Source organism: Aspergillus chevalieri, chromosome 3, assembly GCF_016861735.1.
Source record: "Aspergillus chevalieri M1 DNA, chromosome 3, nearly complete sequence".
Taxonomy (NCBI): Eukaryota; Fungi; Ascomycota; class Eurotiomycetes; order Eurotiales; family Aspergillaceae; genus Aspergillus; species Aspergillus chevalieri.
In genome coordinates this window covers 1,291,994-2,380,731 of record NC_057364.1, presented here as the reverse complement: position 1 = coordinate 2,380,731, position 1,088,738 = coordinate 1,291,994, and the positions used below count along the sequence as shown (strand labels likewise).

Genomic DNA, 1,088,738 nt, shown 5'->3' with positions numbered 1-1,088,738 from the left:
CTGTAATGTCATCTGTTGGCATTGAACCATCAATAAACGATCCTTGGAGGGCTACCCTTGATCTTTCGTCTATAGAGGATCCGCTCGGGAACTTGACGTCACCGGCTCTCTCAGCATGGGATTGCCAACCCATTCAGGACCTGTGCATTCCTGGCTTGGAATTGGACTCAATTCGAGGGGATAGCACTTGTAACGTCTTTCTGGACACGCCACTAAGTCTTAATGATAGCAATTATTGACGTTATCCAGTCAGGGGCGTCAAAAGATCAGATCCGGAAAGTGATCTTCCAGAGCTCAGCCGATGATGCAAAACCAACGGCCAATAATATCTAAAGGAACACAGAAAGGATGTGGTGACAGAAAACAATGCTGGTGTCTTTCACTTCTGGTGGCTCGCATTGGTGGAAAAGCAGTGGCTGATTGTTTTGAGTGGGACCTCCATGGATATTTGATATTTTCCCATGAACAGACAATGATCCACCATCACTGTCAACATGAATCTCCTAGTTGATAGCACCTCTCCATAGATTTATTAAGGTGCGGTTTATGATATGTGCATCTAACGATTAGTCTGATAATCTGATTGCATAACAGCTTGGAACCATTCACGAAGTTCTTTTTGGCTTGCATTTGGATAGAGGCGTTTTCGGGCTCGGAGGGAGATTTTTTGGGAGGTAGGGATGGACTTCCGTGGTGGCATATTAGCTAATTTTCCACCCCGTTATAACGAGATTTGTATGGGAGGACCCAGAGAAGTTAACGAGACTCGTAGTTATTATTATTATTATTATTATTATTCATACACGCATCTGTCAGCCCTATAGGCCGAGTGGCGGCAGGTCCTGCGGGGCAGCCGGGTAAGCCGCCGTAATGGTAGTCGCTATGTACATCGTCGCCTTTATACACATATCCTGATATCTCATTCCGCTTGTTGCATATCCCGTGCTACTGTTTTTGTGCTGCTGTTCCCATGGCCACGAAGGTCTATGGGCCTGTTGGATACTATCTCGTTTCCTTCCCTACTTCTGCAAGCGTTTAACCTCAGCTGCACTATGCTGCCAGTTGCTTCGTGTCCGTTGTTGTGACTCGGTATGTGGTTGGTAGCGTCTGAAACTGGCTTAGGAGGCCTGTGTCAAGCATAAAGCGCACTGCCTTCGGTACCAGGTCCGGCCGTGTCAGGTAGGCCCGGTAATCCAGCTCCCGCCTTGATCCCTGTGTAAGATGGCGCATCCGGGGTCCTGCCTGGTTTGTACAGTGAAGGAGAACATGGCGTATATCTTGAAGGCCACGTCCACAAGAGCATTCAGTTGATTCCATAGCGTTAAAGGTACCAAGATAACTAGCCAGCGCAATCTTCCCAGTTTGCATTTGAATGAGGACTGATGTGGCGGCTCTTCGTAGGCCTTGATATAGTTGCATCGGTGCTTTTGAGGGTTCTTTCCATAGACGACGGAGGGAGTTCCCATGGGTGGAGGTAGCCCATTCAGACTTCCATGCACTTGCTGCTTCTATGCGGAGGGTTCTTCGGATGCTAGCTTTGAGAGTGAGCTCTTCCACACCGCTGGGGTTGGGTGCTGGGGAATTAGCGGCTTCTTTTGCAAGAGCATCGGCATACTCATTGCCATAGATGCCTTCATGACCCGGGAGCCAATACAGCTGTATATCCCAGCCGCGCTCCTGTAGTTGAGATGCAGTGCGTGTAATCTTGCTCAGGATATATTGGCCAGAAGACCTTCCTGGAGCTGAACATGCTTGAATTGCCGCCTGATTGTCTGTAAAGATGATTGCTGTATAGGCCCGATGGGAACGTTGTGATGTCAGTCTGAACATGTTGCCTATTTGGGTGAGAGCCATCTCCATGCCTCGCAATTCCGCTGCATATACAGTATGAGTAGCTGGGAAACCAATGTGAGCTGCCTGGCGCCCTAGAGGTGAAACCACTGCTGCCCCAACTCCCTGTTCTGTCAAGCTGCCATCTGTGTATGCAATGATGTCAGCGCCGAGACTCGTAGTAACGGGGTTTCTCGTTATTTATATGGGAAAATTAATGTGGGTAACGTGGCCATCTCGTTATAGCGGGGATCTCGTTATAGCGGGGCTCGTTATAACGAGGTTTTACAGTAATCTGTATTGGTTACGAACGCCGCGGCCCGGGTTCGAATTGTGCCCTGGCCCGCCCCGGGGGCTTCTGAACCCGTGGACCCTAATCACCATGATCCACTGCTGAGGCACTCGCATCAAGTATAGCACTTGTAGGGCCCGCCTTGAACCAACACTAAAGTCCCTGGCTATTGGATACAAACTCTAACTCATCTGTATGTCTCAAATCTTTCTATTGGGTCCTATAAATCCGCTCCAGGTCGAACAGGGATACTGACTTGCTTTCTCGGAGAATGAAGACCTGCCCACGTAGGACCTTGACCCTTATAGGTCGAGATGCCGTTTTACGGGCTTTTGCTTAGGCATCTTGCTCTTGTTTCAGCTGGCACATTTTGCTAGCGCATATTGTGGGTTGATTAGAGGCCGATATTGATGCCTCATGGGGCTGTGCCGTCGCAAAAATTAGGACGAGGCTATCCCACGAAATTACTACCTCTTCAAGTATCAAAGCGGATGTACGTGGAGACCAGGAAACAAGATATCGGTAGGTCAGTAAATACCTCACTAAATAGGTTGAGCTGAAAGTCGGTTCTAGGCATGGCTCATGCACTTCCTCCTCGGGTATTTTACCAGCGAGAATGCCAGAAAAAAACGCTTCTTGATTCCATAAAAATTTTAACAATTCAACCCTGTGAATCTCCATCCTACTTCAATATATTCCCTCGATGATGTATCTGGCAACTCTTTTTTGTTTCTGCATTTCCGCTGCCTCCGCAGTCAAGCATTATGGCTTGACACCCACCGAGGACGTGAGGAACATGGTTGACCATCATGTCCAAGCGTTGTCGGGCAATGACATGAACCTCACCTCTTTGTTCACGACAGACCACCTTCATGCCCATGATGGAGCCGACTTTTTGGCAGCGGAGCTGGGCATCTTCAACAAGACTATTGCCGATATTTTCGCCTCACATGTGTCCAGCTTTGAGAACAGTCCCATTCAAGCCAGAAGCTCTATCAACGGCAAATGCCAGGGCCATGGCAACATTGAAGATAGCCTGAGCAGCCTTCAGATTAACACCATTTGCTATGCTATCGCGAGTGGTGCAGCCGGCGGTGTCACCGCAGTCGTTGGTGTCGTTGACAGCAAGGTTTGCGTTGAGGCTGGTACTGGTCATCCCCTGCCCTCGTGTAAGAGTATTTTTGCGTTCATCAATACCGCTGGCACGACATTCACTGGTGGCATGGTCAACACTTATTGCCCTCAATTCCTCAGTCTCTTTGTGTCATGCCATGGCTCTGATACACAGGCCACTGCACGAAGCAACAAGGCCTTTGAGATGACTGGATTCAACACTCAGAAAGACTACAACTGCAAGGAACCCCATCAGGGTGAGCAATGCGTTGCGACAACTGTCCAGTAAAAGCTTGCTGGTATATACATGGCTCTACTGAGTATATCCTACTTTTGAAGCCCATCAAAGTGTCAGTTGTGCGAACAACCTTGGAAGTCGCTAGGGAGTTGGTATCTTGGATATGCATATATACTCCTTTGTATATAACAAGCAGTGAAGCATCTCAGAAATGGCATCTTGCACATAACAGTAAATTATCAATCATCTCGCAATAAGCGCACACGCCCTCCCGAGGTCTATAATAATGGGACCATGGCTATTCTTCATCATTAGAGCCCATGATACTCTCGACGCTTCGTGTCTAATCCAAGTCAACATCCAGAGTAAATAGTAAGTAAGGCTCTCAGCCCCGCATGCTTCGGGCGGGTCAATGCCTGCATTAGCGAGACTAGTGGGCCCGAAGGATCCACAGATGAATTGCTGCCTGTGCCAGGTAAGTGGTTTGCGGCATTTCTTGATTTTGTTTCCAAATTTTGAACTTTCAGACTCGGGCGGTCGGGCGGAATCCACTCCAGTCTATATAATCCAACCATAGCCCCCAGCAACACCTGGGCAGCCTTCGACTCGGCAGTTCCGACTCAATATTGCATCCACACCGATACCATCCATGTTCTTTGACACTGGAAGTATCCTATGAAATTCCATACTCTTCTTCGAACGATATCCCACACATTATCTACCAATCTTGGAACTTAGAAGACAAGTGAAATACTGCTTGGATATTGGTAGGCAATAACGATTTTCATTTGATTAGATTAGTAACTTGAACTCAATTAACACCCTAGTGCTTAATTTAGTACATGGATTGTGTCACATTATCATATTTTGCAATATGAAGACCGAAGACAACAGCAGATTCGCCCCTTCAACTCATACTCCTAGGCCCCAGGGCCCTTCATGGCGAGGTTCTGCCGAGGCATTCATGATAAGCGGCGTGACTTTTATGATCACTCTCTGTATCAAAGATGCTATCTTTAAGTCTGACAGCTTTTTCATTCAGTGGGGGGTTTATGCATCATTATACACGTTGTTTAATTTTCTGTACCAGAAGGTCCTCCAATCTATTTAAACATATTTATTATTTTTGCGAATCAGGCTATCGCATGAGAAATGCCTCCATATATAATACCTAGGTAGCTTAAATCAATTCCAAGGTTTGCATCCAGGTAGTGTGGGCGTCGCGTGTCTCCCCAACGGCTTTGCCGTGTGACGGGTCGCATCAGTTCCACATCGGGGTCGAGGCCACAGATGACCCGGATCATGTCAGTGTCGAGTTGCAGGGGATGATATGGGTGAGAAAGGTGCGGGGGCTGGCGTGCTTCATGATCAACATATGCTGCTCCTTGCTTACCCACGCTGTGGACGACATCAGCCACCAAGCTAACAGGATAAAATTCAGACTCCATGGAAGGACTCACCACTCTCATTGATCACTTTACTACTTTGACTAGGTGCTGTGAGAGTGAAGCCATGTTTGGCGCCCACCTAACGCCGAGCCAACACTGGCTTTCGCTGAGGATGCAGTACCTGAAACTGGACTTGCTGTCACGGAGCATGGACACTTGTTAGCTGTATAGCATGTTTGATTACTTTGACCTGTTTGGCGTAGGACATTCACTGAGCCTCGCTTAAACCCCTCGCACACATTAGATAGCTCGTCGCCGGCAGGCCTGCCTCTTTCCTTTTCTCTCCTCATGTTAGAATTTCGTCAGATAGTCTACCAATAGATTCTTATTGAACGAGACCGTCACATCCATTGCCAGTGCTGTACCAGAACAACACCAATGTACCAACAATATCTGACAGGGAGCCACTGGTGAGCTTTCAACATAGCCTGAGGGTCAAGAGAGTTATCTACCTATTCCAGTACATGCAGATCTCATTGAGTTTTTCTGAGTGCCATTGCTGTACCACTTCTATTGAAGCTGGGAGACATTCAAGCCAGAGAGGGCCCAGGGAGCCCCAGATTCTCATGACTTGAGCAGAGCTGGGCCCTCAGCTCAAGCACATCACAGATGTAAATAGGTATCAATAACTCCTGACTGCTTACAGGCGGTGGAACAGTTCCTGTGTAGCCATGGACTAAAATTGGCTGGGACTGGTAACGAATAAATCCAAATCCGAATCTGAATCCGAAAGTTACCAACACTATCACTGATCATTTGTCAAGGGAAGATTTGATTGTGGCTATGTGCAGATGCCAAGATAAGTTGGTGTTTTGAAGTTGGAAAAGGACAGCCAATGATCAGTTGCTGTGGCATGCTATTAGATTGGAAAGATTTCAAAGGATTGAGATTACGCGGCGCTGCGCGATGTTGGGTGATGGCTCACCCTCATCTATAGCGCACTCACCCAAACTCACCCCTGGTCGCGCGACCGAAAAGCGACATCACCCTTTAACTCACCCGGGAGGCACCCACCGAACTATCATCCGCAGTTAAGCCACACGCCGGCCGGTTAGTAGTTGGGTGGGTGACCACCAGCGAATCCCGGCTGTTGTATGTTTTCCTTTTTTTTTCGCGCTCGAAACGAGCAGTATGCTAATTTAGCCACTGGCCAGTAGGCACGACAAAAAGAATATCTTTGTCTTACGTGCCGAGATCCAGGAGGCCTAACTGATAAAGTCCATGGGGTTGAAAATTCAGCGATCGAGATAAGTGACGAATCTTGTGTAAACTAAATTCATCCAAGCAAACCGACAAGGTCGATCGTACCAAATAAATTCCTACGAAATCTCTCTGAAATTTATTACTTCTGATCAAGATCTTTAAGATTATATCAAACATAAGTGATAATATGTATCATTATATAACTTAGTTAATATATGTTAGTTCACTTAGTCCTTAGATACGGGCTAGCTATTATTACGATAACTAGTTCCTGTAGAAGAAACGCATTCGATGAATATTGTGATGGCCCAACGCCTCAGTGACTGACATCGACAAACAATGCCATCCGATCAAGCAAAGAAAAGCACCTAGCGAGGCCACACAGCACTGATATAAAAGCCCATTTTCCCGTAGGTAGAATTCCTCTTCCCTTTTCTTCCCCAGATTCGATATTCTCATCGATGGCTACAATAGTTTAGGTAGGAATATCATTTTGTTATTATCTACTATTCCGAGCCCGTGACAAATTGACTAAAATAGGAAAAAGAAGAGAGAACACGCCCCCCTCAAACGAGCGAGGTACTTGTGGGAAAGAATTTGATCATCAAATTCATGTTGAGGGCCATAACCCAAGCCATAACAGCAGAATGAACACTAAAAAGCCCATGATAAACCAGATTGAAAGCTACTAATCAGACATGAACTCATCGCCCTTCTCTAGGTACACTTGCTGAACCCAGCCTCACCAATCCAAGACTTGTTATCATCCGGTTCCTGCTTAACCTCGCTATGAATCATGATACCACAGTAAACAGGCGTGCCCCCGGCATTCGCATACACAACACGAATAGGCGTGTGCGCTTGCTCATTAATCTTCTTGTCTGGGTTGATCTGCTTCGCACCCTGCCAGAAAACAGGGTACTCCAACAAATCGATGTTGGTCTTCTTGCAGGCAGCAGGGTCCCATTGAAGTTTGTCCGCGTTTCCAAATGCGTGCGGGTATCCAGTCTTGTCAGCGCCTTTGACACCGGCTCTTTGGACGAGGTTCTTGGCATCCTCGACGCTGACGGTCCAGGACTTGGAGGTGTGTTTGCTCTTGCTGGTGTTTGTTGCTGTGCAACGGACGGTGCCCTGGGTAGGTCAGTTATTGTTTGCTTCAATTGGGAGGGATTGGTGACTTACGCCTGCGCGGGCCTCGAGATCAACGGGAGTTGCGAGGATGGGGCTTGTAAGGAGAGCAAGAGGGATCAGGATACTAAACAGATGCATTTCGAGTGATTTAGAAGAGATTGATTGTCGTGAGATAAATTCGTTATTAGATTGGCAGCTTGATGATTGAGATGGTTTCTCCTCGACAGGAAAGAGATTCTGCTTTATAGCTTTATCTGACCATGTTATGAGAGTTATCATTAAATGCCTCATTGTCAGCCTCGAGATTCCTTCATCAACACAGCATTCATCACATGGATAATCCTTTCTTTGGGGCAGTCACTATCAAAAGGATGAACCAGGACATCAGTACAAATATTGACATGGAGTTTGTGATAGCTATTACGATTCGTTGATACGGGAACAGGCTGCCCCAGCTGCTGAATTCCTTTCAAACTCGCCATCGAATAAAAAAAATCCTTAAGAACATGGCGATCTGTTGAAAATAGCAGCGAAGGATCAGTGTTGCTTATGGGCGGAAGATCGACGCTGCACGCACAGCCCCCGCAGCGCCCGAGTTGATACGGCTGAATCGACCGCTAGGTTGACACCTCTTCTCTCGCTCTTTCTCTTAACCCTGAGAGATCCGTCCACAGAATTCCATGCAGTATACGTACAAGGCTCAGGCAACCCACCATGTCGAACTCAGACTACTCAGAGGAGTTCGAGGACAAACCACTCCCTTTGAACTTGTATGACGAAAATGACGATGAGAGAGATCTCTGGATCAAACCAAGACTAGAGAGCCTGGCCAATGGGACTCTAACTCCCAATCAGCTGGCAATTGATGTCGACACCAGAATCACAGAGGATACAAACCGGAAACATGACGAGTTGATGAAACGGCCCGACCCCTGCCATCTGACTGAGGAAGAAGAAGAAGACGAGATGCACATAGTGCCCCGTCCCAGATACCACATTTCTCCATTGTTTTCGGCCATTGTGCGCCTCTGCACGGCCTTTCCGGCCTGTCACCCGGGACAGACTCGAATTGTTGAATTCCTTCTCGCACTGCAATCCCTTCCCCGCCATGAAATCTATGCAGGTCTGCCCCCGGAGGACCCGAGCGAGCCGTATCTGACGGTGCCACTCTGGCGTTTTGAGGAGGAAGAAGGACACTGGCAGATGTTTCCAACTTACTTCCAGGAAGAGATGAAAGGTGCCCATCCCTCCCTAACTAGATTCGCGATCACTCATCTGAAACTGGCTTTCTAGTATGGCTCGCTCCGTACCGCTTGCGGAACCTCAACGTTGCCATGGCCCGATTGACTGCCCTGAAACTCTGCAACTGCGCTAGGTTAAGCGCTCTTCTCTATATTCTGCCATCAAATAACGAATATCCGGATCTGGAGAAGCGTCCCATCGATGGGCCAAATAAGCTCGGCAACAACTTGATTGCAGCTGCCCAGTGGATCCTGCCACAGGAAGAGGGCCAATTTGTCTATCAAGAGTGCAAAAAGTTTGAAAGTGATCCGGAGTGGAGGAAGATCTGGTGTATGGCGCATTGGAGGGAATGGAAGCGTCAGTTTGCTTTTGTTGCGGGGGATGAGCGATTCGCTGTGAGGTACAGGGAGGTGGCTGAGCGGGCTTATCGTCAGATGCTTGTATACGAGGAGGAAGATACCAAAGGCCAGTAGCAATTATCTGTGTAAATGGAATATATCTTCGACGTTTGAATCTATTCCATACACCTTCCCCTTGATATCTGGCCCTAAATCTAGCCGGTGAGAGTCGCTAAAGGCTACACCTGCATCCATAATACCTAGATAAAGGGGATTCCTGAAATACGTAATAAGTAACCTACCGCACTACGTTCCTAAAATATCCCATGTAAAACAGTAGAGTCGCGGATAAAGTCGTATCCTGACATTAGTTAACGTAATCGGACACCGAGCGAGCGGGGACACCGAGCGAGCGGCACGTCCGCCAACTTCTTCGTTTCATCAAATTCAACCACCAACATTTCCTCCAATATGCCATATTCAGCTGTTCAACAAGAAGGTAGAATATTGCTTGCTATTGATGCTTTAAATAAAAATCAAATTAGAAGCATTCGGGATGCTGCAAATGCATTTGATGTCAAATACTCTACCCTGAAGCACCGTGTGCGCGGTCGTGTTTCCAGAGTTGATTCCACCCCAAATGGCCGAAAACTCACAACCACAGAAGAATCTACCCTTGTGAACTGGGTATTAGCTGCTGATGGACGTGGTCTACCTCCTAGAATCAGCACTGTGTGTGAAATGGCCAATCTATTACTATCAAATCGGTTGAAATCAGCTCCTTCAATTGGCACAAAATGGGTGCAGCGCTTTATCAACCGTCATAAGGAGATCAAGTCAAAATACAGCCGCAGATATGATTATCAACGTGCTCTTTGTGAAGATCCAAAGATAATAATGGATTGGTTTCAGCTGGTTCAGAATACTATTGCAAAATATGGCATTGTTGAGCAGGATATCTATAACTTTGATGAGACTGGCTTCTCCATGGGAATGGCATCAACTGCAAAGGTATGCCCCCAGTAATCAATATATTGATCATTGAATCTATATTAATTATTATCAGGTCATTACTTCTCAGGTTCAAAGCCGTGCAAAAGCCATACAACCAGGAAATCGTGAATGGGTGACTGTCATTGAGGCCATTGGTTCAACAGGCTATCTTCTTCCTCCATTGATTATCTTCGCTGGCAAGCAACACCAATCTACTTGGTATCAGCATATACCTGATGACTGGGTCATTGGAGTCAGTGAGAATGGATGGACAAATGATAAGCTTGGAGAGCTCTGGCTCAAAGAGGTCTTTGAAAAGCATACCAAAATGCGTACAATCGGCACCCACCGGCTTCTGATTCTTGACGGCCATGGCAGCCATGCGACTGCTGCTTTTGACCATTTTTGCACAGAGAATCATATTATACCTCTTTATCTACCTCCACATTCATCGCATTTTCTTCAGCCGCTTGATGTTGCTTGTTTTGGGCCATTGAAACGTCTCTATGGCCAGCGGGTTCAGACTGCTATGCAGCTAGAGATCAATCATATTGATAAGGTTGATTTTTTGGCCGCTTACCAGCAGACACGCCCACAAGCATTCTCATTATCAAATATATGCAGTGGATTTGCTGCTGCAGGTCTAGTCCCATATAAACCTGAGAATGTACTTGATGAACTCCATATCCAGATGAAGACCTCTACACCACCGGGCAGTTCACATAGCAAAGAGTCGTCTAGTTGGACAGCAGAGACTCCCAAGACTACCAGGCAACTTCAGAAGCAATCTGAGCTTATCAAGCGCCTCTGGAGGCAGCGTACACACAGCCCACCAAGTCCTATCAGTCAGGCAGTTGAGCAAGTGGTCAAGGGTGCTCAAAGGGCAATGCAGAATGTGCTGCTTTTAGAGCATGAGGTTAAGCAGCTACGTGCTGCTAATAAAACCCAAAAGCGCAAACGGAATACTACTAGGACCTTTATAGCTGCTGGTGGTATTCTGACTGGCGCTGAGGGTCAGCAACGCAGTCAGGAAGCTGCTGATTTACTTGCCGGGGTGGTGGATGAAGGTGGTGAGAGACCACGAAAGCGAGCACCACCACGCTGCAGCAACTGCCATCAAATAGGACATATTAGATCTAGCTGCACTACTAGATAAAGCATTATTGTATATAAAAATTGCCTTGTTTTACTTGTTCTGTTGCTAGTTAACTTGCATTTTTAACTGAAGTAGGCGGACGTGCCGCTCGCTCGGTGGTGGTTGCAGGTGACCTGAGGTCAACTTTCTCCTCGTGCGGGACAAACTTGCTTATATAATGGTCTTGGCAGTCATGTGACCAACAACCGATCTTTACAAAATTTCCTCCCGCATGATCTCTGTCAGACTGATTACCAACATACTTGTAAAGTAACTACCGTACCATCACCACTACTACCACACTACTCTATATAGCTGCTCTGTCGCTGCTCTATTCAAAAAGAAAAGGATATTACTTTTTAAGCAATTAATAAGCGACAGCTTTATTAAGATCCAGTCTATGAGTTCAGAAATAGTATAGTGCCTCCGTAACAATTGAAACAGTTACCGTCAGTCCGAAATATATTTCTGCATGATACATTATACAGTTGCGCAACTTTTCTATTAAAGTGTTTACCAAGTGCTTGTGAACTGCTTATAAACCAGTTGAGTCATGTTGAGTCATGTTCCTGTATCCGCATTCTTCTCTCCATAAGATCAAGTTCCAACTTCTCATTTTGAAGTTGTTGCAGGCGAATATCCTCCTCTTGCTTTTTGAGATTAGCTTTCTTTTGTTGAAGCTCTATTTCAAGATTCTCTAGCTCAATCACTTGACGTCTCTGTTCAAGATTTAAGACATTTGTTGAAATAGTACGTCGAAGATCACTTGATCTCATTGACCTGATATTTGGTAAGTACTTTTGAAGCACTTTATGACTACTTGCGAAACACTTGTTGGGACTTACTCATTATCACCATTTCTTGAGGAGGTTTGTGACCTTGACCTTGTATTTCCTGGCAGTAAGGGTGAAGCTGATGAGCCTGATTCAATTTCAGATGAAATAGATAAGGCAGACCTGCGGCGCTTTCGGCTCCCTAAGAGTAAGGTAGTTAGCAAGCAGTTCACAAGGACTTGCAGAGCAGTCCTTCAATACATACTTTCCCGACTCATATGCCGAAGGTAGTTAGCTTCCATATTAGAAGTTCGGTATGAATGATGAATATTGAAGTCCTGAAAGTTATTGTACTGCACAATATCATCCCTATCTAGCTTCGCAGAACTAGGGTATATTAGTACTCTTCTTAAACAGTTGACAAGCAATTTGTAGGAGCTTAAGGACTTACTTCTTAACTGCCTGTACCAAAGTTAGATACTTGCCAGATGCATATGATTTCTGATGGGACTGCTCAACAGCATTTGTATGATTTCGCAGCACATCAAAGTAATGAGGTTGGATTTTAGAGCATGCTTTATTCAACCCAGCTTTGATTACTTTGCCTTTCTTTTGAACCGCCCAATTCTGGACATTAGCATTCTCATATGCTGAAGCAGTTAGTAACTCATTGTCAAGTAGTCAATAGGTGGTTACATACTTATCAGAAGATCTAATAATCTATCATAATCATCCTCTGATCTGCAGTCTAAAAGACTCATCATGCGGCTCCAAAGGGGAGAGCCTTGGTTATTGGTTCCAATAGCTTTCAAGATTGACCGTTGGAAATGAACCCTGCAGAAGACAATGATACGCTGTAAATGCCATATAATGTCTTGGTGTTGAGGATCAATTTCAGAAAGATATTGACCAAGTCCTAAGGAGTTAGTATGTGCTTTTCAAGCAGTTGATAGGTACTTACCAGTATATTGTTTCGAATCCATATCGACAATAATACCATGGATTCCAGACCCATGGATGGAATCAAAAAGAACTGGCTGAGAGGAGACCCTCTGGACTAGGTCAAAAACTCGCTTGAAAAGTAAATAATACCCCTCAGTAGAATCAGTACTGGTAAAGACTCGCAGTAAAGTAATAACTAGTGACTGAGTGGTTAGTAACTGCATACTAAGTGGTTAGGAATAATACTTACTTTTGCATTGGTCTGGCAGGAATGTAGCAAAAAGCACCTCATTAATATCTTTTGACCGTATTCGTTTATAAGACATATCAATCTCAAAAGATGAGAGACGTGAAAGAAGTTGAATTTGCTCTCTAAAAGCACATAGAACCATAATACCCTGGGGATCATGATAATATTCTTGGATATAATCCTAAGTGCTTGTTTAGTGCTTTCCAGTTGTCTTGAAAGTGCTTTAGAAATACTTACTTTTAAATGCCGGTCAGTATTTTGAAGGAAAATAAGGCCATTAATATCCTGTCCATTAGGATATGAAATAAGACGCTGCTTTTGAATTATTGCTGCAATTCGATCTTTATTACAAAAGCTAGAGTGAATCTCTGCTAATGTAGAAGCATTGTACTGCCGACAGAATTCTTCAAGTTGTGGATTTCGAAGAAATTGAGCTATGTAACTGGTTATCAACTACTCCACAGGTGGTTGGCTAGTACTTACCTGTTGTTAAATTAGGATCCCGAATTTGTTCAATAATCCTTTTCACACCCCCTAGAATCCTTTCAGGTGCCTTGCTTGGTGGTGGTGGTGGATGTTTATGAACCCCATGTGAAGTAAATATTATATATGGACATTGCTCTATATTTGTGGGTACTAGAGCATTGAAAATAACATCACAAGGGGTGTGCTTCAACCGACCAGACCCCTGAGGATGATCTCGATCTAATAACTGCTTAGTAACTGGTTATAAAGTGGTTAGCAAGCACTTACCGCAGTACTTTCGGCGGCTTGAGAGAGGTTCAAAAACACCACATTCTTCAGTAGCTGGCAAGATCTCTTTATTAAAAAGATCTTCAAGAAACTGCAAGTCTATGGCTGTATGTCCTTGAATTTGCCCCATATGATGTTTAGTTAAACCTCCATATGATCCATTTATACAGCCAATGAATGGGGCGTATTCTCCATGAACATCCTGAAGTAGTTAGCAATTACTCATTAACTCCTTGAGAAGCAATTATCACATACCATCTGGTTATATCTTTTAAAAACCGCTTTGCATGTTGGAAGTTGATCAATACAGGCATGGCCCTTCTTAAAGAAAGAAGCCTTTGACCGATAATAACTAAGACTGTATAAGTACTTGATAAGTAGTTAACGAGTAGTTAAGAGTACCTATATGCATTGCGCTTTCTGATATCAGACTCTAAGATCTGGACATCTTTCTGAGACTTTTGAATTTCTTGCCAAGTACCTTCATCAACAGATGTATGATGATAGGACTGGAGAAATGGGCTCAGGAATTCACATGCATAAATCCCAGAGCATTTCCATGTCCATTTCTTAACTTGAAATCCAAGAAATGGGCAGTAAACAGGTCTTTTTCGTCCAAAAGGCTGTCGTTTTGCATATTGAATCTAGAAATACTTAGTATCTGATTATTAAGTACTTGAAAAGTACTTACAGTATCTGGAAGATGTTCCATTTCAACCTGTGTTCGTCCTTTGGAAGCAATAACATATGTATAACCATGTATATGAGTTGTGGGATACTCTGGAAGATCATCAATATACTCAATATTCAATGTTGTAAGACCAGAACCTTTAGCTCTTGTAAGTGGAATAAGCATATCCGGTTCCTTTATCTAACTGGTTAGCAAGCAGTTGACAGCTGATTTGGAGGCAATCGGATAATTATACCTTGATTTCAGGGGAGATCTCAGCGCTTGGCTCGACAAAATTATTGCTGATATCGAATGGAGGCCCCTGGGAGTCCCAAGGGTTGAAAGAGTCCATTATTGCAACCGTTTGGTAACTAATTCCCAACTGCTTGGATATTCTTTGAATAGCAAAGAATTAAGAACGGAAATTGAATTTCATGCCTAAAGTTCAGTATTTAATTACCTCGTGCGGGATAAATCGGCTTAATAAGAGACTTGGCGCTCACGTGCGGGGGGTCTAGGCCGCATGAGCTCACCGCTTGGCTCATGCGACCTGCGTACACCGCTCGGTGTCCCCGCTCGCTCGGTGTCCGATTACGTTATTTTTTCTAGATCACTAAGCTTCCCGGTTCCGATCTGCCCGTCGTACAATATGTCCCGCACCGGGACCAGGGATTCCCCGCTTCCGCCTTCAAGCGTGGAAATACCCGACCCTTGACGTTAAATAGAGACACACACACACTACTACCACTACTATCTCTTCCCGTACCCTATTCAGTGGCCGTAATCCAGACGGCATCTTCAATGACCGTGTTCATCTCACAGAGATGATTGCTCTTCTTGGTCCTACACAACCTGAATTCCACGCAATGAGCAAAGTTAGTCCAGTATTCTGGGATGAACAAGGTAAGCCCTTCTTTTTCATCCACCAAGATTAAAGAAGATCCATCGACTAATTTAGTTCTATCTTGTAGGAAACTGGAAAGATCTGGCCTCGTCCGGTGATATATGCAGATTGGTGTTTTCAGGTCTTGGCACCAGCGTTGACTGCTCAAATAATATTCCACTCTGATTTGTTCGATTCACCGACTCACATAGTTACCCTCTCTTGTTTTACGCTGCAGGTACAGTGTTATGAGAGATACTACAGATTGGAACTAAAACACTAAACAGCAAGAATTCAGGTCCTCACGACGATCAGTGCTCTGGATACGTCTTGCGAATCTCTTTCGTCCACTGTTTCAGTGTGATATCTTCATCTCCCCATTGCACATAGCCCTTTGGCATGCTCCTCATTCTCTCAGCGTCCAACTTGGGCATGTAGAAATGATCGTGACTCGAATGGCAAATGTCCTGGCCACAACTTCCTGATATTGTGGCTCATTTGATATCTGAAAAGGTCGAAAATTTACTCAAGCAGGAATCAGTGTTGGATCTTTTGGAAGAATTCGGGGGCCTTACAATCGCAGTGCTTAAAGAGGTCGTCGGATACTTTCAAGGTTCCGAGGCGGAGTGCGAACGGTTGGTCGCTCTCTGTGTACAAGACACATTCGGAAATAAATTGATGTGCAAGCTCAACGGGATCTCAAGATGTAGACATTGTCAGGCAGCGTTCAATCTCCGGGTGGATAGCAGCAAAATGGATTTCGGGACAGTTCGATATGGCAGTTGTCGAACTCGTCATTAGTCGCACGATATTCCTTATAAATGGGCACATTTCATGGTGTCTACTTCCTCGGCTCAGCCTGCAGAGAGGCTTGAATGCAATAAAGTAATTAATTATAAAAATTTAGTTCGACGACTGCTCCATTGCAAAGTATTAGACACCGCATCCCGTACGTGCCCTTGAGATCATTAAATACAATTGAAGAAGCCAATCAAAAAGAGCTTCATCACTATCCCAGAATAGAGCCTCATATAACTATATCATCCCTGCTAGATAATCTGGCATTTGCTGTATGTCAAATCAAGCTGTTTATGGATAGCAGGGTCACCGATGCACCTTGCCCAATCCACAGCCGTTTTCCCACTTTGATCCTTGACCAATGGATTTGCTCCAAACTTCTTGAGCAAAAGCCGCACCCATTTTGAGTTCCTCATTTGAACTGCAAGATGCAATACTGGCCCAGGAATAAGTTCTCCTGACTCTTCAACTGGCTGAATCGTGTTGACGTCCACACCCTTTCTGTTTACCAGGTAGGAAAGCACATCCATGCGATCACTAGTCATAACATTAAACAGTGCATTGGTCCCCTTGACCTGAGCGCCGTGCTTCATGAGCAAGTCCATCATCTCAAACATCCCAAGGTGCGCTGTTGATACAATTGGAGGCCGCCCCCCATACATCCTGGGCTCATTTGGGTCGACGCCAGCATCAGCAAGGAGAAAGGATGCCAAGGGTATATTATCAGCCAGCACTGCATGAGCAAGAGCACTCCCCATGTGACTTAGATCGCTTTCCAGGATCACTGGGTTGTATTGACTCAGAATTTTGAATGCTTCAGCTCGACCGTGACCCGTTGCCTCGAATACAATTTTATCCCGAAAGTCGGGTATCTTGGGGTCTGGTTTGAATGTGTCAGTAGATAGCACAGAATGTCCAGATTCATGGCTTCAATGGATGCGTGGAGTAAAGCTATGGTATCGGTCGGTGCAGTTGAAGTAGAGAGGAGTTGTTTCACAGGGGCAACCTGGCCCTGCTTGATAAGGGAGATCGTATCGATGTCCGACATTGTAGGTTCAAGATCAAATCAGAGAATATGATGTACAGTAGATGGATTTTTCCTTAAGAAATGTTGTCTGTGAGAGCAATTTAAACTACTCTCTAGTACTGAGTGCGCCCGAGTGCGCCTTGCGTAACGCAATACGGGAACCAATGCTATTTAAGGATGGAACACTTTAATGAGTGAGAGAAATGAAATTGGGAGGGAGCTATGCCTGCTATCATTTTCCACACATACTTTTGTATGAAAGTGAAGATGACTTGTCCTTGCCATCATGTGTCTCCCATATCCCCTGCTCAGGGAAAACAGTTGATATTACCTTGTGGGGGACAGATGCCGCTATGCGCTTTGGCTGGGACTTGCTATATTAGTTCTCTTTGTTCGTTTTTGTTCTCAATGATCCATGTATTTTTACTTGATATGATTGCTGCGAATCAAACGGGTGACAGGGCTGTCCATGGGGTACACCTAGTCTGTGGAAATAATGTGATGGCTCAACGCGTAATGCCGGTTGAGCGATAAAAGAGCCCTGCGGTGGCAGCATCACAAGTTGTGTCAGGAACCAGACACCAAGACTAGGCCAACCAGGGTGGTTCGTGGAGGTAAAGGAAGAGGGCCGTGGTATTTGCTTCGCCCGGTCCCAAGACCATCGACGGTTAACACGACTCGCAAAACGGTGTCAAGGGTAGCCGTTTTTGGCCGCCTGCTAACCGTCACATCGAAAAATGGAGAATTGTATAGCATCGACAAATAACGACAGATGAATTATAAGTACAAGAATTTTCAACTGACAGGGAACGTTGCTCATAGAATAATACATTTACAATAAATGAGCAGATATCATAGAACACTCATGGAAACGTTAAATTCGTCAAACGAAACGGAACCCGGCACACCACCAGCTATTCATTCTCCAAGTCCTTCGGGCTAGGATCTCCAATACCGTCCTCGTTGATAGCGAAGAGAGCATCACTCTCAGGCAAGCATGGACTGTCGTAAATCTTGCAAACTCGCGTCTCACCTCTCCCCTTCTTCAAGCTTAATCGAGTCGTACTAGCATGCGCAATGATGTTACCACCAATCGGTTTCTTGGGATCGGGGTTGAACATCGCACTCGGGCCGCCGTCAACCTGAGCAACAACCTGGTTTGTGATGACAACAGCAATGCCAAACTCGTCTGCTAGTCGTTGCAGCGTGCGCATGAATTTAGCTAGGTGAGTCTGTCGAGACGACAACTCTCCACGGCCGTTGAAATCGGTACGGTATAGCGAGGTAGCGGAGTCGACGACAAGGAGCGAAAAGCGTGTCTCGCACATCATCTGAGACGCTTGGTTCAAGAGCTGAAGCTGGTGGTCTGAGTTATATGCTCGGGCATAGGCGACGTTATCAAGAACCTCCTCTCCAACCAATCCAAACCGTTGAGCGACGGCCAACAACCGCACGGGCCGGAATGTTCCCTCGGTATCGATATACAGGCATTTACCCTCACCACCTCCCATGTCGAACGGTAATTGGCAGGTGACTGCAATTGTATGGCATATTTGACTCTTCCCTGTTCTGAACTCTCCGAAGATCTCGGTGATGGAGCCCGTTTCTATCCCACCTCCCAAGAGTGTGTCCAGTTGTTTGGATCCGGTCGTGATCGAAATAAGCTCGCTTCGTCGGGCGTGCATCTCAGTTGCGGTTGTAAATCCCATGGGGACAAGTTTGGCAGCTGTACAGTCATTCGAATTAGAGCATGCAAGTCCAAACGGCTTCTTCTGTTTTCGTACCTTCGACGAGGATTTTAGTAGCCTTTTGCTCCGAGATACCCTTGATTTGTTCCAACAAACGTTTCGGCCTAAACGTAAGTTAGCAGCCGAATATCGAGCTCCAATGTGGCAGCCATACGTATATGCGATTGATTCAACGGTGTGGTAGCCCGCATCGACGAACAGCTTGATGTCTCTTCCTGTCAAACCTGCAACACCCTATGAGAGACACATACGTTAGAGACGCCCCTGATTAACATAAATCCCTCTCAATTCCCTATAATTCACTATGTCTCCAATGATCACGGCTTACCTCCAGCGCCGAGAGCGGGGTGGGTGCTCCTGGGCCTGGGAGCCCATTCTCGTCAAGGTATTCATTCTGGGACTCAACTTCGCCGGCCATCGTAAAATTTGAATTGCGAGACTGTCAGATAGTCCGATCTCGTGATTCTGCTAGAGTCAGGTCTCTGGGATAACGGTCGATCGACGCGAAGGCACGCGTTTGAATTCAGTTGCAGTTCCGACTTTCTGGGTTGGGGTTCTGCGACTCTTAAAAGCGATAAGGAGTATGTTGCCTTCCGTTACTCTTCATTCAGGCAGAATTTGCGATTATAAACGAATCGGGTCTGTTGCTGTGGCAAATCGTCTTCTGCTAAACCAAATGTTGCCTGAGCGTTGCGGACGCGTCGGGTTCGTCACGAAATCATGTGACTCACACCGGACTCATGCCTTAAGGTGTTATGGCAGCTACTATTTAGCGGGTTGTCAATAACCATTCATTTTTCGCCTATTGACACGCAGACACAATCTGATTCGTGCAACGTTGAATATACACATCATGCGATATTCATTCCAAAGCCAAAAAAAAAAAAAAAAGTACAAATACCCCCAATTAGCCATACTTATAAAAGAATGTTCATAGCGTCCACCAATATTTCCGACAAGATAGAAATACAGCAGTGCTCTCGGATGGAAATGCATGACCACAGAACCAGTCTTGATCCGCAAGATTCAAAATGAGACCGATAGAAGATAGTTGGTTCAATCCAACATAGAGAGACGGCACCTCAAGTCTACAGGCGCGACGACCTGGACACCCGCTTTTTGTCACACTCCGCGCTAAGGAACATAGGGCCTAGCTGAAATGTTTCCAATGGTTGTGCTTGGAGCTGTTCGTCAAAGAGCTTGCTGAAACGTCGTCTGATTTCTTCGGATGATGGACGAACGTATCTTCCTAAAAGGGAAATCCGTCAACATCATCTCAAGCTCAAACATTACGGGTGTGCATTACCTTCGACTCCTGATTTCCGTTTGTATGTTTCTGGGGCCTTGTTCAACCACGAGCTACGGGGGCCGAACCATTGTCTTGAAAGGCGTGGTCCCGGTTCATGCGAGGCTCGCGGCTCAAGGTGCGTTGCGGCTGTCCGGATAGAGTGTAGGCTTGCACGAGGTATGTTCGTTGAGATGCTGGGAGCCCCTTCGTTGCCTATATCATTTCCATTCAATGCTCTCAAAGGGGCAGTCACCTGTGGTGTCGGGGGGAGAATTCCCTTGTCATCATTGGCATCTACCAAGGACGCTTTCTTCAAGGGCGAGCCGGTGGTGACAGGGGTGGATGGAGGGCTTATAGCCGGCGCAGGCTCTTTGGGGAGTTGATCCACCGCTTCGCTGCTAGAGATCCAAATACCCTCAACCTGGACACCTCGTTGGAGAGCCCTGGCACCGAACGGGATATCGCTTGTACGGGTCAACATCGGACGCAATTCGCCATCCTGCGCTTCGGTATCATGCTCCGCTTTCTGGTATGCTTCTGCCGTAGCGCGTCTGAGCTTTCTTCGGTTGCGGAGGAGAACGCAGAAGGAATAGGCGAGGACGATAGCCTGATATTGTCAGTGGAAGGATCATGGAGGTTGGCAGGTGCTTTGGTTACCAGAATGCCTGAGAGCACCTATTGTTCGGGGGAACGGTCAGCGACATCTCTGTAGTGCTCTTCTGTACTTGATAAAACTCACGAAGCATAGCTTCTGCCACATTTCCCAGCCGACCCAGAACTTCATCTTGACTAATGTCGGGTGTTCGTCTGGTTGCAAATGCGAGACTGGCGTGGATAGTCCACAGGAGTAACAGCAGCAGTAAAGACTAGACGGGGCTGAAGATATTCGTGAGTAAGTCAAGTCGACTGTAGATATGTATTCGAGAGATGATCAAGAATAAACAAGTCAACAACCCATCACAAGGAATGAAGGATCGCTCGTTTGCTTCTGGTTGGCAGGGAAGCGTAACGATGAAGACGGACGGTTGACAGGACATGACAGGAAGCGAATAGCGAGCAAACGACTGGTAAGCGTTACAGGACAAGTCGAGAGAGGCAGGCGCGAGTTGACTGGAAAGTGCGATGCTATGCGCCTTCCATTTTGGGAAGCATGAGGTCGGCTACGGGGTAATGCGCTGCGCAGAGCTGTCGACGCTGGATATCGAAATAAGCCTACAATACGACAGAGGAACAAATGACTACGAGCATGAAATATTAAAACGAAACGAATTGAATTGAATACCAGAAATACAAAGAAAAAAAAAGAATATGGTTGTTCCACCAAACAGCCCATTTCCCTGTAACGAAACGGTGTCATCTGGCGACGCCATCCCAGGGTGGAGGAGTCTCTGCAGAATTGCTTCCCTCAAGGGTCACCTCCATTGCTTAGCGCGTTGTAGCGATCGTGGACTACTCGCACGAGTACAACGACGACCCCAGGATTCGTACCAGGCACCAGTTTCGCTGGCCGAAGCCGAAGCAAGGTCACGTGCTTAGCAGCGAACCTCCCACCAGGTTATCCATGACAGATTCTTAGAAATAATTCAACTCTCCCTTATGACCCCTTTTTTAACAGCCCTCTGTGACATCAATGCCTTCAAACTTCTCTGTACTGCACATAGCAATTAAACAATTAATACGGAGCCCTTACATAGAAATTCGACGCATTCGAGTACTCCGTCCTCCTTGACACTCCCTGAATCTTTAAATTAAATCAGGGTCTTCCGAGCGCCGTGCCTGAATGCAACTGTACCCCATACGAGTGCTGATCATGTGCCTCGGCCTCACCCCTCCATAATAATCCCGGACTCTTTCCATTCAATGCCCAGTTCTCCTTTACCTAGTCTTTCAATCTCGATATTCTTCTTAAAATCTCATTCGTCCACTCTCAAAATGGTGCCCTTTCGTAACTTCCTGGCCAGAAAATCCGGTGCTTTCAACGGCGCGCAAACCGAGAATAACAACAATGAAGACGAGCGCCCTTCCACGGATAGCCAGCGCGGGACTCCCCTGAGCGTCAGGACGAGCAGCGACAACCCCGAACCTCCAGAGTACAAATTGAGCGGTAGGGCATTTGCTTGCGATAGACCCGACAGCATCTAGGTTCGCTGACCTATCTACGAATGCGCTACAGTTGTCGATGACAATGGTTCTTATCTACCGGTATGATTCGCCACGGTTCGCATCGATACCATTAGACTAAGACTGTTATGGATAGCCCTCACCACCAGAGAAACAAAGCTTTTGGAGCAGATACCCTGGCTCAAACAGGTCGTCGAATAACCATCGAAATCTTGTCAATGAAAATGAGCCATTCTCGATATCTCGCGAGTCGTTTGACTCTTATCGTCGGTCCTTTGTAAGTAATGCGCTCCGTCGTCTCTCAACTACTAGACTTACGTCGCAATTCTCGCTTGTAGGATATTTCTGCCCGTTCTCCCGTGAGTTATAGCGACACAATGCCATCCCGAACTTCCCTTGACTCGCGCTTTTCCCGCATCACATCCCCTTCTCTGGGACACAACGCATTCGACAGGCCAGAACCCATGGAAGAGGAGCAATTCGAAGACGTCGGGCTTAATGATGACGAAGTGAAGCTGCCGCCAAAAAAGAGGGGTGTATTCTCGCGATTTGGCGACTTGAACTTTGCAAACTCGAATGACTCCCAGTCTTCAGCTGGCTCGAAAATCTCGTCTTCATTTGGCTTTCATCTTCCGGGGAGGAAACGAGGGCAGAGCGGTGCGGGGTCTGAGCTAGGCACGGTGAACCCACCATCTGTTGACCCTAATGTAAATGAACAGTAATTGGTATGCATTTGTTTGGAATATGCAGGCGTTGGGAGTTATATATATCCGTTCGAACATGATTGGTGCGACTATCCTATGCAATGTTCATACATGATGGCACTCTAATGTCCAGCCAGTGCCATGGCCACCATAGTGAATAATCCTACCATCTAACGCATTGTAGATCGGCCACCCTTTCTTCTAGTTCATAAGAACGACGCGAGAGGCCCTGATTTGATTACCCTTTCAGGACGCTTATCACGATAGACGCCGCAAACAGTGCAAACACCAAACTCACCGCCCTGCAGAAAAAAACTTCCCCGGCAGTAAAAAAGAAATTGCAGCCAAAAAATTACTGGGCAGTTATTCACACCGGAATAACCAAATATCAGACGCAAACCAACCGAATTAAAATGGCCGGTTTGAAGCGCGCTGTGGACACCAAAGACGAGCGCAATGGCAAGCGGACAAAAGTGAAGGGAGGCGATGTCGCTCCGCAGAAGACGAAAGCGGCCGCGCCTGTGAAAAAGGCGGTTTCTAAGCCTGACTTGAAGAAGAAGGATCCCGCCGAGTCTGGAAAGACAGATAAGAAGAATGGGAAGAACAAGAAGAAGGTGGAGGAGTCTGAAGAAGAAGAAGATGAGGATGAATTTGATATCGACGATCTTTCGGACTTTGAGGGTGAGAAGGATGAGAATGAGGATATTGATATGGGTGGATTGAGTGATGAGGGTGGCGACGATGACGAAGAGGAGGAAGAAGATTCCGAGGATGAGGAAGAAGAAAAGAAGCCCAAGGCTGGCTCACAGTCGAATGGGAAAGCATCGGAGCCTGAAAAGAGTATGCTAGCATCGTATCCCAAGTTATGGATATATGGCTAACGAGTTTGCGATTCTCTAGACAACAACTCGCGCGAATCGCATGCGAAACAAAAAGCCCTCCAGCAAGAGCGCAAAGCCGCCAAACCCAACTCCGACATCATCGCCCGATCCAAACAACTCTGGGAACGCCTACGTCGCAAGTCGCATGTTCCACTCGAAGAGCGGAAGAAGCTTATCGCAGAACTCTACAGTATCATCGGTGGTCGCGTGAAGGATTTCGTTTTCAAGCACGACTCGGTCCGTGTCATCCAAACCGCCTTGAAGTACGCAAACACCGAACAACGGAAGCAGATTGCACGTGAACTGAAAGGTAGCTACGTCGAGCTGGCACAGAGCCGGTACGCCAAGTTCTTGATTGGAAAGTTGATTGTGCACGGAGATACCGAGATCCGGGATATTATCATCCCCGAGTTCTATGGTCACGTCAAGCGTCTTATTCGGCACCCCGAGGGCTCTTGGATTCTGGATGATATCTACAGACAAGTCGCGACCAAGGACCAGAAGGCCAATCTGCTTAGGGAATGGTACGGGCCGGAGTTTGCGATTTTCAGAGATAAGAGCGCAGTCCCCTCCGCAGACCTATCCGAGATCCTCACAAAGAACCCGGAGAAGCGATCGCCGGTGATGCACTTCCTGCACGAACTGATCAACCAGCTGGTGCAGAAGCAGAGTACGGGATTCACGATGCTGCACGATGCGATGTTGCAATATTTCCTGAACACGAAGACGGGCAGCACCGATGCCAGCGAATTCATCGAGCTGCTCAAGGGTGACGAAGAGGGTGATCTAGTCAAGAACTTGGCTTTTACCAAGTCCGGATCGCGGTTGTTGTGCCTTGCTCTGGCGCAATCGAACGCAAAGGACCGAAAGCTTTTGATCAGGAACTTCAGAGATACGGTCAAGATGATGGCCAGTGACCTTCACGGGCATACTGTCATCCTGACAGCCTTTGAAGTGATCGACGATACCAAGCTTACCGCAAAGACATTCTTCACCGAGCTGCTGAACCAGAACGACGACGCGGAGACTAGAAATGAAGAGCTGATGTACCAGGTGAATGACCTGACGGGTCGTATCCCCATCCTCTTCCCATTCGCCGGTGACCGCGTCAAGTGGCTCCTCCCAGATTCAACCTCGGAAGCCCTCAAGGAAATCCGCGAGGTCCGCAAGGAGACCTCGAAGAAGGATCCCGAAGTCCGCCGACAAGAACTCGTCAAGGCAGCCTCGCCAACACTCCTCGAACTGATCACCGCCCGCGCAGACTCCCTCCTCGAAACAAGTTTCGGCTGCCAGCTCCTCTCCGAGGTCCTCTTCGACGCTGACGGCGACAAGACCGCCGCCTTGACCGCCGTCGCCGAAGCCGCCAAGTCGCGCTCCGACACCAAGGACTCACCGTTCGTGGGACGACTGCTCAAGTCCCTCGTACAAGGCGGTCGCTTCAACGCCGCGACCAAGACGGTCGAGAAGGTCCAGCCTGCGCTCAACTTCCACACATACCTGTACGAGCAGATCCAGGACGAGATCATGACATGGGCCACTGGCTCGAACGTGTTCGTGGTCGTGGCATTGGCAGAGTCAGACGAGTTCGAGAAGAAGAACGAACTCCTCAAGACACTAAAGAAGAACAAGAAGGCGTTGGAGAAGGTCATTGTCGATGCCGCAGCTGAGGCAGGCAAGGGTGGAAAGAAGGGCAAGGCTGGTCCCACGAGTAGCGGGGCGAAGTTGTTGCTGGAGAAGGTTTAATAGACATGTGCATTTGAGCGATTTTATTGGTATATTGTTTCTCTTGTGATGTTTGGCCCTAGATAGGGCTTTGTACAGATTTGGTTTGCGGCCAGGAAAAAGTCATTTCAATTTTCAACTTGTTCGGCATAATTCGCTTGTACATCTGATACCAGTGTTCGAATCGATATCTATACTCTGTATTGCTGTACGACTGTCGCTCCGCAAAACGCATGTAAAATCCAAGATAAAAATAACAAACGTCCCGAGGGCCCACAAGAGAAGTTTAATTGTGTCTATATGGGGATATACGAAAGTCATTATTTCCCCTGAGTAGCGGCCCGACAATAGATTATTGTTTTGCGGATCTAATTTGGGTATCCATGGGTTGAATATACAGAAACCGCAGTTCCTTATCTTAGCCCTAGCCTCATAACCTCCACTTGTAGGCCTGCAGCCACAATGGCAGACTTTCACTTCCACAGCCAACAATAGCCAACGATTTCTGAGATATGCCATCTACTTCATCATCTCGATATCATAATCCGACTACCCATGACCAGATCAGCATTTTGCAAATGATGTTGTTCTCAAATACCAGTTCAACTGAATATGATCAAACACTCCGCACGACTATTATAAACATGATAACCTGTTTCTTTAGGACTTTAGAGACCGTATTGCCAAGGCATCCTTATGCCTAACTATTCATTGGTCCGTGCCAGTTCAATAAGCTTGCACCGTCATTGCTCTTAACTACATTGGGTATTCTCCATGGAAGGAGGTAGGTATAGGGCCCTCCGCACGGCACGTGACAAACCAAATCTTTTTCTTGATCTGTCATTTAAGAGCTAAAAGCAGCTGACTTTCTGCGCGACAATGAGACATCACAATGAGCACGAGTCAAGACATCTGTACATGTAGGATGAGATGTGTCACTGCACGTGCTCCGTATCAAGTATCAAAGGGGAAAATAAAGATGGACAGAACCCAACCAATCAGAAGCGACAGCCCCACTAAATAAGCCGTAGTTCGGAGTCACGTGGAGATGGGAAGTTGTGCGCTTCCCAAAGAGGAATAGTTTCAGGAACAGGGGGATACATTTATATCCCCTTCGGGTGCTCATAACACCGCCAGACGCCAAATGCCGCTTCAAAAGGGAATAGGAAGCCCGTTCACACTAATAATTCTAGATAAATGCCAATGGCTCCATTCTAACGTCCGCCGTTTTGTCCCTCTCCGTCGTTTTCGCAATTGGACTGTCTCCTTTTCTTCAACCCGCCCCGGCTAAAAAAACCCGCACTTCGCTTGACACAGCATACCAACTGAAGACAAACGACAAGCATTATGGCGGCCACGCCCACTGACGATGGCCACCGTCAATCTCCGGCGATTCCTCCATCGCCAACATTGACGAACCCCGATATGATCCTGCCCGAGAACGAAGGCGAGCGCGAATCCCAAACCCCGTCTCCGCCGTTCAATCTCCCCTCTCTGTCGCATCTGCAGGCGTTCTATGGATATACAAATAACAATGATAATACACTTAATCCAAATAATGATAATGATAATGATAATCACCTGGCCGTCGGCGGCGCGTCTTCTTCCGTTGGCGTCGCCTATTCCCTCGCCAATACTGGCAATACTCGATCCGCTTCGAAGAAGAACTTTTCGCGTCACACGGGCCACCGCTTGTCAGATATTGGGGAAGAGGATGGGCCGGGGCCTGTACCACCTCCGCGGTCGTCGTCGCGGACTGGCCGGTTTCCGGTGAACGCGCCTTCTACGGGGCAAGACTGGCGGGGGATGGCTGGTTCTCCGGCGATGCGAAATCGGACGGGAGAGGAGAGTGTGACGGTCAATGGTGGTGGTCAGTCGTCGCAACAGTGGCAAGGGTCGGATCAGAAGGCGGTTCCTGGGAAAGTGCATTCGTTGCATATGGGTGTGAACGATATGATTAACCCGAATGCGAATGGCCGGGGTGGTACACCGCTTGCGCCGGTTGCTGAGGGGGGCGCGCCAGGGGAGGAATTCTCATCGGTGATACTGAGCAGTGAGGCGGAGAGGATTCTGGATAATGCGAAGAAAAGACTTACGGTATGTACTGGACTATCTTGCATGGAATTGCAGTGACTAATATGTCCAGCTCATGGAGGGCAACCTCACCAGAGCCCGTTCGTCCATGCGATCCCCGTCAATGTCAGCGTCGGCGTCGCCTTCACCCCAGTTGGGACTTGGCCAGCCGGTAGGCGGGCTGTATCGCACTATATCCAATTCAGATCGCCAAGCTTCCGCTGCCCTTCGTCCTCGTCCGATGTATAGCACCTACCAAGATGCAGCCGGTAATCGGCATTCCCGAGTACTAAGCGAGACCAACCTCCCGTCGGGACAGAACACTTCTACCACCGAAGCCAATGGCATCTCGCGTTCCGTTAGTGCAATGGGATCGACCACCCTGTCTCGGGACGACAGGTCATTCCGCTATGAACCAACAAGGGCATATCTCACCCATCGGGCCTCCACACCCTCAATGCAACAACACCGAAGCTCGCCAGCCCTCAACAGCAACAGCTCGCGCTCGAAGCAAAGCACACCGACATCTCCGACAGGACTGGGCATTGTATCAGACGGAGAAAACCAAACTAAGATCAACAACATAGACGACTTCAACTCGGTCTATCCCGCAGATCCACCTTCGCGCACGCAGTCGCAGCTCCAAGTGCGCGATCTCCAGGACCAGATGAAGGGCCTTCACATCAAGATCTCATCGTTGAAAGTGAAGGCGCAGGAGGATGGTCTCCGTCGTCGCAGTCTGCAGAGTCTGCGGACGCCAAGTCCTCTCACAGATGCGGAGTCGTGGTATGCGCGTGCTATGGAATATAAAGACCGGCGCGGTCATTTGAGCCCCAATCCGACGGGTTCTCGTTTATCGTCCGAGAGTGCTCGGGAAGTGAGCCAGAAGACGCCTAGCTCTAAGAGCCAGTCGCCGCGTACTGTTGAGAGCGATGAGCCAGTAACTGCAAACGAATCCAAGAAGACCGACACGAGCCCCCAGATCAGCGAACAACCTTCCACCGAGAGCCTCTATCAAGACGCAGAAGAGGGTGAATTCGACGATTCTGACGACACCGAAATCGACCGCGAGGCACTGGACGAGATTCTACGCGAACCTCTGGACGATGATCTGGACGATCCTTTGGAGGGTTTCCCTGGGGCTCCTAATCCTGACGCGACGCCTCATGAGGAACGCGAGGATGCGTTCGACTACGAGCATTTCATCCTGCATAGTGCACTGGGTAACTATTCGCGCTCGAAACTGCGTCGTGCCAGCAATATCTCCAATTCGTCTGTTGAAACTACACGGCCGGTACACAACCGTTCTACGAGACATTCGCGCGCAAACAGTGGAGCATCGGTGTCTACCGATGCTACTTTTGCTACTGCCGCAGAGGAGGGTGATTTCAACGGTGTTCTGTACTGGGACCGGAAGTTTAACGATGGTAAGCCCCTTTAACATCTCCCCGCCCAGATTGACCATAACTAACTGTACAGAACTCCGCGCCCGCCACCGCTACTCCCCCAACGACGAAGACTTCCCTGACCCTGACGCCCTCCCAGAAGAAGAAATGGGAACCCCAAAAGCCACCCGCCGCGAACCCCCCGGCCGCATCAGCGGCCACATCCCCACCTCAACAGGCTCCCTGGAGCCACCACCTGCGCGCTCCGACTCTGCAACCACGGGGTCCGCAACACCAACGGCTCTCGCCTCGTCACTTGTCTCGACGGTGCGCGCAGCCTCGAGCAGTCCCTACTCGCCTATAGAGCCGAATACGGGGCTGAACAACGACGATGAACGGTTGCTGGAACAGCTATTCCAGAGTCTGGGGAATGTGTGTATGGATCTGCAGAATATCACAACGGGCCCAGAGCCGGACGAGAAGACAGTAAGGGTGCTGAGAAGGAGACTTGATGCAGCGAGGAGGGTTCTGGATGGGGAGTTGGATGCTTGATTTTACTTGTCTCTTTGGAATATTTTCGTTTGATTTTGGTTGCTGTTGTGGGATGGATTGATTGATGATACCCTTTTGATGTCTTTGGACGTTGGTTTACATATATAAGATGTAATGTCTACTGATATAAATCGATATATATATAAACGATGTCGAATCTGTCTACTATGTGTTGGTGTAGTGATAATACCCGAAACGGCAAGCTGATCACCCCACCACACGTGGATTAGACGCGACACGCGAACACACGCGGTCCCCTCGTCACATCTTCAGCATCGCATCTGCGCATTGTTGCTCTTTGTCGATAAGCGAGCGCATACCGAGTCCACGCGCCCGAATAATTGATCTTATCAATAGGACGTACATTGAATCTGCACACCAACTCCACCTACATACCAATCCTCTCGAACCGCAACGCAGCGCAACACCCACCACCCCTCCTCCATTCTCCGATAAACCAAAATCTGCAAAGCAAAAGAACAAAATGTCATCCCGCCGCCTCCTCATCTTCCAAGAAGCCCGCAACCCCCAGAACCCCTCCGAACTCATCTATCTCCCCGTCAACAAACTGGGTCTCCCGATCTGCGGCCCCGGCCCCGAGTTACCCTCGATCCTCGAACTGCCGTTACGGATTCTGCGCGCTTTTACGGAGATTTTCAATCAGCCTAAGTTTAAGGGGTGGTGCGTTTTCCTTGCCTTCTGTCCGCAGGATGCGTGCTCGGCATATATGCGGGGGGTATAGCGGGGTGCTAATGGAAAGTGATGTAGGGCGATCATGTCTGCAGGACCATACCACGATACCTCGGAAGAAGGCAAGTACTACGCTGTTGTGCTGGAGCAGGTGCGGGATCCGTTGAATAGCAGTGGTGGACCGAGGGATTCGGTGGCTTCGTTGGCGGGTTGATGTGTGTCTTTGCGCTGGGCATTGCTTATTTCTACTTTGTTATATTCTGCAGTTGATACACTTGTATACATATGATGACGATGATGATTGTTGGCTTTTGTTTGATTAATGGGTATGCATGGTTAATGGTAATGACCTAATGGATTGCAGCGTGTTTCTTTGTCTTTGTTCGGTTTGATAGACTTGATATTCACAGCCCTACTTTAGTATTCCCACAAACGCCCTTCTGCTACTTTCTCCCCTCTCTATCTTCTCTGTCTCCTCCCTACACCCCCAGGTCAGCATTACTCTACCCACCAAAATGACCGTAAGCCACATCTCCCCCAATCCCAGTCCAGCACCAACCAACTAACCCTCCCAGGAACAATCCCAAGCACAAACCCTCCTCCTAATCTTCCGCAAAGAATCTCCCGATCTCTTCCACCTCCTCAACGAAACCGGCCTCCCAATCTCTGCGACCTCCCCGCTCATCAAGTCCCAAACGCAAGGCAAGACGCTCGTCGTTGCGCCGCTGTTGTTGGTCGCGGTTACCGAGGCGATGCGTGCGAACCAGGATGTTTTTGGGGGGTTGTATGTTCTCCCTCCCTGTGTACAGATTACGTTGCGTCAAAAATTTCCATTCCTCTTCATTTGGATAGTCTGGTTTGGATAGGTTGTGCTAATAGGTGATGATGACGACGGATAGTGAATACCTAATGAGCTGGACAGCAAACGACTTCCGCCACTTCTATGTGGTTCTCGAGAAGCGTCCCCCACCCAAGGCGAAATCCGACGATAATAACAACGGTTCCTCTTCCTCGCCGTGGGGCGATAAACCTGAGGACCAGAAGTCGAACGCAGGGGGTTGGGGCGATAACGATAACAACAACGATACAGACAACAGCAACAGTAATGATCAGAATGGGAACTCGAACTCCGCCTGGGGAGACAATAACAACTCTTCTTCGAGCACTAACAACAATAACAGTGGTGGCAATGATGCCTGGGGTGCACCTCCCAGTAGCCCTGTCAGAGATAACAACAGCAACAACAACGCTGCATCTGAGTTTGCGAATCATGCCTGGCCCGCTGATCTCGTGAGCGCGAATAACCCAAACGGCAACGGCAATCGCAATAGAGGCGGACGTGGACGCACTGCTAGCGGGGCTTCTGATTGGGATGTGCGGGATTGGGCGAGGAGTCCGTCCGAGGTGGGAGGAGCTGGTGCTAGTGCTGGAGGGGGAGGCGGTTGGGGAGGTGGTACGCCTGCTACTACTGCGCCTGGTAGTTCTAGGGGAAAGAGTGAGTGGTAGTGTACTCTGTGTTCGTATTTGTGTTGTACGCTGTTTTAGACCAGATGGGTTGGAATGGCAAGGATACTACATTGGAACCAAAACGTGGATATTATTAAGGCCGCAGCATAAGCATCAACTGCTAAAGACAACTACCTCCTTTTCACAAAGAACCTAAAGAAACGTTCCTGCTGAATCAAATCGTCACGATCATTCAGTATCTTTAAGCTAAAGAGTAACGACATCATGCATAAATATTAGCCGGTGGCAGCAATTTCGCCCCATATCGCAAATCAAATGACCGCGAGTCATTCGGATCGAACATGGCAGCTTGTCGTTGTTCAAGGTAGATGGCTAATAAGTCAGTTAGCATACGCTGGCTGCGATTAACGAGGAAGTGGTGACTTACGAGAAACTTGAACCATCTCAAACCATCTCGCAGCGTTCTCATCACTACCATCCACAGCCTTCAAAAACCCCGTGTCCGGTCGTGGAGTTGCCTTTGGCGGCAAACTGCGCATCTTCAGCAACATATGCAGAATGTCCGAGAAGCGGTCGCCTTGGTTGGAATAGTATGGAGGGCGCTTGTCCAGTGGCCAACGTTGCGTAAAGGCTTCATCGTCCCAGGAACGGAAGAGCCAACAAGCCCGCTCCACGCAGTTCAGAAGGATAAGGGCCACCAGGAAAGTTTCGAACCAGCCGCTTTGCTGGCGCTGAAGGAGTCTGCGCTCGAGGTCGTTCATCACGGACTTGCTGAGCTGCGAGGCGCGCTTTTCTGTCGCTGCGCGTAGCTGGCTGCATAGAAGCGAATACGATTCTGCGTTGGTGATCTCGTCAATCGGCATACGTCCGTCGTCGGATGGTTGTGCAAGAGAGTGCATCGAGGTTGGCGGCAGAGTGGGGTTGCAGTATGTCTTCCAACGGAGTTCAGAGTCGACCAGGATGTGTGTTGCAACCCAGAGCTCAAGCACACGTTCCAGGAGAGTGTCCTATCAAAGTCAGTTTCTGTTTTTCCTTACCGACAAACTCGACATACCTTCTTCACTTGGCTCAACTCTGAGGCCAGCAGCAGAGTAGGCTTCATAAAATCGGACGCTTCTCGCTCGTAGAAGAACGGAGCAGTCTTTTTAATGTACATTTCAAGCTTGCCCGGCAGGTCATCTGCATCACTGTCGAGTAGATGCAGCTCGTGCAAAGGCCCCTGAAATTGGTCTTCTCCAAGGCCTTGAAGCTGCGGGTCCAATGCTGACACGGACGGCTTGTGCCCTTGGAGACCACTAAATGTGACAAAGATCATGCTCTCTTCAAAATGCGTCACTTCGATGCGACCAGCATAGTGCTCGAACTTAACTTGATTTCGGATACTGCTCACGTCATGGTAGGCAAGAGTCGCGTGCAGGTCTATAACAGTTAGTTAACGTCTCGAAGACAGAGAGGCAGGAGAAAACGTACTTGCGTTGTAAAGTTCGAATTCTTCAGCAATACGAGTCCTGATGCAGGGATGCTTCCAAAGACGCGCGCTTTCAACGCTGGCGCAAGTGGTACACGGGCTGTCACCGGAGCACTAAACAAGTCAGTGAGCACATTGTACCGCAACTCCCATCGGAATAAACATACTGGCTTCTTAAGCATACGACAACGGATGCAAGCACCCCGTTTCCTAACCTCCTGAACCTCCCTACGACGAGCCGCAGAAAATCGCCCGCGCACCTTGGGTTTTGACGGTTTGGTCGAGTTACCGAATTCATTAACGAACCCCTTGGCCTGGGAGCTCGGGTTCATAGCAATCGGACGAGGGAAAGTGGCGGCCCGCTGCGTGGCAGCGGTCAACGAGGGATCGTGTTCTTGAAGGCTTTCGAAGAGGAGCTGTTCGTGGGTAGAGAGCTGTTGGTTCCAAGGCGGTAGTCTGGAAAGACCCTCTCCAAGACCTGCACCGTCGTGGTCCAATGATAAGCCCTGTGGGACCATCTCACTGGCCGACGCGGCAATCATCGACAATTGCGACTGGCGAGCATTCGCCCCAGGATCGGGTGTCAATGACGTCTCACCCAATTGAGGGGATGCGGAGGACGGTTGGTCTTGCGAGGTATTGGGGAGAGCGGGAATGCCGGACGCGCTGGGTTGCGGGGAGTCTGGGACTGTTGTTTGTTAGCCAAGTCCACAACGCAGACGCGACAATCAACTAGCCAACTTACTTTGTGGTTTAATGTCCTCTTCAAGATTATCAGGCTGAATCGCATTACCCTGGAAGCCCTCTGCCTCGAGCGCTGGATCGACGACAACAGTCTTACCCCCGACAGTGGACTGAGTGTATGCGGGAGTCCCATTGTTGTTCCCCCCATTGTTGCCATTATTACCCCCCTGACCCCGTTTACCATGATCGGACGCGCCCACCTGCCTCGATGCCTCAGCCAACACGTTCAGACCATCAAAGTTCTGACGGGTGGTGAAAGGCAGATCGTCAACACCCTTGCCCTTGGCCGCCCTTGCCAGGTTCGGATCTTTGTTTGGATCGCCGTCGGCCAGGTCGGGGAGTTCATGGAGTCGTAGCAGGACGCGTTGCCGGTCACGGAGGGGAATGGCCTGACATTTCTTGACCAGATGGTTGGTTAAGCTATCGATGCGACCTTTGGGGAATTTCTCGCCGCAGGCCTTGCATGTGTGTTGGTAGCGGTTACTGGCGTCCTCGAGCTTCTGGCCGCGAATGAAAAACTCGAGGATAAGCTGGTTCGGTTTGCGACCCATTGCGGGTGATTTAATGGAGGTGTTTATCGATGCGGTGGAAGAGAGAGGATTGTGGCGTCGTGTTGTTGTATTATTATTGTTTTGTGCGAAACCGAGGAACTAACACGTAATGCGCAAAGGCGAAACCACTGAGAAAACGGAGAGTCGAGTAGCAGAATCCAAAGCAATCCTGCTCCTTAAATCTAGGGTTAGTATAGCACTTGTAGGGATCGTGGCAGAATCAATAATACTGCCGCAAGAATCACGACCAGAATTGGTAGAGAGGGGGGGTGGTCGAAACTCGATGGCAAAAAAAAGGGTGTGGCAGCCACACGGCGAGGAAAACGCACCACTTGCGCAATTCTTGCAGCTGGCAGAGATCAATTTCTCTTTCCCGGTCTCTTATATTCTAGACCACAACAAAATAGTAGCGTAATTGATCCTCTGGTCACCACGAAAGATGAGACGAACGCCCGTTACGTCGAAGGATGGCAAAAACACGCCGACAGTGGGCGGTCTGGAACAAGGCAAAGGCGGGCTTGCTGCGATGAGCTTCACCGCACAAAAGGCGGTGATGAGATCGGTCAGAGTAGATTAACCAGAGATGGTTAGAAATATACGAAGAGTAGATGGAATGAGAGAAGAATGGACGATGGTGAGTGTTGAAGATGAGGATGATGATAAGAGGAAGAAGAAGGAAGGAGAGATCACTGACGAGCTCGACTGTACTACAGCTCTTACTACTCAGCTATCGCTACAATAGGCAAGAGACCGCTCTTCCACTGCAATCTACTCACTCTACAGAGACAAGATAACAATATCATTTTCTCATTTTCTTATGATATTATTCATTTTTATTCTATTCAAAAAAAAAAAAAATAGTAAGTTATGCATTGTGGGCTTCCACTCGCCTGTATGAACACACATCTACAATTCTATCTGCACTCCCGTCACCGAACAAATATCTTGCATTAGCGATTCTAGATCTAGCAATAGTAGGCTCATATCTTGCCCCACGTCTCCAGAATCAACATTTCAGCAAATACGATGCTCCGGAGGCCGCCAAGGCACTCCCAACAACTCAAAGATGCGTCGTTCATCCCGTCCCTCAACCAACCGTCCCTCTAACAACTTCTTCCGCTGCTCCCCACGCAACACATATGCATACAGCCCTCGTTGGTTAAGAAGCATGTCCTTCTTACTAGCCAAGAGACGCATACTGCGGTTGAATATGTCGTTGCCTGTGAAGTAGATCAGCGCCGCTCCGATCTGGGATCCAGGCACGAAGAGGAGATCAATGCGTCGCCAGATCGGGCTGCCGGGTAGCGCGGACGCTCCGTGCCATTTAGATCCATCCCCGCGCGACGTGCTAGCTAAGTTGACTTGAAGAAATCCCTGCTGGAATAGATCCGGGACTACGGCTTCCATCATCAGGGTGCGGATCTGCTCGATCGTTGCGTCGGGTCTAGTGATTAGCATGTCGATGTCTCCCGAGTTGGCGGCTCCCCGTCGATATGATCCACTGATTATGGCTTGCATGTTGGGATCGGCCTTGTGGACGGCTTTTTGGACGATGGCACCATGTGCTTCGACTTCCTTCCGTGAAATACGTTGCGCGAAATCATCATAGTGGTCGACTCCAACCCGTTGCAACTTAGTCAAGGTCGCTTTCGCTTTCAAGTCGTCAAGCGTCTTGAACCCTTGAGCGACCCATCGGGATGCTTGAGAAACACCAGCGCCGTACACTCCCAGAAACTTCTGGAGAATCAAGTCCTCCGGTGAACAGTTGGCATTCTCTAAGCGACGTAACCGATTCGTGAAAACAATTTCCTCGATCTTGTCTGCCAGCCGTGGTCCGATTCCCGTAATCGCCCTAGCTTGTGTTCGTGTTACAATCCTCTTGGGTTGTCTACGAAGAGCACTGATTGCCTTGCGATAGGCAATCACTCGCCAGTGGTCTGCGGTTCTCTCGTAGTAATCGAGCATTTGCTGCAAGACCTCGATCGTTCGGCTGTTAGGGCTCTTGGAGTCCGAATTCACTTCGTGTTTCTGCATGCACGCGAATCGTTGCTGCCATGATTCTACCACTGGGTCCGGCTTTTGCGAGGACATTTTTCTTCTTTCTTCTGCCTCAAATTCGGACCCCTCTGATGAATCTGCTGCATCTGTATTTTCCTCTCCAGGTTCTAACTCGTCCAAAGGCTGCAATCGTCAGTTAAAGTAATAAAACAATGATCGGTTAACTCACCAGGTCCTTCGTGGTTTTAGTTTCCTCGATGATATCATCTAGGGCATCGCGTTCACGAGTGGGACCTTCTTTAGCGGGCACATTGGCCGACTCTGGCTCAATTTGCTGTCCCTGAACTGGTTGATTAGCTTGACCACTCGACATTTGCTCTGACTCTGTCGGGGTATGTTGCAGTTGCCCCTTTGGCGGCTTGAGCGGCAGAGAACCACCTGACGATTCCTCGACCTCGAAAGATGGCTCTTTAGCCACAGATGGCAATGGGAACCCACTGACACGAAACCGCGACTGCGCAGGATTTAGCACACATCGAAATTTGATACACTCAGCAGGATAGCCTTCATCCACCAGGGCGATAGTAGCCGGAAAAATGTCCAGCTCCATATGACGAAGGACGTCCTCATACTTCAGTCCTTTGTCGACAATCACATGCGTCACATTCTTATCCCATGACCTAGCCCAGAAGGCACCGTATTCCTGCGCACGCTGGATCCGCAGACGTCGTACGGGAGACACATCGCTGTTGGGGAAGAAGACTAAACGCCTGTTAGTTCCTCATTTTCTCACTAACCACGAGTCAGGGAAAGGACTAACAGAATACAAGACCTCTGAAGATCTGCTGCTGTTCCGGCACAGTCCTGGCGGCATATGTCCGCCTTCTCTTACAAGGAGGGCCCTCCTGTTTCCCCTCGGACAGAGTCCCTGTTGTCTTTACGGTCTTCAACGGCGGTGGTCTCTTCGCCGTCGACACCATCTCGTCTGTCCTAGATGCCGTTTGACTCTTAAACGAAGACTCGGGCACGGTATTCGTGTAGGAGAGTTCCAAACCCGCTGAAGACGACGAAGAAGTAGCCACGAACGAAGGCGTAGAGTCCAAATATTCCACACCTCTTCTCGAAAAACTTATAAGGCGAGCAAAGTCATCACCATCACCAGCCTCGTTATCATTATCGTTACCCATCAAATCATCCAACTCCTCGAGTCCTTTGAAAAAGGCCTCTTTATTAGTATTCTGAGTCGTCGCTTCCCCCATTTGCTGGGTTGTCTGAAGTTTGACAGTAAGATTTGGTCAGCCATGGATAATCCTGTGCGGCCTGTTGCCTAGAAAATGAATAATGGTAATGTAAGATGTGGTCGAGTTGTGAACGTCTTAATGTACCACAGTAAGGGCAGGGGGAAACCATGGAACGGCGCGAAGTCACGGGACCATGCTGATAGGGAAGGTGATAACGTCGTAGTTGAAAACATCACGGAAGGACCAGCGGGGAAGTCATCAATCACTCCGGTCAACATGTGGAAGCGCTCGTTATCTCTCTCGCGTTTGTCGGGGTGTTCTCCTTTGCAAGGGAGCCGCTGTCTCAGTTGTCAATTCCGCAATCCTGCCGCCGCTGCTCTTCTCCGTTCGAGGTTATCGCTACGCTACTACTCGAGCCCGAGTCAGAACAACAGCAACGAGTCTACTCCCTCAAAGCCGTCTGATCGAGTCCAATTCAACCAGAACCCCTCTCCATCGCAACCAACCAAACCCAATGAACAGGACTACACCCCCCGCGCCCTGGACCGCCCAATCGGTTCCGTGATCCCACCTCAAGAAGGCCAAAACACCGGCCTTGACGAACGGACCCTCAGACAACGACGAGATGACTTTGTCAGCTACGATAGACACATCGAGCGGCGGAAGGAATTGTATGTCCCCATCCCGTCTCGTCCAATCACGATGTGATACGATCTAATCCCAATGACGTACAGGACAAAACAAGTCGCAAAGCCCTACTTCCGCGAATGGACCAACATGCGCTACCATGAAGGCAAAACCTTCCTCTCGAACCTCCGTCTCTTCAAACGCGATAAAGCCCTCTACTTCCCCAATATGTTCGGCATCACGCTCGCCTCCCCCAAACAGCCGCAAAACACGACGTCGCTCTTCCGCGGCCGGATCTCCATCGTGAATGTGTTTTCGAGTGTCTGGGCCGAGACTCAGGTTGCTACTTTCACCAGTGAGAAGCACAACCCGGGTCTTTATGAGATATTGAATGGTGTGAAGGGGGGTGTGGAAGTTGCGCAGAAGGTTGATATCAATCTGGAAGAGAATAGGCTCAAGGCGTGGTTGGTGAGAATGTTTATGTGGCAGATGAGGGGCAAGTTTGCGAAGGAGCAGCATGAGCGGTATTTCTTGGTGAGGAAGGGGGTTACTGATGGGATCAAGGAGAGCATTGGCATGATGAACAGCAAGGTTGGGTATGTTTATCTGTTGGATGAGAACTGTCGCATTCGGTGGGCTGGAAGTGGTCCTGCTCAGAGACCGGAGATTGATGCTTTGAACAATGGTGTCAAGAGATTACTCGAAGAGAGGAGGATAAGCAAGGAATCCAATATGCCGACAGAGACTTGGAGGGCCGCAGAAAAGGCCAAACCCAGGGTCATTGTATAATTAGTTTGGTATGTACAATAGCATAGACGTGTATAACGAGAAACCACGCCCATCCACAGCAGTATTAAGTATGTGTTCGAGTAACGATACTCCGTTCGAACGCCTGACCCATATAAACAAGCCCATGCCAATCAAGAAAATGCACGAAAGAGAAAAACGAACAAGCCACAATGCCGCTCATCTAAAAATCAACAACATCAAAAAACAAAACCCAATAAACGCGCCCAAAATAATCGCATCCCTCCTCCTCTTCGACCCAATCTTCCCAATCAAATGATTCACCCCAGGAACCTTACTCGCAGCCCCCACAATTCTCCGATTAATACTCGCCAGAGTCTCTCTCTGCAGCCCAAAATTCTCATTAATCGCGTACGCCTGACTCAACACCCCATCCATCATGGTATGGCTCTGATCGATCCGCCCCCGCTCCTCGAGCATGTAGTCCGCCTCTGCAGCGGCGGGGTTGGAGGCGCGGTAGGCGTCGATGTCGGAGCGGACGTTGGAGAGGAGGTTTGCGCGGTCGCGGGACTCGGCGATGGCGGAGGTGAGGCGGTTTAGTTCGCGGCGGTGGTCCTGCAGGACTTCGCGGTGGCGGGTGAGGTTGTTTTGTTTGAGAGCGGAGGAGGTGAGGGTTGCTTCGGAGTCTAGAAGGCGGGAAAGTTGGGCAATTAGGGTCTCTCTCTGCGTGCTGTTAGCCTCTGTCCATCTCTCTCTCGATGATTGGTATACTATGCAGAGTGCGTACTCTCTGGAGAAGGTCTTTGAGCTGCGACTCTAGGCGGAGTTCTTCTTCTGCAGGGGTTGGTGGGGGTTTGGTCATGGAGGCATATTGGGCGTATGTATGGAAGAGGCTTTCTGTCTGTGTCATCTAATTAGCATCTCTGTATTCCTCATTCATGGCATCCTGTACACACCTGCGTCTCAAGCGAGCGGGCTTGCTGCCGGAGCTGAGCCCACCCAGTTCCAGTAGAAGAAGCCATACGGTCAGATTATCCGATTAAGACGAGAGTAATCACAAAGCACAGAAGAAAAGATAAAATGTGAAGAAGGACAGCTAGACCAGCTAGGTACTGACAACAAGCCAACAACGACATTGCCTATCTCGGCCCGCAACCCATCGGAACAGATGATGTTATGTAAGTCAAAAAGCGGAGACACAGACATTGTGGCTAGTGCCACCAGCCACATAATATCACGTGCCCGCTTAAGGCGGCCACACGAAACGGAAAAGCAGAAAAAAAAGCCCTAGTCCCACAACGAAAGGCAATCCCCCAATTTGATCCGGCCCATCTTCAATTCTCGTCTCGACAACCCGTACGACTCGATTTGAAGCCGCCCACCATGGTATGTTCGCCTGTTGTTATTCCAGCAGTTCTCTATGCGAGGAGATATTTTTGGATGAATTTACGATGAATTTTTCACGATCGAAAACTGACGAGTTTGCGTGTTGGTAGTCGACAAAGGTCAAGACTGGTCAGCTCTGGGGAAAGAGCAAGGATGATCTCACCAACCAGCTGGAGGAGTTGAAGACCGAGCTCAACCAGCTCCGTGTCCAGAAGATCGCTGGCGGTGCCTCCTCGAAGACCCAGAGAATGTGCGTGTTATCCCGATCCCAGTTTTCACGTTTTTACCCCGATCACGAACCCGGTCGCACGAGGCGAAACATACAAGAGGAGGAAAAGGAATCGACAACGACTCTACATCCCAATCGCAAAATTCACAAATGCACACACAACAAACCGAAGAAATACTAACTGAATTTACAGCCACGACGTTCGCAAGTCGATCGCTCGCGTTCTCACCGTCATCAACCTCAACCAGCGCGCCCAGCTCCGCTTGTTCTACAAGAACAAGAAGTTCCTCCCTCTCGACCTCAGACCCAAGTACACCCGTGCCCTGCGCCGCAGACTCACCAAGAACGAGGCCGCCAAGAAGACCGAGAAGCAGCGCAAGAAGGAGATCCACTTCCCCCAGCGGAAGTACGCCATTAAGGTATGACCGGTCTTTCTGGATGAATATCGCTTGGGTAAAACTGGTGTGTGATGGGACATGGCTGATGGTTTTTTTTTTTTTTTTTCGCACAGGCTTAAATAAAAGATGGGAGCGAATCTTGGAGTTACGGGAACAAGTCGTTAGTAGAATGACGAGTTGACTTAGACCTTGCGTGGGTCGGTTTCAACAAAGTTTCTTTTTTCAGCATACAAAAAGGACATGATTTCTGTATCGTAGGGATGCAAATCGATCTTGAATGAAGCTTCCTGAATGAGTAATGAATAGCCTCCCGACTACTTTTTCCTACGCGAAAGAACACCCAAACCCAATATTAAAACCATACTCGATTAAACCACAATAATATCTATCTATCAATCAATCAATATACCCATGCATCAAGACCCCTGCATCAACCCCGGCGTCCTTAGCTCAGCCTGCAACCCCGACCCCGGCGCCGGCGAACCATCCAACTGACCAGCCGGCGACCGGGCCTCCAATGCCCACATCCCCCCACAAATACACGAGCGCAACAAGCCCAGCCTTGCAATCATCTGGAACGCAGGCAAAGACCGTGGCGGGTGCGTATCGCTCGAGATCTCACAGCATCGAATGCAGCGACGAATGCGCTGTCCGGCGCCGGCCTTATTGTTGTCGTTGGTAGCCGTAGAAGTGTTGTTTGCCCCAGACCCAACGTCCGCAACAACAGCCCGCAACGGGATCTTCTTGAGGATATCAACATCCCTCGTCCGCCTGTACACCTCCGTCCGCTTATCATCCCCAACACCCAACCACGTATAATCACCCAAATAAACCGCCAACCGATCAACCTCGCCCCTCACTGCGGGAACGACCGATCTAAAAATCGCCGAAACTGCATTCACAAGAACAGGCGGAATCCGCGCATTAACAAGTAACTCTTTCTCCGGCCCTGGCCGCTCTGTATCTCCGAAACCAGCGCCGTGGTACGCATGCCGGACAGCAGAATCGACGCCCGCCAGGAACTTCTCGTAGACGTCGATGCGCACGGGGGAGGCATCGAGGAGGTGGCAGGTTTCGGAGTAGTAGATGCGGGAGTCGCCGACGAGGTTTGCGGCGGAGGGGTTGTAGCCCGAGTGCACGCCGCGGAGGCCGCGGCAGATGAAGCGAAGGAAGGTGCGGGACATGCTGGAGAGAAGGATTATGAGGGGAAGGGAGGTTGTTGTTTTTACTAGCATCTTGTCAGAGGGATAGAACGGGAAATGTAAGTAAGGAAGTGGTACTTACGCTTCTGGGTGAAGGCCTCTTGGTCGGAGAGAACGCTTTCGAATTCATCTGCTAGGTCGAAGACTTCGTTTAAGATGTATTGGGAGAAATCGAGGACCCATCTGGTATTACCCAGGACCATCCGCAGTACGTCTGCAAATATTAGCATATTGCATGGTAAGCTCAGTGACACAAACTTACCCGAATCATGAGGGTCTGTCTGAGTACTCTTGATGTACTGGAAGAAATAAGCAAACAGAACAGCCCCATGGCGAAGATGCAGAATCGCCCAAGGGACGGCGGATGTGAAAATTCGTGGCTTATATCTATCTCTGAACCCCAACGCGGCTTGAAGGCTTAGACAACGGGGGATGTAAGGGTGGTTCATGAGTTTGTCTTGCTCCACGGTGAAGTTGCAGTTGATGGGTAGTGCGCGGTACACTTCGTTGAGAAACGTGGTTTGAGCCTCTGCAGGTCGTTAGATGGGAGGTTGTGAGAAGGAGGTATAAAACTGACCAGATGAGAGCTGGCGCATGACAAGCATTAGTATATCATCCGTGTTGATATCACTCCCACAACCCCGACAAAACGCCAGTGTAAGCGCTGCAATGGCTGCAGAGAACTTGCCTGAAGATTGTTAGTCTAGATCGATAAATCCAATGAAATAAACCTACTCTCATCAAAGAGACCGTTTTCTGCCCCGTAAGAATGTTCCACGAGCCGTAGTTGTGTTTGCCCCTCGCTGTCTAGCATGACAGCAGCACAGGCACTGGGAGAGAAGCTGATCTGGAGGCCTGAAACCTCCGGAGGAGAATGGAATCCCGCTTGGGTTAAACATGTCACTGTCGAGTTATCATCTGTTCCATTGAATACAGCCATTGTCTTCGGATCGTAGAAAGTTATTGAACTGTCATCGTAGGTAATAGCCAGCACGGTGCCATGCTCTGCTTGGTCAACTGAAATCACATATTTATTGAAATGGATGTCTTCGAGCCGACGTAGTTCCATTTTCGGCTGCCATAGTGAGCAATCGATCCCGTGAATCGAATTACTGAAAGACATACCTTAACCTGAGCATTGTGGTTCTTTTTCGACACCACCTCGTCAAACTTGGGATGAAGATTTTGTGAAGCTGCTTCCAATTGCCATCGGACAATGATACTAGCAGAGCCATTTTGCCCCGTGTGATGAGGGGTGGCAGCGAGAGGGTTCGAATAGACAGCAAGGATCCAAGGATTTGCCGTGGAGCCTGCTGGGTTATCGACGGCACCAGGAATAATTTCCAAGTGCATCAGGGCGTAAATGGAATTGGTTGACGATGTTGCTTCTTCATTTTCGCCTGTGTTGCGATATGTGTTCCAAATTCCACTAGGCGTTTCGACGTTGCCATGTGCAAAACGGAAACTTGGTACTGGAAAGAGATTCGATTGTTTAGGTGTACTTGGATCCCATTGAGGAGGGTTCCAGGAGACGTGGACGCGATAGACACAAATCTTCTGGCATACCGAATGCGTGGTGACAATGATACCGGCTTTGCGTTGTTAGTCCTACTGCGTATCAAGGGGAGCGGGTTCGCTACCTTGGGTTGCTACCAGAGAAGCATGGGTCAGAAGCCTGTCAGAGTAGCTGGTATTCTTCAACTCCGCAGAAATCTCTGCCCACCGACTATCGGGGTTCTGGTACAGCAGCTTGATCAAACCGGATCTGGTCACGCAAACCAGAGCTGCTTTATTTGCCGGATGAAAAGGGCCGATTGGCCGACGGCGAAAAGGAGAATATGCCCAACGCCCATTTACCTTGGCCGCTTGGAGAAATGCGTGGACCTGACATGTCAATACACGGCCAAGGGGAATGAGAGAAGGCAACATACCGAACGCTGCGTGTTCAACCACATCATCCCAACAACCTGGTTTATCTCATCATCAGGGTCGAAAGCTGCCTGGCGCTGGCCAGCGATGCTATTGAGGGCTATGGAGATGGAATAGATTGATACGCGTCCCGACGAGTCCACGACAGCCAATTCCGAACCGCTCTCATTCCAGCATATATGGACCAGTGGATGACTGCCATGGGCCTCAGTGACCGGAAATAAAGGCGTATCCTTGCTGAGACACCATCTGCCATCAGAGGGTTGACAGTGAAGATAGCGGACATTGACCGTTAGGCCGTCTTGGGAGATGTACGCGATGCACCCGAGCCGTGACCAAGCAATTTTCCTATACGATGTCAGTGGATTCATATAAATAGCTATACAAGTACCGTAATCACATACTGGCAACATCCTAATAAGCGCATCTCATCTAGCCGTTGCGCTAGGCCTTTAGGGGCCGTTGGGGACAAACCCAGCTCGAGAGAGCCGGACTCGCCAAACAAATCGTCCACATTGATGCCGTGGTCCATGATCAAGGGCATACTGGGGGAAGGAGACAGAGTAAAGACGAAATTAATGCACCATTATTCTCTGGGCAGTTGCAATATGGAATTGACGAAAAACCAACGTACACGATGAGAACCGGAGCGGTACAGCAAAGGGTATCTCAAGTCAACAACCGAAGAGAAGAAACAGAAAAACTAAAGATAAATCACCAGATATCATATAATCATCCTCCGAGCCTACAAGTATCTTTGCTCGTTTTGATCGCCTTGACTCGCATGAAAGCGGCTGACTCAGCAGTCAGGTGATATCATGTGCGGTCGGTAGTCGTGCCAACGGGAACGGCCAATAGTAGTTGAGCGTGCTACCCCACCCAGTTAGCTCCCGTCAGATTCGAAGCTTTGATTGGCTGTATGTAGCATCCGCAAGATGAGGTAAGCATTGATGCAAAATCAAAACATGATCAAAACAATTCAGATCGATGGGTTGGAATTATACAAATGTGATTATGATAGGGATAGATCAGGTCAATTATAATTCCTTCTAGAAACAGAGAACATTATTATAGCACACACACAGTGTTTGTGTGCTGGGATTGAACAGCATCCACACCGTGGAGTAGAGTAGAGTAGCAGTAACATCACATACTCAGTAACCCGCAAGAATGATGTCCATTTAAGAACATCAGAGAGAAACCCTCTCCAATCCAGCCTGTCGACCACATTCCTGGCGTCGTCTTCGCTGTTCGCGGGGTCAAAACAAACATTTTCTTTTTTCTTACTTCTCGATAGTGTAGTACCCCATACTACTACTGTGGGCGGACCCAAGCGAGCAGATCCAAGTCTCTCTTGACCTTCTGTCGGAGCGCGATTAAATTCTCTTGGGTTGCTTCGCTTCTCTTTTTCAACCTCCTCTGTTCAGCCCTGCCCTGGCCGATATTGGCAACTTTTGGCATTCATTCACTGCGAGACATTTCTTTTTTTCATGATTTTGGATATATTTTGTTTGCCTTTATACTTCCTCCTTCTCCATGATTGAATTTTGATGTGGTTTCCCTGATTCTGACCTAACCTCACCCCTGCTCCCACTACGACTACGACACCACGACCCTACTTCTACCTCTACCTCTAACAACGACGTCTACCCTATATCGCCATGGATGATGATTTTTCAGACGCCTCAGAGCTAAGCTCTCCTCCGTCCTCGCCCATCGCTCCTCCTGGCTTCTTTCCTTCGCCGCCGCCGTCGCTGGAGGACAAACGCCAAGAAGGACCGCCCGCCTGCAAGCGACGCCGAGTCGCGACCTCCAAAGTGCCCAAGGAGCGCGTTTCTCGCGAGCTCGACCTCACGCCAGATTCGCCTTTGTCGCAGGAAGAACAGCAGTCGCAAGTCGATCTACTTGTCAAGACTCTTCGGAAACACCGCAAAATTGTCGTCATTGCTGGGGCGGGCATCTCGACGTCCGCGGGTAGTACGTGTCTTACCTCACCCCTACGACCATTCTCCACGAACTAACATTTGACGACTTACCAGTCCCGGACTTTCGTTCCACTGATGGCTTGTTCAAGTCGCTGCAGAAGAAACATAATCTCAAGGCGTCTGGGAAACTCCTTTTCGACGCCGCCGTTTACCAGGATGATACCCTGACCGCATTGTTTCAGGACATGGTGCGGTCGCTGTCGGAAGAGGCTGAGAAGACCAGCCCCACGGCCTTCCACCACATGCTGGCCTCGCTTGGGCATGAAAATCGTCTCACACGGTTGTATACGCAGAACATTGACGGAATTGAGACCTCTATGCCCCCGCTGGCGACCCAGGTCCCTCTCAATGTCAAGGCCCCTTGGCCGCGCACGATCCAGCTCCATGGCAGTCTGGATAAGATGGTGTGTCAGAAATGTCGTCACCTGGGGGACTTCGATCGCGACATGTTTGCCCGTCCCGACGCCCCTGAATGTCCCGAGTGTTCGCGCACCAACCAATTCCGCCTCGAGACCGGTCAGCGCAGTCACGGTGTGGGTAAGATGCGACCCCGCATTGTCCTCTACAACGAACACAACCCCGACGAGGAAGCCATTACGTCAGTAATGAACGCGGATATCCGTTCGCGTCCGGACGCGTTAATCGTCGTTGGCACCAGCATGAAGATTCCCGGAGTGCGTCGCCTGGTGAAGAGCCTCTGCCATGTGATCAAGGGTCGCAAGAACGGAGTCACCATGTGGATCAACAATGAGCCACCAACGGGCAAGGAATTCGAAGACTCGTTTGACCTGATGGTCAGAGGGGATTGCGAAGAAGTCGCCAGGTTAGCCAACTTGAGACGCTGGGACGACCACACGCCAGAATTCCTCGACGAATCCGAGATGGAGCAAGCCAAGGCCAAGGTCTCTGTTGTCATCGAGACGCCCAAGAAGAAGCAGAAGACCATCACGGCCTTCCCTACGCCATCATCCAGCCACGATGAGGATGTGGAGCTGCCGCATAAAGCACCTGCCAAGGGTGCTGCTCGTCCCAACCCGGCCAGTCGCGGACGCAACCTCAAGGATGTCCTTGGTGCCGCTAAGACGAATCCTCCGAAGAAACAGCCCGCAGCCAAGAAGCCCGCTACTAAGCCCAAGGCTCCCAAGAAGGGAACCAAAGCACAGCCCAAGAACTCCAAGATTACCAAATTTAGCGCTGTCACCAAGGGCACAGCAGCAGGTGCCGACAAACTCTCCAAAGAGGAAGCATCCAAAGCTATGCTTCCCCTCCCGGCCGGGGCAGCCCGCACAAACGGCCCTATGTCTCAGCAGCCAGGTGATAAGTTGGATACGATCCATTCGCCTTCGATTCCGAAAGGATTCGACAATCTGTTAAACCGGCCCGTGTGACTATTTGCAGGAGTTCCCATTGTTCTGTCTTCCTCTCTATTGTTTTGGTGGCAGTGGATTTAGGATACCAGTGTTACATGCTGCTGGCGTTCAGGTCTTTTTTTTTTTTTTCTTTTTTTTTGGGCGTCCTACTTGGTTATCAGGACTGCACTTTGTATATGAACGATTCATTTTGTCTCAATTCTCCTGGTTATCCTTGTCCTGGAGATGAGGATATGCTTGCATAGTCGCTGCGGTCTGGTATGGCGTTTCCGGATATCATGGCGTTGGTTGCTTCATTCTTCTCGGGTGGCATTTAATACATATGTATTCCTACATTTTTCTGATGAGGGAGTTTCATGTTTGATGCAGCGGCTGAGTATAATTCTTAGTTGGACGTATAATGTACATTGATTGCATATCGTGATACTCGGTATTATCCAATATAGCCATTATGAACGTACTAGGGTATCTAATCCATCCCCATATCCCCACGCAACTGCGAGCCCGGCCCTTCACCATCCGAGTCACTATCGGCAGCAGCATCGGGGTCCATGGTGCGTTTCGCGCGGGAGTCTCGATCCAGATCCTCGACTAGGTTGATATCGTCTTCTTGTGCTTCTTCGCCTTCCCCCTCTTCCTCTTCTTCGTCCTCATCCTCTTCTGCATCGTCTTCGTCGATATCCTCCTCTTCTTCTTCTACTTCAGCTTCATCGTCATCACCCTCCCCTTCACCCTCAACATCATCACCCTTCGCCTGCCCCTCCTCACCAGCCCTCTTCATCCTCTTTGCACCACGAACCGCAGTGTCCTCCTCGTCCGCTTTCTCCCCGCCCTTCTGTTCCCCACCCGCAGCACCATCACCAGGAGCAGCAGGCTTCTTCCTCTTCCCCGCCTTCACCTCCGTATAAACATCCAACTCCTTCTCCAGCTTCTCCCTAAACCCCCCAAACTCCAACTCCTCAATCGCACTGAATACATCCGTTGGCGCGACGGTTCGTTTCAGGGTTGCTTCGTTCGCACTGCGTTTGATCAGCCCACCATTCCAGGACCAGCTATTCCTTCTCGCTACGAGAGAGGAACGTACTGAGAAGACAAATACGAGACAAACACCGTGGCCGCTTTTTGCATGGCGAGGAGGGCGTCTTTTTGGATTGTAGTGTTGGGGGGCAGGACGGATTTTGCGAGGCGCGCGGTTAGGCTGCGGGGGAGGAGGTAGTCCTATTCAATTTACCCACACTGTATTAGCGTTCATTCGTTTTGCCTTTTTATTGTGTTTGGGTACAGAGCAATCTTTTAATCTCGGGGAGGGAAGGAGGGGGGATACCTCAACATTAACGCCATTTTCGGCACGGGATTTAAGCTGCTGCTCTGTTACTTGCTGGTGTTGGGATTGCGGCTGTGATTGTGAGGGTGTGGCTTGAGGCGAGGACGAGGGTTGCGAGGAGGGCATGATGTTGTCTTCTTGTGAGGCGGGTGTGCTGGTGGATTTCCGGGCCATCGTAGCGTAGCGGTCTGTATATGGGGTTGTTCGAGGCTAGATGGGTTTTCGAGGGAGAGTGGTGAGATTCCAGAATCGTTCCAGTTTATATAGATTATAGGTCTTGCAGATATAAATGTGTAGAGTGGAAGATAGAAGAGGTGAAGAGATCTATCTCCGCGAGTGACGCGATCTGCCCGCGGAAGCGCGTTCTGAGTGGTTGAACGTTTATCGAGAAAATTTACTGAGAGGATAATGTTGTAGACAACTTAACAATTTTATATTGCATGACTATCACTGACCACCTTTTTATACCAGAAACGCCTTGGTATCCATAAATAAAATATGATAAAGAAATAAAAGAAAAATCTACTCGGCCATCTCCTCATCACCCTCGCCATTCCCCCATAATCCCTCGAGCTTGAACTCCTTCGCCCACTCCGTGACAATCTGTTTCGTGTCCACGCCCTCGCCGGCAGCGGGGGTTTTTGTGGTTCCGTCAGCCGTTGTAGTTGCAACAGGCAAGACCGGGGCGTTAGCCCAGCCCTGGATACGACCATCGCGCCAGTCGTTGATAACGGTCATCGCTGCGCTCTCGATGTTGGGAACACCACCCTTGCCCAGACGGCCGCGCTTGCGGGCGACGTGAATCAGGAAGTCGGTGGTTTGGTCCTGGCCGGGGAGGATCGCGGGGATCTGGTAGACCTCGACCAGCTTGTTCATGAGCTGCTCTGACTTGGATAGGCGGCGGAGCAGGAGGTTGACGGCGGGAATGGGGTCCTCGATCTGCTTGGGCGGAATGGCGTTGAGCAGCACGAGACGGGCGTGCTCATCTGCCTTCTTTTTCTTGGACTTCTTGTCGGAGTTGTTGGTGTTGGGGAAGACGATACCGGGGGAGTCGATGAGTTTGAGCTTGCCGTCGAGCTTGACTTCGCGCAGGTTGGTGGTCACGCCGGCTTCGGCGCCCGTTGGGCAGGCGTTGCTGGAGCCCTTGTTCAGACGGGACATGAGGGCGTTGATCACGGAGGACTTGCCGACGTTGGGGTAGCCGATAACACCGACCGAGACCGAGCGCTTCATCTGCTTGTTGTGTGCGTACGACTTGAGGGCGTGGAAGAGCGTCTCCGAGGTTCCCTTGACAGACAGTTGCTTGTGGTCGAAGCTGTGTGCGTTGGCGGTGCCGTTGGAGGCCTTGAGCGGCAGGGTAGGGAAGTACCGGCGCAGGTGCACCAGCCAGCCCTTCAGCACCTGGGGAGGTACAAGGTCGATTTTGTTGAGGATGAGAATCAATCGCTTCGACCCTCCTTGGGCGGCCATGATTTCGTGCTCGACTTCCTTCGACCGGGTGCCTTCGGGGTCACGGGCATCCAGCACATAGAGGACGACATCCGCTGCGTCGACGACCTGCTTGAACACCTTGTCGAATGCGCGTCTCGAGCTTTCCTTGGATGGATTCGAATCGAAGGGCGTCACTGATGAAGTGCCAAGCGACATCCCACCGCTCTCCTCATCCTCATCCATGCCATCCTCGTCGTCATCATCCTCATCCATCTCCTCATCGTCATCGTCATCGTCGTGTTGGTCCTCGTACTCAGCCGCTCTAGCCCGCGCGGAAGCAAGAAGTGCAGCCATAGGATTTGACGAGTCACCGGCATCCGCATCCATATCATCATCGTCATCCATAAGCTCTTCATCGATCATAGTCTGACCCTCGGCTCCGGTTTGCGCCTTCTGCTGCTGTTTCTCCGCACGGCGACGCTCACGGGCTTCCTCGCGAATCCGGTTCTGTTCTTCCTCCTTCAGGCGCTTCTTTTCCTCGATTTCATGGAGAAGCTGGTCTTTGAACGGGAAGAGGTTGGGGATGCCGGGGTCCTTCTTGACTTTCGAGCGCCATTCAGGGTTCTGCCGGACAATGTAAGAATCCGAATCGACGTATGTATAGCTTAAAAATCGGCATACCTTCTTCGCAAGCTTTCTTTCCTTGCGACCCTTGGCTGCAGAAGCCTTTGCGATCTTGTGCCTTAACCGGGTAGGCGTCCGCTTAGAAGTTTTTCCTGCACCAATTAGCGATTGCAGCGAGCAAAGAGAAAGTGGGAGAAAACATACCTATGTTAAAACCCATCTTGCCAATGTAATAAACAAAAGAATAAGATAAGAGGTTGATACCAAATGAGGAAAACACCTGAAGATGTCGAGAAATTTTGCAAAAATCCGGATGGCGCTAAGATAACCGGGAAAACCTTCGCCGATCTCCGATATCTCCCCGCCATTTGTTCTACAGGGTTGGTGATCGATTATACGGCACTGTTTCCTTTCTGTTTATTGCATAGAGATTTTTTGACTTGTTTTTACTTCATAGATACCAAGGTCGCTAGATTATACCACCAGCATGACCGAAGGATCATTCTCAGCCCCTCCGCAAATCCACACCTTCGACGGAGTCCTCTCCGACTTTGACGGCACGATTGTTGACTCGACAGATGGTACGCTATTCTTTTTTACATAGACTATGCTCGCAGCTAATCCGTAATAGCAATCGTCAAGCACTGGCACAAGTTCGTCCCGCAAATCACTGCAGAATAAGGTCATATGTTTATACAATACAGAATCGGTGATGAACTGGGCGTAGACCCGAAAGCCATCCTGGCTACGTCCCACGGACGAAGGAGTATCGATACATTGGCGCTGTATGACAAGAGCAAGGCCAATTGGGAGTGTGCGTCGACCTACTATACTCATACCCATGTCCCAGAACAGAGGACGGCAACTAACAGTGATAACCCCAATCTAAAGATGTCAGCTACATCGAAGGCCGCATCCCCCAACAATACGGCTCCGATGCCATCGAAATCCCCGGCGCCCGCACCCTCCTCTCTGCCCTCGAATCCTCCCGCGCAAACTGGGGCGTCGTGACCTCCGGCACCCGTGCGCTGGTTGACGGCTGGCTCGGTGTCCTGGGTCTCGCACACCCGCGCGTCCTGGTTGTAGCCGAAGACGTTGAGCTGGGCAAACCTGACCCGCGCTGCTATCTTCTTGGTCGTGAGAAGCTGGGACTGGAGAACTCGGGGTCGGAATCCATTGTGGTGTTGGAGGATGCGCCGTCGGGGATTAAGGCGGGCAAAGCGGCGGGGTTTAAGGTGCTTGCGCTTGCGACGACACATACGCTGGCTCAGTTGCGGCATGCTGGGGCGGATTGGATTGTGAAGGATTTGAGCAGTGTTGAAGTGAAGGGTGTTGAGGGGGGAAAGGTGGCGCTGGAGATTCGGGATGCGTTTCAATAGGCATTCGATTAAGAGTAGTACTTCGTACGGAGGACAATTGGATAAGCGGTAAGGCAAGGCGGGCTTTCACGATCCATGGAACAGAGGGTGAAGCTCTGGATCCTTCGTTCTGTAGATAGGGTCAAACGATGTGACATGTACATATGCATGTATCTACCTTGCATGATACGAGTACCTAAGGCCGCCCTTGGAAAAGGCGAGATCGACCATCAACCCGAACGAACCAGAGTTTTATCGAATCGAATCGAGCCGGGACCACGCTCGTACCGTCAGTTACCGCCCGATAAAGCCAACATCTCATGCTGGGGATAGATATAGAACTCAACTCTACTATCTGTACAAAGCATGGGATCCCATATGGCAATCGGGTTGTTGCTGTTGCTGCTATCAATGCACTGCACTATCGAGGGGAAGACGAGTCTCTTTTGCTTCGAATCAAGGCAGCCGGAGATTTTATTCAGATTCAAGATCCAATCATTAGGGTGTAAAGCAATGCGGCGGTGAGCCTTGCTGGGATACTGTAGGTATACGAGTTACGCTTTGCTCCAATTGAACAGACTACGGTGGTACGGCCCTCATCCGGTTGTTCAGGAAACAGCATCAGCCAGATACTGCTAGAGGGGGCAATTGGCCACTTTCCGAAAGGGAGAGGTGCAAGTAGTATTGCCGCCTTGACTTCACTGAAAAGCCTATCTTGCCCGCCAAAATCAACCAAGGTTTCCTGCAGGACAGGACAGACGTGACTGTCACTGCTACCTCACCTGCAGAGCCGAGGTGCCTCGCCTTGAAACGGTTAAGCAAGTGGATGGGCATGAGCAGGTGCGGTGCAGGTGCATGTATCGTACGGTGTGGCGCGTATGTATCTGTATCTGACAAGTACACATGTGCACAGATACGTACAGTATGTACTTGTACACCTGTACAAGTACGCTTGTATGTACGAACCCGTAAACTAGCCATAATACCGCGATCCGTGCACACGAGCAGCTGCAGAGTGCGGTAAGACTCGATTCCACCTGATTTGGTTGGGGATGGAACCACAACCCACATCACGCATACGAGTCAGCCGCAGCGGCTAGAAAGAAGCCTCAGGACAGTGGCTAAGCACTCGACAAGGCCGATGGGTAACAATCGCGCATCGGGTCTTTCAGCCGAACGGCCTTGTCACAAACTCACAGCGGTGCTGCATCACTGCATCTGGACTGATGGATGTAAGGGATGCGGATATGCACGGTAGACCCTGCGGGTAAGTACCGTGCATGGCTTTTTTGGTCAGGTCCGTCTCAGGGTATGGAAAACAGAGTACTCTGTGCAGTGGTCCTGAAGAGAAGAACACACTCAGCTGTCACGCAGCGACAATCCTACCGAAAGTCAGAAGTCAGAAGTCAGGCAGCAGAAAATGTGGTCAGCGCAAACGTACAGATTTTCATCGCGCACAACAACGCGCACACACCGTCATTCTATTCTCGTCCGAGTACAGTACATGGTGTAGGTTGTCTGTTGGAGGATTGCATCTTGCAGCCGCCATGACAAATTCCCTGCATGAGAGGGACGTGTGGCTGTGGCTGAAGCGGAGACTGCGGCTGAGATGTAGTATGCACCGCCACGGGATTTCCCTGTTCGGTAAATAGTACACAGGCATCAATTTCAGCCCCTGAACGATTCCATGGAACTGTAAAACTCAGGGCTCCAAAACCCAAGGGGATGGAATGGCACCAGGTTGAATTGAGGATCGTACAGTTCCGGCAAACCTTGTGCCAGGCGGCAAGTCACTAGTGCATGGGGCAGACAATTCAAAATCCAAATCCAGAGATGCCATCACAGTAGTAGTTGTGATGCTGAAGGTGACTTTGAGAGAATTAGCTGGATTTCGGGGAATTTCTCTTACTCAAGCTCCAATAATACTGTCCTTGTTTTGCCGCCCAATTTGCCTTTCATTTTCACCGGGACAACAACGGCCCAGCGTCTGGTTCCGGTTCAATAGTCTCTAGGAACGGGAAGCGATCCGTGCGGATTCACTGCGGATCCTCCTGAAGCATGAATGAATCTCCTTGAGAAAGAATCGAACTATGATGTTGACAAGGTCCCGGTGCTATGTACTGGCATCAGAACTATCTCTAAGGAGTAATGCTCTGTCTATCATGCTGCCGAGACACACAGACGATCATTGATGTGAGGGAAATGTCAAACTCAAGCCCATTAGGGATGCAAATCCACACTAGACAGGGTACACACGTGAGCGGACCCAGTATGCATCATTCGACTTCAGCCAGAGATCTCCAAAAGTAATCAAAAAGTTCTGCCTGTCAGAGAGTCCTACATACTACGTACCCCCAACCCCACCACGCCGCCAAGTTCGGTTCTCTCTCGGCTTGAAAAAAAAAAAAAAAGTTCTTCATTCTCCATTTCATCTGCATCACATCAATTGGTCAAACAGAAACCGATTGATTGTCACAATCACTATCACCGGCGTCATCAGCGTCATGATTACTATGGAGAGTGGTCTCCATAATCCCATCTTGGATCTACAGAGCATTCGGAGCAACCGGAGTCAAAACTAGGGTAGTATCTGTATTATTATTTCCCGCAAAACCCGGGCCAGTTAATGCTTGGGCTAGGATGAGGTTCAAAAACAAGGCCGCCGCTATCGGACTTTGCAAGCTGGGGAGCGTTTGATAATTGTCAATAGATAAACCCCGGGATGGTCGAATTAAGTAGGAGCCATGGCAGTTTGGTCCCTGCAGTTTCATCGTTCAGACAAAGACCAAGGAGAAAAGCCCTAGCCTGTAACGCGCCTGAGCGCCACTCATCCGATAACTAGTATTAAAGAGAAAGAACCCCTCACTTGAATGCCACCGATAAATGGCCAGATCGCTGCAGTCAGCGATTCTTGGAAATCAATCAACCTCGTGACTGGGGGATCGTCCGGAAGTGGGCTGTCTGTCCCTTCGGCGGGCAACCCGGCAACCTGGGAGCAATTACAGGAGTGTACTGTACAGAGTACAGAGTACAAGTACAGATCCCGGGATCGACAGGATCTGTCGACTATTGATGTTAGCGGCTCTTGGCTGACTGCTGCCACGCTTTGCTCTTTCTTTTGCTTTTCTGTTCTGCCATTTGTCCTTTTATTATTATTCACAGGTCTGCGAGCAATGCTGCCAACCAGACAGATGAAGATCTGTGCTTGGAAAGAGGGGAAAAGAAGCGGCAGGGAAGGCGGAAGAGTAACCCGAATCTCGCTTACACATAGTCCAGTGCCGGGCTCTCGGATCGTTCATCGGAAGGGAGGTCCCGGTAGGATTCGTACTGTTCAGATACTGTACTGGATACAGGATGGATACTAGTATACAATACCGCGAACCGCGCATCTTGACGGCAGCTGAAGAAACGAAGAACACAGGAAGAAGGGAGAAATCGGGGCAGTCGGAAAAGAGAAGAAAAACAGCGGAAAGTGACCTTGGAAGACGGTCCGCTGGAACTAAACCATATTAGGAATATGTACCACCGATCCAGGACGGGCGGGTCTTGGCAAATCAGGTTCGATGGAGCCCGATTCCCGTGACTTGTCACAATACTGTACAGCGTACAGAGTACTTGTACAGCCTTGTAATCGCCTGTACTTGCTTGTACAAGTATTCATAGTGCTGTGCCTCCCGTTCTTCACATCAAAGAGAATTACAGTATACTTGTACGAGTCTGTACATAAAGATGAATCTGAATCTACATCTGATCTGCACATGGATCCCCCTGAACCAGATTATCACATCTCGATGAACAGTGATGCTGGCAACATAACATGGCGCTAATGCAGGAACTGACGAAATTGACCACCCCCAATTGAGTCAGGGAGGATGGGAACATCAGAACTCATTGGTATGATTTGAGAGCAACTGTCAAGTGGTGTCAGTTCCCGGCAATTGATATGCTTATTTGGCCGTTAGGTGCGATTTTTTTTCTTGCTTTCATCCCTGTTCTTGTTCCTGCCAACTGACTCGACATGGTCTATCTCGCAAACTACGGAGTCTGTGTTTTTGTATTCCGTGCTGTAATCTGATCACGACGGTGGGACTGCGGCGCAATGGGTGTTACAGACCCCTAAGGCACTAATCTCACGTGATTATGCGGGGAGTCAAGGCAGAATCATTGGACTATAAGCTCTGGTAATAATGCAGGAAGGACAGGGATCATAGGTGATAGTTAACAGGCGCATCACGTGATCAACTACCATATACCATGGCTTGGCATTGGTAGATGGTATACAACTACCACAATCACTACCATCAGAATGGTAGTCCATATGGTATATAAGCGGAGGATATATAAGGACACTCATTCATGCACCTAGTTAGTTCTTCGCGATCAATTCAAGTCTTACAGCATTGGTTACCTTCTAGTTTCTGACTCGTCCGCACTTAACCAACAACCCAGTATACGTACTCGGTTGGCCTTGTTTCTCTACTCGTTACCTTTACCGTTCCTACTTGTTGATTATCTTACGGAGCCTGGAGGGGGCGATATACCCATCAACGACTATTGAACTACGGAGCCTGGAGGGGGCGACATACCCATCAACGCATACGACATACCGAACCGGACCCGGAGGGGCATTGAGCATACGACTACTTGGGAACACTTAAGGTAAGTGTTCAGTCTCGAAATACAACTAACTAGAACCCTAGGTACGACACGAGAGAAGCCAGGTTGTGACACATTGATCGCCAGTCAGTACGAGTCAGGTTTCGAGACTATATTGACTTAAAACACGAACTGCAACCATGTCCAACAACAGTAACAGCAACACTACTCCTAGATCCTCTCGTGGATCTGAGGGACGAACTCCGACTTATGAAGAGCTCTTTGGAATGGTTAGCCAGCTGCAGGAAAGCATCACTACTTTGGAAGAACGACAGTCAGCCAAAGCTATCAAAGTTCGACCGCCGGAACCCTTTGATGGTACTCGATACAAGTTGCGACCCTTCATCACCCAGTTGGACTTGTATGTCCGCATGAACCGGAGCAAGCTCATCTTCGAATCCGACAAAGTCCTACTTGCAGCAACTTATTTGACTGGACCAGCATTTGATTGGTTTGAACCTACCTTGCGCGACTTCCAGGAGAGAGATGAACAATACCATAACGACAATACCACTGAGGTTTTCAGCAGCTTCACTGAATTTAAGAAACGACTCCAGGGAACGTTTGGAGATATCGACGCCACACGGAACGCTGAACGAAAGCTATGGCGACTCAAACAGACAGGATCAGTAGCCAAGTTGGTATCTGATTTCCAGCAGATCATCACCCATCTGAATTGGGACGAGACGATGTACATTGCGAAGTTCGAAGAAATGTTGAAACCAGAGATTCAGGAGAAACTAGTTTGGATGGAACGACCGACTTCATTGAACGAACTCTTTGAACGAGCTGTCAAGATTGACAACACCCTGTATGACCTTAGAGTCAGACAGAAGGAGTCAAGATATGGAAACACCTTCAGAGGAAACCCACGAACGAGCCACTATCGATCGAACGATAAACGACCAGCTCAACCACGAAGCCAAGGGTATGAAGATCCCTATGGACCACGACCGATGGAGCTGGATGCCACACAGCATAGGCCCTTCGTATCCGACAAGGAAAGAGAACGAAGAAGGAAAGAGAAACTTTGCTTCACATGTGGAAAGCCGGGCCACATGACGAAGGCATGCAGGCAACGACAGAACGTTAGGCCTCAGCAACAACGAGACGATAACAAGCAACTGCACGCTACCCAGGAGAGAGGAGCGTATGACACCACAGGAATTGTGAACCCTGAACTCAGAGCAACGAATGATTCTGGATGGCACATGCAAGAGGCTTCGGATGAGCATGGAGGACCATGGAGACCCAGAACTATGATTGTACCCAACCTGAGCCCATTGAGGAGGTTGATGGAAGAACAAACGACCCTCACGACAGAGGAAATTGATGAGATCATGAGTTCAAGCGAAGAAGAATATTGGCCCAATGAACGGATGGTGGGATCCGACAGCGGAAGCGACAAAGCCCATATAAGGACGGATGGGTCCGAAAAAGCCATCAATGAGCCAGTTCATGAGAAATCACTCGGCGAACTGCCCAACCAAGATTGGCCAGTTAATGATTTCCTTGACGAAGAGTACGGTACTCAGTGGAATGGCCACGATCCCAACGTGGAGGAACTCCATGAGATACCGGAGACACCTCAGAACGCAACTCCCGAAAATGAAGAACATGAAGAACAGATTCTGGCAGAAGATAATGAGGGATACACGAAGTCCAGTGTGTATAGCCCTATCTCGAAGCAACAGCTATGGTCCAAGCGATATACGGAACAACGAAAAGCCGACGAAGAAACGAATACCGACGTTGCCGCGTACTTCATTGATGATGTTGTTATTTCACTTCAGGAGAACCCCAAGAGGCTCTCTAAAGGATTGAAGGAACTATTCAATGAATTGAATACATACTGCCTACATCAGAACTTGAAATGTTGGGAACGAACGAACGAAACTTGGGACGAACACCTACGGAAATGCGACCAGCACCCATACACGTGCCATTACTGTGGACAGAACAATGGAGAATTATGGGGATACTTACGAGACATCACCACCAAACGACTACGAGGCCCCATCCACAGCTCATGCAAGTACGATTGGTGTGATTGTGTGCACTACCGAGAGCACCCAAAGCATAACCAATTACCTTGGATTGTGTGTTATAGCCACGCATGTGGAGAACACTATGATCGAAAGAAAATGGCGCATTATTTTCCAGAACGACCTAGGAAATACAACGACAGCTGTCCTTGTTGGGATTGGAACTGTGCATGCAGAGGATATCTACTGCATCCAGAGCATTCAAGTATGCACTGGACTGCATGTTATGAAGATGACTGCATAGTTCATTTTGAGATCAAGGATTATTACCCAAGTCCACGACGTCTACGGCAACCAAGATGGCAAGCGAGCCTATCAGCGACACAACGGGGATACCACTTGAAATTTACGACACCAGTTCTCAATCAACTAGCCAGAGTGATGGTTGACTCAGGAGCTACTGGAAATTACATGGATCCTAGATTCCAGCGACAATTGGGGATCTTAGGAATTGAGAAGGCGCAGCCAGAGCCTATCTCAGGACTGAATGGTGAGAATTTGGGAAGTCACCTGACGGTCGAATCGGGATTTGTCCCTATGGCTGTAGCGGATCATGAAGAAAGGATCAATTTCGACGTGACACCGCTGGGACAATACGATATAGTGTTGGGGATTCCATGGCTCAGGAATCACAACCCGGAAATCAACTGGAAAACTGGACAAATGAACTTTGCAAATTGCGATTGCCCAAGAACAATGAAAGGACCGAGTCAACGGGAGGCCGGGACCTCACCACGATCTACAGGCAGGAGACCTGGTAGATACGTGAAGCAACCGAGAGGTGGGTTGAGAATGAATAACAGAGAAACGAATGACACAGCGACGAATATTGTTTTAGCAGCCACCAGGGCCTCAGAACGACATTGGCTGATGAATTTACCCGGATGGGCACCGGACACGACCCAGAAGTATTGCGAATACTTGATGGACGAGGATATACCCAAGAGATCAGCGCCGATTGAGGAATATCGCTCAGAAAGAGTTGATAGCAACCAAGAAGCATCAGACTCAGAGCTAGGCTCATGGGAATGGATTGACCATAAGGAGCTAGCAGCAACGACTCAGGAACCACAGATTCCACAGGAGTATATTGAGTTTCAGCACTTGTTCAAGCAGCCTGAACGACCTGAACTACCAGACCATGGACCACACGATCATCGCATACCCCTTATGGAAGGGAAGACACCGACATGCAAGAAAATTTACCCGATGTCAGAACGAGAATCGAAAATACTACGGGAATATATCGAAGAACAATTGGCGAAAGGATTCATCAGACCATCGACATCACCAGCAGGGCACGGAGTCCTATTTGTACCGAAAAAGGATGGAAGCCTACGACTATGTGCAGATTATCGACCACTCAACGCCATCACCATCAAAGATCGACACCCATTACCACGAGTTGATGAAATGCAAGACCGAATTAGAGGAGCAAAATGGTTTACCAAATTTGACCTTGTGGACGCCTACAATCGACTACGAATTGCCAGAGGAGAAGAATGGAAAACGACCATCAGAACGAAATATGGACATTATGAATATTTGGTCATGCCATTTGGGCTTACCAACGCACCAGCATCATTCCAACGATTCATCTATGATGTACTTGGAGTATATCTCGACATCTTCGTGATAGTCTACCTTGATGACATCTTGGTCTTCTCCAGCACCTTCGAAGAACATGTGCAGCATGTCAAAAAAGTACTGCAAAAACTTGAGGAAGCGAAGCTACGATTGAAGTTGAAGAAGTGCGAATTCCATGTTCAGGAAACCGAGTTCTTAGGACACTGGATCACTACAGAGGGAATCCAGATGGATAAGAACAAAGTTCAAGCAATCTTGGATTGGCCAGAACTGAAGAACACCAAGGAAGTTCAACAGTTTACAGGACTTGTGAACTACTACCGACGATTCTTGAAGGACTACTCACAATTCATGACACCACTGTTCAAATTGTTGAAAAAGGGACAAGAGTTTCAATGGGGACCAGAACAACGACAAGCGTTTCAACAAGCCAAGGAAAGAATTGTATCTGCACCAGCACTTGTGCAGTTCGACCCAGAAAAGGAAACCACGATTGAAACAGATGCATCAGACTATGCCATTGGTATGAGGATGACTCAACCAGGACCAGATGGAAAACCACGAGCCGTTGCATTCCACTCACGAAAACTAGTTCAAGCAGAATTGAACTATGACATCCATGACAAGGAACTGCTAGCCATAGTGGTAGCATTCAAGACTTGGAGAGTCTATTTGGAAGGAGCACAACACACTGTACTTGTGAAAACAGATCACAAGAATCTGACCTTCTTCACAACAACCAAAGAGTTGACTCGAAGACAGGCCAGATGGGCTGAAGTACTATCGCAATATGACTTCAAGATCATCCACTGCAAAGGAAATGAGAATGGACAAGCAGACGCACTCAGTCGACGACCAGACTATGAGATCAAGGACAGAACGATCAACCCAGCGATATTGAAAACCAACGAAGATGGAACCATCAGCTATAACCACCAGGTGTTAGCAGCAACGATGCATACCTCAAACGAACCTTTGGAAAAGAAAATCATTGAAGAAACACAGAAAGATAAGATGATCCAGGATATGATTGAAAACTCAGCAGAAAACGACAAATTGACCACTGACAACAATGGATTAGTGTATTTGCACAACCTCATCTATGTGCCAAAGAGCATGAGAAATGAGATCATCAGCATGCACCATGACACTCCACCCCACGGACATTTGGGAACAGAGAAAACAGCTGAACAAATCATGAGAAACTACTACTTCCCAAACACGCGAAAAGTTGTTCAAGAATATGTGAAGAACTGTGAAACTTGCATTCGAGATAAGGCAGCAAGACATCAACCCTATGGGAAAATGCAATCCCCGGATGCTCCAACACATCCATGGGAATGGGTTACCATCGACTTCATCACACAGTTACCGACATCACAAGGATATGACTCGATCACAGTCATCACAGATCGAATGACCAAATATATTCATTTGGTGCCAGCCAAAGGAACCATGACCGCAGCAGATATGGCACAGATATTCCTGAAGCATGTCATCACCAACCACGGAATGCCTCAGAAGATCACCTCAGACAGAGACAAACTGTTCACTTCAAAATTCTGGACGACACTCACGAACTTGATGGGTATAGAGCACCGCCTCACCACAGCCTACCACCCACAAGCAAATGGCCAAACCGAACGAACCAACCAAACAATTGAACAATACCTACGGCACTACATCAATTACGAACAAGATGATTGGGTTAGATTCCTACCCATGGCACAGTTTGCATATAACAATGCAGAGCATTCAACACTCAAAGTAACGCCATTTTACGCCAATTATGGATACCACCCAGTGCTATATGAAAAGCCACGACTACAAGAGTCCACATCAGAAGCGGCAAATGAGACAGTCCAAAAGCTGAAGAACTTACACCAACAAATGTCAAGAGACATCGACTTCATGAACCTACGAGCGGCTATATATTACGACAAGCACCACGGAGAGGGACCTACCTTGAAGAGGGGGGAAAAAGTATTCCTGCTCCGCAGAAATATCAAAACAAAACGACCAAGTCAAAAGCTCGATCACCAGAAGATTGGACCTTTCACCATTGAAGAAAAAACAGGACCAGTGAATTATCGCTTGAAACTACCGAAATCAATGAAGCGCATACATCCAGTATTTCACATCTCGCTATTGGAACCAGCACCGAAAAACGCCATACCAACAGAAAACATTGAAATCGAAAGCGAAGATGATGAATATGAAGTGGAACAAGTTCTGGATTACCGACAAGTCAATGGACGACCATGTTACTTGATCAAATGGAAAGGATACGATACCTCTGAGAACACATGGGAACCTATTGCGAACTTGACTGGTTGCCACCAGTTGGTGAAGGAATACCACCAGCGACGATCGAATCGAAATTCTCCCAGAAGGAAGGAGAATCCATCATCTGAGTCAAACTAGGATTGTTTGGCATTGCAGCGAGCTGAGCTTCAACCTCAGCATCCTTTCCTTGTTCTTGGAACTTTTCTTGCTCTTCACGCTCTTTTCGTTCTTGCTCTTCCAATTTCTCCAACTCTTCAATTTCTTTGATATCTCGAGCAATAAAATCTCCAGCACGCCTATGAAGAAGCTTCTTTTGCTTCTTGTACCGATTCAACCGGGCTAATATTGTAGCCATTTCCTCATTTGCACGCTCTTCCTCATCTTCCAATTTCTGTTGAGCCCGAACCAAGCGACGCCATTCGGCATCAGAAAAAGAGGCTTCAGATTCCTCACAACGACAATTTGACGCCTTCACACACTCGCTACAACGATTTGAGCCTTCCGACTTGACACAAGATTTTCCCAGTCGGGCGCAACGAGTACAGGGAAAAGTCATAATGAAACCTTCCTCTTCAATCCGACGACGGAGGTTATTCTTTTTCACAGAAGAATAAGATTTCTTCTTTGCAGAAAGAGTACTGGAAGACATGATTAGGGGTTCATGAACACAAAAGAAGGAGTTGGGCAGCCAGCGCTTACCTGGGAAGCCACAGCTTTATGACTTTCGAGGACGAAAGCCTGAAAGAGGGGGAGGTAATGTTACAGACCCCTAAGGCACTAATCTCACGTGATTATGCGGGGAGTCAAGGCAGAATCATTGGACTATAAGCTCTGGTAATAATGCAGGAAGGACAGGGATCATAGGTGATAGTTAACAGGCGCATCACGTGATCAACTACCATATACCATGGCTTGGCATTGGTAGATGGTATACAACTACCACAATCACTACCATCAGAATGGTAGTCCATATGGTATATAAGCGGAGGATATATAAGGACACTCATTCATGCACCTAGTTAGTTCTTCGCGATCAATTCAAGTCTTACAGCATTGGTTACCTTCTAGTTTCTGACTCGTCCGCACTTAACCAACAACCCAGTATACGTACTCGGTTGGCCTTGTTTCTCTACTCGTTACCTTTACCGTTCCTACTTGTTGATTATCTTACGGAGCCTGGAGGGGGCGATATACCCATCAACGACTATTGAACTACGGAGCCTGGAGGGGGCGACATACCCATCAACGCATACGACATACCGAACCGGACCCGGAGGGGCATTGAGCATACGACTACTTGGGAACACTTAAGGTAAGTGTTCAGTCTCGAAATACAACTAACTAGAACCCTAGGTACGACACGAGAGAAGCCAGGTTGTGACAATGGGCTACTAGCCCCTAGTACTCTCTTACTACCCCCGCGGAGTACTACTTGTACAGAGTACTACTACGATGTATATACGAGTATACAGCACGAGTATCTACATCTTCCTTGCTGCCTATATTCAGCTGTCAAGCGCTCTGTACTCTATACCTGTACTGTACAATAACCCAGATAATGTAACGTACTGTCACCGCTGCTGCCCAACCGCCACCCCCTAGAACTGGAACCGCTCGACCGGAAGCACGGCCAGTCCACTTTTGTGATCATTCGCCAAAATTCGGTGGCTCGACCGTCGCCGAGGCGTATTGTATTGTACAACATGTGATTGTACAGTGTCTACTCAGTGTGTATACAATTGTTTGTTTGCACAATACTCTGCACACTTTTCATAAGAATCTAAATATCTCTTTTATTTTAACTCCTACGTCATTCTAAAGATAAAAGTACTCTATAGTAGTAATAGAATAAAAAGTATAATGCTCGTACTTATTACCAGGTACAGTACAGGTACAGATACAGGTATCAGGTACAAGTACAGCCCGTAAGCCGCGAGTGGAGCACCCCCCGTTCCGAGCAGCGATCCACCAATTAGAAACACGCCCTCCACACCTCTTTCCCCTGCTGCGGCGGCCAATCACCGGACAGCGCTTCTCTCAGCCTGTTCTCACTCCGTCTTTCTCTCTTTATTCTTTTTCCCCCCAACTCCATCTCAACTCTCTTTTCCTGCTGTATTGTATTTTTTCCTTTACCTTTTTTTTTTTTCTATCACTTATTCTCCGACCCTCATTCTATCCTTTTTTTTTTTTTTTTTAGTTACTGGAGGCTTCACCTCCTTTCCATTCCTTTTTGGTATCAGACACACTCCTTCGATTTTTTTTTCTTTTTTTTTTGAGGCAGTGGGCTCCATCGGCCTAGTTCGTTCCTTTTCAGTCATTCTCTGACAACAGTGCTCTCTTAACTATTCCCTTTCCCCGGTTCGTTCTTTTTTATACATATCTATCGTCTCGATTCCTCTTCGGACATACCTTCCATTCCTTCGTATCATTCTTTCTCTTTCTATGTGTTGGAAACTACCATATACTACTATACCTATATCGATTCCGATATCTTCTTTTGCGACACCTCACACCGACCAACCAATCTCACCGTTTCTCTAATCTCTCGATTCCTTATTCCTCTTTCCAATTGTTCAATGCAATATTCTCTTCTTCAACCGCAACAATGAATTACATTCACCATCCTTATCCTTATACCGCCGTCCCAATGGACCAGTCCATGGCTTTTGACCCGACGACAATGCCTCACCCATCCATGGTTCACCCCATGGATGGCTACCTCTATCCTCACCCGCCGCCGTTCGAGATGATGGACTTCTACCACCAGCCGATCATGGACTACGAGGAATACGCAGAGAACCTCTCCCGCCCTCGATTGACAAAGGAACAGGTGGAGACCCTGGAGGCTCAATTCCAGGCTCACCCTAAGCCTAGCAGCAACACCAAGCGTCAATTGGCGGCTCAGACAAACCTGAGTCTGCCTCGAGTGGCTGTCAGTATTGCCTTTTTGATTAGGTATAAGTGAAACTCAAGCTAATGCTGTGATATAGAATTGGTTCCAAAATCGACGGGCAAAGGCCAAGCAGCAAAAGCGACAGGAGGAATTCGAGCGCATGCAAAAGGCCAAGGCTGAAGCTGAGGAGGCTGCGCGGGCCAAGTCGGACCCCACGGATCAGAAGGAAAGCGACAAGACCCCGACACAGGAGGCGGACAAGACCTCGACCCCCAAGCAAGAACTTTCAAATGAAACTGCTTCAACTGGTGAGCGAACCAAGACATCATCATCGACTGCTCCCTCGTCATCCCGTTCGAAGCATCAGAAGACCCGAAGTGAGTCGGCCCGTGAGGCGACCTTCGCGTCTTTACAAAGGGCCTTGAATGCTGCCGTTGCGGCCCGTGATACCTACAGCGGAGATGACGGGAATAACCAACCAATTACTGACAATATGGAAGAATCCGTTTCTCCCACCACGACTCCCGCCACGACGCACAACGGCAGCAACAAGCACAACGGCCACGGATACAATGCACCGCTGGAATGGGAAGCTCCCAAGGATAATTCGATCGGGTGGGGCTCTCAGGAGTCATATGGGTATGCTCAAATATATCTATCTGCATCATATATAGCGGTATACTGACAAAGGATAGCTCGCAACGCCAGCCATTCCACGCACAAGAAGAATGGATGGGTCATCGCACATCTGATACTGGGTCATCATACGATGCCGCCATGCAATATCCCTTACAGCCAGAGGGTTCGCTGACAAGGCGAACCTCGTCTGATGAGCTTGCCCACCACCTGGAAGGCATTGGTATTCACACCACGGCATCATCACGCGGCATGCCGCTGCTGACACACCGAGCAGACAAAGCTGGCAAGGAACTCGACCTGGCTGCCCGGAGAAAGAGGCCAAGGCCCGCTGCGATCGGAACCTCGAAATCTCACTCCATGCTGTCAGCAGCTGCAAACATGTCGCCTAGCTCCCGGGTGCCAGGCTATGGTGGTCCTCACGGTGTCAGACAATCCAAGTCGGCCCAGTCTCTCAACTCGCGGTATGCGGGAGTGCGGAAGGCGTCTGCTGCTCAGCGATCGCCTCTCAACTTCTCGACATTTGCTGAAGCTGGTTTGAACTCGTCCAAGGCAGACATGGCGTCTATGCTGCAGCCCACGGTCACTACCAACGCTCTGGCTCCTCCGACGCCATTGACTCCGGAAGACATGCATCACTTGCTTCCGACATCGCCTAGCGACAGCTACTGCCTGTCTGCGCAGCCATCTGCCCAGTTCTTCCCGACCACGCAGCCCATGCAGATCAATGTTGCATCCCCCCCAGCTACGCCCATGACCGTGGATCTGATGTCGTCGTATCCGTATCAAAATGCTGCTCCTCCTATGTCCGCTCCCGCCCACTACACGAGCTTCCCTGACTATGCCACTTCGGCCCCTTGCGAAACTGGTCCTCTGACTGCCCGCAGCTGGAGTGACGCGCCTACCATTCCCTCGCCCGATCCTTCCTACCAGGTGCAGCCCGCGGAAGTCTCCCCGATTTCTTACAATGCAAGCGGACATGCTGGCGACCATGCAGCCATGTCTCCTTCGATGTCCTTGACTGGAGAGGAGAAGTTCATGATTCAGGAGTTCCCTGACCAGCAGGAGGCTCACCGATTCGTTGCTCAGCAGCTTCCCTCGCAAGCACCGAAGCAATACACTTTTACGAACAACCAAACGCCGAACGACTTTTGAATAGACAACCTCACAAAAGAGAAAATGAAAACGAAAAAAAGTGTTATCGCCCGGCCATTGTGGGAATATATTTCGATTCTTCTTCGCTATAATTCTTATTTACCTTCGATATTATTTTTCTGGCGGGTCGGTTTATACGAGTGTCCGGTGATCGAAGCATTACTTGTGCATTATACTGTTGGTGTTTTTGTTCTTGTCTTTCTTTCGTCTCAGTTGGAGCGTCCTTCTCTTCTTTTCTTCTGTCGAACATTTGGGGATTGGTCAATTCCCGACAATACTTTATCCTCTTCTTTGTCTCTTCTGGATTTGCATATGGATATACTGGGAGCGGTTGGGTCTTTTTTTTTTTTTTTTTTGTTTGGCACATATGGAGGCTTTTGTTTCTTGTCACGTGTTTATTGGTTATTCTGAATTACTTTGTACAATCTGTACTTCTATGTAATACATACTCTAATGTGGGTGATGCAGAAGCACACCCTACCATTCGCTAGAAAACGATTATTTTGACGTTTCTGTATCTGTATCTGTATCAACGAATTCGCCACCGATCTTCCGTCCATCACCGTTGAATCTAGCATCAGGGGTATGTACTCCAGAGTACTCCGTAGCACCTACATACAACCGTACACAGTAATCCTCAAGGCCATCAATCTCCTGCACCATAACGTCACAGCCCAGGAAACTCATATCGATCACCGCCAATCCGGAAACTCGTGGCGAGACTAGTTCGTAGATGAGACGAGACATGCGATATGAGGCTATTGGGTTCTGAAACATGATGTGATGATCAGCCAGAGATAGCAGTTAGAGGTGGCAATTAATATCGAGCTCCTCTGTACAGAGTACTGTACTATGTACGGTGTGGTCCATAGTGCATAGTTTAATCTTTTACCTATGGCCCCTTTCACGTGCTGGGAGTATAATTACTGTCGGGTACGATTCGATGGTTGGTGATCGTGTATGACATTTATTTGTTCTTATTCTGCTTGGGGTATGCTTCCCGGGTGTTAGCTGTGCACTGTACTTGTGCTCGGCTCTGTATTTATATTTATTTATACGCTCTAGACACGTACTTTTGAATATGACGGTGAGGCTGGTCCTCCGTGGCTAGTGTTTTTTCTAAATTGCTGATTGATAAGACAGTTGTAACTGTCTCTACTGGGAGTATGTTCCGAAGGGAGTGCTATGTAGAGCAGGTCCGGATAGGCGATTCCTACGATATGTATTAATCACATCAATTATACCAGGACAGTGATCGATACAGTGTACTGATCGCTCAATGGAGAAGAAAATATACAGTTTGTGAAGTACCGACATTATGCAAATAATATGTATTTACTGGTATAGGTCACTAGCCAACAGCTCCTATCACAACAAGTGGGCTTGTGGTTTAGTGGTATAATTCCTCATTCGCATTGAGGAGGTCCCGGGTTCGATTCCCGGCGAGTCCACATTTTTTTGCTCCGTTAGCTTCACCAATTAAGGTGGGTTTCTTCGGAACACTTTTCTTTTGTCCTCTTTGTTTTTATTTTTTTTTTTTTTGGTCTTTTGTCTTTTCTATTTGCTATCAAGTTACAATAGACCCTTTGGGACTTGATTGACTAGATTGACTAACTGAGCTACCGTTTGGGAGTGCAATGTCGATGTTTTCGTTTTCATTTTAATCCTAGTATCAAGTTCGCTACTTCGCTGATATATTTCTAACCAAATTGGAGTGGCCTGACAACCCCAACATCCTCACATGCTGCCATTTTCGCAACCCGAAGGGAAAGATGTATAGTAGAACATGACTATCCTGCAGCAGCAAACCCAGTGATCGCGGAACAGAAAGCGGCTCTCGATTTTCTGGCGTCTCAATTGACTCTGACTATCTGGCTTTCTTGTACTCCGAGAAGTATCTTTATATGTTCTGTCTTCTAGCATACCAAAGCCATCTCGTTGGGTTTAATCCACTGGAAATGTTTAGCAAATCACTTGTAATTATGCCATTGTCGTACAAGAAAAAAAAAAAAGATGATAATAAAGAAAGAAAGAAGGGGGCGGAAGTGGAACAAAGAAGTAACGAAAAAAAAAAGACGTCCCCGGGAAGGCTCGAACTTCCAACCTCCTGATTAACAGTCAGACGCGCTAACCTATTGCGCCACGGAGACTTCTTGAGAAAAGGTAAATCTTATATAATATAAGATCCAAAATAAGTAGTTCCTTACATAGTACCTATTCTATTTGTACACAATCCTTAAGTTGGCAAAACCCGAATCCATTTCCCCCCTCCCTCGTGAAATGGACACCTTGCGTAAAACGCCCCTCATTTCTCTTGACAGCCCCAGGGACATCAAGACAATATTGAGAAGCACATAATCGCCGTTCACTGCGTTTTTCGCGCATCGAGATTTACCCTTCATTGCTCGCTTCAACCATGACATCAGGTCTCCCCGCAATTTATCCCAGCCTCCACGGCAAGACTGGTCGTCTCAGGCGGCGCCGAAGGAATCGGTGCCGCATCCGTCGAACTCTTTGCCTTACAGGGCTGCAAAGTGCTTTTCTTGGACATCGCCGAAACCGCAGCACAGAAGACCATCGATCATGTTATTTCACGAACCAAAGAGGCTGAGGAACGCCGAGGTCCCTTCATCAAAGCACCGATCTTCTATTACTGCAATCTCACCAATCTCCCTGACCTCGAAGCCACCGCGGCAAAGATCTTAGAGGAGCACGGGCTTGTCCATGTCTTGGTCAACAACGCTGCTGCGACGGGCAGCAGCGCGCGACTCGAAACGTCAAGCGTTACGCCTGAGGCCTGAGACTTTAACGTCAATGCGAACCTGAGACATGTGTTCTTCCTGTTTCAGTCCTTTATCCCGGCGATGAAAAGAGCTGGGGGTGGTAGCATTGTCAATCTGGGGTCCATTACCTGATGCATCCCGGCCCCGGGTCAGCCGGTATACGGCGCTTGCAAAGCAGCGATCATGGGAATTCCCGGGTGCAGAGCAAGGAAGTTGGAGGGGCAAATATTCGAATCAACAGCGTCATGCCGGAGGCAATTGCGACGCGAAAACAGAGGGAGGAGGTCCTTACGTCTGAATACCGTGCGGAAGTCATGCATCGCAGAGCTTGCAACGCGATCTGCTTCCCGAGGATGCTGCAAAGGTAATTGTGTTTCTAGGGAGTTATGAGGCAAGTGGGGTGACAGGGAGCACATATGTTGTTGATGGTGGCTGGGTTAGTGACCCTTGAGGCGACCAGAAGAATATCTTGACGGCCATGGTCATATATGCCTAGTCAGCGTTGCATCTTGTTTAGGATTAGGAATAAGTAAATGAACAGAACTTGAATCCTTCCCGATTGAGTTGATTCCGAGACAACTGATCAACTTGTGTCATTCTTAGTCTATATTCAGTATTATGCATGGCATATACAGACATGCCGCTTCAGTAATATTGCGGGGTTTCAGACACAATTTCATGTCTTATGATAGTATCTGAGTTGTCTCCATATGCTTCAAGGTGAAAGAACACGGGGTATTGTTTCTACATAGTAGTGGTTGGGTAATCTCATACAACATCGCATACATTTTTATCCCGAGGAATGGAATGCAGCAAGAAAATCCATCTCATAGAGAATTTTAGTAACCCCCAGTCCGACCCTCTTCTTTCATCGACTTAAACGACACCTCAACCGGCTTCTCCCCAATCCCCTGTCTCTTCGCCTCATCCAGAATAGCCACCGTCGCCGTAGCCCCAATGCGAGTCACTCCAAGATCCATAACATGAAGCAAATCATCCAGCGTGCGAACACCGCCAGAAGTCTTAACCTGGACATCTTTCCCAGAATTCTCCCGCATACGTTTCAAATGACTAACAGTAGCACCCTTGTAGTTTTAAGAGCCATCAGACTGCTTGACAAACCCATAACCAGTAGATGTTTTCACAAATGCAACATGCAACTCAGTACAAATCTCACAGAGATGAGCAATATGTTCTGGCTTGAGATGATCATTCTCAAATATCACCTTGAGAGTCGCACCATGGGCCACAGCAGCATGATTTATCTGTGCAATTTCCTCTTTCCATACCCCCAGTCTCCACCAAGGACCTTCCCAATGTTCACAACCATATCAATTTCCGCTGCACCAGCCTTTGCACAGCAATGGTCTCAGCAACCTTGATCTCTGTTGTACTATTGCCATGCGGGAATCCAATAACAGCGCAGACGAGAACATCAGTTCCCGATAGTTCCTTCTTGGCCAGCGGGACTAGGTATGGCTTCATGCAGGCCGTTGCGACGTGGCGCTCGCGGGATATTTTCAGACCGGCGAGGATATCGGCGTCGGTCGTGGTTGGGTGGAGGAAGGAATGGTCGATCATTTTGGCTAGTTGGGGGAGGGAAACGGTGATGGTCTTTTGAGGAGACATTTTGAATGCTAGATATTGAGTTCAAGATAATTTAAATAAAAGTTATAGAGAATTTTTGTATGTTGCAACTCGTATGACGGATTAAGGCGTACAGGGCATGGATCAAATACTCTGAGCCCTTGGGGTAGCGTAGAGACTAGTATACCGTATTAGGAAACCAGTTTCACCGGAAGTGTAGTCGGAACCCAACCGGCGGTTTTCTAGCCGCACAAGGTAAGCGTTCCGGTGGATCATGTTTAACTTCTGTACACGGATACTGCCTCATCTGTACACAGTCTAAGTCTCATATCGGAAGTGTAAAGAGTCCTTCTTTCCGGCGGACCGGATGTGTAACCAGATCAGATCAGTTGATCTGTATGCCCTCTTATAAATGCACGTCTTTGTCTGGTCTGATGGAGGCCATGCTGGTTCACACACTGAGACATTGCAATGTATCTCCACGCTCCACTTCCTGAATTGTGTAAAGCTGGGGTAGTCTCGAACCATGGTGCTGATTTCAAATTAACAGTCGACGATGTCCCCGTCCCAAAACCAGGTGAGCAACCGGTTGTATCACCACTACCAAAGGTCATAAAAAAAAAAAAAACGAAAATAACGTATAATTCACTGACAGGCCCCGGCCAACTCCTAATTAAACTCAACGTAACTGGACTATGCTACAGTGACATTCATTACATGCTAGAAGACCTACCCTTGCCTCGAATGGGCGACCACGGCGTGCGCTCCCCAGGACATGAAGGAGCAGGTATCGTGGTCGCTGTTGGCAGCGACGTGGTGGGGTGGAAGGTTGGTGATCGGGCGGGTGTTGCGCCTACCTGGGATACTTGTATGAGCTGTGATTTGTGCTCGAGGGATATGGAGTGTCATTGTTCTGGTGCTGTTCCAACTGGTTTGAAAGTTCCTGGTATGGTTCAATCGACGATGGCGTGTATCTGAGGGAGGGAAGCAGAGATCTAACGCTTGACCTAGGTACTTATCAAGAGTATATTGTTAGCCCGGCACGATATACTAGTCGGATTCCGGACGGCGTTGACGATTTCTCTGCTGGTCCTATCATGTGCAGTGGATCTACCATGTCAAGAGCTGCAAGTGGCCCTTTTCAGTTCAACAGAGATACCATTCGCTGACGAGTAATGTTATACAAGCTCCGAGAATCAAATCTCCGTGCAGGCGAATGGGCCGTCATAATAGGAGCAGGCGGAGGAGTCGGACATATGGGCGTTCAAATCGCCAAAGCGATGGGGCTTCGGGTCATCGGCGTCGACACTGGCGAGGAAAAAGAGCGACTCTGTTCTCAACTGGGCTGTGAAGCGTTCGTCGACCACACCAAGGTCCACGATCTACCTAAAGCTGTGCACAACATATCAGACGAGAGGGGTGCGCACGGTGTGATAGTAACCGCATCGTCAGCCGCTGCATATCGAGTCGCGCCTCGTATGGTCCGTGTGGGTGGGATTGTGGTTTGCGTGGGGATGCCTGCCTCTGGGATGGTAGTTGCTGGTGATGATCCTATGTTTTTGATTCTGAATAACCTCAAGGTGGTTGGATCTCTGACAGGATCGCGGAAGGATACGGCTGATGCTCTGTCGATGGCTGCGCGGGGGCTGTTGAAGCCGATGTATGAGTCGTTTAGTATACAGCGACTTCCGCATGCTGTAGATCGATTGAAACGGGGGAAGGTTCGAGGGCGGTGCGTGCTGGATTTCAACACATAAACATGGTTGGCAGTACATGTAGTGAGACTTTCGAATAAGTATTCGCTTGCCCTAAGCCCTGAGCCTGAGAATGGATGGTTGATTGGATAGGTGGCCTGCTAGCTAAGGCTACTAGGGGCGCTAGGCGAGAGCTTTCTGCTCGGTAAGCTGAGCTGAAACCCCGAACTGTGGGTCCTCCGACTTAAAGGTGATTTCTAGAGTGGCATCACTGAAATCCATTATGTATAGTTTAATACATGAGCAGTTAGAACATGGGTTCCATGAGTATGGAGTAAACGGAAAAAATTTTTGTTGTTGTAATGGTTATTGCTCGGGGTTATTCATGTAATAATGCATATAGACGTCGCTCAGCTCGCCAGGTCCGATCTGCTATATCTCTGCTACCCTAGCCAATATTCACATATAGCATCAAGATATACCTGTATCCTGTGTCGAAAATGCCGCATGTCATCAGTCATCCAATGATTTTTGTCTCCTGAATCGGTTTAAACGACACCTTCCCTCCAGTTTCATCTGGCCTGGTCAAGCAACGTACAAATGCCGCTCAATTCCAGTCTCCCATCCTCACAACTTGTGCTCGTCTGCCATTTTTCTCAACGCCTTTATAGTTCCTTGGACTGAAGATACCGCAATTCTCATATGATCATCCTGGGCCTTTTGTGCCTCTCTTGACTCAGGCTCAATATCAGGAAGCTTCCATTCATATGTAAAAGTGAGATACAGACTTTGGCCAGGTCCCGTAGATAGAATATTCTGGACTGTTGATCCACCAGGTAGTGTGAAATAACTCTATTCTTCAGTTAGACAGCTTCTTAGCAAATCTTCCAAAGCCTTTGAAAGTTCTTGGACCAATCAAATTATTTTTAGCCTTCTTACCATGACTGGCTTACACAGCCTGCACTCTTCTCTGGTCCATTTTCCAACCGAGGGAGACTCGCGAAGAGTAGATGCAACATGGGCTTCTCTCACAACATAGGAACCATTATCATGTTCTTCAACGACTCGCGAGTCATCAAAAGAGGGTATAAAAGCCTGTGGGCATCGGACCTTCATTTCCATGCCTTTCCAGACCTGTTCTTGAGCCAAGTTCGGGATGATGGGATCAGAGCAGTTAACTGGCCCAGTATAAGAGATGTTGAGAACTACCATTCTGGCGATTTGTGTTGTCTTCTTCTTCTTCCTCTTCTTCTTCTTCTTTTTTTTTTTTCTTTGACTTTTTGCGATTGTGAGGGGAGTGAGAAAAGAATAACAAATAATATCAAGGGAAGCAGACACGAATATTGTGCTTATAAACTAAGATCGGGGGCTTCGAAAGAGCCCTCGGTCTCCGATTGAGGCCGAATACCGAGACCAAGCCTCACCTACCGTCTTGTGATTGAGTTAAGTTTTTATGCAACTATATGTCAAACATATATTAGCCGGTAGTATTGATATTCAACTTCCTTTTTCCATTCAATTGATGGAAGAAATCCCGAGTTGCTCCCGGCGGCGTCTGTGGCTATACGGTATGATGCGGGAAAGGGTTAAGTGTCGCCCCATTAACTGGAGGAATGCTATGTCGCCGGCTGTCGTTTCTCGGGCCAATCAGATGAGCTTGATGCTTTAATGGTTAGAGCCTTTTATAAAACAATCTCTCTACAAAAACTATATACAGCTTCACTTACTACGCAAATTTGTTTGCTGGGTGCCTCCTGGGTGAGTAAGTCATCCCACAAACACTGCACCAATCCTACTATGCAGCCAGTCTAGCAGAGTGGGGGAGCCAACATGATGGGCAGCGGGACATGGTTTCAACATAGTGTCACGAGCTTGTTCTAGAAGATAATAACGAATGATATTCCTATCTAACTAGATAACCAGACAACGAGAATATCGAATCTGGAGAGGAGAAACCAAGAAGCAGCCGTCTGGGCGAAAAGGAGAACTATCTAGTACACGTGGGCTTCGTTTGTGCTGATGGTCTCCTGAGATCGTTTGCAATCGCCTGGATTATTTCCTGGTTTTGATAAGAGAGCGGCTCTGTTATGACACGGTAAAAGCAAGCCAGATCGGACCTCCGGACGAAATGCCGCCTTCATGCACCTTGTCATACATTTTTTAAATTTCCGCAGTCCCTGGCACGATGATCTCATCCTCGACCTTGGCCAGCATGAGCATTTTTGTAATTGGCTGTACGATCATTGTATGATTCTTTCTGATAATTCTGGAAATCGGGTCTTTGTATGCGTCTCGCTGGCGGAACTCTACTTGAGATACGGGAAAAGGGCTCATTATATCCCATAGTGACAACTGAGCATTCTTATCCCGTGTCTTTCGTTTCATTCATACACGGTGGCGTTGTATTCGACATAAAAATCCCGTTATGTAATTGCCTGAGGCGGTCCGTGTTCACTTAACTGGGCTGAAACACAGGAATTCTAGTTCGGCTCAATCTGCCCAGTCACCGTTCTCCTGGGTTGCAACTAATTGTGATATTTTAACTAGAGATGTGCTAAAAATTCCTTTCTTCTGTTTCCCTGTTTTATTTTCTGAAGACTCTGGGACTGCGAGACGGTAAAACTTGCCGGACCCGACATTCGAGTTTTGGGCGCCGCTGATCTCGGTTCCCAACAACCAATATGTGGCAATCAATAATGAACGTGGGCAATTCCGCAAAATTCGGCTACTTCGAATATCGGAACCCGAGTAATGGGGCATCCCGAGTCGCCGAAAAGACCAACCACGTTAATGAAGGAGGGACACGTGATTGTATCAACATACATAGACATAGATACATAGAAAGCCAGCAGAAGGTCAAAGAGCCGGGGGCCGTCAAAAGGGTTCCGGGGATATATCAGCGTCAAGAGTCATATGATAAGAACGAATCAAACTTACCTTCGGGCCACCCAAAAATCACCTGACCAGTGGCGTTTGGGTGGCCCGAAGTCAGAAAATTATGTAATAAACGCTCGGCCAATGAACGCTCTCCATTTCGTACCGCTTTTTCTCCACCAAAAGTCCGCAAGAATTTTCTCTGCTTCTGCTTCATTCCACAGTACTTTCAAAGTACTTAAAATGGCGAAATTCTTGGAAAACAGCCGGTGGTACCAGGCATACAAGGAGCTAGCCTCTCAGGGCAAGCTCCAGCTGCCAGAATATGAACAAGTGAGTGATAATCATTGCAATCTGCAAGTATTTTGAAAGTGCTTATATATAAAGTACTTAGAATGAAAATGGGGAGTTTCTGGTGAAACCAGGCGAGTTGTTTTGTCGTTACCCAGACTGTGATAAGCGAACTGTGAGTAGAAGCTGAGTTTAAAGTACTTATTAAGTACTTACAGATGAACAGACAGAATTCTCAAAAACAGTTAATCTTCGCTGGCACCTCAAACACCATCGAGATGTTCAAATTGCAAATAGTGGCACTGGTCGCTTTAAGCAAGTGGAAAAAGATATGACAAATGGTAAGGACTTCCAAAGTACTTTAAAATTACTTCAAACACATTCTGAATTAATACTTACAATGTTGTATTGCTCAGCCTGGTATAAAGAACTTGTGGAGAGCAACCAAATCATGGATGAGAGTAAGGATGAAGAGCAGTCCAAGGAGGACGACCAAGAGCATCAAAAGCCATATGTGCCATGGAGAAAGGATCTGATGGATGTAAGTACTTTCAGGATACTTACAAAGTACTTATTTAACTAACATTATTAGATCAATCGCATCAAAGTCCGAGCAATTGCTAAGGCTCTTGGGGTGTTTCCTTGTGATGCATGTCAAGAAGCTGGTATTAGTAAGTAAATTTATCCAAAGTACTCTAAAAGTACTTTCTGATAATCTTTTAGGTTGCCTCTCAGACATGAACATATGCACTATCGTTATGCATCATTTTGATCTTAGAAGTCCTGAGGAACTTGAACAGATGGGTCTCAATGCTACTAATCCAAACTGAAAAGTATTTAATGATGATTATGAGATTCAGTGAAAACATATATTCTCTTTATATTAAAGGCATCAATCTAGTATATATATTTGAGAAGGGAAAGATTATTAATAATTTCTTTTTGATTAATCAAGGATCTAGTTCTAGCTGTTGACGCTGTTTCTGTTTTTCTAATAATTGAATCTTTAACTCCTCAAGTTTTATAGCTTGTTGAAGCTTTTGTATCTCAGAAGTATTATCTGAAATTGATAGTTAGCATAAAAAGTACTTGACAAGTACTTTATGTCTTACCTTGCTCTTTGGTTTTCTTTCTGCTGTAAGATTAATGAGTATAGACAACATTAATAAAGTACTTTATTATTACTTACTGAGGCTTTGAAGTTGTTACCCTGCCTGTACTGGTGCCTTGCGACTCTAATTCAAGAATCTCAAGATCTAAGTCACTTTCAGAATGGCACTGTTGAGTTGCACTTTGTTGATGATGCTTTCTTTTCTCTTTATACAGAAAGTCAGTGATATAATGATATGAAATGCACACTTAAAGTGCTTTAGAAGTACTGCATAAGTATTTACCTGCTGATTTGATATGCCGGCGATATGAATCCTCAAGTGTATTCTGGTGATACTGATGATGAACGCCCTTTTCTTTCCAACTCTTATATTGACTGATGTCCTGTACATCTAGACCCCAAGAACTAGTGATATATTAGACAAATATTCATAATATGTTAGAGAGATACTTGCATTTTTATTGCTTGAAGCAAAGTCAGATGTTTGTGACGGCCTGGTCACGTTGGTTGCTTATCACGTGAGGTGTGGTTGTTTGCTTTGTTGCTTTGTTGATAAATATGGCGTTACCTCCTTTCTTCCTTCCTCATGTTGATTATTCTCGTCGATAGCTACCTAGGTAGAACCCATGAGTTGGACGTTCCATTATCCTAGTAGAGCGCCGTGACATAATAATCAACATCCTCCTTTTATACCTTAGGGAGAGAAATACCAAAGGCTTCTCCCTTCAAGGGATTCGCTGGTGCCGCAGTTCGGGAGCTGGCCAGGCTATAACAGTGTCTCCATTCAAGTTTCCATCCTCAAGTTCATCCTCAAGTCAAGTCAAGCGCTGCTTCAGTTAAGTTTCTAGAGCTCAGGATTGAAACTTCTGTTGTTGGCATATTCAAGTTCAACTTTCAAGAAGTCCAGTGGTTGCGACTATGCTGGCACCCCTTCAAGTTCTCAAGACTTAAGTTTTTCAAGATTCAAGCTCACGATCTCTTTCTTAAAGATCATGGACCCCTTTCAAGAACTCCGAAACGAATTTTCTTCTACGATCCGCGCCCTCCAGAATGAAATCGAATCCATCAAAAACGAACCCAAACCACTTCAACGACCAAAGCCATGCCTCCCCGATCCCGAGAAATTCAATGGACAATCTTTGAAGTTTGATACCTGGCTTGCTTCGATGAAGGCTAAGCTTAGGATTGATGCTCCAGCTATTGGTGATGCAGTGGCTCAGTTCTACTATGTCTATCTGAATCTGGAAAGCAAAGTCCAAGCTCTAGTTCTTCCCCAGTTATCTTACGCAGAAGACACCAACACCTGGGATTACAACACTATCCTTGATCAACTATCTCTGGTTTACGACAACCCCAACAAGATTCAAGAAGCTGAAGATCATCTATTAGCCCTAAAGCAGGACAGTGGTGAATCTGTGGCAGCCTACATCGCCAAGTTTGAGAGGATTCTTTATGAGGCAAAGGGCAAAGATTGGCCTGATGTCACCAAGATTTCAGCGTTCAGGAAAGGCCTCAATCCTACTCTCCGAGGACGTCTCAACCAGCAGTTGAATCTTCCAAAATCATACACTGATTTCCTTCGTGTGGTTCAACAATTGGGAAGTCATTCTTTCAGCTCAAATTCCACCAATGTTTCCCACCCTCAATCACACCAATCTGGTTCTCACACCAAGTCTGATCCTATGGACCTCAGCGTCATCAATATCAACTCCCTGTCAGCAGCGTCCACCTCCCTAGATGAAAGGAACAGACGACGACAACAAGGATCCTGTGTGAGATGTGGCTCCTCTGATCATTGGGTGAAGGATTGTTCCATGAAGGCACACAAGGAATCCAATAAAATATGGAACCAGCAGATGATTGCAAGGTTAGAGGCAAACCGTCTTGATGACCTTAATGATCTCGATGATTGATTTTTGGAGATGTTTGGACATGTTCATGTGTTTTTCCTTTTCAAGTGTCTCATGTATTGTTGCCTTCTCATGTTTTCTTACCTGTGGGTTGACCATGACATTGAGGACAATGCCTATTGAAGCCGGGGGGTAATGTGACGGCCTGGTCACGTTGGTTGCTTATCACGTGAGGTGTGGTTGTTTGCTTTGTTGCTTTGTTGATAAATATGGCGTTACCTCCTTTCTTCCTTCCTCATGTTGATTATTCTCGTCGATAGCTACCTAGGTAGAACCCATGAGTTGGACGTTCCATTATCCTAGTAGAGCGCCGTGACAATGTTTGCCATACTGGTTGGATTTATTATGAGTTTGTTCAACAGCATTGGTATCTTTCTCAGCAGCATTCCAAGCTGATGCTGAGATTAATGAACAGGCTCTATTCAAACCAGATGCAATCATAGGGGATCCCTTGTGAGTAGCCCATCGTTGAATATGTGGATCTTCATATTCTATAAGAGGGTATTAATTAGAACATGAAGTACTTATGAAGCATTATTCTGGTACTTACTTTTTAGCAGATCAATCAATTGAATATACTCCTCTTCAGTCTGACAATATAACAGACTAGCCATGCGATGCCTTACTCCAGAATGGGATGACCCTTTTCTTAGAGTCTCATCAATCCCACGCTGAAAGTGAATATGACAATAACGAATGGAATTTTGTATATGCCATAATTCATCTCTGTCTTCTTCATCACAGGCCTTGATAAATGATGCTAGGCCTATAAGTGAAATATAAGTACATAGGATGTGCTTTGGAAGTATGTAGGAAGTACTAACCTTTTAATTGACCTCTGTCCATGTCCAATGTAACAACTTGCCACCCATCTCCATCAATATGTTTCCAATGAATCACCTGATCAGTCAACTCCTTGATGCGTGCATTTATATGCCAAAATAATCTGGCATAAGTATTTTGATCTTCACCAGTTATAAAACAGCGGCAGAGTGTTATTACTAAATATCAATCAGAGTATTAGTAAAGTCCTTTAGAGACACTATATAAATACTTAGTTACTGTTACTCACTTTTTCTGGTTGATCTGATCTTCGCTGCAAATACCACCTCTTTAATTCTACTTGAATGTACACGTTTGTGAGATGCATCAAGTTGAAAAAAGGGTAATGATAACCAGAGTTCTGCCTGTGCTTTGGTTAAGCAAATAATCAGAAAGTCACCATTGTCAAAGATAGCAGTAGTTGCATATTTCTGGAATAATATATCAGTTTTGACCAAGGTTAGAATGATTGCAAGTACTTAGGTTGAAAAGTACTTCCAAGGTACTTACTTGTAGCTCAGGGTCCTTTTGTCGCTGAAAAAGAACACCATTGATATCCTGACCAAAAGGATATGCAATAAGCCTTTGCTTATGTAGAATAGCTCTTAACTTATCCAAATTAGCAAAAGCAGCATGTAATTCAGCAAGACATTTAACATCTGGATTCCTTTCTTGGAGCCACTGCATAAATTGATCTGAAAAGCAGAATTGTCCTACCAGATGTAAGAAAATAAAGTACTTCCAAAGTGTCTTTCAATCAAGTACTTACGAAGTTGGAATGACTCCAATCTGCATTCTTGTATAAGTTTAATTAAGCTTTGAACAATAGCAGGAGGTGGCTTATTCGGAGGTGGTGGTGGATGAGTATGAATACCATAAGAAATGAAAATAAGGTATGGCCTTTGCTCTAAATCTTGTGGGACTAGCCAATGAAACCTTGCAGTACACCTATGATGTCGTAATGCTCCTGATCCCTGTGGATGAAAAATACCTAAGGACTTTGTAAGTACCTGAAGAGTACTTCAAAAGCTTCATCACCTACCACATTTCGATTTTGAAATAGTTGTCTTAATCACACCACATTGATCCTCAGGGATCTGGTTCCTACCTTCCACTAGCCCTTGCAGAAATGGAATATCAACCTGTCCATCCATAGGTATTTTCCATGTAAGATGATTTGCTGGATCAGACATAGTGTTCACACATCTGATATAGGGCTCATGCATCCCAAAGACATTCTAGAGAATCCTATAAGTACTTTGATATAAATAAAAGATAATATAACAATACTTACTGTAAATTGAGACTCTCCAAGCTCTAATGCACATGTTAATGCTTTTTGTAAACAACCATGACTGCCACAGAGAGACTTCGCAGCAGAGAACATTCTAAAATTGTTAGGGTCAAAAAAAAGAAAAAGGAATACCCAGGCAGTCTGATAAAGCACTTACTTATAGGCTTCTGTCTTTGGTTCCTCATCCAATTTTTCAAGATCCTTTTGAATGTCATATATTTCATTGCACAAATTATCATTCAATTGTGAATGATGTAAAGATTTGAGTTCAGTTGATGCAAATTCACATAGCTTTACTCCTTGACAGTCTGAGGAACTATGATAATAAGCACCTCCAAGAAAGGAACTCTTATGATAGGCCCGGTTCTTATATCGCTGTTTTGTTGAATATTGGACCTAAACATCTTATAAGTACTTTGAAAGAACTTTATAATACACTAAATAAAGCTTCAGAGGTTACTGATTACCTTTCCAATCATGTTTTCGACACCTTTTGCAGATGGATCAGCCAGAAACACAACATAAGCATATCCATCTTGATGGGTAGATGGATATTCAGGAAGATCATTAAGATATTCCATCTTGCAAACTCTCAGAGAACTTGATTTTCCCTTTGTGATCTCCAGCATCATTCGCTACTGTTGATAAGTACTTTTATGTTACTTTGAAAGTGCTTTATAAGTACTTACCTGGTCACAGTCATGTTCATGTTGTATCGCAGCAGCACCCTGATTTTGAAGTGAGGGATCGAGAAGACTATTATAATTATTGATCCTCTGTAAATAACTGGAATCATCAATTGGCAATAATGATGCATCAAGAAGGTATTGTTGTAAGGTATTATCCAGCTGTTGTGAAGCTGGATCTATATCAGACCCCATTGTATACAGCATAAAAAAGTACTTTGGAAGGCAGAAAAGAAGTACTTCTTTTCTGCCTTCATCATTTCACTGCTTTCTTTACCGAAAAATTAAGGTTCACACTAAAAAGTTCAGGGCAAGGGCTAATATAAAGTTCCGGCCACCTGAAAAATCATGTGACTTAGTTACGGCCACCCAAAATGGTTTTGGGTGGCTTCTACTTTTCAGGTGGCCTTAACTCTATTTTGGGTCCATGCCACCCAACGACTCCAGGGTCAAGGCTAAGCAATTGCATGTGCTTGGTAATCCCACTTGGATGAGGAGCCGATTGGTTGACAGAAAAAATTCAACATCCCAAGAAAGCTTATTCACACTTCCGCATCTTCCCCTGGATAGGTCCCACTGTCAACGCCAACTCTGCCATAGGGCCACTGAAACTTGAAATCAACCAGGACAACTTGAAGATAGCCAAGACTAGTGATTGCTCTTGCTCTGCTTTCTGATTTGTCTCACGAAACCTTATCTGGTAAAGGGCTGATTAAATCCCCGAAGTCCGGCATCTGTCGTGTTCAAGCATTATCAAGCTTCCGAGTTGAAATTATCGTCGATTTTCCCTTTGTGATCTGAACAACTGCAGAAAAATATTCTGAAACATGGCGTTGATAATGAGTCCTTCGGTTCGCCAGCGATTGTCTAGAACAGACCCTTTCACATATGTGGGCCAGACTTAGTGGCGTGTCCGCTGCTTGACGTAAGTTAATCTGATGCAAACGTACGACACAGGTACACCCTATTCGATACGTTGGGCACGTGCTGTGAGTTGGACTTGAGGTTTTCCCTTGTCCGTACCCACCATCCCGCTGAAAGATGGTCTTAGATTGTCTCATTGGTTGTGCAGTGTTTACGACTTGACTTTGTGAAGCATGGTTCAGATCTTTTTTGCCTTGTAACTTCTGGTCTACTGCTTTGATGCTAGATATAAAGGAGCTTAGAATGCCAAGTTTCATTTTCCATGAAATCTCAGCAGTGATCTTTTATTCCATCCAAAAATCTATTCTGGGTTTTATATTTTCATGTTTTTATCATACAATTGAACAATGACTGCCTCTAAAGATCTCGAGAACGCTGTCGTAACTGAGAATCCGGTTAAAAAGCCTCCCAACGTCTTATCCCGAGAGGTTGAACCACTCGCAACACCAACATCAGCTTCTCTCACCCTCGAAAGCCAACTGGTTTCACCACCTCCGTACCATGTGTTTTCTCGTACTCGCAAATTGCAGATCGTGTACATCGTCTCGGCAGCTGCAATATTCTCTCCTCTCTCTTCAAACATATACTTTCCAGCATTGGGGGCTATCTCAAAGGTAAGTTGACATGATTAGGTACTATCCATACAGATACTAAGCAGTCAGAGCATTGGCGTGTCCATGTCCCTAGTTACCTTGACGGTTACCGTGTACATGATAGTCCAAGGACTTGCCCCGAGTTTCTGGGGTTCGTTGTCGGATGTGCTTGGTCGGCGCCTGATTTTCATAGGAACTTTGATCGTCTATATCATTGCGAACATCGCGCTGGGCGTCTCGTCAAACTATGGAGAGCTCATGGCTTTTCGGGCTTTGCAGGCCGCCGGCAGTGCGGCAACCATTTCAATCGGTGCGAACGTTTGATTAACATGCATGTGACTATAACTGATTTGTGAAGGGGCCGGTGTAATTGGCGATATTACCACGTCAGCCGAAAGAGGCAGTCTTGTTGGAGTATTCGGCGGAGGTTGGTTACCGTTTCTGCATATATCTTCAAAGCTGACTCGTCGCCAAGTCCGCATGTTGGGACAAGGAATTGGTCCTGTCATTGGTGGAATCCTGTCACAGTATCTGGGATTCAGGTCGATCTTCTGGTTCTTAGCCATCGTTTCTGGATTGAGTCTTTTATCGATAATCATCTTTCTCCCCGAAACTCTACGTCCAATCGCTGGAGATGGTACGGTTGTTCTCCATGGCTACAACAAGCCTCTCATCTACTATTTGACAGGACAGAAAGACGCGCTCGATGGTGCACTTCCCACAACAAAGAGGGCCAAAGTTACCGTTGGCACCATTTTCGCTCCTCTGACCTTCCTTGGCGAGAAGGATGTTTTCATCACTCTCTTTTTCGGCAGTATTGTGTACACTGTCTGGTCGATGGTGACGTCTTCTACCTCAGATCTGTTTGAGTCATCATATGGACTCAATACACTGCAGGTCGGACTGACCTTTCTCGGAAACGGTGGGCAGATTATCAGCTATGATATCTTTATGCGTTGCTAACTGTAGACACAGGCTTTGGCTGCATGTCTGGGTCATATACCATCGGCTACTTAATGGATTACAACCATAAGTTGACAGAGCGCGAATACGCTGTTAAGTATAATATCCCCACCGATTGTCAAATTAGCCTGAAGACTCACCCTGACTTTCCCATTGAATACGCTCGCATGCGCAACACATGGTGGATCGTTACAGTGTTCATTATGTGTACCGCTGTCTATGGTGTCTCCCTTCGCACGCATCTTGCCGTGCCTGTTATCTTACAGTACATCATTGCATACTGTGCCACAGCTGTGTTTACAATCAACAGCGCCCTGGTCATTGATCTTTATCCTGGAGCCAGTGCTAGTGCAACAGCTGTCAACAATCTGATGCGTTGTCTTGTTGGAGCTGCAGGTGTCGCTGTCGTGCAGCCCATCATCGAGGCCATCTCTGCTACGTGGACATTTGTCTTGCTCGCCGGTATTACGCTATGCATGGTGCCCTTGTTGGTTATTGAGATGAAATGGGGAGCCGGTTGGCGTCTTGAACGTGCAGAGCGACTGAACGCCAATGTGAATTAACGAAAGACGCGGATCGCTTATCCGATTTATCCATGGATTCCTTCCAGTACAACCCATCACAAATAAGCGCCTATCAATGACGGATTCAGTCTGTAAATTAGTTCCAAAGACATAGACACAAATTGAAGAGTGATGTAGAAGCCCGAAGCAAAGGAATTTCCTGCTAGTGCATTAGGCAAGCTACAGAAATGTGGTGACAGCAGCAAATCACACAAAAGGGATAAACAAAGCAATCTGGATATTCAAAGGAGAGAAGAATACTAAGGAGGGGAGACCGCAAAACTTCAATAAGTATAAGATTGCGAAGACAGTGGAGGGCTCATGGGCAGTAAGCAGGAATGAGTAAGTTACCGAAGCCGATGTTATTCGGCTAATTCCTGGGTTTGAGGGCAGGGTTCCGTCCCCCTTCCATTCCCCCCCCCCCCCCGGCGGCGGAGATTGTGCTCGACGCCATATTGATGAGATTTACCTTGTCCTGTTTGCATTTGTGACTTCTTCTCATCAATGCAACTGCTGTCACGGAGCTCAGCCAGGTTAACGGAACATCAACTCATGTGTTCTACCTAGGTAGCTATCGACGAGAATAATTGACATGAGGACGGAAGAAAGGAGGTAACGCCATATTTATCAACAAAGCAACAAAACAAACAACCACACCTCACGTGATAACCAGCCAACGTGACCAGGCCGTCACAACTGCTGTGATCTTTGGGAGGTTTTGGGCTGTATCAACAAACATTATCCCATCCACTGCACCAACAAACAACCATAACTTCCTCGTACGATCCCAGGAGACCAAGGACACAACCAAAACCAGCAAGGAATGCCTACCAGCAAGGGATACACCATTATAATATATATATAGCCTGTTCTGTTCTGTTGTCTTCTTTTTCTTCAATGATTCGTGTACAATAGGCACCATTAGATTGAGGCAATCTAATCGTGACCCATAATAAGAGAATCAAGGATAAATCAAGGAGTTGGAAGATGCAATTTCTCAGTATACCCAGGCTTGTTGGAAAGCTGGAAGCTATCATGGAACATGAACACTCGCTAGCTGTATGGTATGTTCGAGTACTTTGGCATGTTTGGCGTGGAATATTCACTGAGTTTCGCTTAAACCCCTTGCACACACTAGATAGCTCGTCGCCGACAGACCTGCCTCTTTCCTTTCTCTCCTCATGTTATGATTTCGTTAGATAGTCTACCAATAGGTTTTTATTGCTCGAGACAGTCACATCTCTGGCTTTTGTCTGTAGAGCCCAGACAGAGGCCATTACAGCACAGAAGCAGAGATGGCTCGATAAGGAGCTCAGCCAGCAATCCCAACAAGGTCAGCGAACTTACAGACCACAGAAGAACTGGCGGCTTGACCCCACAGCTGCAGTGGCTCCCAAACACATGGCGAGCCGCTATTCTCGACTGAAGTCAGGGCATGCAGCCATTGGAGCACATCTACATCGGATCCAGGCCCAGGAGGATGCAACCTGTCAAGGATGTGGCTTGTCAAAGGAGAAAATACACCATGTTCCCTTTGAATGCCGGCAATGGAAGCAATCACTGGGTATATTGTTATAGCAAAGAAGGAATCTCCTCTCCCGGTGCGAATTCGTGCGTGACACAGCCGTGACCAACTCCAACATCAAATTCCATGCCCGGCGAACGATACCCCCGTAAGAAGCGATCCGCCTCTTCAAAATCGGCATAATAGGTCAGCTTCATGTTCTGGGGATCCCCACGCACAACCCGCACAGGTAAACCAGCATCTTCGAAAAGGCATGAATCGTCCGTGAATAGTTTGCCCATGATGGCCGCCTGCTCATGAAGCTCTAAAATCGTCTTCAAGTCGAATCCTTGGGGAGTCTGGCCACGGAAAATACCGTCTCGTGGAACAGTAGTTGAGATAAATCCATTTGAATCAATCTGCTTCAGGGTGTCAACGACGGGAATCGCTGGACTCACACCCATGGTTGGATATTGGATTAGGGATTCCAGAAGGCTGTCGAGTAGACGGACAGTGGTGAACGGTCGGGCTGCACAATGGATGAAGACGTGCGATGGGGACCTCTCCATTCTAGAAAGAAAGCGCAAGCCGCGAAGGATCGATTCTTGTCGCTCGACACCCCCGACTGCGGTGTACACATTGGCGTCCCGGTAGATGGAGGCCTCAAGCAGAGCGGCATTGTCAGCATGGTGAACAATGACAATGGGACACTCTTTATTCCATGATCGGTAGAGTCTGATAACGCGATTCAGCGCAGAATCACCCCCAATACGCCGATATGATTTCGGACAGCTTTCGCCGGAGCGTGTGCCTCGGCCAGCAGCCGGAATCACGACGCCAAGAGTGACTGATTCCCTGTGTACGGACATTACGATAGAAGAAGATAAAGAGAAATATATGGGTCAAGAAGGGGAAAGGGGCAATGTGTACGAATTACAGGAGCTTATAGCAAAAATATATACTCCTTCACGCGGTGTAACATGGCCTGATCTCATAGCCAGGGTCTACATCATCGCCAAGGTCTGCTGTAATGTCGCGATCAGCAATAACGTCAGGATCTGCAAACGCTCTAGGGCTCCGAAAAAGTCGATTGGTCTGTGTTTTCGACCTATCTAGGACACTTGGGCGCGGTGGGGATGGGAACCAACATATGATTCCCATCCCCCTAACATAGACTATGTCCCGTTTTGACAAATTCAAGATTGCGGGAGTACAGCTGAGTTATAATGGTTGAATTTCCAGCTGCGAAGTTGCACGATTGTCATCTCCAAAGACTTCAGCTATCCGCATGTTAATTCCACTTTCTGCCTTTCAACCCAGATCTGAACAATGACCCACCTGGGGGATTGGTAGCTCCAAAATCGAAGCAGTCACAGAGAAAAGGCATGTACATAGCGACCCAAAAAATCCGGTATGTAAGGCTGCATATCTGGATCTGCATCAGGGGGTTGGACTTGTAGGACCGAACCCCGGCCCATGCATATTCTGGTGCAAGTTTGGTTGCAGATTCATAGATTTGCCCTATCGTAGACCTAGCTTGCCTATGTAATTGATTTCGAGCACGTCATGCGCTGACGCGGTAGGGATTCTCGACCTTGCAGAGATCAGAAACGAACGTGAAGCCCGATGTCAGGGGGCTTACAGCTCAACGAGGTTCAGAATCAGCGTAATGAAGCCCAGAACCAGAGCCGGAAAATATATTGGGTGTGGTTTAGCATTTTGAATTATACTCAATAATTGAACTGTTAAATCCTGTACTTTCTAGTCCGTATACTTAACAAACCAGGCCGTCAAGGCCCGAGCCCAAAATCCAACCCGTTGAAAACCATGAGCACGACTACAGGCATAAGACCAGATGAGTCTATGGCACTGAAGGAGTTCGGTGGTCAATCCTCCGGCTCAGAAGAATCCCAACCTTTGCCCGACAAGCCTTTCTCAGTCTTCTCATCGACGTCAAAATGCTTGATTGTGTTTATGGGGTCAATCGTTAGTTTACTGTCGCCTATCTCCTCCAACATTTATTTGACGGCCTTACATCCGATCGCTGAAGATCTCCATGTCAGCGATGCCAAGGTTAATATAACAATCACCACATTTATGGTTCGTTGAAGCACCGCTAGCCCTTGCACTATCTAACGATGTGTAGATCTTCCAAGCCATTTCACCTGTTTTCATCGCCACCTCTTCCGACGCAGTTGGCCGCAGACCTGCATTTTTGCTATGCCTTATTCTTTATATTACCTCCAATGTCGGTCTAGCACTACAGACCGATTATGCCAGTCTACTTGGTCTCAGATGTCTGCAGAGTGCGGGGTCCTCTCCAACAATTGCACTTGCGAGTTCCGTCGCTGCTGATATAGCCGCCTCAAAGAACCGGGGTGTTTTCCTTGGAATTGTAAGCTCTCTCCAAATTGTCGGGCCTGCACTGTGAGATATTTCCATTTCAATTCAAGGTAGTTCCAGGCTGACTGAGCGTACTAGCTCTCCTGTTTTTGGAGGTCTGCTCACCCAGCACTTCGGCTGGCACGCGATCTTCTGGTTCCTTGCTTCCCTAACTGTGGTAATAGCAATTCCAGTGTTGCTGTTTTTCCCTGAGACTGCACGCAATGTCGTCCACGATGGATCAATACCTCCACCATGGTGGGGCAGGAGCGTAAAGCAGATACTATCGAAGAACCGCCATTGGACCTCGGCCGACAAATCACCAAATTCCTCGGGCAAAGGGTCACGCCTCACCAACCCATTGCCCATTCTGCTCTTCATCCTCACGGACGTGGAGTCTATCTTTGTTTTGCTGCTCATCGCCCAGAGCTACTGTGGCATCTATGCCCTCATGATAGGCATCCCGAGTCTGATGTATGAGAACTACAGCTACAACAGTGAGCAGACAGGTTATTTGTTTTTGGCTTGGAGCGCAGGTACTGTCCTGTCTTCATTCACGAGCGGGCCGATTCTGGACTGGCTGTATCGACGAGAGGCGGGGAAGAGAAGAATGGATTCAAAGTTGGATATACAGGACGTGCCAGACTTTCCGATTGAGAGGCTGCGGCTCCAGTTTGCCTTGCCTCTTCTGGCTTTGTCTGGGGGGTGTATGGTACGTGGTTCTTCACATCTCTTCCTGTCAGAAGACAGGACAGGATACTAATACTTCGAGCAGATCATTTATGGCTGGCTTCTCGAGTACAGATACTCGGTCGTATTCGTTTATATCCTCGAGGTGGTCTTTGGATATTGGGCGCAAGCGATCCATCAGATGGGCATCACACTTCTGATGGACATCCACCCGAACTCCACGGCTGCGGCTGCAGCAAGTGCTAATCTGGTCCGATGTCTTTTGGGTGCTGGTATTTCGGCATGTACGATTCCACTCATGCAAAGGATGGGAACGGGATGGTTTCACACATTTGCTGCTTTGGCCTTTGCGCTGGGTGGGATTCCCCTGGTGTGGTGGTTAAGCAGCCGAGGAGTCCAGCTACGAGAGACGCGACGGGTCAAGGAAGGTACCTAACTATAAAAAACAAAAATGTACCATTTTCTTGAGAACTACGTATTTGCCATCAGTACACTCAAAACCGGGTGTTCAGACTTGTGACACCTGGATTGAAAGATCTGGGAATCTGCCAAAAATTATCTCCACACGGACTGGATACCTTGTAGATAGAGCCAAATAACAATGGCAAATTGGCGAGACGATTGTATCATTGGACATCTAATTAGCTTGTGTCATCAATAATGATGTGAGTTCGATTGAATTATGGGATTGGGCCATATACTACTAAATAATTTATCAGGATTCCATTGGCAATGGATAAAATTAAAAAAGGATGGGGCTTTCGTCAAAGAGGCCACAGGGATGCCCAGGAGCGTGCCCATGATTCTACTGAAGAATTATGAATAATACTCGCTCGCATTCTACAGACTAACTGCTGGAAGTCTCGCGACAAGGTGATGGCCACCTTTTTAGCGAGAACGATGTAAAAGACGTTGAAATCATCGCAATTCAAGAGCCAGCATCAACAAACACAGACTCAATCACAACTTACTCTCAAGCTTTGGAAGGGTGTTTTCATGTCCTTCTCCAACCTACTCCCCTGACTCAACAGCCAATAGTCAACCCGGAGTGTGTTTCTATATTACTAAATGCCTTGACCCTATTACCTAGACAATTCAACATTACACAACAGACCTCGGCACACTCACAGTTTATACTGAGGCACTTGGCGCTATACACATTCGCAATGTCTACAACCTTGGACTAGGCTCCCGCCAGCCAACATTATTGGTCACACTGAGCCGGGCCATCAATAACCTTCCCGGGTACAACGTGTCTGTGGGTGATTTAATCTCCACCACCCCATGTGGGCCCGCCACAGCTACAATCACAGACATGAATAAGCTGATGATCTTGTCAACCTTGCAGGTGATTACTCCCTGGAGCTGCTGACCCCGCAGGGTCTTACCACCTATGAGAAGCCCGGCACAGACCAGGAAGGAAATACTCGGATGAACCAAACCACAATTGACCTTATATGGGCTAGCGGTTCCCTCACAGATCGCCTGGCATCATGCCAAGAACACCCAGTATCCGGTCTAGATTTTAAGCGCCTAACATTAGTGTGATGTGCAGATCTGGTAGGCTGGTGGACTTGAGGATAACTGCAGGATTCCCTAGCGTACGTACTACCAGTCTAGCCAAGATGTGTGAAGCTCTGTCTCAGGGGTCGGCAGCTAATGGCATGTTGCCGTGGCTTGCAAGGACCATATGCTAGGCAATTCGCATCAACGCTTAGCGGTAGCGTAATGGATTGCAAATGGTAATTTACATAGTACATGTCCACAGTCTCTCCTCGCCCCATTAGCGCGTGATTAGTGCTTCTGATGATAAGCATTCAGAACCTATGACTGTATGCACGATTCACGAATCTCAGCTTTGGAGAATCCTTATACAATTGGTTATTGTCTATACAAATCACATTGCTGTATGCAGGACCTATCGTAACAATTATTCAGCCGAAAATCCATTCCTGCTGCAGTAGTATATGGCGGCTTACGGGTCGTTTTCTTCTGTTGTTACTTTTTCAGTCTTCCTGCAAATCCGCCGCAGGAGATCACTACCAAATTAAGCAAGTGCTGACCTTGATCGGGATGTTTGGTACTTTGGCATCTTGTAAATGTGGGTGCGAGGCCAACATGAGAAACTGTGCTCACCAACATGTCTAGGATGCAGGAGGCTCCCCCGAGTTGATTTCGAGGCAATACGGGGTCATCGGTCGTCTCCCGTAATCCTCGAGGACAATATCCATTACCCTGTGCCAGACTGTCTATAAAAGGGAGCGTCGTGCTCGAGGAAACAAGAGATAACACCAGCTCAGAACAGGGCATTCTTCTTCACTCAAAGCTTCATCAGCTGAGCAATATGAAGTTTACTACTACTTTTCTCTACGCCTTCCTCGCCGTTGCCACCCTGGGTGCCGCGAATCCCACTGGCAGCAATGACATTACCACTGAGAATTTCACCCCCATGAGTGACGCGGTCCCAAATTTATTAGAGAAGCGCAAGGGAATAATATTTTTTTATTAAATGATTATATTACTAATGGATTCAAAATAGGATTTGTACAGGGTAAAATCTCCCACAACCTAAAAATTTAACGATGCTTTCCAATAATACATTATCACGGGAGGGCTGCAGCGGTGACAGAAAGGATACCGCTGTGTGTGGCGGAAAAAAGCTCGCGACGCAGGGCTCCTTCCACAACTGGTAAGTTATACTAGGCTTCAGAGGGACTGGGAATAATCTGCTAACGGTCTTTGGAAAGCTCGGGCAAGACAAAGGGCAAATGCTGCCCCAAGAACAGCGATGGCTCGGGAAGCATCGATGTAAACAAGGGTGGTGGTGAGAAGTGTGGCTACTGCTTCAGTGGTACTTGCTCTGGATAAGGCGTCTCAGTATGAGTGCTTATTGTATGGCATTGGGAGGGACAGAAACATCTAATGTTTTCCTTGAGGGGATATGTAGGATTGTCCTGTGCGCAGTTGACGGTAGATAGCTGACATTCATGTCTACCATTCTTACCATATGTGTCCTCACGGTGCTTAGGTGTCACAACCTTTCCAGTAGCATGATATATGCCCATACCCGGATTCCTATGCCAATAAAATGTTTAGTAGCTTCGGTGAATCTTGTCCATGTACAAGGCTTGTCAGGTGCGCCCTTAGTATCACGTCAACCAACTATATACAGCGAATAACACCACCTATGTATCATGTTCTTGAGTCATGTTAATTTAAAGTGCCCAGACAGTATTTTCTCTGGTTGACAGTAGAACATCTGAATTGGAAAAAAAAAGTGTGTAACTATCTTATTATCTAGTTACATATGCTTGAAGGTACTATGAGTTGTACTCATTTCCGGTTTCCTCTTTGAAAGCTGCCACCACCTCCTTAGAAAACTCGTCACGATCATGCAGATATAATTCTTCTAGTTTTGGCGCATGCTCCAAGATTAAATGCGCCAGTGCCCCAGCTCTTGTCGACAAGGATGATGACCTAAAATTTGCCAATTTTGTTAACATATAATCATTGTATAAAAGTCATTGAAATAAGCCTACAGTGATCCCTGCTCTCCATCTATTGCTGCACTGAGCTCAAGCCGCTGTAATTGTGGAAAGAGGGGTCTTGCAACGCTTTGCCAGCTGTGCAAGTTGTACAAGCCAAGTATCTCGCAAATCATGAGTTGAGGACAACACTCTCCTAGAGAAGTAATTGCTACAGTTGACAAGACACACTGCACTTGGAAGACCAGCTCCTGAAGTTCACTCATGTTCTCAAACACCGAGATAAACTCCTCATCTGTCAATGTTGGGGACGCGATTGGATCGAAGATTGGAGAGATATTTAATCTGCGTAAATGCTTCAAGTTTTTGAGTGGGAGGAAGTCCGTGCCGGCCCACTCTCCTTGCTCCATATAGCCAATATGAAGCTCTTGAAGGTCTACCAGTGAGCTGACTTGTGGCAAAGGGTTGGTCCGACTGTCTTCAATTGTGAGTGTAAGACTAATAACAGATTTGAACCCTGCCACCAGTAGTGGTACAGTTTTCGACTCTATTTGAACCGCAAGATACTGGATATCTCTGAAAGGCCCCTCAGTCCCTTCAAAGATCTTGTCAAGCATCTCATGCCTGAGAAATGTTCCCAACTCCAACTCCTCAAGGCCATCATGACGGGCGAGGTATGCAAGTAGCTGGTTGTCGATGGTATCTTTTACATTACTTGGAAGACATATCGACGTCAAAGATTTGCAGCTGTCAAAGAACTTTATCAAACGGCTGGAGGTTAGCCCCTCAAACCGAAAGTCAATCACAATACTCTCCAGTCGTGGACAACGCGTTTCTAGTAGGTGAAGTATGTCTTCAGCCGGCTCGGCGCCATAGAAGCTGAAATCTTCCATACTAGGCTGTATATATTGGCCAACCCACAATTTCTCCCCATTGTCTGGGTGAAAATAGTCGATTGTGATACATCTCAGCCGAGGGAATTCTAGGTTTCGAAATTTTGAGTGTTTGACTCCATCCTCATCACCGCCAAAAATTAGCTCGCGGACCTGACGTGCGTAGAATTGGCGATGGCCCTCTCCAATCGCCGCCAAGGCTGCCACCGGCGGCTTCTCCCACAGGACCCTGATGGCTTCCACAGCCCAGGCCTTATTCACCAAGAGTGCCGACCGCAGAGTTGTGGCATCGTACCTGAGGTACTCCATCACTCTGCTTAGGATCTCTGGTAGCAGTGTATTCCCCTCCATGACGGCTGATAAAGTAGGGGATGTTAAATCGCGAAATCGGATTGGTCGAGTTGGCGTGCAGCAAGAAGCCCCTTGAGTCAAGATTCAGGCTCGTGGTCCATGAACTACTCGGGGAATAATTCGACGAGTGAATAATATGAAATATCAAATATGCACACAGAGAGATGGTGGACAAGTGGACGTCAGCAAACGGATCATCCAGGGCAAAGTGAGGGGTTTGACATGGTCAGCTGACCGTCTTGACCGGATACCTTACATGTCGATCGCTGTTGGGCGCAGACGCTGTCAGATCAATTCTGCAACTATAATTACAGGACCCAAATGAGAGCGGGTATGACCGCAGCCTGGGATCTGTGGCTCGCCGTGAGATCACGCGTATTTCCACGGAACCGCTTATTTTCTACTTCGGCGGCCGTTTTAGGAGTCCTGCTAACCAATCCCCGTCTTGGCATCAGGTGAGCGTATTCCCACGGTAACGGGCTTTAGCTCCGCCAGGCCGCTTCAGACCTGCTCCGAGTGCTGACCTAGGCGTAGCCTATCACACAGTTTTGTCACTCACTCCGCAGCGCCAAAATCCTGAGCATCTGCTTGCGATTTCCCAACAAACTACCAAATACAGAACACTGCTACCGCCATTCCTATGTCCGACGTCAATATGGGGGAAGCCCCGGGGCCCTATGAGACTCCGACAGCTCCTCCCCCCCCCGGGACACTCAACCTGCATTACTTACAGACACCAGTCCTCAATTGCCCTAGAATATATGGCTTCGGTGGCAGGAGCCCTTTGCTTTAGGCGGACAACATTGTCTTGCTCTTCTGTCTCACGTTGATAAGTTGCAGAAAATCCCCGAGACTCGGCGAGGTTTGCAGCGTCCCTGAATTAATTTAAACTTTCGATCTCCTGCGGTCATAATGTGACATGATTGAGAAGATAAATAACTGTCTCTAGTAAGACACGAGGCAAAAAAAAAATGAAGGAAAAAAAAGTGATGGTAAAGCGAAGCGATGGCCTACTTATGCCAAATAATGTTCTAAGGGTACTGTTTGTTTTGCGTGGCTCTGCCTACCCACTGATCACCCCAACACTCATCCTTGATTCAAAAGGTATCACCTCAATCACCTTCACCCAACTAGAGCTCACCCGGATATCACCCTTAGAGCGGCAACGAGGAAAGGGCAAAAAGGACGGTTGGCCGCGCTTAACATGTGGCTTTAGTACAGCTGAGCGGACGGGAAGCCCTGTTTTCCACACCCTATGGTCATATGTACTTTCCTTTTAGTTAAAAGGGCATATCATACATATAGGTGCTTTCCACTATCTGAACCCATCGATCCATTGGCATCAGGTATCACGTCCCGTGAGCTCAGTGAAGTTTTGCTCCTCGATATGAGCAAGTTGTCTTGTCCTATAAGGTGGTAACACTTGAAGCAATAATCAAAATCAACACACGTCGGACATTGATATCGATGACCGAGAAAAAAAAAAAAAAAAAACTCAACAAGGTATATGGTATGCAAGTATGATTCTATTTCGATGGCAATTAATCAGTAGCCAACGCCCTCTACGTCTATCAGTGCACTCCCTTGAATCAGACTATCCCTGGCATTTGAGAATTTACATCCGTACACTGGTTCAAGGCATAGTAGGAGAAGGAGAAGTATTCATACCCATCTAGGCTTTGAATGACGACGCACATGCAGTTGACGAAACTGAAGCCCGCGCGATGTGCCGACGATTAGCCAAGAAGGCCCGCTCGTTAGCACTTCTACTGGTCTCAACGTAGTGGCAGCACTCGACTTGACAAACAATTAGGTCCTGGGAAAACTGTTGTAATAATTGCTTGTGATACAGGCCTCAAATATGTGTGGGGAAATCTTTACATCGAGGACTAAAGTGTGTGTGTGTGTGTGTGTGTGTGTGTGTGTGTGTATCTATTTAACGTCGAGGGTCGGGTCTTTCCACGCATCCTTGGAGCTTCACACCTCGGAGCGGGAGAACCCTGGTCCCGGTGCGGGACATACGACGGGCAGATCGGGACTGCCTGTCACCTAGCTAAACTACCATCTATCATCTAAATACAGGTAGCTCCCCGCGCGGGGAGCTGCTTGGGTTTTCACAGCTGTTAAGAGCGAACTGAGTGTCTTCAGGTTTTCTTGATACGAAAACTGAGGCAAGGAGAAGTAGGAGAAAAGAGGGGGGAGAGATGGGAAGAGGAGGGGGAGGGGGGGCAGACGAAAAGGAGAAACAGAGAGAAGGAAACCAGAGGTAAGCCTAGAGGTTCCCATGTTTGATGCATTTAGCATCCTAATGGCGTCTACAGATGGCAGTATAGAATTGTGATCTACCCAGCCAATCTGCATATGCAGTGAACCCGGCCTTTTTGGTGAGGATGTCCACTACTGGTTGTTGGCCCCATGGATGTGCCGCTGCTTTGCGACCGTCTCTGCAGAAGTAGAAGTGTGAGGGCTCCTTTCTGCGGCCACATGAGCATGTCAACAGGGCATTGTCATGTTTGAAGCGCTCATGGTACTCAGCAAAATCACCATGACCGCTCCTGGCGGCGAGGAGGTGACCCAGAGCTGCTCGGGGGAGCTGGAGCTCTGGTGGCCGTTTCTCTATGGCTATGCCAAGGGCCTTATACCGTTCAGAGGCCTTGTCTGCCCAGTACTGTGTGAAATGTTGCCAGTGCACCCTCTGGGCTGCTCGCTTGGCAGCCGCTATTGAAGCAGGTGGTGGGGACTGCCCCAGGGGAGCTCGGCATCCCATCTTAGCTTCTTTATCTGCCTCGTCATTGCCTTCTATGCCTGTGTGGCCAGGGACCCATTTGACCTGCACTGCGCCTGGCCGTACACCAGGTGCTCTGGGATATTCTGCCCACGACTGGGCCGTTTCTTGGAAGCTTCTGAAGACAGATTGGCTTGATCCTCCGGGCTGACCCTGGAGTTGTTGTACTGCCTCCAGGTTGTCCAGGCAGATATATAGGTTGGTGGCATGCCAGGGTCGGTGATTTTTGAGGGCTGCCTGCAGACCTAGCAGGGCAGCTCTGGCTTCTGCATCAAAGATCTCCTGATTAGGAAGCTTTGTGTGTCCACTGAAGATCTTGATCCTGCTGGTGCCCCAGTAGCCCACCCAGCCGGCTCCTGCTGCAGTGCTCCCCTTTTCTTTGGACCCATCTGTATAGACAACCAACGATGGTTGGGGGATGGAGCTAAGCCAGGACTGGAAATCCTCCCTGGCCTGTGCCCTAGGGGCTGCAGTAGGCCGACCTCCGGGCATTAGACTTGAGTCCCAGGGTCTTGTTAGCAAAGGGTCCACATGCTCAATGTTGTGGAAGTTCACTGGGTCGATGGCTCGAAGGAGGCGAGTTTTAATTTGGGGGTTCCGCGGGTGTGTTGCCCGGCGGTACACTGGGTGCCTGGTATCAAGTTGGTGCACTCTGACAGATAGCGCCTGTTTTCGTTGATCTAGGAGGAGTTCAATGGGTGGTATGGCTGTCTCCCGGTGGAGGGCAGCCGCTTGGGTGGTCCTATAGACCGGGAGGTTTCCACGGAGCGCACTGCGGAGCACCCGATCCAGACAGGCTAGCTGTGCAGCTACCCCATTAGATACCAGTTTTTGTTCACCTGAGATGCTCTGCCTTGGTCTGTGTCGTCCAGGCCACCATGCCTCTGCTCCATAGCATAGGACTGAGACCACGCAGGCAATTGTTGTTTGCCTCAGTAGGGGAGCTTTGACCCCTCGTACTGTGTTGGCAAGGGCTTGGATGCCATTGGCTGCCAGTTTGGCCTTGGCTGCCAGTGTCTGAATGTGTATTCTGAATTTTAGTCTCCGGTCAAACCAAATTCCCAGCCATCGTGTGGCCTCATTGAGTTGGGGAGGTATGATCTCCACCGTGCCCTCAGGGGTTTGGATTGAACAGGTGGGATTGTTCCTTTTCCAACCCCTGGCAAAGTGTTGGAGTTCTGTTTTGGCCAGGTCAAAGGTGAGACCCTCTCTTTGGCCCCATTCCATCAGGTCTGTTGCAATGCTTTGCAGTCTGGTAGTGTTTTCTTCAAGGGATTTGCTGATAACCAACTGGCAGATATCGTCTGCATATCCAAAACGACCTCTGCGGGCTATTGCCGGCCCTATCTTGAAGACGGGTTCAATGTACAGCATGAAAAGGATTGGTGAAACTGGGGAGCCCTGAGGCAGGCCTGCTGGGACTGCAAAAATTGGGCTCTGATGCCCATCCAATCGTATAGCTGCTGTTCGGTCTTGGGTGAAGCTCAGCACCCAATGAATCACTGCAGAGGGCCATCCTTGACCGCGGAGTCGTTGGGTTAGCCTGCCTGAAAGGACTGCATCAAATGCGCCTTTGACATCCATGGTTAGCATGGAGCCGCTGAGGCCGCGGGCCCAGGATTCTTCAACATCATGCACCAGAGCTGCCGCTAGGTCAGTAGCTGAGCGACAGGGGAGAGCCCCAAACTGTTGGGGATGAAGGATCTTGTGCTTGATGGCTATCCAGGAGAGTCTGCGGGCCAACAAGCGTTCCAACCCTTTCCCCAAGGTGGAGAGGAGGGCGATTAGTCTGTATGAGCGTGGACTGCTGTAGTCCTTCTTCCCTGGCTTTGGAAGGGCTACCAACAGGGCTTGACGGAAGGGAGTTGGGTGCCATCCAGTTGCAGCACAGTGCTTGTAAAGAGCTGCAATGTGGAGGCCAAGGGCAGGCCAAGCTTTTTTCAACACTGCATTGGGTATCTCATCTTGACCGGGGGTACTGCTCTTGGCTTGGAAGATGGCTTGGTGTGCTTCCCCAGTTGTGACAGGTGGGAAGGGCAGAGTTGCCTCTGGATTGTTGTCATTACAGTCAATGGGAATATCCTCTGCGGAGGCAGCCTTCTGGAGGAGGGTTTTCACCAGGAGCTCTGCTTTGGCGTCAGGGGTGGTGTGGACTGTCTCTCCATTTTTCAGAGGTGGGATTGGGAATGATCCCTCTGTCCTGTTCCACCTGATTGCTCGGAAAACGTCCTGGCTGTCAGTGAAGCTATCCAGTTGTATGCACCAATACTGTCGTTTTGCTTGGCGTACTGTGCAGCGAAAGTTTCGTTTTGCAGCTTCTATCTCAAGTGGGGGGCTATCTGGATCCTTTAAGATCCTTCGGAGTGATGTCACTGACTCCTGGCAGTCCATGTTCCACCATCTATGGCCTGATGGGCGTGTGTGTGCCCTTTTTGTGGAGGCTTCAATGGCATTAGTGGTCGCCTGGATGATTGCTGTGGCATATCTATCCAAGGCATCGGATGGGAGGCTCGGCTGAACAGGTGGAGGTTGCCCCATTTTCTCTGCTTCCTTGCAGAGGGCTGAATGAAAGATGTCCTCCTGCATGGTGGACATTCGGAGGGGTGGCATTGTCTTCACATTGTTAACAGGGTGCCAGTGAACGGTTGTGGACAGAGCTACATGGTCCGCTAGGACTGGGATTCCTGGTGCTGGCTCTGTGAGTGTTCCTAGGCGAACCAGGGATCTATTGGCCCAGGCAAGATCAATGGTGTTTTTTCCATGCGTTGGGGTGTTTGGCTCCAGTGTCAAAGCTAGCCCCTGGTGGTTTGCCCATTGGAGGAAAGGCTCTGCTCCTGCTATGTTGATTGCATTGGTCTGCCAAGATGAGTGGTGGAGATTGAAGTCTCCTGCAACCAAACAGGGTCTGGTAGGGAGAGATTGGCTTAGGAGGTGTTTCAGCCCCTCCCCTGTGTCCACTGCTCCTGGAGGGGCATTATACAGATTTATTAGTGTCACATGTTGGCCTCCTGAACCCACCTGTACTGCTGTCAAGTCCCGGCTAGATTGGGGGCCGTGTGGCACTAGCTCTGCTTTGAGCTGTGGGTGTTTGTGGATATATGTGAGGGTGCGTGGCCTGTTTGACCAGTCTTCTATTGGTGTGAAGAGTTGGAAAGCAGGGTGATGTTTGGAAAGGCGTCGTTCTCGGAATTTCGAAATCCAAGGCTCTTGGATGAGAACAACATGGTAGTCTTGTTCAAAAGCGAGTTGGAGAGCAGCTTCATGGGGGGATGGGCTCCGGGCCACATTGACCTGGAGGATCCGCAGTTGTGGGAGAGATTTGTCATATCTCATTGAGGTGACGTGGGTCTGGGAACTGCCTCTACAGCAGTGTTATTTTTGGATGGTGGAGTTTGTTGTTGATTGGATTCAATTCGTCGGATTGCTGCTACCTGTGTCTTGGGAACCCGGACCAAAATGCCTTGCTTGATACTGGGCCGTACAGGGCATTGTGCATGGTCAGCTGGAGCGGGTCTTAGGCAATTGGCACATTGTTGGGTGCTTTCTTTGTGGTCCTCTTCAGTGTGGTCTTTAGCTCCACATAGCCGGCATTTGGGTCGTCGGGTGCAGGACCGGGGGTTGTGATAGTCCCAGCAGCAGGTACACTGTTGGACCTTGGGGGTTATGATCTTGCGTCTAATGCGGAGGTTCTTGCCGAAAAAATGGATCCAAGGTGGGATCCTGGAGGCAGAAGTCTCTGGCACTGCCAGGATTATTGTTGCTGTGTTGTCTGTGTTGAGAGAGTGTTCTTGGCTCTTCCTGGACCAGTGTAGCTTTAGGGGCGTGATGCCTGTCTGCAGTTTAAATTCTTCCTTTGCTGCTTGCTCTGTTATAGTGACAATAGAGGAATCATAGCCAATGTATTGTTTGATGGCACCGGGAATGACAAAGATTGCCCATCTCTGTTCTAGCTCAGCATTAGAGCCTTGGATTACCTGTTGTATATCGTCCTTATTGTTGAGTAGGATCTCTGCACTTTGGGCATCTTTAGGCCCAATAGCGAGCCCTGTGGGAACATGTTGTATTTCCTTGATGGCATCAGTGGCTGCTGGATTTAGGCTACTGCGAAGCTTTTGTAGAGCCGCGTGCGGGCTGGCATGTCGGGCAGGGTGGTCTGTTGGGAGTCGAAGGAAAAGGCGAAGAGGTCTTGCTGGCTTATGGGCTGAGACAACAAGTTTTTTTCCAGTAGTGTTGTTCAGTTTGGGCGTGGGGATAGCGTTTGCATACGTTTTGGGGGGGCTAGCTGGGCCTGGGTTGGCTGTGTGGCCTTGGTTATTTGCATTGGCACCAGGTTGGGTGAAGTAGTTGTGCGCAAAGGTTTGGAGGGCCTTGCCAAAAGAGGAGGCCCTGGGGAGGTTTTTTTGTTTCATAGAGGAGAGCTTCTTGTCCAGTATGTTGAGGAACTCCAGTATCTCCTTGTCTTCCTCTTCTGCTTTTTTGGCTCGGGCTTGTAGGGCGATGCTGGCGTTTTTTCGGAGCTCAAATTCGAGTTGTTTGCTTGGGCATTGTGGCTCCAGCATAGCTGATGGCGTCTGGGTTGCCATTCCATAGTCCATGAACAGAGGTGTTGGGGGTGGAGGCGAGGCATTTGGCTCGCCTGTGCCTCCCTCCATCTGATTATCTGGCTTTTCGAGTTTTCGGTGTTCGCGGGCTTTCACTAGCGCGGCTAAGCCTTGTTCCCGGGGGCTATCCCCATAGCGGGGACCGCCTGAGGCGTGGCCTCTGGCCGAGTGCCTGGTGACAGGCGGCATTACTCGTCTGAGCTGTACGATGTATCTCGAGGACTAAAGTGTCTTCGGTGATAGGGCACGTCTTGAGAGTCACATAATCGGAATAATTGTTATTCCGAACCGAAATTACTTCTATAAGATCTTCCGGTTTGATGTTATGTTGAAGACCTTTGTCGGGTTAATCCGTCATCCTAGTGTCCAGTATACGCAGGTTTCCAGGCCCATCTCTAAATGACCTTCGAATATATTTGCCTCACCGTTTCTGCTGATGGTAATTCCGTGCTGAATGATTGTTGGTATAAACCAAGCGTCTTTGCCAAGCATACGTCTATGGGACGTGTATTCAAAATGGCCAGCCGGGTTGGCAAACGGAAGAATGCGTGGGGTGAGTCTAGTTCTTGGCATTTTGGAGACGTATGCCAGGATGAAGGTCGGGGAGTATCGTCTCAATTCCGGCTGAGCACGGAACTTACTGAGATATTCCGACTGGTTCTTGAAACAGGAGCAATGAAAGTAAATTCCATTCCATGAATGCTTAGTTGAGTTTGACACCACAACTCCTATGCAGTTAGAACTTAACATTAGCACGTCAAAGCTTTGTGACTCATAGTTTTCTGTTGTCAGTCCTACTGCTTGTCGCATTTCTTTGACACTGGAGTATTGTTTACGAACCCCATATCCAACTGTAACTACGAGCTATGGTCAAATCACAGTCAACGGAAGAATGATCTCTTCCTGTATAACAAACCTTGGGTGTCTTGGAAGCAGTAAACAACCACAAAACGATAGGTCAGGATGTATCTGCAATTATACGCTGGTAGAAGACAGTGGTGATTTTGCGGTATTTGCAGCTAACTCATTACTAGGCCTTACCTGCATGGGAATTTGGGAACTCAGCGACATCGTCACAGAAAAAAATTAGTGGGAAGCTAGTAAGATGCTTGATGAAATCATGCATTAGCGGGACATTTGACTATCAATACTCAAAGTACCGCATGTTATCTTGAAAGAATGACTCTAGTCAAGGTGGCAAAGCTGCGTACCTTGCTGAAGTTACACAGCTCTTTATCAAAGCCAAAAGTGCTGTTAGGATATTGGGACCATGGGGCCCTATCGAGGTCCCCTATCGAGACTCTCGAGAGGCATATGTGATAGATCAGATACCCCGCAGCGGGGTTGTCCAGAGGAACAGGAGTTAAAAGGCGTGCACTGTATGTAGCTTCATCCGACAAGATTCAGTCTTGTAACAATCTCACTATACTGCTTCCTTTCCAATATCGTTATCCTTACCTGGTTGACAGGCTGATCTACACTGCCCCGTAGATCATAACAAGTGCACCCAAAACTCTTCTTATAATCCAATTTGTCTCTGACCATATTAAATCTCGTCCCAGCTCGGGACCATAGAGGTCTTAGCGTCTTTCTTGTCTGGCATTGCACTAACATTGAACTTGATGCTCCGCTGTCGCACAATCAGTAGGCACAGGGAGGCCACTGCATAGATTGCACCAGTAAATATTCGCACACATAGGTACTGTACGTTTTCAAAATAATAGAGAAGGAGAACTTGGATCTAGTTTCGTTTTCTATTGTGATTCTACTACGCACTGTTTTAACTGTCTGTAAATATTATAAGGGTATTTTATCAATAGAGGTGCATAGGGGCAGGGTCGAGGTGGCTGATAATTGAGTTAAACCTAGGGTGTCACACGAGTCGAGGACTAAAAATTGTACTGTGGGACATGGGTTCATTGGCTACTTTCTATACAGCCACTAGCTGGTCACTTTACATCTTGAACACAAAGAAGTTTTCTTGCTTAAACTATTGCTAAGAACAAAGCAAATGCGGGACGTCCCAGCAGAAACTCACAAGGATTAAACCATGTCACACAAACTTGCCTCGAAACCAACAGGATCCAGAAAGGCGAGAAATCCAGGAGATCTAGGGACTCAAGATTTAGAGTAAGTTAGGTGAACTCACGATCTAAATTCTATAACAGAGAACAGGAACGTAAATAACGGAGAAAGAGAGTATACAATACAACTGTTATGGGTCACAATTAGATTGCCTTAACCTAATGGTGCCTATCGTACACGAAGGAATCGTTGAAGGAAAAGAAAACAGAACAAAACAGACTATATACATAATGGTGTATCCCTTGCTGATAGGCATTCCTCACTTGTCTTGGTAGTGTCCTTGGTCTCCTGGGATCGTACGACGAAGTCCTGGTTGTCTGTTGATACTCTTCCACTCTGTGCCGGCCTTAGCCAAAACTTTGTCCTTGAGGGTTCGTATGAGAACTCCATAACAACAGCAGCTAGAAACATCGAGTCTATGCAGGCAGTTGCATAGAACACCGGTGTGGCGAACTCTTGATTTTTCGTTCCCCAGAATGCCAAGACCCCGTCCACTTAGGAATCAGGATCGAACCATTCCCCTACTAAAATTGGTTCGGTAAAGAAGGGGCAAGCCATAAGAACTGGAAAGCTTCAAACTATACAGCAACCGCGCACGAGAACGACGCCCTATGTTGGGTTCCTTTTGTCTTGTAATGACTTGACTCTCCTAAAAGGTGATATATTTATATTTTGCAGACAGAGATATGCAAATGTATTATTGGGCGTACAGGCCGGTGGGCAATGCCGATGGGAAATCTTATATCTGGCCCTTGGTCACTTCAGCATCACCGTAGGGGAGGTGTGTCAGAACTCCAGCCGCCCACCGTTACCCGACATGTTCAAATGGTTTACAAGGTTTCCCTTGAGTGTACCTTTTGAAGAATACCTTTACCGGTGCCAAAGAAGAAGAAGAAGGAAAAAAGAAAGAAAGCTTAATACCTTACGTCACGCCTATCAATCTTGTATATAACGTGAGTTTCGTTGCCCATTAATTTCCAGATTGTATTGCGTCAATTCTCAACTACATTCTTAACTTGACCATGATGTCGTCGACTGAAATCGTATGAACGCCTACGGGTTCGCCAATCAATGGACTGTTTTCTAACACCACTGAGAAGAACCCCCCGGAAGGAGGCAACATCCAAACCCAAATTGAACTTTCGAAGTACGAACCTAACTCTTTCTTGTAGACCCTCATATGTACACAAAATATTAGCTGTATCTTCAGTCTTAAGAGAAACTGACGGAAAGCAGACGCAAGCTAGTGATTATCGTTGCCGCTTTCATGCTCAGCTTCTCTAGCTGTCGTCTTCTGTTCAGCTTCGACATCTACCAATCTCTCTACGAAAATCTGTCACGAAAGGAAAACACGCCATTTTCCGGTGCTTCGCCTGCGGAAATATCTCTTATCGGGAGTATAGCTGCCTCGCTGATGAAACTGGGCGCACCATATGTCGTTGCCTGGTCGAAATACTTCAACCCTCAACCAGTTATTTATGCAGGCGGTCTGATATATGGAGTTGCTAGTGTCCTCGCCAGCTTTGGAAAGTCCTTTATGGCATTTTCAGCTCACACAAGGCCTGTTGATAGGTATCGCCACCTGCCTTTCTTTTATGCCCTCGATGGCAGTCCCACCTTGCTGGTTTGGAAAACATAGGGGGTTAAACATGGGAATCATCTCCGCTGGCACTGGTGTTGGTGGTCCCGTCTGGTCTCCAATACTCACAGCCTGTATCCAAAATATCGGATATCGGAATACCCGCCGTCCTACAGGCTGCATTTGCACTATCCTGATCTGTGTATCCGGCGTTGTTCTGAGTTGGGAACCGAAAATCGCTGCGCGTCTTCATGAAGATAATGCGAAGCGTTCTTGGGTCTCCGGACTCGTCAAGGTTCCCCTTCCGCCTTGGGAAATTTTCATGACTCGCAAGTTCTTTGCTCAATGTCTCAGTGCTGTTTTCCAGAGTGCAGCTTACTACATGCCTATTTTCTATATTGCGTACACCAAAGCACTTGGCTACAGCGACACGGAGGGCTCAAATTTCACCTCTTTGAGCAATGCCTGTAACGCGATTGGCAAGATCAGTGTTGGGTTTATCGCAGACAGGATCGGGCGGCTTGATTCGTTCTTTCTTACGACTGTTGAGTTCTGTGTCCACAGCAGGGCTCTGGTTGCCTAGCACTATTATCGGAACCACCAACGTGCCATCAGGAAAAGGCCTCTTGATCGGCTTCACGGTTAGTTATGGCCTATTTGCGAGCGCATATTGGTCTATTCTCACCTGCACTGGTTGAGCTTTTTGGGATGGCGAATATAATATGCCACGAATAACGGGCATTATGTATATGCCTCAGGGCGTTGCTGGTTTGGTTGGGACGCCCGTTACTGGTGTCCTGGTCAAATCTTACAGTGGGAGCATGGCACCTGAGCATTATTTGTACATGGCAGTATTCGTGGGAGCTCTGATGGTCGCATCAAGAATGGCCGTCTTCTGGGCACGAATAGAGACTATGATAGAGCGCGCTGGTGGAAAGTGAAAGTGGCAATGGAGGTTGTAGATAATTTCTGCTCCTATCCTGTATCTCAACAAAATAAATTTCAATTTTCAACGTTTGTGTCCACAGCAATTCTTCCTACGTTTCCGATGAATTCGCCCTAGACGGTATTCTTTTCTTGTCGGAGACGTTCTCCAAAATGCCAAGAACATGTTATATCCTGTCGGAATCCATAGCTCGGAGGTGGACTATCTAAATTGCCGATTGTTTTGTATTAGTCAGCTTGCCCCTCATAAAATTGCCAGATAGGAGCGAGAGGGTAGGTGGCATCGACTCGTAAAGCGGGTCCCGCCACGCGCAAGTCACCTGACCATGTGGAATTTGTTTATACCGCTAGTAAGTAAAATATTTAAATACCTGTAAATCCTTTGAATTTCACTCCTTAATTTCTTCTTCTTCCTCCCGAATTCTCGATTTCTAGTTCTTTAAGTACTTAGCAACTACTCAGCCACTACTTGCAATGGAGAACACATTCATTTCTGAAGATCCTGGTTTTATCTTACAAGATGATCTATTTAGATCAATTGAAACCGACTTGAGTCAACCCCAGCAGGAGGTATATTATCTGTACTAGTTCCTAACTACTTTGACATTAATTGCTAACTAGATAGAAGGAAGAAAATATTCTTATTCAGCTAAGTGATGCCTCAACGAAGCCATTGAAGGTCCTTAAATTAGAATATACAAGTGATCTTCCGGAATATCCATCTACTGATCCTAATGGATATGGGTATGTTATAAATGTGCCGCCGAATCAGCAGAGGGAAACTGTAGAGGACATGGTTAACAGTGTAAATATTTCACAAGTACCTTACAAGCACTTGGTAAGCAGATACTAAGCACTTTATAGATTCAGTACTGTGTTCGACAAAATTATCGCAACCGGCCTTCCAGCCATTCTTCATTCCTAGGAACATCATATACTAGCTCCTCTTATAGATGTTCTGGTATAAAGATCTGTGAATATGCCGGTATACAACTGAAAAATATGCATCACACTCATGTTACAGATGATTTATGGACAATTTTGCAAGATATTCGACAGCGCATTCATGAGATGGAAAGAGATACAACCAAAGATGCTGCATATAGGTAAGAAGTACTTATCAAGCATTCCGTTATCAAGTATTAACTACTTATGATTCAATAGATTTTATCGATCAGCAAAAAATCTCTTTAAAAATCAACTATCTTGTTATCACTTTCAGAATTCTTGCCAGCCTAAGTTAACCCAAAGCTCCATTCCGGTAATTAATTATCCTAAGTGCTTATGGACTGCTTATTATAGTTGCTAATCAATTATAGAATCCTCTAGGTGGTTTCGATTTCTATGTTAGATGCATCAATGCACCATCAGACCCTGCAGGTCATTATACCTATAGAGTTCCAAAGAATGGCTCAGTGCACCTTCAGTTTCTTGAGGGATTGTTGAATAATGAAATTATTATGGATATGGAAGAGTGCGGTGCTGTTGAATCGATCAAGTCAAAGTCACTGTATTGTGGTAAGTGCTTATAAAATACTTAAAAACTGCTTGCTAAGTACTTATTGTCTCCAGCATATGATCATCCTCAGGGACCTGGAAAATTAGTACATGCTAAATGTAATGTGACTTTCCATTGGTTAATTCCCACTGATTTAAGTCAAAATCCATATTTTGTCTTTATGTCTCATGGTGTTCATACACATGTTCCTCCACCTCCACGAAAGGCACCTGCAAAAATTATGAATGGAATTCTGCAATTGATAAATCAGGCTCGGAGCCCAAGCTTGACACTGGGTAAGTGCTTCCTAAGTGCCTGATAAGTACTTAATGAGTGTTGATAAATGGCTTTAGGTACATTTCTTAAAAGTCCAGCATTACAATCATTCTGTGCTGAGCATAATTGCCATACAATTCAGCAAATTCATGAGAGTTTCTCAAATATGGACCCAATTCAAGCTGTCATTCGAAAACAAAGACTTCTCCATTATCCAGCTGGTCAGAATGTCAATGGTGTAATGTTCGAATTAGGAAAGAACAAAGATCTTCAGGTAAGTACTTCATAACTGCTTGTTCAGTACTCTATAACTACATAATAACTTATCAATTTTTAACATTTAGGAGTACATACATGAAGTTTATCAACAAAATGATCAGATCATGATAATATGCATTCTGAAAGAGCAAGCTGAATTACTTCATACATTATCTTCTATAGAGATTGATATGTCATTCAAACGAGTACAATCAAAAGAGATGAAGGAGGTGGTATTTGCCACATATTTAGCAGATCAGAAAAAGAGTAAGTAAGAGTACTTTTCAACCACTTACTAACCACTTACTAACTGCTGGCTAATTAGTTATGACTCTTTGTCGTGTCTTTACAACTGAAGACACTACAGAGGGCTATTATATCTTATTCAAGAAGATCTATCATATTGTGTATAAGTTGACAGGCAAGAGGATTACCTTTCGTGCCCTACATGGTACTGGTCTTCATGCTCTGGTAATGGATATGGACAATAAGCAAATTGAAGGTATCTAATAGGCACTCCCTGGCCATTTCACAATCAGTTATCAAGCAGCGGCTAACTAATTGGCAATAGGATTGGCTCAGTTTCTAATGGAGATTGATCCAGACCACCATTCACGTATATGGCTTCTAAAGAATGTTCTTCTTCTATGTCGAGTTCATTTCCTACGAGGGATTCGTGAAACTCTTCAAACTCATTCTCTTAATCCATACATCGGGACACGCATGGCTGCGCTTTTAGAATGTGAGTCTGAAGAGGACTATCATAAATGGTGTGATCTGTTAATCAGTAAGTACTTTCTTACTAACTAATTCAAATGCAAATTTTGAATAGTTAATAACTAACTATTTATAGAACATGAACATCCTGCAATTCAGAACTGGGCTCGTCATAAAAAGAGTGCGGTAATTGCAGCAGGTCTCAATAAGTATTGTTCTCTTATACCACATCATATCTTTGATATGGTGCGAAAGAGTACTAATGCTGTTGAACAAACTCATAATAAATCCAATCGTCGTGGAAAGCAATTGACATTGCTTCAAGCAATTCTTGAGTATGTACCTAATAACCACTTGTAAAGCACTTACTAACCACTCATTAAATACATCTAGATCATTGAAGCTAGATATACAGGACGTGCAGCAGAATCGAAGCTATAATTCATATGGTCTTCGACACCGCTATGCAACTCAAACTTTGGAGGCTAGCTTTCTAAGACATATGGCACGATCTGGTATGTATTTATTGTTATAGCTTGAAACCCCAATTGCAAGTGCTTGAGAAGCACATATAAACTGATTAACTCTTATAGAATCAGCTCGACAAACAGAATCTAACTCACCTGAGTTGAATATACAAGATCAAGATCAAGATCATATTTTCTTTCCCTCATCTAGTAGCGGAAGACCATTGCAACGAACTCCAAGTCGAAGGGGGAGCATGAGCCGGCGAGGGAGCTCTCGAGCTAGATCAAGGTAAGATCTATCTTAAATAGTCCTTAACTATTTGACAGCTACTTATAAAGTACTTACTAACTGCTTTATCTTTCTAGCTCATCCCAAGTTAGTCTCCAACGAGTTGCTACAGCTAATTCACATGAGCAATATCAAAATACAGAGCTACAGAACCTGGAGGAGGAATTGAAGATAAACAATCTAAAGGCCGAATTACTTGCAAAGCAGATTGAAATCAAGAAAAGAGAACGTGAGCTACGTGAGTTAGAGTTAGAAAATGGAGGACAGCATTAATCATTAATACATATATTTATGTACTTAATAACTGTTTTTTTAAGTAGTTGTAACTGAGCTTCCAGATAATCACTATATACGGGAACCGGAGAGATATATATACTATAAGTACGCTTTCCCTACACATACACATACACATACGTAAGCCGTCAAACTGCTGAATAGCATTAATAATTGTTTTGCAAATATTTATTAACTAATTTAAATTATAATCAATGCTTAAGCAGTAATCTCAAGTCTGTTTTAAAGCACTCATATTAGCCAGCATCGTAGTTGGCAATAGGTATGGTAAAAGCTCTGAAATTTAAATAACGGTAAGAATATTACACAATGAAGTTACGTGTGGCGCTTGCGTGCACGAGCCATATTCCACACGCCTGACTGGCCTTGGCACGCTAGTGCGTGGCGTTAGCTTTTAGCGTGTCGAACCCAACTACTTTCTGGATAGGAGCTATATAGCAAGACAGACCTCTTTTGCGATTCCATTGGTTGAGCCATATGTCCACTACACCCTGGGTTCCAACAGTTATGAGCCCGGTTCGCCGCCGAAATCGTCAGTTTTGAAGCTATACACATAGGCTTGTGGTAGCGAGTGTTATAGGACGATTACCCCTGAGCAAGTTGAGCAACGAACAACTGAACCCCTACAAAACAGAGTGGATTCATAAAACCATGGAGTCAAACAGTGTGGTCTCCGCCATGAAGGGCGATAAACTGAAGGACTCTCCTCAATGGAGAAACTGGTTTGCAAGAGTGAAGCTATTTGCTCGCCAGAAGAAGGTGTGGGACCTAGTAAACCCACAGATTGAGGAAGATTACCTCGAGCAGCCAATGCGCAAGCCGAAGAGGCCTCAATACCCAGAAGGTGGATCTGAGAGTGTTAAGCGTGAATGGAGAGATCGGCTTGACATCTATAAGCTTGATCTAGCGGAGTGGGAGCAGCAGGCAAAGGGCTTGGATGCTGTGAACGAATGGATCATCACTAACCTTGATCCAATTCACCATGCCTCCCTGCTTGACTATGAGACTCCGTATGAACGTTTGGTTTATCTCACAACTCGATTTGCCCGATCGAATGCATATGAGGAAGATATCCGTGCTCAGTGGAAGTGGTTCTCATCATCTCCGCCTAGAAAGGGCGTTGACATTAATCACTGGCTAGCCGACTGGAATACTCTGAGGGAACAAGCAGTTAGTTTAGATTTGCCTGAAGTGAAGAGTGCGAACAAGGATTTCCTTCGTGCAGTGAAAGACGTCTTGCCTACCTGGTGGCAGGCGAAGTATGAGTCAATCATAATGAACCATGAGGATTGGGAGACTCGAGATCTGATTGAAAACTTCCGAGGGTTCTACCAAGAGATGGTGCCACAGAAACCAACCAGTACTATCTCAAAAGCATCATTTTCGACATTCCAGGACTTTGAAGAGGCAGAAACAGACCAGCTGCAGAAACCACCACAGAAGCAAGGAAACAAGCCACCGATCCCTAAGCGCTGGTGCCCCTGTGGTAACCGAGGACATAAACCCTGGCTTTGCTATATAATTAATGAAGCCATACGCCCACAGGGCTGGACGGTGCAGAAGGCAAAGAAGCAAAAGGTGGATAAGGCCCTTAAGGATGATCCTCAATGGAAAGACTGGATTGAGACAAAAGTCAAGGAAAATAATGAGAGGCAGCAAAAGGAAGAGAAGCCCAATGAGTCAGCCAATAGTGCTCTGCCCTCACAGATATCCTTCTTCACGTCGACAGATATAGCAGCACTTAATAGTGCTCCGGAGAGCTTCCAGGATCTTAGATCTCGATGGATCCTTGATAATGCCTCATCGATGCACGTCTGCAATGACCGAAGCAGATTTGTCACCTATACATCAATGAGTTCGAGCCTGAAGACTGGTGACTCAACCACAAGAGTAGAAGGACTTGGTACAGTGAAGCTTCAAGGTGTGGACCCGACAACTGGTAAAGAGAAAGCTATCACACTTAGCAATGCCCTCTATTCACCTGGATTCCATACCAACCTTGTGTCATATGGAGCATTGAAGAAGAAAGGCGGCCGTTGGGATGAGGATGGGGATTGCATTCGTGACCCTAATGGTACACCAGTGGTTAGCCTTAAGCCAATCGATTCATTGAACTTGTGGGCATTTGATATACCCTATACAGCAGCAGGTCATGCACATGCAGTCCGAAAATCTGAACAGCCACTAGTGGCAGAAGCACCTGCAGAGATATGGCATCGAAGACTTGGACATGTTGCTCCACAGGTCATACAGAAAGCAGCTGATATGGTTGATGGTGTTAAAATCAAAGGTGAACTACCAGATTCGACCGCGCCAGAATCGACAGAGACAAGTATTTGTGAGGTCTGCAAGCTATCTCATGCACCAAGACAGATCTCAAGGCGTCCTATTGGACAAACATTTGGATGGTGTGGCCGAATCCATTTTGATTTGGTTCAGTTCTCACCTGGATATAATGGGCATCAGTGGATGACACACTTTTATGTTGAAGGCATCCGATTTCACTGGTTATACACTCATACATTCAAGTCTGAGTGTAGAGAAGCTGTCAGAAAATTCATTGCTTTGGTCAAGAACTGGTGGAACTTACCAATCAGAGCATTCCACTATGACAATGAGCAGTCCGCTGGAGATAATGTGGAAGCCTTTCTAAATAACTGTGGTATAATTGTTTCCCACAGTATTGTAGGGCACCCTGAACAAAATGGACCGGCTGAACGGTCAGGGGGTGTCATACTTGAAATGGCCCGACACCTGCGGATTGAGGGTGGCCAGCTACCAAAACAACTATGGCCTGAGTTTGTTAGCGCTGCAGCATGGATCCTAAACCGAATCCCCACTTATCTGAAGGATGAGAAACGATGGATAGTGCCCTGGGAAGAGGCACGCCATGAGTTTGCAGGAGATAGAATGAAGAAAACAAGCCTTGCAAACCTTCGTGTGTATGGTGCTCTATCCTACTGTCGAATCAGAAGCATTCCACGCAAAGAGAAGACCCATCCAAGAGCAGAAATCGGTTTCCTAGTTGGATATATTGCTTCAAACATATGGAAGATATGGTTCCCAGCCAGAGGGAAAGTTGAGGTCGTACGAGATGCTTTCTTTGATGAATCGAGGAAGTGGAAGCCAGATATGCAGTACTGGCAAGATGTTGACCTCCCCACGCAAGAACCAGTTATTTTAACTGAGTATCAACAACTAGATGCTATTCGACAGGACCTTAGTATGCCAGCTTCAGTACTACCACTCGAGGAGGATCAGAATAGGAACCGTACAGATGACCAGCATGAAGAACCGGTTGACAGTCAGAAGGTGCAGATTCCGAAGGAAGATGAGATAATAGCTCAGGAAAGTGCTACGCCGGAAAAGAGATATGAGGCTCAAGAAACCATGCCTCAAGCCTCGCCTCAAGACACCTTACCAGGAGCGTTTCCCACAGAAGAACAGGTCCCACTACCACCTACTCCACCGTACGAAGCGCTGCAAAACACGCTGCAGGAAACAGATTTGAGCCCTGTCACTGCTCAGGGGGTGGAAGACCAGCTTGAACATCAGACACAGGAGCTGGATAATCAGGAGCAGACACCAGAGCTCCAAGTCAATGAGGAAGAGGAAAAACTCTCCGACAGTGAACAACAGCTACAACAAGAGTTACAAGCTCCACGCAGCAGAGATGATGGCATTGACATATCAAATATCATCAGCGGTGGTAGGAGAAGGAAGGCCAGGGAGGATCATGAATATGTGGCTTATGCCACTACTGAGACTGAGGACCCCCCTGAGCTATTGAGGGCATTCGCAGCTGCCTTATACACAGAAAAGCCGATCCAACGTCATCGAGATGACTTGCCACCACCACCAGAGAACTGGAAGGAGATGCTTAAGCATCCACATGCAGAGGGCTTCATGGAAGCATGTGCAAGGGAGATTCATACATTAACAGAGAAGTCAACGTTCACCATCATTGAGAAGCCAAATGATGTTTCAAAGCAAGTCCTACCCTTACGCTGGGTTTTTGCATATAAGTTCAACCAGGATGGCTACCTTGTGAAGCTAAAGGCTCGAATTTGTGCCCGTGGAGACCTTGAGATGATCAGTCCTGAAGAGAAGAGAGCAGCTACATTAGCTGCCCGTACAGCAAGGATGATCTTTGCCTTAGTGGCCGCATTTAATCTTGACCTCCGCCAGCGAGATGCTGTTGGTGCTTTTCTCAACAGCAAGCTACTGAAGGAGATATACACACAGATGCCACAAGGTTTTGAACAGCCACGGAAGTGCTGGAAGCTCAATCGCGCACTATATGGCTTACGGATCTCACCGAAGCTATGGCAACAGGAGGCATCAAAGGTGCTCACCAAGCTAGGTCTTAAAGTCGTTCCAGAAGATCCTTGTGTGTTCGTGAAGGAAGGCATCATTGTCTTCTTCTATGTGGATGATATTCTTATTGCAAATCATCCAAGCGTACGAAATCAAGCAAGACAGCTTGAGAGAGACCTCGAGGCACATTGGGAACTCACCGACCATGGTGAAGCAGAGTGGTTCCTTAATATTCGGATACTGCGAGACAGACAGCAGCATAAGCTATGGCTGTGCCAGGATACATACATTAGCAGTGTCGCTATGAGATACCACCTCACACATCGCGCACCTGTCTATACGCCATTACCTGTTGAAGAGTTGATGCCATATGAAGGAACAGCTTCAGCAGAAGATATCAAACTATACCAGCAGAAAGTAGGATCATCACAGTATGCCACCACAATCACACGACCAGATGCAGCCAAAGCAGCAGCCAAATTGTCTCAATTCCTTATGAATCCAGGCCCACAGCATCAGAACGCAGTTGACCGAGTGATATGTTATCTATACACAACGCGTTTTAGGGCCATTGAGTTCGGAATTGGCAGCGGATTAGAGTCCATTGAATTTGCCAGCGATGCGTCATATGGGGATAATCCTGACCGGAAAAGCTCAGCAGGTTATATATGCCAGGTGTACGGAGGACCAGTGGATTGGAAAGCTTCAAAACAACCCACGGTCACCACCTCTACCACTGAAGCAGAACTGCTTGGCTTGTCAGAAACAGCACGCTCTCTCCAATGGTGGAAGCGGTTCGTTTCCAGGATCCAGTTTAACCCTGATCATACAATATCGATTCGATGTGACAACAGACAGACAGTTGAGCTGTTGACCTCAGAGCAAGCCAAAATCAGTACAAAGCTTCGACATGTCGATATCCATGGACACTGGTTAAGGCAGGAGGTCAGAGAGGGTCGAATCAAGGTTATATGGGTGCCAACAGGCCAGATGGTGGCAGATGGACTCACCAAGTTACTCCCTCGTCAGAAGCATGAGCACTTCGTTAAGATGCTCAGGATGGCTGATATAAGCCATATAATTGACTAGCCCAAGCAGAAGACAGAGGCCAGTCTATAGAAGGACCAGAAATGAAGGATTCCAGGCTGTGCAGCTCTCCCTGAAACAGGTAGAGCTGAGGGGGTGTGTCGGAATCCATAGCTCGGAGGTGGACTATCTAAATTGCCGATTGTTTTGTATTAGTCAGCTTGCCCCTCATAAAATTGCCAGATAGGGAGTCGTTGGGTGGCATGGACCCAAAATAGAGTTAAGGCCACCTGAAAAGTAGAAGCCACCCAAAACCATTTTGGGTGGCCGTAACTAAGTCACATGATTTTTCAGGTGGCCGGAACTTTATATTAGCCCTTGCCCTGAACTTTTTAGTGTGAACCTTAATTTTTCGGTAAAGAAAGCAGTGAAATGATGAAGGCAGAAAAGAAGTACTTCTTTTCTGCCTTCCAAAGTACTTTTTTATGCTGTATACAATGGGGTCTGATATAGATCCAGCTTCACAACAGCTGGATAATACCTTACAACAATACCTTCTTGATGCATCATTATTGCCAATTGATGATTCCAGTTATTTACAGAGGATCAATAATTATAATAGTCTTCTCGATCCCTCACTTCAAAATCAGGGTGCTGCTGCGATACAACATGAACATGACTGTGACCAGGTAAGTACTTATAAAGCACTTTCAAAGTAACATAAAAGTACTTATCAACAGTAGCGAATGATGCTGGAGATCACAAAGGGAAAATCAAGTTCTCTGAGAGTTTGCAAGATGGAATATCTTAATGATCTTCCTGAATATCCATCTACCCATCAAGATGGATATGCTTATGTTGTGTTTCTGGCTGATCCATCTGCAAAAGGTGTCGAAAACATGATTGGAAAGGTAATCAGTAACCTCTGAAGCTTTATTTAGTGTATTATAAAGTTCTTTCAAAGTACTTATAAGATGTTTAGGTCCAATATTCAACAAAACAGCGATATAAGAACCGGGCCTATCATAAGAGTTCCTTTCTTGGAGGTGCTTATTATCATAGTTCCTCAGACTGTCAAGGAGTAAAGCTATGTGAATTTGCATCAACTGAACTCAAATCTTTACATCATTCACAATTGAATGATAATTTGTGCAATGAAATATATGACATTCAAAAGGATCTTGAAAAATTGGATGAGGAACCAAAGACAGAAGCCTATAAGTAAGTGCTTTATCAGACTGCCTGGGTATTCCTTTTTCTTTTTTTTGACCCTAACAATTTTAGAATGTTCTCTGCTGCGAAGTCTCTCTGTGGCAGTCATGGTTGTTTACAAAAAGCATTAACATGTGCATTAGAGCTTGGAGAGTCTCAATTTACAGTAAGTATTGTTATATTATCTTTTATTTATATCAAAGTACTTATAGGATTCTCTAGAATGTCTTTGGGATGCATGAGCCCTATATCAGATGTGTGAACACTATGTCTGATCCAGCAAATCATCTTACATGGAAAATACCTATGGATGGACAGGTTGATATTCCATTTCTGCAAGGGCTAGTGGAAGGTAGGAACCAGATCCCTGAGGATCAATGTGGTGTGATTAAGACAACTATTTCAAAATCGAAATGTGGTAGGTGATGAAGCTTTTGAAGTACTCTTCAGGTACTTACAAAGTCCTTAGGTATTTTTCATCCACAGGGATCAGGAGCATTACGACATCATAGGTGTACTGCAAGGTTTCATTGGCTAGTCCCACAAGATTTAGAGCAAAGGCCATACCTTATTTTCATTTCTTATGGTATTCATACTCATCCACCACCACCTCCGAATAAGCCACCTCCTGCTATTGTTCAAAGCTTAATTAAACTTATACAAGAATGCAGATTGGAGTCATTCCAACTTCGTAAGTACTTGATTGAAAGACACTTTGGAAGTACTTTATTTTCTTACATCTGGTAGGACAATTCTGCTTTTCAGATCAATTTATGCAGTGGCTCCAAGAAAGGAATCCAGATGTTAAATGTCTTGCTGAATTACATGCTGCTTTTGCTAATTTGGATAAGTTAAGAGCTATTCTACATAAGCAAAGGCTTATTGCATATCCTTTTGGTCAGGATATCAATGGTGTTCTTTTTCAGCGACAAAAGGACCCTGAGCTACAAGTAAGTACCTTGGAAGTACTTTTCAACCTAAGTACTTGCAATCATTCTAACCTTGGTCAAAACTGATATATTATTCCAGAAATATGCAACTACTGCTATCTTTGACAATGGTGACTTTCTGATTATTTGCTTAACCAAAGCACAGGCAGAACTCTGGTTATCATTACCCTTTTTTCAACTTGATGCATCTCACAAACGTGTACATTCAAGTAGAATTAAAGAGGTGGTATTTGCAGCGAAGATCAGATCAACCAGAAAAAGTGAGTAACAGTAACTAAGTATTTATATAGTGTCTCTAAAGGACTTTACTAATACTCTGATTGATATTTAGTAATAACACTCTGCCGCTGTTTTATAACTGGTGAAGATCAAAATACTTATGCCAGATTATTTTGGCATATAAATGCACGCATCAAGGAGTTGACTGATCAGGTGATTCATTGGAAACATATTGATGGAGATGGGTGGCAAGTTGTTACATTGGACATGGACAGAGGTCAATTAAAAGGTTAGTACTTCCTACATACTTCCAAAGCACATCCTATGTACTTATATTTCACTTATAGGCCTAGCATCATTTATCAAGGCCTGTGATGAAGAAGACAGAGATGAATTATGGCATATACAAAATTCCATTCGTTATTGTCATATTCACTTTCAGCGTGGGATTGATGAGACTCTAAGAAAAGGGTCATCCCATTCTGGAGTAAGGCATCGCATGGCTAGTCTGTTATATTGTCAGACTGAAGAGGAGTATATTCAATTGATTGATCTGCTAAAAAGTAAGTACCAGAATAATGCTTCATAAGTACTTCATGTTCTAATTAATACCCTCTTATAGAATATGAAGATCCACATATTCAACGATGGGCTACTCACAAGGGATCCCCTATGATTGCATCTGGTTTGAATAGAGCCTGTTCATTAATCTCAGCATCAGCTTGGAATGCTGCTGAGAAAGATACCAATGCTGTTGAACAAACTCATAATAAATCCAACCAGTATGGCAAACATTGTCACGGCGCTCTACTAGGATAATGGAACGTCCAACTCATGGGTTCTACCTAGGTAGCTATCGACGAGAATAATCAACATGAGGAAGGAAGAAAGGAGGTAACGCCATATTTATCAACAAAGCAACAAAGCAAACAACCACACCTCACGTGATAAGCAACCAACGTGACCAGGCCGTCACATTACCCCCCGGCTTCAATAGGCATTGTCCTCAATGTCATGGTCAACCCACAGGTAAGAAAACATGAGAAGGCAACAATACATGAGACACTTGAAAAGGAAAAACACATGAACATGTCCAAACATCTCCAAAAATCAATCATCGAGATCATTAAGGTCATCAAGACGGTTTGCCTCTAACCTTGCAATCATCTGCTGGTTCCATATTTTATTGGATTCCTTGTGTGCCTTCATGGAACAATCCTTCACCCAATGATCAGAGGAGCCACATCTCACACAGGATCCTTGTTGTCGTCGTCTGTTCCTTTCATCTAGGGAGGTGGACGCTGCTGACAGGGAGTTGATATTGATGACGCTGAGGTCCATAGGATCAGACTTGGTGTGAGAACCAGATTGGTGTGATTGAGGGTGGGAAACATTGGTGGAATTTGAGCTGAAAGAATGACTTCCCAATTGTTGAACCACACGAAGGAAATCAGTGTATGATTTTGGAAGATTCAACTGCTGGTTGAGACGTCCTCGGAGAGTAGGATTGAGGCCTTTCCTGAACGCTGAAATCTTGGTGACATCAGGCCAATCTTTGCCCTTTGCCTCATAAAGAATCCTCTCAAACTTGGCGATGTAGGCTGCCACAGATTCACCACTGTCCTGCTTTAGGGCTAATAGATGATCTTCAGCTTCTTGAATCTTGTTGGGGTTGTCGTAAACCAGAGATAGTTGATCAAGGATAGTGTTGTAATCCCAGGTGTTGGTGTCTTCTGCGTAAGATAACTGGGGAAGAACTAGAGCTTGGACTTTGCTTTCCAGATTCAGATAGACATAGTAGAACTGAGCCACTGCATCACCAATAGCTGGAGCATCAATCCTAAGCTTAGCCTTCATCGAAGCAAGCCAGGTATCAAACTTCAAAGATTGTCCATTGAATTTCTCGGGATCGGGGAGGCATGGCTTTGGTCGTTGAAGTGGTTTGGGTTCGTTTTTGATGGATTCGATTTCATTCTGGAGGGCGCGGATCGTAGAAGAAAATTCGTTTCGGAGTTCTTGAAAGGGGTCCATGATCTTTAAGAAAGAGATCGTGAGCTTGAATCTTGAAAAACTTAAGTCTTGAGAACTTGAAGGGGTGCCAGCATAGTCGCAACCACTGGACTTCTTGAAAGTTGAACTTGAATATGCCAACAACAGAAGTTTCAATCCTGAGCTCTAGAAACTTAACTGAAGCAGCGCTTGACTTGACTTGAGGATGAACTTGAGGATGGAAACTTGAATGGAGACACTGTTATAGCCTGGCCAGCTCCCGAACTGCGGCACCAGCGAATCCCTTGAAGGGAGAAGCCTTTGGTATTTCTCTCCCTAAGGTATAAAAGGAGGATGTTGATTATTATGTCACGGCGCTCTACTAGGATAATGGAACGTCCAACTCATGGGTTCTACCTAGGTAGCTATCGACGAGAATAATCAACATGAGGAAGGAAGAAAGGAGGTAACGCCATATTTATCAACAAAGCAACAAAGCAAACAACCACACCTCACGTGATAAGCAACCAACGTGACCAGGCCGTCACAAACATCTGACTTTGCTTCAAGCAATAAAAATGCAAGTATCTCTCTAACATATTATGAATATTTGTCTAATATATCACTAGTTCTTGGGGTCTAGATGTACAGGACATCAGTCAATATAAGAGTTGGAAAGAAAAGGGCGTTCATCATCAGTATCACCAGAATACACTTGAGGATTCATATCGCCGGCATATCAAATCAGCAGGTAAATACTTATGCAGTACTTCTAAAGCACTTTAAGTGTGCATTTCATATCATTATATCACTGACTTTCTGTATAAAGAGAAAAGAAAGCATCATCAACAAAGTGCAACTCAACAGTGCCATTCTGAAAGTGACTTAGATCTTGAGATTCTTGAATTAGAGTCGCAAGGCACCAGTACAGGCAGGGTAACAACTTCAAAGCCTCAGTAAGTAATAATAAAGTACTTTATTAATGTTGTCTATACTCATTAATCTTACAGCAGAAAGAAAACCAAAGAGCAAGGTAAGACATAAAGTACTTGTCAAGTACTTTTTTATGCTAACTATCAATTTCAGATAATACTTCTGAGATACAAAAGCTTCAACAAGCTATAAAACTTGAGGAGTTAAAGATTCAATTATTAGAAAAACAGAAACAGCGTCAACAGCTAGAACTAGATCCTTGATTAATCAAAAAGAAATTATTAATAATCTTTCCCTTCTCAAATATATATACTAGATTGATGCCTTTAATATAAAGAGAATATATGTTTTCACTGAATCTCATAATCATCATTAAATACTTTTCAGTTTGGATTAGTAGCATTGAGACCCATCTGTTCAAGTTCCTCAGGACTTCTAAGATCAAAATGATGCATAACGATAGTGCATATGTTCATGTCTGAGAGGCAACCTAAAAGATTATCAGAAAGTACTTTTAGAGTACTTTGGATAAATTTACTTACTAATACCAGCTTCTTGACATGCATCACAAGGAAACACCCCAAGAGCCTTAGCAATTGCTCGGACTTTGATGCGATTGATCTAATAATGTTAGTTAAATAAGTACTTTGTAAGTATCCTGAAAGTACTTACATCCATCAGATCCTTTCTCCATGGCACATATGGCTTTTGATGCTCTTGGTCGTCCTCCTTGGACTGCTCTTCATCCTTACTCTCATCCATGATTTGGTTGCTCTCCACAAGTTCTTTATACCAGGCTGAGCAATACAACATTGTAAGTATTAATTCAGAATGTGTTTGAAGTAATTTTAAAGTACTTTGGAAGTCCTTACCATTTGTCATATCTTTTTCCACTTGCTTAAAGCGACCAGTGCCACTATTTGCAATTTGAACATCTCGATGGTGTTTGAGGTGCCAGCGAAGATTAACTGTTTTTGAGAATTCTGTCTGTTCATCTGTAAGTACTTAATAAGTACTTTAAACTCAGCTTCTACTCACAGTTCGCTTATCACAGTCTGGGTAACGACAAAACAACTCGCCTGGTTTCACCAGAAACTCCCCATTTTCATTCTAAGTACTTTATATATAAGCACTTTCAAAATACTTGCAGATTGCAATGATTATCACTCACTTGTTCATATTCTGGCAGCTGGAGCTTGCCCTGAGAGGCTAGCTCCTTGTATGCCTGGTACCACCGGCTGTTTTCCAAGAATTTCGCCATTTTAAGTACTTTGAAAGTACTGTGGAATGAAGCAGAAGCAGAGAAAATTCTTGCGGACTTTTGGTGGAGAAAAAGCGGTACGAAATGGAGAGCGTTCATTGGCCGAGCGTTTATTACATAATTTTCTGACTTCGGGCCACCCAAACGCCACTGGTCAGGTGATTTTTGGGTGGCCCGAAGGTAAGTTTGATTCGTTCTTATCATATGACTCCCAGATAGGAGCTATATAGCAAGACAGACCTCTTTTGCGATTCCATTGGTTGAGCCATATGTCCACTACACCCTGGGTTCCAACATATCCCCCAACACAATACCACCATCAGAAGGGCGCGGGGTCAGAAATCTACCTGCTTAAATAGAACTCACTAAAACTTTCTTATCATTGATTTTCCCTGCTTACTGGTCTTCTCTTTCTGCACCAAAGTCTCCGCAAATCAAAATTACGATTTCTTCAAAGTCAGATTTTTGAAACAGACAACTATGTCAGCTCCTTCACCCGTCGATGCTCCACAGCATATTCTTCAGCTACTGTCTGAACTTCATCGGAAGTCATTGGAACAGGAAGCTACTATTTCCAAAAAGGGCAAGGTTTTTTCGTCGGATATTCTGGGTGATCTGGAAGACAAACGCCAAAGCGGTAACCCGAAAGATGAATTTGATCAACTCATGCTGGACAAGTTCATTGCCCTGGATGAAGATAAATGCCAATTCATCTACCAGTTAATCAACGCTATGGGGGCCACCAATATTGTTGAGGCAGGAACCAGTTTCGGAGTCAGCACTATCTATCTGGCTCTTGCTATTGCGAAAACGAAAGCTGCTACCGGCAAGCCCGGAACTGTGATTGCAACAGAAAAAGAGCAGCAAAAGGCGGAAATTGCACACAAGTACTGGGCCCAGTGTGGTGCGGTGGTTGAGCAAGAGATTGACCTGAGGGAGGGTGATTTGCTCGAGACTCTGAAATATGGACTGCCACAAATCGATATTGTCCTTCTCGACAGTGAGTTTCAGTGCCATTACCCAATTACCTCCTTACACTAAGCGAAAATATAGTCTGGTCAGCTCTTGCTCTTCCGACACTAAAGACTGTCCTACCACATCTTCGGCACGGCGCAGTTGTACTGACTGATAACACAATATCTGGTGCCAAAGGCTATGCGGATTTGTTGGCATACTTGCGAGCCCCTGAGAATGGATTTCAGAACATGACTCTGCCTTTCACCAATGGGTTTGAGATGAGTGTTTACCTGCCAAAGTCGAATTAAATCTGAACCGGGAGAAGGGTTGCCCACATGAGGCTATTCCTATCCATTCCTGTAATTACGGGTAATACAACATCAATTGCATATATAGTTATTTGACACCCCGAAGAATTGTCACGGGACAGGGTCAGGAGTAGAGGCAGGACAGTATAAATAACAAGAATTGACAAACAGGATAAGTTACAAGTCAGACTATCTACACGTACATCAGCTCAGAGTTGCAACAGGATCGGCATCAGCGTGATGGCTCACACTCTCTATAGTGCACTCCCCCAGGCTCAGCCACAGTCGCGCGACCAAAAAGCGACATCACCCTCTAACTCACCCGGGATGTACCCACTGAACTATTGACCAAAGTTAAGCCACATAGATCCGCACGGTCAATAGTTAAAAGAGCCCTAAACTCCAATCTTTCTCTGGATCCAAGAAGTGGGACTGGTGTGGGTGATAGGGGTGCAATGTTGATATCAGGGGTGCGATGCAATATCCAAAAATGGAAGTCCGCACACCGGGGGTGCTCAGAATCGTGTGGTGGCAGAGAGTCGCATTCAAGGCGGAATGGCTCGAAAGTGACAATAGTGGATGCTCCTCAGGGCTCTTGGAATGTGTTCTGTATTCATGCACTCTTTTCCTGCCTTGACATTTTGGCCTTGCTCTCTCCCCTCCGTACGCACGTATCATATGACCATGGTTGACGAGGGCCGACTCCAGGTACCCATGGGTGGGTATGGGCCTGCCGAGGTCTACCCAGCACAAAAGCTTGATCCACCTTTTGACTTGCCTGTTCGCAAATCGGCCATCATACCCAGGACGATTTTTCCCTCGACTCCAGTGCAGCAAGACACAGGGAAATGTGAATTCATTAAGCATGGCTCACCATATGACCAGCATGATTGGCTGTTTGTTGGTTTAGATCGCTCATGAAGGGGAATTGACCCTATTGAGTCCAAAGATGGGTCGTCAGTTGGATACATCAGCAATTGCAATACTGAAGGATAAGAGATCCCTGTTTATCATTTATCCCTTACGAGCCCACATCATGTGCTGTCTTTGGTCTAATTTACTAGTTTGCTTATACGCAGAAACAGGCCTATCGCCATGATATAGTGGAATTCTCGTTTATCAGAATATGCCGTTGAACCGAATCTGGTCGGCATAACCATCAAAAAATTTGAGCCATTGACTTGCCTCAGGCTTATTGTTCCGCGCAAATTCACTATCATAGCTGCCCCCCATAACCTGCTTCTCTAGTCTCTCCTCAATCTGAAGCTTATCTCTTTCAGTAGTTTCAAAGTGGTCCAGCATCATCTGACTTCCATCTGGAGTCCAAGCCCAGGGCCATGCAGCATGGACGAAGCACCAGTTCAAGAGACCTTGCAATCGAGATAATGGAACCAGTATTCGCTCATACATGGCGATGATTGTCTGTATTCCTTGCTCTCTTGAAATCACAGATTTTCTATAGGGGCTTGCCTCATGCAAGCACCGGAAGTCATGAAAGTAGATGCGCGAGGTCAACCACCCTGGACAAAGTGTTTCCTGCAGATAAGCAACCGCTTTATCCCAGTCTGTATAGGCAGAAGATTCTGAGGACATGTAGTCTGGATCTGCAGGCGGAATGACAGCTTCAAGGAATTTTAGAAGGTGCAGCATCCTGGAGGGGACAATATTCCTCAGAAAGATGGAAGCCTCAAACTGATGTGGTGTTGATTAGGGGGCCTCAAAATACACTCCACCACAAGGCATGACCACAAAGCGATTTTTAGGAAAGAAGACATGCTGGGCATGAGCGCGGAAGGAGCGTGAGACGAGAAATAGTGGCATTGATGTACACCAACAATTGCAAATCGGGAAAAACGCTGCATGATAGCGGCGACAAAAACATCCATTGTCCAAAACCTGATGACAGTTTCGAAGCTGACAGCTGGAGTGGATTTCAGGCGGGCAGTTATTGTCTTCACAGAATAACCGACCATAATGTAGATAGAATCCATCCTTTGGATTCCAAGTGATCTCACGACGCGGAGCAACCAAATCTGTATATTCAAGGATTTGATATTGAAGCTCTAGTGGCAAATCCAAAAATCGGAATGGCTTTTGAGAGGATTGATCTTCCATAGGTTGTCGCATTGCTTGGGCTGCTGCTTTGCAAGCCAGGTCATATAGGACAAGGTTGCAGTCTTGACCTAGACGAATGTTGCAGCTAGCAACAGTAGGAAGCCTCCAATCCAGCAGGGGCTCCATGATTGCCTTTGCTGTCTCGAAGTCTTCAACATCACAAACCAAAAGACAGGTGTAATTTGGATGGTAGGATGTGCATATTGAGGTAGCTGACCACACAAAGCCGCTCAGATAGTAGGGTCTGATACCCAGGGGATGATGACCTAAGAGGCTGGTCATGCTTTTTAGTGCAATCATGCATGATCGCGCTCCTATGCCCTTTACAGCATAGATTTCCTTGTACACAGGAGCTGACATTGCAGTGAATCGTCAAGCGACGGATGGATGCCACTGAGCTTGGAAGGAGGTTTCGCAGAGCTGTGAGGTTCCCATGATCTCGATATCGAATGAACAAATGGTTCCCTGAATAAAGCATATATGAGGCTTCAGTATAAATGACTCGACAGGTGGGCATTAAATTATATGCCCCTCTGTATGGCTGAATTGTAAAATAACTTGGTTGTGGGTTTAGATTGTTGGGAAGGTCCAACTGGGGGATGACCATCCGGTATATTCGCAGTCGAATGGCTGACGGCCCAAGAAAGATGCATTAGTTTCCATGGTGAGAACTTAGCAGCATTCGAAGCTCACCGCAAATTCAGAGCGACAATGGCTGTTACTGACTGGAGTTGATGCTGATTCAATGCCTGCAATATCGACCGAAATAGCCCCCACACTGAGGGAGCCTCATGGCTATGTAAGCAGTCAACTGCAGATCCCGGGCTGATTTGAGTATCTGCGTCTCTAAGGCGGATTTGAAATTCAGCTATTGCTGCGTAGCCAAGGCTGGCTTTGAATTTAAATTATAGGGGTTAAACACGGCTATTTTCACATCAAGCACATACAGAGGCTTGGACCTGTATCGGGATTGGCAATGGCTAGGCTTAATGATCTGTCGATGCTGGTGGCTTGTATTGCAGGATGGTCCCCATGGCCCCCATGAGATATTTGAGATGATGGCTGAGAAGGTTCAATTGGCATCAGAGAAGATATAAGTTTTTTGCCGTTGACCACACTGAATCCATTATCATCATAAACACAAAGATCAAACAGATACTTCCTGATCAAGTCTTCACCATGCTGTTGCGCTTTTTCCTCCCGGCCCTTCTCTTTGTTGTGGGCCTCCAAAAGAAAGAGCAGGCTTGTTGAAATAGTTGCAAACATCCACCCTATTATGACAATCCAGCGTAATCGGGTGGTTTCGTGCATGAGGGCTCCTGATGCGAGACTGCCTACAATCATGTCGACGGTTATAGGTAGGAAGGTCAGACTAGTGCTGCCGGTGGAAAATTCCCTCACGCCCTCGAAGTATACCGGCAAATAGTAAAGCTGACAGAACAACTAACTAACGTAACCGACCACCGAGCTGGCCGGACCACCGAGCTGGCCAGCTGGCCACATCCGCAACTACCCACCATTTGTATTTTGCTATTTTATCCACAACCACGATTATGGCCGATAATTCAAAAGAAGAGCGCATCAAACTAGCTCTAGAAGCTTATAAAAAAGGCCTTTTTTCATCAAGAAATGCAGCAGCCAAGGCATATGATGTACCTCTCTCTACCTTCAAGACCCGAGTCAATGGAACCACATGCCGCAAGGAATCTATTGCCAATGGCCGAAAATTGACGCCTACTGAAGAAAAGACACTTTCATCATGGATCATTGATATGGGCCAGCGTGGCCTACCACTACAAATCTCTACTGTACGCTATTTGGCACAGTTGTTACTGTCCGCACGGCTATCCTCTCAGACTGCCTATGTTGGTGAGCATTGGGTGACTCGGTATATTCAACGCCATAAGGAACTCTCTTCCAAATATAGCCGAAAATACGACTATCAGCGTGCCAAATGTGAAGATCCAGAGCTTGTTATGGGGTGGTATAAGTGCTTCTACAATGCTATTGAAAAATATGGCATTCTCGAGCAAGATATCTACAATATGGATGAAACTGGATTTCAGATGGGCATGACATCCACGGCCAAAGTTATATGTGGCTCAGAGACTCGGGCAAGTAATGCCAAAGCCATACAGCCTGGGAATCGCGAATGGGTAACTGCCATTATTGCCGTAAATGCAGCTGGATGGGCCTTGCCTCCCCAGATTATCCTGGCTGCAGAAAACCATCAATCTCAATGGTATCATGCTGTTCCAAAGGACTATACGATCAGTGTCAGCAGGAATGGCTGGACGAACGATGGATTAGGCCTGGAGTGGCTTCAAAATGTCTTTGAGCCACATACAGCCTCCCGTACATTAGGGAGATATCGCATGTTGATTTTGGATGGCCATAGCAGCCATGCCACTGCAGAATTCGACAGATTTTGTACAGAAAGGAATATTATTCCTTTATATATGCCTCCGCATTCATCTCATCTTCTTCAGCCATTGGATGTTGGCTGCTTTTCGCCATTGAAACGCTTATATGGCGAAAGAATCACCAAAAAGATGCAGAAGGGAATCAACGTTGTGGATAAAACAGAATTCCTCTATATATACCCTACCGTCCATTACCAAGCTCTATCATCATCAAACATTCGAAGCAGCTTTGCAGCAACTGGCCTGGTCCCATTTTCACCTGAGCGAGTCCTTTCAAAGCTTCATATACCATATAAAACACCGACGCCGCCTTCATCATCACATAGCAATCAATCCTTTGGTGCAGGAAAGACTCCAGCGGATATAAACCAGCTTGAGGCCCAAAAGAAGCGAATAAATCACCTCCAAAGTCATCAGGTGTCCCCATCAACTATGCAGGAGGCAATGGGAAAGGTCATGAGAGGGGCGGAGATGACCATGCAAAATGCCATCCTACTACGGCACGAAGTCCACCAGCTTCGCGTGGAAAACCGGCATCAAAAACAGAGAAGAGCAGCTCCTAGGGCCTTTATACAAGCTGGAGGGAGCCTGACAGGTGCTAAAGGACTACAAAAAGCGCAAGAACAGGAGGCTATAGTAAAGGAAGCATACCACCCAGTTTCCAGGCGGCGTAAGCCACCAACCTGTAGCACATGTGGTAAAATAGGCCACAATCGGCTAAAATGTCCTGAGAAATAGTCTATTGTTTTTATGGATAATATATATCAATTTTCTGGGGAGAAAGGCTTCAAAATCAGTGTATACTATATAGTACGATTCGGCGGTAGGCGGCGGCCAGCTGGCCAGCTCGGTGGTCCGGCCAGCTCGGTGGTCGGTTACGTTATGGGGATTCATGAGTCAGCGATTTCAGCGAGATTGGATTGGGCTCACTTACCAGAAAGCCTTGGAGGAAAGTGCTGGCATACACGGCATTCGTGGATGGAATAATGAACAGTGATAGACACAGAAATGGGGCGGATGCTCCATATTCCTCCCACAGTAGAGTCGCGATTAGCCCGACAATGCTACAAATAATCGGGAGTAGAGTTTACCAACTGCTCCACGGGTACTGTTCGCCGCCCCAGATGATCCCGATTAAGAAAGGACACGTGCTGGCTAGAAAGGGAATGGCCTCGATGTAATCGAGTCCAAGACATTACTAGTACTATTCCGTAATTACAACCTCGACCTTGGGAGGAAGTCTGAAGTTCGAAGTAACCGACGTGCTGGACTATCCCGAATTCGATGTGACTTTGGAAGGGAGTGAGGTTGACGGCAAGATCGGAGCCCGACTCAAGTATTGGGATTTCATCCTCAGTTACGAACAGGCTCGGAGCGTAGCGGGGGTATTTCAACAGGCAATTGGCTTGCTTTTGACTTCTCTACAGCAGCCCTTGAACAAGCTCCACCCGTTGAGTGATAAGGTTGAACAACAGATTATGGAATGGCGTAGGCATATGCCTGTTCGTACTCAGCAGAATGCTTACGCTTCTTGCAGCTATACGGAACGTTCTAGATAGATTTCTTCCTTTATGCGATAATGAGTATGGCCATGTCGCCCGCCTGTATTTTAGTTCTCTGCATCAACCAATTTACAGATTTAAAAGTGACGATGTGCGATAGGAAGAAGTGAGGTTAGGTCAGATTGTTGACTTCCATTTATGAATTGTTCGAATAGTAGAACCTCGGCCTATACTAGTCCAGATTCACAGCTAGGGCTCTGTTTTCTGCTTGATTTTGACAATTTGCCGATACTTGAAAGCGTTTGCAGTCGACGATTGACCGTCAAAATTGCTATATTTCCCAGCAAGCTTGTATGACGAGGAGTATACTGGTTTCGAAATTTCTTTCCAAAGATAGAGCGGAACAGTTGGACGCAAGTGTTTGCAAAGTAGAGTTACTAGTTTGGATCGACTGCTCTGAGCCCCTTGACCATATGATGGAAATGATTCACAGAACTGGCCGGAAATCTCTCCCTCCAGCGAAGACCGCGTGGATGCTTGACCAACATCCTCGCCAACCACCAGAACTCTACGCCGTGAGCCATAAATCCAGACTGAGACAAATCTTGTTGTTGAGTGCGTGTATTGAATAAATCCCATAACAACTTCCACGTATCCAAAGCGCGCTCGATTGGTTCGAAAACACCTGGAATATCGGCGTAGCTCCCTAGTGCTTGAAGATCAAACAGTACGCAATGTAATGCTAATTCCTTGTTCAGTGCATGCAGTTGCGAATCACTTGGTGATATGCCTACTTACCACTCAAGACCAGAAAAAGCGCAAAAAGTGAGTCCACTTGCGGTAGTAATTCTTCAATTCCAGCAGGCTTGCCATCCATTAACCGTTGAACCACCGACCTAAGTGAGAGTGGTGGGCCCTGAAGATCCGCATTTGATATGAGCTCATTTAGATCAGGTAAACCAGTTGTCTTGAATATCATATCATGTCTGGGAAGACCGAAATCTGCTTCGGCGATTTTGAATTGTGGGGGTGAATTGGAGAAGATAACGCAGTGGGCGTCAAGAAGATATACCCACGCCATGATCCTGCCGCTTGCGTTAGATGATTGTGGGGTAAAGTGGTACGTCATGACTAACCTTACGAGTGTCTCTCTACGTATATATTCGTCGAGATTGGCTTTCTCACCATCGAGGACGGTGTCGTTTAGTACCTGGGTGAGATTCAACAACCGCACAGCAGACACCAAGGCAGGCACTCTTTGTATCCGAATACGTCTTTCCGTCTCTAGTTGTCCTGTAGATGGCCGCAAGACAATTGTGAGCATTGCTGCTTGCACGAGCTGGATATTTTCTCGCGAAGGAGTCGGATGATTCTCTTGGTACAGAAGCCGTTGGAATTCTGGACTTTCAAACACGGAATACTCAAATCTTTCTGAGAATTTTTCGGCTGTCGCAGCATCCTCTGGTGAAATGCAAGTTGCGCCAAGAAGTAGAATTGCTAATAGGAGCTGTGTTGACGCAGTGTTCACATTAAACGAACCTTTGTAGACAAAGCAATTGCTGTGGTTTGAGTTGTCGAAAAAGGCGTTCACAAACCTGATTATATTCGCCTTCGACAAGAAAAGCTCTTTTTTTGGTAGTTCAGCCTCCTCCATAGGATCTGACACCTGAAGCTGCTCAAGATGGATTGTAAGTCGGTCGATCGTGCTCTCCAGTTTTGCCGAATCTTCAAGCCCGTATAACAGATGTGCATCGTGAGATAACATGTCCAGAGCTTCAACGTCTATAAAAGTATGAAAGATGGATAGCCAACTCTCTGTGAATTGAAATGATACCATTGAATCACAGCCAGTAGCCACGTCCATAGATTCCGACACATTGTCACTATGACCCCCCAACATGCGGTGGAAGTCATGCGCCGACTTTGTACTCGGCTCCGTATAATTCAAAAGGAAGGATATTGGAATCCGCTGAGAATGAGACGTCTGTTGACGGCCTAATTGATCGTTTGATTGGCAAGATATTTGTCGCCGCACACGACCGTACGAGCAGTCAAGTCCCTTGAAAAGGCAGCTCTCACAGGGAGCATCTCCATCGCACGCGACCCGACCAAGAGCGCATTGGTCGCATGCTTTCCGTTTCCTGCCGGGCTTTTGTCCAGGCGGGACTGACTGTGTTGCTTTCTGCTTGCAGGTTCGCGAATGGCGAAGGAGAACATCACTCAAGGACTTTGTCAGAAAAAGCAAGTTTTGTATATATAAATTAAAACAGTATACCTTCTGAGGAATCTATGATTGCAGAAAGTGCATGCCACTTGTCTCGCGGAAGAATCTGCACCCACCCCTCTTGGTCAATTCTGGAAGCCTCGCGTGGGTGCTGAGTATGGGTCCCTACGAGTTGCCTTGTGTCGCTGCAAATGACTGGATGTAGAATACAGACGTCCACATTGGGTGCATTCAAATCGTGCATCTGAACGAGGCTTCACCATGGCGTCGATACTCGAAAGGGCTGGTGCCGAGAGGTCATCGGAGGTTCTCTCAACCTCAGCGGGTGGCGGGGAGACCGGATTCGTTAAATCCGACTCCTAAGTATTCTATCACGAAGAAACGTGGTTCTCAATCGGAAGAAATGAAGTAAGCAACGGCTTTCTATATCAATTGAAGAGGTTAGTTGAACGACCAATGCGACCAGACAGGCGGCGCCTGGTTATGGGTCCGATATAGTCGGGAAAAACCCACTTCGTAGGGAAAAACCCACAGGATTACACAAAACGATACCTCTCGAGGCAATTCCAAAGGCAGAATGTTTTTTACTTCTATAAACACGAGGTTTCAACACGTTCGTGGCGCCGGATACCCTTAGGCTCAACAGAATGTCTCTGGTGGTTGGTAAGCTGTAACTCTGTACTGTCGCCTCCATAGTACTTTGACTCACTATCATTCTCTCGTCAAGAGCGTCGCTTCCTAGTACAATGCGCAACCTTCCACAAGAGGTCACTAGCAGCTAGTTCTGCTCTTCAAACCCGATTGCACAGGCGGCTATATGCGACGTCCAAAGCCACCGATGCCCGAGAATCCCATAAAAAACGCTTCCCAAACCCCGGAACCGCAGTCTCCGCAAATCCAAAGCCAATGCACCTTGCGGAGCATGTCTTGTAGGCCCCTCTTTACCGATCGAAGTAACCAAAACCTCCTGTTAATCGGTTCATCGGGGACAGGACAACATTCGACCAGATCGTGAATTGGGCTCGGCAGAGCTCAATGTGGCCACTTAGCTTTGGGCTTGCCTGCTGTGCCCTCGAGATGATGCAAGTCTCCATGCCTCGGTACGATCAGGACCGCTTGGGTATTATTTTCCGTGCTTCTCCCCGCCAGTCCGACGTCATGGTTGTGGCGGGCACGGTCACTAATAAGATGGCGCCGGCTCTCCGTCAGTGCTATGACCAGATGCCTGATCCGAAGTGGGTTATTAGTATGGGGAGCTGTGCGAATGGGGGTGGATACTATCATTATAGCTACAGTGTTGTTAGAGGTGTTGACCGTGTCGTTCCCGTGGATATCTACATCCCGGGATGTCCCCCAACTCCAGAGGCGTTCCTATATGGTATCTTCCAGTTGCAAAAGAAGATTCAAAGGACCAAAGTCACTCGAATGTGGTATAGGAGGTAGGCGCAGGGCTAAGCTGCACTTTCTTGTGTATAAAGAATATATAGACTTCATGACACCAAAGTCAATTATTATGCATTCGAGACTTCGATGGACAGGACGCTCTATCGTCTTACAGCATCGAAGGCTCGATGAGTAGTATATAAAACAAGTTTATTAATCCATAGCTAGGCCAAGTAACCTTTCGAGAAAAATATCAGAACTAAACAAGGAAAAGGGACAGGAGAGTACCTTCCGCTAATTTCATTTACACCTTTGTGGAATCAAGTGTCCCGTTGACCTATCCGGTAAACAGTAAAGGTGAGTATCACTTTTTCCATCTTCATTTTTCTGTCTTGTGTCTTTCTAGAGACAGTTCTGATGCTATTCATCTTTGATGAAAGATGAATAAGGACCGGTTGGATAAATGGTCGGCCCGAGTGGCGAGGTCACTATACATATATAAATGATTGACATGCGCATACATGTTGTCAACTGATGCTTGATTGATGCCTCACTGATATCATATCACACTACCGAACTGTACAGCTCAGACGAGTAATGCCGCCTGTCACCAGGCACTCGGCCAGAGGCCACGCCTCAGGCGGTCCCCGCTATGGGGATAGCCCCCGGGAACAAGGCTTAGCCGCGCTAGTGAAAGCCCGCGAACACCGAAAACTCGAAAAGCCAGATAATCAGATGGAGGGAGGCACAGGCGAGCCAAATGCCTCGCCTCCACCCCCAACACCTCTGTTCATGGACTATGAAATGGCAACCCAGATGCCATCAGCTATGCTGGAGCCACAATGCCCAAACAAACAACTTGACTTTGAGCTGGAAAAAAACGCCAGCATCGCCCTACAAGCCCGGGCCAAAAAAGAAAAAGAGGAAGACAAGGAGATACTGGAGTTCCTCAACCTACTGGACAGGAAGCTCTCCTCTATGAAACAGAAAAACCTCCCCAGGGCCTCCTCTTTTGGCAAGGCCCTCCAAACCTTTGCGCACAACTACTTCACCCAACCTGGTGCCAATGCAAATAACCAAGGCCACACAGCCAACCCAGCCCCAGCTAGCCCCCCCAAAACGTATGCAAACGCTATCCCCACGCCCAAACTGAACAACACTACTGGAAAAAAACTTGTTGTCTCAGCCCCTAAGCCAGCAAGACCTCTTCGCCTTTTCCTTCGACTCCCAACAGACCACCCTGCCCGACATGCCAGCCCGCACGCGGCTCTACAAAAGCTTCGCAGTAGCCTAGATCCAGCAGCCACTGATGCCATCAAGGAAATACAACATGTTCCCACAGGGCTCGCTATTGGGCCTAAAGATGCCCAAAGTGCAGAGATCCTACTCAACAATAAGGACGATATACAACAGGTAATCCAAGGCTCTAATGCTGAGCTAGAACAGAGATGGGCAATCTTTGTCATTCCCGGTGCCATCAAACAATACATTGGCTATGATTCCTCTATTGTCACTATAACAGAGCAAGCAGCAAAGGAAGAATTTAAACTGCAGACAGGCATCACGCCCCTAAAGCTACACTGGTCCAGGAAGAGCCAAGAACACTCTCTCAACACAGACAACACAGCAACAATAATCCTGGCAGTGCCAGAGACTTCTGCCTCCAGGATCCCACCTTGGATCCATTTTTTCGGCAAGAACCTCCGCATTAGACGCAAGATCATAACCCCCAAGGTCCAACAGTGTACCCGCTGCTGGGACTATCACAACCCCCGGTCCTGCACCCGACGACCCAAATGCCGGCTATGTGGAGCTAAAGACCACACTGAAGAGGACCACAAAGAAAGCACCCAACAATGTGCCAATTGCCTAAGACCCGCTCCAGCTGACCATGCACAATGCCCTGTACGGCCCAGTATCAAGCAAGGCATTTTGGTCCGGGTTCCCAAGACACAGGTAGCAGCAATCCGACGAATTGAATCCAATCAACAACAAACTCCACCATCCAAAAATAACACTGCTGTAGAGGCAGTTCCCAGACCCACGTCACCTCAATGAGATATGACAAATCTCTCCCACAACTGCGGATCCTGTCACGGCGCTCTACTAGGATAATGGAACGTCCAACTCATGGGTTCTACCTAGGTAGCTATCGACGAGAATAATCAACATGAGGAAGGAAGAAAGGAGGTAACGCCATATTTATCAACAAAGCAATAAAGCAAACAACCACACCTCACGTGATAATCAACCAACGTGACCAGGCCGTCACATTACCCCCCGGCTTCAATAGGCATTGTCCTCAATGTCATGGTCAACCCACAGGTAAGAAAACATGAGAAGGCAACAATACATGAGACACTTGAAAAAGAAAAACACATGAACATGTCCAAACATCTCCAAAAATCAATCATCGAGATCATTAAGGTCATCAAGACGGTTTGCCTCTAATCTTGCAATCATCTGCTGGTTCCATATTTTATTGGATTCCTTGTGTGCCTTCATGGAACAATCCTTCACCCAATGATCAGAGGAGCCACATCTCACACAGGATCCTTGTTGTCGTCGTCTGTTCCTTTCATCTAGGGAGGTGGACGCTGCTGACAGGGAGTTGATATTGATGACGCTGAGGTCCATAGGATCAGACTTGGTGTGAGAGCCAGATTGGTGTGATTGAGAGTGGGAAACATTGGTGGAATTTGAGCTGAAAGAATGACTTCCCAATTGTTGAACCACACGAAGGAAATCAGTGTATGATTTTGGAAGATTCAACTGCTGGTTGAGACGTCCTCGGAGAGTAGGATTGAGGCCTTTCCTGAACGCTGAAATCTTGGTGACATCAGGCCAATCTTTGCCCTTTGCCTCATAAAGAATCCTCTCAAACTTGGCGATGTAGGCTGCCACAGATTCACCACTATCCTGCTTTAGGACTAGTAGATAATCTTCAGCTTCTTGAACCTTGTTGGGGTTGTCATAAACCAGAGATAGTTGATCAAGGATGGTGTTGTAATCCCAGGTGTTGGTGTCTTCTGCATAAGATAACTGGGGAAGAACTAGAGCTTGGACTTTGCTTTCCAGATTCAGATAGACATAGTAGAACTGAGCCACTGCATCACCAATAGCTGGAGCATCAATCCTAAGCTTAGCCTTCATCGAAGCAAGCCAGGTATCAAACTTCAAAGATTGGCCATTGAATTTCTCGGGATCAGGGAGGCATGGCTTTGGTCGTTGAAGTGGTTTGGGTTCATTTTTGACGGATTCGATTTCATTCTGGAGGGCGCGGATCGTAGAAGAAAATTCGTTTCGGAGTTCTTGAAAGGGGTCCATGATCTTTAAGAAAGGGATCGTGAGCTTGAATCTTGAAAAACTTAAGTCTTGAGAACTTGAAGGGGTGCCAGCATAGTCGCAACCACTGGACTTCTTGAAAGTTGAACTTGAATATGCCAACAACAGAAGTTTCAGTCCTGAGCTCTAGAAACTTAACTGAAGCAGCGCTTGACTTGACTTGAGGATGAACTTGAGGATGGAAACTTGAATGGAGACACTGTTATAGCCTGGCCAGCTCCCGAACTGCGGCACCAGCGAATCCCTTGAAGGGAGAAGCCTTTGGTATTTCTCTCCCTAAGGTATAAAAGGAGGATGTTGATTATTATGTCACGGCGCTCTACTAGGATGATGGAACGTCCAACTCATGGGTTCTACCTAGGTAGCTATCGACGAGAATAATCAACATGAGGAAGGAAGAAAGGAGGTAACGCCATATTTATCAACAAAGCAATAAAGCAAACAACCACACCTCATGTGATAATCAACCAACGTGACCAGGCCGTCACAGATCCTCCAGGTCAATGTGGCCCGGAGCCCATCCCCCCAAGAAGCTGCTCTCCAACTCGCTTTTGAACAAGACTACCATGTTGTTCTCATGCAAGAGCCTTGGATTTCGAAATTCCGAGAACGACGCCTTTCCAAACATCACCCTGCTTTCCAACTCTTCACACCAATAGAAGACTGGTCAAACAGGCCACGCACCCTCACATATATCCACAAACACCCACAACTCAAAGCAGAGCTAGTGCCACATGGCTCCCAGCCCAGTCGGGACCTGACAGTGGTCCAGGTAGGCTCAGGAGACCAACAGTTGACTCTGCTAAACCTATATAACGCTCCCCCATGGACTGTGGACTCTGGAGAGGGACTGAAGCACCTCACAAGCCAGTCTCTACCTGTTGGACCCTGTCTTGTGGCTGGAGACTTCAACCTGCACCACTCTCAATGGCGAACCAATACCAACTTCACCTCACCTGGCGCAGAGCCATTTCTACAGTGGGCAGACCAACAAGGATTGCACCTAACCTTCCAACCAAACACCCCCACACGAGGGAACAGCACCATTGACCTAGTTTGGGCCAACAGCTCTCTCATTTGCCAAGGCACACATACAGAACCAGCACCAGGATTCCCAACCCTGACAGATCACATAGCAATAAGCACATCAATTCACTGGCACCCTGTCAACAACAAAAAGCCAGTGCCACCCCTCCGAATGGCCACCATGCAAGAAGATGCATTCCTTTCAGCCATACACAAAGAAGCAGCAGCATTGGGTGAACCTCCACCAACACAGCCGGACCTCACACCTGAAGCTCTGGACCAGCACACTTCTGCAATCATACAAACAATCAAGAATGCCCTGGAAGTGTCCACAAAGAGAGCCCACGCTCATCCATCAGGCCATAGATGGTGGAATGAGGACTGCCAGGAGGCAGTCTTGGCACTCCGAAGAGTCTCACAAGATCCAGATAGCCCCCCAACTGAAGTAGGAACAGCACAACGAAATTTCCGCTGCACGGTTCGCCAAGCAAAACGGCACTACTGGCGTACACAACTGGATAACTTCTCTGACAGCAAGGACATTTTCAAAGCAATCAAATGGAACAGGACAGAAGGGACCTTCCCAACCCCTCCACTCAAAGATGGTCACAGAACTCACACCACTGCTGATGCCAAAGCAGAGCTCCTGGTAAAAACTCTCCTCCAGAAGGCTGCCTGTACAGAAGATGTCCCTGTCAACTGCAACAATCCAGGGGCAACTCTCCCCTTCCCAGACATCACAACGGAGGAAGTTCACCAAGCTATTTTCCGAGCCAAAAGCAGCACACCTGGACAGGATGAAATATCAAATGCTGTCCTAAAGAAAGCCTGGCCGGCCCTTGGCCCACACATCTCAGCACTCTACAGACACTGTGCTGCAACTGGATGGCACCCAACTCCCTTCCGACAGGCCCTATTGGTAGCCCTCCCCAAGCCAGGGAAGAAGGACTACAGTAGCCCACGCTCATACAGACTAATTGCTCTCCTCTCTACCTTGGGGAAAGGACTAGAACGCCTTATTGCCCGGAGATTAGCTTGGATAGCCATCAAACACAAGGTCCTCCACCCCCAACAATTTGGGGCCCTCCCCTGCCGTTCAGCTTCCGACCTGGCAGCAGCATTGGTGCATGACATTGAGGAAGCATGGGTCCGCGGCCTTCTTGCCTCTATGTTAACCTTGGATATCAAAGGCGCATTCGACGCGGTCCTAAGAGGCAGACTAATCCAACGGCTCCACAGTCAAGGATGGCCCCCTACAGTACTCCGCTGGGTAGCGAGCTTCACCCAAGACCGAACAGCAGCTTTACGGCTGGATGGACACCAGAGCCCAACTTTTGCAGTCCCAGCAGGCCTGCCACAGGGCTCTCCAGTGTCGCCAATCCTCTTCATGCTGTACATTGAACCCATTTTCAAGATAGGGCCAGCAATAGCCCGCAGAGGTCGATTTGGATATGCAGATGACATCTGCCAACTGGTTGTTAGCAAATCCCTTGAAGAAAATACGGCCAAATTGCAAGACACTGTGATGGATCTGATATCATGGGGCCACAGAGAGGGACTCACTTTCGATTTAGCCAAAACAGAACTCCAACACTATGCCAAAGATCGGAAGGGCAATAATCCCACCTGCACAATCCGCACCCCAGAAGACACAGTGGAGATCACACCTCCCCCACTCCACGGGTGTGACGGCCTGGTCACGTTGGTTGATTATCACGTGAGGTGTGGTTGTTTGCTTTATTGCTTTGTTGATAAATATGGCGTTACCTCCTTTCTTCCTTCCTCATGTTGATTATTCTCGTCGATAGCTACCTAGGTAGAACCCATGAGTTGGACGTTCCATTATCCTAGTAGAGCGCCGTGACATAATAATCAACATCCTCCTTTTATACCTTAGGGAGAGAAATACCAAAGGCTTCTCCCTTCAAGGGATTCGCTGGTGCCGCAGTTCGGGAGCTGGCCAGGCTATAACAGTGTCTCCATTCAAGTTTCCATCCTCAAGTTCATCCTCAAGTCAAGTCAAGCGCTGCTTCAGTTAAGTTTCTAGAGCACAGGACTGAAACTTCTGTTGTTGGCATATTCAAGTTCAACTTTCAAGAAGTCCAGTGGTTGCGACTATGCTGGCACCCCTTCAAGTTCTCAAGACTTAAGTTTTTCAAGATTCAAGCTCACGATCCCTTTCTTAAAGATCATGGACCCCTTTCAAGAACTCCGAAACGAATTTTCTTCTACGATCCGCGCCCTCCAGAATGAAATCGAATCCGTCAAAAATGAACCCAAACCACTTCAACGACCAAAGCCATGCCTCCCTGATCCCGAGAAATTCAATGGCCAATCTTTGAAGTTTGATACCTGGCTTGCTTCGATGAAGGCTAAGCTTAGGATTGATGCTCCAGCTATTGGTGATGCAGTGGCTCAGTTCTACTATGTCTATCTGAATCTGGAAAGCAAAGTCCAAGCTCTAGTTCTTCCCCAGTTATCTTATGCAGAAGACACCAACACCTGGGATTACAACACCATCCTTGATCAACTATCTCTGGTTTATGACAACCCCAACAAGGTTCAAGAAGCTGAAGATTATCTACTAGTCCTAAAGCAGGATAGTGGTGAATCTGTGGCAGCCTACATCGCCAAGTTTGAGAGGATTCTTTATGAGGCAAAGGGCAAAGATTGGCCTGATGTCACCAAGATTTCAGCGTTCAGGAAAGGCCTCAATCCTACTCTCCGAGGACGTCTCAACCAGCAGTTGAATCTTCCAAAATCATACACTGATTTCCTTCGTGTGGTTCAACAATTGGGAAGTCATTCTTTCAGCTCAAATTCCACCAATGTTTCCCACTCTCAATCACACCAATCTGGCTCTCACACCAAGTCTGATCCTATGGACCTCAGCGTCATCAATATCAACTCCCTGTCAGCAGCGTCCACCTCCCTAGATGAAAGGAACAGACGACGACAACAAGGATCCTGTGTGAGATGTGGCTCCTCTGATCATTGGGTGAAGGATTGTTCCATGAAGGCACACAAGGAATCCAATAAAATATGGAACCAGCAGATGATTGCAAGGTTAGAGGCAAACCGTCTTGATGACCTTAATGATCTCGATGATTGATTTTTGGAGATGTTTGGACATGTTCATGTGTTTTTCTTTTTCAAGTGTCTCATGTATTGTTGCCTTCTCATGTTTTCTTACCTGTGGGTTGACCATGACATTGAGGACAATGCCTATTGAAGCCGGGGGGTAATGTGACGGCCTGGTCACGTTGGTTGATTATCACGTGAGGTGTGGTTGTTTGCTTTATTGCTTTGTTGATAAATATGGCGTTACCTCCTTTCTTCCTTCCTCATGTTGATTATTCTCGTCGATAGCTACCTAGGTAGAACCCATGAGTTGGACGTTCCATCATCCTAGTAGAGCGCCGTGACAACGGGGCCACACGCTGGCTAGGAGTCTGGTTTGACCGAAAACTGAACTTCAAAGCACATGCCCGCACACTAGCAGGCAAGGCCAAACAGGCAGCAGGAGGCATCCAAGCCCTGGCCAACACTGTACGAGGGGTCAAAGCACCCCTACTGCGACAAGCAACAATAGCCTGTGTGCTCTCTGTCCTATGCTATGGAGCAGAGGCATGGTGGCCAGGGATGAACAGACCAGCACAGAACAGCTCAGGCAGACAAAAGCCCATCTCCAATAGGGTATCCATCCAACTAGCCTGTCTAGACCGGGTGCTCCGCAGCACACTGTTAAAAGTCCTCCCAGTCTATAAGACCACACAGACAGCCGTACTGCACCGGGAAGCAGCCATTCCACCAATGGAACTTCTCCTCAACCAAAGACGTCGTGGACTGGCAATCAGAGTACACAAATTAGACACTCGACATCCTCTCCACCGCCGGGCCACATGCCAGAGAAGCCTCCACATCAACACCCGCCTGCTCCGGGCTTTAGACCCATCAAATTTCCACGCCATTGAACAAATAGACCCGCTGCTGATAAGCCCCTGGGACACAAATAGAATCCCCAAAGAGCAGCCAACCGCTGTTGATAGAGCACAGGCCAAGGAAGATTTCCAGAGGTGGCTAACTTCTATTCCACCACGATCGATGGTCGTCTATACAGATGGATCAAAAGGAAAAGACAGCAATGCTGCAGGAGCCGGCTGGGTGGGCTACTGGGGAGCCTGTAAAACCAAGATCTTCAGCGGGCACAGAAAAATCCCCAACCATGAGGTCTTTGATGCAGAGGCCAGAGGCGCCCTGCTAGGCCTACAGGCAGCCCTAAAGGACCCCAATGCCCAACACTCCACAAACATCTATATCTGCCTGGACAACCTGGAAGCAGTACAGCAACTCCAAGGCCAACCCAATGGTTCAAGCCAATCAACCTTCATGAACTTTCAAGAAGCCGCCCAGACATGGCCACAACACCCTAGAGCCCACAGCATACAGTCACGCACAGTACAGGTGAAATGGGTTCCTGGACACACAGGCATTGAAGGCAATGAAGAAGCAGATAAGGAGGCTAAGATGGGTTGCCATGCCTCCCTGGAGCTCCCCCCTCCACCCGCCTCAATAGCAGCCGCCAAGCGGGCAGCCCAGAGAGTGCACTGGCGAGGCTTTGCACAATTCTGGGCAGAAAAGGCCCCAGAACGATATAAGGCCCTTGGCATAGCCATAGGGAAACGGCCACCAGAGCTCCAGCTCCCCCGAGCAGCTCTGGGTCACCTCCTTGCCGCCAGGAGCGGCCATGGCGATTTTGCTGAGTACCATGAGCGCTTCAAACATGACAATGCCCTGTTGACATGCTCATGTGGCCGCAGAAAGGAGCCCTCCCACTTCTATTTCTGCCGTGACGGTCGCAAAGCAGCAGCACATCCATGGGGCCAACAACCAGTAGTGGACATCCTCACCAAAAAGGCCGGGTTCACTGCATATGCAGATTGGCTGGGTAGATCACAATTCTATACTGCCACCTGTAGACGCCATTAGGATGCTAAATGCATCAAACATGGGAACCTCTAGGCTTACCTCTGGTTTCCTTCTCTCTGTTTCTCCTTTTCGTCTGCCCCCCTCCCCCTCCTCTTCCCATCTCTCCCCCCTCTTTTCTCCTACTTCTCCTTGCCTCAGTTTTCGTATCAAGAAAACCTGAAGACACTCAGTTCGCTCTTAACAGCTGTGAAAACCCAAGCAGCTCCCCGCGCGGGGAGCTACCTGTATTTAGATGATAGATGGTAGTTTAGCTAGGTGACAGGCAGTCCCGATCTGCCCGTCGTATGTCCCGCACCGGGACCAGGGTTCTCCCGCTCCGAGGTGTGAAGCTCCAAGGATGCGTGGAAAGACCCGACCCTCGACGTTAAATAGATACACACACACACACACACACACACACACACACACACACACACGCATACATGTTGTAGATTAAGCGCTCATTCTACTATCGAAGGTGTCCATAGATTTCAATATTATACTCCTCTAATTGGGTTAATACTCTTTGCCATATAGCCTCGTGCAGTCGGATTATCGGCTCCCGATTCCCCGAACCTGAGCCAACCGCTTCAATACACAAAGAGAGTCGGGGCGGGAGCTAGTTTACCCGAAAGCAGCCACACGTTGCCTTGAACGACCACCACACACTCTCACCAAGGATACTATGCTATTACTAACCTACCTAGAGTTAGGCCCATCAAACCATCAATAATTTAAGCAACTGGAGTTATTTTCTCTCTGAAAGACATTCTTTTCATCTACGCCGAGCTGCAACTGGACCCGCTCCAGCGCCGCAGATCTCTCCACACCTTCTCCATCTCCGATAAATATCTACTCGATTCGCTGTCAAAAGATGGCTGATAACCGAAGCATGCAGTCCAATCAGGCTACAAGCTACTCCGATCTAAGTGAGGCGACAACAGATGTCACCCTTTTCGTGGAGATGCCGGGGGATGTACGCGCCACACTGAACAGCTACGTGCCCTTGGATGCGAACGACGACACTGTGAAGCTCCTTCGGGAGACGTTCAAGTACCTTCCATCAGATGGTAGATTTCACCTTGCCGAGGATATCATTCAGGCTGGCACACACTACAAGTTGCGCCAACTTGCCCAGAGTGTTGTTACAGGCCTTCTCACACCGATGAAGGTTGCTGGTGCCAAGACGGCGGAGATTACTCCTTCGCCGCGGCTAGGCATTGAAGACTCAATAGAACATCTTGCCAGCATGACGGATGAGTCAATGACGCGTGGGCCCCAACAACAGCTACGAGAGGATACTCTTCGTAGAGATGGCAGTAAATGCGTTGTATCGGGTCATTATGATGTCCAATCAGAGGAGTTATATCCCGACGAAGTGACAGCCGACCTAGAAACTGCACATATTATGCCTTTTGCTTTAGCAAAATTTGATAACGACGATGAGAGACGGCAAATAATAGCTGTTTGGATGAACATTTTTCGTTATTTCCCAAGCATTCGTTCCCGGTTGAACTTCTATTATCAGAACATTAACTCTATGGAAAATGTGTTGATGCTTTCCCAACCTCTCCACAAGCAATTCGGACGATTTAGTCTTGCACTTGAACAGACCGACACCGTACACCAATATCGTGTCAAGACTTTCCGTCGGTTTGCAAAAGGTCTTCGAGTTTTTCTACCGGAGAGTGGAATTGTCACCATGACAGCCCATGATGGACGCTTTCCATTGCCTTCACCTATTTTACTCCAAGTTCACTGCGCCGTTGCGAACATACTCCACGCGACCGGCAGGGGTGAGAAGATTGACCGAGTGCTATGCGACTATGATGCGACTGGCGGCCTTGCTAGTGATGGTAGTACGAATGTCTCACAGCTATTATCTGTAACTAAACTTGCATTGTTTCCCACGATTCGAGAGTGCAGCATGAACTCGAAACCCGCAAGACCTAAGTATAGTGACGTTCAAAAGAGGCGCACCCAAACTACTCAGGCAAGCCACCTGCCAAATGAATTGAAGGAAAATCGAATTGAATGCTAAATGTTCTCGCCCCTCCCTTCCAAATGAATCATCAACTCGGAACCCTGTACTTTCTCGATTGTTTGAGGGCCGTGCATAGAAATACCCACCTTCACACATGTGAAGTTATGGAGATGTTACAACCAGGAAACATCACTTTGAAGAATGCATTTGTATTACTTACGCATAATGATCCCTGCAAGAATTTGTATGATAAAGACATCAAGCTGTTGGAGATAATAAAAATCAAGCTCATCTTTTGATTTTATGATGGGCCTCGTGATGATCCTCAGCAATGAACAAATACCACTGGTCTCTCAGTGACAGAAAGAAAATCTCAAACAGAAATTACTTCTCCTGTCTTGAAACTGATGATGTTATGCAGAGGAAGCAGGATCTTTTCCTATGCCCCCAAGGCACACCCCAAACCACTCGAGAAACCACGGCCAGAGAAAGCTCTCCGCATCTTTCTCCGTCTCCCCAAAGACCACCTAGTTAGTCAAGCTAGCCCACACGCCACCATGAACATGTTGAGGAAGCATTTGGACAGGACCTGTTCTTCAGCTGTGAAAGAGATCCAACAGGTGCCCTCTGGCCTGGCAATCTGGCCCAAGAATGGCCTGGATCTCCATCTTCTCTCTGAGTGCAGGGAGGCTATGGAGGGCCTGAAACAAGGAGCCGAGACTGTGATTGAGCAAAGTGGGCCAATTTTGCCCTGCAAAACGTGCCTCACAAATCAAGCTGAACCAACAAACCCCAACCCCCCCCCCCCCCCCTCTCCCACTTTCGCGATATCAGGGTGCAGGTATACGGGGCGAACAGGATATATGTTAGGAATCGACCAACAGAATAAGCTACAGGTCAGGCTATCTACGGGTGCATTGACAAGATGCAGCTCGAAGAGTTGCAACAGGATCGACACCAGGCGGAGAGATATTGATGAGAATCGGGTGGATAATACGTAGTCGGCCCGATTAGCGGGACCGAGAGATCCTTTTGTATAGCTACCGTGGCCATCTAGTACGAGATAATAAACATTGATTCGATTACGGTATTAGATAGTCAATATTACCCTTTTTCCGTTATATCGAAAATTCTCCCCATATAGTTAGCAAGCACTCATCCACTTGCGTATGTGTATATAGGCGAGCATATATAGTTCTATTCGTCTGAAAAAAGTAATCCATCATGCTGGTCTCGTACAACCTTAAATAATCAACTTCCCCGGTTCCTTGAGCTCATTTCAGGCAGGCTGGCACCGTGAAACTGTCCTCCTGGTTTCAAGCCGTGTGATTTCTTCTAACCAGTCTGCAAACATGATAGATCTTTCATAAATTGACTGATATCCTTCGCTCTTTCCCTCTTCCTTGGACGAGTCCATTGATCTGAGGTCTTCACTTGGCTCGGCTGAGGAAGTTGATCGCATCCAATATGACCACTTTTGAATGACTGTAACTGCTTCTGCATGCGATATCTGAAACCATTCCATATGTGGCTTCAAGCAACCACTAAAGTAAGTCCGTATGTTGCGCTGCTTTAGCTCTGCATTTCAATGTATATATATATAAATGAAAAGCCATCTTGCTCTCTTAGCTCGGCCTTGACAACAACACTGATATTCTGGACCGTTAGAGCCTCGGCTTGGAAATGTGACATCCAACATTCATGGTTTCCTTCATGGGCAAGTCTTCCTATTTCTAGTGAATCGATGATAAGAGGATTTGGTTTCTAGGGGTAGTCAGAAGTTTTAGGACCATAGAAGACTTGGTAAGAGACTCACATCATGGCAAAGGTATATCCCTGCCCCTTTCCAAGTAGCAACATTTACGCAACCACTTTTATAGTCATAGAGAAAAGAAATTTTTTCAGGATAGTTGATGGGATGGAGGATTTCAGATTTTCGGATGTTATTTTTACTTGACAAACATTGAACATTTGTCTTCTGCTCTCGTGCCTTATTATTATTATTATTATTTTATTATTATTCATACACGCATCTGTCAGCCCTATAGGCCGAGTGGCGCCAGGTCCTACGGGGCGGCCGGGTAAGCCGCCGTAGTGGTAATCTATGTACATCGTCGCCTTTCTACAAACATCCTGATATGTTATTCCGCATGTTGTATATCCCGTGCTGCTGGTTTTCGTACTGCTGTTCCCATGGCCACGAAGATCCATGGGCTTGTTGGATACTATCTCGTTTCTGTCCCTACTTCTGCAAGCGCATACCCTTGGCCGCGCTATGCTGCCGGTTGCCTCAAGTCCGTTGTTGTGACTCGGTATGTGGTTGGTAGAGTCTGAAACTGGCCTAGAAGGCCTGTCTCAAGCATGAATCGCACTGCTTTCGGCACCAAGTCTGGCCGCGTTAGGTAGGCCCGGTAATCCAGCTCTGGCCTTGACCCCTGTATAAGATGGCGCATTCGGGGGCCTGCCTGGTTTGTACAGTGGAGGAGGACATGGCGTGTATCTTGAAGGCCACGTCCGCACGAGCATTCGGTCGATTCCATAGCTCTAAAGGTACCAAGATAACTAGCCAGCGCAATATTTCCGGTTTGCATTTGAATGAGGACTGATGTATCTCGTGCCTTGATATTAGCCGAATAGTTTATTTGTGAACCTTGGGGATATTCACCGTCGTAAGGGCACCTAGCCTTATAATATCTGGTAAAGCGCTGACGTACAGAGTAAAAATTTTTCTGATGCATTGTTATTAGACGTTGGATGCTGTCGTTTCGGTTGTTTCTTTTGGATCTTTGTACAGGGTACCGACCTCCATTATATAGATACAGGGAATCCGTTAACTTTAAAGAAAAAGCACATTCTTGCGACACCTTTTGGTATTGCAGCTGGTACCTTTTTGGATCGCAAATTAATTTGTATCAGTGTTGTAGATGCTTATGTGGATTTTTTTATGATACATTGTACAATTGATTTATGTTTCTTCGTTTCCTGAGCTAATAGCAATTGGTACTTCCAGCTGGAGATTGGAATGATGGGCTGGTGGCTAGGTATGGAAAGGATGGTTAGCCGCACTTTAAGCGTGCATGTCGGACTGAATTTCCCGGTGTTAATGGAACCTACGTTGATTATATGGACATTGTCACATTGTGGTCGGAGAAAAGCTATGGACGGCATTTATGAAATGGAATGCCCCATGTTCGACACTGTCGTTGCTGCCGAGTCCGCCCGCTTTGACTGGGAAATTGTTACGTGGTTGCCAGGGCCGCCACGGTTTTTTAGAAGGTTTGATAACGGGAAAGGAAACACGTGGGCATAAGGAAATGAATCTGTAATTCCGCCCTAAAGAAAGGCTATGGGCTCACGTCCTCAGAACCAACCGCTGGCCTCCTGAATGTAAGGCCAGTGTGGGAGCTTTATATACACTGTACAATGACGGGAAGATGTACGTCTAGATGAGCTGAGTCTATCAGCCGCATTCCGTCCTAACAATGAAGCTGGGCTCTTTTCCTTCTCACCTTTACGATGTAAATGATTGTTCATATGTATTTCATATATATTTTGCCTCAACCAAAAGACTGGTACATACGACCATAGGGTGTGGAGAACAGGGCTTCCCGTCCGCTCAGCCGTACTTAAGCCACACGCCGGCCGGTTAGTAGTTGGGTGGGTGACCACCAGCGAATCCCGGCTGTTGTATGTTTTTTCTGCTTTTTTTTTGCGTCTTTCTAGGGACAGTTTTGACGTTATTCATCTTTGACGAGCATCTATTGGATGAATAGTCGACCTGAGTAGTGGGCCAGGAGATTCTTATACAGGTCAGCGTGTACGCACATTTAGCTAGTCAAGCACTCAATCCGCTGTGTATGCGCACATACGTTCGTTAGGCAATATGCCTCTTCCGTCAAGCTAGTCCTCTCCGTATAGCCCTCGACCAGCATCTACGGGACTCGCCCGCACATTCTCAGCTGCCCAAAACGCCACTAAACAGATTTTATCAAATCATTTGACGGCTTTACATTTGATCCTAATTTACCACCGAATGAATCGTATTCGTCTTTACAGAGATTCTATGGTTGATGTAGAGGCGATGGGGACTCCGCCCGTGCTTGGTACCAGTACTACCAGGAAGCGCTTACTCAAGAGTCCACGCTCTGGTTTGGGGCAGAGGACGGCATTGCTGCTTGGCATTCACTTTGTCGGGCTGCGAGGATTGAACCTTTAACCAAAAGTTGTCATGAATGCGAGAAGGTAGTGTACTATGCCGAGTTTTTTTTATTTTTTTTTATAAAACGACATCATATTGACATGGACTTACAGGCCATGCGAGCAATACACGTAAATATTGTTGACCTGATTAGTTGGGCTCGCAGTAGGAGAAATGATGGTGAGATACAGCTCTTCCATAACCTGGAGGTGCGGGATTATACCAAAACAACCCGCAAAATCTTTCGCAATAATCTTGGCCAGACGGGAAATGGCAATGTAGTCCTGAGGCGCCTGCTTCGATTCATATATTAAGATAATTAATTGAGAAGGAAATTGAAAGAGATGGGGCGTTTCTAAGGAAATATCAAGTTCTCGCAGAGAATGTTTCTCCCCTAAAAGTAAAACGCTCTTCACAAGAATTACACCTTTACAATGGTCAAGCCTGAATTCCGAAAATGCTTCTGCACTTTTTTCCCTTCTATCCACAGTATCAACACCCCATTCACGAAATGTATTGGAATTATCTCCACAATATGTTGCGCACTCTCATGTTTGGTTGACTTGACGCTTTGCATTTCTGCTCAGATCTTCACCAGCTTTCCTTTTTCCAGTACGGATGTCGAAATTAGCGGCGTATTCACCTAACTCATCAAAGGAAATCTGCCCACTCTGGTTTTCAATCGCTTTATTTGGGCCGTTGCGCTTTCCGACCAGAATTAGACACTCCTGAAGAGCGACCTCGTGAATTTTTTTCCAAGTCAGGGGCCACAACCCTGTGGTCATTGATTGTCAGGAAGTAGTACTCCCTCTGCAGATCAAGTATTGTAGAATGCAAAGCAGATTCTGAGTCCAAACCAAACTTGTAGTAACTGCGTGACTCAAGCAAAAAGTATGATTAAGCTTGTATTTCTTGACTTGTATCACATCTGGAGTATTTCTGCTACTTTGTGATGCTGCAAAATCGCCGCCTTTGCTTTCAGGGGTGCCTTATGAATATGATCTTCAAACCCAGCTGCCAAGGGGACATCTTGTTCTATACCTTCCTGGCTTGAACTGGGGAGTTCAATATAAAGGGGTGGAAAGGTTCCTGATCCTGATTGGCTGAGGTTGAATGTTGTCATTAAGTGGTGTGCTACAATGGGAATTAGACTCTCTATCGCGGTCTGGGGTTCCTGGTGGATGTGGTTGAAGGTCAACAGGCTCAGAGATTAGTTCCTCTCCTTCATTACAGGCTCGCTGATCTGATTGTCAGGATGTCCATTCATGTTAGCTCCTTGTATTTTGGATCAGATATACTCGCTTCTCTAGTAAAGATATCGTAAAAAGGAAACTTTCCAAAAAAAAAAGCAAAAAATATCTCCTTTGTCACAGCAAAGGAGGTCGGGTATCATGCACATGGTGAGTCAGCACTGTATACATAACCCAAGAAAAAACAGGAGCGATCTGTCACAACCTGGTTTCTCTCGTATTGTACCTAGGGTTCTAGTTAGTTGTATACCGAGACAGGATACTTACCCTAAGTGTCTTCAAAGCAATCGTATGCCCAATGCTCCTCCGGGTCCGGTTCAATAATGCGTTATGGGTATATCGCCCCCTCCAGGCTCCGTAAGATAATCAACAAGTAGAATCGAGAAAAGGTAACGAATAGAGAAACAAGGCTAACCGAGTACGTACACTGGGTTGTTGGTTAAGTGCAGACAAGTCAGAAACTAGGAAGGTAACCAATGCTGAATGACTTGTACTAATCGCGAAGAACTAAGCTAAGTACATGAATGGACGTCCTTATGTATCCTCATCTGTATGCCGCTCATCATACCATCTTGGTGGTATATGTGGTGGTCGCTCATACCGATTATCATACCGTCTTCGTGGTATACTCAACGATATACGGTCACGTGAGATTAGCTGTCAATATCAACTTGATCCTGTTCTTGTGGGCAGCATCCTGGTTCCTTCCTGCATTCTCATTGTAGCTCATTATCCAATGATTCTGCCTTGATTCCCCCGCATAGTCACGTGAAACTGATGTGACAAGGTCTGTAACACGGGGGCTGCCACGAGGTTGAGAGAAGGAAAGTCTTGGAGAAGTGCATGGTGGTTGTTTGGGAAGATGAAGTCTGATTCTGAACTGGATTGTCTTGATGAATGGAGGATGCAACTGACGGAGAACCATGACTCCTTTATAGCTGTTGATGAGGTACATTTCCCTTGCCATCGTATGGTGGAATTAGTAAAGAAGGATTCAAGTTTACGAAAGCGAGTTCGCTTCAGGGCTTAAGCTGGCAGATGTTGGATCTGACGCAAAAAAACAATACATGATAAATTTGGTTACTGGGATAGTATTTCTGAAGCTCTGATTATTCCATCTGTAGACAGGAATCCCAGATGAGATTTAAGTCTGACGTATGAAAATAGGCATCGGCCACAGGTGTCTGACATAGCCCTATTGATCGCCGTAGACTCTTGATCAATCCCATCCAACCAATCCTCGACAGGATTTTGGTCTCACATAAAATTGTTGACTGGGCTGATCATCCAGTCCCTGGGGCCAAATGCATCTTGATGTCAAACTATGCGGGATAGCGGTGTTTATTTATGATCATTTCAGGCTGCTCTCAAGATACACAAGTTTTGTTCTTGGTCCTTCCCAAGTGATCACCCCGTGAGCTATACTAAAGAGAAACCGCCATACAATCGAATAAAATGGCTTCACAAGACGCCGGCCTCCAACCTCTTGATCCGAAACTTTTCAGCGAGGACGACGACGATGACGAAGAAGACCTCTTCTGGAAACGAAAACTCAAGGCCTTGATCAATGGTGACATGACACCATCCCAAGCTGCTACAGACTTTGACTTGTGCATCGTCGAGGAGGCCAACACACGCCATGCAGAGCTCCTCAAACGGCCTGATCCCAGAAGCCTCGCGGCCGAAGAGGAAAAGAACGGAGCACCCATTACCGTGCGATCGCACCGAATCCCAGCGGCAATATCGAGCTTGTCTTCCCGTGGATTGCCAAGCTATTCTCTGCTTTCCCACCGCATCACGAGAACAAGATAAAATTATTCGGTTTCTTGACACGCTGCGGGATATGCCCAAGCATGATGTGTATGAGGATGTTCCCCCTGAGAATTCCGATAAGCCCTATAACACCACCGCATTATGGCCGCTTGGAGAAAACTGGATGGCATTGGCTGAGATGTTTCGAATAGAGACATATGGTATGTCAGCTCCACCAGATGAAGAATTATAATTGACAACGATAGAATTCTCCTATCCCTACTCCAATGTCGAAACACCCGGAAGCGAAACCCAACTTCGCTGGCAAAACTTCCAATTTGCCATTGCACGACTCACCTCGTCGGAGCTGATCAACTGTGGCTTCCTCTGCGCCTTCGCCGACATTCTCCCATCCGGCCAGAGCTATCCCGACTTCGAGAAACGCAAGGTAGGAAGACCATAGAGTTGGTGTTGATGTAATCACGGGCGCTCAGTAGATTTTGATGTGGAGAGAATACCCCTTGGTCAACAGCACTAAGCAGGCCCTGGCACTTTTTAGCTAATTTGCTCGGTAATCAGCAACAAGATTAATTTCGGTGGTCATTTCTTTAGCGCGCTCGCCAAGAAGAGCAAGCCACTGATCTGGCGCAACTCCCAGAGACATGTCCCGCGGAGGGTCTGACATGATACAACAAACGAAAAGAGTGGGAAGCCCCTATATTGTTTTCTACCAGACAATACTGCATATCTTCGGGCAGGGCAAGGGCAGGTGCATTCAACTCAGTTGGGAGACTGTACTGCACCATTGATCAGGATCCGGCCTAGCCGATCCAACTTTCACACCAATTTATCTTTGATTCTCCACAGGGTTCATAGTGGAGCATTGGCTCCATCTACTGATCATTGTATTCCTGCGCAACTTCCTCTACTTCTGATGGCTGTGACAGATCAATGTGTATAACATTGATGGTTTTCCATAAGTTGAGCTTGTAGAGATACAATGTGATTGTGATTATCATTCATACATCACCCAATCCCTTACCAGGGCTTCTCCCACCTGTCACGAACTTATTAGCTCGTGAAACGGATCAATGAATTGATATCTAGATTAGGTAGCCTATCCCTATCGACAAGAATACCGAATTTGATAGGCAGTTCTGACACTTTTTTGCCACGAACTTCGCTGGTCGTAGACTCGCACTTCATATTTTCAAATACGGCGATGCGAAAAATCAGCTCATTGCTGCTTCGGAGGTGTTTGCCTGCCAAGGCCGTGATTTTTTCTTCTTTCTTTCTTTATTTTTCGTCACCCTCTTCTTTTAAAATATTTGTTCGCAGTTCCTTTTCTCGGGTCTATCTGGTGGCTTCATCTTCCTAATTTGTACGCTCTACGTTCTAGGAGGGATTCTTGAGAGGAAAAGATTGATAAGAAGCAGCGCATGGCCGTTCTAAAGCGTTGACCCACGGGTGTCCAGACAATACAGCCGACCATGCCGGAAGGTATTGTGTAATACGGCGTTAGATCAAGCTAACTTTGGTTCTTAAACCTATAGTTCCATGGCGAGGGTTGGGCCCAACGAATCATAGTACGCATCGCCTGAGACAGGTGCTGGGCTCGCCTGGTCTTTGGTGAATCAGATATCCTTCCGAGCTTGCCATTTATCTGATCGGCCCACTCACCATGCCACGTTCCATCTGTGGATTTATTCCTGCGCGCTAGCTAACAGGAGATTGGCGATGGCAGGGTTCGGATATCTGCGAGATATTTATCTAATTAAGGGCGCGGGGTCCATGGCTGGTCTTTTTCTTTTCTTTTCTTTTCTTTTTTTGTTATCTATCTACTTAAAAAGTCTATGTCCACGCTCTCGTTCTTTTGAGAGCTGACATCCTCTTCTCTACTTGGTGAATATACGCATTTCATCGGGCGTTAAAGATGGGTATTCTGGAGTTTGCTCGAGGTTCCGAAAATACCGCGACTGAGGCCAATGTTGCAGGTAAGAATTCCCTTTACCTAATCTAAAGGAAATGGGAATAATAATCTCGATGTTTCAGAGAACAAGCCGGAGACAAAGAGTCCGGAGGCACGCGATTTAGGAGATATCAACTCGCAGCCAGACCATGCTACTGAAAACGCCCATTTGGGCTTGCAAAAGGTTGAAGCTGTCGCATTAGTATGGAGTAAAAAGGTTGTGTGGTGTACATACGCCTGGTAAGACTGTCCACCGTCTTCTCGTACCGGCCATGACCTAATAACATGGAATGAATGTCTAGGATTTGGGTTTGTTTCTTCTTACTGGCACTTCAGTCAGCTATCAGCATCATTGCCCAGCAAACAGCCTTTGCTGGTTTTATGGCCGCGCCAGCCATCAGTACGGCGAATATCCTGGCCAGCATCGTTGGTGGTGTGCTCAAGCTACCCGTTGGTAAAATTCTGAACATTTGGGGTCGATCTGAAGGGCTGTGCGCCTCTTTGGTTGTCTACCTCCTAGGTCTCATTATATTGGCATCATGCAACGGTCCCTCGTCATACGCGGCAGGCTATGTATTATACTGGGTCGGCTACGATGCCATTTATCTTATTTTGCAGGTCTTCATCGCCGATACATCTGGCCTGCGGAACAGAGCCTTCGCCTTTGCCTTTGCAAGTACTCCATTCATTTGTACAGCATTTACTGGTCCATTGGCCGGGGAAAACTTCGTGAACAAAACCGGTGGGTGGCGCTGGGCCTACGGCGCCTTCTGCATCATTATGCCAGCTGTCTTCTTGCCTCTCGCTGCGGTGTTCAAGTTTCACGAGCGGAAGGGACAGAGATTGGGCCTCTACAAACATGTGCATAGTGGTCGTACTATCATGCAGTCCATCGTGCATTATTTTCGTGAGTTTGATGGTGTGTATTTAATCTTGTGATAAAAGTTATGAACGCTTCCATACTAACATGTCTAGTTATTGGTGCCCTATTACTGATGGCTGGTTGGATTCTCATTCTCCTGCCCTTCAGCTTGGCATCCTACGGTCGAGCCGAGTACAAGAGTGCCACTTTCATTGCGATGTTTATCGTTGGTTTCTTCACGCTCTTCCTATTTGCTGCCTGGGAGAAGTTCGTTGCTCGCGTGCACTTTGTTGATTATAAGCTTATCAAGAAGCGCACGGTGTTGGGTGCTTGCGTTCTCACCACTGTCACCAATTTCAGTTTCTACTGCTGGGATTTATATTTCCTCAACTTCTGCACTGTTGTGTTTAACCTTAGCCAGGGTATGGCTGGCTATATGATGCAGATCTACAATGTCGGCTCATGCTTCTGGGGTGTTGTGATCGGGATCTGGATGCGCTTCACCAAGGAATTCAAATACACTTGTCTGTGTTTCGCAGCACCCCTCTTGATCCTGGGGGCTGGCCTAATGATCAAGTTCCGTGGTGAGGGTGGTGATGACATCGGATATGTTATCATGTGTCAGATCTTCATTGCTTTCGGAGGTGGTACATTGGTTATCGGCCAGGAGATGGCTGTCATGGCTGCATCTGACCGGCAAGGAGTCCCAATGATGCTGGCACTCATTGGTCTCTGCCAAAGCCTGGGTCTTGCCACTGGAGGCGCTGTCCAGTCGGCCATCTACAACAACCTTTTTGTTGATGCGCTGCGATCGAAACTGCCGGGTGACATGAAGTCTCAAGCCATGGAGATCTCTAATGCTGGTTATCTGGTTCAGAAAGAATACCCTCTGGGCTCCGTCCAACGTAACGCCGTCAATTACGCCTGGGGATACAGCCAGAAGTACGGCTGCATTGCTGCCACAGCGATTCTGGCGCTCGCTCTTCCGAGCATTGCCATATGGAAGAACTACCGCTTAGACAAGAAGCAGAACAAGGGCACAGTGCTCTAAATCTTTCTTGACTATGTGGCACAAGGCGAATACTTCTGTTTGGGGGGGGGGGGGCAAATAGAATGAGTATGTGGTCATGTGGCTAATGTATATGTATATATCCCTGTTCAACACTATGTAGGCAAGGAACATGATTGGAAAAGTTCTGTTTGTAATCTTGTTATGCGATAGAAATGTGAAAATGAAAAGGCTAATAATATTTTGTTATATATAGTGTAATAACTTACATGTAGCGTTCAGCTCCTATAATATTATGTCAGTAGACCGAGTTTACACTCAATTGCAGCACCCTATGAAAGGCAGTCCATGGTCGACATGCAGTTCGATAGCATGAATACAATGCTGCCTCTGTCAGGCTCCACGAGCATGTACGAGCTGTGACTTTGTCTACTCTCTTAAACAACTCATGTACAGGTATGCGGCTTGGAGTTATGCCGGGAGGAATTGCGCAGTTCGAACGTGCCATAGCCCTCTAGCCTTGTAACCTGGCCGCCGTCAGCCGTAAGCAGTGCGTCGCCACGCAGCTCCAGCTCCAGGGAACGTACATTTTTAATCTTAATGGCGTATGCTCTAGGTATAGAGGCCGATTGCTGGCTCCTAGACCTCGCGCTCATCCACGGGTGATCAAACAAGGGAAAAACAGTACTATATTAAGATGGGTCATCATCTTCAGGCATACAAATCAGGTAAAGTGTGGAAATTTTATGAGACTGGGGTCGATGAGGGTCTGTGACGGTCATCCGCACGAGGTTTAGTGAGGTCGGGTGGAGGTCCAAAGTTCGGACATTTATGAGGGTCTCGGCGAGGTCTAGGCCAGTATCAAGGCTCGATATCTAGTAGATATACCAAATGCATTCGTATCTAGACCAGGTACCTTCTCGGCGAGAATCTAGAGTCTGGGGGGAAATGAGAAGGAATCATCAGCATTGACAAAGGAAATTATTATATGGTGTACGCTCGTTTGTCGGAGGGCTAGGACTTGGCCGTTTGTCCTAAATCCTAATTGCCCGTTTGGCAGTGCTTGCAGATATTGGCCATCGCCAGTAGTCGGCCGTCGCAACGAGAAATCATGAATAATGGACTGGAGCAATGATGCATAATAATGTGAGAGTAGTACTATAAAGCATCACGCTTCCAAATACTTTTCAGCGCAAAGATTTGGACTGCCCAGTTCAGTTGCTGCTGTTAGGAATTCTTTGAAAACATCGTCCTTTCGTTGAAATAGGGTAATTTGTCTTCGCCCATCCGGAGCATCAATGTGAGCATCAATGTACAAGACTCCGTCTTGCATGTAACAACTGAATTGTTCCAGACAAGCTTTTAATAACCCAGATTTTGTAGAGAGCGAGTAGGCTCTGGCTGTATAGGCAAGGAAGCATAGAATAGAAGCTATCATACTTTCTGAGTACTCCTTCCACTTGAAAGCCTATCCCGGAGTCATCATCCAATCCGGGATACCAGAGCTTGAGGATGTTGTCTGACAAGGATGATTGCTGGCCTAAAGTCTTTGTGGCAGCCAGTCTGTGTCACGGTGCCAGCCCGTGATCTGTGCACGTGACTGTCACGTGATCCACAGGAGATTGATGAGAATCGGATGGATAAATGGTCGGCCCGATAGGCGACGCCGAAAGATCCTTCATATAGCAACTGCGATTTGGTGATAGATAGTTAAGCACTCAAGCACTCATCTATCGTGGTGTTAGATAGATAGCCAATGTCACCTTCTGTGTAATTCAAATATCCTCTTCCATAAACGCTCTCGTGCAGTCCGGAATATCGACTCCCCGATTCCTCCGAGTTATCCACTTCAGAGATATTTGAAACGGATAATTTCCGAGTCGGGGAAGTCGGAGAGTCGATTATCCGGACTGCACGAGGCTATATAGGAAGAGGATATTTGAATTACACAGAAGGTGACATTGATCTCTATAGACACCGCGATTGCAGAATGAATGCTTAGCCATCGAAGTCTATGGCTACGGTGTTTCCTATAAGGAGCTGATCGGCTTCGCCAATCGGTCCGACTACAAATCCGTCTAGACTCTCATCAAGAATCATTGGATAACCAGGTTATGATGGGAATGCAAGGAGGGTGCATTGCTCAGCACGAGCTTACTAGCACCTCAGTACGAGTCCCGGAAAAACACTCAGTACGAGTCTTGATTTCTGGGTTTTCCGTGAATTTAAGACTCGTACCGAGCATATGCCAAACTTATAGCCCTTTACACCCAACCCCAGAATGGAACATTGTCGGTTTTACTTCCCTTGGTGCAGAGAATAACACTGGCGCTGAAGCGAAATATCTCTTGATATCGATCGAGTATTACAAGGGTTGGATCCATTATGGTATCTAATCGTGTTGTAGATCTAGTTGTTTGTTAGCCATGGTCTCATCGCTGTGCTCGGTCGAGGTGGTTGAACTTACCTCAGATATATATTTACCCTAGGCAAGTACAAGTACGCTGGGACAATCGATCTCCTTACAGTCAAATACCCATTATGCCTGTAATAAAAGTCATACCAGAAGCGACATTCAGCAAGAATTCACGAAAACATTGGTCACAAAGCCATGTGATAACTAAGCGTTTCGCGCTTAGAACGATTGGATAAATTGGATACATTGGATACATTAAAGATTGTGTACGAGATAAGGCATATCTATTGCTTCCGGAGAAGCATAAATCACAAGCGGTCTCCGTGGCGCAATAGGTTAGCGCGTCTGACTGTTAATCAGGAGGTTGGAAGTTCGAGCCTTCCCGGGGACGTTTCTTTTTTGCCGCTTTTCCTTTTTCTTTTTTGTTCTAAGCGGAAATTGCGGAAATGCCATATATACAACCAATTCGGTTCAATCGAGTAATCCAATTCATTGAAACGCTACTAGCAAAATAAGGATAGGGTAGAGAAGTAACCAACTATGCAATTTAGACATTGGTTCGAGTCATCCGACATCATCACGATAAATGCAAAACCAACAAACAGCAGTGCAGAATGCTGAACCGGACGAATAAATAACAAACTGGCAAAAATCCACTGTCGTGTCTGGCCAGCCTTTTATATACTGGCATGGATATCAAAGAAATGACTGATATCACAAGAAGCAGGCAAAAACTCAACTGGGTATAACAGGGGTATAGAGAGGAAAGAAAATAAAAAGGAAAGGGAAACAGGAGTATGCACCATTAACATTAGCTAGAACCCTTGGGCCAAGGATAAATGACCGTATGAATGAAAGGGTGTCCAAGGGAAAAGAACCGAAGAGATAAACCAGACAATATCAGAACCGTGCTGTTTTCCCTGCAAGTCTTGCTGTCCCATACCTCCTAAACGCCAATCTGGACCAACGCCGGCTATCAAGATAACTCAGTAACCCGACCATCCCATGGGACTTCCGGACTGACCCGGTTGGGGGGGTCCGGATTGGAGCGTCCCACCAGCAGCTGATGGCCAGCCGGGGACAGCACCTCCCGCACTCATGCTCATGGCGAGTCCAGGTTGCGGTGTTCCGGTCATGAAGGGTTGACCCCCGCCTTGAGTGGCGGGATACATGGCTCGAGCCATGGCGGGATATGGGGCAGCCGTAGCCCCGGGAAATCCCATGGATGCCGCCATAGGTGTCTGCTGCGCTGCCTGGGGGTGATGAATAGGAAATGGTTGCGACATCGAGGGTACGGACGGACGAGGTTGGTTGCGAGGTGATTGCGAAGGATGCGGTTGCTGAACATTGTGCGGCAGAGGCGATGGCGAGTGTTGTGGTGCAGCGTGGAGGTGCGCGTACTGGGGCATGCCGGCGACCGGCGTGCTAGACAACGGTGATGGCTGTGGTTGAGGTGGCTGACCCCACATTTGTTGCGGCTGCGACGGATATCCATAGGGAGGCGTCTGCGTTGGCAGGGCAGCCGGTCGCTGCATCAGCTCTGGTCGCATGCCTGGTGGCATGGCTCGTACTGCAGGCGATGGGGCGATCGCCGCTTGCGGGTGCGATGGCGGATGGAAACCGGACTGACTACCGCCCATCATGGCACTTTGATGAGACATGACAGGCTGCGGCGCGGACGAATTCGCCATTCCTCCCGCGGCAATCTGAGTGGTCTGTAGAGATTGTGATGTCGACTGCTGGCCCACGTCGAGCTGCCCGGGCTGCGACTGCGCTGCTTCTGCTGCTGCCTCACGCTGCTTGGCATAAAAATCCTCCAGGCCCCTTTGGCGAAATCCACGCTGCGAGGTCAAGATTTTATTAAAATCCGCTGTATGCGACGCCTGATTCAGAATGTCCGCCGCCGAACTGGGCTGGCTACGATCCTGGTAGGTATGGCCGGTAACCTCCTGGCGCGCACGCGGCATACTGTTGTACTCGCGCAGTCGAGGGTCGTCGGTGGTGGTCATATTGAAGATCGGAAGCTGCGAAAGGGAGACGGACGGCGCACCGGGCAGGGGCATCCCCTCGAGCGCGTTGCTGTAAATCACGTCGCCGTGGGTTAGGGTTGGTAATAGATTGGCGTTCGCAGCCTCGGCCGCAGCAGCCGCGTCACGCCTGGCGGCACCTGGTCGCTTTTCTCCGGCCAAATCTTCCTCAGTGAATCCTTGTTTCCGAGCCTTGCTCTCCCAGTAGTCGTCGCGTACTCTTCGTCCGTTGACAATGACTCGGCTGCCGAACTGGCGGAACATGGACCTGGCTGAAACAATGGCGATCTGGCGGGATCGATACGAGTATGGCAGGATGTCCTGCTGGATCATGTCATCCTTTTCCACCTGCGTCGCGATAATTTTATGTAGCGAACGATTTTTGTTGAACAAGAGATATGAGTCGCGATATCCCAGGACACGCGCACATTCGGTCGCAAGCATGAAGAGTTTCTTGCCGCGAGGAGCGACGCGGAAGGTTCGGCATTTGTATTCCCGACCGCCTTGGGGATAACCCATGGCATCCACTTTTTTCTCACCGGCATCGTCGAACTCCTTGGGGATGTATTCGTCCCCCTGCTCATCGAGTTGGTCCGTGGTGTGGTCGCGAACGGTCGGAAGTGCCTTGATCACAGTGGCCTTAGATGGAGTGGTCTTCTCCGAAGGCGAAGCCTGCGGTGGTGACACGGCGGCGCCCACCGGCGGAAGCGGTTGTGGCTGCATGCGCGGCGTTTGGAGTTGGACACCTGAAGCGGCTGGTGTAGAGGACGAAGCTTGATCAGCAGTAGATGGCCGTTGTTGAATTTTTGGAGGACGCCCTCGTTTCCGACGAGCGTGCTCATCGGTTCCTATGCCGGGTGTGTGTGTCAGCTAACATGGGCGCGTCGGGAAAAGGCAACAATAATAACAGCGCCCACGGAATAACAATGTCGCGAGTCTACTCCGATATCTACTTTTTCCTTATCAAGAAGAAAAGACATGGTTCGAACAGAAGCGATTTCGAGTCGCAAACCTCACATGATTCAAGGGAAAGACGGATAAATAAGCGGCAAAGGTGAGCAAGGTGCACATACCATCATCATGGTCTCCATCTGTAAGTGCATTGAATTCCGGGCTCCGACTGCGCTTGATCCCCCGAGGGACTATATTTGAAGATTCTGCAGGCGTGTGAAGAGCGATGGAGGCTAATAAAGAGAGGTTATCAGTTTAAAAGGCGCCATGGGGAAAAGCGAAACATATAATAATTGTCATATGCAGCAAAAAAGCGGTCGCGACAGATGTGACAACAAAAGGTGATGACAGCGCAAGCACATGACGTGCGACAAAATACGAGAAAAAGAAAAGAAAAAAAAAAAGGCGATGTCATTGATTATTTAAAATAAAGAAGAAAAAAAAAGAACGTACCATTATTCAAGGCAGCGGGATTGATAGTGCCCGACCCATCGACAAGATCACCCGCGACTCCATTCATTGGGGCGGAGTGGGAAGTGTCATACATGGGTGGCCAAGAAACGACGGCACGAATAAGTCAAGGAGGGCCGTCGCAAAGCCTCGGTGTATGAAGAGAGGGGGAAAAAGGATAAGGAGGGTAAGGCGCGCGTTAGCGAAACGCGAATAGAGTCAATCAAAACGCTTATGCTTGGACGGGGGGAAGGGAATAACACAAGTAGTATAGGCTGCAGGCGGAAGGGGGAGGGGTAAAGGAGGGGAAGGGATGGAGTAAGCAACACAAGGAAATGAAGAAGTGAGGTAAGATCCTCGTCGGTCGTCAGATAGCGAGAGAATGAGAAACGAGAGAGGCAGAGAGACAGAGAGAAGGACACGACACCGCCGAACGTCACATATGCAGTCAGCTATGCAAGAAGCACGGACAGTAAGTAGTGTATAGGTGTGTAGATAGACACTATGACAGAGGGACGGTGATAAACCAGAGGACAGAATGGAAGGATGCGATGCGATGCGACGGATGAGAGATGAGTGGCTGAACACACCCGGATGGGATGGAAGCCAGATAAATGGAGGAATGAAAATGGAGGAATGAAAATGGAGTGGATGGAGATTGGAGGTGGATGTGAAGATATGAAAGGTGGACAACCGATCAGCTCGGATACTGCCGATCAGGTAAGCGGTGAGTGATAGACGCGTGGCTGGTGCCTTTGCGAGATCGCACCGCCACAGTTGAGGCTGACGCTAAGTTTGGTCCGGCGGAAGACGGCGGGTGCAGGTCCAGGGTTCAGGAGATAAGGATCAATAGTCTCGCTAAACATAGTAATCCTGACATATAGTACTCCCGTATGTAGTAGTTTGGACGAGCGAGAGAGAGGGAGTTGCGATGGTGAACGAGAAAAGCCGGGAGATCGTTGGATATACCCGGGTTTACTCCGATATCCAGAAGAATGCTCTGATCGAGAGGAGTAAGAATACTCGTGGTGCATGCGATGATCCCGGAATGAACTCTGGAAAAGAGAAGATATCGACTCTTATTTGCGAATATGACACTAGATGAACCATAGATTCTTGAGGCCCTGTGACCTTGCACTTGTTGTTATATCATTTATTATTCTTATCCTTAGAGTCCGTACAAATCCCGAAATACAGATAGTCTGAATATACCCGGATATCGCCGTCGGTTTAGAAAAGTACTTCTACTCTGCTTGCCCGGCGGCAATCCTCCTGCCACTATACTCAGTAGAAACAAAGTCTATGCAAAGACCTCCGGCCAATCGATCGATCGATCGCAGTAGATGCGATAATAGTGTCTCACTAGTCCTGCATAAGAATAGACCAAGTTCTTCCCCCCCCCTCTCTTTCTCTTCTCTTTTTGTAGTGCTACATCGATGGCAATAGCTCGAACGAAAACCGGGAAACCAAACAAACAAAACTAAGCCTAAATATGTGTCGTACAGCGTAAACACAACACAATATACTATAAAGGGAAAAGGCAGCATATCCATATCGACCACCCGGTCCTGTTGCATCAAAACCGAGTTCAGGCCTCCGGCCGCATACTTCTGACTATCTCCATACATTCTTGTATAAAGTCAATCGACAATCCCCCAATCATCCTCATTGGCGGGAGGGGAACCTAGTGCATGACTCGAGGCAATTTTTTTTTTTAAAATATTCTCTCTGAGTATGTCGATTCCAGTAGTAGTTATATGAAGAGTGCGTGGATAGCGTTACATTGGTGTGGAAGTTTATGTCTATTAGGGACAATCGTCAAGTGATAGACCTGCCCTATGGCATTCCCAAGTATGTACGAGTACCCCGTAGAGGAAGGATATACTTGAATCTTGCCACTGCGGACTTGAAATAGTCTGGATGCTCCTTGGTAGGGATATATATTGAACTGTGGCAAGTGCAGGTGACCACATACGTCAAGTCAGTCACTTGAACATGAGTATTCGACATTGGTACTGCGGACACCAGCAATGAATGCACGCGAACCGTTCAGGCCAGTGGCGAAAAATGCAGGCAGCCGGACGCTAACGTTAGCGAATCAATATTATTTTATTGGACAATGAAGTAGATTAGCGATCTGGTGATATTGGTTGTGACTGCTAGGTCTGGGTGATTCCTAATACAGGATGTAACTTGACCAATAAACTAAAGGATACCGAGAACCATGAATCCTCCATCGGATGATCATGCTGTACATACTTCGAGTATCCAATATCTGCACAGCACTGGCCCATTGCCGCTTGGACTGCATTTCAACTGCAGCGCTCCGATTTTGCTGCCGGATTACCCGCCGTCGCAACGGATCATGCCGGTTAACAAGAGAAGCCAAGCAACGTCTACCACCCTCCCCATTGCCGTCGATTCTCATTATCATATTCCACCTAGTTGTACCCGTTCCACTCCTCACACCTACTCTGCACACCCCGCGGCGGCTGCATTTCCTCGCCATGATCCTCTGGCCCGAGAATCTCGCATTGCCGTAGCAGTTCAGTTGGCTGCAGTTTCTGCCCTCGCCGTAGAGTTGAATCCAGCCAGTGCAGTTCGGCCCAAATGACATTTTTCCCTCGCTTTCATTGCGCTCGCGACACGTGAACCAGACCTTCTTGTACGAGGATGACCAGGGCCGTTTTTCGAGATGCATCATACCGTGGAACATCCCGAAGTCGTATGATTTCCATATGGAATTGCCTGCTAGCCCCAGGGTGAGAGTAAAATCGTCTTCGGGGAACATGGGCCATTCGTTCAAGTCCGATGAATAAATTTCGTATTTGCCGTTGACTAGGCCTAGTGGGGGCAGAGGAGTTCCTGAACCATCGTCGGGGTCGTCTGACTCGTCCCTACTTTCGTAGTCGCTAGGGGGGTCGATGTCTATCAGATTGAAACCATAATCTCGTTGTGGATGTTAGAAGGTACGCACAGCTAAACAAATTATACAGGGAGAACTTACATATTCAGGAGACGAGTGGTTAGCGGGTGTTGAGTATTCCTGCTTGTAAGCGGATCCGTGGGACGTCTGTCACCGAAGAAAGGTTTAGAGCGACGTGCTGTCTGTTTGGTTCGAGGTGCCCGAACTGGCTCTGAGCTCTCAGTTGAGGCCACGGGAGTTTGAGACATGTCTCTAGAGCTAGCTGTCGCACCTCCCCTATCTCTGGAGCATATCGCTGTTTGCTTTGTTCGAGGGGGTCGCGTTGGCTCTAGGTCTTCAGCTGAAGCTGCTGGAGTCTGACTGCTCTGGACTCGACTGTCGAGGCTCCTCTGGAACCGACTGTCGTAGCTCCTCTAGAGCACTTCGCCGTCGGCTTTGTTTGGGGTCGCGCTTGATCTACCGTCGCATAGCTGCAGACTCGCTCTTCTTCGCAGAGGACTTAGCAACAGTTTTCTTCGCAGGACTCGAATCCGCAGCCTTGCTCTTTTTCGCCGTCGCCTTGGGAGTCGGTGCACTCTCCTCACCATCCCTCTTCCTTTTATTCCCACCAGCCGTCTTCGCACCTGTTCCAGCACCAGTACTCGCTCCAGAAGCAGCACCACCACCACTCCTAGCCTCCTTATCCTTCCTCTTCCACTCCTTCAAATCCCCCTCAACCTTCAAGATATCCCTCGGCACAAGCAACCCCCCACCTCTCACCGCATCCAACAACCGCATCTTCGGAACAGCCTTATTCTTCGACGGCGCAATTCCATAATGCAGCAACTGCGTTTCGTACCAGTGCCCCACGGGATCTGGTGTCTTGTTGGCGGTGCTGGTGTTGAAGAGGGACTGAAGCTCAGGACGGTCGCGCGGCGGTGGAGATTGTGCCCGAGGTTTTCGACGTAGAAGCTATTGACGTCAAAGGAAAATTTGCCGTTGGAGACGGGCCGTGAAGGTCATGGTGAGACGGTGTGGTTGGGGAGCGACCGTTTGGATTGATTTGTTGGGTGGTGGTCATGGTTGCTGTTTGGTTGGTGATGCGGGACACGTGATTTTGAGGTCATTCTAGTGTTGGACGTGTGATAACGCGCAATCCGACGGGTATAAGTACAAGTATTGAGTATAGACAGAGAGAATAGAAAATTGATAAAGGGAATTGGGGTTATATTAGTCGAACAGATGTAATATGGTTTCTACATGGTGGGCAGGGACATGCATGCCCGTGCACCAAGTCATGCAACAATCCAATTGTACGGAGTAGCCCTGGCCTCGAAAACAACTACAAAGTAATTGTCCAAGCCACGACACACCAAAGTGGCAAGTTTATTGTCCTCAATCCTGGTCTGAAAGTGCACCTGTCATACAAAGCAGTCTAGACCCCGTTCCGTGGGATCCAACGCGCATCCCGCATCAAAGTGCGGAACCGGACATAAGAAAGGAATGGGCGAACTCCGGATTACGGAGCAATAAGCACTGCAGAACAAAAAGATGAGGCGAACCAATTGTATTGTCCCGAAGTAACCCCAGAGTGCGGAGAATCCGGAACAGGGCACCGGAAAGGTCAGCAAGTCAACGACGTAGCCAGGGAGGGATACCCGAGGTAGTTACAAAGCATTGAGTGTGAATCATCATTAGTGAGCGTCCACAAAGAGAAGGCCCGTAAAATCTCCTAATACGTAGTATGGCGAATTAATGGAAGGATTCCCCGAAGAAACCGCACATACCCAGCACGGGATGGATTGGTTTCTCGAATGTCAATCCTGGGGATAGTCCAAGCGTCCGTCGTTACTAGTTGTCTTAACTATGCTGCTAACCAAGAGGACTATTGGGAGACTGTCAGGTGACAACCCCAGATTGCCATTCAGGGTGTTCCTATGACCATGCAGCGTGGGGCGCCATGACTAACGTGTTCTAAGTTAAGAGGCCAATAAGGGCCAACGCCTCTGACTTAACCTTAAAAAGTAAGGTGAGGGTCTGCGGGGGAGTTGGAACCAATCAGATGGGATTGGGGGTTTCGGTATACCTATTGGGGAAGAGCGATTCGCTTGTCTTTTTAGGTATAATGTGTTATGTGTGATTTTGACAAAAGTTGGAATTGAAACACTAGTACTACTCTGAATAGAAGAGAGGTATATACTACGTAGATGCTAGGGTAAGGAGATCTCTAGAAACCTCCAGATGCGCATCAGACCAACGCATCGAATATTCCATGTCCAGTAGTGCCGACCAGCCGGGACCCACCCAAGGTCACCTGCCCGTCCGGTTTTGTCGGTGGGTCGCGGCAGAATGCTGAGTCACAGAGTCACAGTCTCGTACGAGAGAATCTTACAGAGTTATTCTGTATAGAAAAAAAAAAAACGAAGAAATTGTATAGAAAAAAAAAAAGAAGTAAACATCTGTATATAATTCTAGCAATATACAAAGTACTTGTATGAGGAAAATACGAGGGCTGTTTGCGTACGGTAAGACCACGGATCCACGGTCTAGACTCGCCGCTTGCAGATTCTGTTCGATCAGAGGGTCACCTGGACATTTCCAGGCACCGCTGGCGTAACACTCACCCCTAAGGCCACTTTCTTTTTAGCCCGCTATTCTCTGCCTCCCACTTTTTCTTTACTCTTTTACCCTCTTCCCCCAGTTTCCTGTCTTTAAATCCCTGATCTAAATTCCTTGGTATATCTCTCGTTCAAACTCGATAACACCAGCTTTCTCTCTCACCCCGCCGCAATCCGGTTTTCCATTGCCACCGTTCATGACATCAACCACATAAGCCTTTTCATCATCTTGCACCCAATTTTGTCTACAAAAAGTGGCCTGCTGTGCATGTTCGATCAATTTACTCTCAAAAATAACATTACGCCGGATCTAATAGCCAACCATGGCCATCACCTCGTTGGACATGAACCCAAAATTCTCCGCCAGCAACCCTTCGATGAATAAAAGATGGCCTCCGCTGGCTGACAAGACCTCTCTCCCTTACAAACTCACTTCTCTCTCCCGTCAAAAACTCGCTCGTGAGGCTACCGCCCCGAATCCTGATATCCGTCGTTGTCTCGGCCACTTTCGTCTCCACTGCTCGTCCATGGAATGGGCGCAGAAGGATATGACTACTCGCATCAACTCTTTTGAGATGGAGGACGATGATGAGGACGAGGAGGAAGAGGTGCAGCAACAACAGGAAGAGAAGGAGGACAAACAAACCAAGGAACTTCCGTTGCTAGGAGCCGACCATGAGGACAAGAACAAGGTCAAGGGTCGCAAGGACGACGAAGATGAGGAGGGTTCCGACAGGAAGCAATTGCATGTTCGGTTCCAGATCTCCGTGAAGCCTTCGACTACCACTACCACACCCTCGCAATCCTCTTCTCCATCACAATCACCGACTCCGTCTTCTCCCTCCTCTCCGTCCGACAAAGAGACGGAGAACGCAAAGGACGGACTCTTGGAAAAGGGGATCAGCTGTATCGAAAAAACACGACAGCACTTCTGGTCAAATCCGGCACAGTGCCTTCCAATCCGGATAGCCAGTTAGTCGACCATCGATTCTCATCTTCCCTTACGTTCATCGCGACACTGGCTACTTCAACCAGTTATCTTTCGAGCATCAAATCGCATATTGGGAAATGGACAAAAGGCGCAAATCGGTACAAAAACGAAAACGATTATATCAGTATATCTCTCCTAATTCGCCTTCGACTTTCGATATTACTATCACTACTTATTACGAAGTCTACGACCATTACGAATTTCTTTAATTAATCTCTTTTCTTCTCTCACCGAAAATACGCATACTCAGCTTTGGTGTTGATGGGATCGGTTTTTTTTTTTTTTTTTTTTTTTTTTTTTTTGGATTAAATTGAATTGGATCATCGAAATGAAATGGAATCTTGGTTGAATAGCAGAGGACGACGGATATTGTGTCGCCTCATCGAGTTAGTCTGATAGCATTGCTTTGATATTAGCAAGCAAAAGCAAAATTCTAATAGAAATCTAATAACCCGTTTATCAGTCGTTTCATGCCTCCGTACAGTTTCGTATTCGCACTGCAGTACTATATACAAGGACGGGGTACATTGATCCTGCCAACACATACATACAGATCTTCGAGTGCATTGCATATTCGAGCATATGATCAGGATCATTACTCGTACCCGCACAGTAACTTCTGATTACCCAAGGTAAGTCGCTCTATCCTCGTTATCTCTTCTCCGATCCTTATTAATCTTCAGTCTTAGATATGGAAACCGACGAGACTGAACAACTGCATCGCCTGAACGCTACCGGAGATAAACAGAAAGCCGAACAAGAGAGACAAAAGGCCGACATAAAGAAAAGAATCGACCAAGCAACACGACGATATGACCAAGTACAAGCAAAACAGTCCCCTACCACATTATCAGAATATCTCCGCCATGTCCAAGAGAAACTCGTTCCCCTCCTCTCAGTCAAGTTTGACCTGACCGACTCTGCTTCTGAATATGCCAACATGCAAGGAAAATACTACCCGCTCAAAATCCGTCACTTGAAACACTTTCCCAAGACGCATAATCGAATTTTTGGCCAATTCGTTCAGACTATTTCAGATAAGCCACTTTTCCCTTCTCAGCTAGGGGTCCGCGGCATTGAGCGCGACCTTTTTCCCACCAGGAAGAATGAACAGGATTTCTTGCTGTATGTCCGGAGTGCTATCGAGAAGTCTGCTCAGCGTGTTGTGAAGGCTTAGATGGACTTGACTGGAATCCCGATCATTTTTACTTCAAACACCATGCCTACAGCCTCCATGAGGAGGATACCGAGAACTCGGATGAAGGTCCTGTTCGCTGGGGCATTCGTGAGGTCCTGAACGAAGAGCCTTTCCCAATATTTGTCGGAACCTACAATGTCGCAGGTAGGTCACGGACAGAGAAAGTCGGGTGCGTGCTTGACTCTTCGGGTGCAAAGTCATTTCAATAAGCACTAAAGCAAATGCAATCTTCGGAAACCACATCTGAGCAAGATACCACGCAGAAGGAAGTAATCCAACTTCTCTCCCAGGCGTTCCACTACATCGTCACAAGCGGCCTTGATATTGGTTATGTTACGCTAGGAAAGGCCGTCTTTCTTCTGAGGGCTAGGATCTGTGATCCGGGTACGCTATGGTGCTGTTTCATGGATCTGAATGAACGGTCAGACAATGACTTCGACGTACTGTATACTTCGGCCTCGCTGTTGTCGACTTTAGCGCTCATGACGCTGAATCGAAAGAAATCCACGGCATGGATACAAATTGCTGAAAACCAGTTGTGTCGATGGCTGCATCTTCATCCTGATCTTGCTTCGCGAGATGACACGTTGCGGCCGGAGAGCTGCTCAGAGGAAGTATCAAGTGAGAGACAGTCTTAGCAGCCAACTGAATCAGGCATACGGAGTCGGAATTTTCGAGGAGGGTAGTCAGCGGCCGCTTCATCAGTGTCAGTATCCGGACAACCCGCAAAAGTTTACTAGTTGTCTTAAGGGCGGTATTATGCCGGTGGCTATGAGGAAAATTGGTCAGCTCATGTCTTTGCTTACTGGACGGCTTTGTCAGAAGGAGTTCGACTATTTGAAGAAGAAGGAATTATGGGAGAGCACTATTTCTCGTTACATGAAGAAGTACGCTCGGACGTGCAAGAAGAACTGAACAATGATGTTCATGAGGGCAGGTTTATTCTTGTGAGATATATAAATATGTATAGTGAGTGGGGGTCGCGAGCAAGAATTACATAAGTCTATTCATATAACTTAACTGACTGAATACCTAATATTCTTTAGGTCGCATTTCTGGGGCAGTGAGTCAAGGTGAGTCAAGTGACTCATCGATACGGCCTGGGGCTATGCGATTGTCATCGTCGTTGGATATACGAGAATGTATGTAGTACAGGGCACCTCTGATCGCGAGTTGATGTAGCTAGAAATGTATTTATATAGGAAGAGAGAACTGGCCATCCTCAGGATACCTATTCCCCAGAAAATAACAAACTAACTATATACCAATCGCATTATCATGGCTTCCTATGCCCCGTTGACACCACCAGAGCATGAAGTATGCCCCAAGGAACATTCCAACGAAGATAACAGTCCCACCCCTACACCATCGTCGCATGAAAATACGTCCAGCAAGCAGGTCTCTCGCGAAGCAAGCCCGGCTGCTTCGGAGACAGCAGATGAGGTATACAGGTCGCCGAGATCAACACCAAGAGGACCCGAATCAACGGAGAACAGACTCCGACCGGCAGCAGGTACGGAATATTTGAATACATTGAGAAGTCTTCTTGAATCGCATACTAATAACCCAACTAAAGATGTCATCAATCGCATAATCTGGGATGCCAAATTCGACAGCGAAGACTATATCATCGGATACGAAGATAGATTCAATGGTCGCCTGGAAGCTTGTCTAGGTACCTGGAAGAAGGACTTGACCGATGAGGAATTTATTCCGCAGCATCGGATTCTGTATATCAAGCGGAAGTCAGATGGCGAAATTGTGTGGGATAAGAGGAGGAGGACCGACAAGATCTTCTACAGTGGGAATTCGGCGTACAGTTGGCTGTCATTCCTTAATTAGAGTGCATTTTATATACCATACGTATCTTGGTTATGGGACATAGCTGGCAGCCCTAGCTTTCCGTCAGACCCAGAAAAACGGGGGACTTACCAAGATTGATACAAACAATAGTCAGGATACCAACAAAATGCTCATTAGTATGGCGCCGTTGAATCTTGATGTCTCTTGCCGGTTCTCTCTCACGCAGTTTCCGTTTTCTGTTATTGTTGCTGTTGCCGAGCCGTCACTTCCGTAATGGGAAGCTGCCACTCAAGTTTTCCCAACCCAGGTCAAATGGAACAGAGATTCCTGACTCCTTCTCCTCCTTCTCCTACTTTTCTCACTTCATCATACTCTCATCCGTTACTCTATGCTTATAGACGCAGGCATCTTCTAGCCATTTTTCGTCTGTATTTTAGCATCAGATACGATTATTTTGTACGATAACATCGCCAACATGTCTTTCTATCGTTTCAAAAGACAGACCTACTCGCCAACCTCGTCTACGAGCCTTTCGCCCACGGGCCCTGTGATGGAGAACCCCATCACCTTCCAGGCTCTGGCTGCAAGGATCGTCCCCGATGTGAGCTTGAGAAAGAAGAAAAAGCAGCGAAAGCCTCTCGTCTTGCCATCCATGTTTCTGGAAGAGGACGCCGACGATGAGGATACTCCGCCTCCCAAGTTGGTGCGAGTCTCCTCTGTGGACGAGAAGACAGACAACGCGGCACGAACGAATGGCGGGGAAGCACATGCGCGCAAGAACAAGACTCAGTACTTCGATGGGATCTTCAACAATCGTGGACCGGAGCATTCTTCCGCAAGCTTGCTGGCCAGTGGCTCCATTGTTGTGGTCGAGATCAAGATCAGCACCCGGGTACGTTGTATTTCTGCAGTACACCAATGATTCTTAGGGCTAACGGTTTAACTTAGGTCAAAGAGGACGAGGCCAAGCTCGTGTCCGATCTTACGTTTCGCCTGGCGCAGGTCTATCAGCGGCCCGAGAATTTCATGATGGTCACCATTCAGCAGGACGTCTGCCTTCATTTCGGTAACTCGGATCGCCCTGCCTATCTGATGAAGGTCTTTGCGCACCCATACCTGATTGCTCCAATAACGAATCTGCGCAACACAATCTTCATCCAGAAGGCTCTCCACGAATTTATCGACATCGCGCCCAATCGTGGAGTGATCATATATGCTCCTGTACCCGAAGAGAATCTCGCGACAGATGGGGTCACGATGTTGGGGGATCTCGTACGCCTTGAACGCGATACGCGGGACTCGAGTGTCTTCAAAAGTATCTCGCGTTCTATGAGTCGAAAGCTAAAGTCCAGTAGCAGCAGTCCACGTTTATCTGTCGCTACGTCCTCCTGCGACAAAGCGGATGGATCTCATGAATCAACATCGGTCTCGGACAAAGATGGCCATGTCAAGGAATCCTCTGGTGAAGGCGACCAGTCCCAATCAGTCAGGAAGTCCAAAAGCCTGCGTGATTTTGTATACCGCCGGGTCGGAGACCGTAATTCGGAGGAAGAAACGAAATAGGCGTATCGTTAGATCGGCCATGGCGTTTTCTTGATACCAGCTGTATGGTAGTGCATAGGTGCTTTGGTCCTTGGTTTTTTTTTTTTTTTTTTTTTTTTTAGGCCTTGGGGCGCATTGAGATACGGTAGTTAGCATAGCGAAAAGACTTGAATCATTCACTGTGATGTCTTGTTGCCTTGGGCCTCTATATTTAGTTTCCATCGCGCAAACTGCCACCCTCGACTTTCAACTCCCATCATTTCGTTTGCAAACGCATTTACCATGTCCACCATCACAGAGATCGAAGGTGACTTGTTTGACGCGCCAGATGGAGCAGCGCTGATTCGTATTTGATGCCTACACCCAAGCGATGACGGAATCAAGACTAATTTTATCCATTACGAGGACAGACGCCTGTAACTGTCAAGGTTCCTGGGGTGCAGGAATCGCAGAGGCCTTTCGAGACAGAGTAAGCAGGAGAATACCTGCACTCTAGCTGGACGCTGACAAGCCATCTTCTTTGAAACAAACAGTACCCCGCCGCATACTCCATTTATCGATCCCATTGCCTGAAATACTCTCGCAGAAAGCCCCAATATAAGACCGTCGAATCAACCGACCCCAAAGGAAAACCCGTCAAATTCCTCTTACCCACGGGAACAGCGCTTCTCATCCCGCCCCAAGAAGAAGACTACAAAGCACAAGACGACGAAAAGGAAAGACAGGATGGCAGGAAACACTGGATAATCTGCCTCTTCACGTCTCACGGATATGGGAAGAGACTCAGTCGTCCGGCTACGATACTGGCGTATACGGAGTTTGCTGTTGCGGATTTGAGGGAGCAGCTTCAGGGACGTGGGGAACGGAGTGAGCGCGAGGGTGAGGGCAATATTGAGCCGCCTAGTGAGCTGTGGTCTTGTCGGTTTAATTCTGGGCTTTTTGATGTGGAATGGGGTCGTTCTAGGCATGTGTTGGAGGAGGCGGGTTTGGAGGTTACGGTTGTGAGGCCTCCGGGGGAGGAGCTTTGATCGTGTCTGGAGAGTATCTGGCTACTGTGAGAGGATAGGGACAGAGGACCTAGTCCAAGGCATGTCGTAATGGTCAATACGATCTATTTTTTTCTTTTGAGCTGTCGGAATATAGAGGTTCCTTACCGAACAATACCAACTGATGCCTGGCTGATGCCTGATTTATGTATCATCTGAACAGGCTGATCATTCATTCTTTTACCCAGTTAGCTGTTCTATTCACTACTAGGGCTCACAAGATCGCTTAATTAGGTCTACTAGATGGATATTCGCCTTATATAGTGTTATAGATAGATCACAGCTAGAGAATCAGAGACCTCAACCATATACGCTTGATACGTACTTTCGACCCTGACTAAGCTGTGATTCCAACATGAGCTATGATATCACATGATTCAACTAGTGAACTAGGCCCAAAGTGGAAGGAGATCGGTCTCCAGAACGCGGATCTCTAATCGCGAATTACCCACTCAAACCCAGCCATTGCCCCTATCAGCCCTGGCCTATTTACGAAGGAATAGCATAGCTATTGCTCGACACTGCAACCATGCCCGTCGAACGCCAACCCGCCCAAAAACGCCGACGACTTCCCTTCAACCCACCGCGGCGCGCGTCGCCCGGCGAGGGACCCTCAACTTCAGCACCAGCAACCAAATCCAACACAAAAAGCACCACAATCCCCTCCTCAAACACATCGAAGCCAAAACCCAGACGCAAGTCAACAACAACAACAACAACCTCATCCTCCCGCAAGAAAGCCCCATCCCCCACCCCCTCCGCCTCACCCTCCGACTCCGCCGCCGAAGACAACCGCGACCCCTCCGAAGACGAAGAACCAAATTACATGCTCGCCGAGATAATCCACGGCAAGGAATCCGAAGACGTAACGACAAGCGACCCCGCGATTCCGGGGAAATTGCTTACGAGGTTACTGCACCACAACTTCCAGAACGAAAAGACGAAGATCGCGAAGGATGCGAATGAAGTTGTGGCGAAGTATATTGATGTTTTTGTGAGGGAGGCACTTGCGAGGGCTGCTTATGAGAGGGCTGAGGGTAGGGTTGGTGGGGGGAGTGTTGGGGATGGGTTTTTGGAGGTTTGTTCTTGATCTGAGGGTGCTGGGGTGAGTCGGTTTGCTAACTCGCGTGTTCTGTTGGTAGGTCGAGGATCTTGAGAAAATGGCGCCGCAGCTTGTTTTAGATTTCTAGTCTGGGTTGATCTTACGATATTTGAGCGTTGGAAACAGTTTGGAGTTATGGAGTATAAAGAGATACCAATCATGAATGCTACGATAGGTATAATTGCATCTTTATTCTGACAATGGTCGAGGGTATATTTGCGTTTCTATTTGCAATTGAACGAGAACATCTAAATTACATGCTGAATGTTGTGTCTATACGCTTTTATGAATGCACGAATATCAAAACTGTACCTGGTAACTCCGTTCGTCCCAAACATGACATAAGAAAAGACGTCCGTAATTCCATTCAGCCACTCACCAGAGGAGTGGTCGAGGCACTAGCCGGATCAGCAGCACGCTGCTCAGTACCGGCGTTCGTTGCTTTCTCCTCAGAGCTGTTTTCTTTGGACTCGTTTTTCACTGCGTTCTTCTTCAACTTGAGAGCTCCGTTCTCCAAAGCCTCTTCAGGTAGAGGGCGGATATGAGGCTGGCAAACCCAGAACGGCCTGCCATACTGCGCAATAGTCGCCTTAGATCCCGTCAATTGCGCATCAGGGGATTCCGCAAAGCGCTCGGGGAACTGCTCATATTCGTCGAGACCGCTCTTGACTGCCTTTTCAACAAGGGAAAGGACATGTTCGTAGGCGGCCATGTCACCCGGTCTCGATCTCGCGAGAGCATCACGGACATTCGTGTGCAAGCCGATCATCGGACGCAGGAGTTGGAAAAGGTGTCCCTGCATCACTCCCAGACTGGGCGAGTTCGGTCTCTTGTTTTTGGACTTGGACTGCTTTTGCTTCTTTTTCGGGGGTCCATCTTCGGGTTCTTCTGCGGGCTCCGGCTCCGGCTCCTCTTCTTTGGGATCTGATGGGAGATAGAGTGGCTTTCTTTCGGGACCCGGTGTTTCGAGAACATATTTGTATATGATATCCAGATATCGCCGCAGGACTGCGTCTAACCGATAACCCCCCTTGCCGTTCTTCCCTCTCCAGTATTCTCTGCCTTCACTTCCAACTGGAGGAGGTTTGCTGAAAATAGACGGATCTGACAGGTTTCCTTCAGCACTCATCACGCCGTCAGCACCTGTTTCTTCGAGACAGCGTTCCAGATCGTCGTGGTTCAGGTTGTTGCCGTTTGCGAAGATGACGGTTTCCGGTGGCAGATTTTCACGAAGATACCGAATGTAGCTCCAATCTGCCAGGCCAGTGGCGTGTCCCTTCTGTTCTCTTCTGCGCCCATGGACTGTAATTATGTTTGCGCCAGCGGAGAGAATCATTTTTGCGTATTCGAGCGTCTTCTCTTTCGTCTCCTGGATTCGGAATTTGGCTGTAATAGGTATGGGTAGTTCCGTGTGCAGGCGGTTGATGAGCTTATAGATCAGATCCCAGTCTTCCTGCAAAAATGCGCCGTAATGCCCTTTCTTTGCAATGCCCTGAGGGCAACCGAGGTTCAGATCGACGGCATCACAGTATGGAGCTACATGGCGTGCAGCCTCTAAGAAATCGTCCGGTTCATTTGCGCAAAATTGTACGAACAGAGGTCTGTCAATGGATGGGTTGCCGTCGAGGAATAAGGACTCGTCGTTCTGACCGGCTGCAGCGCGAGTAGGTTGGAAGTGCTGAGAGCGCACAGCAGGCTGTTCACGGAAAAGGCGCGCATGATACATTGGCGAGTAGGAAAGAAGCCGTTTCGCATCCTCCGGCGTCATGAATGAACGAGTAAGCATACGCCATGCCTGTTCCAAGAGTACTGTTAGTCCATGACCGGAACTCGGAAATTAGTATCGAAGGAAGAATTACAAATTCAGACCGGTCGACCATAGGCGCCACAATGTACTTGGGGCTGCCTATGCTCTCGTAGAATTCCCTCCCAAGCAATTTCTTCCTTGGCTGAGGAGCCACATCCACAGGCGCATTCTGCGCTTCGGAAACTGGCTGTATTTCGGCGGAGGCGGCCATTTTTGCGACACTAGAACGCTGGAATCGAGGGATAAACCGCCCCAGATACGGGGCAATGAAGCGACTAAGCCCTATATTTGCTAAAAGAAAAAGTATCTAGGGAATCAGAATTGGAATCGATCTGGGCTGCGGTGCTGTGGGGAAATGCGGCGACAAAAAAAACATATCGATCCGGAAAGGACTATTGATGTTCCGTTTTATCTTATCCAAAAGCTTGGCGTTGTCCCGAAATGGAAATATCAATAATGCCCGACTCGAACCCTTGGTCCTTTCTCCCGGAAGATGATCCTCTTTAGAGATTTACCGTGGGAAAACGCGTATCACCTCTAGATAGTTAGGGACATCCAGACAGCATATTTTATTCTTCGTTGATGCGCCTTTGATACGTCATTGTTGACGTTGTTTTTTTTCTCAATATGGACTCCACCGGAGGAACAGGCATGGTTGAAAAAGACCCTCTTGACACGACGCATGCATCTCTAACAACAATGCAGGATTATCTTCGGTAGTATCACTCTCTGAGGATGGAGTGTACGCCGCCCAAATGAATGAGAAAGATCTTATTGTCCATCTAAACCCCGCGTCGTCAGGGTTCAAAGAAGTGGAGATTGTCAAAACGAAAGAGAGCGCCTCAAAATTCGTCAAATTCTCACGCTCTAGTGCATCAAGTGACCGCGTACTCTGGGCCAGTGATTTCCGCATCGTGCTTTGGCAACTGAGCCCGTTGCAACAGCACGCGGAAATCGAGAATATCGAACCCGGCGCGCTGAACATAGATTTCGGCGGAGATGAAAATGAAATCATTGTGTTTCACGCGTGGAATACCAAATTGACCATCTATTCTTTGGATACTGGGCGGAGTCAGATCATCAAGACACCGAAATCATCGCATTATATTAACTTTGGATATCGACCTAAGACTCGACAATTTGCAATTATACTGAAACCTGATGCCAACGATCTACTCACCATCCATGAGTTCCGATCTTATGAGCTTATGGGGCGTGCGGTGCTACCTACGGTGGATGCTCAGGGCCTGAAATGGAGTCCTGATGGGAGGTGGATAGCTATATGGGACGCTGCAAGCACAGGCACGAAAGTGCTTATTTATACGGCTGATGGACAACCTTTCAGGACCTATACCGGAAGACCAGAATTGAATGACACCATCGATCTTGGGGTCAAGAACATACAATGGAGTCCTGTTGCCCCTAATACCGGTGCATCTGAATACTTGGCCGTGGGCAAGGTCGACGGCACCATAGACCTTCTCAAAAACAGAACAGTAAGGAAACTCCCAGCGATTACAGTAGAGTGCATTGGCTAATTTGGCTAGTTCACTTGTTCCATTTCGCTCGCACATGTCGCCCCAGCCGATCAGAATTTCTTCGTGGTCTGGCGAGAGCAATTTACAAATGCAGACGGCGACCTCGAATACACAGAGGTGCCGGGCCTCTCTGCACCCGCCATGCTCTCAGAAACTTCTACCCCACAGCGTGGTGTTTCGATAATGTCGTTCAGCTCAGAAGGAAGTCTGCTCACAACCGTAGATCAGACACGGCCAAACATCGTCTGGGTATGGACGCTCGGATCAGCACCGGGGCTCTTTGCGGCCCTTTACCACGAACATCCAGTCAAACAGGTTGTATGGCATCCTTCGGAAACAGCAATACTCATAACGACGGCGAATAATGTCACGGCGGCGGTACACTATTGGTCCCCGAATGGTCCACCTGTGGTGGTTCGGGTACCTGTATCGCGGAGTGAAAGTGGAAAATACGACGTGCGATGGCTATCTTCAGGCCAGGATAGTGATTGGAGGTTTTGGTTTGGTACACCAGATGACTACGTGTTAGGAGATATTGAGGACCAGGGGGTTATTCCACAATTTCGGGTACATTATTCTGTTAATAGTAAGGCGCCTACGGGAAGTCTTGGTACCAGTTTTTGAACATAGATAAATGGATGATTATAATGCAGAACTATCTACCTAGTCAATGTTATGATTAGTGAACTTTCTAGCCTCCAATATCCACTGGGAGCATCAGATTCGCATCTTCGAAGATGTACTGGTATATCAGCAGCCAGCTCTTCCATCTTGACCGGATCCCGGGCGGCACGTTTTTATTGGACGTCGTCATCCAGCCCAGAGCAAACAAGGGCTATTGGAAAAGACTTCCATGCTTCAAGACCCTTCTTTCTTGTTTCAAAGATAGTGATTCCAAGAAAAGCCATAATCAAAATGAGTAGCAAGCAAGGAAGTATAGCCCATGCCCATCTGACGTAAATCTGGGTTTCCATGATGAATGACGTGCCATTGGCCGCTCCAATACCCTCGACTAAACCAAAACCAGCACTTGGCGTATCGCTGAGCAGACCAGCCTAGTTGGCGTACTCGAGCCGTCATTCCATTTGCAAGGCTTTCAAAGATATCCGTCAAATTGGAGCGAAGCATTGGCAGTAAGAATTTGGTCAGGATGTCCATTGATGAACCCATTCCAGCTCGATCTCTATAACAGTGGGTGTTTGGGACATTGCTTATTTCCATTTTATCCTTAAGCCAGCCTCCAATTGTCGAAGAAGCCCATCCACTGATAGGAAAACTAAATTGTGTCAAATCATCTTCCCTAGGCGGTTGGAGATCAAGTCTTGATTCTCCGGGCTGAATCTCATTGATCTGGGCATTTGCGTCATGCCATGTATCTGAATTTTCAAACAGTGTATGGCTTCGTACTGTAGCTGAGTACGTCTTGACACACCAGTGTAAGACGCAATAGCTTGCAACAGCATTGGCTAAATTGGCCTGCGAAGGCATTTTTATTTCTGTCGTGCTCACAATCTTGCTGTCGCCGTAGTCTCGCAACTTCGCTTGCTTATGCATTTCCAATGTTTTGGAATTCGCCCGAAGGTATGTCCCTCCGAGGAGGATATAATCCGACATATTGACCTGAACCCCATTCGGCAGCGAATGGAAGCACTGGGCTTTGTTATCCGGTAGGCAAGAGAAACCCTTTTCACAACGAGACAAAAGCATACTTGATATGTCATAGCAGTCAGAGCAGACGGCCAATGACCTGAATGTGATTCACATTCTCCAGAAGGGCAGGTCACTGGGGTGTTTGGGTGAGATGCCGCCGAGCTGTTCCCTGCTTTGGTAGATTCTAGGCTCCCAAACACGGAGCTGTAGAGGGCAGCAAGATACCACTTATCGGCTGTTTGTCTTCAATGACGGCATTTTTTTTTGCTCCAAATACGTCTGTCCACGGCCAACTGATGCCGGCAAGCTGACTGGTACACGAGTATTCTGCACAGTAGATATTTGCTGCACGAAAGGGCCCACCGCGATTGCAAGGATGGTAATCAGAGCCCCCAGCGACGCCCACTGCCTGATTGCTTAGCTTTTGCCGGACAGTAAGTGGCCAAGGAAGCGAACCTCTTTCTTGATCCCCATACAAGTGCGATAGAGTGCGATAGAGCCCACCGCTCCTCTGCTGGTTCAGTGATAGAGGTTGATGTCCGACAAGGGTTGATCATCCGTGCTGAGATGGACCCATGCCATTTGACCGAGGTATGTCGCAACTGTTCCCAGCATAAGCGCATTAAAAACTTGGATAACCCATGAAAGAACCGAGTTGATCCGTAGTCCCGTATGGCCAGTCAGGGATCGGCTGTCCGTCGTAGTTGAGTAGGACCACAATTATAAAGATAAGGGAAACTAGACTGCCAATGCACGAGACGATTTCCCAAACCCAATGTCTGTTCGTCCAGCTCCAAGAAGAGGTTTTAGTCGTTCATCTGGGCTTTTGTAGTCTTTGGGAGGTGGTGAGTTTTGTTGATGGTCCCGGTTGAGCTCAGTTCCATGCTCCATCGAGGTGCGATGTGATATCAATTCCAGTCCCATTAGTGCTGGTGTTGTTCCTCTGTAATGCAAATCATAGTCTCTGTCTCCCAGAAGTAAGTGACTTTATGTATCTATTCGGACTTGGGCTGTGTCCCTGATCAGCGAGCCCTCTCAGCCTTGAGTACTGCAAACCTCCATAGTATACAGAGGTCTTGGTGTAAGCAATTACTACGACTTCCCCTGATGTCCTTTATCAAGAAGAATATCCTTCCATGTAAAGTCCAAAGAATCGAAAGTGTCGGCGTAGATCAACGTCCCCAAATGCCAAGGCTGGATCGCCAGGATTCGTGATTAGGTCAGCATTATCACGCCCCCTCTTAAAGTCCTCTTATCATTGTGCTGCTTTCTGCATCTTTTTTGACTGGATTTCCATTAACCCATACGAGGATATATCAGAAATCCAATAATTCCGGACTCAATTGTTCTTTCTCCAGCTCCGGAAAGCTATCTGCTCTCGGTCATTCCCCGGAAATTCTAATTATTTCCCCGCAAAGATACCAACTCATCTGTCCTCACAAGATCCACCGATTTACAGTCACGACCTGCTTTTTATATGGCATAGCCAGGGAATAATCGGATTCTATTCCCTGACCACTCAATTACCGAGTGATATCCCCTTTGACGTCGTTATACCCACAGTGGCCATGGGTCTCAAGATTTGAATTGCAGCAGTTCTATCCGGCTCTATTTCTGTTCTGCAAGCCATACCAGTAGCTCATTCGAAAAGAGAGCATTCTATCCTCAGTCTCGTCTTGTGTTGTGCTTGCTTGAAGGCAGCAGACTGATTCCGTGTGTGCTGTTTCTGCCTTTTGCCATTATTAGACCCCAATTCGTTAGACAATATGGAGGTAAGAGATCTCCTGTTTTTTCTTTGATAGTTTGAGAGTCACACCAAGAGATATTGAAAACTGCGGATTTCCCATTCTATCGTGCTATGCTCCAGTCAATGTGTTGTGATTGCAACTTGTCTGGTCATATTTTGTTGTCCTACAATGCCCATTGTGTGATGATCCCTCTGCCTTCACTGCATTAGCCAATGCCTCATTACCGAATCACGCCATACTATCTTGACCTTGTCTACCTTAGTATTCCGTCTTATATATCCCTGAGATGTCCATAACCTCCATCCACCGCTCGAATGCCTCATGGGGATTACAGCTAACATGAGATTCTCGAAAACCGCAGACTTCGAACCAGGCCCTGGCGGGGAAAGCTAGTCAATCTAACAGCAAGTCTCAAGATCTCAAGCCCCGTCTTCTTCTTATGGGGCTAAGAAGGTAAAATACCGGCGTGCCCAGTATTTAGAAAAGCAACATACTGATAATATACAGGAGTGGAAAGTCGTCAATCGCTAGCGTTGTCTTCCACAAAATGCCGCCGAACGAGACGCTATTCCTTGAGTCAACTACTCGTATTCAAAAAGACTCGATTCAGTGAGTGGTACTGCGTTCTCGTTTTAATTGGTCCTAATCTCACCAATTGATACTAGCTCGTTTATGGACTTCCAGGTCTGGGACTTTCCCGGTCAGCTGGAATACTTTGAGCCTTCCTTCGACCTCGAGGATATCTTTGGGAGCCTTGGTGCTTTGGTTTGGGTCATCGATGCGCAGGATGACTACCTGGATTCAGTTGCTCGTCTGAACCGGACAATCTTGACCGTGCAGCAATACTATCCTAACATCAACATTGAGGTTTTCATCCACAAGGTGGACGGGCTTTCGGACGAGTACCGTGGAGATACCTTCCAGGACATTGTGCAACACATTTCGGATGAACTAAGCGATGCCGGCTACGAGAATGCGCCGGTCCACTACTATATGACGTCCATCTACGACTACTCAGTATTCGAGGCATTCAGCAAAGTTATTCAAAAGCTTATTCCCAACCTGTCCACTCTCGAGAACTTAATCAACACGCTTGGTGACAACTGTGGATTCGAAAAGACGTATCTCTTCGATGTGCTGAGCAAGATTTATATTGCATCCGATACTCGTCCTATAGATATGGCATGCTATGAGATGTGTTCGGACTACATCGACGTAATTGTCGACGTTTCTGAATTATATTCATGGGATCATCCGGATCGCAAGCCTAAGGGCGACCAGATCCAGGAAGCGGAGAGCCACGTCGTTCTGCATGACGAGACGATGATCCATCTCATGGAAATGAACAAGTACGTTTAGTCTCTCCCTTTCTCCCTGGACCCCCCTTTCAGTTTGCTCATGATTGCTAGGTATCTGTGTCTTGTATCCGTGCTCCGTCACCCTGAGGCCAAAGAGAAAAAGGGCCTGATTGACATGAACTGCCGTACATTCCAAGATGCTCTTCAGGATGTGTTTACTCGCGGATGGGATCAGGACAAGGATCAGGAGACAGAGAGTCAAGGGAACCAGGCGCAAGACTAACTGTAGCTGGCATGGGCTTGCTGGGCGCGCAAAAAGTTTTTCAGAGATATCTTGTTCTGTCGATATTCCTGCCATGTTTTCAGACTTTTTTGCTTCGATGGAGTCCGACATACCCGAACTTATCCGATAGCATCAATAAACCAAATGATCACATATTATGAGCAAAATCAAGCCAGGCGAATCGTGATGCCGGATTGAAAATAAGGCATCAATAAATGTTTAGTCCAGGCACCAATATGACCCGCTTTTATTTTTTCGCCCTTTAAATAGTCACTTCTCTTCCAAAAAATTTCTTCACCATTCAAAGCTGCAAAAAGTGGTATGAGCATCCGATTCGATGCTCAGCGATCAATCTTCTTGCTCATAACATTTGCGTCCTTAATCCATACACACTAACTAATGGTGAGTCTCAATTTGTATTTCTTCAGCACAGCAATGCCCTCGATGTCTCTATGATGAAAACTTTTCCTACATTCGCAGTTTCCACGCTAGCCATCGCTTGAACCCATCATAGATGGCGCTGAGCGTAATTACTTCCTTGGATGTCTGACTATTGTCGAGTCGCATTTGCTTCGCTTCGATTGATTGATTTGGTCGAGCTGTTGCTAATTGTTGATTAGTTTCTAGGTGATTTTTATCTTACGTCTCGATTAATGGTTATACTGGGTTATACCATACCATTCTGTCTTGGGGGTCGTTGAGCCGCATGAGATCTTAATTCTGGATTCTCGAGAGCTTTTTACAAGTGATATATATACGGTTCTGCGCCTGAATTGCGCTTGGTCGTGTCGCGGACCAATAGTGGTTAGATAGAAATAACAAGAGCTATTTTGGACAGTCCTCCATCTTCTCGTAGACGTATAATTATCTGAATCCGGGAGTAAAACTGGTGCCTATAGCAGGGATACTGTAAATAACAACCAAATCAACATAAAACAGCCATCGCACCCATGGCCAAAGCGGCGGAGAACTCGGAAATTCTCACGCATTCCCAGAAAAGAAAACACACCACCATTACCTTTACCCAGATGAATCTCTGAGGAAACTCCGAGATACCAATCAACCATGTCAGACCTTCGCCAAAGACAAGTCGCGTCGTCCGCGTCAAAAGAAGCCGACAATCGACCCGTCGCAATTGACAGCAAGTCGAAAAAGCAGAAGCGCAATGGCAACAAGCGCACCGGCATCAGCCTGCTGGATATCATCCGCGTGCTGGTCACGCTGGTAGTAGCATCCTGCGGATTATCATACTACATGACCTCGTCTGAGTCTGTCCTTTGGGGCTATCGTCCGTGGTTTACGAGGTGGCCGGTGTTGGTCCGGTATATCGTATGCTTCTCTCCCTCTCGCATCCCTTCCGAAGGAGAGTAAGGAAAAAAAAAAACTAACAAATACGTATAGAAAGGACCCCTCCACCTAACCCCCTCCGACCTCGCCCTCTACAACGGCTCCGACCCTTCCCTCCCCGTCTACCTCTCCGTGAACAGCACCATCTTCGATGTCTCCGCAAACCGCATGATGTACGGCCCCGGCGGCCACTACAACTTCTTCACCGGCCGCGACGCAACGCGCGCCTTCGTGACGGGCTGTTTTCAGGAAGACCTGACGCACGATCTCTCTGGTGTAGAGGAGATGTTTATCCCCGTTGATGACGAGGAAGAGGTTGGGAGGTTGAGCAGTGGGGAGCGGAAAATCCGGCGCGAGCAGGATGTAAGGATGGCGAGGGCGAGGGTTAGGAAGCAGGTAGCGCATTGGGAGGGATTTTTCCGGAATCATAAGAAGTATTTTGAAGTGGGACGAGTTGTTGGGTTGGAGGAGGTGCCGAAGGTTGAGAGGGAGCTTTGTCGGGCTGCGCAGCAGCAGAGGCCGCAGAGGAAGGCGGACTAGTAGGTTCATATTTGCTAGGGAGTTGGTATTGAATGTATAATCATGTTTTGAACACTGCGGATGGTATTCATGATAGGACTCTAGAGCGATAAAAGGTTTCCGTATGATACTTCACACAAAAAAGCGAATAGTCCATCCCCAAGCCCAACTCCATGTAAAATCGATTGATCGTCTTATTACGGAAAGAACAATGAATTGAAGGGATGAATTGCGTTTAGTCCGTTACTTGACACGGCCAATAGCGCGACTATTCGTTCACTCCGAAAATCATCGAACCACTATACATCATTCGCCCAGCCAGAATTCCCGAACTTTTCATGGAGATATCATTCGTAAAGGAAAACAAGAAACCGCGAGAAAATTATCGGAAGGAAAACGTTTACTCGGCGGCGACGGCGCGGGCTAGAAAAAATCGTTGTTAGAATCTGAACCACTCCTATGCACATGTCGGAAGGCGAAACGTACTGTAGATGTCGAGGTCGTGGTGGCCGACGACCTTCTTGATCACTCCCCTCTCCTCGAGATCAGCCAGAGCCTGGCGGGCCAAGCTACCGTTGATCTTGAGACGGTCGACAAGGGTGGCGACAGTGATAAGACGGTAGGACTGAACATCCTTGTTGAGCTTCTCAGCGGTAGACTTCTCAAGGACGACGGCGTGCTGGGCCTTGTCCTTAACTATACGGCGAAACCTATGTCAGCCTCATTCTGCGCGAATTGCCTCTTTTATCGTCCGTTCGTTCTCCTCGTGTATCGCCCAAACTCGAAAATCCGAAATAAGATATATTTCCATCATTCTCGATGAAGAATCTTCGCAGGACCGATAACGGGAGGGGAGGTAGGATAGGGAGTGAATCATGGGAACAGCGTACCCTTGCCCTTGGACCACTTCTTCTTTTGGGGGGCCTAATTCAGCGTGTTAATACCATTCTGGAATAAAAAACGTCTTTCTGCGTTTGGATAGGATCGCAAGCACTCACCATTTTGACTCTGTCTGATCTGGTTGTTCAACGGAAGAGAGCAGCGCAACAGCAACGGCCAGAAGTTTCAAAGCCAAGTGCGAAATTCGAGTGGGGAATGACTAAGCCTATGCTTTTTGAACCCTAAGCCCTTACTGGCCGCACCTCGGTTAGCGGTGCTACGGGGGCGGTGTGGACCATTTGTGCATTATGCCTTATATGTAAGGCATATGTATAGCCATATTTGGCCTATCGTGACCTGACGTCAGCGATAAGATATGTTGGTACTCTAGGAGTGAGCCTTATCCTCCATTCGAGATTTCCTTCAGCATCATCCTTGAAATATTATCATTTACTTGTCGATTATATGTCCGAGCTAGAATGTCTATATCCAGCGCCTTTTGCTGCGTTGGTGCGGCCACCACCTGCTACTGGGCGATCCAGCTGGCTCGGTATCTCTACTGCTACATCCGCCCAAGCTCCCTTCCACGCTATAACCCCACCGGCAAAGACGCTTGGGCTCTCGTAACTGGTGCTACCGGTGGGATTGGTTTTGGGTTTGCCGAAGAGCTCAGCGAGCGTGGATTCAACGTCTTCCTGCACGGCCGGAACCGCGAGAAGCTCAATCGGAGACAGGAAGAGCTCCAGGCGAAGTTCCCGAACATTAAGTATAAGATCGTCGTCTCGGATGCGGCAGACCTCCACGAGGATGTCAACTTGATCCCCAACGAGGTCGGAAATGCAAACCTTACGGTTCTGGTGAACAATGTTGGAGGAGAGACCCAGGCATACCGGGGTTTGACAGAGTTGTCATATCAGGATGTGCGGACTACCATCAACACCAATGCCACTTTCATGACACAGATTACCCGAGTCTTGCTCCCGGTTCTCGAAAAGAACGGTCCTAGCTTGATCCTCAACGTTTCTTCGATTGCGGCCTACGGTATGCCTTTCGTTCCGGTGTACAGTGGGACAAAGGGATTCGTCGAGTCTTTCAGCAGAGCTCTCGATGCAGAGGTGAAGGCGCGTGGACAAGACGTAGAGGTACTTGCAATTCGAGTGGGAAGTGTGCAAAGTCAGAGCAATGATGTTGACGTGGGCTTGCTTGTCCCCGACTCACGGACCATGGCTGCCGCTTCGTTGGAGCGTGTTGGATGTGGCCTTCCTCTGATCTTTGGATACTGGGGTCATGCGATTGCGGGCGTCAGCCTTGATTTCATTCCCAGGCCTTTCATGATCAAGATGTTGGCGAATACCATGGATTCCCTGAAGAAGCAGGCTGAAGAGAGGCAAGCGAAGCGGAACTAATGGCAAGCATGCCACTATATAGATTAGTACTCCCTCTGTCTTGATTGAGTTTGCACATGATATCCGATACCCGAGGCTTTTGATATATACAGTACCTTGCATGTGTATGCACGCACATACGATATGGTCCAACTCCTGTCTATACATAGCATACAATGAACGATCTCTCAATCTCTCCCTCAGTCTCGACTATTCATTCTGCTCCTTTACCAAATCTTCTAGTTGTATAGCTTGACAGGTGACCTTAAATTGCCCGCTGATTGGCCGCCCCTCCGCCCACCGCCTTCTGGAGTCATCCAGCAGATCCGTGTCTTTTGACAGTCATAACAGTTGGCACTGCTCTCAAAGGTAATACAAGGACAGTCATTCCAATGACGAGCCTAGTTCCCCGTGAGGCTTATTCCCAGGAAGAGCTTGAACAGCTCTATCCTAAAGACCTGAAGCTTGAATTGGTCCAGGTGGTATGTCGACGATGGATGCCGCAGCTCTTATCGGAGATTTGGCATAACTAACATATGGACAGTTCCTTCGTCATGGTACGGATTTCGAAGTCCTCGTGGATTGGTAAAGATTGACTTGCTCTAGGTGAACGGACGCCCGTCTCTGCGCGGTTCCAGAATGTATGTACTCAGTCGCCCGCATCTGAAGGCCCCCAAAACTAATAGTATACAGACAGGCCTTGCAGCATGTAACTCATCCTCCCCGATAATTCCTACGATCCGTGAACTAACTCGATCAAGACTGGCCATATTGCAATGTCGCGCGCCGGATGATCCAAATGGCAGCCAGCAGCCAAGACATGTCGACATGGGATTCATTCGCATGGAGAAGGAAGATGGAGACCTTTGGCGGCAGAGACGAAGCTGTGGTTGCGCAGGGTGCGCAGGGTGAAATCGAGGGTATCTGGTGCGGCTTCTTGCTTGGAGAATGGATAGTGGATATGCTGACCGGAATAGCCAACCCGGCGAGTTAACAGACAAAGGAAGAGGGACGACATTCGCGCTGGGTCAACGACTGCGACGCCTTTATGTGGACCAGCTGGGTTTCATGCCCGAGGTGAAATCGGACGCTGAGGACATGTATCTGCGAACTACTCCCCTCCCGCGAGCTCTCGAGTCACTCCAACAAGCCTTCTTTGGCATGTACCCGCGCAACGCACGAACCCTCGACTTCCCCCCCCCAGTGATCGTGGCACGCTCCATCTCTGAGGAAACACTGCTCCCGAATGAAGGCAACTGCCGACGTTTCAGACAACTCGCGCGCCTCTTCGCAGACCGTGCAGCAAAGCGATGTACACTCCCCTTTCCCCCTGGACCCCTCCAACCTGTTCACTAACCAAATCGAAGGGAACGACTCCGCTGAAATGACCTACCTCAACACCCTCTGGTCAAAATGGATGCCCACCAACTCCCCCCGCGTCGCCGTCGACGCCCATCCCCGCCTCTCCGGAATCAACGACACAATCAACGCAACCTACGCCCACGGCCCTGCCACAAAACTCCCCCGCGAATTCTACGACGCCAAAGCCCGCGAAATCACAGACAGAATAGCCAGTGATGAATGGTACTCCGGGTACCAGGAGAGCAACGAGTATCGCCGTCTCGGCATCGGAGGACTCATGGGCGACATCGTTGACCGGATGGTTAGCACCGCTGTGGATGGGGGGTGGCGCAGCGAGACCTCTGCCTCGGGATCGTCAGCGGAGAACGGCAAAGCGATCAAGTTCGCCATGAGCGGTTGCCACGATACAACCCTCGCTGCTATCCTGGGTAGCCTGGACGCGTTCGACGGAAAATGGCCCCCCTTCACATCCTCCGTTGCGATCGAGCTCTTCACAAAGACCGAAGCCGAATCGCAGTCGCAGTCCCAGACCAACGATGATGCATCGTCGCCCAAGAAAACATCCGGTTTCCTCTCCGGTCTCCTAGGCGGTTCTTCTGCCTCAACGCCCTCTCTCACCAAACCCTCTACTCTATCCCGCACCCCACTCTCCGTCCTCCCCGACTCCGCGCGGAAATCAATGCAAGAAAAGCACTACGTGCGAGTCAGATACAATGACCGCCCCATGCGTATTCCCGGGTGCGCTACGAAGCCGGAGAACCATCTCCCTGGTAACGATACGTTCTGCACGCTGGATGCGTTCAAAGAAATCGTTGATAAGTTCACGCCGCGGAATTGGACGGTCGAGTGTACGGAGAACCTGGGCGAGGGATTATATGGGAAGGGTGAAAGTGAGAAGGTGCAGCAGGTTGCTTAGACGGATGGATGAATGTTGATACTGGTGTAGAGAGGGGTGCACAAAGTACATGATACCTAGCTATGTGGTTTTGGTATTGGTCTGCTTATAGAATAATGCTTGCTATTTATTCCACAAACATACAGATAAACAAGTTCTTTTCATCCAAGCCGATCCCAAACAATCTATAAACATGAACCGAACCGAGCATAATAATATACAGAGCAATAAGCTGTACCCTTCCCAAGTATGTATCACTTGCCACCTTCATCCTCCGGCTCACTTGTACTCCACCCACTCTCACTCTCATCCGCACTCCAGACACTAGGTCCAGTCTCCGCATCCGCAGCGGGAACCTCCTGCACTGGTAGCTGCTTACCCTGAGCCAGCGCCTGTCGCTCGACCTTCTTCTTCCCACGCTTCGAATCAACCGTCTTCTGCTCCTCCCGCTCTTTCTTTGCTTGGTTCGCCTCCTCAGTAGACGCGCGCTCGAGGATATCAAATAGTTTCTCAAGTGCGGGATTATAAGCCTGAGCAATGGGGATATCACCCACACGCAGGCGCATGTAATCAAACACGGCTGTTGTAGGTGTGCGGTCTAGGACTGATGAACGGGTGGTGCGAGAAGTATGTTGGTTGGGGCGGCGGAGTGTGATGACGTCTTTGAAGGATTTAGGAGGGGTGTCGTCTTCAAGGGTTTCGGGTTCTTCGCCTGCGTCTGCGTCTGCGGGGGTATCTTGGGCTTCTTCGTGCTTGACGGCACCTGTTTTCTGGTCCACGTAGGCGACTTTCTGGTATCGCTGGCTGAAGTGCGTGAGGAGAATAGTCCGTGCCTCCATGCGGCGGCCGACTTCGAGGGCTTCGGACGTGGTTGAGTGGCGCTTCGCAATGGCGGATTGGTACATGTCGTCTTGGAAAGTGGCTTCGTGGATGAGGACTGTAGAGCCCTTGCCAATCTCCGCAAATGACTGCGAGGGACGGCAGTCACCCGAGAACGAGACTTGGAAACCATCCGGAAAGATAAGCGAGGCGGCCATTGCACCGCGGCAGTGGGATACTCTCGTGGTGCGGAAGTCTTTAAGACCCGTTGCGGTGCGGAGTTGAGCTGTAAGAGGGGAATTGTTATCGTCGAAGCGGAGGAGGGTGTTCGAGGGTTTGCCAACATCCCGCATCTGGCCAGGGTAGCTGCCATCGGCGCGAGTGTGGCGGTAAACAAAGCTAGTAAGTATACGCTTGTTTTCGTCCATGTATGGATATGCTGAAAGAGGAACTGTCTTTGAAAATCCGTAGTCTTCGACAGCTGCGTATTCTTCCAGCCAGCTGATCATGCTTTCCTCGGATAGAACAAATAGGCGCTTTTCGTCTAGGATCTTACTGACATCGTCTTCGATGTATTGTCCCTGCGAGGGTACGCCTTCGGGATAGTTCTCCTGGTACCAAGCCTTGATGAGAGACGCAGTACCCAAGTGATGATCGGCGTGAAGGTGGGAAATCCAGATCATGCGCAAGTTGCGCAGCACCTCCCGCAACTCCTCAGGGTTATACACACGCTTCAGCTGCCCGAGAGTGTTCTCACCACAGTCCAGCATGTAATAGCCGTATCCAGGCACCTTGAGTAGCGTAGCAGAGACATTGCGGTATTTCGACGGCGCGGAAGAACCAGTTCCCAGCGCAATAATCTCGACATTCTGCCCAGGGAGATCTTTCCGAACACTCTCCAGCTTGTTACGGAATTCCTGCTTCTGCATGCGCTTGCGGATCGTGTCGACCCGTTTCTCGACCGCACGGGGAATCTTGTTTACTACTTCAGCTGGGTTGAGCCTCTGCATGACCTCGGAACGATCAATTTCAAACTTGGGCTCCATGCCAATAACGAGACCCGGTTCTGATGGTTCAAACGGCGAAGTCTGGATGCTCTGCTTCGTAACCTCCGATTCATGCGTTGGTGTTCCTGGCTGCGGAAGCGTCACGTTGTCATGAAAAGGAATCGAGTAACTATCACCCTTCAAGCGAGCCAAACGGATCGACGATCCCGCAACACTAGGCAGAGCAAGGTAGTTCGGACAGTAATCGGTACTAGAGACGATGTGCTTGGCGTTCGGCCTCTTTTCAACAAACTCACGCAGCTTAGGATGATCACCCACACCAGGTCCCAGGATCCAAAGGAATGCCTCCAGATCTGTCGTCACGGCTGGCGAACTCCACTCTGGGCGGTTAACCAGGTTCTCGACATATTCCACGGATGGTAAGTCGATAATTGCCATACCCTTGCCCGGACGCGGAGGGCCAAGAACCATCTCTGGCGTAACGGTCTTTCCATCCATAGATTCAACGCTTTCGCCCTTTGTCAGACGTGCGTAATCGGGACCCTTGCGGATCTTCAGCTCTTCGGCTTTCTTAGGGTCGAATTTGCCACGGACATCGTGATTCCGCACGACGTACGAAAGAGCCTCGTTGCACCAGGTAGTCGGGGGGAGTTTCTCAACCGTTGCGCCCGGCCAGGGTTGGCGTACGAGAACCTTGATGTCGGGGAGTGGCTGGTTGCTCCCCGGAGCAGGACCCATGTACTGTTCGAGTTGCTTGGTCTCGGGATTGCGAATGAACATGGACGCAGGCATCTTAACCTCAGCCAGAGGGGTCTCAATGAGAGCATCCATCCTCCACGACGAGTTGAACATATCAGTGACAACAGACTGTCTCATGATCTGCTCCCTGAGCCGCCGGTCACGCATGTCAACGCCATCCTCTTTCTCCTGGAACTCATCCAAGCTCCTCTTCCTAGGACTCTGCTGGCCACCTTGCAAAGCCTCACCACTGTCCTGCCCTGACGGACTAACAGGCATAGCCCACACCTTGATATTATTATCAAACCACGACGGCTCCTCAAACGCATCTCCATTCTTCGCCGCAAGCCTCCTCTTCCCCAACGTCTCCGAATCATACTCCCTCATAAAAACCGGCATCCCCTTCCGAAACACAAACCGCCTAGCAGTCGCCAGACTATGCGTGATATTCCGTCCTCCATGAATCGTCAAACTGCCCCTCTGCGCCACAACCTGTCCATCCTTCTCCGCATATGGAACACCGTGCTTCTTCTGCTCAGCCGTCAACCCCTTTGCCTGCGCGGCGGTCTCCTGCGCCAGATTCGAGTTAATGAGGCCGTCTGCCTGGGTCAGGATGGTGCCGATTAATCCGCCGTTGTTGGCCCATTCCGTACGGCCGGTCAGGAAAGCATCGGTTAGGTAGGTGAGTTTGACGCCGCGCTCCGTACACGCCCGCTGCGTGCCCTCTGATAGATGTCCGAAAAAGTACCGCTTATCCGGGAAATGCAGCAGCAGCGTTGTGCCGGGGGTATCGCCCGTAGGCGTGGTGAGGACTTGGTAGTAAAACTTCATCGGTGCGATTCCAAGCGGCGACGGCCTTTTGTGATCGAAACCGTTCAGTGTACACGAATCAGGCTGGTAAATCACGTAGTTGTTGTTCGAGGAGCGAAACAAGCGTCGAGATTCGGAGCGGGGGGCTCGAATAACGTATGCGTTTGGAATGGCGGGTGTGCGTTCGAAATGCAGTAAGCGAGGCCACTGCGGTTCAGAGACGAACGGTCGAAAGGTGGTTTTATTTTTCGATTTCGCTAAAAGAATGGCAGCTGCAGAGAAAGAGCGAGGCGTTTGTGGAAAAAAGTACCCACGAGAGGCTTGCGAGAACAGCCTCCCGGTTCGACGGAGAGAAGCCAATTTGGCTGGGGAGAAGGAGGCTTTAACAGCAGAGGGGAGGCGAGACGCGCACCATGTCACCATAGAGCGCAGTGAGTCACAATTGCAGGTAAGAATGACAGATTTGTGCTGTCGTCGACCTTCGGGAGGCGCTGCGGTGCTTCGGAGTTCACTTTTTTGCTCGGGTTATCTTTTTCGCGGTGACTGTCACTGACCTACAGGGTAACTTTGCATATACAGTCATAATGGCAAACACTCATTCTGATGACAATCTTAATGACAGTTTCAAATTCAGTCTAATGTAGTCAAATTGCAAATATCCCAAATTCCCAAATGTAGCCATCCAAATCCCCGGAAATTACAGCCAGACCAAACCCATTGAACCCCGCAAACAATGATGAAGAAAGAAGCACAAAGTGTAGCCAGTTAAGACAAATACATGATCATGAACAAAGGAAAAGTCAAGTGTCCTTGGAATGGTGCTCAGCAACCTAAAACACTAAAGGAATGACTAAAGAAAGCAAGCAAATTTACAAAATCTTGTCCGAAACAAGCGCGGCGTGGGGAATCATGAGAGATGAGAAGTCACCATAGAAACACGTTCGAAAGAAGCTTCCATGCTGAGACATAGTTGAGCGAATCGGGCTTCGGTAGTCTTGGAGTCACTCTCAACAACAAGCTCAAAGGCCGGAGCCTTTTCCGATTTGACTCCCTCGAACGACTCCTCGGTGTGTGGTTGCGACTTAACGGAGTCGACAAACAGAGCAAAAGCAGGATCGGACTCGTCAATCTCAACGTCAGGGTTCTCAACACCGGTCACTTTCTTGGGCTCCTCGACCTGCGGTGCGCGCTCAAGGACAGGGGCTTCCTGCTTGGTAGACTCCGGGAGGATGCTACCAAGGCTGGAGGATTTTCCGGAAAGAACTTCCGCATCAAGAGCAGGACCCTCAGGCACCTCCATAACGGCAAAGACGGGGGTGTTGGCGTAGTTCATGTCAATTCCAGAGTTCCATCCGCCGTTCAGACCCATGCTAGTCATGTCTATGCCCTGGTTGGGAACCATGACCATGTTCTGCTGCATCTGGAAATCTTGGGGAGCCTGGTTCTGGGTGGCCTCGGGGACACTGGCTTGCATAGGCGGCTGAGAGGGCTGGGCCGGCTGCTGCTGCTGTTGAGGCTGCGGCTGCGACTGCTGAGGCTGCTGCTTGGAAGTGGTCTGGAGCTGAGGCAGACCGCTGACGTTCATTTCTTCCATAAAGTTCGAGAATTGAGGCGACGACAAAAGCATGTGAGCAAGGTCGGTCAGACGGGCATTCTCCTCGTAAAGAGCGCGGTTCTGGATGCGAAGTTCGTGCGACTCGTTGGTGCGCGAGGCAATTTCGCTTTCAAGCTGGCCGATATATTCTATTCAAGTTAGCTTTATTAAGTCATTCAATTCAAAGGATCTGAAATCATACCCTTTCGGCGAGAGCGGAAAGCACGAGCGGAAACCTTGTTACGGAGCTGACGGCGCTCCTTGCTGCTGAGCTTCTTGCCCTCTTCGCTAGCAAGGAGTCTCTCGTCCTCGTCCATATCCTGCTCCTCCTTCTTGGCCTTGGCCATCTGAGGCAAAAGGGAAGGACTGGGAGAGTCGGAGGGCGAACTCATCGAGCTCTGTCTGATCTGCTGGAGAAGGCGAGAAATACGCTCTTCAACAACAGGGTCGGAATTCCGCTGAGGACGGGACTGAGAAGCGTTGTTCTGTTGGGTCTGCTCCTCCATGCGACGCTGCTGGAGTTGCTGCTGCTGCTGCTGCTGCTGCTGCTGGCGAAGCATCTCATGCTGTCTCTGTTGTTGAGCGGCCTTGGCCATGGCTGCTTGTTGCTGGTGCATACCCGGGTACATACGACCAACCTGGGTCGAGTGTCCAGCGGGAACAGCCTCCTGGCTTCCCAGAGCATTGGGGTCGACAAACTGGGCCTTGTTGGGGTTTGGCGAGAAGAAATAACCGGGAACGGAACCGATGTTATCGCCCTCCATGTCCATCTCAGATGGGTTACGGGCGGGGATGGCATTGAAATCAAGGGGATCCTCGCGCTTCATCTGCGGGTACATGTCTCCTCCCATGGCAAACCCAGGGCTGGCACTGCCATAGCCCATGTTGTTGGCATGGTTGAAGGACATCGCATGGGCGAGAGCGCCCGGAGGAAGACCAGTCTGCTGCTTGTGTTCGTCATATTGGTGGCTCGGGGCCTGGAAAGCGATCGGTGTTTGACCATTTGAGGCGAAGCCGGCACTGCGAACATCACCAGCGGCGAAATCTGTGCTTGGGACGGCGGGCTGGCTGGGAAGCGAAGCCTTTGGTCTGGGAGCTTCGGTAGCGTAGGTGATCTGGTCGAGGTTGAGGAAGGAGTCGATGTCAGGGTCGTAGCAGGTCGTCGACGATGGGGCAACGGTCGGGTGTTCGGCCAGTGTAGCCATGGTGATGATTATGCGGTAATTCTCCTTTTCAGGATAGATGAGGGTTTAACAAAAGCAAACGAAAGTGGATATCGCTCAAGAAACAAAAAACGTCAAAAGTTGGATCTGAAGAAGGAAGAGATTGGAAGCGAGAGACTGATGAAGGAAGGGAGATGGCTGTGGTCGGGGCCTCTCAAGGGGTTAATTTGGGACTGGCAACAGACAGAACCGAGATCGGAAAGGATCAGAGGGGAGAATCAAAAATAGCCCGGTATGGAAATAACAACGAGACTAGAAGTACTTAAGCGACCACTTATTGTCGATAGAGGCGAGATCAACAGTTTTTTTTTTTTTTTTTCACTATTGTTGTGGCTATAAGAGAAGACTGTGGCAGATTCCAATTAAAAAAACGAAGAGTTGGCAGTAAACAGGAAAGCAGGGAAAAGGAAGAAAGGGAGAGAAGAAAGGCGACTCTGCGACCGCCCGTACGGAACACCTCGCAGACCAACTTCGCAGTCCGCCAGGAATAGAAACCAGTCCGTTTTTGGTTAGTGCGCTTGCGCGTCTTCTGCTGATTCAGAAGAGTCCCCGCTTGATTGAGCATTCTTATTGGTAGGATCTGAAATAGGCTTGGCCTGCGCCCCATCAGGCATTCTCCATGCTTTCCGTTTTGGAAATTGTTGGAGCCTGAGGACACTTTCTACACACTGTGCTACCGATCTTCACGGAGATCAAACGTCTTTAACATCTGTTTGTGATAGACAAGAGCACAGAAGACACACCATCTGAAGCAGGTCATTTCACAATAATGATGGCCTGTCATAGTGTCCTACTCCGCATATAGTAGTATGTACTCCCCATCTAGTCGCCAGTAGTCCGGTAGCACTAGTGCACTAAAGAATCATTATTCCCTGTCACATCCATCCCATCTCATTTGCCGAACTCAAGCGCTCTTTCCCCCCTTCCCATTGACTTTCTTTTTCGCCTCCCACACACTTGTTCGTTTCAGGCCAAATATAAAATCTTTCTCGCTCGGGCAGGCTACTGAAACGAAATCGGACCACTCAATAGGCTCTAGAACCCCCTAAACCCCCAACAGTATGGTGGCCGTGGAGTACGGACTTCCGATTGGATTGCCCTGAAGAGCCCTAAGGAAAGTCAATGGGCCAATTAATGGGACTTGGACCAAACTCCCGGATGCCGTCCGTCTCCCCGTGATTTTTTGTCTTCAATGAATCAATCTGAGATTGGTCCTCAGGTTGATGCGGATAGTCAATCTCGAACATACCTCGCCTGTACAGAGTATTATGTACATAGCACGGAGTACTCCGCAGCATCATCTTCAGCTCAGAAGGCAACCAATTCCTCACATCCCAACTCTTTGCCTGTTTGTCTTCTAGAACGCCTCCCACCAACTCCTCCCACCCACATTTGGTTCCTAACCCAACCCGTCCTAGTCTCGGGACACTATTGTCGCAGTGGAGAATGCAGGCAAAGCTTGGCATGGTAATCGACGCTTCTCATTCAACGGCACTGCCCCCCCTGGCCCCGCTCGTCTATCCAGCGCGTTCCCGCCTTGTCTCAGAGGAGTACACGGTGACTTCATTGGTCAAGTGAGTCATGCGTTCGTCCAATGAGTGGTTTTTTACTCAGCCCTTTTTGTGTTTGCTGGTTCTTCCGGATTTGGTAATCTACCCCGACAGGATGGAAGATGCGGAGGTGCAAAAGTGCCGCTTAGTCAGGGCAAGAGAAAAACTAGGGCACGGTAGGGATGTATTATACGGAGTAAATGTGGGTGACGACGAAAAGGACACAATTGTGCGTGGCTTTTGGTGCGAAAATTGTGGTCTTTTCGCAGAGTAGATTGGAAAAAGTTGGCTATACCTGATTTGGCTCTAGCGTCTAAGGGCTCATGGTCTACACCTAAACTAAGAAATCAGACAGCGCGTACATCATGAGTTTTAGAAAGACAATAAATAGCCATCCACTCCAAGCTGAGCATCCTGAGTAAGTCTCCCTCAAAATCATAAATCTCTCAGACTTATCAGATGTTTCGCGATGCCTCGCGGTGTAGCAAAACAAGCAGATATTGTCGACTGGAATGCTTTTGTACATGAAAGTGACCCTGAGGTTAACTCTGGTTATACAGAAGCGACAAGAACACAGATTGGGCATGTGAAGACCAGTTTCCAGAAGTATGTTACCTTAGCATGTTAAGACCTTTTGCTTACTCATAGAGAGTTAGATTTACGTCGCATCTTCAGCCAGGAGACTATAAATATTGGCTTCGGAACATCACACTAAGAGTCATAGAGGGTTTCCTCCGATGGTATCTCGATACTCACAATGTTGAGTATCAATCAGGGTTCTTGGTTTTTGCTCGGTTTTGGAGGATATTTTGGTGTGAGGAAATGGACAGCCTTTTCAACTATGACCTGAGACGTCGAATGACCAAGGTAAGGTAAACCAATGCTAGTAGAAGGGACCATAGCTAACTGAACTAGCTGGTTTGCACAACTCTTACCATCGACTATGAACTTGACCTGGGTGCAAAAACGCAACCACCAATCAATATTGACGATCTGCTTTCCTCTACCTATCATCTCATCGCTGTCACTAGGATCCGATTTCCCACTGCTCGTTGCCGCCAACAGCTGAGTACTTTGAGGAAGATGATGACCTCAACCACGGCGCGTCCTGGGACATTGGTAGTGTCCTCTGGGTACATGAGAAAAGGGAAGGATGCTCTCAAATGGAAAGATATTGAACTCTTCATGGTCAAACACCCAGAAGAGCTGAGCTGTCAGACTCTTCTCATGAGAGTTAGCATAGGCTAAATAAGGGCAAAAGAAACCGAGGTGTTGCATAAGTCATGGGTCGTTCCTTTCTTGAAACCAGCTAATTGTTAAGGCCTGTTTACATATACACTGAGCGAAATGATAATCTCGCCTTCTGCGCTATCCAAGACATCATAGAATATGCCATTGTCGATGGTGCATTCGCCAGCGAACATATCAAAAAGCCTCAAGATATTTGGAAGTACACTAAGGTTCCAGATCATCGGCTCAGCACTCCACTACACATCGCAGATAGTGTTAAAGAGATACCCATTTTCCGAAAGGCTGTGAAAGACTCCGAAGGCAACTGGGTAACTTCACCAACCGAAGCTTGGACATACGAGGATTTACGAGAATATGAGCTTGCTGCCGCTAAGTCAGCAGGGGATGAAAATCCAGGATCCTTGTACAAGTATCGGAAGGGAGCAGCTGCTAATATCAGTAAGAAAGGCCATCCCAGGTCATCAGCGTATTCTAATTCTTGTTTGCAGGACATCTTGATGAACATTCCTGAAAACTTATTATGGGACACAAGAGGAGTGATACCTTCTCCCACTACATCCAAATTCAGGATGATACTCAGTCAGCTTTCATGGGGACACCGACAAGAGACGCCCTGATGAAACTAGCTACCAACAAAGGTCTAACTTGAGACCCATCTGCCCCACAAGAACTAAGCGATGCCAGAAAGCAAGAGGTTGAAAAAGACAAAGAGCTTAATAACCTGATTTCTCATTGTGATAAGCTTCGCGCCCAACTGATTGCGATACACCACCAACTTCAGAAAGGGAAACATACGAATCTCTACAGGGAGTTTATAAAAGCAGGGAACAGAGTCAGGGCGCACAAGAAGAAGCTACTGAGATCCGCGGAAGACGCGCAGCGTAAAGAGTTTTTTGGGGCTGTTGGAAATGTCATTATCAAGCAAAACTATGAAGGCAAACCGATTCAGTTTGATCCGGATACTTCTCACGTTCTGCCCGAGCGAAAAATGCTTGCAGATCTTGAATTCAAGAATAGGGATGTGGACAAAGTGAGCGATGAGGAGCTTCTTGAGGATCGCATCCGCTCCCTTGAATTACACTTGACTCTCCACCGTCTTAATGTGCCACCAGTGCTACAAAAGCGAATTCGGTTTGATGCACCCTCCTCAGACATACTGTCCACATGCGCCGGTCCTTTTGAAAGTAAGACAGGACTCGAGTGTCCTGTGTGTCTTGGGCGTTCTGACCACCATCATGAGAGAGCAAGGATGTATCAATATGCGCGAAAGGATACATTGCAGAAGCACTTTGGGACCCATAAACTGCCATCAACCTTTCCCAAAGGTCGTCCCTGTGACTGTCCTGGTTGCGAAGATGTTTTATATTCGCTTCCTAAGTATAAATTCCACCTGTTTAATGTACACAAGATTGCACTGTAATTATAACAAGATTACGAACTTGGTTTATAGCATAGTTATTTGATACTTTGGTGTTGCGATATCTTGGTTGTAAAATCGCCATTTTGTATGGAATATAGACTGCGCCGCTCGCTTGGGTGCGCCACTCGGTAGGGAATTAATTTACGTTAGTTAATGTAATCCACGGGCGGGCTGCGAATTTCCGCTGCAACAACTGAAGATTCAAATCAACCAACTTCAACGCGTTATATTTCCACTATTACTACCCAGAATGCTTTTATCTAAAGAATCTAGAATGCAGATGGCAATCGCTGATGGAAAGAGAAAAAAACCAGGTCAATCTTAGAAGCTGCTTGGGTATTTGAGGTGCCTGAATCTACCCTTCGCACTCGGCTTGCTGGGATCAAACCACGATCAGAAACATGCGCCAATAGCCACGGATTGACAGAAGTTGAAGAGAAATCTCTTATCAAGAAAATTCTTGATGCAGATAAACGGGGATTTCCAATTCGGCCAGAGTTTCTGCGTGGAATGGCTGAAATTTTGCTTCGTGAGCGACTACATGATTCCAAAGCAACCCTTGGAATCAACTGGGCATCCACCTTTATTAAGCGCCATCCTGAAGTGCGGACACGCTATAACCGACGTATTTCATATCAACGGGCAAAGCAAGAAGATCCAAGGGTTATAAACCAATGGCTAAACATTGTATATGAAGCTATCCAGAAGCATGGCATTCATGAAGATGATATATGGAACTTTGATGAGACTGGCTTTTGCAATGGGTCTTTGTACAACATCTAAGGTTATTACTGCAATTGAGCGCAGTGAGAGACCTCGCACAGTTATCCAAGGAAATCGGGAATGGGTTACAATCATTGAGTGTATTGGCTCTAGTGGCTGTCATATACCACCCTTGGTGTGATAGGCTACGCCTAAAATGGTACTCGGAACAGGTCCTCGCAGGCACGTGACAACTCCGTTGGACGCCTCCGACGCGTCGGGCATACGTTTACGCTAGCCTTTATATACTAGCTTCTCCCTCTCTCCTTCTTCTTTCTTTCTTTCTTTCTTTCTTTCTTTCTTTCTTTCTTTCTTTCTTCATCGAATCCTTTCTGTATATAGCTAAACAATAGCTTTCGGGCATAGCCCTTTACACTTGGTTATCCTGAAAGGGAAGGAGCAGCAGGCTATTTGGTATCAAGAACCAGATCTCCCACAGGAATGGCAAATAGCAACAAGCCCAAATGGTTGGACAACTGATTCAATAGGCCTTCACTGGCTTAAAGAAGATAAGTCTCATATTGCTTTAAAGTAAGTCTACTGCTGGGAGGGCTGGTATGATCCAGATCCACCATGTAATTGGAGGATTGGGGCTTCGCTGGATTCAAAATCTCTTCATCCAAAACATATAAATAATATGATTTTGGTGAAAGGCCTCTCAAGTTTGGCCAGGGGGGGATTAAAGGATGCACAATTCTCTTAGTGGTGTCCAAGTATGCTATCTGGCCATTATTCACTCCAGAAAAATGATATATGTACTAGTCGAATGATTTAGAAATCCGGTCTCAGTGTCACAACCTGGCTTCTCTCGTGTCGTACCTAGGGTTCTAGTTAGTTGTATTTCGAGACTGGACACTTACCCTAAGTGTCTCCCAAGTAATCGTATATTCAATGCCCCTCCGGGTCCGGTTCGGTATGTCGTATGCGTTGATGGGTATATCGCCCCCTCCAGGCTCCGTAAGATAATCAACAAGTAGAAACGGCAAAAGGTAACGCATAGAGAAACAAGGCCAACCGAGTACGTACACTGGGTTGTTGGTTAAGTGCGGACGAGTCAGAAACTAGAAGGTAACCAATGCTTGATTAACTAGATTGATCGCGAAGAACTGAGCTAGGTACATGAATGAGCGTCCTTATATATCCTTCCATCCTGTGAGTGGTAGTTGTTTTGGTAGTGTCAATGGTAGTGCCAAACTACCTTCCTGACTACCCATATTACTTGATGAGGATCTATCGGATAAATAGCTGGCCCGAGTAGCGAGGTCAGGAGATTCTTATAGTCAACGTGTGCACACATATAGTAGATTAAGCACTCAATCAGCTACATACACGCATATACGTTCGATAGACAATATAGCTCTAGCTTCCGCTGGTCCTCTCCATATAGACCTCGTTAGTCCGGAATAAATCGACTCCCGATTTCCCTTCTGAGCTACGATCCGAGAGACCCCGCTTCAGGTACTAACACATCATATTGCTCAGCCGCAGCTGAAAAAACATGAAAGTCCCATATCTAGCTGACCTTTTCTTCTTTTTAAAATCTATTGCCTTCAGAAAATCTATATAACTATACGGGTCTATACATTGTATCTTATAAGATTGACGCAAAATGGGAGTATGTTATGAATAGACAGGCTTTCCTTCCTTCAAGACTCACCACTGAATATTTTCTTCACCAGGCTTACGGAGAAGTCCGATTTGAGAGTCGTGATGAGCTAGAGAAACATGAGGATGAAATCTTGGAGTATGCTTTTTGTTTCCTTTCCTTCTCTTTGCATGTTGACAGTGTATATTAGCAAGCTCGATGAGTTTGGATGTACAATAACATACTGTCCTGACGACCTCAAGGTTGAGCTTGTGCGGTAAGTATTCATTCACCTTTCCTTTCATACCATCAATGATACAGGTAACTGACTGGACTATTAGCAATGGTGGTTACAACATCGACGTCGACGAGATCAATGCAGCAATGGAGAAATATGGCGGGAAAGTTGTGGTGACTGGATAAATCTCTTAACCTAGGTACTGGGATCTAGACTTAGACTTGGTGTCTTTGCATGTTTGCTTCTTGTAGCATTAGTTTCAGACAAAGAATGCATTATCATGCATCGCCACTGGCTATGTACATCCCTACTGCTTACTTTTTGTAGTAGCCTGGTCTATGGCCCCGCATATGCTTTATCCCGTCCTGTAACCAAAATTAAACAACCTCCATCCATATACCACACACATTTCCCGCGCTGCATCTACCATGATCAGCTCGATTGTGCTGTTATTTTCATTATTGTATATCCCAATGAAAACGAAGGCCTAATATGTCTCATGAACTTCAAGCGGGTTTCTGTAAAGCAAGCATAATATCACAACCATCATGCGAGAAAATTGCCTCCAGCGAAGAATTTGAACAAGGACACTGTGAGGAACACCTTCTGAAGCATAATAGACAGCAACTGCCATTTCTTCTTTTAGCCACTCATACCCAGCCATGTTGACCATCAGTTTAGTCCAAAAGTTAAAGGAATTTTGAAACTGGTCAGGTTCGCATCCTTCTTATAGATACAGGGAGGATTGAACACTCAGAATGCAGCTGACCAACACGTATCACTAATCAACCCTGTGATCCATTGGAACAACCTTGAATTTCCTAGTGGGTGTCACATCAATCCATTTATAACCCCAGTCGGCAATGAATCCTGTTTATACTCTTGCCCCACGGCTGTCGCTCGCCTTGCTGCTTTCTGGTAGGTGATCTAGAAGGTGATCCACCCTTTGGTACTTTTTAATGTCAGTCACTAACCTTCTAAAAATAACATAGAAACAGACCTGAATTATCATTTCGATATCACTTGGTGTCAATGTCAAGAGACTGCGAAGAAGGTCACAATCAAATAGGGAATTTTCGAGGAATGCATGGACTGCCCCTCTATTCCAACTCTCTCTGTTTGACCAAAGCTCAGGATGCACCTTGCAGATCCTGGCCAGTCTGGACCGGACTGCATTGGTTGTTCTTTCATATTGCGGCATTGTGGCTTCCAATCCAGCTACCATGCCTTCCTGGATTCCTCTCACTGCAGCCCGTTTATTAGTCAGTAGCTGGGCAATTGTCTCTGGTGTTATTCCCCACATGCTGAGCACAATAGCGACTGCATCCTCCTCCATATTCCAACATACTCGATCCATTCTCTATGCTTTAAAGAATTGGAATGGAGCAAACGAGATCATGTCAAAGCCGTTTATTTAAATGATAAGTGCTCCTGTTTGCGTAATGATAATAATCTACTTATTGTTCTTTGGTCCTGCGCTGTAATACGTTCATCTTCATAAGACCAAGGTTGTCACCAACATGTTGTGATACCTTTGGGTTGGATTTGCTCCGGCATCACCGATAGCCAATTAGTAGGGCTGCGGCGCAGCCGAACCTAGTCATAAAACAGTGCCGCCGGGTCCAGACGGGATCACTGATGGGACTTTCCTTAATTTGTAAATAAGGTGGTGGACAATGATAATCCCATTTCTATCAGTAATTCATGACTTTCCCAAAATAAGGTTTGCCGTTTAGAAACTGTCACGCGCTCGGATAGTAGTAAACGAACTAATATTCAAACTACTATGTAGCTATCGACGAGAAAATCAAGCATGAGAGAGAAAAAAGGAAGAAGAAGAGAAAATAAGGCAGTGTGGCCTTATATACACTCTCGCTTAATCCAGACAAAGAAAAGAAAACATCCAAAACAGGTAATCATGCAAACGTTACAAACGGCCAACGGCAGCGCCGTGACAAGGTGTTGACCCCATGGACTGCCCGAAATATTCAGAGTTGTCTGTCAGAAAGTGAAGTTGGTGACATCACTTTAATCAGTCCCTCTGTACCAATCAATTCCCTGTTCCTAGCCAATGCAGACCAGGGCATGAAGTCAGATTTTATCCCCACCAACTGTTCTCAATATAAAATGCTAATCACAAGAGTAATGCGCATCATCCTACCAACCGATCCATATCACTAACAGAAGGAGCGTGGATAAAGCCAAGTAGAATGTGGTAGGCCCTTCCGTACTGCTATCCAAAACATGTAATGGGATGTGACAGCCAAGAAGATGTTTGTTCACACAAGGCAATCGGCGTAGTATGTACGTAGACACAAGAGCACGGCAATATCCTCACCTTTGGCAGGATGCTTGCGACACTGAGTCTACATGGTCCACCCTGAAGCTTCATGTTCTTTTTCTCAGAATATGACCTAATGAACTTGCGTGAACCTGTCATCAAGTGAGGCTCGGCCAGCCCGAAATGAAGATTACAAGGATGGTCATGATGAGAACAATGGACGACAATCCAAATTCGCAAGGCGTCATGCCCTCTCAATCATCACTCATTGTTAGTAGGGTCCTTGAGCATGAGGGAGTGGATCATATTGGTCAGGAGACCGCACCACTGGCTGCAGCTCCAAGATGATTATGATCTTGGACAACGAACAGGAGGTGGCGCAATGAGGGGGGCAGACAGAGGGCCAATAGCAAAAATGCCTCACCAAAATCATGCGGCCAGCGCGGTAATAAAGTGAAAGAAAAACAACAGGAATTGGGTCGAAGTTGAAGTAGCGATGGAAGGCATCTTTATAGAGACGCACGGCGGTGCCAAGCGGCAAAGGAACGCTAAACCCAAATAGGAACACTATACCCCTTCTAGTAATTCGCTGTCACCCGGGTATACGGAGTAAGCCGTCTTTCTTTACAGCAGCCCAAATGTATCTACTTGTATACTTCGGATGTTCCTTTACTTCGAATGTTCGAGATTCAGAGTCAACCATGGTTCTTTTCATTAACGATTATTCAATTGGCATCTTCATTATGTCGATGTCTCTACAGCGAGTCAATCTGTGAATATACCCCGAGTATTTACACTTACTCCAAAGCTTATGGCAACTACAGTGGTATGGTATTGGCTCTGGTGTTAACTGTGCAAGAGCTTACTGACTACTTTCGGGGTCTTCCTACAATGCAGTATGCAGCCCTGTCCAATACTATATATTAACGTCATGAGGACCGAGACACAATCTACTCATCATACAGATCATACAACCATGATTCCCCCAACCGTTCTAATACCGGGCTATGGACTGCTTGCAGGTATTCTTTAGGGAACCATGCGGCCGTCAACTTGAGGTAAGTGCCGTATATACTCAGAATGAATGCTTCCTGATTGGATCATTCGCTCTGAGACAGCTCCAGCGAGTTGAACATGGCCTGGCCCAGCATCACCGCCACCTCCTATGCCGAGTATCAAAGTAAAGTTTGATAGAAGAATAGTAAGTTTATGCCTTCGCCTCGCAAGTCTTTTGAGATTACTGGAGGCGGTATTGTAGTAGTTGTAGTACACTGACTGAGGCGGAGGCATGAAGGAGGCATTGATGTTGGGGTTGACGGGTTGCGCCAGGATGCCGGCTAAGGGATCGTGGAGGGAGGACATGGTGTATTCGGGCCCGTACTGGAGTCCATGAAGTTTAGATTAGTAGAGGGACAGACATTGCTGGATCCTTCGCGGCGGCTGCGTGATAGTGATTGATGGCGGGAGATAGGTGCTGAGGGACGTTCCTGGCTTGACTGCCTTCGCCATCGCCTGCACGGTCTAGGGGTACGAAACAGAGGAAGCGCGTGAGAATGCTTGTTGTGGGGAGTTCGAGGAGTCATGAGATGTCACGGGCTCGGTAGCTAGTAGATAAAACGAATGATCTTCACATCTAAACCGCTACGGTTGAATAAATATGCAAGTCACGGGGATTTCTATAATTAGTAAAAAGTTGGGTATACCCAAGGACAATGTCCAGGTCTACTTATAGACATGGAAAAACAATGGCTTCTGAATTGTCCCAGGCTTTATACAGAATAAACGCCAGATTTTATGTCCCTGTGCTCCTAGTCCTTACTAAAGAGTGCCAAACTCCACCGAACAGACATGCGGTGATTGCAGTAGGATTGTGAATTGTGATAATAGAATGAAATCAAGGATGAACCACTCCTTCAAACTATAAGCGCAAATCCAAGGGTAATCGGTGTCATTAAACCTTTCATACTGGTCTTCGATACGACCCTCCCCTCCTGAAGAAGTCCTTACCCCCATCCTGCATCTACCACAAAAGTCTATACACCCACTCTCCTGCTTGCACATGCTGTGCGCCGGGCTCTCTTTGGGTTGTTATTGACAGATATGGAGACAATACTTGTTTGATTTCTTGCTTAGCTATGTCATATATGGTGAACTTGACTTGAGACCTCATGACTATTACATAAATTGCTCTCGACTGCAGTTGTTCGGGTATTCAGCCCCCATGGAGGTTACTTACAAATGTTCCTCCATCATATCCAAGATCATAAATTTCATATCAAGCCATGCAATAACGCTCAATCTTCCGGCATCTCCGACTCATCAAACATATACGCCTGTCTCGAACCCCGTCGTTGACTATCCTGCGCCGTCTGGCTATTAGCCGTGAACCCGCCTCCAGACAGACCACTCTTGGAGGGCATATTCTGCTGAATACTGTTAGCCTGTTCCGCTTGCTACACGGAACAGAAAAAGCATACCTGCTTGGTCGGGTCCATTTTTCCAAATATCCCCTGGCTACTCTGCTGGCCACCATTTTGGGCCATCTTTTGGGCCTGGTCGTGGGGCGGGAAGGCGAAGTTGCTAGTGTTAGGATTCCGATTTGAGGACATCGTGTAGTGGTACATAGAAGAATATAATAAATAATGTTTAAGGATATTTGATCTTGTCTGATGTTCAGATTGAATTGACTTGCTTTTATACTTCGTGTCCAAGCCGGTGGCGTCTCTGTCATCAGATATGATCTATGCTATATGCGGGGAAATGAGCGCATGGTGATGTGAAACGAACTGTATTCTCGAGCTTGAGCTTCTTTCTACAATTGAAACTTGTGAAGTGATGCCATGCCATTGGTTAAATGGTGATGTTTGGTTCTTGACATATGCCAAGAGATCTATGAAATGACATCTATTGAATGACGCCCAACATAACCATGGAACTCTAAACGAAGTACCCAGAGAATAGAATATCAGATTCGCCTTCATCAGAAATATCATGGGCACCTTGACTCACACCGAGTCACATTATCCGCTGCATAACATGCACAAAAATTCGGATAAGCCCGCATTTCCCTTTTTGGACCCCGACAAATGCCAAGGACGTCGTCTCAACCTTGACGGTGGCCCTATACCTCGCTATTTGTGCTATGACTTTGTTGTGGACATCGGTTATTTCTGAGGTTGTTATTTTCCCTGAGGTGATCCTCGGATGCAAGGTGCTGGTTATATAAGTTTTAGATTTCTTGACCATACACACACTCCTCTATTACTTAACGAGAGGAATCAATTGAACCATCTAGTTGGTATCTAATTGGCATCAATTGTTCCCATGGCCCCGTCTATCATTGCAACCTGCAAGCAAACACGTTTCCATCTTCTCGATAACAACCCTTCGCAGGAAGTAAGCCAGTTGGCCTCCTTTTCCCCTTGCTCTGCTAACCCATTGGCTCTTAGATAGACGTGGACGGACTCAATGTCTCGGTAGTGGCCACCCCAGACACTAACGATACCTCAACAGATACTTCATCCAAACCATCCAAGCCCAAGGGTAAATCGAAAGCCAAAGCTGAAGCCAGGGAGCTGGTCGTGGATGCTCATTTGCGTTTGAAACCGGGCATTCATTATGGCTTCCTTGGGCGAAATGGCACCGGGAAATCAAGTAAGAGAGGCCCTACAGGTTGAGTGTTGTTTCATGGCTGACGGATTAGCTCTTCTACGGGCCATGGCGGACAAGCTCGTCCCGGGTATACCTCATGCGACTCGGATTGCTATTCTACAACAGACAGATGCCGATACTAATGGCAACCTGGATCCGGGAAGCGGTAATCAGCATGCGACTGTGCTGGAACGAGTGATGGGGAGTGATACTTCTAGGAATGAAGTGGTACGGAAGATGGAGTGTAAGTCTCAGTCTCATTTTATCATAGCCACGCTAATTATATCCCGTTCCCAAGACTTATCCAAAAGTTTCGACAGCGATGACCCATCCCAACCGGTCCGCGCAATTCGCACGGTTCGTCACGAGCAACTCGAGAGTCAGCTATTCCTGGCCCAGAAGAATGCAAGCCTGAAGAGTGGAGCAAGAGGACTACAGGCGCGCAAGGATCTGAAGGCTGTCGAAGGGAAGGTTCAAGCCGCGAGGAAGCTGTGAGTCCCTCGGTCAGTACATTGAAGACAATTTTTGACTCTTTTAGAATGGAGCAGGTAAAAGAGGAAATCGACGCCGATGCAATCAAGGCAGATACACAGTCTGCGCTGGATACACTGCAAGATCTCCAATCTCAATTCGAAGTCGTACGTTCGATTCTTGACATGACGAACTGGTATCTAATACATTGGGGCAGATGAAACTGGTCGACATTGAACAGCAAGCCCGCCAGATTCTTATTGGGTTAGGGTTCAAGGAAGTTTGGTTTACAAAGCCATTCTCGGATCTATCTGGTGGCTGGCGCATGCGTTGCATGTTGGCAAGTGTCCTGATACAGAATCCCGACGTTATGATTCTTGACGAGCCCACCAACTTCTTGGATCTTCTGGGCGTCGTCTGGCTTCAGAATTATCTTCAACAGCTACGCGACTCGTCGGAAACGACTGTGGTCCTCGTCTCCCACGACAGAGACTTTATCAACGCAGTCTGCGAAGAGATCATGATTCTCAGAGACCAGAAGCTCACTTACTTCCGCGGCAACCTGTCTGCATACGAGAAAGATTTCGAGGAACAAAAGCTCTACTGGGGACGCATGAAGGAAGCACAAGAGCGCCAGGCCGCTCACATGGAAGCAACCATTCGTGAGAATATCAAAGTCGGCAAGAAGACAAACGACGATAATAAGTTGCGACAGGCCAAATCCCGCCAGAAGAAAGTGGACGATTGGATGGGAATTCAAGTGAGCCATAATGGAGGACGATTCAAGTTGAATAGAGACCTTGTAGGTTGGCACTTGAATGCCCGTGCCGAAATTGAGGTCCCAACAGACGAACGAGGCGCGTCGATGAGGCTCCCCGATGCCGGTGAACTACGTTTCCCGGGTCCGCTGATATCTCTAGAAGGGATTGTCTTCCGATATAAGTCTAACGAGGCCCCTGTTCTGAATGGTATTGATTTTGTGATGCACATGGGTGACCGCGTCGGTATCATGGGTCTTAATGGCTCTGGGAAATCGACACTTGTCCGTCTCTTGGCAGGTAGTATTTTGCCGACGAAGGGGAAATTAACGACCCATTCGAGACTCAAACTCGGCTACTACGCACAGCATTCGATTGACGAGCTCCAGGAACAGGGCCAAGCTGACCCTGGTCTAACTGCATTGGGGCTAATGACAAAAGAGGTTGGCGGAGCGTTCAAGGAGGGAGAGATCAGAGGTCTGCTCTCATCTATGGGCCTTCAGGGCCGGATTGTTTCTGATGTACCGGTGTCCCGGCTATCAGGCGGACAGCTGGTAATTACTCTCCACCCATTTCTATTCTATACAGCACTGATGAAACTATCAGGTCCGCTTGGCCTTGGCCAAGGTCGTATGGAACTCTCCACACCTGCTCATCCTGGATGAAATCACAACCCATTTGGATTTCCACACAGTGGCGGCACTCGCATCAGCGCTCTCCTCGTTTAACGGCGCAATCCTGTTGATATCGCATGACCGTTTCCTCGTTCGGTCTGTGGTTGAAGGGAAGAGAGATGAGGAGAACAGCCTGGACGATGATTTCGAAGGCGTCGATGATGGGCAAGAGAAATTGCAGGATAGAAGACGGACAGTGTATGTTATGAAAGCCGGAAAGCCCCACGAGCAGCAGAATGGCGTAGAACAGTTCGAGGAAAGCCTCATGAAGCGGGTTCTGAAGATGCTTCCAGCAACGAGATAGCATTAAGCCCTTAATTGAAGCTCACTGCTGGGTTGTTTCTGGTCCTTCCGAATCGCTGGACATAGTAATAGGCGTTATGGAAAAATGGCTAGGTCCAAGATGTGTGTCGACGCGGGAGTCAAATTGGTTTATATGCCTCTGTACTTGCCCGACTTGAATACAATAGAAGAGCTTTCTACTGAGACGTAATTGGAGCTACCACGCAGAAGATCCCGACCGAGAATTCGACTCATTGGACGCTGAATCTAGAGGAACCCAACACGGATTAGGGCGGCTTATTTATATCGAGAATCGAAAACACCAAATTTGGAATTGTTCATGCCGATGAAATCAGTCCTTTTATGAAAGAAGATGCACTTTTTGAAATACAGGCAATATGTGCAGTCTAAACTGGAGTTCAAACCAACTGCTTCGAAACGTCTGTCGCGACCATCTCGCCGCTACGCACCGCACCTTCCTTGAAACCCTTTCACTCGACAGAAGTTTCAGTGCCGGAAAATTCAAGGTTCCAGAAGGGCTCGCGGAGGACATCTCCCGCAGCAGACAAAACTTGGGGGGCAGGGAGGGGCAGGGCAGCCAAAGCCAGAGTACTGCTCTGCAGTCCAGTCATGCCAGGCAGTGGCCACGTACTCGCTGCGCACGCGGTCCTTGTCGCTGTACAGCTGGTCCAGTTGCTTTAACAGAACTTCCGTCCGGGTCTTGTCGTCCTGCTGCGACCACTTCCGGCCCGTATCACCACATAGGAAGCATGTCAGGACCCAGCCGCCATCCTCGGGGGAGCTGCAGTCTCGAATAATAGAGGCAGGACCTCTGAAAGACTGAACAAGTCCGCAGAAGCCCTTCTCAACCCAAAAGGGCTTTGAAAACCAGCATTGCTTTCGTGAAGTATCCGTAAGTGTATGAGTTGATCAGCCGCCGTGAGACCGGACAGACCAGCGCCGAGGATAATGACATCCCATGCCTCCTGTTCGCCGGTGGGCACTGACCGCGAAACGGCAGGGGAGATGACAGCTTCAGCGTCGACGAGGAATCGCCATTCAGGCTCTGCGAGTTGAGGGACAGGAACGAGGTGATGATGGGGTTGTGGGAGCGCAGGAAACGCTGGACGTGACGGGCTTGTTGGTGTTGCTGGGGGTTATAGTTGACGATGTAGAGGGTCAGGCGAGTGATGCCAGCAATAGAGCCACCGACTGCTAACAGGGCCTGGTGGAGGTTCAAGAGCAAGAGAAGAACTTGGGAGTCGTGGTGTGCGGGAACCTCCCCCGACACGGGAGAGCGTGGCTGTCCAGAGATGTGCAACAGGCCCGTCGAAGCAGTCGTCAACGTTGCGGACGCACTGCCAGAGATCGACTCGATTGCGCGCACGAGGGGGAGCATTGCAATGGATTGACAGCTTGGTGAGATAGAAAGCTCAAAAGAAAATCCAATTTCTTTGCAGGCCTTCTGCTGGCTTGTGTATTCTCTCTACCCAGCAAGACCGTTCTAACCCACATACTACTACTATATACCTCATTTACAAGCTGGGTCTGTTTCTGGGGCTTTGATGCTGGGTCATAACGTGAGAGAGAGGGGCGATTTGCTCCTCTACGCGACGGCTGACTGGTTCAGAAATTATCCATACGTGGGACCCGCGGCCGGCGCCCTCCAAGTACACACATTCTGTACTTTGTACTCGGACAAGTAGGTTCCGAGAGCTTCGAATCTTCTCCTGTGAGGCTGATCGAATCTGTCAGATCTCGCTCTGGTACTATGAGAAAAGTTGTGTCGCGCGAACTAGTCACAATCTAACTAGTATATAGGGAAATTCATCGCACGTCTTGTCCGACCGAGTTCGTCCCTCCGATTTTCGACCACATTGTCATACTTGTGTCTCATGACATCCTCTCGGACTTAGACAATCGCGCCCAACGTCTGTTCAACCTGACGCCTGGCGGAACTCATGAGTATGGAATGACATCGAACAAGCTCATTCTTTTTTCAGATGGTGTTTACATCGAATTCATTGCTTTCTATGCCGATGTTGACCCTGAGAGACGTAGGAAACATCGCTGGGGGAACCTGAAGAAAAAACCATCATTGACTGGGCTTTCACATTGCCTCCTGATGGTGATTTCAGGCCCCTCAGTGGGCAAGTCCTCGATGCCAACGTTGGCATTTCTTGTGAAGATCCTGTGCCTTGGGGGCGAAAGAAAGAAGATGGCACCACATTAAAATGGACGGTCAGCACTGCAAAAAAACGCCCTGGGAAATGCGATACCCCCGGGATATTTGCCTTTCTGGTGTGTTGACAAAACGCCTCGGGACTTGCGTGTACCATACAGCGTGGAGCTTCATCTGACTCAACACCAAACAGGTGTTCGGAGTATCTCTGCACTGTTATTATCTGTTCCAAGGGAAAGAAATCCCGAGCCTGACGAAGGCATACGACATGATTTGCGGTCCAGCCCCCGAGGACCAAGTTTGGCACTATGAAGTGCCTTCGGACTCGACGGCTGGTAGAAATGCCATTTCCATATCAGAGACTGAAAGGTATGCAGTCATCACACTTGTCCTGAATGGACCGAACTGTGGGCAAGTTGAAATTCTGCCTGGTATTATCTTCGAGGTAAAGGAAAAAAATTTGTCTTCTGTACCTTAACCTATATCAATTACGAGAGCTCGCCTGGCTTTCCACAACTGCATATGTCAACGTGATTTTGGACAATTGTTTGCCCTCTTGAGCGATTTTCTGCATAGATAAAACAAATATATCCTTTTCCATGGCTTTGTTGTTGATGGTAATTCGCCCTTCTATGAGATGGCCCGCGACGGGGAGAAGATTATCCGGCCCGCGGTCGATGGCGACTCCGCGCCTCCGCGGAGCCCAGATGTCCTGATAAGGACTGCTACCGTTACTAAGATGCATCATGATGATTACCATTCGCTGAATTCATTTCTTATCCTGTCCTAGAACCCATGCCCTCATGCATTCCCATTTTTGCTGGGTACTGAGCAGCATCTCTTCCGTTGAGAATGGCTGAGTGTCTATTGCGCCGGCGGGGCGCCTTATCACCATCACTTGCGTCTCTATCCCGGATGACTGTCCGACCACAACCTCGGCGACATAGCACGAGTGCAACGGCAGCGACGGCACAGCCAAAGGATAGGATACAGTCAACAATTGCCTATCCTGCTCCTCCTTCCCCCGAAAAGGTCACATCCACGAGATGGTCTGCCCTGCGATCCGCGAAACCGTTTTCCGAGTTCCTGACAGACACATTCAACCGCCAGCATGATTATCTGCGGATTAGCGTTACGGAACGATGCAATCTACGGTGCCTCTATTGTATGCCCGAAGAGGGTATACAGCTTTCTCCCCAGCCTCGTCTTCTTACCTCGCCGGAGATTGTCTACCTCTCGTCGCTTTTCGTCTCGCAGGGCGTGACCAAGATTCGATTGACGGGTGGGGAACCGACAGTCCGGAAAGATATTGTTCCTTTAATGCAATCGATCGGAAATCTGCGGCGTGATGGACTACGTGAGCTGTGCTTGACGACGAACGGAATTTCACTGCATCGGAAACTCGATCCTATGGTCGAGGCGGGGTTGACGGGGATAAACCTCAGTCTAGATACACTCGACCCGTTTCAATATCAGATTATGACCAGGCGCAAGGGGTTAGATGCCGTGCTGAAAAGCATTAATCGGGTCCTGGAGATGAACAGAATGGGCGCAGGGATCAAGCTGAAGATCAACTGCGTCGTGATGCGGGGTATCAATGACCGGGAGATTGTCCCGTTTGTTGAAATGGGACGTGACAATCCTATCGAAATCCGGTTTATCGAGTATATGCCGTTCGACGGCAATAAATGGAGCGAGGGGAAGATGCTCTCTTATCAAGAGATGCTGGCGGTCATCCGGGAGAAATACCCCAGTCTGGAAAAGATGGCTGATCACAAGAATGACACGAGCAAGACCTACCAAGTGCCTGGTTTCCAGGGCCGGGTTGGATTCATTACCAGCATGACCCATAATTTCTGTGGAACCTGCAACCGGCTGCGCATCACCTGTGACGGGAATCTGAAGGTCTGTCTATTTGGGAACTCTGAGGTTTCCTTGCGTGACGTTGTTCGGAAGGCGAACAATGGTGAACCGATTGATGAAGCTGTATTAGAAGAGCTGCAGTTACTCAATACCGTGCAGACGGCGGCGCGTGCCAGCGATAATGGTGATCTTGTCAACCCCCGAGAACGCGAGCTCCTCGATATCATCGGTATGGCAGTGAAACGCAAGAAGGCGAAGCATGCTGGCATAGGAGAGCTGGAGAATATGAAGAACCGGCCCATGATACTTATTGGTGGGTAGGCGTATCCTTTTTCATTCTTTATATATACCTGCATTGAGTGCTATGGATCATGACTACATGCATACATCTCATGGGACTCTGTTTTATTTGGCACAAGCGGGACCTGTCCAGCTTTGACTTGTATATACCACACTGTTTTGTTGTATAAGGCTGATGGAGGAAATTAGATACTAAATCAACGAGGTCTCGGGTTCAATTGGCAACATCTTCGAGGAATAACCCATGGTCGCATATCCCAACCCACATTCTTCCTTCCATTGTATCATACACAGATCAAGCCCGATTCTACCACCAGCGTAGTACCGATGCTGCTGAAGCACACGCAAGATCTTCCACTAATGCGGACCGAAAGGAGAAAGCTGAAGCCGAATCAGCTCTCCCAACGGCCTCCGACCCAGACCTCCCGCACCTAACCCCTTCCCAGAACGTACACATGACCCATATCAGTCAAAAAACAGTCACCTCGCGGCAAGCCACCGCCACCGGACTGGTCTACTTCTCCAACTCACGCCCGTGGGACTTACTTCGAGAGGGACAAGGCACACACAAGGGTGATGTGTATAGTGTCGCTCGTATTGCGGGAATCATGGCCGCCAAACGGACTCCGGATGTGGTTCCGCTTTGTCACCCGGGCATCGGGATCACGGGTGTTGAAGTGGATGTGAAGCTCCTTGAGCCAGTGACAGAAGGTGACGAGAGGATGAAATACGGTGCCATGTCTGTAAAGGCAACGGTTGGCTGTCTAGGCCGCACAGGAGTTGAGATGGAAGCCATGACGGCGACAATGGGAGCTGCGTTGACGGTGTACGACATGCTCAAGGCCGTGGACAAGGGGATGGTGATTGGGGGAGTGCAACTGGAGGAAAAGAAGGGAGGGAAGAGTGGACATTGGGTGCGAGAGCGAGAGATTGGCCATTAAAGTACATACTTGTTTTGCATAGTCGGAATAGAGTAGCCATGATCAGCCCTACCGAGTGCCAAGCCGGATGGTGGATTCGGCCCGGAATTTTCAAGTCTTTTCTCACCAACGGTCAACACTCTCTCCTTTTCTTCCTTCCATCATCTTTGCCCAATCCAGAAATTATTCACTATCAGAAGACCGTTGAAATGGAATAACACACGCTTGCTCCCAGTTGTTACGATAAAACTCGCGAATCCATCTCGATCGATTGAATTTTATCCCTCGCCGCGTATCTCGCCGCTGCAGAATTACCGCATAATATAATCCCTCACCGTTTGACCAAATCACGACTCTTTAGCCAGACATTCCTCTCCTGTCGAATCGCTAAACCTCGCATCAACCTGACGCTTTCCCCACAAAACAATACAATGACTTTTGGTACTACTAGACTTAAAATTCATCGAAAATTCAGAGTCTGGTGTTGTGGGTAGCGGTGTGCGCCTACACATTCAAGGATACCACCACTACTACTACTGGGCCTTATAAGGCCGGCTTGAAATAAAATTTGAGCTAGTTTGTCGCGGATTTACACTGCAGCTGCAGGGCTCTCTGTCCAACCAACCAACAACAGCATTCGGGGGTGATCTCCTGCATTCTGCTGGGAAGGAACCAAGAGAATTTTTCTTCGTGTGTCGCCAGGATGATCCGTGCGTACTTTCCGTTCTCCTTTTATTATTCTTTTTCTCCATTCCTTATTATATGTGTTGTTGTCTCAATTCGCGAAGAAGAAAGCTAATATACATGCATAGCCCGCGAATGGCGCCGGCCTCTTGGTCGCTTTATTATGGCGGTCCTTCCGCCATGTAACTTTATCGTGCTTCATTATGCCTACTTTATCCTCACGCCCTTAATCTGCAGTGCTATCTTCTGGAGCTCGTCGACTCCCGCGCGCAGTGTGGCTTATGTCGACTCCCTGTTTATGTGCGTCAGTGCGATGACTGGTGCTGGGTTGAATAGTGTACGTCCCACCAACATCCTGGTGTTCTAACATGTGGACTTACTGACATGTCTTAGGTCGACCTATCTTCATTGAATTCCTTTCAGCAGTCCATCTTGTTTGCACTTCTTATGCTGGGTCATGCCATCCTTATTTCCATCACGGTTTTGTTCGTTCGAAACCGGGCTTTCCATTCCAAGTTCAAGGGTATTTCCAAGAATCGTGCGCCTCAATGGCTAGCCGGACGCACACCGGAATCCCATCGTCCCTCGGATATTCGTGTCCAAGAAGCCCCAGTTGTCGTGGAAGACCGCGAAGACGGATTAGCCACCAGTAAAGACGGAAACAAGGCAAATGTGACTGCGCAACCGGTGCTTGCAGAGACACGATCTCATCAGGATGATGACGACCGTATTCGATGGGCTGATGATGACCAACTTACGATTGGCGCGAGGCAGTCGCATCACAACCATCATGCCCATCGCGTGTTTCCTATGGTCGGAGTCGGGGCTCGACTAGATTTGAACAATCACCCTAGAGATGTTACGCCCAACCTGCCGCTTTATGAAGAGGAAAAGTTTGGCGGACTGAAGGGCATCCTCCGGGGAACACACAAATATTTTACTTCCAAAGGTTCCGTCTCGAGGAACTCATCCTTTCATGGCCTTACTCCCGCTGAACGGGACAAGCTCGGAGGTGTTGAGTACAAAGCAATCTCCTTCTTGTCAGTCATTGTCCCAATTTACTGGCTAAGTTTCTTGATCCTCGGTATCGTGGGCATGGGCGGTTGGCTAGAAGCAAACCATCCTGAGATCCCACGCGCCAATGGACTGTCGCCTTTTTGGACGGGTGCTTTCTTTGCTGTTTCTGCATTTGTGAACAGTGGCATGTCCCTTTTGGATGCAAACATGACGGCGCTGCAGACAAACACATATCCGCTTTTGACCATGGGTATGCTGATTCTTGCTGGAAACACCCTTTATCCGTGTTTCTTGCGTTTCATTGTCTGGACTATGAGGCGTTTGATGCCAGACCGGCCGGCATGGAACTTGTGGAGGGTTACTCTGGATTTCATCCTGGACCATCCCAGAAGAGTTTACACGAACTTGTTCCCTGCACGCCACACGTGGTATCTGATGGCGAGCATCATTATTCTGAATGGAATTGATTGGGCTTTTTTTGAGCTCCTAGCCATCGGAAACCAGGAGATTGAGAGCTTGCCAACGGGATATCGTGTCTTGGACGGTCTATTCCAGGCCCTCGCCGTACGAGCTGGAGGTTTCTATGTTGTGACCATCTCCGGCCTTCGCCAGGGATTGCTCGTTCTATATGTTCTCATGATGTACGTCTCGGCATTCCCGGTGCTGGTTACGATGAGGAACACGAACGTCTATGAAGAGCGTTCCTTGGGCATCTACTCGCATGACGAAGAAGTGGAAGAAAACAATTCCAAGCCCCCGAATTTCTTCGTTAGTCTCTTCAGACACCACATCCTCGGTCGACAAGACTCCAACACCACCGAAGGATCCCGCAGTTACTTCGTCCACCAGCAACTCCGCTCCCAACTAAGCCACGACATCTGGTGGATCGCGATGGCAGTCCTATTCATCGCCATTGCCGAATCCCCGCACTTCCAAAAAGATCCAGTCGGTTACTCGACCTTCAACATCATCTTCGAAGTCGTTTCGGCATACGGTTGCGTGGGGGTTAGTGTTGGGTATCCCGGCAAAAACTCGTCGTTCTGTGGCTCCTGGCACACGATTAGCAAGTTGATTCTGGCTGCTGTGACGTTGAGAGGACGGCATAGGGGTCTTCCTGTTGCGATTGATAGGGCGGTTATGTTGCCGAGTGAGTCATTGGCTTATGCAGAGGAGGAGGATGCCGCGTTGAGGCGTGAGCAGACGCGTACTTATGGGATGGATAAGATGCCGATGGGGTCAGTTTGATCTTCAGCATACGAGAAAATAATATAGGGTCATTGGATGTGGTTCACCGTTGATGAAGTGTATCAAGTTTGTGATTTATTGTTTTTGTTTGCTTTGTGTTAAGACATTATTGTTTCCTCAGCAGCCTTGCTTCGTTCTCGTATATAGCATAGAGTACGTTCAGGTGTAAATAAAAGTTACGTTTTGATTTATAATTTCCCCCAGTATTATCCGCTTGGAAAGCTCCAATTCTAACTTTTGTATTGACACCAGTACATAGAAATAAAAACGGTAGTGTATCCCAATAATTACAGCTCTGACATAAAAACAGCAATAGTCTACTCCTCTTCCATCTCACCCTCCATTTCCTCCTCCTCCTCACTCTCATTTTCCCATTCCTCTTCATTCTCCTCACTCTCCTCTTCATTCTCATCACCGCCAGAAGAAGCACCAACATCACCTTCATTCTCCCCTTCCTCGCTATCATCATCGCTAGGACCAAACCCATCCGCCATCGGCACATCCTTCTCCTCCTTCTCCTGCTTCCTCCGCTTCTCTTCCTCGCGTCTCCCCTCCTCAAGGACAGCAGCACGCTCCTCGCGCAACTTCCGCTGGTTCTTCACGAATGCGCCCAGCGGCGTCGCTTCCCAGCTAACATCTTTGAGGAAAGTCTCGACTTCCGCGCGATTCCGAGGCGTATACGTAACGCTCAACCGACGTTCCTCGATCCACCGCGCGTTAGCCTCGACCTTCTGCACGAGAAGCAGGATCATCTGGTTGATCTTGGAGTTCTTGTTTCCGCCATGTCGCGATGAGGCCTGTTTCAGCCAGCGCTTGAGCATGACGACGACGGGGACGGAGAGTTCCGGGAACGCGATGTGTTTGGTCCACAGGACGAAAAACTCCGAGAAAAGTTCGGCGAGTTGCTCGCCGACACCGTCTTGATAGGTGCGTGTGCGGAGGTAGGATTTCGGGGCGCGGATGGTGGTGTTGAAATCGAGGGGTTTGAGGGTGCTTGATTTCGGGGGCTTGCGCATCTCGGCGAGGTTGAGGACTTCCAGGAGGGAGGGGGCGAGGGGGATGTAGGTGCCCGTTGCGCGGGAGAGGCGGAGGAGGGCGCGGGTGAGTTGGAAGCGGAGCGGGAAGTACTGGGCTGTTGGGATAAGGCGCATTGCTCCGATGGCAATTTGGACGACGGGGTAGATGAGGGGGCGAAGGGCGGATTGTTTGCCCGCTTGGGCTTCGACGAGGCCGTCGCAGTGTTGGGAGAGGACGCGGGACCAGAAGTCGAGGGAGTGGATGTATTGCCAGTTGTAGACTGCTTTGTAGGACTCCTTGGTTGTGTTGGTGATGCTGCTGCGGAGGTGGATGGCGAGTTGGCGGATGAAGTTGAAGCCCGTTGTGTAGGAGACGTTCTGGTCGATGCCCCAGAGTTCGGTTGCCGAGTTCTTCATGAGGTTGATGCCGGCGAGGGTGTGGATGGTTGTGTTGCGGCTGCCCTTGACCACGCCTTCGTACGAGGCCTTGAGCACCGTCTCCTTAATTCCTGCATCTCCGATGACCATTAATCGGCGTAGGAGGAGGAATGCGACGATGCGAGTTGCTTCGGTGGTGGAGACATCGGCCCAGATCCCGACGACGATCTTGACCAGGGTCTTAAGCAGCTTTCTGAATTGAAGAAGGTAAGGGAGCATGGGCTCGACGGACGAAAGAGTCATCTTCAAAGTCTGAGCATCGGACAGGTTGCTGAGCAGCTGGTGGACGGACGCAGTGTGCGATTTGATAAGAGGCGTGAGCGTCTTGAACTTCTTGGTCTCAAGAGACAGTTTAATTTTGCCGGAACCAGTCTCTTTGACTGGGAGATGGTGAGCCAGGACCCGGGGAACCATGTTGAGCGCAGTGACGAGAACTTGGTGATACACATTCGAGTCGCGAATCGAGTACTTCATCTCCTCTTGGTCCGCTTCGTTGAGGTATGCTGCGCACCGGAAAGCGAGCACGGCCTGTCGCATGGCTCTGATCGAATATTGCTCTTCCATCAATTTCTGCCACTTCTTCACAGTCACCATATTAAGTGTGTTATCCACCATCTCCTCATCCTCATCCTCGTCTTTCTTGCCCTTCTTTTTCTTCTTGGCCGGCCCTTCCTCCTCTTCTCCCTCACTCAGCGCATCAACTTCAGACAGGTCTCCGTGGTCACCAAAGTCGAGCAATTCGGCATCGTTCTCCTTTAGGTATTTGTAAAATTCTGGGTCCTTCTCCTTCAATGCTTCCAATTGGTTCTTGTGTTCTCCGATGTCGTCTGGGCCACTAGCCTGCGACGCGTCGTCGTCACTCTGCGCATCTTCCTCCTCACCTAAACCCGCGGAAGCCTCGTCGTCCTGCTCCTGGCCTTCGGATCGCTTGCGCTTCCCGATCTTCGGCGAAACATCCTTCTTCTTGCTAGGCTTCGACTGATCCGCATCGGCATTCGCAATATCGAAACCGCCCGAAAAGAAATCATCGACGTTCATTTCCGCAAAGGCATTTGCCTTCTTGGCCTGCTCTGGCTCCTCCTCAGCGGCACCACCGTTTTCCGCGCGTTGTTTGGCATTATCGGCCTTGCGTCTCTCATTCTGCTGGTGTCGCTGCTTGATCTTTGCGGAGGCCTTGCGCCGTTCGAGAGTGTCCTTGAGATGTTTCTTCTCGAATTTCTTCGTGGACTTTTTCTGAACCATTGTGAAAAAGTTCCTTCAGCCAAAAAGCAGAACTGCTATTTGGAAAATCGATGGAGGAATGGGATTCGTCGCTGGAAAGAAAAAAGAGAAAAGAAAAAAAAATTCGGAGAGCATTTGGCGGCAGAAAATCCCAATCGGGTGACCGCCTTCCCCCTCCGCTCGGGCCATACAATGATACTCGACTCTGGCATGTCGGGGAAATACAACAGCTCTTCGACATCCTCTCTCGTGACCATGTATGCCCAACGTCCTCTCGCCTATGCACCTACGCCTTACAGTTATACTCCCAATCCGTCGTTGACAGCTTCCATCAATCTCGATGAGGTATTCCGTTCTGGTGGTTTGCTTTGCGGCATCGCGGGCTAACTGCCGCGCCAGGAAGTCAAACTAGCTACAAGCTCGGCGGAACGAGATCTCTACGAGTCGTTGGCGGAAATCTACAGCATTATTGTGACTTTGGATGGCTTGGAAAAGGCCTACATCAAGGATGCGGTCACTGAGACGGAGTATACCGAGACATGTGCCCGGTTATTGAAGCAGTACAAGTCCAGCCTCGGTGATGATTGTGTCGCAAGGGAATTTGTCGACCTCGAGACATTTAAGCGCATGTGGGGGGTAGGCTTTAGCTTTTTCTGCGTTGTTCAAAATCATGGCTAATATCCGTTCTAGTTAGAATGCCCGCGTGCCACTGAACGCCTTCGAATCGGTCTCCCCGCGACAGTCGAGCAAGCCACCCACACTGCCCCTACGGCGCCCATGGGCGCTGCCATGACTGGTCCTCCAGGAGGCGCATCCGGCAGCTTAATCTTGACGGCGACAGAGAACTTCATCACCTTCCTAGACGCCTTGAAGCTGAACATGGTCTCGAAAGACGCACTCCACCCGCTGCTCTCCGAAGTCATTCAATCAGTGAACAAAGTGACGGACGCAGACTTTGAGAATCGAGGCAAGATAATCCAGTGGCTGATTACGTTGAATCAGATGCGGGCGACAGAGGAACTCGGTGAGGAACAAGCGAGGGAATTGTCGTTTGACATTGAATCGGCATATCAAGGCTTCAAGGCAACGTTGGGATAAACGAAGCATACGAAGCATTGTAGTTCATATCCGTAAACTGGGGTTCTGAGCATGGCGTTCGGTGTTAATTGTTTTCAATTTTCAAGGAGAGTGCTCTGCTATTGTTCTCACGGCATCGGGCCGGAGCAATTCCCGAGCCAGCTTTTCCTCTTTTGGCAAATGCGATTTTTTCTGAGGCGGCATCGCGAGATCTCCGATTTCCTTTGCCACTTTCGCGATTTTGTCTGGATACTGGCAAGCTCTTCTGAATTAATTGTCTAGCACATATCGATATCAATTCTCAACACAGAAACGCAAAATGATTAGCAGGGACCCCGAGGAGCCACTTCACGGTAGGATCCTACCCACTTTTATGTGAATCGGACCGGCGATGCGGAGTAGTGAACTGATAAACCTCCAAATATAGTGCTCGACCTGCCTCAAATCTATACCAAACCGTCGGGAACTGAGTTGATGAAAGCCATTGACCTTCTAGCGATCAAACCACGATCTTTCAGTACAGACGCCGAAACGACAAAGACACCGTCCGTTGACCCGTCCGGAGTAACTCGCTATCTGACTTCAATTATCTCCAGTCCACTCTCATGGCTTGAAACCGACGCACTCCGGGATGCTGTATGGGATGCCGCCTCTGCTCGTCTTAGCGAGCGGTGCGGCCGGACTGGTACGTGGATCTACCGGGTTTTGGTGACCTAGGGGGTTCTAACTTCGGAAATCTCCAGCCATGCCAGCTATGTCTCGAGTCTTCACAGTACCTACAACAGGAAGCGAACACTTCACACTAACTCTCCACGAACCCTCACTCACCGCTGACAACCTGGGCATGAAGACCTGGGTATCCTCCTATCTCCTCTCCCATCGCCTCCTCACAGTCCTCGACACCACGCCCCAACTTGTGCCATCTACGACAACTACTCCACATACCGAAGGCAAGCTTCGAGCGCTAGAGCTGGGAGCAGGGACTGGACTCGTAGGACTTTCATTCGCAGCCCTCCGGGGCAATTCGGCCACGATCCACTTGACGGACCTCCCACCGATTGTCCCCAACCTCGCACATAACGCTTCTCTGAACGTGGAACTGCTCAACAGCACGGGTGCAACGGTGACAACGGGCATTTTGGACTGGTCTATCATCCCTGATCCACTTCCCACCCCAGAGGAACAATACGATATCATCCTGGCTGCGGACTCGCTATATTCGCCTAGTCACCCAGAGTTGCTCGTTAATGCCATCACGCACTGGCTGAGTCGTGGCCCGAATGCGCGCGTTGTACTCGAGATGCCGCTGCGCGAATCGTACTTGCCGCAAGTAGAGGAACTCCGGCAGCGACTGGGGAAGCTTGGTCTTGCAGTGCTGGACGAAGGAGAGGAGACAGGTTACGATGACTGGGAGACTGCAGATGGGTCAGCAGTTGCGGTCCGGTGTTGGTGGTCTGTTTGGGGGTGGCCTTAGCAGCCCTTGAGGTTCGGACCAATTGACGTGACGAAAATAGATGATAAACGACTTGCATAGATATAAAGGTTTAGTTTCAAACCCGTTACCAGGGGTAGATTTATCAACGAGACCTGAATGTTTTCTGATCTGTATAGAAGGACCATCGAATCGTGCCATCACTCGAGCCACGCGCCCAGCCGCCCTATGACGACATTGGTCATTTCGCATCCATGAAATGCATCCACTTGGTTCATACAAACTGTCAAACTCTTTCCGTATATCAATCACATTGTCCATTCAACAGACAATATAGACAACCATACTATATAATCTTACTACCGCGATACCATAACATCACACCCCCAACGCAATCTTCACAATCCAACCACCTACAATAGAGACAACCCTTAACCACGCACATCCTGCGACTACGCAAAGAAACACACGAAATGGTCCTAGGCCTCCTATCCATAGCCTCCATACCAACCGTGACAGGCACAGCACTGGCCGTCGGCGAACAGCGCAAAGCGAACGAGCGCAAGAACGACGCGCGCCGCATGGCCAAGTTCCATATTGATGCTGAATGTACGGGTGATACGCAAGAGGATTGTGAGGTAAATGGGAGGAGGGTTGTATTACGGGATAATAAGGTATTGTATTGCGTGCGATAAAGTGATTTGAGTGTTTGGCTGATAGATATGAGTAGGTCTATTTACAAAATGCGCGGTCTTCTTCGACATCGCAAGCGCAGTCGCAGTCGCATACGGCAGAATGCTTTTACATCGACTACCCCGAGACCGAGGAGACGAAGCATCTAAAACGAGGGCTGGGGCTTGTGACCACCATATCCAATAACCCACCCGCATTAGGCTGGATATACGTGGACAAGAACACGCACCAACTCAAATACGGAAACCGCTCGCAGAGCATCGAGCATGTTGTCGGGCCGTGGGATTGGACAGGCGATGAGAAGACGGTGGTATTGGAAGATAAAAGTGCATTTGTGGCTGTGGAGGAGGAAGATGGGTCTGGATGGGGGGTGTATTTTGATAGAAATGGGGATGAGTTGGAAGGTGTTTTGGAGAAGCAAGGGAAATTAGATAATGCGTTTACACCGGTGGTGTTGAAGAGGAACTTAATTGGGTAGATTTTGTAATTGTACAGGGAATTTTATAAATATCCAATGACTATTGAACAAAAGGGGAATCTAAGTGAACTAATCTTCTTCTTCATCGCTTCCAACATCCTTAGCCGCGTTAGCTTTCCTGTTGCGGCTGGCGTTGACAATAGCCCTCTTCTTATTCTCCTGTCGTCGCTCAAAACCGCTTTTCGTACTAATCCTCGTCCTCCTATGCTCCTTATCATCTTTAACGGCCTTGAGCGACGACTGTCTTGCCTTGACACCATGTTTCTTCAACTCCTTCTTATTCTTCTTGCTCAAGTCTGGGAGTGCATCCAGCAGCCATTTCTGGACGGACTTCTCGCCCTCCTTTCCACGTAGCTTCTCGCTGACGTCGATGATGTTGGCGATGCTCTTGACGTACGGAATATCTTCTTTCGTGTAGTAGGTTACTGCGATACCGCCTTCTCTTCCTGCTCGGCCAGTTCGTCCGACCCGGTGGACATACACTGCTGCGGAGTTGGGAATATCATAGTTGACGACACCGTTGATACCGCGGAAGTCGACGCCTCGGGCTAGAAGGTCGGTTGTGACTAAGATCCAGATTTCACCTTTGCGGAAGCCTTTCATGATTTCGGATCGCTGGGCGTCGGATAGGTCGGAATGGAGGACGGCGATACGAGAGGAACCCCCGGCCTCGGGAGGAATATCGTATTGTAGTTCAGAGTGCAGTGCAACTGCTCGAGGAATCGTTTGTGTGAAGATCAGGAATGGAGGTCGGAGGCGTACGTCTGATGCAGACGCCGCAGTGGGATGAAGAAGCTGCCTTAGTCCCAGCAGCTTTCCTTGTTCTGTTGCAGCATATACTAGTTTATGGTGGATATTCGGGATAGCGGAATCTTTCAGACCAACAACGAGACGAAGCAATGGTGATGATTTGATGTTGCTGACGGTCTCATGTCGTTCTTTGATTGTCGACCTAGTGAGATCTTCGACATTCGATCCCATAGTCGCTGACCATAAGCTCACACGAAGCTCGGGATGTGTGCAGGCGCGCCAGATATCGAGGGTCTGCTCGCGGAACAATGGATCCAGAAGGACATCCGCCTCGTCAAAAACGAGACTTCTCACCAAAGGCAAGGTAGCCAAGGGCTTCGTCCCATTGGCCGAGAGTGCATTAACGAACATCAATGGGGTGGTTACCAGAATGTCACTCTTGGTAACAGGAGCTTTTTGTCGGTCCTTGCTCTTCTTGGGCTTATTGTCATCTTCTTCCGACTCAGAAGATTCCGCGCTGTCTTCGTCCAAGAGATTCTCGTCATTCTCGTCATCGTCGTCCCCGTGTTCCGCCACGCGCATACCCTTCTTCATCATGGTGATCTTCACACCGGTACCCGCAACCAATTTCCTTCCTTCGTTCACAATCTGTCCCGCGAGTTCCTTTGTCGGTGCGACAACGACTGATAATATCCCACGTTCATCTTGCTGTTGGTGATGTTGCAGAACAATCTTGTTGATGACCGGGATCAAAAATGCCAGGGTCTTGCCACTTCCCGTCGGCGCAACAACCAAAAGATCAGGCTCAACCTTCTCTTCTGTCTTCGACTGCTGGGAAACCATAGGCTCGCCCAGCAACAAAGGCAAACTCCCCAGTTGAACCTCCGTAGGAACAGAAAATCCTTGCTCCGCAATATTCTCCGCAAGTCTGCTCGAAATCTTATATCTCGTGCGCAATTCCTTAAACGAAACAAGAGGCTGCGGGAACAACCGGCGCGCCTTTTTCTGTTCCTTCTTGCTGAGAGTAGCAGCAGCAGCTTCCTGCTCCTGCTTCGCCTTCTTCTTTTTCTTCTTCTTCGGCTCCTCGCTCTGTCTTTGCACCTGCGGTTGAATCTCCTCGAGGTCGCGCAGATCCGTGACCTTGATCTTATGCGCATTCAAAACAGTCCTCCGCTGCACCTCATCCATCCTACCACCCCCCTCTTCATCACCAGTCCCATCACTCCCTTCCCGATCAGAGCCCTCCTCAGCCTGCTCTTTCACAGCAGCCGAGGAGGCCTTTTTACTCCCCGCGCCGCTGAAAAAGTCCAACTCCGCATCATCATCCTTCTCAGGCAACTGCTCCTGCCCCCTCTTCCTCTTTTTACCGCTCTTGGCGTCTTCCAGGACCTTCTCGGCCTCTGCGTTGCGGAAGAGCTGTGGGTTTTCTGCTTTGCCTGTTGACGGGAGGCGCGCGGATGCCGATGGAGTTGCGCTGCCTCCAGTCTTTAGCTTGGTTGACCTGGTTAGGAGCTTGAATGCGTCCATTGTGACAGGCCGGGTCGTGTTAAATTGACCCTTTCTAATATATTAGAAGACCTTGGACAGTTAGTGATGTCTTTGTCCGAAAAATAAGATACTTGCGTTGGTTGGTAGTCGGACATAAAAAAAAAAGTCAGCGCCGGTTCCGCGCACGGACCAATCAGAGTCGCCGGTTGTCAGTGTTGTATGAAGTCGGTTCCTGCACAATGCAGTAGAGAATATATGCTTTGACATTATTGACCGTAAGCCAATGCCATTTGGAATTGGTATAATGCTCAATACCCTTTTATCTACAACGATGGATGCAGAAGTGGTGTTGTATAACGGCTGGCCCGTTCGCGGTTGACAGTCCCGCTAGTCTAAAGTACCCTGTATTTGTATTCAAGATTGCTACTATGCATTGCGGTTATAGAAGGCCTAGACGAGAATGACAGAGAAGAGATGCTTTTATTCAAATTATGCGTATACAGGATCATACCCAAGTAAGGTTCGTTCAAAGATGCGCTCGCCCGGAGAGCCTCCCCCACGTCTGGAGATCGCACAACCCCGGAAAAAAGCCTGATTTTAAACCAGACACCCAGGTAGACACACAAGTCTTTACCTCAGACAACAGTTAAATTCCATCGTCTATCATACAATAATACAAACACGCAAGGAAAATGGGGAAATATATGAAGGACGGTTCAGACATGACTTGGGTGTAGTGTAGTGTTATAAACCTAGTGGTGCTCTCCGTGCGCAACCTCCCCCCGGTAGCCGACAATGTTCATTCTTCCGATAATCTCGCCGACGGTGAAGAAACCGAGAACCTCAGCGGCGGTGACACCGGCAAGTGCGATCTCTTTGGCGTTGGCGCTACGGATGCGGTTCAGGATGTTCTGCGACGAGAGGGGGCTGGATGAGGGGTTGCGGGCGGCGTTGAGGAGGTGCTGGAAGTAAGACTGGAAGGTAGCCAGGTTGCTGTTGGAGCAAGCGGGTTAGCAGGGGGCTTTGGTTTCGCGGTGTTCACTTGATAGACGGGGTCCTTACGGAGGGGTCATGTTCTGGCCACGGAAAACCAGCTTGCCGAGCTCAAGTCCGACTCTCGAGTAGTAGACGGTAGGGGGTATCATGGCTAAACCAGCATCGCATTTTGTCAGTCACGCACAACTAGAAATATTGTGGTAGTCGAGTCTAGGACATGGGCCCATCAAGGAGGCAAATGGAGCGAGGGACGACCAAAACAAAACTCTCGCGAGCCATTGCAACCATTGAGAGAACCCATCCGATAGGAAAACAAGTCCCGATTTCGCGAGAGAAGGGCTTTCTCTTACACTCGACAAAAGTAATGACCTTTCCGGTTCTTCCACCAACTTTCTTCAAAGCACCACCGAGACCCTGGGCAGCATTCGTGAGGGCAGGGCCAGCCGACGAGGTAACACGAGAGAGACCCTCAGAGGCCTTCGAAGCAGCGGAAGAGGCCTTGTCGCTCGCCTTAGAGGCAGCTTCGGAGGAGGAAGAGGCATGTCTGACCGCGGTCCTCCGGGTCAAGAACTGCGACTGCCGCAGAACGGCACGGGACGCTGTGGCGGGCATGACTGAAGCGACTAGGGAAAAGAAGGACGGTAGAAAAGGAAGAGAAGACGAAAAAGAAGTCGCTGGTGGAGGACAATCGAGTCCAATGGGTCTGGGTCAAGAGCGTCGCGCAGCAACTTCAAAGCCACAAATTGAGATTTGAGTTCGGAAGGTTCAGGGAAAAGGCCTCCGTTCACGTGATTTACATCCGACATTCACCACTCGCAGTCAATTCTGAAAGATTATTGAGCCACTTTTACAAGCTTGTCCAATTGGTTTAATTTACTTTTCCACTGGAGTCTTCTAATGTCCGTCATACATTGGTGATATCATCCGTGGTGTGCAGTCTACCTGACTTGATATTCATAGTCGCTCGGAAGACTGGCATCTAACATACCCGGAACACTTGACCACTGACATTCATGCTGGATTTACTTATTGCAACTTGAATATAACGATCATCTAATACCGTCGGCAAGCAGACAAGAGAGCCAGAATACTACACCTCGCTACACACTTATCCGCACACATAGAGCAACGGAGCAGGACGGCCGGTTGAGCGGTACAGGAGCATGGATGAGGTACCCCACAGACGTTAATGCAGCACTCCCCAGCACAATTGGGAAACATCAACTATATTTCCCACGGAAAGGTTCTTCCGGGTCTCCTCAAGTACGGCTTATCGTTGGTTATCCCCGAAGCATAGGCACCGGCAAGTGATGAGCCCAAGCGTCAAGGTCCCCGAAACCCGCACACTGGTTTTTAGACGACGTTGGAATAAACTTTTCTGGAAAGATCTGAGGAGTGCTTGATGGCTGTGGATAATATCTAATCGGAAGAATTTGATATCATTCTGATTCTTGACACCACTTCCAAGTCTACATCGAGCTCAATCTAGCTCTGTCGAAGTCACCTCCTTCCCTCCTGGATACTGGAATGCTCGTGGCCGTATGCTAATTTGGGCTCCATGGACATGTCCAATCTATTTTTCGATTGATTCTCAGCATTCATTAATATAACCACACCATCTGGTCATGAACCAATGTTGATTGCGGACTGTTACTCTTTGAGACTATCTAAGCGATTTTGCTGCTAAACATAGGGATATTTCAAAATCAGCCGAGGGCCAGTGGCCTAGAACCTCCTGGGATGCCTCATGTCAGACGACATGCTGTGTGAGTGAGAGCTCCGTACTCTGTCGGACACTGGACCGAAATCACGAGACACATCTTTGCGAGTACAGATCCTTTTCCATCCCATATCCAAGCATGATACCACGTACAAGTCAAAAAAGGGGGGAGGGGAACAGCACAATCATGCCGTATTGCAGTTTTGGTACATGAATGGGTTCTGAATTTATCCGGCTTATTTTCTAGCTATAGCTATCATAAAGCAACTTGGCGACAATACACAGAATCTATATAGGGGTAGCTCGAATAGATAGCTGTAATAGGCAGCCAATAACCCTATCAATCCTTTGGGACATTAGCTGGATAATAGACAGGGATAAATGGCTATTTCGCCTCTTTGGGCCTTATCATTTAACCGAGCCAACTGGCATACTTCAATCTTGGCTATATCACTATGCTACTACGACTGGAGGCATTCAATTTCCTGTATGTATTTTTACATCTGTACTCCTGTAAAAGCGCTACATACTCAGCAGTTACTACTAGAGTACGGAATAGTATTTCGAATAGCCAGTGGCTTTCTCTCTTGCCACTCAACATCCTTAATAATGCTGTCCAGCTAGTTATCAGTCGCTGTCCTCCGCACCGGCCAATAACGCCCTCCAGGCCAACCCCACGTTCGCGGGGCAAGTGGTTCGGGTAAAAGCTGTACTCCATCCACTCCACCAGAGTCGAGATGCGCATGAGTGTTGTTGGATGGAGGGGATCTGATGGCCGTGTCACCTCGTTTGCAGAATTTTCGTTCGTTTCTTTTTGGGTTGGCTATTAAAGCAGTACAACTCAGGCTCCTTCCTCTTCTTTCCTTCACATCCTCCATATCTTTCGTTCCTTATAGATCATTCATTTTACGTCGTCCTACCAGCATAATGGCTAGCGCTACCACTGTTACCGTCAACAAGGCCAACATCGGTGTCTACACAAACACCAACCACGACCTCTGGGTCGCTGAAGCGCATCCTTCTCTCGAAGATGTCCAAAGTGGAAAGGGACTGAAGCCTGGAGAGGTCACTGTCGAGGTTCGCAGCACAGGAATTTGCGGGTATGCTTTTATCTTTCTTTGTTGAGCTCCGTGGCGATTACGATAACTGACTGTTTGCTGTTGGCTCGAATCAGATCCGACGTTCACTTCTGGCATGATGGCTGCATCGGCCCTATGATCGTTACTGGCGACCACATCCTCGGTCATGAATCTGCTGGTCAGGTCGTGGCCGTAGCTCCCGACGTGAAGAACCTCAAACCGGGCGACCGTGTGGCAATCGAGCCCAACATTATCTGCAACGCTTGCGAGCCCTGCCTCACCGGGCGATACAACGGCTGCGAAAATGTCGCCTTCCTGTCCACTCCTCCCATCGACGGTCTCCTCCGCCGCTATGTCAATCACCCTTCCATTTGGTGCCACAAGATTGGAGACATGAGCTATGAGGATGGTGCGCTCTTGGAACCCCTCAGTGTGTCTCTGGCAGCAATTGAGCGTAGTGGACTTCGTTTGGGTGACCCCTGCCTGGTTACCGGAGCTGGTCCCATTGGTCTTATTACACTCCTCAGTGCTCGCGCCGCAGGTGCGTCGCCCATCGTCATCACAGACATCGATGAGGGACGATTGCAATTTGCCAAGTCGCTGGTGCCCGACGTGCGCACCTACAAGGTCCAGGCCAACCTTTCAGCGGAGGACAATGCTCAGGGCATCATTAACGTCATGAATGATGGCAACGGCTCCGCACCGGACGCTTTGCGACCCCGTCTTGCTCTGGAATGCACAGGTGTGGAGAGCAGTGTCGCCTCCGCCATCTGGAGTGTGAAATTCGGTGGCAAGGTCTTCGTGATTGGTGTTGGTAAGAATGAGATGAAGATCCCATTCATGCGTCTTAGTACCCAGGAAATCGACCTCCAATACCAGTACCGCTACTCCAACACCTGGCCCCGCGCCATCCGTCTGGTGAAGAACGGTGTGATTGATTTGAGGAAACTCGTCACCCACCGCTACGCGCTCGAAGACGCCCTTAAGGCTTTCGACACGGCTTCTAACCCGCGAACGGGTGCCATCAAGGTCCAAATCATGAGTTCAGAGGAAGATGTCAAGGCCTCGTCGGCTGGTCAGAGTATCTAAGGTAATGGAGTTTGTTTGTGAATTTATGGGTGGTGTTGTTTTATTTGCATTGTGATGACCTTGTTATATGATGTTTCTTTTCTAAATACCTTTGCTAGAGATGCCAATTCAAACAATAGAGAGCTGCTCCGGTGTATTGTTAAAATTATTAAAACCGCACAACTCAGCGTGCATAATTTTGTACAAACACCAAGCCAAGCCTTGGCACGTCGAGGAATTGTCCCCCTTTGTATCCAGGACTATCCCCTTCTCTTAACCCCACGGATTCCCGCAAAGACAGCCATCTCGATCTCTCCGCTAATATACTGGAATGATAATGGTCATAATGCAGGAGGGGCACAGCAAACAGCGCTACATCCCGACGGAGATTGGTCTTGGAAGACACGCTACCGTCAAGTTCCCCGATAAATGGCCGATGCTGGACCTCCCCCTCGACCAACGACGCCCTCCCGTTGCACGGACTTTCCCCGCGGTCTGACCTCACAGACCAGGGTTTCCCCATATTTCTCCAGATTTAGCGTTTTGCCGGCCCCGTCCACTCTACAAAGTCAATTGGACGCTGTGCAGTGCCGAAGCCGACAAATTTCCGGTCTTGGAATGTGAGGTTCGGGTTTGTTGAGCGTTGGTTTGTTCGGTCAATCTCGTTGTGGTTATGGATGCAATAATTTAAGGTGTTTTGGCGGGTTAATACAATTTATCGGTTCCTGTTGCACCCCACATTGGATATCCGGTAAAAGAAATCCCTCGACGCATGTCAGCAATATAAATACCAGGCTGTAGCCCGGGTTGAATACGACAGCTAGATTACCATATCCTTTCAGTTCTTTTGAGGCCACAATGTTGGGGAGTCTTCTCCTGCTTGCACCCCTTGCAGGGGCAGCCGCTATTGGGTCTAGACAGAATAGCCAACACTGTCCTGGATACAAGGCAACCAATGTTCAAGAAGGGTCCAATTCTTTGGAGGCTGACTTGGTGTTGGCTGGCAAGCCCTGCAATACGTATGGTTCCGACTTGGAGAGCTTGAAGCTCCTTGTCGAGTACCAAACCGGTAGGTTCTTGTTGTACAATGAAACTGGTCAAGATTATGCTAATGCTACTAGATGAACGTCTCCATGTAATGATTTACGATGCCGATGAGCAAGTCTACCAAGTGCCCGAGTCTGTCTTGGCCCGACCCGACAGTGATGGTGGCTCTCGCGAAAACTCAACACTGAAGTTCGACTACAAAGCTGAGCCGTTCTCCTTTACCGTCACCAAAGGGGATGAAGTGCTATTTGACACGTCTGCCTCGGAGCTTATCTTCCAGTCTCAGTACTTGAACCTTCGTACCTGGCTCCCTGAGGACCCGCATATCTACGGACTGGGAGAACACAGTGACTCTCTCCGTCTGCCTACGACCAACTACACTCGGACTCTTTGGAATCGTGACTCCCCCGGTGCTCCTCCTGACAGCAACCTGTATGGTAGCCATCCAGTGTACTACGACCATCGTGGTGACAAGGGAACACACGGAGTATTCCTCTTGAACTCCAACGGAATGGACGTGAAGCTCGACAAGACCGGAGACGGCAAGCAGTATCTTGAATACAACACCCTTGGCGGTGTTTTTGACTTCTATTTCTTCACTGGTTCGACTCCCAAGGATGTCAGCGCTCAGTACTCTGAGATTGTTGGTCTTCCAGCCATGCAGAGCTACTGGACCTTTGGCGTATGTTACTACCCAAAATTAATCAAGGAAACCAACTAACCATGCACTAGTTCCACAACTGCAAATACGGCTACAGAGATATCTACGAGACTGCTGAAGTTGTTTACAACTACAGCAGGGCTGGAATCCCCTTGGAGACCATGTGGAACGATATCGACTACATGGACAGGAGAAGGGTGTTCACCAATGATCCAGCCAGATATCCTCTGGAGAAGGTGCGCGAATTGGTGGACTACCTCCATGACCACGACCAGCACTATATTGTCATGGTTGATCCGGCTGTTAGTGCTAGCAGTAAGTGTTTGCTATCCAGTACTGACACGAGTATCTGCTAATATACTGTAGACAATTCTGCGTACAAGAAGGGTCTGGACCAGGACATTTTCATTAAACGAGAGAACGGGACACTTTACAAGGGTGCGTTTTCAACTCTATTATACCCGACAATAAATGATTGACCATCGATTAGGTGCTGTGTGGCCTGGTGCTACCGCTTTCCCTGACTGGTTTCATCCTGACATACAGAAATACTGGGATGCGGAATTCAATGATTTCTTCAACCCAGAGACCGGCGTTGACATCGATGGACTGTGGATCGACATGAATGAAGCTGCCAACATGTGCCCGTATCCATGCCCGAACCCGGAGCGTTACTCGGAGGAGAATGACCTCCCGCCAGAACCACCCTCGGTTCGTGCGAGCAACCCGCGTCCATTGCCTGGATTCCCCTCCGATTTCCAGCCATCTTCATCAAAGCGTGGATTGGCAAAGAGGGAACAGGGACAGAAGATTGGCCTCCCTGATCGTAATCTCATCAGCCCGCCATACAAGATCCGTAACGCTGCTGGAGCTTTGAGCCAGAAAACGATCGACACGGATCTCGTTCACTCAGGAGGATATGTCGAGTATGACACTCACAACATGTATGGTACAAGTAAGTTCACCCATGCGTTGGTTAATAGATCTTATGTCTAACGAAAATAGTGATGGGTGCTGTCTCGCGCAAATCCATGCTGCAACGCCGTCAAGATGTGAGGCCATTAATCATCACTCGCAGTACCTTTGCAGGAGCCGGATCACACGTTGGACACTGGTAGGTTTTTTTTTTTTTTTTCTTATTAATCTTGCTCCCATCACTAACGAACCAGGCTGGGTGACAACCTGAGCCAATGGGACAGATACAGGGCCTCCATCCAGCAAATCCTTTCCTTCGGATCCCTGTTCCAAGTCCCCATGGTCGGCGCAGACGTCTGCGGATTCAGTGGCAATACTACCGAAGAGCTCTGCGCACGCTGGGCAGCACTGGGATCCTTCTACACCTTCTACCGCAACCACAATGATCTCGGGTACCGCCCACAGGAGTTCTACCACTGGCCCACCGTCACCGAATCCGCTCGCAAGGCAATCAATACCCGCTACCGTCTTCTCGACTACATCTACACAGCTTTCCACCACCAGACACAGACCGGTGAACCCTTCCTCCAGCCTCTCTTCTACCTTTACCCCGAGGACAAGAACACTTTCTCCAATGACCTCCAGTTTTTCTACGGTGACGCTATCCTCGTCTCCCCGGTCACGCAGAAGGGTTCCCGCTCCGTCAAGGCTTATTTCCCCGACGATATTTTCTACGACTGGCACACTGGTGCTCCCTTGCGCGGAAACGGCACGCACACAACCATTCAAAATGTCAACATCACCGATATCCCCGTGCATATTCGCGGCGGCAACGTCATCCCCGCACGTAGCTCGGGAGCATCTACAACCACCGAGCTGCGTAAGAAGGGCTTCGAGCTGATCATCGCTCCTGGCCTCGACGGTGCTGCATCGGGTAGTCTGTACCTGGATGATGGCGACTCGCTCGAGCAGCCTAAGACCTCTGAGATCGAGTTTGAGTACCGTGATGGTGAGCTGAAGATTGGTGGGAAGTTCGAGTATGATGGTGATGCAGTTGTGGAGGCTGTTACTTTGTTGGGAGAGAAGAGTGAAAAGAAGGAGGTGCAGGTCAAGTTGAATAAGGAGACGTCTGTGAAGATTTAATTGTACAGAAGTGGCATAGTACCTGAGGCAACATTGCCGTACAATTAACATCATAACTATTTTATCTTTAAAATATTCGACGCATTTTCTGTTCGAGCCGCTAGGGCCATCAACACTTCATCACTATCGACATACTTCTCTTCAAGCGCCGGAATAACCGGCTCATCGTGCGTAGTGTCCTTCATCAAGCAAGGCAAATTCAAATTCTAGTCAGTATAATCTCGCATCCCAGACAATATGAAAAAGCGGTGAAGTTCACGTATCGTCCTAATAAAGGCAATTCTCACCCGATTGTGCTTTTCCAATGAGAGCACGTCTTCTAAAAGTGAACAGTCACGGTAGTCTATGCCTGGGATTTCAGGCATAATTACTGCTTCTGCCTAACGTAACCGGTAAGCGAGCGCCGCACGTAAGCGAGCGCCGCACCTAACGCGTTCGCGTTGCCCGCGTCGCACTCTACTTCCTTCAACCACCTATCATGCCACCAAAACGCATTCAATTGAAGCGAGATTCCATTGAGCAAGAGGGTAGGGTCCTACTTGCAATTGAGGCTTTTCAAAAACAAGAAATTACCTCTATACGCGAAGCAGCACGTCGATTCAATATAGCAGATCGAACACTCCGACGCCGTCTAGCCGGACGACCTCAACGTCAAGACACGCGTGCTAATAACCATAAATTGACACAGAATGAAGAGGAATCGCTTCTACAATGGATACTCTCTATGGATCGTCGTGGAGCAGCGCCTAGGCCAGGGCATGTACGAGATATGGCAAATCTTCTACTTGCAAAGCGTGGGGAATCACCAATCCAAACAGTCGGTGAAAAATGGGTTTATAACTTCATTAATCGACAACCAGAGCTCAAGACACGTTTCTCACGAAGATATGATTATCAACGGGCAAAATGTGAAGATCTGAAGGTGATTCATCAATGGTTTGACTGTGTTCAACAGACAATTATTCAGTATGGTATCTTATCTGAAGATATCTACAACTTTGATGAGACAGGCTTTGCGATGGGCCTTACATCAACACAGAAAGTTGTTACTCGATCAGAGTATTATGGTCGGCGATCAGTTTTACAGCCTGGAAATCGGGAGTGGGTGACTACTATTGAGTCAATCAATGCATCTGGATGGGTGCTTCCACCATGCATTATCTTCAAAGGCAAAAACCTCATCCAGGGATGGTTTGATGATCTTCCAGGGGACTGGCGCTTCGAAGTTAGTCAAAATGGGTGGACTACAGATGAAATCGGGCTTCGGTGGCTTCAAAAACACTTTATTCCAGTGACAACAAGCCGTACACAAGGAACATATCGACTTTTAGTCCTTGATGGCCATGGGAGTCATTTAACTCCCCAATTCGATCAAGTATGCGCTGAAAATTCAATTATTCCAATCTGTATGCCACCACATTCGTCACATCTTTTACAGCCCCTCGATATCGGGTGTTTTGCTGTCTTAAAGCGGACTTATGGTCAACTAGTTGAAGACCAAATGCGTGCCCGCATCAACCACATTGATAAACTCGATTTTCTTGCAGCATATCCAAACGCTCGTGTGGAAGCTTTTAAGCCCCAGAACATTCAAAATAGCTTTGCAGCTGCTGGTTTAGCACCATACAACCCTCAGCAAGTGCTAGATAAGCTAAATATTCAGCTTAAAACACCTACACCCCCCGGGAGCCGCCCTGGAAGCCGATCAAGTCAAGCCAGCCATTTCACCCCAAAAACACCTCAAAACTTCATTCAACTACAACAGCAGGCATCCTCAATTAAAGCCTTTTTAAAGCGCAGGTCAAAAAGCCCACCCAGTCCGACCAACCAAGCGCTCAACCAGCTTGTTAAAGGCTGTGAAATCGCTATGAATAGCGCTATATTTCTAGCGCATGAAAATGGCCAATTACGCGCTGCAAATGAAAAGCAGAAGCAGAAACGCACTCGATCAAATAGAAGAATACCAAATGAAGGAGGAATGACTGTCCAGGAGTGCCAGGAGGCTATACAACCCCCAGTTGAGGCAGTTGAACCACCTAGATCACCCTCGGCAAGACCACCCACAAGGCCTATTTTACCACCTCCGCCAATCAGACGAAAGTTGCCAAAGTGTAGTAAATGTGGACAGGAAGGGCATAGATCAGACCATTGCCCTCAGAGATAACTTTTTTAATATAATGGTGTTTGGGTGGTTAAAAATGCATTTAAAATAGTAGGGTATAGATAGGTGCGGCGCTCGCTTACGTGCGGCGCTCGCTTACCGGTTACGTTACTGCCCCAGACAGGGATCGCTCCTTATTCTTCATGCATTGAATACTAATATAACACGCGAATCATGGAGCACTGTAGCTTATACGGCAGATTAATCTATGTATAGCAATCAACAAGATTACCATCTGTTTCTTGTTAGTATTGGCAGCGACCATCTAAAGCCAGCCCTAAGTTATATGTCCGCTCATACCGTCAGAGTAGCAACCCCAGTGCTATCACGACACGTATCGTTCCAGAGGTTTGCATATCAGCATAAAGCCATAAGATAATAATAATAATAAGGATAAAAAGGTGTACTTTTTGTGCAGCATGAGGGATAGTCTTGGGTCAGGTTCTCGACATCCCGCCCGTCGCCACCATATAGGCAACAACAACCAAACAACGTCAGGAACTACATACTACTGGAAATAGACAAAAAAGAAATTGCAAAGAAAAAAAAAAGGGACGGCCGGGAGTCGAAACCGGCCCCCGTGGACCACTAGATCCAAGCGCTCTCCGTTCAGCTGTACGCCCGTTCTCTGGATAGCTAGTATAGCTATTAAGTGGCCCATATGTTCACTATGGGAGCCTGCCCTACGATTTTCCTGGGACTGCAACGTGCTGATGCTACACGAATAAAAATTATGTTCAAGAAAAAAGGGGGGGGGTGGAGAAGAAGAAGGAGAAGACCTGAAGGAGGAGTCTTGTTGCTAGCTACTCTACCATCTAGATTACTCCATTATGATTAGATGCTAGATGCTTTTAATTAGTCAAGTTTTCCGATTATCCATTCAGCTACACCTTAAGCTGGAGCTTCTAGGCTCCGTTTTAAGAGAGTCAACGGTCAAACCAAGATTTCCAAAGCGATACCATAATGGTTGAGAATGTAGTATGTTAGCCTCAATATGTTTGCAGTTTCCGTCAGCTAACGACGAGAGATATAAAATTTGAAACAATTGAGCTGCTGGTTTGAGGATGGGTTAGAGATAGTGTTGTGAGATAGAAGGTGATGAAAAACAAAGATTATTCACTGAAAAACTACATGCAAACAAAGCAAATGGAGAAAAGAGTATAGAAATAGCATACCTCATGGCATCCATTGCGCCAACTTTAAATATTATTTCTCATATCTTCCCTCTTTATATTTTCAAGCCATGCCGTTTTGCTCTCCACTCGGGCATCCTGATGATGCAGATGAAGTTGACGATTTTATCGACGCACTATGGAATTATGCCAATAGGCAAGAGATGATTCTCGTAAATGCAGAGCAGTTGAGAGAGCTTGGTGTAAGTTTTGAGTTTGATATTGATATAGAGAGCTTCGAGCCGTTCTACTTCAAGCTTCTTCCCATCGAAGAACCTGGACTGTTACCGAATCACAGAGCGGCAACAGATACCAGGAAACCGTATGGAAATCAAAAACTACGAGCCAGAAAAAAACATTGGGAATCCTCGGACATACGAAAGATGGGCCCCAATTGCATGAGGAGATCGTCAGATCAGATGTTTGTCTGAAGCCATTTTCTACCCTACGGACTTGGGACGCATGAAGGAAATACGCCTCGCGCTGATGATTAGCCTGAAGAACCTGCATTATACTTCGTACGTGAACGACCCCTCCCATTCTTATTCCCGACACGATGGACTAACATCTGTTGTAGTGGTGATAATTCATTCTACGAATTTGGAAGTGGGTTGCTATTCGGTTATCCAACAACGGAGACTTCAATGGGGGATTTCTGGAACCGAAGCTCCTACTGGAGGACGGTAGCGGGTATTATGCTCACGTTACTATCGCCACCTGCCATTACTGCTGTGAAATCTTCAAGCACTGTCCTCTTAGGAGAGCTGGGCGGTATTATTACCGCCATTCGAAAGCGGTTGAGAGAGGAAGATCTTCTTGCTCTTGAGAATCACACCATTTTCTCTGTATGCATAAATCTCTATACTTTTCATTTTTGGTATGTTTCAAAATCGCTAACAATATGCTAATCTAGATCCTTATGTTATTTTTCAAGGGGCCTCAGCAAGACCGTATTATCCATGCTCACTCACTACAACAAACAGTCAACAGGTTCTTACATTACAATATTCAAAATTTTTTGACTTTATGCACAAAGAGGAAGCTCCATTGAAGTCGTTCTATAGATACTTCCTGAGCAGCCCAACCAAGCCGAGAAAATGGATGTCCGTCAGCTAGTCATTTATTTAAACTCACTTACATGGCACTCTTAGCTAGGAAGTGGTGATTGTTCTTATGAATGTCATTTTTATCATTTCTCGCACACGTGGTTAATACAGCACACGCTTGGTTCTCCCTATTGTTTTCTATGGTATTGAGTACGGTTGAGGGTGATACTCGAGCGTAGGGCTGTATTACCGCCGAGATATGGGTGAGGTCATACCGGAGCTCCATCTACAAACAACTACCCTCGACCTTTCAACATCCTAGATTCCATCCACCAAATCAATAACTATGACTCGCGTCTACCTCCAAATAATGTCCGACCTCCACCTCGAAACCCACCCCTCCTATACCTCCTACACCTTCCCACAAACAACCCCCAACCTCGCCCTCCTCGGTGACATCGGCCACGTTGCTGATTCCCAACTCTTCACCTTCCTCGAAGACCAACTCAGCCGCTACTCAATCGTCTTCTACCTCCTTGGTAACCACGATCCCTATCACATGTCGTTCCAGCTCGCGAGGAAGAAAATGCGGGAGTTCCAAGCAAAGGTGGATAGACGCAAGATCATGCTGGGGAAGTTCGTTTTTCTGGATCAGACCAGGTTCGACATTAGTGATGAGGTTACGATACTGGGATGTACACTATTCTCGCATGTCCCTCTGCACCAGGAGTTTGCTGTTGAGAGCCGAATGGTCGATTTTAGGGATATTCTACGGTGGGATGTGGATAAGCATAATGCTGCGCATGAATCGGATCTCAATTGGCTTAATGACCAGGTTGGCCGAATGGCTGTGGACGAGCCGCATCGACGGATCGTGATTTTTTCACACCACAGTCCCAGCACAGATCCGAGGAGTAGGGATCCCAGACACGAAGGAAGTGAGGTATCGAGTGGGTTTGTTACGGATCTGAGTGGGGAGGAGTGCTGGAGACGGTCTAATGTTGTGGCATGGGCTTTTGGGCATACGCATTACAACTGTGAGTTTCAGGATGAGGGTGGAAAATCTATCATGACGAATCAAAAGGGGTATTATATGTATCCACAGAAGACGTTCGATGCCGGCCGTGTGTTCACTGTCGGCGAATAGCTGCGGCTATTTTCAGTGTGCTCTAGCTTCTTCCCCAGCACTCTCTGGATTTGCTAACATCTTTGGATCCGTTTCATATGTCGCCATCATTACTGGTCGAAAAGCCGTCGCAGAGCGCTTACTTGAGTACGCTATAAGGCATGTTTCGGATATCGACCCAACATCGTGAATGATAAGAAGCAATTGAGACTGTCATTGAAGGAACCTGCTGCTGTTTTAGAAACATGCGCATACCTTGTTGAAACTGGGGCTACAGAATCCAAACCCGAACTTGCCCTTAATCAAGCTTACAGTGATAGCAACCTAGAAATTGCGAAGCGCATGCCGCGACGCGGAACAAGGATAGAGCCCATTCCAGCCAGCGACAATGTCATGTTACGCGAACTTTTCCTTATTTCTCTACATCTTATATTTAATACGAGTTACATCAGGCGATTTGATGGTGGTTACATGGTGCTTCTCACAAATCTCGTCGATGGATGCTAGTGTATTTGAATGCCTTGTCGTGAATAAGTTGGGTCGTTTTCGTTTATTGTACGGACTATCGTATAACAGAAGCATAATGCTGGGGCATTTCGGATGCCTGGTATCAACAATATGAACTATCATTCTGTGTAACACAGGCCATGTTCAAAAATCGGCGAGTAATGCAGCAGCGCAGATATCCACGCACCGGCCCAGTTTGAATAGAAGGCTACGGCTACGGCTACAGCTACAATTATAACTACAACTATTGGCCGGTGACATACTTGTAGTTCCCTCTACGACCCTATCAAAATATCCGACAGTTTTTATATGTATACATGCATGACATAAAGATCAAGCCGTCAAAATTTTAGGGTATCCTTGCCGAGATATGGAACTCGGCAAAACCCCCGATCTGATACGGACCCATCACGACGGAAAGTGTCCGAAGTCAGTGTGGAAACCAAAACAACAAACCTGAATCTCACCGGCCGTCGGCCTTGTGAGGACCTTGATGGCGATGTCACGGGATTTGTTCCGAATATTTGCCGGATGGCGCTTAATGGTAGTAGTAAGGGTTGATAACTGCAGTGGTATTACGCTGATGTATGTACAATCGCTGAAGAATTTAAATCGCTCGTCATGATGTCGTGTAATGCAAATGCAAACAGAAGGAAAAGGATAAGAAGAAATCAACATAACAACTCCTCTGTATTCAAACGGAAAACTCGTTCAGCCAGTCCTGGCTGGCTTGAACACCATCGTAAACACGATTCCGTAAAGGGCCTGATATTCATACCATCAAATCGTGTATGGGGCCAGTCCGAAGCATAGATCACCCGTTGAGGAGCCACACGTAAGAGTTCGAGGGCAATGGCCTGGATATCCCGCATTTGCTTGTCCTTGCTGAGACGGTAAGGTGCCGAGATCTTCACGTACGTCTTTCCTTCACGGAGCAGGGAGACCAGAGACGAAAAACCGGGAAGCGAGTAAGGATCGAAAGACAAGTCCACATCATCTTTCCAGGTGATCGAGGAAAGTTCAGGCCCTCCGAAATGGTCGATACAAACTTTGACGCCTAATCGGGGGACAATGCGTTCCAGCATCGGTAGCATATGCAGGGGAACCCAAAGTTGGATGATCCATCCCAGAGGACGGACTATCTCCGCATGTCTGAGCAAAGTCTCCTCCAGTTCCTGCTCGTCCATCACTTTGCCAACGGATTTCAGGTTGACTCGGACGCCGCGGATACCGAGAGTGTGCCATACCGCAAGTGTTGAGGGTTCGACGGTCTCCGGATCGATCACCACTATCCCTCGTCCGCGAGAGGGGCCAGTTTTCTTCAGTGCTTCCAAAAGACACGAGTTGTCGGTTCCGTAGATTGATGGTTGCACAAGAACGATGTTTTCGACTCCGATAGACGACTCGAAGGCCATGGCATCCTTGAGCGTATGCGAAGGTGGTTGGTACACTGCGTCTGCGGCGATGGGATACCGCTGGGGTTCCACGACGTGCATATGGCTATCCCATGAGCGCGGCGGGAGTCTGTGCTTCAGTGGTAGCGTTGGTGCAGCCTTCTGTGTTTCGTAGACATAGTCTCGCGGTTCTTCTTTGTGAGTTCCGAAGGAAAATGAAACCCGGGGGAGGCCCTCAAGGAAGCGAGTCTTGGGCTTGACGAATGTAAGTAAACCGGACACGGAGAAGATAGCCATGGTGCGTGAGACTATAGTTAGGGAAGAAGCATAACAAGGAAGAGAGCAAGGAAATGACAGGACGGTAAAGTAGACGCCAAACAGGAACAAAGGGCATGTTATACCCAATGTGCCACGCCAGCTGGGCCATCACTTACCAGTACATCTAGACGAGGTCGCCCGATGGCTCCTTGCAGACGACATAACCGCAGAGAAGCCATGATCCAGCGCGGACTCTGAGCGAAGAGAGAGCACCCACACAACCAAGCCTGATATGACTAGTTCCGTTGGCTCAGCCGATCGTTTGTCGCGAATAGTACACCGGCGAGAGCTGTCACGAAACAGAAACCGGCTTCCCGGCGACTCTATACCGAGAAGACGTTTTGGCAGGAGATAAAAAATAAAAAAAATACGGTCATATTAAACGGATACCATGAGCCACAGACCCACTGACAATTCGTCAGTCATAATTCCGTATTCTTCTCCGGCGCAAAAACGCAAGCATGGTGACTACGGAAGTCGTCCGGACGGCGAGAGTGCAGAGATTTGAAGGCCCTCCAGGAACTCAACCGAGCGGGAGGGACCGATTATGAAGATGGAAGGTCTCGTGCTATGATTCTGGAAGCTCAATGGCCATATGGCAGCTGTTTAATAGAGCACTGTCAGCTATGCATATGGAGTATTTTGCTGTGCTATTCTCGTCGAAACAGCGTGGGACCGGATATAATATGAGAGTGGACTGCGCGGGAGCCCATCCGGGTCGATCTGATGGAGCACATACCAATTGCAGTATATTAAGCCTGGAGGATTCTCTTAAATCACTCACAAAAGCACCAAATTTTCGTCTCATTTCGAGGTTTGGCGTTGATGGACGCTGCAGCGAACAGACACTGGGCGTGGGAGAAGGGGAGAGGCGGAGGTTGCCCGACCAGGAAAGGGAAAGGGACTTTTGCCATCGCGAACTGAATAATAACGATCCTCTTCAACCTCTTTTCCCTCTGGACCTTTTCCCAGATTTGTCGCTCTGGGGGTCTGTATGTGTTTCATGCGACTTCTTTTATACCTTCTGTATATACTCATAACGCTCGTTTTTTGCATTCCATCGCAGCATGGCGCAAGCGATGGACAGGTCGCGATGGACGACCAACCCCTATTATGCTCTGGTTATTCTTGTCGTCGCGTGCGGCAGTATCCCCAAAGGTGCGGCATCAACCGCGTGTTGCTTTTTTTTTTTTTTTCTCATGCGACAAAGAAAATGACTTGCATATACGAGAAAAACAGCGGTGACTGACTCTTGATTGGTGCAGGTTACGATGAGGGAGGATACAGCGCAAGCGTCAAGCTAGACTCGTTCACGCATGATTACAACCTGATCTCCGCCAACTGGAAGGACGATCCGACCGGGCTAGCCAACCGCAAGGCCAATATCACCTCATTTAACGTACTAGGTGCAGCCTTTGGTGCGCTGTTCTCGTTGTATCTCAACGATCGCCTGGGTCGTCTCAATGCGTGGCGACTGGCTGTGTTGGTCTGGGCGTCGGGCACTTTCATCCAGGTCTTTGCGTCAGGGATTTATGGGTTGTTGCTGTTTGCAAGAATCTGGAGTGGCCTGGGAGCTGGCTTGCTGACGGTCGTGGTACCGTTGTACCTGTCAGAAATCGGTAGAGATTGCCTGTCACATCACAGAATTTGAGCTTAAGTGCTGACATGTACAGCACCGACAAGGACGAGAGGTCTCGTGGTCAGTTGTTACATGGTGATTTTGTTGTTGATCCTGACAGTGGGTGAGTATCTCTCTTCCCATTGAACCAGCCGTATACTGACTATATTCGTACAGGCTTCTTCATCAACTATGGCGCCAAAATCCATATGGCCCCTACGCGCATGCAATATCGTCTCGTCCAATCCATCCCCCTGATCCCCGTCGGAATCGCCTTCATAGGATCCTTCTTCTGCCCCGAATCCCCCCGCTACCTAGCCTCCAAGCAACGCCACGATGAAGGCCGCGCCGTGCTCGCTCGCCTCCGCGGCAAATCCATCGAAGACCCAACCATCGACGAGGAATTCAAAACAATCAACAACCAAGTCCGCGAAAAAACCGCCGACCTAGCCTCCATTTCGCATTGGCAAGCCTTCAAAGAAACCCAACTCAACCCCAACTACCGCCAACGCTTCTGGCTCCTCATGGCCATGCAGACCGTCGCCCAATGGACCGGCGGAAACGGTATCACCTACTACATTTCAGACATCTTCCAGTATGCCGGCGTCTCGGACGACAGCTCCCTCATCTCCTCGGGCGCCTACGGCATCGTCAAATTCGCCTTCACTCTCGCCTTCACCTGGGGTCTAATCGACCTCCTGGGCCGGCGCACATGCGCGCTAGCCGGCCTTTCCTTCCAACTCGCCGCACACATCTACATGGGCGCTTATATGGGCCTACAACCAGGCTCCGCGAACAACGAAAATGCCTCCAACGCCGCCATCGCCTCCGTCTTCATCTACGCCTTCGGCTGGTCCATCGGCCTGTGCACAATCCCGTACCTCTACGGCACGGAGATCTTCCCCACGCGGATCCGCAACATCAGCTACGCGACGAGCATGTCACTGCACTGGTTCTTTCAGTTCGCTGTTGTGCGCGTCACTCCTAACATGTTCGTTTCGTTGGATGTGTGGGGTGCGTACCTGTTCTGGGCATGTATTTGTACCTGCGGTCTTGTTATCCTCGGTATATGGATGCCGGAGACGAAGGGCGTGCCGATTGAGCGGATGGGCGACCTTTTTGATACGCCGTGGTATCTTAGATGGAAGGCTAAGGCGAGGGAGGTTGAGGAGCCGCCTTCGCCGTCGTCGGATGCGGATGGTGTTGAGTATACGTATGAGAGGAATGAGGCGAAGTAAGTGCCATACGGGGTGCGTCCATGTATGGTGCTTGATTGGTTGGATTTATTCTCGATATTGTTGTAATATATAATTCGTGTCTACATTTTGTTTGATTTGGTTTGTTGTTTGCTGAGATCTATACCCATTTATTGGACGTTTGGATTGCATTGGGGGTGCGAATAAAAAGTTGGAGTACATACAAATTGCATTTTGATTAATACCAGAAAGGGGATTGCCCTCGTTTATTGCACGCCTGAACTTACATATAATGAAAAAGATCTGAATCTTGAGACGAAATATGTATAACAGACCATAATCACAAGTACAGAAAAAGAAAATCACTCCACTTCGCCTTCCTCCCTCTAATTCAAACAAGAAACAAGAAAATACATGTAACACCAAAACCTCAACCAAAGCCAGGCATATTCGTCGTAATAGGCTCTGCATATGAAAACGCCTCAAAAACCTCCGGCGTAATCTCATAAGTCCCCGTATTATCCAACGTCATTACAGCATTCGGCATCCCGCCCAGTAAATGCGTCGCCCCCAGCGGCGGCAGCCCTCCCGTAGACGAGTGATGGTGATGATGTGGCTGGTGTGATTGGTGGTGAGAGGAGAGGTCGAAGCCCGTCTGCGTCTGTTGCGGGAAGCTATAGCCCTGGAGCATAGACGCGGATGCTGTGGACCCGGGTGTACCCATGGATGAAGATGGGTGGCTTGAATGATGCGAGTGGTGCGGATGGTGGACGGGGGACACGTGACCCGAATCAGTGTCGCTGGGGTTTAAGATGTGACCCATCGCGGGTAGATGAGGACCCTGGGGTTGAGGGGAGTGGCTGTGATGCCGAGGTTGGGATTGTGGGTCTGGGGTTGTTGGTGTCGGGGCTGGGACTGGGACCGGGACGTCGATCTGGAGTTTCTGGAGTTCTTGGTAGATAAGGCCTAGAGCCGTGTTGATTACTGTTGTTGTTAGCGATCCGTGCTACAGAATTCCCGCAGGTAAATGTGACTTACCAGGATTGGCAACCCGGACACGTTCTAGGGCATTGATGCAGAACTTCAGTTTGTCCAAGGTGCCCGGTGCGGCGTATTTCAATGCCTGGATTTCCAACAAAAATATCGACGCTGCTGTATAGACACTGTAGGCGAGCGAGAGAACCACATGCGCATCGCCAAAGGTACGACGGTACAAGTCGAATAGCGAGAGAGTCGCGATCGCAGACGACATACACTGAATTAGATGGCTCTGGTCATAGGATTCTCTGGTCGTCTTGGAGCAGAGGACCGGACGGTGAAGTAAGATGTTAATCGTGTGGTATAAACAGCTGTCATTGTTAGCATTCAAAGTTGAATTGCGGAGAGGCCATGACATACTTGAGAATCACCATATGACTTGGAGGACTGTACGGCGGCAGATCAGATGGCACCAATTTCAAATAAGGAGGCAGATCCTCCCACCAATCAGCCAGGTTCTTCGCTTGCTCCTGGATGCATTGGTAGAACTCTGCCTCAGAGATCTGGCGGATAGGATCGTAGATGTGGATCAGGATCTGGTTGAGGATTTCAGCTAATCCGCACATTTTCATGAAACATGATGTCGAATGCGCTTGGGTCGGTGGATATTGCATGCCCTCTGGGAAGATGACACCATGCGGTGTCCAAATCTCGATTTCTGAAGTGTCGTCCACTATCCATCTGTTAGAGACAAGGCAAACCAAGATTCGGGTCGTCGACTTACAGATCATCCTAGGCGGGCTAACACGCGAGTGTTGCATCGTTGGAGACCGGCCGAAATACAGAGACACCATCTTATCCCAGAAATAACAACTCCAGAACAGACGGTTTCGGATCTCAATATCCTCGTCATTCAGCTGCGCGGAACCAGAGTATTTTCGACTGTCGATCGAGATTCCCAAATCGTCTAGCAATCGGAACGCCATGCCGCTATACAACCAGGCCTGAGTTCTATTGCCCCGTCCACATTCTTGTGCGCTCAAAAGTAGCAACGTTTGAATCGTCGGGATGCCCGCATATCCGACTTTCAAGGAGTCGTGGACACTTGAGATGGCGCGATGGAAGAATTGTGCACCGCCATCGAATGACTCCAAGATCGGGCCGATCTTCGGTTCAGCCTTACACCATCGGACCGAGTGGGAGATGAGGGCATTCAGGAGGATATCGGAGTAATAGGGTCCATTAATTTTCATGTCACCTATATCGTGTCAGCACGTATCAAACCAGCGTAATACAAAGGAGACGAACGAGTAAAGGCAGGACGATAGACAAAATTAAATAGAGGCTGGATCCAACACCAGTGGGAATCTAACAAATACTGGAAAGGCTCCTGGTCGAGTTTTAGCATACGCTCAACACTCCATGACAGACTAAACCTTACCGGCATGGCAGCCAGCTGCTCAAATGCCCTCTCCCGCCACGCATTGTTAATCAACCGTTCCTTCCTAGCCCCCAGCTCCATACCCAGAGGGAACACCGACGACGCTTCTGGGACGCCACTGGGCAGTTGGAACAGACTGGTCGGGCCATGGAAGGAAATACGGCCATCAGTTTCGACCTTCAAGCCTTCAAAGTCTTGAGATAGATCTTGTTCACTGCCTTCTTCTTCTTCCTTTATTGTCCGTTGACGCACGCTGGGACTGGCACTGGAGCCGCCGCCCGTTGATACAGGCGAGGTTGCTTTCCGCAGCTCAGTGTCGGACGGTTGCTGCGAGCGGAACTTGGCCAGAGCCTCTTCCAACTGTGCGACTCGGGATTCCAACTGTTTTGTATAGGATAATGTAGGGGCTCTATGCAAATCCCAGGGTTAGTACTTTTTTTTTTTTTTGTATTTTATTTTTGACTTTCTCTTTGTCGCGATGCAGGAACACAATGAGGCGTTCAGTGGGTTCGCCTTACAAGCTATAGACGCAAGTTTCGCCTCGTGCGGCACAGCGAGAACATGATGGACTAGCACCATTGCATTTCACCTTCAAACAGACAAAGAAAATGACATGTCAGCCTTATACCAATATCCTCAAACAAGGAAGTAAACCCGGGAAGCTCATAGGTGCTATGACCTATCTCAGCCTCGTCCTCGCTCGGACGGACTCCGCCCGACCACGCGACAGCAAGAATGGAGAAAGAAAAGGGAAGGTCAAATCAGAAGGACACATAGGAAGATCTCACCTTACGCTTCCGACAGGCCTCACATGAAAAGGCACTTTTTCGGGGCAAATTAGCCTTGACGGGAATATCGGCCATGCCTGAGCCTGAGCTGCTGCTGGGTTCTACAACCATCAATGCGCAGATGAAGGGAGAGAAGCGCGACCCAAAATGACCGCCACAGATCGATCAGGATGCGCTGCTCGCGCCATGGAAGAGAGAGACGAGTGCTTGGGAAAGAATAGAAAGGAGGGATGGAAAGCGAGAAAGAAATTAAAGGACTAGGATTTAATCAAAGGAGAAAAACAGACGCGCTGGAAAGGCAAGAGGAAGAGCCCGTCCGCCTCTGGGGCACTTTGGCTGGGGCAGAGGGGAACCTTAGATAATAATTCCAGAAATTTTTCGTGGGGCTCGTTTTTGGGGGGAGGCGGATCGCGGGGAAGACTAGCTGGCCTTATAGGGGTTTCCTATAGACTTATTTTAACTTGAGATTGACAGGTCTATGAGAAGTTCTCAGGCTGTCTGTTTGCTGTGTAGCTACTTTTATTTCTACAGTTATAGTACATCGTGACATTCATGGCTACATAGTACAGTGTGCATACATCATACCTCAGGAGCACCTTTTAAAGGAAATGCTTCTCCAACTGAACCAGCAGATCATGCACCTGATCGACCTTCAACTTCATAGCCCGAGGATTCTGTAAAGACTCGCCCAGTTGCCGACCCGCCACTTCCTGGAATATCTGCGCATTGCCCTCCGGCGGGCTCTGCATCTGACCAGTCACATCAACCGTGATGCTGGAATCCGCAATGTCTTTCGACCCCAGAATGAAGATGAAGTTGTATTTCATCTGTTTGGCTCGTTGTATCTTCTTTCCCAGCGTCTGAGGACTAGTGTCCACGTCGATCAGGAAGGTCGAATTCACGGACGATAGAGGCTTAGGTGGCGAAGCAGTAGAGGCATTGTCTGAAAGCAAAGGCCGGAAACCAGAGATCTTTGCAGCAGCTTCATGTGCCTGCTTGACCACTGCCTCGTCCTGGTTGACAGTCAAGATGATGCCTTGACGTGGCGACAGCCAGAATGGCCAGCGACCGGCGTATTGCTCGATCAGCAAGGCCAAAAACCGCTCGATTGATCCAAAGTTGGCCCGGTGAATGAGAACCGGAGTCGCCTTCCCCGGGGTCGCAGGGTTGTAGTCCTCCTCACCCTCAGCAACCTGATATTCCAACTTGAACCGCTGAGGCAGGTTCATATCAAGCTGGATGGTGGACAATTGGTGATACTTGCCCGCCTGGTCCTGAAGCTGGATATCAATCTTGGGCCCGTAGAACGCACCATCCCCTTCATTCAACGCCCACTCGTGACCGCTGCTATCCAGAGCCTCGCGCAGCTGATCTTCAGCGCTATTCCACAGATCCAGACTCCCAATAAAGTCCTTCTCCGGTCGTGTCGACAGCACGAGTCGATAAGGCCCCAGGCCAAATGTAGTCATAACCAAATCCACAAATCCCAATGCGGACGCAATCTCCTGCTTGATCTGCTGCGGCCGACAGAAGATATGGCCATCGTCTTGGTGGAAACGGCGCACGCGAGTAAGCCCACTCAAAGAACCAGACACTTCATTGCGATGGAGCGGACTGAAATCGGCATAGCGCACAGGGAGTTCACGGTATGAGTGGTTCTGCGACTTGAACATAAGGCAATGGCCCGGGCAGTTCATTGGCTTCAAGCCATACGATTCATCCTCGCCCAGTTCGCCGTCCGTTTCGCCGGTCGCCCCTCGCCCGCGCACCTCGTACATATCATCCTTATAGTTCTGCCAGTGTCCCGAAATCTCCCACAATGAACGCTTGTAGATAGTCGGAGTGAGGACTTCACGGAAACCATACTGTTGGTATTGTGCGCGGAGGAAGGAGACGAGTTTGTTGATTATGTGTGTACCGTTGGGGAGGAATAACGGCGATCCAGGACTGTAGACGGAGGAAGTGAAGAGGTCTGATCCTAGAGCTCGATAATCGGGGTTGGAGGGTGCGGTTGTTTTTGCGGCATTGTCACCGGACTGCGGATCGGAGCATGAACAGTTTCGCGTTGGCGTCGAGGACAGCAATTGCACTCGTAATCGCGATAAAGGCGTGTAAGACACACGCCCTGATAATGGGCGTAATCTGGGGAGTGTGGTTAATCGACGCATTGTTGCTGAGGGGAGAAAAGGACTTTTTTGCGGCAGTCGATAAATGAAGCTTTTCGATACGGGCCGACTTCCCCACTATCAAAAACTACGGAGTACGGAGTACAACCACGCATCAATTCAAAGTAGAGAATTCACATCTAGTATATTCATTTAATGACAAGTTTGACAACAGCCTTGAAAATGAACGGTGAATCCGTGCTCTGGGGATACGCCTAATCATGTGCGTAAGTAATCAATAACCCAAGCAAGACTCAAGCACTTCACTGCAACAGATGACAGGCGGACAAGCTATTCTGCTGAATGCAAATAAAGTTGATTACGCCGCGGGGGCAAGAGGGCATATGAAATCCTTTAAGGGACCCTCTTATTTTGTTTCGCAGTTCGAGCAGGCTTGGGCCATCGAGTTTCTCACCGCGCAACCAGTCGTCGACAATTTGTCGACCCAAGTTCCCAATCGCTTGCCTCCGTGGCTGCTGTTCATCCTCTCTCCAAAAATGCAAAGACCTCACGTCTGCGAGCACATCACAGATTTCGACAACGTATGGGAAAGGCCGGTTGCAATATTCTCCGAAGCAGCCTTCAAACCCATCCCATAATGTTCAAGAAACGCAGCGCACAACGCCTCCATATTCTCATCACTTTCGTCGGTTGGAGATGAGAGGAGCCGAGTATCGGTAATAATGTCGCCTCCGTGTCTTGTCACATCGCGAAGGGTTCGTTGCCCATCATGCTTGATTCCTGCCCACTTATATAAAACACACCATTTGCCCGGATCATGCGCAGCCTTTACCGGCTAAAGATCCCGAAGTTCCTTCTCATGTGCATCAAGTATTTCGGAATGGGCGCTTGCTTTTGTGGCAAAAGATTTGGTCCGGTCCGCTAACGATTCAACAGTCTTCTCCAGTTGCGTGAGTTGTTGAGTGAATGGATGGCCTTCAATATTCTCAATGAGCCTCATGTTGTCGTCCATCGTAGAATCAATTCTTGTCGAGAAGACAATCATTAGGGTGACAATATATATGTAGAAGACTCATGAGTCAGTCACACAAAGGCTCAATTGCTGACAGCAAGTTTACATGTACATGCTTGTATGTCAGAAGCGCAATTTTCTGCCATTTCTATTGGCTGTTAGTACTGTATGGAATAGCGTATCAATGATAGGTACGAAGTATGGAGTAGCGTTCTCGACAGAGGTAAGTGATGAAACGGTATGTAGCAGAGTAATGGAGAAACCTGCAGAGCTTCACGTGCTGGGTTCCTCAATCCAGAGCATGGAGTATACATTGTTATTACCGAAAGAATTAGAATATTCAACTAAAGCAGGCCTTGTCGCATGCATCTCGCCATACTGTCACTGATGCGGTTGCCTGAGATGTCGGTATTCCAGCGAGCTCGCAAACCATGGTGCTATTCAAAAAGAACACAGAGGCGGTTGCGATCAAATGAGGCCCGGTCAGATCCAACTTTTGGATCATTGTCTCGTTACAGTTTGGACCTTAGCCTTCGCCATCTACTAGAGTCAGTATGCAGTTATTCGATGATAATGGTTTGTCACTGTCCAATTCCACAGCGAAATGTCGCTATTCTATTGAAGTACGTTTTTAATTGATGACGAGTGCGAGAAGAATACCTCATCATTTCCCTTCATTGCTTCAGGTCTTTTCCACTTCTTCTACCTTGGCTTCAGTGGTGCGAATGGTGCGTGGTGTGCTGACAACCCTTCATGTGCATGTCTGCGCTGGCGATGCATCGTAAGGATGGAAGACTTGGGCAAAGTAGATCCTGGGGTGCTTATTTTCTCCTTGGCACAGCCCAAAAATCTCATGGCAAGAGATCTTGAAATCGTCGCCGACAGAGTACTGATAGTGGCTGTAGACCATAAGGGTGTTGTTTGATCACGATCCTGGCGATATTGTCCGGCTGTTTGACAACTGACTGCAATGGAATTGCATTAGCGTTGGTCGTGGCTGTACACGTTCTAATGAGCCATCTTCAAGTTCATTTACTGCGAGTTATAGCAAAAGAACGGCACTCAATCTTCCTCTGATATACGCTTGATTTCTGTCTGACTACCCAACAGCCTAGCGCAGGAAGAACTTCTCGCATGAAAAAAAATTATTGAATGATGTAATTATCATCAGACAGCAGGTACAGGCATTCACTGTCATCTGAGAATGCAATTGATGGCCAGAAGTGTAGTCCAACGCATTGTTGTAGGGAAAAAAGCGAGGCGGGAGATGAAGCTTTTCGAAACGACCAACCATCCGGCCGACTTCCCCACAATCTGCTACTGACTCCGTACACCTACGATTTACATACCCAACTCAATTCTACACTTATCCGAATGGTTGACAACTGAAACACCAAACGAATGAGATTGGTTGTTCCCTTGCGGTGGTAGTGTTTGCTGTGGCGCGCCAGCACAGCACTTGGTATGTGCTCGGAGTATATATCGTTGCGTTTCACCCCTCCCAACGCCGGTAACGAACCAAACCGCTGACTAGTTTCTTCAACGCCAAATACAGAAACATACCGACCCATGTCCACCACCTTATCGCGCCCCCAGGAGAGCACTGTCCTGAGTGAGTCCTGGATAGTGCCATCGGTACCATCGCTTCCCGACGAGGAACAGCAAAATGACAGTACCGAAATAGACAACCCGGATCCGCGACAACAATCAGAGACAAACAAGGAGGATGATCCAAACACAATGGGTAGTTCTGGGTCGTTGATGTCGGGGCCAGAGCTTATTATGCCGTCGATATGTGAGGAGCCGATTTTAATGTCGCACGTACGGTCAGGACAATCTTCTCCGTCAACTTCGCAGACGTTGAAGCGAAGGCGTACACCGAAGAAGAAAACGGAGGATCGTGAGGATACACATATACCATCTGAGCCGTCTGTGAAGGAAAATATGAGGATACCAAAGAACAAAGCAGATAGTCAGGCCTCAGGCTGGACGTGGGAAAGGCCCATCCGCGCCATAACCAACCTGCTCCTCATCGCAGCCATCTCGCATCTGCTCGTCGTCCCCGAAGTGGTCTACCATTCCCGACACCTCTGTGCGATCCCAACCATTCCCGCTCTCTATCCCACGAGCTGTTCACAACTATCCCATCCCCGTCACTACAACCACCGCCCACCGCCAACCCGCTACGACTCCGTCCTCTCCCTCCAAACCCAACTCGAAATCCTCTTCAACTCGACTCTTGAAGAAATCGCCCCCTACGCAAACAGCCTCCCTGAAACCGAGTCCATCCTCCGCGATATTCAAACCGCCATGAAACAAGTCCAGTCGGGGCCGCGGCACGAACTCACGCTCGAATTCGACGGCTGTCGACAAGCACTCACTACGGCGACGCGTAAACTCGATTCTCTCAAGGCAGACCTTCGCTCTGCGGTCGATAGTCTAATGGCGACGGGGGGGTTGCCACAGGACAGCCAGAATCATCATCACCGTGTCGCGAAGGATGTCCGGCTGTCGACGCAGATGGCTAGACGGGAGAAATACCTCGACCAGCTGGCGGCGCGGATGCGGTTGAAGACGGACTCGTTGACGGGAGATTTTGCGACGGTGGCTGATCATCTAGAGTCGCTTAAGCGGATTGTAGCGCAGCAGGCTTTATTGCAATCTCCGTCGCACGATGATGAGGCTGGTTATGATGAGTCGAACGTGTTCAAGAATGTACGCTCTTTTGTCGATTCGATAATTCCCGATTGGAGGCGAACATGATCATGCTATCGACTACCAGTGCTCTCATGCCCCGGTTCCTCATGTTTTAGAACCTCGGTTATTCTCAGCGGTGTCTCAACGATACGAAATTGTGTCCCCCCTCGTATCCCTTTCTTGACGATATCCCATGCAAACTCATGTTAATCCCCTGTTCATACCCTTATGCAATGCCTAACGCTAACACCTAGAATGTGGAAAATGATATCATGTTATTAATGAAAGCCATATTGATTGTCCTGATCTCCCTCTTAAAAGCCCCTACGACTAAGAGGGCGCATTGAACTACATAACGCCACCAAACGAACTTAACCAAAAAAAAAAAAGACACACGATAGAATGAGATTCCGTATAAATTTTTCTGATACGTACGCAGTCCAATTAGAAATACCCCAGAACCGCTCATCCTCAGCCCTACTATCCTCCATCCACTCACGTACTCGTAAGCACTCCATACGGGAGACCCCAAGTTCTAGAACTCGGATACCCGGGAGTCGAGGTTAGGATCTTCAACGCCTGGTCTAGACCCGGCTACGTATGTTCTCCTGTCAATCCATGGATATGTCATTCTTGTGCTCTTAGTCCTTCGTGGAGGGTGCTTTTTTTGAGGATTTGGACGAGTGTACTTGTGTTTTTCCATGGATGCTGTGTTCTGGGTTTTTGGAGTTGGTGTCGGGGTTGTTTTACTTCGTGTGGGTTACTGTACTAGTTTCTCTCTCTCCCTCTTTTCGTTTTTTTTTTTTTTTTTTCCCTCTTTACCGAGATTGGGCCATTGGCAAAAGTCCCTGAATACATCCGAGTCCAATTGATAGTTTTGTGCTCGTATGCATGTCTCAGCCGGGTGATACTTCATCCACCGGTTCTTTACGAAAGGTACTCGTACTCCGTACTTTGGTACTCTGCACACTTTATGAAGAAAATTGTGAATTAAATATTCAGATTAGACCACCCATGTTAAGTAATAATAGAACGATAGAATTTTGAATACAGTCACATCCAAAATGACCAAAAATATGCACAAAAAATATCATGAAAAGAGACAAAAGATTACAGCTGGAACATAGCCGCGAACAGAGCCAGCATCAGAGCCGGAGCCACGAACGAGTTGGACACAGCGCTGGCAGCACCGTCAAAAGTAGTGGGGCTTGCACTCGCGCCAGAGCCCGAAGCGGAAGCAGAGTCCGATCCCGAGCCAGAACCGGTGCTAGTGCTGGAGCCGGAGCCAGCACCGGCGCCAGAGGTGGAGTCGGAGGTCGAGGTGGCGGCGCTGGACGAGTCCGAAGTGGTGGACGCACCGGTGGCAGTGCTGGTGGACGAACCGCCGGTGGTGGTCGACGAGGAGTCGCTGGAGGTGGACGAAGAGCTGCTGTCGGAGCTGGTGCCGTTGGAGGCCTTGATGCTCTGGTACGAGCCGCTGGTGTCGGACCACTCGTAGGTGTCGGCGGGATTGTAGTTGGTGACAGTGACCGACTTCACGTACATCGAGAAGGGAGCCTGGGTGTAGTCGGTCTCGCCGCCAGCCCACTCGATCGTTCCCTGGCCGTTGTCGGGGTCACCACCGGCCCAGATACCGAGACGCAGCTTCATGGGAGTCTGGGGGTAACGCGAGCCGTCCTTGGCCTCGGCGTACTTGACAGTGCGAACCGAGTTGCCGTCAATGAGCCAGGTGATGGAATCCTTGGTCCAGTCGACAGTGTAGGTGTGGAAGGTCTCCTGGGGAGTGTCCAGGTTGACCCAGGTCTCGCGATCGTAGGTAGTGGTGTCACCCTTGCCGAAGTAGTTGGTTTCGATTCTGTCCGTGTAGCCACCAACGGCCTCCTGTTCTTCGTTAGCATACGACCTCGTCAATGGCGTCGAAGTGTGCATACCCAGTCAATCTCATCGAGGTCGTCCGACTCCATGACGATACTGCTGACGACACCGGTACCAGGAGCAGCCTTCATCTCAACCTCGACACGGCCAAAGAAGAAGTAGTCCTTGGTGTCAATGGTAGGTGCATCACCCTTCTGGTTAATAGTAAAGGCAGCACCATTGTCGTCGAAAGTCACGTTGCCAGCAGCAGTCTCCCAACCGTTGAGAGAAGTGTCCTTGGTGAAGTCGGTGCTGAAAGTGTACTCCTTCTGGCCATTATCGGGGGAGCAAGATTCTAGTCCAGTTAGATTCTGCTCAATTGTTCGTTTGATAATGCAGGCATACTCTTGGTAGGGTTGCAGTCGGAATAGGTCTGTGCAGCGACGATAGGAAGCACTGCAGTCAATGCCGCAGCATAGTTCTTGAAATACATGGTAGCAGTGAACGAGAGTCAATCCGCGTAAAACAGAGGACAAAAAGAGAGACTCGAGCGAGCGCTGGAACAGCAAGAAAAGATAAAGAATGAAGTGAAAGAAAGTACGGTAGAATAGAGTAATAGGACAGTAATAATGAGGAAAGAAGTGTTTTAAAAGACGGACTAAAGCTAGTACTGGTAGTGACAGACTCCTGACGCCCGCGGCCCCCGTGCGCATCCCCTAGTTTGGAGACTCCAGGCACTCTGACCTCTGACTGGCTTGTCACTATGCGCTGGAGTGGCGAACCTCGGGCTGTGATTTGCCCGATCCGGAGGGTCCCGTCATAGACTCTGCAATCAGATGGCGTTCCCGTTGCTTATCGGCCAATCAGAGCTCAGTGGAGCCTGGAATTAACCGAGAACGAACACGGTGCAACTGATAGCCAATCACGTGTTTCAGAAGAAGTGTTTCACCTGTAGTGGGCACTAGTCTTGCGACCATGTGGAGCTTCCCTGCATCTTAGAGTTTGCTCCAACTGCAAGGGGAGGCAGCAACAATGATTGGAACAAGGAACAAAGAACAAAGGATCATGTCTTGAGTCACACGTGATCGCGTAGTCCTGTTGGCGGTGCTGATGCAAGAAACACTAGCCAATTCCGTATATTGCCCCATAGCTGCCATTACCGCTTAAGTTCACCTGCAGCTAGCTAGTCATGGGCAATATCAAAGCCCATTTGAGTGAATGCGTTGTCATAGCAAAAGCAATCAGCTGCGACCATCCTGCCCAAGTTGAAATTAAGCAATTGAAATGAGCCTATCAATGTGGACGTTTCCGAGAAACATGCATTAGACACTTATGTCATATTCAGCTAGCCTTGCATTGCATACAGGGTTTCAAGTGAGACTTCTAATATAAACTGATATCACTTGGGTGACCCCAAGTGGTATACGGTGCGATCCGAATGCGCGTCAGATTGTATGTCTTGTCCGAATAGACTGGGATAAGCCTTGATACTTTGAAATCTGTCGTCACTGTTCCATTGCTACTTTCGAAAGCAAGTGGACATCTTCCAAATACAACACATCCGGAACCATAATACCCCACGGGGTAAGTCGCAAAGATGATGCTGTAAAGTGATTAAGATGCCGTCAGCTGGTGGTATATGTAAGTCCCCTGCTGAAAGCGGAAGTGGCAGAGACTAATATATACAGCATACCATTACCTTCGAATGATGATAATCTCTCGACAGTGGCACAACTGTCACATGTGAGCGTCCATGCCACGATCTTCGAGTAATGTACTGCTTTTTACGGGCCTCGCACTGCACAGGGCTGAGGACAGCCATGGAACGAAAACCCATGTGAAGTTCTGATGGCAGATTTAGTTACATCTGGGAGTACACAAGATTCGGATTATGCCCGTTGCGTTCAAAAGGGTCGTCGAGCCTCTGCAATGAATGATTATCCAGAGGGCCATTGGCAGAACATTGCGAGTACTCCAGTTAAGAATCGAATGCTTAGTCTGGGCTAGCAGAGTGCCGGTCTTGAGTGTCGCATCACAGCTGAAAGTTGATACGACTAGGATATCGCTATGAGGAACAAGTAAGACAATCTTGTAGCAGGAACAAAGTAGACAAGACCGCCAGCAAATACACCCTCGGTCCTCTACTCCGTACAAAACACATGGTACAGAGTACAGAGTGCCAAAACAGAAACAAACCTGTTTGCAATGTTTACACCATTTGCAACAATTTGCAACGCTAACCCAATCCGTCCAATCACATGGTTGTTGGGAGAACGTTGAGTGGCCCGTCACGTGAGTCACGTGCTCGCCCCCCTCTACCCCATACTCTCAACGCTCAACATTCCATCTACAGCATGCCACACACTCCTTCATCGCCAACTACCAGCACACAATCAAACACAGCGAACAAGATGTCCAAATCATCAAAGACAAATTCAAACATGCATGCCTCGCGCTCTAGTGTGTCTTCGATCACCAGCACTGGGTATAACGCCGTTGCGGCTGCGGCAGAGATGGACCGCAGAGTGTATATCCCCTTGTGTTTCTGCCTGGTTTCGTTTGCGGTTATGGTTTATAACAACTAGACACCGTAACGTCCTGGCTTTTGCTGTCATTACGGGTTTATTTGCCTTTCGGTTTCACGCCTATGCTCCATGCGAACTACGTCAACCCGTTATCGTCGCTTTATCTGTTTATCGTATCGACCGAGGATGATTGATAACGCCACCTACCCCTTTCCAACGCATCAACACAATATCTTCTCGATTTCACCCAACAATTTATAAATAATAACCGCGCGGATCGCACCAACATCGTTCCTGCTTTTACGATCGTGCTTGCGTCTGCGACACGGGCATACCCTTCCTTCACCTTGCCTTACCTTGCATCTGAACTACATACATCTACATAATTCAACAAGCGGCCGGCCGACAGACATGACCTTGATGGACGCGTATACACTTGCGTGTACAATACAACGCCAACGCCTTCGTCATCCTGCTTCAACCAGGATTGACTGTACCTCAACTTATCCCGCCTAGTACTCTGTATTGGCTAGGATGGGTTGAGGTACCTGCATGCGAGATATGCATGCGTTGCTCTTTTCTTTCTTTTGTTTACTTTGCTCTGGATTCGCTATTAACTGGACTACTGGACGGATGGATTGGAGTTTCACGGTTGCTTTTTTTTTTTTTGTTTTTTGGTTTGATTTATCACTTCGCATAGCTCAACATACTTATACCCCAGGGATAGTTACACTCGCTTCCCTTGCGACTATCATATCATCATTTATTGCTACTCAGATTGAAATTGAAATCACTTATGAATATAATCATCTCATGTATTCACACTATATCCTCATTCTAATAAACAAATCCCAATCCTTTACAGAAAACGAGACAGCTACCGCAGCGTAACCAACTCCTCCGCACTAGTCGGATGAATAGCAACGCAGCTATCAAAGTCCTGCTTCGTAGCCCCCATCTTCACCGCAACGCCGAATCCCTGCAACATCTCCCCCACACCAAGACCAAGGATATGCAACCCGACAACCTTCTCCTCCGGCCCCGCACACACAATCTTCATCTGCGTAGGGTTCTTGGCCTTCTCCTCATCGGGCAGGATAGAGTAGAACATGGCGGTGAACTTGGTCTTGTAGACCTTGATTTTGTCGTCGCCGAAGCGTGCGCGGGCTTCGGGCTCTGTGAGGCCGACGGTGCCGACTTCGGGGTGGGAGAAGACGACTGAGGGGATGTTTTCGTAGGAGAGCTTGGAGGATTTGAGCTCGGGGGGGCCGAAGAGGCGGTTTCCGAGTTGGCGGCCGGCGGCGATCGCGACTGTTGTTTTTGTTAGTACATACTTTCCACTTTTTGCTTATAGAAGAAGAATAGACTAACCAGGTGTCAACTCAGCTTGTCCGGTAACGTCACCCAGAGCGTAGATGCCCTCGACAGAGGTGTTCTGGTACTCGTCGACAGTGACATAGCCAGTGTCGGTCAACTTCACACCGGGGATATCGAGGTTCAAGTCCTCGACCTCCGGCGCACGACCAACAGCCCAGAGCAGCTCGTTAACCTCGAGCACAGAGTCATCCTTGCACACCAGACGCAGCAACTTATCCTTGCCCTTCCCGCCGCGCACGAGCTGCACCTCCTTGAAACCCTCATGGTGACGATGCACATTGATACCAGCAGCGACATACCGATCCGTCATGGTCTGCTGGATCATAGGGTCGAACTTGCGTAGGAAGTTCTGGCCGCGGATAAACATGTGGGTGTCCACGCCCACCGCACCAAGGACGCCAGCCAACTCAACGGCGATATATCCAGCGCCCACGACGGCAAACTTAGGCGGGAGCTCCTCCAGCTCGAAGAACCCGTCGCTGGTGATTCCGTGCTCGGCACCCTTGACCTTGGGAATGTTGGGACGGCCGCCGGTAGCGATGAGGATGTGCGGGGCGGTGTACTGCGCCTTGGAGCCGTCTTCGTTGACGACTTCGATGGTCTTGGGCTCAACGAAGTGGGCGCGGCCGTGCACGAGGTCGATGCCCTCGCGGTTCCAGTTGCGTTCGTACATGCCATTCAGGCGCTGGATAGAGGCGTCGCGGGTGCGCTTGAAGTGGGTGTAGTCGATCTTGATGTCCTTGGGGATGTCGTAGCCGTAGTGTCTGCCGGCGTCGATGGTTTCGTTGATCGAGGCAAAGTTCCAGCACATCTTCTTGGGGACGCATCTAACCACCACGAACACCCCGCATTAGCTCAATTCGTCCAAAGTGACAAGCGACGGTGTACATACCCCACGTTAACACAAGTCCCTCCAGCGCGACCACTCTCAATAATCAACGTCTTCTTCCCATACCAACCCGCAGCGCGGCGGGCACTTCCACTACCACCACTGCCACCTCCCAGAACAATATAATCATAGCTCAACTTCTCAATAGCACCCATTGTGTCTGAGTTTGCGTTTCCACTACTCCGCGCAGCTGAAGTCGACGAAAACTGTCTAGAAAGCGAAGCCAAACGAGGCGCGGTTGCAGATGTAGTCGTCACTTTGGCGTTGGCAGCAGCCACGGTTTGGATCGTCCGTTTCCCGAGCGGTGACACTGACGCTGACGAACGAGAACGAGCCAGTTGGAAGAATCGAGTCTTTAATGGCTGGATGGGGAGGGTAGGGAGGGAGCGGGAGAGCATGGGGAAGAGAGGATGTCGTTTGTGGACTGATATAATACAGAGAGAGGGTGAGGTGGGAGGGGCTGGCGGGGAAACCGGATGCAGGATGAAAGCTTTCCAATGGCTCGGGTGAAGCACAGCTGTTTCTTTGAGGCTTGTGTTTACCGTGCCAATTGGCTAGCAATTATGCTGATTAATTCGCAGGATTTGCAATGGTAATGCAATTGCTGCTGAGAATAACGAATTACTTTTGAAGCCAAAAAAAAATAAAAAAAAATAGCCGTCAAGCATGGCTGAAAATGCCCGAGTCCCACACGTGATATGCGCTTTATAAGCGGCTTATCGATGCGACTATTCCAGGCCTAGAGTAGATGGTGGCGAAGAAACAGCATGTCTAGTTGAAATACATTGGATCTATTTACACAAGACTTCCAAATAGCAACACAGGCGGAGATACAAGCAAGATACCCCATCGATATCTGGAAAAAAAAAAAAAAAAACTGAAAAGGTAATGAGAGCAATTGCCATATCACATTCATATACAGGATATTCATCACACGTGAAAGAATGCAAGGTTGAAAGATGCAGACCTTCAAAACTGTTGCTCAAGAAGGCAAACCATGGATATCATAGATCAGGTGGGAAGAGAGAAGGGGAAGAAAGCGAAATGGAAAAGCAAGAGGCATTGAGGTCACAAATCGTCGCCCAATATACAGAACTCGCTTCAAATCACTTGAAAAAAAAAACTTGAAAAAAGAAGATAGACCAATGGATCGGCCACCAAAATGAAAAGGAGGATGTTTAGAGTAAGAAGCGGGAGGAAATCAAGCAGGTTGTTGCAATGCGGCATCTTCCAAAAGCGGGCTCCCAGGGACAGCATCCAGTGGAGCGGCGTGTAGAGCCGGCTTATCTGGAGACGGTTCTTGCCCAGATGCCAAAACGGCAAGTCGCTCATTTACCCAATCGGCGACTTCTTGGTCTTCAGTCTCCACCCCGGAGTCTTCAGGGCCCTTGGCAGCTTCGTCTTCGCTAGGAGGCTGCATGAGTGGTGACAGCCAGGGGTGGCGCAAGAGCATGGCGTACGAAGGACGGTTATTAGGGTTCTTATCTAAGCATGCGCGGACAAACGCATGCGCATCCTCAGAATAGCCTGTTTCGAGAAGAGTTGGAGCTTCTCCATGGACGATGGCCTGTTAAAAGGTTAGAAATTATGTATCAATTGGGACTTGACAGGGAACTCACGTGCAACTGGCTGAAAATGTTGTTGAAAGTCTCGGGAGGATAAGGATAGCGGCCAAGAGCACATTCAATTACCGATAACCCTAAGCTCCAGATGTCACTCTGGACGCTGTAGGTCCCGGTGCTAGTCGTTCCTGACTGCTGCATACCACCACCAGCAATTCGTTCGGGGGCCATGTAGCTTTGGCACCCAATATTCGTCTTGGCGATACTCGACACCAAGTTACCACTCACACCGAAATCACAAATCTTGATTTGGCCACGACTGTTAACAAGTATGTTGGTGGGTTTAACATCGCGATGGATGATGTTGTGGTTGTCTTTAAGGGTCTTCAACCCCATGATGGTGGAGAGCGTCACCTTGCGAAGGATGTTTTCCGGGACGCCCTGTTTGTATATTTTATCGATTGATCCGCCGTCCATGAACTCGACACATATGTAGACTGCCCCTTCTTGGAAAAACGCGCCATAGAAGTCAATGATGAAGGGAGAGACACAACGGTGAAGAATGTCCAATTCCATGATGATCTGGGCAAATTTACTCTCGTCCAGCTCCAGTCGAATTTCCTTCATTGCCATAACCACACCAGAAAGGTTATCTTGGGGCTTCAGTGCCGGAATGCCATCGGAATTGGAGTCGTCAGGGCCTGCCGGACGACTGATAATACCCCCAACGCCCGTTCCGGGTTTCCGCATGTGCGGCCGGCTGTGTCGAACCTTATATACCGTCCCATAGTTTCCTTTGCCTAGTTCGTCCAAGCGATCGACTTCATCCAAAGAGATGCTGAAGCTATGCCCGGAAGAGAATTCTACGCCACCACTGTGGATGACCGCCTTGTTTTTGAAATTGAGCGTGCCCGTCTTGGTGTCAACAAACTCGGAATATTTGCTGAATATCGACTCTCCACCAGGGGCAGGCCCGTCGGAAGGCTTTCCTGGCGAAGGCCCATTGGGTCCTGCGGCATCCGAGAGCTTGAGGCCAGGTTTCATCCGTTTGGCAGCTAAGCTGCCTGGCGGCTTAGGTGCATTAGCAGCCGCTGAGCCCGCGACAGTCGGAGATGAAACCCAGTTCTTCGCGTTGGGACGGACTTGCGGGGGCAGGCGACCAGGAAGTGGGCCAGCGACGGGCCCACCCGATGGAGGTGACTGCACACCACCATTAGGCTTAGGAGCCCCGGGACTGCTGAGAGACGGAATGGTAGGCGAGGAGGCAGCATGGGGTAATGACGGAGGGGCACCCTGTCGAGAAAGGGAGAAGGCTTTCATTTTGGCGAGAATATCCTGGTTGAGTCCCCCGGACTGCGCCGCACTCATGGATGCTGGGGGACGCGGAGCAGGACCTCGTCGGGCGGCATTAATCTGCCCCAAATGTGTCGAAGAGGCGGAAATACCGGCGGTCATATCCTTTGTTGGCCGTAAAGACGGTATGGAAGGGTGGGAGGATTGAGGTGCATTGGCCGAAGGGGTGGCAGCGGGCGAAACATCATCGTCGGTGGTATCGGAGTGGTCACCGTCGGGGAGGGCGACAGGGACATCCCTGACCGGCTTTTCTTCGGTTTGCATGGTGATTAGATGTGTAGGAAGACGGGAAATAGCTTGCGAAAAGGAAAAGGAACGTTGATTGTCTTCTTATCGAGCGAGTTTTGAGAGAATGGTTAGGGGTATTGAATTAGGAATTATCTGACGGAGATACCCCTTCTCAAACTCCAAGTGAGGTCGAAGTAGAGTTTAATGTTCTTCCGGTAATGCAAGATTTATCAGAGAATTAAAAGATTAAGGAGGGTTTCAGGGCGAATTCAGGCCTTGAGAGATTTAAGAGCGAGGCAGAAACGATTCGACGGGAGGAAGAGAGTCGGCGCGGGGCAAAGGCCATATAGCAAGCCGGCAAAGGTCAAGGATAGAACAAAACGACAAACAATAGATCTGTTGGAGCAGAGGGAGTGAATGCGCCGGACAGAAAAAAAAAGAAGAAAAATTAGAGACGAAGAATGGGATTGTTGGATCCTTCTTGAGTCTTGTCGAAGGTTGTTAACTTCAGAGCAAGTGATAGCATTCTATGAAAAAGAACGAGTCGGAGGATGCTTAGTCAGCGACAGACTGGTTTTTCTCGCAGCGGGACACTTGACCAGCCAATGAAACGGTGTAGATCGCACCCCGGAGGCGGGCGGAAGATCCGGTCGTTGATGTGGACGATTTCCACGGATGAGTTCATATCAATCAATTCAATATCATTAGTCTCTCAATAGAGAATCTTTATGCCTGGACCCGGTGGTGATACGACTACCTGCAGAGACTCGACTTCGTTCTGGCGGTCTACAAGTACCTGACACCGAAACTATCTACTTACGCAGGAGGCCGAAGTTGCTATCGGCCGTTGATACCCTATCTTCTACTTGAAACAGATCATAATCATCGCAAATAAAGCGTTAGAGTACTGTAAGGTGAGTACGTAGTCTTCGCCGATCCAAGGTTACTTTGCGGCAAGGATAGACAAGGTGCCATAATAAACTCATTATACATAAGGCCCGGTAAGTACACCGGAGCTACCCTCAGTACCCTGATATTGTCGTCCGTAGAGCGGACTCAGCCACACCACGTTGTGGCTTTATCGATGAATCACTTGCTCCAATACAGCTTCTGATTGGCTTATCAGCTACCTGCAATCACGATGATCTGGAGGGAGCTAAACCGGATATAGTAATCATATTCTGTCCAGTGGCAAAGACCAAGACTGCCCAAAGATATCTGTAGAATGCTTCTTTTGGGTGATTATGGACTGGCCATATATCCCAATCAGATATCCCATCCATCCTTAAAAGTCAATGGTTCCCGTACCAGGATGCATTTGGTGGCAAATGAGTAGTTATCGTTAGTCCGGGGATGGCAGAAACTCAACTCCGGCCAAGGATGGCGTAAAATCATGCCATGGCTATAATTCCTCTTATTGGGTGCCTTTATCCTGGAGTAAGCCGGACGAATGGCCAGAGATATCAACCGTAAGGAACATACTGGGCGAGTACTGTATGTAGTTGTATGTACTGTACAGGCTGGTACTCTGTTGTACTGGTTGCACTGGTTGTGCTGGTTGGGCATCCTTATTCCGTGTTTTTGCTTGCGGTAACTCCAACAAAGCATCACTTTCAGGAGCGGATCTTGGCTGTCGCCGTCCCAAGGAACACAGCCACCATCTCGCATCATAATTGCTTCAGCTGAGGTGTACCCTGAGTACAGCGCAGAGAACTAGGCACTAAGAAACGTACTTTTTAGCCTTTTTTAGAGTTTCATATTCAGTTCATTGGACCCGAGGTCTTTTATAGTGTAGTATCGATAGTAGTTTTGACTTCCGCTGTTATCACTCACTGTTCCAGAAAATTTCATTAATCTCCGCCGTCGCGTCACCATTTAGACTACAGGCCCGCCTCCCATCTTTATCATTATCGACACACTTTCATTTTTTCATCAACCCCCTATTTTTTAAAAAAAAGACAATATCACCAACTGCTTCTTTGACTACGCCGCGATTGATGGCCATTTTTAGCGCGCCCCGATCGTTCCAGTACGCCAACTCCTTGGTCTCGCGCCAGCTGGTATCCCAGTCCGATACAGGCCTCATCACCTCCAGCCAACTCATCGCCAATGGCCGCCATTCGGGACATCCATCTTTCTTTTACTTAGTTCTGCTGGTCTTTGAGGCCGTCCTTGAGGTAGTATGCGTCAGTTTACCGGGCTATTTTGCTGCCAGACAGGGCATGTTTGATGCGGATGCCCAAAAGCTGGTCGCTAATCTCAACGTCACCTTGTTCACCCCTTGTCTGAGTATGCGCCCTATATCCAGTGAGCGAGAGTGAGCAGTAACTGACGGATAAACCTCTTTTTTAGTCTTTACGAAACTCGGATCGCAACTCACGGCGGAGAAGTTGACGGATCTGGCCATTATTCCCTTGATCTTTATCATCCAAACTTTCGTGTCGTACCTATGCGCCTTTGTAGTCTCAAAATGCTTTCGATTCAAGAAGCGCCGGTCCAACTTTGTGACGGCTATGGCAGTAAGTGGTGGAGCTGATACATTTCGTTGGATTGCGGTGGTTAAGCTAACGGTTACCCCATATGCCTAGGTTTTCGGCAATTCCAACTCCCTTCCCATCTCCCTAGTTATGTCGCTCTCCCAGACCTTGAAGGGCCTTCATTGGGACCGCATACCGAACGATAATGATGACGAAGTGGCCGCGCGAGGAATCCTCTACCTGCTGATCTTCCAGCAACTGGGTCAACTCGTTCGATGGAGTTGGGGCTACCACGTCCTGCTCGCTCCTCGTGAGCGTTATCTCGAAGAAGCGGAAAGAGAAGCAGGCGCATCAAGAATCGAACAGGGTCAAGAACGGTACACCGACAACCCCGAGCAGACAGATCCAGATGAGCCCTTGATTCGAAGCCGAAGTCGAAGCCAGAGCGGGAGCCGGAGCGATCTGTCTCGCCGGCGTACGAGCATTCAAACCCACAATGATGAAGAATTCCATTCTGGTGACCAAACGCCCGTGGGCTCCTACTCGTACTCGAAGACATCCGGTAACGATTCCAATCACGATGAAGGGAGATTGGGTGATGAAGAACATCCGGATCATTTCCCTCCACTTATCGCGCAGCCACCGCAAGGTCCATTCCTCCCTCGTCAGAATACCGAAGGTAATATTCTTTCCTTCCCCAATGTCGAACTCGCACACGGGGAAACACCGCAAAGGGGTTGTTTGCAGCAATTCCGAACATCTCTTCGTCGGGTTGGTAAGGGCATCACGCAGGCCTGGGAAAAACAAGCCGGGGCGGCGTTCAGGAAACTCCCGACTGGTCTACAGAAGGGACTTTTCGGCGTCTGGAACGGGATCCGCAAGTTCGTGCATGGCGCATGGGATTTCATGAACCCTCCCCTGTGGGCAATGCTGGTTTCCATTGTAGTGGCTTCGGTTCCGTCCTTGCAGAAGCTCTTCTTTGACGATGGGTCATTTGTGAACAACTCAGTGACGCGTGCCATTAACCAGAATGGTCAAGTGGCCGTGCCTCTGATTCTGGTCGTGCTGGGAGCCAACCTGGCGCGGAACACACTGCCGGAAGAGGCACTGAAAGATTTGGACCACCCCAAGGAGGAGCGCAATTTGATCATTGCGTCGTTAATTGCGCGCATGTTGCTGCCCACAATTATCATGGCACCGTTGTTGGCGCTACTGGCCAAGTATGTGCCTGTTAGTATCTTGGACGATCCGATCTTCATCATTGTCTGTTTCCTACTCACAGGAGCGCCGTCAGCGTTACAACTGGCTCAGATCTGTCAAATCAACAATGTCTATGTCAGTGCCATGTCGAACTTGCTCTTCCAGAGCTATGTTGTCTGGTAAGTCTTCTGAATTTTTGCTTCGTGATATATACTAACAACGACCAGGATCCTCCCGTCGACTCTTGTCCTGGTCATGTGTGCCATGGAAGTTGTCGAGTGGGCGTCCGCTACTACATGAGTTATGTATTCTTTGTCTTTCACGGTATGATGGTATGGCGTTGGTATCGGTTTGTTTTTTTTTTTCCTTCGCTTCTCTCTGGATGATCATCATGTGTGTACACGTATTATTATCCGATAGTATGGAGTAATATCCCAGGAGTTGGATCTCGTATGCTTTGATATTAACAAGAAACGAGAAATGGGCCTTTTTTTTTTTAACCTGTGCACTGATGCTCAGTGGAGTAAGGTGACTGCTTGATTATATAAACCCCACCTTCTCCTCACTTCGACTTCCACTTCTTGCTGTTTTTCTGACAACTTTGTTAATGCCCGTCGAATATCTCGGATCAACCCAACGCGACATCAAGATCCAGATGATAACTGAAGAGACCCTTGCAACATGGCTCTGTATAGGAAGAAGATGTTGATGCCAGTGCACCAATCCAACGCGACAAATCAGTATGAGGGATAGCCGTGAAGATGAATCCATCAGCCCGACAACAGAAAAGACAAGACGATGTTTCAACCTGAATTAGCACGTTGTATCAACTCCCAGTGCGACATTTGTCTGTTTTATGGAGTATATATCCCAAGTCTCAGTACGAGTATTCAACACCAACCGGATGTTGACGAGTCAGTTACGATGATCCATCTCCGTTGCACTCTATCATTCCACCATGCTTATCTGGAGTTGCTTTATGTCTTATCTCGTCCCGATGCGGCATTTCGTATCTGTTTGCCTCCTGTGGTCTCTCGTTGGCCGAATGCGGACATCTCACACGCGACAAGACAGACAAGGAGCGGGAAAGCTGAACATGAACAGGCCATGTTCTGTCCTTTATTTCCACCATCACCACGCGCGAGTTCCTGATCTGATATTTATTGGGAAAAGCTTGCGGCTTTCTAAAGTGCGTGGTTTTTGAGCTCAAACCATCCGGTGGCCTTTGACCGTATACGAGCAAAAAGGATAAGTCACGAGCAGGGTCTGATAAGCATCTGACTTGACCTGACTTGAACTTATCCTTTTTTTTTTTTTTGCCATCTGGAGGCATCATTTTTTTTTTTTTTTCATTCTTTCTTATGCTCTTTCATCGCGCTATTTGCCTTTTTGATAGTTGATATCTTCTCTATCAAAGGACCCTGAATTGACTTACCCCAAAGCTCCCGACCGCTTTCTCTCCGGCGTCCCAAAAAAAAAAGAAAAAAAGAGGAACCAGGCACCCCCACTTGGTTCTCTTCTTGTGATTTCTATCTTTTCCCTCGTTTTGTGACCCTCTCCTCGGTCTGTCTCCCTCTGTGTCCCAAAGGTTCGCTTTGTGTGCGATTGGGTGTCATTTTTTTTGCACAGGGACTAGTGATTTGGTTTGGTTGCGCTGCTTTCGTCCGTGGTTCAATTTGACTGTTTGACCTCTGAATCCGTTCCTCTACCTGTACCGGTGTGGCCCTCGCAATCACAAGACCCTCAATCTAGCAACTCCAGATCCCCGCTGTCATTCCCAGAGATCAAATCATGCCCTCTTTCACCGACCACAACGGGGGGGACTCCGGTTCTGAGCTGCCAGGTGGGTTATCTTGCCGCACTGTTCTTTTGGTCATCTGTTCTGCTGTTGCCTTCTCCTGATTTGACTCTCCTTTTTGTCTTTTCTGTGTCTGGTTTGGTGGGGACTGTCTCGCGTGCTCTCCGTATTACAGTTCTTACCGTCCCCGCAGCCATCACGTTTTCGTCACTTTTTTTTTTTTTCCTTTTCCTAGTTACTGTTTCTCCAAATGAATTCTGACACAGGTCAAGGTATACAGCCTATCCTGGGTACAGGCCTCAACGTTCACTCCTCTCCCAAGATTACAATTGACAATGGAAATGGAAATATGACCATGACTCCACCAGATGGACACGTTCCCAGAGAGCACCGTGCGTCGGTGGGAAAGAGGACCACCGCACGACCACCGGTACACAATGAGTTCGCGCTAGATGATACGGAGCAGAACGGTGCGAATGATCCTCAGGATACTTTGTTCAGTCAGGTGTACGAATGGCTTCAGCATGAGAAGGCCAAGCAGCGAGGTCATAAGTTGCGGATATCGGGCGACGGGAATGGGGTGGATAGTGCGCTGGCAAGCGATGGAGACGATGATGACGAAGATACCAATGCTCGACCGAGGAGCGCTACTTCCAAGAACAAGACGTTGGCCCTTGAGGGATTGGAGAAAATCTTGCTCGAATACACCACTTCTCGATACGATGGCAGCAACACATCTGTTTCCTCCGCGCGACGATTTGGTCGCCGGCGACAGGGTAAAAAGGGCCTGCGCAGGGCCTCCGCCTCCGAGTCTGATAACCTGGATGTCGAGTATGGTGTGCCTTATGTCGATGCGTCGCTGGATAACTCCAGGACACTCGGGTACAGTGGTGGTGCCGCGGAAGACGAGCAGGATGGCACGGTTGACTCGAAGCGCGCCAAGGAACGAGAGGCCTGGTTGACTTTCAAGACCGAAATTGTCCGTCTGGCTCATACGCTGGGAGTCAAGGGGTGGCGGAAGTTCCCTATGGAGTGTGCTGGTGATATTGACGTGGTTCGACTTAGCGGTGCTCTGACCAATGCGGTCTATGTCGTGACACCGCCGGCCAACCTCCCACCTCCTCCTAGGGCGGAAGATGGATCTTATACCCTGGTTCCTAGACGGTCTCCGCAGTAAGTTCTTTACACTTGTCTTCGAGGAGTTAGTCTGACTTTTATTCTCTACAGGAAACTCCTCCTTCGTATCTACGGTCCTCAAGTGGAACATTTGATCGACAGAGAAAAAGAACTGCAGATCCTCCGTCGCCTAGGCCGCAAGAACATTGGACCTCGAGTGCTGGGTACTTTCAACAATGGTCGATTCGAGCAATACTTCGAGGCCCGAACCCTCACCCCCGAGGATCTGCGGTACCCAGACACAATGAAGTCGATCGCCAAGCGGATGAGAGAATTACACGAAGGCATCGAGCTGGAGAAAGAGGAACGCGAAGGCGGTCCTATGGTCCTCAGAAACTGGGACAAATGGGTTGACCGCTGCGAACAAGTGATCAGTTGGCTGGACAAGGAGATCCAATCTGACCACAACGATGCGAAGGCGCAGAGTGAATCGTGGCGTCGTCGCGGTTTCGTCTGCGGTGTCCCGTGGCCTGTGTTTAGGAAAGCGGTTGACAATTATCGCAAGTGGCTCGAGGATACTTGTGGTGGTGCTGATGAGATCAAGCGCCAGCTTGTTTTTGCGCATAATGATGTGAGTCTCATCTACTTTTGTTGGATTGGAAATAAGTGCTAATGTCACAGACGCAATACGGCAATCTCCTCCGTCTAGAGCCCAAGTCCGAATCACCATTGCTCCTCCCCGCAAACGAGCACAAGCAGCTGGTCGTCATCGACTTCGAATACGCATCAGCCAACACCCCGGGCTTCGAATTCGCCAACCACTTCGTAAGTCCTACTTCCCCCAACAGAAACCAACTCCTGCTAACATATACCCAGTCTGAATGGTGCTACAATTACATGGACCCCCAATACTCACACTACTTCGACATCACGCGCTACCCAACCCCCGCCCAACAACACAACTTCATCTCTGCCTACGTCTCACACCGCCCCTTCAACGGCCCCAGCCAATCCGCCTACTCCGTCTCCCCATCAGGAACACCCCAAATGCGCGGCTCAACATCCAACCCGCCAACCTTCAACCTCGACGACCACGACCCCGCCCAGACCCAAAAATACGCAGACGCCGAAAAGGCAGCCGAGGACATCCACGAGGCCGAAGTGCAGTTCTTCATGAGACAGACTCGTCTGTGGAGAGTCATCAATTCCGCGCAATGGGTCGCCTGGGGTGTGGTCCAGGCCAAGGTCCCAGGCATGGAAGAAGGAATCGCAGCAGCCGAGGCTGAAAAGACAGGCCACGAAAACGGGAACGAAAGCGGAACCTCGAACGGCCCTACCGAACACCACCCAGAGCCAGAGCCAGAGCACAACAGCGAGGCCAAGGCTCCTGTTCCCGAGGCTGAAGCCGATGCTGATGACTTTGATTACCTTGCGTACGCGCAGGACCGGGCTATGATCTTCTGGGCTGATATGCTTGCATTCGGCCTTGTGAAGGAGGATGAGTTGCCAGGGCACGTGGTTGAGCATGTTAAGACTCGGGTTCTGGAGTATTAGTTGTTTTTATCATGGTTGATATTGTTTTTATTGAGTAATTATTGAAAGGTATGACTGACGACTTTGTTGCTGGTCCGGCGTTACGTTGTGTAAATAGCAATGTCATTTTCATTACTGAGATATATGCATCTGCCTCCATACTGTAAACCAAAGTACTGCACTCCACTTTGTTCCGTGCAGACTAATAACTCTCCCAAAACTGCGCATCAATCGCCACCAACCGGTTAAACAACTGATTCCGCCCCTTCATCCCCGTCAAATGATAGCACTGCCCAACCTCCCTCCCACAAACCACCAACCCATCCGCAACCTCCTTACTCTTCACCGTCAACTCCACAATCAACTTCCCCTTCCACCCCAGCCCCTCCGTCTTTTTCAACTCCCGGATCTCAGTAACAGGGATCTGGAAAAGCACCTTACTATCCTTCTGGTTCTCGATCCGCAGATCATCCAGCGCACCCGAGTTCTGCGTCGTGAAGTAGAGCAAGGGCGGTTCTTTGGAGGAGTCGATGACGACTGTTCCGCGCTTGCGCTCGAATTTCGCTTCGAATTTTAGTGGGCCCATGGGGGCTGTTATGAAGCCTTTGCGTTGCAGCATGCCGAGGAGGTGTTGGGTGTGTGCAGAGCCGGCGATGGCCATGGCGCGGTCGAGGGCGATATGGGATTTGATGGCTGTGGATATTGTGCGGCGGAAGATTTTGAAGAGTTTGGTGAGCCAGCGGCGTTTGCTGGGTTTGGGGGGTTCGAGGGAGTCGGCGGAGGGTTGTTTTTGGACGGCGGTTGGGGAGTCTTGGTTGGTGTCGTTGACGCTGTTGTTGTCGCTATTGGTGCCGTTGGTGCCGTTGGTGATGAGGTTGTTGGATTTCTTGCGGGATATAGGCCATGAGGGTTCGATGTTTGAGGAGCCTGGTGGAGGGGGGAGAGGAGAGGAGTTCATTTCGCCGATTCGAAGAAGGGTTAGGGTGAGTTGGGCGTTGGTAGGGACTCCTTTCAGAAGTGTTCTGGGATTAATTAGCAAGGCAAAGCCATATCCAGTTCGGGATTTGAGCATACTTTTGTATGTCCAAATTATCCTTCCAGTTTGGAACTTTGCGGTTCAAAAAGTCCACTGTCCATTCGAAGATTGGATCGCCAAAAAATCCGAATCCGATAACAAAGCCAATACCCTTGACAATCACATAGCTTGATGTGACGAGCGAGGCCAAGCAGATAGAGACCAATATTCCTACCAATTGCAAACGAGCTGAGATAGCAAAGAATGGCGGTGTTGGGGAGAAGACGCTGGATAAACCGTTAGTGTTATTGATGGTCGTAATCCAAAGGATAACATACTTGGCAAATCTCTCATAAAGATCTGTGATATCACTGATGACCCGCATCGTCTGATTCGTAGCCTTGGATACCTTCTTTTTCATAGGCTTTTCGGTCTTGTCTTCTGTCGGGCCATTCTCACCCGGCGCCTCTGCTGTTACTGGCACCACTTCCATTGACCCAGGCATAGATGGCGTCTCAGGGTTCTCTTCAGCCAGAGTCTCGGTTGAACTCTCAGCCGTACCCTGGCCGTATTTTCCAGCGGCACCTTCAACAGCAACAGTGGCGACCATGTTGACTAGGTTGCTAGCCTCTTGCTCAGCCGCTTCACCTTTGTGTCCCTCCGAAACACCAGTGATGCTGTCGTGCGATTCATGCTGCCCTGGCTTTGTATCGGGTTCAGCCGGTTCTGGGAATAGCAATGGTCGGACTGGCGGGAATATGATCAAAGCAACAAGGACGCTGGAGATGGCAGGAATGAGGAGATCGAAAAGCCACGCGACTAAATAAAACTGCAGCATTGTCAGCGCCAATATTGACTAACCCTAGATGTTCAACATACTGCACAAAACTTTGCTGTTCGCCGAGGCTCCTTCCACGACCGCAGCCTGCCAATATGATTGAAGAAACTAGAGAATCCTATGACGACTGAAGTATAGAATCGTTCCAGAGTTATCCGCAGCTTTTCTGGGGGATACTTTTCGTCTTCGGCGCGATTAAGGTCGAGCACCTTCTGAGGAGCGTCTTCTGCGGCTTTCACATAGTAGATTTGCTGTGCACGTGCTATATTAGCAATTGATCTGGGTCGCGTTAACTAGGCACACATGAAACACACCTTGTTAAACCGCCGAATAAGCATCCACAAATCCTCATTCGACAATCCCTCTGCCAGGGTTTCCTCCAGCGTCCTGGAAGATGCCCGGTACTTGATCTCGGGAGGGTTCGGCACGTTTCTGACATTGGTAGCCAGCGCACTGTCGCCTAGCTCTGTCTGGACTAAGTCATGGCCGTCTGTATTGTCCAGTGAGCCTGGTAAATGTTCCTGGCTCATCGTGATAGCAAAGATCCAATTGGAGGAGATGTTTGTTTTGTGTTGGGGATTCGAAAAGGGTCCAGTTTTCAATCATGGGTCATGCCGGTCGATGACATCATACACCAGGGGTAACTTATCGTTTCACTGCCCCAATACCTTTACCCCGCGTTTTTGGCTGTTTACGCGTGTTTTTATTTCTTTTAATACTTTCTGTACGAATGAACCAGGGAGGATAAATCATGGAGTAAGTTGAACAGGCATTTGGATGATGTTCCAGTCAAGCTGAGCTTATGCTGTACCTGGCTGGTCCGGGAAGCTTAACGTGGAGAAGCTGGGTACGGACCAATCCGAAATATGCAATTATACCATTCCATTATTCAGCGTCATATTAAAGATGAGACAGCATCGAAGAGTTTTCGTAGGAATCAAATAAACCATCCCAGGTTTCAATTGAAGGATTGGACTCCAGCCAGACACGTCCGTGACTCTGTGCTGGACTTTGCAACAAATGGGCTTCTCCAGTATGACCACACTAGCACTAAACATAACCTAGCTCAAGAAAGTCATTGTTCCTCTCAATGGTGCCACGTATGGGTCGGTGACAGAAAGGACATTTCCTCTTTCTTCTACATCTCTCGGCGACGACGGCGGCGGCGACGGTTCAAGACCAAAGAGCTAAGGAGAGTGCAGAGATGTCTCATTGACCGAGTCCATGTCGGTTACTTTCCAAGGAACAGCCCAGGTCTCATCAAATTCTCTCAGTTGCTCAAGTATTGTAGATTCGAAGATATCGAATGCTTCATCGAGGTAGGTTCCATTCTCGGTGCGACTTGACTTCTGGACAGTGCGGAGACCAGCATGCATGATGGGAACTTTCATCACTTCTCATTTTTACCGGCGAGATTGTATTGATAATCAGTGACGAAGCCTCTGGTGGTGCCATCGCTGGAAACAGGAATGACCTGGACTGCTTTCCCAGTAGCATTCTGGGAGATGTTCAAATAACCATTAAGGCCGGTGATAGTCCCAACGATATTTTCGGTGCAGTCGTCCGTGTCATGGACTTTAACAATGTACTGGTCGTCGTTGAAGTTATCCAGTTTGACCAGAATGGAGGTGGAAACATCCTCATTCAACACAGTACTGGTACTTGGTTCAGCAATTCGGTGAATCCCAACCTGTGCGCCAGTACAGCGTTCGTCAGTAAACTCAAGCACTCAATATGCCAAAGATGTGGCAAAAAGCGCTGAATAGACTAGCAAGCAAGATATTCTTCTTCCACGTTTGTGGGGAAAGGAAAGAGCTCTGTGGTAATGATTGGTATGACTATGCAGTTCTTGGTAAAAGCTGGTTAGTTTCAATAGGCTCACGGATTCGCCGGAACTTGTCTCTAGCATCTGTTAGCGTCCCGGATCAAATAGGATAATATCCGCTACCCTGTTTGCATGCCCATTGTCCAAGCGAAATTAATATAAGTAGACCATGTGGAGTCTTGGTATATAAGACCCATCAGTGGCCAGGATTCGGATTAGACTCGCGAGAATCCACGGTCACGGCCGTTGCCAAGTATGGATTATTAGGTATTTAGGCCCACGGTGAATCTTCCAGTCGTTTTTGACAGGCAACATATTGGGCGATTTTTGAGACATTGGAAGCACAGTCCACTTCTTGTTTGATTGTCCGGAGTAGGGCACTTTTCTTCCGGTGCTCCGAGTGGGTTGTAATTTGGCGTGGTCCGCGAATAATTCGGATTCTTGAATGCTCGTGGTATTTTGATTCAGGGCGTCAGAGGCAAGCTTCAGGATCAATAGTTTGATTATGGATTCCCCTTTCTCCTTGTTGCTAAGGTGCTGGCGAGGGTTATAAAAATTTGTTGTTGCCCCACACAAAACCAATTTCCGAGGTGTGAACCCTATGCCGTTATCGCAGGCAACCAAATGCCTCCGGTAGCAAAGTACAATCGTATCGGTATTCATTGTTATCCATAACTTCTAAGATATATATCCCCGCAGAAAGTAGGGTGATGATCCCGCAAAGCAGATTAAAACTGATGAGACTCATCTGGCGAACTCACGTCTACCATAGATAGAAACCAAAGAGAAAAAGGCTACCGCTTAGCACATTCATATGTCATTGACAAAAAGGTAACCGAGGTGATATGATTTAGGGCACTCGAAAGAGTACTCGTGACCCACGATGAGCTCAAAGGCTCGGCTTCCATCAAACGTGACTTTCCATTTAGCATCCATCAGTCCCCATATTTCCTCACACGCCCTCCAAACGAGCAAGCCCATCAATCCAAACGCACAGACATCCTATTTATAGGGGTATAGGAGAAAGACGAGATGAGCCGCATCCTTCCTGAGGCTCATCACGAACAACTCACTCACACCGACATAGGGCCAAACTCAAAACTATATCCACAACATTGCCCGGAAACCCACCTGAAACAAATTGGAATAAAACCTACACAGCCACAAGCCTCACTATCATCGTTTATCGCACTGCGTAGGGTAATTCGATATCATCTGCCAGAGCCGCAATGCAAGTCAATGCAGTGGAGCAGGGTTAGAGGGTGATACAATGCAGGGCCATGTAAGATCCCCACGATGTATACAATACAATGCGATGCAGTGCGACATAATAGCGATCCGTCATGGAGTAGGCTGTAAAAGGGGTATCTACTCTGGATTATGTGTATTGTAGGCCAATCGGTCGGCGCCAGCGCATAGGGAATCTGTACTGTAGGGCATGGCAGTGGCGGGATGTGTTCTATAGGGATTCCGGAACATGAAGGGCCAATTGGATTTAACTGAAATTGACTGGGTTGGTTGGAAGCTGGGTTATTGCTTACACATAGCAAATGTACTCTACACGGAGTAATACGGCATGTGAATGCCAAGGTAGTACAAGTAGAGCTTAGCATGTTTGTGCTGCATTATTTATTACTTATTACTCATAACGCATAAGTTACTGACCTCACATGGAATCGTGAATTACCATGAATAATCGGAAATAGTAGAGTGCCGCTACTTGACGCGATCGTCATCATGAATAATCCTCCATGGAGCACCCGAGAAACATAGAATGACAGCTGAATACCCATGGTTATCTTTCTCGTCTATCGCTGACGCACGTGCCATGTGGTTCTTCCAGATATGCTACCCCAAGAGTACCGGATCTGGCTAACCCGAATCGGAATTTGGGAACGAGGTGCAATGGTCCATGTATCCTGCCCCCAACGGATTGCAGGAAAAAGTATAGATGCGTCTAGATTGTATTATATGGTAAACCGAAGATAAGGTCGTTGTATAACAGTGGATGTATTAGTGAAGGGCAATGACCACTTTACATCAGCGTTTGATAAACTCAGGAGTACTGAATCAGGTTGTGGTCGAATAATCGCACATCATTCGCTTGCCTAGAATGTCGTAAATGGAAGAGCAAACGAACTGGTGGTCTAGCTTATGTTAGTAGCATTGTGTAACTAGCTCCAGGGCATTCATCAGCAAGGCTAAGGCTTTGTGCTCATGCGCTGTTAGGCTCAATGCGCTAAGTTGGCGTCATGACACGGGCTATCTTTCGTCCATAGCTAGGCATCTGGTTTCAGCATTTCATGAACACTCTATTGATGCCTATGGCTGCTCTATGAGGATGAAGAAGTAAATGATTGACCAAGCCGGTCGAAGGCATCACTCCCGTTGCACTGGTAGGGTGTAGATCTCAATCATGTGATGGTCCTATATGTACTCCGTACAAATACAGTAACTGTCAGGATATGGCGTATCGAGGCCGACCAGATCATCAGGGTTGCCGGATAGCTGGATCGATTAATGCTCCATACTCAAACGGAATCTGTTCATCACTCTAATGTCACTAAAGTAGTAACCCAGTTCTCCCAACAGGGAAATATGCATTGGAGATAAGGATGGCTGCTCGCTTAGCGAGTCATGAAGACATGAAGATGGACCATGTCGGGATTTCCGTATTCCGTACTGACAAGTGCGGAGAAAGCAGCATCCATCGTTCTGATTGGGGGCTTTGGTCCGGGCTTTGAGCGGCAGGACGGCAATCTCCGATGCTACCGTTTTGGGATATAGGTCTATTTTCCATTTTCAATTTTCCAATAAAACAGTTCGGAGTATCTACGGCTAGTCATGGACAATGATGCGTTAGGTGGTGAACGGGTCGTTGTCCCGTGGGTGAGATGTCATGTACGTTCTAGGTATCGCTGCATGCGGCGAAATTATACCGTTTTATCCGCAACGTGGGTGAAAGGGAGGCGAAGTGTCAAAGGGTGTTTCTTTTTTGTTGTTGAGGCTCAGTTTGAGTTGGGCGGGTCTTTGGGGGGAGGGGAAATCTTATCCATAACCAGGTTAAGGCAGAACTCGGTGAGATACAGAGTCAACCGAACTACTCCGTGTGCTCTGACTCAGTATGCTGTCCGCAAGGTCTATTTCTGAGATTCTTATTTGCTTTTCTCTCTGAATGCTTGGTAATAATTATGTTGAGTTGGTTACCGAGGGGTTTCTTATTGGATAGAACGAGGAAAATCAGACGAAACGTGTCAACGTCCTGAGGCATTCGACAAGTACTGCCGTACTGTACAGGGCGTTCAGTATCGTAATGTAATGCGTAAAAGAAATACAGGGTGCCCCCTACGGAGACATGTCACGGGGGATCTCGGTCTTAATTGGCCCACTTTAGACCCCAGGATCTCTGCTAATATATGAATACACCAATCACAAATTCCCATCTCAGCCGCGATGGACCCGGCCCGCAGCTCCGGGCAGCGACCGAAAAAGAAGATGGGCAGCTTGACAGGAGCCAAACTTTGGGCAGTGTTCGTTTTGTCTTTGCGGTCAGTCCGTGCTTAACTATCATAAACCAAACCATACTTCTAAACGATCAGGTCACGCCAAGCTTCATTGGATTTTATTTCTATTCTGAGGGATGTATGCTGAGGAAGTGCTTGTAATAATGGTACAGAAGCTGTACATCATCACCGGCGCCTGGGAAAAGCGGGGGTTGGCAAAAGACAAGGGTCATGCTGGTCCGCGTTCACCATTAAAGTTGTTCCACTAACCAGGCGACGCATTCGAAACATGGTTGGCTATCCTCATATTATTATTATTATTATTGCCCAGAAGTCTGGAGTCACACATCATCATTATGATCCTTGATCCATCGCCTGCCATGAGGAGACAGACGCAGTCTTACTATGCAGGAATGCAGGATGTATGCGCTGTGGTTGATATCTTTACAATGATATACGGCGAAGCCGAGATTCGTCCATTTGACCAGTGAGCGGTCTGATAATCCCAACCGCAACTAGAAATACATAGCACGGAGACGGAGCACAGAGATCCCGACTGTACTTGTAGGGAATGAGTATTATTACCCGATATGGAATAGCACATGCGGCTCTTACCTCATTGATCGAGACCCAACCACGGTTCACTCGGGGCCGGTGGCTTGGCGCCAATCATGTGCTCACCAGACGGTATGGTACGGTAAATACGGTACAATACCCCAGGATGTCAGCTAAATTGTGAATCAGAACAGCGAGTTATGCTTGGATGAGCAAATGGAATGGGCATCAGGAGATATTCTAGACAGTCTTATTTGCTTTTTTCAAAGAAATGAGACGAATATTAAAAAAAATAAAAAATAAAAAAGTTGTGGTTCGACCATATCTCCCACCACCCAACCTGATCAGCATCGCCAAAAGAAGGACGAGGCTGTGGACTTGTTCCCACTGGTCCTTTTCCTCATTGTCCTCTTAAAAGACTTCTTTTAAGCCGCGAGCCGCAACGGTTGGGGGCCCTCTTCTCTCTTTCTCTGCAGTCCCTCCTACTAAACTAACAAGCCATTTTTCTCTTTCATGTTCTCTACCCCTCTGCATCTTTTGTTTCTTTCTTTCATAACTTACTTTTCTTCCCTATTCTCTTTGTTTCTGGCCTATACTACTAACCTCGATAAGGCGTGTTACTCCACGTGCTTCGCTCGTCTAGGGCCTCCATCGCACTGGTACCGGTGCATACTGGCGTTCTCACTTTATATACCTCTCCTGTATACCGATACCGTCGTCTTCTGAAGTGGATTGCTTCAAGATCCTTACGTCTCTTCCTGTACATCAATCGATACAGATACTCTCTTGTTTGAAACCCTTTCCAAAATGGTCGGTCCCCGTGGTGGCCCGTCTCGCAAGAGCCACACCAAGTCTCGTAACGGCTGTAAAACCTGCAAAAGACGACATATTAGATGCGACGAGAGCTTTCCGCAATGGTATGAATCAGTTGGACTGAAGGATAGCAGACATACACTAACACCAAATTAGTCGCAACTGTACCAAACATAACTGTCGCTGCGACTACATGGACTCATCCACTGCCAAAGACACCGCCTCCAACTCACGCAACGCCCCTGACCTCCTCATGTCGCCAGAGATCGAGAGCGAAATAGAGAGTTGGCACGTCACTGGTGTGCCTCCCTTCCCGGAACTGCTCCACTGCCCCCAGAATGGATGGCATGGGCTGTCGCGGACGGATTTGCGATTGATTCATCACATTACGGGTCTCTCGATCGATCTTCACCGTCGCGGATTTAGTAACTGCACGACCTGGGCGCGGTTGATGCCCAAGTAAGTGTTTCAGATGTATTGGTTGAGGAAACCTGGCTGACTCTCGCTGCAGCTTCCTTGTAGTTGCGTTGTCGAACGACTACGTGATGAGCTCTATACTAGCCCTATCAGCCGTTCACCTGGCCTGGATTACCCGGAACAAAGACACCAAGTATCTCGCACACCGTCACCGAGGAACAGCAATCAAGGGACTACACAAGGCTATTGGCACATTCTCGAATGACAACAGCGAGGCAATCCTAGCAGCATCGACTTTGCTATCGTGGCAGACAACGGAATGGCAGAGTTGGGCATCTCTGCAGAAGGGAATCACTTCAGTATGTGACAAGTGTTGAGCCAACATGTTCTATGGTTAACCGGTATGCAGGTCTTGAGCACGATGCATCCAGTTTGGAGGCAGAAGTCAGAAATAGCCCAGTTCCTTGAGAGCCAGAGGTGTCTAGGATGCACCAACTCCCCGGTCATGTCCGGATTTCAATTCCAGGAGAAGAACCTGGCCAGTGTCGACCGGACTATCACGGCCCTCGAGAATGCACAAGAACAAGTTCTGCACAGCCACCAAGAGCACTACTGTCGAATTGGGGAACTGTTGGGTTTCTTGCGCCAATTCCGTAAGAACCTTCCGAAACAAACTCCTCAGGAAGCTTTCGAATATGTTCAGCCCTTGCGGCAATGGCTGTTCTGGTTGCCTCCTGCCATGCTCCGGGGCGGAGAAACCGATATCAGCGCCCTCGCCATTCTTTCCCAATTCTTTGCTACTGCAGTCACTTTGGATGCGGTCTTCCCTGATTTAGGCGGCGCATACTTGGGGCCTCTCTCAATGGGGCCCATCGAGGATATCTACCAGATCATCGTTGCTCGTAACACGACAGATCCGTTCAACCCGGAACTACAACTAGCTCTCGCCTTAATGGACCTCCCACAGCAAGCAGTTGCTCAATACAAGAACCGCTTGTATTTGTCGCCGCGATCCTCCATCGATTATACCTCTCCACCGCCACCCAGTCCTTATGCTCCGGTTCAAGACTTCCAGGCGGCTTCTTCATCTTCTCCGTCCACCTCACCCTCATTTACACCATACACCCCTCCCCTCCACTCGCCCCCGGAAGTGAGCGTTGCAACCTCTCCATTCGAGTTCGTTGATTACGTGACAGCGCCGACACAGGCGTTATACCCACCGTCACCGGGCTTACTCTCTGAATCATGCGAGGGTGTGTCTGATTTTTCATCAGCCTATCCTGATGACTTCCTCTGCAGCGGTGGTCTCTCTCGAACAAACGACACTCCGGAAATGGTTTTTGGGTATTACCCTCCACCAGAGACCAATCGGGATCTGCTTGCGCCCGAGTCTAATTGGGCATGAATGGCAGTTTATATTTCACTTTCCGAATTGTACTTACGAGCAACGCTTCACCTCTGATACCCTTTCTATTCACCATATTGATTTGACTATATATGATTTATTTATCTGCTTGAGTGGCTGGTGTTAATTTTGCATGGTAACTGGGACGGATTCGTGCTTATTCTTGTTTGGATATGATACCACGGGGTCAATTAACGAGGAAACATATTATTCTGCTATAGGCGCATTGGAATGATGAACATACTCTATTCTTCATCCATCTACTATATTTATCGAGCCTTGTAATGGATTGACTTTTCCATCTTGAGGAATGTCCAAGTGCGCTGTACCAGGACCGTAAACTAAGCTTCTGGAACGCTATATATAGACATACCTAACTTCCATCCTCGTATTAAACGGTCAAACTCAAAGCGCACATTGGATCGGGATATTTCTGACAGCCAAACTATCCCATCCAGCCCTATTCGCATTCAGATCTCATAGTACGACTCTGTACAGGATGGAGGCTCGTATCCCACAATGACATAACAAAGCACGTGATAGCAACCACCTTGTTTGCATCATTGTCAAACAATTATTGGCGGGTGGTGACATCGTTTGTTTCTGCTTTCATCCAATGCCCAGACTGCTCAGGTTCTATGCCAGATCTTCTCGAAACTTGATAACATTTTTGCTAGCAGTTCCGGCTGAAATTCCTCTACTGCGTTACGAACCTGAATTGTCTACAAGACACAACAGAAAGACACCATGGCTGACGGTGGTGGATGGAGCACGATTGAGTCCGATGAGGTACTCTCCTTCTCTTTGATTTGAATTGACTGAAGCTAACAATGACCTCGCAGGGCGTCTTCACATCCCTCATCGAGAACCTAGGCGTCAAAGGCGCTCAATTCGAAGAACTCATCTCCCTAGATGCGGATACCATTCGTTCATTGAGGTATATACCCCTCCCGCTTCTCAAGCTCTATTTGCTACGCTCCGCTCCGCAAACTTGAATACTAACAAAATAGCCCCGTCTACGGCGTAATCTTCCTCTTCAAATGGCTCCGTGAAACCACCACCCCCGCAACCCCCACAGCCCCCCAAGACGGCACCTACACAACAACCCCACCCGAAAACCTCTTCTTTGCCGCCCAAACCATCCAAAACGCCTGCGGCACCCAAGCCATCCTCTCCATCATCCTTAACCAAGACACCCCCGCCCCGCACAACAACCAACTTCCGATAAACATCGGCCCGGAGCTACAATCCTTCAAGGACTTCACGACCGGCTTCCCGGCCGACCTCCGCGGCGAAGCACTCTCGAACTCCGAGGCCATTCGCACCGCGCACAACGCGTTCGCAAAGGCATCGCCGTTCGTCGACGAGACGGCCAGACCGCAGGACGAGGAGGAAGGCGGGGATGTGTATCATTTCATTGCGTACACGCCTGTAGACGGGGTGTTGTATGAGCTTGACGGGTTGCAGCCGTATCCGATCAGCCACGGCGAGTGCGGTGGTGATACATTCCCCGAGAAGGTGATCGAGGTGTTGCAGAGGCGGATTGCGAGGTATCCCGAGGGGGAGACGAGGTTCAATCTTATGGCTGTTACGCGGGATTTGCGGATGCAGGCGCAGGAGACGGGGGATGCGGAGTTGATGGAGCGAGAGGAGAGGAAGAGGCGGGGATGGGCTTGGGAGAATACATTGAGAAGGTCGAATTTTGTGGGGTTCATTGGGGAGGTGCTTAAGGGGGTTGTTGGGACGAAGGAGGCGCAGGGGCCGGAGGCGTACAATGAGTGGGTTGAGAAGGCGAAGCTGGATACGCAGAGGAAGTTGGCGAGGCGGTAGTTCGTGTACAGTATCTGTTATGCATACCCAGGTCATGTCGTGTCTAGAGTAAATCAATTATGTTGATAATGCTACAGTCACTCGATTATTCGGAATGTCTTCAAATGTAGACGGGCTACTCTGTACACGGAGTCTATCTAATTATTAGCTAGTCTATCTAAGTACCGATTATAAACTGCAAGGTAGTACAATCCATTAATCCCCAATCCGTAATGCATCCACTGTTACCACAGTTCAGCTCCCTAGGTTATACGACATACAACCACTCTTTCTCCCTTCGAATATACCCTAGGTGCATCCATCATCTATGCAGACGCCATAGCAATCAATAGCAATTAAGCAAGCAAGCTTCTTGCAAAAACATAATAGAAGAGGAAAGTGAATAAAAGCAATACACGCCAGGTTCGTGAAGTAAATAAATAATAATAAAGAAAGGAAAGAGATCATGACAAAAGCATAGACAAGAATAGATTTTCAAGTATTCACTCCATTCCCGACTGATTCCGGAAAGAAGATCGACATAGAAATAAAAGGAATAAAAAAAATGCAATGAAAGAAGCGCCTTTCGCCACGGAATGTTGGAAACCGATGCACATCTAAATCTGGTATACAGTACGAAGTTTTTGAACAGCAGGGGGCGAAAGTTGCGCGAGGAACGAGTCGAAGTTGGGTATCATGTTTTTGTAGCCTTGCAGGACCTATTAATTACTTAATGAGCGAATGTCCGGGACATGTCAGATGATAGGGAAGTAGCTACCTGTTGGAACGAGGTCAAAATGTCACGGTAGTCTTCCTGGTTAAGCGTCTTGGTAGGGAACGAGGCAATGGCCTGGAAATAATCACCAAGACAAGACTCCATCGCCTGCGGGTTCTTCATAACTGCCTGGTTGAAACCCAAAAAGGCAGATGCCTTTTCGCGCGTAAAGTCGATCTTGGCCATCGATTTTAAGTACGGACCCGCGTACTCCCCGAGTCGCGGGGCGAGCTGGTCTGAGCAGCAGATTCCCAATCGTCCAAGAGCCATTGCGGCGTTCTCGTTAACAGAGTCGATTATCTCTTCGTTGGAGATGATCACGAGCAGTCCTTGGTACAGCTTGTCAGCGTATGGCGACAAAGGTGCCTTTTCGTTGACTGCGATTTCACCGCAGGACCAGCAGGCGTTGTTCAGCACGCTGAAGCCGGTGTGGCGGTCGTCATCCTTGATCAGGTCAAGATCCAACTGCTTGATCAAGATGGGCATGACGCTCGGAATGAACTGCTCGAGTTGTGGGAAAATGTTGATCGCACAGTCACCCAACAGTGCATATGAGGACTGGCGAACCTCGTAGTTGGGATCCTCTAGACAGAAGCAGAGGAGGTCGAAGAACCGCGGCTGCGAGTTGGCAACCAGTTCGCTGCTCTTCTGAGGATCGATAGCTTGGATGATGGCACTCAGGAGATCCAAGCTGGTAACCAAGAAGTCCTTGTCTGGTTCGTCAATGGCTTGGTTGTTGACAGACGCCACGTATTCCTGCAGATTCTCGTAAATGATCTTGATGCACCTCTGGAAAAGCGGGGGCGCAAACGGCGCAAAAGCATCACCGTACGCGCCAGCAATGTAACCCAGACACTCCAGCAACGGGAAGAGTTCCCGGGACAGATCTGAAACCTTGTTGTAGCGATCTATAAGAGCAGGCATGAGGATGTCCACCAGGTTGGGCTTAGCCAACTCTCCCATAACACACTCCGCCAATGTCTGGACACAGTCGTAGAGAATATACATGTTGCGGTATTTGTACTTCCCGAAGCACTGCACAAATTGTCGGAGGATAGGTTCACAGTAGGGAATCAGGTTGGCATCCGACTTCTCTTCGAGACTGGCAAATGCAGAGGCAGCTGCCTCCTGCACCTTCTTGTTGTTGTCAAGCATCCTGCGCAGGATTCCTTCCATCATGGGCTCAAAGAATTGGACTCTTTGCGAAGGGTCTTCCAGGTGCGATGCCCACTCAGAGTACCGGCCAAGACACCAGCAAGTGATCTGTCGCACCACAGGCTGTGCGTCTTCCAGCAACGAAATGAGGTAGGGAACGAGTTCCGGGAGGTGTGGCGTGACTGCATCACTGCATCCATCCGCAACGGCACCGAGAGTCAACACAGCAGCTTCGCGGTGGGGCCATTGTTCATGACGGAGGGTCTCTTTCAGGTAAGGCAGGATAACCTCGAAGATGGGCTCGTGGTAGACGTTCGAGAAGACGTCCAGCGCTGCAGCAGAGCACTTTCTCAACGTCCACTCATCTTCTGGGTCATCACCAAATTCTGACTCCTCAATCTCTCCATCGCTCAGGTCGTCATCGTCGTCGTCCTCGGGGGCATTGCCATTTTCCTGCCCATCCGGTTGTTTCGAAGGGTCCAACCTGGAGGCTTTCGATTTGGCAAACTGGGGTCTGATTTCCTCCTCGCGGTCTTCAACATCGGCGTCGTCTGCTTCACCCATCAAGCGAATCACCTCATCCTCGTCGTACACCATGCTCTCCAGAAGAACGGGGACAATTCGAGGCATATGCGGTGCCAAGGGTTGTTGCAGTCTCGCCTGCTCACCAGCGACCAGCCAGAATTCGGCTGCATCAAGAGCAAGTTCCGGATCCTCCTGGTTGCGCTGCTGCAAGATGATGTAGCTGACCAAGCCTTCCATGTGGGGAATCAATTTCTCCGGAGCGAAGTCCACGAGCTGCGCAAAGGTCTGGCACACAGTGCGCCGCACGTCTGTGCTGGCGTCGTTGGCTAACTGGAACAGCTGCGAGAGGAAGAGGTCCATCGAAGAGACCAAAGCTTGAGGTCGGTGAGGAAGGAAAATGTGGATGGTACCCAGCGCCATGGCTCGGACCTTAGGGCTTTCATTAGACGTAAACTCCATAAGTTTAGGAAGGATCACATCCAGCGGACGCTGTCCAGCATAGTCCCTGTCGAGGATCTTGTGGTTGTCCTCACAGACCTTGGCGAGAGCTGACATGGCGGCCTCCTGGGTCACAAGCGGAACGTCTCTCGAACTATTGTCCATGAGTGCCAATAGTTCTTGCAGTACTTCCGGCCATGCGAGCAGGCCCGCTTGCTGGAGCAGCTCCGTGATGATGCTGCCCGCCGAAGCGCGCACTTGCTGGTTGTTGTCGCGGAGCCCGATAAGAGTGGCGGAACGGATATATGACATGCTTTGTTGAGAAATTGTGTGGTATGCCATTCGGATTTTCGTTTTGACGTTCATTGCGGCGGCAACCCGTACCGTGTTGCATGTCTTTTCATCCATGCCGAGCGACGAAGGGTCTTGCGGGGTGCAGAACAGGAATGTGAGGTAGTTGACATAGTCGGGCGAGGAAGTCGCTTGCACTAGCATCTATACAAATGAGAATACAAGTTAGTCCGCATAATTCTTCTCCAAACGTTCAAGGGTCAACGGGCAGAAGTGGGGGACCGGGGAAGCAATGCGCGAGCACGGAGGTTGGGAGAAAAACTCACCTGTTCAGCCTGCTTCTGAGCTGTCTTGTTATAAGGGTTCAAGGAATCCCTCAGGCAGCAGGCAAGCTGTCTCAATGGCTCTGGTTGTGGTTGCCACTCCATTGTTCAGTGTGTAGAGAGGGTGTTGTTGGTGGTCGACAAAAAAAAGTTTAAAGAAAAGTAGAAATTGTGTGTAGGACAAGAAACCCCGCGGTCAACGGTTTCCAAGACGTAAATGTCGCCAAAAAGTAGAGTTGTCAAATCGCGACAGAAGAAAATAAAAAGCGAGGATTCAAAGTATATAATCGTCCCCAGACCGCAGGTTCTGAGGACTTCAGAGTGGCTCGCGAAAGGAACGGATGAAACGTAGAGGGGAGGTTAGAACGGATGGCCACAGATGCCAACAACGTCGGATTCGCCAGGATTGACGGCGGTCACTAGTGTAGAGGAAGACAAGCAATTAAAGAATAGGTGAATTGAATGATGAAAAGGGGAGCTTCGGGAGAACCGACAGCAAAACGCCCTATAGAGAAAAGAGGTAGGAGGTGAAGAGGAGAGCAAACAGGAGGAGGGATTGCAAAGAGGAGCAAGTGAAGAGGAGAGCCACCACTAAAGATTACGGTGAGGGGTGTATGTACGGTAACCTGTACCAAAAAGCTTTGAATTTGAGTCCTCCAAGCCTGGGGTTCACAGTTACCAAAAGAAGAAAAGAAAAAGCGAAGATTTTACAGTATCTTTGCCCTTCTAGATCGACCCGTCAAGGATGCTCATATTTGTTTGGGATGGCTGTTCTGTAGTGCGTAGCCTGCCTGTATACCCGATACACCGAGCATTAGCGGCGCATTATGCCCCTGGCAGCTCCATACATCCACGCGTTGGTGATTTTCTGATTTTTACTTTAATACGAGTGAGGAGTTAGATATTCTGGCTTATATTCCCTTTTCTACACCGTACTCCGTACTGTCTGGTCTCTTGGACTTAGTATTTACAATATGACTTCCATTTTTTCAGCTCTTGAATAAGTAAGTTATGACTAATCACAAGCCTGGCGTTAGTGGTGTAGCGGCTAGCATTGGTGCCTTCCAAGCACTAGATCTGGGTTCGACTCCCAGCTAACGCATTGTTATTTTTTTTTTAATTTATTATCTTTGTGTTTTGGCTTCCTCATTTCGTGTTCGCGGGCTTGTTTTCCTGCATCACTTTCACGAATTGAAAACAATTCCTTTGTGCAAATGCATTGTTCTCAAACCAGGCAGAACCCGGCACCGGTACACCTGTCCTGCCGCATTTCGAGCGTGTATCATAGTGTGGAATATAGGGCTCAACAATGTCCGGGATGTACTTGAGCTACAACCGTAACCTAGTCCTACTCATTTTGACCAAGGTGAATGAAGGCTGAGTGAATGTCTAAAGTACTTGTTCTCTTCTGTGATAATTTTTAATTTCTCGTCTTTTCTCCACTCAGCCACGAAGTGAGCAAAACTTCTCAAAACATGGCGCCACAGACATCCTTGTTTCACACTTGAGTAATGGATCTAGCGTTCGTTGCTCAATTGACAATCTTGCATTGCGGATGGAAATTGACGTTCAGATCGCCTGAGTGGATCATGAAAGCATCAAAACGACCAGTCAAGCACGAGCTGAATACCGTTGCCGTTGATATGGCCCTAGACAGCACAGGGGAGGCTGGATTCAGAAAGATAACAGTGGGACTCTATCTTCATTGTCCCGCGACTTTACACAGAGAAAGAAAAAAAGCAGCCCTGGTCAAATCAAATCAGTGACAATGACTGGTACTTGACGTTGTGGGAAAGTTTGCAATATTTCACAAAGACAGTTCCGGCATGGCTCCTACCATATTGCCCGGTTTGTCGCAAGTAAGTGACATGAGCGACTGGTGTCTCGAACAGAAAAAACTCAGGGCTAATGCAAATCTGTGCTCTGCGGTATGGCCCTTGCTGTTCAGCAGCTTAAACGGTAATAAAATGCCTTAATAATGACTAAATTAGCTGAGAGTTTGAGTGATTACAACCCGACTTACTTGGTACCATAACACCTCCCGAATGGGAGGTTGGATTCGTCTGCTTTCTTGCAAAATGTCATGGAAGTTGGTTTGATTCGACCCTACATACTATCAACTCACACTTGCACTTGGAAAGTCGACAGACAACAGAATTAGTTTCTAGTTGGAGAAAGGATACCGTCTCAGTACCCATGAAGCATGAAAAGCCGCCCATGTTCGTCTTGTGTTAGCATCTATTCCATCAGTGATCAGCTTCCTTTCACATGTGTCAGCATCGACTATGGACAATATGTCCAGCAAATACTAAGATAAGAACCTTTTCAAGAGAACCAACGCGGCTGATTGTGATGCAGCAAACCAACGAATAACTGAAAAGATGCTCATGGAACAGTTTTACATTTTTCAAGCTTTCCATATTGAACAGCCATTCACATACAAAGGAGAGCGAAGCAAATGATCCCAGCCATGACCCTTTTGTTGGCTGTATTATGAACACCCGGGCATCCAGAGATGTCAGAGATATCCAGCCCAGCCAAAGAAGTAATAGCAGCTGGATACAAAGACGCACAGATAGGGCTGTTTGCTCCACAAACTGGCTTCTCTTTCATTCTATCCGTCACATTATGATGCTTTTGTGGGCAATTCTCGTATTTTGCCTGGGTGCCTATCATTATCACTTGCAAGATCTGAGCTGTAAAGAACAGGAAGCAGCACTATGAGGGAACGCAACAAATACCAAACCCGCAAGTCATAATGGTAGGACTCATAGCGCATGAGCAACATGTATATTTTAAAACGCATATCGGTACCTGCACAGATTGGCCACAGTAAGCCGGAAGTCGCATCCAACAGCCGTCGACATCGCCTGGCTTTGATCTAACATCGCATAAATTGAATGCTAATCTGGCCCCTGGATGAATTTGAGCTTATATATGTTGACAGGCGGAGCGGAAAATATCTCCCTGTTATGTTGGCTCTGTGGTACCTGGCCTGACCGCCGATAGAGGTGTGGCATTTTCTCGTTGATGCGAGATTTATATGGCTGGGCTCGATATTCCAAATTTCGGCTGAACCACTGACTACATATCCGAAACCCTTTTCGGTGATCCATTGACTTACTTGACAAAGCCTATAACCAGTCAGAGGTTAGGGCTGTGTCCTTACAAGAAGAATTGCAAAGGCGTCAAGCAAGGCGATAGAAAGAATTAGAACTCAGCTGAAATAATGTAGCTTTAAGTTTTAAAAAAGAAAGAATACCGACAACTCCGACAGATCTAATTACCACCACTTTCCCTTCAAGCCTCAGATTAGGCGAAAAGCACATCGGCCACTTGGCAAAGTCCATCGGGTGACCACAGTCAAAAAGGAGGTTTACGACTGTTTAAGAATTTAGTTATTGATTACTGAAATCCCAAGGATTCAACGACGAATTGCCGCTCGTCATCATGTCCACGGTCACGAATTAGAGTCCGCACACTTCGGTTGCAATGTGAGTCTACTGACGAACACAGAAAGTTTGTGCAGCTCCTGACATATAAAATAACCGATTTTCAATTAAAAGCTAGACTTGTTGGGGAAGACTTCAAGATCTTGGAAGCAGAGTTGATTGTATATGTGGACTACGCTTATACCAGAGCAAGCCTTTCAATTATAAACCGGAAATACCAAATGATAAGGATCAGTGGCCCGAGTACAAGCTTCCCTCTGTTTTTGTATCCGGGCACATATTGGTGCTTCGCGGGCCTTAATGGTGTTTCTTCACTAGGCTTACATTTGTTTACTATTGAGTATCTCATCCAACCAATCCTTTGAATAGTGGGCCAAAGATACTTATAGAATTGCACAACATGAACAGCAATCATATCCACATCTCTATCAAGGCAAGGAGGCAATTCCAGGTTTCCAAATGGCTGTCATCATCGGCTCACCTGACGTCTTGAGGATATTTCAACCCATAGGAGCCTGGCGCTGCTGTAAGACCACTACTTTCATGCCCGATATTACCACAAACAGTTGACATTCACGTGATCTGTCAATCACGCCTGGTGTTCCCAAGATCACATGTACCAACCTCTAGTTTAAATCCCGTGGGAAAATAAGCTGATCAGAAGACGAGTGTCAAGTTCGCCTGAATGAAGTTCTCGCTGTTCATCACTTCCTTTCTGCATATGTTTCGGTGTGGATGCTGGACATCATATGTCATGGCTTGAGATTAGTATGGCAAACACAGAATATTAACTGTCAAAAGAACCAGGTTCCTTCAAGACGCTGGAATCGTACAAGTCGGTGTAAAATTTCTCAGTTGCCATTGGAAATCTATTTTGCGCTTCTTGCGCAAGCTCCTCTTGAACAAGCCACGGCCTGAGATAATTCTGGATTCACCGTATTTTCACTTTAAAATCAGCGGAAAGGAGAAAGTGGACTAAGCACGACCAGTTTGCATGTAATGCGCTGACATTGGGACTTGCATACAGTATCAATTGGTAATGATGAGGCCCTTATCGGGCACTACATGAGCTCCCAGAATTTTGGGCGTTCGGGGAAACAGGTAGCCACAGAACAGTCTTTTCAGAAGACGGAGTCATCATAGTCAAAAGCAAGCACTTAGGGCGGTGATGCTGTCAAGCTCATAAAAGCAGAATTGCGTATGGAAATGAAGACCCTAATAATCAAAGGTATGTTGATTGCCTTTTTGGTATGATTACAGTAAGTGCATGGCAAGGAGACGACGGTGAGGTTAAGCAATTCATACTAGATCGGTCTCCCTACTTGTTCCTTAACCCTACATTCGCATTACACCCTATTCCTATCTCGTTTTACTCCACAGTATCCGACACGAGAATGTCGCTTCTCAAACCTCGAGCCATAGTTCGGGCCAACGTGCTATGGGCCTCACCGGCAAAGGTTACCTGTTCTCCGTTTCCACGACTCGGTCCGCTCTGATATTGCAGCCAGATGAACCGGAAGATACATCTGCAGGACCCAGAGCACCTATGCCTAATAGAAGTCTCCATTATAGAAACGATAGCAAACAACCCTAAACTGAAACCAGTGCACTGTTCAACGAGTCAACAAAACGACACGCCAGTTCTCACGGAATGTCTTTCAATCTGCATTTTCACGTTTGACAAACGGTTTCAAGAGACCAGTATTGCGGTGGGATCTCGTGGAGGCGTACGAACTGAGAACCCGCGTGGCTTTTGGGGTTGGTTGACTGGCTTGAAAATATCGGGACAATCGTCAAGCTCGCTATAACCGTTCAGTTGATGCCGGCCAACACCCCGGCACACCAGAAACCACCAGCCACTGACGACCGAAGTTCTCGAATATTCAACGGAAGCTAGATAAATACAATGGAATATGCCGCTACTTGGGCTGGAATTAGGTAGGGCCCAAACCAAAAAAAAAAAAAAGAATGCGTTAGCTGGGAGTCGAACCCAGATCTAGTGCTTGGAAGGCACCAATGCTAGCCGCTACACCACTAACGCTTTGTGGTGTTATTTACCCCGCATTAGTGGACATTAAATCAACCCGCGCGGCGTGACCCAAGAGTCAAGAAGATGAAAGTACCACATTAACTATTGAAGAAGGCAAATGGTATATACAATTCCCTAACCATTCTCATAACCAAGGAAACCAAAACCAAAATCAACAAGTAGACCAATCATGCACCTAAGCCCAAACAAACTTCTTCAAGTCGTAAATCAAATGCTCCAGAATTCCAGTCCGCTTCTTTGCCTCTTCCAATGAGACGATATCTGTTTTCTCGACTAGCTGCCTTTCTTCTCCTTCCTCTTTCTGTTTCTGCTGTTGACCACTAGGTTTCCTAGCTCCTGTAGCGCGCTCGATCTCCTCACAGATACACCGTACCCAGTCAGTTTCGCTAACAGTCGCGGACCCCCGTCTCGCGGCTATACTCTCCGTCACAGAATTATGGAGCGGGAGGGCCTTGAATGCCAAAAAACAGGTAACTGGTTGTTTGTTTCCCGTAAACCAGGACGCTAGGTCCCATTCGTCATTACCAATCGCAGCGGCGGCGGGAGGAGGTGGTTCGACTATGCTCGGATCAACCTGAGTCTGAACAGTTCTAGTATTCACGCGACGGATATTCGCACTATCGTCTCCCTCATGATAGACAATTACCAGACCGATATTGCTGCGCTCGTCGGCTTGGCTATCTGTCAGAACGGAGGTAATATACGTGCCGTAGTTGATGCGGGATATAGACTCTAGGCCGATTCGCTCGAATGAAGTTACTTTGTCGGTGTCCCAGTCGAAGCGGCAGTTATAAACCGCTGCGTCAGTGAGAAGCATTACTGATTCCTCAAACGGCAGCGTTCGTAGTGTATTCGGTTGTCGGGGCGTGAGCATTGTCCACCCACCGAGGAACTCCTCGGATTGTTCGCTAATGACGATCTTGCAGCTTGTGTCGATGGCGTTCTGGCGCAGCTTTTGCATTGAGATACCTGGGTCTGCGGTTTGCATTTCCATGGCAAATTCGGGGAAGACCTGGGTCGATACATTGCCTAGGAGGTAGTCAATGCAGGCCTGCGAGAAGTAATCGTTGACGATGTTGTTGAAGTATCGGAATAGCGTCAGGCCGAGGTCGTTTAGTGCACCGCGGTAATCCCGTTTCCGGGTCCGTGTATAGTCACCCTTCAGGGCTGCGGTGGACGAGTATTGTTTTGAGATGGCATCTCCGTTATCTGCCCAGAGTGTATTAAACCATTGCGATGCTGAGTGACCACCTAGATCCACGTCGATGCCTTCTTTCTTCAATTGACCCTCTAGTGCCCATTGGCCAAAGGCAGATTGCGCAACACCTGTACGATCCAGACAATCCATGCAATTTGTCCGGATAATGCCTGCCTGCCCCTGGCGGATCTGGTTATCCTGGACGACAGCATAGTTGAATTCATCCAGAGTTGTGTCCAGTCGTTGTACAAGACGACTCACATTCTCAAACTTCATTCCACGGCATTCATGGTGGAAGTCAAACCACTCCAAGCCAAGGGGCATACCATCAATCCCCCCGGACTCATTCAAGCACTGGGCATATTTTTCATATTGCTCGCCAACTTTCAACTCTCCAGCCTGTTTATCAATGAGCGAAACTGCCTGAACCTTCCCATATCGTCTACTCATATCACGGAAATGTCTTTCGAAAGCGACTTGATTCGTCTGTGTCGAATGATGAAGGACCGGCACCGGCTTGAACGCATACGGCGACTGGGAGAAATACAGCGGAATAGACCCGCGCACTTGAAGATATGTATAGATATTCCTGGAAGCATTCCAATCAGGAACGGAGAGAATTTGCTCTGTCTCCACGGTATTGGCAGTGTTTCCGTCGTCGTCGACACCACGGCGTAAATACCGCAGACCAGGCCGTTTGATTGATCGACGAGAAATCAGAGTAAGAAGGAAGTCCCGTTTATGGGCGTCAGGCTTTAGCTCTTTGGTTTCCTCCTTGTTACCCAAGATCTGACCTTCCGTGCGCTCTGTCCCGTCCTCCGTTTCCGGGGATGGGGGTTCGTTGGCTGCTACTGTGAATTCTCGCTGGCCGACGAATCCCTGAATCAACGGCAAGACATAGTTATGGGCATCAATGCCTATAAATGGGGAAATGAGGTGCTTGTTCCAGAAGTACTGTAGCCTAGGTTAGCTTTCATATCAATAAACCGGGCTTATAAAGCAATGCAACTTACCAGTGGGTCAACAACCGTATGCAACGGACGATGACCATTGCGCGGCTCCTGAGCACCAATATGCCGTGTAATATCATAATCATACGAGAAAAAGAAGTTCTGCGAAGAAGCAAACAGAAGCTTCACGTAGCGCAGCAACTTGGGCAGCAACTCAATTGTGTGGTCAGACGATGCCAGCACCCCGCCTTCTGGCAATGGTATTTGCTCTTTCTCATCTAAAACGTTTTCTTCCTCGGGTTTCGCTTCCTTACCGGCCACGGATTGACCCTCCGGAGCATCCTTGACAGAATGACTGTCCTTCCCCAGTAACATCTCTGTTGTATCCCGATCCACCGTTCCAAACCCGGGTAATCCCAAAGTCTTCCTAGATAACCAACTCGCCGCGAACCTCCCAAACCGCACGTTCTTCCCAAGCACATCTTCCGCGATACTTGTGATACTCCGACCTCGTGCATGAGATGAAGATCCCGCGATATGATGAGAATCCAAGTCCGGCACCGTACTGCTAATATCCATCTCACCTGCATCCGTGTCGGTGTCTGCTATACTGCTGCCATCGTCGTCATCGTCGGTCTCGAGGTCACTGGCTCCATCCTTCAGAAGGTGTTCCTTGGCTTGTGCAATTGCACGGATGGCATCTGCGCGTGATGACGTGGGAATCAGGGCGATATTGGTAACAGCATAGATCGGGTTCCCTTGTATCTGGGCGACTTGTTGCCGTTGAGTGATCGGGATGAGGAATGAGTACGGTGGGACGGATAAGAGGCCTATTCAGTCCCAAGTGTTAGCATCAAGTTAGCTTGCCAATCAGCTCATTGATAGGTGCAAATGCCACATACCAACTAATCCATAGGCCTCCAACCCAGCATCCTGCTGCTTCTCCTCAATCTCATCCGACAACGCCGATGCTGGAAATGAGGAGATCTTGCTCGTCTTGTACTCGATGCGGATCGATGAAGAGTCATTATTGCCGCCGTTATGTCGCGAGCCATTCCCATATGGCTGGAGGATAAGGCCGTCTACAGCCGCGAAAATGAGTAGTTTCCGGATCAAGCCCGGCATATCGAATCCGGAGGTGAAGAGAGAGAGGATTTCGAGGTTGGGGATCTTCTTGCTTTCGGCTTTTTCCGTTTTGTTAAACTGCACAGTTGAGGAACGTCGGTAGAAATTGCAGTATCATGGACTGCATAGCTGTCGCGGAGAGAAGAGCGTGGTGTGTTTGCAGCGACATGATTGCACCTGGTGTCTCCGTAGACATCTCCGACATCATAGCTGGCGGGCCGAAAGTTGCGCCGCGGGGAGAACTACCGATAAGACCCCCCTAAGACTATTGGAGACTATTGCTTCGAAACAGACAAAATATCTACACAAAAGATCTATTCGAAGGGTTTGAGGTCTCTGGTACATATATACAAAGCGGATTTTTGAGTCAGGCATTGCGCGTCGCAAATAGTTGTCACCCGGTCAAGGGTGCAAAGATAGAATCGAAATCCAAAACCACGCCCAAAATCATTTATGACATCTCTTGCTCCTATCCCATTCATTCCAAGTAGAAATACAGTTGCATCCAAGAAAAAGAGTCAAATGCGAAGAGGTAAAGAAAGGCAACAGACGGAATACCCCGAAGGAAAAGCGGGAAGAAGCATCAATAAACTGGATTTTATCGTAAGGCGGAAAGATAGAGGCGGTGAATCATAGGGAATAATGAAAAAAGAAAATTCGTATCGTCACTAGCTCTGGGCCAATTTGCCCGGTCGCCCATTATCCTGGCTTCGCTTGTAGGTTGGGCCTGGCTCCCCATCGCTCTCCTCAGCCAAGTCGGCCAAACCATAGGCCTGATTCTCCACATCGTACGAGCTCATGAGACCTTCTCGATCCCCATGGCCGTTCACAAAGGCGGCGAGGCTGGACGAACTGCGGCGATGAGGTTCGTTGCTGCGGCGGGATTGCATAGAGCGTCGGGTTTGAAAGCTCGCAATTGCATCGGTGGGCACGGCTTCGTCATCAACCTTGTTAAGCAGCTGCCGCCCATCGGGGTCATGTCTCGAGAGGTTCAGAAGGTAGACACCGGAGAAGATGATCAGGAATCCACAGAGTAGAGAAATGGTGTTCACGGCATCTGTGGTGTTGAATCCCTTGAATAGAATAAACGAGGCGCACAGCGTGGCGGTAGTGAACGTTACGTAGTACAGAGGGTTGACGCTGTGGTGTCAAACATTAGCATTGCCCGCCTTCCTGCCAGCTTTTTTTTTTTTTTGTTTTGCTTACATCGATGTAGAGAACTGGTTCAATGCCTTGTTGAAATAGTTCATCTGCGTTAAAATGCAGAATCCAGTGACGATGGCAAAGACGTAGGTCGAGGGCTGAGTGAATTGGTTGTGACCTCCCAATGTGAGCTTCAAGGCAATACCGAATGCCTTGACAGACATGACCGAGACGGAGCCAACAGTCGAGCAGATCGAAATGTAGATGAGCGGGTTCTTCTTTCCGTACAACGGTCCTACTCGGTAGATCATGACGGTCGAGAAGATGGCCACTGCAAGGCAATAGGAAAGGAATCCTAGGGGAAAGTGTTAATGGGCGTTCTTTTGCAATGCGCTCGTTGGAACCAAGGAGCATACCTGGCTGAAGAGCATAGTGAAGGATCTCGTCAATTCTCTCGACAGGCTTGTCCGGAGGCGCATGGAGAACGATCACGACTGATCCAAGCAAACACATTGCGCAACCCAGCTTGCCTAATGTACCCAACCTCTCCTGGAGGAAATACGATCCGAGAACAGCCCTATGGTACAAACGACATGAGCATCTAACACCCCTGCAGCAGCATCCTCATTGTGTAGTCCTTACCCGATCAAAACACTCAGAGCACCCAACGGTGTGACAAGGATCGCGGGGGCGAAGGCATAAGCGGCGAAGTTTGCGATTTCTCCGATGGCCACTATAATTCACCTGTCAGCATACTCTTTTGCGACCACTGGTATAGCAAACAAAGGTCTCCGTACGTGTAACAACACCACCCCACCAGACAGGACTCTTTAGATACGAGAACCCTTCGCCTTCAAACCCATGTCGTTCGCTGGCTTGCATCAAACCCTAGACACCATATACGATCAGTCTTGACCGTTGTATAGAATTTCGATGCGCCGAATTTGTAATTGTAGTCATGGCGATTGGGAGGGAATATATGCGCGAGGATCGAATGCGAAGCGACGAACCTTCTTTGTGATAACAAAACTGGTGCCTAGGATCCGGTCAACTGTCGATTCGAAGGATAAGGAACCTGCACAGCACAACATACCTATTGCCATCGTTGATAAAATGGCCAAAATAAGGCCGATGTATCTAAAAACAAACGGAGACAAACACCGGTCAGCACATGGGACAATAAAAGCGCTGGCAAAGAAGGGCGGAATTGGCGGGACTGAGAACACAGTACTTTTCCGAAAGCATTTCCATTAAAACGTAGGAGCTGACTGCTCCCTGTGTAGATAAACTCCAATTTCCGCGATGTTAAAGGGAGTGTGTAAAAAAGTAGAGAAGTGGAAATCCAGAAGAACGGGAACTCGATTGAATGGATGGTTGGGAAAGGTCGGCTGGGAATCTAGCCAAGCATCTGGGGAGCGAACGCGCGGAAGTCCGGACAGGCACAGGACAACACAACCGCAGCGATTATTGCAGATATTGGAACCCGTCCACGATTATTCTGCGGTCAATCGAATGCAGCTGGTTATTTAAAGCAATAAAAAAAATAAAACCGAAAAGGGCAATAGAAAGAGCGTGGTTGTGCAAGGGGGAATTTGGTTATAGCGAGCGATAAAGCGAGGCCTGCCTGGAGGGAGGAGGGGAAAAAGAAAGAGAAAACAAGTCAAACAAGAAATGACACAAAAGAAGTTTGCCAGACGCCGGTCGGATCAGTCAGTCACAAGGTCTCTGTCCACGTGCGTTACGGCCGAACAAGCAGTTGAAACGAGGCAAAAAAGACCAGACGGAGGAGAAAAAAGATGAGCGACGATGGAGGCTGTGGCAGACGCGTAAGTAAGGCACAACCAGGGACGGATCCTATTGCATCCGTATACAGGAAAAACTCGGTAGGGGCAAGTAACTGAACAAAGAACACTACTTTTTACTTGTAAAGAACAGAACAGCCTAACCCAGAGCGAATGGCTGTATCACTACCACTAACGGGATTCCGTATGCATCTGGCCATAGTTCCGCCATGTGTGTACTTTAATTAAATTATGCTCTCATACATCATCAGCACACAACCTCTGCATTGTTTCATCCACCATTTCATTTCGCTAAACCCATTCCCCTTCCTGTGGACGGACCCGAAAGTGCGCCCGCAAGTCTGCGATCGGCGTTTCATCGACAGTTGCTAAGAATAACTTCTCGCCATCTGTTTCCGGTAGGACTCTTCAGCCACAGTTGTTTAGCCACATAGCCACAGCTCTATCACGATCTAGCCTCCATGGTTCCTATTTGCTTGGCTCATTCAATACGATTGATATTACCAGTCCTGCAGCTAAAGACGCACCATATACTGGGAACAATCGGTAAATCTGTTTCAATGTGATTGTATCTTTCAACAAGGCGCCCACATATGAACAATCGCGTTCAGTGGTCATTGAGACCGGTTGGTCTGAGACGAAACCACAATGCTTCGAAAAGCTGCAAGCTGTGGCTTCGTGACGGGACACCGGGGTGATCTTCACCCTTCAGAAGACGTTATCTTGAACCCTGCCTGCTCGAATCAAAACGAGCTCTACTTGATCGGAGACAGAAGCGAAACAATATCATAGCACAAGAAGTCCAATGAAAATTTTAATATGTTCCCCAGGTCATTCTAACTATTAATCGATCTCCCGGCTATTATGGTCCCCATTATACCCCCAAAGGGAGAAAATCCCGAAACCAGCTCAAAAGTGTACAGAAACAAAGAATCCGCCAACTATCAACAGTAAATAGCTAACTAAACACGAGAGAATGGTAGCCTGTCCGCTCTGGCCGTCCCTAGGGCTCTTCACGGCATGATCCATCATGCCCTACTCCTCGGATTCCAAAGGAAATTGGCGCCCGTAAGCAGATCAGGGCACGAGTGGGATACAATCCGGGGAAGTCTAAGAAGAGAGAGCAAAGGCAACAACCAAACCACAAAAGGAATAGAATCATCACGCTGCCACCGATGCTATCAAAAAGGAATAACAAAAACAGACGGGTAAAATGGAAAATATGCACCATGGACGCATAAACGCCAAAACCCAAGCACAGATAAGGTATCACAAAGGTTCAAGACATGAAATAAGACAGTGGCGAGAGAAATAAAAGAAGAATAGTCTTCATATACAAACCTGTTTGGTATCCGCCTTCAGATGGCAGATGATAAGGGAGTAGGATGAATGTCGCCAAACACCTCCACTCTGATGATGGGATAATACTGGGAATAGTAAGAGGGGATAGGGATCACATACCTGACACGACATTGAATGCTTCCATATATCGAACCGCTAGGCTGGGTTTACGTTAGTACTTCTGGAGCGGGGAACTGTCTCCGTGCAAGGAGCAAAAACCGCTCTGATGGTAATTCAGTGACTCCTTTGAAATACCGATCGAAAAACCAAGGCATCGCCGGAACACATGGAAGGATCACAAGCATGGATACACAACATTCAGGAGGATCGCGAGCGTTTGGCATCCGGAGTAGTTTCGGTCAAATCAGTTTCATCTTCGGGATCGCGTGTACGTTTGGTCGAGACGTTGTGGTCGGCCACTGCATCAGAGACATTCGTCTCCGGGCCAGCTTCATCGTCAAAATCCAGGTTGAAGAATTCATCATCGTTGCCATCAAAAGTGACTTCTTTGACATCTTCTTCGGCAGTTGCTGATGAAACATACTCAGCGTCATCATGCAAGACTTCACCAGAATCTGCAGTTTCGTTGTTGTCCTTGGCGTTTTTAGACGGACTGTCCATCACGCTTTCCGCATTTCCGAGCAGTTCGTCCGCTGGCTCTGGAGTAGTCCGAGCGTCATTCTGTGCTGGATCCGAATCACCATCCTCAGGGTGACCATGTACAGCATCCTCATTACCTTGGAAGGCTTCGTCGGCAACATCTTCTTGCGGAGTACGGTCTTCGTCTTCATCCCCATCACTTGTGTCATGCGTCTTTGACAAAGGTTCTTCGCGTAGCTCCTTGGCATTCTGTTCATCGTACGCACCATCGACATTGTTGTATCCTTGCTCCTCGGAATACTCATCATGCTCCGGCGCATCTAGATTAGTGTGATCATTGGGGTGATCCTCCTCCCCTGTGTCTTCGACTTGATCGTATTCACCATGGTCACCATCTGTCTCAGTGACATCGGCAGACAGCTCAACGTCTTGCTGTCTGTCCGTTGCAGGCAAGGGGGCAATAGTGGCAGTAGACTCCGTCTTCTGCTCTTCTGAGTCATATGACCTGTCGTTAGAAGGGTGATCTTGATTTTCGAGCTCAGGGTCGTGATACCCCTGAGCATCTTCCTCGTACTCCCCTTCATCAAATCCCCCATATTCATCATCCTCACCCTTTCCAGTGAGTGCAGCATCCTCAACCTCCTCACCAGGCTGATTGGAAGGGAGCTTGTCATCGTCTTTTTCCTGGTCTTCTTGTTCGAAGTGAGCTCCCTCCTGAATAGCGGGCTCGGCCTCGTTGGTAACCTCAGGTTGAAGTTCAAGGTTATGACCTTCCTCGTGCTCTGCGACATCCTGCTCGGAAACTTGAGTAGCTTCGGCAGCCTCGACCTGTCGTTCATCAGATGCTTTAGGCTTCTCCTGTTCTTCAGGTGCCTCAGGCTCTTCGCGCACTGGCTCAGGCTCTGTAACATGTTCTGCAGGTTCCTCACGTTCTTCATGCTCTCGAGATTTCGGAGGCTTCTGAAACTCTTCCGGGGCTTGCTCTTGGAATTCGAGGTCATGTTGAGGCTCAGCATCAGGCCCTGCTGAGATTGGCTCTACTTCATCAAATTCATCCCAAGAGAAGATCTCGGAAAGTCCTTTGCCTTCATTCGCAGCAGCGGCAAGTTCAGATATAGCCGCCGAAGCGGTCAGCTTTGTGCTCAGCGTGATGTATAAGGATTCCGGTTCGCCAATGCTTTCATTGTCGCAAAGGTGTAGATATACGTTGATGATTTGATGTAATGTCACCTTGGACGAGTTTAGAGAATCCTGTACAGGCAAGTTAGCATCAGGAACAACCCAATCATTCATGCAATAGGGTCACGTACCTCTGTTAGCTGAACGTTCAGAGCGTCAATATCTACGACTAGAACATCATTTTCTCCAATATGCTCCCGAAGAACTTCACGGAAAGATTCAAAAAGCTTTCCAAAGTTCTCGTAGGCAAGACTCTCATCCTCGAGGAAGAAAGTTTCAGATGAATCACCTTCCCGAGGGGGAAACAGAGAGACCTCATTATCCTGGTAATAGACTTTCACGGGATGCAAAGCTGCATGTTCGTTCAAGTCGGCTCCTTGCTCTTTCTCCTTGGGCTTCTCAGTATCTTGCACTTCTGTTGGTCCCACTTCCTGCTCTTTAGGTTGATCGATGGGCGGCTGGGCTTCGGTTACTTCACCGGCACCTTCTTCAGGTTGCTTCGAATCCGTCGGGCCGTCTTTGTTTAGATCGGGTTGCACACTTTGCACATCAGTCCGCTCTGTCTGGTTAGTCTCAGGAATCTTATCACCCTCCAATTTGTCTGGCTGAAGTCCGGCCTCTTGAACGTGCTCAGATCCAGGATGGTCGTGCTGTTCCTGTTCCGTGTGTGGTTCCTCGGCAGGTTCAGTCACATGTTCCTCCGTGGATTTCACATGGGTTTCCAACGCGTGGTTTTCGCTTTCTTCTTGAACAACATCGTTCGTTTGCAAGGGTCCTATTTCAAGCTCTGATTTCTGGCCAATGTCATCCTGGGCGGTTGTTGGGCCTTGCTCATCCGACTTGGGCATGGGAACGTCGATGTCCTCATCGTAGTCGTCCTCTAACATCTCTGCTTCGTATGTCTCGTCCGCCGAATACTGCATCTCGACGTTACCGTTCGTTTCCGGGTATTGGTCATCCGCGTCGACCATGGTCGGTTCAGCGACATCGTCCATCATATCCGCATCGTTCGCTCCCTCCCGGGTGTATTCTATCTCAATGGACTCATCCGGATAATCATCCGCGCCCATCATGTCCTTATCCGCGTTCGAGGCTTGGTCTTCCATGACATCAAGGTCAATGTCGAAATCATCAGCATGCCCTGGAAGGGGCGAAGCCATCTCCATCGTATCATCCGCAGCAGGGACTTCCATAGTGGGAAATGCTATTGAAGGAGCTGTTGTCATGGCAAAAAAGCATCAGGTGATAGGTGAGCAATAGGTACGCGTGAAAAGTTTCAGTGGCGTTCCCACACCGTGCCAGGGCGACAAGTGGCAACGCGCAGAAGTATACAGATCCTGAAAAGGGAAAAACGATATACAAAGAGAGAAGAACGACAACAATAAGGCCCTTTTTGACCTATGAAGTTGGTAGGAGACAGGTGTGGTAGAGTAACAGAGGAGGTTAAGTGACCGACGGGCTCCTGCTTGTGCTGTGGTAAGCGAGGGGATAGCGCCCGTGCACGTGCCAACGGAGACGAAGAGAACAGCAAGCGACTCCGCGGGAGACCATCTGGCTTCGAGCAGACAACCTGACCACTCTGCCACGTCCAGAAGAGCGTGCTGTTTTCTGTTATAATTATTGATATCCGATCTTTAGCTATCCAGAGCCATGGTTTGTGTTTCAATTATGGTATTCCCTCAAATTTACGCTGACCACTGACCACCATTCACAACAAACAGGTCGTTCTCGCAGCGTCGATATGCACCCGCGGGGGTAAGGCAGTACTTTCACGCCAATTCCGGGAAATCGCTCGTTCTAGAATTGAAGCCTTGCTCGCGTCCTTCCCCAAGCTGGCTGATTCGGGAACCCAACACACGATCGTCGAACAAGACAATGTGCGCTTCGTCTACCAGCCGCTCGATGAGCTGTACATTGTCCTTATCACCAACCGCCAATCGAACATCCTCCAAGACATTGACAGCCTTCATTTGTTTGCCCAAGTGACCACCAGCATCTGTAAAAGCTTGGACGAGAGGGAGATCTTGCGTAATGCCTTCGAGTTGCTCAGCGCGTTCGACGAATTGGTGACATTGGGCTACAGGGAGAACCTGACCCTATCTCAGATCAAGACCTTCCTGGAAATGGAAAGTCACGAGGAGAGAATACAAGAGATCATTGAGAGGGTATGTTTACGCATGGGTGTTGGTCTCATTTGTCGTGGGACAAGGCTGACTTGCTTTGCAGAACAAAGAGCTCGAGGCCAGTGAAGAACGCAAGAGAAAGGCAAAACAACTGGAGCTGCAGCGGAAGGAGGCAGCGCGGACTGGTCGTACCCCCACACCAAGAACTCCATCCTATCCCGTCTACAGCCCTCCGTCGCGCCCTGCTGTGCCCGATACCTATGATTCCTACGAAGCAGAGAAGAAGAAGACGTTTGCCAAGTATGTGCCCCTAGACAGCGCTTCTTTTTGGCCATCGTGATTAATGTAGATCGAATCCAGGCCCCTTCCCACCCGCGGAAAAGGAATGCAACTCGGCAAGAAGAACACAGATATCTACGAGAAGATTCGCGGTGACTTGGGCCCTGAAGCCGAAGAATCGAGCCCCTTGGTGACTCCGCAAGCCTCAACCCCTGTGGTCGACAAGGCACCATCCGCCCGTGCTTCCCTGTCTGCAGACCGAGAACCAGTCCACGTTACTATTGCCGAGACCATTTCCGCCGCGCTAACTCGAGAAGGCGCATTGAGATCCTTTGAAGTAAAGGGTGACCTCCAACTCCGTATCACCGACCCATCTTTCACAAAGCTCAGACTCGACCTTCTCGCCACTCCTACACATGGCGCGCAATTCCGCACCCACCCGAACGTTGACAAGGCTGCCTTTACCAATTCATCCATTATCCAGTTAAAGGACACATCCAAGCGGTTCCCCGCCAACAACTCTATCGGCGTCTTGCGCTGGCGTGTCGCCAGTTCCGGTTCCGACAATGCCGACATTCTTCCCATCACATTCACGGTCTGGGTGAACAAGGGCTCCGACTCCACCACTGTTACGGTTGAGTACGAGCTTACTGGCTCCGATAGTTTGCGTGACGTCGTCGTCACGGTGCCGTACGGCGCAGCCGAGCCCGTGGTGTCTAGCTTTGACGCGGTGTATGAAGTTTCTGGGGATAGCTTGGACTGGAACATTGGCACTGTGGATGAGAACAACGCATCTGGCAGTTTCGAGTTCGAGTCTGCTGACGGCGGTGACGAGAGTGACTACTTCCCCATGAATGTGCGGTTCACCAAGGCCAATCCTTTTGTCGAGGTCGATGTTACAAATGTTGCTCTACTGGAGATGGAAGGTGAAAGCACCGGCTTCTCCAAGGATATTAAGAGCGTTGCGGAAGGCTACACGATCGAGTAATTTATTCCTGAGCTGTATAGAATAACTAATGATGTTCGGACTTCGCGATTTGTGGCTACTGTGATTTCTACTTTTCTCATTCCGGCCAGGGCCATTGTTTTGTTTTCTTAGGTGTTTTACTGAAGCTTTAGATATCATTCTTTCTTATTTCAAGATATTCTCTTCTGCAGTCCAGAGTGGTGTATTTATCCGACATAACCAAATGGAGCTACAAAATAAACTCAGGCACATGGCTTGTACTAACATCACCGCGGACCCGAAAGCACCCAATAGGAATCACGCACCGTCCACTGACAGCAACCCACCCCCAACTTCATGTCTACTTCCTAGAGCCTTTACCTCTCTTTCCACTTCTCTCATATCTGATGGCAGCATTGCTATGGTCTCATACATCCGAGTCGGACGACTCATCCTGATCATTTGGGCGTAATAAAGGCACGTCAAGATTATCCTTCCGTCGCCTCCTCCCCTATGTGGAAGAGAACCACGGACCTGAATAGCGGAGAGAGCTTGCTGGTAGCAGCTAAGCTTGCCAGGCACTATGTCACTCCTCATTCTAGACCTCCGTGCCTCGATCGCTCACCATGGCTCGTCTACGCACTGTTCAAGTGGTGGCTAGATAGCTAGACCCGATAACGGAGCTGTCCTTATAGCTAAGGGAAGTCCGGGGTATGCATAATAAGTTCATCTTCAATCACCGACGCCACTCTGTCTCACGTCAATTTGATGAGTTGGTGGAGGCGCTGTTGACGGCGAAATCCATTACACCACCCAGAAAGACTGACACCAAAACTGATCACAGATTCCCTTGGCAGGGACTTGGATTACGCTCAATTTGCTAAGCTGCTATGGTATACGCACGGCTCTATATGCTCAAGTCCGGGGGTGCACAAAAGGATCTGTGGATGCCTGTATAATTGCATAATGCCCCGGATAGATGTCAGGCATTCAACTAGGAGATTGCAAGTCCGGGGTATCCAGAGATGGACTCTCGCTTGCGTTCTGGCCATACCCCTAAAGGCCTCCCCAGCTTACAACCGCACACGGTAACGCGCGAGGTCTCATCTCCTTGAATCTACAAAATCTATGAGCTCTTTCCTAACATGTCGGGGATAACCGACAAAGTATAGCACCGGAAGCGGTTAAATCCGTTATAGGGACTATCTAAGGACATCATCGTTTGCTATAGAGGCAAATCTTAAACATGATGGGTATATTAATACTTGCCACTAGAGCACATGTCTCCGGTGAATCTGAAGGGGAATTGTCAATCTTCGGGGTTAGCTGCAAATCGTCTGATCCCCGATCCCCGAATCACAATTCATTTGGTTCAGGTTCCCTAATTGAGGGTTCTACTTCTCATAGGCTCGAGTGCCCATGGAAAGACTTCCGGGACGCTCATTCCCCACTCGCACTTGAGTTCCGGCCTTATACAATGCATAATCCTTGAGGTTTCCATTCACTCTCAATTCAGCTTATACTCTCTGTTTCTTCCTTTCACCATCAACTTTCCCCAGTCCTTCGCAGCCCTCAATAAATAAATCTTCCCCACAATTCCAGTTTCTTGGGATACTCAATTCATACTTTACCCAACATATATATTTGACTTCTTCTGTGGGGATGCAGCAGCATTTCCTCTATGAACGGTGGGAGAAGCTCCATGATGATTTGTGTTAGGTATATCTGACATAATGTCACTAGCTTGAAACCTCCCCATACAGTGCCGAATCGTTGAGGTGAGCACAGCTTTTCCACAGACCAATTGTGCTCAGTAACGGCTAATGCGTTTATAGTGTCCTTTCTCTTCACAATTCGCAACATCTATCGATACAATGAGCAATTTGCCATTCCCGTCGTGGGCAGAGCAGTCAACATTGTTCAAGTTGCCTTATACTGATACGGAGACCCCGCGTGTGGTAAGCGAAATTTCTACTATACCCCTCTTTACTACCAACAGAAGCTAATTGGAAATGCACGAGCAGGACAATCCCATACCACACCTGACAGGGAACGATACAGACCGTCTGGGTACTGGAAAGATGGCCATACCAAGACTGGCAGAAGGTGCAGAGTCTGCTTTCACCTCGCCAGGCAGGTTCCATCGCCGCCATGTCCGTCGAGCGTGCGAATCGTGTAGACAAAGGAAAACAAAATGCACTGGAGACAAATCTGGCTGTCGAAATTGCCGAGAAGCTGGAATAATATGCTGCTATACAGATGGTAAACGGGAGAAATCCAAGAGGTAAGATTCCTCCGTTTCCGATTAGGGAGAGTATCTTGGCTAACATATATGGCTACGTCTAAAGGCAACTAGCCAGTCTGTCGGCCAAAGTACAGGCCTATGAGGACGTGATTCGAAAACTGAGTAGCCGATTTGGCGTCTCGGATGAGCAATTGATGAGCATCGCTTTGAACGTGGTATGCATAAGCCCTTCTCATACACTCGAGTATGCCTTTCCTAAGCGGACACAGGAAGCATCCTCCGATATGAACATGCAGTCTGATGACGCTGCGTCCGGAGATCTGAAGCTACTTCCATGGAGTTCTGGCTCTGAATCGCCGTCGCGGTCCTCATCTGTTGGGCCTTTTGAAGTAGTCGCTCATACAGAGGAAGACTTCAATAGAGATGAGACCGCGCGTGCCACTGGATTCATTGGCAAGAGCTCCGAGATAAACTGGCTGCAGAAACTCAGTGGAGAAATTAGCCAAGAATGCGATGCATATAATCCTGATATGGCTGATAGCACGGGATTGCCTTCCCCTACCTTGACGCCAAAAGCAGAGGGAAAGAATGACCAATGGGTAGCTTCATCCAATTACTACATTGACGACCTTGACATACCAGCAACTGAGCAAGTTGATATGTACGAGGTTCCGTCGCGAGACATTGCAACCAAGCTCTTCAATGTCTACTTGACCTCTGTGCACCCTTCTTTCCCCATAATTGGCATCTCAACATTTGCCTCGCAGTTTCAGGTGTTCTTCAATCGACCATCTTTGAAGCCAGGCAATAAATGGCTTTCAATACTGAACCTCATTTTTGCAGTCGCTGCTAAATATGCCCACCTTACTGATGCAAGTTGGAAAGGAAATGAAGATGATCACCATATCTATTTCTGCAGGGCAAGAGCTCTGAGCATTGAGGGCCAATTGTTCCAGCATCCAGATCTGCAGCAGTTACAGGTCGAAGGACTTGCCGCTTTCTATTTATTGGCTTCCGGTCATGTCAATCGGTGTGTTCTGCGTATCTTTCATTAATCATCAGATGCTGACATTCTTGATTCAGATCTTGGAAGTTGACTGGAAGTGCTATCCAAGGCGCTTTTGCTCTTGGATTACACCTCCGGAACGTAGGTGATTGCACTTCGGATACTTCTAAAGAAATTAGATACCGCGTGTGGTGGTCCTTGTACACCGTTGAGCACCTTCTCAGTGTCCTGACCGGACGGCCTTCGTGCATCGTCGAGAGCAGTTGCACGACGCCTCTGCCCGTTCCTTTCGATGAAACCGACTTCCAGAAAGAAGAGGTTTCTCGCCTGATTAGTAGTCCTAACAGAGGAGGGCCCAGCCAGCTGGCCTGCATTGCTGTTAATTCCAGCACGTCTAGCTTGAAGGCCTCTCTTGACTGTGATACCAACGATCCAACGCCCACGGCTAATTCCAAGGATTTGGACAACAGCGGAAATGAGTATATAAAGAACCTCCCGCCTTGCATGTCGCTGTACTTCTTGCAGTTGACGACATTGACGTCCATTGCTAAGCGGATGACGAACAAGCTCTATAGCCCTGAAGCAGTGCGTGCACCCTGGGCCAGCACTGAATTTGCCATCCAAAGCCTGATGCTGGAGATTGACTCGTGGTTCATGAACCTGCCTGGTCCGTACGATTTTACATCTACGCAAACCTCGCAGTGTCCTACAAGCCAGAAAATGAGCCTCGCCTTTCTCTTCTACAGCACTAAAATCGGAATCACAAGGCCGTGCCTCTGCCGTCTAGACTTAATCCGCCCACAAGGGGACAAAGCATACGAGTTCTGCAGCAAGACCGCAGCCGAATGCGTCGAATCAGCCTGCCACATGCTGACCCTCTTCCCCGAAACCTCCGACACATCTCTACTCTACAAAATGTGTCCATGGTGGTGCATCCTCCATTTCTTAATGCAAGCGACAACAGTCCTCCTCCTTGAACTCTCCTTCCACTCCCAGCACGTCCCCGAAAAATCCTCCACCGTCTCCAAAGCAGCCAGAAAAGCAGTCGAATGGCTCTCCCTCATGTCGAAAACCAGCCTCGCCGCCGAACGGGCCTGGAAACTCTGCGACGGCTTCCTCCGCCGCCTCGCACCACACATCGGCGTCGACATGAGCGACCTCCCCTGCTCCGGTGACTCAACCGCAGAAGCGTCGCCAGAGGCTAGCTTCGACGCGACCACTTCTGCGGCGAGTGCGGCGGCTGCTGAGAATCTTGCTGCGGAGCTTGATTCTATCACTTGCTCGCCGATGGATCAGGATCAGTCTGGTAGTAGTCCGCTTGAGACGCTGGTGTCGTATGGGCTGGAGCCGCCGGAGTTGCTGGGATTTATGAAGCCAGAGAAGGGGACTGTGGCTGGTCGGAATGGGTATGAGGATTATTTCCCGTATGATTCGGCTACAGGGCAGATGACGGGGTCGTTCTTTCCTAATGGGACGAATATCGATCTTGACTTGGGGTATTTCTGGGGTGATCCGATTTGCTAAGGGCTCGCGAGCCATTGTTTCACTTTTCTCTGATGTTGCACTAGAGATTGGGAATTATCCAGACTGAAGACCATATAGACAGGACAGGGGCAGACTGCATTGTCGGATTTGCATTAGAATCATCAGGAAGGTTCATTTTTGTTGTTTCTTTGATCCTCGTTTTCTTTCCTGCCTTCTTCATCTCGATTTCTATTCTATTTATATCGCATTGAACTCCATTTCTCATTTTGTTTAACAGACAGACATACCAGAAAATTTTCAAAAGCCCAGACTTTGAACTGACATTGCTTCGGTCCTAACTGAAGGGGAAATGCAGATGTTTATCTGTTTCGCTCTGCTTGCGATCCTGCTTTGTCTACTCTAATGTACAGAATGAAACAAGACGAATCCATACGGCTATGTATCGACACTCTTATATCTGTCTTCTGGTGTTCAAACATACATCACATTCGATCGTCTAATGTACACTTTCTATCTAATCTCGGGATATCTATCCTATTTACTGAACATAAACAGCCAAATGCAAGACACGCGTTTTGCTCTATATATATCGACAAATGCAAAGCGACTAATGATATATCCACACTAATGCCGATCCAAAGCCCAAAGCCCAAAAGCCAATGGAAGTCCATTCCCGTCATGCACGCAAATTTGCATGAAAATGGACGCGCAATGCCAAATGCAAAAACGGTGGAACGAGCGGAAGCCCGGACCGTTATCATACCATATCATCGTCATCACCATCATGTCAAAGCCCTTGCCATTGGGGAAAGCAATTGAAAAGGGAAGAGGTAAGGCCGCGCAGAAGGAAAGCGTGACGTTCACCTAATGTAATCCAGGAACTGGGGAGCTTTTCCCGAAACAGCTCCAGGAAGGAAAGAAACTAAGCCTCCCAATGCCGTTTCCTCGCAGTAAAGAATAACCTTGCATCCTCCTCTTGCGAAGCAGAGCGCTCTGAGGATGAGGATGGAGGCGAGTAATGTATCCCACTAATCTTGGACAAGCGAATATCAACACGCTGTGCTCGTCTCAGGGACCGATTCGTCCACGAATTCGCCGAAACTGGTGTTCTACTCCCATTATTCTCTTGCCGTAGAGACACTCCTAGTAAGCCCCTGCCATCGCCAACGAATCGCTCAATGCAGTCCAGGGCCGGGATTATACGCCGTCTGATACCGCAGCCTATGTGGCTTGAGTCAATTTGATAGTCTGGGAATTGTTTTAGGGAGGCGATAATTGCTGTTATGTCTGCTGGTGGTCCTGCTGACAATGTATTCTGTGGTACATCCTCATCATCAAAATCCGCCGTGAAATCCGGATCAAGCAGACTCGATCCCAAGAAAACTGTCTTCGTGCGCAGTGCAAAAAAGCGGATCATTTGTCCCAGATGGAACGCATCGCAGGCATTGGAATTAACCACACCGCAACGACATTGGAATTCGCGAGGACGGATTGTTGTGGATGTTGCGGGTACCGTTACGGGATAGTTCGTAGTGGATGGTTTGGGGCCAGTTGCTTCTTCTAGGGCGCCGTAGGCGCGGAGGAAGTAGGCCTGGAGGTCTGTGATTGTGTTGAGGACGTATTGACGTCTGTAGAATAGTTCTTCTGCAGAGCTGTTAATACCCGTAGAACAATAGGGGTTCGAGAGGGTTGAAAATACCCTCGAGTCCATCCGCAAAATACTGCCATCGGAAAGTACTATCTTCCGGATCCAATGGAGCTTCAACACCATTAACCCAATACTTCGATCCACGCACAATCAACGTATGCGTCATAACCTGATAAACAGTTTGTTCATTAAGAAAGTGTGCGATGTATATAATATGTCGAATACGATCCTCACTCAATTTCACCAACGACTGATTGAACTTGGTCACCGAAACCCTCCCCTTTCCATACGCATATCCTGACCTTTTAAGCGCTTCTCGGACAACATGTGGGGAATTAAACGTGTCCGCAAGGTGGATTAGTCTGGCAATGTTGGATGGAGGGAATGATTTCAATACTTTGTTGAAAACGTGCTTTTCCCCGTTGTTTAGAGAATGGTAGGATAGGGCCCTGAGGAAGAGCTCAATGGTGTTTACACCGAGCCTCCGGGTGACTTGATCCACTGGGAGGCTGAGAGTAGGAAGCGCCCTTAATGCGTCCGTGTCAGTGGCCAATAATGAAGGCAACATCGACAATGGGTGCTCTGCTGCATTTTCATCGTCATTCGTTTCTGATTCAGCAGCGGCAGTCAAGTCTGCCTTCTGCTTCATGAAATCCCTCCCCTCAGAAAACTTATTCGGATCAAGCAAAGCCCGGAAATAAGGACTATTTTGTATCAAATCCTCACTGGCCACTAGCCAGCGACATACAGACGACGCAGAAGGGAAGCCCTCACCATCCCGATCCGCATATTCAATAATCACATCGCCGTGACTTGATAAGACCATCACATCCTGTTTGGGCTCCTCTTGCGAGGTAGAATCTCGTGCTTGTACTTCTTCAAACGAGACAGACGGAGTGTTGATGCTGGTGTTGGCCGCTTCGCGGAGAGGCAGAGTCTGAATAGAACGGGATTCAGCCCCCGATTCAGGACCAGGGCCCTTTGATGGTGGCAATGGAGGATAGTCAGAATTCATATTCGAATTGGGAGTCAAAAGAGACGGTTGTCTTGTTTCCAGTTAGCTGTCTTGGGATCTTGGGGGTTCTATGCGCCGCTGTTGATGAGGTGACGGAGAGCATTTGAACGAAAATTGAATAGACTCTGCGGACAAAAGAAAGACAGATAAATTAAATCAGAAGTCGAATATTCATGTGCAATTTGGACTGGTATCAACAAGCCATACTGCTCGAAACTGGCGGCGTGGCGGGGATATGGCGTAGCTGTCAAAGCAAGCAATTTCAAGCGAGAATATAAACTTGTTAGCCCTGGCGGCAACTCAAATTTCCTATTTAAGACAGTCGGGCAGATGAAACAAACGAAAGTCCAACGGCTGTGTGCGTGGCCAGTTCATGCAGATTTGACGTCGATGCCAAAATCCACATTCGGTAATCATGTCATGTGACTCCACGGTGGGTTCCAATTCAGAAATCAAAACAATAGACTGCTATTGTTCTGAGAATACACTGTTCTGTTGGAATATCCATATTTTGAGTGCAATATATACTAAAGGTACCGATGACAATGCCACCCTCGATAATCCATCCAAGAAACCAGAGAACCAATCCAAACATTTTCATGAAACACAAATCAAAAGAGCAAAGACAAAACCCGAAAGCACAGAGAGCATCGTAATATGCCTTCCATAGACATGTCGAAGAAAAAAATTATAAAGGATGGTTGCAAAATAGGTATCTACTTTGAAAGAAGTAAAATAACCAAAAACGAAAAGAGAAAACGAAAGAGAAATCAGGGTAACGACACAATAGGAATGTGCATAACCCTGGGTAATTTTTTTGTGTCATTGTTCGCTTGTTCGTTTGTCACCTCGTCATCATCGTGGATAGCATCTCGCATCTTCAACGCTTGTCCAACGATCGATTCGAGTTTCGTTGACAATGGGTTGAACACGTCCGCGGACGAGGTGTTGACTATAGGTGTAGTAGGGCTCAAAGGCTCGTTCTCCTCATCTTCGTCGTTGTAATCCTCCAGGTGCTTGCCATGCATTTGGTTGAGTCGGTGGGATATGGGCGAGAACACAGCAAGGTGATAGGGCTTATCTTCGTCCCAGTCATTGACCGGCTGCTGTTCTTGAACCAGGTCGTTGTCATATTCGGGTACTTCCATATCCAATAAGTCTTCTTGTTGAGACACAAGGTGCCATTGCCCTGCCGACAGGAATCCAATGACGAAATCTTGGTTAGCGCGAGCAGCGGCTAGGCAACTTCTTCTGTAATCCGGAGTAAAAGCATCGGTATACTCAGAAGGCAAGCAAAGCACTAACCCACGCGCCAGAAGTGGAGGGGGAGGAATCGCATCGTCATCCGGAGTGATGGATGATCGCTTCTGTCCGCCATTTACCGACAGGTGATCTCCGACGTCAGACCTGTCGGACTTGAGGGAAGTAAAGTCTTCTGTCGAGTCTTCGGTATGTTGTGTGATAGTTTGAGTGAGAGAAATTGTGGAGGCTTTCCGGGGTGGTAAGCCCAGGTTCTCATCATCGACGACTACGTAGTCGGAGGTGAGATGTTGCGGGTCATCATCTTCAGCGTTGTCGTGGGACGGACGGTTATTCGGCGATTTTTCAGCCGTAATTTCTGTGCGGATAGTTTGTGTAGTATTGGCAACAGTCTCCCGTGCGGCCGCTTTCAGGGCCGGAATCAAGATGTCGGCTTCTTGGTTGTCCTCGGCAACACCAGACGCCCACGCGGTCGCAATGCCCGCCCACGCAGCGGTCTTAATCACGCCCTTGGTGTATTTCCTCCGCACCAAATCCACTAATTCATTTCTCACTTCTTTCGATTCCGAAGTGCCAGTGACGTCAACAGTCGAGTTGAGGATGCGGCCTCCTTCCCAAATCAGGAAGGCGTGCTGCCTGGCCAATGCGATCAATTGACGGACTGTGTCATCGGACCAGTCGTCGATAATGTCGGCAAAGACCTTCAGGATAGCAATGTGCGGACCAATGGACGATGCCAGCTGAACGAGAGCACTTGTGGTAGTGATTGTGTGAGAGGCACAGACACAGACGGGAATACCATGAGGAAGACCCTTCTTGGTTTCAGTCAAGGTCTGGATATAGGACGTTAAGCGATTCCCGGGGAAGGTGAACGAGTCGGACAATGGCGATTCCATGGTGAGACAGGAGGGAGGAGAGTTGTGGGATGAGGAGGTATATAGTCGTAACAGAGGTCAATTGGTGGGGAGGTTAATGAGAATAGAGATAGTGAGACAGGGAGACAGGGAGAGCATATAGTGAGAAAAGAAGATAAAGAGAGAGAGAGAGAGAGAGCGAGAGAGAGGAAATGAGGCGGGAGGGTATCGTGTGTATATTAAAGCGAGAGGCCGGGGTCGAGACCGAACGATTGACAGGTGGCCAAGAGACTCTCTACTTGAGACTGCCAGCAGGGATGTACTTGTATACAAGCAAATGTGGAAAGAGAGGATGGTTGAATATATGAGTCTGCGCTGTAACAATTATTGCCGCCGGATAGTAGGAAGATTCACAATAATAGCCAGATGCAGGTAAAGCGCCCAATGCGTGCAGCACAACAAACTCAAATGTTTCTTTTTGGGGCGACAGATCAAACGGTTGTTGATTGATTGATTAAATAGATCGGGGGCTCGGGTCTATATCCTGTACTTGTAGAGAGTACAAGTACTATGTACTACTGTCCCCCTGATCGGGTCTGTCAAGCTTTCCCTTCCCCTTTCCCCGATCACCCAAACAGCTCTGCTGGACTCGTGTCAAATTAGACGACGGTATTAAGAGACTGATCGACCTGGGGAGAAAAGAGCAAAAGAGCAATTAACATGATTTTACTGTAATAACGGTGTATTACTCCCAGTACAGGGGCGAAATGTACTCCGTACAGAGTACGCCGGATCCGTCCGGTCGGAACGGGTGTCTCCTGTGTACTTCCGGTATTGGAGTCTAGCTGGAAACGGCAAGTTTTAAGTTCTCGCCCGACTCTTGGAGACTTCGGACAATAAAATAACAAAGCAAAGAAAAGCATAAAAAAAAAAGATGCGAGCTTTTGGCTGACTTTTGGAGTCTGGATTTTCTTTTCTTTTTTACCGTATTTGCCGTATTTTACTAAAGTTTTCTTTTGCTTGTTCCTGTCATCATCATTGTGCACAAGTACTACTGACTGGTAGGGGCTCCGAGGAAATCTATCTATCCCTGAGGTCTCACTACCAGGTTCTAACTACGGAGTACGGCCTAACGGAAAAGTAAGAAACATCTATTCCTGCCAGATTGCCCTTTTGTTCCAGAGGCAAAAAAAAAAAAAAACAAAAACACACACACAAGACCAGTCACACTCTGACCATCCACTATTTGACGTACAAGCCATGGCCCGAGGACGGAGCTCTGCTTCCGTCTCCAGAACTGACAAGGTCCATGTGATGGCTCTAAATAAGTCTACTCCTACAGAGATCATGCTGCAGCTTATGCTGCAGCTTGCAGACAGGATCATCAGCCCCGTCAATCGGAACGCTCTCGTTGGTCACCGGCATCGGATTCCTCGACAGCCTTGGATCTGACTTTCGGACGACCCCGACTTTTTCTCATGTACGGAGTCCAAGGCTGCATACGGGATCTCTATCCAGAGTTTCCTGTGCATATACTTTTGTGATCGGGAACCGCAATGGTCGTGATATTGCTGAATTTGTAGCTGTGTGCATACAAAGGCACATACATATGTGCGTGAGAAGTACGGAGAGTATGTACGGGGTACGTACTCGGTACTTTAGAGAAGATTGGATCCGGGAAATGCTTTGCAGGAGGGAGAATCATCCGCTCTTTCCGCCCATGAAACGAACAGAATACGTACTAATGGCCTTGAAAGAGCCTACACGAAAATCATTTCTTAATTAAAATTTAGCTTATGGACTCAGCTCAGCACCTTACTGACCGGCAACTCGGTTCATCCTAACTGAGGCTTAGCTCTGAATACTATCGGGTACGTACCTCCGTACTTTGCCTGTACCGAGATACTGCCCAATTGAACTGAGTCAGTGTCAGATTATTGACGGCTCCGTTCCAATTGGGCAGTTCGAACTACCAATGAACCAATTGACAGCTTTTGCGATTGCAAGATTGCTAGCTCAGGGTCACCCTTTTTCTGCACACAAGCGAAACCAGTCCGAATCCCTTAACGCGTACTCTATCCGTACGCACCGTTTAGTGGTCTGTTCTTTTTTTACATTCATCAAAGTTCTCCGTCCTTTCTCCGAATTTCCAGCTGTCTCAAGGCCTCTGTACGAGTACGAAGTGCTCCGCGGACGCCTCCAGCTATTTTGAACACTTGCTGCACCTTGCTTTGACCTTTTAATGTGGCAAAATGGATGCTTTCATACTTTGGAGTGCTTGTAGATCCCGAAATAAACCCGTTGCGCTTTGGTCGCTTCAACGGGGCCTGCTCTGGCAACGTCCCAACTGTCCTAAGCTGATGGGAGCTGGTAGTGACAGACGTTCCAACAGTCACTGGTGCCAGTGTCTAACCTGTGTGCTGGGACAGTCTAATTGAGTGACATACACCTATGCGGTTCACGGAGGCATTTCACTTCGTATGTGCCTCAGACACCAAACAATCTCAAACAAGCGCCATTTTATTCTGTCTTAGCCAGTGATTCGAAATCGATTCTCTTACGACGGCTGCCTCGATTATTTGGCATTTTTGTGGCATTTCCGCCCTGTCGCCGCGGGCGCTGGTGTATTTCCTAAACGGGTAAAGCGCAAATTTATCTATAGTCTCTCCAGTTTGTACGGAGTAGGACTTAGTGCATACAAGTAGCCAGCCCTGTCGAGGCACGAAGAGAAGAGAACTAAATACATCGGGCTAGTTAACTAGTTAGTTAACTATAATGGGTGATTAGTCATGTCAGGTCAATGGGCACAGGAAGGAAATTCCATTCATAATGCTTCTTGTCTTGATGTCCATATCATTTATAAGTGAATATATCTGACTATTTCCCTACTCTTACTACCACTTTTCTTTTTTTCTGTTTTAATAGCATCAATCAACTCGTGTGTATAACGACTCGTGCTATACAGAATTGTCTCGGATAGCCTTCTTTACTCGTTTTCCGCCATCAAGTCTGCGATAAAAAGGAGAGGCACTTGAAAATGGCAGAGAAGAGCGAGGTGATACCACTAAGATGACAGCATCACACATGACGCAGGAGCACTAAAAAAACTCGTCCAAGAAAAGGCCTGAGAATCAAGCTGCACTGCTTATTTGCAATCATACGAATTCTAAGTTATACATTTACAGGTCAAAGAGGCTTCACTTTGGACGAGGAATGGACAGTTGGTGAGAGACTCTTGAGACAATAGATCCGTACCTGCAGTCCTTATACAAAAGAACAGTGCTTGGGGTGTTCTCAGGGTTATGGCCAGCCCTGATGTGTTAAATGATTTTTCGGGGCCGGAATTCAGCCCTCAATCTCAATGGTCATCATCAAGCCTGGTGGCACCTGCAGAATATACAGGACCCCTTCAATTCGATGTTTTCGTTGTTCCTTTTAGATCCTGAATTGTTCTGATGTAACCAATCAGAGCATCGCTCGGTTTATATAGATAGTTGAAGGGAGTATATAGAAGAACACAGAAATACTGCAGAAGGGTTTAGAAGAAAAACTGTAGAGATCAGAGAATTTGATCAACCATCAAAAATTTACCTGTAGAAGGAATATACACTGCAGCTTATTGCGAGATTCAATTCCTGCTGCAATTTGCGTATTCAGCGCTTAGAAGCTCGGCGATCAACTATAGTCCATGACCACCCTATATGAGAAGCACACGGGACTCTACATTTGGATATACAAGATACTGCATTGCGATGGATGTACCTTTTGATATGCTTAGAGATTGCAACAACTGGGGTTTGCTCTAACAGTCGTGTCTGCGTCTGTATGTTGGGACAGCCTGGTTGAATGGCACGCCTTACAACCTCAGATAGGCAGTCATTTTATTCAGTCTTAGCCAGTGATTTACTGCTTCGATGTTCCTGAATGAAACGGATGTCAGGGGGTATGTTCCCGAAATGGTTTAGCGTGAATTTATTCCAGGAGAATCAGATGATCTGTTGTTGTTGAGTGATTACCAACCATACCGCATCAGGCCACAGTTTCTTGAAATTTGGTTAGACTTCGTGGGAGATCTCTTGCTCAATACTGCTGTTTTTCGGTATTCGGTCAATAGAGAAGAATAACCGCTGCGTTCATTCGCGGACGAGAAAGAATTGTCAACGCCGAAAATTTGCGGATCGGACGGACCCGTGATAATTCCATCGACCGCTCACGCCACTCCATCTCCGATCTTTTATTTTTCCCTCCTACACTTCCTGCCTCGCCTCATCACATCCTGAATACTAATCGAAAATCACAAATCTTCGTCCCTGCATCGATCGTGCATTTCCGAACGTGATCTTAGCAAAGTCGTGTCAACATCCTGGGATTTGCTGTCCTGCCTCCTTTTAGCGACAATGCCGGGAAAGATCCTGCCAACGCTGACCCAAGCCGAGGTCGAGTCGCATGACAACGCCAAATCTTGCTATGTCACCATCGGCTCGAAAGTCTACGATGTTACCTCGTTCGTCGACGACCACCCCGGTGGAGGCGATTTGATTCTCGAGTATGCGGGCAAGGACGTGGGTGAAATTATGGGCGATGTGGTATCTCACGAGCATTCCGAGGCGGCCTACGAAATCCTGGACGACAGCTTGGTCGGCTTCCTTGGCACTGATTCGACGACAAAGGCGAGTGCGAATGGAGCTGCAAGTGCGGAGGAACAAGCACGGGCTGTCTATGAGAGCACGGGTATGGCGACTGAGGAGGATTTGTCTGTTGAGACGGATATCGTCCAAGATTACCAGAAGCACAAATTCCTTGATCTCAACAAGCCTTTGCTTATGCAGCTGTGGACCAGCGGCTTCAGCAAGCAGTTCTATCTTGAGCAGATCCATCGTCCGCGTCACTACAAGGGTGGTGAATCCGCACCGCTCTTTGGCAACTTCTTGGAACCTCTCAGCAAGACGGCGTGGTATGTCGTTCCGATAATCTGGCTTCCGTGTATCGCCTACGGTACAACCGTGGGTTTTTCGGGTATGTCCAGTGTGTCCGCTGCTGCTGGCTACTGGGTTTTTGGGCTCTTCTTCTGGACTTTGATTGAATACGTGATGCACCGGTTCCTGTTTCATATCGATACGTATGGCTACCTTTTCCCAAACCTGTCTGTCTTCCTCTAACATGTTCTTTCCAGTCTTCTTCCTGACAACCGAGTCGGTATTACTCTACACTTCCTCCTCCACGGTATCCACCACTACCTGCCGATGGACAAATACCGACTTGTGATGCCACCAACTCTATTCGTCCTTCTCGCCGCGCCATTCTGGAAATTCGCGCACGCTGTGATCTTCTATGACTGGCACGCCGCTGTGCTGGCGTACTGTGGTGGCGTTTTCGGATACGTATGCTATGACATGACGCACTACTTCCTCCACCACCGGAAGTGAGTACACCCACGGGCAAACTTCAAGAAAGCATGCTAACAGTTTACGCAGCCTTCCATCGTACTATAAGCAGCTCAAGAAGTATCACCTCCAGCATCACTTTGCCGACTTCGACAACGGTTTTGGTGTCACCAGCCGCTTCTGGGACGTCGTTTTCGGTACTGAGCTCGAGACTCCAGCGCCGACCAAGATTGTCAAGACCCAATAAACACATACTCGGGATTGATAGCTCTCGCTCTCGGAGCATGCAACCTCTACTCGTGCATACGACCTAATGATGGGTTTACGATTGACCCAAGCTTCGACTATTGTCATTGCTTTCTCATAATTGCTTAGCATTGCTAGTTTCTTTCTTGTACAGCAAGCCCTGTCTTTGCTGCCGTGGACAGTCCACGGCCACGGTTGTTTTGTTTGGGTTGATTTCATTGACTATAGCATCTCTACGAGTGTATATGATAACCTAATTCATAATAGATAACATGGTCATCGTTTTTACCCTAAATGTTAGTACTGTAGAGGTTATATACGCAGTAGGGAGAACCGAGTCGGGGTAGAAAACGCCAAGAGTCATGTGACCGGACTACATTTTCGCCTCCACGGAGTTGTCCTTTCCCTGAAGCAACGTCCACACGTACCATCTTCGCCGTAAACAGCCTTAATTACAACAATCTTTGATAGACCGGTATACAGATGCAGAAACACTCTGCAGGGAAAAAAGCATAAAACAAAACTTGGTGATTTGAAATAGAAGGGTTCGCGCAAGTCACGCCCGATTCGCCGCCGCTCTCTAACGCCTGAAAAAAGTGATCCAACCCTCTCCTCGCTATCTCCTCGTTCCTCAGCTTTACTCCGGAAAAAGAGGAGTTATTCTTCTTGAAAGAAAACACCCGTCAATATGTCAGGTCTTGACGTTGAAGCTCTTCTTGAGTCCACAGCCGCACAACCCCCTCAACAGGATCCCACTCAACCCCAAGATCGCGACGATGACCGCTCCAAATCGGAACAAAGCACCGATCGCCGCGATCGCGACCGCTCAAGAGAAAGGGAACGCCGCCGCCGAGACCGCAGCCGTGCCGGGCGCCGGGACCGAGATGCCGATGGAGATGAGGAAATGAGGAGTCCGAGAAGCGAACATGGCAGTGCTAACGGAAGCCATAGAAGCAACAGAAAGAGGAGCAGGAGCCGCGATAGCCGTCGGGGGTCTCGCAGAGACCGCGACCGCGACCGCTACGGTGACGATTACCGCTCCGGTGGTGGTGACTTCTACCGTGGTGGGGGCCGCGCGCGCACGCGTTCTCGCTCGCCTTATGATGATCGATACTATCGCCCCTCGGGGGGCCGTTCGCGAAGGGACGATGATGAGAGACGCTACCGCCGTCGTGATAGCCGTAGACGCAGCCCGACCCCTAAAGGTCGTGACAAATCGCCCGAGCTTACTGAGGATGAGCGCGATAGGCGCACTATCTTTGTACAGCAGCTTGCCGCGCGGCTGAGAACCAAGGAATTGATTGCGTTCTTCGAGAAGGTTGGGCCTGTTAAGGAGGCCCAGATTGTCAAGGATCGTGTCAGTGGAAGGTCTAAGGGGTGCGTTCTATTTCTCCCATTTACGGTTAGGATACCAGACTAATACTCGCATCTAGTGTTGGCTATGTCGAATTCAAAAACGAGGAGTCAGTCCCACAGGCTATTCAACTTACCGGGCAAAAGCTTCTAGGAATTCCGATCATTGCACAGTTGACTGAAGCGGAAAAGAACCGCCAAGCTCGCAACCCCGAGGCTACTAGTAGCAATAATCACGGGGCACCCTTTCACAGGTTGTATGTGGGTAACATTCATTTCAGTATCACTGAGAGTGACCTCCAGAATGTCTTTGAGCCGTTTGGCGAACTTGAATTTGTTCAACTGCAAAAGGATGAAACCAACAGGAGCAGAGGTTATGGTTTTGTGCAGTAAGTCCCCTATATCCTACAACGACCACGATCTTTGATTTAACGCGTATAGGTTCCGTGATCCTAACCAAGCCCGTGATGCACTTGAAAAGATGAATGGTTTTGACCTTGCTGGTCGGGCAATCCGCGTTGGCCTTGGAAACGATAAGTTTACCCCTGAGGCGCATCGTAGCCACAGTGCAGCCCCACCGATTTTCCAGGGCTCTTCATTCTCCGGTCAGGGAGGACGTGGTGTCCAGGCCGGTGGCTCTAACAACTTCGACCGTGCTGGCGGCCGGGAGAATGAAAAGGGAGCCGGTGCTAGTGCTCTCGATGACACAGACGTTGCCGGTGTGAACTTCAACAACTTCAGTAGGGACGCATTGATGAGGAAGCTTGCAAGAACAGATGAACCTTCCGAGCCTACTGCCGATGACAAGGCAAAGCTTCTCCGACCTAAGACGGAGACCAAGCCGCTGCCTGTTAATGTCAACATGGCAAGTCGTTGTGTCATGCTTCGCAACATGTTTGATCCTACAGAGTAAGTTAATTTCTCTCTGACGTTATGAGAACAAGCTCGCTAATAACTAACAGGGAAGAAGGCGAAGCCTGGATCAAAGAGTTGGAGGATGATGTCCGCGCTGAGTGCGAAGATAAATATGGTCATGTCGTTCACATTTCCCTAGATCCGAACTCGCAAGGCGATATCTATCTGAAATTCGACCGTGTCCAAGGTGGCGAGAATGCCATCAAGGGTTTGAACGGCCGATTCTTCGGTGGTCGCCAGATTACCGCGCAGCCCGTTGTCGACGCTGTCTACAGCAGTCTTTTCTCCCGCACGAAGGCTATCTAGTCTTCATCACCTTCTACCAAAGCCTTGGCTTTCCACACCGGTGGTAGGTATCTGATCTAATTGTTAATTAGGCGTTTTTACCTCTCTCTATAGTACCTCTGAATAGCTTGACATGTTTGAGCGTCTTGCTCCGCTTACTCTTGGATGATGACTGTGCCCCTGGTAGGTGCCGAGTCCTTTTTACACTTCTGTTGTTGTCTACTTGTGTGAAGGCATTTTGTGCAATGATACTTGTTTTATAGGGGTTCGATTCGTAACCTTACTGTCTTGGTTGGCGTGTGTTTAGTTGAATTATACCTACTTCATGTTCATTATGCTCCTAAGTTAGCCCTAGATGTCGTAAGTAATGATTGTAGTCGGATGTGTCAGGCTCAACGCCTCGAGTATGCCCCAAGTAAAACAGTCTGTTGACATATCACCCCTGAGGCTAAGTAAGTCTTGGTGATAATGGCGTCTCTCCCCCTCTCCCTCCATCAAACAAAGGCAAACCCGGCCAGGTAGTCAACCGCGGCCATTCACTCACAATGGGCTGTATTTCTAAGCCTTTATTCCTTTGATGTGATTTTTCACTGTTTGTCCTCTTTTATCTTCTATTTCATTCTCTCCCATTTATTCTCTCTCATCGTCCTTCTCATTTCTTTTTGGTTAACCATCCTAAGGACTCACCAACACAGCTCTGCATTTGACTGTTGACCTGTTAGTATGAAACAACCATATATATCCATCAAATCCACTAACAAAATGACTACAACAGTCCAACCCCCCAGCCTCTGGCACCCAACCCCACCATGGCCATGCTTACAGTCTCAAACCTCTCCACCCCCAACGACACCACCCCAAGCAAAATCCCAAACCCTTCCGGCAGCCACCACTCCCGAACGTCGTCCTCAACTCCCGCAACCAGCTTCAGCGCCTCCCAGCAGCGCACCCACGACCTCACCCTCGAGATCGAATACCTCCGCGCCCACCTGCACAGCACGCAGGAGACGTTGCAGACTGTGTATCTGGACCTGGAGGATTCAAGAGCGCGGATCGCGCAGGATACTGTGCTGATTGGTGGGTTGCAAGACAAGGTCGTGGAATTGGAGGCGCTGGTGCAGAAGCAGAAGGTTACGATCAGTAATCAGAGCAAGACGATTTCGGATCCGAGGCTTATTAGGAAGCAGCAGCAGCAGCAGCAGCATCCTAGTTGTGGTAACGGGACTGTTGTGCCGATGACGCCTCAGCGGCATGCGCAGGGACAAGGACAGTGCCAGGGTTTGTCGCCATTTGAGAGTCCGTACTCGGCTAGGTCGGGGTTTTCTGGTGCTTCTGGCGCGTCTGGGGTTGGGGTTGAATATCTGCCTCCGCCTCCTATGTTCGATGTTAACGGTAATGGGGTTGTTCCTAAGTTTCCGGGACAGTGTCAGGACCAGCTGTTGCCTGGGGTTAACCCGCTTCCTATACCTTCGATTTGGGATCCTCTCGCGTGGTCCAATGGCAGTCCGTACGCCGTCGCGTATCTCGACCCCACGGCCTGTATTGCAGAGTTCTCTTCCCGACTCCGTGAGCTGTGGGCGAAGACGGAGTTGTTTGGTCAGGTTCATGCAAATATCCCCAGCGTTTACAAGGACAGTCATCTGGACAAACGGGTGAAGGAGTATATCATGTCTGTGTCGGATAGACAGGGGGCGTCTTCCCTGCTGGGTAGTCCTGCGACACGATTCTTCCTTGTCGCCAAGGCGATTAATGCATTTTTGGTGCATGATGTGCTGAAAGTGACGATTATCAAGGGATTTGATGAGCAGGCGGATATGGAGATCGGGGGTATTAAAAAGCAGCTTTTCCCGGGTGAGCCCCTCCTCCATGTATATACCTACCCCAACTGCGCAACTAACATGTTGGTAGATACGCCAACCCCCGTCCGCCACATAATGATAATAGCCATGACGACCAGAATCCAAACTCTCAAAACAAAGCCCGGCTTCATCGACTTCTGCCAGCAAAAAACGCGTGACCACATGCACAAACTCTGGCGCCTCATCGGTCCCCTAACCCACCCGCAATCTAATACCACCATCGACCCGATAACCGGGAACAGCCAAGCCTGGACGGACCTCTCCACAATCGTATCAGAAGCCGAGATGCTCGCATTGGATATGTACTCCGTGCCGTTCGAATATCAATCTGAATTCCCCGCTGTGAACGAGGCGTTTGATCCGGTTACCATGGTTAATAGTGATGCGTTCATTACGGGGGATCCGATGATGTTGGCGGAGAGTGATTGTCGAGTTAGGTTGGGGGTTACGCCTGTTGTTAGGGCGAGAGATAATTCAGACTGTGAGGTGGGGGTTGTTAGGGCTGTGAGTATGGGGAATGTGTTGTTGCGGATGGGTGGGCATAAATGACTCTGTCTGGCTGGCTTAGGCCTTAGAGATTTTGATTAACGGTTTGGTTTTGGTTGGAGAATTGCGCTGGTTATCTGATTTCATGTTGCCGCAGGTTGTTTCTCTTCTGATTGAATGTTTTGCGAATTTGTTCACCGCTTTGTTGATTTAATTTTTCTGATGATATCCAGGGATAGGGCTTATGATCCACGAGTGTTATGTTTTTACGATGTGACCCCAGAGGCCACATGAAGCATTCGCCTAAAGAGAAAACTTTGGCACGAAGGCAGGGAAACATCCATTTACAATATACAAACGGTTTACCATACCTCTACCTGTATCCGAATCTAAACCATAATCAAACCTTCTCAATATGCTCTTCCCCAGCACCACTCTTGCTATCTTCTTCAGTCTCCCTCTTTGCCTCCCCCCTATCCATACCCAAAGTACCAACCCGCCCATGCTTCCGCCTCTCCTTGGCTATCTCCTTCGACAACTTGACAGGCCCCTTATCCGGGTTCGTAAACAGATAGTCGATCTCCTCGAGCGTCATCTTCGCCGTCTCGGGGTAGAGGAAGTAGATGAGCGGCACGAAGGCGAAGTTTGTGCACATGAAGATTAGATATGCTTTCCATTGGAGGCGGTTGATAATGACGGGGGTTATCATGACGACGAAGAAATTCTATTCTCAGTTAGCAGATGATCTCTCAGTAAAATAGGAGGATGGGGGGATGGCTTACCCAAATCCAATTCGACGAAACCCCAATAGCAGTTCCCTTCGTCCTAGCGTGCAACGGCAGAATCTCCGGAACATAGCACCACGGAATACAATTCACCGACGCTCCAAAAATCAACATATACACAAAGAAAAACGCCACCGCCGCCGATGACGTCGCATGCTCATTTGCCTGCCCCTTAAAACTAAGCAATATGGCTACCATCATCATGCAGATACCTAGGCCGAAGGATCCCCACATCATGGGCTGGCGGCGGCCGACCCGGTCAACAAAGATGGTGGGGAAGAGAGAGCCGATGACGAACATGATTTGTACGCAGCCGCCGATGATTTGGGAGAGGTTTTTGGAGAGGCCGACGTTGGTGTTTAGGACGGTGGGGATGAAGTAGACGACGAGGTTTATGCCGCCGACTTGGTTCATGAATTGCATGCCATAGGCGAGGAGGCTGGTGTGGTTAGTGACATCGACATCCTATGGGGTTGAGTTTGGGGGGCGTACACTCTGTAGCCAGTTGAGACTTCATCGCGCTTGAAGATGTTTCTGCGCAGGTTAGTCTTGCATCCTATGGAAGATGTCATCAAACTAACCTCCACTTAAATCCTCCATTTTCTGTCTCCACTGAGATCGTCTCGAGGATCTCCATCTGCTCTGACAGGATTTGAGGGTCGTCTTTTGGTTTACCATACACATCGCTGAGGATCTGCAGTGCCTCGTCGTTCCGTTCATGCTGGTAGCAGAATCGTGGCGATTCAGGGAGCCCGAAGACAAGCACGATGACGATCTTCATCTGTTAGGCTATGCCACAGGATAACAACCCTAGAAAGACGAGACTCACAAATGCCCAAACCATCTGACACGCAATAGGCAACCGCCACGCGATCTGCCCTCCGACGAAGCTCATTCCGTAGTCGAAGAAGTAACTGATCACGATGCCCACACCAACCAGCAAGGGCTCACTGCATACCAGCTTTCCTCGCTTGCTAGCCTCGCATAGTTCCGCTTGGTACATGGGTACCGTGGATGTCTCAATCCCGGTGCCGATTCCGCATACAAACCGGCCGACCATCATGTGTGGGACGGAGTACGCAGAGCATTGGAGTGTAGCACCAATCTACAAAGGTTAGTTAATTCAATCATAGCTGCACCTCAATGCGCATAGACTCACAATAACCCAAGTCATCGCAAACCACATGGCGCGTCGCCGTCCCAGCCAGTCGCCCAACAGGAAGTTCACTATGCACCCTGAAAAGCACCCCAGATTGTATATCGAGACTATGATACCTGTTAGACTGTCATTCGGATGGCCCATGGTTTCAAGGTAGTTTTGGTTTTCCACAATTCCGGAGAAGACGCCTTGATCGTAACCTACAAATGGTTAGACTGGTTGAAGCAGCACCATTAATGAACCTTACCAAAAAGAATAAATGCCATTCCACAAGCTACCCATATTGCAGCTTGGAGGGCAAACCCCGTCCCAAACACGTTGACCTTCACCATATTGGCTCCTATTGCACCTATTCAAACTGTAAAATGATTCATGGCACATGCTCCGAGCATAGCGTTATATATACCCCCTTCCCCAATCACCACCCCGTAGCACAACAACCGGTGAAATAACCTCTCTCAACACAGATAGCCCTTGCATCAGGCAATTAGAAACGCCCGTTATCCAAATCCGGCAATCCGAGCCACATGTTACCCCGGATTGCGGGCGTTACCCCGCACATCCGCTAAATCCAATCCGACGCTTTCTTTATGGGGGATCGACAATTCTCCATGTGTTTTCGGTCTGTTCTCCGGTTCTCGTGTCGAGAGTATAGACGTCATAGTGCTATTCAATGGTGTATGTTAGTGTATGTTATGGGTGCTTGGCGGTGCCTGAGTCCATCCCGGATGGTGCAACGTCAGAATTGCCGTGTGGTGTGGTAAAACCCCAGGTGTTGCAGGTAACGCTCTTATGGAGTTGTACTATTCAAGTAAATGCGGCGGGCTGGCGGCAGATGATAGGTACACTTGCAGCCGGTATTATGTAGGGCATGCAGAGCCGTGGAAGGTAATATACAACACCAGAACTTTCCCGCATGGCGAGAGGAGCAATGCACATACCGGCTAAGTTACTTGAAAAGGTTTTGCTGCGCAGTACGCATATCGTTCCCGGATGGGGAATACTTGGAAAACAATAGACGATCAGGTAAATTGATATCGTAGGCGATTGGCCAGGGAATGAAGGAATTCAGACCATTATTTATTCGGACGCTGCAAGATCCTCGAAACAAAATGATGCATAATTTACAAATATGGGACTATTTGCGAAAACTTTCAACCTCATGTTACTACTGCATCGACTGTGACCACTCAGATCACATATACCAAGCTCAGGGATATATCACTATCAGAAACAGCATTCACAGCAAAAGGCCCGTGCTTACACCAAACCAAGGCTGAAGGAAGACTAAGTGAATTGAAAGAACTACCACTTATTTCTTCCGCTGGAAATTCAACTTCCATCCCAAGACTTTATAGCAATCGTCAACCCATCCGCATTTTCATTCTTGATTTCTCCATCTTGTACTCCGGTCGAATCTTACGAGCTCCTTTGGAGTATCCATGAGAATGTGACAATTATATTGGTACCAATGCATGAACCGAGAGGCATTGCAAATGCATAGTGTTCAGGCCACTACCGACACCATGCCCGGAGACCATCGGAGGATAGACATCACTTTAGGGCCCCTGATATGCCATGGAATAGTGGAAAGGACCACAGATAAATACGAAAATAAAGAAATCAGTCGGATACTGAAATTGAATTGACAGCAACAGTACCGATGTCGTGCCCAGATTCTGTGTGTGGAATTCCAAGCAAGCCTCAAGACGCTCAAGACGCGTAAGAATCGCGATCTATTCTGCCCTAATGGAAACCGATGCCTCTTCAAGCATCAACGCTAATGGAACAAGAATCCTTGGGAGCTTCTACAATCGCACTTGCAACTTATGGTCGGCTACTGATTTTGCTATTCCCGGCATTCGATGGCCCAAAAAGCGATACTAGAAGATCTTCGTCTTAGTGAAGCTAACGGAACCTGATAATGTGGCCCTGGAAGACCGGATAAGAGCGATATCCAGATAATAATGAGAGCCTCATCAATGACTGCGGGCCTCACTGAACGAATCGTTTGTTTTCTACACAAATACTGATTCGAATCTAACGCCAAAGACCGATGGTGTCATGGTACACCGAAAACACCCAGGGACAAGCCCTAGTGGCATCAAGACTTTTGTGATCGTTTTCCAGGGGTCTTTTGTTGTAATAGATTCAAGGATACCGTTTATCTGGTGACCGACCCCTCTGCGAGCCTAGGGGCTGCAGGGTCTGGCCTAGGATTGAAAGGCACGGACATTGTCTTTATGAATCATACAAACCGTGAGCACAGACAATCTGCTCTCGAAATTGGGCCGAGAATGTGTTGTTTGGTATGTTAGCCCTTCGAGCGAGAGCATCACTAGACCAACGAGTATGACGGAAAGGAATTGGCCCATTTCCTCCAAGGATGAACGAATGGTACAGACTTCTACCTATGGCTATGGCTCCATGTTCTGGATGCGACCATCACTCCATATTGCCTCCTACAAAATATGGTCCAAAAAAAAAAAAAAACCATGTCTCTGGCGAGAGTCCGATCATGACAGATGAGGCCGATTAAAGCCAGTTGGGAAACCGGGTACGTCCATGGCGAGGACTGGAGTGAAGACCCTAATGACCCTAATATTGAGCTCTGTAGTTGGTCATATACCATTCAATTGATTCACATCGTGCACTTCAGAGTACTTAGACTAGCTCTAAGAAAGACTTCAGCTGCAGAGGAATGAACTATATCGCGGATAATTGAGGAGCATCGGCAAGTTTTGAGGCACTCCATATGGGATAAGTACTGCCCTGCAATATGAAGGATTAGTACAATGCACGTGCTATGTAGAAAGCGAATCATACCTCAATAAGCTTAGTAGCCTGGTTTATATATTTTCCAAAGCATTGTATTGCAACCGCCAACTGCCGTTGCAACACTCCGTCGCATGGAGGCTCGGGCCGCAAATTCATCCTCCCCGCTGCAGTGAAGCCTCTCCTTTCTTCATTCACACTACATTCTTTTCAGTAAATATCATTTTGCTACCATAATTGATCCATTTCAATGTCTCGATATTCATGAGTCTGTCCTCTGTGAAGCGAGCGACTGTCCGGGTTCGCCCCTTGGCGGACAGTTCTTGTACGAGTCCTTGCCTAATTAAACCCTTTTTCATCGTCTAACGTGTTCCTGCGAAATAACCCCCAGGTTTCATATCTATCTCCAAGCGCAAATACAGTACGCCCCAGAGTAAAAGACGGCCAGAGTTCCACGACTACTTCGTCACACATCTACCCTCGTCATCGCTCCATCCCGATCCTCGAGGCCCGCTCGCACCCTTTCACAAACTCCCCCGTTCGGAGTCAGTACCTCATACCGGAGAGATCTCGCATTCGCCCGCCGCTTTCCAGACTCTCACAAACCGCGATGCCACCGTTGTCCGGATTCCACTTCGCAGCGCGAAACACCATTTTGGCGCCTCGACCTCTCGGGGCACTCGTCGGTCAAATGAGGATACACACCAGGCAGGTGTGATTGATTTGCCCGCGTTTGCGAATCGACCACCAACATCACTTACGATCAGACGAGGGGTGGGTCCTGGGCCTCGTGAGAATCGCGCGGCGGACAGTGCCAGCGGTGATCCGCAGGTTTTCTACTTCGGAGTCTTCGACGGGCATGGTGGTACGGAATGCAGTACGTTCCTCAAGGAGAAACTACACGAATATATCCAGAATACGGCAGCGGAATTTGAATTGCGGTCGAGTCTGAGGAACAAAGGGGAGGAGGAATCGAAGGAGGAGCCCGATACTCTGCCAATTGTCCAGGGAGCGAATCGGCAACAAATTGGCGAGCTGGAAAAGGAGCTCGTGAAGAATTGGCGGAGTCTTGTTGGGGGTTACTTCAAAAGATTCATCCCACCTCACTTCTCCTATTTCGGGCAAGACGATGTTGCAGAGCAGACCGACAGAAAGTCCCGCAAAGAGGGCGTCACCATCGAAGAGGTGATGGAATATGCCTTTCTACATGCGGATTACGACTTTGTGTCAGCACAAGCAGCCAGACGGGATGACGAATTGGTAAAGGCTGGCCAACCTCTACAACAGGATGAGATCCTCTACGGTGCAGACCACCCGGCGACGAGCAAGAAAATCTCAGGCAACACCCGCTTCAAGGGCGGGAGCACCGCCAGTGTCGTGCTCATTTCCACACCGACCCCCGCACCGTTCTGGTACCCGACCACGTCCTCTAGCTTGTTGGTATCGCATGTAGGCGACACAAGGATCCTGCTATGCTCCACGATCACCGGCGAAGCCATCCCTCTGACCTCGAACCACCACCCATCCTCACCGCCCGAGGCGGCCAGACTCCGTCGCTATGCCACGACATTCGTGACCGACTCGTTTGGCGAAGAGCGCATGAGCGGTCTAGCTAACACGCGCTCCTTCGGAGACGTCCAATCCAAACGCATCGGTGTTTCTGCAGAGCCGGAAATTTACCGCCTTGAGATGGCCCCTGCCGAATTCTCATTTCTGGTCCTCATGACCGACGGTATCAGTGGGACTCTCGACGACCAGGAAATCGTCGACATTGTCAAGGAGGCTCGCACACCGGAAGAGGCGTCCAAGAACGTGGTCAGCTTCGCGACTGAGGTCACTAAAGTTGGTGATAATGCCACCTGCCTTGTCGTCCGGTTAGGCGGTTGGGAACGCCGACTAGAAGGCGGATTGGGGAGCATGGGAACGAAGGAGTCTCGCGAATGGCGTAGGCAGGAAGCTACTGATCCGCGCAGGTCACGGACATGATGATTGATATTCTTAAGCTATCTATGGTTTGCTTTTCTTTGCTTTGTTGTACATAGTTTCCTGGTGTCATCTTCGGTTCGGTCATCGGTCATCGGTCATCGGTCATTGGGTTTCTTCTTCTTCTTCTTCTTTTTTTTTTTTTTTTTCACCTGCTGTACATACAAAATCGATACTCACAAGGCTTTGCTGGTTTTCTTTTGTTTGAATGTCGAGCATTATCTGGGGTTATGGGAAGCAGAGGCAGTTGTCATCACGGGAGGATCGGCCTATTGCATGTCTTTCGTTTATGAAATAGCCATCCAGACTAATCAGTGTCTTATTCTTGTTTGCCAATGTCACACAACATTGATGACCCCCGGTCCGGACAATTTTCGCAAAAGGAACGAGCCATAACATGTTCCATCTTTCTTTGATGATTGACGCCACAAATCGAGATGAGCCCGAGTTGCGGAACCCAGGATCGGTTTGGTCCATTTTTAGAGGGATATCGTATAAAGGGATTTACTGAGCATGGGAAGAATAGGGCAGTTCAAACATCCTGCTTACTGCTGTCCGGACATGTCACTTGGTGCTAGTTTGCTCTTGTTTGCTTTCTTATGGCACAATTGAAGGTAACTAATTACCTTGCTACTATTCATAGCCTTCTAGAAAAACTAGAATGTCCAATGTAGATCGTAGAGAGAGAGATTGCCTGATCGCAGAAACGGTTACGTCTCCTGGCCCCTGAGCTTCCGCAAACAGTAGAGTAGCTTTCGTGGCCTCATGAAAGAGAAAGGTACCAGAAAAAAGACAAACTTTCAGATAACAGCATCTTCATTATAGAACAGACCACAGCTTCACCACTTGAAATTGACCAGCAGTTTGCTATTTCCAACTAAAAGCGCACCGGTGGACGTCAGAGTTCAAATTCTGGGGGATGTTATCGCCCTTATCGGCGACACGCACGCTTAGTTCGGATCTCCTGACTAACTCTCTTCTTTCTTCCTCAACTCTTCGAGGTTCCTCTCTACCTCGAGTGCTTTCCCTTTCCTCACTGTCGTTCCTTTCGTCTTTACTCTGTTACCATCCTTTCCGTTTCTCCAAACGCGTCCTTTTCTGTGGGAGCGTTGATCTCGTGACGTGTAGGTACATTGCAAAAAATTCCCGTCTTAACAAAGCTTTGCTGGCCTTTTTTTTACTCTTATCTCGGACCCCGCTGCGCTGCAAGCATTGAGATTGGTTATACTGTGAACTATCTTGCTAACTATTTGCGACTCTTGATAGATCCCTCCTGCCCTCTTTCTCATTTCGCATCGATCGGTCTTTTCAAACCCGGCCGGTTTCCGGATAAGGCTCCTGCTTGCTATTTCCGCAGGGTCCTTCATACCTAATACATACTTCGATTCCTTTCCTAATTCACCAAACTATCCACGAATATGAGCGCAAAGACAAGGAGACAAAAGGCCGCGCAGGCCGCGCAGTCCGACAGCGATGTGCCATCGCCCGCCAGCAACGGAGCCGTGAAAACACCGAAGAGGAGCAAGAGCAAGTCTCCTTCTCCCCAACCAGAGGCGAAGGAGAACGTATTCCTCTTTGCCCCTAATCTCATTGGTATGTGATATGTTCTGAGACTATATTATATTGGCGCGGAATCTAACCATTTGTCTGTCCAATAGGATATTCCCGAGTCGTCCTCACGATTGCCTCCCTCTACTACATGCCTCTCCATCCGCGTACCTGCTCCATTCTTTACAGTGTTTCATGTCTGCTGGACGCCCTGGATGGATATGCCGCTCGATATTTTAACCAATCTACTACCTTTGGTGCCGTGCTTGACATGGTGACGGATCGTTGCACAACCGCTTGTTTGCTTGTTTTCTTGAGCTCTGCCTGGCCGCGGTGGGCCATTGTTTTCCAGGGATTGATTTGCCTGGACATGGCTAGCCATTACATGCACATGTATGCCACCCTGAGCCGGGGTGGTTCCAGCCAGAGCCACAAGAAGGTTGATGCGACCAGAAGCTGGGTTCTGTACCAGTACTACCACAGCAAGGTGAGTTGAGACTCCCTAAAGGTTACACTGATCAAGGCAGCTGACCAATATGTACTACAGACTGTGCTTTTCATCTGCTGCGCCCTTAATGAACTCTTCTTCATTGGTCTCTACCTGCTCTCTTTCTCATCGCCTACTCTTTCTCCATCTCTTTTGCAACCTACTGAGCAGCCCGCCTCCGCGCAGCCTGGAAACCCTGCTCACCCGGCCCCAAGCAGCCTTTTTGCTAGCCCATGGAGTGCTGGTGCTCTGGAAATGGCCAGAGCCAACAAGCTTGACAGCTTCTGGCCATGGGTGATTACTGCTATCTCTGCGCCCATTATGGCCTTCAAGCAGTTCGTCAATGTTGTGCAATTGGTCAATGCCAGTCAGTGGTTGGCAGAGGGTGACCTTGCAAGCCGGAGGGAGGCGCGGAACGGCAGGAAGCGATAAACTGCCGGTTCTTATCCAACGTGAACAGGCCGTCGATTGAGGAAGTTCTACTAATAACATGTTTTTCTTTGCTTTCTGACGCGTCCGTTGGTCTTGTCATGAACAGGGTTTTCTCCAGCACTACTTTTCTTTTTTTCCACCGGGTTATCACTATCATTCGCATTACTTAGCTTTCACCTTCCTTCCTTATCTTATTCGTCAAGTTTATATTTCCCGTTTTTTTTTTTTTTTTTGCCCGTTTATCCCCGGATATTCATTCGTCAGGTCTGAAGTTTTGGGAGGAAATCGGTCTGTTGACACAAATTTTTGCAGCATTTGAATGGCTCATGCTCGTTTCTTATTACTTTTTAGTATTCTTTCTCTCGACCCCTTTTCCCTTTTTTATTGTTGCTTCTTGTTACCTACATTCTGCTTGACTTGCTTTCTATTCATTACTTTAATGTGTGCTGGGGTATCAGTTATGGACATACACAGTTTGTAATAGTATGCTATTGCTATTGCTGATTTATCCATATTGCCTGGAATGAGATGAAAACAATCCAATAACGATATACCGAACTCGAGTTATTCTAGTGCTTCGCAGTAGTAATTGTGCATCCCTCACAGGCTGCTCTAAGCCGATACAAACCGAACCGACTCCGACTGCGGCTCCGGTGTCGGCGCGGGGTGGACCAATTCCGCCCCGCCATCTCCAGTCGTAGTGACCATTCTTCTATTATTCTCTCTAGTTCCTTCAGAATATCTTGTTTACAGCTTCAATCACTTCTTAACAACAAACAATCTTAATAATGGCCCCGTACAACATCGTTGTCTTTGCCGGAGACCACTGCGGTCCCGAGGTGAGCACCTCCGAACCCGCTAGTTCGCAATTGATGATATACTGACTTCCGAATTATAGGTTACCGCTGAGGCTCTCAAGGTGAGCAGCATTTTACGATGAGAAACCGGTTTCGAAAAGCTACGGAGAACTGATTGGACTTTCTGGATTAGGTCCTGCGTGTCATTGAGAAGAGCCGCGATGACCTCAGCTTCAACCTTCAGGATCACTTGCTTGGTGGTGTAAGTGTTCCCGAGTGCAATGGAAAAACTGGGGCATGTTTGCTAACAATTGACTTGACTGATAGGCATCGATCGATTCGACTGGATCTCCCCTGACCGACGAGGCCCTGGAGGCTGCTAAGAACGCTGACGCCGTTCTGCTCGGTGCCATTGGAGGACCGGTATGCGACCATTGTCCCCCAAAGCCTTGGGAGGACGTTACAACTAACAAAACAGAAATGGGGAACCGGCGCCGTCCGCCCCGAACAAGGCCTCCTCAAACTCCGCAAGGAAATGGGCACCTTCGGTAACCTCCGTCCCTGCAACTTCGCCGCCCCCTCTCTCGTCGAAGGCTCCCCTCTCCGCGCTGACGTCTGCCGCGGCGTCGACTTCAACATCATCCGTGAATTGACTGGTGGTATCTACTTCGGCGACCGCAAGGAAGACAACGGCGATGGCTACGCGCTCGACACGGAGCCGTACTCGCGCGCCGAAATCGAGCGCATTACCCGTCTCGCGGCGAACATGGCCCTGCAGCACAACCCACCTCTCCCCGTGTGGAGCTTGGACAAGGCTAATGTGCTCGCGACGAGTCGGTTGTGGCGTAAGGTTGTCACGGAGGTTATGGAGAAGGAGTTCCCGCAGGTGCAGATCGGACACCAGCTTATTGACTCTGCGGCTATGATCATGGTGAAGGACCCGAGGAAGTTGAATGGCATTATTGTTACTAGCAACTTGTTTGGTGATATTATCAGTGACGAGGCGAGTGTTATCCCTGGTTCACTGGGTCTGCTTCCCAGTGCCAGTTTGAGTGGTATTCCCGATGGAAAGAGCAAGGTAAACGGTATCTATGAGCCTATTCACGGTGCGTCTCTTCCCCTTCCGTTGAACAAATCACATCACATGAGTGACACTAATGAATGCAGGCTCCGCCCCCGACATCGCCGGCAAGGGCATTGTCAACCCTGTCGCCGCCATCCTCTCCATCGCCATGATGATGCAGTACTCCTTCAACCGCATGGCCGAGGCCAAGGCCATCGAGACCGCTGTGCGGAACGTGATCGAGGCTGGTGTCCGCACTGGTGACCTTGGCGGCAAGTCGACGACTGCGGAGGTTGGTGATGCTGTGGCTGCGGAGTTGGAGAAGCTGCTGTAGAGGATGGTGTTTTGTATAAAATGATGTGATATAAATTGTTTTTGCTTTGTTATATGGAAATGAAACGTGATATGACTTCAATAAGCCGGGTATTGCTTGGAAGCACCTTCAGGCCGGTGTTTTATACTTGGAATATTGCACGTTTGATACAGACAAGCTGGTTCTTGAGCTCAGGTAGAAACCAACCCTTGTATTGAACTGCTTCGTATGTTCAGCCCCAAATTTCGCTTCATCAGTTTACATCTACAGAGTATGCAGAGGGGATTGTATCTAAGCAGAAAACAAAAGGACTTCTATTTCGTTCTGCTAGACCTAAAAACCCATTGCCCATTGGACTTCCACCCCGTGATTTGATGTCTTTTCTCCGATTCCTTGTTTTATTTTCCCTTTGCACTGAGCATAGAAGATGAGATAAGTAACCCCGCGATTTTCTATCCACACTCTTTGTCTTTTTTCTTCGATGCTCAGCCCTTTTAACTGCTAACAATTATCTCTGCAGAAAAGGGTTTGCTCATTCGTGGTGACGTCCCAAGAGGGCCAATGGCTGACTGTGCATTGTAACCAAACATGGATGTCGTTCGAACATCGTAATAAGTTCCTATGCTGGGCCATAGCCTGCGAAATTGGCAGCAAATGTGAATCGATGATATCACACTGCGCACTCTTTTCTATCTAACCAGCAAACCATTGGCCTTTAGTACGAATCAGTAGACCAGGGAGATGTGACAGGAGTTGGTATAATGATAGTCTCGGAACTCAATACCCCTGGCTCGTGCCTGGTGATATCAACATTCGTGGATGGTTTTCTGTTGTGCATGATTCGCTTCTCCAAACCTTTGCAATGCATGGCTTATATGTCATAACTTGCCACATTACAGCATAGCTGACCGGCTTCGATTAGCTTCCTGACAAGGTCGAATGGCGGTTCCCCTTCTTGCATATGAGTTGAGGCTAGCGTTAGCCGCCTGCACTGTGATGTTGGTTTCAGTGAATACTTACTTATCTCCAGCGATCTGGAGCGCGAGGGGTTGGCCACTGTGTTAAAATGAGTACAGGACTTCAATCAATCACTCTTCAGGCCCATACTTGCACCTGGCTGCCTGAGCATTGCGAGTGTGCAGGTGATATTGAACGCGTTAGCTGGAAATTATGTCCAACTTCCCATTGAACACACATGTTCCAATAAAATTTGCTGGTCATAACGACAAGAAACCGCCTCAAAAGACTCAAGTAAGCGTATCATACATAGGAGAGCGTAGTATTGACAAAACTACTTGTATCTCCAGACACCTTTTGCTAACGTCGAATGAGAGCCTGTTTTTGACCATATTCACCAAACTGTTGACGCTAGATGGGACATGATCCATCAGACGACGAAAAGAAGCTGCCGGATGTCTTCAATGGCCATATTTGTTTGCAGCAGGCCCAATGGAGTGATGATTGTAGCCATGGGGTTCGCTGTGATCCTGATGGCGTTCTTGAAGAGCTATCATATATCTTTTTTTGCGTCTGACATTGGAAGCAACGAGGGGAATGCTAAATAATCATCATTGAACAGAAAGCATGTCTTTTGCGCGTCATGGGTCAAAGTTTGATTTGCCTTGGAGAATGGGATTGCGGCATGAACTGAATTTGTACCAGTGGTGTACATTGTTACCCTCTTTGATGGAATTAGAATCAGTTCGGGGGAAATAATAATATCTGCATCTGTTTTCGAGTAGGGCCGAGAGCGAGGGAAGACAATGCAAGTGGGACAGGGCTCTGTTCGTCCCACTCTGACAAGTATCTTTGAAAAAATATCTGTCTGGTCGATTCAAAGTGCAGGACACAGATTCCCGAAGGCGACGTAGCTGTGGACATTTCGTGGAACCGAGATCTTGGTGATGATGTTTTGATGCTCCAGGCACTCTTATTAGTAGGCATATTCAATTCACCATAGAAAACTAACTTTGCTGTGCGTCATTATCCTGCCTTCATGTCCAGAAAGTATACCACCACGGGACTTGAGTAACGGTGTGTACAGGCGTAAATTCTTTGACAATGTACATCTTGTCATTTCTGCAAGTGCGATAAATACTGATGAGGCTTGGTATATAGTAAGTAGCCCGACTCTGATTTGTTGTGTCAGGTGCTGTGTCTCTAGTATCAGGTGATATGCTTGCTTTTGGAGAGCATCCTGAATCACTCATTGCTTGGGGCTCAGATGAGGCCAGGCTGGTTGCTCCCAGAGATTTGTGTCTATCTGGAAGATTGATCCAGCTGGGACCGCCATTACCTGCTGGAGGTGTGTATGCTGAGGTAGTGAGTAGCAGTATTGGAGAAGTGATTAATCTCTGAATCTGAATACCCAGCATTTCCTCGCAGAACGTCCCCGGGTGTATAACTGCGAAGAGCGACATTGGCGCACGCCAGACATATAATTTAGGTCAATATAGTTAATTCATCCTCGTGCCTCGCGCCCTTGATTCCTTTATGTCCTTAAAGTCTTGCACATTATTATCCGTTGCGTGGCGTGACTCCTGGGCCACCTGGTGAAAATGGTATCAGTGGTCGACCAAAGGGTCTCCGGAATTCATTGTTGAGAAAGGTGTACTGAGTCCAGTCGCGCTGAGGGAAATTGGACCTCCGAAGAATGCTTCAACAGCCATAAGACAAGGCAAGTTGTTAAGTTTCAAATATATGTGCAGTTGAAGAGCATCATTGTCACAAGGAATCTTGTCACGTGTTGCATGTCTGTTGTGGCTGTCCACAGCTCTCGATGGAACATACTATCTTATTTTCCTCGTTATCGCGGCTTTAAATCATATCAATGCATGCTTGTCATATTGTAAGACACCATCAAGTTGTATATGAGACGACCACATATATGCTTACAGATTGTGTGGATGCATGAGGATAGGACGTGGAATTTTTTTGGGAGTTCTTGTGATTTAACACAAATCGGACAAGTCCACATCCTTTAAGGTATCATATAGAATCAGCTGGAGTTGAAAATAGTAATAGCAACATAGGGCCAACACTTTTGCCATTGATATTGTTGTTCAGCGGCGGTCATTTGCGTACAAGCGGCATGATTATATAAAACTAGAACCAGACCGCGATTGGGCGCAGCGCCTGGACCTCGATTTGTTTGAGGGTTAGTATGGCTTGACCACTTGCATATACAGAGAGACTAACATGAGATAGCCAGTGCTTAATATGAAGAGGTCCGGTATCTAAAGAACAGAGATCTCCAGGTCCGATCCGGTAGGTCAACACGCCGCCGCGGGCTGGTTCTGGTCTCATATCACTGGACAGCACTCCCTAAAGTGTGAGATGTTGTACCATTCTGTCAGTGTCGCATGTAATTTGGACGGACATTTGGACAAGCAAAAATTGCAGCCTGTTTTGTTATATCCATCGTGAAATCATCTGCAACGATTTTCTTTTCGGAGGGAACACTAAGTTCCAGTTCGCTGAGATCATTCGGACTATAATATTCGTAACAGATGTAATCTGGATTGACGTTTGAAAGCACTGGTTGCAGCTGTTGAAGCCATGGCTTTAGCCATAAGTAACTGGTACAGGTTAGTGGATAACCTAATGGAACAAATGGATCTTGAACAAGCGCATACTATGACTGACTATGTATCTCGCCGTGTCAACGATATTCTTACTATAGAGTCCGAAGTGACCTATTGCAATGATGATCGGAGAAATTCGACATTATATTCCTAGCTGTCCGTATCCATATCGAGACGAGGGCGCTCTGATTTATAGCGAGAGGATTCAAATGTGTATAAGATCGGCCTTAGAAACCAAACCAATGACATGCTACCAATATGGTAGTCAGATACTGTCTGATAAATGAATTGTGAGTCTTGTCTCTTGGTCTTTCCCATTATCCTATACCACATACCTATAGCCTCAAATATTCTAAATTCTGTTCCAAGTCTAGCATTCCATCAAGGCTGTCATAAATTTGTATCAACTCTGATCTCTTCCTCCAGACAGCCACGATATGTGTGCAGTTGAAGAGCATTACTGTCACAAGCAGATTCCCCGAATAATGCGGCATCTGCCGAGCGATCGACTAGGTATAATATCAACTATGGGTCGAATGTATCAAGACTGCGGGTTTTGGGTGATATGAGTTTGTATGTAGGGTGTAGTTCTCAATTGCTATATATACGGTCGTCTTGGATCGTTGAAAATTATTCAGGTAAGACCAAGGCTCCCTTGTCGGTTCAATTTTTATTGCTTGAAAGATATATAACCTATAGCCTTATGTGGATGTGTTAGCATTTAATTGTATGGAGGACATGTTCATTCACTTCCATTTGAATAATAGTCCTTGAAATCCCTTGGGGGTGGGGGATGCAGGTAGGAATGGGTTATGGTTGTCATTGAGGATGACAATGAGAGAACAAACAGAAAATAACACTAGCCCTAATAGGGAAAACAGCCACATGCGCCACAGCTATTGTACGCTGTTTGTGAATGCATCTGCTTTTGTATGAAGAGTCTAATGATATTAAAATTATGGGTATCATATCAACCCCCTAAACCTCATGAGCAATGAATGATCATCGAATAACAGGCTCCCCCATCCAATCCGGTTCTTCCAACCCCATAACCCTACCCCCGTCATCCTCAGCATCATGCTCCTCACCATCCTTAACACTCGACTGCCGTAAACTCTGTCTCCCTACCCGCCCATCTGCAGAAGCAGACGGGGCATTGCCCGCGCGGCGACGGTCATCGTCTCGTGCATACACCTGAAACCCGCGCACATGTGTATCTTTGCCATTTTGGTGGTTCTCGATGATTTTCATTTGGATGACCATTGCTTTCAGCACGTTGCCTGCGTACGGATCGTCCTCGTCATCTTCATCAGCCGTTTCGTCGTTATCGTCTTCGTAGGCGCCCTCATCGTACTCCAGGTGTTCGGAGTCGGAGAATATGTAATCATAGTCCAGCTTTGCCTCAGAAGAGGCCTTCGTCTTTGTTGTCCCCGATACAGAGGCGCGTTTATCGTTCGCACGAGTAACTCGCTTTCGTCTCTTCTTCCTAACCCAGCCACCGCTTCGACCTCCCACGTTCTCCAGCGATATGTTCACCCAGCCGCATGGTGTGTCTCCTTCCCATGTTGCAAACTCGACGAGATCGTTACCGCCCATACCAGCCAGGAAGACCATTTTGGTGGGAGTGTAGCTTTCGTCCATTTCGAAGTCAAGGTACACGCGGATCCGGACAACAGCAACAAGTTTGAAGAAATGGAGACTGAGCGTGTGCGGTTGCGGACCGTCAGATTGCCAGTATTCTGACGGGTTTGTGCTACGAAGAGCAGCGACACCGCAGCCTGGCTTGTGTGTTGAGACTGTCCACGAGGCTAGTGACGAGATCTCGCGGAGGTTAGGCGGAAGGGGTGTCGGGGATCTGTCTGGACAATCGCATAGCACGTTAGCGTGACCTATTTAACAAAGGACCATATGTGAATACACACCTCGATCCTGCATTAGCTCATCCTCGTCCTCCTCCCCACCTTCCATCTCCTCATCAAACATCCCTGCGGCCTCCTCATCCGACAAACTAACCTCATTCCCCTCCGTATCAATGGTAATTCGCCTCGGATCTTCCTGCGCAAATGTATCATTCAGCCCATCATCCGACTCATCATCATCCTCATCCATCATCTGCGGCCGCTGTCGACCGCTCCGGCTAAAGAGGCCGTAGATGGCTGCTTGTGCTGCTGCGGCAGGGTGCACGGATTGAACGCTCTGGATGGGCCCCGACGAGGGATGTAGCTGTGGCGTCGCGTGAGAAGGAGGGGTCTGGAATTGTGGCTGGGGGACTGCATATCTGGGTCGTGGTCTGCTTGGTTGTCGATGTCGGTGCGGAGAGTCTGGAGTGGGAGCGGCGGGTCTTCGGAGGTTTGGTTGGGGTGGCATTGCTTGGATGTTGATTATATTGTGCTGTAATAATAGAATGGAATTGTAGGTTAATGGGGTTCAATTTGATTGAAGGGAGAAGCTCGGGACGGTGTGCAATGTGCCTTGTTTACTCGGGCATCTTTGGATGAAGGTGAAGCTCCAAGGAATCTCGCGACAAACTCCGCATCGACCAATCACGTGCGATATCTACGATAACTGTATCAACGGCACCATACAAGGAATTTTTTTCTTAAAAAAAAAAAAAAGAAGACGGATTAAGGGCTTTTAATAGACTCTATTGGAATAAAGGAAAGTGCTCGTCTACCCAACAAATATACGCGAAGATATTGGTATACTACAAAACCAAATGCAACAAAGATCCACACAGAAACCATGCCGTAACTCCTGGGCAGTAAAATGTTAAAACGAAGGGGTACAATGAAAAGCGTGCGTCAGTAACGTGGAGATATGTTGAAAATCTCCCTCTGCCCAGGGGAGAAGGGAAGGGAAACGAAAACTTTTAGAATGCGTTTCGTTCACTCATCGACATCCACATATCCCAACTTCTGGCCAACCCTGATCGTTTGGCCCTTTTCAATGGACCAGTTGAATCCACCTTGCCGTTCACCTTCTTTCCAGCCGGCGTCGAACGACAGACGGCGACCCACGGGAGCTTCAAATACAAGAACAATTGAGCTACCCAATTGGAATCCACCCATTTCCTCTCCTCGCTTGAGTGGATGCCCACCAAGCGTTCTGCTTGCGTGACGATAGGTTGCTTCGACAAAACCAGGGAACTGTTCGCCCCGTCTGGCTGCAAGAGCAGCTGCTAGGTCGGCCGCAGTATCAGTGGTGAGACTGTTGGTGCGTAACTCGGCGTCAAAGTTAACCTTGATGGAGCCCACATTAGTGGCACCCACTGGAGTGTAACTGAAGAATCCCCAGCGCCAGCGACCTAGAAAAGCGACTCGCTCATTAAGGGTAAAGAGACCAGGAAGATGGCGTTGCAAGTAGGGGGAAACCGAATAAAGTTCTCCTGCGAAGTGACGACGGCTCTCAACCACCCACGGAACTGGAGAGTGGAAGCGGTGATAGTCACCGGGCGCAAGGTAGATGACCACATAGAACAGAGCGTTGTTTGACGTAGGCTTGGGAGAGTACCACGAAGATCCATCACCAAGTGCCAGGTCAGCTTTAACCTGGGCCTCGGAGGTGGGCTTGGACGATGTCGATGCATCCAAGGATGCGGTCCGTTTATTGGCCCCTCCTTGGTCACCTGCGAGAAGGGTAGGAAGCGTGTAGGAGATACCGTTTACTCTTGCAAATTCCTCGTGTGAAGCCATATCAGCTGCATCCTTCGGGGAAGGTTCTGACTGGTGATCGGTGAACTTCTTCGAATGGTCAGCGTGCGATGGAGTCGCCGCACCCAAGAGAGCATCTAAACTGTATGTGACACCCTTGACCTGCTCAACCTCTCCACGCTCAATCAAACCGTACTGTAAAATCCGACCATCGGAAGGGGCAAGAATAGCCCGAGGGTCAGGGTCGAGTGGTCGACACCCAGGCTTCAGTTTGCGGTAGAAGAAAGCGGCCAAGTTCGGATACGTCCGAAGATCCGGTTCCGCAACCTCGTCCAAATTGACCCCGAATGCCCAGGAGTAGAGTTTGAACCCCGGAGCACGAAGCCAAAAAGGGAGCTCCAGCTCATTGAAACGACCCCATAACCGAGAAATGGCCTTCAATGGTAGTGTCGACATGATCTGAACCTGCCATGGACCACTAGGCCTGATCCTGGGGCGGGGCGGAGGCTTCCCAAATTCCCATGCTTCCCCAGATTCTTCTCGTTCGATCCGTAACCGTTCCGTGCGTTGTGATTTGTAGAATTGAAGCAGCCCTAAAAGACCGATACCCAATCCGACGGGAATAGGATACCATTCCACCTTGGTTTTTCGTAATGCTGACCGGAGACGAGACCCAAAACCGCGATTGGTCGATTCGTTGTAGTTATGGCTTTCATGATGGTAATGACGGTATTGCCGCCAATTCTTAGACGAAGATGAGTACTGTTTTGCGCCTTGGCGGCGTTGGCCAGTGGCCCTGAAAGTGACGATGTCCATCACGGCAGTCCTGCCTTCATGAGGGAATACTGCAAAGAGCGCTCTAGCAGACTTTTGACAACAGATTGTAGAGCAAGGGGTTAGGCACACGGCCATTACACTGTCTTACACAGAGGACGCCATCCCTGACTGGGCGGACAAGGGCTGACAAGGGAACAGGACAGGGTACTGACTGGCTTGAAGAGATCTTCTTCCGTCTCAATCGTAGTCGAAAAGCGGAGATGTCACGAGACAGGAACGTCACGGGCCTTACCGCCCGGCAATTCGGAGACGGAGAAAGTGTCGGGCCGATTCAATGCGTATTCCGTGGATGGCGGTGGTTGATAAGAGGGGAAGAAGGGGAAAGAGGAAAACAAAAGAATAGAAGTGAATATAAGTTGTGTTGTGGTATATTGACAAGCTGAACAAGTGCGATTCACAGGGTCGTGGTGTGGTAGACGGATCTGTGGTGGTCAGCAACAGGGGACATGATCACTTGTCCTCATCTCTCATTCCCCGTCTCCAATCGGACTCTCCTCATTCAACTCCTCTCATTTCTATCTCTACAATAGCTCCAGGATAGACCTCAAGCCTGTACTATACTGTCATTCCTTCGCTTGGTCTGCTCCTTGGAAGACCAAAGATACCCATACTAGTGGCCACCACTTGCACATGGTGACGCATATTGTTGTTATTATGAACCCGTGATTGCAATTGCCCTCCATTCCAACTCGTTATAGATCAAACCTCGACTACTGAAATGACTTCCAGCACATTTCCAGAAGGGGGCCCTGTGACTTCAGAGCAATCTGAGAGCACTCCGGCCAACATTGCCCTTCATGTTCTCAGTCCTTCTTTGCCTCCTCCCAGTCGCTTTACCCTCAATGATTTACCTCGTTCGACCACAGTGGCAGACTTAAAGACTCGCATTTCGCAATCCATACCGAGCCAGCCGTCCTCAGTGAATCAGCGCTTGATATACCGAGGAAAGCCTCTCATGAACCAGAATGAGACGTTGCAGACTATCCTTGAACCGCCAGGTGTGAGTAGCTCCCCCGATACAGAGGCGCGTTTATCGTTCGCACGAGTAACTCGCTTTCGTCTCTTCTTCCTAACCCAGCCACCGCTTCGACCTCCCACGTTCTCCAGCGATATGTTCACCCAGCCGCATGGTGTGTCTCCTTCCCATGTTGCAAACTCGACGAGATCGTTACCGCCCATACCAGCCAGGAAGACCATTTTGGTGGGAGTGTAGCTTTCGTCCATTTCGAAGTCAAGGTACACGCGGATCCGGACAACAGCAACAAGTTTGAAGAAATGGAGACTGAGCGTGTGCGGTTGCGGACCGTCAGATTGCCAGTATTCTGACGGGTTTGTGCTACGAAGAGCAGCGACACCGCAGCCTGGCTTGTGTGTTGAGACTGTCCACGAGGCTAGTGACGAGATCTCGCGGAGGTTAGGCGGAAGGGGTGTCGGGGATCTGTCTGGACAATCGCATAGCACGTTAGCGTGACCTATTTAACAAAGGACCATATGTGAATACACACCTCGATCCTGCATTAGCTCATCCTCGTCCTCCTCCCCACCTTCCATCTCCTCATCAAACATCCCTGCGGCCTCCTCATCCGACAAACTAACCTCATTCCCCTCCGTATCAATGGTAATTCGCCTTGGATCTTCCTGCGCAAATGTATCATTCAGCCCATCATCCGACTCATCATCATCCTCATCCATCATCTGCGGCCGCTGTCGACCGCTCCGGCTAAAGAGGCCGTAGATGGCTGCTTGTGCTGCTGCGGCAGGGTGCACGGATTGAACGCTCTGGATGGGCCCCGACGAGGGATGTAGCTGTGGCGTCGCGTGAGAAGGAGGGGTCTGGAATTGTGGCTGGGGGACTGCATATCTGGGTCGTGGTCTGCTTGGTTGTCGATGTCGGTGCGGAGAGTCTGGAGTGGGAGCGGCGGGTCTTCGGAGGTTTGGTTGGGGTGGCATTGCTTGGATGTTGATTATATTGTGCTGTAATAATAGAATGGAATTGTAGGTTAATGGGGTTCAATTTGATTGAAGGGAGAAGCTCGGGACGGTGTGCAATGTGCCTTGTTTACTCGGGCATCTTTGGATGAAGGTGAAGCTCCAAGGAATCTCGCGACAAACTCCGCATCGACCAATCACGTGCGATATCTACGATAACTGTATCAACGGCACCATACAAGGAATTTTTTTTCTTAAAAAAAAAAAAAAGAAGACGGATTAAGGGCTTTTAATAGACTCTATTGGAATAAAGGAAAGTGCTCGTCTACCCAACAAATATACGCGAAGATATTGGTATACTACAAAACCAAATGCAACAAAGATCCACACAGAAACCATGCCGTAACTCCTGGGCAGTAAAATGTTAAAACGAAGGGGTACAATGAAAAGCGTGCGTCAGTAACGTGGAGATATGTTGAAAATCTCCCTCTGCCCAGGGGAGAAGGGAAGGGAAACGAAAACTTTTAGAATGCGTTTCGTTCACTCATCGACATCCACATATCCCAACTTCTGGCCAACCCTGATCGTTTGGCCCTTTTCAATGGACCAGTTGAATCCACCTTGCCGTTCACCTTCTTTCCAGCCGGCGTCGAACGACAGACGGCGACCCACGGGAGCTTCAAATACAAGAACAATTGAGCTACCCAATTGGAATCCACCCATTTCCTCTCCTCGCTTGAGTGGATGCCCACCAAGCGTTCTGCTTGCGTGACGATAGGTTGCTTCGACAAAACCAGGGAACTGTTCGCCCCGTCTGGCTGCAAGAGCAGCTGCTAGGTCGGCCGCAGTATCAGTGGTGAGACTGTTGGTGCGTAACTCGGCGTCAAAGTTAACCTTGATGGAGCCCACATTAGTGGCACCCACTGGAGTGTAACTGAAGAATCCCCAGCGCCAGCGACCTAGAAAAGCGACTCGCTCATTAAGGGTAAAGAGACCAGGAAGATGGCGTTGCAAGTAGGGGGAAACCGAATAAAGTTCTCCTGCGAAGTGACGACGGCTCTCAACCACCCACGGAACTGGAGAGTGGAAGCGGTGATAGTCACCGGGCGCAAGGTAGATGACCACATAGAACAGAGCGTTGTTTGACGTAGGCTTGGGAGAGTACCACGAAGATCCATCACCAAGTGCCAGGTCAGCTTTAACCTGGGCCTCGGAGGTGGGCTTGGACGATGTCGATGCATCCAAGGATGCGGTCCGTTTATTGGCCCCTCCTTGGTCACCTGCGAGAAGGGTAGGAAGCGTGTAGGAGATACCGTTTACTCTTGCAAATTCCTCGTGTGAAGCCATATCAGCTGCATCCTTCGGGGAAGGTTCTGACTGGTGATCGGTGAACTTCTTCGAATGGTCAGCGTGCGATGGAGTCGCCGCACCCAAGAGAGCATCTAAACTGTATGTGACACCCTTGACCTGCTCAACCTCTCCACGCTCAATCAAACCGTACTGTAAAATCCGACCATCGGAAGGGGCAAGAATAGCCCGAGGGTCAGGGTCGAGTGGTCGACACCCAGGCTTCAGTTTGCGGTAGAAGAAAGCGGCCAAGTTCGGATACGTCCGAAGATCCGGTTCCGCAACCTCGTCCAAATTGACCCCGAATGCCCAGGAGTAGAGTTTGAACCCCGGAGCATGAAGCCAAAAAGGGAGCTCCAGCTCATTGAAACGACCCCATAACCGAGAAATGGCCTTCAATGGTAGTGTCGACATGATCTGAACCTGCCATGGACCACTAGGCCTGATCCTGGGGCGGGGCGGAGGCTTCCCAAATTCCCATGCTTCCCCAGATTCTTCTCGTTCGATCCGTAACCGTTCCGTGCGTTGTGATTTGTAGAATTGAAGCAGCCCTAAAAGACCGATACCCAATCCGACGGGAATAGGATACCATTCCACCTTGGTTTTTCGTAATGCTGACCGGAGACGAGACCCAAAACCGCGATTGGTCGATTCGTTGTAGTTATGGCTTTCATGATGGTAATGACGGTATTGCCGCCAATTCTTAGACGAAGATGAGTACTGTTTTGCGCCTTGGCGGCGTTGGCCAGTGGCCCTGAAAGTGACGATGTCCATCACGGCAGTCCTGCCTTCATGAGGGAATACTGCAAAGAGCGCTCTAGCAGACTTTTGACAACAGATTGTAGAGCAAGGGGTTAGGCACACGGCCATTACACTGTCTTACACAGAGGACGCCATCCCTGACTGGGCGGACAAGGGCTGACAAGGGAACAGGACAGGGTACTGACTGGCTTGAAGAGATCTTCTTCCGTCTCAATCGTAGTCGAAAAGCGGAGATGTCACGAGACAGGAACGTCACGGGCCTTACCGCCCGGCAATTCGGAGACGGAGAAAGTGTCGGGCCGATTCAATGCGTATTCCGTGGATGGCGGTGGTTGATAAGAGGGGAAGAAGGGGAAAGAGGAAAACAAAAGAATAGAAGTGAATATAAGTTGTGTTGTGGTATATTGACAAGCTGAACAAGTGCGATTCACAGGGTCGTGGTGTGGTAGACGGATCTGTGGTGGTCAGCAACAGGGGACATGATCACTTGTCCTCATCTCTCATTCCCCGTCTCCAATCGGACTCTCCTCATTCAACTCCTCTCATTTCTATCTCTACAATAGCTCCAGGATAGACCTCAAGCCTGTACTATACTGTCATTCCTTCGCTTGGTCTGCTCCTTGGAAGACCAAAGATACCCATACTAGTGGCCACCACTTGCACATGGTGACGCATATTGTTGTTATTATGAACCCGTGATTGCAATTGCCCTCCATTCCAACTCGTTATAGATCAAACCTCGACTACTGAAATGACTTCCAGCACATTTCCAGAAGGGGGCCCTGTGACTTCAGAGCAATCTGAGAGCACTCCGGCCAACATTGCCCTTCATGTTCTCAGTCCTTCTTTGCCTCCTCCCAGTCGCTTTACCCTCAATGATTTACCTCGTTCGACCACAGTGGCAGACTTAAAGACTCGCATTTCGCAATCCATACCGAGCCAGCCGTCCTCAGTGAATCAGCGCTTGATATACCGAGGAAAGCCTCTCATGAACCAGAATGAGACGTTGCAGACTATCCTTGAACCGCCAGGTGTGAGTAGCTCCCCGGATGTCTGGTTATTGGACCATTGCGTACTAATTTTATTTTAATATTATTTCAGGAATCGGAATACTCGATACATCTGGTTCTTCCTCCCGCTCCTGCACCCTCTGCTCCTTCCCCCGCGGACTTGCCGTCGGCCGCGCCTGCCCCAACCCAAGAAGCAGTCGGGGGAGCTCCCATCGATACTATGCGCAATTCCCTCTCAGCGGCCAATGCCAATCGATTCGCTGCACCGAATTTTCCACATGTTCAAGGAATCAGATTCCGAGGGAATATGCCAACGCCTTCTAGAGCAAACGATGCGGACTTGGCACATTTGAGACCTACAATTGAGGCGATCCGTCGGCAGGTAGAACAGTTAGAGCGCGGCGGAAACCAGCAGGCACGACCAGTGTCGCAGGCAACCGCGACCAACCCGTTTGGTTCTCACGTGCAATCGCCATCTTTTCCTCAGCAGGCTGCCTGGCAGCGAATGTCGCACGGCTTCTCAAACCCATCGATTTCTGCTATACCACAGCATCCTTCATCAGTTACTACCACTACTTCTTCGTTATATTTCACCATGCCATCGACTATGCCTTCTACTACATCATCAACTGCGAGGTCGTCAGTCGCAGAAAGTGACCTTTCGGACTTTACCGATAACCAGCAACTCCAGCTTCAGATTCTACGCCATCAGATCGCACTAGGCGAGGACCAGCTGAGCCGGGGGATCGCACCTCCCTTTGACCATGTTGTGCGTTTGCGAACTCAGTTATTCCAGATCCTCGATGATCAGTATCGCAATCCACTTGCTCGACGTGATGGATCCGTGGAGTCGTTGCTCACCCGTGTCTCCAACATGTACAACCGAGCGGATCAGCTCCGTATTCTGCAAGCGCGAGCGAGCATCAGTCTGCAAAACAACCTCGGAAGTTCCGTCATGAATCCGGATCACTCGACAGCACCTCTATACCTACTTTCTTCACCAGACGGTCACCAAAGCCTTATAACCTCACCAGGTGGCACGGGATCGATCCAGGCAGCACTTCGCACAGCGCATATGCCTACGTCAACCACGCCCGCCCACACCATTGGGCAAGCACCCGAAGCGCATGCGCAACCAAACCCAGCTGTCATGGAGAATGTCGTTCGCCAAGCCGTCCTTAACCACCAACTCCATAACCGAGACCACCAAATTGGGCTTGCCCGAACAATTAGACGAATGTGGCTGTTTATCCGGTTATACTTCTTCTGCTACATGTTTAGCGAACCTGGTACTTGGACTCGAATCTTCTTTGTCTGTTTAGCTGCCATTATTTCGCTGTTGTCCGACACGGGAGTCCCGCAGCAGTTGCACAGTATGTTCGTCGCCCCTGTCCAACGCCATATGGAAGGAGTGATCCAGATCCCCCGACTTCGGCGACCTTCTGCCAGCCAGAACGCCGCGGGCCTCACAAGACAACCTACCAGAGACAACCACCGCGAAACCCAACCTACCGGACTGCGACACAACGTCAGACGAGCGGAAAGATCTCTCCTGTTTTTCATGGCCAGTTTGATCCCCGGCGTCAGCGAGAGATATGTCGAGGTCAATAACGCAGTCGAAGCGGAAAATGCTCAACGTGAACGTGAAGAGGAGAACCGTCGTCGACAGGAAGAGGCAACCCAAGCTGACGCTGATGCCGACAATGCGGATCAAGAGACGGTCAATCCTCATGCTCATCCGGAACGAACCGTGACGAATGCGAATGAAAGATACACTGCGATACCCCAGGAGGAAGATAGATAAGCAGGGTATGGATTTCCTCTTTTCCTTTCTTCTCAAATTTCTTCTTCTTAAGCCTTTTTTTGTTCTTAACATTAGCGTGCTGTCATTTTCTCATGCTCGTTTTGTGTATTAGCGTTGCGAAATAGGGAATGAATCGATTTCTTGAAGTGTACTGTCCATTGTAGAGGTATATATATGCATGTATGTACATGTTCTTCGCGGAAGCCTGGGGGCTTTCCCTTTCCGTTTTTGGTCCGAGTCCTCGCCGCTTTTGGCTCCCGGAGCAGCCCGGAGCATATCCGGAGCAGGGCAGTGCGTGTCCGGAGTGATCAGGGAACAGCGCCGGAGCGATCCGGGAGCGTACCCTGATCGCTCAGGCTAGGATCACTGCAACCCGACAAGGGAGCCACAATGCCACATAAAACGAGCAAAGCCAAGCCTGCAATCTTACCTCACCAAACCAACCCATTTGATTCATTCATACCATAGAATAGCAAAGAGCCCACATTTTTACAACTGTGGTCCACTTCACCAGTAATGAATACTGCCTATCACTGCACTGTGAGGTTAAGACTGGCGCCAATACTGCTACCCAGCTTCGTTCTCGAGACGCTGTAACATCACACTATGGACGCGTATGATTCTTAATGGTGATCTCACGATTAAAACTAATTACAGTGTATTAAAAGATCCTAGCTTTCTACAAGTGTTATTTAGGACTTTTCCGAGCAACAAAATGAGCTATATGGGCTGGTGTAACCCGTCTATTCTGAGATAAGAGAAGCATTAGTGACTACAGAAAAGAACAATACCCCTTCCAACTACTTTAGTAATGTCACAAATGAGTTATGATTCTGTGTATATTCAATTGATTTCCAGGAAAACCGTACAATAAAAGATTATAATAGCATTAAAAATGCAAAGATGTCTATCAGTATCAGGGAACCTAGAATCTCTTCAAAGCCGTAGCTGACCTTTCTCTCTTTTGGCCCTTCTGGTTTTGCCTAACTCCATAGACAGGGATATATATGGTGCTCTGTCCCAGACAGAGTGAGCACTTTCACAGTTTCCATTTGGTGAATTTTAAACAGAGGCTCAAACGAGAATAGATCCTCCCATTGGTAGTCTACTATACTTCCCATCAAAAGACGGATAGCTAGCTATGATATGTGGAAAAGCTGGGGTAATATTAGGTCTTGGAGACTGTACAAAAACAAACAGTTCAGGGGTTCCTCCTTTTGTGAATGGAGAGATAACTCCTCAATCTTGATTTGTATCATCACAGCTCGATAACTAGTGGATAATAATGAAATAATATTCCTATCTAAACTAGTGTATCCATCGACGAGAATATCGAATCTGGAGAAGAGAAGAAAAACTATCTAGATGATTAAGGTGTTTATCTATGGGTTGTGCGGCCACGCTAATGCTTCTTCGTTTGCTTGCCGGACGGCGGCGTTTATTGGTATTGGCATTAATGTGATGTTGGACTGTCACACAGTGCATCAGTTTTTAGCAGGAGGATACCAGCTACATAGCTTTAGAGACGGGATTTGGTTCACTGAATAATTACAACTAAATCTCATGGAAGCAGCAAGATAGGGTCCAGGCAGGCAAAGTACATGCTACCAGTGCAAATCAGAGACACCCATGAACTGAAGACTTCAACAAGCATGAAGAAAAGCTATGGCCAGGACTTCAAGATGAGAGCCTGAGCCACCAGCATGTCAATATCCGCGCCGCACTTCACATGTACAAGACAGGGCAACTTGAATATGGGTACGGATATATTCTTTTCGTCGAAGGACAAGTTGTACCCATGGATGCTATTCCAGAGGACTTGATGATGGCGCCAAAGTGGGCGCAGGTACATTGCATTTCAATTCTCTTTCACCAAATGCTGATTTATCTAATAATTTCTGGACAGGGCTTGGGAACTCAACTTGGAAGCACCGCGCCTGTGCCTCCGCAGCCTGAGGCTTTGGAAACAAGCAAGCAGCCTCAGGTATTGGAAGAGAATAACCAGCCAGAGGTATATGGAGGCCATGAAGGTAACAGAGATCAGCAAGCTGAATTTTCAAGGCGCTAGGGACTCAGCTTGCACACTACACGTCGTATTACGCCAACGGTACTGGTACTCACATGGTTGGTACCGATATTTCTGTATGAATATAAACATGCTAAATCTGACAAGATGGCTGCACTCATCCGACTCCTTCCCTCATTTGGTGGAGATCCAAACTTAGTCCGCATGATTACCTTCATTAACGACATGGGATCGTCATTCCTAAGCTTGGACCCATATGATTTGCTCGCTCTTGGCCACACCCCTACTATGCAGGAAATCTTGGGCTTACTGACCTGCTGACCGCTAATGGAACTGTGCAAAGACCGATAGTAATGGTTGAAATGCAGCTCCTTGACGTCCATGGTAACCCTGTGTCTGATTGGTTCGTTGAGCATGCAGTTCAGGCCCCGTTATTTGCAGACACTGAGCGTTTGTCAGGCCAGGGAATGCAAAACTTTTTGTACTTTGGCACTGCTCCTGGAAATGGCAGACTCTATATGGCCGAGAAAAAACACGGACTTGTTAGGCAGCTCCCCACTGTGTAGTGTTCTCTGATCTTTGCCTGCATGTTACTTTCTCTAGCCGTTTTTGTCCTCGGGGCTTTGGTACGGTTATTCCAGTAAATATATATATCCCTGGTCGCAGACCTCCAGCCCACGTGCTCCCTAGCTACCACCAAGGAGATAGACGCCACAGTCGACCACCTGATTAAAACCATCCAGCAATCTGCAGAGAGCTCAGTCCCTGTAGCCAGGATCACTCCCTACTCCCGCCCAGGATACCCACCAGAACTAAAGAGATTACGCAACAATGTTAACCGCACACGGCGCTGGGCTGCCTCTGGCCAGGAGGAAGATATCAAGGCATTCCGTCAGGCCAGGCACAAATTGGGCCGAGAGACCACTAAACTGAGCCGGAACAGCCACTGTAGCCACGTGGAGGCAACTGAGTCAATAGAAGGTTTCTGGAAACTAGCCCGTTGGGCACGCCGCCGTGGAGGTGTCCAACCAACCTACACACCAACTCTTCATGCAGGGAACCAAACATATGACACTCCAGAAAGAAAAGCACAGGCACTGTGGGAGACTCTATTTCCCCACCTCCTGAAGCGGATCTCTCAGACATCCCTGGTTATGAATATCCTGAACCACTACAGATGCTTGCCATTACAAAGAAAAGAGGTCTGTCAGGCAGTCCGGCGGGCTGCACCAAACAAGGCCCCTGGTCCTGATGGAATACTGAACCTGACATTACATCATGCACTAGCCATCCCAGCATTCTCAAGTCATCTCACCAACTTGTTCAACGCCTGCCTGCAGTTGGGATACTGCCCAGAGCATTTCTGAAAGTCAACTACAGTGGTATTGCGGAAGCCTGGGAAACCTGATTATGCAGACCCAAAGGCATACAGGCCCATAGCACTGCTTAACACAATTGGAAAAGCACTAGAAGCAGTTATTGCAACCCGCATAAGCTATATGGTTAAGCATACAGTCTCCTACCACAGACCCACATTGGTGGCCGCAGAGGGCGATCATGTGAAGATGCTATTCATCTCCTGTTAGAACGAGTTCATGCATCCTGGCATACTGGTGTATTGGTAGCCACACTGCTCACCCTGGATGTTAGCGGTGCATTTGACAATGCTGCACATAAACGCTTGATCCATAACCTCCGGAAACGAAGGATTCCAATCAATGCTGTCAACTGGATAGCAAGCTTCCTACCCCACCGCATCACAGATATTGTACTGATGGAGGGCGCGACAGGCCAGTTTACCACAGATACAGGCATACCCCAAGGCTCACCTCTCTCTCCAATACTCTACCTGTTCTACAATGCAGACTTAATCAACCAAATACATAAAGCTCACCCTAAAAAAGCTATAGTCACTAACTACATTAATGATATATGTATACTTATCTAAAGCCGAGCTGCAGGAGCTAACTGCTGATGCCTTGAACAAATACACAAAATAGCAGAACAATGGGAAACTCAACATGCCTCCAAGTTTGCCCCAGCAAAATATGGTCTGATACATCTGTGGCAGAAGGTCCGAGGATTCCTAGACCCTTGAGCTCAACCAATGCTTCAGTCAAAGTGCAAGAGGTAGAGGTTAAGCCAGTGCCTACCCTTCACTACCTCAGTGTCCAGCTAGACCAGCATCTCACTGGCATGAAACAAATTGAAACACCCAAGTTAAAGCAACTGAAATGATAGCAGCCCTCTGCTCCATAGTAGGATAAACCTGGGGTATCACCCTATCCCATCTCCGCCAAATGTACACAGCAGTCTTGTGGCGGCAAATCACATTTGCCAGTTCCACATGGTTTGTACAAGCTGGATGGGGCTTCAAGGCGGCAGAAAATGCTGCTAGGAAAGCCATGGAATCTATCCAGCACAAGGCCCTCTACAGGATTGCTGGTGCATTCAGAACAACCTCTCGAGCTGCTTTGGAGATATGTCTCAACATTCCTCCAATGATTGCATTGGAGCGCATGGCTAAAGTATCATTTCTCTGGATAGCCACCTCTCCCCTTATGGCCACCCTCATTGAGATACACCGCTCTGGCCAACGACCAGCACCAAGAAATGCATGGGAGCGACGACGACACATGCAATGGGCCACCAGCCCAGACCACAACCCTCTGACATCACCACTAGAACGGTGGGGACGGCGAATTGCAATCCCTCAGAACAGACTGGAGGTTATACACCCACATGTGGCCCCCCCATGGTGGTCAGGTCTGGAATCCCACATAGCAGAAACTCAGGAAGATGCCTTAGCAGCTCACCAAGCCGCCTTACATAGTGGCACTGACATCATTGCATACACATATGGCAGCTTGACAGAACAGGGAGTTGGAGCAGCAGTGGTTTCACCTCTAGGGCGCCAGGCAGTTCACATTGGTTCCCCAGCTACCCACACTGTATATGCAGCAGAATTGCAAGGCATAGAGATGGCCCTCACCCAAATATGCAACACATTTGGACTGACATCACAACGTTCCCATCGGGCCTATACAGCAACCATCTTTATAGACAATCAGGCGGCAATTCGAGCGTGTTCAGCCCCAGGAAGGTCCTCTGGCCAATATATCCTGAGTAAAATCACAGACCACATCTCAGCTACAGGAACACGGCTGGAATATACAGCTGTATTGGCTCCCTGGTCGTGAGGGCATCTACAGCAATGAGTGTGCTGATGCTCTTGCAAAAGAAGCTGCAAATTCTCTGGAACCCAATGGTGGGGAGGAGCTCACTCTCAAAGCTAGCATTCAAAGAACCCTCCGCATAGAAGCAGCAAATGCATGGAAGACTGAATGGGCCGCTTCCACCCATGGGAGCTCCCTCCGTCGTCTATGGAAAGAGCCTTCAAAAGCACCAATGCAACTATATCAAGGCCTACGAAGAGCTGCCACATCAGTCCTCATTCAAATGCAAACTGGGAAGATTGCGCTGGCTAGTTATCTTGGTACCTTTAACGCTATGGAATCAACTGAATGCTCTGGTGGACGTGGCCTTCAAGATATACGTCACGTTCTCCACTGTACAAACCAGGCAGGACCCCGAATGCGCCATCTTACACAGGGATCAAGGCGGGAGCTGAATTACCGGGCCTACCTAACACGGCCACACCTGGTACCAAAGGCAGTATGCTTCATGCTTGAGACAGGCCTCCTAGGCCAGTTCCAGACTCTACCAACCACATACCGAGTCACAACAACGGACTTGAGGCAACCGGAAGCATAGCGCAGCCGAGGTTACACGCTTGCAGAAGTAGGGAAGGAAACGAGATAGTATCCAACAAGCCCATGAATCTTCGTGGCCATGGGAACAGCAGCATGAAAACCAGCAGCACGGGATATACAACATATGGAATAACATACCAGGATGTGTGTAGGAAAGCGACGATGTACATAGCGATAACCACTACGGCGGCTTACCTGGCCGCCCCGCAGGACCTGCCGCCACTCGGCCTATAGGGCTGACAGATGCGTGTATGAACAACAACAACAACAACAACAACAATACTTGAATGGTAATTTGTTTGACAAGGCTCTTTCAAAACTGCCCCCATCCCAGCGTGATAATTGGGATGAACCATTCTTGAAACCAGAGTCCCTTGCAATGCCTTCCAGGCAGACTGCTAAATACAACCATATTAACGGCTGGAAAGCTGTTTTCGGTAGGTGATGGTGATGGTGATGGAGGCGGGACGATCAAGGCAGATTCGGGCTGTGAACACCTTCTCGCGGTGCGCCTTGCTCAGTCCAACTACGAGCCAGCCCCCACACGGAACTTGACACCTAGATATAACCTGTTCTATAGTCGCATATTCTCTTCAATTGAACAAACCATATTAACATACCACTATCAGAATCTTTTTGGCGTGCACCTGCTTTCTTAACTGCAATGAATTGTGATCTGGATAATCGTTGAATGACACCCTGTTGTATGGTAGGTTTGGTGGGGCAGTTAGAGTAGTCTGCTGGAAATGGGCCACAGCAATTGGCACAACATGGGTCTGATGTTTCCTCTTCGATGGGAGAAGAATGGGTCTCTTCAGTGTGGTCCCTCTTGCTGCAAATGCGGCACCTGGGTGTTTGGGTACAGGTCCGGGGGTTATGGTAGTCCCAGCATCGTGTACACTGCTCTATACGGTTGCGGAAAGGCTTCAACTTGCTTTGTACGTTCTTGCCAAGGAGGTTGATCCATTTAGAGACTGCTCGGGCCTGGTCTTCAGGGATAGCCATAATGAGGGTGCTGGAGAGCGGGTTCCTGGTTGAGCGGTAGAGCTTCAAAGAGGAAAGGCCTGCCTGGAGTTTCAATTCATCCAGAGCCATCTGCTCAGTTATGGGCTCTTGGGTCCCATCGTAGCTGGTGTATTGTTGGGGCGCCTTTGGTAGGGCGAAGATGGCCGGTCAGGGAGCTTTGAACATGCTCCTTAGACTCAGATCGATCCCAGGAGCAGACTGGAACTTCACCAGAGCTAAATCTAGATATCCAGATATTTTGGCAAGAGACAAAGGCATGGCCACGCTTGACCATCAGATTGATGATGTCAGAGCAATGAGCAGGGGGAAGAAGGATTAGTGGTGACGAGCAATACGAGGCAAAGCAGACATGGGTTAAAATCCTAGCATGGTACATTTTACTGAGTCTTCAGGTTGCTCACCCATCTGCTCACCTGCTCAGTGATCAGCTCAGGCTGCTCAGGGTGTGCTCAGGGCTACTTAGTGAGCCAAAAGCAGCGAGGGTGATTCACCAAAACGGAAAAGGGAAAGCCTTCAATGTGTCGAGAAAATCAAGTACGTATGTGTGTTCCTGTCTATGTTATTATACTAGTTGTGCTCTATACATGCCAGTGAGGCTCTCATAACTTCGTAGCAGGCGTCTCATCCGAGACAGGCGCAGGATCAAACGACTCGTCGCCATTGAAATGCCTAGACAAGTCAGCACAAAACCCTCATTCAACCAAGACCACAAAAGGCTAGACTTACCACCCCCTCTCAGCCCCACCGCTCAAGAAACTACAATCCCCATTCCCAACACAATCCCAACCACCCCCAACGCCCCTTCCCCCCTCCCACTCCGGCACTCTTTTCATCCGAGGCCTGAGCATCGTCGTCCCAGGCGCCACCAACTTCTTTGCCGCCCTTTCATCACTCTCATCGACATGCCCCGTAGCACCAAAAGCTCCAGTCAAGGGAGCAGTAGGGCCCCTCCGCTTAAACGTACTCAGCCCCGCCGTGAACACATTGAAATCTTCCTCCCCGCTATCATCGGGCATATTCCCCGTCAACACCCGTCCCATTGCAATCAATGGCGCGGCGTGCGAGCATATCAGGACTGCTTTGCTCGTTCGTTCACTTTCGGGTAGCTCTCGTTCTTCATGGGAGATATGGAGGTCTAGGTCTGCGATGATGGCGGTCAATGCCAGGGCAATACGGTGGTGCAGTTGGGCGATTGTCTCGCCGCGGGTAGAGGGCTCGAGCACCGGTTTGTATGTGGCGCCATTGATGTTTTCGTACAGGAGGTTTGGGAAGTGTCCTGAGAGGACATCGGGGGGTTCGGGCGTAGGATGGTGAAACCAGGATGTTGGGCCGAACCATTCGCTGTCTTTGTTAGCAATATCCTTAGGATTTAGTAGTAAATGTATACTCTGAAGGACGGGTATAAACATAAGATAAACTCACCCAACCCCATCCTCAACCTTCACACGCAACAACCCATCCTCCCAATCATCCGGTATTTTCCCTCCCAGTCGTAGCGGTTCCGGCAGCACCTGCAGCTCCCGCAACTTCTCGACAGTCGGCTTTATCGTCTGCAGACATCGATAGTACGGACTCGAGTAGATTCGAAACGGCTTCGGGTGGAATCCCGGGCTGGAGAGGTGCGCGGCGAGTTCGTGCGATTGCTGCACGCCGTGTGAGGTTAAGGTCGGGTCTGCTGGGTTATGGGTGGGTGTTGGGAATTGGGAGTGGTATCTGCCGGTTTTGGGGTCGACGGTGAAGGTTAGACGGTGCTGTTGTCGTAGGTGTTAGTGTTGGCTATCAAAAGTGTAGACTTGGATTGGGGTGTGTACCTACGCCATGACGGGTAAGGTATATTGTGTCCAGAGGCATTATGGCTTCTGGATGAGATTATAGAGGAATTGAAGAGAAGAATGGAAGTATCCTCGAGGGTTGGAGACCTGGATGTCTTCGACTGACCCCAACACTGCGGAGTCGGCACGGCAGAATGCGGGCGGTGACCATGAGCCGAGGTTGATATTGGAGACAGATGCAAGGCAATCTACAGGAGTACGGGCTACAGCAATAGAATAGAAAGCAATTGCTGCTTGAATAATCGGAACGGCCGACTGACTTTGGATTAACTCGGCAACTATCTAGTGCATCTGCCAGGGTATATCCTCAAATGTCCACCACGAATTTTACATCGAGCGTCCTCATCGGTACATGACAGTCATCCCAGCACATCCCGATCCATCACAAGACGTAACTTTTGTCGGTTTGGTTTAGTAGAAGAAACCGAGGAGCTTGCCAGCAACGTGCTTGCGACGAGCCTCCTCGTGATCCATGATACCAGCAGAGGTGGTCAGGACGAGGAAACCGAACTGACGAGAGGGCAGGAGCTGGGTAGTCCAGGTCTCGAGGTCACGGAGCTGAACGGGGTAGCGAGGGTTGATGACACCGCACTTGTTCAGACGGCCGTTGAGCTGGATGACGATCTTGCCGGAGCGGTGGTCGTCAACCTCCTCAAACTCGCCAATGTAGCCTAAAAAAAAAAAATCAGCAAGAATGTCGCGAAGACTTAAAAGTTAACCAAACACAGAAAACAAGAATGCAGTTTCGGAAACTTGTAAGGCCTCCGCCATGTGTAAACACAATCCTAATATACCGGACACTTAAAAGACAAACGTCGTGGATTCATTGAAACGTTCATCCAGTTATCAATCCGAATTCTCCTCCCTCCTTCAAAAGTTTCCGAAACTGCATATCCGTATCTATGTATTAACGGATAGACGTACCGTGCTTCTGCATGACGTGCAGGAACTTGACAATGACCTTAGAAGAAGGGCGGATGAGCACCTGACGGCGACCCGACTTCTCGGCGTTGTTCATGGCGTTGAGCGCATCGTTGAGGACGGAGGTGCGGACCATTTTGGCGGTGTTGAGGAATCGAGATTCTCAAATCGATAAAGAAATGGAAATGAGGTATCTGAGAGCAAAAAAGGTAACGAGATTTTTCCCTAATGATACTCCACTACCTTTTATCGGCAGTGGGTATGGGAAAAATTCGAAACCGAGAAAAGTCAGCCACCAGTAGTCTTCGAGCGCAAAGAGTGCCCCACTCTAAAGAAAAAATTTTCTTCAATCAAGGGTTCTTCAGCCCGGGCCGTGATGAGAGAAGCGTATCATTTTGCGACTTGCGCCCAACCTCTTTTGCTGGAATTGACAAAGGTCCAAAATGATTGCTCCTCTCAGACTAGCTGAGAGGCTGTAGAATGGGACAACAACAATAATACATACCTCGAGGGATGTCGATTGACGATGCGTGGAGTGTCCGAGCTGAAGGGGAAGAAATCCGGCCAGAGGAGAAAAGAGAAAAATATGGATCAAATTGGACCCGCGCCGATCGCTAGTGTGCGCTCCTAGGGTTTACCGAGTCTACCCTTATCAGTCACGTGCTGATAGTACATCTTGCCTCAGACATAAAGCTTACTAACTATGCGCATTGCCCTAGACAGGTACAAAACATATGCGAACCTTGGAACAAAGCGGTAGAATACCAGAGTGATGTTCATTTCATTCGTCTATCTTAACAACAACTGTTTTTTGCAATCTCCCTTGCGGCCTGTTAAACATAACCAAAGTACCGTTCCATCCAAGGCTTTCCATGTCTCCCCTAGAATGATACCAGTTGTAAGTGACTTCTTGCATTTAGGTCCATGGGCTTCAATTTCCAACTGATATTTCATGGAAAGCCCCAATCCAAAGTCCCCAAAGTCTGGGCAACCGACTTGGCCAGTGCCGGCTTCCTGCTTTTCGGGGAAACATGGAGTGGCAAGGACTATTCATAGAGTAAAAATACAGCTTGAATGATCCGCAGTTTGCGATGACTACCACACAAGATACCCGTGAGCCCGATTTTATGTTTCAGTCACAGAATCGCCTCGAAATCTGGCACCAACTTGGCGACCTCGTCTGCGACATAATCGCAATGCGATACGGAGTAATAGCGAACAGATTGATTGTTTGATTTATACCTTTCATTTAAGTAAAATTTTAATAGTCTCAACTGAGAGGGAAATGTTTCCTTTCAGGTCCAGTTGACAATGAGTATGCAAGCGTTGGTCCTACAGGATGACTGCACAACACCTACTCAGCTGACAGAGGGGTTATCCCCCTGTTTGCTGTGGATTGACGAAATCTTACCAAATGCCATAGCTTGTGCACCCTTTGGCTCTTCACCGATGTTTAACTCAGCCAAGTCTGTATATACAAGCAAGTATGAATAATGATATTCATATGAATGTACAGCCATCAGAACATCCCTCGCGCTCCAACTACATATCCGAGCGGATAAGAAGGGGAGCAAAATATACTACAGGAATAAAAGGGTTCGCGCATGGAAAAAGCAGAAAGGTCAAAGACGTCAAGTCGAGAAGGTGAGTTCATCTCGATAAAAAATTCATGACAATCTCGATGAGCATGTCTTTGCGCGGTGTATAGCGATTGATAATCAATTTCTCAGTATTGTTCTACCATTCTCTCTCCTATCTTGGTTTTATCCGCATATCCATATTTCTTAGGATAAAGAAGTCCACTGATCTTGGTCCATATTTGCACCCATATATGGAGTACTCTTCTACTAGCCAGCCATCAAAATGGCTGTAGTAACTGTCCTCAATTTGGTGAGCTGTACAAGAGATAATGGTAATAGACCCTCAAATTCTCGAAAGCTGTGCAACCCTACATATTCACTAGAGACATGCATTTACTTGATTGTCACTTACTACAACGCAAGTAAGCGCTTTCATGCATAGCGGGCCGATATTTCTCTTGTTGGGACCGAAATAAAGCCATGTAAGGATAATTAATTTCAGGGTGAATGAATGACAAGATTCCTACTCAACATCAATAATTTTCCAAGCTGTGTTTTTTTTTATCGAATTTCCAGATCTTTCGGTCCACGAGCACATAATGGAGGACCACGAAGTCTATGAGAAATTCGTTCGTTGATCTATATCCGGATCCTAAATCAGCTCTATTAATACATCTAGGACATCACAATCGTATACGAAAGCCTCGAAGCTTTAGAAAAATATGCCAAGGACATTGAGAACATGTATGTATTGCCACTTTATCTTCCCGTCCCTCTTTGACTCTCCATCTACCTATGTCTGAAACTAAAATCCGATTCCAACAACCAGAGTCACAACCAAGTACAGCAAACTGGGGGCTAGAAATTTTTACTTCTATCGCCCAGGTGTTATGGTCCAGTGTGTTGAGTATGTTTAATACTCCACCCCAGAGCGTTTGTTTTTGTTTCATTATACGAAATTCTAATAAAAACTAGATTTGAGGCAATTGAGAGTGATCTGAAAGTCATAGAGCTAGGGGATGGCATTTCTACCACCATTGAGAAATTTTCCAATTGGCTTCCCGACGTAGCGGCCTACATAGATGATGAATGTTAACATAAACGGGGCTTGATATTCAGTCTGAAAATGTAGAAGCTGGTATTGGATACCGCAAAGTCTTGTGCATAATAATGCACAATCGCCCTCTTCATGTATGCTGCATTATCCATCCAGAACAAATGCATGACTTCTATACTGTGTAGCTGCCTCCATTGATTGAATTTCCCGTGGTCGAAATTGGCCATTACAATCTGTTGGTCAAGTATACCGCTCCGGGCGTTTCGAACTCGAAGCGATGGCCAGTCCAGATGGCCCGGTTTATTACATACGTATGTCCTGATAGCATTGCTATTTTTTTTTTTCTTTCTATACTTCTTCCCATTGGATTTCTAGTAGACCAATAATGGTGAATTGCTCTTTGACGCTGCAATCGCAGTTAACGAAAGGGATGGGAGGTTACTGCTTTCTTCACTAAAGGCTTGAGAGCTTCAGCCAGTACTCGGGATGTTTTTAAGACTGTCACATCATCAGTGCCATTGGTAAGTCAATATATGTACCCCGAGCAAGTCGAGATGTCTCTCACAGCCTGACCACAGTTTGTCGCGTTCAATTCAATATTTCCGCATGTGGAGTTGATCCCTGGATTCAAAACATACCATTTTCCACATTGTGACTTCGACTGGGGAGCGGCATTGCTGAGCTTGGACACGGGGGTTGTAGCCACGCTACTCAATGTTGCCAGCGGTGTGGAGCTAGCTATTGGTATTGAGCTAGTTACCGGGTCCAGGGAACAGGCTGGGGGACTAGAGCACGTTTGTATTAGCGCTAATCTTGGAAGTCACGAGTCTATTAATTACCCAACGCAGATATACATGTCTGTACAGGGCTGACAGATGCGTGTATAAACAACAACAACAACAACACCAACAACAACAACACCAACAACAACAACACCAACAACAACAACACCAACAACAACAACAATAACAACAACAATAACAACAACAACAATAATAATAATAATAATAATAATAATAATACGTGTCAGTAAAATACATCAAGCTGCTGCAGATCGGATTGAAGTGAGAATATTATTTTTAGGCGTGGTCACAACTCAAGGCGCATAATTAGCACGGGTGTGGGAAGTGATGAGACTGGTTTATATAAACCTTTCAGCCTCCATCAACCCAATATAGAATAAAAAATAATGAACAATAACAATTGCATACTAAAATCTTCATTGCTGTATCTTGCTTCCTAAATGAGACCTTTTATCAATAAATGTCCATTCAAAGGCCCATCCTTCGTCCGTTCGGTCTTTGTCTCTCACCCTGGCTCATTCCCTGTATCATTTCACGATAGATTTGGATTCAGTTTTCGAGGCTTCACATCCCGACCAATCCTCAGCGCCATGGATCCAGTGACGCGGAATATCCGAATTCAACAAGAACAGGGGTTCTGAAAAAAGGGGCTGGGTCTTTTACCGTTGCACGTACAATAATGACGAAAGATGGAATTACTTCAAGCAAATGATCACCCAAGAAATGCACAAGGATATTGCAAACTCCGACACGCTAGACATCAATCAGTTACTCGATTACAATCTAAAAATGACGTCCATTGAGGACTCGAAAAGCATTTGATGGCACATCAAAAGATCAGCTTCGCGCGCATTTTCAGGATGGGTTGCGGACGCGTCCTCCGCTGACAACCCGCATGCTACTAGGAAGTTTGATGCAGATATGGTGCCTCCTCCCAGATATCGATACTTTCATTCAAATTGACGAAGACGCGCTACACAGCGTTCTTTATGATCTTGAGAAGCTCTAGGGTATATTAGGACAGGAGCGATGGGGTTATGTGAATTTTGTGGATGACTGCTGGAAATCCCTAAGCGCGAAATATGCGATTGCACAATATCCGGACCTTAAACAGGAAGTTGAGGATGAGCTGGAGGAACTATATGGGCCAATTGAGGGCTGCGTTGAGGGAAACATTGGCTGGATGATGCTAGACACTATTGATGTGAGTGCGGGCTTCTATCACACCATATGCGGGTTCACACAGGAAGTGTGGCCTGTATACTACCAGCACCACCTGTCGCTGTGTCTTGATAAATATGAATAGAGCCTGTTGGAACAGTCAATGGACAATTAAAAGCATACGGCTCTGTTAGGTATACTAACCCTAACATGCCTCTATTCTTTGGGAAAAAGCAATCTGCCAATACCCTTTGCAGGCATAAAATGAAGTGACAGATGTATAAACAACAGAATACCTCTGTCTCTACATTGGTAACAATCAACCTGTTCTCTGATCCAGATCGCGTCCCTCAGCCAGTTCCACGCCCCATCCAGTGCACGCAAAACAATGCAAGGTGACAAGACGAAAGACTACGTTCGCTGAAATCTATCATAATTATAACAACATTGCGAGCTTGTATGTATTCCAGTCTTCCGAATTCTATCCATCTGCTTGTGTACAACCAACTACGTACTAGGGTGGAGACTAGGTACAGTGAAGTTGGTGCTACAGTTTTCATCGCACCTCCTACATTCGAGCAAAAAGGCCACCTTATCGTGTATGTGGGAGACTTCCAGACCCAACCCTCTCCCATTCGATTGCATACTGGCAGACTTCATATTCGAAGCGCCAACCGATGCAAGTGATAAGGTACATGCTGTAAAGCTGAAGATGACATTATCATTGTATTAGAAGAGCTTCTGCCTCACAAGTAGGGCAACTTATTTTCATTCCCAGGATAATACGATTAAGCTTACTAACAATCAATCAAGTCTTTGTTCACTTACACTTCTCTGTCCAATATAGGTTGGACAAACACATCTCTGACATAATAAGCATCCCTGTCGATATGCATACAGTGCCCAACCGGACTAAATGGAAGTGGAAGACACTGCATATAAGCATAAAGAGCCTTTGGTCATTGTACGTACTACACACATAGTCAGGTGGCTATTGATATACAAACCCCTATTATATTAAGTCAGCTTAGCTTAGCTGCCCCTCAGCTGACAGTATATAAGCATAAACGTACTTTCTGCAATCTAGAAAGAAAAAAACCTCCCTGCAAACGTAAACCCCAGATCATCGTTCGAAATGCGCAAATACGTTCGTTGAATCTGGCTCCCTTCTATACCAATATAACACTGACAATCTACATACAATCCAGAGACTCTACATAATATTCGACACCAACACCGACCCCGTTGATCAACGCTACTATCGCGTTAGGGGCCTGTCCGCTCACTCCAAATCACCACCTTTCAGTATCAGCTAGTCTAACAAACACCAAGGTAAAGGCCAAATACGGCGCCGTGGGCGCCATGAAGTTTGGCCAGATTTTCGAAAATCTACATGATTGGCCTCTTGTTCAGGTGATTTAGTACGTTTGGCACTAGTTCTCCCCAAGTATACTATTCGGGTTATTTGTTCTTTGAATGCTGAACAGAATCCAGTTTCGGAGCACCCGAGAACATCTCGTTGGAAGTCCTGCGGGCTGTAAAACTGGGAGAGGGTATCTCGACTACTATTCAGCAGGTTGAGTAGGCAGAGGAGAGTACTGTATATTCAGGCTGTCCCCGTGAGGTCCATATGTGCAAGAGATGGAGGATGGGATAGCCCTAAATGTATTGACGCTCGTCTTCATTGAATATCTCTTACCCCATATTTCCCCATTTAACAAAACCCACCAATCCCATCCCCATCCGGCCAGGTATATCCTCATAAAAACCTCCTCTCCACTCGACAGGAGTCTACAGCATGCTCTTACACGCATTGTCACCATCCAGCAAACGCCAGTCCCAGTCCAGCAAATACCTGCATTGCCACGTAGCCCAGCCTCACCTAACTCAGATGGTGTCATGCGTATGCCCAAGATATAAATTATATAGATACCTATATAGAACACTTCTCTGAAACCACTTCATTTCGATTCCCTGAAAGCCCAGTAGAAAAAGCACCGAAAAAAGCAATACCAATGATCAAGATGCCTACTTACGTATGTCCATCTTCCCTCCCTTCTTTCCCCCTTCAAATCCGACTAAAAGCAAGCCCCTCCTCATTCACTCACACTCATCCTCACACCTAACTATCCTCAAAGATCTTCACGGCCGAATTCGAGGACTACGGCTTCGCAGAGCACTACCATCACATCGATACCCTGTACTGTCTACCTCCTCCCTTTTGTATTCTATTCTATCCTTTCTTGTCTTTATCATTCCCATTTTTCTGACGTCACACTATGCGCACCAGAGTATCAACAAAACTCTACGAGAAGGGTGCCGTTTCTTGTGTACCGCTTGGGAGGAGTCGATTTAAGAGTTTAGCTAAGGATTATAGGTATTTCACCTCGATTGTTGATGCATTTTCGAGTTTTTGGGTTGTTCTGTTTTCTTTCATGAGTGTACTAATAAAGAGGCTAGCTTCGAAGCATCAGAGCAGATATCCCTGGACGACCTGATAACCACAAAACTGGGCTATGGCATCTCGACCACCATTTACCGACGGAATGACAGCAACGCATCTGTTTATTTAAAATCACCTCATACAAAAGACCAATGTCATAGCAAATGAGTATCTTTCATTCTCTCTTCAAATTCAAAGCAAGTTTACATGACTTCTTGGGGCATACATGACTATCTGTACCATCGCAACGCTATCACAAACAAAACCGTCTAAATTAACCGACGTAAAAAGGAAAACCAAAAAAGACACGGACCGAACAGATGAAGAAAAAGAAAAACCGAATAGTAATAATAAGGATGAGAAAAGAAATCAAATGAAGATAAAGAGATAAACTTCCTTGGGAAAATGCGAAGGGGAGGTTCGACTAGGAAAAGTGCCTAGAAGGTACCTGGAAGGTGGATGGGGGAAGGGAGAGGGGAGGCGACGTGTGACGGGGGAGAGGGGCGATACGTAAGGGGGGATTGCAGTGCTAAGATCGAGAGTGGGCGATAAGGCGGAAGGGTGATTTCGACTGGGGTAGTGTTGGGGTATGCCGAAATTCAATGCCGCAAAAGCGGCCTGGCAATGCAATCAACCGGTGACACCACGTCCATGTGTCCGTATATCACCTACAGGCGAATGGAGCTGTCCATCAACGGCCTCGCTTCCATCCGGAACACTCGATGCACGTGGCGTGTTGCACGGGGAGCTGGCTCAGGAACAGCAATCAATCACGGAAAAGTCGATTGAAATGCTTTTATGACATGGCAGCAGTGGCGATGTTGATCTGGCGCTTGACTTGCTCGCGAGCCCACCGAGCAGTGTCAATGGTGCGGGGACCATACTCGCGGCTTGTCCTTGTCTCCCGAACCAGGGCGGTGACCCAGTCCTGGCGGAAGAAGCCAGCAAACTCGCCGTTAGGGTAGGCATCAACAAGGTCACCAATAACACCCATGGAGGCTCTCATCAATCCCTCGCTCCGGCTGCCAGGGTCTTGCGAGATGATGTGAAGAAGCTGGAAAATCGACTCGACGAAGGGCTGCAGTTGGGCTACCTGAGGAGTGCCCTTGTAGGACAGGAGGATACCACCCCAGGCATCCATGATACCCTCACGGAGAGAGATAATGTAGTCGAGCATCTCAATGGTGATATCGTTGCTGGTGGTAACGGTAGAGGCCTGCTGGAGAACCTGGGCAACGACAGGCAGGTAGGTGTCGAACTGAGTTCCGATAGCCTGGGCAATGTCGCCAAATGTCTCGAGAATGGCGGGCTTGAGCTGGTTGGCGGTGCTTCTGAGGTTGTTGAGCAGGTGGTTCATGAAGGTGTCGCAGAAGGGCTGGACCTTCTCGTTCAATGCGCGTGCAATGTCGCTAACCAAGCCAATGGCCATGGAGCAGAGACCAAGCTCCTCCTGGTTGCCAAGAGCGTTGTACAGGAAGGGACTGAAGGGCTCCATGTACTTGACGAAGTCTTCCTCGAGAGCGCCAGCAATAGCACCAATGGTAGCGAACACAACATCAGGAACACTCGACTTGGGAGGAACGGTAGTGAGAACCTGGAGCATGGCGTGCATGATGCGGTCGGCCTGGGGCTTGATCTCCGTTTCGAGACGCTGAACGATGGCAAGAACGACACTAACCAAGCTAGTCTGCATCTCTTCCAGGGTGATGCGGTCCTCGACGCTGACAACCTGGGTCTGCATGGGAACAGTCTGCTCGAGACGCTGGAGCATGACATCCGACAGAGTGGCAACCATGGGCAGGCTGTCGTTGGCAGCATTTGTGACGAAAGAGTTGAGAACTTCGTATCCAGCAGTGCGGAGCTGGTTGTCAGCATCCTGTCTCTCAGTGAGAGTAAGAAGAGACTTGACGCTCTCCTCGAAGTGCCGCGAAAGAGGGTTGGTCTGAGCGCCAATTTCACCGGCGAAGCGGTCGGCAACGTTCATCAAAGCCCAGCAGCAGGAGCTGGCAATCTTGGGAGTGCTGGCAAGACCATTGAAGAGGCAAGAGATCAGGGGCTGGAGGTGAACCTCGGGGTCGAGGGTCTCAGAGCAGAAGTCGCACACACGACCCAAGGCGAAAGCAGCCGAGTCGCGAACCTGGACGGAGCTGTCCTCCATCATACCAATGAGAACGCCAAGCGCCTGCTTGATCAGGGGCTCCAGGATCTTGGGGTCGGGACCGTCCATGATGGCACCGAAGGCAGCAACGGCGGCATCACGACGGCGCCAGTCTTCATTGCGAATGTTCTCCTCGACAAACTGCAGAACGGGCTGCATCACCTCACCCTGGACACACTGAGCGTAGAGCTGCAGTGCCTGGTAGGAAGCGCGGGCGATGTTGTACTCGTCCTCGCCAGCGTCCTCATCCTGCTTGCACATGTCCTGCAAGAGGACGGGGACAACCTCTCTGCATGCGACACGAGCAAAGCCAAAGAAGGGACGGATGTCAGTAACACCTTCGGCCTGAGCCGCAGCATTGTCATCCTCGATCGCAATTTCCTCTTCACAGACTGTGCACCAGAATTCAATGGCAAGCTTGGCAACATCCTCCTCCTCGCTCTTCATACCCATAATGCTGAGACCAAACAGAGCCTTCTCCATGTAGAAGCGCATCTTCTCGTAGTACGAGCCCATGATACGGTTGAGACAGCCAAAGGCACCGGCCTGGACACGGAGATCGTCGGCCTGGGTAGCCTCGCAGACAACCTGCATGATGTAATTCCGCTCACCCTCATTCTCCATGTTGGTCCGAACAAAGTCGATAGAATCACCCAGAGCGGTCATGGCGGCATTCCGCACGTCCATGTTGGGCTCCTCGCGACGGGCACCCTGGACGACGGCGGTGAGGATGGCATTAGACTGGGCAGCCAAGCTTTCCCGGAGCTCGGGGTCCTGGGATTCGCAGATATACCCAATGGTGATCAGGGAGGCCTGCTTGAGTTGATCGGAGCCGGTAGCGACGTTCTGAACGAGGGTGTTCATGAGTTCCGGCCACTCATTGCGGGGCAGTTCGATGGCAGCGACGGAGACGATGAACTGAGCGGAGGAGGTGGCGGCACGGGCATCCTTGGAAGTCAATGTCTTAAGGGCAAGCTCCTTAACCTGAGTCTTGATTTCGGGGCTGATCTGTTGAATCCACCTCCCTTGCACTTCGCGTAGTGTGGCCAAATCTCTGGAGGTGAAAGCGTTTTTAAGCGCAAGACCGGCGGCGGTTCTGATGTGCGGTTGGGAGGCTTCGTTTGCCAATTCTTGGCCAAGGGTGGTGAGGTAGCCGGCCTAAACGAAGCAGATATCAGCACCCGCGTTCCTTTTATCCATATTGTCTCATTGAAAAAGGGGAGGGGACATACAAAGTCAACCTCCGCAGCATGGAGGAGCTGCTGTTCGGCATTGGTACGTGTCGCCGCATCTGGAAAAAGCACCCGATCAGTAACCGCAGTACAAGGCACCAACAAGATGAGTCAAGTAGAGATAGAGAAAGAGCATACCTGGCGACAAGGTGCTCGCCAACACCTGAGTAACATCCATCTTTGATTATGCGAACAAAAAAAAAAAAAGGTCGCCCAACTGGTCTGAACAGATCGGAGAAAAGAAAATCAAGCAGCCAGGCAGGAAAAATCAACCGCCCAAGCGAGATCACAGACAAACAGTCAAGAGAAAAAAAAAAAAAAAAGAGTGGTTGAATAGGTACAGGAGGGGAGGAGGAAGAGAGGAAGACGGGAATTATTCGTGGAGGGAAACCCGCGGGTTGTTTTTGTGGATTATTATTATGACGCCCTCTTCGATTTTTTCTCCGGAGTCAAGGCGGAGGAGAAAGACCGGTAGTGGCAGAAAATATTGTTGACCGTCGACACGGCAATCTTAGAGCAGGATTATGGAAGTTTAGTAAATGCGAAGAAGCAGGAAAGAAGAGAAAAAGAAAAAGAGAAGAGAAGAAAGAGAGAGGGGAGACTCAGAGACACAGAGAGGAATCCATGATGCTGTTCTTTTGCCCGTCCAATCACCGCCCACCGCCTACTGCCATCTACGGTCAGTGATTGGCTGAAAGGGTTGTGCCGCCCCGCGATCCTGCTTAGTCAGTACACGTGACATCCCTTGCGAGAATGATACATCAGACTGTATCATTTGTACAGCAGTAAACCGGTGAAAAAGTACTGTTATGGCGACAGAAATAAATATGTTGGAAACCTGTTGAATTGCCCTGTTGTATATGTATTTAGATAGCAGCTGCAGGTGTGCTGTCATGCATAGCAGGCACCGTGGAAGGCTGCCCCTCTGCTTATTTTGGTTTTCCTCCTTCAGTCCACCCAGGTGCCCAGGCAACTGCCCACAGAGAATTCTACTGCTTTCCGTCAACAATGTCTTTACTGGTTCTATTAAGTATGAGTTCAAGTGACTGAAAATGACCAGAGGAAATAATAATGCGTGTGTCAGTACGAGAAAACTAGATTTAGTGTCATCCTCTTTGTCTGAGTTTATCGTGGGCTAGTAGATCCTTTAGCAGGGATTACCCCTCCATACCGACAGAACTCTTATAGCATGCTTGTATTATACCATGTTTTCATAACATCACTGAACACTCTCATCCTCCTCAACAACCTCCGCATCCATATCAAACACTTCGTACCTCCCTCCGTCCCCAAACAACGCACAAATCGCCCTCCTCCCCTTCCTCCCGTTAACATCAATCCGTCTAACCCGACCCTTAGCCCCTGCACTCGCCGGGAACGTATGTCTAATCAGACTCGCGTGCGGCGAATCCTCCGCTAATACATAGAGCGGCACAACTGTGGTCGAGGAATTGCAGTCCTCGTATTCCACGGTAAGGTCGGAGGGGGGTTTGGCTTCGGCACCGGAACTCGTTGCGGACGAGGGTTGGAAAGGGAAGTTGAGGAGGTAGGAGGATCCGTCTGCTATTGTTAGTACTTGACTTGTTACTGAGAGGGGGGGGGGGAAACGTACTATGGTGAGACCAGAGGATCATAAGGGTATCGTCTTCGACGAACTGGAGTTGGCGGATGTCGCCTTCTTGGAGGTCGAAACCTGCGATGGATGTATCTCGTGTCGAACTAACCCCGTTGACAGAATCTAGGACCACGCGATAGATGTAGACTGCAATTGTCAGCACACGCATGCAACAAGGTTAGGAGACACGGCATACATAGATGCTTCGACTTGATCGATCTCGTAGCAATATAGATCGAACCAAAGCTCCCTTCTTGCGTGTCCTCATAACGCATAGTCATATCTATAACCTCCCCATCACAATCCCCATGCAACATAAGCGGCGACCGATGCAAAATCCCCCTCCTCTGCGTCAACGCAATTTGCCCAAACACCTTCTCAAACTGCAACCCCAACCTCTTCGTCAAATCATTCAACTTCGGCACCTCCACCTCCCCACCATCCAAACTCTGCTGCTGTTGCTGCTGTAACAACCCCTTAAACATCTCATAGAACGACCGACCATGCCCCGTAGGAGCCCACTTACCAGCCGTCGATGCAGGCGGAGGAGGTCTGGGAACGCCCAGCATGGGGAGTTGCTGGATGAAGCGGCGGAGGGCGCTTTTGGCAAGCGGGCCTTGGATGTATTTTAGTGTCTTAGGGTATTCCATGATGTCTGTCCGTTCCATTAGTTCTTCGAGAGTTTGGGACATGGGCTCTGCGCTTTGGATGTCGATTTCGTGACGCAGCCATTTGGAAAAGGAGATGAATTGGGAGAGTTCTTCGTTGGTGTTGATTAGGATGTGATGGGATAGGAGATGCAGGCAGTCGAGTGTTTCGACGATAGCGTTTAGGTCGGACGTTTCGAGGCCCAGGACGTCGCTGAGCTTGGAGAATTTTGATAGGCCGATGAGGCGGCTGAGGAGGACTTCGCAGCGTTCCAGGGCCGGGAGGAGACATTCGTGTGTCAGACGTCGGATATTCTCGTATCCACTGCAAACAGCCTTGTCCCATCGCTTATGGCCCTGTGACTTCAGAATATCCACCAAAAACTCCTTCAACGGCGCAAAGCAATCACCCGTAACTACCAGGTGGTACACCGCAGTGACAAAATCACAATGGCACTTCTCCTGCAGGTCAAATTCGGCACTGCGCATGAACCTCATCGGCTGTTCCTGGGCATTTTTCCATTCGATCTCGATCTGCTTCTGCACCTGATTGATATACCGCAGCAGATTCTGCAGCTGTGTCGTTTTATACGCGAGCAGCGACAGATATCGACCAGACTTTGTGATAAATCGCAGATCAACTGTTAGTAGTTGTAGTGCCTTGGTGGACTGATCCGAAGGCGTAGAAGCCAACAGGGCATGAGTCGAGCTTAACGGATGCGAAGCATGCTGAAGCAAACTGCACGGGTTGGCATTTCCCTCAGAAGCACCGATCTGGAACGACCCGATCTCGAAACAATCGAAGATCCGCAAATGCACTGTACCATCGTCAAATCCCACCGCAAGCACATCTACCGAGTCACTGGTATTCTTCGCCGCGGAATGAAAAATAGCATCCAGCGATGCCCTGGAGCTGAATACATCATCACTGCAAGCCATTAACACCAACACCAATCACTCCTCATCCCCAAAAAGGTAAGGGCAAATCACAAGGGAAAGAACACTCACTCACTCCCTGTCGCCGGCAACGTACTCAACTTCGGCAACGAACTCTCCACATCCAGCAGCGCCAACTCCCTCGGTAAATCCGCCTTCAGCAAAGCAGCCACCTTCGACGGATGTACACCCGGCGCTAACAAATCCTGCACGGAGATCTGGCCCGCAGCCTCCTGGAGGTAACGTTGTGCGCCTTTGCTATCGGTGAAGTTGGTGCCCCAGCCCAGACAGGTTACTTTGGGTTGCGACGTGGTGGTAATTTCGTCTTCACAGTCATCGCCCTGTTGATTGTGAGGGTGATATGCCGGATAATGATGAACAGTCTTCCCGCTGTACGAACTGATAACCCGGATCGTATTATCCGCGCAAGCAACAGCAAGCAAATGCCCTGGTCCATAAGTCAGCACAATGCTCTCAAAGCATCCCATTACAATCGAAAAAGTCACCATTATTCTTCCACCTAGCCCCCCTAATCTCCCCCTTCCTCTTCTCCTCATCCTCCTCATCCGAATCCAACATATACCCATGCCCGTGCGCATCACCCCCAAATGACCCCCCAAACACCCTCTGCCCATTCAGCCTATAAACAGACAATTGCTCATCCTGCGCGGATACCAGGGCAATCAGGTCCATTGTCGGACAGTAGGTTAGGAGGTTGGGCTTGCATTTTGTGGGGAGGGATTTCTCCGCGACGAGGGAGAGGAGGGGGGTTTCTTCTATCATTTCTTTTTGTTTTTTTCTTCTTCCTGGTTCTGTGGAATTTATTGTGTAGGTAAGGGACTATGGGGTTTGTAGTCTAGTCCATTTTGATACTTGTGGTTGGGAAGGTGATTGGGCGTGTGGTTGTTTGGTTTGGATGGTTGGTTGCTTGAACGGCAGAAAGCGGTTCTTGGCGCGTCTCGCGTGTATCGTCTGGGGTGCAGACAACCACGAAGCTGCATACATTTCTACGCAGGGCTCTATGACTGTACGGGTTTTCGGTCTTATCTGTAAAACAAGGGTGGTAATCAATGGTCTGGTTCATTCGATAAATCTGTCTAAATGCCAGCAAATAGCGATCCAAGTTCCATAAATAAAAGCTAAATCATCCCTTGAGGTGCTTCATTTTGCCCGTTTAAATCTTGCCCATTTTGAATCATATTTTTCAGGTAGCTCAATTCATCCATCATCTCCTGCATGGTCGCATTTTGTCCAGCAACAAGGCGACCACTCCCCAGGCTATCACGACCCGTACTCACAGAGCCAACACTCGCGTGAGGCGTAGCAGCTAAATCGCGCTCGACTGCGTCTCTGAAGAGCATGGCAGAATTCCCTGGGCTGGGCGACAAACCGAGTCCCTTGACTGGGTCTAATTCGCCAAAAAATGCGGCACGGCGTTTGGGGTTCGATTCGACGTATTCTGGGTGCTCGCTGTGCTCGTGGTCGCCGTCTTCGTCACTGATGGAGAGGTCCGCCATGTTGAGTAATGGTGATCCTGAGACGGCTACGCGAGGGGCGGGGAGCGGGATGTCCGGGGAGTTGTCGCCCGCAGAAATAGCGGGTGATGGTTGGGAGTCCACGGTCAAATGGGGCGTATCAGGGTCGCTGCATTCAGCGACATGGGATGGTTGCAAAAGACCTGGTGTCTTTGCATCATCGGTGATGGTTGATAATGGCCGCTCTTCATTGAAAGTCGAGGCGGAGACCATCGACTCAGGGGAGATTTGCTCATTGTCGGTACTCCATTCGGAGAAGCGGCTCCTCTCCAAGACTGGGGATTGATCTCCCGTCGACTCGTCGGTCGCTGAGAAGTCGGAGAAGTGGCTGCCCAGGTTCTCTGCGTCAAGTGCCTTCTCTCTGTCGTCCAGATCCCGCAGGGCTTCGTCCATGACGGACGATGGTGTGTTTGGTAACGTGGGCAGCCGCTTGTCTTGGAAGTTAGGCGGCCTAGGCGTCGCAGAAGTATCTCCGGAAACCGCGATTTCCTGCACAAGCTCACGGAGAGTTGGCATATCATTCTGATGAAAGGACTCGAATCGATCAGAGTGGGTGTTCACGGTGAGGGGACTCCGGAAGGGAGACGGATCCCGGTATTTCGACTTCATGGCACGGCGGTCCTGGATGGACAATGAATCGTGGTGGTTGGCAGACGAAGGACGCCGGAATGGCAATTCGGTTTCTTTAACAGCAGGGCTGCTGTCGCGCTGAGGACTGAAGAGAGGTCGGGGACCGTACGCAGCTGATGGTCTCATCACAAGGTCTTCATCCTCGGAGTTGTTGATAGTCGTTAGCTCCGGGGTCGATGCGTTTAAGCATTGGATAGCGGCGCGTAGACCCCTGGATCTGGGGGGCGACACGGAGCGGGAGATCCTGGAGTCGAGGCTACCACCAGAGCTATGACCACGCGACTTGCCCCCGGCGCTGGTAGGTTGGGAGGTTGTCCGGTTGGTGATGAAGCTCAAAGGAGAGGAGTTGAAAGACCAGGAGGGCGCCGGCTGCTGCAGGGACGTGCGGAGCCGCGGCAGCTTGGGCTTAGGGGGCTGACGGGGGTTCACGTAACGGTCCTCGGGATTCATGGTGCGGATATCAAGGGTGTTATTGAGGGACTGTGAGTTGTGCGTGTGAACCGGTTCGCTATCGGGGAGCAAGATCGGAACTTGAAGAACGTTGACCGGTTGGCCAGGGAGAAAGGGGCAGTGCGTCGTCGTGGGTTCGGTTTCGTTGTAGTGTTCGATATCGTCGTTTAACAAGTACTAGTACTTTCTGTCAGCCCGTTGCCACCGATCACTTGCTGCATGAAGATCACAATGAGACGCACGTAATACCAGTAGGTACCGCCATTCTTTAGTCCACCAGAACGAGGTGAAGAAGGCTGCACCGAAGAGCCGTCACAAATGATACCGGTAAAAGTATAGCAACCTTTCCACAGGCCGGGGCAAACGCGCCTATCCTTTTCTAGGGAGTACGGTTTGGAAAAATTGTCCCAGGAGCCGAACAGTTTGACGGATCGGACGTTAGGATCGGTACGACTGACTCGTTAGCCTTTTTCTTACCCCTTCCCCTCACTCCAAGAATAACTCACAGAAAAAAGGTCATTAATGTCGTCGAATTCATGATAATTGTGGTTAAAATAAAGGGGGGGGAGAATAAAAATTGTCGCTTCAAATCGCTCCGAAAATCAAGATCAAGATGGAATACTCCGAGATCAATACACAATGCAGCGCCGTCCACAGACCAGCCAGGACAGACGATATATAGACAAAAGAGACAGTAGAATGGAAGACTGGATGCAATTGAATGCAGACTTTTTTGAGGTTCGAGTTAGGCGCAGTGGCTAGTAATATAATGATAGTAGTCCGCGGTTGGGTGTTAGAACACCAACGCCATCGCCAGTTTAAAAAAGGAATGTACGCGAGACGTCAACGAAGGCCAAACAGCCGCGGCGGCTACAAGAACAATGGCCAGTTCAGATATAAAGCTGTCTGCTGTCAGGGAAGACGAGGGTTGTGTTATAAGCGCCGGGGGTGCAGCGAAGATATGTATGGGGCGGACAAGGTGGGCGCTTGTGGAAGCAGAGGTTAAGAGCGTGTATGTGCAGGAATAGAGAAGCGGAAGAAGTAAGGTAAACAAAATAAAAGCAGTTTGGTTGATAAGTTGGAGAGAGAAGAGGTGAGGAAGAAATATCAGTGAGGTTGGCAGCAAAAGTGTGGCTTTAGCGAACCACGAGGCGACGAGGCACCAGAAAAAAAGAGTACGTCAGAGGACCTGTGCTGGAGAAAAATTTGAGGAAAAATAAAATAAAATAACAATGTATTTAAGATCGGACGGGATTAGATTCGATGATGCGCATCCTCCCTCAATTACCGATCAGGACGTGTGGCTGGGATCGTCGTGAACTCGTATGTGTACTCCGTATGTGCTGCGCTTACTATGTTCCAGGTGCCATTGGTGCACTTCCATATTGCTTTTATATATTGCTTTTTTATATTCTTTTTCTTTCTCTTCCTCTATTATTTCCACTATGGACTTGTCCTGTATCATTGCGTGTTTTTGTCACCCTCGCCGTCCCTGACGATCCATGCCATTTCCAGCCACGTAAACCATGTGGCCCATTAATTTCCTTCAGGAACCAGCCTTTTAGCACGTAGTACCCCTGTTAGTGTACACGCATAGACCACGATGCCATTATTTTGAAAAAACACGCTGACAGACGCTAACAGACCTAAGCTTGAACATAATCGACATAGTGCAAGGTCTAGCTATGCTCCCATGTTTGCATGTTCAGCTGCCCGAGTCCCCGTGCGGCGGAGAACCCCGAGTGTGAGGGTGCAAAGTGCGAGGCTTGGTACCAAACAACAACAATAACAACAACACTGCCACCATTTCCCGACAAAGAGGTTGATCATCCTCCGAGTTCGCCCCGAGTACCTGGTCACAGTGCGCTTTGTTGCAGTCACCGACATTCTGTCTCTCAGCCTGTTCATCGCCGTTCATCCCTGTCGTGTTGATCTCGATGTGCTCGTAGCCTGTAGCAGTGCCTTGTACTCCGATACTACGCACTCCGTATCTCCGTAACTCTACGCGAGGTATCCGCACAGCATCCGTGACCATCGTGAATCCGCCGAACTGCGCCGAACTCTATCGTGCCGTGTCCCCTCATGTGGCAACCATAATCCACTGCCTTGTCACTGTTTGATTTGTTTGCGGGCTGGACCGGTTCATCGTTTATTGTTGCTAATTATCTCGCTGCCTGGATCGTATCCATGTCTTTCATCCATTTGTCACTCGATCAGTGTCTGTTCTCTTTCGGGCTTTATGCGAAGGTGCGGCAACGGAGCCCACATCTGCCTTCTTGTAACGCGTCTCTTCGAAAATAATATCAAGGAGAGGTCCGCCAAGGTCCGCTGTCAATCAAGTGATTCTCCGATCTTATTCGATGCTTGTATCGAGTGTCGATTCCGACATGTTGTGCTGCTGTTACTCCGCCATCACGGAGAGGGGAAATAAAAGTGCGGTTAACTGGAATACCAAGCATGCAATTTCTTAGCTGTACCAATTCTGTCCAATATGGAGAGACTAAAATAGTACCGAGGTCGTAGAAATTTGGATTAGGATAGCGCCGTTGTATAGATGCTTGACTGCTTTGCTTGGTGGGCATGATAGATTCAAGGCTGGACAGTTAGTCATAGACGGTTGGAGAAAAGTGACAGATGAAGAATCATCACGGTGGGAACAAATGCTGCTATGTCATGAGACAGGCGAGATGAATGTTGACGGTCTTTGTTCTACTCTGCTACGCCATTCGTCCGACGCTGAAGTAGACTTCTACTTCTTTCCTGCCTGCTGTACGAGTTGACGGAAGACTTGCAGGAACCGCTTAGGTATTGCCCACGCTGCCTGACATCTCTGTACGCATCATCCTCTACTTACCCTTTCTTCAATGGTCCAGCCTTCTAGCCTTCTAGAATCTGCACACTTGCCATAACCTTGTTACTGATAATGCAGCTCATCCTTGCAACCCTCTTGCTCCTTCTCTTACAGGTGCTCCCTGTCCCTGTCCCTGCCCCTGTGGTAGGAAAGGGCATCGAACCAGTTAATGCATGCCGCGAATCCTGCCCTGAGGCCCTTTCCCCGTTTGTGGAGTGAACGTAGGCGGAACATTTGAAATATTCGACAACCCCTGCATGTTCGATAATGCGAATTGTGAAGGACTTGAATATGTCCAGACGGATCTTTTAGAGTGTCGCCGCTGGGTACGTATCATGAATCACACACTCATAACTTATATAGGACTCTTGCTAATGAATTATACCAGATCACCGATGACCAAGGCGCCCCATTCGAAAGCAACGGTATATTCCATGATTTCTTGGTCTTGGTGTTGATTAGTTGCTCGAGGGGAATCGGTGGTGGCGATGCAAGACAAAGAGAATTGACTGTAACTGTGACTGAGGAGGATAGCTACGGTTCTTTTTTGCTTCTAGCTGTATCTGTGAGTTTGAGAGTATTTGAGCGTATCTACAGTCAATTCAGGAAGGGCATTCTGCTAAAGTAGAAGGGCCATTTGGATGCGAATAGCAATCGAAATACTCCGCCCGCTAACCGAGTATGTAGGGCAGACTGCGCCAGGAGATCCTAAGCATTCGAAATGAACAGGCACTTGATCATCCGGAGATATTTTCTGCAACATTAATTTAAGCGGACGACTATAATCCCCGTCAATCTCAAATCGCCTCAAGCACTGACCACCCGATAGTTTCATAATTTGATAGTTCCCAGTGATCGTCATCTCGGAGTTCCCGACATTATTGATTTGACATGTCCCATCAAAACAGCACTGAGATTATAACATTATGAAGTAAGATCCTGTAGGCCTGTGTACAAACAATCAAACCCAGCTGCTAACAGCCTTCACAACACCCCTCAACACCCCCTCCGCACTCAAACTCCCGTAGCTGTAATTATATTCCACCTCCTTTCCGGGAAACACAACCATCTCCCTCCCCATCCCCTCCCGTTCGCGCTCCCGCTTCAAATCCCCCTCTAGCACCTCCAAAAACACCCTCGCGCCCTCATCCTGCCCAACCTGCAAGAACTGCACATACAGCTGCCACGGCACAGCGCGACATCTATCCAACCGCTTACCCGCGTGGACGAGCTCCTTAAGTGCATCGTCCGTAAACGCGCCATCAGTTAATGCGATGACGTACAGCGGCTTAACGTAGAAGCGTCGCTCAGTCTCATTGTACTCGGCAGCAGCGGTTCTGGCATCAGGGCTGTGAGTGGAGCTAGAACCGGCATTGATACTATTATGGTAATTGTAATAGGCGATCCTCATATTCTCCACCAGTCGCAGATACGGCTGCAAGAGCTGATTCAGGCGAGCGCCGAAGGGCGTCGGACCGCGCGGTTCGATGGCGTCGAATATCTCCCTGACCTGGCTGGCTGTTTGCAGGTTCGTGTACCCGCCTTTATTACCCCTGGCGGTCGTTGAGAAGCCTATTCGAGAGGTATCGGAGACTTCGTAGTGGTTTAGGAAGTAGATGTCGATTCCGGTATTGTCGGGACTGTGTTTCGCGCAGATCGGGGCGATAGATGCAAGGACGTCGGTGACTTCTTGCCAGCGGCCGTTGTCCTGCATGCTTGTGCTGTCGTCGACTACGAAGACGAGGTTGTATTCCTGGAGGAAGCTTGTGAGGGTGTCGTGGTATTCATCTTCGGCGAGCGTTCGCTTGCTGTTTCTTTTTCCTAGATTTATGCTTCGGCGTTGGCGGGGGGGTTGGTAGCTGGTTGTTGTGAAGGGGCTGAGGAGGGCTGGGGGTGGTGGTCTAAGGGTGAGGAGGGAGGGTGGTGAGGAGATGAGTTTGGTTTCGATTTGGACTTCCTTTTTGTCGGTTTCTCTGAGGTATGTGGGGGTGTTGGAGGTGTAGGTTTGCATTTGGATTGCGCCCCTGGTGCGGTCGTGCTTGGACGGACGTTGCCCCATTATTGCGCTGTGTGTTCTTTCAGTCGTGGGGAGAAAGGAAAAGGAAATTGTGTTGATGTCAGGTGCATTAGGTCCCAACTCAGTGGCGCATTATGCAATCATGAAGCGTATACACAGCATCATTGATTCCCAATTTGGGTAAAACCCAATCATAGTATAGTAAGTACAAAACTGATCCAGACGCCCGCCAAAATGCAAGAATCAAGAATATACAAATTCAGCGTCATGGGTGATCACTCCCAAGATCCCTCAGGTCTTCTACCCGATACACGATTCCGTCCTTTCGATCGATGTCCTCGAAGAATCCAGGTTCCACGCCCAGAATTTCAATTAATGCCAGCGCCTGGTCGATTCCCATTGTATGTCCAATCAGCTTGAAACAGTTCTCGACCCACTTCCGGAGCGCATGGGCCTTGTTCTCCGTTGCACCTGCGAGAAACAGCGGCCAGAGGAGTACAATGCCTCCAATATGGCTTCGATTACTGGTAGCTGGTTCCCCAACTAAGCCCAAGTGGTCTGGCACACTCGCGCAGATATCAATGGCCAGCTGTCGGGCTGTCGCACGGAGCCCGTTGCAATGAATCTCCAGATCTTCGGAGGAATACCCGCCAGCTGAATCCGCTGATAGTCGTCGTAGACAGCTCATGATGATATGTGTCACGATAATCTTGGAGCAGCGATACTGGTTCCAAGTATGAGCTAGCCACAGTTCACTGTAGATATGGTATTGATCGCTGTACGGTACGAATCCACGCGAGCGGCGGAGGAACTCTGCATCAATCACGGGTTTCTTGACCGTCTTGTACATGAAGTTGGGTGGTAGTCCGGCGAGCCATGTCATCAGCTCTGCTTCAATGGCGTAAGCAGTCGCAAGGATCTGTCGCCCGTCCGTGTTTGTTTGTGAGGCGATATCTGCACGCAAGTTGGACAATTTGCCGGTAATCGACACCAGTCGGTCACCATACGCCTCTCTCTGAGGCCGTAAAAACATGGCAATCCTAGAGCAGTCGAGGACTGATTGGGGGACTCGTGCCGCTCTTTGCAAACAGCTTACGATCTGCGCATACGCATTAGTCTTAGGAAAAGCCGCGAAAGGATAGGGCTTCACATACAATCTGGTAGCGTAATTGAACAAATAATCGAAGTCCGTCTTCATCTTGAAGTTGCTGTATCCCCCGTAACTCAAGTAATGCCGCAGCACCGTGGATATGGTTTATCCAATTCTCAATACTCTTTGGAGCCCTACTCGTAACACACTAACCGCCGTCAGTCGGGTTAAATTCATCCAACATGCATGCAAATCTTACCTCAAACATAGCAAGTAAAAGAACGGCAGCAAGAGTCGGATTTGCGCGCGCCTCGTTCACATCCATCACTGCTGCGCCCATTAATCTCAACGCATTGCCGTATTCATTTTCTGCGGCTAATTTCAAAGATGGACATCGTCGAATGCGCGCAAGCATTGCCGTGCCCACCGAGACGACACCAGCCCTCATAGCCTGCAGACTAGAAGACTTATTATTCTGCATGAATGCATCGGGTGTCGCATCCAACATCCAGAAAGCACCGGGCCATGCATTGTACCGAAGAAAGTAACAAACCGCTTCATCCTGAGTAGGATAATAAGATGGCTGAACATTAATCGATTTGCGGTTGATCTGCTGCACCGGACTGCCCTCGTTGCTACAACTGCCACTGCCACTGCCACTGCTACCCCCACTATCAGAAGGCGTCAAAACATCAACGGTGACGCTAGGCGTCTCCGCCGGAGGCGTCTTTTGCAGCTGCACCTCGCCCCCACTCGCCTTCTTCTCACTAAGAGTAGGGCTCGGGGTATCGATCGCACGCACAGTGGCCGTTCGTTTAGAGGTCTTAGCGGCCCTACGGGTCGTCGACGCACTGTTCTTCGCTTTCCGAACCACCTGCTGGCTCTCATCCCGGAACATCAGCGACAGCTGGTCCCGGTAGCCCGGACATTCACGGTGGGCTTTGGTACATTGCGAACAAGCAGGTTTGGCTTGGTCACAACGGATTTTCCTGGATCGACATTCGCCACAGCCTTTACTCGGCTTCCCGCAATAGACCATAGGGGGCAATTGCAATTCAATTAAACAGATGAGACCTCAGGTTGTGGGGTGGGCGATCTACTTTGACGTGCAGTACCAAAGCGTTATGTTCGCTGCACGGAGCAGGGACAAATGTAATGTAATGGGGTTATCGCGTTCGAACTGATGACTCGAATGGGTAATCAGTGCGAACACCTGTATGTTTGTTCAGCCGGTTGGCGGCCCAGTCCGTGTTTGATGTCGTTGTCAATCTTGTTTAGGCCACTAAATACCCGGGACTGTCACCAGCAACCGTATAGAATTGATAAAGGCAACGTCCATACAATAGACAAGGAAAATAATATGGGGGATATTCATAACCGCCCGACGTGGAAGAGGGGAAGTTCAGATGAGGCTAAATCTATGCGCTAACCGAATGGGGTATGCTCGATGTAGAGCTTCATTTTACCCGATCGGGTCATCTACATCGGCAGATGTACATGACTTCTTCAATCCACTACACGTTACAAGTTTTCAATTTGCTTGCATTTTGAATCCGCAAGGTCATACTATTATTATACCATGAAATACTATACATAAGTCAAAGCCTTGTGCATTCCATCGTGGGAAATAAGGACTGCAAACAACAACATCGCTAAGCCTCGTGATTCTCGAATTCAGCAAGAAAAGGTCGAGTAATTTGGTAGTTGGCATCCGCGCTCGAAGATTTTGCTGTAACAATCACTGAAAAGAATGATGACGTTGAAAAGATACCCTCAACCGGCGGCGCATCTCATCTCAGACACACGATTGATGGCAGGGTTTTGAAAGTAAAAATCCATTGTGTGGCTGGATCATTCACCAAGCTTTATGAGCCCTTAAAAAATGAAGAATGAACGCAGATAACAACACAGGCACATGAGCTAGCCCAGATTCCGTCATAATACCCAAATATCACCAGGAGATCATCACCACAACAACCTCCTGATGGAGATCCTAAAACCTTATGGCTCACTTGATTGCCTGAAATGTCACTCACTGACAAAGTGGACATATCTGCCAACGCACAAGGCGTGCCAGTTTAGCAATGGCGATTCAGATATTACGGGAGCTAGCAAATTTACCACATTAAACAACGATGCTATCCGATATATACAACTATGGAACTTTCGTGGAGACGACCGAACTTTACCGTGTTCGGCCCTGATTATTCGGGGCACTACGGGAAACGGCCACACAAAGCTATGGAGTGGTGAAACCAGAAGCGCCCGAGACCGTGGTCATGGATAGGATGCTGTGGTGCCCCTCATTTTTAGGATGTTTACAACCCCGTGAAATCGATTTTATCACTGTACAGCGCTCAAACAACTGGGTGATTCTACTTGGCCAAGTTTGGCGATGTAACTGACGGCGCTACGGATTCTGGACTCGTGCCTTGTCATAGTAGAAAGTAAATGTCATTCAACACGCTTTTCTCAACGTGTCATACAGTAACAACCCAAGAATCGCACAAAACCCATGATGATGCCCTTAGAAACCTTCTCCCTGTACACTCCTGTACACGACGACAATCAAACACAGAAAAACTAGTACCAGCTGGTGACAATAGTCACAGAATCCTGACGCTTTTTGCCCTTGGATTTCTTGTCCATCGGAACAAACTCGGGAGCATCAGCACGAAGCTTGAAACCCGTACCCTTGCTAGCAGTATTACCACCACGACCAGTCTCTGAAACTTTTCCTGCCATGCCGTTGCCGTTGTAGACAGATTCAACGCGGCTTCCAATACCAGTGCTCAGAGGCTCAACCTCCATTCCAATCTCATCTGGGGTCGGTTCGAGATCGCCAACGTCGATGTGGGGAGGTTCATACTGCTGAAGGGCCAAATTTGTCAGTAGCAAGTCCACGAGAGAAAAGCACCAAGTCATAAAAGTAGGAGCAGAACAAACCGTCTGCTGTCCCACATAACGATACTCCTCCAAAAACAACCTCTTCTCCTGATCCTTCATCTCATCCTCACGCGCTGCCGCCATCTCAAGCATCTGAGCCTCTGCCTGCTCTAGCGCAAAAGGTCTCTCCGAGTTCCAGACGTTACTACCAGGGCCATAGTACGACTGGTAGGAGTTAGAGACGCCAGCGTGGCCAGGAGGGTTGAACGCGTTCTCTGGGTGTCCGCCTGGGTGACCAGGGGAGGGGAAGGGCATCGTGTGAGAGTTTGAGTTGTTGGGGTAGTAGAAATCTCCCGTGGCCATTTCGTTGGCGCCGGGGAGGTGGTTGTTGGAAGAGTTGTTGTCGCGTCTGCGCCAGCGTTTTTTGTCGGGGTTGGGGGTGGTGTTGTTGAAGGGGTTGTTGCCCTGGTTTGTACCTTCTGGTTAGTTTGTGATACTCACAAAATACGAGAAGTAGGCCGTGCTGGATATTAGAGGGCGCGACGTGACATGCTGTCAATAGCAGAGCAGAGCAAGAAAGAAACTGACCTGGCTTCTCTGGTTCTTACGCCTGGGTGGCATGGCGTCCGTAGTTAACTAGACGTCTTTTGGAGCGTAAGGAATAAAGTAGAGGAGTGTAGGATAAGGTTGGGAGTATGAAAAGAAATGGTTGCCAGAAAGATATCCGCAAACACAAAAGAGAAGTGTTGCTTGTTGGGAAGGCCCGGCTTAAGCAACGGGGAGGAGGTTGTAAACAACAAAAAGGCGCACGTGTGCCCTAATCAGATATACCCCACGTTCAGCAGGTCTTTGTGAATGCAGTTTGCATTGTTTATGCTAGCCTTTTCAAAGCGCACAAATGGATTTCGAAGATACTACTTGCTATCCAAGATTATATTTCTTCTGATTAGGTTGAATAGGTTTAAAGTGCCATACGCGCTTAGAGCAGTTCATATGAAGATACGCCAACATATTTGAGTTTTTCTATTCTTTTCTTGATACTACCTATCCACCCCTTATTAATATCTTCGTCTTTTCCTTATGGGGGTTTAAAGATTAGACAGATCTTCCAATTGAATAAAGACCATTCAAAAAGAACCAGAATGCTCATGCGACATCAAATCATAGCTCATAGGGCATTATTTCTTTTTGGGTTTTCTCATGGGACAAAGTCAAGGAGACACATTATAACTCTGACAATAGAATAATGGGGTTTTCGTTCTTTGGTGAAATAGACATGTCAAAACGAGACTGACACTGTAAGCCAAGACGAAGAACATCGGGAAAAAAAAAAAAAAAAAAGAGCGACTGAAAGGGAATATGAGACTGGAAAATTTAAAGTATGGGAACACGACAAGAATTGACATATCTGACGAATATGAGCAAGAGGAGATCAAACACAGTCGGAAGCAACGGGATGTGGACTCTGAAGAATGGATCCTGAGCAGTAGATGTGAGCCCGCTTGTAAAAGCCCAGCAACTACTGCTCCTCTATCTGAGCCCGAACCTGCACAAAGAAGTTGAAAAGAGTATCTTGGGCAGTATCCTTGTCAGCCTTTTTGGCTTTCATCAGAATCAGGGCTTCCTCTGCTTCCTTCTCGACGCTATAGTAATCACTAAGCTGCTGCTGAAGAGCAAGAGCCAACTGCGCGTCAGGTTAGTCGAGAGTTTGTGATCCAGATGAGAGGGCGTAACTTACACGAAGGTGTCTCTCCCGCTCAGCAGGGGTGCTCTCATCGCGAGCTTTGGTGCAGAGCTCGTCAATGAAAGAACGTATTTCCTTGAACGATTTCGGCGCCAATTCGGGCTGCTTAGCGACACCGGGCGAGGTATTTTCCTGGTTATTGACTGGGATAGTCGAGCGTGGCTGATTGAGAGCAGTTCTGTTAGTGGTCGATGCAATGCTCGGACGCTTAGTACCGGTACGGAGAAGACGCTGTGGACTTCCAGTAGAAGCAGACACGCCCTGGATTACCCTGCGAGTGTGGCCATCCTGACCAACAGACAATTGGGGCTTGGAACCTGGTGTACTAGCCTTTGTACGAGTGGACTGCGTCGGCCTCGCGAAAGACGGAGTGCGGTCGTCGGGGGCGTTGCGGCTCAGGGGGCTCGGAATGGACGCGGAGGTCGAGATCGTAGAGCTCGGTGTTGGCACGAGCGCAGGAGAATATTCGCCCGAGGTTTTAGGGTTACGAGTGACTTTGCTCCAACCAACGCCGTCGGACAATCTGGGTTTGGTTGTAGGCGAGGCTTTAACCGACTCAGCCTTTTCGTCGACGTTCTTGACAGATTTCATGCTGACGATGGATTGGTCTTTAGTAAGGCGTGGGATGTGGCCTGACTCCTCCTTTCTAGTGCGTCCCTTCTCCGTACCGCTCTTGTGCTTGAAGATGTTGCGGAAGCTATCAAGCATCCTAGTGCCCTTGGAATCGGGAATACGGGGCGTTCCAACTGAACGAGTCTGGTCTTGCTCTTTAATCTCAGGGATGTTCACGATAGAGGCATCTCGCTTCAGCTGCGGTGTATCATTCTCCTTGCCCGACTCCTCACCAGGAGTTTTCGGATTAGCGTCCGACTCTGAATGCATAGGGAAATCAGCCACAGCCTGCAGCGAGGAGGTACGCGGCGGCGGGTGAGATCGCAAAGGCATATTCTTGAGCATCTGCTCAGGAGTCGTAGCAGGAGTTGACACGTGGGACGAAGCGTTACGTTGGTGAGGAGTGTGTGTCGGCGTCGCGTCTTCGTTCTCCTTAGGGGACTGAGACTGAGGTGAGGACGTGTGCACGCTGTCTCCGGACACAAGCACTTTCGGAACGGGCGGAGTAGTCTCAGCGTGCAATTTATCAGCGCTAGGGACGAGAAGATTGGAGAGACTGGGACGGTTGAGAGGCTTGCGCGCCACCGACAGCTCACGGTTGCTGATGTCTCTCTTCGGTAGATTCTCAAGGGATATCTGCGGCCGACAGAAGTTTCTGGTCGGTGACTGCTGCTCAGGGGTATGCTGGTCCTTGACCTGGTCGGCCTGACCCTTGGGTTTGTCGTCGTTGTCTTGAGACGAGCCAGATTTGGAAGTCTCGATGTACTTCACGCGCGCGGGAGACGACCTTTGAGTAGCGAGGGACGATTTCGAGCCATCGTCGGCTGTTCCCATAATAATGTTGTCCGCTGACCCAGCGATCTTCAACGTAGGCCCGTAGCGATACTGCCCCATCCTCTCAGTGGGACGAGTACGGTATTCGCCAGTGAAGACAGTGGGCGGCTTCTGCATTTCCTCCTCGCCATATTCCAAGTCCCAATCACCGACGGAAGAGGAAGACGTTGAGTTGTCCGATACCTTCCTGGTCTCTGGAATAGATTCTGGAACGGATGGGCTGGTAGGCTCCCCAGCAGGATGGGAACGTGGACCAGAAGGCTTATCCAGAATGCGAATGCCACCAGCAAAGCCCCCGTTTGAAGTGCGCTGTATGATATCAGCAGCCTCGGTGCTCAGCCTGCGGACGGAAATAGGAATTGCGCTGGGCGTGGCACGTGCTCCCTTGGTCAGGCCAGGGTACGTTTTTGGGGCAGGAGTCCGGGGCCCACGAGGACCCGTTCCGCCGGTAGGTTTACGTGTGATCTGGATTTTCGCGCTATCCGGTGCGATTTCGTCATTGACCGTGCTTGTATCCTTAGGGCTCACTGTTTATGGTCAGTTACGATGATCCGTGCGAAAGGGGCGCCGTCAAAAACATACGCTGCGACTGTGGCTTTTCCACCTTCGAGGCCTCCATTGTCAATATTTGTCCTTGCTGAGCTCGCGAGTCACGTTTGTCGCCGTGGTAGGTGTCTGTTTTGGATAAGTCAGCCTTGTTCAGTAGACTGAGACGTTTCGGCCCAGCCATCTCCCCTGCTAACGCGTTTTGAGACAAAGGATATTCCCTCGAAAGTACGTTTTGGACGAAGGCTTAATTCAACGACATGGTGAACACGAGAAGGATAGGACAGGGAAATACCTTTGTTCTTTGAGTCTGAAACGCTTTCAGCCTTCTCCACTCCCAGACCCTTGGAGCGCGTAGAATTTGACAAAAGATCCTGCGAAGACGACTTCGACTCAGTCATATTCTGAGCGAACGTATAGCGAGACGGGGTAATCGTAAGATCTGAACCTGTTGGCGAAGGCGGAGTCGTGTAGTTGTCTTCAGGCGCTTTGAAGACGCGAGAAGAGTGGAGAGAATTTCTGTGGGTGGAAGAAAACAAAGAATATTCTCTGCGGGAGTTGTGAGCATGTCTGTGAATGAGGGTTGCTTGGGCGTCACAATTGGTGCGTTCATCGTTGGGCTCTTCTTCTCTGAAAGGGTTGGGGGTTGACTGCAAGAAAGCCCACCATTCTCTGTACGGAACTAAAGAAGCACGCAAAGAAACATTCTCTGAACTTTGACCAGAGCTGTTTTCTGTAGAAAATGCAGGAGATGGCTGGGCTGTACTCATGGGTCTACTGTATATTGAGGCATTGGAGTAGCGCTTTCGGTTGGTCGACAAGACGCTGTCGATCTGTTCAGAGGTTAGTAACTAAGCTCCAATAATACATGTTGAGTACGTACACTTGCGATTGACAATTCTGACACTGGTCTCTTAGGTTTAGGACGAGCAAGTAACATCGACGCCCTCCTGATCTCCTTCAGGCGATACATCGGCTTGTACTAATTTGCGGCCTTGTCAGCTCGTTGAACACATGTACTTGAAGACTGAAAGCGACATACCTCAATCTCCAGAGGCTTCTGTTCTGGTATGTCTGCAAGCATTGTGCCCGTCTGATTAGTCCCACTCAACTGAAGAACCTTCAAACACCCATTCAACCGTCTAAACATTCTCATCCGCGCATAACTCTTTGTACCCTTCCACTTCAAAAACATCCTATCAGGATTTCTCAGCGTCTTCAAAGCCCTCGTCCGCCTATTCTCCCGCTTCTTCACCTCGGCCACCTTCGGTTTCGGCTTCAGTCGATTAGGCGTCACCCCCATGATGGTCGGATACTTGGGGCCGGTACACTTGGGAGGCGGTCGATACTCAACCTTCTGGATACGCTGCGCTTGTTCGAGACACATGAACCTGGGTCCTTTTGCATCACGGGGATCATGGGGGCCTCCGGGGGACATTGGCAAGCAAAATGGCTTTGGTCGAGCTGCGGTTACAGTGGTTTTTCTGTTCCTCGTTTTGTCTATCAGGGGAGCTGCAGGTCTTCTGGGGCGCGGTGTAGTGCTTGAAGATTGTAAGGGCTCTGGAGGAGGGTCGTTGACAGAGCTCGAGAGCTTTTTTCGTAGGTTTGGGAAAGACTTTTCGTGCTTCATCTTGGGACTCGCCATCGTGTACCTCTGGGCTTCATTCCTCATATTATTAATAGCCTGCTGCATCATTCTAGCTGAGGAGATACTCACAATGGCACGAACAATACTGCAAGACAATGCTCTTTGACAACAAGCCAGTGTCTGTACTGTGAAGAAACTGACAGACAACAGGTCTGTCGATGTGGAGGAAGCCCTAAGACTTGATGCTGTAGTTGAGAAGGGGTCAACTGCTAGAATATGAAGAATAGAAAGAGAATCTTTGTTTAAAGAAGGAGAGAAAATAGTTGAGTATGGAGAATGTCTTTTTGAATGTGGATGAATGTGTGATGCCCTTCACTGATCCTCTTTGAAAGACATGCTAAGCGAGCCTGAATCCCTAAATTGGTATCTCAAGCTGTGAGAAAGGAAATACACCTGTGTGCCTATCCACTGCTCAGAATAGAATTTTATTTCTTGGAATGGCTTTCTCATGTGTACTTCATGGTAAATTACTCTAACTCTTCTTATCTTACATGGCGATCAAAATTTTCCAGTAACTCAGAGGGAGACATATCGAAGACTTGCCCATATTGACCATTCCCATCAAAGCCAAGCAGAAAGCCCATCGAGGACCCATCAAGGAGACTCCCTTCGCTTTTGTCGCGAGCTGCCGACACCCGCGTCACCTCGAAAGCTTCGTTTCCTCTTCCCAGAGCTGCTACGGAAGGTGGAAGATTGCGTCTGTCGGATGGCACCAGTAGTTCCATCATCATGCCACTCACTAACCTCCCACGCGAACTTCGTAGAGTCGTCGTCACTCACTCCCATACCACGCCTAGATTTCATCAGACGACCCAGTCGACTTCCCTCGATCATCTCCTCAAACCAAGGGATTCCACTCATGGTCCCGTAACGGTAGCTTCGAAGGGGTTCGCTTGCTAACGTGGGCACGACAACCGAGGACGACGATGGCGCAGCAGCAGTGGTAGTAGAGACTGGAGCTGGGTCTCTAGTGGCGGGTACTTCTTCATCGACCTCAGACTCTTCTTCCAATTCTTCTTCGTCTGAAGACCCAGGGAGCAGGTCCAAGTCCTCCAGCAAGTGCTGGTCTCTGCCGTGGAGACTGCCAATGCTCACCGACATGAACTCTGCTTCGTCTCGAGGCGCTTCAGTCCAGTACGTCAACGGTGTGCCACAAAATCCACAGAAATTGCGCCGCGTGTGTGGAGCGTGGTGAGGTGTGAAGGTACGACGAATTGTATTATGCGTTTCGTCGGGGAAGTAGGATCGCGTGTGGGATTCGAACCAGTCCAAAGGGACCCGTAGCCATGCTGTAAGAGGAGTACCATGGTGTCTACCTGTATTCAAGTTGAAGCAACGACGTTAGTTGGCATCCAAATGTCCAGAGAGTTTCTATGGCAACATTACGGTTGTCAGAACTGGTATCGAAGTAGATCCGCGCATGGTCGGTCACATCTTCCGGAATTCGAATCAAATATCGATTACGGCCACATGAGCATGACCCGTGCAGAGGCTCTAAACCCGTGTCAGAGCTCATGGCGACGCGCTGTTGTATAACGATCGCGGATGTTGTATGTTGTGCGAGTTGACGTCGATCCAACCGGTTTAGTATGAGATCATATAGTTCATAGATCGGGCCAATTGAGGGCGATCGCAGAGACGAGGCGAGAATAAACCAGAGTGTGAATAGTCCCCCAGGTGTAAGAGGACACCTAAATAATCACAGGTCAAGAGTGTTCGTGAAAAAACCAGAGAGCGCACAAGACAGCGTTGAGACAAGGCGAAAGACATGGAAACGGTCGATGACGTGAAGCCGTCCCACAAGGCTTGGCTATTCCTGATGCGGCAACCGACTGAATTCTCCGCAGAGCTTCTTCTCGAACCAGGGTTTTGCCGTTGTGTCGGGCCCTGGTCGAGCCTGCGTTTATCTTCAGGGGTTCTTCTCCTCTTCTTGACTGTTTGTCGAAGAAGATTTACAATATCCTTCAGTTTTTTTGCTACTACTACTACTACTACTACTACAATCTAACTCGTGGTTTGGCTCCGATTTCAGTTCCACTCATCCCGATATGCCATCCGCTCAACTACCTTCCACATCGCGTGCCTCAAGCTCATCAGAACCATCTTATTCACCTGCTCCCAGAAGCATCACCATGAATGCAGATGATGGTGATGACCGCCGCTCGTCGACTCCGGCCGGCCGTTCACCATCATCATCCAAACAGATCGCGTCTTCGAATCAGGCCAACGATAAAGACAAACCGCGCCTGACAGAGCAAGAGAAGAAAAGCAACCACATCGCGTCGGAGCAGAAACGACGTGCTGCGATTCGAGAGGGGTTTGATCGGTTAACCGAACTGGTCCCCGGTTTAGAAGGCCAAGGTCGGAGTGAGAGCATCGTGTTGAACAAGACGGTGGAATTCATGCGTCTACAACTACGGGAGCGACAGGAGCTCATCGCTGAAATCGAAGGCAGAGGCGGTCGCATTGACGAAACGCTTCGACCGTGACGACTTTGGCTACTATGCTCACCAGATGGAGTGCTGTTCCGTTCTGCGTCGGCCGGCCTGGACGATGAGCCGAGGTTCGTCGGTATCATGCCCAACCCCGTGAAAAGGAATCGGGGACAGTGCCCGCTCTTTCTTCTTTGTTTACGCGTCTGCGGTGCAATTATTGACGAATTTCCTTTTTATATGTCGTGCCGGGTTTGGGCCAGGAGTTAATATACTACAAACAAATGTTGTGGCTCTTACGATTGCAATAGGTATTGGGTTGGTCCGCTTTCAGCTGGCCACGGATTTAGAGGAGCGACTCGGAATCGGAGGCGTGCGTGTTTTTGTGCTGCAATTATACCTGGGTGTTCTGTGCTTTCGGCTCGGTGCTACAGGCGTTGGATGGAGTGGGATACTCCAATTTCTGAATTTATTATTTTCTCTAATCATTCCCATACTCAACAATTATTCCTTATCTCGATGCCATTATAAAGTTGTGCAGAATGTGCTTGGCTGCATTATCGATATTTGCATAAATATACCGCCTTCCGTATACAGCGGATTGGTTAGGGTCACCTACTCAGGCTACCATGACATCTTTCTATCTAGACTGTCCATCATTATGCCTCTTGTGACTCATGGCCTTCGGCTGTGGAACCTTTCGTAGTCAACATGCATCAAATATCAAGGACTAACTTGGTCGCAACAATAGAACTAACCACGATGGAATTTCTTACCCACTCTCCCCAAGACCTCGTCCCTGGAAACAGGGTTATAGCAATTTGTGGAGCTACTGACACGAACGACACTGTCAGTCCTCACTTTGTCGGATTTCTATATATTCGATCATTGTCTATCAGAGAATTGTAAGAATACCTGTCTCCTCAATAGATGGGGCTTAACTGACGAAAGATTTAGGTTCTGTCCAAGCTGATCAGTTCTGGCTGACCTCTGAGAACCCCAAGGATCTGGTCCGAAAGTACAAGCAGTGCATGCATTGGGAATATTAGGGAAATCAACGGATTGTTTTGGGCGAAGCGATGCTTCCTATGGAAAATTTGTGTCTTGTTCCGCGCAAGGACCTTTATAAGAGTTTCCTGAATACAATTCGAGAATGAACCCAGATTGCACACGCGGCAGCCAAGAGCTGCTTCTTCTGGTTTTTGGCAACGGGGATCTTGATACCTCAGGGTGACTGTTGGTTATGATACTGGCTTCATGAGAAACATCATCACACTGCTTCCCAGTGATTTATCAGTCATCCTGCTTATGACATATTGCTATTCACGAAGTTGGCTTGTCCGTCCGGATCTCATTGGGGCTGGTTCTGATGAGCTACTCGAAAGGTACCTAAACATTGCCAGGGAGCAAGCCCAAGTGGCAAATGTCCAAGACGAACATCTGGTTTTGTTGATTTTTGGACATGAAGATGAAGACATGTCGGATGTTGCTGTGGGCGGAACAGCCCCGAGGAAGCGCCCTTACTACATATTCGGGACGTGAACAGGCTTCTTTTAAAGACGCTGATTATCACTTCCTGTTACTCTGGAGGGCGGCTCGTTTTACCGGACGTCACGAAATCGGGCCACTATCTGAACGCAACAGGGATCGCCGCTGCGGCCAAGGATAAGACCTCGCAATCGTGGCCCATAAGCAATAGAGAATTGAGCTTAGGTCGCGCTAGTGGTACGCTGCTTCCGCAATCCTCTAATGTCTGTCAGGCGTTGAGACGAACTCTACTGAAGCCACTCATCCCACTTACATGGACTTATGTCGATCGATATTCGAGGCGATTACCGACATGCACCTTCTTGGTGCAAGTCAGCATTTGCACTTCGGTGCGCAAGACAACGATTGGGAAGTTAATCATGCAGTGCGACTTGGACTCCCTCTAGCAGCCTATAGACTGTTGTGGGTTTCTCTGGGGGAGATCCCACCTACACCCTTCGACATTGAGAAAAAAAAAAAAAGTGGGTAGTGATGAAACAAAGACTAGGGGCACTAGCAAATACAGGTTGCCGCAATCGATTGCACGCCAGTACCTGCAAGTCTATCCCGGTCCGGACGGTGGCGGGCCGAACGTTGCTCTCCACGGTAAACTTAAAGGCATTCTGCAATGTAATTCTGAGTACTCCGACTCAGAAGTGAACAAACTATTCAATATCGTTACCTACCGTTTGGGGGCAATGCACATGCACGAAGCCAACTACCTCCGACAGGTCATGGCAAACCCCGTTGGATCTATCTTCCACATCAATACATATCCCTGGAACAAACAGCCTGTCAAGCTACTAAAGGTGCTCTCCAGAAGTGAGTGTATTGCCTTCTACTGGAAACTCGGCTGCTGACATGCCTGTTTGGGGTTGGGCAACCCTACACCAAGCCACACCACAGCACCTTGCATTACACCTGCTGATTCAGGCCTATACTTTGCAGAGATTGAAAGGTGAGTTGAGCTTGTGGCTTCAGGCAAGAAATCCGGTATTACTCTATTCATAGAGCCTGGCGCGGCAAACAGGTGGTGGAGAATACAAAAGTTGTGGACATCAGTGTGTGCTTTTTTGAGTGAAAATGGATGGGCAGGAGCCAGTGACGATAGCTTGACAATATTTCCTGCCAACTGCTCTGGCATACATGATTTACAAGCAACCAGCGCCATGAAAATGCCATATCTTGACCTGGAGGTAACATTCTTCCCTCCGCTTCAGCAGCCAAGACACTTCTAACCATTCTCCATGTTTCATCGCGATTTGTGATATGACTTGCTTTCATTTGCTCGGGCTTTTTTTTTTTTTTTCTCCTTTGCTTTTCTACCGACCATAGGGTTGTTCGTAAGTTGCTCGTTATCATCGGTTCACCGCCCTGATATCGACGAGTGAGATATCCCTTCATCAATAATTGTTCTGTCAATTCTGTTTTCTCAACCATTTGCATCAAGATACCCCGTTATACTCTCCATAAGAAAGAACAAACCGACAAAACACAATGTCCGAAAAACAAGCACTCACATCCAACATGGACCCCATCGACGCCCCTCCCACCTACGAAGCAGCACCACCAACCCGCACCCCTCTACCACGCCCACCACCCCTCTCCCTCCCTTTCCTCAACGACCTCCGCAACAAGCGCGTAATCCTCGCCTCGGCCTCCCCTCGCCGCCGCCAAATCATGTCCCTCCTCGGCCTCCCAAATATCGAAGTCATCCCCTCCAACACCCCCGAAGACCTCCCCAAGACCCTCCAACCGTTCGAGTACGTGCTAGCCACGGCCTCGAAAAAGGCACACGCGGTGTATGAGCAGGAAATCGCGAACGAAGAAAAAGGTGAACCGGGGTTAATCCTCGCCGCGGATACAATCGTCGTTGATAGTTCCAGCGGCGCTATTCTCGAGAAACCGCATTCAGAGGCGGGGCATATCGCCATGCTGAAAGCGCTGCGCAACGCGAGGAATCATAAAGTGTACACTGCTATCGCTGCGATGGCGCCGCTGGTTAGTGCGCGGGACCCGGGATATGCTGTTGAGACAGCGATTGAGGAGACCTCGGTGCGGTTCGATGGCAGTGTTACGGATGAGCTGATATTGGCGTATGTGCGGACAAGGGAGGGGGTCGATAAGGCCGGGGGGTATGGAATTCAGGGGCTGGGGAGTATTCTTGTGGAGGGGATTGAGGGGAGTTATGATAACGTGGTTGGGTTGCCGTTGAAGACTACGTTGAGAGTTATTGAGAAGGTTATGGCGAGGGCGGATGATGATGATCGGTTGGGTGATGAGGATGGGGAGGAGGAGGGGAGTGAGTTGGAGGAGGAGTAATGGTCCTATTTGAATATTAATATTCGCGTGGAATCAGTCGCTGGGCGGCAGGGTCAGCGCAAGACTCGGCGTTGCCTCCTGAGATGAACCCAAAATAAACCGAACCTAATTGGGCATTATATGAAGCTATTTTACGCTTGACTGTCAAGCTCAAACATAGATTGTCCGTCTTGACGGCATATTGAACATGCGACATATCTATGAGCTAGTCACATTTGTATCATGTGCGAGTCATCTATTTCACGAATGACGCTTAGTCCTGATTTTTGCTCATATATTCAATTTAACATCCCCCTTAAAAAGATAGGCAACGAGTAAATTGACTAACGAGCAAGCCAAAATGGAAAATGATAGAGCGGAAGAAAACCCCAGTGATGGGCAAGTCACCGGATATCACCAGCCAAAGACATCGTGTGTTGCCCTATCCACTTGAGCTCTAGCGGCAAGCCGTTTAGATGAAGAGCTAACCATCTCAGTCCCTACACGATGGAACCCGTAATCCTCCTCCCCGCGGCATCTCATCGAACCATTTCCATTACTCGTTGCCCGCTTGGGGCGTGATGACAGCTCAATCCTGTCCCTCTTCAGAGCCGATGAAGAGCTAGCCCACACAATAATCCACTACCTTTACACCGGGGGCTATCAAACGCTGGACGATCCATCTGTCCATGGCATCGCGAGGCGACAAGAGGAATATAGACGAGCGGTTCTGACTTATATTGTGGCGACTGGGTATGGAATGAGCGGCCTAGAAGCTCATGCGAGGCGGTATATGAGTGTCTTTGAAGACGCACTTGATATTCGGAAGATTCTGGCCTTGGACAGAGAGGTCTTTCCTATGGTTGGTACATATCACGAGGTGTTTTCTGAGTATTTTGAGTATCTGAGGGAGAAGCTGGAAGCTGCTGTTGAAGCGAACGAAGACTTCAATGATCTGATCAATGGGTTTGGGCAGGAGTCTGACCACTTCGTTGTGAGACATGTGATGTCATTATATGCGTCCAGAATCGCTAAGCTTGGCAAAGACGTTGAGGACTTAAAGGCTCTTACAGAGAGTCTACGGAAAGACAAGGTTATCAAACTGAATGACTCCCAAGTGGTATTTGAAGAATATATTTCAATGCCTCTCGTCGATGAACCTGCTCGTGCTGCTCTGATTCCAGCAATTTTTGAAGCATCATCAAGTGATACGGAATCAGGTAGTGAGAATCGGTTTGTCAGGATTAGGAAGGATAAATGAAAATAGGAAACGAGCATTGATAGTTTTACAACGTGAATATACAAAAAAAAAAAATCCCGACTCAATGAAATAAAACAAGAATGAAAGAACAATGTTTATGGTATCAGTTTATGCCTTCCAGATTCTCCGAAGTCCCTCTGTGATACCAACGTCGTTCGTCTCTAGCTCGTACAATCCAACGGCGGTAGTGAGGGTGGTAAGACGCAAGAGCCAGTTGCAGAGAGCCCGGGTCTTGGGCACACGCTGCTTGGGGAAGTAGTCGATAATAGATGCCCTGTTATGCGTAAGCCTTATGCTAACCCGCTTGGTAAAAGCAGCATAACGTACTGGAATCCAATGTGCGAGTGGAGGACCAAGAGCGAGCAGAGAGCAGCATCGGTGACGGGGTGGAGGGAGCCGGCGGCGAAGGGAGCGATGGTCAGGGGGACGAGACCAACGCAGACGAGTCTATTATCATCAGTATGTGTCGCGTGGAGACTATCATGTATATCATGCCGGGATCTCGGTCACACGAACCTCTCGAAAGACCAGTGGTAGCTACCGTGCGAAGGCGAGGTGTGAGGAACCGGAGCAGGGTCGTTGACTGTAATTGTGAAACCATGTCAATCTCGATTTTACATGCAGATGGACGAATGTTGTGATATCCAAGTTCCGTTCCGGGCCATAACCAAGACACAAGCCGTAACAATCGCAATCACTGGAAGTAATATCGGCGATGGGCAATTCGCATACCTGTTCCCTGGATGGTCTCTGCAAAAACACACCGTCAGCACATATCCAATTTTATTCTCCATGTCCATTTTCATTCCCGCCCGGTATATGCAATTCCTCCCGGAACCTCCATCCACCACCACCACCACCACCACCACCACCAATCTGTAACCAATCGATGATTGCAAAGCGGTCACTTACGAGGCAAAGGAGGCAGAATCTGCTTCTTAGCAGAGGCGTGGAAAGCGACCATCTGCGACATACCCGCGGCATTGCGGTTCACAAGCGGTGCCCGGATAGCCGACAGGCAGGACTGCCGGAGAAGAGTGGACTGGCGCGCGATCGAAGCCATAGCGTTGATCTGAGGTATCGTAGAGAGACAAGTTCAAGCAACACACACACAAGGGAGTCACAACACTGAGCAGGAGGAATCGATCGCAAAAGACGTTCGAAGTTGGAGCAACCTCGGAAAGGCGAGTCGGGATATGCGGTCATCACATTATGGGCCATGTGATTGGTTGGTTGCTCTCCGCCCAGCCGAAAATGGCCGACGTCCGGCAATTGGATTTAAGCTGGGGTATTCCTGTTCTACAAGTATGCGCAGGTTAATGTACACAAGATTGTCAGCATAGGGAAATATATGTGTTACTTTCTCCTTTAGCACTGCAAAAAAGCGTTGTCTTACTTGCTTACAATCTGCTCTGCCATCACTAAAGCGAAATGCATCCGTGATCTGGGCTGAAAAATGTTTATGCGCAAGAGACTACTATGGATTCACATTATCTCACTAATATTATATCAAGGTAAATCGTCAACCATATCATCTAAAACTTGAGAACAGCCTTGCCCAAGTTCTTTCCGTGGAAGATTCCAACCAATCCCTCAGCCGAGTTGTCAATACCAACGGTCTCGTGGATGAGAGGCTTGAAGGAGCCCTCCTTGATCCACTGCTGTACGTACTTCTGGTGGTCCGCAGCGTACTTGTCACCCATACCAGGGTCACCGACGATGAAACCGCGCATGTCAATACGCTTGACGAGGACATTGTGGATGTTCTTGATGGGGTAGGGGTCCGAGTTGTACTGCGAGATGAGACCGCAAACAACGATGCGACCAAAGTTGTTCAGAGCGTCCAGAGCAGCCGCCATGTGCTCACCACCGACGTTCTCGTAGTAGATATCGATACCGTCAGGGGCCAGACGGGCAAGAGCGTCCGCAGGCTTCTCGTTCTTGTAGTTGAAGCCGCTGTCGAAGCCCAGCTCCTCAGTGATGTACTTCAGCTTCTCGTCCGATCCGACACTGCCAATGACCTTGAGGCCCTCGTGCTTGGCGATCTGACCAACCAGCTGGCCGACAGCACCGCTCGCTGCGGAGATGAAGATGGTCTCACCCTTCTTGGGCTTACCGATCTCATAGAGCGACGAGTAGGCGGTCAGACCGGGCATACCCAGGGGACCAAGGTAGACACGAATGTCCTCAATTTCCAAGGGGTTCTGAAGCACGCTAATGGCAGCAGCGGTCTGCTCGCCGTTCAGGGCGATGTACTCCTGGATGGGAATGTGGCCGACGACGATGTCGCCCTCCTTGTAGGTGTCATTGTTGGAGCGGATAACCTTGGCGATGGAGCGGCTGTTGAGGGCCTCATTGAGGTGGAAGGGAGGAGCGTAGGACTTGATGTGAGCAGAGCGCATACGGCCACGCATGTAGGGGTCGAAGCTGGTGTAGAGCGACTGCACGACGACACCGTTTTCGGGGGCGGGCACGTTGGCGTCATAGGCGGCAGACTCGACGGCAAGGTGCTCACCGGGGATGGGGTATCCCTCGGGGATCTTCTTGAAGACAAGAGCCTTGTTGGAGGCCATGGTTGCAGTATAGAGTAGAGAACTATAGAAATATAATAAAGAAATCTAAGGGTCTCGAATTGAAGGTAATCTGCAGAGATATGCTGGGTGAATGCGACTACTTGTACTGCAACGTGGGGCGGAACCAGAAAAAACTTCGAGACGATTAGAAAGCTTGCGACAGGTTACGCAGAAGCTTCTCGAGGCTAAATTGGTCTTACGACTACTGTGTTACAACGGGAGTTGTCACCTTCTGGGCAAGAGCACCGCGATGTTGATTGTTAAGCAGCCTGGATGAACCTCGGACATGTCCCAACTGGGTAAGAGACTGACTTTATGTTGAGGTTATGCTCGTTTGCGTGATGTGCGCAATTGCTTAATGGAAGCCATGATATCTTCTATGTACTGTAGTTACAAGTGATGACCACTTCATACTTGGCGTCAGCCCCCTTACATGATAGCCTCTTTTCTTTTGCTTACTCCCAGGTGCATCCCAGTTCATCCCAGTATCCCGGTGGAAACAGACAAATGCACTGCCAGTTATACATGCATGATTCGTGCCGCCTGCCGAATTGTGGATTGGACTTATCTCACCGCCTTGGCCGTTTGAGCAGGCGGTGTAGAGCCCCTCCGTTTTTCAAATTGGGTTAACGCCGTTCTGACATATCTTATCTTATGCAAATACTATATTGACTAATCTGCATAACATGACATATTTATGCACGACTACATCCCCAACACTTCAATTCTTGTGACTGCTTCTACCCCTAAGGCACCTCTATCAATTCTATCAATTCTCTCCTTCTCTCTATTCTCTTCACTATGTTCGATAACAACGGCCATACGGAACTACCCTAGCGTTGTATGCTCCGGACTCTATGATTGGCCGGTGATAGCGCGGCCCCAAAAAAAATTATCGGGCATATTGGTTTGCCTCCGCCTGAATTTTTTCTTAGTCCATCCTCCATTCCTTCCTCTATCATCATATCCTTTTTTTTTCTGATTCGGATTGATTCTGTGAGCCGGAATCCTTTCTTCCTCTTTTTTTTGTTATTCCCGGCTTCAATCCGTGTCAGTCAGGATGTTGTGTGCAGTTCGCCGGCATGGAGTCGCGCAGGCTCTGCGGGCTTCTACCTCTCGATCCTTCGTTGCGAGATCGACTCCCCAGCTGCTGAAGTGGCAGCCCTCGACTAGCAGGCTGGCTGCCTTCCCCCAGATTTATCGATCGTTGCATGTCTCCGCTACCCGGTTTCAAGCTGCCCAGGCCGAGGCTGCGGCTAGCGAGGAGGAGCCTACCACGCCCGAGCGATTGACCGAATTCGCGGACCTGGCAAGCCATGGATTGGTGGATAAGAAGATCATTGATCAGATTACTCGATTTATGAAGATCAAGACCATGACCGATGTGCAAAGCATGACTATTAATGAGACTTTACAGGGTGACGATGTGTATGTTCTACTCTCTGCCTTTCCATTTTCCTTATGTCTTCGGGATACTGATTCTTGTTTCTTGATAGCCTGGCTCAAGCGAAAACCGGAACAGGAAAGACTCTGGCCTTCCTCGTTCCTGTGATTCAGAATATCATGAAAGACATGCAATCTCAGTCTCAGCAGTCTCAGCCCAGACGTTCGTACGGACGGCGCGCCCAGCCCAGCGATATCCGAGCCATCGTTATCTCGCCCACGCGTGAACTGGCTGAGCAGATTGCAACGGAAGCCTTGAAAGTGTCGCGTGGTACTGGAATTGTTGTGCAGACAGCGGTTGGTGGCACGCAGAGGCGCGAGAAGCTCCGGGCTATCCAAAGGGAAGGATGCCACCTGCTTATTGGTACCCCGGGACGGTTGAAGGATATTTTATCCGACCCGACTACCGGTGTCACAGCCCCACGCCTGTCGTCTTTCGTTCTTGATGAGGCTGATCGTCTGTTGGATGATGGATTCGCTCCCGACATTCAGGAGATCCAAACCCTCCTTCCCAACCGCAACGATGTTGACCGCCAGACGCTCATGTTTTCGGCTACTGTTCCCAAGGAGGTCATGGCCATGGTTCGTAAAACGATGAAGCGTGACTTCAGATTTCTGAAGACGGTTCGGGAGGATGAGGTGCCAACTCACTTTCGGGTGCCGCAAAAGGGTATCGTTCTTCCTGGATTGGAGAATGCTCTCCCTGCGGTCCTTGAAATGGCCCAGACCCAATGGGCTCAGCGGTCAGAAGACCGCAGCCAGCGTCCTTTCAAGGCAATTGTCTACTTCAACTCGACTTGCGAAGTCAAGCTGGCTTTTGACGCTTTCATGCACTTGCGCCGCCAAAGGAAGATGGGCGGAATGGCGATCTATGATATCCACTCGCGCCTGACTCAAGCTGCGAGGACAAGAAACGCAGATGGCTTCCGGCAAGCTCGTTCTGGAATCCTTCTCTCGTCCGACGTGACTGCCCGTGGAATGGACTTCCCGGAGGTCACCCACGTCATCCAAGTCGGTGTTCCTCGCGACACTCCCACATACATTCACCGTCTGGGTCGTACTGGACGCGCAGGAAAGGAGGGTGAAGGGTTGATCATGTTCCACGAGGGAGAAATGCGGACTTTCCGGAACAGGCTTGGCGAACTCCCCATCGAAATGGACGAAATCTCCCTCCGCACCTCCAGAGTCGACTTGACCGATGACCAGGCCGAACACGAGCCAGCCGTATCCGAAATCTTGACCCAGCTCCAGGACGCAATGGAGAACACCTCGGCTAGCGTCAAAGAAGAAGCCTACAAATCGCAATTTGGTTCCCTTCTGCCGTCCTTTTACAACAAGTCCGCTGCAGTTGATGCCATGAACAAGCTTGCCGTGTACGGTTACGGCCTTCCGAGCCCGCCGCATATGTCCCCAATGCTCCTCGAAAAAATGGGTCTTAACAGGACCCGGGGAGTTAGATCGATGGACCGTTCAATGGGTCGGGGCCGGGCGATTGACCGCTCCCCTATGCGTGGAGGCATGGGCCGCCCTCGCTTCATCGAGCACGGCCGGGGCCGCCGTGATGATGGCGACTCCTGGAACGACAGGCGCCGTGGTGGTGAGTATCGTGAGAGGAGTGGCGGCCGCAATCGTGACTCCTGGGGCGGCCGTGGCCGGTACTAAACATAATGCCGCATCGGAGAACTGCAGATCCGAAACTGGGTTACAGGATTTGCAGAGATAGAGAGATCTCTCAAAGGATATTCTCATGCATGATGATACCCGCTTTTTTTTTTTCTTTCTTTCTTTCTTTCTTTCTTTCTTTCTTTCTTTCTTTCTTTCTTTCTTTCTTTCTTTCTTTCTTTCTTTCTTTCTTTCACAAAAACTCACACTACCAAGTTGCATCTAATGGCGTTTTATGTGTTGGACAATTACGATTCTATCTCTCTTCTCTCGGATTTTTCACCACAAGTATAGAAATGTTCTTCTTTGACTTTGTCATGCCTGGATACGGATTTGGATTATGTTTCTTAGTGTTTTAGTATTTGCTTTTGATTTTTCATGGGTTGTATTCTAAAATATCGGAATGGGGTCACGATCATGTCTACGTCTACGTTTACCATAGAAGTTAGTTAATCAATATACCTGGTCTGGAGATTGCACGAAGCGAATCCTCATGTTTGTCCTATATCACAGACTCTGACTCATTCCAGTGTCTGGTGCATATCCAACGTCTGTTGGTTGCCATATGCTATATCAGTGCCATATAGGATGAAGTCTAACAAGTACCATCCGACTTTAGCAGCGAATCTTCCTCTCTTCAATGACCAAAGATAGTTGTTACTGCTGTGACTTCGCATAAAAAGACTTAAAATGAACATCAGCAGGCCGAATTTCTTTGCTGTCTGTCCCATTTGTTCTTAGAAATACCTATAAAATATCGTCGGAGACCAATATCTTTCTGCGCCATCAAGTTGGTTACCTGACAGAACTTCATCGACACATTCGGCTGCTTTTGACCAGCATCTGGCGTGTGATGCCTGGAATCATGTGCCATGCTTGGATGATTGTATTCAACCTGCTTGGCGTTGGATCCCGTCATTCGCGGGACAATGAGGCATCATGTAGGTGGGTTCGAGAAAGTCCATTAGCAGAGCTTCTTTTTTTTTTTTTTTTGCTCATCTCCTTTCGTTGGTCTGAGGCCTTCGTATCCTTGGCTGTCTTTTCTGCCCCTTTTATGCCGGAAAGATCCTTCGTGGGTTCTTTCATAGCTTTCAGACGATTAGAGACTGGTTATCACTGACTATCATTGATTTTTTTTTTTGCGTTAAAGGTCCTTTGGGGTTCTAGTTTTGAGACCAGTAGATGTACTGTATCAAATTTGGTCAGTTCTCTCATTTCATTGGACGAATCGCATAGCATGTCTTCCGCTGCTAGCAGTATCACATGTGGTGAAATATCCCGAGCCTTGCTGCTCCTATCCTAAAAATCTTCATTTAGGCGTTTTAGGATCTGTCCGTTCGTGTTAAGGAAGCCAGATCGATATTCGCCTAATCTGAGCCACATATACACTGTTGGAACCGGTCGTAATTCCGTATAATTTTCACGGACAGGTAACTGCATTCACCCCTTGTATGTGTCTTCCGTTGTCTTCATAAGCTGGCTGTATCTCTGAATTGTCATCTGCTGCCTGTTAGGAAATTGGGTAAGTCCAAGAGTTGGGCTTCTTAATACTTCGAAAAGGAATCAGGACTTAGTACACTGGGAAAATCGAGATCGATTGCATCTTTGGCGGATTCAAGTACTTGAGACTTATTGTCGTAACTGAGCTAGGGCTCGACGCTTTATGGAACAGGAAAGTCTGGCCAGTGTATCCTGAGGAATTGCTCTATTGTCGTGAAACGAATAGTGTAATGGCAATATGTCTTAGATTGCGAAGCTTTTTGCTCCTTTCACAAGTAGCTGTGAGGGTTATCTCGTCAACATAGACCACAAACTGCTTTCATCTCGAACAAGTCCATGCCTTTGGATATCGCATCCAAATTTTGTAGGGCGCATTCCACTGTGTGATCCCCAAGCTGCCACGGGGTATTTTCCTTCGACAGGTTGTTTTGCTAAGCTGCTACCATTCTAAACCTTGTTAGCCAGCTTTTTTCAACTGTGAGACCTTTGCCCCGTTCCTCAAGACATCGTTAAAATTTGCTGTATTTTCAACACTTTACGGTATGTTGGACATTGGATATTCGATCAACCTAGTATTGGAGTTGAAATTGTTTAGCAGGGGTGGTACAGCCGGGAATCACCATGGTGCTCTTGTTCAATTCTTCCGCACTTCCGGATACTGGAAGCAGAAACAAGTAGCTTACCATATCGGGTCCTATCACGTCTTTGTAAGTTGCATATTTGTCTTTGATCCCTTCACCTTTCCCATGACTGAGGTTGGCGATACCGACATGTCTGCAGACGTGCAGGAAGACGATTGTCCAAACGAGCGCAGTACGTCTTGCGTTATGCATTACAGGTATAAGCTCCTATAGAGCACCAGCGTCCAGTAAAATACTGGACCAGATGCAGTCCATCTGAATATTTCTCTTTGCTCTGTGGATGTTGGGGGTAGATTGCACAGCACTGGTTCTGCTCAGTAGTTCTTATACAGTCAGATGCGTTTTGCGCTTTGCGTGATGGGCGGGTACAATGAGAGAATTAGGCGGCGCGTGATGTAATCGAAAATCGACATTATACTCTCATTAATCTCTGGCAATTTCAGTTGAAGAATTGATTACGGCCATAATGATACAGGGAGATAAAGGGTCAGTAGGCTGATTGCTCAATTGCTCATGGAGAGAAGCTCTTAGTTGAAGAATACTCTACTACTTAATTAGTAGCACGATAAGATCTCGCTAGGGATGTGACGATTTTACCAGATGCGTTGGATATGGGATTTCAACCACATAGCATTGTCCGTGTTATGGACACACGGAACGAGGTGACGTCTTCTCACCAACATCAGTCTCAGGTAATCCAATAAGAGATAGGCTGGCGTAGATTTGTCTAACAGATGAATAGACATTTGACTGTAGCTAACTCATGTTATTGAATTTGAGCACAGTCAGCCAGTTGATAAATGTGGAAGCTGATTATTTGAGGTTGATGGAAGAAGTGTAATCTTCGAGAAATCCAGGAAGGAAAGGGCTGGTCAGAAGGGCTAATGGTGAATGGAGCATCAGATTCATTCTGACTAGTTCCAGTGAATCTCAATATTGTCCCAAAATCTCTACATGAAATGGTACTCTCCTTCTACAGCATCACATCAAACCGAAATGAAGATGAAGTCAATTCCCCTTGCTCAATGCTGAGTCCTGGGATGGGAAACGACAGGAAATTATCTTTCAGTGACTTTCCGGGGCATAATCAGAACTGTGAATACCGAATAGGGTGAGAAAATGGCGTACTACTTTGTACTACTATCTTAATTGATGAGCTAAAAACCTCTTCCAACACAGACGGCGCGAAGTCCTTGAAAGTCGATATGCCTGGGCTCTGAGTCAGGATCAAGGAGGACGAGAGCATGAAATTCCTAGCTTTAGTGAAGAACATCAAGCCGCAGAATCCGATCTAACAAAGCAGATTCAGCTTTGCGTCACCGCTAGAAGGTACCGGCGCCCCAACGTTGAAGCTAACACATTCGCATCTCATTTCAAGGAAAACCGGAAATGAACAACACCCTACCAGACAAGATGTTAGCAAAATATACAAAAGTTCAGGGATACCAACGGTCATTACGGATCATTTTGGAGCACTCCAATGAGTCTACATCGCGACATAAAGTCCCGTTATGGAACATAGCCATTACAACTCGTCAACCGCTAACACCTCAATAATACTTCAACTGCGCTGTCCCCTTTTTTGTGGGCTCGTTCGAGACATACCAGAAATCTTTTTTGACAGCGTTAAGGCCTGAAAGATTTGAGCATCAGTTTACCATATGTGGTGGTATAACCAGTGAGGTAACCGAGGACTTTAAACGCACTCTCTTTTTTCTCTGTATAAACTAAACCCAGTACACACACCGATGATGGAATGAGCTATGGTCTAACCCGCTTATCCCTCGTGTCATCTGACTACGAGAAAAACAAGAACTCGCATCAAGAGGACGCAAGGCTGTTCCCAGAATCTATGATACCAGACGACATTAAGATTTGCAAACACGCCACTCGTATACTGCATAGCGGCGAGCTCCGAAGCATTGTGGAGGGAATTACTGAGTCTATAGACAGAAGGAAATTTGAGTGATAAGGCCCTTGTGGAGTGCAAAAGAGCGTTCTCTCTGACTCTAGCCGTATCAATTGGTTCGTCGGTCTGTGCCCGTACCTATTAATAACGTCCAGGAAGCTACCGCGAGCGCTCACATGACCAAGGGTACCAACACCACCGCGAGTGTCCCTCAGGGCACGGCCACCAGTATCTCCTGGGAAACGAACCTTACAAAGGCCAAAGATTGGATGCGGATCTGCTTCGGGCTTTATGGATTATCCACATACGTACTTGTTTTTCTAGGCAGCTCGAAGGCATTCCCTTTCCGTTTTAGCGCTCACCCCTCACCACTTTTTGCTCACTGCGCGGACCTGAGCACGCCCTCAACAGCCTGAGCTGATCGCTGAGTAGGGGACTGAGCAGAGGGTGAGTAGCCTGACTAAGATAGCCTCAATAAAACGCACCACGCTAGAGTTTCATCTGAGTCCATTTTTCTTCGTAGCGCTTTTGGCCACCACCCCTTTGACCCCCTCAACAAAGCGAATAGCACCATCAATGGAACAGGAAATCGATGCCATCATTCCTTCTGCTCCACTTCTTACCATGCCAGCTTCTCCCCAGAGATAGTGGGGTAAACTAAGCTCCCATGAAGATTCAATTCGCTCTAGAGACTACCCTATGTCTGGGGAGCGTGCTTCTAGCTCTCAAGAGCAGGATCGGCTATCTTAGGATCCAGTCCAGCACCCCTAGGAGTCTGAAGAAATCCCAGGAGCAAGCAAGATAGAACCAATTGTCACAAAGGCTTACTGCTTAGGATGACAACAGTAAATGATCCCTACTGACATTGTAAAAGTGTTGTTGCCCATCAGCCAAACGTAGCATCATATTCCTTCCATGCAACCGTGCTTTGTCTGTAGTCTCATACTGTTCATATACTTACTATTCATTGTAAGTCTGTGATCACTCATTATTCTTTTCTTTTCTACTTGTGTCGAGTTATAAGTACTGTATCACTAATCCATTCCCTCTCAGATTCTGCAAAAAACGTTATCGTGACAAGTCTTGACCAGAATCCAGATACAAGTCCATAAGTCTACCTTCCCATTCATCGACTCGCTTCCGACTGTAAGGGCATTGCCTTTTTCGTCACGAGCTCAGTCTAGTAGATAAAACGAGATAGTATTCTTGATCTAAGCTAGGTAGCCATAAGACGAGAATATCGGCTTTGGAGAGGGAAGAAAAGAAGCCACGGGAGCAAGACATAGGAAACCTGGTGGATTAATCTGATTTCTTGATAGTCAAGTCGACTACAACTAACAAAGATACCACAAGACAGATGCAAGTAATCGGTGTAATAGCCATATTATCCCTGCCTCTTGTCAATTCCTTAGATGCACAGACATCATAAGAACTTTCTGATAGTTATACAGCTGCAATTCAGAATAATCATTGATGAATACAGCATGCCATAACCTAGGCTCAGAGAACTCTATCAAGTTGTTAGTGGAATAAATCATAGATACTGAATTGAACACTGAGAACACACCTTTGGTTGGTAAAGAAGTCGCACAGTCGATTATGATCCAATCCTTGACCATATTCTCCTTCAGCCAGGGATGATATTTGCCACCCTCCTTGAATCGAGAGATATGTTCATCAACTTTATCATGATTTCTCAATAATTCAATCGCCCATTTCTTTTCTGGGATATAGAAATCCACTCGACCGTCCTTGGTCCTTGACCATTCACTGGATATCGGCACACCTCGCCCTGCTACATGGGTGAATCCCCCGTAGAATTCATCCTGGTACTGAGCTTCCACAGGTCTGGGTTGTGATGCACTTGAAATTTTTTTGCCCTCAGCTGAACGCCTCAGGATCCTGATGGAGAATTCACAGAGAATCTCTTTGCATAATTTTGGTAGTGAGTCAAATCTGGCAGGCAGGGTTATTGACATTGTGCCAATTGAATATTCAATGTATCTAAGATGGTCAGATCAGAACAACAATAAGGGCATGCAAGAAGAATTACTTTTCATGTAAGCGTGATGGCAGAACTGCAATATCATCACCATCCAGAGCTACCCTGTGAATCCAACCTTTCTGATAACAGAACTTGATGCTTGCATCATTGATATCAAATGGAATACTTCCTTCTTCTGTGATTTTGCACAATGTGTTGGAGATTCCATTTGTAGCTCTTGATATATCTGGAAAGGAGCGATTAACTGGCCGGGTGCTTAGTTTGTCAAAGACTGTGGCAGCGTCCTCCAGGAACCAGATGATATGATCTTCTGTCAAGGTCCTAATATGTTCATGCTTAATGTCTTGACGATAGGCCTGAAACTGTTAGCTTTTTTGCTCAAATATGGTCTCTCAAAATGCCCCAATGTGGGGGGGGTTCAGCTAACAAAAAAAATACTAAAGAGATATTTGGCACATACCTCGTAAAGTACATCAACTATTGATGTCACCGCTCCTGGATGGCCATTTGATAGTGCAAATATATACTCCAGGGCACCTTCATCAAAATTGAACCTCTCTTCATATTGAAATGTAAGCAACCGTGAAACAACATCCTTGAACTCTTCTTTGTCATAAAATAAACCAATAGGTGGTGAGTTTTGCTGGCCTTGTGGCGTAAATGAGATGCATTGTCGGTTGGAAAGCCTGACTGGAGTGAAGAATGTTTGATCTGGGCCTGTTGCCGGACTGCCGTAAGAGCAGAAAAGACATAGTTTAAATTTGTAAACATTAGGGGTTAGTCTCTCTTTGAAGATTGTGTTCCAGAGCGTATCATCACTGTAGGTTGTCTGTGCCTCATCCACAATAATAACAGTGTTTGATGTCAAAACCCAAGAGAGATCATGTTTGGATTGTGATGAAGTCACAGTGAAACTAGTGGTGGAGACACCTTCTAGTTCCTTATTCTTTTTTTTGACAAGCTCAATAAGACTGCCCCAAGGATCTTCAGAATCAAGTTCTTCCCATTTCTTGATTAAGAAAGCCTTTCTTCCCTCTTTGCGATAGTAATCTCTCAAAAGTTCAGAGAGACGTGTTTTCCCACTGGCTGGAGTTCCACGCACATGGACTATGTTCATGTCATCCAAAATGGCTGCAAGTTTTGACACTGTACGCTCTCGAGGGCATATCAACTGATGCTCTGCGATGGACAGTGTCCGAGGTATATTCGCTGTAACATGTAATTGTTAACTAAAGGCATGAAAGGATCATTAAGCATGGGATATTCTCACCACCTTGTGATTCAGAGCGCTTCCGTTTCCGTGTAGTGGTATCTCCGCTCACAACAACAACAATATCCACATTTGGATCCTTGCTTTCAGGGAAGGATGGGTTGGACGTGATCATTCGGCGTGGATGTAGGAATTCACCATTTTTCACATCAAACTCCTCTTCATAATTGAGTTGCACAACAGGGCAGTAGAGCTTGAGATCACTGTAGTGAAGTATGGTATTCTTGATTTTTTCCCTGATTTCTTCCCAGATCTTCTTTTTGAGAGTGTCAATATCATCTTGGTCTGCAGCACACTCTATAGGAAATGACTGCTGAAGATCATGGGATAAAGTGCACCATAACTTGCGAGTACGCGGTCGAGACATTATCAAAGATTGGATTGGATTGAGCACCCAGCTGGTGATGGCGGTGGCCATTGTAAGATAAGGACTAGAAGTGTACCTGCCTGACGAGAACAAGGATTGCACCTGCCTGATGAGAACAAGAGTTGCACCTGCCTAATAAAGGCGAGAAATACACCTGCCTGACAAACAATACTGTATGAAGAGGGTTGCTGGGCGGCCTTGTTACACACAGGTAGGCGATATGTGTCAGTTTTCCATCCAGGATTATTTTACATCAGTTGAGAAAGAAATTTTCAGGGAATAGAATGTAGTGAGATGATCATTATGATCATTAGAGATAATTGCTAAGGAAGACCTGCCGCCAAGGAATGTGAGCATGTGATATTAGTGTGTTGTTAGTACCCAGCGGGTCACGTGCCTCACCGCCCTCGCTTTCTGCCCGGTAGTTATATAGTTAGCTGAGCCGATAGACCACCCATCGAATCAACGACGCTTGCCCACTAAAAGGTTATGAGCCCTCTTGCTCTATAGTGAGAGACCATTCTTTTAGAGGTTTTTTGTTTGGTTCCTTTAGCGTTTGAATCTCTTGCTAGACTAATCAGATTGCGCTATTTGTCTGTGAGAATTCATAGCTATCGTACGCTCCGATATCCCCTGAATTCAACCGCTTTTCACCACCTCCCGAAGCAACGTTGTAAAATTCGCCAATATGCCCCCAAAGAAGAATAAAATGCCGGCAGTCCTCCAGCAGGAGACGCCTCATACCATACGCCACCATTCTACCAATCCTGATGCTGAAACTGTCATGGATATCGACGACCAAACTCATGTAAATCCCGCCGATTACCCAATTCCCAATACACCACCCGGTCAAGGGGGGGACCAACCGCAACCTCAACCCCAGGAATTTGCCTATATGAACGCCAAAGGAGCCGCCCAGCCGGCTGATACCCAATCAGAACACCAAACTAGCCGATCGGAAACCACAGATGATCGAGATGAGATCATTCGTGTACTTCGTGATGAAGTTGATACCCTCCGCCAGGCTAGACAGCCTAAGCGTACATCGTCTGGAGGGGGTAGTCAACTTATGGAGCGACTATCAGAACTGTTTGAGCGATCAGATAGTCGGTCAGCGTTTGAACATGAACAAAGACGAATTCAACAAGAAAAGCAGGAAGTCCGAGAGGAAGAAAAGAGACTTCATGAACTTGCAAAGACTCACTGGCGAGATACTCGACGCCTACAAGGCCGGGATAACTATTCCGAATGGAGAAAGAACCTCCTATTTGATGCTGACTATATTGGCGCCCGAGATGTTTTACTTCGCCCCAATAATGTCCCTAAAGACACACCACTGCAGTTAGCTCAATATACCACATCCAAGCAGCTGCTACATACCCGAATTTTAGACCGCTTGACCCTCGATATCCTCCATCAAGTCCATACAGACCATACTCAACACCCAAGCGAGATCCTATCACATTTAGATACCATTTATGGTGTCTCACCTGCAGAAGAACGCCTGCTTCTTGTCAAAACGCTCATGAATTTGAAACCGAATGGCAACACTGTTGCAATGATGCGGCAGTGGCAACGTATAACCACTGAGATAGAGCGAAAAGGATATGATGTCTCAGAGATATGCCATGACATAGGCATCATCCTTTTAGGTGACTTCCAGCGCTCATTCGTCCGTACTCAGTTGGATAATCTTTTCGCCGGCTCAAAAAGAAACCGCTTTCATGAGATGGATATGGCCGACGTGATTGACCAAATAGAAAGCCGTACACCACCTCCACCACACACATATCGACAGCTCTCATACACAATTTATCGACAGGATCCCTGGAATCCCAGTCACCCAACTTCCAACCCAGCCAATCGTGGCACACACAAGGGGGGAGCTCTCAACCTAACTCCCTGGGCTCCAACACCTCTAGCGAATCATCGTTGCCTAATAAACGATTACCCCTCTGCTCTCATTGCAAACGAGGCCCGCATCCACTGGATGATTGCTGGATACTTCACCCAGAGAAACGACCCCCACCGAAATCTGACAATCCAATTTCGACATCAAATAACTCTAATACAACGCCGAGGAAGCCGGATGGCTTCGCCAATCTAGCCCGTTCAACCGCCAACACAGATGATTGGGTACTAGATACTGGTGCCACCTGGACTATCTATGATGATCAATCAGCATTTGTCAATTACATGCCACTGACGACAACGTCGACTGTTGGACTGCCAGATGGCAGCACTCATAAGGTAGAAGGAATTGGAACCATTCACCTACCCATTGGAGAGCACGTGGTAGAGTTGAAAAATGTCCGATATGTGCCTGCACTACACACACGCCTTCTTTCATTTAACCAGCTCGAAAAGCAAGGCTTTCATATTCAGCTGACTGCTGAAAAGCCTTACCGATTCCGGATAATCAGTCCCAATGGCTCCGCTTTCCTCATCTCCAGAACAGTTGAAGATGGCATGTTCGACCGTCTAGAGGCTGAGAAAGGTGTAGCATATGCAGTCAATGACACCAAGGAAACCGATGAAAATAAATCAAGGAACTTGACGCCAAATAGGCCTCCTCCAGCCCCCATTGAACACTGGCATCATCGCCTATCCCATATGAATCAGCACGATCTACAATACCTACATCGAATTGGACGAATCAATATTCAAGGAAAGAAGCTCCTACCCACCTGTGATTACTGTCGCCAAGCAAAGACTACAAGAAGAGTAGGCAATGGGCCGACACCCCGTGCCACCCAACCTGGCCGGCGTTTGCATGTTGATATTTTTGGTGGCGGCCTAACACTAGGCAAGCCATCTGACGACGATACCCCTCCTGCAAACGGCAAATACAGATATGTCATGATCCTTACTGATGACGCCACTCGAATTCGATGGCTATTTCCTCTTCAAAATCGCGATAAACCCAATCACACCATCAAGAACCATATCGACTGGCTTGCAAAAATAGGCTATCAAGTAGCCTATCTGCGAGGAGATGGTGAATTCTTCAAGAACCCCCGAGATTGGCCTGGCATAAAAATTGAACCATCCGCTCCATATTCACCCTGGCAGAATGGTGTTAGTGAGCGTGGAATTCGGATTCTTTTGGAGCGCACTAGAGCCGTTTTGTATGCATCAGGCTTGCCGCGCCGTTTTTGGCTAGATGCCTTAATGGATACAGTGCAGAAAGCCAACTATCTGCCCACATCAACCCCTTTGTTCAATGATCCAACACCGGATGGCAATATCCTAAACGAGCACATCAAGAAGTCAGCCTTTTATATCCCTGCGGAAGCTTGGGAAAACCGCCCAATGAATATAGCTTACCTCCGCCCCTTTGGTGCTAAAATATGGTATCATCGCCATGGCACTCAGAAACCAGAAGATAAAATAGATGCTCGTGGAGCATCTGGCATACTTCTAGGTCATCGAGCGAGCAACATAGCTCTGGCTTGGGACCAGGAAAAAAACACCATAATTGACGTGCCTGATGGGCACGTCGATGAGGGAAAAGTCTCACTTAGCAACCCGTCATTCACTGAGCCATCAGTGGCTCTACACGCTCCATCAACCAATCAACAAGAAGCACCCCAACAACCTTATTCGAACAACACCCAATCTTATTCAGACGACATCATGACACGCCCTGCCAAAGGATTCGCTGCGTACACAGTTGGTGCTACATCTCGAGATGTGCCTAAGACACTGAAGATCGCTCTGAATCGAGATGATAAAGCTAAATGGTTGCACGCAATGGAAAAAGAGATTGCAAAGCTAGAAAGCAAAGGGATCTTTGAGCTTGTCCGCATTAGTGATATTCCGAAAAACAAGCGCATATTCCCTGGCAAATGGGTGTATGACAGCAAGGAAGATTATGAGCCCACAGATGACCGATCTTATAAAGCCCGATGGGTGATTCTGGGCAATCTTGTTGAGAAAGATGATATGCAGTATGACTACTGCAAGTATGCCCCTGTTGTATTTGCAGCCACCACTCGCCTGCTCTTTGCTTTAGCTGCAGCACATGGATGGCATCTGCGGAAATTTGATATCGCCGTAGCCTTCTTGAATGGGCTACTAATGGATGAAATCTACATGCGTCAGCCAATTGGATTTGAAGAGGGCGATGGCCTCGCCTGGAGGCTAAAGAATTCAATATATGGCCTTACCCCTGCAGCCCGCATATGGTATGACACCATGACTGCAGTATTTCACCGCTTGGGCTTCAAGACATGTCCATATGATGCTGGACTCTTCATTCATCAAACACGCCCACATCTTTATATTACCACCCACGTCGATGATTTTCAGCTTGTCGCTGAGCGTGCTGAGGATATTGAATGGACGAAGAACGCCCTAGCCAATGAATGGGAAGTCAAAGATGTTAGCGATATGACATACTATCTTGGCATGGAAGTGAAGTCCGAAGACGGCTGTATTTACCTCAATCAGCGCGAATATATCAAGGAACTCATCAAATCATTTGGCCTTGAGAAAGCTCACTCACAGCCTACCCCCTACCGACAGGTTTGATGATAGATGATCTACCCGACAGTACCATCATCACCCGCGAATACCAACGTGGTACTGGGAAGTTACAATGGCTCGCAGTGAAAACCCGACCTGACATTGCTGAGGCAGCTTGCCTATTAGCCCGTTTCAACACTGCACCAACCAGGAAATGTTGGAACGCACTTCTTCATGTCATACGTTACCTAAAGGGGACTATTGATGAAGGTCTCATCTATTACCCGCATACACAAAGAACCGTCACTGCCCAGCTGCAGGGATTCTCGGATTCCAACTGGGCAGGCCCCAACTCAGACCGGAAGTCGATTGGCGGATATATCTTCCTATTTGGTGGATCGCCTATCTCCTGGCAATCAAAGCGCCAGACCTGCGTGGCGACAAGCAGCAATGAAGCCGAATATATGGCTGGCTCTGAGGCAGCCAAGGAAGCTGTTTGGCTTCGCCGTCTTTGTTTTGAAATGGGCCTGATTGGCCATGAAACTCCACCACTAGAGCTCTATATGGACAATGAGGGCGCTATTGCGTTAACTTCAACAGAAGGAACTAAACGCTCGAAGCACATCGACGTGCGATTTCATCATGTACGAGACCTGCAAGCTTTAGGCCTAGTCAGCGTTGAAAGCATTCGCTCCAAGGAGAATCCGGCAGATGGACTTACCAAGATCCTCAACGCTCCAGCCCATCGCCACTTCTTTCATCTCATCAATATGGATAAACATCATCAAACAGACAATACTGCGGATGAAGAAAGTTGTTAAAGAAGGGAAGATTTAATTGCTCAATAATAGGCATTCGACATCTCGGCACCTCACTTGGGCAGCCAATCGTTCAGCCCCTATACCTTTGCACCCTTTCTTGTTCGATGTACTTTCACTACTTTCTCACTTCTTGATTGATTTTTTTTTGCCTGTTTATTCTTCTGCTTTATTGTGTATGCGTTTTGATGTGTATTTAGAACCTCTGATCTCCGGGCACCCAGCTCGGGCGAGGGGGGGTGTTAGTACCCAGCGGGTCACGTGCCTCACCGCCCTCGCTTTCTGCCCGGTAGTTATATAGTTAGCTGAGCCGATAGACCACCCATCGAATCAACGACGCTTGCCCACTAAAATGTGTTGATTGGTTGATGTCGGAATCCATAGCTCGGAGGTGGACTATCTAAATTGCCGATTGTTTTGTGTTAGTCAGCTTGCCCTCATAAGTTAGTTAGTTAAATGCCAGATAGGAGCTATACAGTAATTCAGACCTCTTGCGCTTCCATTGGTTGAGCCATATGTCCACTACACCCTTGGTTCCGACACTTAGTTAGCAGGAATAGGGGCGGAGGATCGTCCGTCACGTACAGCCTTGTTTAGTTAAGCATGACTGCGGCCCGGTGGGAGCCAGCATTGACAGGGACCAAGAATCATCTCATCCTAACCCCACCTCCCCCTGACCTTGAGAGCAAATATCAATACTTCTAATCTTTCTGTGATCTGTCCATCAGTTCCGCTCAACAATATTTCGAAGAAATAGAGCCATTCACACATTCCTTGGGAACAGACAGACTAGAGGTTACTTGTTAAGTTGCAACATGTCAACCCTCGACAAGGTGAAGATTCTTCTTGTGAGGCAAAAGTTAGCCACCAAGCAGTTGATTTATATGAGGTGGCTGAGTTGACTGATCACCGAGCGTGCCCTGAGCAGGCCCTGAGTGCTCACTGAGTACTGACTGGTGACAGAGAATACTCACTGAGCAAGCCCCTGAGCGCCCTCGTAAAAGCGGCGGCATCCGGAAGGGGAAAGTTACGGTCGCTCTAGAAAATCAAGTTCGTATAGGTACATATATACAGGAAGCAGGCCAGATGAAAGTCACGAGTTATCATCTTCTCGTGCCCAGTACGGTTGGTGTTTTCACATCCTTTGAGGGGCTGGCTATAACTAGGTTCTACTCCTATACGAGGCATTCAATCGAATGTTACGGGTCTCTAGTTAAACTATCTTGTATATAAGCAATAACCATTCTCACTTTATACGTACACGTCCACAATATTCAAAGCATAAGCCCTAATCAATGCCACGCCTCCACCAGCTCATACAACGTCGACTCACTCCCCACATTTCCCGGAAAGACTACAAACGGAGCACCCCGGTGCCTGGATGAATGCTCATCACATCGCCAAAGTGGTACACCCGGTGCAGCTTGTCCGACGACCAGCGCACGCTTGATATTAAGGCCTTTAGTAGCGGCGTCGGATGAGGTGATTCCGCCCTACGATATTAGTACTGCGTATCAGAAAGAAGAGGATAGTAATATACCTTTGCAATGATATACCGCGGCCGTACTTCAATCTCTTGCAGTACTCTCACGACTGCTTCCGCGACAGTCGTGCCGATTGCCAGGGAGGATATTTTGTCGTCGCCGGTTACGAGTTTCCGGCTCGTCATGACCAATGTATCTTTCCCAGCTTGGAGATATTGCTCTGTTTCTTTGACGATGCTCTGGATCGTGCGAAGTGCGGATTCGTGTGATTCAAGAAGCTCTTCCACCTTGATTTCGATTATGGCTAGTTCTTTGCCGTCTTCCTTTCTGCGGTTGATCAATGTGTGCACCTGCGCGGTGGTCTTGGAGACATAGGAACCGACGAGTATCAGTCCGCCTGTATTTCTGGGAGAGGGTAGGTGGAGTTCATTTGCTATGATGGGTGCCTTAGAGCGGATTCCTAGACGGGAGGATACGAACGCTGCGCCTGTGCGGTAGAGGAAGTGCTTTCCCTTTGCTTCGGCTACAGATCCGTTAGAATAGCGTATCCAGACCGGTGGACGTAAAAAGCATACCTAACAGCAACCCAGCCACAAAAACATGCATATCCGACTCAGCAGCCGCATTGACAATCACCACCCCTCCCCCAGAGATACCCAAAAGCTTCTCACAAACCCCTTGCGGACCTCCATTCCGAATATCCCCAATAGAAATGGAATGCAACTGCTCCGACTTAAACCGTCCAGGCGCCTTCTCCATAACATAATCACTCAGATTCGAACTCTCATACCCAAACGTCGCATCTTTTGCAAACTGCGTCCCTCCGGCCGGAACCAGCCTCTCCCCCTCCGCAACATAGTGCACATCACTGATAGTAAATCTACCCCCTTGATAGAAAAACGGCGCTAGGATCCACGCATCCGCCTCCCCGAACACAGACTGCGCGACATCCACCTCGAGCGGGAAGTGGCCTCGTAGCGTACTATCACTGCGGAGGACAATATCGACAATTTGTTTGGTAGCTTTAGCGGCTTGTGCTACGTTCCGACAGATCTCGTAGATCAGAATTTCTGCCTCTGCGGGCGGGAGTGCGCGAGAATTTGTTAGGATGAAGAAGCCCGGGGAGGGGCGCTGGAACTCCTCGACCAGAGTGTCAATGTCCCAGACGGCGAGGACGGAGATATCGTGACAGGTTTGGGTTCCGGTTGGGTCGTCGTCGAGGACGACGAGGCGGTTTAGGGAGGATGTTGAGAGGAGGTGCGTTATTTGGTCTTGTGCGTCAGTGGGATATTCGGGGGGGAGTTGGGCTAGGGTGTCGGCGCGGGGGAGGACTGGGTAGACTTGAGGCGATGGCATTGTGGTTGTTGTAATTGAATTTCCTTCTGCCTTCTTTGTGTTTTTGCTTCGTAGTAGAATTGTATAGACAATGTTCAAATAATGTGAGGACCGGAGAAGACATCGCAAAGAATCGCGGGGAACTATGTGGGGAGATCGGCCAGAACTCCGACTATGATGCAAACGCCCTTTAAGCAATGTTATTCCTCGTTGCCCTATCTAATGTAACTATTGCACCAATGAATAGCTTAATTCAACTCTCTAGCAGTCAAAAAAGGATGGCGAAGTAACTCAGCAGTCGACATCCTCTTCTGAGGATCGCGCTGCAACATCGAAAGAATGAAGCCAGACTCTGGATATTCTCATCACCAAAATCGGACGGTAACCTATCCATCAAGTGCTTGGTGTAGTTCCCAAGCACCTGTTCGATTTCATAACGGTGCTCTTCATCGATCTGTTCCTTGGTGCAGCGCCAAGCTACAGCCTCAAATATTTAAGGTCTCGTGTGCCACTAGTTCGACTATCTGGATACATGTGTTAATGAAAGAATTCGATTCAGGGTAGAGTAGTCAACATACTAGACAACCCAAAGTCCAGATATCAATTTTGTCATCCCAAGGCCTCTGGTCAATTAGTTCAGAAGCGTGCAAGGCTAGTGGGGTTACTAGTATCCGATCGAACTGGTCACTTCGTAATGCTGTAACAACATATTAGAACTTGTATATCTGTGATAATTGATGTGGCTTACCTCCAGCCAAATCACCAACCTTAGCCAATATATTAGACGTCTTCATACTATCCAGACGCACCCGACGCTGCTGTGGCGATACCAGATACTTTGGAGCATTATCATCCCGCTCCACCCCTTCCAACAGTACAGCAGGATTGAGAGCAGGTCTCATAAGCTCATCATATTGTCTGACTCCCGCAGTCGAAAACAAGATATTCGCAGGCTTCAAGTCAGTATGAACAATACCCCGTTGATGCTGGAGTTCCAACCCTAACAAGGTCTTTTCAGAAACCGACCGCACATATTCCACATCACAAGGCTTTCTATCCTTCTTCAAATGACCAATTAATCCATATGTGATGTCCTGGCCGTCACACATTATAACTGGAGACGTAAGGTACAGATGAACCCCGTTCGTGCCCTGATGCTCGACGCCGTTGTGGTACCATGCGATACATCGGAACACCAGCATTCGCCTTCCTTCTTCAACATAACGAAAGTATGGCGAATCCAAGAACTCCTGGCTGTCTTCAACCCCTTAAACCGAAACCATAACGTATATGCCAGCTTTCCGATTACCTTGTACCATTTGTTAAAGATATCATCGAGGTAGGTGGTAGCCTCCTTTGCGATACTCATGCTGCCGCTTTGGACCATCCCCCTCGCCCAATGTTTAACAGAAGCTATTCAGTAGAATGGGAAAAGTGACGATGTGGACTAGACGCTGGGAAACGACGATGTTGACAATGGACCGGCTGTAAGATGATAGATAAGAGACGAGATGATAGAAAGGGGGACAAGGAGAAGGAGGAGAAAAAGAAAGAGAAGCGAGATGCAGCATGCAAAGACATTGGCAAGGTGAATGAGAGGCGGGGCAGTATGGTTGGCCCGGAATAGATGCAAGAACCCTAGTGGAATAGCACCCTCAGTGAATAAAGACATGTCTTTATGTACATTCAATGATAAACCTCACGGTTATACTAGACACAGCCCTAGTCATCTGCTATGATCTGAAACCAGTCTTATTCAGTCTATTAAGGTCATGCTAAAGCCCGGGGTCTTCTCGGTTATAAACAGCAAGGAAAGAAAGAGAAAAGAAGACAACATTGTATGTGGAAAATCAGATACAATATGCAATAACCATCATGGTCAAGATCGAACAAGGATGCAAATATTGCTGGTCGGTTGAAGCAACAGCAAATGCAGGACGAGAAAAGGAAAGCAACCAAATGAAAGGAATCGAGCCCCAAACCAAGAATGAGAAGACAAGAAAAAAGAATACAAAGATTGCAGCCGGTCATTACACATATAATCTCATTTTGTTCCCTTGAGAAACCATTTCCTTTACTGTCCGACTCCCCAACCACCAATCCCATGCATAAAACACAATGAAAAACAACGCAAATGAGGGTAATCGGCAAGTGATGAAAGAAAAGCAGAAACGATGACAACAACAGAGGTAAAAGGATCAACCGACGACACTGCGGAAACTCAACGCTTCGAGAAACCCCCCCAGATCCTCCTTTTGCACCTCGACTACACAGTGCTCGAAGCTATCGATCCGGACTCGCGCGTTGGTTTCCTGCACCACTTCCTGGAACGCAATACCGAATCGATTCCGCAAGAGATGTCTGTCCGCGCGTATATCCTGTTCATCGTCGGATTCGGACTCGGACTCGGATGACGATTCCTCTTCGCTCTCTTCCTCGTCCTCCTCTTCGCCAGTTTCATTGCGTTTGAGCCGTTCCGCGGCACGCTTGGCCCGGCGTTCTGATCGTTCCCGTTGCTTTTTCTCCTTGGCTTCCTTCTTCTTCAGGCGCTCTTCCTGCCGTTTGTGCATAGCAGAAAAGTCAACGATGCCTCCGCCTCCGCCGGTTCCCACGACCACGTATAGGTCTCGGTCCTCGTCCAGCCCAGCTAGAACGAGGGGAGTTCCTGCGGCGCGCTTCTTGCCGACTTTGACAGTGCCGCTTCGTTCCCGCTCTTGGACACGAATGGCTTCGGCAATCCAAAGTGCAAGTTTGGTCAGTGCCCCCGGATTCGTGAACAGTCTGACATCCGGTCCGTCCTTGACAACCGCGATGCGGAATGCTCGCAAATGTCGAATCTGGTGTTTCGAAAGTAACGACGTGCCGGTTTGTAGAATAGCACGGTGAAGATGTTGGGCTAAGGGAAGTGCTTCGAGAAGGAGAGTAGGAGAATCAGAGGTGAGAGATAGGGCATCGTATGCACTCCAGAACCGAGGTAGGAGGCTGGATAGGTCGGATTCAGTAGACCCATCCGGGACATCATCATTGGATTTCCTCGGTCGCGGTAGTCGTCTTGTATCCCAGCCGGCGGCAAGCTCTTCCGGTCCCACTTCTAGGATAGCACCGATAATAACACCCACGTCAGTAGCAGAAAGGCAAGCCTTCCAGCCCCAGCAGCGGACAAAACCCCATCCCTCGCGAGAAGTGGCGTGTCCTGATGCTTCTTGGGGAACTAACCCATCTAACCCATACATAGGTGCATATTTAAGTAGTCGTTGTCGTAACACCCTTTTCAACTCCATGTCCATATGGGTATAGTTCTGATGGCATTGGCTCAGACTAATACCCATCTTGGCTAACAGTTTATGTAACCGTTTCTTGCCGGTCTCAGTCCATACATGCAACCGTGATGACAAGTACGGACTGTGAAGCATACTCTCATATAATGACCAATGCCGCACAAGAATAAACCGGGGTTCTGGAGAAAGACGGATGGATTTATCTGTCGGTGATCTTGCCGTTGTCGGAATAACGCCATTGATTTCCCCTCGAAGATCTCGATCTCGTTCGTAAGGATCCGGCGGGTTCAATCGATGTACTTCGTCTCGTAAGATCTGGCGGATATGTTCGCCTCGTTCTCCACCCCAGCCAGCCAATCCTCCAGATTCCGAGGAATCGGAAATGCCAACACCAGACATTGTACGACCACTAAGCTCCAAGCTAGAGACACCCACGATGGCCAACCAAAGCAAGTCATTATCTTCACGACCGAGCTCAGACGCGAGGGAGTAGACCAGGGATGATATAGGTTCCGAATACGATGTTCCGGCGGAATAATAGGCGTGGAGTACACTTTCGTGCTTTCGTTTCATTCGGATGAGACGTCGTTTCAATGAAAGAGCAGATGGTTGCTTGGGTTCTGCAGGGGACGGTGAATCTGAGGTTGGAGTAACGGAACGCGAGGAATTCGAGGAATCGTGTGGACGCTGTCGTGGGCGACTGGGAGATGAAATGAGGAATGACGAGCCCTAAAAAAACACAATTAGCACAATCTCTCAGCAAACGCACAACATTCAATCCGCACCGAATTGCTTCTCCTCCGTTGACGAGGCGGCCCGTCATCTTCGTCCGATTCATCCTCATCTTCCCTCCCTGACCACGACTTGCGCTTCTTCCCTGGTCTTGGCTGATCGTCATCTTCACTATCAGACCCAAGATCTCCCTCCTCATCATCATCCACCTCCGGCATCTCCAGTAGCGCCGAATACGCCTCCCGCTCCTTGCTCAATTCTTCTTCAATATCACCATCGTCGTAGACCACAATACCCCCATTCCCAGACGCGTACGAGGGCGTTATACACCCCTTGTCAACACCGCGCGTATTCATCCGAGCCCGCACATCAACCTCCTGCCCCAGCACAGGCTGTCCCCCAAACACATTACTCAAGTTCCACGGCCGCCGCGCATCGAACACCCAAACCTCCACTCCCCCCAAATCCTCCATCTCGTCTTCCGGATCGCTCAACGCCAGGATCTCAGTAAGATCCACCAAACCACCCACCCCTAGACAGACCACGACGCCGCCGGCCCCCCCGTTCTTGGTCTGCATGGGCTTAACCAATTCTTCGCCTGCGCGAGCGAGGTCGCCATATCCGGCTACCGGTTGGATCTTGTGCGGGATGTAGTCGCGTTTGAGTAGGGCCGTGAAAATCCGACAGGCGCAGAGGGCGTCGGGTTCGAGGGCGACGAGGATTAGCACGGGAGGGGAGAGAGGATGGTGCGATCGGAGGAGCTGTAAGTAAAGGTGTGATATGAGTTGGCGCGGAAGATACATCGCAAAAACCAGGGAGTCGTCAGTGAGCGACTGACTCCCAGGAAGCAACGCGCGGAATAAGCAATAAGACTGTATGTAGATATAAAATAGGAAAACGCTTGTCACCCGGGGTTCCCCCTTCCAGGCTCGTCGTCCCCTTCTTCGCTTTTTTGGCAGTTCAGTTTGGTGAATTTGAGAGGGATTGAATCGTATCAATAACAAACGCTGTCCGGGGCGATGGGAAGGGAAAGACTCGCGACGCGTCGAGGCACGTGCGGAGAACAGCGCCAAGCCCCGCCCTTTGCTGCATTCATTGTTCAATTATTCCCATGGCGATGAATTGTTTTAGATTCAATTCTTCAGGAATATAAGGCTATGTTATGGAATTAGAAGAATGGTACATGAATTGCAGTGTTATCTGTACACAAAAGGGTATAATGATTCCAGACATCGACGCCAAAAACACCTTACGCGCATTACAGTACTCCCATTAAGGTAATATGACAATTTCCGTCGAAGATTGCATAGATCGAAATAATTTTATGTGTGTAAGTCGGGTCAGGTCCTGCCCAAGACCGATCCGGCAAACCACGCGGCAGCACATGCACCGAGCACAGAGACCCCCACGAGCCGCTTTTGCCAGCAATTCTCCTCATTCATCTTAGCAGGCCCGACATTCTTGCGTTGCGGAAAGTAAGAGGATAGGGTCCGCGATTCTGTATTGGATTGAGGTGCCTGGCTGTTGCTCTGGTTGGATGCATCGCTGCGGGTCGTCAAGTACTCCTGATCTCGTTTGCGCCATTTCTCCACCAGCCGTGCAATTTCAGCCAGATCCTCTTGAAGTGAGCCAGGATCGGTGGCATTTGCATTCTCCACTTCCACGTTCTGGACGTTCCCGAAGAAATCCACCACAGTGCGGAGACGCCCTTCCTGCTCGCCGCCGGGGAACAGATCCCACCGCACACCTGGCTGAGAATGAATTTTGGACTCATCATAAGAGTCGAACAAGTCACCCAGCGTCAGCTTCGAGTTGGCGCTCGTCACCTGGGTTTCGAGGAACTCCAGCACGTAGTATGTCCATCGGTCAATCACCGCAACACCGACATCATTATCCGCATGGTGGGAGTAAGAAGACTGGTCAAGCTCACTCGATCCCGTCGCGATGATATTGGGCGAGTAGAAGTGGGTGTACATCGTATTCGCCTGGCAGGTGTCGATCATGAACAGTAATTCATGATAGCGCTTCTTCTCCCACATCTGGCCAAATGCGTCCGCCAAATCCCATGCGCCAATCTCTTCTGCGTCCTGGAACTTCAGGAACTGATCCCCTCCGTGCCCAGTCATGTATACCAGAACATTACTCCCCGCATCGGAACCAAGTCGCTTGCTGCGTGGCACATCCTCGTCCAGGCGGTCGGTGAGGAGACGGATGAAGTTCTCGACGGTCACCTCGTAGCCCCGATAGTCGACTTCGATGTTGTCTCCGTAAAGGTCCACCGCACGGTCTGCGTTACTGTACACGGTTCCGGGGAAAGCGTTTCGAGGGTTGCAGGCCATGTCATCAGGCAACATCAGAATGATTTGCGAATCGGGAATCCCGAGACGCTTCACAGTGCGGTAAAGTGAAAGGACATTGGCGAGGTGGCGGTAGTTAAACCAGAAGCGCGAGGTCGAGACTAGAACGGCCCAATTCGACGTATGCTCCGTTGAGGCCGGGAGGATGCAGAGGAAGAGGAAGGAAAGGGTGAGAAGGAGCCTGAGGATTAACTGCATGGCGGAACGGCTATAACATAATAACAAATGCAGTAATCAAGACAGGCCAGCAGATGCTACCAAATCGAGGCAGAAATGAGTGGTTACCAACTGGCTATCGAAGAGAGTCGAATGGAGGAGCCAGAGACGAACGAGATTCACGGAGCGGAAGTTGGAGAAAGGCGGAGAGCGGAACGGCGCTAGCGGCGAGCTTTAAAGGGGTACGCTTTTGCAGATGCATGCAAAGAGCACTATTTGACCTCAAAAACTGGAAATATGATATGTAGAGGTCATAGTAAGTGTCTACTAAAGCTTGGATAGCAATCCACATCCTTATTCTGGCAAATCGTCCATAGGGCTCCCAAATCACATGCCATTCACGCTTTAGTCATCCCGCCGCCGGAGCCGGAGGCCCATAGAGGATTCTCGTCCGATACGTCGTCACAACATCTTGTTTTGTCTCTTTCCTGAGCAGACGACACCACTTTGTTTCTCCACATCACCAGCCAAAATGGGAGGCAAGAAGAACGTTGGCGAGAACTCCAAGAAGGCCGCTGGCCAGGCCCGTGTATGATCCTCTTTTTTCCTTTTCCTTTTTTTTCTTCAACCCCGCCCCCGCTTTCGAGTTACTCTACGTACCTGCGCTCGGAGCGCATAATGTGACTAAAGCTGACGATGTGCGATGCAGAAAGCGGATGCGGCCGCAAGCAAGAAGGCAGCGGAGGATGCCAAGCGAGCAGCTGAAGAGGACAAGCAATGGCAGAAGGGAGCCAAGGGGGGTAACTCCAAGAAGTAAGCCCGTCGCAACCATACATTTACTCCGAACCCAACCTCTAACCAAACGCCTCCACAAAATAGAGAAGAAGCCGAAGCCAAGAAGGCCGAGGCAGCCCGCAAGAAGGCCGAACGCGACGCTCAACTCGCCGCCGAAGAAGCATCCCAGCCCTCCAAGGGCGGCAAGGGTAACAAGCAAGCAGCCCCCAAGAAGTCCCGCGGCCTAGATCTCTCCCAGCTCGACGACTCCCCCGCCGACCGCAAGGGAAGCGCTCTGAACGCCACCGGTATCGACAACGCGCTGGACGCCCTGTCGCTCACGAACAAGGATACCTCCAAGATCGACCGGCACCCGGAGCGGCGATTCAAGGCCGCCTATGCTGCGTATGAGGCGCGTCGCATGCCTGAGGTTGAGGAGGAGCACCCGGGTCTTAGGAGACAGCAGCGGATTGATCTCATTAGGAAGGAGTTCGACAAAAGTGATGAGAATCCGTTTAACCAGGTGCATGTGGCGTTTGATTCTACGAGGGAGGAGATCGCTCATGTGCGGGATGCGGAGAGGAAGAAGGTGGAGTCGAGATTGGCAAAATAGGCTGTCTCCTAATCGTTGGGTTAATGATGAGACGTCTTGTTTCTGGCATTCGTTGTCGAAGTTGGGTGGCGCCGCGACCGTTATACCTGGAACTACATGCTCCTAGATCGGGAGGTGCGCCCCCAAAAAACAAATGGTCGATGATGGTATGAGGATAAATACCGCATTGTGGACTATGTGACAGTATAGACTTGACGAAGGTCAAATGAATACCACTTGAATGATATAGCGCTAAAAACTGTGTTGGGAAACTGATATACAAAAATAAACATTCAATGCCCAATAAAATATATGGTATCTCATGGCAATCTATCTACCCAATGCGGTTCATGCACCCATAGCTGCTCGGACATCCCACACAAAAAGATTCTCATCCCATCCCGTACTAGCACACCATCCCTCACTCCCAAACATACACCAGTCCACGCCCGTCACAAACTCAGTATGCTGACCCATCCGTCCCAGCTCCATACCCATAGCCGGAGCAGGTCCCGAGCGCATTACGTCCATATCACCCATCCCAGCGTCTGACCCGTCACTCCACGCGCGACAGGTCATGTCGTAGCTTCCTGAGAGAAGGATATTGGACAGATGCGGCGACCAGGCCAGCTTGCGGACGGCATATTCGTGTCCGATCATCGCAGCCATGGGACCCTGTTGTGGCGCACGGATGTCGAATGTACGGATGGTACGGTCAACGCCCGCCGTCGCCAGGACGGACGGACGGTATTTGTTCCAGTCATGCGTCAGCGCTTCAGATGGGGGACATGCTGCAGGAGGAACGCCCGGTTTACCCGGTATGGGCGATACGGGCGCGGCATGGATCGGAATCTGAAGTATGAGATGGTTGGAGGCGGAGGCGGGGGTGCGGAGATCGAAGATGCGAACGTAGGAGTCGGAGGTGACGCAGGAGAGGATGTCGGGGGAATGAGGCGAGAAGGCGGCGGAGTAGGTGCAACTGTGCGTAGGGAGCGTAATAAGGGACTGAGGACGATGAGGCGACCATACGCGCACGGTACCGTCCCAACTGGAGGAGCAGAAGCGGTCTTTGGCGACTAGATTCCAGTGCACGCTGAAAACCTCGCGGTTATGCTCTCTCCAGTTCTGGATGGGGAAATCGTTCAGGTTGTTGTCGAAGAGCTTGATACTGCCATCTCCGGATGCCGTGAGGACCTGATTCTCGTGGATTTCCGACCAGGCGAGGTCATAGAGGGAATCTTGGGTGGTAAACCTGGCAATAAGCGTTGAAGTCAGCGGCGGGATGGTCACAGCGAGCGCGGATGGATAACAACCATTTGACCGGTACAATCCCATTGGGAGTCAGTTCCAATATATACAATCGGCCATTTCCGACGAGTCCATAGTTAGCTGATGCCGCAACAGCCAGCCGATTGTCGAAGAAGGGGGAGTATTTGACCGCACAGCCGTTGTAGCCCTCGGTGCGGAAGCGGAGCATGATTCGCGTTCAAAAGGCCGAGAAGGGGATCAAAAGATGACAGCAGAGAAACAACGGACAGTTATTTGTGCGAGTTTGTTGAATATCTTCTAAAATCCGCGCCAATTCATGAGTGGGCCAACATGCATGGTGGTTGTCGTGTGGAAGTACAGAGTAGAGGTAGAAGTTCAAGCAGCAAAGAACATGAACCCGGGGATAAGAGACCTCGGTTCAGATGCAATGACCTCACCCTACCCGACCACAACAGTGTCCTGGCAGTTTACACTGTAGATTGCCGGAGACATAGCTAAAAATCGGGAAGAATAGTTTCAAATACGTTATATTTCTTTTTATCTTTCACACTCACGACTTCGGTGTTATGGTCCGTAAAAATATATCTATCCATGACGCAGTGGCGCATCCACCGCTATCGCCGTCTCCATCACGATCAACGACCACATTAAGAACACGACTGCAGTACAGAGTACTTGAATAAGGATTTACAAATCCCGTTGCTAGTTTTCCTTGAGAAGGGATTCTCGATGAGTTTCGAAGACGAGACGCTGGAGTCTTCCACAGAGTACGGAGTACATGGTTGGCAGTGGATCGATATATACCTCTGATTCCTCGTCCTCCCATCTTTCACAGGAAACTCGAGAATAGACCCGAATCCTCCCTATAACTACCTAATGATAATTTTCAGGACAATAATTTGGTGATTACTTAAAGCTATAGGCGTGTTACTAGGTAAAAGAAAGCATGCAGAAGACCGCTAGTGCGGGTAACCATTCATTGACCATGATAACGGGAACACAACTTCTATACAGGCGGAGAGATATGCATATGAATATGAAAACTCTTTCATCTCTCAAAGATAGTCGTTATACAATGGATTGGACCCAGAGTACTCTTCGAAATAGGCAAAGTGTAAAGCATCGGGTAGCTAGAGGATATCAAACCCCAGTCACTTAAGCTGATGTATGGGTAAGTCGAGCATATTTAGGGCAGAGAAGTTTTCCCTATTTCATATTAAGAGGACTGTATCAAGACCAGATCGTTTCTTTCGTGTTAGCCCAATCTCTTGACTCCTCGTTTCCTGCCTGTGAATGGTTGACATCAAAAGCAATGTCGCTGTTTTCCGCATCAATGAATCCTGCCTCGAGGAAACATGTCACCAGGGAGGTATCCAGTATCTCTATAGAAGCCATGCTTCTAATTTTGCTGTGACAGTAGGTCCATCATCTCTTCCCGCAAGACGCGTGATTATGCCCAACGGTGCGGGAAAAACCGCTGGATGGCAGGGCGTTCCATGAAAATTTAACGATTCGAGGAATTTCATTTCAGACAACATACTAGGCTGAAAGAGCCATTACTCTGAAGGTCTGCTCTGGAGGTCTATGACAGCTGACATTTGCTAAGCAGTGATTCATTGTATCCGCCCCGCAATATCACGTGTGGGGGAAGCCACATTAATCCTGAGATTCTGGGGTCAATTGAGAAGCGATCGATAGTCATAGTTCAATTCTTATAGGAATATCTGTATAGTATATAATACGACTGGGTTCCACGCCAATGGGCTACGGAGTACAATCCCAAGGCCGGAGTACGGAGTATGCTTACCGCATTAGGAAGTTGACAGACGAATCGCCATGGATCTCAACTTTGACAATCCATGCTCAATGACCTCACTATTGAATTGAACCGTTGTATTCCTTGTAAGCTACACATTTCCTCATCTCATGCCGCATAATATGCTATCAGCCCCTCCGATATCGTTGCAGTGAATCACGCCTTTCCCTGTCGAAGGAATCTCCGCAGGCGTGGCTCTAAACCCAAACAGGCATGGCGTTGTCATTCGAAGGGCGTGCAGGTCACCTGATATAAATCCACACTAAACCACGGTTTGGTACGATCTCCGGTCACAACGATGGTCAATGGAGCAAAGATGATGACTCGACGCAGAAAAACGGGGCTTATCTTCCTTCCACACCTACATGCCTCCAAAGGGTAGGTAGACGATTGGTCCGCTGCTACTCCGTACTCCGGAGAAAGAAGCATCCTCCGTATGGGACCTCCCCCCTTCCAATTTGCTGTTCCACGACGCTCAAAGGTACTTCCGGTTTGCTTTTTATACCTTTTTCTCCTCTCTAATCGTGCTCGTCTGACTCTTTTCTCCTTTTATCTTTCAGTGTCATTTCAGAGCACAGTTGATTCTTGGTCTCTCTCGGTTTGGTCGATTAGTAATGGAGTACTTCGATTTCGAAGGTGCTTCCCATGACTCCTTTACCCAGGATGATGATGTGGCTTCGGATCAGCTTGAATTAGACGAAATTGACGCCATTGCTCGTCAAGATTCGCTTATGTTGGACCAATCGTTGGAGGGGCTTCCCAATGACCCTCCAGAGCAGGACGCCACTGAGCAGCAGGCCCCAGATGCTGCTGTCGAACCTCCCTCGGAGACTGGAATGTTTCCGATAGTTCGGACCAAAGAACCCTGCGATTTCTGCGCGCGGATGGGGTTCGATTGCTTTGTTGCGAGACGAGGTGTGATGCAGAAGGCCTGTACATGCTGCATCTCTCTTTACCGCGAATGCAGCTTCACGACCGCCAAAAAGCCTGGCAAGTTCCTGGACACCTTACACACTGTCTCTGAAAACGTGGACATTCCTACTGGCGGTCTAACAGGAAAGCGAGCGATGAAGTCTCTCACAGGTGTGCTGACTCCGGAAGAAATGGAAGCACGGTCGAAGAAGAACAACGCTCGACTGTCCCGAGAAGCGGTTCGCGTCCTGAAAACTTGGCTGTACAACCATCGCGAACATCCCTATCCGAATGAGCAGGAGAAAGAGGAATTGAAGGAGCGCACGGGTTTGAAGAGGACTCAGATCTCCAACTGGCTTGCCAATGCCAGACGGCGCAGCAAGGTCCGCTCTGCAATCAGTGCCTCTCCGGCTCAAGATATTCCTGGCCAAGAACCCGACATGTCACTCATGACACCGATGGAAAGATGGAAGCATTCTCCACCAGAACATGAACCTGCCGCTAAGTCTGATATTCTTCGTGCCCTGATGACCACCCCATTGGATCCCTCCAAACCACGTCCGTCTCAGCCGGTGGGACACGTACGTTCCCTTTCTCGGAAAACTGGGTCTAGCAACGATGACTCAAGCCTTGCCAATTCCAATCGACAACCTGCAACCGGCTCTGTCAGCAGCTTCGAAACCAGTCACTCCTCTATGTCTGACTTCTCTTTCGCATCTGCTTTCTCCCACCGATCTTCCTTGGGATCCTTCGGCTCAATGGAAAGGAAAGATCGTCGGCGTCGTCGCAAGGTTTCTGCTCCCGTGAATGAATTTGCACAGCAGAAGGCCCGGAGTGCCCGTATATTCCAATGCACATTCTGTGCAGACTCCTTCCCGACAAAGTACGACTGGCAACGGCACGAAAAATCCCTTCATCTGGCTCTAGAGAAATGGACATGCTCTCCCGAAGGTGGTACTGAAATTATTGACGGTACACGTCGCTGCGTGTTCTGTATGGCCTCCGATCCGGATGATGACCATTTGATATCTCACGACTTTAGCCTGTGCCACGAAAAGATGCCCCATGAAAGGACTTTCTTTCGCAAAGACCATCTCAACCAGCACTTACGCCTGATGCACAATGTCAAATTCCATCCTTCTATGGACAAGTGGCGCAGCACTACCACAGAGATCAAGTCTCGTTGCGGATTTTGTTCGGCAACCTTCACCACTTGGAAAGAACGAGTTGACCACTTGGCAGCACATTTTAAGAACGGCGCAGACATGGCACAGTGGCAGGGCGATTGGGGCTTCGAACCATCTGTGCAAAGTCGTGTTGAGAGCGCGGTGCCGCCGTACTTGATCGGGCACGAGAGAAAGACACCGAACCCCTTTAAAACTTCGCATGCTATGGCTCCCTCAGATAGCTCATTCAATGGGTTCTCTGCAGGTCTCAAGGGCAGGCTTGATGATTCTAACTGCTATCACCGTCTTCAACTCGAACTCACAGCCTACATCCACAAGAGCCTCGCAGCTGGCATCAGTCCTACCGACCAAATGCTACAAGACGAATCTCGAAGAATTATATACGGAAACGATGATCCGTGGAACCAGACCGGTGCTGATAACCCTGTCTGGTTGAATGCACTCAAGCGCGATACTGGACTCATTCCTAACTCCGACCAAATCCAATTCGATAATCTGGGCATGCAACCACCATTTGCAGCGCAGGGTGGTTTGCGACAGCCGCCCATCGAAACCAACGCTTTTCCGAGGACAACGTACCAACAAGATCCGTACAGCCCCCGCGCCAGTTTGTCAGGCTTCCAAAGCCCAGCACTCCGGACTGGTCGATCATCTACCGCCGCAAGCGCCCCTGGGAGCTCATCCGGAAGCTATGCCTGTAGTACCGGCGCCTTTCCGACAGCGTCTAACCCCAGGACATCAGGTGAATGGGGAGGTATACACTCAGCTGGTATCTCGTCCTTGTCCACCCCCGTCAGCGGCTCCATTGACCCCTTTGCGCAAATGGAGTTTGACCCGCAATTCATGCAACAGTTTGACGAGGGCTATGATGGGCTGCAAAACGATTTGGAAGGTCTTACATTCGAGGGCCTGGAAGACGTTGGTCTTTCAGGCGGTATAGAGAAATTGCCTGAGTCTTTGGATTTGCCGTCGTTCCCTGCTAACAATGAGATGTCGGCGCCGATTGACATACCCAGTCCAAAGCAGCAATCTGATATCCATGCGCCTGATGCTCCTGGCATGGTCTTCCAATATTACGGAATGGGTGACCAGGAGATGAGCCACTAACATCCACCTCAACGAGTAAATATCATGATTATGGTAAAAGTTTGTTTGTATTGATGACTTGATCTCTCAGTGCATTGTTCTGTCATTCGCATAAAGTACATACGTAATCCGATAAATGTTTATATGACACTTCCTCGTAGCAAGATCGAATTCAGCTTTCTCTTAAGTATCAACTTTGGTGCTATTAGTACTCGTAGTACTGGAGCACTTGCTGATAGTGCGATAAGATAAGTCGGCCGAAGCGTGGCCGCTCATCTCCAACGCGGCGACGATTGATCGTTAACAAACATCGAGGCGAGCACCATGTCCTCAACCAGATTGCCCAATATCCCCTCTCTGAGGAAACACCAATTGCTCCTTGAATTGTGAGTCGTCTTTTCTGCGCTATTCTGAGATTCAGTGCGCTAATGCCAAACAGCGCAGGTCTGAGACATGCTGCTCCTCCTGGTGTCTACGTGAGCCTCACGCCGGGCGATCCTACGCTCTGGTCCAGCGTGCTCTTTGTTCGCTCTGGTAAGCTTGAGAAGTGAGGAATAGCATTCACGTACTGATTGATTCTTCGTTCGCTCGAATAGGTCCCTATGCGTCAGCCGTGCTCCGTTTCCAGATTCGCTTCCCCGCCTCCTATCCTGATCTCCCACCCCTGGTGACCTTCTCTACCGACGTCTTTCATCCATTGATTGTCCCCCTTACCACCTACACCTTCAGCACGAATGCGTCGACGGAGGACCCAGTCAGCGCGACTGATGAAGAGCGTTTACCACCGGGCGGGTTCAGCCTCCGCCATGGGTTCCCGCATTGGTTCGGCAGAGCGAAGAGAAGCGGGGTTTCGACCGCGTCGTCGAGGGCGGTAAGCATCCAAGGTCGTGTTCCGGTATTGGGAGAAGCAACTGCATCGGCGAGGGAAAGTCAAGGGAACGATAAGACGGAATTTGCTGCAAAAGGTCAAGGGGAGGACGGAACAATAGAGCAATATCCTGAGCCGAGGAAGACGGTACCGGTAGCGGAATTGTTGGATTATATTCGATCGACATTTGAAGATGAGTCAGTCCTTGATTCTCTGACGCTAGAAGCTGCTGGGAATCCGGGCGCGTGGCATGCGTGGAGGGCCCATAGAGGTGGTAGTAATATTGCGACGAAGAACGACCCCAAACGAGGAAGCCCGCAGACAAGGCTCCCTGGCGACTGGCATTGGGATGGGATATGGGCCAAGCGCGTTCAGAGTGAGGTTGAGGCGAGTCACTCGGAACCCATGTTGTATGGGAATTCGGCTCGTGCAGTGGGCGATGAGATGGTACGTTCATGGGTCGCAATTATCTTGGTTTTGCGGTTGCTGATATCAGGTTGCAGATTCGCTTTTCTCGCATAGATGATGCCAGTATGGCTTCGATTAAAGAGAGGATCATTCCTCGAATGGAGGAGGTACACGAATAATTGCATGATTATACTATGGTTTCTGTTTCAGCTGTATCATTATACCCTGAGCCTGTTGAGGTTCCCTTGTCTGTCGCGTACTTGCTCTTTCCTGTTTCGGAATCCAACAATATTGCACCTTCCTTCCTGGCAAGCAATGCGAGCATCCTTCCCGGAATCGCTGCTTTGTTTCCCCCTGCCATCTCTTCCCAAGTTTCTGATTTTCTCTTCTTCCCTCATCCACATCACTGCATACTACTACTTTACTCTCTTAGTCGCATGCAATATGCCAAGAGTTGTATCCTTCAGTGTCAAGACCTCCGCCCTCCTGATCGCATTGGTTCTGGTCCCCATCGTCGTCCTCTGTTGCTGTCTTGCTGTTGCGATTGCCTGCTCAGAGTATTGGAGCTCCAGGTCTTCTCGTTGCTCCTGCTGTCCACGAATCCGCTTCCGCTGGTTCAAAGCACTGAAAGGACGCAAGAGGAAGCACTCGGATCCTACTTCCTCCAGTTCGACTGAAACACCTGGACTCTCGGCGACTCCTTCTGTGTACGGTGACCCTGTCCTTGTGAGGGAGCAAGTCTAATCTTACGCCGTGGCTTGTTTTTGGTCTTCCTCTCCTTTCCCAGACCAACTATACTCACCAATGGAAGACATCATACCGAAGCCCCTCCGGGTTATCAAGACGCAATCGAACTCCAAGCATGAAATCCGCTCAGTATCACGATCATCTTATCCCTCGATTCCCTGCAGAAGCTCTTCTCTACGTTTGGATTCGCGACAGGTTTCAAGCGACTCTTCAACCTCGACGACACCATCGCCACCCCCTTTTAGTGACAACTCTGAACCGATCAAGATCCGAAAAAGAAGTCGAGCCTATACAATATCAAGCCAAGATCGAGATAGTGAAGGCCAATCCGTCAGCTATCCCAGGGGTTCTGATGAAGTACCGCACCCACCTTCATTGCTCTTGTCGATCCCACTGACATCTCCAGAAGACCGATAAGCAAACATCCCCAGAGACTGGCTGTCGAAAGGAGACGAAGTCCCGTTTTTTCAGTGGTTGGAGTTTCAAATCCTGGAGCTCGACAATGAGACGCCTTTCTTTCGATCAGACAAACGGTCGCGACGGCTCGTATCCGATCATTTCTTCAAAGACGTACAGCGGGAACGGTACCGCCGAGAAAGATTCAGGGCCACTTGTTTATCCCTCGACAGACTTTTTGATCAACGAGAAAGCTGATATCTTGACGCCACGGACTATTCCCATTACTGGAATCGATATGAACACTGCCACGAACCCCCCTATCATTGGCACCGGCCCTGATTCTATATGGGCTACGGTGAACATTTCTGCAGAGGCCAGTTCTAATGAGCCCGTTAATCTTGGATGGCCTACGCCTTTGGATGTTGTGATTATTTTGGACATTGTGTAGGTTCCCTTTTCAACACTATGTCCCGAGTCAATAGCTAACCGAGCTCTTACAGACCTCACATACATATCAGCATGCTACGACAGATAGTCGTCAGCTCACTGGCTATTGTGTCTTCATTATCTATTGACGATCGATTTGCCATTGCCTATGTGGACAAAGATTCTGCAGACGGTTTTGGATTACTTCTTCCTCTAGGCGTGCATTCTCTGGACTCTGCCCGCATCGCAATAGATGTTTTTTCGCTCCATCAGCTCACTAGTCAACGGTCAAGAAAGATTGGGTTGCAGAAAATAATTCAGCAGATATCGGAAACTGTCTATCTTCGGGACCGACCAGCACTTTGCCATGCATTCTTCGTCACAGCCTCCCCCTCAGTTCGACTTTCCACGCCTGCCATGGACAAAGGAATCGGCTTTCATACTATATCCCCACATTTTCGATTTCCTTTCAGCGGATTCGAGATTCCTTCTGGGTGGCACATTTTCTATGATATCAATAGCTACGATGCCGATTCGAAAGAAGCCATGTTGAGACACAAGATATCGACAGCGATCGAGCACATGCGTACTGGAGTCGAACCCGGTGTTGTGACAGATCTGAAGCTGAGTCTCACTGCTGGTGATCGGTGCGAATTACAGGCTGTGTTGGAGGAGTGCCATTTGGATTTACTACGACCGGGAGAGAAATGGATGGTACCTGTTCAAATCAGAGTGCCGGCGGCTTCGATCAAACAGCCTTTACAGGTGACTGATGGAAACACTATCTGCAACAGTAGCCATCCCACTGTTGACAAAGTCATGACACAACTCCAGAATTTATTGACGGACTTCTCTCACGAGGACATCACGCAGCATATTGTGTCCGCGCGGCTCGAGTACAGGCATACATTGTTACCTGCCCACAATATCGTTCACTTGGAAAGTTCTTGCACGGTTGTACGTGATGTACATGAGTTTGGGATTGCGTCGTTGGGACCATGACAGGACCGCTGTCTGGAATCTGTTGGTGTTTGGATTATGGGTTATCATGTAGTTTTAGTGAAAAGTCTGGTTTGTTGGTCTTGTATTTTGAGGCAAGTATAAAAGTAACTGGATCAAAGTATTATATTTATCTACCCTTGTCGTCTGATGACTGTGAAGCTACGAAGTTGGTCAACGTAGGAGCCTGCTCCTCAGTGGGCTTGTTCGCCCATAGTGGTTCACCATCATCGTCAAACTCTGCCCACTGGAAAAATGAGCATCCTTTGCCCCCAGGGGCAAAAACCGCATAGCACATCCACATGTATCTGCCCCTGGTTCCTCGCTTCCGCTGCGCACAGCGCAAGATAGCATGCGTCCCACAACGACACTTTGGGGTACACCGCGGATGAAGGGAGTCGCGATACCAACGATAAGTGATGTTTATCCGCCGATTCCCAGACACAGGATGCGGATTCACAGTCTTAGCCGGGGTGATGGCATGTTTCCACTCCTCTTGCATCTCCGCATGCATGACTAGAAGGGAGTTGTGGGGTAGATGAATGGAGATCTGTCCCTGGGCATCCGCACGTGCATTCTGTTTCTGCTTTTGTGCCGTTGTATCACTATCGTCGTCACCGTCATCATCAGCAACAACCCTCCGAACCCGAAACTCCCTCTCAACCCCCAAACTCAAACTCCCAATGACAGCCCTCGGCCCCAAATACGTCAACTCATCCGAATGAAACCCCACGCTCTCCGCTGGTCCATCATAGCAATTCACAAACGCCGCATTAGGCCTCCACGTCTTCGGCGACTGATACCTTAATTTCTCTCCCCCGGGATAAACATCCCGGATCCGCCTCCTTATTTCTTCGTTCACGGCATCCTGCACTTTCGCTGAGACGTCGCGCATATGCGGCGTGACCTGCCGAACATTCGACCGGTATGTTCCACCGTATGTATACTCAGATGTTTGCTGGCGGTATTCCTCGGGAGTAGAAACGTAGACACTAGCAGAGTGCGGGCTTTGTACTGTCCGTTCGAAGAGTTGGAATCTGTGGCGGGAGAAGTGTGGGGATTCGTGCAGGAGTTCTTGGAGGAGGGCGGTTGCTGTGTGGGTGGGGAGGAAGTTGTGGATTATTGTACAGGGGGTGTGGGTGGCTATGTCTTGGGGGGTGTAGAGGTGGAGGGTCCGACCTTTGCGGGTGAGGAGTTGTTCTTGTCGTTGGGGTTTTCTTGGGAATGGAAGGTTGGCGTTGGGTTTTGGGGACGGTTTTAAGTGTGAGAGGAGGGATGTTTGGATTCTGGAGGGTGTGGCTCGTTTCTTTGAGGAGCTTGTTGTCGTTGTAGCGGGCTCCATGCTGGCTGTTCGTCGCTGCTGCTGCTGCTGATTCTGCGGTGTCGAGAGGACTGATGAAGCCCCTTTGACAGAGCCACCGCATGAGACCAGAGTATCCAGCAGAGCTTCCTGCTTTACATTAGGGAAAACGGACAAGAGCAATGCCAATTTCACCTCCGTCGATTCCTCGTCGGACGATGTCGTGGATGTCGGTGGAGTCGATGGCTGGGGCGACTGGGCCAACCGGGGCCTCTTCCTGGAGACAAAAGCGTCCATCTGGAAGGCCGCCAGCTCGTAGACGCAGCCATCAAGAGGGACGGTGCTGGGGATGCATTGGTATGGTTGAGAGGAAATGGGAATGGAGGAGACGATAAAACGTTATCAGCACGTGATTTCTATCAATATGGCCAATCAGAATGCAGATACTATAAAATGGGATCATGGAGTATCATACATTATGTAGCGCAATAGAATATCATGTCCACATCCCATCACCCAGATAGACACGTCCCTGTTTATGGTAGTCCGCCAGACTTTTTCCCTGCCTCATCCCATCATACATCTCAACCAGTGCCCCCAGCACCACCGTCGTAGATCCGGAATAGGGCTCATCCTCGGCAGCCGACACAGACTCAGGATGATTGACATCCGGAAAATTTTCCTCAATGACCCTTATAGGACACCGTGACATATCCGCATCCTCAGCCTCCCTCGACGCTTCATCCACTATCCCCGTCATCGCCGCCAACATCGCATCGTCGATCAGCATACACACCCTCAACCGTACGGGCAGCTCAATAGCCGGTACAGACAGTGCAACCTTCCAATCATGAAATGCCTCCCGGACAAACCCCTCATCAACCCCATGCAATGTCTCCTGCGAACTAAACACCTTAGACGAGTAACATTGTTCAAGCCGTGCGAGCTGCTCGGGACTCCCTTCTAAAACACGCGGGAGTGATTTACGGATTGCCTCGTTCAGGCCGCGTAGGTAAAGTAAGATGAGGCGCTGAGATTCTGGGGCATATGTAGTGCGGTAGATCACAGGGCCCCAGGTTAAGGTGATGAAGTCGCGTTCGGGACTGGGAGGGAGGGAGCGGAGTCCGGGTTGGGAGCCTAGACGGTAGACTTCCTTTTGCAGGAAGATGTTGGCTGGGGAATGAAAGTTTGGGGGCTCGGCTGGGTCTGGCATTATATGTTTAGATAGGTGTAATTGGTTTTATGGATATATATTTTGGAATCGATTGGTGCTGGCACCTATATATTTCTTTCGTCAGAGTGACATGCCGGATCCGAGTACAATTGTAACGGTACCATTTCCATAGATCTCTTTGATCGCACCCAACAATAGAAAGATTAAAAAAAGAGAAAGAGAAGGATGAGAAACACATTGAAAGTAGAAAAAAGAAAATCAAAAAGTAATTCCGACACGGGGAATCGAACCCCGAGCTGCCGTGTGAGAGACGGCGATGTTAACCATTACACCATATCGGATGTTGTTGAAATTTCTCGACATTTAATGGTATATCAACTTAGACTTCATGTAAACCCAAGAAATGCCTTCTGCGTTTTGGTGAGGCTAATCTACGAAAACTTATTTATGTCCATGCTTCTGGTTAAACTCATCTGCCACCCTTCGTGCTGTGCTGACAATCTCCAAGCACCCTGGCGAATCCGAATGGCAGCACATGGACAGAGGGTAGTTCTTCAACTGCAACTGCACCACCGTCCCATCAACCGCCGTGACCGAACTATCCTCGATCTGCTGGCGAATGTGTCTCTCAGCGTGGCCCAGATCCCACGGCTTTTTCTTACGGTCAATCACCAACATCCCCCGCGAATCGTACTTGACGTCACCATAAAGTTCGGCCCAGAATTCAATCCCCAAATCATTGGCGGCACGCTCCATATTCGTCCCCGCAAGACCGAACACTGGAATGCCCTTGGGAATCCCCTCCATAACAGCCTTAGCCACCTCATAATCACGACACATCATCCCATACAGCACCCCATGGGGCTTGACGTGGTTGAGAGGCACGCCTTCACGGTCTAGGAAGCCCTTTAACGCTCCGACTTGGTAGATGGTGATCGCCGTTAGTTCCTCGGGCGAGAGCTTCATTTCCCGTCGTCCGAAACCTTGGAGATCCGGTAGGCCCGGGTGTGCTCCTACTTGGACGTTGTGGGCTTTGCAGTTGCGGATGGTGTCCATCATGATCAGGGGATCGCCGCCGTGAAAGCCACAGGCGACGTTGGCGATATCGATCATGGGGAGGAGCTCGAGGTCGGGTCCGAGGGACCAGTTGCCGTACTGCTTATCGTCAACCAAATAATCCATGAGCTATTGAGAATAAGAGGTGAAGTCGTACAGCTTCTCCCAGATCAACATTGATTAATGCTTTTTGTTGAATCGGAGGCATGGTGGTCGTGGTTCGGTACCCGTACTTAATGAAGACACAGCAGCAACAATGAAAAATAGGTGGTTTATCACTCAATCACTACGGCTGAATCGCTGGGACCAATACCAATAAATATAAGCAACTCAATGAGGGGTTCGGAGTCCGTGCTTGCAAAGTGGACATGGGAGAGCCACATCGACGTATTGTGTCTCCAACTCGGCCAACCGATCAACGGTACACCTCACAGATATCCTATCCAAACATGACCCCAAACGCCCCAGGCTGTTTTCGGCCCACACCCTCGTCGATCCAGAGGTCCTTGATAACAGGATGAGCTCCGTTTATTGGACCCCGGCGCCGAGAGGCACGTAAGTCTAGTTACCTTGGGTAGCTTCGTAACCGAGGGACTGAAGAGGAGTGAGATAACACCCCTCATCAGCTGGCCTTTAAAGATAGCCAAAGCCGGATTCCTGCACAATTACCTACTAGGATTGTTGTTTATGTCTCTGCTTACACAATGGATTCTCTCAAGACTTTATTAGTCGCCAATCGAGGCGAGATTGCTGTGCGAATTCTGAAGACTGCGAGGTATGTAGCTCTGTGACTGAGCACACATGACGCATGCTAATTGCCTTTTGATAACTAGGAAGCTCAATATTCGAACGGTCGCAGTATACACAGAGCCTGATGCTGCTTCTACACATGTCCATCTCGCAGACCAAGCTGTTCTCCTCTCGGGTCATCCGTCAAAAGCATACATCGATGGGTACGATCACTACTCTTCGAGTCCGCCACCGTGCTAACAGCGCAATAGAGATCAAATCATAGACATCGCGAAGCGAAACAATGTTGACGCTATCATCCCCGGATACGGTTTCTTGTCTGAGAATTCCAACTTTGCCAGAGCTGCCACCGCTGCGGGGATTGTCTTCGCAGGTCCCTCGCCAGAGAGCATTGAAGCATTCGGACTTAAGCATACTGCTAGGGACTTGGCCAAAAAGGCTGGGGTTCCCATCGTTCCTGGTTCGAAGGGCCTGGTGACGACTGAACATGAGGCAGTCCAGGTAGCCAAGGGCTTGGGATTTCCGGTAAGCTATCTAAGCATTTTACCTGGCCGATTCAACAAACTGACGGCTTTAGGTCATGCTCAAAGCCACCGCGGGCGGTGGTGGAATGGGCTTGCTTACCTGCAACTCAGAATCAGAAGTGCGCGAGTCATTCGCCACAGTCCGATCCAGAGGTGAAGCCCTCTTCAAGAATGCGGGGATGTTCATCGAACGCTACTATCCGTCTAGCCACCACATTGAAGTCCAAATCTTCGGAAACGGAGATGGAAAAGCAATCTACATTGGCGAGCGTGAATGCTCCATTCAAAGACGACACCAGAAGGTCATCGAGGAGTGTCCCAGTCCGTTCGTCTCGAGGAATTCAGGCCTCCGGGAAAAACTAGGTGAAGCTGCCATTAGCTTAGCGGAGTCGATTAAGTATGGTTCGGCTGGTACGATTGAATATCTCGTTGATGACGAGACGGGGGCTTTCTTTTTTTTGGAGATGAACACGAGATTGCAGGTTGAGCATGGGATTACGGAACTCTGCTATGGAGTTGATTTGGTGGAGCTTATGTTGAAGCAAGCTGATGCCCAGATATCGGGCAAGAAAGGCTTAGAAGTGTCGTTTTTGACCAACCTGCCGCTAAAAGGGCCTTCTGGGTCTGCCATCGAAGCTCGTGTCTATGCTGAGAACCCGGTTAGAGACTTTGCTCCTTGCCCGGGAACATTACAGGATGTCGATTGGAAAGAGGTCCCGGGATCTCGGATTGACACATGGGTCTACAGAGGCATCAAAGTATCTGCTAACTACGATCCCCTGCTCGCCAAGGTCATGTACCATTCCTCAAGTCGACCGGAGGCTATCAAGGGCATGCAGGCTATTCTAACCGAATCACGAATCTGTGGTCCACCAACAAACCTCGAATTCCTGTCCAAGATTCTCGACGACGAGCGTTTCATCGCCGGAAACACATTGACAAGATTCCTGGACAACTTCCAATTCAGGCCCTCTGCGATCGATGTCGTATCTGGTGGTGCCTACACCCTCATCGAGGACTGGCCCGGCCGTCCAACCCTTGGCAGAGGTTTCTGCCATTCAGGGCCTATGGACCCTTTAGCATTCCGCATTGCGAATGCACTGGTCGGAAACCCCGTCGGTACTGAGGCCTTGGAAATTACGCTAAGCGGACCCGAACTGCGCTTCCTGGGCCCAGCACTGGTCTCACTCTGCGGTGCGTCAGTTGACGCCAAGCTTGACAATACTCCGATTCAAATGTGGTCCCGGATCAAGGTCTCTGCTGGTCAGCGCTTGACTATTGGAAAGACAAACGGGAACGGATGCCGTTCCTATCTCGCTACGTACGGAGGCTTCACCAACGTCGCCCATTGGTTCGGATCGAAGGCGACGGCGCCAATGGTGGGCGTTGGTGGTTACCAGGGACGACAACTCGCTTCTGGTGATCTCTTGTCTATCACGAATCAGTTGCCAGATGTCAGCGGTGACCTTCGACTGCCGGACCATCTTATTCCCAAGTACCCCGATCGATGGGAAATTCTTTCAATGTCTGGTCCTTACGATCAAGGATATATCGCCCCAGAGAGTATCGACATGCTCTACGAAACCGACTGGAAGATCTCGCACAACGCAGCCCGTGGTGGAATCCGTCTCATCGGCCCAAAGCCTAAATGGGCTCGTTCGGATGGTGGCGAGGGGGGTGCGCATCCGTCAAACCTGATTGAATACGGATATGCCATTGGTTCTCTGAACTGGACTGGTGACGATCCGGTCATCTTCCCGCAGGATGGACCGGATTTCGGTGGATTCATCAGCAGTCATACGATCGTCAAGGCGGACTTGTGGAAGTTAGGACAGGTTAAAGCTGGTGATACATTGAGGTATCGGGCTGTTTCTCTTGCGGATGCTATTTCTGCGAGAAAGGAGACGGAGAAATTTGTCGACGAGGTTGTGCAGTGCTGTTACCAAGGGAAAGACTTTGGTGGTATTGCGCATTTGAAGGATGAGCTCCCCCAGGCCCTAACCAAAGAGACTCGTGGGAGTGGTGTTGTGCACCAGATCGAGGAGAAGGGTAACCATCCGTTGGTTTCTTATCGACAGGCAGGGGATGACTACATCTTGATTGACTACGGTCACGGGGCGTTCGACTTGAACCACCGCTGTAGAGTGACTGCACTTAAGAAAGCTCTGAATGAGGGCAAGGGAGATATCACCTTCTCAAACGGACTGATTGGTATGGTTGGATGCGGTAACTGTACGCCAAACCTCTATCCTTCATGAGCGACTACTACTAACACTCTCCAGCCCTAATGCTCTACTACGACGGCCTCAAAACCCCCCAACCCAAACTCCTGCAATACCTCACCGACATCGAAGCCGCCCTAGGCGACCTCAGCGTTGCCAAAATGCCCAGCCGTCTCTTCAAACTCCCCCTAACCTTCGAAAGCCAGCGCCAAAAAGATGCTCTGAAGCGCTACATGGAGACCCAGAGGCCCTACGCCTCCTACCTCCCGGACAACCTGGAGTTCGTTGCAAAGAACAACGCGTTCAGCAGGGAGCAGTTTGAGAAGATCTTCCTTACTGCGAAGCTGATGGTTGTTTCGGTGGGGTTTTTCACGGCGCTGCCGCTTGCGCTGCCGGTTGATCCCAGGCAGAGAATGAATTGTCCCAAGATGAATCCTAGTCGGGTGTATACGCCTGCTGGGTCGGTTTCGTGGGGTGGGAGCTGTATGGCGTAAGTCCTTCCCTTCCTTCCCTATCATAATCATGCCAGATCAAGTTCTGACAAACAAAAGACTATACAACGTCGACTCCCCCGGCGGCTACCAAATGACCGGCATGACAATCCCGGGCGTCGACATCCTTGGCACCAAGAAAGGCTATACCCCCAACCGCCCGTGGCTCTTTGAAGACTTCGACCAAATAACCTTCTACCGTGTAACCGAGGAAGAATACGAGAAACAACTCGCGCTCTTCAACAGCGGGCGCTACGAGTACGAGTGCGAAGAAGTCGTCTTTGACATGGAAGAACATAATCGGTTGCTGAGGGATACGAAGGAGGAGGTTGCGAGGATTAGGGAAGAGCAGAGGGAGGCACAGAGGGAAATGGATGAGCTTGAGAGTATGCTGTTGGAGAAGTGGGGGAGGGAGAAGGCGGAGAGGGGGGTGCCCGTTGATATGGTTGAGGAGTTGTTAAAGGGTATGCTTCTCTCCCCCGTTTATTTGTCTTTGCTATGGTGGTTTGCTAGGGCGGAGGCTAATTGTGTAGACCCCGAGGTTCTTCCTATTGAAGCGCCACTCAACGCCAATGTGTGGAAGGTCGAAGTGAATCAAGGCGATAATATTGGCAAAGACCAGGTCGTCATCATTCTCGAAGCGATGAAGCTCGAGATCGCTGTCCGGGCTGATCCTGCGGCTGTTGGGACGACTATTGAGAAGATCTTGGTTCAACAGGGTGATTCGATTGAGGCTGGGAAGCCTTTACTCTTGGCTAGGAAGGCTTCGAAATGAGGAGTTATAGGGTGTTGTACATAGCTAATGGGCTCCGGTAATACTTTGAGTACTGGTTTATAGCAATGAGCAATGAGATTGTCTAGTACCTATTTGTCCAACGCCACCCAATGCAGTGGTATCAATCATCGTCACATCAAAAACAACCTACTCCCACCAAAAACTAACACTGACACCCGCCTTCAATCCCCGGACGTAATGCCACCATCCAACTGGTATGTAAAGACATTCCCCTTCCTTGAGCACAGTCTCGACATATTCCGCCTGCAAAAACCCAGGCCAGAGTGCATCCCACTGGTCTTCTTCAGCCGGGGAAAGCTCAATGGATGTCAAGTCGACCTGCGACGTATTCGACATGTCAATGAGCTGGTGGTTTGGCTCTTGTTCTTGGGGTCCTGCTTGAGTCTTTGTAGGGGATGAAGTGACGGCTTCCATTCCCCGAGGATAGATTTGAGAGGCTGGCGTGCGCGGTGAATATAGACGAACGTATTTGGCGCCCACTACCTGGACAAGAATATTGTGGTATGGGTCGTGGTGGAGGGGTGATATAGTCCATGCGGGGCCGATCCAGGTGTTGATTATAGGGTCGCCTGGGAGGCTTATTTCCGAAGATTCTGAGTTTCTTCGGTTGCTGCCGTGGCCGTTTGTTCCGTTTTGTCCTTCGGAGTCTTTCGCGCCATTCGCTTTGGCCTTCTCTGCCTGTTCCTGCTGCTTCTTCAGGTAGACCGGCGTCCCTGGTTCCGGCGTTGGAGGATCAACATAGCAATAATCTGGTATGCAAATATCCTTCCTCAACGCTGGAATCTGCGACAAAAGATCATGCTGCGCCATATACCCAGTCTGACCAGAATCCTCCCCCGACATTGTCTCATCCCTCCAAACAAACCTATCCACAAACTCCCCAAACTCCATGATCTTCTGCCCCCATCCCTCATCTGTATACGACCTCCCAACCTCCACAGGAACCAGCCGCTTACCACCAAACGTCCGATCCATCCAGTAATCCCGTGACGACCAAGGCCTCGCCGACATGGCGGGCCAATGCTCCACCGCATCCGTTATTACCAGCGGCGTCCGGACATCCTGTATATGGTGCTCGATGGCGTCGAACGAGGGCGCTGAGAGACGGGGGATCGGAGATTTCAAGCGCATGGACGGAGTCGTATCTGGTGGGAAGAGCGGAGGGGAGAACTTCCTGCGTTTAGCAGCGTGGTAGCAATCCGAGTCATCGCTTTCTTCATCTTGGGCGTTTGCGGTTTGTGACGTAGCAGCTTGGAGAGTAGATAGGAGGCTTTCGATGAGTGCTTCGCGTAACGGCGCACCGGTCATTATTAACGCTTTATCGAGCATATGGATAGTCGGTGATAACCACGCGTTGGGGTGAATCTTCCACTTTATCGTCGCACCACTCCCCTGCTCCAATAGCCTCTCAACCCACCGCGTGCAAAGTTCCTTCCCCGTCTTATATTTTCCCTTCCCATTATTATCCCCCTCGTCGTCCAGCGCCCCGCAGTTCTCAACAATCACCAGACAGGCTTTCACGATACTCGCGTCCGTGTACAGTCGTCTCCAGCAAGTATCCACATCTTTGAAGGGGAAAACGCGTAGTTTCGCGTCGGCGAGGTTGAGGGCTAGATCATGGCGTTTGAATAGGATGTCGTGGAGGGCGTTGAGGTTGTGTTTTGTGCACTGGCGTATGGGGTCCTCGGGGGTTGGTTCGGCGATGGTGGAGAGGGCGTGGGCTACCACGGATGAGAGAGATGTGGACATCTCTTGAGTAGGCCGTTGAGGCATGTATTAGCACGGTGACATGTGGAATAATGTGAGGAATCTGGGTAGAACTGAAGTAGAATTGTGGCCGTTATGTTGCTGTTGTGTTGTGGTGTTGAAGAGTATTTTTTTGAGGAACATAACGTCATCGCTAGACTGATACTTTTTTCTATGGCTTCCATTCAAGACCACAAAGTAAACAAGTTCAAAGAAATATCGTACATCATTCGTTTTGGCTTTTAAAATAATATACAAAATATATCATAACAAAGAGTGGTCATGTATCCTTCCACTGGAGGCGTGAATATGCATATATAGCTTGCTCAATCCAAAAACTCCATAACCAATTTCGGAATGCGATCAACACCTTCTCCTCTAATCGCGCTCACAGGAACAGTAACCAGCTTCTTCTTCCATCCATCTTGCTGTCCACAAGGGTGCTCGATCTCGCCTTTCTCAATGTCCGAGAGATACTCCCGTAACTCCTTGTATCGCTGCTGAGTCTCCGGCAAATCAGCCTTAGTAGCCACGACAAACCATGGCTTCGTGTGGATAGGTGGGTGTTCAAGGGACGGAAGGGGGTCATTGGGACTGAACGGGACGTTGATGGGACCGTCCAAAGACTTAGATGCGCGCATCTCTTGTCGTTCTGCTTCGAGCTCTGGGAGGCCATGGGTAGATAGACCGAATGAAGTCGTGTCGTCTTCCGAAGCCAGCTCAGTTTCACGGACCTGTTGGTACTCGCGGAGCTCGTGCCATAGGTTATTGAGCCCTTGAATGGGATCTCCGGCGTGGAGATCAACCACGAAAGCAAGAATACCTGCTCGCTCGATGTGACGCAAGAATCCCAGTCCCAGACCACGATCTAGATGCGCATCTTCAATCAATCCTGGGATGTCTGCGATTGTGAAATTGGTTCGTTTCGATCTGCTCTCAACCAGAGGTCTCCCTTTGTAATCGTCGATCACCACAGTACCAATACTCGGGGATAACGTGGTGAACTCCCAGTCTCCGATGCGCGTACGACTGTTGGTCAATGACCGAAGCAGTGTACTCTTCCCAGCGTTAGGTTTCCCTACCAACCCCACATCTGCCAGTAATTTCAATTCGAAGTCCAGTTCCAGACGAACACCGCCCTCTCCCCTGGATGCGAAATTCGGCTTGGTGTTTGTGCGAGAAGCAAAGTGAGGATTTCCCAATCCACCGACAGCCCCAGCAGCCAGCAAAATCGGTTTGTCCATTGGGCTCGAAAGATCAAGATGAATCGGCGCCTTAGGCTCCAACGCAGCAATCTGCGGCCGTCGAGGCGGATTATCCGGAAACACCGTTGTCAAGAAATCCGACGGTTTGGCTCCAGGATATAGCACCCAGCGGTCGTGGCGGATAGACGAAAGTCCCATCTCATCCAACTCATCCACACCATCCTCGACCGTTGGTTTCCTCCGCATTTTATGATTAACCTCTTCCTCCGCGACAGGATCATACCGGGATACCTCCCGCACTACCGTTCCAACGGGGACCTGGATCAGGACATCCTCTCCCCGCTTCCCTCCTTTGCTCTTTCCGCGACCATTCTTCCCCCTCTCAGCCCTGATGACGCCTCTGCGAGCCAGTTTATGCAAGCTCGTCATATTCTCAACCGCTTGGATGTAGATACTCCCGCCGCTACCTCCGTCGCCGCCATTCGGGGGTCCTTCCTCGATGTATTTCTCTCGTAGAAATGCAACACACCCATGTCCTCCGGACCCTGCAAACATAACCGAGCGACATTTATCCTGAAATATAAAGCGGGAGTAATCGTCCGGCGATGGGTTCAAGTACGAAAGATCTTGGGGTGGTGGTTCGGAGGCAGGAGAGGGGGGAAGGTTGCTTGATCGCGCGCGCTCAGCGTCGGTGCTTTGATATCGACAGCATGTGTGAAATACAGGGAAGATTCGTTGTGAACATCGTACACTCACAGCTCGTCCGAGGAGAGGGGGGTGTGATAAGAAACCGGTTCGGGGATTTGCCATCCTGCTCACGAAGTTGCTGGCAGCAGGTTTTCTGTATGGTCAATTATATAGTATCGTTCAGGATGTGCACATATTATAAGTACAAGCCTGATCAAGATGATGACAGTAGAATTGTCGACTTGGTGAGTTAGAGGATTGAATCTGGGGCATCCCGTAAATTCGCGATCATGTCGATAAGATCACGTGGAGATAAGAACTATATTTTATACCTGAGGCAGGATTGTCATCGTAACTTCATCCTCGATCTTTATTCATCCTTCGCGACATTCTCCCTCGTTGCAATCGCCATTGGCATTCTACAGAAGAATGCGGTACCTTTACTCCTTGCGTCCCAATCAAACGCTAACCTACTCACAACAGTTCCGACCAGGATCATTACCGGATACTCACAGAGATCATGTTTGAGACCGGCTAATAGCTGCCAGCCGGCCGGCATGTATCAATCGACGATCCATCTGCAACTGCAAGATTGATTACGGCTCCATGCAACCGAGTACGGGGGAGGTATGGATCATTCCGGTCCTGCATACTATGCGGGTACGGCTACCTGTACTCGGTACGATGTGATATGAGATTATTTGAATAAAGCAGGACTCTCGGAAGCTGGCTTGCGTGCATCATTGGAGCATGGGCATGTGCTTTGTCACCGGGATTGGTTTCCCAGTCGAGTGTAGCGTTGAGACGAAACGAGACCATCGAATGATCACATCACATCAACAAAAAACCGGGAAGGAATCACACCTCGAGACGAACGACCGAACCGAACGGCCGAGATAGACAGATGATAATTCGATTTTGATACAGGTATAGCTTAAAACTAAGACCAATCACCGGGGCCGGGAATGGCGGCACGCTTATGACGAAATGCGACTCCATAGCTTCTAACTAGTATCATGAGCCGGGGCCATGGGGAGGCTGGGGCTTTTGGATGAATGCACAAACGGAGAAGACCTAGTGTCTAGTTTAGCCTAGGGATGCGAGGAGGAAGAGAGGAAGGAGGCAAAAGTACGGCGGCGCAGCAGGTCGGAAGGGACCATGCATGATGGCTGGTTTGCAGATGCAAGCTGAGATTTAGTACTTTTGCGATGTGATCTGTGGCCAGAGCCAGATGGAGGATCGACCTGTGTCCGAGCTTATCGGACAGGTTGCGTCGAGGTAATGGATTGTTATGGAGTGCGTATTTGTACGATGTGCTTGTACTGCATAGTCCTGAATGCCCTGTTTGCACAAATCGCTATTCTTGATAGAGACACCGAAGTGTTCAGATCGCATCTTCTGTACAGCGTTGCCATGGCCTCACCGGCGGTGTGCCAGAGATGTCCGTGTCCGCGACTGTCATTTGCGTACTGGCGCATGCGGAATGCAATGTAGCCACTCGAGATCCGGTTTCGATCAAGCCACGTTTGATAAATCGGCATATGTACAAGTAGTTGCAGGGTACACCGATGCAACCTATCGGCGAATGAGTCAGTAGTCGGTGTATATACCAGGATCGTGGCCTCTGATATGACTTTGCATTGCATGGATACGAGTACAGGGTACAGGGTACATATACGTAGAATATGCTTATTCCCTGATAGGTAAACAGTAAATTTGTGCAACATCCATGCGCTGCGATACGGTACTTTCTTCGCTGTGCCGTATACAAATGCCTCGATGCAGCGTCGTACAACTTGACCGCTACCGTTGAGCTGCCAATAGCACGCCTTACAAGGCGTAGCTTCTTGAGAAGTACGGAGTACTCCTTATACAACTGTGTATCGAGTTCTGCAGTGCGAGGTAGGAGATATACGCACACCGATGTGTTGGATGCACTGCATCCACCCGATATCCCAGCAGTAGACACATAATTAACAATTCAACCAAACGAGAAAAAGGTCTGGACTTCAATCTTATGAATCGCTCTGCAAAAGATTGATTAAATCCATGGTTCTCGAAGCCTCGATGCCCCATAATCTATTTGCTCCAATACCAGGGTACGTACTCCATACCCAAAAAATAACACATAATGCGATATCATACCGTCTGATCTACGAGTGGGTGGTATCAATTAATTAATCAATCAGGCAATCAGTCAATCAATCAATCGCTGCGAGACTTGTCCGATTCGATTCCGCTATTTCGCTCTAACATATTAAAACGTTGTCTAGTGTACCAGTACGCTGTATTCCCCATTATCCCCGATCCCCGATCCCCGATTTTGGAGCGAGAGACTTTCCTTCTCGGGACAAGTTTACGGGTTTTGACGGGAGGAAGTCCCAAACACATGCAAGGCCCAATAGGAAGCGATCCGGGGACCCGGTGGAAGGGAGAACTCGCTGTGTGTCAGGATTTGCAGCAGTTCACATGTCTGTGGGTCTTGCTTTTTTTTTTCTTTTTCTTCTTTCTTTGACCGAGAAGATTAAAGTCAGCTGTATCCGTAATCTTTATGGTGTAGAAGAAAGTAAAGAAAGGCCGGTGTTATCCGTCACCGCGGCACCGGGGCCGGATTCCGGTGGGAAAAAGACGGGGTTTTCAGCGTGGCCAGTGGGAGATTTTAGAGCGGCTATCAAAGAAGTTTGCGCCTTCGTTATGGAGAAAGGTGTGGCTGAGGCTGGCTGAGGGTTAAGTGGATCCCGTGACGTTTGTTTTGTGTGATTGAACAAAACTTTCCGGAGGGGTATCGGTGCCGTGGGACATTCCTCTAGGTCCTCTGTAGTGTGCCAGACTGCTGGACAAGGTTACGGGAGAATAAACCCGAGTTTGGTACGCCAGGAACATAGTCCGGATAACTAACTGTCACTAGTCCAAGTGATCCTAAAGTATGTTTGTCCCGGTCTTTGTTATCTGTCTGGAGACTGGAGGATTTGCCACTATGGAGAAAGGACGGACATTCCCATCTGATATGATGATCAGCATTCCCTTTCCAAAGTACTTTCCCAAAGTCTCTTAGACCGTACTTCTGTTTCCCCGAACTTCCGGTCTTCCGATCCAAGGAGAAAAAATTAGGCTGCTCCATACCGAAAGGAAAAAAGGGACCGGCCAATGAAAATTCCATTCGGGCTGCTGCTTTGTCCCAGGGGGAACCATCAATCCACTGTTTCGCATTTACTCTCGATCACAGCAATCTATCACCACAGTGGGGTTTATTATTGGTCCGGGGAGCAGATCCTGGTTACCGGTCACAGTTGTATTGGTACCAGTACTTGTACACGTACTAGTGTTCTGTACGATTGGTATTTTTGTCGTTTTGGGTAAGACATGTTAACGAATATGTTGGTGGCAAATGTTCTAGAAACTCTTGACTGTTCTAGCGAGGCGAATGGAAACGGTCCGGGACGTGGCATGACTCGTTGCCTGTCATGAGAGTCCTCCATTCACAAGACACAGAGACTGGTAAGTAATAACAGCCAAATAATGATAGTGTCGACTCCATACCAAAGTAGTAGTCCGATCCCGTGTCACATCAACACTAGCTGAAGCAGTGGGCAGACGGCGAACACTGTGGTCACCGCAACAATCAGTTGTATTTCGTACAGCGTGGCAGGAATTCATACCCCCTGACGACGTCATACGGCGGACCCGACAATTCGGCACCAGCATTGTTGATCATCAAGTCAATCGCCTGAAGAATGCGCATGGAGTATGGAATTCGGATGGAAAACCACATTTCCTCGACCAAACAGATCCAACAACTAGCTCGGAGTATTTACCGTAATCCCTGGAAATTCGGACACCGCTCATCGTATGTATGAGTACCCAAGTCCCACGAGAAGCTAATCCTAGGGTGGGGATAAACGAAAGGAGAAACCACGGGTGGATCAGAGAAAGCCTTTAGACTTTGAGAGGTACCAGGGGTATGGTACTGTAGATGCTATGTACATATGTCGAACCGGAGCGCTGTAACCGTATGCTCTTGTGAGATGAACACGACGTAGATCAGAGGTCAAGGCGGCCGTTTGTTCCTCAATTCGGGATGTCCATTGGTTGGGTAATTCTCGTATGGCCTTTACAGCGATACTGGAATTCCATCTGGATGGTCTTGTGGCTGTTGGGAATATCCCTTGAAAGAGTGGACTGAGGGCATGTTCATAATCGCGTGCTCTTTGTGCTGTTGTAGTTTTTCGATTGCATCGTACACATCCACATCGACCTCTGTGTATCCAGCAGTCGCCATCTCTGCTGCCGAGTATTGGACTGGCCGACAGTATGAGTATCTCAATATTTCCCTCGGAATCACTCTGAATAACACTGCATCTGTGAGGATTCTGGCGAATATGTCCAAATTCGGAAGGGCTTTTCTGAAACCTCGAACATCCCATTCTGGAGCTTTTCGAGTCCTAAGGCTCTCCGATACTGCTCTACCAAGCTATTCAATGCCAATCGGGCAGTCAGCATTCCTCTCGAATCTGCCTGCTTTTCAGATTATCCGGGGTCCTTCAGGTAACACTGAATGTCGTCAGCAAGCAGTCTTGTCTCTGTATGGAATCCACAGCCTTTCTGAGACTTCATATACAGTCGTATCAGATGCTTCATGTCTTGCATGTCAGCTTGTTGATTCGAGGGCTCATTCATTCCGCTAGTATGTTGCTGTGAGTGTGACCAAACAGGGAAAGACAATCTACAGCAGCAAGGCAGAAGTTATGACGTGGAAAAACATTTCGTCATTGCGTCATTGTTATGACTAGGTACTTATAAAGACGATGCCTGAACGTCCTGCCCAAAGGATGAAAAGTACAGATGAAGATGAAAAAATGATAAAGGAGGGGCAGAAGGCGGAGGAGGGGCAGTATTCACATGATCTGCACCCGCCAGGTCAGTCACGCCGCAACATTTTACATTTGAGGAATTCATGTATAGGATTCCGAGGTGTCCGAATGGGTGTCACGATGGACACGATTTCGCACTAGGTTTTGGATACCATCAGGATTCCTGCGACTAATTACTGGACAAGCTGCATTTTTTTCTGTATTATGATGAAAAGTCTCCGTTTTTGACACCGCCAGATCATAGCTTGCCCCGCCGCCGGTGCTAACTCGGAGTGACAGGATGAAGACTTAGAATACCCCTCATTATCAGGTGAGTTAGATGCCCATGTATTCTGCATGCACAAGAAGGGGAGATAGACAGGACAACCCCGCGGGTCTGACGGATTTACAAAGGGACTGGGCAGCAGAACACTTCGGACATCGCCTGGAACGACGGGCATTGGCCTATCGCTGGGCTGTAGACACACAGACTCACCGTATCGAAGGATTAATTGCCCAACGACAGCGTTAAGCAAACAAACAAGTCCGAGGATATGCAGGATTGAGCCGCTATCGGGAATTATTCTATACGCTGCGACTACGGGTTGTCCGTACACATGGGCTGGGGTACATAGTACGGAGTGCTACGACAGACAGACTACTGTCAGATCAATCACCGAAATTTCGGATGCACGATGACGTCCTGTCGATTTTACATACCCAACCGTCTTTTTGGCAATGCTCGCCTAGCGCGATACCGTCGATCCGGACTTAGTATCAGGACTAGCAGCAGTGAATGTTGTGATTGTCACTGTAGATTCGCACGTTCGTCCGCTATGACCGTGATTGGGAAATTGGGGATTGAGAAGTCACCCGCAGCTCAGGGTTATCGCGTCCATGTTAGGCATACAGTAAGTGGTATTACACTCGCGTGGCTCCAGATCTGAGCTGCACTAAGTCCGACACTATGAGATCCACTACTGAACACTATGGAATTGGCGGCGTAGCAACGTACGGAGAGGATGGAATACTAGCTATGAAACTCGGTGTAAGTGGACACGGAAACAGGATTACTATTCGTATACCTGGGATCACGAGGGACCCAAATCTTTTGTTTTTCTCTTGTTTTTTGACCATTACTTCCGTTCGTCCTTGCGGCTGATTCCTCACCGACTCGCCAACGAGCGCAGCTCCAGCTGGCTGAGTGCAGGACGAGTCATGCTTCCCAGTGGGAATCAGACTTCGGAAATACACGGTCGGGGGATAATCAACCTCAAACGCAGTGCCAAAAAGTTTAAGATCGCTCAACGGTTTCTAGGGATAGGCCGTGAAACCAGGGGGCAGGAAGGGTGGGAATTCCTTTCTGTGACGGTAGTTCCATTCCGTCGCCTCCGTACTCTTGGGCCCCTGGCTGGCAAGCAAGCGACCGACGAAGAAGCAAAGAAAGATTCGATTGCAGGGAAAATCCATCGGCATCTTCTCCGTACAATATTGTCCATTGTGTGCAGACCCCCTCGCGTCCTTGGCGGTGGTGGTTTGCCATCCCCGGATACGGCGCTTATTGTCAAGACTGAAGAGTTGAACAATTGACCACGGAGTACGGAATACGGGAATTTGATAGCAAACAACCGTCTACTCTGTAGTATTCTGTGTCTCTTTCGATCTCTTTGTTCTACACGACAGGTATATCAATCTTGATCGCCTGTATCGGGCCCACAGATACAATAGCGCCAGTCCACACCGTAAGGACGTGTTGAGTGTTCATCTTGGACCACTTATACTATTGCTCCGTATTATAATTATTGGCATTAACCAAGTTTTGAAGAATCACGCCCCACACCGCATGGCATTGTTTGTCTACGGCATAATAGTAGTGGTGATAGTGATAGGATGCCGTATCCCCCTATCTCTCTCTCCTGATTGACTCAACCGTCTTTTTCTTGCCGGGCAACATACCGAATTTCAGGATCTGCTGTCAGTAGGTAACCGTGTACCATGTATGTATGTACTGTGAAGACTCGTACAGGGTCTTACACCGCATGTTATTCAAATCCCCCGACACAAACAAACGGTAGGTGGGAAAGTTATCTGCATGCAAGTCATCCGGTTTCTACCCAAGACCAACAACGAGTGATTCCGATTGTTTGTATGTAAGTAGTATGTAATTTATTACAGCGATTTCCTTATTTCATACAGAGAAAGGAAAGGACAAAAAAAAAAAGAAAGAAAGAGAGAGAGAGAAATAGTGGACACCGGCTGGTTTTCCAGAATTCCGGCAGTGGAGAAATTTTTATAGTTAACAGGTAACAAAATAACAGAAAAAATAAACAAAACAAATTAAAAAAATTAGTCGTGAAGGGGCAGTGAGATCTATCAACTTCCGAAACCAATAACCACACTTTTTCCGGCCTTCTGGAAAGTCGATCAGTCGAAATTAATTTAAATTTCTGCGTCTAGTACTTTGGCCGGTACTTTGGGCAGCCGGTTCCCCGGAGTCAATATTATACGTCCCTAAAATGATCTGTTCTGTGTGAAAGGAAGAGAAATTTGGGAGGCTCCACCCCCTATACCTGAGCATACTCCATAGTGACTATTCTCTCTGTCAATCGGATCATCGGAGGCCCCCGATTATGTTCAGTTTGGAACCATAGCTTAAGTCTTAACCCCCTCCGGTGGATCCGGGTTATCATTCATGACGATATTGTGTTTGTATGGAGAATCCAGAATATCCACTTTGCAGCTGGGATCTGTACCCGTACAGCTGTGTTTGTAACCTGAAAATAAAATAAAAATTAAAATTTGAAAATGTGGTGAACCGTTGACGTTTGATTTTTATTTGTTTTATTTATTATTTTTTGATTTTATTTTTCATTTTTCAGTAATTATTTCGGCCTGATCACATCTCATACAGGGTTGTCCGTTATGGATCCAATTGGCATGACAGTCCGTTGATACCTCTCTCAGGCTCTGGCGCTCTCTCTCTATATATCCCCTTCCCTTCCCTTCTGACTCTCACAATCATTATTATTTTATTCCCATTTAAGATCCTCTCTCTTCCCTCTTGAGATCTGCTGGAATTTTATCTTATTTCCTGCAGTTCCCTTGCATACTTTTCATTATCCTCCTACGAAGTACTCCTACTTCTACTACACCTACTACACCTACTACACCTACACCTAACACTACTTCCCCTTCTTTACTCTCATCTTTTATCATCCCATTTCTCTCTTCGCTCCTCTACTACATCCGGTGGCTACTTGTGTCTGTCGGCTACAACTATTTACTACCGGTTCCGGATCAATTCGACTGTTCTCCCACCACCCCACATACACTACACTTCGGTGATACAACAACCTTTTCGAGAAACCGAATAGAAAAGAAAAAAAAAAAAAACCAAGGGAGGATATGCTGAAACCCCTTTAACGGCCCAACATCCTCTCCTTCCTTCATAATTCGGTCCTTTCCCTCCCTTCTGCAACAACGGAGAATTTGGAGAACCCTCAAATTACATTCCTTTGCGAAAAACCCTGGACTCGTCCTGTCAAAGGACCTTTTCTCCTCTTTTTAACCCCGGATTTTCACTCCCACTCCTTCGTCTAAAAAAATCCACAAAATTTACACAGTCGACAAGATGTTCAAGAAGCCTTCGTGTTTACAAAATCGGCGACAGGCTGGTGAGAAGGGCAGCGCCGGCAACAGCAACGATGATTGGTCGACTTTCCCTGTGCGCCAGCTTTTCGTACTAGGTATGTTCACTGGTCAGCCTTATGCTGTACTCGCATGGTTACTGACTAAACAGCCCTCTGTCGCATCTGCGAACCAATCGCTTTCATGTCTATCTTTCCCTATGTCTATCACATGGTCGAGTCGTTCCACGTGACAGATAACGATCGCAAAATCGCCCTCTATGCCGGCATGATTACCTCGTCCTTCACTTTCGCAGAGTTCTCTGCCGGTATGTTCTGGGGCCGGATGAGCGACAAGATTGGTCGCAAGCCTGTTCTGATCATGGGTCTGATTGGCACGGCCCTCAGTATGATCGTCTTTGGTTTTGCTCCCAACCTAGCTACCGCCATGATTGCGCGCGCGCTGGGCGGTCTGTTGAACGGCAACATCGGAGTCCTGCAGACGACGGTAGCGGAAATTGTCACGGTCAAGGAGCATCAACCCCGGGCTTATTCCATCATGCCATTCGTCTGGTGCTTGGGATCTATCATTGGCCCCGCGATGGGCGGTGCGTTGGCAACACCATGCGAGGGTTACCCGTGGTTGTTCCGGCGCGGCACCATTTTCGACCAGTTCCCGTTCCTGCTGCCCAACGTCGTCTGCGTTGTCGTCCTTCTCTTTGGAATCGTCGTCGGTTTTCTTTTCCTGGAGGAGACCCACCCTGAGAAGAAACTTCGGCGGGACTTTGGTCTGCAGCTTGGGCATTGGCTCGTTGGCAAATTCTGGGGCTCGGGCGTGCAGCTGTCAGAGCAAGAGAATATCTCCGACAACAAGGACTACTTTGACGTGCCCCCACCGGAGTACAGCAGCAACGAGTCCACTCCCCGCTTGGGCCCTATCATGTCCAACGATGACGACATCGAGGGACAACTCAAGAAGGAGGAGACACCCAAGGCTTTCACCAAGCAGGTCGTTTTCAACATCATCGCCTACGGAATTCTTGCATAGTAAGTGTCCATCCTTTGGTACCCAACTGTTTCGAACTGCTTCGCTAATAACCCCAACAGCCACAGTGTTTCGTTCGACCAATTGATGCCCGTCTTCCTCAGCACACCCAAATCCGACGACGATGTTGCCCTCCCCTTCAAGTTTACTGGCGGCTTGGGTCTCCAGACCAAGACCATCGGTTTCATGCTCGCTGTCCAGGGGGTGTATTCCATGATCGCCCAGCTTTGGCTCTTCCCATTTGTCGTGCGACACTTTGGCACCCTCCGAACGTTCCGCTTCGTCCTCTGCGTCTGGCCTCCTCTCTACCTGGTCGTGCCTTATCTCATCCTTCTCCCCGCAAAGATCCAGATGGCTGCCGCCTACGTTGCATTGATCAGCAAGATCACCTTCCATGTCATGGCCTTCCCCGCAACCGCCATTCTCCTCGCCAACGCCGCTCCCTCTCACAAAGTGCTCGGTTCCATCAACGGCGTGGCTGCCTCCACCGCCAGTCTGAGCCGTGCTTTCGGACCTACAGTCACCGGTTTCCTCCACTCCAAGGGTCTCGAGAGCCACTATTCCGTGCTCGCCTGGTGGGCCTGTGGCATCGTCTGTGTGATCGGTGCCATTCAGAGTTTCTGGATGGAAGAGACCGACCCCAAGGAAAGCAAGCCGCAGCCCGAGGAAAAGGTCGGACACCACGACACCAAGACCCAGTTCCAAAACACGTTCTCTCCCGCTGGCAAGGAAGCTGCCAAGCCGGAGGAGGAACAGAGACTTCTCTCATCTACCCGCACCAGCCTCGATCATGATTTCGATCTTGCCAACATGAACATGAAGCTGGATGTTCCTGAGCGACCATGCCCAGTGGAAGCTTAACTTTCAGTTTCTTTTCTTTTTCTCTTCGCATATTTCATCTACATTTGGAGGCATTTTTGCGTTTTGATCATAGCCAGTTTTGCATATTCGGTCGGTTTTTTGTTTTTGTTCGTTCGCTTAGACCATGATGATTTTTCTTCCAAGCTTGGGTGGCGCAGTTTATAGACTGGATGCATTATTCACAAAAAGCATGAAGCTTGCTCATTTCCTTCGTTTTCTATTTCATTTACAGGCATTTTGTTGGGTTGGATATTTTCTGCGATGATACTCATGCATCTGGGAGGCTCTTTTTTTTTCTTGTCATTACTTATTACCCGTCTCTTTTTAAGTTATCTGGACAACAAGTCTTTGCATGCAATGGGATATGAGGAGAAGATTCTCCTGATTTGGTTCTACTTGATTGCTCTCAATGCGTAGACAGTTGTACTCTGAAAACATTCAAGTGAACCCCATGTGACAAATGCGGGGTATGTGGCACATTGCTCTGTACAATACTCTGGTCTGGGGAACTCTTGTTGTGTACTTGTGCAGACACGGCCAAATAGACACAATCCATGCTCCTATCAGGCGATCAATACTACATTCTCTGCTCCGTACTCAAGCTCATATATAGCGAGGAACCCTTAGTATTCCAGTCCGCAGTTGAAAGCCTCGGTTACAGGCTGTACCTGACAGTCCTTATCGGCCCAATCGGAACCGCCATTATCTGCCTGCTAGGCGGGTTATCGGGTATGGTACTGTAATAAATACAGCCATCAGTACATCCCACTTGGCTACAGGAACAGGAACCCCTACGTTCAATTGATTATGCCTGTGCTACTTTCACTTGCTGCTTGACTTCTTCCCAATTGAAGAATTCTGATGGATCTTGGACGAGGTATGGCTGGTCTCTCGAATGGGAAAGATGACAAACAGCCTTATCATAACTAATTGTGATTGATTGATAGTGACCGATACGGGCTTGTCAGTGTCAGAGCACGTACACTAAACTTTTTTGACAAAAGAAATATCCCCGAATATTCCGGTTTGCCTGCCTTCCAAGTCGATGTTTCCTTCTTCCTCTTTTTCTTATTCTCCTCTGGTTTCCTCAGATCCCACGTCGTGCCCGTCAGCCCAACAGGCATTCGCAGAATTGCCCAGTGACTTTGTGCTTTCCGATAATACTATGCGCTGCGACTCGACGAATCGAATACAATTACAAGGGCGTCGGGTTGCATTATTATTCGCTCTTTGATTACCGATACCAATACAAGGAATACAGCTAGCTATCTGGATGCTGGGATGAATGGTGACTGCACGTCCTTGCTTGCGCAGACCGTCAACTCGCAAGACATGATCCTGGTTTAGCGCAGATTGATTACTCGAGAGTTAGCGTGCTGTATAATCTGTGATGCTTGACGCTGCTTCACCAGTCACGCCAATGCCGGTGGGGAGGAAACGATCGCATATTCTCGCTGCCGAGATGGACTCAACCCCAGTCCAGGACCGTGCCACAACATCCCAGAATCCTCGCCAACAGTTCTCGCCAGACGGATCCGCGCCGTCAGCATCAGCACACACCAGCTCTTCTGCCTTCCGCAATGTTTCCGCCTGCCATCGATGTCGAATACGCAAAAACCGCTGCGATCAGCGTCTTCCTCGTTGCCAATCGTGTGAGAAGGCTGGGGTGCCCTGTGTGGGATATGATCCGATTACAAAGCGTGAGATTCCGCGGAGTTATGTATACTTTCTCGAGGCGCGCGTGACGTATCTGGAGAGGGTGCTGAGGGAGCGGGGTGTGGAGTTTATGGATGCCGTGGCCTTTGGGGAGGAGATGGCTGTTCATTCAGAGGAGGAGGGAGAGTCGCATGGTGTGGATATTCTGCATGGGGGAGATATCTCGCCGGAGAATAAGGGTCGATTGGTGATGAAACACAAAGAAAATCAGGAAGATGAGAGGGCAGGTACTGACAGAAGTCGGGATGGCGACAAAGATGACAACTGGAAGATACATAACCTGGTGTCTAATATCGGGATGGTTTCAGTGCAAGGAACGTCCGATCCACGATATCTTGGGTCTACGTCTGGTATCTCCTTTGCCCGGGTCGTTTTTGCTGCGGTCAAATCCTCCGTCTCGGGGAATGCTTCAGAGCGAGGTCCTATGCGCCCAAGTGAGCGTCTTCCCCACAGTGCCACCGGTACAGGAACAAGTACCATGCGAGACTCCTTTTTTGGACTGCAAACCAGGCCAATGATGAAGTGCGCTACATTTCCGCAGCGCAATGTGGCAGAGAAATTGGTGGATCTATATTTTGAACACGCAAATCCGCAAATGCCTATCCTCCACAGGACTGATTTTATGGAACTTCTGGACCGCACGTACGCGGTCGATGAGAAGAATCGCTCACCGCGAAGTTTATATACTCTTAATATCGTGTTTGCCATCGGCGCGGGAATAATATTCGAAGATAAGAGTGTCCCGGAAGAAGACGGGCAAGGAGGTGGTCGACCACGGGCGCCATCTACGCCAAAGAGACAAAAGCTGTCAGACCACCAATGTCAGCCGGAGGAGTATCATGCGTCGGCAGTGGTGCATCTGGAGTCTTTCCTGGATAGTTCTGCGACGAATGACGGTTTTGGTGGGTTGGAAGAACTGCAAGCTGTGCTTCTCCTGGCTAGCTTTGCCCTTCTTCGACCCGTCGCTCCGGGTCTCTGGTATATCGTCGGGGTGGCTATGCGATTAGCTGTTGATCTAGGTCTACATTACGAAGACGGAACCGGAGTCGACTATGTCGGACAAGAAGGTGTTGATCGTTCGTCGGTCAAAGGTGAGGACGGAGCCAAACCGCGCATCAACACTCGTGAGCGTGGACGTCGCGAATGGGTTCGCGATCTACGCCGTCGGCTCTGGTGGTGCGTGTATAGCTTCGACCGACTTGTCGGCTGTTGTGTTGGCCGTCCATTTGGAATCAGCGACCAGGCTATCAGCACCGAGTTCCCGTCCTTGTTGGAAGACAAGTACATTACCAAATCTGGGATCATAACACCTCCCGATAGAGCACCAAGCTACAAACATGCAGCGCAGCATTACTTCAAGCTGCGCGTTCTGCAATCAGAGATTCAAGACGTTCTTCAATACCAACAAGCGCGATTCGCCCGACAACGACTTCCGCACTCTGCCAACGTCTTCACCCGTTCTGACCTACCATCGCCGTTCCTCCAGGGCTTTGACTCCCTCCGCTCATGGCGAAAGGACATGCATCGCCGACTCGTCGAATGGAAGGAGACTGCTCCCAAACATCAAGAGACGGGTGTAAGATTTCCCGTAGAATTCCTGGAGTTGAACTACTGGCAAGCTGTTATTATGCTGTACCAGCAGTGCTTGACGGCTCCCGCTGAGTTAGCTGGAGAACTCGCGCCGGCAGAGGACGTCTCGAGTCCGTCGTTCTCCAATATTGATGATGCGGAAGATGAGGATGAGATTTATTACAAGGTTGCTGAGGCTGGGCAGAAGGTTATCAGGATTTACCGGTCGATGCATCGACTGAGGCTGGTCAATTATACGTATTTGGCTACGCATCATATTTTTATGGCTGGTAGGCTACTTCTAGCTTTGCTCATGTTGTGTCATGTGCTTATGCTTATCTTACAGGGATATCATTCTTGTATGCCATCTGGCACTCGCCTTGGGTTCGAAGTCGCTTGGTAAGTTACAGCTAATTCTTACTTGAAACGGCTACTAATCCCGCAGACCCCCGATGATGTAGATTTTACCGTCCTTGCAGCAACATCCGTTTTAGGCGATCTGATGCACAAGTGCCCACCTGCAGAAGCATGTCGAGACGCATTTGAACGAATGAGCAAGGCCACAGTGCAGATGTCTCTCTCAACTACCGGATTTGGAAACCAGGTTGATCTATCGCTACACTCTCGCGCCAACGCACCGCAACCAGTTGGTGGTTTGTATCGACGATATCATCCTATGGACCGGCGGCAGAGAGTACCAGGATTACGAAGGCAGACGCAGCCGCAGACGCGCCAACGACCAATACCGCGGTTTGATATGAACCTGGAAGACTTGTTTGGCGGTGATACCAGCACTGTTGCTCAGGAGCGGTCTGATCGTAACACAAGGAGCTCGATGCAGCCTCATTCGACTCGAGCGCGAGGATACTCTGAACTGTCTCCAGCGGGCTTGGTGCCAGAGCAGACGTCGCAAGTAGCAGCGCCTCATCAACGGGCGGCGTCTATGGAATATACTGGTAACTACGACGATAGTCCTTTTTCGCCTCAGTACTACACCAACTTACAGCAGAGCACGTCCCCTGGCCGCGTGACTACCAGTAACCCCAATCAACAGCCAATACTCACCCCAAACCAGGAAGCAGGGATGAGCATGGATCTCCTGGATTTCGATCCTGACAATCAGTTGTCCCTGGGGCTTGACGGTAATCCTGATTATGATGAGATCATGCCGTCCCTGGGGCCTGGGGTGGGACATAGTGTAGGGATCGATTTGGGCTTCGGAATGGCGGTTGGCTTTCAGCATGATTGGAGTGAGAATGCGAATTATGATATGTTACAAGGGTTCTTCTTTGGGGGATCTGGGTCTGGTGCAGGTGGAGAAGGACCAACGGCAGAGACAGATGGATAGGGCCGTCATACTCCAGATTTTTCTTTCCAGTCACATGTATCTATCTAACGAATCCTGGTTGGTCATGCGAGGAATGATGTTAAAATAAAAGATATGATCTCATGGACCCTTTGCGTGTACTCCATTTATGTATCAAAGCTGCAGAGATAACCAGGTACCTAAGTATACCCAACAATGCCAAACAAAACTTTATGTACAACAAGTACACCCAAGTACCCTCCCATAATTAGCTTTTCAACCAGCCAGAATGAGGCCAACGCATTGGGCAGCAACCGGCCATAATTCGACCGCCGGGTCTGGAAGTGGAGGGTGGAGAGTGGAGGGGGAAAGAAAGCAAAGCAAAACAAACCAAACAAGCCCAAATTCTTTCCATCCAGCAACGAAACAACAAAACAACAACAACAACCAACCAACCAACCAATACGTCCTTCCAACTGGTTCTAGACAACGCACACTTACACTTAACTTATTGTGTTCGCGCTCTTTGCGAACTGTCTTTCTTTTTCTTGGGTTGTGAGTTGTTGGGGGATAAAACCTGTGGTAAGTAAGATCTGTCTGCTGTCACTGCTCTGCTTCTGCAGTGTTTGCTCGTTGCGTCGGTCGAGACTGATTATTCTTGACTCTAGACTAGATCCCTCTCATATATTTCTTTCCCTTTTTTGTTTATTACGACTGTTCCTGCGTTGGTCTCCGATCGCTTTTCCTCGACTGCGCAACTTACCCCACGGCAACTGACTACCGACCGGATACGAACCCCTCACGAAATCTCCCAACTACAAAAAACCAGTCCCTGATCGGGAATATCATGTTGATAGCCTTGTCGACGGCGGAAGAAAGTCTTGTTTTCTGCGCCGGTATACCTGTTGAGTGTTCGAATTGATTTATATACGATACGATTACCACCGCTGTCGAACTCGTCGAATGACACGATACGTGCTTTGATCTCGACCTGCCGTGACAGGTCGTGTGCGACTTGCGACTTGATCGATATATTATTTATTGTTGGATACGGCAACGACTCGGAATATCTGAGACTACGTCTTCATAATGGTGAAAGCAGACGTGAGACGGGATTACTATGCGGATTTGGGTCTTGGGCCCAGTGCGGAATCGGAGGATATTAAGAAGCAGTTTAGAAAGCTAGGTGAGTTCTGTGTGGACAGGATTTATGGATGACCGGCTAACTGGTGCAGCGTTGAAATACCACCCCGATAGGAATCCTGGGAAAGAAGTCGAATTCATCGCCAAGTTCCAGGCAATCCAAGCGGCACATGAAATCCTCAGTGATCCCCAACACCGGTTGAGATATGATACGGATCGGTTACGCGCTGGATATGGCAGGCAGTACGCCGCGCACGCAAGAGCGAATACTTCACGAAGGGCCCCTGCCAGCCACAGTTCTGGCGCCTCTACGAATTCGCAACCGTTCTCTGCCCGTGGTCAACAAGCGAACAATGGACCGTCGTCCGGCGCCCAAAGATACGCTAGCTATGCTAAGGCAGCGCCTCAGCAATCGTGGGGCAAGAAGGATGAAGGACAGACTCGGGCTGACGCTTTTCGCGGATTCCAGGGTATGAAGAACGGCAGCCCGAACGCGTCTGGCTGGTCGAATTTTGACCCCAAAACTGGTCGTACGGGTACAGCCAAGGCCAATGGGACATCGACCGGTCACACGCCGAGAACTAAATCGGCCTATGAGTACTTCAAAACATCGTCCAAGCCGACAGAGGGTGCCGGAACGACTCGTGCTCAGGCAAGTAGGAGGAAGAACGGCTTTGCGCCGGGTACCGCGGGTGGTGATGAGCCGATGGCTGCAAACACTTCCGCCTACACGAGTACACCCCGGGATTCGCGACACTCAGGTTACTTTTTCGACAACTCTATCCCTTCGCCTACCGCCAAGAGAGCAGATGGTCCAGAGGAACGAGCCAGGAGTCAGTATGCCGGCGCCAGTGGAGAAAAGACATTCTTCTCCAGTGCTTGGCTCGGACGTGATGGTACTCGTCGTGCCTCTCGGACAAACCCACCCAGTCCGACGCCACCACCATCGGAAGCAAGCAGACATCGGAGCGTCAGTCCTTCTCATCTGAAGACGAACAGGAACCGGACATACGCACCTTCCACGAGCTCAAGTGATGCCGACGACGACAGCGAAACCGATGACCCATATGAAAGGAACGTACCATCGTCATCACACAAACCCAAGGCCGTCCCGAAGAGCAGAATACGACGACCTCATTATCAGAAACCGGCTGACCCGCGGGACTGGAGTTCCGGAACTGGTGAGCACTTCTTTCCCACCCAGACGGTCTTCCGTGGCCCTGGTCCTGGCTACTATCAGTCCTACTACTACCACTACTACCAAAACCATCCTCACAACACTCACCCCTGGGACAACCGCTTTGACTATCGGAGACCGAACCCTTTTTACGATAACGCGTATCGCTGTACTAACTGGGACTACCTCAAAAGGACATGATTCGGATAGTGCTGCTGCTCCTAGGAATCCATTTGCTGGGACTTTTGCGTCGGCTAACTTTCAGCCTGAGATGGATCCGTACGTTCTCCTCTTCTTAATTTGGTAGCTGTGCACTGGCTTATTGTCTCTATAGGAGCCAATCTAAGAGTAGTAGCCATGGAAACTTGAGAAAGGAATTCTCCGCCAAAGACTGGCAGGATGCATCTCAAGGGGGCTGGTTCGGTTTCTTCATGCCAAAACCATCGGAACCGGATACGACTCGAGCAACACAAAGCCCCAATACTCGTGGACGGCCAACGACCCGGAACTCAGCTTCATGGGCGCGACAGTCAGCAGGCCCTTCGGACCAGGATTCTTCTCGCTCGGGATCGGCAGCCCAACAGCAACCGACTCCATTTGTCGGAGCCAAATTCTCTGCAGACGACTGGGTTGAGCAATTCAAAAATATGTCCTGGGCCGCACCGAAAAACGAAGGGAAACAGGCTCAGGCCAATGCTGCTCGTGCAAGGAGCCCTAAGAAGCAGACGAGGCCCGCGGCTTCGAAGACGCGGCCGACACCGCAGCCCGCGAGTGTTGCTACTGAAGCCGAGGAGGCTGAAGTAGCCGCGGAAGATAAGGATGAACAGCAGTTTGATAAGGTGGCTGATGAGGGTGGTGAAGCCATGGATCTTGATGATGATACCCCTGTCAAACCAACTGCTGTACCGCCAGCGCCTGAGAACAAGCAGCCATTGAAATCACAACCATCAGTCAATGTTGGCAAGACCAAGGAAGCCGACTCCAAAGATTTCAACCTGAAGGACCTCAAAGACGCAGCACCGTTTACTAGCTCCAAGGGGGGCATCGACGACCTACAGGATATCAGCGTGACCCTTCCCTTCGAATCACGCGCCAAAGTCCCAAGGAAAACTGCACGCGACATCCGTCCTCGCGAACTTGCCTGTCCAAATCCGCCCAAGCGACCACGCCGTCCAGCTTTGAACCCGCTCGGTATCGGATCTCAACTGGTGCTCCCTCGGCCCGCATGGGAACGGTACGTGGCAGAAATGAACACCTACATGCGCGAGTGGAATGAATTCAACCGCCGGATGCTGCGGCATTTCAATGCCCGCCAGGAAGCCAACGAATCTGGCCTGGCGCCTGGCTGGATCAGTGCAGTTGGCGATTCTTCTCGACTTAAGATCAACCAAGATGACCCGGATGCTGAAGATAACAACGACCCCGATAATGAAGACAGCGTTGACGATCTGTTACCGGGAAGCGCCAAAGGCGGGTATACTGCGTATTTGCGCGCGATTGAAGAAGACGTCAAGGTCCGGAAGCATTGGGATGTGGCGTGTGAACTGCACCGGGAGTGTATATTGGAATTGGGGGAGTTACGGGAGTGGCTTTTGAATGGGGGAAAGTTGATGTGAGGTTTTCTTGTTATTCTTATTGGTATTGTTAAAAGAGTTGGGTGGTTTGGTCTGGTTGTTGCATTTGCATACGTTTTGCGATTGGCATTGGATTGGCGTTGGTGATGTCTGGTCTGAGTGGTTGAGTGAATGGAGTATTGTGAATACCCATGAGCGATAGAATTGTTCCTATCTCTAATTTGTCTATTTCTCTATTTCTTGAAAGCATCCTACCTTGTATGCAGGACAGGCGGCGAAGCCCTAACCTAACCCTACCAATTTCCGATACCGGTAGAAATTTCTGCCCCAGGCATAAAAATTCCGAAAACGGCAGGCCCCACGCACGAAGCCCCGCTGTGACAGCATCCATACCGTAATATTTCTCTCTTTGCGCAGTTCGGCCTCACCGCAAATGTAAAATACAGTAAGATACAGCGTCCGTGCCGTAGCTGAGTCATCAGACCAGCGGGGCAGACAATATAACCACATCTTCCTCCGCAAAGAACAACCGATCGCGGGTTTCTTTTGCCTTTGGTTGATTTGACGGTTGCGAGGTTTTCGCGGCCGCTCCGTACCTTCTGACATTTCTTTTTTTCCTGATTGAATTGAAGTGAATTGATTGTGTCTACCTGAAACCATGGGGATTACAATTGTTCTTGGTTCGCAATGGGGTGATGAAGGTGAGTGCCTTATATGGGGATTGACTCAGAGTCTTGGACGGGGATTGGAGGAATGATGCTGACGATGAGTAGGAAAGGGGAAGATTACAGACATGCTGTCGCAAGAGGCTACTCTTTGCGCTCGTGCCGCTGGTGGTCACAGTAAGTCTATTCCTACATAAAGTGGACAGGCCGGGATTGACCATTATTTTCCTTCACAGACGCCGGCCACACCATCGTCCACGACAACATCACCTATGACTTCCACATCCTCCCCTCCGGCCTCGTGTCCCCCAAGTGCGTCAACCTGATCGGCGCCGGTACCGTCGTGCATGTCCCCAGCTTCTTCAAGGAACTGGCCGCCCTGGAGGAGAAGGGTCTGACCTCCGCTGGCAAGCGCATCTTCATCTCTGACCGCGCCCACGTCTGCTTTAACTTGCACTCTGTTGTGGATGGCCTTGAGGAGGCGAAGCTGGGTGGTCGCAAGGTTGGTACTACGGGTAAGGGTATTGGGCCTTGCTATAGCGATAAGGCATCGCGGAGAGGTGTGCGGGTTGGTGAGATTCTCGATGAGGCGCTTTTTGAGCGCAAGTTGAGGACGTTGGATGCTGGGTATCGTTCGCGATTTGGGGAGTTGGATTATAATGTTGAGGATGAGATTGCGCTTTTCAAGGTTTGTTTTCCCTTCATTTATCCGGTTACTACGGGCGGAGCTGACAAGAGCAGGAATACCGCAAGATCATCAAGCCCTACGTCGTCGACCAGCTCACCTTCCTCCAAGAGTACAAGAACGCCCCCAACACCTTGGTCGAGGGTGCCAACGCGCTCATGCTCGACCTCGACCACGGAACTTACCCCTTTGTCACCTCCTCGTCTACCGGCCTCGGCGGTGCCATCCAGGGTCTCTCCCTGAACCCCACTAGCATCACCCACATCGTCGGTGTCGTCAAGGCCTACACCACCCGTGTCGGCTCCGGCCCCTTCCCCACCGAACAACTCAACGAACACGGCGACAAGCTGCAAAGCGCCGGTCGCGAATTTGGCGTCACCACCGGCCGTCGCCGCCGCTGCGGCTGGTTTGACCTCGTCCTGTGCCGCTACTCCCAGGCCATCAACCACTACACCGCGCTGAACCTGACCAAGCTCGACATCCTTGACGACTTCGACGAGATCAAGGTCGGTGTCGCGTACATCCTGCCCGATGGCACGCGCGTTGACAACTCGTTCCCCGCTAGCGCGGAGGAACTCGAGAAGATCCAGGTTGAGTATGTCACTCTGCCGGGCTGGAAGAGCAACACCATGGGTGCGATGAAGTATGAGGACTTGCCGCCTAACGCGCAGGCCTACATTGAGTTCATTGAGAAGGGTCTCGGCGGTGTTCCCGTCAAGTACATCGGTACTGGTCCTTCTCGGGATCACATGATTGTTCGGGACTAAACACTTGCTGCCCTGTGTCATGATGAAAAGTAAAAGAAGAGTCAGAGTTGGATGAGGGAGTTTGCTATTGTTTTATTTTTGTATGTATGTATATTTTTCAAGACCCCATATTATCGACGAATTTGACGATTTTTTCGTGTTTGGTTTTTATAGACAGATGGATGGGATGGGCGTGGTTTGTGTTATGTTTCTAGGTCAATTTATAGATTTGTTTTATATTAAGAGTTTTTTGTGATATCCACTGGTAGAAGCATCCTGGTCTTCTCATTGTTTTTTCGATGTTTCCTCTTTCCTATCTTCTTTCACTGCTTCTATCACCATTTAGTATCCAGCACCCAGCACCCATCGATATGTCTCCTATCTTGTCCCTTTCTTGCGTTGTGAGACCAGCCCTACTACATATATACTTATATGCTCTCATGCTGTATCATAGCTGACAAATATCAAGCCTTGCCCTATCGCCCCGAAAGGAACGAGACATACGCCGGCAGATATTTTCGACGAAGGTAGTCGATTGCTGCCAATCTCCATATCTTTTCGGACTTTATGGGATACTGCATGGTCCTACAAAATGATGACAACGGCGGAGACTGGATTTGGTTTGCTCCCCTAAGGAACATCTGTCATATATGTGAAGCCATCCTCAATTCGATTGATGGTATCAAGAAAGGCGGCCGCCACAGCAACAGTGAGATTCGGTAAAATAGGTGTAAATGGGCTAAAGAGTCATCCCTTGAACTTGGATTATCTTCACCGTTCATGCCACGCATCAGTATTGGTGGGAGCAGAGATAGTGTGGCGCAAAATATAAGGAACAACAACGGCATTAATATTATCCAGAAAGGCTATATATCCTTGGATTTTATGAAATTCTGCATGGCCCCTGGCACCATGAATGATGGTGGGGACATACTATTCTTCTTCCCATCAAGAAATGTCTTGTTTGTTTCACTGTGGACAAATGCAATATCCTGGCAGCAATCAGCAGCATCAAATTCGCGGAAGACAGTGCATTTGAAAAGGCTATTCCCTTCACATTTTCGACTCCGCTGTCTTATGTAAATGGCCAGCATTGGTGGTGTGAGCAAATAATGCAGGACAGGGTAAGAAGAATGGTGGGATATTGTGAATGTCACTTGAAAGGCCTTGCATTTGCGGATTTCATGGGACACTGCATGACTCTGTGAGAACGCAAATTCGGAGCACTTCTGTTAAAGCGTCCCTGTCGAGAATATTGCGTCTCTTTAAAGTGAGGGACGCAACAAAGATTATTGATATCATGAAGTCCGAAGCCGAATGTGCAAATGGGGAGAGTGTCGCTGATAACCACTCCCGGCTGGCCCCTGGCCGATATTTGTGGAGGCAGATCTCAGTTGACGAATCTCTGAAGCTGTAAGTGATGTCCTGATTTTATAATGGCACAACACGCAGGACCGTATGAGAAGAAAGAGACGTTGTCAACATCACCGTGGATGACTTCATATATCGATTTTATGAGATACTGCATGGCCTACAAGGACAAGATATTCGGTAGAGAAGCGGTGATACCAGAGGTCCTCGAATCATCGATCCAGAGGCTGCGTTTTTGAAGCCCTATACGGGCATGATCTGCACGGCTCCAAAACGGTGTACACAGACAACCCAATATTGTTGTCCGGGTTCGTAGTCCCCGCTAATAAGCTCGGGGAATACGGTACCATTGAGAGCGCAGTGTTGTCGTCCGCCCACCTATTCCTTTGTTGATCCCCCGCTATGATGTTTATGAGTTATGGCAGAAGATGCAAGGCTAAAGGGCACACGCCGTTTCCCTCTAATGCATGGCCTGGGTTTACCAGCATACGATGGCAGACTACTCAGTGCAGTCTGGACCAAAGCGAGGGACTCGTGTCTCAACTGTGAAGGATTCGAAAATGCGGAGATGTTTTCCACTTGAAGAGACACAAGTTGGATCCGAAAAAGGCACGCCATGGCTCTTATCTGTGTTATCTCTGTATTCTGAGCCGAGAGGCAAGACCAATAAGCTGGCAAATCTTGTCATGCCCATCCCTGGAAGGCTTGATCGACCTCGGATCGCGAATGCAGGAAACTTGCCGACTATAACTACATACCGCTAGCGCAGAGCCTCGATCAAGCCCCTGAATTCAGAAATGCATCCTCCCAATTCCTATAAACCAAGTTAAGGTACGTTGCGCATATTAGGGCCAAACCAACCAGTGGAAATACAACTTTTCAACTTCGAAATATGCACTGCACAACAGGAAAATCTTGTCTTAGGATGTCGTCTGGATCTATAGACGAAGCCCCAAAGCCTTACATATTCAGTTCATGCACTCTTCGTGACAAAACAACCTGAACCCTATAAATTATTTTTTAATGGCGTCATGAAAAGAAGGCACAGACAGTGCAAGCCCTTGCTTGCAAATCTCGCAATTTAAAGCCCGTTGTGTTGGTTGATTGTTAATCCTCTTGCCTTTCTCTCTATGAAGGCTTCGCACAAGCCTGGCTAACAGAATACCACAGTAAGGCGTACACCCGTGGATTTCAGTGACTGGTGAACAACTTAACGGCTTGACCTTAGAAACGAAAACATTTGCGCTATAGATGGTAAGCTTCTGTCAAACGGTTCGTGTGGCCGTCGACAAGAATATCGAGTCTGACTGGAGGGAGACTAGGACATAATAAAGATCCTGGAAGCCAACATTGTACAGATCAAACCAGACCGGGTTATTCTTAGCTCTGAGTCGCATACCTGACATTCTTCACAAAAGATCTTCCCGATTCATAAACAAGTCCCCCAGATTTCCAGCATACACATCGTGTTGAGAGATTCTAATCTGCCATACCTAAACGAGACAAGTTCCGCTGCGAAGACTTGCAAGAAATATTGTAAATATGATAAATAAATTCGTCTCGTACCAGGACATTTGAAAGCGGCTAATCATGACCAAAGCATCCTTATTTTCGAGAAGGCTAATGAGGAACATGGTATCTCGCCAAGCCTGCGCGCAACATACTGAATTTGAAGCTTACCTACGGAGTCATCTCAATTTATGAGGGGTGGTTTTTTCCTGCATCAAATGCAAGTGAGTAGACAATGGAAGCTCCAATACAGCCCCTATTCTGTGATCCTGACGACCTCTGAGGAACGATGGCAACGCGTACTCGTTTGGCGACCATCTCGAATGCCGTAGCAGCACAACGGAGATTCAATCGGCGGATAGCGGTATTTAAACCGAGTAAGCATTTACAAACCACGTCGGAGTAATCGAATTCAGATAACATACACAGATGAAGAAATTGCATGGCTCGCTGAGCAGACTGCTAAGGGCAGCTCTTATGCTGGTTAGTTTTGCTATGTGAAAATGACCACTTGCATTAAAACTATCACCACATTTGCGAGAGGATCATACACAATGAATCCATGAGATGGACCCAATCACTTCGACTAAAGACTACCAAGATTCAATGGCTCACTAGCAGGCTTTGGAGGACATCCAGCCTACTGGAAGCAGGCCGATCAAACCCGAACACTTTTCAGCAGAATAAGGGCACAGAAGCACCGAGTCACATCCAGAGCGCAGGCCAAGGTACTAGGGCATATGCGCCGCAAGATCAATGAAATGTTTAGAACCTTTTTGCGACCAGTCCGACGGAGCTCAACATCCACAGTGGAATGGGGGAACGCTCGGGTCCGCGCGACCTGAATAAGGCGCAAAACGCACTGCATGACAATAAAAGGACGTTCTGGTGCCATGTCGTCCAGGCATGGCTCCCTGGAGAGGTGATAAAAGCGGTGGACAATCCATGACGGACAACATCTTCTTTTGATCAGATCACATACCACACATACCACAAGAGAACAAACAGATTCTGTGGACAGTCCCTCCAGTCTTCCACTCAGAAGTCTCAGAAGAAAGAGCCATTGGGGTCTTATGATGAAATATTTGCTAGCCCTATAACTTCGTCTGAACAAAAACGCGTCGAGGAAGACTTGAAGAATTTGAATAAAGATACCAAATCCAGTTACAAGCAGTTACACCGAGTGAGGGCTTAGGGCAGCACGATATAATTTATTGCTCACTTAAGTATGTGTGGAGCCTCTGAAGATCTGGTCTCCATATTATTGACTAACATGTGCATCAGAATCAACATGGTTGCTACTACGATGGAATTTGCCTACCATGCCAACTGTCACCAAGATACCAACTGTGACTGGGAGGAAGGTCTTGGTCTTTACGCGGAGGCAATTTTTCGATGGTCCCTAATCAGGATACCCGAATATAGTGATGTGCTGAAATTTACAGGAAGTCCTACAACTGTGGGATGCACCACTCCCTTCAAATTATCAAGTGGACTAAGTTGAGACTAGAACGAACGGTACGATGCTGCGAATCTGATCCGACCTTGGAGTGTACGAGGAGCTGTTCCTACGAAACTCGGACTGGAGGGGTATACTGAGAACCGAAGACAGTCAGCTGTGTGGGATGCATTTAGTTTGCTCGTCGACAGCAACTTTATTGGTCCTTCTTGTCTGCTCAATCCGGTGGTTTTGGTGAGTGGCTCGCATGATACCTACATTGTATCGTGTTTGCTGCACTGCTTTTACTTTCCCCTGTTTGGATGAGGTGAAGATGAGTTCATCGTGGAGCGCTGATATTGACTGGTAAACCTCGTACTATTGATTCAAGCCACGAAACTAAGAATATCCAGGCTAGCCACTATGATCGTGCGAAGTGGGACCGAGCTGCTAAAACTGTTTGAAACAATCCACGCCGGCGGCATTCTGGGACCTTTTATTGAATGTCCATGGGCTTAGCTCTGGACACCACTACATCCCAGAACCCACAAGAGCTAGCCAGTGTTCTGGGACCAGATGGATACCACTTTCCTAGTCAGAACCATTTTGGATTTTGGTTGCCGCATGGCCTGGGCGCCTCCAACCAAGCTGAACAGATCCAGGAATGTCTAGCACGATTCAACCGAATTATTGAGGCTGCTTTCCTGAAGCCGAAGGTATTCCTCAGAACAGGCTGTGGCTGGAGCATGAGCAGGCTGCGTTCCTCGAGCAAAATCAAGAGCTACTACCTGAATCAAAGAATGATCGGCCGGGCAGAGTAAAGACGCGTGGTATTTTGAACATCTGGTGGACGGCTGAAGATGGAGCGGAATTGTATTTACGAAGTCAAGCCAGACACACATCAGAGAATATGTTAAGGATTGATGTGACCCGTAGGCCACGCAAACTAGCACCTTCATTCAACTACCTCTAACTCGTACATGAACCCCAGAAGCTAACTATCTGGACGATATGGCAACGCGATATGTACAGATAGATATAAGCCACCTGCAAGATCCCCAAAACGAAAGCAACCCTGCAAATAAACCACAAAGGAGAATAAAGAGTCAAAAAAGACCGGATATGCCGACTCCACTGGGTGCAAAATAAGTATGCGTCTGTGAAAGACGTCTTTTCTATGGTGGCGCTTGCAAGTGCAAGAAAGCAAGTAAAGAAGTAAAGAGAAAAAACGGCCATATAAGGCCGAAATGGCGAAGATCTGGAAAGAAAATAGATGAACCAACCTTGTACTCCTGACTCAGTTGTCAAGTTCATCGGCAAAGATAGTTAAGAAAACAGGATGACGAGAGACTAGATCAACTGCTGGTAAGTGTCAGAATCAGCTTGGGTGGTTTTGTGTATTACTAGAAGGAACACCAGTGACTGGTGTCTGAATTATTTTCTTTTTTCTTTTTTTTTGAGATTGATGTCGAGCAACTCGCTGCCGACTGCTTGGGGACCAGCCCCGACGCGTGTGCTCGCTTATCTGGTGGTGGTTTGCCGGTGTGCGAAAATATCCTAAGCAGGGGTTGCTTGGCTCTGAATTCCGTTGGATGTAACCTGGCGCTTTGCGTCTCCGTGTGGAACTCCCTGTGAGTGATCATCGGCATTAGCTATTCTCAAGTATTGAAAAGGCATATCACCACCGTCGACATATGGTATATCCCATATCCCTTATAGCGTGGACTTACTTCCAACGAATCGATGTTGCGCTTCTGGGCGGTCGCTTCGGTCTTCTTGACAATCTTCTTCTTAGGACGGGTGGGGCGAATGTCTCCTGGCTCGAAAACATCATCGGGCAAGTCGAAACTGTTCCGGGTTAGAGCGCATAAGGCTACCCAGAAGACAGAACACTTACTTGCGCACATGAATGATCGACAGATCGTTGATCCCCGGCTGGAAACCAGCCCAGGAAGTACACGTCGATTTGAAGATTTGAGCGTCGGTCGAAATGTCCAATGATCGCGATGCGCCTTCTAAAGTCAGTGGATTCTCAAAGGGAAAAGATTTTTCGTACCTGGCTCCAACGGCTTCAACTCCAGTCCAATGTAGTAGGTCGTGGTGTAGATAGTCCGCGTTTCCCCGTTGGTTTTCTGCTCACCCGTTTCCACGTTCTCAGGATGCTGGATACCATTCTGAGCTGCGACTTGATGGTTTACGTCTGCCACCTCATCAGTAGTCTCAGTTTTTGTCCCCTTTGCCTGGTACTTGGTAGACCCGTTTTTGACTGCCTCTGCTTCCTGGTCGTTGCTGACGGTATGTGTGCGCTCGAAGCCCTTCGGAAAAGGGTGCGATACTGCGATAGTTCCCTTCCTATCCAGAGCTCCGACCAAGTGTCTCAACTTGGATTCAACCAGACCGGACCAGACGGCCTCCGCCTCCTTGGTTTTGCTGGACGCGGTAATACTGAGATAGTATTTGTAGTCGTTCGTGAAGAATGAGTGACGAGCGAAGAGATCATTCCAATTCAGTTGCTTCATGAAAATCTTGTCCACGATATCACCACCACGCGCGAGCTCACGGAGAATGACCGCCTTGGTCGACAAGGAGACGTTGTGGGTGGCACACATGGAGGGATAGGCTGGTGTGATGATGGGCATTAGGTGGAACCGATCGCCGTGGTAGATCTGACAATATCGGTTAGTGTGAGAGCAACAGCCAATTTGGCACAACCGAACGAACCTTAGGATTCCAAACTTTAATCTGAAGAGGCCCATCTTCAATTGGCTTCAGCAACACAGGCTGAGGCCAGGCCCATTTGTTCATGATCCGGAAAAATTTGCCAACAATCACCGATCCAGTTGCCTGAGGATACAACTGACATACTCGGGCCACCAGCATGGCCCATGCGACACCACCTGGGAAACCAACGATGTTGGCATAAATAGCGCGGCCTGTTTAAGGCAAAGCATTAGTCTGAGACCAATCCATCCTGATTGAAAGAAAAGAGGAGCACTCACGCTGTGCCCAAAGCTTGATGGCGCGCAGTGCCAAGCGGAATGTCTTCTGCTGAGGCACGAGCTCGAGGATCTCGTCGGTCACACGAGTTCCATTGAGGGAACGAGCCTCCCGTTCATCCAGACCCCTGAGGTAATCATTGTTCTTCAAGTCAAGGTTGAGCGGAATCGAAGGGACGATCAAACGGGCAAAAAGCAGATCGATGCTGATCCCGGACAATTCGAGCTTAATGATCGGGACAAAGGCGTCCGGAACGGGTGTCACCTTCTCAATGGCTCCCGAGGGAGCCATCTGCTCAAGGACGGGAGGGAAATCGGAAAAGAAGTCCTCAATGGAGACATGTTTCGGACCGAGGACCAACGTATCGATATCCGACCCTGTCATATCATCATCATTAGAAGATCCAGAAAACATCTAATATCGTCTCCATAGAAAGCATACCCGGTCCATAAACACCCAACCGATAACTCCCAAAGGTAAAGATCTTTCCTCCTGCTGCTTCGACTGCGGCTGGCGATAAACCCTTCTTGCGACTCACGGCCTTGATGAACTCAATGGCGACACGCTGAAGTAACTGAAGCGCTTGTTTCCTATGGGCACCCACGCGTTAGCACCTCCGATACAACCACATATCATTCCCCATTCCGATCCTTTGCCCGTTTGTCACTGTCGCCGCCACCTCTCTTACCTCCGCTCAGTCTCCGCAGGGCTTTCAAAATTATTCTGCCCTTTAAGTTCGGCAATCAATTCATCATTTGCAGCCAGTTCATCAGGAGTAGGAAGAACAGTCGATATCGGAGGAGTGACTCCCCATTGTCGAACGGGTGGTGTTGCCATATTGTCGCGGACTGGCTATTAACTAGAGGCACATGTACGGACTTGCGCTGATCGAGTAGAATACACGTAAAGAACAAGCGAATAGTGCGATTAGTGAAAGAGAGAAAGCAAATGAAGCAAACAAACAGCAGAAAGTAAGACGAAGAATAGTAAAAAGGAAAGAGAAGAGAACGGCGCGATGGACGGTGAATGAATCCCCCAGGAGCGAATGTCGATAGAGAGCAGTCCAGCCACAGCCAGAGGTTTATCGCTTGCTGACTCAGCTCAGCCACATGACTTGCCGCTTTTGGACTCAGCGCTTCAATGAGCAAACATTCTACGAGTGTTATTAACAATGGCATTTGTCACTGGTCATTTATCAAAACTACTCAATTTCCAGAAAAGAACTGGGATAGTTGTCTATCCAGCCATTTGACATCCTCCGGATTCTCTCCAGGCCCGCCAGCCCAGTCTACAACGCAACGATCAGCCCAGAGAAACCGCAGGAAAGAAGTGGGATATACTTACGACCCCAAATGGATGGAAACATATCCAGCTTTCCAATTCCCGGCTGCATGCATGCGACCTCGTATTCTGAATCTTCCGGGCTAGAATTGTCCTCTATCAGCATGATTCAAGCTGGAAGAGAGGCGTACATACGGAAAATAGAGATCTGTCTTTGAGGGTAAAACAAGCGCCTTGGCTTTAATTGACGCAAGCGCCTTCTCAAAGTTACCGTCATACGGCGTTTGCTTCGAGATGTCGCCGTTTTGCCAAGTCCGCAACATCACCAACAGGTTTTCCGGGTCTGAAACGTCGTTAGTTTCTGTTCCTTGACAGGTAGTATGGACTTACGCTTGGAAAGAGCCCATTTCTCCCAATAATTCAGCATAAAGTCTTCTAGCCCTTGGAAACCGAGGGCTGTCTCATACAGCTTTTCTCGGTAGAAGGCTTGGCTGAGTCCCCTGTGAAACAGCATGTCAGAACGCTATGCGTAATTCAAATAAGGCCTTTGATTTATGCAACTTACCAACCAGCATAGCCTCTACCAAACGCCTTGAGACCAACCTCCCTTTCCCTGTCCGCCCAAGTCCTAAACATCTCTCCGGTATCAAGAACGCCATCCTCCCCCGAGCCCCCAGAAGGGACATGCTTCGCCGCCAAAAGAGCCGTCTTGACACCCTCGAGAAAGACCTGGTTGTGAAGAGCGGTCCTTGCTGATCCACAGAAAGGAACAATCAAGTCCATAAAATCCGGATACTGAGTCGCCCATTGATAGGTCTGAGCCGCGCCCATCGACCACCCGAGGACAGCGCGCAAATGGCCGAGGCCCAGATGCTGCGTCACAAGGGTGTACTGGGCACGGACATTATCGTAAAAGGTGCACTTGGGGAACGGGCCTGGGGTGTGTTGGTTTGAAGGGGACGACGATTGCCCATTACCGAAAAGAGCTGGGATGATAATGAAGTATTGATTGGGGTTAAGGGTTTTGTCTTCGCCTATCAGCCAGATATTATCCGAGATGGCTAGAGTATATTGTCAGTGATTTGTCTTCCTGGCACCTGTAGACGGCTATTACATACACCCCGAGAACCAGGTTGGATAAACAATGGCTGGACTCTCAGCATCTCCAAAAGTCTTGTATGCGATATGAGCATCGAGGATCTTCTCTCCACTCTGCAGCTCCCAATCCCCGAGCTTGAAGACGTCGTAGTCTTGCTGTGACATATTCTTTTCGATGCGACGAATTAATTATGACTAGTAATAATACAGGCACGGCCCTTTCTTTTATAGACCGGAAATATTGGAGATGGGGGCTCTCTTATCTGTTAACCCCGCATTGTCCGTTGGAGTACGGTAGCATAGCCAATATTACCAGTCCCACTATGCATGTATACATGGTCCGTAAACATAAACGTGCCTGTGAGAAAACTACGGAAGCCTCCATATTTCATTTTGGGCAAAATCCAGCATCATATCCACTGCATTATTGTCCAGGACACTTCAGCTATTGCGGGGCATTGGGAACTGAATATCGGCCCGGAAATCGGTAGATGCATGAGTATTACCACACACTCCGGATCAGAATATGCAGTATTATGGACGTGGAAATTGGAGTTTATCGGCTATGTGATGCGTGCGGATACAGGTCCCGCCATCTTCGGCTGGGTGACGATAGCGACCCGATAACGACTCGACCTAATGATTTATTTCGAGCCAGCTTTCAACATGCGCTCGCTTCCAGTGAATATTTTGCGCACTTTCACAAGATTTCCGTCCAAAAACTCACTGTAAGTTCTCACTCAAAAAGATGGTTATAGTACCGCAATACTTTGAATTGGCCGATTGCTATCCAAGCCAAGCGGCATCGACTATTATAAATCAGAAGTGCAGACAACTGACATGCCTATAGAGGTCGTCAACCTACGTTATACCCCTTATCAGTGAACAGACCATTCAGTCAGACATCAACCATGTTCAAAGTTGGCGACGATTTCCAGAAAATCCAGGCCTCCCGGCCGGCGTTCAAGCGCGACACCGAAGTCACCTTCACCCAGCCCCCGAACCCCGACTGGAAGACAGCAGACGGCGCCAACGATGGTGGGGAGAGCCTTAAGAAGAACCACGTGGAGATTGACCCCCACGAAGAGGGACGGCCGGTAGCATCCAACTACAAGCTCCTGATCTCGGGAATCGTCCCCAGACCAATCGCCCTTATCAGCACCAAGTCCAAGGATGGACAGACGACGAACCTTGCGCCGTTCAGTTATGCTCAGGTCATTAACCATGACCCGCCGCTTTTCATTGTGGGATTCGTGGGGTCGTTGGATAAGGCGAAGGATACGCTTAAAAACCTGGCGGAGACGGATGAGTGTGTGATCAACATTATCTCCGAGCACTTTGTTGAAGCTGCCAACGCGACAGCTATTAACGCTCCGTATGGTGTGTCTGAGTGGGAGACTTCTGGTCTGCACCAGGCGCCGTGCAGCGTCGTCAAGGCCGCCCGTGTGAAGGAGTCGATCTTGTCCATTGAGGCTAAGCTGGTTAGAACCGAGGAGTTCGAGAGCCGCACCACGCCCGGTAAGAAGACGGGCGTACTTGCTGTTGTTGAGGGTGTCCGCTTCTGGGCGCGGGAGGATGCTATTAACGAGGAGAAGAGCATTATCGACTTGAAGGTCTTGAAGCCGATTAGTCGTCTGGGTGGTATTTCTTACGGGCGGACTTCGGAAGCCATGGAGCTTCCCCGCCCCAACTTTTAGAGTCTAGACGATAGATCTGTTCATCCATGGTCTCGTGGATGTATATAGACATGCATTGTTCCATTACTGTGCCCTATCGGCTAAATCGTACATAGATCGGCCGCCTGACCGCCTAGAAAGGATTCTCGTGACTCAAAGCAATGGAGAATTTGTACCAATCGTTTTGTCTGGATAAAAGCCAGCATGCACAACGAACGTACCCTGCAAATTGCTAGATCCCAACGGATTGTGATTGAATGAGGGATCTTACCCAACCCAGGTGGGCCTCTTCGATATGTCGAAACACCGTACAAAGTAGGACCCCGTATTTGCGGAGAGGCGGTTCTCCGTCCGGAGAGAGTCTGGAGTAACTAGTCCGGAGAAGGTGGATTCGGCCGATCTGTCTGGAAAGGCTAATTCAGCGACTCGACAACAGCCATTGGGATAGTATGAACAAGAGAGCCAAGAACCGCGAATCCAGTCTTGCTTCCATAGTCAGCCCGACTCCATAGAAATTATCCCTTCATCCCCGTTCCATCTGCAGGAACCGGCGTTCAGAGGGGTCGATCTCAGAGGCATTGTTGGGCAATCAACAACTCTCATCGTGCTGACGTTGAGAGTCCTTCGACTGGCTTGTCTCTGCGTCAATCGGGCCGAATGAGGGCAACAAAAGCACACGGAAGACGATCCGTGGGAACGAGGGAGGATTAATACGGATGGCTGTGGGATGAGTGGATGAAGATGCATGGACAACCGTCAGCGTGCAAATCAGAGTGAAATTAAGAGAATCATCTGATATTCCGAATTTTCTTTTTTTTTCTTTTTCTTCCTTTTGTGCGTTCAGTATTTCCAGCCCCCCTGCCGGGTGTTCTCATTGGCGTCCAGCCGTGTAAGATTATAGAGAGCAGTAGAAAAAGAACATCCATGGTCGAGGGCGGTCAGTTTCGCTTTTCTCCAGGAACAGCTTTAAGATCTCATCGCAATATCATCGTCCATCTTATTCTTACATCGCCATCCATTTCCCTCTCCTCTCTACCACCAATTCTTACCAGTGTCGCTATTATTATTCTTGTAAGCGCCCGTGATTCGCCCATGGATATTTCTTCTGTGTGGTGTTCCCGGTCACAAAACGTCCCGTATCACTCAGCACCAGAGCTCCTCCTAGAGCACCACGGCCACGACCACGACCACAGCAGTCCTATCCTCCTCTACTACTGTCGCCGTCGCTCACAACAGCCAGATTACCTGCTTCGGAGTTCAATCAACTGTCTTCCTTGAGCTGCAAAATCGAATGCCCAATGTTCTGGGACCACGGATAATTGTTTGCTCGCAATGAGCCAACCGTCTTCCACGAAGAACGGCTGCAACGGCATTGCTGCTCAACCTGTCCCGGTACCTCCGCCTAGACAGATTCGCTTTGTCTCGACGGATGGCCAACCGCAGACGAAACGGCGTCGAGTGAACGCAGCGTGCGTCTCCCAATTCGTTGTTGTTTTGGATGTCACGGTTTGGTTTGCGACTTGCTAACTCAGAGTCTTGCTTGCACAGATGCCGCACTTGTCGCAGGCGCAAGATACGTTGCTCGGGCGAACAGCCAGGTGAGTTGTTGGGTCTTTTCTATCGCTTTTTGGTCTGCTTCTCTAGTATGCTGACTGGGTTCGACTTCTCTTCTAGTTTGCAAGACATGTACCGACTACAATCATACTTGTCTGGGATACAGCGATCCTCTTTCTCATGTCCGGTCGCAGTCCGATAGTGCTCCGCGGCGCCCTAACCTATCTTCACTACCTTCCTCCACTGAGGCGATTAAACCCGAAGATACTCGAGCAGTGGAGAGCCAGTCTCCAGATCCTCCTCGACGACACAATGGACCATCGCATAGACGCAGAGCGTCCGAAACATTGAAATCTACAACAGGCCCCAAGAATGCCTTCCCGTTCAAGAATCCCTCCTCCTATACTGCCAAGGATCTCGGACAGCAACAACAAGCCGCAGAAGATAGCCCTGGAAGCAGTAAGTTGAACCATTGGCCTATGCTGGTTCGCCTCTAGGCTTGTTGTGCTATAGATGCTGACATGTTTGCTTCGCTGCGTGCAGGTCGTAGCTCCATAAGCGCTAATCCTCGTGCTCAAGTACCATATTTCAGGTATTTCGGCCCAACTGCCATTGTTCCGGGCTTCAAACAAATGGTTAGCCCATTCAGATTTGATAAATCTCTCCAAGCTGATCCTCTGACACCACATATAGCTTGTTGAAATTCGAGGCTCCCGGAAGAGCAACCCATCGTCAGACTCATCATCCTTTCCTTCCCGAAGTCCAAAGTCCGCTGGCACCAAACTGAACACTATGAGTGCCATATCCAATACTAGCCGGGACGACAATAAGATTCCCTTTTACGACACCAATGACAGTTCTCCTGTTAGCAATCTTGTGACCCATCTGTGCGAATTGTTCTTTGAGCACCTTGGATGCAACTTTCCCTTTTTGCAACGAGACAGATTCCTTCGAGACCTCACGGACAAAAGGGTCAATACAATGCTAGTTAACGTGGTCTGTGCACTGTCAGCACGATTCTCCCCACATCCGTTATTGGGCCCTCCCCAGTCGCTCACGATCGATGGCTATGAAGAGCCACATGACTGGAAAATGTCTGATCGTGGTCATCCGTTTGCCTGCAGGGCTAGGGGCGCTTTGGTAGACTCACTGTCCTGCCCAACTCTCTCAGTGGCCCAGGCGTGTCTCTTACTGGCCTACGAGGAATTTGGTGCAAACCGGGACAGTGGTCTATGGATGTATCTGGGAATTTCAATCCGGATGGCCCAAGATCTGGGCATACAGAAAAGACATGGGCCACACGGACCAACTGATGATTCCCTTGGTGAAGAACCGGGCGACGATCACTCTGAACTATCTCACAGCCCTGATGGAGGCGCACAAGGTATTGAGGACTCTAAACGAGAGCGCGAAGACACTTTCTGGTGTATCTACTTCCTTGACCGGGTGATTTCATCAGGCACGGGTAGGCCAGTGACCTTGGTTGATGAAGATATACAATTATGTTTTCCTGCGCAATCAGAAGCGGTGGTTTCAAATGGTTGGCCGGCTCCATTCCCACCACTCATTCGAATCATACATCTATACGGAAGGGCTACCGATATCATCAATGGAATCCAGGACGTCAACGATGTCACGGATGACACGGTCAAGAGACTGGCCGGTCTGGAATCAGACTTGACAGGTAAATCAAGCTACCTTGACAATGCCACAAGAGTGTATTCAGCTAACGGAGGGTCTTTCAGGCATTTATTCGGCATTGTCCTCCAAACTCTATTTCGATGCAGCCAATCTCCAGCAGTACGCGATGGCCAAAGAAGGAACGAGTTTTATACTTCTACATCTTGTAAGGACACTGTATATTTGTGGTTATATCCATACATTGTCTCTCGACTAACATCACTTATCAGTGGTTCCATGCATTGATCGTTCTACTCCATCAACCAACCCTGTTGCATTCGTTTGGTGGCACTATCCAACAGCTTTACCCAAACAGCAGGCCACTGGCAATGTCTTCCGCCAAGACTATCGCGGACATCGCCTCGTTCTCAGAGTTGATGGACAGCAAAAGCTTCGTCGGGAACCCGTTTACGAGCCAGCCCATGTACATCGCGGCGTGCGCATTTTTGATGGAAAGTGCATATTATGCGTCGCCAGACTCCAAATCCGGTATCTCTCCTCAACCGCTGCTGGCTAACCAGTCCAGCGGTTTTGTGATGCCCAACGTGGGTTTGGCAAGCGGATCTGAGCAAAGGTCTATCGGCGCCACGCAACACCATCTTCTTGCGAAATCCGCCAAGGACAACTATCAGAAGTGCTACAAAGCCTTGAAGGCGCTCGAAATGTATTGGGATGGTACCAAGTATATTCTGACCGTGCTCGACCAGAAGGCCAAGGGAATCGTCGACCCTCTATTGTACACGGCAGAAGAGGCGGGGGATGCGCCTGTGCAGCCTTTAACCACAAGGAAACGGGAACGGCCTACTGCATCGGATACTACGTTGAACTTGGAGTCGCAGGCGACACCTGATGTAGCTCCTTCAACTGAAGGGAGGTTACCGAGACTCGATCCTAGTCAAGGTGCGTATACTTCAATTTCTTTCCCTCCATGGACTTATTTGCTAATACTTCTTTTTCCAGCGATTGGGTGGGCCCTGACCAATGCTGCGGACCCTCACAATCCTAATTTGAGCGTCTTGTACCAGAATCCGGCGGCGCATACGAGCTCAACCCCCAACAAACCCACGCTCCCCTCCCAATACAGCCATGGTTATCCCAACGCCGGGCAGAATGCAAATACATATTCACAACCTGTCGAGTCCCCCAGGCACATTCAGACGACTCGAAGCCCGCCTATTCTTTCGGTTCACGACATTCCTGCGTCGGAAGCGAATCCTTACCTTGGTTTGAACGCGTCCTATCCGAACACCGACTCACGCAACGCACCTAGTCAATCTTCATCAACGTACAATCAGAGCCTACCTCCTTCCCAACTTGGCACGGCGGCCCCAGAGTTTCACTACCAAATCCCACCAGGCCCGAATGGTCATCAACCTAGTGATTACTACCACCCCGGGTTCCATTCCAGTGCAAACGACGTATTGATTGAGAGCCAAAACATCGACATGAACATGCTCCATGACCCAGGAAACCTCCCATTCCTTAACGGCGATGGTCTTGCATGGCTGGAGTACCTTCCACCGGACGTTGCCAGTCTATTCGGGGAACATCCACAATATCCCTCTTAATTTGTTACGACAATCCTCTCCTCTCTTCACATTTTGCGGCATGTCTTACGGGACTCTTATGAATTTACTAGCGATTGGTGCTACCATAGTATTTAAACCTTAATGGAGACGGGAGTATCTGGTGTTGGATATAGATGTCTTGTCTCACGAGGATTACGCAGCGTGCAGTGTGTACTTGTCTTTTTGTTTACTTCTTTGGGTTATGATTTTGATGTCTTCTTTTTCTTGCTAGAGATGATGCTTTCGAGGATCAAAAGTAGTGTATTTTGTTATGATGTTTTATTGCCTTTTGGATATGAGGTTTTCTATGGGAATTAACGCCTCGGTATAAAGGCGCGTTGGTTTCATTCTACATTAGAAGTGATCTATATCTCTGACGTCATTAAACTGCTATGTCTTGAACGAAGGGGATCGTTGCCTAAGTAGTTAACTTATACTTGTATCTGACTAATGACTCCAACACAGCCTTATACCCCTGCATTGAATTTGAGAGGATGGAATTGTGTTCTAAACCTCTGATGTTAATATCGGAGATGCTAGGGTACGTCTTGGTTGCCCGGCACGACGGGCGGTGAAACAAAACACCATCAACAACCCCGATTAAGTGAGCACTTGACGAGGGGAATTATTGATTAAATTGCGAAGTGATTTCCAATGTTGTGCAGATGACTTCTTTCCAATAATCCTGTGTCGTGCGGGTGGTAGTGATTAGGTATTCGACATTTTTGATCGCATCGCATACTTCCGTTGGTCGTGGTACATACTTGATCTACGGAAGGTTTCTCCCGAGGAATCCACATAAAAAACGGTGTGGACAACTGTATGGGGCAGGGCCGACGCAATGGATGAGCCAGTCTGTGCCTTAGAGTTTCCAGCTCAGCGAGCGTTGATGGCTTTAGATGATTCCCGTCCGTGTTCTTCAAGCGGAGACGAATATCCACTGGTCCCATCTTCGTTCGCCGCAGCTGAGATCCCACCGGGCCTGTTAGACCATGACGAGCTTGACTCGCTACAGGGAGACGACTTGAAGAGTATCCGCGATTACGGATACCATTCTTCGGCGTCTTCAACGGGGCATTCAAGTGAACGGGATTTGGAGGACGAGAGATTGCTGCGCGCGCCATCCAGCACGTCGAGTCACTCGTCCGTGTCTTCAATTCCTCCCTCTGCACTTGTGCATTCGTCTGATGCTTTGAAATTGCCAGAGACTGTTGGAACGCGTCAACATACCTACCACCACAGCGGTGCATTTCGAAGACAGAATTCGGTGCCGTCCATACAGATACATAGCGGCGATGAGTCCGACAAATATGAGACGTCGTGGCGTGGGGGAGGCCAACACCATTCGGGATTCTCCATGCGTTCTCCGGGCTCCCCGCCAATGAAGCGATTGCCGTACTATTCGCCTAGGGGATCAGCCAGCAAGCAGAGGATCAGGAGGGAATATCCGCTGGTTCTTTTGCACTGTAATCTACTTCCACCTTCGCTTCCTGTCATCGGCTATAACGGAGTCCCCAACCAGAAGATCCTGAAGGAAGTCCTACCCACAAAGTACTACCGACGGTGGAAACTCCTAGGAGAGAAACTAGGCTCAGGTGTCCTCCGTGACCGTGGCGTCCTCATCTCCCATCCAGAAGACACCTACGACCTCCTCGAGGAGCGACTGCTCGAAAGTCTTGAACTCCAACAGCCGCGCCTGCACCACGGCCACTTCCTCGGACAACACGAGTACGACTCCGACAGAGACGATGACGCAACGGATGACGAGCAGGGAGAAGTATGTCCGGACTGCGGCGGACGAGTCGTCACCTGCAATGATCAGAATCGGAAATGGGAGATCAAAGTGTTCGCGGCGAATGGGTTGATGAGAGCTGGTGCGTGGGCTGCGGCTTGGAAGGAGATGGAGAGGGTTGATGTGGAGGTTGGGTTGTGGCTTCCGCGAGATGTGAGGAGGGAGCTTGAGAGGCGGTTGATGGATGATGAAAGCGAACATAAATTGCCGTCGGAGCCGAGCGAACCGGTCAGTGAGATGAATTGGCGGTCGTGTCCTCCGTCAGCACAAGAAGAGGCGCACAGCCAATTGACAAAGAGCAGTTCTACCATCATTAATTCTTCCCTTTCTCTTGCCTCGCCACCAGCATCGCAAGGACAGGAGCAGGTCTCTCCGAACATCAACCAGAAGTCGGCGGAAGAGATCGACCTTCGAACATTGTTGATCAATTACATCTGCGTGTTGGCTAGTGACCGACGCAACGTCGCAATTGGGATTCTCAGCATCTTTGTTGCATTCCTGGCCATCAGCAGTGCTCGGGTCGCACCTTCAACTTCCTCTTCAAAACTCCAAGCGTTTCCACAGGAGAAGGTTGCTTCTGTGCCAACGTCCGTCATGAGCAAGGCGCAGCACCATGGTATAAGTGCGGATGTGTCGAGCGTTTTGAGTTCTATCCCAAGTTTCGTCGCGGACGAGTCGCAGGTTCCTTCAACAAAAGAAGACGGCGCTGCAGGTCTCCAAGTTCCATATTCCGGAATGCCCACCACCTCTAGTGAGCTTGTTCCCGCTTCCATGTCTACCGAAGCTGAATGGCAGGATTATGTGGCCGTGGACGATACAAGTGCAAAGAGTCCGGAAGCATTCGATCGACCTGACATGGAGCTGCAAAGAACTTCAGTCAGCGTTGATCAGTCTGAAGAGCCCATGGTTGTGATGGAACAAGCAAGTGACCAGACTCGTAATGATCACAGCACAGACTCTGACGGCGAAGTCTCGGGAAAGGATGTGGATGTCCAGATTGAATCTCTGGAGTTGACAGGATTCGGCAAACCTGAGAGTAATGCAGCGAACAGTATTGGAGAGATTGCTTGAAAGATACGGCGCTTTGATTATCGACGACCGACACGAGCGAATGCCATTATTTCCTGGTTTTTTTCCCCCCTTTCTTTTTTTCCTTGCCAATGTTGGCGTTATATTTGCTATGACTAGTTACGGATATATGAAATGATATTATGAATGCATTAATCATCGAAATTTTCACAATATTGCTTTGCTATCAACGCTGACCATAGTTAGACTCTCGATATTTCTTCTGAGAACTGGCAGATGTAGCTTCAAAAAATCCTTCATATAAGTGAATAGGTGAATGCAAGGATATTGCTACTTGCGCCAAGTTCTCACAACAACAACAGCCACGCATCTGCCATGCATCCAGACACGTCAATCGATATGACACATGCGCTCCTATAGCAGTCTCCTGCAGCTTATCTTTATCTTTTCATGCCCAACCTCAACCTCGATAACGCAGCGACAGTAAGGCTGTCTGCGATGCCGAACACATCCCGAACTTCCACATGACTCGGATCTTGAGCTAAGCAATGGAGCCTGAGATCTGCTAAGATTACAATCAGGCCCCTGTTGGGCTCAGGATCTTCAGCTAGCCACGTAGGGATGAACTATTGGCCCCAGTAAAACTTTATGCGTACTATAGCGCATTAGCATTGACGCTGAGACCATCACCGCCCCTTACACACCAGCACACAATACACCCGCAGTTGTTATTGGAGCTGTCAGCGGCCAATTAGGCGATGCTCGTATATATATTTTTGGAAAGATTTTTTTCCGGCAGGGTCGTCGAGTCATGATTCGGGCTTGCTGTTGGATTAAAGTACCGTATCGCCGGGCCCGAACCGTGATTTGCTGAACTGGCTGGAGCTATCGTTAGGGGCCCACGCGTGATACGATGAAGGAATACGAGGCACAGGACAACTCGGTTAGGGTCAAGGAGGGTCTATTCATCGATCCAGTTTGACTTAATAGGCACTGCTCCCTGAGTTGGGTCACTTTTTTCTTCCTTCGGAAGCCCCCAGACAAGTGACAAGCGGAGAATCGCGTTACGGAGGACATCATGAAGGAATACGGAAAGCTGGCTCTGCTGGTGTTTCTCTGCCTTGTACAATGGGTATCTGGTGGATATGGCTTTGAGACGGGCGACACGAGAACGGTCCGGGTTGATTTGAATCTGACGTGGGAGGATTATGATGGTGCTGGGTTCACGAGAAAGGCGATTTTGAGTAATGGAAAATTACCGGCACCGACGTTGCGATTGCGACAGGGAGATAGTGTCGAGTTTGTGGTCAAGAATCAGATGCCTTTTTCAACTACGGTTCATTTTCACGGCAAGTCTCCCGGTTAATCCATGTTGGTCTAAATCTGACGAATCCAGGTATCGAGCAGCAAGGCACGCCATGGTCTGATGGCGTTCCAGGTCTTTCCCAACTACCAATTGAACCCGGTGACGAATTCGTCTACAGATGGAAGGCGACCCAGTACGGCAGCTACTTCTACCATGCGCACCGCAGAGGTCAAATCGACGATGGTCTGTACGGCGCCATTCACATCCTGGCCGACGACTCTGTGGAGAGGCCGTTTGATAAGATCACCAAGGACCCGGTCGAACTTCTGCAAATGCACGAAGCGGAGAAAAACTCGCAGCCAATCTTGTTTTCGGACTGGCGTCGCTTGACGTCCGAAGAGACATATCGCACCGAACAGATGACTGGATTGGACGGATTCTGTACCAACATTATCCTTATCAATGGCAAGGGGTCGCAGCACTGTCTGCCAAGGAAGAGGCTTAATGCATTGACTTCGGCTGCGCAGAAGGGATTGCTTGGAAATAACACTGTCACTGATACCGGATGCATGCCACCAATTGAGGTTCTCGAAGGCCACTTCTGGCGCAACATCAGCCTAATGCCCAAGAGTTTCTATTCCGGCTGCACGCCAACTCAGGGCCCGAAGGAAGTCATCAAAGTAAACCCGGCTGCAAGCTGGGTGAGTTTCGATTTGATCACCTCCGCAGGCGTGTCAACACCCACGGCCTCCATCGACGAGCACAGCATGTACGTCTATGCGATTGACGGCCGCTACATCGAGCCCATGGAGGTCAACGGCATCACGATTAGCAACGGTGGACGCTACTCGGTATTCGTGAAGCTCGACCAGCCTGCAGGGGACTACACGATCCGCGCCCCCAACACAGGAATCAACCAGATCATCAACGCGACAGCCACTTTGTCCTATGACACCTTGCTCAAAACCCAGACAACGCCTTCCAAGCCCTGGGTCAACGAAGTCGGCAGCAACACAACTGCTTCCACCATCCTCTTCGACGAAACCAAAGTCATCCCCTTCCCCGTCCTCACCCCTGCCCTCTCCGTCGACCACACCTACAAACTAACCGTCGACCACTTTAACGCCTCCTATCGCTGGACCCTCGGGAACACCTCCTTCTCTATGTCTCTCGAAGGCGCAACCCCCCTCCTCTTCAACACATCCTCCATTCCCACAGACCTAACAATCACAACCCGCAACGGCTCCTGGGTCGACTTAATCATGGTTGTCAAAACCCCGGTCCAACCACCCCACCCCATACACAAGCACTCAAACAAATACTTCGTCATCGGCCAGGGCAATGGCGATTTCAACTACTCCTCCGTGGCTGAGGCGATGCAGCATATTCCTGAGAGCTTCAATTTCAAGGCGCCGCAGATTCGAGATACGTTTAATACGCCTGCGGCGGAGACAGGGCCGACGTGGTTGGCGATTAGGTATCAGGTTGTTAATCCGGGACCGTTCCTTTTGCATTGTCATTTGCAGGTGCATTTGAGCGGGGGGATGGCGATTGCGTTGTTGGATGGGGTTGATAAATGGCCGGTTGTGCCGGAGGGGTATCGGTTGCCGGTTTTGGAGGATTAAATGTTATGGACCAATATAATGGATAAGTGTACACGATGTGCACGAGTGTTTATATGTATTTGATAATGCTAATAATCTCATAATCCCTTTCATTTCAACTTGGGTTGAACCCGGTACTTAGCAGTGCTATATGGTTATCTCACGCATTTCAAATATCATAAATCAGACAATCACTCCGGAATGTGATTGCTTAAATCCCGGCACTGCTTATATCGCTGCTTCTCAAATTGAATTACTTTACCATTTCTAATGGACTCTCAATCCGCAAACCATCTCTCCCTAGATACCGGGTGACCTGCATCTCCTTCCGCTCTGGGTTGTGGGGTGGTGAAACTTCAACTCCTTTGCATGATATGAACCACAGTCTCGAAGAGTAGGATACCGCAAAAGATCCGACAAGCTATTATGGGGCAGACCGGTACCGCCACAGTACGGGGGACACTTTCTGCTGATAGATAATGAGCAGAGCATACCAGTTTTCCACTTTCTGTTAGAGAAAGTCTAACCTCAGACTGACGATGAGAGAAGGCAGCACATTGGTGCAATAGATACCGTTCACCTTGATCATTAGTCTCAACAGACAGCACACCTTTCTTGAGATAGCTCAGGGCTCTCCTTTCAGTTGATGTGCCCATCAGACGTTCCACAATGCGTGTTCGATCACGAAGTGTCAATGCAATGCAAGGACAGAAATCCAATATATCAGCATTGTTTATACATTTTCTATTCCATGGGCTAGAACATCTCATTTCATACTCAGGGAATTCTTATCATGAATGAAGTCTCTGACAGCGCCCACAGCATGCCCAACGACTATCGAGCTGGTTGAGAGTGTCATTCGCACATGATACTCTTCACTGACAACATATGCTTGTTGTCCTTCATGAGGCATAAAGGGGAATCGCAACTCAGCAGCTCCAAATGCTGAGTTAAATAACTCATACAAACTTTTAAAGTGGAAGCTAGACAAACCTGGCTTGGTAACGGCAGGTAAGGGAAGACATGCTGAAGAAACTCCAATGGAAAGTCGGATAGTCCGCGCTTTTTTGCAGGTTTTTTGAAACGGTTGCCGTATTTCCCTGGTTTTTGGGTTAAATCTCTTTCCTTTCCTTAATACCTGCGTTATGTCCTTTTCTGCTCCTGAGACTTGTATTGGTTGCTTGTAAGTCACTCCGTCTTGCACAGCTTTCTCGTCTGTCACTGGTTTCCTTCTTGCATCTTTTTCTCTTCCTGGTCTCTGCATTGTATGCTCATCTTCCGTTCCCGATTCGCACGTCTCAGAAAGAATACGCTGGATCCAGCGTGGAATATGCCATCGATGGGCAGAAGCTTCTCAAGACATGTTGTGAGGTGGGAACTACAATTGTACAATTGAAAACAATGGAGACAATGGGAATTGTTGGTTATTAAGGTCAATAGTTGTTTACTGTTGTAGAAAGGTCGAATACGACAACATTTGGTAAGACTGACTTCATGTTATAACATTAGATGACATTGGTTTATTTGAAGAAGACTGAAGTAACTAATAGAATGCTACGTGGGTATTCGGCAAGCGTGTAGATTAACTTGTGAAGTCTATTCATCATCAAAATCCGAATCACTAATCCACCCAGTCTCATACGATTCACGAATCTCGCCTAGGCCATTTACTATAGATTCCCGTTCATCGACAGAGATAATCCGACTACCAACCGCCTCCATAGCCTTAATCCGTTCACCCGTCCGCGACGATGCTGTCAGAGAAGAAAGCACCTGGATTCCAGCATTGGCTTCGGATACAGGGAACATGTTTCTGGGGAAGCTGTCCAGGATAGGGAAGCGGAGGGGTGTGTGGAAGCTATCCATAGTTAGTCATGGCTAATTTTGATGGAATTGTAAAGGGCAGGGCTCACCTCTGGAACATAGGCTGAGAATTGTGAAGCCGGAGTTTGCGACGCATGCCAAGGTCAATATCTTCGGTTGGAGGAAGATCATTTTTCTTCTGCTCGGGGTCAATCCCGCGCGACACCTGAACTTGGTTGAATATGTGGGACTTGTTGCTGTATCGAGAGTCGTAGCTGAAGTCCACGTCAAATTCAGTCTTGACTTGGGAGGATTCGTCTTCCGAGAGTCCAGCGCCGTTAGTTGGTTTTGTCAAGTGCTGGGCCTCGTTATCCGTAAGAATACTAGATTGCAGTTCGAATATCTTGTGGATACCATCGTCACCGGCCAGCGAAGACTCGAAATCGCAGTAAGGACGGAGTCGAGAGGGCAGGGTTACGGTTTCCATAGCAGAGCTAATCAATGCCGACGTCTGCCACTCCGATTGAAAGTCCACACTGAATGTGTTTGGTAGTCGGTGAGGAGGGTCAATGATGGGTGTATAGAATGATGACTGAGGAGAGATGGCGTATATTGACCGTGCTTTGTTCATGTCACGCTTAATTTGTTGATGCTGCATCTGGTTAGTGGGTTCCAATGGAAATATAGAAGATAAGGTACTTACTCTTTGCACCTTAGAGCCACTTTCAATAGCCCACACCCAGATATTTTTCTTACCATACTCGTCTCGAAGCCTGTCCATATATCGAGCAGCAAACCCACCCCAAGCATCGTCCGCATTTGTGAAGATCTGCAATGCACGCAGCTGATCACATTCTTCCGCAAAAGGTCTCACATCCCGGTCGAGCAGGTCATGCTCCTTGTCAAGATTGTTAAATAGCTCCTCGCCCATTTCCCAGTCTTCAAAAGGCATCGTCCTCGAATTAAGCTCGTAGTCATTCAATTGAACTATTGACCGAGGGTGGTAAAATAACCGGTTGTAGTCTGACCAATACCGGACTGTTTCTGATGTGAGTTGAGGAGCCGGTAGCCCTGCATCCAAACTCTTCTGATAGTCACTTTGGGGAATTGCTGGTTGTTGTTGTATAACTTCTCTTCCGTCCCTGAGAACATGAGCCATTTCCCCGTGGAACCTGCCAAGAGAAGACTTACCAGAGACCCTGCCCCGGATTATAATCCTCACTTAGTTCATACAGTGCATTCGACTGCCGTAAAGTGCCAAAGCCACCCTTGAGGTCATATATCACCGTTCGAGGCGTATAAGTTTCTGATCCATCTGCCCCGACACCAGGCCGGAAATGAACATCGTGATCAACCGGAGACTCTTCTCCTTCTTGGTATGTGAAATAAGATTCCTAGAATGATTTAGCTTTCGTCCATCCATTGTCTCCTCCAATCATACCTGGAGGTTCCAGAAATGCGTGGCCAGGTAGTTGGCCCGCTGCCCTAATTGGAGAGTGACGATTTCGTGCATTTCGCCTGCTGTACACCGGGTCAGCAATATATCCTATTTCTGATTCGGATACATCGATAAACCCACAATATTGTTGCTAAAGGCTTCTTTGAATATCGGGCTACTTTTGTCGCTGGATGGCGGGGATCAGTAAGCAGCGGGGCCTCAATAAAATGCATTAGCGCTAGTGCTACTGAAATCTAACAGCCAATCAGAGGCATTTATTATCTTGGAATTTTCCCACAGAAACGTAATTTTTAGAGAGCACCAGACACGGAATCTTGTGTCATTTTGAAGCGATAAACTGAAATTCTGCATTGCTTGATGAGCAGAATTAACTAAAAAGTATTCTGAATTTTGTAACCGTCAATATCAAGCGCTGGGAATGCGTCGAAATGAAAAGAATATGTGCCAAAATCACGTGACGCATGTCGGTCGTCCCAACAACAGTCACGTGTAATTTCCCAAGGTGGTCATAAACGGTAAACAAGCGTCCGTGCAGTGTCGTCGCTCCACCGCGCGGGAGATCCCTTTTTGTTGACAAGAACTGTCACGCTCCGATCCTCCTTCAACTCTTTGTGCCGTTGCTTGTCATGCTCACTGCGGTGTCTGCCTGGCACTACTAACCTTCTACAGCTTTTTCTACAGAGAGTTCGCCAACATGGACTCACCATCAGCCATCCGGTCGAGCCCCTCGAAGGTCCTGAACCCCGTGTCACCAGAGCGCATGAATCAACAAACAATACCCCCCTCACCCTCACCATCCCGCCCCTCCGACATCATGGGCGTGCACCGCAAATCGAGAGGATTGTCCGACGTCCAAGCAAAGGTCGCGTTTCTGAATAACCTCTCGCGTGGGAATAGCCCGGCCTCGCCTGCACAAACACAGCAGTCGGCAGGAAACCCTGCAGCACTTCAACGGGCAATCCTTGGACGCGAAGAGGCAGAGTCTGCGTTGCGTAATGTATCGGAACAACTTTCCGAAGCACAGTCGCGAGAGCGCCGGTTAAGTGAACGACTTGAAACGTTGCTGGAAGACTTACAGTCGGCAAAAGAGCGCCAATCTAATGAGCGATCGATTTTTGAGAAGGAGATTAAGAAGGCGAGGAAAGATGCTTTCCGGGCGGGCTCTGCTGTCGTCAAAATTCAAGAGGACTTGAAGGAAGCCCGAGCGGAAGTCAGGAGCCTGAGAGAAGAAGTCCAGGTGGAACAAAAGGCCAAGAATGAAGCGAATCAGGAAGCCTTCGAGCGTGCATACACACTTGCGGGTCTCATGGAAGAAATGGAAGTCCTCAAGAAGCGTCTACGAGCATCCGAAACGGCTATCCACTCGCACAGACTTGAGAACCGGGCACAGAATGTTGGCAGGATGTCACTCGCAGATGGAGACCTCGCACTACTCATGACGCCAACACCAAGACGTCCCAAGAGGTCCGCCGACGCGACGGTCCTGTACTCAACCAATGACTCGTCCACCCAATGCACTCCCCCTAAGCGCCCCCGACTATCCGACATCACCCCTAAACAGGAAGAGCCGCAGAACCAGCAGAACACGAAACAAGAAGATATCCAGAACGAAATGATTGAGGAGCTTCAACGTTTGCTCGACCACGAAAAACAACGTCGCACTGATGCGGAAGAGATGATCCACTTCATGGAAATGGAGTGTCAATTCAAGCGATGCTCTTGTCGTCTTGCAGAGGACTCCGAAACTGCCTGCGTTCACGAGACCACACTTTCTCATGAGAAGCGCGAAAATGAAATCGCCGAAGCGCCGCACGGAAAAGGGGAACACGCCGTACCCGAACCAACCAAGGCACCACCGGCTCGACACAGTCTGCGTAGGTCTGTGCACAAACCTCAGCATGCCATGGACGTTGATAATCAGGTTAAAAACGAGGAAGATATGGAGGATCCTGTGATCACGTTTTCGCCTCAGACGGGCACCTTTCGCTCTATGCCCTCTCCTCAGAGACCGCTAGGAAAGCCCTCGATTCCCGCTCATTCAACGGCGCCCGAGCCTCACGTTGACGAGGAATCATTCGCCCAATCGCCGCTCACGCGGGGCCCAACTGAACGTCGAAGCAATCTGCACGACATGGACCTCGAACGCTACCCCCACGCCCCGCCTCAGGCCCCGCCTCAGGCCACTTCCTGTGTCCAATACACACCCTCGCCGTCAACAGCCCTGAACCGTACTTCACAAAACTCCCGAATGTCGGTAGAACAGAACACTGAATTCGAACTTGACACGAGCGGATATCCGGTCACCAAGCGTGTCCCTTTGCGCCCAGAATCCCGCCTATCCAACCAGTCCACCGTCGTCCCCGGAACGCCCGTCAGTCGCGAGGAGGCATTGGCGCAGATTCGCGCACGGAGAGGAAGAGCGAACAGCATGAAACGATCCGTCAGCGCCGGTGAAGGGCTCTTCAAGGGGGCTGCACCTCCGGCTAGCTCCAACCGGACTCAAGCGCAAAATGGGAGGAATGACCAGAGAAGGTCATATCACCGGTGAACTTGAAGTTGACACGGTTGAATGAATGAGAACGGTCATATGTTTCTTTTGGAGTTAGTTTTGATCCTTGGTCGATACCCCGGGTGCTTCGCTACCGGAATGGCGTTTCTTCTTGTTAATGAGCTTTGTCGAATTGACTTTTTTCTTGCATGAAAAACTCTCATTTAAAAAGGACTTGGTTTTATGCATGGCGTTGGATGGGTAGTCTGTTTACATCTCTCATGGCTATGGCCATCCTCACTCTCTTCTATATCTCTTTTGTCTTGAATTGGTCTTGGTTATATTATACGGTTCTTCGATGTCAGTATTTTATTTTGGTTATTAGGACATAATTTATGACTATCTATTTCAGGAAACAGTCTTCCCTTGAAGAGTCAAGAGATAAGTAGATGTTGGTATGACGTCGTCGTTGGTGCCGATACTTGCAGCCGCAGACAAGTTTGTCAGGGATGGAGCTGCTTGGACTTGTCCTGATGTTGTGGCAGGTATGTTGGCTGAGGAGCCATGAATGTCGATTGCCTCATGGGTGGTGTTTGCCTCTAGCAAGCTCACTCAGAGGTCTTCTTAGGTGGTCCTCGAGGTGTTAAATTGAGACATCTCGCCTTTGGCTTGCGATATGCGATTATTAGAATCCTAGTACTGGTACTTTTGACATTCTGATGCCAGGATTTTCCTCTCCCCTCTCTTCGCATTTCAAATGCCATCCCCCTCGCCGTGGTCCTCTGGTTGTAACCAGAGGGGCCGCCTGGTACTGGAGTCAATATAGTGGTGAATCCGGTGTTGTACCAGGCACCGCCAGGCATGCTATTGTCTCCATATGACCACTCTGCTGGATGTTACAAGTTACAGAACGCCATCCTCAGAAACCTTCGTCGCAGCTGTTGTTGTTTATGGTTGTTTCATTGACATGTGATCTGATGAGAACCTTTGTCACGCCTAGATACCGCACATATTAAACCGTCTGCATCATGGTAGAAAAAGGATCGAGGGCATTCTCTCCGTCAAAACGACACTTATATCAGTATGGTGGAGCTGTCCACTGAGGCACAACCGTCTGGAAAGACCTTTCGTATCTCATCGCGATTTTACCTTCAGCTACCAGCACGAAGCCTGGGATTATTCCAACAATCGCTTTGGATTTGTTCTCGGCGGTTTCCCTTGGTTTCATAGCAATAAATGGTTCCTATAGGAATACACACCTCTGCGGGACATGCGTGCATTGTAGGGAAGCACAATAATGTCCGTAACAGGTAGTGGGAGGGGAAAGATTTCGGTTCCTGTCACATATCACACAGGCTTATTAGTACAAATACCCAGAAAGTATTGCCATGAACATTTCGTGTTTTCGCACAGATTCGTCTACAATGTCTTGGGTTATAACACCACTGTGCGCAATTAGACGCAACAGATTGGGCCAGGCTGTGCTGGATGGTTGTTTGCTTGAGCTCTCTTTCTTCCCGTGACTCCTGGGTAATGATACTCCAATTAGCCTAAGTGTGCGCAGTTGTTCACCAAATTGCGGGTAGGCAAGTTTAGAGTCAATGGTCACCGTTTGGGGGTTCTCATAACCCTCTTGACTCAGGATCCGCTATCCTCATTTGCATGGATCATAGTTGTATAGATAATCTCTTCGATCACAATATCCATTTACATGTTGTTGACAGAGGGCTTTTGGATCTGCTTTCAGTAATATCATGGTAGAAGGTGCATGCTTCCCTTTCTGTTTATCTGCCAGTAAGTTAGAACGCACATGGACTCTATCGAGAAAGTGTCATTATGCGAAATTGGTGACGTTTATAAAGAAGAGTAGACACCGGTCTTGGTTGCCTCGAGTAGTTAAGATGACATCCTCTAGACTCTTGCTATGTTGTGCATCCACGAAAGTATTCATCGCTTTGAGGTTCTGGCGGAAGGTATAAAACTTTCTCTCGGTGTCAATACCGTCTCTCAATGCCCGACAAGCTATACCATGTCGGGAACAGACGGGGACAGACACATTGGCGCTAAGCCATCAGCCATAACCTTTGTTTGGGAATCTTCACAAAGTCAGTCGCTAGAGCCATGATCCCTGCTAGGGCGGACTTCGTTTAATAACCCCAAGTTCTCAAGAACAAAGCTGTCTTTACTGCTTCTTCTCCCTGGGTCACATTGACAGCATCCTATCGGTCTTTAACAGCCATCTGCAACCTGCCTCTGAGAGGGTGAGTAACTCTGGCCTTTCTTGCCTTGGTCGTTGCTTGTTTAAAACAGCATACAATTTGCTCATATGGTATTTTTGAGCTGACTGTAAGCCGGACTGGATGAGCAAAGGTCATCACTCCACCGAGTCGCATCAACTTGGCTACCACGTGTTGAGCATTGATTACATGCTTCATATAAGGATTTAATGGGCAAGAGGATGAAGGTATCCGTGCCTTGGAGTTGGGCGCTCGACTTCCAAAGCACTCAGCTATCACATGTAGTATGACCTAGAATTGCGAATACGGAAAGGTGGATTTGACCAGGCTCTGGCTCTCGAATGCCGTTAAAGTCTCTCTGGACCGGTTTTTGTATGCGAAGAAAAAGGGTAAACGATCTCGAGCCACTCGGGAAGCTTTGCATGGCGATCCCCCTTTTCGTTTGCCGTAGAAATGTCCATGTAGCCACGACTCTCGCATCTGCGCGGATATCTGGCGACTGGGATAGATAAAGTCGTCATGTCGAATTAGTTATTAGTACGACGACCTGCTTTTCCCATGGATTGCTGACCTATAGGTCATTTATGAACCCGTCCCACGCGACACTACCCTCATCACTGGAATACCGCAACCGGTGCTTGTGACAATGGCATAAAGCTTACCTTTCATCTGAGAGGGGTCTTTTTTGTCTGCCTAGCTTATTGAGGTGGCGCACAACACTTTCCCGTCTCTGCCGCTGATTTTGGAGAAGCACGGGCCATATCATGGCCTGAATTTCGAGACTTCGCTCGGCCAGAGCCTAGTTGAACATCGTGGCTGTTCCATGGAGGAATGAGTATTCAGAGAAGCGATGAGTGTTTTCGAACTAATCTTCACCGGTCCTGTCTTCTCTGGCTCACCATCTTCGAGAACGTCCCGACTGGTGGTAAGATCTTCTCTTTCATACTTCTCAAGGAGGTATTCTGGGCTCATAGATGTAATCCAGTTTTCGGATTTACTCATGCCTTTTAAAAATGCGAGGCCGCAAATAGAAGTCAGAGACCATCCTCTGATAGAACTTGGTCCTATTCGTCGAAGCCTACTATGGTTGTAAGTTTTAAGACAATGGATTCAACTACCCCAGCTTTGCAAGCCGTCTCTATAAATTGGCTTGGACTTTCTCTGTCGCATTCGATTCAACCCAAACGCTTGTAATTCTGAAGCGCCTAGTTGGCTCGCATTCCTGAGTTTCAGGGCAAGTCCAGCCTGTCTGAAGCTTGGCGTGCAGAATTCTATAAAGCGTCTGGAGAGAAGAGCGAATTCAGTCTAGCTGATTAGTATTATTCCGCGCGTTCCTTGGAGACCTCTACCAGATGATATCGGCAGTTGCCCCTTTTGAAAATGGCAGAAGTGGAGCCACTCAGAAGTGATTTAGATACTTCATATCTTAGAGATGCAGATTGGCCGTTGTGGCAAACTCAAGGGTGTGGTGAGTATTTGATGTCAAATTGAACAATCAACCATATCAATAGCGCCAGAGCGCTTTAAGCTATGCGCTATCATCAGTCTACGTTGCGCCATTGGAATATGGATTTTCTGTTCCCTCTTGAATGTCTTTTATTTTCGGATACTTCCAGTGGTATTATCCGCCAGAAGTATGCGCAACACACATTCCATTTGCTATGTCCGGGACTACGCGGCCTGCTGTGAGAACGATATAGCCATGCTGTGCTTCGTGTGTGTGGTGATGAAAGGAACGATCCGACGGTCCTTCTAGGGTGTTCTTTGTCTTTTTTGGTCATCCAAATGTATCAATGAGGATAATTAACTTGTAGCCTGCAATTGGTACCATGTATCGTACTTCGAGCCGTGTTAGTAGCGAATGTACTTAGTGTCCTTCGTTTGCCCTCGTCCGCCTTCGCCGTAAATGACAAAGTGACAGGAGACGTATACATTTTTGGGAAGCGCAATCCTCCCTTGTGATTGGGACAGAGCTCCTCGGTGTCATCGAAGCCTCAGTAGTATGTACAAAAGCCGCAGCGCTTTGGCGTTCTGGTACGTGCTCCGAATCCATGATTTTATTTGTGCGTTGGCTCGTGTCATATTGGAGGAACGCCAACATGCGTCCTCGGTGTTTTGAATTGCCAATAATCTTTGTTCGACAGTATGGGAACCGTAGGGTAGTCAGGACAGGGCGTCAGATTGTGGGCACGTCGAGGCATTGAATCCCTCAGCCTCGAATGTCTTCCAGATCGGGATAGATCTGACTTGAATCGAAACAATCGAGGTCGTGTGTTGACTCTAGAAGCAAGCATCTTGACGAGGGATTGCGAATTGAGGTGTCTATACCAGCGATCGAGTTAGATGCAGGGAGGCGTTGTGTCTGTGGATGATTGACGTACTTGATATAGCGAATGCTCAATTTTCTCCTCGATATTGGATTATGCTAGCCACCTTCACGTGTCTTCTTCGGGAGACAATTGAAGGGGGGAGAGGGAATGCATAATGGTTGACTGAATCCGGCCCCGATCAACAAGAGGTGGCCGGAGACAGTAATCGTTTCTGCTCATCTAGCAATAATCGAAAATATTAATCACGACAAAAGAGAATTCAATTGGATTGTGAGGTTCTTGGAGAATGTGGAGTGATGTGGAGTGAATCCTTGGGGGAGGTGGCGGCCATACGAGTTTAGGGTAACCCAGCACAAGGGACAAGAACGCAGTATCATTGAACGCATGGAGGGGATATAACTAAGTAAGTCAAACAACCTTGTAAAGGACAGATAACATCATAGACAATCTCCAACACTCAAAGCACAGACAAGCATTGTAACCCTCCGAGTGGCTGCTGCTATCACACCATCACCGCTAAAATCCCACCATCTCCGGTGACAAATAACTGCCACCTTAAGTATCTCCCACCCCCTCCATCTCCTGATTCCTTCGTCTAAACTCGCAGCGAGAACTGCTTGAGGTACAGATAATCCGGCATGTTGGCGTCGACCGTCTTGCGGATAATTGCTGCACCCTCCTCGCCGAATCTCTCCCGCCATTCAGCATCGAACTCCTCTTCGGATTTGACCGGTTTCTAAGAACATCATCAGCTTTCCTTATCTTTTAGTTGCTGTCGTCTCGTTGGTGCTCACCTCCTTCTTTGCAGTCAGACCCCTCGATTCGATCGCATCGTTGTGAAAGCCCCTCCACTTCTCGAACGCATCCTTCGCGAATTGGTGGTCCTCCTCCGTGTCCCACTCCAACAAGCTCGGATCATAATCCAGTCCCACGCTACGGCAGAACGCTTCGATGGTTGGTGCCGGTTTCTGGAGCATTTCGTCCGCGTCAACCACACAAATTTCGACGCCCGACTCCTTCCCCTCGCCAATTCCATTGACGACCGGCTTGAGGCCTTCGGCACTCTCCTCGTCATCATGGGTGGCGACGTGAGGGCCGACTAGCCCGATATTACGCAGGAAGTCAAACGTGCGACGAACCTCGTCGTATCCGGCTTCCGAAGGGTCATAGTTGGGGAACCCGGTCACCTCAGTCAGCGGCGGGATGGTGCAACGATAATACGAAGGCACACTGAAGTGAGGATCACGGATAAGGAAGGCAAAATGGAAACGCGACCAGATTTCCGTGGGCATCACGGTGGGATTGCCCGGTTCGGCTTCCGTGTCATAGGGGTAGGGTTTGGTGCCCCGTTCCTTGATGGTGGCCATACTGGGTTTTACGTTTCCTCCGACCGGAGCAGCAGAGAGATCAACGCCGCTGTCAATCTTTGCATGGGCGGGATGAGGGCTCTTTTCTGCATGAGACCCGTTTGTAGCCCCGTTCTCCTTGCCGTTCTCCTCCGCCCGGTTGCCGTTGATACCCGCCGTGTCAACGGTTGGAGCATCACCATTGGGATGTTCCTGAGTGCCTACGCCACGTTTGATCCTTCTGAGAGATGGGGCGATGCTAGCGGGTTGGCCGTTGGGAGGGAAGAGGTAGTGGATGATGTCCTTGATGAAGACTCGCTTGCCCTATTGAGGTGAGTGCCCATCCGACTGTAGTCATAGCGCATATTTCCTATTTTCGGAAGGAGACAAGTGTAGAAACGCAATAAGAAATGTAGCTGCACGAACGCCCAACTCATCGCCAATGCTCACCGGTGGGCACTCGGAGCATTACGGAGTTTCAAAAAAGCAACAAGTGCGGGGGAATGAGATGCAGAGAAAAAAGCAAGGGAGAAGAGGAAAGGGAAAGAAAGAGCATACATGAGAAGCTTCACGTTCAAGTCTGTCCAAAACGGTCTTAAATGTTGACTGGCTGAAGCCACTGTCTATCCGGGCCTGTTCGTCATTTTCGAATCTCTCTGAAAGCCTCTCGGGGCCGTAGTAAAAGGCATCGCCAAAGGGTTCATGGACACATTGGATATTATTCCGTTGAGTCATGAAAACCTGATATCGTCAGCAACACCAGACTAAAAAGACAGGTAATAGAGGGATATATACCCTCTCAAACGCCGTCGAGCATGCTCGCGGGTGGGTTACAACAAAGATGGGTTTCTGCGACATCTCTGCGTCTACCAGGGAGTTTCACCACTGGGAATAGGTGACACTGTTATTGCTGATATGAAAGGAGATAGCAAATGCCGTGTCTTGCAAAAAGAGAAGAAAAGCCTCGTGTCTGTCAAAGATGGATGAACAGAGGATGGGAGACCGAAGGAAGGACCGGCTTTTATATCGTATGCAGCAGCAAAGGGAGCACAGCGTCCCGAGGGAGGAGGGGGAGAGCACAGGGACAGAAAAAAAATGAGATGGTATTTTTGTGTCTTTTTTATTTGAATTTTCTTCACGTCGACCGCGATCCAGACTGCGGCAGTTGCTCCATCTGCTCCATAAAAGTGTGTGTATATCCTTCCCAAGTCCACTGAAGTCTCTGCCAGATCTAAGCACCCGGTTGGTATTGCCATCTTGACGTCATGAGTCCTGTTCCTGTTGGAATTCTGAAATAGTTTTCCAGTTGTGCATTGAGATAACAATTGTATCCCTCACATATCTGTACAATGCACGCAGTTCGGCATACTTACTATAGAGTGCTATACCACCCCTGCACATTATCTGAAATAGCGCATGACCAGCCGTACGGACAGACGCTATTCCTGCAGGACTAGCGACCCGTCGCCGTCTAGCCTAAATGAAAAAAAAAAAGCCAATGCTAGCTCTCTACTTTTTTTTTTTCTTTTGTACTCCGTACACTGTACGCTTCTTCCTAAGTTCATTTCCGAGGATTGAAAAAAATCTCTCATCGTGATGTCTCGCACGCACAGTCCTGATGATCCTGTGCGACTGATAGCATAACCCGATTAAAAATTTCCCGAATTGGCACGAGTAACCAGCAATTCTTGATTTGGTATCCATCTGCCTGCCTGCGCCTCTCTATGGCCGGGCACATCGCCATGTCGGGAGTGTTCCGGCTTGAGCCTCGGGAAGAGGGGGGCACTGAGGCACTGCAACCATCCCTGCACGATCAGCAACATGGGAGTGGGATAATCCGGCCTGTTTTAGTCTTTCCCAATAAGCATTTGTTCCTTGGTACACGAGGATGCGAATGCTCGGGTTTATCTACTGCGGGGATCAGGTCAGCTGTGGTTATGTGTAGTCATGTGATTACACGTGACTAGTCACATGATTTGGTCATGTGCTAAGTGAGATGCCAGATGCCAGATGCTTCTGGAAGGCGGTGGAAGCCGGTTGTTGCGTCACGACGTTACGGGATCTCTCCATCTTGTTTGAGCCCCTCGTATATATGACTGCTCGCAGCACTCACGGTTTCAATTCCTGCTTTTCAATATCATCCCTTAATTCACTAGCATTTACTTGCATTTAACTTGTTACACTCATACCCTAAGCATATCTACGTCGCTTAATTACTCTATCCATATCGAAAACACACATCTTCCTGCTAGCCGCCATGAACGGCGTCCAATTCACAGACAGAGCCAACAAGGCTCTGCTAGACTCCAGCAGTCTAGCTGAACAATACTCCCACTCCCAGATCCTTCCCGTTCACCTCGCTGTCTCCCTCCTCAACCCTGCCCCCGATGAGTCCAAAGACCAACAAGCCACCGCCCACCCGTCGCATGATGGCGCATCCGCACCCCTCTTCCGCCAGGTTATTGAACGGGCACATGGTGACCCTCAGCTCCTCGAACGTTCTCTCATGAAACAACTTGTTCGGTTACCTAGTCAAGACCCCCCGCCAGAGACTGTCAGTGTGGCCCCCGCATTGGCCAAGGTCATCCGCTCTGCGACCGACTTGTCCAAGACGCAAAAGGATAGTTTCGTTGCTGTTGATCACTTGATTCTGTCCGCTGCGCAGGACTCGCAGGTGCAGCGGTGTTTGTCAGATGCGAACATTCCCAATGTCAAGTTGATCGATACTGCTGTTCAGCAGATCCGGGGCACAAGGCGGGTGGATTCGAAGACTGCAGACTCCGAGAGCGAGACGGAGAACTTGAAGAAGTTTACGATTGATATGACATCGTTGGCAAGAGAAGGAAAGATTGATCCGGTTATCGGTCGTGAAGAAGAGATTCGACGGGTTATCCGGATTCTCAGTCGACGGACCAAGAACAACCCCGTTCTCATCGGTGAGCCTGGTGTTGGTAAGACGACGGTTGTCGAAGGTTTGGCCCGTCGTATTGTCAACGCCGATGTTCCCGCCAACTTGGCCCAATGCCGTCTGCTCTCGCTGGACGTTGGTTCCCTGGTCGCGGGAAGCAAGTTCCGCGGAGAGTTCGAAGAGCGGATGAAGGGTGTCTTGAAGGAGATTGAAGACTCCAAGGAGACAATCGTTTTGTTCGTGGATGAAATTCACCTGCTCATGGGTGCGGGCTCCAGCGGTGAGGGTGGCATGGACGCAGCAAACCTCTTGAAGCCCATGTTGGCCCGTGGTCAGTTGCACTGCATTGGTGCTACCACTCTGAGCGAATATCGCAAGTACATCGAGAAGGACCAAGCATTCGAACGACGATTCCAGCAAGTCCTGGTGGGCGAACCATCGCAATCCGAGACCATTTCTATTCTCCGTGGCCTGAAGGAGAAGTACGAAGTGCACCACGGTGTCAACATTCTGGACGGTGCTATTGTCGCCGCTGCCACTCTGGCATCGCGTTATCTCACAGCCCGTCGTCTGCCCGACTCGGCTGTCGATCTCATTGATGAAGCCGCTGCTGCCGTCCGCGTCACACGCGAATCCGAACCCGAGGCGCTCGACACCCTCGAGCGTAAACTGCGACAGCTTCAGATTGAAATTCATGCTCTGGAGCGTGAAAAGGACGAAGCTTCCAAGGCGCGTCTGGAGGCCGCCAAGCAAGAAGCCGCCAACGTTGCTGAGGAACTGCGACCCATGCGTGAGAAGTACGAGAGTGAAAAAGCACGCAGCAAGTCCATCCAGGACGCCAAGATCAAGCTTGACTCGCTCAAGGTCAAGCGTGACGAGGCTGAACGATCTGGCGACACCCAGACTGCGGCCGACTTGGAGTACTACGCCATTCCCGAAACCAAGACGTTGATCGAGAGACTCGAAACAGACCGAGCCAATGCTGATGCGGAGCGTCGGGCCCGCCAGGGTGACCACGAAGAGTCCTTGCTTGCGGATGCAGTTGGCCCTGATCAGATCAACGAGATTGTCGCACGCTGGACAGGCATTCCCGTGACTCGCCTCAAGACTACCGAGAAGGACAAGCTCCTCAACATGGAGAAGTACCTTGGCAAGATCGTCGTGGGTCAGAAGGAAGCTGTAACCTCGGTCTCCAACGCCATCCGTCTTCAACGCTCTGGTCTCAGCAACCCCAACTCACCACCTAGCTTCCTCTTCTGCGGCCCATCTGGTACGGGTAAGACACTGCTTACCAAGGCATTGGCGGAATTCCTCTTCGACGACCCCAAGGCCATGATCCGCTTCGACATGTCTGAGTACCAAGAACGGCACTCCCTCAGCCGTATGATCGGCGCACCACCGGGCTACGTCGGCCACGACGCTGGTGGCCAGCTAACAGAAAACCTTCGTCGCCGCCCCTTCTCCATCCTCCTCTTCGACGAGGTCGAAAAGGCCGCGAAGGAAGTCCTCACCGTCCTTCTCCAGCTCATGGACGATGGCCGCATCACAGACGGCCAAGGCCGTATCGTGGACGCGCGCAACTGCATCGTGGTCATGACCTCCAACCTAGGTGCAGAGTTCCTCGCCCGCCCAGCATTGAAGAACGGCGCCATCGATCCTCAAACCCGCGAACTCGTCCTGGGTGCTCTGCGGGACTACTTCCTCCCCGAGTTCCTCAACCGTATCTCCTCCACCGTCATCTTCAATCGCCTTACCAAGCGCGAGATCCGCAAAATCGTCGACCTCCGCCTCGCCGAAGTCCAGCGCCGCCTCGAACAGAACGACCGCAACGTCACCATTTCCTGCACCGAAGAAGTCAAAGACTACCTCGGTGAATCCGGGTACTCACCTGCATACGGCGCACGGCCACTCGGCCGCATCATCGAAAGAGAGGTACTCAACCGCATGGCTGTCCTTATTCTGCGGGGAAGTATCCGCGACGGTGAGGTCGCAAGGGTTGTCATGGTTGATGGACGGATTACAGTCTTGCCGAATCATGAGTTGCCAGATACTGACGAGGATGATGAGGATATGATTGATTCGGACGAGGTGTCGACAGATGGGGATATGGATTTGTATGATGAATAAGTTGCTTATTTGATTGATTGATTGATGATTTATGATTATGTGTGATAGCATATTTCTGTATCTAACTGGCTTGCTTTTTTCTTCCCTGAAAAGTCGATGTATTTCTGTGTATAGTCTTACGAACAATTTTAATACTTCCAACCTCAAATCCCTATTCCACTCACAATAATAAATACCACTAAGTCCTAAGTCCTACTCGTAGAAAGCTCCTTCTCCCTCCACCACCTCACCACCTCCCCAGACTGACAAAACTCCACCTCCCCAGTCCTTTCCCACCCCCTCAACCACCCCAAAAACCTCTCCATCATCCCAATCACATGCGCCATCCCACTCGTATCCGGATGCATCAGCACCGGAAAGACCGGCTCCTCCTCATTCTCCCTAATCCACAGAAACCGATCCTTCCACATATTCTCGATCAACCGCGTATCAGTGTACCCCTGCGAATTGTGCACGTGCGGCAGGAATTGCATGGGCGTCATGTCTTCCATGTAGTAGTTGCAAGGTATGCAGACTAATGGCCGTCGATCTGGTTTCTCGGATGGGGAGGGGGCAGGGACGGGATGCATCCAGGAGGACGCGGGGAGGGAGTAGTCGATTGGTTTCAGGGGCGGACGGCGGGGCGCGAAGAAAGGCTGGCTATCGTGGTCTGTTAGGGAGGCGTCGTATTCGAAGTTGTATTCTTCGAGGAGGTCTAGTGTTGATTCGCGGAGTTGGTAGAGGGGTGCTCTGTAGCCGACTGGTCTCTTGCCTGTTAGTTTTGTTGCAATACCGATGCATTTTACTAGGATGTCTCGCTCCTGCTCGGGGGTGAGCTGGTATGCGCCTTCGTGCGCGTAGCCGTGGAGTCCGATCTCAGCGCCGCTTTTCACGACTTCGTTGACTTGCTCGGGGAAGCTTTCTGCGGAGTGGCCTGGGACGAACCATGTGCAGCGGTCTGCGAGGTTGAGTTTGCGGAGCATGCGGACGAGGCGTGGGACGCCGACTTTGGCGGCGAAGAAGCCGGCTGAGTAGTCGGCTAGGACATTGTCGGGATGGTAGCCGGTCCCTAGCCAGCCGGAGACGGCGTCGAGGTCGATGGAGATGGCGATGCGGATTTTGTTGCGTTTTGTTAGGGTTGGGGGAATGGAGAGGTGTGTTTCTGTTTCTTGGGGGTTGGTGGTTAGGTCTTCAGTGTTTGTGAGGCATTGGCCGGAGATGTGTCCTGCTGCGCGGTGCGAGGATAAGAAAGCTGTGGTGCGGGTTATGATTTCTGGATCATCCAGTGCAACAGCGTTGATCCTAGCCCTGCTGTTCAACTGCGAGACCTCATTATTCACTCTCCGAATCAACCCATTGCTTATCCCAGTCCCGGTCACGACAATGGCCAGATTATCCAGCTCTCTCCCCAGAGACTGCTGTGCAGTTTTCGCAGCGCACAGGAAATGCTTAATGACCAGGAAAATCCCCCGGGCATTAACCTGGTACGTCTTCTCCCAGATATCCAGGGACATGTCCCAGATGGGATGGTCATTATTTTCGTCAGTGATCCCAGCATTGGCAATTAAGATGTTAATCGGACCGAAACGATTGGTGGCTTGAGAGATGCTGGATTCGATGGATCGTTCATCTGTGACTGTGCCAGTCACGACATTCAGACGAGAACATTTTTCTGAACTAGTGGCTGAGTCTGGGATGCATAGACGAAGCTCAAGGGCCGTCACTTTGCAGCCCTGGTCTGATCTAGTTAGCTTGCCATCACATAGGATCAAGCTATAGGGCAAATGCTATGTGCATGTACATAGCCACATAAAAATACACTAGCTGACATACAACATGACCAACATACCTAAAAGCTCCTCCACAACCCTCTCCCCAATACCCCCCGCAGCACCGGTAACAAATACGTGCAGACCATTCAGTCCTAGAAACGACGACGTTGACGTTGCCATAGCTATGAGCTAGTCGTGGTAGCGTGCATGCAGGGTATCATAGACGAGCGACAAGCTCCAACTCAACTGAGTCCCATCAACTCAATTCAGCACACGTACCCCGTACAGATAAGTACAAGTACTCCGTACACCGCACACTGAGCGAGTCTTTGATAGACGTGGATTGACAGGCACTATCTGTTGCTAAGTTAGTACTAGTAACTTAAGCGCATGGCAGGTGTGTCTGTGTGGATTCGGGGTGTATCTGCAGTATTGCAGTGGTATTATTTACTAGATTCTGTGTATAATGAATTGACTGGTTTGCTTTTGTATAGGGAACAATAGGTTCTGTGGTGTTGCTGAGATGAGGATGTGAGATAGTGGGATGTTATTCGCGGGGCAGTCACGTGTCTTTACGATTACGACAAGAAGCGATGCAGAAAATAGCAGTAGTGGTAGAGGATGGTTCCTCCGTGGAATACGTCGATACGTCTGAATCAATTGAATAAAGTCACTGCACTTGGATACATATGAAGCTGTACAGAGTACTCCAACCGTACCAACCACCTACCAAGCTCAACAACACCGGTAAACATGTTTTAGCCCTTCTCCGGAATCAAATAAAGTAGGTCCCAAACATGCACCTAAAACAAAGCCACTAGTTTAACCCCAAGACCACGTGCATGCGCTCCATTCAGCTCCAGCGCAGCACTCCATTCCCGTATACGGAATGCAAAAGTGCGCTAATCCAACGGTCAACAAGGTCACCTCCACGACAGCCCAAACAAACTTTGCATAAGCGACTCCAAGGCAAAGTTTAATAATGCCTTCCTCCGCTAGACTCCGCTGTCTCCGGAAACACAGTCTTACTATTACTACAGTGGACAGTGGACGGTATTCCCACTTGGGAAGATCACCGCGCAGATCCCGTGGACCGGTCACTCTCCTCGGCAGGCCGGTTGAGGATAAATCCGGATAAAATACATACGTTTATTCGCTACATGTGTATCCATGGAACCGTGAGAATCTATCCCAGTGTAGTGACTGTGGTACAACTTAAAGTAGCGAACCATGGATCGAACGATACCCACGAAACGGCGGGTGGAAAGGCCAAGCCAAGAAAGGAGGCATGTGCCAATTTCCATTTGACAGTCGATTTTAAGTTCGACTACTGGTAGAGTTTTGAAATATGTTGATGTGTTGGTTTCGGATGAGAGTTTCCTGTTTGTCTTGTCTTCTATGTACGTACAAGTATGTATATCGCTATTGCGAACAGCGTTCAATAGTAGTGAGAACAGACATGTCGGTCGGTATATGAAGATGAGTACGCCAGCCAGGGGTTTTGATCAGCCCCAAGGTACTTGTCAGTATCCAATAGTCCAATAGCAGTGAATACTCCAACACGTACCATGGCCAAGCCGAATGGTCGGCTCTCTGACGTATGCTCGGACCCACACAGCTGGTCTGTACACTGATTGGGTTGTTGTCAGGCACAGACCGGGAGATCGGCAGGACGCTAGTAATTTTGGTATTTTACCGTCCTGTGTTCAGCTGAGCACGTGCCTTGATCGGATTCAAGTAATGTTGGAATATGATATAGACTGATGGAGAATAAAGGAATGTGTAAGACTATCGCTAATACTCTGTACATTTTTGTTTATATCTCTATGTACAAGTACAATTACTCCGGAGTATATCCAGACAGTGCCCGAAAAAAAGAAAACAAAGTTCCGGCCCACATGCAGATCAGAGGGTAAAACCCCGCCACTCTCAAGCCTCATTGGTGGATGAGAGATCTCGTGGAAGAGCCCATAAAGGTATCGTATCATCAGTCCGTAGCAACAAAAAGAAAGGCCAAAAGTAATTATATACAAGAAAAGAAAAATAAGTGATAGGTCAATGTGTGAACATAAGGTAAAAATAGAGAGCGTAAGGGAAAAAGGGAGGGATCAAAGATTAAACCTGACTCTCAGCTCGAGTCCGGTTCGCCTCCCACTGATCCAGCGCCGGTGGATGCGAACCACGTTCCACCGTCACCGTAACATCCTGTCGGATGCGCAATCCCCGCGTCGAGCCATCCTCGCTATATTCCCGGCCCTCGCTCGGCTCCGGGCTCTCACTGATCTCCGAGACGACCTTTTGCGGCGGCGTAAATGGCATACTTCGTCGGTAGTCGTGCATGCTGTGCATACTGAGTCCACCCCGACTGGGCGGTCCATAGGTTGACCGAAACGCCGAGCCCTTGCTGAATGTCCACCGACCAGATCGATAGCGCTGTTCTGTGCGGCCCCGGGATCCACCGGTCCAGCTCTTGAGAGACGGGAAGACGTCGCGGAGGAGAGACCAGACAAGGGGGATGTTGGTGACTAGGACGGCGACGGTGGCCTCGCGGAAATACCAGTTCATGTAGACGTAAGAGATAAGGCTGGGGACAAGGCAGTAGACCTTGGTGAGGATGGCAGCGACGATGACGAAGGCGCCCATGCCGAAGATGAAGAGGAGGATGAGCTTTTGTTTCACGGGGACGCGGACTTTCATTAGAAGGGGAATGGCGATGATGAGCATGAAGATGTCGGCGGAGATGTGAATGCAGCCTTGGATGATTTCGTAGTATTGGTATGACGAGCATTGATCTGACGTTGGTTAGTGTAAGAGTAACATAAACCAGAGAGAAAGGCCGACATACAGTTTGACGTAGGCACGGCCCAGTAATTCGACAAAGGCCGGCAGATGAGAAACAACGTCAACTCAGTCGCGATAAATCCAAGACCAACATAGATTGCTAGCCAGTTGATCCAGCGTCTTTGGTGTAGTCCTTCGCTGCGAATAGTTAGCACAAACTTGTTGATCATATGGTTGGCAACATACGTGATGCGAGCGTAAATCACGAGCATGCAGGTTTTCAGTGACCAGATGGCCCCTACAAATGAATGCTCGCTCACAAACACCCATTTGCTTCCTTCGACTCGTTCCTTGTAGATCTCTGGCGTCAAGTTTCTTATATCTTCGTCTGTCATCAGGTTCGATCCGCCGCCAGAGACCACCTTATTTAGAGCCACGCAGAGAATGGTATACCACACGACAGCAAACATCATGACATAGTCATCGGCTTGGAGGTTGCGAATGCCTAATCGACGAATACGAGCGGTGCTAATTAGGTCAGTACCACCACTCTCACCTACTTGTAGCCAAGGCGACGACTCACAATCGCAAACACACACCCAGCATCCCAACAGCATAAAGAGCCCATGTTTCCCGCGCAAAGCGGCGGGCAAAGTCCGGACTTAGACTGGACATCCTGTCGGCTCTCAACCTACCAAACAAGGGAAAGAAAGGATTAACGAAAGAATCATTCCCAGTAGAGCCAAAAAGGAAAGAGAAGGAGAAACAGGAGCGAGATATGCGGATACATGCAAGATATAAGAAAGGTGACCTACATTTTCCGGGCAGCCAGATAAACTTTTCAAGGCAATTGGACCAGAGTCAGCCAGAAGCGGGAATTAAGGGTAAGGATCATGAAGAGAAGATCATGAGAGAATTGCTTTTTGGGTGAGGAAAAGGAATGGTATGATAAAAAGAATAAACATGGACCAACGAGCGAGAAGGGCTGAAGCTGAGGGGCGAGCTTGACCCATGGCTCACGGACACTGATTATTGGGCCACACCCGGGGGGCGGATTGGCTTGGTCAGGTACCGCACGTTTGAGTGAGGGCAGTAGTACTCCGGAGTACAGTTTCTATGTCTGCTATTCTATTGGCAATGACAAACTTTTGCATTTGGGTTTCTGGGCGTTTACTGAGTAAGAGCAGTAGGTGCTCCGAACAGAGTGCTATGTAGTGACATTGATTGGTCGCGTGCTCGGAGGACCATTGACTCCACGAGCACCCTGAATCATCGTGCAGCAAGCTGTTCCCAAGATAGTTAACACCCTGAGTCCCTGTGAGCAATAATTGTCATCGCAATGGTAAGAAACATTAATATCACGCATCGTGTGCGTGGAGGATTGTGGAATATGGATACAGCGTGCTTGTGCTGTGTATTACCGATAAATACCGCCTCATGACTGGCAGGACAGGTGGGGCCGCATAGATTAGCGTCAAAGCTTAAAGATCTATTTTTTGCCTTCTGTCACGGTTACCGTATGGTAAGATTGATACAAACACATTTTTTAATCTCCTCAACCACGGCAACTACTCAAATGGTTATGAGGGGGATTTTCGCTATATTGACAGTTACCTTGGATATATCACTGCGTAGTACCAGAGAAAGCCGTAGGGTCATGATTGAGATTCGGTCACATTCCGATGCTGGAATAATGCTGCACAGGATACTATACAAGTAGAGCACGCAAAAGCATCGTGAACAGTGGGGAATGAACTTTGCCTAATGTTCCAGATCTAGATTTGATTAGTACTGCAGGTTCGCGATAGAATTATTAACTTTGCTTTGCGTCTTTTCTTTTCTCGCAAAGATCAAGTCAGTTCCATGGGTGACCACCGACTGTTTTATTGAACTTAATCCATCATCCCACCGGCATCGGATCTGATAATATCAATTCTGTCAGTTAACCGCCTCCGTTGATATTCCGTGCCTGCTCCGTGGCCGTGTCCGTAATTGTATGCCTTCGTATCCTCGCTATTGTGCGCGAACTATCTATCTGAGATCCCTGTTCCATCCAAGACAACCCCGTAATCTAGCATAATTAAGGACAGGGATGCAGGGGATGAAAGGACACAATTCCATTCTGCCTGCATCGCCACCAGAATTTCTAGAAACCTCCTGCATCGGTCAATCCACACGAGCATCTCTTGATCAAACCCTCAGGAAAAAAACAAATAAGCTCAAGTCCGGCGCTGCGGGAAGCTGCCAGTGAGCGTGCCGTATCGCGCCGTCGTGCAGGATCACTGTCTCACGATTCAGGAGCGACTCCACGACTCCATCCCACGAGAGAGATGCTTGACCAATGGCTTGCTGTTGGATATGGTTATGGTAATTGTCCGTTTAGACAAAATACCCTGGACAAAGAATTGGGCAAGACACCGGAGTAGAGCGAGCACCGACATTACGCGGAGGACTCCGTGCTCCGGCCTGAGATAAATTGACCGAGTGAGATTCGGAATTGCCGATAATACGAGACTCATATGATTGATTCCACCGAGAGTATTTGTACTTAGAGGACACCCTGGTCGGTGTATTTGAGCTGACAATCGGCTTCTCCCGCGGTGGCTGGCAATTGACTTATAAGATCGCCATACTCCGTATTGGACAGGTCGGGTTGCATGATGCTGAATCTCATGATTGTTTATTCCCTTATCAGAATCAGTTATTGATGTTAATTGTCAATTTAATGCTAATTAACTGATGCTCTATGCTAGTGATGGCGTATGCCGTACTTCGTACTTTGGCGTAGCGGATGGCCAGTGCTTCGATAGAGAGCCGTCATATCTCCATATGATATCTCAGTTACAAGTCAGTATCAAAGACTACAAGCACATGCTCATCTTTGTTCATAATTAGGGATAATAATATGTGGTACAAGTACCATTATGAGCTGAAGCACGTGCGACTACGATCCGAAGTACCTTGTGGCTTCGAGAAATTCGGTACATGAGCCGAAAGTTCACTGCAAACGAGACAAGTTCAGCGCCACCAGCTCATAGCCACTAGACACATAGCCGCCACAGTTGCCTCTACCAGGCTACTGTATACTCTGCTTACATCCCTGATAGAGTTGCATCTGTTTAAGCTCCCCTTTTAGGAAAAGAGCATTCTCCGCGTCCCCCGTCATGATTCGCTGATCCCGTTGGAGTGTAGTCAGTGGGCAGCCGTATCCCAGCGGCCAATAATTAAACCCCCGGTGGATGTTTGCCTCTAAGCGTAGGGGGAATATGGTTCTCCGATTGGGCATAGATGCGTACTAAGTTTCTTCGAACCCACCCATACAGGTCCACTTGTTCCGCAATCCCAGTTGCACGCACCCAAAAAGTGTACGAGACACTCCCAAGTATAAACCCTCCGCCAATGCCGCCTTATCTCTCTTCCGTCCCTTCTTTTTCTTTTTCGATGCTACCCAACGTTCTGCAGGCTGTTATGTCCGGCCGTTATTGAATCTTATGATATTCGATTTGGTCGTCTGCATTCCGTTGTTGTATCGTGTCGTTCTTTAACCCTTGTGCCACATTCTATCGTCATTCCCGCCAACTCTCGCCTCTCGTGAACCCCTTTATTCTACTCCGTTGATTTCACCCTATACTATACAATAATCTTTTTACTCAATCGTTGCTCAATTCGTCTCTACGTCGCAATTATTGAATTGCCAAAATGACGACAGAAAATTTCGCCCCGAAGCCCCAGGAGAAGATGCAGTCCGTCGAGGCCGCCAGTGAGGAACGGGCCTCCGGCGAATTAATCAATCCATCAGGTCATCGCCAGGAACTTGAACGGAATTTCAGCTTGATCAGTATCTGTGCCGTGGCCGTCACAACCGGAAACACTTGGATTGCGCAGGGTGGTAGCGTGACGACTGCGCTGAGCAACGGAGGACCGCCGGGTGTGATTTACGAATTCATCGCCGTCTCGGTTTGTTACTGGTTGGTTGCAGCATCTATTGCGGAACTGGCTTCTGGTATGCCTTCGGCCAGTGGTGTTTACCACTGGGCTTCGATCACCGCTGGAAAATATGGTCGTCCGTGTGGTTTCTTCGCTGGTTTCTGGAACTGTCTTGCTTGGATCTTGGGTGCTACATCGATGTCATCGATCCTCGGCCAACAAACCGTTTCTATGTACGCCCTCATGAATCCCGGCTTCGTCCCAAAATCCTGGCATATCTTCGTCAGTTTCGTCATCTGCACATGGGTCTGTTGCTGCATCGTCCTGTTCTTGAACCGCATTCTTCCATATATCGGCAACCTGGGCATGTTCTTTATTCTCGCTGGTGTTTTCGTTACGATCATTGTCTGCGCAGTCATGCCCCATGTCAACGGCCAGCCGTATGCGACCAATGACTTTGTCTGGCACGAATGGCAAAATGGAACCGGCTACCAAAGTCAAGGATTCGTTTTTGTTGCAGGAATGCTTAACGGTGCTTACAGTGTGGGAACTCCTGACTGCTCCTCGCATCTGGCGGAAGAAATCCCCCAACCCAGCCGTAACATCCCGAAGGCTATCCTGGCCCAGATGAGCGTTGGGTTCGTCACCGGTATTGTTTACATGGTTGCCATCTTCTACTCGATCAACGACCTCCCAAAGGTCATCTCCAGCGTTTACGGTTTCCCCCTTGCCGAGATTTACCACCAGGCCACCGGAACCAGAGGCGGAGCTCTCGGTTTGCTGATCGTCGCTTTCCTGCCCACCCTCATCACTTGCTGCGGCTGCTACATCACCGCCGGCCGTACCCTCTGGACCCTTGCTCGCGACAGAGCCACCCCATTCCCGAAATGGCTTGGCCGGGTCAACAGCAAGATGCACAACCCTTTCAACGCAACCCTAGTCTGCGGCGCCATAATCACCATCCTCGCGTGTATTTACGTCGGCTCGTCGACCGCGTTCAACGCCTTCGTTGGCTCCTTCGTGCAACTCTCCAGTCTTTCCTACTTTGCCGCCATCTTCCCTCACATCCTCACTCGTCGGTCGTCGTTCCAGCCCGGCTTCTTCTGGATGAAGGGCTTCATTGGTTTCATTGTCAACGCTCTTTCCTGCATCTATATCATTGCCTTCGTTGTCATCTTCTGCTTCCCTTACGCTCTGCCGACTGATGCCGCTTCGATGAACTATGCCTGCTTGATCACTGGTGGTTTGACGCTCTTTGTGGGCGTGTGGTGGCTCTTCCGGATGAGATCGTACGAGGGACCGAAGAACATTCCCTTGACTGACAAGGTCGTTTTGGATGATGCGAGGTGATGGTGGTCTTCCACTGCCTGCTTTGTTCTCTCTTTTGGTCTACAACTTGCTTTTCCTTCGTTCATACCCTTCTCGCTTTTCGTTTCGTCTTCTACTTTCGCTTCGAAATGAGCACCTTTCCTGATATATAAAATCTACGAATTAATGTTTTTTGATCAACCTTAAAAGCGACTTGCGGCATGACACGACTTGTATATAGATGATGATTTTCATTTCATTAATATCAACACGATCTTTGCGCAATGTGAATTCATGATAGTCGGATCTTCAAGCAATGAACGTCGTATTCACTCTTATTTCAGAGTGCTCCATCGTAGTAAACCCAATTAGGCAATATGAAATCACGTGTCCACGCTCCACCGCGTCTCGCGCAACGCGTCCGCCAATGCCTCGACCTCAGATAATACGAACAACGAACCAGCAGCAGCTTGGAGACTCTTTTCACAAATGCCATGGTCTTCAAGCCCTTCAAACCTCCTTTAATAAGGAAACCACAACAATCCCAACCATCGTCGTCATCGAATGAAACCAGGACCGAACCTGTCCCGCGAGAAACTATCACCATCACAGATGACCAGGATGCACCTCCGGCCAAAAAACAGCGTTTGCAGACAGAGTCAGCGCCGCGGAGACCTTTGCTTCAGGTGAGGAATCAAGGTGGGTTGGGTGGTGGTGAGAATGGTGAGAAAGAGAAGAAGACAATTGGAGGTGGGGATGGGAATAGGAATGGGGGTGGAGAGGAGAGGTTTTTTAATGTCCTATGGTATGGGTATCCCCTTCCCTAACACTGGCTATACTCATATCCTAATGGGTATTGTGTATGACAGGCGCAAACCAACCACCAAAAAGAACAAAACCTGGGACGGAGACGGTATCCTAACGATCCGCGACGGCTACGCCCATCTACAAGATATTTCAGGGAAAGAAATGGGCCGTATAATGTACGGATCGAAACTCGATTCCGGTACGATGCTGTCGATTGGGAGTAAAGAGGTCGAGGTTGACTCGGAGATTCCGAGGAAAGAGTACATGTCGGGCAGGGTTTTTCTTGAGAATAATACCGCTTCGGTTACGCCATCTGTGTCTACGAAACAGTTCATTCCTTTGGCGGGTCAGAATAAGACGGGGACGAGGAATGCCGCTACGCCGGGGGTTAATGCTGCTACTGGTGGAAGTGCGGCGTCTGTCTCGAAAAGCACCACTGCCAAGTCGACCAGTGCGTATAAGACGCCGTTGTTAGAGACGACGGTCATACCGCAGAAGAAAAGTCTCCCTAGCCCACGGCATGATCCGAAAGCGCCCGGAGCGTTGGTAATGAAACGGCCTGATTCAGCGCCGAAGGGAAAACAGATTGTCGATGTGGTTGTTGATCCTATTCTAGGTAAGCATCTTCGCCAACATCAGCGAGAAGGTGTGCAGTTCCTCTACGAGTGCGTGATGGGATTGCGGTCGTTCAATGGCGAAGGGGCGATCCTGGCCGATGATATGGGACTCGGAAAGACACTGCAGACGATTACGCTGCTGTGGACGCTGCTGAAGCAGAATCCGATTTATGAAAGTCCTCCGGTCGTAAAAAAGGCTCTTATTGTTTGCCCAGTAACGCTGATCAGCAACTGGAGAAAGGAATTCCGGAAGTGGCTGGGCAATGAGAGAATTGGAGTCTTTGTCCTCGACGATAACCGGAAGCGATTGACAGATTTCACTATGGGCAAAGCTTATAGCGTTATGATTGTGGGATATGAGAAGTTGCGGACTGTCCAGGAAGGACTCACGAGAGGCAATGGTGTCGATATCATCATTGCAGATGAAGGGCATCGGCTGAAGACACTGCAGAACAAGAGTGGCCAGGCAATTCAGTCGTTGAACGCCGCGAAGAGGGTTATTCTCTCTGGCACTCCTATTCAGAATGATCTGAGAGAGTTCTTTGCGGCAGTGGACCTGGTCAACCCTGGTGTCTTGGGAACTTTCAAGGCCTTTGTTAGGGAATTCGAAACGCCAATTGTGAGAAGCAGACAACCGGAAGCAACGCGGAAAGACATCGAGAAGGGAGAGGCCCGTGGTGAAGAGTTCAGGGAGCTCACATCCAAGTTCATGCTGCGCAGAACAGCAGATATCCTGGCCAAATACCTCCCGCCCAAGACGGAATACGTCCTCTTCTGCAACCCTACGCACGCCCAGGCCAATTTCTACAAGCATGTCCTCGCCTCACCTGCATTCCAAAGCGTCCTTGGCAACTCTGAAAGTGCCCTACAACTGATCACCATCCTCAAGAAAGTTTGCAACAGCCCATCCTTACTCTCCGCGCAAAACGTCAACGACACACCCAGCGAAACAATCACATCCCTCCTCTCCTCCATCCCCCCCAAACTCGCCCGCATCACTCTCAACTCCCCCGGCATGAGCGCCAAAATCCGCGTCCTCGACCAACTCCTCCACAACCTCCGCACAAAAACATCCGAGAAAATCGTCCTCGTGTCAAACTACACCTCCACCCTGGACCTCCTCGCCAAACTCCTCTCCTCCCTCTCCCTCCCCTTCCTCCGCCTCGACGGCTCCACCCCAGCCGCAAAACGCCAGTCCCTAGTCGAAGACTTCAACCGCCTGCCCGCCTCCGTCTGCTTCGCCTTCCTCCTCTCCGCAAAAGCAGGTGGCACGGGCCTGAACCTTATCGGCGCAAGCCGTCTCGTTCTCTTCGACGTTGACTGGAACCCAGCGACTGACGTGCAGGCGATGGCGCGGATACACCGGGATGGACAGAAACGGCATTGTCGGATCTATCGCGTTTTGCTGAAGGGGAGTCTGGAGGAGAAGATTTGGCAAAGGCAGGTTACGAAGATTGGATTGGCGGATAGTGTTATGGAGCGGAAGGATGGGGTTGCGCAGTTCTCGAGGAATGAGCTTAAGGATTTGTTTCGGTTGGATGAGAGCAGTCTCTGCCAGACGCATGAGCTGCTGGGGTGTGAGTGTGGGGGCCGGGGTGTCACTCCTCCGAATAAGCATGAGCCGGAGGGCTCTTCTATTAGGAGAGAATCACCGGAACGAAACAATGAAGAAGAGGATAACGATGATGAAGACGAAATCCCCGACCTCCCCGACTTCCCAACCCTCCTCAAAGCCTCCGAAGTCGACATGGAAGAACAAGAGCGTCTCATCCGCCAACGCCAACGTCAACGCACCCGCCCATCCAAATCCAACCGCGACCCCAACACCAATGATAACGAAGACGAAGAAAACGAACCCATCAACCAAAAGAACAAAATGCAGCAGTCGCTCGCTGCCTATACGCACATCGACCCGCTCTTGATGTCGGAGTCTAAAATCGCAGAGCATGATGTCATGAAAGCGATTGACGATGATGATGTTTTGTTTCCGTTAGTTCAGGAGGAGGATAATCGGGTTGGGTTTATTTTTAAGAAGAGAGGTGCTGCTCCTACCAGTGATACTACATCTGTCGAGGTAGGTGATGGAGATGAAGGTGCGAAGGAAGTTGGGGAAAGCTCTGCTTCTAGCCCGATTGTGCTGGATTAATTTGTTAGTTGCCTGCCTTTTTATCATTTAGGATAGACGGTGGTTTCCGATATGATATGATACCCCTGACTGGCGTATGTACACTTGTTTGCATACTATGGAACATGGACATGTGTTTATATAGAATGAATACAATGCAGAATACCAAGTCATATATGTTATATCTCAGCTTCATATACAAGTATCAACATCGCATGGATAAATATCAAGAACAACATTATAAGAAACAAATGGGGTATGATCAAAGCACACATCTATGTGCAAAAACAAGACATAAACAGACATAAACAACAACATAAAACACCGTAAACCATCAAATCACATAAATCAATCACTCATAACTAACCCCCAACCCTAATAAACCATGTCACAGTACTCCACCAAATGAATCAAATCAATACTTCAACTTCCCAACCAACCCAAACGTATACGCCGCCTCCGCCTCACTCTTCATTTGGATCATATAGATCTTATACGAACCCCCGGTAACACCTCCCTTCTCTGGCATAGCACCACCAGCATGCGCATCCTCCCATACAGACACTGCAATACCCGTCCTCGCGACGCGCTCGAACGAGCTCTCGCCCAGACACACGTCAAGCAGAACCTCGTTGCGCGTCTTTCCGCGGACCACAATGCGTTTCTGGGCTTCTTGCAGGCCGCTGCGACGGGCATCTGGGTTGTTGCTGTTGGCATCGCTGCTGGCGGTGTTGGGGCGGGCTGATGATGAGGCAGGAGCGGGCATGATGGTTAACCGTGCGGCGCCCATATCGCGCCACTTGGTCTGCGTCTCTCGAACATACATGCGGATCTTGGCGTTTGATAGACCGATGCCGTCGACGCCCTTGATGGCCGCTGCGATGCGGCCGATTCCTGATGTCGAGCCGCCGGCTGTGCTGGTGCCGTCTTCTTGGCCGTTTCGCGAAGTCACCGTTGACCGTGTGATATTGAACATCTTGCTTCCGTTGCCGAAGCGCTTCAGGGCGGAGAATGCACTGCTCATTGTTCCGACGCTGCTTTCAGAGTTATCGGCCAGGGAGCGAGGGGAGGATGCTGAGGCGCGGTAGCTCTTGCGGCGGCGGGGCCAGCCGAACATGCCCCCGGCGGCATTGTTGGAGCGTTCCAAGGGGACTGGCTGGTCGGCGAAGGGGCCTCGGGCGTTCTGAAGCGCGATGTAGGTTGGGTTGTTAATGCGTGAGGTGTTGATTAGGCCGTATAGGACTTCGCATTCGTCGGCGTTGCGGGAGCGGAACATGATGTTGTTACTCCAGGTGACCTTTGATCGATCGGTTGGCGGCGAGCGAATGCTGATGTCAATGGCCGTGCCGCGGCGGATGGGAACCAGGGGTGTCAATTCGAGAGCAATCATAGGTCGTACTTTGCTGGATTGCGAGCCTTCGTCATGACCGGACTCCGAAGGAGCAACGCTCATCTCGTAGGCTTCGACAAGGCCAGGGCTAACGATGATGACACATTCATCAGACAGCAAGCTCTCCCAGGTGCCCTTGTCAGACCAGGCGAAGATCGATGCCATCACTCTAGAAGACTTTGTGGGCTGCGGGGGCACGGTTCGATAACCGACTTGAGACGCAGAGTGAGACGGGGAGATACTGCTGCCAGAAGGAACGATAGATGCCTGTTCAGAAGACCTGGGAGGATCACGAGATTCGGTTGGCGGAAGAGTCGAGTCCAGCTCGTCTTCAGAGTCATCCTCGTCTTCCGAGTCATCTTCTGATCCAGAGTACTCCGATGCCGAATCCATGTCGTACCGTCTCACGGTTGACGTTTCAGAGTCAGAGTCAGAGTAAGAATCAGAGGCTGTAGATGGCTCGTACTCATGCTTGAGCGGCGAAGAGCCCCGGCGTCGCTGCTGTCCGCCAGTTGGACTGAGGACAGGTGCATTCACCACACTCGAGCTGGGTGAACGGTGAGGCGGCGGCGGCGGCGGAGGCTCGTCGCCATCTTCAGGTTGACTAGAACCGGAATCTGATGGGCTGTGACTCTTTCTTCTGGTTGGAGTCTCGGGTAGATCATCATAAGCCAAGGAAATTTCATCCTCCTCATCCGAAGGAGAACCTAGGGATTCAATTACATGGGTATAACTGCTTGATGGGCGAATCTTGGGGATGGAAGGCAGGCTCCTCGAAGGTGTAGATGAGATACGCGGGGATGGCAGAGATGAGTGCTCACTCGCAGGAGGCTGGGGTGACGAGCGCTGCTGTTCCTTGTTGGACTTAGGGCCGTGACCGGGGCTAGGAGATGGAACAGGAAGCCTGCTCTCGCTGTTCTTGGGGGTGGATGGAGATGACTTGTCTTCGGGAGCTGGCGAAGGGCTTTCACCGATACGGGAAACTCGTTTGGCTTTCGATCGCTTGAGCCCTGGAGACTTATCGTCCACGGGAGTCATGGCCCGGGGATCTCTGGAGTGAAGGATAGAAGGCTGTGGCGACGCTGTAGCAGGCCTAGCAGATTCTGACACATAGTCAGATTGCCGTGTGATATCCGTGCTCAACGAATCTCGCGATTCCAATGCGAATGAAGATCCAAGGATACTTGGTTCTGTGGATGGGTCCTTGGGGGTCAGGGAACGTCGGGCGGCACGAGAGGTTGCCTTTTCTCCGATAGGAACATCAAGGTGTCTCGGGCTTGGAGGTGTTTCCTGAATTGTTGGAAGAGTGGGAGGAGTATCTTGCTCTTGTTGCTCCTGCTGCTGTTGCAACTGCTTCTGTCGTTGTCTTGCCCGATCAATAAAACTCTGGCTTCTGCAGATAGTTGGCGGGATAGGATGCAATCCAAGCAACTGAATCCATTCGAATGCGATCTCTTCCTCTTCGATCTGGAGCGAAATGACTTCCTGCCAGGCCTTCGCCTGTCCTGGCGGACTGCGGATCATGACCACAACCTCGCCCTTGGTGTCGCCATTGCGAGCCGAAACGCATCCAGCATCGATAGGCGGGAAAAGCAACCAGCGGTCCGAGTGGTCAATTTCGCAAATAAGCAGGTCACCGCCAGCACCATTGATTGGTGCATTGTCTCTCATCAGAAGTTCCGCGCGGCAGTCAATGACCTGACCAGTGGAGTGGTAAAGAGACAAGTTGAAGAAATCACGTGCTCTCACACGTCGTGTCTGGTCAACGGTGACCCCAGCCAGGGCTCCGAGGGTGGCCGGATCGCGAGCGCGAGTCGGATCGATGCTCGCAGCAGATTCATCTTCTAACCTGGCACGTTCTTCCCGGGCGCGACGGCGAGCCTCTGTGACAAGGGCCTGGTAAGACGATGCAGTTTCGTCGGCTTTGGATGACGGTTGAAGCATGTTGATGCCTTTAAAGGTTTTGGCCAGATACTTTAACCGAACCAGAGGCCGTTTCAGCAGGTATGCCACGTCAACCTTCTCCCCCTCGCTATCCACAACGTCACCGTTTTCGTCCCGTGCCATTCCTTCATCTAAGCTCCTTGTTTCAGAGTTATTATTATTGCCATCTTCCTTGTCATCCTTGTTCTTCGCGGCCTCAGACTCGTCCAGAGGCGCCAAGTTCACAATTACATCTTTAAACCCCAATCTCCAAGCTTTGAGGTAGTCTCGATACACTTTCTGCGCGCCAGTAGCCCAATGTAGCAAGGTGTCAACTTGGTCTTGGGGAATACGCTTGTGTAGTGACTTGAGACGCTCGATGGCCACACCCATGTCGACTATCGGCCTCGTAAAGTTCATCTCATCCTTCGGGTCCATAGAAGGCCGAAACAGACCTGCTGCAACGGCCGATTCCGATCTCGACAGAACACATGTGAGAAGCACTGGGATGACACCACCGACCAGCGTCTTTAGCTCACGCATGTATTTGGCCTCATCTGCCGATAGCTCCCTAAGTAAATCAGTAACGGTCGCATTTGGAGCGTGGCTCTTGTTCGATCGTAGGCTTCGGGCGGATCTAAGACTTCGGCTCCTCCCGTTCGAGCCAGACAGAACAGAGATGAGATCATCATGCGTTGTGAGCCGTCGCTTCAATTGCGTGGTAACGAGAGGTAAAGAGTTGGGGTCAAACTGATCGCGTTCCTCTGAATCCGGAACTTCCTGGACCGGAATCGACTTGGCCTCCTCCTCTGACGGGCCTTGCTCAGTTGTTGGTTCCTCTGGTTTCTCGGCATCCCCTGCCTTGTCCGACTCAGCGGAGGCAATGGTAGGGAGCCGATTGCCAGTGGTGGGAAAGGGTCTTTCACGTCCAAACGGAACAAGCGCCTTGTCATCAGATGCCTCTGCTTCCTCCGGAGGGTGAAATTCCGTCTCATCGTCCTCTGGTTCGGGTTCCGCACTCTTCTCGCGCGCTTTCTCAGACGCTTCGCTTTCCTTATCATTGGCTGGAGACCTGCCTTGCTTGCTTTCGGAAGACTTTCTCCTAATCGATGGCGGAGGCGTATGGTCTGGCCCCCGCAAACTCGACAGTTCTCCAGTTGATTTCTCCTCGTCGGCTTCGATCTTATCTCGTGAACGTCGAACGTGTGTACTCCTCCTCCGAGACCGATTTTCAGATGGTGGTTCGGAATTATGGCTTCCTTCTCGTCTACGGGAATCAGGAGTATGGTGCCTATCCAAGCTGTCACGAGAGGAGTGCTTGGCCTTGTTGGGTCGCATGTTCAGTGGCGCTGGAATCTCAACATCCGATTCACCATCGTGTGTGAATGTGTCCGGGGTTCCGGAGAGCCACGCCTCGATTCTTGTTCCTTTGGGCCTTGGCGGTTCGGGTCTCGCGAACATCTTTCTCGATTCATCTAGCATATGGCTGAAAATACCGCCCTTGGGTGGTTTAAGAGAAGTAGCAGGAGTGGGCCGCGGTTTAGCAGCGCTTGGTTCCAGCCCTCGCGCACGCTTTTTCGACAACTCGGCGAAGTTTTCTTCGAGTGTTGCCCAGTCCATATCCGCCTCGGGGGGCAATGACTTTGTCCTCGATCTCTCTGATATTTCGGACCGTTCATCTGGTAAAGACCTTACTTCCGTTTCCGGTCGGGAATATGAAGGTCTTGGTCGCTCAAGGCGGCTGGTATCATTACCGGTCCTTGCAGAGAGATCATGGGTGGACTTGGATTTTCTGTGTTGTCTGACGGACTCTGGGGTAACAGCGGTCCTGCTCCGTTCTCGACTCCGCGAGGCCTGAGATGGCCTGGGCTTATCATCATTAATCGTATCCCTTCTGTCCCGTCTAGGTGGTGGCGAGCCTAACGAATCGTTGGTGGTATACTCTGAAATACGCTTGGGCGGCGGTAACTTGGTCTGTGGTGTCTGAGGGGCATTCCGGTTGAGCTTCCAATGTTCATCACTTATGACTCGTTTCCGGGGAGTGCTTTCGCTCCGAATTTTTGAGGTACGTGTTTGCTTGTCCCTCGCAGTTGATCTCCCTTGAGAGTTATTGGCGGCTGACTTGTTCTCCTCGTCCTCCTCGTAATAAACACAATCATTGGCGACGACTACCCCTCCTCCTTGTTGTTGCCATTTGCGGACCTTCGCACGGACGGAGCTCGTGTCGTAGAGTCCCAACTGTTTCCCGATATCCACTGGTTTCTGCTTCGGTGCTGAGGGCCCTTTGTTGGGTGTTGTCGCAGGATTTCCCCCGCGGTTGGAGGCGCGGTGCGGAGCGGGCGACGACATCGATATCTGCAAACGCAAGAGGGAACAATGAGTTAGCAGATGCTAGATAACAAGTATTCGACGCATTTGTAGCCAGATTCGAGGATGATTGGGATTGTTGATTGTCGACACTAGCTGAGACAAGGGACCAACCAACGACGTCACCGGGTGTTTGTTTATGAAACTCGATCAAAACACAGGGAGGCACTCACGGTCTATCGGACATGCCCTGAGGCAGCAACAAAAGAGAAACTGGTTCAACTGCAATACCGCTCAGACCAGCAATCCATGCAAAAGATAATAAATACTTGGACGGAGTTGTATGGTAGAGGGAGTGTACAAGAGGCGGTCAAATGGCAATTCGGCGGCGTTATGCTGCCGGGGAAACGAAGCGCTGATGAGACCGAGAAAGCGCTGGATCTGCGCCCAACGGCGATGAAGAATGCGAGTCCAATGGCGCCAAAATAGTTTATTTTGCAGCGCAAATTTGTTGTCTTCTCCAGTGGTTGTTCTCGTGCAGAACAATGGTGGCTCTAGCTGCGACCTCCACGTGAGACTGTCATCCGATGATTGTCCCTCCATAAACTGCTATGCTACCTACCGGTGCTCAGAAAAATGACAATGACCTGGGAATGTGACCCGATGTGCTACCGAAGTCCTAATACTTTGATCTGGGTTTTCTTCCACTTCGCCTACGGGTCTAGAGTGGGCCGATTGCGACCTGATCGCAGCCTGAATTTGCGTGTCCATAAATAACTCTTCTGTACTCTGTACGTAGTCTATAATCCACCGCGGATTGATCCGTATTTTGGAGCACTGCTGCAGAATATCATAGGCCCCTCGCCGCCGGCTGTATGTACGGAGCATTCCGTGGTATGTACGCAGAGCTCTTTGGTCCCTGCTCGCAACGTTCTAGATTCGCATACCCGATTCTCCAACCGCAGACCTCTATCGAGACTTGCGCTGATTCGCCATCTCCTGCACACTCTTCAAAGCGTCCGATATCGTACCGACACTTTGCCACAGATAATCTATGTCGCCTGTTAGTATGCGTGAAGAGAAAGGGGGAGCAGGCGCCACTTACAGAAGGGAATGACGATCCAGATGAAGTTCATGAAGAAATAGTAGATCCAAAAGTAATAACCCTCCGGCCGACAGTATGCCACCCCGTGGACATAGTGATCAAACAAGCTCGTCGCGTAATACAGCGTATCCCCGTACAAATGGCTCATGCAGACGATTATTTGCAATGGATGCCGGAGTGAGTGCTGGGTGAAAGTTAAGTACGCGACCAAGTAACAGAGCGGACCCCAGACGAACTGCGAGGCATTTAGCTGTTTGTCCACACGCCCCGGTAGGTGAAAGCCGACTTACCACGGTGATAGTCTCCATACACAACACCAGCGTGTCTGAAGTCATATACCGCGAATCTGATAGGGCATACTCCTTCCACAATTGTCCAATAAAGTCCTGTCTAGATCCCATCCGATCATGATTGAAGATAAAATAACCTTCGAAGAAGCAATGAAGGGTTCCAGCTACATCCTATTAGCCACGCGTGGTTGCACGCGAAGGGGCCAGGCATACATAAGACAAACCAGAGGATAGCAAATCTGTCGCCATAGCGCAAGCTCGATTTTGCAAGATTGACTATGGTCCAGGTTGTTCCCAGGAGAACGAGAGAGCTCACGCTGGCCACAGCGAGAAGCGTAATAACTGACGCTTCATTGGGAGAATACCCCGCGATTGAGGCGTCTATCGGATAGTAAGGGTGAGGAGGAATCACAGCAGCCATATTGATTATTTTCAGAGCAGGAAAAGAAGGTAGTTGAGCTGGTAATGCGTGAGTGACGAGGAAGAGTTCAGCTAGTCTGCCGATGCTTTATATGCGAGGCAGATAGGTACGGGTACATCTCCGCACAACATCAAGTAGAGCACTCTCAACGGCGATCTTGAGTATGACTGCTCTTTATTTTAAGGATATCTTCAATTATTATAGCATTTCCTTATAGTAGGCTGTTCAAGTTCTGTATTCTTGGATATAGTGCACTAACCCAATGCGGTTAGTTAAAGCCTCAGGCATCAGATCCTCCCGATGGCCTCATCCAACGTCCATTCTCTCTCCATGCCACCTTCAACCCCCTTCATGGAGTCTGGAAACTCTTTATACAATCTGTGTTTCGACAATGGCTCCTAATAAGCGGAAGCCCTTGGGGCTTGAAGTGCCCCGTACGGCAGCTACCCTCGAATCGCCGCCCGGCATTGCGGCGCTGTTCGCAATCCGCTTCGATATCAAGACTGGGTGAGTCCTGCTTGAATTTCATGCCGGAATTGAATTCCCTTTGGCTGACGGGCTAAATCTTATAGATACGTGATCGCCTGGAAGCGCTCTATCTCAGATGGTGTGTGATATCGTCGTATGCCCTGGTCGCAAACAGAAGCACGTTAGCTGACGTCGTCCGGATAGTTGAGGTCGAAGGTGTCGTCGAATACAAATCGCTCCCCTCAGGCTTGCATAATGTCGCAGAGGACCTGGTGTATGTTGATCTTGTTGCCTCTTTGCGCTGATCGCATTGTGTTCAACTAACAAACCTCCTTGTCTAGGTACTTCGTTCACGAAGAGTATGCCGGTCTTAGCGCATTCATCAACCTACCCGCGGAGGAAGCCGAACGCAATGCGAAGATGTTTGCTGTTGGTGTTTTGGTTCCATTGAGTTTCGGAAGACTGGGAAAGAGCTGGAGGCATATCCCGAAACTCAAGGAGTTGGTGCAGTAAGTGGTTTCAAACTCGGCTGCGTCATGCTGTTCACCGTCCTAACTGCAGTCATCGTCAGACAATACGCCCAAGATATGTCCAACAGCAAGCCATTAGACGAATACTGGGACACATATCAAGTTCGGGGCCCCGATGTATTACCGCCTGAGTCGCCGCTCGACTCCCCGATCAGCGTCCGGTTCAATCGGCCTGACCCCTCGCATCGCCACCGCGCCTTCAGCGACGCCATGGTGTTGGAATCGTCCTCGAGGCCGGCCTTGACACCATTCCACCCAGCGTCTTCCCTTTCACATTTCGTCGATTCTTTCGGACCTTTGATATTCCCACTATACAGAGCTGCACTGCTGCGCAAGAGAATCTTGCTCATGACTGAAGCGCCGGTACATGAGCCCTGTAACTATGGTATGATGCTTGCGCTACTGCAAAAAAAAAAAAAAACAAAAAACAAAAAAGAGCTCATTGCTAAACAGATGATACAGTATACGATCTTTCCTTACTAGCCTCCTTACCCAATTCCGTCCTTCCTCTCCTTCCTCCGCATAATCTACCCACCCCGCGGCCCCGTCCACTTTTCAACGTCGGCATCCATGATATTCCATACCTCTCTTCGTTTATCGGGTGCAGTCCCCGCGACAGCGAGCGGGATTCGGCCTGGATTGCCTGCTCAACCGACAGCGTCCTGGCTATGAAACCAGAACTCTTCGACGTCCTGGTTACAGTACCGGCTCCCTATACCAAGGACGCGGCGGAGAGAATATACCCCAAGATTACGGTGCAGGCACCTTCGAAACCGGGAATCGCCTCAATTCAAACCGAGCTGAGAGCCACACAACGAGACGCTCGTCGTTACACTAGGCTCCGTCAGGGACTGCGCCATCTCTCCCGCGACGAAAACTCGCAAGTAGTAGATCCCAATGACGATGGTGCCAGTCTCAACGACGCAGTCGACGATAACTCTGACACAGCCTCAACCTTCTCATCCAGCCCAGTCATCGAGCCCTTGTCGTGGGCCCAACTCGCCTACACCTCGTTTATTTGGTGGGCATCAGCGGGCGAGAAGCGCGAAGGTCTGTCAGAAGAAGAGGAAGAGCAGCAAATTGAGCAAGATACACGTCTTTTGGCTAGTGTGGAGAACCTCTCCCACCCCGATCAGCAACCGGGAAATACAGAGAAGCAACCGCCGGAGGTCGCCCTGGTGGCATACTTCCGCCGTCTGACGGCGCAGATCTTCATTATTCTCGCGGACGTTGTCGCGCGACATGACAGTGACGGACAGGAGTCTGTAGACGATGACTCTCAACCTTACCACGATGAACCTGACGATGAAGGCGATGCGAACCCGTCTGTCACTGTGGCACGTCAATCAACACAAGAAGGCGATGATGATCAATCCCCTCTTCTCCAACCTGGCCGTAACGACAAGGATGGCGAAGACATCTACGATCCCAACACCGTGATTATCACCACGGAAGACATGACGGAAATGGGCCTTGACGTCTGGAGTGCCACGGATCGTGTTTTCGCAGAGGAATTGGTGCGTTTATGGTGGAGTCGTCAAGCACGGGTTGATAGTGCTCGGATCAGATGTTGTGGGATTACGATTCTGTAGATGCGGATGTGATCGGGGGTCATGTCTCTGCTATATTTATTATATAAGCCTGTGTATCTTATATCTTCCGCTCTATTCACATCTGTGTCAGTATATGGTATTATATTAGGGTATAATTCACTATGATGACTAGGCATGATTATCCCGTTATGGCCTTACTGACTTGCTTTTATTCAGTAGCGAGCAGGATCTCATGCCCTAATAAAAAAAAAAAAAAAAAGAAAGCAATTTCAAGTTATGCAATCATCTTACTTCCTTCCATTTTACTGATATTCTATAATTGTTTCGCAAGCCTGTGGGGTCACAAAACTTGATTGGTTAATATTCAGTCCAACAGAAGTACAGAACTGATAAAGTCAATGCCACTGTGTCCAACAAGCCCTTTGCACCAACCGAGACCATCTACAATAGAGACAAGGTGGCAAAGCTAGATCATTGTGCCCTCTGACTGTTCTCAACCTTCGATGGCGCCAGTCGAGATGAAGTTGACGGTGCATCATTAGTATTCGCCAGTACAGTATGTGACCAATAGCTAGATGTGTCCTTGTTCATTTGCCTTAGTGTGGGTTTTCTCCTTTTAGGTTTTCCCTACGCTGTTATGCAAATGCAAAGGTGTCTGATTCTGTATCTACTTTAAATTACTTTGATCGGTAGAATAAACGTTTCAACGCCATGTATGCCATCAATGCGAGGCTTTATCTCTTTTTCGTTATGAGATGTCTCCAAGGCTTGACAGTCTGAACTGAGCAAAATAAATTTATCTCTGAAAGTCTCTCAGCAAGCCCGGCCTTTCTCCATGTCTTGGGGGCGTCAGACAACAAACGACTACGGTACAATCGACCTAGGAATTTTGAAATTTATATAGCATCAATATAGCATATGGCAGTTAAGTGAGGGGGAAAAAAAAGGTCTGAGTTTTTTCCTGAACCACGATCCCATAAACAAATGACTAGTTGGTTACACTCAACGACTGCATAGGAACTTGACGATTTCATCAAACCCCTCCGGTTCCTTAATCCAGTGCCCTTCATTCTCCGCCCCAGTGTACTCATGCCACTCCACTGGCATTCCCATCCGCTGCAAACGCCCAGCCGCCTGTCGACCCAGTTCAACAGATACAAAAGCATCATCTATTCCGTGGAGGAGGCATACGGGAATGCTCGCGGGTGATACGCCCTCCTGATTCCCAGCGACAGGAATGGTTTGACCAAGCATAGAAGACACCAGCCGTTGGAACTCAGCACCACAGTCACCACCCTCCTCACCAGCGTCGGCAGCAGAGAGACGCTCTTCGACCTGCCTAGCAAACGGACACCATCCACAGAGTCCAAGTACCCCGCCTAATGCTTTCCCCTTCCCCGTGCCAGAAGCAAGGTAATAAACAACAACCCAAACCACAACTGCCATCCCCATACTAATACCACCAAGAAACACCTTCCCAGCATCCCCAACTAGCTTGATCTCCTTCTCCAGAACCTCTAAGACGTACTTTACTGACTCCCTGAGGCCCTCAACCTGCAACTCCTGCCGCTCCTCAATATCGGTAAGCGAATACGCGTCAAACCACGCCGGTATCTCTTCTTCAAACTTGGTATCCCAGCGATCGCGGGATGTTGGAAACACCCAGCGGACATTTGGGAGAGCAGTTGGAAGATTTTGGTTGTTGGAGGTGTTGGAGGAAAAGAGTTCTTCGGCGAATTTGGGGCCGAAGCTGCCACGGCCGTGGAGGAGGATTATTGTATGCGTGTACGTTGTGGTTGGAGCATGGATGTGTGGTTCTGGAAAGGACATTTCATTATTTTGTGTTTTCTCGGTGAGTTGGAGAGTAGGTAGGCAGGCGGTTGGATCTTTTTCTTTGTTGGTGATACAAGATGTTTGCCTAACACATGACAGCTTATGTCATATATATATATATCACCTCTCCAAATTCATTGCAGCACTGATACAAGAAATGTGACTAAAAGCCTGTGGTGTATTCCCCATTTGCTCCCCTGAATAGTTGACCTCTTCAGAAAACATGCCCAGGTGGTTCGCGAACATCAGCACATTCTCAAAATAAGAAAACGCATTGCTGTGCATCTCTTTCAGATGAGGGTATTCATGGAGATGCCTTTTTGCCATTGATGCCTTTGTCTTGTTAACTAAAATCTTTGACCAGCGAAGAGGCACTTACTCGTCCCATGGCTTCGACAAGCCAGAACGTGACCATGACAAAGGCGCCTTCTTTGCCGTCGAGTCCTGCGATTTATTAGCTGTTCCATCTTTATAAGCTCTTCATATTCAGCGACAAGCATACCATCATGAGCCATCGCATGATCATATCTCAACACCATCTTCGCAGTCGTCAACCCTCCAACCTCAGGCGACTGCAAGATATTCTTCATCGTCGACAACAACCTAGGATCATCCGGTGCAATAAAAAACACCAATGGCGCAATAAGCACAGAAGCATCCATCATCTTCTTGTTCTCATAGCTCATGCTGAAGAACCCCCGGTCCATGTTATAACCATGTTCCATCACGTCTTCATATATCTCATCGCGCGTGGTGCGCCACTCAATGAGCTCCGGGCAGGGAAGATTTGAGCGCTTCTCAGCGAGCCGGATCGCGCGGTCGAAAGTTACCCAGAGCATGATTTTAGAGTACACGAAATGCTGCTTCTCGCCGCGAACTTCCCAGATCGACATGTCGGGTGTCTTGTGCAGCTTGCGGACACGGTTGACTATGCTTCGGATTGCACGCCATTGGTCGTATGAGATTGGACCGACATGCTTGTTATAAAGGTATATGCTGTCGAATAGCGCGCCATAGATGTCATGCTGGATGTGTCCAGTTGCTGCATTCCCAATTCTCACGGGGCTGCTGCCGCGATATCCCTCAAGGTGTGATAGTTCCATTTCAGGGATTTCAGAATCACCTCGTATGGTGAGGATGATGGGGAGGAATTGGTCCTCATTTGCGTGGGCTTTTGCTGAGGGAAGGATGTTGTCAAATGTGAAGCTCATGTACTGCTCGGCTTCTTCAGTGTATCCATTCTTGAGAAAGACATATAGCGTGAAAGCTGTGTCGCGGACCCATGAAAAGCGATAATCCCAGTTCCGGGAACCTCCTATATCCTCCGGGAGCGAAAAGGTTGGAGCCGCTACAATTGCCCCTGTGGGCTTGTATGTGAGCAGCTTCAGTATCAGTAAGCTTCTCAGCACTTGCTCCCGGTAGTGGCCATTATATGTGCACTGCCGTGTCCAACTGGCCCAGAAGTTAAACGTGTTTCGTTCGAGTTTGGAAATGCAGAGTCCAACGTTGCTTTCTGGGACGGCGACTTCGTCACTATGGATGATGAAAGTCACAGATTGCCCGATGGAAAGTTTCAGTTTTGCGGATAGTCCCTGTCCTTTGAGACCTTCCTTATCTTGCAGTTCCAATTGTACACCTGGGGGCGTTTTCTGTCTTTCATCGGTAACCTCCGCATGTACATCAACTCGCAAAGTTTCAGTTGCACTCTTAAATATGAGCGACTGCGTCTGAGATCTGGTAAATGCCTCTCCAGAAAAATGACAAACCACTTCATGCCCATCTCGCGCGTAGTTAAAAGCTGGGAAAAGCTCAACATCCATATCCAACTTCTCACGCACACAAGTCACCTTTCTCACAACTGCAGAATGCCGATACTGCAACGCATCATCGAATTTTGCCTTATACCGTTCATAACACGGACAAATACCAGTGAGAATATTCGTCGGCGCCGCCTCTTGCCCCTTTGCGATAGGGAAATAATCAAGGACATGCACAACGCCATCTTCGTGCATCCATCTCGTTTCCAAAATGTTAGTGTAGGGAACGTATTTCTGTTTGCTAGATGCATTGCATTCCGGGTTCGCTGTTATAGAGAAGTACCCGCCTCTGGATTTGTCGAGGAGGCGACAGAAGACGGATGGGGAGTCGAAAACTGGCCAGCACATGAAGTCGATGCTGCCGGATTTGCTGACCAGGGCAGCAGTGTGCATGTCCCCGATCAGACCGTAATCTTCTATGGGGCAGTATCCTGTTGTGCTTGCCATTGTCGATGATTCTATAAGGGCGTCTGAATATTAGTGAGTGTCTACAACATCGTCTATCCAGAACAATAAATCAAGCACCTGTTGATAGTCTACGATATTGCATCATTGTATTATGATATATCTCCTCCGAGGTTTGTGGGGATTCAACATATTTCATCCATTTGGGCGTCCAATGCAACATCCGATGATATCAAGACTGTTTCTCGTCGCCACAGAGTTATTTATACAGACAACGCCAACCCTTGACTGATATTAATGTGGAGCATCCTATATCCAGTGATATGCGTAGAAAAAAGAACCCTGCTATGCAGGAGGTCATTGTTTGGATGTCAACGATGCTCAGGTGGATCGAATGTTGATGTCAAGAGACTGTCATTCCACGAACACCCCAAACTCAATTGCTATTTTTACTGCAAACGGTAATCTATCTGCTAAACCTGTCAAAGGTGGCCATTTTCACCCAACCGTACTACGTCGAGGTTATCTACAGCCCTCGCTTTTGTATGACCTATGATGATCACCCCAAGACAAACCCTAGCCTCAATGGCTAGTATGAGAACATCCATACCCTTCCACGCTTTCCAGCGTTCAATATATGTAAATTTGCGACTATTCTCATCTTCCAGTCCAGCCTATAAGCAAGTACCATCTATACCAAACAAAATGAAAATCGCCATCACCGGCGCCCGCGGAACAGTGGGCAGAGACACCGTCCAGCTCTGCGCCAACGCAGGCCACCACACCGTTCAAATCGACCGCACCCCACGCGACGAACCTGACGACATTCCAAACACCGAGCATCGAGTAGCAGATATTGGCAACGATTACAATGCCACATTGAAAGCGTTCGAAGGCTGCGACGCTCTCATCCATCTTGCCGCTATCCCTGACCCGGTCGAAAAGGAAGACTCACTAGTGCATAACAACAACGTGAACTGCGCATTCAACGGCTTCCGTGCCGCTGCTGAACATGGTATTTACAAAATCTGCTACGCATCCTCCGTTAATGCCATTGGGCTTGCCTACGCAAACCGTCCACTGCGATTCGACTATTTCCCCATCGACGAAGACGCGCCCCAGCACCCGACTGACCCCTACGCCCTTGCAAAAGAAGAAGCAGAGTACCAGGCGCGCTCGTTTGTCGAGTGGTTCCCCGGGATGAACATTGCCTGTTTGCGCATTCATGAAGTCGCGCCGTTGAAGGACGTCCAGAAAGAGCATGAGAAAAACTGGGACGAAGCTGCTGTCAAGCAGTTATGGGGCTGGGTGCATCCGAATGCGGTGGCGAGGGCTTGTTTGCTTGCTGTTGAGAAGTCGGAGAAGCTGGGGGGTTGTCAGATATTTAATATTATTGCGCCGACTACGACGCAGAAGACATCTTCGGAGGAGTTGGCAAGGAAGTATTATCCCAAGGCGGAGATTCGGGGAAATCTGTCGAAGAACCAGGCGTTTTGGGCTACGGAGAAGGCGAATAGGATTTTGGGGTGGGTTCATGATGAGAAGGAGTAGAAATAGTGGATGTTGTGATTTTATTTTCTCTTCAAACCCTCAATTTAATTCTATCAGACCGGTTGTTTTCACACATCACCTCCCCTACTTGCTAGAAAGAACAACAAGAACAACATCCACTCCACAACCATACAATGGTCGCTGGTCTTCATCTGTATAATAGCCCTCATCCGGTATTACCGTTGCATTCCCAAAGAGCGCGTCGCCATTGACGGGAATCAGAATCAAGCTGTTTGTCGGGTTGACAACGTTGGCGTTCTTAAGGAAACGGATCATCTTTATCTCAGCCACTTTGCACTGTAGGAGTATAAGCCTGTGTATGTTCAAGTCAAGAAATCACTCCACTTACATTGTTTTTCTTTTTCTTCTTCTTTTCCAACTCAACTTTCAAGTGGTTGAGTTGAGCTTCGATTTTGTAACCGCCATATTGCCAGCCAATCGAGTTTCTGTATATTTCGCATGCGTCCATGTCTGCTGCGACGATGCGCAACTTATTGATGACCTCTTTAACGTCTTCGGTGAGTGAGATGTTCTGCATGGTGGTGGTGTTATTGGTTCTCGGTAAAAGGATAGGGAAATTGATAAAGCTCATGGGCTGCGGTAAATCTAAAGGAAGTAAGACTGACGAAGACGATTCTTCACGCTTTTAAAGATTTAACCTCGAACTATCGGGCATCGACCGGCATTTGCGTTTCGACTGGCAGGGGTGTTCATCCAGGGTTAATTTATTTGTGCTGGTGTAAACACTCTGCACTCCTGGAGCCTGCACATAGTTCGCATCCTGACTGAGCAGTAATCAGTGCATCCTTCGGGATAACCTATTCAGCGGCATTGTTTGATGAGACGAAGATTCATCCCGGACCAGGATTGAGTGTGTCCGACATCCAGCAAAGTCCGGATTGCTGCGTTATGCTGCCCAGAGCCGGCATTATTGCCTATGTGCCGGACTTGTGGGACGGAGATTTGCAAAGCATGGACCATTTTGACGGCGCTTCATGAGGTGACCTGAGAAGTCAACCCGGGGCTTGGTTGTAGGACTGGCTATTCGCCCTGGAAGATAGCTTTTCATGGATAGGCTCTCGTTCGCCAGTTTTGTGTATGACTGCAATTACATCTGTACACCTTGGTACTGCATGAATGGAATTAGAAACAAACATAAAATAGGAACGGGTGTAAAAAAGAAAGCATGTGAGTTGGTCATCCAGAGGATACCCCAAAAGGGAGGGTCAGGTGACATCATCAGCCAACCTCAGACCTCGACCAACTTCGCTCTTCTCTTGCTGCATACTAGCAATACTTTGCGATACTGACCTGAAATAGACGCCATATACTCCGTACTACTACACGTTATCCAGTGCATTTCACGCCTTGACCATCCAGATCCCTGATATTACAGCATCGCCGCCTCGGAAAAAGAAACACCTCCGACCATCCCAGCCATCATTCCTACCAGCCTCGCAATATCTCGGGCCTAATCAACCCTGCGCTGCACGAAAACACCGAGGTCCAATACCTTATCGCTTCATTTTCGCTTCAAGCGCATCCTTCCTACGTCTGACTCTGCACCAGCTGGCTGGTTGCTTTCGCACACGCGCTACCATGCAAATACAATCGAGCGTACTCTCATTCCTTTTCGCCGGCCTTGTCACCGCAACAGGCTTTGACTGCGCACATATCAACGCAGGCGGAATCAAATATGACCTGAGTCCGCTTGGTGGAGTGCATTCGTTATACCACATCGAGGAGACGGAGGATTATGTCGTCAACACCACCTACGTGCTGAACATTTGCAATATCCTGAAGGGGGCGGCTATTCGGGGGAACTTGAAGTGTGGGACGTCGAAGAACAGTATGTCACTTTGCTCCTCCTATTCACGGTTTACCGGAAATGCTGACAATCTAGTCTGCGGATTCGAATACAGAAACGCCGTCGACGGCTCCGACAGCGAAACGAAAGCCTTCCCCATCGTCGGTCTCGACCACCTCGGACATGGCGCCAAAGACCCCGAGATCACACGGCTGAAGCAACTTGATCCCGACCGCGAAGGACTGAGTGTGCGACTGGGTGGAGGCCAGTATCTCGACAACGAAAAGGCCAAGAAGGATGCTGGTGCGATGATCGAATTCCAGTGCGACCCCACCAGGTCCGGTTTAGAGGGCCTTTCGACAGAGGAGGACACAGCTGAGGAACAGCTACGGGCGACGGAAGACGGAGACGGCCAGACTGGTGATAAATCGCGCAGTCTCCAGTTTAAGAGCTTCGCACCAGCAGATGACAACTCCTACGTGCTGAAACTGGACTGGAAGACCCGGTATGCGTGTGACGACTACCTGAGTAGCAAGAAGGACGGGTCTTCCAGTCATTGGGGATTCTTCACCTGGTTCATTGTCATGTACATCTCTCCCTCTTCCCCATTGGTATTCATATCGCTAACCAAGCCAGCCTCTTCCTTTGCATCTCCGCGTACCTCATCTTCGGCTCTTGGCTCAACTACAACCGCTACGGTGCTCGGGGATGGGATCTGCTTCCGCATGGTGACACGATTCGGGACGTGCCGTATATACTCCAGGATTGGTTCCGACGGGTGGTGAACACTCTTCAAGGGACGGGTTCTAGGAGTGGATATAGTGCTGTGTAGTTTCTTTACTTGGGGGATTGATAGTTGTTGGATGATTGCATGAATTGATGTTGACACTACCTTATGCGCAATCCTACTGTTCTCGTAGTTAGTAGAGACAAAGCGTGTAAATGTCCATCTGAGTGAACATAAAATCAGTGTCATTTAGTATCCCCACATAACTCACACCCTCAGCTCTAGCTAGCAACTCCGATCAACCGCCCCGCACAGACCACATCCCACGAATCCTCAACATCACAGAACCACCACCAAACAACCCAATCTACCACCTTAAAACAAACACCACCAAAATGATGCAACACCGCATGGTAAGCTACCTTCCCCAATAAATATCCAATCCTTAAGCTAAAAAGTAAATAAACAAGCTCTCAAAAGAAGACGAAGTCGCCGCCGGCGGCGAAGAAAACGAAGTCCGGCGCGAGGACCAGGAGAAGATCAACCGCTTTAGTCGTCTTCATCAGCGGGAGACTGTGCTTGAAGCGCTGCTTAAGGGGAAGCAGGTACGTCTTCCTTTCCCCTGGGATTGGATTGCGTTGGCGTCTACCAGCACCAAAACCAACGCAGTTCTGGTAATCGGGATCGGCTTGTAAGGAATAAGGCGCTAACGAATGCACAGAAAGACAAAGAAGACCTCGAAGAAGTAACCACTGAACTTGAGCTCGCGGATGAAGATGAACTTGTCCCGTACATCCTCCCCTTTCCCTATCCCTTCTAGTTTATAGTTAACAAAACCAGGTACAAAATCGGCGACACATTCTTCCAACTCCCCCTCTCGGAAGCCCAGCAGCTCCTTGCCACCTCGACGGAGGATGTTGAGGGCGAGGTGACGAAGCTGGAGGATTCGTTGGGGGAGTTGAGGGAGGAGTTGCAGGAGTTGAAGGTGGCGCTGTATGCGAGGTTTGGGAGGGGGATTAATTTGGAGGCTTAGGTTCTTTCTTTCTTTTTTTTCTCATTATGATCTGTGTGATTAATAGAAATAAGATTTGTATGTCTAACTACACTGCTGGCTGTGGTATATGCTCGTTGATTGTTTGATTGTTTTCAGATTTAAGTGTCAATTGTAATGTCAATGGTCTATTATTACTTAGCAGGGTATATGCAGTTCTATAGTACTTGTATGTAATGTATGTCATGGATGGTTAAAATGCGTCTATGCAATTCTCATAAGCCATATCTCATCGCATGGTAGCGTAATGAAGAAACGAATGCAGGCCGAGTTACTCCGTTGTCCGTGGATGCATCAAATAATACTAGCAATCGTCATGCGCGAATGCGACGAGCTCGACCGTCGCGCTATGTCCTCGCCCGTCGCAGTGTCAGGACTGAGGTATATCTCTTTCTTGACTGGTTCTTGAGGTTGTGTCTCTTGTGGCCGTTCCTGTTGTTGTTGTTGCTGCTCGCTCAGCAGGTACTGCACCGTCCGCTCGATCCATTCCCAGCCTTCCCAATCCATGGAATCATTGCCTGTCTCGGGACGGGCAATTGGTGAACTATTCACGGGCGAAGATAGAACTTCCAGCTGTGAGCCCATCTCGCTACCCTGCCAGACCCAGCTGCCGTCGCTGGACCCCTGCATGTCGCCCGAGACATAGGCGATCAGTTCTTCGTCGCGGGACAAGTCGACAGGCGGGCCGGGACGGCGCATGCGGTCTAACAAGAACCGGACGAAAAATGCCAGGTAGCGACCGCAGAATGCATTGATCGCGCGCAAATCCCCGATCTGGGAACTAGCCTGCACGCACACCAGAGCCGCCGCATACTCTTGCCGGAGGAGGAGGAATAACGTGCAGCGCCAGATATGCATGCAGAGAATGGTTGTGGCTGCGGATGCGAATACGGCAAGGCCATCTTCGCCACCAGGGAGTGGGTGTTGTAGGCATCGCGAAAGAAGGGTCGCTGTATCCAGCGCTGCCGAAATGCAGTGGTCCAATGAGATTGATCGAGCGTCAGCGGGGCTCATGGGGGATATGTTATGCCGGTGAAGTATTAATCGTGCGTTTTGTAGGTAGACGATCGGGGCTAGTGAGCGCGGATCGAGAGGTTGATCGGATCGCGGATGGTACGAGGCGGGGAACGTCCCCATACAAGCGTCGAAATGTCGTTCGAATGTCTCGAGCGTGGCCGGCGCGATAGTCGGGCAACGTAATGTCCGGGTTAATTGTCCTATCGATCGGACAACATGGATGGCTGCTAGGAAAGGCGTAGTCTGCTGGCTGTCTGGTAAAATGCCGTCGGAAATGTACCGTTCATCAACAATCGGACAGGGCAGGTCCACATCGCAGTCTTGATCGTTGATTGAAACCGGTTTCCCAATTTCCAGAGCCAAAAGTCTATCCCACGTTAGAAAGCGAATCCAAGAACAAGTGCCTAGGCAGCCACTCACCGATCCCACGTATATATCCCCCACCACACCCGTTTCCGCATTTCACTCTCAAGCGGAGGCCACGGCCCTGAATCCAAATGCAATCCGATCTCCTGAGCAGCACGCACGGCTGATCCGATCCAAACCCAACTTGACGACTTGGAATTGACCTCGTAGAGAAAATAGCTGACCAATAGAGCTGCCGTGGCCTGGTCCATAGGGAAGTCGTCCTGCCACACATCAATGATGCTGCACGATGTGCGTATCAATTTCTTTCCGTCCTGCTCGCGGCTGCGATCGAGAGTATGAAGCGATCCACAAGCTAATACACCGAATAACACAGCCGCCCATTCCCGCGGCGCGCCTCGTAGCGACCCTGTCCGATACACCTGCTCATAGTCCGCGGCAAAGGTAGGCCAATGAATAACGGAGAGAACGGGATGTATGCAAGCGTAATACTGAGCGAGGTAGCGATCCGCGACGGCTTTCGAAGGCAACGGAGGCTCATCAGCGGTGAGGAGAGAGCGGTGACTTTGCTGGCGATATGAAGACGGGACTTTCCAGATTCCACGGCCGTAGCTTCGCAGGTTGGTCCGTACGGAGGACAAATCTTGCGCAACAGGAGCTTTCGGTCGTCGCGATGGTCGGTGACTGATATCCGGAAGCTTGAAAAGCGGTTGCTGTCCCAATCCGGTGGAAGTCTCAACGAAATCCAAGTCCATTGAAGGACCATCAGACTTGAGCATACCAGAACGGAGCTGCTGAAGCTGCTGTTTGGTCGAAACCAACTGTTTTTCTAGGTCTTGCACTTGTCTAGGGTTCTGTCAGAATGTCTGACTCGTTCTCGACCGAAAAGGGAAGGAACATGGCACGAACTTGATAGACGACATGCGCCTGTTTGTCTCTTTGGTGAATTGACATCGCACCTTGCGATTTGTGCATTCTGTGCAGCTGGAGGATTCGGAGGCATCGCACTGGTCCTACGTTAGCCCTAGCCAGAATGCGAAAAAGCTGCAAAAAAAATAGTACCTTGACTTTGCGTTCGCGACAAGCATCGCAACTGGGATCTTTCCTTCTTTGGCGATAAGCTCGTTTCTGCTGTAACCCTGATGGCGTTCCTGTTGACGGAGCTGGTGCGGCCTGTGGATGCTGCTGTGGTTGAGCCGGTTGTCCGAGAGTAAAGCCCGAGGTCCCCGAGACGGGCCCAGCCGTGCCAGAGTTGGCGCTAGCACTGTGATCATTCTCCGGGAGCACGGCTGTAGGCTCAGCGGGTGAGCCAGAACTGGAACCGTAGGAGCGAGGGTAATAAGGAGCTGTTGATGAAGATGCAGACGAAGAAACCGGGAGAGCCAGAGGAGGACTGATAATTGGCGCATTATGAGTATTAGAATTAGGCCGATTATTAGGGGACATGGGCTGTAATAGATGGGCCATGCTCAATCCGGTGGTGGCCGTTGTGGCAGCCGTACTCGGCGGAGCGGAAAGAAGAGTAGCGGGCGATGGACGGTGGTGAAAAGGCGACGATGTAACGGATTGCACCGGCGGCAGGTCGTAAGAAACATGATGAGGATGAGGATGAGAAGAAGATGATGAAGACGAAGGTGGAGGATTATTCTGGATAGGGGAAAAATAGGGATTTTGCATGGTGGGTGGTGGTGGTGAATATGATGGACTGCTGCATATGGAGATGAGATTTATCGTAGAGAAGATTTTCAAACAGAGACGGGAAGAGAGAGAAGGAAAGAGGAAAAGAGATGGATAAATCAGATAGAAAAAGAAGAAGAAACAAATGAAATATATGCGTACGAAAAGTGGCGAGAGTAAGGTGTGGTGTATCAGTAGAAGAAGAAATAAAAGACAAAAGATTCCAAGAAATAATAATAATGAATGACATCCGATCGACTTCTTCCTAACAACTTCTCCTATAAAACCAAGTACCTTCAATGCTTGGTTCAGTGGGGGAATTGCACTGTCTGCAGAGCTGCCAAAACTTCCGTTGGTCCAGAGTGGATAACATCACATTTTCTGTCTTCTGTTTACTCGGTATTTGACTGCATTTCTCTTCAGTATCCTGCAGATCGACTGTGGCAGTGTTTCATGGTCGTTAATTCCTGGAACATTCAACCGGATCTTCCCTTTAAAAGCAGGCAAAAATAACGTGGCAGATGCCCCGGAATTACTTCCCGAGGCTGTATACTTTCTGATATACAAACATGCCCAGGACGGGCGGCAATGCCAAACTTAGATAGGTGTATCCAACAGCTCATAAACTCCTTCCGTCCCAAGGAGAAAAAACGGAGTTTTCTCGCCTCCGTTTTTGTCCCGAGATGCGGCCGTGTGTCCGTCCGGATGACCGACTTTCGGCATGATCTCCTTTTCATATTTGGTTCAGAATCCGTTTTTCTTTTAAGGGAATTGACTCTCTTCTGTACTCCATTCAGTAAGGTAACAGCGTATCGTGACCCCTTCACATCCGCAATCTACTCGTTCCTCCATCGTATCATGTAGAGTGGTGGTTCCCCGATGTACGAGGGATGTCGCTTACCCTCCGGGCTGTCCGTATCAGCAGAGGCACCCTTATTGGATTCGGATTGCTCCGACTTGCACTTAATCGTGGATCTTAAACGCAGCAGAAATCCACTCGACCCGGCTGTTCCGATTTGCCTGTGGAGTTGTGGAAGTTGTCCGTTTTCCAGCACTGCGAACCCACTTTCCGGCATCTTAATGTGAGCACATGCGACATCATCACCACGATGCATGACAGCGGGCATTGTCTTACAGGATGTGAGTTGGCATTAGTTATTTGATTTCTAGTGAACCCTGTAGCGCTTATCTGCTGGATCCATACATCTTGGCCCATTCATTCACCATCTTTGCTCGTAGTAATGCCAGCCTTGAATGTCAGCTTACTTCCCATAGCAAACATTCAGGCAGCTCTTCACAATGATAAATGAATTGCTTTGTCCTTCGTTCCCATAACCAGTCTACGTTCCTATTTGAATTAGGGCGATTGCTGGTACACACTCAATACACGGACAAATTTCACTACTACCTACTATGGAACCACACCACCTGCCAACACTTGAGCCCGATCCTTCTCGCAAGTTGAATATCAGAGTTGGACCTTGCCAATCTATCCGAAAACAAGATGGCCGCAAGTGCAAATGCGAGGCCGGTTACCGCTTGATGTCTCCACACGAGCCTTTTGGTCCAACTCTATGCGATAACGGTAACTGTAGACACCCGTTAGGGATGCACGATCAGGTCAGTGCCAAAGACTCAAGCTCAAGGAAAACATAGTTACAAGACCATATGGTGAGAGACACCATCCAAATGCAAAGAGAATGAAATCTGATCCTAGCTGGAGTATCCCAATGAAGACTAGTAAATGGAATAACCGTGCGGAATGACAACTCTGATGAATTCAAACATCTGGGAGAAATTACTTTACATATCATCAGATTGAGATATGTTGGAAGTGAAAAAAAAAAAAAAAGTGGAATAGCTAGAGAACGTGATGTACATAACTAAATCATTATATATACGTAATCGACCACCGAGCTGGCCAGCTGGCGCAGCGAAGACATACTATATGCAGTTTGTGAAGCCTTTCTCCCCACAAAATGTGTGACGGCTCGACGCCGTACAAACGGCCGATATAAGACAAACAATACCCACATGTCAAACGACGCCATATAGGCGATTTGGGCAAACGAGGGCTAAAGCCTCATCACACAGATGTCTATAAAGACCATCCATCGCTCAGATAGATTTTCTTTTCTTCTTCGCCAGATTCGATATTCTCGTCGATGGCTACACTAGTTTAGATAGGAATATTATTTCGTTAGTATCTACTGGTCCGAGCCCGTGGCAATTGGCTGAAAATCACATAGGCAGGCAATCAAGGGTGATGCTTGCAATTGTTGGTTAGTCAATCAGTGTAACTAAGTTAACTATATCGGCTGCTAGGCTAATACAGAACTCCCAGGTTGCCAGGATGTTGATTAGATAAAGATAGGCAGGCCTGGGCTCATAATCAATGAAGTAAATTAGCTTGGAGGATCAGGGGGTTGACAATTTGACTGCATGAGGCTATTGCAATGAAAAAATTTTAAACGATTATACACAAGGATGATATTGAATATCTACTACCACCATAGTAAATAGAATGAGTGCTAAGCCATTTTACATCTGGCTACAGTGGCACTCTCTTCAAGAGAAGCCGGCCCGATTAGCGAGCCCGCTATTAATTCATCGGGTAACCATCGATTCTCCTCAGCAGCAGCTACCTGCGTGGGGGCTGCTTGGGTTTTCATGACTGTCAAACAGCAAATTGATCATCTGGCGTTTTCTTTAAAAGGGAAGCGAGGAAAGGAAACAGAAAAAGGGGAGGATAAATCAAAGGAGAAAGGTGGGGGAGGAGAAAAGGAGGGAGCAGAGGTAAGCTTAGAGCTTCCCAGGTTTTGATGCATTAAACATCCTAATGGCGTTCGTAGGTAGTTTAGCTAGAGGACAGGCAGTTCCGATCTGCTCGCGTATGTCCCGCTCCGGGACCAGGGTTTTTCCGCGGATAAACCCGACCCCCAACGTTAAATAGATCAATCAAAATTCAAAATCGATTCTCATCACAAACCCCTCCCGCGCGGGAGGATGCTTAGTAATGAACGCCTGGTCGGTAGTAAAGTCAGGTATAGGGGATCTATCCGGCATTTACCTGTTGTTTCGCAGGGAAAAACCACACCCAGGCGAGGAGAAAACGTGCGAGATAGATACTTGGTATATTGGACACAGGTTCAGGCGGGATTCCAAACCACGACCTGCTTTGTGATGTGCGCACCAGCAGGCTAGCCAGGCTCAGTGTCTATTGACCTGAGCCGTCACACACTGCAGTACAACCAATAACGTTTGAATGCCACGTGATTATCACTCGGTCACCCTTTACCGCCTACCTGATATGATACCGACGTGCCTCGTGTATACATATATATGCCGTGTGACTATGATTGCTCAACAGGATACCTTCCACAGCGGGGAAAGCTTCAGCTTTCCAAACCGTCATTTTCTACTTCATCCAGCAGACAAAAGTTCATCATATGTCCTTTTGCCCTTTTAGCCTCACGCGCAAACAGCCCCCACACAACTCGCACCATTCGTGTTGTCTTAGGGCCATGCTTACGCACAGGCAAGAATGGTCAGTTCCAGTGTCCATGCAAGCCGGAGACTGCATCACTCTATCATCAAATACTTGTGATGGGCTTCTCTGTGATACGTGCACCCACCCTATGGGAGATCACAATGAGTACAGTGAGCACCACCCTTACTGCAAAGCTGGTCTGCGTCGGCCTCACTTAAAGACATTTAGGGGCGGAACCATCTGCGTCAGGAAACGCAACCAACTCTTTCTCACTACAACTTCTCGTAAGTAATCACCGTCTGAGCACAGCAAGATCATAATGCTAATCCCCCCAATGCCAGGAGACACGCCCAGGTCCCTTATTACTTCATCTCCCAGTAAGAAACCATCGTCCAATTGCTCTAAATTGCAATGCTAACAGTCTCTTCAGACCTCTCAGAAAATCTCTCTCCCAGGCCGCACTTGGTTGATGGTATAATAGGCTGCGCAGAAGAACTTTGCCTTGTTCTTATCAGAGGAACCCCCGCTTGTGGCAAGATCAATCTAATGTACCTCATTACAAATCGACTTATGGAGCGCTATCCGCACATTGATGTTCCTTGCTATTCTATCTCCAGATGGATTAAGTAGGGCGTTGTCGCTGCTAAGGGTTGGGACCGATATCTCGCAGAGCAGACGGGGATCGAAGGCCGCCATTGGGCCTTTACTCGAGCTCATCTGGTGGTAGATGAGGTTCAGGAGAGCTATTGGGATACGACCTTATGGATGTCTTTCTTTAAAAAAGCATCGATTGGTACGCCAACACGCCTTGCCGGGTCATACCCTTCGCGTCTTGGGATCGCCCGGAAGGGGGAACGAAGGAATTGACAAATTAAAATATCTCAAAACCCGATTCAGTTTGGCCCTGAGAGTATGATTTCTTTGCGACCAGAAGAGTCTTTTGACGAGGAAATTATGGACTGCTATGGTCAGAACAACCTGGGTCTACTATTGAGTGAAGAAGAGGCTGAGGACGTCGTGCGACGTAGCATACGTACCGTGGATATGCCATCACTGTAGTCGGAGTTCGTGGGACTGTTTGCACATTTTTGAGTGGGGGCCATGTCGGGTGTTTAACGGCGCTCTTGAACGCAATCGGATTAACTGAGGTAACTACTTTCAATCCGACATAACACTTAAGAGATCAAGTCACTAATACGTTATAAGAATCCTCAGAACAACGACGCCATGAGCAAACCATAAAGATTGCCGATGCTGGAAGATTCTTCAACAATACCCCGAGGCTGTTCGGGTATCTCCGTGGCCATCCGTTCTCGAGGGGGGTGCCCAGATCAAAATATGTATTTACAGGACCTCAAAATAGCAACTATCTTCAAGTTGGCCGTCGCCTCCGACAGAGTTGAAGTTGCTAAACTTAAGACCAGTCTGTTGACGACCCCTGAACTCGTATGGCGGAAAGGTTGGTTGCATTCCCGGAAAGTATAAGGCCACTCATTCTATGTTTTCCCTAGTACTATTTACCCTTGGTAAGCACATACCTTTTCGACTGACACGTGTATTGAAAGCTAATGGTCTAGGTGTTGTTCTTATCTACTTCTAGAGACCAACCAACCCGCGAAATACAAAGCACCACGCCCTTGGAGCTAGAAATCCAGGCAATCAAGGGTTTCATCCCCCGCTACCTCTCAGATGTGCCCAGAGCATAAACAGGAATGACGTTTCCTCTTGAATATGCGTTTCAGAAAGAATTCTACAGATCCTTCTATACTGTCGTGGATGGAAGTGTCATGATATCGCCGGAATACGTTGTGAAGAGAGGTAAATGCGGAGGGACAATAGACTTTCTAGTATCGAGCAAAGGGTTGGGTTTCGAGTTGTTGCGCAATCGCGACAAAATCGTTGAGCACATGAACCGGTTCGAGGTTGGCGGAGCGTATTACCACTTGATAGATACCAGGGTTATGCAGAAGTACATCGTGCTCGATTTCACCTGCATGATGCCTCATAAACAACGTCCAGGTAATTACCCATCACATCTCCCTCTTTCCCTGTCCTACCTTCAAGCATTCGATATGTCTAACATGTATGTTTAGAGTACCAAGCACACCTCTACCATGCAGTTTTCAGTGACGGGTTCGGAAACGTGAGTATAGTCGGTACGTCCAATCTTGAAGTAGTGGATCGTTTCACGCTCCTGGAAAATTCTGATCCTCTGTAGATGTCACATTTCCAGAGGCATGTCATTATTTATCCTCCGTTATTATTAGACAGCTTAGCTTCTTATTAGCATCATGAGACATCTTTCTTTCATTATTTTTCCATTGCTATCAACTCGGGCCTTAGATACTGTGTGCAGAGACAAGAATTTCTCGGACATTTCGTTGCACCGGATGCAAAATGACTGTCAATCTCTTTGCTAATCACTGTCGTGCTCATGAAGACATGGTTTCATGTTCTTTGCCACAATTATTGATCCCGGATTTAGATGATTCAAGCATGTTTGTCTCTGCTTTGAAAAGCGGGTTGCAGGCTGCTGATTTGTATATTCTCTGGCTGGATCGACGACGAATCACAATAGGGAGGCGGCTAAGGATCGTGAGGTCTCCCTTTGCCGGTGGTCGGCTTCAGGAGAGTCGGTGTTCGCTTCGAATTCACCAGTATTACTCTCCGATCCAATTATATAATTTACGATAGTCCCCGATGTTATCAGTCCCAAGTGATGTATCCTTAACTTCATTGAAACATGCAAGTTCATGACTTCGACTGCCCCATCACCACATCCACAATCCTCCCCAATCCCTCCATCTCCTCTTCCACCATCAACCCCAACGCTCCCGGATCCAGACTACATCCCACATAGACCGGACGTGCCATGCGTCGTGCCAGAATCTTGGCGAGTCGAGTAGTATACTCGATGCTGGGCGAGATGTAGAGCGTAGTGCTTAGGACGGATTTTGGGTTGATGCGCTAGACAATTAGACTTTAGAACAAAGCTATATAGAATAAAGAATGCTTACGTCTGGCATAGCATAGACAAAACTGCCCATTGGTTTTGCGGACCCCGTGTTATCCCCGGGAGTTGATGTTGTTATGAAGACCATTGCGCAGGTCTCTAGCGTTGTGAGATGGACATGAGCTGTTGTATGGAGGGCTTTAGGTAGAGGGAACGAGAGTTCTTTTGGCTGAATTTGAGGGCTTGTTGGTTCAACTTGTGTTGCCATTTCGAAATATCCTCTTCTTTGCAAGAAGGCGTGGTAAAGAACATCGCGGACAGCAGACGATGATGTCGGTGTTTCTTCCCCGCCGTGCCGCAATCCCTCGATTTTGTCGACGCTAACTTCTCGACACAACCACCCAATTTGACCGAACGGAGAATCTATCTTTTATATATACAAAATGGCAGAGCCAGAGGAGACCTGGGAGGGCAGCTTCGATCCTCTAGCTGATCCCGAGGAGCGCCGGGTGCTTTTTGCGACGCTGGATTCGTTCAGGTGTGTATAGCATCGCACATATACAGGTATTCCTCAATGGCCTTTCGCAAGAAAAGTCTATTTTGTCTTCACTTATCTCAATCATTCTACCCACTAAAACCGTTCAAGACAATATCGCAGAAACGCCCACCAGAATACCACCCACCGTCGCCGACAGGCCTTCTACGCCCTTCCTTCCGCCCACTGGCAGATGCTCGCGGACCCCCCCTTCTCCATACTCGACCACTTTTCACGCGTCGACGACGCTATTGACACGAATGCGGATATTGCGGATGCGATTCTAAGTGTTGGACTGGCTTCGTTTGGTCTTCCCGCGTCTCCTTCCGTTGACGATCCTCGGACGAATTGGCACGGTAAGGCGAATTCCTCGGATGTGAATAAGGCGCATTCTACGATTAGGCAGTTTTATCGGGACTGGAGCGCGGAAGGGAAGCGGGAGCGGGATGTGTGTTACGGACCGGTCCTCAGGGCGTTGCGCGAGGAATTTGGGGATAAACAACAGCGAAACCAGGATGATGAGGTTAAGGTGCTGGTCCCCGGGGCAGGCCTGGGTCGACTTGTCTTTGACCTCTGTCAGGAAGGGTATACTGCAGAGGGCAACGAGATCTCCTACCACCAACTCATCGCCAGCAACTGGATTCTGAACCACACGGCCGGACCCCAGCAACACACTCTCCACCCGTTCGCTTTACATTTCTCCAACCTGCAGTCGCGTGAGCAGCAGCTTCGCCGGATCCAAATTCCTGATGTGCATCCGGGAATTGCGATGATGGAGGTCGCAAACAACCCGGACCCGAACGTCCAGTTCGGTACCATGAGCATGTCTGCTGCCGACTTTGTGATTCTCTACAAAGGCGAATCAAATCGAGAGTCATTCGACGCTGTCGCGACGGTGTTCTTCATTGACACGGCGCCAAATCTTATCCGCTACATCGAGGCCATTCGTAACTGTCTGAAGCCGAACGGTGTTTGGATCAATGTTGGTCCATTACTTTGGCACTTCGGGGAAGGGAAGAACCATAATGAACAACAGCCGGAGGGCATTGCGGAGCCTGGGAATGTGGAATTTACGGAAGAAGAAGTGTTTTGCTTGGTGGAGAATATGGGATTTAAGTTGGAAAAGAGAACGGCCCCGGAGGAGAGGGAGATGTGTGGGTATATCCAGGATCCGGAGAGTATGTTGCAGAACTTGTATAGGCCATCGTATTGGGTTGCGCGGAAGAAGTAGCATTTTATATATGGCGTATACAGAGGTCTTATACGATTTTCATTTTCTACAGCAAGCATGCGTCCTTTCTTGCCTCTATGTTTCTCATGCCAAGTAACCAATTCTCATTGAGACATAATTGCCATATTCCGTGAACTTAGATCAAAGAAGCAACTGAAGATATCAGTCTATAAGTAAAAAAGGCACAAAGAAGAATGTCCAATGAATGACTGAGGGTATCTCATAACCTGAAGTCCTCCACCATCTCAATCACAACCATGCTCAAGTATGTGAACAAGCAGATCATTCTTCTGAACATTCTACGACTCCCTTCGCGTCACTGGGTTGCCGTCTCTTCGGTCAAGTCTGGGAGAAACTCGTATTTGGTTACAGGCATAAGGTCAGTACTGCCACGAAAGCACATTAGCATTGCTGGTGAACAGCTACAAAGAGGTTAGACAAGATCGTACCTGTCGTCGCTTGCCTCACGTTTGGTCGAGGACATCGTTAGAGGCCAAGGGAGTTATATCCTAAGATACTAGCGAGGATGTGTTCGCGGCAGACTGATGGAGCATTTTCCTAAGATGCCCTGTTTGCATGCAACTAAAGAAATAAACCCACGCCAGATTTGTTGACTACAAGTATGCTTAGTTAAAGCAAAGCAAGATATATGTGATGATTTGTTTACCCAAAAGCAGGATTTTCAAGCCATTAGAGTAAAATGAACGCCCCAACATAACTTGGATTATGGCCAACTCGGTCGTTTCTCAACTCTAAATAACCTGTTCAAATTGTTTAGCAAGATGCTCATTCATAAGTTCTCTGATGGGGTCACTGCTAAGACAAGGTGACTTTGCTGCTTTATCAGCGCCATCGCTTGCCTTGCGTTTACTCGACGGCATTGTTGATGGTCAGGCGGTTGCTAGGAAGGAAAATGTGCTAATAGATGTGATTGATGAGGTGAGAAAGGACTGAGTAAAGGAACGAGATGCCGATGGCTCCAACTCAGTTTATCTACCAAGTTGCTTCGCAAGCTAGTAATCCATCTTTGCTGCTCATTGAATTCAATTGGGATCTATACACGGCAGTCGATTCACTTTGCCTGGAAATTAGGGCATGTTACTCGAGCGGGACATATCTCCGGCTGACGTCGATTTCAAGGGATTGAGCATGCTTGTATATATTTTTCAGAGGTTATATTATGAGCAAGATCCAGATTCAGTCTAAGATATATGTATGTGTACAGCAAGTACTCGTAGGGAATACTATTCTGAAGTAATCCGCAGCAGAAATACCCTGAGGCTGTGAGACCAAATCTGCCTTGCGAATACAGTATTGTACGTTACGGTACATACATACCGGATCAACACGAGGCCATCGCCCATCTTTGAGCCGCAAAACGACAGAGAGATCGCGTGGTGTGGGTTTTTTTTCCATGGATCGCATTAGGAGTGCTATTTACAGAATTACTGGGAAATTTGTCCTAGGATCGCCAGTTCTGGCAATATTCATTCTCAACCATGGTTGCATCTATATGACAAGTTCTTTTGAGATCATTGTGACAAGTGACAGCGAGCCCCACGGTCAGCGCGGGTACTGTACCGTAACGTACCATACCATACCGTATGCATGTCCAATCCCTTCTGGCCAGGACTCGAATAATAACAACAATAAGAGTGACAACAAAAAGACCAGAAAAGCAAGAATAAAAGAGTCAATGGCACAGTATTATCAAAGACAGTTGAAAAAATACATCTCTCACTCTCCCCCGTTGTCTCCAGCCATCATTCCTCGTGGCTAGTGTGTGTTGTGGAATCTCCGAATGTTGCGATAGACAGCAGTAGTAAGGCTTTCTCCTCGCATCCTGTCCCTTTCTCTTTCTCTTTCTCTTTTCTTTGATTTTCTTCCTTCAATCTCCCTATTTCATTAATTTACCCTCTGATTCCCAGCGATAGGATCTCTTATTATCAGGCATCGAATACGTTGAATTGTCGTCTTACTGGACCAAAGTGCCCTTCTCCCTCCCCCGCGCCCAATACCCGGTCTTTCATCAGGAACGCTTCCACGCCGGGCACTGCCTCTTCGCGCTCTATTTCTTGTTTTCTTGTTTTCTGTCCTTTTGAGGCATCGTTTTTCTTCTCCTCTTAATTTTCTCTCTTCCTCTCCCATCTTCTCCCTCATCCCACCTACATGGACTTCAAGTTCAGCAGGTTCGGCTTCAGACGCAAGAATCCGTCCTCATCATCCTCCAATAATACCACGCCCACCACAAGCGCTGCTCCTCAGATTCCTCCAATTCCGAACCAGTCGACTCAAACCCTCATCGCCCCTCCTTCCAACGGTGCAACCTCACCCGGTTCCGCGCCCTCTCATACCAGTTCGTCTTCAACCAGTCTTCCTATGAACCCGAACCCGAACCCAAACGCTCTGGGGCGGCCCCCGAGTTATAGCTACAACCGATCCGCCAGCCCCATGCCGCCCCAGCAGATGCCGCACCACCCTCCGCCGCTCAATACCAACGTTCAATATACCCAGCCCGCAATGCAGCACATGGGCGCACCGCCAGGCTACGGGTTACAACAACCTGTAGCGCAGCCAGTGCCTCCTATGCCATACGTGCGAAACCCTGCCGTGGAAGTCGAGGGATCGGGTCGCAGCAAGGCACAGCTCATCGTGGGTATTGACTTTGGTACCACCTTCTCGGGTGTGGCCTTTGCCTTTGCGACAAACAATGAAGCGCGAGAGGATATCATTACCGAATGGCCTGGCGCTGGCACCCATACTAAACAAAAGGTGGTTCATGTCCCTCGTAATAACAAGTCTGCTTACACCAGAACTGACGTTGACGTGTCTGATATAGATTCCAACAGTACTATACTACGATCAATACCAAAAAGTGGTAGGATGGGGTCCGGATATCGCAGACGCTCTCGCTCCAACTGGCTATCCGAAGCTGGGGGTACAAAAAGTCGAATGGTTTAAGCTTCAGCTTATGCTTTCGGGAAACACCTACATCGATCCCATTAACCTTCCCCCCTTGCCTCCAGGCAAGTCGGAAATCGACGTGGCGGCCGACTATCTATACAAGCTGCGACAGGCAATGCGGAATCAACTCCAAAAGACACTGGGAGAGGTATTCACCCGAGAGGAGCGCAATATTCGGTATTACCTTACGGTGCCTGCCATCTGGAATGATGCAGGCAAGGCTGCGACCCGTGCTGCAGCCATCCAGGCGGGATTCCTGCGTGACGAAAACGACCCCCGACTGACGCTGATCTCAGAACCCGAGGCGGCAGCTCTCTTCTGTGCCAAGACGGGTCTACTCAATCTGAAAGTCGGCGATGCCATCTTGATCGTCGACTGTGGTGGAGGTACTGTGGACTTGATCGCATACGAAGTGGAAGAGGAGCAGCCGTTCAGCGTGGCCGAGTGTACAGCCGGTTCTGGGGACTCCTGCGGTTCAACAGCTCTCAACCGAAACTTCAGTAACATTCTGCGGGCAAAAATTCGGAAGATGAAGCTGCCTGATGGCTCACGGACAGCCGGAAAGGTGTATGCCAAGTGTATCATGGACTTTGAAAATCGTATCAAGGCAGACTTCCGCAACAATGGTCAAAAGTGGGCTGTGGATGTTGGTATCGAAGCCGACTTTGCGGAGGCTGGCATTGAGGATGGATACATGACCTTTACCAATGAGGAGATTCTTCAATGTTTCGAACCGGTCGTCAACCGCATTCTAGAATTGGTCCGCAACCAGATCATCGCCATCCAGGCACAGAACAAGTCGCTTCAGGTGAGCTTCTTCCCCTCCCTCACTCTTTTTGCTGCTCATGCTAACTTTTCTAGAACGTGCTTGTGGTTGGTGGATTCGGTGCCTCCGAGTACCTGTTCCAGCAAATTAAACTCCACGTGCCGCCTCAATACCAATCGAAGGTTGTCAGACCCATGGACTCCGTCGCAGCGATCGTCAAGGGGGCTGTCACCGCAGGAATCACAGAACGAGTCATCACCCACCGTGTTGCACGTCGGCACTACCTCATGGCTACTCTTCAGCCATTCAAGGAGGGCTACCACCCTGAACAGTATCGTGTGCCCAGCTTGGACGGTCGGGATCGATGCAAGTACACCAGACAGATCTTTGTGCAGAAGGGCGAACGTGTCAAAATTGGCGAGCCGGTCAAGGTCAGCTTCTTCCGACAGGTGGCACCTGGAGCGACCCTTATGTACGAGGACATCTTGTACGCTTGCGACGAAGATGTCTGCCCTGAATACACAAAGGATCCTCGTAAGTGAACCTCTTCTTTCTGTATATATGACCGCATAACTAACATGAAACAGGCATCAAGGAAGTCGTCACCCTCACATCCGACCTCTCGCGCAAGAATCTCGAAACCGACTTCGAGCGCATGGATACCCCTCAGGGTACCTTCTACCGTGTTTACTTCGACATCTACCTTACTCTCGACGGTAGTGAGTTCAGTGCGGAGCTTGTCTGCCAAGGAGAGATCATGGGCCGCTGCAGGGCCAAGTTCAAGTAGATGCTTCGCATGATTGTTAAAAAGGAAAGGGCACAAAAGTCATGACATTGAACGAAGATGGGAGGATGGAACGAGTTTATATACCCCGAATTTTGTATACATTTTTCTTCTTTTTTAGGTTCAGTTATATCATTGAGCGTGAATCAAGCAGGGGATCATCTTTCAGCAAGGTAGTTTCGAGTTCCAATATAATACATCATTTGATTTTGCTTACACCAGAACCAACACTGATGGCCGTCTGCGTGAGTAGTAATTACTGATGGCGTACATCAACGGCCTTCGGTCTCTTTCTTGCCGCACTAATTCGCTCTCATTCCTATCAAAGTCCAAGACGGGCATTCCCATGGAAAATCTCTCGGGTGCCATCATAAATACTGAGCGCACGCATTGTCTACAAAGAGAAGCAGACAAGCACGCCGACGAACAGGACTGGAGAGATGCAGAGGCCGTCGATGCGAGTTCAATATCTACGAGCAAGGTATGAGAGATTGTCTCTAATCTGGTCTTGACAGAAAACTGAATCCATGAACACCTAGCGCTTCTCAATTATCTAAGTATCTTCCGCAGAATGGGGGTCTGTGGCCAACACATGGTCGAGATGATCTCGATGTCGGATTTTATGCTGATGGGTTCGAATCTCAGGCGTAACTCTGCCCACTAGATTTAATCTAAAAATAACCCGTCTCAAATAATTCAATTCTGTTTCTAGCAAGGAATCACTATGCGATGCAGTAGCTTCTATTCACCGAGCCCTAGAAGAGCCTTAAAGGCGTTGCGATTAATTGCACTAGGAAATGCGGTTCACATGCATATGTACTCGATCTCATGCATAGACAAATTTACCCGTACTCTACTTGCTCCTCTACACGCCAGTGAAACAAGCCAGTTCTGTATGGCTATACGTCGCGATGCCTGCACGTGACTCTAATTACCATCATTCACGGCTTTTCTCGCGTCAACCCTTCCCCATTCTTGTCAGATAACCACGAGAACTCGAGAACGCTCCTCTCATTCGAACTAGATTGACATCTACCTTTAGGCTCCTACACACCACCAGAAAGACCCAGAAAACCCTAGTCTTCTCCAACCGCCATGGACAACGAAAAGATTCCACCTGGTCCAGCATGCCCAGGAAAAGTCAAAACACGACCTACGACTACGCGCTTGACTCTCAGTAGTGCCTCGAACGTCCTAGATGTGTTCAGAAGATTGAGAGAGGATCTCTCAGGCTCAGGTGATGAAGTGTCCGAAGAGGCATTTCTTGAACTCCTGGCAAGATACGATATCCATGTATCCGAGCTATCCAGCTTCGTCTCGAGTGAGTATTCTCTTCTGTCCCGCCCTGCTGGATATGCCATAGCGAAAGGGCTCAACTGATTGAAAATAGCGGTCGAGCAGTTGGATTCGTTGTTCACTGCTGTTACCTACAATCAAGCGGCAAGGTGCTTCTGGCTTGACCCTAGTCGTGGCGGAGAGGATATGCGATTTCTGGAGATTTATCGCTCGCGGATCCCGAGCCATATCTTCAAGGGGATTGTGGATAGCTGGGATATGGCCATCACGCAGTACGGCCCTCTTCAGGGCCATGGTGAAGTGGCGCGTCCGCGAGTTATCACGACGGTAATATATTTTCTTCAACGAAAGACTTGGGGACAGCTAGGAGCTAACAATTCGCAGTTGTTTGAAAAAATGGGAGCTGTATTCAAAAGCGCGGTGATCAGTAAACCCGGAGGCCTCTTAAACCGGTCATCCATCAGACCGAGGTTTCGAAAACAATACGAGATATTGCAGGAGTTGAGTAATGTCGTTTTCTTGCAGGTTAGCAGAGAGCTAGCTAGTGGTAGTTCTGCGCTTGATGTCAAGGCATGGCTTCTTGCTGAGTGCTCTGGTATGTTGCTTGCCTCTTGATGGGATGTCTGTCTACTGACAACATGCCAGTCACTGATTACATCAACGATAAGAATGGCCATTGGGCGCCTGTATTTGCCATTCTCTGCGACGGCAACAACTTCGAATTTTTCGTTGTCGACTCAGCCGCACAAATCGTTCATTCCTCCGGATGGGTTCGAGGTATACCAATGAAGAATGATGACAGGGAACGGACATTGCTCTCGATCAAACGAAGTAAGCTCATTCCTTTATCCTGCAGCTAGACTATCACTAACACTGACATAATACTGTATTTAGTCACGGAAATTCTCTTTGACTTCTTTATCATGGCCTTTATCAATGGCCTTCGATCTATCGCACACTCTTCTACGCGAATACCAACTGAGATTTCTACGAACGCTTTGACAACTGCCGAGTACGCGCACTATCTACTGCGGAAAGCAAACGCGCACACCATAGACCAACAATGGAAGGAGGCAGAGGACATGGCGTCTGCAGGTGTCGAGCGGCTCAATACGAGGTTTGTATTATGCGCTCAGTCTTTTCTTTCCTGGCTGCATGCTGATTCTCCATGGTAGCGTTAGGGAGTTATCCGAGTATCTTCCGGACCCCCGGGGCTTCCTGGGCTTGTAGATCTTTACAGCAATGATGGATTCTTGATATCGGGTTTTGCTGGAGAGACGTTGTTTGTAGAGTGTAAGTGCAGGGGCCATTGAGTCCCGCTAGATGGAAGGCAAACATAGTCCTTGTGTATAGGTTTTGCGTGGTCTAGGATCTGTTTTTATAGTTGTGATGTATGTGACATCAGAAATCATCATTATCACACATTCTTTCCAACTACAGGTACCTTGAATTACAACCCACCCCCGCAAAAGAATGGGCCGACAAATATCAAACCCTCCAGCGCCAAAGAGACGCAAGACAACACAACATCATCCCCTTCAAGCTCAACAGCCCTTAATGAAAGTGTGCCAGCTAGTCCAACCTGCCTGGGAGTACTCAGAACACACCCAGAGACTACACGCGATATCCTCCACTATGAATCAGAAATCCTAGACGTGCATACAAAGCCGAAAGAAGAACGGCAATTAGGTGAAGAGGCATTTCTCGAACTTTCAAGCGCTATGATATCTATTCATCAAATTTGTCCCGCCTTCCTAGTACGCATCCTAATTTATATACCAGGACAGAAAAGAAAACATAAGTTAACAATAATAATGATAGGACGAGAGCTCGAAGCTCCATTTTATAAAATCGCATGTCGAGGGGTAGGGCCATATATCCACAAAGACCCGGTTTATAAACTGGGAGAAATGCTAAAAGACCTTCGTATTTTCCGCTCGCGTATTCTAAATGATCTGTTTATGGAGATCGTGGGCGATTGGGATATGGCTGTTGAACAATGTGGTCCTCTCCTCAACCATGATAGTGAAGAAGAGCGCCGGGGAGGTTGTATCTTCTGTCAGAATGTCCTTTCTATCTCAAGACGGTGCAAGAGCTAATTAGAAGCAGTTGGTGACCAGTATTGTGCGCATATTTCACAGCGCAATTCTAAACAACCCGGGGCGTTCTTCCAAGGCCGATGATCCCAGAAGGGAAGAATTCAGAATTATTTTATGATCATGAATAATTTTGTCAGCATGGTATTCATGGAGGTCGAGCCTCTCATGGCTATGGGTAGATTCCAGGGAAATGTTATAGGGCAGCTTCTTGCTGACTGTATTGGTATACGCTGCGACTGCTAGTACTAAGCCCGCAATCTGCACATCCTACTGACGGCTGTTTGTATGCGACTACTGCTAATCGACAACTGGACATTGGACACCTATCCTTGCCATCCTGTGCAATGGCACAAGTTTCCAGTTCTTCGTCCTCGATTGAACAGACGAGGTCGCTTATTCATCAGGCTGGACGACAGGTTTAATGATCGATGAATAAGAAGGCACAGAGACAAGATTACTATACTCAATCAAAGGAGGTAAGCACATTGCCCTCACCATACCTTACTCCAGACTAGCTAGGACTGAGTTCACATCAATGTGTGTCAACTAGTACCGGAGTACCTATATGATTACTTCGTGATGGGGTACATCAACGGTCTTCGGTCTCTTGTCTCATCTTCTACGCTTAGTATTCCCACAGATCTATCAGCAAGAGCCCTGGCCATCGCTGAGCGCGCGCATTATCTATTGAGAAAAGCAGACGAGCATGCTACAAAAAGGGAATGTGAGGAGGCAGAGCGTACTGCATCTGCGGGTGTTGAACAGCTCAAGATGAGGTTGGTGTTCCCGAGCTTCTTTTTACTTCGACAGAATGGCTGATTCTATGATGTGTTAATGTTTTTGAACTGTCAGAACATCTTCCATACAATGAGGGCTTGCGGGACTGTTTAGACGAAGATAAATACTTTGAAAAAAAATTCCGAGAGAATTTCGCCATCGCCGGTTACGTGTCATTAGACAGATACCCCTACCACTTCCTTTGCAGTTGCATTCATGCATTTATACTAGCTCCTAGGATGCGACTGGGATTACACGTACCAGAATCATTGGGATGTCATGTTGCCCCCGGTCGTGATAGTTTCTCCCATGCCTTGCTCTCTTTTGACTATCAAGAAAGCCGTGAAGTGACATATACCGTGCGTACTCGGGATAAGCCCTATTTTCCATACCCAAGACCATGCTTATCCATGTACGTACTCTTTCACTAACCATAAGGATATCATCGTTTGTCACATACGTCCATTAGCTTAGGCCTCAACCTATGCACTCAGCCCAGTTCGGTTGCCTTTCTAGTCATGCATCCTGTATGAAGTCGTACTTCGTACTCCGGCGGTGATCGCGGCAACACCATACAAGTACACCGTACGGTGTACTCCAATTACGGCAAGGTTCTAGAAAAACAACTTCTACAAAAAGCAAACCTGTACCATATGCTTACCGTCCCTCTTCCCAAGATACATATCCAAAAAAAAAAAAGCAGAAAAAGCAAAAACAATCAACAGCAAACAAACCCATCACCACTGGCCACAACCCGGCTCCCGGGTCAACGACTGACATCTGCCAAGAGACCCTTTTCGCGAACATGCAGAAAATCCATGTTTCTACTTCGTATATCACGGAGGAAATTCGGTTCGGTTGGTGGGTGGTGTGGCTTTTTAGGGCGCTGTCCTGATCCGTCTAGGTGCATGAAAAGGGAAGAAGAGCAGGGATGTTTGATGCGGCTACGCTGCGAGATCTTCGTATGTTAGGGTTCGTCCCTTTTATTTTTGTGGCGCAACGTTTCACTTCGCATCTCGCGGTTGGTACAAGAAAGAAAGGAAGGACGAACCACGAGGTAAATGTAACGTCGCTAAAGGTCCGATTGCCTTTCTGTTTGGGCCGCATTGATTCTCCTCGCTAGTAGGGCGATCGAGGAGAATCCCTGTACTCCGTATTCTTCATGGTAGGAGACAATCGGTGAGCCATTGTGGCCATCATGCCATTCCCACCAAGACTCCGGAGTTAGCCGTCCGTCGCGAGGTGTACCATTCGTGTTGCCTGTAGTTGCACTGCGTTATTTCTGGTTAGGCTATAGACCTTTTGTCTATCCCTGTCTGTGATTCAAGGGAAGCCCTCTGGTCGCCCCCCCTGCGTATGTATCACGTGTGCATAGTCCTGGAAACAGGTCGAGGGCGATAGAAATAGCAAGATCGCAGAAATGATCTCGAGAAGATAGTCTGACATGGCATCGTGACTGACGCCACGTGACTACGGAGAAAAAATCCCCTATTACCATCGCAATCCCATGAGAAAGGAAAGCCACGACCCAAACATATGGAGAGTTCAACATGACAGCTATAATTTGTTGGGATATCTTCGTCCGTCCTCCGTGCAGCGGCGTATTCGTAATGGTCTCAATAATGAGATGCCTCCGCTCCACCATTCAGAACAAAGCAATATCAAAGCCTTACAGAGCGACATACAGATGCTCGATGTACGCCATTACTCTGTAGATAGTTACCTGTAGAGCCCGGAATCCCCGACAGCCTCCTGGGGCAGTGCAATCTACGCCGTAAAACTAATCACATCGCGCACTATTGGCTGAAAAGGTCGCAGTTCTCTGTAACTAACACAAATGTGGGATGACTTCATGGTCGATCTCGTGCACAGGACTCGACATAGTTGCTGTGCACAGGTAAATCCCACTGCTGATCACGTTAGTGTCCACTGGTGCCTGGGAAATCGAAATCGCGAGTGAGGCGACCACAGCTGAACCACGCCAAACCGAGGTAGGAAGGAAAGAATTGCTCCGTGCAGAGGAACGGATACCATTGGGGCTCAAGCTAGCTTGGTCATAAGTGCAGGTAGTAAATAGCTCCGGATGGAAGCCGGTACAAAAGTATCGCGTAGATTAGATTGGCGTGCAAAAGCCCAGAGCCAGTTAGCTGAGCTGATAAGATGGATACAATGTGATGGTTGGCCAGTCGGCTTTGTCGGGAGGTTCCAGTTCGTAGATGATTGATCTTCTGAGTTCTGGACAGGCTGGCCCGTAAAAAGGAAAAAAAAAAAAAAACACACACAGTAAGACGTTGAGTCCCAGTCCCAGAGATGACGCAGAATCGGACATTCGTTACTTTTTTTTTTTTTTTCTCTTTTATCCTTCCCAATATAGCAACGTCTGAAGCAAGACAATCCCACTGACACGGGCGAAGAGCCGGGCAACGGATGGGAATGGTGAATGGGATTATTGAGTTATTGGAACCGAAAAAAAAAAAAGAAAGAAAAGGAAAGGAAAAACCGGGAATTGCACAAGCACTAGTGAACCAAGCACGCCCCGAAGACGATGATTCGTCGGACGTGCAAAAAGCAGCGGCAAGCGCGGCTTCTGGCCAAAGTCCAGGTAACTATGTTGAGTCCGGCGGCGGTTACTGCGCAAAACCCCAGATCCCTCGTATTACTAATTGGGGGGTGCTGCCGGACCCTTCTATCTGTACGGAGTACGGCATTGACTTGAGAGTTGAGTCGAGTACTTGGTACGGATTCCGGTCCGTAAAACATCCCGGTCATCCAGGACCGCGGGGAAGACACTGAATGATCCGGCGACCATTGTTCTTCCCCCCCTGTACGCGCATGGGTATGCACTCCGTACTCCGTACGGAGTACAGCTAAGTGCATACATGTACAGGTACCGGTACATTTAACTCAGCCCGAGTCCAGCTGGGATAATTGGATGGTTTCCAGTCGACACCGAGGAAAAACGGACGGACCAGTCGCAGGCACCGGAATAGCTGTATGATTATTGATGAGCAGAGTCAGACCAACCACGCATCCCACGCCCGGGTAATCCGTTCATCTCACTCCCCCGCCCTAAGATGAAATGGGATGAATGGGAAATGTTCAAAAAGGGAAGGGGGGAAATGGAAAATGATTATCGATATAAACATATAACAAACAGTTTGCCCCCGTATCGGAGTTCGCTCTTTGTTAGTGATATGGCGAATGGAGCAAAATCCCACCATTATGGAACCACAACGATAGCACGTACTCGTACTCCGGCCGTACTTCTGCCGGGCAAAAAACAAAGCAAGGGAAATCAGTCAATCAATGATGGATCTCGGTGCTGAAATTGGCCTGTTCAGCTCACGAGGTCTCGATGACGCGCACAGACACTCCGCTACTCCTGTGCCAGTATGTGTACTTGCACATAGCAGTGTTCGGTCGATATAGTCCTTCTTGTCGCGGCAAGTCAAGTTCCAGATCCATGGCCTCATATCATAGGCATAATAGCATCGGTTCGGAGGACGGGATCTCAGTGCTTATCCACCTCGAATTCATTTCCATGACAGGATCTTCCAGCAGCTCAACAAAGCAAAAGTCGGTGGTGGATCAACATCGCAAAAAATAAATATTAATTGTAAAAAAAGTAATAATAAAAAAAGCCGCTGGATCATGTGGATCATACCTCATATATAGTACGCCACTACTATAATAGTAATAGTAGCGGTACTTAGTAGTCGATGTACTATGTACTGTTACTTTTTTCGGCGGCGGCGCATAGCGACTTTTTGCGGGGAAAAGGATGGACGTATCAGAGACAGCATAATCCAACTTCTCTCGCGCGCCCTTGGACCTTGGATCCGGAATGTAAAAGGTAACGATTCGATGCTTGTCGTAGCTCATCGTCTGATCAGTAATGTCCCCCCGTGTAATGGCTGCGTGGGTGATCTTTGCCCTGCTTTTTTTTTTTTTTTGCCCCCCTGGGCCTTCATGAATAGATATAAAAGATATAGAGTTGACTTCCCTGATTCTCTGGAAGTCTTTTGGAAGAAGTACATGCCTTTTCAATCGATAGAAACTCACCTTGGATATAATCGGGAATAGTTAGCGAAAGGACTTTCTCTTATTTTCTCTCTCTCTTGTTTTTTTTTTTTTTTTTTTGTTTTCCTTCTTGACTCTCTTTAAGCGATGAATAACTTCTCTTTGGCGATACTCTCAATCCTCATTTTCTCTTTAATCCTCAGTTTCCGCAAACACCTGCTCTCATGGACAACATACAACGAGAATGCAACCCCATCAGGCAATGACCTCAAGCGCATAGCACCCTACCCAGCACAACCCATCAAAGGCCGAGAAAGATACCGCGTAATGATGGACGTGCGCAAACTCGACGAGCAAAACTGGCTCACTGTCGACAAAAACTACATGGATGAGCACCAAATCCGGGGCCAATTGCTGGATCGCGAGAAGAGCAAGGTGCTGCAGGCCCTGCCGGAGTCGTACGATGCGTGTCTGGAGACGTTGGAGGAGGTGGTTGAGTTTCTGTGCACGCGGTTCCCGAATATGTTTGCGAAGAAGACGGTTGGCGAGGAGACGACTGTTGTTAATAAGATGATGGGGGAGACGTTTGCGTTTGGAGGACCGCAGAATGCGCATGTTGATCCGTTGGAGATTGCGGTGCGGCTCACGATGGAGGATTTGAGTGTTTTGTTGAAGAATGAGGATGATGAGTATTATCTGTGAGTTGCGCCGTTTTCAACTCAATAAGGACAGTGACTGACTCTAATGCCAGTGCCGCGAGCGCAACTCTCTTCCCCGTGGGCTGGACAGTCGCAGAACGCATCGGCTGGACAATCTCCAAATTGCACAACCCAGTTCCTCTCTGGCACCAACAAGTCGCCAGCACTGTCAGCAAGTCAGTCTCTTCGCCTTATTTGAAATCCCAAAGAACCTCATTCCTAATAGTCATCAGATTCCTCAACCGCCTCACCCCCTCCAACCCCATGGAACGCTCCAACTACTTCGTCGAAGTCAAACGCCCCGATGAAACCCTTTTCGAAATCCTCTACCGTCCAACCACCCTCTCCGAAGCAAACCACAACCCCGCCCCCGAGGACATTGTCATCCGTCGCGAGCGCCAGACTTTCGTCAAGCTGCCACGATCCGGGGCTTTGATTTTCGGCGTCAAGACTGTTCTCACCACGCTAGATGAGTTGCCGATGCAGGAGCTGCAGAATCTGGCAAAGGAGATCAGAAGCTGGCCTGATTATGTGGGCGAGTATAAGGGGACGGAGATTTGGGGCGCGACGGCGCTGGAGTTTGCTGAGAGGAAGAGCCGGGAGGCTGAGAAGGTGGAGGTTTGATTTTCCTTTATTTTTGACTCGTTTTGTATTAATGATTTCCTTTTGTTTTGGGAAAGCGGGTGGGCGGCTTTTTGATCTGATTTTCGTTGTTTTGACCATGCATACTTACTATCAGGGCGGTTTTGTCTCTTTATTTCTTGTTTGCAACACATCATCATTGCATTGGGTGGTCATATTGTTTTGTGTTTGTACTTATAGCAAATGAATGAATCCTTAAACAGAGACTTTCAAGAAAAATAAACGAATAGACAGGCTCTATAAGACCGAAAAGATGAATACAAAAAATAAAAACAGAAGAGAAACCACAGCAGGCCGGTCCAGTCTATATACTCCGTCCGGCCGTCTAATTACAACGAGTAACGCACTGAAATGAAGGGTATACACTTAAGCGAAGCAATAAGATTGGGCCATGTCAATATTCGCGCCCACTAGATCTTCGAACGGGGCGGCTCGTCCTGTTTTAACCGCACGACTCCCTGTAGTTCGAAGTTAGTTGCCATTCCTGCGTCCCAATCGGAAGCCAGAATACCAAGATGAATGGGGAAGGTATGGGGGAGGGTAAAAGGAACTAGCAAATGAGAAACTCACCTCCTGCGTACAAGTGGCAACCAACACCCCATCCTTCGACCAAATCTTCTGGATGGCTAAGCCCCGACCCTCTCCGGCCCACGGGCTCTCCATTTCGATGAGCATCCACTCATCTGCCCGAAACGCCCAAGGGTTGTGGAAGTAGATCGAGTGGTCCAGACTGACCATCATACCCACTTCCTTGTGCTCCTCTTGCTTGCCCATGGCTTTGCTTAGCGCGCCTTCCAGACGACGGCGAAGTTCCGTGGTTTCTTCTTCCTTCAGCTCCTTCAGGGCCCGCGCGATGTCCTCATCGTCCAGGTCTGATGGGTTCTTGAGAGCGTTCAAGACCTTCTGCAGCTCCTCGGGAGAGGAAAACCGAGGGATATCATGAACCCGTGACACTGTTCCAATAAAGTAACTATCTGTGATGTAGGCTAGGGCCGAAAGGTGAGCCTGATGACCCCCATCATCCGAAATATGTCCTCGCGCGCGGACAAACCGGCGCATCCTCTTATCCTCAGGATTCGAAGTACCTGTCACCGTGGGTCGTCAGCCACCGTAATTAAAAGGACACCCGCGAAAAGCGAAACACATACGATTTACGATCCCCGCCTTCTGGCTCTCAAATGGCCCCCCACCACCACTCTCGTTCTCCAACCTCTTCCTCGCACTCAACGAGGAAGTATCCCCCGGCATCGCAATATCCGGCTTCGGCGACGCATGCTCCAACTTCTTCTTCCCGCCACTATTAGCCCGACTGAAACTCAGCGTGGTGGTGAAGATGGGCCGGCCCCGCTGTCTCGCCTGCACCGTCCGCGTGATAAAGCTCCGGCCGTCGCGCACTCGTTCGACGTGATATAAAATGGGGATCTGTGAGTCACCGGCTAGCACGAAGTAGCAGTGCATGCTGTGGACGGCGAAATCGGAGGGGACGGTTCGCATGGCTGCGGAGAGGGACTGGGCTATAGCGGCGCCGCCGTAGATGCCGCGGGCTCCTGGGGGGTGCCAGAGGGGGCGGGTATTGGTGAAAACATCCTGTAGAGTGGGTTGTTAGTTTGTTTTTCTGGATACGGGGTATTGGGTGGACTTGTTGTACCGGACCGATGTCGACAACGGGCGTTAATTCCAAGACATTCTCGATCGGCGCTTTGGTAGCATCGACTCCTGGATCATCAAACAATGTGACGTTCTTGCCCATATTGCTGATATTATGTAGATTACACAGAAATTGATATGAAGAGAATAAAACTGTCGAGACGACGCGAATAAAAGGACCGGATGCCGCGGGCGTCAGGACCGAAACGGGGTGACGCCGTGGCAGATCCACCCAATGAGGAAATAGCCGAGGCACGTCTGTTATACTCCCCTTTGTGCTCTGTATGTCTACTCTAAAACATTTTCACAACAACTCTTGTACTTCATATGACAGCTATGCTTGCATAGATATCAATACATTATCATCTATGCACCTGTCAGCACTTCTTGGTAATGGCCGTGATGCCGAATATCACCGAATCTCGGCCGTTTGGCCCGATATAACCTTTTCTATCGGGAGATGTTTCCACTTCATTGTAGAGTACTGGTGCTGTATACCAAATTGGACTAAGGGGATCGAAGAGATTGCAATTAACCAGATCTGACCACGTATCCATAAGTGTTTCATCGGCATCATGGAGGTGGAAGATAATGCAAGGCACCATACATATAGTTCATAATACAACCGAAAGACAAGCACATCAACACCCCTCCCTCACCGAAGGCTTATACCGATCCCACTCATTATTCCCAATATTCAACCTCTCCGGCCCATCCACCTTAAACGTCCTCTGTAGATCCCTCGGGCTAGGCGACTTCCCCCCATTCTTCCTCCCCTGCTCCAGCAACGCAATAAGCTGCCGTCTCTGCAACTCCTCCTCCGTAAGCAAAACCGTCGCTTCAGGAATTGCCTGCGTTTGCATCTCGGTTGAGTAAATGCTGTCTTTCCCGTACGTCCAGAGAGCGGCGAGGGCGTAGACGACGCCGAATGCGCTGGGGAGGGCCATGCCTACTTTTTCGAGACTGCTGAGGGGAAAGATGTTGCGGGCGACGATGTTGAAGACCACATTGAAGAGGCCGAGGAGGCTGGAGCAGAGGCAGGGGCTGTTTTTGCTGTGAGTGTATTGATCGCTAGGGTGATGAGGAAGGAACGGACATGTATACGGATGTGATTGCGAATGTGCCATTATGGCTCTGCGCCAGGACTAATACCAGTGATGATACATATGCGACTGCGATTAAGACTGATGCCGCGATGGTAATTGCGGCCTTATTAATATGCATATTCGAGTCGGGCTCGGGATCAGGTCCTGGTTCTTTGAACGCCACAGGAAGGACGAGATATCTATTCAGGATTAGCGACGATCACCTTTCCTTTCGACATATTAACATACCCCACGAGCAGTAGATTCGGAGGTAGAACCGCAAAGAATTTCCATATTGGTCGTACTCGCACTTTCGGTTCTTGTTTTGTTGTCGTAGGATAATAATGCTGTTGTTGGTAAGGTGTGAAATAAGCAAGCTGCTGCTCCTGGGGCGTCGCAGCTATCTCCTGATACTGCGGCGAAAACATCCTGTCCGAGCGTCGCTAAGTCATGCGTTTATTTTGATGCTTTTGTAACAGTTTAAAAGGTTAATCCATTATGGTTATATGAAATATGATCTGTCAGCTGCTGACGGGCACGACGACAAGAAGAGCTGAACTGAATGCAAATGCGAATGCGAATGCAGGTGAGAAAAGCTGACGATTTCTAATGCACCTAAGCAGCTGGATTTGTACCAGCCTTTCCTGTTCTGGCTGTGGCTGATGAGGCTCTAAAGAGTCGTTTATTGTTGGGTAGATTACAGCACAGCGCTTACCTGCATGTACATAGGGCGTGTATACTGTGACCGTAGTGCTCCACCAATACTATAAGATTCCGTTGTTTATGGAAACTTCCAAGTTAACAGCGAGTTGGTTATGCCGGTTCAATTGGCAATGCGTAAACCACAACGCACATTCTCGGGCCCAATTTAAACTAGCTAGCCACACCCAACCCAATAATCTCACATCCCCAAACCCCCCAACTCACACCATCACTGTCACGCACAAACCAACGTAAATGACTCAGCCTCAATACTGTACTCGTCGCCGTCCCATCCCCATTATCCCTAGTAAGCGTCAAATACACCTACTTCCCGGCGCCGCAGTTATTCTCAACCTGCGCATATTGAGCACCGGGGAAAGACTGCTCTCCCGTGCCGCATTCATATGCTGGCCAGTCGGGGGTTCGAGTGCAAGAAACGTTTTCGTAGAAGCGGACTGTGCAGGAGCTGAGGGCGCCGGGGATGGTGAGGAGGGTGAGGAGGAGTGTGGTTTTCATGGTGAGCTGAGTCTTATCTTTTTTGGAATGGATAGAGAAGAAATGGTGTTCGACTGGGCGGTTGAGTCTGGAGTTCAATACCTTCAATAAACGCCGTCATTTTCTATCCTCCGTTCTCCTGACCAAGACGCAGTCTGCATTGAAATCTCTATTTGCCATGTTCATGTTCATGAAGACTTGGGTATGACCACTCCAGTATACGGAAACTGGAAGCCAAAACCGAGGTCCTGTATCCCTGAAGACCCTGTCAATATCGATTTGTCATTCAACCAACCTAGCCGAATACCAGATCCATTCGTATTCTCAGACCACAGAGGACACGTCCATGACTTCCGGTACTCTTGGTATAAGCAGGAAGCTGTATATTGTCGTATCACGCGGCGCTTATCCTATATCAGCAACACTATACCCCGTGGTGAAGTATGTATACTCCCAAAGCACATCAGACTAACAACCTAGCATGGTGCATTTTATTGACCTTGTCAAAGGTACTCATGCTCAGAAATGCGCAGCCAAAAAAGCACTGACAGCGGAAAAAGTCCGGTAAATTGCGGCAACACAGACAAGGACGAATGGTGGATCGTGATTGAGTAGCGTGTGTGTTTAGTGCTAGTCTGGCCGGGCCGAGCCCAGTTTGTCAAGACGGATGGGGGAAGATTTACCCGATTGCACGTGATTTGTATAGAGATGGCAGTGTGTAGGTACATGTTTAATTCTATGTTTTCACGTTATCATATTGTCTCTATGTACACAGCAAGCTCGCAATTATGGATGGTCGGATAATGTCTCCACGTTGAGGTTCTTCGTAATCAGCCGAAGATCGAATTGGTCCGGGACTTCGAAACTGCTACTGTCAGCAAACAGAACACCCAAATGACACTTAAGAGTTGCGAACTAACCTGAATCTCGAACCAGTCTCTCTCGAGATCTTCCCTCCAGCCATTGTGATTAGGTTCCTCATTCTGCACACGATTAGTAGGGGGCCTTGGATGTAAATCGAGGATAAATGACTAACTGGTCTTTGTCGGAATCGCTAGCGACGTCTCGGAGAATAACCTGTTCGCTGTTATTAGTGCCTGTCCCAAGGATGTCATAGGTGTGATAGGTACGAACCGTGTGGAATGGCATTTTGGTGATGTTGATCAGTCTAGACAAAACAAGGCCTGTACAAGTGCGGTAGTATAAGGTGGGGTACAAAAGCATTGCTAGTGGCAAGGAAAAGCAGTTGTTTAAGTACTCAGAGGGCGTATGGCAAATAGGGCAGTATGGGATGATATCACGCTGACCTAGTTGTGTGTACGCCTCCTTTTATTGTGCCCGTTTATCTGGAGGATGTTGCAGTAGATGATGTGCGAAATCAAGTATTACTATTCTCCGTAGATGACGCTTTACAATAAAGTTCCAGGTATACCAATGTGAAATACTATTCAATATCAGCTTTCCATGCCTGTAACTCGATCATAACGCTGTCATGTAGACCAGCAAATCCGAGGAAGCATCTTCCGCCCTTCTCGAAACGCCAATCCATGGTTCCATCATTCCATCTTTGGTTGCCCATAAATAGTCGTGTCACTGCCCAACCCTCATTAGCCAAATCAACGAAAATCATCCCGGCCCAAAAGCACGAGGTATATGGGGAAAAGCAACATACAAACACGCATCCAACCCATCCCTCCCCTCCGCCTCCACATTAACCCACACACTAACACTCATCCCAGCCACTGGGAAATCCCCATACCCATGCCTATCAATAGTCACAGTCCCCGGGTACCACTCCAGAATATCAGACCACACCTCGCCAGCGTGTCTTCGTCCCACATACATCCGCTTCTCGAAGGCTTCGGCGTTGCTCATCACGCAGGCGAGGCCGAAGGGGTGGTGGAGGTTGCCGTAGCGGACGAAGCCTGGGTCAGGTCAGTTAGTGGTATTTAATGTATATGGGTAGGGGGGCGTTACCTATGCAGTTCCGACTGTCAAAGTAGTCACGTTGTTCGCCGTAGGCGTAGAGTTTGCGGGCTTTGGTGAGGATGGGGAGTTTGCCGTTGCAGGCGGGTGTTAGGGGGTTTTCGACGTCTTCTTTCATGCCGTAGAGGTCGCCATAGAAGATGCATGGCTGGCCTTGGCTTCGGAGAAGGATTAGGGCGTAGGCGAGGGGTTTGAAGAAAGAGGCTACAGGGGCCTGTTGGGGTCAGTATTGATCCGCGTATTCGAGTATCAAAGATTGAATTTTTACCTCTAGAGATTGTCCTGGTTGTGTGTCGTGGTTCGTGACGAAGGTCTGTATTCCGGTTAACATCGTTGTCGATCCTTTGTAGAACAAACGACAGAATACTCACCACTGCATGGTCCGGCTTGCTTTGTACAAGCGTATCATCGAATACCGTCCTCATATCACCTCCTTTCGTACGCGAAATACTTGAAAATCGGTAAACTAGTGGCGCATCGAATAACGAAAGTCGGTATCTCATCTCCTCCAGGTATTTAAGCAGCACATCCACCTCACCCTTCCAGTACTCCCCGATAATAAACCACTCAGGCCCAACAGTACTCCGGATATGGTCAATAAACTCTCTCTGAAAAGCAGCAGAATAATGCTTCACAGCATCCAACCTCATGCCGCTAAGAGGGAGCTCTGTCCCGATCCATTCACCCCATCTGAGAACATCAGCTCTGACTTCTGCGTTGGAATAGTCCAGGTCGGCAAACATCAAAAAGTCGTAGTTGCCGTTCTCGTCACTGACATCCTGGGCCCATCCTTTATCTGGACCGACGATTTTGTATATAGCGTTTGTTTTTTGGGAGTCGTCCCAGTCGATGCCACTGAAGTGGTACCAGTGGTATTTCATGGAGCTGTATGTTTCGCCGCGGCCGGGGAAGTTGTAGCCTACCCAACCTTCAACTTCTTCAGGTTGTGAGATGTCGATATTTCGTTCTGCAGTGGATTAGCAAGAGCTTCCCGTACTCTCGGATGTTAGGGACATGCCCTCAGGATCAACTCTAACCGCAGAGAAGCGCTCCGGATGATCCGCAGCAGCCTTGTGGTTCAACACAGCATCCCAATAAATCCCAACACCTAAATCCTGAGCCAGCCATATAAGATCCAAAAGCTCCTCCTTAGTCCCCCATTTCGTCGCCCGCGATCCCTTCTGGTCGAATTCTCCCAAGTCATACAAATCATAAATGTCATAACCATTACCAGACGGACTCATGGCTTTGCATCCAGGAGGAATCCAGATGTTATCTACCCCGATGTCCTTGAGACTTGGTAGGAGGTTGTGCAAACGGCGCCAGTGGGCTTGATCATTGGGGACATGCCATTCGAAGGCTTGCATCATGAGGGTGTTGTCGGCAGAGTCCCATGATGGCATTTGGTCGAGGTGTTCTGCTGCTTCTGATTCGGATGAGTTGTGTGTTATTTTGGGGGAAGATGATAGTGTACTAACCCTCAATCTCCTTCCATTTCTGTTCTTCATTCTTCCTGCACGTGAAACAGCCGAGTAAGTAGGACAGCATTTTCTATATCGCCATCGCATAAATGTTGATAGGGAGCAACGGAGGGGGCCGAGACAGCAATATATGGCCAGAACAAGAAAAAGTAAAAATCAATCAAACAAGCACGTACATGGAAGACGAGTCAGAAACCAAGGACTCGGGCATAGTGCGTGCAGGGCACGATATATATAAGCAAATTACGGGTGACAATCTGACAGCCACAGTCAGATTTGCGATATTGGAAAAATACTGCAAGGGCATACTATTGACTAACACGGTTTCAGAGCAAACGGTTGTCTTGCGCAATGATAATTGCTGGTTCTGATTGTACTATGCCTGTTATCTCATGGGATTACTCGATCCCTTGATTGACTGAAACTTGGACAGGGCGGATGGGAAATTGATCAGTGTTATTCCAGTCAAATGATTTAGCATAGACGGAACTGAATTGACTGCTGCTGTAGTGCTAGTATCTATAGTCTGTACCGGTACCCCGAGATATATCCAAGTGGACTGTGGACTCGACCGGTAAATCTCTGATGGAGTTAATAATAGATATATGGGCGTCACTGAAACGGAGCCAATCGGAAGGATTGTAGCTGCCAATGCTGGTCTGCTAGTAGAATTCACTGATAGCATTGAATGTTATTATGAACACAGTGCACTATGCACTATGCACCTATGCAGATGATGAACTGGTCAGCGGTCAGTTGGTACAGCGGACGCTAACGACCACCGGCGCAACCGGGTGGACGGATGGCGGGGTATTCAGCATGAGTATATACAATGATATGTTCCAAAATATAGAGTTGAATATACACAGAGTACAAAGTATTTGCTATAAGATCTAGATACCTAAATATACTTGTAGTAACTGTTATATTTGTAATGGTTGACGGGACGATCGGAAGTGGAGTGGCGGGCGAAAAGTTTTCGGGACCGGTTTTCCCAGGTGCCCGTAGCCTTAACGTATCCCTTTCTCTTTTTCTTTTTCCTCTTCTCTCTTCTCTCTAAGGCTTCATTCTTAACCCTCCCCACTCTTTGTCCTTCCACCCAAATAAAATAAAAGACACAATGGCCGCTACCGCTGACAAGCCCTCGACGGGCCTTGGCCTCTACGGCAAGTTCGCCTTTGCTGGTGCCGTCTGCTGCTCCGTCACCCACGGTGCGCTCACTCCCGTCGATGTGTACGATCCCCATATCAAAATAGGATATATACAAAGAGACACGCTAATGAATTCAGCGTCAAGACCCGTATCCAGCTTGACCCCGTCACCTACAACAAGGGTATGATCGGTGGTTTCCGCCAGGTCGTCTCCAACGAGGGTGCTGGCGCTCTCCTCACTGGTTTCGGTCCCACCGCCGCCGGTTACTTCCTCCAGGGTGCCTTCAAGTTCGGTGGTTACGAATTCTTCAAGCAGCAGTGCATCAACCAGGTTGGCATTGAGCGGGCCTCCGAGTTCAGAACCCCCATCTACCTCGCTTCCTCCGCTGCCGCCGAATTCTTCGCCGACATTGCTCTCTGCCCTCTTGAGGCTACCCGTATCCGTCTCGTCTCTCAGCCCACTTTCGCTTCTGGTCTCGCCTCTGGTTTCTCCAAGATCCTGAGCCAGGAGGGTATTGGTGCTTTCTACTCCGGTTTCGGTCCCATGCTCTTCAAGCAGTAAGTCACCCGCAATTACGATGACATACTGTCAAACCTAACAATCGCAGGGTCCCCTACACCATGGCCAAGTTTGTCGTCTTCGAGAAGGTCTCTGAAACTATCTACCGCAACTTCAACAAGGACACTCTCTCCGACGGCTCCAAGACCGCCATTAACCTTGGCTCCGGTCTGATCGCCGGTTTCGCCGCCGCCATTGTCTCTCAGCCCGCCGACACTATGCTTTCCAAGATCAACAAGACCCCTGGTGCTCCTGGTGAGGGTACCATCACCCGTCTCGCCAAGATCGGTAAGGAGCTCGGTTTCGCCGGTAGCTACGCTGGTATTGGTGCTCGGTACGTTCCTTTCCCCCTCTTCCCTCTTGACGATGGTCCGTAGCTGACAGACACAGTCTCTTCATGGTTGGTACTATCACTGCTGGTCAGTTCGCTATCTACGGTGACATCAAGCGTATCCTCGGTGCCACAGGCGGTGTTGAGATCTCCAAATAAGCGGATATAAGTCGATATTGTCAGTGAGTGCGGTTGGTTTGTGTCGAGGAGAGCGTGAACGGAGGTAGCGTTCATACCCGGCGCAGTTGCGGCGCGCGTCACGATGCTTTTTTCGCCATTGTTGCCGGTATGCGGTGGGTGGCTTTGCAGATTTGTGTAAATTAGAACTTTTGTTAGATTGACTTACAAAATACCATAGAAGGGCATTGGTTGTTTGCACACCTCTGGGATTGCGTCGGTGAGGCGCAGCGATGTATGTCCGAAGTATAGGCTAGAAGTGTATAGACCACCAGGAGTTTTGCATGGGGAGCTAAGATCCTTGAATTTCTTTTCCGTTTTTTTTTTAAGAATGCCAGAACTTGTAGATCCAGTCTGCTAGTTGCTGGTTGTCCGTAACTAGCTAAGAGACTTATGGGCTCTTTCAATCCCTTTACGAAGGTATCTTCCTCACTCTATCTAACCTCAAACCAGACTATGGTCTCACACCAAGCCATAGAAAACAGTCCGAAAATATCTCTAGACACCAATATCTTCCCTCATAGCAACCCTTGGCAGCTGGTCATCGCGCTTCGCAGTCCTGCTCCTCCTGGGACTCAGGCAAACCCCGTTCTCAACATCGACCTGCTGTTGATCGCTATGTCTCCAAAATGACTCTTCACGCGCCAGTATCGACCTGCTGAAGTGATAAGAGCGGATATGATCCAACGCCGTCTTGAAATCATCCAAGATGACTGTGTCACAGAGACATTTGAAGATGAATGACAGTTTCCAGAATGGCTGGATACCCGTGGCTAGATGGGCTGTGTCAAAGGCGTCCAGCACACTGCACGTGTCAATGACCATGAATATAATGGAAAGGCACATGGAGGCAAGCATTATTCCGAAACGGGGCGATACTGTAACAAGCTCGATGATCTTGAAGGAGTATTCGCGTTTTATGATGTAGAAAATGGACACTGTGGTGAAAATCCACCAGGGATCACTGTTGGTGTTGGTTACTACTCGTAACTATGAGTTATGAAGATGGACAGGAAACACTTTACCGGAACAGTGGCTCCATAGGCCTGGTGGTCCTGTAGATGGTATTTTTGTTTCTGAAGAAGGCGAAGTTGGCGTATATTTCTACTATCCAGTAAGGTTGCACCAGGATAATAGTGGATATATAGCATAGGGACACCTTCCGTGACAGGAACGGTTTGTGTTTCATCCATGCGATCACGTTGTGCAGATTCCAGGAAACTATCAAGCCGATGACTGTTATGGAAAGATACCATTCATACGCAGGAGAGTGTGGAAATATAAACGTTCCATGAGGCATTGCTGCGAGTAACTGGTAAAGCAAATCAGTCCATGTTCATCCATTAGCAAACGGGATCTTCAATAAACAAGATACTAGAAATACACCCGCCGCAGCATTATTTACCTCTGCAAGAATCAGCTTGTGAAGAAGAACATGTTTCTTCATGTTTACCAATGTCACTACCGCCATGATCAGTAAAGAACCAACCATCAACCCCTGACCCCATGCTTCTACAACGAGTCCATCGGGGTCACTCGGCCGTGACTGCCATCTTGAAGGCATCGTAGGAGTTGATTTTTTAAGACGCTGAGAGGGCAGCGATCAAGGAAATCGACTATTTGAAGGATAGGTACGAATCGGTGATTCGGTATTATGATTCATGAGCTCGAAGGAGGTAAGTCGATTGAAGGGCACGTCCCTTTTATGTTATGCGTCGAAGAACGCAAAGTTCCCCATAGAAGTTGATCCAGAAGTTTGTTGATCAGACCAACTTCCCGTAGACCGACGGCCACATTTGACGAGGCGAATATGGTTCCACTAATTGTATGTGGCAAATCATGAATTATAACGGTTTTGGAGTACTTGGGATAGTTCTGACCATGGATCAACAAACCATAATCACTGCAACATCAGAAACCCTAATGCCATTCTGAGAGCACGGGTTTGTGAATTGCGGAGTAGGTTTTGCCATTCTAACATAATCCATGTATCACCGATGTCTACTAATCTTGACAAGTAGTTACATTTACAAGCTTCTGGTACGTCCCACTTTTCCTTTTCAGTCTAGCAGTTCCATTAGGCCATGGAATTCTTGGGGTTCATTCACTCAAAGTCGACTTAAAGAATGGGTACAGATATCAGGGCGAGCAATAGAATGGAACGGAAGTATTCAACCTGTCTAGAAAATGTATATGCAAGTAAATAAACAACATCCAACAGATATATGCAACATGATAGATACGCAGAATAAAAATAAACCAAGTCTTTTCTGTTTTCTTTCGCAAAACGGTAGGGAAAGTATGTACGAAGAAATCGACATGCTATTTCATCATGGGTATAGAACGAGAGTCTTGATGAACTCGCTTGACCAAATTCAAATGTATGGAGAGGACGGAACGCAAAATGGACATTAGAAAAACAGGTAGTATATCGAAAACATTGGGGGAGATATGCTGGAAACAGGAAAAAAAAATTAGACAAAAAGGGAATATGTACGATGAGCTCTACTTAGCGAAAGTAGAAGCTCAGCTTACCCTGTTAACCTCTTAATACCCATACCCACTCCCATCATACGCCGTCCGCGCAATCCCACTGCCGTGGCTTGGGCGTCTGTAAAATTCGGCCTGGCCATCATCGTGGCCCATAGCGGATTGGTACATGAGAGCCTCCTGAGGCCAATCCTCAAAATCCTCTTCCACAGTCTCAGGCTGGGACCTGACGTCCCGCGATCCCGGTCGGGAATTGGAAAAGTGCTGTTCAGCGCCGCCTGGGATACTGCTGAAGCGTCTCTGTTGGTTGGAAAGGTTGGAAAGGGAGGCGGTGCGGATGGGCAGGGCTTGCGGTTGATCTTGGGGTTGGTTGTAGGATTCTGGGTCAGGGTGACCATGGGTTGCCCCTGCAGTGTTTGCAAAGTCACCAAAGTTGAAGCCGAGATCGGGTTGCTCGATTGTTGTGGGAGTGCCAGCGTTTTCTGGCAGGTGGGTTTCATCCGTGGCGATCTTGGGTGGTTTTGGCGGTGGTGCTGTTGGTTCGGCGATTTGTGGGACTGAGGGAGGTGCTTCCGAGACGGCAGGGGCGGAGACAATAGAGGGTTCCATCTGTGGCTGCTGTTGGTAATGTTGCTCCTCCTCAAAATCAGCGTGCATGGGATATTCTTCTGGCACAGGTGCTGGCGAACGAATGGCACCAACAGCCTCGTGTTCTGGTACCATTACAGACCGCCGTAAGCTGCCCATAATGCTTGGAGGCTTCGAACTACGACTCGTCCGATGCTGCGGTGCTTCTGCAAGGGGATCCTCAGGACCTTCCACGTCGCGGATGCTGAATTGGGCAATTGTCCGCAGCTTGCGGGTCACCCACGACGCCAGAACCTTGCCGCGTTGCTTCTCGCCCAGGCGAGAACGAGGGAAGTCGCCCTGGGAGACGAATGCCACAATGTCTGCGACCACCTGATGCTCGTTCAAGACGGCATCGACAATCACCGGGACGAGAGATGCCAGGTAGGCCTTCCTTGTGACTTCGACGACGACGACGATCAGACCACCAGCTTGGAATACAGCACTTCCACCAGGCATGATGTTACGGTGGCATTTCTCGACCGAGTTCTCGATATCCATGGGGAAATGGTTGAGACCGTTCACCTCGAAGGTTTCACCAATTCCTCCAAGCACAAACAGGACCTGCATCTCGACCGGTTGGCCTCCGGGACCAATAGGTCTGGTCACCGTGTGAAGAAATCCAAGATCACCCATACGGACGTAGGGTACACTAGGATCTCCGTCGATGATCCGGCCATTGAATCGCTCCGTGTCGAACTCTTGCTTCGAACCATAGAAGGACTTGGCACAAGCATCTGACTGGACCCAGATCTCACCATACTCGCCAACATGAGACAAAGTGCAGGTCTCAGGGTTGACAATAGCGATCTGGGTATTCACAGGCACCATTCCGGAATCTTGAAGGAGTAGGGCAGTTGGGTCTGAATCTGGGTCAACAGGGATGACGAGACCGCGGCGCAAAGCCCGAAGATCAAGCCACACTTCGACAGGTTCAATGCACATGTATGATCTCGTAACGACCATGGGGTTAAGCACATGCGAATAAACCATGTTGATTGCAGTCCGATCCAAGCCGGCAGAGGCAAAATGAAGACGCAACTTTTGGTAAATATCAGGTCGTGGACGGGTATCAGTAGATATCATCAAGTTCTTCAGTTCCTGCAGTTGGAAGCCCTTTCCAGCCATGGCACTCATAGCATAATCCAGCATCTGGGCGGTGGCATATGTATCCTTGATCTTGTACCTTGCAAGACTGACGAACAGCGACATCGGGTTTTGCGCAAAGTCAACCGGCGACACAAGGTATGTCGGCGCTCCGACATAGATACCCATCAAGCAGGTGTGTAGGAAACCAAGACCCAGGGTACTGCGCACACTACCCAATACTGGTCTCGAGCTGGTCATCTGGCATGTCTCCTTCTGCACCTTGCACATGTCCATGACAGTGTCATGACCAATCTGAACCGAAATTCTTCGCTGGTCCGGGGTCCAGTAGGTCCAGATCATTGCTGGCTGGTTTGCCTGGAGCCATGTGTCTCTCACGGTGTAGCCAAGTTCTTTGCAGCCGTGCGATTGCTTCGATGGCTTCGTGGTGTTGTAGATAGCCGGCACGCCCAATCGAAGAACTTGCGCCGACTGCTTGATGTGCTGAGCGACAATCTTCTGTCTCATAACGTGATCGACATCGCTGTTGACGATGATGGCTTTGACATTAAAGTCGTTGATGACATGAAGGAATGCGGGTGCGTCTTCTGAGAGACGGTTTTGGTCAATAGGCGCCAGAGGGATGACAACCACACCCAAGCAGAAGCACGCATGAACGGCATAGATGTATTCTTCGGAGTGCGTGTACATCAGTACCAGATGGTCACCAGGCCGAACCTTAACTTTGTTGCGCAGGTAGGTTGCCACAGCGGCAACCTTCAAATCAAATTTTCTCCAGGTGATGCCCTTGCCTTCTTTCCCGCGGCCATCAATTGAGCAATATGCCAATTCTTCTGCCTGGCGGGAAACGCGCCATTGGAAAAGATCTACAATATTCGAGAAGTTGTTCAAGGGTGTAGAGGTACGATCGTCCATAACCACATCACGGTAGTCAACACCCGAGTACTGCTTCTCTTGCATAGCTAGCATTTCCTGTCTGGCCATCAGTGCAGTAGGCGACCAGATACCTCCAACCGGATCAATACCAACTGGAAGGTTCATGACCGACCTCTCAACTCCAAATTTGACATGCACACAAGGCAGCGTGCCAGCATCAAATTCCTTGCGACAGAGCATGTTGCCAATCTCCCGCCTGCCGTTCTTGGTAACGCGAGGAAGAGTGTTGGGAGCTGTGAGAAGGACACAGTAGACCCGCAGGTGATGTTCATGGTACAAGACCTCCATACATCGTTCCGCCAATGACTCTAGCAGAACCGAGTCCAATTGCCGTGGAGGACCGCCTGACGTTGTTGGCGCGGTTGATGCAGCGTATGACTCTAGTACAACAATCGGGAGATGCTCTTCGTTGACAAAGACGTCGAATGCGGTACAATCATGAATCTTGGGGAGCGTCTTCAAAATGCTGACAATCATGTGCTGGACGAAGAAATAACGGTGCTCGACAACTTCCTGTCCGTGCTCAACCCATTCTACCTTTTGGCGAAGACGATCCTCGTACAGGCCGAGAACAAACACCTTGCCTTCTATCACACAGCCAAGCAGACCTGTTCGCAGGAATTCGGGCTCCACCAAGATAGGCGTCGGGTTACCCTCTTCAAACTTGTATGGCCGCGCGTGGAAGATTGCTTCCGTGTGTTTTGGTAGTGCCCAGAAGCCACCAGACAGAGAAGGCGAGTCGACCCAGATTTCACCAATCACATTCGGGGTGCATAGTAAGTTGGTTTCAGGGTCGACAACAGCAAGTGTGGCATCGGGGATTGGGTAGCCGAACGAGCCGACACGAACGGCATGTGGCATTGACCCAGCATACTTTCTAGCTTCATCGCCCATGGCCAGCACCACAATTTCGTTGCTCTTAAGTGCTTCTTTATCGAGGAGCACCTCTCCAAGCTCGGTCTTTCCTTGCTCCTTTGGTGCTGGGGCCCGCGATCCACCACCCAGCAGACTACTTCCGAATCCACTTTTACTCCCCTGTTTCTCCTGTGCCTTCTTTTCCTCCTCCGCTTCTCTCTTCGCTTCTGGGCGTTCTGCTGGGTCCATCTCGTGGGTAAGTGGGCATCCCATCCTTTCTTCACCACCAAGCCAATCGCGCACACTGATCACCATGCCGCCATGCTCAGGCAGACACAGCATCGGAGCAACAATCTCTCTGGCTCTTGGGTTCCTCATTGGCCTGAGCCATCGGTCCGCGAGGATCTCGTGGAATTCAGAGTCGACAGTGAGGGTGTCAATCAGACACAGCTTGACGCTTCCAAAGTTGGGTTCTGCGTTCTTTTTGTAGTGCCGTGTCGCCATTGGATCCTGCTGGTAATTGTAGGCAGCTATCTTCAAACCAGGGTAATCCGCCACCATGAGGGTTGCTTTGTACTTGGTAATCAAGTGAGCATAAAGACCGGGAGTCTCGACTACTCGGTCTTCAAGCCATACAGTAGTGTGGCCACCGTAAACGGCGAGAAGCACACCCAAGATCATGCCAATGCCTTGTCTAGGGTCCAAATAACTCATGATCGTTTCGCCCTGAGAGCGCGCGTTCTTATTTCCAGGAACCGTGGAAACCATGGCACTGAGACATGCCATCTGGTGCATAATTGTACGGTGGCTCATGACGACACCGCGCAAATCGCCTGTGGGAGCCCGCGAGAATTCAATGTAAGCCAAATCTGGAACCACTAGCGGGGGATTGTCGTCCTTCTTCTTTGGATGGTAGCTTCCGAATTCATTGGTTTTCCACCACTCCACGCCTCGAGGCCAGTTCAGCTTTTGGGTTGTAATATCTCTCTGGAAGCTCTTGAGGTTGTTCTCTGTCGTCAATGCAAGATGCGCCTGCGTCGAGGTGAGAACTAAGTTAAGACTCTGATAGTCCTCGAGGCTGTTTATCGGAACGGCGACGACACCTGCAATAAAGCAGCCCATAAGAGCAACTGCGAACTCAATGACTTCAGAATCACGATATATCAAGGCCACACGATCGCCCCGGTAAAGGTTACTCTTATCACGAATAACCTGTGCCACTTTCTCCGCACGACTGGCGAGCTTGTCCCAGGTGATAGATGCAATTTCCTTGCCCTTTTGATCCAGAACCCAGTAGGCAGGTTGTTTGGCATGTGCTCGAGCCCGATGCCGCAGAACCGTAGGAATATTATCAAAGTTGGACATTGGGATGTTCTTATCATGCGGGTCATTGACAGCAAACGGGATATCTCGAGGTTCCAATGGAATCAGATGATCGACAGCCGCGCCGTGAGGAAGTTCAGAGGCCGGGATAAGCGGCGGGGCCATATTTGCAGTTGGGGAAAAGGCGTCTGATTGAGAATACCGGTGGAAGCCGCCTCCATAGCTATCTCTGTAGTCATCGTGCTGCTGTCCGGCAAAATCGGAAAAATACCCTTGCTGCGCATCAAGCATCATCGACTGTCGCCTGCCCGTAGCCATTGGCATTTCATACCCTCCCACATCATACGCTGCTGCATGCTCATCTATATATTCTGGGTGGACGCCTGGGTTGAACGCATAATTTTGGCTCATCAGAGTTGCTGTCCTCGAATCCTCTGGAACCATCGAAGTAGGCTGAGGTCTCGGAAGGAAAAGGGAATCGTATGAGCCGGTTGGTTGCATGCGTTCCATAGGTTGCAGCATCGAGTTATCTCCGTGATAATAAGCTACCCCATTGCCGTCCACCGGTTCTTGCATCTCCCCGCTGTATCTTTGCTCATACCCGAAGCTTCCGCTGCCCTGCATGCCCTCGTATCCACCTGAAAAAGACGGGGTATGTGCACCATAAGCCGTAGACTCGGCCGTTGGTGGGCGGACGTTCAGGATCGCTGGCGGGGTATTCGAAGAGCTAGTCATCGACGAAGCTTGGCCCACTGGGCTAGGGGCATGGACATCCAAGCCATTGTTTGGTCCGAAGAATGACGACAGAAGGACGGTGCGTCGTTTCTGGTATCTTTACAGGGATTAGCCGGACGGTCTTACGGTATTGACATCACATGTATATGCGATTCGCGAATGCTTTCGTCAGGTGGAATTGTCGACATGCAAAACGGATCTGCCTTACCCTTTCTCCGTAATATCACCCTCCTGGAAAATGAGACCCAAGGTTAGCCAAAGGTATGAAATACACTCGGATGTTCCACGACAGGAACCTATTACTTGTCACCACGTACCTCAAATTCCCTATCGAGGTCGCGCAAGGCGGCCTGAAGCTCGGGATTGTCTTCCGCCATATTCACAGAAGCGCTGGGTCGTCACAGATCGGAGGGGGGTCTTTCATTCGAACGCACATGCGAGTCGGCGTATAGAGGTGAGGGATATCTTCATCGCAGGATTTTTGAGCATGCGGTTACGAGACACCCGAGGGAAAAGAATCAAGTCCCCTATTTCAACCAGCGGCCCCTCGCAAAATGGGTGATATGTTATGTCTCACTCTGGTTACTCCGCGCCGAAGAGCCACAACGTCACCTGCAGTTGGGCGGTGCTGCGGCGGTCTGCAGCGGCCGGATGTGCAAATTGACACCAATCAGGGGGTCGTTAAGGGGCTGCACCGCCACAGAGCGGCTAAAGCCCGAAAGGGAAGTTGGGTTTACTCCGGAGTACATGCATTGTTCAGACAGATAAGAACCATTATTATCTGATGTGCAGTAGTATATTTATTATATACGCTACTTGGGATTCTACTATAAAGTGATGAAGAGACAATGGTCTTTGCCGGGTATCACTCTACTAGACGTACTGTAGAGTATGGAAGATGGAGTATCGTGATCCGCACCTGTAGGGAGATGCTTCAAGTGCACGGGAGAAATGTGAATGAATCGATCTCTTAATCCACATAGCTATCAACATGAGATCAATTCGCCTTTTGTCTACCGTATCACAAAGCTACGGTGGTTGATATATTGAGCGCACGTGACCATTTTAATGCTCATAGTTCACGCTAACCCAATCGAGCCTAGTACCGCCCGATCAACTAGCGTACCGCCCACGTGATCTCCAACCGCTGATTGGACCCGGCTCTGCCCTAAGCCCACCCACAGAACTAAGCGAGGCGCACCCTCGAATTTCCTTTTGTGCCCAGCGACACATTTCAGCCGACCGACTGCTATCGTCGACATTTGAAGGATCACCCAACGACACCGTCCGTCACCTTTTACGAATCCCTCCCCCTCGACAACAGGTGCATACGGCGTCAAAATGTCTGACCACGGGGAAGTCGAGGTCGAGAACCCTACTGCGGCCTACACCATGCTGCCCAAGGATGCTCTTGCGGAGATGGGCTCTGTCAAGCTCTTCAACAAGTGGAGCTACGAGGATGTTGAGATCAGGGATATCTCCTTGACGTAGGTGTTTCCCAGTTGCTTGCGAGTTGTCTGCGTGTCGAGGGATTTTTCGGGGGTCAAATTCTGTCAATGCGAAAGCGAACGACGAAGAGGCGGATTACAGTGGTGGAATGCGCGACACGAAATGGAAAGAAACAAAAGGATGACGATTTTTGATCGAATGTCAAGGATGGAATTGCTGACTTGGGTCTACGAACAGCGACTACGTCCAGATCCGTTCTCCCGTCTACCTCCCTCACACCGCTGGCCGCTACGCTGCCAAGCGTTTCCGCAAGGCTCAGTGCCCCATCATTGAGCGTCTCACCAACTCGCTCATGATGAACGGCCGCAACAACGGCAAGAAGCTCATGGCCGTCCGCATTGTTGCCCATGCTTTCGAGATCGTACGTGACCGCTGAACCTGAGAATCCACGAACTATGTGTTGCGCACAATGAGTGCGGCGGCACCATTTGAAGGATGCAGTTTGCTGATAATTCACGTTTTCAAATAGATCCACATCATGACCGACCAGAACCCCCTCCAGGTCGCCGTCGACGCCATCGTCAACTGCGGTCCCCGTGAAGACTCCACCCGTATCGGTTCCGCTGGTACCGTCCGTCGCCAGGCCGTTGATGTCTCCCCTCTCCGCCGTGTCAACCAGTCCATTGCTCTCTTGACCATCGGTGCCCGTGAGGCTTCTTTCCGTAACATCAAGAGCATTGCTGAGTGCTTGGCTGAAGAACTTATCAACGCCGCCAAGGGTAGCTCCAACTCCTACGCCATCAAGAAGAAGGACGAGCTCGAGCGTGTTGCCAAGAGCAACCGGTAAAGAGGTGTTGTTGGGTGTCTCCGTTTGGTCCTATTTATTATGTTTACTGGAGTGGACGGGGTTTCATTAGGATTCAGTCGATTGGCATACATCTGCGCGACTGTAAATACCAGTTAAAAAAACAGTCACGAGAGGGAGAGATCCTTTTTTTTACAAAAAAAGAAGAAATTCGGACGGTTTTCTTCTAGTAGTTAAGATGCGATCATGAAGACGACTTTTTTTCCTGTTTAAATCTTAAACCACGATTAATGCCATTGCTTGCTGCGATGAACGATCTACTACTACTATATATGTTACTGTAAACCTATAATTCAAACGTCGTTCGAGACCTTCACATTATCATAGTGGCGCGACTGTCCTTGTATTGATCGCTTATCGATAAGACCGCCAAGCGCCAAAAAAATTTCGGAGCTGGTTATCAACACCGCAACCAACAACCACCTCACTCCAATTCCTCGTGCATTCTGGGATATCGAGGATATCTTGAAAGATGGTGAAAAGAAAGCTTGGAGCCTTGGAAAAGGTTGAGGCAGATTTGTGAGTAACCATTCTTTTTGTGTCTGAAGTGCGACGCTTCATTCAATCGGAGAAGTCTTCGATCATCACTAACACCTACTCATAGGCCCAATCTGCAGCATAAAGTCCGACGGGATCCTAAGTAAGTTATTCGCATAAACTCTCTGTATTCGTTTTGAGTGTAGTAACTGACAATTGTGCTCTTTCCAGGTCCTACATCGAGGATTTCCGCGCCCAGCACTATCAATATGAGAGTCACCGCGAGATTTTCATGGCAGCGCCCACGGCTGCCACTGATACTGGAGTCATTTCGCTGAGAGAATTGATCGACTTCATTTCTCATGTCGCCGACTGCTACCCAGATATCACCAAGGACTTCCCACAGCAGCTCATCGACATGCTGACACAACATCACCTGGTTCTGGAGCCGGAACTGCGCGAGAAGATTGTGGGCAGTTTGGTGCTCCTTCGGAAGAAGGATCTTATGGATTCGGCTACGTATGTTGTTCCTTCATAGAGTGCCATAGGGAGAGGCGAAATGCTGACTTTTCGTGACTGCAGACTCCTTCAAACACTGTTCCCGATCCTCATCTCTACCCCGAGCAAGACGCTGCGAGCACTACTCTTCCAAAAGATTCTCATGGATCTCCGTACATCCAACTCAAAGACAACGAACCATAAGCTCAACAAGACTATGCAAACCGTCCTTTTCAACCTGGTCACATCAGATCGCACTTCCTCCAAGGGAGTCTGGGCCGTCAAGCTCACCCGCGAGCTATGGAAGCGCCAAATCTGGACCGATTCTAAGACGGTTGAGGTTATGAAGGAGACGTGCCTGTCGGAACACGAGAAGGTCGTTACCGGTGGAGTTCGCTTTTTCCTAGGTGGAGATAAAGAACGAGAAGAGATCGAGGATGAAAGCAGCGACGAAGAGGCCATTGATGTCGGGCGGGTCAAGCACCAAGTCGGTATCAACAAGAAGACCAAGAAGAAGTCGCGCGCCGTCGAAAAGGCCAAGCAAACCGTTAAGAGAAAGGAGCGCAAGAAGAACCAACCCCACCCTCTGAACTTCTCTGCCCTGCATCTCTTGCACGACCCCCAAGGGTTTGCGGAGTCTCTATTCCAGAAGCACCTGCAAAACACTAAGTCGAATCTTAAACTGGAGCAAAAGCTGCAAGTGTTGCAGCTTGTGACTCGTCTGGTCGGGTTGCACCAGCTGCACATTATGCCGCTCTACTCTTACTTCCAGAAGTATCTCACACCCCGACAACCCTCCGTCACCTCATTCTTGGCCTCGCTTGCGCAGGCATCGCACGAATTAGTTCCTCCGGATGTGCTTGAGCCTCTTGTCCAGAAGATCGCGAACGAGTTCGTTTCTGAAGCCTCCGCATCAGAGGTCGCCACTGCCGGTCTCAATGCTATCCGTGAAGTCTGCGTGCGTCAACCGCTCGCAATGAATGAGACCTTGTTGCAAGATCTCGTTATGTACCGGAAGAGTAAAGACAAGGGTGTCGTGATGGCAGCAAGAGGATTGCTCAGTCTCTATAGAGACGTGGGTGCAGAGATGCTCAAGAGAAGGGACCGGGGCAAGGAGGCATCCATGAGCTTGCGGGCCGGAGACCGGAAGGAGAGACGATTCGGTGAACAAGAAGTCGGCGGAATTGAAGGCCTGGATCTTCTGGAGAAGTACAAGGAGGAAGAGCGCCGGAGAAAGAACATCGAGAAAGGTCTTCCTTCAGACGCAGAAGACGACGGAGAGGAGAATGAGGAGGAAAACTGGGCTAATTGGAACGTGGACGATGACGAGGACAGCGATGATTCTGGTGGCTGGATCAACGTACAAGATGACGATGAAATCAACCTGAGCGATTCCGACGACGAGAACGACAAGAAAGACGGGCCACCCAACAAGAAGCCCAAGCAAGACGAAGATGCTGAGAAGGAGAAGGTCGATACAGAGCAGAAGATGCTCAACCTCGCAACAACCCGTATCCTGACCCCCGCAGATCTGGCTAAACTCCAAGAACTGCGTACCGAAGCCGCCATCAACGCCCACCTCCCCACAAAACGAGGCCAGAACAACAACCCCGCTTCCCGCCACGCAGACGACCCCCTGACAGCCGCAGAGATTGAGGGTCTCAATGCCCTCTCTGCCGGCAAGCTCACGCGCGAGGAGAAGATCGCCCATGCCAAGGAAGGAAAGACCGATAGGTCCGAATTCAAGAGTTCTACCGCGAAGCGCCAGGAGCGCAAGGTGGCTGAGGGCAAGAGTACGACTAACAAGGAGAAGGCTCGTCGGAAGAACTTCATGATGACGCTGGGTAAGGCGAAAAGTAAGAATAAGCGGAGTCTGGTCGAGACAAGGAATGTTCTCAGGGCCCATCAGGAGAGACAGAAAAGAGGTGGACGGAGAGGAAATAACGGTTAATAGGGTATATTCATCTCTATGTTTGTATATAATGTGTTGCGATATACAAAAGGCATTCAAAAGTTCACAACTATTTCACAGAGATCTCTCACCGTTGCCAGCAATTGCAACAGCTGGTCATACCACTATTCCTCACCCTGATCAGTGGCATACAAGTACTCCGTAAATAAGACAAGGAAAGGTTACAGAAAGAACTTAAACTCGCTCGAACTGCAGGCTCAAAGTAGGAAACATGTTCTTCGTTTGTATTTCAGAATGTAGAACTACGTTTATAATACGTTCGCTGCATTTTATGCAAGCCAGACATATAGTTACCATTCACTCAACTCTACCTTCTCCTCGCTCCCTCTCATCTACTGAGGATTTTAATCACTCAAAGGCCCTATCAATAAAGAATTGATAACTTTGCTAAAACCAAAGAGGATATGTACCAGTTCTATTACAGCTGGACCTCAAATTTTCTAATCCAGAAGACCAGGTCAGTTTATGAATACACATGCTGATATTGGTCGATACGAAGCAAGTTATTGTGACATTGCAAGACAACCCCATTGGGTGGGTCACCCGTTTCGATGAACAGCATATCTGTCAGTACTACATAATATCAATTGCCAATTGGGAAGCACAATTCCCTGACTGGCCTGGGAAATGGCCTGGGAAATGGCCACGAAGTGAAACTCACCCTCGAATATACTGTCGCTTGATCCTAGATTGGGCGTGAAGGGAAGCGATATCAGATTGCAGGTGCAGAAGTTTATTGACTCTTCCACTCCCACCACACCAGCCATCTTCCGAAACACCCTCACCAAGGACGCCGTTGACCCAGCTAACACGAATACTCACCTCTTAATGCGACTTCATGCACTGCTCGCTAGGATCATTGGGAAAGGCACTCACAGCATCAATCGTAAGGGTTGTTTGGTCTATAATGATACGTTATAGGAGATGTAGTGTGAGAGAGTTATAGTCTGTCCTCGCTGAAGTGATGATTCATTGGTACAGGATCGCGCATGGTATAGACGATTTCCCAATCAAGCTTCTTCAAAGACAGATCATCTGGAGTCGCATCCCAGACACACTTATATCGACGAAGAAAACTGGCAAGTCCCGGCATTACAATAGATATCTGGAGGTGGCAACAAGCACCTGTGTGGGTGATGTTTTCATGTACACAGTGGAACGGTCTTTGACGCACTCGTGCATTTGGAGAAAGATCAACCGCATATACCAAGAGCAATTGGGTGGAAGATTCGTGTCTTGCTCAAAGAGGCCTCTCCAGAGGCGACAATAGGAGCGCCCGGCGAGCAACCCCATCCAGACATGTTCATCTGCCCATTTTACGGTGACGACCTTAACCTCACCATCCCACTTACAGATGGTTACATTCGAGGGGCCAATTTCGCTACGTGTTCGCGAGCGATATGCATAGGTGATGAGGTCCATGAGTTAGAGCTGCCCGCATACGCTCGGAAGGGCCCTATACGATCGACCAACACCTCCGGCCGGCGTCCCAAAGAGCCGAAGGCCGGCCAGCCGACGGCACTTGATTGACATGGATCGTCCATGCCGTTCGGTCCTCGCTCCTTGTTCCTGTATGTCTTCTTTGGAGTTGCTTTCATCTGCTACTTCAGCTGATCCAACGCCGAAACTATGCCAAGCAAGACGGTGCTCTCACAGCTTGTATCGCTTGGCTTTTTGGGTAATAGTAACGTTCGAATTGTGAGGCTCGGGTGGTAGAAAATACATGAACGAAGCACGGAGAAAGAGTGCCGGTGGAGAGGTGGATCTTGTAATAGACCAGAACAAATCGGGTTGCGAGACATTCATGAGCGCAGGTACATCGACCAAGCTAATCTCGAAGTCGAACAAGCAGTACTACACAGTAGTATGTACTCTGTATAGGAAGATGGAGTTATGGTTGGTGGAGCGGATATACAGATTGATAAGATAAGCACTGCCACTCTTGGCATACCGCCTTTATGTATCATCCTTCTTTTTCTCTCCTTTTTTTTCCTCCTCCATTACATCTTCTATTATCATCTCTTCATTGCCAGTAATAGACTCACAATGGAGGACCATGTTCGACAGAGCATGTCCAACCACCCATCACCCTTCACCCATCATCACCACCAATTCCCCCGAGACCACCACTCCCCCCTCTCCTACAACGAAGCCACGAGCACGGCTTTGGAACCGATCGAACAGAATCAACAGCAGCAATACCACCGTTCGACCAGTGACAGCGACGAAGAAAACCAGCCGCCGCCGCGCTACACCCCCGAAAATGACCCCTTCCAACTAGCCTCGAAGATCAAGTCGGAGGAAGAGATCCGTCAGATTCAAATCCAGGCCAACACATCCCGGAAGCGGAAGATAGCGGGAACTGGTGGCACGGCCGCGGTGGCAGCTACGGCATTGAAAAATCCCAAGGCTACCCTGGCCGGATCGAGCCGGCTTTCGGGATTCTACAAGACGCAGAACGAGAACATCGAGCGGATGCTGAAGCCCGTCGAGGAACACGTCCGGGCCGCGCGTGAAACAAACAGCAACAACCAGCTTCGCTACAAGATCGCCGTGTACGGTAGTTTCGCGGCCAACGTCGCGCTAGCCATCCTCCAGCTCTACGGTGCCATTGCGTCCGGCTCGCTCTCTCTCTTCACAACAATGGCAGACGCCATCTTCGACCCAATGTCGAACCTCACCCTGCTCCTCTGCAACAAAGCCGTCAATCGTGTGAACCCGCGCAAATTCCCTGCTGGCAAAGCTCGCATCGAAACAGCTGGCAACATCTGCTTCTGCTTCCTCATGACCTCCGTCTCCTTCATCCTCATCGCCTTCTCCTGCCGCGAACTAGCCGAAGGCTCCACCTCCCCCACTGGTGAATTCCACCTTCCCTCCGTCATCGCCGTCGTCGTCGCCTTCGTCACAAAACTAGCCCTCTTCATGTACTGCTGGGCCATGCGCAACCAAGTCTCCCAAATCCGCATCCTCTGGGAAGACCACCGCAACGACCTCATCATCAACGGCTTCGGTATCCTCACCTCCGTCGGCGGCAGCAAACTCCGCTGGTGGATCGACCCCATGGGCGCCATCATCCTGTCCTGCCTCGTCGCCTTTTTGTGGCTGTATACCGCATACCACGAGTTCCAGCTGCTCATTGGGGTCACCGCTGATACCAAGATGCAGCAGCTGATCACATACATCTCGATGACGCACTCGCCGATGATCACGGCGATTGATACCGTTCGCGCGTATACGTCTGGGCCAAGACTGCTGGTTGAGGTTGATATTGTGATGGAGCCGAGTGAGTCGCTGCGTGCTACGCATGATGTTGCGGAGGAATTGCAGATGAAGCTCGAGTCGTTGCCGGATGTGGAGAGGGCGTATGTGCATGTGGACTATGAGACGACGCATAAGCCGGAGCATTTCTTGAAGAAGGAACTGTAATTGCCATACTAATGTACCTTGAACTGGTTTATGTCCTATACGAACAGATAGGTGAACAAAATACGTAATTTTACAATGCATTGAACAGAGTGGTATCACAAATCCAACCCTGCAGGCTGCAACTAGTTTAAACAACTATCCAAGGTATTCCAAAACAAAACCTCGCAATTATAGCTATGCAAAAGAAAAATAAATAAACTTTATAAGAAAACAAGACTATGCTTCCGACTGCTCGAAAAACGCAATCGTCGAACAGAACGTACTCGTGTTCTCGTCCTCGGGAACCAACGACTCCCCACTCGACGAGGTAATCATGTTAACACTCGCCTTCGTGCTCAGACCATAGATCTTCACGTCGGAGCAATCCACCTCCACCATGTTCTCCTGACAATCTTCAGTGTTAAGGCATGTTTGCGCGTAGTTCTCGAAGAAACTGTACAACCCGGCGCCGTACACGTATGTCTCCGAGGAATTGAGGACGCGCAGGCCCCATGCCTTGCGGCACGAGGCGGAGTCGCAGTTCGAGAAGTCCGGGTCGTTCCACGAGGATTGGGGGCTGAAGGGGGTGAGTGAGTCGGGGTTGGATTGGTAGTAGGGGGTTTCGGTCTGGATGAGGCCGAGGAAGACGTTTTCGGCGTTGGAGACCTGGTAGTTGTAAAGTTGGTTGTGTTCGGACGCAGTACCGTAGAGCCAGACAGCGCCGGTGGACTCAATCAGAACACCACGGCCGTTGTACACGTTGATCTGGTTGTGGTCGGGCAGATCGAGTTCGTGGTCTGCGGTCCAGAACCAGGCGTTCTCGAGGTATCCGCTGGCCTTTTCGGTAATGTGAAAGAGCATGAAGGCGCCAACGCACTCGGAGTTGGCCTTCGTGGTTTCCTTGGGGGTCTTGGCGCACTTGTCGCTCTGCAGCTGGGTGCCGGCAGAGCCACCTATGCGGAAGTGGGTGTCCCACATAGCGGCGCCGCCTTGTTCCTGCTCGGCCAGGTTCCATTGCATCAGGATGGCGCCTGGAGCCGGGCCCTTGGTTTGCAAGGTGATGTCGCTGATCTCGACGGTACCCTTTTCATCTTCCTTTCCGATCTGCAGCATCGGGATGGGGTTCTTCTCGTCGCTGAACTTGTCTCCGTATGCCATCAGGACGGGCCAGACTTCACCGACCATCTTGATGCCGCTGGGGACGAGGATGGTGTCGGTGATGATGTAGGAACCGTGATCGAAGTACACGATCTGGTCCTCGGTGGCGCTGTTCAGGATCTTCTGGATGGCCTGGGTGTCGTCGGTTTGACCATCACCCTTGGCACCGGAAGAGCGGACGCTAACGAACGAGGAAGCAGAGTAACTCTCGTACAAAGGCTTGGAGCGCTCGAAGATCTTGCCGTTGCTGTCTAACAGACCGCTGGGCTTAGCTTGGGAAGACATGACGGTTTGCAAACGAGTCTTGGTGACGGTCTGGCTGGAGCAGGCACCGTGACCCTGGCTGTGGCCACCAGAGCCACCGAGACCAAGAGAAACGCCAACGCCAGCGGAGACAGGCGCAGTGTTGTGTGCAGATACGGGAGTAGCGGAGGTGGGCTTTTGAGCAGGGACGGTACCGTGAGCAACCGAGGTCGGCACAGGGGTGGACTCGGCCGAAGACTGCGCCTGAGGAGCAGAAGTCGCGGCGGGAGCAGACACCGAGGTGTCAACACCGGAGAAGAAAGATCCCATGACGCTCGAAACGTCCACGGACGGCATAGGCAGATCGCTGTCGAATCCAGTGGGGACCACGCGCGAGGCAGCCAGTGTCGTTTCAACATGGTTAGTCGGGCAGTACTCAACTGTTTCGACAACGGTTTCCGTGACGACCTCAACAGGCTCATCACGCTTCGCGATGGTGTTACTGGGAGTGTATGCATTACCCTGCACGTAGCTGGAGATAACAGAACCACCCTCAACCAAGGTGCTGCCGTCAATGCTAGCAACAGCCACGTCGGAACCGGAGAAGTCAACATTGTCCAAGACCAGGACACCGCCACCAGTAGGAATGCTGTCGTCAGAGAAAGCAGTTACGACACCGGTCGGGGTGTTGGTGAGCGCACTGTCGAGGATCAAGACGGAGCCAACGGTCTGGTTAGAAGGCGAGTTCGACATGTTAAGACCGGCCTGGCAGTTGTTGATCGACAACGACTTGAAAGTCCAAGCCCAGTTCCAGTTGACGAAGATGGCGGTGTTACACTCGTTGAAAGTGAGGTTGCGGGTGGTGAACTGCTGGTTACCTAGGAACATACCGTAGTTACCACCGTTGAAAGTAAGGTCGGTCATGAAACCACCAGAGCCGTTATCCATGAAGATACCCTGCTGCTTGTTGGCGTCACCACCACCGCGAACCATCTCGACGCGGATGTTCTGCAAACTGGTGGCCTGTCCAACTTGCCAGTGGATACCGGCACCAGAACCCTTGGGCATCTCGGTCAAGTCGACAACAAAGTTGCGAATCGACCGGAAGAAGTTGTTCTGGTTGGTGTACCAGCTGTTGCCCTCGTCATCATAGGGATCGGCGTCAATGACGGCCATACCCGAGAAATCGGCGCTTGCCTTGATAACGGGCAGGTTCAGAGCATCACCGACCATCTGGGTGTAGTAGTACTGAACAACGGGCTTCGAAACGACATAGGTACCAGCGGGAAAGTAAACCAGGGCCGGGGTCGTGGTGGACGAATCGCAGCCTTGACCACAGCGGTTACCCGACGAGATGGCCTCATTGATAGCGTCCGTGTCGTCGGTCGATCCATCACCTATTTGGTCAGTATGTGAATATCAATTAATCTCTCTGAAGCGGACTTACCCTTGGCGCCAAAGTCCTTCACATTACGGAAAACCTGGTAATCAGAGCTGTTGCCAAAAGCCACAAGACCTTGGTGCTTCACACCCGCAACCCAGTATTCCGAGTCTCGTGAAACGAGCGAAGAGTCCTGGATGGGCGATGCCAGGGCGACACCCAGCAGCTGGACGAGCAAGAATAGTGTGGATAGAAGTTGCATTTTGTTTGATTTCGGTATTTTTCTTTTTCGCGATTCTGACCAGCAGACTCGAATGACGAAGGATGTAATAAAAAGCGAAAAGAGAGAATAGCAACCAGTGCTAGTCGAGCGTATAAAAAAAAAATGGGGGTTATAAAGGGAAAGAATGAAGGGGCCGCAAAAAGAAGGAGCAGCGAGAAATAGAAAAGAAGGAACACAAAGAGTGAATGGGGATAAAGAGGGAAAGACAAGGAAAACAAGGGAAGAAAGAGGGAAAAGAATGAAGAAAAAGAAAGGAAAAATAGAGAGCTTCAACAACGCCCGATTGGGCAATTGCCGGGACTTTTATATAAACCGGCGCGACGAGAGATCTCAGGAGGCGGTCCACACAGACCAATCAACACCCACAGCCTGGCCGAGTTGAAACGCTCGATGAAACGCCCAAGTCGGGAGTAATTAAGGAATGACTAGAAAGAGTGGCAGTCGAGGTGGTAAGAGAGGCAACGCAAAGGGACCTGCCAGCGGGACTCGTTATATACACTCTGTACAGCCCTGAAGAATGCTATTGCCCGATCAACATTCTCAGCCAAGTAAACATCAACCGTGGCGTTCAGTGACGGTATCCAGGGATGCTGCAGAGGATTTCCCTCTGGATGGAGCATCAGTGGATAGACAAGCTTTGCACGGATCAGCCTCCTTAATTAAACCCGATGGCAGACTTTCTGGTCTGGCCGTGATCTCTCTGACTCGTCCACAGCGGTTGCCCCTGATTAGACACATCCGAGAGTCCGAAAAGCGCACCCACATACAGACTGTAAACTCTGACCTGCTTCATCGTGGACTCTATTAATGCCCAGGACGAGTCTGTCGTCACATTGCCGTTCAAACCCGTAGATTATTTCCGATATATTGTAGGCTGCACATCCCGCATTATCCGGAGTCCCTCGCTCGCACTCCAGACCAGCTCAGAATATCGCAGCCTTCGCCTAAGCGCTTCGACTTCAGACCCATCAGATTTGCCGAGCGGATTCTCATCTCAACTTCGTCCACCCTCCCTGGGCGCCTAGATATCCTGTAAAAACTCGCGGTGTGCCCTTGATACACTGCCAAGGTGATTCACATTCCGCGCGGCATCGAGGGGTCGTGGTGAGATCTTGGACCTGGTCTAGCCAGCTGATAGGCCTTGGGCGAATATGGCCATGACAAACGAGGAGGAGCAAGTTGAGAGCAGATTGTCCTCTGTACTCCGTTCACGTTGACGGGTCGCGTGTGCATAATTTGCGTGGATGAGTAATTTTGTTTATGCAACTATTGTGCGTAGTTATGCTACCGAAGTATACCCGGAGTAAACTCCGTACAGTGGACACTTGAACCAGAACATTGGCTCATATTGTGAATTGAATATATCCTGAGTAGGATGGACTAACCAAGAGTCAATTCAGATCTATATAGCACAAGAAAACCTCACAATGAATGTAGATATCAAGTATTGTTGCTAGTCGCATGTGGATATATATCTCCACGCCACAACCGTACCACAGCCTGATGATTTTTTGCACCAAACACACAAAACAAAAACAAGAATCACCGTCATTATTAACCCTAATGATATCGCTATCGAGCGAAGATAGTGCTGGAGCACTATGACAGTCAGGCAACTGGTAGTCGCTCCTGCTCGAAAGGGTATTCGCCTTTCTGGGCACTCTTCTCTCCGCTTCTTTCCTCCCATCAACCGAGCACCATCCGATTTCGTTCTTTGCAATTACCATAACCTGCCATCAAATACCCCCTTCATCTTAGAACCGAGCCTTGCAATCTCTCAATGTCCTACCGAAACGCTTGACCGAACACCCTAATAGACGTCTCTGACGGCTAAAACGACCTTCCCCATACATGGAAACACGCCAAGTTTATGTGTCTTATTCTACCCTGCGGCATGACCGATAAAGACTGACTCGAGTTTGCTCCCATAAGTCCCGACTTGCTCCGCATTCCTTCCCAGTCACTCAGTAAACGAGGGTCCCGATGTATAGAATCATGCCTCAAAAATGCCTATCAATGACCCGAGACACGGGTAATGGCTGAACTTGCTCCTCACTATCTACTTCTGTACTGACTCTAATTGGGGTATCGATCGTCAGAACATTGATTCCGATGACCTAATTCACAACGATTCGGACTCGAGTGACATATCGAGGGCCAAAGCACTGGAGTGAATGGAGGACTGCTGATGGTTAAACACCACTTAGGCCTAATTATTCCAATCTGGGACAATTGGGCAGTGCTGTCGCTCAATGTTAAGGAGTTAAGATTTCCAACAGCGAAAAAGTGTCTGGCGTTCTGCCCTCCCGTCGCAAGCCAGACTGACAGGCCACAAAACCGCTCACGTTTGTGTTATTACCCTTGCCTATCTAGGCATCATATCCTTAAGGACTGGAAGAACACTCGTTTCCTGGGCAATTGCCGATTTTGAAGAGCCAATATCGTCGGAAATCATCGGGCAGCTTACCTGGGGTAAGAACCCGAACCTGCCCTTGTCACCCGATTCGGTATTAATCTGACATGTAGGATTTGTGACTGGTGGCATCATCCATGGGCGATTGGTCCATGAGCAACTCATTCCCACAAACCCCGGTGAGATCATTAAATGTAAGCAATGGCATTTATGAGGCAGCTCTCGAGAAAAGAAGCTAAACTCCTGTAGTCGTCTGGCACATACCTGGAAAAAAAATAAGATTCAAAAAATACGAGGACGATCGGTCTGCCGTCTTCCTTTCTCATTTTGATCACGGCCAAATATGCGAAGAGGACCGATGCCAACCCCGGGTAGACGACCAAGAGCGACAATGGATTCTGGAGTGCAGCACTGGACGAGGCAACAGAGGAGACCAGTTGGCCTGCCCTGCACCATCGGATGGCAGCTCTTCGATGGACTTGAAGGGGTACCGCGAAGAGGACGACTAGTGTCCATTTCTCTGGAGACAAGGACCATGAGCTTGTGTATCAATTAAGACCAAGGATGGTAGTTTGAGGTTCTATTGACTGTCATCTCTGATGTTGGCAACTCAGCAACTCAGTAGTGCGCGAAAGATGTTTCCACCCTAGGGAATCCACTCAGATTATGGTGAGCGCCACCTATGCTGCGAAAGACGGTCTGTGTCAGCTTCACTTACGGATTTGTTTTCGAAAACTCCTCATTAATCACTTAAGAGCCTCCTCCGAAACGGCTTATCGAAGAATACTAGATATTAATCGACAGATAACTTGGAGGCAGTCGTCCCTCCGTTCCGATCACGCCAACATAGTTTTTTAATATGCCCTACCAACTGACTGCTGTGGATCGATCGTTCACCGAACGCAAGCATTCCCCCATTAGGAATAGTTTTTCTGCGATGGAAGTCTGTAGCTACGATGCCTAACAGCAGGACCAAGACATCCTCGCACTAGCATAGGGCGCAGGGATGCTTGACGGTAACACGGCATGATCTAGCAGAAACCTTGACTGTGGATGACGCCAATTAGATCATTTCCTGAGCTCAAAGAGAAAAAGAATCGATGGTATAAGCTCTCCTTCGTTCCCGGAATCAAACCTGTATGGTACATAAAATGTAAGATTGGGCAGGTACTAGTTGCTAGTATCGAACAGTTCAGCGCGGCAACACGCCAAGCCAGGTAACCGAACGATTGATTCTATTGAGCGCCAACCAAGTAGAAGTTTCGGAACCAAAGGGGAAAAAATTCAATTCGAACCAGAGAATAAAAATCATGGGAGAAATCGCGTCATTTGCGCCAGAATAATAAATCCCACTCGCTGTGCATGACTGCGACCCAGCATACCGGTGGAAGGCGCAGCAAGAAAAAAAAATAGTGAAAATAGTGCCGGAGGAGGAGTCGGAGTGGACCAACCACCGACAGTCCGCCATCCACGTTGATATGGTTCTACCATAGTACGGAGGAATACGAGAATGCTCGGGGCAGGGTACAAGACATACACGACACTTGTATGCACAGCGTGTCTGGTATTGGGATCTGACAGCTATCGGATTTCTATTCTTATATGAGGCTGGAAATGGTGGAATACGTTGACAGGGTACGTATGAAGCGGTGTTATGGTAATGGATGTATTCTCCGTGCACTGCGCGTGTTCTATTCTTAGCACCAGAGAGGAATGGTAGAGTACGAGGAATATTGTAGAAACAGAGAAATGGATAAATAAAATTAGACAAGAGGAGGAGAAAGAAATAACCAATTCTATTGTATAGAGCAGTAGTAAAAGTAGCAGCAGTAGTAATAGTAACAGCAGTAGTGTAGTACATCTCGAGATGAGAAGATCACTCACGTCATCTGCGATTCAATGCGAGAGGGATTCAATACAAACGAGCTGAACACGGAGGCTCAAGAATGTATCATTAATCGATCGTTAATGAGGCTTCTTTGAACAGTAATATAATATGATATAACATCGTTACTTTTGTACAGGTTCATCCCCTATTCTCATCGCTCCGAGAGCCTATTCCCCACTGCCGCCGTTTTCTGCCTTTTCTTTTGACTTTTGTAATTTTTCTCTCTCTTTCTTCTTTTACTATTACAGAAGAATAATAATACTACTATTGCTCCGAAGTACTGCTATTCCTCTGTACTGTTGTCTTATATAATCGGTATCCCTCCTGCCGATCCATTCTTTCTCTCGTTCTCACCACTTTCCAACCCACTCCAATCACGAACACCCATCATTCCATCCCTCTGTTCTTCCTCCTCTGCCTTTCGCTTTTTTCCCTTTCTCTCTCGCGCTCTGTTTGCGGTTCTTTCCTTTTTGGTGTTGACGCGTTCTGCATGGTCCTCTTCAACTCGGTCTCTTGACCTCGTCTTTCGCTCGCTGTGTCTTCATTCTCCCTGAAACTCTCTCTGTCCGTCAAACCCACCCGCACGGCTACCACGGTATCTTCTCTCTACCCAATACCTTCGCCCTTTAAGCACGAGAAGAGAGAGCAGAAAAAAGAGAAGATGCTGTCGGCTCCTGTGAAATCCGCCAAGCGCATCTCCTCGCTATTCTCGCTGGGCTCTCACAAGGACGGCTCCATCGCTTCATCTCCCGTGTCACCCGGCTTCAAGTCCTCCCCCGAACAGCAACCCCAGGACGCGACTCGACCTCGCAGCGCTTCGCGACCCTCTCGCATCGTCTCACAGCCCAACCTCGATACCTCGACAGATTTTAATCTTGACGATCCCCTCCCCCCACCGCCATCGCTTCTCGCCGTCAACCAGGATCTCGCCAACAGTGCCAGCACCGGTCCCGATGGCAGACCACAGAGCCGGGGTCGTCGGAGGAGTAGCAGCAGACCCGCCAGTGCAGCTGGCTTGTTTGTCCCTGGTGGTGGCTCCGACTCGCGCCCCAGCACTCCTTCCAAGCGACGCAGTTGGATTCCTGGCCGCGTCCGCGCGAGTTCCGTTGATACCAGAGGCCCTGCCAGTCCAGGTCTGACTCCCAACCAGCCCGGTGCTTGGATTGCGGGTCTTGATCAGAAGATTGCGTATGATTTGGAGCCATTGGCGCGGGGTGATCAGGTATGTACTTGATAATGAGCAAAGGAAGAAAAAGAAACTAAGATGATAGATCCCCGAAATTTGGAACGAAAATGGCGATACTTACGTTTACCTTTTCCCTCAAAATACCGGCAGACCACCGTCGTTCAAGGTGCATTCGACTGTCTTTGCCGAATCGCCCTCGTTGACCTTCTTGGCCCGTGGTACCGATCCCAAAGCGCAGGCTTTGGAGCATCAAGCACGACACATGTCGCTCAGTAGCCCGACCAATTTGCCTGACAATGACAATGACAGCTCCGGTAGCAACCGTATGGCTTTCGTTGACGACGTGGCCGATGAGCCCCAGGAGCTGCATCTCTTCTTGCCCATCCCCCTCAACTGCGACGTCTCCTCCCCCACCGCTCGCATCTCGCAGGAGGACACTGAAACCCTTTTGCTCTTCCGTAATCTCTTTGCCTTCTTGCTGGGCCAGTCCCTCATCGCTACCCCTCGCTCTCCGTCGCTCTTCTCTATCTTCATGGATGTGGCTTCTCTCTTATCCCGCTTTGAGTTCAGCAACTTGGACGGCACCAACTTTGGCGAAACTGCAACCACCAGCTTTGGCAACTACTGCGACGAACTCCATTTGGGCGACGTGCGCCGCAGCCGTGAAAAGACCATTGAAGCCATCGTCCTTGGCGAGCGGCTTCGTTTCTACCCGCTCTACCTCGAAGGTTTCGTGCACGGAGTGGGCAAACTGGACGAGCTCAAGCAGCTGCGTAGTCCCAAGTTTGGCTTGATCCATCCCATCACCCAGAAGCGCCTGGAACGTGGTTTCATCGACCTCGACACCCGGCTTCGCGTGCTCTACAGTAAGCTCAACGAGTTCGACTTTCCCTCCGTCTTCTCCGGAGCAGCCAACTCCACCACATCCGTGGAAAGCAAGGTCGTGCGCTTCAAGGCCTGGAAGCAAGCCTTTTCGGAGTTCCGCCGCTTCACCATGCAGTACTACCGCCAGAAGTATGGTTCATGGCCGCCCAAGGCCCGTTCTAAGAAGAACCATTTCGAAGAGAGTGGGCTCAACCGCCAGGTCCTCAATGACCTGTATCGCGACTTCTGCGATCTCTACGACATGATGGTTGATCGTGGTGCGCTGACTGACCGCACAATCGACCATTCTGGCGAAGCACCTCAGACCTCAGATCCGGATGAACTCATGACCCGAGCCCTGCGCCAGGTCATGAGCGAGTATGATCGCGCGACGCCGCCCGTGCAGCCGCCGATTCCGTTCGATATTCCCCAGATGCCGTCCTTGAAGTCTCTGCACTCCAAGCCCATGGATGCGAAGAAAGAGGCCAAGCGTCGGACCAAGAAGCTCAAGGATACCGATATCAACGCTGTTCTGATGGGTTCCTACACTCGCGAGGGTCTGCGGGCCACCCCCTTCATCGAGAGTTTCATGCAGTTCGAACGCCGCTGCGGCCATGGCAAGTCGGTCAACGACCTGATCGACTTCCGCTGCGGCCAGTGGATCTTCCTCTATTGCGTGATCCAGGCCCTGCCGCTCCTCGTGGTCGACGTGCCCAACGTCAGGTACAACGATGCCGTCGAGTACTTCCTGTGCATTGCCCCACGTGGCGGTGCCCCATGGATCCAGAACGACTCCAAGACAGCCCGTAGTTGGTTCGGAGTCGCCGGTGGTGCTGGTGTTGTCAGTCTTCCATCGGATGTTGTCGTCAATGGTGTCGAAGGTATCTATCGTCGCAGTCACTGCTGGCAAATGGCCGAGCAATGGGCCGATGCAGATGCCATTCTCGAACCCCCGATCGTCGAGGACGCCTACGACAACGAATCGTCCGTGTCTTCGCCGTATCCGGCCCAACAATCTTCTGCCGGGTCGTCCTCAGAACCGCAGCCCAGTCCGTACATGGCACCCCCGAATGCCCTCACGCCGCCGCCAGCGGCCATTCCTCGAACCAACTCGCCTGCCTTGCGGAGTCGGGCCGAGCACCGTCACTCCATCTACCCTGGCCTGGAAGCCTTGCCACTGCCGGCCGGTGTGGCACCAATTGAACCGCCCGCGCGACCAATCAGTCGGTTCAATCCCAACATGAGCTTTGACGACATCTTGAAGCAGGTTCCTCAGAAAAAGAAATAATTTCGCCAACATAAAAAAGGAGTATTAGGGAGGGACCATTGTGTTTATAATCGTGTCTTGAAGGTGTTCACTTCTCATTCTGTTTTCATGCATTACCTGTTCTCCTGTTGTGTGTGTGCGCACACACCAGGTGAGCAGTCATATCCTTTCCTTGCATTTACCTTATAATTCCCATTTCGTGTTTTGTTGATCGTGCCTGGCTCTTTGCATCTATCTTTTTATCTTTTTGTATTTGGATTTGCGTTTTGGGATTGTTTGATGATGCACAGAGGCACATACATTCTCTATCGAGGGAAGGATTACTACTGTGTTTACATTTTGTGATTTCGTGGTCAACCGATGTCAGATCTCTACCACATACTACTTTTTAGACTGCGATGGGATCTGATACAGTGTACCATGATATGGATAGAAATAATACGTCCATAGAGGACGGTAATACGTGAAGACATTCCACAGCAATTAAGTGTAGCATATCCACGGGTGTATTCGCAGTGGTTCCGTCCTGTACCTGTTGAGCCGCAATTTTCTTTCCACGGACGCTCTCTGTCTGGTCTCGCCGTCAGACCTCAACCTCACCAATTCGTCTTAAACAGCTTCGCTTTCTGTTTCTAAATTTGATCCTTCACACAGCGCGAAACCCACTGGTTGAACTGCGATTGGTCTACAATACGGATTTTCCCTCCGTCATGCAGTGCCGCCGCCATTCTGGCCCTCTTAGTGGGCAACGACCATGTCAACATGCTATCAGGAAATTCGCACAGCAGATCTTGTTTTGCGACACATATAAGGGCCTGTGCTTCCTCAGACCATGAGCGAGTCTCTTACGCTGAGTACAGATACCCCTGAGTGATTCTTCTCGCTTTGTACGGAGTACGGTGATCGTCCGCTGACCGTCCGCTGACTAGCAGTCGGTGTTTAGGACGCTTCTTATTCCGCGTCTCAAAAAATTCGCAAGCCGCGGACCTGCTAAGCCATTGCAAGCAAAAAACTACGTGATGAAGAAGCTATAATCCTCCCAACATCCAACAATGTCCCGCTCCCGCTCCCGCTCCACCGTGGGCAGCGACGCCCACGACCGCCTCGAACCGCGCCTCCAAAAAGCAGCCGAACACAACGACCTCGAAGCCCTGACCATCATCGTCAACCTCTCCCGCGAAAATGGCCAATTCAGCGACTCCTTCCTCCGCGTCGGCCTCATGCGCGCCACCGAGCGCGGCTGCATCGAAGCAACGCACTACCTCCTCCGCCAGGGCGCAAAAGCAGACATCCCCAACCTTGACCACACGGGAAACCGCCCCTCGCCATTATTCCGGGCCGTCGAACGGAACCATGTGCGCATTGCGCAGTTGCTGTTGGATTACGGGGCGTCGCCGGAGACGGTGGATAAGAAGGGGCGGACAGCGCTGATGACGGCTGCGTGGCGGAATCATTGGCATATGCTTGATTTGCTGATTGCGCGGGGGGCGAATGTGAATGCGAAGGACAAGAGGGGGCGGAATGCGCTGCATAATCTTGCTGCGGATAAGGTGTGTGATTGGGGGGATGATGTTGTGCGGTTGCTGCTTGGGACGGCGTGTGCTGTTGATGGGGAGGAGGGGAGAGATTTGTTGGGTCGGACGCCGTTGCATTGGGCGTGCGCGACGGGGAAGATACGGTTGGCGGAGTTGTTGCTTATGCGGGCTGGGCCGTTTGTGGTTGATATTGATGCCGTGGAGTTTCGGAATAAAACGGCGTTGCATATTGCGGCTGCGCATGGGAGGGATGATGTTGTAGAGTTGTTGTTGCGGTATGGGGCTAATTTGGAGGCGCGGAGTGATGGTGGGTGGACGGCGTTGCATAATGCGAGTGATAAGGGTTCTGTGCCGACGGTTTGTATGCTGTTGCGGGCTGGGGCCAATGTTAACAGTCAGCTGTTGAATGGTGTGACGCCGTTGCATTTGGCTGCGCAGGCTGGGCATACTGCGATTGTCGAGTGTCTTCTTGAACGGCCGGATTTGAAACGGCGTGTTAGGGATAACTTTGGGAGTACGCCATTTCTGCGGGCCGCGCAGTTTCATCGCAAGGATATTGTGTTTCTTCTGGCGCCGTTTAACAATGTCGAAGCTCTCTCGCCTGATGCCAAGGGGGCATGTGAAAGCTTCGAAGCGACGATTGTCGATTTTGGCAACTATCACAACGAGAACCGTGTGCAGAAGACCTCAGTCTACAACCTGCTGTACGGCCGCGACAAGGAAAACCCACGCAAGCAGGCCTTCAAGGCCCTTCCTACTGACAGCGGAGTGACGGATTTCCGCTGGATCCATCTACCCGCTAATAACATGGCATGGGTAGAGACCTTGCTCACCAAAGCATTCATCGAAGAGGGTCTACATGATGTTGACGGGTTCAAGGGCCTGGAGAAATCGTTCAACTACCAGCACCGCGGGCAATGGATACATTCGCATTTCATGCGGCCGATATGTCAAAGTACGCCAAGGGCTACGGCTACCAAGTCTCGTGACGAGGAGTCGAGCTCAGAAGATACTCTCTCGCCCCTTTCGCCTAGTATAACGGTGAACGGGCAGACGATTGTGGATGGACGGCCTCGTGATCCCAGAGGAGAAAAGCAAAGCCACAGCCACCCCGAGAACAACGGCCACGGCCACCATCGTCGGCATAGCAGCAACAAAAGCAAGAAAAAGAATACCGGTAAAACAGATTACTTTGCAGACAATGCAAGTGCCCACAGCAAGAAGAAGGGTGCCAAGCACCCGGGAACTCCCAAGGGAGAGGCGAAGAGTAAGCCGCCATTTGGTCGTGAGCAACATTCGTCAACATGCAGGGACTCGACAGCGTCCAATGTTTGCATCTTTATGCCGTATCTTCATTTCGAGACTGCGGAGCGACGACAGAGGATGCAGGAGGCTATCCAGCGGGCAGAACTTGTTAGACGACGGCGTTTACCGCCGCCTCCACCGGTGCCCTCGTTCACTCCGGACCAGGTTATAGGTCGGTCTGTGTCGCGAGATGAGATGTTGATTAACGCGCATCTTACGTCTTCGTCTACTGCCTCACTGCATGTCCGACGCACGCTGGACCAGTTCTTTTACCCGAACATCGATACCAGTACCCGAGACCAGGATCAAGTGGTGTACCGGTATCAAACAAGAAGTGACGATGGGCGCTGTGACGACCCGAAAATCTTCATGGTCGACCAGCTGTGGATGTGGATTCTGGGCCCTAATTTGATCGTGACGAGCTTTGCTCAGCGGTGGGAGCAGCCCAAGAATGACCCGCTGAATGTGCTGGACGGAATCATTGAGGATATCAACTCGAAAACCCGTGATCCGGTGACTTCAGTGTATGACCTGGCGATTGCGATAACGAACCGGTGTTCTGGAGTGTTTGATCGCCACCGGATGGACGAGGAGTACCAGTTCCTGGACATGTTTGAATCAGCGGTTGGACTAGCAACAGACCGGGAGACGGTGCTATTCCGCCAGTTCAACGCAGCGTCACTCCAAGCATCACAATGGCTCATGAACCACCGCAAGCTCAACCGTTGGGCACGCCACGTCCAAAAACAAGAAGAACAAACAATAAAATACCGCCCTTGGATCCTCGATGACACAGACTCCTGGGCCTACCATGAATCCGAAGAACCCCTCTTCGTCGACAAACTGCTCGACATCGGCCAAGAAACTGACCTCCTCGCCGAAGCAAAAGACATCCGCGACGAACTCAACATCATCCGCACAATCCTGCAACACCAAAAAGACATCCTCGACGACCTCCAAGACATCATCTGCGGCATCCACACCCACCAAAACCGCCCGCAAACAGACATCAAAAAACGCTTCAAAGAACAACAACGCACTATCGACATGCACCTGAAGGACATCGAACGCATGGACGCCCAGGCCGAACGCGTCTACTACTCCATAACAGACCTCCTGGATCTAAAACAGAAACAAGCCAGCGCAAACGAAGCCCGTTTCGCGCGTGACCAGGCTGCAGGGACAACCCGCCAGGGGAAAATCATCCTCGTCTTCACCATCGTCACTATCATCTTCCTGCCTTTATCTTTTATCACGTCATTCTTCACAATCAACCTCGCCGAGTTCCCGCACGACGCCGACGGCGATACTCAACTGCACCTCTCCTACGTCGGCAGATACACTTTCGGCATCGGCTTCGCCATATCCATCCCATTAATCGCTCTAGCTCTCGCAGTCGACGAAATCGGGAACACATTCCGGCTCGTACGCCGGTATTGCACAGAGCAATTCTCCAAATTCGCCGGTAACGACAACACTAAGACGCGGGCGATGTGGAAACAGGAAAAGATTCAGGATATGGAGTATGAGGCTGCTGTGGAGAGGATTCGGAGGAAAAGTATGGAGACGGAGTTTGCAGGGAGTTTGTTGCCTGTTTCGACGAGGGGGACTGGACGGACTGGACGGACTGGGAGGACGGCGGCGTTTAGGGTTGAGGGGTTTGGGAGGAGGTTTTATGATTAATTTCTTGGAGGATGTAATATAGATGATTAATGATGACGAATTTATAATGAATAATCTTAACTTGAACAGCCAAAGGTGTCAATGGCAGACCCATTCCTCCCAGTGTGATTTCCTGGTCAAGTCAGTCAGAGATATCATATGAAAGCCTTCTGTACCTGAAATTTCATATCGCTTCCCTTCACGCCCAAGCTAGAAAATCACGCGACGAATTTCACTTCGTGGCCATTTCCCAGGCCAGGCCAGACAGGGAATTGTGCTTCCCAAATGGCAATTGATGCTATGTAGGTACTGACAGATACGCTGTGCATTGGAACGGGGGCCCCACGAAACTATCCCCATCTTAACGGCGAGTTCTCACTGCTTGACACCGAGTTGACGCCCGGGGTTCCAAGACTATCCCATCTTAAACGAGAATTTCGAGTTTCTACCACTTCATGCTGAGTAGACGTTCGGGGTGAACCTTCTGCTATTGTCTCCGGGGTAATGACGGGGGCCAATTCGGGAATAATACACAAGTATCCAAAATACCAGTTCGTGTGTTAGCAGTTGGTGGATTCCAGTTGCCATGTTCGCGTACCGTTCGATGTATCTGGATCTCGCTTCTTCCTTGGGTAAGTCTATCACCGGTCCATAGTGTAGCGTCTCTGATATCCCGCATGATCTTCCAGAATGTAGCGTCTGGTGATCGGATGCGTGTCATTGGGAATCTTGCTAGCATATTGGTCCTTACCATAGTCCTCTGGGTCCAAGCCCGCCCACTCACGAATATCCTCATATTTAACTATGAAAATTTCAGATCCAAATGGAAATTTAGGGGAGCACCATTGACATTTCCAGGATATATGACAACTTCCTGTGTGACCGAAGGTCGCAGCACAGGTCCAGCTGTACATAGTGTTAGAAAAGAAACTAAACGGGGTGGCAGAGCATAGCATCCATCCACGAACAGAAACAGCGGCAGCGAATGGACATGGAACCGTCAAGTATCGATTAGGGAGTCCAGAGAGACAGTTGGTCCTGGAACTAGGTTGCGGTGAGCGGCTAAAAGCTGCGCCCATGTTCCACTTTCAGCCATCTCAAGAGTTTCATTGTCTTCCTGTATCGCAATAAATTATAGCAGCATGGTGCGATGATTTTGCAGGACCAGTCAACCTGTGGGGAAGACCAGGGTGTGTAATTCAGGCGTCAAGGCTGTGACAGGGCACGGCAGTCCAGTCCAAGTCAGCATCTTCTGGCATATGTCTGGCTATGCGGCACACTGCATTGTTCAGGTTCAATCCGCGAGAATGTACACAATTGAGCCAGTCAGAGAGGAGGCCAGGGATAACTTCTGTGCCATCTTCGTTGCCTTCGTGTTCCGTTTCAATAGCATGCAACATTGAAGTCGATATGACGAGACCAGTTTCGATCGCCTGAATGTTTAAAACCTTTCCAATCGACATTGAATTTGCGCTCTTGTACCAGATGCAAGATGGTCGGTTCTGAGAATTCTCATGACTGTTAGATCATTACTTCAATCATTTGATATAGATTTTTAGCTGCAGGCACAGTGCTGCAGTCATGCACGTTGCCTTGAGCTTCAGTCCATCATGGCTTTCGTCTGTTTGGAACTCTTTAAAATTCTCTCCTGATATGTGAGATGTACTGAGAGCTTGGGCTTCTGTCAGAGCGTTCCTTCTGTTCTGTAGATAAATATTAGTTTACCGTGCGAGCCGGTCTCTTTTTCCCCATTTAATGTTTGTTACGGGGGATCCAAGTTTGACAGGTAGTCGAAATGCATTCTAAGAGGGAAGCAAGACAGAATGTATCCGTTGGCGTAGATGAAAAATGGAATGTGTGCAAGCCAATGATGGTTGGTATCAGGCCGCCTTGGTTTAGCTACTCATTCAATTCACAGCCACTAAGAAGGAAGGAACATTTACATTGAAGCAAAGGTAAAAGCCCTGCATATGCTCATTCACCTAGGTGCAAGAATGAGGCCTTGAACAGTCTCTGACAGTTTTGTAATGGAGCGAAAATGGTTGATTGATTAGTTATCACTAGTATGCACCTTAATCTGCTAATACCTCGACACCTCCCTTCCATACATCTTATTCAACAACCTCCGAAACAAAACCCGTATCTTATTTTTCCAGCTAATACTCATCGTCACATACGCCCAATTCCACACAAGCGCCGCCGTCCTCCCTGTCAGACCCTGCGGCAGATACTTAGACCCATCCTTTTCGTGCGGGATCTGCATCAGCGCATTCGCATCCCCGATATACGCCAGCGATCCCAGATCCCGGAACGAAAATGGTTCGGATTGCTGGATATCACCCTTGTTGAACCGGGTCGCTAACCACTTGGCTTCTTGAAAGGTTGCCTGTGCGGTGGCTGGCGGGGCACCGGTTTCAGGCATGGCGTTGTCGCCCATCGCGAAGACGTCTTGCATGACTGCTGTCTGGCCGTGTTCGTTTTCGAGCTGCACGCGGAGTTGGCCGTCGACGAGTAATGCGCCGACCTTGGGTGCTTTTTTCACGTGCCAGGTAGCATTCTGGACCTCGGTGGGTGGTTTTGAGCCGCCTTTCATGAGTACGGATTCCGTGGGGAGGGAGTCGAGATCCTGCAATGCACGAGAGACGAATTTGTTCATTGCGTTTCCTGTCACCCACACGCACATGCCGGTGCCCACTTCGCCTTCTTCCTCGGTTGTCAGGGTTAGGCAGCGTTTCGGGTCCATGTCGTATGGTGGTGGATCGCCGGGTGCGCCCCAGCGCAGACCCTTAACGTGATGGGAGGTTTTGATCTCGATACCTTCTTTCTGCATGGTGTCCATGGCGTAGCGGGAGAGGGACTCGTCGAACATGGAGAGGACCTTGGGGGCGACGTCGTATAGCGAGATGCGCGGGATGCCTTCGAGGGCTGGGTATAGACGGACTACGTCTTGGTAGATGTAGTCGCGCAGATTTGCTGCTAGTTCTGTGCCCGTAGGGCCGGCGCCGACGATGGCGAAGTGCAGTAGGTGCTTGCGCATTTCTGGTGAGGTTGTTGGGAGTACGGCTAGTTCGAAGCACTCCCGCACACGACGCTTCACACGGCGCGCATCGCCAACGTCCTTGAAGAACATGGCGTTGTGTCGTACGCCGGGTGTCTTGAATGTCTTGCTCACTGCACCCACCGCGATGACCAGCTTGTCATACGGAACCTCGAACATCTCTCCCTGCTCCCACCTCCGCGCCTCCGCCATGGGCCGATAATTTGTGGTCTCAGGGCCTTCCTCTTGTAACCGCTCATCCTCGTGTGTCCGGGGGGACTCCGTAACACCGCTCTTGACCACTGTTGACTCACACAGCACCGTCTTCTTGTTAAAGTCGACCGCCCGCGCAGCCGCCTGAATGAAATCGACCTTCGCCTTGGAATCACGCACGGGCTCGACGATGTTCGAGAAATCGAGCGCGCCGCTGGCAGCGTCGGTAAGGAGCGGCGTGAAGACGAAGTAGGAGCGTGGAGAGATGATAAGCGGCGAGAAGGAATCTGGTGATAGTTTGCGCGAGAAACTATACCCTCCCCAGCCGGACCCGAGGATGATAACTCGTTCGCGGTTTGTGTCTGATTGAGCGATTGCGGTTGAATGCCCGACTTGCGCAGCCAATGCTAGTTTAGTCGTTGAGAAGCGCGTCTTTTGCTGGCGCAAACCCGAGCGACATAATGGCCGGAGCGGCCGACTCAATGCCAGCAGCGTCATTTCAAAGCCCGATGACCATAGAAATCAAATGGAAGAAACGAGAACATATAAATGACAGTCCCTGAAAATAGCACATGAAGAGAAATGCATTTCGCATACTTCCGGAGCCTATCTGACTTGAGCACATCATGACTTCATTTGCATTTGGGTTTCCCCATGCGGTAAGTGATATCTCGGTCAACGATCGACTCCGATCCCGGTGCTCCAGTAAAAGCAACATTATCACCAATGGAGCACACGTACGGGGCGCTCCTAAGCGTCGGATCTGAAGACTTCCGTACTCATTATGACTCTGACTCCGTTCGGTGTACGGAGTACGGAGCATGAACAGTCACGGGATCCACGCCGGCATCGCTCGGACGAAAATAGTAAGGGAAAAGAAAAATGTTCGGGAAGTTCAGGTTCCAGTAACTCACCACTTCGGGCGGATAAGAATCCCGAAGATTTGTCTCTAGTAGTACAGCTAAACTAGCAACGCTTGTTGAGATACACGTGGATGGTGGACATCTTTCGTAATCCAATGCTAGTCATAGCCCAACGATTCGTATTGGGAGAGCACCTCAACTGGGAGAGCACCTCAACACCGAAATCGGTGTTCCTTCTGGTTAAAAAGACATTGGGATCCTGGGATGAGGAGTGGGATACGAAGGCGTTTTAAGCAGTGAATTGATCACATGATCTTGATCATGAGATTGTTGCGTGGTGTGCTGCGCAGTGGACGAGAATGTCATTAGAGCGGGACCTTCTTCTTGTCCTCTCGACTATCGGCTGGTTCAGATTCTACAGCCACACTTTTCTGACGATGCCGGGTTATCTTCTCCTAATACAAGTGGTCAATGGACAGTACTGACATCTGGGGTTTCCGAAATACCTTAATCTTCGGAAACAGGCCTTTTCCGTTTCCGCCATGGCTTCAGAACCTCATCCTATTTTCTACTCTATAGTTTTCTTGACGAACACCTAAAATGGAGCCTTTAGAGCAAGAAACTATGGCAGCCAGCGCCCTTCTACAGTCCGGATTCCCATTTTGTCCGTTTCCTGAAGACCAACTGAAAGACCTCCCCACTGATAGTGTGCTGGAATGGGTGGAAGAGAAGTTGGATGCAGGCCAACTGTTTGTCGTGCGCAGCTTCGACAGACTAGATACACGGGCGCTGTACTGCTCACCAGAGAGAACCTCTTCAATCTTCTATCCCTGGAATGTATGCTTGGTCTCTTGTATTTGCGAAACCGAGCTTACTTGGTAATCTAGCAATCCTTGTTCGTAACTGCCAGGCCGGACGCGATATCCGCGTATCGGCGCAAGAATTGCTGCGTCCCGAAAGGTCTGGCCGCAAGGACAAGCGTAAAACTTGGGAATAGTTAGTATTATTTTTCTTCCATGCGCTATAGGTTTCTATGCGAAGTCACCTAGGCTGTACGCGAAAGATCTACAATGTCCCCCGCGTTGGACTGAATTACTAGATGCCCTCCTGCCAGAACCATCTTGATATCTTGGATCCCTCGACCTTTTTCGGTCCTTGCCTAAGCAGATAACCCCAGAGGTTTTCATGGCATATGTGGGCACTTGGAATTCGTTGTGCGTATCGGCCTACGTACCTTCTTCTCTGTGAGGGCTAACTAACTCTTTATACAGTTATGGCCTTCACAGACGTTTCAGTGGAACCTTTGCTTGGAACTTCTTACTCGAGGTTGACGGTATGTAAATCATGTTCATTGGTATGCGCGATTCTTTGATACTGAATGGTCATAATCTCGGAACAGGCACAGGCCCTGGAACAATATGCTACGGCACAGATAGATCGAATCAGGAGAAGTACAACTGTTTACAAAGAAGCTTGGACGATCTCCCAACACCGACTGGGTGGACATTTTGGCAGCGCAGATAAGATCCGCAGATCATGCGCGAAGAAATCTTCGACCCCGTCATCGCAATCTCCAAATTCTCTCCCAAGCCCAAGTCATCAAACACGCCAACGACACTTCCTACGGCCTAGCAGCAGCCTGCCACACCAAGGACTACGAGCGAGCTATCCGAGTGACAAATGCGCTCGGAGCAGACACAACCTGGGTGAACATGTATAACTTGGTGCACCAGAGTATTCCGTTTGGCGGGTTTAAAGAGAGTGGAATTGGACGCGAGTGTGGAGCGGCTGTGCTGGAAAATTATACGCAGACGAAGGCGGTTTTCTGTCCGCAGTGATCATTTGTATATACCTCGGAAAGCTTATACTTCTCAAGTGGAGCGACGCACAAACGCAACCTTACTCGGAACCAGAGATTTCGTCCAGCTGGACACTGATAAGAATGAACCACCCTGTATCAACCATTTACTATTATCTGATTGGAAGAAATCAAGCAGACACTTCTTTGTCTCCCTGGATATGTATTCCTGGTACATGGAAAAGGAAATATCCGTGGAGGCTTAGCAACCTCATGAGATTATCTGAGGTAACAGCGCCGTGGCATGTGTATGCCCCACTGTCAACTAAAAGAGTGCTACCATCACTGACGAGAATTCGCGGGCAGTTGCTCGATAGTCTCGTCCCGTAATACTAGGATGTCAGTGAACATGTGTTCTCCATGTGCCGGTAGACTCCTGCGTCTCTCAAATCCCCAAGGCATTGGTATGCCCGGCCATCCATTCAGGACGGGACTCGTATAGGTTTGAAGTCCTTTGTGGCATGCGCCACTTGCGTAGCTATCTCCGCTGCTTGATAGAGTTGATTCAATCACAACTGTATCTATCAGAAGGTAGAGACTCAGCTCATGATGTCTAATTAATTCGGAGTGCGCCAACTATCAGTTTGTCTTCCCTTATCTCTGATGTTCTTTTGGCAATCTGTAATTGAGTTTATGTTAGATAGATAGCGGATTTAACTTAGTTTAGGATCAATGCCCCATCCATAGGTATCAGCCGGCAACAGTTTCTATAGGGCTCTGAGTCTCCGTTCTGCCTGATAAGCTGCACTGAAAGGTTCAAACGTCGGTAGTTCAGTGGCCTGTCTTGTAAGACGTCGTTCCCTAGGTTTTGTCGGTGAGAAATCGACAACGGTATTGCTGCAAGTTCATGGACGTGGCCTATGCTGGTAAATGTTGACGGAAAAAGACTCGACCACCTTGATCCAGTTCATTCTTGGGGTCGCTTCAATTTGGGGTCTTCTGTGCCATCTGCACGGCCGAAGAATGGTTTGATTCCGAAGCTATAAACAAGCGCAGCGTTTCACGATGGGAAGTCCAATATTGTTTGTAGCGTAGTAAACTTAAACATGTTTATCGCCTCTGCATGAAATGGAGGCATGGTTTCGGGTTTCGACATCGCCATATCGGCAACCAGAAACGGATTGACATAGAATTCATCGTCATCGATGTACACCGCATCATATAGCTTAGCAACTGCATGTTGCCCCTGGGATAGGCCGTCAACTGGATGGTTTTCGGTCAGGTCTTCAAGAGTTGAGCGCTGTGACAATCGCCAACGCGCACTGTGTCATGAATTTGCAGTTCAATGCTGGATGTGCCATATGATCCCTGCAATGGAGGATATCGAAGGCATCGTTCAATGTGATGTAGTTGTTCCATTTTTCCAGGACTCTACTTTGCTATCGAATTCACAGCCAGCGAAAGGAGATCGCTGTATGAAAGGAGGTGAGGCTTGTTGTTGAACAGTAGACCGCCAGCCCCTGGTATAAGGAACTTCTTCTCATCGCGCGGTTTAACTGACATATTGTATCTTGAGCGGTTAATGATATGGACACTCGAGACTGCGGAGCCAGGTTCGAAGTACTTCGGTAGGTAGGTAAGCCTGATGTAGTATATAGGAAGAACTCCGATGTATTACACGGAAATAACCAGAAAAAACTATATACAACCCGACTCCATCACAGCTTACTTTTCAACACACTACCTCCATCAAGCACAAGCGTCGCCCCGTTCAAATGACTACCCGCCCGACTCCCCAAATAAACAACCGCCCCCGCAATATCCTCCGGCCTGCCCAACCTCTTATTCGGACTCTCCTCCTCCAACACCTTCATCCCACCCTGCTTCTCAATCAACCCAGACGCCATCTTCGACGGGAAGAAACCTGGCGCAAGCGCGTTACACAGGATATGCCGAGGACCGAGCTCGAGAGCGAGATTCCTGGTTAGATGGAGCACGGCGGCTTTGGAGGCGGAGTAACTGAAGGTGGCGTTTTCGCCGAGAGAGCCGACGCCGATGCCTGCGACGGAGCCAGTGATGATTACTCGTGAGGGGGACTCGCGGGTTGCGGATTTGGAAAGGAGGGGGGCGAATCTTAAATGGCATCAGCATCTATACACATAACACGGATATTCAGGTAGGGAGGCGTACTTCTGCACCGAATAAAACACACTCTTAACGTTCAAGTCCATAACCTTCGAGAACGCGTGCTCGGGGTGCGTCTCGAATTTCTCGCCCCATGTCGCGCCCGCATTCGCAAATAAAATATCCACATGGTCCGTCGTCTTGTTCACCTCAGCGACGAGTCTGTCCAATTCGTCCATGCGCGAACTATCGGCGGGGACGGAGATGGCTTGTGCGCCGGGGCGCTTGTTCGGGAGCGCGTTGAGCGCGGCGACGGCTTCTTCGCAGGCGCTGGCTTTTCGGGATGTGATGTAGACCTTGGAGCAGCCGGCTTGAAGGAGACTATTTCGTGATCAGTTTGGTTTCAATTGTTCCACAGAGGGCATCGGCGAAGACATACCCCGACGCGGCATGGAGACCTAGACCCCTTGAACCGCCGGTGACGACGGCAACTTTGCCATTGAGGGAGAAGAGCGAGGAAAAGTCGTCGAGGTGTACTTCAGACATTGTCAATTGAACGTTATCTGGCGATTATCTGGTGAAGATAGAAGTATGAAGAGTTGAATCTATACCCCTGTACTTGTACCGGGGTACTTAAATGAAGTCATACCGAAAGCCGAGGTTCGGCAATACCCCGCATGATTAGTGATATTCCGTTCTGGGATGGAATGAGGTTATTCGAACTACAAAGGACATGTAGACTGGTTTATATGAGTGAAATTGCCCTCTGTTTGTGATATATGGGTCAGATAGTACATCTGTATAGACGTGGTAGTGAGATTAGCGGTTGTCGGCTGATCGGTAATCTAGGGCGGGATACGGCACGGATAAGAACAGATCCTAGCCCTAATCGACTACCAGGATAACATCATTTCAGACAGATATTCATACAGAGCAGTCGTTAGTAATTGGCAGTCAAGTATCATCCATACCGAGTGTTATTGGATAGAATCCCGTAGAGCCCCAGAGTAATATGCTCAATCGTGCTCGAGGGACCCATCAAGGTCCCTGAAGAAACCCGCTCAAACACGCGCACTAGAGTACCTTGGGGATATATTTCATTTCTATTCATTTCCCTGCTTTTTCTCACTTTCCTTGTCTTGCCTTCAACAACGATCCTATATCCAACTCACTTAGGACACCAGTCAAACAGTCAAATCGTCACACCATAACCATCACCATGTCTCAATTCACCCTCCCCCCCCTTCCCTACGCTTACGATGTACGTATCTCCTCTCCATTTCAGGTATACCTTCATACTAATAAAGACCAGGCGTTGGAGCCCGTCATCTCCAAGCAAATCATGGAAATCCACCACCAGAAGCACCACCAAACCTACATCACCAACCTCAACGCCGCCCTAACTGCCCAATCTACTGCCCTCCAATCCCAAGACGTCCCCCAACTCATCTCCCTGCAACAAAAGATCAAATTCAACGGTGGTGGCCACATCAACCACTCCCTCTTCTGGAAGAACCTGACCCCCGCCAGCTCCCCGCAGGCGAAGCTCGAGTCTGCCCCCGGTATCAAGGCTGCGATTGAGAGGAAGTGGGGTAGCTACGAGGCATTCCAGAAGTTGTTTTCGGCTACTTTGCTGGGAATCCAGGGTAGTGGATGGGGTTGGTTGGTTGCCAATAAACCCAAGGGGGAGTTGGAGATTGTGACGACGAAGGATCAGGATCCGGTGACTGGGGACACGCCGCTTTTTGGAATTGATATGTGGGAGCATGCGTATTACTTGCAGGTACGTTTCCCTCTTTCTTGTTCTATTGTATGTGGTGATGATGCTAAATGTGCTTGTAGTACCTGAACAACAAGGCCTCCTATGTCGAGGGTATCTGGAAGATCATCAACTGGTCTACTGCTGAGGACCGGTACCAGAACGGCATCGAGGGCCCTGCTGTCCTCAAGCTGTAAACTAGATCATAATCAGAAACTCAGTAGATACGCTATGATGTATGAGCATCAGAATAACACGAAAATGCTATGAACAATCCACCGGAACTCCAAGCAGCAAATATTAGACAAAGGATATTAATCATATCCAACAACCCCCATCCCCATCCTCCCATTCGCAACAACCGTAACCTGCCTCCCTACAATTCCTGTCTCTGAAATCCCTAGGTCCAACCGTTCGGGTAACTCGCACTCCATCTCCATTTTGGATGCCCCGGGTTGAGGTCTCAGGCGGAAGACATGCAGCGGTGTCGATGTTAATGTCGGTGAGGATGTGAGATCTCCGTATTTCCTAACCCATTGTTAATAACCCGGGTCTAGTGATAAGATGGTAGGGGGATACATACTCTATCCGCAAGTCAATTGCAGAACAATCCCGGAGCGCAGCGAGAGATTCTATGTCGTTATTGTCGGCGCGAAAGGTAGCTTGTGTGTTTTCTTTGCTGTTATGGAAGAGGACAGAGTAGGAGTTGGCCGCGGAAGAAGAAGCTGGAAAGAGGACGGCGATACGGCCGCCGGAGCTAGGACGAGTAGGACCACACATTGTATAGAGTAGAGTGGAGTATGGTATAGAAGTATCTGAGGTAAGAGATAGAGTAGTATAGAAGCTTGTATAGTTTGCTTGAACAATAATAATACTCAGGAAACAACTACAAAAGAGAGCATACTTATATGTATCCCCCCAAGGTACTCCCTTCCAAGGTATCTGCTTCATCTTTCTCAAGGTTGCTCAAATCTGCGCAGTGGGGCGGAATGCACATCTTTCCTAATTGGGTATACATACTTAATTTAGTATTGCATAGTGCTTGTACATAGTACGGAGTAGTATACAGGGGTGTTAGATGTATATAAAGTGAGTATCTCGATGGAAGATAGCAATTGGGTTTACTGTACATACTCGATATCGACATCATAATGCTCACATACAATATCACCACGAAACCCTTCGGGGTGGCTGCTAACCAACCCAGCACATAATTTTCGCCAACAACCCACCGTCCATCTATAAACTCACAGCACTCAAAACACCCACAATCACCACGATCACAGTGTTCACCTCAACAAAGACCATCTTCCCAATCCTCCACCCTCCGCATCAGCGGCGAGCTCTACAGCCCCCTCTCCAACTCCCCATCCCGCAACGGCGCCGCAATGGTAATCAGCCACTCTATGACAGGCCGTCAAAGAGCAAACTCCGCGCATGTTTGATGCTAAGCAGCTTCCCGACAATGCCGATTCGTTTTTCAGGGATGCTGCTGCATACTACAGAAGCGAGCGCGGGTGCCACCCGCGGTCTGATCAGAGGGTTCCGCTGTCCAGCTACGATCTCGTTGATAAGGCTCGTTCAATTTCCAGCATTTGATCTCGCCGCGACCTTTGTCGATGGTTGCGGGCGCCGATGCTCAGATGCTTCACTACGTGAAGCTGCTGTTTGCTGCCGCCCGTCATCCCATGAAGTTTTTTTGTTTCGCAAGGAAAGAACCACTTCGATCTTTGACAATCTTTCGGTGTCTAGGCCTAAGCTTGTGGAGTTTTTGGCAAGTACCTCTGACCGTGTCGATAGGCATAACGAATAGAAAAAGTAGAACGCATTAAGAATACACTCGGATAGGGTGCGCTTCCGTGTTAAAGACAAACTTGTTCCCATTGCCCGGCTTCACCTGCCATTCATCATCTCCCGTCACCGCCAGGTACGCATACTTAAGCACTTCCGCAAAAACGAAGCTCTCCTGGTTGTCCTGCTTTCCACCTCCGTCCTTCACATTTACATTGTTGATTCCAGCAAATCCAGAGTCTGTCCGGCATGTCGCATTGATAGCAACGAACGCATTCCACACCCAATCTCGGTACTGTGTCTCACCCGTGACGCGATATGCATAGTAGAAGCTCTCGATCACTTCCGGCCGCAGAATGTACACCTCATTGGTGATGTAGAAACCGGCTTCCTCGAAAAATACTCGCTGGTCATTTGGCACCGACTGCGCATCCCATGCAAACGTCTCCGGTCCAATGCCTGTCGCCGTCTCGTTATACGTCGCATGGCATCCTTTCACAAGATCCAAGCCAAACTGAATCAATTTGTCGTCACCCAGCACCGTTCCTCCAAGCAGGAAGCTACCTCCATCAAAGCAGGTAAGGTGCTGTGCATTGAGACCAAGCCGGCCCCGGTTGTACGACGCCAAAAAGGTCAAGTCTGGTCGTGACGACGGGTGCGATTGCAGGTGCTCGATGGTTGAGTGGGCAGCTGCCACCCACCGGTCCTTGTATAATCCAAAGCGGCGCGGGTCGTAAACGTACATCTTGATCAAGTACTCGTAGAATGAATCCGCGCCACCATTCCAACTAACCGCCGCATCGGTAAAGTTGCCCGTCGCGATGTCGATATTGCTGCCCACCAGACCGGGGAAGGGCTCGCTGCTGGCCGGCTGCGGATGCAGCAGGTACTCTTGTGCCCTTTGGCTCAATCGCGCGTACTCCGGATCACCCGTCAGGTCACTTAAACGCGTCCATTCCAGCGTCAAAGTGCCCATTCCGGCAAGAGAGTTGTATGTCAGACCATCGTTTCCGTGCGAAGTGATGTTGACGTCGTTGATCGGCACTCCAGATTTCGTGTCGAAGGCGAACTTGAGCACATCCGCTAGTTTCTTTGACTGAGTCAGGAGCATATCCACCTTCGACGAATCGTTAACCAAGTCCGCCATTGGCCCTTTCAGCAGATCATATCCGGATAACATTCCTGCGAGGTATCGGATGGTAGTCTCAAACAGGCTGACCAAGGAGGGAGTGGTGGAATAATCGACGGAGGCGATATGGTCGAGAATTTGGTCAACGACGTCAGCTTTGCGCATCAGGATGGCGGTCGAGAGGGCGTCTACAGCAGATGCACCCCATCCATTTCTATAGAATACATCATCAGTATCATGCAGAGTGAGAGAAAGGAGGAATGCGAACCTGGAGTCTCCGTATCCGTTAGAAACTGGATGCAACTCGTCGTGAGGAAAAGCGTATTTAGTATAGCCATTCCAGGCATGTTGAAAGGCTTCTTTGACCGCATCCGCTTGAGAAAGGGCCTCCTGATGCAGAAATGGTTGGGACGGTAGGGTCGCAGCCAGCGAAGGGCCGATGAAGAGAAAGGCCGAAAGGCGCATGTCTAGCAGTAAATGAGCGACTGGAAAGAAAGATAGAGAGAGAGAGAAGGAAGAATTACAATAAATTAAGAATTTTATCAAGAGAGTGACAGCGACAGCAACAGGAGATGTGACAGTAAGTGACACAACAGGAAAGAGCGATGAACGAGTCGCATATTTGTAAGAGTGACACAGTCATCCCTGCGTCGCAAAGAGAGAATGCTGCATTTTGATTCCAGTAGTCGTGTTTGCTGCAAGGAACCGGCCTTTTTTATTGGAGGTCGTTAGCTTTTTCCTTTTTTCCGAGTAAGACATTCTTTGCATTACCCCGGAATACACGGGTTTATTTGCGATGTGAAGTCACATGTACTTGGCTGTACTTGTAATACACCGAATATGATCGGTGCATCCAGGAGTCTTGCAGTTGATAGATCAATATTGCCCGAAACGGAAGTCTTGAAGCTATACAGATTCTAATTAGCACATTGTCATTGGTCAATGCTTCGGTCAGCATCATCAACCTCACTTTTTACTCTGTCTCTCTAGATTATCTTACTTAGCATATACCAAATGCATTTTATTGTTCTATTCCTTTCAACTGGCGTATCCATACAAAAAAAATAGACAGAAATAGGTGAATGACCGGTTTCGGCGGGGCTGAAAAATTGACTATGACTCTTCCGGCTTTAGCTCTTCCTCTTCCTCTACCTCTTCCTCTTTCCCTCCCAGCTTTCTCTCTGTCATTATCCCCAGGACACAGGGGAATCTCTTAATATATTTACATTTCCTAATTTACTTGTCTCCCTCATTAACTAGAGACACGACAGAATGGCAGCCCCCCTCCTCGTTTCCTTCGACCCCGCGGCCCCCGCCGGTCTCTCTCTCCAGCAGATCGCATACTTAGGCCGCGTCCTCGTCAAGGTCAACAGTCTCAAGCAGGCCGAGGACTTTCTACGCCAGAACTTCCGGAGCCTCGATGTCTACATCGATGCCACCGACATCCCTTCCTCCGGAGATATCGTCGATATCCTCAACACCGGTGCCGCCAAAGTCTTCATCACCCTTGACCAATCAACCGCGCTGTCGCAAGAACAATCTGTTCCCTCCGATCGTCTCGTCGTCTATGCCTCATCTAATAGCCAGGTCGATGCTTTCCAGGAATGGGTTGCAGAGAATCCCGAGAGGAAGGATGCCGGTCTTTGTACAGAGTCCGCTACCAAGGCTCTGGCGGATAAGCTGGGCATGAACCTCGAGGCGCAGAATCTCTACCAGAACTACCGTGACAGCGCATCAATCACAGAGGATGGCCTAAAACAGACCATCAATGAGGGTGCTGTCAGTGTTGTTCCTGCGCAGAAGCTGACCTTCGAGCGTAATCCATCCGATGGCCAGATTTCCGCCGCTTCGCTTGTTGCTGCCCGTGCCGTGGTTGACCAGGGCAATGGATTGTATGCCACCCTTGTTACTGATGAACGGGGTGTTTCTTTGGGTTTTGTCTGGAGCAGTGATGAGAGTATTGCTGAAGCCTTCCGTACTGGTACCGGAGTCTACCAGAGCCGGAAGCGCGGGCTGTGGTACAAGGGTCAGTCCAGTGGTGATGTGCAGGAACTTATCCGTGTTGGCTTTGACTGTGACAGCGACTGCTTGGTCTTCATCGTCAACCAGATTGGCCGGGGTAAGATCAACTATTACAAATTCAGCTTTGTTGGAACTAACGTTTTCTCTAGGATTTTGCCACCTCGGTAGAGCTAGCTGCTTTGGCCCATACAACGGTCTCTCTCGTCTCCAAAAGACCCTCCAAGCCCGCAAAGACGACGCCCCCGCCGGTTCCTACACCGCGAGACTGTTCAATGATCCCAAACTCGCCCAGGCTAAGATTATGGAGGAAGCTGATGAACTGTGCCGCGCCAACACCAAGGAGGAGATCGCATTTGAAGCTGCCGATCTGCTTTACTTCGCCTTGACCCGCTGCGTTGCCAATGGTGTTAGTTTGGAGGATATCGAACGGAATCTCGACCTCAAGAGCCTCAAGGTTAAGAGGAGAAAGGGTGACGCCAAGGGTCCCTGGGCTGAGAAGGCCGGTCTGGCTCCTGCAGCTGAACCCAAACCCGCCGAGGAGAAGAAGCCCGAACCGCCCGCCGTTGATGTGAACACCCGACTCGAGATGACCCGTGTGGTCACCGCTTCGACACCAGAGAACGTCGTCCGCGACCACCTCAAGCGGCCGTCGCAGAAGTCGAACGAAGCCATTGTCGGCCTTGTGCGTCCCATCATTCAGGATGTTCGCGAGAATGGCGATGTGGGTGTGCTCAAGTACACTCACAAGTTTGAAAAGGCAACGTCCTTGACCTCTCCCGTCATCCACGCACCGTTCCCCGCGGAACTCATGAAGCTGTCCCCGGAGACGCAAGAGGCTATTGATGTCAGTATCTCCAACATCAGCAAGTTTCACGCCGCCCAGAAGGGAAGCAACGATGCACTCAAGATGGAGACCATGCCGGGTGTGGTCTGCTCACGTTTCTCGCGGGCCATTGAGCGGGTTGGTCTCTACATCCCCGGTGGTACTGCTGTGCTTCCCTCTACAGCCATGATGTTGGGTGTTCCTGCCATGGTTGCTGGATGTAAGACTATCGTTCTTGCCTCGCCGCCGCGCGCGGATGGTAGCATCTCCCCTGAAATCGTCTACGTCGCCCACAAGGTTGGTGCTGAGAGCATTGTTCTCGCTGGTGGTGCCCAGGCCGTGGCTGCTATGGCCTACGGAACCCCAAGCATCAGCAAGGTCGACAAGATCCTTGGCCCTGGTAATCAGTTCGTGACTGCTGCCAAGATGCTGGTGGCCAACGACACCTCTGCAGGTGTCAGCATTGATATGCCCGCTGGACCCAGTGAGGTGCTTGTGGTGGCCGACAAGGACGCTAACCCGGCGTTTGTGGCCTCTGATCTCCTGAGTCAAGCTGAGCACGGCGTCGACTCGCAGGTTATCCTCATCGCAATTGACCTGAATGAGGCTCAGCTCAAGGCCATTGAGGATGAGGTCGATGCGCAGGCGAGAGCCCTGCCCCGGATGGATATCGTCAAGGGATCTCTGGCGCACTCTGTGACGTTTGTGGTCAAAGATATCAACGAGGCTATGGCCCTCAGCAACGAGTATGCTCCGGAGCACTTGATCTTGCAGGTACAGGACGCTGAGTCTGTTGTGGACCTCGTTCAGAACGCAGGCAGTGTGTTTATCGGGCAGTGGACTCCTGAGAGTGTGGGTGATTACTCTGCAGGTGTCAACCACTCTTTGCGTAAGTGACCTTTCATTTCTTATATCTATTTACTTGTGCTAACGTTTTACAGCAACCTACGGCTACGCCAAGCAGTACTCTGGTGTTAACCTCGGATCCTTCCTCAAGCATATCACCAGCTCCAACTTGACAGCTGACGGTCTTTACGGCCTGTCACGCACGGTTGAGCAGCTGGCTGGTGTCGAAGGACTTGAGGCGCACAAGAGGGCTGTCAGCATTCGTGTAGCTGAGATCAAGCGGTATCAGTCGTAATCTCTTTCCCCATTTTTCATGATTTAACGTTGGATATATTAGCATGATGATAAATAAAAGTTATCTATGTAGATGATTCTATCTCTGAATTAGTGGTATCTACAAAATGCTATAGAATGAACAAGCAACAACTTTTCCGGGCCGATGACAACAGGGAATCAATAACACAAAGCAAACAGTCATAATCATAATGGAGGAATTACTTCTTCCTCTCCCGAATCTTCCACTTAATACCATTCTTATTCGTCCCCCCGACAGAGTTATCCATCCGCCCTCGTTGCCAGTCCAGCTCGCGCTCCGCGGCGGTGATATCAGCATACTGCTTTTGAAGGTGTTTGAGCTTGTTCTCCCGCGCCTCGACAGCTCTCTTGCGCAGCTTGCGTGCCCGTCGTTCGTCGGCCAGCGCCTGTCGTTCCCCCTCGAGCTGTTTCCGGGACTTCTTCTGTTTCAACCGTTGTCCGAAAGATTCGTCCATATCCTCATCATCATCTTCACCGTCATCTTCCTCTTCCTCCCGCAGCCTCCGGTTCTTCAATTCCCTCTGTTCCTCCCGATCACCCGCAAAAACCACCTTCTTCAACTTCGTCTCCTCCACCTCATCCCCAAAATCAAACCCCCCAAACTCATCATCTTCATCCATCTCCTCCTCCTCCCCTTTCTTATCACCCCCCTTCCCCCCAAGAACCTCCCTCATCCCCTCCTGCAACCTAACCTCCTGTTCAACCCTCTCCATCTCCCGCCTAACCCTTTCCCCAACCGTCCGCAAATACGCCGCATCCTGCGTCTTCAGCAACTTGATCGCCTCGTGGCTTAGGCCCCGGGCAGCGGCGGAGTCGCGCGATGCGGAACCGTGTTTGCCTGCCTTCCCGGAGTGGGAGGACATCATGCCGAAGGCGAATTCATCGGGGTTGCGGTCGCGGGCTTTTTCGGAAAGGCGGGCGAGTTTGGCTTTCTTTTGGTTGTAGTCTTTTGCACGGAGGGAGTAGTCCTTTTATTTGTTAGTGTTTTTGTCTTTTCAAGGGTGGGTTGAGTATGGGATGGGAAGTACCTTGTGCTTTTCGAGGATACCCCATTTTTCACGGCCTTGGAGTTGACCACGCTCGCGGTGTTGCCGTCGGTGGACGGCGTTGCGCATGGACGACATTATGCTCTTTTCACTATCCTGTCTCTTTCTTTGATATTGTAGCGAAACGAACGTGGTGTAGTAGATAAGAGTGTTGGAGGTTGGCGGATGTGGATAGTTGAAGAGTTGAAAAAAGTTCTCCGCCGGCGGAAGCTGCGTTCTCGGTCAGCTGTTTTCTCTCCTCGACGGTGCTTCGTTTGAACTTCCACGGTTGACGGATACTACTCTCTTTGGCTGACTATTTTATTGCTTGAATTGATATACTCGGTTCAATACAAGGGTCCATCCAATCCCTCACTCAACCCAGGCAACCGTCCCACCTCACCCACGAGCACCGCACCGCACCAAAGTGCAAACAGTCGAATCTCGAATCTCGAATCTCCTCCGTAAACTCCAGCGAAAAAGCAGACCAGATACCCGAAATGGCAGACTCGCAACAACAAGGACAACAACAACAACCACCCCGCCCCAAAATCAAATACAACCTCCGCAACCCCCTCCCCCTCTCCGCCTCCCAAGAAGCAGAAGTCCAAGACCTCTTTCACAAACGCGTGCGAAGCCATTGCGCTGCTGAGATCAAGGGTATCTCACCTCCCCCCTGTCCCCCAGACTGCCTCTTTCCGATTGTTTAAACGAAAGCAAAACCTGCTAACCGGGAGGTAATACAGCATTTGCCGAATGCGCCGTGAATCGTACCGTAACCGCAACATGGATCTGTCGACAGCAGCGGCTTACTATGAATGGGTGTATGCTTGCGCATGCGAAGCCAGAGGAGGAGGATCGGGCGAGGGAGGAGTGGTTTGCGACTGTGGAAGAGAGGAGGAGGGCGAGGAATGAGGAGGATGAGAGGGTGAGAAGGAGGAGGGAGGAGGTTATTCGGATGATGAGGGAGGATGATGAGAGGAAGAAGGCGTCGGGGTAGTCTTGTCCCTTGTGCCTTGGTTTCTTGTGACGTTATTACTGTGTGTATGTTTGGCGTTGGTTATGGCGTTGCATTGTGTTTTCGGTTGATACAATCTCAGGGCACTTATGTTATGTACAGTACTGTCATGAGACTTGTTGAAAGATGAAAAGAATAGATATGAATCTCCTAATCCCAGCTATGCGCCTAACTCCGTAATCAGATATAATTGTTCAACATCAGACATCCGCCATTGCCTTGTCCCCATCTTCATCCCCCTCTCCCTCTCCCATAGCAGTATCTTCTCCAAAGATATCCTCCATCTTCCCGTCCTCATCATCGTCCTCACCATGCCCTTCACCGTCTCCTTCCCCTTCTCCCTCTCCAGCCGCTGACTTCTGAATCTCCTCCTCACCCTCACTCTCCCACTCCTCTTTCATATCCCACCCAACCCCCGTCAAACAAAACCTCTCCGGCGGCAACCGCATCCCTCCCATCATAAGTCCCTGATGCGCCTGCGGCGCCCGATTCGCGTTCCCAGCATTATCAAATCCCCTCGACGCCCCGGGCAATGCAACCCGATTCCTCTCCGTCGCAACATCCATAAGAAACTCCTTCGGCAGCCCCGTCTGAAACTGATAATGCAACCTCGACGCAATACTCAACCGCAGCGCCGACAAACTAACAGTGTTCACATCGTGCGCTCCTCCACCGCCTCCACTGCCGCCGCCACGGCCACCACTCGTTCCCGACTCTCCGGCTGCACCCGCGTACCCCTCGGTCGCGAGATGCACGGCGTCAGTTAGTACGTTGGAGGTGTAGCGGTAGGCGAAGTCGAGGAGTTGGAGGGGGACACGTTCTTGGTAGGCTGTTACACCGAGGGAAGCGAGGAGCATGTGGATTAGGCGAACGTCGCGGGGGCGGCGCGACTTGCCGCTGTCTTTTAGGGAGGTTGCGGGGATTTGGGTTGGTTGGGAGGCAGGAGCGGAGGCGGATGTGGTTGTGGTGGTGTTTTGGTTGGCGCTGGGGGTTTGCGACGAGGCATTGTTGTTGTTCGTGTTGGTGGTGGTATTGGCGTTAGCGGAGATTGGGTCGGTTGTTGGGGGAGTTGTAGGTTGTGCTGTTTGGTTTGGTGATGCCATTTTCTTGGAGTAACTGGCCGTCGTTGGCTCGAAGGGAGTAGTAGTAGGTTGAAGTGAGGTCGGAAAGTCCTTAGCGATGTAGAATGACCGATCGATTATAACGGTGTCATTGGTGGACGCGAAGAGGTATCCACAGAGACAGTAACCTTGTTAATGAAAAGATAGCAGTCCAGTCGTATGGCGTGGGTGTGAAGTGAAAGTTGACGTGAACTGCGATGGACGAATCTGAAGATCGAGCTCCGAGGCGCTAGTCCGGAACGGGTAATCCTGTCTACATCCGTGGTCTACAAATATAAAATTGGCACTGCTAGAAGTAAACAAGAAATACAAACAATTCTATTCCAAGGACTGTTCAAGGTTATGTGCAAACGAAGTAGCGACAGTCAAACCAACAGATCTAAACTATCCTCATACAAAAGACATCGCGCCAAACGTCCAGCCAAAAAGCAATGTGTATGAATACAATGCCGCTCAGTATAAACTCCGGTGTAATGCAATATAAAGTCAGAATGCCACGGATAATGCAAATGCGGTCCGGTCGGATAGCACGGACTCGATAGCAATAGAATCAAATGCATTTCGTCACCTCGAAGGAGGAGGAGGAGGATCGGTCAATGTTGTCGATTTCACGAGCTTTGGAGTCGCCTCAGGTGGCTCAACTTCGTCGTCCCCCTCGATCCCTTGATTCTCTTCTAAAGCAACACTTTGTCCGTCGATACTCGGATCCGGAGGATGCTGGTTGGCCGAGGCTTGAGAAACGTAGCTGCCACCGAGATCTTCCTCGACAGGCTCGTCGTCGTCAAACACCTCACTTTCTTCATCACCACTGAGCTCGTAGTCATCGCCTTCGTCTTCTTCATCTGCCTCTTCATCCTCTTCTTCTTCGTCCATTTCTTCCTCCTGCTCTTCCTCATCTTCCTCCTGTTCTTCATCTTGATCCTCATCTTCGCTATCTGTGCTGGAGAAGTCTTCGAGGTCTGGTGGCAAGTCTCTCCAGTATGTGAAGTCGGTGAAATCTTCACCTCCGGCCTGTACAAGAAGACTAACTGGTGGAAAGAAATGATCTAATAGCTCACGCATTGTAACGTAGCTACTTTTGTACTGATTGAGACTGAGAAGGTCCAGAGACACTTCTGCATTCGAGTTGATTGTGAAAATCCGACTCGATGGAATGTTCACAGACCGATAACTCAAGGCATCCGTGAGTCGGTTGCCGAATCCTGCATAGAATGGATTCTCTTTCCCATTGAAAAGGCCAAGGATATCCCGCAGGCATGCCATCTTGAACACTTCTGGCTTCCTCAGGTAAACCTCACGTCGTAAAGCGGCAAGTGTCCGGTCAGGACTCATGATGGTAGGGCCCTTAGGCAATCGATATCCGTCCTGGTTGACTCCATAAATATATGCTCGTGTGGTATCAGCCTGACCGACAGATCGACTGGTAAGGTACATGATATTGTATCCATTGTTGACGATATCTGTGTATAACTTAGCCACACCGGCATGCGTCCAATCACGGCCAATCATGTTCAGGACATGGCCCAAAGCATCAGACCTACATGTTCATGGTTAGAGACAGATACCTGTGAATCAATCCCGGAAAACTCACTTGGTAATGGTCCCATCGATATCTGAAATCACAATTGGCGTGTTTCCACTCCACAGATACATGGTTGCGGTGCAAGTAGCCTTGTTGACACTAAACGACATGGGATTGGGGCCTGGCTTCAGGTTCAATGCTTTGAGTTGATCGCTCGTCAGACGGAGGGTCTTGGCATAGTTGCGGCTGGCTTCTCCCAAAGCATCCTGCGTTAATGCAGAAGGTACTTCGGGTTGAACATCGGATTTGGCACGAGTATGCCGCGTGAGTAACGACTCGGGAATATGCTGATCACCATCACTGTGATACCCGGAATCCGTGACAGCATTCTCGCTCATAGCAGAATTGGGCCTCATCGCGTTGAAGGTTGCTCGACGGTTGGCCGCCTCTTTTGCCTCCTCGCTGCTGTAGATCCATAAATTCCCATGTTCATCAGCACCAATCAGAGATCCAATATCGTAGCAGCCCTCCAGTTCTTCAGATAGGATTTTGCGCGCAATAACTTCCGCGCGCAAAGCGTCCTCGTCGTTGCTCTTATAGCCAGTCATATCGAGCATAAGATCACCAGTATCCGTGACGTGCGATGGAATGTTTGACCCCGATAGTTTCTTCGATAAGGAAATTGCGCGCGACATAGCTTCTTCTGCTGTTGGTGGGGGCGGGCTTTGGGAACGTGCGATACGGACTGGATCGGTCTCCGATAGATGGGAACTTTCTGAACGCACTTCAAAGTCATCACCCAAAGGAGGCTCTGAGTCCGAACGGTTAAGCTTTCCCGATCCCAATCCGAGCGGACCAAGATGGGACATGCCGAGTTCGGGCGTATCGAATGACCGTGACAGGGGTGTGATTGTCCCTATATCGCATGTTAATAAAAATAAAAAGAAAATTTCCAGAGAGCCAATCATACCCAGATCAGTCGAGGCCCGGAGATTTCTCGACAGGGGAATGTCCGCAGGCTTCGATTCGCTTGCGTTAGGTGAGACATCCAGGTCCAGATAATCCGGTTCTTGAAGTGAGCTCGATAATTCGCTCTCACTCTGAGACCTCGGGCTACCCGTTGGCGATACCACTGGTGATGTCTGTAGTGAATCCGGAATATCATCTGATGTTTCGAATACGAAGAACGCTTCTCCCCCTTCACCCAGTTTCATGGAATATGGTTGCTTCTCCCCATTGACCGTGAATTCAACCTATGACCCAATTCAGTCACACACTGGACGGGATTCGCACCCAAAGTTGGGATGGATGTACCTTCTTCTCATAGGGGCGGAGGAGGGAAAACTTCCCAAATCGAACATGGAACGGCGAACAGGCAAGAGTCCCTAATCACATACCCCGGGCGTCAGCACAAGAAAAATCCACATCAAAAACGAAGAGTATCCTAACCATCTTCTTGTTCGATCACAATCACATCAATGGCTCCGCTTAGAGTGGCTGGATTGATGGAGTTCCATGTCTTCGAGACGGAGCCACTGATACTCCGCACGTACTGCATCGCGCCGGGTCAAGTCGAGGGATTCTCGCAGATATTCGATATAACGTGGCAAGACGAAGGTGAAAATAAAAAGAAAATGAGGGATAAAGAGAAATTCTCGGGAGGTAAGAGGGGAGCTGATCGGAAAAAAAGACGCCGCCTACATAAGGCCCATGTGACGATGGTGAGTGACAGGGAACTCCAGCTGCCACATACCACAGACCAGAGATAGCAAACGAACGGCGGAAAACACAGAGTAAGTAAGAGGAGTACTTGTACAGCGTAAAATATGCGAGTAAAAGAAAGAGGAGGTAAGTGGTTTGTGGTGGTGAGACGACCGTTGGGAGATGCGATGCGCTCAACAAACCAACAGAGGTCACCTGCTCTCCCGATTGGGCTAGATTGTTTTAAAGCCTCGGCTCTTTGTCCGGCAGAGGGGCTCGCATTAATCCGCTTGCGGTTTAGCGTATTTCCGCTTCCGTATTGGGAAATGTGATGGATTGGGAAATGCCAAGATCAGTGCCAAGAATTAGAGGGATGACTGATTTCTTATGTAACTAGTAAGGCGTTTCGGCGGAGACGGCCCGAGGAGGGTCTCCCCAAGGCTCTTCGTTCTTTCCCGCTCTCTCTCTCTATCTCGCCTTCTCTCTTTTCTCCTCATTCGGGGAATGAACAAAATTTTTCGGCCCTCGACATTTACGAATTACTCAAATCTGTGTCTCTCTTGTCCATACCCGCGTCCATGGAGATTCGACGCGGGGATGTATGAGCCGTTGCACCTCACCTTTGACGCCTACCCTAGCGTGGTTCCGCGAGTGAGGGTCCGAGGCGCCATGGCTCTCTTCCTGGCAGTGACTATCTTATGGGCTTTGATTTGGTAAGCTCCTTGTCCTATTTGCTTTCCGTTCCGGTCGTTTCACAGCCCCGCAGACGCTGACTCGTTAGGCTGTTGTACCGCGCCTGGCAGGTTTGCCAGACTTCGAATGAAGTTCTGGTGGAAAAGCTCGGCTTGGATATTCCTCCGCCGCCAGAGCTCACTCTCGAAGACATCACCGCTCATGAGATTCACATTGCTTGGAAACAACCGGATTTTCATAATTCCATCCATAAACACATTATCCAATTGAACGGTAGCAAAGGTAATCTCTGATTTCTCTTCCCTCTTGCGGGACAGGAACTGAGAACTAACCCCATCAGTAGTGGGCGAAACCAAACGGGCAGAGACGGCAGTCGAGATCTTGAACCTGGTCCCAGGGACCATCTACCACATCTGTGTTCTTTCGGTCAGCGCAGCGAATTTTCAGACCCCGAGTGCTATCCTTCATGTGCGAACGAGTTCGTCGCCCTTGTCGCGATCTGACGGAAATGATGCGATCGGAAGTCCCACCATTCGCGCTTCGATTCCCCGGTCGACCACTGGCTTTGCAGCTCCGTCCGCTCCCGTGATGACCCGTGAACAGAGCGGAGGAGGCTTATTACAATCGAAACGACCCCAGGTTGGGCGAAAACAGTCTCCCATGGCGAGTGGAGTGGATGTTTCGCAAGGGCAACCAGAGGAAGTTCAGAAGAGCACGGCACAGGACGACGGGGATGAAACTCTCGAACAGCTCGCCGATCGATTGAAATCTTTGCAGCATGAAAATGAGAACGTGGATAAATCGATGGCTGAAGAAGAAGAGGAGCACATTGCATTGTTGAAGAATCTTGAAAGGCAGCGCGATGATATGCGGAGGCGCGTGAAGGAAAAGGATGAGGCAAGCAACGAGTTAAGGAAACATGTTTACAAGTTGGAAAGCGTCAATCGCACCGCGCAAGGTGAAAAGTCCAAACGGGAACGACTTTTGCAGCAAAAGGAAGCAGAGCGTCAGAAACGAAAGAACGACATTATTCGATGGCAGGAGCAGATTGCGAAGATGACGGCCGATGCTGCACATGTGAAGGAAGAGAAATCTCGTCTGGAGGAGCAGAGAAAAAGGCGCACAAATGAAGTCAAAGAGAAGATCGCCAAGGAACAATCTGAAATGAAGGGCATTGACGATGATATTCAGGACAAAGGCGGACGCGTCAAGAAATTAGAGGAGGAGAGGAAGGGACACCAGGGAGGCGACAACGAGGATGGCAAGGAACTGGATCGAATTGACAACGAACGCGCGCGCCAATGGGAAATCAAGCTGGGTAACTTGCAGTCGCGTTATGCTGCTCTTGTTGCCCTCCATGCTCAGACCCAGCAGAATTACCAAGATGCACAAGAGCGTCTGAAATGGCTTGCAAGCCAGCGTCCCGGCAGTACTGGTCCGTTTTCCCTGCCAGCTCTGGATCTGGATTTGTCGAACGCAGCGACCATCCGTCCGCGTCGTCACCGCAGTTCGCTGGCAAGTAACGTTTCCTCGCCCATCAACTTCGCAGGGATCGACCCCTCCTTCATCAACTACAATCCCCCCTCCACCAGTTCGCCAACTTTCGGTCCAAGCTCAGCGTTTTTCAATGTCAATAACGGGATGGCTTTATCCGGTGTATCGGATCTGCCAGAAGCGTTGCGCAGCGACCTAGATTTGTCTTTCAATAACCCCCAGATGAGTCCCCGCGCGGATTCCCTACTCCCCTCCGACCTTCTGGGAGATGAAATGGAATCACCAGAACTTCCGCATCCCGCTGTTCGCTCACGATTTCCAAACCTTGAACGCAACCCGCAGATTGAACCTTTTCCTCATGGACCTCCGTCCCCGGGCTCTTCCGGAAGTCAGCCCGGGAGCCTTTTTGCAAGCCCACACGAGAACCATAACCAACAGGAAAGTGACTCGCAGCAGGTGTCTTTGGGGATTGCGGAGGACGCTCCGAAAAGTGCGTCACGAAGACTTTCTGGTCTTTTCGGTTTTAATCGACCTCGCGGGAAAACTCTTGCCGACGAACCGCCTTTGCTAGGCACCCTAAAGCCAGGTCAAAGTCAGTCTTATCCACGAAACATGGACGATATGGATCCTATTGGTTCTAGACGTCGCCGGCTAAGTCATACAGGCAATTGGCCAAACCCGATATCCTTGTTTCCCAGAAGCAGCACAAATAATGTGACTGCCGACAGTTCTTCAGATCAGGCACCTTCGCGGCGGGCTGCTTTCTCCAACATTTTCTCCTCTAGCAGGTTTGGCTTTGGTCATGGTGCATCCAAGCACGGAGAGAGCTCAGATCTAAGTACCGGGTATAACCAGTTCAGCCCCAGACATGATCCGATTGACCCGTCTTCGATCCTGGGTACCGTCCGGCGCGGCTCGTTGTCACCAAGACCATCATCGACTTTCTCGTTTGACAACCAGTTACCTCATCCTTCGACGGATAACCGGCATTTTGGATGGCCATCGGCAGATAAATCAGACCACCGGAGTCCACTGGGGTTTGATTGGGCTTCGCCATCCACCTGGTCTAGAGGTCTTACACGTCGGCCTTCGTATGGCTCCTCCGGCCACTTGCCTCTGGGTCTAAGTGGAGAACCGGATTTCCTCCAGGATTCTTCTATCGAGAGACAGAGCCGTCCTCTGCAGGCTCCCATCGGAACTCGTCCTTCATCATCCCATCGACCAGCAACGCCCAAGTTGAACCCTACGGCACCCTCATTTACGACCATCTTTAGCGAGGAGTCGGGCAAGGATAAAGGCAAAGAGCAAGACGCGAATGAATCATTTGACTTCCAGATGGACGATGGGTCGCCCTCTGAATCACGGGTCTCCCGGGATTCTCGATCGTTGTCTATTTTCACTGATTCTTACGAATCCCTGGATCGGGTGCCATCGAGCAGTTCTCTCGACAATAGTGCTTCAAAGGAGTCGTTCATTCGAAAGCTCACGCGCAAGGGCAGTTCCAGCAAGTTCAGCTCGTGGAAGGATCGGTCCGGTCTCTTTTCTAGGAAAGGTGATTCCTCACAGGGTGACATTGATGAAGATCGCGCCAGTGAAGCCCAACTTGGAAAGAGCGTAGACAGTACCACTTCTAGTGCTCCTTCGGCGGACAAGTCAACGCGGAGCCTCAACATCTTCAGTCGCAAGTCAAAAAAGTCTGATAAGGCCACGAGCGAGCCAAGTGAGCGAGCCAGCGAGGCCGGGGACGAAGAAACTCCTGTCGAAGCTACGGCATCTTGATCCATCTTAATAGGCAGTCACTTCACGGTTATTATTTTGTATTTATGTTCGAGTATCATCAGATTCGATTGTGGGCAACATGTCGATGTCATGTCATAAATTTATTCTTCAATAATCATATGCATAGCTACAGATCAATGCTAACCGGTGATGCGAGAGACGAGCGTTCTTTATTATATCCAGCCCAATTGACATCATAATCCAACCCCCGTTGACGTTTACTGCAGAGGTCTGGTAGTTGAACTTGACTTTCCCATGGCGTCACACCACATGAACAGTGGCTAGAGATGATGAGATCTCTTTGAGATCAGAGTTGAGATTGGGGGTAAAGATCGATCGATATATCCCATTGCTCCACTTAACCAATCGGAGGGGCAGAGTAATTGATCGTAATTAACCATTGTGCATGCCGGGGTCGACAGGGCATAAGAAATAGCATCAGATATATACAAGAGAAAGCAATAAAAATCCACCACATACATCATGTATCTAATTTCGTAGTAGCATCAAGTCCAGTTGCTTAGGGCTACCGAAGATGTAGTTGTTAGGCATCCTCAGTTCTTATCTCCGCTTCCCGCACACTGAATACACTGAATTCTGACACCGTCACTTTGCTGGGTGCATAGTAAGTAGCATGGCAAACTCAAGGTACATGCATATATAACTTCATATCCTATTTGAAGTAATCAGCTAACATGAAAGAAGATTCGAATACGTCAAATCCTTCGAGCAGCCTGATGTGCTGCTACCCAACACCTGGATTGTGGTTCGCATTGACGGCCGAGGATTTCACAAGTCAGTTTCCGCCTTTCACGAATCCATCCAAATCATCGATATTACGTGAATCAACTAACTGGTTTAGGCTCTCTGATCGCTATGGCTTCGTGAAACCCAATGACTGCCGTGCGCTGGATCTGATGAACGCCGCTGCCGTCGAGGTCATGAAAGAGCTTCCGGATCTGTGTGTGGCTTATGGCGTTAGTGATGAATACAGGTATTTTTGTTTTATTCTATCTATTCTTGATTGATACTGATTGAGTCTAGTTTCGTCTTTCACCCAAGCTGTCAGTTATTCGAGCGGAGGAATGGGTGAGTCACTCGAAGGAAACGACAAATAACCCACATACTAATGAGACAGGAAACTGGTGACAACTATTGTGTCGACCTTTACAGCTCACTACATTTTTCTATGGAACACATATTTTCCCGATATGCCATTGCAGCCGCCGTATCTGCCGTCGTTTGACGGACGGGCAGTAATCTATCCCACTACGGGAATTTTGCGGGATTATATGAGTTGGAGACAGGTTGACTGTGAGTTTCTCTTTTCCTTCTTCTCTAAGAAGTGAGGCTTATGCAGGTGGTAGGCCACATTAATAACCTTTATAATACGACCTTTTGGGCCATGGTGCAACAAGGCGGGATAAACAACACAGATGCAGAGTTGGAGCTCAAGGTGAGTAATATGATCTTCAGTCTTGGATACTTTGTCCGCTGACAGATCAGGGAACGGTATCGTCGGACAAGAATGAGATTCTCTTCTCGAGATACGGAATCAATTACAATAATGAGGATGAGATGTACAAGAAGGGGAGTGTGGTTTATCGCCAGGTAAAATCCAACCATATTCTCTATATAAAGCTCAATTCCCTGATCCCATATAGTATCAGTTAGAGGAGCCAAAGTCAAAGCCGGCTTCAGGTCACGAAGACGAAAGCACGCCCATATCAGAGAAGCAGCCGTCAAAGTCTCAACAAGAGAAACTGCGCAAGCTACGTCGAAAGGCGCAGGTGGTGATTGAACACGTTGATATCATCAAAGACGACTTCTGGGAGAGGAGACCCTGGATTCTTTCGAATAAGCCAGGTAAACTGCCGGCAGAGGCTGATGTTTGATGTGTCATGATTAATGCATGCTTTTGATATTGAAATGCAATGAGGATACAATGACCGGCTGGAAATTTTTATGCAGCGCCGAATGGGTATCTGTGAAGATCTATGATGGCAAGAAATTCATTCTTTGGTAGATTTCTTCTTCTCCTTTTTCTCCTTTTTTAACTTGTGTGTTGCGTTTTCGTTGGATGTCGTCGACTCGGATTTCGATTTCTTGCTCTTGTCTTTCTTGTCCTCTTTATCCTTCTTCTTCTCCTTCGAGGATGCTTTCACTTCGACCGACTCGTCCTGGTCGCTGGATTCTTCGGTTGATGTGGGTGTGGGATAGTCGTCTTCGGATTTCGATTCTTTCTTCGCTTTCTTCGCTTTCTTCGCCTTCTTCACCTTCTTGTCTTCCTTGGAGGCTGCTTTCTCGGCCTTCTTCTTCTTTGCTTCCTTCTTCAATTTCTTTTCCTCCTTCCTCCGTCGTCGCTCCTCCGTGCTCTCTTTGTGATCCGAGGACTCATCCGTCTTTCGTTTCTTGCTCTTCTCTGTCCGCGATGCCTTCTTCTCCACCCCATCACCATCGTCCTCCTCTCCCCTCTTCCTCTTCTCCTTCTTCTCCACCTTTGTCTCCTCCCTCTTCACCCCAATACTCCCCGCCAACCCCTCCCCCCTTACAAAGAACCGATACAGCTCACTCGTCAACGCATTCGGCTTCCTCCCCCCATCCCCACCCGCAGCTCCATTCTCCTGTCCCACCCCCTTCAACGCATCCTCGAACCCGCGCAACCACCACTGATTTGTCGGGTCCTTGGTTGTCTTTTTGCCCACGCCTTCGTTGCCTGATCGGCGCGCGACGAGGATCGGTTTGCTGAGGCCCAGGCCGGCGTGGGGGCCTAGGCGGCGGGAGGGGTTTAGGGGGTTTCCGGGGCCGGCCCAGCCGTGGCGAAGGAGGTAGGCTTGGGCGTCCATTTGTGTTGTTTGGTTTAGTGTGTAGGTTGGTGTGGTGAGGATTTGTTGTTGGTCGGATCGCGAGTTGGATTGAAGGTTAAGAGGATTGATTAGGATAGCAAGTCGGTCATTTGCAGTTCAATATATAAGGATTAACCCAGAATGTGCAACAGAAAAAGACCTATGGCAGAAAGAAGTTGACAAATAGTTATGTCCACAGCAACACCAACACGAACAGTAAAAAAAAGTTGGAGGTTGAAAAGTCCGTTCCTGGTTATCGGCGGAGATCGAGATCAGAAAAAATTTGGTTCCTCTTATCTTTTGCGTAAAACGGTCATAAGCCTATGATGAGCAGTAGGTTACAACAGCAGTCGCGTGGTCTAATGGTTATGATATCTCGTTCACAACTTGAACTTTGATCCGAGATGGTTCCCGGTTCGATCCCGGGCGCGACTACTTTTTTATAGTCTTTTTTTCTCTCCCACATTTCTTTGGTTTGGTGTCTGGTCAACGTTGATATTTCTTTTTTATTTCATTAAATGATGAAATACTTGAAATTCTTGTTTTATGTTTTTGAAATGCCGGTTTAAAGATATTGTTATGTACAGAGCAACTTGGCGTAACATAAGTAATTTGAAGTTATGATATATTTTGGAAGTCATATACATACACCCAGCACTGTTTTATACACACACACACACAAAAAAAAATACTATCAAATTCTACTCTAATACGGCTTAAACCTCTCCTTCGTCTTACCCTTCTCCTTTGGTCGTGATGTTTTAAGAGAGGATCCAGAACTCTGCACTCCCTGGCCATCAGTGGGCTTCCAAGCGCGCACGAGGCCGTCTTCGCCGCCTGTGAAGACGGTTTGTGTCTAAACAAGGATAGTTTAGTATATGTAACATGAGATATGTAGAAGCGTGATCAACGTACCTGTTCGTCCAGATAGACGGAGCGGACAACCTCCTCGCTATGTGCACCTGGGAGACGCCAGAGGTTGTTCTGGTCGAAATGCCATGGATCAGAGCTGAGGGGGATGAGATCGAGGCGGTTTTCACTAGATGGAGTTAGCAAATGAGCCCCCCACCCCCCAAAAAAGTGAAGCAAAATAACATACGCCTTATTCCCAACCGCAAGATGCGGCTGTCCCTGACTACCCATACACAGTTGCGCAACATACTCGCAGCCTAGAGGCTCTCTGACGTCCCCAAACTGCACAGGTTCCGGATCCTGGGCCTGCTCATCCGGGTTCGTAGCGGGGTGAACGGAGAAGACCTCATCGTGGCTCAAGGCGTATATGGCCTTCTCGTTGAGGAATCCGGCATGGTGGACGGAGCCGTGGTTGATCACTTGGACGAGAGCGTCGTCTTCGTCTGCGATGGTTGTGTCGTAGACGTTGACGAGACCGTCTGTGCTTCCGGAGAGGAAGAGGTTGCTTCGGGTTGGGTGAAATTGGAGCTATACAGTTAGCTCTTTTCGTCTTCTGATTGGAGAATGGAATGGATGTACCTCAGTGACGTCGTCATTGTGGCTCTCGACATATTGAAGTCGAAGGGCATTCGGTGATCTGATATCCCTGTTGCGTCAGTTAGCAGCTCATATTCCTAACAGGCACTATATGGAGACCTACCAGAACGCTACAACCGCCTGGTGAGAAGCCAACTCCGTTCCAGCAACGACGGTATTAATGTCAGCGTTGCACGCCACCGACAACACAGGTTTGTCTACGACAGTTAGCAACAGCAACACCATAAACGAAACAAGCAGAGAAAAAACTCACCAGTGTCCATCTCAACAACCGCATTCCCCTTCCCACTTCTCAAATCCCATACCTTCGCCTTCCCATCTCTCCCACCCGTAACCAACAACTGCTGACCCTGGCCCTGGTCATACGGCTCCAACGCAGTCACCCCATCAACATGAGTTTTTGTTGCAACAACAGAGACACGCTGGATATTTGCTGCATCGAACACGCGCAGCGAGTCATCCGAAGAAATGGCCGCGAAGGATGATCCTGGCGATGCGGCGGTGATGGTGTAGATGTAGTTCTCCGCGGGGAGAGACAAGGATGATGAGGCGGTGGCGCTGAGGGTGTGCATATTGGGCCGTTGATTGATTTGATTGAATTGATTGATTGGTTTATATTACGAGTATTTCGTGCAGAGTACTTTTTTGGGCCTGGTCCTGTAGTCTGTACGGAGGATGATGTATGTACCCGTGTGGCTGATTCGTATAGAATCCTTCAACTAGGCAGGACAGAATGGCTAAACCCAGATCTGTATGGCTGTCCAACGCCAGCGTTGTATTCCTGTATAGAAATGTCGATGTTTGTTGGTGGGAAAGCCTGGCAGTACACAACCGCAAAGTCTTGACTGGCCTGTTGAAAATGGAAATGCCAAGAAATTTCTCTCTGTGTGGCTTGAACGGAGACGCCCGAAGGCCGCATAGCTGCATAAGGAATGTATTTCTGCACAAGTACTCTGCATAAAATACTAAGAGTGTACAAGTACTTTAGCAATTTTATTTCTATATGCTTTGTTCATTTTACTTTGTTGGCTCTGATCCCCCTGTTGATACAATATCTATTGCCTGATCGTTGTCCGGTGGCCGCGGGATGCGCTGAAATCGAAAAGCGGTCAAAAGCACAATGACTCGAAACAATACGGGGTATCTGTACCTACAGACCACAAGTACAGTCGGCTTGGGACTTGTGTTGGACATTCTAATTGATTCTCCGGCTCCGTCCGGCTCGGGCCTACGCGCGTGGGTTTTCTTCTTTCGCCCTGATGGATACCATTTCCTCCACGGGTCACAACCTGAATTTGAGGTGGCCCAAGCTGCTGGTATTAGAATGATGTATCCAATAACCGTCGACTGCACGTCAGCCATCCACGAGGCTTTGAGAGGAGGACCAGCATCACCGTTAAATGGGTCATCATGCATTGGGGTTGTGCCCAGTGCCCTAGTGTCGTGTTAACCCGATTTGGCAAATGAAAAAGCAATATCCACACCTGCGATAAATGTGCAAATTTCGATGGTCAAGCGATTATCCTATGATAATCGAGAAAGACAGCAGAGGAAAGGAGCGCTTAACGCGAAGTACGCAGGATTCTCCGCCTGGGCTGTCGCTCCTTTTTTGTTTTCTTTTTCTTTTTCTTCCTTTCCCCCATCACTAACTTTACTAGACCTCGTCTTCATCTATTATAGTTACCGCCATCACATCAAAGGGGAAGGTGGTTAATATTCAACCAGGGTTGGGTCAATTGACTTATCGCAAGGGAAGCGCCGGATAGTGGAGCGCAACGAATGGGAAAGACTCCCGAGAAAGGATAATCACTGGTCCTGATGAAATTTCAGCCAAGAACGACAGAGGGTGTGTGGAGCACTAGTGAAATCAAACTGCAATCTGATACGACTTCTGATACGATTCCACCCAGACTTGCATATGCACAGCTGCCAAAGGGGTATCTCGGATTGACCTCGGATTGACCCCTAAGAAGTCAATCTGACACGCACCGGCCCGGCCTCTAACGTGAGTAAGCACACTGCGCATGGCCAGTTATGATCGAGAAGAGAGGCGCCGGCTCCATGAGAGCAGTGACTTTGCTTTTGCAAACGACACGTTGGACAGCGGCATCATCCAGACAAATCAGATGCTTGATTCTGCACCTCAAGGAATAGACTTGTACCTGCTCCTGAATCCTGCGGGTTTGCGCTTCTTGCTGATGAAGTGGTGGCAAACGCATCATCTTGCAGACGGTTGTTGGGTGTTCATCTTGGTATATTTTCTTTTTATCTTCTCCCGTTGAGTTTGTTTGCGCCACCAACTGTATTTACCGCCAGAACATCGAGTCCACAGGACATCGTGACTTGGAGAAGTGGAGTGCGATTAGGCCATGAAGACACGTCTGCTTTCACGAAAGGGCGGCGCAGCTGAATGTCACAGGGTTAGCGAGAGATTGTTCGGGCTCCGAGTGCCGGAGAAAGCCAATGGTGATCGTCGTCGTACATGCGATTCTCGTTGGCAAGAGGAAAAAGAACGTTGACCATTCGCATTAGAGCTGTGGCTGTATGATGTATTCAAGGCATTCCCTGGAATGCAAAGAAAAAGCCAATAGTGCTGGACCAAAGCACTGACGCATGGGGTTGAGTCTGTTGAGTCCAAAGGAATACATACCGGCAAACAGACACGTGGCTAGGTTATGTTTCTCGTATCATTTTCCATCCAATAATTCTCGGAAGCATTATCTACGGCCGCGCCTCTAAATGGGGCTGCAGAGAATGGAGTGGGAGGAAAGAAAGGGAGAGACAGAGTGACAGCTCAGAGAAACAGTACCAGCATGAACCCTGATCATCGGACAACTTTGTTGGGCATCCGCTTCTCTGCCAGAGGACTCAAAACTGCTGGATATCCTGTGTATGCCTGAAATGGCATGAAGAGTAGGACTGATGTCGATGGATTGCGAAATGCAGTTAATGTACCAAGAAAGAAAGACAGATAATAATCCCCTTTTCGGCAGTGGGTCATGACAGTGGGCGGTACCCCCGATACTGACCCGAAGAGGACTAGTGGTAACTCGGTAACGGAATTACTTACAGCGACCCAGAGAGTCGGGAAGCGGTGAACTGTGATCAGTCAGTGAGATACTTGGCCGTACTTGAACTAGTAAGTGTCATGAGGTCTTAATATGCATCTGATTGTTTGAAGAAATACGACAGCAAGTAGTTGTACAAGTACTCCGTATGCTCCATGATATGTAGCATGTACTTCGTACGGGCAAGTATGCTGATACCCCTGATGAACACCGACGTAACCCACGAGAGCCCCATCCTGCGGGCCATTCCTTCACTGAAATTATGACTTTTTTTTTTTTGATTTTTCTGGTTACTCTCGGGCACTAACCAGACTGAGGGCCGCCTTTGCCCGGGTGGCTGGAACTCCTGACTGCAGATATTCAGCCTGAGCATACTCCGTAGTTGTCTGTGATAGCAGGACACACAGTGAAGCAGAATATACGGAGTGAAAATAATAAAAATAATACACCAACTATTACTCAGTACATCTGTCGCAATGTTTTCCCCACGTCCCTCCGTACTTTTCTCTCTAACCGCACAGCTGCTTAAGTCAGTCAGGCCCAAAGACTCGGGTAGAGGCAGGAATAGAATTTCCAACAAGATGGCAGCATATCCAATCATACTTGCGACCAGACACTTTCCCGAGATTATCACTCTAGAGACAATAGTAGTAGCCGTACTCCGTGCTCGTTTCAAACCCGCCAATTCTTCTTTTTTATTCTTTTTTTTTTTAATAGTATTCGATCTGCCCCGCTCCGTGGGCCCCGGGAGCGACAAGAAGACAGCCAGAAGACAGCAGTCAGTTAACCCCGATGATGGAAACAACCTTAAACCTTTCTTCTCCTCCCTTCCTTTCCCTTTTTCTCTTCTTCTCTTCTTTCCCTCCTCTCTCCAATTCTCCAGTTACGTTCCTTGGCTGTTTTGCTTATCTCTTCTCTCATTTGATGCTTCTCTGCGTTCAATTGCGCTCTAAAATTTCCTCTCCTGTTGATCGACGGTGCGCTCGTGTTTTCAAGTGAAATATAATTAATGCCCACCTCTTTCTAGCGCTGTTGTTCTTCTTTTTTCCGCTGTGACACTTGTTATCTCTCTTTTTGAAGCGTCTTACTCTATTATATACTCTGCTCGCACTCGATCAACGGTTACGGGTCGGCATACCGTTATATATACTCTCCGTCACCGACCACCCCTCCAGCTACACATAGAGTATACCGCCAACCAACACCACCACTTCCTACCTTTCTTGTTCCACCATATTCGTCTGTCCTTTACCCTGTCGCTTTAGTCTCTTTAATGCAACCCCAGCTGGCCAACTGTCCGTTCCTTAGCGCCATCCAAACCGAGGGTCTTTCTTTTTCTTCAGCGTCATCCATGCTGCGAGGCCCCGCGCGACATTGATAACCATCGATAACCTTCGTCATAACTTCGGACCATCCGTTTTCGTCGTGATTTAAATCTGGTGCCTCTCCTTGAAATCCTCCTGCTTTCGGCCCCGCGGTTTACTCATCGGAGAATTTTCCCGCGACATATCCGTCTATCCGTCGGTTGATCTACTGACTCTTTATTTCGTCCTCTTGAACTTAACTCTCCAAATGTTCGCCAACGGTCCCGCGGGACAGCGCCCTCCCACAATGGCCTCCCCGCCTAATCATCCTAGCTCCCAATCTTCCAGTGATATGGGCAGATCCAGACATAATTCTGATGCCATGGACATCTATACCATCACCGATCGAGATCCTGCCGAAAGAGAAAATGCTAACGGGCGTTGGGGAAGCAATGCGTCGCCCAGTGTGGCTTCTCCCACTAACCACAGGTATATCTCTCTTTTGTTTTCTCCTGTCGCAACCAAAGGCAACTGGCTCACCATCTCACCTCTCTAGAATCCCCGAGAAATTCCAGTTCCACGAGGAAAACGGACGAACGTACCATGGATACCGTAGAGGTGTCTACATGCTCCCATGCGATGAACAGGAACAAGATCGACTCGACATCTTCCACAAACTTTTCACTGTTGCGAGGGTGTCAGACGGATTGATTTATGCGCCCCATCCCCACAATGGCCGATTTCTCGACTTGGGCTGCGGAACCGGGATTTGGGCCATTGATGTGGCCGACAAGTACCCGCAGGCCTTCGTCCTGGGTGTGGATTTGGCTCCCATTCAGCCACCCAACATCGAGAGGAAGAACTGCGATTTCTACGCCCCGTTTGACTTTGAAAGCCCCTGGGCATTGGGGGAGGACTACTGGGATTTCATTCATATGCAGATGGGCAGTGGTAGCGTCGCCCACTGGCCCAGTCTTTACCATAGAATCTATGCTCATCTCCGTCCCGGTGCGTGGTTCGAGCAGGTTGAAATCGATTTCGAGCCTCGATGTGACGATCGTTCCCTTGACGACTCCGCACTGCGTCGCTGGTATCAATTCCTGAAACAGGCAACGGAACAGTCAGCGCGACCCATAGCGCACAGTGCGCGCGAGACCATACGAAATCTACAGGAGGCAGGCTTTACGGACATTGATCACCAAATGGTCGGTCTACCCTTGAACCCTTGGCATCAGGACCAGCACGAGCGAAAAGTCGCCAAGTGGTACAACCTGGCCATCTCGGAGAGCATCGAGACGCTCAGCTTGGCTCCTTTCAGACGGGTCTTCGGCTGGCCTATTGAGGACATCAAGCGAATCGCCGCGGAGGTCAAATCAGAAGCCTTCAACAAGGGGATCCATTCTTACAACATTTTGCATATATACCAAGCGCGAAAACCGGAGGCTAAATAAGCGCCCAACCCCTCTAATGTGATTAAACTTTTACAGGCCCCGTCCGGGCGACATTCCTTTTTGACATTTTATTTTTGGAGAGAGCGCTATTGTGATTGACAAAAAAAAATATAAACCATTGGGTTCGAAAAGAAAGAAGCCTCGTCCTGTGAACAGGGGAGACAGGACAAGGATAAGGTGGGACCGGACAGGGCAAAAAAATGGGATCGTTATGACGGCTGGGAAAATGGGAATAAATTGGGGAAGGTGCATCACGGACGGTCAGGTCTTCATGCGGACGGAGTTTTTTCCTTCTTGATTGATTGCTTCGGTTTGGAGAATGGAGAATTGATGATTGTTACTCGCTTCGCTTGCTGGTTTTCCTTTTTGGTTTACAATACTACTTCGGGTTGGCTGGGGAGAAGAGCCGGGAATATACGATACGGCTAGCATTTCTGGCGTTTTTATTTTTATTTTTTTTGTTGGGCTGAGGTTTTCTGTGTGTCTTCGTGGCTTTATACCCAGACCTTTTTTTTTCCTTATTTAATTTTTGCATATCATTGCTAGCTTGGCTGTGCAATTTACTTTCTTTTTTTGATTTGCTTTCTTTTTTGGGGCTCGTGCTTCGGCTGTTTCATGGATCGGGTCAAATGGTCGTGGTCAATCCGATGTAACCCTGTACAAGTACCTTTTCTTTCTTTGCACAGCTGAATTTTGGTAGTATTATCTATCAATTGCTATATTACACGGCGTCAAGGTAAGTCAATAAACAAATGTCATTCATGCCAATAAATAGCCATAATTATCTCCAGGTGAAAAGCTAACAAAAACCCCTCCCAGAACGCCTTTCACATGCACAATACATAAATGGTTGCCTTTGCGGAACCAACCCTGTCACCCACACCCCTGCCTATAGATGATACAATTATAGCCACTCATTCCCACCCGCTCCCCTCTTCACAGACAAAGAATCTTCACCGCCGTCGCCCTCTTTGTCCCCGTGAAGTGCCGGCGCCGTTCTTCCCTGTCTCACCCTCGCCATTGGTCATCCACTCACGGCCCGCGCCGGGACTGCGTCTGCGCATCGTCCCAGGCCCCACTGCGACGATGTCTTCGCCGCTCTCGCTATCTGATATATCCAGCAGGACGGGCATGTGGAAGGCGTCAACGGCGTTGCTGCTGTTGTTATTGTTGTCGTCGGCGCCGTTGGTCATGGGTTGTTCGATAGTGAGGACGTCTGGAATTTCGTCTTCCTGATCGAGGCGGCGTTGGTGGATTTCTTCGGCGGGATGGACATCGAATTCGTCTTCTCGTTCGATGTATTCGACGTTTTCTTCGACTTCGCCAAAGTCCGGGGCTAGGGCGGACCATTTCTGCGGTGATACGATGGACCAAGTATATATGCAGCCGGATTCGAGACCGCAGGCGACGACCATGGGGCGAGTGGGGTGCCATTCTACCACGCCGAGTTCTTCGCGGGGGCCTTCGAGGATCTTGACGAGGGAGCCGTGGCTGCGTTCCCAGACGTAGATGTCGGGGTTCATAAAGGTGGAGGCGGTGACGAATTCGCCGGTTGAGGAGAAGGCGACGTGGTTCCAGCTTAAGCGGTTGACGACGTCTTGAAATTTGTGTTCGACTTGAAGCTTGATGTTGGCGGCTTCGAGGTCGGTGCCTAGTTGGGAGAGGTCGGGCATGACGATTGTTCGGATGACACGGTCTGAGCTGTTAACCAGGAGGTCGCGGCCATTGCTTGCGAGGCGGAGGAGGATGACCACTCCGTTGCAGAGGCGGGTGGAATGGATGGTTGTGCAGGTTTCTGTTTCGATGATGTTGATCCAGCCCTTTGATGTGCCGGCTATGATATGGTTTCCGAGTGCAGTGAATATTGTAACGCAGGTCGAATGTTTCGCATCTTGAGCGGCTTGTTTCGCCGCTACTGCTGGATCGACTTCTGGTGCACGAAGAGGAGCGGAGGGAAGGATTCGTTTGACGGGTTTCGGTGATGAGATATCGACGAGGGTAGGTTGTTCTTCAAAGAGGGATGCGACGAAAAGTAGACTAGGCAAGTAAGCTGTCAGTATGCAATCGTGGGATGATCCAGTAGGCCAACGACAAGGAAGGGCCATACTGATTGAAAGGATGCAGCTCCGCAATATATACTGGGGCCTCGAACCGGACAGTTCGCACCCGCGAACCATCCTTCATGTCCCAAAGAATACATTTCCAATCCTGTGACGAACTGAGAAGGTACCGGCCATTTCTGGACCAACTGCACGCTAACCATTAATCGTCTTTTTATCCTATAATGTTCCGGCGCCAAAAGACGAACCTTAACGATTGGATCTGCCTGGTATGTCCCCTCAGTTTGCGCGCGACTCCGTTTGTCTCGACATCGAATATCACAACTGTGCCGTCCACCTAGTATGAAGGGTCAATTTCGCGTTTCGGTATTGGACCGGTGGGAAACGAACTCGTCCGGAAGCCAGATAATCTCCTTTGCGGTTAAAGCGTAGACAAGTCGCATGACCGCTCCCTGTACTTGATTAGTGGATATTATTATTCACCACGAAAGTAAATACATACTCAGCTTCTCCGTCAATGTGTCTGGGTAGTCCTGGGCCAGAACAAAGGGATCGATGAGAGACAAATTCATTTTGTAGTCAAGATATCATTTCAAACAGGGAAACAAGAAGAGAGACAAGTTCCTAGCCTGGGAGAATAGGCCAGGAGAGCAGACTGTAAGCTAGCATTGAGCACTGCTGCTCTTTGCGACAAATGTTATCATCGAGTGAATCGCAAATGTTACGGTAGAAACTGGCGGTTATTTGAGAATGGGGAAGGCGGTCAAGACCTATTTAGAACAAAGTACTGGTCGGCAGCAACTCAAGAAAATGGCTACTCCGATTGGTCATTAAGGCGGTGAGGGTGAACAGCTGCCAAGATTCTAGCTTTAGTACTGCTACTTTTAGAGAGGCTACCACTCTGCGGCTCGAGAAAACTCGTGCCCCATCGGCGACTGAGGCAACCTCCAACCATCTCCCTTTCATCTCCCCGACACGCTGCTTGGTCATCGCCCTACGCCTCAAATCTATCGCATCTGGCATCGCGATATCGTTTAATGGACTAAATAAGGCGCGGAATTCTATCGTGATCGCCATTTTCGCTCTTTTCCCCTTTCGACTTTCTTGACGTCGGTGGAATCAGGTCGTCGGCGCCCTCGTGGCAAGGGCTGCCAAAGGCCTCAGTTGGCCAGCTGCTTACAACTGCTATCTTTCTTTTCGCCTGCTTGTTTTTCGATTACTTGCCCGAGTCGACCGATTTGTTTCGATCGGACACGTTTTTCGCGACCTCGTTCCTGCGTTTTACGGACTCGTTTTATCTACACGTCAGCCCGAAGTTAGATCGACCCGACGCGACTAACCGCCATCATGTCGAACGTTTACTTCCCCTACTCGAAGGCGCCGCTGCGCACGATCAAGGAAATCCAGTTTGGTCTCTTCTCGCCAGAAGAGATCAAACGGATGAGTGTGGTCCATGTCGAATACCCGGAGACAATGGTTTGCAGATTCTTTTCTTTGTCCTTTCAGGTGTTTTGGGCCTGCTGACAGGTTGAAAACAGGACGAGCAACGGCAGCGACCGCGAGCAAAGGGCTTGAATGATCCTCGTCTGGGTACGATTGATCGCCAGTGGAACTGCGAGACTTGCGAGGAAGGTCAGAAAGAATGCCCAGGGCATTTCGGACACATCGAACTTGCAACACCGGTTTATCATATTGGTATGCTAAGAGGAAAATTCCTTTGTCAGTTACTAGGACGTGCGCTAACGTCATTATTTAGGTTTCTTGACCAAGATTAAGAAACTGCTGGAAACTGTCTGCCACAACTGTGGAAAGATCAAAGCCAAAACGGTTAGTCATCCCTGTTGGGATGGCAAATCTTACCATGGCTCTTTTGCTGACATTGTTCAATCAGGATGATACTAGGTTTCTCCAAGCTTTGCGAGTAAGAGACCCGAAGAGGCGTTTCGATCAGATCTGGCGACTTTCCAAGGACGTGTTGGTCTGTGAAGCCGACCCCCCCGAGGATGAAGATGATCCGTTTTCGAAAGAGGGCAAGGAAAAGAGCAGTGGTCACGGTGGTTGTGGTAATGCCCAACCTACAATTCGCAAGGAAGGGATATCGTTGGTCGGAACGTGGAAGCCCAGCAAGAGCATGATGGAGGAGGACGACATGCCGCAACCCGAGAAGAAGACCATCACTCCGCAGATGGCTCTCAACGTTTTCCGCAACATCTCCTTTGACTCTGTTCGCATCATGGGTCTGAGCAACGACTATGCCCGTCCAGAGTGGATGGTTATTACCGTCCTGCCGGTCCCGCCCCCTCCGGTCCGCCCAAGTGTTCTTGTTGGCGGTAGTACCAGTGGCCAGCGCGGTGAGGATGATTTAACATACAAATTGGCTGAAATTGTCCGAGCGAACCAGAACGTTCAACGCTGTGAGCAGGAAGGTGCCCCTGAACATGTGGTGCGCGAGTTCGAGTCGTTGTTGCAATACCACGTTGCTACCTACATGGATAACGACATTGCTGGTCAACCCAAGGCCATGCAGAAATCTAACCGACCTGTCAAGGCTCTGCGTTCTCGGTTGAAGGGTAAGGAGGGTCGTCTGCGGCAAAACTTGATGGGTAAACGTGTGGACTTCTCTGCTCGTACTGTCATCACGGGTGATCCCAATTTGTCGCTTGATGAAGTTGGTGTGCCGAAGAGTATTGCCAGGACTTTGACTTACCCTGAAGTCGTTACGCCGTACAATATTGAAAAGTTACAACATCTCGTTTCAAACGGCCCCAATGAGCACCCCGGTGCTCGTTACATCGTCAGAGACAATGGTGAACGTATCGATCTTCGTCATGCGAGAAGGGCTGGCGGCCAGCAGCTTCTCTATGGATGGAAAGTCGAACGCCATGTCATGGATGGCGATGTCATTCTATTTAACCGGCAGCCGTCTCTTCACAAAGAGTCTATGATGGGTCATCGTGTACGAGTGATGCCGTATTCGACGTTCCGAATGAACTTGTCTGTTACGAGTCCTTATAACGCAGATTTTGACGGTGACGAAATGAACTTGCACGTGCCACAGAGCGAAGAGTCTCGCGCAGAACTCAGCGAGCTTGCTTTAGTTCCCCACAACATTGTGTCGCCTCAGCGTAACGGCCCCCTTATGGGTATCGTCCAAGATACCCTCTGTGGTATCTACAAGATTTGTCGACGGGACACCTTCTTGACCAAAGAGCAGGTGATGAACATTATGCTTTGGGTTCCTGACTGGGACGGAGTTATCCCGCCACCGGCTATCATCAAGCCGAGACCCAGATGGACAGGGAAACAGATGATCAGTATGGCGCTTCCCTCTGGGTTGAACCTTCTTCGTGTGGACAAGGACAATTCTGCCCTCGCGGAGAAGTTCTCTCCTCTGGCTGACGGTGGTCTCCTTATTCACGGAGGCCAGCTCATGTATGGATTGCTCTCCAAGAAGACCGTCGGTGCTAGTGGTGGTGGTGTTATTCACACCATTTTCAACGAGTATGGTCCAGAAGCTACCGTGGGCTTTTTCAACGGCGCTCAGGCCATTGTCAACTATTGGTTGCTGCACAACGGTTTCAGTATTGGTATCGGTGACACGATTCCAGACCCGCTTACAATTCAGAGAATTGAAAACTGTGTTCGCAACCGAAAGAAGGAGGTTGAGGAAATTACTGCCACCGCCACAGAGAACCAGCTTGAGGCACTGCCCGGTATGAATGTGCGAGAAACCTTTGAAAGTAAGGTCTCGCGCGCTCTCAACAATGCTCGTGATGAGGCCGGTAGTGAGACCGAGAAGAGTTTGAAGGATCTGAATCACGCTATTCAGATGGCTCGCTCGGGATCCAAGGGTTCCACGATTAACATCTCTCAAATGACTGCTGTCGTGGGACAACAGTCCGTTGAAGGAAAGCGTATTCCCTTCGGTTTCAAATATCGGACATTGCCGCACTTCACCAAGGACGACTACTCGCCAGAGTCCCGTGGGTTTGTTGAGAACTCGTACTTGCGTGGCTTGACTCCAACCGAATTCTTCTTCCACGCCATGGCTGGTCGTGAGGGTCTTATTGATACTGCTGTCAAGACTGCTGAAACTGGTTACATCCAGCGTAAGCTGGTTAAAGCACTGGAAGAGGTTACCGTCAAGTATGACGGCACTGTCCGGAACTCCTTGGGCGATATTATTCAATTCATCTACGGTGAAGATGGTCTCGACGGTGCTCACATTGAGAACCAGCGTGTCGATGTCATTAGGTGCTCTGACGACAAGTTCAGGGATCGTTTCCGTGTTGATCTTATGGACCCTGAACGGAGTCTTGGGCCTGATGTCTTGGAGCAGGCCAACGAGATTGCTGGTGATATGGAAGTTCAACGTTACCTCGACGAGGAATGGGAAGCGCTCCTCAGGGACCGTGCGTTCCTCCGTACCGTTGCAAAGGAAGATGAAGAAATGATGCAACTTCCGATTAACGTGCAAAGAATTCTCGAAATGGCCAGAAATACATTTAGAATTCGCGAGGGAACCATCAGTGACCTGCATCCTGCAGAGGTGGTCCCTCAGGTCCAGTCACTGCTTGATCGCCTTCTGGTGGTTCGTGGTGATGACCCCATTTCGCGCGAGGCCCAGGATAATGCCACTTTGCTGTTCAAGGCGCAGCTTCGCAGCCGATTGGCGTTCCGGAGACTTGTCACTGAATATTCGATGAACAAGCTCGCATTCCAGCACGTGATTGGTGCCATCGAAAGCCGTTTCGCAAGGGCCGCTGCCAGTCCTGGTGAGATGGTCGGTGTCCTCTCTGCGCAGTCCATTGGTGAGCCTGCTACGCAGATGACATTGAACACTTTCCACTTTGCTGGTGTTTCGGCCAAGAACGTTACTCTCGGTGTACCTCGTATCAAGGAAATTCTTAACGTCGCCACGAACATCAAGACTCCGTCGATGACTGTGTACCAGGAGCCTGCCAAGTCGCACGACAAGGAGGGTGCCAAGCAGCTGCGTAGTGCTGTGGAGCACACCAGTCTGAGATCGGTTACCGAGGCTACTGAAATCTACTACGATCCTGACATCCAGACTACGGTGATCGAGAACGATAGGGATATGGTGGAGTCATACTTCATTATCCCAGAAGATGTTACGGATGACTCTTCTCGGCAGTCGAAGTGGTTGCTGCGTATTATCCTTAGTCGACCTTCGCTTCTTGATAAGGGTCTTACAGTACAGGACGTCGCGTCTAGAATCAAGCAAGCTTACCCTAAGGATATCGCAGTTCTCTTCAGTGATAACAACGCCGATGAACAGGTTATTCGTATCCGTCAAATTCAGGATAGCAAAGAGGATGAAGAGGATGATGATATTGAGTACGATGTTACACTCAAGAAATTGGAGCAACATCTTTTGGATACTCTTACTCTTCGTGGCGTACCGGGCGTTGACCGAGCATTCATTAACGAGAAGAACAACGTCCGAGTGCTCGAAGATGGCTCCCTTTTCACAAGCAGGACAGACCCACTCTGCAAACAATGGGTCCTCGAAACCAGCGGTTCTTCCCTGGGCGAAGTTCTGGCGATTCCTGGAGTCGATGCTACGCGTACCTATTCAAACCAGTTTATTGAAGTGTTTGAAGTCTTTGGTATTGAAGCTGCACGTTCAGCCGTCCTTCGTGAATTGACTCAGGTGTTGGCCTTCGACGGTTCGTATGTCAACCACCGTCACCTGGCGTTGCTGGTCGATGTTATGACTGTTCGTGGGTACTTGACTCCGGTCACTCGTCACGGTATCAACCGTGCAGACAATGGTGCGCTTATGCGTTGCTCTTTCGAAGAGACGGTTGAAATCCTCTTGGAGGCAGCCGCCTTTGGAGAGCTCGACGATTGCCGCGGTGTCTCTGAGAACCTGATTCTAGGTCAGATGGCACCCGCTGGTACGGGAGAATTCGACATCTACCTAGACCAGAACCTGCTCAACACCGTCGTCTCGAACAACGCGCGGTATGGTGTTATGGGATCGATCGGTGCCAAGGATGCTATCATCTCTGACGGTGCTGCGACCCAATATGACACTGGTTCTCCCATGCAGGAGAGTGCGTACATCGGCACTCCCGACCCCGAATCGAACTTCTCTCCGATTCGCCAGGCCGGTGCCGAGACTCCTGGTGTTTTTACTGACTATCAGCCATCTGCTGGGTTTGGTGGATTCAGTCCAGGGCCGACAAGTCCGGCTGGATACTCCCCGACAAGCCCATTCAACACAAGTCCAACGTCACCTGGCTATTCTCCGACGTCGAGTTACTCTCCTACGTCACCTGGCATGTCCATCACCAGTCCTCGTTTCATGACTTCGCCTGGGTTCTCTCCTGCCAGTCCGTCGTTCGCCCCTACATCGCCTGCTTACTCGCCAACGTCGCCGGCATATGGACAAGCCTCCCCGACGTCTCCGTCCTACTCTCCGACGTCGCCTGGGTTCTCCCCCACCTCGCCCAACTACAGCCCTACATCGCCAAGCTTCAGTCCGGCTTCTCCTGCCTTTAGCCCTACGTCACCTAGCTACAGTCCAACCAGCCCTGCTATTGGTGGCGCAGGCCGGCACTTGTCTCCCACTTCACCTACCTCTCCCAAGTACACGCCCACATCTCCAGGCTGGTCGCCTACCAGCCCTCAGCAATACTCACCAACCTCGCCGAACTTTGCTGGCTCACCCACGTCTCCTGGCGGACCCACATCCCCCAGTTATAGTCCTACCTCGCCAGCATACAGCCCTACGTAAGTTGTTTTGCCTGGGTTCTAGATGTTTTCGAGTTGACTAACATCAATGATAGGTCTCCACGTCAGTAAAGCTGGTCACGTCTTGCCTTGCTTTCCTATGGTCTTCGTTGTATTATTGTACCCATGTTGTCGGACGAAACATAAAAAGAATCATTTTGCATCATATCTCAGTTGCACGGAATTGGTTGGTTATTTCTGTTTCACCATCTGGGGGTCAGCGGCCTTTTCGAATGTATGTTTCTTCTTATGCTCCAGCCTGAAAACGGTGCTGTTTCTCTTCTTTCGCCTTCCTCATAATAGTTTTTTTTTTCTTGACTTTTTTTTTTCGCAGCCGGCCTTCGGAGATTGTGAATGATTTGGTGGGTTGGTTACGGACGTTTTTGAGCTCATTGAAATACCGAAGTGTTCTACCTTTGAAAATCCCCTTCATGGAGCGTTTCTCAAGTTGGTGTTCTTTTTTTTCTTCGCTTTTTATCTATTGCTTTCCCCCTAATGAGTGGTGTCTGTTTTCATGAAGCATATTGTTATTGATTGAATGTATTACTCCCATCAGATCATGTATACAGAACAGTGAGAAAAATAAAAAAAAAAAACATCTACAGAATAATTTCAACCCTACTACACAGTAGAGTAATACTGTAAAACCTCGCTATAACAAGAGGAACACGTTACCTAAATTAGTTTTCCCATATAAACAACGAGAAACCCCGCTACTACGAGTCTCGTTAGCTCCTTCTGGTCCTCCATACAATCTCGTTATAACTAGGTGATTAACTAACATGCTGCCACGAAAGTCCATCCCTGCGTCTGAAAAAGCCTCCCTCCGAGCCCGAAAGCGCCTCTATCCAAATTCAAGCCAAAAAGACCTTCGCGAATCGTTCAAACCCGAATATAACAATACCCTCTCATCCGGTTTCATCTCCGATATCCTATCCAGCAAATATAGCCACCTTGATGATGATCAACCACCCCGAGATTTAAAGCGCCAACACCGCGAGAACTGGGGCAGAGCTTGAGAATGCTTTATATGATTGGATAACACATGTTGAGGGACAAATATCTGTATCTGCAGAGATTATACGGCATAAAGCAGAGAGCTCTTGGGATTCCGTTTATCCTGAAATGGAGAGCCCTACATTCAGCAATGGCTGCCTCCATCGGTTCCAAGCCCGGAGAGCTATCAAATGGCGTGAGCAGCATGGAGAAGCTGGAGGTGTCTCAGAGCAGGCAGAGGATTCGGCAAGCTCTGAGCGCCTATAGCCGCAAGGATCAATTTAACTGTGATGAAATGGCGCTTCTTTGGAAACAAACTGCAGCCCGAAGCCTCTCAACACGACAGCCCTGGTCGGAAAAAAGAATAAAGCAAGAATATCTGCTCTATCCTGCTGCAATGCAGACGGTTCTGAGAAACTAGAACCCTGGTTCATTGGAACTGCTCAGAATCCACATGCTTTCAGAGTCGCAGTACAAATATTTGGAATTTCAATCTAATCTGGTGGAGTAATCAAAAGGTCTGAATGACTATCCAAATCTTCATCGAGTTTCTTCGCTGGTTTGACATGAAAATGAATGGACGAAAAGTTGCTCTTCTTATAGATAACTTCTCTGCTCATCAGGCAGCTGCAGCAGAAATACTAGCGAGTCAACAGCTACTTCAAAATACTCTTATTATATGGCTTCCTGCGAACTCACTGGAAGCAGTACTGGGTCAAATATATCCTGTGTGAATTTGAAGCCAATTGGAGCCCTGTTCTTACAATGGATGTTTTAAAAGCCATCCGGTGGGGCTTGCAAGGCTGGGAGAGTATGAAGTCTCTGCACAAACTATTCAAAACTGCTTTCAAAAGGCTCTTGATCCTCAAATACAGTGCTGCGAGCCTGTGGATCCTGCAGTAATGGATGATATCCTGGCCTCCTTCTCTCAGCTTCAGCTATCTACGCCAATTCAACCTCTGATGGATATAAGAGCTTTCTTACTCCCTACAGAGGAGGCCGTCCAGGACTCTCCTGATTATATTGAGAGCCAGGTTCTGGCTCAGTGTATGCCAGAGATTGAGGAAGATCCTGAAGAAGAGCTAGAAATTCTACCAAAAGTGTCTGCGGAGGAAGCAATTGCAGCCATCCAGAGACTCCGTTTATATGGAGAGCAGCAGACAGAGGGAAGTCCCGTCTTTATAAATGAGGTGGAGAGGCATGAGCGTATTATATGACGTCGGAAGTTGGACTTGCAAAGCCAGCGAGATATTACAAGCTAATTTCTGATCTTAGTAGGGCATATTTGGGGTTTGAATATATATGGATTGCAATTAAAGGCTACTTTTCGGCTTAGATATATATTTCCTCGTTATAACGAGACCATTAAGCTTTTTCCTTTATCTCGTCATAGCGAGGTTTTACAGTAGTCATTAACGTAGCACTGTATACTTGTAGTTCAGTAGCTTGGCGTCGGCGAAATGAAGCTCCGCGGGACAGGTGGCTTGTTCCGATAGAGGAGCTGTGACGCTATCTCCCCGACTATCAACAACGAGCATTCGACATAGTATATCTGATGGAATATTAGGTGTCGCAATGCGTCTAACATCCCGAATTACACCAAGTTGATATCAGTCACCATGAAGTGGTTATGGCGATTCGTTCTTCCCTTGGCGCTGCGTAAGTAGTTCTCCGCCGAGGCTAAGACGGGTGGAAACTGGGCTTCGAAGGAAACGAAGATGCTGACCTGTGCCAATTTCTGTTTCGCGCAGTTTTATTGCAGGCGCTTGTGGTCGAGTCGAATGATGCGTTCGCATCTACAGCTATTGCTCGCGAATCCGCGGAGTCACGAGCCGGCGGGGCTACCGACGCGCGCCCTGAGAATGGTGAGTTGGAGAACTGACTGTATATATTTGGACAGTCATGGCTAATTTTTTTTTGGTTTACTTGGTATAGAACATGTCTCGTCTGCGTTGAAGATCCTCCGTGACCGCAGACTCTCGACTGTCCAATCGGACAAGCCATCCGGCATGCTTGGATATACCCTACACTATGGCAAAAGCGCCTTCCGAATCCTGTTTATGAACGGACCTCCCCCGGATACAAATACACGAAAAATAAACCCCAACGTGGCCAAGGCCGTCAAGGAGCTGGAGATCGCGGCACGAGAGGACCAGGACCCCGACGCGATGTTCCTACTGGCGGAGATGAACTTCCACGGCAACTTCACGCACCCCCGCGACTTTAAGCAGGCGTTCCAATGGTACGATAACCTTGCGTACTTGACGGGCAACAGTACAGCGCAGTATATGCTGGCTTTCATGTATGCAACTGGGATTGGCGGCGGTGTCGAGCGCGACCAGGCGAAGGCATTGTTGTATCATACTTTTGCGGCAGAGGGAGGCAATACCCGGTCTGAGATGACGCTGGCTTATCGCCATCATGCTGGCATTGGAGCTCCCAGGGATTGTGATGAAGCTACCTATTATTACAAGAGGGTGGCAGACAAGGCCATTCAGTACTATCGTTCTGGACCGCCTGGAGGCCACAATATGATCCGCGAAGCGTATCGTTGGGCTGACGAAGAGGGAGGTGTCTATGGTGAAGGTGCCAGCATGTCGAGCTCAGGGCCCAATGCATTGCGCGATTCGCAGTCTAGCACCGAGGCCAGTCTGGAAGATGTTCTGGAGTACTTGGATTTGATGTCGAGGAAAGGGGAGCTGAAGGCTACCTTTAGCCTGGGAAAGATGCACTACGAAGGAGCGCGAGGCATGCCCCGGAACTTCTACAAGTCCCTGAAGTACTTCAAGCAGGTTGCGAGACGGTATTGGAATAAGGACGGCTCTATCAACCCAAATCATCCCATGGGAATTGAGAAGCTGGCTTCCAAGGCAGCTGGCCATATTGGGCTGATGTACCTGCGTGGTGAGGGTGTAGAGCAGAACTTTAGCACGGCTTTCACGTGGTTTAAACGTGGATTGGTTAACGGGGACCCTCTATGCCAGCATGAAATCGGGCTGATGTATCTCCATGGGTACGGTGTTAACCAGGATGCATTCAAAGCGTCGGCATACTTCAAGGCCGCATCGGAGCAGAACTACCCAGGATCAGCAACAAGGCTGGGTGCTCTTTTCCTCGATCAAGGCGACGTTTCCACTGCCACGAAATACTTCGAGCTAGCCGCGCACTGGGGCTGGATGGAGGCGTTCTACTACTTGGCAGAGATGTCCAACAACGGAGTGGGCAGACAGCGACACTGCGGGATGGCCGCATCGTACTACAAGATGGTCGCGGAGCGGGCAGAAGCCATCCACTCATCCTTCCTTGAAGCAAACGATGCGTACAAAGACGGTGATAAAGAGCGCGCTCTTGTCGCCTCAATGATGGCCGCAGAGCAAGGGTACGAAAACGCTCAGGCCAATGTCGCGTTTCTTCTCGATGAGCAGCGCTCGCTGCTGCCGGTTGACTCCGTCCTTTCGTACGGTACAGATGCCCGACGACCACAACCCTCGTCATCCTTGCTCAAGAATGCCGCGTTAGCTTTGATTTACTGGACTCGTTCAGCTAAACAAGCAAACATTGACTCCTTGATCAAAATGGGCGATTATTACCTCACTGGGACCGGTATCTTAGCAGACGCTGAGAAGGCCTCGACCTGCTACCATACTGCTGCTGAGGCTCACCATAGCGCACAGGCTTACTGGAACCTCGGTTGGATGCATGAGAATGGAGTTGCCGTCGCGCAGGACTTCCACATGGCCAAACGATACTATGACTTGGCGCTGGAGATTAACTCTGAAGCGTATCTGCCGGTGAAGCTTAGCTTGATTAAGCTTCGGTTGCGGAGTTACTGGAATAGCATCACCAATGGCAATATCAATCCTATACAGGAGGAAGAAAGTAAGTCCCTTGCGCATTGCATACTGTCGAGGCTATTGCTCATTACGACTCTAGATTCGAAACCCCGCCGAACTTTCAAGGAATGGATCACAGCATTCATCGAAAACGACGAGGAAGAAGAAGCCCGCTACCGAGCTCAGCTGTACAGACAACGAGCCGAAGAAGACGAGATGCTGGGAACCAGCGCCGATGCACACGATGAGGGCCATGACGACGGATATTACGACGACATGGAGCTTGATATCGACGAAAGCCTCCTCGAGGGCCTTATTATCTTCACGTTGGCTGCGACCCTGCTTGTGCTGATATACATCAGACAACAGCGTAATCGCCAGAGGCCTAATGGAAATAATGCCAATAATCAGGCGCCGGGGAATGGTGATGATCGAGGGCTTTTTCCAAGGCCCGGGGAGCCGGAGTTCAATCAATGGGTTGCAGGGGGTATAGGGCATTGATTATGATATAGGATTATTAGCGATTTGTCTATTTGCACAGTTATTTTCGAATATATTCCTTCAGATAAACATATCATTCTGTCTTTAAGCCGGCGTCCAATGATGTCATCCAGTTCTTATCTTATCGATAAGCGCTATAAGATTTCCGGCGCGTCTCGTCTCGAGTTCTTCTTCACATCCATCTCCCTTTTGACAGTGCATCTCAGTATGACTCTTACTATGTAACGAGCTGAAGAAGAATTGCTCAAGTCACGATGGCTTCTGTCAATATGTCCGCAAAGCGCCGTCGTCTCGAAAACGCGACATCCACGCTCACCAAACCGTTCAAGTCACCTCTCCGCCGTCCGGTGCAAGCATCAGAGACGAACAACCAGAAAGTAGACGACAAGTCATCTGCAACCACATCCCCACACAGTACAACAACCGAGAAAGGCGAATCGAATACACCGGCCGCAACCTCAACACCCCTCCCTACCAAAACAACAACAATACCCACAACAACCCCCGGCCCAACCTTCCAAACCCGCAAACGAAAGACCACCACTACCGGTATCAACACCATAACCCCCACCAAAAAAAGCCCCATCCTCCTGGACCCCGAACTATCCACCCTCCAGAAACATTACCGCACCCTGCAATCCCGCCTCGCAACCCTCCGCACCGACCTCGACACCTCCCAACAGGCCCTCCGCATCGAGTCCTCGGACCGTGACACAGAACTCGAGTCCCTGATTGCTAAATGGAGAGCTATTAGCCAGGATGCGGCGGAGGAGGTTTTTGCGGGGGCGCAGGAGAGGGTTGCGAGAATGGGGGGGATGGGGGCTTGGAGGGAGCAGATGAGGAGTCAGCAGGAGAGATGGAAGAGGGAGGAGATGGAGGATTGGTTCGGGAGTGGGGAGGCGGCTGGGGGTGAGCTTGATTATGGGGATGCGGAGGATGGGATTGTGAGGAGCAAGGAGGACGTGTTGGAGCAGTTGGGTGCTGCTAAGGAGAAAGAGGAGAGGAAGGAGAAGGGTGATGGGAATGAGGTATGTGCTTTTTATTCCGAAGGCCATTCAAGAGTGATGTTAATTTGACAGGAATTTACTATGGACTTCATGCTTAAAACGCTCAACATTGACTCGCAAATTATCGGATTCGACACTGCTGGACAGAAATGGATTAAGAACTAAGATCTTGTGTGGGAATGTACGCTTGAATTTATCAAATAATCTGATTGTATGTGTATGCATTTCGCGTGTTTATGCTCCCTTTCCTTCACTATGAACGATATAGATAGGCGTTTGAAAATGTATTTAATCTATGGCAAAATCAATTAACTTCGAATAACGATGCTTTGATTTATCTCCTCCGCATCTCACTCTTTAGTATACAGGGCCCGATCACCATGCCGAGAGATAATGCCCGTTTCCTTATCTACCTGCAGGTGATAACAAGCAAGGCATAAGAACCTTGGATATGCTTCTTTTTCTCTATTTTCAAAACACCTATTGTCAATTCTTGGATCTGTTAACATGTCCGATATCAAAAACAAAATCGAAGCAGCGGCATCAACGACCGAAACGGACAAGCAACACGATGACTATGCTACCGGAGATATCCATGATATTGGCGCTGGTCTCTATGCAAAAGCTGCTCAATTTTCATCTGAAGAATTAGAGCAGGAGGGTGCGAGAGTACGCAAGATACTGGATTGGCGGATTATGCCTATTGTAAGTTTCCTCAGCATATCATGTATATGCATTGACTGATATCTTCTCAATGGATAGCTCTATGTTACCTATGTTATACAATTCCTGGGTGAGGAATACCTTCACATTGGAGATAAGATACCGAAACTAACATCATCAATAATGTCCAGATAAATTATCCCTCAACTACGCCTCCGCCTACACCCTAATCCCTGATCTCAGTCTTCAAGGCCAGCGCTACTCCTGGGTCGCAGCAATCTTCAACTTTGGCTACCTCTTTTGGGCGATTCCAGCGAATCTGCTGATACAGCGCCTGCCAATCGCCAAGTACATGGGTGGGATGATCTTGATATGGGCGGTCATTTTGATTGCACATGTGGGAGCGAAGAATTATGCTGGGATACTGGTTTTGAGATTCTTGCTTGGGATGGCTGAAGCGGGTGTTAGTCCGTGCAGTGAGTTTATATCCAAATACCGATGGTAAGACATGATAATAACACAGGTGAAAACAGTGATGACTATAACATCCATGTTCTACAAACGTTCCGAACAACCCCTCCGCCTAGCCATTTGGCTCAGCGGAAACGGTGTCGCGACAATGCTCGGAGCCCTACTGGGCTTTGGCCTAGGACACTCACACAACACGCAACTGCACAGCTGGCAACTCATATTCCTCACATTCGGCCTCCTCAACTTTGCCTGCGGCTGTGTTTTTCTCTGGTTGATGCCCGATTCACCAAACACGGCACGCTTCCTCACCCACAAACAGCGCGTTGTCGCTGTCCAACGTGTAGCAGCAAACATGATCGGCATCAAGACCAGAGAAATTAAACCCCGTCAAGCCCTCGAAATCGCCTACGACCCTAAAGTCCTCTCCTGCCTCGCCATCGGAATAGCATGCGGCATAATCAACGGCGGCGTCTCCAACTTCGCCTCCGCCCTAATCAAAGGCTACGGCTTCAGCGGCATCAACGCAACCCTCCTGCAACTTCCCACCGGCGCCTTCGAAGCCCTCATAGTCCCCCTCTGCGGCCTAATCGCAACCTTCATCCCAAACTCCCGCTGCGCCGTCCTCGCAGGCGTCTGTCTCATCCCATTTGGCGGACTCCTGGGAATCCGCTTCACGGGGCTGGACCAGCGCTGGACGCTGGTGGGGTGTACGTGGCTGCAGTATATCGTGGGGGCACCGGTAATTATATCGTGGAATATACTGACGACGAATGTGGCTGGGCATACAAAGAGGTCTGTGGCTAATGGGTTGTGGTTTACGATGTATGCGGCGGGGAATGTGGCGGGGGCGAATATCTTCTTTGAGAGGGAGGCGCCGCGGTATTACTCGGCGTTGGCGGGGTTGTTGGCTTGTTATGCGGGGATGGTGGTTTTGGCTGGGGTTATGTATACGTCGATGAGGGGGGAGAATTGGAGGAGGGACAGGGATACGGGTTCAGGCTTACAGGGGACTTTGGGGGATGGTACGGATGCTCATGCGCAGGCGGTTCTGGATGGGTTGAAGGATTTGACTGATATGGAGTCGAAGCATTTTCGATATGCGCTTTGATGTGAGTAAATAGAGGAGAATGAAAGAACTTGATGGAATTAAAGCCACATGCTAGAAATTGAGTTGATACACAATGTGCAGCTAGTCTTTAGGGTGACTTCCTGCCTGGAAACCAGTACTAATTGGCGTACCGCAGCCTATTCCTTGGGTCAACATCTTTCCAACACGCTTTCCACTGCCGATGCAAGACCTCCCTGGCGCCTGTGCGCTCAAGTCGTGCCGCATCCCACATAATGTATCCCCAGCTGCGGAGATCATCCTTAAATGTACCATCAAACAGGTTGCTGTAGGTCCCCTTCCATATTAGGGTCCAGCTCAGTGGCGGAAGCTCTTCAGTATCACCCTGGAAAGGTAATACGTCACGTCGTTTTTGCTTCGAGTCTTGGTCTGTGGGGTGTAGTCGGCGCCGCCTGGACTGTGATGTATTATCCAGGATATCCTCAAGAGAGTCACTTCGTGCCCGTGGTATCTGTCCCTGCATTGTTGAGACCAGTTGTGTGTGGTCATTGATTTTAAAGAGAACATCATGCAGCAGCACAAGCCCACAGGAAAGTGTTCCCTCTAGAAGAAATCCCTGGTGTCTATCAAACGAGTGGCTACTGGTTGTGCTTGAATGGGGAAAAGAGAGAAGAAGAAAGAATACAAAAGAATGCGAAACTTACATCCACTATCAAGATTAAACGCCCCTTGTGGAGTGGGCGGCCGGTTTTCTTCAAGCCTTGGATTATCTTGGTGGACGTCCCAGCAGCAAACATCGACTTTTATCCCTCGGTCGACGAGGCTCGGGGCCCTTGGAACTGTAGATACTGTGTGCAATTTTTTTATTCTTGACAGCACAGTGTCTTGCTACGATAGGTTAGAATTTGACAGCGGCTGCACCCGTTATTTGCTACTATCATCCCTCGTCGATATCTGTAGCTGTCGACATAAGCCTCTAGAAGCGCGTTGCCCAGGTCACTTCTAGTGATTCATCGTCGTGGTCTGGGCGTGGAGATGTCGTCTTAAGCTACTAGACACGGTAGTACGCATCTTCCAGAGTTGCACGGTATTGGCAGTTAGCACTTTCGACTCAGGGAATCGTTTGCTGTGCCATGCGCTACATCTCCTTCGAATGGTACGTATCTAATCATTACTATTTCACGAGAACTATTAAAACCGTTTAAATAAGCCGTACCGATGCGCCAAATGTCCCAGACAATCTACCCCGTTAAGCCCTAACGCCGAAATGCATCCATTGCCCGTGCTTCATCGTTACGAAATCTCCATCCCCTCAAGATCCTCCCCGTCATAATCATCCTCGTCCATACCAGCATTACCAAGCGCCAGCTGCTGCCGCTTAAGATCCCGATTCAAACCAAGCGCATCCGTGCCCCAGACACCCACCATTTCTAATTCGGATCCGGTAATGATCCGACCCTCAGTATCAGCAACTTCGCACAGCTCAATCAAGCTCTGTTTGCTTAGAGACTTGAAGCCGTCTGTCCTCACGATGCGGCCCCAATGTGCGAGACAGAACTGCGCGGCGCGGCGCATCAGCCATTCTTCGTTTGTTCGTCCCGCTCGTTCCCAGACGACAGCTGCATTCTCGACATCAAGTTCGCGGCTTAATCGATTCACGCACAGAAGACGGAGTTTCGGCATGTCGTAGAGATTCGCCATCACGAGCATCCCTGCTACGTCGATTATGTCAGAGCAGTATTCTGGATGGCCGGATATACTGTCCGTATAAAGATAGTACAGGAAGGCCCGGACGACCGAGTAGGGCTCAGGGATATGCATCCTGTTCGCATGATATTCTGCCATTCTGGAGGAGTAGAGTCGCTTGAAATGGGGCCACCTCAGCTGCAGAATGATGCGATGAACATGTATCGGAGGCGAGGTATCCGCGTTGGGTGATAGAAAAGTAGTCTCGGACTGTTGCGAGGACGAGGCATCTACCATGGCATCTGGGTCTCCATCATCATCGCGGTTAGCAGTAATGATAAAGTCAGCACCGCTGCCAGATTCTGGTGCTTGATCGAAGACAGCAGATAAGTCATTGCCCAGACCCGAAAGACATGAAGGCTCGGATTGAGAAGCTAGTGTCTTTCGTTGATCCGGTGAAATAGCCCCCATCTCGTTTCCGAGGAGCCCGTATCTCTCTAAATCAATACAAAGGATTTCACTCATGTGATTCTCGTCGCTGGCCCCCTGCCCAGCTCCTGCGTTCAGGTCACACCCAAGCAACCAAGCTCTTGTGCCGTCTGCATTTACGGTACAGTAGTGCCACCGATAACCCGGTTTGAAGATTTCGTGTCCATCCGCCAACCTTTGCCAGCGCAAGGTATCGAGTTCTAACAACGATAAGTTACACTCATACGTGCGCACGGTCTCGGATGGAGTAATCAGATCGAGCAGCACGCCCGAGGCATACGCCTGAAAATGTGTTCCCGAAAACAGTGCAGGAACGTGAGGACCTGACTGAAACCGAAGGGAAGATACTGCCCCTGGAGTAGCTGGCTTTCGCCGATTCAAATTGCGAACTTGGACACTGCCCGAGTTTGGTGCGTAGCTACCAGACCGTCCGGGAAGCTGCTGCGACGGGCTACTACTTGACGTCGAGCCTGGGTCATGAGTCATTCTGTTGCTGAAAATGCGGGGAGATCCACGGTACCTTGTGATGCTGCAATCCCAAGAGACGGAGAGTTTTTGAGATCAAGCCACCAGATGTCGGTTGTCCGCTCCATGTCCGGGCCAAGTCCCCCAAAAATCCAGAGACGACCACCCCAGACCCATGCCGTATGATCAAAGCGGGGAGTGAAATTCCAGGTCCGAGACCAAGTCCAGGTCTTCAAATCCAAGTAAGTCAGACTGTCAAGAATGACACTGTGCTCTCCCGTCACTCCACCGATGATGAACAGATTATCCTCGTAAATCACGGCAGCATGGCGATTTCTTCCTCGTGGGATCGGACCTCGGATCTCTGGTTGTGACCAAGTGGAAGTGGGAATATCAAATATGACGACGTCGGACAGATATTCGCGATGTTCGTTTTCTCCCCCAAATACGATCAATTTGTCACCTTGATAGAGGGTCGCGGTGTGACCTATACCGGAAATAGACCAATTAGTTCAGAGCTCAAAGCAAGGGAAGCAAAAAATAATTGTGCGAACCCATGCGAACTCCAGGAATATCGCCATAATTATCCACCAATTCCCAACGAAGGGTCTGTAGGTCCAGCTTTAGAACATGGTTGTACACTATTCCATAGCATGTTAGTACGGAATCCAATTGCGTTCTATTGGATTCAAGCAAACCTTCATCGGTGTATTGATCAAATCCTCCAAAGGCGTAGATCTGATCGTTCCCGACATACGTCACGGAAGCATTGACCAAGCATGCGGGGACATGGCCCTGGGCCTTTTTAATGCTCGGGCGGTCGTCCGCACTGCTCCGACGGGCGGTGGCGGGACTTGAGGGCATGAGATATGGCTGCTGACCGTACATAGGAGAATGATTCATTGGATTCGGCCCTGGAGACACCGTCCAGGACGATTGGCGCGGTGGCAGCGAGTATGGAGGACGGAGTAGGGGCCGGAGTGGGGGACGGTGATGGTTGCCGTGCCATCAAGGTAGACCCAGCGGACAGTTGGCTTAGGGGCCCCGACGGAGACCAACGCAACCGAAAAAAAAAGGAGGTCAATAGAAAGAAATAGTAAGACTCGATTATGAATGTCAGAGCCCTCACATTGTATCTTTGTTTGCGATAGTGGTTTTGTACCACACATAATAATGTAGCCGCTTTTACTCTAAAGCGGCTATATCAAGTAACGTGATCCGCCGAGATGGGCCTTACCGCCTTGGGAAAGCAGCCTCATGTCAGGTGGATACCTGCCCCAATCGGGACTAGTGCAGCCGTACCTCAGGTAACGGTTGCCCCGGCGAAGAAGAACTATATCCTGTATTTATTCTCTTCCTTTCCTAGCTCCTTTTTGCTCTCTTCTACATCCTTTTTCCTCCCCATTATCCTCTTTTTTCTCTTTTCCTAATTAATTGGTCTTCATTGCAGTTTATCTTTCACTACGCTTTGCAGTTGTTCCACGCTCGCATCTTTTCATTCACATAGATTCAGATCATTCTACGCCGCAATGGCTACGCCAACGGTATCAACGCCAGTGAAGTCTCATCGAGGCATCTTTGCCTCAAAGACGGCTGGAGGTCGTATGCCTCTCACTCCGTCTCCTCGTCCTAGAACTGAGAGCATTACGTCAAACCACTCGTCCCCGTTCACCCCTTCCCGTGACCCATCGGATTTCAGCAAAGATGATAAGAAGTCCGTCTACGGAGGAAACCTCACACAATACTTCACCAAGTCGGTCTCGACAAGGGCTTCTCGGAGCTACCGCGAATCGCCCAAGTCCAACATCGCCCGTATCCGCAAGTCGCCGAAGCACCTGGAGTTGGGTGTTTCGGAGTGGACCTTGACCGGCACCGGCCCTTCATCCTCGCAGTCTCCTTCGGCCAAAGAGCGTACACGCAAAGATCTCCCCACACGGAAAGAAGTCTCGACCCGCACACGATCTGGCAAGACCACGGTTCGCGTTCCGCACAATGCTGGTGACCGATTCATTCCCAACCGCACCGCAAGCGAAGGGCTTGCAACGGCCGGTACTGCCAAGCCGGAGGAAAGCCAGCGTCCAAAGACCAGTGGAAATGGCAAGGAAGGCTCTTCTGTGCTTGCCAGCGCAGCTAGTGCTTTTGATATTGGTGGTCGTGGAAGCAGCGACGAGGAACTCACAGCGGCCCTTGACAACCTGGGCCTGGAAGATAACGAGACCTCCACTTCCTCGTACACACGACCAGCACCGGATGCGGTTGCGTACGAATCATCACTGGCCGATGCATGTGGCGTGAACCTGAACACCAGAATCCTGGCCTTCAAGCCTCCTCCGCCCGAGTCGTCCAAGCCCATTGACCTTCGGGCTCAGTACAACCGTCCTCTCAAGCCTAGCAAGTCCCAGTCCGCCCAGTTCCGCCGGAGAATCCAGACGGCTCCCGAGCGTGTTCTCGACGCACCCGGTCTGCTCGACGACTACTATCTCAATCTCCTTGACTGGAGCTCTGGAAACCAGGTGGCTATTGGTCTCGAGCGCAACGTCTACGTGTGGTCTGCCGACAGCGGGTCCGTCGACTGCCTCCTAGAGACCTCTCCTGATACGTACGTGAGCAGTGTCAAATGGAGTGGTGATGGTGCTTATGTGGGTGTTGGTCTGGGCACGGGTGAGGTTCAGATTTGGGACGTTGAGGAGGGGACCAAGCTTCGAAGCATGTACGGCCACGACTCTCGTGTCGGCGTCATGGGCTGGTCCAAACACACTCTCTCTACTGGTGCACGCAGCGGTCTTGTCTACAACCACGACGTCCGTATCGCCCAGCACAAGGTGGCAGAGCTCGTTTCCCACACATCAGAAGTCTGCGGCTTGGAGTGGCGCTCTGACGGTGCACAGCTTGCGACGGGAGGTAACGACAACTTAGTCAACATCTGGGATGCCCGGTCTCTCAGCGCCCCCAAGTTCACCAAGACCAACCACCGTGCTGCTGTCAAGGCTCTCAGCTGGTGCCCCTGGCAACTGAACCTGTTGGCCACCGGAGGTGGTTCGTATGACCGTCACATCCACTTCTGGAACACTACCACCGGTGCCCGTACCAACAGCATCGACACCGGCTCGCAAGTGACCAGTCTGCGGTGGAGCAACCACTACCGGGAGATTGTCAGCTCGAGTGGATTCCCGGACAACTCGCTGAGCATCTGGAGCTACCCGACACTGGTCCGCAACATTGAAATCCCTGCGCACGAGACCCGTGTCTTGCACAGCTCACTGAGTCCGGATGGTCAGCTCCTGGCTACCGCTGCTGCAGATGAGAGCTTGAAGTTCTGGAAGGTGTTTGAGCGTAAGGCTGGCACTAGTGCTTCGGCATCTCGCGAAGGAGGTGTCGGTAGCAAGGCGAAGATGAACAAGTCGATGACCATTCGTTAGATTGCTTTTTTTGTAGATTCTGCAAGGCGTTTTGGAAGGCTACGGTCTCTAGGTCATTGGGAGGAGTTGGATGCACGTTGGATACTATTTTTGAGGCGCTCTTCTCTTCTTGTATGGACAGTAGGAACATTGGATATTCTTAGGGTTTCGGGATTAATGCACATACGGTACTCTTTTACCCTTTCACTGCGTACAGCATTATCCGGTGAATTTCCAGTAGTTTTCTACTAGAGAGTACAGTATGGGACGAGATGGATCGACGCGCTGACTAAGCACCCGGGCGGCTCTACTTTCGCCGGGGAAATCGCAACTTTCCCCTTCCATCACCCCAAATCCTCCCATTGACGCCCAGTCCGTCCGCTGCTCCCGTCTCCCTCCAGGCCGAAAAGCGCATCGTTAGGCCGTTGAACGTGTTGTATCGTCCATCGCAAGTTCCTGTTCTAGGTTATTTTTGTGCTTGGGGAGTTTCACTCGCTCTGCTCTGCTCGTTATTAGACGCCTGTGGCAACCGACCGAAGTCATAAGCCAAAGAAACAAACCATCATCATCGCTGTTATTTGATAGGCTTTTTTTTTTTTTTTTTTGTTTTAGTGAAAGAAAAGAAGAGAAAATATTTTAACCGATACATTCCTGCTCTCTCTCATACGGTTTCCTGTGTCTGTCTCGCTCGCCCAGCGACCATGTCGAACCAGCTGGTGGTGAGTGGACGAGCCCTTTCCTAGGGAGATTCACTGGGGATTATAGCTGTTCCTGCTGTCTTTTCCTGGTTCCTTCTGTTTAGTTTTGATAGAATCCTGGTCATTTCGTTGCTGTTGTTGTCAGAATCTTGAGCTGATACCACGGTGATCTCTCACCACAGGGCACGGTGTTCGATCTCGTGATTCAGGAAGTCTGTGATTCCTCTCAGGTTGATTTCGAAGAGAGTGGCGTGGACCAGCAGACGTTGTTAGACCTGCGACAGGTATGTTTTTTTCTAATTTTTCATCGAATATTTCATCGTTGTTCGCCGTTCTCGTGAGTCATCCTGAGGAGGATGCGGAAGGCTGTGTGAGGGGAAGCCACCGCCTTTTAGAGGCCTCTTTTATAGGAGCCTCAGCGCCAAGCACGCCCCCAGTTGCCTGATTCGGACGGTTGACTATATACATACGAGTGTACATTTTTGATCTGCATTTCTCATGTCATCACACCTTCACATTTACCAGGCTAACACATTGACTACAGAGCTGGCAGAAAAAACTCTCATCGCTCGGTGTCGCCCATTTTCCTTGGGATCCGACACCCCAAGCTGCACCGGCCCAATCTCAGAACCAGATCCTTCCTCCTACCGCGACCGTGCCGTCGAATGCTCCCAGACCTAACCCTCCTCCTCAGACCCAACAACAACAGCAGCAGCAGCAACAGCAACAGCAACATGTTCCTCACTCAACACCACAATCCGTCTCCGGCACAGTGCCCCCGCTTCAGGCACCCACGCCCGTTGGAGCACCCAACACAATGAACCAACAACCATATATCAAGACTGAGCCCGGTTTGAATGGTCAGACAGGGTACCCACCGATGAATAACATGATGGCAGCAAACCCCAACCCTCAATCTGCCCGTGAGCGTGCTGCCACCTTGATGCAGCAACGATTTGGGGCTGCTGCCGCCAACTCCGTCAGCCAGCTTCAAGCCCAGTCACAGACACAGCCGCCACCGTTGACTATGCCGGGACAGCCACGTCCACAAAATCCTCAGCCACAGCAACAACAACAGCAGCAGTACCAGGTGTCCAACGGCCAGGCCTCCCAGATCAAACAGGAACCCGGCTACCCGCCCATGAGCCAGCCATTCCTGGGCAATGCCCAAACTGATGGCGCTGGCGATGCATTGTCAGACTGGAAAGCGGAGGTTGCTCGACGGCGGGAAGCTGCCCAGCGTGAGCCGGGACAGAATGACAGAGTCCTCCGTGAGCACTTGAAACACCGCATGCTCGACATGGAGGGTGGTGGTCTTCTCGTTCCGTTGGAGGAGCGTCAACGAAAGCCATCATCGTCATCGACACGCAAACTTGCTTCTGATCTGGCTGCTCCGGACGCAGAGCCATCCTCGTCGACTTCGATTGCGCAAGCACCCCGAGTACAAGCACAATTCGATGGCCCTGGCGGTGATGACGAAGGAGCTGAAGACGACGAAGACGCTATCAACTCTGACCTCGATGATCCTGAAGACCACGAGGCTGATGAGAACGAAGCTGAAGACGCCGTTGGTCAGGTCATGCTCTGTACCTATGACAAGGTGCAGCGGGTGAAGAACAAGTGGAAATGTACCTTGAAGGACGGTATTCTGACCACTGGCGGTAAAGAGTAAGTTTGCTTTTCTTTGCACTCGGTTCTGAGAGAAAGTTATTAACTGTATTAGATACGTCTTCCGTAAGGGCCAAGGCGAGTTTGAATGGTAGATCTCAAGGCCCAAGTCGTGGTATTCTTTCTTTGACCCTTTGTTCTTGCTCTTGTACCTTTCTTCGTCATAAAAGCAACGCGGAAAAGTCTCGCTACAGACTACGAGAAACAAGGAAAACAAAAGAAAACAACAAACCAATAAAAAAAAAAAAAAGAAATAGGGAAGTGGTGAACGAAGAAAAGAAATTGCAATACTTGGTTCCTACCCACAGGATGAATGAATTCAGATGAATTTCCCATTATCGAGGCGTTTCGTGACATGACCTCGCTTTTCATGAACACAGCGTGCAATTGCAACCTGGAAATTTTTCTTTTCCTTGTGTTGCTTTCTATCGCTACTGTTTTCCTTTTTATCTTTTGATGTCCCGTCACCACTGGATTCCTCTGACGGCATAAATACCAATCATCTGGCGCTAACTCGTGAGGATGGCTGTTTTTCTATCCTTTTTCTTTCGCTTTATGTGGTTTATTAGATTAATTTCGGCCTAGGCATATGAAAATGGCAATGGTGCTTTATTTTTCTCAAGTAACTCCCAAGTATTAAGATAAGTCAGGCTTATAGCATGGAATGCAGCTGGACGAAGTAAATATTATGTCCAAGCTACGACAGCTACAAGCTTGATTTAAATTGAAACATGGTGATCTAGAGATGAATTGAGAGGGGAAAAAAGCACCGAGTTCTATAAGCGAGAAGCAGCGAACAAGGCTAAACAAGAAAGAAGCTAGCTAACCAAAAGAAAAGAACTCCAACACCGTAACGATATGAATGACCAAGCAGAAAGAGAAGAAAAGATAACTCCGGGTACACGTCTATCTACAGGATCGACGCCTTTTCCAATGCCCCGGAATTCGAAAACCGCTTCGAACGAGAAAAGAATAAAAGCGAAAACAGAGAAAAAAAAAAAATAGAATCATGAACCATACACAGCTAGAAAGGAAGCTCTGAGATCTCTGTTCAAAACGTTTCAAGGCAGGCAAGACGTTGGCTTGCCTAGAAGCAACTTTTCCTCCAACAAGAAGCAATAACCAAATAAGATATGCGTTGGAGCAAGACGACAAAACCACCCTTGAATAAAAAGGAAATTTTTGGACCCAATTTTTTTGTGCTCCCAAACGAATTTCAAGTAACAAAAAAGATAAAAAAAACCGAAATATCTGTGTTCTCTTCTGAAACCGACAGGAACAGCGGAAATCTGAAAAAGGAGCAATTCGTATGCGGTCTCCTCAACTGTAGTCAAAGCATAAGGACTATTCGTCCATTCAATGGCAGTCGACATTCAGTGAAATATGAAGTGAACACCACATTGAACTCCAAGCCTCCGAACCGTTCATTAGATCGTATGTAAAAGCGACAAAGGCCATGAAAAATTTGTCGAGTCGATAAGCATTAGGGGGAATCATGAAAACAGAAAGAAACAAATATAAAGGACGAAGCTGTCGAAGAGGGCAGTTTATAGAAGACCCTCCTCACCAATGCCAGGGAGGCCAGCCCCAGCCACGTTAATATTCTGTCCCTGCATGACGCCTCCGCCAAAGTTGAGACTGCGACAGGCCATGAGCTGAAACTCGGGGTTGCACGGTGGTGAATGCGACTTGTGATATTTGAGGCCGTTCAAGTTCTTATACCGCTTGCCACACACTTCACACCGGTAGGGCTTCTCTTTCTCCATGCCGAGCGATCCGGGGTAAGGTGCCGATGTCTCAGGGTTAACGATCGAGAATGTACCGTCCGCGTTGTCGTGTAACTGTTGGTTGTTGTGACCATGCTGAGATAAAGTTAGTAATGGAACGGAATACATGAGAGTAATTCTTCTGAAGCTGTATGTACTTACAGCTTTGTGGTATTTAAGGCCATTCTGGTTCTTGTACGCCTTTTCGCAGCCAATGACGGGGCATCGGAATGGTTTGGGCTCTTCGTTCGGAAGAAGAGCAGTGGTGTCCGGCACGCCGGCTAGCAACTGTTGCTCCCGAATTCGGCGCGCAATGTCACTGTTAGGACCGTACTGTGCTCCGCTGAGTTTGAAATGCGCGTTGGGAGAGTTGAAGCCGCCACTGGGACTGAACAACCGCTTCGCTGGTTCATCGATACAGAGGTCCACCATGTCATTGCTGGATCCAAATCGCGAGAACTGCGACTGACCCTGGCCCTGGCTGTTGGTGCCGCCGCCATGCATCGTCAAATCACCAAACCCACCGACTACGCTCTCATCAATCTCGGCTGGTGTACCCGGAGCAGATGAATCGGGAGTGCTTCGAAATTGTGCGTTCTGTAAAGGGTTCGCCATCAGAGTTGGTGTGTTGACGGAAGACACCGTGGGGTTATTCTGCAGCGAAAGAGGACGCGCTGAGCTAACCGGTGTACCCGGCTGGGAGCTCTTGAAGCCTTGGTTGCCCGGAAGCATAGACAAATTGAGCTGCGGTCTGTTGGAATTTCCAAATCCACTCTGGTCGCCATTTTGTGGTGGGGGAGAAAATAGATTCGATGGCGAATCGCTATCGCCCATAGGTTCATCCAACTCCATGTCATCGATGGTATCCAGGTCGGGGTGGTGGTGAGATGGTTGAGTGTGGCTCAACTTGCGCTGCATATCCATAATCTTGTCGGGCTGCAGACCACGGTTCTGGCCATTGTTCTGCTGGCTTTGTTGGTGAGCGATTGCGGCTGCCGCCAATGCAGCCCGGCTTTCGCCTTGACTAGGACGGTGGCCCTGGTGTGGCGACTTCGTGGCATGAGCTTCTTCATAATGTTGCAACAAATCATGGAGTGTCGGGAGAGTCACGCCGCAGCATGAAAAGTCACGCATGAAATTAGCCTCCAATTTCGGCAGATAGGAAGAAGAGTGAAATGAGGGCGACTGGAAACCCGTAAAGGGAGAAGTGCCGGTCATAAGGATGCTATAATGCTTGTTAGCGGCATTTCTCTTCCGGAGCTCCTGGATGCGGTCCGCAACCCCGCTAGGAATGCAAAGCCAGTGGCACTCACTCATCACGAATCCAGCTCCCAACAGACACACCACCCCAGCTCATACCACCCACTAAACTCCCAGCCAGTGACTCCCGACGTTGCTTGTCGCGATTAGACCCGGTAACGGAGATTGGCTTGGTTCCATTTCCCCATTGACCCGCTGCCGTGTTGAAAGAATCTTTGCGCGGTGGCGGGGCTTTGAAGACGCTGAGACCAACACCGCTGGAGTGAGATATGCTGCCCGTGCGCTCACCGTTATTCGCTTTCTGCAGAGCGGAAGTCAAATTCGATGCCTGCTGCCCGGGGGGAGAGACGGAGGTCTGACGGGTGGCAATGTCAATAGGTGCAGCTGGACCGGTCATGGTGTTGTTCGACGTAGGAGGCGAAAGAAACAGGGGAAAATCTTGGTCTGCGTCAAGGTGCGACGAGGAGGGAATCTGGGAGTCAAAGTATGATCGATGGTGTCCGGAATCAACGGGTTTTCGAGACCAAAATGGATCCAAATAGTCCTTTTCCCTATCCGGTCGGTGGGAAGATGGAACTCCAAAGCCAAGCGGAGTGGTGACGGGAGTCGAGTCTCTGGTTGAAGCACGATCGTGATCACCAACGGATGGAGAGTGATGAAGGGGAGGAGGGCTTTGCGATCCTGAGGACCCGAGCATCAGAATGAAAAGAGGTAGAAGTCAAGTCGAAAAGTAGCGTGTCGAATTTCCCTCGACAGTGGTGGTTTAAAGGGAGTCCACCCTCGGATGTAGTCCCGCTTGGGCTGCGGAAAGCGTGACGGATTCGGGAAAAGTGGCGGAACACACGAACCCGATGGAGGTATGTGAGTTTTAAGAATGTATAGAAAAAGAATGAAGAGGGAGGGAAAGAGGAGATATAGAAAGATAAGAAGTGGTGAGAGGGAGAGATGAGATATGAGAGATCGAAGAAGCTCTCTTGGAGATCGATAGAAGTAAAATAATATACCAAGAAGTGACCAGGATTGGTTTCGATTAAGAAAGGCGTTGCGATCCTCGAATATTACCCGTATTATTACCGTACTGCCGATGGAGGCAACAGAGCCGGTTCCGTACGTTACGTTACCATTGATTCATCCTGAACCTGAATGCATCAGGCCACAGGTGACTACTACTTTGCACACCGTATAACATATTGACATGAACTCATTACAGTACTCCAGGATATACAGGAAGTCTAATATGAATGACAGGCAAAGGCAGCAGCAGTCGATGATGCGGTTATAGCATGTAACCCCTATCGTACTAGCGGTATTATACTGTTATGTATCATTACCGCTAGTCCGTACAACCGTAATGACCTGCAGACTAAGTCACTGACAACGCAGTGAATATCAAAGGATCTTCCACAGCACTTTCCATAGTGAATCCTATCTAAGCTTGCATCCTTTGACTTTTCCCGATATTCCTCCTAATAGTGAAAGTACACTATTTCGTATGAAAAGAGAGAAATTGGCAATGGCCACTCGGGAAGACTAGCAGTGCCGGGCATCCCGCAGAGAGGCTGACACATAGATAACTGTTGGCGCATTGCTTTCGAGTAAGTCGCATCCATGGTTCGCCAGACACTAGTCTCCATATGGTGGCCGAGTCCGCCTCGAGTCTGTCGAACTAGGAAAGACTGTCGCTCTACGGAGTACATCCATGGTTGTTCTATGGATTCATCTTAAATATAGAGCCGGATTTACCCCACAGGGCAGCCTTGCACTTTCAATCCCCGATGATGAGCACCGCGAGTACGCACTCTGCACTGTTGACCGTTTTTATGATCTTCAGGGACTCCGGATTCACATAGCGATGCTGTGGTCTTTCCAGGTATACGGAGTACATATCAATTATAAACACTTATCGCTGCATATACAGCCCGTGTTCAATGCACTGACCATATTCTTCCATAGCAATGACATCAGATGGTCAGGCCATAACACGTGGATTTAGTCTTTTTCAAATTCAATTAATATAATTGACTATGCTGTATAGACAAAAAGTCTATGCCTCCTCGGTATACAGAAATTTTTGAGCGGTCTGAGCACTCTGTGTACAACCCAACCGTCCACCGCTACTAGATACTGACCCCCATATTGCCTAATTCGTCATGATGCGACTCCAACGACAATCCCCCTCCTTCTCATCCTGCCCCATCTTCTAGTATCCCCTTTTTTTACCTTTTTTACGTGTTCACTCGTACGAGATTCGCTGAAACCGAGCGTCTGAATTTGGGATCATTGATCTTCTTGTTTTGGAGAAATAAAGTATGATAGCCTCACTGCAAGCGAGTGTGGCGAGTTTAGCGTGGGCGCTAGAAACACGGCAGAAGAAATCATTTCTTTCTCGCAGGCACTCACCGCCGAACATGGCTCGGCAGACTTTCTCTAAGTGTACGGAAGAACAACGAGTTTCAACAGTGGTACCCAATGGACAGCAGAAGACAAGAGTATTGTTCAATAGTATTGATAATGGCCAAGGGAGTTCTTTCACCGCCATAATTCTGTTATTTCGTACTGTTCAAAAGGCATTCTTGGGAAATGCTGAATCACCAGAAACGGCATAGCATTGTCAATCGTTACATTGGCCTCTTGGCTCATTACCCCAACCATGAAAGCGACAGAAATGTGCTGATTGCAAGGAGTATCTTGAACCATACTGCTCCCAGGGGTTAGTAGCCACTGGGGTGTTTCAGCGGCACTTGAAAGTGCTGCCTTAGCAACCGCGAGGGACCAGTCTAGTACTCCGTACCAAACTTGGATTACTTTCAAACTGAAGTCATCCATATCGCTAGCGCAGAATTGAGAGATCATCGTTCTTACAATTAAGTATGGCACTTGCATATGGCTGCATACGGTACTATGGTGAAAACCAGAGAACTCTCGAGGTTCTATTCTGCTGGGGACATCCTTCGAGGCAACTTTACTTCGTAGGAGCGCCGTGGAAATGCCACAAACCAAGACCCAAAGGCCACGATGTTTTGTGACTTTCCCGGCGTCACCCCGAGCTACTCATGTTCTGTTCCATCTAAATGATTGACTTATGACAAGCAATGCGGGTCATGCTCTTAATTTAGCTCATACGTCTAATGATTCCTGGTATTGCTACATAAACATACTCCGGAGTATAGTAAAACGTACTCTCCACTCTCAACATGCCACATGTACGTTTATAGAGTACGCGAAGCACACTACTTGCAAGCATGCACGGCGAGACTAGTCCGGACATCGCGTTCTGTATGTCTTAGAAATCGGCAGCTCTCGACCATGGTATCATTCGTTGGTAACTCTGTACGTATACGAGGATGTCGACTCCCGGAGTATGCAGCCTCATGCAGCGGTTTACTGTGCATGGATCCCGAAGCAGCGTACTTTGTATACTGCAAGCTACAGGCCTCTGCCTACCCTCCATTTCAAGGTACGTGCATATGCTATGTATGGGGTACATGTCCAATCATGTCGCCTGAGTTATCGGAATTTAAACCTTCTACATGATGCTTACAGTAGGCCTGGTAGCCGAGTTATCTTATTTATCAATCTCCCAGATGCAGGATGCACACACGGAATACTCGAGGCATACTCTGCATGTACTCTGTAAACAACAATATCAATGCTCCATGCATCCTCCGTAGCAGCTATCGCGTATCCCGTATGTACTCTGAGTAACGAATACCGTAAGTACTGGTACTTACTGACAGTACTTTACCGTACCGGTGGCTTCTAGAAAAGCGAAAAGGTTCATTTTCGGTGGATTCACAGCCCCACTATTACCCCTCCTTGACCCGTCCGCCTGGTACATCCAGCCAATGACACCTTATGTATCCTTACGTTACATACAAATACGCCGCTTGTACAGCTCATACAGATTACCGCGTATGCCGCTGCGTGCCAAATAACTAGTTAACTAGTTAACGGTCCTGCTGAAGTAACCATGACCTCGTTTCCCACCGCCACAAGTTCATCCCGCCTTGCGCCACAGTTAGCTCTTTTCTCCATGCTGCAAACGCTGCAAACGCAATCTAATCAGCTGTAGTGGGAATTTTTTTCTCGCCTCTCGGTCTTCAGGCAGGATTCGGCATTTGATGAGCCATTGCGGTTGAAGCATTCAAGGCGCAGCATTTGAAATAAAACGCCCAGCTGAAGTTCGATACGAGGCCTCGTTTACGTCTCCCCAGACAATCGACGCCCTACCGCTAGGATCAATTTCCGTTACCGGGGATAACCATCCAGTGTCATGGCGGACTCCGCACCTGCGCTGACACAGCCGGAAGTTAACAACAATGCTTCCAATTTAGAGGCTACCGCTAAACACGGCCCATCGGATGATGCAGTGGCTGCTAATGGTGCTGAAGAGCCACCCTCGAAAAAGGCGAGGTTGGAGGATCATTCGGCACAGCCCGACGAGCGCGAGCTTGGTCGGAGAAGAGGCATTGCTCCTGTGAAGGCTGAGTATGCTTTGCGCCCATCGCTTCTGTGAATGGCTATCAATTGGCCACTTGTTACACGGGATGAGACATTAACTTGTGATTTCACGCTAGGTTCGTCGTCCAAACAACCGGAAGAGGTACCCATGCCGCCCAAGTCGCCGAATCGAACCCTGACGACAACGCCGAAGCCGCGCATTACGATGACCGCGACAATAATGATAAGAAAGATAAGAAGAAGAAGGCTACCGGTCAGAATACTCACCGTAGCTTTGGGAGATCGACGGATGCAAAGGGTCTCTGCCCGACCCGTATTTTCAACCCCGAATTCTCGCCGCAAGAATGCAAGTTCGCCGACAAGTGCCGATTCGAGCATGATCTGCGGAAATACCTTGAAGAGTATAAGCGCGAAGATCTTACAACTTTCAACGGTGTATGTCCAGTCTGGGATGCTAGGGGCAAATGCCACGCGGGGTGGAAATGTCGTTTTGTTGGTTCGCACATGACTGAACAGGAGACCGCTGACGGACGGAAAGAGTTGGTTTTGGTTGAGGATGAGGAGCGCAAGCAAAAGGCGAAGCCCGTTGTCCCGCATGCGACGGAAGATGGTTTTGTCAATGTCATCTCGAATGAGGATAAGGTTGCGCTGGCGCGAAAGAAAGTCGGGACACCGCGAGCTGATGCGTATTCGAAATGGCTGGATAAGACTGGTCGTGACTTGGAGAAGCAGCTCCATAAACGTCATCAGGAGGAGCAGAATGGAGAACAAGAAGCGGATGAACAGGCCAAGGAAGCGAAGGAAGAGAACCGGGCGCAATACGCCGAGCAGCCTTTCTTACCGTCGGAAAAGAGGCGTCTCTATTTCGGACCAGAGACTCCAGCTCTGGCTCCTCTGACGACACAGGGCAACCTTCCTTTCCGGAGACTTTGTTCAGAGCTTGGCGCACAGTTTACCTACTCAGAGATGGCCATGAGCATGCCATTGATTCAAGGGTCGAAGTCAGAGTGGGCTTTGATGAGGGCCCATGAGTCCGAAATGCTCCCGCCTACCATTTCTCCCTCACAGGGTGTCGTGCAGGGCTACGACCGCTCCAAGGACGTCAGGCTCGGTGCGCAAATCGCAGCCAACAAGCCCTGGCAGGCATTGAAGGCTACCGAGGTCCTGTCAAAATATACGCCCAATTTGCGTGTTATTGACCTGAACTGTGGTTGTCCTATAGATCTTGTTTACCGCGAAGGCGCTGGCTCTGCCTTGCTTGACCACCCTTCGAAACTCGAGAAGATTCTGCGGGGTATGAACGCTGTTTCTGAACAGATTCCTATTACTGTCAAAATTCGCACTGGAACCCGAGACAACGCCCCTAATGCACAAAAGCTCGTCGAGCGTCTTGTTTTGGGAGGTTATGAATCCAGCTTGCTCGATGTTGGACCTCCCGGTATCGCTGCCGTGACTCTTCACGGACGAAGCAGACAGCAACGGTACACCAGACTAGCAGACTGGAGCTATATTGCCGAATGCTCTGCTCTTATTAAACGTCTGAATGAGAAGACAGATGAAGTTACAGACACCATCCGCGAACCAGATGCGCGGACGCAGCCCAATGGCGGCAAAGTATACTTCCTCGGAAACGGCGATTGCTACTCCCACTACGACTACGACAACCACATTAACAACGCTGGAGTGGACTCAGTCATGGTTGGCCGCGGAGCGCTCATCAAGCCCTGGCTTTTCGAAGAGATCCAAACCGGCCAGTATCTCGACAAGTCGGCATCAGAACGCTTATCATATATCGAGAAGTTCGCTAAGTACGGTCTCGAGGCTTGGGGTTCGGATGAGTACGGTATCGGCATCACTCGCCGTTTCATGCTCGAGTGGCTGAGCTTCACGCATCGCTATGTCCCCATTGGGTTGCTCGAGTATCTTCCTCCGAACATCCAGGACAGGCCTCCGGTCTGGAGAGGTAGAAACGACCTGGAAACTCTCATGGGCAGTGACTATTACAAGGACTGGATCAAGATTACGTACGTCTCATTTTTTTTAAACCCCTGCCTGATGACCACTTTCTAACAAATGCAACAGGGAGATGTTCCTCGGCCCAGCGCACAAGGACTTCAAGTTTGAACCCAAGCACAAGTCCAATGCCTATGAGGTGGAGGGTTAAAGTACCAGCAATAAAATACTACACGAATGAATGCACATATACATACCATAACCACTAGCATGAAATTCAAGCACAGCCCTGCACTGTAAATTCCAGTAGCTTCTCGGTCTATCACGTGAATAAACACCTTGTGTAAACACTGACGGATCACGTGACTTGACAAGCTTGATGACGTCTTCCGCGTAGCAGAGACCACCTCAGCCCCGTCGACGCACAACGCCTCCTCAGCTCCCCACGCATGTTTTTATCCTGATTCACTCCAAAGACTTCTTGCTTTAATAGCAGACTACCTAATCTCGAACTTCTTTTTGTATCTCTTCCAGTGTTCCTGTGTCGTCTCAGCCACGTTCATTGAAACTCCCCGCAATCGAATTCAGGCTCCAACGATCATTTCAAGCTCAGTTAATCGAACCAATTCTTCAAGATCATCGGGATTTCGGTGTTGAGCACAATGACTCTCTACTACAGTCTCGTGAGTCTCTTTCTGCGTGATGAGCTTGCTGCACGATGGTTGTTTTGTAGCTGTCCAAGCTTGTTGCAGGCCTCACGAGGTCCTTGTAGCGGGCTGACCCATGGCTCCCTTCTGTTATCAATATCTGTATGCTAACCATAGCTTCCTGAGTATAGGTTTTCTGCCTTCTGGTCTTCGAGATGGCCGTTTTCATGGGCTTGATCATCCCTCTTCCCTTCCCCATCAAGCGGAAGTTGTTTACCTTCATCTCAGAAAGTCCTGTGGTAGCGAAATTACAATATGGGTTAAAGGTGAGCGGGCTTCGGCATTGGACTAGTATTTTGATGGAAACTAATCCAATGCTATAGATAACATTCATATTTATCCTCATCCTCTTTATTGACAGCGTCAACCGCGTGTACCGCGTGCAGCTCGAATTGGCGTCTTTCAGCAAAGAGGGTGGTGCTATGGGGTTAGTTTCTTCCCCTCTCTACTTATAATATTTCTCCTCAATATGACGATTTACTGACAATTGATTCTCGCAACAGAGCCGCCGCTCTCGGAACGGACCGCATGGAAGTACAGGCCCGCAAGTTCTACTCCCAGCGTAACATGTACCTCTGCGGCTTCACGCTTTTCCTCTCCCTGATTCTCAATCGCACCTACACCATGATCCTCGAACTTCTCCGTCTCGAGGACAAGGTCAAGCACCTCCAGGGCGACAAGCAGGCCGGCGGCAAGGACTCCGCTCGTCTTGCGAGTGCCGGTGACCTTGGCGAGATTGGCCGCCTCAAGGAGGAGCTCGCTACCAAGGACCGTGACATTGAGACCCTGAAGAAGCAGGCCGAGGGATTGGCTCGTGAGTACCACAACTTGGGTGACAAGGTCTCCGACAAGCCTGAGGGTCCCAAGAAGGATTTGTAAATGTCAGCGGGTTACTGTTTAAAACCTGGTCTTTAGACCGTGCTATGGGATTGACAGAGTGACTGTCGGTATTTCAAGAATGCTTCGAAGGATGTCTTTGCAGTAAACATTATGGCGATTGTCTGCTTCCCGGGCTGGAATTGATGGATGGGTGTTTCAAGAAGTTTCATTTGCGAGGAGGGTGTAAGAACACGCGATACCTCACTTGACATATGGCATTGCTGTGTCATTTATTTCGGTATGAAAATGTATTTATCTTATTTGTATTCATCTCATGTGAACGTGACTCGCTGCGCCAAACATGCAAAGCTATTCATCATTCGTAAATATAATCAAACAAGAAACGTCCAGAAACTAGGAAACACAAGCTCCTCCTCAAAGATCCGGCGCACCTGAGCAAGAACAAACCGCTCAACCTTGCCAACATTCTTCAGGACCTGTTTCCCATCCTCCTTGCGGCCGATTTCACTCTCAACCCGAATCTCCTGAAGCAAACCGCCCTGTCGTTTCTGCGCGGAGGACGTGGTATTATGAGTATCCAGGCCTAGACCGGCACCGGTAGTATTATTGTCATCCCCTTGCTGCTGCTGTTCCTCAGACCCAAGCAACGCATCCGCATCCTCGGCAGACAAGAAACAGAAATGCACGCGTTTGCGAATATACGCGATCACCGCGACGCCGTCGAACGTCATTCCCGTGACGTTGAGTTTCAGAGGGAGCCCTACGAAGCTGGGCATGGGGTAGTCGAGGAGGATCTCGGCTGTTAGGGAGAGGCGCACGTCGCCTGCGTATTTGGCGTGGCAGAGGACTTGGAAGTCTTCGGGTTTCCGCTCACGCATGCGGGGGGGTGGGCGGAGGGGGATTTGAGGTGGTGGTGGTGGGTGGTTATGCGGGTGGGTTGCAGAGGAGGGAGGGTCGCCTAGGTGAGAGCTGGTGCCGGGGCTGGGGATGATGGGGTCATCTGGTTCTTTGTTCACAACAGCGGGATGAGAGCCTGTTGATGGTCGGGAGGCGGAGTCGACATCGGCTTCCAGTTGTCTCTGTTGCTGCTGTTGACGCTGTTGCTGTCGCTGCTGTTGTTGCTGTTGAAGGAGCTGGTGCTGCTGCATTGCTGCGTGAGGGTATGCCAGTACAGATGGTTTCTCCAGTCGCATTCTGCTCGCTGGTCCGATTCCGGAATCTGACCAGCCATTCGCAAATGGCGAGCCACCTGCTACCGCAGCTAGAGGCGTTTGTGTTCCAGATAGCGCACCTAGTGACATTAGGTGATAGCCCAATGTCGACGTCCCGACAGGCAAGCCCGGCGTGCCCGCGGCGCGAGGCAGGAAATGCGAATTGAGGTGCTCCATAGGCGACCGCAAAGCTGACGGGTAATCATAATGATGCCCCGGCTCATCAAAAGGATCTCGCAATTGCTGGTTATTCATCGCCATCCCGTCATGGAACGAAGGAGGCCCCGTCCCGGGCCATTGACTCTCGTCATCGTGGGTGGTGTTGCTACCATGCTCCGATACTAGCTCTTCAGACACCTCCGAAATCTCATCATCGTCATCCTCCTCGTAGAAGTCCGTAAACGGTTCACAGAAATCTTTTATCTCAAGGTCTGGAGGGATCGTCCCGAATTCGAAGGAATGGACCTGTACTGAACGGATGAAGCGTGGGAGGGCCACCTGCTGGAATTTGTCGTGGATAAAGGAGCGGATGCGCTCGGCCAGAGCCTCCCCGTCTGGTCCAGAGGTGGCTGTCTCCCAGTTGACGTCGATGGACATTACATGTGCCGCGGGATTCGTCGATTGCGAAGAAGTGGACTGCGATGGACGAAAATTGATGATCTACTCCGTAGCAAATTAAAGGCTGGTCACGGCTTAAAGTCACGTGTTTGAGAGGGCGTCATTTCCTGGAGATAAGCGGAGATTAGATGCAGCTATGTCACATGACTCATTGAGCCTTTATACTGATATCTGTGGATATTGTCGAATGATGCAGGTCATCTGGACACACCACTCAGTTTGACTTCGCTTTCCTTCGTTCGTCTTCCTCCTATTGCATCTCGAAGTTATCCATCAATGTCCGACTGGAATGACTCCTCATTAATATGAGCTCCTCAAGTCGTCAGAGATCTAAGTCTAGCAAGCGCTTCCAATGCCCACAGTGCAGCAAACCCTACACCACACTGGAGCATCTTACTGTGAGCCCCCTCTTACTGCAATGAGAATTAGTTGCTAATTCAACATGAAAGAGGCATGAGCGAACTCGTGAGTAGTCTTCTCACCTACCAGGGATCGGTGTCTGCAGAGACTAACTACGGTAGATACTAATTCTAAACCCTTTCACTGCAAAGAGTGCGGCAAGTGCTTCGGTCGTCAAGATGTCCTGGGAAGACATATGAGATTGCATGCGGCTGCCCCTTCTCGAGCAGAAACATCTTCTGTAACAGATAATCCAATGTCCCTGGTAGATCAAACTGGGATACCTACACCACTAGATCAGTCCATGATTGGGGTTGAGCCATTTGATCAATCAGCAATACAAAACATGAATACACTCCTAGACTCGCCTGACGACCTTCTTACATGGCTCATGCCTGATTTCGGCTCAATATCAGCTCTCCCGCTGCCCTTCATGGAAGATCCTACTTATCAACCGCTTGCACAGACGTCCAATCCATCTGAAGAGACCGCTAAGAAAATTCAACGCGCACCAGGGACGATGGCTCTACACCAAATTCACGCATTGATCGATGATCTTTCAAAGAGACTGAATTCTGATTTGCATAACACCGGTTTTACGTCTGCATTTCTTGACACTTGCCTACAAGAATTCATTAACCGGACTTTGCCTTCTCTTCCAGTCATTCATGGGCCCACTTTCAATCCTCGCGAGATCATACCTCCTCTACTCTTGACTATGGCTGCGCTTGGATCATTGTTTGTCTGTCTACCGGGCTCCGTTGAAAAGGGAGAGATTCTTTGGAGACTAGGCCACACTGCCGTTGCGACATCTTGGAATACCCTGCTTAACCTAAAAGGACCTCGTGACAGCTGTGATGGGATTCAAGTCGTCCTCACAGCTCTTCTTGGCCAGAGTTACGCGCTGTTGTCTGGAAATCCAAATATACGCACTACCGCTCTAGTGGTCCACGGCCTTGGCTTCTACTGGGCGAGGACTTGCGGAATGTATGCGGTAAAAGACACACAGCTTGATGAGATCCCCGCACTGAATGCACCCCAGTCGGAAAAAGATGCTGCGTGGAAGATATGGGCAGCTTCAGAGGTTCAACGGCGAGCCGTACTTGGCCACTACGTCTTGGACGGGTTAATATCCCAAGCATCTGCATCTCCCGCAAATGCGCGTCATTTGATCAACTCCCTCAACACGACCTGTTCTGACGCTGTATTTTCTGCCGGAACGGCTGACGAATGGATCCTGGAGATGACTCGTTCAGCCGCTGTCCAGACACCATTCTCAGCAGTCTTTGCTTCTGTATTCTCTAATGACTATCCTTCCAAGCCCATATGTCTATCAAAATTCTCAACAATCGTCGTCATGGAGGGTCTGCAATCCCTCGTCTCTGATCTTTACGAAACCACTGGTCCTATATTTGGGACTATATCTGCCTCGCAAATAATCCACGCCCTTCTCAACCTCTACGACACCAATCTCTCCCAGCTCCTAATACAAACTAACAACGACGACCACTTGCAGCTTTACATTCGCTGGCACACCGTCTGTCTCGAACTCGCAGTCTCTTCAACCACCCTCTATCACCAACTGTGCGAAACCTACAAGCTCCCTCGGGTATTCGGCGAGCGCACTAGTGCCAAAAGACCACTCACCCATCATGATTTTGATCTGACTGAATGGGCTGTGAGCGCAGATGCGCTCCGCGCCGTCTTACATGCATCGGCTATTATACGCCTCCTAAATGACATTCCTTTTTCAAGGGCTCACGCAATTCATATTCCCGCTGCTATATTTGCATCTACAATGGTCCTCGGAAGCGTATATCTCGTGCACGGTGAAACCATTCATCTTCCCAAGAGCTTTCAGTGGCGGGATGTTTGGGCTGGTGTTCTTGCTGGTAGTGGTGATGCAAATGCACATTATCAGAGTCAATATCCTGGCTTGAATGTGGATTTCCACAGCACTTTGCGCTACCTACATGGAAAAGGGAATGGAGAAATTTTGATTCTTCGGGTACTCAATGAGATCAACTTCCTTCATGCGGGCTTGGAGACTATTGTCTCTCCGTGGGGTGTGTCGAAGCAAATGAGGAAGGTGATCCAATGTCTTGCTGTTTTTTTGCATGAGCGTTGATCTTGGCCATACGTTCCCCCTTTTTGGGAGTAGGGGTTATTCGATACGGATATTAATTGAGAGCTTGCATATAGGTACATTTTAGAATCAAATTAGGAATTGATGCCCCTTATAGGCCTTATTACTGTGCTGTACGATCACAACGTGTTTCTTCATTAAATGCTATGCCACTAACTCATACATTATCTCTATGCCTGTAGCCTGCAGAGGCTCCAAGTGTAACGAACAACTTAGCTAGCAATCTCATGGGCGGAATGTGTCCCCGACAGACCTAAGAGGAAAAACTCGCGTGCCCGGCTCAACAAAGAAACTGCCACAAAGTGGCATCAACAGAGTACTGAGCATAAAATGGTTGACATCGCGTGGTGAAGTATCTTTTGCTCTCAATAGCCTTTATTCTGTATTAGCTAGCCGTGGTTGGTTCCGTGTCTTGACCTTGGTCGTCGGCCTTGGGCTGCGTAGCCAGACCCATTTCATGCCAGTGCTCTCCTTCAACGACTGGAAAACCTCGCTCTGTGGGAACATGATGCCGAATCATTGATCTTTAGTGTTGAGCATGGAGACCAAGAGACCGGACCAGTTCCAACTGTCAGCCCGTGAATCGGACACAAAAATGCCACTCCCCGAATCTCCTCCCTCACAGGAAACCCTTTCTCCCTCAGCAGGCTCAACCAAAAGGACCTTGGACACCACAATATCAGCGGGTTTGTCTTCTTTGGAAGCAAACTCGGTGCTTTCTTTTCGAAGTTCCAAAGAGTCGTGCGAGCCAATGACTCCCACCGTGCAGCCCGTCGTTACCCCGTCCTTGTAGCAGGTCTGGCCACCTTGCGGGTCGCAGCAGCCCACGGTTCCCTGAGTTCCAGTGAAGCACTGGAAGGCTTTCGATAGCTAACACTGTTAGAGTATCAAGGTCAACCAGTTTCCATTTTCAGCAGTCCAGTCATCGTTGAGACGGATTAGAGCGAAATCGCTTCGCCATCTGTTTTTGTTTGAATTGATATGACCATGTTCAACCACCCCGATGGCTCGTCTCTCACGTCCAGTAAGTTACCAATGAAGTCGTTGTCAGGAGGTTTCGAAGTAAGAGCTGCGAGTAGTCGGGTCAGAGAATCCAGGCCGCCTGGTGTAATCACTCGTGACTCGTCTCTGCCCTCAAACGACAACACGTGGTATGCCATCAAGGCATACAGTCCATTCTTATTATCTGGCGTTGTGAGGAAAATAGCGATTGATCCCTTAGATTCCTCATTTATCGAAGGGTTTGATTGTCCGTGAAACAATCGCTCGCGCTCCAAAACCGGATGAGGGATTTGTTCATCTTTAGCCAGACTTTCCGCTTGCTGCTCTCAACAACGTCGAGTCCCTGTGTGACTACATCAGTGGCTCTGGTAGCATTGTCAACTGAATGCTTCAATTTGGACCTTAAGATCACCGCCGGTGTAGTCTCATTGCTGGGTAACAGTTCGAGGTTGGCCAAATTGTCAGCATCGACGCAGAGGCAGGTAGCAGGAATGGACACTTTGGGCCAGCCGAACTGGCATCGCGTCGCGATAACTGCTCTCGCTGTACTTTCATCATATAAGAAATCCGGAATATAATCGACGCTATCGGCGAAGCTCTGCACAGGCTTTTTTTTTTTTTTTTTTTTTTCGGGGGCTGCAGAATCCTCGGTTCGGTAATATTTGGATGGTTGAGGGTTGGGGCGTATAGTCCGGGGATCTCGCTGTGATAAATAGGCTCAGCAGCTGTCAGATCGCACAAGTTTCATATACCCGCACCCGCACATACCGGACTTTGTAACCTGTAAGGCCATCGGCCATTGCAATTAAGTCCCAAAGGCTAGGACTGGGCATCGATGCATAATCTGGGAATGCCCGAATACCCCATTTCAGCAACGTCATTGTGGTGAAGTACAATCCAAGCAGAGAATCATCGTCGTTTTGACCAGAGTCAAATAACAGTGGCTCTACTTCTGCTCCATCTCGTAAATAAGCTGCCTTGCCCTCGGCCAGAGCTCTCAACGAGTCCAGGACAGCCTGCCGTGGTAGAACGAAGTTCCCTTGGTGGGCCAATTCATGCGCTCTGCTCCGAACTCTATCCGTTATGCCGTAATAGATAGAGATGGGAAAATAAGATAGAAATTTTCTGCGTGGGAGTAAATTCTTTTTTCTTTCAGACAAAGGAAAGCATTTTCATCAGGTGTTTGACACAACTGTAAACACTCCCTACAGGGTCAGGCCGCAAAATAGGGCTTGGAGTAATGCCACGCATAAATCTTGGTGTATCTTAAGGGAACTATTTATGAGTAGACTTGGATAAGAATAAATTGCAACATTGTCACCAGCAACTGCATATTGATTGAGAGTGACTTTTACAAGAGGGAAAGTATTAGAACCTGAATTGAGCTCTATGCATGTAGGAAGTATGGTAACTCTCATACCAACGATTCAAGGCTAGCTAGCTAACTGAAATGAATAATTTTATCGAGAACTTACTCGATGATCTATAGTTTTACGGCCAATCTTACATCGAACCCGGGCCACAGTAATACCATTGGCGAATCATTGAAAAACGACAAGAACCACGTGAATTTGCGGAACATGGTCAAATAGGTGCAAGCCAAATGTATAGAGAAGTGATTTCGCTTTGATCCATGCTCATTGCAACTTAAAGGCGTGTAGACTCCAGCGGAATACTGGTTTTTGAGCACTAGGCTATTGGAGAACACGGTTATGTGCTAGGTTGGCACTTAGTTGGACAAAGGAGGATGGAACCAGTTACTGAGGATGAGCGCTTATCTACGGATTTGCTTTGGATGAAACACAAACTACGAGCGATGATCAACTTAAAACCTTTATGACATCTGCACAGTGATAGAATAGTATTGAACCAACACGCTATATGACATCGCATACTAACCCTGATCTACATCTCAACAAGACCACTAGCTGATGCAGAAGAAGCATAAAAGAACAAAGAAGAATCCGTACCACGCCACGCAACGTCAAAAATAAAAGTTTAGCATACTGCCTCGTGGCCTTTCCTTTGTCTTTATCCTCGCTTTTGAAACCACGCGGCTCGGCCCGTGGCCACGAGAGGGTTTCTTTGTTCTCGGACACGCGAGATTATTATTATTATTATTATTATTTCAGTGTTCACCGGGTCTATAGTCCACCCATGACAACGTTAACTGGGGTATTAACTGAGGAACTTGCAGCTGGGCTGTGGCATAGCGTGGGAAACAAAGAAACATGTTGTGATGGAGGTGTTGGACCTGCAGCATAAAAAGCAGTAGTCCAAAAGTTGATATTCTGGGAAATCCTGAACGGCACTTATGTCGTCTAGCTGGTAGGGGAGTGACATCTTTGTTCTCGAAGATGAAACGGATCGACGGATCCTGTCAAGGTCCCTTTCTAGAACGCGGCTGGTTGGTATTTGCAGGGCTCTATGTCTGGGATAGTGAGTGTTTGGTCTTCGAATGCATTGTCCGTGTTCGTGTTCGGAAAACAGAATTATGGAACTGTTTGGAAAGGGGTTCTTGTGGCGATGTCAAATCTCGTATATTCTTGCTAAATACGCACAAACGAGATTCTACGCAACTTCCTCTAGAAGCATGGAGCGCAAAAGAAATAATCCAAAGCGTAATCAGTTGAATTGGTAATGTAGCACAAGAAATGCAACACAAAGACACAGACTAGGGCATAGTAAAAGCATGCAACAATGGCAAAACAGCGCATGTAGTGTTGAAATGACGCTTAAGGAACAATGGGAATAATGGCAATGTAAGCTTCCCGAGACACCATAAAGATGTATCCTCACAATCAAATCCAAATCCCCAAATATCGCAGAATCAAAACCGAGAAGTCGCTTCGTATCGGATCCTCGCAGCTCGTGATCGACACGATGTCCATAATAGTTAAAGTTTGTATACTGGATCTCCCGCCAATTCTCCTCGGATCTGTATTTCCGTTAGTACACGAGTTTGCCGCTTTTCCAGAATATGGTAGAACTCACCCTGTACACTCGTATGTGTTGGGAACGTTTAGCCTCCGTGCTTAGGGCAGTTGTAGCCTTCCCGGCGGCGGGGCTGTTGCCGAACGCCGGGGCATGTTGATGTGCCCCGGTGCGCGCAGTGAACCACGCCGACTTCCTGGATGGCGCAACCACAGTCGTATTTGATAACGTAGATCGAACACATTTTGATTCGTCTCGAAAAAAAAAAATGAAGAGGAATGTTCGGTTTATTTTAAGGAAAGAAGAAATTTTTCTGTTTTGAAATGGATTGGTTGAGACAGCGATCCGCACGAACAAAGGGATTTAGTCAGGGACGCCGGAAAAGGTGAAGCAACGGACTTGCGCGCTTTTCCTTGGATGAAAGAAGAGTCAGAGGAAAGACAGAGAGAGGAATTGATTATGATGGAGAGAAAGATTGAATGCAGAGGGATCCGGAACGTTTATATAACTTTTGGCTCAGTGGTTGACTGACTGCGGTCAAAGAACTGTGCCGCAACGGCGCCGCTATACTGGGCAACAGCATCAATCACACTCCATGATGATGCATCACCACCCCTCCAATTTCCTTTCTGTCTTTCATGGGGTCCGTTTTCTTTCTTCCTTTCTCGTTGGTTCGCTTCTCTCCGAAGCCCGCGGCGTAGTTGGTGCCTGTCTGGTTCTACATCTCGCCTCGCCGTGCCCCCAACATAACGGGGGACCACCAACAAAGGTTTACTTTTTCCCGAGAGAAATAAAAATAAAAATAAAAAAAATCCTACTGCACCTGGTCTGTCCAGCACCGAGCAGGTTTTGCGGATCACGATGGAAATGCATGCGGCCAGGGATGTTAAGGGACCCGAGTCGGTCCAATAAGGGCGTATGTTTGATCCAAACCATTCACCTAAGGCAGGCAACAGTGGCCGTTATGGCAAGGCATCAACAGCCTTGGTAAGTAAGGGGGAGCTTTGACATCATGTTGGTGACATCTATGGCCCATCTATGTGCATGCAAGTGTAGTCACACTGAGCCAGTAAGGGAAACCAACAGCCGCGTTTATCGAATCAGTGATTGTCATAAACCAACACTGTCCATCCTCCTCTGCGGGTAATGCCGCAATCGAGAACCGCGCTCCCCGAATGTGTCACGCAACAGTAGGGAATGACCATTGGCAGTAGCGATTAGACCCTGTCCAGGGTCCTAGCCCCTATGATGTGCGCCATGCTGCCTTGCCGGCATCTATCAATTTGATAAGGTTGTGTTATATCAACGCCGCAAGAACGTGCCAATCTCGTTCCTCGTTATGTCAACGACCGGAGAAAGCCGTGTAGTATGTGACTGATGAGCCATCAGTTGCTGTGATGGAAGGTTGCATTGACTGCGCCTTTTTCATCCTTCTGTTGGTATTTGTCCCCCATAACATCCTCAGCGGACTTTTGATGGTCAATAAGATACGGGAGACGGGAGGATTCGGGACGGGAAGATCAATCCATTGCGCATTTTTATGCCTGAGTAAACTCTCTTCCTTTGTTCTCACCCGTCGGAAGTTGCCTAGAAATGAGCCTGACTCATGGAGTGGTTGGTGATATCTGCAAGCTGAATGAAGTGCAGGGACGATGGATATGGGGCGCAGAACGACTTGTGTAAATGACTCGCCTATGGTACACAGCGTTCGTTCACACTGACAGCATACATGAACGCCAAATCCATTGCAGGAATGAACTAAGGCAGTGACTTCTCCAGCGCCGCAAAATAACCCGCTCTCCACCTATGAACTATCTGCAGCGACAGCGACAAAACCAGCTGCAGCTGGAAAGGCAGACTGCCAGGCACACTTCTTGCGGCAATTGTGCCAATCAAGATTCAACGAGAAAACCCATTCTAGCGTCTCTGGCACAGCCAGTTTGGCGGCACCGGTACGGCGCTTTGAATCGAGCGCGACGGGATTGGCGCGGAGGGCTAGCAATCGCCCGGGCGTAGGCGCCAAGTCAGCGACAATCGACTGGATGCGCCGGTATGCAGCTGAAGGACTTGCCGCTGCAGCGCTGCTATTTTGCTTAAGCACAAGGCAGAAAAAGGATAGAATGGAGCTGGAGGTGGAATAATAAGAGGAGATGAGGTTCCTGTCGTTCTGTTAGTGTTGCGCTTTCTCGCAGGAAGGTCAGAGCACGTGACTGTCTCGGATTTATTGCTGGTACAAAGGTACGAAGAAGCGCTAAGTATTCGACTGGCAGTGCTGCGCCTGTCATACTCCGGAGTACTCCCACCAAGACATCTCTACTCCCTACTTCTCTCACATGACCTCCTCTGAAACCTGAGAATGTGCCAAGTCAATGCCAAGTGGCCCAGACCAGATAGCGTCAGGTGACTGCGCATAGCTATCGATCTTAAAAATACTGACGACTTCTTGGCCGTGGCTGATCAGGAGAGTGCAGATTCCTTCTCATGAGTACCAGAATTGCGTACTGTATGAAGATGGAGGAAGTCTACAGCATACTTCCAAGTGTTCAGCACAAATCCCGTACATTGGCGGCAAGCAGCTACAGCCTACAGCACACCCCACGGGTATACACATCCTGCAGTGATTGATTGTACAAGCAATGATGCGGATGATCGCCAGCCAAGACTTGCCCAGAAAGGGGGCATCCGGGGGGTCCACTGCTCGGTAACTCTTCTGGGGAAAAGGACCCCACGTCCGTTTCATTTCACATTCATCTTGCTCACTAATACCCCAAGGACAGCCCACGGTGAGGTGATCGGTCTTGGCCAGGTCCTGAAGATATAAAGAGGGTCTCATTCCCAGGAGTTTTTCTTCTTCTGTTCTTCATCAAGCATCTCTCCCTCTCTCTCTTTTCTCAGAACTACAAGTCCAAACCAAAATAAAGCTCTCCTCTCAATCTTGCTCTACCAAACTCTCAAAATGTACTCCTCCACCCCCGGCGCCAACTTCCTCGTCCTCTCTCCCATCCAAACCGCCTCCCACGGGTCCCCCGCCCCTCGAGCCCGCTCCGACAGCTGCTCCTCCACCGACAGCTCGTCCTCCAACTTCCTCGTCCTCTCTCCCACCCAAGCGGGTCCTCACCACGCTGAGCAACCCCGTGGCCGCTCGGACAGCTCCTCTTCCGTGGACAGCAATGCCGCTGCCAGATTCCTTGTCCTTTCTCCGACCCAATCTGGCCCTCACCACGCCTCGGTCCCTGAGAACCGTGCCCGCTCTTCGGAGGCGATCTCGCCGTCCCCGCTGCCTGCTGGGTTCCTCTTCTTGGGCTACGATGCTCCGGCCCGGATTGCTTCGAGTGAATAAACTCGTCATCTTTCCTTCTTTCTCTTAATAACCACTACTCGATTGCATCGGATGGCCGGTGCAACATCACACCCAACATCATGATACGAACGATACGATACCCATCATCTCCAGACGAGCCCAGAGTCCAGACAAAAACGGCTCCCGGTGAGGTTTTTTTGCAGCACAGCATGCATAGATGCACGGACGGACAGTTACAGTTATCGTCAGGTTGGACAGTGGACAGTGGACAGTCTTGGTCTCGGTCTTGTACATAGCATAGCCCCACGGGGCCTTCATCATATCAGCGCCGAATGAACAAATACATAAATCCGACCAAATCAGCAGTATTGCGCAATGATCATCGTAGCCAGCCAGCCACTTGTACAGTACTTGTACGAGAAATTACTGTACGACTATGTATCCGTATGCTAAATCTGAAAAAGGTGAATAACCCCGCATCGGTGAGATCTTGGGAGTAATCCACCCATGATCAACATCTCGTAAGTTTTTAGAGTAAAGCGCTGTGTAATCCCATTAGCAACGTTGATAAGACAAGCAATTCAGACACACCTACATAAGGAGTGCATATACATAGTCACGACCACCAATTTCCTATCTCATCCCTAGACAGACTGTAATCCTACATATTTCCGCCCCCGCACTCGTACACACTCCTTCGTACTGTACAAGCAAAAAGTAACCCGCTCCGCGTACTGTATTCCTGAAACCCGTCCGTATCGCCAGATCACCATCCCGCATAACCCTCCTAACCAATCACATCCACAGACGATGATCACGTTGAACACTTAATGGGATCTGTCTGTCTTGGCTTATCTTTTTACTTGGGCCCCTGTTGCTTGAATAGGATGGGCCAAGAGAGATAACGACAGCCAAGAAGACAGGTATGCTTAAAAGAAGGGAAACGGCGTTGATGCCTGGATATTCCCAGTTTATTTATTTTCCTATCTGTAGTGTACTTCGTACAAGTAGAGAAAATTCTGCCATGACGCAAGATCTACAGACAATTGTTTGTACCGCGGTCCCAAGGTCCCCCCCACAGTCTCATCTCATCTCGTAGCGAGGGACAGCTCATCAAATGCTTTCCAATTTGGGTATTTCTGTCCTATGCTTTCCGCGAACCTCGGGCTGTGGTTGTCACATGATATCTATCTTTTAACATGCTTACAGGTACTCTGCAGAATAAGCGAATGCAAACTCAATCGAAGATTTATCCGTGTAATTACATTATATTAAGGTAATATGTATCTACTCTACGCCCTGTACCTCTGGACCACATTGTATTAAAAACGATTCAATCAGACAACCGACAACCGAACCGACAACGAAACGACGACAGTGGTATACTTCGAAAACTCAAATGCAAGTATAATCACCAGTAAGTAATGGAAATTAAATTATCCTCAAGAAATTCGAAACTGGGATATAAGAATGAGAAGAATGTAAAGGGGAGAAAAAAGAAATGCATCCTCCCATGAAGAAAAAATGCTAGAAAGAAAAAAACAAAATAGGGCTTGAGAAGAGAAAGCAAAGCAAACGAAACAGACCACTTTGCAACCAGTATAATGACAGTAAACACACAATATTTGAACAGACGAACAAGAGATAGGAATTTATTGACCACAAAGGAAATGAAATGGATAACATGCTAGATAAATCAATATGTATGCGGGATCAAACGGTCGCGGGGTACAATAACAGGACAAACCGATCGCTGCAAGCAGGGGAGGACGTATGCTGTTGGGGTATCACGAGAGAGAGAAGGGTATCCAATTATCCTCTTTGCTCTTTTCCTTCCATACTGAAAAAGAGTCACTTAATCCTCCTTCCAACGTCAACGCGTTCGAGGTGTATTGCTCAATCTGTCCTCACGGAGGAGTCGCAGGAGTGTTGGACGCCGCCAGGGTACTCAACCCGAAGAGAGTTAAGAATTCGAAGCAATGCGAAAGAGCATGTACAATTAATCGAGTCTACCGATCATCGCCAACACGAGACTTGGCTCGCCGACGGAAAAAGTCCATGACTTTCCTCGCTGCTCCTGAGCTGCCAGGATGATGCTCATACTCATAGGCATCGGCAAACTTGCGGTTCTTCTGGAGGATACCAGTTCCTCGTCGGTTGCCTTGCATCGACTGCCGGGGGGCATTCTCATTATGGCCATCTAAGTAACTGGGGGCTGAATTATTGGCGTACGGGTGCTGCGCGTATTGCTGATGAGGATACATTTGCTCGATCGATGCGCCGCTGTAGGACGTGGGCTGATAGCCAACAGATTGTGACCCATGTAAGGCCGCAAACTGCTGGTCGATGTGAGCCTGGTAGTTGACTGATGCATCGTTGGTGAAGACCTCATCCGATGGTCCCTCTGTGATCGAATTGATCGCATCCTGAGTCCCAGAGCTGGCCGCGCGGGAGCGGGATCCTAAAGCACCAGTCGATGGTTGCTGCTGGACGCGATTGCTGACATTGATGCGACTTCCTTGCGAATCATTGTCCGGGGTTTGCGACCTACTCGACGAACCAAAACCTTTCAGCGAGAAAGACGCAGGTAAAAGCGAGAATCGACGAGGCCTGCTCTCTCCACTCGACTCGCCATACTTGCGGTTCGGCCCAAGAGTGCCTGAGCGTCGAGAATCCACAGAGATTCTCGTGTTATTATCACTTGGGAATGGTTCTTTCATGCTGGTAGGCGGGTAGCGCCTGCTATTCCTTTGGCGAGCACCACCCGGCTGCGTACCGCGGCCACCGAAAATGGACCCAGATCGGCCAAAAAGTCTTTCTCCAATCCCCGAGATTGTGTTCGACCGTTTGTGGCCCTTGGGTGCCTCTTGGCGAGGGGTGATATTGAATCTGGATGGATATTGCTGAGCGCTGGGCCGCCCAATGGACTTAGTAGCAGCGTGTATTGGATCTTGAGGAACAGGTGCGGAGATCACATATGGCTTGTTTGTAGGTTGTGCGAGACGACCTTGAGCATTGGTTGCCGCAACCGTAGGAGCCACAGGTTGGCCATAAGAACCCCGTGATGGTAGTCGGCCGGCATTGAAAGAGGCCATCGAACCACCCGTGGTCGGCCGCGTGTATTGTGGCATCGGAGGCTGGGATGGCCCCGTGACCGCTGTGCTGCCCCCAGTTTCCGCCGCGTTCGATTCTCCAGCCCTGGTGCTCTGCTCTGCGGACACCTCCTCTTGGGGCGCCGCGGCTCCAGCCGCAGCAGCCGCAGCGTGCGTGGCCTCTGTTGGGGTCGTATTCGAAGCGACGGAATTCCGTGCAGTAGGAGTCTCTCCTCGGACGGTCTGAGATTGAGGGGCAACATATTCGACCTGGACTGTTCTCCGCTTGGCATCCCGCGAGGTCTTGGACTTGTCGGACTGCTGGTCGTGCGAGACGTCCCCGGAGTGGTGGGCGAGACCGCCCACGGTAGGAACGGGACTGTTGTAGGATTTCGGGGGTTCTCTGACTGATGCACTGCGCGCCAGCGATGGCTCTTTTTGTTCTTCTGAACAGTTGTCAGTAAAATGAACATTGAAGAAAAAGAGCAAGCTATACATACCTTGCGGAATGGTGGTATTGGCAATTTCGGCGACCTGGGTGGTACTGCTGGTGATGTGCGACACGATGTGGGAGAATTCGCTGAGCCAGCTGTGACGGGCGACCTCAAATAGGTCGGCTCGTTTCCGTGGATCAGGTACCAGTATCCGCCGCAACAGGTCGCGCGCATGTGGGGTCACGTATTCGGGGAATGTCAGGGGAGTTGTGACGATGTATTTATACAACAAATTGATGTTGTCACCATCCGGGTTTGCCGGGTCGTCGTCAAAGGGAAGATATCCTGCAAGCATCGCATACTAATGCCCCATGTGTTAGCAAGTCGAAGGTCAATTCTTTTTGCTTTTGTACGTACCAGAATAACACCACAACTCCAGACGTCAACCTTGCGTCCCGTGTATAACGAATCGCTCACGACGAGTTCTGGAGCAGCATAGCACGGACTTCCACAGCTTGTCTGCATGAGATCACCTCTTCGCATTCCCTTGGCATTGGTCTTGTCCAGTTGCATCCTCTTCACAAAGTTCTTGTTTGTCAAATTGTACTCGATCTCCTCACTGAGTTCATCCACCGGGTCGAATGTGTTGGCGAACCCAAAGTCTGTGATGATGATATTGCGATTGCGATCGAGCAGCAAGTTTTCGAGCTTCAGGTCACGATGCACGATGCCTTTCTTGTGCAGATAACCAACACCAGAGACGAGCTGCGCAAACAAACGGCGCGCAGAATTATCCTTCAAATACCGATTGTTCAGGATGTGATCGAACAGTTCCCCTCCGGACGCATACTCCATGATAATGCCAATGTGACGGTCGGTTTCCACCATTTCGTGAAGACGAACGATGTTCGGATGTGAGAGGTCGCGGAGAATCGAAATCTCCCGGTAGATCTTCGGAAGTCTGGTAGGATTCGAGCCGAGCACCTCCCTTCGAATAAGCTTGATGGCCACCTGGATGGTGCCATCTCTCTTCCAACCCAGCTTGACCTTGCCGAATTCACCTTCACCCAGCGTCTGCCCGAGAACATACTGGCCAAAGGTTATTTCTTTCCGCTTGGTCGAGTTGCCATTATAGTCATGTCGACTACGTAGTCCGCCACGGCCACCATCATCTACACCTTCACTCCCAACCAAACCCAGGCCACTACTGGACTGGGCACCCTTGCTGGACTCCTCAGATTGCCCCGATTGTCGCACCTGCTCCCGCTCGATATCCACCGACGGATCACTGACAAGTACTTGATTGATCACGGTACTCGACTCCTTCACTAGAGTCCCCTGAGAAGGAATGGTCTCCATGATAGACGCGTTGGCTGAGGTCGACGGGGAAACGGGGGCCCCTGGTGTCCAACTGGCTCTCTTCGACGGGTCCGACGAAGAAGCAGTGGTAGCATGGTGCCGCCCAGAGTCAGAACGCTGTTGGGAATGCCGGGATCCCGACCCTTTCTCTGAGGGCGGAGAAGTGCGGTGGCTGCGATGGGACGAGGTTCTTGGAGGCGGAACTGGGGGGCCGCCTAACAAATCGGGATAAATTGGGCGATGCGCGCTGCTCTGGCCGGGCGCAGGCGCCGCAGAGGACGAGGCTGAGGCTGCATGTGTCGACGGCGGCAGAGACTGTGGACGAGGGTTTTCGCTCATAGCCGATAAAGAGGATGAAGCCGTTGCTGGACCGGAACGGAGGAAGGCTGAAGAAGATTTAGCGCCGAGGTTTCAAGATGGAGGCGAGTGACCAATGGAGCGCCGCGACAGCTGCGAAGACCCGTGCAGTACAGCGCATAATGAAACAGCGAAAACCAGAATTGCAAGCGCAGATGTAGAAGGTACAGCCAAGGGGAGCGTTTGCATCAGGGAACAGATTGGGACATACCTTCGTGTTATTGAAGGCGCAAGCGAGTTACCAAAGGAACTCCTGCGTGACGGTCCGAAACAACACCTCGTGAAGCTATAAATGGACGGGCGATCGTTATTTCGGTTCGTTTGAGCAATCGCAATGAGCGGGTCAAGTTATGACACGACAAAGGAAAACAGCAAACAACAAAAAATAGCCCTCCTGAGGGTTATTGTCTGTTGATGTTTTTCTGAGAGTTGATGGTTTATTTTTTTTTATGAGGGAGGTTGTATTGCGATCGCAATCGTTGTTCTCTGCTGCCAGAGCTGTGATGCAAAACAAGTTAGTCGTGGATTGTGATCGGAGAGCAAGTGCATGCTTCCAAATACTCGAGAAAAAAGAAAAACCATTGATGCAAAAGAAATTCATATAAAGTACGGAGTAAACAGGGGAGCTAGAAACCAAGAATCAAACGCGTGGACTTCGCCAGTCGAAGACGCACCTTTATTATAGAAATTTCTTTCTATTTTTTTTTTTCAAATCAAGAGATAAAGAGAAGAGAAGTCAACAGGATAGCTGCACTGCAGTAACTACTGCGACTCGTCGTTCACAACCTCTTCTCTTGACCGATCGACTGACTCTTTTGGAGCGAGATGCCTCGGCACGCGACTATGGATCGTATTGGATTATTTTCAAAACTGTTTCTTCGAGTAGCTGTCGTCGAGACCAGCGTTTAGCACTGCTGCAGGAATTGAGGTCGAGAGTGTACCGCGTATAGGATCATGATCGACGGGCAGCGATAAAGGGGGGAGGTGGGAGGCGCACGGAGGGAGGAACGAATCTCGAATTGAACTCGATCGTTTGTTCTGTTTGTAAAGGATTCCCCGAAGGAGCAACAGAGACCTGCGTATTAGAAACAGAGACGGAAGAAAAAGCGACCCGGTCGGCGAGAGGGAGAGTAGTCGATTACTCCGTAGTAGGGAAGAGGAAGACGGAGAGGAGCGGCGGGCGGCGGAGGAAGACCCGAAGAGGGAAGAGAAAGGAAAAAACGAGATTAAAGGGAAAGGAAAGAGAACAACAACAAAAAAAAAGAAAACAAAAGGAAGAGAGAAAAAAAATAGAACAGTTTTTGAAACTGAATAATGAGAAAAAGAGGAAGAAAGAGAAGAAAGAAGAGAGAAAAGAGAGAGAGAAAGAGGAAATGAAGAGAGGGCGCGGAAGAGGAAGAGGGGAGACGAAAACGGGAGACCCTCTATTGCTGTAGTCTAGCTTAGCTCTTACTCTAACTAACTGCTGCTACGACGACGATGATAATTCCCAGCGTCCAGTGACTGCCACCGTGTCACTCGATTCTACTCCTCGAGTCGCCCTTACTGTTCTTAACTACTTATTAAAGAAAAAAAAAAATGAAATCGTTATTTGTGGTCTCTTTCTATGCAGTTAAACGTGTGGACAAAAATAACCAAATCAACAGGGGGACTGACTGTTTCGAACCGACTCGCTTTGAGCCTCTGGGGTTGTGCACTGCGGCGATCCTCATTTGCCGTATTCAGCGGGTTTTTTACTGTCTCTACGTACACAATTGTACACAGTGCACAGTGCGCAGTTCTCTAACATCCTGAATACAAGTACATATGCTCTTGTTGATCCATGGGGGTTCCTGGTGTTCCATGGTAGTACCTGAGTTCCCCTCCCCAGACAAGGGACGTATCAATTTCGGTCCCTGGAGCAATTATTCAATTGATAATCAGCACTATCCCGAACCAACCTCCCAATTCTCCGAGTCTATTCCTCCATCTCCATATTCATCTATCCCTACAATATACTCATATATTCCCTCCTACAGAATCATCCATCTTTCGTACAGAATAGTACAGAATTTCCCTCCAGATTAATATCAATCCAGGGGTTGCACCTAATAGTACCACCGCGCAACCATGGTTCTTGCGGCGGCAATGGGTCTGCGGGTGTATATATTTAGTCATCGGCTCTTCTATCCATCTTCCAATGATTCTTCATGACAGGAGCAGGTGGGGTTTATAGTTATCGTTCCATCCAGGACACGTCAAGTGTCAATCAATCCTGTCTCACGGCAGTTATATATTTCGGCACCACCACATCATTGGTACCATGGTCAAGTTGGAACAGAAGACGATGAGTGAGTGATATCTCTATATTACTTACAGTGAACACGCGATAACCAATTTGACTATTATTCCGAGCTGAGTCGTGACCCATCAATAGCTCCATGTACTCCATCCATCATTCTAAACATCTCCCCCGAATGATATCAAATAAAGAAATCAAGACACTTCCCCATCATCACCGATGATTAGCCGGCAGCTCATGAACCTGGTGCTCTGAATTACCCTCGAGCTCCTGCACCGGCTGCTGCTGCTGCTTGGTATCCTGCAACTCCTGTATCCTCCGCTGTGGAGCCTGTGCCCAGGGCACGTACCCCAGGTCTCCAGTCATATGTGGCCCAGATGCCATTTGTGGTGCTACCGGGGGTGCAGCAGCAGCAGCAGCAGCAGCCTTCCGACGACGATGGATGAAGAACCATAGAAGCGCGAGTATCAGTGCAGCTCCGACGACGCCACCGACGACACCGCCAGCGATGGCGCCGGTATTGGTAGAAGAAGAGGAAGATGACGATGAGTCTGAATCGGATGTAGGAGTAGCTGCGGATGTTGATGTCGATATCGATGTCGATGAAATCGTGACACTCGTGCTAGCTGAACCTAAGATTAGACCTGGAATGCACACCGCATAGACAAAAGGGAGAAAACACACATGGAGTAGCCGAACTAATCAACGATGCCAACGTATACGAATCATTCGCCTTAAATGAATCATACGAATCCGCACATCCGACATAGGTCCGATCGTCTTGAAACCCTTATGCGCTTGCAACACAGCAGAAATAACCAGATGCTGGGCTGTCGTTTTCACTACCCTTGGCCCGGTAGAGCGTGGCCGTGCCGTTGGCACAATGGGGGTCTTGTCCGATGCGTTGCTCGCAGTTTACGCCCTCCGGACAACAATCATCGGCACAGGAGGCAGCTGAGGGACAGCATCGGTGCCAGGGACCCCAGGTTACGCCGCAGTCATTCTCGGTGCTGAGACAGGTGCCGTTGCGGCGAAGAGGGTAGCCGTAGGGAGGTCCCAAATCTGACATGATAGGAGAGGGAGTGAAAAAAAAAGTAAAAGAAAAAGTCAATTAGAAGATCACGTTATGGAGTTCTGTCACTGAAAGTAATACCAGGGAGAAGGATGAACAAAAAAAAAAAAAGGAAATCTGGAGTAAGCGATAGTCGCCTAGAGAAAATCATCCTCGTACTGGATTTGTAGCGGGGAGAGTCAAGTATTTAATGTAGCGCTCAGCTGGGAAATCCGACACTTTCATGAGGCTGAGCCGTAATACGATGCCTGAGAATTCAGGTGGCTGCAGGATTCAGTAGTTAACGTAACCGGTAAGCGAGCGCCGCACGTAAGCGAGCGCCGCACCTAACGCGTTCGCGTTGCCCGCGTCGCACTCTACTTCCTTCAACCACCTATCATGCCACCAAAACGCATTCAATTGAAGCGAGATTCCATTGAGCAAGAGGGTAGGGTCCTACTTGCAATTGAGGCTTTTCAAAAACAAGAAATTACCTCTATACGCGAAGCAGCACGTCGATTCAATATAGCAGATCGAACACTCCGACGCCGTCTAGCCGGACGACCTCAACGTCAAGACACGCGTGCTAATAACCATAAATTGACACAGAATGAAGAGGAATCGCTTCTACAATGGATACTCTCTATGGATCGTCGTGGAGCAGCGCCTAGGCCAGGGCATGTACGAGATATGGCAAATCTTCTACTTGCAAAGCGTGGGGAATCACCAATCCAAACAGTCGGTGAAAAATGGGTTTATAACTTCATTAATCGACAACCAGAGCTCAAGACACGTTTCTCACGAAGATATGATTATCAACGGGCAAAATGTGAAGATCTGAAGGTGATTCATCAATGGTTTGACTGTGTTCAACAGACAATTATTCAGTATGGTATCTTATCTGAAGATATCTACAACTTTGATGAGACAGGCTTTGCGATGGGCCTTACATCAACACAGAAAGTTGTTACTCGATCAGAGTATTATGGTCGGCGATCAGTTTTACAGCCTGGAAATCGGGAGTGGGTGACTACTATTGAGTCAATCAATGCATCTGGATGGGTGCTTCCACCATGCATTATCTTCAAAGGCAAAAACCTCATCCAGGGATGGTTTGATGATCTTCCAGGGGACTGGCGCTTCGAAGTTAGTCAAAATGGGTGGACTACAGATGAAATCGGGCTTCGGTGGCTTCAAAAACACTTTATTCCAGTGACAACAAGCCGTACACAAGGAACATATCGACTTTTAGTCCTTGATGGCCATGGGAGTCATTTAACTCCCCAATTCGATCAAGTATGCGCTGAAAATTCAATTATTCCAATCTGTATGCCACCACATTCGTCACATCTTTTACAGCCCCTCGATATCGGGTGTTTTGCTGTCTTAAAGCGGACTTATGGTCAACTAGTTGAAGACCAAATGCGTGCCCGCATCAACCACATTGATAAACTCGATTTTCTTGCAGCATATCCAAACGCTCGTGTGGAAGCTTTTAAGCCCCAGAACATTCAAAATAGCTTTGCAGCTGCTGGTTTAGCACCATACAACCCTCAGCAAGTGCTAGATAAGCTAAATATTCAGCTTAAAACACCTACACCCCCCGGGAGCCGCCCTGGAAGCCGATCAAGTCAAGCCAGCCATTTCACCCCAAAAACACCTCAAAACTTCATTCAACTACAACAGCAGGCATCCTCAATTAAAGCCTTTTTAAAGCGCAGATCAAAAAGCCCACCCAGTCCGACCAACCAAGCGCTCAACCAGCTTGTTAAAGGCTGTGAAATCGCTATGAATAGCGCTATATTTCTAGCGCATGAAAATGGCCAATTACGCGCTGCAAATGAAAAGCAGAAGCAGAAACGCACTCGATCAAATAGAAGAATACCAAATGAAGGAGGAATGACTGTCCAGGAGTGCCAGGAGGCTATACAACCCCCAGTTGAGGCAGTTGAACCACCTAGATCACCCTCGGCAAGACCACCCACAAGGCCTATTTTACCACCTCCGCCAATCAGACGAAAGTTGCCAAAGTGTAGTAAATGTGGACAGGAAGGGCATAGATCAGACCATTGCCCTCAGAGATAACTTTTTTAATATAATGGTGTTTGGGTGGTTAAAAATGCATTTAAAATAGTAGGGTATAGATAGGTGCGGCGCTCGCTTACGTGCGGCGCTCGCTTACCGGTTACGTTACTTGTAAATTAGCCTCGCAACTAGTCAAGTACTTTGTACTCATCAAAGGCAGGCAAACGGCGAATCCATGATCTTCATTCTGCAAGTCGCCGTTGTCAAACGGTCATACATACACTCATTGTACAGAATACATGGTAGTTGATTCCTCGCTTCAAGTATCGCTGAGTATCGTAGAGTGTCCGTACCTGTCCGTACAGCCCGTACATTCCTGCCATCCTGGAAGCACGGCCAGCGGAAGCTAATTCTGCTGCAGTGCCCAATTGGCTGGGTTTTAATGGCAGTACTCGTCGTGATTGGTCGGCAGATATTATTCTTTGATTACCCTTTTCGTGATATGGTCACGTGGTTTCCCCTGCAGCGTACCTGCTAGGATACTTGCGAGGAGGAGGTTGGCCAGTGGTATTCTGTTGCAGTATTTTCTATGATTAGATACCTCCATAGTCATTGGCGCGTGTTAATGGATAACATACCTTGAACAGAAAGCTCTATGGACTCCAAATTAAACTATGCTCGACCCACTGAAACGCGGCACGTCCCATTTCTCGCCATGTGGGCCTTTTGGCCAATAAATGACGCTCGTACGATACAGGTACCAGTGCATAGCCCAGAGTAGTACTCTGTACTGAGGTATGTTAGAAGTGATAGAAAGGCCTGAGGAAACCACATCTGAGTCATATAACTACAAAAGATATAGATTGATCTTCCACACCCCGTAGATCCTCTCCCCTTTCATCAACTCGCTCTAGTAGCCCAGCTAGTCAACATGGCAAACTTCTAAGTAATCCAGGTTTTCTTGAACCCGAATACCTACCAAGACTCTAACCATAACAGAGAACCATGCGGATCCATAAAATCCCAGACGGCTGGTTGACTGGAAAGGTTACGGAACCGTGTCTGAATTGCGAGAAGCCAATCGAGATACATGGGTTGACCTCGACACTTCTGGAAGTACGTTGGATCGGCCAAAGGAGCGCCGTGAAGCAATCTCGCCGAGTGATATGGAGATGTAGCGATGGTCATTCATGTACAAAGTACAGAGTGGAAATCGATGGGACTAATACAATCGGATCTAAGTTCGGCCCATTAGGACTATTAAACATATCGTCGGATTCTACCTGGTCTCAGCCCCCTTCTCAACTAATCTTACTCCATCCAATTGACAGAGCGTATAATCTCTATGAGTTGATTGAAATACACAGGGACAACGTGGACAACTTCTATACAAAAGCGTCCCTATATTGTCAAAGCATGGACGGCTTAGCCAATGTTACTGGATTTACACTCACCATTGAGGCTTGCATTTGCTTGTGCTTCAACTGATGGCGAGCAAAGGGCACCCACCATCCTGGTTAAGTGTGGGCTGGGGATTGCATTTGTGGCATGTTTGTATAAGGTGTCAGGAAACAACATGAAGAAATGATATGTATAAATCCGTTTTATCATAGTTACTCTCCAAGCATCATTCATTATCCATAGGTACTGACCCCGAAGTATTTGTGCTAGTTAGTAGTTATATATCGGAAACTCTTCCGCGCTCCGTAATTCCTGCGTCAAAAAGGAAACAGCTCCACAACCGTCGATTAATCCAACACGGAGCCTCTTTTATTTTATTTGATCTATCTCAGTTCTATTCACTTGCTATTCCCTTCAATTCTCTCAAACTAGTCGAAGAACAAGGAAAATGTCCTTCAAAGGTACCTGCAACTGCGGAAACATCCAGGTCTCGCTGAACGAACAGCCGCCGAATACTTTGATTTGTCATTGGTATATACATACCCCTGTCCGTGGATATGCATGTTGTAGCTTATTTTTTTTTTTTTTTTTTTGATTGACTTAGTCGCAATTGTACTAAAGCAGGCGGTGGTCGTGAGTTTCTCCATGTAAATCAGGAATGTATAGATGTTGACTAAATGAAGCCTTCTCGATAAACTATGCCGTCGATGACTCCTTCGCCAACATCAACGACCCCCATGCGAGTCTGAAGATCTACGAGGATGCAGACACGGGAAGTGGGAATCGCGTTCAGGTGCCCCTCCACCCCTCTCTCACAAACTCCTGTATACACAATGTGTATGGATTATGCTAATACAGGGAACAATGTGCAGCGCCAATTCTGCGGAAACTGCGGCAGTCCCATCTTCAGCAAAAGCCCCAAGTATCCCGGGATGTCGATTTTCAAGGCCATGTTGTTTGAGGAGTTGGCGCCGCCTAGTATGGAGGTTTTTACGGGGTCGAGGGTAGAGTTTGTTAAGCCGATTGAGGGCGCGGAGCAGGCGTGATTGTCTTATTTGTGGGTTTGAGGTTGCGAGTTTTGGAGTTGTAGTGCAATGAATATGGAGTGTTGGTTCCATATACAGATATAGAGTATGATGGGGTATGGTAAGTTCAAGAGTTTGAACTGGTATCAATAGATCGAAGACAGCTATCATTTTATAACACGCAATCCCAACGCCACACGCCTGGTTAAGTAAACAAAAACATCATAGTATCCCAATTCTGAAGCAAATTAGGCTAGCGCTTCCCTCCACCCATAGCCGATCCTCCCAGCGACCTAGTGTCTGATGCACCATAAGCAGGAGGCGGGGTAGGGTTTGGCGATGGCCGTCTGGCAACAGGATCAAGACCAAGCCCAGAGCCTTGAGGCCGGGTGCCTGAAGGACCAGCCGCGCCCGCTTCAGATGGAACCTCACCACCGTCACCAGATCCAACCACGACCTGCTGACCGCCCTTCATGCGTCCAACGACCATACCCTTAGCCACAGACTTCAAGAGCGCCTTGCGACTCACACCAGAAGCATCGATATACACCAACCCGACGTTCCTGACACCACCCGTCAAATTGGCGGCTACGGAGCCTGCTTCCTGACCGTAGCGATGCGTGACCATGGTGCTGGCTGCTGCGGAACCCGAAGTCATGAGGTTCCGCGCACCCTGTTCGATACCGTCTGCCAATGTGGAAAAGGCGATCATGGACTTGTTGAGCATTCCGGGCTTGTAGTCGGCGCCTCGCTCGCCCTTTTCCTTTCTCCGACTCAAGGATGCACCGAGGTTCTGCGCGTACTTGCCCACCTGGCCAACCGTCTTGGCTGAGAAATCTGCCGCGCCGTGGGAGAAGTTTCCGATTTTGCGAATGCGCGCGTGCGTTGTGTCCGAGAAGGTCATGGGTTGTTGGTTGGGCTTGACCTTCTTGGTGAAGCCCTCTGCGCCACTGGTCAAGACATTGGAGATGTAAGAAGAGCCTGTGACAACCAGACGAGACGCTGTCGCTGATGACTGGACAATCGTAGAGTTTTTGTAGGCCGGATGGCGCGCCATTCGAAGGTATTCTTCAGAGGCATTGTCGACGCTGATTTGGTTGCCTTCGCCTTCTTGGGGAAGTTGGACTTCAACGGGTCCTTTCGGGTCGTCAGCTACTGTTCCCGATCTGAGCGCTGAGGTGAGGGGGTGACTTACTCTTCGACCCCGGCTGGACACCAGGTCTCTCCACCACATCATACCCCTCCATCTCTCCAACAACACTACCATCCTCCTCATCGACCAGCACAATCTGCCCATGCGCATTCTTAGTAGGCTTAGCACCAGATGAAACATATCCTTCACCCGGAGCAAAGTCCGCCGGGTTATACGGCGCATGATCCTTGGAAACAGGTGCCGGCGCCCTCTCAAGGAACGCAGTGCACTGCGCCAGAATTGTCTCGAAGGTATCCACATCATCCTGCGACACCTTCCCCGGCCCGGTCCCGACTCCAGGAAACTGTATGCGAATGAACGCGCCCGCGTCCGGGCCAAGATCCCAGCGGGGGATCAAGTAGCTGCTTGGTGGTTGGTGGTAGATCTGGGTCGTCGCTGGAAGAGCGAGGTCGAGCTCCGGGGGGAGGTGCAGATGGAGGTAGAAATCTTCCTCTGCTGGCCCATTTCCTTGAGGAGCGGTGCTCGTTGGGACCATTAGGAGGGAGAGGTTCTGGGGTCCCGAGGGGGTGAGTTCGGTTTCTTCGCCATTTTGGATGTGATATGCGGTGATGTTGCTGATGCTGTAGAGCAATCGAGGATCGTGATCGGGGGCAGCCATTGTGAATTGAGTGTATGTATTGAGTGTGATGTCCAGGGGACAATTGAACAATTACTGTAGAGATGTGCCGCCGCGGGGAAGTAATGACGTTGTTAGGCGGGTAACAAGCGGTAGATAAAAATAGCCAGCACAATGCGAAATAACCTGCAATAGAGAGAGGGACTAGACAGTAGCAAATTCTACGAGCAACAAACCAGCTTTATATATCCTGATACAGCTCAGATGTTGGCGACTGTTCTTGGCGCTTGCGTAGAATCCAACAAGATGGCTTATGTAAAACCCAGGCTACTCCATTTTTGGGGATGCTGCGCCACAACATATACACCGCCACAAACCCAACGCCACAGTTATTCACCATTCAGAATCACGAGTGTTGCTTCAAAAACTGGTTGGATGTAGAATCATAGAGAAACTTGGGGTGAATATCGACTGTTATGGTGCCAAGTGACGGCACACGTACACAGTCAGCGCTACCAAGGCAGCAGTCCGTGGATATTCTCAACACACCAGAGCTATCTTCCAATCGCTGAATATACAAGGCGACATGGCCATCCAAATCCTATCTGACCTCCATTTGGAGACGCCCACAGCCTACGATCTATTCGACATCCCTCCCAAGGCACCTTATCTTGCCCTCCTTGGAGATATTGGCAACGTCAAGGACGATGGCCTCTTCGCCTTCCTCGAAGCACAACTGCGCAAATTCCAGATCGTCTTTTTCCTACTGGGCAACCACGAACCGCATCACTCCAACTGGCCGACCGTACGGACCAAAGTGAAAGGATTCTCAGACGCGGTCAGAAAGCGAAAGCAATTCGCACATCTCGGAGAATTTGTCTTCCTAGACCAGACGCGGTACCATCTCTCACCCGACATCACCGTCCTCGGCTGCACACTCTATTCCAGAGTCACCAAAGCCCAAGAGCAACGAGTGAGCTTTGGACTCAACGACTTCTACCAAATCGAAGACTGGACCGTTGAGGACCACTCTGCTTCCCATCAAGCGGACCTAGCATGGCTCAACGACCAGGTCTCTGAGATTGTCCGAACAGATCCCCGCCGCAAGATTGTGGTCTTCACCCATCATAGCCCGATTGCTCGCGATCCCCGTGCGGCTGATCCTGCCCATAAGAATAGTCCCATATCCTCTGCTTTTGCGACTGATCTGACCGACGAGGAGTGTTGGAAGGCTGAGCAGGTATGTGCCTGGGCGTTTGGCCACACGCACTATAACTGTGATTTTGTGGAGGAGCGAACAGGGACGAGGGTGGTTGCGAATCAGCGGGGGTATTATTTTTCGCAGGCGAAGGAGTTCGACCTGGAGAAGGTGATTAGCATGTGAGATAAGAGTCCGTCCGTAGTACAATCCTTTCACCCGCCACTCTGAGTGTTGTTGACGGTTACCTCGTGTGCTGTGCGGATTTACTGAGGATCCCCGCGGGCCCGCGGTTAACCGAGGCTGTCTGGCGCTTCCCCGTGATTCCCTCCCAACACCGACAACGACGTCTTGCCTCGCTTCTTTTCTTCCCCTCCTTTCTTTTTTTCTTCAGTTTCAAGAACTCGTGACTTTGTTTATTCGTTGAGTTTAGGATCTACTTCCCTGTCCTTCCGTTACAATGGCTTCCATTTCCCGTGCTTTGCGGCCCTTGTCCCGCGCTACTCCTGTGAGACTGGCAGCTAGAAGACCAGCTTCTTTCCGGCCTGTCCAGAGGTATGTACAATGATTCAGGATACTGTTGGTCTTGGTTCTGCTTTTAAGAGGTAAACTAATCAGTCCAGCTATGCGTTCTCTACTACCCCCCGCCGGCGAGACGCTGACCTCTCCCACCTGACGCCCACCCCGATCTCCCTCCTCTCCGAGACCGAATCCATGATGCAAGACACAGTAACCAAGTTTGCTCAGGAGCAAATTGGCCCCAAGGTCCGCGATATGGACGAAGCAGAATCCATGGACTACTCCATCGTCGAGCAGCTCTTTGAGCAGGGCGTGATGGCCATCGAAGTCCCCGAAGAATTCGGCGGCGCGGGCATGAACTTTACCGCTGCCATTGTGGCGATTGAAGAGCTGGCTCGTGTTGACCCCAGTGTCAGTGTGCTGGTCGATGTGCACAACACGCTCGTCAACACCGCCATCATGAAGTACGGCAGCAGCCAGTTACAGAAGGAGTTCCTGCCGAAGCTGGCCACAGGGACTGTGGGCTCGTTCTGTCTTTCTGAGCCTAGCTCTGGATCTGATGCGTTTGCGTTGCAGACCAAGGCTGAGAAGACGGCGGACGGGTACAAGTTGAACGGCTCGAAGATGTGGATTACCAACGCTCAGGAATCTGGTGTGTTTATTGTCTTTGCCAACCTGGATCCTAGCAAGGGCTACCGGGGTATCACTGCTTTCATTGTTGAGAAGGGCACTCCCGGGTTCTCGATTGCCAAGAAGGAGAAGAAGCTTGGTATCCGGGCCTCGAGCACCTGTGTGCTCAACTTCGATGACGTCGTCATCCCTAAGAGCAACCTGCTCGGTGAAGAAGGTCAGGGTTACAAGTATGCCATTAGCGTCCTCAACGAGGGCCGTATTGGTATCGCAGCTCAGATGACTGGTCTTGCTCTCGGTGCCTGGGAGAATGCCGCCAAGTAAGACAATTCCAATCCAACCAAACAAACTACTTGCTAACACAGTGCTCACAGCTACGTCTGGAACGACCGCCGCCAATTCGGCCAGCTCATTGGTGACTTCCAGGGCATGCAGCACCAGCTTGCCCAAGCCTACACTGAGATTACCGCTGCCCGCGCTCTGGTCTACAACGCCGCCCGCAAGAAGGAAGCTGGCCAGGACTTCGTTCAGGACGCTGCCATGGCCAAGCTGTACGCTTCCCAGGTTGCCGGCCGTGTCTCCGGCTCTGCTGTCGAGTGGATGGGCGGTATGGGCTTCGTTCGCGAGGGTATCGCTGAGAAGATGTTCCGGGACAGCAAGATTGGTGCTATCTACGAGGGTACGAGTAACATTCAACTGCAGACTATTGCGAAGCTCTTGCAGAAGCAATATACGCAATGATTGAGATGATTGAGATGATCTGTTGATTTACTGTTTCTTTCTTTTCTTGGGTATACATGGCGTACGATAAGGGATGGACTATTCATTTTCTTAAAACTTTTCTTTTTCCAACATGTATATCTTCTAGTTTTGTGGAGCATCGTTTTATGATGATCATTGTATGATAGATCATATCAAGAATCGTGCACATGCTGGCGGGCATCCTTATTTCCTTTTCCCCCTTTATCAACCATTCCCGAGCACTAGTACAAAGCACCAAAAGCAGAAAAACCGAGAACAAAGAAAATCTACAAGGCCCTCTAGACCAATCTCTATCTATATCCTTCAATGTAGATCAACATACAGCCATGCAACCATGAATATGAATAACCTCGTGACACATGAGAATGCAACGAAACAATAAAAAGAAAAAAAAAGAAAAAAAAAAGAAAAAAAAAGAAAAAAAAAGAAAAAAAAAGAAAAAAAAAAAAAAAAAGAAAAAAAAGAAAAAAAAAGAAAAAAAAGAAAAAAAAGAAAAAAAAGAAAAAAAAGAAAAAAAAGAAAAAAAAGAAAAAAAAGAAAAAAAAGAAAAAGAAAACCAAGAGCTGGTGGCCTAAACCTCTTTCTCCCATCCTATCCCTCCTATCCAGCGGAAGTACGAGTGTGTACTCCGTCCGTATCACACTCTGAGAGATGGATAGATAGATTATTCCAGAGGTATGCACACTCAGTATGGCATACCGTAAAGGAAAAAAAAATAATGAGCCGGTCTCAAGCCAAACCCCAGTCAATTGAAACGCTGGTCAAACAAGATGCAAATGTGTAGATAGACATATTTCTCTTGCATGCGACGGCGTCGTGTTGGATGTTTTATCCCAGGATTATCATTATTATCCCGCAAGACGAGATAGCCATGCTCTGTCTTGGGGGGCGGGGTTAGTGCAGAACCACCGCAATAGATTGAGGTAGAATCAGAACGTCGTCGTGTAGAAAGGCACTTGGAAAGAGAGGTCCGTCGAGGTAAAACGAGAGCCCTGTAGACCCAAACGAGAGTCAGCCGTGGTTTCTTCGCGTATTCGAATCTTTTTCTGGACTGGAAGTACTCACGCTTCTGTGATCCAGCACGATAGCAAAACAAGCTCTTCCTAGCCTCTCGAGACGCGTTCTCACACCCTCCTCTCCTCGCCTTCATGACCACGACAGGGCGTAAGACCACCCGCCCTCTGTGTAGTGATCGTAAAGCCGGCTCTTAGAAGGTAAGCGAATGTTCAATAGCCAAGCCTTGCAGCTCGCATCATTTCCCAATAGACGGAAGAACCTATGCAGAAAATTTCTTTCCTGCCTTCTCGCCAACTCTTTCTCAAGACTGCTGGTACCAAGGGTATGTGTACTGCGACTGATTACCCTGTGGCTGGCCCAGGGCATTCTGGAACTGCTGCTGCTGTTGCGGAAAAACCGGATACTCGCCAGGGCCCTTGTCCGGGGGTGGAATGGACGCATCAGGTATCGACCGCGGCGCCGCATTGTACGCCATTGCACCCGGTTGAGGACTATGCTGTGGCAGGTCCTCGCCGTGCCCCGGGTGCGGATTGCTAGTTGGGTAATACTGCGAGTATGACGGGGTGGTTGGATCTGGGAGACGAGTGCCGCCAGAGGCATTGAACCCGGGCATCTGCGGCGGCGCAACGGATATTGACGCTGGTGCTTGGGATGGGATCTGGGGGGCTTGGAGTTGCCCGCCTCCCAGCATGTATGACTCGACCCGGTTCGGGTATTCAGTCTCTGATGTTTCGCAGAGGGATGAAGGCGACCGGGCTGAGCTGTAGTGTTGCCAGTCTGGAGCGAGAGATACTTGACTTGGCGTCGATAGGACGGATGGGGCTTTCGATGCTGGATGGAGGCCCAGCGGCCCGGGTAGTTGGGGAGGAAGCGAAGGTGCTGGTGGGCTGTTGTAGGATGCTTTTTGTTGTTGCCCAACTTATCAGCGATGATGGCCACGCGACTGAACCATTACGATAGAAAAATGCGGAAATAGAAAAAAATTCTTAGAAAGGAAAGAACTCACCATGAGGATCCGAGTACCCTGGCCTGCCGCTGACTATCGCCAGTTGATGCCGCAACCGACTAATCTCTTCCTCCAGGATAGCATTGCGCCGGACGACTTCATCAAACTGTTGACCTTTCGCCTTGAGTTCCGCGACCTGAAGCTCCAGGTTCTCAATGTGCTCCTTTGTCCGCTGCCGAATGGTCCTTTGAGCCTCTCGATCATTCGCACGTTTTCTCTCCAACTGTTCCGCAGACAAAGAAGTCACTTTGCGGGTCCCCGCGCGCGACTCTCGTTTTCTCGGGGTAGGTGTATCCCTGTTAGGGCTCATGGTGTGCCCTGTCGGATGCGATAGAGGAGTGCTTTCGGATGCCGTCATACGAGGGGGGGGTTCAGGCTGCTTTTCAGGACAGCGAGCGAGCGGGCTTCCGTTGTTATCGAGATACTCCGTATACATGCGACGTTCGAAAGTAAAAACGAGAACGGTAGCTCCAGAACGGGCAGCGTGGGGTACTAAAAGGTTCCGGGCTGTCTCTTCAAATCTCAATTCGTGACTGTAGTCGTTCCATCTGCGTGGGTCACCCTAACCTTGTTGCTATGTTGGTCTAACTCCGTAAGGAGGTGGGAAAAAACAAGCTGTTTGAGAATATCTGGTAAAGCGATGGGCTGACAACTTTTTTTAGTGTGCTTTGGGGAGGAGCCTCGATCAGAGGAGTAAGAGTTGGCTGTGGCTCTTCCTAGGCTAGTAAATTCCTTTTTCGTCTCCCCCTCGGGCTAGAGTTCCTAAGAAATTAAGTATACGCCCTTAAGGATCGCTCTCCTTCTCCAGATCGTCATTTAGGCACTCAACTAAATCCGTTTCCAGTGCAGATACTATGTAGTTAATGTCCGAAGCCCCGAGAATATCGTCATGGGCACTTTTAGAAGCCGATAGATTGACTTTACTGACGCCATGAATATCATCTCGCCAATCTGTTGGGATTGGTTAGGCCACAAGAGGCCTTCGCAGCACATATGCTAGGCGTGTATATGGGTCGGCTCTAGACGCGCCTCCCGACTTTCCCGACTTAATGCCGCGACAATAGTAATGCTTCTTTCTAATTTCATAGGGGACAGTCGGTCTAGCACGATTGGTTGGTTTCTATGTAGCAGCAAAGACCGTGATACTGTATGTGCGTGTGTTGTGTTGACCGGTGATGTTCCCTCTGTTGAGAGCATCACCGAACAAGGCCCGGAACCTGTCCTTTTTTTTTTTTTTTTTTCCCCTTGTGACATTTCCCCCCTGTATACAAGCCCAATTTTTTACTATTGTTTTGACGAAAAACCGTATGGCACCGTGTCTGTAACTGTATCCATTAGGTGTTGTGGATCCCTGAGGACATTCAACGCCACATGGGCATGTTGCAATCCGCCATTCAGCGGTTGATATAAGCCCCATTTCTTTACTACCCAACCCAATCGGCGTCAGGGGCCGCCCAAGTGGAAAACCCGGGAAACCCTAGACACACTGGATCGTACTCACTAGCGTACTCGGTTGCCAGCCGACCAGGAAATACATGGGGAACAACATTAAGACCTTATGCAGCCATTGATCTAACAGGAAGGAGGATTGCTGAACCAAACAAGTGGACAAGACGGCTAATACCGATCTTCGGTCTCTTATTTGAAATTCCAGTGGGTGATTTCCCAGGATCGACCATCCTTGGCGGTCACTGAACCTAGAGGCTCCCCCTCTTAGCTTATTCCGTATAGAGTAAAAAGTCCTCCTCGTGTTCGTTGGCCGCCGGTGAGTTTTGCCGAACCACAGGCGAGTTCTTGACCGACACGGCGAAGGTCAGATATCGCGATTACACGCAGAATCAAATCGCGTTGCATACCTTACGAAGGCTAGCTTGCATTGAATTTTCGGAAGAGAGACGCCTCGAGTGTACTTCGTACCTGCAAACAGGAAGCGCAAGAAAACTGCTCCTTCCTTCTCCTTTTGCTTTTTTGGGACTTCTTCCGGCTCGAAAGAAATCGGGGTTTCAGTCACCAGATTTAAAACCCAGGCCAAACTCGGAGGAAGAGGACGGTGGATTTGATTGGGGAAATCTCTACGGTGTCAGTGGGCAAGGGGGGAAAAGAATCCAGTGTTCTCCGTATGACGCACATCGATCATTTCTTTGCCTACCATTACCAGGTTAGCGGGTGATTTAGCATAATTAGTTGAGGATGGAACCAAGGTTTGCTTCTAGAAACCAGCCGGGACCCATAAACATACCCAAACTATGAATGTTGGGGGACTTCCGCTGCCTATCTTTCCTCGGGGTGATGAAATCCTGAAATTTCTTCATTATTTCTTTCACGGCTTCCCGTCCGAAGAGGTTTATTGTCCGTCGTGTCGGGAGATATGTGGGCCCGATTGCTGCAGAACATAGTACTCCGGAGTAGATAGAGAGCCTGGAAGTCGCACCATCGAGCGAAGCCGTGTATATCCTTACTCCGTACAGGGGGATTCTTCTGAAAGAATCCTCTTGATCGACTCACTTGATAGACGCGGTTAATCGCAATAATTCCTAATTTAGTTGCCTGTAGGTAAATGCCGACCAAGTGGCTTCTTTGCTTCGCCCGATTAAACCCGTGTCGGGAACTGTGAAAGAACCCTTGTTAATATCGACACAGATCATGTTTCCCTCGTTCCCATCATGAAACAGAACGCAATATCGGAATATCGTGTTACGGCCGGACGCTCCGTATAGGATACGGAATTAATTGGCACAGGCGTCAGAAAGACCCGTGCTCCTTCTAGAAGTTCGATTCTCTGGCGTTCTTTTCCCAGTGATGCTAGCATCTGCCGTCTCTACACCGCTGATATGATTCCATGATTCAAATCGTTGAACATCTTTGCCATATTCGAGGCGACAGACCGATGCCTGATTGATAATTCGGATTGTTAACGTGCGACTAACCCATCCTGGTCAACGATATGCCGTGTCCTTCGTCCCCGAGATCCGATTCTGCAACGGGCACCCGCACCGTTCTATTGTTCTTTGCTGATCAGAGCAAGGGAATTTTTGGACCGTCTGTCGAATAATGAACACAGGATCATGGATCCTCAAGACGGGTTTCGGCAAGACGGAGGACTTTACTCGTTCGGCAGTAGGCCGTACGTTCTTCTGTCTCTGGACAAGGCACGGATTAGTCTGCCGTTCTCTGCATTGTATACGACGGAAAGGGATTTTCCACGTATCTGCCATCGTCTCTGCGGGTCTTTGACATCCAAGGTTGTTCTGGCTCAGATCTTGCTGATCTTACGGCAAACTGCATATGTCACTCCCTGCGGGTTTTAGGAGAAAGTCAAAAGATGAAAAGACTTGATTTGATGGTTATAACGATTTAGTCTGTTCTTACCAGAAAACGGCAGACGTTGAAGGAAAAGGAAGGCAGGCAACTCGTGCGCACTAATTCATACTGGGAAGTCGTCCTACTTCACCTCTACAGTACAGATTTCAGACCCTCAATAGGACTTGAGAATAGGTTACGATGTCGCAAAGACAGTATCGAGAGTGTCCTGTCTCAATAGAGTCCCTAGGCGTAGATTAAGGCGATCCAGGCCTCGAATTACAGCCTTGTTGACTCGTATCCCCAGGTATTACAATGAGCTTATCCTAAAACTCAACGACTTTGTAGACAGTAAGTGTTCAGCATACTGAATGACGCCTCCCCAGTACGCAGTAGTCTGGGCAATGTCGACGAGTAATTCGAGATTTTAGTTTGGAATCCCCCAAGGGGGTCCAGGCGTCTCATGATTCCTAAAAATTGACCGTTAAGAGCGCTGTTACACATCACGTCCGGGGGATAGCATGGGGTACTCCACGCCTAACGACGGCCGGGGATTCTGAGGCTGTATCAGAAGACTTCTCCTCAATCCGCCAACATGCGACAGTAAAGCGTTACTGCCCTCAAGTCATTATCGCAAAAGATGGCTGGTCACAGTATGTCTTCGACACATGACACATGAGAGGTTTGATGCATTTAGTATTGTGTTTTCCACGTTATTCAAACACCTGTTCCATCGGACTCAGTTTCAATATCACGACCTTATAGCACATGCATTGCCCGAGATGAAATCCTGCTGGCACGTTTCAAGGCTTCCATGTCTTAGGACGTAACTCATATGGAGACTATTCTATATCAAGCGCTTCTCTCTTGTTTGAATTCGGTATCAGCTATTCTCACCTATATTACCATTAGATGGACATCTCAAGCTTGATGGAGAATTCCTTACCAGTATGACCTTGAGTTGAAATTTGATGGTAGAAGGTGGGAACAAAGTAGGCGGAGTCGGCGATCCGATGACCGTACCTGGCAGAATGGTCTCTTGTGAACACATCACCAAAAAGAAGCCAGATAACAATACCCGACCATCTTGACTCTTTTTCTCTCTTTTCTTCATTGAGAGCTAAGGCTATGTAATCCAACAGCCTGCAACTCCCATAATCAATCAGGATGGATCCAAACTACAAAGCCCGAAAAGAGGCCTTTGTGTCGGACCTCTCCGGGGGAAGTATACTGGAAATTAACGCAGTCACTTTGGTTGCGCCGGTATGTGATATCAATTGCTTTCTCTGACTGAAATCTATTAAATAACACTGCAATTAGGTCGCAGTTCTTCTGTGGTCTGTCCTTCAGTCCCGCTTGTCGTTCTTCACGCCGTACAGTGTCGCCGCACTTGTCGTCGACTTCCTATTGAACGTAACGGCCATCTTATTTGCGACAACATTATATTCTTCGGCTCCCTTGCTCCTAAACCTCCTCATCGCGTCTCCTGCCTTCCTCCTTCTCCTCAATACCCCTCGCCCGCGCACCCAACAAAAAGCCAAACCTCCGCAAAAAGAAGCATCGAACAAATCGCAAAATGCCGCAAATCAGCCCGAGTCCCTCCCAATTCACCCATTTCTCACGATCTACCGCGCCGCCATGATGATCATCACTTGCGTTGCTATACTGGCGGTTGATTTTCGCGTCTTCCCCCGCCGCTTTGCCAAGGCTGAGAACTGGGGAACATCGTTGATGGATCTGGGCGTGGGTTCGTTTGTGTTCTCCGGAGGAGTGGTATCTGCGCGTTCGCTTCTCAAGAGCAGGAGCAACCAGGCTAAGAGAACACCTTTGGTGCAGAGGTTTATGGCCTCGACCCGCCACTCCATTCCGCTGCTGGTTCTGGGTTTAATACGGTTGTACAGTGTCAAGGGCCTCGACTACGCCGAGCATGTGACGGAATACGGCGTGCATTGGAACTTCTTCTTCACCATCGGGCTTCTGGCTCCGTTCGTGGAGATATTCGATGCCTTGGCTGCCTTCATTCCGTCATACGAGGTCCTTGCCCTAGGCATTGCCGTTCTATACCAGGTTGCTTTGGAATCGACGGATCTGAAATGGTATATCATGATTTCGGACCGTGGGCCGGACCTACTATCCAAGAACCGGGAAGGTGTCTTTTCCTTCCTGGGCTACTTGGCTATTTTCTTGGCTGGTCGGGCAATTGGCGCCCGTATCATGTCCCGGGACCCAAAAAAGATACCACAAGCGAGAAAGAGTGCACTCACTAGTCTTGGAGTTCAGGCGTCGGCGTGGACGGTCCTCTTTGCTCTGAATTCTACCTACGCGGGAGGCTACGGGGCCAATATTCCGGTCTCGCGCCGCCTCGCCAATATGCCATACGTTCTCTGGGTCTGCGCGTTTAATAATGCGCAGCTCTTCCTCTTCTGCCTGATTGAGACCGTGTTCTTCCCGGTCCCTCGGACTCCTTCCAAGGAGGGCGAAGCGGAACACACTTCATTTGCGACCAGCCAGATCATGACGGCGTTCAACAAGAACGGCCTTGCGATCTTCCTTCTTGCGAATCTCCTTACTGGAGCAGTAAACCTGAGCATTCCTACGCTCGACGTCAGTACGGTTCAAGCCATGATGGTCTTGGTGGGATATGCGGCTGTCCTGACGGGAGTTGCGGTGGGATTGGACAAAGCCAACATCAAGTTGACGATTTGAAATACTTCTTTGTATTCTAGACTAGTTTGTACATTATTGATTGCGCACAGCATATTCCTTCATTTGTACTACTCTCCAGGCATGTGATCATCGGGTCCACTCGGCTATCACGTTATATCACCACTGCCCATTCTCCCATAACCGCTCAATCACTCCCAATTCTAGTTCAGTATGACTTCTAAGCAGGACAACCAATTCATCAACTACCCAGAGCCCCGTGAAGGCCCTCCGGCGCCTTACCAGAATGAAACCCAGTCGATCCCCGTCTTCCGGGGCATTCCATTGGTGATCGGAGCTACATTGTGAGCAAACAAACACACGCAGACCACCTCTCGGCAGGCCGAACCTAATACGTTGCAATTCTTCCAGGATCCATAATATCGGGTTTATTCAGAGCCATTTCTGGAAGAATGCCGGCTTCGACGTTATCCACGACATCCCCCAGCTTAAGCAATACACCGCCCGCTACGATCCCACCGTGATTCCGGTGCGCCGCGATCAGACCGAGACTGCGACGGACCTCCCCGCGCCAGAAACAAAAAGACAAAGCAAGAATGGGTACTATACGTCGGCAGATTACCATGCGCTTTACAAAGCTGCGGAATTGTCCCCCGTTGATGTCGTCGAGACGCTGCTGCCCCTGATCCGTCGCGATGCGCAGCCGCCTGGTAAGCACTCGGTCGCGTTTCTTGAGTCGAAGGTGGATGGGATTCGTGCCGCGGCGGAGGCTTCTGCAGGACGATATAAGAATGGGAAACCGCTAGGTCCGCTGGATGGGGTTCCTGTTGTGGTGAAGGATGAGGTGCATGTGGAGGGGTATGACCGGACGCTGGGAACGAAGTTGGACTTTAAGAATGGGTTGGAGGGGACGTCTTGGTGTGTGAGGAAGTGGGAGGAGGCTGGTGCTATTGTTATTGGGAAGACTACGATGCATGAGTTGGGATTGGGTGAGTGCGCATATAGCCAGGTACGCGCACAAGGCGCTAATTCAGACAGATACAAACAACAACAACCCCAACTACGGTACCCCGCGCAACCCTCACAACCGCGACTACTACTGCGGTGGTTCCTCAGGAGGCTCAGGCTACGCCGTCGCAGCGGGTCTCGTCCCCATCGCCCTGGGCGCAGACGGTGGAGGCTCGATCCGAATCCCCTCTTCCTTCTGCGGCCTCTGGGGACTCAAGCCATCCCACAGCCGTGTCTCAGCAGCGCCTACCCTAGGCCTCGCACCTACAGTCGGAGTCTACGGACCCATGGCAACAAGCATCGACGACCTTGCCCACGCATACCGCGTCATGGCCACACCACCCCCAGCATCCGAAGACTCAACATCTTCCGCTTTCCCTCCCCCAAGCGCCCCCATAAACACTAACACAATCAAGAAGATCGGCCTCGTCCGTGACTGGATCGACCGCGCCGAACCCCCCGTCCGCGCCGCCTTCGATAACGCCCTCGCCTACTACAAGAAAAAGGGCTACGAAATCATCGACATCCACATCCCCTACCTCCCCGAAGGCCAGCGCGCGCACGTCCTCACCATCATGTCCGAGATCGCCTCTGGTCTAGACCCCAAGCGGCAGATCAAACACCTCTCCGCGCCAAACAAGGTCCTCATGTCCGTTGCCGCATGGCAGATTTTGTCTGCGGACTTCCTCGCCGCGCAGCATCTGCGGAGTCTCCTCATGTCCCACCTCGCGCATCTCTTCCAGAAACATCCGGGCCTGCTTATTTTCACGCCCACAACCCCCATTCCGGGGTGGAAGATTGATGGCGGGGAATCAGATCTCGTGCACGGCTTGTCAGACGGGAAGTCCTCGGTGCGGAACATGGAGTACGTGTGGCTGGCGAATTACACAGGCTGTCCTGCGATTACCTGCCCCGGTGGATACTCCGCTGATGGCGTTCCGATGGGCATTATGGCGATGGGTGAATGGGGTGCTGAGGAGGAGTTGATTACGTTTGCGAGGGATGGGGAAGGGCTCTTGGAGTCTCTTCCTGAGAGCTTGGCTCCTGCTAGTTCAAAGGATGCAGACAAGGAGGGTAAGGGACTGAGGGCTCCCGGTAGGGAGAATGGGTTCTGGGAGGATGTCATTGCTAGGGCCGGGGAGAGGGCTTAGATGTGGATAATGTAAATAGTCTGTTTTCTTTTCTTTAAAGGTAGTTAATTAAGTGATAATGTCATGAAAGGAGATTTTTATTGAGACAAAGGACTAATAACTACACACTAAAAATACAGGAAACTTTTTTCTCATCCAGTCTCTCAAACTCCCCCCAAATCAAACAGCAACAGCATGTTTCTCCAACGTCATCCCAGGATACGACTTGGGCGAAATCAAATCATCACTCGCCTCAGCCCTTCCAGACCCAAAGTTCTTCAAATTCCACTTATCAACCCCCTCAATGCCCTTCAAATCACCCCCAAACGCACTAAACAGCTCCGCACTCAACCTCTCATACTCCGAGTACTCCTTGGGCCAGTCCCCCAGCCTCTCAACAGCAAGCTTAAGAAGATGCAAATGCTGTCGTACATACTTACCCGTCCGCTCTTCCGCCCCCTCGCCAGGGCTAGGTGGTTCGGACTCAGAGCCGGAGGAAGCAGTTTCCACCATTTCGGTCGCGGTCGGGTCGATGAACACGCGGAGCGCGTTCTCGTGCAGACCAGCGGCTTTGCGGTAGTACCTGTATGCGAGCTCGCGGCGGTCCTTCTGGTTCTGGTACCCTTGCGCAACGCTGGTGTACATCTGGGAAAGCAGGATGGTCATTTCAATGGAACTTGGATGGCGGGGACCGTGTACGCGCGCGCTGTTGTACACCATGTCCTTGGCCAGCCGGATAGCAGCCATGTAATCGCCGACCAGGTAGCGGGTGATAACGAGCATGCGGCCGAGGGCGAGGGTGTAGGATGACTGTTGCTGCCAGGGAGCGTGACGCTCGCGACTGTTCCAGAGCGAAGACAGGACCCATTCGAGCATGTGGTAGTCTTTCTGCTCGTCGAGGAGGCCGATGAGGCTGTTTAGGTTGAGGAGGTCGAGCTGGGAGAGGTCGATCTTCTTGAGCTTGCAGTAGCCGAGAATGTCGGTCATGATTATTGCGGAGGTGGTGAGCATGTTCTTTCGGGTTGGGGGGTCGGGGTGCGGTTGGATGTCGCGGCCGGAGACGGCGAGGCCGAGCTTGAAGCCTAGCTTGATGGTTGAGATGGAGGAGGAGAAGCCGTCGTGGGCGCGGATGAATTTGAAGGAGGTCAGGGCTAGGTCGGAGGCGGTTTTGTAGTCTTTGGAGGAAAGGAGTTGTTCGACGCGGTTGTAGCTGGCGATGGCGACAGAGCGGAGGAAGTCGTGCGACGAATGCGTGCTGAAGTATTCTAGTAGCGCGCTGATGAAGACCTTCGCCTGGCCTGCGCTCACCTGGATCTTCTCGTTCTGCGTTGAGACGAAGTAGTTGGTGAATTGGTCCACGAGTCTCGCAGCAGGCGACCAGCGGCCTCTGGAGCGGAGGAATCCATGCAGACGGGAAACAGTTCCAATAACGCTTTGGAAACTACTCGCCTTTGCGGAGCTGATCTCCGCCCTAAATTGCTCAAAGTACAGATACTCGGCCGTGAGCGATGAATAGATCTCATTCACCGTCAGCGACGACTCCTCCCGCTCGCGGATACTGTACTCAAATTGAGCCAGAAAGGCCAAAGTCTGGCGGTGCTTGACAGTCAGGTCGAACTTGGCTGTGCTGATGTTGACAGTATCCTTGGCCACGATCTGGCGATAGATCTCCTGCGCGAGTTCCTTGGCGCGGTGCACTTGCCCTGTTGCTATGAAGCTGGAGGCGATGTGTTTGGCGGCAGCGGTCAGCCTCGTGGTTGAGGTCTCTGTCACAAGCACCTGGATGGCTGTCTCTTGGAGAAGTGATACGGCGGCATGAGTCTCGCCTCGCTTGACATATAGGGCAACAAGCTCGTCCATCTGTGAGAGCGAGTCCTGGTGAGCCCAGCCGTTGGTAGACCGGGTAGTTGAGAGACGTCGGCTTCGTATGGAGATCACTTTGTACATTTGCTCTGCTGAGACGGACTCTGTGGACGAGGAGACAGATGCACATTGATCTTCATAGATTGCATCCAGCGTTGCGCGGATGTCATCGTGATCGATATCTACCTCGTTCGACTGGATCTTGAGCAGTTCTTCGTATAGTTGCACTGCCTCGGACTCGTATTTCGTGGACTCGCGGCAGACGTTGGCGAGTGTCTGCGTGGCCTGAATCGTGATCGAAGCCGTTGCTCCGAAGACACTCGTGCACGTTTTGCGATACTGAGCCGCCACATCATGAATGACATGGACATCCCGGTGGACCAAACGCAAACATTGCACGTAGTTATCAAACACCGATTTCACGAACGTCTGGTCCCGGAGCTTAGGGTTGACATTCGAGTGCGGCAGCGTATTGAACAATACCGTAAACGGCTGTAACGCATCCGAGAACCGTCCCTGGTTGAACAACTCCGTGACAACAATAAGCAGTGGCTCGAACGCATCCCGATGGCAGACGTTCGAATCCTTATTCAAAGCCTTGAAAATGCGCCAAGAATAGTCAACCGATTCCGCGCGCGAATGCGTCATTTCAGCCAGAATCCGCAATTCCCTAAGCACCGTCGGATGGCCCTCTCCGAACCGCTTGCTGTAGTCATTCAGGATATCTTGGTGAATGGAGATGAGCTTTTCTGTCTGCGTCGTGCGCTCGTATACGCGGAGGAGCCCCTTTGTTACTCGGTCAAGCAATTTGTCGCCGGCTGGTCGAGAACGGCGGACGGCATGGTAGAGACGTAGACAAATGTCTTCTTCCTTTGCCGAGCGATGGCGGTAGCGGTAGCAGTCCTTTAGATTTTCGGCGAGGTCGACGCAGTGTTCGACGTTCTCGGACGGGAGGACGACGTCGTGGACTGAGGGGACGAACAGCGCAGACCAGATTATTAGCAAGATCTTTTTCAGGGTCTTGGTGGCCTCGCGCCAGCGGTGCTGGGAAATATACATCTGGACTAGGGCGGTCGTGGCAGTGGAAGAGAACCGGTCTTTCTTGGACGCGGACGCGGATGTACTGCCAAAGACCATCTCCTGGAGACTCGATTCGGACATTGTTGATGTCGATGTGCCCGCGCTCTGCATGACTTCCTTGGAAGTGGACTGAGCAAGACTCTGGAGCTCCTTGTGCAGGGAACTCTGGCGGTTGACGTTCTGGGCGCACCTCTGGAACACACTGAGAGCAGTGCACGACAGTTCAACGGACTTCATGACCTTAGCAACTTCCATCAACTGCGATGCGACGGCTTCGGAGCTAGTCATAATGTGTTCGTATTCCTCCCAGAAACCGGATAGAACCGAAGACGCTTCATTTTCTCTCTTCTGGGATTGCAGGAATTTGGAGTACATCAGGGTAACCTTGATGTTCTGCAACTCCAATTGCAAAGAGCGTTGCAGACGGAAGTCCCTGCTTGTTCGCTGCCAGATTTCGACATACGTCCGCTCTGCGGCCCTCACATTGCCCTCGGCAGTAAATTTCTCGGCCCGCTTGATCATTGCATCAAAGTTGTAGGACCAGGAAAGGAGCTCGTCTTCTTCCTTTTCGTCGAGCGCGAGAATAGTGCCCTCCTGAATCGACTCTCGACGGCCATGAAGCTGCACCAGCAACGATTCATCTGTTGACAGAGACTTCCATCGAATGTGGGGCTCTGTTATGGAGGTTCCTTGAAATGAATTCAAGACCTCCTGCGCCTTGTGCTCTTCCTTGATTGACTTGTAATGCTCCGACAGCTGCGTCAATGTCGAAACGACCATCTCGCTCTCAGCGCCATAGTGAATTTTGTAGCATTCCACCAGCAGCTGAAGCATCTCGATCCGCTTTGTCATGATATCTGTCTTGGAAGTCGTGACCTGGTTTGAGGTGATATCCAAAAACTCCTTGGTGATTTGCATGGTGATGACATGTTGGACGGAGAGGACGGTCTGGCTGGTCTTCACGGCGTGGTAGAAGACCTGACTGACTTGGATCTGCGCTGTATCCCGGAGCGGTCGGTAAGTGTGAGCCTGGCAGAGAACTGCTTGCAGAGTTGCCGGGTGGTTGCTGGTTAGGCTCTTATCGTAAATGCTTGTTTCCAGCGTATGCAAGTTCACCAGCGCTGGGGTCGGCTTATTCTTCCAAACAGTTGTTTCAAGCAATGGCACAGCTGGGGTCGTGGGCAGGACGGGACGGAGTTCCTTGCTCGCTGTGTTGATTTCCTGGTCTGAAGTGCAGCCAAATGCCGTCTTCACATGGTTCACCCAGTACCTGAGGGCGAAGTCCAAGAGGGGGTACTTTTCCAACTGGGCCGATGTGGATGGTCCGTCCGGGGGCGTCAAGGATGGCTCGCTGCCATTGGTCACGGTCCTCTTGACATAAAGCAGCAATCTCTGCGCCAGATCCGCGTGTCTGTTCTTGACGATAGGCAAGAAGGAGCCTTTCGCGGATGCATCGGTGATAGCTGCACGGATCTGGCCATGGCGCAGATAGAGCATGTTACTATGGTAAAATACCAGCGACGTCACGGGCTTCAGAAGAGTCAGTGGGTTGCTGTCCTGCTCCACGATGGTGCCCTTATCCAGCTGCACAGAGAGAAGAGCAGAAAGCTCCGGCAATGTCATCGGGCGAGAAGCAGTTGCGAGCCAGGACAGAATCTTCTTCCCATCCTCGGGCAGTTTGGGTCCCAGACGGTGAGACACAAGATCTGAGACGGAATAATTCGCTTTAACCAGGCTTTCAATGGCCTTGGCTAGACTCTCCGCGTTGGAGTAATTCTCATCCCGGATCTTCTTTGTCGCCAGCTTCCCCCACAGGAATGAGCCGTTAGCTGCCTCTGTGATCCGGGTGACGGTCAACTCCCGCTGTTCCTCAGACATCTGATCGAATGCCGGACAATCCTGGAAAACTCTCCGGATGACAGCAGCAACGTCATCAAAGATCAGCTCCGGGGTAATATGCACCGTAGTCTGTGCGTTGGGTGCAGTCGCTGCCGACTCCTTTTCTGAGGCCAGCAGGATCACCTTGAGATTAGATGCGTTGGCCGTTGCATCCCGAAGTCTGCTCAGGAGCGCGGATTGGCCGCAGCTGGATTCATCAACACCGTCAATAACAAGGACGAGTTCTTTGGCGCCCTTTAGACTGGCCTGTAAGGCGTTTGCAAGAGCAGTCCAGAGGGTGTTGTCATATGATTCGTTGTCGATTGTCTTTTGGGACTGGGAACATGCGTCTGAGAGAATTTGGTAGAGGTGGACGTTGCCGATGCGGCCGGCGAAGAGCTGGGAGAGGATGGATTTTGCAACTGCGCGGGGGGTCGAGTTTGCTGGGACCCGACTATTAATTGGTACAAAGATGGATTTGTAGTTAATACCCCCAATCGGGTATTGCAGCTGGTCATTGATGACTGTTGCCAGAATGGACTTGCCCGATCCAGGCTGGCCAGTAATGACCATTGTATGCTGGTCACTTTTGAGGAAACGGTTGAGGTATGGCATCAGCCAGAGACAGGTCGATTCCTCGCGCTCCTGGGCAAATTGCGCGGTTCTCTCTGTGATGTTCCCAAGCACGGGATCTTCAGGCTCGAGCCATTGCCTGATTGTTTCGAGCTTGGCCACTACATGGTATACATGTTAGCAAGCCAGAAGACACATGGGGGTTAAGTTCAACTTACCTTTAGTATCAACGCCCTCCTGCGCCAACTGATGGCTCCACATCAATTCAGCAACATACTCACATCTCGTACGGAAGCTCTCAATAGGTGCTGCAAAGGTACTATAAATATCAATCGACACAGAACCAGACTCCAACTGTCCCAGCGAGTCGAGGAAGTGGGTAGCCACCCCGACAACGAGGGTAACCAAATCCGCCAAAGCCAGAATCAATTGGTCTTTGATGTTCTGTGAGACGATGAACAGTTCAGCGCGGTCCAGCAGGTTGCCTAGGCCCATAGAGCAGCGGTAGAAGAAGCCAAAGAGGTCAAGTAGGGCGCCGGAGTTTTCTTCTCCGAGCTAGATATTGTCAGCGTCGTCTCGTCAAGAGTTGCTGGGAGGGAGGCATACGCCAAGTAAACTAGCGCAATGAACATAAGCCAACTGCGCTGCCATATGATTATCCCCCGCGAAGCTCTCAACAGCCAAATCAAACGAATGCAAACGCTCAACAAATAGCCTTGCCCACACCAGCACCTTATCATAGCTGCTTCCCTCCGCTGGCAGCTTCCTCATCCGTTCGGAGCTAACCCATTCTAAAATGGTCTCGTAGTCTGCTCCAATGAGTCTTGATGGGAGGATGTCACTGCTGCTGCGGTTGGCAAGTGAATGCACTAATTCGGTTAAGGCGAAGTTGTCTGTGCTTGACTTGCGGGAGCTGCGGCGGGAAATTGAGGTGTTCCCATCCCGGAGGATATCTGAGACTCGGCGTCCGCCGAAGAGGAGGTCTGAATTGGGAGGTTCGAAATTGTGGTGGACGTGTGATTGGAAGGAGGTTGCCATTTTGGTGGTTGTGTGTATATATTCTGTCAGTGTGTGTGTTTTCCTCTGAACGGGGTCCGGGAGCAAGGATATACTAGCCTTATATGATGTGTACTAAGAGTGGCCATGTCAGGATGATTTCAGAGGTGTATGTCTTCCATAGAACAGTGTTATGGGATGACACCATGTCCCAGAAATCCAACGTAAAGTATCAGACTGTAGACTCAAGCTACATTGTATCATAGACCACTGAAGAGTAGCTCTGAAAAAGTGGCTAGCTGAACTGCATACATAAAGGGAAAAGATAATAATGCTATGGTGTCAACAAATACATTGCGGGGGTTACATTCAAGCTGATTTTTTGCCATGCTTCGAAGGCTAATAGAACCATGGCTCGTCAACGGCTGGTCCAGCATCAAGATTTGTGGGGAATCCGCATGCGGAAATGGCAGAACGGAGAACTCCTTGTGTATACCAGATTAGGGGTTGTCTATTTGTGTTGTTGTTGCGGGAGGAAATGTTTCTCTTCGAGATAGTTAGGAGCTGGCATATATGCAATATGTGACGGCTCACATATGATAGCTCACGTGGCGGTTCAACACTACGGCAATGGATGATACATCACAAACACCATCCAGTCATGTCGCCAACAATCCTCTTAAAACCTCTTCATGACCTAGATAGATTTCCTCTTCTTCTTTCTTCTCCAGATTCGATATTCTCGTCGATGGCTACAATAGTTTAGATAGGAATTCAGTTCGTTATTATCTACTATTCCGAGTCCGTGACACAATAGAGCGGCAATGTGCTGGTTGTGAAGTTAGGGTTCATATCGTCAGTAGTAGTCAGCTGACTACAAACATCCGTTCTCTGTAACCCAATGAAGCAGTTGCTTCCCATCATGTCGCCCCAGAGATAGATAGGTTGGTTCTGATTGTACTAAGCCGAATCGCCTCTGCATCATCGGATACCACTCCGGGTGTGAGGCATTTGTTATACTCGTGATTTCATCCATCGGGCTCGTATCCGCTAAACATTTGCTTCTACGGCGCGCTTTCTACTTGTTGCAGAATCGGAAAGACCGATCCGTTTCGAGCAAGTGCGATAATGTTGTACATGCTTTCTTCAGAGGCTCGCCCTGTTATTGACTGAGAGAATAGACCAATTTACGTCATGTAGAGTCAGAATTGATACATTCTCAATATGAATCGGGTCTTCCGATTATTGACCAAGAGATCGAATATTCCTGAGTCACGAATAGCACCAGAATGATTTTTTCGAATAGCCCGTTTAACCGCCGCCAGTAACACCGAGTCAGATGTTTGTTGCTTTTTCGTCCCAGGTCTGTCGGAGCAAAATGATTGCTTGTCAGCCTCCGGTCCCTGGTGAAAAGAAATGGCGATCTTCAACACCATCGAATCACTGCATTCTTGCAAGCATGCCATCCTGTACTGTGGCAGTGCATTAACCGGGATAAGGCTGGGATGTTCTCCAGGCGCTGAAATATTATTCCTTTTTTCTTCTGCTTATTCACAAAGAGATCTAAAAAAAAAGTTTCCCGCTGGTTCGAGATATCTCGGGCTTAGGAATTCTCCCCTAAAGCGGGGTCGCATTAATATTGGTGATATTTGATTGCCTAACCCTAGTGTGTTAGCTTGTTTTCTACTGACATGGTATATCCAGATTATGATGTCAAGTCTGATACAGAATACTCAATCATCTGCCAGCCAGTCACCAACCAAACTGTACAACTTGCAAGTCATGGCGAACTGTAATTCCTCAGCGACTGGTTAATGAGATACCCGGTCCTTGTATCTATGGTACAAGTAGGTGAGACGGACAAAGGAAGTACTGCAGCACTCGCTATTCATGTGATTCCTTCTCTGTTAGATGCGTGAAGACAAACGGGTTGGAAAAATGGGGTTATGGTGACCCCTCATCTGCACTGCACATATGCCATGTACCCATACCAGCCACATATCCCATGCTTGACTCGTTACATCAATCCTTCTGCAGTGCTCGCCCATGAGAAGCACATAATTGAATATCGGACGAGTTTCATCCGGGCAGAACGTAATAGCGCGCGCTCGTGGCCTTTACTTTAAGTGATTAGGGACTACCTGTGTAGCATGTACTTGTACACCCAATGCCGTCCAGTAGATTGAATTATTATGAGTATTATTATTTTGCCATGCTCACCGACAAGAGCCTCTACAGAGTTATGGCCAGCGGCAAATCCCTGTCCACATGGTCACTGGACCAGAAAGCCATGCCATGCTGACACTTCCTGTCATTGCACAGCGCAGCGCAAACCTCGGCGTGACGATAATCGAAAATGTATGTGACCCTGTCCCTCGCTGCCCAAACGACCGGGGTATTTGTCACTGTCGTCCTTTCTGTCCGGTCCTCTTTGACCCGCCCATTTGCTATCGGCTCGGACCGTTTGACGGCAAATCCCCCCTCTGCTTCATTTGTGTCAGCAGCCCTAGAGCGAAGCAGAGAAGCGTGGGGCAGCAATCATGTACAGTATTTGCATTTTTGTTTGCGGGGCATTTTTTTCCCTGTAACTGCGGTGTAGTAGTATGCCCATGTATGTATGTACCTGTCACAGCCGCCAGAGCTTTTTCCACGTCACTCACTGGCAGGTATCGCGTAGTATACGAAAATTAGACAGGCAGACAGAGAGACACGGCTATAAGGATCTGCTTATGCGGGGCTTGCAGCTTTTTTTTCTTTCGGTATTTGGCATGAAAGGAGTGATATCAGTCCGAGCCGCCTTGTTGTACTTTTATAAAAAAAACCCCTCCCCCACCTGCTCGTCAAAGTACTTCAGCCTCTGTTTTCTTCAAAATTTTGGTGTCTTGCCGTCAATTCATTTGCGCATACCGAGTCAGTTTCGTATTTGAAGAGTTTCGTCCTCGTTATCTTTTCTCAGTTGTTACTCCTCCGCAGCGGCTACAGCAGAAGTACCGATGCCCCGACAACCAAAGCTCCGTCCCAAGACGAACATCCCCGGTCTACCAGAGAATCTGTATAATCTCACTGCGGTAACACAGCTCTCAGAGCTGGAATGTCAGCAGGAAATGGAGGAAAAGCCACAGCGCGTGTTCCGGGTCAAGCGCAAGCATGTCCTGAAGGCTTGTGATCGGTGCAGGATCAAGAAGACCAAGGTTAGTACTTCTGCTCTTCTCCTGAGCCTTTGCAGAGACTGACTGGATCAAGTGCGATGGAAAGCAGCCCTGTAACCGCTGCGCCGCGTATAATCATCCGTGTCTATTCCGCGAGAGAAAGGCTACCCAGACGAGAGTATACTCGAAGGGGTAATTCTCCCAAACCCAAGGAATTATAAACCCAGTAACTTACTAACAGCATAACAACAGCTACGTCGAACTCCTCGAGTCCAGCCTATCCATGTCTGTCAAAGGCCTCCAAAGCCTCCACAGAATCTGCGTCGACAATAACTGTTTCCCCGGCGAACCCCTACAAACGACCGCCGACGGCCACCCGCTAACTCACGACATCCTCGATCGAATGGGCCTCATCAAACAAGCCGAAGAAAGTCCCGAGGACCCGAGCGAGGAGTTCGAGGATTTGCAGTATCTACGGTACCTCTCGAGCAACTCGACCGATGGCGCGACGACCGATCCGTCCCCGGAGCCTGCGACGCCCCCTCAGCCGCCGTCGAGCATCTGCAGCCCTGTCGAGTCTCTGCACAAGCCGTTCAAGTGGGAGGTCGACATGCTCCCGACTACCCAGGCGGAGCCGCAGCAGCCGCAGCAGCAGAACTATCAGTACTCCGGATACTCGGGTGCAGGCTTCCACGCTCCACAACACCAACAACAAGCACAATCGGGCCTGATAATGCCGCGTCTCTCCCTAGACACAACGGTAAGCTTGGGCAATGACATCCCCTCGTGCACAAGCACCTGCACAAGCGCCACGCTCCCCTCCGCAGCAACCAGTCACCACGACGCCCCTCTTGCGTCTCCGTACATATACTACGCGGAAGACCCGAACACGCGCATCCATCCCCCGATGATGCTGCCCACGGGACTAGATGCCAACCCTCACTCTCAGCCTCGGCCTCACTCTCAGACGGCGACAGCTGGTCTGCCGATTGACATTCTGAATGCGTATCAGCAGCATCTTTCTTCTTTACAGGAGCAGCAGCAGCAGCAGCAGCCGATGTATGCTGCTCTTGCGACGGGCTGGACGTTCCCGTTGGATAGGTAGTTGTACATGTGTCTATCTATCTTGTTTTGTTTTACTTTGCTTCTTTCTTCTTGTTGTGTCATAGACATGACTTACGAGTTACGCTTAACGACTTGTTTTGCTGGACTTAGCTTTACTTCATTTCACTTCGTCTGATTTGATTATTGATTTCGTTGAGATACCACCATCGCACATCAATGGTTTGCATGGCATGGCCGGCCGGGTTTGATACCCCTTTTGCTTTTTTCTTGATATTGATTTCGGGGGTTTCGCTTCATGTTTTCGGGAGTTCTGTCTGCACTATGTTCATTCTTTAAGATACCACCATACCCCTGGTTAGGATATGAGATATGAGAAAATGAAAGAAAACTTGGACATTGTGCAAAATCGTTCTGAGGTTATTGTGTCTTATGCCCTAAGCGGTGATTTCTTGTATGTACTACACTGTTTCAACTTATGTAAATTATGTGGGAGAGAAGGATGAACTCCTTATTCTATGCAGAATATTCCATATCTATTCAGTTTTCAGTAGACATTTACTTCTCATTCAAACCACCCCTCTCCTCCCTCATAGAACACGTTACACAACCAACCCAATTCCTCACTTACTCACTAAAACCCTCAGACAAACAAAACCTAAAGCGGATAAACAAACCTCGGATTCTCCCTATCCGTCATATCCCCTAAAAATCCTCCCCTGCTGTCCTCCTCACTCTCACTCCCCTGCTCTTGCCCCTGTTCCCCCAGCCAAAGGGCCTTTTCCCGGAGTTTGTTTTGGTGGTTCAAGTAAAACCGGATGATTAGACACATCATGGGCGATATGAACCAGAAGGCCGTCATGAAGGACCACGGGAGGACGTAGCGGGGGCTGTATTTTGATTGCCAGAATCTGTCATGCACATGATTAGCAATGTGGCTGGATGATTCCATTTTTGATATCAGCTGGATGCCGGGGAGGAAGGAACATACTCCGGTGAAATCATATTCGCAACCGCCGCTGCAACAATACACGACGACATAAGACACAGTTTCTTCGTATGACCCGTCGTCGTCGTCCCCGCCCAATTCAATCCCAGCAGATACGACGGTTTAAATGACGAGATCTGTGTCCCGACTACTAGGGCTACTTTATTCGACCACGGGGAAGAAAGCTCGATGATTCCCCCGACTAAGCAGGGGATGTATGATAGAGCGCAGGTGTATCCTGTGCCGAGATTCGTGGCGTAGAGGAGGGTTGCGGAGAGGAGGATTAGGACCATGCCCCAGAGGGGCTTTGCGATGTTGAAGAGGGCGCTTTGGGCGGGGGTAAAGCCGAAGCCGACGAGGATTAGGGGGGTTTGGGCGGAGGTGTTGTTGGGGAGTTCGTTGAAGAACATGTGGAAGCTATCCTGTCAACATCCATCCGTACAATCGCAGACAGACAAATTAGTAAAGGGAGTAGGGCGTACATGAACAACCAACTCTTGATGTCCAAAAAGCACTCCTTGACCTGGTCCCATTTCCATGTCGAATTCACGATCCCTGCTCTTGTTCTCCGGATCATCTCTATCGTATGCACTTTCTCCTCCGTCGACAGCCATTTCGCCTCAACGGGCGTATTTGGCAAGAAGAATACCAAAGGCAGGAATATAGCGAATGTCACAATTGCGCAGATTATATGCAGCCATTTCCACGATGCAATGCCCCCAATTAGCGTTCCCGCATTATCATCTTTAATCAGCTTGTAAGCGACCATAGTCAGCATGACATTAGCAAGAGACCCAGCCGTCCACCACAACAACTGAACCCAGGGCGATTTCTTCGGCGGAAAGAACGCTTGATGCAGGATCGCCGTCGATGGCACAATCTGCGATTCCGTCTACTAAGCGTTAGCCTCTAGGAATGCGAATGTGCCAAAGGGTTAATAGTATAAGCATAACTTACCAATCCCAGCAAAAACCGCACAGCCATCATCTCCCTCCCTGTCCTCACAGCCGGATGCACCCCAACCAACAACGCCCAGCAAAACAACGACCCCGTGATAAACCTCTTATGCCCGATCCTCTGCGACACCCACGCCCCGGGCCACAATGCCACCAAGTACCCGACATAAAACACGATAAACAGCCTATTATACTCGTTCTTGGTCATTTTCACGTCTCTGAATATGCCCATCGTACTCGCGGATGAGAGCGTGGCGCGGTCGAGATGGATGAGGAACGATATCCACCATGTTTGACCGAGAAGGTAGAGCAGGTTTTTGTGGACGAGGCGGGATTCCTCTGCGGGTGGGAGGGGGTTTGTGAGGGGTTTGTGGGTGTTGTAGAAGGTAGTTGTGTCGTCGGCGTCTTTGAGGTTGATGGGGGTTGTTGTTATGGTTGGGGTTCGTGAGGGTTCGGGGCCTTTGGAGGCATGTGTTTCGGCGATGGCCGGGGAGGGGCTGTCTTGGGCGGATTTGGACATTGTCAATTATCCATAGTCAATTGCAATTGAATCGATCATTGAGAGGAATCCATCTCTTATACCCCCACAACGCAAACCGCCGACAAAGTTCGCCGTGAATAAAAAGTCTGCTGCTAAGCATTATATCACTTCCACTTATGCCGGCGGGGGAATGCAGAATCGCACACGGTCCTCGTCACGGCGAAGATGCCTTCCCTGTATAGACTAGTCAGCGGCAGTCATCCCACTCTGACAGGGCACAAGTAAAAAATCTTCATGCTCAATAGTGCTCGCACCTGCAGAGTCGGAGTCTGATCGCTGGGATTGACGCTGACAGGGCTGTACGCCGGCGGTAGGAGCCGAGCTGTAGAAGTAAAGCATTTCAAACTCCCTAAATGCATAGTTAAACTAGCTAGCATACAGTATAACCCGGTCTCAAATACAAAGAAAGGAAAGAGAAAAAAGATAATTGGATCATGCATATCCATACCCTGGGGTATGATAAACCCTTACCCCTCTACATGCACGAGGTAGAAAAAACATCATACAACAGAATAGGTGAAAAAAAAAATGGTTAAAATATCCCTCCTATGGCAATCAATCATCCACATCAGTCTCGGTGTTGGTATCGCTGGTATCACCACCCGCATCCCCGTCGGTATCACTCTCGTCCTCTTCGCTAGAGTCAGACGGCTTCCTCGCCTTCTTGGGTGGCTGGCCTGTCTTCAAAGCCTGCATCTGTCCGGCAATCGAGTCTAGTGTATTGATTAGCTTTCATCTATTATGTCTTATGTCAAGGGGATCAGAAACTCACCCTCATCCGGTTCACTAATGTCATCCTCCTCCCCAAGAGCAGCAGCCTTAGCCGGGTCCTCGACATGCAGTGTGATCTCCTGCTTCATGTCAAGGCCGATGTAGCTATCGCAGGTCATGTGCATCACAAAAGTGAACGCTCCAACCCCAGGAGGTGCCTGGAACTGCATCTTCAGAGTTTGCATGTCGAAAGTCGGGTTGCCGGCCTCATCGACGATCGGCTTATCAAAAGTAGTGAAGGTGAAAGGAGGCACGGCCATCTTGCCTTGCTTGGAATCAGCCAGGAAGATGTGCCACCGGGGCGAGTGATCGCGGGCGAAGTACGGCGCGTGAGCCAGGGGGGGCTGCACAGGCTCGAGCTTGTCGGTTTTTCCTCCGTTGGCCTTGTTCTTGGCGGGTTTCCGGCCCATAAGAGCGTCGAGATCGTCCTCGTCCGGGTCGACGTCCTCAAGATCTTCGGGATTAACTTCGGGAACGTTTGCGTGGCCAGGGGGGACAAATCGTCCCTTGACAACCAGCTGCACCAAGCTGCTGGGGGTGATAAACTTCTCGCCCATAACCTTGAAGAAGGCCCTGGAGACTTCAAGAACAGGGAGTTGCTTGGCGACCTGGATCGCGGTATCATACTGCTGTTGCGACAAAAGACCAGTGCCAACTGTGAGACTGCGCCGCTTCTCCTCGCTGAGGTCCATGAACTTCTGAACAGTGAGATGGTCGTTGGCGTCAGTTCCTTCGACAGACTTCACAACATCATCAGTAAAGTGAGGAAGTTGCAAAAGCGGCGATGCGCCTGGAGCAATGGCCTGGATTAGATGTTGCGAGGTGCGGAAAGCGCTCAACATAGGACGAAGGTTGCCGAAAGCGAGTGCGATGGCGCGGAATGATTCATTCAGAGACAGCGCAATAGGGGCGACTTCGTATTTTTCTATGAATAATTAGCATCAAAATATTGCAATGGCGATTATCGAACCCACCACCGTTAAGAGAGGCATCTTCCAAGTCGACACGGCCCAAGTACGCCCACAACAAAGCGAGCGCCTTTCTTCGGCTAGACTCATCCATCTGCTTGATAGCTTCCCGGTCCTGAGAGGAGAGGAACGTAGAACCTTCAGCCAAAACCAATTTCTCAAGCTTCCCAAGGCCAGCATCTGCCCGAGATCCCTTGAGCGTCTCAGTGAATTCTGCTCCCGAAGATAACGCGTTCACAATGCCGCCATCGGTGATATCATCCTTGTATTCCCGGAACATGTTGCCCGCACTGGCGACGAGAACGCGCTCCTTGGTGTACCGCTGAGAACCATACCACCATTTTCCAACGATGTACGGCAGAAGCACACCAAGCAGACCTCCGTAAACCAGCAGAACATACTTTCCGTATCCCTCGGTGACAATAAGCTTCGGAAGAGCAATACCAATGCTGAAGCTCTGCTTGCCGTCCGGGTGTCCGTACTGAATGTAGTTGTTACGGATTTCTTCATCGGTCAGCGCCTTGTAAGCTTTGGTCAACTCGACGAATCGCTCGTTAAGCGTTTCGATGGTCTCGTTCTTGGAGGGATCAGGTCGGATCTTGTCAGGGTGGTAGATGAGAGAAAGACGCTTGTAGTGTCTCGAAATTGCTTTTTCGTTGGCACTCTATGACAAGAGACCGAATTAGCATATTCCCGCGCAATAGATTCGCAACTCGGACGGAGGGACTAAGCCACGCACCCTTGAAATACCCAAAATGTCATATGGATCCCAAATCTTGGGAGTCGATCTGGCAGTAACGATGATTAAGTAAACCATCCATGCCATCACCGCATACCCGAGGATCACGGTGATGATACGCTTCACCCGGTATTCCTTGCGCAGGCGTTTGCGCTTCTGGGCCTCGATGAGATCGGCATGTTCAGGGGTGAAATCCGACTTTATCCGTGGTGCGGTGTTTTCGAGGTCTAAACGGCATAACAGTTAATTGGGTGTCCATCCATACTGAAGTCGAAAAGACACGTACTCTTGGTGGGTTTGAGGAGGTTGTATGTGAGAGGAAGAGTGACGAGGCCGGTGAGGGTCAGGATGAAGAACGGGAAGAATTGACCCTGTCATGATCAGTTAACTATCTATATTGGCTTAGGTTCAATCAAGGGTCACTCACCTGCTCGTCATAAGTGTAGTCTGTCGACATGATGAGGCGAAATCAAGCAGACGGTCGCCCCGTCCGTAGCGTGGAAGTATGAGCAACACTAAACCACTGTTCTCAACGGAGTAGAGAACGCTTTTAAATGATCAAAATCACAAACATGTCCTCCTTCAGACGGACAAAAATACAGAGGAATATAGGAAACTGTCCAGCATCTTAGATTATTATCGCATCGGAGGTTCGTCCACTTGTGATCGACCGTGTCCTTAATTGGGCTCACCGCCTGCTTTTTACAGCTAGCGTCTGAGGCTAAGTAAGGCTGTTTTTCTTTTAAGGCAGACCAGACAATAAACTACGCGCTACTAGCTATAGTAGAAAAAAATGTGAAGAATTTTCATGATGGTTCATGTGGCTGAATTGCTACTATACAGGCGTGTCCATCATGGTCAGGCTATTTGTAGGCCTGAAGTGGAACAGTACAAGAATTGGTTTCGGTCACAGGAATAACTATCGCTAATAAGATCCCGCCTTGCTTGCATATTCACAATCCCAAACCGAAGACTCATTTCTCGATGAGTCAAATGTTTCAAGAGATATCCATTGGCTGATACCCCAAGCATGGCATGAGCAGAGATCCTCACGCCGCTGACAGCAGAAGCGCAGAGATCACCAGTTACCGATTTACTTTGCAGGGAACTCAAGTGTCAACAACCATATATCAGTTGGACACGATTTCAACCAGCCAAAGGAAACAGCAACCGTGACACTGTTGCTCCGTAGCGCAGACGCGGAATCACTGGACCAGAAATCATATGGCCAAGTTTTTTTTAGGGCCAATCCAATATCCGTAGATATCTTCATTGCTACAAGCCGTAACTTGGTTGTTCCATTGAATCCGGTAGATGCCACGATCGGCGGGATGTAGTGTGGGCCTCTCCGATCAAGTTATCGAGAGGTGCTGTGGTTGTATTCTGTTCCGTTTTTTTCGCTGCTGATTTTCTTTTTTTCGTTCATAAATCGAAGGACGAAATCAGGACATCGTGAAGACAAAAGCGCATAACTTTTAACTTTTTCGTTCATTCATCCGGGGAGTCTCGACTGTGAACTTGGCGACGTTAGAAGTCGTTCAGTTGAAAGAGAGGAAAGTAGAGTGTACTTACGAATCGATGTAGTCGAGACCGCCAAAGTATTCCAACATGCGATAACAAAGCCCAACATCATCCCCGGGTTCACCACCAAAAAGCCGACACTGCTCCGTCTCAAACCGCAGCGGGCGATCGCGCGTCCAATTCAAGGATCCATAATGCCAGGTCGGGGCGAGGGATCGCGAGAAGGGATCACTGTCAATCGGGGTGGAATTGAAGGTATCGATGTTGCGATTGCGGTTTGGTCTTAATCGAGAACGGCGTCTGTTGTGTCTTTGGCCCATTCTATCGATTGGAGGAAGATTGAATAGTTGCAATTTTTTTTCTTTTTGTCGTAAATCGTAAATCAAACAAAGTAAAGCATTGCGAATCACAGGAATCACAAAGAGAGGAGATGACGCATTGAGAGAGGAGTGACCAACACCCCCGAGAGGATGTGATGAATTGAGGAAGAGGAAAAAAAAGTAGAAATGAGAGAAAAGGAAGGAAGGATCCGAATATATACACAAAAGGGGTGGTGTGACTCACTATGTACAGGACATGCCAAATAAGGTACCCATACGCAGTGCAGTACGATCACCCGTCGTTCCCGAAAGAAAATTTAGACCATCGGGTTCCACCAGGGAATAGTGTGGTTCCACCAGTGAGCTTGCAGTCTAGAAGCACGAATACCCAAGAGCAGGTATTCCGGAGTACATGGGCGCAGCTATTGCTTAATATTGGCGAGATCTAGTCAGAAATCATGTCAATTGTGGTCATAGCTGTTCCCTAATCACGAATGCCATTTTCACCCACAAGGTCAAAATCACGCCATTTGAGGAATTCCTCTGAGAAAATCCTGTGACAAAATGACCTCATCCCGTCTTTTCCCTAATTTCCTTATTCAGAATGAGTACCATAGTGGCCTGACAAAGATGAATGACTGGATCTGTTTCATCGGAGGGCTGACACACACTCCGGTCGTCAGTAATTTACCCGTTGCTGACCATACAATGACCATACCATACGCCACCGATGCCGGCCCGATCCCTCCTGCATGTCTGCCAAAATACCGCATTTAGGTGGTCCCTGCCGGACGGTCCGATCGGCGCCTGACGGGCCATGACAATTCACCGTACAGGTACTGTAAATTTCGATCGGGATCGCACAATGGCAAAAATAAGCACGCATAACACAGCGCCGCTTTTATTGGATATCCTGACCACATTCCAGATCATATCATTCTTGTCAGTGTCAAAGTGATAGAAAAGGTTGCAATTGACTCGTCTTTACTTCTACCACTGAAAAAAAAAAAAAACCACACACAATACTCTGCCCCTCGGGTTGGTCCATGTGTTCGCTGCTGGAGACGACTACGTACTCGCTACTTGTATGCGGTGTGCATACTATTAGTAGTAGAAGACAAGACAGGTACGGAGTAGTACAATGAGCTGGTCCAGTAGAAACTGGTCTAGAAGCATGGCATTTTCCATCCAGATGGATTGTGGGCTACCCTCTGGGGACAGCTGGGCAGCTGCGAGAGCTGTGCACTTACGGTGTACAAGTCCGATGGAGAAGTTTCATCGGACTTATCCACCTTCCGCCAATTCCCCTTCCCGCCTTAGCCCTCTTCAGGAAGGTACTATCCCCTACCGCAGCTTCCAGGGCCCCATCTTCCGGTCGCCTAATGCAGGACTCATTTATTAAAGGGTGACTAGTGGTCGATCCGGCCCCGGAGAATCTCTAGCATCTCTCTTCCCTTGGGCGCCGTCGTGAGATTCTCATACCCCGTTCCTGTCACTAAAATGTCGTCCTCGATGCGCACACCGCCAACCGATATGTACTTTTCCGCCTCCTCCAGGTTGATATACCGCGCCAGCTGTCTCTGCTTTCGCGCGTTGTCAAGTGCCAGCCGAGAAAAGTAGATACCCGGTTCAACTGTCACCACCATTCCTTCCTCCAATCCCGGGGCGGTCAGCGTGCACGGCGGATGGGTCAGGGACGAAACAAGGACCGACGCGTAGAATCCACTGTCACCGCGTGCCATCAGTGACCGCTCCGACACGTCATGGACTTCCAGCCCAAGGTGATGTCCTAGCCCGTGTGGCAGAAACACAGCAGACGCCCCCGATTGGCGAATTTCCTCCACAGACCCGTGTCGAAGGATGCCCAGCCTCTGTAACCCTTGGATCATAATACCATGTGCCAGCACATGCAAATCTAAGAAACAGACACCCGGCTTGATGCGTTTGATGCATTCTTCTTGCATCACTTCTACCAGATGGTAGATGTCCCTGGCTTGGTCGCTGGGCCAATCGCCAGTCGTCGTCAGAGGGAATGTCCGCGTCACGTCGCTGGCATAGCAATCCCATTCAGCGCCAGCATCCAAACACACCAACTGCCGTCCTTGGAGCGGCTCATCGTTCCTGACATAGTGAAGAACAGCTGCATTTTCACCAGACCCGGCAATAATCTCGTATGCCTGGTTCTTTGCACCATGGGAGACGCAGGTATCCAAGAACGAACCTTCAATTTCCGCCTCGTTGGTCATCTCATGGATAGTCTCGAGAATTTTGCGATGAGCCAGACCAGATACCCGATTCGCTTCGCGGATCAACTGGATTTCATGGTGATCCTTCACGCCCCGGGCCGCGTCCATCGCAGGCTGCAGCTGCTTTGAGTTCAGCAACAGATTCTCAGCAGACGGGATGACGGGTTTCTGTGACTCGTGTAGGATATAGATGGGACTCGACTTATTGTATTGGGTTGCCCATTGTTGAAGATCCCCCCGCAATGAAGCAAAATAACACACCCGGTGTACGTCGTATCGCGCCTCTGCTTCCTCCTTAGTGACGGTAGGCCCCATCCATACTGCCTGATGCAGGTCGAAGTTCGGGACATATAGCGTCAAGAGGTCCGTCTCGATATCGTAAGTCAGATAGCAATCCGCTTCGTTTACACCACTAAGGTAGTAAAAGTACCGTCTTTGGCGAAACGGGCGTACTTGGTCTGAATCACCCCAGTTGACGGTGGGCTCACCGGCAAGATATATCAGGCCGGAGGTAGCTCCCAGTTTCGCAGCGACTTTGCGAGCATGTTGTTTTGCTAGTTCCGTCAGTCTACAGGGTAGTCTTTGTGTTTATCACAATACAAAGAAGACACATAAAGATGGCAGGATAGCATAGCCACTCACGAACCTGGATATTTGTTGTGGCCGTTGCTTATCTCTAGACGGATATTCAAGGTATCCAGGGAGTGGATATTGACATTGGACTGTGCCAGGATAGTCTCCTGGGGATGGGACACCGCACCCATTCTGATAGGAAACGTATCAGTTGGAAATACACCTGAATATAGATAAACAAGAAGAGAGATAGCTGAATCTGAGCAACAGTAAGAGAGGTGATACTGTCAGCTCCGGTTATCTACTGATAGCGATCGCATCCTCGGCGGTCAGCCTCAGCCTCAGCCTCATGATGCAGCACAGTATTAGTATTACGGAGTAGAAAGGAAGCTGACAATGAATAAGAAACAAAAAACAACCATTGTTGTCTGTTTAGTACATTTTAATGCCTGACATGCATATAGAAAGGAATCCCCCAAGGCAGATTGAATGAACGCGACCGTTCTGTGGCCGCAAGCGTTTTTGTCCTGCCCTTTTCGTTCTGCCCTGCCACAGCGTCATCCTCCCTACTCTCTTCATCTGCCTTTTCTTACTCCGACACTATTCTATCATCCTCCCATCATCCCATCCTAACTCGCACTTGTGTTTGATCTCCTCCTCTCCACAACTTCGCATCTTTCCCTATACGACAACACTCAAGTATCATTCCTGAATCCCGATCTGTCCATGAACAATGCGGGGATTTGAGGCATCGGGCCCCGGTGCTATCTACGGTCTTCCCTCGACCCTCACCACTTCCGTGTTAAGCACCAACACTCCCACGCCCTTGCCCTCATCATTTCCACGACCGAATACCGACCCAGAAATCGTTTCCCATAACATCGAAAATGTTCTTCGTTCCGTGTCCGCGCAGCTCGATCGCGATCACAGCCTGGTCTCCGTCAGTGGCAACTCGTCCGGGTCGACCGGAAAGGGAATCCTGATCGGCATTCTCTCTGCCTTTGGCTCTGCGGGGATTGCGGTTCTTATCTTGGCCTTGTTTTTCTTTTTCAAGCATACAAGACGTGGTCGGATTATCTTGGATCGCATTGGGCGACCGGGTGAATACGATGATGAACAGGCGTTTTTGCGCGAAGAGGCGGAGGCTTTGGAGACTATGGATGATATTTCGCGGTCGGAATACATGAGAGCCAAAGGTGAGTTCAATTTGTTTAACATAGTATAATGATAGCGCTGGATGCTAATTCGGATTAGCCTTCGTCGATGCCAACCCTCCCGAATCGATGCAGACTGATATATCGCTGTCTCAGTTCCTTGCCATTCAAGAAAAAGGTGTTTCCGCATGGGAATTCCAGCCGGAACTTGAAATCGCCAACTGTTTTGTCGAAGCTCGGACGGAGATTGAGTTCTTTGATTCCGAATGCAGCGTCCAGACAAATCTTCCTGTGCCCAAGCAAAACGATGTCTACTACTGGGAAGCGAAGGTTTTTGAGAAGCCCGAGACTACGTTAGTCAGTATTGGCATGTCAACAAAGCCGTATCCGTTGTTCAGATTGCCAGGTGGGTTTATTCAAAGATCGTTTCGCATTTGGAAATGTGCTGACTTCTTATTCTTGATTCAGGCTTCCACAAAACGTCCGTTGCATACCTATCGACCGGTCATCGCAGATTCAACCAACCGTTCTCTCCGACCCCGTATGGCCCCCAACTCGCGCAAGGTGATGTGGTTGGTGTGGGATACCGGCCCCGGTCAGGCACTATTTTCTTCACTCGCAATGGCAAGAAGATGGAAGAGGTGGTCCATGGTCAGAAGGTGCCCAATTTCTTTCCGACAATCGGCGCGAACGGCCCCTGCTCCGTTCATGTCAACTTTGGTCAGATGGGATTCGTGTTTATCGAGGCGAACGTCAAGAAATGGGGACTGGCTCCGATGACTGGCAGTCTAGCACCACCCCCGCCGTATGGAAGCGAACACGGCAGCATCTTGCTCGAGTCTGGTCGAGAGAGTGCGGCGCAAATCTCTCATCGGGTCTACCAGAATGCCAATTACGCCCAGACTGATTCAACTGTTAGAATCGCGCCGTCTCCTAGCCCCGGCCCCGTCCGATCGCCAACCGATATTTCGCTCGCACAGCTGGCTCATGTGCCCTCCCACGAAGATATTGGCGAAGGATCAAGTCACGTCGAAGATGACGAGCGTACCCATCTTTTGAGCCAGGAGGATATTGATAGCATTCCGCCTCCTGAATATACCAGCCCCGAGGGCAGTCGCCGAGGCAGTGATGCATCGCAACATCCGCCGATACCCAGTTACGATGCTGCCGTGGCTACCCAAAGTCGCCATCTGCAAGAAAATCAAGGCCGCGACAATGAAAATGAAAATCACTGAAAGGCCGCGATTTTGCAGTGCAACAAGCGGTCATTTTGTTTCTGTTATTTGGCGCTCTTTCCTTTCTTTCTTTTCTATCGTCCGATTTAGCGGCCATGGCTGGCGTTTCATGGGCGGGATTCTGGCTAATTTTGCTTTATGGGTTATGCCACATGGGAAGTGGCTTTGAAATGATGTTACGTATATAGGATTGGGGGATATTTTCTTCATCTTATCTTTTCTGGCGCTTTTATGATGTATTTCATATATCTTACCTCGGTACGGTAAGCTGGCTGGGGCATTTGGGAATCAAAAAATGGAACTATATATATTGACCTGGCTAGGACAACGATGGTCTTGGGTTATCTTCTTTACACTTCTCTGCTTATCATGTATGCTCGCATAGCCTTTTGTCGAATTCATGAGCTTCTAGCCTGGCCTCTGAAGATGAAATCAATTGCGCTATTCAACGCAGATAACTAGTGCCACAGCATACGAGATGCTAAATTCTCCTACACCGATGGCAGAATTGAATCCCACATTGTCGACACTGATTGATAGACACAAGCTGTTCATTGCTGCACCGGTTTCATTCAAACCGTCATCTAATAGGCTCCCATGCCCGGTGGGTACAGCCCTCTTCTTCTTCATCATCTTCTTCTTCTTCATCATCATCATAATCGTCATCGTCGTTGTGTTGGTCTGCAATCTGGTTAGCGCGGCCAACTGGGTGTATTATAAAGTGCTCGTCTCATCGAGCACAACGGCAGCTTCTCCTTTTTTGCCGCATTTATAGCAGAACTCGGCGCCACAGCGGCGACTTTTTCATCACTATCAGCATCATCTCAGAACGCAGAACACAGAAAGACACCTCTCACCTCTTGCAGGTTACTCGATCATTTTCGATTAAAGCGGGAGGTATAAACTTTGCGCAAGTTGGCGAGTACAGTACGTCCGGTTGGGGGTCTCCAGCCCCTCCTTTCGCGCGTCGTATCTCTTCACAACGTTAGTGGTTCAAAAGGGTTGGACAGTTTTCATATCCAACGGCTCGCGACAGTAGCGTGGTGGGAAGAGGGACTCATCCGCAATCGAGGCTTCGAACAGCTTCTGGAGACATCTCTGGCGATACCGATCGCCGCAGGGGAGTTGGGTGACGTCGAGGAGGAGCTTGTCCTCTCGACATGCTCCGCATTCGATACGCCGTTTTGTAAACGGACCTTAGCCGCATGTACGAGACGAGCTGGGTTCCGCGTTGTCACCGCTATAATGTTGGAGTTGCGGCTTAGTCAGGGTCGAAAGTACGTATCGAGCGTATATGGTTGAGGTCTCTGATTTGTGCAAATGAAGCTATCTAGGATCCTATATAAGACCGTAGCTACCTAACAGAGTATCCTAAGCGAATGTGCGGTTTTAATAGCAATAAGGGCAAAGGAATGAATAAGCTGCTTGCGCCATATGATATCAGTGAGGCATCAATCAGGCATCAGTTGGTATTGTTCGGTAAGGAACCTCGATATTCCGACATATAAACCCCAGTCACATGTGCATGCTGCAGCTTATGCACGATATCATCAAGGTTGTCATTCTCAGCAGGATGCTCTTTAGCAGACGCATCCATCCCAGCAATCTGTCTCGCTTTCTCATGGCCCCGGGTCTTAAGTCTCTCCTGCGTCTCACATTCCACTAGACGCGCTCCATCCGCCACCACAGCAGTGCCCACGCTCTTCGCCATGGTGCGGTTAGCTACGATTGCACTCCATCTATCAAGATCAGCCTTGTGGAATCGGGGGGCTACATCAGCATCGGGGGGCTGGTCGATTCGGGCTTTGCCTTTGCCGCGGGCTGCGAGCTGCTCAAGGTCTTCGATCTGGAGTGGAGGATTAGCGCCGCGGTGCTGTTTTCGAGGGAGGCGAGGTCGGCCATTTTGCTGGCCGGCCTCTTCTCTGGTGTTACTGGCTGGCAGTGTCTTGTTGTGTTGAGAGGATTGAACACGGTCACGACCATTTCAAGTGCAAGCATTTTTGGCCATTACTTGCAAGTCATTGGATTTTAGACGTAGGTATTATCGGCTCTCGAAGTCTCTCATACACTACAAATAAACTTGCTGGCCTTGGAAACGTGAACACCATGGTTGAGGGTGAAAAGCGTCGCCGAGTTCACATCACCATATTTGCCTGACGCACACATCGATTCGAGGGTAATTCTGAGGAACCCACAGAGTCAGGAAAGTTTCAATTGTCACCAAGAGGATTATAGAAAGGATAGTCAATAGACATCGGTACACCCCGAGAATCAGATTCCAGTAAGAAATGGCCGTTCCCCAGAGTACCCCACAAGATCTCCAGATTAATCATATGACCAGATGATATCATCCTCCTCTTGTGCTTCTGTTCCTTTCTCCTTCCCCAAGTGAATTCTCCCCAAGTAAAGACAACAATCCCATTGTCTTCTTTCCTCCTGCGCCAAGGGGTTAAAAGTGCGCGGCTGGTTGCGTAGCGTTGCGCGAGTTGCGCCCTGCCCCCATCGTTCGTTCAACCACCGTCCATCGCCCATCTTCATCTCATCGCTCAGCCTTGCTTCCTCTCTCTCTTCGTCCACATTCCACACATCCACATCCACCGCCTATCCATCTTTCTGATTCTGATTCGAAGAAGTCAATCCAAATAGGCACCCCAACCCTTGTCGCATACGTATTCGATACGTCTTCTGTCCGTGCGCTCTAGGGCGCCTTTTTGCCCCAACGCCCGATCGGTTCGGATTTATCTGCCGCAGTCAATCGCCAACTTAGCCTTATATTACTGTGGACTGACTATCTTGTTCGCTTTCTGTCGTCTCAGTCATTCTTGTCACGGTCGCCGTTATCGTTCCCGACTTTTCTAGACGGTTTCTGTGCGGGGAATAACGAGCAGAGGGGATATATTGGATATATACAACAGGCAGTGGTGGACTTTGGACCTGTGTGGACGAGGTGCTTTTCGGTCGCTCTTCGATTTATGAGCATCGTGGCTACGGTGGTATAAGAGTCCTGCCTGTGCCTGAAGAAAGAGATGGTTATTAAATGAACATTGGTCTTGGCTAGAGGGTTAAGGCAGCTTGACGGTATAGATACCGTGTCTGGAAGTCAGACTGTCGGATTTGAATCGCATTGTGTTGGGATCGATCTAAGTCAGTATACTGTCTCACATACTGGCTTAGGAAGGCGAACAGCGCGGCCATATGGCGGATAAGGCGACCTTTCAGGTCATTGTCTTGGTGAGTCTCCCATTTTTACTTTTCTTTCCTTCTTTCCTTGTCCCTTTTCTTGTTCCTCTTTAGAATTCCAAACCGTATGATATGGATATTTCGTGTCGCATTTCTGGACTTAGTCAATTGTATTATCATCTATCCGGCAGTACTTAGTGTCGAGAAAGCAAGATCAACCCATACCATGCAGCGTTATGCAGCTAGTTAGGCACCCGACATCTGAGATAAACAGCTAACATATGTTTTCGAAAAGGGCCCTACAGGAGGACCTCGCGAAGACAGCGTGACAGGACTGCTAGTAAGATCAACAGCGACACAATGGTCATCAAACTCAATGGTCGCAGTCGATGCAGGGACCCTTCTCGCCGGTATTATTCGAACCCTTGAGCAGTATGAGATGGAAACCAAGGATGGCAAACGATACATGAAAGACGGTCCGTTTGTCGGATTTAATTTACCGTACAACTCGCCCCAAGCAAACGCAGCGCACATCTTTCGAGAAATCATCGGCACTATCCTTGTCACACATGCGCATTTAGATCATTTGTCCGGGTTGGCGATCAATACGCCGATTATTGAAGCCGGAGCCGGGCCTAAAGCAGTGGCTGCCTTGCCGTCGGTAGTTGCTGCCATCAAGAACCACATGTTCAACGACGTGATCTGGCCGAATCTGTCCGATGAAGATGGCGGAGCGGGTTTGCTGACGTATCAGCGCTTGGTTGAAGGAGGGAATCCAAGATTTGGCCGCGGAGATGCAAGAGGTTATGTTCGTGCAGCTGATGGTTTGTTGACAAGGTGTCTCAGTATCAGCCATGGTCGTTGTAAGAAGCGATACAATTCCGAGTCCGAGTCGCATCATCGCGTGGGCAGTGCGGTGTTCGCGGCAGATCCATTGATGATACCTTCTAGAGGCATATCAGTTGATCATACAGATGGGTAGGTGATCTATGTTTACAAAGCATTTTGGGCCTTAATTGACATGATCAGGTTCTACTCTCCAGCCCGTTCACCCCGTCTCTTCGGAAAAGATCCAACCTGGGCCACAGTTGAAAGCTCCGCCTTCTTCATCCGAGACCAATTCACCGGCAGCGAAATCATTGTCTTCGGCGACATCGAACCAGACTCCATCTCCATGGATCCCCGCAACAGACGCGTCTGGGAAGTCGCAGCCCCCAAAATGGCCACAGGCAACCTACGCGCAATTTTCATTGAATGCTCCTACGACGACTCCGTCGAAGACTGCGCCCTCTACGGCCACCTCTGCCCACGCCATCTCGTCGCAGAACTAAAAGTTCTCGCCACAAAAGTAACAGAAATCCGCCACCCAAGCACATCCACAAAACGCAAACGCACAGCCAGCAGCCCAGGTGGCGTAAGCCCACGATCCAAACGCGCGCAGAGCCTTGCCCCCGGAAAAGCACAAGGTCGCAGATCGGAGCCGTACCCGTACTTCCCCGGCCGTCAGACGAGAGTTGACTCGGGCGAGGTCTGGGGCGAAATGCCGGATCTCGTGCCCATCCCTGAATCAAACGGACAGCCAGCATCGCCGAACTTCAATGCGTCCTCACTCGATGGCATCGATGGGAATCCTACAAGTGAACCGATGCAGGTCCAGTTCTCAATTGACAACAATCCGCCAGATGATGAGAATCTGCCCTGGGCTGGGTTGAATCCTCCACTAGCGGGTCTATTTGTGTATATCATCCATATTAAAGAAGACTTGACGGATGGGCCACCTCCTGGGGATCGCATTCTGCAGGAACTAAGGGATCGAGGAGAGGCCGCGCAGTTAGGGTGTGAGTTTCATATCACGAAACGGGGGGAGGGGATATGGATTTGATTATTTCCTTGCTTTTGATGAATTGGAGCGGATATCAGGTTGGACGGCTGCCGGACAGCCGTGGTTCATATCATCTCTTCTTTGACTTTCGTTTTCATGTGGTTTTCATTCTCATGGCGGGCGGCTTATTGGTCTGTTATTCATATCAGTTTATGTTTATGTCGGGCTTTGATGCATATATTCTTTGAGTTGATTAAGTTTAAACCTAAGTTGATAGAACTACTTCAAATCACCAAACGTGGCTACGCTGTTCATATTAAGTACTTTTAGCTTGCTAACAGCACTGTTTCCACACTGCATATAGTCACTTGCGATTTCAACCGCACTCTCGGTGTGGTATCCAGGTAGAGCTATTACTAACCATAGCCATCGATATCCTGTGCCATCATTAACCCTACCACCAACTACCAACTAAAGCAAAATGACGTCGAAACGAGCAAAAGCAGGACTTACCCTGCCCTGCCCTGTCGAGCATCAATACCCCCAATGCTGACGCTACTAAATACCAAAGGCTCACCATCCCAGTCCCTCTTGCATAGATGTATTCGTGACGCAGTGCGTCATCTGCCATGCCATGCCTGCCACCGCCACAGTGACTTTCACTGTTTACTAGATGTACCGACTTTGACGAATGGCAGACATCTCTTTTTCGGTTAGGGACGTCAAGTCTTACTCGCGCTTATAGCGGAAGTTATAGACAAGGATCGGGATGAAGATGACATTGCAGCGGATTCTGACAGTTGATAGCGAAATGAGGGCACCAATCGCTATATCCATGCAGTGCGAAGCACCGGAGAAGAGAAGACCGTTGTTTGCCACGATACATCAAAGTATACGAATAAGACCCTCATGCCAGTCATAACATACAGAGATCCACTGTTGGGCTGAAATATTATGCACCATGTACATGTCTATGTACATCACAGACAAGGATTGGATACTTCAGCATCGGAATAAGTGATTAATTGCATTTATCTTGGATGTTAATGTACGACGTTCGGGTCCTCGAGTCGAGTAAGCAAAGAACAACTGACGAATAGGGATGAAAATGTCAGTTGGAATATGAAGGTTCATTTTCCCCCGGCTACAGCGGTAGACGGGCAACATCCCTGCTCAGCTTGTACACCTCCAAGGTTATCGAGCAAAAAAAAAAAAAAAGAAATCCGCAATGCATTTTATTTTTTTTTTTTTGTCATCAATATCATGTATCATGCATCATGTCATACTGTAGGGTCCATTCATGAATCATGAACTCGCTCAGGAAGAGTAATACTAGCCTCCCCAGCAGCCATCAAATCAAAGCTCTCCTCACTAGCTACCGTGCCGGTCTCGCTGGTCTCGCACTCGAAGTATCTCCTTTCCTCCGACTCATCCATCACAGCGACATTCTGTCGACGACGGCGCTGCACTTGCTGCTCGTCAGACTCCTCCTGCCACCGTTTATCGCCGACCCATTCGATACCATCACCGGCGCCCTTGAAGCCCGCGTGGCGGCGGATGACTTCGCGCTCTAGGAGAGGGAGAGCGTAGATGTCCGGCCTTCCACGACTTTCAGTGTCATCTTCGGCCGTGATGGAAAGCGGGAGATTGCGGTAATGCCATTCACCGAGGAACATGCCGTCAGGGTCGACTTCCTGGCGGACCTTTAGCCACTCGTTCATGTCTTCGCCATACAAGGCGCGCAGTTCCTGGTTGCCAGACGCGGTGAAGTTCTTGGCCCAATGAGGTTTGGCGCCCATCTCGCGCATGAGCCATTCGAAGGCTTCGTAGTAGCGGGCTCTGCAGGGCGGGTCGCGCAGGTACGGACGGTAGAGGGTTGCGTTGAGATACAGCGTGGGGCTGTCATGGCTGGTAGGGTCCAAGAATGGACGAGGCTTCTTGTTCAGCGTCGAGTTGGCGACTCGCACTTCGACGGGACAGTGAACCCAGACGCCTTCGACGGGAAAGGGAATGCGAGCTGTTTCAACGTCGCCGTGGAGCCACGCAGACAGACGGATGATGGCCTCCGGACCCTTGTCCAAAGGCAGAGCCCATTCGTTGACAAACTGCGAGTACAGGCAGTTCATGAGCAGGCCCTTGCGCGCCGGCTGAACCGCCTCCGTAACATCAGACTCGGCCTTGAAACCATACTGCAGTCCAAAGACAAGCCACTCGACCCAGGGCAGAATGCGCGGGAAGTAGTTCGACAATGCGAGCAAGTTGTGGTAGATATGGTAACCCAGCGTCTGTCCATAAAAAGAGCTGGGCGGTTCACTCTCAGGCAGATCAGATTTATCCGCATGCCAGACAATCGCACTCTTCTCATATGGCAACCACCAAACCCGAACGAACTCATGGGACGTCCAGAGTCCATTAGACCAATCAGCAAGCACACGCGACAACGGCCGTCTGCGTTGCTGCCACGCGACCTTGAACGTCGGCTCCGCCTGGAAAGTCACTTCAACGACAATACCCAACGCGCCCAGCGAGACCAGCGCCGCCCGGAACAACGCCTGGTTCGTATCCGGGCTACAGCGCACTAACTGTCCATTCGCTAGCATCAAAGTGAGCGACAAAATACACTCCGACAACAGCCCATGCTGCATAGAGCTGCCGTGCGTGCCCGTCGCAATCACCCCCGCAATCGACTGACTGTCAATACTGCCCAGATTCGACAACGTCAACCCATATTCCTCTAGTTTCTCGCCAAGCTGCCAGAGCCGAATGCCCGCTTCAACAGTCACAACGCTCGTTTCGGTATCCAGGTCCAGGATGCGGTTGAAACCGTCCAGGTTCACCAGCCAGGATGACGTACAGGTGAGGTCGGAGGGCGAGTGGCCGCTGCCCACGACCACGAGACGACGACGGCAGCGGCGCGCGAGAGTCACGAGTTTCTGGATCTCGGGGATGGATTGCGGGCGGACGAAGAGCTCTGGTCGCGAGAAGAAGGTCTTCGCCCAGGTGTGGTGAAGATGGTCCGTCGAGGCGCGGAAGGGCACCGTGGGGTCGAGCTGGGAGAGCTCGCGCTGGACGACAGGGTCCATTTTGATTGTTTTTGGGATATCAACAGCGATGATGTATGTATGAGGGATAAATATGCCCAATCGATGTGGTCAGGTTAGGTAACTGCGTGCCTCACAGCGGCGACAACGACGGCGACTTCCGGAAACGGAATCAGGACATGTTCAACTAGAGATGGGAACCATAAACAATTAACTTAAACCAATCAATCAATCAATTCAGCAAAGGAAAGGGAGAATACCCTGTACAAGTCGAGGTCGGTTGTGGAAAGAAAAGAAAAAAAAAAGTGGTGTGAGGGAAGAAAAAGTTCAGGAAAATATGTCAAAAGGTCGGAATTGGATCCGCGGGGGAGATAGGAAGTAGGGCAGTGAATACCCTGATCACGCCATTGTACTCACTGCTATAGTGTTCAGGGGTATTTCTAACAGAATTCACTATCCTGATTCATTTCTGAAGATTATGATTGTAATTATTTCTTCTCTCTGTATTAGCTCCATTGGACATTCCACATTGCCATCGCTGATGTCCTTATCAATCAAGATAATCAGCCCCGCCTGACAGTATATATACGCTACGATACCGCATGCTTTTGAATCCTAGGACCAAACCAGTAAACAGCCAAGGGAGAGGAATAAACCCCGTCGAAAGAAAAGCTAGCCACTAGTCGCCCAATTGGCCCCGAGCTTGCGATACCCTGAGCATTAGGTATACAAGTCAAGTTGGGCCGAAGCAAAGCACAAGAGAACAACGTACTAGCAGGAATAAATAGAAATGAGCCGTCCATTGCGTAGCGAAACAGCCCGTTCGCTGCCATTGCCGAAGCGTCATAACTAACACCGTATACATATCTGAGATAGAGAATGCAGGAGACCTGGAGATGGAGATTACCATAGGAGTTAATGGTTGTTTTTTGCCTTAATATAAGGAGTGATGATAGGGCCGGGGTAATACTAACAAAGATCAGTGCTGGCGTACCCAAAGGAAGCTGCTGCAATAATCGGAATCATCCAATGCACACTTGACTGTGCGGTCCAGGCGAACCAGAACCAGAATAGCGAGACTGGCATGATAATACTGCCTAGCATAAATGCCCACAAGTGTTGCTCAGTTTGGATCTGACCCCCCTGTTTTGCCAACCGTTCTTGATAGATGTGTTGGTCGATCAGGATCGTCGGCCGTACATCTCGGCGGATATCATGGGCCCAAAAGCCAGTCCGTAGGCGTGCAGCGCGTAAGGGAATAGTGATACGGTTGACAATACGTTGAATACGCGTTTGCACTTTGTCATGCTGGGGGGTGTATATCGATAATCCAAATATTCTGCGCTGCGGGATTAATGTCAATACTGGTGATCAATGTTGGCTACTGACATTTCAAAGCAAAGCAATGCCGGAACTGTTGTGTTGTAGATCTTCTTCCAGAGAGGAAAACTGCTTGTGTTATGAAGAATTTTTTTTTGCCAGTCAAGAGCACTCGCTGCATCTGATGCTTCAAACGTGGTCAGTTAAGGAACAACACGTGCATCTCTAGCTGGTTCTCACCTCCTTTGGGCTCCGTATGCATAGCGGTACCACCAGCAGCAGACATAATCGATAATGAAGGAGACATTCTCACCGAGGATGAATGTCCCATCTCCTTCAATAACTCAAATTTCCAGGGATATTTTTGGCTTGTATAGTGAAGCTTCCATGTAAAACAAAATACCTCATATTGCCCTATCTCGAGCTCTACTTATTCGGCGATGTTCTGGCATCATGACTTTCTACAATCGACAACACAGGCACAGCACGGTGCTTATTGGCATGAGATCTTTCCGAAGGTCAGCGAAGTTGGGAAATTGTATGAATATCACCTTTGCACCGCGAATGGCAATACTATTGATTAATGTCAGTAGGTGGCAACATGGGCTCAACATAGAATCTTATAGAAGATGTCTTGTTTCATTGATCAGATTGTCTGCTAATACATGAAAATTTCTCGCAAAGCGACAAGAAAAGAGAAATGAGATCAAACAGACAGAAACCACTGACTCTCCAGTAGGCCTCTCAACCGGCCTGAAAGCGCAGCTTCAACCTCAATCGCGACATCCCTCAGCCGTCCCTTGGATGTCGCAGCAACCGTCCATATATCTCCCATAAAGCCTAGGACACCGATGTTCAGCGCCAGAAAAGAGTGACTGCTACCAACCGACTGCTGAGTGTGAGCGGACAAGATGGCCAATTGGATTATGGAGCTCAACACTAGGGTACAGGCAAAGAATGGGGTATGGTTCATAACTGGAGAGGGATGCAAGCTTTGACAGGTTGACAGCTGCGTTTACTACCTTAGCTGAGTGCATTTGGGGGTTTGCTGATGTAGATGTAAAGGGAGGAGGACGAGAGCAGAATATCTGGCCTGTGTTCGGGAGGAAGGAGAGCAGAGATGACTTGAGGGAAGTGGAGATATATCGAGGCACAATGCATGATCATTGTCGCTTGGAGATCTAGTTCGTTAACCTCGCCGTCCGGCTGGAGGATGACGCGCTTACAGCTAGGAAGTCGGTGAAACCAGGCAGAGATGTTGGCATCAAGTATATCCAGCGAGTCTTGAGAGACATGCGTCTCGCTGGCGAGAAGGCACCTCCGGAGAACAATCGCCGCTTCAACCCTGTAAGCAAAGGGTGAGAGATCTCCGTGCTCCGAAAATATGTCATAAAGACCCAAGTCGCTGACAATCATTGCGACCCCAGGAAGGCGGCCGTCGTGGTATTTATCCTCCTTACAGGGTAGCGGCACATCAGGCGTCTCTGCGGTGTACTGCAGAACACCCTCGACCTGGACAGCAGCCAGCAGCGTGTCAATTATGAATATCTCCCACCATGTTCGCCGTGTACTTTCTGCACGAATAGGATGTTGCACCTCTAGGACATCAGAGAATTCCCGACAATGGAGCCCTATCTCGAGACTGCAGTGGATTGCCTGAGCGATGCGCTCTTTTGCGCCCTTTGGCTGTCCGCGCGCATGCATAATCGATAAAAAGCAAGTAGGCCTGGGATTTTTCAACACTGAGCACCGCATCCCGGACCGCAGCCTGCAACGCGCTAATACGGTCTGGGACCATATGCAAAGGGAGATAATGCAGGCTGATATATTCCATCAAGTCCAGTAGATAATCGGGCAGGGACGGCTGAACCAAGATATGATGGGGAGGTAGAAACGGATGTGCTAGGTGGAAATGTTGGTAGTAGACCGCCACCAAATGGCTACCTGCCCGCGACGAGGCAGGCGGAGCATCGAGAAAGTCCGTCGGGGTGACGGTATCCAAAGAAAGAGGGTAGGTGAGCACATCGACCGCTGTTGGGACTGTGTAATCGGCCATTGGGGCGGGCCGGGCTCTGCGCCCACGCCGGGAGGGCACATATTGACAGAACAGGTATGAGCTGCTGCACCGGGAACAACCAGATAGGTTGCCATCGCATTTGAGGTGTTTGTCGCGGCAGTTTAGACATGCTCCGGTAGTGGATAGGTGTGCAACGGCCGGGCTTGACTGCTCCATGATGCTCTATCTTCCAAGGACTAGAGCCGCTTATACTGGAGAGAACAGTACGGAGAATCAATCCACGGCCGATTGACCGGCAAGGAATGACTACGGAGTACTCCATAGAGACTCGGAAGTTAAGATAGATTCGCCGTCATGGTGGTAAAAAGCGCCACCAATTCGGCGATGTCTTACCGAGAACTAATGTATTCGGCGACCTTCCTAGAATGACTCTGGTTGATAACCAATACGTGCAACAGCTCTGTAAATGTCCACATGATAGTAAGACCAACATAAATTAATCCTAACAGACTCATGTTGTGATAAATGTAGGTAGCACTACGCCCACAAAGTATGTGCCTCCCCACAGCTAGACCTCTTGCAGCAGTAGCTCCTCTATAGGCTGACCGTGACTCACTTCCTCCATATTGACACGTCGGAGTGTTATTCTCAAAGTATTAGAACGTCAGCACCTTTCACAATATCCCGAAGCCCTCCCTTAACGTATCCCATCTCCCAATCCCACACCAAACATGGAAAACATGAAAACAACACTCCGCACCCTCCCCGTCCTAACCGGGCCCTTCCCACCCCTCGACGCCAACCCCTCCACCTTCCCCGAAACCCCCCAGGAAACCTTCCAAACATGGCTTCTCCACGTCATAACAGCCCAAATCCCCGAACCCCACGCCATGACTGTCTCCACAATCGACGAGCACGGTTGCCCAGACGCCCGGGTTCTCATCCTCAAGAACCTCGATGACCGCGGGTGGCATTTTGCCGCGAAGGGCGGGAGTCCGAAGGCCAGCCAGATTGAAGGGAATCGGAATGTGGCGCTGACGTTTTATTGGCCGGGCGTGGGGAGGCAGGTTCGTGTGAAGGGGAGAGCGGTGGTGTTGGTGGAAGAGGAGTGTGTGGAGGATTTTAGGGAGAGGTCGTTGGGGTCGAGGGTTAGTGCGATGGCGTCGGTGCAGAGTCGGGTGCTTGAGGATCGGGAGATGCTTGTGAGGCGTGTTGCGGAGGTAGAGGCTCCTATGGTGAGTGGGAAGGAGCAGGAGATGCCGGAGTGGAAGGTGTATGCTGTTAATCCTGTGACGGTTGAGTTCTGGCAGGGGTCTTCTGATCGTCTTCATCAGCGGTTGCAGTTTGTTCGGAAGGCAGATGGTGCTGGCTGGACAAAGGAACTGTTGTGGCCATAGAGGCATAATGGTATACATTAGATTGCATACACTTATGGACATGTCTCCAATCTAGAACAAAATGTCTAAATATCATACATCAAAAACAAAACGCCCTCCACATGAATAAAACAAACAACTCCCAACATGCAAGTCCTAGACAAGAAAGAGAATTCCCGCCATCGCCGCGTCCAGAAAAATGGGACCCATGCTCCCGTATCTACCATGCCAGGGCAAACCATGTCTATACAAAACAAGCAAGTATGCACAATATTAAAGAAAAAATGGCACACATATGGACAAAAGAAGAGAAGATCCAAAGAAAAAGAAAAGAAAAGAAAAAAACGCAAGTCGTGTCAAGTTCGAATGGCATCAATCGCCGCGTTCAAGGGGAAAACCTGCGGAGGCAGCTTCCAGGCCTCCTTGTGCCATTTGCGGAACGCACTTCGACACGAATTCGGGGCGCCACCGATAGAGACGTAGCTCTTGGGAATGAATGGACGGTCCTGAAGAGAAGCAGCCAGGATGCCGTATTCGTGCGCAAACACCACAGCCGACGCGAATTCGGCGGGACGATGAGCAGCCTGCTCACCAACGATTCTGCAGCAGACGTTAGATGACCGACTCATAGTTAGGTACGGGGGAAAAGGTACTTACACATAAAGCTCAAAATAGGTATCAAGGATGTAAATCCCCTTAGGGGTGATATCTTTGTAGCAATATGGTTCGATCTCCTGAACAGTATCGTTGGGCCGAATGATCGGAGACGAAGAACCAGGGCGTCGAATCCAGAATCCAGACTTCTGGCCAAGTTCGTGGTCAACGCGAAGCAGTCTGCAACGGAACTGTTCATGGTTGGGCTTGAGCTGCCAGTCGTCCGAACGCAGATACTCCTCCGTATCCCGGTAGTTGAAGATCTCGAAGAAGCTCTCTGGCTCCTCGCCTTCAGTAACCTCTTCAAACTCTCCAGTCAAACCAAGGTCCATGCCAATGAGCCGAGCCGCGCCAATTTCTTCTGCGGTACTTCCTTTCCCTTTCCACAGATACAACTTTCCAAACGGTGCGGAGATCACGAACGGGAAGCCGGAACACAGGTTGCGGCGTGTGAAGTCAACTTCGTCGAACACCATTTGCTTCAAGTGCTTCCGTCCGCAAAGCATATACAAGGCCGACAGGCTCGAGCGAGAATTCGATCCACGGCGCGTGATCAGGATGCCGCCAACTGCTTGGATAAACCGAGCGGTTTCTTTGCCTTGCTTGATAACCTCAAGCTTGCAGCTATGCTCCTTAGCAACCTTGCGAGCAAAGGTCTGCGCATCGTCTATGGCATGGTCCGGCACGTCGTCACCACACCACAGATGAGTCTCAGAGCGTGTGCTGCTATCCGACTCAAACTCAAACGTGTGGACACACAAGTACATACTGCCCTCGTAGAGAATGTACTCCTGGTTGATGGGAAGGTCTTGCCTCTTGCCTTCGCCTGTGATCTCCCATACTTGCTTCTTCAAAGTTCGGATTTTGGAATCGCTATCCCGAGTGGTAAGCATCAACTGAGGATCAATGTCTACCCGGTCACTTGTTTTGGGGAAAGCCGTGAAAAACTCCGCGATGACCTCCAAGGATTCATCAGCCTGTGGAACTAATGATGCTGAAGAACTTGGTGTTGAGAGCAGCGTGTCGGATCGCTTCGGAGGTACTGGAGGAGAAGGTAAGGATTTGTGTCGAGATGAAAGAATCGAGCCGAGCCCGAACCCACTAAAGGTCCGCTGTTGAGGACTACCAACGGGGGAATCCATCTGATTCCCCTTGTAACTTGTTCTGAGTGGAGACGGAGACTGCGATGAATGCCGAACTCGTGGACTCCATCTCTGCTCAGACGAAGGTGTGCGCGGTGACTTGGGTGGCACAGCTGGCCTTTGTGCGGGAGAGTCACCCAGGTTCTCGACGTCTTCGTATGAGTGGAACGATTTCGGAGAGAGCGCATCTATCTTACTCTTAGGCTGAGGTGTAAGCTGTGGCGTTGTATCGTCATGTGCTGTGTCCTGCATGCCCTTCTCGGAAGGTGGACTTTGCTCACGCTGGCCAATTTTGTTCGTCGGTGGACTGTCAGGAAGTGGCCAGTTACTGTTGGAATCACCAGCGGAGCGGTCGAAGACTGATCTCGCAGCTTCAAAGGACGACTTCGGGGCAGACTCTGATTTCGTGCTAGTCAGTTTGGTTTCACTAACGGCCGGCTCAGGATGAGCAGATAGGCCATTTTCCTGTGCAGGCGGCTTCGGTTCACTAGCTGGCGCCTCTGTGACAGGCGATTCATCCTTCGGGACAGGCGACTGAGGCTCTGTGACTTTGACGGTCGGCTCTGGTTGAATAACAGGCCACTCGTTCGAAACAACCGGTTCCGGCTCACTGGCGAGCGCATTTGGCTGATTGACAAGCGACTCATCCTTTGGAGCAGATGATGCCTCCTGGTGCGTGGTGGACAATTTCGGCTCGCTAGCAGGCGTTTCAGGCTCCCTGGAGGGCGATACAGCTTGAGAGGGTTCATCCTTTGGGACAGGTAGCCCTAGGACACAAGGTTCGAGGTCACTGGCAGACAAGTCATGCTGAGTCGAGGAAGCCTCGTCTTTCAATGTCGATTGTTCGGTTTGAATGACGGGGAACTCAAACTGAGACAAGTCATCCCTTGGAACAGATGGCTCCAGTTGCGTAGCAGGCTCATATTCCCTGGCAGTGTGCTCGGTCTGAAGGACTGTTGGCTCAACCTTTGGGACGTCTAATTCAACCTCGGTAACAGAGGGCCTTTTTGCCACAGATTGGTCGGTCTGCGTAACTGGAAACTCAAATTGAGAGAAGTCATCTCTTGGGACAGGTACGGGTTCAGTTCGAGTAGCCGGTGGCTCATCTTTTGAGATATTGAACTCAGGCTGGGAAGCAGACGACTCGTCTTTCGCGTCAGAGTGCTCGAATTTGAATTGGAAGTCATCTTTCGCAGCCGGTGACTTGAGTCCTGCATCTGAAGCTTCAGTTTCACTGGTAACTGGCACAGATTGGACTATGGACGGCTCGTCATTCGAGACAGAACGCTCCGCTTCAGTCGTGGACTGCTCATCTTGAAGGAATGACGGCTCAACAGATGGCTCGTCTTCCACGGTAGACTGCTCAGTTTGTGCAACTGGAAATCCGAATTGGAAGTCATCCTTTGGGACTGGTGACTTCAATTTGGTATCCGAAGTGTCAGCTTCCCTGGTAACCGGCTCAGGTCGGACAGTGGATGGTTCTTCTGGGATAGAGTGCTCTACTTCAGTCGAATATTGCTGCACATCTCGAACGGATGTCTCAGGTTGGCTGAGAGGCAGGTCAAGTTGAGCAGAGTGAGGCTCATAGTTCGACTCGGCGTCAACAGACGCATCATCTTTCAACTCCAACTGTGCCACGACAGATTCAGACTCAACAATTGACTCATCTTTTGGAATGGTCAGTTCTGCTTCATCCGTAGACTGCTGCTTATCTTGGATAGAAATTGTCCCAAGTTGGTTGGCAGGCAGGTCAAGTTGAGCGGGATGAGACGCATCGTTAGAGGAACCCAGCTCAGACTCAGATTGGCTGACTGGCACGTCATCTTTCAGGACAGAGCGCTCTGCTTCAGTCGCAGATTGCTGCATGTTATGAACGGAAAATTCCTCGGGTTGACTTAGAGGCACGTCAGGGTGAGCAGGGTGAGGTTCATCGTTAGAAATATCCAGCTCAAACTCAGGCTGTCTAACCAGCACCTCATCCTTTGGAACATGCGACTCCAGCTGCGTCACAACGGGTTCCGACTCAACAAATGGGACGGTCGGTTCTGCTTCCGCCGTAGATTGTTGCTCATGTTGAGCGAAGGGTGTCTCCGGCAGGGTGACAGGCAGTTCAAACCCACCCATGCGTGGCTCATCCTTTTGGGATGGCAGCTCAGATTCAGGTTGGCTGGCCGGCACATCATGTTCCGGGACAGGTAACCTCAGCTGTGTCACAACAGGTTCGGACTCGATGACTGGCTCATCTTTCAGGATGGTAGCTTTATGTTCTACTTCAGCTGCAGACTGCTGCTCATGTTGAACGAAGGATGCCTCGCGCTGGGCTGTAGGCAGTTCGAAGTCAGGCGTGCGCTGCTCATCCTCTGGAGAAGGTAGCTCAGGTTGAACTAGATGCTCAAATTGGCCGGCCGGCACGTCATCTTTCAGGATAGACGACTCTGGCTGCGTTGCAAAAGGTTCAGAGTCAACAACTGATTCATCCTTTGGAACAGTCTGTTCTGATTCAACCAGATAATGCTGCCCCTGTTGGGTGGAGAGTGTCCCAAGCTGGGTGGTAGGCAGTTCAAACTCAGCCGTGCGCGGCTCATCCTTTGAGGAAGGCAGCTCAGGTTGGGCCGAAGGTTCAGGTTGACTGACAGGAAACTCAATCTGAGCAGTGGATACTTCGTCGTTTGGGACAGACGACTCTGGGTGCGAGACAACCGATTCACGCTCCACGACAAGCTCATCTCTCACAATATTTGATTCCGCCTCAATAGCAGACTGCCCAGTCCTGATGGGAGATGCTTCAGGTTGACTGATATGCAACTCAGTCTGAGCAGTCTGCAGCTCCTCCTTTGGGTCATTCAGCTCAGGCTCAGCCGCCGATAGCTTGTCGTTTGGGGCAGACGCTTCTGCTTCGCTGGAAAGATGAGCAGACGGCTCAGGCTCTTGGGCAGGCAGCTCAAACTGAGCAGCAGGGGATTCATCGTTTGGGGCAACAGGCTCCGTTTCACTAGAGAGCTGCTCAGTTTGAATTGCCAATGGCTCGTCGTTTGGGATCGGTACCTCAGACTGAGCGAACGCCTCATCTTTTGGGGCAGATGACTCGGTTTCATCAGCGGACTGCTCGGGTTGAGAAGGGAGTTCAGGCTGAACAGCAGCAGGAGACTTTGTTTGACTGGCGGCAGTAGCCCCTGGTGCACGTCTCCTCGGCCCTCTTGCCCGACTTTTTGTAACATGTGTCAATGGAGCACCGGGTGCCGACTCCGAGCCGCTTTGCCCAGACGAGACGGCATGCTTCGGCCCATCACTTGCGCCAGCATTGGAGGGCCCGCGAGACAAAAGCCCCACTAAGGCAGGGTTGATTCGGCCTGCAAGTTTGTTACCTTTAGCAGCAAGACCTTCAGTTGCAGCAGGCGCAGGCGGAGTTGCGACTGCCGCGACGGTTTCCGACGGCAAAGCACGCACCAGCTGAATGGCCTCCTCAATCGCTTTCGAGTCTTCTTGTTTAGTTTCGAGCTCGTCGTCCTTCTTTATTTGTTCCTCCAATACGTCATTCTTGTCTTCGGAGCTGGGTTCGACAACAGGGGAGGCGACATCGGTAGGCTGAGTTTCGGGTTGGCGCTTGAGCTCGGGCTCGTGGGCGGCGGAGTCGTCAGGTGCGGGCGAGAGTTGAAGGTTTTCTGGATTTTCTGTAGATCCTTCAGTCTGAGGCGAGAAAACAGGCGACTTCAGACTCTGTAAGTCTCGTGGTGTACCGGGTTCGAGGGTTGAGGGCGAGGAAGGTGCATTGCTGCTTCGGACGCTGCTCGATTTACTAAGGTTATGTCGCCTGGCAATGGCCTCGGGGACGAATTTGGCAGGGGCGTCGTTTTCCCCGGCAGTATTTCGCCTCGATAAGCCGCCGCCGGTTCTGATGTCTTTCTGCTTGAGAAGACCTTCCTTCACCTCATCCGGTTTGGAGTTCTTCTTTGGGCCACCGGTCGCATTCAATGCCGCCCTCCCCTTTAGGATATTGTCCTTGAGCTCATTTTGCTGCGTAAAGGAGTTCTTTTCCGTTTTCTTCAGCTTCCCGAAAATGTTCTTGAACTCCGGTTCCGGTTCGCCTTTGGGTGTAGCTTCTTTAGCGACTTCTCTCTTCCGAAGGTTTGCCCTAAAGTCGATGACAGGGGATTGGGCTTTTGGCTTTGGCGACGCGGGATCTCGAGCAGATAGGGGGGAAGGTGGTGCGATGTTAGGTGTAGGCGTGAGGGTAAGAGGCACAGGTTTGCGGTCCGGAACATTCGACGTACTTTGAACTGGGCTCTTTTCTGGTGAGATCGACAGCGAAGGAGAAGGAACAACCTCTTCATCTTCCTTCTTCTCCGTGATTGGTTTGGCCATGGTCGCTGGATTACTCTCCTTGGAAGGCTCCAAGCCAGAAGGCACCTTTCCTCTGCCAGTGTCTAGCGTGCCAGACAAATCCGGCAATCCGGTAATGCTGGGTTTCTTGTAGTGGTTACCGGGAGCGACAGGACGCATTAGACCCGCTGGAGTAACTTCCTTAAAGCTATTTGACCGGCCCAGATCGATACTGCCTCGGGACTGGCGATCCTTCCAAGAAGTTTGCGAAGGTTGCCTTTTATGTCTTGGCGAGTCGGGCCGATTCAGGGCACTCTCCAGCCAGGTGGCTTTAGTAGGACTCCACCGTTTTGGGTCCATGGTCCGTGAGACTACCGGACTTGTCGGGTTAGGATCGACATTCCGGTCCTCCTTGTCCAGGGTGCTAGCAGTTCTCGCATGGAGGGTGAGCAATGGCCGAGATGCACCTTCTTCAGTCTTTGCGTTGCTTCCGCTGTTTTCGTTGCCCTCATTAGGAACAGGAGGAGTGGATGGTCTTTCACTTCCTCTCCTATTGGTAACAACTGTTACCTCGCTGTGGCTCGAGCTTGGACGATGGGACAAGAAAGGTGGAGCATCCTTGCCGAGTTTAGGAGGGCTCGTTGCGGAAATGGTGTCCCCATAGTTCGGCACTGCGATGCTGTTGCGGTTGCTAGAAATAGAATTGTTCCGCGTGAGGCTCGAAGGAAGCTGTGCACTCCAGCGTTTCGAAACGGTATCGGAACGTTTCATCATGGCACTCTGGACGAACCCACCCATTCCTTTCGTCGGTGATGACGGGCGCTCCGGTGAGAGTCGTCGCTGGGTAGGAGATGGAGGCAATTGCTCTTCGGTGCTCGATTCTGCCTTTGGAGGTTCGAATCTCTGGGCATTTGATGATGGAAGCGGAGAACCGAGTCCTGTGGCTGTTGACACGGATGACATGCTCGAATATCGATTGCTCACGTTGCTGTCCCCGAAGGTCGAGCTCGCCCTGGAAGGGGAGCGGGATCTTTCGTCAACATGCTGTTGACCGGAATGTTTTTCTTGCTCTGCCGTGTTCTCCCGAGCGGCTTCTGACACCTCTTGATCACGGTTTGAATCCACATCATCTGCGGTGCTCTTCTGCAGCATTGGAGACTCAAGCTCTCGATCCGCGGTTTGGCGGGGTGCAGGAGTCGTATCATTGGCCGACCAAGTATGTGTGTTTTGATCCCGAGATGGAGACCGCTCCTGACCCTGACTATCGCCGGTGACCGAGGACATGGATCTCAAACGGTTTGCGCGAGTAGGAGATGTCGAGAAGAGCGAACGGCCGAATTCTCGTGATAAGGGTCGCTGTTGCCAGGATAATGTTCCGTGTCGACTCCGAGCGAGAGGCGACGGCGGTGAAGGTCTCGTAGGAGAGGTGTCCATTCCGTACTCATCCGCTTTCGGTTTCTCAGGAACATCTGAGAGCATCGAATCGGGTTTGGTGGAGGATTCGGGGTCTGTTGTTTGTGTTGTGGGCTCCAGATGCTCTGGAGGGTCGATGGGGCGAGAACCGATAGACGAAATGCTCAATCGAGTCGCATCCAGAAGGGGCGAGTCTTTTGTGGGGGATATCGACCGAGCGCGTTCTGTTATGTAACGGACAAGATTAGTATCAATACATCCTTTTTTGCTCCTTTTAATCGTTCAGATGTCTGCTATGGAGGGGTCGAGTCACTGCGGGAGGGGAAAACACAGGAATGTGGAATGTCAAACGGAACAATTTCAAAAACAAAGACCAAAAAAAGAAAATCAGTGAATATAATTACCTGCTCTGCGGGCCTGTCGTTCCCGTCGACCTTGCAGGATCTCTTCCTCCAGCTTCTTTGTGCGCTCCTCGTCCTCCTTGTCGCGTTGTTCTCCCAACTGGCGGATTCGTTGCAAGAAATCGTTGACATCCTCGGTCCCGTCGGGGTCTGGAGTGGAAGAAGCCATGACTGGCGAGGACGCCGTCCAGCCAGATAAAGATAGAAAATTGGAAAGGAGAGGGGAAAATTCAGGGGAATTAATCAATCAAGCAAGGGTCGGAAAAAGAAATGAGAGACGCAGTAAAAGAAAAGACAGGCCACAGACAGTGGGGAATAATGCAGAGAGAATATCTAAGGATACAGGTACGAAGTAGAAAGAGAGGGTAGGGAATATAGAGTCGTCGTAGAATAAAGGGAATGAATGAGTTGAATGTTGGATCGGAACGAGTGTCTCTGAGATTTAAGATGAGTTTTCCTGTATGGTCGATTATTTTGGGGCTCTCGGTGGTGGAGGAGGTGGTGGTGGTGGAGCTGAGGAACAGCACCAAAATAAGCTCGGCTGAGAAGATGGAAAGAAATGAAGAGAATGGTCAGGATTTCTTCTTTCCTTCTATTACTGCTGCGTAATTGCCACGGAAAACCCCACTGCGTCCTTGCTGGTCATTTCATAGTGGCCCAATCTGCTTTCAGTCCAGTAGTTATAAGGATTGTACGGAGAACTCTGTACGGAGCACGGGTATACCACATATTTTACTGCCATGCTGTACACAAAGAGCCTTTCAGTTGACAGTGGCTATCACTTGTGTTACTCTTCCTCTTTCCTCTTCGTCTCGTTCTCTATTCTAGTCTTGTTTACTCTCTGTTTACGTCTGCCCAATTCCGGTGGAGCCGTCTCTGCCGCCCCGCGAACCCGACATTGTACCTGGCTAACTAAACCACGGCTAAACGAACTACTCGGAGCATCCGTATGGTCCGGGTGATGCTACGGTGGCGAATTATGGCTAGAGTAAATCAAGCATTGTGATATGCACCGGAAGTCGACACATAACGCATTTCAGCAATCCAGAAACAATGGCCGGTGACAAGTACAGAGTACGGAGTACGTAGACTAGATGTACGGTGAGCCGACATACTTGTATTTGTACTTGTAGGTACAGGTACGGCGCCAAAAAGGATACATATTATTCCTCGGAAACACATTCAGACGATCCTCGACCAAGCCTTTCTCCTCCCGCGCGAGATTGAGATCCAAATATTTTTTACTCGATGGTTCCGTTCCGAGGATCTGGGTTTCTGTTTATCCCGGTCCGGTCCCTGATTTCACATTTTCCTACCATCGAGAAAAGGGGAAAACCCCGTTTTTTCCGCTTCTGTGCTTTGTGCCCTGTGCTCTGGACGGAGTACGTCTTCCGGGACATTATGTACTCTGCCAATACTCCGTACGTATGGTCAAGAAAGGAGTCGTAGGTGTCGCAATGTACTGTCAGATACATGGCTAGTACAGGAATAGTCGGTCCTTCGCGTCTTGGATCACCCATTCCAGTCCTTCGTGGAGGTTTCTTCCGGTCATGGCACTGCAGGGCAATATGGTCCATTTGTGTGTTTTGATGGCATCCAAGCAGAGACGCTAAGAAAATTTAGCAAACCAAGGCTGAGATTATCATAATCAAAGAGAGGAAAAAGATAAAAAAAAAGAAATGAAAACTCACTTCGCGGACTTCATCTTGACTCATGCATCCCTCGACATCGGTCTTATTCAAGAAGATCAAGAGACTAGCACCCATAAGACGCTAAGAAATTTGACAAATTAGCAAAGTAAACGTAAAAAAAACGTGCAGAGAGACGCAAAGCGCACCTCTTCCAAAAGCAAACCGGCCAGTTCTTCTCGACAGTCATCGACTCGAAGTCGATCTGTCGCATCGACCACCCAAATTAAAGTATCGGTCTTTTCAAAATAGTTTTTCCAGTAAGATCGAAGGGTTTTCTGGCCTCCTACGTCCCCTGATGATGGTCAGTCATGGCGTGGTCAGTTGAAGGCAATCCGACAACGTACATATATTCAACCGATACCTACACCCAAGTCAGTAAAATTCTCAGCGATAGAGGGGAAGAAACGTACCCCATGAAATCTATTGTTTTGATAATAAAACCCAGCGTCGGACTGACTGTATTGACATCCTCGTTCATAATCTTCTTCACAATGGTGGTCTTGCCGGCATTGTCAAGCCCGCTGGAGGGGTATCAGCATCAAATCCACCAAAAGAGACGTGTATACGTACAGCATCAAAATCCGCATCTCCTTGTCCTTTAATCGAGCTTTTCTTAATATTGAAAGCATTTTGCTGACAGTTTGTCTGAGAAGTGTCTCGTTTCTTGTCGGAGTTGTAAGATACTTGGTTTTTCGTAAGTTCTCCCACTGCGGAGTATGTCTACCAAATACACTGGCTCTCGTAGAAGAGCATATGAGTACAACCAGCTTGCTAGTCTCAATAGAATTTAGTATATAGTAATATAGCACATGTGGAATTACCTTCCTTTGTCTTTACTATGCTTTTGTCCCTGCCTTGCCGTGCTGTCATACTGCATTTTGATATTCACTGTTCTCTATAGTGAATTACATACAGGTTATTATAGCCAGCTTGGATTTTCTTTTACTTTGTTTGTTTGAACATCTTTTTAGCTAGTATAAATAACAATATATGAGAGCTACCTGCTAGACCTTTGTCGAAATGCAATGAGAATAAAATATGGACGAGGACCAGAACCTTTGGGCGAAGATCAAAGCAGCCAAAAACCATCTATTTACTCAGACCGGCTTCTTGCAGCAGTACCGTGTTGGCCCTAGTCTCACAGGCAACTTTCCCATCAACCACAACCGTCCCTCTGATCCTCTCCCAACAACATCTATTCCTGATACCACACAGAAGAAGGGGACAGAAGAGAGGAAGAGTTCTATTACAGTTGGTGAGAACGAGTCAAAGAATTCGCGGGAGCCCTTGAGCGGCTACCCCTCTTCCTCTGTCGCGCAGAGTGAATCTTTTACTTCACTGTCCACCATCGTCCCAAAAGCTCTACCTCCAGGAAGAAACGGACTTCCTCCCCGACTGATTCCTCAGAGTGAGAGCCAGAAGTCTACCCTTAACACAACGAGCGCGCTACCTCTGAAAGAAGAACAACCGGTTGCTTCTCACGGTGAGTAACTATTATCCAATATCATTCCAGCCATTTTGGGCTAACAGGCCCAGAAAACGCACAGACAGCCCTTGTCAAGATGTCCGACACTTCGGATGAAGTCATGCTGAGAAACGGCCGATTTGGAGGCAATATAAGTGGGCGGTTCGGAAGCGGCCTCAAGCCTCGACAGGTACTCGAACAGAACATCACTCAACACGAGAGCAGATGTTCGTCAAACCCCATACAGAATGGACGATCGGATAGCAGAACCGATATCTCTGTCAAAAGGGAGCTAGCCCCGCTGAGCAGTGAGGCGAATATTAGACGCCCTTCTGCGGACGAGATTCCATCGCAGAACAAGCCTCACAGCGACGTGCTCAAGGGCCTCCAGAAGTCTGCACCGCAGGAGACCCTGGAGGAACTGAAGCGGCTGCAGCAGAAGATTGTGGTCAAGGCCCACCAGAACCGCTTCAAAGACCTGGATACGCCTTCTACGAACCCCGAAGCCCTGATCAAGGTTAGAGAGGGCCCGGGAACAGACCCTAAATCCAAGGTTTACCAAGAACTTTCCAAGTGGCGTGCTGTTCCAGGCAAATCCCAGAGAAATTCGTCCGTCCAGTCACCTGTTGGTGCTCTGGGGCCAAAGATTGAAACTGGACTTGAACGGTACCAGGCGCAATGGACTGCTTATGCAGAGACTGAGGCGGTTTATCCCGTTGTCGATGATGGACGGCTCGTTCTCTTGTCCGAACCGACAGATTCGGTGCTTGTCCTTAAAGCGTCCAGTCAGGAGGTTGGTCTTCAAATGGACCTCGATGCTGGCGATCTAAGTACTGCACTCCAGCCCGCTGAGCACAACTGGGGCGATGCCTTTTACGCAGACTGGGAGTATCGTCCTCGTGCTTGTTCCAATTTTGAGGCCTTCCGCGATTGGTTCCGACGCTGGCTTGACACGACCCTTACGATCTGCTGCTATGTCGATATCTACCATCCGGCTTTTTTTGATGGTACTGCCCATCCTGATGGAGAATCGTCACTCTTGATTCCCGATTTCGATGACCATTCCACCAGCCTCGATTGGAACGACGAAGAATCCCGCCTCCACTGCCACGAAACGGTCGAAGGTTACTGCTACAACTGGGCGTTGCGCCTCAAACGCGAGGAAGAAGAGGAGCAGGAGCGACGAGTGCGGGCTCGCAACGCCTACATCGAGAGCACCAAGTGCACCATCCCCATGATCAGCCCGCAGACTCCGAAAGCCAACCTCTACCTTCGTCCCGTTGAGGAGACCGACATTTCCGAGCTTCTCGATCTTTTCAACTGGTACATCCAAAAGTCTACCCTCACCATCGACGTGACCGCGCTTGTTGAGGATGAAGTCCGCGAACGCATTGAAACCGCCAAGCGTGAACGACTGCCCTTCATCGTCGCCGCTGAGCGTCGGTCCATCCACAGCCGGGACAACTCTTCCCAGAAGATCCTGGGATACGCACTTGCCACAGACACCATTGGCGATCGAACTGCTGAACGCTTCACCGCGGAGCTCGAGATCTTCGTCAGACCCGAGTTCAAACGCCGGGGCATCGGAAAATGCCTAATGGACAAGCTTTTGGAGGTCTGCGATCCGACCTACAACCCCCTTGGAGGCTATTTCTTCGATGCCAGCTTCGAGGATCGTACTGGTTACTATTCGGGAGGCCGACGTCGGCTTGCTCGTCTTATGTTCGTCATCAGTTACCCGTACGAGGACCGCAAGCAGTACAAATGGGTTCATGAGTGGCTTGAACAGGATTATGGTTTTGAGCAACAGGGCCTGCTCCGGGGTACTCGGGTCAAGTCCAATCGATTGTAAGTGTCTCCCCTCCCCAATGAAGTGTTACTCATGTATCTGTCATAGTCTCTGTGTCAACTACCTTGTCCGCAGAGTTGGACCCATCGATGACGATATTATCAGGAACTGATGGCAACAAATTCTGTCTCCGGTTAGCAACAGTCACCCCAGCATCTCTTGATCAAGTTATGAAGCATCCAAAGCTAATATAGAGACCAGATCACACGAGATCTACAGCTTTTGAATACTGTCGTCGACCGGGGCTCCCTGGTTTCAATTCTTCTGTACTTGATTGCTTCTTTTCGATTTTATTTCTGCATATCATGAAAACTGTCTTCTTCATATCAAGTTCGACAGTTACTTTCTTGTATTTGTCTTGAGGAGGAGAAGGTATGAGCTGAGATCTTATGACATCTTCGATTCGGTCTTCTCCCATCTCAATGGTTTTGTTTGTTTTTGAAATCGCGATGGATTTCTTCATTCATTTTGTGTTAGTGATGATTATCTCTGAAACCAGGAAAAATCATGATCATAATAATGACAGAAGGAGGATATGTGAACTACTGCTCTCTCAAACTATCCAAACTAGGCCAATCAGAAAGCGGAAACCCCATATCCTTTTCTGCCATACACACCATTCTCACCGCCTCCGTAAATCGAAACATTTTTCCCGGCAAAAAAAAAAAAAAAAAAGGCCTGATAATAACCCATTATTACACGGCGCCATTGGAGGTGGAAAGAAAGTCTTTCTTTTTGATTTGGACGTTCGATAAAACCTCTTTTGATTGATCTTTCTTTTTCTATTTAACTCCATCTCGCGCGACCTGCGCGCACTCGAACAAAATGGCACCTAAGCGCAACGCCGACGACGACTTCGTTCTCACCCTATCCGACGATGAGAACCCTCCTGTTGACGGTGAAGAAGAAAATGACGGCGAAGACACCAACGGGCTCGCGACATCGAAAAAGCGCAAGCGGGAAGCTGCCGAGACCTCGACGAAGGGAAAGAATAAGAAGCAGAAGCAGCGAGAGCAGCAATTGATGAACGGAAAGGGCGACAAGAAGAAGAATAAGAAGGGGAAGAAGGACGCCGAGCGTGAGCCTGAACCTGAAACCGATGAGGAGGACGACGAAGAAGAAGCGGACGTTGGCGAGGATGATGGAGCTTTGAACCCGGATTTTGAGTTTGATGTTGCTGGTGCTGCGAATCAGGGTGTTGTTGAGGGATTTGATGGATGGGGTACTGGAGAAGGCGAGGCTAAAAACGGAGATAAGAAGGGTGTTGATATTGACGAGATCATTTCGAGACGACAGGCGAAGAAGGAAGCTGAGTCGAAGAAGAAGCAGAAGAAAAAGCAAGATTGCGAAGACGAAGCTGAGGATGGTGACGACGAGGATGGAATGGAGGTCGATTTCGAAGATGATGAACTGCTTGCCGCTGACGGGTTCGGTATGGGCGCTGACGGAGAAGACGAGAGTGAACAAGAGGACAAGGCTGGGTCTCAGAAAGACGACGATTCAGAAACAGGCAGCGACTCTGAAGAAAACGACGACGATGCGGCATCCGATAATGACTCGGTAGCAACTCCTGTCAACCATCCTGACGATGAAGGCTCCGACAACGACTCGGAGCCCGAAAGCGACGTCGACGTTGAGGAACAAGAAAAGCGCAAGGCATTCTTCGCACCCGAAGAGAAGACCCTAGAACAGTCAAATGCCGATGCGAAGCGGTCGTTCCAGGAATTCAACCTATCCCGCCCTATTCTCCGCGGCCTGGCCGCCGTTGGGTTCTCGAACCCCACCCCTATCCAGCGCAAGACAGTCCCCGTGGCCTTGCTGGGCAAGGACATTGTCGGTAGTGCAGTTACCGGCTCTGGTAAAACCGCAGCTTTCGTCGTTCCCATCCTCGAACGTCTGCTCTTCCGTCCCCGAAAGGTGCCTACCAGCCGTGTCGTGATCCTAATGCCCACCCGTGAATTGGCAGTGCAGTGTTACAATGTGGCTACGAAGCTTGCTACTTACACCGATATCACCTTCTGTCAACTTGTTGGTGGTTTCAGTCTGCGCGAGCAAGAAAACGTGCTGAAGAAGCGCCCCGATGTGATCATCGCTACACCCGGTCGTTTCATTGACCATATGCGCAACTCGGCCAGCTTCACAGTCGATACGCTGGAAATCTTGGTTCTTGATGAAGCAGACCGGATGCTCGAAGACGGTTTCGCCGATGAGTTGAACGAGATTCTCACCACTATCCCCAAGTCAAGACAGACGATGCTCTTCTCCGCTACCATGACAGACACCGTCGACAAGCTTATTCGTGTCGGTCTCAACCGTCCTGTTCGTTTGATGGTCGACGCAAAGAAGAATACTGCTTCTTCGCTGGTGCAGGAATTCGTGCGGTTACGTCCTGGGCGGGAAGACAAGCGACTTGGGTACCTTTTGCATCTCTGCAAGGAGATTTACACTGGTCGTGTCATTATCTTCTTCCGACAGAAGCGCGAGGCACACCGGGTTCGTATTGTCTTCGGACTTCTGGGACTCAAGGCTGCAGAGTTGCACGGTAGCATGAGCCAGGAACAAGTACGTTTCCCTCCTTCTCTTTCTTTATCCTGCACAATATCATAATGCTAACGGTCTACAGCGTATCAAAAGTGTCGAAAACTTCCGTGAAGGAAACGTCGCCTTCCTCCTAGCCACAGATCTGGCCTCCCGTGGTCTTGATATCAAAGGCGTCGAAACCGTCATTAACTACGAAGCTCCCCAAAACCACGAGATCTATCTCCACAGAGTCGGTCGTACCGCCCGTGCGGGCCGCTCCGGTCGTGCCTGCACCATCGCCGCTGAGCCAGACCGCAAGGTCGTCAAAACCGCCGTGAAGGCCGGCAAAGCGCAAGGCGCCAAGATTGCCTCCCGCGTCGTCGACCCTGCTGTCGCTGACTCCTGGGCCACCAGAGCTGAGAACATGAAGGAGGAAGTCGACGAGATTCTCGAAGAAGAGAAGACAGAGAAACAATTCGCGCAGGCTGAGATGCAGGTCACCAAGGGTGAGAACCTGATGAAGCACCAGGCGGAGATCATGGCCCGGCCAAAGCGGACATGGTTTGAGACGGAGAAGCAGAAGAAGGAGGCAAAGAAGAAGGGTGCAACAGAGCTGAATGGCCCTGAAGCTAGCTTGAGTAAGAAGGACAAGGTGAAGCTGTCGAACAAGGATAAGAAACGGATGGATGATACCCGAGCGAGACTGGAGGGTAACCCGGGATGGAAGAAGGGCAAGGCTGTGCGGGAGGCGCCCCCGGATTCGAAGAATGGTAAGAAGCAGGGCCAGAAGGGTAAGGGGAAGAAATGATCTTGCTTCACTGGGGTTCTTGATTGTTGTTAAAAAGCGTTGTTTTATGCATTGTGATTTATTTAACGCCATAGAAGTACATATTCTGGAACATCTCGTCTGTCGCATGGGTCCCATAGTTGAATACTCGCGTATCAGCACAGTGACTTAGCGCATCTGAGTCGCGATGCTCACAGGTACGAAAATACCCGACACCAGCCGCAGACACCGGCTATCCGCGGCAAAATCTGCTATATCAATGCCTCAGGCGACAATGTGCTCCGGTCATCGGGCCCCTCGACAGAGCAAAAAGAGGGCAAAAAGATGTTGAAAAGGCCGTAACAAAGCGAGTAAAAGTACGAATGAAAAATGGAAACAGCATTGATTGATACTGTAAATAACAGAGCATCTCAATGGACGTCTAATAGTTGGAATGTCACTGGTTGTCTCTTTCTATGAGTGCTCCATACTTTGTAGACGCTCCCCGCCATCGGCGCCCGTAGAAAAAAAAAGGAAAAAAAGAGCGTCATCGGTGGGCATGTGACTTGACTCACTACTGCAAGTCCTACGCCCTACTCTTGATTCTTTTTCTCTTAAAGGCTGTTGGTCGTCAACCTACAATTCTGAATTGTTGATACTTTTCTTCCAATCATCCCTGACAACTCCTTCTCGTTGCCTCCTCTATCCTCACTTCACCGCCATCATGCCAATGTATGTATATCCTTGAACCCCCTCCTCCGCTTTTGCATCCCGGCAGGCTTTGAGATTTCCGGTTTCTATACTCTTAACTGCCTCAATGCCTATGGCATTGCCGTGTTAACTTGTATTTTTCAATCTCTAACTATCCGATGTCTATAGGCTCAAAGATCCCTCGAAGAAATACAGGCGCTTCAAGCCTGTCCACCTCCCTAACCGTCAATGGCCCGATAAGGTTATCGAAAAGGCTCCCCGGTGGCTGGCCACCGACCTGAGAGATGGCAACCAGAGTTTGCCGGATCCAATGGTATATTGCGTTGTTGCTCTGGAATCTCTTTTGGTACGCTAACAAGCTGGTGTAGGATGGAGAGCAAAAGTTCCGTTTCTTCCAGAAGCTCGTCGAGATTGGTTACAAGGAAATCGAGGTTTCGTTCCCCGCCGCCTCGCAAACAGATTTCGACTTCACCCGTCGATTGGTCGAGACCCCCGGTGTTGTTCCCGACGATGTTTGGCTTCAGGTCCTGGCCCCCTGCCGTGAGGATATCATCCGGCGCACAGTCGAGTCCCTCAGGGGCGCAAAGAAGGCAATTTTGCACATTTACTTGGCCACCAGCGAATGCTTCCGCCGCATTGTGTTCAATACCAGCAAGGAACAGAGCTTGGAGATTGCTGTCCGCTGCACCAAGTTCGCTCGCTCCATCACCAAGGACGACCCATCCATGGCCGGCACCGAATGGCACTTTGAATTCTCCCCCGAAACCTTCTCCGACACCGAGCCTGAATATGCGGCGCAAGTCTGCGAGGCAGTCAAGGCTGCTTGGGAACCCACAGAGGACGCCCCCATCATCTTCAACCTTCCCGCGACAGTAGAGATGACGACCCCGAACGTTTTCGCCGACCAAATCGAATACTTCTGCTCGCATATGACCGAAAGAGAAAAATATGTTGTTTCTGTACATCCGCACAACGACCGTGGCTGTGCCGTCGCAGCAGCAGAATTGGCTCAGATGGCTGGTGCTCAGCGTGTTGAGGGTACTTTGTTCGGAAATGGCGAGAGAACCGGTAATGTTGACCTGGTTACTCTTGCGCTGAACCTGTACACCCAAGGAGTCACCCCTAATGTTGACTTCTCGGATCTCAACTCCGTCATCCAGCTTGTGGAGGAGAGCAACAAGATTCCCGTCAACGAGCGGTGGCCATATGGTGGTCAGCTTGTCGTCTGCGCCTTCAGTGGCAGTCACCAGGATGCCATCAAGAAGGGATTCAAGCTGCGTGAGGACGGTACAAAGGGTGGCGAAGAGCCTAAGTGGGAGATCCCCTACCTCCCTCTCGACCCCGAGGACATTGGACGTAACTACGAGGCAGTCATTCGTGTCAACTCTCAGAGTGGTAAGGGTGGTACCGCCTGGGTCATCCTGCGTTACTTGGAGCTGGATCTCCCTCGTGCTCTGCAGGTTGAGTTTAGTAAGGTCGTCCAGAGAGAAACCGAAACTGTCAGCCGGGAGCTGCAACCCAAGGAGATTGTAAACCTCTTCCAAGAGTCATACCACCTCAAGAGCAACCCGCGCTTCAACCTGGTCGACTACAACATCACCACCGACCGGTCAACTTCGCCCGCACCGCCAGAGCCCGGTAAGGCGCTCAACACCAAGAACCTCAAGCGTCGCTTCACCGGTATTATTGAGATCGATGGCGTCCAGCATGCCATTACCGGTGTCGGTCCAGGTGCCATCTCTTCCCTGGCCACCGCCCTCTCCTCCTTGGGCATTGACCTCGACGTTGTCGACTACAAGGAGCACTCGATTGGTAAGAAGGTTGGAGATGACAAGGCTGGTAGAGATGTCAAGGCCGCTACATATATTCAGTGCACAGCGGCTGGCAGCAAGGAGACGGTCTGGGGTGTTGGTATCCACCAGGATGTTGTCCAGGCCAGTTTAATTGCCCTTCTCAGCGCTGCTAGCTCGGTAAGTTCATCGTTTCTACTATTTTGTATACACTAAAACTAACTGTGTTACAGTTCCTTACATCGCGTGCTGGCTCTCCTGCCCCTTTCCGTCCTATCCGCTCCCACGATCTGACAAGCGAGGATCTCGCGGCTCTCGATCAACTCACCGGCTCGAATAACGCTGCGGTTGAAGTTGCTCCCGATGGCACCACCAAACCCAAGGTCGATATCGAGGAGCTGACAAGACAGGCCGATGCCCAGTAAACATTTCCTTTTGTTTCATTTCTGGTGGTTTGTAGATGATGTGAGATTTGGGAAAAGTTACGAGTATATAAATTGATGCAACATTTTTAATGGTAATCGCTTTGCATTATTATGCTATTGTTTGTATGTACGGAGTGTATAAAAATTGCCTGATTCTGCCTTGTGATCGCCGAGATCGCCTTGTGCAAACTTGCCGTATCGGGGAGTGTTTGCAACCTCTCGGCCAAACGTGTCCTCATCCCAAAAGAGGCTCATGTCTCACTCTTTCTTCAATCATCTTCAGACTTCTTTCTTTGAATCTGACCCCTCTATGCTTCTTGCCAGGTAGCCAGTACGCCTTGCGCTTGTTTTCTAGATGGCCGGGTTGCCTCGATAGGTCTGCCGTTGTTCTATTTAGCTTTATATCTTCCGTCGTTTTCGAGTCCCGAACCGTCATTTGAGTCCCTCACTTGATTTTTATATCTTTAACAGCTTTGAGGTATGCGCAATTTAGTTATTCAGTATAGAAGACGATGGGGAGTCTAACATTTGCAGCTGGAATAACACATAGACAATGCCTCTTCAAGGCCGACAACGGTTACATGCGCTATCCTCTCCCCTCCTCTCCGTCGTGATCCTCCCATTCCTCCTCTTCATTCTCAGTTTCCCCCCCCAAGCAGCCGCTGCCGGGTCAGCGGTGATTGGTATCGATGTCGGAACCGAGTATTTAAAAGCAGCATTAGTGAAGCCCGGAATTCCACTCGAAATCGTCCTCACCAAGGATTCGAAGCGCAAAGAGACGGCCGCCGTCGCATTCAAGCCCACGAGAGATAACGCAGTGTTTCCCGAGAGATTCTACGGTGGCGATGCGCTTGGTCTGGCAGCGCGGTATCCCGACGATGTCTACGCGAATCTGAAGACTTTATTAGGTGTTCCGTTCAACGTCGACGATGAGATGATTCAAACGTATCAGCAGCGGTATCCCGCTTTGAGGGTGGAAGCTGCTCCTGGTGAGCGCGGCACTGTTGGTCTGCGGAGTAACCGGCTCGGTGAGGCGGAGCGGAAGGATGCGTTCTTGGTTGAGGAGCTCTTGGCTATGCAATTGAAGCAGATTAAGGGTAACGCCGAGAATCTTGCCGGTACAGGGTCCGATATTAGAGACGCCGTTATCACGTATCCGGCTTTCTATACCGCCGATGAGAAGAGAAGTCTCGAGTTGGCGGCTGAATTGGCTGGTTTGAACGTGAACTCATTCATTACCGATGGTCTCGCGGTTGGTCTGAACTACGCCACGAGCCGTACGTTCCCTAGTATCTCGGAGGGCCACAAGCCGGAGTATCACGTTGTCTATGATATGGGTGCTGGTTCTACTACGGCCAGTATTCTGCGTTTCCAGGGCCGTTCCGTGAAGGATGTGGGTAAATTCAACAAGACTGTCCAGGAAGTCCAGGTTCTGGGTTCGGCTTGGGATAAGTCTCTTGGAGGTGATGCCCTGAACGACCTAATTGTCAAGGATATGGTTGCGAATCTGGTCGAGCACAAATCCCTCAAGGGCCGTGTTACCCCTGCGACTGTCGAGGGCCACGGCAAGACTATGGCGAGACTGTGGAAGGACGCCGAAAAGATTCGCCAGGTCCTAAGTGCCAATACGGAAACCGGAGCCTCGTTCGAAAGTCTGTACGAGGAGGACTTGAACTTCAAGTACCGCATTACTCGTTCCAAGTTCGAGGAGCTGGCCGCACAACACATTGCGCGAGTCGGTGGACCTCTGGAGCAGGCTTTGACCGCTGCTGGCTTACAGTTGATTGATGTTGATTCTGTCATCTTGCATGGTGGAGCTATCCGTACACCGTTTGTCCAGAAGGAGCTGGAGCGCGTCTGTGGAGTCCCCAACAAACTCAGAACTAATGTTAACGCTGATGAGGCAGCGGTTTTCGGTGCGGCCTTCAAGGGTGCTGCCCTCAGCCCTAGCTTCCGTGTCAAGGACATTCGTGCTAGTGACGCCGCTTCCCACGCTGTTTCGCTGAAGTGGCCTGCCGATGGCAAGGAAAGACAACAGAAGCTGTTCACTTCGACATCCCAAGTTGGCCCTGAGAAGCAGGTTACGCTGAAGAACTTAGAGGACTTCGAATTCAGTTTCTCTCAGCACATCGCTTCTGGCGATGCAGTTACTGAGTCTCCAGTTCTGGGCGTGGAGACGCAGAATCTCACTGCCTCTGTCGCTAAGCTGAAGGGCGACTTTGGTTGCTCGGATGCCAACATCACTACCAAGTTCTCTGTCCGCCTTAGCCCCGTTAATGGACTCCCAGAGGTCGTCGGTGGCTCTGTCAGCTGTGACGTTGAGGGCGCGAAGAAGGGGATCGTCGATGATGTCAAGGGTTTCTTTGGCTTGGGCTCCAAGAAGGAGGGTCAGGCCCCTCTTGGCGAGGATGGAGAGCCGAGTGAGTCGATTACTCTGGAAGCTGAAGAGGCCCAAGCCTCGACATCCACTGCTTCCGACGCTAGCTCGACTACTACCGCGGAGGCTAAGAAAGCAACTCCCGAGGCCGAGGCTAGAGTTATTCCTGTTAGCTTCAAGACTTCTTCGCAGGGCATTCCGGCTCCCTCTTACGCTGAGCTCACCCGTATTATCAACCGCCTGTCTGCCTTCGACGCCTCTGACCGTGACCGTATTTTGCGCGAAGAGGCCCTGAATGAACTGGAGTCGTTCATCTATCGCAGCAGGGACTTGGTCGAGGATGAGGAGTTTGTCAAGACCCTCAAGAGCGATCAGGTGTCCGTCCTCAAGGACTTGGTGTCTGCTGCTAGCGAGTGGCTATACGGCGATGGCGAAAACGCGAAGACTGCCGAGTTCCAACAGAGACTCAAGTCCCTGAAGGACATTGTCAGCCCTGCACTTAAGAGGAAGCAGGAGAGCGCTGACCGGCCGGTTAGAGTGGAGTTGTTGCAGGAGGTCCTGAAAAACTCGCAGACCATCATCAATGTGATGGAGCAGCAAATCAAGCAGGATGAAGACGCCTACTCTTCGTCCGCATCTTCCAGCGCAACCGAGGCATCATCGTCCACCACTTTCGCCAGCGAGTCCGCTACACCATCTATCGATCCCTTGGAGGACCTCGAGCAGGACTCCTACGCTTCCTCTTCTTCTACCAAGACCACCTCAACAACTACAACCCCCAAACCTACCGGCCCGAAGTATTCCCTCTTCCAACCCACTGACCTGACGTCCCTCTCCAAGGTCCATGAGTCCACCAGCACCTGGTTCGAAGCCAAGCTCGCGGAGCAAGCCAAACTCACCGAATCCGATGACCCCGCTCTGACTGTTGTAGAGCTTGACACCCGGCTGAAGGAGCTGGAGCGTATCCTGACAAGAGTTTACGCGAAGCTGGGAACTGCGTCCGGAAAGAACGGCCAGTCTACAAAGAAGGGTAATGGAAAGAAGAGCAAGGACAAGGAACAGAAGACGGAAGAGAAGGAACCTCTTCCAACCCATGATGAGCTGTAATAAATTAATGTGATTTTTTTTTCCTTCTCGTTTTCTTATACTTGTTTCCTTCCGTGTATGACTGGGAGTTTGGTTTGAGCTTTACTTCAAAAGAACGTTTGTTGAACTTCGGGTGGTTTTACTCCTCCCTGGTCTCGGTACGGACGGAGTAGAAGTTGCATGTTGCATGTAATCTAGATGAAAAGAAAAATTATATACTGAGTACAAACTGGACTGGACTGAATAAAGAATGGAATGGATATCATATTCAATAAGATGTACCACATGGTGGGAAATATGAGACTAGAAGCGCTGTTGTGTACCCTGGTAATAATAAGACCCGTCGCTGAACAAAGAGACCTCATAGACTGACTGAAACTTTTACACAGAAAGTAAAGTAAATGACATAGAAAGTAGAGTCCTCCCCTTAGTAAGAAAGAAAGAAGCAGAGAAGGAGGGAAAGAAAAACATCACCACGTAAAAGCCTCCTCCGTAAAATCCACCACAGCACCCATTCCAATCCGCTCCCTCGTCGCAGCACGCACCTCATCCGCAAACGCACCAGGCCCACAAACCGACACCGCCGTAGCACCAACTCTCGCCGGAAGCACTTCATCAAGAACGACGTCTGGCCGACACCGTCCCGGGAACATCTGCACCGTCGCACTAGGAGAGACAATCTCCCGCGTACTCTTGGGCTTCGAGACAAAGAGCTTGATAACCAGGATCTCTCGCCGGCAGGGTAGTCGCAGGATTTGGTCCATGTAGCTCTGCACCCAGGTGAGATGGTCGGTGCTGCGGACGGACCAGATGAGGTAGATGCGGTGCGTCGCGACGCGGCCCTCGGCAGCGCGGATGAGCAGGTCGCGGACAAAGAGGAGGTGGTGTGTTATTCCGGCGCCTGCGGAGAAGAGGACCGCTGTGCCGTAGCTGGCCATGCTGATGGAGTGGGAGGCGTAGGGGCCTTCGATGAAGCCGGATGTGTGGAGAGTGTTGTTTGGGGCGGAGGAGGCTGCGTTGTAGAGTTTGCGGGTCATGCCCTGGCGAGCGCTGATGATGAGGGAGACGGAGGTTGGTTTGTTGGTTGTGTCGAGGTATTCGTCGAGGTTCACGATGGCTTGTTTTTCGAGGAGGGAGGGGTCGATGTCTATTGTTGAGGTTGAGGGGTTGTTCGAGTTGTCGTTGCTTTGGGTGAAGGCTTCAGTTGCTGTTGTGGGGGTCACGCAGGTGCTGGGATCGACCCAGGCGACTGAGAAGGGGTGCGACATCCATTTTGAGATGCTGGGAATGTAGGCGTAGACGTGGGAGCCTGGGTTGATGTGCACGCGTTTGGGGAGGTAGAAGGTGACTCGACATGCTTCACCTGGTAGGGCTTCGACGACGAGTTTTGTCGATCCCTTTTTGAGGGAGAGGTTCAGGTAGATAAGTCGGCCCATGCGACAGCACCGGTCGAATAGCCAGATGACGATGATCGCGATGAGCCACGGCTTTTGCGGTAAGTTGTCAATATGCAAATGTGCGTAGACCCCCACAATGGCCAAAAAGGCAAACAGCTGGTGGAGATGCAGAAAGGTCTCGTAGAAAGCATGACGAATCGGCGAGGGCGAGTGAAGACCCAGACAGACAAAGGAACAAGTACCCAGGAGACCCCATGAGAAAAACGGGACGGTGCGAATACGCCATAGCATGTCTGCAAAGTCCTGCTCACGGCATGCATTCACTGCCCATGCTGCTGTATGCACCAAACTCTCAAGAACAACGAGACGGCCCAGCCACCGGTGGAGAAGATTGTAAGTATCGAAGCTGAGTCGCAGCAGCGGGATCAGTGGGTTATTGCGGCCTGCGAGAAGAAACAGAGGCACCATATTCAAGACAGCCAGCGTTCCGGATCGTCCACGAAGCTCAGCAACCAAAGCCTCTCTGACGTTTGCCTTGTAGTCCAAGAGTACGCAGTAGGCGAACTGGCATGCAATGTAGAGCATGATCAAGACCGTCTGAAATCTGGAGGGTAGCGTGCCGATGTTGACTGCAGTTGACAGTTGGATCTCCCGGTTATGTCTTTTCCGACCCAGAGGCGCATAGAGAACGTGTTTCTTGATGTTTGTCCATAACGACGACTCTTCGACGCTCCAATATGTTTGCTGCTTCTTGCTTGATCCTAGCGACGTAATATGGCGGAGCATGGAATGGCTGATTTGGGCGATTCGACCGCAGAACACGATAAAGGCCACCGCTAGGATGGAGACGAGGATGATGCGCGTGAATATGACATCCTTGGGCACGTCGACACCATTCAACCCCCGCGAATATTCGTAAACGTAGGTAGCGTTGGATCCATATGATCGCGGGGCGACCAGCCGTCGCAAATTCCCCATTGGAAGCTGATGAACGAAAATGAGATATAGCTAGCCCCCGGCCACTGGGGTGACTCGAGGCGGTGCGAGATATCTTGGGGACGACCAAACAAATCGCCTGAAGGTCGATTGCTTGAAGCACTTCCTTGATTAGAAAGAAGTAGGGGTCAAATGACTTCACTTGTAAGCGAATTATGCAGTGTTTAATGGTGAAGATGTTCGATGTCGAGGGAACGAGAGGAATGCGGATGGCGGGCACGCGATGTCAGGGGAGTCTCGAAGCCAGAATCCTGTCGAAGGGTATTCTTGCAATGAAAGAATGGAGACCTTGCGCTGCGACAAACCCGTTTGTCCTTCTTGCTTTGTTCAGGCTGGTTGATTTTTAGGTCTTTTATTGTTGTCTCAAAGACGCGAACAATGCTGTTTGCGTCAAAGGACGAAAGGCATGCACCGAAAAAGGGAAGAGCCGGAGGTGAAGAAAAGTCAACACCAGAAAGTGACGCAGGACGCTAGACGTTTCTGATTATCTACATGTTCGAAACCAGACGTTAGTTTCAGTCAGCGTAGTGAGCCAGCCTGGACCTGCACTCACCTTGATTCTCTGCATGCATTATCAGAGCAGTATCCAGTAAGGGCGATGCGATCGAGGACGCTCAGCGTCGAAATAGCAGGTTAAAACAGCAGAATGAGGGAATACTACAACGAGGGGAATAAAAGTGGTGCCTGTCTGTCCAAGACCCCTCCAGTAAAGAAAGGAGGCGGAGTGACTATTGTAGATTAATGAGGGACGAGGAAGACAGAAAAAGAACGAACACCTTTCCCCCAAAAGAGAGCGAGAAGCGAAAACGAAGGTAAGAGGAAGACACACTCCAGAGTATGGAGAGGGAAGAGAGTAGAGAGTGAGAAAGTGACAGAACGAGAAGAGATGAGGTTAGATCTAGGGCCGCAGAACCAGCCGGCCCAATCGGGTAATGCAGTGAATATCACGCCCGAAAAGGGGGAGTTAAAGCAACAATAATGGTGAATGAGAGAAAGAACTCATACGTCAGGCCGATGATCCACGGGACAGCCACCAACTGAAAAAGAGTGGGAAATGCATTAAATACTGAGAAGGAAAGAAAAAAATTTCGAAATTAGACCTCCGACTAGCGACAGTATGGTGCCACCAGATTACCCAGTAGCAGATGAAAATGGACCCAGCTGGGTTGTTTAGTGGCAATTGCCCTCAATCAACAGGCGCATAAGGACCTGGCTAGCGTTCGATTCAATAATAGTTGCAGCCACACGGATAGCTGGCCAGGTGGAATCAAAATAGTAGCCCGACGGGACGTTGCTGGTCTGTCCACAGAACGCTCTCCTATCACAGACACTCTTTTTCTTAGACCAAAGGTGGCTAACAGTCTAGGGATCGCTGTGATCAAATCATGGGCCCTTGCAGATCGCGAAGCTGATTCGACAAACGCTGTAAGATATTTGACGCCGAGCGTTCAGGGGGGAGGGGGGGGGGCGATTCGCCCTGAACAAAAAGCACTGGCCAGAAAAGCTCTTGTCCCGCACTGTCCGAACGCTGACTTTCACCGATTGCCTGCATTTCCATTCGAGATTGGTTGACCTTCAACTTGCTCAGATGGCCACCGCATGGTGCTGTCTCACCCATGTGCCTTTCATGCTGAAACGCTCGTTGCATTTGTGATTTATTCTGTGGATGCCATACGGATGACCCACTGGGCCGGAGCGAGAGTATGGATGTACATGTACTCTGTACGGAGGAATATATTTCATTTTTTTCGGTCGCTGCAGGAATTAGACTATCATTTTCAATCTTCTATTAGTTATCAGCGAAGATGACTGATATATGGTATGTGATGGGTTGAACCAAAAAGGAACCTGTCAGAGCACGGAGTGAGCGGAGAGACCACGGGTCACGGGCGACACTAGCCGGCTAGGGAATTGGGCGGTATCAACATTCATCTATTTCACTGCGTCCATCTTGTCACTTAGATTGTTCGTTGTCCAGGAAGAGTAACTGGGAAAGAGCCTTGTATCCAATGCGAAATTGAGGGTGATGGTTCCTCACATGCCAATCTAGTCGACGGAAGGATAATGGACAGCTGAGACACTTGGAATGAAAGCATTTCGGATTGATTGCTTGCGTCTGGACGAGGAATATGTGGCGTGACTATAGTGCAGACAATCCAAATTGCTTGGTTAATTCAACAGGTGAAGGATTTCCCATACGACTACATGGAGACGGTATAGTCAATCAAATTCGAAAAAAAAAATTAATCACGCAGTGGTCTATTTACATTGATTCATCCCAGTCCCCTACCGGTCCGTAAGGCTGCTTACCGACCCATCCAGCCTCCGTCAACAGTAATCACTTCACCCGAAACATAACCGCTGGCCCGGCTTGCCAAAAACACAATCACGCCCTTGAAGTCTTCGGGCGTTCCCCATCGCCCGGCCGGAATCCGGGCCATGATGCCTGCATTGCGGTTTGAGTCGTTGATAAGAGCAACATTCATGTCTGTGGCGATATACCCGGGGGCAATCGCGTTGACATTGATACCCTTGGATGCCCATTCGTTCGAAAGGGCTTTGGTCAACTGAGCTACACCTCCCTTGGAGGCAGCGTAGGCGGGGACGGTGAATCCCCCCTGGAAGGTGAGAAGAGATGCGACGTTGATGATGGAGCCGCGGTGGCCATTGGAGAATTCGGAAGGATCGAGAGACAGCAGGTGGGCGCCAAATTCACGGCAGAGGGTGAAGACGGAGCTCAGGTTGACTTGGATAACCTAGCCACGTTTATATTAGCCCCATCGCTGGTATGATAATGCTGTTGAATGGAGAGCACTCACCTCATCCCAATCCTCATCCGGGAATTTCTCACTAGGATGTCTCCTCTGAATCCCAGCGCAGTTCAGAAGGATCTGAGGCTTGATGCCTTGACTCACTAATGCTGGAATGATGCCCTTGACTGCCTCTCGGTTGGATAGCTCTGCAACGTGAATCGACGCTTTCCGGCCAATGCGGTTGATGATTTCATCACGCGTTGCTGTGTTGGACTCGTCTCTCTATTCCCAGTCAGTTTTGGAACGATTGAGCTATTACAGGTAGTACTCAAGGCATGCATACCTGGATCAGCACAATATCGGCACCAGCCTCTGCAAGAGCAATGGCCATAGCCTGGCCAATGCCTCTTGTGCCACCAGTGACGACGGCCGTCCGGCCGCGCAGCGAGAAGAGGGAAGTAACGCTGTCTGTCATTGTGAATGCTGTGGCAGGTTTCGCAACTAGATCTGTCTGTATCTGACTGCGTGATATATGCGAATGGCTCAACCACGTCCAGGAGAAATGATAGGAGGATTGTGTCTAATATTATAAATCCACCTTCGAGCTCAAAATCGAATAATCGCACAGCTGCTTACATTATTACTGTTATGTATCTCTTTGCAGTCCTTTTCCCGGCTTTCATTGCGATGGCTTCATTGCCCCTCGTGCGGGGCTTCTAAACCAGGCAAATTCCGTTGCCGACCCGTTACCGGCCGCTCCACTGCCGGCTATTGCCTGTCATCGGCGAACGGCCGAGCATCGTACTGTCATTACATGGATCTAGATGTGTATTTTATGGCATCTCATCTCAATCTCGAGATCAATTCTATGGTTTGAATTTGTCAACAAAGATGTCACATTGCCTGTGTCATACAAGAGCTGGAGTTTCAAACTGACAGCCGGTTGAGATCCAAACAATAGACACGGATTACGTTCGTCATGTAACCAGAACACGGCCATGGCTCTCTTCAAAACACGGGGAAATGGGGGTAAAGTGGTAAAGTGGCACATGTTCTTCTTGTTCAACCTCGTGGGTACGGCGTGTATGTATAGCCATATGGTCCGCCATACGAGTACTAGCTTGTCTGAAAATCTGCAAGCCGCAAGATCAACGGGGTCTCTGAGATAGGGATACGGTTTGCTAGCAGGTCGTCCTGCAGTAGGGATGCACAGATAGCTTATATTGCACTGCAGAAAGGGTCCAGGATGAGCTCTGATCTGATCTCCTCGTAGATAGCAAAGTTGGATCCGGACCCGGGCCGTGTTGAGAATTGCCTGGTCATACATCCGGGGGTAAACAACGGGATATGGTGATATATAAACAAATCGAAGCTTCTATATTTTGGGCTCTTTTGAATAGTGTGATTATGAATAGGGAATAGGGGCTGGAGAAGGCGTTGTCTGCTGTATATCAGTCACAATACGGTAATGTATTTTACTTCCCTGCTCTTCTGAACTGTGAAGAGACAGACAAATGTGCCAGTATTTCTGTTTTTATTTCTACCTGTTCTGGATAAATATTCTAGTTAACTAGTTAGTCACACCCATGGCTAAATCATCGGCGCACTTTATTACCCCAAACCAGCTCCAATCACAATGACACCAAAGATTGGGGAAAGAAGCTCAACCACAGACTAGGAAAGGAAATCCTTTGGTAGGGAAAAAGAAAAGCGTCGTTTGGCTGTCCGTTCTCGTGTGGGGTGTGGAGAAGAGCCACTCCATGGAAAAAGGCACTCGTATTATTTCCCGAGTTAAGGTTGACGACTACAAGTACATATTACCTACTGCTTTCATGGGCACGGACTAGATGCGACAAAACGATGCATCTTTCTTATTTTGCGCTATCGATCTGGACGGTTCTTTTCTAGTATCAATCTTACCTGTTTTTTCTCCTCGTTGATACACTGCTTGCTGTCCCTTTTGAGAGAGCATCTCTCCTAACTAACCGGCCCTGGAAAATGCCACTTGAGCATCGTGACTGTCAGAGAAATTTGTGACTTTCATGAAGCCAAGCGACCAAGATGGAGCAAGAAGAACAATCGCCTCGGTTCGGAAACTCTCCAATGTCGAGGGCCAGGTCCCGTTCGGACGCCCTGAAGCGCGTGTCGAGAGCGTGTCTGCACTGTCGACAGCGCAAATCAAAGTGTGATTTGTATGTCTATTTTTACTTCCTTTCCATCCCATCAGACATAGATAGCTTGCTAATGCTAAACAGAGACAGCAGTGGCAGCCCTGGAGTCCCGCCATGTCAACGATGTATCCGCGATGGTCGTGAATGTGTTCTGGGCAGCTCAAATCGAGGCGGTCGCCGAATTCGTAAAAACAAACTAAAGAATGTCACCCCCGGGATCACGACTCAGGAGAAATCCGACCTGGATACGGTAAGTTCGCCCAGCTCGGAAAACCGTCAGGCTACGTACCCCGGCCCTGTGGTCTTCTTGCCGCCCAATCCCCCGACAGCAACAACAACAACAACGTCTGTCTCCGTAGACGATGACGATACGGCGTCTATTGGTTCAGTTCCACGAAATCCGTCAGATGCATGGCAGTGCTTGACGGGCATTGCGAAAAGGAGTGCGGATGGTACCACCGCGGAGACGATTGCAGATTCGTTGCCCTCTGGTTCTGGTGGTTTCTCGTCCTACAGCACGCTACAGGGTGGCTCGGGGACTGATTTTCCTACAAATAGCGGTATCAAGACCTACAGACTCGTTCAGACACGCTCCCTAGATCCAGCGACGGTGTGGCAGCTCGTGGTGCGCTACGCCGAGAATTTCCACCCATACTTACCAGTAGTACCACGCAAGTACTTTGACCGCAATGCCCTGGATGCCTTTGCGATCAGTGAAAAGTACCTTCTCACCGCTGTTCTTACCATCGCTTCCAAGGACCTGGTGGAACGACCGGAAATCCATGAATATTGTTCCAGGTACATGCACGAGCTGATCTCTGGTATCGCTGCTGGGGCTGACTGCGGCGTCGAAGCCGTGGAGGCTCTGCTAATTCTTGCAGAATGGGAACCTCAAGGTCTACGCCCGCGCATTGAACGTGTCGGCCGAGGAGAAGAGGACCGCGCTGCCTGGATGCACATCGGGCTCGCATTACGATCAGGCTACTTTCTTGGGCTGGACCGAACATCCTTCCGAGGCGATGCATCAGGAGATACGGAAACAGAGGCTCGCAGGCGATTGGCTTGGACTAGCTGCTACATCTCCGATCGTCTGATTTCTGTTCGCATTGGGCGCGCCTTCTGGTCGCGGGGACCTGGTCCGATGACAGGACTGGTCAGTCAGGATTTTCCTTCCTTGCAACCTGTTAAAGAAGGGGAAGAGGACCATGCGAGGATTTTCCAAGCCACGCTAGACCTCACGCAGCTGTACGGAAATGTCCATGACGTGCTCTATTCTGGCATGCGGACCAGCAATCAGATGATGCTTATGGGCGATTATGTCAAATATGTGGATGACTTTCGTCTTGCCATCCTGCGCTGGAAGTCCCTTTGGGGGTCATTGCATTGTATGTCGTCAGTTCCTAATCGTATTCCAATGTCACGCTAATTGCTCTCAGGTTCTGCTCCCATTCGCGCTACATTACAATTATCGTACGAGTATCTGAGGCTGTATACCAACGCATTCGCTTTCCAGGCAACAATATCGCAGTCATTGGCGTCGAAGACCAACGGCGATGCTCACGCCCAGAAGGAACATTTGCGAAGGGCATTCAACAACGTTGCGTCACTGCAGGATGCCCGATTTATCTACGAATCGTTGGATGCTGCCAAAGCATACCTGTCCATTCTGGTTGACTTGGTTGATCCAGAAAAGCACTTGCACTTTATGCCGCTTCGATTCTATCTGTACGGTATCTACGCGGCAGTATTCTTGTACAAAGTAAGCCGAACACAACTAATCGCATTGTCTTCTGGGTCTAACACTATTCAGGCCCGTTCATTCGGCGTCATGTTACATTCTGAAGAAATGGCAGTGCGCGATCTCGTCACCCGAACCACAGAGGTCCTGAAACGAGCAAGCGCCGGACCAGATGACATCGGCTCTCGGTACTCACGCCTTCTAGAACTTCTCTGGCAAACCAAACCCGCACCGATCACTTCTCCCGCAGGCACTCAGCAAAGCAACGATCTCATGCAGACTACACTTTCGAATTGCCTTTCCGACCAGAATAAATACGTGGATTTCAGTCCGGCAAATGATTTCTCTTGGTTGGATCTCGAGGCTGTCGGTGACTTTGTCTCCGGAGACCAGATCTCTGGAGCAGGGATGGGGTTTGAGGCGTTCCAGAACCCTGACCTGTACCAGACTGGGCAGGATCGTTTGCAGAGCTGGCAAGTGTCAACATGGTCAGGTGATATGAGCAGTCTTCTTTTTTAAGCGCCTTTCCTATCCCAGTTAGGGCCCTGAGTATTCGAATCGTCTTGCTCGGGCAAAATTGTCCGCAATGGAGAATGCGACAGGTATCACCATCAACGCGTGTCTCTTGCTCATTATCCCCAATAGTGGTGCGGGGATAGCGGGGATGATGCTCGGGGTTTCCTCCGAGATGTATTTCTACGCGGTAGCCGAGGGGGGAAAGCTACTCCGGAGTACAATTGTACAACAACACCCCACGTCTAAAATAGCTCAGTTGACAGATTCCAGTTGAGTATCTAACATAATGGCACTGAATGAAATCAAGGGCCGACTGGCTCTGATCACAGGTGCATCTGGAGGGTGAGCCACTTTCTACGTCCGTTATAGAGCTCATGTCTGACTGGTTATCAGAATCGGCGCAGCATGCGCACACCAACTTTTCCAGAAGGGTGTTCACCTGGCCCTGACCTACTCGAGTAACAAGACAGCAATGGATACTCTGGTCGAAGAGCTCAAAACTAAATATCACACGGTCGATGACAAACCCCTTCGCATCTCAGCGCATCAGGTGGACGTCGCTTCCGCAGAACAAATCCAGGCGATGTTCAAGCAGATCGATCAGCAACATGGCCAGCGACCCGACATCCTTGTCTCCAACGCCGGGTACGGCAAGCGCGTGCCGCAGGTTTGGGATATTACGCTCGAAGAATTCGATTACACGATCAACGTCAACCTCCGCGCCTCATTTATTCTTGTGAAGGGCGTTGTAGAGCATATGAGGAACCAACGATGGGGTCGGATTGTGTTCATGTCTTCGATAGCTGGGTATGGTGGAGGGATTAATGGATGCCGTATGCCACTCCCCCCAGAGAATCTCGTCCTTATTACTGACAATGATAGATTACGCCTCATCCAAAGCCGGCATGACCGGTATGATGAAGAACCTGTCGACTCGTCTGGCAGAACACAATATCAGTGTCAACGACGTAGCACCAGCAATCATTGGGGACACGGGAATGATCCCCAACGCCCAGTCAGTTCCTGAGATCGCGTCGAGTATACCCCTTGGACGGGTGGGAACACCCGAGGAAGTCGCTAATGTGGTGACTATGCTTGTTACGACTGGTTATATGACGGGGCAGAGTCTCCTGCTGGCGGGAGGATTGAAGTAGTATGTTTCACGAGCTATATAGATGGGTGTGATTATTACCAAGGGTATTATATATAACTTTCTGGCTCTCCTGAACATATTATTATCTACGTATACACTCCAGATACACTCCATATCATCAACACATAATACAATTTTCAAGTCATGCTCCCAAAGACTCACCCCCTTATGATGCAACTAAACATAAAACCGGGTATACAAGACAAGAAAGCAATCTAGCTCTCAATAACAACCTTAACGACAGGCGTCCCATTCTCATCAACACCCTTTCCAGCCAAACCAAACGCCCTGTCTCCCTGCTCCAGCTTCACCCGATGCGTGACAACACGTTCCTCAACACGCCCAATCTTACCACTCTCCAACAAACTGATAGCAGCAGGGTACGCATACCCATCATACCGGAACACACCGATCACATCGACCTCGCGCAGCGCAGCAGCGCCAACAGGAAGCGTCTGCACGGGATTTCCCATACCAATCTGCACCAACACACCACCAGCACCAGCGGCGTAGATACCAGTCTGCACGCAGGTAGGCACACCAGTGCAATCATACACGCGCGAGAAGCCAGTCTTCACACCATTCGCCTCCTTCAACTTCGCAGCATTGCGCTGCGCACTCTGCAGCGCATACGCAACCTGCTCAGCGTGTGGCGCGTCACGAGCCGGGGCCGGGTTGCTCGGATCTTCCTTGGGAATCAGATAAGTCTTGAGCCCCAAGCCCAACGACTCCGCGATCTCCAACCGCGCCTGGTCGATATCCGCAACAACAATCGACGAGAAGTTCTCCGCAGTAGCCAGCGCGCCCGCCAAAAGCAACCCAATCGCCCCCGCCCCGAACACCAGCGCCGACGACCCCTCCCCGACTTCCTCTGCCAGCGCTACCTCTTCCTTAGACGGCGGATGCGAGCGCCTAATCGCATGCAGACAAACCGCCAACGGCTCCACAAGCGCGCCACCTGCATATGACACATTATCCGGCAACTTGTGACACATCTCTGCGGGATGGTTGGTGAGTTCCATTAGCGTTCCGTCGAAATGCGGAAACACCTTGGCGCTGCTCCGGAATTTCATCTCGGGACAGATGTTGTAGCGGCCGATGCGGCAGAGGAAGCATTTGCGACAGGGCAGGCCGACTTCTAGCGCGACGCGGTCGCCGACTTGCAGGGTCGTTACGTTGGGACCGAGGGCTGTGACTGTGCCGGAGGACTCGTGACCGAGGCACATGGGTTCGCGGACGACGAAGTCGCCATTGCGGCCGTGGGAGTAGTAGTGCAGGTCTGAGCCGCAGAGGCCGGTTGCGCGGATGGCGATTTGGACTTCGGTACCGGATGGGGGGGTTATGGTTCTTGATTCCTGTTTCTGTTAGATTTGGTTTTTGTTGTCTTTCATGAGAGGGGGATGTACTATGCGGAGGTCTTTGGCGCCGTGGAGGACGAGCGCTTTGGTAGATTGTGCGGCTGCCATTTTGGTGATATGTGATACAGAATAGTAGAAAAATATGAAAAGGTCAAGTATGCAGGACAGCTGGATTTATATCGATATGTGACAACTGAGAGGAAGTAAATCTACGGAATACTGGGCAATATTCGGCGTATATCCTCGCTCAATATCCGAAAGCCGTGGGGAAAGAATTCCCCCGGGGATGGAATTTGAGCGATTTCTATTGTCACGAACCAGAAGGGGCCTTTAGTTGAGTATGAGGAAAAGAGTATTATTACTCCTCGTGAAGAGGAAGTATTTACCCCACGTTGTTCGGCCATTGATAAGGCATCGGGAATTGAACCGCGAGGCGGGGAGTCAATAGCCGATGGTATGACATACGGCCATTCTGTACTCGGAGTACTGTTCGGGGGAGTCATACGGGACCGAGATGTGTGATAGATAGGGACAGGGGTCAAGTGTTTGTAAAAAAGAGCATCATTATTGGAACAATTCGTTATACTAGCTTGAATAGGCAGACATAACCATTGCTGGATCAGGATCTAGGTGAACGGAGCTGATAAAGTCGCTGTAGATACGGAAATCGAAGTATCAAAGTCTGGCTATCAATGCCGTAAAAACTCCCCGTCCAGGAGATACTCCGAGTTGCTTCATCTTCTTATTTCTTTCGATTCTTCAATTCATCCGAATAGATCTTGTGTATATTTGTACATTTATTCTTGTTCTATACAACTTCATCCTCTGACATCATATCATGGCTCCTGCTGCTCTGTTAATCGGTGCTATCACACACGCCCGCAAGGAATGGGAGGATCTGTCATCCTGTTTGACACTCAAGGTGTGCATCCCATCATCATCATACAGTATGAATAGAGCTGACTGGATAGGAATTCCCCTCTGGCACCCGGGAGGACTTTATTCAAAACTGTAAGAATGGCGAGTATAATGATGTAGTCGCTATCTATCGATCCAATACCTCGACCAAGGTAAATCGATCAAAGATGAGGCAAAGAGAAGAGGCTAATTGAATAGTTTACGGGCCCTTTCAACGCAGAGATGCTGTCCGTGTTGCCGTCGTCATTAAAGTACATCTGCCATAACGGCGCAGGCTATGACAATGTTGATATTGATGCTTGTACGAAAAAGGGTACGTACCGCAACCCTTTTATACTAGTTACAAAAACTAATGCGCGCACAGGAATCGCCGTGTCCAGTACCCCCGTGGCCGTCAACAACGCCACGGCTGACGTGGGCATTTTCTTGATGATCGGGGCTCTGCGACAGGCATACGTGCCGTTGACTTCCATCCGAGAGGGCCAATGGCTCGGAAAGTCTACGCTGGGTCGTGACCCTAAGGGCAAAGTCCTTGGAATTCTCGGCATGGGCGGTATTGGAAGAGTAAACTACACTTACATTCCTTCTTGGCCAGTGAGCAGTCTGACTGACCCCACCAGGAAATGGCAAACCGCGCCAAAGCCTTTGGAATGAAGATCCAGTATCACAACCGTTCGCGGTTGTCGTCTGAGCTTGAGGGCGACGCGACCTATGTGTCGTTTGATGAATTACTGGCTACTTCCGATGTGCTGAGCTTGAACTTGGCTCTGAATGAGTCGACCCGGCATATCATTGGGGAGAAAGAATTTGGCAAGATGAAGGACGAGATTGTTATCGTCAACACGGCTCGTGGGGCTTTGATCGACGAGAAGGCTTTGGTTGCTGCGTTGGAGTCTGGGAAGGTAAGTCCATCGTCCATCCATTTCCATCATTTGATCGTTGTATTGACGACTCGACAGGTCTTGTCGGCTGGTCTGGATGTTTATGAGAATGAGCCCGTGGTAGAGTCCGGGCTTATCAAGAACCCCCGTGTGATGTTGCTGCCACACATTGGTACCATGACCTATGAGACGCAGAAGGACATGGAGCTGCTAGTGTTGAACAACCTGCGTTCGGCGGTTGAAAAGGGGAAGATGATCACGTTGGTTCCGGAGCAGAAGAGTGCCTTCCAGGGTATGAACGGGACTCCGTAAATATACCTGCAGTAAATAAACCTAGAGCTAGGAATGCCAAATGAATTATTCGAGAATAAACCACGCGATCTACGTTCATGATCGTTGATAACAGATACTGCCGGGCGGTGAGCCACACTCGGCCTAGCGTTAGGGCTCGCTTAGGGCGGACGGCGCCAAGCGCACCACACGCAGAGTCTCGCGATCCCCGTTCCAGAGGCCTTGTCGAAAACGAAGAAAAAGCGACAACTTCTCACGACATCGAGGACCATCCCTTTACCCCTCGGCAACCGCTTCAAGATGGTGAGTGTTGCTGTCGTCGACTTCGATATCTAGCATGCGATTTTTGCATGTCCCCAAGCCCAAGCCCAAGCCCAAAGACTTGTCGATTTCGAGACTTCGAGAAAATCCCCATTTCCGCGCATCGAAAAAAAAAAATATCATGCCCCATCACAATGAATTCGAATATTGCCGTCATATCAATTACGTCCGGTCGAGTCTCTGCATGTTGCTGATATTGGGATTTTGTCTTTCAGGTCCGTTACGCCGCTCAGGAGATTCCGGCCGCAAAGAGCGCCCGCGCCCGGGGCTCTTACCTCCGTGTCAGCTTCAAGAACACCCGTGAGACCGCCCAGGCTGTCAAGGGCATGAAGCTTGAGCGCGCCCTCAAGTTCCTCGACAACGTCCAGAACAAGGCGGAGGTCGTCCCCATGCGCAGATACGCTGGCGGCACTGGCCGTGCTGCTCAGGGTGAGTGATGCGATTTTTCTTTATGGTTTTGGGAAAGGCTACAAATGAATTGGAAGTACGGCATGGCTGGAAAGAGTCGGACATGCAATTGATGGGAAAATCGGGATTGAACATGGATGGAACGACGAGCCGTGCGGTTGGAGATGAATGCTTGGGAAATTGTTAGACATACGGTCACAGGACAGCACGCTGATGAAGTTGTCTACAGGCAAGCAGTGGGGTGTCAGCCGCGCCCGCTGGCCCGTCAAGTCCGCTCACTTCCTCGCCGACCTCCTCAAGAACGCCGAGGCCAACGCTGACACCAAGGGTCTCGACACCGGTGCCCTTATTGTCAAGCACATCCAGGTCAACCAGGCCCCCAAGGGCCGGAGACGCACCTACCGTGCCCACGGTCGTGTATGTATCAACACTCTTGGGTTTCTGCGGCGGATAACTGACATGGCATAGATCAACCCCTACATGACCAACCCTTGCCACATCGAGCTCATCCTTACCGAGGGTGAGGAAGTCGTCCAGAAGGCCCCCGTTGCCAAGGAGACTCACCTCTCTTCCCGCCAGCGTGGTACTCAGATCCGCCGTGCTCTCATCGAGGCATAAGTGGTCTGTAAGGTGTCGGGGGTAATAGGTAGTTGGGAAAGAAATGCATAGGGAAAATTAAAAAGCCCGGAGTTTTCTTTTATGTTGTTGTACGGAACAAATACCTGGTCACGGAAGGCTACAAGAAAAAATGCGATGAAATGGAAAAATTTCGAAACAACGGGCAGATTATACAGATGGGCTTCTTGCTTGATCTTCCCCGAGGATATTTTTCCTTTTTCTACATATGAATCTTCCCATGTCGAGGGATTGGCCCCGGACAGTCACTGGCCTTTTCTTTTCCGGGTACCCTTGTTTCCGAACGCATGCTTCGGGATAATACGAGCGTTATTTCATGAATGGGATACGGTTTCATTTTGTTCAGCATTTCCTAGTATGGAAGATCTCTGTGTAGACTCTAGTCGACCCTTGACCTGTTTCGGAATGACGTCTCTAGTCACATACAGGACTGACTAACATGCCAACCTTAATATACTCGATATTCATGAGGCTTATCGAAAAGGCCAAGAGTGGCTGTGCTCAAGAGTAAGCCATATGCATATCTCCGTCGAGCACAAGGCAGTTTTTCCTACTATCACCGGACAACCACTACCACCACGGCACAGGCATCTTTATTTGGGGCCGCAAAGTCCCTCTCAAAGATTATCATGACTGGTGTGTATAGAACGGCTTGCGTGTCGTGGTTGTCGTGGTCGTTGCCACTGGCGGGTGTCCGTTTTCTGCCTAGCATAGAGTTAAAGTACTAAGACTAAACTAAACGCCCGCCGCAGTTCCTTTGTCTCAGCCTTACTTTTGGAGTAAAACAAAGCACACTTCTCCTTTTCCCTCCCAGAGTCGAAGCTGCAGGTTTGCTTGTTGTCAGCAACGATGAAGCGCGTTTTTACTTCCTTGACCCGGCGTGCCAGTAAGTTGCATTCTATATCACCTCTCAGTTTAAATCTCCGGTTGCTCAATGCAATGATTCCCTAGGTTCCGCCTCGAGAAGCTCCTCCTCCGCGACGACGTATTCTGATGATTCGCCCGAAGCTGTCATCCTCCGGGAAGTGGTAGGACAAACTACATTAAGCGTTATGGAAGGCTATAGGACATTGACTGATCATATGCGATATTGCCATCCAGGCCGCATTCTGCGAATCGGGGAATACCAGCTCTGTACGTTCGGCCCCCCGCCATCTCCTACCGTCCCATCTACTACTGTTCATTGACTAACCCCTATTCCAATTCAACAGCAAGGTACAGACTATGTCCATCTCCCCGCCATTGTCGAAAGCGCCGAATCAAGTCCCAATGCCGCCAAAGAGGCCGCCCATCGCATTCGCAAGATTCTCTCCGACCCCGTCAAGACCCCCGGACACATGCAATACAACGCCATCATGTTGATTCGCATTCTCATCGATAACCCGGGCCACACCTTTGCGCGCAATTTGGATGCCAAGTTTACGTCGACGGTAAAGGATCTCCTGCGGCAGGGGAGGGACATGAACGTGCAGCAGTTTTTGCGCGAGACGCTGGAATTCATGGACACGCAGCGGTCGTGGGATGAGGATTTGGCAGCGCTCGTGGCTATGTGGAAGAAGGAGAAGGAGCGGTATAACAAGGCGCGGACTTTCTTGGTGGGTGGTTCGATTCCGTTGGATATAGTCATCTTGCTAATTACTCTGACAGGGTGCCGGGCCTACGTCAAGAGGACAGCAGTCGCAGTCGCAGCAGCGGGGCCAGAATTATTTTGGCGCACATCGTCCCACTCATGGAACGGTTCTACCTCCACCTGATGAGCTGGCTGCGCGTGTTGAAGAAGCCAGGAACTCGTCCAAACTGCTCCTCCAGTTCGTCCAGTCGACACCGCCAGCGGAGATTCTCGAGAGTGAGATTATCGCGGAATTCTCTCATCGATGCCAATCCGCATCCCGTGCCATCCAGGCATACATCAATTCGACTAACCCAGCGCCGGATGAGGACACGCTGTTAACGTTGATTGAGACGAATGATGAGATTTCGGTGGCCTTGTCCAAGCACCAACGTGCGGTTCTCAACGCCCGCAAGGTCTTGGGTAGTGCGAATAACCAGTCGCCTGCTGAATCTGGCGATATTACGGCGTCGAGTGCCAACACGCGACCAGTCCCAGCTCCTCCTCTTCCGCAAAGAAATGTGCCCATCGCTGCGGAGTCATCTTCACCTGCGCCTGTTCCTACCCCTGTTCCTACAACTGCGCCCGCGCCAGCCCCTACGGCAAACCCGAGTGCTGGTGCCGGCCGGTATGAATATCGATCGGAGGACTTTCAGGTTCAGAACCCATTCGCAGACAACAATGGAATTTATGGCGCACCCTCTCACTATGACGGAAATCAGCAGACCAATTCGTACGGGGCAAACGGACCAAATGGACAGTGATATCAGACCACTGAACGGACGGCTTGATCAAGACAGTGGTATGGATATATTGGCGACATAATTTTTTGAGATTCGACTTTTTGTTTATTCACTTTTGTTCTGGCCCCTCAGCGATCAAGATTGATGCTATTTACATTTCTTACATCTGCTCATGTCCCTCCATTGTTGTAGTTATACCCACTTGCAATCTAGATATACAGCAAATACCTCCTGGCATATTACTTTTTGATTCCTCGTTTTGTCTTGATTAGCGTTTTGATCGTTTGTATTAACTGTTCACCGCATGATGGTACATGATTCGGACTCGGGATACCGATACCGGATGGCGAGGCCCGAATCAACCGGTTCTTCTGCAATCAAACATCTATATACATCTATATTGCTATCGCCATGGTACGACTGCGAAATATCCAAGGATCTTCTGGTGTCTCCCAGGTGGAGTGCCTGTTTGAAGCAAAGTGATGTTGATAATGATGCTTGAAGCTCGACCAGACCGACTGAACGACAATGTCTCCTGGCGGCAGTTGTTTGACATTCCCTCCTCCGGCTTAATGAAGCTGAAACCCTGAATACCAAGTATATAAATTGCTCTTTCGGGGGATGTTCTTGATTAACTATATAGGGGTCGTTAATTTGCATGTTTCATGACAATAAACGTGAAACGATTCGCCCCGTCATGGGCGCTTTGGCATTTTACAACTTCGTTGACTCTCCATTATATACTTTTCGGGTCCATCCAGACTGTTCTAGTGTTTATGGTTGATGATTGACTGGTCTGGCAGCGCAGAGTGAAATTAGTGATGGGGTCGGGGTTGACAGAACGAACGTGCGTCTCCCCGATCCGTGAAGTCTGTCTTCGGTCTCACCAGGGAGACATCTCCATTTAGAGGTAAATCCGAATTAAGGATCCATGAGGGAGCCAGGCCATGTCCGATTTCAGGGGGTATGTTTCATGATGAGATGGACTGATGGAGTTGCTTGGATCAGCCCTAATCCGAGGGTATATAGAGGGAAGGGCATCTGCTCTGACAGGTTCTTTCCTCTCCCAGCACACAGGCTTGCCCTTGTTAACGTTTTCATTCTCTTCTTGAAGCTGTCTTTTGGCTCTGGTCTGTGACCGTTCCGCCTTATTTTCTTCCTGTCTCTCATTCGAATGTTGGTATACTGGTATACCTGATCTTTCCATCTCGTTCAGTCTTTATCCAACCTTTTCTTTTATCATCTTCAAGAATCAGCCAAAATGAAGCAAGCCAGCACCGTCCTCGCTCTTGCCAGCATTGTCTCCCTGGCCCACGGTCACGGTTTCATCAGCTCCCCTAAGCCCCGTATGCCCGGTTCCGCCATGGAATCCTCCTGCGGTCAACAAATCTACAACAACCAAAAGGCCGACAACTACGGCAACGTCCAGGGTGAGCTGCAGGTCGCCAACGGCCAGGACGACTACAACGCCGAGAAGTGCGACATCTGGCTCTGCAAGGGCTACAAGTTCGCCGACAACAAGGACAACGTCCAATCCTACAGCGCCGGCCAAACCGTCAAGTTCGAGATCGACATCCGCGCTCCCCACACCGGTGTCGCCAACGTCTCCGTCGTCGACACCAAGTCCAACACCGTGATTGGCAGCCCACTCAAATCATGGGACAAGTACGCCTCCACCGAGACTGGTGTCACCGACGACGACACCAACTTCAGCGTCACCATCCCCGAAAACCTGGGTAGCAAGTGCTCGACTGCCGGTGACTGTGTGCTCCAGTGGTACTGGTTCGCGGAGTCCATTGACCAGACCTATGAGTCTTGCGTCGACTTTACCGTTGGTGGCTCTGGCTCTGGCCCTAACTCTGCTTCTAGCGCTGGTACCACTACCTCTGCTGCTGCCAACAACAAGGTCGCTTCTCAGCCCAGCACCATGGCGACCGTTGCTAAGCAGCAGGCTACTGCCTCGGCTGCTCCTGCTGCCAGCTCTGGGGTTACCATCCCCAAGGATGGTAGCTCTGAAGAGCAACTCAACTGGGTTTCGAACCTTGTGAGAAGCATTGTCAACTATGGTGTTTAGATAGCCAGTGTTCTGTCTTCCACTGTGACTTAGTTAACAGTCAAGCAATATAACTAGGTTGACCTCATGTATATTAGTTTCATTGTATTTCTCATAATGCACGGGTTCCTATAAACATCGCGAATAATCGATCTATATACCTGAAACCACATACTGGTCTAGTACGGAGTAGCCAATCCATAGACTCGAATTACTACCCGAAAACGGCTATATTGGAACGCGCCCACGTGATTTGCGCGTCAAGGCGCGTCGCGCGCGTGTCCCCAGCCACAATTTCTCTTATCGTCATTTCCCTCTTTTCTCTTCCTTTTTTCCTCTTTCTTCTTTTCTTCACTCACAGACACTCTTTCCTCTAATTGTGCATACTGCATTGTATCCACATTCCACATATCACATTCCACGTCCTGCATCTTAACGAACGTCCAATTAGCTCTCGTCTTAGGCACCAATCCCGACCGCTGCCCTGCCGCCTGCCCGCATACATACACATACCTCATCGTCATACCTGGCGATAAGATCGATTAACCAGTCAATCAATCTCTAAAGGATACGAGACAAAAATGTCCATCCAGCATATCACAAAGGACACCACCAAGCGCAGACGCTTCCAGCCTCCCATCACCTCGTTCTTCTCCGCCTCTACTTCTACAACTCCTACCGCAAACGTTAACGATGATGACTACTATAACGGCGCTACATCCCGTGTTTCTCACTACCACTACTCCGCCGCTACCTTCTCACCTACACCCGTCGTCCCTGCGAAGGTGCAGTCCTCGCTGCTGAGCGTCGGTATGCGCGTCCGGAAATCGGTTGCGGAGGGATACAAGACGCAGAAGGAATTGGAGAAGCAGTTGGCTGCTACAACCACCCCTATTACAACTGCAAATGGTACAAACCATGCAGAATTAGCGCCCTTCTGCGGATACTCGAAGACAGAGGATCTGGCCGTACAAGCATTCTCGCGTCCTTCTGCGATGAATGAGCATGACTCCGTCACGGACGAGAACGACGCTTATTCGCTTCCCTCGAGTAGTCAGGGATCGTTTACTTCGTCGTTTAATGGAGGACAGAAACGGTCGTATGACTCTGATGACATGGAGGATGATGAGTTTGAGGGTTTTTATGATGCCTCGAACCGGACTATTCTTGCGCCTTCGCTGGGACAGCAGAGACGGCGCTTTATTGCATTGAAGAACCAGAACCGGATTGCTGGGCAGAGTATGGATGTTGACGACTTTGAGGAGGCGTCTTTTCTGCGCCGCCGGGAGGATGTTGAGATGGATAGTTATTAACCCCGTTCATTGCTGGTCGAATACGTCAGCTTGTTATTTATTCCTTTCTGCTTTCAACCTTTTCACACCTTTTTATAACGTTTTAACTTCTGGTTTCTATGGATGGGATATGCCGATATAATGATTTTCAGCGTTTTGTCACCGACTGGTTTCGGTTATGAGATTGGACCTGTGCGTCCATCTTGTTTATTTGCTTCTGGTATATACTTATTATGGAGGACATTTCTGGCGAGATTGTACAATACCCAAGGGCTTTACAGATTGGTTGGCTTTTTTTTTTTTTTTTTTTGTCAAGATTATGCGTTATGCTTTGTATTTATGCATCAGGATATGGGCAACTCAGAGATCTGGAAGAAGCCACTCAAGCATTAATAATACTGAGTACTACCCCTGCAGTAAGACCAAGAATTGACAGTCTATGTACGAAGTACAAATATTGAGATGGAAGATTTGATGATATTAATTCCGCTAGATCCAACGTAGGAAAAAGGGAGTAAAAAGCAAAAAGCCATTTACATCCTGGTATACAAATATGCAACACGCTATAGCGCCCAAAGAGAAGAGATATAAGACAAATAAGGAAAAACATAAATCATGAATCGCTTTTGTTAAAGGAAACACCATAGACACCATTATCCGTTTTTTTCATAGCAAATGACTATTTTTTTTTTTTTTTGAGCTGGCTTAAGCAATACCCTTCTTTCCCTTTGGCACACGGGCAAGCCAGTAGATGGACACCGCAGCAGCGATGTTAAACACAATGTACACCCACATAAGCCCAAAGTTCCTCCACGCGTCACTGTAGGAAGAGTGAATCTGCTTCAAGAAGTTATCCGTCTCATCGATGCTGCAGAAGTTGCAGTTGCTCGTGGCATACTTGTCCTGCAGGTATCCTCCGGCCTCGTCGATGTAGGACTGCATGTAGGATTGGCAGGTCATGTTCGCGGGCGGGTCGAAGGTCAGGAATTCGACATTTTCGCAGATGGCGTTGTTGCCTGACACGCCGGTGGAGAGCATCGCGGAGACGAGGTATGTGAAGGGCGAGACGCGGTACATGAAGATCCAGAAGCCGGGGAGTTGTTCCGGGGTCGCGAGGACACCGCAGAAGATAAGGCAGAGGGAGAAGAGGAGGTTGGCGAGGTTACTTCCTGTTTCTGGGAGTTCAATACCGGCGATGATCATGTGTGCGAAGGTCGAGGTGAAGAGGAGGAAGCTCCAGACGAGGAGGAACATGAGGGCACCGCGTTCGTGGACGGCGTCGTCGGGCTCTGCGTTGCGGTACAGGCCGATGGGGTAGTACCAGCAGATGAAAATGATGACGGCCATGAGGGTGTTCCAGGGGATTTCGACGAGGATGTTGGCAGTCATGAAGGATTGCCAGGAGTAGGTTTTTGAGGGACGCTCGCGGACTTCGTAGAGGGAGCGCTGGGTGCAGAAGTTGGGGAGGATTTGCTGGACCAGATTGGTGAAGATGGTGAGGAGCATGAAAACACTGAACATTTGGTTCTGGAGACCCTGCTGACTGTTCTCCGCTTGGAAGAAGGAGAAACCGATGTACAAGGCCGTGAGTATGGACAGGCATGCTTTAGAGTATATGTACACCGGACTGCGCCAGTATTGCGAGAAGACACGGACGAGGCATTCCCAGAGCTGGACGGTGAAGGGAGCGGCGAATTCGTTGTAACTACCGGGATCGGCATTGGACGAGCCAGCGGACTTCTGCGAGAGAGTCGATTTCAGTTCAGCTAGGTGGTCGAGCACTCCCTGATGTTCAGGGCTGTCGCGCCGAACGGCCGGCCAATCGATTTCGCTGTGAGATCCGGGAGCAGCACCAATGACTTCAAGCATCCATTCGGCAGGATTGGCACCAGGGGGCAGCTTCGGGGCACCATTCCGCTCAAAGTAGCTGGAAAGAGTAGAGGACTCTTCCCCGATTTCACCGAAGTAAACGGTCTTACCACCCTTGGCGAGGAACAGCAAACGGTCGAAACGCTGAAAGAGCATGGCTGACGGCTGGTGGATAGTACAAAGGATAGCTTGTCCGTGCTGAGTGAGGGTGTCAATGAGATCAAGAATAGACCAAGAAGTCTGACTGTCAAGACCAGAGGTAGGCTCGTCAAGGAACAGAAGAAGCTGGGGCTTAGCTGCCAGCTCAACACCAATAGTAAGACGCTTCCGCTGTTCAACGTTGAGACCTTCACCAGGAACACCAACGACGGCATCCGCATAAGAATCCATTCCAAGAAGTTTGATAACTTCTTCAACATAGTCGAGCTTTTCCTGGCGACTGACATGGGCGGGCTGACGGAGTATGGCACTAAAGCGCAACGCTTCACGCACTGTTGTGGTGTGAAGGTGGAGATCCTGTTGCTGTACATAACCGGTCTTCCGCTGGAAGGACTGGTCCCGGGGACGGCCATCAACCAACATCTCACCAGTAACAACACCCATAGTCACACGAGTAGCGAGCACATCCAAAAGCGTGGTTTTACCAGCACCGGAAACACCCATCAGCGCAGTGCAAGTACCCGGCTTAACCCAGCCATCAACGTGGTCGAGAATCCGGCGTGGTTCACCCTTGATCTTGATGTCGTAGCACACGTCCTGCCAGTGGAAGATCGCCTCTTGTCTTTGGATGCTTGCAGTAACCTCCTTTCCGCTAGACTCGTCTGTCTTTTCTCCGGAGATTGCATGGGAGGTGTTTTCAATGTCATCACCCTGGTGACGAGGAGCGTGTCCGCGGCGGAAAAGAAGCACCTCACCCTTAGACTTGGCCTCGGAGATGTACTCGGTGGCGATAAGGTAGGTTGCCATGAAGAAAACCATGAAACCGAACATGATACCCAAGTTTCTCCACTTGTGGGAAGCATAGTACTGAAAACTCTGGGCAAGGTAGTCGGTTCCTTGGACGATGTCGGAACCGGAAACAGCACCCACTGTGGAGCAGATCTTGTTCTCCAGAGGCATATCAAGGTAATATTGCAATTTGGTTGGGATCATACTCTCTGGCGGACACTTGAATGGCCGGTTGTTGAACTCGTTGACCATTAAGCTTTCGAAACCATATGCGATTGGGTTGATGTAGTTCATCCAGCGAGACCAGCCAAGCATGTTCCTCGTAGGGATCGTGAAACCGGTATAGATAACCAAACCGAGAATGAGGATAGCGGCAGGAACCAGAGCCTGAGATAGGGTCCGGGAGGATGCGGCCATTGTACGGAAGAGCATCGACATGGTCAGGGTGGTGACAAAAGAGAAGAGCAGGAAGATGAAGAAGGCACCGGGTTCACGACGCAGGTTAGTCATAAAGTACAATGTGATGTTGAAAATGATCGCGTTGAGTATCTTGTAGGGCATGTCACAGAGCATCGAGGCCACGGCCTCGGCGAACGGGTGGTACATAGCGTAGCGAGCTTGTTTTTCGACAATGGGACGTTGCGCATACAGAGTCAAGATCTAGTCATGTTAGTAACAGGTTTTCGCGTTCGATAGTCGAAAGGTCAGCTCACCTCAAGAGCACTAGAGAAGGCGTTAAGCAAAACGGCAAAGAAAAGCAGTGCTCCACGAGAATAGAAACTGGTGGTGTAGGGTTGCAAGTTGTAGAAGACACTTCCAATAATCAAGGCCATGATGAAGTTACCGATAAGCTGACTCAATGTCAAACTGGCATCGCCCTTCAAACGTTGAAAGCCCCGAATCATGCAGAGCCGGATTTGCTCCTTAACAGACACGGTGTAGGGGGACTTGATCCGCTGGCTCTTTGCCTGCATCGCTTTGCGTGCTTCAGTAAACTGGGCCACCGATTGGCCGCCAAGCGGATACTCCTGCTCATATTCGTCGATTTCCTTCATCAACTTGGCATGCGCCTCACTGTTCTTCCAGCGCTCAGCGAACTCATCGGGCGTCTGAGGGACCCTGCCTTCATAGCCCTTCTTCACGATACGCTCAGACGGACTGGTCAGGGAAGTCAAGAAATCGGCGGTTGTTTGACGGTCAGGGCATTCAAAACCCATGTCGGTGAAGAACTTCTTCGCCTCATCAGTGCGGCCAAAGTAGATTTGGCGACCCTCATAGAGGACTGTCACCTTGTCGAAGATATTGTAAGCGCTCTGGGAGGCCTGGTAGATAGCAACAGCGACGGTAGTGTCGGCATATTTGGTCATCAGGTTCAAGGTCTTGCAGAACTCGAGGGCATTAGCACTATCCAATCCACGGGTACTGTTGTCCCAGCATTGGATAGGGCTACCGCTGAGAGTTGCCTCAGCGATACTGACACGCTTCCGTTCACCACCACTGACACCACGGACAAAATCGTTTCCGACTTGGGTGTTGATCGTGTGCGAGAGACCAAGCATAGCCATGACAACGTCTCGCATGTGCTCTGCATACTGATCCTTCGAGACGCCGGGCAAACGGTTCCGGGGGCATCGAGCCAACGCGGCGAACTTCAGAGTGTCGGCAACAGAGAGTTGGGGAAAATGGACATCGGTTTCGGCAGTGTAGATAGCTTCACCACGGAACTGGTTGCGCATTTGCTTTGCGGGAATACCTAATTCCAAGTCAGTCAGTCTGCTCAGTGATGAAAATAGTGGTGTGGGGTCATACCTTGGTAACTCAAATGGGAGGATTCATCCATATAGATACCATTCATTTCACCGGCCATGGTTTTCAACAAAGTTGAGCAGCCACTAGAACTTCTGTTAGCATGGTTCCTCAAGCTACCCAAAAGATGAATTTTGCATACCTTCCAGGCCGTCCCAACACTACCAGCATCTCACCACTCTTGACGAGACCATCAAAGTTGCGCAAGATTTGAATCTTCTGCTTCCCCGTACCAGTGAGAAGACGGAAAAGGTGACCAATCTGGAGAATCGAGTTGAACACATCCTTCTGGTAATCTGTAGGACTACCGTAACCATGCACGCTGAGGTTCTTGAACGAAATACCCGCCGCTCGCTGGGGAAATCTCTCAGGATCACGGGCCGTTAAAGCCAACAGGTTTTTCATCCAATCGCGCGCTTTGAAGTTGTCTCCGTGGGGGTTCAACGTCGAGCCCTCTGCAACGTCTAGGAATGGGTTCTCCAGGTTTGTTGATGTCGAATAGTGTGTCGACTGGCGAGTTAGTTGCTGAGCCAACCGGGTCACCTCGCGTTCAGCGTCATCTTCCTTGCCCATCTCACGTCGTTGATCCACCTTCGTATCGTCTGTGCTGAAGCTGGGGGAATTTCGGTTGTCGAATTTTGGTACTTCTAGTACCGGGGTAGACACAGGACTTGGCGATTTTGATGATGACATAGCGAGGAAAGAGAGGTAGAGGTTGGGGAGGAGGGAGGAGGGTCGAATGAGACGAGCGTCTCAGAGGTCGACGGGATTAGAATTAGGCGAGTCAATAGTCGAGGCTCATGAAGAAGAGGATTGTTAGGATTAGGTATTAGCTCTAATGAAAGAGAATTAACGTATTAAACAAGCATGAAGCTTGAGAGCAGCATATATCAAGAGACAGATAAACAAAGGGACTCCCGGAGAAAATGAGGGCGAGACTGGGATAATATACAAAACCTCATGTCCCACTCGTATCCTCGTATATTCAGGAGGATATCAGAGTTTCCAAGGCCACGAGCCAATCGGGCTGCGCGACTGCTAGGTTCCGGGACCCATCGCGTCCAACGGGCGGCGTTTCAAACATCTTTCCGGAAGATTTTAGCAGGTTCCTAATTGGGAACGCGGGAGGCTTTCAATTCGCTTCGGATACGGATATTGACCCGTGGTGGCTCCAGGTTTTCTTGTCTCTGTTTACTTGTATAGCCCTACAAGAACACTACTTTGTACATAGTACCTACAGTGTCTGCTATCAGAATGCTGTCACGCATGTATAACGACATATGCACCTAAACCTCCGTAATTCTCCGTAATGCACTCATCTCATCGCCGAAAAAGTTAGATTGATACGATAAGGAGCATGAATAAGCTGCATAAGTGGAACCAACGTCCTGCTTTGCATAGGCCACCGGTAGCCCTAACCACTTCAGGCATAGCTCCGGCGTGGCAACAGGTTAGACGAATTTTGTTTACCTGAACAGGAATAGCGTGCCCTCGACAGTGGGGCGGACTGGTGGAATCCCGAGTCCCGGCGGAGTCATAAAAATAAAAAGGGGTCCGTCCCAAGCCCGGGGTCGGAGTCGTACAGATCCGAATTCCACGTGCATTGGGGTGTATAAGGCTGTCTGACTCAGCTATGTTCGGATAATGCTCGGAGTCTAGAACGTAGGCAGCTCCGACTGGAGAGCAGTTCGATCATCATTTCGCATCAACCTAATCTCGATCATTTTGATGCAACAGGTTAGCATCGTTTTACAGCTATTAAGTAAGGTCATAATGAGGATACGTAGTCGACAGTTACATGGGCTTTTCAGAAACAGAAGTGCACGACTGATAGGATCTCTATCTGACAATACAGATCCCGTTTCTAACCTGTTTACCTTGACAATCATGGTTCGTAACTCGTGAGACTTCAGTTCCAGTTCTCATTATTTCGCGTGGAGTCCAAGTTTAGTTCATAATCATGCCATTGGCTAAAACCCATAGGTGGATTGTACAGTGGTGCATCCCATGTAAATCTATAGCTATGCCTCTTCTCCTTCGCCGTCACTCTCATTATCATCATCATCAATGGTTTCCACCAATAAGTTGCCGCCGCGACCAATCTTGTCCCGAATTGATCCTCCGGCTTCAACCTCATAAACCGTGCGAGGCATAGGAGATACCAACTGGAATCCGTATTTATGCTCGAACCCTTCTGGTTTCTCGCCTCCCGTGGCAACCTGCTCTGCATCCTGCAAGACATCATAGCACTCCACAAACGCGTAGAGCTCTTCAATGTCCAGTTCAGGCGAGAATCTGCGGATTACCCGTTCACCCGATGTGAGTCGAACACTGATGCGCACGGCTTCTTTGACGTCAGTGCTAGGCTCACCCCGGATGGACTGTGCTCTCCAACGCTTCCATTGCTGGTGATCAAGATGTCGCTTCTCCTCTGCTGCTTGTCGTTCCGCTGCTTCTTCTTCCTGACGGCGTTGTTCTGCCTCTGCTTCTCGCCGTTGTCGAGCCCGTTCCCGGTCAATGGCCAACGATCGTTCGTAAGCCGAGTCCTGCTCTTCTCGGAGACTACGCGAAGCTTGTTGCTCAGCACGAATGGCCCGGATCCGTTCGAGGGGCTCTCTGTTTTGTGAGATGGCCGTTCGTAGCTTCTCGACAAACTCAGATGGTGACGATGTCCCCGAGATTCTAGAGACAATGGACATGGCGCTCGGAGAAACGTTGGGCGTGTGAACAATTAGCGTTGCAAACGGGAACTTGGTACAGCGCAAAGAGTGGCTGACTTGGTATGCCTCAGAATCCTGCACGTTGCCTCCCCAGAGAATAATCCCGTTCTCTGGATCATTGAGATAATCCGTCACCTCGCGTGAGAGCAGCGTATCCCGTACCCAGCTGCTTGTATCGTCATGCTCCGGAGACAAAAGAACCACAAGCAGGAATTTCAGGTCCCGATGGGCCTTCTCCAATGCCATGTTGTATCCATTCTCCAAAAAGTCCACAGAGTGTGTGCCGTACTCTTCCTCAAATTCCCGAATGAATCGGCCCGCCGTGTCCTGGGGACTCAAGGCCCTGCGTCCTGTAGTGTTTCGTCGAGCTCCCTGAAGAGCAGGGTTTGCAGTAAGGTTGAATAATCGCGGGAGGAATGGAAACAGTGTTCCGAAGAGACGGAAGGAGCTGGTGAGTAACCGATAAATGAGGTTAAACGGGGCGAACAGTAGAGCCAGTAAGAATGGAGGACGGTAGACTGGTTGTTGTTCTGGTTGAGTATGTACTCGAGGGGCTGCTTCCACGGCTGGGGAGAAACGCCCAGCAGACAAGTCCTCGCTCATGAGATTCTGGGTCTGTCGTGTCGGCCGTGCCGGTGGAGGGTTATCGAGAGCAGCGCGAGCCTCTTCGACGGGGTCCGGACCTTCGCCATCGAAAAACTTGGAGACAGCAATCTTCATAGTAATATGTCAGTACGTCTGGTTCCCACAGATTACCTCCAATAAGTTTGCCAGTACTAACCTGCACGTTCCATTGCGAGCGGTGCAACAGAGGTATGGCTTCGGCTACGTCCTGGCTTGTAACCGCCGTGTAGGTCTCGAGAGCAACTCTCTCGCTATCGGAGAGCTGAGAAATGTCAGTCCCAGAGGAAGACATTTTGAATCAACGCGGGAAATCCATAAAAGTAGCCAGGATTCAGGACGATCCTCCAACTCCGAGGCTCCGACAGGCGACCTTATCTCAAAAGACAACGAACTGTCCTGATGGACTGAACGCAAGTGGCGTGGGAATAATAAGAAATTGAGAGAATAGACGCAGCTTAAAAATCAATTACGTCTTCGTTGGAAAATGCAAGAGCGAATCGAGGGTATACCGTAAGCTGTCCTCTTGCCCTGAAGCTCATTGCCGTGTGACGTGATAGACGCGCGCTTGGCGCCTAGATCCCGGCACGTGCACCGCCAGGCATTAGGCTCCCCTCCCCGCGGACATTCGATCCCTCACTGCCTCCTCCGCCCTTCGGCTTCTACCCGTGGCGTGAAGTGGCATCAGTGCTGCTGTCGTCCAACTATTACTTTTTCCCTATTGGTATTTTTTTTCTATTTTTGATCATTTATCGTTTTGGAAGTTTGGGGGGAGCTTAGTTCATTTGGAGAGCGCCCATTCAAGCCCGTCCTTGGCTATCTGCCCTAGCGGCAGTGAATCCCAACGCCGACTTCGTTCCAAATACAACCACTATCGCGTCCGCCTATTTCGATGGGGGAATGTGGTTTCCTCTAACTACGCTCGTTCGCCCGATTTTCCTCTACTTGATTTCAATGGAGATTTCTCTGCGCTGAGCCGCATCACACCGAAAACTACAATTACTTTTACATGCGATGGCTTCCACAGGGAAGTCCAGTACGGAAGATTCCCGTCGGGGAATGGGGTCGCCCAAACCTAAGTCACGAGGTGAGTTTGGTTCTGTTCAATTGCTGCTGTTCAGATATTCATGGTTGGATGTACTAATGAAGTAGTGTACCCAGAGAATGCCAAGGACACCCTATGTCGGAATGTTACCATCTATGGCCGGTGTCGCTATGAAGATAAAGGTGCGCGAATCCTCTGATATACTTTCTGCATCAGCAATTGCGAGTATATAATGTAACCATTGCATTTTCTATATCCAGGCTGCGCTTTCAATCACGATCCGCAAAAATTGAACCCCGCGAATAACACCGACAGGTTGGGATACCCTATCGACTGGTTTCATTTGATGACTCGCGTGGAACCAAAGTTTATATCCATAATGGCTAGTGGCTGACTTGCGGTTTCTAGTAACGGCAACAGAAAACGATTCAATGTCGATTCTCCCAGCTTCACCCCCTCTCTATTGTCTACCAATGGATCAACGACACCTACGAAGAAAACAACGGCAACTATATCACCGAAAGCTGCGAATGCTGCCCCGTTCCAGCCTAGAAGTGTCTCGTCGCGTATGCCGTCGTTATGTGTTGATCAAAAGCAGAACTGGTTAGCTGACTGGAAAAAAGGTTCAAATTCAAGCACGCCAAGTTCTCGTCAAGACACACAAACCCCTGATTGGACTGTAGCAGAAGCTCAGGAGTTTGTCCCACAAGGCTTTGATGCCCCTCCTATGGTAAGATAGCACTTTCCTTTTCCCGTTATCGTCCCCTCCATCCTGCATCGTGTGAATGGATCGCTCCTTCCCACACGAATTCCTCGTGTCACGCAGAGCTTTGGATCCCTGGATTGTCTCTCTCGCGGTGATTCAAGCAAGCAACGTATTCGAGTGACACTCTGGTTTCAGCTCTAAGGAATGGATGCTCCCAGAATATCCAGTGACACTCATAGTGGCACTTTTCAGAACCTAAATGCTCTTGCTCCTGCCTCTTATCTGATATTTACCCAATCTTTACCGCACTTCACAAATCCTTATCTCCAAACTGGCAATTTGCCTGCTTCAGACATGCGTCTTTGTTCCAGGAGATCTCACGCTAACTCAACCTCCCAGACTCCTCTACAAGGAACCGGTAGCAACGGCCTTGCTACTACGGCTGCGTTTGATCCTTTCGTGACGGCCCCGGCTCCTCTTCCTGGTGCAGGGGTGGGTACTGTTTCGGGAAACCCATATTCACCTGACACAGCTGCAGTTGCTGCTACAGCTGCAGCATTGAATGGCGCAGCTTTTTTTGCAAACCAAAGTGGATTTCAACAGCCAGTAAGCCAATATTCTATTTATCTTCCTAGACTGGTCTAACGCTTTGCAGGTACAATATCATCTTTATGCGCCTATCGGACCACATAATCAAAATACCTTGGGCTATCAACGCAATATTCATGACCTCTTTCTCCCTAATGACTTCCGAGAAGAGCTACAGAAGAAAGCAGCCGCGACGCTGCAAATGCTTCCCAGTGCGCTTATCTCTATTCACTTGATGTATGACAGACAACTAACTCTAGATCAGACACGCAACTGCCGGCTCAAGTCGATTATTTCCATTCTCTTGTTCCACTGGACCTGAACCACCAAAAGAATGCAGCCACTTTTGGTTTCCCTAGTTGGGTATACAAAGCGCAGTCCAGCAAGGATGGAAATTTCTATGCTCTTCGGAGATTAGAAGGCTTCCGTTTGACGAACGAGAAGGCCATTCGATCTGTTCAGGCGTGGAAGCGAGTGTGTAATGGCAGCGTAGTGACGATCCACGATGCTTTCACAAGCAGAAGCTTTCAAGATAGCTCACTCATCTTCGTCACCGACTACCACCCACTTTCGAAGACACTTGCAGAGCAACATCTTGGGGCTGGGAACAGATTTCAGAATCGGCACCCTGCACACATTCCTGAGCAGGTGCTTTGGAGTTACATGACTCAAATTGCAAATGCGTTGAAGGCTATCCACAGTAATGGGCTTGCTGCGAGAATCATTGAGCCTAGCAAGATTCTTTTGACAGCGAAAAATCGTGTTCGCTTGAATGCGTGCGCTATCATGGATGTGGTCCAGTACGAAGCTCAGCGATCGGTTATGGACCTTCAACGCCAGGATCTGGTTAACTTGGGGCAGTTGATCGTTACCCTAGGAGCGAACTCGCCAAGTGTTATGGGTAATCCTACTAGGGCTATGGAACACTTCACGCGTGCCTACACGCCGCAGCTGAAGAATTCGGTATTTTGGTTACTGAACGGCATGCAAAAGGATCAAGAGCGGAACATTGACATTTTCATCACCGGAATTTCGTCGCAGCTGATGTCGACATTCGATTCGTCCCTCCATTTGGATGACCAGCTCACATCAGATCTTAGTCGTGAGCTTGAGAATGGTCGCCTTGTACGGATGATGACAAAATTGAATTTCATCAACGAGCGGCCCGAATATGACCACGATCGGCAATGGTCCGAGAACGGGGAGCGGTATTTCTTGAAACTTTTCCGAGATTTTGTTTTCCATCAGGTGGATGCCCAGGGAGATTCAGTTGTTGACCTCGGGCATGTGCTCGCATGTTTAAACAAGTTGGATGCGGGATCGGACGAAAGAATTACGTTGGTTAGTCGCGATGAGCAAAGCTGCTTTGTCGTCAGCTATAAGGAACTCAAGAAGGCTCTTGAATCGTCTTTCCAAGCATTAATGAAGCCGGGAAGAAGGCTCCCTTGAACTTATTGGTGATATAACACTTGGGACTCTTGGGTGCATAATTATGATGACTTGCCTCTTCTTCCTTTCGTTCTTGCTTCATTTCAGCGAGAGGAATACTATATATGCTAGGAGCGGTCGAGACAAATGGGTACTGTTTGGCCCGAGATCGTGGGTATTTTGGAGGCAGCATCTTGGTCTGAGAAAATGAGGTGTCTGGAGGTTCAAGACTGGCCGGTTTGGCCTTGGTCTCGCTGCTTTTGAAGATTGGAATTATCTATGGCACCACAGGCCAACGATGTACGGGATATGCTTCGGAGGATCTTGCTTACAGAAAGATACAAAAAATATCTTAGGAAATATATTCAATCTTCAAATTCATTTCAAATTATATACTTTTCAATGTGGTTTTGGTTGTAATCTGGTAAGGGGTCATAACAGAAAACAGCAATCAAGTGTCTTTGCTTGCATGCTGTCCAATTTACGATGGTTTTAAAGCTCACCATCATGGTCCCAAACGTCGTTGGGAACGTCATCAACAACCCAGTCACTCAACCGATCCTTCAAGTCCTCAACAGTCAACTCATTCTCGCCTTCATCCTCACCAGCAACATGACCCTTATGCTTGCACGGCGGAACCAAAACATGATCCAAAATATGCACAACACCATCCCGAGCCAGCGCATCCGCAAACGCAACTTTCCGTGATCCATTCAACTTAATTGACGTATACGCCCCAAACCTCGAAACATCAACTGCCAACCCGGGCCGTCCATTCTCGCCCAACAATGTCGGCAAATCAAGATGCGTATAGCCCTTAGTACCCAGCTCGCGAACCTGTCCATCAGGCGCGTAGAACACATCCGAATAGAGTGTCCTGTTTTGGACAATATGGTACTGCAAGAGCGCGCGGAGGTACTTGGTGCCGTGGTGGGAGAAGAGGAAGGCGTTGATGTGCAGACCTAGATGCTCGAAGGCTCTGTTGGAGGGAGCGAAGATGGTGACGCGTTTATCTGCGTCTTCGAGAGTGGCGGCGAGGCCGGTTTTCAAGAGGCCGAGCGTTAAGGTGCTGAATTGGGTGGGGACGATGGTGAAGAGGGAGAGGGCTGGTGGGGGCGGGAGGAGGATTGAATCGATGCCGTGGATTAGGCCGTTTGAGGCGGCCTGGTTTTTGTCAGTATTCCTATATCAGACTTGTTAAAGAAGGGAGAGGGGCGAAGACGTACAATATCAACAGCCACCAAACGACCATAGAAGTTAACCTTGAGTCCCTTTAAACCAGGGCGGACGGTGACTCTCTGTGGGAGCTCGTGTCCAGACGTGGTCTCATTTAACAGCGTTGGCAAAGTTTGATGATGGAAGACGTCTAGGGCTGAATAGACACCAGCAGCGAGATGGTAGTGCAGCACAGCACGGATAAACTCCTTGGACAACTCGGGGAGATGCGGCGGGAGTTTAGCGAAGGCGTGATCTGTGGGCGCGAAGAGGGTGAAATTGTGGTTTGTGTTGTTGAGGAGGTGGACGAGAGATTCGTCCTCGTCAATTATTTTGGTGAGATTGGTTGTGTATTTGCTTGACGAGATGAGCTGGTAGATGGTCTTGTCGGAGTTTCCGTCGTGGTGGTGGTGCTTTGAGAAAGGGAGGTGAGGGAGAGGGAAGGGGAGATTGCTGTCAATGATGTCTTCGTCGTCCTTTGTGTATCCTTGTTCATCGGTGTCTTCGTCCTCCAGGGAATCCAGGGCATAGTCCTTGAGACGGTTGATCCATGAATCAATCCGGGAATCGGTGCCAACTTTGGGCTTAGCCGTGCTGAAGGAATCGAGAGTATCATCCAGAGCATTTTGAATATTTTCTTTCTGTGTAAAATGGATCTTTTCATTGCTGATTTTGTTGATGTTTAGGTCCTCAAGGACCTCTTCGGATGGAATGACATAGGCCGTGCTGAGGGGGATGAGGGGTAGCAAATGGAGGATTTTCATATTGTATAGACAGATTAAATATATCCGATAACAAATGTCTACAATAATAATATATTTTTGCAGTAAGAAAGTAAAGACCTTGAACCAGTTAACGAGGGCCTCATTTATACTTATCAGCCCATATCGCAATTTCGTACTCGTATCGGTATCCCGAAGCGAATACGAGATGACGAAACGGCAAATCGCGACTTCTAATGATGCAATTGTGAGTAGAAACGGCATAAATGCACGCACATCAGTGTGTCAGATATGCATATGCATACAAGGACGGAATTAAAATTCTGCTATTCTATTCCGTTCAACCATAGATAAGATTGCGCTCTATTATGTTACACAACCAACACAACAAACATGAGGGAGGACGTGTCTCGTTTTAAATCGTTCCGTATGATCATTATTGGCGTAGAACTGCCAGCTATGGCATGAAGGATATTCTGTAATAGATAGACGCAGGTAGAACCAATTATTACCCCGGCTATGATGATTGCTACCGCTCCTTGTCTTGCGGGTTGAACAAGAAGAATGCCCGGAGAACCGGTTCCATGGCTTGAGAAAAGAGATAGGGAAGGAGAGCGGACATTCACTCCTCTTGCTGAACAAAAGGATTGGCGATTTCCTCGCTACCATCGGCGGGCGAAATCAACACGATCAAGGTGCCACGGGCCACGATCAACCCGAGGGCACGAGTCGTCTCGTTACCTTCGTCATCTAAACGATGTTAGAAGATGGTCACTTCCAAGGATAGTCAAAAATAACCTACCGCGCATAGACTCCTTAACTTCATCCAAGACCAGGTTCATAAGCTGATCGTAGCCTTTGAGCGTTCCCGATACTACATTCATTAGCCCTATCTATGCATGGCACCTAGTCATTCCACTCGGATAAAGCTTACCTTCGCGACCGCCGCTAAACTTCACTTTAACCTCCTTGTCCATATACTTGGACAGATCAAGGATATTCTCCTTCTTGGGCCTCTCCTGTTGTTGCTGGTGTGGCTGTCCTGCACCGCCACCTGCACCGCCACCGCGCTGACCGCCCCGGGCATAACCTCCGCCGCGGCCACGACCACCACCTCCTCCTCGGAACGAGCCTCGTTCGGACATGTTAAAGACCGGAGTCAAAAGAGTTGGTTATTTGATAATAAGGGGATGCGTAATCAGATCAAACTCCCGAAAAGAGAAAGTAAAGAGGAGCTGTTGTGAGAGGGAACTGTATGAGGGATTTTCAGAGAGGGGTTGGTTGGTTCGCAGAGATTCGACGCTCGTGGCTTGTGCCTGTGTTTGTGCGTGTGTAATGGTATTGTAAAGCACGGGCAGTTCATTTGACTGAAAATGCCTAGTTGTATGGTGTTTTATTGGCTACGATGCAGGCGGAAGTCCAGCACGGGGTGTCAGAATACGGTAAGGATACCGGCAGGACTCGCCCGTATCCAGCAAGGCGTCCCGGTCACCGGAGAGGCTGGACCGGCCGGGAGGAACGGCGGGTGATGATTGGCGGGTGGAGTCATACCTGAGGCAGCCATGTTTGGAGCCCACGTACAAGTACTGTAAGCATTGACTGCTCTGTAGAAAGTACAGTACAGAGTACAACTAACTATAGAGTATTCACTAGATTAGACTTGAACAACTGTTGCAAATAATCCAATACAATCATGCTGCCTGGAAAATCCCCCGAGGCCTCGTAAGTCCCGGCCCCCACCGACTGGCCAGCGGAATCGCCCGGCGGGACTCCGCTGTATCCCTGTCGGCCCCGTCACACTGAGTCTTCCGCCCTCGCTCCTCTCCTCCCTCTGTTCTCTCTCTGTGTCTCTCTCGTTCTTCGCTTCTTTCTCCCACCCTATCTTACACCCTCTACTACTACTACTACTACTACTAACTACACCCTATCACTCGCTATCTGTTGCTCTGCGTTGTTCACTTGGCGACAGTTTATCCGCCTGTGGTGGCCCGTCAATCGCCTCGAATTACGTGCTTGTTGTCCAGTGGCCCTCGCTATTGCCGCCTATCAGCCAACTCTACCCCTGAGGCTTTTCTCCTATTCTCCGTCCTTTTGATCTTGCGACTAGGGAGTTCGTTCTCGGTCGCGAATTCAACTCTTTTTGTTTTCTGGTGTTGACAAGAAAGAAGAAAAAATTTCCGTCGCAATGGAGTCAAGACCAGCGCCAACAGAACCGGCTCCAGGTAGTGCCAGCAAACGGCCTCGTTCACCTTCGGGTGACTTTCCTCCCATCGCATCCAAAATCCCCAAGACCGTCTCGAATCACCTTCAGATCAATTATCTCGCACGTCAGTACCCGGATAACCTGCCCCTCGTCGCCGTCGATGATAACATGTCCGCCATTCTGCACCTAATCGGCGAGTACGACGGCGTCCTGCAGCGTCACGAGAGTATCGCCGGTAACCTAGGCGCGTGTCCATTGGGTCCAATCTTAATCAAGCGGTTTGAGCGTTTGTTCGACGGACCGCCGCGCGTTCTCAAGTCGCACGGCAAGGATCCGAACGCTATCACTTGGCTCGATGTTGTCGAGTTCGCCAAGAACAAACCAGAGCAGTTCAACCTGGAAAAGACTCGCAATGGGGTCCGTGTTTGCCAATTCTATACTAAGCAATGTCGCGTTGAGATCAGCGAGGAAGATTTTGTGTTGATCGCATCTGGCATGCCCCAGAAGATGATCCCTCCACAGCCGATCATCGAGGATGAGGAGAAGGAGCTTGGCGCATTGGAGATATTAGAAAAGAACTTGCAACAGATTGTTTCAGTTGCTGATCAAGGTATGTACTTTCTTCTTTCGAGCTGTGTACGACAAGGCTGACTTTGCAGTCTCTGCTCGAGCACGACAACTCAATCACCGTCTCAAGAACCGTCGAACCGCCATTATCGCCCGTCGTGAGAATGATGCAAATCTACATATACCCCGCTCGCTGAGTCCTGTCTGGCGTGAAGCCAACGGACACGGCGCAGCCAACGCACACTCGCCATCTGCCGGTTTTGTCGCTGTCAATGCCCACAACAGTCGCGCAGAGCCACCTCTAGCAACAGAAGACGCTCACCTACCTTCGCCGTTTATGTTTTCGCATTCCAACACCGAGAATGTCACCATTATCAACGGAACCTCCATAAAGGGTGCCTCTCCGACAACGCGCGCTGAGCTAATGAAGAAATTCTTCACGACTGCAGACCGCCAAGCCCGTGGTTACGAGGACCCACCTGCTGCTGCTGCTGCTGCGACGCAAATGAGTAGATCATCTTCTTCGCGCCCACGACCCAGAGCCTCGGAGGCCAGTGAATACAATGGTCTCTATAACCCATCTCCAGCGACGGTCGCCATCCCGAACACTCCCTCCTCGTTATTGCCTCCGCCCAAGTCCAACCAGTCCGAGAAGGATGACGGCGGACCGTTCAAGATGGAGATGGTGGCGCGCATGGAGGAGCTTCAACGGGGCGAACGTATCATGCCTCCCTGCGATCGTTGTCGCCGTCTCCACATGGACTGTTTGAAGAACCTCACTGCCTGCATGGGCTGCACAAAGAAGCATGCCAAATGCTCCTGGAAGGATGTTAAGGAGGAGGAGCTCCGGGAGACTCGATCCGAGCGTCCTCTTCACGAAGTCTCAGTGGACGAATCCTCCAGGCCTCTCAAGGAGTCTGTCTCCGCATCGTCACCTGCGGCACCGCTTCCCACTTCCACATCTACTTCTACTCCTGCTGCTCCAGTCCCTGCTTCTATCCCTACTCCTGCCTCTGCTCCCGCTCCGACCCCGTTGCTAACATCCGATTACGAATCCGTGAGAATCCAGAACTCCAACGCACGGAGAGAATCGGCTCCCACGACAGCACATGGATCATTAGAACCATCAATGGGCCCAGATCCTTCTCCACGACGAGCAATGAGTGAAATTCACGGCGGCGCCGCACCAAATCATGACCAGCGAGTCAATAACCACCGCGATGCGCCCGAAGATGATGATCCAGATGCCAACCAGCGCCTTATGCAGGCGATTTGGGATACGGTAGATCACCACACCCGTGGAACGGCACCTGGCCCGGCGCTAGACGGGAAGAGCGATGTCTCTCAAGAGCGAGAGCGGGAACGAGAACGGGAACGGGAACACAAGATGGTGAAGGCATGAGCATGAATTATAGGTATATTTTGGCACATTCTTGTATATAGAGTCCTTTTCTCGGGGTTTTGGTGGGGAGGTTTTGGTCTTTTTTTTTTGTCTGCCTGGTTAGCGATTAGCGGATATCCCTTTGTTGAATGATTTTACAATGATATACGAAGAAGCTTGATGAACATCCACAACAACTGAACGAGTCATGACGGGTGAGGACAATGCTTTCCCTGGTACATCGTACCATAGATGAAGTCCAACTATTCTTTCTAATCAGATGCATTTGGAAATTATACCAAAGGTTATATTTATTTCAGACATAACCCGATACATTCACATAAAACATGCATAGTCCATAAAACCTGAATTTCATGACGTCAATCCCAAAAGGAGTAACTAAGAGCCCCGTAGTTTAGATAATCTAATCTGCTGAGGATCGCCAATGCTAAGTCTCCATTGTCTACCAGGGGCACTTTAAGTTACTCTGTACAGAGTTGTTGATTCAACACTAACTCACTCAACTTGAATTACCCAATTGAATACTACAACTACGCAATGTCCGGCCTCACAATCCACCACCTCCGCCGCTCCCAGTCCGAGCGAGTCATCTGGCTCTGCGAAGAACTCAACCTCCCCTACAACCTAGTCTGCCACGGCCGAGCACCCACCCTGCAGGCCCCAGAATCCTACCGCGCCCTCCACTGGGCCGGCACAGCCCCCATAATCGAAGACAAAACCACCAGCGGCACCACCATCACCCTCGCTGAAACAGGCGCCATCTTCGAATACATCCTCACCAAATACGCCAACGGCCGCCTCTCCTACCCGCCAGACCACCCGCAGTACCCAGACTACGTTTTCTGGCTGCACCGCGCAAACGGGTCCTTTCAGCCCGCGCTCATGTCTATCATGTACAATAAGCTGCGTGGCGGGAGCGACAAGGACCGCGTGTCGCAGGTGATGCAGAGACGGCTAAGGGCTAATTTTGAGGCGATGGAGAGGCAGTTGGGACGGTTTAGGTATTTGGCTGGGAATGAGCTTACGGCTGCGGATTGCGTTACTGTGTTTTCGTTGACGACGGGACGGTTGTTTATCCCGTATGGACTGGAGGAGTATCCGAATATCATGAGGTATCTGGAGAGGATTGGGGAGAGGGAGGCTTTTAGGAGGGCTATGGAAAAGGGGGATCCGGGCTTGACTCCTGTGTTGTCGGCGGAGGCGCCGAGGGAGACTATGTGGAAGTTGTAATTTGACATTAACACTGTACATACTTCTTGAACAATGTAAAGCACATGACCGGCTAAAGATGTACCCATGAATGCCGAGCGGAATCAATCCTCTGCTGAGTCACGGGGAATTCTCCGAGTCCTTAGAATCGCCCATCGCTGATTGGCCGCCATGCTTAATCCGTAAACCCGCATCTCCAAATTGGTAACTCTCACTTGCGATGACTGACCGATATGTAATCCGCAATTGGTGGGGATTGCGGGGAGAGGGCGAACAATTGGGATCATAAAAGGGATATTCCGTCCATTGGATTATGTTCTCCTTCTACTCCGTAATCTGTAGCAGAAGGAGACATCTACTCGTATATCAATTGGCGAAATGGACCCCTCACAAGTCAAGATCCCGCCTATGAAAGACCTAACAGCGGACAACATCACCCAGAACGTCCACACGATCAACTCCCTGTGCGAGGATGAGCGCATGAAGTACGTCCTCGAGAGACTGGTCACGCACCTGCACGATTTCGCGCGCGAGACTAGACTCAGCACCCAGGAATGGATGACGGGCTTGCTCTTCCTCACGGAAGTGGGAAAGATTTGTACTGATGTGCGGCAGGTAAGCACCCCCTACTCTGGCAAATGAATTGAATAAAAAAAGCTAATTGATACAGGAATTCATCCTCCTGAGCGACGTCCTCGGCCTCTCCCTCCTAGTCGACAGTATCGACCACCCCAAACCCCCCGGCTCAACCGAGGGCACCGTCCTAGGCCCCTTCCACACACACGACGCCGAAGAAATCACCACCGGCGACTCCATGTCTCACGACCCAAAGGGTGAGCCCCTCCTCGTCGTCTGTACATTGAAAGACACAGCCGGCCGCCCAATCCCCAACGTCAAGATCGACATCTGGGAAACAGACTCCACAGGCCACTACGACGTGCAGTACCCCGGCCGTGACAAGCCGGATGGGCGATGCGTCATGCGCAGCGGCGAGGACGGGGTCTTCTGGTTCCACGCCATCACGCCCGTGCCGTATCCGATTCCGCACGACGGGCCTGTGGGCAAGTTGTTGAAGAAGTTGCATCGGCATCCGTACCGGCCGTCGCATATGCATTTTATGTTTGAGAAGGAGGGGTATGATCATTTGATTACTGCACTTTACTTGAGGAATGATCCGTATGAGACGTCGGATGCGGTGTTTGGGGTGAAAAATTCGTTGGTTGTTGATATTGGACGGGCGGGGCCAGAGTATGCGAGGAAGTATGGGGTTGCTGAGGATCATGCGTTGTTGACGTATGATTTTGTGTTGGTTTCGGATACGGAGACAAGTGATTTGCGGGCGAGGAATTCGAAGGAGGCGTTGGATAAGTTGGGGAGGAAGGTTAAGATTGTTAACGGGTTGCCTGTGCCGGATTTGGATTAAGCCTCGTTTGTATAGTAGTTTGAAAGTAGCAGCGGAATTTTACCACATTTTTCTAAACGTTGTCAAGGAGCCAGGTACGGCGTGCACAAGGGAATCAGAATTAGGGCAATGAAACGGCCCGAGCCTTGTACTTGAGTCGGCTTTGTTCGTGATTGTTTGCTTGTAGATTCAGATTCAGACTCATTGTCATGTATTTTGTTTGTTCAAGGCGTTCGCTAGAGTCAAAAATATACACATTTGGTATCACATATCATATCATTCAAGCCAAAACATTGTCGTTATCATGCGCGCCAGCGTCCACCATATTCCCGAAATCACTTCCATCTATTTGCCCCGGCACTTGCTTTTCATCTCCGTCGCCTCCATCCCCGCGAATCTTCCGTACTCCCTCGTCATCTTCAATCCATCCTCCTGTCTTCTCCATTCCTTCAATGTACTCCGTACCAACCCGCAGGTTCAAACCTGCACTGAGAGCCCGTTCAATCTTTACTTCGCGCCTCTGTGATACCAATACCCGGAACACACGGCCAAGGAACACGCTCATGATCTCGACGCTCCAGTCATCAGGGACAAGTTCTAGTACCTCCCGCACATCGAACCAGGCGGAGAACCGGGATAGCAAATCAGTTGTCCTCTCGAGACGATCGGTTGGATCTTCAATTCGCAGAAACTCGTCCAGGAGATGGCGGAATAGCTCAGTCTGCACTGGCCGTTCTGCGAACTCTGTCAGGGCCCCTGTAGAGCTGGTGCTACGGGGGCCTCCAAAAAGACAGTAACGGACTGCTGAATCATAGTCACCTAGGCCGTGCGTTAGGAGTCGGAGGGCTTCCCGGTGACGCCCCTGGAGACCATCTAAAATGATGCTCTCAGATACTAATTCATCCTGGAAGGGTTCGATCCGAGCAAGAACGGTGGGAATAGAATAGGAAAGACTGGCTGGTGTGGGTGACATCGACGAGAACTGAGTGCTGCTTCCACCGCCAAGCAGCTGTAGAAGGCGCAGTCTCGTTTGCCACCACGGTTCGGATGGTATGTTGGCCGTGATAAAGCTCATGTATGTTGGCTTGGGAGGTCGTAGCGCACGATATGTCGAGTAGGACTCGGACAGTGATGTTCGCGCCTCAGGCGACGACTGCAGAACAGAAAGCACCGTATCCAGATAGTACGAAACAAGGTCGTCCGCGTATTGGGAGTACTAGGAAAGTGTCAGTGCTTGCTGCCACTCTCATAAGAAAGGCGAACTCACGTTTTTGAAGAAAACAAGATGCTCCAAATACGCCTGGACTGCATTCGGCGCCTGCTCTTTGAGCATCCCAACCACATCTGCAGGCTCCAGCTTGACTCTGCTCGTACCATCCGCAAAAACCTGGATACCGAGCTTAGGGTTACGTCCAGCCAGCCAGGAACCATACTCTTCCACCAATTGTGCGTCTTTAATCTTAACCAAATACCGGCGCATTTGCAATTCAGCGCCAGATGGTGTCACTTCTCCACCGATATCTTCCTCCCCTTCTATGATTCTCCGCCACGTCTTGAGCACATTCCGGGACATCTTCTGGCTCTGGTACAGGCGGCTCAAAATAAAGAGCCGGTTATAGCTCTCTAACAATTTCACCGCCCGATCAAAGTTACCCTTCCAATTGTCCACTAACCGATTAAGCTCACTGCGAATGGGCGACGATACTCGTTGTTCCGCTGTCGAAGCCGAATCCTGTTCCAAGAGCAAATGCAGAAGTGCGGCATCGACGCTGTCAAAGACATATGTCTCATCCGTGATGCTACCGTAGCCCCTCTTCTGCTGCCACGATAGTAGAAAACGTTTAACCATGTCCAAGACACTGCTATCAGCAGCACCAGTTTTCGCCGAGCTATCCTCAGTCTCTTCGGATTGCCGTATGTATTTGTCTGCAATCGCTGCCAAGCCTGCTTGGATCCAGATCCCCTGGGGCCCTTGCAGAACTTCCTTCCGCAGTAATGGAATCAATATCAAGACCATACGAGGATCAAGATTTCCATCCACGAGTGCTTTTTCTGTTGCCCCAATGACTGTGTCACTCCTGCTTTCCTGATTCATGAAGACAAGATCTCCAAAGAGCATCAGACTCGCTTTTTGTTTCACGTAGTTAAGGCCAAGAAAGTCCGCCTCAGATGCAGGCTCGATATTCTGGGCTGATTGAATGATGTCCATGATAATATCCCTATCCAAGACTTGATGACCACCATCATCGGCCACCTGCGCCTTTTGTAGGACATCATCCAGCTGAACAGTCAATGGGTTCCTCATTATCCGCCAGATGCGGCTCCCAGCCCACATGACAAGGCTACTTTGGCCTCTACCGAGTCCACGGGCGAACCGGGCCTCTTCTGCATTGCGCTCAGCTTCCCAGTCGCGCTCTGAAGAACCGCCACCCCTCCTTGACCCTTCGGAGTCTGTTAATTCTTGAGATTCAAATAGTTCTTTCTCTTTTTGCAATTGCTCTATGGATTCTTGTGTCCTTGGGTCTGTCGCAGGAATATGAGGCATTAGTGACGGTGTCTTAAGGCGCACCATGCGCAGCAAGCCTCCCATCTCAGAGAGTTCAAGCTGGCTAGAACTGATTGTATGGCGAAGGCCAACCTGGACCGGTTTCGAGTCTTTGTCCAAGGGTATCTCTACCCATTTCTTTTGTTTCTCGGCTTCGCTGGGGTCGATGTCCAGCCGTTGCACTTCCAAACGTTTGCATAACTGCCCATCTTCACGGTACTCCAAGACAGCAATAATGCGCTCTTCTTTGCCATCTCCAACAGACTGGATAGGATTATCTTCATCCCTTGTGTCGATAGCAACCGATTCAGGGTATCTGTCAAAGTTGATTGTGCTGCGCTCCATATCACCGTCCATATTGACAAACATTCCAACACCAGGCTCTTTCTCTGCGGTTCCCGTGACCAGTAGGAATTCATTGGCACTCGCGGACACCACATGCGGTTTTAGCCGTGTCGGTAGTGGTTTTGGTAAAGGCGGTAGTGGCTTCTTATCGGCAGTGTTCGACTGAGGATCTTGTGGAGCATCTTCCGAATTTTCATCTCGATCCTGCGAGTTTGACGGCCGGGGTGTCTCAGAAGCCGGAGGGGGTTCTGGAGTAACGGAGCTTGATCGATCCTGTAAAACCGACGGGGAGCCCACACTCTGACTATGCTGGCCTTCCACAGGGGGAGAATTGGCATTAGGTGGTGACGGAGAAGTTTTCGAAGGGACAGGTAATGCCGTTGGCATTTCTTCTACATGACCAGACTCGAATATCTCGTTCGATGACGATATAGGAAACAGGGGTATCTTCTGTTGATGTTCCACTTCAAGCAACGAATAAGCATGAGTATCTGCGGCGCATGCAATTGTTCCCCTCCGCGCTGCTACCAAGCATCCCGGAAACTCAATATTTCTTATACGTCGAGCATCATCACCAATCTTGACCAGCATAATTCGGTTCTGGAGCGCAACCATAAGCGCAGGTGGTTCGATGTCATCCGGCGCCCTACTAAGGTCAATACCACCAATCCAACGACAGTTGCTGACTTTTGTGTTGCCAAATGCTGGGCTGAGCTCCGGTAACAGGTAGAATGTGAGCGTGCCATTGCAGAGTATACAAGCCTTGTTGACCGACGGAAGTAGGATTATTTGTTGAACGCCTTGGCCGGTAGAAGCGGCGGAATTCTGTGAGTGAAAGATCGGTAATCGCGACGCGAGGATAAAGGACGATTCGCTCGACTCATCAGAGGGATCGGCTGGGAGACAGACGAAATGTAGAACCTCCGCAGCGGAGGTACCGATGTAGAGGTTGTCATCTGTTTTGCATTGCAATCAATCAAACTAATCCCAAATATCTCGGGCAAAGTGTCGTGAGCTTACTCCAATATTCCACGCAGGTGATATGGACGTCCGCATTGGGATCATCGTTGGCTAACGGCAAGTCGGCGAGCAGCTCTCGGAGGATGTACGGAGCCGCTTGGGGAGGAGTGATTCTCCTTCTCTTGCGGGGACTGACGGCATCATCTTCTGGTCTCATCATGAGCCCATTCCTGGCCGTTCAATTCCTCAGGCTCCTCTGCACAGTTTCGTAGATAATATAAGTAAACAAGTCAATGCCGGGGAAGTTGTCCCTCCGCCAGCCATGGACGATGATGGATGTCACAAGTGGGTCGGTATTGCTGAGTCAGCTTGAGCCATGTGATTGTATGCAGGTTGATATCAATCGATGTCATTTGGATTTGATATCTAGGGAGGCTTGTGGTGGTTTCTGGGCTTTCAATCTGTGCTATAATTGTGCTCCCTATGTATTCGAGCATACGATGCTCCATAAGTTGGCGCTTGGCAGGGGCATACAAGTATAAACATCCGAGGATCTCCACGTCCAGCGCAATATTGTAACTTTCGTCTACAAAACATGCATGCGCTGTCAGCTCAGCAACTGTAAGGCTCGAGACCCCCTTTCCAGTCTTGAAAAGCCTGTATAGCCCCTCTGTTTCATACGAATTGCCTATTCTGGACAAAGGATCAAGCAGCTTACGCGGTCGGATTATCGTCGGGCCGCTCTGCGTGTCCTCCGCATTGCGATAACCATCCAGTCCCACAGCCAGAGTGTCTTCAATCTACACAGGTTGTCTTCGGCTTGGTTTTCTGCTTTTCTTGTGCTCGCGTGGGGGTGCTGGTTTGATATCCGCTTGCTAGCAAGGAGAAGAAAATGGATACGTTCGCGATCACAGAAGGCATCGTTCCCGGGTCGAACAACCAAGATGCCGAAAAGGACACCGGGAAACTCCCCGAGGGGGCCAACAAGTTCCAACGTGCCATTGCAGCCTGGCGAGGTATGAGGGATTGCTACGCTCATCCCTGAGCTGCTGGGCATAGAGCTAACATATGGGATACGACTAGGCATTGATCTGGCCGGCACTATCGCGAAATTAGACGGCACCGCTTCGGACATTGTCGCACAGCAACGTGATTCCCTCGTCCAAAGGAAGGATCTCGCTCAAAAGACCAAGGACTTCAAGAAACTTGATGACGCATCGAAGTTAGCTGAACACAAGGGACTCTTGAAAGGTTGGTGGTGTTCCCGTTCCAAGGGTTCGGGTCCGGAGGGGCTAACAGGACGCTTGACAGCCTACCAGGGTTTTATCGACGTCTTGACAAACCAAGGCAAATCTTCGTCCTCTGCATTCCTACAATTATACTCTTCGCTATCGGAAGCGCCTGACCCATACCCACTTCTCGAGGCCTCGGTGGATTCGCTTGTTGTGTCGGAAGAAACGGTCCCAAAATTGACCTCGGAGAAAGAGCAACTGCAGAGTTCCGTGGATCGTCTAACTTCCCAATTGGAGAATACGGAGAAACGACTGGAAGAAGAACGGGCCGCGCGCAAGAAATTGGAAGAGAACCAAGACAATAGGATAAAGGAGGTCGAATCATCATGGTCAGCCGTGTTGACGGAAAAGACAAATAACTGGGCTGCGAAAGAGAAGAGCTTGGAGGAGAAAGTAGAAAACCAAGATCGTTTGTTGAAGGAAGTCAAAGCAAGCTATGAGGTATCGCAGCGTTTGGACCAGGACAATGGTGGGGATAATTCTCGAAACGGCGCTACCGCAGCCGAATTGGAGCTGGTCTCTACCGACTTGGAGAAGACCAGCCTGCGATTGGCAGAAGTGGAGGCTCGGAATGAGCAGCTGAGACTTGAACTTGCTCAGGCAGTTTCGCATCCACAGCCAGAGCAGACTTCTGTTGAGGACGACCCGTCGTATCTTCGCCTGCAGTCGGAGAATTCCTCCTTGCTTCGCAAGTTGGATGCAGCCCGGTTCGATCGAGACTCTGAGCGTCATTCGTGGGAGACCAAGCTTTCGCAATCTGAGAGACAGAGCTCAAAGGCAGCCGCTGAGAAGGAAGAGCTGCGGTCAAGGTTGGAGAAGATGGCTGACTATGAAGATATCCGCCGGGAGCTTGAAATGATCAAGGTATGGGTCGCCTGTTCTTTTGGTGTAGTGTGCCTGCTAACATTGGGGGAAAGTCTATCGAATTTGCCGCGGGTGATGATGACGATGCGGCAGACCTTGAAAACGATACCGTCGACGCTGCATCCAATGGCGCTGCATCGAAGAAAGACGGTAACAAAAACAATAGCTTGGAACAGCTGCTGATGGCTAGAAATAAAAAGTTGACGGATGAACTTACCATCCTGAGGGTATCTCACCGTGATCTCCAGGGTCAGCTTGAAACACTACGCAATGATCTCACTAGCACGAAACAAGAGTTGGAGAAATCTCAAGGTCTCTCGACGACCCTTGAGAATGATCTTTTGCGGATGCAACAAGAAGCAGCTAATGCTTTCCCGACTTCGGCAATGTCTGTGGCCGGCACTTACACATCAAGACATCCTCGCTCATCGCGAAGAGGAGAAACATCACCAACATCGTCAATCATATCAGGCTTTGATCAGACTATGACATCCTCCAACACAATGGACTCCTTGCGCACTGGAGAACCTTTTGGAGGGGGCTCTGGTATATTGCCTATGATCCAAGCCCAGCGAGACCGTTTCAAGAAGAAGAACTCGGAGCTTGAAGAAGAATTATCGAAGATGTACGATACAGTGAAGTCTCTGAGACAGGAGATTGCTTCTCTCCAGCGAGACAACCTCAGTCTCTATGAAAAGACGCGATATGTATCCGCGTATAGCCGGGGTCATGGAGCATCATCCTCCGTTTCTGCCTACGGCAATAAACCAAACACTACCTCTGTTCATCTCTCACCGGACACGCCATCAGGGCTGTCTCTCGACCGATACCAATCTGCCTACGAGGCACAGATCTCTCCATTTGCCGCATTCCGGGGTCGAGAATCAGCACGGGCATATAAGCGCATGAGTCTCCCGGAACGGATTGTATTTTCTCTCACCCGCATTATCCTTGCCAATCGGACTAGCCGGAACCTCTTTGCAGGGTACTGCTTCGCTCTCCACATCCTCCTCTTCGTGATCCTATACATGATGAGCACGGTCGAAATTGAAAAGCATAGCAGTTCCAGTCTAGGCGCAGCAGCCGCAATGGCTGGGACCGCTGCTGGTTCTGGCGGCAGTAGTGATTATGTTGCTGGGGGGCAGTTACGGGGTGATGATTGGCAGCCGGAGGGATTCAATGGTGCATGATCCTTGTGCTTTTCCTGTACGAGGTACTGTCGGTGTTTGGTGTGTTTCTTTTACTACTCGCCTGCGCGAAACTCCATCCACATGTTAGCTGTTGACTTTGTATTTGCGGATACTCTTTGCTTTAGGCGATATCGGCGTTTGATGGTGAATTGGGTTCGTGATACTTAGGCCCCTTGTAGTTTTAGATATATCCCAGACAATATAGATTCACTTGCCGCCATACCATCCGCCACGCATTCCACTTTTCATATAGCCAGGACTGTCTACATCGCAATTTAAGTCAACAGAGAAAAGGAAATTTAAAAAAAAAAAAAAAAAAAGGAAAACAATCTTGAGAACAAAAAAATAAAGAAAAAAGGAAGAACGGCCCGAGCCGCGGATCGAACGCGGGACCTCTCGCAGATATGCTTGGGTTATTTCCCTAAGCGAGAATCATACCACTAGACCACCCGGGCTGTTGTTGTGTTTGCCAACTCAATTTTAAATACATAAGCCAAATCATTTGTGACGAATGATGTCGGCTACAATGTCAACTACAATTGCGTCTAAATGAACTCTCACCGCACGCAATAATATGTCCTGGTTATCAATATCTAGTGATATAAATCAGTACCAAAATGTCGTTTCATTTGGCGCCCGAGTAACCTCGAGTGTTTCTCGATGTCCCAAAATAGATCGGCATTGGCTGTCTTCACATTGCAATCTGCAACATTCTGCACCGCATGCAGCACTGGGAAAAAAAAACGAACAAATGAGACGCAGACCCGGCGCATCTTGCAGTTCTTCACACTAGCCGATTCTGGCAGTCAGGTTAGCCGCCGACCAGGATGTAGGACAACGCATTGAAGCTGGGATATATTTAGGCGCCGGGATATTCAGGGAACCCCCTGATTGGACATCGGCTCTGAATAGGGCTGAATCAGTCGAGCAAATCTTATCCTTGGTTGGTATCGGAAGTCTGCAGAGCTTCGTACGGCGCATGGTCCTTCCAGGCGCTTAGCTTCTCGCCAATGAGATGACACCATCCCACCTTCATCTTCATGGGCGGCTGCAGGAAGCTTTTTTACCTGAGGCTGGTGGTAGATTCATGACTTGAATTCTACATCGGTCTAGTTTACATGTTTCTATTCTTACCGTGGGGCCCTTTGAGTGGGGGCCTGATACGGTGCTGACATGCGAAGTATATATATCCATCCAGGGTCGCCGGGTTTGGATGAGATCGTCACTACTTCCTTGTCCATTTTCTAACTCTACATCTCGCTTTTCCTCATCCCATGAGCAATTAAGTGCTCGGTTGCTTCTAATACTCACAATTCGCTTGTCCTTGACCTTTGAAGCAAGCCATCCAGCCATCCCAGCATTGATCTTACAAGGTGCACCTCAATTATCAAGTACGCACCGGCCATCAAGTCACGGAATATCCTGCCCAGAAAGATTTCGACATGCGCCCAGCTTTATTTCTCAGTGCCAGCCTGGCAACGAGCTCCATTGCCGCACCAACGCTCCTACGCGGACTAACAAACGTCTTGAGCACACTGACGGAGCCAATCCAAGACATAAAGCAACTACTCGATACGTCGACTACATGCGATACATCTCGGATCTCACTACCAACATCAGGGTCTGATCTGCCCGTTCCTGACGGCCAGATGCCCATTTATGTTGCAGTAGGACGTGGTACACAGGTAAGCAAGGAATACCATCTCATATGAAAGTAAAAATCTCACAACAGAGTCAGAACTACAGCTGCGCAACATCCACATCCGACTCGACTCCCGAAGCAATCGGAGCCGTAGCGAACCTCTACAATGTCACTTGCATCGCAGCAAATGACCCGGACATGGTTGCCAAACTTCCGAACATGGCCTACAAGATGCCATCGATAAACAACTACTCCTCCATTCTCCGTGCTGCAAATGTTGACCTGCTAGGTCATCATTTCTTCCAAGGTTCAACACCGGTTTTTAACCTCGACACCACGCCAGCACAGCAGTACGGGATCGCATTCACCAAAGTGCAAAAGAAAGTGGATGCGCCCCCTGACTCGGTGCAGGGTGATAATGGTGCCGTGGAGTGGCTGTACTTATCGACTATCAGTGGCACCGTGGGAGACTACAAGAGTGTCTATCGGGTTAACACGGCCGGGGGAGCAGCGCCTAAGACCTGTGAGAATATGCCGTCTGTCATCACAGTCCAGTATGCAGCAAATTACTATTTTTATGGGGAAGGATCGTGATGAATAGCATCTATATGGTTTTATTTGTACATAGACTAGCATGAATTTGACTGGCCTTGTTACTTTGAAATGATTTCCCGGAGACGCTCAGCCTCCAGCGCAACCCCTCCGTTTCCCAACCCTATTTTTTCTTAGAAAAGTATAGTTATGAAAGCATTATAATCATTGGCCATTCTGCCTCTACTGTTTAATGTATTTGAACCTCTTCATCGAGACCAATGAGAGCAGGGCTTGACGAGATCATGTGACCTCGCTATACCTTCGAACAGACACACGTGATTATCATGTGCCCACACCACTTCGGAAATGCGCTATTCCCGATGAAGACTAGCGCGTTCTGATTTTCGAAAGATCCAAAGGCTCCGACTGAAAATTCTCGACCGCAACAACGACGAGCAGCACGGCTTTGACCGAGTTCTGATAGCTAGTGCAGGTGCGAATATTTGCGCAATTTGCTTAATTCTGTTTTTTTGACACCTGCGACTCTCGATTCTTATCGTTTCCGACTCGCTTTTTGCGTTTTTTATCGCCTACCTTGTCTCTTCGAAATTTTCTGCAGAGCTCTTCCCGGTCGTCTGCCAACTAGATTGCTTGCGAAAAAGCGATCCGATACACTCAATCCAATCAGCCAAATCTCGAAATCATAATATACAATGGCTTTCGCTCCTAGAGGACGTGGTGGACCCCCTCGTGGTGGTGGTCGTGGTGCTCCCCGTGGTGGTGGTGCTCGCGGTGGCCGAGGTTAGTTACCAATCTCAACGGCATAAAAGGCCAATCAACCATCGCTCGGACAATGCCATATCCCTGTGATGTTCATCTGAGGGAAATAGAGTTGCTAACTCATTGCGTCTTCAGGCGGCGGTGCTCCTCGTGGACGTGGTGGTCCTCGCGGCGGCGGTCGTGGTGCTCCCCGTGGTGGCCGTGGTGGTGGCCGTGGTGGCCGCGGCGGCAAGCCCGGTGCCAAAGGTGGTGCTAAGGTTATCGTCGTAAGTACTTGTGGAAAGTGTTTGAAGTTGATGTGCGAAAAAAAATTGACAGATCTGTTTTCTAGGAACCTCACCGTCACGGCGGTATCTTCGTTGCCCGCGGTGGTAAGGAAGACTTGCTCGTTACCAAGAACTTGACTCCAGGTGAGGCTGTCTACGGTGAGAAGCGCATTGCCGTCGAGACTCCTGCCGATGACGGCGCTATCACCAAGACTGAGTACCGTGTGTGGAACCCCTTCCGTAGCAAGCTTGCTGCCGGTGTTCTTGGTGGTCTGGACGACATCTACATGCGCCCTGGCTCCAAGGTTCTCTACCTTGGTTCCGCCAGCGGTACCTCCGTCAGTCACGTCGCCGATATTGTCGGACCTACCGGAAACGTCTATGCCGTTGAGTTCTCCCACCGTTCCGGCCGTGACCTGATTGGCATGGCCACCCATCGTACCAACGTCATCCCCATCGTCGAGGACGCCAGACACCCTCTCCGCTACCGTATGCTTGTCCCCATGGTTGACTGCATCTTCGCCGACGTTGCCCAGCCCGACCAGGCCCGTATCGTTGGTCTCAACGCCCACATGTTCCTCAAGGAAGAGGGTGGTGTCATTGTCTCCGTCAAGGCCAACTGTATCGACAGTACCGCCAAGCCCGAGGTTGTTTTCGCTCGGGAGGTCCAGAAGATGCGTGAGGAGAGAATAAAGCCCAGGGAGCAGCTGACCCTTGAGCCCTTCGAACGTGACCACTGTATAGTGTCTGGTATCTACAAGCGTTCTGCATAAAAGTGGTGATTTAATTCCGGTTTCGTATCTTTTCTCTTGCCATGTCTAATCATTTTATGCTCTGTCTCTTGTCTTTTTTATATCTGGCGTCGAGTGTTTTGTGATATGCTGAAATGTTTTCCTATCTTTTTCCTTTTTGGCTGTATGTTGAGGTGTTCTACACATGTACTTCTTTCTGGTCTTTATAAAAGAATGTACACATCTGGAAACGTTGCTTAGTTTTCATTCTGGACTGTTGCAATTTAAATAGTTTGCCTTCTCACACCAAGTTTGCTATCTTGCAACCCATTGGCTTAGGCACTCTTTAAAAAAGCCGATTAAACTTCCGTTTCTCGGAGCTTCGCCGTCCTGAACCTATGGTCGCCTCGGAATATCTGCGTGCATGTCACTTCAGCATGATGCCATTCAGGAAACAATCCGAGATAAACACACCTGTTTAGGAGAAAGAAGATGCCCTCCCCTCCGCTCGACCCCGCAAAGAAGTCCGGGGGATAATGACATGCCCGAGGACCAATTGTATATAAGATTGCCATTGAGCACATGAAATTGTCGGTTTTAAGATATCTGACATTCTTTTTTTTTTCTCTCTCTGTGCTTGCAGTCGATCTATATCGCTATCCTTTACCACAGGGACAAAGGTGTTGGCTTACCACTAACTACAGCCAACCATGTCGATACTTATTACCGGAGCCAGCGGCTACGTCGGCCAGGAATTGGCCGCTTCGCTTCTTTCGAGTTTACCTGATGCATCGGTGATCTTGACAGACGTGGTGGCCCCCAGTTTACCGGCGCCTGCCGCTCAACATGCCTCACGCGCGAAGAGCGTCCAGGCCGACCTCACATCGACCAAAGTGGTCGACGAACTGATCAAGGAGACGAACCAGTTCGAAACGGTTTATCTTCTCCACGGGATCATGTCCAGTGGCTCCGAGGCCAACTTCGAGCTGGGAATTCGCGTCAACCTAGACGCAACACGGTATATCCTGGACCGACTGCGCACTACAATGCCGGGCGTTAAGGTGGTGTTTACATCCTCCTTGGCTGTTTATGGCCGTGCACCTCCGGGCCTGGTCATCGACGAGACGAACTTCCCTCCCGTGCCGTCTTCTTCCTATGGGTCGCAGAAATTGATCGTGGAGACCTTACTAAACGATTACTCGAGACGAGGATTCTTGGACGGCCGGGCTGTTCGATTGCCCACAGTGACGGTGCGAGCAGGGAAGCCTACCCAGGCCGCTAGCAGCTTTGCCAGCGACGTCATCCGAGAACCGTTTAATGGGAAGAAGGCTGTCTTGCCAGTCGACAAATCCGTTGAGATGTGGATCTGTTCGCCGTACACGGTCGTCAAGAACCTGCTGCATGCTCGGACGATTCCAAAAGAGGCATTCGGGGAGTCGAGATCGGTCAATCTTCCCGGGCTGAAGGTCAGTATCCAGGAGATGCTGGATGCACTGGAGCAGATCGGGGGACCGGAACGACGGGGCTTGGTGGAAGAAAAGTATGATGCAGATATCGATCGGATCGTTCAGACGTGGACTCCAGATTTCGCGACGGCGCGTGCGTTGAAGCTGGGGTTCTCGGAGGATATTTCCATGGTCGAAAATATTCGGCAGTATGCAGCTTCACTTACTTAACGATGTCATCGTGTGGTTTCTGTGTCTATTTAAAATTCCTGTCAGCATTTATAAGCCCAATTGGAAGAACATGACTGGAATTAGTTACCTTGGGCCATATTTTGTAATCCCGACGAAAACAGACAATTCCGGCCGTGAGCCCGAATGTTGATGATTAAGATCATAATCCTGGCTGAAAAACAATAGCCCCAGCACTGTTCGTCGTCACCTTCTCCAACATTATTCACATCGTCCTTTCTTGTAGTTTGTAAACCGTAGGATATACTACTGTTGTTCCCTTTCGCCGTAGGAAACGTTCGGGATCGAATGGGCAGGTTTGGAAAAGCGGGTCATGTGATTGGCTGGGCGAGTTGGCGAACAATTTGACTTCCGAACCTCAACCTCACCGTCGCTGCACCTCTACCATCATCCCCCCTCCCTCCTCCCCGCTTTTCCTTTGGATTTATTTTCCATACACGGGTCACAATGGCTTCCCGCCGTCTAGCATACAGCTTCCAACAGGCTCTTCGGAGTCGCCAGGCTATCAACGCCATCAAGCCGGTGCGACGGGGTTTTGCTTCGCCGGTTTCCCTGCCCTCCACCACCCAGTCCACCACCCTCCCTAACGGCTTTACGGTACGCATTTATAACTCTCGAGATTGTTTCCAATTGATTCGCCAGTATACTAATGTGGGGTACTAGATTGCGACTGAGCACTCGCCATGGGCTCAGACCTCGACCGTTGGTGTGTGGATCGATGCCGGTAGCCGGGCAGAGACCGACAAGACGAACGGAACTGCGCACTTCCTCGAGCACCTTGCTTTCAAGGTACGGGTATATGACGGATATTCTTGGTATGCAGGCTTGCTGACAATGGGTTAGGGTACCAACAAGAGATCCCAGCACCAATTGGAGCTCGAGATTGAGAACATGGGTGCGCACCTTAACGCCTACACATCGGTACGATTCGGGAAGAAGATACAATGGAAGAAGCACACTAATGGCTTTCCTTAGCGAGAAAACACCGTCTACTATGCCAAGTCTTTCAACAGCGACGTCCCTAAGTCCGTCGACATCCTCGCAGACATTCTCCAGAACTCGAAGTTGGAGCCCGGTGCCATTGAGCGTGAGAGGGATGTGATCTTGCGTGAGCAGGAGGAGGTTGACAAGCAGCTCGAGGAGGTTGTCTTCGACCACCTCCACGCCACCGCTTTCCAGGGCCAGCCCCTTGGTCGCACCATCCTCGGTCCCAAGGAGAACATCCAGACCATCTCCCGGGACAACTTGGTCGATTACATCAAGACCAACTACACTGCTGACCGCATGGTCCTCGTTGGCGCTGGTGGTGTCCCCCACGACCAGCTTGTCAGACTTGCCGAGGAGCACTTTGGTAGTCTCCCCAACAAGCCCCTGACCTCTGCTGCCCAGGCCATCCAGGCTGAGCAGAAGCGCGCTCCCGAGTTCATTGGCTCCGAAGTCAGACTCCGTGACGACACCCTCCCCTCTGCTCACATTGCCCTTGCCGTTGAGGGTGTCAGCTGGAAGGACGATGACTACTTCACCGGCCTGGTCGCTCAGGCCATCATTGGTAACTGGGACCGTGCCATGGGTAACTCTCCGTACCTCGGCAGTAAGCTCAGCTCTCTGGTCAACTACCAGGGCCTTGCCAACAGCTTCATGTCTTTCTCCACTAGCTACAGCGACACTGGGTAAGTTCTTTGACATATATACCATTCTAAGCAGCGACTGACTGAAACCATAGTCTCTGGGGTATTTACCTTGTTTCCGACAACCTGACCCGTCTCGACGACCTCATTCACTTCACCCTCCGTGAGTGGACCCGTCTGTGCTTTAATGTCAACGCCGCCGAGGTTGAGCGTGCCAAGGCTCAGCTCAAGGCCTCTATGCTCCTCTCTCTTGACGGCACCACCGCCGTTGCTGAGGACATTGGCCGCCAGATCATCACCACTGGCCGCCGCTTCTCGCCCGAGGACATTGAGCGTACCATCGGCCAGATCACCGAGAAGGACGTCATGGACTTCGCCAACCGCAAGCTTTGGGACCAGGATGTCGCAATGAGTGCTGTCGGCAGCGTTGAGGGTATCCTTGACTACCAGAGAATCCGCAACGACATGACCCGGATGACCCTGTAAAAATGCCCCTAAGCTAACAACAGTGTTTTTCGAAGATGTTTTATGGCCACCACTGTCTTGTCTTCATTTCCTTTTGTTATGTTTGGTGATTAATAGATAGAAGGGGATGTGATAGTCGCAGCGGAAGCAGCGTTGTCTTGTATGTACAGTATAAACTGTTCCACTGATATCTTAAAAATATGTGTTCTTTTTTTGTTCTTAATTTTGTACCAAAATCAAGTAACAGCCTCCAACATTCTGCTCATAGGCAAAAGTCAATCGAGAACTGATAACTAGCTAGTTAACTCGTTAGTTATAACAAAACCCAATTGCTTATCTAATCAACACCGGTCCGGCGTTGTTCCGGCGGACGATTTTTGGAGCTTCGAGACGAGTTGCGAGTGAGAAGCGTGATACCCCCAATACTCAATATCATTCACAATGGGCAAGCGCGGCGGTAAGAAGGTAAGAGCTGACTCGATTCATCCATATGCATGTATATTTAAACCGCCCGCTAACACAACTCCCCTCGTTGCAGTCTGGCAGAGGCGGCGGTAGAGGCGGCGGGCGTGCGCCGCGCCAGAATTATCAGGATATCCCGAAGCAAAACGAAAAACTCGAGCGCTACTACAATGAGCTTGGAGCTATCCCAGAAGAGGAGAAGGACGCATTCTGGGAGGCACTGCGCAGAGATTTGCCAAACAGCTTCCGGTTTACGGGGTCACGAGGGTACGTCATGTGCAGAATCGGTTTGCGATTTGATAGATAGTTTGATAACTGACCGGTGTCGCATTGTTATAGACATGCGCTTGCTGTGCAAGAACGCCTCAGGGAGCATTACATCCCGGAGATCACTTCCATTCAGTACGAGGGCAACTATGTCGAGCCGCCGCGCCCAGTTCCCTGGTACCCGGACCAGCTTGCCTGGTCGATGACCACGCCTAAGAATGTCGTCCGTCGTTTCGCGCCGTTCGCCTCGTTCCAGAAGTTCCTTGTCGCAGAGACGGAGGTCGGAAATATCAGCCGACAGGAGGTTGTCAGCATGATTCCTCCGCTCTTGATTGATGTCAAGCCTGGTATGACGGTGCTGGACATGTGCGCTGCGCCGGGTAGCAAGTCTGCGCAGTTGATGGAATTGCTCCATGCGGGTGAGGAGGACACTATGTTGCAGGCTGCGAAGGAGATTGAGAACGGAACTGCCGGACCGGATCCTATTGGGCCTGAGGGCTTGAGTGATGATGGCCGGACTACCGGTCTGCTTATTGCGAACGACAGTGACTACAAGCGTGCGCACATGTTGATTCACCAGATGAAGCGATTGAACTCGCCGAATTTGATCGTCACGAATCACGATGCTACCATGTACCCCTCTATCAAACTGCCTCCCTTGCCGGCCAGCGACGGAAAGCCCCAGAAGAACCGATACCTGAAGTTCGACCGTATCCTTGCCGATGTGCCTTGCTCTGGTGATGGTACTGCTCGGAAGAACTACAGCGTTTGGAAGGAGTGGAACCCTCAGAACGCTCTGGGATTGCATGCTACACAGGCCCGGATTCTTGTCCGTGCATTGCAGATGCTGAAAGTCGGCGGACGGGTTGTCTACTCAACATGCAGTATGAATCCTGTGGAGAACGAGGCTATTATCGCAAGCGCCATTGACCGATGCGGTGGCTCGACCAACGTCAAAATCGTCGATGTTAGCAACGAACTTGCCGGCCTCAAGCGGGCCCCTGGTCTGAAGTCCTGGAAGGTTATGGACCGCGAGGGTCGGATGTGGAACAACTGGCAAGAAGTTGAGGAGCAAAGAGAGAAAGAAGGCATCAGCGGACTTGGCCGTATTGCGGTGGGCATGTTTCCCCCTACTGGTCAGAACGCTGATATCCCTCTGGAGAGATGCACTCGTATCTACCCTCACCTGCAAGACACCGGTGGTTTCTTCATCACTGTGCTGGAGAAGCTGTCTGAGATCAAGGCTAAGCCGGAAGACTCTTCGAAGGTGATTCCCAAGGGAACTGTTGCTGCGCTCTCTGAAGAGCTTGACCACAAGAAAAATGGAAACGGTGAACCCCTGGAGAAGATCGAGGCATTGGACGACCTGGTTGCTCCCGATGCGCAAGCTCAGGAGGAGGCCGCAAAGAATGAAACCGTCGCGCAGGCCTCGCACCAGATCCCGTACTCTGCCACCCTCGAATCGTCAGTCCCAGTGACGTCTACCAAGAGAGAGCCAGATGACGAACCTCAGCTTCCCACCAAGCGCGTCAAGGTCGAGGATGGTAGCGAAGTCGTCATGGGCGACCGTCCCGTTCATGCTCCCCCGCCTGCGGCTGGTGCTGAGCTTGAGACGACTGTTCCCACCGAAGCAGCTCAACCCACCGTGCCCGTTGAATCCCAAGCGCAGCCGCCGCCCAAGAAGAAGCCCGGCCAACCCTTCGAAGAGCCCTTCAAGTACCTGGACGCGAACCACGAGGAACTTGCTCCTATCTTCCGGTTCTACCAGGCTTCTGACCGGTTCCCGAAAGACCGCTTCCTGGTACGGAACGCTCAAGCAATTCCCACCAGAACAATCTACTACTCCAGTGCATTGGCACGAGACATTCTGACCCAGAATGAAGGTCAAGGTATCAAGTTCGTACACTGCGGTGTCAAGATGTTCGTCAAGCAGGATGCGCAGCGCAACGAAGTCTGCCGCTGGCGTATCCAGACTGATGGGTTGAGACTCTTCGAGCCATGGCTCGGACCTGCCCGTAGTGTTACTTTGACCAACAAGGAGACTCTTCGGAGACTGTTGGTGGAGATGTTCCCCAAGGTCGATGGAGAGAGTTGGAAGGAGTTGGGCGAGATTGGTGAGCGTGTTAGGGATATTGATATGGGATGCAGTATCCTGTACATTGAGCCTAATGGCCAGGAAGATGGACTGAAGTATGTTACCATGTCTCTTTTTCTTGTAGGCGCAAAAGCTAACAACACCTTTCACAGGGAACGAATGGTCTTCCCTCTCTGGCGTTCCCTCCACTCCGTTAACCTCATGCTTCCCAAGGAAGAGCGCCGGGCAATGCTTCTCCGAGTCTTTGGCCAGGACGTCAACCTCGTCAACACCACCCAGAAACGCCAGAATGCCGATGACAGCCCCGCCACCGCGACTCCCGTAACCGAAGACAATGCAGAGCCAGCTGGTGTCGCTGCTGCAACTGAGGAGCAGGCGCTTCAGGATGAGAATCTCATCCTGGGCCAGGATCAGCAGGAGCAGATGGAGCAAAGGGAGACATGGACTAAAGCTGGGGATGAGGAGGATCGCTTTAATACGACAGTGTAGTGTAGGTCTTTGCATTTGATGTTAGATAGAGGAAAAGTAATTGTTTGTTTGTCATTATTATTGTATTATGTATGCCACCTCATGGACATGATCCCAGTTTGATCTTTGACGATCAAAAGAGAACCCTTCTCGCAGCATTAATCCCGTTAACATCCCACTTCTTTGGCGCCGTCTTTTCCATCGAAGCAGACCAATCCGTAGACTCAACATCAGGCCTCATAATCTGCGCCTACTCCCAATAATCCGGATACCAGCCTGCAGTCTCCCAATTTATAGTCCCCGTAACATTACCAGCCTCACCCACCATGATATTGCGCGGTGCAACATCGCCATGTGTGAAGAAAGAACGATCAGCCCGAGGCAGCATGTCAGGTAATTGGTCCTTATAGAGACGGCCCCTGAAGTATAAAAGCTAAGCCTAAGGAGGAGAAAGGTACGTTCTGAAAGATGCAATCTCACACGTCAGAATCATTCATTAGTGGCTGGGGTGAGTCAGGGTCCAAATCCTTCAGAAGTGGACTTCTAGTTAGGGAAGCCATCGAACATGCATTGGAAAGGACCATCGACTAGTTGCTGTGGGCGAGGGGTATCCCGTATCTGCGAGATCATGCTCCAGAGTTGACTGCACACGGACTCTTTGGCTTCCTCATTCATCTTATCCCACTTCTTTTCCAGGGAGGATCTTCGGATGAGAGTCATATCGATGATTCCATTATCAGGGCTGAGCTTGGTCGAGATGACTTTTGGCGAAGGAATCGATGTATGTGTAGATACTAGGTTTATTGCTTCCACTTCGTTGTGTTTCACTGCGAATTCGGACTTGGTGACGAGTGTGGAATAGTAGTCGAGAACTAGTTTGCCCGTTTGTTTGCTGAATGATGATTATCTCTTGATGGATAGGGAGGTTTTCATGATTCGTGGATGGAGGACATGGGAATATTGTCTTCCCAGCTTTGATGTTTTCCATCTAATAATCAATTTCTAGTTGCAGCGTCTCCATAGATTCCATACCTGAGCCTCGATCTACCATGGAGACCGCCGCTGAGCTGGTTTCACGACCGCTCCCTCCCCTCAAAGGCAAAATGACAGGAGCTATGCTTGTGAGAATGAATAGAATGAAACAGCCTCGCTGCAACTCTTCTATCAATGGGATATCTTCCCAACTGAGGTCCTGCAAACCTGCTCCTTGATGAATCTCAGTGGACTAGTTTCTCTCACTGATGATCTGGGCGATGACTTTGTTGTTAGAAGCAAAAAGGGATTGACGGGCAGGATCACCAAGAATGTTTGCGATGCAGTCTCAAAAGCTTTATCGACCACGCATCTTCCGCACCTGAAGTTTGGAGACTATTAGCATGCCCCGAGGACTGGTAGAAAGGTACCCGATGTCGTCATGCTCTCCATGCCAGACTGTTGGCAAGTAGCACTCCTACAATTTGAGCCGTACTGGAGCGTTAGACTTGAAAGTCATCCAATCAGTCGAGGCTGCATGACATTGATTCCCCTTCAACCTCGTCTTGGTAAGTCACTTTCTGTCAATGTTAGCCAATTCAGAAAGAAAGCTAATAACACTTTGATCAGCTAGTGGTTTATATGCTTGCCAACTTGCTTAAGCTTGGTGTTTTATCTACGTACCAAAGCACTGTCTCTGTTCGGAGAGTGGACGAATATCGTTTTGAAATGTCTTTGCCCATTTAAGCATGCGCAACAAACCCAACGCTTAGACAGTGCCTTTTGGTGCTAGCTTCGTTCATCAGAGGATCCTTAAACCATCGAACCCAATGGATTTGATGAAGGTCAGGTAAGCTGATTCGTATTAAAGAACACAAACAAGGCCTAATGCAATTGACCGTAAATAGCTGATGACCCCAGCACAGCCATGTGCGCAAGCCTCTTCCCGCATTTCCCCGCTGCGAAATCAGGTAGCAGCTAAAGAGAAAACAGTAGATGAGGGAATCGGCTCGCACACGATCATGTTCGGCGGTGGTGACGGTGTTGCGCGAAGCTGGGTGAACTGCAAACGGCTGATTCAAATATTGGAAGAAGAGGCTATCAAGATCCTGAGAAGCATTTTTAGTTACTCCGGTGGACTGCGGACAGCGCAATGTTTTATACGATCCGGGAACGCGTTCGGTTACCATGGTCGACTTCGAAATTATGCAGGCTTGCGAAGAGGACACCACGAGCCCAGACTTACCGGAGATGCATGCTATATTCGAAGACGTACTTTTTCCGTGTACCTAGTATTATTCAAGCCAAGGGCATCCTAAATGAAGTGTAATTTTGTTCATATTATGGCTCGATATATGTGTTTACTGTCGTAGAAGAGCCTGTTTCCTAATGCGGGGTTATAGATGACCATCGGGGTAATCTTCGGCATTTCCCGTCCTTTTCCCACGAGCATTTCTCGTCTATGCACAAAGGGTCTTATTCCATATTACTCTCACCAGTACTAATCCTTCTGCTATTATCCGCTTTTTATCCGAACTCCACTTCTCCTCTTCCTGCCGGGCAAATGACGCTTGATGCGGGGGAAATAACTCATTAGGGCTATATATAACCCGGAGTTTCTCCTCGAGTTTCGCTAACTAGCCCCAGTGTTGAGTGCAGATCGAATCGGGACGCCATGAAGCTTCTCACGCTCTGTGCAGTCGCCTCACTGGCTACACAGACAGTTGGCGCAGCTCTCAAGCACAAGCTCAATGGCTTTACTATTACGGAGCATCCGGATCCAGTGAAGCGGGATTTGTTGCAGAAATATGTATGTTTCCCTTGCTTTATTACCAGCAAGTGTGTGTGCTAACGGATATGGTAGGTGACTTGGGATGACAAGTCCCTCTTCATCAATGGAGAGAGGATCATGATTTTCAGTGGTGAATTCCATCCTTACAGGTGCGTCATGAGCTGTCCAGGGAAGCTAGAAAGAACCTTAATAAACCTAATATGTATAATAGACTTCCAGTCCCATCACTATGGCTTGATATCCTCCAAAAGGTCAAAGCGCTAGGATTCAACTGCATCTCGTTCTACACAGACTGGGCCTTGCTGGAAGGAAAGCCGGGTGATTATCGGGCCGAGGGAATCTTCGCTCTAGAGCCCTTCTTTGAAGCAGCAAAGGAGGCTGGTATCTACCTGCTTGCTCGTCCCGGTCCCTATGTCAACGCTGAAAGCTCTGGTGGTGGCTTTCCCGGATGGCTGCAGAGGGTCAATGGTACCCTTCGTACGGCGGATAAGGGGTTCTTGGATGCGACTGACAAGTATGCGATGTTGCTCCGTAATAGGATAGTCACAATTGTTGCTGACACTGCTTGATAGCTACATCGCCACAATCGGTGCTGCCATTGCCAAAGCGCAAATTACGAATGGTGGGCCAGTCATCCTCTATCAGCCAGAAAATGAATACACAAATGGCTGCTGTGGCGAAAAGTTCCCTGATCCCGATTACTTTCAATATGTGATTGACCAGGCTCGCGACGCTGGTATTGTTGTGCCTATGATCAGCAACGATGCCTCTCCCGACGGACATAATGCCCCAAGCACGGGCAAAGGAGCGGCTGATATTTACGGCCATGACAGTTATCCTCTTGGATTCGATTGCGCAAACCCGGCTATATGGCCAGAAGGTAACCTACCCACCAACTTCTGGGCCCTGCACGAGGAGCAAAGCCCAACGACTCCGTACTCTCTGGTCGAGTTCCAAGCTGGAGCTTATGATCCCTGGGGAGGACCGGGATTTGCTGCGTGCGCAGACCTAGTCAACCACGAGTTTGAGAGAGTGTTCTATAAGAACAACTTTAGCTTCCGGGTCGCCATCTTTAACCTCTACATGATATTTGGTGGTACCAATTGGGGTAACCTTGGTCACCCCGGTGGATACACATCATATGACTACGGCTCCGTGCTGAGTGAAACCCGCAATATCACTCGCGAAAAGTACAGCGAGCTCAAGCTCTTCGGCAACTTTGTCAAGGTCTCTCCGTCATATCTACTGGCTGATCCTCGTAACCAGACAACGGTCTACACGAACACCTCTAGCTTGACTGTTACTCCTTTGAAAGCAAATGGATCGACCTCGTACTACGTGGTCCGGCATACAGACTACAGTAGCCAGGAATCAAATTCGTACAAGCTCAGACTCGCGACTAGTTCTGGAAATGTTACGGTTCCCCAGCTGGGAGGAGAGTTATATCTGAATGGACGGGACTCGAAGGTTCACGTTGCTGATTACGATGTATCTGGGACTAACATCGTGTACTCGACGGCGGAGATTTTCACTTGGAAGCAATTTGCAGACAGCAAAGTTCTTATTTTGTACGGTGGCCCTGGAGAACACCATGAGCTGGCTATTGCATCCAAGTCCGAGGCATCTATTATTGAGGGATCTCAGTCAGGTATCAATTCAAAGCAGGTTGGGAGCAATGTGGTCATCTCTTGGGACGTTTCGTCTATTCGTCGCATCGTGCAGGTTGACGACCTGAAGATCTTCCTCCTCGGTAGGACTTGCTTCTAGAAGACTAGAGAGGAATACGAGACTAACATAAACCAGATCGGAACACTGCCTACAACTACTGGGTTCCGGAGATTCCAGTTGAAGGAACCACGCCGGGATACAGTAACGAGAAGAACACTGCCTCCTCGATTATCGTCAAAGCCGGTTATCTTGTGCGAACAGCTTACCTGAAGGATGCTGACCTCCACCTCACCGCGGACTTCAACGCAACGACTCCCATCGAAGTAATTGGGGCCCCAGAAAAGGCCCAGAACCTCTACATCAACAACGAAAAGATCTCATACAAGGTAGACAAGAACGGAATCTGGACCTCAGAAGTCGAATACACGCCGCCGGAGATAAACCTTCCCAGCCTGGAAGACCTCGACTGGAAGTACCTGGACACGCTCCCAGAGATCCAGTCTTCGTATGATGACTCTGCTTGGCCCAAGGCAGACAAGCCTACAACGGACAATGACCATCGTCCCCTGGACACGCCAACGTCGCTTTACTCTTCCGACTATGGCTTCCATACCGGCTACCTGGTCTACAGAGGCTCGTTTGTCGCGCAGGGAAATGAGACTACTTTCTTCATCCGTACACAGGGCGGACAAGCGTTCGGAAGCTCTGTGTGGCTGAACCAGACTCTCTTGGGATCTTGGACTGGCCTGAACCAAGACTCAGACAATAACTCGACCTACAAATTGCCTAGTCTCCAGCGCGGTAAGACCTACGTCTTCACCGTTGTCGTTGATAACATGGGACTCGATGAGAACCTCGACGTCGGTGCTGATGTTATGAAGAACCCTCGCGGAATCTTGAACTACAGCCTGTCCGGAAGAAGCCAGGACGCGATTACATGGAAGCTAACTGGTAACCTGGGTGGTGAAGATTACCAGGACAAGGTACGAGGACCTCTCAACGAGGGCGGTCTATACGCAGAGCGATACGGCTTCCACCAACCAGAACCTCCAAACGCAGACTGGGAATCTTCAAGCCCGCTAGGAGGCCTCTCAAAACCCGGCATCGGATTCTACACCACCAACTTCGACCTCTCCATCCCCAGCGGATATGACGTGCCCGTCTACTTCAACTTCGGCAACGCCACAGACTCCAACCCAGCGCCATTCAGAGCACAGCTCTACGTGAATGGATACCAGTACGGTAAATATGTCAGCAACATTGGTCCGCAGACCAGCTTCCCGGTTCCGGAGGGCATTCTGAACCACCGTGGAACGAACTGGGTCGCAGTTAGTCTTTGGGCGCTGGGTGAGGAGGGTGCGAAATTGAGTAACTTTGAGTTGTCGCATGAGAAACCGGTGAAGACGGGGTTGAAGGAAGTGGAAGCGGCTGAGCAGCCGAAATATGAAGCGAGGGAGGGGGTGTATTGATGATGTTCCCGTGTAGCATGGGATGTTGTATATAGTAGTAGCTTGAAGGCTTTTGAAGAAGTGAGCATTTATTAAAATCGGCATCGATGATACAAAAGAATCACTTAAACATTAACGAATCCAAAAAGCACATGAAAAATAAAATTGGTGTCGTTGTAATTATCCCGAGCCAACTCAATCGGAGGATCATCCCCAGCCACCGCATTATCATCCCCGTCCCCATCGCTGGCCCCGTCATTTTTTTGTCCTGTGCTCCGATTCTTCTCTCTCCATGCTACTCTATCATTACTACGTGTGACAGACGTGTATTCATGTCCATGTGTCTGAGCATTTCGCCGCTGGAACTGCTCACCACCATCGGCGAATAGGGCTAGCTGCCATACCAGCCGTTCCCTGACATCTGCGACGCATTCTTTAATCCGACCTTATCTTGTCAAAACCGACTGAGGCTTAGCGATAAAGCATGGATTCGATATCATCATCATCATCAACGCCATCCTCACCACTATTACCATCCTCCTCATCAACCATAACAACACCCCTCCTAATGCTCCGCCGTCTCCTCTCCGAAACAACGACCAATACCGACACCAACACAAACAACTCTACCATCCTCAGCGCCACCACCAACAATGGCAATTCCACCGTCCACACCCTCCACCGCCGCTACCAAACCGTCTCCCTCCCCGCAACCGCCTACGGCCGCCTAGACACCTCCCCGGCCCCCGGCACAGTAGCGGGTATCGTCCTCGGTACCGTCGCCGGCTTCCTCCTCCTCCTCTACCTGTTATACGAAACATTCATACCCAAAAAACCAATCGACGATGCCGCCACCGTTGAAGTCGAGGAGGTAAGACGCCCACATCCACGTCCCCGCCGCGGGTGGGACGGTTGGGGTCGTGGTGGCGGCGGTGGTAGCTACGGCGGCAGCGAAGAAGGAGGCGGGGACTTTGTCGATGTGTACGAGGAGGAAAGCGTTGAGAGCCCGCGTAGGGATCCTGTTAGGGAGAGGGAGAGGGACAGGGGTGCGGGAAGGAGTTGGTGGGGATGGGGTAGGGGTCGGCAGGCGGAAGATCGGTCGGATGATGGCGGTACGGTTGAGGTTATGGAGGAAGGGGATGGGAATTATGCGCCGCCGCCTCCGCCTATGCCGCCGCCGGCGCCGATGCAGAGGGAGAGGGAGAGGAGGAAGAAGAGGAAATCAAGAAGGGCGAGGAGGACGGATGATCCGTATGAACGGGGGAGTGAGGATTGGAATGCTGCTGGAGGAAGCGTTGATTAGGGAGGTTGTTTGCGGTGGCCTTGGTTGTGGAGCATTGTGGGTTGTTGGTAATGATTGCTTAACGTGTGATGTGTGATGGATAACAGTACTGATCATGTGTTTGATTGATTTGATTTTGATACCCTGTTATTACACTGACATACCCCTTGTTGATGTTATCTTAATCCATAAGAATGCTTGAATTGAGATCCATGCCTGATCGTTGTAAAAGTACTCGTCATTCAATAACCCTTGTAACAGCCGAAGACGACATAGAATAATAATAAAGCCAAACAACATGATCCCAAGCTGCGATGACCCCCCCCCCCCCCCCCCAACCGTGAACGCCGTTGAAACCCGAAAGAAACCGAACCCATCCTCCCAGCATCCAGCCCAAACGACAAAATGACCCGTAAGCCCCCTAGAAGATCAAATCCAAACAGCAGCAACACGCCAGCGCCGCCATTATACCCGCGCAAATACCACCCCCAGTCGACCCTCCGCGGTCCTGCTGACCCTGATAGTACCCCGGCTGCGGTTGCGGATATCCCTGCGGCGGATAGTACATTGGCTGGCCCGGGGGCGGTGGCGATCCGTAGCCGTAGCCTTGCTGAGGAGGAGGAGATCCGTAGTGTTGTTGTTGGGGTGGGTAATAGCCGCCTTGGCCACCTTGGTTATAGTAGTCGTTGGCTGCGCCGCCGCCGGATGGGGATTGTTGGGGTGGATAGGGGCCGGCGTCGTGGACGGGTGCCGGGTAGGAAGGAGGAGGATAGTCCTGCATTATTAGTAGGATACTTCTAGAAGGAAATGAGTCATTGAACGTACTGGTTTGTTGTAGGACATGGTGGTAGAGGTTGCGATGGAAGAATGTAGTTGCCTTTGCGATAATTCGGCAGTCGTATAGTTTGCGATGTGCTGTCTGACAGAAACCAACGGTGCTAAGATTGCGTATAAGACAGCACAGAGCAGTGAATGACAATAAGAAGTGGAACTAGTAAAGGAGAATACTTGTAGATTGAAGAAGGAGAAGGAAAGGAAGAACATAAAGAGCGGAAGAAAGCCAAGGGAAGAATGGTCGGCAGAGAGTCCGGAATAGGAAGTCTTGGCGCCTTTAAGTATAAATAGCCTCCGACTTCGTACCTGACTTTTATGCTCTATAGTATTTGCGCTTCAAGGATGGGAAACATAGAGTTTTTGACCATAGCATTGTGGATTTTGTAGTGATATTTGCATTGTCTTCAAGGGTGACAGATGAATACAGGAGCGCTAAATCTGACCTACTCTACAATATCTAGCAAACTAACCAGCAAGATACGAGATGTTCGAGATGTTCCTGCACCAGTTTCACCGGCCAAGACTAAGCTCAATTAGGAACCCAGAAACTGATGCCTTTGATCCTCAGATAGACGCCTGCCAGCGCAAACATCGTCCTGTGCCAATCAAAGTCGACAAGGAACAAATGAATGCCCAGACAGGGCCTGCGATCTGCTCTCCCAACGCTCCGTTAAGAACACCTTGTCGAATAAGGACGGGGAACCGTCCTCGCAAGATGCTCTTGCAGTACCCAAAGTGGACTGCATCGCTGGTGGATGATGAACATTGATGAAAGAAGCTGTCCGAATTACAGGGGCAATATGCCATCGATTCTGAAGGCTAAGCGAGTAAGCATTTCATAGCAAATAAATCATATACACGAAAGTAGGGCCAAAAAAAAGAAGAAAGGGAAATGGGTATATCAGATATCACCAACTCCCTGTGGTAAATATGCTAGCATCTATGCAAGTCAGAACAGACTCTGAAAGGGAGAAGAAGGAATCTGGGTAATAAAAGCAAGAAAGGAAAGTGTCGTATAAAGATTATGCTCGTGCAAAAGGACCAAAATCAACGAAGAAATGATACAAATGCTGTGCTTTTTTTCTTTTCGAAAGACCATTCCAGACAAGCCTTCTGGGTTTGTCCAAGCAATTCCAGCCATCATACAGGTGCACATGTAGATGGGCTGTTATATACCAAGGTGTTTCCTTTATGCCTTGTCTTCAAGCGAGGCCTTCTGCAAATCCTCGGCAGCGTCAGCAGCGGCATCCTTCTCCTGGTTCTCCTCGGCCTCAGCCGAAGCTTTGCCGTTGACACCGCTGTGCTGCTGAGCAGGCTTCTTAGCATCGTCGGTAGTACGCTGATCGGCCTGGGAAGTTTCATTCTCCAGTTTGGCAATCTCTTCCTTGGCCTTGGCGATGTTCTGTGCAGGGATTAGCACATATGACTTTAAGAGGAACCCAGTATCAAGTAAGCTTACCTCTTCCGTCTTGCTGGCCTGGTTCTTCTTCCATTCGGTGATCTTCTCAGCAAGCTTCTCAATCACCGCAGGAACATCAGCCTGGTTCATAGGCGGGTCAACCTTGATCTTGGCGAATTCCTCAATGATACCAATGTTCATGTTGAACTTGTTCTCCGCGGGAGCGCCAGAAGCAGCATTGGCATTGCCACCCTTCTTGCCCTTCTTGCCCTTCTTACCGCCGGTGCCAACGAAGTAGTCGTCCTCGCGGTCCTCCTTCTTGACAATCTTGACACCCTTCATGTCGGAGTCATCCACAGTACGGCCAACCCCCGCACGGAAGTTGGAGCCCTGGTCCTTCTTGTCGTCAAGTCCCAGTGCGGCGAAGTCGTAAGATGGGTTGAAGTGACGGATGAGACCCTGGGCAGTGAATATCTCGTCGCTGTAGGCAGGCTGGGAGGCCTCCTCCAGTTTCTTGTCCGCGACCTTCCTCTTCTTCTCGTGCTCGATGGCATCGCGCTGAGCCTTGGCTTTTTCGCGTCGGACTCTCCAGGCCTCGTCTTCGTACTCCTTGTACGCCCTGCGTCCCTGGTAGTACTTGTCCTTAATTTCCTTGATCGCGGACCACTTCTCCCGCTGCTGGCCTTGCAGCTTGGTGCGCTCATCCCTCAGAGAGTTGAGGTTCTTAAAGACGCTGTCCTTCTCGGCCTTGATGGCATCCAGCTCCTTCTGGATCTCCGTGTATCTCTCGCTGAGAGCCTTGGCCTCGGGGGTGTCGAGGGTCTTCCGGAGGGAGGCAATCTGGGCCTTCAGGTCGTCAATGACCTTCTGGCCCTCGTTCAAGCTAGCGAAGTTCTTGCGCTGCTTGCGCAGAGTCGAGACGTCCGAAAGGGCCTTTTTCTCATCAACCAAGCGCATTGTACCGGAGTCGACCTGCTTCTCCAGACGAGCAATCTCCCGGTCGATATCCTCGACGTTCTTGAACGACATGCGACTGCGGGAATTGTTCTGCTCGGCCAGACGGGCCTTGAGGGTCGAGTCAAGAGCATTGATCTTCTCCTGGGTGCTGGATCTCGAGGCCTTGAATCCCTGCTGCTTCTGACGGATAGATGAAAGCTCAGATTGGAGCTCCTGTTGTCTCTTGACTGTGGGGGAGTCCTGGTTGTTGGGCTTTGCGGTCTCGATTTTTGCCTTGATTTGGTTCTTTAGACAGATTAGTATCAAACTGCAGACTATGAGGATAAAATCATAAGCCACCAATAACGATCTTCCTTTTCTCCAACGGAAAAACAAAGAAAAGCAAAGAAAAAAGTGTCCAATTGTGATCAAACAAACGCAACCTCACTAATTCAGTAAGACACACATACCAGCTTCTCTTGAACAGCCGAGTGTTCCTTCTCGGCTGCAGCCAAGCTGCTCTTGAATGCCTCCTCATCGGGCTTGGGAGGCTTGACCTTCTGGTCGACTGCAGGAGCAGGGTTGGCAGCAGCAGCCATCTTGTCGGCGAATGATGGTATATAACACTCGAAAACTGGAAGAATTCAATCTTCTAAGATTGAATAAAAAGGCGAGCGGATGAGCGACAGACAAAAAGGCCAGTTGGACCCGGAGCTAATGTGTGTTTTTGGGGGGGAATAATAGTCTGGTCTTTTTGGGGCGGCGCTTATCGTAGGCGCTCCTAGCGCTGGTCCGCCGATTTTTCGAGAACTTCTTTTTCCTCTTCTCTCTCAACCGCCATTGCAGTCATTTTTCGCCTGTCAGCGCAGCCCAGCACAGCTTTTAATTCCTCTTCCTAGCTGCGTCCTTGAATTGTTGCTCTTCTATTTTTCTCGCACCCTTTTATTATTGAGCAGCGCCTGGTTGCGCCCCTTGAATTCAGTCATGGATGAGGACTACTCGACTGGTTCCGCGGATGCCGACCGCGAGATGACCAGACTCTGGCGTACATGGAGAACGGTTTTCGAGATGCTGCAGGACCGGGTATGCGATTCAGATTTATCTTTTTGAAAAGGGGGCCATAAGTGTCGCTAACAAGTGTGTTCAACAGGGCTACGAAGTCACCGAAGAAGAAGTTCAGATCCCTCTCCATGAGTTCAAATCCAAATATTCCGACCCTCTAGGATATCCTGAGTATGCGACCATCCCTTTTTGTTCGCGATATTATCTGGTGCTAGCTTTCTAACGCAATGTCGTTACGTTTACAGTCGCAACAAGATGAAAGTCAGCGCTCGTCCCACCGAAGCTATGCAGGCCAAATACACACCGCTACCTAGCAAATCGAACCCCGACCCTCAACCCGACTGCGGGACTGTCTATGTTGAATTCTGTCCCGACGCCTCCGGTGTGGGTACCAAGCAGGTCCGCGCATTCAACCACTTTGTCGACGAAAACAACTTCCACACCGGAGTTTTCATCACCCAGACCCCAATCTCCCCCTCCGCCGTGCGCCTGCTGAGCGGTATCCCAGGCCGCATCTGCGAACACTTCCAGGAACAAGATTTGCTGGTCAACATTACTCGCCACGAACTCGTCCCGAAGCACGTTTTGTTGAGCCCGGAGGAGAAGGCCAAATTGCTGGAACGGTACCGTTTGAAAGAATCGCAGTTGCCGCGTATGCAGGTTTCGGACCCTGTGGCGCGATACCTCGGTTTGCGACGGGGTCAAGTTGTCAAAATCATTCGGAAGAGTGAAACGGCAGGACGGTACGCCAGTTACCGCTGGGTCATCTAAGCTGTGGGCTGTTCAACATGGACTTTGGATGTCATCAGTATGGACCTTTTCCAACAGCAAACGTCAAGATTGGCAAACGGCAGATTCTGCCCCACGGTGGCAGATGGAACGTCACCTCCGCACTGCATCCCCATTACTGCTAGGGGAGAAAATAGCATCGAGAGGAACGAAAGACCAGAAAGACAGGGAACACGAGGGAAAATTCAAAAGAAAAAACTATACTTTTGTACGTATTATGGGGAGCACGGCGTACGGGCGAAACAGAAACATTCATGGTTGGGATGCTCTGTCATTTATTATATCACATGTCATGTTCTTAATTATTTGCTGTAAATTCCAGACAAAATTCTGATTCTTATCTCGTCTGACATATTGCATATTAAGCCATTGGATCCTGGCAAGACATGGATACGGTCAGAGAGTCTAAAAGCTGGAGTGATTCAACAATTCTTCAAGAGAGCAGCTTAATCAATTGCATTTTGAATTGTCACCATCTTCTGTCAAAGCGATTTTCCGTTCGCCGTGCTTTTCCGTCATGATACTCCTGTCTTCCGTATGGAAATAAGCGTATTAAGCATGCACAAAATTATTGACGCCCATCTATGGCGAGGTGAAGGTTTACGGCTTGGATGTGTCCAACTTCTTGGCCCAATGTATGGGGATTTAGGGCCTTAGGACTCTTATCGAAAGCCATAGCTTCGAGGGCAAGTGTACTGTTTATACAAGGCCTAGTTAACACTGACATGAAAGAAGTCTGTTATAATGACTCGAGCAATTTACTTTTGGAGTTGGTGATACCCTGGGATCGTATTTCTAGGGAACTTCGAGGAGGTACCATAGATGACATTAAAAGAAAAGCTGGGAAGTTAGCTGATGTGAGAATACTGCCCTTTTTATTTCTATTCTCAGAAAGTAAATTTGACCACAATGAAACGCTAAGACTAGACCCTCAGGGAGCCTCTCCTTATCTCCATGCTAGTGTATTACATTACTCCACAGTTAATAGCGAAACTGCTGCTGGGATAAGAGCAAGACGCCCACAGCCCCGGCGAAAGTTCATCATGTATGACATCCATTTCAATACCCAACTGCGCACATTTAGTCCGCATATATGCCCGTTTCTCCCATCACGAATGCATCCCCATAACATGATATATCCGAATGAAAATGAGCTTCAAATGCGGCGTAAGGGACTTTGCGTCAACCAAGAGATTCTGGACAAGTTTAAGTAGTTTGAGCTCGTTTACCCAAGTATAAGGGTTTAATGAATCCCATGCAAGATATAGCTCTTGCAGTGTGCCTGGAAGGACGTCTCCAATCTCAACTGCGGTATGTGGGTTCATCCCTAAAAGGAGGGTAACGGGAACTTCCAGGGAGCGCAAGCGGGGAAAGTCCAGCGTTTTCAGGAATCTTCCAAAGGGTTCTCTTAGCTTTTAATCGTCCACAGAATTGAGGGTGCGGTCTTCAGAGTGTGGGCAGTACTCCAACCCCAGTGATAGCTTCTCGACTGTGTTGCTGATAGATTCCGAAGATTGGAGGATAGCTGGTCCAGTTTCCAGCGCTTTTTTCGTCATCTTATTTGTAGGCTAGACCCCAATTTAATGATTTTAGAGTCATTGTCTGGGATATTAGTGAAGGAAATTCCATTTCATTGACGATTGTTCGAGGGAGAATGAGTGTATGCAGTTGTTGCAGGCTGGACTGTCGCACTGAGCTCCTTGCGTCTCCCACGCCAATTATACCATCTATACTCCTTATCTGAATACGTAAGGACCTCAGGGATGGGAGATAGAACCACAGCATGAATTGCTGTGAATGCCAATCAGGGTAACCGTCAGCATATCTCAAGTCCCCAATCGCCCGGATCTCCTCCTGTATGCGAGCATTACCACCATAGTGCACCGTCTCGATGGAGTTGAACGTTGAAAGAACTCCTTCTGGGGCTGTAAATAAGACATGCCCCAGCATGATACCTGGATATCCTCTTATTGAGATAAATGAACAATCAAGTTGTAGAAACTTGAGCTCATGGAGCTGTGAAAGAGGCATTGTAGTAAAACCATAAGGATCCCGGAGCTGGATCTTTTGAATCCAATGAGATCCATTAGGGGATTGAGCTCTTGTAACTATGGCTTGAGCTTGCTCAATGACATCATTGTAACTCGCAGACTCCTCCCAATTCATATCGCACCACGGACGTACGTTCCCAGTGTATGCTCTGCATTCGGTCAGTAGAGCTTAAGATCTGATGGATAGACCACAATAATCGTAGAATCTTCTGCAGGGCACTGTGTTCCAGTTCCAGGATAGCGTGCGGTACACGAAGGGCGTGGTGAAAGCCATGGAAATCTTCTAGGGACTAACGCAACTGAGACAAGATCCCCATATGAGAGAGTCCAAAACCTCCATCCAGCAATTGATGGGCAACAGTTGCAATGATCTTGTGCTGTAACAAAGGAACAGTTAGTGACCAGTGACTTACTAGTAGCCTACTAGTTACCACTGCGCACTTACCCCGAGCTCGCAGCTACTGGTTCAGTCATAGCCAATGACTGACGGTCTTTATTGTCCGCGTGTGAATGAAGAGGTGAGTTTATCAAGGACCAAATAAAGCAGTGTTGATATTGAACAGGGTCAATCACCAGTGAGACAAGAGGCAAGAGGTAAGACCTAGGCTATCTTAAACGCGCAAAAGTGCCTCCAGGATTTTGGACGCGTAAATGGACAGTAAATGGCCATCCGTGGTCATAAGCTCATCCACCGACCCCGGGTCGACAAAACGCATGTAGAACACGGACTAAGCACAGCTCAAATCTTGAGATTTTTCGACCAGAAATCCATTGGGGTCCTAGGTTTACGGTCAGGATCAATTATCTAAATAGAGAAATTTATTATCTCTTTTTCGTTAGAGTGTATGGCAGAATATAAGGCTCTACGCACCGTGAACTTTAGGGCCAGCGGGTAAGCAAATGCCACCCGAAACTCATGCTACCTGCATCCGTATTGAACCCGCACAGGTTGTGTCAAGTACTTAATTTTTCTTCGCCTTCTTTCTTTCCCCCGCAGCCGCGTCTTTGAGGCTAGCTCAACCACCTCCACCTCCACCATAATCACATATTGCTCTAAATACAACGTAATGATCTTCGCAACGACAAATTTATACATTGAAAATTTGCGTCTTTGTGATATCAGATTCTGCCGTGTCGCGCAGCTCGTCGCTCTCGTTTTGCTTAAGACCAAAATGATACTGGACCTAGAGGCCACAGGAAGCAGGAGTGTCCCGCGTAGCCCATCATTGCTGGCAACCCGGACCTCTCGGACCAGCAAAACCGCGCAATGGCAAAGTACAACCTGGAACTTCAAGCATACACGCTTTAAACCGTCGTGCACTTGCTTAACCTAACACGTCTGGTCTGTTCTTTACAATCCGCGGCAACATATCGCCCAGTGGCCGCCTATGTTCTCTCCGGGGAGTCTCGAGCAAGCGCGGCTTATTTTGGCTTATTCGTACCGTGCTTGGGTGGAAACAAGGGGGCCTTTGGAGCTGACCAGGGAGAGACTTGTCTCTGGAGAATGGGCGTTGACCCCGGATTCCATGAGACCCAGACTACTGACGGTTATCCAAATGAGGACAACAGCTTATGCCTATCGATTGCCTTGTATTTGGAAATTTAAAATTAGGCATGTTCAGATGGAGCATATCTGATTTAATAATTTGGGGGATGTATATGTATTTACGGGGTATTTGGGCTTCGACTTCAACTCTTCAGAGATATTCAAGAGAATTACACGCGAAAGAAGAATCGGAAAGTGACTAGAGAACAGGATCAGAAACCAGAACATCTGATTGTACTTACAAGAGATCAAAAAATGACGTCTATTTAAAATGCACTGCCCGTCAGTCTATAAGAAGTAATGAAGTCAAGAAACTAGTTGCCCTCCGCCTTGTTCACCTCCTCCCGCAACGACCCAATATCAGCCCCCTTGTACAGCCCCTCTAAAACCACTCGGAGCTCATACAAGAACTTGGTAACCTCCTTCTCAGTACCAACAGTAACCCGCAGAGCACCCTCACAGCCCAGCTCCTTACCCCGGAACCGCACCACAACTCCCCTCTTCTCCGCCATAGCCTCGTAGGTAGCCAGTGCAATTTTGTTACTAGCCTGTCCATCCGGCTTGTCCAGCAGCTCGACGAGGAGGAAGTTCGCGTCGTATCCACCTAAGAAGCGACCAACACCGGGAATCTTGGGGAGTTCTGCGAGCAGGCGATTGCGCTGTGTCACAATCTGTTCCCGGTAGTTGCGCATGACGGACATGTTGTTTGGGGATAGGGCTGCCTTGGCGATTGCGCTGGTGGGGCTGGAAATGTTGTAGGGGGCCTTAAGGCTGTTAAGAAGACGGGCAATTGGCGGGCTCGTGAATGCAACGCCGAGACGGATACCAGCCAGACCGAAGGCCTTGCTCAGGGTTTGCATGACGACCAGGTTGGGCCACTCGGCTACCCATTCAGCCAGACTCGAGCCTTCGGGGGCGAAGTCGATGTATGCTTCGTCCACTACGACAACACCATTCCACGTAGGGTGCTCAAGCACCTTCTGAACATCCTCCTTGCGGATCAAGTTCGCCGTAGGATTTCCGGGCGAGCAAATGTACACCATCTTAATCGACTCATCCGCCGCAAGTGTCTCGTTGATCTTCTCCGGCTGCAACTGGAAACCATTGGCGGCATCCAGAGGGACCTTGACGATGTCGACGTCGTTCACGTCGGCGCTGACGGCGTACATACCGTACGTTGGAGGACAGGTAAGGATCTTGTCGTTTCCAGGAACGCAGAAACATCGCAGCAGGGCATCAATGGCTTCGTCCGAACCGACTCCGACGAAGAGGTTATCGGCAGTGATGTTCTTCTGGGTGTGGACGTGGGTGTTGCGGACGTTGCAGAAAAGTTGTTTCAGTTCGACCTGGTGCCTATTCCATCATCGACAGTTCTTAGCATGAAGTCCATGTATATATAAGTCATGGTTGATCGCGCGACAGTACTCACGGGTCCGGGTATCGGTTTAACCCCAGGAAGTCGATGTCAGGCTTCGACGACCCAGTCGCATCCCCATTGACAGTCGACTGCTGCAGCGCACCCTCAGCATTCAGTGCCAGACCAGGACCGTAGGCATTCTCATTGGCGTCGAGCAGAACGTTCGTCCCATCATCTTTGTAGTCACTGACTCATTAGTTTTCCGTCGCGGAATGCCATAGATTGGATCAGAATTGGGCATACTCTCTTGCGCAGCGGTAAGGCTCCAGCTTCAAGATATTCTTGCGCGCACACTTAGATAAATCGAACGGCATTGTGACGGCTCTTAATTGCTCGTGCTTGTTGATGGGGAGGAAGAATGAATGCCGATGCTCGCGGGCAAAGATAGTGGGGTGGCGGGGATATCGTCGGGAACGGAAAAATGACTATCTTGACTCAGGTATTCAATCTATAAAAAAGATATAGTTCAAGTAGTGGTAATAGTAGTATATACATGCATTGATGAAGTAAAGCTTGTTTTGGAATAATACATATCCAAGAGAATCAACACTAGATACATATGTACCTCATCCCTCTGGAAACAACAAACGCCTTCTTATGCCTCATCTACAATCATCGTCATGGGAAGATTATATGCCCGTCATAACTCAAGTAAAAACGAAAAAGTGACCGTGAGATCTAGAAGAGAAGGTTTACTCCTGCTTTGGCTTTGGCTTTTGTGATTCCGCTTCAGAAGGACGCTCGTCTGGCTTTGATGCTGCGGAATGGCTGCCGGACCCCTTGTACTTCTTTTGCTTCTCCCGCATGTATCGCCAGGATTTGCCAAATCCCGCAGTAATTGGCCCCTTTGCACTCTGCACTGTACTGGGCCAGCGGATGGTCTTCATGATTGATGTCTCTACCTCGTGTTTGAGGCTCGAGTCATCTGCGATGCGCCGTTCAAACGGGCCACCTTGTCTCCGGCGAAAAGTTTCCGGTTCCTTGCTGCTGTTCTCCTCCTTCATCTTCTCGAATTCCGCCCGCGGGATCTGGTATCGTGCTTGGTACTGGAAGTACAGTTTTTCCCGGAATGCTGGGGGCAACCGGCTGACCATGTTACCGCGCTTCACTGGATCCATATCTTGAGAAATCCGCACATTGGTTTCAGGATCATCGATCCAGTCGCGTTGAGTGCATCGCGGGTCGTCGAAGACGACGTTGGGGAGGTTTTCAATCAGCGGAGCGTACAGCCGCCGGAAGTTAGCCATTTGCCCAGAGACAATGTTTCTCACCTTCTGGGGGTCCTCGGCTGGCAATGACATGCGGATGTCGCCCATGTAACTCAAACCGGCAATTGTATTGTAAAGTTCAAATTCGCTGAACTCCGAGGGCAGCAATAACAATGCTACTCGTAAAGCGGAGAGCAAGTTGATCTGATTCGCCAGGCGTACTTGCGGGTGATCCCGGAGGATCTTGACGGGCTTCTGCAGTCGTCCCGCGAGGTACATAGTGTCCCAGTTACTGAGATCTTTGCAGAGTGTGTCCAGGTTAACGACACCATACTTGATCAAAGTTCCATTGACAGTGATATAGGGGTTAAAATAGACCCCAGCACCAAATTTGTCTTGTACTTGGGACACGACGTAGGATCCCAGCGAACCTAATCCGGAGTAGTGATCACGATGCTGGTGCAAGTTCAGAGAGTGCCAATGCTGACTATACGAGACTCCGAATATAAAATCAATCATCTTCCCCTTGCCCTGCTGCATGTTCTTGATCGCTGCAGGGGCTGACGGGTGGCATCCGTCCGACCCAGGTGCGCTTCCCGATTGAGGGAAAACGCCTGAACCATACGCGAATGCATACCGAATTGGTGCCCGGAATTGCCAAAGGATTTGACGTAGCGCTTCCTTGAACTCTTGGTTGATAACCATATGTTGGTTTACCCCGAAATCTTTCGTTGGGAGCTCTGAAAAAGCAGAAATGTCCAAATTCGGGTTCGCATCCCAGTCGGGCTCGGACAATCGCGGCGAGGTAGAGAACGATGCGGAGAACAACGGCAGGCCAAGCTCTCGATCAACAGATTTTAAGGCCGAATAGCCGCCTCTATGCTGGATGGCATTGCGACCGGAAAGCAGGATCCCATTAGAGGGGGTCGTCGAGCGAAGCCCTGACGAGATAGACCGGCGGGAAACCGGGAAACGATAGCATCGCGAGGATGGCGGAAAACTCGAGCGCAAACGACCTGGATTCAAAAGGAGTGGCTTCAAACAATAGTATTAGCATTATGAACTCAACTGCCAGAGATATTACATTGAAGTAAGGGAGCGCACATACAGTGACTTCACGCATGATCGCGATTCGGCAGAAGGGAAAGGATGGGAAACACAGCGAGGGCTGTAGATGGACGGAATAAATCAGGGAGCATTGGAGAATCACAGTCTCACACCATAATTCCCAGGACAATAAGGTAAAAGCGAGCAAATAATTTTGGCGAATCGAGACAACAACGAAGATGGTCTCGATCAACAACCGCACTAACTGCCGTCACGGACTCTGACGTACGTTCTCGGCCTGAAAATCCCGTTACTAAGCAGTGCACCACACAGTGCAATTAAGCCAAAGTTACACGTGACTCCGCTCTCCACGGGCGCGTACCAGCGGAGAGATCAAAACAACGGAGTAAACAGAGCGCAACGCCGATAACAACCACGCCAGAGCCTTTTTGAGACCACAAAATCGACAACATTCAAACAGACATTGCGCCTTCTTTTTGCTGACGGGACGAATTGCTCCCGGAGAGCCCTTTTTCCAACAATGAGCCAGGAAATGGAGACGTTGGAGGCCCGTCTTGCCAGCTTCGAGGCGGTACTGCAGCCCGGGAGACGGCGGAATTCGAGTGCAAAATCCACGAAACCAATAACCTGGCCGCATATCAGGCCTTCGCCAGCTGAGGTATGTATTGTATTTTCCTTGTTTTTTCAGGCGCATTCACTGACGGTTGTTCTTTATAGCTGGCGCATGCAGGTTTCTACTATGAACCCTACGAGACGAACCCTGATAATACAAGATGCTTCCTATGCGAGAGTGCACTTGATGGGTGGGAGGAAGAGGACAATCCAATCACAGAACACCTGACATTATCGCAAAACTGTGGGTGGGCGATTATGAAGGATATCGAGCGGCATAGCTCAAACCCCGCCGAGATTGAAGACCCGACAAGCGAGAAGATTTCCGGAGCCAGGTCAGCAACATTTGGCTTATATTGGCCGCATGATGGAAAAAAGGGCTGGATATGTCAGTCGGAAAAGGTATGGCAGCTCTATTCTCATCCAATCTTGACCTGAAGCTATGGTTCTGATACGCATTGTTGCAATAGATGGTCGCCGGTGGTTGGTACTTCTGCGCCAACGAAGAGAGTAACGACCTGGCTAGCTGCGCCTATTGCAAATTGTCTCTCGATGGATGGGAACCAAAGGATGATCCTTAGTAAGTGCACATAGTTGCTCCTTCCCCATGAGTGCTTCTAACCCTTGTTAGTGAGGAACATTACCGAAGATCTTCAGATTGTTCCTTCTTTGTGTTTGCGCAGAATCCCAACAAAAAGACAAAGGCCTCCCGGTCGAAAAAGTCACGAACCTCCAAGGCGTCTCGTCTCTCGACACAGTCCACCGCCTCGGAAGCACCTACGGTGGATCTTGAGGACCAGGTTGATGAGATTCTTGTGTCAGAAACGTCCTCCAAGACAAAGAACACCAAAAAGTCATCTAGATCCAAGGCGAAAACCACAAAGTCAAAGGAGGCAGACACGGTGGATACGGATGACCAGATGGATGTTGATGGTACCGCATACGAAGACCCTGAACCTCCGAAGCCAAAGCGCGCGACCAGAGGCAAGAAACGCACGAGTGAAGAGGTTAGCCAGAGCTACGGGAACGAGGTCGACACAGAAACGACGGAACAGCCTGAGCCAGCTCCCAAAAGGCGAGCAACAAGAACACGCAACAGCACTATTCAACAGGATTATGGTGCTTCGAACGATGTGACTACAGCGGTTACAGAAGAGCGAAGCGAGGTTGCTCCCCAGGAAGAGGAGCCAAAGAAGGGCCGTCGGACCAAGAAAAACGCATCAACAAAAGGCCGCCAAGTCTCTGAAGTCTCAGCATCAAAAACACCTCCGACCTCACGCACACCTGACGATGCCGAGCTGGATGCGGCACTTGAAGCTGACCTTGAAGCGGATCCGCCAAGCCCCGAAGAGAAACGCGCAGAGACAACCACTAAGCAGACGTCGAAGAAATTGAAGTCCAGCAAGAAATCCAAGCCGAGTCCAGAAGCACAAAATCCCACAGATACGCCAGAACACGACGAGAGACAAAATATACCGGACGAAATCCCTGAGGAGGATCAGGTAGAGCCTGTCGAAACAGAGCCGCGGACCCAGGCAAAATCAAGCAAGAGCTCCGGCAAACGCAAAGCCAAGGGATCTAAATCGCAAGAGAAGGTCTCCAAATCTCGGGAATCACCCAGGATTGAGAGAGAGGATGCTGAAGCAACTGCTCCTAAACGCCATGGGCCTCTCGTGTCCGTGGAAATATCAACTAAGAAACCAGAACGATTGACCGAAGCGGAACCCCCAAGCGATGAGGAAGCACCGAAACCTAAGAAAGCGTCTGCAGGCAAGAGCACGAAACCAAAGAAACAAAGTGAATCGCCAGCGAAACCGCCTGAGCCTGAACCCGAACCCGAGCAAGAGGAAGAGGACGAAGGACACATCGAAGACGTTCAAGACCAAGAGCCTGCACAAGTCGGTTCGCCAGAACGGAGCGAAGCAACACCAGAACAGGAACCAGAGCATGAGAAACAACCTGAAGATCTATCTGCTCGCCGGTCATCACGCCGGTCATCAGGTATTCCGCCGAAAACGATTGAAAGGTACAGCGACATTCCGCAGGAGAAGCAATTTGCAAAAAGCTTGACAGACTCGCATACCTCGGATACCCCCGTTCAGCAAAAGAATACTAGACAATTCGAAAGACCGGCCAGCGGTTCCATATCGCCCTTTCCATCGACCCCTCGAGAATCAGCGTCTCTATCGCCACAGTCCTCTGACGCTGAAAACCAACCGCCATCCACTAAGCCTTCGGCGTCACGGAATTTTGCAACGTCCCCGTCCAAACAACCTTCTGAGCGAACTCCCTTGGCGGTTGGTACACCATCACCATCCAAGCGGAATGCAAATGCAGGCGGCTTGAAGACATCACGCCCTTGGACTCCGATTGACATCGAGGGTATTCTCTTTGCAAGGGATGGCGACAAGGAGAACGCCAGTCCGGGAGGTAAAGCAAGCGGAAGCTTGACTAGTCCGGAGAAGAAGATGACGGTGGAGGAGTGGATTCTCTGGAATGCAAAGAACGGAGAGGAGCGATTGAAACAGGAGTGCGAAAGGCTTGTCAGCCAATTCGAAAAGGAGGGAGGACGGGCCATGCGCGTTTTGGAGGGTATTGAATGCATTGATTAAACGGGTTGGGATATCATTTTGATTTTGGGTAATGGCATAACGAGGTGTTGGAGGCGTTTTTGAGAATCATATATGATTTGTTTCTATTCTTGGTGTTAATCAGTGGTACATATTTTGAATCAATCTTACCGATGGACTTCATATAAGCAGAAATTTCATTTCTCGTACCTTGATCCAAGCCCAGAACGCCGTTGAAAATATGCCAATATACAATCCGATCATACAGCAACCACTGTATGAAAGATGAACAATCCCAGACGCCCGTAATGATTTATGCGATGATTCCCAGTCGCCCTTCCCAGCTCTCTTCTTGCTTGATACCATTCTCACCACCCTTCCGACGCTTCTCGTTTCGCTTGCGCCTCTTCTCCTCTCGCTCTTTAGCATCCTGTTCTTCCCTCTCCTTCAACCTTTCACCCAGATCCAACTGCCACACACGCCTGTCCTCCTCAGCCTTAACCCTCCTCTGATGTGCCAACATCCTCAACCTCAACCTCACATCCTCCACACCCGCCTGCACAACCTCCCCACTCTGTCCCGTCGCAATCAAATGCTGCTTACTATTCAAATGCTCCACGAGCTGCAAATTATCCTTGAATGTGAGATCACAGTCCGAGCAGTAAAACCCCGCCCCGCGACCCCGTTTGCCCACCGCAGAACCACTGGGCACAATCGTGGTCTTGCCAACCATCGACGCGACATCGAGACGGTTCTTGCGCGAGGTTGTGGCTTCGAGGGTGGAATAGTCGACTGGAGCATGCCATTTTTTGCCGAGGAGTTTGGCTTCGTAGCGCGCTTTGCCTTCTTCTTTGCGGCGGGTTTCGTCGTCGGCGGCTTTTTTGGCGTATTCTTCGCGATCCCAGGTTTTGCGGAAGGCGGTGTCGCTGGAGGGGGCGGCGGTGGGTTGTTTGCCGGTCATTGTCACGGTTTTTTATTATAAGGAAGTAGGTCAATAGATTAGGGATTGAAAGTGTTCATAAACTGTGGACGAATAGATGGTTTGTCGTGGTGATCGTTCGTAGATGACCCGAAACTTTTGGCCGATAGTAAAGGCGGAGTGGCGCATCCACCGCTATCGCCGTCTCCATCACTATCAACGACCACACCAAGAACACGACTGCAGTACAGAGTACTTGAACGAGGATTTACGAATCCCGTTACTGATTTTATTTGAGAAGGGATTCTCGATGGGCTTCGAAGACGACACGCTGGAGTCTTCCACTGAGCACGGAGTACATGGTTTGTTATACAGTGTCCGGCAGTGGATCGACATATACCTGATTCCTCGTCTCCCACCTTTCACAGGAAACTCGAGAATAGTCCCGGATCCTCCCTATGACTACCTAAAGGCAATTTCCAGGACAATAATTTGATTATTACTTAAAGCTATAGGCATGTTGCTAGGTATAATGCAAAGAGAGCGTGCAGAAGACCGCTAGGGCTCGGATATCTCAACTATGCTGCCAGGTATGGGCTCGATCCCTAAGTCTTGTTTCCGGCCGTATTATCCCATAGCATTAGATCGTCCCTCTTATATCCTTACCCCTGATTTCGTACTAGCTTATATCATAGATTGGATAGGTATGGGTACTGTGTAGAGATGAACTACCAACCACATAACAGGACTATCATACTCGATTGACACAACAGCAATGATCATAGCATCGACAATTCCGATCTCATCACCCGTCAGTCAATAACCGAGAAAAATCTCAATTGCCATTTCTCGATGCGTTCATATCCCCAACTTGGAACTGGTTGGGGACTGTCACCTTTGACGTCACCGCTACGCCAGACAGGGAAATGTACCCCAGATATATATTGCTCTATAGTCCGTAGTTATCATCTACCACCCCACAGGAGCCACCGAATACTCCGATTCCAACTATAGTCTTGATCAGTGATACATACAGTCGAAAATGACCGACTCCATCAGCACTACCAACAGAAACGCAGCCGTCGACCCCTACAAGGCTCACAACTACGAAGACCTTCCTCTTGACCAAAAAATCAATGACCTGGTCAGCTTCGTCCAAGGAATCAAATATGGGATGTTAACGACCAAGCTGTCCAATGATTCCGACCTTCTTGCCTCACGGTGTATGGCTTTAGCCGGACAGGTATGCATACAACCAGAACCAATACAACGAGGTGCATGGAATCTAACAGGGACCGAACTTATAGGAAAATGGTGGCATCGACCTCCTCTTCCATACAAACCTCTTCTCCGGCAAAACTATGGATCTCACCGTCCACCCCACCGAAACCAACATGTCCTTCCTCGACCCCGTCAGCGGTGCCTGGGCATCCATCTCCGGCACGGCCCATATCATCGGTGACCCCAAGGTCGTTGAGAAATACTACTCGCCCGTGCTGAAGACCTGGCTAGGTGACATGGGTGACGGCGTGCATGATGGAGGCCCTGCTGATCCGCGGATCGGTGTTATCAAGCTCGAGGCGAAGTTGGCGACGTACACCCTGGCACGAAAGGGGATTGTTGGTAGAGCGGTTGATGAGGTTAGGGGTGTCGTTAAGGGTGATGTGCCTGCGATTAACAAGATTCGGGAGGTGAGCCAGTCGGAATTGGCTGAATGTAAGTGTCCTTCATCTTTCCATTTTTGTCGAGTTGCTGTGCTGACTTGAATCGTTCCAGGGCGCCGGACGCACAAATAAACTAATCGTATCGAGTCATGATCTCACGAGCCCATGCTTTTTCCACCTGTTCTATCGTGTAATGGTACCTGGTTTTCTTAATCAAAGTCAATCCAACAAGCAGTGCACAGAGTAGTTATTGCATTATAACGCAGTCAAGTCATATATAAATACAAGACAAAGTTGGGAAGACCAAACCCTGATTATAAATCGATCTAAATGCATCCGTCTGCCCTGGGTATCTAATAAGGACCAATCCGAACTCCTTAAGAAGCAGTATAACCAATCATCCAAAAAGTAATATAGTATAGAACACCAATCAAATCTGTTAATGGACGTCAGTAAAGCTAAAATATACCATCGGTAACCGGGTAATTAACTCACCAATCTTAAAGGAAACCGCGATGGGATGCGCCCATTATGAAGAAGCATGGCGACCTGTCTGTTAGGGGTTGCCTGAAGCTTGCGATACGCCTCGCGGATATGTCTTGGCTCCACGGGAGTCCGGCCCTCTTCTGGAGGATCGAACAGACCAGTCTCCCGCTTGCGCTTCTTCGGGTTCTCGCCCCCATTAACTGCTGGCCCGCGTCTGTTCTTTTCGTGGTCTTCCCGCTCCTTGACCTTCAGCGCTTCTTCAGTTAAAGTCTGGACGATCTCGAAGGTAAGGAAACCAAGAATGTCCACGATATCGTCATTTGGCTTTGACTCGGTCACAATGCCAAATCCAGCCCATTCACGAAAACGCTTGCTCTTGCGGTAGGTAAATGATGCTTGCCGGCATTCAGACCAGAACACGTATTCCTCTTTCGTCATATGCTTCGTTCTTTCATCTGCAGCCGCGAGACGCTGAAGCGTCGCATAGTTTTGCTCCTCCTCTTCCTCATCCTCTTCATCATCCCTTTCCGGAACCTGCACCGAGTAGAAACTGTTCACATCCCAAACAAGGCCAACTTTAGCCCTCTTGTTCTTGGGTTTAGATGCCATATCTTGCGGCCCAGCGACAGCACCAGCTGCAAGAGGGTCATCGGCACCTGCAAAGTCGGCTGCATCGGCACCGCCCTTGTCGTCTGAATCTTTGACGTTCTTTCGTACATCTTTCCAAGAAAGGAATGTCCTTAGTCGTGAGACTTTTGCTTTGTCATGGCGGATTAAGAAGATCAGATCGTCCGTGGAGATTGAACGGACTCCACGACGGGTGGCTAAGGCCGTGCTTCGTATAAGCTGCGACTGATTAGCATGTGTCGCATATGCGGCGCAGAGGGAGGGTTGCTCACAATTTCAATAACTTGTTGGCGTACGATTTCTTCGATTAAAGTTGTTGTTTCAACCGACGGTTCTGCAGTCTCTCCAGAGACGAACATCATCTAGAGATCATAGTTAGAGCCAACACATGTTCCGATGCGTAGATATAAGACTAACTTACCTGCTGGATCTCCTGCCGATACTTGGGAGTTCGATCCGACATTCCGACAGCTTCGTATTATAAAAAGCTCCAGTGCCACACTATGCGTACCAAAATGGTCCAATGCTAGTTAAAAAAGCAATAAATTATAATTGATATTTTGCAACAGCGATGAAGTATGGAGATGATGCCTTCGAAGGAGAGGCCGACGCGATAACAGACTCGGGGGCTTGGTTTCTCCGCAACCCGGCCCTCCGCCGCATTTGGTGGGGCGAAGAAGAGGAAACTTTCTGATTGCGACAACTACATTGCCCAATATACCAGACAGATTATCGAAAAGAGACCAAAATGCTGTACCTCGTTGGACTCGGTCTCGCCGATGAGACTGACATCACAGTCAAGGGATTGGAGGCCGTCAAGAAGGCCGAGAGAGTCTACCTCGAAGCCTACACCAGCATTTTGCTTGTGGAGAAGGAAAAGCTAGTATGTGTTGATTCTCTTTTGCTTATTGTCGCATGAAAGATTCCGTGGAAAATATCATGGGCTAATATTTGTTGGTCCATCAGTAGGAAGCTTTCTATGGGCGCCCTGTTATTGTAGCAGACAGAGAATTAGTCGAGAGCGGCAGCGATGAGATCCTCGCAGACGCTGACAAGACCGACGTCGCATTCCTGGTTGTCGGCGATCCGTTCGGGTATACACCAATTCTCTCATGAACATTGGCAAGCGAGATCTGACAGGTCGTCAGAGCGACTACGCACACAGATCTGGTCCTCCGGGCCCGCGAACTCGGCATCGAAAGCAAGGTCATCCCCAACGCCTCGATCATGTCTGGCATCGGTTGCACCGGTCTGCAGCTCTACAACTTCGGCCAGACAGTGAGCATGGTGTTCTTCACCGAGAACTGGAAGCCCTCGTCCTACTACGACAGAGTGAAGGAGAACGTCGACTTGGGTCTTCATACGCTGGTGCTCTTGGATATCAAGGTCAAGGAACCATCGCTGGAGAACCTCGCCAGAGGACGGATGATCTACGAACCCCCGAGGTACATGACGGTCGCACAATGCGCCAGCCAGATGCTGGAGACCGAGGAGGAGCGGAAGGGAGGTGCGTTTGGACCGGACAGTCTGGCCGTTGGCGCTGCGCGGGTTGGCGCTGCGGACCAGAGATTGGTGGCAGGTACTCTAAAGGAGCTCGCGGAGGTGGACATGGGCCGGCCGCTTCACAGTTTGGTCTTGTTGGGACGGAAGACGCACGATCTCGAGAGGGATTACATTCGTGAGTTTGCCGTTGACAAGGCGACTTTCGACGCGTGCTGGCAAAAGGCGTATGGCGCCAGCTCGTGATGGTGAATGATGAAGTCTCGGGTTGAATTATTTAGCAAAAGTTATGAAATCTGTAGAATGCTAGTCGCATAGCAGAATGATCGTTTCCGTATATGGAATGCCCAGGGCGCTCAACAATTCCTTTGTTAACGACAACGGTACCATGTCGCGTTTCAGAATGCGATCTATCAAAAATTTGTAGCCGTCCATCGGAATCCAGAACGAAACACGTGACTACAACAAATGGCCGTCAATGTTGCACACATACAACGCTTCAATTGACGAAGCCTTGTCAGTGACACGGCAGGTAATGTGCACCGTGGACAATACCAAGGATAATATGAACCTGCGCGTCGATCCACCTGGACACCTACACCCTCGCTTCTTCCGCTGAATTCCAATCTAAGCCGAGCCGAGCAGCACAGCGCAGCCACCTCCCCTCGTTTCTTTCGACATTTCCTTCCCCCGACTGCGCGCGCAAATCGTAACCATGCCGGTATACCTCCTTTACGGCTTCCGTTGGCCGCGCGCCGGCTTCACAGGTATTCGGGTCTACATCGTCCTCAACAACCTGGAGAACGCGACGGCCGAATACCTGCAGCAACCGGAAACCACACGCCTGCTCCTCGAATCATTCAAGAAGAACGAATCCAATATCGTGGCGAGACTACCGGACTTGAGATTCATCGAACAGTACGACCCCGAAGACATCACGAGCGAGACCGCGGTTAGCCAGCCGTACGCCTATGTTGCGGCGAGAGTGATTGAGATGCCAGACCCCAATACACCCGGGAACAACATTTGCTGGGATATGGAGGAGCTCAACAAGGATTCTGGGTTATCGGAGGAGGCATCTAACGCAATAACGGAGTTTCGAGATAAATATGCCGCGGGGGAGAAGCTTGGGTGGTATGTCGTTTATAATGGGGATCCGGAGAGATATTTTCCTGAGACGGATGAAGAGACCGTTGAAGATGATGACGAAGACATGATGGACGAGGAGTATACAAGTAATGATATTGGCTCCAATAATAACTTCGGGGAACCGGAAAGGCCTAAGACTTTTTCGGGGGTATGTTTATTTCTTTTTCTTTGTCCCAATGGCCATAGTTTCGACTGACCTATTTTCTAGTCACGATTCTCGGAGAAAATCACGAGGCTGTTTAAAAAAAATAGCAATTCTACTCCATGAGAAGTGAAAAAGTGATGCTGATACGGATCCATGATGATACAAAGTTCCTTTGTCTTACCCCTGTTACTACATCTTTTTGTTTTCTAGTCCCCCAATCTAATATCAAAGCCTAAAGTATCTTATCCGAAAGAAGCAAGCATCCAACGTTTCTATCATGGCATATGAATACAAACTTTCTGTTTCAACTATGTATGCTAAAATCAGACAGCTCTCCATAATAAACAAAGCAACATTTTCTTCTTTCTTCAAAACCCTAACAAAATCCCTGTAGATATTCAACGCCCGCAGCAACACTGAAAAAGATCACCAAAAACAATGGCATGAAAGAAGGCGGTAAAACCCAGCAATATCGAGTCTCGGCCATGAGCTCCACGGGATATCGCGGAGAACACTCCGATAGCATCAAATTCCTGGCTGCGCAACCCGCGAGAATCGTTCCACGCTTTTTTATTTTCTAGCAGCTTAATTCGGAGTATTGCATTGTGGACGGGATGGTTCTCTCTTTCATCTTAGTGCAGAATCGCCAGTAAGTGTGATGCCCCTGAGGCCTGATTTGATTGTTGTACTTGAGCGCTTATGCGATGAACTGTTAGGGGCAAGACGCGCCTGGCGAAATGGTATGCGCCGTACAGTGTGAGTCTACGCAAGATGAGGCTGAGGGGATAACCGTCGAATATATTGCGATGGGAGTGTTGGCTAATGGATTTACGTGGGTAGGATGAGGAGAAAGTGAAGCTTAAGGGCGAAGTTGGTGCATACTGCTCTTTTTTTATGTTGCCAGGAGCGATATTGACATGTCTTGTTTCTTAGGTCCACCGTCTTGTCGCGCCGAGAGATCAGAAATACCAGTCGAATTTCGTCGAGTTCAAACGGAGTACCAAAGTGGTGTACCGACGATATGCCGGGTTGTTCTTCTGTGTGTGTGTCGATGCCAACGACAACGAGTTAGCGTATCTCGAGGCGATACATTTCTTCGTGGAGGTTCTGGACCAGTTCTTTGGGAACGTGTGTGAGCTGGATCTTGTCTTCAACTTCTATAAGGTGCGTTTTCCGGTAGTGCCGTTGGGCTCGTCAAGGGACATGGCTGACGTGCCTTCGTTCTCGTACAGGTTTATGCGATTCTGGACGAGGTCTTCCTTGCGGGTGAAATCGAAGAGACCAGCAAACAAGTCGTCCTGACAAGGCTGGAACATCTGGATAAATTGGAGTAAGCGGCATACCGGTACAAACATGCCGACTGGTGCTATATACGGCGTATAATTGGGAGGGTTTTCTGGCATCCGCATACGGTTACCACCGGACTGGAGTTTGGAGTCTTTGATGCTTTATGTCAGGTCTGTACAGTGTCTGAAGGGGCCACTGAGGCTCATTGCCGTCAATTGACCAGAGGATGGCAGTATCTAATTGTATTTTAATGATACCTTATTGTATAATTTTCATCATCTGAATATGTACAAGCAATTGCTGCTTCTGCTGTACTGTTTACTCGACATAGAAGTACATAGTTAACTTAGAAAGGGCAGGTTAGTCATCCTCAGCACAGTCCATACATAGCACAGCCCAACAGCCGAGTTTACCTGCCGGCAGCAGGCAACCAGGGTCCAACGCGCGTTTTAAACTCAGATAACCCTAAGAACCTTTATTTTGACAGCGGGAAGAGCAATGGTGCCTTGCACAATAGTTTGGAAGGGGTTATCTATGAGGTGATCAAGGATAGCAATTGCGAGTGGATGTCGTGACCGGGCTTGGCGGGGGACATTTAAGGCTGAGAGCGTCCACTCTTTGAAAGCCTTCTTTTCATTGCTTTTACTGCTTTCTGTTGTTCTTTTTTAAAGAAACACAATTGTTTGTCGACTAATCTCAAGAACTAGACGTGCTAACCGTGGCGAGTACTTTGGGCATGCGACTTTGTTACAGACCTACTTCCTACCAAACCGCCACTGGACCCCAATCAAAAATCAACTTGGATCTACAGAGCGCAAAGCCCGACAAAAGTTGAGGGCCCTAAAGCGGTATACTGCTCGTCCTCACATTGACGAGGTCCATCTGAACTTACTTTCCATACCAGACCACCAGTATCACAGATATATTGTTACCAATACCGCTCACTGCTCCATTACGATGACTTGTATCGTCTTGAGAAGTCCCTTTCCCACCGCGGCATGACTAGAGCACAACTGAAAAATTGGAACGCCTCATCTAAACGGGATGGTTGGAGAAGATCGTCATGAAGATTGCGAGAATTCTTACCACATCCCATCTTTCGGACGGAATACACATACTACAGGATGGAGTACACGGACCCGCGCATAATAAACTGGTTACCTTGGCATTTCCCATGACAGCGTCCTTAACCAGCGGATACAGACGGGCGGACGGCAGAGAGGAGAAGCCAATGCCTTCCTGAAAAGGAAAGAAACAGTTGAGATCCTTGAGGTTGACTGAAGCGTGGTGGGACTGGACGGGAGCCATGGGAACTCGGACGCTGTTACCGCCTGTCGCTGGGTAACATGGACAGACCGCACTGGCCTTCTTGACATCGTCATCGCTGGACTGATTATCTATCACAAGGACTCAGAGTGGTAGCTGGTGAATTGATTGATTGACAAAGTTGCTCCCGTTGGAGGAATTTTGACACGAATCCAGTTGCCGTTTCTCCCCCTCTGCTTTTCATGGTAGGCCAATCTGAAATGAAGCTCAGAAATGACTCGGGAGACTCTATTTTCCAAGTCGAGCCCAACCATCGATTTCCGGATGGGTCCCCTCCGTACCAGTTTTACGGTACCAAGCCGAGGAAATACTCGGTACTCTGGGTCAAGCAGATGTCCAGAACGATTAAAACAGAAACAGAACGCGAATATGATTTATGATTGATGATGATTGATACTTACAACTTTATCACCAACTTCAACCTGCAAAATGCGTACGATCGTGCGCCTTAAAACCGAGAACACACAACAAATGCAGCTCCGATACATCCGCCACCGCAGCGCATTGTTCCAGAATGCCCCTAAACTTTTCTTCATACAGACTATCGACCGGGAATAGGTGGAAGTTAACCTCCCGTTCCACACTTTACCGGATTGAGAGTGTACGCGTCGACTTTTGCATCCCCGCATCCAATCACGGGGAGGGATGATCAATTCGTGGAGTCGAGCCTGATTGAGAGCGTCCGTGTTATACGCGGCGGTCTTGGCATTTCCTCCCCTGCCCGGTAGGGCGGCGGACTACTCTGAATATGTACTTGGCGTATTTAAAATACGGTACAGGTACATACTCTGTAATCGATTGAATGCCTCAGTCGGTGCATTGTGGGGTTTCATCTGATTGTTCCGACCAATCAGTTTACAACTCGGGTTTAAAAAAGAACACTGTTCCTGATCGGGAAACTTGCCATCTTCTGTGCCCCCCTGACAATCAGCAGTTATCCGTGGGTGCGTCAGCTCGTGACGTTGTGGTTTGTTTATCTGTGTCTGTGTGTGTTTTGGCTACATTTACACATTACGCAGAGTAGACTTGCAGCATAGTACTTGTACTAGGCCACTTGTACTGTACCTACAAGCGTTGTTCTCTTCTATGAGTCCTCAGGCAGAACGTGGGAGCCAAGACCAGGAGCCGAGCAAAGGGCGGGTAAGAAAATGACACTCGCCACCATCAACCACTGGCAACCAATACGTACGTAACGTTACAGTTTAGCGTGGGTCTAGAGGGGGAAGAAAAATTACAGCATTACACTTCGAAGCGTTCTGGTTCTTTTCTGGGAGACCCGCTGCCCCGACTTATCTAAAAACGGGGTTTACTGTATCTTTTTTTTTTGATTTGCTCTCTCGTTCTATTCTCAGGGTGACGGACTTTAAAACTCCTGAAGTCTTTCTCTTTCGTTTTCATTCTCATTTTCATCTCCCCCTTTCTATCTCTTCCTTACTAGTCCACTAGATCGCTGCTTTGCGCGACACACCTTCGTTATCAATACTTTCTACACAACCTCATAGATCCTACACTTAATACCTTAATCTGATCACGATCTGAACGCCGTCACCATGTCTTTGACCTACTCGGACAATCTCGCCCCACAACCCATTACCGATGTCTTCACCAGCGACACATGCATCGACCGAAGAAAGTGTCACCGGACGGTGCCCATGAAGGTGCTGGCCCTCGGTGTGGGACGCACTGGAACGGCTTCGCTGCGCATTGCCCTTGAGCGCCTGGGGTATCTCAAGTGTTACCATATGATGTCCGCGAGCATGGAGAACCCCCCGGACTGCTTGATGTGGCATGATGCTCTGCTTGCCAAGTACGATGGTGTTGGTGAATTTGGTCGCAAGGAATGGGACCAGCTTTTGGGTGACTGCCAGGCTGTCTGTGACTGGCCTGCTTGTGCCTTTGCTAAGGAGCTTATCGAGGCGTACCCCAACGCCAAGGTTATCCTGACTACCCGTGATGTGGACTCGTGGCATGCGTATGTTTACCATTCACCATTCTAGTTAAAATGATGTGACGCTAATTGATTGCAGTTCTGTCATGAAGACCGTCTGGTGGCGTGTCTCCGACTGGGAACACAGCTTCGTTTCCAACTTCAGCTGGGCTGCTGGCATGTACTACCCCATGCTGAGCAAGTTCTTCCAGACCTTCTTCCGCGGCGACTTCCCCAATAAGGGCAAGCAGGTCTACGAGGACCACGTCGCCGAGATCCGCAGCATGGTGCCTCCCGAGCGCCTGCTTGAATACCAGATCGGCGACGGCTGGGCCCCGCTGTGCGAGTTCCTCGGGGAGGATATCCCCGACACCCAGTTCCCTCGTGGCAATGACATGGCCGACTTCTTCAAGCGCTGCCGCGGCCGTAACAGGCGCCAGATGCTCAACGCTGCTCTGCAGGCGTTCACCATGGGTGGTACCATCTTGGCCACTGGGTTGGCTGCCACTATGGCCTTCAAGCGCTTTGCCCGGTGAGAGGTTGGCGGGGTATTGCCCTCATTGCCACTCATTGGTAGTATGCGCGGGCGTTGCTATTAGTGTGGTGGCTGTTCTTGCTATATTTCTTGGATATCTTGCCACGTTTCTTTTTTTGGGACTATATATACGTATAATTTGGGCAATGGCCAATTGGGACCATTCATTTTTGTTTATTTTTTTTCTTGTACAGAGAACCATTTGCTTGGGATCAGTTTGGATATATAATTACTGTTGCCTGGGCGCTCATGGAGTGAACGATAAAATGCATCATTCTTATTTGCGATGAAATCCCTGTTTTACTCAGCCTTGAAGTCCTTGGCGGGCGTCACTGTGCAGCGCCAAAGCATACTTTGGAGATAACCTGGTAGCCGAGGCGTGCACAAGTAATGCAAGTTATGCACATTAAATGTCATAAGATTCTTATCTGCTTTGCCCTGACAGCATGTTACACACGCATAAAATCAAGCATTATGCCGCGTACTCTAAACCGACCATTCAAATCCAGCCACCATATCATGGATACGTTGGCTGTGGCTAAGTCAGCGGAAAAAAGATGTTGTATACGCCTCCGCCTACGTATTTCCCTGCCAAGATCCACAACTGCATCGTCAGGGGAAAAAAGAAAAGCAGCACTAAAAGAAAACGGCGGGTAAATACTGATAGTCCGACCCAATGGAATGTATCCGGTGAATGACAGTTTCCACTTTGTGTGGAGAGAGTCTGGCCATTGAAATGGGCGTGACGTGGCTTGCTTACTGTACTCAAATCAACGTTCTCACGTTCTCTGTACAGGATGGCTGTGTTCAATTCCAGAGAACCCACAGATATGGATGCACATCCGGTAGGTTAAAGATAATGAAGAACGTGGTTCAGTGGCTTATACCAACCTTGTCTCCTGAAAGATCTGTACAAGTCTCTCTGTATATGTGTATATATGCTGTATCGGTATGTAATGCACGGACATCACCACCCACGAGTTCTTCGAGAACGTTGGTGGAATCCGTTCGTTTCACTTGTTTCACCTTATGAGGACAGAGTGTATGAAGAGAAGACTTTACGTAGGAAAATAGAACCCTCAATAATGGTTAGTCAGGAAGTGTTTGAAAATGTTGATCTTCAGTAGGACTAAGCAGTAGTGAAAGTACTAAAACACTCCCCTGAAATACACCTCTCCGAATAGGGTATCCTCTCGCATGGCCGGTCTCCGTACTCCATAGTAGTACTTTATGCTTGAGTACGTACTCCGAGTAAACTGTCTGAAAACCAGAACTAAACACCGATTGGATGAATAACCGCTGTCTGGACTTGTCGTCTTATTTTAGCCATTCTTCTCCTATTGCTGATCGTTGCTCTTTTCTTTCCCTCCAGATCTACTCTGTATACTGCCACTGCCACCAGGGGTTGAAGTATTCTTACTCCCTCAATTGCCTTTTCTCCTCTTCTCTCATTTCCAAGTAATGGGCCTTCATGTTCGCCTTCAACTTTCTTGCCGGGGGGCTTTCGCCTCTCTTGGTTGCCTTCTTGCTCGCCTGTTATACAGCGGTCGCAGAGGAAGTCTCATCCTTCAAATCGGTAATGATCACTGCCTGATTGTCCCCTCCGCATTTTTTTTTTATCGTTGACGTGATTGACGTGACAGTCTTGCTAATTGTTTATTGTTCTTTATTTATTCTGACAGAGACCCGATCTCTTCGCTCCAACGTTCACCGTCGAGGTTAGCGATCCGAGAAAGCTTAGCCCTGGCTTTATTTTTGTTGGGCCGTACGAGAAGGCTTATAGTCCGGGCCCGTATCTTTATGATAATTATGGGGTATGCCTGCCTTTTTCTCTACAGCTAAGGATGATGGGACTAATGATGGATAGAACCTAGTATGGAGCGGTTGGGGCAATTCAGGCCCTGGGAACGCCCATGGTTTGCACGTTTGTCGCTACAAAGGAGCAGACCACCTCTGCTTTTTCCAGGGAAACCAGCAGAAAGGATACTGTCGCGGCCATGGCGTTATTATGGATAACCAGTATCGAATCGTGCGCTCGGTGCAGCCGGGCGGTGGCATGGCGTCGAGCGACATGCACGAGTTCAAACTTATCAACAACGGCAAATCCGCCCTGATGACCGTCTACCAGCAGCGTCAATTCGACATGAGTCCCTGGAACGTGCGACAGGGTCTTGGCTGGGTTATGGAGAGCATCTTCCAGGAGATTGACGTCGAGACTGGCAAGACGCTGTTCGAATGGCGCTCGCTCGACCATGTTGATCCGTCGCTCAGTTATACCTACCCCGATCACACGGATACTTCAGGTACTGGGCTGAGCCCGTTTGCGCCGTGGGATTATTTCCATATCAACTCGATCGATAAGAATGCGGATGGCGACTATTTGATCTCGTCACGTCATACGTGCGCCATCTACAAAATCTCCGGCAAGGACGGTTCAATTATTTGGCAACTGCATGGCCAGAACCCCTCGTTCACCAACATCAACTTTAGTTTCTCGCAGCAGCACGATGCGCGCTGGTTGTCTGAGAATGCAACTCATACGTACTTGTCGCTCTACAACAACGGTTACAATGGCTTCAACCAGACCCATCAGTACTCGTCTGGCATGCTCATCCTCATCGACCATGTGGACATGACGGCCACCCAGCTGCGAGACTACATGCCTCCAGGCAAGAGCATGCTCAGCTCCAGCCAAGGCAACATGCAAGTCCTGAACAACAGTCATGTATTCATGGGCTGGGGCAACAATGCCTACGTCTCTGAGCATGACGCAGACGGCAACCTCGTTTTCTGGGGCTTCCTATCCCAGGATCTAGGATTCATGAATTACCGCGCCCAGAAATTCGAATGGGATGCCAACCCAACAGACGTCCCGGCTCTATGGTCCTATTCCAGATCTACAGAACCCTACTCCCCAACAACACTCTACGTCAGCTGGAACGGCGCCACTCGCGTCAAATTCTGGCGATTCTACGGTTCCATGAACTCCACGGGTCCTTACACCCTGCTCGACGAACTACCCAAAGCGGGGTTTGAGACTGCATACACCGACATGAACTTCTACCCATGGACCCATGCGGAAGCAGTAGACGGGCATGGGAAGGTGTTGGGCAAGTCCCCCAACACCTTCACATTCGTACCCTCACCGGAGCTGCAAGGTTACTGCACCGAGAACGACTGCGGGAATGCACTGGGTTACGGCTTCCCAGATGATCCAAACACAAGACCGCTGATTCCGCCCATGGGCGTCAACACAGTGCCCTGGGTTGATCCGGATAATCCGGAGAAGTTGTTTGATTGGGGGGTTTCCGGTGGGCAGCCTGAAGAGACATCTTCCGCTGATGCTGCTTCTGGAAGTGTATACGGTATGCTTGTGTCTTCCATCTTCCCGTTCTCTTGAGGCTATTGGGATTGAGATTAACGTGCGCAGATTATACCAATTGGGCTGTGGGTGCCGTGGTTGTGCTTATTGGGGCCGTGGCAGTGCAGCTGATCGTCAGCTGCTGTCGTCGACCGCGACGGGGGGATCAGACATACCGGGATAGGCGCGATTCGATGGACACTCTGGACGACATGTCAGAGGACGAGCCGAAGCCGTCAGAGACGGGAGAGCGGCGGCGGTGGTGGGATTGGAGGACAGAAGACTACTTGCCACTGCAAGAGCGGGAACGACGGGGGAGGTGATGATACCGTTTACTTTCTATTTCCTTGTCTGTATATATACTGTAGATAGTTATACCTGTACTCTATTACTACTACCTTGACTCTGTACTCGTACTTCAAGTCACATGATTACAATACCATACGCCCAGCCACTGCCGAGTCATTGCGATCCACAACCCCACGACCCACAATCTCCACATGGACAGGGGCCCATGGCTGGAAATTACCGGTACTACGCGGTACAGTATGGTCAGTAATATATACCATACCATACCTATGTAACAGTCCCGTGATCATCCGGGCTACTGTTTAAATGATACAGCCATGATACCTAGTCTGAGCTACTCCGTAAAGCGTACGGAGTACTTCGTACAGAGTGAAAATATAGAAGATGCCATAGAGATAGGAACATGGCACTAAAAAGAGCATACAGTGAGGAGTGGGGAGGCGTCGCAAGCCCAACTGCGCCGATCCAATGAAGATAACCCCGAGTTATTGTGTTAAGTTGTACTCTGTGTAAAAAAAGTAAACCAAACGCTCAGGCTCTTATCTTTTCTTGTCATTTTCTTCTCTCTTTTTTCTCTCATATACCACGCATTAGGCAATATACTTACATGACGTCGGCATGCCTCGCATCTCCGTCTCTGGCACCACCACCAACCGCCGACTGTCGTCTCCTCTCGTCTCCCCTCTACCTACCACTCCTGCTGGAAGTTCTCAACTGCACGTAAACCGGGACCGGAATGCCCGCCATTCACGCAATACTTCCTGGTCGACTGGTCGCGATATTCTCTCCCCTGCCGTAGGCGAGTTCTCCACTACCTTTGAATCCTCCACCGGGTCTTCCACCACGCAGCAACGCCGTCGTCGCGAATCCAACTACTCGCTCGCCAGTGTCTCCGAGCGAGGTGGTGACGGTGGTAACGATCCTGACGCGGACAACGACAACGACTACGACGCAGACGAGACCATGGCGCTGAGGAATACCTCAATGGACTGGAAGGGCCATGCCCGTCGCCGCTCCCAGAGCCAGGGCCAGCAGGAACTGCCCATCCTTGAACCGCATCCGTCGACTTCGGCGACCAATACACCGTTAAATCCCTCCGGTCCTTCGTCGTCGTTTGTTTCGGGGCCCCCGCCGGTATCTTCGACGTCGCGTCCTGGGCCTGTGACATGGATGTCGCTGCCGAGGAAAAAGCAGCTCGCGATTCTGGGCCTGTGTCGCGTGTTCGATTTTCTACAGATCGCCTCGTTGCAGGCCTATATGTTCTACCAGCTCAAGTCGTTTGATCAGGATCTTTCAGACTCGGATGTTTCCACGCAAGCGGGTATTCTGCAGGGTGCGTTTACGGCTGCGCAGTTCGCGACGGCGATTCCCTGGGGTCGAGTTGCGGATGCGGAGTGGGGAGGACGGAAGTTTGTGCTTCTTGTTGGCTTGCTGGGGACTGCGGTTTCTTGTTTGGGAGTTGCGTTCTCGACATCCTTTGCGCAGGCGGTATTTTGGCGGTCGTTTGGGGGTGCGATTAATGGGACTGTGGGGATTATTCGGACAGCCATTGCGGAGAATGTTAAGGAGAAGAAGTATCACTCCAGGGCGTTTTTGATTTTACCAATTGGGTTTAATATTGCTTCGTTGTTTGGGCCAGGTAGGTTTTTGCCCCTTGAGTTCAAAATGCTGGATTGGTACTGATGTTTGGCAGTCATGGGCGGTATGCTCTCTGATCCCGTCACGAGTTATCCTACGTTGTTCGGCCAGAATTCGTCATTTGGTGGCCAGTCCGGCGTTCAATGGCTGGTCAAATACCCCTACGCTTTGCCCATGTTGGCCAATGCCATTTTCCTGTCGTCGTGCGCGGTTTTTGTTGCCATCGGCTTCGAAGAGACACTGGATGCCTGCAAAGGCAAGCCAGGTTTGGGTGTCTTTGCTATGCGACTTTTCTCTCGTGTCATCAAAATGGTCGTCCCATCATCGTCCCCGTTATACTCTCGACTTCCGTTCCGTGATTACGACGAAGAAGGCCCGTTGTTGGACCGCCCATTGGACCGCACGGAAAGCTACGAGATGGAAGAAAAGGCCAAACCAGCGCGGCCGGCCCGCGTGCTGTCTTTCCGGAATATCTGGACCAAGAATGTCCTCTGTACGCTTTTTGCGCAGGCTTTCTTTGACTTTCAGATGGGGTGAGTTTTCTTCATTGCCCTTGTGTAATATCCGCACAGCTAACGTAAACAGTGCTTTCAACAACCTCTGGCTTCTCTTCCTCTCCACCCCCCGCTACGACCCGAACGACCCCGCCAGTCTGCCTCAGAAGCTGCCGTTCATTTTCACCGGCGGTCTTGGAATGCTGCCCCAAAGTGTCGGATTCGCAACAGCCATCTTAGGTGTCATCGGAATGCTCCTCCAATTCACCATCTACCCCACCATCAACGGCCGTCTAGGAACAGCCAAGAGCTACCAATACTTCCTCTCCCTCTTCCCGCTCGCTTACGCCTTCGCACCCTACATCGCCCTCGCCCCCTCCTCAACTCCACCCCCGGACCAAGCCAACGGCGTTTGGGTTTGGTTCTCAATCATCGTCGTCCTCTTCCTGCAAGTCACAGCTCGAACATTCACCCTACCAACCTCCATCATCCTACTCAACAACTGCTCCCCGCACCCGTCTGTCCTTGGTACTATCCACGGTATCGGGCAGTCTGTCTCTTCGGCGTTCCGAACCATTGGGCCGATATTCTCGGGGAGTTGGTATGGGTATGGGTTGGAGATTGGGACGGTGGGATTCGCTTGGTGGTTAATTGCGCTGGTTTCGGTGTTTGGGTGTGTTGCTGCGATTTTTGTTTATGAGGGGTCTGGACATGAGATTCTGCTTCCTGGGGAAGAGGAGGAGATGCAGTGATTGTGATATCTTTCTCTCTGCTTTGCTCCTTTCTCGACTTCCCCCCTTCAATTCTTTCGACTTCGATTTTGATTCATCGATCAAGCATTACTTGTATATACGGGCGGAAACCACGCTCAGATACCGATCCTGATCTGACAACATTCCGCAGGCTGGATTAGACAGTTCAGACTTGACTGGACATACATGCTGAAAAAAGTTCCAAGAGGTGGGTATGCATCACATCGCTTCGCATTTATTCTGTTTTGTTTGTCCCTTTTTTGGCTTTCTATTTTGGGTTCCTTTGATACCATCTCTGTTTGATATACTATACTTATATTTTCGCTTTCTCTTCTTTAGCCTGTGTTTTACTTTGCCTTTCTTTTTCTTTTCTTTTTTTTTCTCATGTTGTATATATTTGCTGTTGCCTTTCTTTGTGCTTTATTGATTTCTTATGCATGATATGACAAGACAGACAGTGAGAGCATAGATGTATCTTGATCAGTTTGGCTGATTGAAATGCACTTAATACAATACCATTTATTTCAATTCATTCTTGATCACCAGGGTATTAACTAGATGCTAATGCTAGATATTCATCTCATGAAGCTGCCAAACAATCAAACACAATCGAGCTCACATCTCTTAAGGTTTTCGCCTCAAGTCCGCAAACCGACGACTCAACTCATCCACCTCAGGTATACGATTGGGATCTTTCTCCGCGCTACTAGTGTCTGGTGTACTCTTATTCGCCGTATTGTTAGAATCCCCCGAGGATGAAGGGTCTGGCACTTTGACACGGGGATGAAGGTTATCAGTCCTAGGACCTGGAGGCGCAACGCTGACGGGACTTTTCCCGGACTGGACGGGCCGTCGTGGCGGGGTAGCTTTGCTCAATTCATTGGCCTCAGAGGCGCGTCTTGTTCTTTCTTCGGGGTTGTCTCCGTTTCCTCCGTCTTGTTGTTGGTCGTGTGGTGTCGACGGGCGGTCATCCACGAACTCGGGTGCACTCCCCAGATCTTCCTGTTGCTGCTCTTCGCCCCATGAAATACCATATGCCTTTGCAATCTCCTTCAGATAGCTCTCGACCAGATCCTGTGTCGGTGGCCGCACCCGTAAACTCTTCGCGACTCGTTCCGGTACTTTCACATGCTCTACTTTGTTCTCCTGCGCTAGCGACATAAAGTCCTTTCCGTAGCGGTCTGCGAGCATGGTCCGAACGATGGTGAGTTCGCGGACATCATGCGGGAAGCGAGGCCAGGCGTAGAAGACGACTGCAGCGGCTTCGTCGAGGGCGGGATCGATGTAACATAGTTCCTCCGGGCTGAGGTCTTCGTCTTTGGTGGATTCTAGGCTGGACTGCGCATCTTCGGATTTCTGTTTCTGCTGCCCACCACCAAAGAACGGGAATCCAAATAGAGACCTCGAACTCGAACCACTATCACCACCCTTAATATCCTTTGGCGCAGCCCCAGCCCCAGTCCCAACACCCTGCCTCTTCCCCACCTCACTCCTAGCCTTCTCCTCCCTGGCCCGACTCCTCGCCCTAACCCCCTTCTCCCCAAACGCAACCTGATCCAACACATTCGCCCTCGCCAGCAACAGTTCACAATACAGCTCCACCATCTCCATCACCTCGACGGCTGTATCTGTGGAGATGACATTCTCGACGCGGATGCGCGCGGAGGCATCGCGGCCTTCTTCGAGTAGTTGGGCGAGTTCGCGGCGCTGGACTTTCGAGGAGGCGGTGTCTTTTTTCTGGAGGAGGCGTAGGCGCGGGATTACGAGGCGGAGGGAGGAGATTAGTTTTGTCTAGTTGTGGGTGGTTAGTTGGGTTGTTGTTTCTGGGGATGCGGGGTAGATAGAAGGTTGATGTAAGCTGGTGTATGAGTGGTTTGTCTTGTAGGGAGAATTGTAATGGCTTACCGTCTGCACGGATGGAGGCATTTTGGCCTTTTTGCAGCATAGAATAAGACGGTAATAGAGGTTGTTGTTGTCGCAAGGAAGAACGATGGAGGCGGGGAAGCTACTCGGGCTAGACCGGTCAAGTGACCTTTTTAGGAAAGAAACTCTAGACATCATTGCATTCACAACTTCACCTCTCACTATCACTAACTATCCCTATTTTTATATATCGAACTATAAACATTAGGATTATCCAAGAAGGGTAAAAAGCCATCTGACTGAAGAATCAATAAATCAATGAACAGCGTATCGGGTCGTCCAGGAATGCTGTCAAGCAAAAAGCTGCCGAAAAAGAAAAGAATAACAAAAAGGTATATAACGAAGTGAATTGAAGCAAGCCAAAGCAAGTCAAAAGTCGTCAATGTGTGGATACGTTAGTCGTCAAAAAAAGGTTAAGAATGGACAATATGACAATATGGAGAAGATAATGGGTGACCCTCTCTGCTGGCCGGTTGCTAGAGGGAAGGCCTTACAGCTGCAACACAGCAGCGCAAACACCCAACATTACAACGAATAGCGAAACAGTCGTCGTGGCAGCACCATTATCGCTGTCCTCGGTGCTGTCCTGGGCCGTCGGAGAAGGATTGGCTGTTTGCACGGCAGGCGTTGCAGATACAGTTGCAGCAGTTCCCGACTCGATGAAAACATGGGGCTCATAGGTATAAGTGGCCGATGCAGAGCGGACGCTGGTCGACATTCCAATCGAGATACCCAGGTCCAGACTCAAGAAAGGCGTGTTGCTTGGTTGCTGCGTGGTGGTGGAGGCAGTCGAGCTTGTGGATGACGAAGTGCTGGTGCTGGTGCTGGAAGTCGAACTGGCAGTGCTTGTTGGGATGGCCACCGTGGTGGACGAGGTATCATCGTCACCGCCAATGAAATCCTTCTCCCAAACGACAATGTTGGCCTTTTCACCCTTAGGAACAGTCACCACACAGAACGAACCACCGCCAGCACCGTCCGTACTGGTTTCACCGGTGATTTCATTAACGTCGTTGGTGCTAGGGTCAATCTTGCAGGGAAGGCCTTCACAGTTGCCGCCTTCACATTGGATCTCAACACCGAAGTTAGGAACAATGTTACGGAAAGGCGTAGCGGGCTCAAGATAGACCGGGTTCCAGCCAAGCTTGACAAATGTATGGCCGTCTTTGTCGGTATTTGCGCCGACTACGTAAGGAGACCAGTTGCCGTATGGGTTGGATGAAGTGCCCCAGGCACAAGCGATTTCGGATTGAACGCCTGGCGGGTTGATATAGAAGCTGACCGCTGTTAGTGATTGGTTGTCGAGCAACAAGAGCAAACGGACAAACTTACTGGGCAGAGGTTTCACACCAATAGTCGGGGTCTGGCACAGCGAGAGTGGCCAACTCGTTGACCAAAGTCGGGATCAACATGGCCTCGTTTCCGGGAAGTACCGTTTGGCAGAAGGAGACTGGCGACCTGCACTTGTTCTGGACACCCACGGCACCCGTACCATCTTCACAGTAAGGCCTATCTGGGAATGGCTTCTGGATCTCTCCGTCCTCGTCGCAATAGAGACCGCCATTCTGCTTTAATCAGCTCTTGTTCTACCCTCATTTGAACGTTTGAAGCCACCTACCATCGACATCGGATAAGAGTACGAAGTGGCCTTAGGGTCCCATTGCATGGACATCTGACCTGGAGGACAGGCGTACGGGCAGTAATTACCCGGGGCACACGATTCATCCGGACTCATAGCCCAACCTTCATTGACAGCGCCCGGAGTGATGGCGACCAACCCGGCATCAGAGGGAAATTTGCATTTTCCGGACTTCTTGACGAGCGATTCCTTCATCCTGCCGTCGCTGTGGATATGGTCGTGTGCATGATGGTTGTGGTGAGTTGCTTCGGCGCCGGCGAAGAGGCAGAGGAGCGCAAATGCGCGCGAGGACGTCATGTCGAATCTCATGGTGGCAGTTTGCGATTTTCCGGTATATATACTCTTTTCGGTCTTTATTCTTGGGCTATGAGGAAAGCAGATGGGATCGACCGTGATCAACCAAATCGCAACGAACGAAAGACTAAGGTCAGTAAAAAAGCACAACAACAAGCGCAAAAACCAAAGACCAAAGAGACCACAGAATCAAAAAGAGAGAAGAAACGCCGAAGATGCAATATAAAAACAAGCACGAGAAAGAAACTAAAGAAAAAAGGGACCAGCCCACCAACAAAACCACCTTAACCCAAACAGGACGCAAACTCGAACAACGACTTTCCTAAACGGGCTAATCGTGAGGCTAAAATGCCCTATCCATGATTCCCCGACACCATTGGCAGGCTAGAACACGCTAATCCAGGGGTCTGCCAATGGGGACCGCGGAGGAATCGCCGGTTCATAGGGTGTGTGAGGCTAATTTCCGACAGGCCAATTGGAGAAGCCTCCTATCATGGAGCTGTCAGTGTTGTCTACTATCACGTGGATTTCTTACTTTTGGGTCAACGGTGACAGAAAGAGACTACGGAATAGGGGGCAGCGAAGCACGGACGGGTTTGTATAATTGCTTCGGATGCGACTCAGAGCATAACTTGAGCATCACGGCAATGCGCAGTTCGTATAGCCGGGTACGAAGTAAGATTGGATCAAGGCAGGGATCTTTACTACCGCTTAACTATGCATACGAACACAACTGCGACTGTTTGTTTACTCTGTACAGTACAGAGTACCTCTCCGTCGACTGCCTCTACCAACCACTTGCCTACTTTGTATAAGCACATATCCTACACCATGCCCAAGGTACCAGCATCAACCCTCCACGCCAGAACGCCGATTGCTTCCGAATCATCACCCTCCACGGCGCAGGCCATTCCCACCAACAAATAATCGACCACCTCAACGTAAGCTACAACCAAGTCCGATTTACCTGCATGAACCGAAAACTCACGCCCCGCGGGAAACTATCCAAACTACCTGATGAAAAGGTCGATGAGATAATCGCATGGTACGAGGGAAATCACAGTCTGCCCTATCGTAGGGTGATTCAGGAGTTTGGGCTTGGGGGTTCCGAGGATGTTTTGGTTCGTGCGCTTAGGAGGAGGGAGTTTTGGCGTCGTAAGGCTTTGGATAAGGCAAAGCAAACAGTACAAGTACGGAGGTTTAGTAGCGGATCGGGAACGGCGCCTGAAGCGCCATCGGGGACAGGGATTTTGATGGTTTCGCGAGGTGTGCAGATGGGTACGTAGTACCAGTAGTATGGAGCAGGTTAGATTAGTGGGTTTATCGCAATTAAATCCTTCGAGAAATCCGCTATTCGGATCCATGATGGTCTGGGTTCTATTTGACCATCGAACTTTGAACGCGGATCTATGCGCCGTATCCGATGCGATTCAACCGAGACTAGTCCTTTGTACTCCCGGTCATGCCTCTATCCTATGAAGTACACGTCCGGAATCTATCCGTACATCCGCCAATATACAAAGTCCAACCCAGCACTATTCCTGCCCTTCAATACCTCCCCAACAATGAAACACATCCCCCCTCCAACCCCAAGCAACACAATAATGCCCCGCCAACAACCTCCACTCCTCCATCTCATCCAACATCTCCAAACTCGCAACTCTCTCCTTCTCCTCCTCACTCACCCACCGCTCCCATATAAAGTCGATATCAGCAGCCGCTTGGCCCCCCTCGAACCCCTGCTCTCGTAGTCTCCTCCGCTGCGCATCCAAGCTAGCGTACTTATTCAGCGTTTGCAGGTGGATACCCCGCGTCGCGAGGTTGGATACCATTGTCCGGCCGAAGGGGTCGTCGGGGCGGATGGGCTCGTAGATTAACAAGCCTAGAGGTGTGGTGGGTGGGAAGATGGTAGTCGTGAAGTGGTGGACGACGGAGTCCGCTTGGTCGGGAGGGAGGTAGATGAGGCAGCATTCGGAGATGAGGAGGGTTGGGAGGGTTGGATCGAGGTCTTGCAATGTGGTTATTGGATCTGGTGTGGACCTAGATAACGAGCGTAGGTCGAGGGGGTGGATGTGGTAGCGGGGTGAATGGAGCGCGTCCCCTGTGTCTGAGATGTTCACGTCGTTTGATATCCCGGGGCTCGAGTCGTTCCTCAATGCTCCTTGTAGAGCGGGTGATGAGCGGATAGCCCTGATCTTGGCTGCTGTGTTCACAGGGAAGTCGATCTCATGATATATCAGATCAGAATGTGTCGCCGTCTTAGAGGAAAACAATCGAAAAGCACGTGTATCTGTGCCCGCCCCTAGCGAAATAATTTGTCTCTTCGTATGCTGTTCCGGATGCGACTCGACAAACCGAGAAACAAGATGATCAATCGCAGTCGTTCGAACGTACGTTCCTATGCAAGATCATTCTCGATTAGCAAACTGCCATCCCACTTCACACACTTCCGTAGAAGCACGCACGCACCTCTATTGATAATAGGAAACCTCCTCGTCTCCAACCCAGCAGGTGTCAATGACTGCGCAAATACATCCTCAAGATATCCCAATCGCACTGCGCTCAACCGCGACACACTGGCGTCGTTATCTGTGTTTTGCACCACGCTGTCTTTGGAGGCTGATGATGCGTCGGGGCCGACTCCGCCGCCGCGAGATCGGAGTCGACCTGGACCTCCTCTGCGACGGAGAGTGTTGAGGTTGGGAATTTGTGGTGCGGACATTTTAGGGAGTTTGTGTGTTTTCTCTTAAGAAAGTGGGAGCTGTTCGTGGGGGAATATTGTGAGGGGAGATCTTCCCCGCAGCGGTGACATAAGAGGTCGCGCTGAATTGTTCTCTTATCTATCTAGCTACATGAATTCCAGCAATACATTGGTATAGTAAAAAACTTCCCAGCAACGCTTTTATACATAAACAAAGTTGTTCCGGCACAGCGGGCAAGTACTCTGGTTGCTGCTCTTGAACCACCGGAACAGACAAACAGAGTGGAAGGTGTTCTTGCAAGTAGCGCACCGCTTGTTCGGCGTCTGCATGTCCGTCGAAATGACCGAGTAACAGATAGCACACTCGCTCTGCCCCTTCAGCGCTCCCTGCACGTTTCGTCGGAACGCCATCAATCCGTCCTCCAGGTTGCCATTGGCAAACATGATGACTCCTTGGATTGTGAGCAGCCAGCTCTTCCATTTCCTTTCGTCGACCAAGACGCGACTCCGGCTCACGACTAGTGCGGGCTGGAGGGGATAGGCAGGGGGTAGAGAGAGGGAGATTGCGACTGGTGGTGACTCTTCGTCGACTTCAATGCTGGCGATGATCTCCGCTGTTTTGGGGGAGATCTTGACGGCTAATGCTCGCTCTTCGTTGGGATCCTGTGTCGAGACCCAGTCCGAGACGCCTCGGAGAGAGTCCTCAATGATCAAGGGGGAAATGTACTTCTCTGTCCAGACTTCCACTGGCCCCTTGATGCGCTTCTTCGCATCAATCCACCAGTTCTTGGTCATGTTGGCTAAGTGCCTCAAGCATAAGAAGTACAGGTGGATTAGAAGCCACTGTGTTTCTTTCTCTGCAGTCTCGGCCTGATCAGGCTCAAAAGTGCGAATGTTGAATTTGGTAGCATCGACAATCTTTCCATGTGATTGCTGAAGGAAATCGAAAATGAATTCCAGCAACGGGATCAAACTGTCGTTCTCCTTGATGCTTGCGACGTAGTTTTCTTGCAGGGCAAAAGACTATTGCCGATGTTAGCATACATAGCTATTTATTAGGAATGGATGAGGAAACATACCGCGTTGGTAAAGTGGTCAAACACCACCTTCCAGCTAAGCAAATACGACCGAATGCCGGTCCACATCTTATCCTCTCCGTCAGAAGTATTAATCGATTCCATTGTCGGGGCTTCCAGAAGCAAAGACAGTAGCTCAAGAGGAAGTCTGGCAGTGGATTTAGATAATGCGACATCAAACGATACCTGCTCTTGAACCTCTGGAATGTACCGATGAAGCACAATGTAGGCAGCACGCTGGACGGCGCGGCTTTTGGCAGTCAGAAGAGGGAATATCTTGTTAACATCTTCCAGGCTCTTGATTGGTATGGTGTTGAGCAAACTGCAGAGAAGCTCGACGGTGATATCACGAGGCTTGTGGAACGTGGTCGAGGAGTCTATTATTTCCCATGTGAGTCAAGCAAAAGAAAGAAGGTAGACAGACCAGTACTCACCAAATTTCTTGAGCGTCGATGTCAAATCATTAAACAGAGAAGTCCTGCGATCCGACCATGCATCCTTCACATCGTCATTGCTCTCCTCATCATCCACTATCAACTTCAAGCATGCAAAAAGTCTGAACGAGGTCTCCAGCACCGGCAGACCCTCATCGCCACCACCTGTCTCTCGCCAGGTCGAGCTCAAAATCTCCATGCTGTCTTCCCAATGCGAACCATAGATCTCATTGAGACAAGGAAGCACAAAGGTCAGAGTCCGCATAATCTCTGCTCTGAGACCGTGCGACTTGATTTCGGATTGGAGGCAAGAGATAAGATGCTTGACTAGGAAGACCAATCGCTGTGTTGGAATGGATGAAGCCACGCCCTGGCCTTCCGCAAAGAGAAGGTTAAGCAGTGCTAGTTTTTGAAGACCTGTCCTGTGTTAATATAATATAGTAAAGCCTAGGGATTCCATAGCGACTAACCATCCTTCTGTTCGTCTTCAACCTTGAGTCCCGTCGAGTCGGCAACAAGTTCATTGCACAATCGTGTTCCAGCAGGGTTGGAAATCACAGCTTGCCGTAGGACGCTCATCCAGGCGGCAGAATAAATGGCATTCGCAGTCCGCGTGTTCCTGCATAGTTGAGTGACGTCTTCCGGTGATTTGCTTGTCTTCGACGATTCCGCGCCAGCCATGACCTTTACAAATGCCTCCCCAATCCGGTAGCTCACCGGTGAGTTATCGTCGAGCTTGTCCAATTTACTTATCCAGAATGCGATTAATCTGGATGAAAGTGGATCGCCACCGATCTCAGTATTGGACTGTATCCACTCGTAGATCACTTTTCTGCCCTCCTTAACAATCTCCAGATACTCTTCCCGCTGCTCTACCAGTTGAATTCCGGTTATTCCGTTGCATTTCTCAATACTCAAGTCGTCCTCAATCAACTGTATAGCCAAGGGTAAATTGTAGAACAACGCCTCAAGCTCTTCCGCGCCGAGATGTTCCGTGACTGCAAACGAAGACAAAATCTTGGTCGCAAAGTAGGATAGACGAAATGCAGCAGAGCAATGACTGGCATCACGCGAGATGCTATTATACTGTTCCCAAAAGGTCTCGGGCAATTCACTGTCGATTAGATGCACTGTACCCCCGATGGGATTTGTTATAGCAGTCGAGGACCGAGGTGGTAGCTGAAGAAATGGGCCCAAAGCCTTCTCCCAGGACTGGGCTGAAGGAAATACGCTCTTCGTCGTCTGGCTTGCCTCCTCGGGGGTAAGGTTTTGCAGCAACTCCTCCGCGATGCTTAGCAAGGACTCGATTCTGTAAGCAGTTAGCAACATGGATGTCTTTGTCTTTTTAGCGGAAAAGGGACACCCACGAAAGTGATTCTTCGTTAACATGATCAAAATTGTGTTGGAGGATTTCGACATTCGATTTGTTACTTGTCTCGTCCACCACAGTCTGTTTCAATGTACTGGTCAAAGACTCAGCAAGATCTCCCACCTCTTCGTCACCGGATTCCGAAAGGAAGAGAAGCTTGCCAGCCAATTTGGAGCCATTAGCTCCGCTCTGGAATTTCATTATGGCAGCTGGAATGGATGTTGCGATCTGAGAAAGCCCGTTCAAGGTATCAATCACCTTGTCCTCAGTGGACAATGAATCGATGATGGACAAGAAAATAGAATCTGTCAATTCGCCATGCGAAGTGGGATTCTGGAGAACTGCGATAATAATTGGCCAGTGAAAACGGCTGCCCTTGCAAGCTCTATCTAGCGCCCGCATGATCAACAAATTCAATCCAGACTTGTCACCAATCTCCTTGAAGTCAAGTGTGGCCAAGAGCCTCTGGAGAACAAGTGGGTTCGACTGCTCGGGCTCGAGCTGAATCACTTGTTCGATAATCTTCTCGAAACTAGAACCATATCCATGCCAAGAGCGACAGGACAAGATGATTGTGATTATGCGATCTGCAGAGGGCGAGAACAACAACTCTGGTGCATCTTCTTGAACGAATTTCAAGAGTTCCTTTGAGTGCCGAGCAATCTGGGGGATATGTCGGACTGATTCTTCAACAACCGCAGCGGCTCCATACGGCTTGCCATTTCGAGTCCGTAGGACCTGCAAGCAACTGTCAAGAAGTGACAGGCCGGTGGCTTCAAAAGTCTTAGAGATTCTAGCTTCGTATTCTGTCGCGGATACCCGCATGAGTACTGCGGATTCCAGGCTATGAAGACGCTGGGCTTGACTGCTAATCGCATCCTGCGATGCTTGGAAATCCTTCGACTGCTCAGGAGAAGACAGTTTAACTGATTCAAGCAGACTGTCTGACAATCCCATCCACAAAAGGCGCAATTCACTTCCATAACCGTCCTTGGCCAATGTAACGATGTAATCGGCACAAACAGATTGGGCCAATTGAGGAGGTAGTGACCATTGAGATTGAGCCGGATCGGCTTTCACATGTTGCACCAGAATTGGAGACAACCTTTCTTGAACGAGTTTTGTTCTTTCGGCTTCTGGGATGATCTTTGCCAGCCATATCCCAGTGTCGATGTACGATTTCCACCCTGATGTTTGGTTCACTCGAGGCTCTTCCCTGGAACTCAGCCCCTCCTTGAATGCTTCCATTAAGGCAATGGCGCTTGATAACCCAATACCGTTCTCAGTAGTAGTCTCTGGGCGGATGTCTGCGAGTGTCTTTAACGGGACGGCTTGCAATAACTGATAAGTGTTCGGCCAAAAAGAGCTTTGTCCACCCTGAGACCCCTTTTGGATATACTGGAGTAATCTTTTTGTGGGTGAAGTCTTCCCGGCGTAATCTTCTGTCCATAACTGAGGCCTCGCGGATGTTGTTTGTAACAACGATTCAGCCAACTCTGTCGAAGCTCCAATTTGTGCCATAGACAAGGATTTCCCTATCACGGCTGCACTTATGATTTTCCAGTCAAGTTCTTCAGGGATTTTCGCAACAGCTGACCGAAGAAGAGCATAAAGAGAGCGGCGGACAAATGGATCTTCGTTGGAACACAGGGACCACAATGACTTGCTACTGAGTAGAACTTCAATTGCAGGAATATCTTTTTCAAGTTCTTCACGCGGTGTGTTCCCTAAACAAATTTCGAGTCAGAATATACGCAAGTTTCTGTCTCCGGAGAGTTGTGACTGACCTATGATACGGTTTAACAACAAGATTGCTGTTGCTGCCACGCGACCATATTTTGCTTGGGAATCATCCGATTTCACGGTCCGCTCATCGCTCAACGTCTGGGGAGTTTGTTGGAGAATGACGTCGTCTACAAACTCAAGAATCGAGCTTTGATAGATCTTCCATACACCAAGTCTCTTCTCGTCCGTTGTAAACACTCGCGTGAATGACTCTACAGCAGATCGCTGAACTGGTCTATCATTGTCATAGAGTCCTGCAATCCATGCCCCAATTACCTTGGGTAAAAAGCGAGCAATTCGCTTCCCCACAAGAGAGGCTACGGTGCCCTGAATGGTATGGGCCAGTTGTCTTGCCCTACGAGCAAGGTCAATCGATGCCCGCGGGTAGATTTTAATCTGCAAAAACAGTGTCACTAGGCCGTTTTTAGTTTGTGTCACAGGGGTGTATACATACCCATGCCTCTAAGAAACCATCATCCAGTGTCCCACTACGCGCCTCCACAGAGGAAATGTAATCGTTCAAATCATCTAATGACTTTGTTCTTGTGACTTCATCCTTCTTCAGAAAGTTCTTGAATGCAATCGCCAGTTGCGGCTCTGATATCCGCGAAAGATCCGGCGGTTCGGCCACATATGTTAAGGAAGAAGGCTCCCTTCCTGCACCGGAAAACGTAGAGGAGAATCCACCAAAGGATCCAAAAGTGCTGGCCGCAGCACGACTGCTCGAAGCTTGCGATTTGAACTTTTTGCTCATAATGTGGGGGGAGTTGGAGTAATGAGTTATGCGTAAAGATCGACGGTGAATGCGCGAGAAAAAGTGCGGAAATGGCGTGCAGCTAGCCGGTCCTCTCTGAGCAGTAAAATGAGAGCTTTTCACCTCCAAATAACCCTGCTCAGACCTGATTTGGTGTCTTCCTATCTCATTCCAAGGCGGCGGGGACTGCTGGATTAGTTATCGATAGCGGTCACGTGGGCTGGTGTCATCGGATCGCCCAAAGTGGAAAAGGCCGACGCGATCTCGCCGCGGCTTGAGAGAAAGTGAGAGAGCTTTGGCTGCTTCTGTCGACGATCCTCGTCCACCGGCCACCATGAAATTCTTCATCGAGTGAGTATATGCTATGCAACTACTGCGAAAGGCGCTCAATAGCCGCTAACTGCCTTATCTTCCTTCCAGTAACCTTCCCGTGCTGTTCCCTTATCCTCGTATATACCCCGAACAATATGCCTACATGTGCGATCTCAAAAAGACCCTCGATGCCGGGGGTCACTGTGTTTTGGAGATGCCCTCAGGCACAGGGAAGACTGTTTCCCTGCTTTCGTTGATTATCGCCTACCAGCAACATTACCCGGAACATCGAAAACTGATCTACTGCTCCCGAACCATGTCCGAGATCGAGAAGGCCTTGAGCGAGCTGAAAGCGTTGATGAAATTTCGTGCCCAGCAACTAGGATATACGGAAGACTTTCGAGCTTTGGGGTTGACAAGTCGAAAGAATTTGTGTCTACATCCGTCTGTCAAAAGGGAGAAAAGTGGTACAGTTGTCGATGCGAGATGCAGGAGCTTGACGGCAGGGTTCGTAAAGGAAAAGAAAGAGAAGGGAGAAGACGTTGACCTTTGCACATATCATGAGGTGCGTACATGCTGATGCTCCATTTTTGACCTTCTCACTGATTTGCGCTTGCTTGCTTCCAGAACCTAGATCTTCTGGAGCCGCACAACCTCGTCCCACCTGGCGTCTTCACCTTGGACGGACTCCTTAGATACGGAGAGGAGCACAAGCAATGCCCTTACTTTTCAGCTCGGCGCATGGTATGTTATCCCAGGACATCTATGCTTGTTCCTTTATGTTTCTAACACGATCTTTCATTAGATGCCCTACTGTAACGTTATCATCTATTCCTACCACTACCTTCTCGACCCCAAGATCGCTGAGCGAGTATCCAGAGAACTCTCTAAAGACTGCATTGTAGTTTTTGACGAAGCCCACAATATCGACAACGTCTGTATCGAATCGCTCAGTATTGATATAACGGAGGATTCGCTGCGCAAAGCTACAAGAGGTGCCAACAACTTGGAACGGAAGATACAGGATATGAAGAGCTCTGATGCAGAAAAACTTCAAAATGAATATTCAAAGCTTGTGGAAGGCCTAAGGGAAGCAGAGCAGGCAAGGGAAGAAGAACAGTTCATTTCCAACCCTGTTCTCCCGGATGATCTGCTCACGGAAGCCGTACCGGGAAATATACGACGAGCAGAACATTTTGTCGCCTTCCTCAAACGGTTTATTGAATACCTCAAAACGCGAATGAAAGTCACTCACACAATATCCGAAACACCGCCTTCGTTTTTGACTCATGTCAAGGACTTGACTTTCATCGAGCGGAAGCCTTTGCGGTTTTGCGCAGAACGACTTACTTCGCTCGTACGAACGCTGGAGCTCATTAATATAGAAGACTACCAACCTCTACAAGAAGTCGCGACATTTGCAACCTTGGTCGCGACCTACGATAAAGGCTTCCTCTTGATCCTTGAGCCCTTCGAATCAGAGGCAGCCACGGTACCAAACCCAATATTGCATTTCACTTGTTTGGACGCCGCCATTGCAATTAAGCCGGTGTTTGACCGCTTTAGCTCCGTCATTATCACTTCTGGAACCTTGTCGCCCCTCGAAATGTACCCCAAGATGTTAGGGTTCACCACCGTTATGCAAGAATCATACAGCATGACCCTTGCACGACGGTCTTTCCTCCCCATGGTTGTCACCCGTGGATCTGATCAAGCACAGATCTCATCGTCATTCCAAATACGCAATGATCCAGGTGTTGTGCGCAACTACGGAAATCTTTTACTCGAGTTCTCTCGCATCACTCCTGATGGAATTGTCGTCTTCTTCCCGTCTTACCTCTACATGGAGTCGATCATCAGCATGTGGCAAGGGATGGGTATTCTGGACTCAATATGGAATTATAAGCTGATACTCGTCGAAACTCCTGATGCCCAAGAGTCCTCACTCGCTTTGGAGACCTACCGAACGGCCTGTTGCAACGGCCGTGGCGCTATCCTTCTCTGTGTCGCCAGAGGGAAAGTCTCAGAAGGGATTGATTTCGACCACCACTACGGACGCGCGGTCCTGTGCATTGGTGTCCCATTCCAGTACACCGAGTCTCGAATCTTGAAGGCACGTTTAGAGTTCCTCCGCGAAAACTACCGTATCAGAGAAAACGACTTTCTCTCTTTCGACGCTATGAGACACGCCGCACAGTGTCTGGGCCGTGTCCTACGTGGCAAAGATGACTACGGAGTCATGGTTTTGGCAGACCGTCGATTCCAGAAGAAGCGCACACAGCTTCCCAAGTGGATCAGTCAGGCCATGCTCGAGAGCGAGACGAACCTCAGTACAGATATGTCTGTTGCGACTGCGAAGAACTTCTTGCGCACGATGGCCCAGCCTTTCAAGGCTAGGGATCAGGAAGGCATTTCCACTTGGAGTTTGGCTGACCTGGAGCGTCACAAGGAGAAGCAAAGGGCGGAAGAGGATAGAGCGCGGAGGGAAGAAGAGCTTGCCAATGCGCACCAGATGAATGGTGGTCAAAATGATGGTGTTGTTCGTGAGGAATTTGATGATGATATTGATGAAGATCTCATGATGATGGACGCGGAGTGATCGTGAGCCTCTCTGAGAATATAATAATCCTTTTGATTACATTTTAAGCGACGGATATTAGAGGCGTTTAAGATTTTGTGCCATACCGCAACCAGTGATACCACAGTCGTTTAATACTAAAATTGAACATGGGCATCTATTCTCTAAAATATAAATGAATGACTTTTTTCTAATTTCCGCTAAGAAAACTCCGTATCATATAACACAGGTCAAATACAAATAATCGAGTTCTGCAAACATATACACAATAATAAATAACAGTAATAGCGTAACGCACATCCAAAACATCATCCACAAATCTATGCCACAGGGGCGAGAACATCAAATCCACCAGTACCAACAGTACCAGAACGACCAGCAACAATCCTACTACTAGGAGAAGCGAGGTTATCGAAATCCCTCTCAAGCACAGCATCCTTCAGGAAGCCAACCGTAGTCTCGAAACTCATCTTCGCCAACGGCGACGAGCTATCCTTGACAAGACCGTTCCGGTTGAACGCCCGGAAGTCACCAGACTGCGTCATCACATCACCAATCAGGTTCAAATGGCGGTTGTCGACGGAGATACTGTGACCTTCGAAAACCTCCGACATTTCACGGACGATAGACGCACGCGCCGCCTCGACACCGTACAGCTTGAGCATGTGATGGATTGAGTTGGTGTAGAGCGAGTGCGGCTTGATAATGTCCTGGTAATCGCGCATGGCGAGCAGGTTGACACCATCTGTAATGACATGCGCCGGCTCGCCCTTGACCGGGTCGGCTTCGACGAAAGTGCAGTCGCCGAGGCCGGGGATGGACTGGATGACGGCGTTGCGGGCGGCGTCTTCGACCAAGGGGAGGAGGAGGAGCTTGGGGGTGGAGATGTCGTATTGGAGCTGGACAGTGCAGGAGATGCCCTTGTTGGGGTTGAACTTGAACTGGGTGACTTCGGCGTATTTGCCCTTGATGTCGTCCTCACGCTTGATTTGTTCGTCCGTGTCGGAGTCGTCGTCTGCGGCGCCTGTCATCTCCACGTCTTGCTTCTTGGTCGAAGGAGCACCGGAATTGTCTTCATCGTCTTCGTCGTCTTCCGAGGCGTCTTGTTGGCGAACCATGTTTACTTCTTCATCTTCGGGGCCTTCGTAAGAGACCTGGTTCGACCGGTTCTGGCCGCCCCTAGCGCGCTTGGCATCGTCCTCGTCGTCTTCGACGTCGTCATCGGCAGGCTCATCTTCGCGGTCAGGGCCCTGGGCCTGTTCGATGGTGCCAACAGATACACCAATCTCGGGCTGGGCAGCGGAGTGACTCTTGATAGACTTCTCGTCGATACGCTTCTTGAGCTCAGCCCGGGTGAGTTTGACAAGCTTGGGGATGAACTTCTTCTGCAAGGTGTTTTGCATATCCTTGGTGTTGATGGCATATTCAGCGGTGTATTCCTCAGGCGGGAAGAAAGTCACTTCGACATCGTAGACCTTCGCCTTGGCGTAGCCCTGGCCAGCGGCGATTCTCTCCCTGACCTGAACTTTATCAACGACCTCAGCGATACTGAGTTTGCTGATGGCCTTGGCGAATCGTGAAGCCTGGTCCTTGGGAATTTCCTCGTTAAGGATCAGCGTCATGGTGGGTGTCATGATGTTTGCACTAGCTGTCATGACGATTTCACGTAAACGGGGAATACCCAGGGTGACGTTCTTTGCCGAGTGACCAGCCAAGTGGAAGGTGTTCAGTGTCATTTGAGTCGAAGGTTCACCGATAGATTGACCGGCAACGATACCGACGGCCTCACCAGGGTCCACAACGGACTTGAGGTACTTCATGTTCATCAATGTTTCGAAGGCCTTCTTGCCGATCACGCCGTCAACAAGGTGCTTCCTGTCGCGCAAAAGCTTATCCGGGTTCTTGTCCTCGTACTTTGTGATTATCCATGTTAGCTATGCATAAAATAACGCTTTTTAAGGGTATATCCTTACATTATTGAGAGCCAGCGAAAACGACTCGGATGTACTTCCGAAGTTGCCTCCGGGGTGATAATGGGCCAGCACCGGATCCTTAGCATCATCACTTTTGCCCTTGCGTACCTTCTTCATCACCCCCTTGTGCCACTCGGTAACTTCTGATTTCTCAATATTATGGAAGTCACTCGTAAGATTGACCGAAGACAAGACAGAGCGATGGTTTGAGGCCAAGAAATCGAAGTCCTTAAGGTGAACCTGTTTCGTGATATCGAGACCGTCTTCTCCGTACAGGAACTGAACAATAGACCCGTCGGAAACCTCGCGGACCGAGGTGTCGTATTCTGCCTTCAGACCTTCCATACCTTTGATCAGACAGCGCTGCAGATAACCGGACCGAGAGGTCTTGACAGCTGTATCAATAAGACCCTCACGACCAGCCATGGCGTGGAAGTAGTATTCTTGAGGCTTGATACCAGTCAAGAAACGACCACAGACGTAACCACCAGCCATAGGGTTCGTGTCGAATGCTCTGAACGATGGCAAAGTTTTTCCACTGATCATAACAGGTACACGTCGACCTTCCAAAACTTGTTGACCAAGGTTGCAAGAAATTAGGTTAGCGTTGACACCGGAACCCTTGGCTCCGGAAATTGTCATCGACTGCATTTGGTTTTGCGGGAACTGCTTGACTAGACCCTTCGGAAGACATGCCGCCGTAATCTCGGAGGAGAGCTTAGCTGTCCTGGCGTTCGAAACACTATCCAGGCCGCCTTGCTTGTCATCATCACGAAGAACCTCTTCCAACCGCCGCTGCAGCTCAGCATCCTCGTCGGGCACCTTGGTCTGATCCAAAGTCACATATTTCAATGCAACCTCACGACCAATACTCGAGGCCTGGCTGATCTTCTCCTTGCGGACACGATCACCTTCCTTGGTCAACCGAAGGTCGTCGATACCACAGGTGAATGCACGCATGTTCAGGAACCTGGTCAAGAGTCGTCCAAGAATACCAATTAATCTGCCTGCAATTTCATGTCCGTAGATCTCGTGAACAGAATCAATCAAACCGCCAGCAGTAGGTCCAACTTGCTTCTTATCGAGAATACCACACAGCATTTCACCATCCTTGAAGATAACGGTTCCTTCTTCGTTGCCCTCGCCCCATCGGTCTCCGGGGGTTGAAGACTTGCTCTTCAGATTGAGACCAGCTCGGCCTGGGGGCATGATGTTCTTAAGGATCGTGGTGATGACCTGCTTTCCGGTCCACAGGCGCTTCGGACGAATCACAGTCGGACCCACGAGTTGAATGCGCTCCGTAATCGTATGGGAATTTTCTGGTCTCAGACAACTATACAACAACTGGTAATAATCTTCCTCATCAAAGAAGGAATCTCGGCATGTGAACCAAGTTCCCATCGAGATATGGTCCTGGATAAGACCTCTCAGCGGTTTACCCGATGTTGCAACGAGGTATTGGTGGTTTGCATCGGCGAGCATCATAACTTCGGATCGTGCAAGCTCGTTCTGTGGGAAGTGCATGTTCATTTCGTCACCGTCGAAGTCTGCGTTGTAGGTATTACAGTTGGCGTAGTGCATCCGGATGGTTCTCTCATTAGGGAGTACCCGAGCCCTGTGACCCATGATGGACGGCTTGTGAAGCGTAGGCTGACGGTTCATCAGAACGACATCACCAGTGGTAAGATGGCGGTAGACCTTCTTGTTTCGAGACCCCTTCATCCGCCAGTTCGAGGGAGCAAGAAGCTGATTCGCAAGAGCTGTCCGTTCATCCAAACTCTTGAATTTGAGGTTGGTGACCTGTCCCAATTCGTTCTCAATCGCAGCGGCACCAGGGTACTTGTCCGGTCCGTTGATGACTGCTTGCTTCATCTCCCAGAAGTTATGGTTGGTGACAGGCTCGGGATAAGTCAACTTCTTGGCGAACACAAGCGGGACACCGATTTCGTTGGTTTCAATGTTGGGATCCGGTGAAATGACACTACGGGCAGCAAAGTTGACACGCTTACCCATCATGTTCTTTCTGAACAGACCCTCTTTCTTTTCCAGGATCTGCTTGATACCGTTGGGAGCACTAGCTGCTGCCGGACCCGAAAGACCGCTACGATCGCGGTCAATGAGACCATTGACAGTGTCCTGGAGCTGCACGATAGCATGAAGCAGATCGCGGTAATCGCGCATCCGCGTCACAGAGTCGGAGCCAGCACTCTGCCTTTCCTTGCTAATCTGGTTGATGATGTCGCAATTCTTCAAGATCTGTGTGAACGCTGTGTTTTGCTGCGCCTCCATGATCAAGCCGGGTCCCTGGGCAGCAGCTGGACGGTACTTGTTCGGTGGCACCAGGATGTTCTTGACGAAGAACATATCCGCGCTGACCTTGGACTCACCCTTCAAGATAGGTCTGGAGCTGTACACAAGGTTTAAAATCTCTCCTTCCTTCTCAAAGAGCAGGGTCATCGCAGCATGGACCTCAGGCGAAGGCATGAACTGCTGCGTCTCGCCTGTGGCTTGCTTCTGCTCGTCGATCTGGGTAACAACGGCGTTGCCACGAGCCACCTCTTCTTCCGCGCCATGAAGCTCGTCGTTGTCAAGTGCTTGTTTCTCCTTGAGGTTAAGGCTCTTGGCCTGCTGGAGAAGGATCAGAGAATTAGGAGCCTGGAAACCGGCTTGCAGCATCGCGAGTCGAGCCTTCTCGGGCAGAGGCTTTCGGAAGATCTTCGAGTAACGGTCTCTCCGGTATCCTGGCGAAATACTTGTCCAATGTCAGCGGCTAACCTCCAGGTTAAAGTTATTAGAGATTGGAGGTGTCAACATACCCGCTGCAGTTGGTGCACTTCTTGAAGCTGACAATGTCTTTGAAGAATTCCTTGACAACTGTCCGTCTCTGCTCCGTCGCAATCGGATTCTTTGCGCCAGCCATCAAGCCCTTTAATCTGCCGGACGCCTGAGCTTCCCGAATACACTTCTTCACATAGGTATTTCTCCGTTCAATTAGATCCTCCTCGTCCTCGTCCTCGCTGTCCGAGCCTTCATCTTTCGACTTCTTCTTGTCCGTCTTTCCGGTTCCCATTGAGTCGATAACACCGGCTTCGTCGACCAATCCATACTGCAGAAGACGCAGTTTACACACGTAGGCATTGATTTGAACGCGGGACATCTGGAAACGATGGCAGTAGATACATTGCGCCCGGATTAAGCGGAAGAGCTGGTCGAAGAACGTAACATTGTAGACGTGAAGGGGCAGTTCGAGATGGCCAGGATGTCCAGTACAGGACCAAGAGTTTAAGCGACATGTTGTGCAACTAGATGCAATTAGTCTCATCACGTACACTGCGATAGCAGTAGGTCTGAATGACGCCGGCAGAACCACCGAAAGCAGGAAAATACGATTGAATTGCAAGAAAGTACACTTACACATGGTCACCCCATGCGCCCAGAGCAGGATCATAAAGACCACCCGGAACAGGGTTGTTGAAGGTATCCAATGTCGGAGTATTATGAATTCGCTTGACAGAGATCGCTTTGACGTCGTCGTTAGAATAGACGCCAAAGTCGATTCCCCCAATCGAGGAGGCCACAGGACGTGCGAAAGTCGCCATGGCTCCCAGAAACTGCCTGACGCGACAGGAAAAGACTTCTTTTTCTTGAACAGGCCTGGAGGACGAAAAAGCCGATCTCCAAGACCCGGCGAAAAATTAACCCAAGAACTTTTTTATGCCGTGCGCCACCGCCTTCAGTCCACTTCGGGAATCGGCCCGTGATCTCAACCTTGAGTTCTCCTGCACTGCACGTATCCAAGTCCCTCACAGCGCGCTTATATATTCCTCCCCGATATTATTCTCTATTTGCCGCGCATTACTGGATACGGGCTGGGATTTGTGGGTGAGTGATTTAGACACGAGCCATGGACGTGTCAGGCAACATGCTGAAGCGGCCTCACCCCGAGGACGAAGAGAACAATACACAGAAGAAGACCCGTTCCAACGATGGCTCTCCAGCGCCGACCCAGGGGGGCTCTTCCGGTGGCGGTGTTGATCTGTCAAAGATGCTGGCTGAGGCAAAAGCAAGAGCAGATGCTATACGCGCACGGCTTGGGCCTGTGAAAGGCGCATCTCCCACCACTACATCATCAGCAGAGCCAACCCCCAGTTCTACTCCTCCCCCGAACCCCGCCATGTCTAGATTGGAACAGATGAAAGCTAGAGTAGCAGCAGCTACCGAAAAGGCCAATGCAGCGGCCCTGCAGCGGCCAAGGGCGCCCCCTCCTCCGTCTTACCCGCCTCCGGAAATGGAAGAAGACAGCACACCGAGGGCTAGAGGAGGATTGGATGTTGGTCTACACCCGGCTTTGCTTGGAGATATTTCGACGGATTTCCGAGGTGCCAAAGGACGACAATCCCAAGCGAAAGCCAATCGGCGTACCGAATCCCCGATGCCTACGAAACAAGGACTTGATCTCTCAGGTCCGTCTCTGGAAGAAATCAAGGATAACCCGTACTTCGATCCGAGTCTTGGGCCGAAGAACACAGTTGCGAAACCGCGGCAGTCGAGACAACTTGTTTTCAATCAGAAAGGGAAATACATGCAACAAGCGGCTGCTCTACGTCGACAGGCTCAGCTCGAGGCTATGAAGAAGCGTATTGCGGAACGGACGCGACAGGCGGGTATCGATGAAGACTTAGACGTCGAAAAAGCGTTCCTTGTTCCCGCGCCGCCGGCGGTTGAGTGGTGGGATGAAGGTCTGGTGAACGGAGATGACTACGCTGCCATTGAAGATGAAAAGAATGTCAAGATCGGCACACCCGATACAATCGTGACTTCATATATCCAACATCCCGTCCTTCTTGATCCCCCACAAGAGAAGCATATGCCCCAACAGAAGCCCATGTTCCTTACTCCTAAGGAACAAGCCAAGATTCGTCGACAGCGAAGAATGGCAGATCTTAAAGAGCAACAGGCAAAGATCAGACTGGGTCTTGAACCAGCACCGCCGCCAAAGGTTAAGAAATCCAACCTGATGCGGGTGTTGGGTGAACAAGCCGTCAAGGATCCCACTGCCGTCGAAGCCCGTGTGACTCGCGAAATTGCCGAACGTCGCGAGAAACACGAAATTATGAACGAGGAACGTAAACTGAGCAAAGACGAACGCCGGGAGAAACTCGCAACACAGCAAGAAAAGGATGCAGAGAAGGGAATTCACGTGTCTGTATATCGGATCGATAGCCTTGCGAACGGACGGAACCGTTTCAAGATTAGCAAGAATGCTGAACAGCATGCTCTTACCGGCGTTTGCGTCATGCATCCTCGATTGAACCTAGTGATTGTCGAGGGTGGCGCCCACTCAATTAATGCCTACAAGAAACTCATGCTGAACCGGATCGACTGGGGCGAGAACCCTGGTTCCAACGGCGCCCGAGAGAACAACAATCGTGAACCTCTTGCGTCGTGGCTAGAGGCTGAGGATGATAAAGGGAATCTGAAGGATCTCAGTACTAATTCCTGCGATCTTCTTTGGGAAGGTCAAGCCAAGGGGCGTGCTTTTAGAAAGTGGCTGGGAGCGCGTGTCTGTGAAAGCGATTCGCAAGCTAAGGATGTCCTGGCCAGAGGGAAGATGGAAAACTTCTGGGTCCTGGCTAAAAGCGCAAAGGCCAATGAGTTCTGAGCGATCAAACTTGGGCAGTCCTTGTATGTATAATAACCGTAATCTATTCATGCACGCTCATGCAATCGAGCAGATGCTGGTCTATGATGTCTGTACAAAGTAGAAAAACTTTTATTCATCCCAAAGCAAAACCACATAACATAACCCTGCTAGCTCCTTAGAATGCAGACGTATTAGGTCTAATATAGGCATATGATCAATGTACTACTACTGCGGAGGACGAGGAGGCCCTTGATTCCCATTACCCCATTGCTGTAAGAGATTCAATTGCGCCCTGACCTGGTCGAAATTTATTGTTGGTGGTTGACCCAGGGGTCCCGGCACCTGCTGGGACAGGGGCTGTTGTTGAGCTTGTGCCTGTTGATACTGTTGTTGATATTGTTGCTGCTGTGCCTGTTGCTGCTGCAAGGCAGCTAGGACCAGTTGTGGATTGAATTGCGAATTCGAAGGCATTTGCGGCATCTGTGCCGTCTGCTGATAGGGGTTTGCTTGCTGCTGGAAGCTCTGCATGTACTGCATCTGGAGCTGGAATGGTGTCGATGATTGGGCCTGGGGGTAGGGCTGTTGTTGCTGCGAGAAGGTGAACCCGGGATATTGTTGGGGCATTCCGAATGCGGGCTGCTGGTTTGATTGGAAGGGGGCCTGGATGTAGGGTTGTTGAGGTTGAGGTTGCTGCTGAGGCTGGGACTGGGGCTGGGATTCATGAGGATAAGGCCGACGGTCATGATGCTGGTCGCGCGGTCCACCCCTGCCGCGACCACCACGGCCACGATCAGAACCTCTGCCTCGACCTCTGCCGCCACGGAAGCCTGACCCTCTTGCGGATGGCCCGTCACCCTCGACTGGCGCCTCTCCTTGACCCATGAACTCGTGAAGGTTCTTGGGGCGAGCAAGCGGGGTGTAGCCATCTTCGCCAGCATCATCGTCATAGTTCAGCTCGGTCTGGTTAAGCTTTGAAGGGCCCGGCGGGCCTCTTCTACCTCTTGCCGGTCCGCCATCGCCGTGCCGGGCTTCTTTCTTCTCCTGCCGTTTCTGCTTGAGTTTCCGTTTGTATTCGGCCTCTGCTTCGTCGTCCGAAAATTCGACTTCGTCCTCCGCAATTTCTTCGTCGTGGAAGTTGGAGGCGTCGCTTCCCTTCATGCCCTTGAGAGGCTGGGTAAAGACGAATGAAGAGTGTGGCTCGACGTAGTAGATGTTTTGCCCTTTGGAAATTCCGCGCTCCTCCATGACGGCAACACTCTCATAGCGGACTGTGTACAAAGGATTCTCAACCCTACCCAGGGTTTCGCAAACCACACCAACGACTTTCCGTTGTTCGTCGCACAATAATGAGCCGCCCTCGAGTACCTGGTATTCACCTGAGACGTTGGCCTCGATGAGAGCATTGTTCTCGACGATGGTCTGGATATGGCCTAGGTGCACAACCTTCATCTCAGGTGTGACTATAACATCGGGAATCGGCGGTGCCTCCTCTAAAATTTCGTTTGCCGTCTTGATATGGCTTCCTGATTTGCCTTTCCCTTCCCCTTCATCGTCAGAGCCGAGTTCTGCCTGCATCAGGATCCTTGCTTGTTCTTCGGGGCTGAGGATAGGGTAATCTTCGTCATCGTCGCTGTCGTCTTCGGAGGAATCTGTCGTATCGTCCGAAGATGATTCGTACGGAGACGAGTCTACCTCCCATTCGGGGTGTTCATCATCTTCCTTTTGAGCGATTTCGGTAGCGGGCGCAAGTTCTGTGGCATGCACAGGGGTTCTGCTAGAGGCGTTTGCATTTAATTGTTCGTTTGTAACGCCGCCTTGCTTCTGCTGTACGTCCTTCTCGTCCACCTCCATCGCTTCCCCGGCTTGAGGTGCTGGTTCCGCCTGGTTCACTTGTGTCGGCTCTGTCGCATCTTGTGCAGCTACATGCCGAATCTCAGGCTTTGCATTCGCGATTTCGTTTCCTTCCGACATATTGGTGTCCCCCTCCGTGCCCTGCGCCGAATTCGGTTTGCTATTCGACTGCACATCGTGAAGGCTGACATTGACGAGATTTAATCCTGGAATTAGTGGAGCTGTCTGAGAGGTATTTGATTCCGTAATAGTAGAATCTTTTGCGATGTCTTCTTTGTTTTCATCTTTATTCAACGGCGTCCCTGCGTCGAAGGGCGTGTTGTAAAATTCGCTGCCATCTTCGCCCGGCGTCACTGCGACGGGTGGCGTCTCATTCATAGTGCCTGGAACTGGAAGGCCAGGCTGTTGCTGGTCATTCATTCTTCTAAGGTCTAGAAGCAGGTGAGCTATTGAGAATAACTCAAAGAGAAAAATCAGTGGGATAAACTGGATGAGAGAGGAAGCCGTAAGAGAGAAAAAAAAAAAGATAAGATATGGAACTGCGGCAATTGCCGAACCGGCCACCGGACAAAACTCCTCCGCAATATAAGGACTTCCGATGGGCTTCCTTCACTAGTCTGTTAATATCGAATAAATCAATCGAAATGTCGTCTGCAGGACCACCTGCGCAGGCTGCGCCGCGCACGAAAAAGCAACGGTATGGCCGTGGTTGTTCCCATCACATACGTGCTCTGGCCAGCTAACATAGAGCAGCGCTGGACCAGCGCCGTTCTACTTGCCATTGAATATAACGCTCTACGTGTGTCTCATTTCGAATTCAATTGCCGCTTTCCTTGCTCCGATTCAAGACTGCGACGAGGTCTTCAACTTCTGGGAACCTACGCATTACGTCAACTACGGATACGGGCTTCAAACATGGGAATATTCGCCGGTTTATTCGATCCGAAGCTGGCTGTACATCTCTCTCCATGCGCTCGTGGGAAAGGCCGGTTCGTTGGTTTTCCGTGACAAGGTCTCCGCATTCTACGTCGTTCGCTTTGCTTTGGCCGTCGTTTGCGCCTCTTGTGAGACAAGGATGTACTCAGCAATTTGCCGGACCCTGAGCCCGAGAATCGGGCTTCTGTTCCTCATGATTGTCGCGTTCAGTCCGGGCATGTTTCATGCCTCTACTGCGTTTCTGCCGTCGAGCTTTACCATGTACATGTCTATGTTGGGATTGACTGCTTTCTTGGACTGGAGGGGAGGACAGAAGACAGCGCAGGGCATTATGTGGTTCGGACTGGGTGCGATTGTCGGCTGGCCGTTCGCTGGAGCCCTGCTTCTTCCGCTTCTGGTTGAGGAGTTTGTCATTGGATTCCTTGCGGGCTCTCTCAAAAAAGTGGTTTTCAGCGTAGTTGATGGCGCTTTGCGGTGTCTGGTCATTTTGGTATGCTCTTTTTCTTGGGAGTAATCATCTTACATTCGTACTGACTACTTTCAGGCTGCCGAAGTCGCTGTCGACTATGTGTTTTTCCAAAATTTCACCATCGTTCCGTGGAATATTGTCGCTTACAACATCTTTGGCGGCGAAGGAAGAGGCCCTGAGATCTTTGGCACAGAGCCATGGACGTTCTATATCCGGAACTTATTGCTTAACTTCAATATTTGGTTCATTCTTGCTATGTTGGCTGCACCGCTGCTTGCCTTCCAGGCAATCTTCCGGTCTCAGGCCACCAATAAGCAGACGATTCTGCGAACCGTCACCCTTCTCACTCCGTTCTACATGTGGCTCAGTATTTTCATTGTCCAACCTCACAAGGAAGAGCGATTTATGTATCCCGCATACCCCTTCCTTGCTATCAATGCCGCTATTGGCTTCCACATGCTTCTCTCATTTATTGGGTCCAGCAACCCGAAAGAGCTAATGGGGCGAGTGCCGGCCCAGTTAAAGCTTGCTGTGGTCTTGTCGATGATTCTTCTGTCTATTAATGCAGGCTTACTACGAACCATCGGTATAATCACCGCCTATAACGCTCCTTTGAAGGTGTTAGAGCCATTGGAGAAGACAGAAGTCCAGGCTGGCGAGTCCGTCTGTTTTGGCAAAGAATGGTATCGGTTCCCGTCGTCATACTTCCTCCCCAATGACATGCGAGCGAAGTTCATCAAGAGTGAATTCAAGGGACTTCTTCCCGGGGAGTTCCCTGATGCTGCTGATTACCCCGCTCTTTTCAATGGCGCATCACAAATTCCCACTGGAATGAACGATCGCAACGAGGAAGATACTGGCAAATACGTGAGCACAGCCATCCATGTTATATATCCATTGAAAGTGAGCTAATCAACATGAACAGGTCGACATTTCTCAATGCTCTTATCTCGTTGATTCGTATTTCTCCGGACGTGAAGCAACCGAGCTGGAGCCGCATTACGTCGACGACGAGTCGCAGTGGAAGAAACTCTCCTGCAGGGAATTCCTTGATACCTCTCAGACCGGTCTTTTGGGCCGTCTGATTTGGATTCCTGATCTCCCTATTATCCCGGATCGCTTCCGCCGGCACTGGGGACAATACTGTCTTCTCAAGCGGCGTGGCGACAACGAGAATTTGTAAATATTTGGTTAATATCAAGCCTCACAGCATATCAATATCATCAAAAGTTCATGTACCTTTATGGACCCGCTTCGCAGAAATTGCTACCCAGGCAGCCAGCCGTATTTGACTAATTGGTCCTAGAAACTGAACCTAATGGGCCATCGCGGAATGCTGCTTCAGGTCACAAAATTACCCTAGCAGCACCATAACGGCGTTACGTCCCGCGCCACAGAATCAATCCGTCGGTAAAGCTGCTGAGTTGTACTGAGAGAAGATTGAAATATTCCGGGGATGGACATAGACCGGGGTTTGATCAGACTCGTCAATAAAATGTTGTCATACCTAAGGTGATACTCAATTCATAACCCTTTTCTTAATAAGACTCAAAACAAACCCAACCCTCCAATACCCGTCAGCAAAGCCATAACCGGTTGAGCTCCCAGAACAAAATCATTCTGGATCTTCTGCCTCATAACCGGATTCTGCCCGGTATCCTGCATATCCCTCGACTTCTGCACATACGCCGTCGCATCGGTGGCAATCCACGCTGGAAACCCATCATCACCCAATTTATCCTTCAACACATTCTGAAGTATCGTATACCCTTAGCAACACCAAGGCACATCCCAAAACTCCGCAGAAATCTATACACCGACGTAGCAACAGCAAAATCATTCTGACTACAAGTAGCCTGGGCAGAAAACAACCCCGGCCCTAAAAGGAACCCGTGTCCTACGCCCGCGATAATCAACAGAATCATCCAGACTGCAGTCTTGTATTTGAGTCGAGCAGAATAAGCTGTCCGGACGCGAGTGTTGTAAGTAGCCAGCCGGTCCAGAGACACCAGCGGTGTCTGCCTGTGTGGGTTATGAGGATTCCGGCGATGACGGAGATTGGGAGCATGCCGGCCGTCATTGGGAGATCGCTTAGGCCTGTTTTCAGAGGGTCGAAGAGTTTGGCGCCTTCGAGATAGATTGCGACGTAGTAGGCTTCGGCGAAGAGCTGGGAGTGGCTTGTCAGTATTTCCTTTTATGGTGCAAGTGGCTGTACATACAATAAACCTTGAAGCATCCCACAGAGGTACGCTGCTGTTGTTCGAAATCATCGAAGATCCAAATAAAACAGGGTTCTCGGTCCCCACTTCTCCGACACAATCGTCGAGATAATGCCCGCCAACCCTAAGAAAATGGGAACAAGAACTTAGATCGAATCCCCATCATACTGGACGCCTCCCCGAGTAGCCTCAATCAAGAAACCGGTCGTACTACGTAGGAACAATCCACAGCCGACAAAGTCAAGCCGACGCCACTTGGATAAAAATGAACCCTTCGTCGTTGTCCCAGAATGCTCTTCCTGTCGATTCAGCAACGGAACCGCCACCGAACAAAGTAGCACAAATAGGAAAATTAATATAGAAAATCCACCTCCAAGTCTTAGGATGCGCACACGCACCCCCAATCACCGGCGCTGTTACCATCCCAACAGCCCAAGTGACCTGCATCGCAGGCCGGTACCGCGCTCGCAGACGCAGAACAATATCCGTGAAGATGGCAAGCACCATGGATAAAATGCCTCCTGCGCCAATCCCCTGTACGGAGCGGCCGGTTAGAAGTTGCGGGAAAGCCTGCGCAGAGCATGCTATGACTGTTCAGACGGAGAACACCAAGATCATGACGATGAGTAGGTCCGGGCGTCCGAAAATCTAGGAGATGGCTGCCACGACCGGTTGGCAGGCGGCATTAGCGAGGAGGAACGATGCGCCTTCCCAGAATGCATCGATGGCGGTTCCATTGAGGTTTTGGGCTAGTATCTGATATGAAGATGCTTGTCAGTGGGTATATCTATAAATGAAGGTGTCATATCATACTGGTAATGTCGGAATCAGAATGGTAGCATCAGAAGTTGCCATCAACGATAACAATGTCAGGCTTCCAATCAGGAATAACACTGACCTAAATGCACTCCAGTCATTGTGGTCCTGGACTGCTGTCATTGTGCAGCTCCGCACACCTGGTCCCTGCAAGGTTGATGTTGGTGTTGAACATGAATCTACGAAGCCATGTTATTGTCGCATGATACTCAGCCTATTACCTCGCTATACTTTTTCTCGTAATTTCACGAGCATGTCCAGCTGAACACTAGTTCAGACAGCCACATTCAATTCCTGAGAATCAGCCGTGTCAATCATATAAACAGTCCCACTCATTGTCTTGGCTGATGTGGGTGCCAACGGAGGTATACATAGTGTCTTCAAATCCGGGGGGACCTTGGAATAAATGTTGCTAGTTGCCCGTTGTCCCTAAAATTTCAGACACCAATTTATTAAACTTTTCATCTTTCCATCACAGTGATCACGATAATCCAATGTCACAGACATCGGAAACGCCCAATCGTTTGCACAGCAAACCGTTTTCCTCACAGGCCACAGGCAGCAGTGGTGTCATGTGAGGATGTCTTCTGTACAAGCTTACGGTACAGCTTCCCACAAGGAAGATATACGTCCTGTGCCGTGGTTCCAAGGAAAGGGCACTAGCGAAATGGAGGAAGAGCATGGGAAACTGTGTCAACTCCATTCTCGCGACTAAGATCGTGTTCGTCTTAGGCGATATTGTGATGCCCAATTTCGGTCTCAGCAAGCACTACCGACACAGCAACCTCCCAATCCTGATTATCCGGTCGACCATCATCGGGCTAGCGATCCGTCACCCATTCCCTCACTACGGCCCTCACGGCTCGAACCCGGCATCCACATTTGTTCGAATCTTCCTGTCCAGTGGCTCAGAGCCGATGGTTTTCCATGTACTTCAGGGTCAAACAAGCGGGACGGACAATCTCGACGAAGCCCCCGTCGATTGAGTCGCTAATGTCGCCCTGCTGCACATCGCGGCGGGATCGGTTGGAATCGTACACGCAGGAGCGCAGCTATATGCCCCCTGTACACTAGGCACTCTTCTAGGAGCCGTCAAAGATAATTCCGGAATAACTTGCTCGGTGGCGGCAGCTGCCGGAAATTATTTTTTCGTCGGACTATTCCATCGAGCAGTGCTTTCTGGCGGAACTGTTTCGGATCTGTGCGAGGAATTTGGATTTCGATTGTCAGCACTCGTTGAAATTCAAGGACTTGAAGGGACCGTTTGGTTTGAGAATGGATGGGCATGATATGATCAAGTTTACTGAAAGCCCGGTGGCATGATTGCTAGCGAGGTTTTGGCTGCTTCGCCCTCAGCTAAACTATAATAATATTGGAAGATTTCTGGATAGCACTTGGCGCTAGGCTCACTTAGTCGAGCTTATTATTCCTGTATTTATGTAAATAATATCATGTACATCGAGATGCAATGTTGTATTGGAATGACAGTATATCCTTCCAGATTAGGAAACTTGATCCCTCCGTGAGACTAAGAGATAAGCATCTCCGCACGACAACGTCCAAAGCACACCTATACATGTCAGTCATTGGTTTGCAGGCGCATGACACTTGTAACGGAAGCACGTTCGCATCTGACTAACGTGATAGGAAAGACCTTATCGATATGATCATGTTACACGCCGTTGCATACAATAACAGCACAGAAGACTCTCTGTACTTATGCTCGATGAAATGTCCCTTTCTTGGGTTCTCTCCTATCCATAGTTTATAGTTACCGTTGGAATCTTTCACAATGGCATCACGAGTCCTCAATACCAGCCAGTATCATCTCAAAGACATCGCCTTGATAGGTCTGATAGTCGCCGTCTGTATCTGGACTGTAGACAACATCCTCAACAGATGGAAGACTAAACAGGAAGCCACTAGACCCTCGGCACCAGATCTTGAGAAGAAGCCGTTAGGGTCGAAGTTCAAAAAGTCGGATAGGAAGCCGGGAGGTAAGCTTTCTCCTTGGCCAAGGTTGCATAACTGCACAACTAACTCTCGTCAATCAATTAAGAATGGACACCGTCTGCCTTCAAAAGACCAACAGCAGCACCCTATCCGAATTGGGATGTCCATACGACCAAGCCTATACCGTATCGGCCGTTTCGATATGGACCGTAAGTACACTGCTATGAGGTTCTGGAATCGGGTGGCTCACTATGTCAGAAAATATTTTATCACCATGGGACTGAGAAGCATGAAGTGGGATGAATGGATAGGTGAGACAAGAATACGAGTATACAAGAACAGTTGCTCACAGAAAAAGAACTCGATAACCATTACTTCCGATACCACGCCGACAAGACCCGTCGCATCAAAGAACGGGGTACTAAGAGTTGCATGACTGCGACAGAGGCCATGGACGGAGCAATTGAGTTACTGGAGGAGCTGTAAGCCACCCCTGTCATAACCCCAGGGCTGGATACGAGGGCAAGTCTAACACACGCAACACCAGCTGTACCTACCTCCCCGAACGCTACCCCACCATGTTCCTCAAAACACCCACCGGAATAACCAACCTCGTAACCAACGAGTCCTTCAACATAGTCCAACGCCCCCTCCCCGAAGACCCCATGGCCACCTCTGCCCGCCTAATCCAAGATGACCTAGCCCTAATGATCGAGCGCCCAGACGGCGACTACTACCTCCTCGCCGGCGCAATCCTCCTCCCTGGCTTCTGGCGCTTACAGGATAAATTCGGCATGCGGCTTTCGGAGATACATACCTCGGGAGATGTTCCGCAGTACAGAGAGAAGTTGGAAAAGGGGATGATGAATTTCTTCCGCCGGTTGAAGCCTGAGGATCCTGTATTGAGGAATAATTATTTCATCCAGGTTGATGATAATCTCGCATGGTCGGATAGTATCGGGCCCGAGGACTCGGAAGAGGTATCGTGGAATACGGCGCAGAAGGACAAGGCCATTGAGCAGCACTTTTTCCGCTCCGAGCGGCAGTCTCTTCGTCGACTTCCGAGATCTGGGGCTGTGGTATTTACGATTAGGACATACTTCGAACCTATTACGGAGATTGTTAAGGAGCCGTATGTGCCTGGGCGGTTGGCATCTGCGATTCGCAGCTGGGGAGAGGATGTGTCGCGGTATAAGGGGAAGGAGAAGTATGAGGGCGTTTTATTGAGGTACTTGGATCGAAAGCATGAGGAGCAGGTTGCTGCGGGTTTGGAATTGGACAAGGAAGATGATTTTAGGAGTTATCCTTTCTAGTCGGTTACTTGCATGCATGCAATCTACAAACTTGCCTACATCATCATCGCATTCTCCTCTGGACTGCTCACAATAATTTGATTATCTATCCGACCATTAACTCAACAAAAACCACAAATTTCCCTACCACCAACTCAACTCGCCCCCCACCCCAACATTCTAAACAACATTCGCAATTGCAGAAGAACCCTTATACCCTTAAGGAGTCGGCGTAAGCAAAACCGCCGCGCAAGATGCCTGACAATATCCATATGCCGTGTTACACGCCAAAATACTAGCAGGTGCTGATGCAGCCAAAGTAGCGCCCCAGGTAAAGCCTGCAGCGGCGTAACACGCCATGACGACGCCCGAGCAGCCGGCCTGGCAGATTCCGTAGGCTGCGGGTCCGGCTAGGGTGGTACTTGTGAGGGCGAGAGTGATTGGGAGGTAAGATATCTTCATTTTTGGCGGGAGAGTTGCTCTATGGGAGGTTTGGGTTACGTTAGCTTAGTGCTGGTTTCGTTGGATATGTAGGAAGACAATGTTAAGTACTCATGCGGTAATTTAAGGTTGTAATTGTGTTCTGGAACAGTGGATGGGCAAGTAGTCGATGTTATTCTGATGGATGATGGATGATGATGGAGATTGCAAAATACTGGTTAATATATGGTTATCTGAGCTCTGGAACTTTCCTGTTCAGATCCACTCTAAAGCAATAGAAAAAAGGAGACGAGACTGCCACAAAGAGTCCTTTGGACCAACACACTGACAATCTCTGTCACGGGCTCGGAATAGTAGATAATAACGGACTGAGTTCCTGTCTAAACTATTGTAGCCAACGACGAGAATATCGAATCTGGGGAAGAAAAGAGAAGAGGAAATCTATCTACAGGAAAAGGGGCTTTTATCTATATGTTGTGTGGCCGCCCTAAGTACTTTCTTTGTTTGCTTGCATGGCGGCGTTTGTAGATATCAGCCACTGTGGCATCAAGCTGGCGTTGAGGTCAAGCCGTCACAATCTCTAGGTTTGTTGCATGAGATAGTGGTTTCATTGTTTTAAAGGTATGGCAGAGCTTCACTATGCATTTTGTGAATTCGCCTGCACGAATCATATTTGGTGCAACCTTAACGTTTCATTAAATTCTCTTCTCTCGACTGTTCACAGCAACTTGACCATCTCCAACAATTGACTCAACGTAAACGTCGCGAACTGGATCAGTCAAATCACCCCCGACATCCTAAGCAATATCTGCAATTGTAGAAGATCCCGAATACCATAAGGCGTCGTCCTCGAAAGGGGGCATTGAAGCTATTTTGCCCTATTTGTGGTGCTGTAGATGGCGACTTGGTTATTGAAACAATCGTTGGCGTCTGACGACGAATACCAGTCAGGTCACGTGGGATAAAGTGTCTTTCATTAATTCATGAGAAAAATATCCGACTTTTCGTACCCAATATCCAGCCCTTTCATACCATGTAATGCATAAACCAAAAAATGCCATAATAACGCCAACCCAAATGCCAAAAGTGCCATATCTCTATTTCATCCCCAATAACAAGAGGGAGCAACAGGCCAGTTTGCCACAGATACAGGCATACCCCAAGGCTCACCTCTCTCTCCAATTCTCTACCTGTTCTACAATGCAGACCTAATCGACCAAATACATGAGGCTTACCCTGGAAAAGCTATGGTGACTGGCTACATTGATGATATATGCATACTTGTCTGGAGCCGGGCTGCTGCAGCTAACTGCCGACGTCTTGAACAAATACATAAAATAGCGGAACAATGGGAAGCCCAACATGCCTCCAAGTTTGCACCAGCAAAATATGGGCTGATACATTTGTGGCGGAAGGTCCGAGGTGTTCCTAGACCATCGAGCTCAACCAATGCTTCAGTCAAAGTGCAAGGGGTAGAGGTTAAGCCAGTGCCTACCCTTCGCTACCTTGGTGTCCAGTTAGACCAGCATCTCACTGGCATGAAGCAAATTGAACACGCCCAAGTTAAAGCAACTGAAATGATAGCAGCGCTCCGCTCCATAGCAGGCTCAACCTGGGGAATCACCCTATCCCATCTCCGCCAAATGTACACAGCAGTGTTGTGGCCACAGATCACATTTGCCAGTTCCACATGGTTTATACAGGCTGGATGGGGCTTCAAGGCGGCAGAAAATGCTGCTAGGAAAGCCTTGGAATCTATCCAGCACAAGGCCCTCTATAGGATTGCTGGTGCATTCAGAACGACCTCTCGAGCTGCTTTGGAGATATGTCTCAACATTCCTCCTCCAATGATTGCACTGGAGCATGCAGCTAAAGAATCATATCTCCGGATAGCCACCTCTCCCCTTATGGCCACCCTCATTGAGATACGCCGCTCTGGCCAACGACCAGCACCAAGGAATGCATGGGAACGACGGCGACACATGCAATGGGCCACCACCCCAGACCATGACCCTCTGACATCACCGCTAGAACGGTGGGGACGGCGAATTGCAATCCCTCAGAACAGACTGGAGGTTATACACCCACATGTGACCCCCCCATGGTGGTCAGGTCTGGAATCCCACATAGCAGAAACTCGGGAAGATGCCTTAGCAGCTCACCAAGCCGCTGTACGTAGCGGCGCTGACATCATTGCATACACAGATGGCAGCTTGACAGAACAGGGAGTTGGAGCAGCAGTGGCTTCACCTCTAGGGCGCCAGGCAGTTCACATTGGCTCCCCAGCTACTCATACTGTATATGCAGCGGAATTGCGAGGCATAGAGATGGCTCTCACCCAAATAGGCAACATGGTTGGACCGACATCACAACGTTCCCATCAGGCCTATACTGCAATCATCTTTACAGACAATCAGGCGGCAATTCAAGCGTGTTCAGCTCCAGGAAGGTCTTCTGGTCAATATATCCTGAGCGAGATTACATGCACTGCATCTCAACTACAGGAACGTGGCTGGGATATACAGCTGTATTGGCTCCCAGGTCATGAAGGCATCTACGGCAATGAGTGTGCTGACACTCTTGCAAAAGAAGCTGCCAATTCCCCAGCACCCAACAGTGTAGAGGAGCTCACTCTCATGGCTAGCACTCGAAGAGCCCTTCGCATAGAAGCAGCAAGCGCATGGAAGTCTGAATGGGCTGCCTCCACCCATGGGAACTCCCTCCGTCGTTTATGGAAAGAACCCTCAAAAGCACCAATGCAACTATACCAAGGCCTACGGAGAGCCGCCACATCAGTCCTCATTCAAATGCAAACTGGGAAGATTGCGCTTGCTAGTTATCTTGGCACCTTTAACGCTATGGAATCAACTGAATGCTCTTGTGGACGTGGTCGTCAAGATATACGCCATGTTCTCCTCCACTGTACAAACCAGGCAGGCCCCCGGATGCGCCATCTTACACAGGGGTCAAGGCGGGAGTTGGATTACCGGGCCTACCTAACACGGCCAGACCTGGTACCGAAGGCAGTGCGCTTCATGCTTGAGACAGGTCTCCTAGGCCAGTTTCAAACTCTACCAACCACATACCGAGTCACAACAACAGACTTGGGGCAACCGGCAGCATAGCGCAGCCGAGGTTACACGCTTGCAGAAGTAGGGAAGGAAATGAGACAGTATCCAACAAGCCCATGGATCTTCGTGGCCATGGGAACAGCGGCACGAAAACCAGCAGCACGGGATATGCAACAAGCGGAATGAGATATCAGGATATGTGTATAAAGGCGACGATGTACATAGCGACTACCATTACGGCGGCTTACCCGGCTGCCCCGCAGGACCTGCCGCCACTCGGCCTATAGGGCTGACAGATGCGTGTATGAATAATAATAATAATAATAATAATAATCCCCAATAACAAGGATCAAAAATCAAGCAGCAGCCCTCTTCCTCCCCCGATTCCGATTCGCCAACATCCAAGCTTTCTCCTGCCTCCACGAGCACTCATCCCGGAACTCGCAAATCCGACACTTCCACGCCTCCATCACCTCCACGCCCCGCGGATCCCGCCGCCCCTTCCACCAACTCATCTGGTCCGATAGATACGAGTTCATACTAACAGGATCATACAGGAACGATCGACTGCCCAGGGAGCGAGGCTCGGAGGCGGAGAGGTAGCGTGCTGTTAGGAGCGGGGAGATGACTGTTGAATAGGAATCGAGGATAGAGGGTTGGACTTCTGAGGGGATGGAGGGGGCCATGCGGATTTCGGATCCTTGGGATGGCAGGAAGGTGAGGCGGAGATGGTCTTTCATTAGGCGCCAGAGGTTGGTAAGGTTGTTATTCTCGAAGAGGACGGTTGTTGAGTCTTGGCTGCCAGATGGGGGGATTGTGGATGAGGAGGCGGGTGATGAGAATGGCTTTTTCAAGGCGTCTTCAGGCGTAGGGATGAAGTCGGGGTCGAATTCTTGTGGAGACATAGCGTCGAAGAACTGGTTGTTTATGTCACTCACTTCAGTGACGAAGGCGTCCGTGAACGAACGGTTGGGATCAAGGTTGTAGCGCGCCGCGAGTGACTCGATAGTCACATCATCGCTGGTCACCAGCCGGTTGAGCATATGGTAATACATCTGTAGCTGAAGCGACGTTGGTCGAAAAGACGTGCTCTTGACGGTAGGAATCGACCCACTGCCCTTGGTCTTGATATCCGTCAAATACACCCGGGGTATCTCAAACGCCTCTGGGGGCGGCGGTGGTAGTGGTGATGCAGACCAATCCACCTCCTTATTCTGGTTCCAGGACAATTCATCCAACCGCTGCCCACGCTGCGAAGACGACAGCAGATAATCCGTCAGTGTCATCTGATACTGCGGCAGCGCAGCCCGCGTAGCCTCAACATCCGCATAATACGACGCAGCAGATGCCTCAAGCTCCGAATCCGGACACTCATACGAAAGTTGATCAATCACCCCGTTCACCAGCTCACCGTCCACCAACCCCCAGACCTCCAATTCCCTTGTCATCCCGAACTCGCGTAATGTCCGCAGGCCCTGGATTATATTCCAAATCCGTAACGCCAGCGCATCTTCCTTCGTCTTAACCTCTACCGCCACGGTCGTATGCACCTCATCCTCCAACGTTTTATGAATCGTAGTCCCCTGCTTCATAGCCGCTGTCCTCCTCTTCCTTCCATACTTGGTCAACGTATACCAATACTGCAACTCGCACCACGCAGGCGATATCAAATCCGACACGGAAAACGCTTTATTCGGAGACCGTCGAAACCGCTCAATCGGTGACCGCGTGGTATCCGCCGCCGGATTATCCCCATCAGTCCCAGTCCCTGCGGCAGCATAATTCATAGCAGCAACCCATTCTTGCTCCCTCTGAATATCACGCTCTCGATTCCGTGTGCGCCCTTCTGTCGAATTCGGATGTTCGACTAAACGCTTTCCAGTCAGATTGTCAATACAAAAAGATCACGTAGGCGAATCGGAGGTATGCAATTACTAACCAAGCTCCGCACCGCCGTTGTTCGAGTTCTGCGTTGGTGATATCCCGGGCCCTGCGCTAGTACCTGCCCAAGGAGCCTTTGTCCAAGGAGTCGTTGTCTTGTATAATTGCCATGTAGTGCCTGGTGTTTCGCGGCCCAGGACCCTAGGAATGCGCGGGCTCGATTGCGGTGCATAGTAATCTTCGATGTCCTGTGTGCCAACGGTATCCTGCGTAGCGGTAGGAATATTAACAGCTACTTCCGTCGCTGTATTTCGTGGTAATTGTGACGGTTGTTGTGGGAGAGGTGGTGGTGTAGAGGGCGTAACCGACGCGCTCTCCGTGGCAATTTTGGCGAGTAATTCGTCCACGAGCGCCTCTTGTTCCGGGGTAAAGTCGGAGCCGTAGTCGCTGTGATCCGGCGTCGATTGGTGAGGAGTGTTTTCTGGGTAGGACATGCCTATGACTATGAGGGAAGGAAGGCATGTCAGGTTGTTTGTTCAAGGTCCTTTGGTTGATGACGGGAATTTGGAGCTGCCCGAATGGGTAAACGTCATCCGCGCCGCCTAGTATGCAGAACAGTGGCATAGATGAAATACACTCTATTGATCTATCTAGACTATATACAAGTTCTATAATCTATATGCCAAAATAATAATAATCACGTCGCCACCGTAACCGAAGCCGAAGCCGAAGCAGCAGCCATCTCAGCAACCTCGACCTCCCTCGCAGCCTTCTGATTCAACCAAGATAAATACGTCTGCCACCCCACCGCTATAATCCCCGAGAACACATTCCGGAACTGCGGCGGCACATACATAAAGCTAAACGCCGTGACAGCGGGCCACAGCTTCACGCTGTTCGTGACACTCACGGGGAGCGCCTTCTTCAATCGCTCCCATGTATCTTCGAGCGAGGCGCCGCTGAGCAGCGAGTGGACGGAGAAGAAGTAGGTGTTAAAGACTGGGGTGAAGACGGCTTGTTGGACACAGACTTTAGTGAGGATGGAGAGGAATTTTGAGGGGAAGTTGAAGTTGTTGTGGAGGAACATGAACCTGTCGCCTCGTTAGCATCTTTTAGGTGTAGCCGGGGGAGTCGTGATGGGATACCAGTTGTAAGAAGGAATACTCGACCCAACCCCAACCGTCAAATGCCTCATCGTCCTCCACGGATCATACCCTCCTCCCTCCGCATTCTCACTCTCCCTACCCTTGACCGGCTCCGACGGAAACAACACCTGCGCACTCAGATCCCCACACAAATAAACCACCACCGAGCTACACAACTGCGTCGCATACGGCCTCCGCTCCTGCACCCGCGCATACGACCGCCCAAGTCTTCCCAGCGGTCCCGCATATATAACCTCTCGCAGAGAGCGCGCGCGCAACGGCGCCGGCGACGCGCCGGCGGAGGAAGCGACTGTGCCGGATGGTTGGGGGTGTGGTGGGGAGGAGGAGAAGGAGGGATTCTGCGATTGTGGTTGTGTATGCGGTTGGGGATCATGGGGTTTTTTGTTCGGTTCGGGGGTGTATCTTCGCTGTTGGCGGATTGGGCGGCATAGTTGTCTTGGTTTAATTGGGAGGGAGGATGGTAGGGGTTTGTTTGAGAGAGGGCGCATCTTTGGCGGTTAATCTATAGGGGTATCGAAATCTCGGAGGTGCGGTGGCGGCCCGGCGTGGTTTTTGTTCAGGGTCGATTGGAACATTGGACGCTAAATAAGAGATAGTAAAACGCGTAATAAGCAGGCTCAGGCTTTGTAAGACTGAGATAGACGATTGACAAAGGTGAGAATATCCTGAACAAAGTCGCCATTGAACTCGGTTCTCGGAGTCTGTTGCCGAACACCGCAAACTCCCGATCGGGAATACGGGGGACAAAGAACGGAGATTGAACGAATTTATAGATAAGATTTCTATTCCAATATAAACGTCTCTATGCATTATTTTGCTCGTCACCTGATGCTCCATCCAGATCGCGTTATCAACAAAAAGAGATCATAAACAAAAACAGGGTGAATAGTAACAGCAAAAACGCCCAATCAACCAAAAACTTTTCTTTTTTTCCTCTCGTTCCATCATATATATCACGTCTGATGAGATGAGAAATAGACACTAGAGATTAGGTTGTATGCAGGATTATGTATGTGGGAGAACTCGAAAAGAGCGTCACTCTAGGGCAACACACGCGGAGTGAGTCGATCATTTGAACGATTCACGAGTGTTGACACGATCAATGTCATACGGGTTCCCGTCGTATGCCACCTTTCGAGACCCCGCCGTCCTCGAAGAAGCGTGGCTGCGGATCTGCTGCATAGACGGCATAGACGGCAACCGACCCAAGCGTCCAACGTTCGATTCCTCGCTGCTGCTGTCATCCGAGACATGAGACTCAGGCGCGGGTGCTTCGGTGCGGTCGAATGCTTCCTCTTCCTTCTCATCCTGGTCAAACTCGGGTTGTTGAGCCTGCTCCTGCAGCTTGCGCATGAAGGCGTCGGACTGCGCAGCGTACTTGCAGCTCTTGCGAATGTTCGGGCCGTACTTGTAGAACAGGAAGGGGAACGGGACACAGGCGACGGCCAGGAAGGCTGGGATGGAGGAGGCCCAGTGGATACCCAGGTCTTGGTACATGTAGGTGGTGAAAAGAGGGAAGGCGGCACCGAAGCACGAACGCAGGACGGAGTTGGCGGCAAGGACTGAAGCGGCGAAGATGGTGTAGGCGTCGATCAGGTAGTTCATGATACCTAGGAAGACAAGGACCATTCCGAAACCGAAGGGAACACCGGCGGCAATAGGGGCCATCCAGTGGATAGAGGGGTAGTTGGTCCATGCGAACCAGAACAGGCCGACTGGAATGGCGATAGATGCGATCAAGCAAGGTGCCAAACGTGCCTCGGGAGGCGCAAAACCACCGTTCTCATCCTGGACCCGGATGTATCGCTTGTTATCCCAGATCGAATAGGCGACGGCCATCAACATGCCCACCATGATTCCCAGGAACGGAAGACTTCCAACACCTTGGTTCCAGCCGCGGACTCCTTCAAACACAATAGGGTACGCGGCGAACAGCATGTACAAGGTACCGTATACGATAGCCATGTACAAGGACAGCAAGAACACGATAGGTTCACGGAAAAGCAGAATCCAAGGACGGGACAGGGCAACCTTGAATGATTCCTTCAGGTCGACTTTGCCCTGGTCGATTTCGAGCTTGCTGCGGTAGATCTTGCCGGAGCGCTTGGTCAGCTTCTCTGCGCGGCGACGCAGGAGCACGGGAGCGTAGGTCTCTGGGATGAGAAGCGAGCCGATGATCCAGACGACACCGGAGAAGGCACCCAAGAAGCCCATAACCCATCTCCAGCCAGCGTTCATTCCCAAGAAACCACCGATAATGGGGCCAAGGACGGGACCTGCGAGGAAGTTAGTTTATGATAACGTGAGTGGGCTGATTGCATATGAACTTACCCAAAAACGGCGCAGCAGCAAACAAACTCATAGCAATACCACGCTCCTTTGCCGGGAACATATCGGCAATAACACCACCGGCGTTAGTCAACGGCGACGATCCAAAGGATCCAGCGAAGAAACGAAGGATAATAAGAGTCCAGATGTTCTGCGAGCCAGCAGCACCAGAGTTAAACGCAGTTAGGGCGCAGTATGTGACGATGAAGAGAATCTGACGGCCGAACAGTTCACTAAGCGGCGCCCAGAGAAGAGGGCCTATGATCGTCAGCTATTATTCCCTCAATAGTAAAACCCAAGCCAACTTACCAATAGCAAACCCTAAAACGAAAAGCGAAACACCAAGCGTAGCCACCTCACTCCCGATATGGAACTGCTGCTCAATCTGCGCAATACCACCCGTATATGCCGACGACACCAGCGCAACAGCCAGCGTCGCAATGGCAACCAACATAGTAATTGTCCATTTCTTCCACTGGCTGAACAACATCGGATTGCGCGGGTCATTGGGCATCCAGGTCACCACGTAGGGGTCCTCGTCGGTGCCGGAGCCGGGGTATGGGTAGTCGATGATCTCCTGGGTGAGGACGCCCTGGTCGACGACCAGCCGCCACCAGGGGATCTTGGTGGGCATTGGCGACTCGATGTTATCTGTCATGTTTGGTTTCTTGTCGGCAGCTGCCATAAGAGGCAGATGAAATGAAGCGAAGACCGAGTGCCGTCGGTTGTCAACGTTCGATTGGCGAATGCGGGGAGCGTATGCTGATCGATAAAGTGAGAGAGATGAGATCAGATTAACAACCCACGACAGGGCATATAAGACGGCTGATATGCAAGTAATAAGCACTGAAAACTCGAAACAGAAACCAGAAGAAAAAGGACAGACTCATCTTATATATGCCTCGACCGCGTTTTTCTTTGAGTCTCGGCGGCACCTCGGCTGATTACCGTATTGGGCAAATGAGAAGCAGGATGAAAAGACGCTAAACCGTAATAGGGGGCCGAACAGCCGATAAGTTGGCATTAATGGGCTTATGGCGTTATGCACTGCATAAAAGATGCTTGACGGCTTCGGGGCTGGTGGGGCCGCTGTCGGAGCTAGAAGAATCTAGATAACGTTTGGTCCTGCAATTCTCTGTACTCTACAGTAGTCCGGAGTAGTCTTATGCAGTACTCCTACATTGGCTGGTAGCAATAATTAGGATATTTGTGATAATTGGTATGACGAATATGAGCATATATCACTATCACTCCGTTCTCTGTACGGACAAAGAATTGCTGACTGTGACAGGACTCTTATGCATGCATTCGCACTGGCATCATGTGGGGCTTATGCATCGGACCACCACGTTTTAGGTCTAGCGGGGCCGCTCTCGGCTTCCCGGCACGTCCACCGCCATTGGCCAATGCCAAGCATAGCCCGTTACGACTCTGTGCATTATTATGCATAGATCGGAGTTACCTTATCTCCATCGGTGATCGGAACTTGTTTCGCCGACTCTATTTTTATCATTATCAACTCGTCTCTTCTCGATCTCGGAACAACCACCCTCTCTCCAGAAAACGGATATCCTCCTCGTTATCTTCTGCAATTGTAATGAGAAAAGCCGTCAATTCAGCAACTTTCCGGACAGCCACATCATAATGCTCATTACTGACCCAGCCACCTTCATTCAGGCCAACCTGTTCCTGCCAGAGCGTCACGGCATTATTCAAGTCAAACCGCAGCTGCTCTCGCTCAAAGAAGCCATCCATTTCAACATCAGTGAACTGTGCAGGACAAGGCACCCCCTTTGTATCAGGCAAATGCGGCCAATACTCGATCATCCGTACTAATGCCCCCTTCAACGACATGAGGTTTCCACTCCATTGTCTACCAGCCCTATCCACCAGGTGCTGGAGGAGGCGAAGGAGGGATCACGTAGCGCCTGGGTATGGACCTTGTTCAAGCGGCCGTTGAAGATGCGGTAGTAGTAAAAGATGAGACGTCGTCCGTACAGTTCATCGGCTTCAAGTTGCTCCTCAGCAGACAGCGTTTCGTAGTCTGCCGGAATTTTTGGCTCTTTCAGTTCGAGAAATTGTTCGATATCAAGGTCCTCAAATGCTTGCGAATATTGTGCAACTAGTAGATGCGGCTCGATTGCTGTGTGCTGCCAGTCGATGATACAAGATATGGCGCTCGAGTCGGGTGAAATAAAGATGTTATTTGGGTTCAAGTCTGTTTGGTCAGCTCTGTCCTGTGAGCCTCATGGAAAAGCGTACCCTGATGACGAAGTGTGGGCCAGTTCAGAGGACTATTAGCATCCTTCGGAAGCAAATACGGCGCCAGAACAAGATATTTGTCCAAGAGACCAATGTAATCTTCTAGAGGCTTTTGCCCGCGGAAGAGGCCATTATGCCATAAGTCGAGTTCTTCTGGCTTCTCATTTGCCGTATCCATTCAATCTCATTCTGTGTAGTCGATCTCAAATACCCCGTTGGGTCGTTCCCTGTAGCTTGTCAAACACGGGTACGACCATAATGCTCAAGTGCTGAACTCACATGGCCCACGGCGTATATCAAAACCAGCTCTTTTCCCCCACCAAAAAATGTAACCCGCAGTGGACCAATGCAGAACGTCTCTGAATCTTCATTCCCCTCTTTCGCATCGGCTGTATACAGCGCAGCCTGAAGTTCAACCGAAACATTCCTTCTCAAAATAAATACTCCCACTAGACCCAAACGGCAGATCAAAAACCTTTCTCTCAATCTCCACAAAACTCGGCACAAGCGTAAACCGCTCCTACTTACACATATCCAACCATCTACTCTCCATCCCAACCCCCACCACCTTCTCCATAATGATATACTCCACACCAACAAAACTGCTCCCCGACGCAGAATACCAATTTACTTTCAGCACAGGGACCTCCTACCAAGCAGATATTACATAGTAGCAGCCTCGCTAGCAGTAGCATAATGCTTCGGCATTGAAATATGATACAGGATCTTGGCGATGGCTTCGAAGCCATCGCTCATGGTCACGGCGCGAAAGAGGATTTTGCACCTATCCTCTCTTCTCTCGTTCAGATTGACCGACCCAGCTGAGCCTTCGGCTTGATTCATGGCCGTTTTGAACGAGCAAATACTCCTGGTGGGTGGCAGGCCAATCTTACACTTATAGTCTGATCCTAGCTGACAGCTTCCAGGCGACCGTTGAAGCAGCATACTTTTATCCGCGCCTCCAATATAGCTCTGACCACTACTTAGTGCTCTCATGGACTTGATCCGACCAGAAATAAACTCGTATACTAGAACTTCTCAGCGGCGGATTCTGATTGGCCCGCTCGGATTATGATATCACTCTTTCTATTCTCAGTTTCTGCTCGGACGCTAGTCCTTTTTGAGAATTAGGGTAGTTTTAGTTCCGGCCAATCAGATGTATCATCACCACTTATTCTCAAGTTTTGCTTTTCACCCCAGGAGACGATGATGAGTATGGGGGCTAAAGAGACTTTTGGGAGTATTTGTAGAATTGGTCGTAATCTGCTGACTAGTGGGAAACGGAAACCTATAAGTGCGGTTGTTACCCGTCTCGTGCCACTCTCTCAAACATCAAGTCGGTCTTTTAAACCAGCAGCCACTCGTTATGTTTCATACTCTGGACAAGACTCCATTCCCTTCTTCTGTACAGGTCATTCTTATCATACACTCTCAAAATCCCAGTACGATCCACCTCCCAACTGTGTTAGAATCCCAAACTAACCCTCCCACCCGACAGAACAGCAATGGCCCACCTCACCCGCGAAGTAATCGTCTTCCTCATCATCCTCGGCTGCATCATCTTCGTCTTCATCGGCTACGGCGTGTACGCCCTGGCAACGGGCCTCGAGCACGAAAGTGACGGATACCGGAACCCGTCGAATGAGCAGGCGCAGTATATGCGGGAGGTGCGGGAGAGGAATCTGGGGGTTTTCGCGTTTGCGTCGAGAAGGGCAAGGGGGAAGGGTGGGGATGATGTTGTGTAGGTGTATGGATAGGGGTCTTTGGTATTTATGATGGGATATGTATAATGTTGGGTTTATTGACGTCGTGGGTATCTTTGGTGAAAACAGAAACTCGGAGAATTTGTTATCGTTGTCATGAATTTGTGGGCATAGCTGTCGTGACCATCTAGTGCTGCTGGCTTTTGTCGGGTTCAATGGAAGGAAATACTTTCTTTCCATCCCAGTAATCCGATTTGGTCGGTTTCTCGTAAGATGCAGAGAATGTCGACTCTGGGGTATGCCATCGGACGAAAGACTGTTCAACTGCACAACAACATTTTTGCGGATATGATGTCCCTCGTGAATAGGACACCGTTCGTTGCCAGAGAATAACTGGTCGTTTGAGAGATCATCTTCAATGGTAACCAGATTCCCCACGTAGGGAAGATTAGCCAGTCTCTCGAGTGGTATTTCCTTAACCCCGTTCTCAGCACTGACTTCTGATGGATGACCCATGAAAGCCATTGGATCCGTAGTCTCCTCCAAATCAGACGCCCGCACCATCAACCCCTCTATCCTCCCCTGCTCCATCCAAATCTACTCCTCCGCACTCGCCACCCGAGGCTCACACTCAAAGAATCCCTCCTGCGGAACGCGTCGAAGCAGCGATAATGCCTCCCGTCATAATACCGGATCACGACAGCTTATAGCTGTAAAGAAGAGCGGTTGACCTACACCAGACTCAAATGTGAATAATGTCTGGTTATCTGTAGTGCTGGTGGCGAGGGCCTGAGAGGCATGGTCAACGATAGCTTGAAAATGGGGCAGGTAGCTGTCAAAAGCGGTTTCGCGCTGTGTGAGACATGTAGATAGGATTATGTATATAGCTGCATGGAAGGTCCGTAGTGTTGATATCGCGCTCTAGTATATGGGATCGTTTGGCTGTTTACCAGCCCGGTGAACGAGCTATACCAATCTTCGAGCCGTGATAGAAGGCTTTGTTGACGAGCAAAAATCTCTGCAGATACATTGACCGCAGATCCAACCTCAAGAATATGAGCCCCAGCCTCCCATCGAAAAAGCAACGATTCCCTCGTAAGAGTGCAAGAGCAGCACGAGAAGCCTCAACAGTAAAGAACCTAGTATCCCCCGATGATCCACAAGAGCAAATACATCTTTGACAACAGGCACGCCCGCCGTCGACAAAGCCGCGCTCCCCATTCGGAAGAGCAATGGTATGATAGTATCTCCAAGAACGACGCTTTGGTAGCGGAAGAGGGGCGCAGCTTGTAAATAAGGGATACACCGTGTTCATATAACTGTAGCGCCTCGCTCATGTGTCCCTGCAATATCTCGATGCAGATATACAGCACGCAGGTGACGATTGCAATCTCCTGGTTGGCTCTGTTCTGCTCGATTAGTTTCCGGACGCTCATCATCGAGCGCGAGTACCAGCTCGGCGCTTCATTCTTTTCAACATCATTTGAAACAGGGTCAAGTGAAGGGGTCAGTGTCTCGTATAGAGCACTGACGGCAATGACCGCATCCCATACCGCCGGCTCCAAACTGGTCAATTGCAGTACGATGTCTTTCCAAAATCTGAGATCAAGCGCCCCTGCGATAGACAATGCACCACGATAGAAGTAGTGCTCAAATGTGCGTCTTTCCCTTTGAGCTGAGATATTCACTCTCGATGAAGATAATCCCGAGAGAAGAGACGATGCTGGTGGCGATGGCGTACGTGCCATATCCGGACGGCACTTGACATTCGCACTTTCGTCTAGTACTGGCACAGCGCTGGTAGCGCGGCCGTCTCTCGTCACATTTTACTTTTCGAAATCTGATTGACCAATGAGTTATCTTTCTATGTATAGTGATGGGAATACGTACTTGCAAGTAGCACAACCGTTGCAGGACTTTGCAGGCCGATTCTCGAGTCGGATGAAGTGGACTGGCGCATTCTTCGGACTTCAGTCAAAAGAGTCTGGCTTCCGTCTGGTAGACATGGTTCTTGGTTATTACTCGTTCTCGAAAAGGTTATTCGTGGCTAGTTTTAGTGAGCCGCGTGTAAATCCGTCGATTACACGTGACAACGACGCGACTGAGGACTTACCTCGCAGATAAATCTAGGGGTTGTTTTTACATAAATCACCCTCTACTATTGTATACAAATCTAGCGTGGTTGATTTTTGCTTGTTGAGATACAAGTTGGACGATAGAAGGAGTCTTGCGAAGTTCAGGATATATATCCGTCGTGGTCGTCCATGAGCAGTCAGTTCAACCACGACTACGATGCATTTCTCTATTTAATTCATTCTATGGCTCTACGAATAATATAACAACGTGGTATATGAGCGTTTACTATTATCTGCTCCTGCTTGTAGCCATCCTACGCGACCGGTGGGATACGGAATGTGTATGACTTCACATTTGCCACATCAGGAAAGCAGGCTTCTGCGAAGTTGAGTCATCTGGAGTCATCAAATAACGTATCCGGTAAGCGAGTCGGCCACGCAAGCGAGTCGGCCACATTTGTATTGCATATAAAATGGCACTTTTTGAGACCACAAAATCTCAGCCCATATTCCTATTTATGCTGCTGATAATACAAACGGCCTACTATATACACACCACAGAAGGTCTGTATTATTTTTCAGAATTTTTATTTCTTTTTCTATGGCCTGAAAAACAGTATATTTTTAAATACAACTGTATTTGAAGCCTGTTCTCTGTAATATAAGGAATCAAAAGTTCTGCGAGGTCCTAGGCTTAGTATCTGTATATGTACCATCATATAATTCTATTTTCTAGATTTTAGGTGCTCTTGACATGTTGTTGTTAAGATACTGGGGTCTTAAAAATTGCCATTTTATATGCAATACAGGTGTGGCCGACTCGCTTGCGTGGCCGACTCGCTTACCGGATACGTTATACACATTGTGTACTCGTAATAGAGCCGGGACACGCAACACGGAGCCCGACGCTTAATACACAACACGGTCGCGTTGCGGGGTAACAAAGGCGCGACCGTGTATAAAACAGACAATGCTACGAAAGAGAAGGTGCTTTCAAAGTGCATTTCATCATGAAGTGGTGCTTGTTACAGACACCACGGTGGATAGCTTTAATGTACAGGAGGACGAGCCATGACCATATCCACCAAGCCGCATCTCAACGACTCTTCAGTATTTATGGTAGTCAAAGCAAAACAAAACACAAACCCAGTGCCGGAACCCAGTGATATTTGAAGCAGAAACCCATCATGTATCGCCAGTCATGAAAAAGGAAATTAGAAAAAGCAAAACCCCATTATCGCCTTCCCAAATAGAAACGAGTAAAGAGAAGTATTAGGCGCATCTAAGAGCGCTCACCACGGAGACGGCGGGCGAGCTGGATGTCCTTGGACTGGATGGTGACACGCTTGGCGTGGATGGCGCACAGGTTGGTGTCTTCAAAGAGGGAGACGAGGTAGGCCTCAACGGACTCCTGAAGAGCACCAATGGCGGAGGACTGGAAACGGAGGTCCGACTTGAAGTCCTGAGCGATTTCACGGACGAGACGCTGGAAGGGGAGCTTGCGGATCAAGAGCTCGGTGGACTTCTGGTAGCGACGGATCTCACGGAGAGCGACGGTACCTTTCGTGAAGTTAGTATAAGCCGCAAAGATATAAATCAGTAAAGAGACTTACCAGGCTTGTAGCGGTGAGGCTTCTTGACACCACCGGTCGAAGGGGCGGCCTTGCGGGCAGCCTTGGAAGCGAGCTGCTTACGGGGGGCCTTGCCACCAGTGGACTTACCTGGAGGCAGTTAGTATCGAAGTAATAAAAAGATAAAGTGTTGATGAAAGACTTACGGGCTGTCTGCTTGGTTCTGGCCATTGTGGTTGATGGACTTCGATGAAAAAGTGATAAGTAGAGATGGATGGATGAGGGAGATGGAAGAAAGACGGAGACAGCGGGTGGGGGAAGGAAGTATTTGTAGTAAGCGAAAGGAGGGAAGGTTGATCTGGAACGGCCCTATTCCCGATTGGGCCAGCATTAGACGAGGGAAAAAAAGAACCAGGGAAAATGACTGTATTGCATCAGTGATACGCGAGTGTCTGATTGGTCAGGTTAGAATGGAACAGTCAGGTGTCCGCTAAGCGAGACCTCCATTCCACATCGGCCAATCACAGTTCAGGATCACTAGCATCAACCATACCAGCCTGTCAACGCTTGATCCCAACCACAAGGGAGAATCATACCCGCCATAACTCGTATCAGGTAATTAATTACCGTTCCTGAGATCATTCTGATCTGTTTGATCTTTTTTTTACCAGGGGTTACCAGTCGTTGGGTGTGTATTGCGTAAGATCAATACTGTTCCGGTAAATCGCTGTTCCGAAGAAGATCAATCCGTCCGTCGGATCCTGTTCTCTTATTGGTCGATCCGAATATTAGCGTGGTGATTCCAGTAGCGGCCCCGCGTCCTGCGACAGACGATACAAATATCTCCTGCTCCATACTCTCTCCTTCTTCCTTTCCTCCAAAGCTATCTACCTCTCCACATTTATCTTAACTACTTTACGCTTTTTCTTACTACTCAACCTAATCTCACATCATGTCTGGCCGTAAGTCTATCCTTCTATTCCTGAGGATCTTCAGCGATGACCGTATCTAATGAATTCCTACAGGCGGCAAAGGTGGAAAGGGTCTTGGAAAGGGTGGTGCCAAGCGTCACCGCAAGATCTTACGTGACAACATCCAGGGTATCACCAAGCCCGCTATCCGTCGTCTCGCACGCCGTGGTGGTGTCAAGCGTATCTCCGCCATGATCTACGAGGAGACCCGTGGTGTTCTTAAGACCTTCCTCGAGGGTGTCATCCGTGATGCCGTCACATACACTGAGCACGCCAAGAGAAAGACCGTCACCTCGCTCGACGTTGTCTACGCCCTCAAGCGCCAGGGCCGTACCCTCTACGGTTTCGGTGGTTAAACGACCTTCTCCTTATTCTCCTTTTTTACCGCTTTATGTCATCTTCCTCTTATATCCTCCTTTGCGCTACAACAACAATACGCCACCATCCTGCGCGATTCGACGCGTAGTGGATACGCGACGGTTTGCTTTTCTCGGGTTGGTTTCACGGTATGACTGGGACGTTGAGGTGTTTTGATCTGTTTTCGTGTCTTTTACAAATCATGGGTCTGGGTTTGGTTCTTTATCGTATTTTATTTCCTATTGCGCGTCCACTATTGGTCTGCTAGTGTTCGTGAGCTTTTCATTTTCTGTATCATAGCGGCCATTTCGCTTCGGCTGATGCCATATAAGGCTATCGTGCGAGCGTCACGATCCATCTGAATAAACAGTCAGAAACGATTTTTCTTCATTGTAATGGCCGTAGTGCGATTTACTTCACGCGTCCGTTATGTTTTGGTCTGCACGGGGGCCGTATTTACGCGTGCTTACGGGCTTGGTGTCCCCGAGTGTATGCTGAACTATCCCTTGTAGTCAACAGTCGCGTCCGTTCTCGCCGTTCTCGTAGGTACTGGTTTTGCGTACTATCTCATCTCGGTAGTCGTACATAGTTGGTCCAATACAATATCCTGTAGCTCTACGCATTTCATGGTTTAATTTCTCTAATGGACTCGATACTCTCCGTATTCTCCTTCCTGACTATAGCCACCGGTTGCGTGTACTCCCGAGAAACGAGTCCGGTATAGTAGAGTAGTCCATCTATCCCACTTACGCCATATCTACATCTTGGTGATTATTTTGGAAGAGAGAATAGAATACACAAGTAGCATAAGTTATTCTGCGCACTCAACTTGTGGGGAAATAGTCAATTTGTAGTGCTGTTGTGGTACTAACTGGGAGTAACCAGTACCTCCTCGATATATATCTGAGTAACATCCAGTAGATGAACGACCATACCGATGATATAGTCCTAAAAGCGCCGAAAACCCATCCAAAAGGGACACCAATCCAATCACCAGGCTCTACTTTACTCAAAACATACTGGATAACCACCAAAAGACCCTATTCAAGCGCGCGATCACGCTCTGTATACTCAACACCCCGTCCGTCGACGTAACCGCAGCGGAAAACGACGAGCTACCACGATACCACAAGGACTCTTTCTTTCTATATTATTAACTGATCCAGCACATATCACCACTTAGAAGCAACCCAAAAATACCCAATACTCTTAAATACCAAAGAAGCACCTGAAATCAACACAAAATCACCACAATCAAACCAAGAGTCGAATTACCCTTTTCGGGGGTTCAACTCCCGGGGGTTCACAACTCCCATCCTTGACACTTCAGCACACACAGATCAGAACCGGGTCCGCGCGCATGCGCGTGTATTGGATGAAAAGTTTGGCCCACGGGAAAATTTTTGTTTGAAATTGGTGCGGTTTGTGTGCACACAGGTTTCGCGCTGGGTGCGCTGGCTTGGGGGTTCAGATCAAGGGAGGTCCGCGGGGTTTGAGGGGGTAGTTCGGATTCATTCGCGTTCGCGTTCGCGTTCGATTGTGAGGGATGGATGGATATGATGGTGTGCTTGTTTCGTATTCTACAGGGCCATTTTTTTTTTTTTTTTTTAATTATTACTGTGTTCTAAGCCGTGATCGTGAACGTAGTTTTCGGTGCGATGGGATTGAAGTCTACTTGAGTTGGGTCCGCGTCCAGGTCGCTGTACTCTCCGTACCCGAAGCGGCTTTGCTCTTGATATTTCATGATGGATGATTGACTGCGACGAGAGATACAGCTGTGCATTGTTCTTTTATTCCACCAAGCTATGATTCCTTCAGCTTTAGTCTAAACCGCGATCATGCTGTGTAGTTTTGGGAGGATGAGCCCAAATCGGGTAGGGGTTCAACCCAATGGGGTCCGCGGCCAGGTCGCACTTTGCTAGAGTAGAAACTGATCCGTTTCGATCGTTTCCCCATGGTGGGTAACCCATCATGACGAGGGATACATTACTATCCTACACCCTACAAAACTACATCTCCTCACTGATCAGTATGGCTGTATCGTCCGATGCGATGAGATTCCGACACAGGTACGCTGAGCAAGGGATTCAACCGGTGGAGGTTCCGCGGTCTGCGGGCAGCTTTCGCGTGCCTGCGCGCAAGTTGATTCAGCACTTGATCTTTATTGATAGACGAAAGATCACGACATGAGACATGGCCAGACACGCAGCAAAATCACTCAGCACCACTGCTCGATGGCTAATCGGTCGTATCGAAGCGTAGTTTCTCCGTGAGCTGAGCCCTCTGACATGGGGCACGCTGATGTAGGGTTCAACTCGAGGAGGGTGTGCGGCCAAGTCGCTGCTGCATTCGTGTACTTGTTAGGTTCAATTCGAAGGAGGTCCGCGGCTAGTCCAAGCGACCGTCGCGTCCGCATCCACATCTATATCCGCGATCGGTCGCTCGTGATGGATGCTTAATTACGACAAGAAATACGGAGTATCTATAGAGCCTTCCATTACTTAGCATATATCAGTTTAATCCTTGGCCGTGTACGGTGTAGTTTGCAGTTACAAGCTCTCCGATACATGTCCGCTTACGCAGGGGTTCAATTCAAATGGGGTCCGCGACCAGATCGCTTCGGGCTCGATATTCCATGATGACGGAGACACGGATGGATGGACGATTATGAGTTGATGAATGTAGACTAGTGTATTCTGCATTATTTCCTTCCTTCAAGTTATCGCAGTATCAGTTAGACTATGGTCAGTATTCGATTGTATGCCACACCCGAAGCGGAATTAGCGAGCGCCACAAGTGACGCAAAGATATTGTGGCTTGATGAGGCTGACGCTATGGAGAGTTATGTACATGAATAGGAATGAATATGAATGCATAAGTAGTAAGGTACTATATACCTGAGGCATACATGCCACTAGTTATCACTGCGTCATTACCACTTCTCCAGCTATGGGTTTCAATCAACCTTGAGGCAATATTTTTCCTGTCGTCGGTCAGTCATCAATTGTCTATTGCAATCATTGAATATCCACGTATAGCAAATCAATTTATTTTCTGCAATTCCTGGCGGTCGGCTCAATGCTCGTACTCCGTACAATGCACTCTAGGACTTCGACACGCGTCAGAATCGCTGTATATGTCTTTCATGAGCACAAGATCTTCCTATCCAGCTATGAACAGGCAAATACAGAGACTGTGTTGGTCAGTCTCTAACATGTAATCTGCATCTCGGATCTCTTCCCGAAGCCGACAGCCAAAGGTCAACCGGGTAAACGTCCGATGCAGTGACGCTTCTGCTTTCATATCAAACTTACAAATAAAAAAACCCCAGGGCCCAATACACACATTCATTCAAACATATCACTCAAGGCCATAAGACAGTCAGTCGCCAGCATGGTCCAAGTGAATCGATACTATCTCCCACCCACAAAGCTCATTCCCAACTCCCCGCAACCTCTCCTCCACTACAAAGGCCTCTTCTCCGAATCCGACTTTCGCCCCGAAACCATACACACCAAATTCCACCAAAACGGCTGGAAAACACAATGGATCTTCCGCTACGGTCCAACCCAACAGTCCCACTACCACTCCGCAGTCCACGAGTGCATGATCGTCTTAACCGGTACAGCGACAATCCGTTTCGGAGTCGCTGACACAGACCCAGACCTCGACAAGAACACCTGGGCCGGCGCCAGGGAAAACGGCGGCGTTGAGATTAATGCACAGTCCGGCGACGTCTTTGTTATTCCAGCTGGTGTGGCGCACAAGACGTACGATACTACACCCGCTGCGCCGTTCTCTTTGCTCACGCCGGGGAGGGGGCGTGGGATTCAGGCAGAGAATGTGGAAGACACGCTGGCGAAGGTCGAGCTTACGGGATTTACTATGATGGGCGCGTATCCGGAGAATCGTGGGGGGTGGGATTTTGTAATTGGTGAAGAGGATGTCGGAAGGCTCAAGGCTGTATGGAATGTTGCGAAGCCGGAGAAAGACCCAGTACTTGGTGATGCTCCAAATGGTCTAGTTGGGCTATGGAAGGATACTCCAGAGTTATATGCAAAGATCTAGAGGATGTATTCAGATGAGGATATTGCCCTTTTACTGTCAATCAACGAAGTCAACGTATCAGACTACAAGCAAGAAATCCTTACTGCCATTATTTTCTCGTCGTCTGGTGGCATGATCTATAAGAATTGACATACAGGCGGAATCCTGCTTACATCCTCAATTCCATGTGCAACATACAATATATACATATATACATTCATGATAAGCATTCAAAATATACCGTGTTGATTAAGAAGCAGCTAGGAAGCAGTTGAGAAGCAGTCCACCTGGCATCTTGTTATGGGCTAAGCCTGCAGCGCTAATAACTAGCTATCATACAAGAAGTTTCGTTAAAGAAGAGAAGAACGGATGTCCGATCAGACAGCCTTTTATATACAAAAGTACGTTATGCGGGGTAGGTAGTCAGATAACGACTCCGATCATTCCTCCGGATAACATATTATTTATTCTACAGGCGCAGCCTGTGACACATCTACCTACCTAGTCCATGTCATGCTGAAAGAGATGGAAGTATTCACAGCTCTCCATGTCCTTACAGCAATCATTACGATTGCCACAAGCGGAACAGGGGATCTTATGGCCCATGAGGACCACCTGCTTTCGCATGTCTGTCACATGCACCTAAATACCCGTAAGCAGTCGCCAGGTGGCTGAGCAGCAGTTGGGTAGCACTTACACTCCCGTTCTTCTTCATTAGCAAAGGAGGCCTCTCCGATGCTTCTTCTCCATCTGTCCCTTCCTTCTCACCTTCCTCCTCATCCTCATGTTCCTCCTCGTCTTCTGCCTCAGACCTAGATCCAATGGCACTGGGCACCTCAGCCTCAACCCCCAACATCAAGCCTTTGTACCACTCTGAAGGTCATAATCAGTTCAAAGCCGCTTGGCAAGCGCTGAGGAATCACTTACTGACAGCAGCATCGACCACCTTCTGAGCAACCGACCGCCCTTCTGGCCCTCCTGTAGATGAATGCCCTCATGGCTCTTGATGTGCAAAACTAAATTGTTTGTGGCACTATGATGATGCCAAGTAGTTGACAAGCAGTTAGCAAGCGACCACCTGTCACAACTTGGCTTCTCTCGTATCGTACCTAGGGTTCTAGTTAGTTGTATTTCGAGACTGGACACTTACCCTAAGTGTCTCCCAAGTAATCGTATGCTCAATGCCCCTCCGGGTCCGGTTCGGTATGTCGTATGCGTTGATGGGTATATCGCCCCCTCCAGGCTCCGTAAGATAATCAACAAGTAGAAACGGTAAAGGTAACGAATAGAGAAACAAGGCCAACCGAGTACGTATACTGGGTTGTTGGTTAAGTGCGGACGAGTCAGAAACTAGAAGGTAACCAATGCTTGATTAACTAGATTGATCGCGAAGAACTGAACTAAGTACATGAGTGAGCGTCCTTATATATATCTTCCTTTTCCTGGTATGATGTTCCCATAGTATACTTGTATACCTATACCAGGCTGATGGTATAACATCCGTCTTGTATATTAGTATACTCCCTGCATATCACGTGAAACACGTGACCATCAGGTGCCAACACGCCGAATATCAATTTGATCCCTGTTCCTTCTTGCATATTCTCCATGAGCTGTTATCCAATGAGCCTGTATTAACTCTGTATCATCACGTGAGGCTGATACAGCGAGTTCTGTAACACCACCATCCAGTGGGTTCCGAAACATGCAGGGGTAGAAGGAAATGAGAGAGCCGACCAGGTAGCAAATCAGGCAGCCAACAAACCCCCAGGAAGAGGCCCAAGAAGATGCAACCTATAAAGGTTGTGACGCATCAAGGGAGACAATACACCATCTTCTATTTGAATGCCGGAAATGGCGACACCAACGAAGCAAGCTCTACAGGGATCTGGAGCTGGATGGGGTTATGAGACCCACTGCTGCAGAGGAGCACCCACAAGGACGACTTCTAGGGGACCCCAAAGCGACTAGGGCACTGCTAAATTCTTAGTCAACATCAGCGTAGCTCTACCTCAGGGATATCTACAACGGGCGGTGGAGAGAGCTCGGAAAGACGAGGAATGGGGACTGGAAGCATTGGAGGAGGCAAGTAGAACAGGAGAAGGGTAACAGGGAGGGTAGCCTAAGCCGAACCCCAGCTTAGGCCACACCCATCCTGCTCTGAAACACAAGGAGAGCACTGTGCTGGAAGGCCCTGCGCATACAGGCGGTTTGGGGCGAGGAAAAGGGCCAGAAAGACTATAGAAGGGGGCTAGTGCCTCAGGAACTTATAGAACAAAAGACTGTAGAATAGCTAACCGGCCTCAAGTCCACGGATGATCGTCCGTCATAGCTCTAGGGCTCGGTATGGACAATAAACTTGATTAAATAATAATAATAATTCCTTTGCAAAATATCATAGTAAATATATGGAGACGTTTTCATATCCAATAGCCTTACGACATTGCCGGGGCCGTTGCCCAAGTACGGATTCAGACGCACCAAACACCCATGGTGTCGACATTCGCCATAAAAAAAAAAAAAAAAAAAAAGAAGTCATTCAAATCCCAATGGGAACATCCCCTCAGTCTGCATAGAATCAAAAGGCCAGGGCCAATCTTCCAGCAGCTCCTGTGGCAGTTGAAACAGCGACAACTGATCACCGTAATCCGCTATAGTTGAGCCAACTACAGCGGATGAATTGTGATTATACGGGGGAACCGAATTCCCCTCGGGCTGGAAGTCTTGACCAGTAAGAGAGTCAGCATTGCTTACGGCAGAACTGTCTTGCTGTGCTTCGGAATTTGGGTTGATAATGTGCTGGGTGCACATGTACTTGTCAATTCGATCAACCTGTGACGTGAGCCATTGGCTGGCATCTGTGGCACGATGAAGACCAGATTCCAGGCGACGAAGGAGGTCGGCCATCTCAAGGCTATCCGTATCATATTATAGTTAATAGGAGGAAGAAGCGATCATGGGAATGAACGAGGTAACTCACAGTAGACCTCGAACCCGCTGATAGGATGCTTCGGAGAGACTCCCTTCCATTACGGACCCGAGTATACAGCCGATCCCTGCAAGGTGATGGAGCTGGTGTTATCAGTGCAGATATTCGAAGAAGGAACAGAGATCTTGGAATTGCAGAGGAAAGGGGAAAGCTTACAAGAGGAGAACTGATAGCTTTGAGATACTCAACAGGGACTTTCGAAAACACGCCCAGCAACTCTCCTGCAACATCGCACTTCCTCTCAACGCCTCGATCCTCAGCTGAAAATAGGACCATACGAAGGAGCTGCAAGGTTGCTTGGATATTGGCAGATTGAAACCCAAATAGATCTTTAGCAGGATCGCCTGTAACTGGTAGCGTTTCTCGAAACTGCGACGGCAATGCGGAATAAAGAGTGAGAACATGGTCCAGCACAATCCCTTCTGGCATAGACGCTGGTCCAAATAGAGACCACACTTGCATTGTCCCATTGCCTTGAGACCAGCGACGTCGATGGAAATCCACCGCATGCTCGAGGATCCGGTAGAGATCCGTTGTGAAGTTCCAGCCACGAATCCAGCTCACGGACTGGCGTGATATGAGGGTAATATCTGCGTGGTCGGTTCGGGTCGATGCTGGTGAGGCTGGCGGAACGCCGTACCCACTATTTGTGATGAATTCATCGTCAACCTCACTAGGATAGCGCACCATCGAGTGTGCTTCTCTGTATCGGATAATGCCTCCCCACACGATAGATGAGTAAATGTCTAAGGTATAAATAGACCAAAACTAAGAACGTTAATACAGCGGTAAACAATATAATTCTATTGCAATAAATGTCAATGAGAATTCAGGTTGGCATATCCATACCAATCTTCGACGTTCTTCGATCTCAATAGGATTCAACTGCTTCGGCCACAGCTTCTCATCATGGAGTCCTTCCATACCAGCCAAGGTATGATAGATGCCCGCATATTGATGCATCCATTTGGTTTGTCCATTCTGGATGCTAGCAATGGCGAGGATGGCACACGCACGCATATACTCCAGCCCTCTAGCCGTAGTCAGATCCCTTGGAATAGAATCTTTGGCTGCTGCGTAGAAAGCCTCCGAAGGTGGCTTCGCAAGCTGGGAGGGGTGCCAACGATCGGAATATAGAGCTCCGTCGCGTGCTCTAGCAGAAGCTAAGGCACATACAGCCATGGTAGAAGCAAAGAGTCCTCGATCCTTTAGATGCTCGTAATTGTCGAGTTTCTCCAGGAACGAAGGACGATGGAATAAAGGGAATCTGAGACGTAGTCAGCTTCAATGGACCTCAGAAATAAGCCGACGATGGGTGTACTACATTGGATATACAATTTCAAAATATATCTGGACGAGAGTTTTGATCATCTGATCACTGGAAATGGCGAATGCTTTCCACGAATTCTGCAATGCGCTGCTTTCATTCTCACCTATCGCCGTAAACCACGTGTCGTTGAGACTACTCCAAGGATCATCCGACGGCAAGGAATCATTCTCAGGTGCTGTGAGAGAAGGATCAAAGTCTTCACAGGTCTTATTAGACTGCAGTCTCACTTGGTCGACATTTTCCGCAGTCTTCGCCTTTACCCCTCGTCGCTTTGCAGCGCGATCAAAGGTGCAGAACACCTCGAAATCGGCACAGTTTTGGCAACGACCTAGCGGGTCATTACCTCTGCTGCATTTGATACTACGTCTGTGGCAGAAGTCGCCTGTCATAATATTAACCATTTAGCTGAATGGGCAAATACAGGTTATCGTCGACACATACAAGCTCTGGAGACACGTTGGAGTTTCCGTGGTCGGTGCGACATCATAAATTCCAGTTTTTTCCTCTCAAGGTTGAAATAGGGTAACAATAGATTAAGTATGCGAGATACTGAGGGGTGATACTTTCGGAGGATTTAGTCGGGCGTTTGTATTTTGAGATCGTAGGATGATAGCAGTATTGAGAACTTAGGGCACATTCAGCCCTGAGCCTCACTATCCAGGGAACAAAAGCAGATGAGAAGGTGAATTTGCTGCACGAATATTGACAGTTTTTCAACATTTGAGACTCTATCGGAAAAGGGATCAGAAAGTGTTAGAGTTAAGATGCGACCTTTCCTTTCTTGGTTCAGCACTCATTTAGCCTCTAAAGGTTTAGTTGGTGTGGAGCGATAGGGAGCAGGTAGTCCATTGAGCATATGACTAGATACATGAAAAAGGGAGAAAAGGCCAACAGAGAAAACTGTCGGACGATATCTCGGTGATCGTCTACGGGATAGCATTCAGGCCATATACGCAATCCATCTAGGGTATTCTCATTGGCTCGCTAATCCCCTTTCTCTGTTGGCCTTGGTTTTAGTTGCTATTTTACGTCGGAGTTTTGGTACGTAGTGGATGGTTGATTGATTGATGGCCTATCGGCTAAGCAAACTATATAACTACCGGGCAGAAAACGAGGGCGATGAGGCACGTGACCCGTGGGTACTAATGAAGCGGGGTCTCTCGGATCATATCAAAAGGGGAATTGGAAGTCGATTATTCCGGACTAAACGAGGTCATATGGAGAGAACTAGGCGAAGGTAGAGATGTACTGTCTATCGAACGTAGGTCCGTATACGTAGCTGATTGAGTGCTTAATCTACAAAATGTGCGCACACGTCGACTATAAGAGAATCTCTGGCCTCGCTACTCGGGCCAACCATTTATCCGATTAATCCTTTATCACATACGACGGGCGGAGCGAAATCGCGTATCTGGTAGCTAAGCTAATTCTATCATACACACTGGCGAAGGCTCCCGCGCGGGATCTTGCTGAAAACACTTGGCCTGCCGTTTCGGCAATATACAGCCAGGGGAGGAAGGGGGAGGGAGTTTTTTTTTTTTTTTTTTTTTGGTTTTCGGGGGTTTGAAGTTAGTGTGCTGGGCATATTGTGCTGTAAAAGTGAGACCTCTGCAACCATTCATGGAGATCCCTTGTTCCTGACTTAAGCGCAGGATCTCATCCACCTGCCAGTTACCCCATGGCTGTGGGAATGCCTTGTGGCCTTTCCGACAGTAGTAGAAGTGGTGGGGTCTTTTTGGGCGCCCACAGGAGCACTCCAACTTGGCGTCTTCATGCCCGAACCGCTCATGATATTGGGAAAAGTCTCCATGGCCTGACCGCGCGAGGAGTCGACCAAGGGTGGCTCTGGGGAGAAATAATTCATGGGATCGTTTATCTAGGCTGATGGAGAGGTCCTGATATTGCTGCAGCGAATTCTCAGTCCAGTATGATTCAAATTGTCGCCAGAAGACCTCCTTCTGAGTCCAGTGAGCCCAGGCATATCTTCTAGAGGACTGTTTGTCTGTGGGGTTGACCTAGCTCCTTTCTTTGCTTGTTCATCGGCCTGTTCATTTCCTGTAATACCAGCGTGCCCAGGAATCCAGCGGACATGCACTTGTCCAGGATGGATAGTCTCACATCTGAGGGGCCGATTGGGCCAGGCGATCGTGATTTCTTGGAAGGCCAGGATGGTGCTCTGGCTAGAGCTTCTGGGGGAGCCCATTAGCCGTCGTGTTACCTCCTGGTTATCGAGAAGGATGTATAAGTTCTGTGTGTAGGGGGCCTGGACACTATTGAGGGCAGCTTCAGCCCCTCAGTAGCTGCAGTGGCTTCTGCATCGAAAACTTCATGCCTGGGGAGGCAGAGGTGGCCGCAGGTGGACTCCTGCTTCCAAGCACCCCAGTGTCCATACCATCAAGCACCAGCCACAGCATCAGAGTTGCTCAAGCGGCTGCCATCAGTGAAGAGGAACATGGAGAGTAGAGGTCATGTATCAACCCACTGTTGAGAGCTCGCACCTGCCCTGTCTCGGGTAGAGCAAATGTTTTGGGTTGTTCTGGGGTTGTCAGCCTGTCAGGGGGAATAGACCAGAGGGTCAGTCTGTTCTATTCCCTCCAATCCTGGCAGATGGTTGTGGATGAGCTGTGTGTTTGAGGAGAAGGATCGTCTACGGAATAACTGCCTGTGAACTGGATGGCGGTTGTCCAATCTGGAGACACGCAATCTGGCAGAAGCGCATTTCTGGTCAGGGATGATCTCCATCGGGGGAATTGCAGTTTCTCGATGGAGAGCTGGAATGGGGGTGGTCTGGTATACTGGGTGAGTACCTTGGAGAGCATCTCTGAGTATCCAGTCAAGGCGAGAGAGGGAGGAATCCACTCGATTTGATACAGAGCCCTGATTCATGAGCCTGGGCCTGTTTCAGCCTGGCCACCAGGCCTCAGCCCCATAGCATAGGACTGAGATGACTGTGACGGCTCACATATGATAGCTCACGTGGCGGTTCAACACTACGGCAATGGATGATACATCACAAACACCATCCAGTCATGTCGCAAAATCTCAGCCCATATTCCTATTTATGCTGCTGATAATACAAACCGCCTACTATATACACACCACAGAATGTCTGTATAATTTTTTAGAATTTTTAATTTTTTTTTCTATAGCCTGAAATACAGTATATTTATAAATACAACTGTATTTGAAGCCTGTTCTCTGTAATATAAGGAATCAAAAGTTCTGCGAGGTCCTAGGCTTAGTATCTATATATGTACCATCATATAATTCTATTTTCTAGATTTTAGGTGCTCTTGACATGGTGTTGTTAAGATAGTGGGGTCTTAAAATTTGCCATTTTATATGCAATACAGGTGTGGCCGACTCGGTTGCGTGGCCGACTCGCTTACTCGGATACGTTATCATTCTTTGTTTTTGAAGGTGATAGAGAGATCTAACTGCGCTCTATTAGAAACTTCATTACTAGTCGTGGTTATAATTATTGAACACAAGTTATATCCACTACAATCATGATCTGTGACTTGTCTGAAATTTTCCCTTCGGTCCATTGAGTACATATCGTATTGTTTTGTTTCGCAATTCCTCTATAAATCTACATGACACCCCAAGTCCAAACATAAGACACATATCAAGCCGTTTCATGGAACTCTCGATGTTGATACATTTCTAGCTCCCCTTTCCCGTCGTCTTCTATCTTCTCAATTTCCCGTTCAGCGTACGCGTCGCCATGCAACTTGTACGCCTTCTCCATCTCCCAATAAAACGGACTGGAGGTGGAAAATAGTGCTTCTATAGATTCGAGGGAACGGTTGCAGGTCTCTGGATAGAAAAGGAAGACTGTTGGGATCCAGAGTAAGTTCAGACCGGCAAGGAGAAAGTAGCTGCGGGTCGTGATGCTACCAAACATGACTGGGTTGACCAGAGTGGTCATTCCCACGCCGATGGCCCAGCCGGCGATTCCAAAGCCGTTGCCCTGCGCTCGAAGGTCTGAGGGGAACATTTCCGTAGGCACGAGGAAGGCTACTGTTCCCCAGGAAGCGGCATAACTATCCAGGTTAATGTATCAAAACTGTGAAAGTTCGATTCCCGCATGCTTACCACAGATTAAAAAGGAAGAGCATTGCAACAGCAGCCGGGGCGAACTGAGCCATTTTTCCAGGGTTCTGGAGGGAGCCTTCGAATACAGCTCCAGCCTTTGAAAGTTAATTCCGTCATCCGTGTACATTATAGAAACAGAAGAGAGCTTACAATCAAATTTACAGAAAACAAAGCCGCAGAACCTGCCATCAAGCAAGCTCGTCGACCAATTCGGTCTACGATATTTGCATTGATGATGGTGCCTATTACTCCGATCGTATTTAGGCCACCCGCAAGACCATTCTGTGTGACTTCACTATAGCCAGCCTGGCTAAGAAGAGTAGGGGAATACGCTGTGACGGCCTGATTCTATTAGCTAAACGATATCCATTCACGAACGTAGTATTTAAGCGTTACTCACGGTGATACCGGTCCAAGATCCCATGATCTGAAGAAACAAACAGAGCCAGGCGCGACGGCACAAGCTTGAACCTGGCCTTTCTCCTCTCCCGACCAGGATCTTGACAAATTGAATTGGTGAACTAGGTTTGCTGTCATGAGCATTTGCGACGACCTCATGGTACTCGCGATCGATTTCTTTCTGGCAGACCTTGTGTCCACGGACTCGATTCAGAAGATCGCGGGCTTCATTGTTGCGTCCGACAAATGCAAGATAGCGCGGACTATCTGGTAGCATTTTGATGAATATAGCCACAATCAGGGCAGGAACGCATTGGAAGGCTAGAAGGAACCGCCACCTAATGTCTGAATAACCATTGTTGATGAAAGCGAGACCGAAAGATACCCAATACGCGATAGAGATTCCTAGATCTGGATGGTATCAACACACTAATCGTTCCGTGGTAGAGTTTAAAAGACACTGCTTACAATTGGCAATAAAGACATAAGCAAGAAATCCACCACGATGATTCGCGGAGGAAGTCTCTGACACCAGAACAGGTGCGATACCAGTCAAAGCTGTGATCTAATCAGAGACAGACCCGACGGACGCATTTCTTTTTGATACCACTTACCTCCAGTCCCAATACCCGTCACCACTCTGGCAACCAGCATAAAGTCCGAACTCTGGATGGCAGCCTGCAAAGCACCACCGACCATAGCAAACAAAGAACCAATGAACAGACCATTGATACGGCCAATACGATCTGCAAGCCATCCACCAACAAAACAGCCAAAGATACAGCCGAGGTAGTAAACGCTGACCAGGCCACCTTGGTGGGTGGTGTCGGTCACGGTGCCGTCGGCCTTGCCTATGCCTACCTCCGTGACATAGTAAGGGGAGGCATTGACGCCTCCCATCACACCTTGATCATATCCCTCGAAAAAGATGCAAAGGAGGGACAAGGTGTGAATGACAAGGTTGAGCTGGTTCGTAGAAAGCCTTTTCCAGAACGTTGTGTAGCCCATGGTTAATGATGATGTTGAATAAGACCAGCTTGTACTTACAATATAACACGGGAACGAAGTTCAGACAGCATGAAGGGATAAAAATCTACCCATTTGCATAGATATGGATTCCGGATATCCGTTTTATAACATGACTAGAATCCATCAGAAGGCCTACGCGGCCGTATTTAAGCCTTAAAACATCATATGAGGAAAGAAGAGCTGAAGGCGTAGTGAAGAGGAACGTGTAGAGACTGCGGACAAACCCCGGCCGTAGAAGCGTTTAAGCGGGATTAATTGCCCCGCCCCCCGGGGAGAATTTGGTAGCGCAATAGTTTGGGTATGTATTTGATTACTCTGTAGAAATGATACGCAGTGATCAGCGAAAATGGGTGGGGAAGAGAGAGACATTTTAGCGTTTTGCCGTTTTGCCGTTTTGCAGTGTATCCATTTACCACCAAATCCCCAAATGAGCGTCTCCCTCCAATCAGTTGATAGTTGGCTCCATCCAGACTCATGCATGGCCGCAAAGATGCTTTGAGACAGTTATAATGGTTACTTGCAAGGTTTTAAATACCTATCTTACGTCTTTTTCCATTGCTTCGTTTTTGCTCACCATTCTATTTGTTATATCACCTCTCCTGACTGCCGTTGGAAAGTGATTTGATATACTGTTGTTCGACTATCACCATGGGTTCTATCGGCCAGACAAATGGCATTCCCAATGATATTGTGGATTTGACGGTTCTCGGATTAAACAGTGGCACGTCGATGGTAAGGTTCAGAAGACTGCTTGTGTAGAATATGGAAGTATAATAGTTAACTATATTCCTATATTGCAGGACGGAATCGACTGTGCCCTTTGTCACTTCTACCAAGAAACTCCTGAATCCCCCGTGTGCTTTGAGCTTCTCAAGGTATGTGCGGACTAGACAATCAAGCCCCTCCGATGTACCTAAAAACCACCCACTAAGATATATCTCAATAGTACGGCGAGATCGACCTCGAGCCCACCATCAAAAAACGCGTGATGAACATCATCCTGCACAACCAATCTTCTCCTTCAGAACTATCAGAAGTCAACGTCACCCTGGGAGAAACCTTCGCCTCGGCCGTCAAGGAATTTTGCCACAACCACAGTGTCGACATTTCCACTATCGACGTCCTCGGCTCTCACGGCCAAACCATCTGGCTCCTCTCCATGCCAGAAGAGGGCGAGGTCAAAAGTGCCCTCACCATGGCCGAGGGGTCCATCCTGGCGTCTCGCACAGGCATCACATCCGTCACGGACTTCCGAGTCAGCGACCAAGCGGCTGGTCGGCAGGGCGCGCCATTGATCGCTTTCTTTGATGCTTTGCTCCTGCACCATCCGACGAAACTGCGTGCGTGCCAGAACATCGGTGGTATCGCTAATGTCTGTTTCATCCCGCCCGATAACAAGGGTGGAGTAGATGAATGCTACGATTTCGACACTGGTCCGGGGAATGTCTTCATTGACGCCGTGGTGCGCTATTACACAAATGGTGAACGCGAGTACGATAGGGACGGCGAGATGGGCGCCCGTGGCACAGTTGATCAAGCACTGGTGGACGAGTTCCTTCAACACAAGTACTTCAAATTGAATCCGCCCAAGACAACCGGCCGAGAGGTCTTCCGGGATACCCTTGCATTTGATCTGATCAAGAAGGCGGAGGCCAAGGGTCTTTCACCCGATGACGTGGTCGCAACCGTGACCAGAGTCACGGCCCAGGCGATCGTCGACCATTACCGGCGATATGCGCCCCAAGGGATGGAAATCGCCGAGATTTTCATGTGTGGGGGCGGTGCCTATAACCCTAATATTACGAACTATATCCAAAAGAATTATCCCAATACGAAGATTCTCATGTTGGACGATGCTGGTGTTCCTGGGGGAGCGAAGGAGGCGATCACCTTTGCCTGGCAAGCAATGGAAGCGGTCGTTGGACGGTCAATTCCGGTTCCAACTCAGGTTGAGACACGCCAGGAGTATGTGCTGGGAAAGGTGTCACCGGGGAAGAATTATCGGAAGGTGATGCGTCAGGGGATGCTCTTTGGGGCAGGCCGCGATCATCTCTCGCCTGTGAAGGATATGATTAACTACATTGATGGGAAAGTCTTGTCCAATAAGTGGTAATTAGTTGCCCTACTAGAAGGGCATTTGTTTAATACAAAATCTCTTCATTTTAATGTATTTATAGCCAGATAATTCAGTATTCTCATCCATGACTGATTTTGGTTCGTTAGAGGATACCAAAGCTTCTGTTGGCTAGGAAAGGGCCTGTGCAAGAGATAGTATCTCGGAATAGAGATTAATTCTTGTGTCCGAACTAGCTAATGAATGGACGCCTATCGGAGGCTATAGCTACATATGGAGGCATTTTATTATTTTGAATGAGACTGTCACCATTATTCATGATCTTTATCCTCATCGTTATTGCGCTTGGCCACTTTCGTAGGATTTTCATCTTCAAAAGCCCACCGTCTTTTTCTAGAGACCCAGTTGGAACGAGATTCTGTGAGAGAATGTACATCAAAGAAATGACGCCGAAGGCCTGTTGTACATCATACTGCTTGTTTTGACAGCGCGGGTGGGGACACTGGACCCGTGCTTCGGATTGGCACAATTTCATGTGCCCATCAATGTGGTTTAGAAGGGTGGCCTTTGCCAGCCACTGCTGAAATCTTTCGCTGGGGTTCTTGGTTTCATCACCCAAGCAAAAAGGGCAGAGTCCAGCTGCCACCAATGTATACCGGAATTTTAAAATCCCACATCGAGGTTGGAGATTCGCTAAATGGTATTGGTAGTGTTGGGCCCAATCATCTTCGCTGTACGAGAACTGGGCACACAGGTAACAGAACTGTACAAAGGCACGACTCGCACGACGGTGGGCTCTCTTGCCATTCTTGTAACTCTGCTGATAGGGAGGGGCATTCAAAGACTTTCTTTGACATTGTAAAATATGCATTGCACGGACCTGGAGGCCAAAGCTACTACATATCAGGGTCGGACATCATGCATTTCATATATTCTGTGGAACGTACCTTGACATTGGCAGTTGTCATACCAGACAATGCCCATCTATAGGATTTATTCTGGGATAATATGCAACTTTCTCGGTGGATGTGCACAGGGAGATCATATCACGTAGACATTGCTTTCCTTCTTCACTGTCAAGAGGCACTTCTTTAAACAAGGCTTCCTGAATCCGAGATCTTTCAGGCATATACTTCCTGTAAATATCAAAGAGGCACGTTAAATCACGCTCTGTAAAGTCATTTCCTGCAACGTATTCATCATAGGCTGTGTCCCACCATTGTTTGACAAATTCTGCACGCTTTTTTCTAAGCCTTTTAGCTTTTCTGCTATAAAGCTGGTTTCGCTCCAGGACAAGATCTTTATGAGTTTCAAATTGACCTCCAATCCGCTTTCCTAGCTCCGCAATTTTCTCGTTGAGGGCTCTAATTTCATCATCTTGTTCGAATTCGGCTAGTCCAGCAGCATTAAGATGCCGTGGGACGTTAGGGTCTCGATGATGAGCCATATTCTGTTCCAGTTCACGGCACTCATAATCCGGCTCCATGTCCCAAAATAATGCCTGTATATCTAAAGCTTTCAGTGCAGACTGATACTTAAGGAACATGCCGTGATTCTGGTGGTCAAGTCCTTGGCTACGTGTAGCCTCGGGCGCCTTATCTAGATGAGATGATCAGTAGGACTAGGAAAATGTGGGAGATAGGGAGTTATACAGTCAATTTTATTTGCTACTCCCGCTCTGATTCCGTGAACTCGAAGGCGGTCTCTAAACCCGTCCCGTTCAGCCAGGCTTGTAAAATTATGATGAAGTGAAGAGAATGTCAATCCTCTCTTCTTTTCAGTTCCCTACGAGGTCACCATGCGGAAAACAGGAAGTGCCTGGGCGCGATCTGTCCACTCAAGCGTGAAAGATTGTCTCCCTGGCGGAGGCTGTTTCGACAAGAGCTCATCAACAGAGGAAATATTCTTAAATGCGCCATCCGCAATTCCATGAACAATAACCCAGAAGACAAAGTTCATCCCAAGCACAGGATGCTCCCAGAACCAGCTCCTCGGCCTAAGCATCATAGAGTCAGCAGCCTCACCCTAAGCTCACCCGGGCGGCATCCATCCAACTTTGAGAACGCTCGCCTGGATGTCTGTGAGCGGCTGGTGAACTTGTCATTGTCATGGCTAATCTCAACGGCTAGAAGGCGTTCAAGTGGTAGCAACCTTCACGGGCCACATCATAAGCTGGCTTAACTGCGCGTTGTGTAGATTCGAGACGGCTGTTTGAATCTTAAGAACTTCCTCTTTGAAACCCGCTAGAAACCAGCAGTCCATGAGGGTGTTGACGACATAGAAATGAGCCAAGATGACCAGCGAAAGTCCCCAGCCAAGATCCACCGGTTCGCCCATATCCAGCAAGGCGATAAAGTCATCTGAAACCAAGCTCGGCCAAGACTGCACTGTGGCCTCTTCAAGATTGGCCTGAATGTCGGAATCATCTGGCGAACCCCGTTCGCTGACCGAACACTTTAACACAGCCACAACGCGCGAGTAAACCGTTTCCAGGACGTCTATGGCTCCTGATGGTGCATATCCCGCCCAGTCCGACGACGCCGGAGAAGATCCGGGAGTTAAGCGGAGCCCATTGCTATCGGGAGGTTGTATGGCGTCGCAAGAAGCCCTCAGGTCCGCGATGGCTTGACAGGTTCCCTGGGCAAATGATAAAAAGCGCGGGGAGCAGTGATCCAGATTGGACAAGGATGAAACAAATGGAAGATCATCCCAGTAATCCGCGCCATGGAAATGTAGGACCATCGGCCGCATGCGGCTGGCTTTTAAGGCAGGCCATTGATCACGGATCACGGTGGGCACCCCTCGGACAAGATGCAGCCAGCTCAGATGGGGCTTGCAAATCGGCCCGGGTGGTTGTTGGTTTAGAGTCGTAGCGAACGGGTTCAGTTCGGGGACCTGGAGGGACGCATAGACGAACGCGACGAGGAGGAGAGATCCAGCGTAAACAGCTTCAGCATTGGCATTGGATATCCTGGCCACCTCTTCCCTAAATCCCCGTAGCCCTCGCTGATGATGATCCATTACCACCAGCAAATCTACTGCATCTCTCTCGCCTCGCCGTTGCCCGGTCTGCTCCGTGATCATATGTATACCACCCAAGGCGAGGAGCAGGTGCATAAGATAGGGGTGGCTTACAGCGAGGTCTGGGATCACCCGCCGCCAGACCATGCTCCGTTTCGGATTGAGGGACATCATTTGGGCCGTGTGCAAGTGGAAAAAACTGCATGGAGAGGAGGTTGTCCATATTCAACGAGTGGTCATTTACTGGAGTGGGAATGCTCGCCGACCACGACGCATATATCTCAAATGGTCTCAGAAAGGGTTGCGGGTCATGGATATTAGGACTCCCAGCACAGCGATGCCGGGAACGTGGCCGTTCCCGTCGTGTTCTGTCGGAAGTTGCTGGGGGTTCGGGGAAGGAGCATGGCTCACCGCGGGAAGCGCAAGAGCCACAGACAGGACGGGCTTCATCACACTATAGACGCGTGAATAGGAGAACTGGGAGAGCAGGCCAGAAGAGCAGACCAGAAAGGCGGACTTACTTTGACCCGTCGCGACTTGCAAGTGAAGCACCCAAGGCGCGATTTTTGGTGGCGGGCGCGGTGTCTCTTGCGCGCTTGCTCAATATTTGGAGCCGCTGTCTCTTCACCCATGAATGAGGCGCTGCTCAGAGAAAAGCCCAGCATGACCACTTAGGAAGAGTATACATATATGATATCACAAGGTTATCGGCATCAAAGCGGAGCAGATTGGGCGATTCCAGAGATCAGGACTAGGACTGGTAGGCAGAACTTCAGAAGCTGCGGCCGACCAAGACTGCCAAGAATGCCCGAAACGCTAGTCCTGATTGGATGGATAATAGCAGTCGATAACCTCAAACGTTTCACCCCCATTCAAGGTGCAAAGCTTCCAATAGGGCTGTACCAAACTGTTGGTTGCGTTTGACCATTGCCATGGATGAGATGAGGTTGTTGATGTCATCAGTATCTTCGCATTTCTCAAATACAGGCAGGGCTTGACCGAGGGCTGAGTAAGACAACCCGACTTGGGAGTCTTTCCGGCACCGGGTCGGGAACGTTACAATTGATAAATCCTGGTAACAGACCCGCCCGTATTCGCATTTTGCAAGTGGGACGGGGCAAGCTATGACCTTCAGGCTTGAGCTTAGTTTGAATAGCCTTTGGAGCCCCACACGACGAGGATCCGGAGAAAGCGCAACTGCTCAAGGCAAGCAAAGGTCGGATCTGCAAAAGGCAACCAACCTGTTCAAGCATCATGCTCAATGGATCTCCGGAGAACTATCTGTAAATAGACATGGGAATAGCCGCATGTAGAATGCAAATACGTACTCCGTACATCAAGGACCCACCCCAACCTGGCGTCTGTCAGAGGTCCACAACCGTTATACCCAACCTACAGAAGCCTCCACCCATAAAGGGCATGAAAAACTAAGTCCGATAGCACAACAGCTGGTATAGTTGAGCAAAACTAGTAAGAGCAAAAAGGACCGTGATATAATGGCTGCTGCCTCGGATGGGTAGTATGCTCAAGCAGCGGTTTTGTAACTGGCGTCCGTCCCCATTGTTTCCCCTGTCTCTCTGTGAGTATCGAAATGCGCCGGGGAGAAATTGATTGGTGAGAGGAGCATATCGAACTTGAAATGGATTTAAACCCTCAAAGAGTCAATCTTCATAACAGATACAGGTAGTCTCCTGTGCAGTATTTGGGGTTGAAAATCTCAGCAACTCTCCAACCATGGTAGCCTTATATCTCATCGGTTCGTTATCGTATAAATTGTATAAACAAAAACCACTATTTGAACCAGAAAGCTAAGATGTCTTCTCTATGTTTTGATTGGTAGACTGCCTCAGACAGTGGCGTTGGGTGGACTCGCGGCAGAGTTCTTACTAGCGTTCCCGAACCAGAAGCAGGGTTCAACAGGGGTATAGAATTGCCCTTCAGGCCCATTCCCTCTCTCATCCTTTCCACGACAGTAATACACACTTGATACAAGTACCGCTCCTTATCTTGCGACAATCTTTCCCGTGCCTCATTCGAATCTTGCAAAAAGATCATGGCACAATGCGACCCGCTTAGTAGGGCTGACCGTGGAGCTCTAGACATGTCTCCAGCCCTAGAGAACAAGGAAATCGAAATACATGTCAAGGTAAGCAGCATCCTTAATGTCTGCATCTACCTAAAGCTCTGTATAAAGCGAACTGACACTAGTTGATGGGATAGCTCCGTACAAGCAACACTTCCCCCGAACATATCCCAACCGTAATGGATCAGAGAGCTTGGCTTACTCAGGCGTGGCGTTGGATCACAACCCCGAGAGGGTTCTTCATCACCATCTACGGACTGAACATAGTCGCCTGGGGCGGGATGCTATTCCTGCTAATCTGCAATGCCGCCCCAGCCATGTGCCACCCGTCCTGCAACGATCGATACTCCTCCCGCCGGATCTGGATCGAGATCACCTCCCAGATCCTAAACGGGCTATTCTGCGTGACGGGGTTCGGACTTGCGCCGTGGCGGTTCCGGGATCTGTACTGGTGGTGCTGCTGGCGGATGTCGGGGAGGGACCGGGAGAAGAGCCTCGCTGGCATCACGCGCTTGGCTAGCATTCATCAAGCGTGGTATCGCTTACCGATTGTTGTATCATGTGTTGGCTGTGATGGGGACTGTGGTTGCGAGCAAAACAAATCTGCTACTACAGAGGCTCTTGACCTCTCGATAAATGGGGCTTGCGCACCGGCGACGGCGACGTGGAAAATGGATTTTGTGGTCTGGTGCAACATGTGGAATACCATATTCCAGGGATGCTTGACTGGCTGTATGTTGGGGATGAACAGATTCAACCGGCCCAGTTGGACGACGGGCTTATTTGTTGCCTTGGCCTGTGTTGTGGCTGGTGCGGCGGGGTATATGGTCTTCCGCGAGACCAGGAGGGTTGCGAGGTCAACAGAGACGAAAACAACCGATAGTGCTGTTGCAGAGAAGGGGGAGAACTGTGTTTGAAATTCCCGTATGGTACGCCTGATCCTGGGCTATTGCTGTATGTATGTAGCTTAATACTTCCATTCGCTGTATCTTCTCCAAGTCATCATTACCTCTGTAGCGCAACGATGTCGAAGAGCCACCTTGTAGTGATAACATCTCGAAACGCCCAGGAACGGACCGACCGTTACATACGAATCTCCTTAGAGAAACCAGAAAGCAAAGGAAGGCTGCTATTATTCGTGCTCTATGAAGGTACAAGACTACCGAAACTCCATGACTTTTCCTGCAGACAATTTACCCCCTCTTCTTACCCTTCGATATTCCTCGAAATCCAGTAACAACCTGGTCTCTGTCCGTGTCCGTGTATTGGCCGCTCTCCAGCATCCATACACCTTCACCACGGCGGGCCTTGACAATCAACTTCCTCCTCCTTGAATGAATCGACGCGTGCAAGCTCTTCGCAATACCCGCGCTCGGGTATATCAAGACCCCAAACATGGCGAAACCAGATTTAGACACCATATTCGACATGCCCTTGCCGACTCCTTTAACCGCACCCTTGGCTCCATCCTGTTGCATCCCTTGGTATGGCTTGACGACTATGTCGCTCACTGACTCCGTCATCCCCCACACGAACCCATTTCCCGCTACGGCAAAGCCGCTCTTAATGTCTGTAACCGGACCGTGATCCCGGGGCTCCTCGCCGTGGAATCGAGGGATGTTACGCAGTCCTTCAGTCAGCGCAAGTGGGATGTCAACGGTCATGCCCTTGAGAGCGGTGGGGACAAAGCTGCCCAGGCTCTTAGCGGAGGCACCGGCCATTCTCGCGAAAAGCTTTCCTCCGCCTTGATCGGATCGCGGCTTAGTGTTGCTACTCGCAGCACCAGCACCCGCGGCCACCTTTCCCTTCACGATATTTGTCGACGTGGACCCGGCAGATGAGCTGCTTGTGGGCATGTGGGAGGTCTGGATAGACATACTGCTCGAACGCCGGTCCTTACGACGCTTGTGGTAATCCTGATACTCCTGGACAGGCTTGTAAAATGTCCCCAAAAGCGAACCAGTGAGGTCGGTGGTGGTGTGCATCACGGCAGACGCTCCGCCCGTGATGGGATCCCATCGACGGTTTTCGATCAGTAAAGGTTTAATGGGATGTCTAGAAGTCCGTCAGTAGCTGAGACCAGCAAGGGAGAAAACGTAGAGTCATTCAACGTGCATGGTGAGATTCTTCTGGTCGATCAACCCGTCCGCAACTAAAGCCTCTGCGGCGAACTTTGAAAGCTCGAGCTTTTGTCGACTCTTGGGTACGGATACCGACCACACGGCAGGCTGGGATGGGTATAGTTCGCATTGCAGACGGTCGAGGGGAAGGTTCCGATGGAATGACGCGACTGCGGCGTGAACGCCCGACTCTGAGCTCATCTTGTGCGCAATGGTCGAGGCTGCCGCCGCTGCTTGTTCGCTGAGACAATACCGAATGCCAGCGGCCAGCGCATCGACGGTAAGCTGCTTATGTGGGATAGGGGCAGGTCCAGCACCGGCTGCAGCGACCATGGCGCCCCAGAATGGCTGGCTGTTTAAGAACTGTTAGTTGGCGGAATGATAATAGTCTAGACAAAGTACTGACTCTCCGAAGAAGGGAACAATAAGTGTTGGCTTGGAATACCGCAATCCGCAAGCTGTGGTACCCGCCCCTCCGTGATGCACGACAGCCGCCACATGGTTGAACAGCCATTCATGTGGGCAGTCCCCGATGTAGTAGATGTTGTCGTGGTGTGCGCCGCCCAAGTTGGACCAGCCTTTGGAAACGACCGCCCGCGCGCCAACTGCGTTTACAGCGTTGATAACAGTGGCGGTGATCCGTTCCGGGTCTTCCAGTACGATACTGCCGAACCCAATATAAACCGGTGGAGGACCAGATGCGAGGAAGGCTTTTAGGTCAGCTGGAGGCTCGTATTTCGGGGTATCACGAAAGAAAAAGCCGCAGACATCTATTGAAGGGTCCCGTTAGTTTCAAGTTGAGACAGCACAAACCAATCTGTTCACAACCCACCGATATAAGATGGCCAATCCAGAGGCTTGGGAACAAGCGCTGGGGACCAACAGTATGTAAATGGGACCTTTAGTATTTCTGCAAGATGAGGGCCTTCAAACGTAGCCACATCTTCCAAGTCGAGGTCTTTTCGTCGCCATTCGTTGATCACGTCGCCCAGTCTGGAAGTGTTGGTTAACCTTCACTGCTCTTGAAATAATGTGTTGTTGGTTTCCTACCCTTGCCATGTAAGCCAATCCACCACGCCGTAAGAAACATAGTTCTTCAAACTTTCGTCTGCATTGCCACTGCTCATATTCGCCAGTGGGTGTGGAAAAGCTTTCGTGCTGCTCCAGGGCATGGTGAACATTAAATGCACCGGGATGCTCAACGCCTGCGCACAATGGACGTGAGCCAAGCTCGGCGGGTTAGCGATAATCGCATCAGCCACAAAAGGCACTTGAGTATGCATATCAGGATCAATGCAGGATCGCCAGCACCCGCGCAACATCTCGCGGACCATGATGCGTTTGCGCTGGATATCACCTGCCAGCAGGCTCTCCATACTTGGAATCAGGCCAGGATTCTTGACCATGTACGTCATCAGGTCAGCTGGATCGCCCCGAATCGGGTAGAATTCCAATCCAGAGTCCCTGACGAAACTTTCAAACACATCGTGCGTAGCTAGTCGCACGCGGTGTCCATATCGCTGGAGTTCGTTTCCAAGGGCAATGAACGGTTGCACGTCGCCTCGGCTCCCGACGACTTGGATAACGATATTCAGCTTGACCTTCCAGCTCTTTTCAATTTCGACGACAGACTCGGGATATGCCGGTGGCGGTCCAGAGATCTGTATTGTATCGTCGGCTGATTGCGGGGCCAGCTCGGAGTAACCTGGCGGGGGTGTCGTAGGTCGTCCTAGAAACGGACGACTGTATAGTTTGGAGAATCCTCGCACGAACCTGGAGTCCCAGTCGATACTCACGCGGCCGTCATCTGCAGATATCATATTAGCCGCCTTCAGATACCCCGTTATAGGTCTTATAGACCGTACCGTTCATATTGACGCCGCTTTTGCCAATGGCCGCGGCGGGGAGAGATGGAGGAAGCATCACTGGTTCTGCCGGTAGCTCGAACACCTCCAGATTGTCATTGGTAGCCATGGTGGCTAGACTCAGATGGAGTGAATAAGAGTGAGGAAGTTAGAGTCGGTCAAAGTGGTATTCTTGGCTCCACGCCTCCTTTTGATCGTCCATGTGGCAAAGATCAAACTTCCGGCACCGACATGATCTGCCAGGAGCAGACTTGAAATTCGGATTTCAGGGGCGGGATTTCCATTGGGATTTCTTTCCTTATCCGGGCGTTCTGGAATCTGGTCAGGGAGGTTAAGTAGAGCATGGCGCTGATTCTTAAGGTTTATACGAACACGAATTTGTTCTCTGATTCGTCGAACCGCAAGCCCGGCGGAACTCAGAAGGATCTTCAGGACCCGCAGTCGAGATCGGTATTTGCAGTACGTATTTTCTTATTGTCTGTGATACGAGTACGAGAACGAACTTTTGCAGCCACTTACCCCGAGTACTCCTGATGGGGCCCTGATATAATTAGGCAATGCTCTTTTAAGCGCACTAAGTTCAAGCCTTTTACTCCATCTAGGTCATATCCACAGATCGTCTCAAAATGGCATGTTCACCATCACTAAAATCTTTCAATGGTTGTACACCGGCTACCAACTGCTATGCAAGCTTAAACGAATACCCTAGATACCTTTCTCCGGGCAATTTATCAGTGAATTTGGCCATGGTCTAGCTGTGCCATTTTCAGGAATTCAGGGCAGTAACTCTCCCGAAAAAAGGGCCAATGAATTTGATTCTTCGCAGAGAGATCGACTGCGGTGGTGTACATCTTCTCATAGCGCCAAAACCGTCATCCTTCGCCCATGAACCGTTGAGGCTCCGGCTGAGAATACGCGAGCTGAACGAGGACTTTACTGAACATATGAATCGTATGTAATCAGGCCCAGATCTTATGACTCAAGGATCTGTTTATAAGGTGCTATCGAGCAGGACATCGAGTTGGATGCTGGCCATGTATGTGTGGAAAGTGGGAATGATTTCTAAATATCCTGCAGCATTGACAGACCCCTGTCTAGGTTCAATAATGTTGATATAGCATTAGAGTTCAGCTTTGTGTCCCTTGCCTTGTATATCACAATAGATTACCCACATCAAGCCCTGGAGCTGTATCTATCTATCTGTCACAACCTGGCTTCTCTCGTATCGTACCTAGGGTTCTAGTTAGTTGTATTTCGAGACAGGACACTTACTCTAAGTGTCTTCCAAATAATCGTATGCTCAATGCCCCTCCGGGTCCGGTTCAGTAAGTCGTATGCATCGATGGGTATATCGCCCCCACCAGGCTCCGTAACAATATCAACAAGTACAAACAGTAAAGGTAACGAATAGAGAAACAAGGCCAACCGAGCACGTATGCTGGGTTGTTGGTTAAGTGCGGACGAGTCAGAAACTAGAATGTAACCAATGCTTGATTAACGAGAATTGATCGCGAAGAACTAAACTAAGTACATGAATGAGCATCCTTATCTTCATATTTTTTGAGATACTTTGGGCTCGTATAATGCTCCAACACGGGAGAACCCTTGACAGCCCACATAAATACCGACTAGTCTCGACTCACTCGGGGGTTTGTATACCCTATCGCGCGCTAAGAGCCGCTGGTAGCTTTCCGCAGACGTTCCATCTCTGCACCATACATCTCGCCAGTCATATCCGACAGTATTGGCCGGGTCATCAGGTGAAGCGATGGAGAGTCTTAGCTTCTCGTAACGAGGTTGCTCATTCCATTCAATTTCAAACTCGATTTCCATTAGCTCATGCTCTGTGGCCGCAACAGACAAGCCAATAATCTGAGCGTCCCGTGCAAAATGAACTGTTTGACGGGCGCCGACATTGAAGTCACCTATGCTCGCTCTTCTATCTGACGAATAGACGAAGACAAGTCCGATAATCACCCGGCCTCGGAAATAGGCCTCAGCTGCGACTATGGTCTCTCTACAGCCGTCGTCATTCTGTGTTTCAAAGTAAAGTTTCTGCACCTGGTCAAAAGGGGGATGTTGTTCTGGGATCATCTGAGCTCTCTGGCTTCTGTTCCCAGAAATGACTGCTCGGACGCGATCAGAAGATACATTCAATATCCATGACATGGCTGTCAATTCCTCGCCAGTGTCACTCTGGTACTGGTGTTGCAGCTTTTGGGGTGGAAGGGAGTGAAAGCCTGGGGAATGAAATGTCACACTGCGAGAACGCGTTGTCTCAATATGTATAGCTGTGACTTGACCTGTTTCCATTCCATGACACTCAGTAGAGGAACCCATTGGAGTGAGCCAGATAGTTAATGACTGAACTTTCTCATCTGGGGAGAGTTCAAAACCATCATCGAGTTCATTCATCCATTGCCCTACTATACTGGGACTTGGATGGTCATAATACTCGAGCTTCAAACCGGATATGCGATTAGGAGATCTGGATCGGCCTCGGATGCCCATGGATGCCTGGATTTTCCGGACATTCTTGAGTGATGCATAGGTCTGATAGTTACCAGGCTTTGAACTGTCTATGAAATGAGTGAATTTTTCGTCGTATCTTAGCTGATCGTCGGGTATCTGATGGCATTCATGATTCACAACATCCGGTATCATAGTTTGTTCGTCACATTGTTGGGACTGAATACCGACTCGGATAAAATGGTGTTTATTTGCCTAGGTCTGCATCAGAAGCTGTTTGGGGCGCTCAAGGCATTGCTACATACTGCTTCAAGAGCAACAAATCCAGTGATGGTGTTTCCAGGCGGAAAAATCGGTAGTAGTTCAACAGATGCGTAGAGTCGAGAGTGAAGAGGAGCAAAAGTGGCACTTCGTCCATAGTTTGTTGAGACCTGGATCAAAATCAGCGTCGCACACGAATGCTTGGAGAATATGTAGAAAAGACCTGCAAGCCACCTAGGCCAATCGCTGAGTGGTGTCTCTGACTGTCTTCTAGAATGCCGACTTGATTGATACGCTCCCCATTTGAGTCATTGACAAAAAAAGAGATTTCGCAGCCGCTGTTGGAGCCGAAAAGTACAGACTTTCCATCAGAGTAGAATATTTCTATTCCGATGAGTGGGTAAGGACTGGATGCCATGTGGAATGCAAGCCTTGTCAAGGACCCGAGAAGCAGGCCTCTTGAGCCACCGAAGTCAATATTGATCCGCGGTTCAAAAGCCCGGGAAGGCTGGGATGGTAGGAGAGTACTGATTATCAAATCCTCATGCCTTGGGGGATGCGGTGTCCACAAATGGGACTGTACACAAGATGAATCCATTACACCTTGAGAGGGAAACTTCACAGAAGCTCCAGCATGGCCGGTCAATTTACCGAGGCCGAGTGAAACGATCTTGAAACAATCTAAACCTGCAAGCAAGCAATACCAATCTAACCTCTCTGGAATGCTAAGGATTCCCTGAGCAATTCCAGGGCCGTTGCTGTCACCAACCCAGCCCGATGAATCTGAATTTGTGAATATAAACTTAATCCCTGTCAGCCCCTCTGAGCAAAACGCCACGCAAAGAGCTTTCACATGGGAGCTGGATGGAATCTCTATCCACTTCTCGAAAGCTGGAATGTGATATCCGACTGGACGGTCAACATTGTCCCCTGACAGAAATAGGTTTATTCCTGATATAAAGCTCCGTGCGCCAATTTGGACAGTGGAAATACCTATTCGCTGTCGATGATGTTGACGCGACGGCATGAATGGTTGTGCCCTATGGTAAAGCACACGACATCCTTCATCCAAGGGGCTATCCGCACCAATAGAGGCTAGCTGGCCGGAAAAAGAGCCAGCTATCTCCATAAGCTGAGGCGGCTTTCCAGTACTCTCACCATCGATTAGCTGAAAGTAGCTGCCTTGGCTTTGCACTGGGTTAAAGGCAGATCCATATGGACCATTTTGAAAAACAGCCTCTTGATCCACGAGAGCAGCAATGGGTTCCAGCAGCTGCCGAATTCTCTTTCGATTGACCAAGGGCAGGAGTCTAGCCCTTAGAGATGCCCTGGTCCAAAAGAAAAGCCGAGACCAGTCCCATTTATCTGTAAGTCTCGGGAAAAGAAAGTCAGCCTCCTGACCAAGGAGAAACCTACTTCGCCAGTACAACTGAGGGAGTGTATCGACGGTTGCAAGTAGAGCTAGATTTCGACATACGAGTCTCATATTCAGAAGCTCATCAAAGGATAAATATGAAAATATCTCATATTTCAGCTCAGGCGAGAGTGCCTCGAAGAAATGGTGCTTGGGTCTTTCCAGTTTTTTATATCTTTCTTCTCTTGTGTCATCAGGAAATGGGAGTAGATGCCGGTCGTCATTGGACCCAAAGGGACTAGAGGCACAGTTTCCCCCTTCATTGTGGTAGTCAATGCCCACCACGGTCGCAGTCGTCGGGCGAGCACCATCTTGCTCTTTCCAGAGCGAACCGTCAGGTGCCTTGCAGAAGCCAAAGGTAGTCGCTTTCAAGTCGTCCATGGAAGGAATCGCACAGGGGTCAGCGTAAAAGTGTAAGCTCAGATCCACTGCCTTAGGCCGCCCGAACGATTTGTGTGTTTGCGCAGCGCCCTCATAGTCGTGGCCAAATTTGAAACTGGAGGCTTCGAGACAAGGAGTGCAATAGAGCTGGTAGAAGACCGACTCTGCAATGGTCGTCTCATTCTGGAAGTAATCATCCTGTCCATGACCGAGCCTGAGGAGAAGCAATCTCCAGCACGAGTTGTGAAAGCCGAAGCACCAACGGCTTTCAGATGGTTCACAAAGTCTCCATTCCTCCAGCGCCTCGGTTCCCATGTCGACATAGGATAGATCGTTGCCAAGCGGTGCGTAGAGACTGTTCCGGCAGCGTATTATCCCTAGCCCAGTTATGGTGATATAGCCAAAAGCGGTATTGGTTGAGTAGATGCCGCGTACTTCTGCGTACCAGGGGCGAACGCGGGTCTGTAGAGACGCTGGATCATCACTATAGGGATCGGGAAGCAGAATGACTCCACAGAAAGGGCAGTAAACGTTAGAAGGCATCGAGATAAGGTGTCGCGCGTTCCCGTATCCCTGGTTGGGAGTGGCTAGGTAAGGATAGCCTAGAACTCGAGTGGTTATAAAAAAAGAATTTCACGAAGTCTAGCAATGACATCCGTACCTGAGCTGAGCAAGTTGATAGTCAAGCATTGAAGGTTGACAAAGGAAGGAGTAACAGATATCATGCATGGAGCTACGGAAGTCTTCTTTAACCGCTATGCTCCACGGGTCTTTTCAGGCCTGATCATTGCCAGATTTCCTAGGCACCAAGGCTGTATTTGACCAATCGGCAATGGTTTAAACGGATATGGGTATTGCAAGAATTCCTCTTAGCAAAACAGGCTGTCTTTCCCAAGGGTCCTGGCATAGTCAGGTGGATGAAGGAATAGTGAGACATGCTCTGCTTTACCAGGCAGTACAGAAGGCTCCAGGAATCGATCGTTTGAATTTTCGAGCCCTCCGGCTCTTGTGGGAATGGGACAGTCCTAGAATTGTTGCTCTGGCCCGACAATGTTTCCGGTTGGGTCTACATCCACCAGTATGGAAGGTAGCGAAGGGTATTCTGTTAAGGAAACCTAATAAACCAGACTACGCAGCTGTGAAAGCCTACCGGGTGATTAGCTTACTAAACTGCCTAGGGAAGGTGGTTGAAAAGATAGCGGCAGATGCTATTGCCCACCACTGTGAGACTATGGGAATACTACACCCAGGACAGATGGGAAGTCGCAAGCAACGGAGTGCAATTGATGCAGTGGCATGTCTAATACAGAACACCCATGAAGCCTGGAAACTCCAACAACTTATGGGAGCACTATTCCTTGACGTGAAGGGAGCATTCGACCATGTGAACCCAAGCCGACTGATAGCCCGACTGATTGAATTCAACCTAGATGGGGATCTGATCCGATGGGTACAGTCCTTCTTGACCGACAGATGGGTACAGCTACAGATCGACAACACACAGTGCCCAGCACACCCAATTAACTCCGGGGTGCCACAGGGCTCGCCAGTGTCACCAATTCTCTTCATTATCTACCTCAGCGGTGTATTTGATGCAATTGAGAGGAGAGTGAATGGTATCCAGTGTCTCTCATTTGCAGATGACATAGGCCTGCTCGCTCCAGGATATTCAGTTAGAGAGGTCTGCAAGAAGCTGCAAGAAGCTGCCAAGGTGGCCATTGAGTGGGGGCATGGTAATGTGGTCCAGTTTGATGCAGGGAAAACAGAAGCAGTCCTACTTACTCGCAAACGGGGCCGGGAACTGAAAGATCAGATTCAACGAGCACGAGTGGAGGTAGATGGCCACTGTGTGCCCTTCAACTTAGAGGCAACGCGATGGCTTGGTGTCTGGCTTGATTCTGGGCTGAATCTCAAAGCCCACTATCAGACCTGTATGCGCAAGGCACGGGCTGCAGAAAACCGGGTACAACGCCTATGCCAGAGTCATGGACTTGCTCCAGGACTGGCTCGCCAGGTCCAAGTTGCAGCGATACAGTCAGTAGCCCTGTATGGAGCAGAGCTCTGGTGGCAAGGCCAGAAGGATCGACGAGTGGGTATACAGCTCATGATCAACCGACAGGCCCGTGCAATTACCGGCATGTTGAAATCCACTCCTGTAGGGCCACTAGTCCGCGAAGCGGGCCTGGCACCAGCAGAGGCCCTATTGGAGGCCCGACAATTGAAATACACTACCCGGCTGCTCAGCTTACCGGAGAACCACCCAGCTAAGGAGGTCCTCCCAGTGAGCTTCCGGGAAGGGGATCAGCACGCCCAACCTGGGGAACAGACCCCAGGGAACCGACAATGGGCTGAGAGAAACAACCGAGGCCGATGGTCCCTGGGACAACACCTTGCTCGACAACTAGCCAATATTCTACCAGTGGACCCATCTGGGGGCTTTGAGAGCACAACACAGACAACCAGTAGCCAGTTCCCAGGCCAAATAGAGATGCTACCAGGTCCAGAGGCCCTAGCAGCAGCGCAATCTCTCCCTCCAGAGCTAGCAATCTGGTCAGATGGATCAAGATTAGAGAATGGCAAAAGTGGGGCAGGGATTGCTTGGCGAGAGCCGGGAGGAACATGGAAGACCCGGGGGTTCCCATTAGGCAAGGGATATGAGGTCTTTGATGCAGAGCTTCTGGGAGTTGTGCGAGCACTCTAGTTAGCAGAGAAAGTGGGGGATCAAAGACCAGTCACTATCCTGTTGGACTCCCAAGCAGCCATTGCAAGGATGCAACACACCCAGCCAGGGCCAGGTCAAGCATTAGTGATCCAAGCACATGCTATAGCCAAGAGACTACATGCCCGAGGTTGCCAAACCACTATCCAATGGGTGCCGGGACATGCAGGAATAGAAGGGAATGAGAGAGCTGACCAGGCAGCAAAACAGGCAGCCAGTAAGCCACCAGGAAGAGGCCCAAGAGAGATATCCCTGGCCTTCACCTGTAGAGCCCGAACAGAAGCCATTATAGCACAAAGGCAGAGATGGCTCAGCAAAGAACTTGGACAGCGATCCCAACAAGGTCAACGAACATACAGGCCACAGAGGAACTGGCGGCTCGACCCGGCAGCTGCAATAGCTCCCAAACACCTAGCAAGCCGTTATTTTCAACTGAAGTCAGGACATGCAGCCATAGGAACATACCTACATCAGATCCAGGTCCGGGAGGATGCAACCTGTGAGGGATGCGGTATATCAAGGGAGACAATACACCATCTTCTCTTTGAATGTCGGGAATGGCGACACCAACGAAACAGGCTCTACAAGGACCTGGAGACAGATGGAGTTATGAGGCCCACTACGGCAGAAGAATACCCACAAGGACGACTCCTAGGAGAGCCCAAAGCTACAAGGGGATTGCTACAATTCCTAGCCAGCGCCAGCATAGCTCTACCCCGGGCGCACCTACAGCAGACGGCAGAAAGGGCCCGAAGAGATGACGAATGGGGACTGGAAGCACTGGAAGAAGCAGTTAGAACAGGAGAGGGGGTAGCAGGGAGGGTAGCCCAAGGCTGAGAGTCAGCCTAGGCCACACCCATCTTGCTCCAAAACACAAGGAGAGCACTGTGCTCAAAAGCCCTGCGCATACAGGCGGTCTGGGGCGAGGAAAAGGATCGGAAAGATGACAGAAGGGGGCTAACGCCTCAGGAACCTATGGGGACAAGAGACTGTAGAATAGCCACTGACCTCGAGTCCACGGATCATGGTCTATCATAGCTCTAGGGCTCGGTATGGACAATAAACTTGATTAAATAATAATAATAATAACAGGCTGTCTTCCTTTGCGGCGAGCGCCAAGTTAGCCTTGAAGCCCTATTGACTGCCTCCACATGGACTTATCAGGATCCTGGCCTTATGAGGGGACATGAGCCGAAGACATGGTCCATTATGATGGCATACTTAGTACCGCTATCCATGGCCCACATTGATGACATTCCAAACACCTTGTTTGCTCGTCAAGCCATTAACCAGGGACGTAGATTAGCCCTGCGCGAATGGCCTCGGGCCTGTCAGGGCTGCCAAGCCAAAGATTCGAGAGACTTTGTTTTCGGTTGTCTATCTCTGATCCATCCTGAGTCGTTGCGAATAGACAGACAGCGTCTTCAGCTGGGAGAACATGCTGACTCTGATGTTGCTCCTCCATTGCCGCCCCGTCGCCTAGGATTTCCCGCAACGGGACGACGTTGTTCCTAGATGCCGCACCCCTCGATGCAGTTGGTGGCATAATACTAGATGCCGAGAACTTTCTAAACGGCCGTGCACTGCTGACAATCAATCCCCTAATTCGGTTCCTTGAAAGCGTGACTGGGCTGACCCATGCCTATCTTTCAAGTGACGGAACGAGCTTCGACGCGGTCGCCACCGCCCTTGCTTCCTCCCTGTCATCTTCCTCTTCTAACGACATAGACGCGAACTCCATGACGGATAAAGATGTGGCTCAATCCCCATTGTTACTACCGCCAGAGAAGCGGGCGCGCATCTGGCTTTGTGAGTTTGTCGACCGTGAGGTGCGCCACTGGGCAACATACTTGCGGAATGCCCTCAAGAGACCCATTAACAAAACGGACACGGACACAGAGGCACGGCGGCAAGAGGAGGAAAGAGTTGAGAAACAGAAGAAACTGGATAACCTTATAGACGTCTACCGGCAGCTGATTAGCAAGTTTGACAACCTTCCATGGTCTGGGACAGCAGACCAGGGGCTCGCGGCGCTGCACAATGACGACGAGCAAAAAAAAAAAAAAAAAAAAAAAAAAAACTACCAGGTGACCCAAATACCATCAAGGGCCAGCTCGCCAACAAGCTCGCTTTCAAAATGGTGGATCGATTTGAGTCTCAGGCTAGTGAATCTGTTGCGGCTCGGTACAAGAGAAAACAGCCCATCTCACCCGAGGCGCAGCAATACGAAAACAGCTTTCATTACGCTCTGCATTGGCGGAGCTTGTTCTTCACGAGTGACGGAATCATTGGAATGGGGCCTAGTTGGTTGAACAGTGGAGATCGAGATGTTGGTACGGAGTGCCATTGTCCCATACATCTTCAGACACGTCGATGATGATCTGAGGCTGCAAGCGGAAAAGCTGAAGAAGGAGATGGAGAAGTCGGAAAAGCGACTGCTCGCGCAGAAACAGAGAACCGATGACAAAGAACAACAAGCAGCCATGAACACTAGAAAGGAGATTGCGAAACTGAGGCGGAGATTAATCCAAGCTGAAGGTCAGATTGGGAGGAAGGATGGCTGGATATTGATTGGGGAGGCGTATGTTGAGGGCGTTATGCGAGGAGAGGTGCTGAAAAGAGGAGGGAATGATATCTGGGAGAGGATTGCTATAATTATCAGGCAAATCCCATTTGAGCAGTTTAACCCCAACTTCGTACTCACTTGTAGAGTCTAGACCGGTGTCGTCTGCTTGAAGCCCTATACTACCCGGGTATATACTTTACCCCCGAAAGGGCCCGGAGAGATGAGGAATGGGGACTGGAAGCATTAGAGGAGGCAATTAGAAAAGGAGAGGAGTAGCAGGGAGGCTACCCTAAGCTGAGAGTCAGCCTAGGCCACACCCACCTTGCTCCGGAACACAAGGAGAGCACTGTGCTCGAAAGCTCTACGCATACAGGCGGTTTGGGGCGAGGAAAAGGACCAGAAAGATTATAGAAGGGGGTGCCACCTCGGGAACTCATAGAGGCAAGAGGCCAGAAACAGCTATGCACACTTCTTTGTTATAGTACCTGTAGTTAGTCTTATCGAAAATAGTGTATGAGCCTCGAGTTTATGGAATATGGTCTGTCATAGCTTTAGGGCTCGATATGGACAATAAACTTGACTAAATAATAATAATACTTTACCCGCCCGGATATCGCAGTGCCACAGCAAGACGAACCATGACGTAAAGTGGATGCGGCTTGATGTGGCTGACAGGATCCTTCCTTTTTGGTCAATTGATGGCATAGAAGTCGGATGAATATCACGAATATAGGTCGGTTATTGTACTCTGCTATCCTGTCTATTATAGTTATGGCAATTTGAGCTTTCCATCAGCTTGGCAGCCCAGCATTTTGATCTATTGTTTCTAATATGCTTGCCCCCGCACAGTCATGGACGAACTCGAAAGAGACCTCGACAACATTCTGATATTATTACAAGAATAGAGAATAGTATGTTTACCGGGTTAGAAACCAAGATCAATAACCAAACTCCAAGCCCTTTCCATCGCTCCGAGAAGTAATCGATCTACCCCGTACTATTGCAACATCGGAACGTCATACAGACGAGCTAGGTATTGGACCAGCTTTAAAAGTAATCTAGACACTAAGTTATATACTAGCAACTTTGTCACCTATCCGACTTAACATTTCAGCATACAGCACTTCGAACAAGCAATACAGCAAAATGCCACTCCCCCGAACCCGCATCGCATCCCTCATCACCCTGCCTCTCCAAACCCTACGAACCCAAATACGCCCAACCACACCTCGACCACTCCAAAAAACGCAACCAATTCGCCCAATCTCCATCAGCGGCGCCTATAACAAACTCTTCAACAAATGGCGCGGCGTGCCCCCCCAGGAACACGCCGTCGACCGCACAAAGCACAACGCCGACACCACAGACCCCGAGACCAAAGCCTCCGGTCTAGGCATGTCAGAGCGAGATCGGAAAGAGGGTGTTGCGGATCGGTCGCAGAGCCAGGCGACGACTGAGCGCGGGGGTTCGGGGTATGGGCGGAAGGCGAAGGAGGAGCATCCGAGGGCACCGGAGCCAGTTATTGGGATGAATGATGAGAGGGCTCAGGTATGATTTTCTTTTGATTTTTGGGTTGGGATTTTAGGGGGATGCGGCTGACGGGTTAGACAGAGGGGACAATGAATTGAATAATGATTTGGTGGATTGGGTCTATTTCTATGGGATATGTACGAGTATTTTTTTGTTGCAATGTTTCATTATCGAGTCATCAGTGTACATAGTAGTTACCGTCCGGGTTTGAATGAGAGGACCTATTATTGTTAGCGAAGTACAGCATGGGAAAGAATAAACGACGTACATCATGCTTTCCTACGGCCACAATCTCATCTTCGGACACCCGGGTACCACCGACACCCTCGACGTAGGAAATAGGCACGTCGCCCATAACCTTCCGGGCAACATCGCCCACTGTACTGTTTCTACTTGGAGTCAGCAGACAGACATAACCAGGTGCAGCTGGTAGATACTCACTTCTTGACCAAAACGCAATCACGGAAAACAGCTGTCCCTGCGCCAGACGAGAATGTGTGCAAGTTCCTGACCGGGAACACTGGCACCAGGCCCAGTAGTTCCGCTGCTCGCGAGAGACACTGTACAACACCAGTAGATCCGAAACGGTAGAGAACCATATCCTTCATGTTCTCGACACGGCTGGTAACGTCAGTAGGAGCATAGGGATGTGATAAGGTGAACGCACGTCTTTAACTTCTCATCCATCTCTTTCAGGCCTCCGCCGTCAGGTTCGCCCATGTCGATGAGATCTTCCCTTGTATCTAAGAATTCGCTGCCTTCTACATACTTGATGTAGTTTTGCTTTGCTAATCTTCGGAGGAAGACTTCTGATATAGCAGAGCACAGGACGATCGATTGCGGATCTTGCATCTTGGCGATTTTGCTGATGTTCTATATCCTGTCAGCACTGAAGTCTATATGAGTGCAACGAGACGCACCTTATCTGAGTCAGGATGGTCGATCTTGTTCAAGGCCAACACGGTAGGGAATTTCTCATCGATGAATGCCCTAACGACCTTCTCAATCGTCTCGTCTGACCATTCCTCAAGTGGCTCTTTCAACCCAATTCTATCCAGACACCGTATCACAGTCTGTACTGTGCTCCCGTAACCGGAGAACTGGCCTTGTAGGGTTTCGGGTGCCGTCGCCTCTATCTGGGGTTAACAACCGGCACAATTTAACAGGACGGTGGTTGACTAACTGATTGCCACATGTCGTCTCTTGATAGAGCCCCTGGAATCTGTTAGCCATTACGGCTTTCCTGCGATGTTGTAGCGCATACCATTTCTGCATCAAATTCCCCAACACCCACCGGACAATCTCAGACCGAAGCCATTCGATATCTGCGGACGGGTCATATCCTCGTGTTGCCTTTCCTGCAAGCCAGTCTGTCAACCCTGCGCTTCATCCCTCTCCCAAACATACTAACCCTCCGCATCAGTTGTCCCGCTAACATCCACCACATGGATCAAAGCATCCGCATGACGCAGGTCATCCAAGAACTTATTTCCCAAGCCTCGTCCTTCGTGCGCTCCAGGGACAAGACCAGCAACGTCCAGGAGTTCGATAGGCACGGATCGCCGTCCCTCGTAGCAACCTCCGTAGTTCGGTTTGCACCTATCTGAGACGTTGAATCGCTGGCATGCGCATTCTATTTGTAGGTAACCAATAGCGCGCTGGGGGTCGATGGTGGTGAAGCTAGCCGTAAATTAGAGAGATGCAATGGAGCTCGAAGGGTGCGACGTTTGATTGCGGAAGGGCGTGGCCGAGGGTTAGACGGAGATGGTGACTTACGGGAAGTTTCCTGTTTGCGAAAAGACATTTCGGTAAGCAATTGCGCATATAAAAGATGAGGAGATAGTCAGTACATACCAACTTTGGAACTAGCATCTGTCAAACTGTTGAGCGTCGTCGACTTTCCACTGGAAGGCTGTGAACCCCTCTGGTCAGCGGCATGCGATAAGACCGGAGACGGACGGACAGACCTTGCCAACCAGCCCAATCAAGGGATCGCGGGGCATTTTGACTGTCACGAATCAGGTGCAATGGGCACGACAATGGTATAATACAATATAGAAAAGCCCTCGAATCTGCACACAGACACGAGAGAGCACGAAAAAGCGTCTTCAGTGCCGGCGGGGAACGATTTTCTGCCGCTTTAGAATGAAGGCGGTGAAATGTACATTTATGCATTTATGCACACATCGCGAGAACTTCCAAGTCGACATTCAAGCAATTGCTCAATTCGGCTACAGATGCTATAGATGTCCATGTGGAAGCTTCACATAAGGCACAAACGGCAATCATACTCGGAATATCTCTGGAGTTGACAGGAGGCTGACAACTATGCCTCCGTGACTTGACCAGCACGCGTGACGCGACTAGGCCCCTTCGCCTTCTGATTGTCTACGAGCAAAGACAGAACAGAGACAGCGTTGTCCTTGCCGTCTTTGCTCTTGTGTACTGAGTTCCAAGTTTACTTGCGACTGCACCCGGGTGCAATGATGCCGGTATAGCTTCACCACCCAACATCTATTCGCAATCTGGCTGCGCAACACAGAGCAATGGCCGAGAACATGAAGTCTACAAGGATTTGCAAGGATTTGGAATATATGAAGCTTACATAACAGAGAAATTGTGACGGGCCTATGATGTAGAAGTCCCCTTGATCGACTTTCTTAGCAAGCGATCACGATAGTATTGCATTCCAGAAACGATTGTTGATATCAAGATGTTCTTGCAGTGGGGTTATTCTCTGTCTCTTCCCAGCTGTGGTTATGGTGGAGTTGGAAACCATACTTGAAACTTGGAGACACACATTTCGTCATTATGGCATTGACGCCGCCAGCCATGGTTGTATCCATGAGCATATAAGAACGCCTCTACCACTCCTCTAACGCCTCCAGACACTAACACCATAATAAATCTACGCAGAGTATACCTTTGAACACTGTTCCTTGACCTATCCTCGGAAAACACTACACAACTACAACCTCAAAATGACAAGCCACACCACCGCCCAGGACCTCCGCAAGCAGGAGACTCGCACTGCGCTGCAGCACAACGGCACAGTCCCCAAGGACTCAGAAGTCTCCGCCTTGAAGGTGAGTTACATCCGCAAATCTGGCATATGAAAAACGTATACTAAGATTTTAGTCCATGGTCAACGAAAACACCAACAAGAGCAAGGAGATTGAAGACCACCGGAACAACCTGCCCTTGCCCGAACAACCACCCACCGCTAGCGACTGGCAATCCGCCGACCAGAGAACCGTTAACGTCGGCTCTGGAGGACGCGAAGGTCCTCTCTCTGGTGAATACAACAGTGCTCTGCGGGACCCCGCGACCGCATCGAGCAGCGTCAGAACGGATGGTGACGAATGGCACCACAGCACAGCACCATCGGGTAATGTTGGACGTCAGGCGAAGGAGAATCTGGATGGCCTTCCGAGGGATGCTCTTGCTCGGTGAAGGGCAACTTGTATATCTAAGATATTGTATTTTTAGCATACTGATGAGCGATTGGGTAATGCAAGTACATGATTTATGATTATTTCGCACCTGGACTCCGTAGGCATAAGACCTTTTAATTTGAACGACACTTAGAATAACTACACTCAAGCATTGAACATTGATGCTACTGCATTTAGCTTGTCGCTCTCCCCGCCAGACGTATACAAAGTTAGCCGGTTCAGGTATAGCGCATCACGTGATCCATTGTAAATGAACCATGAAGCCGGCAGCCAGATATCAACCACTCGTAGAGCTTTAAAAAGTTAAACGACGAGATCAATGAGCTCCCGACTTGGGGTATTCTAGGTATTCTCTCTCCCCTACAGGGATACACCGTACAATGACTGATGGACACAGATGATGTTGCTCGCCTGGCCATGACGTCAACCGACCATGTCTCTGCCCAGTTTGCGATCTCCAGCAACTTCGATGAACCATGGCACAAGAGAACATTCTGTTTCCGGATATGGCTGGTTGGGTGCATCACACACTGGGCAACACTGTTGACGTACCTGGAAGCGTGCCACCGTCAGCCTGACATCACCTGCAACATGTTGGTTCTGTCTTCGCCTATATAGCGTTGCCATCGCTCTCTATTCGCCTCGACATCTTCAATCAACAGACGATTAATCCAGAATTGCAATAGCAATCCAATTCCTACAACGACTCGATACCCAACCTCTCTACGAACCCCAATCAATCACAGCAATCATGGATCTCCAAGGACAGCCCATCGGTGCCTCCAGAAGCACTAAGGTGTGTATTTCGTCTTCGTGCCAGTCTTAGTGTGCTTGATACTAACAGGAATAGGTCACTACCGACCCCAAGGCCTATCAACAACCCATCAGCGAACCCGCTGGTCCCGTCTCCAACGACTCTCTCGCCGCAGAATCATCCACCCACGGCGGTGCCTTCTCTCAAAACCGCGGCGCCGAGCCCCTCGGTGTGTCTGGCGGCCAGTCGACTCTGAACAACACTAGCACCTCCGGCGCAACCACCCTTCCCTCTGCCGCAGTCGGCACCGCCCGTGAGAACCTCGACAGACAAGAAAGGTACCCCGAAGCTCTCGGCGGCCAGGGCAACTACCCCGGCGCCCACCTGCCCCAATCCGGCTACACCGGCGGTCCAACAGCCGCGAAGCAGGACCTTAACATCGGCTCTGGCCAATACTCTACGCACAAGGTTGGCGCTGCCGGCGTCAGCGCCAGCGGAAGCGGCTACCAGAGTCAGTACAACGCGGGCCAGGCCCCTTCGTACGTGGCCGATGTCACAGAGCAGTTTGGAAACACCAAGCCGCATGGCAAGAACATCCAGGAGGGTGGCTTTGACAGCGACCCTAAGTACAACGCTAGCTTCAACAACCAGGTTGGTAACAGACAGGACCCTGGTCGCGCTGGTTTGAATGACCTCCAGTATCGGGTGGCTCAGAGTGGTCCCGATGCTGGTGGTGGTCCTAGACAGAAGGGCGTGGACAACCAGCAGCCCTACGAGGCGTTGGAGCGGGACCAGCGCGCATAAAAGTATGTTCTTATGATGGGGATAATGATTTATGGTGTTGAGCTTATGAGCATGTTTCTGTTATTTCATTTCGGGATGCATTATCTGTATAATAGATGACGATTGAGACAATATAGGTCTTAAAGGATCAAATATTGTAAAGCAAAAGCCACCATCATGCAACCTTGCAAAGCTAATCTCCACATGCGCGAAGAAATCGACCAGGGCAAGCAAAGCTGCATCAGTTCGTTTCTTCCCTTTTTTCCTTCGATGGCGCCTTCTTTGCCCTTGGATGTGGCCTCGGCGGGGGCCCTTGGGAGACCAAGATACTCTCGGAGTCATCTCACGATTTCTCTCTCGTCGTCTGTGAAACCCTAAGTACTAAAGAATCATTCTATTTACTCCGTTGAAATACAGCAAGAATGGATATCGAAGAGCTTGATCCAGACGCTGTGGCTGAAGATGAGGAATGATAGTAGGTTGTAAAGAAGAAATTACGCCTATTACTGAAGAGGAATAATAAAAAGGAAGGCATTGTATTGAGTGAATGATAAGGGCTAAGCCTATTTTTTGCAAGTTACCTGGGGCTTACGACATCACATGACACTTTTAAAAAGAAAGCAATGGTGATAGGAGGATCTGGAGCCGATCTATCCTGGTATGCTCTTAGTTGAAGAGGTAAACGTCTTCGGGACCGTCGTGGGGATCCAGATAATTTCACTCGGAGCGCTGGCAAACATCCACGAAGGAGTATTCGAGGAGTCATCTTCACTCGGGTAATTAGGACCACCAATCAGAGCCAGCACCCTCTGTAAAACCCACCGCATTTCGAGTAGATCCAAATCAGGAAGTGCGCGTGCAATTGGGTCATCTGTTTCGTTTCAGAACGGATAATAGTGCCAGTAGTGATTGGCTTACCTGTCTCAGAACTGTAGACTTTCGTGTAGTTTCCAACACAGTAGAAATCCTCAATCTGTGATAGCGGGTCTACAGCCTTCGACTCCTGCTTGAATTGCTTGAGCCAGAAGAGACGTACCTCAGTGTTCTCCGGTCATCAGAGAGATAGATCGGTTTGAGCGCGAAACATCCCTTTCCCCACATTCGGTGGGCGTTTGGAGATAGGTAAAGGAGGTACACATCTCGTTGGAAGTTTCGTTTCTAGCTGTTATTACTCTCTCCCAGCATTTAACTCGATCGATGTTCCAGAAGAATTGTAGGAGATCCCAGAACATGGCGTTGTGGGGACGACAGTCAGTGGTGGACTGCAGGAGAGAAGGTGGCTATATGTGTGCGATTCCGTTGAACACCTTGACTTTGGTTACAATGCATTTTCCCCCGTCTCGTCGAGCGCACTGGACATGTTAGCTTTATCCCAGGTTATTGGGCAGTAGTACTCGCTATACACACCTTTTCCTCTCCCCTCTCCAAAAGTTTCTCCTCATCATGTTCGATGAAGGCGGAAGCCATTCTTTCATAAGTTCCTAAGCATCATTACTTCATTAACAGTGTACCCTGGGGGTGAGAGGCAAAAGATCACATATTTGACAATCACCTTCATAGTGGCATTAATGTTAATATTAAGAATAAATAGTTGTCGTGATTTTTGATCCTCAGCTTGTTGCACGAGGGCTCTCAACCTCTCAATGTCCGCGAGCCACATGCAGGCACAGGGAGTCGGAGGGAACTGCGCAAGATCCTCATCCTTGCAGACGTGAATTCGCTGGATTAACTCGCGACTCTCAGAGTCTGTATATTCTGTCAAGGTAACAGGAATGGGGGCTAAAGAGCTGGAGTTAAATATGGCTGCAATGAGAGATTATAGTAGGAAGGACTGAATAAAATTGAGTGATTGCTATGTTCACCACGCTACAATTGCCTGGGGTTCATGACATCACATGACAAAATTTCCTTTTACCGATTCAATATGCTCAACGGGACGCTCTTCCGATGCCGATATGCAGCCTCCGCCGACTTTAAACGACCCCGCATCGTCTCTTTTGATTGATATTCCAACTGAATACAATCCCTTGGGCAATACATCTCAACAGAATGTCAGCATCCATATTATGCGCTAGAAAACCCGCTCTTTTCACTACCTGGAATTATGTTTCCAGAGGAGGGCGCTCACCTATCCGCACCGTGGGGTATCGGACCATGGCTACGGCTACCGGAAAACCAAAGGAATTTCTATGCATCCTTCCTGATATGCCCAATGCTCTTGACATTAGGAAGAAAGTCAGGCCGTGAGTCCTCGTGAGGTGCTGTTTATTGATCTCTGACCTAATCATCATCAGGATCCATTACGAGGGAATCAAGCCTCTAGTTGAAACGGGAAGATTGGTTGTTGGTGGTATGCTCCTCACTTTTTATGGTATACAAGTACGTTGAAGCTAAATGGTAAAGGCGCCATGCTTGAAGAACATCCCGCAGAAGGTGAAGATGCGCTGTTCAAAGGTAGCATGATTGTCTACACAGGGGAAAGTGTTGAGGATGTCCGTGAGGCAATAAACGGCGACATTTACGCTAAAAGTGGAGTCTGGGATCTGGAGAAAGTCCAGATCATTCCTGTAAGTGCTTTCTCTGGTGTTGAGTGATGGAAATTCGCTTATGATCTGTCAAGTATGTTTCAGCAGTGCGCAAGCCTATGCCTTGAGATCAACGCTGTATGTACATAGTCTACAAGCTATACAACGGCAATAAAGTCAACCTGAATATCCACCCCAGCAGGAAGTTCAGACACCTCTGCCATGGACCGAGCAGGTTTATGAGGGAAGGCTGGGTTGTACACTTTGGAGAATTCCGGCATGATGCTAGCATCTTTTGCATACACCTAGATGTCAATGCATATTAGCTACGGTGCCCATACATGAAGAATGAAAACTACTTACCACGACCTTGACAACCCTGTCCGGGCTAGACCCGGCCTCCTCGAGAATTGCTTCCGTATTCCTGATGATGGCTTGCGTCTTATCCGCCATAGACCCGGTGATCAGATTGCCCTGCGAATCCGCTGGGATCTGGCCAGAGAGCCAGACATGGCCGGCAGCTTTAATGGCTTGAGACTATTGTATATCAGCATCCAGTTCTTACCGTGCACATATATTCCACGAAACGTACGTAGTGTGAAAAGGCTACATGGATGCCTCCAGGGAAATATTGATAATGTGTCTTCTGCTGTTGTTCCTGATCAAGAAGGAGAAGGGGAGTCTAGGTGGGACTTGTTTATGGGAAACCCGATGGTTGGACTTGACCAACGGGAGATTCTGGATTTGGCGGCGCGGCTGGATGTAGATAGTTTGATGCATACAGTGGGTATTTAATTCTAGTATTTACACTCGACATCTCATTGCACTTGATCCGTACAAAGGACACGATCAGCTCAGTCCCGCCCAACCCAAACCTAACCCGAGCTCAGCTGGGGCGGGCTAAGTTGGGGCAGATCCTGACCCATAAAACCTCCCAATTGAAGAACCCCCCCCCCCCTCTAACTTCGTAGTAGTGTTCCTGGGTTTCATCAGCGTTGCCAAGCCAGACACGGACTTGGGTATACCAATTAGGTGATGACAGGTCAACTACAGCCATGCTGGAGAAGTTATTCAATCACGGTGTCCCATTTTGCTTGATCAGTTCCCTTCATTGTGTATCGCAGAGCCTAATCTTCTGCCCCTCTCTCGAGTAACAGTGGCAGGATGCCTGATATGAGGTTGTCGGATCCGTCAAATGCATTAGCCACGGTGATGTTCGGCCTGAATTAATATCTTGTATTTCCGCTGTTTTCCCGGTGGTTTGTTTGTTTTGTTTAGCCTTGTAGATCAGTGGAACAACCATCATATTTTTCTATTGAATGCCCACTCACGATTGTAACTGAAAACCCAAATTGTTTGAGATGTACTCCGGAGTAAGGCCTGGTCAAGGACTATGGAATACTCTGGAGTACCGTATGCAGCCAACATCCTTTCACTATAGCCAACACATACTTAATTTATACATGTCACATCCTTTCCGCCTTTAATGTCTTCACCTCGTAACGCTTTCCCTATGTAGTTAGCTGAGGAAATGCTTGTCTTTACTGTGCTCTATTCTGCATCAGCAAGAATCGGCAAACATTCCGATATAAGCGACCCAAGCCTTGCGCCCCGCCCCGCACTAATTGCTTGTCTCGCGTTGTCACAGGGCTAGTGTGGGCACCAGGATTCGCAGAGTTCAGGCTAAGGCTGAGACGGGTCCGTCAATGGTCTTCATATTATTGAGATCCGCGGAGTAGGCTGAGATTTACTCCACTTGGACCGACCGCCGCATTTTGGCCCCCAAAGGGCCTTACGACCAATAATTCTATGCGCCGCGGCGAGCACCGGAAATGTGGCTGTTGACTTATAAGACGTGCTGGGTTTCCGGCCTGTTCCTTTTTTTTTCTACTCGGGGTTTCGCCATTGCTTTCTGCAATCCAAGACTGTCATGCATTTCTGGCATGAAAGTGTTTTGCTGGGCGCCCTGCTGGCCGACCTTGCCCTGGCCAAGGACAGTAAGTACACTGACCCTACTAATATCATGCGCTGTACTATGTGATTCCGACTGACTCGGCCAGAGTGCTCCGACTTTATCGAGATCAGCAACCAGAGCGATGCGGACAAACTAAAATCTTGCAAGACATTTGCTGGAGATGTGAGAATTGACCACAGCTTTTAGGGGGGCTTGGACCTAGACGGCCTCGAGGAGATCCAAGGTGATCTATTGTGCACTAGTTCAGCTGGGCACAGCGACAATGGATCGGTCACCTCGATTTCCTCGTCAACCCTCCGCTCAATCGACAATAAGTTCGAGCTGACGCTACTTCCCTCCTTGGATACCATCAGCCTCCCGGCCCTCAGAGAAGTGGTCACCATTGACTGGGAGGGCCTGCCAAAGCTCAAAACGGTAGACCTTGGAGATGGCCTGGACAAGGTTGGCAATGTCACTCTCAAGTCCACGAACCTAACGGATGTCAGCCCACTGGCCACGGAGAAAGTGGGCAAATGGAGCATCTTGGATCACCCCTCGTTGAAAGTCGCCGATCTCCCCAAGATCACTACCTACGAGGAATTTTCCGCCACTTCCAACAATAAAACCCTGGAACTCGTTCTCTCCGGCGTGACTGCTGCCGGTATGACCAGCCTCGATAACCTAAAAGTCGTCAATCTTGACTCCCTGGAGACCACCACGGGGACATTATATATCTTGGGATATCTTGACGATCTACTCACTTTCCCCGCTCTCCGCCACGCCGCGGGAATCAAAATGGAATTAGAGATCAAAGACCTGAAATTCCCCGTTCTTGAGACCATTCACGGCAATTTTGATGTCCGTGTCACAGATACAAAGTAGGTCCCAAGATGCAATCTGCAAAATCACTACAGGAAACAAGTAACTAAACTGCATTTCTTGCAGAATCTCTCTCCCAGCCCTCGAGGGTGTCGACGGCGACTTTATCCTGAACATTGATAATGCGAAGAACTGCACCGCTTTTTCGGATTTCAAGGTATCGGGATCCAAATACTACTGTCAAAGCAACGGCACAACGCACCATTACAACATGGACGGCAGTTATACGAACTCGGTGCCCAACGTCAGCGTCGGTGTTCCTGATAACGAGACTTTCGGAACTGAGAATGGTGCCGTGGGTCGCGGCGGTCTATGGGCTGGATTGAGCATGGTGGTGCCGCTGCTGGCAGCTATGGCTGTTGTTCTGTAGGGTAATGTATATTTATGGCTCTATGATCGGACTTGATGAACTGTCGATGTTAATGTATATACCTATACTGCCCACCGCATCACAGATATTGTACTGATGGAGGGTGCAACACGCCAGTTTACCACAAACACAGGCATACCCCAAGGCTCACCTCTCTCTCCAATTCTTTACCTGTTCTACAATGCAGACCTAATCGACCGAATACATGAGGCTTACCCTGGAAAAGCTATGGTGACTGGCTACATTGATGATATATGCATACTTGTCTGGAGCCGAGCTGCTGCAGCTAACTGCCGACGTCTTGAGCAAATACACAAGATAGCAGAACAATGGGAAACTCAACATGCCTCCAAGTTCGCCCCAGCAAAATATGGCCTGATACATCTATGGCGGAAGGTCCGAGGTGTTCCTAGACCCTTGAGCTCAACCAATTCTTCAGTCAAAGTGCAAGGGGTAGAGGTTAAGCCAGTGCCTACCCTTCGCTACCTTGGTGTCCAGTTAGACCAGCATCTCACCGGCATGAAGCAAATTGAACACGCCCAAGTTAAAGCAACTGAAATGATAGCAGCGCTCCGCTCCATAGCAGGTTCAACCTGGGGAATCACCCTATCCCATCTCCGCCAAATGTACACAGCAGTGTTGTGGCCACAGATCACATTTGCCAGTTCCACATGGTTCATACGGGCTGGATGGGGCTTCAAGGCAGCAGAAAATGCTGCTAGGAAAGCCTTGGAATCTATCCAGCACAAGACCCTCTATAGGATTGCTGGTGCATTCAGAACAACCTCTCGAGCTGCTTTAGAGATATGTCTCAACATACTTCCTCCAAGGAATGCATGGGAACGACGGCGACACATGCAATGGGCCGCCACCCCAGACCACGACCCTCTGACATCACCGCTAGAACGGTGGGGACGGCGAATTGCAATCCCTCAGAACAGACTGGAGGTTATACACCCACATGTGACCCCTCCATGGTGGTCAGGTCTGGAATCCCACATAGCAGAAACTCGGGAAGATGCCTTAGCAGCTCACTAAGCCGCTGTACATAGCGGCGCTGACATCATTGCATACACAGATGGCAGCTTGACAGAACAGGGAGTTGGGGCAGCAGTGGTTTCACCTCTAGGGCGCCAGGCAGCTCACATTGGTTTCCCAGCTACTCATACTGTATATGCAGCGGAATTGCGAGGCATAGAGATGGCTCTCACCCAAATAGGCAACATGTTCAGACTGACATCACAACGTTCCCATCGGGCCTATACAGCAATCATCTTTACAGACAATCAGGCGGCAATTCAAGCATGTTCAGCTCCAGGAAGGTCTTCTGGCCAATATATCCTGAGCAAGATTACACGCACTGCATCTCAACTACAGGAGCGCGGCTGGGATATACAGCTGTATTGGCTCCCGGGTCATGAAGGCATCTATGGCAATGAGTATGCCGATGCTCTTGCAAAAGAAGCCGCTAATTCCCCAGCACCCAACCCCAGCGGTGTGGAAGAGCTCACTCTCAAAGCTAGCATCCGAAGAACCCTCCGCATAGAAGCAGCAAGTGCATGGAAGTCTGAATGGGCTACCTCCACCCATGGGAACTCCCTCCGTCGTCTATGGAAAGAACCCTCAAAAGCACCGATGCAACTATATCAAGGCCTACGAAGAGCCGCCACATCAGTCCTCATTCAAATGCAAACTGGGAAGATTGCGCTGGCTAGTTATCTTGGTACCTTCAACGCTATGGAATCAACTGAATGCTCTTGTGGACGTGGCCTTCAAGATATACGCCACGTTCTCCTTCACTGTACAAACCAGGCAGGACCCCGGATGCGCCATCTTACACAGGGATCAAGGCGGGAGCTGGATTACCGGGCCTACCTGACACGGCCGGACCTGGTACCGAAGGCAGTGCGCTTTATGCTTGACACAGGCCTCCTAAGCCAGTTTCAGACGCTACCAACCACATACCGAGTCACAACAACGGACACGAAGCAACTGGCAGCATAGTGCAGCTGAGGTTAAACGCTTGCAGAAGTAGGGAAGGAAACGAGATAGTATCCAACAGGCCCATAGACCTTCGTGGCCATGGGAACAGCAGCACAAAAACAGTAGCACGGGATATGCAACAAGCGGAATGAGATATCAGGATATGTGTATAAAGGCGACGATGTACATAGCGACTACCATTACGGCGGCTTACCCGGCTGCCCCGCAGGACCTGCCGCCACTCGGCCTATAGGGCTGAGAGATGCGTGTATGAATAATAATAATAATAATAATAATAATAATACCTATACTGCCTGTGTGATACATACTGTCCCGATACCTTTAATAATACACTCAAGGCCAAATGTCTGTAAATTCGGAAGTGATTTATAGCCATAGGACATGCGAGTTTCCTAACCGTTCCTTGCTTATCGAGGACCATTAATCTGATGTGAAAAGTATCAATTTCGTCATGGCTAAATTCTGTTGAGGAAAATTAAGTTCTAAATCATAAATCATTAAGCACAATGCTAGAAAGCAACGCAACAGCAAATAACAACACGAATAAATCTCCTTTCACCACCAGCTCTCTAGACAGCAATTGTCGTTGTCGTAACAAGGCCGCCTTTCAATGGTTCATTCAAATCGTCCTTCTCCATACTGCAGCCATCCATAGCTGTGTTGAAAGTGATGATGTTGTCTTGGCTGACGGTATCATTCGTATTCTCGGGAAGAACTTGCTCAGCGGGCCAGATTTCATGGCCGGCGGCCTGCTCCTTCTTGTGGTGTTCCATGACGACCTCGCGCACAGTTTTTTGGAAGTGCAGAGGACCCTTCTCCATCTCGGGGTGGAGCTCGCCGTTGATGAAGACGCCGGCGTTGAGGTTCTTCTGGCTGTTGATGCAGAGGTACTTGTCCTCGGACATGATTCGTTTGTACATGTCGCTGATGAGGTTGAAGGCTTCGTCGCTGGCGTTCTTGTGGCGATAGACTTCGTATCGCATCACGGACCTGGTTGGGCTGATAGGAGTGAATCGCTGCATGAAGAAGAAGTTGGGACTGAAAAATGTTAGCAATATTCTAAGCCTCGTGAGAGTGATATACTCACGATACGTTGAAAGAGGCATTAGGCCAGAAGTAAGTGGTGGCGATACGGAACCCCTTCTCAATCTGGTCTTGTCGCTGAGCGCCGTAATGTTGAATGTGGCCGTCCTTGGTCTTGACATAATAGGAGTTGAGGTCGGCGATTTTGGGGATATCCGGGTGGGCGACCTGGCAGTGGTAACACTCGTTGTAATTGTCCGCCAGAATCTTCCAGTTAAACTCGCCCTCCATATCCCAGGTGTGATCGAATGCATAATCCTCGAAGTTGTAGTGGTCGAACCGGGGCTGTTCGTCGACACCGTCGAAGTCGTCCTTCCAGGCGACCTCGGGAACCTCGCTGGCGTCCAAGTTGACCCAGACGAAACCATTTCGGTCAATGTGCACATGAATAGGAGGGGAGAGATCGTTGTTGAGGTAAGCTTTGATGTTTCCTTCTTGATCTTTGAGGATGACGAAGTCGTAACCAACAACATCATATCGAACCCAGTCACCGGCGTTGGGGACACGGTGCTTGTGGGTAGTGAGAAGCCATTTCCGGCTGAAGATTGACCGTCGTTCAAGCTCATACATGCTCTGGGAGGTGTACCAGGAAGCAGGCAGAGCACGGATAGGGCTCTTCTCGTCCTTCGCCGCAGTAGCGGAAGTACCAAAGAAATTCCTCAAGAACGACATTGCGAAAAAAAATGAAGAGACAAAATGAACAGACAAAGACAAGTCTTTGTAATTGAGAAAAAATAAGGGTTGAGGGTTGAGGCTTTGAAGTCTGAGCTTTGAGATTGAACTTTTCTCTGTTGTTGTTGACTACATTTGCTCTTTTAAATGTCTATCACCACCGGACCAGCTTATCTCAACACACCCTATACAATCCGATACGCCGGTAATCGGCCTTTCGCATCCGATAGCAATGGCACATTTGGACGTTCAATGGCATTGAGTGACCATTTCCAACGGGCATTATGTCCAGTTCCCGATCACCTGATCGGGGGTTCCCGTCGGGACCGGATAACTTAAAAGGGTTATCGAGCACTCCCTGCTAGAAATTCCAGCCTGAGAGTGGTTATGAAACCCCCACCATGCTGATCTAGAACACCGATATAGATCCGTCCCCGCTTCGGTATAAGTCCGTCCTACGCCGTGATTTTAAATTTACCACAAATGGCAATGTTTATCATAGTTCCCCAAGCTGGCGGCGAATATCAAACTACAAGCCGGAACGCACTTCTGATAAGCAGGACGAATAATCAGACATACATATATCCAATGGCACTGGTAAATGGTACTCGTTTCTGAAACGTCCTGGCCATAGTAGTAAGTCACAAGAACAGAGATATCAGAGTTCTCCGTCAGTCGGGCAGCAGCGGCCCTCATTTCCCTTTTCACTAAGGGTACCCGGTGCCTGTGTCTCTTTCTCCAAAACAATGGAAGTTATCTCAGTGATGAGAGGCGTCTGCATACCGGACATTCATGACTCAGAATCGCCAGAAATTCGTATAAAAGCACTTTGTCCCTGATAGAGCTTGTGGAGACGACTCGGAGACAGACGCAGACTGAGATGCTTATCAGGAAGGCATCGCCAGCGAGATAGCATCTGGACATTTGGTATCGGTCATTGATGATTCAACCACAGGCTCGAGATATCCAGTGCAGCCTCCTGAGTGACTCCCGAAGGGTGATCGACAAGCCATCCGAAGAGATTGAACGCGTATGCGGAGAATGTTGTCGGAATTGCGTATCCAATGTTGGATCCATCGTTAAAATTTCGAATATAAACGAGGGGAATTTCATACTGATGGTGCTTATGCATCGTGCTGAATAAAAGACGCGTGTGGAACAGGCGGTGCAGCCAGTACATGCATATATCACTGAACAGCAAGGAGAGGGGGTATTGCCCCCATTCATACCACCCACTGCAGGCACCGGAGCCGTACCAATACAGCTTCGAGTACCCGTTTGTCTGTTCAATGAAGATGGGTAGGTTTATTATACTGAGCACAAACAGTGCAGTCAATGGATCACGGATCTCATGACGGATCTGGTGCATCTGGAATTTGGGGTGTCTTTTCAGCGACATGTCGAAGTTTGTGTGGTAGCAGAATATAGCGAAAATGAGAAAAAAGGCACTACCCAATACCCTAGTGATTTCCTATCAGTATTCGCTGCAGCGGCTTTCAGGGGTTTGTCCATATACCATGTCAGCAGGAAGATACTGATACTCTGCAGATAGAGACTCTGACGCTCCAATAATGTGGAATTTTGTACCACAGTACACGTACAATCCCGTAGCCTGAGGGCGAACGTATGAGCCTGTAGGTTGGGTGCTTCGTCGGATTGGGAACAAATCTGCCCATCGATGGCCCTGTAGACTGCGGCGTACACAGAGTCCAGAAATAACGGATCTAAGATCTCAGTTTTACTGTAGGAGCATACGTTTCTTGGATTGTCTTCCAAGCATTTCTCTACATCCTTCTGCCAGGTTTTCTTCATCGCGGTCCAAGGACCCCAGCTGGAAGGCATATGTTTTATCAATTAAACGGCTTGAGCGCCTGGATCTTAACCGTTGGGGTCGCCGTCGCCGGGTCGTATCATTGATTTGTCGACCTGGCTCTGATTGCAGAACACTGGGTGGAGTTTCTGGCAACTACCAGCCTGTACTGTGCTCTCCTGATATAAGGCTCACGTCAGGCCTGACAATGACGGCGATACCATACTCACAGGTGTGTCTGATAAAAGCCCTGTGAGTTTTCAGACTGTTCTCTGTGAACATTGTGGCGTTGACCATGCTATAGGACATTTTTGGTCAGACCTCTTCAACGGCGGCGAGCTGCATCCACGGACTGGGCAGATGTTCGACTGGAAACATTTCAACGCCAGTCAAACGGGAGGATTGCTCACATGGACCTTGATGTACGTATTATCTCCCTTTATTCAAACACTCACTCCACATCAAATTACGAGAATAACTATCTGAGTGCACACCGGAATAGTGATCTGTCATTCGCAGCCCTGCAGCAACGGCGCCACAGTTTCGTCAGCAACTCGATGACCCTGGCCGTTGTCTTCCGAATGGGCAGTGTCGCCGAATATTTCATCTGGGAGAACTGGTAAGGAGGCCTTCCGCAACCAGATGGGCGGGTAGAAGCATGGCTGAACTCTTGTGTTGGAGGTTCTTCGACATTCAATATTTCGAAGTAAGAGCTTTATGCGGCGCTTGTGCTGGATGTTCATCTCCTGGTTCGCTCCCTTCATACATTCGATGTTTTCTTCTGATACTACTGCTTGCCGGCCATATTTTATTTCACCCTGAGGCGATTCCTCGTCCTCCACTGTTCGGTATGGTTTGCCATTGGCCCATTCAAGTGCTCAAAAGGTTAAATAGGTGCCTCCAACAACCCCAGTATGGACACAAGAGGATTGTGTGTGCTCCATCACGAAATGAAGATTAGCTGGTGTAATATCTATGGAGATTGCTGGCTTGCTAATCGGGTCAACTATTGGTCCGTTGGATATATCAATGATGGGCGACGCCGCACATTTAGATAGATGTTTTGATCTAGTTTTGTAAAGTAAGGTGTCGATTCTTATATCTCCAGGAGAGCTCCGTTCGGTCCACGGACAATCGTCGACTGCATTCATGTACATACTTGAATGTAGACAAAGCGCGGCGTGAAATCGTGGACGGATGAGATCCCAAGCAAAGACCATCTTCTGGTCTTTCCAAGGGCCCTTCCGAATTCATAACTCGAACGTTTTTGTTATGGCAGATGTTCAAGCCGGTGTAAAATTTGCCAAGTTGCTTATTACCATTGGCCATACTTAATCATTTTCTTAAGCTTCCTGAACTCGCGTAGTGAACTCAACCCCAAAAGGTGAAGAAAGCTTTAGAAGAATTATGATAAGCAAATAAGATAAGTAAGAAGAAAAGAAGTGAAGATAGAATAATTTGAATGAGGATAATAGACTACTTTGAATCAATTGTGGGCCATCTGCTCGCTACAAAACTCTACAAGGACGAGAGGAGCAAGTTCGTTTTCAATAGGGTATATTCAACTGCTCGGAAGTCATCTAGACAACAGGAGCAATGGGGGTAGGATAAGACAAAGACAAACCAAAGCAGACAGGTAAAAACAAAGCAGAATAAACAACCAGATCATCCCAACGCCTTGCATCCATAGACTCATAAACATCACTCGCTTGCAAAACATGCCCAGAAGAAGGAGAAAAGAGGAAAATCAAGAAAGCAAAGCACAAACATAACCATTTTTTAAACCAACTCCATAACCTCCCGCTCTGTCTGTCTAATGCGTGAGGGTATCAATCGTGAAGGCGCCAAGACCTTCAAGCCACTACTGGCTGGCGGCGTCCGCGATTGTGGTGAGATCGGCACCAATGCCAACAATGTTGGAGGTAGCATCGAGTCCATTGAGGGCCTTGCCGCTAGAGCTAGAGCCACCGTGACCCTTGGGGGCACGCTTCTGGTTGTTGGCAGCTTCGGCAATAGTCGCAGCGTCAGCACCGATACCAACGATGTTACCGGCGGCATCGAGGCCATTCAGGGCCTTGTCAGAAGAGCTAGATCCACCGTGGCTAGAGCCGTGGCCCTTGGGCGAACGCTTCTGGTTGGCGGCTTCGGCGATGGTCGCAGCGTCAGCACCGATGCCGACGAGGTTGCCAGCGGCATCGAGACCGTTCAGGGCCTTGTCAGAAGAGCTGGAAGAGCTGGGACGGCCATGGCCCTTGGGGGCGCGCTTCTGGTTGGCGGCGTCAGCAATAGTGGTGATATCAGCACCAATGCCGACAATGTTGGAGGTAGCATCGAGACCGTTCAAGGCCTTATCGCTGGATGAAGAAGAGGAACCACCGTGACCTTTGGGAGAACGTTTCTGATTGGCAGCCTCAGCGATAGTCGCAGCATCAGCGCCGATACCAACGATGTTACCAGCGGCGTCAAGACCATTCAGAGCCTTGTCGCTAGAAGAGGAAGAAGAGCCACCGTGGCCCTTGGGGGCGCGCTTCTGGTTAGCGGCGTCAGCAATAGTGGTGATATCAGCACCAATGCCGACAATGTTGGAGGTGGCATCGAGTCCATCGAGGGCCTTGCCGCTAGAGCTAGATCTGTGACCCTTGGGGGCACGCTTCTGATTGGCGGCTTCAGCGATAGTCGCAGCGTCAGCACCGATGCCGACGATGTTACCGGCGGCGTCAAGGCCATTCAGGGCCTTATCAGAAGAGCTAGATCCACCGTGGCTAGAGCCATGACCCTTGGGCGAACGCTTCTGGTTGTTGGCGGCCTCGGCAATGGTCGTAGCGTCAGCACCGATGCCAACGATGTTACCGGCGGCATCAAGGCCATTCAGAGCCTTGTCGCTGGAAGAGGAAGAAGAACCGCCATGGCTAGAACCATGGCCCTTGGGTGAACGCTTCTGGTTGTTGGCGGCCTCGGCGATGGTCGCAGCGTCAGCACCGATACCAACGATGTTACCAGCGGCGTCAAGGCCATTAAGGGCCTTATCAGAAGAGCTAGATCCACCGTGACTAGAGCCATGGCCCTTGGGCGAACGCTTTTGGTTGTTGGCGGCCTCAGCGATAGTAGCGGCATCGGCTCCCATACCGGTGATGTCGCCCAAAGCACCGGTCCAAGTTGAGACCCGTTCACCGGTGGAAGAGCTCGAGCTAGAGTGGTGGTGGCCGCGAGGGGAACGCTTTTGGTTGTTGGCGGCCTCAGCAATAGTGGCAGCATCAGCGCCCATGCCAGTGATGTCGCCCAAAGCACCGGTCCAAGTCGAGACCCGTTCACCAGTGGAACTGCCAGAGCCAGAGTGGTGGCCGCGAGGGCTGCGCTTCTGGTTCAGATACTCCTGGAGGGTCATGGCATCGGCGATCGCACCAGTACCGTCAGAGATGGCGCCAGTAACGTCAGAGACCTTGTGGGAGGTCGAGCCGTGGGAGCCACGGGGGTCACGGGTCAACAAGTTGGAAGAGCGACCAGCAATTGGTGCACTGAGGACGGAGTTGGCAGAGAGGATGGTGGCAAGAGCCACAGTAGCAAGCTTGGAAGTGTTGACATACATTTTGAATAAAGATTGGTTGAAAGTGAGAAGATGCTGTAAAGCAAAGAGTTGTAGGAAGCGGAAGGCTTTGAGATTGGAAGCTTTGTAGTGAAGATGATTGTGATTGTTGTTGATGGAGAACTCAATTCTGGGACAGATTCAAGCACTCTTTTATAGACCAGTCCTCCTATACATTGGTCATGAAGTTGTATGCGAAGATGGCCCCCAGGCTGACCAGCGGACACCTCCATCGCGATGATGTATAGCAAAGGTTGACCTTTGGGGTCCAAGGATCACAACAGTACCTGCGCATGCTCTGAAACTGCATGGAAAAAGAACACCAGGATCAGCCAAGATCTCAGATATGGGGCGAGCTTATTTTAATTTAATGCTCTGATGAATGATTAATCAGTAGGGTCACATTATTGGATGATCGCAAGGCAGTGGGAGCAGACCTGGGGCCATTCTGATCCTCCGGGATGCATTCACAATCGAAATAGCCGCACTGCAAAAATACGCCTTGAAGGAAAATCCAGTGTGGCATCCGAATAGCCTCTTGAACCATGCCTAGAGCGCCATTTTGGGGGTGGCACCCTGCTGAGGCTATGCTGCAGGAATGACAGTTGAAACCGTCTGCGCCCATTTTGGCCCGGATCAGGCAATTTTCCTCATGTTTCAGGTCTTCAGGTATATTCTCGACGCACATGGAGACTTTTAATTCTGACTCTGCATCGTTGAGCCCCGTCATGGATTATATGGACTGTACGGACTGGACAGATGTCGCGATGAAATTCAGCATGGTGATGGCGGTGATGGCGGTGATGGCAGAAACTGTATTCTGCTGTCCATTCTACCGCTGCCAGCAATACAGACTGCTCCAATGTTGCCCACCATTATCTTCTGCTTTCTATTCTGTACTCTGTCGGCCAGTTCTCAATTCTCAATACAAATATATCCCATATGCCCAAAGCCTACGCTTGCCCATTCTCAGTGGCATCCTGATTCAGGAACCGGGTGGCATCGGATCCTTCGGGCTACCAAGCCACGCCGCAAAATACAGCTTTGTGAGTGGTGCTTAATCCATGAAGGCTGTGTTTCCATGTGCATGCATGCACGATAGTCGAGAATTCATTACCTTTCTGCTTAATATAGATCTCTCCATGCAAGACCTCGTCTAGTCGCGAATTATTGATTCCCCACTTCCCTGAGAATCCCATTTCGACTTACATATAAGCACCTGCCTGTCATATTATTTTGATGTTGAGTATGAAGCAAGTAGCTCAGAGGAATCAGGCAGTCGACTGTTATAATTATCACTATCTGAGGCTATATAGAGGCGAATTTTCAATTGCTGAGGGGTAATCTTGATTGTCTGACGCCGTAATATTAGAATGAGTCCTTAGCCATCTATTGTATGGTGGACGCTAATCGGACCGACTATTTATCCAACCAATGTCTGGCGAAAGGTGGCCCATCCCAGAACTATGTATTTTGCTTTTCATTGCCTCATTGATATGGAAAGAAATCCTACATCTCCGTACTTTGTACGTATTAACTTCAAGAAAAATACTATAAATGGAAGTCAGTACCCACAGCTATTAGGATTGCGGCTGGACCGAACTGTCGGGCCAGAGGTCTGCGAAGCACTTGCGCTACAAAACACTTGAGCTTCACAAGTACATAACAGTAAGATTGAGGGTAAAGAATGCAGACCCATTTGATTCACACCTGCACAGTTGTACTCTGTATGTGTAGCCAAGCAGAAACATCTAATCAGCAATAATGGCAGGGTTCAAGCCAACTATTCTGTATGAAAGTTGGTTGGACGGGTTTGCCGGGCCGAGCGCCGTCAAATTTTGTTGGTGCATATGCCTCAAGCGTTGAACGCCACCGATGGATCATATGTTGGAAGCAAGCGACAAACACTAATCTGTATCTGGAATTTGGGGATGATTCTTAGTGAACTTGCCAGAGGTACGAGCTGCAGACCAAATGTCAAAAACCACACCCAACACTATATTAGTGTATAACGCATATTCCTAGCCTAGGCTTATCATGGTATTTTGGATACAACCGAGCTGCTCACATTTGGAGTGACAAACTAACATATTTGTTTTCAAGCTCAATTGGGATGATAATGTGGCAGGACTACGTGTATGATAGGATCAAGCATGGTGTTGATGAGAGGATGGTTGTCACGGGCTCGAAATAGTAGATAATAACGAACTAAATTCCTATCTAGACTATTGTAGCCATCGACGAGAACATCGAATCTGGGGAAGAAAAGAAGGAAAGCAATCTACCTACGGGAAAAGGAGTTTATATGTGTGACTGCGCTCTAAGTGCTTTCGTCTGTTAGCTCAGATGGCGTTGTCGTCTGTTGGGATGGCGTTATTTGTATATATCAGTGACTGAGGCATCAAACCGTCACAATGGTCGTCATCCATGACTACGCTCCAATATGGGTAGCTGTACTCAACTGAGTTGCCCTTCACAGTCCAACGCTTCTCAATGCTACAGCAGGGCTGGTCACATCGCTTGTCAATATTTACACAGCAAGGAAAGGCGATTGGTCTCACAGGCGCAGTGCTTAGCATGGTCTATTGATTCGCTGAACCAACGTGCCAGGAACACGGCGTAGTTTGTGATCCGTCCAGAACCACCCAGAGGGTGGAGACAGTTCTGAGTGGAGACAGTAATGTCAAATTTTTTTTCGATATTAGATATCGACCAGTTTAGGCAAGGGTAGCCTAACAAACTTCCAACATTACAAAAACAGCATGAAAGGATGTAGGATAATGTGATACTTTGGCGCTAAATTCCACTGCGGCACGCTTCTACATCACTGGGCGCGCTCCGGAGGATGGTGGTTTGCTTGGATATTATTTGCAGACTGCTTGGCTAGAGCTAGTATACTGGGATCGAAATAGAAACTTTGTAGGCATGCAGATTCCTTTGGCCCTTTAACGGCGGCTAGAACGGGGAATGTGTCCCATTCACAATTCAAGACAGTCAGACCAACATCAAACTTTTACTCCTAAGTGCCAGGAAATTGAAAGTTTAGAAAAAGAGTCATGTCGCACGGCGCCCAACGCATTTAGCAACATCGCTCATAGAAGCGGCCTTTGGGTTTCATGCTGATTTTCAATGGCAGGCCAGCTCAGAGCGGCGGCTCGTTGAGAGGCTTTTTGACAGCGTATCGCTTATCCAACCGCACGAGACACCATAGCCTTGCTGAGGACGCGTCCAATCAAGCCATGCTATAATCTTAGCGCTGCGTATCGCTGTTGCTCAGTTGGTGGTATGTACTACTTCACATATAAAGGGCGCTGCAATTCTGCAATCCCCTGTCTTTCTCATCGCTCTCACTTATCTGCCCTGAGTCTCTCGTCATTTGCCGTGCACTTTTCACCTAAAGTTTGCATCAAAGTCCACAACATCCACTCAAATTCCTAACTGCCATGTTTCGTACCGCGACACTCAATTATCCGCTCAAAGCCATTAGGTGGTTTAGAGATGACATATACAAAAAAAGTCCTGAAAAGCGCAGAGAAGCAGAAAAGCAATAAAAAAGTTCTATGCCAGAAATAAAGCAAGCATGGAGCGATGAGGGGTTACCAAAGCCATTGTCAAGTGAGTTTGCACCTAATGGAGTTGCAGTAGCGATGCTCATGTTCACTAGAGGAGCGGAACACAATGATCCCAAAAACCCTGACCCTAAGGGATGCACCAATGACACACATATGGAAAACATCGACTCAAAGCCGGAGAGTCCTTCGGAGAATATGAGTGGCTGGTTGAGCTATATTCATCCAGTAAGTGTACAATTGAAATGAAGAGGCAATGCCAACAATGTTTTTAGATATACCTCCTGATGCACTGGCCCAACTTCGTGAGGATCATGGCTATCCAGGAGCCCTACATCAACAGACACACAGACCAAGTGACCACATATTCACAAATGCTTGGAAACCGCTTTGACCTCCTGATCAAGCCTACTAGTAAGGACACTAATGTGGCTAATATGCCACAGGTGTGCTTCTTTGTCAGCAAGGCACTGGATCCAACGAAGTGGGCGATACAGCATCATACTAAGGACCTGAACATCTTGACACTGCGCACAAGAATAGGCCCCATACACATTCATAACGCATATAACCCCAGCCCTGTCACAGGCCAACCCAAACCAGGCTGACATTATCTTTGAATACCAGTCTGGGTGGATTGACTTGATCGAATAGATTCTGTTGCCTGATTCCTGTGTGCAAGGCCTCTCTGTAGAGCATCCCTACTTACAGTAGCAGCCACTCTGTGCTCAGGCTCGAGATTGGCACACCCTTCAAGGTCGAACAAATTTCGGAGTCTTTCCACATTCCTGCGGTCAAGAGGCCTTGATCCAAGGATGGCATCACTCTCAAATGCAAGGTGATGTATTTCAATCATAGCATGTCCACAGTAAAATTGCAGTCTTTCTTGCGCTAATAGATTGGCCCTTTGGCCAAGTGGGTTGTTAGCAAATTCCATGCTTGCTCAGCGAGTTTTATTCCGTGAATACTCTTATATGTTCATTGAGTTGTGCGAACCCTTTTGATTCCGCCAGAATCTGTTCCTACTGGCTGGTCTGTCCCTGCCCCTCAGTCTGCGCCTACTCTCCAGTCCGTGCCTACCCTCCAGTAAATTAATAAGTTCTCATTATTTACCGCTTACAAAGTGCCATGAAATTTAATTATCTTCACAAATTCGGCTGCCAAACCGGAGGCTCAAAGGAAGTGCATCAAAATAATGTCGCTTTAGGCTCCATGCCCCTCCTGGTGTTGCTAGATACAAAAATTCATCCTTACCAGTTAACACCTTTCTCAAAATTGACTGTAAAGAAGGGACAATCTTACATTCAAAAGCTCTTTAGCTGACTCCGTTTTTGACTTTTCTATGAAACCACGAGCTGGACTTGATAGCGCAATCTTCAAAGGAGCGACCCCTGGAATCAAGGCAGTTTTGTCACTCAGACAGATCACGAGAAAACCAACGGCTGCTACATCTGACTTCCAGTTGCTCAGCATGTTGCTGTTTAACATACTGTCCCCAATATTTGCTAGAGTTGTCATTAGCCATTTACTGAAATCTAGGGCAAGGTCTTGCTGTTACAGAACCCAACGTATCAGCCTCACGTGATGGTATGGGGTCAAGACAGAATCATTGGATATCAGTTCATAAGAGAATGGTGCAGGAAGGACTAGGATAGTCGCACGGAAAACCGGGATCGGGATGATAATCAGCGACCATATCACGTGACTGTATACCATCCTGACTACTTGGAAAAGTATACCGCTGAGTATACTTTCCGACGTAAAATAGCAACTACTACTACTACTACTACTACCGCTGAGTATATGAAGTACGACGCGCTGATTGGTTATACTCCAGATATACCTCTGAGAGGTAGATGGATAGTATATGGAGGAAAGACATATAAGGACGTTCATTCATGTACTTAGCTTAGCTCTTCGCGATCAATTCAAGTCTTACAGCATTGGTTACCTTCTAGTTTCTGACTCGTCCGCACTTAACCAACAACCCAGTATACGTACTCGGTTGGCCTTGTTTCTCTATTCGTTACCTTTATCGTTTCTACTTGTTGATTATCTTACGGAGCCTGGAGGGGGCGACATACCCATCAACGCATACGACTTATTGAACCAGACCCGGAGGGGCATTGAGCATACGATTACTTGGGAGGCACTTAGGGTAAGTGTCCAGTCTCGAAATACAACTAACTAGAACCCTAGGTACGATACGAGAGAAGCCAGGTTGTGACACTTGCCTACCCAATTGTATCTCTTTTTTCTCGTTTAGGAGGACATTGCTGCAGTCAACTGAACCGTGTGATATGCCGAGTTTGGAATGAATATAAATGAGACCATCTAGAATCTCCCTGCACACAGTGGCTATATCTGCCTCGCTGAAATCCACGATCCCTGCCAAGCCGCCTAGTGGAAAGCTAGATGCATATACTCATAGACTAAGCAAATCAAGCTGGGTTCTGTGTAGAAGTCTGTCAATGATACTACGTTTTTGTGCGAAGCTTCTTGGAAAGTCCATGATGAAGGTATTTGGCATTTCTTTATCAGGAAAGCAGGAAATCCTTCAACATCCTTTAGAGCAATCATCCCATATCCTGCTTGATCAACGTTATACGACTTGTGGTACTTGGCCTTTGGTTGTTCCTCCTTCACAGTTGGTGCAGGTTTATGCCAACAAAATTTCCTGCAAGCCTTGAAAGCCTTGGTGTTTCTGTCATACTTGTGACGACTAAATATGGAGCTGATACTGAGAAATTGACAAACAGCTATTTACCATGTAGTCTCTACTACAAAGTATGGAGTATGGACTTCATGTCAATTACGGTAACATGTTGTAATTGGATCTTGCGGATAAATCCAATCCGCAAAATCCACTCCAAGCCACTCCATTCGGATTATCCACGCCACTGCGGATTCAGCGCGGTTTGGCGTGGATTTTGCCGACCCGCCGCGCCACTCTAGGGCTGCCAGCCAGCGGCAAGATCCTCAGCACAACGGCAGGAGCCACCACCTTCTCAGCTTGGCTGGAAAATCCAAATTCTATACAGCCATCTGCAGACGCTATTAGGCCGGCAAGCTCACTAAATCCAGGAACTTCCAGGTTTACCTTTGGGTCCCCCTCCTCTTTTCTCCCTGTTATTCCCTTTCCTTGCGTTTGACCTCCCCTTTTCCTTCCCATTCACTGTTTTTCTATTCAAACCAAGGAAGCTCAAGCTACCTCTCAACAGACAACAACTGTGAAAACCCAAGCAGCCCCCTGCGCAAGGGGCTACCTGTATTTAGATGATAAATGGTAGTTTAGCTAGAGGATAGACAGTTCCGCCTATCATATGTCCTGCTCTGGGACCAGGGTTTTTCCGCTGAAAACCAGACCCCCGGCGTTGAATAGATCAATCAATCAATCAATCAATATTGAACCTCAGGAATTGGGGTTCGGGAAGTCGATTATCCGGGCTGCACGAGGCTATTACGAGTGATGATTACCAGACAAAACTGAGACCGATTTAGGAAACTGAACGCGAGGAAATGCTTCCCAAGCAAGCTCATGTAACACCACCAAAAGATAGGAAGGATTAAATGTGGATATCGATTAGATATTGGCAGAATGAAAGGACATAGAACAGGCATATTACACTAGGTCGGTTATATCCTTGCCTCGGCCCGACTGATCTGTTCCAAGGCATCTTTGATCAATTGTCGAGTCTCTCCATTTGCCCACGGAGCATCCCGAGCAGCTATTACACCCTGTTTCCACTCATCCCACCGTTCAACATCAAAGCCCCTTTCCTCACATCCATCGTCGTTGTCAAAAGGCCGCTTATTTTTACAATGAGCCAAAAGCCGGTCTGCCGCGATCTTGATCCACAGAGAGGCTGCTCGTACTGCTGTTTCGCACTGTTCCCCTTTTTGGCCATCTCTATCGCCATCGAAAGTGTCATTTAATGCGTATAGGCCAAAGTTTGCGAAATCCAGGGGATGCAAAGACTTGGTATCATCATAGTCAACTTTTGCAGCGGCAGTAAGCTGTGCTAAGAAGGCATTTTTGTTTTCCCATTTCATTATCTCAGCTTGTGTGTGAAATTTATGGTGATCTGGAAATGATATTAGAGTAAATACATAGATAGTATCATAGTAAATATAAGCTTACCAAAGTTCCAAAAATCAGTAACATATATTCCCAATGTGGGAAGATCTTGCCACACACACTGTCCGTCTTGATCCCTAACCTGCTCTCCTGTTTTTGGATTTCTCACAGAAGTTTTCTGGAGTTGTGAGACAAATTCAACAAGATTTGCCTGCTCAGCAGGTACGGTATTGGTAGCAATGTCCATAATCAGAGCGCAAAGATTGAAGGCAAAGCCATCATCTAATGTAGTGAGCCCTTTCAAAGTAAGATTGACAACCTTTTCCACTGCTTCTTCTACCGACGCATTAGGATATCTGACGAGGTTGTAGAGAATGTTGAACTCGTCAATTGGTAAGTGGTCGGGATCGAAATTTCCCTTGATGGCGTTGAAGAGGGAGTTTTCCATTGTGTCGAAGATACCCACGAGGGTTTGCACAAAGGCGGGCGGGCAGAAATGTATGAAAAAGAATGACAAGGAATTTGTAGCTGTCAGAGAACTAAGAAATTGAAGAATATGAGGAATGTAGTTCTATAATATAAATGTAAAAAGGCCGTTTTGTGGGGTCAGCCACAGCCTCTTTCTATTTTAAGTTGCGGGGCCAAAACAAAACAAAGCTCATTTTCTTCATTTCATGCCAAACTATTTTCAATTTTAGTTAGATATGTCATTCGAGGGGACGAATAATCAGGGCCCTTCTGCAGAGTCTCTCCTTAGCTGGTAAGGCTGAATTAATTTCGGCCCCCTAGAGGCTATTTGAGATCTTCATCATCATTATTATTATTTAATCAAGTTTATTGTCCATACCGAGCCCTAGAGCTATGACAGACCATGCTTCATGGACTCGAGGCTAGTAGTTATTCTATAATCTGTTGTCCCTATGAGTTCCTGAGGCAACGCCCCCTTCTATAATCTTTCCGACCCTTTTCCTCGCCCCAGACCGCCTGTATGCGTAGGGCTTTCGAGCGTGGTGCTCTCCTTGTGTTTCGAGCAGGACGGGTGCGGCCTAGGCTGATTTCAGCTTAGGCTACCCTCCCTGCTATCCTTCTCCTGTTCGAATTGCCTTCTCCAATGCTTCCAATCCCCATTCATCATCTCTTCGGGCCTTTTCCATCATTCACTGTAGGTGTGCTTGGGGTAGAGCTATGCTGGTGCTGGCCAAGAATTGTAGCAGTGCCTTGGTAGCTCTGGGCTCTCCCAAAAGTCGTCCTTGCGGGTGCTCTTCTGCAGCAGTGGGTCTCATAATCCCCTCCAGCTTCAGGTCCCTGTAGAGCTTGTTTCGTTGGTGTCGCCATTTTCGGCATTCAAAGAGAAGATGGTGTATTGTCTCCCTTGTTAGGCCACAATCTTTGCAGGTTGCATCTTCTTGGACTTGGATCTGATATAGATATGCTCCAATAGCTGCATGTCCTGACTTCAGCTGAAAATACCGGCTCGCTAGGTGTTTCGGAGCTGCTGCAGCTGCAGGGTCAAGCCGCCATTTCCTCTGTGGCCTGTATGTTCGTTGACCTTGTTGGGATCGTTGTCCAAGCTCCTTAGTGAGCCATCTTTGCCTTTGTGTTGTAATGGCTTCTGTTCGGGCTCTACCAGCGAAAGCCAGAGAGATCTCTCTTAGGCCTTTTCCTGGAGGCTTATTGGCCGCCTGCTTTGCTGCCTGGTCGGCTCTCTCATTCCCTTCTATTCGTGCATGTCCCGGAACCCATTGTATAGTGGGTTGACGACCTTGAGTGTGTAGTCTCTTGGCTATAGCATGTGCTTGGATTGCTAATGCTTGGCCTGGTCCTGACTGGGTGTGTTGCAGCCTTGCAATGGCTGCTTGAGAGTCCAGCAGGATGGTGACTGGTCTTTGACCTCCCATTTGAGATCTTCATCATGGCGGTAAGCAGAATATTTTCATGATGGATGCTATTTGCTAAATAGAAAAGAAATCTATATAAAGGGCTCACGAATCTTTAATTACCGACCACCATCAACCAAATGTATCTCAACACTTCAATACTATCTCAGCTTTCTTAACACCTCTCCACCACACTTCTCAACTACTTTGACACTGGAATACCTACAAAATGCTCTTCAACATCAAGTCTGCCTTCTTCCTTGGTCTCATTGCCACCACCTACGCATCACCTATCTCCCTCAATGATACCGACGTCGACCTCGAAAACCGGAGCCTCGAAGTCAGAGCCGCAGTTGAGCCTATGAACTGTGGCGGCAAAACCTTTACCGAAGACCAGATCAAAGACTCCATCAGCCAGGCCAAGTCAACCCGGTCGCTATCCAGCCCATTTCATCAACAAGAAGGGGAAGGGCAATGAAAAACACATTCCCACTGGAGGGCCTGAGGGCTTGGAGTACCCTATCAAGGAAGACGGTGGAGTATGGACTTCCGGTATGTACTCTTTGTCTGCTTGTTGTCCGTCCTTTTCTAGTAGAGTCTGTATTCTAACTTTCTTTGGATGTCAAAGGTTCCCCAGGTAAATATCGCGTTGTCGGTAACAAGGACTTCAAGAAGTTCATGGGAATGACAATGCACATCGGGAGTCCCAACAGTGGCAGAATTTAAGCATGTCGGAGTGTTTCAGACATAGAGAAAGAAGAGGAAGAAAGGAGGAAAGAGCAAGAAGAAAAGAGCAAGAAACAGTCTGAAGAGGATAAGAAGAAGAACGAGGAAAAGAAGAAGGAGCAAGAATCAGACAACTGCAAGAGAAGCAAGAAGCATCACAAGGGTGGGTGTAAATAAATGGCTTGATCTTGGTCTGTTATTTGGTTTCGAGCGTGGATTTGAAATTTTGTACATCATAACTTTATCAGAATATTCCAGCATATCTTGAGAAAGCTTTGCCACGGCCTCTCCGATAGCCCCAACTGTTTAAGTATTCGGCACATACGGCCATAGTGTATGGAAAACAAGACCTCCTGTCCACTTAGCTGTACTCAAAGCGCATGTCAAGCTTGGTCAGTAGTTTTGCTATTTTCTCATTTCTGCCTCAAGCGTAAACGCAGAAACCAAGTAGTAGTTTGAAGTCATTTAACATAGATTAAGTTTGGTAGAACCACTCTAGACGTACTTTTAAATGGGTACACTAGTTTAGATAGGAATATCATTTCGTTAGTATTCACTAGTCTGAGCCCGCGACAGCCATCTGAATAGAAATTCCCTGGCAAAGTGCACATCCCTTGTAGCTGAGAAATTACTTCTTCCCTAGGTTGTGTTGGTATAGTGATCTTGAAAGGCCAGGAGAGCAAGTCGTTGTTACTGTTTTCTTAAGTTGGAGGAAGGTGTAAGGGGCCTTGGAAGAGAATCTGAGATGTTGCTCTCAGACTGAAGTGGTCTTTGCACTTACAGTAGAAGGAGTGGGTGGTGCAGCTTGCATTGTAATGTGTCACAATAATATTTGTCTTGACACGCCCTACGAGCTTGATTATCAGAGAGGCCTTGAAGCCGATGATGTATGAATGGTGCACCACTGTGCCAATAATGGTATTGCCGAGCGTGAATGCCCAGTTAGGAGGTGAAGCGACATTGAATATCAGGACTGCCAGTCATTGTGGCACAAGGCATGTTGAATGAGTGGATAAATTTGTTGTATATCGTTACAAGTTGCTGTAGTGAGGTTGACCTAGCATGTTTCGTATGAGCTGTGATGGAGAAGCGTATGGTGAATAGGCCTAGCGAGGGAAGGGAATATGAAGACAAAGTGGCCGAAATAGTTAAAGAAAATCTAAATGAGTAAGAAAAGACTAAGATGAACTGAGCCGCCAGAATGTCCAGATGGTGCTGGTTACCTAACAGGGGCCTAGGGGTATCGTAGGCTTAACACAACCCCCCAGTGCCAGGTCTGAGAATGCCCTGCTGGGCTTCCTAATGAGGAAGCGACGAAAACATTGGGTCAAATCGACGAGTCCGAGCGTCCTCATGAGTTGCAATGGCGCTGGAGTCATGAACCTCATCTCTGGGGACGGGGAGACGGGTGCCCTTTTGGCCGCGCACATGGATATCGACCATATATCCCCTTTCACGAGAAGCGTGCGCGTGGGTAGGAAAGTAGCCCAGCAGCTTTGCAGAGTAACCTCAAAAGTGTTTCGCTGGAGCTGGACGGGAAAAGCCATAGTATCGTCTTTCCGGATGCAAATCTTGATATCGTGGTCCAATGGTGTTTTCTGTGGATTGTGGGCTTGTCTCGCTAGGCCTGTTTGCCAGCCCACCGGTATACGTCCATGATGACACCAAAACGCAAGTTGTTGACCGGATGACACGGCCTTTGAGGAAGGGACTCGCTCCATGGGGCCACATTGCATCCACCCATGGTGGATCGCAGCCACTTTTGGCGGGTTGACAGCTCCATTGATAGTGGCAAAGACGAAGCTACATTGGTGACTGGAGGATAACAGATGTTCAGCAAGGTGCCCTAGTTGACATTCCGCCTATAGTCAGGGCTCATAGTAATTGACTCATCATTGGCTCACTTCCTTATTCGTTCTGCCTAGGGCTGCTGGATGCCTCCCACTATCTTTGCCGATCCAGCGTCTGGTTTAATGATCTGCAAAGGAAAGATCCTCGGACCAATAGTGGTCATCTCAACCTTTACAGAATACGAAGCCATATCAATATTCAATAGCACTCCATATAACCTCCATGGTGCCGTATTCACCCAAGGCATTAACCGAGCTGTGCGGGTTACAGGCAAGATCTGCAGCGGAGCGGTATGCATCAATTGCTGCGCTATGATCAATGCCAGTGTGCCTTTTGGGGGCGTCGTCACAGTGAGTGGGGACGAGAACTGGGCAAGGTGAGTCTCCTTCCATTGCAATGGATGCGTTTCCAGGCTAATTATGATAAAATGGAGGAATCGTGGAACACACTAATTCTAAACTATGCTTGTCAAGTAAGCCCCACTAATTTGATCATATATGGAAGTATGGAGTAATACTGATGGACTCTGCTTTAGCATGGTGAACTGAGTGGTAGTAAGTCCGTACATACGAATAGAAACTGCCAGCAGAATACTAGCGTTTACAGTTTTTTTTTTTTTTTTCCCTTTTGCACTAACAGGCTTCCGTAAGTAGTTGGGTTTCTCTGTTGCAGGTGATCAAACGACTAAAAATCATGGTAGACAATTTATCCTCTACCTCTGAGTGACGCGAAATGCTGATGGCCGTTGCTGCTCCCGCTCATTCTCGTCGATTTCAAGACTACCCTAAGATGGCTGGGGTCTTCGTGCGTGGCTGTGGCTGGGGCATCTGAATTCCCGGTGAATATGCCAGTTTCTTGGACGGATCTAGCTCGCTTCGAGCGTAATCACTGAAGAGCTATGAAAGGTTGGCCATTGGTGCTCGTTCCTGTCGACTCGACGACCCGAGATCAAAAAGCATCGCCACCACCGTACCTGGTCATTATTCTACAGTGAAGTGAATAAACCGCATTATGAAGGACCCTGCAATGAATAAGCAGGCATAATGCACTATGACTCCTAAGAGCCCTTTCGTTCTCCGTACTTCGTACTCCTTAGAAAGCCACCAATCATCACCACCGGATACAATTTCCTCGGAGGCACGCCGTTTTCTCGGATGAGTCGAGTCTATAGTACTATCCACCAAAATATCCACCGGAACTACATACGTGTACCATGGTCATTTCCAATAACCCTCGCCGTGACCCCTTGTAGTCCACGAAAGCAGCGACCAAGGAAACAGCCGAGGCTATCTTATCAGCTTTCCAGATCCTCCGGCAAAGCTTAAGAAATCAGCAAGTGGGGCGGCTAAGCGATTGGCTGGTATTGCGTCCGGGTTGGTCTAGATGGTGCGTGCAGTTATGCATGGTTGATTGAACGGGAGGGACTAAAGGAGTCTGGGCGCGGCGGTATTGCCACATTGGGTCCGTGTCTTTTCTTTTTTGCTCATGCTTGGGCTTGTGCTCGTATAGATTGCTTGTGGTTGTTTATTGGTATGTACGGTACATAGTAGGTATGCGTTGCTTCGGGATGGATATCGGATACGGAAGGAGAATAGATCAGAATGTACAGCATACTCCGTATTGAAAAATGCATGATTGTTATTATCGAGAGGCTCTATGCTGATCTAACTAGTCCACCGTCTAGTCTAGTCTATCCAACAAGCACCATCCCTTAGATACAGTATTACAGTACAGGGTACATCATGTGCATCGTAAGATATATATATATATGAAAAGAGGATCCGCTCACACTCACGGCGCAGCAGGCTCCTGACTAACCCGCCGTCCCTGATTCGCCTTGCGATCGGATGCAAGCGTCTGTGCAAACTTACTCTTCTCACGGATCCAGGGACCCTTCCAGTAGAACACGTAGACTGGGGCGACGACCACACAGGACAGACAGGCCAGCACGGTCGACGCGTACTCGACGTGCCACTTGTTGCCGATGTTGCTATACATGGGAGTTGCGTACATGGCCGAGATACCGGCGAGCAGGTCACGCGCGAAGGCGTTACCACCAGTCGCGGAGGCAGAGTATACACCGTAGGCAGCTACCATGTAGTCGACGGAGGAGAGGTAGATGGCGTAGTTGGCGATACCGACGCAGGTTGAGAAGATCATAGAGCCGATCCAATGGACGTTGCGCTCGCGGCCGAAGGAGGTCCAGGCGAAGCCGAAGAGACCAATGGGTTCGAGGGGTGCGAGCCAGAGGAGCCATTTCAGACGGCGTTCGGCGGGGATGGCATCGTTGCCCTGGGTTTGACGGATGTGTTCATCGCGTATGAACCACGGGAAGTAGGAGAAGTACGCGAGGAAGTAGGCGACGTTAATGGGGATGACAGCCCAAGCCTGACCCAGGACACCCCAACCCCATCCTTGCTCGTAGACGATGGCGAAACTCTCGAGGAAGGTGAAGATCAGAGCGTCGGAGAAACCGGATAGGAGAGACATGGACAGCACAATGGGCTCGCGGACGAACATGTAGAAGGGACGGATCCAAATCTTGCCGGCTTCATGGAGCGAGACACGAGGCTTTTTCAGCTCGTTGGGGCCGTAGATGTTCGGATCCTCGCCAGTCTTGCGACGTCGCTTGGCTTCCTTGTCCATGATGATGGTGGAACGACTTTCGGGCATGAAGAACATGATGAATTGGACAACTCCTCCGAACATGAGCTGGATCCAGAAGAACCAGTGCCAATTGAGGAAGCGTCCGATCGGACCACCGATAACACCACCGATACTGGTACCAATGCAGGAGGACAAGACGATGAACGCGAGAGGAAACTGTTGCGAATCGGGTTCGTACAAGTCGGCAATCAGACCAAGAGTGACACTACCACCGGCGGTAGAAATACCACCCTGAACGGTATTAGCGCATTGTTCATTGCTCAAGTCGTGCCGTCATGAACAGAACTTACCAGACCACGAGCGACGAGAATCGAACCCCAGTTGGGAGCCAAGGCAGCGGGAAGTTGCCAGATGTTGATCAAAAACATCGACAGCTGCAGAATAGGCCAGCGACCGAACTCCTCACTCCACGGCGCCCACAGTTCACATCCAATGGAGTATGTCACCAGATAGATCATCTGTGCCGTTCGCGCATGTTGCTCACTGATATCGAACGCCTTGGAGAGGGGTTTCACAGCATTGGGGAAGACGGAGGTGTTGAAGTTCATGGACACCTGCACACCAGCAATGGCAGCCAGGTACATCCATTTCTTCCACCGGGGCCAACAGAAGGCCAGTATCTCGTAACAATCCGACTCCTTCAACTCGCGCTTTCCATCCGAGCGAGTGCTTTGCTTTTCCGCGTCTTCTTTTGCAGCAGCCTCGGGTCCACTGCTAGGAGTGGACGACTCTAACTCTTTATCCGAGGATATTCTAGGATCCTGCGGAGTGGCTTCGGCCATTGTGCAGGTTTGTGGGGGTATCAAAACTAAAGAAACACACAGACAAAAGAAAAAACGGTCTGGGGAAGGAAGGACAGGACATTTTGTACTATTCACATTCCAGTGATGAATCAGCATCGGTTAGAAAAGATAACCGTATCATCGTCATTTTGGTCCAAACCGGATTTCCCAAAGCAGCATCGTAGTTCGGTCCACCGATCGGCACGCGAAGGTTTTTCTGCGGGATGACATCATGGAATGTGCGCGTCCCAGAATTACTTGGCTTTCGGCTGTTCATCGGGAAGCCGTGCTCGTCCAATTAAGATCTCGGCTTCCTCGGCGATACGTGGGATCACGTGAACTATTGATGTCATAGGATTTTCCGACGATCCATCCGAATGACTTCATGTCGCCAGCTTGATTATGCATATTTGTGCACATTGGATGACTATACCCGAGCATAGGGGAGCATAGTCGAAGGTCGAAGAATTGTGCTGGCTGAAGACGAATAACAGACAACATCAGCATTGCCCCATCATCTTGGCAAGGTACTGAGTATGGCATACCTCATAGTAAGTCAGTCATTGCCGATATGCCCTGCCAAGGTTATACCCGGAGAGCAAAGTCAGAGCAAGCAATTGCGCATGGGCACTTTACCAAGAGCCAAGAGCTCCATAGTGCATCTCGCTAAGAAGGATCAAAGACAAATGGCTCAACCGGGCACCATGTATAATTTTTGATGGGACATAGTTACTCCATAAAAATCACTTGAGATCACTAGACATCCTGCCTAAAATCACTTGCTGGGCCAGGTACATATAGTAGTAGCCGATCGTTCGGAAGTTGGATACTCACTCCCCTTAAATACCCCCAGGGGCAGGCCGTCAGCAAAAGTGGATGCGTGTGAAAACCAGATTCAAAAGATATCACATGACATCAGAGTGAGAAAACCCCTGAATTGTACAAGGGCATGTGGCGCTCATTCGACGGCGATTACCTCCGTGCTATGTGGTCGTGGCAGATTCCAGCTGCATTCTGCAGCATCTTACTGGGTACTTGGGTGGGTATAGGGGTCAAATGGATCCATAACAGTTGATTGATCTATTCTATCTGCGAGGACTAACAGCTGTGCCCAATTTATTGGACGAGATTCTTGTAAGTAACAGTCTGGGCTATTACTCGTCTCACTGGCTCGTTTGTCAGGCCGTATCGCCGCTGCTGGCCCTCCGTGAAAACCGCCCGAATGAAGGACCACGCGTATTCCGTATTCAGATGCTCCGAGGTTTATCTCCTTATCACGGAGTTCTTTCAGACGCCAAGACAAACCAAACACATTGGAAGCCGAGGTAGACCTTTACTGTTAGGGTTGTTCCCGCACTGTCAAGTTTATCTTGAAAAGGCACTGCAGTGCTGCCCAGACATGCGGCAATCGTGTAGCTACTGATTTATCCACAGATAGTCTCAGACCCTTCTTGGATGCATCAATATGTACCTGGTGATGCAAGCTTCCTCATGTACCAGAGACTATCTCTTAGACAGTCATTTGTTCGATAGTCATAGATGACCATTGGTCTCGTCACTGCACTTTTGTTGCTATGCTGATTGGTTGGCCTGTATTCCAATGCCTTCAATTTCGTTATGGACCCTTCTTAGGAAGATGGTCTCGTTGTATGTTGAGATGAGACCGTACGTCATTTCTAGGTCGCATGTACTGCGCTGGCTGGGCTAAATTACGAGTATAAACATCTGTGCGGGAGATAGAGAAGGAATCCAACTAACCTAGGATGTGTTCCATGTAAATCCTGGAAACATTGTCTCATGATACGCATGCAAAGTTGCCCCAAGTTTCTCTCAGTGTTCAGTGCTCATTTGGAGCACAACAGCTGTCGCGTTTGTACCATACTTGTGAGAATTTCTGTGTCTGGGTTTCCGATGATTTCTATGTATAGCTCAAATCAGAGAATAGGCGTCCACCCAGAAAACTTTCTTCAGCGCCAACTTAATTTTCCATTGCTGCCACATTTAGCAAAGGCCGGATTTTCCCCGGACAATTCGCAACATTTGAAATCCCCGAATCTGACATCCACATTTGGTATGTACAGAGACTGCCAACGATTTATCCCGCATGCCGCCGAAGCTTGGACTCAATCTTTTGGTCACCGCAATCGCTATGCTCATCCATGAGATAGAAAAGACCAGAGGAATCAATGGATGGTGAGTGATAACCGCATTCCTCACCCAATAGTAGCCGTCATTGAACACCCAAAATCCATCCAAAATCCATGATGGATAAAGCTGATGTGATGCTTTAACCGGGGCGGGGGTTTGTTTGGGTATCCTTGGGCGAGTTGGCTCGACCCTCCGGCGGTAGGCCCGCACTATCTTCTCTGAGGATTCATATTTGAGCCTATAGAGGACAAGGAGTATTTCTCTATATGTCGAGCAAATCCCGATATTCGTAGTCGTCGTAGTATTTAATTGAATATTGTGAAATGCGCTGGTTTTGATCCTATACAGGCCCTTTGCAAACTAAACATTCTCTTGTGTAAGTGGCAAGCAACAATAATGCAGTGCTCACAGCTGCCAGCCGCTCATATCTCTATCGCCAGAAATAGACTTGTACCAAGAGACGTCAGGAACCTCTGCCAATCACCACTGAAGAAAAGCCCGATTACACCACGGATGACTTTCTCCCGTTTGGGTCTTATTGTTGAACCCGATGACATATCTGCTGTTACAATTTTAGCCAACGCGAGAAGCCCAGTATATGCGACATACACTTCTTTGAGTTCTGGATTCCAAACTAAATGCATCAATCCAAACAATAAGGGAGTAATGCCCAGCTCTTTGAGTTGTTTGTATTCGACCAAGAGTCAGTATGCAGGCAAATATGCAATATGCTCCGCACATACGTGTGTACATTCAAATGCCCCCCCCCCTTGATATCACGCTCAGATCGAGGAAGCGTCCAAAACAACCGACATCGATCATGTTTATCATCCAGCCTAACCCCAGGAAGTATATTTCATACTAGATAGCACACAAACCAGGCACCAGGCCACAGTCGTCCTGGCTATCTACCCTATAGCCCAACGATGCAGGCGTAACCGTGCTATTCTTCTCCGTAAATAGCTTGACGGCCCGCACTGTTTGAAATACAGCTTCGGGGGCTATATTTGTTGCCTGCTCTGCTCTCTCCTCGGGGGGGGGGGTCAAATTCGGTACTCAGGTCGGCCATCTGCATGTAGACTCTCATAAGAGCAATTTGGTGTTGGAATCATTCTTCTTAACTGGAGGTCTTATCATTTGGCCTCGTCACTCGTATATTGATCATATTTTCCCCAACTCTTGGGCTTGATTATCCATGTTGAAGAGCTGGGATATTCGCGGGTGGCTTCGGAGCTCAGGAACTTCTTGAACGATTTTCTGTTGGGCATTCTGGATGGCAGTGGATGAGAGTAAATGGTGAAGGAGAAGGTGTCTTTTAAAGTATATAAATCGTTGATGATAAATGACATCAAGTGAATAAAGAAAGCCCTTTCATATTTCGTAGCAAATTGTAACTTAATTAGCTTCTGCTTTCTCCTCATGCCCAACTTCAACCACTTCAGCGCCTGGATAACCACTACATCCCCTCCCCCATCGCATCCACACATAATCCACAATAGCAACAAGCCCAACCGCCACAAACCCCAGCCATATCATCACGACCAGTATTCCCACCGGCGTCAGAATCCTCTCGACGTTCCACAGCGAATCGAGCGTGCCTTCTGTGCCGAATCGGTTGGATTCTTTGACGCAATTATTGCGATGCGGGATGCTCGTCACTGGGTTCGGGGTCAGTGGAGGACATCGTAGCGGGCCTTTATGATGGCATGGGTTGTCGATTGCCGGTGGTGGGATGTTGATGGATCCTAGGCCGGATATATGATCCTAAAGAGTCAGTACAGAGACTTTTCATTATACACCCCAGACTAGAGAATAAGACATACGAGAGAGCCGCGAGAGCCATCATGAAACACCCAGATGCCATTTTTGGAGAAGAGGGTGTTCACGGCACGACCATTCTCATTATTGCTGCCGGTCCCGGAAACCGGCAGGGCAGCCGTGATGCTCAGCAACGAGATCAGAAAAAGGATAAGTGCAGAAAAATACATATTGAGACTGATAGATATTCAGCCCAGATAGAAACAGAACTGAGGAACTGTCCAAATATAAGGACACTGACAACTCTTGATCGGCACTCGCCCTTGCTGTGAAACTATTGTCCAACCCGGGGATTTTCCGTTCAATCATCTGTTGATAGCAAAGAAAGCAACACACTGAGCGGACGCATCACATGAGATCTTGATTCCCCTTGCAGGTGGCATTAGATAATTTGTTTGCTTCACGGTCTATTCGCATTCTCGGGACTGTCATCATGCTTATTCGGCTGACAGGTCCATTTACCGGTCGGCTCTTCTGAGTCTATCACAGTCATTATGCGCGTTTTGAGCGAAGCTCATCGCCAAGGTTCATCTTAAATGAGGATATTCGCGTCAATTCTTCATGGAGGATTCTTTGTTGATGTATCTCATGCGGTGCTAGAGAGCTGATAAGCGACCGCCTTTATTCTGCCGTCCTCGTCACGTCTCACCGCATTTATTTTAACGCCTGAGGCATGAAGTTGCCTGTTACGGTATTCCGTACCCTGAGTTGTTTGCTGTGGTCATTGGAGCAACACCTCTGGACGAAGCAGTAATATGGACAGATGTCTGAGATACGTACTCTAGCAACTTGGAAGTTGATAGTGGGCTCATTTCTTTGTTATTGACGATCTCAGTAGAACAACATATTGAAAGATTTCCCCGTGCTAAGTACGAAGTATACAGAAATGCTACCCAGCAGCTAAAGAAAGCATGAATAGTAAACAATATATAACACGTCTCCGGCGTACTTTAATATATTGGAATGCAATCCTGATAGTTTTATAAGGTGGTATTTCTACACGACGTTAGGGCTAAACAAGCAACAAGCTCAACAATCATTTTCCGCGCATTTACACCCATTGAGAGCAGAGACAAGAATCCGAGCTGGAACAGTAAACTGGTTCCCCAAATTATACATGCTGGTGGCAAGTTCTTGAAGCCTAGCGCATTGATATTTGACGCTGAATTTCGTATATTCAGATTGACACAGGAACTTTGGGGGGGTAATATTTGCCACTGTATACCTGCCATTGGAGTACCGAAATGCGAGAAATGAGTGGTATGGGCACTGTTTGGTGGAGGTGTGCCGGATTTCGATTTCGCATACGTCGGAGTTAGAGGCCTTGGAGCCGTTGAGGATATCGAACGAGGAAGGCATCGTGAGGGTAGGTCCGAACACTTTAGTCCATAAATAAGGGCTGTGAAGAAGGCAGAGATGTTCATGTCCGGTCAGACGCATTTCTAATGAATATAACATGGAGTAGTTAAACTGATGTTGCTCCCAGGACTTAGCAGCTTAGACAGACCTTCGATTAATTGGCAAACAACACGTGTATCCCGGCAAATTTTTCATATCACAATGTCCAACGGAAGCTTTCGCATGCTCTCTCGTAATCGGCGGCGTCTCGTTGGCGGAGAATGGCTGTTCCAGATATCCAGGAACTGGTCTGGAAGTAGCAAATGAAGGAGGTGGACTGGGCAGTAGAACAATTCCAGGAGAGTAATCTGAAAGCGCTGGTGAGACGCACCTTGGCCCCGGTTCCTGCACAGGGATGTCGTCTGGGGAATTCGTGTCCTGGCCGGGGTTGCGCGGGCCGGGGGCAAGGCGTTTTGCCCACGACGGTAGCCGATCGAGCAGAGCTGATAGGTGAGACATATGGTCTTGTTGACGTAAGTGTCAATAAGGAAAAGAGAGAGAAAATGATGTTCTTCAATTGTTCGTGATTTAGTAGACAGGTGTACAGCAAAATAATAGTTCGTTGTGTTTTTATGTGTTATTTTTGACGCGACTGGTATTCCTCTCACGATGATCCCTGCTATTATCGCCTTGGAGGGCTATAGTCAGATTTGATACAAGCTGAAAACCATAATCCCTGTCGGATCTCAATCCAGACTGCGAGGCTGGTCGGGAAACTCTTGACCTGGACCAGGGGTAGATTTGAGAATTAATATCAGCCCAGAATCATAGTCTCTGCCAGATTCTATTTTAGACTGCGTGGCTGACCAGGAAAGCCTTAGCCTGGGGACTTTTCTCCCTTCTAACTTATGACAGGACCAATGGTATAAGCTAATAGTCATGATCCATGATGGATGTCGATCTAGACCGTGAGGCTAGTCCTGTTGAATGAGAGGAATGTTCAATACGCGACTTTCTACGCACCTTTTTGACTTTGTACACTATCCGCTTCACATACGTATTACCTCGTATTTTGTTGTCAGCAGCAGAATTGACAAGATCATTATCCCCATACCTTCCAGTAACACTTCTTCACCCCTAAGCAACAGAACTGAAACCTACTTGACTATGGGTAACATTAGCAGCGCAGAGGTGAATTATGATGAATCGTTCCCAGTTAATAACACAATTTCAACTAATTGGGAGATTAGGATCGGACCGAATTAGATAGCCCAATCATTACGAAGCTCCAGGAACTGGAGGAACTTTTGCGCCGGGCTGGCGATATGGTATGATTTCCATTGACCCTTGAGTTACGACCGAGCTAACGCAACTAAGGAGGCCGCCGGCTCATTAAAAGCAATTCTCTCAGCCAGGGAATCAGTTGGGGACATTCGTGATATACTAATTCTTGAAGCACGGCGGCGTACGGCGCGAGTCGAGAACTCGAGGGATTGGTTCAAGACTAGGTTCCGGTCTCGAGAGGGGATATTGCTATCCGATGCCCACGTTGATCACCTTGCGGAGATAACCCAGGCCTGGGAACTAAGTGATTATAATAACCGCACCTTTGCCAACGATGTTCGCACCTGGGCTGCAAACCCGGCTGAGTTTTGGGGAACCACAGCGACCTCTGCGAGCTTTGTCGAGCGGTGCTTGCTGGACAAACAGGCGGCGGAGAAGATGAAGTTTAGTCCTATCCATCGCAGGGTCATCCTGGTTCTCCTAGCAGAATTGGTTGAAGAGGAAATACACCGTACTCGAGAAGGATCAAAGACCGGAAATTCTGCCAAGCTTCGCTCCCAAGCCGCATGGAACATTATTACTCGGGAGTACCCCAATCTCCCTGATGAAGAGCTCGAGAAGAAAAAGGAAAAGATCACCCGTGCGGCTTGGTATGGCAAGTCGTGGCTTCGGATCCAGAACACGGAGGCTATCCTGGCGTTGCCGTCGACTAATGCTAAGAAGTATGGACTGTCACTCCAACCTGATATCCGGAGCTGACTTGTGTTTAGGCTTGAGAAAGGGCGCCTAGAGGATATTGAGATTGAAGCTATAAATGCGTATGAGAGCACTCTCAAGCTTGGCGACCGGGTTGAGTTGAAGTGTGCCTATGAGGCGATCCGCAATGAATACAAGGCTCGGAACCGTGGCACTGCGACAGCTACTGAGCCGCCTCAGTCTCCACAAGTACCTCGAGGCCGGAAGAGGAACCAGGGATTCCTGTCAATTGAATCGAAAAGGTGCCGGGGTGTCACTCAGCCCTTGCCCGGCAAACCGCAGCCTCCAAGGTTCTTTCCTGCTCTTCCACAGATGTCGAGTCGATCTTCCACGGAGTCTTCCACAAACACCTTAACTGGTAAGCTGGAACCGGAATCAAACTATGTCTTCAATTCCGATGGTAGCACTCAAACTGAGTTACCAAGCTCCCAAGATGATGTGAATGTTCACCAAGAAATCCTTGACATTTTCTCGCAAATACCATTGGCGATACCATTTCTGCCCCGCGAAGATTTGTCCCTTTACAGTTAAATGACTAATTGATAGGTATGCCTTTTCCAATTTCCAAATCCTGTTTCCTTTCATACAATTTCCTAAGACAATCATCACAAGCCCGGTCCAAGCATGAGCACCCGCACGTTTGGAGTCATACATTGATTATTGTGGATAAATGCCGAAAATCCCTCATTGACTCTGCCCCCAGGGAGAAGGACCACACCCTCCGTTAAAGGAATAAGGATTATTTTTCCCCCTTCATTTATAAGTTCCCTCGCTTGGGTGAAGTACCGCAGAGAGAAGCCCCAGCCCTGTAAATGTCAGTCCGGTATTTGGAAAGGAGCTCACGATGGAGAATGACCGTATAATACACCCCTAGCTCAATGGCCAACTGCTTTACTGCTGTTACTATAGCCAGGCTGTAATACTTTTTTCCAGAGTCATCTTCAAATGCAACGCTGGCATTGTTGGTAACGAGGGTCTTGATCTCATTTCGAATGCTTTCAGCCTTTGGCGTAAGAGGTATGACATTCATCATCCTAACTGAACTAAAAAACAGATAAATAGCAGCTTTCACTCTTTGTGTTGTTCAAGAAGTTATCATTTCTTCTGCGTGATTTGCGCGGGGTAGGAGATTTGTGTCACAACCTGGCTTCTCTCGTGTCGTACCTAGGGTTCTAGTTAGTTGTATTTCGAGACTGGACACTTACCCTAAGTGTCTCCCAAGTAATCGTATGCTCAATGCCCCTCCGGGTCCGGTTCGGTATGTCGTATGTGTTGATGGGTATATCGCCCCCTCCAGGCTCCGTAAGATAATCAACAAATAGAAACGGTAAAGGTAACGAATAGAGAAACAAGGCCAACCGAGTACGTATACTGGGTTGTTGGTTAAGTGCGGACGAGTCAGAAACTAGAAGGTAACCAATGCTGAATGACTTGTATTGATCGCGAAGAACTAAGCTAAGTACATGAATGAGTGTCCTTATATATCCTTCCTTCTCCTGGTATGATGTTCTCATAGTATACTTGTATACCTATACCAGGCTGATGGTATAACATCCGTCTTGTATATTAGTATACTCCTTGCATATCACGTGAAACACGTGATCATCAGGTGCCAATACGCCGAATATCAATTTGATCCCTGTTCCTTCTTGCATATTCTCCATCAGCTGTTATCCAATGAGCCTGTCTTAACTCTGTATCATCACGTGAGGCTGATACAGCGAGTTCTGTAACAATTTGAAGGTTGCCCGACGATAGGCACGTGATATCAGATTCGACCATTGGGTAGGGCAATTCTCTAGAATATTTAATGGACATTGAGGCAATAATGTATTTAACAATTCTACAGATTATATTATTTGAGGTTCACTTACAACATATATTGCTCGATTTTATATAACCCCGACCCTAATATCCTTCACCATTGCGAAGGCAGACCGGAAAAAGAAAGAAAGAAAATCCCGGACAGGCATATAAGCAATATAAGTAAATAAATATATCCTCTATCCGTTGCTAGTTCAAAACTCATCGCATAAAGTACTTGTTATTGCCTCTAGATCCTTACCCCTGCCTTCGACCGACTTCAAAATAATTTCTTGAGACCGGAGACGACCGACCTATGGGAATGGTACATATCAACCAGCTTACATACCGGAGATATCTATCTTTGAAGAAGGCCTTGGAAAACCGCGTTTCAGTCCACGTATGGTCAACAGGAGTGTACTTACTAGACAGTTTCAAAGCAAATAAACGCACCTATCAGACGCATTAGAAGTAGTGTGTCTTCTTCAACTTGTCAATGGTTAACCAGCCAATATAAAAATAGTGCCTGCCTTGCAAATATTAAACAATACGTCCAAAATAAACGCATTTTCAAGGCACAATACCGAAGAGCCAACAAAGAAAGCTCACTTCTAAGGCGAAGCGCCGCCATGCGAGAAGCGCTTCTAGCCATAGCGCCAGTGACAAGTGGTTCACTACGTCGTCGCCCAGGAGGTTGCTTGGCTTCTGAGCCAGGCTACGGCAAACAAATGATACAAGCAGAAATGGAGATCGGAAGGACCGGGAACTGACATTCCATAGCAAACAACCGGCAAATATCCCCGAGCTTGTAACACAGGGCAGCCTCTTAGAATCCTTTAATATTACCAGGATATCGTATTCATATCACGTGCCTTTCGTAAAGCATCTATAAATATCGTGCGAGTCTTGCAAAGGAATGGTTCAAAATACTGATCACGCGAAAACTCACTGTTTTCTACTACAACCGCCAGCTAAAAACCATGATAGTAAGCCCGCTTACCTCAACCGTCAAAGCCATCCTAGAAAAGATCAATGTTCCTATAATGCACCAAATATCAGATGTCTCAGGTACCGAACCGGGAAAGGTCTATAATAGCAATGCCTTGCATAGAAGGGTGTCCCAGTTGATCTCTGATTGGTGGGAGATATCAAGGTTCTTCCCTCCCTCCTGAGCGCAATGTTTCCTGTCTAGATTTTATTGACCAAATATGTGTTTGACAGCATGTCGACTGGAGCAAACATGAATTTTTCGGACCCAGACCGATCAACAGCAAAACATTGAATGATTGCTGTTCCATTATCTGATAGCGCCACCGTCTTTCCTTGGGGTAGACTGGAGAAAGGATTCTGAGCCTATCTTGAAGGCAATAGAGAATATGTCCCTGATGTGCCAATAATATTCGTGACATCTATACCTTACTTTGCACCAAAGGAAGATCACAACCAAGGTACATCAAGCACCACTTTCTCCAACCGGTGAGAACATCCGAAAGAGATCAGGGCCATATTACCTCAGGCTAGAATCACGATAAACACAATGAAGGTCAAGTAGAGTATGTTGGTGATGCCATGACGCCGAGGATACGCGCGTTGGTACGAGAGGTAGGACTGGACAAGGTTCTCCTCCCTTGAACCACCTGTGCAATTGACGAACTAACTGAGTGGTCGTCGATAGAATTTCAAAAGCAAGATCATTGAATTTTCTACACCCAAGAAGGTCACCAACCCAATGGGTTGGGTGCGTGTAATTTCTATATAAAGACACAGCTGTTTTTCATGGGGCCATTTGATAGAGGAATGCATAGCAGTTATCTTCGGTGAGCCATCTATGACTACAAATACGCCGGCTATTTTTCCTACAGGGTAACCATGACTGCTCTCTCAACTGAGAGTGTATATGCACTCATTGAAGGACAAAGCCAGAGTAGACATGCACATTCGTTGTATTAAGAAGGTGCTAAAATCAAAGGTTTTCCTCGGTGATACGAGCCAACTTCTGTGAACATTGATAAAGGGGTTATTCTAAAAGGTTGGACCGATAATTAGACGTAGGGCAGGAATGCCAACTCTTCGAGCTTCGATTGCCAGCGTAGATGTGTGTAGAAGACCTGAATGATAAAGCTTATATGAGGGTGGGCCATAACCCTAAGAGCTATTGTCACCTTGCTGGAATCTGGAAACACGAGCATGGGGCTTACGACCTTGCATTGATTATTATTATTATTATTATTATTATTGTTCATACACGCATCTGTCAGCCCTATAGGCCGAGTGGCGGCAGGTCCTGCGGGGCAGCCGGGTAAGCCGCCGTAATGGTAGTCGCTATGTACATCGTCGCCTTTATACACATATCCTGATATCTCATTCCGCATGTTGTATGTCCCGTGCTACTGTTTTTGTACTGCTGTTCCCATGGCCACGAAGGTCCATGGGCCTGTTGGATACTATCTCGTTTCCTTCCCTACTTCTGCAAGCGTTTAACCTCAGCTGCACTATGCTGCCAGTTGCTTCGTGTCCGTTGTTGTGACTCGGTATGTGGTTGGTAGAGTTTGAAACTGGCTTAGGAGGCCTGTATCAAGCATAAAGCGCACTGCCTTCGGTACCAGGTCTGGCCGTGTTAGGTAGGCCCGGTAATCCAACTCCCGCCTTGAACTTGCATTGATTAGAAAAAGAATTATGTATCTGCAGACAACTAACAGGAGACAGAAATAATTGCCTAGATTTCTCCTCTCCCTTTCTCTTTTCTCTCTCTCTCTCTCTTTTTTTTTTTTTTTCTTTATATAGTGAACATATATACATGTATATTATATATATATAGGTGGCGTCTCACGAAGCTGCACAAATTTGCGTAGTATGCTATTCTCTTCTTGGTCTATGTTCAACGAGCCAACTAAAGACCATCGCCACTACCTGCAAATAACGCACAGACACAACCCATTTGCCTCCGCCGTTCATAGCTTATCAAATGCTGTCGGTAAAATACCCTTGGCATTGTCTGGGATAACCCCTGAACGCCTCCTGTCTTACATTCGATAAGGACCAACCGGAATGAACCCTCAACTTTCTGACAGATATAGCGGCAACCTGCAAGCGCGGCTAAGTTTTGTTTAGCTCTATTAGTTTGGCTGGTCAGTAAAGGCTATAGTATTCTGGATATCCATGGAAAACCAAACATAGTGGTACCAAGAACACCATCGGTTTGCCAGTCCAGCTTGGACTTCCGCTTTTAAATTACATGATCCAAACATTGCCGCCAATAGAAAATCATTTAAACGATTTGACAGGGACCAGAGGCAGACCTTCTCAGTTCCACGATCGAGTCGGACGGGAAACTGGCGCTCGACATCAGCCAAGGACTCGGAACAAGGTGGACACCATCAAGCTCGGAGGCGGAATAATTGACAGGCTTACATTATGCGGCTCCTGTCAGACGAGTCGGCTCCCTGCTTCAGACCCATTGCTATCATGCTGGGTGACGGCTGTCGCAAAGTCGGCCTTCCAGATGCATGCAAAAAGTACTACGTATCCTCCAACGAGCAATCAAAATCTATATCCCTGCCAGCCAAGCGCCGATGCTAACAGGGATCGAAAAATACGCGCAGGGATTGGATAGACGAGTGGTATTGAGGTAAAGGCGTCCTCACGGGGTCGAGCATTCTTAAAATCACGCGCATTTTCTGCATTGAACTATGTTGTCCCAAGCTCCCCTGTATTGAATATAGAGAAAATAGGAGCTCACTTCTTTCATAAAAAGATGCAGGTGACGCTTCCGAAAATGGACGCGGGCTAGTGGTTGTGGTCGGTTCCCATGGTCTAGAAGTCTGCTGGGATTATGGGCCAGACTATGGCCAATTACGAAGCGCAGACAGACCGCTATGAAGAGCCTATTTCCTAGTACTTGACCTGAAGATTCATAGCAAACAGTGCACGAACATCATGGAGATGCTATACAGAAGTTACACGGTTATCTCTAGAACCCGCCTCCTATAACTCTTCAATACATTACCTGGATCTTATCTCCTGTCCATATTAATATCACGCGACTTTTGTTGAATACTTTTAAGCCTTCTTGTTCAATTGCAAAGGTAATAATTCGATAACAATCATCGATACTCACGATCTTATACCGAATTTTCCACAATCGAACATGCTCATTGTACCACTGACCACAGAAGCCCAGTTTGTGGTAGACAATATTGCAAAAGATTTCCTACCAGATGCCACTAATTGGAAAATATGGGCTCAGAGTACAAACCTGTGTGCAGGCCAGTGGTTGGCGCGGAGAGTGTCCAAATTAACTACGCTGTTGGATAAAATTCCCAAAGTTCCAATTTCCCAATCCCTCATTCCCCAGAAATCTCACTAACCAAATATTCGCGTCAACAGGAACAAGACTTTGAATGGAACGTCTACAAATTTACCCGACCAATGAATATCTCCCCCAGGCACGAAGGAGACTGGTTAGTTGTCATCCCCTTGGCTGAGGGTGCAACTCTTCTTTCCTCTGGAGCTAGACTGTACAAGGGCTTTGCAGCAGTTGTCGACGACTGCTGGGATTACAGTCCAAATGTGCCTATGCTGTTCTTGAGGCCTAAGATTTTGGTCCCGAGTCCTATACCGCCACGAAGGGAATGGATCTCATTACAGCTTAGCGAAAAAGCACAGGATCTTCGAGAAGAAATCAAAGCGCTGTTACCTCAGGCTGGCACTTCGTGGGATCGTAACACGCACGAGATAAGCTACTCTAGCGACGAGTTGACCAAGAAGTTGTGCGAGCTGGGAGGTGACATAGTGCTGGAGAAGGTTTTCAATTCCCTCCTGATACCCTCCTAGATTACTAGGCTGACCAAACGATTTATTATTGATAGAGACTAATCTGGACTGTTGGGAAATTTCCTGTTCCTACAAGGGTTATCAACGAAAGGAGTTGGATGATTATTATCCCTTTATATGAGAATACAGTCCTTACTCCTAGGGGTAGATTGGAAGATGGTTGTTACACATGGATCCCCGATGAGCCAGTCATGCCTGCAGATACACCGGTTATATTCTGCCGTTGATATAGAGACTGTTCATACTGAGACTTAAGGTATCTGCAAAAAAAGGTCATCAAACCGGGAAAAGAGCAGAGCACCAAGATCTTTTGGATATGAGAAGACCAGTCCGGATATTCTTTGTTTGAGGAGAAAGTATTATACTGAAAACAGTGGTCTTTCATCTTTCCAAGCTCATAAGCGCACTTTAAAGCCCTAAGTGAGCCATTCTTGATCTAAGAAATACCACTAATGCTGATTAGACACCTAGTCGCCTTTTTTTTAGAAGGACATCGAAATCATACTGGAATGTGTCTTTCTCGCCTGGATGCAATTTCAACCATGAAATACGTCCATCTTGGACGGGGAAACTAAAGCTCATAGTATATGAGCTATCTTTTGTTCTCGTCCTGTGGTTGTTATAGAACCGGTTTTCTTGAGAAAGTAAAGGGACATCGAGCGTTGCGAACTCGTGGGCTAGGTGACAACTCTTTTGGTTGTCAGATCATCTGATGACTAGAGCTTGGTAAAAGCGTGTCGCAATTTGACAGAACGGTTGTATCCTCTGGGAAATCAAGCAGTTGTCACGGGCTCGGAATAGTAGATAATAACGAACTGAATTCCTATCTAAACTATTGTAGCCATCGACGAGAATATCGAATCTGGAGAAGAAAGAAGAAGAGGAAATCTATCTAGGTCATGAAGAGGTTTTAAGAGGATTGTTGGCGACATGACTGGATGGTGTTTGTGATGTATCATCCATTGCCGTAGTGTTGAACCACCATGTGAGCTATCATATGTGAGCCGTCACAGCAGTGGTGTAAAATATTGTGATGGATGAAACGATGAAGTCGTGGAGTGAGAGTATAGCGGATACAGCTAAGGTGAATATAAGGTAACAAACCAATGCATTCAAAACTCCTCTATGCCGCAATATCTATATACGTGTATTATGCAAATACTCGCCAATGCAGTGAATGCCCAAGAATACCAATCAAGTAACTTCAACCATGCAGTGACAATCAATTACAATGCAGTACAGCCACTAAAAACCCCACTGCACCAGCCAATTCGCCATCAACTCTTCCGAAATAGCTCCCAGCGAGTTCATCGTCCTACTCGCCTCCTTCGTCGCACCAACATCAATCGGCACCGACAACGCCCCCTCCTCATCGTCAACCAGACCACGGTAGAAATCGAGTAGTTTGAGCGCAGGCTTCTCCACAATCTCCTCCGCAGTCGGGTTCTCGATTTTCTCGAGTTCTCGGATCCACTCTGTAATTGGGACGGGTTGCACGGGGTACACGGCTTGGATGGCGGGAAGGAGGGTATCCCAGGTTGTGACGGAGGGGTTGACGAGGTTGAATACCGCGCAGCGGGAGTCGGAATGCGATTGTGTCTCGCGGCGGGTACTGATCAAGTCCAGCATAATGGATGCTAGCGAGTCGACGGGAATCCAGTCAATGGGAGTCGAGCCCAGTGCATCAGGGACTTTACCCAGCGACTTGGACGTCGCGACGATAGTAGGGAGCCATTCCTGACGAGACCAAAGACCCTTCTCGCTCGTCGGACCGGCGATCTGGCCCACGCGGTGGATGGTGGTTGGTACGCCGGAGCGGCGGGAGGATTCGAGACAGATCCGTTCGCCGATGTGCTTGGATTCACCGTAGCCTTGGGGGAGGACGACGTCAGAGTTCTCGATGGGAGCGGAGGGGACTGCAGGTCCGTTGGAGGCTTTCCAAGCGCCGATGGTGGCCACGGAGGAGATGAAGTGGATGTGTGCGTGGTGGGTACTTTGCAGGGAGAAGTCGACGAAGCGGCGGACGGAGCGGATGTGTACGTCTTCGAAGGAGTCGACGGTGATGTTGAAGTCGACGCGCCAGGCGTTGTGGATGACGGTGTCGACGCTTTGCAGAATCTCGGTGTATTTGTCGGCAGACAGGCCGAATCGCTCTGCGCCAAATGAGGCCTGGAGGAACTCAACTCTGTTCTGGGCGTCGGGACCGAAGGTTAGACCCTTTTCTGCAAAACTCTTTATTTGCCGTTCCTGGGCTTCAGAGCGGTTCAAGCAGTACACCTTCATCACTGTTGGGTCCTGCAGGAGGGCGCTGAGGATGTAGTTGCCCAGAGAGCCGGTTGATCCAGTGAGTATGACTGCGTGCTGGTCACTCGTGTTGTGTACATCCTGCGTCTGTGCTGGAAGGTCGTTGGTGTATTTCTCGAGAAGCGAGTTGATCTTATCGGTCCGGGACGCGCCGCCCTCGACGGAACCACGCATCAGGCCATAGACGAGACGGGCGAGGAGCTCGACAGTGGGGTTCGCATAGATGTCCTGCGAAGCGATGGAGCGGGGGCTGTCTGGGGATTGGTGAGACTGCAAGGCTTTGCGAAGAACGTTGCTGAGGTGCATCGTCTGCAGCGAGTCAAGACCAGCCGCGTAGAAATCAGTTTGGTCCGACTGGTTTGAGATGTCAAGGACATGGGAGACAATGTTCCGCAGGTACGCCGTAACGGTCGACAGATCAGCGTCCTGGGGCAATTCGAATTCAGGTCCCCCATCATCCGCGCTGTTGTAAATGGCATCGATCTCATCAGCATAGTCCTGGATGGTTTGCCGGCGCCTAGTACTGCCCTTGGGCGTGATCCCAAACGGTTTGCTTTGAGAAGCGACACCGATCTTGTTCTTCATTATTCGCCCGTGAGCTGGTCCGGCCTGGTTAGCTTCTTGAACCGTAGGCCAGATGCTTTCAATGAGTTCATTGACCGGCTTTGTCTCATTCCAGAGATGCCAGTTAGGCTCGACAAGCAATGCAGTCTGGAACCGGCTTTGGCCGATGACCAGAGCCCGCGAAACCAAGTGGTGTCCTTCGACAATCTTCTCCATGGTGATCGGGTTGAGCTTCTCTCCGTTGCTGAGCACAAGAACATCGTCATTACGGCCAATGTACTTCCAGAGACCGAACCGAGTCGGGTGCGGCGCAAAGAGATCCTTGGTATTATAGGCAGTCAATTCCGGGAAGGTGTGGAAGATGGCATGTTTTTCGATATTAGCGGGTCTCGGTATCACTAGTTCATAGAGGCCTTCGCCCCTGGGCTGCATCTCGAGGCCGTACGACGGATTCCAATTGAAGTACGTCCAGTCTTCCTCGTGCTCAGGAAGCAGGGTAGGCATGTAGCCAGATTCACTGCTTCCGATCCAGTTGATCAAGCGGGTGTGTCCGATAATATGGTTTCCTGCTTCCGGCGACAAAGGTGCACCAGCAAAGAAGACATATCGCAGGTTAGAGAGTGCTTCCATCGAAGCAGAAGATTTGGTCATATCCTCCAAAATGGATGGTGGGAACATTGCGGCCGTTGGTTTGGCCACGTTTAGTATATCTGTCGCAAGCTCGGCTGACATGGGCTTGTCGGGAGCAAGAAGGAATGGAATATCATGAAAAACAGATAGCAAGAAAACAGTAAGACCCATGAGGTGAAAAAACGGTGTAGTGGTGATTATGTAGTTGCCGGGGTCGAGGATGTAGGGCATTCCCCAAATCCGTCCTGAGGGAACAGGCAGGGAGGGGATCTGCTCAAGAGCACCGATGAAGCCGAAAGTGAGATATACCGGCTTAGGTAGTCCTTTTTCTAGTCAGTAACTGCAGGAATGCCTTTATGAGGATGGTGAGTTTCGTACCTGTTGTGCCCGAGCTGTGGATGATAAAGGCCGTGTCATCCTCGATTTCTTCGTACGTCTTGGAGAATGGGTAGAAGGAGGTCTGTGATTCAAGCATTTCGGCAAAGGTAGGGAGCTCCTGCACATCCAGACCAGGACGGAGGCTCTGGAGTTCGAACGCTTTCTGGCTTCTCTCGGCAGTATATACCAGGCATGAGCAGTCGGTAGCATCGAAAAGGCTCATGTGTGCTTCGTCCGAGTTCCGGGTTGATGAGAGCAGCGGCTGCCATGCATTAGCATCTGCTCCGTCTTATCTCTTTTACTACAGTCAGAACCTACCTTGTAACCAGTCTTGTTGCAGGCCGCGATGATGACCAGGTACCGAATATCATTGGCACCGATAAAGGTCAGGGTATCGTGATTATCACTGCGGCCATACTTCTTCTCAATCCACCAGGCAGTATAATTGATTGCGTGGGCAACTTCCTTATAATTCAATTCCCGGAAGCCATCATCCAGAGTCGAATTGTTCCTGGGCATGGAACCGGCAATCTTGTCAGGGTAGAACTGACCCAGATGGTCGATGACATGAGGCAACAGCCTCTTGCCTATATTTCCGGGGCGAGTCACGGCCATGAGCTAGTACAGCGGATTCTTCGGTTGTGAAAGATAGAGTTATCGTTAGGGAGTTCGAATAGAAGATGTAGAGCAGAGTAAAAAAAGTTTGTGATGCCGACCAAAGGAAGTCAAAAATGAGCAACAGTGACTGCCTTTATATACCTCTATGGCCTCGGGATTAGCGGGTCTCGTTGCGTATACAGAAGCCTTTCGGGGTATGTACAACGCGTTATACAGAGGTTTTCGTCCATTGTGTCGTCGACTTGGTGCATAGTAGTACAGACTATGCCCCCACCCCCACCCCCTCAGCGTTCAAAACTTTACCCTGGTGCCGATTAACCCGAAGTGGTGGCAGTTCGGATCTTTCCCTGCACCATTGACGATAGGCAGCTATTTAGCCAATGGAGCCGTTTGATTGAATAAGACCATGCAAGTGGAGATATGTGGGTAGTTGCGTAGCGGTGATGTTCTTTCTAGAATTCTTTCATCCCTGTCGTCAATCATTGTCAGTCGATATGAAGTAGTATATCCAGAAAGCCCTGCCAGACACCATTGTGCTTTCTCCGTATGCTCTGCCTTTCTACAAGCAGAGCTCATGCTCTGCGATATTCCTGGCAACGGAATAAGATCGAAGCGGAACAAGGAAATGGACTCGAGAGTGTTCCTAACCGGGTAACCGGGCACCGACAACCAATCAGCGGCCATGTCGATCAACCCCGGCGAGCCGCACCGGCATAGCATATCGGGATCTGATATTCGGCAACCCGGCGGTCTTTCGGGTTGTTGTTCGTGGTACGTAGATCGAAACTTGGCTCTGGTCGTTCCATGGTAGCTTGTTGTTCTTGCCTGTTCCTGTTAGCCTTCGGTATTCAAAAAGAACTTCGATCTCGGGAGCATCATGATCATCCAGTCTAATCATTGAAGCTTCCGGACTCCGTATCGACACACTTGACAGGTCTTTCTAGTATAGTAAGTTGTGTACTCTATGCAAGGCGATGCACATCTTGGTGACGCAATAATCCACCGTTCCCAAACGGGTAACATGTTCCGCACGGCAAAGGCCACTCTCCGGCGTGCGATGATGCATCACTGCATAATAATAACACTGAAAAAAGAGACTCGGGAAGGAAAACGGCTCATTGGTGGGCATTTTAAAGAGATACGGAGGTATATTTTGCCCCGGTCCAGAATGCCACGTGAGGTCATTTGACTGGAGACAGAAGATCTCCAAGGATGGATCTAGCCAAGAGTTCGCCTCAGTTAAGCATTGGGCTAGCAAGGACATTGTTTATGGTTGAAGTTACATTGGTTCACGCGAAGAAGACGTTCCCGTGTCGCATACGCAGAGGGAATTAAACGACTTATCTTGGTTCAAACCTCTTGTTCCTCGCTGATAAACCAAAAACAAATATTAAAACTCCGAACTTCTAACCAACTGCCTAGCTATATACCCTCAAGGATACGTCAAATCAATCCACCCTGATTAGCCTTCTACCATCCGAAATCCCTTCTGCTTGAGCTTTGGTAAAAACTGCAGCAAATTCCTGTCCGCCAACAACGAGGACAACAGGGTGGCTGCCAGAATCCCAGTTTGCCGACCCACCTCTGCCAGAACATTCATCATATATTTGTCAATTCCAGGAATGGTCGCAAAGAGCCCCATACTAGTGCATATGTGGATGACGACGTAAAACGGCCAGATAAGGAGTCTTGCGCCGGCCGTAATTGGATCCTTCTCAGGTGTTAAGTTCGGTGTTTGTATCCAGCCGATTAGCTGTGCGGCGCTGCACAGGATGTCGTTTATCATCTGGAGGAGGTTCTCGAGGGACTCTTGGAAAATAGAGGTATAATCGGGTGATAGAAATCGGGGCGGGATGGCGCTAAAGCCCTTTAGCATTTGGGATCGGATGAGCTGGTGGAGGAGGCAGCGGCCACTTCGGAGGCTATTCCATGCGTATAGGGTCCAGACGGTGGGGTAGATGTGGTAGGTTCCTTTGTAGAATTGGGGTTCTGAGGGATCGACGCAGGTGTGGTAGGGCATCTCGGCTGAGAGACGGGTGGTAATGGTCTTGAATTCGAGGTCTAGATCCAGGGCGTCCTGCAGGATCTGATCCATGTCGTCATCGTTATTCGACCCGCTGGCCACTCTCGATCGCAGCAAGGTGAGCTTGATCATTGTGTCTCCGATGAGCCATATTGGTGACTCGCTGTCGATATACTGGGCACATTGCTTCCGGAGTTCAATTATATGCTGAGGAACAGGGAGCCCAGTCTGAATGCAGTTTGTCGTGAGACTCTGACAAATGTGCTGGAACATTTGCAGCCCAACCTTGTAGGTGAACTGGTGTGTCCCTCTCAGTTTCACCAACAAAGCTGCCCCGTTCACATGCTGCGTCCAGATGTGCACGAAATGGCCGTCGACGCATGTGATTTGCTCGAAGAAGTTCAGCAGCATCACCCCGAGCAAGGTCGAGTCTTGCACAGCCTCGGAGGGCACTCTGAGTGCGTTGTTGACCAGTCTTAGGCTCTCGACGTATTCCTTTCTCGCTTGTGTTAGAATCTGCTTTTCAGATCGGATGTTGGCTAGACTGGCCAGGCCGACTGCCTTGATACAGGCGGAAATCATCTGGTTGTTACTGGTGCGGAAGATGGTGCTTGCAAAGTCGAGGAACATAGGGTTCGGATCGCTGTATTCTTGCAGCGGGCGGGATTGCGTATGTTGCTGGAAAAAGACGGCAATTCCAAGATCACGATGATCTGGTACGATGGATGGCGTTAAGAATGAGATGAAGTGCGGTGCGGTTGAAACAGAATCCTGTTGTGGAGCAGCTAAAACAAGCGTACAATATTGGGAATGGACTCGATCCGTCAGAGTTAATGAGGTTGTTTCATCAATTGCAGTCGCCGGTGAGCAAAGCTTTTCTTCTGGGGAAGGCTGCCTTTGGCTGTGTGCGCCGACTTTCTTCCGCACCCAGTTGCCTTGGTCTTTAAACAGCAGATTGACATAGTCTCTGTATCCCGGACAAGGCCGTCGGGCCCTTGCACATTGACGACAGCCACGTGGGTTTTGGTCACACTACGGAGTAAAGGTGTTAGCATTGCGGCCAATTGTGGAGAATAGGAACGGTCTACCCCTATCTTCCGCTGTCGGCAAGCTCTGCAGGCTTTAGATGGCGGTCCACAGTAGACTAGAGACGAGTTAGCTGGCCACGCTGATGGTGGGACGAAGAGACTCACCCATTTTATATATGTTAACAGAGACCAGCAGCCAGGTATAAAAGAAAAGTATTCGTCAGTGTATAGGATGGTCAGAATGCCTACTTCACACGGTTGCCTTGTATGCCTATAAGCATCGGCTCATGCGAGTCGGGAAGGATGAGGCAGTGATGCTCAACTGGGGCTGGACAGTCGGTACTTGAGTCTAACCACATTGGGTCTGCTGAGCGAACAACGACGGCCTCTGATTGGCTGTTCGCTCTACTTCCCAGATAGGGAATCAGTAGGGCTTCCCTCAGTCTCACGCAGCTTTTCCTGTTCCTCTCCGGCTGCCAAAGCATAAATAAATGCAATGTGACCCAGCCCTGATGTCCCTTCTATGATCTGCACGCAGTACTTTGATATTCCCATACCCACTGCAATATCATGGCCGTCGACTATCGCCATGGCCTCTCTATCTTCGCCCTCCTCGTCTACATCCCCACCCTTTTCATCGCCCTGTGGATGGCATTTCACCATGGCTTCACCAGGAGCGCGGGCTGGATCTTCTTCGCCATCTTCTCCCTCATCCAAGTGATCGGATCATGCTGCTACCTCGCGACAATCAGCAACCCAATCTCCGAGAACCTCTACATCACCTGGGCCGTGTGCAGCTCCATCGCGCTCTCGCCCATGATCCAAGCCTGTATCAGCATTCTATCTAGAGTGTAAAAACACCCACCCATTTTGCATTGCAACCCACCAAACTGACAGCAAACAGCAACGACTCCATCAAACGCACAGCCAGCCACTCTATCCACCCTTTTATCTTCAAAGCAACAGGAACCATCACCCTCATTGCTATCATACTCAGCATCGTCGGCACCACCCAAACCACCGATTTCATGCACAACATGTCCAACTCCAAGACTAAAGCCAGTCTGGTCCTGTTCCTGGTTGCGTGGTTGGGGCTTGGTATCCTGCTTCTTCTCGTTGGCGCACGTTTCTCCAGCATTGAGGCCGGTGAACACCGTCTGTTGTTTGCTGTTAGCGTCTCGATGCCGCTTATTCTGATCCGCCTTGTGTATTCCTATTTGTCTGTTTTTGGACAGAGGAGGGATTTTAACATGTTCACCGGGAATGTGACTATTATGCTGGTGATGGTTGTGTTGGAGCAGATTGGAGTTGTGGTGGTGTGTTTGGGGTTTGGGTTGACGCTGGACAGAAAGGAGGATGTTGTTACAACATCGTATCGAGCGTCATAAAAGTAAAGAGTACTGATTAAATGTCATCAGATTGAATTGATTTTGTCCCTGCCATTCATACACCAAGATGAAAACGCCTAACTTGCAAGTGGCAGATCAATAAACAGAAACCCAGGACAGACCCCAAAGACATGCCTTGCCTTGTCAAACATCATAAATCTGTACATCAATAGCAAGTGACAAGACAGAGCAGAAAAGACTCCGGAGAGAAAAAAAAGGGAAAAAAAAAAAAAGGAACAGAGAAACAGAAGTTATGAGGAAAAGCGCGTAATTAGACATTTGCCTTCTTGGCTTCTTTTTGCACAAGCTTAGCCAGCTCCTCGTATGTTTGGCTGAAATCCTCCCCGTCGTCGGCTTCTTCGCCCTTCTTGCCCTTGGCGGCCGACTTGGGCACAACCATGATCACACTCGTGGGGCGCTTGGTAGCAGCAGAGTTACCGAGTTCAGCGCGCGATGTGACGAAAACGTAGGGGATACCGTGGTCTTCGCAAAGGAGGGGGATGTGCGAGATGACGTCCATGGGCGAGATGTCTCCTGCGAGCACGACGACACCGTTGGGGAGAGGCGAAGATTCGTTCGGAGCGGGGACAGGCGATTTCCGGAGGGCCTTGACGACTTCCTTGACACCGCGCTTGAGGCACTTGTTGACGGCGGCTATCAAGAGAGATATATTAGTATCATGTAATGAATGTCGACTTCTAATTGACTCGAATCCAGACTGCATTTCCGACCGCGCGCCAATCGGTTTTGCGAAACAGCGTTGAATGGGTTCGGAGTCTGGATGATAAAGGAAAGTCGCTTCAAAACTTACCCTTCTTGACACTCTTCAGGACCTTCTTGGCCGACTTGTCCTCGACAAGCGGGTTGGCAAACGGCACAAGAGCACCGACGGGACGGGCGCCGTCGACCTCCATCTGCTCAACCTCGGCCTCGACGTCGCCATTCGTCTTCTCGGCTTGGTCAATTCCATCCAGAACCTTGGACGTCAACTCTTGCTCAACAGCATTGGTAAGAGCAGTCTTGTCCTTCTTCTCCTTCTTTTCCTTCTTCTCCTTCTTGACGCCGTCCTTCTCCGAGCGCTTGTCCTTCTTCTCGCGCTTCTCCTTCTTCTCAGCCCGGTCCTTTGCCATTGTGTCGATGAGTGAGTCGGGGATTGAAAATTGGGGTGAGATGTGGTTGGTGGTCGTCTGTCCAGAATCTGAAAAGAGAAAAGAAAAAAAAAATCGCTGACCGCCGGCACTAGTCCGTTTTGGGTATGCGAGCTTGCGGTACTGCTGACTCAGCGGTTCCTCCCAATCGGGCGTCGCAACGGAAAACAATCAAAGGACGACTCTCAAAGCAACTCGACCGCGTTTCTGTATTATTTTTTCTGGCCTACTGGACGGGACTCTCCAGGAGGGTCGTGACATGCCGGATTGAATCGCTTATTTATTCTGATCATATCGTACCGGCAATTGTTGTGGCCCGCGTCTTGGTATCAAGGTCCGTATTTTGATCACTTACCTGAGGTTGTGGAGCTTGAAAGAAGTCTAACCATCCCCAGATGGAGCCAGATAGAGAGTCGCGATTGTCTGTTAGCTCGCTCGCCGAAGGATTTTCCCCGTTACCAATTCCGAGAGCGCGCCAGTCGTTGCGACAATCCGTCCGTCCGCCGCAGCCCCAGAAGCCTGGTCCTGGTAAGCCCGGCTCGACTATTCGATGGAAGAGATTTTTTTTATCTAACGACATCCCGTGCAGACACCGAGAAGGAAGAACTTCGCGTGCAGGTTAGCACCTTACGATATGAATTGGAGAATATCAAACAGGAGCGTGATGTGACGGCACTACGTCACGAGAAAGAGCTTCGAGATTTACAACTGAAGGCGGATGCGGATTTTCGGAAGGCTCAGGTTTGTCACGGTCCCGCGCTACCGATAGAAAAGATGCTGACTATTTGCGTTCTGATAGGCCGCCGAATCAGCTAGTCACCGTGCGAACCACAAGAGCGAGACCCTCGCCAAGGAGCTCAAGGATGTCCAGGACAACGCGCTCAACGAGAAAGTCGGTCTCGAACGGAAATTGAGAACCCTACAAGATCAAAACCAAAACCTGCAGGAAGAGATCAGCGACGCTCAGGCGCAACAATCAGACCAGGAACGACAATTTAAGTACCAAATCAATGAATTAGAAGCCATCCGCTCATCCCTCCAACAAACCATCGAAACCCTCCAATCCGAAGTCGAGAGCGTGAAAAATGATCTCCACGGAGCCCAAGGGCGGTTGTCTGAACAAGAGGCCAGTGTCGCAGAGCTGGAAACGGAGAATATCCACCTCAAGGCGGAGGGGAGCGATGCGGAGACACTGGCCGTTCTCAAGAGGGAACTCTCCGACCAAGTGAACCATATCAGGAATCTCGAAACTACAAACCGGGAACAAACGGTGGAATTACGGCATCTACGCAAGATTCAAAGGAATGTTGAGGTTGTGGAGGAACAAAAGAAGTCATTGGAAAACCAACTCCAGCTTATGAAGGGGGTTGAGTCGGAACTGGGTACCGTTCAGATCCAAAAGCAGATTCTGGAAGACGAACGGAAGTCGTGGACCAGCCTGCTACAGGACAATGATGAGTCAGCCGAATTGGACTCTCCGGACGCGGTTGTGAAGGCTTTGCTGCAGGAACGCATTGAGAAAGCAACATTTGTAGACAAGCTGGGAACTGTTGAGGCGCAGTTCCTGGAGAAGGATGAAATGATCCAAGCGCTTGAATCGGAAAAGACAAACCTACGACAAGAACTGGCCAAGGTTCAGTCTGCTGGTGGCGCTGGAAATATGGCAGATAGTCGGGTCAAAGCGAGACTTGAGCGGCAGCGCGCTCTCGCTATCAAGGAGATCGAATATCTTCGTGCGCAGCTGAAGACTTTCGACACGGAAGAGATTACTATGAACGAGGAGAGCCGGTTTGACGAACAGAAGTCGGAGCAAATTGCAAACCTGGAGAAGATCATTGATGAGTATCGAGAGGAATTAGAAAAGGCTCATGAAGAGCTTTCTAAGCGGGAAGCTCCTCGGCCAGAAGAACCCCGGGGAGTCAAACGAACACTGTCACCTGCTGAGAGCGAGGCAGAAAACGAGCGTCTTTCAGTGCTATCCCGCAAAAACAGAAGTCTGCAAGAATCGCTATCCAAGTCCGAACAAGGCGCCAAGCTCCTTCATCAAGAGCTCAAAGCCGCCAAATCACATCTCAGACACCTCCAAGCCAAATCTCGCACCCGAGTCCTCGAACTCCGCGATAACCCCACTGCACAAGCCGAGAACATCAAGCTCTCCACCCTCACTACTCTCAAAGCAGAAAACCGCGATCTCCTCGCGCAGCTCCGTGGCAGCTCCCTCCATGTCAAAGTCGTCCCTGCTACCACCCTCGAAAGCATGAAGCTCGACATCCAAGACATGGAACGCTCAGTAGCTGACAAAGAGAAACGCATGCGCCGCCTGAAAGAGATCTGGACGGCCAAGTCTTCCGAGTTCCGCGAAGCAGTCGCCTCTCTGCTGGGCTATAAGCTGGATTTCCTTCCCAACGGTCGTGTACGTGTTACGTCCATGTTCCACCTCTCGCCTGCCTACCGGCACGGTGACCCGGGTGCCTCCTCGGACTCTAGCGGACCAGGAAGTATGGGCAGTGGTGAGGAGAACTCGATTATCTTCGACGGAGAGAACGGGACGATGAAAATCTCGGGGGGTCCGAACAGTCTTTTCGCCATGGAGATTAAGCCGCTTATTAAGTTCTGGGTTGAGGAGAGGAAGGACATTCCTTGCTTCCTTGCGGCGATGACATTGGATTTCTATGACAAGACTACAAGGGCTGGAAGGATATAAATAATGCTCACTTTTAATTTCCTTTGTCTTCATCTGCTTTTCCGGGTTGCTTGGTGATTTATACTTCTTGACTTTTGTTATAGGGATCTTTTGGTTCTTTTGGTATTCCTTTTATATCATGATTCCCCAGCACCTGCTGCTTGTGCTATGTTTTGCTACTTTGAAATTTCCACTATAACCAAACTCTACAGACTGGATACTGTGATGAGATGCCGGCGTATGTATCATGGGGGAAAATTCGATATTTTATTTCGCGGTCATATCATTTTCCATCCGAGCTATCAACGTATATCTCTTGGTTTCTTTTGGAAGACAAAACATAAACATCGCATCCGTAACAAGTCATCATAGCTAGTATACATGAACCATATCATATCACTGCGTAAAGCAGCAGTATATACCAAGCAACTCAACCCACCCACTTACGTCCAACCGGCTCCGGCAAGTTCAACTTCGACCACCTCTTCTTGGGTTTCTCCAACGGCCGCGAATGTGACACCCCACCAACACTCCCGACTCTTCCCATTGTAACATTTCTCAACGGCCCATGGCCCTGTCCATGCCCCTGCACATGCGGCGGCGGCCTCAAATACTCCGCATAAGGATGCGGCCCCCCAACCTCCCCGCACTCCAACCTCACCCAAATCTCATTAAACGGCGCAAACCGCCTCTCCTTACACTCGCTAACACCAACTCGATTATGGATCTCCTTCCTAATTAACGGCGGATCCATGCAGTGTGGGATCTCATGGACGGTGATGTTGCACTGGTCGAAGGGCTCTGTCCAGAAGAGCTCTGCATCGACAGAGACGTGGTCGACGTATTGCAGGCGGCGGTCTTCCAGGGCTTGTACGGAGATGCCTTGGCATGTGCCTGCTTGGATGTCGAATTCGTGGCTTACTTGGTCGTGGTGCTCGTAGGATTCTAGGTCTGTGTAGGGTTCGCCGGGGCAGTTGGGGTAGAAATGTGTCCAGACGCGGGCGGAGCTTATGGCGGTGATGGGTGTTAGGTGGAAGATAAGGAGGGCGAGCTGGTGTTTTGTTAGCTGAAGATGTTCTTCCGGGAATTGGTGAGGGCAGTTGGACTTACTGTTTGCAAGTTCATGGTGCCGATGAGTGCCAGCACTCGTATCAATCAGCAATGACTCCAGATATAAACACAATTTAAGGTGAAATGATGTATTTCTCGTATTTTGTGTACACTTGATTTGATGGAAGATATGGCCGGAAGTTCACGAGCTTATATCTCTCCCCATGACCCCTTTCAAATGCATCATACACTATGCACAAACTTCATGAGTTATGGGACATACCGATCAAAGGAATGCAGGTACTATATTGTATCATGGGTAGGTTCTTGAATCTCCAGTGAAGAGGAGCATCTTCCACATTCCAGAGTCCCAACATAACCGCCGTGCATTCCAGGTGATGTTAGGAGCTGGGGAGACGCGATGAAACACTACTAAGTATTCTGTACCCTGTAGTGTATGTATATGTATGACACTTTCCCAGGAATTGACTGATTTGATGCCTTGCTATATAATCAAAGCGATAAGTTTCATCAGAGACCCCTATCAGATATCCCTGTAGAGATCTGAGTTCTCAGCGACTGTCTCATTGAATATTGCCGGGGCACTTCTGTCACTATATAGGAGAGAATTGCGACCTCCCCGGCCTCCCTGCAATCTTGTAGTACTCAATCATTGCAGCAATGCACAAGACTGTCGCAAGGCTTGGTATAGAAATCTTGTCCCCTTGTCCCTTGCGGATGTACCATGGACATCTGGAAGGCACAGTAGTCAGGTACCAATACGGTTCAGATTAAGTATCTGTAGTAGCAATCTACTGCATAAGTTAGCAATACTCGCTTGAACGCAGTCCGACCCAAGGAAGTGGAGGAACGCACCTGTTCTGTTTTGGCGGACGAACAGGAGACGATGGCTGATATCATCGCTTATCTTATCGCCGACCGTCACGTGCACTCAGCTGCGATTCAGCTCGAGGTTGTCTCCTCCATCCTTGCAGCGCTGAACTCGCTGACTGGTCGAATCGTTTTCTATCAAGAAGATTAATAGAGTGCTGGTGAAAGCACAGGGATAGATGGCTTGTCTATGATCGGATGAACTACCGGACAGTCAACATGACGGCCGATGCCAGTCCTTCGCGGCCGATGGGCCACAGTCCATCGTCGTCCAGGGCACCACCCAGGACACCTCACAGCGTCAGAGAAGACGGTTATGAACGCTACTACGAAGACATCGATGCGGATATCGAAATGGAACGATATACCCGAGCCACGGCGCGAAGCTTCACGCCCCGATCTCTTATCGCCGGAATCATCATCGGAGCCTTGATTACTTTCTCGAATACCTACTTTGGCCTCCAGACGGGATGGATTAGTACAATGGCTATGCCTTCAGCTCTTATTGGTTTCTCTGTTTTCAAGGTCCTATCGAAATACCTGTCGTACCCCTTCACACCGATTGAGAACGTCCTTATCCAGACTGTGGCGGGAGCGGTGGGAACAATGCCATTGGGGTGCGGTTTCGTGGGCGTTATCCCGGCCTTGGAGTTTCTCCTGAAAGATGGACCTGATGGCCCGGCGGGAGATGGCGGTGAGGGAGAGGGCGGGCCTCTAAGGTTAAGTTTTGGGAAATTGGCCCTTTGGAGTCTTGGGGTTTGCTTGTTCGGTGTGGTCTTCGCGGTTCCACTGAGGAAAGAGGTTATTGTGAGGGAGAAGTTGAAGTTTCCCAGTGGGACTGCTTCTGCATTGATGCTTCGGGTCCTGCACCGGAGTGGACAAGGCGACAGGAAGGCAAAGACTCGGGCTAGGTATTCATCTGAAGTCCAGCGGGATGAAGAGGAAGATGAGGTTGTTGCTGCACCGCATGAATCTGAGGAGAGTGGCACTCTATTAAGAAAAGACCATGGTGGAGATGATGATGGGAAGGACTGGAGGTCAAAGATGCGTCTGTTGGTTGGCGCCTTTGGGTTCTCCGGTGTTTACGTGAGTGTTTTCTTTCCAAATACGAGAACGGGCCATGCTAACGACAGCAGACTCTCTTTTCCTACTTTGTACCCCAAGTCCGTGAAATTCCAATCCTTGGTCTCTTCCTTGCGCAGAACTGGCGCTGGACGCTAAACCCGTCCCCGGCATATGTTGGGCAAGGAATCATTATGGGACCTTCTACCTGTATGCACATGCTCGTTGGAGCTGTGTTTGGCTGGGGTATCTTGTCTCCGCTGGCAAAATCCCGTGGTTGGGCTACAGGTCCTGTGGGCGACTGGCAAACCGGAAGCAAAGGATGGATTGTGTGGGTCTCTTTGGCCATCATGCTTGCTGATTCCATTGTCAGCTTGGGGTGGTTAGTTGTGAAGCCCCTGGTGGCACGTGCACCTCAGATCAAGTCTAGGATTCTCGCCAGTCGCTTTGGTCATTTGTTTGCCAAACCAGATAAACCTCGGCATCATTCCCATATCAGTTATGCTGCGCTGAGCCCTATCACAGAGGTGTCGACCCCGGTGTCTCATCAAAGCCCACCAATCGACCATCAAGCCGGCGGAGATGCGCCGCCATCTCAACTTATCTCTACGCGGACTGTGGTCATCTTGCTACCTCTGACACTAATTCTAAATGTTATCTGTATGCATTCTGTCTTCGGCGATGTCATGTCTCCGTTGCTATCCAGTCTTGCCACTCTGCTTGCCGTGCTGTTGTCCATCATGGGAGTCCGCGCTTTGGGAGAGACAGATCTCAACCCTGTATCTGGTATCAGCAAATTAACGCAGGTGATCTTCTCCCTCGCAACACCCGCCGGGCAGTTCTCCCGCCGTACAGCGCTAGTGACCAACCTCCTCGCCGGAGCGGTATCCGAGTCCGGTGCCCTCCAAGCCGGAGACATGATGCAAGATCTGAAAACAGGCCACATTCTCGGCGCAAGCCCCAAAGCGCAATTCTACGGCCAAATGATCGGCAGCTTAATCGGCGCGGTCCTCTCAACCGCCGTCTACAAGATGTACGTGGGCGTCTACCAGGTTCCAGGCCCGATGTTCCAAACGCCCACAGCCTACACCTGGGTCATGACCGCTCGTCTCGTGACAGGCCAAGGCCTACCCCCGATGGCGTGGCAAGCGTCCATTCTCGCGGGTATTGCCTTTATCGCTATCACCATCCTCCGCATCATCGGCGCCTCACCTATCGCCAACGGCGGCCAACACGGCGCCACCGCACCATGGCGCGCATGGATACCAGGCGGCATCGCCGTCGCAGTGGGAATGTTCAACGAGCCCTCCTTCACACTCGCGCGAGCGATCGGCGGCCTGATTGCGTGGTGGTGGGCGCGCAAACACGCGAAATCCAACAAAGCCAAAGACTGGGACCTCGAATTCGAGCCTCCCACGCAGGCAGCTACCTCCGGCCGCGACGAACCTGGATCAGGGCATGGACACCATCCGTCGATGCTACTTGGGCCGCGTCACATGGTTGATGGCCGGTCTGCGGAACAGACGGCTGAGGAGGCGGATGCGGTGTCGTCGACGATTGTGGTTTTGGCGTCGGGGTTGATTCTGGGAGAGGGGATTCTTAGCATTGTTAATTTGCTGCTGGCGAGTGGTGGTGTGCCGCACCTATAGGCTGTTCACATATTCATGGGTAATTAAGGTATCACATTGTAAAGACATGTTAGGTTATATAGTACAGAAGACTAAATACATTCCATGTAATTAAAGTCAACTCTTCCGAAAAGACAACGTCTCCAAATCTGGCAACTCAAACCGAAACCTCACATTCTCAACATCCATCCCCTCCACAAACTCCGGATACCGCTGAATAAACTCCGTCGTCAACCCCCACCCACCCTCCTCCATAAACACCTCCATAAACTCCCTCCGCACCCGGAATCCATCCTCCTCGTCCCGCTCAAGCACATCCTCCCCCCACGGCCACCGCACCTTGATACAACAACTCGCATACCCCGCAAACTCCACAAAATCGAACTTCATCCAGTTCTTGACCAGGTTCGCGCGGAGTTGCGGCCACGGCATGAGGTCTAGTGCGGCGGGGTGGCCTTTTTGTAATTGTATCGCCACCGGCCTCTGAAACGGCGCAAGTCGTGCGAACGTCTCGGGGCTAGGCGACGCGCGCCATTTACTGAATAAATACGCCAGCCAGCCTAGAGCCAGACACTCGGAGTCGCGGAACGCGCGCCGCCGGATGAGTTGGTGGATTTGGGCCGCAAGATAGTTGCGGCGGGTGCCGTGGAGGAGGTCTAGGGGTGATGGGTAGGGGGGGCAGGAGGCGATGAGGTCCGGGTAGGAGAGCCAGGGGCAGGTTGCGGGGAAGTAGAAGAGGTTGTGGCCGTATTCGTTTATGGGGGTTAGCGACCAGGCGGGGAGAGTTGGGTGGATGGATTCTGGGGTAGCGGCATCTTGTAGAGACGCTGCCGTTCTGGTATCAGGTGCGTCATAGTCATGGCCGGTTGATGCAAGAGGTGAGGTAGACGGTGAGGCCGAAGCCACATTGCAGCTAAGCGACAACATGGCATCATTACTACCACTGTGCCCATTCAACCCCAATCCCGCATTATGAAGTCCGGCCTGCGCATCCTCAACCCCCCACTCCGTAATCATGCTCCTCAGTCTCTCCTGCCTCATCCGCAACCCCTCGTTCTCTCTTCTCAAGTTTTCCACCGTCGCAAGCAGTTGTTGCACATCTGTTGCCGTATGTGATTGCGATTGCGATTGCGATGGCGATGGCGATGGTGTCCATCCTGTCCCATGCGCCTGCGCACGCTCATGTCCATGGTGCCGCTCACAAAACGCAACGCGCTCTTCCAATGATTTCACATGCGCGTCGCGTTTTTCTCTGAGCGTCTTTTGAGCTTTGCGGTCTCGGATACGCTTTTTCTCAGAGGAGGTGAGGGCATTGGTGGCGGCATTGGACATGTTGGCGATGTGGAGGGAAGGCGGTCTGGTGGACTGTGTTTTCGACTGTGAAATAAGAGCGGTGCGGTGTGGGTAATCTGGGGAAGTGTGGCGCATGCAACTGGTTTGTATACAGCAGGTTTGGACTATACGGGTGTAAAGGGTTACTTGTAAGTTAGGTAAAAATGGAAGTTTCATATCATTAGTCCATTACATGCTATATTCGAGTCTATATTTTTGCACATCACATCAAATCATACAAGAGAACTCAACCCTTTCCACGCCAGGCTCTCACAGCTTAAGCGGAAACTTCTCCCTAATCCTCTGCCCATACCGATTAAACACAATCGGCGCTGGCAAAAACGCCAACGCAATAAACCCCAGCAACGAATTCCCCCACCCCAGCCCCAAACTCGCAAACATCTTCGGCCCCGCCAACGGCAAAAGCGCGCCCAGCAACGACCTCGTCGCCGTCAGCGTCGCATTCCCAGACGCCGCGTGCGTAGGGTAACAATCGATGATATACATCTGGATAGGCATGTAGATGCCCATCATGCCGACGCCGAACGGGAACATGCCGATGATGGGCACGATCCAGTGCACATGTTTGTCTGCGGACCAGCCGTACCAGAAGAAGCTGATGGGAAGGATGCAGGCGAAGATGATCATGGCGGGGAGGCGGAATTCGGGCTGGTATTTGTTGTTGTTGCGGGCGGTTAGGGCCATGACGACTTTGTCGTTTGTGATGGCGACGGCGGCAAGGCCCGTCATGAAGCCAATTCCGATGCCTAAGTAGGCGAGGCCCGAGAGGCCGGTGGAGAAGCCGTAGTTTTCTTGGAATACAGACGAGATGGTTGTGAAGAAGAGGTAAAGGAGGCCGTAGATGAAGGCCATGTAGGTGGAGAGGAGGAAGACGATGGGGGATTTGATGAAGAGGAGGACGGGGCGGCGCATGCCCTGGCGGAGGACGTCGGGGAGAGAGGCGGATTCTTTATCGGCTTCGTATGCACTGCATAGGTCGGTGCGGCCGGTTTCTTTGGCTAGTTTGGCTGTCTTCCAGCGCAGGAGAACCGGGGCGTAGGTTTCGCGGTTGAGACATTCGATGCCAAAGGACAGCACACCACCGGCAATCAACAAGATCCAGAACACCCATCTCCATCCAATCTCCTCGCCGATGAATCCACCACAAATAGGCCCAACAACAGGTCCAATAAGGGGTCCCATAGCCCAGATAGACGTTGCCATTCCGCGCTTCTCAACAGGAAACAGGTCCGCAATGACACCCGCTCCGAGAGTAAGACACCCAACACCTCCCATACCAGCAAGAAATCGGAATACGATGAGCGCAGGGAGATTCGGGGCCAGAGCACATCCGATTTGCCAAGCAACGAAGAACCAATTGGCAGCACTGAGCACGATTCGACGGCCGTAGATTTCACTAAGGGGGGCGAGGAGTAGCGGACCGAACTGTCCTTTATATTAGCACAATCATTGCAAGCAGAGTTGAAAGATAGACTAACCGTATACCCCAGCAAAAAAATACTAACACTAAAAGCCAACAACGTCTGATCACTCTCCCCAAACTCCGCCGCCATATAACCCACCGCCGGCGAGAACATGCTCGACGCGAGCGGTGAAATCAGCGTCACCGAACTGATAAGCGCAAGTAAACTCCATTTCTTCGCTGGCGAGAAATTCTGCGGATTGGCAGGGTCGTCTTGTCCGTCCCAGCCCACGATGCCGCTGGAGAGGTCTGTTTCTGGGAAGAGGGGCTTGTCTGGGGTGGACGAGGGTGCCTCTGTTAGCTGTGGTGGTTTCTCAGAGTCTTGCATTTTGTTAGCAAGGATTGTCATAGAGTGAGAATGAGAGGGATAAGTACTCAAAAGTTAACGGATTGGCGCTGAGTATAAATAAGGATTCTACTCACTCTATTCCGGAGCCGATAATGCAGACAATGCATAGTAATGCGTGTCAAAGGTGCATAAAAGAGTCGTAAGCCGAGTATAAGGCTCTGCGATGATCTTGTACCGGGGATTGTCAGGTTAGGACCAGAATAAGTGTCCAGATGACCGCGAATAGAACATCATCTCCGTTGATGTTTGCTCTTACCGAAGCGAGCGCTGATTCAGTGGTCCGCAATAGAAGCATAACCGCGCCAATCACAGCGTGCGTTGTCAGCGGAAGTGGAACCGCTGCGTCAGCGGTGGATTGGGACCGGTTGCCGCTTTGGGCATAGTCAGCCCTATAGTCAGCGATTGTCGACGTTTGAATTAAGCTCAATAGCTAAGATGGTCGGGACAGGCCTATCCGAGATTAAAGTGGATGAAACAGCATAAAAAGTAATAGACACTCTAACATATGTATAGTATCTTACACGACATGGGTATTCACAGAGCAACAAGTTCGCCTCGACAATGAGAGCAACTCAAATACAAGCGAGAGTAGATAGAACATCAGAAATAGAAGATATAAGAAAAAGATGAAGGACAGCACTGAACACTCGTCAGACGCTCGGAATCGCCAAAAGACACGTTCCGTCCAGCGGCAATTAAGCATCATTCGTCCCATCAAACAAAAAATGAAGCAAGGAAATTACATTGCTGACAGTAAGCGAACGGGTATAGCGATTGTCATTATGGACGTATTTGTGAATTTTCAAGGATGGACTCGTGTGGGTCCTCGGATTAGAGGACATTCTGAGTCCCCGACGGAGATGTCGTCAAGGGGGCTGACAGGGGGCTCGGCTCCGCGCCCGGTCGTGGGGCTGGTCCAACTGCATTGCTGGCGCTGTTGCTTCGCTGCCGCTGATTGACAGGCATTTGGGGGCGCTGAAGACCTGGAGGTCCGTATGGTCCGGGGCTCATGGATCTCTGAGGCATCGGTCGCGGATCCGAAAACTGACTTGGTGACATGGGACGCTGTGGGTACTGGAGTGGTGGAGGGGATCCAGCGGGAGGGCGTGCCGGGAACATGGAACGCGCAGGCGATCCTGGCCGACCATCTTGAGGATAGAACCGGGGAGACTGGCTAGACATGACACGGCCGTTGGGTCCCATTACTGGAGGGCCGCGAGGACCCGGACCACCGGGAGGCGGACGGGGACGAGGCTTGACCGGGTGAGCAGACAGACAGGATCGAGGAGCCACTCCCTGCTGAGAACGATCGAGTCGAACGCAAAGAGCCCAGCCATCGTCATATTCATGAAGCAATCGAACCAGTTGACCAACGCGGAGCCCCAATTCATCATCCATCGAAGGACTGAAATCCATTTGCACACGATGAACATTCAACGGACCAGGGCCGGGAGCAGGACCAGCGGCATTAGCGGCCGCGACAACAGGAGCCGCAGCGGGCACATTGGGTGGAGAAAGATTGGCTTCAGGAGGGGCGAGAGGTCGACTAGCACTAGGGGACGCAGCATCTGGGGCAGGCTGTGCTGATCGTTCGGCATTTTCAGCCTCTGGCGGAGCGGGAAGTTCCTTTTCGCTCTTGTTCGAGTCAGCAGTGGCGGCGGCGACACCGGCGGCGACGACAGCCCCTCCAGCAGCGGTAGCAACAGCAGGGCCGGGGGCATCAGTGGCATCGGGTACACTTTCGGGCGCTTCGGGGATTGATTTGGCGGACAAACTGTGCGAGCTTGCTGTACCGACTGGAGACGGAGGCTCATTACGAATCTGGAAGGGGTTCACCGGATCGCCAAACGGGTCTCTGGGCCCAGTAGTAGTACTCGTGAGCGGTGTGTGAGGAGGGGACTGGTTATCGCGCGAAGCAACTGCACTCGCCCCTGCGGCAGTACCAGCAGCGGTCACTGCTGTCAAAACGTCACTGTTTCCAACTCCAAATGGGGCAAACTGAGTAATGGGCCGGACATCCAGTTGTGGAGGTTCTGCTGGGGTCCTGGGCTGTTCGGGTTCTGGGGTCGGTGGGGAAACTGGCGGGAATGCTCCATGGTTGCCAAACACCTTTTCATCCTCAGCCTCTCGCAATTGCTGGCTCTTCTTCTTGCGCATGAACAGGAAAATCAACCCGGCGATCACGCCAACCGCGGCAATTACACCAATTGCAATTCCTGCCTTTGCACCACCAGAAAGAGCACCAGAGGTAGGTTCCGCAGACGTGGATGGCGAAGCAGACGATTGCTGGGAGGATGAAGAGCCAGCAGTCGCAGCTGCGATTTGGTTGTTGGCGTTGTTGTTGGCGTTTGTGGCAGCCGTCTTCGTACCCTCCGAAGTGGCAGTTGAAAGAGTTGTCTGCGTCTGTGCATTGCCCTTATTGGTGGCCAAGGGCTGGGTAACGGTCTGTTCGGTCTTCGTAGCCTGCTTGTTGGTCTTATGCGTCTCCTGCTGAGTAGTTTCCGTCTTGGCCTCCTCTGTCTGGGTCGTCTGCTCTGAAGACGAGGTTCGGGTGGCCTGAACAGCCGGACCGACGCCCATCAGTCGTTGCGTCGTAGTGGACTGGTCATCCGTCTGAAAGCCTCCAATCTCGCCTTCGAAATCGGCCGGCATTGTCACATACACCACATGCACACCATCGCGCTTTCCCATGTGGTCTCGATGCGAATGTCTCTGGCCCATTGTGACTGTCGATGACTTTAGATCAGTGTAGTCAGGTTAAGCGACGAAGACCAATGACATAAGCTGAAGGATAAAGTATTGATAGGATTCGGAGATTTCGTAAAGAATAAGAGAGTGCAGGGTTTCTGCAGAGTTTCGGTTCTTTTCTCGTCTTTTTGAGAATATTCAGAAACCACGTTCCTTGCCAGGCAAAGGGACACCAGCGCGTCAGAAAGAATGTGAGAGCAAAGGAATGGACACCACCAGGGGTACTTTCTGGCGGTATATCGGAGGTCGCTCGTCGAACCAGTCGACTGAAAGAAGGACAACGAGCTTCCAGGCCGCGTAAAGAATGACAAAATCAGGGAACGAAAGTAAAGAGAGAAAGCCACACAGTGGGACTCCCGCGGGAGAGAGAGAGAAAAGAACGACGATAGTATGGAGAAGAGAGGGAATGAGGGAAGAGAGAAAAGAAGGGGAGAAGAGAGAGAGCACTCAGTCCTTCGTGCCAGTGTCGCTTGTTTGGGAAATGAGACGAGGCTGTGACCAATCAGGGTTTGTATTTGTGTGTATTTGATACAAAGGGACTACCTCGATATGGTTAAGTTTACAGTGGGGCATCTCGTGCTGATAGACGATATATATTCTTATTGGATCGTGCTGTATCGTTCCTGGTATCATACCGGTATTGCATGGCACCACTGCCCGCATCCATGGTACGGTAACATACCATACCAAACTTACCAGGAAATACCAGCTACTGGAACGAACTCCTTTTTCCTATTTTTACTCCTTTTTGGGTCATTTTATTAGTTGTCTGGGAGAACTGCTTCTGAGGCCATTGAGCGTTGTGAGACGAGGACATTATTACCCCCAGACAGGCCGGCAATTTCGCATCGAGCAGAGACCCATTTGCACCGCATGGGCCAGCTCGTGGGGGGTTCTCGGGGGTCAAGCACGGGCTCAGTCGGAAAGTCTCGTCCCCGGGGATGTGCCGTAGGGCAGATGCAATTGGTCAAGTACGGTCAGAAAAGGGTTTGGGCTCATTTAATCACAAGGAGGCAATTTGGCATAATAATGTTATGCACTGGCAGGGACGGAGAGAAAACCGCATAGGGATAAGATGCCAACGCCCTTAAGATTGCGATGTCCTGCATCAGGCTGTCGGGTCCGTATCTTAGTGCGTATCAGTTGGCCGTTAGCTATCGCGCATTGGCCGGCTGAGCACTGAAATGTCAGGCGGCACGGATTTGTTGTCTAATAACCAGCAAATGCTCCGGTACTTTTCAGCACAAATACAAATACACAACGACAGGCATGTTCAAGAGAATGCGAATTGAGTCAGCATCACTGAATATAAACCTCAATCATGATCTTGTGCGGAATGTGATCACAATCCAGGGGTCCGAAGAAGCTAAGAGACCTGAAACGCCCGGGACAGGAGTGGATACAGAATCCGCTTTCCTCAATGTCGGCTATTTTTGTGAATTTCTTGAGTCTTAATCTATTCTAACATTTGGTCTCGGATGGCGGATTGTAGATATGCGTTTTTAAACTTTTATCGACATCGGACCGAGCGTATAACCAGCCGTATTGCAAAACTTCCGTATTCCTACTTGTATCGCACCCACATTTCTACGAGGCCGAGAAATAAGGATGCACTAGCGCCTACGAAATGTCAGGGTATGTCTTAATCGGATCATAGAGTGGGCCCAACATACCTCTGCCGCCGAATATCTCTGGCTGCTTTCATACCTTATCAATTTGCTCACCAGATCCCGACCGTTGGAAGAAGCGCCTCTAAGGATATCGTCCCATGAATTGCCGGCATATTTATAAAATTCAATCTTACCCCAGTCTGGCAATATCCGTGCTTCCTATTGGCTGTTAACAAAGATACCATGGAGTTCTCCCACGAGTCAGTTGCACATACCGGCCAAACCTCCTCGTCTGGAGTTCCAAGAGTCACGAAAATGGACTGAATAAGAGACAAGTCGCTTCCCACAGGTCCCGAGTCAAATAGTTGCTTGTGGCCTACAGCCACAGCCTCTGCAACAACACAGCCTGCTGCCCACAAATCAAGAGCAATTCCGTACCCCTTGAAACCAAACAAAATTTCCGGGGCTCGATAGCATGTGGTGCCTACATCAGTAATTTTCTTATCGTCAGGCTCAGAGCCCTTGTCATCTTCCTTCCACGCAATGCCAAAATCTGCCAGACGCGCCGGTCCATCGGGAGAGTCTAGCAGAATGTTGGATGGTTTGATGTCACGATGGATAATCCCCAGGTCGTGGAGATGCGCTAATGCACTGAACATGTCGCGTAGATGAGACCGAATTTGCGATGCTGTTAGCATGTCACGACGAAGCAATTGCTCAAAGTCATGTTTCAAAAAGGGGAACACTAAAATGAGTCGTCCACCCTCGAAATTGAACGTCTCTAAAAGAGCAATCACATGCGGGCTAGCAGCAGCTCGCAACAGTCGGACTTCGCGCTCAGCGTCGTGAGGTGCCGTCAACATATGAGGCGTGATTACTTTCACCGCCACCAAGGTCCCATCCTCCCGCTTAGATTTATAGATGGTCGAATGTAGTCCGTCAAAATGAGGAAGGCAGGATTTATAATGACCGATTGTCTGACCACCCACCCATGGTTCCTCCTGCTGCTGATGCGGGCTACTGATGATAGGCGCTACCGATTCTTTGGCCTCGGCAGCATCGATGGCTTCCTGGCACATCCGGTCATAGTCTTCCTATATCAAATCAGCAAGTGATTGGACTCCTCCCCCAGGTAAGTCGAACGGACCTTGGACGTGGCCTGGGCATAAGCTTCACTTTCAAACCTCTTGGCCTGAGACTGCGCCTCCACAAACGCAGCTGAGGACGAAGCCCGCTGATATGCAGTAGTACTAGAACATCTTAACAGTTACTCGATATAAATGTAGCCTCGGCTCGCCGCTGACTTACAGGGACTGAATGGCCGTCAGCCGATCCGTGAAGCCCAGGGCTTTTTTCCAGTCGCTAGCCATCCTTCAGCCAGTCCTCAGATTCAATGACTGAATCAACCACAAGCATTGTTGTGACTGTTGCAACTGTAATTAGGTGACATGACATCGTAAAGCTCACCTGCCCGATATGGACTAGCGCCGGGGTCACGCGTTGTTCCGGGCAGCACCTCCGCCGTCGTCATCATCACCTCCCAAGTCTCTCTCGCTTTCTGTTTCGGGGTCGCTCGTTGATGCCGGTTCATCGCTGTGTTTATTGTTATTGTTAATTGCTTCTGTATTATGCGCATCGTGCTTTGTTTTGCTTGTGTCAATTACCTATGAGCAGTGATTATGGAGCTTTCACGGCAGGAGTATCCAGCCTTGCTGGTATGGCCCCCAAGTCCCTTTTACGCTTCATCATTCAATGGCTGACCATGAATCTTTTACCACTTCTAGGCCTCTTTGCAGCCCAGCCAAGCGACTACCGTGCTCAATGATCGCATTCGTCTTATTAACAAGGTCAACACAGATGTCGCGGATTGGCTTCAGGTGCGCTTCTTTGTCTTGGCTCCGCCATACTCGATTCAAACGACCCCAGAACCATCGGAACTAACGGATTCAACTCTGGCGACAGGAAAGACGACGAGTGGAGGAAGCATATGCTCAGGGTTTGCGGAAACTGGCGAGTCGGCCACAGCTGGAAAATGGTGCTGCGCTCGGGTAGGCCGGAACGTCGCTGGAACATGTGTCTATCGATGATGCTGATGGTGTTTGCGGAAAACAGGATATTTCAGTTGCCTTGGCAGCGCATTGTCAACTCGACTGAAGCGGTCGCTGCGTCGCACGAAACGCTCGCGCAGAAGATCGATGAGGATGTTGAGCGTCCACTGAGAGATTATAGCAACAAAAATCGAGATTTGGCATCGATGCCCGTCGTCCAAAGCGATTTAGCAGGATTGGCGAAGAATATGGAAACAGCCCAGAAGAAGGTGGAGAAAGCCAAGGAAAAGGGCCCGAAAGGGGCAGATAAATTGGCCAGTGCGATTCATGCGGCTGAAGAGGTCACCCAGCAATGGCAGTCGAGGGCTCCGTTTGTGTTCGAACAGTTGCAGGCTGTCGATGAGGGTCGGCTGAATCATCTCCGGGATGTTCTCACCCAGCTCGGAACGCACGAGGCGGATCAGGTCGAGCGTTGTCGCGAGGTGGCTGAGAGTTGTCTGAACGCCCTTCTCAACGTCGAGACTGCCGACGAGATCAAGACTTTTGCGGCAAAGGTCAATGGAGGAAGGCCTGTGGTTGCCAGAAGGCAGGAATTATCGCCTAGCGTTACGCCAACGCCCGCTGCAGCCCCGCCGCCTGTTCATGATGATGGTGCCAGTCAGCACTCGGAGACAACGGCTCCTACGCCTAAAGTTGCACCTCCAGGTAAGACACCGAATATGTGCTTTGCATTAATATTGGATGGATGCTCATTTTCCTTTTCCATAGTACCCGAACCCCGGCACCCTCTAGGCGGTTTGAAGCGACTCGGTACTGTCATGAACAGCAGAAGGAAGAGTATTGCACAACCCGTAGGCGGCTCCTTCTTTTCAGACAAGAAGAACCGCAGTCCGTTTGCCTCGTTCAAGCGTGGAGACTCGCGTGATATGCAGATACCCGAGTCACCGCCTCCTGGTGCAGACCGCCCGGGCACTGGTCAGGATAGCTTCGGTGAACCTGCGCGTGAGTCCCAGGACCGTGAAGTCCTCGGAGTAGTGACACCACCTAGTACAGAGCCTCAGCCCAGCGTCAACGCCACGAATGGTGCAGCATACCCAGAGACGCAAGTTGCGCCATCTGCGGGTGCAGGAATTTCCACCCATGAGGTACGCCGGACACACATGAAGCTGAAGATGTTGAAAAGTAACTGATCAACTAGACACGTGTGGACTCGGAAGGCTTCACGGAACGACCGCAGAGTATTGATGAGATCACGAGAGCTCAGAGAGAAGCAGCCAGGTACTTTCCTACATTCATGGTTTCGTTTACATTGTACGCTAACTTACAAATGATATAGTCTGGAAGAGCAAGGCATGAACCTAACGATTCGAGACCAGCCGATCTTCGAAGATGAACGTCAGGCAAAACAGGCAATGGATGATATGGCCAATACTCTTAGGATGGTGAGTTGCATCAACTCACTAGAGACGTAACATTACTGACTTCTGCAGCGTGCTCAGCATTCAGGTGTCAGGCGTAATGCAGGTACCATCCGTGGTCGTCGCGACGTCCGGAACACAGTTTTCGTTCCAAACTCGCCGGTACCGGGCCAGGAACCCTCCCTTCCCGCGGGTTTCAATGCCCCTATTCCAACATCTCCGACATTGTCGGCGAGGCACATGACCTCCCCTAGTAATGCCACAGAGGACCATGCCATGTCCGACACCACCTCTATTCGTTCAGGCCACACCCATCACAGCGTGACTGGATCACCAGTTCATCAGGACTTGCACGAGCCTGGTCTTAATGCATCCATCATCGAGACTGTCAGCGCATGGTTCTCTGAGGGCGCAGTGATTAAGTCCTCCGTTGTTGGAGAGCTCGCCTTAGCTTACAACCAGCAACCTGAAGCTTCCTTGAACAGCGTCCGGGTTCGCCTGAATAACTTCCAGGTATTGGAGAAGGTTGCAGCGAATCCTCATTTCGTTACTGAACAAAGGGACACAGTACAGACGGAGGAGAAGCGGGGTGAATACAACATCACTCTTCCGAGCATTTCTCGTCCCTCGCCAACGGTGGCTTTCAAGTACCAGATCCATATCGACCCATCGAACTCCTCCGCATACTGCCCTATTATCTTCAAGCCCGCCTGGAACATTGAGGAGTTCCAAGCAAGCGTGATCCTATTTTATTCTGTGAACCCAGCTTTTACCTCCTCCACGCCCGTGGATTCGGTCATTGTCAAGAACCTCATTCTAACGGTGAACCTCGACACAACCCCCGATGAGACCCGTGAAGTCGCCCACGCTACAAACGCCGTCATGTATCCCAACCAAGGGGCCACGTTCCGTCGCAAGCAATCCGCGGTTACCTGGAAGATCCCAGAACTGGAAGTCAAACCTGGAGCGGACGGTAAATTCTTGGTTCGGTTCACCACGTCCAGCAGTTGGCCTAAGCAGGGTAAAGTCGAGGCCAAGTTCGACGTCCGCACGGCTGGAGCTGGTGGGAGACTGGGTATCAGCTCTCTTTCGGACAACGTGGAAGCCAAGGAGGCTGATCCTTTTGCTGACGAAGACGCGGAACCCCAGCCCTCTGTTACTTGGAAGGAGGTCCCTACAGCTCGCAAGCTAGTGGCAGGGAAGTATGTGTCGTCATGAACGCCGGACACCTTGAAAATCGATTGCGATTTACCTGGACATTCGCATAGCCCCTACTTATTTATGTAAAAGCCAGCAACCTTTTGGCTAATGTTGTTGTCTATCAACTTGTTTATATCCCCATATTGTTTTCCTTTCTACATTTCCGACCCATTGTCTATTCTCCATTCTTGTGCAAATTGTTTCCCTTTCATTTGTTTTCTCTCCTGGCCCTGAACATGCTTTCTATTCAACTGTTGACGTTCGTTACTATTCCCTCCCTTCTTCTTCCTTTTTTTCTTTTTTTTCCTGCTGTCGTAATTTTTTGAATCTGCCCTGGTGCCAGGATACAGGACAGGATAGTGTTTTGTGATTTTTGGATTGTTGTAAATATCCCAAGTCTGTTGATTTTACCTGAGTAACTCATCTTGCAGTATGAGTTGTCAATATACCTCTATCTAATAATAGGCTATGTTTATTCTCTATTGAAAAGAAAAGTTTTTTCGAAATGTATTTTCTTGCATTGATTGATAAAAGAACCAAAAAGTGAAGAATGAAAAGCCCCCAGCGCCAACATGCAAACATACAAGTACACTAAAGTCCAGACAGCCGCACAATCAAAACCCGAAACTATCCAACAACGAATTCGCATCCGGCTCCGTAAACGTCGTAGGCGGCGGTTTCGGCTTCGGCTTCTCCTCGTTCTCCCCCTCCTTCTCCTGTCCAACCCTCTCACTCTCAGGCATAGGCACAGGGATGGGCAAATCCGCAACAACCAAACTACTCCTTCTCCTCAACATCCGCCTAAAATCAACCCCGCCCTCGCCCAACACCCCCTCCACATCCTTCGCAGCCTTCGGCTCCGGCGGTCCCTTCAGGAACTCCCAGTGCCGGATCAGATCAAGCGCGAGAAGGTCGCAGCCCATGCGGTCGTACAGTCGGGCTGTGCGCAGGATGAAAGACCATTCGGTGAGAGGGGGGATTTGCGAGGCGCCGCGGAGGGTTTGCAAGGTTAGGGAGCGGAGGTGCGTGTAGAGGAGGATGAGGGCGGGGTCGTTGGTTAGGTAGGATTTTGCGTGGAGGGGAACTGCTGTGGTTGGGTTTGTGGTTGTTATTTGGGGGAATGAGGAGGGGGGTGGGGTAAGGAGGGTTTCGATGGGGGACTGTATTTCATATATCATTAGATATGGGTATGTTTTTTTTTTTTTTTTTTTGTTGAAGTGTAGGGAGGGTGCGTGCTTACGATTAGAGACCGAACGGCCATGTCCCGACGGCCGAGCATCCAGAATGCCCACGATGCCATCCAGCGATTACCATCGGATGCGGCTTCGGGTAGGACCCTTTGTTCCAGGATCTCTTTGAGGACAGGTCCGTCGTCTCCTTCGTACGCTCGCGTGATAGCAATTGCAAGCTGGAGGTCGCCGACCTGGTTTATACAGACATGTGCTGCGTCGCGTAGATGGTCTGCGAGGAGGAACCATGCCGCGGCGTATTCTACAGATGTCAGCTACATACAAGGTCCTGGACAAAGGGAGGGGAACAAACCGAATCTCCGCCTTCCAAGCAAGGCGTATGCGTTTTTCAGCGCTGATGTCTTCCAGCGTGGTTCTCGAAAATCGTTCGCGAGAAGTCGTTGTGTAGCGCCCTGTTCGCGGTGCCAGGTTGCCATGCGCCAGAGGCCTTGGAGGATGTTCTTCTTTCTGAGGGCAAAGTAGTATAGGGAACAGTCGATGGGGTTCTTTTCTTCTGTTTTTGTGTATTCGTTTCGGGCGACGACTTCGAGTTGGGCTCGCTGCACATTGTTAACATCAAATGTTATACATCAGGGGGCCAGGCACACTTACTATAGCATTCGGATCAGACAACCACATAAATACCCCACTCTCCCTCGCCGAAACCCACACCATTTTGTTATTAACCTGTCTCGACACAAGATCAGACAGAATATCATGACTCTCGCTATGGAAAGCCCAGACAATCTCTCTCCACGAGACCGTATCACTATTCGCAACACCCTGTGCTTTGCGGAGCATATGCTGCCGGAAGAAAAGTAAATAGCGAGCGGCGTTATCGTCCATTGAGCGCCGTTGCTTCTCGACCGTTGCAACGCACTCGATTGTATTAACGAGACGGAATTGCTCCTGGCTTGAGAGTTGTGGGAGAGCGATTCGGGATAGTGTCTCGTTAAGTGTTGCGGCGGCGTTTTCGTCAATGACGGATGGTTCGTCTTCGAGGGTGAAATCTGCGAGTGAGGCGTGTAGTTCCTTTGAGGATGCTTTCTGTGGTGTCTGCTCTGCATTAGCCGTATGGTTAGGTTATTGAAGAGATCTGACTCACATCTTGATCCACATAAAAATCCTCCAAAGCTATCTCCAAAAAGCTATCAATATGATCCCCTTCCGTATAAAACTTCATTTTCCGATGCAGGGTCGTCAAGATTTTATGAACCAGATTCATCTTCCCACCAAGAATACACTGTGCCAGGAACTGGGGATGAAAAACAGGCAACGGCCCATTCAAGCGACTCACGACCTCAAACATATCCACATGCGACGAACCATGTGATGGAATCCGGAGCTCAGAGACAAGGCGATCACCGACATCAACCTCCTTGTCGTAGACAAAAAGCTGGTTTCCGGCACCGATGACCAGATTTCCGTTGCTGAGCCAGCAGGAGTCACCGATTGGATGGGGCGTGAGGTCTCGAATCCAGATCTCGCGGACTTGTGTCCAGGAGGGACGGGCGTCGAGGTAATCGTAGCGGAGTTGAGATAGGAGAATGACTTTATGAGGGAAGCCAACAGCTAATATTGACTGCATGTCTGGTGTAGATGTCCAATCGAGATCGCGAATGATGTCTTGTTGGGAGAAGTTCTCTTCATATTCCAGTTGAGCAGCGCTAGTATCCCATACTGTCAAACGGGTTCGATCCTCATCCACGAGCGCGGCTTTTCTGATGGAGCTTCCGCTTGCAAATGATGGGTTATTGATTCCTGTTTCCACGGTTGATGTTAAAAGCCAGTCGATCTGGCTGTTTCCCTTGTCGACTTTGGCAGTCCAGGTCCGGATGGTTCCTGTTTTGGTATATGAGAGTGCTATATCAGGAGAAAAGACGTCCAAAGACCCAGGCGCCTTGGCTTCTAGCCCGGCAGGGTCCACGGGTAATATATAAGAGATATCCTCCTTGGGATTAAGGCTGAATGTGCAGAACTGCCGTAAATGGTATTGCTGGGCGTAACCGTTACCATTCGTTTGGCTTTCCCCGGTCGGGAGACGGACCTCCCATGCAATTCCGTTCATATCGGTTCCGATAGTGGCTACATAAGCAATCCTGGTATCCTTCTCTGCAGTAGGAATAGGAAGAACACAAAGCGGCTTGCTCGAAAGTTCAAACGTCTCAACATGTAGCCTCTCAGCGTAGAACGAGCGAACATCCCACAGAGAAATAGCGTTGTGGTGAAGATTAACCAGATAGTCACCATTCCTGATTATACAACTGCGATGGATGTGCTCTTCCGAAAAGAGTGAACTTTGTCTGACAAGAGTCGAGCCCGAGCCTCGCCGTCTCTGTTTCCAAACCAAGGCGTGGCTATCATTCGTCCGTGAAACAAGAGTATCTCCAACTGCATTGCGGACAAGCTTCTTGATCGGTCCATCATGTCCACTCCAGGATCCTTCTCGGGAGATGCGATTTTTGCGCGGTGCTGGATCGAACAAGACGTCAACGGGGGAATCGAACCACTCGATTCTGCCGTCAAAGTGATGGGCAAGAATACTGATAGAATCGACAGACGTCTCGCTCTGGAATGCACAGAGCTGGGTGTAATCTTCCTCCGCAGAAACACCGGACATAAATGAGAAGTTCAGACCCTCCACATGTAGGATATTAAAGGCTTTCGATTCGGGGGGAGTCTTGGAACCCACATCCTCCAACGCCCAAGCAGACATATGACCCTGTCCATCAATCACGACGCAGATCTCTGGAAACTTATTGGCAACTTCGATAATATGCTCCAATGCATGATTCCCCTTGTTTCCCGTACCTCTCTGGACAGCCCGTTCCGTAGCCACGCAAAAGTCCCGACTATCCAACACGAACCCGTATCGTCGCATCGTCCTCGCTTCGTTCGCATCTCTCGGTTGAACAGAGGCTTCCATGTCGATCTGCGTCCATAGCCGCAGCGCCGACGAGGGAAGATGCTCCGTCGCAGTCCACACTCTGATCTTCTTATCCGCACACAAAGTATATAGAATATTATCCATCGACTGCTCTCGATGATACGGTTTCCGCCAGTGTATCCCCGTAATGATGGATGGGTGCGCGAGGTAAAAGACATCGAAGCGGGCATCGTCTGCGCCAAAGGCAAGTCGTCGCCATACCTTGACGATTCGATCGTAGAGACCCGTTGTAACCACCAATGTCGCGTCGGGAGAGAACTGCGCGAATTTAACGGGGCTGGCGAGTTTCTGTTTCCAGACGAGTCGCGGGGTGTCGTTTAGGAACCAAAGAGTGAGGTGTGAGTTTCCGAGGAGTAGCTCGTCGGGAGAGCCCCACGATAACGTCCGGATTGTCTCATCGTCATTTTCACAGCGGAAGGTATGGGCAAGCGACCACTGTTGTATAGACGATCCATCAGTACCTTGTCTCCGTATGTCCCTCGGGGAGCCATACGCCAACAGCTAACAGCTCCAGTGACGCGCACCCGGTAACAGCAACACACCTTCAATGCCTCATGTTGTATCCCATACGGCTGATAAATAAAGACATCTGGTCCTCCGCAAACCGCGATTTTCCCCGTAGCCTCGTCGACAGCAACCGCCTCGAGTGTCTCGGTGTCGTCAACGTAGATCGTTTGTAGGAGCTTCTGCGGACCGCCGAGGATCACCAGTGCATGGCCAGAGATATAGGCCTACATGGGTATTATATTAGCTGGCATTTATATTTGGAAATATTGTGAGAGGCGAGCATACAACAATGCGAAGACCGTCCCACAGCGCCGTGCTGAACGACTGGAGCTTCGCTGGGGGTCTCCCCGGCAGAACCGCTCGCATAGAAACGGTGGTGGTGCGCTCAGGGGGAGGGGAGAAGCATTGCAGGTGGTTTATTTGAATTGGTTATAGTGTAAATGTTAGTAACAAGTAAAATTCACTGAAGCAGTAACTAGTGGGTTGAGAAGTACAAGTACAGTCGACGAGCCGCTGAGCCGCGGAGGTGGTGAGTGTTCGCATAACTCCACCGCCAGACAAGACCGTCATCGAACCCGGCTGCCAGTCCGCAGATATCCAAGTTAGCCCCTGACTTATTAGAGAGGGAGATAAAAGAAAGTGATATAGCGGCGCAGGTAACTGGAACAAAAAGAAGATTGCTCCAATTCTCAGAGAGCATCACAAGCAGGTTCGCCCTTATGGACCAGACTAACTGCTTCCACCACTTTGCACAGAAAGTCGACAAGGCCTTGTCACGTTCTCTAGATAGCCTGAGAGTGCTGAACTAAAAGCTTTGAAACTTGCTCTCAGAGGCCAGGGATGCCGAAATCAATAACGTGAAGATAAAGGCCTTGTTGTTTGGACCAGAGCATACTACTATCCAGGCGAAGCCAGCCATTTGGGACCGTGAAGTATGGGTATATTGACTCGAACAAAGAGGGCTGAGAAGTGACATTGCTATGATTCATGTGAATGAGGTTGCACTCATTGCACTGGCAGCAGCAACTGAGAAAGACCTTCCTGACAGCTTTACTGGAGAGAATGGAATCATGGGATGTCACGACCCAGAAGGGGGGCAAGTCTGCTAGAAAAAAAAAGAAAAGAAAAGAAAAGGAGCAACAAGTGACTACACAGCAGGCGTGCTACACTCTCATGACTGTTTGAGATTCCAAAAAGGGACTGCTGAACCAGCTTCCAAGGGAGATGGAAAATACCATCTGCTGAGGGCAATGACAAGCTCTCTGACCTTGGGGATTCTGGAAGTGGTACCATGCTGCACAAGCCCCTTCAGTCATTCGGAGTTATAATTCCTCAAAGTCAGTTCTCAGTTTTCCGGACCTTGAACGAAAGCACAGGACTGAATTGGTGCCTGGACGCGCAGCCCACCGAGTATGGATATAGATACACCTTCTCCTGCTCTTTTGATAGTCTTAAAGATCAAAGGATAGTTAATTAACAGTTCATATGTGGTCAAATAATTCATATTTGATATGTCTTTCCTAGCGTCAACAATTTGCTGTGATGCCGGTTTACCTCCCTATGTATATCCAAAAGAGCAACATCTATATCCATTTAAACATGAGAAAAAATGCCGGCCATGCACCATGCAATGCCAATGATAATGATAACGAACAAAGGGTATCAACAAATCCAGATCCCAGAATGCAGGCCCATCAACAAAAGAAGTCAGAAAGAGAGTCAGTCATATACACCGATGCCGCAGAAGATCAAATCCACAAGAAAGAATAATGAATGAAAGTCGTTAGGACGTAGTACGCCGATTCCCAGACCTCTTCCCCTCCGAAGGCGACGTAGGTTCCTCGTCAACAAACCTGACGCTCGTCCCCAATGCACTCCCCCGACCATTGCGTCGTCTAGTCGAAGCATTCTTTGCAGCCATGCCTTCAGCCCGAAGAACTCGACCAGCGAACGGCGTGTACAACGGTGTCGCGGGGGTGGTTGATGCTTGCGCCAGAACTCTTGCTCGCGCGGCACGTTTGGATGGCGAAGCCATGTAGTTGGGAGTCGCTAATGGACTGGCAGAAGGGCCGGGGCCGGGATCGGGACCTTGTGACTGCGTGGCGAACTCGCTCATCTTAAACGGTGTTTCGACTGGATACCAAGGGTCGAAGAGCGAGCGACCGGATCTAGGGCCTGTTGTGCCGTCGAAGCTTCGACTAGGTCTTCCGGGTGTCACAAGAGGAGCAAAAGAGTCTCGTTCCTCGAGCTTGGTACGTGTTTGGTCGATCCAGTGACGGAACATGCCTCTCCCATGCTTTCTAGTATTTCGCTCGCGCAGTGAATCAGCTGTTTCGGACGAGCTATTTATTTGGAATATGCGCAAGCTAAGCTTGCGGAGCGAGGCGTTGGCCTGACCAAGAATGTGCACACGGTAGAGTCCAGCGGCTTGTAGTTCCAGATCACGATTCTCGAGATAGAGCTCAGTCCAGCGCATCAGCTGACCATACGCAGCTTGTCTGGCATAGTGCATCTCGGCTTCATGACAATCTTGAAGACGCTTCGAAGCCTGGTCATGCCATAGGTCAAACAAACCAGATGCAATACTCAACGATTTGTTACGATGGAACTCGAACGCTTGCCGCTCCAGATCAGCTACGTGGCCAGCCCATGACTGCCAGTTCTCCAAAGCTCGCGTCGCCAGTCTCATCTTAACTTTCCTTCGGAACCAGCCATATGACTCCTGACGCCGTCGTTTGGCCGATTGCACCGTGGCAGTGTGCCAGTGTTTTATTGTCCTAGTCGCTAGGAAATAGAAACGAGCGTCTTTTGATCGTGTGTCCAGCCTCGCGACATTCTGCTGCTTAGAGCGCCACGCGACGAGGGATTCTTGCTGAAGTCGTGGCGCATAGAACTCAAACGCAGCATACTCCCGTTGTCGCTGGAGTACAAGCCGATCGCGCCAAGTATTGAATTTCGACCGGAGCAGTTCCTCGCTGCGATAGTCTTCGTGGATATCTGCATGATGGAGCAGCCGAGAGTACGTCCCGCGGATACTGGCAACAAAGGTTGAGAATGTGTCACGCTTGATCCGTTGGTCTCGAATTCGCTGCATTAGGCAGAATCGCTCTGCCAGAATCCACTTGTACATTGTTTCCATCTTTAAGCGTTCATCGATCCGTGCACTCAGCGCCTGGCAGCGGAGTTTGTCGTTCCATGATGTCCATGAGTTCCGCATGATCCTCTTTCTGTCCATTTCTCTCGCTTGCTTACCCATCTGAGCTCGCTGTACCCATTGCGTAAACGCGGACTGAAGAACCCGTTTGTCGACCATATCAGAAACACGGTACGCGGCTGGAGCGAGGCAGGCTTGGATCTTCCACTCTCCAAACGATTCCTTCAGAAGCTTATGCCGCTGCATGAATACCGCTTCCTGCTCCGCACCAGCAATGCCCTTGGACCTCTGAGTTAATATCTGCCATGCTGATCCAATGGTTAACCGTCGGTTCCGGATTTCGATCTCGTGGTTACGTTCCCTGTTTGTGCGGAAGCTTCGTAACCAACATAACAAGGAACGTCTCTTGAGGCGGTATTCGTACCATTGTGGCGCGCGGCGGTCGCAAAAGCCCCAGAACCATTGCCAGTAGACACCATTCTTTAAGTCCCTGTCGTGGTTTGCTGTGGCGGTCGTTTCATTCTCCTTGACTTGCTGGATCCGTTTCCGCCATGTGTCGAACGGTTTGCGCATTGCAAACCGCTGGGCCTTTAATTCGTTGACGGCAGTTATTTCCCGCCAAGCATTGAAGTATTTGATACTGAGAATGCGCCGGCGCGCAGCCGAGGTTCTGGCGACCTCCTCAGAAGTCACTTGCGCCCAATGAGTGAAGGCCTTAGTGACCAGGAACAAGTCACGAGCACGCCCAGCGCGCTGCTCAAGGTGTTTGAAGAATCGCTCCGTGCGAACCGCTTGTCGCTTATCCTGAATGATTCCGCGCCATTGTTCAAAAGCCTGGCGAACAAGTGTGGATCTGTCGCGGTTGATAGCGACATTCTCCATATTGACACTACCCTGCCGTTTCTGAATGGCCTTCTTCAGCCATTGAGTCAGAAGGCGGCGCTTTATTCCGCGTTCGCGATACATGTTGAAAGTCGAGGCATCCCGCAACAGATCCGAAAGGGATGGTCGATACAGCATCTCAGGAGGGACATCCGGCTTTTCAATCGGTCCGCTTTCGTCACCATGGAAAGAAATGGATTCGTCGTCATCGTCATTATCATCATCCTCTTCCTCCTCACCCGAACTGTTAGAACTCAGCGACTTGCGCGACTGACGTCGCGACAGTCTCTCAGAGCGATCTTTGTGCACGGCAGATTTGGCTTGCGCTCCGACACTGATTTGAGTGTCATCACCGGTGTTGTCCTTGTTGGGTTTCAACGAATCGAATCGACTTATCAAGCGACGACCAACATCCAGAAATTGCGCGATCAATTGCGTCCGGTCCGGCGAGTCGTGCTGTCTGATGCCCGCGGCAGGATGTCTCGGCGATGGTTTGGGCGTGAGTTCTGGAAACTCAGTTTTCCCAACCTCCAGTCGCGACAACGACGAGCGCGAGCTAGGGCGATTCGCGATACTTCGTTGCGTAGGATCATCGCCAACATCGTACATCGAGTTGAACGAGGCTCGTCTCCGTCGCGGAGGCTGCGTCGTGTCCTCATCCCTGTGAGGGTAAGACCTATGGTTATAATCCACAGTCACAGTCCCACTGTAACCACCATAAACAGAACTCTGGTTGTAGTATTCATTAGTCTCGGTTTCGTCGCCCAGTTCAATCACTATCCCCATGTGCTGCAGCAGGTTCTCGAACTTGTCGAACAGTGTATCCCCCGAAATGCCTTTGCTGCCCATCTTGAACAGGAAGTGTAGGCAGACATGACCTGGGTCAGCGTCCACGGCATGTTCGTCAATAATTTCGTCGTACGCCGTGAATAAGGCCCGGAATGGCGTTTGCTGGGCTTCGGGCTTGCCTTCGGCGCGGGTGATGATCTGGTAGAGAAGGCCGACATCTGCAAGCGCCCGTTGTTAGCCACGACGGATTAGAACCACAGAATACTGAGCGCACCTTCGTCCGAGAGAGACGGAGTTTCATAGGACGGAGCTCTACGCTGACGGGGATTCGGAGGCATCGAAAAATCCGCGACCTAAGGCGCGTCCTTCGCAAATGTGTCATAGAGGCGGGAAACGAAATCATTCATTGCGAGGCGAGCAGGAAGTCCTCCAAACCAAATTGAACAGAGTCGAGTATCGCAGCAGTTGACAGTCCCGCATGCGATGTTCCAAATGCCAAAAGCCAATGACGGAGTAAAACGTCTGTCGAAGCAATCAGTGCATTTGTTTGTTTTGGCGCGACTGGAATGCGGGAGGGTCACGTGAGGTGGGTTGCTGAGGTAATCCTCTGACGTTGATCGGAAATAGCAGTTTCTCGATACTCTACTCCGGAGTACTATGCTCATGTCGCAACCATGACTGCTCGGACTAGACCTATTGATAAGTTTGCTAAGGCTACGGCCAAGTGTTCTATCGAGGTGAGTTACAGCTTCTACACATATGGTAATCGGCACTAATCCTGTCTAGGCGGCAGCATATGGCAAGTGTATTCTTGCCGACTATACCTCTGTGCACAAGGACATGTGTGCCAAAGAGTTCTTGAAGCTAAAGGACTGTTATTTGGTATAAGTTACTGTGCCTTAGCCGAGTAAGGGCAATGGCTAACGTGTACAGGCCGCGTCGAAGAAGAGCTAAGAGCAAGAGCTAAGGGCTGTATATATTGAGCTACGAATGTATCATGATAGGCTACGCTGCGAGGGGAACAGTAATATAAGTCGATAACACGTAACATTTTATCTAGTCCTTAGACTAGAGTATCCGAATATATAACAAACAGAAAAACTTTACAGCTTCAGCAGTCTCAACAAGAACGTGGCTTTTTGCACCTCCTGCTCCTCTTGCATGATCATGCCCTCCTCATCAGCACTAGGTTCCTTGCCCTCGTGCTTCTCCAATGGCCGGCGAACAGCCTTGACGATGGCCTGGGACTGGCTCTCGAAAGCCTTGTCAATACCAACTTGGTCAGGGTCCGAGAGGACAACGTATTCCATCTTCACGTCATCAGTAGGGACCAGACCGGCCTTCTTACGGAGACGCTGGAGACGGTTGATGATCTCACGGCCCAATCCTTGCTCCGCAAGCTCGGGGTACAGATTGGCGTCGAGGATGGTCAGGACATCAGCATCTGCGTTGGGCTCCAAGCCCTGAGATGTAGCATCCTCCTTGACACCCCGCTTAACGACGAGATCGCCCTCCACGAGCTCAATGCCATCAACGAGGATCTTCTTCTCGTTCACAAACCGCTTCACGTCGTCGCTGGTGAGCGAAGGCAGCGCCTTCTTCACCTTCTGGGCGTCCTTCTTCAACTTCTTACCCAGGGTGGGCCAGTCGGCAGTCACACTGTACTGGACGTTGTACTTCTCCTCGTCCGACGACAGGACGAGGTCCTGGACGTTCAGCTCCTCGAGGATGTATGGCTCCAGGAACTTCACATCATCGAGGTACTGCTGGTTTTGATGGATGACAACCAGGGTCTTCAGGGGCGACTTAAGACCAATGGAGCGGCGCTCACGAGAGATACGACCCATCTCAATGACCTTCTGCATTCGTGCCACCCGTCTCTCAACAACTTCGTCGAAGAGCTCCTCCCGAACTTCGGGGTAAGGAAGGAAGTGAACACTCCGGTCGTCTTCACCACGAAGAGATTCAGGGATGTGAGGGAGGAGTTTCTGGTAGATGGTGTCGGTGATGAAAGGTGTGAACGGAGCAAGTCCTCGGACCAAAGTGAAGAGAACCTCAAAGAGGGTGTGCAAGGCGTGCAGGGTATCATCGACGCCGTTCTCACCCTTTAAACGCTTCCGGTTAAAACGAATGTACCAGTTGGTAGTGTTGTCAATCAACTCGAGCAACCGGGGAACAACCGTGTACAGACGGTAGCCTGCCATTTCCTCGTTGACAAACTTGAGAAGACTCTGGCAACTTGCCAGGATCCAGCGATCCATGACGTTGGTGTTCGTCGCTCCTGCCTTGGGGTCGAAGACATAATCGATGCCCTCCGCCTTCTTGATAAGAGCGACCTGGCCCTCAAAGAACTTGTAACTGTTCCATAATGGAAGCAGGACCTTGGCGACAATTTCCTTGACGCCGGATTCCTTGAACCGGAGAGGCTCAGCGCGGACAACAGGAGAGTTGATCATATACAGACGAAGAGAGTCCGAACCGTAACGCTTCATGATCAGGGAAGGGTCGGGGTAGTTCTTCAATCTCTTCGACATCTTCTTGCCGTCCTCAGCCAGGACAATGCCATTCACGACACAGTTCTTGAACGGGAGTTTACCGAACAAATGAGTTCCCAGGACGGTCAGGGTGTAGAACCAACCGCGAGTCTGGTCCAAACCTTCCGCAATGAAATCACCGGGGAAGCCCTTCTCAAACTGCTCCCTGTTCTCGAATGGGTAGTGCTGAGACGCATACGGCATGCTTCCAGACTCAAACCAGCAGTCAAATACCTCGCTCACACGGCGAAGTTCACCTTTTCCCTGCTTGCTGGGGATGGTGATATTGTCCACCTTGTCACGGTGAAGGTCGGTCAACTCTCCTTCATATCCACTGAGCTCCTTGAGCTCCTGAGCACTGCCGATGGCAACAATCTCCTTGAAGTCCTCACTGGCCCACAATGGGAGGGGAGTACCCCAGAATCGGTTCCGGGAAATGTTCCAGTCTCGAGCATTCTGGATCCAGCTGGAGAACCGGCGGTCCTTGACAAACGACGGCACCCAGTGGGATTCCTCGATGCCCTTCAGCATGTCAGGGATGATAGGGGGGATCTTGACGAACCAAGAGGGCACAGCTCTATAGATCAGAGGAGTGTCGGAGCGCCAGCAGAAGGGGTAACTGTGAGTAATCTGGCTGTCGACAATAAGCCGACCAGTTGCTTTGAGGTGCTTGATGATGTTCTTGTCAGCAGCCTTGACATGTTGACCGACAAAGTCCCGGACCTCGGAGGTGTAAAGACCCCTTTCGTCCACAGGGTTCGGTGGGACCCGCTTTTCGTCGATGACACCCGATTTGACGGCAACGTTGTAATCGTCTTCACCAAATGCAGGAGACTGGTGGACAACACCAGTACCATCATCAGCAGTGACATATTCGGCATTCAACACTCGGAAACCGTGATCCTTGAATTCCTCCCAGAAGTAATCAAAGAGCGGCTCGTACTTCCAGTCCTTCATGTCAGCTCCCTTGATACGGTCGACAATTTTGAATTTGGCCTTCTTGGGGTCCTTGTAAATAGTGCGGAGCAGAGACTCGAGCAGAATGTAGTGCTTCCCGGAAGCCTCGTCAAGGATCTTGATATATTCAAAGTTGGGGTTCACAGCGACACCAGTGTTGGAGGGCAAGGTCCAGGGGGTGGTAGTCCAGGCAAGCAAGCAGGTTTCGGGGTCGTCTCGGAGAGGGAAGGTCACAACCACGGCAGGGTCCTGAACGTCCTTGTAGTTTTGTTGAGCTTCGAAGTTGCTCAGCGGGGTGTTTAGTGCAGTCGAGTAAGGCATGACACGGAAGCCCCGATAGACCAGGTTCTTGTCAAAGAGCTGCTTGAAAACCCACCACACGGATTCCATGAAGCCGGTGTTCATTGTCTTTATTCACAAAGATATCGAAGTCAGCCTTTCCCGATCTTTCATCGCTCATCGCCCTCGCATGAACACACCTTGTAGTCGTTGTCGAAATCAATCCAACGACCGAGTCTTTCGACTGTCTCACGCCACTCAGAGGCATATCTCATAACAATGGCTCTGCACTCCTCGTTGTACTTCTCAATTCCCAGCTTCTCGACAGCCTCCAATCCCGACATGCCCAGCTTCTTATCGATTTCGTACTCAATCGGCACGCCGTGGGTATCCCAACCGAATCGCCGCTCGACATAGTGACCCTTCATCGACCAATAGCGGGGGATAATATCTTTGATGGTCGAGGCCAGCAAGTGACCGTAGTGAGGAAGACCCGTTGCGAATGGGGGGCCATCGTAGAAGGTGTAGGGTTTGCGGCCCTCAGAGAGCTCAACTTGCCTGCGGAAGGCGTTGATTTCTCTCCACCGCTGGAGAACAATCTCCTCCTCAGCCGGAAAATCAACAGACATAGCGATTGTGTTGGGGAATTCGAGGCTATCGTGGGTGGTTTTCCGAGGGGCTGCCGCGGGGTTCAAAAGATAAAAAAGTGGCTGATGACTCACCCCACACTGGAATGACACCGCCTTCTATTTTCGGAACAGATCTATACAGCTTCGTGAGACAAAAGAGACCAGAGATGACTCAAAAGATTATTAGTTGTCTCAATGCTTATATAGGCGTTACGAAGAAAGCGTGAATATAAGTCATAGCCCAAACAAATCAATTGTGCGGTATTTGCTATTCATCAAAACAATCCGTATCACAATAAGAGTCATCCAGCTCCCCCTTCAACATCCTGTCATAGAGCGGAAAGAGCTCTCTTTGCTCCTGGATTCAGCTTATAATATGATAAATACATGGGCTTTAACGGGCAATTACATGACGCTGGATACTTGTAGGTGATATTATGGCAATCGGGGATGGTATTATCCACCTGCATCATCTGTTGACACCTAATTATATCTTTTAGGGACCATGATGACAGCGATTTCGTACAATCGTCCATCTATTCTATACATCTATTCATCATCGTCCTCCTCTTCATCATCGTCATCATCCTCAGCCTCAGACACTTCCTGCCCGAGCTCCTTGAGACGTTTCTAACAAATTCGTAAGCCAAACTGTCACTGAACACATAACACGAATCAGGAAAGCTCACCTTATCTTGCTCCCTCTTCGCCTCCAGATCGCCAAACACAATCAAGAGATCTTCAAGTTCCGATTGTGCAGCCTTCCGCGCTTCTTCCTTCTCCTTAGCTTCCGACTTGGCTTTATCTAGCTCAGACCGCGAGGATTTGCTGGCCTCTTCTGCTTCCTTTATCTGGGTGTTTGCTTTTTCAAGCTGTGCCCGTAGATCCTTGAGTTCTTGGACATTTTTCTTTGCGTCCGCGTCCGCGTCTTCTCCCATCTGCTCTGCCTCCTTGAGTTGCGACTTTGCTTGGTCAAGCTCTTCGCGTAGACTCTCAAGTTCCTTGGCGGTCTTTTCTGCGCCAGCGTCGGCCGTGTCTCCTTTCTGCTCTGCCTCCTTGATCCGGTTGTTTGCTTTATCAAGTTCCGCCCGCAGATCCTGAAGTTCCTTGGCGCTCTTCTTAGCATCGGCATTTGCTGAGCCTCCCTTCTGTTCTGCATCCTTCACCTGGGATTTCGTCTTGTCAAGCTCTGCACGTAGGTCCTTGAATTCTTTAGCGTTCTTCTTGGCATCTGCGTCCGCAGATTTGCTCTTCTGTGAGGCTTCCTCCGCTTGCTTCTTCGCTTTAGCTTCTGTCTCCTCGGCCTTGCGCTCTGCTTCCTCAGCACGCTTCTCTAGCGCGGACAGCTTGGCGGCATATTCGTCGTGGATGGCTTTGGTATCATTCGTGGATTTCTTCTTGGCGTTCTCGAGGTCAGATCGTAAAGAGTCGATCGTAGCTTTCTGGTCTGTGACTTCCTTGTCGTGCTGCTTCTTGAGTGCTTCCATGTCTGACTGGAGATTCTGGATGGCTTTGTCCTTGTCCGCGAGACCGGTAGCATGCTGCTCTTTGGCCTGACCAGCGTCAGACTCCAGTTTCTCGATGGTACCTCTCAAGTCAGCAACCTCGCCTGCATGCTGCTCCTGGGAACTAACGAGGTCGGACTCCAGAGACTGGATCATCTGTTGTAAGTTAGCAACTTCACCAGCTTGTTGTCTGGCTTGCGCAAGATCGGCCTCCAAGGACTTTATCGTCTTCTGCAACTGAGCCACTTCACCCGCCTGTTGTTCCCTGGATTGCGAAAGACCAGACTCCAGAGACTGGATGATCTTTTGCAAACGAGCAGATTCATGAGTCTGCTGTTCCTTGGATCTCGCAATGTCGGACTCGAGCAGATTGATGGTCTCCTGCAGTTCCGCGATTTCAGATTCGTACTGTTGGCCTCTCTTCTCGCGGTCCGCGGAGGTTTCTTTCAACTGGTTGTCCATGGCCCGCAACTGGTCGCCGTGCTGCTTGAGAAGGCCATTTTTCGCCTGGTTGTGTTGTTCTTCCAGCCTCCGTAGCTCTTGCTCGTGGTTCCGCTGCAGTGCCTCGTTTATTTGCTTGATCCGAGCAGTCTCCACGGAACTGGAATCCATCGCCTTCATGAGCTCGGATTGCTCTTGTTCGAGCTTCTGTTTCAGGCTGTGTAGGTCTGCTTCCAGTTTCTGCACTGCTTGGTTCCGTTCTTCCACCTCAGAGCGCAGAGAATCGATCATTTCTCGTGATATTCCCCTTTGGACACCATTCGTGATAACAGAAATTTCCAGATCAGGCTCACGATCGATCGCGCGGAGCAAGCGACTGAAGTTATCTTTGAGGAAATCGATAAATGTCCGGTCAAAGAAGATGTCAGGCATTCCTCCGTCATGCTGTGTTGCGCCCACCGTTTGTGGCAAGACTTCGAAATCGCGGACCAGCGGTGACTCTCTGAATCGAGTGATCTTGTCAATATACGGGTCTCTTCCCATCTGTTCCATCAACAGCTTGTGTAGCGTTTCCCGCGGAATCGGCGAGTCCTTCGAAGAAAATTCGTATATGATACCCAGCAGAATAGTAGAGAGACCAGGCACAAGAACATTCGAGACGCCACGGTGCTTTGTTTCTTGCAGCAGACTTTGGATGCTGCTACCTTCGCCTAGGAAATCGTTGACCACGTCCGGGTCCTCGAAAAGCCACCCGCATAGCAGCATTAGGTATCCCACAGATATTCTTTCATCATCGCCTCGCTGCATGCCCGTAATCAGATGGCCCACGATAGTTTGTACACAAGTGATAACCTCTTCACCACTTTCGGCGTCGCCCTCTGTTACTTTCATGGCCATTGATTTAGCCTCAGCATCCTCGAAAACTAAATGGAACATCAAGACGGAAGCCATCCAAGTCTGGTACAGATCCGCGTTGCCACGGGACTCTGGTGGAGTGAGCAGGACAGACAAGATGTTAGGGATTTCATCTTGACCGCTGAGGTGTCCATCGATTGCTCGTCGCAAAACGTGCTGTCGGATTCCAGAGTGGTTGACAAAGAAGGCTTTTATACATTCGCAAGCGGCAAGACGCGCATCCAATTGCTGAATGGATGCAGGTTCGAGGGTTAACTTGAGTAGAGCTTCAATCACGTTAATTCTCTGGAAGCCATTGACTATGATTTCGCCGTTTGGAGTGCGTTCACTGGTGGGCTCACTTCCCCAGAGGACTTCGACGTCTCCGAACTGTTCTTGCAAACCTGGATTTCCTCGGATCAAATCGGCACACGTTGCCAATGCCTTGAGAAGTCAGCATCTAGCTATTTAAAAGAACGGGAGGATTTTCGAACCTTGGACGTGATATTGACGGTAAACCGCTGACCAAAAGCTAAATTCAACACCTGTTCCATGACACCACTATGCCAAAATGCCATCTGGTTCGCAGGCGTATTAATTCCGCCCTTCGCCAAAAATAATTGGATGATAGCTAATGTGCCCCAGATATTCTTGTCGCGATGTGCGAGGATCCATGGAGACGGTCCATCCTGGTCTTGTTCCTGGTTGACATCGGCAAGAAGTTTCGCCAACCTCTTGACACAGCCTGTTTCCCGGAAGTATGATTGATTCGAGATGTTCAGCTTCAAAAGGTTTGCTAACAAGGCCAGACAGTCTGCTACGACTTCCGAACCATGTGTTAATGCTCCCTCCGCTTCGATTAAGGAGAATAGTGTTTCAAAGGTATTTTCGAAGGCGACTAGTTTCTGAAGTTCTTCGGAGGACGGCGTCAATGCGATAAGCAAAACTAGGGCTTCTGTAGGCAGACATCCATTAGCAACTGTATACAAACGTATCTAGAAGCGTCGCAGCTAGCATACCATTGCGAACAGGTTCGCGCACATCATTCAGAGCGCTAACTAGCCTCGGGATCCCCAGTGGCGCGGTGAATATACATTCCTGAGTTCTATCGGGTCGCGCACTTGAGATGAGGGAGATCAACTGTAGGGAATATAGGCGGGAGTAGAAATCGTTCGTCTCGAGGAGGTCAAGGAGTGTCGTAATGTTATCTTGTCGCTTTCATCCTGTTAGCCAAGCGATGCCCGGTCCGGTCCTTAGGAGGTACGTACTTGCGTAAACTCATCGGCGAGCCAAAGAGCTATCTCGTCCGACGCTTCGGGCTAAAACAAGTCAGTACATCGTCTCGACACTGACCACTGGTGGAAACAGACACTGCTCTCATCTGGAGAAAACAAATTCAACAACGTCTCCAAGACCACCTTAACCGTGTCCACATCTTCTTGGTCATTCCGGAGGCTGCTGATCAAGGGTCGAAGCGACTCCGACGCAACAGAAGCCGGGTAGATCTTTGCAAAGCTCCTCAATCCTAGTATCGCAGCTCGTCGGTCCTCGAGTAATGTGACGCTCTGGAGCCTACTGCTCAGCGTGTTGATTGTGTCCGTTGCCGTTTGTTTGGCCGGCGCTTGCGATTCGAGTATTCGGAACATCGCAGCTGGTAGCTCGTACTTTCATGGTCAGCGCCGGCCGCGGGCGTAGCAATTGTTGGTCATCGAACCCGAAAAGGGATTTTGTCTGTGGTTAACGTGGGAGGTTGAGAGTATTGAAGCTGGTGGGCTGTTAACACTGTTGTTGTCTTCAACTCCACGCCAAGAGTTCCTGATCCGGAGCCGCCACGGAAAACCATCAAATCTTATCGCAGAGTCTTCAACAACCTCTCTCTTTCTTCACTCCAACACTTGATTGAGTGCGCCGTGTTTTGCATCACGGTGTTTTTCTTATTTTGCATTTCTTATTCAATCTTTTCCTACATATCTACGTCCCCTGTTTCCCTGTGTCCTACGCGACTGGCGCAACGCGGTGAATCGGAATTTGCGGACGGACATTCGATCGAAACGACCCATGGCATTTCTCGTCTGAATTATCAACGTTAAATCCCCTTTCGCATCGACATCATGGGTGTACCGGCGCTGTTCAGATGGCTCTCTAACAAGTACCCCAAGATTATCTCGTCCGTGATCGAACACCTCCCCTATGAGGTGCATGGAGAAGAGATCCCGGTGGACACAACAGGCCCGAATCCCAATGGAGAAGAGATGGACAATCTATATCTGGACATGAATGGTATCGTCCATCCATGTACTCATCCAGAGGGAAAGCCGCCGCCGGCCAACGAGCAGGAGATGATGTTGGAGATTTTCAAGTACACTGATCGGGTGGTGAACATGGTTCGCCCAAGGAAGGTTCTGATGATTGCTGTTGGTATGTTTTCTTAATAAAAAATCTGTCGCGTATCTCGTACTTATTGGCTTCCTTCGAATAGATGGTGTCGCTCCCCGTGCAAAGATGAACCAGCAGCGTGCTCGTCGATTCCGTTCCGCGCAGGAGGCCAAAGAGGCAGACGAGAAGAAGCAGGAGTTCCAGAAAATGCTCGCGAAACAGAACGCCGGCAAGGGTGATTATGCGCTCGAGGAGGAAGTCATTAAGAAGACATGGGATAGTAATGTCATTACGCCCGGAACTCCGTTCATGGATATCCTCGCTGCAGCTCTGCGCTACTGGATTGCCTACAAGTTGAACACGGATCCCGCTTGGGAGAAGGTGTGTATTCCTTATTCCTAAATTACTACGCGTGCAGCGCTGATTTTTTCAGCTCAAAATTATCATTTCCGATGCTACTGTGCCAGGAGAAGGAGAGCATAAGATCATGGAATTTGTTCGATCCCAACGGGCGGCTCCTGAACATGACCCTAACACTCGCCACGTTATATATGGTCTGGTGAGTTAGTCCATGGTTGATGATCGTTCAATTGGTCCGACAACTACTGACTTCGTATCTTCTTAGGATGCGGACTTGATTATGCTGGGTCTCGCTACCCACGAGCCTCATTTCCGGGTTTTGCGTGAAGATGTATTCTTCCAAGAGTCCAAGCCGAGGACTTGCCACCTTTGCGGTCAACCGGGCCACAAAGCTGAAGAGTGCAGAGGCCAAGCAAAGGAGAAAAACGGTGAATTTGATGAGAAAGAAAAAGGCAATTCACTCAAGCCATTCATCTGGCTCAATGTCTCTATCCTTCGGGAATACCTTGCTGCGGAGCTGTATGTCCCCCAACAGGGTTTTCCCTTTGACCTTGAACGAGCACTGGATGACTGGGTGTTCATGTGTTTCTTCGTCGGAAACGATTTCCTTCCGCATCTCCCATCACTAGACATTCGCGAGAATGGAATCGATACGCTCATAGCAATTTGGCGCGATAACATCCCCGCTATGGGTGGCTATCTGACTGAAGATGGTCACGTTGATTTCAGGAAAGCGCAGCTCATTATGCAAGGTCTTGCCAAACAGGAAGACGCCATTTTCCGTCGTCGCCGACAGGCTGAGGAGCGAAAGGCTGCAAATGAAAAGAGGCGGAAACAAGAGGCTGAGGAGCGTTCAAGGAAAAAGAGGAAGAGCTCACCTAGTTACGATTCTTCCAACCGGTCTCGAGGGGGTGGAGATGCGGCACCTCCGAATGGCCTGGAACTCATTACACCTGCGCGAGGAGAGCTGACGAGGGAGGCAAGAGAACTAACCCACAACATGGTGGTCAATCGCGGCGCGGTATACAAGGCCAATATGGCCAACAAGAGCGCCGCAGCAGTCCTCAAGAGCAAGCTTATGGGCGGCGCGCAAGAAACCCCGGCCGAAACTTCCGAGGAGGCCACATCAAACGGCGAAGAAATTTCCAATGGCGCGGAACCGACATCTCCATCAGTCCTCGGGAAGAGGAAGGCTGGCGAGGAAGAACAAGAAGCAGGAGCGGAGACACCAAGCAAAGCCGCAGAGCAGCCCAAGGATGATGGGCTACCGCCCGATACTGTCCGACTATGGGAGCCAGGTTATGCTGATCGCTACTATGAACAAAAGTTCGGGGTCAACCCTGAAGACAAGGCATTCCGCCGCAAAGTGGCCAGATCGTATGCGGAAGGTCTAGCCTGGGTACTGCTATATTATTTCCAAGGATGCCCGTCCTGGACTTGGTATTACCCTTACCACTATGCGCCGTTTGCAGCCGACTTTGACGACATCGCCGACATGGAAACATCGTTCGACAAGGGAACGCCCTTTAAACCATTTGAACAATTGATGGGAGTCCTCCCGGCTTCCTCCAACCACGCTATCCCGAAGATCTTCCACGACCTCATGAGCGACCCTAATAGTGAGATTATCGACTTTTATCCAGAGGATTTTGCGGTGGACTTGAACGGCAAAAAGTTTGCCTGGCAGGGTGTGGTACTACTCCCATTCATTGACGAAAATCGTTTACTCGCTGCCATGGAAAAGAGATATCCTCTTCTATCCGAGGATGAGAAAATCCGGAACACCATGGGTCATGATGTTCTCCTGTTGTCGGATGGCCACCCCTTGTATCAGGACTTGGTTGCGAACTTTTACTCGAAGAAGCCGGGCCCTGAAAAGTTCAAGCTGAACATGCGTTCCAGTGAGGGGTTGGCTGGAAAGGTCGAGCGCAATGAGTCTTATATCCCACACAGCGCTTTGGTCTCGGACTTGGAGCAATATGGCATGCCGAGTTTGGACCAAGATCGATCTCTAACGTAAGTTTAACAACATTCTCTCTCCTAACCATAAACCTGTCTTAACTTCTTGGTATAGGGTCAACTATGAAATTCCTAAGTCGACGCACATCCACAAATCGATGCTCCTCCGGGGTGTCAAATTTCCACCACCGGCGCTGGACAATGCGGACATCCAAGCTGTCAAGTCCAGGGCGCAACACTCAGGCCGTTCGTTTGGCGGCGCGCCATTCCGCGGCGGCGGTCGAGGCGGTCGTATGGATTATGGGTCGTCCCACCGACCAAACCCATTTGCGGCGCATCTTGATCCCAGCTTTGTACCCCCACCCGCTGGAATGCCGTCTATGCCGATGCCTTCGGGCTGGGTTCCCCCGGTTCCTGGTGCAGGGAACTTTTCTAGAGGGCCGCCTCCGCCTCCCCGTGGAGGATCCAACTCTTACTACCCGCCTTACGGCGGAGCACCTCAACAAGGTTACCCACCACAGGGATACGGCCAGTATGACTATTACGGCAGACAAAACCAGGGATATGGAAATATCTATGGCCAGAACGGAAGACAGTCTGGCTACGGCGGTGGTGACTACAGAGGAGGTGGAGGTTACCGAGGAGACAGAGGGGGATATCGTGGTCCGCCTCGCGGTGGACGTGATCACTTTCCTTCTAGGGGTTCCGGTGGTGGTTATGGTCGCTATTAAGGATCTCTTCCATCAACAAAGTATCTCAAAGATTGTGATCAAAACCGGGTATGGGTACGGAACGGAGTTAGGCGGTTTGTTTCTTACTCAAAGAAAAGAGGGACATCCTTGGGATAACTGTTTAGTTTCTTGTTTATACATGTAATCCTATGGAAATGAATCTGAATCTGGCATCTACATAGTCTCATTCTCTCTCAACTGTAAAATAGAACACGTGCCGTTCACGTGCCGTGACGGGCCGACCATTTGCCGAAGGACGACATCGGAGCGGGCAGTTTTGAGTCACCACGAAGAGAGAAGTTGAAAAGCCTCCTTTTCAGCTCGCATCGCCGCTGGGGAAGCGCATTGGGTCAATTGAGTCCTTCTTTCAGCTTGCTCTTGAGTCAGTCCTCCTCCATTCACATAGTTACCGCCAATTACTCAGCTAACATATAAAGTTATCTTTCAGGCCCCTCCCCCGCGCATTCCTTTCATTCTGGTCTGATCGCCTGTTTCTTTGTCTGCAGGTGAGATCAGTCGCAGCAGACGCCATTGAAGTCAAGCGAAACTGTGCACGCCGCAGAATGAACTAGAATTACGATACCGTTTCACGCAGAGTCCTCTTTTCTACCTATCGTGCCCCTCCATCACGACTGTACCTCAGCACCCCACTACATCTTCCGCAATGAGCGAGCCTACCAAGATCAGCATTCTCGGTAAGGAGAGCATCATCGCTGATTTTGGGATTTGGCGCAATTATGTCGCCAAGGACCTGATCAGTGGATGCCCGTCTACGACCTACGTCCTTATCACCGACACAAACATCGGATCCATCTACACCCCCGGTTTCCAGAAGTCCTTCGAACAAGCGGCTGCTGGCAATACTTCGTCCCCCCGTCTCCTGATATACTATGCTCCCCCGGGTGAAGTTTCGAAGTCTCGACAGACAAAGGCGGATATCGAAGATTGGATGTTGAGTCAGAGCCCACCATGTGGCAGAGACACGGTTGTTATCGCATTGGGAGGAGGAGTTATTGGAGACTTGACGGGATTTGTGGCTGCGACTTACATGCGTGGTGTCCGCTATGCTCAGGTCCCCACAACGCTTCTCGCCATGGTCGACTCGTCGATTGGAGGAAAGACTGCGATTGATACCCCTCTGGGCAAGAATTTGATTGGTTCGATCTGGCAGCCTTCCAGAATCTACATTGATCTGGAGTTCCTCGAGACGCTTCCTGTGAGAGAATTCATCAACGGAATGGCGGAGGTTATCAAGACTGCGGCCATCTCGAGCGAGGAGGAATTCACGGCCTTGGAGAATAATGCAGAGGTGATTTTGAACGCTATTCGCAATGAGGTGAAGCCGGGCCAGTCCCGATTCGAAGGCATCCAAGACATCCTTAAGGCAAGAATTCTGGCATCTGCACGTCACAAGGCCTACGTCGTTTCCGCGGACGAGCGCGAGGGCGGTCTTCGGAACCTGCTAAACTGGGGCCACTCCATCGGTCATGCCATCGAGGCAATTCTCACCCCTCAGGTTCTCCATGGAGAGTGTGTCGCAATTGGTATGGTCAAGGAAGCTGAACTTGCCAGACATGTCGGTGTTCTAAAGGGTGTTGCTGTGGCTCGTATTGTCAAGTGCATTGCCGCATACGGCTTGCCTACTTCTCTGAAGGACGCACGGATTAGGAAGATGACTGCCGGCAAGCACTGCTCGGTTGAGCAGCTGCTCTTCAACATGGCCCTTGACAAGAAGAACGACGGTCCCAAGAAGAAGGTAGTCTTGCTGTCGGCTATCGGTCGAACTCATGAACCACAAGCTAGCGTCGTGTCGAACGAGGAAATTGGTGTTGTCCTTGCTCCCAGTGTCGAAGTGCAACCGGGTGTCACACCCGCACTCAATGTCACCTGCGCACCTCCAGGGTCAAAGAGTATCTCGAACAGAGCTCTCGTTCTCGCCGCTCTCGCCTCCGGCACTTGCCGTGTCAAGAACCTTTTGCACTCTGATGACACCGAGGTCATGCTGAACGCCCTGGAGCGTCTTGGTGCCGCTACCTTCTCTTGGGAGGACGAAGGCGAGGTCCTCGTGGTGAACGGTAAGGGAGGAAACCTGGAAGCCAGCCCATCACCGCTCTACCTTGGCAATGCTGGTACGGCTTCAAGATTCCTTACCTCCGTTGCAACCCTTGCCAATGCAACCACTGCGGACTCGAGCATCCTCACCGGAAACAACCGCATGAAGCAACGGCCCATTGGCGATCTCGTCGACGCTCTTACAACAAACGGTGCCGGGATTGAGTACCAGGAGAAGAAGGGCAGTCTTCCTCTAAAGATTGCCGCGTCTGGCGGATTCGCTGGTGGCCCTATTAACCTGGCCGCTAAGGTCTCCTCTCAGTACGTTTCGTCGTTGCTTATGTGTGCGCCGTACGCCAAGGAGCCAGTGACCCTCAGGCTCGTCGGCGGTAAGCCGATCTCCCAGCCGTACATTGACATGACGACTGCCATGATGAGATCGTTCGGTATCGATGTGCAAAAGTCCACGACGGAAGAGCACACCTACCACATCCCTCAGGGCCGTTATGTCAACCCTGCTGAATACATTGTGGAAAGCGATGCCAGTTCTGCGACCTACCCCTTGTCCATTGCGGCGATCACTGGAACTACTTGTACCGTGCCTAACATTGGTTCTAAGTCCCTACAGGGTGACGCCCGCTTTGCCGTTGATGTGTTGCGCCCCATGGGTTGCACCGTTGAGCAGACTGATACCTCGACTACCGTCACCGGTGTGCCTGGTGGTGCCTTGAAGCCTCTGCCCAACGTGGACATGGAGCCCATGACTGATGCCTTCCTCACTGCCTCTGTCCTCGCAGCAGTCGCGCAAGGCGACAATCCGAACCACACCACTCGTATTTACGGAATTGCGAACCAGCGTGTGAAGGAATGCAACCGAATCCAGGCTATGAAGGATGAGCTCGCCAAGTTCGGAGTCGTCTGCCGGGAACATGATGACGGTCTTGAGATCGACGGCGTTAATCGCTCCACCCTTCGTCAGCCTGCTGGTGGTATTTTTTGCTACGATGACCACCGTGTTGCCTTCAGCTTCAGCGTTCTGTCCCTCGTGGCCCCTCAGTCGACTCTTATCCTGGAGAGAGAATGCGTTGGTAAGACCTGGCCCGGCTGGTGGGATACCTTGAGACAACTGTTCGCAGTCAGACTCGTAGGTAAGGAGCTGACGGAAGCCGAATCCCCGGCTCTTACTCGTGCTGAAAAGGCGAGCGCCTCGGTCTACATTATCGGTATGCGCGGGGCTGGAAAGACGACTACTGGACATTGGGTCGCTCAAACATTAAACCGTCCCTTCGTCGACCTTGACACCGAGCTTGAAACCTCCGAGGGCATTACGATTCCTGACATGATCAAGCAGCGCGGCTGGCAAGGATTCCGGGATGCTGAGCTCAACCTTTTGCAGAGAACGATGAAAGAACGCGCTACCGGCTACGTCTTCGCATGTGGTGGAGGCATCGTCGAGATTCCTGAGGCCCGTAAGCTGCTCACTGACTACCACAAGGGCAAGGGAAATGTCCTACTGGTTATGCGCGATATCAAACAGGTCATGGACTTCCTGTCGATCGACCAGACCCGCCCGGCCTACGTTGAGGATATGATGGGTGTGTGGCTGCGCCGTAAGCCTTGGTTCCAGGAATGCAGTAACATTCAGTACTACAGCCAGCACTCGGGTTCGGGGGCCCTTGCTCTCCCGTCTGAGGATTTCAAGCGCTTCTTACACGTTGTCACTGGACAGTTGGACAACCTCAGTGTCATGAAGAAGAAGAAGGAGTCTTTCTTCGTTTCGCTGACCTTGCCCGACTTGCGTTCTTCGGGTGATATTCTGAGCCAAGTTAGCATCGGGTCCGATGCGGTAGAGTTGCGAGTCGATCTGTTGAAGGACCCATCGTCAGACAGCGACATTCCTTCCGTTGACTACGTCGCGGAGCAAGTGTCTTTCCTCCGTAGTCGCATCTCTCTTCCTCTGATTTTCACCATTCGGACACAGAGCCAGGGCGGTCGCTTCCCCGACGATGCTCACGACGCCGCAATGCAGTTGTACAAGCTTGCACTCAGATCTGGCAGTGAGTTTGTGGATCTTGAAATCGCCTTCCCTGATGAGATGCTCCGTGCTGTAACCGAGATGAAGGGCCACTCCAAGATCATCGCCTCGCACCACGACCCCAAGGGTGAACTCTCGTGGGCCAACATGTCCTGGATGAAGTTCTACAACCGGGCGCTGGAATACGGTGACGTGATCAAGCTGGTTGGCGTGGCCAAGAACCTCGACGACAACACATCCCTCCGCAAGTTCAAGACATGGGCCGAGGAGGCTCATGATGTGCCTTTGATCGCAATCAACATGGGCGACAATGGCCAGCTGAGCCGCATCCTTAACGGCTTCATGACTCCCGTATCTCACCCTGCTCTTCCCTTCAAGGCTGCGCCTGGTCAACTCTCTGCAACTGAAATCCGCCGAGGTCTGTCGCTGATGGGCGAGATCAAGGCGAAGAAATTTGCTGTGTTCGGAAGCCCCGTTTCCGCTTCTCGCTCGCCAGTCCTCCACAACACACTTTTCAAGTACATGGGTCTTCCACACGAGTATGGCCGATTGGAGACTACGAACGTCGAGGACGTAAAGGACTTCATCCGGTCGCCAGACTTCGGAGGTGCATCGGTCACCATCCCCTTGAAGCTGGACATCATGCCGCTACTTGACGAGGTCGCCGAAGCAGCCGAGATCATCGGTGCTGTGAACACCATCGTCCCGGTTCCCAACGGCGAAGGCAAGCCCGCCCGCCTGGTTGGTTACAACACCGACTGGCAGGGCATGCAGCTGTCCCTCCGCAACGCTGGCGTTGGCAATGCCGCCGGACTCGCGAGTGCTGCTGTCGTTGGTGGTGGTGGTACCGCTCGCGCAGCCATCTACGCTCTTCACCAGATGGGCTACTCCCCCATCTACATCTTCGGCCGCTCCCCCGCCAAGCTGGAGAGCATGGTGTCCACCTTCCCCACTAGCTACAACATCCGCGTCGTCGAGGACATCTCGAAACTGGATACCGTCCCGGACGTCGCTATCGGAACCATCCCTGGCGACAAGCCAATCGACCCTGCCATGCGCGAGAACCTCTGCCATCTGTTCGACCGCACGGAGCAGGTAGACCCGGACCGCGTCAAGTCCATCGACAAGTCGCCGCGGGTGTTGCTAGAGATGGCGTACAAGCCTGCAGTGACGCCGTTGATGCAGCTTGCTAGTGACTCCGGTTGGGAAACTGTGCCTGGATTGGAGGTGTTGGTTGGACAGGGGGTTTTCCAGGTGAGTGCATCTCTTTGACCGCGTAATGAGAAATTAGCTAACGCGATGACCAGTTCAAACACTGGACCGACATTTCTCCCCCGTATAACGACGCAAGGGTATGCATCCAGATGACAAATTTCTGTTCTTTCTTTCAGTGACTAACAGGTTGACAGGATGCTGTGCTTGGAAACTCCTCGTCATAAACATCAGCCAGCCCTATTAAAGACGACGCCATTTTCTTACTAAGATTTTCGGGTACATTTTGGATTTGAAAAGTTGTGATTGTACATGTCTTTAAGCTTACGACATATTTTCTGGAATTGAATATTTCTTCCATTTTCCACCCCGACGGCACATCACATCTCGTATAAGTACACCATAACCAACAGAGCCCTACGCATACACGTAAATCGTAGGTAAATCATCGATCGGACGAGTCTACGCATGACCCCTCCATGTCTCCTTACATATCCGTCCATCTCTATTCATCGATAGACAAACGACCAAAGCAATTACAAGTAACAGTTGCCTCGTCGGCAAATTTTACCTTTCCCAAGAATCAGAACATAAGCAAAAGTACATACATGCAATGCACCTCGCAAATCAAATTCTATGAAAATAGAAACCGAGTCAAAGCATGAGAAACACTGTCCGCAGCTCCTGCTCGTTTGCTTGCCTGTACAAGTATGTGCATTGATCACATGCACCGCCGAAGGATTGTGCGAAAAGTACGCTTTTGGCTGCGCTGGCCGAGGATACGGCATACGGATGCAAGCCCCGGGCCAAGACCGTGCGAGGTGGGAGAAGCAATATGTTGCGCTTTTGTGGTTTAGGGGTGATGCTTGTATGTACTGTACTTGGATATGGATGAGTTCAGAATGGTTGTTGTTTGTATTTACCGGATATCCCTGTGCTATGTGCTTGTGTATATATGTACTGCGAAAAAATGGAATAAAAAAAGTAGAAACAAAAAGAGAAAAGAAAAGACGCAAGAAAAAAGCAAATTCAAGGCCGCTTGGAAATATTCAACCAAACATCCTTCCAAAACCCAACACCCCCCTTAACACAGAACTGCGGCGCAGGCTTATCCTGCGGGACCTCAAGGTCGTATTTCCGGAAGAACTGCAATGGCCCCTTATACAACTCCATCGTCGCGATATCCTTGCCCAGACAAATCCGCGATCCATACCCAAAGCCGAAGTTGTATTTGTTGTACAGCTTCGCCCGCTCGGGATCCAACCATCTCTCAGGCTTGAATTCCTCCGCGTCCTCGCCGTACAGCTCCGGGTCGCGTTGGACTAGGTACGGGTTGCACGAGATCTCGTTACCAGGGGCCACGAACTTGCCGTAGAGATCGAGACCGGGTTCGGAGACATAGCGCGGGAAGATGTTCGGTGCAGAGGGGCAGAGACGCATGGCTTCCTTGACACAAGCGACGTAGAAGGGAAGGTGCTCGACGACTTCATTGTGCTGCGGAATAGCAGAGAGGAGGTTCTTATCGTCTGCGTCGTCGATCTCGCGCATCATGCGCTTGAAGGACTCTGGGCTCTTGAGCAGGTACTGGACCATTGCCTGGAATGCTGTTCCTGTGGTGTCGGCGCCGGCGAGAAGGACAAGGAGGACCTCTGCACGGATGTATTCCATGTCGAGGGGCTTGTCGTCTTCGGTGCGGGCTTCGAGGAAGGTTTGGAGGAGGTCGACGCGGGTGATTTTCTTGCCGTCTTCGATGTCCTTTAGGCGTTGGTCGATGAGGCTATCGCGAAAGCGCATGAGGACGCCAATTCCGGAGTCGTCGGCGGGTGTGGCGACGAGGTATTTCTTGAGGAAGGTGGATTTCATCCAGTTGGTGAAGGGGTAGAGGCGCGCGAGGAGGCCGAAGGCTGGCAGGCCGTCGTGGAAACCTTGGATGAGACCGCCGATATCCTTGCCTTGTTCAATGAAGCCAAAGGGGGCGCCAAATCCGATTTCGCTAATAATGTCGTAGACCAGGTATCTAGCAGCGAATGATTGTTAGTCTGCATTCTATACATGATCATCTCAGGCCAACGAAGCACTTACACTGCCCACCACGAAAAGTCAAAGGTAGCACCAGTCTTAGCAAAGTTTTCCTTGAGTTTACCATCCCATTGCGCAATTCGTGCATCCACCAATGGCTCCATCTTTTTCATGTTGGTGAAGCTGTACTGCACAATGTCAGTTTCCGGGCATCTTTCAGATAAGTCTTGCAGTGTAGAACTTACAGGACCAGCAACATGCTTCCTGAACATAGCATGAGTCTTGTGGCCTCTCATATTGAACAAACTCTCCGACTCTCCAAAACTTCCGGTGATATAATGGCTGGTCTTGTCGGCGTGGCGGTGGTAGATCTCGGGGAGCTTCTTGGGGTCGTTGACCAGCAGCATTGTAGGAGTGATGCGCACAACGGGCCCTGCAAATAGCGCGAGCAATTAGCCAGTGTTAGAGATAGTAGAATCAGAACTACTACATACCATATTTCTTCGTCAGCGCATATACAGTAGGCACCTCAGTCTCCTTCAGGTTGTGCCATGCTATCCAGAGCCGAGTGACACTTCCCCAGAACGGGCCAGGGAAGGCAGACAAAGAGTGGAAGAAACGGTAGTAGACGACCTGATAAGCAATTCGAAGCGCAACATATGCGAGCAGTCCCAGGATGACCTTGGCCACCGTGATCTGGGACAAGACAGCCTGACCGAAGCTCATGGTGTCGACAGAGAAGTCACCGCAAGGCAAAGAAAGTTGGTGAAGGAAGAAAAACAATAGTATGGTACGAAGGATCGAGGACCAATGGAAATAAAAGGGATTGGTCATAAATATGATTGTCTTGAAGCCCCGTACGATTGGTGGTTACGACTCAGTCCCAGCTAGGGCAACGGAGTCAATGACCACATTTGCTGATTCGTTGCTCCTAATGTCGTTGGCAATCCTAGTAGAACTCTATACCCGGGACAGAAAAGGCAGCCTCGCATCGGTACTCGTTAAGAGTACGTATCATGACTGACCCTCCTTTCTAGCCAATGCCGGTTCGGAGTTCGCCCACTATTTCTTCTACCCTGTGTTCTGTACAGCTCTCATGGTAGGCAACTAATTGTAATTGGTCTCAACTCGAGCCATTCGCTGGCCGATGAGTGGTGGTTCAGAAAGGTCTACATAGTGTACTCCGTAGAGAGCAACGGGACATGGACCGTTGCCTCGTGGAGACAGGTGCCATTTGAATGCACTGTGATAATCACTTGTCACTTGTCTCGGGCCAGAACCGGTCGAAGGACAAATTTCCGTAGGCAGTATGGATCGCCTGACAGATGGATCCAGAGGACCACCCGGACCGGATTCCCCCTAATTCCCACAGGATCAAATTATTATTGAGATACGAGGGGAACGAAGAGAAGTGGAGTGGGAAGCTGGGCGGATTGGAGAACAGGAAAAATCAACCGGCTAAGCTCCACAAGCAATAAGTACGATGCATTGAAGGAGGCCGGATATGTAATAGGATTGTGTCCCGTTATTAATATTGACTGCGGCAAGCATTATTTCAGCATTCCTTTGAATATTTTCTGCACATATGTGGCTTTGTCAGGGAGAATCCGTAACTAACTATGCCCGTATTATTATTGATTTCTTTTCTTATTATTACTCCCGTACTCACGGGGTAAAAGCCGGGATTTTCTCAATTAACTCATTTATCCTCAACATGACAGCTGTTGCTCCACGTCGCTGAAATCTATCCCGGTCTGACAGGTAGTTTCCGGGTTGTAGTCTCAACTGTCGTATTCGGTGGATGGCGGTAAATTCCCTGACATCGGGAAAGACAGATAACAACTCACTTCAGCCGCAATCGAAGAAATTGTGACCTGTTCATGCACATAGCAAACTCCTGTTCTTGGGTGTCCCGGCTCAACGAACGGTCCATCGGTTCTTTGTCAACATCGCTCGACTCGTCCGAGAGAACCAAGATCCGGCGCGAAAAAGTAAAAGGAGAAAAAAAAAGATAGCAACCAGGGTTGCTTCTATTCTTGTCTTCATAAAATATGCAAGATAGACAACGGAGCAGAGCATGGAAGACTCTGCTTTTCCCCTAAGTAGTTAACGGGATTTCCCGGTTAACAATTGATTTGTTAATAACATGGCAGCATGGATCTTGAGACGACTAACATTAGTCCGTCGTTAGATATTGCCGTTAGTCCGGGTGTCAGCCCGTCCCGCTTGGTTAATCTAGAAAATCCTGGGTCCATTTCCGATCGGTTTGGTCCGTGTGCATCCTTCGGATGATGGTCCATCACACTGCAAGTTTCTCTGCTTGATGGCGACAGCATGTACAAGTGGCATTGAAAGTGTCGCACAGGTGCTTGGAGTAATAGAGAGACGGGCTGCTATATCTACCGGAATATCTGGCAGGGCTGCGGTTGGCTTTGGAGAAGTTATTAACGTCACGAGTCAGTCGGCCTCACTTGACTCTCCTGACTCCCATAAAAATCTTCAATGGCGGCACAGCAGTTTCAGCCCCTGAAAAATGCCGTTGGAGAAATTTCGGCTTATCAATATGTAAGCTGAAGTTGGCAAACATCCATGCACCGCAATTCAAGGCCACAGTAAAGCAGAACTAACAGGAGCTTTGTCCAATGCAAATCATCTTCCCTTTCTGTTTAAAGCGGGCTTTGGTCGCTGCACTCCGAAGGCACGATTTTATTATGCACTCCGTATTCTGATTTAGCATCGTGATCTAAGGCGATAGTTGGTCGAATTTCGCACGGCCGTGCCCACTCGTTTGCCATCTCAAATAAAATACAAATGCGAGGCTGGCGACGACGATCGTGGGGCTAGGCCGGAATTGCGACTAGACAATGATAATGTTTTTGAGCCAGTTGTTGGCAGCGGAACTCAGTAGGCTAAAGGAGACCATGCAAAGGATTTTCAGCTACCGTTCTCGGGAATCGAGATGAAGAAACGCCAACGCAACTGCTTGAGCTAAAATCTGTCATGTCGATTACAAGTCGATTCTCTTCCTGCGATGAGATCTGTACAAACCATACGGAATCTATACCTCCAGGCTGGGATGAACCTGGTTCACCAGTTGTATCCCAGTTCTTGCTTGCAGGTCGCATCCATTCCTGCTGTGGTCCCGGCAAGCAATACAGAGGCAAAATGTCCCATGGTGGACATCCGGACTCCTCTGACACAGAAGGAATGGAATATAGGCCCCCATGTGTCCTGGGGGAGTCAGAAATCCGCGGATCCGGTTTCAAGCATCAGGTTCCGCGGCCTCGACCGCTATTGGAACATAAGACAACGTCGTTTTACTCGTCAGTGGTCTTTGCAGCGAAGGATTCAATATGGGTCTCGCCTAGATAGCTGTGGATACGGTGCAGAATCCGTCTCAGGTCACGACCAGTCAAATCATTCTCTTTGTTTTCCCCGGTCAAATCTCCGGGATCCTGGATGGCGAGAAGGGACAAGAGAACCGGGCCACTTTCGAGAAGCGAATTGCCCCATTTGCCCCCCATTCAACCTCATAAAGTACTCTGTAGGAACAATAGACTTGTGAGGAATACGAACGATGCCATGCGATCATAACGGCCACACGCTAGGCCAGTTAGTAGGTATCAGAATTGTAAATCAAGCACCTGAACAGGGTACCGGTGAATGATACTGAACAAATTCCGGTGCTTTGGAATTACCTGTTCAGTAGCGCATGCACGGCATATCATTTCCTTTTTTTTTCCTTTTTTCCTGTTTAACTTCGGATGTGTGTATTTGTACTTTAGATGCTGGCAATGTCGGTGCGAAGTGGACCAAGATAGGGCCTTTCTAGCCGGAAACACGCAGGGTATACATCCGATCAAGATTCCCACCATACTATAGTTCCTTTTCACTCCCTTCCTGTCTTCTCCTCCCCAGATTTGTTGCTGTTTTTGGTCCGTTATTTCATTTATAGAGTATTCTCCCGTAAAGCGTTCCCATCCCGAGTCCCAACCTAACCACAGCGAAGAATGTGAAGTCGGTCCCTTGCAAGTCAAAGTCCAGCCCACACAGAGAACGAAAGAAAGGGATAGTATATCGACATAATTTATTGCACGATATTTTCGCTCCTCATCTGAGAGGTATCCTTCGCCATGGTGTCCAGTGTGGAAGAATCGCAGGCCCCAGTGCTTGTTGGGATCTCGATTGGGTTCGCGGTATTGACCTTCCTCGTTATCTCTCTCCGTCTATTTGCCCGAGTATATGTTCTGGGGAAGATGAGTGTGGATGACTGTATGTCTGTTCTGAGAGCGGCTGTCTTGGGATCTGAATTACTGACATTCTTCGTTAGACTTGATTATTTTGGCTTGTGTGAGTTCCTGTCAACCACGCTTTAGTCAAGGGGACCTGTTGAAACTAACCTAATGAACTATTCAGCTTTTGGCATGGGCTTTCATTGCAGCCACCATAGTTTGTAAGTTTCTATATTTTTCCCTGGTGGTAGGACGTGGGGAAATGGACAAGGAAAGAAAGAGAGGCTGATAAGGCGCAGGTGTCAAGTACGGAATGGGAAAACACGTGGACGATGTCGACCCAAACAATTTAATGACATATGCTTTCGTATGGCTTCATTTTCCTTTCTTTTCAAGTTGTTTCTTTTTGCTGACTACTTGCAGACTGTCTGGTTGAGTTCGATGTTCTACCTGGCCTGTCTGGGCTTCGTCAAGACCTCCGTGCTATGGTTCTATACTCGACTTGGTGATCGCTATCTCACTCGCTTGTCCTATACCATGTTCGGGGTTGTCACGGCGCAGGCTCTGGCCAACGTCCTAACAGCTGCATTTCAATGCCAACCTGTGGCCAAGGCCTGGGCGACCACCTTACCCGGTCATTGCGTCGACATCAACGTCTTCTATCTCTGCAATGCTGCTCTTAACATCTTTACCGATGTTCTGACCTACACGTTGCCTATCAAAGTTATCTTCAACCTTCAGATTCCGCGGAAGCAGAAGATCGCGCTTGTCTTTACCCTTTCGCTTGGTTTATTGTAAGTACTCCGTACATGTCTGGCACCCCATACGCGAACTGCTCTAACGCAATCCCAGCGCCTGTGTCTCGTCCATTATTCGAATCACCTACATCCCAGCCATGTTGACCTCCCCCGACTCTACCTACGTGATTAGCGGTGCCATGTACTGGTCTGTCATCGAAACCAACGTCGGAATCTTCGCCGCCTCCATCCCCTCCTTCAAAGCAATTGCCTCTCGCTTCCTTCCCCGCATCATCGGCGAATACAGCGGTCAGAGGAAATACGGGCCGTGGTCAAACAGCGAAGAACAAGGTCGACGCTACGGGTATGGCTCGAACTTTTCGAAAGTTCGCGACCCGCATGCTATCACTTTGGGCACAATGGCTGGGGACGATCAAGATTATGGGGCACAGGTTCACACGGCATACCAAAGCAACTCGAGCGAGGAGCGGATGATCATTCCTGAGGGGAAGATTCTCGCTCAGACGCATATCTCGACCAATGTGGAGGTTCAGCGGGATGATTCGGATAATCTGTCGTTTGACCACGGGCGTCGTCCGTCCTAGGGTATGTTTTGGATGACTGTCGTTGAATAACCCAATGCTAATAATCAATCCCTAGACTTCTAGCGTGCGTGCTGCATTCTCTTTTTATGAACATTTTGATCATATGCATGAGACCATCAGACTATCTCAGCGCTGGCGTCGAGACTCGATGGTATCTCCATTCATTGTTTCCGAAGTACACTGCGGAAACCATTGCATATCATTTCGGGTTTTTACAACACTTTTGACCGATGGAATTTTGCATTTTACGAGAAATATATGCCCTTCTTTTTCATGATCGATACAAATCAGGCTATCGGGCAGTCTGACGCTAGTATCATCATTCATATTCATCTGTCATTCTCTTAATCCATTCATTTCATTTGTCAATTTTACAGGAACTTACCATTTTTGAGAGCTTTACATGTATTTAATATCAGAAGAGATATCGCCAGCAGCGACTGGCATTTGTGATAACGCAACATTTTTCTATGCCGAGATCCTGTGATTCATTTGTGCCTTACTATGTGATGTTGTCTTACTCATCTTACTCCTCTTCGTCATCTCTACTACACAAGAGATCCATTATTCTACGCTATTTGTTAGCCTCAGCGTGGAAGCATCTGTTGAAGACGTGAAGACGCGAAAACGTAAAAACGGTAGCATATTGACACAAATCCAAGGCAGTGCCGGGCGCCTCATCACAGAGTCCCACACGTTGTTGACCAGCGACTGGCTCCTTTTGAAGCTTTTCTCTTCCGTTTTTCGTATCTTCGTTTCCTATCATTCACATACCCCAGAAAGAACTCAAATACTTTTGGTATGAGACCGTCTTCGCCAATAAATCTCATTGGCTGATTTCTAAGCACAAGTATCTCCTCTACGACACCCACAGAGGTGATATCCTTTGCCTGACATACGCTTCTGTCCAGTCCATCAGCAGGTATTTGGCAAGACATCTTTTGGGTTTGTCACAGCTTTCCATTCTCCGTCATAAGCGCCATTCAACAAGCGCCAGAGATTTTGCACTTCGCCATGAGCCTGTATTTCAATATGGTCCGAATTTACCCGTGGGGGCTTGATTGATTATGAAGCCTAGCGGAAAAAAGGGCTTTGGAAGAATCCTCTGTGAATGGCTTAAAGCAGTTTGGCGCGGGGATTACAGTAACTTGAATTGGGAGGACAAAAATCTTAATCAGTTGAACGCGACAAGGGAATATGGCTCGAAAGTGCCCAGCCATATATACATACACCCAGGTTGTTTTGACGGTGAATTGGGGCCGTCATACGGATGGAACGGAACGGTCAGTCCCACCTTATAATTTCGAGTCCCCAGGGATAGAACATCCTGTTGTACATGCATGCTGTGTAGCACGCCCATATTCATCCCGTTTGAAACGAGAGCGGGCAACTCCCTGATACCCTCAGCACCTAAAGGGAACGGCAAGTGCCGGAACGTTTCTGTCGTTTGACACAACACTCAACCAAACCAAGGACCCCTAGAAAATTTATCGACCATGGCCGCGGAGGTCTCACTTTTGCATGATGGTAAAATGAATGTAGATTTGGACTCCCACTATCTTAGTAGAATGCTGGGCATTGTGTACCAATTGTTTGACATATCTGACGATGGTATTCATATGTAAATCATATGCCATGTGTATTTTAGAGTGAGTATAGATTAGGTGGAATCATTGGAGGGTGTATAAGCCCTATGCATAGGTCATATCGGGATAGAACATCTCGATATCCTCCGAAGGACAGCCCAAAACAAACAGCCAGGGAGGCAGATAATACTTGGAAGAACGGCTTGCTGTACATTGAGGGCATTCATTCAATAGAACCGCTCCAAGATTATCATTCTTATTAGGGATGTGCTGATAGTAAGCAATTGATTGTACTAATTTAAAGTCAACCGTTTCTAATTTACACAATACATTGCAAATCGCCGTGCACTCACTACTGTAATACCCGAGGTAGCAAAGATAACAAGCATTTCTAACATCACTCTGACTCGTCCTGCCTTATTTGCCCAGCAGTCGCGATGAAAATACAACCCAATTACGGTGGCACTGACTCATGCCTCAATCGTACTACGTAACACAACATCTCTAGATAGTAACCACCTATCCGACTGAAATAGCTGTATTTCAGATAAAACGGTAGTATTCACCATTTGCCTACTAAGGGCTCGGTAACATGACTAGCGTCGACCGTTAAGGTCTATTAATAGCTCCCCCACGGAAGAAAGACATGTTTGCGTTAGCGAGTACGAGTTCGCTTCTAGGGTAGTTTGTTTAGCTGTATTATTCGGCAATTAACATATTGTATTCGGGAAAAATGTAAATGGTTTGTGACTAGTGTAGTGAGTCAATAAAAATATATTGGATCAGGTGATCATCCATGGTAGTCATGTGATGCCATCACCAGTTATTGTGACTCAATTTGTACCAAGGAAAAAGGAAAAAAGAACTGCCAAGGGTCCCTATGTTGAAATTTACTACGCACCACCTGATCATTCCCTTCCTCATTCCCTGAGAAACCACCTCGGCTGTCCAAAAGGGACTTCCATGTACCTAAGGGGTAACATCAACATAGCCTCTACGCATTGACAGGTTGGGCAACACAATCCTCGAATAATCGTGCCCAATCCCTTGACAGGTCGTTCCCATTTATGTTTTGGGCATTGTAAACGGAGCACGGAGCACGGGGTATTCCGTTCTCTGCTCAGGCATGAGAGGCCGTGCTGCCGAAAAGAGGAGGATCGACCGGGCCCCGGGCCGATAAGACGGACCGTTTCAATATCAACTTGAGCGGCGGGGAAAAAAAATATCAGTAATTTCGCGCGAGATTCCACAGCCTGATGTGGTCAATTGGCCGAGGGTTCTAGGCGGTTCGAGAGATTACTTCTTGGGCTACGATGCGACAGCTTGAAAATTCTTTTCATCACTAGTCTTGTTCAGGTGATAGATAGTCGGCCCGACAAAGTAAGGAAAGGGAAGAAATCCCTGTCATGCAATGTTGCACTGCACTGCTACTAACTGACATCGGACCGAGGATTCGCCGTGACCAATGCCGAGCGACGCTGATTGGGCAGGACAATATGCAGGACAAAATTAGAAAGCTTCCAGAAGGGCCTTGGAAGACCCAAGCGAAGGGTTGTGTGGCCGGTGAAGGCCGACGCTAAGTTTTTCCGGGTACGTGGTGCCCATTACATACGTTGTTACGACATGAAATACGGAGAATGTTACCGTACCGCGGAGATCTCGAATCGATTTTCGTGGCTGTGCTGCAGATCTGCCCAATCAGCGCACGGGATCGGATCCAGTGCCGTGTTTAGCGTAAGCATGGAAGGGAAAATTTTGTTCTCTTGCAGATTCCAACAATCCTTTTGGGAATTAAAGTGCTGACAGTTAGTGCTCGGATACTCGGAGGGTATGCGAAAATAGGCCTGTAATCGGTATTCGGCAATATCCCTGCTCCTATTCTGTTTTGGTTTTTGTTGAGTTCGGCAGTTGTACACGAGTCAACCGTTTTCTCTGTGGGTGAGATACGGAGTACTCCGTGCGTAGCGTACAGAGTAGTATATCGATTTCCCCGGATTTTTTCCGCTATGGCCAGGTGAATACCATCTGTATCAGATCCGCTTGTTCAGCTTCGCTCAGGCTGAGGATGCAGTAGCCTGGAAGCATGGTCATTCTTATTAGCTATAGGATGTCGCCTCTATGCTGCGGCTCCACGTAGGGTCTCCATCTCGCCACAGTTTTCAACTGTCAATGGATTTTTTTTTTGACCTGGTTCTCGGGCCAGGTACGTGCACTTTTGACAGCTATACGTGTAGGATTTGCAGTCAGTGTGGAGGTGGCACCATTTTGTCAACCAGAGATATATCTCCGGGCTGAATTTCCCTAGGCAGACGCTATGGAGTACTCCGTTCTTGTACATCGCAGGTGACTTGCCTGCATTGTAATCGAGACCGCTATCCCAAAACGACTTTTGAGCCGTCTCGACTCAACAAAGCCGGGCCATAGACCGTCTGCTCTACGGAGTCAGCCGACCTGGTTCGCGATCACTTTCCATGTCTACAAACTGAAATAGGAAAGGTCAATCGATTTCACTGTTCGAATATTCGGAGCATGTAACTCCGTCCTCGGACAGACCGTGAGAGAAAGTCTGCAGATATGCATAGTTCGGCTTAGACAGCCGGCTCGGCACCGGATCGGAGAGAGTATTTCCGGGACTTCTCCGCGATCGTCACCGCATCGTGGCTGGTGACCTGGTTTTCACATGAAGACGCAGCCGCAAGGGCCGTGCTCAAGCAGAAGGATTGCCATGG

General features: G+C 49.3%; 362 protein-coding genes and 8 non-coding genes across 370 annotated transcripts; 195 read left to right on the top strand and 175 right to left on the bottom strand.

Moving 5' to 3' along the window:
• Positions 1-2,918: 2,918 nt before the first annotated feature.
• Positions 2,919-3,524, top strand: ACHE_30835A (uncharacterized protein; the record flags this gene model as incomplete). The annotated part of the gene is made up of 1 exon (XM_043277496.1): positions 2,919-3,524. One exon carries the CDS (start codon positions 2,919-2,921, stop codon positions 3,522-3,524), a length of 606 nt encoding a protein of 201 aa, XP_043135370.1.
• A 3,317-nt stretch (positions 3,525-6,841) lies between these two features.
• Positions 6,842-7,393, bottom strand: ACHE_30834S (uncharacterized protein; the record flags this gene model as incomplete). Its single annotated transcript, XM_043277495.1, has 2 exons — positions 6,842-7,255; positions 7,307-7,393. The coding sequence occupies 2 exons, from the start codon at positions 7,391-7,393 to the stop codon at positions 6,842-6,844; spliced, it is 501 nt and encodes a 166-aa protein (XP_043135369.1).
• A 576-nt stretch (positions 7,394-7,969) lies between these two features.
• Positions 7,970-8,970, top strand: ACHE_30833A (uncharacterized protein; the record flags this gene model as incomplete). The annotated part of the gene is made up of 2 exons (XM_043277494.1): positions 7,970-8,492; positions 8,549-8,970. The coding sequence occupies 2 exons, from the start codon at positions 7,970-7,972 to the stop codon at positions 8,968-8,970; spliced, it is 945 nt and encodes a 314-aa protein (XP_043135368.1).
• Positions 8,971-11,514: 2,544 nt separating this feature from the next.
• Positions 11,515-14,703, bottom strand: ACHE_30832S (uncharacterized protein; the record flags this gene model as incomplete). Its single annotated transcript, XM_043277493.1, has 15 exons — positions 11,515-11,743; positions 11,809-11,938; positions 12,002-12,123; positions 12,188-12,386; positions 12,437-12,652; positions 12,698-12,874; positions 12,929-13,109; positions 13,166-13,362; positions 13,412-13,633; positions 13,682-13,883; positions 13,937-14,033; positions 14,084-14,325; positions 14,373-14,461; positions 14,510-14,546; positions 14,608-14,703. The coding sequence occupies 15 exons, from the start codon at positions 14,701-14,703 to the stop codon at positions 11,515-11,517; spliced, it is 2,436 nt and encodes an 811-aa protein (XP_043135367.1).
• Positions 14,704-16,283: 1,580 nt separating this feature from the next.
• ACHE_30831S (ankyrin repeat domain-containing protein) lies at positions 16,284-16,790 on the bottom strand (the record flags this gene model as incomplete). Its single annotated transcript, XM_043277492.1, has 1 exon — positions 16,284-16,790. The coding sequence occupies one exon, from the start codon at positions 16,788-16,790 to the stop codon at positions 16,284-16,286; it is 507 nt and encodes a 168-aa protein (XP_043135366.1).
• Positions 16,791-17,973: 1,183 nt separating this feature from the next.
• RAD51 (recombinase RAD51) lies at positions 17,974-19,225 on the bottom strand (the record flags this gene model as incomplete). Its single annotated transcript, XM_043277491.1, has 4 exons — positions 17,974-18,785; positions 18,844-18,911; positions 18,962-19,041; positions 19,136-19,225. The coding sequence occupies 4 exons, from the start codon at positions 19,223-19,225 to the stop codon at positions 17,974-17,976; spliced, it is 1,050 nt and encodes a 349-aa protein (XP_043135365.1).
• A 670-nt stretch (positions 19,226-19,895) lies between these two features.
• ACHE_30829S (uncharacterized protein) lies at positions 19,896-20,879 on the bottom strand (the record flags this gene model as incomplete). The annotated part of the gene is made up of 4 exons (XM_043277490.1): positions 19,896-20,056; positions 20,114-20,702; positions 20,753-20,770; positions 20,835-20,879. 4 exons carry the CDS (start codon positions 20,877-20,879, stop codon positions 19,896-19,898), a joined length of 813 nt encoding a protein of 270 aa, XP_043135364.1.
• A 1,148-nt stretch (positions 20,880-22,027) lies between these two features.
• ACHE_30828A (uncharacterized protein) lies at positions 22,028-22,938 on the top strand (the record flags this gene model as incomplete). Its single annotated transcript, XM_043277489.1, has 4 exons — positions 22,028-22,199; positions 22,269-22,297; positions 22,353-22,493; positions 22,555-22,938. 4 exons carry the CDS (start codon positions 22,028-22,030, stop codon positions 22,936-22,938), a joined length of 726 nt encoding a protein of 241 aa, XP_043135363.1.
• A 395-nt stretch (positions 22,939-23,333) lies between these two features.
• PUF6 (uncharacterized protein) lies at positions 23,334-25,544 on the top strand (the record flags this gene model as incomplete). Its single annotated transcript, XM_043277488.1, has 2 exons — positions 23,334-23,760; positions 23,821-25,544. 2 exons carry the CDS (start codon positions 23,334-23,336, stop codon positions 25,542-25,544), a joined length of 2,151 nt encoding a protein of 716 aa, XP_043135362.1.
• A 1,326-nt stretch (positions 25,545-26,870) lies between these two features.
• ACHE_30826A (uncharacterized protein) lies at positions 26,871-29,533 on the top strand (the record flags this gene model as incomplete). The annotated part of the gene is made up of 3 exons (XM_043277487.1): positions 26,871-27,620; positions 27,670-29,023; positions 29,076-29,533. The coding sequence occupies 3 exons, from the start codon at positions 26,871-26,873 to the stop codon at positions 29,531-29,533; spliced, it is 2,562 nt and encodes an 853-aa protein (XP_043135361.1).
• A 484-nt stretch (positions 29,534-30,017) lies between these two features.
• ACHE_30825A (uncharacterized protein) lies at positions 30,018-30,437 on the top strand (the record flags this gene model as incomplete). Its single annotated transcript, XM_043277485.1, has 2 exons — positions 30,018-30,214; positions 30,302-30,437. 2 exons carry the CDS (start codon positions 30,018-30,020, stop codon positions 30,435-30,437), a joined length of 333 nt encoding a protein of 110 aa, XP_043135360.1.
• Positions 30,438-30,738: 301 nt separating this feature from the next.
• Positions 30,739-31,729, top strand: ACHE_30824A (uncharacterized protein; the record flags this gene model as incomplete). Its single annotated transcript, XM_043277484.1, has 3 exons — positions 30,739-30,744; positions 30,799-31,007; positions 31,123-31,729. The coding sequence occupies 3 exons, from the start codon at positions 30,739-30,741 to the stop codon at positions 31,727-31,729; spliced, it is 822 nt and encodes a 273-aa protein (XP_043135359.1).
• Positions 31,730-31,952: 223 nt separating this feature from the next.
• Positions 31,953-34,453, bottom strand: ACHE_30823S (uncharacterized protein; the record flags this gene model as incomplete). Its single annotated transcript, XM_043277483.1, has 6 exons — positions 31,953-32,062; positions 32,118-32,697; positions 32,745-33,109; positions 33,161-33,272; positions 33,326-33,846; positions 33,904-34,453. 6 exons carry the CDS (start codon positions 34,451-34,453, stop codon positions 31,953-31,955), a joined length of 2,238 nt encoding a protein of 745 aa, XP_043135358.1.
• Positions 34,454-35,467: 1,014 nt separating this feature from the next.
• ACHE_30822S (DNA-directed DNA polymerase IV) lies at positions 35,468-37,710 on the bottom strand (the record flags this gene model as incomplete). Its single annotated transcript, XM_043277482.1, has 3 exons — positions 35,468-36,634; positions 36,681-37,213; positions 37,272-37,710. The coding sequence occupies 3 exons, from the start codon at positions 37,708-37,710 to the stop codon at positions 35,468-35,470; spliced, it is 2,139 nt and encodes a 712-aa protein (XP_043135357.1).
• A 120-nt stretch (positions 37,711-37,830) lies between these two features.
• Positions 37,831-39,108, top strand: ATP10 (mitochondrial ATPase complex subunit ATP10; the record flags this gene model as incomplete). Its single annotated transcript, XM_043277481.1, has 2 exons — positions 37,831-38,363; positions 38,427-39,108. 2 exons carry the CDS (start codon positions 37,831-37,833, stop codon positions 39,106-39,108), a joined length of 1,215 nt encoding a protein of 404 aa, XP_043135356.1.
• Positions 39,109-39,285: 177 nt separating this feature from the next.
• ACHE_30820S (putative vesicle transport v-SNARE protein Gos1) lies at positions 39,286-40,088 on the bottom strand (the record flags this gene model as incomplete). Its single annotated transcript, XM_043277480.1, has 3 exons — positions 39,286-39,789; positions 39,854-39,967; positions 40,023-40,088. The coding sequence occupies 3 exons, from the start codon at positions 40,086-40,088 to the stop codon at positions 39,286-39,288; spliced, it is 684 nt and encodes a 227-aa protein (XP_043135355.1).
• A 361-nt stretch (positions 40,089-40,449) lies between these two features.
• On the top strand, positions 40,450-41,198 carry RPL35 (60S ribosomal protein uL29; the record flags this gene model as incomplete). The annotated part of the gene is made up of 4 exons (XM_043277479.1): positions 40,450-40,452; positions 40,563-40,702; positions 40,875-41,100; positions 41,193-41,198. 4 exons carry the CDS (start codon positions 40,450-40,452, stop codon positions 41,196-41,198), a joined length of 375 nt encoding a protein of 124 aa, XP_043135354.1.
• Positions 41,199-41,495: 297 nt separating this feature from the next.
• SIN4 (mediator of RNA polymerase II transcription subunit 16) lies at positions 41,496-44,754 on the bottom strand (the record flags this gene model as incomplete). The annotated part of the gene is made up of 9 exons (XM_043277478.1): positions 41,496-42,307; positions 42,364-42,495; positions 42,544-42,810; positions 42,859-42,969; positions 43,017-43,356; positions 43,407-43,873; positions 43,922-44,165; positions 44,213-44,558; positions 44,615-44,754. 9 exons carry the CDS (start codon positions 44,752-44,754, stop codon positions 41,496-41,498), a joined length of 2,859 nt encoding a protein of 952 aa, XP_043135353.1.
• Positions 44,755-45,871: 1,117 nt separating this feature from the next.
• ACHE_30817A (putative SIR2 family histone deacetylase (Hst4)) lies at positions 45,872-47,583 on the top strand (the record flags this gene model as incomplete). Its single annotated transcript, XM_043277477.1, has 2 exons — positions 45,872-46,187; positions 46,250-47,583. 2 exons carry the CDS (start codon positions 45,872-45,874, stop codon positions 47,581-47,583), a joined length of 1,650 nt encoding a protein of 549 aa, XP_043135352.1.
• A 1,828-nt stretch (positions 47,584-49,411) lies between these two features.
• On the bottom strand, positions 49,412-51,164 carry ACHE_30816S (putative GTP binding protein; the record flags this gene model as incomplete). Its single annotated transcript, XM_043277476.1, has 3 exons — positions 49,412-50,944; positions 51,002-51,096; positions 51,149-51,164. 3 exons carry the CDS (start codon positions 51,162-51,164, stop codon positions 49,412-49,414), a joined length of 1,644 nt encoding a protein of 547 aa, XP_043135351.1.
• A 267-nt stretch (positions 51,165-51,431) lies between these two features.
• ACHE_30815A (HAD family hydrolase) lies at positions 51,432-52,323 on the top strand (the record flags this gene model as incomplete). The annotated part of the gene is made up of 4 exons (XM_043277474.1): positions 51,432-51,525; positions 51,576-51,597; positions 51,649-51,758; positions 51,836-52,323. The coding sequence occupies 4 exons, from the start codon at positions 51,432-51,434 to the stop codon at positions 52,321-52,323; spliced, it is 714 nt and encodes a 237-aa protein (XP_043135350.1).
• Positions 52,324-59,102: 6,779 nt separating this feature from the next.
• ACHE_30813A (uncharacterized protein) lies at positions 59,103-63,014 on the top strand (the record flags this gene model as incomplete). The annotated part of the gene is made up of 1 exon (XM_043277473.1): positions 59,103-63,014. The coding sequence occupies one exon, from the start codon at positions 59,103-59,105 to the stop codon at positions 63,012-63,014; it is 3,912 nt and encodes a 1,303-aa protein (XP_043135349.1).
• On the bottom strand, positions 62,905-63,525 carry ACHE_30814S (uncharacterized protein; the record flags this gene model as incomplete). Its single annotated transcript, XM_043277472.1, has 1 exon — positions 62,905-63,525. The coding sequence occupies one exon, from the start codon at positions 63,523-63,525 to the stop codon at positions 62,905-62,907; it is 621 nt and encodes a 206-aa protein (XP_043135348.1).
• Positions 63,526-65,481: 1,956 nt separating this feature from the next.
• Positions 65,482-67,560, top strand: ACHE_30812A (uncharacterized protein; the record flags this gene model as incomplete). Its single annotated transcript, XM_043277471.1, has 5 exons — positions 65,482-65,808; positions 65,867-66,077; positions 66,270-66,408; positions 66,465-66,628; positions 66,683-67,560. The coding sequence occupies 5 exons, from the start codon at positions 65,482-65,484 to the stop codon at positions 67,558-67,560; spliced, it is 1,719 nt and encodes a 572-aa protein (XP_043135347.1).
• Positions 67,561-68,939: 1,379 nt separating this feature from the next.
• Positions 68,940-69,011, top strand: ACHE_t30016A. Its single transcript has one exon. It is a non-coding gene; the product is annotated as a tRNA-Ala (tRNA).
• Positions 69,012-69,636: 625 nt separating this feature from the next.
• Positions 69,637-69,710, bottom strand: ACHE_t30015S. The gene has a single exon. It is a non-coding gene; the product is annotated as a tRNA-Asn (tRNA).
• A 1,472-nt stretch (positions 69,711-71,182) lies between these two features.
• Positions 71,183-71,972, bottom strand: ACHE_30811S (uncharacterized protein; the record flags this gene model as incomplete). The annotated part of the gene is made up of 2 exons (XM_043277470.1): positions 71,183-71,428; positions 71,691-71,972. The coding sequence occupies 2 exons, from the start codon at positions 71,970-71,972 to the stop codon at positions 71,183-71,185; spliced, it is 528 nt and encodes a 175-aa protein (XP_043135346.1).
• Positions 71,973-72,401: 429 nt separating this feature from the next.
• Positions 72,402-73,099, top strand: ACHE_30810A (uncharacterized protein; the record flags this gene model as incomplete). The annotated part of the gene is made up of 3 exons (XM_043277469.1): positions 72,402-72,507; positions 72,586-72,798; positions 72,942-73,099. 3 exons carry the CDS (start codon positions 72,402-72,404, stop codon positions 73,097-73,099), a joined length of 477 nt encoding a protein of 158 aa, XP_043135345.1.
• Positions 73,100-73,186: 87 nt separating this feature from the next.
• On the top strand, positions 73,187-73,687 carry ACHE_30809A (uncharacterized protein; the record flags this gene model as incomplete). The annotated part of the gene is made up of 1 exon (XM_043277468.1): positions 73,187-73,687. The coding sequence occupies one exon, from the start codon at positions 73,187-73,189 to the stop codon at positions 73,685-73,687; it is 501 nt and encodes a 166-aa protein (XP_043135344.1).
• A 564-nt stretch (positions 73,688-74,251) lies between these two features.
• Positions 74,252-74,836, bottom strand: ACHE_30808S (SRPBCC family protein; the record flags this gene model as incomplete). The annotated part of the gene is made up of 2 exons (XM_043277467.1): positions 74,252-74,476; positions 74,564-74,836. The coding sequence occupies 2 exons, from the start codon at positions 74,834-74,836 to the stop codon at positions 74,252-74,254; spliced, it is 498 nt and encodes a 165-aa protein (XP_043135343.1).
• Positions 74,837-76,741: 1,905 nt separating this feature from the next.
• On the top strand, positions 76,742-77,619 carry ACHE_30807A (uncharacterized protein; the record flags this gene model as incomplete). Its single annotated transcript, XM_043277466.1, has 6 exons — positions 76,742-76,831; positions 76,893-76,964; positions 77,016-77,130; positions 77,206-77,330; positions 77,382-77,460; positions 77,513-77,619. The coding sequence occupies 6 exons, from the start codon at positions 76,742-76,744 to the stop codon at positions 77,617-77,619; spliced, it is 588 nt and encodes a 195-aa protein (XP_043135342.1).
• A 6,264-nt stretch (positions 77,620-83,883) lies between these two features.
• ACHE_30806A (uncharacterized protein) lies at positions 83,884-85,655 on the top strand (the record flags this gene model as incomplete). The annotated part of the gene is made up of 5 exons (XM_043277465.1): positions 83,884-84,150; positions 84,199-84,439; positions 84,488-84,556; positions 84,605-85,051; positions 85,105-85,655. 5 exons carry the CDS (start codon positions 83,884-83,886, stop codon positions 85,653-85,655), a joined length of 1,575 nt encoding a protein of 524 aa, XP_043135341.1.
• Positions 85,656-87,227: 1,572 nt separating this feature from the next.
• On the bottom strand, positions 87,228-88,028 carry ACHE_30805S (IspD/TarI family cytidylyltransferase; the record flags this gene model as incomplete). The annotated part of the gene is made up of 1 exon (XM_043277463.1): positions 87,228-88,028. One exon carries the CDS (start codon positions 88,026-88,028, stop codon positions 87,228-87,230), a length of 801 nt encoding a protein of 266 aa, XP_043135340.1.
• Positions 88,029-88,986: 958 nt separating this feature from the next.
• On the top strand, positions 88,987-90,667 carry ACHE_30804A (uncharacterized protein; the record flags this gene model as incomplete). The annotated part of the gene is made up of 4 exons (XM_043277462.1): positions 88,987-89,259; positions 89,306-89,586; positions 89,641-90,253; positions 90,317-90,667. The coding sequence occupies 4 exons, from the start codon at positions 88,987-88,989 to the stop codon at positions 90,665-90,667; spliced, it is 1,518 nt and encodes a 505-aa protein (XP_043135339.1).
• A 2,146-nt stretch (positions 90,668-92,813) lies between these two features.
• Positions 92,814-93,099, top strand: ACHE_30803A (uncharacterized protein; the record flags this gene model as incomplete). The annotated part of the gene is made up of 2 exons (XM_043277461.1): positions 92,814-92,920; positions 92,979-93,099. The coding sequence occupies 2 exons, from the start codon at positions 92,814-92,816 to the stop codon at positions 93,097-93,099; spliced, it is 228 nt and encodes a 75-aa protein (XP_043135338.1).
• A 12,981-nt stretch (positions 93,100-106,080) lies between these two features.
• On the top strand, positions 106,081-106,593 carry ACHE_30802A (uncharacterized protein; the record flags this gene model as incomplete). The annotated part of the gene is made up of 1 exon (XM_043277460.1): positions 106,081-106,593. The coding sequence occupies one exon, from the start codon at positions 106,081-106,083 to the stop codon at positions 106,591-106,593; it is 513 nt and encodes a 170-aa protein (XP_043135337.1).
• Positions 106,594-121,783: 15,190 nt separating this feature from the next.
• On the bottom strand, positions 121,784-122,661 carry ACHE_30801S (uncharacterized protein; the record flags this gene model as incomplete). The annotated part of the gene is made up of 6 exons (XM_043277459.1): positions 121,784-121,890; positions 121,943-122,021; positions 122,073-122,197; positions 122,273-122,387; positions 122,439-122,510; positions 122,572-122,661. The coding sequence occupies 6 exons, from the start codon at positions 122,659-122,661 to the stop codon at positions 121,784-121,786; spliced, it is 588 nt and encodes a 195-aa protein (XP_043135336.1).
• Positions 122,662-123,141: 480 nt separating this feature from the next.
• Positions 123,142-123,926, top strand: ACHE_30800A (O-methyltransferase; the record flags this gene model as incomplete). Its single annotated transcript, XM_043277458.1, has 2 exons — positions 123,142-123,661; positions 123,715-123,926. The coding sequence occupies 2 exons, from the start codon at positions 123,142-123,144 to the stop codon at positions 123,924-123,926; spliced, it is 732 nt and encodes a 243-aa protein (XP_043135335.1).
• Positions 123,927-127,594: 3,668 nt separating this feature from the next.
• Positions 127,595-129,202, top strand: ACHE_30799A (uncharacterized protein; the record flags this gene model as incomplete). Its single annotated transcript, XM_043277457.1, has 1 exon — positions 127,595-129,202. The coding sequence occupies one exon, from the start codon at positions 127,595-127,597 to the stop codon at positions 129,200-129,202; it is 1,608 nt and encodes a 535-aa protein (XP_043135334.1).
• A 1,554-nt stretch (positions 129,203-130,756) lies between these two features.
• Positions 130,757-131,731, bottom strand: ACHE_30798S (uncharacterized protein; the record flags this gene model as incomplete). Its single annotated transcript, XM_043277456.1, has 2 exons — positions 130,757-131,051; positions 131,103-131,731. 2 exons carry the CDS (start codon positions 131,729-131,731, stop codon positions 130,757-130,759), a joined length of 924 nt encoding a protein of 307 aa, XP_043135333.1.
• Positions 131,732-133,096: 1,365 nt separating this feature from the next.
• ACHE_30797A (NuoB/complex I 20 kDa subunit family protein) lies at positions 133,097-133,633 on the top strand (the record flags this gene model as incomplete). The annotated part of the gene is made up of 2 exons (XM_043277455.1): positions 133,097-133,119; positions 133,183-133,633. 2 exons carry the CDS (start codon positions 133,097-133,099, stop codon positions 133,631-133,633), a joined length of 474 nt encoding a protein of 157 aa, XP_043135332.1.
• Positions 133,634-140,135: 6,502 nt separating this feature from the next.
• ACHE_30796A (uncharacterized protein) lies at positions 140,136-141,056 on the top strand (the record flags this gene model as incomplete). The annotated part of the gene is made up of 1 exon (XM_043277454.1): positions 140,136-141,056. One exon carries the CDS (start codon positions 140,136-140,138, stop codon positions 141,054-141,056), a length of 921 nt encoding a protein of 306 aa, XP_043135331.1.
• A 2,730-nt stretch (positions 141,057-143,786) lies between these two features.
• Positions 143,787-144,953, top strand: ACHE_30795A (HNH endonuclease signature motif containing protein; the record flags this gene model as incomplete). Its single annotated transcript, XM_043277452.1, has 1 exon — positions 143,787-144,953. The coding sequence occupies one exon, from the start codon at positions 143,787-143,789 to the stop codon at positions 144,951-144,953; it is 1,167 nt and encodes a 388-aa protein (XP_043135330.1).
• A 6,846-nt stretch (positions 144,954-151,799) lies between these two features.
• ACHE_30794A (uncharacterized protein) lies at positions 151,800-152,156 on the top strand (the record flags this gene model as incomplete). Its single annotated transcript, XM_043277451.1, has 1 exon — positions 151,800-152,156. The coding sequence occupies one exon, from the start codon at positions 151,800-151,802 to the stop codon at positions 152,154-152,156; it is 357 nt and encodes a 118-aa protein (XP_043135329.1).
• A 31-nt stretch (positions 152,157-152,187) lies between these two features.
• ACHE_30793A (uncharacterized protein) lies at positions 152,188-152,559 on the top strand (the record flags this gene model as incomplete). Its single annotated transcript, XM_043277450.1, has 2 exons — positions 152,188-152,317; positions 152,363-152,559. The coding sequence occupies 2 exons, from the start codon at positions 152,188-152,190 to the stop codon at positions 152,557-152,559; spliced, it is 327 nt and encodes a 108-aa protein (XP_043135328.1).
• A 1,470-nt stretch (positions 152,560-154,029) lies between these two features.
• SIT2_2 (siderochrome iron transporter 2) lies at positions 154,030-155,978 on the top strand (the record flags this gene model as incomplete). Its single annotated transcript, XM_043277449.1, has 4 exons — positions 154,030-154,090; positions 154,149-154,305; positions 154,368-154,984; positions 155,041-155,978. 4 exons carry the CDS (start codon positions 154,030-154,032, stop codon positions 155,976-155,978), a joined length of 1,773 nt encoding a protein of 590 aa, XP_043135327.1.
• A 2,691-nt stretch (positions 155,979-158,669) lies between these two features.
• Positions 158,670-158,743, top strand: ACHE_t30014A. The gene has a single exon. It is a non-coding gene; the product is annotated as a tRNA-Asn (tRNA).
• Positions 158,744-159,338: 595 nt separating this feature from the next.
• On the bottom strand, positions 159,339-161,877 carry ACHE_30791S (putative nuclear localization protein; the record flags this gene model as incomplete). Its single annotated transcript, XM_043277448.1, has 3 exons — positions 159,339-161,227; positions 161,453-161,563; positions 161,784-161,877. The coding sequence occupies 3 exons, from the start codon at positions 161,875-161,877 to the stop codon at positions 159,339-159,341; spliced, it is 2,094 nt and encodes a 697-aa protein (XP_043135326.1).
• A 2,062-nt stretch (positions 161,878-163,939) lies between these two features.
• Positions 163,940-164,954, bottom strand: ACHE_30790S (uncharacterized protein; the record flags this gene model as incomplete). Its single annotated transcript, XM_043277447.1, has 3 exons — positions 163,940-163,956; positions 164,040-164,692; positions 164,788-164,954. 3 exons carry the CDS (start codon positions 164,952-164,954, stop codon positions 163,940-163,942), a joined length of 837 nt encoding a protein of 278 aa, XP_043135325.1.
• Positions 164,955-165,162: 208 nt separating this feature from the next.
• ACHE_30789S (uncharacterized protein) lies at positions 165,163-165,483 on the bottom strand (the record flags this gene model as incomplete). The annotated part of the gene is made up of 1 exon (XM_043277446.1): positions 165,163-165,483. The coding sequence occupies one exon, from the start codon at positions 165,481-165,483 to the stop codon at positions 165,163-165,165; it is 321 nt and encodes a 106-aa protein (XP_043135324.1).
• Positions 165,484-167,626: 2,143 nt separating this feature from the next.
• Positions 167,627-168,280, top strand: ACHE_30788A (uncharacterized protein; the record flags this gene model as incomplete). Its single annotated transcript, XM_043277445.1, has 1 exon — positions 167,627-168,280. The coding sequence occupies one exon, from the start codon at positions 167,627-167,629 to the stop codon at positions 168,278-168,280; it is 654 nt and encodes a 217-aa protein (XP_043135323.1).
• Positions 168,281-168,985: 705 nt separating this feature from the next.
• ACHE_30787A (uncharacterized protein) lies at positions 168,986-169,471 on the top strand (the record flags this gene model as incomplete). The annotated part of the gene is made up of 1 exon (XM_043277444.1): positions 168,986-169,471. The coding sequence occupies one exon, from the start codon at positions 168,986-168,988 to the stop codon at positions 169,469-169,471; it is 486 nt and encodes a 161-aa protein (XP_043135322.1).
• A 600-nt stretch (positions 169,472-170,071) lies between these two features.
• Positions 170,072-170,407, top strand: ACHE_30786A (uncharacterized protein; the record flags this gene model as incomplete). The annotated part of the gene is made up of 1 exon (XM_043277443.1): positions 170,072-170,407. One exon carries the CDS (start codon positions 170,072-170,074, stop codon positions 170,405-170,407), a length of 336 nt encoding a protein of 111 aa, XP_043135321.1.
• A 363-nt stretch (positions 170,408-170,770) lies between these two features.
• On the top strand, positions 170,771-171,334 carry ACHE_30785A (DUF504 domain-containing protein; the record flags this gene model as incomplete). The annotated part of the gene is made up of 2 exons (XM_043277441.1): positions 170,771-171,005; positions 171,069-171,334. 2 exons carry the CDS (start codon positions 170,771-170,773, stop codon positions 171,332-171,334), a joined length of 501 nt encoding a protein of 166 aa, XP_043135320.1.
• Positions 171,335-171,770: 436 nt separating this feature from the next.
• Positions 171,771-172,858, top strand: ACHE_30784A (MIF domain protein; the record flags this gene model as incomplete). Its single annotated transcript, XM_043277440.1, has 2 exons — positions 171,771-172,187; positions 172,244-172,858. The coding sequence occupies 2 exons, from the start codon at positions 171,771-171,773 to the stop codon at positions 172,856-172,858; spliced, it is 1,032 nt and encodes a 343-aa protein (XP_043135319.1).
• Positions 172,859-173,119: 261 nt separating this feature from the next.
• POA1 (ADP-ribose 1''-phosphate phosphatase) lies at positions 173,120-173,865 on the top strand (the record flags this gene model as incomplete). Its single annotated transcript, XM_043277439.1, has 3 exons — positions 173,120-173,144; positions 173,248-173,306; positions 173,371-173,865. 3 exons carry the CDS (start codon positions 173,120-173,122, stop codon positions 173,863-173,865), a joined length of 579 nt encoding a protein of 192 aa, XP_043135318.1.
• A 547-nt stretch (positions 173,866-174,412) lies between these two features.
• On the top strand, positions 174,413-175,073 carry ACHE_30782A (CENP-X/MHF2 family protein; the record flags this gene model as incomplete). Its single annotated transcript, XM_043277438.1, has 2 exons — positions 174,413-174,961; positions 175,026-175,073. 2 exons carry the CDS (start codon positions 174,413-174,415, stop codon positions 175,071-175,073), a joined length of 597 nt encoding a protein of 198 aa, XP_043135317.1.
• Positions 175,074-175,352: 279 nt separating this feature from the next.
• On the bottom strand, positions 175,353-177,003 carry ACHE_30781S (tRNA-dihydrouridine synthase family protein; the record flags this gene model as incomplete). Its single annotated transcript, XM_043277437.1, has 2 exons — positions 175,353-176,780; positions 176,845-177,003. 2 exons carry the CDS (start codon positions 177,001-177,003, stop codon positions 175,353-175,355), a joined length of 1,587 nt encoding a protein of 528 aa, XP_043135316.1.
• A 416-nt stretch (positions 177,004-177,419) lies between these two features.
• On the top strand, positions 177,420-178,954 carry ACHE_30780A (uncharacterized protein; the record flags this gene model as incomplete). Its single annotated transcript, XM_043277436.1, has 3 exons — positions 177,420-177,441; positions 177,498-178,288; positions 178,340-178,954. 3 exons carry the CDS (start codon positions 177,420-177,422, stop codon positions 178,952-178,954), a joined length of 1,428 nt encoding a protein of 475 aa, XP_043135315.1.
• Positions 178,955-181,746: 2,792 nt separating this feature from the next.
• ACHE_30779A (GTR/RAG family Ras-related GTP-binding protein) lies at positions 181,747-183,309 on the top strand (the record flags this gene model as incomplete). The annotated part of the gene is made up of 5 exons (XM_043277435.1): positions 181,747-181,752; positions 182,090-182,181; positions 182,236-182,337; positions 182,394-183,077; positions 183,138-183,309. 5 exons carry the CDS (start codon positions 181,747-181,749, stop codon positions 183,307-183,309), a joined length of 1,056 nt encoding a protein of 351 aa, XP_043135314.1.
• A 1,065-nt stretch (positions 183,310-184,374) lies between these two features.
• ACHE_30778A (putative heme/steroid binding domain protein) lies at positions 184,375-185,196 on the top strand (the record flags this gene model as incomplete). The annotated part of the gene is made up of 2 exons (XM_043277434.1): positions 184,375-184,638; positions 184,711-185,196. The coding sequence occupies 2 exons, from the start codon at positions 184,375-184,377 to the stop codon at positions 185,194-185,196; spliced, it is 750 nt and encodes a 249-aa protein (XP_043135313.1).
• A 379-nt stretch (positions 185,197-185,575) lies between these two features.
• RPS25 (40S ribosomal protein eS25) lies at positions 185,576-186,176 on the bottom strand (the record flags this gene model as incomplete). The annotated part of the gene is made up of 4 exons (XM_043277433.1): positions 185,576-185,598; positions 185,662-185,871; positions 186,066-186,099; positions 186,174-186,176. 4 exons carry the CDS (start codon positions 186,174-186,176, stop codon positions 185,576-185,578), a joined length of 270 nt encoding a protein of 89 aa, XP_043135312.1.
• A 357-nt stretch (positions 186,177-186,533) lies between these two features.
• Positions 186,534-187,460, top strand: ACHE_30776A (putative short chain dehydrogenase/reductase; the record flags this gene model as incomplete). Its single annotated transcript, XM_043277432.1, has 1 exon — positions 186,534-187,460. One exon carries the CDS (start codon positions 186,534-186,536, stop codon positions 187,458-187,460), a length of 927 nt encoding a protein of 308 aa, XP_043135311.1.
• Positions 187,461-188,078: 618 nt separating this feature from the next.
• ACHE_30775A (putative acid phosphatase) lies at positions 188,079-189,717 on the top strand (the record flags this gene model as incomplete). Its single annotated transcript, XM_043277430.1, has 4 exons — positions 188,079-188,148; positions 188,201-188,366; positions 188,417-188,751; positions 188,807-189,717. 4 exons carry the CDS (start codon positions 188,079-188,081, stop codon positions 189,715-189,717), a joined length of 1,482 nt encoding a protein of 493 aa, XP_043135310.1.
• Positions 189,718-189,950: 233 nt separating this feature from the next.
• ACHE_30774S (ribonuclease Z) lies at positions 189,951-193,493 on the bottom strand (the record flags this gene model as incomplete). The annotated part of the gene is made up of 1 exon (XM_043277429.1): positions 189,951-193,493. The coding sequence occupies one exon, from the start codon at positions 193,491-193,493 to the stop codon at positions 189,951-189,953; it is 3,543 nt and encodes a 1,180-aa protein (XP_043135309.1).
• A 484-nt stretch (positions 193,494-193,977) lies between these two features.
• On the bottom strand, positions 193,978-195,869 carry ACHE_30773S (bZIP transcription factor; the record flags this gene model as incomplete). Its single annotated transcript, XM_043277428.1, has 2 exons — positions 193,978-194,813; positions 194,867-195,869. The coding sequence occupies 2 exons, from the start codon at positions 195,867-195,869 to the stop codon at positions 193,978-193,980; spliced, it is 1,839 nt and encodes a 612-aa protein (XP_043135308.1).
• A 6,610-nt stretch (positions 195,870-202,479) lies between these two features.
• ACHE_30772A (uncharacterized protein) lies at positions 202,480-202,878 on the top strand (the record flags this gene model as incomplete). Its single annotated transcript, XM_043277427.1, has 4 exons — positions 202,480-202,485; positions 202,550-202,614; positions 202,667-202,732; positions 202,797-202,878. The coding sequence occupies 4 exons, from the start codon at positions 202,480-202,482 to the stop codon at positions 202,876-202,878; spliced, it is 219 nt and encodes a 72-aa protein (XP_043135307.1).
• Positions 202,879-206,003: 3,125 nt separating this feature from the next.
• ACHE_30771S (uncharacterized protein) lies at positions 206,004-206,336 on the bottom strand (the record flags this gene model as incomplete). Its single annotated transcript, XM_043277426.1, has 1 exon — positions 206,004-206,336. One exon carries the CDS (start codon positions 206,334-206,336, stop codon positions 206,004-206,006), a length of 333 nt encoding a protein of 110 aa, XP_043135306.1.
• A 932-nt stretch (positions 206,337-207,268) lies between these two features.
• On the bottom strand, positions 207,269-207,583 carry ACHE_30770S (uncharacterized protein; the record flags this gene model as incomplete). Its single annotated transcript, XM_043277425.1, has 2 exons — positions 207,269-207,397; positions 207,452-207,583. The coding sequence occupies 2 exons, from the start codon at positions 207,581-207,583 to the stop codon at positions 207,269-207,271; spliced, it is 261 nt and encodes an 86-aa protein (XP_043135305.1).
• A 715-nt stretch (positions 207,584-208,298) lies between these two features.
• On the top strand, positions 208,299-210,832 carry ACHE_30769A (ABC-F family ATP-binding cassette domain-containing protein; the record flags this gene model as incomplete). Its single annotated transcript, XM_043277424.1, has 7 exons — positions 208,299-208,370; positions 208,424-208,628; positions 208,678-208,869; positions 208,924-209,116; positions 209,164-209,263; positions 209,314-210,408; positions 210,461-210,832. 7 exons carry the CDS (start codon positions 208,299-208,301, stop codon positions 210,830-210,832), a joined length of 2,229 nt encoding a protein of 742 aa, XP_043135304.1.
• Positions 210,833-211,675: 843 nt separating this feature from the next.
• ACHE_30768S (uncharacterized protein) lies at positions 211,676-212,209 on the bottom strand (the record flags this gene model as incomplete). Its single annotated transcript, XM_043277423.1, has 1 exon — positions 211,676-212,209. The coding sequence occupies one exon, from the start codon at positions 212,207-212,209 to the stop codon at positions 211,676-211,678; it is 534 nt and encodes a 177-aa protein (XP_043135303.1).
• Positions 212,210-213,844: 1,635 nt separating this feature from the next.
• On the top strand, positions 213,845-216,096 carry ACHE_30767A (uncharacterized protein; the record flags this gene model as incomplete). The annotated part of the gene is made up of 2 exons (XM_043277422.1): positions 213,845-215,168; positions 215,345-216,096. The coding sequence occupies 2 exons, from the start codon at positions 213,845-213,847 to the stop codon at positions 216,094-216,096; spliced, it is 2,076 nt and encodes a 691-aa protein (XP_043135302.1).
• Positions 216,097-216,778: 682 nt separating this feature from the next.
• On the top strand, positions 216,779-219,021 carry ACHE_30766A (putative potassium transporter; the record flags this gene model as incomplete). The annotated part of the gene is made up of 3 exons (XM_043277421.1): positions 216,779-216,785; positions 216,888-217,096; positions 217,153-219,021. The coding sequence occupies 3 exons, from the start codon at positions 216,779-216,781 to the stop codon at positions 219,019-219,021; spliced, it is 2,085 nt and encodes a 694-aa protein (XP_043135301.1).
• A 317-nt stretch (positions 219,022-219,338) lies between these two features.
• Positions 219,339-221,717, bottom strand: NOC2 (mRNA-binding ribosome synthesis protein NOC2; the record flags this gene model as incomplete). Its single annotated transcript, XM_043277419.1, has 1 exon — positions 219,339-221,717. The coding sequence occupies one exon, from the start codon at positions 221,715-221,717 to the stop codon at positions 219,339-219,341; it is 2,379 nt and encodes a 792-aa protein (XP_043135300.1).
• A 171-nt stretch (positions 221,718-221,888) lies between these two features.
• VPS28 (ESCRT-I subunit protein VPS28) lies at positions 221,889-222,794 on the top strand (the record flags this gene model as incomplete). The annotated part of the gene is made up of 3 exons (XM_043277418.1): positions 221,889-222,041; positions 222,096-222,332; positions 222,387-222,794. The coding sequence occupies 3 exons, from the start codon at positions 221,889-221,891 to the stop codon at positions 222,792-222,794; spliced, it is 798 nt and encodes a 265-aa protein (XP_043135299.1).
• A 298-nt stretch (positions 222,795-223,092) lies between these two features.
• ACHE_30763A (S-adenosylmethionine-dependent methyltransferase) lies at positions 223,093-224,247 on the top strand (the record flags this gene model as incomplete). The annotated part of the gene is made up of 3 exons (XM_043277417.1): positions 223,093-223,126; positions 223,201-223,458; positions 223,517-224,247. The coding sequence occupies 3 exons, from the start codon at positions 223,093-223,095 to the stop codon at positions 224,245-224,247; spliced, it is 1,023 nt and encodes a 340-aa protein (XP_043135298.1).
• Positions 224,248-224,678: 431 nt separating this feature from the next.
• On the top strand, positions 224,679-225,376 carry ACHE_30762A (uncharacterized protein; the record flags this gene model as incomplete). Its single annotated transcript, XM_043277416.1, has 2 exons — positions 224,679-224,879; positions 224,936-225,376. The coding sequence occupies 2 exons, from the start codon at positions 224,679-224,681 to the stop codon at positions 225,374-225,376; spliced, it is 642 nt and encodes a 213-aa protein (XP_043135297.1).
• A 69-nt stretch (positions 225,377-225,445) lies between these two features.
• rok1 (RNA-dependent ATPase ROK1) lies at positions 225,446-227,653 on the bottom strand (the record flags this gene model as incomplete). The annotated part of the gene is made up of 1 exon (XM_043277415.1): positions 225,446-227,653. The coding sequence occupies one exon, from the start codon at positions 227,651-227,653 to the stop codon at positions 225,446-225,448; it is 2,208 nt and encodes a 735-aa protein (XP_043135296.1).
• A 713-nt stretch (positions 227,654-228,366) lies between these two features.
• Positions 228,367-229,222, bottom strand: ACHE_30760S (F1F0 ATP synthase subunit g; the record flags this gene model as incomplete). The annotated part of the gene is made up of 3 exons (XM_043277414.1): positions 228,367-228,607; positions 228,677-228,761; positions 228,961-229,222. The coding sequence occupies 3 exons, from the start codon at positions 229,220-229,222 to the stop codon at positions 228,367-228,369; spliced, it is 588 nt and encodes a 195-aa protein (XP_043135295.1).
• A 1,879-nt stretch (positions 229,223-231,101) lies between these two features.
• LAD1_1 (NAD(P)-dependent alcohol dehydrogenase) lies at positions 231,102-232,498 on the top strand (the record flags this gene model as incomplete). The annotated part of the gene is made up of 2 exons (XM_043277413.1): positions 231,102-231,430; positions 231,505-232,498. The coding sequence occupies 2 exons, from the start codon at positions 231,102-231,104 to the stop codon at positions 232,496-232,498; spliced, it is 1,323 nt and encodes a 440-aa protein (XP_043135294.1).
• Positions 232,499-234,806: 2,308 nt separating this feature from the next.
• agdC (putative alpha-glucosidase) lies at positions 234,807-236,243 on the top strand (the record flags this gene model as incomplete). The annotated part of the gene is made up of 3 exons (XM_043277412.1): positions 234,807-235,140; positions 235,191-235,299; positions 235,355-236,243. The coding sequence occupies 3 exons, from the start codon at positions 234,807-234,809 to the stop codon at positions 236,241-236,243; spliced, it is 1,332 nt and encodes a 443-aa protein (XP_043135293.1).
• A 4,725-nt stretch (positions 236,244-240,968) lies between these two features.
• ACHE_30757A (uncharacterized protein) lies at positions 240,969-241,769 on the top strand (the record flags this gene model as incomplete). Its single annotated transcript, XM_043277411.1, has 1 exon — positions 240,969-241,769. The coding sequence occupies one exon, from the start codon at positions 240,969-240,971 to the stop codon at positions 241,767-241,769; it is 801 nt and encodes a 266-aa protein (XP_043135292.1).
• Positions 241,770-242,926: 1,157 nt separating this feature from the next.
• On the bottom strand, positions 242,927-244,146 carry ACHE_30756S (putative TIM barrel metal-dependent hydrolase; the record flags this gene model as incomplete). Its single annotated transcript, XM_043277410.1, has 2 exons — positions 242,927-243,904; positions 244,084-244,146. The coding sequence occupies 2 exons, from the start codon at positions 244,144-244,146 to the stop codon at positions 242,927-242,929; spliced, it is 1,041 nt and encodes a 346-aa protein (XP_043135291.1).
• An 888-nt stretch (positions 244,147-245,034) lies between these two features.
• On the top strand, positions 245,035-246,823 carry ACHE_30755A (putative MFS quinate transporter; the record flags this gene model as incomplete). Its single annotated transcript, XM_043277407.1, has 4 exons — positions 245,035-245,125; positions 245,233-245,586; positions 245,641-245,709; positions 245,763-246,823. The coding sequence occupies 4 exons, from the start codon at positions 245,035-245,037 to the stop codon at positions 246,821-246,823; spliced, it is 1,575 nt and encodes a 524-aa protein (XP_043135290.1).
• A 388-nt stretch (positions 246,824-247,211) lies between these two features.
• Positions 247,212-250,099, bottom strand: ACHE_30754S (putative C6 transcription factor; the record flags this gene model as incomplete). Its single annotated transcript, XM_043277406.1, has 7 exons — positions 247,212-247,765; positions 247,820-248,130; positions 248,180-249,017; positions 249,068-249,149; positions 249,201-249,609; positions 249,719-249,789; positions 249,989-250,099. 7 exons carry the CDS (start codon positions 250,097-250,099, stop codon positions 247,212-247,214), a joined length of 2,376 nt encoding a protein of 791 aa, XP_043135289.1.
• Positions 250,100-250,587: 488 nt separating this feature from the next.
• ACHE_30753S (threonine--tRNA ligase MST1) lies at positions 250,588-252,156 on the bottom strand (the record flags this gene model as incomplete). Its single annotated transcript, XM_043277405.1, has 1 exon — positions 250,588-252,156. One exon carries the CDS (start codon positions 252,154-252,156, stop codon positions 250,588-250,590), a length of 1,569 nt encoding a protein of 522 aa, XP_043135288.1.
• A 2,539-nt stretch (positions 252,157-254,695) lies between these two features.
• Positions 254,696-255,889, top strand: ACHE_30752A (uncharacterized protein; the record flags this gene model as incomplete). The annotated part of the gene is made up of 1 exon (XM_043277404.1): positions 254,696-255,889. One exon carries the CDS (start codon positions 254,696-254,698, stop codon positions 255,887-255,889), a length of 1,194 nt encoding a protein of 397 aa, XP_043135287.1.
• Positions 255,890-256,933: 1,044 nt separating this feature from the next.
• Positions 256,934-258,170, bottom strand: CRF1 (glycoside hydrolase family 16 protein; the record flags this gene model as incomplete). The annotated part of the gene is made up of 3 exons (XM_043277403.1): positions 256,934-257,704; positions 257,755-258,032; positions 258,083-258,170. The coding sequence occupies 3 exons, from the start codon at positions 258,168-258,170 to the stop codon at positions 256,934-256,936; spliced, it is 1,137 nt and encodes a 378-aa protein (XP_043135286.1).
• A 2,909-nt stretch (positions 258,171-261,079) lies between these two features.
• Positions 261,080-262,866, bottom strand: glr1 (glutathione-disulfide reductase GLR1; the record flags this gene model as incomplete). The annotated part of the gene is made up of 3 exons (XM_043277402.1): positions 261,080-261,513; positions 261,574-262,406; positions 262,472-262,866. 3 exons carry the CDS (start codon positions 262,864-262,866, stop codon positions 261,080-261,082), a joined length of 1,662 nt encoding a protein of 553 aa, XP_043135285.1.
• An 803-nt stretch (positions 262,867-263,669) lies between these two features.
• pbs2 (mitogen-activated protein kinase kinase PBS2) lies at positions 263,670-265,647 on the bottom strand (the record flags this gene model as incomplete). Its single annotated transcript, XM_043277401.1, has 2 exons — positions 263,670-264,035; positions 264,088-265,647. 2 exons carry the CDS (start codon positions 265,645-265,647, stop codon positions 263,670-263,672), a joined length of 1,926 nt encoding a protein of 641 aa, XP_043135284.1.
• A 1,961-nt stretch (positions 265,648-267,608) lies between these two features.
• Positions 267,609-269,588, top strand: ACHE_30748A (Auxin Efflux Carrier superfamily; the record flags this gene model as incomplete). The annotated part of the gene is made up of 4 exons (XM_043277400.1): positions 267,609-267,900; positions 267,964-268,130; positions 268,200-269,467; positions 269,516-269,588. The coding sequence occupies 4 exons, from the start codon at positions 267,609-267,611 to the stop codon at positions 269,586-269,588; spliced, it is 1,800 nt and encodes a 599-aa protein (XP_043135283.1).
• Positions 269,589-271,336: 1,748 nt separating this feature from the next.
• ACHE_30747A (putative choline kinase) lies at positions 271,337-273,756 on the top strand (the record flags this gene model as incomplete). The annotated part of the gene is made up of 4 exons (XM_043277399.1): positions 271,337-272,259; positions 272,314-272,833; positions 272,884-273,027; positions 273,079-273,756. The coding sequence occupies 4 exons, from the start codon at positions 271,337-271,339 to the stop codon at positions 273,754-273,756; spliced, it is 2,265 nt and encodes a 754-aa protein (XP_043135282.1).
• Positions 273,757-273,937: 181 nt separating this feature from the next.
• On the bottom strand, positions 273,938-276,118 carry ACHE_30746S (uncharacterized protein; the record flags this gene model as incomplete). The annotated part of the gene is made up of 5 exons (XM_043277398.1): positions 273,938-274,757; positions 274,810-275,037; positions 275,089-275,579; positions 275,630-275,839; positions 275,903-276,118. 5 exons carry the CDS (start codon positions 276,116-276,118, stop codon positions 273,938-273,940), a joined length of 1,965 nt encoding a protein of 654 aa, XP_043135281.1.
• An 860-nt stretch (positions 276,119-276,978) lies between these two features.
• ACHE_30745S (uncharacterized protein) lies at positions 276,979-277,497 on the bottom strand (the record flags this gene model as incomplete). The annotated part of the gene is made up of 2 exons (XM_043277396.1): positions 276,979-277,278; positions 277,471-277,497. The coding sequence occupies 2 exons, from the start codon at positions 277,495-277,497 to the stop codon at positions 276,979-276,981; spliced, it is 327 nt and encodes a 108-aa protein (XP_043135280.1).
• A 4,781-nt stretch (positions 277,498-282,278) lies between these two features.
• ACHE_30744A (putative C6 transcription factor RosA-like) lies at positions 282,279-284,106 on the top strand (the record flags this gene model as incomplete). The annotated part of the gene is made up of 4 exons (XM_043277395.1): positions 282,279-282,388; positions 282,441-282,743; positions 282,796-283,060; positions 283,111-284,106. The coding sequence occupies 4 exons, from the start codon at positions 282,279-282,281 to the stop codon at positions 284,104-284,106; spliced, it is 1,674 nt and encodes a 557-aa protein (XP_043135279.1).
• Positions 284,107-284,853: 747 nt separating this feature from the next.
• On the top strand, positions 284,854-285,936 carry ACHE_30743A (putative 26S proteasome-associated ubiquitin C-terminal hydrolase; the record flags this gene model as incomplete). The annotated part of the gene is made up of 3 exons (XM_043277394.1): positions 284,854-284,895; positions 284,949-285,043; positions 285,117-285,936. The coding sequence occupies 3 exons, from the start codon at positions 284,854-284,856 to the stop codon at positions 285,934-285,936; spliced, it is 957 nt and encodes a 318-aa protein (XP_043135278.1).
• Positions 285,937-286,532: 596 nt separating this feature from the next.
• On the bottom strand, positions 286,533-289,527 carry ACHE_30742S (putative importin beta-2 subunit; the record flags this gene model as incomplete). The annotated part of the gene is made up of 3 exons (XM_043277393.1): positions 286,533-286,634; positions 286,694-289,303; positions 289,426-289,527. 3 exons carry the CDS (start codon positions 289,525-289,527, stop codon positions 286,533-286,535), a joined length of 2,814 nt encoding a protein of 937 aa, XP_043135277.1.
• A 925-nt stretch (positions 289,528-290,452) lies between these two features.
• ACHE_t30013A lies at positions 290,453-290,524 on the top strand. The gene has a single exon. It is a non-coding gene; the product is annotated as a tRNA-Gly (tRNA).
• Positions 290,525-294,843: 4,319 nt separating this feature from the next.
• On the bottom strand, positions 294,844-294,915 carry ACHE_t30012S. The gene has a single exon. It is a non-coding gene; the product is annotated as a tRNA-Gly (tRNA).
• A 184-nt stretch (positions 294,916-295,099) lies between these two features.
• ACHE_30741S (SacI domain protein) lies at positions 295,100-298,197 on the bottom strand (the record flags this gene model as incomplete). Its single annotated transcript, XM_043277392.1, has 3 exons — positions 295,100-297,076; positions 297,136-297,902; positions 297,975-298,197. 3 exons carry the CDS (start codon positions 298,195-298,197, stop codon positions 295,100-295,102), a joined length of 2,967 nt encoding a protein of 988 aa, XP_043135276.1.
• A 668-nt stretch (positions 298,198-298,865) lies between these two features.
• On the bottom strand, positions 298,866-300,222 carry ACHE_30740S (DUF803 domain membrane protein; the record flags this gene model as incomplete). The annotated part of the gene is made up of 5 exons (XM_043277391.1): positions 298,866-299,337; positions 299,404-299,695; positions 299,757-299,917; positions 299,983-300,073; positions 300,138-300,222. 5 exons carry the CDS (start codon positions 300,220-300,222, stop codon positions 298,866-298,868), a joined length of 1,101 nt encoding a protein of 366 aa, XP_043135275.1.
• A 2,579-nt stretch (positions 300,223-302,801) lies between these two features.
• On the bottom strand, positions 302,802-305,488 carry ACHE_30739S (uncharacterized protein; the record flags this gene model as incomplete). The annotated part of the gene is made up of 2 exons (XM_043277390.1): positions 302,802-304,334; positions 304,394-305,488. The coding sequence occupies 2 exons, from the start codon at positions 305,486-305,488 to the stop codon at positions 302,802-302,804; spliced, it is 2,628 nt and encodes an 875-aa protein (XP_043135274.1).
• Positions 305,489-305,912: 424 nt separating this feature from the next.
• Positions 305,913-307,652, top strand: ACHE_30738A (coatomer subunit delta; the record flags this gene model as incomplete). The annotated part of the gene is made up of 4 exons (XM_043277389.1): positions 305,913-305,915; positions 305,984-306,427; positions 306,489-306,685; positions 306,746-307,652. The coding sequence occupies 4 exons, from the start codon at positions 305,913-305,915 to the stop codon at positions 307,650-307,652; spliced, it is 1,551 nt and encodes a 516-aa protein (XP_043135273.1).
• A 1,832-nt stretch (positions 307,653-309,484) lies between these two features.
• Positions 309,485-312,385, top strand: ACHE_30737A (CeGAL family transcription factor; the record flags this gene model as incomplete). Its single annotated transcript, XM_043277388.1, has 5 exons — positions 309,485-309,568; positions 309,660-309,774; positions 309,870-309,894; positions 309,959-310,885; positions 310,939-312,385. 5 exons carry the CDS (start codon positions 309,485-309,487, stop codon positions 312,383-312,385), a joined length of 2,598 nt encoding a protein of 865 aa, XP_043135272.1.
• Positions 312,386-313,268: 883 nt separating this feature from the next.
• Positions 313,269-315,009, bottom strand: ACHE_30736S (uncharacterized protein; the record flags this gene model as incomplete). The annotated part of the gene is made up of 2 exons (XM_043277387.1): positions 313,269-313,990; positions 314,046-315,009. The coding sequence occupies 2 exons, from the start codon at positions 315,007-315,009 to the stop codon at positions 313,269-313,271; spliced, it is 1,686 nt and encodes a 561-aa protein (XP_043135271.1).
• A 770-nt stretch (positions 315,010-315,779) lies between these two features.
• ACHE_30735S (uncharacterized protein) lies at positions 315,780-317,165 on the bottom strand (the record flags this gene model as incomplete). The annotated part of the gene is made up of 1 exon (XM_043277385.1): positions 315,780-317,165. One exon carries the CDS (start codon positions 317,163-317,165, stop codon positions 315,780-315,782), a length of 1,386 nt encoding a protein of 461 aa, XP_043135270.1.
• A 4,355-nt stretch (positions 317,166-321,520) lies between these two features.
• Positions 321,521-322,754, top strand: SCS7 (fatty acid alpha-hydroxylase; the record flags this gene model as incomplete). Its single annotated transcript, XM_043277384.1, has 3 exons — positions 321,521-322,242; positions 322,297-322,545; positions 322,598-322,754. 3 exons carry the CDS (start codon positions 321,521-321,523, stop codon positions 322,752-322,754), a joined length of 1,128 nt encoding a protein of 375 aa, XP_043135269.1.
• A 687-nt stretch (positions 322,755-323,441) lies between these two features.
• Positions 323,442-325,327, top strand: ACHE_30733A (putative RNA splicing factor (Pad-1); the record flags this gene model as incomplete). Its single annotated transcript, XM_043277383.1, has 4 exons — positions 323,442-324,130; positions 324,187-324,495; positions 324,548-325,015; positions 325,069-325,327. The coding sequence occupies 4 exons, from the start codon at positions 323,442-323,444 to the stop codon at positions 325,325-325,327; spliced, it is 1,725 nt and encodes a 574-aa protein (XP_043135268.1).
• A 2,724-nt stretch (positions 325,328-328,051) lies between these two features.
• On the bottom strand, positions 328,052-329,927 carry ACHE_30732S (uncharacterized protein; the record flags this gene model as incomplete). The annotated part of the gene is made up of 7 exons (XM_043277382.1): positions 328,052-328,375; positions 328,434-328,875; positions 328,929-328,970; positions 329,018-329,211; positions 329,266-329,541; positions 329,596-329,795; positions 329,843-329,927. 7 exons carry the CDS (start codon positions 329,925-329,927, stop codon positions 328,052-328,054), a joined length of 1,563 nt encoding a protein of 520 aa, XP_043135267.1.
• Positions 329,928-332,634: 2,707 nt separating this feature from the next.
• ptcA (type 2C protein phosphatase PTC6) lies at positions 332,635-334,356 on the top strand (the record flags this gene model as incomplete). The annotated part of the gene is made up of 2 exons (XM_043277381.1): positions 332,635-332,695; positions 332,762-334,356. The coding sequence occupies 2 exons, from the start codon at positions 332,635-332,637 to the stop codon at positions 334,354-334,356; spliced, it is 1,656 nt and encodes a 551-aa protein (XP_043135266.1).
• A 1,415-nt stretch (positions 334,357-335,771) lies between these two features.
• Positions 335,772-336,820, top strand: PIS1 (CDP-diacylglycerol--inositol 3-phosphatidyltransferase; the record flags this gene model as incomplete). Its single annotated transcript, XM_043277380.1, has 3 exons — positions 335,772-335,946; positions 336,012-336,388; positions 336,449-336,820. 3 exons carry the CDS (start codon positions 335,772-335,774, stop codon positions 336,818-336,820), a joined length of 924 nt encoding a protein of 307 aa, XP_043135265.1.
• Positions 336,821-337,608: 788 nt separating this feature from the next.
• Positions 337,609-339,014, top strand: leu2A (3-isopropylmalate dehydrogenase LEU2; the record flags this gene model as incomplete). The annotated part of the gene is made up of 6 exons (XM_043277379.1): positions 337,609-337,659; positions 337,719-337,739; positions 337,811-337,879; positions 337,945-338,040; positions 338,096-338,723; positions 338,785-339,014. The coding sequence occupies 6 exons, from the start codon at positions 337,609-337,611 to the stop codon at positions 339,012-339,014; spliced, it is 1,095 nt and encodes a 364-aa protein (XP_043135264.1).
• Positions 339,015-343,579: 4,565 nt separating this feature from the next.
• On the bottom strand, positions 343,580-344,944 carry PSD1_3 (phosphatidylserine decarboxylase 1; the record flags this gene model as incomplete). The annotated part of the gene is made up of 2 exons (XM_043277378.1): positions 343,580-344,436; positions 344,500-344,944. 2 exons carry the CDS (start codon positions 344,942-344,944, stop codon positions 343,580-343,582), a joined length of 1,302 nt encoding a protein of 433 aa, XP_043135263.1.
• A 518-nt stretch (positions 344,945-345,462) lies between these two features.
• On the bottom strand, positions 345,463-347,139 carry PSD1_2 (phosphatidylserine decarboxylase 1; the record flags this gene model as incomplete). Its single annotated transcript, XM_043277377.1, has 1 exon — positions 345,463-347,139. The coding sequence occupies one exon, from the start codon at positions 347,137-347,139 to the stop codon at positions 345,463-345,465; it is 1,677 nt and encodes a 558-aa protein (XP_043135262.1).
• An 849-nt stretch (positions 347,140-347,988) lies between these two features.
• DOC1 (anaphase promoting complex subunit doc1) lies at positions 347,989-349,014 on the bottom strand (the record flags this gene model as incomplete). The annotated part of the gene is made up of 2 exons (XM_043277376.1): positions 347,989-348,506; positions 348,570-349,014. The coding sequence occupies 2 exons, from the start codon at positions 349,012-349,014 to the stop codon at positions 347,989-347,991; spliced, it is 963 nt and encodes a 320-aa protein (XP_043135261.1).
• Positions 349,015-349,533: 519 nt separating this feature from the next.
• PSD1_1 (phosphatidylserine decarboxylase 1) lies at positions 349,534-351,210 on the bottom strand (the record flags this gene model as incomplete). Its single annotated transcript, XM_043277374.1, has 1 exon — positions 349,534-351,210. One exon carries the CDS (start codon positions 351,208-351,210, stop codon positions 349,534-349,536), a length of 1,677 nt encoding a protein of 558 aa, XP_043135260.1.
• A 643-nt stretch (positions 351,211-351,853) lies between these two features.
• Positions 351,854-353,916, top strand: ACHE_30724A (uncharacterized protein; the record flags this gene model as incomplete). Its single annotated transcript, XM_043277373.1, has 2 exons — positions 351,854-352,135; positions 352,204-353,916. 2 exons carry the CDS (start codon positions 351,854-351,856, stop codon positions 353,914-353,916), a joined length of 1,995 nt encoding a protein of 664 aa, XP_043135259.1.
• Positions 353,917-355,714: 1,798 nt separating this feature from the next.
• Positions 355,715-355,984, top strand: ACHE_30723A (uncharacterized protein; the record flags this gene model as incomplete). Its single annotated transcript, XM_043277372.1, has 2 exons — positions 355,715-355,762; positions 355,823-355,984. 2 exons carry the CDS (start codon positions 355,715-355,717, stop codon positions 355,982-355,984), a joined length of 210 nt encoding a protein of 69 aa, XP_043135258.1.
• Positions 355,985-361,340: 5,356 nt separating this feature from the next.
• ACHE_30722S (phosphoglycerate mutase family protein) lies at positions 361,341-362,592 on the bottom strand (the record flags this gene model as incomplete). The annotated part of the gene is made up of 4 exons (XM_043277371.1): positions 361,341-361,410; positions 361,468-362,082; positions 362,164-362,492; positions 362,557-362,592. The coding sequence occupies 4 exons, from the start codon at positions 362,590-362,592 to the stop codon at positions 361,341-361,343; spliced, it is 1,050 nt and encodes a 349-aa protein (XP_043135257.1).
• A 392-nt stretch (positions 362,593-362,984) lies between these two features.
• RPS22 (40S ribosomal protein uS8) lies at positions 362,985-363,630 on the bottom strand (the record flags this gene model as incomplete). The annotated part of the gene is made up of 2 exons (XM_043277370.1): positions 362,985-363,244; positions 363,498-363,630. The coding sequence occupies 2 exons, from the start codon at positions 363,628-363,630 to the stop codon at positions 362,985-362,987; spliced, it is 393 nt and encodes a 130-aa protein (XP_043135256.1).
• Positions 363,631-371,334: 7,704 nt separating this feature from the next.
• On the bottom strand, positions 371,335-374,106 carry KAP95 (karyopherin beta; the record flags this gene model as incomplete). Its single annotated transcript, XM_043277369.1, has 3 exons — positions 371,335-373,854; positions 373,929-373,987; positions 374,067-374,106. The coding sequence occupies 3 exons, from the start codon at positions 374,104-374,106 to the stop codon at positions 371,335-371,337; spliced, it is 2,619 nt and encodes an 872-aa protein (XP_043135255.1).
• Positions 374,107-375,147: 1,041 nt separating this feature from the next.
• Positions 375,148-377,909, bottom strand: ACHE_30719S (putative anaphase-promoting complex component Cut20/Apc4; the record flags this gene model as incomplete). Its single annotated transcript, XM_043277368.1, has 5 exons — positions 375,148-375,488; positions 375,541-375,690; positions 375,740-377,118; positions 377,199-377,574; positions 377,633-377,909. The coding sequence occupies 5 exons, from the start codon at positions 377,907-377,909 to the stop codon at positions 375,148-375,150; spliced, it is 2,523 nt and encodes an 840-aa protein (XP_043135254.1).
• A 356-nt stretch (positions 377,910-378,265) lies between these two features.
• ACHE_30718S (uncharacterized protein) lies at positions 378,266-380,279 on the bottom strand (the record flags this gene model as incomplete). Its single annotated transcript, XM_043277367.1, has 3 exons — positions 378,266-379,918; positions 379,984-380,194; positions 380,248-380,279. The coding sequence occupies 3 exons, from the start codon at positions 380,277-380,279 to the stop codon at positions 378,266-378,268; spliced, it is 1,896 nt and encodes a 631-aa protein (XP_043135253.1).
• Positions 380,280-383,553: 3,274 nt separating this feature from the next.
• Positions 383,554-384,651, bottom strand: ACHE_30717S (uncharacterized protein; the record flags this gene model as incomplete). Its single annotated transcript, XM_043277366.1, has 1 exon — positions 383,554-384,651. The coding sequence occupies one exon, from the start codon at positions 384,649-384,651 to the stop codon at positions 383,554-383,556; it is 1,098 nt and encodes a 365-aa protein (XP_043135252.1).
• A 223-nt stretch (positions 384,652-384,874) lies between these two features.
• Positions 384,875-386,738, bottom strand: ACHE_30716S (Zn(II)2Cys6 transcription factor; the record flags this gene model as incomplete). Its single annotated transcript, XM_043277365.1, has 3 exons — positions 384,875-385,708; positions 385,764-385,907; positions 385,959-386,738. 3 exons carry the CDS (start codon positions 386,736-386,738, stop codon positions 384,875-384,877), a joined length of 1,758 nt encoding a protein of 585 aa, XP_043135251.1.
• Positions 386,739-388,282: 1,544 nt separating this feature from the next.
• ACHE_30715S (uncharacterized protein) lies at positions 388,283-389,206 on the bottom strand (the record flags this gene model as incomplete). The annotated part of the gene is made up of 3 exons (XM_043277363.1): positions 388,283-388,570; positions 388,646-389,050; positions 389,174-389,206. 3 exons carry the CDS (start codon positions 389,204-389,206, stop codon positions 388,283-388,285), a joined length of 726 nt encoding a protein of 241 aa, XP_043135250.1.
• An 898-nt stretch (positions 389,207-390,104) lies between these two features.
• On the bottom strand, positions 390,105-393,708 carry ACHE_30714S (uncharacterized protein; the record flags this gene model as incomplete). Its single annotated transcript, XM_043277362.1, has 6 exons — positions 390,105-390,269; positions 390,324-392,302; positions 392,358-392,450; positions 392,617-393,154; positions 393,205-393,303; positions 393,364-393,708. The coding sequence occupies 6 exons, from the start codon at positions 393,706-393,708 to the stop codon at positions 390,105-390,107; spliced, it is 3,219 nt and encodes a 1,072-aa protein (XP_043135249.1).
• Positions 393,709-394,563: 855 nt separating this feature from the next.
• On the bottom strand, positions 394,564-395,485 carry ACHE_30713S (uncharacterized protein; the record flags this gene model as incomplete). The annotated part of the gene is made up of 2 exons (XM_043277361.1): positions 394,564-395,285; positions 395,356-395,485. 2 exons carry the CDS (start codon positions 395,483-395,485, stop codon positions 394,564-394,566), a joined length of 852 nt encoding a protein of 283 aa, XP_043135248.1.
• A 532-nt stretch (positions 395,486-396,017) lies between these two features.
• Positions 396,018-396,458, top strand: ACHE_30712A (uncharacterized protein; the record flags this gene model as incomplete). The annotated part of the gene is made up of 1 exon (XM_043277360.1): positions 396,018-396,458. One exon carries the CDS (start codon positions 396,018-396,020, stop codon positions 396,456-396,458), a length of 441 nt encoding a protein of 146 aa, XP_043135247.1.
• A 2,967-nt stretch (positions 396,459-399,425) lies between these two features.
• Positions 399,426-400,250, top strand: ACHE_30711A (nucleotide diphosphatase; the record flags this gene model as incomplete). Its single annotated transcript, XM_043277359.1, has 1 exon — positions 399,426-400,250. One exon carries the CDS (start codon positions 399,426-399,428, stop codon positions 400,248-400,250), a length of 825 nt encoding a protein of 274 aa, XP_043135246.1.
• Positions 400,251-400,989: 739 nt separating this feature from the next.
• Positions 400,990-401,490, top strand: ACHE_30710A (uncharacterized protein; the record flags this gene model as incomplete). The annotated part of the gene is made up of 1 exon (XM_043277358.1): positions 400,990-401,490. The coding sequence occupies one exon, from the start codon at positions 400,990-400,992 to the stop codon at positions 401,488-401,490; it is 501 nt and encodes a 166-aa protein (XP_043135245.1).
• A 108-nt stretch (positions 401,491-401,598) lies between these two features.
• SDH4 (CybS family protein) lies at positions 401,599-402,553 on the bottom strand (the record flags this gene model as incomplete). The annotated part of the gene is made up of 5 exons (XM_043277357.1): positions 401,599-401,764; positions 401,818-401,937; positions 402,007-402,073; positions 402,223-402,240; positions 402,403-402,553. The coding sequence occupies 5 exons, from the start codon at positions 402,551-402,553 to the stop codon at positions 401,599-401,601; spliced, it is 522 nt and encodes a 173-aa protein (XP_043135244.1).
• A 472-nt stretch (positions 402,554-403,025) lies between these two features.
• ACHE_30708S (MDR family NADP-dependent oxidoreductase) lies at positions 403,026-404,063 on the bottom strand (the record flags this gene model as incomplete). Its single annotated transcript, XM_043277356.1, has 1 exon — positions 403,026-404,063. The coding sequence occupies one exon, from the start codon at positions 404,061-404,063 to the stop codon at positions 403,026-403,028; it is 1,038 nt and encodes a 345-aa protein (XP_043135243.1).
• Positions 404,064-405,123: 1,060 nt separating this feature from the next.
• On the top strand, positions 405,124-407,168 carry ACHE_30707A (uncharacterized protein; the record flags this gene model as incomplete). Its single annotated transcript, XM_043277355.1, has 2 exons — positions 405,124-405,491; positions 405,560-407,168. The coding sequence occupies 2 exons, from the start codon at positions 405,124-405,126 to the stop codon at positions 407,166-407,168; spliced, it is 1,977 nt and encodes a 658-aa protein (XP_043135242.1).
• A 5,450-nt stretch (positions 407,169-412,618) lies between these two features.
• On the bottom strand, positions 412,619-414,911 carry ACHE_30706S (ATP-binding protein; the record flags this gene model as incomplete). Its single annotated transcript, XM_043277354.1, has 5 exons — positions 412,619-412,728; positions 412,786-413,222; positions 413,272-413,579; positions 413,684-414,432; positions 414,494-414,911. The coding sequence occupies 5 exons, from the start codon at positions 414,909-414,911 to the stop codon at positions 412,619-412,621; spliced, it is 2,022 nt and encodes a 673-aa protein (XP_043135241.1).
• Positions 414,912-421,437: 6,526 nt separating this feature from the next.
• ACHE_30705S (uncharacterized protein) lies at positions 421,438-422,985 on the bottom strand (the record flags this gene model as incomplete). Its single annotated transcript, XM_043277352.1, has 3 exons — positions 421,438-421,638; positions 421,686-422,152; positions 422,205-422,985. The coding sequence occupies 3 exons, from the start codon at positions 422,983-422,985 to the stop codon at positions 421,438-421,440; spliced, it is 1,449 nt and encodes a 482-aa protein (XP_043135240.1).
• Positions 422,986-423,475: 490 nt separating this feature from the next.
• ACHE_30704S (uncharacterized protein) lies at positions 423,476-424,073 on the bottom strand (the record flags this gene model as incomplete). Its single annotated transcript, XM_043277351.1, has 3 exons — positions 423,476-423,484; positions 423,543-423,661; positions 423,713-424,073. 3 exons carry the CDS (start codon positions 424,071-424,073, stop codon positions 423,476-423,478), a joined length of 489 nt encoding a protein of 162 aa, XP_043135239.1.
• Positions 424,074-425,162: 1,089 nt separating this feature from the next.
• On the bottom strand, positions 425,163-427,777 carry ACHE_30703S (cell division control 45 family protein; the record flags this gene model as incomplete). The annotated part of the gene is made up of 2 exons (XM_043277350.1): positions 425,163-426,971; positions 427,028-427,777. 2 exons carry the CDS (start codon positions 427,775-427,777, stop codon positions 425,163-425,165), a joined length of 2,559 nt encoding a protein of 852 aa, XP_043135238.1.
• A 537-nt stretch (positions 427,778-428,314) lies between these two features.
• GPI8 (GPI-anchor transamidase) lies at positions 428,315-429,529 on the bottom strand (the record flags this gene model as incomplete). Its single annotated transcript, XM_043277349.1, has 1 exon — positions 428,315-429,529. One exon carries the CDS (start codon positions 429,527-429,529, stop codon positions 428,315-428,317), a length of 1,215 nt encoding a protein of 404 aa, XP_043135237.1.
• Positions 429,530-430,019: 490 nt separating this feature from the next.
• ACHE_30701A (DUF1014 domain protein) lies at positions 430,020-430,874 on the top strand (the record flags this gene model as incomplete). The annotated part of the gene is made up of 3 exons (XM_043277348.1): positions 430,020-430,076; positions 430,197-430,300; positions 430,367-430,874. The coding sequence occupies 3 exons, from the start codon at positions 430,020-430,022 to the stop codon at positions 430,872-430,874; spliced, it is 669 nt and encodes a 222-aa protein (XP_043135236.1).
• Positions 430,875-431,201: 327 nt separating this feature from the next.
• Positions 431,202-432,330, bottom strand: pex7 (putative peroxisome biosynthesis protein (Peroxine-7); the record flags this gene model as incomplete). The annotated part of the gene is made up of 2 exons (XM_043277347.1): positions 431,202-432,105; positions 432,167-432,330. 2 exons carry the CDS (start codon positions 432,328-432,330, stop codon positions 431,202-431,204), a joined length of 1,068 nt encoding a protein of 355 aa, XP_043135235.1.
• Positions 432,331-434,374: 2,044 nt separating this feature from the next.
• Positions 434,375-437,144, top strand: ACHE_30699A (putative homeobox and C2H2 transcription factor; the record flags this gene model as incomplete). The annotated part of the gene is made up of 2 exons (XM_043277346.1): positions 434,375-434,419; positions 434,499-437,144. The coding sequence occupies 2 exons, from the start codon at positions 434,375-434,377 to the stop codon at positions 437,142-437,144; spliced, it is 2,691 nt and encodes an 896-aa protein (XP_043135234.1).
• Positions 437,145-437,447: 303 nt separating this feature from the next.
• ACHE_30698A (putative ubiquitin-conjugating enzyme) lies at positions 437,448-438,578 on the top strand (the record flags this gene model as incomplete). Its single annotated transcript, XM_043277345.1, has 4 exons — positions 437,448-437,509; positions 437,563-437,657; positions 437,720-438,438; positions 438,495-438,578. The coding sequence occupies 4 exons, from the start codon at positions 437,448-437,450 to the stop codon at positions 438,576-438,578; spliced, it is 960 nt and encodes a 319-aa protein (XP_043135233.1).
• Positions 438,579-439,203: 625 nt separating this feature from the next.
• Positions 439,204-440,973, top strand: ACHE_30697A (uncharacterized protein; the record flags this gene model as incomplete). The annotated part of the gene is made up of 3 exons (XM_043277344.1): positions 439,204-439,503; positions 439,553-439,989; positions 440,046-440,973. 3 exons carry the CDS (start codon positions 439,204-439,206, stop codon positions 440,971-440,973), a joined length of 1,665 nt encoding a protein of 554 aa, XP_043135232.1.
• Positions 440,974-441,100: 127 nt separating this feature from the next.
• On the bottom strand, positions 441,101-442,567 carry ACHE_30696S (putative CUE domain protein; the record flags this gene model as incomplete). Its single annotated transcript, XM_043277343.1, has 1 exon — positions 441,101-442,567. The coding sequence occupies one exon, from the start codon at positions 442,565-442,567 to the stop codon at positions 441,101-441,103; it is 1,467 nt and encodes a 488-aa protein (XP_043135231.1).
• Positions 442,568-442,766: 199 nt separating this feature from the next.
• ACHE_30695S (uncharacterized protein) lies at positions 442,767-443,483 on the bottom strand (the record flags this gene model as incomplete). Its single annotated transcript, XM_043277341.1, has 1 exon — positions 442,767-443,483. One exon carries the CDS (start codon positions 443,481-443,483, stop codon positions 442,767-442,769), a length of 717 nt encoding a protein of 238 aa, XP_043135230.1.
• Positions 443,484-443,713: 230 nt separating this feature from the next.
• ACHE_t30011S lies at positions 443,714-443,785 on the bottom strand. Its single transcript has one exon. It is a non-coding gene; the product is annotated as a tRNA-Glu (tRNA).
• A 100-nt stretch (positions 443,786-443,885) lies between these two features.
• On the bottom strand, positions 443,886-444,708 carry ACHE_30694S (LamB/YcsF family protein; the record flags this gene model as incomplete). Its single annotated transcript, XM_043277340.1, has 2 exons — positions 443,886-444,599; positions 444,658-444,708. 2 exons carry the CDS (start codon positions 444,706-444,708, stop codon positions 443,886-443,888), a joined length of 765 nt encoding a protein of 254 aa, XP_043135229.1.
• A 4,701-nt stretch (positions 444,709-449,409) lies between these two features.
• ACHE_30693S (putative JmjC domain protein) lies at positions 449,410-451,056 on the bottom strand (the record flags this gene model as incomplete). The annotated part of the gene is made up of 1 exon (XM_043277339.1): positions 449,410-451,056. One exon carries the CDS (start codon positions 451,054-451,056, stop codon positions 449,410-449,412), a length of 1,647 nt encoding a protein of 548 aa, XP_043135228.1.
• Positions 451,057-451,355: 299 nt separating this feature from the next.
• Positions 451,356-452,789, bottom strand: MTG2 (GTP-binding protein Obg; the record flags this gene model as incomplete). Its single annotated transcript, XM_043277338.1, has 1 exon — positions 451,356-452,789. One exon carries the CDS (start codon positions 452,787-452,789, stop codon positions 451,356-451,358), a length of 1,434 nt encoding a protein of 477 aa, XP_043135227.1.
• A 4,243-nt stretch (positions 452,790-457,032) lies between these two features.
• ACHE_30691S (uncharacterized protein) lies at positions 457,033-457,200 on the bottom strand (the record flags this gene model as incomplete). Its single annotated transcript, XM_043277337.1, has 1 exon — positions 457,033-457,200. The coding sequence occupies one exon, from the start codon at positions 457,198-457,200 to the stop codon at positions 457,033-457,035; it is 168 nt and encodes a 55-aa protein (XP_043135226.1).
• Positions 457,201-458,989: 1,789 nt separating this feature from the next.
• Positions 458,990-459,361, top strand: ACHE_30690A (uncharacterized protein; the record flags this gene model as incomplete). The annotated part of the gene is made up of 1 exon (XM_043277336.1): positions 458,990-459,361. One exon carries the CDS (start codon positions 458,990-458,992, stop codon positions 459,359-459,361), a length of 372 nt encoding a protein of 123 aa, XP_043135225.1.
• A 2,041-nt stretch (positions 459,362-461,402) lies between these two features.
• ACHE_30689A (MFS transporter) lies at positions 461,403-463,303 on the top strand (the record flags this gene model as incomplete). Its single annotated transcript, XM_043277335.1, has 3 exons — positions 461,403-461,517; positions 461,571-462,444; positions 462,505-463,303. 3 exons carry the CDS (start codon positions 461,403-461,405, stop codon positions 463,301-463,303), a joined length of 1,788 nt encoding a protein of 595 aa, XP_043135224.1.
• Positions 463,304-464,693: 1,390 nt separating this feature from the next.
• PPR1 (Zn(II)2Cys6 transcription factor) lies at positions 464,694-467,936 on the top strand (the record flags this gene model as incomplete). Its single annotated transcript, XM_043277334.1, has 3 exons — positions 464,694-466,878; positions 466,935-466,987; positions 467,034-467,936. The coding sequence occupies 3 exons, from the start codon at positions 464,694-464,696 to the stop codon at positions 467,934-467,936; spliced, it is 3,141 nt and encodes a 1,046-aa protein (XP_043135223.1).
• Positions 467,937-468,983: 1,047 nt separating this feature from the next.
• Positions 468,984-471,830, top strand: ACHE_30687A (DnaJ domain protein; the record flags this gene model as incomplete). Its single annotated transcript, XM_043277333.1, has 4 exons — positions 468,984-469,080; positions 469,130-470,218; positions 470,409-470,493; positions 470,549-471,830. The coding sequence occupies 4 exons, from the start codon at positions 468,984-468,986 to the stop codon at positions 471,828-471,830; spliced, it is 2,553 nt and encodes an 850-aa protein (XP_043135222.1).
• Positions 471,831-472,446: 616 nt separating this feature from the next.
• adB (adenylosuccinate synthase ADE12) lies at positions 472,447-473,905 on the top strand (the record flags this gene model as incomplete). Its single annotated transcript, XM_043277332.1, has 4 exons — positions 472,447-472,489; positions 472,562-472,630; positions 472,690-473,141; positions 473,195-473,905. 4 exons carry the CDS (start codon positions 472,447-472,449, stop codon positions 473,903-473,905), a joined length of 1,275 nt encoding a protein of 424 aa, XP_043135221.1.
• Positions 473,906-479,860: 5,955 nt separating this feature from the next.
• Positions 479,861-481,613, bottom strand: PAP1 (polynucleotide adenylyltransferase; the record flags this gene model as incomplete). Its single annotated transcript, XM_043277330.1, has 5 exons — positions 479,861-480,050; positions 480,100-480,214; positions 480,259-480,868; positions 480,924-481,135; positions 481,202-481,613. 5 exons carry the CDS (start codon positions 481,611-481,613, stop codon positions 479,861-479,863), a joined length of 1,539 nt encoding a protein of 512 aa, XP_043135220.1.
• A 791-nt stretch (positions 481,614-482,404) lies between these two features.
• ACHE_30684S (homoserine acetyltransferase family protein) lies at positions 482,405-483,743 on the bottom strand (the record flags this gene model as incomplete). Its single annotated transcript, XM_043277329.1, has 6 exons — positions 482,405-482,487; positions 482,544-482,623; positions 482,676-482,823; positions 482,871-482,980; positions 483,046-483,541; positions 483,599-483,743. 6 exons carry the CDS (start codon positions 483,741-483,743, stop codon positions 482,405-482,407), a joined length of 1,062 nt encoding a protein of 353 aa, XP_043135219.1.
• Positions 483,744-484,217: 474 nt separating this feature from the next.
• Positions 484,218-485,275, top strand: ACHE_30683A (flavin reductase family protein; the record flags this gene model as incomplete). The annotated part of the gene is made up of 2 exons (XM_043277328.1): positions 484,218-484,306; positions 484,429-485,275. 2 exons carry the CDS (start codon positions 484,218-484,220, stop codon positions 485,273-485,275), a joined length of 936 nt encoding a protein of 311 aa, XP_043135218.1.
• A 1,311-nt stretch (positions 485,276-486,586) lies between these two features.
• On the top strand, positions 486,587-490,056 carry ACHE_30682A (putative C6 transcription factor; the record flags this gene model as incomplete). The annotated part of the gene is made up of 8 exons (XM_043277327.1): positions 486,587-486,723; positions 486,803-486,852; positions 486,929-487,267; positions 487,352-487,443; positions 487,502-488,492; positions 488,554-488,654; positions 488,719-489,388; positions 489,449-490,056. The coding sequence occupies 8 exons, from the start codon at positions 486,587-486,589 to the stop codon at positions 490,054-490,056; spliced, it is 2,988 nt and encodes a 995-aa protein (XP_043135217.1).
• Positions 490,057-490,897: 841 nt separating this feature from the next.
• On the top strand, positions 490,898-492,919 carry ACHE_30681A (uncharacterized protein; the record flags this gene model as incomplete). The annotated part of the gene is made up of 1 exon (XM_043277326.1): positions 490,898-492,919. One exon carries the CDS (start codon positions 490,898-490,900, stop codon positions 492,917-492,919), a length of 2,022 nt encoding a protein of 673 aa, XP_043135216.1.
• A 1,276-nt stretch (positions 492,920-494,195) lies between these two features.
• On the top strand, positions 494,196-495,808 carry ACHE_30680A (uncharacterized protein; the record flags this gene model as incomplete). The annotated part of the gene is made up of 2 exons (XM_043277325.1): positions 494,196-494,226; positions 494,274-495,808. The coding sequence occupies 2 exons, from the start codon at positions 494,196-494,198 to the stop codon at positions 495,806-495,808; spliced, it is 1,566 nt and encodes a 521-aa protein (XP_043135215.1).
• A 1,575-nt stretch (positions 495,809-497,383) lies between these two features.
• On the bottom strand, positions 497,384-499,103 carry DML1 (misato family protein; the record flags this gene model as incomplete). The annotated part of the gene is made up of 4 exons (XM_043277324.1): positions 497,384-497,645; positions 497,701-498,732; positions 498,782-498,984; positions 499,032-499,103. 4 exons carry the CDS (start codon positions 499,101-499,103, stop codon positions 497,384-497,386), a joined length of 1,569 nt encoding a protein of 522 aa, XP_043135214.1.
• Positions 499,104-499,743: 640 nt separating this feature from the next.
• Positions 499,744-501,597, top strand: ACHE_30678A (uncharacterized protein; the record flags this gene model as incomplete). The annotated part of the gene is made up of 1 exon (XM_043277323.1): positions 499,744-501,597. One exon carries the CDS (start codon positions 499,744-499,746, stop codon positions 501,595-501,597), a length of 1,854 nt encoding a protein of 617 aa, XP_043135213.1.
• Positions 501,598-506,699: 5,102 nt separating this feature from the next.
• ACHE_30677S (uncharacterized protein) lies at positions 506,700-508,308 on the bottom strand (the record flags this gene model as incomplete). Its single annotated transcript, XM_043277322.1, has 4 exons — positions 506,700-506,840; positions 506,899-507,774; positions 508,009-508,191; positions 508,246-508,308. 4 exons carry the CDS (start codon positions 508,306-508,308, stop codon positions 506,700-506,702), a joined length of 1,263 nt encoding a protein of 420 aa, XP_043135212.1.
• Positions 508,309-509,707: 1,399 nt separating this feature from the next.
• HSP98 (ATP-dependent Clp protease ATP-binding subunit) lies at positions 509,708-512,485 on the top strand (the record flags this gene model as incomplete). The annotated part of the gene is made up of 1 exon (XM_043277321.1): positions 509,708-512,485. One exon carries the CDS (start codon positions 509,708-509,710, stop codon positions 512,483-512,485), a length of 2,778 nt encoding a protein of 925 aa, XP_043135211.1.
• Positions 512,486-512,670: 185 nt separating this feature from the next.
• On the bottom strand, positions 512,671-514,416 carry ACHE_30675S (SDR family oxidoreductase/polysaccharide deacetylase family protein; the record flags this gene model as incomplete). Its single annotated transcript, XM_043277319.1, has 2 exons — positions 512,671-514,202; positions 514,314-514,416. The coding sequence occupies 2 exons, from the start codon at positions 514,414-514,416 to the stop codon at positions 512,671-512,673; spliced, it is 1,635 nt and encodes a 544-aa protein (XP_043135210.1).
• Positions 514,417-516,351: 1,935 nt separating this feature from the next.
• Positions 516,352-517,692, bottom strand: ACHE_30674S (uncharacterized protein; the record flags this gene model as incomplete). The annotated part of the gene is made up of 4 exons (XM_043277318.1): positions 516,352-517,028; positions 517,082-517,215; positions 517,264-517,545; positions 517,601-517,692. 4 exons carry the CDS (start codon positions 517,690-517,692, stop codon positions 516,352-516,354), a joined length of 1,185 nt encoding a protein of 394 aa, XP_043135209.1.
• A 3,024-nt stretch (positions 517,693-520,716) lies between these two features.
• On the top strand, positions 520,717-522,294 carry ACHE_30673A (putative choline transport protein; the record flags this gene model as incomplete). The annotated part of the gene is made up of 1 exon (XM_043277317.1): positions 520,717-522,294. One exon carries the CDS (start codon positions 520,717-520,719, stop codon positions 522,292-522,294), a length of 1,578 nt encoding a protein of 525 aa, XP_043135208.1.
• A 452-nt stretch (positions 522,295-522,746) lies between these two features.
• On the top strand, positions 522,747-525,822 carry RDH54 (DEAD/DEAH box helicase; the record flags this gene model as incomplete). Its single annotated transcript, XM_043277316.1, has 2 exons — positions 522,747-523,057; positions 523,122-525,822. The coding sequence occupies 2 exons, from the start codon at positions 522,747-522,749 to the stop codon at positions 525,820-525,822; spliced, it is 3,012 nt and encodes a 1,003-aa protein (XP_043135207.1).
• A 394-nt stretch (positions 525,823-526,216) lies between these two features.
• Positions 526,217-531,463, bottom strand: LHS1_2 (uncharacterized protein; the record flags this gene model as incomplete). The annotated part of the gene is made up of 1 exon (XM_043277315.1): positions 526,217-531,463. The coding sequence occupies one exon, from the start codon at positions 531,461-531,463 to the stop codon at positions 526,217-526,219; it is 5,247 nt and encodes a 1,748-aa protein (XP_043135206.1).
• Positions 531,464-532,390: 927 nt separating this feature from the next.
• ACHE_30670S (EXPERA domain-containing protein) lies at positions 532,391-533,237 on the bottom strand (the record flags this gene model as incomplete). The annotated part of the gene is made up of 4 exons (XM_043277314.1): positions 532,391-532,473; positions 532,527-532,761; positions 532,817-532,980; positions 533,030-533,237. The coding sequence occupies 4 exons, from the start codon at positions 533,235-533,237 to the stop codon at positions 532,391-532,393; spliced, it is 690 nt and encodes a 229-aa protein (XP_043135205.1).
• Positions 533,238-533,628: 391 nt separating this feature from the next.
• ACHE_30669A (uncharacterized protein) lies at positions 533,629-535,827 on the top strand (the record flags this gene model as incomplete). Its single annotated transcript, XM_043277313.1, has 6 exons — positions 533,629-533,744; positions 533,810-533,844; positions 533,910-533,979; positions 534,047-534,214; positions 534,277-534,620; positions 534,698-535,827. The coding sequence occupies 6 exons, from the start codon at positions 533,629-533,631 to the stop codon at positions 535,825-535,827; spliced, it is 1,863 nt and encodes a 620-aa protein (XP_043135204.1).
• Positions 535,828-536,790: 963 nt separating this feature from the next.
• Positions 536,791-537,618, bottom strand: ACHE_30668S (alpha/beta hydrolase; the record flags this gene model as incomplete). The annotated part of the gene is made up of 1 exon (XM_043277312.1): positions 536,791-537,618. One exon carries the CDS (start codon positions 537,616-537,618, stop codon positions 536,791-536,793), a length of 828 nt encoding a protein of 275 aa, XP_043135203.1.
• Positions 537,619-537,964: 346 nt separating this feature from the next.
• On the bottom strand, positions 537,965-539,885 carry ACHE_30667S (glycoside hydrolase family 15 protein; the record flags this gene model as incomplete). The annotated part of the gene is made up of 2 exons (XM_043277311.1): positions 537,965-538,065; positions 538,124-539,885. The coding sequence occupies 2 exons, from the start codon at positions 539,883-539,885 to the stop codon at positions 537,965-537,967; spliced, it is 1,863 nt and encodes a 620-aa protein (XP_043135202.1).
• A 663-nt stretch (positions 539,886-540,548) lies between these two features.
• On the top strand, positions 540,549-541,394 carry ACHE_30666A (NAD-dependent epimerase/dehydratase family protein; the record flags this gene model as incomplete). The annotated part of the gene is made up of 1 exon (XM_043277310.1): positions 540,549-541,394. The coding sequence occupies one exon, from the start codon at positions 540,549-540,551 to the stop codon at positions 541,392-541,394; it is 846 nt and encodes a 281-aa protein (XP_043135201.1).
• Positions 541,395-541,478: 84 nt separating this feature from the next.
• ACHE_30665S (uncharacterized protein) lies at positions 541,479-541,986 on the bottom strand (the record flags this gene model as incomplete). The annotated part of the gene is made up of 2 exons (XM_043277308.1): positions 541,479-541,691; positions 541,744-541,986. The coding sequence occupies 2 exons, from the start codon at positions 541,984-541,986 to the stop codon at positions 541,479-541,481; spliced, it is 456 nt and encodes a 151-aa protein (XP_043135200.1).
• Positions 541,987-542,993: 1,007 nt separating this feature from the next.
• On the top strand, positions 542,994-544,033 carry ACHE_30664A (autophagy-related protein 27; the record flags this gene model as incomplete). The annotated part of the gene is made up of 3 exons (XM_043277307.1): positions 542,994-543,243; positions 543,298-543,787; positions 543,838-544,033. 3 exons carry the CDS (start codon positions 542,994-542,996, stop codon positions 544,031-544,033), a joined length of 936 nt encoding a protein of 311 aa, XP_043135199.1.
• A 290-nt stretch (positions 544,034-544,323) lies between these two features.
• ACHE_30663A (tubulin-binding prefolding complex subunit GIM3) lies at positions 544,324-544,961 on the top strand (the record flags this gene model as incomplete). The annotated part of the gene is made up of 4 exons (XM_043277306.1): positions 544,324-544,341; positions 544,399-544,533; positions 544,650-544,717; positions 544,769-544,961. The coding sequence occupies 4 exons, from the start codon at positions 544,324-544,326 to the stop codon at positions 544,959-544,961; spliced, it is 414 nt and encodes a 137-aa protein (XP_043135198.1).
• A 312-nt stretch (positions 544,962-545,273) lies between these two features.
• ACHE_30662S (transcription factor domain-containing protein) lies at positions 545,274-548,039 on the bottom strand (the record flags this gene model as incomplete). Its single annotated transcript, XM_043277305.1, has 4 exons — positions 545,274-546,363; positions 546,417-547,208; positions 547,272-547,369; positions 547,425-548,039. The coding sequence occupies 4 exons, from the start codon at positions 548,037-548,039 to the stop codon at positions 545,274-545,276; spliced, it is 2,595 nt and encodes an 864-aa protein (XP_043135197.1).
• A 5,202-nt stretch (positions 548,040-553,241) lies between these two features.
• On the top strand, positions 553,242-553,747 carry ACHE_30661A (uncharacterized protein; the record flags this gene model as incomplete). The annotated part of the gene is made up of 2 exons (XM_043277304.1): positions 553,242-553,548; positions 553,623-553,747. 2 exons carry the CDS (start codon positions 553,242-553,244, stop codon positions 553,745-553,747), a joined length of 432 nt encoding a protein of 143 aa, XP_043135196.1.
• Positions 553,748-554,280: 533 nt separating this feature from the next.
• Positions 554,281-554,750, bottom strand: ACHE_30660S (proteasome assembly chaperone 4 family protein; the record flags this gene model as incomplete). The annotated part of the gene is made up of 2 exons (XM_043277303.1): positions 554,281-554,496; positions 554,547-554,750. 2 exons carry the CDS (start codon positions 554,748-554,750, stop codon positions 554,281-554,283), a joined length of 420 nt encoding a protein of 139 aa, XP_043135195.1.
• A 175-nt stretch (positions 554,751-554,925) lies between these two features.
• On the top strand, positions 554,926-556,248 carry ACHE_30659A (carnosine N-methyltransferase family protein; the record flags this gene model as incomplete). Its single annotated transcript, XM_043277302.1, has 2 exons — positions 554,926-555,020; positions 555,129-556,248. The coding sequence occupies 2 exons, from the start codon at positions 554,926-554,928 to the stop codon at positions 556,246-556,248; spliced, it is 1,215 nt and encodes a 404-aa protein (XP_043135194.1).
• Positions 556,249-558,417: 2,169 nt separating this feature from the next.
• Positions 558,418-560,765, top strand: ACHE_30658A (Hsp70 family protein; the record flags this gene model as incomplete). Its single annotated transcript, XM_043277301.1, has 4 exons — positions 558,418-559,020; positions 559,088-560,020; positions 560,074-560,512; positions 560,566-560,765. 4 exons carry the CDS (start codon positions 558,418-558,420, stop codon positions 560,763-560,765), a joined length of 2,175 nt encoding a protein of 724 aa, XP_043135193.1.
• A 1,092-nt stretch (positions 560,766-561,857) lies between these two features.
• On the top strand, positions 561,858-563,288 carry ACHE_30657A (uncharacterized protein; the record flags this gene model as incomplete). The annotated part of the gene is made up of 6 exons (XM_043277300.1): positions 561,858-562,083; positions 562,153-562,385; positions 562,443-562,653; positions 562,704-562,889; positions 562,953-563,175; positions 563,234-563,288. The coding sequence occupies 6 exons, from the start codon at positions 561,858-561,860 to the stop codon at positions 563,286-563,288; spliced, it is 1,134 nt and encodes a 377-aa protein (XP_043135192.1).
• A 5,813-nt stretch (positions 563,289-569,101) lies between these two features.
• ACHE_30656A (heme-dependent oxidative N-demethylase family protein) lies at positions 569,102-570,276 on the top strand (the record flags this gene model as incomplete). The annotated part of the gene is made up of 3 exons (XM_043277299.1): positions 569,102-569,652; positions 569,706-569,828; positions 569,886-570,276. 3 exons carry the CDS (start codon positions 569,102-569,104, stop codon positions 570,274-570,276), a joined length of 1,065 nt encoding a protein of 354 aa, XP_043135191.1.
• A 428-nt stretch (positions 570,277-570,704) lies between these two features.
• On the bottom strand, positions 570,705-571,788 carry ACHE_30655S (uncharacterized protein; the record flags this gene model as incomplete). The annotated part of the gene is made up of 3 exons (XM_043277296.1): positions 570,705-570,752; positions 570,865-571,379; positions 571,443-571,788. The coding sequence occupies 3 exons, from the start codon at positions 571,786-571,788 to the stop codon at positions 570,705-570,707; spliced, it is 909 nt and encodes a 302-aa protein (XP_043135190.1).
• A 794-nt stretch (positions 571,789-572,582) lies between these two features.
• Positions 572,583-573,454, bottom strand: ACHE_30654S (uncharacterized protein; the record flags this gene model as incomplete). Its single annotated transcript, XM_043277295.1, has 4 exons — positions 572,583-572,792; positions 572,895-572,985; positions 573,038-573,226; positions 573,276-573,454. The coding sequence occupies 4 exons, from the start codon at positions 573,452-573,454 to the stop codon at positions 572,583-572,585; spliced, it is 669 nt and encodes a 222-aa protein (XP_043135189.1).
• A 529-nt stretch (positions 573,455-573,983) lies between these two features.
• ACHE_30653A (uncharacterized protein) lies at positions 573,984-574,771 on the top strand (the record flags this gene model as incomplete). The annotated part of the gene is made up of 3 exons (XM_043277294.1): positions 573,984-574,245; positions 574,378-574,664; positions 574,733-574,771. The coding sequence occupies 3 exons, from the start codon at positions 573,984-573,986 to the stop codon at positions 574,769-574,771; spliced, it is 588 nt and encodes a 195-aa protein (XP_043135188.1).
• Positions 574,772-575,779: 1,008 nt separating this feature from the next.
• ACHE_30652S (alpha-amylase) lies at positions 575,780-577,901 on the bottom strand (the record flags this gene model as incomplete). Its single annotated transcript, XM_043277293.1, has 8 exons — positions 575,780-575,816; positions 575,896-576,148; positions 576,201-576,423; positions 576,478-576,522; positions 576,581-577,176; positions 577,228-577,635; positions 577,688-577,722; positions 577,867-577,901. 8 exons carry the CDS (start codon positions 577,899-577,901, stop codon positions 575,780-575,782), a joined length of 1,632 nt encoding a protein of 543 aa, XP_043135187.1.
• Positions 577,902-578,810: 909 nt separating this feature from the next.
• Positions 578,811-579,890, top strand: MIR1 (putative mitochondrial phosphate carrier protein (Mir1); the record flags this gene model as incomplete). Its single annotated transcript, XM_043277292.1, has 4 exons — positions 578,811-578,923; positions 578,980-579,399; positions 579,450-579,734; positions 579,791-579,890. The coding sequence occupies 4 exons, from the start codon at positions 578,811-578,813 to the stop codon at positions 579,888-579,890; spliced, it is 918 nt and encodes a 305-aa protein (XP_043135186.1).
• A 516-nt stretch (positions 579,891-580,406) lies between these two features.
• ACHE_30650S (uncharacterized protein) lies at positions 580,407-580,754 on the bottom strand (the record flags this gene model as incomplete). The annotated part of the gene is made up of 1 exon (XM_043277291.1): positions 580,407-580,754. One exon carries the CDS (start codon positions 580,752-580,754, stop codon positions 580,407-580,409), a length of 348 nt encoding a protein of 115 aa, XP_043135185.1.
• Positions 580,755-582,455: 1,701 nt separating this feature from the next.
• ACHE_30649S (putative AMP binding domain protein) lies at positions 582,456-588,358 on the bottom strand (the record flags this gene model as incomplete). Its single annotated transcript, XM_043277290.1, has 3 exons — positions 582,456-588,078; positions 588,190-588,212; positions 588,299-588,358. 3 exons carry the CDS (start codon positions 588,356-588,358, stop codon positions 582,456-582,458), a joined length of 5,706 nt encoding a protein of 1,901 aa, XP_043135184.1.
• Positions 588,359-589,322: 964 nt separating this feature from the next.
• On the top strand, positions 589,323-590,277 carry RPS5 (40S ribosomal protein uS7; the record flags this gene model as incomplete). Its single annotated transcript, XM_043277289.1, has 3 exons — positions 589,323-589,468; positions 589,668-589,851; positions 589,960-590,277. The coding sequence occupies 3 exons, from the start codon at positions 589,323-589,325 to the stop codon at positions 590,275-590,277; spliced, it is 648 nt and encodes a 215-aa protein (XP_043135183.1).
• A 490-nt stretch (positions 590,278-590,767) lies between these two features.
• On the top strand, positions 590,768-593,221 carry SDA1 (SDA1 family protein; the record flags this gene model as incomplete). Its single annotated transcript, XM_043277288.1, has 4 exons — positions 590,768-590,814; positions 590,900-590,935; positions 591,004-591,291; positions 591,355-593,221. 4 exons carry the CDS (start codon positions 590,768-590,770, stop codon positions 593,219-593,221), a joined length of 2,238 nt encoding a protein of 745 aa, XP_043135182.1.
• Positions 593,222-595,288: 2,067 nt separating this feature from the next.
• ACHE_30646A (cation diffusion facilitator family transporter) lies at positions 595,289-596,668 on the top strand (the record flags this gene model as incomplete). Its single annotated transcript, XM_043277287.1, has 1 exon — positions 595,289-596,668. The coding sequence occupies one exon, from the start codon at positions 595,289-595,291 to the stop codon at positions 596,666-596,668; it is 1,380 nt and encodes a 459-aa protein (XP_043135181.1).
• A 216-nt stretch (positions 596,669-596,884) lies between these two features.
• Positions 596,885-599,691, bottom strand: exgO (exo-beta-1,3-glucanase Exg0; the record flags this gene model as incomplete). Its single annotated transcript, XM_043277285.1, has 2 exons — positions 596,885-599,445; positions 599,496-599,691. The coding sequence occupies 2 exons, from the start codon at positions 599,689-599,691 to the stop codon at positions 596,885-596,887; spliced, it is 2,757 nt and encodes a 918-aa protein (XP_043135180.1).
• A 4,983-nt stretch (positions 599,692-604,674) lies between these two features.
• On the top strand, positions 604,675-607,351 carry ACHE_30644A (uncharacterized protein; the record flags this gene model as incomplete). Its single annotated transcript, XM_043277284.1, has 2 exons — positions 604,675-605,235; positions 605,285-607,351. The coding sequence occupies 2 exons, from the start codon at positions 604,675-604,677 to the stop codon at positions 607,349-607,351; spliced, it is 2,628 nt and encodes an 875-aa protein (XP_043135179.1).
• A 1,031-nt stretch (positions 607,352-608,382) lies between these two features.
• On the top strand, positions 608,383-611,853 carry ACHE_30643A (ankyrin repeat protein; the record flags this gene model as incomplete). The annotated part of the gene is made up of 1 exon (XM_043277283.1): positions 608,383-611,853. The coding sequence occupies one exon, from the start codon at positions 608,383-608,385 to the stop codon at positions 611,851-611,853; it is 3,471 nt and encodes a 1,156-aa protein (XP_043135178.1).
• A 2,059-nt stretch (positions 611,854-613,912) lies between these two features.
• ACHE_30642S (putative pyridine nucleotide-disulfide oxidoreductase) lies at positions 613,913-615,580 on the bottom strand (the record flags this gene model as incomplete). The annotated part of the gene is made up of 1 exon (XM_043277282.1): positions 613,913-615,580. The coding sequence occupies one exon, from the start codon at positions 615,578-615,580 to the stop codon at positions 613,913-613,915; it is 1,668 nt and encodes a 555-aa protein (XP_043135177.1).
• Positions 615,581-616,545: 965 nt separating this feature from the next.
• On the top strand, positions 616,546-616,946 carry ACHE_30641A (uncharacterized protein; the record flags this gene model as incomplete). Its single annotated transcript, XM_043277281.1, has 2 exons — positions 616,546-616,782; positions 616,833-616,946. The coding sequence occupies 2 exons, from the start codon at positions 616,546-616,548 to the stop codon at positions 616,944-616,946; spliced, it is 351 nt and encodes a 116-aa protein (XP_043135176.1).
• Positions 616,947-617,137: 191 nt separating this feature from the next.
• Positions 617,138-617,665, top strand: ACHE_30640A (uncharacterized protein; the record flags this gene model as incomplete). Its single annotated transcript, XM_043277280.1, has 3 exons — positions 617,138-617,159; positions 617,217-617,278; positions 617,345-617,665. 3 exons carry the CDS (start codon positions 617,138-617,140, stop codon positions 617,663-617,665), a joined length of 405 nt encoding a protein of 134 aa, XP_043135175.1.
• A 1,796-nt stretch (positions 617,666-619,461) lies between these two features.
• On the bottom strand, positions 619,462-620,413 carry ACHE_30639S (oxidoreductase, short-chain dehydrogenase/reductase family; the record flags this gene model as incomplete). Its single annotated transcript, XM_043277279.1, has 3 exons — positions 619,462-619,876; positions 619,934-620,248; positions 620,307-620,413. 3 exons carry the CDS (start codon positions 620,411-620,413, stop codon positions 619,462-619,464), a joined length of 837 nt encoding a protein of 278 aa, XP_043135174.1.
• Positions 620,414-621,086: 673 nt separating this feature from the next.
• ACHE_30638A (superoxide dismutase) lies at positions 621,087-621,823 on the top strand (the record flags this gene model as incomplete). The annotated part of the gene is made up of 3 exons (XM_043277278.1): positions 621,087-621,128; positions 621,180-621,650; positions 621,710-621,823. The coding sequence occupies 3 exons, from the start codon at positions 621,087-621,089 to the stop codon at positions 621,821-621,823; spliced, it is 627 nt and encodes a 208-aa protein (XP_043135173.1).
• A 117-nt stretch (positions 621,824-621,940) lies between these two features.
• On the bottom strand, positions 621,941-622,406 carry ACHE_30637S (uncharacterized protein; the record flags this gene model as incomplete). Its single annotated transcript, XM_043277277.1, has 2 exons — positions 621,941-622,154; positions 622,210-622,406. 2 exons carry the CDS (start codon positions 622,404-622,406, stop codon positions 621,941-621,943), a joined length of 411 nt encoding a protein of 136 aa, XP_043135172.1.
• Positions 622,407-623,454: 1,048 nt separating this feature from the next.
• Positions 623,455-625,011, bottom strand: MNS1B (glycoside hydrolase family 47 protein; the record flags this gene model as incomplete). The annotated part of the gene is made up of 2 exons (XM_043277276.1): positions 623,455-624,760; positions 624,815-625,011. The coding sequence occupies 2 exons, from the start codon at positions 625,009-625,011 to the stop codon at positions 623,455-623,457; spliced, it is 1,503 nt and encodes a 500-aa protein (XP_043135171.1).
• Positions 625,012-625,818: 807 nt separating this feature from the next.
• On the top strand, positions 625,819-628,532 carry HIS4 (histidine biosynthesis protein HIS4; the record flags this gene model as incomplete). The annotated part of the gene is made up of 3 exons (XM_043277274.1): positions 625,819-626,665; positions 626,718-628,280; positions 628,333-628,532. The coding sequence occupies 3 exons, from the start codon at positions 625,819-625,821 to the stop codon at positions 628,530-628,532; spliced, it is 2,610 nt and encodes an 869-aa protein (XP_043135170.1).
• Positions 628,533-628,731: 199 nt separating this feature from the next.
• Positions 628,732-629,676, bottom strand: ACHE_30634S (rRNA-processing protein UTP11; the record flags this gene model as incomplete). Its single annotated transcript, XM_043277273.1, has 2 exons — positions 628,732-629,520; positions 629,581-629,676. 2 exons carry the CDS (start codon positions 629,674-629,676, stop codon positions 628,732-628,734), a joined length of 885 nt encoding a protein of 294 aa, XP_043135169.1.
• A 401-nt stretch (positions 629,677-630,077) lies between these two features.
• ACHE_30633A (uncharacterized protein) lies at positions 630,078-630,577 on the top strand (the record flags this gene model as incomplete). The annotated part of the gene is made up of 2 exons (XM_043277272.1): positions 630,078-630,237; positions 630,324-630,577. The coding sequence occupies 2 exons, from the start codon at positions 630,078-630,080 to the stop codon at positions 630,575-630,577; spliced, it is 414 nt and encodes a 137-aa protein (XP_043135168.1).
• Positions 630,578-630,795: 218 nt separating this feature from the next.
• TAF9 (putative transcription initiation factor TFIID, 31kD subunit) lies at positions 630,796-631,698 on the bottom strand (the record flags this gene model as incomplete). The annotated part of the gene is made up of 1 exon (XM_043277271.1): positions 630,796-631,698. One exon carries the CDS (start codon positions 631,696-631,698, stop codon positions 630,796-630,798), a length of 903 nt encoding a protein of 300 aa, XP_043135167.1.
• A 582-nt stretch (positions 631,699-632,280) lies between these two features.
• ACHE_30631S (putative lipin Smp2) lies at positions 632,281-634,796 on the bottom strand (the record flags this gene model as incomplete). The annotated part of the gene is made up of 5 exons (XM_043277270.1): positions 632,281-633,253; positions 633,308-634,154; positions 634,209-634,491; positions 634,553-634,623; positions 634,688-634,796. 5 exons carry the CDS (start codon positions 634,794-634,796, stop codon positions 632,281-632,283), a joined length of 2,283 nt encoding a protein of 760 aa, XP_043135166.1.
• A 647-nt stretch (positions 634,797-635,443) lies between these two features.
• ACHE_30630A (Fibronectin type III domain protein) lies at positions 635,444-638,905 on the top strand (the record flags this gene model as incomplete). The annotated part of the gene is made up of 3 exons (XM_043277269.1): positions 635,444-635,652; positions 635,721-635,914; positions 635,976-638,905. The coding sequence occupies 3 exons, from the start codon at positions 635,444-635,446 to the stop codon at positions 638,903-638,905; spliced, it is 3,333 nt and encodes a 1,110-aa protein (XP_043135165.1).
• A 634-nt stretch (positions 638,906-639,539) lies between these two features.
• Positions 639,540-640,800, top strand: THG1 (tRNA guanylyltransferase; the record flags this gene model as incomplete). The annotated part of the gene is made up of 8 exons (XM_043277268.1): positions 639,540-639,553; positions 639,611-639,700; positions 639,768-639,899; positions 639,950-639,994; positions 640,044-640,219; positions 640,273-640,361; positions 640,412-640,516; positions 640,570-640,800. 8 exons carry the CDS (start codon positions 639,540-639,542, stop codon positions 640,798-640,800), a joined length of 882 nt encoding a protein of 293 aa, XP_043135164.1.
• Positions 640,801-640,917: 117 nt separating this feature from the next.
• ACHE_30628S (uncharacterized protein) lies at positions 640,918-641,751 on the bottom strand (the record flags this gene model as incomplete). The annotated part of the gene is made up of 1 exon (XM_043277267.1): positions 640,918-641,751. One exon carries the CDS (start codon positions 641,749-641,751, stop codon positions 640,918-640,920), a length of 834 nt encoding a protein of 277 aa, XP_043135163.1.
• Positions 641,752-642,099: 348 nt separating this feature from the next.
• On the top strand, positions 642,100-642,186 carry ACHE_t30010A. Its single transcript has one exon. It is a non-coding gene; the product is annotated as a tRNA-Val (tRNA).
• A 271-nt stretch (positions 642,187-642,457) lies between these two features.
• On the bottom strand, positions 642,458-643,832 carry ACHE_30627S (WD repeat protein; the record flags this gene model as incomplete). Its single annotated transcript, XM_043277266.1, has 6 exons — positions 642,458-642,607; positions 642,667-642,790; positions 642,851-643,191; positions 643,243-643,309; positions 643,364-643,457; positions 643,514-643,832. The coding sequence occupies 6 exons, from the start codon at positions 643,830-643,832 to the stop codon at positions 642,458-642,460; spliced, it is 1,095 nt and encodes a 364-aa protein (XP_043135162.1).
• Positions 643,833-647,900: 4,068 nt separating this feature from the next.
• Positions 647,901-649,083, top strand: ACHE_30626A (class I SAM-dependent methyltransferase; the record flags this gene model as incomplete). Its single annotated transcript, XM_043277265.1, has 2 exons — positions 647,901-648,121; positions 648,189-649,083. The coding sequence occupies 2 exons, from the start codon at positions 647,901-647,903 to the stop codon at positions 649,081-649,083; spliced, it is 1,116 nt and encodes a 371-aa protein (XP_043135161.1).
• A 953-nt stretch (positions 649,084-650,036) lies between these two features.
• On the bottom strand, positions 650,037-651,715 carry SWD1 (Set1-mediated histone H3-K4 methylation subunit Swd1; the record flags this gene model as incomplete). Its single annotated transcript, XM_043277263.1, has 5 exons — positions 650,037-651,120; positions 651,191-651,331; positions 651,392-651,480; positions 651,534-651,595; positions 651,646-651,715. The coding sequence occupies 5 exons, from the start codon at positions 651,713-651,715 to the stop codon at positions 650,037-650,039; spliced, it is 1,446 nt and encodes a 481-aa protein (XP_043135160.1).
• A 775-nt stretch (positions 651,716-652,490) lies between these two features.
• Positions 652,491-657,974, top strand: RPB1 (DNA-directed RNA polymerase II subunit RPB1; the record flags this gene model as incomplete). Its single annotated transcript, XM_043277262.1, has 5 exons — positions 652,491-652,619; positions 652,682-652,838; positions 652,900-652,970; positions 653,035-657,902; positions 657,959-657,974. The coding sequence occupies 5 exons, from the start codon at positions 652,491-652,493 to the stop codon at positions 657,972-657,974; spliced, it is 5,241 nt and encodes a 1,746-aa protein (XP_043135159.1).
• A 2,543-nt stretch (positions 657,975-660,517) lies between these two features.
• Positions 660,518-663,232, top strand: HRD3 (ubiquitin ligase complex subunit HRD3; the record flags this gene model as incomplete). Its single annotated transcript, XM_043277261.1, has 4 exons — positions 660,518-660,557; positions 660,650-660,763; positions 660,834-662,777; positions 662,832-663,232. 4 exons carry the CDS (start codon positions 660,518-660,520, stop codon positions 663,230-663,232), a joined length of 2,499 nt encoding a protein of 832 aa, XP_043135158.1.
• Positions 663,233-663,486: 254 nt separating this feature from the next.
• Positions 663,487-664,404, top strand: ACHE_30622A (putative DNA repair protein Dds20/Mei5; the record flags this gene model as incomplete). Its single annotated transcript, XM_043277260.1, has 2 exons — positions 663,487-664,260; positions 664,312-664,404. The coding sequence occupies 2 exons, from the start codon at positions 663,487-663,489 to the stop codon at positions 664,402-664,404; spliced, it is 867 nt and encodes a 288-aa protein (XP_043135157.1).
• Positions 664,405-664,746: 342 nt separating this feature from the next.
• Positions 664,747-666,481, top strand: ACHE_30621A (putative MFS allantoate transporter; the record flags this gene model as incomplete). Its single annotated transcript, XM_043277259.1, has 4 exons — positions 664,747-664,944; positions 665,002-665,032; positions 665,094-665,378; positions 665,436-666,481. The coding sequence occupies 4 exons, from the start codon at positions 664,747-664,749 to the stop codon at positions 666,479-666,481; spliced, it is 1,560 nt and encodes a 519-aa protein (XP_043135156.1).
• Positions 666,482-666,599: 118 nt separating this feature from the next.
• Positions 666,600-666,962, bottom strand: ACHE_30620S (uncharacterized protein; the record flags this gene model as incomplete). The annotated part of the gene is made up of 1 exon (XM_043277258.1): positions 666,600-666,962. The coding sequence occupies one exon, from the start codon at positions 666,960-666,962 to the stop codon at positions 666,600-666,602; it is 363 nt and encodes a 120-aa protein (XP_043135155.1).
• Positions 666,963-667,732: 770 nt separating this feature from the next.
• On the bottom strand, positions 667,733-669,982 carry ACHE_30619S (Kelch motif domain protein; the record flags this gene model as incomplete). Its single annotated transcript, XM_043277257.1, has 4 exons — positions 667,733-669,084; positions 669,135-669,566; positions 669,634-669,720; positions 669,778-669,982. 4 exons carry the CDS (start codon positions 669,980-669,982, stop codon positions 667,733-667,735), a joined length of 2,076 nt encoding a protein of 691 aa, XP_043135154.1.
• Positions 669,983-670,608: 626 nt separating this feature from the next.
• Positions 670,609-672,498, top strand: CDC20 (WD40 repeat domain-containing protein; the record flags this gene model as incomplete). Its single annotated transcript, XM_043277256.1, has 1 exon — positions 670,609-672,498. The coding sequence occupies one exon, from the start codon at positions 670,609-670,611 to the stop codon at positions 672,496-672,498; it is 1,890 nt and encodes a 629-aa protein (XP_043135153.1).
• Positions 672,499-673,178: 680 nt separating this feature from the next.
• ACHE_30617A (transcription initiation factor IIA large subunit) lies at positions 673,179-674,938 on the top strand (the record flags this gene model as incomplete). Its single annotated transcript, XM_043277255.1, has 4 exons — positions 673,179-673,196; positions 673,358-673,459; positions 673,720-674,843; positions 674,899-674,938. 4 exons carry the CDS (start codon positions 673,179-673,181, stop codon positions 674,936-674,938), a joined length of 1,284 nt encoding a protein of 427 aa, XP_043135152.1.
• Positions 674,939-676,390: 1,452 nt separating this feature from the next.
• SFP1 (zinc-coordinating transcription factor SFP1) lies at positions 676,391-678,566 on the bottom strand (the record flags this gene model as incomplete). Its single annotated transcript, XM_043277254.1, has 3 exons — positions 676,391-676,705; positions 676,772-677,834; positions 677,923-678,566. The coding sequence occupies 3 exons, from the start codon at positions 678,564-678,566 to the stop codon at positions 676,391-676,393; spliced, it is 2,022 nt and encodes a 673-aa protein (XP_043135151.1).
• Positions 678,567-682,142: 3,576 nt separating this feature from the next.
• On the top strand, positions 682,143-684,494 carry dus3 (tRNA dihydrouridine synthase DUS3; the record flags this gene model as incomplete). Its single annotated transcript, XM_043277252.1, has 3 exons — positions 682,143-682,357; positions 682,447-684,354; positions 684,413-684,494. The coding sequence occupies 3 exons, from the start codon at positions 682,143-682,145 to the stop codon at positions 684,492-684,494; spliced, it is 2,205 nt and encodes a 734-aa protein (XP_043135150.1).
• Positions 684,495-684,945: 451 nt separating this feature from the next.
• ACHE_30614A (putative BAP31 domain protein) lies at positions 684,946-685,869 on the top strand (the record flags this gene model as incomplete). The annotated part of the gene is made up of 4 exons (XM_043277251.1): positions 684,946-684,966; positions 685,122-685,256; positions 685,314-685,417; positions 685,494-685,869. The coding sequence occupies 4 exons, from the start codon at positions 684,946-684,948 to the stop codon at positions 685,867-685,869; spliced, it is 636 nt and encodes a 211-aa protein (XP_043135149.1).
• Positions 685,870-686,201: 332 nt separating this feature from the next.
• mdm12 (ERMES complex subunit MDM12) lies at positions 686,202-687,638 on the bottom strand (the record flags this gene model as incomplete). Its single annotated transcript, XM_043277250.1, has 1 exon — positions 686,202-687,638. One exon carries the CDS (start codon positions 687,636-687,638, stop codon positions 686,202-686,204), a length of 1,437 nt encoding a protein of 478 aa, XP_043135148.1.
• A 616-nt stretch (positions 687,639-688,254) lies between these two features.
• ACHE_30612A (uncharacterized protein) lies at positions 688,255-690,186 on the top strand (the record flags this gene model as incomplete). The annotated part of the gene is made up of 1 exon (XM_043277249.1): positions 688,255-690,186. One exon carries the CDS (start codon positions 688,255-688,257, stop codon positions 690,184-690,186), a length of 1,932 nt encoding a protein of 643 aa, XP_043135147.1.
• A 6,910-nt stretch (positions 690,187-697,096) lies between these two features.
• On the top strand, positions 697,097-697,480 carry ACHE_30611A (uncharacterized protein; the record flags this gene model as incomplete). The annotated part of the gene is made up of 1 exon (XM_043277248.1): positions 697,097-697,480. The coding sequence occupies one exon, from the start codon at positions 697,097-697,099 to the stop codon at positions 697,478-697,480; it is 384 nt and encodes a 127-aa protein (XP_043135146.1).
• A 1,970-nt stretch (positions 697,481-699,450) lies between these two features.
• ACHE_30610S (putative serine/threonine protein kinase (Kin4)) lies at positions 699,451-702,665 on the bottom strand (the record flags this gene model as incomplete). Its single annotated transcript, XM_043277247.1, has 3 exons — positions 699,451-700,979; positions 701,034-701,328; positions 701,385-702,665. 3 exons carry the CDS (start codon positions 702,663-702,665, stop codon positions 699,451-699,453), a joined length of 3,105 nt encoding a protein of 1,034 aa, XP_043135145.1.
• A 2,512-nt stretch (positions 702,666-705,177) lies between these two features.
• ACHE_30609S (uncharacterized protein) lies at positions 705,178-705,348 on the bottom strand (the record flags this gene model as incomplete). The annotated part of the gene is made up of 1 exon (XM_043277246.1): positions 705,178-705,348. One exon carries the CDS (start codon positions 705,346-705,348, stop codon positions 705,178-705,180), a length of 171 nt encoding a protein of 56 aa, XP_043135144.1.
• Positions 705,349-705,406: 58 nt separating this feature from the next.
• Positions 705,407-705,628, top strand: ACHE_30608A (uncharacterized protein; the record flags this gene model as incomplete). Its single annotated transcript, XM_043277245.1, has 1 exon — positions 705,407-705,628. One exon carries the CDS (start codon positions 705,407-705,409, stop codon positions 705,626-705,628), a length of 222 nt encoding a protein of 73 aa, XP_043135143.1.
• A 4,261-nt stretch (positions 705,629-709,889) lies between these two features.
• ACHE_30607A (GFA family protein) lies at positions 709,890-710,487 on the top strand (the record flags this gene model as incomplete). The annotated part of the gene is made up of 4 exons (XM_043277244.1): positions 709,890-709,972; positions 710,046-710,074; positions 710,125-710,234; positions 710,314-710,487. 4 exons carry the CDS (start codon positions 709,890-709,892, stop codon positions 710,485-710,487), a joined length of 396 nt encoding a protein of 131 aa, XP_043135142.1.
• Positions 710,488-710,719: 232 nt separating this feature from the next.
• Positions 710,720-712,277, bottom strand: ACHE_30606S (senescence-associated domain-containing protein; the record flags this gene model as incomplete). The annotated part of the gene is made up of 2 exons (XM_043277243.1): positions 710,720-711,603; positions 711,662-712,277. The coding sequence occupies 2 exons, from the start codon at positions 712,275-712,277 to the stop codon at positions 710,720-710,722; spliced, it is 1,500 nt and encodes a 499-aa protein (XP_043135141.1).
• A 544-nt stretch (positions 712,278-712,821) lies between these two features.
• On the top strand, positions 712,822-713,619 carry ACHE_30605A (Ser/Thr protein phosphatase superfamily; the record flags this gene model as incomplete). Its single annotated transcript, XM_043277241.1, has 1 exon — positions 712,822-713,619. The coding sequence occupies one exon, from the start codon at positions 712,822-712,824 to the stop codon at positions 713,617-713,619; it is 798 nt and encodes a 265-aa protein (XP_043135140.1).
• Positions 713,620-713,893: 274 nt separating this feature from the next.
• Positions 713,894-715,323, top strand: ACHE_30604A (acyl-CoA dehydrogenase; the record flags this gene model as incomplete). Its single annotated transcript, XM_043277240.1, has 3 exons — positions 713,894-713,988; positions 714,057-714,902; positions 714,957-715,323. The coding sequence occupies 3 exons, from the start codon at positions 713,894-713,896 to the stop codon at positions 715,321-715,323; spliced, it is 1,308 nt and encodes a 435-aa protein (XP_043135139.1).
• A 1,339-nt stretch (positions 715,324-716,662) lies between these two features.
• On the bottom strand, positions 716,663-717,677 carry ACHE_30603S (uncharacterized protein; the record flags this gene model as incomplete). Its single annotated transcript, XM_043277239.1, has 2 exons — positions 716,663-717,261; positions 717,368-717,677. The coding sequence occupies 2 exons, from the start codon at positions 717,675-717,677 to the stop codon at positions 716,663-716,665; spliced, it is 909 nt and encodes a 302-aa protein (XP_043135138.1).
• A 4,157-nt stretch (positions 717,678-721,834) lies between these two features.
• On the top strand, positions 721,835-723,373 carry gwt1 (putative GPI anchor biosynthesis protein Gwt1; the record flags this gene model as incomplete). Its single annotated transcript, XM_043277238.1, has 2 exons — positions 721,835-721,930; positions 721,988-723,373. 2 exons carry the CDS (start codon positions 721,835-721,837, stop codon positions 723,371-723,373), a joined length of 1,482 nt encoding a protein of 493 aa, XP_043135137.1.
• A 171-nt stretch (positions 723,374-723,544) lies between these two features.
• Positions 723,545-725,490, top strand: ACHE_30601A (amidase; the record flags this gene model as incomplete). The annotated part of the gene is made up of 3 exons (XM_043277237.1): positions 723,545-723,675; positions 723,743-724,320; positions 724,370-725,490. 3 exons carry the CDS (start codon positions 723,545-723,547, stop codon positions 725,488-725,490), a joined length of 1,830 nt encoding a protein of 609 aa, XP_043135136.1.
• Positions 725,491-725,649: 159 nt separating this feature from the next.
• Positions 725,650-731,901, bottom strand: ACHE_30600S (NACHT domain protein; the record flags this gene model as incomplete). The annotated part of the gene is made up of 3 exons (XM_043277236.1): positions 725,650-731,024; positions 731,082-731,418; positions 731,470-731,901. The coding sequence occupies 3 exons, from the start codon at positions 731,899-731,901 to the stop codon at positions 725,650-725,652; spliced, it is 6,144 nt and encodes a 2,047-aa protein (XP_043135135.1).
• Positions 731,902-734,852: 2,951 nt separating this feature from the next.
• Positions 734,853-736,113, top strand: ACHE_30599A (Zn(II)2Cys6 transcription factor domain-containing protein; the record flags this gene model as incomplete). Its single annotated transcript, XM_043277235.1, has 3 exons — positions 734,853-735,050; positions 735,103-735,200; positions 735,261-736,113. 3 exons carry the CDS (start codon positions 734,853-734,855, stop codon positions 736,111-736,113), a joined length of 1,149 nt encoding a protein of 382 aa, XP_043135134.1.
• Positions 736,114-736,728: 615 nt separating this feature from the next.
• ACHE_30598S (putative allantoate permease of the major facilitator superfamily) lies at positions 736,729-738,534 on the bottom strand (the record flags this gene model as incomplete). The annotated part of the gene is made up of 4 exons (XM_043277234.1): positions 736,729-736,981; positions 737,062-737,475; positions 737,541-737,950; positions 738,016-738,534. The coding sequence occupies 4 exons, from the start codon at positions 738,532-738,534 to the stop codon at positions 736,729-736,731; spliced, it is 1,596 nt and encodes a 531-aa protein (XP_043135133.1).
• A 576-nt stretch (positions 738,535-739,110) lies between these two features.
• SEC63 (J domain-containing protein) lies at positions 739,111-741,490 on the bottom strand (the record flags this gene model as incomplete). Its single annotated transcript, XM_043277233.1, has 6 exons — positions 739,111-739,268; positions 739,328-740,251; positions 740,301-740,958; positions 741,034-741,260; positions 741,320-741,404; positions 741,461-741,490. The coding sequence occupies 6 exons, from the start codon at positions 741,488-741,490 to the stop codon at positions 739,111-739,113; spliced, it is 2,082 nt and encodes a 693-aa protein (XP_043135132.1).
• A 1,035-nt stretch (positions 741,491-742,525) lies between these two features.
• Positions 742,526-742,874, bottom strand: ACHE_30596S (uncharacterized protein; the record flags this gene model as incomplete). Its single annotated transcript, XM_043277232.1, has 2 exons — positions 742,526-742,550; positions 742,606-742,874. The coding sequence occupies 2 exons, from the start codon at positions 742,872-742,874 to the stop codon at positions 742,526-742,528; spliced, it is 294 nt and encodes a 97-aa protein (XP_043135131.1).
• A 1,409-nt stretch (positions 742,875-744,283) lies between these two features.
• ACHE_30595S (aminopeptidase P family protein) lies at positions 744,284-745,884 on the bottom strand (the record flags this gene model as incomplete). Its single annotated transcript, XM_043277230.1, has 2 exons — positions 744,284-745,674; positions 745,767-745,884. 2 exons carry the CDS (start codon positions 745,882-745,884, stop codon positions 744,284-744,286), a joined length of 1,509 nt encoding a protein of 502 aa, XP_043135130.1.
• A 542-nt stretch (positions 745,885-746,426) lies between these two features.
• On the top strand, positions 746,427-748,082 carry SSH4 (SSH4 family protein; the record flags this gene model as incomplete). Its single annotated transcript, XM_043277229.1, has 3 exons — positions 746,427-746,889; positions 746,948-747,253; positions 747,316-748,082. The coding sequence occupies 3 exons, from the start codon at positions 746,427-746,429 to the stop codon at positions 748,080-748,082; spliced, it is 1,536 nt and encodes a 511-aa protein (XP_043135129.1).
• Positions 748,083-749,544: 1,462 nt separating this feature from the next.
• Positions 749,545-750,080, bottom strand: ACHE_30593S (uncharacterized protein; the record flags this gene model as incomplete). The annotated part of the gene is made up of 2 exons (XM_043277228.1): positions 749,545-749,821; positions 749,857-750,080. The coding sequence occupies 2 exons, from the start codon at positions 750,078-750,080 to the stop codon at positions 749,545-749,547; spliced, it is 501 nt and encodes a 166-aa protein (XP_043135128.1).
• A 1,197-nt stretch (positions 750,081-751,277) lies between these two features.
• On the top strand, positions 751,278-753,144 carry pdeA (3',5'-cyclic-nucleotide phosphodiesterase PDE1; the record flags this gene model as incomplete). The annotated part of the gene is made up of 3 exons (XM_043277227.1): positions 751,278-751,313; positions 751,558-752,240; positions 752,292-753,144. The coding sequence occupies 3 exons, from the start codon at positions 751,278-751,280 to the stop codon at positions 753,142-753,144; spliced, it is 1,572 nt and encodes a 523-aa protein (XP_043135127.1).
• A 1,238-nt stretch (positions 753,145-754,382) lies between these two features.
• On the bottom strand, positions 754,383-756,167 carry ALO1 (D-arabinono-1,4-lactone oxidase; the record flags this gene model as incomplete). Its single annotated transcript, XM_043277226.1, has 1 exon — positions 754,383-756,167. The coding sequence occupies one exon, from the start codon at positions 756,165-756,167 to the stop codon at positions 754,383-754,385; it is 1,785 nt and encodes a 594-aa protein (XP_043135126.1).
• A 2,301-nt stretch (positions 756,168-758,468) lies between these two features.
• Positions 758,469-759,149, bottom strand: ACHE_30590S (fungal specific transcription factor domain-containing protein; the record flags this gene model as incomplete). Its single annotated transcript, XM_043277225.1, has 1 exon — positions 758,469-759,149. The coding sequence occupies one exon, from the start codon at positions 759,147-759,149 to the stop codon at positions 758,469-758,471; it is 681 nt and encodes a 226-aa protein (XP_043135125.1).
• Positions 759,150-760,193: 1,044 nt separating this feature from the next.
• On the top strand, positions 760,194-760,859 carry ACHE_30589A (pyridoxine/pyridoxamine 5'-phosphate oxidase; the record flags this gene model as incomplete). The annotated part of the gene is made up of 1 exon (XM_043277224.1): positions 760,194-760,859. The coding sequence occupies one exon, from the start codon at positions 760,194-760,196 to the stop codon at positions 760,857-760,859; it is 666 nt and encodes a 221-aa protein (XP_043135124.1).
• Positions 760,860-761,194: 335 nt separating this feature from the next.
• ACHE_30588S (putative gelsolin repeat protein) lies at positions 761,195-768,937 on the bottom strand (the record flags this gene model as incomplete). Its single annotated transcript, XM_043277223.1, has 3 exons — positions 761,195-761,438; positions 761,496-768,591; positions 768,772-768,937. 3 exons carry the CDS (start codon positions 768,935-768,937, stop codon positions 761,195-761,197), a joined length of 7,506 nt encoding a protein of 2,501 aa, XP_043135123.1.
• A 1,308-nt stretch (positions 768,938-770,245) lies between these two features.
• On the bottom strand, positions 770,246-771,088 carry ACHE_30587S (uncharacterized protein; the record flags this gene model as incomplete). Its single annotated transcript, XM_043277222.1, has 6 exons — positions 770,246-770,377; positions 770,460-770,540; positions 770,606-770,751; positions 770,804-770,820; positions 770,870-770,980; positions 771,030-771,088. The coding sequence occupies 6 exons, from the start codon at positions 771,086-771,088 to the stop codon at positions 770,246-770,248; spliced, it is 546 nt and encodes a 181-aa protein (XP_043135122.1).
• Positions 771,089-771,497: 409 nt separating this feature from the next.
• Positions 771,498-773,885, top strand: ACHE_30586A (GNAT family N-acetyltransferase; the record flags this gene model as incomplete). The annotated part of the gene is made up of 3 exons (XM_043277221.1): positions 771,498-771,942; positions 771,996-773,772; positions 773,822-773,885. The coding sequence occupies 3 exons, from the start codon at positions 771,498-771,500 to the stop codon at positions 773,883-773,885; spliced, it is 2,286 nt and encodes a 761-aa protein (XP_043135121.1).
• A 713-nt stretch (positions 773,886-774,598) lies between these two features.
• Positions 774,599-777,101, top strand: drs1 (putative ATP-dependent RNA helicase DRS1; the record flags this gene model as incomplete). Its single annotated transcript, XM_043277219.1, has 2 exons — positions 774,599-776,335; positions 776,397-777,101. 2 exons carry the CDS (start codon positions 774,599-774,601, stop codon positions 777,099-777,101), a joined length of 2,442 nt encoding a protein of 813 aa, XP_043135120.1.
• Positions 777,102-777,783: 682 nt separating this feature from the next.
• On the top strand, positions 777,784-779,985 carry ACHE_30584A (2-isopropylmalate synthase; the record flags this gene model as incomplete). Its single annotated transcript, XM_043277218.1, has 4 exons — positions 777,784-777,791; positions 777,939-778,083; positions 778,139-779,740; positions 779,794-779,985. The coding sequence occupies 4 exons, from the start codon at positions 777,784-777,786 to the stop codon at positions 779,983-779,985; spliced, it is 1,947 nt and encodes a 648-aa protein (XP_043135119.1).
• Positions 779,986-780,538: 553 nt separating this feature from the next.
• Positions 780,539-783,469, top strand: LHS1_1 (Hsp70 family protein; the record flags this gene model as incomplete). The annotated part of the gene is made up of 1 exon (XM_043277217.1): positions 780,539-783,469. The coding sequence occupies one exon, from the start codon at positions 780,539-780,541 to the stop codon at positions 783,467-783,469; it is 2,931 nt and encodes a 976-aa protein (XP_043135118.1).
• A 449-nt stretch (positions 783,470-783,918) lies between these two features.
• Positions 783,919-785,823, bottom strand: ACHE_30582S (ferric reductase family protein; the record flags this gene model as incomplete). The annotated part of the gene is made up of 1 exon (XM_043277216.1): positions 783,919-785,823. The coding sequence occupies one exon, from the start codon at positions 785,821-785,823 to the stop codon at positions 783,919-783,921; it is 1,905 nt and encodes a 634-aa protein (XP_043135117.1).
• A 2,324-nt stretch (positions 785,824-788,147) lies between these two features.
• On the bottom strand, positions 788,148-789,069 carry ACHE_30581S (putative 2-deoxy-D-gluconate 3-dehydrogenase; the record flags this gene model as incomplete). Its single annotated transcript, XM_043277215.1, has 3 exons — positions 788,148-788,597; positions 788,661-788,876; positions 788,938-789,069. The coding sequence occupies 3 exons, from the start codon at positions 789,067-789,069 to the stop codon at positions 788,148-788,150; spliced, it is 798 nt and encodes a 265-aa protein (XP_043135116.1).
• Positions 789,070-790,655: 1,586 nt separating this feature from the next.
• ACHE_30580A (Zn(II)2Cys6 transcription factor) lies at positions 790,656-793,022 on the top strand (the record flags this gene model as incomplete). Its single annotated transcript, XM_043277214.1, has 4 exons — positions 790,656-790,786; positions 790,850-792,150; positions 792,202-792,524; positions 792,576-793,022. 4 exons carry the CDS (start codon positions 790,656-790,658, stop codon positions 793,020-793,022), a joined length of 2,202 nt encoding a protein of 733 aa, XP_043135115.1.
• Positions 793,023-793,305: 283 nt separating this feature from the next.
• ACHE_30579A (SDR family NAD(P)-dependent oxidoreductase) lies at positions 793,306-794,173 on the top strand (the record flags this gene model as incomplete). Its single annotated transcript, XM_043277213.1, has 3 exons — positions 793,306-793,361; positions 793,413-793,852; positions 793,902-794,173. 3 exons carry the CDS (start codon positions 793,306-793,308, stop codon positions 794,171-794,173), a joined length of 768 nt encoding a protein of 255 aa, XP_043135114.1.
• A 214-nt stretch (positions 794,174-794,387) lies between these two features.
• Positions 794,388-795,638, bottom strand: ACHE_30578S (NAD(P)-dependent alcohol dehydrogenase; the record flags this gene model as incomplete). Its single annotated transcript, XM_043277212.1, has 2 exons — positions 794,388-795,527; positions 795,579-795,638. 2 exons carry the CDS (start codon positions 795,636-795,638, stop codon positions 794,388-794,390), a joined length of 1,200 nt encoding a protein of 399 aa, XP_043135113.1.
• Positions 795,639-796,368: 730 nt separating this feature from the next.
• Positions 796,369-797,641, top strand: ACHE_30577A (D-mandelate dehydrogenase-like dehydrogenase; the record flags this gene model as incomplete). The annotated part of the gene is made up of 6 exons (XM_043277211.1): positions 796,369-796,452; positions 796,502-796,600; positions 796,647-796,761; positions 796,813-797,012; positions 797,069-797,350; positions 797,408-797,641. 6 exons carry the CDS (start codon positions 796,369-796,371, stop codon positions 797,639-797,641), a joined length of 1,014 nt encoding a protein of 337 aa, XP_043135112.1.
• Positions 797,642-798,517: 876 nt separating this feature from the next.
• On the top strand, positions 798,518-798,967 carry rpl17 (60S ribosomal protein uL22; the record flags this gene model as incomplete). Its single annotated transcript, XM_043277210.1, has 2 exons — positions 798,518-798,766; positions 798,818-798,967. The coding sequence occupies 2 exons, from the start codon at positions 798,518-798,520 to the stop codon at positions 798,965-798,967; spliced, it is 399 nt and encodes a 132-aa protein (XP_043135111.1).
• An 867-nt stretch (positions 798,968-799,834) lies between these two features.
• Positions 799,835-801,358, top strand: ACHE_30575A (VHS and GAT domain-containing protein; the record flags this gene model as incomplete). The annotated part of the gene is made up of 5 exons (XM_043277208.1): positions 799,835-799,871; positions 799,937-800,013; positions 800,087-800,119; positions 800,197-800,580; positions 800,633-801,358. The coding sequence occupies 5 exons, from the start codon at positions 799,835-799,837 to the stop codon at positions 801,356-801,358; spliced, it is 1,257 nt and encodes a 418-aa protein (XP_043135110.1).
• A 1,240-nt stretch (positions 801,359-802,598) lies between these two features.
• ACHE_30574A (lytic polysaccharide monooxygenase) lies at positions 802,599-803,411 on the top strand (the record flags this gene model as incomplete). The annotated part of the gene is made up of 1 exon (XM_043277207.1): positions 802,599-803,411. One exon carries the CDS (start codon positions 802,599-802,601, stop codon positions 803,409-803,411), a length of 813 nt encoding a protein of 270 aa, XP_043135109.1.
• A 560-nt stretch (positions 803,412-803,971) lies between these two features.
• ACHE_30573A (uncharacterized protein) lies at positions 803,972-804,703 on the top strand (the record flags this gene model as incomplete). The annotated part of the gene is made up of 1 exon (XM_043277206.1): positions 803,972-804,703. One exon carries the CDS (start codon positions 803,972-803,974, stop codon positions 804,701-804,703), a length of 732 nt encoding a protein of 243 aa, XP_043135108.1.
• A 684-nt stretch (positions 804,704-805,387) lies between these two features.
• On the bottom strand, positions 805,388-809,998 carry ACHE_30572S (pleiotropic drug resistance family ABC transporter; the record flags this gene model as incomplete). Its single annotated transcript, XM_043277205.1, has 4 exons — positions 805,388-808,159; positions 808,213-809,252; positions 809,309-809,391; positions 809,448-809,998. The coding sequence occupies 4 exons, from the start codon at positions 809,996-809,998 to the stop codon at positions 805,388-805,390; spliced, it is 4,446 nt and encodes a 1,481-aa protein (XP_043135107.1).
• Positions 809,999-811,326: 1,328 nt separating this feature from the next.
• Positions 811,327-812,941, bottom strand: ACHE_30571S (clathrin-mediated endocytosis regulator UBX3; the record flags this gene model as incomplete). Its single annotated transcript, XM_043277204.1, has 2 exons — positions 811,327-812,739; positions 812,807-812,941. 2 exons carry the CDS (start codon positions 812,939-812,941, stop codon positions 811,327-811,329), a joined length of 1,548 nt encoding a protein of 515 aa, XP_043135106.1.
• A 719-nt stretch (positions 812,942-813,660) lies between these two features.
• PAN3 (PAN-complex poly(A)-binding subunit PAN3) lies at positions 813,661-816,434 on the top strand (the record flags this gene model as incomplete). Its single annotated transcript, XM_043277203.1, has 7 exons — positions 813,661-813,733; positions 813,799-813,873; positions 813,952-814,006; positions 814,100-814,421; positions 814,797-815,003; positions 815,053-815,197; positions 815,251-816,434. The coding sequence occupies 7 exons, from the start codon at positions 813,661-813,663 to the stop codon at positions 816,432-816,434; spliced, it is 2,061 nt and encodes a 686-aa protein (XP_043135105.1).
• A 471-nt stretch (positions 816,435-816,905) lies between these two features.
• ACHE_30569S (fasciclin domain-containing protein) lies at positions 816,906-818,392 on the bottom strand (the record flags this gene model as incomplete). The annotated part of the gene is made up of 2 exons (XM_043277202.1): positions 816,906-817,577; positions 817,640-818,392. The coding sequence occupies 2 exons, from the start codon at positions 818,390-818,392 to the stop codon at positions 816,906-816,908; spliced, it is 1,425 nt and encodes a 474-aa protein (XP_043135104.1).
• Positions 818,393-818,972: 580 nt separating this feature from the next.
• On the bottom strand, positions 818,973-819,495 carry LSM7 (putative small nuclear ribonucleoprotein (LSM7); the record flags this gene model as incomplete). Its single annotated transcript, XM_043277201.1, has 3 exons — positions 818,973-819,100; positions 819,153-819,224; positions 819,285-819,495. The coding sequence occupies 3 exons, from the start codon at positions 819,493-819,495 to the stop codon at positions 818,973-818,975; spliced, it is 411 nt and encodes a 136-aa protein (XP_043135103.1).
• Positions 819,496-820,535: 1,040 nt separating this feature from the next.
• ACHE_30567A (uncharacterized protein) lies at positions 820,536-822,522 on the top strand (the record flags this gene model as incomplete). Its single annotated transcript, XM_043277200.1, has 2 exons — positions 820,536-821,163; positions 821,213-822,522. The coding sequence occupies 2 exons, from the start codon at positions 820,536-820,538 to the stop codon at positions 822,520-822,522; spliced, it is 1,938 nt and encodes a 645-aa protein (XP_043135102.1).
• Positions 822,523-823,059: 537 nt separating this feature from the next.
• On the top strand, positions 823,060-823,752 carry ACHE_30566A (glutathione S-transferase family protein; the record flags this gene model as incomplete). Its single annotated transcript, XM_043277199.1, has 1 exon — positions 823,060-823,752. The coding sequence occupies one exon, from the start codon at positions 823,060-823,062 to the stop codon at positions 823,750-823,752; it is 693 nt and encodes a 230-aa protein (XP_043135101.1).
• A 357-nt stretch (positions 823,753-824,109) lies between these two features.
• Positions 824,110-825,154, top strand: ACHE_30565A (intradiol ring-cleavage dioxygenase; the record flags this gene model as incomplete). The annotated part of the gene is made up of 2 exons (XM_043277197.1): positions 824,110-824,346; positions 824,402-825,154. The coding sequence occupies 2 exons, from the start codon at positions 824,110-824,112 to the stop codon at positions 825,152-825,154; spliced, it is 990 nt and encodes a 329-aa protein (XP_043135100.1).
• Positions 825,155-825,413: 259 nt separating this feature from the next.
• Positions 825,414-829,203, bottom strand: ACHE_30564S (putative TGF beta receptor associated protein 1; the record flags this gene model as incomplete). Its single annotated transcript, XM_043277196.1, has 3 exons — positions 825,414-826,349; positions 826,401-828,979; positions 829,044-829,203. 3 exons carry the CDS (start codon positions 829,201-829,203, stop codon positions 825,414-825,416), a joined length of 3,675 nt encoding a protein of 1,224 aa, XP_043135099.1.
• A 672-nt stretch (positions 829,204-829,875) lies between these two features.
• ACHE_30563A (CCAAT displacement transcription factor COY1) lies at positions 829,876-832,329 on the top strand (the record flags this gene model as incomplete). Its single annotated transcript, XM_043277195.1, has 4 exons — positions 829,876-829,999; positions 830,067-830,234; positions 830,295-831,139; positions 831,193-832,329. The coding sequence occupies 4 exons, from the start codon at positions 829,876-829,878 to the stop codon at positions 832,327-832,329; spliced, it is 2,274 nt and encodes a 757-aa protein (XP_043135098.1).
• A 365-nt stretch (positions 832,330-832,694) lies between these two features.
• ACHE_t30009S lies at positions 832,695-832,784 on the bottom strand. The gene has a single exon. It is a non-coding gene; the product is annotated as a tRNA-Pro (tRNA).
• Positions 832,785-833,771: 987 nt separating this feature from the next.
• Positions 833,772-834,565, top strand: ACHE_30562A (uncharacterized protein; the record flags this gene model as incomplete). The annotated part of the gene is made up of 2 exons (XM_043277194.1): positions 833,772-834,014; positions 834,068-834,565. 2 exons carry the CDS (start codon positions 833,772-833,774, stop codon positions 834,563-834,565), a joined length of 741 nt encoding a protein of 246 aa, XP_043135097.1.
• Positions 834,566-835,218: 653 nt separating this feature from the next.
• Positions 835,219-836,324, top strand: NOP1 (rRNA 2'-O-methyltransferase fibrillarin family protein; the record flags this gene model as incomplete). Its single annotated transcript, XM_043277193.1, has 3 exons — positions 835,219-835,306; positions 835,421-835,551; positions 835,617-836,324. The coding sequence occupies 3 exons, from the start codon at positions 835,219-835,221 to the stop codon at positions 836,322-836,324; spliced, it is 927 nt and encodes a 308-aa protein (XP_043135096.1).
• A 668-nt stretch (positions 836,325-836,992) lies between these two features.
• ACHE_30560A (SDR family oxidoreductase) lies at positions 836,993-837,958 on the top strand (the record flags this gene model as incomplete). The annotated part of the gene is made up of 1 exon (XM_043277192.1): positions 836,993-837,958. The coding sequence occupies one exon, from the start codon at positions 836,993-836,995 to the stop codon at positions 837,956-837,958; it is 966 nt and encodes a 321-aa protein (XP_043135095.1).
• A 465-nt stretch (positions 837,959-838,423) lies between these two features.
• Positions 838,424-840,090, top strand: ACHE_30559A (mitochondrial processing peptidase; the record flags this gene model as incomplete). The annotated part of the gene is made up of 5 exons (XM_043277191.1): positions 838,424-838,573; positions 838,640-838,765; positions 838,820-838,897; positions 838,952-839,646; positions 839,700-840,090. The coding sequence occupies 5 exons, from the start codon at positions 838,424-838,426 to the stop codon at positions 840,088-840,090; spliced, it is 1,440 nt and encodes a 479-aa protein (XP_043135094.1).
• A 420-nt stretch (positions 840,091-840,510) lies between these two features.
• ACHE_30558A (tRNA (cytosine-C5-)-methyltransferase) lies at positions 840,511-843,382 on the top strand (the record flags this gene model as incomplete). Its single annotated transcript, XM_043277190.1, has 4 exons — positions 840,511-840,534; positions 840,608-840,798; positions 840,871-842,988; positions 843,046-843,382. The coding sequence occupies 4 exons, from the start codon at positions 840,511-840,513 to the stop codon at positions 843,380-843,382; spliced, it is 2,670 nt and encodes an 889-aa protein (XP_043135093.1).
• Positions 843,383-846,008: 2,626 nt separating this feature from the next.
• ACHE_30557A (glycoside hydrolase family 35 protein) lies at positions 846,009-849,262 on the top strand (the record flags this gene model as incomplete). The annotated part of the gene is made up of 5 exons (XM_043277189.1): positions 846,009-846,143; positions 846,198-846,274; positions 846,337-846,639; positions 846,698-847,875; positions 847,929-849,262. 5 exons carry the CDS (start codon positions 846,009-846,011, stop codon positions 849,260-849,262), a joined length of 3,027 nt encoding a protein of 1,008 aa, XP_043135092.1.
• A 463-nt stretch (positions 849,263-849,725) lies between these two features.
• On the top strand, positions 849,726-850,544 carry ACHE_30556A (uncharacterized protein; the record flags this gene model as incomplete). Its single annotated transcript, XM_043277188.1, has 1 exon — positions 849,726-850,544. The coding sequence occupies one exon, from the start codon at positions 849,726-849,728 to the stop codon at positions 850,542-850,544; it is 819 nt and encodes a 272-aa protein (XP_043135091.1).
• A 400-nt stretch (positions 850,545-850,944) lies between these two features.
• ACHE_30555S (uncharacterized protein) lies at positions 850,945-851,567 on the bottom strand (the record flags this gene model as incomplete). Its single annotated transcript, XM_043277185.1, has 2 exons — positions 850,945-851,298; positions 851,349-851,567. The coding sequence occupies 2 exons, from the start codon at positions 851,565-851,567 to the stop codon at positions 850,945-850,947; spliced, it is 573 nt and encodes a 190-aa protein (XP_043135090.1).
• A 979-nt stretch (positions 851,568-852,546) lies between these two features.
• On the bottom strand, positions 852,547-854,291 carry bfr1 (putative nuclear segregation protein (Bfr1); the record flags this gene model as incomplete). Its single annotated transcript, XM_043277184.1, has 2 exons — positions 852,547-853,998; positions 854,163-854,291. The coding sequence occupies 2 exons, from the start codon at positions 854,289-854,291 to the stop codon at positions 852,547-852,549; spliced, it is 1,581 nt and encodes a 526-aa protein (XP_043135089.1).
• A 385-nt stretch (positions 854,292-854,676) lies between these two features.
• On the top strand, positions 854,677-855,525 carry RPB5 (DNA-directed RNA polymerase core subunit RPB5; the record flags this gene model as incomplete). The annotated part of the gene is made up of 3 exons (XM_043277183.1): positions 854,677-854,775; positions 854,843-854,925; positions 855,000-855,525. 3 exons carry the CDS (start codon positions 854,677-854,679, stop codon positions 855,523-855,525), a joined length of 708 nt encoding a protein of 235 aa, XP_043135088.1.
• Positions 855,526-859,454: 3,929 nt separating this feature from the next.
• Positions 859,455-860,871, bottom strand: HIS5 (histidinol-phosphate transaminase; the record flags this gene model as incomplete). Its single annotated transcript, XM_043277182.1, has 3 exons — positions 859,455-860,493; positions 860,570-860,743; positions 860,801-860,871. 3 exons carry the CDS (start codon positions 860,869-860,871, stop codon positions 859,455-859,457), a joined length of 1,284 nt encoding a protein of 427 aa, XP_043135087.1.
• Positions 860,872-861,249: 378 nt separating this feature from the next.
• Positions 861,250-862,888, bottom strand: TAM41 (phosphatidate cytidylyltransferase; the record flags this gene model as incomplete). The annotated part of the gene is made up of 2 exons (XM_043277181.1): positions 861,250-862,800; positions 862,874-862,888. The coding sequence occupies 2 exons, from the start codon at positions 862,886-862,888 to the stop codon at positions 861,250-861,252; spliced, it is 1,566 nt and encodes a 521-aa protein (XP_043135086.1).
• A 465-nt stretch (positions 862,889-863,353) lies between these two features.
• On the top strand, positions 863,354-866,057 carry ACHE_30550A (uncharacterized protein; the record flags this gene model as incomplete). The annotated part of the gene is made up of 4 exons (XM_043277180.1): positions 863,354-863,491; positions 863,551-863,847; positions 863,916-864,025; positions 864,077-866,057. The coding sequence occupies 4 exons, from the start codon at positions 863,354-863,356 to the stop codon at positions 866,055-866,057; spliced, it is 2,526 nt and encodes an 841-aa protein (XP_043135085.1).
• Positions 866,058-866,328: 271 nt separating this feature from the next.
• On the bottom strand, positions 866,329-866,976 carry ACHE_30549S (U4/U6-U5 snRNP complex subunit SNU23; the record flags this gene model as incomplete). Its single annotated transcript, XM_043277179.1, has 1 exon — positions 866,329-866,976. The coding sequence occupies one exon, from the start codon at positions 866,974-866,976 to the stop codon at positions 866,329-866,331; it is 648 nt and encodes a 215-aa protein (XP_043135084.1).
• Positions 866,977-867,976: 1,000 nt separating this feature from the next.
• On the top strand, positions 867,977-868,730 carry ACHE_30548A (blue light-inducible protein Bli-3; the record flags this gene model as incomplete). Its single annotated transcript, XM_043277178.1, has 3 exons — positions 867,977-868,177; positions 868,242-868,650; positions 868,711-868,730. 3 exons carry the CDS (start codon positions 867,977-867,979, stop codon positions 868,728-868,730), a joined length of 630 nt encoding a protein of 209 aa, XP_043135083.1.
• Positions 868,731-869,028: 298 nt separating this feature from the next.
• On the bottom strand, positions 869,029-870,174 carry SPT3 (transcriptional regulator SPT3; the record flags this gene model as incomplete). The annotated part of the gene is made up of 4 exons (XM_043277177.1): positions 869,029-869,034; positions 869,094-869,930; positions 869,984-870,073; positions 870,133-870,174. 4 exons carry the CDS (start codon positions 870,172-870,174, stop codon positions 869,029-869,031), a joined length of 975 nt encoding a protein of 324 aa, XP_043135082.1.
• A 285-nt stretch (positions 870,175-870,459) lies between these two features.
• dph5 (diphthine synthase) lies at positions 870,460-871,457 on the top strand (the record flags this gene model as incomplete). The annotated part of the gene is made up of 3 exons (XM_043277176.1): positions 870,460-870,594; positions 870,681-870,805; positions 870,860-871,457. 3 exons carry the CDS (start codon positions 870,460-870,462, stop codon positions 871,455-871,457), a joined length of 858 nt encoding a protein of 285 aa, XP_043135081.1.
• Positions 871,458-871,926: 469 nt separating this feature from the next.
• On the top strand, positions 871,927-872,628 carry ACHE_30545A (uncharacterized protein; the record flags this gene model as incomplete). The annotated part of the gene is made up of 2 exons (XM_043277174.1): positions 871,927-872,508; positions 872,569-872,628. The coding sequence occupies 2 exons, from the start codon at positions 871,927-871,929 to the stop codon at positions 872,626-872,628; spliced, it is 642 nt and encodes a 213-aa protein (XP_043135080.1).
• Positions 872,629-873,119: 491 nt separating this feature from the next.
• On the top strand, positions 873,120-873,839 carry APS2 (AP-2 complex subunit sigma; the record flags this gene model as incomplete). The annotated part of the gene is made up of 5 exons (XM_043277173.1): positions 873,120-873,154; positions 873,222-873,261; positions 873,346-873,375; positions 873,439-873,669; positions 873,738-873,839. 5 exons carry the CDS (start codon positions 873,120-873,122, stop codon positions 873,837-873,839), a joined length of 438 nt encoding a protein of 145 aa, XP_043135079.1.
• Positions 873,840-876,668: 2,829 nt separating this feature from the next.
• On the top strand, positions 876,669-877,581 carry ACHE_30543A (sulfotransferase family protein; the record flags this gene model as incomplete). The annotated part of the gene is made up of 2 exons (XM_043277172.1): positions 876,669-877,090; positions 877,146-877,581. 2 exons carry the CDS (start codon positions 876,669-876,671, stop codon positions 877,579-877,581), a joined length of 858 nt encoding a protein of 285 aa, XP_043135078.1.
• A 1,470-nt stretch (positions 877,582-879,051) lies between these two features.
• On the top strand, positions 879,052-881,264 carry ACHE_30542A (arylsulfotransferase family protein; the record flags this gene model as incomplete). The annotated part of the gene is made up of 4 exons (XM_043277171.1): positions 879,052-879,156; positions 879,263-879,394; positions 879,448-880,945; positions 881,011-881,264. The coding sequence occupies 4 exons, from the start codon at positions 879,052-879,054 to the stop codon at positions 881,262-881,264; spliced, it is 1,989 nt and encodes a 662-aa protein (XP_043135077.1).
• Positions 881,265-881,868: 604 nt separating this feature from the next.
• Positions 881,869-884,134, top strand: ACHE_30541A (putative MFS transporter; the record flags this gene model as incomplete). Its single annotated transcript, XM_043277170.1, has 3 exons — positions 881,869-882,889; positions 882,944-883,421; positions 883,474-884,134. The coding sequence occupies 3 exons, from the start codon at positions 881,869-881,871 to the stop codon at positions 884,132-884,134; spliced, it is 2,160 nt and encodes a 719-aa protein (XP_043135076.1).
• Positions 884,135-884,758: 624 nt separating this feature from the next.
• ACHE_30540S (DUF292 domain protein) lies at positions 884,759-886,060 on the bottom strand (the record flags this gene model as incomplete). Its single annotated transcript, XM_043277169.1, has 2 exons — positions 884,759-885,925; positions 886,040-886,060. The coding sequence occupies 2 exons, from the start codon at positions 886,058-886,060 to the stop codon at positions 884,759-884,761; spliced, it is 1,188 nt and encodes a 395-aa protein (XP_043135075.1).
• Positions 886,061-886,547: 487 nt separating this feature from the next.
• On the bottom strand, positions 886,548-888,005 carry ACHE_30539S (SUN domain-containing protein; the record flags this gene model as incomplete). Its single annotated transcript, XM_043277168.1, has 3 exons — positions 886,548-887,334; positions 887,390-887,622; positions 887,676-888,005. 3 exons carry the CDS (start codon positions 888,003-888,005, stop codon positions 886,548-886,550), a joined length of 1,350 nt encoding a protein of 449 aa, XP_043135074.1.
• A 1,520-nt stretch (positions 888,006-889,525) lies between these two features.
• ppm1 (protein C-terminal leucine carboxyl O-methyltransferase ppm1) lies at positions 889,526-890,712 on the bottom strand (the record flags this gene model as incomplete). Its single annotated transcript, XM_043277167.1, has 2 exons — positions 889,526-890,388; positions 890,460-890,712. 2 exons carry the CDS (start codon positions 890,710-890,712, stop codon positions 889,526-889,528), a joined length of 1,116 nt encoding a protein of 371 aa, XP_043135073.1.
• Positions 890,713-890,892: 180 nt separating this feature from the next.
• ACHE_30537S (ubiquitin-protein ligase RKR1) lies at positions 890,893-896,109 on the bottom strand (the record flags this gene model as incomplete). The annotated part of the gene is made up of 7 exons (XM_043277166.1): positions 890,893-891,714; positions 891,771-892,144; positions 892,202-892,618; positions 892,672-893,510; positions 893,569-895,297; positions 895,358-895,751; positions 895,810-896,109. The coding sequence occupies 7 exons, from the start codon at positions 896,107-896,109 to the stop codon at positions 890,893-890,895; spliced, it is 4,875 nt and encodes a 1,624-aa protein (XP_043135072.1).
• A 334-nt stretch (positions 896,110-896,443) lies between these two features.
• Positions 896,444-899,020, top strand: RAD15 (TFIIH/NER complex ATP-dependent 5'-3' DNA helicase subunit RAD3; the record flags this gene model as incomplete). The annotated part of the gene is made up of 4 exons (XM_043277165.1): positions 896,444-896,460; positions 896,530-896,986; positions 897,049-897,165; positions 897,227-899,020. The coding sequence occupies 4 exons, from the start codon at positions 896,444-896,446 to the stop codon at positions 899,018-899,020; spliced, it is 2,385 nt and encodes a 794-aa protein (XP_043135071.1).
• A 299-nt stretch (positions 899,021-899,319) lies between these two features.
• ACHE_30535S (DNA-directed RNA polymerase I core subunit RPA190) lies at positions 899,320-904,571 on the bottom strand (the record flags this gene model as incomplete). The annotated part of the gene is made up of 4 exons (XM_043277163.1): positions 899,320-900,912; positions 900,973-903,724; positions 903,789-904,274; positions 904,387-904,571. The coding sequence occupies 4 exons, from the start codon at positions 904,569-904,571 to the stop codon at positions 899,320-899,322; spliced, it is 5,016 nt and encodes a 1,671-aa protein (XP_043135070.1).
• A 305-nt stretch (positions 904,572-904,876) lies between these two features.
• Positions 904,877-906,634, top strand: ACHE_30534A (U4/U6-U5 snRNP complex subunit PRP3; the record flags this gene model as incomplete). The annotated part of the gene is made up of 1 exon (XM_043277162.1): positions 904,877-906,634. The coding sequence occupies one exon, from the start codon at positions 904,877-904,879 to the stop codon at positions 906,632-906,634; it is 1,758 nt and encodes a 585-aa protein (XP_043135069.1).
• A 207-nt stretch (positions 906,635-906,841) lies between these two features.
• Positions 906,842-908,887, bottom strand: ACHE_30533S (RNA-binding snoRNP assembly protein NAF1; the record flags this gene model as incomplete). Its single annotated transcript, XM_043277161.1, has 1 exon — positions 906,842-908,887. The coding sequence occupies one exon, from the start codon at positions 908,885-908,887 to the stop codon at positions 906,842-906,844; it is 2,046 nt and encodes a 681-aa protein (XP_043135068.1).
• A 224-nt stretch (positions 908,888-909,111) lies between these two features.
• On the top strand, positions 909,112-911,055 carry ALG9 (dolichyl-P-Man:Man(6)GlcNAc(2)-PP-dolichol alpha-1,2-mannosyltransferase; the record flags this gene model as incomplete). Its single annotated transcript, XM_043277160.1, has 4 exons — positions 909,112-909,164; positions 909,221-909,893; positions 909,948-910,739; positions 910,798-911,055. The coding sequence occupies 4 exons, from the start codon at positions 909,112-909,114 to the stop codon at positions 911,053-911,055; spliced, it is 1,776 nt and encodes a 591-aa protein (XP_043135067.1).
• Positions 911,056-913,587: 2,532 nt separating this feature from the next.
• On the top strand, positions 913,588-913,893 carry ACHE_30531A (uncharacterized protein; the record flags this gene model as incomplete). Its single annotated transcript, XM_043277159.1, has 1 exon — positions 913,588-913,893. One exon carries the CDS (start codon positions 913,588-913,590, stop codon positions 913,891-913,893), a length of 306 nt encoding a protein of 101 aa, XP_043135066.1.
• Positions 913,894-914,699: 806 nt separating this feature from the next.
• ACHE_30530A (heme-dependent oxidative N-demethylase family protein) lies at positions 914,700-916,173 on the top strand (the record flags this gene model as incomplete). Its single annotated transcript, XM_043277158.1, has 5 exons — positions 914,700-914,904; positions 914,967-915,069; positions 915,119-915,171; positions 915,219-915,342; positions 915,408-916,173. The coding sequence occupies 5 exons, from the start codon at positions 914,700-914,702 to the stop codon at positions 916,171-916,173; spliced, it is 1,251 nt and encodes a 416-aa protein (XP_043135065.1).
• Positions 916,174-920,020: 3,847 nt separating this feature from the next.
• ACHE_30529S (exonuclease V) lies at positions 920,021-922,039 on the bottom strand (the record flags this gene model as incomplete). The annotated part of the gene is made up of 2 exons (XM_043277157.1): positions 920,021-921,531; positions 921,604-922,039. The coding sequence occupies 2 exons, from the start codon at positions 922,037-922,039 to the stop codon at positions 920,021-920,023; spliced, it is 1,947 nt and encodes a 648-aa protein (XP_043135064.1).
• Positions 922,040-922,242: 203 nt separating this feature from the next.
• Positions 922,243-923,199, bottom strand: ACHE_30528S (Mpv17/PMP22 family protein; the record flags this gene model as incomplete). Its single annotated transcript, XM_043277156.1, has 2 exons — positions 922,243-922,636; positions 922,691-923,199. The coding sequence occupies 2 exons, from the start codon at positions 923,197-923,199 to the stop codon at positions 922,243-922,245; spliced, it is 903 nt and encodes a 300-aa protein (XP_043135063.1).
• Positions 923,200-923,779: 580 nt separating this feature from the next.
• Positions 923,780-925,724, bottom strand: ACHE_30527S (MFS transporter; the record flags this gene model as incomplete). The annotated part of the gene is made up of 3 exons (XM_043277155.1): positions 923,780-924,987; positions 925,043-925,297; positions 925,349-925,724. The coding sequence occupies 3 exons, from the start codon at positions 925,722-925,724 to the stop codon at positions 923,780-923,782; spliced, it is 1,839 nt and encodes a 612-aa protein (XP_043135062.1).
• A 1,159-nt stretch (positions 925,725-926,883) lies between these two features.
• AIM9 (phosphotransferase enzyme) lies at positions 926,884-927,479 on the bottom strand (the record flags this gene model as incomplete). Its single annotated transcript, XM_043277154.1, has 2 exons — positions 926,884-927,257; positions 927,302-927,479. The coding sequence occupies 2 exons, from the start codon at positions 927,477-927,479 to the stop codon at positions 926,884-926,886; spliced, it is 552 nt and encodes a 183-aa protein (XP_043135061.1).
• A 1,028-nt stretch (positions 927,480-928,507) lies between these two features.
• On the top strand, positions 928,508-929,015 carry ACHE_30525A (uncharacterized protein; the record flags this gene model as incomplete). Its single annotated transcript, XM_043277152.1, has 2 exons — positions 928,508-928,743; positions 928,800-929,015. Coding segments are annotated over 2 exons (452 nt in total), but the record flags the coding sequence as incomplete, so codon positions are not given.
• A 3,346-nt stretch (positions 929,016-932,361) lies between these two features.
• Positions 932,362-932,881, bottom strand: hhtA (histone H3; the record flags this gene model as incomplete). The annotated part of the gene is made up of 3 exons (XM_043277151.1): positions 932,362-932,639; positions 932,693-932,800; positions 932,857-932,881. The coding sequence occupies 3 exons, from the start codon at positions 932,879-932,881 to the stop codon at positions 932,362-932,364; spliced, it is 411 nt and encodes a 136-aa protein (XP_043135059.1).
• A 721-nt stretch (positions 932,882-933,602) lies between these two features.
• On the top strand, positions 933,603-933,977 carry HHF1_1 (histone H4; the record flags this gene model as incomplete). Its single annotated transcript, XM_043277150.1, has 2 exons — positions 933,603-933,612; positions 933,676-933,977. 2 exons carry the CDS (start codon positions 933,603-933,605, stop codon positions 933,975-933,977), a joined length of 312 nt encoding a protein of 103 aa, XP_043135058.1.
• A 3,394-nt stretch (positions 933,978-937,371) lies between these two features.
• ACHE_30522A (cupin domain-containing protein) lies at positions 937,372-938,046 on the top strand (the record flags this gene model as incomplete). The annotated part of the gene is made up of 1 exon (XM_043277149.1): positions 937,372-938,046. One exon carries the CDS (start codon positions 937,372-937,374, stop codon positions 938,044-938,046), a length of 675 nt encoding a protein of 224 aa, XP_043135057.1.
• A 480-nt stretch (positions 938,047-938,526) lies between these two features.
• ACHE_30521S (uncharacterized protein) lies at positions 938,527-938,881 on the bottom strand (the record flags this gene model as incomplete). Its single annotated transcript, XM_043277148.1, has 2 exons — positions 938,527-938,667; positions 938,723-938,881. The coding sequence occupies 2 exons, from the start codon at positions 938,879-938,881 to the stop codon at positions 938,527-938,529; spliced, it is 300 nt and encodes a 99-aa protein (XP_043135056.1).
• A 1,679-nt stretch (positions 938,882-940,560) lies between these two features.
• Positions 940,561-942,828, bottom strand: ACHE_30520S (putative C6 transcription factor; the record flags this gene model as incomplete). The annotated part of the gene is made up of 6 exons (XM_043277147.1): positions 940,561-940,939; positions 941,006-941,097; positions 941,171-941,782; positions 941,864-942,281; positions 942,339-942,726; positions 942,786-942,828. 6 exons carry the CDS (start codon positions 942,826-942,828, stop codon positions 940,561-940,563), a joined length of 1,932 nt encoding a protein of 643 aa, XP_043135055.1.
• Positions 942,829-945,972: 3,144 nt separating this feature from the next.
• ACHE_30519S (uncharacterized protein) lies at positions 945,973-947,849 on the bottom strand (the record flags this gene model as incomplete). Its single annotated transcript, XM_043277146.1, has 6 exons — positions 945,973-946,390; positions 946,443-946,537; positions 946,593-946,784; positions 946,843-947,252; positions 947,310-947,399; positions 947,456-947,849. 6 exons carry the CDS (start codon positions 947,847-947,849, stop codon positions 945,973-945,975), a joined length of 1,599 nt encoding a protein of 532 aa, XP_043135054.1.
• Positions 947,850-948,518: 669 nt separating this feature from the next.
• ACHE_30518A (uncharacterized protein) lies at positions 948,519-949,983 on the top strand (the record flags this gene model as incomplete). Its single annotated transcript, XM_043277145.1, has 3 exons — positions 948,519-948,602; positions 948,671-948,745; positions 948,817-949,983. 3 exons carry the CDS (start codon positions 948,519-948,521, stop codon positions 949,981-949,983), a joined length of 1,326 nt encoding a protein of 441 aa, XP_043135053.1.
• A 925-nt stretch (positions 949,984-950,908) lies between these two features.
• On the bottom strand, positions 950,909-951,490 carry ACHE_30517S (uncharacterized protein; the record flags this gene model as incomplete). Its single annotated transcript, XM_043277144.1, has 1 exon — positions 950,909-951,490. The coding sequence occupies one exon, from the start codon at positions 951,488-951,490 to the stop codon at positions 950,909-950,911; it is 582 nt and encodes a 193-aa protein (XP_043135052.1).
• Positions 951,491-952,080: 590 nt separating this feature from the next.
• Positions 952,081-953,139, bottom strand: ACHE_30516S (uncharacterized protein; the record flags this gene model as incomplete). The annotated part of the gene is made up of 1 exon (XM_043277143.1): positions 952,081-953,139. The coding sequence occupies one exon, from the start codon at positions 953,137-953,139 to the stop codon at positions 952,081-952,083; it is 1,059 nt and encodes a 352-aa protein (XP_043135051.1).
• Positions 953,140-955,018: 1,879 nt separating this feature from the next.
• On the top strand, positions 955,019-955,965 carry ACHE_30515A (DUF2985 domain-containing protein; the record flags this gene model as incomplete). Its single annotated transcript, XM_043277141.1, has 2 exons — positions 955,019-955,111; positions 955,186-955,965. The coding sequence occupies 2 exons, from the start codon at positions 955,019-955,021 to the stop codon at positions 955,963-955,965; spliced, it is 873 nt and encodes a 290-aa protein (XP_043135050.1).
• Positions 955,966-956,241: 276 nt separating this feature from the next.
• On the bottom strand, positions 956,242-959,142 carry ACHE_30514S (uncharacterized protein; the record flags this gene model as incomplete). Its single annotated transcript, XM_043277140.1, has 6 exons — positions 956,242-957,103; positions 957,164-957,520; positions 957,575-957,938; positions 958,001-958,161; positions 958,219-958,975; positions 959,034-959,142. The coding sequence occupies 6 exons, from the start codon at positions 959,140-959,142 to the stop codon at positions 956,242-956,244; spliced, it is 2,610 nt and encodes an 869-aa protein (XP_043135049.1).
• Positions 959,143-963,080: 3,938 nt separating this feature from the next.
• On the bottom strand, positions 963,081-963,873 carry ACHE_30513S (uncharacterized protein; the record flags this gene model as incomplete). Its single annotated transcript, XM_043277139.1, has 2 exons — positions 963,081-963,128; positions 963,241-963,873. 2 exons carry the CDS (start codon positions 963,871-963,873, stop codon positions 963,081-963,083), a joined length of 681 nt encoding a protein of 226 aa, XP_043135048.1.
• Positions 963,874-968,016: 4,143 nt separating this feature from the next.
• ACHE_30512A (uncharacterized protein) lies at positions 968,017-968,589 on the top strand (the record flags this gene model as incomplete). The annotated part of the gene is made up of 2 exons (XM_043277138.1): positions 968,017-968,261; positions 968,385-968,589. The coding sequence occupies 2 exons, from the start codon at positions 968,017-968,019 to the stop codon at positions 968,587-968,589; spliced, it is 450 nt and encodes a 149-aa protein (XP_043135047.1).
• Positions 968,590-969,989: 1,400 nt separating this feature from the next.
• Positions 969,990-970,466, top strand: ACHE_30511A (uncharacterized protein; the record flags this gene model as incomplete). The annotated part of the gene is made up of 2 exons (XM_043277137.1): positions 969,990-970,391; positions 970,455-970,466. 2 exons carry the CDS (start codon positions 969,990-969,992, stop codon positions 970,464-970,466), a joined length of 414 nt encoding a protein of 137 aa, XP_043135046.1.
• Positions 970,467-970,567: 101 nt separating this feature from the next.
• On the bottom strand, positions 970,568-972,376 carry ACHE_30510S (Ygr210 GTPase family protein; the record flags this gene model as incomplete). Its single annotated transcript, XM_043277136.1, has 11 exons — positions 970,568-970,594; positions 970,642-970,762; positions 970,815-970,994; positions 971,041-971,246; positions 971,294-971,505; positions 971,557-971,588; positions 971,638-971,731; positions 971,785-972,053; positions 972,150-972,159; positions 972,228-972,285; positions 972,341-972,376. 11 exons carry the CDS (start codon positions 972,374-972,376, stop codon positions 970,568-970,570), a joined length of 1,245 nt encoding a protein of 414 aa, XP_043135045.1.
• Positions 972,377-973,354: 978 nt separating this feature from the next.
• On the top strand, positions 973,355-973,826 carry ACHE_30509A (uncharacterized protein; the record flags this gene model as incomplete). Its single annotated transcript, XM_043277135.1, has 2 exons — positions 973,355-973,459; positions 973,512-973,826. 2 exons carry the CDS (start codon positions 973,355-973,357, stop codon positions 973,824-973,826), a joined length of 420 nt encoding a protein of 139 aa, XP_043135044.1.
• A 753-nt stretch (positions 973,827-974,579) lies between these two features.
• On the top strand, positions 974,580-975,386 carry ACHE_30508A (uncharacterized protein; the record flags this gene model as incomplete). Its single annotated transcript, XM_043277134.1, has 2 exons — positions 974,580-974,624; positions 974,679-975,386. 2 exons carry the CDS (start codon positions 974,580-974,582, stop codon positions 975,384-975,386), a joined length of 753 nt encoding a protein of 250 aa, XP_043135043.1.
• A 2,028-nt stretch (positions 975,387-977,414) lies between these two features.
• ACHE_30507A (YciI family protein) lies at positions 977,415-978,018 on the top strand (the record flags this gene model as incomplete). The annotated part of the gene is made up of 4 exons (XM_043277133.1): positions 977,415-977,608; positions 977,660-977,715; positions 977,784-977,932; positions 977,986-978,018. The coding sequence occupies 4 exons, from the start codon at positions 977,415-977,417 to the stop codon at positions 978,016-978,018; spliced, it is 432 nt and encodes a 143-aa protein (XP_043135042.1).
• Positions 978,019-978,048: 30 nt separating this feature from the next.
• ACHE_30506S (RidA family protein) lies at positions 978,049-978,707 on the bottom strand (the record flags this gene model as incomplete). Its single annotated transcript, XM_043277132.1, has 3 exons — positions 978,049-978,195; positions 978,254-978,427; positions 978,699-978,707. 3 exons carry the CDS (start codon positions 978,705-978,707, stop codon positions 978,049-978,051), a joined length of 330 nt encoding a protein of 109 aa, XP_043135041.1.
• A 1,420-nt stretch (positions 978,708-980,127) lies between these two features.
• On the top strand, positions 980,128-981,093 carry ACHE_30505A (uncharacterized protein; the record flags this gene model as incomplete). Its single annotated transcript, XM_043277130.1, has 3 exons — positions 980,128-980,135; positions 980,219-980,722; positions 980,790-981,093. The coding sequence occupies 3 exons, from the start codon at positions 980,128-980,130 to the stop codon at positions 981,091-981,093; spliced, it is 816 nt and encodes a 271-aa protein (XP_043135040.1).
• A 2,573-nt stretch (positions 981,094-983,666) lies between these two features.
• Positions 983,667-984,852, bottom strand: ACHE_30504S (aromatic ring-hydroxylating oxygenase subunit alpha; the record flags this gene model as incomplete). Its single annotated transcript, XM_043277129.1, has 2 exons — positions 983,667-984,135; positions 984,185-984,852. The coding sequence occupies 2 exons, from the start codon at positions 984,850-984,852 to the stop codon at positions 983,667-983,669; spliced, it is 1,137 nt and encodes a 378-aa protein (XP_043135039.1).
• A 3,671-nt stretch (positions 984,853-988,523) lies between these two features.
• ACHE_30503S (uncharacterized protein) lies at positions 988,524-990,248 on the bottom strand (the record flags this gene model as incomplete). Its single annotated transcript, XM_043277128.1, has 1 exon — positions 988,524-990,248. One exon carries the CDS (start codon positions 990,246-990,248, stop codon positions 988,524-988,526), a length of 1,725 nt encoding a protein of 574 aa, XP_043135038.1.
• A 683-nt stretch (positions 990,249-990,931) lies between these two features.
• On the top strand, positions 990,932-991,306 carry ACHE_30502A (uncharacterized protein; the record flags this gene model as incomplete). Its single annotated transcript, XM_043277127.1, has 1 exon — positions 990,932-991,306. The coding sequence occupies one exon, from the start codon at positions 990,932-990,934 to the stop codon at positions 991,304-991,306; it is 375 nt and encodes a 124-aa protein (XP_043135037.1).
• A 2,586-nt stretch (positions 991,307-993,892) lies between these two features.
• Positions 993,893-994,422, top strand: ACHE_30501A (uncharacterized protein; the record flags this gene model as incomplete). The annotated part of the gene is made up of 2 exons (XM_043277126.1): positions 993,893-994,042; positions 994,090-994,422. 2 exons carry the CDS (start codon positions 993,893-993,895, stop codon positions 994,420-994,422), a joined length of 483 nt encoding a protein of 160 aa, XP_043135036.1.
• Positions 994,423-997,450: 3,028 nt separating this feature from the next.
• Positions 997,451-998,340, bottom strand: ACHE_30500S (DUF3632 domain-containing protein; the record flags this gene model as incomplete). Its single annotated transcript, XM_043277125.1, has 2 exons — positions 997,451-997,899; positions 997,956-998,340. The coding sequence occupies 2 exons, from the start codon at positions 998,338-998,340 to the stop codon at positions 997,451-997,453; spliced, it is 834 nt and encodes a 277-aa protein (XP_043135035.1).
• Positions 998,341-999,998: 1,658 nt separating this feature from the next.
• Positions 999,999-1,000,247, top strand: ACHE_30499A (uncharacterized protein; the record flags this gene model as incomplete). The annotated part of the gene is made up of 1 exon (XM_043277124.1): positions 999,999-1,000,247. The coding sequence occupies one exon, from the start codon at positions 999,999-1,000,001 to the stop codon at positions 1,000,245-1,000,247; it is 249 nt and encodes an 82-aa protein (XP_043135034.1).
• A 3,890-nt stretch (positions 1,000,248-1,004,137) lies between these two features.
• Positions 1,004,138-1,005,912, bottom strand: ACHE_30498S (uncharacterized protein; the record flags this gene model as incomplete). The annotated part of the gene is made up of 2 exons (XM_043277123.1): positions 1,004,138-1,005,244; positions 1,005,304-1,005,912. 2 exons carry the CDS (start codon positions 1,005,910-1,005,912, stop codon positions 1,004,138-1,004,140), a joined length of 1,716 nt encoding a protein of 571 aa, XP_043135033.1.
• A 3,426-nt stretch (positions 1,005,913-1,009,338) lies between these two features.
• Positions 1,009,339-1,009,931, bottom strand: ACHE_30497S (uncharacterized protein; the record flags this gene model as incomplete). The annotated part of the gene is made up of 2 exons (XM_043277122.1): positions 1,009,339-1,009,707; positions 1,009,767-1,009,931. The coding sequence occupies 2 exons, from the start codon at positions 1,009,929-1,009,931 to the stop codon at positions 1,009,339-1,009,341; spliced, it is 534 nt and encodes a 177-aa protein (XP_043135032.1).
• Positions 1,009,932-1,012,266: 2,335 nt separating this feature from the next.
• On the top strand, positions 1,012,267-1,013,670 carry ACHE_30496A (uncharacterized protein; the record flags this gene model as incomplete). The annotated part of the gene is made up of 4 exons (XM_043277121.1): positions 1,012,267-1,012,290; positions 1,012,350-1,012,427; positions 1,012,477-1,013,105; positions 1,013,154-1,013,670. The coding sequence occupies 4 exons, from the start codon at positions 1,012,267-1,012,269 to the stop codon at positions 1,013,668-1,013,670; spliced, it is 1,248 nt and encodes a 415-aa protein (XP_043135031.1).
• Positions 1,013,671-1,019,370: 5,700 nt separating this feature from the next.
• On the top strand, positions 1,019,371-1,020,002 carry ACHE_30495A (uncharacterized protein; the record flags this gene model as incomplete). Its single annotated transcript, XM_043277119.1, has 2 exons — positions 1,019,371-1,019,745; positions 1,019,811-1,020,002. 2 exons carry the CDS (start codon positions 1,019,371-1,019,373, stop codon positions 1,020,000-1,020,002), a joined length of 567 nt encoding a protein of 188 aa, XP_043135030.1.
• Positions 1,020,003-1,021,020: 1,018 nt separating this feature from the next.
• Positions 1,021,021-1,023,504, bottom strand: ACHE_30494S (putative secondary metabolism biosynthetic enzyme; the record flags this gene model as incomplete). The annotated part of the gene is made up of 1 exon (XM_043277118.1): positions 1,021,021-1,023,504. One exon carries the CDS (start codon positions 1,023,502-1,023,504, stop codon positions 1,021,021-1,021,023), a length of 2,484 nt encoding a protein of 827 aa, XP_043135029.1.
• A 2,227-nt stretch (positions 1,023,505-1,025,731) lies between these two features.
• Positions 1,025,732-1,027,489, bottom strand: ACHE_30493S (Zn(II)2Cys6 transcription factor; the record flags this gene model as incomplete). Its single annotated transcript, XM_043277117.1, has 3 exons — positions 1,025,732-1,027,324; positions 1,027,381-1,027,436; positions 1,027,486-1,027,489. 3 exons carry the CDS (start codon positions 1,027,487-1,027,489, stop codon positions 1,025,732-1,025,734), a joined length of 1,653 nt encoding a protein of 550 aa, XP_043135028.1.
• A 401-nt stretch (positions 1,027,490-1,027,890) lies between these two features.
• Positions 1,027,891-1,028,708, top strand: ACHE_30492A (uncharacterized protein; the record flags this gene model as incomplete). The annotated part of the gene is made up of 2 exons (XM_043277116.1): positions 1,027,891-1,028,171; positions 1,028,225-1,028,708. 2 exons carry the CDS (start codon positions 1,027,891-1,027,893, stop codon positions 1,028,706-1,028,708), a joined length of 765 nt encoding a protein of 254 aa, XP_043135027.1.
• Positions 1,028,709-1,028,979: 271 nt separating this feature from the next.
• NHP2 (snoRNA-binding protein) lies at positions 1,028,980-1,029,838 on the bottom strand (the record flags this gene model as incomplete). The annotated part of the gene is made up of 2 exons (XM_043277115.1): positions 1,028,980-1,029,362; positions 1,029,520-1,029,838. The coding sequence occupies 2 exons, from the start codon at positions 1,029,836-1,029,838 to the stop codon at positions 1,028,980-1,028,982; spliced, it is 702 nt and encodes a 233-aa protein (XP_043135026.1).
• Positions 1,029,839-1,030,251: 413 nt separating this feature from the next.
• Positions 1,030,252-1,032,560, top strand: MAD1 (coiled-coil domain-containing protein MAD1; the record flags this gene model as incomplete). Its single annotated transcript, XM_043277114.1, has 3 exons — positions 1,030,252-1,030,384; positions 1,030,446-1,030,597; positions 1,030,656-1,032,560. The coding sequence occupies 3 exons, from the start codon at positions 1,030,252-1,030,254 to the stop codon at positions 1,032,558-1,032,560; spliced, it is 2,190 nt and encodes a 729-aa protein (XP_043135025.1).
• A 409-nt stretch (positions 1,032,561-1,032,969) lies between these two features.
• Positions 1,032,970-1,033,664, bottom strand: ACHE_30489S (uncharacterized protein; the record flags this gene model as incomplete). Its single annotated transcript, XM_043277113.1, has 2 exons — positions 1,032,970-1,033,590; positions 1,033,650-1,033,664. 2 exons carry the CDS (start codon positions 1,033,662-1,033,664, stop codon positions 1,032,970-1,032,972), a joined length of 636 nt encoding a protein of 211 aa, XP_043135024.1.
• A 1,014-nt stretch (positions 1,033,665-1,034,678) lies between these two features.
• On the top strand, positions 1,034,679-1,037,191 carry ACHE_30488A (OPT family oligopeptide transporter; the record flags this gene model as incomplete). The annotated part of the gene is made up of 2 exons (XM_043277112.1): positions 1,034,679-1,035,566; positions 1,035,617-1,037,191. The coding sequence occupies 2 exons, from the start codon at positions 1,034,679-1,034,681 to the stop codon at positions 1,037,189-1,037,191; spliced, it is 2,463 nt and encodes an 820-aa protein (XP_043135023.1).
• Positions 1,037,192-1,037,287: 96 nt separating this feature from the next.
• ACHE_30487S (bZIP transcription factor) lies at positions 1,037,288-1,038,502 on the bottom strand (the record flags this gene model as incomplete). Its single annotated transcript, XM_043277111.1, has 1 exon — positions 1,037,288-1,038,502. The coding sequence occupies one exon, from the start codon at positions 1,038,500-1,038,502 to the stop codon at positions 1,037,288-1,037,290; it is 1,215 nt and encodes a 404-aa protein (XP_043135022.1).
• Positions 1,038,503-1,038,772: 270 nt separating this feature from the next.
• ACHE_30486S (MFS transporter) lies at positions 1,038,773-1,040,100 on the bottom strand (the record flags this gene model as incomplete). Its single annotated transcript, XM_043277110.1, has 2 exons — positions 1,038,773-1,039,948; positions 1,040,002-1,040,100. The coding sequence occupies 2 exons, from the start codon at positions 1,040,098-1,040,100 to the stop codon at positions 1,038,773-1,038,775; spliced, it is 1,275 nt and encodes a 424-aa protein (XP_043135021.1).
• Positions 1,040,101-1,041,165: 1,065 nt separating this feature from the next.
• Positions 1,041,166-1,043,055, bottom strand: ACHE_30485S (SH3 domain protein; the record flags this gene model as incomplete). The annotated part of the gene is made up of 1 exon (XM_043277108.1): positions 1,041,166-1,043,055. The coding sequence occupies one exon, from the start codon at positions 1,043,053-1,043,055 to the stop codon at positions 1,041,166-1,041,168; it is 1,890 nt and encodes a 629-aa protein (XP_043135020.1).
• A 1,614-nt stretch (positions 1,043,056-1,044,669) lies between these two features.
• On the bottom strand, positions 1,044,670-1,046,062 carry ACHE_30484S (putative cell division protein kinase (Ctk1); the record flags this gene model as incomplete). Its single annotated transcript, XM_043277107.1, has 5 exons — positions 1,044,670-1,044,702; positions 1,044,756-1,044,911; positions 1,044,968-1,045,786; positions 1,045,840-1,045,942; positions 1,046,001-1,046,062. The coding sequence occupies 5 exons, from the start codon at positions 1,046,060-1,046,062 to the stop codon at positions 1,044,670-1,044,672; spliced, it is 1,173 nt and encodes a 390-aa protein (XP_043135019.1).
• Positions 1,046,063-1,046,513: 451 nt separating this feature from the next.
• ACHE_30483A (uncharacterized protein) lies at positions 1,046,514-1,049,376 on the top strand (the record flags this gene model as incomplete). The annotated part of the gene is made up of 6 exons (XM_043277106.1): positions 1,046,514-1,046,569; positions 1,046,655-1,047,445; positions 1,047,509-1,047,885; positions 1,047,939-1,048,018; positions 1,048,077-1,048,182; positions 1,048,231-1,049,376. 6 exons carry the CDS (start codon positions 1,046,514-1,046,516, stop codon positions 1,049,374-1,049,376), a joined length of 2,556 nt encoding a protein of 851 aa, XP_043135018.1.
• A 596-nt stretch (positions 1,049,377-1,049,972) lies between these two features.
• Positions 1,049,973-1,054,407, bottom strand: RAV1 (WD repeat protein; the record flags this gene model as incomplete). Its single annotated transcript, XM_043277105.1, has 7 exons — positions 1,049,973-1,050,518; positions 1,050,599-1,050,849; positions 1,050,901-1,051,147; positions 1,051,200-1,051,643; positions 1,051,693-1,053,969; positions 1,054,077-1,054,265; positions 1,054,327-1,054,407. 7 exons carry the CDS (start codon positions 1,054,405-1,054,407, stop codon positions 1,049,973-1,049,975), a joined length of 4,035 nt encoding a protein of 1,344 aa, XP_043135017.1.
• A 1,417-nt stretch (positions 1,054,408-1,055,824) lies between these two features.
• On the bottom strand, positions 1,055,825-1,059,204 carry ACHE_30481S (Sfi1 family protein; the record flags this gene model as incomplete). The annotated part of the gene is made up of 2 exons (XM_043277104.1): positions 1,055,825-1,059,084; positions 1,059,141-1,059,204. 2 exons carry the CDS (start codon positions 1,059,202-1,059,204, stop codon positions 1,055,825-1,055,827), a joined length of 3,324 nt encoding a protein of 1,107 aa, XP_043135016.1.
• A 336-nt stretch (positions 1,059,205-1,059,540) lies between these two features.
• ACHE_30480A (uncharacterized protein) lies at positions 1,059,541-1,059,820 on the top strand (the record flags this gene model as incomplete). Its single annotated transcript, XM_043277103.1, has 3 exons — positions 1,059,541-1,059,603; positions 1,059,653-1,059,748; positions 1,059,800-1,059,820. The coding sequence occupies 3 exons, from the start codon at positions 1,059,541-1,059,543 to the stop codon at positions 1,059,818-1,059,820; spliced, it is 180 nt and encodes a 59-aa protein (XP_043135015.1).
• Positions 1,059,821-1,059,969: 149 nt separating this feature from the next.
• On the bottom strand, positions 1,059,970-1,063,265 carry ILS1 (isoleucine--tRNA ligase ILS1; the record flags this gene model as incomplete). Its single annotated transcript, XM_043277102.1, has 2 exons — positions 1,059,970-1,062,765; positions 1,062,837-1,063,265. 2 exons carry the CDS (start codon positions 1,063,263-1,063,265, stop codon positions 1,059,970-1,059,972), a joined length of 3,225 nt encoding a protein of 1,074 aa, XP_043135014.1.
• Positions 1,063,266-1,063,814: 549 nt separating this feature from the next.
• ACHE_30478S (putative intracellular protein transport protein (UsoA)) lies at positions 1,063,815-1,067,751 on the bottom strand (the record flags this gene model as incomplete). The annotated part of the gene is made up of 6 exons (XM_043277101.1): positions 1,063,815-1,063,895; positions 1,063,955-1,066,549; positions 1,066,600-1,067,060; positions 1,067,125-1,067,320; positions 1,067,374-1,067,424; positions 1,067,476-1,067,751. The coding sequence occupies 6 exons, from the start codon at positions 1,067,749-1,067,751 to the stop codon at positions 1,063,815-1,063,817; spliced, it is 3,660 nt and encodes a 1,219-aa protein (XP_043135013.1).
• Positions 1,067,752-1,068,216: 465 nt separating this feature from the next.
• rat1 (5'->3' exoribonculease Dhp1) lies at positions 1,068,217-1,071,531 on the top strand (the record flags this gene model as incomplete). Its single annotated transcript, XM_043277100.1, has 5 exons — positions 1,068,217-1,068,523; positions 1,068,585-1,068,862; positions 1,068,915-1,069,040; positions 1,069,107-1,070,857; positions 1,070,916-1,071,531. 5 exons carry the CDS (start codon positions 1,068,217-1,068,219, stop codon positions 1,071,529-1,071,531), a joined length of 3,078 nt encoding a protein of 1,025 aa, XP_043135012.1.
• A 664-nt stretch (positions 1,071,532-1,072,195) lies between these two features.
• Positions 1,072,196-1,077,057, top strand: ACHE_30476A (pentafunctional protein ARO1; the record flags this gene model as incomplete). The annotated part of the gene is made up of 3 exons (XM_043277099.1): positions 1,072,196-1,076,872; positions 1,076,926-1,076,970; positions 1,077,028-1,077,057. 3 exons carry the CDS (start codon positions 1,072,196-1,072,198, stop codon positions 1,077,055-1,077,057), a joined length of 4,752 nt encoding a protein of 1,583 aa, XP_043135011.1.
• An 802-nt stretch (positions 1,077,058-1,077,859) lies between these two features.
• Positions 1,077,860-1,079,575, bottom strand: ACHE_30475S (cytochrome P450; the record flags this gene model as incomplete). The annotated part of the gene is made up of 4 exons (XM_043277097.1): positions 1,077,860-1,078,847; positions 1,078,913-1,079,037; positions 1,079,095-1,079,282; positions 1,079,344-1,079,575. The coding sequence occupies 4 exons, from the start codon at positions 1,079,573-1,079,575 to the stop codon at positions 1,077,860-1,077,862; spliced, it is 1,533 nt and encodes a 510-aa protein (XP_043135010.1).
• Positions 1,079,576-1,082,982: 3,407 nt separating this feature from the next.
• Positions 1,082,983-1,084,423, top strand: ACHE_30474A (putative integral membrane protein Pth11-like; the record flags this gene model as incomplete). Its single annotated transcript, XM_043277096.1, has 6 exons — positions 1,082,983-1,083,121; positions 1,083,180-1,083,199; positions 1,083,266-1,083,302; positions 1,083,381-1,083,448; positions 1,083,505-1,083,875; positions 1,083,934-1,084,423. 6 exons carry the CDS (start codon positions 1,082,983-1,082,985, stop codon positions 1,084,421-1,084,423), a joined length of 1,125 nt encoding a protein of 374 aa, XP_043135009.1.
• Positions 1,084,424-1,088,738: the final 4,315 nt, after the last annotated feature.